General features: G+C 37.7%; 3 protein-coding genes and 3 long non-coding RNA genes across 21 annotated transcripts in view; 3 read left to right on the forward strand and 3 right to left on the reverse strand.

Annotated features, from left to right (window-relative positions):
* Window positions 1-120,949: 120,949 nt before the first annotated feature.
* Window positions 120,950-805,919, reverse strand: LRP1B (LDL receptor related protein 1B). Of its 12 annotated transcripts, XM_040561325.1 has the most exons (93): window positions 805,811-805,915; window positions 631,234-631,359; window positions 531,780-531,917; window positions 449,627-449,746; window positions 448,050-448,178; window positions 439,987-440,244; window positions 419,765-419,927; window positions 382,737-382,959; window positions 380,227-380,398; window positions 378,096-378,239; window positions 375,626-375,862; window positions 370,348-370,528; window positions 367,174-367,393; window positions 364,164-364,353; window positions 362,369-362,491; window positions 360,818-360,958; window positions 355,328-355,453; window positions 353,412-353,528; window positions 349,513-349,593; window positions 347,183-347,350; window positions 345,329-345,511; window positions 339,596-339,796; window positions 337,263-337,508; window positions 330,443-330,640; window positions 327,888-328,092; window positions 326,339-326,503; window positions 325,024-325,268; window positions 316,012-316,143; window positions 314,818-315,045; window positions 310,992-311,166; window positions 310,586-310,680; window positions 304,959-305,108; window positions 292,919-293,059; window positions 289,880-290,005; window positions 288,857-288,988; window positions 287,096-287,230; window positions 286,464-286,593; window positions 283,499-283,625; window positions 283,193-283,344; window positions 282,778-282,902; window positions 279,178-279,549; window positions 264,681-264,870; window positions 263,912-264,116; window positions 257,188-257,380; window positions 256,599-256,724; window positions 253,075-253,203; window positions 250,183-250,302; window positions 249,022-249,135; window positions 248,674-248,823; window positions 245,607-245,729; window positions 244,861-244,980; window positions 242,428-242,556; window positions 241,034-241,156; window positions 236,491-236,631; window positions 234,972-235,159; window positions 232,789-232,972; window positions 230,838-230,923; window positions 227,121-227,243; window positions 224,970-225,151; window positions 223,353-223,552; window positions 212,115-212,303; window positions 211,194-211,342; window positions 208,205-208,298; window positions 206,535-206,651; window positions 206,245-206,364; window positions 203,382-203,501; window positions 198,588-198,704; window positions 189,886-189,992; window positions 189,137-189,266; window positions 188,033-188,139; window positions 187,018-187,150; window positions 184,011-184,133; window positions 182,213-182,335; window positions 181,808-181,945; window positions 181,124-181,258; window positions 179,979-180,098; window positions 178,990-179,231; window positions 172,242-172,465; window positions 171,853-171,959; window positions 169,274-169,390; window positions 167,630-167,803; window positions 166,967-167,092; window positions 161,563-161,727; window positions 149,446-149,607; window positions 146,170-146,344; window positions 145,425-145,529; window positions 143,248-143,361; window positions 131,496-131,572; window positions 127,962-128,052; window positions 126,432-126,576; window positions 125,298-125,396; window positions 123,224-123,273; window positions 122,669-122,797 (listed from the first exon to the last, which is right to left on the reverse strand). In XM_040561325.1, the coding sequence occupies exons 1-92, from the start codon at window positions 805,887-805,889 to the stop codon at window positions 123,229-123,231; spliced, it is 13,815 nt and encodes a 4,604-aa protein (XP_040417259.1). In that variant the 5' UTR covers window positions 805,890-805,915; the 3' UTR covers window positions 122,669-122,797; window positions 123,224-123,228. The 12 variants fall into 12 exon arrangements, with proteins under 12 accessions (XP_040417257.1, XP_040417258.1, XP_040417262.1 ...); XM_040561323.1 differs by lacking the exon at window positions 123,224-123,273 and having other exon boundaries at window positions 120,950-122,797; XM_040561324.1 differs by lacking the exons at window positions 123,224-123,273; window positions 805,811-805,915 and adding an exon at window positions 663,141-663,238 and having other exon boundaries at window positions 120,950-122,797.
* On the forward strand, window positions 406,191-407,210 carry LOC121072093. The gene is made up of 3 exons (XR_005820994.1): window positions 406,191-406,297; window positions 406,410-406,492; window positions 406,593-407,210. It is a non-coding gene; the product is annotated as an uncharacterized LOC121072093 (long non-coding RNA).
* Window positions 768,982-781,618, reverse strand: LOC121072092. Its single transcript, XR_005820993.1, has 3 exons — window positions 781,189-781,618; window positions 772,320-772,477; window positions 768,982-771,821 (listed from the first exon to the last, which is right to left on the reverse strand). It is a non-coding gene; the product is annotated as an uncharacterized LOC121072092 (long non-coding RNA).
* A 47,276-nt stretch (window positions 805,920-853,195) lies between the features above and the next one.
* On the reverse strand, window positions 853,196-859,035 carry LOC121072598. Its single transcript, XR_005821337.1, has 3 exons — window positions 858,853-859,035; window positions 854,676-854,907; window positions 853,196-854,317 (listed from the first exon to the last, which is right to left on the reverse strand). It is a non-coding gene; the product is annotated as an uncharacterized LOC121072598 (long non-coding RNA).
* A 181,194-nt stretch (window positions 859,036-1,040,229) lies between these two features.
* Window positions 1,040,230-1,100,455, forward strand: KYNU (kynureninase). Its single transcript, XM_040561850.1, has 14 exons — window positions 1,040,230-1,040,456; window positions 1,047,449-1,047,638; window positions 1,052,760-1,052,880; window positions 1,059,422-1,059,504; window positions 1,065,041-1,065,102; window positions 1,066,161-1,066,232; window positions 1,067,668-1,067,742; window positions 1,069,095-1,069,241; window positions 1,075,476-1,075,574; window positions 1,076,330-1,076,403; window positions 1,093,617-1,093,669; window positions 1,095,165-1,095,250; window positions 1,098,460-1,098,690; window positions 1,100,130-1,100,455. The coding sequence occupies exons 1-14, from the start codon at window positions 1,040,394-1,040,396 to the stop codon at window positions 1,100,280-1,100,282; spliced, it is 1,509 nt and encodes a 502-aa protein (XP_040417784.1). The 5' UTR covers window positions 1,040,230-1,040,393; the 3' UTR covers window positions 1,100,283-1,100,455.
* A 15,255-nt stretch (window positions 1,100,456-1,115,710) lies between these two features.
* The window catches only part of ARHGAP15 (Rho GTPase activating protein 15), a 332,536-nt gene continuing 294,813 nt past the window's right edge, over window positions 1,115,711-1,153,433 (forward strand). Inside the window, exons 1-3 of one of the 5 annotated variants that reach the window (XM_040560622.1) lie at window positions 1,115,711-1,115,919; window positions 1,116,361-1,116,420; window positions 1,134,026-1,134,202. In XM_040560622.1, the coding sequence (XP_040416556.1) occupies window positions 1,134,041-1,134,202 (162 nt within the window). In that variant the 5' untranslated portion in view covers window positions 1,115,711-1,115,919; window positions 1,116,361-1,116,420; window positions 1,134,026-1,134,040. Of the gene's footprint in view, window positions 1,115,920-1,116,179; window positions 1,116,198-1,116,360; window positions 1,116,421-1,124,591; window positions 1,124,778-1,128,024; window positions 1,128,049-1,134,025; window positions 1,134,203-1,146,223; window positions 1,146,425-1,153,433 lie in introns of those variants that run through there. The other 4 variants (XM_040560623.1, XM_040560624.1, XM_040560625.1 and 1 more) reach the window with 4 other exon arrangements.

Consider the following 1,153,433-nt stretch of genomic DNA (forward strand, 5'->3'; position numbering starts at 1 on the left):
TGCGATCAAAGATTTAATGCAGCACTGTAGCCAGGGTTGCAGTTATCCCGAGCAGACAGTTATTCACCTCCATTTAGCCATGCAGAGTCAGGTATAAAAATGTAAGACACATCAGAATGAGACTGCTTGAGAAGTACAGAATATATTTTTTGTAATATAAGGCAATTTATATGTAAAATATCTGTAATCACAAAAGTGCCTTAAATACAATATTCAAATTTCAGCAATAAAAATGCTGTATCTGACAATGATAAATCAGCACATTAAAAACATGTCACTCAGAGAGCAGATGCTCTTTGCTGGGGAAACAAGGTTTGTAATGTGGAGTTAAAATAGTGGTGACATAAACATGAACAGTCATGCACAGCTGGTCTGTGTCCCCAGCAGTGCCAGGATGGGAGCTGAGGAGGTGCAGAAATGCTTCACGCTGCAGCATGTTGCTATGGACACAATGACTTCTTCACTGGGACTGCCAGGATTGTGTGTTTACAGGGTCGGACCCCTGCTGATCCTAAAATGATGAGAGCTACTTGCTAGTCAAGTGCTAAATTCAATTAAATTGAATAGAAATATTCTAGCTCTTTCTTTCTTCTTTGTGTTCCAGGACCCAAATCACTTCACATTTTCAAACTAAAATAATTCATAAACTAAACAAGTCTTACATAATTGTCTCAGTGTGCCCTACTCTGAAAATAGCCTTTGGATCACATACATCTTTTGGATGACCTTCTACAGGACAAGATTTCTGCACAGATGATAAGAAAGCTGTTTTTCACACAATCCAAGGAGAAAGAAAATAAGGAAATCTCTCAAGGCAGAAAACAAACAATTCCCCTGTTTAGAGAAAATGCACTAATAAAATTTGCTTAAGAGTGGCATTAGTTGACACTGTATGGTGCACAATGAGTGAAAATCTCTGTCAGAATGAACTTTAGAGAGCTACATAGGAACTGGGAAATTTTACTCATACGATGCAAAGAACAGGGTCACAAGCTAACTTTCATGGGAATTAGACCTTTAATAATCTGGTCTGTACTTGATTAGAGCAGTGTGCCACAGTGCAAGAGGCTTTCATGTCTTTTCTTCCCTTTCTTTAGTTAAGTCTATTTCTAAAGCAGTAAGATAGAAGGTTTAGATGCCATCAAGGAGTCACAGCCACAGAAAACTTAAACATGTAATACAGTGAGCAATGTAACAGGATTATCAAAAAGTAATAGTTAAGGTTTTGTTCTACTAAGTGTTCACCCAGCCTTTGTCAAGTATTTCTAATTACCAAGATTTTAATGGTAACATTTAACAGCCCCAGAACTCCAGGGTCTTTTAATATCTGCCACAACAGAGCTTTCAATTATCATAATTCTGCCCTTAATTTCCGTCATCATAATTATCCTTCATTACAGCAACATTCTTAAATCTGACTCATCAAAGCAAATTTTTCCTTGTTTCACTTGACTTACAGCTCAGACTGAGATTTGACCTCTGAAACAGTCATTTTACCCTGTAGTTTCTATGAAAGGAAAAAAAACAAAAAACAAAAAACAATACACTTCTCCACTTTCCTACATATGACAGTTATTGTATCAAGGTAGGGGACACACACAATATTTTTTCAAAACTAAGAGTCAAGGGTTGAATATTTATACTATTTTTGTAATAATAATGGGAACGGGACAGGACAGAATCTGTCATATTTACAACAGTCATTCACACCATTGCATGCTGACCTTCACAAAACCTAGCATGTTACAAAAAAAAAATAGTGTTTATGGTAGATAACAGCCATCTCTCTGATAATCCCCTGTCTTAGAAGAAGCAATCCATTTGATATGCTATTAATTACACTAAGAAAACACTGGGATATCAATAAGCTACAGATCTTAATTTATTCAAATTACTGATGTGCAATTTGCTTTCAAAGTGCTTCAACAGTTTCACTTGAAAAATGTGACAGCCTCCTGTCAGATCTTCTAGTCTCCACCAGCTCTGACCAAGTTCAGTTTGATGGCAAAAACAGTGTAGAGCCTGCCGTTCACAAAAAAAAAAAAAAAAAAAAAAAAGGCCTTAAAGCTCACTGAAGAAAGGTCACTGTAACCAATAGTGCTCTGCTGCACCAGGTCTTTCTAGACCTCACCCTGCACCTACTGAAGTCAATGAGGGCTTTATTGCTGGTTTTGTGGGAACAGATTCCAGCCATCTGTCTCTTTGCCAGCCAGCTTTCAAAGTCCCCTTCTGCAGTACTTCACTGAAGTCAATAACTTAATTTAATAAACTCAGACCATAAAATAAATACTTCTGGCACAAGTGCTGCATGCTAAGGGTTTAGGTATTTTATATTACCTCAGGTACTTCTATAGTATTTCCACCCTGTAGCAGCCTAAGCCTAGAAAGTTTCTAAATTAAAACAACTATGAGAATGTAACTAATACTACACCATAAGGCTTTAAAAGAGAAAAAACATTGGCAATCTTACCGTCGTTGCCCTATGGGAGGTTGTGATGTGTAAGGGGATTGTGTGATGTAATGGATGAAGCAAGTTCTGGTAACCAGCTGAGCCTTGGAGTGGCCATGTAATTTTGGACCAGTATCTTGACTTTCTTTTGCATTGCTCAAGCCAGCTGGAAAATTAGAGGCAACATAGAGCTGGAATGAAATCTGGACTTTGCTTATAGTAGTACCTTGAGAAAGGTAAATTGCAGAAACATGATTTTGTAATAAAAGTTTTGTTCAGCACTGTAATATGTGCTACACATGCAAACAACAATTCTATATATACAGAGTCCAGTACAAATCTATGAGATTTATAAACGCATTCCTTCATTTTTTCCTGTTTTTTTTTTTTTTTTTCACTCGAGATCTTCTTGCAAGTGCTCAGAATCTACAGATAATAAAGTACAGTCCGTACTCAATTGCTAATTAATTTAAGACCTTCTTTTTACATTTTTATTAATTTTAATGTAGCTGGTTAGTGGGCAAAAGACATGATTTATATAAAGGCTGCAGTTAGCTCATCATAAGGGTCTTAAATTGTCTGCTTTAACACTAAGGTCCTGCACACAGCAGTGAAGGAGACCTAGAAAACTAGTTTTTCCTATTCGGTCTTTATGTCTGCTCTTATTAATCCTGTGTTGACCACAGTCTGGACAGGAGAGGGGAGAATCATTCCCTTTATACCACAGCTACTGCTCAGGTAATTAAGGCTCTCCTGAGTGATTCAGCCTGGGAGGTGTAAATGTTTTCAATCTGAAATGGGCACTGAATCCAGTTCTTCATATTTCCTTGACAAATCTGGATCTCTTTGGGCACTTTGTCCCTATTCCGATTTTAATGTGGCTAATGTCATTTGCACACCAGTGATCAGCTCTGTCTATCTCCTCTAAGGTGGCTCAGGAGTGCTCCAAAACTTGTGTCAGCTCACCTTCATTTCCCTGCCAGGCTGAGCACAGAGCTGAGGCTGCCCAACAATCTCACCTGCCTCTACAGCAGAAATCAGCTGCAGCAGCTCTTCCAGAGGCATTCAACACTTGGCCACAGCTGACCTGATCTGGTCTTGGTGATGATCCTGCTTCAAGCAGTATGGAGTAGGTGACCTTCTGGTGTCCCTTCAACTAGCATTTCTAAGCTCCCCTGGTCCTGCCTGATCAGTGGTGCAAAATTGGCCTAGGTATGATGGCATCATCTTTGAGAACGGGCAACAGCCAGGCCCTAGGTGCCTTGTTAGCCCATTTAAGACATTGGCTTGGGCACTCAGAGATCCTCAGGCATTCACTTTGATTTTCATTTGCCCATGAACTCTTCCGTGTGAGCAGCGGTCGATCTGGGTCTTACTCCTAGCTCCTTTCTAAGTGCTTTTGATCCAAATTATGAAACAGAGGTAAATGGAAGATGATGGAACATATTTATAAAATGAATTGTGGATATTATAAAATATATTTTTAAACTAAGATGATGGTTTAATTTAATAAATTAAATGAGCTGCTGCCAATGCAAGAGGAGCAGCTTGACAGCATTTTTGTTCTTTTCATTAAAACTCTTTCAGTTATCACATATGCAGCAGTAGAGTATTAGAGCTGAAATCTACCTTTACCAGATCAACACAATTTGATTTAAAGTCCATATGTAGATACAACTATATACTTTTAAAATAAATAAATAAACATACAAATAAAAATAAATTACAGCATACAAATATGTCAGAGTGACTGGAAATAACTGAAATAATGTCTGAGGTTATCAGTAATGTCACAAGTACATGTGTGATATCAAAAAAGAAAAAAGTAATTACAAGGCAGGATCTAAATAATACTACTGTACTGGGAAATCACTGCCCTTATATTCTGCTGAAATATAAAGAGATTAACATCTTTATTCCCTGATGACATTTTGAGAACCAGCCCGCAAACAAGCTGGAGATCCCTGACAGCTTAGTATTGCTAAGAATTATCAAGATTAAAGTAAATTTATGGACATGAAATGGTAAGTGTATGCATGTGCTTGACTTTAGATGCCTGTTTTCATGCAGTTCTAGCATAACTGCTCTTATGTCCATGAAGTTAAGTGTGTGTTATACACAAGATCATGGCTTCATTGTTGCCCATTTAAAAACCTTTAAATATAATTAGCAAATCTACCTTTAGATAATGAGGTGATGAAATGTGTTTTGAATCTAGCTGTTCTCTGGACCAACTTTGTACTGGAACTTTCACAATGCAAATTAATGTTTAATTAAAAAATGATCTTATTAAAGCTTTAAAATTACTTACTGACAAAAACTTTTGTTCACACTGTTATCAATTGCTCTCCAACTTGGATTGCTAATGGTAGCATGCTGGAATTCAGTGATGATCAAGAAGTAGTAGAAAGTAGTGTCCCAAGCAAAAGTTAATTTATAAACAGGTTGTATCTGTCTTGGATACATTATCAGACCTGTCCAAGCACTGCAGTGCACTATAGTTATGGAACATCTGCCATTCAGCATGCCCTACCTAACATCTTCTGTATGGTGGAAGCAAAAAAAAAAAAAAAAAAAAAAAAAAAAAAGAAGAAGAAAATTCTTTGTTTAGCCTCTACTACAGCACAATTAGTTGCTCATAAAAACTTGCAGCCCCATATGGGAAAAGATTATGAACTAGCACTTGGAGTCAGTTGTGTTAGACATCTAAAATGTAAACATTTTCCTTCACATCTGGAATTTCTAATTCATCTGGTGGAACCAAATCAGTTCATTTTGTGCAAGCTGTAACTGAAGCCCCCAGAAGAGCCAAGAAGACAAATTCTACCAGAGAATAAAAATTTGGCTATTCATGGAGAGTTGACTTTGGGATTGAGTTACCTTTACAAATAAAAGTGCATCTTTCAAACTCTGCTAGCACATACAGAACCGGCTGGCAATTATGTATCCCCTGACAAGGTTATACATCTTCAGACATATAACAGTACGGTTAACCTTTTTCTGGGCAAACAACAAATATATTAAGCATGCTTATTTAAAACTATTTGCTTATCATTAGTGACAGTCTAATCATACCATCATTTAATCTTACAGAATAATATAAAAATCCATGGCGGGTTGGTAAAATGTAACAGCAAAAGCTCAGCAAGAGATTTTCTCTGTAGTTTGATTACAATAGCTTATTGACCCAGCATAAAAAACACTAGAGAGAATGGATAACATTCATCCTTCTCACTTTTCATTTAGCACAAGACCATTTTGCCTATTGTTTCCTCAATATCTTGTGTACTCTAATCTGCAGTGTTCCTGACTATGAGACTTCTCAAATAATTTAGGAAAAAAGTAGATCCTACTGATAAAATGTTCTCTTTCCTATGTATTTGTCAGAAATATCACTCTTCTGTTATTAACAAGAAGTGAAGAAATATAAAAATTAACTATGCTCTTCCTCACAGGGCTTTTTATTAAATACAGTGGAAACAAGATTTTTTTAAGTTCTTACTGAAATTCAAATTTTGTTATGGACACATTTGTTAAAATTTAGATAGTTTCATTTGCAATTTTTGAGCCTGTCTCATCTAATAAATCATAATATTTTTGAGCTCTTTATCTCATATTTCTATCATTGATTAGAAGTAGTTACTCTAATGTTAGCAACAAAGTCTGTTATTCATAGGCATTTCTCCAAACAAAGTTGTAATAAACATTTTCAATAGAGCTTTTTTTTAAAAAAAAAAAAAAAATTAAGTGTATTTTTGCGAATTAAATCATGGATAAAGAAAATCATTATAAATACAAATATGTCAACAGTCACAGGCTAACCAGACCTGCCCTTGACTGACTGACTGAAAGCTGTTCTGCTTTGGTAAATATTAAGAGTAGAATTTGAAAAACACTAATTAATGTTCACAGCCCCTATTGATGCTCAGAAGGACATGACTTTCAAGGTCACTTAGCCATTTTTAATTATTTCATCCTTAGTCTTTAACAGGAGACTCACGTCACCACAGTATTCAAGAATAAATGATGTGCAATATATAAGAAATTACCCTAATGACTGAAGATCAAAAAAATCAAAATCCATTTTGTTTAACTATTTAATACCTCTCATCAGGTGTGTCTTCAGCAGAGACTTGCCTGGCGTTGGGACAGAGGATCCAAACATTACTTGGATGTTGTTCCCTGCATAGCTGGGGAGAAATAAGAGCACAGTGAATACAAAACAGCTAATCTTTTACTGACTTCAGAGTGTTTTGGCCTAGGCAAAAAGTGAACCATCACTATGAAGAATATCATAAATAAGATACGATTTAACTATACAGAAAATAACATATATAATGCTTTAGTAACAACAACAGACTGAATGACTGCTCGTAGGAGAAGTACTTTCGTTATGATCAGCAGCAGAGTGAAAATGAGTGTCCCAGAATGGATTCCTTTTCAGCTTGTTATTGGATGTAAAAAGCACTACCTGTCCTTCTCCGGGGAACAGTAGACTGTTTGTTTGTTTTTAAGGGAAAAAGCCATAATACAATAAAAGGGAATCATATAATCTGCCAGTAGTGCAAACAGCGAAAGCTGGACACGTACATCACATAATGCTTCATAAGCTGACAACTGATACAGATAAATGCCATCAGACCATACCTCTGTCCTCTCACTGCTCGTCTCACTCTTGCCTAAAAAAACTGCACACTGGTTATCAGAATCATAGAGATTCCTGTCCTGATGCAGTGGAGAGTCAGTCACAGGGGAAACTGTGCTATCACAAGGATTTCATGAAGGAGAAAGATTTTCATCATAATTAGCATAAGAAGAAAAATCAGTTCTGTGAATAGCAGGAGGCTTTTTGAGGCTGGAGACATCGAAATATTGGTTCATCCATATGATGTAAGCATATAAAATCCTGACATGGAAACAGCTCTTTTTGAAATGAACTGCCCTGTGTCTTGTCTTAAAAACAGGATTCAAGACCTATTTCCAGCTTTGCCACTAGCAGCCACCGTGACCCAGGGTGTCACCCACATCCCCTGCATCTCGGTTCTCAGCTATGAAAAATGGGTTAATAACAACTATCTCACAAGAAAGTTGTGTTCTTGCATTTTTCAGTTAGATTGGGGACGGTGAGGAAGTGCAGTGAGGTAATTGATTGATACTGGCTAAGTGCTTGGAATGAAAATATCAAATAGTCTTATTTTATTCAGACTTCCTTATCTTTAATTTCCCATTTACAAAGCAGTGAGCATGTGGTGATTTTCTTAGTTGTGAAAGGCATTTTTTAAGGAAATTTACAAGAAGTAGCATATCAAATGGTCTGAAAAGGGTGGATGTATTTTGCTTGTTTTATATTAACTATTTGCAGCTTTTACCACTGAAGTTTCAAAGGTGGAAAAAAAGACATACAAATGTCTCTTTGCCTTTGAAAACATTTGCAGGACTGTAGCTTGATCATCTTGATCATTAAACAGCCTGATCAATTTTGGTGACTTTCATTCATTTCTTAATCTTGTGCTTTCATCAGTTTTAGTTTTTCATTTTATCTTTGATCTCTTCCCCTCTAAGTGCACACACTCGTCTCTCACTTCCCCTCTCCCTCTGGAGGTATTAAACACATTGCCTCAATCCTGTGCAGCGGCTCAAGGTTGAAGTCTTGCAATTCCCATGACTTGCCATATGTTTCGCAATTCCTCGTGTCCCTGGAAATGGTAGCACTGCATGTTGAGGTGGGATGCCACAAGCTGTAATCATGAAAGCTTTTTTGAGATGAACCAATGATATGCCAAAACACACCAAGGATGGGACAGGAGTCCCATTAACAGCAGCATGCCACCAGTGCTGGAGTTGGTGGTCCCCATATTCACAACAGCTTTTATTTTAATTTGTTTTCTAATCTGTTGAACAGTCTTAAAAGTGACCTGGCTAAACAAGCACAGGAATTATTGTTTTCATTAGTCAATTAGTGATTCATACATTCCTCCTGGATAGACATTGTGCAGTCAGGATCGCATTCATACAACAGGACTAAGTTGTGGATCAGGTTCAATTTCTTTTGACGTACTGTCTTGCTTTCTGAGGGATGTAGCATTTCTTTTTGACGAGGTAGGACAAAATTGTAAGGGTTTAACCAAGACACCTTTATAGCACTAGTAACATAAAAGATCATTTTAAATGCCACACTCTTTTGTGACCCTGATTCAAAGACATAGTAAAAAACCTAACTGCTGTAATTATATGCATCACCACACTGAAGTGCATTGAGTCTTCGTCAAAGTTGGTGATTTCCATTGTATTTTCAAACTCCAGAAATCTGAAGTTCTAACAACAGTTGCACAAGTATTTTGCTTTTGGTTTCATATTGTGGTGTTGCTTTTGTTAAATGGAAGTCCTTCTGAGACAGTTGCGTTCCTGTTCTAATAAGCTCTGCAGTTGCTTGTTTCCATCAAACAGCTTTCTCTGTGCTGGTGCAATTGAGCTTTCTTCCAGTTCAGGAGCACTGCCACAGACAGAGACTGGTTAAAAGTAGTTCTGACATGCATGAAATTCTGACTCTTCCGCATGTCACTAATCGTCTTTAAGATGAAGGGTCATTGTACAATGTTGTTCCAGAAGGCTTCAAAGCCACTGATCAAGAAATATGAATCCATCACAGTGTGTAATTGGGTGTGAACTGTCATCCTCCCACAACAGACACTGTGGCAATATCAGAAAGGAAGCACTTTCTCTTAAATAGTCATCATATCAAGATCTTTTTGGTAACACAGCTTTTACAAACTGAGAATGTGGAAGATAATTTGACAAAGCTGCTCAGAGGGTAAGATCGACCTTTGAATGCATTGCACAAACTTTCATGGTACTGCAAGTCTTCTCCATTATTAAAATAGATGCACTTATGCTCACAGTGTTGAGTAGACAAGTACTCACCAAATCAAAGCCACTACATAGCAGTCACTACAAGTTACCAACCTGCCAGTTTTCAGAAGGATTTTGGTGAAGATCCATCTACTGTTCATCCCATTATGGTGGGCAAAGGAATATTTGAATTGCCCATCTGTCAGGGGGCAGAGCACTGTCACAACAGGGAGAAGGAGTTGGGTTCATTCGGACGGGAAGGGTTTCTTGGGAGGGGAGTCCTCCTGGTTTTCTGAGAAGCTCTGAAGTTCTTTCTGCTATATAGATTTTAATTAATGTTTTGATCTTCTTGGGCATGTGCTAAAGGTTCAGATGCTTGTGTCATACTGAACTCCCTCTTTTATGCGCTGTTCTGCTGCATTGTCCACAGCTAATGAAGACAAACAGTACGTAAGTACCCCATATTATTCCCTCTCTTTATTCCCTTTCTTTGTCCATTTCTGCCTGTGAGATTTGCAGAGGATGGACTGCATTTCTGAAGTGTTCAGAAAGCATCACTTTTGGAGGTAGTGCCACCACAAATAAAATAGATTAAGAATGGAACAGAGATTATTTCCAAAAAGAGCCCAATATACTTTATTGGCTCCCATTAGTCAATAGGATGTGCACGAAGAAATCATATATACAGATGACTTCAGAAACCGGAACATATATTTGCCTTCTAAACCAAGTGTGTTTATAAATATTTGAAGTTTCATTCAGTTGGTCTGCATCTTTTTAAATATATCTTGAATTCTTTTATAAAGCAAACCAGGTCAAATATGGTTAGAGATCACTCCATTCTATATTTTTCTCATTTTTTTTTTAGCAAAATATTACCACATAAGCTATGGCAGTGCATGGCAAGCTTTATTTAATAGAGTTTTACAACAGATTTGCTGACAGGCTCTTAGTGCAGCACTAACCAACAGAGCTACAATAAAGAGCTTTATCTGGGATTAAAGCTTCTGGAATTACTCATTAATTGGATTAATGAACTGTAATTCATCACGCATGTCAATCCTGCTTTAGTCTAACTCCTTCTTCCACCCTCCCTGTAACATTCATCCAAGGAAGACCTCTGTTCCAGGAAAGTTCAAGAACAATGTTAAGACTTCCATGATTTCACATTCATTCTCTAATGTGAACAAAATTCCTTTTATTCTTTCCCTGAAAGCCTCTGTAACTTTTCTTTATGTAATATTTATTGTATTTCAGGTATTTTTAAAACCTCTCATTTCAGAGCTCAGGTGTAATGCTGATCTCAGTGTTTGTTTTTTTTTTTTTTTTTTAGATTTCAAGGCTGTAGAACTGTCTTCACCTGGTTTTTACATTTAAAAATTCAAAATACTGAAAGTGTTTAGCTGAGGTTTTATTTTATTTTAATTTAATTTTGTGAAATGTAGTGCTTTCTACTAAAATACTTATTCAAGTATAGTGAAAAGGAGACTCAACCTAAGACTTCTGGTAGTTTGTGATTAAAAATCTTCTTTGGAAAACACGGTCAACTTTTTATTTCCTCTCATTTTTTTCCTTACATGCTGATAAATGATCTAAAATATTAAAATGTCTTTTTTAGCTTTTTACTTCAGATAAACTATTTCATTTGCACCTTCAAAGGATGCATCTTTATTGAATATACAGAATATGCACTGCTCTAGCGACGGCACTCTGAAACAGTAACATTAGCCCTGCTCAGCTGTCAAAAGCTGAAAAACAGATTCTGCAGATATCACTCCTCTGGAGTTGTTAATAAATTGCCTCAGAGCCTGGTTACAGAAGAATATGTGCATGGCAGGAAGTCAGAATTTGAAATGAAAATGTTTCTGAAGTTTGGAAGTTACCTAATCACACATCTTCCCGTTTGCTCTGTGTGTGTCGAAGCCCCTTGGCCTGAAGCTCGGAAGGGTAAGGAGCTCTCTGCTTTCATATCTTGGTGGAGAGAAAGAACCGTTTCATCTGCATATCCCAGCGATTCTCAATTTTCAGCAGACAGAAGTTCCTGAGGGAAAGGAGCTATCTACTCCCATTTATTTGTAAGAGTAGAAGTCAAACATGGTCACAGAGACAGTTTAATGTATATATACTTTCTATACAGAGCATTTGCAGTGAAACGGTAGGACTCGCCCTGCCTGAAAGAAGTGCAGAATAGACTGAAGAGTGGAGCAAAAAAGAGCTTCTGCTATTTCATATCAAGGAGCTTTTCCTCTGCTCCTGGCCCCTCTCTGTTGGCAGGAGGACGCTTTGATGGGAGGCAGTGAAAGCCTACGCCTCACTGAGATGCATTGTATAGCCCTTCTGCGGGGGGATGGAGGAGCTGGGCCCACTTGGAGAGACCGTGCAGCTCAGCTGCAGGATGTGATCACATTTTTATAGCTGGATCTCACCTGGAGAGAGGGCCCAGCTCAAAAAATGGACTGGAAGACAGGCCAGGCTGATTTCACCCAAACTCTGGTAGTATAATATTCCCCAGCACTGAGGCAGAGATGTAGGTTGACAGAGGAAGAAGGAGGGGGAAATGATACCCAAAGTGACATTTTTCCACATGCTGTTTGCTTGGGCTGGGGGAATTGAGTTAATTAGATACTGATGGTGTTTCTGTGAGTGAATACATTGCTTAACATTAAGAGAAATAACTGTTATAAGGAAAGGTAATATCTCTTATTAAAACAACTAATATAATTAGAAAGCAGATAGGCTTTCAGGCCAGAGTCCTTTAGTCCGTCTGACAAGAAGAACCAAAATTATGTCTAATGTAGATCAGAGCCAACAGCTCATAATTCAGTCTAATTGCTTTAATCACTTTGTGGCAGAGAAGTGAGCTGGCACCTCAGAGCACCAGGTGACAGGGTCCGGCACCTTAGTTTAGGAATAGGAAAATTCTCGGTGCTATAGGAAGAATAAGAGGAAGATTATGATGTACTGTAAAACAAGAGCTTTTAAAGATTTGTTTAAACCAATTGACTTCTAAGCTTTTAGTTATTGGCTTATCTTTTGAAGGTATTGTTCTGGGTGTCCAATGAGGACCTGCTCTGAGATTAAAGATGGAGCATACCTTTAGAAGAGATGCTCTTCCACTGAAAAAGTAGGAATTGCAATTCATATGGCGTTGCTGTATTCCTAACAGACACGATTGTTGTTTTTGCAACCAGAAATATCCCTTGTTTTGAACACAGACTAAGGATGGGTTTTATATCACTGAAATTTAGCTGTCTTATACAAAATAGTCACCACCAAGGTTCCTTCAATGATCAGTTACAGCAAACGCACTCCTTCAGAGAAGAATTCATGTCACCACTGGGGGTCTGATTTTGGATTATCTGGATGTATTTGATAGAAAACTCTTCTGATTCAGTAACTGTCAGGTCAGCTACAGCATCCTACACAGGGAAAATGCCTCAGGGATGCCCCAGCTGGGGACAGGAACAACAGAGGTTACCCAGCCTACTGTATCTTGGTACTTCTGATAGCTTTTAAGATCAGTTGAATCAGCTTTTGCAGGTGGGAAAACAGAGGGCAGCAAGTTCTAACCAGGTACCTTAGCTTTATAGCAATGACAAGCTTAGTGCAATTATTTCACTGTTTGTAAGCAGAACTTAGCAAAATACCATTAATCCCAGGAATTCACAAAGGATGCCCAAGACAGAAATGGTTTTCTTTTAAAGAGGTCAGCTTGCTGTTTGAATCTGGACATTGCTGTTAACAGTATCTAGAAGAAGGATTTAAAAAGATTAAAATTAAAAGCAAAGAGACATGGAAATAGTTTGAAATAAAAATTATGTGTTTTTTGTTTGTTTGTTTGTTTTATTTTGGTGGTGGTGGTCTGTTTTTTTTATACTAGGATAAAATGAATTGGACTGCAGACATGGAGAATCTGCTTGATCCTTCTCCTTTCAGGAGTCATGGTGGAAAGGTACCACTGCTCAGAGGTTTCTTTACATGGGTAGAAGGCAGAAATGAGCACAGGGAACCAATATGATCTCTTATATGTAAGAGACTGCTCTTTTAATATAGACTAGAGACAGATTGTCAATTTTTCTTCATCCCAGAGAGAAATTCCTGGGATGGTAACCCACAAATGTTCCCATGCCATGGACAAAGAAGGCAAAGGAGAATGCCCAGGGATCCTGAGAAAACCAGCTTCTTTCTGTGCAGGTTACAAAGCCTCCCTCTTGCAGAAAAACATGAGAATCACTGCTAACTTCTGATATTTAGCTGCAAATGAACTCAGATGCATGGCTGGTCTGTCCAGTTTAGGTTGCACAAATCGCCTAACATGCAAATTGCAATTTTTATAACTGTAACTATAATCTTGATTTCCTTGTTTGAGGAGCAAAATGATACATCAAATAGATGTGTGGTTTGCTCTAATTTATCCAGTACGTAGGGTATTAGACATACAGATTTATGCCATCAGTTATGCCAGCTTCCTCATGACAAGAGCCAACATTGATTTCATGCTAAGGTGAAGCATTGTGTGGGCTGCAGTCAGGATGTATATGTCTGAGCTATTGAAGGCCCATGGACATTAAAAGCTGTCTACGGCTACCGATAACAGTATCAGACAACCCCATTTACGAGCTGCCTTTTGGAGTCTGCAGCCTCCAGGGTCTGTCTCTAATACCATCCACGGCAGCAGTAACTTGGTGTGTGTCCATGAAGCAGCTGATGCAAAACTTCAGTTACCCAAGGCAAAACTGTCTACATTGACCTCAAAATCTGAGCAATTTGCATGGAGTTTAACATGCAGAATCCAGGCTGTGGAATGTGACAATGAGCAAACACTCTGTAGAAACACCACTTCATGCATTAATGTGCCAGGAGGGGTGTGTATTTTAAATTGAATTTATATTCCAGGGGGAAATGTCCTTAGGAGAAAACCAGGCTGGCACACCTCAAGGCTTGACCCCTAATACTGGCACATCTCCATCCTATTTTTAAGGGTTCTCTCTTCTGAAATTTTCATACAACCTAAGCACAGATTTTCTTACATCAAGATAAAACTTATTCTCATAAATTCGTCTTTTCCTTTATTAAAAGCAGACTTTTGGGGCCTTTTTTTTTTTTTTTTTTTTTTTTTTTTTTTTTTTTTTTTTTAATATCACAGTATATATGCAATGCATTCTGCATCTATTGCAATTGATCTAAATGTTGTTGCTTGTCAAACCGGGTATGCATTGATATCATTCTGCTCCTGTACCACCTTTACTCTGAATTTTGTTCTGTACTTCACAGAGCCCTGGTTCTCCATTTTATGTGCTACTCCCAAGCAAATGACAACACTTTACTCATATTTTAGGATGTAGATTGAGAGTTAAAATTGCTTTACTGAAAAATCTCACATCTTCCACTGTTGTAGAGATTTTCTTCAACATAGCTGACACTGATTCAAACTGAACATTTCTAGATGGCAGCCACAAAAACCATCATAGTCTTCTGTTCAGTGTAAAACTCAATGCCTGAACCCCAGGAAATTATCATTTAAAATATCAGCACTGGCTATAATGAAAACTGAATTTTCAACTATTCCAAGCTTCAACTTAGAAAGGGATTTTTCTAGAGTTTTGAGAATACTGTAGTGTATGGGGAGGGGGAAACATAATTATATATATAAATTAATGTGCAGAAGTATAAATTATATTGCATTATTACGTTATTAACACTTGATGAGTGGATTACCCTACCAGGAAGCTGACAGTTTCTGCACAAATGCAAAAAAATATGTGAACCTAGCAAATAAAAGCTGATTTTCTAATACTGCACAAGATAAATTATGATACGTAGTTTTATAAAAGGGTGAATGCCAAAATATTAAAGAAAAAGTTTATTACAGATAATTGCTTGCTCTGTTTATGCTGTTTCTGTAGAACTTGGATAAGCAATTTAGGTTAGGGAGATTTATAACTATTTTCATGAAGATGTATGAAACTAAAAAATTGCAAGCCTTTTTAATCCACCTATAAATCATTTTATACATTTAATTTCTTCTGTATAAATTTTATGGGTTCATATACAAAATACAAGTTAAAATTGCTACATGCTTTCAGATGAACCAGCTATTGCATTTCTTTTCACCTTTTCATTATTACTGTAGGTATTCTCTTCAAGTAGAATACGTAAAATTTCCCATAGGTTACTTAATATTAAATATTTAATGACTGTTATAATTCTGCATTTAAAAATATTTTCATAGGGATGTCAGTGGTGGTTGCTGCATATGTTTCTTCTCAATAGGACTACTAGCAATATGTACGTTAGTTTGGAAGTCAGAGTAACAGTGAGCTAGCACTGGACAAAAACTCTCCAAGGATGACCATAGGGCAATTGCCAAAACAAAGTAAAACCAACTGAGGCAGTAAAACCCAAGCAGTGCTAAGACTCAGTGCTTTTGGGCTGGGGTAAAGCCTTCTAGTAGAAACCCCAAACTATTTTCTGGGCATAGTCCTATACCAAGGCTGGCTGATCCCTGCCCTTGAGGAAAGCTCTGGAGACCAGGGGATGTTGGAGCCACTGCTTGAAGACTCCTCTTCAGATCCATTAACTCCTTTGGCATGACATGGTAAAATCACTCTTTTGGTAGCGAGACTCCCTGGATTTATTTGCAAGCAAGTGGCCAGCACTGAGGCTCTTTCTTCTCCCTGCCCTTGGTAGCTCATGCTGTCCTGGTCTCCTCCCTCCTTGTCATACCTAGCTGCAGCTGGAGTAGGGCCAGACACACTTCTGTGAAGCTCGTGGAGGTTTTGCTGTAATTTCACAGGAAACAGGACCTTAAATTGTGAAATCCCCTAAGGAGTTTTCTGAAACCAGCTAGGTTGCAGCATGACTGTGTCACTTCTATGGCAACGACATGACGTTGTTCACTTCTAATTGTTTTGACTGCTTATTCATCCGAGTGGATTATTATGCACATTTGTGCTCTGCAAGAACTGATTTCTGGAAAAAAAAAAAAATAACAATAATACTGGCAAGGAAAATAGATTTAAAATGTCCTTTTAACATTACTTTCTCTAGATAGGCCAAATGCATATGGAAAAAAGTTAGATGATCTTTTGTGTTTTCATTTTATGTAACAATAGAAGAAAATTCTGACTTCAGAAATGGGGAGATCTGATCATTGAGGTGCCTTTTAAAGCATAACTAGATTTTTTTAAAAAGACACAAAGTGGAACTAAGTTGTCAATTTTCCCCAAATGTTCTATAGAAGATATCCAAAGAGAAAGTTTCAGTTAAGGCAAATTTAGCATAATTTCTAAACATAAAAACAAGTAGAGAAATTATTTTCATTCTTTGGTCAGAACTCTTGTTTTCACTCAACAAGGGTACAGTTTTATCTGACTGTGAAAAACCTTGATACTGTGAGTACAAGTGTAGCGCTAAGGAAAACAGCATGAGTTGCCCTTTGCCACTTGACTTCAAGGTGAAGTTGCATAGTGTCTAAGCATGTCCTTCACATTTTACCTTCTTATAAAATTGTCTTTCTTAGTTATGTTACCTGGTCTTTCCCTATGCTCCTTTTGGATTTTCCTTCTCTTTTTACTGTGTTCATCCACGTGATTGTGGTGGTCATCGTGTGTGTACAGTATACCAACCTGATAATGCAAGATATTCCTCATTTCTGTGAAGGAGCTCTCCAGGTCCTCCTTTGCTTGCTCCAGGACGTAATATTGGCTCTAACTGGTCCACCTGGATTCCTATTTCCTTTCATCCTCCACTGAACTCAGAGTCCTTGTGGGTTATGTAAAGATTTTTCAAAAGACTTAACAAGGTTATTGCCACTAAAGTGCTTATATCTCAGAGGACTGAGGAAAAGAAATATGCAGTTTAAGCCACAGAAATTTATGTAATCTTCTTGGAGAGGGGATCCTTCAGACTTTGCATTTAGGTATCTGGGACAGCTACTGTTATGATATGCAGCCATTATCAATCCACTGCAACCTGTTTTAAATACGGCAAGGCTTCAATTATAAACTACTTACTTGTTTCTATATTGTATTAAATGGTAGTTAAGAAGTTCAAAGCCATTTCATTACTACTGCAAAATTTATCTGTGGGGACATTAGAATAAAAAGTACTTATTTGCTTTGTGACTTAAATTGCACCATTGTGGGGTATCAGCTTGCATTTTAAAGCAGTAAATTCACAAAATTACATTATGTTTATAGTTGTCATCAAAATATAAAAAGGAACATTAATCTTCTCAAATTTAATTTTGCTTGGGTTTTAATTCTATTGCTTATTACCAGAGGGATTTATAGAATTTTCTCTTAATATCTCTGACTTCACAAATTTTATGTTTGAAAAAATGATATGCCATAGTACTGAAGTAATTTTCTAGCTGATAGTTTTAGTATTGCCCTCTTATTCTCTAATAATTTACATACAAGTATTATGGTACTCCATATTTGTACCAGTTCAATAGAAATTTGATGCCTGCAATATTTCAGCCCTCAGCTGAAACACAATGCTGGGACTGTCTCTGAGTGGGGAAGAGGTTTCAGTTTCCCAGGTACAGCACCAGCTTCTCACAGCTCTGCTCTGATCAGAGGTGGAACCAGACGCCAAACTGAGAAATGATGCTCCGCTATTTCTTTTAGCTGACGAGAGTTCTTTATTATTCCATTCGGGTTCCTTTTTCCAGCAAACTTTACCTTTCCATCTCTTTCTGGTACTAAATCTCTTAGTATATGGGCTGGGGTTGCTGAGGTCTCACACATCCCTACCTACCTCTCAGCTGCATGAATGAAGGGATAGAACAACCTAGTATCCATCCCCCTTTGGGCAAACAGTACCACTCTGTATAAATTTAGTTCAGAATAAATATTAACTTGTTAATAACAAAAACAAGTATCAACTTGTCCTCTATGAGGAAAAATAGTCAGATTATTTTTCCTCCATTTCTTTTCATTGGCAAAAATTTTATTGAACAGATGGGAGGCTGACTCCAGTATCGGAAGAGATACATAAAATACAATATCCCTGGACATAGCTGCCTTGTTCACACTGATATGGGAGAAGCTGATTTTGCCCCACAGTTTTGAAGGCTTGCATGAGGTGCAAGGTGAGAAAGGTGCCTTGTGTGTAATGTGGCAGATGCACGTTTATTTGTTACTTCACTGGCTGTGGGAAGAGGAGATAAAGTAAAAAGAGATGCTACAAGAAAACTGTATTCTTGCCTAGGGCTCAAAATGCTTTTGTATAACAGTGTGGGCTTGTTTTGTTTGTGTGTTTCTTAATAAAATGAAAAGAATAACCTGAGAATCAGTGAGAAATGACTTACACCTGTGACTGCTATTTCACTGCAAGGTGCCCAGGGTAGCCCACATGAACCCCACTCCTTCATGGGAACCACCTCAATTTTCTGTGATTTCTGGAATTGATTGTACTTTGCTGGTAGCCATCAGGGTGAGGAAGTCAACTACTGCTGAACTGACCATTTGGGGCAAATTTCTGAGACTGGAAATTACTACAAACATCCAAGCTCACAGAGAAATTAATATTTTATCTCTAAATCAAACACTTTTCCTCATTGCCTTCCCCAATCCTCCCTTGCCTGAATTTTTATGGTCTGTATTTTAGCTGTTCTGAGACAACATCAGCTCCTACATTATGAAGCACTTGCACACAGGGCAGGTTAGGCCTTCATATATTTCCTTGTGGATGTTGCTTTCTCCATTTTGTTCCATCAAAGCAAATAACAGCCCCAGTTTCCAAAAGGGATGGTTCACAGTGCTTGCTAACCTGACTGGAGAGAGGGAAACAGTTAATAGGGACACACGCATTTAGATCTTTTTACTGGTCCTTATGGGAAGACAATGAATTACTTCAGATATTAAAATCTCAAAAATGCAACTGAGATGCCAGTTTAATAGAAGTCAGACCTTATAAATATTCCATGTGCCTGGGATTTATATTGCATTTCTGTATTTTTTCAGGCTGCTGTTATCTATTTTTATTATGAGCTTTATTCTATCAGTAGCTCTGATAACCCCAGTAAAAAGTTTATTTAACAAAACAAATCCAAAAAGGTTTTCATTGTAGACCAAGTTAGTGTATTTTTGGACTGTCAGTTATTTTTATTTCTAGTCGTGATTTATTGCCTGTTTGTCACTTGTAGTCTACAGATTATACTTATCAGTAAACAAAGACCTGCCTTTTATTATAGTTTAAGCATGTCAAGGGTGTTTTTTTGCTTTCCATTAGCATCATACAAGACATTTCTGAATATCCTGAACCTCTAGGTTGTCATTTTATAGGATGCTTTGTGGCACCCCATTGACATTGTTGAAGGTATAGCTTAAATATGTATTATGTTGGTTCCTAATTCATGCATCTCTGACTGAAGGTGCCAATATAAAGAAACTGCTATGGGTGGGTTGACTGGAATTAAGATGGTTTGAGGTCAAGTTTAAATTCAAAATTAAGAAAAACGTGCTTAATTTCAGAGTCTCAGGAGTTCTTTTTTTTATTATTATTATTATCTGCTAGACTCTGTGTTAGGGAGGGAAACTAAATGGGGAAAGAACTTATTTGTCTTAAAAAACGTAATCCGGGATCTTTCTACTTACCTGCCCACATTGGTTAGAGCACTCACTGTGGTGGTTTTACTCGCATGGGCGGCCGAGCTCCACCACAACCGCTCTCTCACTCCCCCTCCTCAAAGAGGAATGGGGAGAAAATACGATGAAAAGGGCTCAAGGGTTGAGATAAGGACGAGGAGATTGTGCAGTAATTATTGTGACGGGCAAAACAGACTCAGCATAGGGAGATAGTAAGATTTATTGCCAATTACTAACAAGCTAGAGAAGTGAGAAACAAAGGAAAGAAACCAAAAGCACCTTCCCCACCATCCACCCTCTTCCACCTCCTCCCCCCGAGTGGCGCAGGGGAACAGGAGAATGGGGGTTATGGTCAGTCTATAGCGCTTCTCCGCCGCTCCTTCTTGGTCACTCTCGTCCCCTGCGCTGTGGGGTCCCTCCCATGGGATGCAGTCCTTGGTGAACTGATCTGGCATGGGCTGCCCACAGGCAGCAGCTCTTCAAGAACTGCTCCAGATATGGGTCCGTACCACGGGGTCCATCCCTCAGGAGCAAACTGCTCCAACCTTGATCCCCCATGGGCAGCAGCTCCTGCCAGGTCACCTGCTCCTGCCTGGTCTCCTCTCCACGGGCTGCAGGTCTGGCCTGGAATCTGCTCCATCAGGGGTCTTCCACAGGCCACAGTCTCCGTCGGTGCAGGTCCACCTGCTCCACCATGGTGTCCTCCACGGGCTACAGCATGGAACCCTGCTCCACTGTGGTACTCCATGGGCTGCAGGGGGACATCCTGCTTCACCATGGTCCTCACCACAGGCCGCAGGGGACTTCTACTCCAGCGCCTGGAGCACCTCTTCCCCTCCTTCTTCACTGACCTTGGCGCCTGCAAGGCTGTTCCTCACTCCTCTCACTCTCCCAGCTGCTGTGTGGCGCAGCGTTTTTTTTTTTTTTCCCTGTCTTAAATATGCTGTCACAGAGGCGCAAAACAACATCACTTATTGGCTCAGCTCTGGTCAGCAGTGGGGCTCTTACCAAACATGGGGCAGCTTCTAGATCCTTCTCACGAAAGCCACCCCTATGACCCCCTGCTACCAAAACCTTGACACGTAAACCCACTACACTCACACAGTGAGGAGGAGGCATTTGGATGGGGCAGCATCCTCCATATGCATTTCAGAGGTACTAAATAAATAATACATCCATTACTAACATCTCAGCAGGATGATCTTTCACCCTTCTGTTCTAGTCTCCGGGAAGCCATTGTAGTTCCAGTTACAGTCATGCTCTTCTAATTTTTGAAAAGGTTAACACAGTTTTATCCTTAATAGCTGCTTGATCATTGCAGAAGCTAACAAGTCATGTTGGAAACATTAGTCAGGGAGACAGGGGAGTATATCTGGATGTCTCGCACAATTATAAAGAGAGTTATTCTCCTGCTGTTATCACTGCATTACCATGGCTGGTATTGAAATGACATATTTATTAAGGAAAAGTACATGAGGTTCAGGAAGCTTTGGGTGCCTGCCAGCAGCAAAGCGTCTGCATATCTCTTCTCCTTCTGGTCATCTTATTGTCCTAACCATCTTGTGAAAATTGTTGGGCTACTGTTGCTTCTTTTATGTTCAAGGATCCCATGTTGTCACTTTCATTAAGGGAGCCGCTAAGTTCACTGCCACAGAGATTTGATTAAATGGTATAGTGCTGTTAAGCAGATAGCCAAATAAAAATATTTTTTTGTTTGTTTGCTTTTAATGTACCTAACGAACTATATGCTATTTGTAAATTATCTTTGTAAAACAGTTGTGATTCAATGTTTTCTTTCACTTAAAAACATCAGCTGGACATTTTTTTCCCCACATCTCTCTGAAGATATTCTGCAGAGCTCTGTCTTCATCAGGAAAAAAGTAAAACCCCTCCAATCCTGCTTTGGTTTTCATCTTCTGTTGATGTTCTGGTCAATTGGGACAGATGCAATGACTTGGAAAATCTGAACCTGTCACTTATTCCCTGCTTCCTGAGCTCAGCGCTCAAGGACAAGCTCCAGCACTATGCAGCAGCAGTGCAAGGCCAATTCTGCTCTGCTCTCAACCCCAACCTAGTGTAGAGAAGGACAGATAAGGAGGTGGAAGCAACACCTGGGTGCATGTGCATGTGCAGGCTCCCAGTAGAGACTGACTGCTGACCCTGACCATCTCCTGTGCTCAGCATTTGCCTATGCTTAAAGAAAAGCCTGACTTAATCTGTATAATAGAGATGAAAAACAAACAAACAAAATCAGAAAAAAACACACAAACAAAACAAATAAAAAACAAAATTGCTGTGATCGAATCTGTTACTTCCAGTCCTGTACCTTACATACAGAAAAGCCTTTTTCTGCTTTGCAAAGTAGTTAGTAAACCAGTGAAATATGACTATGAAAGCGGATTGCATTTTTAATATATTTGCATGTTGAACTCCTTGAAAGAGCAAAGAGGCTTAAAATGGCCTGAACATGAAACAAAATAAATACAGGAGCAATAAAAGCCTGGAGGAGCTGGAGGATCTGTAAGAAGCACTGCTGCCCCCAGCCAGATTAGAAATGATGTATTTTCCACTTCCTGACTCCCATATCATGAAGTCACATGAAATCTGGAGTTGTAGGACAGGTAAAGGAACATAAGCAAAACCATTGCCTCTCATGCGTTTTCAGCCAAAAATCCAACCTCTTCCCAAAAATCTGTATTAGGAAATGTTATTCTGCACATGGTGTGGGTGGGAAGGATGGATGCGGGTATGTTTAAGTTGCTATTTTACTTGGAGGGAAAAACTCTTTTAACTTGGACATCAGCATACTGATCTAAAGTTATTTGGCAGTGAGCTACAACTGTGGCTTATTTCTAATATTGCGATGCAATTTCTGCTTCCTTTAATTCATAAAATATTTTGTAAAGAAAGGCTAGAAACAAAACAGGGTTTGGTACAAGTTTCTTTTTATTACAAAATATAATTTTGTCACACTACTTTTATATACTATATATGTATACATACATCTGTATATAAAAGCTAGATATGTATATATCTACAACAATATCTGTACACCTATATATCAATGTAGGTCTAAATATTTAGAAAAAACTCCTTGTTCAAGAAATAAGTACTTTAAGTAAAATATATATAGAAACTCTATAGAACCTCTTTGAAAAAAATCTGCAGATGTTAACAAGGTTGCTTAGGTAACTGTTCATACAGAATTAAACAAGAGTTTCTTATATGCAAAATATATTGGTTTAGTGAAGAAAAGCACACATTGTGAGTAGCACACAGGAAATTATTCTTGGTGCAATAAGGTCAACTCACACCCAACAATATTTTAGCTTTTCACTAAAAAATAGTATTTTTGAATTTATATTTATAGCTAATTTCACATCAGATTGTTATCAGATTGCATTTAAAATATCTTAGTGTTACTTAGTGCTACTACTGGACAATACTGGTTAGTCACTATAATTACCTAAAGATTCCATATTACTTTTAAATGGGGAAAAGAAAGACTAATGAAGTTATACAATTAAAGTAATCATAGTTAATGGTTAAATAAACATGTGAATTGTGTCTATGGAGCTATTGTGGATTCTTTGATTTCTTGGGTTTAATGATAATTAGCTGAATTTTAAAAGCAGAAGCTTAAGAGAAATTAAATGCTCCCCATCTACAGCTGATGACCTGGGAATGTCCAAAAGCTTAAAAGGTTTATAATTCTAACTGAAAGCCCAGCCTACATTTATTATAATACAGTTATTGCAATATTTTATTTCATTTCGTTTTGTTTCATTTCATTTCATTTCATTTCATTTTATTTTATTTATTTTACTTGTTACTATAGCATGAGAAAATACTTTGGAATTAGAAAAATCTGTACAATTGGCAAAATAGGCAGAAAAGTAATTCTTTAGCTTGCACAATTTCAGGAGCGGTTCCCAACCTGATCTCAGGCAATGCACTTGCGACTAACCCTGAGGTCCTTTCTTGTGGCCACTTCCTCCTATACTGGGTGAGACCTTTGAGTCCCCCAGAAAACCTACAGCATGGAACATGCCTGGGACATTGAAAGCATCTTGAAGATGGTACAACAAGTGTCTTCCCCAAAACTTGAAAGATCAATGTCACAAGCTTGGAAGGAAATGCTTTAGACTCAGACATTTGTAAACAGGTCTGTAATGACTTATTTATATTAGGTAGTACTTGCAGCAAAACTAGTGGCCACACTGGAGTCCAGAGAACAGAAAGTGTACGATAATATTTCTAGCTAAAACACACTCTTCATTCAGTTTATTTAGACTGTTTGCACTTGAGTATTTGGAATGTTGAATCACTCTGCTGCTTAATGTAAATACTGGGCTGATGTCTCAGTTATTTTATTCAGGAGTATCATACTGAAAATGATTGTGTCAACATGAATAGACCTAGAAAAAATCAAAATAATTGGAGAAATAACTTCTATTTCAGCTTCCAGTTGACTAAACTAACTGTAAATGAGGATGCTATGATAGAAATATTGAGATGTATTGTGGACAAAACACAGAAGTAGCTAAATGCTGACTTGTTTTTAATTATAGGAACTGAAGGATTGCAACAAGTATTGCCTCTCACTCAGGCTGGTGGGTCCTTGTTAGCCAACTGGTAACATCATTTTCACCTCCCTGGTCCTGCTGGCTACATTATTCCTTATACAAGCCAGGATGCCATTGGCCCTCTTGGCTATAACTGGGCACGCTGCCAGCTAATGTTTGTTCCATTTACCCTTGACACTGCCTTGTCAGATAAAGCCCAGCCAGCACCCAGTGCCTTCAGTCTGTTTTTGCAAATAAAACATAATTTTAAACTGTTCTGTTTCTATTTTCCCTGGGAAGTTTTACCCAGCAGTGTAATAGTTAGGGGCTTCAAACCACACAGATTTCATGTACCTTTTTATGTTTTCTAACCTTGGTAACAATGCCATGTCCTTGCAGAAAATAGTATGTAGGGAATTAATCATACCAATGACCTTTAACTACAATGTCTGTAACATTTGTGGTACCATGGCCCACAATTCTGTGACCATCAGTGAAGAATCAATAAAAATCTGACAACAAATTACATCAGTAAAACAAAACCTGGCTCCAGAAGAAGGGAAATGGAACAATGCTGACTGAAGCTGCTGCTATAAACTGTGACAGCTTTTGGCCATACTCCACCACCTAAATCCACATACCTACCCACTGAGTTTAACCCCATTGTGACAAGATATGAAACCTAGACCAGAGAATTGAAAAGACCAACTAAGTCTTTAGACCAACTAGGCTTACCCCAGAACCTGTGGTCTGTGAACCCAGAAGTCAGAAGTCTGTGAAGCACATCTCAAAAATTATCTGCAGCTATCAAGATTGTCATTAAAAGAGTTCCTTCAACATGTCAAGTTAAAAAAAAATAAATAAATAAAAATAAATAAATACGCAAACAGGAGATAAGAACAAACTTCAACAGATGTAGCTGTCATTTAAGATTAAAGCAAAAAGCTGACAGTACAAAACCTCACGGTGTGTAAAATCACACTTATTTCTACCAAAGCAAAAGTAGCAGTACCTCTTAAAATATTCCAGTTAAAAATAAAAGAACGAAGTGTACCAACAATAAATAAATCAAGACACTGAGAAGAAGAGCTCTGTAATATGTCCACACATGAGTCTTGTATGCACCTCAAAGCCTCGTTCTCAAGGACCGATTATCCCTCTAATAAATCATTTACTTTCTTTCTTAGAAAACAGGTTGAAAGCATGGAATCATAAGTCCTCCTTCCGGCAAGAGGAAAATATACCTGCTCTAAAACTGAGAGGAACATGGAGGAGGAATGGTTTAAAAAGCCCACAGCATTGAGCAGTGTTGAGTCTGGATGGAGGAGAGCTACCGCAGTGCCTGGCCCAGGACCAAACTCTTAAAAAAGAAAAGATCGGTGTTTTAGGAAAATAACCTCCTTTCAAACCAAGCAGCCATCCTACCTAACACCAGTTTATAGTTGTTTCAAAAACTAGCCTCCTGATAACCTGAGAAAAAGTAATCTTCCCATATCAATCTGTATCGTGTCCAAACACCACACGTGTCCCCTTAGCCAAAGCAGTAAATGGTACAGAGAGCACATCACAACGCCAGATCCTTTTTCAGCTTCTCAGGACTAGAGAAGTTTGCGTGAAAAGGCTGTTGCATACACAGAATGGGGATAATTGCTTTCAGGTGAAAAAGGCTTACAGTCATATCCAAAATCCACTTTCATTCAAGTAGAAGAAAGCGGTTTAGAGAGGCAGAGAGATGAAAAAAAGGCTTCATGGAAATGTATCTCACCTCCTGCAAATTTCTTTTAAGTAATAAAGAAAAAAAAAACACCATAACTTTTTGGTTACATGTACATTTCAGCAATATATTTCTTGTTCTACATATATGGTATAAAATACCCTTGTGTGATGTTTTACCTCATACCTTAATACTTGCATACAAAAGAATGTAATTTTCAAATTACTGCTTCTTTCACACACAGAATTCCTTCCCAAGTGAGAAAAATCCTAATTTTTAAGAGCCTATCCAATTACTTTTATTTTAAAGATCATCTTGGCTAATCACTGACAAGCTGCACAGTACAAGAAATCAGCTGAGTGCGTATTTTTGAAAGTACTATATAATCAAACCATTTAACCAAGCATTTTATATGTCTCAGGCCAAAACAAACCTCTGTCAATAAAATTACAAGGCATATCACAATCTACAACAGATGCTTTATTGAATTCTTTAAATATATTACTCTATTAGCATCAGTTCATGTCACTGTTACACTTCAGGTGAAACCTTCTTAAATGAATACTAGATAAAGGATGGACCTGTTGCAGCAATAGATTTACTGTTATGGATTTAAGAGGTCTCCACTGTATTCACATTACTTTATTACCATTTAGCACATTCTAATTAAAAATAAAAAGACTTCTTCCCTTTGCCTTCTTCCCCTGTGCATTTTGAAGTGATTTAATTCTAAAGAGAAAGAGCAAACGACAGATGAAAAGAAAATGTTAGACTATAAATTACCTGCTTCTCTGGACATATGGACTATTCATTAAGTACGAGGCTGAATGCTAGTTACGGTCCATGTCTGTCAGATATGCTAATTCACCTAAACCATTTGACACATCCTGTAAGACATTCCCATGCTGTCATTTAGGGAATTGCTTCTTAAATGGAACCTCCAGTTCCCAGAGACTCCTAATACCATGCTGGTTCAGTGAATAGTGGCTATAGTGGTTATCACTGGGAGGTGATTTTTAACTTCTAGGAAGGAAAAAATTGTCCTTGCTCAAGCATCCTATGCCCAGACACAGTGTAGACATGGCTGTATCACCCTGACTTTTCAACACAGCCCTGCTGATCTGCCAGGGCTGTCACCAGCTCAGGTGGCCCACAAGTGGCACAAGCACAAATCAGAAGCGCTGGGACAGCACACCCTCTGTCTAGTATGTTCATAGGGAAAGGCTCTTTGGAAGAAAGGTACAACTGAGGCATCAAAAGCACATTTACCTGGGCTGCAGCCAGGAGCCAGGGGAGATGATTAAGCCCAGACCCCTTTGGCGTCTCTGCAGGACCAGGGAGCCAAACCTGGGCAGGTGCCTTCTCTTCTGTTGCCATTAAAAACCTGAAATTATTAATGTTATTAGTGTTGGGCCAGATCCCAAGAATGTATGCAATCTCAGCAGGGAATGTAACCAAAAAATTGGTAGGAATTGCAATGAGACTTGGATAGCCTGGTCTTTCTCTTGGAAAGACTCAATTCTACCTCTACAGAAGTGGAACCACTCATACACTGGGCTCCATCATCTCTGACAGTGTCAGATTGTTTAAAGACACAGCCTGTGCCCAGCAGCACTTGTATTTTATATTGGTGAGACAGAGAGACTATATTCAGATGGAAAAGGAGTTGCAGAAAGAAACTGCTCTGCTGCCAGCCTCTAAGTACATTAACGGGAGTGGGCGGCCGGTGCTTCTTCTCTATGTAGGGAACAGCTTGCTATTAAAAACAGGTGAAAAACTTTGTTTGACGTACAAAGCTGCAAAGTGCCTACTTTGCCTAAAATAAGGCCTCATTTTATTATTTAATTTTAAAAATGTCCCATTGAATTTGTAATATTTATGCAAAATTACTGCTGTGGTAGAATTGTCATTATTCGTTAGTGAAAGTCTTGAATGCTCATTGTTTGATTTTTTTTTTTTTTTAATGTTGACAATTCTTAGTGTTCATTAAATTAAGAAGCCGATATATACTGGATAGATTCTAGCAAAATCCTGCCGGAATCAGCTTAGCCTTCTCAGCAGAGCTGAGTGAACATAATTTAGCATTCTCCAGCAATTCTTAGCACTTCCCAGGCTCCTTTTCATCAGAGACTTGCCAAAGTATTTTGAACTGCTAGCTTTTTTCTGACTTAGACAAACATCCTGTAGGAAATTAGATTAATACTAGTTCACAATGGAAAACCTTTACGACCCTCTTTCATTATTACTACTCAGATCATCATTCACATCATGAATAAAGATGTGGGGTATCGCTCCTGGAAATGTATTATGCTGCTAAAAGTCTCTGTTGTTTAAAGCTACCCTAGCCTTGCTGGGAGGACAGAGGTGGAAGCAGACTGCCTTGAAAAGTTTAACCTATTGCCAAAGTGAGCAGATAAAGTGAATTTCCAAAAGGCAAACACAGTCTCTCAAAGATACAGGAGCCGGTGCCCTACCCAGGGTTATAAAAGATGTTCAGCAGTGTCCCATTGCTTAGCCAATGTGGAGCTGGCTTCTGCAAGGCATGCGTCACTCAATATGGGGTAGAGGCTAAACAATCGTAATGAAGATCAGGCAGTCTCATACCTCACCTGCTCTCCAGCTGTGCCAGCGCTGAATAACGCAGCATACAAGAGAGGAGAATGGCGGAAATTGTCTTGACCCAGGAATTTTTTCTTTATGGTCTTTCATAGTATACCAACATGTCACGTTACATATTTTCCAGGACACTAGATGGGGACAGATCAAAGAAGGTGAAGTTTAGTCACAGGTCAACACTGCAGTTCAGAATATGTTTTCTTGGGTGGGTTTCCAAGCTAAGGAGCACACAGTTAAAATTTACTGGGGAAGTGAGGTTGTTCCCTACACAATTAGCCTACTAAAAGGACAGATGAAATTTCCTGTACTTCAAACCACTTCAGTCATCTGGGGTATAATAATGAATAGGTTATCCTGTTTTAGCATACAGATGCATGTCAGAGAGTAGGTTTTAACTACTAAGAAAGAATTTGATTATACAAATTGATGTTACCACTGTCATTTTGTGAAAAGCACTACTGATTCATCATGTTGTGGCAGGAGTCACTAGACAATTTTGTTAACAACAGTCTAAAAGTTCCTTTTTTTTTTTTTTTTCCTGAGGGAAGGCAAAGCAGTATTTTTGTCTGGAAAACACAGTCTTGTTCTTTGTTCTCCTGAAGAACAATCCTTTGAGAGGATTTGTTAAATAGTTGAGAACTTGTTCCTTCACTTTATTCTCCATTCTGCAAGGCAGTTCCCAGGACAGCAAAGCTTTCTGGGAACTGGACTGTCATACATGGGTTAAAGTTTTCAGAAGAAGTGATTATGGATTGCCTGCATATGACTTTTCTCTATTGCTAGATTGATGTGAATATGTACAAAGTAAGTTAAATTGAGACTACAGCCAGACTCTGCTTCACTGATTTCTCCTCCCTGAGAGCTACCCTTACAGCCTCTAAGGGCAATTCTAGCCCTCATATATACATAACATATTAGAGTGACATTGGAAGTCTAGCCAATTAGTGAGAGCATAGTTCTGAATTAAAATGTCCACTTCTGAAAATTTTGGCTACAGACACTGATTGCTATCACCCTTGCTTTACCATACATCAAGAAGGAAATTTTGCAGTGGTTTTGCATAGATTTATTTGTACAGAATTGTTATTGGGCCTCATTGGCTGTGGGTATAAAAGATTTACAGTAGCTGGAAAGATGAGGGGAGGAGCTGGAAGTTCACACTTCAGTAGACAGAGGTGCTAATCTTAAAATTCAAGCTACATTCCCATAAACATGAAATATGAGGATGAAGAAGTGATTTGAATTTATGAATGGGGAATAATGTTCTCCCTCTCTAAAACTATCTTACCATTTGCAGTAGTTAATGATGGAATGGGTTGTGATTTTATTTTTTTGACTAAAATACAGATTTAGCCAATTCGGAGCTTTTTGAACATCACGGATGGCATGTAATAAGATGTAATTGTCAATTATTGAAATATATCCATAAAGACAACGTCATTAAGCATCAGTGAAACTACAGATGGTTTGAAAGATATCTAAATGTTTCTAAATTTAGCCCAATTAAAATAATAGACCTGTGTAAATAAATAAATAAATAAATAAATAAACAGTGCTCTGAGGATTCAGGGGCAGGAGGGGGGATATGAAACAAGTGATCTAGCAGTCTGTGCTCTGTATAAATAAAGCTCTAAAGATTCTGAGACAAGAGACCTTAATTGAAGTCCATTAAAATCAATGGAGGTATAAAAACCAGACAGAAATAGAACAGGAAAGATAACATACCAAGGGAGTTTCAAAGTACTGAGCATATCAAGGGAGTTTCAAAATATCGAGTGCCCACCTGTGTTTTTTACTGAATTAACAGGAGCTATTGATGATCAAGATCTCAGGAAATCTCACAAATCTGTCTGCTGCTGAATTTTGGCACGAAGTGCTCCTCTAAGGATGTTATTCCATTGACCTCACTCAGCCTACGATTTCACCTCTGATCCTCTGTTTTTCTTTTTTACAAGGTGTGGAATATAAATAAATCATAATGTTGAATCACACTCTTTCTGCAGTGCAAATTCTCCTATCTGTTGCATTTGCTTCATCTGAAAGGGCAGAGAAAAGTATTTATGTCTATCCTTAGGCTTGTAACTAACTACCCTGAGAGCACCCAATATCTCTAAAAATACAGCTGTTGTTCAGAGAATACTTGTTTCCACCCCTGTCCTCTCACTGCCCCTGGCTACGAGGTTCCTGAGCAACCTTGCTGAGGAATAGGGACTATTCCTGCAGTGCTAGCCGTTGTGTTCTCAATTCATGAACCAGGTTTCTGTATCAAAGCATTTTAGTTTTATTTGTGTTTACTGGCTGCTTTTTAAGTTTCAAGGGTTATTTTCAAGATTTTCTTCCCATGTATGAACAATGCCATTTTTTCTATTCAGGAAAATCCATTTTGAAAGAATGCGTTTCTAAGTGTTGAAGCTTTAAGAAAAAAAAAAAAGCAGCATGAGATTTATAACATATAATTAAGTGAGATTTCATTGACATACGTTAGAAGAAATCTTTATTTAGTTTCAACACTCTTCTCTCTATTAAAATAATACAAAATCAGAAGTGTGCAGCATCCCCATGTAGTCATCATCCGGATTTACTGTGCTCGGGTACCCAGTTGACCTATTAGTGATTATCACTATAGCCAAAGAGTGCTTATTTCAGGAAGAGCATTGTATTTGATTATAAACTGTAGAATGCATATAATTTTAATATGTTATATTGGCCAGATTATTCAGTCCTTCCTTTCACAATATAAGTAGTCCATTTATTTCAATATAACAAAAATTAAGTTAAGGAAAAATAAAAGAGAGAATGGGTCAATTTAATAGTCAGGAGGCTGCACAGTCTGCACCACTCTTTCTGCTTCACTGAAGGCAGACTGCTGTGATAATTTTAACTCTGCCTGGTCAATGCAAAATGCAGGCCAAATGCTGCACACCTTCCTTGTGCCAGCAGTCCCACTGAGCCCTGGGGTTTATAGCAGTTTCTGCACTCCATCAGCCGGATGCCATGAAATGAAGTAGGATAGCCCATTAACTTCTTTTATGGCAGAAATGGCTAACTGATGAGTTCACCAATTGATGTGCCTTAAAGGGGGATGTGGGAGGTTAGAAATGCACCTGACACTGAATCTTTACATAACAGCTCCAGTTAAAAAAAAAAAAAACATTAACCAATAAACATCAAAATACATTTTTCAGAGGAATATTTTCCAATAAGAAATCAACTACTAAAATGGCTGTCATAGGTAATATAGAAAAGACTGGAAGTTTTCCCATTTCAAGTGAGATTTTTGGCTAATAAACAAAAGAAACATGATGATTTGGCAGCCAACCTTAAAAGAAATTTTAGGTACATCCAGCAAAGATATCATATGTTATTGTGACAATGAATGCATTCCTGGGACAGAATTTCTTTTACTTTCATTTGATAGACTAATTAATTCCCACCTAGATGTAAGTAAATGATCCTTTGCAGCACTCACTGGCTAAGTTCTTATTGGATAAACATAAACAAAATTTATGGATAACTCTAAACCCAAGACCTTGGACTGCTGAGAGGACTGTCTTGAGATTTCAGCCTTCAATTCCCAACTTCTTAAAAAGTCCACGGTAAGTAATGATGCTCAGTATATCAGCCTGATACTGCATCTGCACATTAGCACTGGTTAGATGGTGTCCATAACTCTTGCAGTGCTGAAAACCAGGGTAAAATCAAAAACCATCATGAGGCTTTTCTTCCCCAGTAAAAACATTTCCTTAAGTGAAGGCGTATAAGCTTATATCAAAAGAACTGGTCTAACTAAATAGCCATTTGCTCAAGACACTTTGGGAGCAGAACAGAGCAGACAGGCAGAGGTTTTGGTGGCCTGAGTTAATCCTCTGGCTTTCTTCCTCTGCTGGCTTACAGAACACAAGCCCAAAGGTGAGCGATGCTTGATATGCTGGCATTAAAACTTGTACCTGTGTATTTTCCCAATTAAACAATTTGAAATTTCAAAAATATCTATAGGAGTAAAGTTTACTTTAGTAACTTACTTGTAAATGCTCAGATGTTGATCTTTAGGCAAGGGCATAAAATTAATACCGAAAGAAAAATCATGATTGCTCAATTTAGCATCTATTGTATTGATTAATCACATACTGCCCTTGTCTTTGGCCAGATTTAGAAAAAATGAATGTGGTCCTGACTGATAGGCTCAGTGCTGGTGTAAGAGACTTGTTGAAGAAACAAAAGCAGGCAGGTATTAAAAAAAATAAAAGAGCAGGCAAACAAAATCACATTTTCACTCAGAAAATGATTTTTTTTTTTTAAAAAAAAAAGGAAACAGAAAACAGGCTCCGAAAGAACAAATGTTCTTAACAGATATGTGGGCATTTTTAGAGAAAATCCAGACTACAGGGACATTAAAATAAAAATGGAGCAATTTAACAAAGAGAACAAAACATTTCAAGAGCAGTAAAGTACGTGTTTTACATAACGAAGAATTCAAAGAAAAAGGAGGAAAAGAATGAAATTCAAATACCGTTTTCAGTAGTAACTATCTTAAAGTCTCTAATCAGAAAAAAGAAGCCTTTGTAAAGAGCATAGCAATTACAGCTATCAAATACTGTAAGTTCCTTTTTCTCTCTGTTTCTATTTCTTTCTCTTTCTCTTTCTATCTTTCTTTCTCTTGTTTTGTTGAGTTTTATTTTCTTTTTCTTTATTTCTTTCATGTTCATTCTCCCTCTCTTTCTCCTCACACACATTCTATTCCTTTCATAATTTTCAGTGCTTGTTCTTTTTGTTTTTGAGTAAGTTATTCTAGAAAACATCAAAAATATTTCAAATGAATGATGACATACTGAAAACATGTAAAAAACAGTCCTTCTGACAGTCTGCAATACATTCACTTTTTCAAATTGTATTTGAGTTTTGACCATGAATAATAGTATTTAGCGTCCGACTAGGTAACATGACCCCAGTGAAGCAACGCGGCTCGTTACCTGCTAAACTATATTTTGTAGACACAAAGATGCCTTGCAGAGGGCTTAAATGCCAAAGTGCTTTGGCCTCAGGCTGCTGGCAACAAGATAAAATAGGAAATTAGAGTAGGTGAAAATGTTATTTGTAGCTGGGCTCTGTTTGCTGGGATTGCAGACTCTGAAAATGGAGCCTATATTGGGATCACCCTTTACAGCCATGACATTATACAGGAGATGGCTAATATTACAAATAAGCCCATATTCAACTACTTGCCAGCTATGATCACAACTAATCATTTCAACATCAAACACAGATCATATATCCCTACAGCAAAAACTCCAGGTAGTTTTAAAGTTTTACTTTTTTTTTTTTTTTTTTTGAGTTTTAGTCTGTCTCTCTTTCACTCTCTCTCTGTCATTGTCTCTTTCTTGTTTTCTAAGCTATATGTAATTTATCATTGTAAACAGCTGGGAAGTAAATCACCTAGGTAAGGAAGGAAAAAAAAAAAAAAAGGCTGAAAATATTGGTTTATTTTATCACCTTATCCCCAGAACATGCCAAAATACGAAATCACAAAAACATAAGAAACTTTAAAATACCTATCGCTTCCCTGTTTTGTTAAGTAAAATGCAAAGACAAGAAGGTAAGAGAACTGTGAGAAATGTTGATAGAAGCAGAAAAACTGCTGTTGTATAGTTTATAATGTAAAGAAACATGCACATCTCACCTTTCTTTCTTTTCCAGGTGATATGATGGTTTGTGACATAACACAACTCTATAGACATTTTTGAATGTCACAATACACATAAGATTTTCTATATAAGACTCAGAATGAAGCAATGTGTCATTCACATGACAACAATTTTCTCTTTTCAAGCTCTTGTTATTATTGGGGCAGATGAGTTTTTTGATACACCAGTTTGTAACAACATGGCTGATCTCAATAACACTATAAATATCTGTGAAGAAATACGAAACCTCCAAAACAATTAATGTCCATTAACATAATTTCTTTTTCAAGTGAAATCCTAAAAAAATTTTCAAAGGTTGATACATTGAGCTTTTAAAAAGGTGATGATGAAGACTAATTGTCCTCTGTGGTGTCTGTAGCACCTAAGTCTTCAGAAATGTTAATTTTCATGGAGTTATATGGTAGAGAGGAAATTAAAAGTTTTAGACTGAGCATGAAGATTGATAAACTATAAATAATTAGCCAACCATGAGTGCTTAAATAAACAAAATAATAGAATTTTCAGGCTTACCTACATGAGTGTTTCTTTCATTAGTAGTTCTACTGCTTCTAGTATTTCAACATTAAACCAGAAGGAAAATAAATATATTCCCTGAAAAAACTTATTGAAAAATTAATATAAAATAATCTTAAATGTTTGTTTTTAAGTAAAAATCTTGGTATAATAAATTTGTCTGTATCTTCCTCCACTAGGGAAAAACAACAACAAAAATGATATCGCTTTAGTGTTTTCTCAGGTCTCTTTTTCCAGTTCCAAGATAACTAAAGCCTACAATAGAGAAGCACTTATTAAAAAAAATAAAAATTGAAAAGAAAAAGGCATTTTCTTTCAGCATCTTTGGACTATACTTTAAGTAGGAGTCGCTTCTATTTTTCACACAGGAATCATTTTCATTCAGTTATCAATACTGACAATTTTACTCTTTTAGAAAACACATGATTGGTTTTGACAGGTCATTGCAAAGTATGTGCCAAATTGTGTGTGGCTCCCAGGTTCTCTGCTCTGATTCCCATCCCAAAACATTAAATCTCCACTTTTGTAGTGGGTCAGATGCCTTAGTCTTCTCCTGAGGAGATCAATTTCCTTGATGCCAGTAAATGAACGAATGAAGACACTGCTGTGTCAAAAATCGTTGCTGGGTACTGGTAGCTCACATTAACGAGAAGAGAGAAGCCAGCCAGTGATTCCTATAGTTAACCTTCACACATACACAGATGGGCCTGAGCAAAAGAAAATGTCACAAAGAACAAAGCCATAAAGGCAATATCAGAAAGACAAATGTTCCTGATGGAAAATGGTCTTTCACCATCAGGTCACTGGTTCAAACTCATTCAAAAACTACAGGAATGAGGGAGGTTAAAGGATTAAACTTACTGGGAGCCCAAGGCTTTAAAAGAGATTCTCTGCCCAATCTGTGTACTTAAAAGAAAAGATAAATAAGCAGCAATACCAAAGATTGCCTGGTAAAAATTTCAATTAAACATGAAGAATGTCCTTTTAAAACCACAAGAAAAGAGACTTCATACATTTGTAGTATGCTCAAGATAGTAACCTCTTCCTAATGATAAATACGACCACATTTTTCAGAATAAAGAAGGGAGATAAAATATAAGTGGTCAAATGAAAACTGTTCATAGTAACAATAATATGTAGAAAGTGGTGATAATAATAAATTAAAATAAGTGAAAAAGATGCATATTCCAGAAGATAATCTGAGAAGTGAAGCTACAGGGGAGTTGTAGATGTAAATCAAGTAAACATTCACGATACAGAAATACTATACAAGCAAGGTCACCAAGCTAACCACATCAATCGCACCTCAAACTTGCCAAAATGTTCAAACCCCATTGCCACTTAAACTGGGATAGAAATGACAATGAGAGATCTTCCTAAGAAATACTAACATTTTTCAGATTTGCCACTGAGCACACATATGAAAAACACACAAACAAACAAAAAAAAAGCCCCTGCATATGTACTCACTTACAATGTTTTCTTTACAGAAAATCCCACGACATTAAAATAAAGTGTTTTTTTCAGGCTCTTTCTCTTCTATATATTCAACGTTTACAGGAACTGCAACATTCAAAATGTCCTTAGTTGCAGAGTTAGTTATAATACTGGGTTTTCAGTAACTGGGATTTCTACATTTTCCACACTGATTATGACTGTCTGTTAGTAAAATTATTACTGAAGCATCTTTATAAATTTAGAGAAATGTTCAGTCCATTTTAGACTTGCATAACCTGGGTAAAGTGGACAACCTGCATCAGTTTGGGTGGCATAGGTCATGGCATGTGGACAGGAAGAAATTCCTTAAGAAGGAATTAAGCTGCCTTAATAGAGTTAAATAAATGATTCTACACAACTGGGAAGCAGGAGTCCTACTGACTTTTGCTTTGGTGCTTTGGGAAATTCTTTCTTTTATGGCATATATAAATGTTACCATTTATTTGTTTTGGAGAGGACTGAGAAAGAGAAATGTGAATGTATTTCTGGAAGTCATGCAGTTGGTAGAAAATGGAGGTGATACAGGGACTGGTGTGTACCACTATTTCTGAAGCTCTTTTCTCTTCCTAATGTTAAATAATACAGGTTCCCCATGTGCAATAATCTATCCACCATTCACTGTGTTGAAAAATTATTCGTTTATACCTTCTTTTTCCATTAGCATGAGCTTTTAATGTTGAATCTTGAGTTTTGATGCATGGCTTATTGGATAGACGACAAAACTCAGCATGACAATTAGCACAGAAGTAATAAGCAGAATCAAGCTTTCTGGACAGCGCAGTGAGTGGTATGCTCTGATGGATGTATTTTCTAGTTTGCTTGCAAAAACAACTACACCATTTCCTCATGCTGAGTCTCGGTTAGAATTCAGGAGCAAAAGTGGAGAAGTCATTGACAAGTTTCTTCTAGCACAGAAAGTTAATTTAATTTGCTAGTAGACTGGTTTTCATGCAAAGAACTACCATGATACCTGACACAGCATGTTTTCTTCTGTGACTTAAATTGTTTTCACCAGTTCTTACACCACATTTTGCTCTACTCTCCTTAATGGTTCAGTTACCAAATGAGAAAGAGGAAAATACACTCCTATCCCTTTAAAATATCCAAGAATAATTAACCTCTAAAATAAACTTCTAATTTTGGAGGAATCATTAAGCAATAATGGAAACAATAGACTTTTTAATTAAACTTCAATGGGGAGGCAATTCTGGTATTTGCTGAGCTTGTCAAATGCCTTGACAGACTTTCCGAGTTTTGCTGGCACTTTGCTACATTTTTTCTTGACCCTCACTGAACTCCAGTTTTATTTTGGGACTTTTGATGTTGACAGAGATGTTCCTAGCAAACTGAATTTTTGTCTCTCTTGCAGATGTTTTCTGGCTGTCAGTGTCACCTTGTGCACTCCAAGTGCACGTTGCTCACTACTGTTCTTACCTCAAAGCAGTGGATCAGGGAGCAGAGAAGGAAACATCCACCCTTTAAATTTTGCTTTGGGCACTGGCTCTTCACTAATATTTTCTACTGACCCAACTGAGGGACTGAATTCTCCAAGAGCAAGACAGATTTTTGAAAGAATTCCTGCTCTCTTTCAAAGAGATTGGCCTCAGAAATTTGGACCCTTTTTTTCTGACCACCTTACCCCAAATACTGCTTTGAGGGAATTAGCCTATGGAAGGACTGACAGGGAAAGGATCAAGGACAACTTTCAATTCTGATAGGAAAAAAAAATAAATATATATATATATAAATAACTATGCATTATTTTAGTTCATTTAAGATACAAAATGTGTGACTTGAAATTTGTTAGTTTCAAGCATGAGGGCCTTAAATTTCTGACCATTTTCGTTATAATGGGAATTACACCAGACTACTCCCAAGCATTACATGAAAAATATGCTCCTACATTTCTTCATTTAAATTATGAATACATTGCAGTTCAGCTAAATCTAAAAAACTTATCCCTCAGTAATCCTGTCATTCCTTTTCATTATGGTGAATTAGCTTAAAGCACACATTGAACCTAGGCCAAATCAATACTTGATTTAAAAGGGAAGAATGGTGAGTTTTATAAAACTCTAGAGGTGTCAGCATCTATACATATACATGTAAAATAACCATGCATTTCAATAACAAAATTTCTACCCTCAACTGTCACTGAGAAAATATTTGATTAACATTTTCCACAAGCACAAATACAAGCCTGATAAAGAATGATTCAGCCCAAAGTCTGTAAGGCCAGCTGAGGCTCATTTTAATACCAGATCATTTTAACACCAGAATAAATAAGTGACCATCTTCTAAATCTGACCTGTTTGTCTCACAGCTCATGTGATTTGCAAAGTGCCAAGTTTTCTCTTCCAAGCCTTCCAACAAAATTGTACATAGCAAAGTCTGATCTAATCCTCCCAAGAGTTAATTTCCACTAAGTTCAGCAAAATGATCAAGACTTTGCATATTTTCATCTTTCATTTATAATATAAGCTTTTAGAATGTATTACTAAGGATAGAGCAAAAGATTTGGCATTACGTTTTTGTGGTTTATCCTAATTTCAGTGAAATCTCATTCAAATATCACTGGATATAATTTTACTCTTACGCCTTTTCCAGTAATATTAATAAGTATTAACATTAAATTAAGGCATTATTAAAATATATTAAATAAATGTTAACTAGCAAGATGATTTCCAGACTGAACAACACTTGCACTCTTTGGCCCTCTTGTTACGTAGCAGTCACCAATATCTGTGAATTCTTGAAATTAAATTCCATTTTTCTTCCTGTTTTCCCCCTTACATATTTTCTGCTCTCAGACTTAGTCAGTGGCCTTTCGGGAGAACATCCTCCTTTCTGGACATACCTGTTACAGTGCTGTGTCCATGGAAACTGAAGTCCCAAACAGGCAAGGAGGACAGAGCAGTAGTTTTTGCCTGCTCCAAGACCTAGCACCTAGCCCCAAATCATCTTCTGCACTTGCCTTATCTTGCAGATAATTGTTTGTTTCAAACTATTTTTTTAAATTGGTTAGTTTTCCTCCTAGTTTTCAACTATTTTTAAAAGTGTAAAGATTGATTACATTTTACCCTTTTCTTTAAGATGCCATTTGTCACTGTTCTGAAAAACATCAAAATGAAGGCTACTTCTATTAAATGGGAAACACTATAATTCCCATGCAATCTGTCCTTGTATAAGAAAAAAGAAGAAACAGCCTTTCCTCCATGACTAGATTTGATTTCCCCACATAAACCCACACCTTCACACATCACACCCACACATCATTTCATACAGGCTGCAAAGTTAGTGAAGTGCCAGAGACTGCAAGTAAATATTTTAGAAACAATTGCATTTGTCTCGTGAATTGCACCCTCTGATTAGCTTTCTTATAATCAATCACACTGGTATCTGATTCACAGAAGCTCAATTATGCCTCTGTAAAAGCAATTAGATGGAGACCTTAAAAGAACAAATTAAAAGCTTTGAATACTTGGAGAGAGTAATTTAAAAATATTAAAAGGAAATTACTTTTTAATTTTATGTATTCATCTATTTGTAAGTTAATGAAATTAATGAGGCAAGAAATGAAATGGAAATTCCACGACTTTGCATTTCTATAGTTAGTTTGTTTGCCAGGAGCAATCCCAGAAAAGCCATATTTACTACCAGTTTACAGCTAGAAGTAATAAATACTCTAATTGCAAGAGTATTTCTATTGCATATTTTGCCTCTTTTTTCTCATAATCTACAAATATCCTAAATATTTCCCTGAAGGAGTATCTGCTGGCCAGGAAGAGGCTGAAACCCTACTGTAAAAGTGTATAAAGTGACCCTGGAAAAATTGAGCATTTCTATTAAGATTGTTTTTTTCCCTTCTGCAAACAATATCTGCTCAGCTTTCTGTGTCAACATATCTTTGAAATGAATCATTTGAGAAACTGAAAGCTGTGACATAAGGACTGTGAAAAAAGCAGTTTTCAGAAGATATGTGTGTACTTGAAGTGTTTTCTTCCTACTGCTACAGATGGAGAAAGATTTTTTTATTTTTTTTTCAATCTTTGCTTGGAAAAATAAGCACAATCAAAATAAATAAAAGAAATGAGATGAAACTTAACACAGAATTCTTTTGCAACCATTGAATGTCTGCAAATTTTGACCAAGCACGTGAGCTATAGATGAACTGAATTCCAGTGATTAGACCAGGTACTCTCATGAGACAGCAGGGCTGCATCTCCTGCTCCTGACGTCTTTCTAAGTACTTTCAGTCTGTGGTGGGTTTTTGGTAGGCTGCCATCCTCTGACATTAAAAATATCAATTATAATTCCCCATCCTAACTCTGGGACAAACTGATCCATATGAGGAATTGATATTTAGAGTTTTAAAGATGCAGTTTGGGCTACTTTGCATATAGTTAGTTGTTCTATAGGCGGGAACATGTCTCTGGATTAGGGTGGCTACGCTGGAAGATAGTAGGCTCCAAAGAGGAAGTAGCAGACAATTTATTTATTTTATTTTTTTTTTTGGCCCCTAAGAAGCAACAGCAGTGGGTATAGACTCAGAGTGAGGGGATAGAAGCCAACAATACTGAAATGAACCAGTGCTCTTGAAAATTCCCTGCATAAATGTTAGAACGGTGATTAAATTAAACCTTATTCAATTAGATATTTATATTTGATAACAATCTGAACCTCAAGATCTGATTTGATTGGTGAACAGAATGGAAATAAACTTAGTGGGGTTTGGAAGCAATCTGACTTTTCCTGTAAGAATTTGCATGTATCTGTTCTATGAAGGCTGGGTTGAAGTATTGGTGGTTCTGTATTTAACTTCTAAAAGAAAGCAATAATCCGGTGAGAGCATCGGTGTCTATTAATCTCTTTAATATCAACTGTGTATGTTAGCATTTATAGAATGCAATTTGGAAGTGGAGAATTTCAAAATTTTTCAAACTTTCATGCTCGTTTCCTGAAGAATTTGGAAGTTAAACAAGTCTGATATTATTGCTCATGAAATTAGTGGGAGTCACATGATTGAGTCCTAAATTCCTTTAGAATAGCCTTAGAGACAGCAGGAAGAGGGACAAGCAGTGTCAAAATCTGAATAACTGTATCTATGGCAAAAGGGAATCAGCATAATTATTTAAAGAAAATGGCATCAGTAGCCTTTAGTAATGTAAAGCTAAGTTTGGAGAAAAGTAGAAGAAAACATCATCAAGCCTGGTGCCCTAAACTGATATAACACCAGCTGAGAATATATTTTGTTTTTACTAAAAGCTATGAAATACTTAATTAAAAAGATCATGTTGGCAAGAAGTCTTTTTATTAGTTATATCTATTCACAAGCAATTACTGCAGTATTAAACAGGTAATACACCAAAAGTGTCATTTATTGTTATGAGATTTTATGTAGTTTAATGCTCTGTTTAATAATAGCAACAATGATAATATTAAAAATAATTGCCAAATCATTAACAGAAAACGTGTGAGACCATTCCCCATCTTATCCTGCCTAGAAGAAATCCTCCTGGCCATTTTGAGTGGCAAATAACACCATTAGCATTCAGCCAGTGAGCCATTCACTAGCATTTGGGTCTCACTGCATCAAACAGGAATGCTTCAAGCCTCTCTATCTCAAAAGGAGGCGGGTGAGCAGCTCCCCTTTGCTCTGAACCAGGTTTCCCGACTGCACTGTCACTTTCAGCCCCTCATCCTCCAAAACAAGACTGCAGCGTACCTTGTGAAGGGCTTCCCATAACAGCATTTCTCCCAGTACCCAAGACTGGGGGACTCCCTTTGCACTGTTAGTTTTCTCTAAGATGAACGTTTAAACCAGATTTCTGCTAAGTAAAGTAACTCCTCTAAAGTTAATGGCTGCAGACAGACATACAGCACTTCAAAAGAAGCAGATATCTGGCTTTAGATGCTCAGTAATCACTCCTTGGTTTGGATAATATAACAAAGGCAGTAATCTTTAATAATTTAATAATAAAAGCCTGTAAGTGTGTCTTTTCTTTGTTTCCCCTGTTACATTTACATGTAGACCTTGACCCTAACAGTCTTTCCTATAACCTACTTCTCTTCTGCTAAGTAAGGACCTGCCGTCTCTGCTGACTTGTAAGTTTTCTTCTTCTCCTACTGGTATTACACAAACTTAAATAAGAACCATCTATTTTTAAAATAACCATTTTCTCTTTCTGTCTGCCATCTAAAGCATTTTTACATACCTAGCACAGGGATCTTCCCATTTATAATTTCAAGTCACATTTAAAAATGACTCCAGATTGCCTGCAGCAGGAGAGGTAAGTGTTGCACTGTGATTTTGTCCCAAAATAGTGACTATGTTTCAGGTTGATGGTGATCCAGGTGCTCGAATGGTTATCAAGCTTTAACTGCTTTCAATTACCAATAGAGAAAAAGATGTCAATGGTAGACTGCACCGGACTTGGTGTATATCAAAGCATACAATTAAGGAACAATTTCAGAGCTTTACCCATAACTGATAAATTCTACATAAACAGATTCCCTGAACCATCATTGCTAAGTCAGCTGTGAATATTTGTGGGTAAGTGTAAGTGCTTACGTAAGTAAAATAAACAAATAAAAAAGCAGATGACATTATACCTTTAGTAACACTAAAATAAATCTTCAGACTAAGAAATTGGATTTAGAGTACATATGTGCAAAATTTGGCTTGAAGTATTCAAAAACCTTTAAGCACATTGACAATGCACAGTAGTAAAACTTTTAATTTCCTTATTTGCAGCAGCCCACTAGTCACACCAAAAATTGCAGGCCGTACTCTGTGATGAACTTGACCTTGATAGGGTTTTGGACCTAACTTGAGTTAGTTTCAAAATTAAAAAAAAAAAAAAACACCAAACAAAAGCCATTACTATATGTATTATTTTAGATTTGAAGGACATATCTTAAACTTAGGCAAATTTTATATTAACTTTGGTGACCTTTATGTTATTTTTACAAAGAGAGATTTTATTTCACTGTCTGCAAGCCAAATTAATATCTTGATTTTCATACCTCCACCGACTGTCAGCATAAGCCACGCTATCTTATTTGATGCTTTCTCATTCAAATTGGCATCATTGCTATTAAATATATTGGCATCTACGTGATTCCAAATTTATTGGTGCATCCATAGATATTTATTATTTTTGTATTTCTCTTTCCCATTTTTTTTTTTCTTGGCAACAGCTTTCTTACCTCTGCTCATATCATTATCTCATACAATTAGTCAACACTAACTGCTGGTACGTACATTCTCTGACTCACAAATACCATAAAAGCTCTGACATTAGGCACAAAAACAATATCAAAATAATGATATCAAAACATATTTATCTTAATCATGCAGTTACTTCTATGGAACCACAAATACAACTATTTTTCACAGGGTGGGGGAAAATGTATTACCTTTTAGGTAGAGTTTTAGTTCCAGAAAAAGAATAAACTGTATCTCTCCAATTCTGCTTGTTCCTCGTTTGCTTAATGGATGATTATATTCAGAGTATGGAAATTGTAATGACTGAATCTTTACTTCAATGACAGTTTAAGACAAAAAGGCAAAAAAGGCATGGTTGGGAAACCAACCCAAATCTACTCAACAGAAAATAAATCCACAGAAAATAACGTTAGCTTTGTCTTACAAAATAAAATAAATAATGGATCCAAACTTTATTTTGTAGTTGTAGAAGTATGAAACGTTTTCAAAATGTTAATTTTGGAAATTGGATGCTCATATTTATTTCATGTCTTGCAGGCTGATCTTCTGCAAGTGGAATCACTTATAAAGAAGAACTCAGAAGCAATAAATTCACAGAAATAACCCCCCCCAATAATATAATAATAATTAAAAAAAAATAGTAATAGTGGAAGGAATACATGGTAAATTCTGCTTTTCTCTTTTCCACTATATTGTCAACTTTTTCAGTGTAATCTTTGCTCCACTGAAGTCCATAGCAAAAATAAATATATAAACAAATCAGAATCCTTCCCAGGAACAAAAAGCAAGCACTTTGTGAAATATGTGACACTCTGAAAATTAAGACCTTGAAAACTAAAAAACACCTTTTCTTTTGTCATATTTTCTTATTACTACCTCTGTGCATCCTCAGAAACCTTCAGCCTGTTTTTCTTGGAAATTATGAACACATTACTGCTTATATGCTCTAAAACTAAGAGCAGAAGAATTATCTTCTTTCTTGCAAAGCAGAGCTTGTAGGTATTATCTACCCACAAAACAGACATAATATAGGTGAGAGCAGCCAAGAACTGTTGTCTTGATCTCCTAATTTTGCTCCAAAATATGCTGGTCTTTGAAAAATAAATAAATAAATAAATAAATAATTAAACAGAAAGGAACACAAACAAAAACAACAAAAAATCCAACCTTACTGTAGCTGGAAAAGCCCTCAATTTTCAATCCCCTCAATAAGACAGATTTTTCATTGGTTCCTGCCAATAAGACAGAAAGTTTATTTTGGCCAGTATTCATACCTGACGACAAGGGAATGAGCAAAGTCCAACTCACTTTTCACAGGCCATGAAATATTTTCAGCAAATGGTAGCATTACTAAATAAGAACTTGGGCTGATTTTTAAAGGTTGAAGAATATTGTGTAAGCATGTGTCCCTGGAGCAATTAAATCCTTCAAAAGGCAGCCATGTAACAGGATTTCATCTAGAATAAGAAATAAAAGACCTACATTATTGGGTCACTTATAAGTAAATTTCAAATTTCGCTTAAAAAAAAAATCCAAGAAATTATTTGAAAAATATCCACTTTATTCAATTGCCAGGCCTAAATATTTCCAAGTGAATATACTGTTTCCTTTGATTCTACTTTGGCACAGACAATATATGTCCTTGTAATCTGAATCCTGTCTTTTGTTTCATGTTTAACATCAGAGATTTCAACAGAAGAAAAAAAAGGCCCTGTTCTATCCAGGTCTCAAAAATGTCTTTTCTGCATCTTTTTGCTCTGTCTCTGATACTGGCAGATCTCACAAGCATAAGATGGTGAACATTGCATCTCCATTTTTCTGTGTTTTCTGAAAGTTTCCCTGACCCACAGCCCTCGTATTTAGAAACTGGCAGTTTCAACTCATTAAATACTCCCCATCTTAGCTGCCTGGAAAACAGAAAATACATACATGTCTTAAATCTGTGTTAGTTAACTGCTCACACATCTTTGAAGTGCAACTTCATTTTACTAGCTCTGAGTTTAGACAGAAACTCAGCTCTACCTCAAGGATCGCCAGCTAATACATCATGATGGTCCATCTGAGGTTGCTGCCATGATCTCAGGCCCTCAGATTATTCACCCTGACAACCAAGAAGTCAAGTTTTAAATCTAGGCTCAGTGTCATTGACTGTAGCTAGGATTTATGACTGAGCTTCTCCTAAATGCTTATATCAATGAATCGTAATTGCTCTTCTGAGACAAGCTGGATTTTCTATTCAAATCTTCCCACTGCAAAATCAGCTGGCTGCCCTTGACAGTCACATTTTCAAAAAGTTTCACTGATTTGCTACTTATACTTGCAAAACATTACCTGTGCTTTTGAACTGTCTGCAGTACAGCAGAGTCCAGTCCTACGCACAGAGCAACGTCATGGTATCCAGCAAAGGGTGGTTTTGGAAAACAAATCTCACAGTAAACCAGCCCATCATTGACTTAAGAAAGAAAGGACAAGAAGAGCTTTAAAAGTGATTATGAATCCTTAGTGCCATATATCCCTTGCTGAAAGGTCTTATGAAGGAATACATGGACTTCTAAATATCTTCATATTTCTTCTCTTATTCTTCTCCACTCTATATCAATGACTTCAAATACTGCATGGAGTTGTTGGTCTGTACTATGTAGGTTTCATATCACTGCACAGAGCTGCATATTTTTCATATTAACATGCATTTATATATTAGAAGGCTAGATTGAAACAGTTTATATTGCCCTTGTGGGATATAGTTAATTATTATTCTAGCTTCCTCTGGACCTTATTCACGTCAGGAGCCTGGCACAGTGCTTTCTCCAAAGAAAGTTGTTTCCTACATAGATGAGCTAAACAGTTATGGTGGAAAGGTAAGTTGCATCTTGACAGAAATCTATCAGTCATAGATTCCTCACCAAGTTTTATTTACTCTTTCAGTTAATATGGACTCTGGTTTTCCTGACTACCTTGAAAGAAAGCTCTGAAATTTTGAATTTGTTTTGTTTGCACTTCATTGCAACGATTTTAGTGAAGGTTAAAATTTAAAACCACTTTTGCACCAAATACAAATGTTTCTTTGTGGCAAATAAAGGCTTATGCAAGCATTTTGGACATGTTTGGATTGGAGAGGAATCCTTGCTTGGACTGGGAATTTAGCGATTTGTGCAAAAAACAGTGAAATGTTTTCTGAGTACAAAAGCACTGTACTTTTTCATCTCACTTGTTCAGATGAATACAAATGAGTGGGTCAGATGGGAATTTTTATTCTTTCTTTTAAAATATATAGTAATGGAGGAATTGTCAGAAGGCTGCGTTGTCATGTAAGTGCGTTTCCAGCTGAAGGTCTGGCTCTTCCAGCACACTTCAGAGTACCCAGAGAGTACATATAATCTGCACCCACTCCAGTTATTCAGCAGACTCCTGTAAAATTCTCAAGAGCATGGTTGGAAAGAAACAGAAACAAGAAGACATAGGGAAATTGTTGGAGTAAATTTTGAACTCACTGAACTGAAGCTGCTACTTCTGCTATAGGAAGAAAGATTCTTTACAGAGGCCAAAAAACAATACTGTAAAATACGCTGTAGTTCATCTTTGACATCAGAAAGGTGTCTGATGAATATTTATTTTCAGCTTAAAGAGTGTCTGCTAAGGGGATACTTAAGTCTATCTTTTTTCATATGCAAGAGAGGGGAAAGAGGCACCAAAGCAAAGGAAAAAATGGAGGATAGACTAATGGCATCTGTATAGAGGAGAACAAGGACATTTGGACAGAAATCTTGAAATAGTTTAATAAAAAAAAGTAAACTAATACAAACAACAGCAAGTTGTATCTGGAGGTATTAATACAACGTGAAATCATGCAAGATATACAGAGAAGATTTAGCATTACTTAATTATATAGAAAATGTGTCAAGAACCATACTGTCCTTTTCTGTAGAGAGTACATAGCAGCAATAATTGTTACTTAAATTTAAAGGATTCCATTTATTTTTCTAAGTACACATTTCCTAGATGAGTGGATAAAAGAAGGTCAGAAGTACAAGGGGAAAGAATAGTTAGCAAAGAAAGTGAGAAAGACATTAAACTAGTAAAAAGAGATAAATTGGTATATGTAGTAGCTTTTCTTACAAACACAGAAATCATTTGAAAAGAAGTTGAAGAACTTTTATAAAAGGCTAATTCTAAGAAAAGATGTATCTTCAAGTTGGTCAAAGCCTGAAATTAACTTCTGTTTTCCTGTAGATCTACACATCTTTCTTCCAAAATTTTGAAACATATTTAAAAAAAGAAAAAAAATTCCTCAGTATCTATTTTCTTAATGTTATTTTTTTGCAGAGGCCCTGATCTGCTTTGATAGGTATGGTACATTTATATGCAACCTCTCAGTGCAAAGGAGCTAAAGCAGAAGAAAGGATTTTTTTAGAGTAGACTGCCAAGCCACAAATTTTTGGCTGTGCAAACAGGCTCTGATTCTCAAGTAGGTATGTGCACATGCAAGCAAAGTGTTTCAAATATTTTTAGCTCCTGGACTGCCACCAACTTGTAAACTTTCTGTGTGTTTGTGCACATTAATTATTTTTCTCACTGTAAACCTCCTCACCTTTAGGGAAAAAATGGCTTGAGATTATGTTAGGAGAGTAAACACACTTAGCCCTAGGTCTAGGTCAAACATTGACTCAAAGAAACAATAATTGTGCCAGCAAATTATTTCTGGCACAATATCTGTCACTTGTTTCAAAAAAGTTGAAAGTGAACATGCCCATTCCTCAGCTTAAACAACCCTGGCTTTCTTGCTGTTGTACTGGCAAGAAGGTTCTAACAACAGCCATTTTCAACTCTTTTTTTTTCTTCCAACTTCTGCTTTCTTCTTTGTCTTTTCAGGGGGAATTGGACAGCTTCATACTGCAGAAGATGGGACAGTCACTTTGCTTGTGTTCATGTCGCCCCTTCTGCTTGAGGATCATTGTCTGAGAAAGACTTAAAGCTTGGGGAATCATTAGTGACTAGCTATCAAAGTATTAAATGCAAGTATTTGTGGAAGCATGAAGAACTGTGTACTGTTCTCATTATTGTATAGGATAATAATAATACTGAAAAAATGTATCACCAAATCTGTAGTGCAGAACTCATCTCATATATGCAGTTCAGGATTCACTGAACACAGTGACATGTTCTGTTGGTGCTTGTACTAGTTTAAAGCTTAACTCCAGTGTTAACTTTAATTGCTTCTCAGTTTCCTTCTCATTTTACCCATTTCTGAAAATTTTTTAGACTTATCTTATTTCCCATCCTAAATTAAGAAGACCAGATGGACAAGATGTGTCACAGACAGCCTTGAAATTATTCTGTGTTCTCCAGGCAAGGGATGGAATCCTTCAGTTTTATCATTTATGAGTGGCTGTTTACTTATACTGCCTCATAAGTAGACTTAGGGATTCATTAATGACTAAAAATCAGAGACCTTGTAGCAAGTATTTATGTAAACCTTAGAGTAAAAACAGTTTTTCACATTATTTTTCACATTATTATGTAGGAGAATAATCATATCAAATAACCCAGATTAAGTTGCAATGTAAATGTGTCAGCTGAGAGTATGCATAAAAATATGAAGACATAAAACTTTATAGCCAATGTATTTTTAATATTTTAAATTACCACATAAGTATAAAAAATTACTTTGTCTGTGTCCTGTTAGCCAAGAAGGCTAGAGGTCTAATGTTTTATCTTATAAATTTAGAAAAAAAAGATCATTGAAAAGTATTCTGATGCAAAAATAATGCAAAACCCTTCACAAAATGAAATTAGACAAGAAGTAAGGGAAATGATACGATATTAATTTAATGATTAAATCAATCTAGGCAGGGGTTGTGTCGCATTAAGGGAAGACATTATATACGCAGGGCTTATTTTCCCTTCCTTTAGAGAGAACTAAAGTATACTTGACTCCTACACCTTAGCATAACATGTAATACAGAAAATGCTATCTTTCACTGTCATTTCAGTAGGAAATGAAAGCTGTTCGTCTTGAATGCAAACCATGATACTGTGACCCATGTATTCTTTAGTTTGTATTATATGAAAAGGCTATACTAGTAGTCACCTCAGCAAATGAATTATTAAGTGCAATCATATCTCCCCCCATTCAGTGTTTTAAGAGAAACAAATCTGATATTATAAACAATCTCTCCTCATCTGCTCATTTTTTACCCCTTTTCTGTACCTATTCCAGTTGAGATTCATCTTATCTGAAGATAGACGGCAGGTAATATAGGTAGCAATCCACTTCAGAGACTTATTCAGTAGCCTAAATATTTCATTATCTTCAGTGGAAAAAGGCTGCAGTTGCTGTTTTTCTAATGCCCTGCGGAGTGGCTCATAGGCAGCATGTAACTGAATACTATATGTTGTATTCTCACATGTCAAACTGATAAATTCATCAACATCTTCTCTACCTGAACTAATAATTCTCTATAGTATACTACATCAGATGCTTTGCTGAAAGCCAAAAACCAAGACATTCAGTTACCTTTTCTTTTCCTTTAAAAAATAAAAATAAAAAATTGCAATGTCTAAAAAATCATCATGGTTTAGTTTTAGTAAGTTTATAGAGCATTTTACTTTATTTTCTCACATGCAGGTTTTTTTCTTCCATTCCAAATGTAGACTGAGGTGAGTCTAGCAGATGCACAGCAGTAACTTCACATCTTGCCTCAAACCATTTTTTTCTCAAACTCTCCTTCTAGGAGTTGAAAAGGATACATCAAACATCAACATGTTTGTTGGAAGTTGCATGTCAATAGATAAAGTTACTTAAGATTCTTATGACCTTATTTTAAGTTATTTCTCTGTTACATAACTGACATCATTTTTAGAAGGAAAAATATAAAATAAAAAAACAGGCTAATGAAAGAATTCATTTTTAGACTATGCATATGCAATCTGTTGGACTCATGTCAAATGTTATACTGAGAAGGAGCTTACAAGGATTCAAAGTAATGATTAACCATTGATATGGATGAATGCTGACTGTAACATCAAATAAGGACAGAATGAAAGTGCTACAAGTCCTTGTGCTTCAGGCCATAGCAGTTACCTGCAGTGCTTAGGAGGAAGATACTGTTCTGGCCTGGTCTTTCCATCTCCAACAAGATCTTTATACTTCTGAAGCAGGAGCAAGCAATACCTAAATGAGGACAGGATGCTACAGTACATAGGCCATATGAGAATTGTGATATTCCAAGAAACAAATCCAGAAAATCAAAACTCATAATTTCAAACCTCTTAATCTATTCTATCATTTATTCTGCCTATTCTGTTTGTAAACTCCATTAAAGTCCATTAAAGAACTATAACACTGAAGGCAGACAAGAAATCTAATTATCTTTTGTTGCAAAGCACCATATGCTTCTTTTAACTTCAAATAATAGAGTGAAGGACATTAGTATTTTAAATGAATCTTTGATAAAGTTGAACAAGAGAGGGGAAAAAAATCAAATGACCAATATATTCCAGATACATTGGTTTTTACTATATATCTTTACCTGGTCACATATTTATTCTGCTGCATTCAGAATGGTAAATGAAAATACGTACATGGTTAGTCATGTTTATGTCAGACATCATTTTGCTTCCAGCTGTGGCTCAGAGGAAGTTTTGTTATGCTTTTTTTTTTTTTTTTTTCTGTCTATTGTTATTGTGTTTTTGGTGTAAATGTTTTGGTAATCTAGTTGCAGAAGCACCAGATGTCCTCATTGACTTTTTGAATGAATAAGTAAACTAGAAAATAATAATAATTTTAAAACCCTCTGTATACTGCACACATAAGGGATGGCCCTGATCTTTGGAACATGCTCCAATTTTTTTTCCAATTGCTATAGTACAAAAAAAAAAAAAAAAAAAAAAAATCCCCCAAAGCAATACTGTCTTGTGACTGACAATCTACTGAACAGAAGATTACTTATTCAAAAGGAGTGAAACCAAGACATTCACTTTCCATCCTGCTGAGTATCTGTGCATGCAGAGGTCATGTGGTTGCAGAAGTGGGGCCATCAGCCCATCCCAAGCTGGTCTTCACCTGGGACTTCACACACTGAAAGCACATGTTGTCATCATTCAAGGGATTTCCCCAACCCATATTTCATAAAAAAGAGCATTGCTCCCAGGATCCTGAATGGACATACTGAGCTCATCCTGCATCACCCCTTTCTGCAGCATGGTGATGAGGCATGTGTCAAATGTGGTACCCATTTTTCAAGGGCTATCTGTTAGGAGGTGAGCATTATTTTCAAATGGCAACCCTTCTGGTGGCAAAAACAGTATGGGAAAATAGTGTTGTTTTTTTTTTTTTAATGTTTCTATTGTCCATTTCTGATTTTTTCCTTTTCCTCTTCTTTCATTGTTCACAGGATTTACATGACATTTTATGAGGTATGGGTGAAACCAATTTAGTTGGTTTCACCATCATCTACAGCTACTAGATATTTTTTAAAATACTTGATTAGTATTTTATTAACTAATCCATAAATAAATTTAAAAGATAAACAAATGTCTGTTTAAAATATTGAAGTTAGAACAACAAAAAAGTAATTTAAAATTATTTTTGCTTAGTTGCTTGCTAAGAAGACAGAAACTATTTGGCATGTCTGCATGATGAATGAAGACACAGACACAGAGTATCACCAGCACTACTTTATGAAATCATTGCATGCTCTTCTGGGCAATTAATACAAGCCTGCAACTTAGGTGATGTATTTGAAAGAAAAGCAAATAGTTGTTTAGGTATTCTGGTGCCAGATTTCTCTACCACTTTATATACTTTCTAGCCCATTGTTTGGATTAAACTTGTCTAATAGCTCTCACCTGTGTTGAAACAACACACTTATTTAGCAAAGTAGATATTTGGTAGAAATTTCAGTGGGCTTATCAAATATTTTAACTCCTCTACCTGTTCCCCAACACTTAGAGGGTATGTGGCTTGCAGGATCAGATTTTTTAACAATTTTTTAGATTTTAAATATATTTAGTATTTTTATGTTACACATTCTAATTTCAAATTATGTGTCTGCATTTATATACAACATAAACAATGTACTACTGAAAAAAAAAAAAAGGGGGGGGGGGGTTCATACACATGTCTATATTTCCTCTGGTTTTCTTTTAAAAGCTTACTTACATTCTTTCCAAAAGAAGTTAGCAATACTTTTTCTCAGAAAGGAAATTAATTATAACAGCAACTTCTGGTTTCCTTAAATATACTAGGACTTTAATATTTGATATTAGGTTAAGATCTGAAAAGAGAAATAAAAACTGTTAAATCTTTAACACATCACTTCAATTTCCTCAGAAAGTCTGGGAAAGCAATTCCACCTATCCTATTCATTATATAAAGCAAAAAAAAAAAAAAAAATTAAATTTGTTCAGCAAGCTTAAATATGAAGCATCCTGGTGGAATTCATATGTAATGACAATTTTATACAAGTTCTGCTTTCAGATAAAGCCATAGTAACATCTTTGACTTCAGGATGGGTTTAACTGAAAGCAGATCTTGACCAAAGTATTTTGGGCAATCTCTCCTTCCCTGTTTAGAGAACAGTTTATGTAGGTCAGTCCTGCCCCAGTGAAGGACTAGGTACCATCAGTCACCTTCAATACAGAGTGAAGGAATTTGGAAACTAGATAAAGAAATGGAATATTGGTTATCTCAAGAATTTTATTCAAAGTAATAATCCACAAATTACAATTTTTAACAGGTCCTAAGAATTTCAGTTTTGCCCACAGAAGGAGAGGTGTAGCTGGCTAACATAATTTCCAGACTGAAAAGAAACATCTTCCTAGCTAGGCATTTCATTTGGGTCCTGATAGTTCATTCAAGATCGTTTGGATTTTCATCTCTCCACTTCATATATATTATTCCCAATAATAACTATGGTATTTGCCATTTTTATCTTCTCCTCTCAGTGGTTTTATAAAACTGCTTTTTGCATATATTGGTCTGAAGTGTTTCTTGCAGGGTTTTCGAGTGCATTGAGGGGCACTCCAGTCAATGCCGGCTGGAAGTAGGTGCTTAAGCCACTTTTGACCTGTTTTTTTTTTTTCTTTTTTTTTCCCTTTTTTTTTTTTCATTGTTATCAACTATACTTTTGTATAGTCACTGTAAAATTAGCCCATAAGTGCTAGTCTTAATTGCATGTCTTTATAAAGTCTGAATTCTTCAACTTCATCCAAGAACCAAACTTCAAATACAAAACAAATACAGCCCAGACTGCAAAAACACTGCAGTAAAATCTTAGTTCATAAGATCTATCAAGCAATATGGAAAAAGTTGTTTTAAGACAGGTATGATGTTAGTGCATAACTTATGTATCAGTTCAGTTTTAAGTGTTCCCACTTTGTCAATTCACCGTTGCAATATTGTCCACTCTTACTACTATTTTAATGTTAAATTTTGTCTTTTTTTTTTTCAAGTGGGATAATCAAACTCAGAAATTAATTATTGTGTCTGGGATTCAAACCATTCTTATCTCTATTTGAAGAATGCATTATGAAAAAAAAAAAAGAAAAAAAAAAAGCCCCATCCCAAGGCTAGTAGTCAAAATTCAGCATACTAATATAAAGTGCAAAGCTTCTCTTCTAAAAGTTCTGTTTCACTTTTAGTACAATACTGTTTTTAAGTAAGACTTCACCAGTCCTTCAAAACAAAGCACATAGATACAGCTCTTCATTAGATGATTTCAAGTGAGACTCAAGTGGATGATGGCAAGTTTCCAAAGTCCCAAGTGAGAGACCTGTGCTGCAATGGGGATAGCATATAAGGGACTTTCTTCTTTTTATGTCGTCCACTTACACCTTTTTGGCAAATGTCTTCTTATTGTGTAGTTTTAGATCATGGATACTTTGGAGAAAGACTAAGATGCTAATGAATGAAACCTAATATTTATTTTATTTTATTTTATTTTATTTTATTTTATTTTATTTTACTTTACTTTACTTTATTATTTTATTACTTTATTTATTTTATTTTATTTTATTTTTATTTTATTTTATTATTATTTTATTTTATTTTTACTGGGTTCAGTCTTAAGTGCCATTTGTACTAGTTGCTTCCCATCCTGACTTTGGGCAACAACTTTTTTTATGTTTCCTGTCTTCACTGCAGAGCAATTCTCTGTGCAGCCAGGAAAGAAAAAAGAAGTGGGCAGTTTCCCTGGTGCCCCATATTTCCTGCCAGGACTCCTGTGATGAGATGGAGCTGGTGATTTCTTTTTGCAGCTGCATCATGAAATGGCAAAAAGGAATCTTACGGTATTACTGTTTACAGAGCTCATAAAGCCCTATTGAGATCTCTGTCTCCACATGCCCACACTACAGAATGGATATGATAAAGCTTGGATATTATCCAAACTCTGCTTTCAGTCTCCAGTTTTCTGTTTTCAGCAGGCGAGCTTTTCAAATATATACTACAACAATGTGAGCTCAGGAGATCTTTATTTAAACAAACAGAATTAGGTTGTACAGCTATGTTGTTAATGACAGTTCCTGAAACACATTTAACAGCGATTTGATGTTATTATTACAGCTAAGTAGTTTTCATAAGGCCCCAGTTAAATATTTCTCCACTAACTCATCAAGACAAAGAGTTGACCTCAGCTTTCTTTCAGAGTCCATCAGTAAAGCTCCTTGGGAAGCAGAGGGGCCGTTTAAAACAAAAACAAATTCAAGAACTTCCACCTCCTCCTGTTCTATATTAGCTAAACACACCGAGCCTGCAGGGCTGCCCATCCCCTGATGACTCGTAATAGCCGTTTTCATTCTATTTTTAAGGGTAAAGTTGTTCATAAAGGTGGGCTGCCTGCTGGGCTCCTGATGGATTTAAGATCTTGATATTCAGATTACAGTGGAAGTAGCTAAAGAGGAAGGAAAATGCATACTAGTCTTGCTGTTGTATTCAACAGAAACCTAATCACATCAGGCTTTTAGGCTTTTTTTTTTTTTTCCTTTATCCAAATTAGCATTATTTGTGTTTAGCCTTCTTTAGAGAGGTTTAGATTAAGCAGTTGGTTACAGTAAACCCTACGCAAAAAGGGATGTGCTTTGTTTTTAATGCCACACCATAAAAATCTTCTAAGTTTCTCTACAGAGGGCCATAAAGGCTATATACATTTATAGCGATCCATGAACTGTATTAGAAAGGAAAAAACACAATACTTTTCTATGTCAATTTAGTTCATGTGAATAAGACAGTTATTAGCAGGAAGAAAAAAGATTCAGCAAATAAGGTGGCAACTCTGTGTTTGTGGTACAATGGAAATTTAGAAAAGTTTTGCATCCAGGTTATTTTCTCCAGAACACTCTTATTGCAAAGCTCACCACCCCTGACATCTCCCTCGAGTCTGGGCTCAGTGTCTATGGTATTCAAAGCAGAGCTTAGGACCTTTGTGCACAGTGCCTGGTCACCCCAGCAGAGCTGGTCTTATTTTCTTGCCCTTCCTGTATGTTGCAAAGAAGAAGCTAAGAGAAGACACCAGAAACACAGACATGTAATTACCACAAAGCACAGCCATGGAAGACATGTATGATTTTTTGAGAATGGTCTACACCATTTATTTGGTGCATGATCTTGCTGGCCTTGGAGAGCTTCCTGGCCACAGGGAGAGGGCAGTTCCTTTCCCAACAGATCTGGTGTCCCAGAGGTGACTGGTGGGCTTTCAGAAAGGTTTCTAAATTACCTGAGGTTTCTCTAATACCCTAAAAAAATCCTTCTATCCTGCATCGTTCCAGGGATAGTATTGCTGTTCAAGTCAGTCTGTGAAGACGTCCTGTTATCCAGGATGTCCTTGTCCATGCCTTCTACTTGCCCTCTGTGCTTTTTAGCCTGAACTAATGTAAATCTACATTCTCCAAAACTTCAAGACCCATTTCCTTCAATCTTCCTTTTATGTGTATTAACTCCAAAAAGGTATGGTATAGATACATTCCTTACTGACACAGCTCTCTTCCAATTCTGGGTACAATTCATAGCGTGAGCTGCTCTTTGCTTTTAACTGAAAGTCAGATTTTTGCATCATGCCCTTGTACATCAGGACCAACAACAACAAAAAAGTCACCGGACACCTCTATATGCAATGACTGGTTGCTGGGGGTCTGGAAACCTTGCCAAAGTCTGCCAAAGCCATTTCACTGCCTTGTCAGCATAAGGCAATGCATCAGCAAACAGAGCTGATGCACCAGCAAGATGAGTAAACCCAGTACCAAAGCAGGACAATGACATGGGAATCTCTGATTTCTTTCCATTATCTGAAGAAATAAATACAGAAAAAAAAAAAGTGCTTAAAAAGGAGGAAGGTATGATTAAATCCTCTCTATAAAGAATTTTAAAGCAAGCAAGGGATTACACTCTGAATTCATAAGCAGCTCACGGTGTACTGCCTGAGACTGACTCCTTTCAGCATGCACTGCAACTACATGCATGTGTTGAAAAGTGAAAAAAACAGCTTTATGTTTTTCCCTTCAGGAGATAAGTCTGAAAGTACTTTTCCCTCTTTAATACACTAATAGGTGTAAAGGATTTCTTGCTACCTTCAGATGTCAGTGTCAGATTAGGATGTGATGACAGAGGACATAAGGTATTGCTGGACAGTAAAATGCCTCTGGCCGCAAGCAAGCCTGTCCTCGTTAATTTTATCTCAGCCCCATCTCCCTGATTTGTCACTGGCTCTGAATGCTTCAATCCCTTCTCTCCATAAAAATGTCTAGCTGTCTCTTAAATTCATTTATGCCATTGCCTTTTATGACCTTACTTGATAACTTACTCTTTGTGTTTTCCATCCTAAGTAAAAAGCCTTGCCTGAGTGAATTTCCTCATTGATCTTAATTTCCTAATTTTGAGGTTGCGTGGCTGTCCTAGTTAAACATTTCCTCACCAATCTAAGTACTGTATTTATGTTTGTTTACTTTGACTCTCTAGATAAAAAGATGTGTCTATTTTTTTGTTTGTTTTAATCTTAAATGGCTGTTCATTTAATAATATATCTGTAAGGAGTCTCTTTCATATTTTTATGCTATATCTAAGTTTGGAATGTTTTAAGAAATCTTACTTTTACATTATACATATATATACTACCCCTACAGCAGGTATCCATCACCAGGGCTGGACATGGACCTGGTAAACACAGCCCTCAGCTAAGCAACTCACTTTGGCAATAGTTTCTCCCCAGTATTTTCCTATTTTCTATGGATGGTATACTTTAAACCATCCTCCTCTACTACCAAAGTCATCAACAGACTAGAACACAGCTTCTGCAAAACAATTCCTTCAGGTTGTCTTGATAATTTTAGCAATGCTTAGTATATCAATAAACTTTCTGAAACAATAATAAGAATACTGTGTTCACATGTACACCTCTAGTCTTCATACATCAGCTTTGGTTATTTGTAAAAATATTTTATATGCAAGTTCTACTTCGAGACTTTGCACTCCAGTCTACACAAAAGGCATTATTAAGGCTTTCCCTGTTTCATTTCTGTGAAGATTTCATTGTCCGTCACGGTCAATATATCTTCCCTTAATTTTCACGGAGTCCAGCCAGGTAGGTCATGACCAGATTCTTCTATAATCTTTTTATAAATTTGGAGACTGTAATGAGATCATCATCCAGTCTGCTTTTTCTTTTAGGATAAATATATTACTCTTTTTGAGTCTGTTTCTTGTGTAACCACTCTATGGCATACATTTAGCACCTTATCTTTCCTGAGCTGTTCTGAAAACTCACTGAAGTGTCCAGGCTGAAGGTGGTACTTCAGTCTTTGTACTTCTGAGTTAATAGATGATTTAAAAAATACAGTAGGTCCAGCTAAGGTAAATTCTTACATCTTCTTGAACAGAGAGGTCTTCTTCTAGGGCACCGCTGAGTGTTATGGAAGCTAATTCCTATGCACTAGCTATTCCTGCTGCTTATACTGGGGCCTGAATGATTATACTTACTAGTACCTTGGGATCCTACCAGCATCCAGCACACCAGATAGAAGGAGGGATAAAGGTTCAAGGCATTCTTGCTCACTTATCATAAACCATGCAGCCCACTGAGCCTTGGTGGGACATGAAGTAAATCCTCAACAAAACATCCCAAGGTCTGGCCTGGCACCTGCAGCATGCTCTCTTAGAAAGGGATTTTTGTGTTTTAGACTTATTAGTGAGAGAAGACTGTGAAACACTAAACCATAGACTGGGCTACAGCATTAAATAATAATAACTGGTTCTTCTGGTCTAATCTGTGGGCTAGTAAAGAAATAACTACATCCTTATTCTTGGTGTTTAGTGATATTAATTCCTATGTCCCTGTGTTATGTGGAAAGCATAAGCAGAGAACCCGGAGGAAATGCTGCCGTATTTTTCAGTACAGTCTACAGTCTCATGGGGCTGGCATGGTTTATACTAAGGAATGATAATCATTTGTTCTACTTGCAAGGAAGAGAAAAAATAATCTTGGGGTCATTTACCATAGTTGTATAAATAAGAAGATTTGTATGTTGATTTTGGGGATAGATGTAATGGGAATTGTCAGACACATAAGAGCATGCGGCAGCTCATGCTAAGTAGCTAGGCCAGGCTGCAGCACCATGGACAAGGTCACACAAGAGCAAGAAAAATGGTGGGTAATGCCTGTATTGCTATCATTTGCTGCAGGGCTAGCACAACAGAAATCCACCTTGTAGCACTTTAAAATATTTGTTTCTAGCTATAATTTCATGTATGAGCTGCAGCTGCTTCACTTGGTTGCTGTATGTTCTTCTTTCATGTTTGTAGAAAAATGGAAAAAAATTCTCAGCAGAAAGGAAAGACCTAATAGATAAAGCACAACAGGTAATTTTTTTTTTTTTTTTTTGAATTCTGGCAGAATGGAACTAGCCAAAGGTGACAGTTATAAGGAAAAAAAATGCTGCCATTGGCCTGATTTGCTCAAGTCTGGTTGATCATACTAGCTTCACTTCCTCTCATCCACCAAAGCGTACCTAGGATCTATTATTGGAATTGCATCCAAATGCTAGTCATTAACAGTTTTACCATGCATATTTATTTTGCACTGCAAATGATAATGTATGAACAGCAAAAAGGGTAACATCATTATGGAGGCGCAAGTACCAGCTCTGTCGTTGCTAAGCAGATCTTTGTTTGCATTTAAAGCCATACAGCATTTTCTGCTCCAAAGATTTGAATGCAGTAACTGATGTGCTTGCTTAAAATGTCAGACAAAAAAAATTGTTTCAGGAAGTTTAAATCTGGATAATTTATATTTCTATAGTAATTAATAGAGCATAATGTATTCATCTTTTTGTGTTTTTTGTTTAATACAGGTCTCCCACACCCTAGAAAATAGCTAGGGCAGAGATGATCTTAAAGTCTTATCCATCTCTGTTCCAGAAGTCAAAATCATGATAGGTATAATTTAAGAAGCCCACCCTGGAGATGGTGTCACTTGCCAGATTTCCTGAGATTATGCGTGTTTTGACACTACCACTTCATACAGTTTACCTGATCACAACTTTGGCACAAACCTTGATGCCAGGATTTATATGAATAAGTATGGAAACCCCCCAGGCATCCATGCAGCTGCCTTTTACAGCACTTGCAATGGCATATGTTTATCAATGAGCTCCATGGTTTTAGTTGCTCATAACTACGTGAAGGTTGGTGTGATTATTGAAGGAAAGAAAAGGAAAAGAAGATTTAAAATGGCTCTGAGAATAGTGTAAGAATATGAAGAGACAGACCATCTCCTAAGATGGGTATGAAACCCATACTGAAGAAAACAAAGGCAACCAAAAAAAATTACAAAGTTGTACACACCTACGTGAAAGAGCAGGCTCCGTTTGTATTTGTTATATATTAGAAAAGCACTGGTCTCCTGTGCATTCACAGGCTGCCTCAGTAATACAGCAGGAGCTGTGCTGTCCTGCCTTGAGACAGAGCTGGTTGCTGTCACCAAGCCTTGAGCACTGTCTGCCCAAACAAACGATGAGGCTGTGTCAGTACCAGACACATTTGGGATTTTATTTTTTTTTTCAACAAAATGAATTGCCATCAGTGGAAAATAATTTATCACAGCTGAGCCCTTTTTGTTAGGAAATACTGGCTGAGTAAACCCTTTTGTCAGGAAATACTTTTCAGCTGCAGGTTCTGTTCAAGGTGAAAAATGTCCACCCTGAAGTAACCATCCAACTGATATCCAGGATGGTCAATGGGGATGGGCAAGGATAGGCCACCTTTCTGATGACTACACCTTTCTTTCTTCAAATTAGCATGGCTCAAACAAAAGAGACTAAAGTCCTCTCTCTGCAGCAGTCTATGACTCTGCGGGGATTAGGGCTTGGTCTTGGAAGGTGGAGGAATGACAGTGAAAGGACATAAGAGTTTTCCCTGGGCTTCCAAACATGAGACCTCGGCTTTCCCAAGAAAAAAATATGTAAATCTCAGTATTTCCCAGGATGGGCAAATTATTCTAATGAGAAAAAAATATATATATATATTTTTTTTCAGGAAGAAAACACTTATTCCTTTGTGCTGTCTTTAAACAAGGCCATCCAACATTGCATTGCCACCTGTCAGTAGAACTGACTTAGCCCTAGTCTGGAAACACAGGAAGAGTCAGGGGAAATCAGATACATAGAAAAGGTCAAATGTGTCTGAGGTTTCAGAAGTATTTTTGTAGTTCTCAGAAGCCACTGAAGCAAAGAAGTTCTCAGGAGCCAGTGAATCTGCCAACTTACTTCTTGCACCATTTGCATTTGCAGACTTTCCCCATTCTAAATTTATTCCATGGCATCCTAAAAAAAAAAAAAAAGAGCATGGAGAAAAAAAATACTTCAGAGGTTTTTTGGAGATTTATGAAGTATTTCCCTATGTCATTTTTTTTTTTTTTCCTGCTCATAAAATAAACACAGTACCCATTGAAAGAAAGCATCAGCTTCTTTTTTCTTTCCTTTTTTTTTCTTTTTTTTTTTTTCTTGTCTGTTCTCTCAAATATGTTACATCTTATTTGCAGGAAGCAGGAATTAGCTGAATAGCTGAATAGCTGAAACTAACTGAAAGAGCTAATCATGAACACCTCAACATTGGCGAGTGAAAACTGGGCAAGAAATAGTTTTCTGGTCTCACTAGATTTTTTGATGTTTTGTATGTGTATTGCTGCCAGATGAGGAGCCAAGGTCTTGCCCCCTGTTACAAGAAGGTTGTGAGGGTGAGGGAGTTATCATGGGTACAGTCAAAGATTTTATTTTTCTCTGGTTTCATTTCAGTTTTGATTTTATAATGTTTACATTTCACTAAGGAATAACAAAGTAACAACACAAAACTCATTTCCAGCCTTCAAAAAACACCTAAATGGGTTTAGACAAGGTTGCAAGGGGACTCAGTCCAAGCCTTCCTCTCTGAAGAGTTTTACATCAATATCTTTGTTAAAATGAACATTTTCATGATTTCAACAAGTAGATATTTCTCATAACTGTCAAAGCTCTTCCCTGGCTCAGAGTATTGCACAGACCCCAACTCCCAGAAACCCCCTCACTTTGTTCAGGCTTTTTGAACCCTCCTAAAATAAATATTTCATTTTCTATTCCATTTTCTGGAATAGTATCTGCAGGGAGTGAGGTGAGACCCACAGAAAATTGCAATAGTTTAACATTCACTGGACTTTTGCTTCAAAGCCCCAAATACAACAGTTTCTTCTCAGGTTCTCCAACTAAATAGACTTAATTACTGGGGATCTGGAAGAGAGACAGAGATACTTCCTCATCTCACACTGATGATGGGCACAGGCTAAAATCTCATATGCATTTTGGAATCATGTTCATAAATCCATGAACCTTTCTGAGAAGCTGAACACGTCATCTGAGCTCCACCAACAGAAGTAGCCATCTGGACATGGTCCTGGGCAAGCTGCTCCAGGTGGTCCTGCTTGAGCAGGGGGTTTGGACGAGGGCACTGCCAGAAGTCTCCTCCAACCTCAGCCATTCTGTGATTCTATGAGAAAAACTTGTGCATGAGCCAGTTGTTTCCTCGGTTCGTTTCCAGTGCACTCCTAAGGAGCCCAGTAGGTAATTGAAATCTTGCTTTATTACCACCCCTCTATGTATGGATTAATGCATTCTCTGCAGTCCGTTAGTAAGACGCCAAGCACTCCCCCACTCAAGTAATAGACTATAATATCCCTGACATTCAGGAGGAAACAACAGAATACAATTAAGGACAGAATACGTAATATTCGCTGAAATGAAACAGATTTCCAATCAATTAAACACTCTTCTTTCAATAGCACCAAACAAATAATAAATTTACAAAACTAATCGGTTCAACACAAGCTGAGCTAATGAGTGTCATTTGGGTCACATCCTCAAATTGCAAATAAATGTTATCATTTATCAACCTAACACATTACTCAATAAATCTTCTGCACCACTGTTCATACTTATCAGCAGTGTCATTTAATATTCCTTTCTGATTTAGAAAACTATTTCCTCTGGTGCCTGACCCTTTGTAATGGAAAACTACTGAAAACAGACAGTAGCTAATTCAAGAATTGTATAACTTGGAGCTAAACAAAGAGGGGGACAGTGCTGAAATGCTCTAACATTCGTTTTTCAGTGGGTCTCCTCCCAGGCTGAAAATATTAGAAGCTTTTGAGATAGAAGTTTCATTTAAGGAAATTCAGACTACATAAAATGCAGTAAGAGCTTTTACAGTATGTAAAATCATGGAAATGATTACGCTTTGTCCAGACAAGGAGAGCTACTTTGTCATTTATGCAACAAGGAATTGTGGACACCCCCAGCTGCAGACACAAACTCTCTCCACCTCAACCACCTGATGTGCTGCATGCATGTTTGTAGACCAGTAATTCTGGTGATTTCAACACTTTGAAGTCTCTACCAGGAAGGGAATAAAAAAGGAGAGAGCTTCCAAACGCCACCCTTTCACAATCCCCCTCCACCCCACACAGCCAGGTAGGAAACAGGTCTAGCTGCCCCACAGGTGATGCCTGGTTTGTCCTCTCTTTTGTCCCAGTCTGCTTCCCCAGAAACTGCTTCCTTCAGGACTCCCTGCAGACTTTTCTGCCTAGCACAGACAGAGACCTTTCTCTGACACTTATCCATCCCAGAATTGAATTACCCAGATTCATCTTTTTCATCACAGACAGATAAGAGCTTAGCCATAGAGCCACTGGGACACATTTAAGTGGGACATCTTGTGACCGACCTTCGTAAGTGTGCTTGTTTCTGTCTCTCAAGAGCATGTTTATGGTGACTGTCAAACACTAAAGAAGTTATGAACTGCAGTGTCCTCTTTGTGCTCTTGTTTTAGTACACACTGCATGGCTGTATACAATAAATTGGTACAGGGCCACATTTTTCCAGAAGGGCCTTTACTTGCAGCACTCTGAATATTAAAAGGTCAAAAACTGACACCAAGCACAGCTGAGTGGGGTGCACCAGTGGTTGGCTATGTTCATAAGTGAATCTAACTTGCTTCCTGTTTTTGATTCCCTTCTCCTAGCTCCTTCCACTCAATGCTATTTTTCCTATCTCCTGCCCCAATTCTGCTCTGAGTAGTGCCCTTTCATTGATCCAGGTCTCCCCTTTACCAGCTTCATCACTCCCATCCCTTCTTCTTTACAGCTTCTAATATTCTTGTCGGCTTTCTTATTATTACTTTCGCCTCAGATCCCATCCATTTCCTATGACCTCACTTGGTCCCCCTCCTTCATTTCCTCCCTTTTAACTCATCTCAGTCTTTACCCTTCATCACTTGAGGCAGACAAGTTTTCTCATCCCTTATCCGCTGCCAGCACCAGTGCAGCTGATAAGGTGAGACAAGCTTCTTGTTGGCAGTTTAAGGCTTGCTGTGATAGGAAACCCAAACTGCAAAGAGATGTGCACCTGGAGACCCACCACGTGCAGGCTGAGCCAGTCACTCCTCAGTAGGAGCGGTGGGAGTATGGACCATAAGCACCGAATGCAAAGCTCTGGAACAAATCTCTGCCAAGCAGTGGGGAGCCAAGGTTTGGAGAGATTTTCATTTTGGGGAAGGTTTTCATACAAAGTCAGCTAAAAGCACCTCTTTGATACAAGACAGCTCTGTTGCCAAATAACATGTTCTCATAGCTATAGCTGGAGGTGAAATACAAAATAATGTGACTTAAATTATGTAGCCAAAAGCAAACATAAGTATAGAGAAAGTTATAGGCAACTGAAAATTAGAGGTTGATTATCAGAACAGTTGGGTTACCTTAACTTAAACATATCACATTTCTCATTATAGTTATGGCTCCCATACCACGTATAAAGAAATCTAGTTCTAAGGAAGTACTCTAGCATATGCTGTTTTACAGTCCTCATGAACTGGCATTAACATATTAAGCTTTATCTTATCTGATTTCATGAAGAACATCTGTAAATAGGTAGATCTGCCATTTCTGGATTTCCATATCAACAAAACTCAGATAAACATTTGAACTGTAATTTTGATCTTACTGCTTTCAGTGAAAGTCCTGAACACCTAATGATGGTGGAATATCAAAATGGTATCTGCTGTGCAGATCTGAGAGGGAACTTTACACTTGACTGTTACACTTACGGTACATTTTCATGTTTGTTTATATAATTTAATAAACACAGAAGTACTATAGATGGAATCTAGCAATGCGTAAATGTCTCAGAAATAATATGCATAACATTTATAGCACAGGATAGTCATAACACATCAACCACTATTAAAAACACATTTACTTGAATTTTAGGGATGCACTTCACACTGCTAAATGTCTTAGATACGTTTAGCCAGCCATTTCTAATGTAACATGCAACATTAAAGTTAAAGTAAATGCATTTGCAGTGCCTGTTGACCACTTTAACCAGTTTAATAAACCATTCATAATAAGATACGTGCACAGAAGTGTTGTGCAAATATTGGATAAATCAACATTATTAAAATAATCAGCCCTCCAACTAAAATAAACACCTTTTCTTTGAATGCTAATATGCGGAAACTCATCTGAGTTATAAGGTCTTTGCACTTTTGGTAAATATTTTGCTTTTTTAGCCTAGTCTGTGTATATTGTGTGCGCGTGTGAATACTTCAGATGAATGTTTTCTAGTGGTATTTACATTTCTATATGCACCTCACCTACAGCGGTAATGAACATTTATTAAGTGTATTGCAGTGATCTGTCTTTACTCTAAACAATTTATTTCCTTTTGCACATAGAAACTATTGTTTCCTTAACTAGCTGTATCTCAGCATGTAGAACAAGCTTCTGATTTACAACTTGGACGTATATTTAGGCGGTCATCTCACCTACTTCAGGCAACTTTTAGGTAGTCTCACGTGTAGTGAATATGCAGGTTATTCCATGACAGTATCTATTTTCAAAAACATAGACGCGACAGCTCCAAGCATTCACAATCCACCCTTCTAGTATTTGTTGTTTTACTCTAGTGTATATTTTTACATAGCAGTAGCAAGTAAATTTTCACAGGGATGTGAACTTCAGACAAATCCCCTGCCTGTTTATTCCGTGAAGATAGACACTACACCCTTATTCCTTTGTTAAGCCATTCTTCATTTAATTACCTCTTTGCACCACGTATCCATTACACCCATGAACAACCAATTTCCTCTCTTTGTGCTTTCTGCTCGTTCTTCTTCCGTTCAATAGTGAACAGAGCCCCAGTCACTCCCTGCATATATCACTCCACAGCTTCTGCAAACCCTGGTTTGCAAGCCAAGGAAGAGCCAGTTTCAGACAAAAAAAAATTGCCCACCATTTAACAAGACTTTGAGCACTAGTCATCTGGATTTACTCTGCAGGTCTTTAAACTGGTATTGATCATGAGGAACATCTCTGAAATAGTAGGGTTCTGTGAAAATAAATAGGAACAGTAGAGAGGTTTTTTACCTATGTGTCCAAGAATGAAATACTCCATTTTGAAACCACTCCGGTTATAATGCCTCTTACCCTAACTTTTATCTGCCGCTTGCTATTTTCAGTAAAACCTACTAAACGGTTTCTGTTGGGCTTTGCTTTCAAAGATACAGAGTAATGGTTGCAACTTCCCTCAGGTGCCTGCTCACCATGGTTACCACATCACGTTTCTGAGAGCTGCTCATTGACTGAGGCTCACATCGCAAAGTCATGGGCTGATGGAGGGAACCCCTATCAGGCCAGAGAAGAAGCCTGGGGGCTCCCAAAGTACCAGAATAAATCAGAGGGTGGCATAAGCTGTGGCAACCTTCCTTTATGTTTCAAAAAGTTACAACATCAGATTTTTTTTTATTTTTTTTTTTATTTTTAATCTTGGAGAGCCAGGCAAATTAACATGAGGAAACTATGCAACATGTCTCATGCTATGGCAGGTAGGAAGGTATTCTTTTAAAGTCTTTGACCTTCTTACCCTAAAATTTCTAAATCTTCATGCTGAGCTCTGCCATTTCTTAGTTTTGTCTTTCTTCAGAACTATCTATTAGGCTTAAAAAAGATTTGTCCATAGCACTGAGCAAATTATCACAGAATGGTTAATTTTAAACTTTGATTGCTTGAAAATTAGAGTGACAAGAATGCATCAATATGTCACTGTTCTGAGACATGACTGAAGTCTGTTCTCTCACAGTTTTTATGGCTGTGGAAGTCTGACTTGTATGAAGGTACTTTAGATTTAGTAAATTATATCAGAGAGCAAGATGTGCTGTGTAGTGTAGTGTCTGTTGACTGGGTTTTCAAGATTACTAACTACTCTGTAAAGACATGATTCTGAAAAACAGTCTAATCAGTGTTCTCTTTTGCCATGGATTTTATTGCACACATTGCTTGGCATTAGCAGTCTGTTTTATTCTAGGCTCTGCAGCATTTTGGACATCTTTTGAAACTATTTCAATAAAGTTTTGGTAGAGCACTCAGGATGTTAAGCACATGTTCAGCATTAACAATAATGGGAGTTATGCACGTACTGCTATGGGGGCTACATTTACTAATTTAATTACCTCCAAGTTTTTATGTTCTAAACCAAATGCATTAAGTGCAGCATTTTCCAGAATGTACTTCAGTTTCTTTCATTCGTGCTTCTCTTCTGGTCTCCAGACAGACTGAATGTTCTGATTGTGTTAGTCTTTGCTGTTAAATTGGATATAAATCTGCTCAGATAATTAATCACACTCAGTGCTTATTGTGCATCTTTCTTACTACTATGCGAGCAGATTTCACACAGCTTGTGGTTCATTATCAGATTGCATGAAAACAGCTGATTACCTTTCTTCTCATATAATTACATTAACAGCAAAGCCAGCTTCCTGTCTCCATGTATCTTTGACCACATGAAACATTTCAGGAGAAGCTCATCAGGAAAAATTGCAGTATCTCCCATTATCCAAGTTTCAGTTACCAGTGTCAAGCCCTAGATGTTCACAAATACCCAGTATTCCCATCCCCATAGAAAGAAGTGAAAGAAAGAAAGAAATCCCTTCAGGTGTCACCCAAGGCCAATGGACCTCGATTCTGCTCCTGCCTCTGCCTGGTTGTGTTTGCGCTCAAGGAAAGAATCTTCTGTGGATGTTAAATTCATGAAGCTCCTTTTTCTTTTAAAGCTGCTATTGTTTGACTTTTCTCCCCTAAAAATAATTCATAATCTCTGTTCTTTAGATTAATTTAAGAAGCTCATTCTATTATTTCTAAACAACTCTTATGAAAGCTGGCTTATCATATTTTGGAATCCACATGAGAACCCAAGGAGAAAGTATAGCATTGCCATGAGCCCAGAAACAAAGCTAGGCTGCTCTGTTTAGTCTTTTCACTGACATCAAGGGATTTGCACAGAGTAAAACTTGGCAGACTGTCCCTGTCACTTTGCGCAGGAAGAGTCACGTTCTGGAAAATGTCGCTCATCCAACCTCCTTCCTTGATGGCAGCAGTCCTGAAGAAAAACATTCACTGCATGCCTTAACAGCTTAATATTCACAATGTATCTGGAATGGCTTCATTGGTTCCTCTGACCCCTTTTCCCCACCTCACCACCCCCCCAAAAAAGTGCAAAGGAATTGCACATTGATTTGGCTATGGAAACATGTTCTCTGTGGACATTTCATTGTTGATTATTAAAACATCCAAAATTACCATGACACAAATTGCAAAAGTCACTGACTTTTCCCCCTTATCACTGGGGCTCACATTTTTTTCACTTGTCCATATACTGCTTTAATCTGTCAGTAGTACCAAGAAAGCTGGTTTGGAGCCCTCCTTCAGGAACTGGTGCCCAGCCTGCAGCTCCATCTGTTCTTCTGGTGGTGCTTCCATGGGTTCCTGTCCAGAGCCCTCTGCCTTCCTCTTGGCGAGCTCCTGTGTGCTCTGAACAAGATGTGGACATTTCTTTCTTCTGAAAGAGAGGTGGAGTCTACTTGGATTTGTGTGCCTGTTAATTTAAAAATGAGATAAAGCTACAGGTTATACTTTTAGAGACGAGTTGAGCCCAAATAGCTTCACCAACGTAAATGTATCTTGTTGATGTATATTTTTAAAATAAACTAGAAGTGGTAGTTGGTGATTATTATCTTAATTTTATCTTGACAGAATGTATATTTTCTTAGTTTTATTGGATTGCATAAAAGTGCATGTATAAGATTCTAGTTTCATTTTTGAACTCCCATATTAGATATTGTGCTTTGTATTGAATCTGCATTGAATTATTAATAATTTCCCCTTTATTTGATAAATTCCAGGAAAGGGAAGAAGAGTGGCTTAAATTCTATAAAGAAATTAAGAGCTTTGCTGGCAAAAGATTAACACCGTATTGCCTTACACTTTAGTATTCTTTTCAAGACTAACATTAAAGGAGAATTCATCATCTAAGCCTCTCCTAAATATTGAGCATTAGCCCCTCTCTGATATAGAAAAATATTGCAACTCTTATTAAAAAGTATTGGTAAACATGAAACAGAGAAAATTTTGTTCAAGATGCTCTAATTGGCTTGATCCATCGAAAATAAACATAGAAGCGCTGTCTCCCAGAACACTGGATAAAATCACCCCTGTTCTTCCTGTGCAGCTTTTGCTGACTTGTACTTACAGCTGAGCAGATAGATTTTATTCACTCAATATTTCAATATGAAGGACTGACAATCAAGCATTCATTTCCAGGAGATGGATGAATTTGTGCTAGTAAGAGTTGCTTAAGATCCACGGTTTCTTGTAAATGTTTATAAGAAGATTCCTTAGATCATTTCTGCCTCACAGTGTAATTAGAAATTCTTGTTTCTTACTATACTTGTTTTGTTTGAAAAACAGAATGCGTGAGCAGTTAATATGCTTATTTGCATATGGTTATTCTACAGCACACGTCAACAGCTCTGCTCCCTTATGTAATTATGTCAGTTCAGATTTTTCCTAGGGCTTCTTCTTCTCGTTATCCCTTTACCAGCACTAAATTTCTCCATGTGTGCTTCTACACTATCTTCATGGCCCAATCAGTGTTTAGAGCTTTAATTAAACTGAATTTAGACTCTGCTTCCTTTGTCATGAGTTCGGTTACATTTAAAAAGCTGTAGAGACAGATAACATTCATTTTTATTATACTTTGGAATCACTTCTAGGATCAAATTAACTTTCATACATGGTCAAGGCTGTTGACTTCACTGGGATTACATGTGCAGATATGAAAATAGAAAACAACAAGATCACTGGATAGGTAATAAAATAAAACACTTTCAGAAAATTGGCTTTCTTTTCTGCTGGGATGAAACAGTGGCACAAAAACAACTCTAATCACATATTTACAACTCAGACCCCTCAATTACTCTCCCAAAGGTTACCTTTAGTTGTCTGTAAATGTGCTGGGAAGGTAATTCCTTAACTAGCTCATGATATTTCATGAACTTTTCATTTTCTTAATAATGATTTTCCTGTAAAATTTTCAAAAAGGGGAAGGTACTTCATTGACTTTGTACTCCTTTGGTATGTCATATGTCTGTTTGCTTACATTTGCTTACATTTAGATAATCCCTTGGAGCAAATAGGGATGGGAGACTTCCAATTAGCCTCCACAATAGCAACTTTTCTCTCTTTATCACTTTTTGACTCCTACATTAGAGGGAAAAAAATAGGCATTCGCTGATAATTTCACATAATTTCACATAAAAGTAAAGCACCCTTTGAAATATCCTTATGATTTTTGGGCATATTTGCTATGAATGTGAATGTGTACCATATTTTCACTGATAAAATATTGGTTTTTTGTTTTTTTTTTTTCAATGGCCAACTGTATACAAGTTTTGTCCATGCAAACAAGAGCATTATTATTTTCTTTTTCTTTTCCCCACAAAATAAATATATGAAAGGAGAAAAATCTCTGCCTGCAGATAATTACCCGAGTAAACTAGTTTCATGTTACATCAAAAGCTAGACAAAAACTATGTTTCAACAAAAGACATAGCATGGCATAAATAAGAGGGTTTTTAATTACTCCTATGATTCTGTGAGATAAGGGTAAAACTACATCTTCAGGTATTTGATGGGCAGGAGTTACATCTTGTAGTATCTACTACAATGTTTGTGGAAATCCAGGATGTTTCCATTTATGTTATTTTGAGGCAGTGTTTGAGATTTCAGTCTTTTCTTGTCTTCTTTTCTCTGCCTCCTCCCATATTATCTGGGACACAGGATTCTCTGACAAATACGTTCTCAAGCCCAGACTGCAATATTTAGATTTGCAGACCTTGCTGCATCCCAGGAGAGACACTCAATCTGGAGGCAGCACCAACATTTCCACCTCTTCTTGCTGTGTCAGAACCAAAGCCTGGATAAAACGTCCTCAAAACCAAACACCCTTCTGACAGAAGAACAGATGGACATCCACAATTTAAAATCTCTGGAATTCCACTGGGATACTTAGTAGTATTTCATTTTTGTTGTTGATATTGCTGTTTTATTAAACAGAGTTAGACTAAAAAGTAACATCTCACTGAAGAAACTGAAAATTCTAATGAGTTTTGTGGTCAGGCAGTAATTATATTAGCTTTTCCTAAAACTGGATACATTTAAATTCTCATCTAATTACGTTTTCAAAATGAAGCAGGGGAGTGAAAGGTCATAGTATTATAGCGAGCATATTTTGTTTTCCTCTGGAAAGAGTACAAGAATAGTTTCAATGGAAACAGTTTGAGATTATGCTTGATAATTTGTAATTAACTCTCCAGGGTGCTGTGAGGCCTAATTAATTACTTATTGGAAAGCATTTGGAGATCTTTGGAAGAAAGTTGCTATAGTAATGCCAAGAATTGCTGTTATTGTTATCTTTAGGTGTTTTCCATCCCAAATGCGGTTAGGTGGAAAATGTACATTTATTACCTTACACTATCTTATGAACAATGCTAATCTGATGAAAAGCAGCATTTAAAAGCTGCAGATAATTTTCTGCAGTGGGAAGCTGAAGATGTTTATTCTGAAACTGTGAATATAATTTATGAATAAGCCAAAAACATAAATTGCATTCAGAAGTTCCATAATAATAACACACTTTATATTCTCCATCTGTAGATAAGCAGGTGCATCTATTTGTAGAATTTGTCTTCTGTTATGAAACTGTCTTCAGTGCGATGAAAGTACTATATCGTGATTCCCTTGGTGTTTTTAAAAAACAGCATTTGCCCTAAGGTCTGTCAACAGGAAAGTGTCACCCAAATGTAATTAACCCAAATTTATGTAATAATGAAGGGTCATGAAGATATTAGGATTTCTATTAAATTAGGAAGATACCTCAGTATAAAATTTTGAAAAAAGAGTCCACCCCAATTTGTTTTCCAAATTGTGTTTTCTGAGTGGAGCTAACTCACCTGTAAGAAAGAATACAGATGTTAGCCCTTCTCCCAAAAGCCGCACAGCCAGAGAAGAAAAGGGCAGCTTCAAAAAGAAAACACTTCGGTTTCCAGCCAGAACATAAAAATGTTCAGTCTTGGTATAGAAACAAAGAAAACTGTAGAGAATTTCTCAGAATTATATATAGACTATTTTTTCCTTTTTTTTTTAATTTTTTGATCTTGCTGTTTTATGCTAGCTAAAGCTAAAATGATTGACTAAATTATGTTCAATAACCCCTAACCTTACCGGTATGTTTATCTCACGTATTGAAAACCCTTGAGAATACCTAAGTTGTGAAAAATGAACTATTTGTGTTACACTGAAGAATCCAAGGGATAGGAAATATTCCTTAGGTTTCCTCCCTGTGAAGAGCTAACAACCCAAGAGGCTAAAGCAGGAAGCTTTGTTACACTCTGTTTAGACAAAGCAAAGGTAAAGTCTGAAGCAAGCATGTGTCTTCCAAATGAATATCTGCTCTGGAGAAGGGTGGGTAAAAAGACACCAATATGCATGCTATCTATGGCACCCGTAATAACTATACATAGAAATATGGTTTACTAATAGTAAGTCTTCATGTATTCTCCAAAAGAAGTCAGATTTTAAAATGTATTGCTTTTATTATTTTTCCCATGTAATAATACATTTATGAATAAATCTCATCATGTGCACAAGACAAATATATAAAGCCATTTTTCACAATAGTGGTGAATGCAGAGTTCCCTCAAGCATTAGCTGTCTCTAACAAGCAGGTTGCTGTGTCTCTCTGTTTACCTTGTCAGCAGTGTTCATTTCTGTTATCACTCTTGTGGAAGAACAAAGTTTCTAGATATGCCTCAAAGGTGAACATAATTATGCTGTTTACATTGTTATTCCTACAGGGATCATAAAATAGTACTTAGAACAATGTTTACAGTCATCAGCGAAGCAGAAATCACTCTGTACATACCGGAAAGGCAGAAAACAATACCCCCTCACTAATTACAGATGGGACCGCGCTGTGTAAAGATCCCCCATCTCATCTGTGATCTAGGTGCTGGGTACTTCGGTAGCCTGAAGCATGCAGCAATTGCTCCGTCCATCAAATCAAAATTTCTCTAAGGTGTTTTCTTTTCATTGGGGCCTTGCAGACAATGTGACATACCGGTTTCTAACTTTATATTCAGAGCAAGGAAACAAATAAACTGAATGCAATGAAGCATGATTTAATGCACCAACTAACTAAAACGCATCCCTCTTCGATGAAGGACTTTTTCATCAGTATGCCTTGTTTCATTTGATCGTTACTCTGTTTGGGCCTAGGACAAAGCTAATCAAAGCCCATGGAGGAGTTTCACAGAATGGTTGAGGCTGGAAGGGACCTCCAGAGACCATCTAGTCCAATCCACTGATCAAGTAGGGTCACCTACAGCATGTTACACAGGATGGCATCCAGGCGTGTTTTAAATATCTTCAAAGAAGGAGAATCCACAACCTCTCTGGGCAACCTGTTCCTGTGCTCTGTCACCCTTTACCTTCAGTAGGTTTGGGGTCAGATGTTCTTGTGGGGCTTGCTGAAAAGCAGACTCTGAGCAGGAATTCTTCTGCAGCACTGCTGGTCCTCCCCTCCACATGGTGAGCCATCTTCCTCTGCATGAACGTGTGCATTGAGATCATAGCTACAGCAACACTTTTGAAAGTTAATTCTGTAAAATATGGAAAAAATACTGATTTAAGACAATGTAGAAAAGATAATATGTGCATTGCTCATAGATGTAACTCACAGGTGGTTGGGTATTATTACAGATACGGGTGTTTTCCTTATTTCCTGATTACTAATCACCAGTCAGTCTGTTCTGCTCAAGCTAAGGTAGCTGTGATGTGATTTCATATTCACATTCTTCCTGTTGTAATATTATAGTTTTCCTGGCTGACACTTTACATTCATCATGTGGCAACTTCTTAGTCAGCTACCCTTGCTGTTTGCCTGAGGGAGCAGGGGATGCATCAGCTCCATCACACATCCACGGGAACGTCAGCAACAGAAGTTCAAACTAACCAGCCAACACCACCAAATATGCATCATAACAACACAAAAGCTATCATTTTGGAGAGAGGAAAAATAATAAAGAAGTACAGCATATGAAATGGGACTCTTTGGGCCTTGTTGACACAGCACTGTTGGTTTTGGATGTATGCTGGTATAAACATATTGCTGATATAAAAGTGCAGCTTAAGAGTGGATATAAGCTAATAAGAAGGAGGGCATACCTTCACCATGGTTCACCTGGACAGCACAGGGGTCTGGGGGGATCTTTGAGACAGTCATGCCATGTTGCTGGCCCACGACAGGCACCTGTGTGTCTCACCAAAACCTCAGCAATGTGCCCAAGTCAGGGGAACGAGGAGGCCAAGCCTCTCAGTACTAGAGTGACAGCACAGGAAGGACTTTGGGGCATCATAATTATGTCTTGTGCCATAAGCCATGCTTTGGAAATCACTGTCTAGAGACCAAAATGGTTTTATGGGGTTTTCAATCATTTGACTTATTTTCTTTCATCTGTCTGAAGGTGAGAGCTGGTGAAGTCACTGAGAACATAACCATGGATAGCAGAGAGTCCAGAAGTGCAACCAAACTGTGAAGATTGTTCCTAACACAACACTTTCTGTTGCAAAACTCAGGCCAAATTCAGGGTTATTGCTGTCATATACATTTAAGAGGTGACAATCATGAAAGAAAGGACATAAGAGTCCACTAGAGGTACAACACACACCTTTTCATTTTCACAGCCCATCTGTTAAATCCTGATCTCTTTAGACTTAATTCCAGCCTTATGAAACAAAGTTTCAAGAAGAAAGAAGAGTCATTGAGTTCTGTACTTACACTATTTAAACAGAGACTGGAGTCTGTTTTAGCTGCCACTCTGTTTACAGAGTTTCACATTAAAGAACTTCCCAGGTCTCAAATATATCTATTTTTCATCTGTGTTCAAATTATTACAAAGAGGGAGTTTTGGTGTGCTTGTCTTTCCAAGATACGATTCATATTATCCTCTGAAAACAGAGAAATATTTAGAACTCAGCTCTACACCTCAAACATTAAAAATAAAAAAGTTATTTCTGACTGAATTTGTTGGCATATATGAATATTTTAGTTATTTCTTACTCCATCTTAGACTAAATTCTCCAACCTCAATAGTCAATAAGAAAAAAGAAAAAAAGAAAAAGAGAGAGAGAAACTTCTCACCAACTTTCAGAGAAGACAAGAAGAAAACTCGTGCTAAAACCTGATGGCATTAATTCCTGTGCATTGATTGAGCTGGTTCCCGCAGAACACCATCACCATGGCTCACTCCTGGGTGTTGTCAGCCGGCTTCAGCACACTGCTTGCAGGAGTCAGATATGACTTGTTCCCCATTGCGGTGAAATCGCTGTCTGAGAAAAAACTGATCACACAGCTTGCGCCCCAGAGGAAGCAAAATGCTGGGAAAATGCAGGAGAACACACCAGTGGCCTCTCAGCCTGAGGTACTTTTCTGGGCTGTGTTTATAAATATCTGCTTCTTCAGTCCCTGGGATAAAAGTTTTGCATTTTTCATCCCTTCTCTCAACTAATTCACACTTCGCCTTGTCCTTCTTCAAATCAATGCCGCAATACTTGCACCCTTCATTCCCATCATGTTGCAGCCTCTTGCACACACCACTACTCCCTAATGACTGCTTCATTTTTTACTCCTTCCTCTCTTCTCTCTCCATTCTTTTTTTTTTTTGAGACCAAAAGGAAATCTATGTACCCCACCTTCTGTAACAGGTACCTGACACTTGTCTTCCAGAAAGGCACCCAGCCATGACGTAACAAAGTTAAAATTAAATTTGTCATTTCCATTGCTGTTTTAAATTCTTTTTGTTGTTGTTTGAGCAACACTTTCAATTTCTTTATTGCAATGATAGTCTAATTTTTATGTGGATAAATTCATGCACACATTCTCATGTGGACCAGCAGGACTAGAACATATTTAAGAAATCTGTTTCTAGGAAGCTCTAAATTACATTAACAATATATTTTAGTAATAACAATCAAGCCTGGCTCATTTCCTTGGGATTAATGACTAGCTGGGAGAGCTGATGGCCCCAAGAAGTAGTCATTATTTTATTAGAGATTTTTTGTCTTTAATTAGGCAAAAATTAGAAAAAAATCCTGTCTTTTCTGTGTGCAAGAGTAATGACAACATCTCAGGAGAAAAAGTACAATCACTCTAAGTAGGGAAAAGGTTTCTTTTAAACGTTTGATAACCTTTGGTATGATCATCAGGTTAACATTGTGACACATCACAATTTTCTGCAGGTTTCATCTGTTCTCTTAGTGTTTGCATTTCTCTGATCTCAGAGAGATTTTTGTTGATGTTTTGAAAAATGAAGCATGTAGATTTTGAGGAACATTTGTAAATATATTGTACACCTTTGGATAATGTTTTGCAACAGGATTGCTTATGACAGGTAGCTCTGCCTGACTTCAGGTTTGCCAGTTGCCATTGAAAATGGATGAGGAAAAGGAAGACTTGAAAATATATAAAAAACAAACATACAAATAAGCTCTCTTACCCCCCCAACAAAAAAAAAAAAAAAAAAGAAAAAAAAAAAGAATTATCTAATTGCAAACAACAGCAAGTTAATAGGGAAAATGGTAACAACAAAAATGAATTACTGAAGAACTGTGTTGGAGAAAACTTGCTAGGGTGGTTAGTGAAAAACTACCAGAAAGCCCACACTGAACAGGCAGGAAGGGCCTGGGTGTCAGAAGGGGAGGCACTGGCAAACAGCTCCTGAGAGAGCTGCTCCGTCCTAAGCATCCTACAAAGACACGTTTCATCAGTGACAAAAAAAAAAAAAAAAAGTGTATGTAGGCATAGTTACCACCCTTGATTTGGGGGAAAGAAGAGTCATGGTACTAAATGACAAGGCAGTGCAGACAGTGATTTCATAGGTAAAGACATGGGCAAAAGTGTCAGAGACCAGACTGAGCCCGAGGACAAGTTTTCCTACCAGTATCTGACCAGGTTGCTCTTCGGTTTCTTTGCAGATTTTACACTTAAAAAAAAATAAAATAAAATAAAAGGAGGGAAGAAGCCTTTTCAGAATGCATTAGCAGGAGCCACATATTTTGAATATGAAAAACTTTCCCCCAACATGGCAAAATTGGTGTGCAAAGTTCAGACTGATTCAATCCCCATTTTCAAAGCAACTTACAAGTTACCACCATCTTGCAGGTTTTTGCTCTCTTTAAAATGTGTTATTTGTAACTTTGAAAGTTATAGCTAGACGGAATTAGTGATCGTGACTATGTTGTTTTCAGTTCAAGTAGACTCTTGGTGTCTCTGTGTTAATTTATTTGTCTTTGCTTTGTGAAATTATGTGCCATTAACTCACTATGTTCTGTTAATCCTCTGCAGTAATAACTACATGCAACAGCCCTTCTGTCTAGTCAGTTGAGATTTGACAGCCTCTGTTTGCTAAACGTATCACTTCACCGAGACTTTGGAACACACTTTTCATATTTCTCCGTTCTCATTATCTAGCTAAGGTCCTTATAACATATGGTCCTATTTTCTTAATTGCATTCACTGTTACACGTCAAACCAAGCTAATCTTTCAAACCGTCAGGCTAATCAGTACAAAATGCATGGCCACTGTTTGCACACATGCTGGTAACAAGAGGGGAACAGGACCTACACAAATCTGAAAATGGCACTGAGTCCCATCTGGGTTGTTTGTTTCCCCTTCATTTTCTAAGATGATCTGAAACGCATCTTCTCTCTCATTTACATTTTCAGAGTAATTTTCTCAGCACAGAGCTAATAGCAGTGGTGACTGATGTCTACCCAGACAGACCTTCACCATGAGGAGGGACTTCTGCTGGTGATTCTGTGAGACAGATCTTAAAGCGAATGGCCAAAATTATTCAGTATGTTATTATTATTCACAAGAAAATACAATGTATTATTTAACCTCCTCTAAGGCAGCAAAAATGTGGAGATAGTCAGCATAGTAATTACCACCCAGTTGTAGGTTTCTTATTTGGTAAAAATAAAAGGTAAAATGCAGCCTGCAATTTACTTGTCATACCTCTGACATAATCGCAGCAAGCTTGATTGTTCCCCTAGAGCAGGTTAGTTGGGAACATGCAGGTAGAGGTTAGGGGACATATTGGTTTGTACATTTAAAAGTAAACTACAAGAAACAGAGGCAAAGAAAAACTTGATGCTTGCACTGTAAAGAAAAGTTTGGTTCTAGTGCCAATGGATACGTCACAGACAATTCCATCGAAGCTGTATGAATTCAGTAGACTTGAACTGGCTTCTAACTTATCTTTAGTAAATCACTGTTTTTTTTATAAAATCTTGAATAAATGCATCAGAAACCTGAAGCCTGAGCCATCAGGACTCTTCTGCATTAGCTAGATACTTTGATTTAATCAAGCACATTTCAGCAGTTAAACGCAGAATACCCACACAGAAGGAAGGAACACTCATTGGGCCAACTAGCAATTTTCTGTTGACAAACTATTTTTCCCCATTCACCTTTGAAAATGTCATGAGTTGTTAGGCTATTGCCTAGCTCATAGTAATGAGCAGTGAAGGAGGAAAAAGTTTTTATTTGCCCATATAAAGGGAATGAAAACAGATTTATAGTGTCTTGCTCTCATTTCTCTCACACTTTCCATGTCTCAGATTCAACATATTTGAAATGAGAATTGTGAAACTACTACAAGAGAAACCTAAGTACTGCTCCATGGAAATGTATGTATTCACACTGGGACTCTATTTAGTGCTTTAGTTTGATCTCTAGTCTAAAGTTGTATCTGAAGTAACATCAAAGTGTGATTTTGGAACAGCTTTTCTTACATGTATTACATGGAGTTGACTTTATACAATTCAACTGATACAACTCTGACTAGAAATCAAGTAGGTAGTGACTCAATGTGAGATACATGGTAGTGCTAGGAAAGGCGTATAGAAGAAAGATAAGGCTATTAGATATAGAGAGCAGCCTCCATGTAGGGATTAATTAAATAGGTTTAAATGTAATCTGTTTGGGAAAGAGAGAGCTTTCCCCCATGACATCACACCTCAGTTATGAACAACATAGAAAAAGTTAATAGGGATCAATTATTCACTATTTCTTACTACAGAAGAGTTTGGGAAGGTGCAGTAAATTAATTTATGTAATTTAAGAACAGGCAAAGGGCAGCGTTTTTTCATGCAATCACGATTAAACTGTGGAACTGATTATTATAGGGTGTTACAGATGCTAAAGTCATAGAAAGGTTCAAAAGCAATTAAACTAATACAGGGAAGAAATGTACTTCTGGGGCTAATCTACACAAGGCGTAGATACAACCTCTGAGCTGTGAGGGCGAGAGCAGAAGGGATAAACCGCAGGTGTGTTCTCATTCCTTAGCCATTTGACAGCAGCCACTGCCAGCAATGAAATACTGAACTGATGGCTTTATAGCCATCTTTATAGCCATCTTTATAGCCATGTTATATATTCTGAGATTTCCTTTGTACACAGAGGTCTCTCAGCGGGTATCTCCGACCCTGGCTGCTCCACAGCTGTGGGCAGTCACATCCCACCAGCAAAAACCCCAGGGCGCAGTGCTGAGCAACCACCTCATGATAATTAATACCGGTCACGTAAGCTGGAAAATGACTTTACGAAAGTTCAGCTAATGGCAGAAAGAAAACAAACTGTAATTAAGAAAATTATATACTTCTCTGTATTTTAGAGGCTTTCCAAAGAAAAGAAAAGAAAAGAAAAGAAAAAAAAAAAAAAAAAAGGAAGCTTAGGAGCTTGGATTTTCAGATTCAGATAATTAAGTTCTGCATTAGAGGCTTATTAAAATATATTGCCCAAGAGACCAGACAGAATGTAAGATGTCTGGGTACAAAACTCAGAGATAGAGAGAACAAAGCTGCAAGGCCTAAATGACCTTTTACTATTCCTGAATATCTTATGATATGATGTTTGAAAATGAAGATTGCCAAACAGATGGAGCTATTAACGTATTTAGGAAACAACATGACGTATGCTCAAAGGAGCTTTAGGAAAAAACTTGCATTTCATGTGAAATGCTGAGGGTCAGTTAAAATCAATCAAAAGTAGAAAGGAAAAACAAAGGAAAAGCCATAACATTTCTATTATTAAAAGCTAGAAGATACAAAACAATAGCTCCAAATCAGCTGCAGTTTTTGTGTATCTACATGATACACCCAGCTGGCTCTGGCGGAGACCATAGACTACACGTCTTGGAGAAATGAAATTGAAGCTGGTAGATATATGGCAGAGCTAACTGTCATAGATTATGCCTATATAAGTGAAATCAAATTAAATCCAGGAAAAAAAAAAAAAAAAAAAAAAAAGATATTGAACCAGCAGTCAATTGTTAAGAAAACATCACTAAAAATCTGAAATTTATTTGAAAATTAAGACAGAATTTAACTTTTATCTTCTCTCAGTGCAACTTTTGAAGCAGTCTTCATTTTCCATTGAGAACTAACAATCTTCATCTGCTGCCAGTGGAATACTATAACATGTTAACCTCAGTTATTTACTGCTTAGTGGAAAACACAGTTTCAGTGTGAAACCTGGTCTTAGGCCCTTTTAATTTCATGCTAGCTGGCTGGATGAGCAGTTCCTTGGCTCTTGGAGCACAGTAGCTTGCTACATAAGAGCATATCCAAATAGTTGATGTTACCCATTGCTGTCATGATGTGCCCTCTTTGACAGTGCATGGAGCTTTACAAGTGATGAGTTACTTGGCTTCTAAATCACGAGATGTGTGTTGCTACAAAATTCATAGTTTTCCATTGCACTCACGCATATGGAGAATTGTTAAAATATATATATATATATATAAACTGCTTAGTTTTCAAGCTGAGGAAATGGTTTACCCCTGCAAAAAGCATTTTTGAGTAACAACCTGCAGTGTGGCAACATGCTTTCAGAAGATGAAGCAACTTATCCCAGCATCCTGACATAATCTTCTGTTTTTTAATGGTGTTAGTATTCCATTTTCTTGACTCTCTATAAGCAGTTATCAACAATTTCATTAGCTAGTTCAAGACCAAAGGAATGGGGTGGTCGATGTCTGCTTTTACAGCCCCTGATGAGGAGGAATCTAGTACTCAGGAATGGTATCCAAGTGCCTGAGGACTGATATTTGCTATCAACTTCTTATTCTTTTTTTTTTTTTTCCCAAACTTTTTGCTTCTCCCCAGCAAAGTTTGCTTTAGTTCAAACCTCTCAGCTTGTTTTCTGTGGTTGGAAAAAAAAAAAAAAAAAAAAAAAACACACAAAAAAAAAACATGCTCCTAACAGCAGCTCAGAAGAGGTAATTTAGGGTCCCAGGAAAGCCTGGCTGAATGCTGCATGTGTCTGAGCTATTGAATTAGGTCTGTGTCTTGCCAAACTGTACCTGATGGAAAGGTTAGATAAGCTTTCTGTTACATTTCATACCCACCACACACAAAATATAAATGTTAATAATTTATTAACACTTGTCATTAATATTGCAAAGTCAACCGTTCATAAGTCAGGTTGTCTGGGCAACCTTCTCTTTTGCTCTCTCATGCACTATATTGATGTGATCTGTAATTACACCATGACATGCTAGTATTTCCATAGGACCCCTGACTCATTTGGTGCACAGATCAACCAGGGCTCCTTTAATGAGTACAGATAGTCAATATTTTATTTCGGCTCCACTGTTAATTGTGCGGTTGTATCATATTCAGCAGCACTGTTTAAACATTGTGCTGAGGACAGACCAACTAATCTCCTCACTGACTTTCTAGCCATATTCATTATTTCCCCATCTTTTTTTGTGGAATGACCATTTGATCTTCATGTCAATACCACAAAGACAGAGCGATAGCCTACTGATTTTATTACAGGAAGCTGAAGTACAAACAGATGAAGGTCAAAACAGTCTGCTAATTTTGGATGTCCAATTTGGTAACTCTGGGATCTGAGTTTTACTGAGTGCTCAGCATTATATGACTTGAGGTAAGTGCAGTGCACCTTTCCTACTGCCTTCAGCTGCATCTGCAAGTGCTCAGCTGGTCAGGTCACACATGAAGGTGTTGATTTACATCTCCAGAAAATGTTGCATGCAGTCAGTGATCACCGGTAACAAGCAGGTTCCACCCCACTGCCACCCCACTGCCCACCTGCCCTTGGATGTGTGATTTCCCATGCTATGTCATGCCACCTGGAAAAGGGATACATTTGGGAATATTTCATTTCAACTCTTTAGAAAGAAAAGTGGTATTTTTGACAAGACTCCATGTTTTTTCCTTTTAAAAAAATGACCTAGAGACAAAAAAAAAAAAAAAAAACAAAAAAAAAACAGAACTTACCACATTAGGTGGAATTAAACACTTTTGGTTGTCCAAATTATGTTGTGTTTCCATTGTGTTTCTGTGCTGTGCTGTTCAGACTTTCCTTCTCTTCCTTCCTTTTCTGGATCATCCTGAAAAGCCAGAAAACTCACCCATTTCTGAAATTATCACACATTTGTGTTCAGGTAGGCTTGAGCTGGCCTGTTAGAGCAGTAGGAAATGCTGAACTCTAACAGGAAAAAAAGAAAGGAAAAAAAAGAAAAAAAAATCGTTTGAAAACTCTTAATAGTGCACTACTAATTTTTCTGTTTCATTTATGTTTTCTTTCAGTGGTTTAATCTCACTTGGTGCTCCAGAGCTTCTGGAGAAGCAGGAGTGTGGCTGCAGCCCTCTGCAGTGTTATTTCCAGAACTCCGAAGCTTGCAGCTCATCACAGACAGCTGGCAGAGTTTCTGCATCTCTTACACGTGCAGAGTGCCAGGCAATTTTGTCCTGATCCTGCTTTCATGGAATTAAATCTCAAACTTTTCAATGATTTTAACAGAGTCAGGCTTGATCCAAGAAGAACAATATCCAGAGCTTTGTTCAACCTGGTGAATAATATTTTCTCATGGTACTGCAAAAAGGGATGAACTGATCCATGCAGTGACCTCTGTCTTTCCCTCAGTCGCCCCCTTCTGCCACACAGCTAAACAAGTTAATACAGTTTCAAGGCAACTAAATTCAGAAAACACAATAAATGGTGTACTCTCTTCCCAAAGCCAAAATAATCTGCATTTGTTTTGGAACACTGTAATGAATCACTTTAATCTTTCCTTTCTTGAGGTACTTTTTTATTCTTTCTATAAATTCCATCCTTCGTGAGCTGCACAGTTGCATTTGAAAACTCCTCAGATGAAGGTTTTAGTCATTTGCTTTTTGGTGAGTAATTGTACTCATTTTCAGCCAGAAGACAGTTAACCTTTTGAGACAGTCAATTGCCCTCTCTATGTACCTATCACTGTTCTTACTGGTAGTGTAAGACTAAAACTTAATAACCTTGAAAAGATGAAGCATTAGCTTTGCTCTGACAAAAACTCACTCTAAGTTTTAAGGCCAGAAATTTTCAAGGGAACCTGAAGGATTTGTTTTTTAGAGAACTATAGTTTGGTAGAGTTTGAAACCTGAATAATTCAGTACTTATTAAATTGCAGTCTATATGAATCAGACAAAATCTGGAGTACCTTTTATATATTTTATTGTAATGACTTATTGAGTTCAAAGACTACTGCTGAAAGATATTGCCAAATATACACAATGCACAAATGTATATCCCTTTTATCAATTATGAAATCTTGTTTTGCTTTAGAAAATGAATCCTAAGTACTTAAATTAAATGATGGCTATCTTTAACAAACACACAAAGAGATTGTGATTATCTATAAGCATATTTAACTCTACATATCTTTGAAAAAAAAATCAATTAGAAGAAGCATTATATGCAATATATATACAAAACATATACTGCAACATGATACTCTTGGAATACTACATTTAATAGTAACTTAATAAACACCAAATTACAAAAGACTGTGCAAACACAACAAAGAAATACGCACACTTATCCAGAAAAAGCTCAGGATGACCTTTAAAGATGAGAATTGTCAAAGTAATGTGAGAGGTGGGCTCTTTACCTGTCTGCTTGTTGTGTGAGACAGGCTTTCAGCACCTTTGTTTCCTTCTGCTTTCCCTCCTCCTCACCCCAGAGAGCCACCAGAAGTGCCCTGTCCTGGAACAGCTGAAACAGAAAGAAATGAGAGGAGATCTGACATGATTAGACCCACCCAGCATCAGAAGACAGAAAGGAGAGGACAGGAATGGTGGGAAAAGACCAGCCTGGCCTGCACAGTTATCCTTAGCCAGTGTCAGACTTCTAATATTGCATGGGCGTAGTCAGAAAAAATTCTAGGAGGTGGTTTTGAGGGAAAGGTGATGGGAGATGATGAATATGATATCCATGACAGCTGGCAGGAGACACACAAAGGATATATTTTCATCTAAAATACAAAATGAGAAAAAGAATTAGTTACGGGGTTGGTTTGTTTTGCTTTTATTTCTACTAACGAGATGAGGAATGGTATTTCTGTTTGTTTTGGACATAGAATGGATCTGTAAAACCTTCTTCACTTGACAGACTTGCTTTCCTGTGTGGGAATAGTGAAAGCTCTGAGAGAGATGGATAAGAAAACAAACCAAAAACAAACAAACAAATAAAACAAAACTCACACACACAAAATCCCATTGCCTAAACTCTTTTTGAGTGTAGAACCTAAACATCACCCTATCCGACAGGCTAAACCAACGATGATCTTGCTTTCTCCAGGAAGAGTAGACATAAAACTGCAGTTGCATAGTTAGGTGAGTCTCTGATTCAAATACTTTATTCTTCCACCATGCAGCATGAAAAATCAGACTCTGGGAGTCTTATCTAGGCTGTACAATGCAGATGGCCTTTGCAGCTCTTCGGCTACCTTGTCTTGGTATCTTAACACCCTTCACAGCATAGCCATCAGCAGAGATCTCAAGATGTCCTTCCTGCTCCAGCAGCAAGCCCCCAGACCTCCCTCTCTCTTCTCATCCCCATTTGCAGCAAAAGATCCCATTTCGAGAAGCTTTTGTGTGGGCTTGAAAAATTTTTAGTAAAATTAATCCTTTTCATAAGCATTCCAAAGTTGTAATTCCTCAAATGTTAAGAACATTTACTGCTGAGAAATAGTTTGTAAAAAAAGTTACTTACTGCTAAATCCATCTGCCTGCTTAAAGGTGAAAACTTAAATATATTCCTTAACAGCCTCCAAATAATACACTCCTCTGATGTGTCTATTTTCAGATGTTTTGTATTTTTCTGCAATCAAAATTGCAAAAGTTTTTAAAATGATAGCTCTGGAAATTATATTTTGTGTCATTTTGACATACTCCTTCAACAGATTATGGAGTCAAGGAGCTAAAAGAACATTAATATTCTTTAGGCAGTCGTTATCTGGCAACTCTTAAGCAATTTCCTTGCCAAAACCAGAAAGAAATATCCCTACAAAGATACTTAAAAAGAGACAATGCTTGCTTTGGTGATCACTCCATGCAAAGCCTTTGTGAGAACTGAATTTAGGAATACATGCTTAAAGCTGGAAGTCATCCTTTGTTCAAATAAGAATGAACTGACCTGAAACAGCATTTCAGTTCCTTTCAAACCCTCAAAAACCTAAAGAGGTAGCTAAAGAAATGTCCTGCATGAGAAAATAAAATGGAAACTTTTGCAATATGAAGTAATTTCTGCCCAGACAAAGAGCACACAGCCATCAAACCCAGCATAAATTATAACCCAAATGCATGTGTTGTAGCACATTACCCAGTTGTGACCTGATCCTGCTGGCACAGTAATTCCATGGAAACACTGGGGAAAAGACAAAAATGAAGGGAATGGAGATTTTTTCCCATTCCCTCCCAGCCCCTGCTCCACTGCAACAGGAACGCCAGGGCTCAGCTGTACACAAATCACCCCGCCGTGTTAGCTGGTTCTTTTCACTGGTTTGAAAGAGATGGAGCTTACCGGAGTTCTGCCAAAGAGTTACACACAAGTGTGCCTTATATTACCATTAAGGAATAATTGGATGTTAATATAAGACAAAATATCACTGGCTTCTGTACCATACACTTCTGTTCTGCTGGGTTAGGATTATGCAGCCAGAAAGGAGGTGGCAGTTAATCTTGATAAATGTTAAGAAACAATGCTATTCCATTTGCAATTTAAAATTTTTAATTTTAACCTATTGGGCTGTTCCAAAACACTTCCTTCAATAACTTTTGAATAATTGATTTAATTATTTTCTTTGATCCCATAGGACTTGGTTGAATATTCAGCTTCAACCATTTCTAAAAATGGTTCACTATGTCAAGCATCACTCATTTATCTATACATGACATTATTCTATCCCTTCATAAACAACTTCAGTTTTCCCTGTAACATCATGACAATACACTCTGGGGCACAAGACATTTTAGCCTTGTCTCTCTAAGGACACATACCTAGTCAAGCACAGATCCACTAGGAAATCTGAAATCTTTGTCAAAAGCCTTGCGCTAAGATTTTTATAAAAGAGGTGGCAATTAACGTAACATCTGCTTTGTTTCTTCTTTCTTTCCCATTGAAAGAGAATATTGATGTGAATAGATGGCTTATGCTAGGACAAAGCAAAGAAACAAAGCTGACTAAGGCACATTCCCAAACTTATGATGTAGCAAATATTAGGATAAGAGCTACCACACTTACTTGTACATTGCTCCACTGCAATGGCACGTCTACTGTCATGAGTTGACCAAAGTAATGAAAAGGCCATAGATACCTTTTCATAATTCATATGGAAATCACTGTAAATGTCTCAAGCTTTGCCTTGCTGGCCTGCACCAGCTGCCGATATGTCTCAGCTAGGAACATGCCCTGCAGACACAGAAGGGGCTGTGTGGAGCACATCTGCACTTCACATCCATGGGATCAGTCCACAGATGTGGTTTCATGCTGAGCCTGATGTAACTCAGGGGCTTTTCCCCAGCCAGGACACCAAATGTTACTTGGAAAGTGACAGCGGAGAAACTCATGGTAATAGCAAGCAATTTGCACATGAAGGTTTGCTAATAACACATGCAGAGATCAAGGCAGCCATTGTACACAATGGTTTGGGGAAGCTACACAGAGGATGTTCTTCAGCTCTGAGGACATGTGGAAGGACAGCTGTAAGGGCTGTGTCCCCCCGTGCTTTCACAGCCCAGTCAAGTATTTCTTTTGTCAATCTGCTAACTTGTGTTTTATTTGGCAAACTCTTTGGCTATGTGGCATACCACAGCCCTTTGAAAATCAGTAAAAAAAAAAAAAAAAAAAAAAAAAAGTAGGATTTCTGTATAATAACTTGCTATCTGCTTTGTTAGCTACTAAGCCAGACAATGTAGTGTCCTTTTATTAAGAGCCTTTAGTGTACACACATTTTTTCATAATTATCTGTTGGGGTTTTTCAGCCATTCCTCCTGACCACATGTTTGGAAATTCAAAATATTTGAAATATGTTTGACTCTCCTTAGAAGGTTGAAATAATTCTCCAAATTCACAGCAAATAAGGCAATGATTATTATACAACTTTCATGAAATATCTCAGAAAAGCAGAAGAGAGGAACAATTATCACTGCCTAGCCTTATTTTAAGACTGCAGCTTTAACAGGCTGAGATCACTGTGATTTCATTAATAATCAATAAAAGAGGCACTAGAAGTTTCCCCTTCAACCATCCTATTCACAATGAAGGAATGTTCTAGTTTAAGGCAAAAATGTAATGCAGATGGATGATGACAACATCACTGGAAAGATCTTCAGGCATTTACATATTTTTCTGATTCCAAAACCCATTAGAGAAGTCAGGCACATTTTGCACTCACTTTTGAGTGCTGTGAACACTGTGAATTTAATAATAAAAAGGGTTCCAAGTCACTGCTAGCGTAGTGCTAAATGCAACCTGTATTTCTTGTAGTTTTTTCCCCAAGTGACAATCTCAACAAGTCTAGACAGACATTTTCTCCTACATGTTCACTGAACCCCTCCCATTTTGCTACTGAAACACTTCAGCAGCAACCTCAGTGAAACAATGCAGCCAAAACCTAGCATAAAATTATGCTGTAAACCTTCAGTGGATAGTTGTGTGGAAACCTCTTTTTCTACAAATAAAATAAAATAATAATAATAACAAAAACACAAACAAAAAAAAATCTCTATTTATATCTTGAACATCTTGCTTTTATATATCCAAATAAAAAATTCATATTCTCTGATGGTATCAGGGAATTGCTTGCAGCCGAATAGATACTTCTAACATTTTCCTGCTAATATTATGATAGTAGCATTGTTATAGCTGTGATGGTCTTACAATATAAGGGAAACAAGGTCTGCAGGGGGAGAGGTAATACCTTTTATTAAACCAGATGATGTAGCTGGAGGAAGAGTGACTCTGTGCCCTGGTAAAAGTTTTGTGCCTGAAAATATCTGTTGTTTTCTTTCTTCCTTTACTGTGAAAGAAATTGGTCTTCTTCCCACAACTATTCTGCAATCGCACTGGCTATGCAGGGGAATCCTCTAGCTTTCATTGTCCCTGCCACTGTCTAATAGACTCTGTCTATTGTCTGCCTCTGACAGACAATAAAAATTGTAAATGACAACCAGAGCTTCTCCATAGCCTGTTGGGTGAAGTGTCCAAAAAGATGGGGACAAAAACAGGATTACAGTTCTCCTTTCTGTCTTACTTACATGTGGAGGCAAGCGGCACATACAGAGGATTAAACCCTATCCTACAAGATGCTGGAAAAAAGAAAAAAAAAAAAAAAAAAAAAAAAAAAAAAAAAAAAAAAAAAAAAAAAAAGAGTGCAGACCTGGGCTGAACCAGCTGCAGTCAGCGCTTTCCACAGAGGAGCCACTGATGTCTCCCATCCTATTACTCCATGCCCGTTCCCAGCAAATGACGAGGAGCAGGGCCAGCAAGGGACTGAGCCACGGTGCCTCAGCTCCCATGAAAATGAAGCTGGGACAATGAGAGTTAACAACACTTGAACCAACAAAGCCTTCCCTAAAGGAAAGGTCAATACAGAAGAAGACTAAGGGATTGCCTTAGTTGTCAGAAGTGCCATCTTTTAATGAAAATGGCAAGCACAAAGTCATTTATTTTTCATGTATTACATGGCAACACTTGTCTTGCAGTCAGGTATAGCAGGCATGCTTTCAGTGCTGTGGTTTTAATGAGGTGCTTGATCCTTCTGTAAAATCAGCACCACAGCCCTTATCCAGCAAGAACTAACAAGGAACTATAAATGGCCCAATTACCAGGCTGAAATGTCATTCACACATTTGTTATCTCCCACACCAACAGGGAAAAATAACACAGAGACACAGTAGCTGAAGGCAAATTGCAATTACTGTCGATTGAACTAGGACTTGCGAAGCTCTTCATGTAATTCAAAGCTTTAAAATTTAACGTGAACTATATTTAGTTTCCAACATCAGTTGGGTTCATTAATATTTTGGTTTAGATTTTCCAAAAGTCACAATATCATAATATCACAATATTATTAATAATATTAGCAGCTCTAACTGTTGCCTACTTGATACTCTACTCAGTTTTTAACTCTTTTGCTAAATTACTTCAGGAGCTGCAGCACTTGAGACAGAAGATTTCTGTAACACATGGTCAGGGAGAAGCTGGACACTCTTCCTCCAAGTCACTACCATGTCAGTGCAGGGCATGATACCCGAAGAAGGGATTTTGCATATTTGTCTTCCAGCTGGTTTTCTTGCACTCAAGCCTTAGTCATCCTCTTGCTAAAGCATATGCTGTTAATCTTTAAAAAACGCTAATGCAATAACCCCACCTAATTTAGATATTTGTATTAGCGGTACTGGAATACACTGGAATGCCTAAATAAAGCCATCTTCGAAAAAAAAAATAATAATTTGTATTTAACATTTTAACTGTCTTATAAAAATATGAGCAATGGCAGATAGTGGGAGTGCTGTGGTCATGGTAAGCAGCACTCAGTTCCTCCCCACTCTCCTTGTTTCTCAGGCACACCAGCTAACCCAAGCATTGCTCTGAAATAAAGCTTTTCCACTTACAGCTAGCACAGTCAATTCCCAGGGAGTAATCTAAATCCCTCATCACTTTCAGAAAAATTTGTCTGTTATATACCTAACAATTGAAGATGACATGATCTTCTATAAAGCATTTCGGATGTAAAGATGAAACAAAACTATGCACTGAATGTCTCATTTCCAAAGCACGCAACGAAGCTATAGGAACATGTTTAGATACCAGCACTGCCAAGCTTAAACAGCCTGCTAAAAGAAACAGAAGAGTGCTTGCATTCCCCCTCTTACCGTGAGCTGTCAGCAAACTCACTAATTGGGGCTGTGAAATCGCTTATTGCTGGTGTTATCTGAAAAGCAAAGAGGTAGGGATAAGGACAGGAGCAGATCAGGCGCTGACATGGACTGTGATTCACTCAGTTTATAGGCTGATTATGCACTGGTGCAGATCAAATGTTTCCAACACGTTTCTTCTGCTTTCCAACCAAGAAATATCAAGCAGATTTTAACACGTATGCTTAAATTTGCTTACAAGAACAAGGGTGTTGCATTTTATATAAAACTAATTATGGTAATACATGGTGCCGAATGCAGGGAGCTACAAGCACTGGAAACAATAACCATGTCTTATCTTTGCACCTTTCTGAGTGATAATACTCACGGGCTCTTAAGAGTGAAATAACATTATTTTTTTTAACTTTGGCATAGTTCATTCATCTACTGGATTTCATTGAATTTGGTATAATGCAGGAAGACAGCCTAATTTTCAGCAGTTTTTGGTAAATCTCACTTTACCACCCATCTTACAGAAAAGTCTTTTATAGATAGACCATGTTGTGTACTGTTTGATTCCAAAGTGATTCCCAATTTGATTCCCAATTAAGACTTGAAAAAAAAAATCATAAAAAATTGTTCATGAGAGTATTGCTACAAGGTGTCAACAATTTGTTAACATAATAAAAAAATAGTTCCTGAATTTTTGCTATTTTTGTAATTCTTAGTATATAGGGATCTACTTACTGCAGCTTAGTAGGTCTTTCCATTTCCCTTACTTCTTTTGTTCTGTTTTGTTTTGGTGCATGCTTTTTGGAGGTTTGGTGTGTGGTTTGTTTGTTTCTTTTTTTTTTTTTTTTTTTTTTTCATTGTGACTGTTAGGATAGAAGGTCAAGATAAATTACATTTTCTACCCATCATTTTTCTCCTGGAGTATCCTTCACATCAGCATTTCCCTCAAGCTAAACCCATGCTTCACCAGTTTTTTTAAGCACAACAAGCAATCTAGAGCTTGCCATCTCATAGCAGAGTCAATCCAGCTTGCAGGAGAGGATATTACATTATGCTTTCTATCCGGCACACATCACTCCCTTGAAAGCATATGCTCCTTTCTGCTGTTTAATAAGAGAAGCTTTGGCCTTTGGATCAAATGTCACTTGCAGTACCTGCTGGAGCCGTAATGTGTATTATGGATTTGCTGCAAAATCCACTACAATTATTATGGAAATTTTCCTTAGGAATATAAGGGTCAGTGGTTCCAGGGGAAAAAACAAAGAAACAAACAAACAAATAAACAAAATAATAAACCACAGAAAGACAGAAAGACATCCCAGCTACTGGAATGGACAAGCTACTTCACTTAATTCCCTAAAAGGTGCCTGGGACATCTGGACACCGTGGTCAGCCCAGACTCAGCAGCTTCTTTCCTCTGGCATGGTATTGGAGTATGGAAAACTGTCCACTTGTAACAGTTACAAGCAAAAGATCAGAAGTGTTTAAATGAGTGCAAGCGCATCCTTACTTGAAGTTAAGCAAGAACTTAATCCCATTGCAGGCATGGTCCCTACACTACAGCCTCACTTGTAGATTAAATTTTCCACAGGACAAGTTTTCAAAGGGACTAGATTATCCTATGGCTATCTAAGGTATCCAGAGACACAATTAGTAGCTCAAAAAAAGAAAAAAAAAAAAAAAAAAGGAATTTAAACATTCATATTTCAGATACTAGAGTGTGTTTGGATTGTATTTTGTATCTTTGTATCCTGAGCTTAGGAAAAGAGCTTCAATAGTTTTTTTTTTGTTTGTTTGTTTGTTTTTTAAGCATCTCACCACTGACAGAGACAGATTACTGAAATATATGGTCTTTAGGTCTCATTCGGTTCCTAATCACTGGATCCTGTGATGCAGTCAGGTAACATTTTTCTCTCCAAGCACATTACAATTTGCAGGCAAACTGGGTAACACTTTCTAAGCTTATTTAATATTTCTAGTGTGGTTGTCAGCTGGCTTATGAAATGTTTACCTTTACGGTGGTTTCCACGTTCCTCTTGATGAGTTTCCTCTTTGGAAATTAAGCTTATCCATGATATTGTGCAAAGATATTGCTGGTACTGCTGACCAGAAGGAGCACTGAGTTTCCTGAGGCCGTTTCATAATTGCATTTTGGAATACAAATGAGTTTACACTCTGAAGAAGATATTTCATTTGAATTCTTCCCAACACAATTTCTTTTTTAAACTCCATCATCCAATGTTCACAAAGTCTATCCACAGATTAAATCCTGTTCTGTGACTGTGCAAAATAATTCTTGTATGGAGTTCAGCCACATAGTTTTGGCCCTGCTTTATAACCTGCACTCTATGCAAGTGAAGGCCAGGTGAAGCGAGGTGGACACCACGTATCCAGTGTGATGTCCAGGTAAAAGTTGTGCTGTGCGGTGACACTGAAATTGCAAATTCAGAATTCCTGGTTTGCCCAGCTGTGAGTCAAATCGAAGTAAAACAAGCAACAAATTGCAAGAGGATACTCTCCCAGACCACCCAGAGTCCCTCTGATCGAGTAATGCTGTCAGGCGGTAGTATGCATTATTAGAGCTGCCCTACTGTGGAATATTGTGTCAAAAATCTCTGGTAAAGCAGAGTTCTCTACTTTTTATTACTGTTTTGTGACTTGAATGCCCTGGGTTCTAAGCCCCCCAGCAGTTTAGAAAGGAGATTTCCACAGCTTAATATATGGCCCACCAGAAAAAATGTGGACACAAGTAAATGACGATTTTGTCCTTCTTATATTCAGGCTTTTTCTCTTGTTGGTGGCATTTTTTCATAACTACTAAAACACACGTGTGCTACACTAGAGTTCCTTCGATGCTCTGGTCTGGACCCCTGCACTGTGGTGTCACACATCCCCCCAACTATGGCAATCATGAATTTTCAAAGAGGGTTTTTCTACTTTGTCACCACATAACTTCTGCCAGCTCTTCATTATCATCTTAACACTGAATTTTTCTACTACCTGTGTTTATATCTTTTAAAAATTTCTAATCATGATTTCCAGCCAGTCTAGACATGGATAGTTCATTTTATCTTTCTGCACAGTGCATGCTTTCCTGACCCACTAACCATTTTTATACCTTTTCTCTAAACTCCCTCCAAATTAGTCAACATCTTTCTGTTAATGATGCATTCAGAGTTAACCTAAAAGGTGAAAAAGCATCACTAAATGAGCTCCTTTCTACACTAGCAGTGGCTTAAATGAAAGCAAGTTCAAGTGAAAAAGTTAATTTTAATGGTGCTAGCAGTTGAGTAGAAGTCTGCTTAGATGTGGAGCCACTAGGCAGATGGATGGCTACATGAATTTTAACAGGCCAATATGCTAATGTGGAGATGCCAATAAACAGAACCATTCGGAAGAACATTTGATGGATTCAGGGCAATATCATGAGGATTTCAATTTCTTTAAAAGGTCTTGGAAATTAGAGAAAGACAGAAATGTGTTCTCTTCACACTCCTTAAAGGGAATCTTTTTTTTTTTTAAATTTTTGTTTGTTTGTTTTTGTTTCAATTCTTTTTGAAGACATGAAATAGCAACCATGCAGTCTTTTTACATAGGGAAGTGTCAGACCAGGAAAGGACTGAACTAGTTATTGGTTCTGACTGAAGCAGAAGGGATATTTGGGGCAGGGGGTTTGAGGGAGAGAAGGATGTTTTCCCAAATGTGCTACTCCTCTGTATCCATGGACTACCATAAAATTTCCTCTGGTGTTACAAGTGATCAGTAACATGGAATTGCTCAGCTTATAAAACATTATTGGTTGTGTGGAGAGATTTGTATTAAAATTAAAATCGTATTGAGTTCTGTACATGCCTTGAATATAGCACAGTGTGGAAATATAAGAAACAAAGGATCTGGCTCTTAAAATATCTATTCAAGAAAAACAATAACTAAAATGCTAAAAATGGGAATATATTAAATGCCAGAAATGCTAAAGCAAATGTTTAATCATTTCCATCTTAGTTACATGAGTACTAATTCCATGACAAAGAGTCTCTGGCAGGGCTAAAAAGGAAAAATAAGAGCAAAGAAATTTCAACATCAGATTCAACATCAGATCATGAGAAAACTTCCAATGTTTCCCAGAGCTGAGGATTAAGCTCAAAACATTTACGGAAATTCATAAGAAATTATATCTTCTAATGAAAGGGAAAAGGGTTCTTGTAAATTTTTAATCTAAACTATATAGACAATTACATTAATAAGACTTAATTATATCATGAAATATTTAATGTTTTTCTCTATGCTAAATATTTTTTTGAACATAGTTCTCCTAGGAAGATTTGCAAGAAATTTGTTTAAGAAATACTTAGAAACCAAACAGAAACAACTTTTAAAAACAATTTTGAAATGTACTAATAGCACAGACCATTGCTTCCATCATTACTTAAAATAAATAAATAAATAAATAAAAATACTTTGGTAATCAGTACATTTTATTCTTTTTGTAAATACAGAGAAAACATAATAAATACTTTGTTCAATATGTTCATTTAATAGAAAAGCAGCTCATAATGTACAATTAATATCAAAGTTTTGGCAGTAATGTGTAACTATTTATTAATGTCTACATTTACTTTGTATTTTGCCAAAACTAACCAGCCATATATTTACTATCATCCACAATGTGACTAGCTAATTAATCCACTTGTGAAATTTCCTAAATTGTATGTTACTGCTATTTTTGTTATTTGGCTCTTCAGCGTGACAGCACTTCATAATTAACGCATGCCAAGCACGCCATATTTCTTGCAGGAAATGTACTAGTTTCCCAGCAGTGACTCTGCTTCAACATGGGATATGTCCCTACTGCCCCACAGGTTGGGCTCCAGTTCCCACCGAACATTGGCCCTGACTGTCTGTGCACCTGCCAACTGGTGCTGGGATGTCAAACTTTAATTTAAGAATACTACCAAAAACAGTGTAATACCCCTAGAACAGCTGTATTTTTTTTCATTAAAATGAACATTGCTAATGCTGTGGCAGTTTCCTCTGTAGTATCTGAAGGGCTGTACAACACTTTGGTGGCTCAGTCCTCTTAATTTCATTGAGGTTCATAAGAACTAGGTGGCAGAATGCCATCAAGTGATTTTTTTTTTTTTTTTTCACCCAAAGCATGAACGAAACACATGTGATGTATCTAACATGCATTAAAATGCATCTAATATGGTCAATGATCAATACCCATAAAGGGGCCCCAGGAACACATGGACAAGTCCTTCCCTGGGCTGTCAACTCCTCCCAGGTAGGAATCACTGCTATGGAGGCTACCCTGAAAAAAATAAGCATGTGTTTTTGTAAATTGGAGGCCTGTTCTTACATTTAATACAGTTAGTACATGTACTGACTCAAACCTGTATGTATTTTATATATATATTTACATATAACGCATAAAATGTATACATTTGCATATGTACACACACCTATATCCATATGTGTATACAGACATACAATCTATACAGAAGCAGAAACTCCAGCCTCTATTTCTCCACCTCCTCCCACATCAGAAATATAGATTATTTTTATTTCTGCAGGGCAAGATCAGAACCTGTAGAAGAAAAAGGAGAGTAGTTTGCACCAACGTGTAGGCACAGAGGGTGCCCACACAAGGATGACAGGGTTTGGCACATGGGGGTTGCAAAGTGGTGCTCTGCATATTCAATTTCATCAATTCCTAATGTTTTATTTAATAATTTGTCAGAGGATGAGTCACTGTTATTATTTTTTAATACAAAACACTCGTGCCATTTCGCTACAGCAATCTCTTTAAAAGTTCTGCTCACAGCATGCACAATGACAGCAATTTCCCACTCTTTGCAACCCGTCTGTCTGTCCAGTCTCACAACAGCCGAGGCACTGCAACTTTCTCTAGATTTGCCTTTCTGTTGTGTTTTATGGATTTTCTCTGCCCTTCCTTCCCGCCACTTTCTCCTGCCTTTTTTATTTATTTATATATTCTACCATTTTTATCTCTTTTCCCTTTTGTCTATAACGCCTTGCTGGCTTTAACTCACTCTTTCCTTTTACCTACTCTACCAGGCTGCAGTTTTGATTTGTGGCTTTCCTGTTTTATTTGGAGGCCGATAAAGGAGGGAGCAAGTGGCCCCCTGTGCATGGAGCCAGGAAGCAGCACAAGGGCTGGTGCATCAGAACCGTCTGCCCTGCACACCGCACAGTGAGGGGCACGAAACAGAAAAATTACAGCCTCTAGCTCAAGGAAAGAAGCTGCAGTAAAGCATGGGGAGCCAAGAGCCTGGCCTCAGAGGAGACGAGCAAATAAACCTGCCCAGGAATAAGAGAGAGGGCTGCACAGTTTGCTGCAGCTCAGAAACTCCAAATTAACCAAAGCAAATCCTGAAAGCCAGCAGGGACCTGCAAGTGCATGGCAGGGAAGAGAGGAGGAGATGCTCAGAAACCTTTTTGTTGTTGTTCTGCCTCACCTCATTTCTTTAGTTGTTGTTGTTGTTTAGAAGGTAACTAGGCATGTAGGAATGCAAAACAAACAAACACAAAGGGTTGTGATTTTTTGTTGTTTGTTTGTTTCAATTTAAAGCACTCTGCTCTTTCCTGAAAGCTTACTACCAAGAAAAGACAGAAGCAGACCCGCCTCCACTTGAGCTGGTTGCGGCCCCATTACATCTGTCTTGGGAGGCAGAACAAGGCACGGGCAGATCTGATCCCACGGTTAGTGCACAGGGCAGTAGAAGGGGCCAAATTTATCAGATCAAAATCTGATTTTCCCCAAGTCATTTAAAATTTCTCCTTTTCTTTTCTTTTCTTTTCTTTTCTTTTCTTTTCTTTTCTTTTCTTTTCTTTTCTTTTCTTTTCTTTTTTTTTTTTCTTTTCTTTTCTTTTCTTTTCTTCTTTTCTTTCTTTTCTTTCTTTTTCTCTTTCTTCTCTTTTCTTCTCTTCTCTTCTTTCTCTTCTCTTCTCTTCTTTCTCTTCTCTTCTCTTCTCTTCTCTTCTCTTCTTCTTTTTCTTTTTCTTTTTCTTTTTCTTTTTCTTTTTCTTTTTCTTTTTCTTTTAATATTTTTAAATTATTTTTAATTATTTTTTTACGCCTGAAAAATTTAGGACTATAAACTCCTCATACCCTCAGGTGCCTTCTTAGGAATTGTGTTACAACTTGGGTTTAGGGAAAGCTATGTCTTAGCTTTAAAATACACTCCCCATTTCTATTTCCACTCTTCCTAGTAGTAAACGAGGCACAGCAGACCTCACCTTTTCTTTGAAACGTGCAGGACAATCACCCACATGTCTCTCACTGCCACCCTGCCTCCAAGGAGTCCCCTTTGGACCAGCAGCCTGTGGGTAAAAAAGTCAGTGGTCAGCCACCGCCATGGTCACCACCAGGCTTTGTGGCAACCTTTGGCACCAGCAAATCTTGAATTTTCTCACCTCAGACACACTGCCATGTCCATGGGCATAAGGAAAGAGGGAGAAGAGATTGCTGGGGCTGGTGCACCACGGTCTCCATGGATGGTGTCAGGTTCAAATTCAGACTTTGAAGGCACAGTGAGATGAAAACAAATACCAGTTTAACTTGCTACCTTGCGGCTTTTTCTAGATCATTAAGTCATGCTATAAATAAATCAATTAACCTCTGCCTGTGTTAACTTTGCTGTTCCTTCAAGGAACTTTCACAGCAGCATTAATGTAAATGTGCCAACATTTTGGGAGATTATTCTCATTGCTGATACACCTCATGCTTAAAATGGGAAATATTCTTTCTCAGTGCTTGGACAGACATTTTACAGGTGGCCCCAGCATCCAAGTCCTGCCTCTAAATTCCAGTACACAGCCTTTTATTATTATTATTATTATTATTAGTAGTAGTAGTAGTAGTAGTGGTAGTAGTAGTAGTAGTAGTAGTAGTATTTCATCTTTTATCTTTACGAGCCATTTTGGTAGCATCTCTGTATCACAAACTGATATTCCTCCATCTCAGTCAGAGAAGGTAATCCCTTACATAGGCCTCAATGACTTTTCTGGCTGCAGTGAACTGAACTTTTTTTACACCTAGAAATTAATGAAAACAAAGACACAGCAAAAGAAAGCAAGGGTGCAGTGAAAAGATATCACACAGGCTGCTGATGGTGTAGAGTGTCTGCCCACTCAGGAGCCCATGGAAGTATGTTTTTCTGTTGGATTTTATGACCAGCTAGATAATTTTTCTCATGAGTAAAAGCATTTGTAGCCACACAATGGAAAGCAAATATAAAAAAGGCAACATGGTCCCACGTTCTGGGCCGTGCAGACAGGTACAGAGTACATCCCACCACCTTGCACATCTCTGTTGGGCAGGAGGGAGCCTCTGTGGGTAGGGTGCAGAATCAGCTTTGATGAGTGATGGTCTAACTGCATGCAGCACATTTTATGTTCTGAAAACAGAGGAAAATGAAACCCAAGTGAATGCAAAGAGGAGAATAAAAACATGACAATTTTGCAACTGGCAGAGGAGAAATGAAAATAAGATTTGGCAAGAGATCAGCTTTAACTCAGAACCAAATCCAACGGGCACTAGTGATATAGCATACAGCTATTATCCTTACAGTGACAGAGAAAAACATCAAAATAGATCATTTCTTTGTGTTTGAAATAGGCCTTTGGCCTAGCTCCACACAAGAGCAACCTGGGCTAGATAACACAACCAGCATTCTTGCAATGCTGGTGCTCTGACAAGGTGCTTTGTGAGTAAAGCAAGGGAAGGTTTATCATCATGTATCTAGTTATCTGTCCTAAGAATGCTTTCCATTTTAGTTTTGTCATTAAGATGGATTCACTCAAGTCCTTCTTTAGTACCAAGGTAAATTAAGCTTTCCCTTCAAACACAGCATTTTTTTCCTATGCATTCACTTTTCAATAGCATACAGAATTGTATACATATACATACATGTATATAAAGTGGAATTTTCACACACAAAAATTAAAGAAAGTTCAGTCTTTACAGTAACACCTGAGAAGCCCTAGAAGAAATATGCTGGCTGCATTTAAAATGTTTTCTGCCATAACAATAACAAACTTTTCCAGGGACAGATGCTCAAATAAACCAGCACAGCTTCTCTGAAGTGAACTGAGCCATGACTGCTCCAGCTACAGATTTTGTCCATAGCAGATACCTCTGTGGACTGATCCTGATCCTAGCGAAGTCAGCCATGAAATTCCATGTATTTTCCATAGGGCAGAATTGGTCCCAGCATATACATATAGCTGAATTGCTGAAAAGATGAACGAAAAAAAGACATCATAAAGTTCCTGGTTTGCTAAGCAGATGGTGGAAAGAAGGCCAATTATAGTGTAAAGCATCATTTCACTAAAAGAAGTGTGAGTGCTGGAAGAGCTCTGAACAGAGGGGATTTTGCTCTGCCATGTGCAGTCTCCAGGAAACAAAAGGAAGGGTGTGACTGAAATGAAGACAGGCAGAATGTAATATTTTCCTTTGATGTGTAAACAGATTTAATGCAACAAAAATCAATGAGGAAACTCTCCAAAGGAGAGTATTTTAATGTGTTATCATATTTCACATAGATTTCATAAAAATTCAATTTCAATTATAGCACAGTTTACAAACAGTGCTGTGCCTCCCTGGAAAACATATGGCCATCAAAACTTCAAACAAAATACTGCCAAAGTCACTCATAAAAAATAAATAGCCATAAGCCAGTGTGTTATTGTCCTTTTAATGTTTGTTGAATGCCTATAATTCTTCTCGTGTCTGCCTCGGCTGTCAGCTTTCTGACACTCAGGTCTCCCTTTTGCTCACCTCCCCTGGAAGATGTCTTGGAGAGAGAATGCTAGCAGGAGCTATAGTGTGAGGAGTTCTTAATTATTTGGGCTATTATCTTACATTTCCAGCTGGGCTGCTGCAGAAAAAAGAAAGGAAAAAAGTATCATAACCACCCCCCCTGCAAAACAGCAGTGTAGCAGCAGCAGAGAGAGGATGGCTGAAGCACGGGGTGGTGCTGCAGCGTCTGCTGGAAGTGGGGAAACAGGCTCTTCCCCAGCAGCAGTAAATGACTTCCTGAGAGCTGTGAGCTCCTGCACCAGCTCCTGCTTTGATAAATTAATAACCTGCTCCATGGCTTGGTGTGCCCCAGCCCAGCAAGCTGCAGCCCCTTCGAAGCTTGACACAGGGTGCACAAGTGGGGTTGGTGTCAGGCATGTTGCCTCTGGTCCCTCTGCAAGAGGCAGGCCAGAGCCACGCAGGATCAGAGAGTGTTATGCATACAGGTAGGGGTTTATTTTAGTACTTTTGTCAGGGGATTAGATCAAAATGGATTCCGTGCTTCTGCAACACAGGGGCTGAATGATGCTTAATACACTGCATTGTGCAACAAAAGGGCATTTACATCTTACACAGAGGAAGCTGAAAATAGATCAAGACATCCGGTGCTGGCCTCACAGCTGGCTCTTTCCACCTTGGCTAGAAGTTGCAGGGTAGAACGAAGGTGAAGTCTGGGGAAAAAGGCAAAGGTGGCTTTGAAACAGCCCTGACTCACCACACCAACATGCAGCTTTGACAGCAGCGCACCCTATATCCCAATGACCACTGCACAGATATATGTGACAACCCCCTTTTTATTCGCCTGGGAAATAGGCACAGTGCTATGGAAAAAGAAGTGATACTTTCTCCCTACCTGTAATTTCCAGAAGTGTTATTGTGCGGTTCCCAACTGATGCAGAGATAAGCTTCATCCAGTAAAACCAAACTCTACCCCTTTTTCAACAGTGACACACCTCTTTTGTCCTTTAAGAGCATCCCGATGTCAGGAGACCAGCTTTGGCAAATGAAGTGCTGCCATGGCTGGGGGAGGACAAGGTGCTCTGTGCCTTGCTGAGCAGCAGCTTTTGTCCCTGTGGTGGGTGCACAGGGAAGGACCTCCCTACAGGACAATGCCACAAGCATGCCTATGTCCCAGGGGCATTTGGAAATATTGGGGGGAGCTACTGGCTATAATGGTTTTGCACTGTGCTCGGGCTGGAGAGGGAAGCTGGGGATGGAGTGGGGTTAATACGGAGCAAGTGCTGATAAAATGCCAGGAATGCAGCAGGAGAAATGAAAAAAAGGAAATATATGGAAGAAGGAGGACATTATTGATAGCATTAGTGAAGTGTAAGTGTGTGGGAAGAAAATGTGATGTATACTGGCAAGGGCAGAAGAGCTCACAAAACCGATGTATTTTAGTCATGAGAGTGAGGACACTGTGCAGAGCTATTAGTTTTCCTCAGGATACACCTGCCTAGCAAAGACTGCAGTGGTGGAGGGATGGCAGGCAGTGGTGCTGGCTGTGCCTCTGCAAAGATGTTACAGCTGGTACCCGTGCATTTTGCTCTGCTTTCACTGGAACAAAGAACAGACATCCTGCATAAATATAAATAAAAAGAAAAATCCGTCCTCTGATCTACCTACCCAGCCTGAGTGTAGGATAGAGAAACACAACTCACGCCAGCTAGTCTGTGAATCCTGTGGAGACAGGTCAATGTGCAGCCACCTTGGCACTAACATGCTCCACCTGCAAGGACCCAGGAGAGATGATCACCACCCTGAGCTCTCTCACTCTGCTGGGCTGTCTCTGATGCTGTATGCCCAGCAGGACTTTATGTAATAGGAGAACTGGGCAAAAATATGCATTGTCTGTGGCTCTGCTCAAATGGGATATTCAAGCATCTGAACGAAATTGCTAGATGTCACTGGGACCAGCCACTGACTGAAAGGATCATGCTAGCTTGAGAAAGGCAAATATTGTGGAGATAGAGCTATGAGAATATAGCAGTTATATATATATATATATATATCTATATACACATATATATATATATATACATACATACATATATATATTTTTCAGAAAAGATGTAAAATGTATCTTTGCTGTTCTCCCATTGACATTAATATGGTGTCTCCACAGGATGTGTCACACTCAGAGGAAGGCCAAACATTCCCATATCTGCCATTAGGATTTTACAGGAAAACATTTAGAAGCACGTTTTTCCCATAAGTAGTTCACCTCTTCACTAAATGAACCATTTTGACAGCTTCTCTACCATCTTTTGTAGGGAAGGTCCTGGGGGGGGTGGAATATGGTCTTATGGCTCTTTGGCCTAAACAGCCATCAGCCATGTGGTTTTGGTCAATTCTAGAACAATAAAGAAAAAAAAAAGACAAAAAAAAAAGACTGTTTTCTTATTACAAGCAACAGTAGCTAAGTTCACAGCAGATATCACAGGAATACTAAAATAGATCATTCCCTAAATGCCTGAGAAAGTAGCAATAATTTAATGTTAAATATAAATACTTGACACTTTCAAGCTAGTTCAAACTAGTTTCATCAATAAATATCTTTGTATAGAAAGATGAGTCTCATAGCATATCCCAAAAGTATTTAAAAATGATGGGAAGACTTTATGTACAATTACAACAGCGATAGTATTACAGTGCAGTACAGGAATGTACAATTCTGCACATTAAATATTCTCCTTACAACCTACCACCTGGGTCTCTCCTGCAAGGGCAAATTTATTTTGATAATTTCCAGTCCCCTATTTAGAGATCTGTAGTGTCGAGGCAGTTTGAACCCATAAACCACAAATTCACACTCAGATGACAGCCCTGTAGGACATTCGTAGGTGTGCATGTTGACTCAGCCTCTCACCATTAAACAAAAACCCCCAGAATCTGCAGCACTTTGGGGTCAGACATAATGTGCCTTTTTGTCTTCGGTTTCCTCCTACCTACCCCATTAGCTGAGCCCCTCATACCCAGGAGCAGGCAGTGGTGGGGCAGGTGGCTCGTGTTTTGCTTCCCCAGCCTTGGGTTTGAGAGCCACAGGAGACAAGCATTTGGGACTGATCTAGTGCACGTACAGGAAAGCACCAGGCTAGTATCTAAGTGCTCTTAAATATTTAACGAAGAGTCGTGAAGAGGAAATTGGCCACCTAGCTTAACTTGTAAACAGCAGGGCTGCATTAGCTGACAAACACAGCAAGTGTCTAAAGCGCTAACAGGCAGGGAAAAAGAAAAAGAACAAATGCTGAGGATGAACAAATGGAGGCATAAAAACACCTTCGTTAGCGGATGGATCGGTGCTGTTGCAGGAGGTGGGAAAGGACCCCCTGGTTGTGGGCCATGAAGAGCAAAGGCTCTTTGGGGCTTCTTGGAGAGTGCCCCATGTCCTCAGGACACAGTGGGGGGAAAAGGTTCACGTGTGCTAGTCCCTTGAGCTCACTATCTGCCTCTGAAAACCCTGGCTCAGGCAGCAGAGGAACATATCCTCTGCCTTTCTATGAACTCTCCAAGGACCAAAGACAGTAAAAGGAGAAAGCCCTAACCTGACATTTGTGAAAAGGAACATAAAATATCATGGTGGTGGGTAAGCAGTTGGTTAAAACAGACTGGGAAGCCTGAATGCTATGCCCCATGTGGTGAAGTCAGTGGGACAGGGACAGGAGCAGGCCTGAGGCAGAGCCTGGAGGAAGAAGTGCAAGACCAATACTCCTGAGAACTGGCAATGTCACACAGCTGGCATGGCCAGCACTGCCACAAGGGCTCCCTGACATCAGGCAACATTCAGGGAGCTGTGGTAAACCCCAAAGGAGGTTGTTTTGTGTGGGCGGCCTCCCCTGAGTGGCCCTGTGCCTGGGGCCTGGGCCCAAGCTTCCTGCAGCAGTGAGCGAGGTGGGAGGGGAGCAAAGCTGTGGTGGACTTTGATGTGGCTACCCATGAGTGAATGCGAAACAAAAGACAGCTGATGGAAACTAATTGTTACATAAAAGAGCTCAGTACAGATGTGTTGAAGACACAGTTATGAAAGCTGTGATTTAACATCTCTTCCAATAAAACCTGTGTCGAATGACAGCCAAGCCTGACACAGTTAATTAAAGCGGGATGCGCAGACACTTATATAGAGACAGCAATAAACAGCTTTTTCAGTTGATTAAAAAGCAAAGACTGAGGCTTTTGACTTGGCACAGAATATATTTGCTGTAAGCACACCTCATTTGCCACAAGTTAGGAGTACTGCTGCTCCCAGCCAGAGGGTGAAGCCCTCAGTGCATTTAGCTGACCACCCCTAGACCAGCAGCAGCGTGTGAATGGGCACGGGCAAATAAATTATAATAAATGACTGACACAGCCTCATGGCTGCAAGACTGTAATGAGTTTTGGAGGTACCTGGCCAGTGCATGGTGCATGGTGCATGGTGCTAGGCCTCCAAAAGGCAGGACAAGTGTTTTGGAAGTGGTTACACATTTTGTGCAGTGGTTTGTCTTTTCCTTTTCCCTTTCACAAATGCTCCTGTCGGTTGCTAGACAGAGAAAAACTGTGCCAGAGCACTGAAAAATTAGTTTGGGAGCAGAGAGGCTTATTCGTGGTGCAACTGGCTTTCGTCATTCATAGTTTTCAGCCATTGCCGTCTGCAACAGCATCCTGGGCTTGCAGTATGACAGCCAGCACATACATACGTAGCAGCGAAGTGCCTTGCCACAACTTGTGTTTATAGCCAAGGAAAGAACAATAGAGAAGCAAGAGGAGCATTATATTCATTCCACAGTGCCTTGTCATTAACAACAGCCTCCTGCAGCCTTTCTTCCTCAGCAAATTGTTTTACTGAACAATTTACCAGGACCATGGAAAACTAAAGGTGGCTGTGGCTGAATTTCTGCTTTCCACCTCACTGGGTTCATTAAGCATGATTAACCCTCTCAGTGAGAATGCCACCAGCTATACTTTTACACTGTGATGCTGGTATCCCAGGATTTGTGAGCATGGTTTGCATTACTGATCTGGAGTCCCACACTTACAAAATATTTGTATGGATGGGACATGTACAGTCCAGACGAGAAAAGGTGAGGTGTTATGGTAAAAATTTTGTTATTCATTTTTATCTTTCTGGTAAGCAACAACACCATATTTTCCAGACACAACGACATGGTAAACAATGTGGGAAATGGAATCAGAGGGATTCTACTGAAAATACCAGCTAACTGCCAACAATAACATAGCATATAACATAACGTAACGTAACGTAAGAAACATAAAGTATAATATAACACAATGCAATGCAACACAGTGCAATGCAAGCTGCCTGCTGATATCAGAGGACTGACAGCAAAGGTAAGGCAAGTTGTTGGATACAAGGGCTCATCAACAAAGCTAATTATCCCTCATAAATGGATAATAGATATAAAACATGGTTATTTATATAGGATCCAGAGAGCTAAAAGAGGCTAGAAACTATATGGAAGAGTGAAGGAGCAGAACGGACACATTTTTAATCGACCTGGTGCTGATTTCAGCTAACAGCCAGAGCTCTCTTAGCTCAGGAGCAAAGCAGAGTCCCTGTCAAATCCGTACTGAACTTAAAAGTAGCAGAGAAAAGCAGAAACTCAAAATGAGCTTTAGTAATGAACCTGCACTTTACTTTTCATAACAATGGATTTTTTAAAAGGTATGTCAAAGAGAATTGAATTTGGATCCATGAATACTGCAGTAAATGATGTAAGTCAAGTTAATTAAATTCTGTATTCCAAGAATTACATTTTTCCTTCTCCTAGCAGATATATGCTACATATTGTAGTCTTGGTTAAATCTAAGCATCCATTTTGGATCAAAGTATTTTCCCCATGAAACTATTCTGAACAGAATGTATATTTTGGAAAAAAATATACATGTTCAAAATGTACAACATACATATTCAAAATGTACATTTTGAATGTATAAAATAGTCTCATGAGCAAAAGCTATAGAGAATAAAGGAAGAATAAAGGAAGATGGTAAAGTAAAGCCAGTGCGAACCAGTTCAAAACTCTTTTCTGTTAAATTTTGGTGCAGGTGCAGGACTGTTCCTCACCAAGACCAGTCTTTGCTTTGGGAGGAGGTGGGATGTTGCCAGTCTTTCCCCTTTGGGTGATAATAATTACAGTGCACACCACCAAGAAGCTCTATCAATGCACAAAAGAGCCTGTGGGACTTACCATCAAATGGCCAAACTGTTTCTTGCAGCATTAAATCATCAGCAGTCACAAGCTGTACAGCAATGGGAAAAATAAGTATATCTCTTGGCTTTGTGGAGGAAATAGGGTGATAAAAGGCCCTCTCTCATTTTTGATTTTTAGCCTATGAGTGTCATTTCACATCCAGTTGCCCATCAACAGTATCCAAACAAAGTTCATTACCAATATTGCTTCTAAAAAAAAAAAAAAGTACGAAAGATGAGAATTTGTATCAGCAAACCATAGGGCAACAGTGTTTTATAAACACTTTAAAATATATAATTTTTCATTTCTTTCCATTTGAATACTCTCAGTAGCAATATCGTGTGTTCTTACAAGGGTTTTGCACCACAGATTTATGCTTTACTGGGAACTACACCGCTACCTTCAGCAGTAAACTTGGTTCAGAAAAACAAAACAAAACAAAACAAAAAAACCCTCACGTGCCCTGACTGCACGGTGAACAACAACAACAAAAAAGAAAAAATAATAATAACATAAAAATCTATCATTAAAAAGTGGGTTTGCTACACAGAATTCTGAGCAGTCTTTAATTTCCACTGTACATTTTCACCGCCACTGAATGGTGAACTCCGGAGCTCACACGCAAACATCCAATGACAGGATTTTAAATCCTGGAGCATAAAAAAACTGATTTAATCAACCCAAAGCATGTTGATAAAATAGTTAAGTAGATTAGATTAAAATTCCATACTTGCAATGTTTTATGAACAAAGCTGTTTAGTCCTGTGGGTAACATTTTTCTTAGCCATAGTCTAAGAAAAATGCCACAAACAGCTGTGTTATGTACGCTGAATACATGTTACTTATATCATAATAACTGCTCAGTTCTTGGCAAACTCAGAATTCAGAGTACTCATAAAGAGCAAGTTATGTGCATATCCATTTGCTATTAGAAATTTAATTACGTGGAACCAGGCTATGAAAACTAGAAATTTTGTTTCCTGCCCACGTGCCTGGACTTTAGAAGTCATCCCTGTGTTTATGTGGTACTTTAGCCCCAAATATTGCTAAATCAAGTGCCACCAGATCTCACACTGACAGAAGAAATACTCACAGAAGTGCATTTTCATACTCAAATATGAAGCTAAGCAGTACCATGAGCAGTAGCAAGTAAAGCAGGCACATCTCAGTGGTGATCGCTGCCGAGTTCCCCCCAGCTTAGCATGAAGAATGATTGGGGAGAATGCTTAAAACCATTCAAAATTGAAATTACAGAAGAAAAGGTAGGATAATGGAGCACTTGCTTTGCAAGGCTGCTGTAGGTTAGGTCAGGCAACATTTCAGTGGAAACATACTATTTCTATGAATTCATAGCAATGAAAACTAAAATGCGAGATGCCTTTATTATCATAAGCTTCAATTTCCCTACGTATGCTTTTCATGAATTCCTGTACTTTATGAGGTTCTTATGATCCCCAATTTCTTCGAAGCAAATACACATTTCTGCACAAATGCAGCCTTGTGAAGAAAGTGAGCCAAACAACGCAGCTGTCCTTTGTAGCTCACGTGTCTGATCCCAAGAGGAGGTCAGCACAAAGTGGCAGGAAGAGTGAATGCAAGAGCCATCAGGCAGGAGAAATGGCAGAATTTCAACTCCTTGGGGCCAGGAAACAGCGAGAGTGCTGGCGAGGGTGAAGAGAGAGAGGAGGGGACTGGAGAGCAAGTGAAGTACCCCTGAAACTGGCTGGAGAGAAAAAGGGTGCAATCATTGCAATTGTACATAACAGACCTAGTGCATTGTACAACCGTAGCATTTGCACAGAAGGATTTTCTTGAAGGAAATGTGTGAACAGGGCCTTCCTGGGGTAGCTCTGCATACCCACATTCACTTCATAAAATCACAGAATGGTTTGGGTTGAAAGGGACCTTAAAGCCCATGCAGCTCCAACCCCCTGCCATGGGCAGGGACACCTCCCACCAGCCCAGGCTGGCCAAGGCCTCATCTGGCCTGGCCTTGAACACTGCCAGAGATGGGGCATCCACAGCTTCTCTGGGCAGCCTGTTCCAGGTCGTCACCACCCTCACAGCGATTTCTTCCTAATATCTAATCTAAATCTCCCCTTTTTTAGTTTAAAACCATTAACCCTGTCTTATCACTACACACCCTGACAAAGAGGCCCTCCTCAGCTTTCCTGTAGGCCCTCTTTAGGCCTAGGAAGGCTGCCGTAAGGTCTCCCTGGCGCCTTCTTTTCTCCAAGCCAAACAACCCCAGCTCCCTCAGCCCGTCTCCATAGAAGAGGTGCTCCAGCCCTCTGATCATCGTTGTGGCTTCCTCTGGACTCTTTCTAATACCTCCATGTCCTTCTTGTGCTGGGGGCCCCAGAGCTGAATGCAGGGCTCCAGGTGTGGTCTCACAAGAGCAGACCAGAGTGGGTGAATCACCTTCCACAAAATGCTGGTTACACTCTTTTGATACAGACACTTCCTTGCCTTCTTTCTGCTCTTTAAAATCCATATTTTAGCAGGGAAAAATCTATATTTTGGCTGAGGACAACAAGCAAACAAAAAAACATAAAACCCCTAACCGATCAAAAACAAACAATATCAAACAAACAACAAACACAAACCACAAAAACTCTTTCTTAGAAGGCCTGAGACTATGACAATACGTCAACTATTAGAACCATCCCAAAGAAGGCCTCTGCCTGTTAAAAAACATGTCTTTCTTTCAGCTGCCTTATGGCCTAAGTCCCTCACACCCAAACGAAATTCAGTCATTATCAGTTTTATAGGAAGAATAGAATCATAGAATCATAAGGATAACACAAATGCTATTTTTTTTTTTTTTTCCTGAAGATTAACAGTATTCAGTCAGTTCTGAAATATCTCCCCTCGCGCACACACACAAATACACCCTGCTCGATGATGCAGCAGGCTCTTGGGGTATTTATTGATTTTCTACCCTGGTGGCAATCATGAAATATGATGGATTGCTCTTCCTGCGTATCTATACCAATGTACATCTACGTCTGTCCTTTAACTATTCTATCCCTTTCTTTCATCTTTTGTCTTAATTGTAGCGGTGGTACCTGGTGCTACCTGGTGGTACCTGAAGGTGAAAACTGTGTATTTCAGCCAAGTGCAAGTAGTAGGAGCAAGGTGGTCTCAGGTACCTGCCTCCTTTAGTGGCTGTCCCAATGTTTTTTTTTTATTTGCATTCAGTGCAGTTTTACACCCTTGTAGTCAGTCATTAGTGCTAAACTGTTAATGGACTCACTCATCTCGGAAACTACAATGCAGCACATCATTGCCTTCTTGCTGAGCTGTGAGTATCATCAGACAACTTAATCACACACGTACTTGTGGCCTCTGCATTTAAATACACTTGAATATTGTTGTGCCTATTAAGTGTAGACTGCTAAATGTGTAAAATATGTGACTTGTGGCTGCCACCATAGTTTTTATCTTAGACATTGAAATAGTACCGTTTTGAAATAAAACACACAAATTATCACTGGTTGGAGGGTGGGTTTTGTGGTGAATGTTGTACCTCTCAGGAAGTTTCATTGACATAGAATTGCTTTTGTAGTAAACCCACAGAATCATAGTCCTTTGGCCTGAAAATTGTGAACTTCTAGACTGATCCCCTGTGTAATGTAAGAACTACTTGAATTAAGTCTTTGCTGAATTAAAGCATTATCTGTTTAGAAAGACACTAAGTTTTGATTTAAAGATTGCCAGTGATGGAGACCTGTAACAATTACCCTTGTAATTGACTGAGCAGGAAATATCCTCACTGGTTGAAAACAAAACCTCAAAACAAACATAAATACTTCTATCTGAAACATTATCAAATTTCACTCATCTGATTCTGTATTAATCCCATGGATTCCACACTCATTTATACTCCCCTATCCTGTCTCATGGAGGGATCTCTGATCTTAAGCTGTACTTTATAGTAAGAATTTTGCAAAGCCATAGGTATTTTGTTTAGTTAATGACCCCATTCCAGTTTCACAGTTTAGCTATGCACTTCCTTCAGCAGCAAGTTCAAGATACTATTAAATTTCAGAGTAAGAATTTCATTTTTTTTTTACACTCAGGAGTTTTGTTGTGGTATTGAGTTACTGATTCATTATCTGCATTACTGACTTGATGCTTCAATAGGTTCAGCCTGCTGCTGTGAAATAAAGCAGGGCAGGGAGTCAGCAGAGACCTTCCTTCAAGCTAACGAAGCTCAAAGGTCTCTAAGGCTGAAATGATAGGAATGCTTTGTAGGACTATGCCTTGTTTTTGGTTGGTATAGCTATAATGGCATTACTATATTGGTATAGGACTGTCTACGTGATTCTCTGATGCTCAGAGGTTTGCAGAGAAATTACCTCTTGCCTTTTTGATATAGATATAGCTTTGATTTTTTTTCTTTCTTCTTTTCCTTTCTTTTTCTCTTCTTTTTCTTTTTCTCTTTCTCTTTCTTTTTCTTTTTCTTTTTCTTTTCTTTTTCTTTTTCTTTTTCTTTGTCTTTTTCTTTTTCTTTTTCTTTTTTCTTTTTCTTTTTCTTTTTCTTTTTCTTTTTCTTTTCTTGGTCTGCTGAAACACAAGATATTAGCTTAGAGTTCCACTTTGGTTTGAGGGACAGTTTCTTACAGCTTATACCTAGCATCAGCAAGGAATCAATGACTGTCTTAATTTACAGAGTAAGATTATAAGCAAAGAAGTGACAATTTTGAGTTCTGTGGTCATTTGAACTGAAGTGAGAAGGAGGGTGCAAGGAGAGCAGCCCATGTCACCCACCAACATCATCAGATACCGAGGATGGTCCAGAGCTTTAATGAAGGAGGACAATACAACACCTTTGGTCTTCATACTGTCACCCACAGCCTGGCTGAAGACATTATTTCAGCAGCTCCTCTGTGCTCATGAGTGGTGGTGCAGGACTGAGATGTGTACGCCACAATGGGGTCATTTTCTCAGCTTCATTTTAGCTCCTCACTTTCTTAAAGGCTGTAGAAAGAAGTATGGTTTTCTCCATGAGGACTAGGACAAGCAGCTTTAAATGTCAGCAGTAGAAATTGATACATACTCATAACAAAGAAAGGACAACAAGCGCTGGCATTGTTTGTGTAAGGACACTGTTGGTACTTTTCAAAAATGTGAAAGAAATGCCAACAGAGGCTGGCTTAACTACAGCTGATTCTGTTTTGGAGACACAAGAGAGGGCAGATGCCCCCTGAGGTCCTGTCAAGCCCTGTGATTCTGTATTTGTTATCCTAATTACATAGTTCCCTTCCTTCAGTGCTGTCTACAGTTTTCTGTCATCTGTAATGAGATGACTCTGCTTTTCTGTCATCAAATCTTGCAGAAACATCACAAGTTTTTAAATTTTAATTCGAACTCTACAAATATAGTAAGTACAAATAAAGAGAACGTTCAGTAAAAGAACTCTATTTCATATTATCTGTATCCATGGAAATCAGTAATTTCCCTGATTTTTTTTCAACCTGCCAGTGAACTGCTTCACAGGAATAGGAGGTTAAAAAAAAAAAACCTATGAAAACATTAAAGAAATAGAAATGCACTTGGGCACTTGGGAATATGAATAAGGAATGGGTTGAAAAGAATTTAGAAAATAAGTTGCTGCTGGTTGCTGAGTCCTACAGACTTTGGATAAACGTACATACTCTCTAAACAGCTGAAACAAGAATGAAAAGAATCCAATCTAATTCTTCTATTATATATAATACACGATGTGGTTTACTGGCTAGACTCTTTTTCTTGTTCTAATATTCCAAGCAACTTTGAAACAGCACAAACCCAAACCTGATGAATGTAGAGGCAAGCACTGGGGTAGAACTCTGTTTCCATGTGCTGCACGGAATGCTGGTAGTGTTTTTTATTTGCAAGCAGCCGAATTTGGGACACCTAATTGTGGACCCCATTGTGTAGCATGCCACATTTAATCCTTGCACTGAGAGTGACACACCAAAAAGTCACTGTAATGAGCCCCTGGATATCTTTGGGTTCAAATGTGCCCCTCAATGCTTTTCAGCCAGCTGGAGGAGAGGAGACCTCTCCTGGTGTGTGCTTTCGGTCTCTTCACAGGGCTCATGTATCATCAGTGGAGGCTTATTGGGTGCTCTGTGGAGCCTCTCAAGGACACACTGGGAAGCCAAGACAACTGGCAAGGGGTATTACTCATTTGATTTACATGTTTTGCCGTTACCTCCTATGTGGTGCCTGGTTGTTATTCTTGTACCTTGATGTCCATCAAGCTCCTGCCAGTTAAGGGAAAATTAGACAGAAGTATTTTGCAATATCAGCATTCAGAAAAGACCATGTAGTTTGCAAGTGAGAAAACCCCATATTTCAGTCCCATCTTTTTCCTTTTCTTGCTTGTGTTTAGCTAGTTTGCTGTTGCCTATCACACACCTCGTGGAATCTCTATCCTCCTGCTCACCTTTGAAGCTGCATCCTTGGAGACAATCCTGTCTTGGTGGGCAACACTTGCCCAGGTAGCCAAGCATCCTTTGCCAGATTTAATCTTGCTCCCTGAAACTTGCTGATATAAGGTTGTGTAGGTGGTTCTTAATTAAGAGGCACATTGTTTCATTCCTCTGGGACACAAAACTATGCTTTATTAGAACATCTTCTTTCCTTATGGACTTAATTAACTGCTCTTGTCCCAGTGAAGGGTAATGCTTCCTACACCCTCCCCTTGGAGAGGTCACCAAGCACATCTCGGTGTGAAGTGTCCTCTTCGGTGAACTTTCATATGTTATATCATGCTGTACAAATAAACATACTGATGCAGCAACTAAATGGAGTTTGGATGTTTGCAGGTTATTGCTTGCTCTGGCTGATGAGATAGCAATTAACCACGCTGGAGTGACAACAAGTGTGGGGTGACTGACCTCAATATATTTATTTTTGGTAGACAGTAACAATTGTTCTGATAATAATAATGCCAACAAAAATAGGATGTGATACGAGAGTATGTGACAATTCAGGTTGTCATTCTGATTTATTGGATATGGCTATTTAAACAGACAATATATTCACTGTTTTTAATTACATTGTCCATTATAGTCAATGTTTTGCTATTCATTTAGTGTTAATGTGCTTGTTAACCTAAATTATCTTATTCCTTTATTAAAACATTTATTTTTCAAATAATATGTGTTTTTTTTTTTTAAAAAAAAAGGTCAGTTTATAGCATCTGAGAAGAAAACGTTTAATAATGTTTTAAATTTGCCAATTTGGAACCATTCTATTACAAAAGTTGAATATATTATTAATATTTTGAGATACTTTAGCAGTAGATGTAAATGTTAATGGATGGTAGGAACTTCATATTAGGACAGCAAAAGAAAAAAAAATATTTTGCTCTCCTGATCATAGCCCCTTAAAATAACATAGTATTTTGTTGCAATTTTGATATCCTTAGGTAAGGGCACTGTTGTTTAGTCAGATTGATTAATTCAGTGACAGGAGATGTTCTTCAATCCTTTAACACTTATTAAATTTATATTAAGACTGATCAATGCATGATGAGAGCAGGCATATAGTTTGACAGATAGTTTTAAAACTGGGTAGACAAGATATGATTAGCCATACGCACAGCTTAGCTCTCTGGTGTGCTTCAGTCCTGGAATCCCAAGTAAAGCACTTTGCTTGTGCAAAGAAGTGGGCCAAAACCTCTGGTGGTGGTGTCCCATCAGTCCTTCTCACTGCACTGTGGGACATGACAGTCTGTAACCCATAGTTCCTGCACAGTCCTTCAGTGCATGACATTACTTTTTACTGTCGCCACAGTACTAGGGGATTACTTTCAGCTCTTCGGCTTGCTGTGTCCCCAGTGACCTTGCATATTTAATCATAATTGGAAGTCAAGTGACTTTTACAAGACATGAATGTTAATTAGCTTTCAAATTGCTAAAGAGGGTACTTTGTCTGGAGATCCTCTGATTGCAATAATTAATTAGTTGTGCGAGGTCAGCCTCCTGTCTTGCACAGTTCATTGAACGGCATCTTTTCAAATATTTATAAAGATGTTTAGTACCTATCACTGAAAGCTACATTAATGCTTTAATTTTAAGCAGGAAAAAGGACAACCTAATGTTGTCGGACATGACTTAGATAGTATATATAATGGCTATCTCAAATTAGCCATTTTATTATGTTCTTTTTTTTCTTTTTTTTTTTTTCTTTCTCATGTCAATTAAGAGTGGGGGGAAAAGGTACCTGATTCTGCAGTATAGGAAACAAACCAAAAAAGTGAATTAAAGCTGTGATTGTAGCCTAATTAACATTAAAATATTGTTCAGGACAATGAAGTATTAGGACTTTAGGAATTTCAAGATAATTAGAATAGCTAAAAGTATACGGAAATTCATCACACGTCTATAACAAAGGCTTCACATCTTCTGAGAAGTGTCAGATAGGACACACCAGGGCAGTACAATGTATGAACCCAATCACGCTCACAGACAAAAACGGAAGAAGGTCACAGTCTTTTTATGATAGACCTATTTTCAGACTGCCTATTGAACTACAAAGTCCCATGAGGTGGATGTGTTTTCTTGAAGCGCAGTAGCGCACCAATGCCAATTGAAAGGCCACCGAAAGAGCCTGGGCATGGGATCCAGGCTGGGGAAGCACAGGCTGCACACCAGCCTCGGGGCTCACACGCAGCGTGGCTCTTGCTGCAGGGCAACTCCAGGCTGCACAAAGCGTCCCTGTTATAGTCTTGCTACTAAAATGAAGTCCAATGACTAGCAGAGATCTGCAATTTGAAAGTGTGACCTCTGCAGCAAGGACAGCAGTGCAGCATGGCATACTTTCATGCTTTATGCCATTTAAACAAAGAGGCTCTGCCCAGTATGCGCTGGGCAACTTAAAATTAATTGCAGCTACATTCCTCCTCCTAGCAAAACCAGCAACTACCATCAGATTTTTAAAGTAGAGTGTCTAGGAGCTTGCATCCTTAGGGCAGGATATGCAGACATTGCTTTTTTGGGTGGGGTGGAAGGAGAGGAGAGATGTTAGGATCCACAGACATGCCTGGAAAAGGGCAACTATAATCAAATGTACACAAGAGTCTTCCCACCTCACCTCCCTCGCCTTGCCTCACCTCACACCTCAGCTCACCTCACCTCATGTCACCTCACCTCACATCTCACCTCACCTCGCCTGTCTGTTCTTCCTTAAGGACACCTCTTCTGAGACTTTGTTATAAAAGGTGGCAGACCCCCTTCTACTATGTGGGAACATTAACGTTATTTTCATTGCTTTCTTTCCTTATGAAAATTGGTTGTGGATCAATTTAAAAGGTGTAGAGCTGCTATACTTACACTTCTGTAACTTCGAAGCTCCAGATTTACAAAATACTCATTTTCATATCATATTTCACCAAATATGAAGAATTTCTGTTGGGCAATGCCCATTTTCATATTGAGCACCCCTCTCCAGCCTTTCTAAAGGCTTCCAGAATATTTAGCAAATTCCCACAGGCTATGTGAGCTTGCTCCCGCAAGAGATGAGGTTTTGCTAACTGTCCTGCAGGTACATTGTGGACAAGGACATTAGCTATGCAACTAACACCAAACCTTTTAATAGCCTGGACTCAGAATCAATAAAACTGAGATAAAAATCTTAAGTTTCTTGCTATGTTAAGCTCACAGTGGCAGTATTAATTCCACAACAGTACAGGTCTATTTGCTCTGGTTCATGCTTGCCAACACGAGGAACTACTGTTTGAAATTCAGGACTCATGAGAGCCACCAGGAAGCAGGTATCCCAGGCTCACAGGCTAAAAAGGGCCACCTATGTAATGCCATTTGCCAAACTTAGATGATACCTTAACTGAGCTATCAGCATGCTGTCAGACACCTTTCAACACTGATCACTGTGGTATCTCAGGGAAAATCATCGTTGCCAGTTTATCAAGAAGTCCTCAGAAACACAGGCAGCGAACCATTGTAAAGACTTGCTCCAGCAAAACAAAGGGAGGGGACACACTGCAATTGAACAACAACTTAATTCCTCTCTGGAAAGAAAGGTCACTTACCTGGGACTGCACTTCTTTAAGGTGCTTTGTCTATATGTACACTCACACAGCATGTCTATATACAAATTCTGGAGACAGAGTAGCCATACGGACACATCTAAGCTTTGCTGCTTTCATAGTATTTTTTTTTATTATTATTATAATTTTTTTCCCACAATATTCACAGCTCCATGTAAACATCTCAGGAGAAACATTTTGCTCGAGTCTGACACACATGCCAGATACAGCCACTTATCCAAGCAAACGGTGTCTGAGCTGACAGAGCACCCCTTAACCTCCCCTTCAGAGGTATGCATACGTGTTTATTCTCTGAACACCATGAAAGAAAGGCTGTGCATGATGTCCACCAGTGGAACGTGAGGTCTGGGACAGAAGACAGAAAGCTGCATGTGACATACTCTCTGCTATATCTTTCCTATCACTGGCACCGAGCAACACTGTGCTCTTCACCCATGCCTTCCCAAGGAACCAGAACTTCACCATCCCTAGCTTGAGGTACTGTATTATCCATGTGAGCTATGCCCAAATCTTCCAGTTGTCAAGTAAGTTAAAACTTTGAATCTTAACATTGTCTCTTGCTATTTGGACGGAGCAAGACCTGATGTAGGTGCTGGGCTAGGGCAAAGCTCAGCTTCTGGTACCAGGTTGCCCACCAGCACAGCTGGGCCTGTCGACAGAGGCAGAAACCCATTCCTGAGGCCCTTCCCAACTTGAGTTATTCCAGTGGCTGAACAATGATCTGTTGAGCAGATTGTCTCTTTGGCTAGTACTGCCTTAAATCTAACATGCATATATCATTATCTTACACTAATCCCCAAACACCTACTTATGTGACATGAGATTGCTGCTTGTGCCTCACTAACACGAAACAAGTGAGAAACCATTCCACTGCACAGCTCTTTTCTAAAAGCTTCCAAGTTGAAAACTTGTGTTATGTTCAGATTTGTTTATTTAAGATTCAGAAACACTCAGGGACCAGATTGTATTTTTTTTTCCCTCCAGACTGAACATTCACTTGACATGTAGTAACATAAAGAGCTTAACAGTAACCCTAAATTAATATATCCCATGAGTTCCTATGGCAGTTACAAACTTTCCTTTCAACTTACCTGTTAAAATGAGTTTACTCTGATTAAATACACATCAGTTCAGATACTATACATATTGTGTTTGTATAATATCTTGAAATATCTTGATAAAAAAAAATCTTTAAAAAAAAAAAGTCTAATATTGGTTTAGTGGAGATAGTTGTATTTTTTTTTTTTTCAAGGTAAAACTTGTTCAGCATCCTCCAGAGACCAAGAGACCAACAGTTTCCTCTATTCATGTATTACTTTGAAGGCCGCTGTCAGAGGTCATGGGAGTCGCAACATGTACTAAGTGATGTGCAGCTGGCATAAGGAACCAAAAGATGCTTTATGCTTCTTTTCTCCTTTTTGTCATCTTACAATATGGGCACTAAACTAGAAACCCTTATTTTCATCAGATCTGTATTTCACACATGTGGAGATGGTAGGCGTGATAAATTAGAGAACCAAGATGATAAATTATCATCCCCTCTGTCAGCCATACCTCTGCTCACCAATCCATCTCTCTAAGACTTGAAAAATTCCAAGTGCCTCAATTTCTTTGTAGTGATGCCCAGGGCTAGACAGACAAGTTTCACTGTTGGTTTGCTTGTTCCACATGAAAAATGTCTTAGTTTTTAAAGCTGATTACCCAGACAACCTTTTATTATCAATGTCATTTCCTTCTTTTATCACCTTCTCATCCTCCAAAAAGGAGAAGGAGAAGGAACTCTTTTATGCGAAACAGATTTTTGGAAATGTATTGAAATAAAATTTTATTACATATGTGACTACACTAGTTATAGTCACTACCAGCTTGATAAGAATAAATTAATTATTGTTATATCAGGACCTTCTCTGTGATCTTGCTGATAGCTGATCAACTTGGGAAGAAATTTTAAAGGCCTTCCACTACAGAGCTTTTCTTTCTTTCTGTAAATAACAGACCCATGATTAGCGAACGAAAAACATTCAAAAATGACAATCAAAATAAATATTCTCAAATGCATTCCTAGTCCCCAAACTGTTTTCATGTTATCTTAATTGTGCAGAATGACTAATCAAAGTAGCACCAGCAGCATCAATCCCGATGTGTAGCTTTGAACTTGTCTTGTCGTACTTCAGTGTTTACGCAAACTCTTGCATAGAAGAATGACAGCCTCTATGACAAGGCAGAGACTCCATGACACTGTTATTGTGTGTGAACATACAGAATAATGTCTTTAAATAATAATAATAATAAATCATTAGACAATTCCATAAAGTTTGGCACAAATGCTTTTTTTCATGTGTTCTGTTTAAAGCTTCTCCATTCAGCAAAGCAGTTTGCAATATAGCTTGTATTGAAGCACATCATGTCACCCTTCAAACTTACATGTATTTTTTTCTGTTGAAGGAAAATGTGTGCAGTGAACGTAAAAAGTGACAGAGCTGTATCATGGTCACCCAGGAACTTGAAACCATGCCTTAGACATAGCCTAAACCTAAGAGGTAAATGAACAGTGTATTTCAGGGTTAGATTTATCAGAAGTTCCATTTCCCTGAATAATTTTAATAGCTGATATCCATGAAACCCACAAACTGCTTCACACTGCTAACAAAAATTATTAGTATTGTGGAAAAATAATTTTACCCTGATGAATTCAATGAAATAGTATAGTACTAGCATTTCACATGAAATGTCATTAGTACTTTCAGGAAAGCAACCACAAACAACCTTGCAACTATACCCTGAAGAGACGGATGTTTTAATCAGTGATACAAGCACATTTATCCAATTTTTGTTTTCTTCTAAGTTTATGTAAACTTAAAAGACACAAGAATCTATGGCATTAAGAATAGCAATAAGTTTGTGGAAATGTAGGAAGTTCATAATTTTGTTGTTCCTTGCAACTATTTATATAATTTCCTGCGCAAAAACATTTTACTGAATTTATGAGGATGCATATACAGGATACTGATCAGGTTCTCAATCTTCCACCCTTCAGCTCCTTGCATCCTGTCTGCAGATACAGAACTGGGGACTGAGGCCCCAGAACTGGGCTCTTAAAGGATTGGTAGAAACAGCTCCTATGGAGAACCTTGGCAAAGTTAAAAACAAATCAAAAAAAATCCAATACAAGGATTATTACGAGGTTTAATTTAAAGATCTTTAAGGCATGGCAGTGGTAGAGCAAAAGAACTCCATGAACATTCTGCCTAAAAGCTAAAGATCAGATTCTGATCTAATATCCAACATCTAATAACTCCACTGACATCAACTGTGTATTTCTATGAAATAAATAAATTTAATTTTTAATAGTAATTTACACGTAAGCTAGTGTAAAGTAAATGAAAATGTCTCACTGAAAGGAAACATGACACATCACAATAAAAAAAAAATCATCAGGTCTGTATAAGAATTTATGATTTCAAACTCATGTTACCTGCATATCCACTAGTTAAAATCAGTTCTGCCAGAGAACTGAAGATATGAGGATTTCTCCACCAGAAAACAGACATTTCTGAGAAGAGCACGTGTTCAGACCTCATAAAAACTATGGTTTTATAAAAATTGAGGGCCAAATCCATATCTGATGATTTCAACAGAATAAAGGCAGAACCTGTGGAATCATAGCTGTGTGGTATGAAACTATTTAATTTGGGATTTTTGTTCTAAAATTCTATTGACATAATATACAGCTATACACTTAATTTATCCAAATGTGCAGAGCTGCAAAGAACATCCAAATAGAAGTTGTATAAAAAGCAAAAAATGTCATTAAAAAAGGAATTTAGCCATTTGTACAAAGTAACGTTCTTTCCCTTCAATTTGCTTTTCTTTAGTTTTCATTTTAATCTTAAATTTAAAAATTAGTCAACACACTGAATCAAGTATGTAGATTTTCATTTAAATAAGTCAGTCAACAATTTTTTTTTGTATAAAGTATTTAACACTTCATTGTAGAAACATAGGCAAAATGACTATTATAACCAAAATGAAAAATACTGTTCGATCTAAAAAAATGTACTTAAATAAGAACCTGAAAAAGTTTATGATATGCATAACATTGTTCAAGCAAAATTGCACTAGTATTACATAAATCAGGAATTTTATAAAGGCCCCAATATGGCAAAGTTTAGAAATAGGTAGTATGCATGCACAATAGTACAACAAAAATCTCTTATAAAACAGCAGTTATTTTTGTAATGCTTGTACAAAGGGAGTAAAGAGCAACCACAAACATATTTAATCTGTTAATATATTATGATAGCTAAAAGTCAGTCATGTCTAGCAGAGGAAGGAAGAGTCCTCCACAGTATATATGTGTGAATCAGTCTTTTGTGCCTTTAAAGTTATGTATAAAATACTTTGATTCAGTTCAAACCTGAAAGACATTGTATCCTTTATTTCCATCAAAATTAAAAAAGTTGAGTCAGATTTTCCTTCTTAGCAACAACAGAAAACAAACCAGGTCAGAGCAAGTGCTGGAAACTGATACTGAGGCTTTTCACTTCTGGTAACTAGATTTTGGTATTTTACCCAGACTACTGAAACTCGGGCTTAGGTGAGGTTTAACTAATATGCAATTTGGTTATGTTTTATCTCAGCAATATCCCAATTTATTTTTATTTAAAGCATCTGCTGTGTTTTGGATTCCTTAATATCTCTAAACAAGTATGATTTTTTTTGTGATTGCCAAAACTGAATGCTGTGATTGTGTGCGTGTGCTTAAGGTGTTTTGTGTGTATGTGTTTCCCTACCGCTTGGTACATGTTGAGAAATTATTAATCCATAAGTAATGCATATGATTAAGTGAATAAACATATAATGCATGTGTAGGCAATGCCCTCTTGTGCTCTAGGGTGGCTACTGTCCTAAAGGACTCTTGGAGTTCATATGCTTTGTCCCACAGCAAGTAAGGTTTCAGCTTCCAAGATATATTGTTACTATGTTCTATAAGGTTTTAATAAATACAAAGCTTGTTTACATGGTATATATGTTTAGTATAGCATGTACAGTCACTGAATTTCTGAAACATAATCATTGTGTTCATGCAGATCATTAGATGTTTCATTTCTATAATCTTGTTTACTTCTTGGCAACCTAAAGCTAATTTAAAAGCAAGTTATGTTTGTTTGTGAAAAGTTATCTAGCTTTATCAGGATCTGAAGAGAAATTCTAATGGGCACAAAGAAGAGAGTAGACCATTCAATCATTCTTTCACCATTTAAAATAAACAAAATTACACACTGTACTACAGCTTCCAGACTACATAATGAAAAAGTGCAGATACCATCTTCATTGATTAAGTAGAACCAAAAAAGTTCATAGAAAATAGATTGCTCATTTTCACGCTACAAACGATAATGTTGTTTGCCATCTTAACAAATTTAAAGGTGTGTTATTTCAGCAGCATTGTTGTAAGTTGTACCGTAGTGCAGTTTCTTTTTCATAAAAATACCTTACAAATGGTCAGTCAAAAGTCATCAGCAAAAGAAAAACCCAGAAAACATCAACAAAACAAAAAACAGAGGTAATGCTGATGCCAAAACAATTATAATACTGTTGGTACATAGAAAAGTAATCCTTATATTTTATACATTTATACAGAGTATAAAAGGTAACAGCAGATTATGCCACAGTCTCCCTTATCCCAATATCTATTTTCTTTGGAAGGAGTTCTCTTCTTTCATCAACGCTTGCTAAGGAGTTTCGACAATTTTGTCCATCCATGTATAACTTTGCATATACTGGATTGGAGTAATTTGTTGGCTGCAGAGAAATTAAGCATACCTTAAATCAGTCAGATTAAACCAAAATAAACATTTATGGATATGGAAATGGGGTTGTTAAAGCTAGAACAAGTACACATAAAATATAATTGGACATATTTAATAGATACCTGGACTTCTGCAAACCTGATAATGGGTTAATTATTTAGTTCAAATTAAATTCATGATATGAGACATGCTATTAAAATAATCAGTGACATGACATGCAGCATAGTATGATATTAAAACCATAAAAGCAATGACAAAAACAAAAACCTTGAAAAATGTCTCTGAAGTTCACTTGTCCACCTTATTACACCAGAAGATTTCAGAATAGGTATGAAGAAGTTTATAGAGAAGGTGCACTGTGAGACCATGTGACGAGTTTAACAGTAGAAAACTGCAACCAACAGTTTCCATATATTACCTGTTCTAAGACATCAGCATCCCATCAATAGCTGACCATGTTTTCGAATTCTGTGGCCCAAATATACAACATGATTTGACCAAAAATTCAATACTTTTGTAATGAAAATTAAACTTTCTTTAAAAATAAACCAGCATAACTATTAACATATCATAGTATTTACAGATTGAGAAATATTTTCTCAACACGTTAGGTAGCTTGGACTGTAACGAAAAAATCTATTGAACTGAGTAATACTTCATTATAGGACAAGTCCATTTTTAAGTCTGCAAAGCACTCGAGTATATGAGAAATCTCCTACATATGACAGTGTAAAAGGATGAACACGGATGAAAACTTACTGTCCTATCACTAATGCTAAGGCAAAAGCACTCTCCAAGGTTTATAATATAAATGTCTCAAATAATTTCTTCATACTTTGTGCCTTTATTGTCTTCTAGAAGACCTTTGCTATCCAACTAGCTATTCAGACTTTCACCTATTATAACTGGAACGGGTACTTTATGGTCAAAACATTCCTTTCTCATAACCAATGAAACAGTACAAATTTGCTTACACAAATATAAATGTTTACAAAAAGTAGAAGAACAGTAAGACAAAACAGGTAAATGAATTTGTTTGGTGTATGTAAGAAGTGGTTAAATTTTTTATTACAGCCCCTACCCACTCAAAGGTGGGTAGATTTTCTTTATTTGAAAATATGCTGAAAAAACACTTGGGTAACAAGGAATAAAAGGAGTCCAGAATCTTAACTTTCCTTTTTCCTGTTGATCAATACTCTTTCTGAACCCAGGGTTCAGATATTCTTTAGGCTGGCTAGCTAAAGCAGCTACTCCTTTGGGTTAGTTAAAAGCTGCCTATTCTATCTATTACAGATGACAAAGTGACTGCCATGCTTTCTTAGAATGGAGGAAGAAAAAGATGAGTCACATTTATTAAAAAAAAAAAAAAAAAAAAAAAGAAGCTACTCTTGTATGTTTTTGGAACTTAAATATGTAATAACTGCTGCTGTAATTTATGAGAGCAAAATCTCATTTAAGCCTGTCTATTCCCATTGAATTGGAGATCTTTACATTTGTCATAATGATTATCATCAGCAAGTTAGGTTTATTCCAACTGACAGGACTTTTTATTTCTTTGACCATCACTGTTAAGGGTGATAACTACAACAGTACAAAGACTCTTGGCATTTATATAGTGCCTCACAGACAGTAGGCTCTGTCTCACGATACCTCTTTGAGTAGGTCCTAATGCAGTACAGTGAGGCACAAAAAGTAAATGGAGTGACTTGAGTAACAGAGTTACTGCTGCATATGGACATATATTCTAGGTCTCCTCATCAATGGTTCTGTAGTCCATCAGAAACATCATACCCTCTACAAATTGTTACATTTTCAAACAATAAAGAACATATTACAATCATGCAAGAATGCAAATGGCAGAAAAGATGAATATATACTGAGGCATATGAAAATGAATGTCATATTGATGTCCCTTTCTAATATTTTAAACTTCAATGTTTGCAAACATCACGCTGAATTGTAGTCAGTCTGATACTTTAAAAGTAACTACCTTAAGATGTTATTCAAAAATTGATCGAAAGCTGAGCAATCAAAAAATGCATTGCAAATATTAAAGGAAATTGTTCATTTTAGTGTGTATCAAATTCCTTTAAAATGACTTTTTTTTTTCATTTACTTGGGAACTTCTTTCAGCTTGATAAACTTCACTAAATGTCTGTACATACGAATTGAAAATACATCAAGATATATGACTCCGAATGCTATGCTAACCTTACATAATACTATGAAAAAGCATCACTTTTCTCACTGGCTTTGCATCCCTTTGTAAAGATACATTCACAGTTTTAGATCTTTGTATGCAGAGAGGAACCCCTTATCTCAAAATGAAAATGTATTAATCCCTGTCATTCTTCCTGACATTAAAAAAAAAAAAAAAAAAGAAAAACAAAATGAAACCACACACAAGATACCTCTATTCTAAAATGACAGACAAACTTTCTTTAGCGAGGGGCTGTGGTGGAATGAAATGAATTCGAATCATCATTTCTCACCCCTGTTGATAGTGGTCCTTTCAAGTCAGAGTTTAGGTAGATTGATGGAGTTGTGTGGGGAAGCTTGAATGCAGTGGGCCCTCCCCCTATGTATCTGGCCTGTATAAACAGAAAAATTTAGTTTCTGTGCTAACAGAGTATTTTCCATGTGTACTTATAATCACTGTTAAATAATGTTTTCAATCAGTGCACTGTTTATTTTAGAGTGTTCAACAGCAATAATAATAATAATTAAAAAAAGCTCATTGCATGTATTCTTCAGCTTGAAAAATTCCTGCATTCAGTCTGAGAAAAACATTCAGCATTTTAAAAACGTTTTTTCATTACGTATTAGAGCCCGACTTCAAAATGAGCACTGGTTCAGTTACTCACCCTCCAGGGAGTAACTCCATTTTCAGCTTACCTCTTGTACTCTGCACACTGACTATGTGATTCAGCGATGACATTCCTAGAGCTAACAGTAATCCGGTTATTGCTTTGTCAGAAATGCCACAGAATGATGGCTGCCCTTTGGTGTATGTCTGATTACAGAGCTCTAGGAAAGATATCGCAGCATTACCCTGTTCATCCCATGTCACATCACTCAGGGTGTTCAGTCACTGAAGAGTGCTGCTGCAGAATGACAGCATCCTTTACAAGAAAATGATAATACTTACTAGTTTTGTGTAAACATTTACTCTATCTGTCCAGCCAGGACTCTGAATTCTTTATGCCTTTGGGAGTTTTCATATATGAAGTAAGTTAAATCTTCTATGTACAAATACATTCTTTCACACTTCAAAAGGTAGACTCTATGATAATGTATTTCCATTCAGTATTTGTGACTAGACTAAGAAGATGATTAGGCAACTCAAGGCAGAATGTCTGTGACAAAACTCACTTCACAGTCTAGTTCCAACTCTGTTTTGGTAAAATACAGGCACTAGGAAAGAATGTCCATCATCAAGCATCAGACTGCAAAAACAATTGTTAATATACACAGGAAGTTTCTTCTAATGAAACCTAACTTGTCTTTATGTCCACTATGTAGTTAAATCTAAACAGCATCATTTTGTTTCTATTAATGACAAAGTCAAAATCTTTTAAAGACATAAAATAAGTAGTGTTTTGGCCACTTGAAAAAAAAAAAATTACCTTTTCTGCATTTACATGAAAATCTGAGGCTAAAAGACCACCTTCACTGTGATCATGGCCCACCTCATACATGTTATATGACGGATTGCCAATTTCAACATTGATTCCTCCGTTTATAATAGGTTGTCTTCTGATAGTTTTTGTCCTGTAATGCGTAAACACAAGAAATAAGCTAGTGACTTAAGCTAGTAGCATACAGGTGTTGAACAGCTAGACCTATTTTAACATTTACAATCTTCTCGGAAGAGATTTAAAAACATTAAATTTTACATGAAAACATTACATTTCAAAATGTAATTTTAAGAAAAAAACAAACGTTCTTTATTGAAGTCAACTCTATTTCTCTTCTGAAGAGTGATTATTTAACTGTTAAAAATGACTTCTTCCACTTAAACAATTTACAGACCAGCAACTAGTTTTAACAATTTGGCTATTACTGAATCTGTTGTTTAGGAACAGCAGCATCTGACATCCATGGAGCCTGGCAGGGTCAGCATTACTAATGGTACAGCCAGAAATGTATTTTGTTGGCTTTTCAAAAAGAAGAAATATTTCTTTTTCTTTTTTTTTTTTTTTTCCCCTTCACACTTCTTCACACATTTCTAAAGGACTTAAAAGGAGACATTATCTCAGTTTTGGAGGTAGGTTAACAAGCCTCAGGAGAATGGAAGATGCTCAGAAACAACCAGCAGACCAGCTACTGGATTGAAGTAGGTGCTTTGCCATCTAAGTCTTCTGAGCCTTCTTTAGTAGGCCACATCAATATTATTTGGAATATTTCCTTGTTAAATCTCCCTCTCCACTACCACCATTTTGCTAAACACAAGAAAGTCAACAGCTCTTCCAAGTGTCTTTATACAGTAGAAATTCCCCAACAACTCTGTACAGCCTTTGAAGAAGTCAAAATATCTACTACACTCCCTAACGTAATTATGAGCTGTAGGGCAGCTAAAAGTCAAGAGAACAAAAGATTCACTGTTCAGTGCTGGAACTTGGCTTCCTGTACAAGATAAATACAGTACTGATGACGAGGCTCAGGACTCTACAGTAGGTACTCTGAACATTGTTTACATCTTCACTACAACTTACACAAAATCGAAAAGAATTAATCAATGTAAATAAATCAGAGTGAACTATAATTAGAAACTGGAAATTCTGCACAGGCTCTATCTGCAGGTATTCATAGACATGAGCAATATTTCTTAATTACATGGTTCCAAAGAAATACATTAATTCTGCTTACTAAGTTCACTAAGTCTCTGGATAAAATTATTAACACTTTTTCAGCCTTGGCAGGATTGAGCAAACTTGACAAGAAAGAACTATATCATCTTATCTACTGCAGGTGGAATACAAACACATTAAATATCAATTGTTCCAGCAAGAACCAAAATGTAACTAACTAATTGTATCCAGAAACAGTTGTGTTTTTTTTTAATATTCTCAACATTGAAGATTTTTGATATCAAAAAGGTGCACATATTTCAAAGATTTACTTTTTATTGCATACATAACTATAAAAATACTTACCTTCGTTTTCTTTTGCAAAGAAATAATCCAATTACCAGAGTAGTGATCAAAGTCACCAGTAAAACAAGAGGAACAATGATTGCAATGCTTCCTAAAACAGGAAAAGGAAATCTCATTGAACATTCATAACTAAGTCTAATCACAGCTGTACAATAGTTAAATTAATTTTAAAAAGGATAATTTTCCTTATCAACAAATGAAATTTCATGTGATAAGCTTCATTAATTTGAGATTTGAATGTTGAAAAAATATCACAGATATTTTTAAAATTTAAAAATAAATAAAAAATAAATAAAAAAGGCCTGTTAGTTTGACCTCGGTGCCAGGGAAGCTCATGGAGCAGATTATCTTGAGTGTCATCACGCGGCACTTGCAGGGCAACCAGGCGATCAGGCCCAGTCAGCATGGGTTTATGAAAGGTAGGTCCTGCTTGATGAACCTGATCTCCTTCTATGACCAAGTGACGCGCTTGGTGGATGAGGGGAAGGCTGTGGATGTGGTCTACCTTGACTTTAGTAAGGCTTTTGACACCGTTTCCCACAACATTCTCCTCGAGAAACTGGCTGCTTGGGGCTTGGACTGGTGTACGCTTTGTTGGGTTAAAAACTGGCTGGATGGCCGGGCCCAAAGAGTTGTGGTGAATGGAGCCAAATCCAGTTGGAGGCCGCTTACTAGTGGAGTCCCCCAGGGCTCAGTGCTGGGGCCGGTCCTCTTTAATATCTTTATCGATGACCTGGATGAGGGGATCGAGTGCACCCTCAGTAAGTTTGCAGATGACACCAAGTTAGGTGCGTGTATCGATCTGCTCGAGGGAAAGAAGGCTCTGCAGGAAGATCTGGATAGGCTGGACCGATGGGCTGAGGTCAACTGTATGAAGTTCAACAAGGCCAAGTGCCGGGTCCTGCACCTGGGGCGCAACAACCCTGAGCAGCGCTACAGGCTGGGAGATGAGTGGCTGGAAAGCTGCCTGGCCGAGAAGGACCTGGGAGTACTGGTTGATAGGCAGCTGAATATGAGCCAGCAGTGTGCTCAGGTGGCCAAGAAGGCCAATAGCATCCTGGCTTGCATAAGAAGCAGTGTGGCCAGCAGGTCTAAGGAGGTGATTGTCCCCCTGTACTCGGCTCTGGTGAGGCCGCACCTCGAGTACTGTGTTCAGTTTTGGGCCCCTCGCTACAAGAAGGACATGGAGGTGCTCGAGAGAGTCCAGAGAAGGGCGACAAAGCTGGTGTGGGGTCTGGAGAACAAGTCTTACGAGGAGTGGCTGAGGGAGCTGGGGTTGTTTAGCCTGGAGAAGAGGAGGCTCAGGGGAGACCTCATCGCTCTCTATAGGTACCTTAAAGGAGGCTGTAGAGAGGTGGGGGTTGGTCTATTCTCCCATGTGCCTGGTGACAGGACGAGGGGGAATGGGCTCAAGTTGCGCCAGGGGAGGTTTAGGTTGGATATTAGGAAGAACTTCTTTACCGAAAGGGTTGTTAGGCATTGGAATGGGCTGCCCAGGGAGGTGGTTGAGTCGCCATCCCTGGAGGTCTTTAAAAGACGTTTAGATGTAGCCCTTAGTGATATGGTTTAGTGGAGGACTTGTTAGTGTTAGGGCAGAGGTTGGACTAGATGATCTTGGAGGTCTCTTCCAACCTAGACGATTCTGTGATTCTGTGATACTGGTGTAAACACTACCAGAATTTTTGTCAATTAATCATACCTGATTTAATTCTCACCACACACACACCTCTCCTAAACCCTGCCCTCATTTGCAGTGATAACATACGAAGGTGCGTGGAATTGCCACACACTTTGGGCTTAAGTAGCATGGTCACTGATATCAACTGCCTCCATCATCTTCAGCAGTATATTTAAGTCACAAAACTAATAATTTAAAAGATTCAGTGCATGGTTCTGATTGAAGAATTCTATTGTTAGCATTAATATATATTTATTACTTTTATTTGTGGGAGACAAAGTGTAGTAAGCAATATTAATTTCTGTGTGGTTGGCATATCCCTTCCTTTTACTGCATTCTACTCAGGAGCCAGTAATTTTGTTATGTTGATATAAGCAATCAAGGCAACTACAATAATGCTTAATGTAGCAGAAAAACAGTGCACAGATCAGACAGCAATGTTAAAGCAGAGGAGGGAGCAGGGAAGAAGAAAATCAGCTGAACGTTATTTTAGCAGATAACTAAAATGAAACCTGCAAAAGTAAGGTCAGCAGTGGTACCCTTCTAAGAATTTCTCAGCTCTCGTAATTCGTCAATAAAAAAAAATACATACAAAGTACTTTTATGTAATAACAGCTCTCAAAGTGGTCCTTACAGACCACAGGACTCTAGCATGAAGCCAATGTGGAATGAAATGCATTTCCTCTAATATCACAATACTTAATTGGTGGAAAATGAAAATACTGCTTGCTGTTTCATTGACTAGATGGGTTGATTCATGCCAAAATAAGGTGTTGGCAGTCTGCTCTACATGAAACAGTATTAATAAAGAAATGCAAAAAATGTCCTTGAATTCTACCTGAAGGCTTACTGGAAGCCAAGTCAGATTCTCAGAAGCCTAAAATAAAGTACTATCGAAAAAAACATTAAGGATTCTGAATTCACTTCAGCTTATAAAGATTCAACATGTAAAGGACATTAAACAATTACTATTTTACGATAGCATTTGTGTAAATACCTGGATGAAGTTCTCCTTTAGGGGGAAAAAAAAAAAAAAAAAAGGCTACTAAGCCTGAGCTGCTGTCTGGGAACCATGGTGCAGCCTGGGGTCTAGCAGAAGGCAAAAGATGAACAGATGTTTCCTAAATCATAGCAGGTATTCCCTCAACAAGAAATATCTAGCTAGGTTTTGCCTGCTTTTTTGCCCGTTTCCGACTTGTAAGTTTTATTTCACTTGTCTGGATTGCTAGGAAGATTTCATCTAAGCATCAAGCTGATCTGAATAGCGGGCTAGTCATTCTCTGCTCCTCTTGGGTTAAATGTGACTGAGACATACAGCAGGGTACCATCAGCATACTCAATGCACTGCAGGGGACCTTGTCCAGTTTAAACTGCCAATACCATAGCAATGCCATCCTTTTATGTTTACAGATATGTTTAAAAAAAATACGACAGGAGCTATTCTTATTTTCAGGATGATTTTCACAGTAGGTAAAATTCAAACCTCTGCAGACAGCCAATGTAAAAGTTATGAACTACTTACAACTCTATTTTTGATGCTTTCAGTGGGACTTAAATGGTCGGAGGTCTTGTACTAGTTCTCTGCACAGCAGTGGTATCACCAAGCACTTGTCACTTGATACATTTTAAGAAAAGTGCAGGCTAGCCTTGAAACAGTGAGTGTATGGCATATGGCACATATCCAAACCTTCTCACGAAACAGTGCCAATCAAAATGTTAAAAAAAAAAAAAAAGGAATTTTTTTTTTTTCTTCAATTTAAAACAGGTAACCAGCACATATCATTTCACAAACTCATATTCTAAAGTATCAGCAGGTTAAAATTTGATGAGCGATAGCAGTTATTTGAAGTACTTACTTGTACTAATATTGTCAGACTTGCTGCTTTTGGGAGCTGGCCTCTCACACTGTGTGCCTGACCAGTTGGCTGAACATCTAAAAGGATCCAATTAAGATGGTAAAATTAATAGATGTCAGCTGTTAACACAGTAACCTATTAAAGAGACCATCAGCATCTTCTCAAGAGCTACACAAATGACAACTGTGATTCTACAAAGAAAACAATAAGCTTCATGAAAGGAGTCAACAGTACTCTGCCATAGCACTTAAAACATTCTAAGTTCTTAGTTCAAAACTACAGCTTTGTATCTTCAGTTGCTGTTATTATCACTGCAATCTTGATTCCAGAGTCCTTTTCTAAAATTATTGGATAATAAAATAACCAATCGTATATTAATGTATCTTATACCAATTACCGCCTACTATGCAATCATGAAGGAGCCCGTGAGCTGTATCCATGCATAGATAACTTAGTCTAGCAAGGTTTATTTGTACTATGTTGTCTTAGGGTCAGCTTTGATCTAGAAGCTCTATCAGCCACTTCCACATTGCAAAAAGAATATTTGACTGGACATAAAGCACCACACGCATCCAGTAACTCACACTATCTATACTAATTGCCTCTTCCCAGGGTGCTGCTGTTCCCCTTTGCGCTGAATAATGCAAAGTTTACCACGAAATTGTGGTAAATTGTGAGACCTGGCTGTAATAATTTACTTGCACAATTAAGATCAATCTTTGAGTAATATTCACAAAGTTACTGAAGTTTTCCTTTTCTTTCTATTCACATTTAAATGTTTTCCTGAAAATTCTATAATAAAATGCTTTATCTTTTATTAAATTTTAGCTATATAAGTACATACATATTTATAGCAATATATACATATGCATGTAAGAGAGTTAAAGCATAAAAAGCTACAAAACTGAAGGGATGGAAGTATCTCCACTGGCTTCAGAGGTCCTTGAATACTGATAATGTTAAGAATAAATATTTTGTGAGCTAGCTACCTGGATGAGCACAAAGTTATTCAGCTGTAATTTCCTTGTGTGAATATCAATGTGCAAATATTTCTTCAACTGAGAAGTTGCTCTCCATGCATACAAGCAAATACAAGGAGTTCATGCATGCAGCCTCAGCGCATCCATCAGAAAGGGAAACAAATACCTGAATGAAATCCAGTTGCTTATTCATCCTGCCGTAAGTATGATTAAGTTTGCTACAGAACCTGAAACTCTCCTTGTGGAAACAGCAGGAAGTAGTCACTTTTCATCTGCCTCTGTTGCATATTATGCAGTGACTCATATTTTTCACCATATTTTTGAATTATTTATGAGTTTCAATACGGGTTATCTTTAGGTAAATGCAATAGAGCATTACTTTGCATGCAGTTCTAAGAACAGCTATTATCTAGTGCCTTTCTAAGGATTAAACGAATTGCAGAGTTTAGGGCTGGACGTGCTTAATGAGCAACATTGTTCTATGATACGAAAAGGTTTGGAAAGGTACAAAACATTCCAGATAAATATTGTGGAATTAGTCCCAGCTAGCTTTTTTGGTGACGCCTCTGACTCTCTTTTGTCTTTGCAGATCACGTGGGAGGGAAGGCTAATTTTTCCCTTTCCTCTTAAACCTTTTCCAGCACAATCCAACATTCAGACAAAACCCTTTACTGGGTTTCATATTAAGTTTGAACATTCTTTGGAAGGTTTCTAATTTCTTTCGTTCTTTTTTTTTTTTTTTTTTGTAGGATTTCTTATGCACATACTTAAATTCTACAGACATAAGCAATACACAGATGGTATTTAAAAACATGTTTATTAATTGATAGTTGGTTCAAAATTTTCCTACATAGATTACTTGTGTTATAACTTAGTCAATTCTTTTATTTATTTAAATTTAAATGCAGCCTTCCATTTTCTCACAGCCAAGGAACCTCCCCAATTGCTAATTAATTACAGAAAATATGGTTTACAACAATATATTTTAAAACTGAAACCAACTGACATGTTCACTCCTGACTACCACCATTTTAGCCCTTTCCAAGCCAAACGAAACACAGTTTTAGTATTTTAAAAGATGCATTTGTTCCTTTTTTTTTTTTTTTTATAGACCCCTTTTTTATCAATTATATCAAATGGAAGTGATTACACTGATGACCTACCTTATTAAGATACTACTTAAGGAACTATTTTTTCAAAAGTTTACCATTTAACGCAGGGCTGCAAAGAAAGTATCTCCATTCTTATAGACAAACACCTTAAATCTTTATATTTAGTATATTCTATAGGGAACCAAACTGTTGGTATGCAACAACCATGAAAGAAATCTTTATATTTTTTACTGCAGGTTTTGCATCGCTGCTCTTGAGGTTTCAGTTCAGGTGATTAAAACTTGTTATGAGAGGCAAGTTCCACTTAATGCTATACTATGGAAAATAAATTATAAGAATCAGACATACCTTGACTTTGTACCTAAATCCTTATATTGAAAGTTTTAAACAATTCTACTGTATAAGAGAATCACTACTGTAAACCTACCTAAAAACACTTAAAAGAATATAACATAGTGAGACTAGTAAAAGATTCACCATTGAAGTATGCCAAGTATAAGCTTATCAGAAAATTGTGCATACTGTACACATTCTTCAAAATCTTATAACAGATATGACACCATGACAGCTGGTGAAGAAAGAGAACCTACAGCTCTATATGTAGAAAACAGAGGAACAAATTAAGGTAGGAGGATTAGTAGTTCTTGGCATTTTAATTGCAAAAAGTCAGCAATATTGAAACAGTTCTGAGGAATTTGATAAAAGTCTCATAAAAACATGATAGCTAGTTGCCACTTCACTTTCCTTTTCCAAAGGTTTGCTGTCACCAATATCCTTCAATGGGACGGAAGCTGACAGGATGGCAATGATTTTACTTAGATGTAAAATGCTTGCCCTTTTATGGTCTAGGAAGGTAATAAAGAATCTTCTTGGGCATACAGAACAAAAAATGAAATAAAGTCCAAGGGAAAAGTGTTTGCAAGGAAATTTGACACCGAAAATTAGCCCTGAGCAGGCACATGAATAATGCTGGGGTTAGGACATGGACAACAGTTGCTGTAGGAATGTGGGAAAGATTAGTAGGTCTAAATTAGTTTTACTAGTGTTTAGATACAGTAGACATAAGTTGTTCTTAATAATAACAGACATTTTTCTGATATTAGAACATTTAAACTCAGACTGTTCAGTATCTAGCATGGGAACTGACTTCTGGTTTAATTGGATGCACATCATTTTGTACTTTTCCAAATCATTTGATACCAGGAGCTTTTGTTCTGTAGCACTGCCAAGAGTTTTATGTCCAAAGATATGACATTTGCAGCATAGGCCAAAAAAAAAAAAAAAAAAAAAGGGCATTGATGAAGCAGAAAGCCATTGATTTCATTGCATAAAGTCACCGGCTTCAGTGAAGACATACATACTATCAAGAACTGCACAGAAAGACAGTGATAAAAGCCTAATCTGAGCTACACAAAACAAATAAAGATGGAAACAGATGGGGATCTTGACAGTGAAGGACAGGTTGGAGTCAGTTGAGTGGTGCAAGGTGCTACAGGTGCAAATCTCCAGTCCTCAACAGAGTCAGTGAACAGATCAAAAAGCAACAGCATCCTAGAGAATGCCAATATAAATCCCGAAAAGTGAATGTAATAAACAAAAGGTTGTACATGGCCTGCTGCCAAGGTCATTAATGAAACTAGCTACGGCTCTCTCTCTTACAATTTAGTTCTACATTTAGAAAGAGGTGACTGCTCAGGAAACACACATTGTGAGATACAGACTGCCTGTGCAATAGGAATTATTTATGCAGAAGAGAAATGTTTTAAAAACTCTAAACTGGAATTGTAAAGACATCTGACTTGTAATGAGAAACATTCAGAATTAAGACATTTACGTTTTAGAGAATGATCATGCTGTTGTTACAGAATCTATTCATGAGAGAAAATGTCTCTTTTCTCTATTTTTCTATAACCCTTACAGGTCAGTGCACTGAAACACTCTAAACTCAATTATACGGGCACTTGACCAAAAGGAACCATTTGACTATGAAATGTCTGAACAAATAGAAAAAGCTAGTAAAAAGGCTAAATTGGAGGCAGTGTGGATTTTTGTGTGTGTGTGTGTGTGTGCGCGTGTGTGTGCCACAGGCATTGTCATAAAATATAATATAGAAGGCATAATATGCAGTTAAAAGTGCTCTTGTAAAGAGCTGCTTTCCAACCCAATACACCAGTGTGTAACAAAAAAACGTCAAAAAGCAGCACTGAAAGATTACACCAGAAGTACAACAGAATCTGTGAAACAGTCATTACAATACAGAGGTTGAAGGGGAATTGAAAATGTTTCTTACCTAAAAATGTTATTGCTTCATTACAGTAAGTAATATAGTGAAGTAAATTTCTAACTTTTCTTTTTAGTCAAGCCATAGATAGCAATGTATTAAAAATAGTAAAAACATTCAAAGGAAAGTATCCAGCCCCTCTATTCTGAGGGCACATTAAAATTCTACTAGAAAATGTCTTCTCATTAGTGTTATAATTCTTTGTAAAATGAGAACACAGAACATCTGGATTATAGTTATTTACTATTTGTATTAAATCGCACCAAAAGGCAGAAATTGAAATAATTCACTTTTTCCCTAAAACTCTGTAGAAAGACCTAGTATGAAAAAATCCTTACCCTATACTAAGTCAATGAACTATTCCTTATCAAATAAATAAATAAATAATAGCAATACTTAATAGAAGCAGTCTTCATACAGGGAGCTGATAGTACAGAGTTATACCCACAGACAAACCCCAAAGTGAAGGAATTTGCTGTAGAAGCTAAGGGATTGAAACCTTACAACATGACTTGAAAAGGAAGTACAGGTTACCTTGCTGTCCAAAAAAATAAGAATAGAAAAACTGCATAACCCAAAAGCAGGCAACTTTTCCAACAGAAAATTACTTTTGAGGAATGCAAAGAATTTTGGTAACAACATATAAGAAAAACTGTGACTTTTAACATTAATTTAATTTTTGCGTGACATTAATACACAGAAATCATCATTCACAGCTAGTGCATGGTGTTCACTGCTAAGGAAAAAGCCTTGAGATGCATCTTAGCCTCTATGACTCCAAAGTAAAAAAATAAGTGTAATTGTGAACTCCATGCTGTTAGGAATTTGTATACAATACATATACTATTATAATATTTTAATATTATTAACATAGAGTATATAACATTTTAATATTATTAACAGAGTAAATATATAAAAATAAGCATGTCTAGATGACTACTACTTCAGCTGAAATTACACTGAGCAACCAAGTAAAAGAAAAAGAATAGACTGAGGTGGTAAAAATATTAAAAAGAATGAAAACTGACTGGATCAATAGGTATATGACAAACCATGTTTCTCTCTCCTTCTCACAGAGGTAAAGTAGTGATGTATGGCAGCAGTTGCTATGCAAGTTTTATCTGAACAATTTTAAACTTATAAAGGATACTTGCATTACAGCCTAGCTGCTAAATGGTCAATGAAGAATGTAAATATTCCTGTTTTCCAAGGTCTTGTCACTTTTTTCCTTTGCCAACTACTCCTCAAACATCTGTTTGCATTTAGTTCTTTAACTAATGCTAGTTTACAATACAAACTGAATGAAAGATCTTCTACAATATAAAGTTACAACCTGCTGATTATGTTCAAATTCAAGACATTTATAACAGACGTTTTTTAGTTGAAAAAGAAAGGCCTCAACTAGCATAATACAGTGAAATTCCTGTTGTAATTATAATTGTGTAGCTCATTAAATATATCCTAGGAAAGCATATGGAAAACATTTATTGCAAGATACTTGATATATTTTTCTGTTCTATGATTTATACCGCCTGTCATGATTACAATTGCCTTCTACTCTTAGGCTGTCTTCTCAATGCTGATTGTTCTATGCTACAGTAGTTTTTTTTCTATTCAGCCTTCAGAAAATGCCAGTCAGAGGATTTCATAAGATTTCCTTCCTGTCCAGAACCAGACTATGGGTCTACCTTAACCTTTTTTTGATCAGAGTCCTGCCAGTTTTACATTTACTTATGAGTTTGCATATACTTATAGTGTTTCTACATACATATACTGCATACGTATATTTACATACTAACTGTTCACATTTGAAGATTTTTAACGAGAAAAACGTCAGGAGAGAGGTACAGCATCACAGGTATATGAGTTTGAGGGAAAGTACTCCATCTGGAGGAACTCAGTCTTTTTTTTCAGATTTGCAATAACATGTACATGTGTACACATGCGTGTGCACACACCCATGCATGCATGCACACAAATTTTCTCTCTCCAACCTACTGAAAATAAAGCTCACAAAGCATCTCTCTTGTTTATTACATTCCTGGAGGAATTATTTATTCTGATATCTTCATATCATCACTTCAAGTTCAAGCTTCTTGTTCTCACACATAAGAAATTGATTTCTTTTCTCTCCCTATGTGTTCTGTATTGTTTCTAACATATTACTCAGCCAAAATCCTAATTTTAGAAAGGAAGTAATTTAAACGTTGTCCACCCTTCACTTTTCAGTTTCTTTTGCTACCAAAGTCATGCTTTCCTTCAAGCTCCTGTATCATATGTGCCTTTTAATTAATTTGAAAGGCCACTGATTTCTCTACTCAATTTGCTCTCAAAGCCATGCATCTGCTTACTGCAAGCAATTAAAGTATCTAGGGTGACTTCTACATTACAGAAAAAAACAATGTTCTAGTTTAGAAATACAACACACAAAACCTGAAAGCCTCTGAACAGTCAACACTTCTAACCATGGACAACTAATTCAATGTTGTGAATTGTCTTCTGAACTTCTCTCTTTCTTACAGATGACAGCTAGGAAACAGAGGCTCTGAAGTTTAGATACACAGACAGTAGCCTAAGAAGGAAGAAATGACTACCCTTTTAGTTAGCCAGCAAAATAATATAATCTTACTTGTGTCACATTGAACTTCTCATCCAAACTGATGCAGGGTTGCTCAAAAGCCCATTAAAGCATTTATAAACTCTCTTTAAATTCAGTGGGATTTTGAGAAGGACCAACACAATTTGTGTCTTTTATCAGTTTTGACTGTAAACTTCTTAGAGCAAGAACTATCCTTTGTTATGTTTCCATAATGCCTAGTGCAAGGGTGTTACAATTTTATCACATTTTTGTGCAGATGCTAATAATAACACAGAGTTATAGCAAGCTATAGATATGGTAAAGGTATAAAATAAACAAATGTAAGAGAGGGTAATATTCTACTAAATCAGTATCTATTATAGCCATTTCTACTAAAGAAATTGATAGAGTACTGCTTACGTTACAATTAGGGTTGAGCCTGTATACTTGAAAGCTTTTAAATTTTTTCCAACTCTCTTCATTGGTGTAATACAAGACATAATCTCTCACTAAACCTTGCTTCTCTTTCATGGCGTATAGTTAGGAGATAGATAATTAGTGGGAAGGAAATAGAGATGCAAATAAAAGTAATTATTAAAACAAAAGACTGACTGATAGAACAGCTAGAACAGACAGTTTGTAAAATAAATTGAAAAAACATTTCTTGACTATTTCCCATCTGAATCTGATCTCATGTTCATTCTGCTTTCAATGGGCTGATGAAGTTACTGAAGCAATTCAGACATATCTCATATGCTTCTAGTGTTACATGTCCCATTCCCCCCAGATCATTACAGAGCAGTACTGATACTTTTAACAAACTTAATACATGAATGCTAAAAAGACAGTAACTACACATAAGGTCATACTGTCTGAGGACTCCCTCAGTGGTACAATTTTCAGAAAAGGTCAAATTTTATCATTTTGATGTCAAATTCTTTCAACCTTTGTTGAGCAGAAAGGAAAACAGAAAATAATACGGAAAAAAATAATGTTTTTTATATTCCTAAAAACAATGCAAAGACTTAATAATCTAGATTTGTAGGTGTCTTACATACAAAGACAAATCACAGTGTATTCTGCATCTTTCAGAACTTGACAGAGTATTTATTGAAACTGAAGACCAGCTTCACAAATTCTTCCTTTTTTGGTGGTTGATACGCAGTCAAAGTGAAGCCTTAAATCATTCATAAGCTGGTTAGGTAGAAAGTACAACTTTTGTTTCCAATGTGCGCCTGATATTTGCTGGATTAAAAGTTTAAAAAAAAAAATTGATACAAAGTTTTTTTAAAAAATTAACCCTAGCAGCAAAGGTTGTTAAAAGGAGGGTAAATTCTTACAAGCTTATAGTTCCTCTGTATGATTATGGCTAGGATTGCTGTTTAGAATGGATAAATCTTATTTTCTCTTGTCTTTACTGAATGATAATAAGGGCTTTATTACGTACAAAGTATGCATTCTCAACTGATCTGGCTGCAAGAGGCAGAAGAGTTCTAACTGAATTAAAATAAAACTCTCTCTCTCCAATTTCTTCCCTCCAAAAATCATCCACCTATGACTAGTTAAGAAAAATGTTAGCTCTTAATTGTCTCTCAGAGACCAAACAGATGTCATCCACAGTGTGACCAGAAATGCAAATTGGAGGGGTAAATTATTTTCTCTATCAATGGAGCAGAACTTACAGAAAAAGTCTTTGAGAATCCTGTTCCATGGCACAATGTCTCTGGGATATTTTCATTCCTTCCTGAAGTCTTTTACTTGATAGTATGAGGTCAGTAAAATTATAAACAAGCTCCAGTTAGAAACTAATTTGTGCCACAAAGACACAAGATATTGGAAAAAAAACAGTGAAATTTGAGGTTGGCAAGAAGGACTGAGACATATGGAACTACTCTTCCTCGATCACTGTAACTGTCTTTAACTCCATCAAACAACTATTTGCCTCTCTTCCCTTTCCTTTAAGCCAGAAACAATTTAGAAGACTCTCTTAACTCCTAGACACAGACAGTGGCTGTACTAACCCAACAATCAGTTTGAAGAGACAACAGGAAGAATAGCTTTATCTGCGATTATGCTGTGAATGTGAAGAAGTAAATTATCTACTAAGGCTTCATTTAAACTTCATCTTCTTCTCATTACCGATTCATCTGAATCTCTTCCTCACACTGAAGAGAAACTTGAATTTAATCTTTCTCTAGTACCTTCTTTTCTTCCATGTTTCCCCCTTTCCACCTTGTAACACATTTAACAAAAAAGCTTCTAAAACTGTATTCAAATAAACCTCCTGAGATGAAAGAGAAAGGACAGTTTAATTTTACTAAAAGTCATTATGTTGTTAATGTCTGTTGCTACCTTATTTATTTATTTATTTTGAGCTTGGCATATTCACTTTACTGTATAGCACAAGTGTCCAATAAAATTAATCTTGGGAATATTGTCACAGTAAAAGTAAATAGTAAGTAAACAAAATAAGTTAATCACTCTGTTCAAAATGTTGCAATCCCTCCCTCATCTTTCTTTGGAAGACAACCTGCTCAAAAGGGAAGAACCACAGCCTTCATCAACTAAATAGTCCTTTGGATACTAGCGTTTCACCTTCAGGAAGGAAGAAAATTGCATCTAATATCACTTTTACACAGAGAAGTGAATCTTTTTCTCTCTGCTCTGTCTTCTATAAGCAGTTGTTTTGTACTTTTCCCTAATTATATCTTTCAAAAGAAAAGGAATAGTCTCATTCAGTCTTGGAAAGTAATACCTATCTGGGGATTTCTGAAGCCTGTTTTGTTACTTTCTACAACTGAGTCCAAACTGACCATTGCGTGCTCTGGGCAGTGGCTTCACAATGGCTTCTGAAGGTAAAGAAGTATCTTCATCTGTCTATGTGTTTGGCAGCATGAATCTTTTCAGCATCGTTCCTATTCAAACAACCCACCTCCGTACTTCTTTGACTTACATAGTTAGAAAGTAGGAAAAAAGGATTAGGGGGCCTGTAGAACCTGTGATACCTTTCTGTTAGCATAAATTCTTGAAATTGTTGGCATCTGGCCTCATATAGGAGCTCTAAGGAGGTTAAAATTCATGTTATCAACTCAAAGACTAACCAAGAGATTCAAATATGATTTTATATATATATATATATGTATATATATATATATATTTTTTAAACTGCTTCTCATTTTGGTCAGCAAATATAGTTAAGCCAAAAGATCATGAGAACAGGCAATGTCAAAAAATAAACATCGATGCTACTCAGAAAGTTCCTAATTAAATTAACCTCATTGAAATCCTACTGTAATATCCAAACCAGTTTTGACTCCAGTAGAAACAGAATGTAACCCTTGTTGGCTATAGGAATGCATATTTAAAAAAAAAAAAAAACTTCATAATTTTCTGTGAAAATCTTACATTAGATAAAAAGTAAACATTTATTGTTTAAGAAATAATTCTTAAGAATTATGAGAGTATGTAAAATTCAGAACTGATTCTGAATGGTGTATTTTTATGCTATTTTATCTATTAAAACATTTCACAATAAATTTTGGATGGTTACTTTCTTGAAAGCTCAGATAATATCTCCAACATATTGGAAAAAAAAAAAAAAAGAGGAATGGTACTTGCAGTACATGACCTTATAAGCAGCAACATGTTTTGCTTCAGGCTATCTTATTCTTAAATCTGTAGGATGCACAGAAATAGAAACTGCCCTGGCAATCATTTCACATGAATGCTGACCAACAGACCTACTCTCCATACTCTTCAAAATTTTAAGATGTGCTAGTCAGAAGACTAATGTACTTTCTAATGGATTTATGGTAGCTCTAGCCAGTTTCATTGCCTGAAAAGCATCAACAAAGTATTTTGATTGTACTGTTTAAAAAAAAAAAAAAAAAAAAAAAAAAAAGATTATTCACCATACCTAGTCAGTCTCATTGCTACCTACCAGACAATGTTATCAATCCCCACAGCAGTTTACATTTTCACAAACCATGCATTCAGATGAGATAAGATTAAAGCTGTTGGAGATTTTGTATTTTATCCCAAATCTAGGTCTTTGGCTCATGATTTAAACTCCAACTTTTGCATCACAAATGTTGAGTAAAGCAACGTACATCTAACTGTTACTGTGCATCTCTGTGTATGCCTAACTTACAGCATTTTCAAAGACTAAGTCTGTTTATTTCCCGATAAGGATTAAATTTTACCCTTTAATACATAGACCTTAAATCCTTTAGCAAAATACAGCACACAAGGGTGTCTATTCTATACATTTTTTATCAGCAAAGTTATGACGTAGCTCAAACACTTCTGTTTAATAGTTAGTATTTTACAGCATATTTCTATAGTTTACAAAAAGACCTATGAATACAGGCTAAACTCTTGAAAAGGTAACTAAATAGCTCCTCAGCTTCTTTCCCTACACAGATAAGAAATAGTCAGTTTTAGACTACAGAACATGTGCAATGTCACTGTTTTCTAAACTTTATGCTGTGTAGGATTAAATTGATAAAATATCTCAATGTGAACAATAAAAGCCAAGAAGCAGCCTTTTCAGTATTTTCAATACATTTTTTTAAAAAATAAAGCTTTTTATTTCTTCCTCCAATGACATAGATACTCCAACAATATGTTTAAATATAATCATCAGTGAAACTATCAAAGGGTCAGTGTGCATTACAGAAACGAGAACCCGGATTAAGTATATACTGTGAAATGTATGTGAATGTGCATGACTTGAACCAATGAACTGTGGCCTGAAATGATGTCACAGAATGTGCAGCATTAAGTGGAAGGTTAAACCTACTTGCATCTCGGTTCATTAAACGCAGTTAAAGTGCAAATTCCCTCATTCTGACAGTAGTAATCACAAGGGTTCACTTTCTGGTCACAGCGCTGACTTTTAAACCCCACAGAGCATCTGCAGAATTTCAGTAAAATAGACCTCTATAAATATTCTGCCTTTTGCTGAACAGATTTTAAATGCATTACATATAATCATGGCAAGACACACACACATACACAGGCACACACCCATAGATATAAATAAATTAATAGCTTTTTTCATGGAAAGGTCTAATCTGACTACACTGAAAAGTTTGCTCATCGAGGCCTATCAACTACTTTTAAAATAATGGGGCTACACAAACTTAGGCGTTCAGGAATCTAAGACTTGTAACAAAATAGTATTGTCAAACATTCTATGCATTTGTATTGATTGATTCAGTGTGCAATGGTCTTAAACATGTTCATGACTGTCTTCTTCGCATGGTTAAGTATTGGCATATGCTACCACTTTTATATATTGCAAATCCATAAACAAATTAACATATGAGACTTGTTTTCCTTGAGATGCTATGGTGTTCCATTTGAATTTGAAAAAGAATAGATCAGTTATATTAAGAAAAAGAAAGGAAGAATCACAAGGTTCCAAAATAGCTGTTCTAGGTGTTTAAGCACCTAGACTACTAGACTTGCCCATCACATTTCAGTCTTACATATTACAGCTGTTATATTCTCTTTCTGCTGAGATTTATGAGTCTCTCTAGTCTTCTACTAATGATATTTAAGGAGATCCAAATAACAGGTAAAAAGGGCCAGGTGAAAATAACAATAATAATAATAACAAAAGATCCATAGGTACTTAAAGCAAAATAAGGACTATGGTGCAGTTGCATTCCACTGTCTCTAACCCCAAAGCTGCAAATATTTGTTATCAACTTCTTTCCAATAGCTCAACCCTTATGGTTTTGCACCTTTGCAAAGGTGCTTGAGCTTTCATAGGGAGGAACATTTGATCTGTCTCTTACATTGCTCAAGCCACAAAAGCTAGGCATTTCTGTAACCTCCTTGAAAGTCTGAATACAGCTAACACTCTCTCTAAAAACACCTACGTCATGCACACCAATAAATGTTGTCTGCATCTGTATTCACAAAGGTATTGTAATACCAGATCACAGACAAGAGTTTACTTATGTCACCCTGGAAATTACATATTTAAGTCTAATTCTATCTTCTAATACCTCATATATTCTCGGAGAACACTGTGACATCTAGGGTGGTTTAAGAAGTGGAAGACTATTCCACAATGAAGCTCTTCTGCAGTGCAGAAAAGATTGGATGATTTATTAGGCAAAAGTAAAAAAAAAGAAATAATCCAGAAGTGTGACTCAGTAGCTCAGTGCAACTCAGAGCAGGAAAACAATAATTTCTTGCTATGATGACTACTTCTCTATTTAACATTTAGTAGGTGAAAAAGATACACCATAGCTCTCAAGAAAGGACTAGAATGTAGGCTTTACTACCTGTTAGGAGGGTACTTCACAGTCTAGTCTACAGAATTAGATTTTCTTTGGTATTGGATGTCTGGGTTTAAGAAAAGCATCTTGAATTCTTTTCTTAATGCTGGTGTATTTCTGCAGGAGGGGAGAACAATCTCACCACAGAACAGCCAAGCTTCTACGGGTAGTGTAAAGGTTAAGACAGAAACGAGATACATGAGCATATCCTCTGACACATAAAGGAAATAAACACTGATATCATTCTCCCTGTTCTCTAGCCATCTGGTTCCTTACAGAAACGTATCACCAACAAGTTGGTTACAGAAACCACCTCTGACCGCCTTTATAGAAGAAAAGACTTCATCCACCTTTGAATAGCAGGGGCAGACAACCATCTTGTACATTTGAATTCCATTCCAGAATAAACGCCTAAATGAACTTTAGATCTGGCCCAAAATTATTAAAAGTCTCAAAACACTTATCTTTATGTCTATACACATACAATATATAGCTCATTGTTTGATACGCATATTGCAAAAATGTAGACAAGGGTTACAGAAATAGTCAGAAAAAGTACCAAAATATGCAACTGGCTTATTTTATTTCCTAAAGAGATCAGAAATACAAAAACTTTAGTATTTGTTAGTGTTTTAATATGGCCTCCACAGATATTTTAATGGTCTCTACAATGCAGGATACTCACAGACAGAGAGGTATATTTGTGTCTGGGTCCAGCTGACATGTACCACCATTGTAACAGTAGCCATCACATAACTGACACGTAGAGGCAATCTTTCCATTAGTGCAACTGTCATAGTTAAAAAAAAGAAATTGCCATCAGTATATTAGTAAATCTAGTGAATCCCATTACAATGATCCATATATTAAAATACTAATTTTGTGATATGTATTAGAATTGCAAGAATTCTAGGTTTCTAACTTGAAAAGCTAGTGCAGGCAGTGAACTTTTTACACAAAATATTTTTAATCTTCCTTTTTATGAAAATAAACTATTATTATATAAAATAATCACTCAGCAACACAGCAGCACATCTTAATTTATATGCTTTCATTAGTATCAATATGTCTTTTTCATTGTCACAGATACTGCAGGAAGAACACATTTTGAAAGTGTGGTAAAACTAGACTGTTAATTAAATATTTCTATGACAATTTTTTTTCCAGTTGAAGACACATTCAGTTTCCTGCTACATTATGCTTCTCCCAGTGAGGAGTATTCCAAAAGTTGGTTTAAAAAGGCAGGAGCCAGTGAGTTCACACAAAATTTGGTACCTGCACACTCAAAGGCACTGTCTGATGTGACCATTTCAGGGGCAAGTTGCTCTGTAATTGATTTTAAAGATTTAAAGGATACTGCAGTGTAATGGCTATCAAATACATAATTTTGAACATAGCCCTCTTTTCCCAACACACACACAAACACTTACTTGCATACTATGTCATTACTGTCCTTGTTTATTATGCAGTGTCCCCCATGACATCTTATACACTTGTCCACTTCACATTTTGGACCTTCGAATCGTACTGGACAGACACATTCTACGCTTCCATCATCAGAAATAGTACATGATTCAGAATTCACACAATAATGGTGGCAAACATCTGCAAGAAACATGAAAGCTAATTACAAAAACATTAAGGAGTGTCATATCATAAAAAAAAAAAAGGAAGCTTTTTTCCTTTCTTTTGAAAGGTACAGTAAAAACAAAATGGTAAATGAAACTGGTGGCTCATTGAAAACTACAAGAATCAAGAGCTCCCCCAACAGATACACAATATATTAACAACATAGTCTTGTGAAGTGAAATAGAAATATAAGTTCATATGAGTTTTTTTTCCTTCTGGATGTCTAACCATTCATGGCATCATCACACATGATACAAAGACTACTGATGAGAAGCACAGCAATGTTAATATATTTAATGGGACATTGGCTGAATAAAAATATTCTGATAAATGCATATTACCATTAAAAGCGTTATGTTAAACTGAAATGGGAACAGTATTTTGAAATAATTAACTTTTATTTTCATTTGTCCACATATAAAATTTTAATGAAGTTCTAATATTACCATATAATGACATGACCAATATGTTCTACAAAAAATACGTACCGCCTTATCTTTATAGGCTGTGCAGGACTTTAATATCTTATGCAACTGCTTCAACGTCAGCAAGACTGAGATTTAAAGCAGTGAATTCTTTAACTCTTTGGAAACACCAGTAACCATCTCATTTCCCTTTTATATAAAAAAGTTGGCAGACTAAAGAAACTTCTAGAGCTACCAAGATATGTTAGTATCTAAACAATTAGGTTCATTTTTATTTATGTAAGAGTGACAACTTTCTTTTGACTAAACAGTTTTATTTTTACATCTTGTCATTTAAGCTCCTCAATGGGGACAAATCACTTCTCTCTGTTTCTAGTACTTCAGTTCTGTGTAGTTAACGTTGTGTTGAGCTTTTGGTGGTGTTCCTGATGGACAAATTAAGTAATTAATAGATAAAATGCATCATTTCTGAACTACGCATCTGTATTAATTCAAACTGTTCCATATTAATAAAATATTAACTTTCTGTCAAAATTAAAAAATTCAAGTCCTTTGAAGATCAGGATATAGCTGAGGACAAGTCAGCAGCAGCTAGAAGTAGAGTATTACCAAGCTCTTCAATGGAAAATGAAACCTTGGCCATATGGCAACTTCAGCCTTGAATGTGGAATTGTAAGATGTTGTTTTACTTTTAATATTTTCAACATCAGAGCACAAGTAAAATACCTATGCAGGTTCATGTATCACACTTTGCATATAAACTGTTTTTAATCACATCATACAAAGACCAAAACAAGTATCTTAGAGGCAACTAATCTTTGTAATAAAGTTATATTAACATATTTCAATAGGCATACAAACTGACCACATTTAATACAGCAAAAAAAATCATACATATATTCAAATAAAGCAAAACAAACGAACAACTTAGGTGTGAATCTATACACATATCAACAGTTGTCAACCTCTACAATTTCACAGAAATGTTATTGGCTACAAAATAATACTCCAAAAGATTGTAAGACTCTTCTTTTCCTAAAAGTATTAAGTTTTAAATAAACAAAACCTTTAGTTTATTTTGTATTTTATGATGTGTTTGAGTCCCTCTGTATTGTGGCATTTTTCCAAAGTGTCAGCAGAAAACCCAAATCTGACAATAAGCACTGTTTAAAAGTAACCCTAAATTTACATTTAAATTAATTCTTTTAAACAACAACAGCAAACAACAACAACAAAAAGCAAAAAACATGTTTGCAGAAGCATTCAACTAGAAACAATTTGTTTGGTTTTGGGTAAGCCTCAAGTAAATATTTTTTCTTAATCTGTATGTCTGTCTGGGCATGATTTATGTACTACACTGTTTTCAAATACCCAATTGTGTCTGCAGATAGTTATTTGTGGATCCATGCAGTTTGTTTTATACCAAGTGGGAGAGAATCACAATTACTGCTGGTTTTCCTTTCAAAGGTTTCAATTTATTTCATAGTCTCCCAACTGGAAATACATTCAGTTTACTTCAGTACAAATCCTACTTAAAGATACGCAGTAACCCATTCCCTGTTTGACAATCTTTCACTAAAACTAAGTACTTTTTGTATTTAGTAGGTAATTCTAAACCAGACCTTTATAACAGCTAATTTCCCTTCAATTTTGTTTAAATCTAGCCTTTTCAGTGAAGTCACTGAATTATGTAAAGAGATGATGGTTTTCACGTTGAACGTCCTATTCTGCAACAAGCACTATGACAATCCTCTATCTCAGTGTTATAGTCAATGCAAAGCACGTGTAGAGAAAAAGAATTTTTTGGAAAATAGGAAAAAAAATCTGACCTCAGAAAATTAATTGATATTAAGTTAGGCTTGCTTGTTAGTAGCTGCTTGTTAGAATGCTACAGACTTGCTAAAGGCATGAAAACCTTTGGATAATAATAACTCAGTGAGAAGAGATCAATGGGTGAGTAAAATGAAAAACTATAGAGAACTTAAGATGCAGAGAATCTAAGCCCTAAGCCATCAGAATTAACCAAGAGTAATACTTAGAAAACATGATTTTCAATACCATGAGCAGGCAGAAACCATACTTAAGGTGATCTTCGAGTGAGTAGATGAAGGAACATGGAAGAATGAACCTCAAAGCAGCACCGATGATACGCTGCTTACTAGGATTAAAAATAAAATGGTAAAGTAGCAGTTGGAGAAAGAGTGTTGGCTATTTGTGAAGATAAAGGATAGCAGAAAAATCTTTACTTTAACCAACTATGTCATTATTATTATTATTATTTTAGGAATTCCACCAGCAAAAAATAACAAATATAAGAACTTTACGTAGAAAATTTTAATTCAGTGATATTATTACTATTTATGAAGAAAGATGTCTGGGACAGCTCCATTTTAGGTGTTTCTTCATGGAAATACCAAAATTAATCACTTCTGAAAAAGTTCTTTTTCCTCCTATATGAGTAGATGGATATTGTGGAAGCATGTTCAAAGATCACTTTGACACACCAGATCCCATTTTCTTAGGAGAAAGAATAATTTTGGAGCTAAGTTTATCAATGCGTGCCACAGATAAATAAGTCAATTCATGTTAAACTTCCATTCTGTAGAACTTCTGTTATAAATCCAGGTTTACTAGCGTGTGAAGATTACTTACAGTACTGACATCTGTCTCCTGTATACTCAGGCAAGCAGCTGCAAAAGGGTTGATTTCCAGCAGTGACGCTGCAGGTTCCTCCATTTTGGCAAAAATGATGGCAGACTGTCTGATTGCAGTTTGGTCCTGTAAAACCTAGTGCACAGTTGCAGGTAGGCCTCCCTGTTCAAAACAAATAAGACTACTTTATGATAGAAATAAATATAAATTAAAATAATAATCACTACATTAAAGATATATTTTTCATAACATTAGCAAGCTTTAATGTATGAGCCCAACTTTTTCAAGTTATACTTGTGCATGTATGGTTGGTCACTGGCTATTTATTTGGGAATTATTTTGACAGACTGTCTTAGGTAGGAATTTTAGATATGACTAAGCTCTTAAAAACATCCCGACAGGCTGGATTCCACTCAGTTGCAGAAGATAATATTTGTATAATCATCATTGCAGTTTCCTCAGAGTTCAGTCCATTATTCTCAGAAGTTCAAAGTTTTGTATACATCATATGAATACGCAAATATTTACTAGTACGCTAGTAAGTCACTTTTACATAACATTTTTACTAAAAGAAATATCTGTGGCTGTTCTGTTATCCTGCCTCTCTACTATAATAAATACTGTAACTTAAGAAGAGTTGACTTGTATGAGACCAAAGATGTACATAAGGTCCAATATGCAACGTCTGAAAAGTAGGGAAGGCAAGAATATTTGTGCAGAATGAACTACTAGTCTACAGTAGCTTATTTTTAAGGGGTTTTAAAAGTGTTTAAACCCTAATGCATTTTCCTCCTATGATTTTTACCTGTTTCAATTCTCCTATTTTTTCCCCTTATCTAAATCTAATGTCCATGAGATTTATAGCTTTGTTACAACTTCACTGTTTTATTAAACTGTTCCACTTATCAGTGATTTTTTAAGGCTTATCTTCTTTAAAACTACATTCTGTATCATGTACACGTCTTTCCATCTCCTGAATTTGCTTCTATATCTCATTTATAATCTTCTCTTCAAGTCAAATGACTTAATGTGTCCAACTAGTTGGTCCCCTTCTCACTTCCTAATAATCTAGTCTCATTGTTGCTTATTTCTTATGATTTTTTTTTCCACTTTCCTTCCCTTTGCTTTCATCATTCTGCATTTTGGGTTTCCTTAAAGTTAGGGTAAATGGACCAAGTTTAACACTTTTCTCCTTCCTGGCTTCCAAAATTGGTATGGAGAGATGCAGATTCATCAGAACCTGAGGACACTTCTGGAATAAAACGTGCAGACAGGACAGACTTCATTTGAATCATAAGGAACCCAACCTGCTTGCAAGTACAATCAAGATCTTAATTGGGTCCATGAAGACTGTGACAGCTAACAGGCAAAGACACAGAGACACTACATCTGCACAAAGGAGTATGGATAGGCTAGCAATAGTCTAACAGTAAATAGGTATCAGGCAGAACAAAAGGAACGCGCCAATAAGTAGACTACCGAAAACAAACACAGGAACATGAATGATTTATACATATTGAATAATTCTAAGAAACAAGGTGGGAGAATTGAAATGTCCAGTCTTGAATGGGTACATCAATATAATTGGCGATGGCAAATTTGTAAAAGGAAACCAACTAATGGGCTGTTGTAAAACTTGTATGCATTTACTCCTTATCACATCTTTGCTCGTCATGGAATAGGGCTACATGTAAAGAAGTATTAGGGTTACAGTTAACTACAGTTAACTACATAATACACACTGTATATACATTCTACAATGCAGAAGCCCTTCAGACTGGAATTGCAGGCACAAACAGGGAAAAAATTGATTATTGGATTTTTTTTAGTGACTGCCCAATCCAGACAATGGCAAGGCTGTGGAATCTGAAAGAGATCAGAGAAGGACAGATAATGCAGTAATGATGAAAGACTCCAATTATCCCTGCATTTATATTTGTAAAACTCCACACCAGGGAAGGACGCAGAAACTAACTTCTAAGATATAAACAATCCTGCTTCATGGAGGCATGGGCTGGAGAGCACACAAGAGAAGCTATGCTTGACTTGGGCCTGACCAAAGACTTGGTTTAAATTGTACAGGAGAGCCAACATCTTCAGTAGTCAAAGGAATTAGCATTTAAGGGTTACTTTTCCATAATTATTTCTCACCTTTGTATTAATCTAACAGAAAATATTTACTGTTGCCTGATTTGCTGAAGCATTTTGACTTGGTCCCTTCCTTGCTGTATTTGGCCTCAATCATTGTTTCCTCAGTAATTTTTATACTATCTCCGGTATAGGTATCCACAACTATCAAATTCACATTGGCTCCTGATTCTGCAGCTAAAACTCTGCAATGTGAGACTCTTCTTTTTCTTGTCTCTGTTCTATTTAGTTGGATGCCTAGTTAAAGTTATACAGATTAACCTAAATATGCCATAAACTCCACAATTCTCATTTTCTTCCAGTCTGCCTTTGTTTTAACGTCATATAATCATTTAGTATCATATTCATGGAAGAATTTTTCGATGCAGGTGAAGTACCATTATTTTTTCTACTTTTTCTAAGGCATGTAGAATAATTTATTTATTTATTTTTCCTTCCCTAACTTCTTACTCTTTTGTTACATCAAACCCTTCACGTAATTCTTTTCTATACTTTCTATTTTAAGCTACACTAATTTAAAGTGTTTTGCAAATCATCCTAACGGCCATGAGATCAGTTAGTCTCTTCCTCTAATGAGTACAGCAGAAACAAACCCATTGACTTAAAATAGCTCCAACTAGTTTAATATGCATCAGCCTGGTTATTCATATCTGTCCCCTGTGATCTAAACATTAAATCAAAGATGTTGAACTCAGATGTTAGCACAGAGTCTTTGTTTTTCCCCATGTATACACTTATATTTAAATTTCTGCCCTCGAATCAGAGGTTTTCACATAAACCTTCATCCGAATCCATCTTTCAAATAAAATAGTGATAGAACGTAAGTTCGAAATTGTTTTTTATTACTAATATTCCCCTATTTTTTAAACTGATGGACCATGATATTTTCCTAGTCTGTAGAAAAGATTATTATATTCTTTGCTAATGTAGCCTTATAAATATGCCAAATTGCTGAGAGTTATATGAAAATTTAATTCAGTATAGCCTAAACACCATTTTTGTCACTGAATTTAACATGACTTTTAGTAATGTTAATAGTTCATTGCCTATTTTACACAGACTGTTGGCATCTGAAATAATAGTAATAATAATAATGACATTTTCATCTGCCTTATTCTCATAAATTATTTTGGATATAAAGTGGTTCCAAGAACAGTTTAATAAAACTACAGTATTAAACAAAGACAAACAATGCCACAAGTTTTCACAGCACAGAATTCAAATATTGATTTATGCTTGCAAAGAAAATACTTACATTAACCAACATGTCATATATCCTAACTAACAACCATTGCATCTCATGCACAGAGAATATAAGCATTTACACTCGTTATGAAGTTTCAGGACTAAGAACTATGTAAGGACAAAAGTAAAAGTCGTCTCTTAATCCCTGAATTGTGCCACAACAGACATATTCACAACACAGTATGGAAAAATATTCACTACATAGTAGAAAAAAATATTAATAAGATAAGTGGCTTATGGAGTGGTGACTTCTTCAAATTCAGATAGCCATCTTTTGGTGTATTTTATTAAAAAAAATAAGCAAAAAGAAATTCTGAATAAAAAAATAATCCCAGTTTTGAGTTTTTTTTTTTCTTCAGTGCAACCTTCAAATGGTTTTACTGTATGAGAATACTGTCTTTTCCTGCACCTATTACAAATCAGTACCCTAGCCTGCACCTATCCTGTTTAGACCCCTAGCATATTAATCCCAAGAAAAAATCTGGTTTTGACTATCTATGTTGAAAAATCTTGTTTGTAGGCAAGGAGGACAAAATAGCAACATATTTTCAACATCTCACATGAAAATGTTTTAATTTGAAAGCCGTAATAATAATACCTAGAAAACAAGAAGCACATCTTTTTGTTTAGGATTTCTCCACACTCAATGCATTACAGTGAATACGCACCTTTGTGACTTACTATTCCTAACCCAATTCTTGGATAAACTGATTTTTTCACTACATGTATGTGCAAGTGGTAGCATGAGGGATGAACTCCCCATATCAGTGCATATTTTCTATTTGAAGTAATTATAAATAATAATTCTACACAAATGAATTGCAGCCAAATAATACATTAAGGGAGGACTGATAGGACATGTAAAACAAATAGCAAAAACTATAATGACATTTCTTTGAGTAAGCAATGTACTTGTCACTATTGTCTGAAGATTCTCTCTATAGCCTCCTCTCTCTTAAAAAAAAAAAAAAATACAGAAATTTTAATCTTAACTGTGAAACTGATAAAAAAAACTAACAAACAAAAAAAATCTGATTTTTTTTCCAAAAGTTTTGCAAATAATTTAGCAAGTTAAATAACAATGCCTTATGCTGACCCTGGGATATATAATGTTGGTTTTGGCAGTAGGACATGACCAAAACATGTGAAACTTTTGGCATGAAGATGAAATGTAGTTTCCCCCTTTCTTGCCAAACAAAACAAAACAAAAACAACAACAATAAATCATCTATAAGAAGCTGCCAGAGACCAAAATCTTAAAATGTTCAATTAGCACAGAGGCTGTACTTACCCCTAGTCTCCTGTTTCAATTTCCTATATAATAGAAAACAGCTTTTCAAATTATCTTAAAAATTAGCTAATTAATATTTTAGTGCATTGTTCCTGTAATATCCAGGTGATTTATTTCTTGTATCTAGTCATATATCTAAAAATCCTATTTGAATTTATTTTGTAATGAACAAAGCTGTAGGGCAAGCGCTTTTGATTCATGCTATTACCTAGACCACAGAGAAATATTCTGCATTTGATATGATCACAGAAGGTATTCTGCCTTTTTTTTTTTTTTTTTTTTTAAGAAAGTACAGCCTTTTGTTTTAGGAAAACAAACACAATTTTTATAAGCTTTTTTCTTTTTTCTTTTTTTTTTTTTCAAAAAATTAGATCATCTAGATTAATGCCTGCACCAAGACACAGGTAATTTATTTCTTTCAGTCAATGGTAAATTCCCTACCAGCAATATCTGTATTCTATTCGTTATGTATGAATACGCACAATCTATTTAATTTGCATATTCTACTTGCTGTCACTATTAAAACAATGTGGCACACCAGCCTACTATAAGTAATATCATGTCCTCTAGAGTAGTTATCAGCAGTTTGCGGGAATCACAATAATTCATTTCTCTGATGCTGATGAACCATAATTAGCTTTACTGAACCAACAGTACTGGAGAGAAGCTGTATTACAGTACATAATTAGTAGCTGACCTGATTGGGATCAATCCCAATAGATATGTATTCTCTCCATGTTGTGAAAGAAAAGGAGAAAAGAACCATCCCAAAATGTATTATTATAATTTCAAAGGCTGCTCTTTCCAAGGTTGTTTGTGGGGCTTCTTTGGGGACCCCTAGATCAGCTGCACACCAGACCAGACATCTTCGACCCCCAGTAAACCACGCACCCTTCCTGCCCCTTCCCCTGTCCTGGCTACAAGAAGATGTACTCGTGTTGTGCTTTAAGCCAGTGGGCAGCTCAGCACCACACAGTTTTTTGCTCACTGCCCACCCTTTACCCATAGTGGGTTGAGATGAAGACAATACGAAAGAAAAGGAAATAATAATGATAAAATAATATACAAAACAATTGCTCGCTGCCTTCTGACCGATGTCCAGCCAGATCCTGAGCGGAGGCAGCCCCACCCCAGCCAACTCTCCTAGTGTTATTGCTGAGGGACGTCCCTTTGGGCAGCCTGGGCCAGCTGTGCTGGCTGTGTCCCCTCCCAGCCCCTGGGGCACCCCCAGCCCGAGGAGCTGAGCAGTTCTTGGCTCTGGGTGAGCCCTGCTCGGCAGCTACTGAAACATCGCTGTGTTATCAATGCTATTTTCATCAAAAATCCGAAACACAGCATTGTGTGAGCCTCTATGAAGAAAATTAACTCTGTCCCAGCCAAAACCAGGACAGCATGCCCCTTGGAAGCTTCCCAGCTTGAACTACTGGGACTGACCAGACATTATCAAAGAACTTGTTTACTTTGCTAGTGTTTTCAGTATGCACCATCATGTCCCCAAACCATCTTGTTTTGTTTACATAACAGAACACAAAATAACAACTGTTTTATATATATACATATATACTTATGTTTAATCAATTTTTGTTTAGTGGAAATAACAAATTGTTACTTGTTTTCATACAAACACCATGATTCTATGTGGTTAAATATAACCTTTTTACCATAAATATAGTAAAAAAGATTTATTTATCTAACTTTGTGAACTAGTTAAATCTTGGTATTGCGTTCAAGACACTTACAAAATTTTGATCCAACATTTTTACCTTTAACTGTAGGTAAAAAGGAAGTGTATTTTTATGGTAACTTTTTTTTTTTCCAAATTCCCATTAATTTGGTATATTGGAAAGTGTTCATTATTATATCCAAACTTTTAATTACACGTCTCAGATGTGTACTTTTAATTAACTGATGACATTTTCTTTGTTCAATTTTTGTAGTTCAATACAACTGTCATAAACTTATAAATTTTAATTAAAGCTGCCCCAATCTCTAGCTATATAATGTTCACATAGGAATTTGCGAAAAGGCTTAGCAGTAAGTAAACCAACAGTGAATAATCCCTGAATTGCCAGTGGGATTTGTTTAACAAATTAACATTTGTGTGCAGATAATGAGGTTCTACAATTTACCACATCTAGCAAAGATTTAGCACTACCATGTTTTAAAAAATGAGTAATACTCTGCAATTTACTTAATTGGTTATCACATTCCTATTATATATTAGGTAGTGAAAGAGAGCAGAATTTACACATTCACTAGAACACACACATTTGCCAGAAGTGTATTTTATATGCTGTGTCATTCCGTTTTTATCGGAAAATGATGAAAGATCTGTTTACATGATGTATCTACCTTGGTTTTCTAGCAAGACTCCAACAACAAAGAAACTTCCCAAGTCCTATAGAAACCTCGCAGCAGCTGGGCTCCTGCAGAAACTCATTTCCCTGTGAGGCTTCTGGGCAAACACCAGCAGTATGCACCCCAACCATCTTCCCTCAAGTCAGGAGGCATGCACCACGGCAGCTTGGATGAGCAAACACCACATCAAGAAGTCCAGATTTTGTCTCCGGCAACCCAAAATTCACAGGGGCACTTCCATAAGCCCATTGTGGCAGAAATAATAGACAGCAACTGACTCCTTCAAACTGAGAAATGGTGGAAATAGAGCTGCTAAGTGGTCCCTGTGTACTCTACCCTGACTCCCGCTCAGCATGCTGATGGTCTGCCATTGCCATCTACAGCTGCCTCTGCTCACACTGGTGCTAGCCCTGAGGCACACACTCTGCAGCACTGCCCTGTAAATTTCCTCACAGTCCCTAAGCTTTCCAAAGGGCATGCGTGTAGAACACTTGTAGATTGACTCCATTGAGGCTATTTGAGTTGGATAATATAAGAAAATCGATAAGAGCAATCAGAGCTTCTACAAAAGACAGATTAAAGCAAGCTGAAATTATCACAGGTCATTTATATTTTGCGGGTAGGATCTAGATAGGCACTAGCACACACGTGGCTGCTCCAACTTCCAAAGAAAAATGCTGCATCACTTTGAACCCAAAAAAAAAAATAAATTGGGAAAATATGTGAAATTTGATTGCAACAGTCAGCAGGACAGTTTGGTGAGACAATTGTATAATGGATCAAAAGCTGCATTAGGAGGAACTGGCTGGGAACATGGTATGCACAGATAGGAACTGAGTAGTAAAATTAAAATGATACTGAGCTGACTTAAAATAGAAATTTTATACTTTCCAGTTGCAAGAGAATTCTCTACACACACAAACAAAAACAGTATGTACCATACTTTTACCTAGCGGACAGGTCAACCTGGTAGGATGTATCATTGGAAATCTGGGCATAATATAATGTCTACTCTTGAGTTCTACAGCCATGAATGAAAAGCAGAGGAATTCCTGTAATAAAGAACCTTTGTATTCCTATGTGTTGCAATATGCAAGGATAAACCAGTATGTCCACTAATGACTCTCATATGAACCTGACAAGGCAGATCAGCTCTGCCTGGAATGCTGAGATGATGAGACGGAAGTAAATGAATGCTGCTCTGCTTCAGATTTCACACCCTCAGTCCAAAATGTGAATGGTATGTGCAACCCTTGAAGCTAAAAGTGCACTGACTGAATTCAGTGACCGAGTAACATGTTCAGCACAGTGGTATATCCAACTGGAAAGAAGAAACAGTTGCTGAAAAGAACACCTAAGGAAAACACCTAAGGAATTAAGCTTTGTTGAGTTAATAAATTACAGTTTTGCCCCTTAGGGGCATCCAGTTTAGCTTCGCTCTGTAAGATATATAATGGCTTTACTATACCATGGATTAGATTAAACGAGGACATGGGGACATCTCACTGACGTGTTAGTTTGTTTCAGGAAAACACAATTTATTGTCTGATATAGATAAGAAATACAGTCTGATAAGAAATAGAGATTTCTTCCTAATAGAATATTTACAGGGTCCAAAGGCAAGGCATGCAAGGAAAATGAGATGTGGATCAATTTGAAAATTTTATCTGGAATGCCGGATGGAGTCACTGATTTAGAAAGATATATGGTCTTTTTTTCCATGTCTCCAGCACATGAAAGTTATGGCACAGGCTTCAAGGCATGGCTACCCTCATGAATTGGACATGGCATATGGGAAATCTGGTTAAATTGAAATATGATTATTAAAAACTCAATGAAACTTGGAAAGTGGACAGAGCACTGCAGAATACTACTCCTATAAGCAGGTATGCCCAGTAAGAGTCATCAGAACTTTTGACATTGTAAGGACATCTTTAATCCGGTCCTCTTTAATATCTTTATCGATGACCTGGATGAGGGGATCGAGTGCATCCTCAGTAAGTTTGCAGATGACACCAAGTTAGGTGCGTGTGTCGATCTGCCCGAGGGAAGGAGGAAGGCGCTGCAGGAAGATCTGGATAGGCTGGACGGATGGGCTGAGGTCAACTGTATGAAGTTCAACAAGGCCAAGTGCCGGGTCCTGCACCTGGGGCGCAACAACCCTGAGCAGTGCTACAGGCTGGGAGATGAGTGGTTGGAAAGCTGCCTGGCCGAGAAGGACCTGGGAGTACTGGTTGATAGGCAGCTGAATATGAGCCAGCAGTGTGCTCAGGTGGCCAAGAAGGCCAACAGCATCCTGGCTTGTATAAGAAGCAGCGTGGCCAGCAGGTCTAAGGAGGTGATTGTCCCCCTGTACTCGGCTCTGGTGAGGCCGCACCTCGAGTACTGTGTTCAGTTTTGGGCCCCTCGCTACAAGAAGGACATGGAGGTACTCGAGAGAGTCCAGAGAAGGGCGACAAAGCTGGTGTGGGGTCTGGAGAACAAGTCTTACGAGGAGTGGCTGAGGGAGCTGGGGTTGTTTAGCCTGGAGAAGAGGAGGCTCAGGGGAGACCTCATCGCTCTCTATAGGTACCTTAAAGGAGGCTGTAGAGAGGTGGGGGTTGGTCTATTCTCCCATGTGCCTGGTGACAGGACGAGGGGGAATGGGCTCAAGTTGCGCCAGGGGAGGTTTAGGTTGGATATTAGGAAGAACTTCTTTACCGAAAGGGTTGTTAGGCATTGGAATGGGCTGCCCAGGGAGGTGGTTGAGTCGCCATCCCTGGAGGTCTTTAAAGACGTTTAGATGTAGTCCTTAGTGATATGGTTTAGTGGAGGTTTTGTTAGTGCTAGGACAGAGGTTGGACTAGATGATCTTGGAGGTCTCTTCCAACCTAGACAATTCTGTGATTCTGTGACATAGGAGTCAGATGCTCTCTTTTTGCTTACAAATAGAAGCTGCAATTTTAATAGCCAGGTCTCCATTAGTAATGAGCAGGAATGGTACTGTGCTGGCCTTAGCTAATAAAGGCTTGGCATGCTTTGGCTAATTTTGGTACAGTAAACTTCTGATGCAGTTAAAGGTTCAGATTCCCAAAATCAGGCAACTGAACATTGAAATGTGGACTGTGGTGACATCCAAGCTGGCTCTCCTGATACATTTTTGGTACAGGCACGTAATCCTGTTTGAGACCAAGAATAAATAAGGGCAATGTCTGCATCTCCAGGCCCTCTGTAGCAGATGGGACCATGATTAACAATTCAGCACAAGTATATTGTATAATACACTCATATCTCTCATTTATTCACTGGTGACCAAACGTACTACACTAATTATTTCAGCAAGACTGAGAGATTTCAGATGCTGGATTTAATAGGAAAAAAAAATATTCAAAATCCAGGTTATAGCATAGCTGTGTGAGCACAAAAACTGCTAGCTGCCTGGTAAAGAAAGAACAAGTTGCTGGAGGTGAGTGAGCCCTATGGCTACTGCCAACTGCCGAAAGAAAAAGAAAAATAAAACCCCGAGGTCCAGGATTCAGAACTGAGCTGTGCTATAGGAGCTAAGTTACTAGTTATATACAGCCTTTTAACCCCATAAAAGTATCAATTAAATGCCTGACATTTAAAGATGTGGGAGTAAACATCCTCTATTCAGATGACAGTGAAGTTCTGTGCATCTTTTAAATCACCCATGACTGTCTTTCATTCACTTGCATGTCCTCACTAAACGTGTATTGATCTCACTAAATTGATACAAATCTCTGCTTATCATTTGTGTCAGTAGTTCCATTAGCAGTTAGAAGCAGTTTCAAGTATAATTAATCAACTTCAAGTTGATTGTGCAAGTAATTCTTATTTTCTAATATTTAGTCATTATTAGTAATATTAACGATGAAAAACGTTATTAGCCCTCAAACACTCAGAACTGAAAAATCATTTGTTTAACATACAACAAATTACCAGGTTTGGATTCACTTGGATTTTTGCTACCACATGTCTGTAAATCAGAAGAGGATCCACAGAAGCCAGTATAGTAAGTGAAACTGAATTACTAAACTAAATAAGCTAAATTAGTAAGGAATGTTGAGGAAAGCATTAAGATGTAAGCCCCCTCTATCACAGAGACTAAGATTAATTCTGCATTACAGGGAGGTCCCTTTGTGTTAAACAGACACAAACTCCTCTTCTACAGTCCGGTGCCTGTACTTCCCTTTCAGTAACGAGAATGTTGGTCATTTCAACACAAAGGAGAAAATGATTCTACTGCAGCACCTGACAGGCTTCTGAGAAGAGACAAGACATCAAACTCCTCCTCCAGCTGTCCTGTTTTTAATAAAATATTTAAATGTTCCTTGGAACAGAAAATAGAATTCATCTTCTGCTTTCTCACATAATTACTAAATTTTAGAGTATTTCTTAACACACTTTCCCTTTCTAGCCCAAACTGTTTAATTGAAGTATACAACCTAGAACAGCCTACATGTTAGGGACACAGATCAATTCCCAAATATGCACATTTTGACAGTTAGGATACTCTCCCTTGAGATAAGAGATGTGATTTCAAATTCCTTCAGGCAAACAAAGGATTTGAATTCTGATCAACCAATTCTTCTTGAGAATTAGATCAGGAAAATGCCTATTTTGTGAATTCCAGTAAGATACTGGGAAAATTTAAGTCACACCACTTTGTAGCTCAAAGAAACAACTTGACATATATGCCCAGTAGCACCTAAGTCTTTAGCAGGAGAACTGAGATTGAGAGAGGACAAGATGTGTGGGGCTTTTCCAGATGTGATTTGACTTGACCTTACAATTTACAATTCCCTTTTCACACCTCAATATGTGTCTTTACACTGAATACTTACATGCTTGCTTTTGTGGGATGTTGTTTAGTTTTGCCAAAACACTGAGATACATGAAAGGAAAGCACTATTCATTATAAAGTATATGTATAGTATATACTGATATATGTCACAGAATGTAAGTACAAACAAAGGAAAGAAGTTACAAAGATTAAGAAATCACAAGCTAGACATATATTCAAACATTTAAATTACAGTAGGTATAATAATATAAAGCTGCTCAGAAATATTTACCAAGGAGAGAGGCTCCACAGGTTCCTCCATTCTGGCAGTAATTGTAGCAATGATTGGTTTCACACCTTTCTCCTGAGTAACTTGGCCAGCAGTGACATCGTGGATCCCCCTTCTCATTTATAATGCACTTTCCTCCATTTTCACAGGTTAGTTTGCAGGTATCATCTGTAGCAAGAGCACACAACTGTTTTCAACAACTCCCTCTCATGTGACTGGCAAAACAGAGTCTGTTCATATTTTAAATGGACCTACTGATCTCTGTCAATGTGGATAAATATATATATATATATCACTTATCATAGAAAAAAGACACCCTTAGAAGACCGTGAGCCCCCACTGGAAAGGCTGTTAAGATCTCCAGAGGCAGTGGGAGCTGTACAGCAGGGCTGGAGGCTGGTATCATACCAAGGTACCGGCATGGGCACGTCTGCTTGGCAGCTAGGTGTGCTTCATCCAAATGATGCGACAGGAAAACTGACCTCCTGAGGACAGCAGTTATTATGAATTCTTGTTTGAAGCTATCATTCTTAGTTTAAGAAATGAAAAAATGAATTTTGGTTTCATCTGCGGGATCTCAGAAAACTTCCCTGTCTTCTGGTGACCTCAGCGTAATGTGGCTTGCCTTTTCCTATTTGATTTTTTTTTTTAATCTCTCTTCCACTCTATTAACACCCTTCTTAACTAAACTTTATCCAAAATATTTAAAAGGAAACTAGTCAACCTTTAAATCCTCCTCATAAATTGATGTTTGCATACTAACTTGTTGCTCTTAAACCGTGTTTTCAGATATATTATTTCCTTGCCTGATTATTGCACTTTTTTCAAATTAAGCTGAAACTAGACAACAAACCTCAAAATTCTTGTGGAGGACTGAGTGGCACTACATTACTTCAGGTGTTTACAGGGACAATACTAAATACCATATGTTCTTCATTTTTTGGTATCTACCCTACATATATTTATCTACTGTAATGAAGCTACTTTGTACTTGGAAGTTTGAAGATGCCTCAGTATTTTATTTAGGTGGTTCATTAAATCCTTTGATGTTCCATGAACCATTCTTCAGTGACTCATTATAGAAGTTGTTTAAATGGATAATGTGGCATAACTTATTGGAGAAAAGGTCTATTTTTGTTTTGCTTATCTTATCTGTTTTACTTATCATTAGTCATGAGTTTATAGAGCAGAGCTTAGTAAATACTGAGCAACACCAAAGTACAGACAAGTGCTCATTTTTATGAACCATTCTGATTGCACATTAAAAACATCAGTTATAGTTCTCTTCTAGACCAATTCTGCAGAGTTAAGATGCAAAATTTGAAAAAAAAATCAATTATGACAGACATTATTAATTCATCAGAATAATAAAATATCATAATGCATATTTATAAGAATGAAACATGAACTACAAACTTCAAAGTTACTGTAATCACACTGAGAAATACATGCCTTCATATTTTCAGGAAAATATACTGAACCAAAAATTGCCCACAGTAAAGATTTCTAATCCAACTGCCTTTCAAAAATGTAGATATTCACGTCTTAGACATTTTAAATGCAATATACATTAAAACTTTATGCAATGGTCAATGGTTAACCTGGAAAAATATAAAAGTTGTTATATTTTCCATCATGAGATTACTAAAATTTGCTACTGATTTTGTTCTCTATTCAACAGTTTGAATTCAAGAGTTTAAATACAAATCTAATATGAAATGAAGGAAAGTAACTACAACAATTTTGGACTTTTAAATAAACAACAAACTAGGACTGAAAGATGTAATGGATAATCCAGTTTAAAGATACTATGTTAGACTTTAACAGTATAGGGCTTTTAATGCTGCTGTTTTGTTGTCTGAAAGTAAATACAAGAGCCAAATTACTCTTGCTGACTCACATCAGTCAAGTACAAAAGAGGATCAGATGCCTTTGTGTGCGAGACAAGAGCAGAATGACCCCATAGAAGAAAATAGGAAGAAAAAAACAATACAGGAGAGAAACACAGAAGAATTGTTATAAAAAGCTGAACACTCTTAATTTGAATTAGTGAATAAAGGCCTCAAGAGAAAAGAGTTGAGAACATCTGTAATATGCATTTACTTCTGGAACAAAGCAAAGTAAAATAAATCAGAAATACTTCTATCTGTAGTCAATCCAATACTAGTCAGAGCTAGCAGGAACTTGGACTCAAAGACCTCTCAGCTGTTCTTTTCACTTCTGAAATGTCAGAAGTAAATAATTTCACTTGTTATAGTACTTCCAGTCTAGCTACTGAATCTATCTAACATGAAAAAATGTAAAGGGTTACAGGTCATGTAATTTTATATATTTTCTTCTAGCCTGGTTACTTATTCTTCAGCTACCTTGATTTGTCTAATCAATCTTAATACATCTTCAATAAAGATCAGAATAACTTTGATTTGTGGTTTTTCTTATGTTTTTCTTCCTGATATGACTATTTGACAGAAAAATTAATGAACTTATGGCCTATTTACGCTCTTTGCCTCTTTCCTCTAACTGAAAGTAAAATCTTACACAGAAGAAACACTGAAAAAGCAGCAATACAAAGCATTCTGAATCTCACTGATATTTTTTCCTTCACTTGTCCAATTTTTTGTGTGTTCCATCCCTCTCCCCCAAACACACACATACACATCTTTCATTGGCATTTCTATAACAACCTTTTCTTTCTTGAGAAAAATGTATCTTACTTTTTGCTTTTTTTTTTTTCCTCTGAAATATCCACTGATTTCCAGACTAGCCAGCTAAATGGAGAGATGAGGCACATGGTTAATGAATGATAGTCATTGGCACAAGAAGTTTCCCTTCCAACAGTGGAAAATAATCATCTCATGGAGCACAAAAGTATTTGTTCTTGACTATCCTAAAGAGAAGTGCATAATTCATACTTTCCTGAGCTGAATGCACCTATTAAGGAGAAAGTACAGAGTTCTAATGTTATGCTAAGGTTGTGCAAATTTTCCTGTCCCTCCAGATGAGAGTCTTAATGTCTATTAGATTTTTTGGAACAAGTTTTAACTTCTGAATTTTGTCTGAATGCTGTATGAAAGACCTTGATTTCCCTTCAGATTTTTTTTTTGCTTTAAAAAATCCATTTGGTTTACAACCCTAGGTGGAAGAGAAAGGGCTAAGAAAAGGATGCACAGTGAGAAGAAACTAACACCTGCTTTAATTTAACCCATTTTCTTCAGTTCTGGGATATATCACTCTTAATGGTATACCTTTCTATAAATACAGAAAATAGTTCTGTAATCAAATATTTTTTCAAACCAGAAGGAGACTTCTGTGTTTTACACTGTTCTATTTGGTATCTAAACAATCTGAAAGCAGGACAGAAATCAAGAAGCTAGCATATGAACTGCCATAGCTTTTGCTAGTACAGCTCCCTGAGGCAGAATTTGTGGGTGAAAAAGAAGGTATACAGGGATTAACCTCTACGTTAAGCCAGAGCACTTGGTCTGCCTCCACTCTTGCACAGTGGGCAAGTCCTCCCAGAAATGTGCTGAAGGGAACACCGTGATAAACTAATGTTTCATCTCTCTTCAGAAGCAATGTCAGATCTGAGTCTTTACATTTTTTTCTCTGGCTTTTCATCCAGTCAAGACAGCATAAATATTCCCTTCTTAAAATGAAAACTGATAAATATTCACCCCCAGAATACTGAACTCCTGGAAGTGTTCCATTACTTTTACTCATTCAGCTGTGATATACACTGTCTTCCTCCAGTGCTAGTCTCTACATTTCCATCCTCTCGGTACATATTTAGCATCACTGTTCTACAGGCAATTAGATACAATGAACCTGATGGATGCAAATTAAGTGGTCTCTCAGAAATATGAAGAGGTACTCTACCAATATGAAATCTAAAGAGTAGCTTCTAAGTTGAAAAAGTTGGGCTTGCTACAGTCAAGAAATAAATCACACACACAAAAAAAAAAAAAGTTGTGCTCTGTCAGTCATAATCTGCTTGGGAAAAGAGAGATGGAAGCTTATCTAAGAACACATAGGAAATCACTTTCATTTTATTATCAGACCATTCTGAATGATACAACACATGTATATTGCAATAACTCTAGCTTGAGAATGCCAAATTAAACCCCCAAACTGTTTTTTCATCCGTTGTAAGAAATGTTGGCAACACAGCTGTCTGGAGCAATCTGGATTCAGTCTTACAGAAAGCCACTTTAGAATTCCTCACATAGTACTTATGAAGAAAAATCAATTCAATGGATCAAGACTTACAGAAAGGCAATTCTATTATGCAGAATTTCAAGACTTACCTCAATTTTCATTGGTTAAAAATCAACAACAATCCAATGAACCAGAATTTGAGTCGATTTGGGGGGTATAGTCACAAGAAATAGAGCAAGAGCCCTAAAGTGGTTAGACAGCTAAGTAGTAACTATGTGTCATTGAAAATAATTTTTAGATTGTACTGTGTCATCAGAAAAATAAATTTTATTGAAGCATTTCTGGCTTCTGATGACAAGTCAAAAGTAGTCAGGTAGAAATGTTTCCATCTCAGATGAACAAAGAGCTGATACTTGGAGGGGCAGGAATTGTGGATTCTCTCTGACGACAAAGGGTATTTAAATAGATCTGTCTTAAAAGTTACAGATCTTGTATAGTATACTAATACTTTCTATCACTGACTTCTCAAACACAAAAGAAACCCTATCCTGTGATTTCTAGAACCTTTTAAAATCCAAGCTGGTTAGGAATTCATTTCAGCTGTATAACTACATTAGGTTTGGCCTTAAATACAGTAGAATAATTTCAGAGCACTTAACACTCTTCTTTTATGGGGAAAAAAAAATTATATATAGAGAGCAAGAAATCAGTAGCTATTTCACCATGAAGTCTAAGTTTCTTCTGTTTTGATTTTAGAGATTATTAGATATTACCAAAAAAAGGTCATTTTAGATAAAAATATTTCTGTTGTTTTTTCTTCTTTTCCTTTTGCTTCAAACTCATTATAATTTGCTATGTTGCTCTTACTGCCTTTTAACCATTGTTGCAGCCTAAGCAGAGTTGTTTCTTGAGGGTCTTTTATTTTTTTCTCATGAATGTCTCTAGTTTAATTTGAAATCCAAAACACTTTTGACCTTTTCAAACCTCTTTTGGTCAAAATGTATACACATCCATTTTTAAATATAATTTTGTATCAAATCAGCTGGAAAGCTCATTTTTATTTTGATGAATATAAACATTTTTCTGAATCAGGCATTATGCTCTTTCATATTTAGTTTCCATTTCAAATATGTAATACTTATGATGAACAACATAAAGTAACAAAACTCTGACTCACAGACAGGCTAAACTCTTGCTATGAAAACATTGACCATTTCTTTATTCCCTGCTTCTCACAGTTTTCAATACCTACCTAAGAGGCTCTGATCAATGCATGTTCCATTAACCAATGATTTTCCTTCCGGACAAGCACATGATGCACCAGACGGGTTGAGTAAACAGATGAATTCACATGTCAGATCCAAGCATGGATTAGGCACTGTTTCAGAAGAGAAAATATTTAAAAGTTTATTTTTGGTGGTGGCAGTGTGGTTTTTGTTTGTTTGTTTTTGTTATAGAATTATCCTGTGTTACAGAACTGGGAAGAAGTAAATAATCACAAAATTCTGATACACTTCCAGTTTCTAGAATATCAACAGCCTGAAGACAGTGAACACTCACTCAAATGGCAGTGCTTGATTCAGACCATGATAGAATTTACTCCATCAATAAGAAACATATTGGTAATATGCAGTAAAAACCCTCATTTGTATTCAGCTCTCTTCTAATTTTTTTATATTCTATTCACAGTATGGGTACACAAGGCAGGCACTTGTCCAATGTCTCTTCAAATGAAAGAAAAGGCATCGAAACGTAAATTTAACTTATATAAAGAAATATAACTAAATCTATTTTCACTTTGTACAACCAAGATATGTTTTACATTTCTACAGCTGATGGTTACTTTAAGGTTTTGGTTTATTTTTCTGAGGTGAACTTGCCAAATATTTAGTTTTAAGTAATTATGCTTACTCACAGTCCATTTGTTTGTAGCGATGAAAAATCAAGGCACTTTTTGCTTTATCAACATCCACACTTAGGTATTCTACAAGGCTCTTGCCAAATTTGTGTACTCTAAATGCACCATTTTTAGGACCTGCTCCATATATGTAATCCTCAAAAATGTCAATTCTATGTGGATGCAGTAAACCTTAAATAAAAATAATACACACAAACATATATTCATATACAAATAGTAAACAATTTTAATAATAACTTAAATTGCATTGTAATTACAAGCTAAAAGGCATTATTATTCAGCGTGTGCAGTTTTTACCCACAAAGATTGCCTTTTAAAAAGCAATCTTCTTAAAAAGAATTCTTTCCATACTATGAGCAACTAAATGTGTAGCTTTGTATTAGCTTTCAACCTCAGAAAATGGTTGAACATTGAGAAGCAGGAAAACCCTACAGGAAAGACTAGCTGATGAAAGACTACCTTTTATACTACACATATTTTAATTCATAACTATGGTAAATAAATGCAAAATAAAATGCAAAGCTTCTACCAGTTCCTCATATTTAGCAGCTAGTATCTTCCAGAAGCCTCTGGTGAATTCCAGACCGGTGGTTAAAATGCTCTCTAGCACCAGATGTAATATCATCCCAATGAAAATCCAATACCAACTGCCAACTAAGCTTTCCTCAGTGGGCTTTCAAATTTTTGAAGTCTTCAATGTTCTTTCTACTAAAATTTCACAAAATAATGTTACATATATAATCAAATGATTGAAAAGCCAACATGCAATTGTTTAAAAGCAAAGTTTGCTTGATCAGAATCTCTTTTCTTCTGAAATAAACTTTCCCAACTGACATTCTTTTAGTAGAATTCTGTGATTGTTAACTGACTGGAAAGCCAAATTAATTTTTTTTCTCCCAAACTGACTCTGGTCAGATCTCATCACAGTCTACAGCTTCCTCATGAGGGGGAGTGGCAAGGCAGCCGCTGATCTCTTCTTTCTGGTGACCAGCGATAGGACCAAGGGAAGGGTTTGAAGCTGTGACAGGGGAGGATTCAGAATGGATATCGGGAAAAGGTTCTTCACTGAGAGAGTGGTTGGACTATGGAACAGGCTCCCCAAGGAAGTCGTCACAGCACTGAGCCTGCCAGAGTTCAAGAAGCATTCAGACAATGCTCTCAGACACATGGTCTCATTTTTTGGGTGGTCCTTTGGCAACCCAGGAGTTGGACTTGATGATCCTTGTGGGTCCCTTCCAACTCAGATATTCTATGATTCTATGATCTATGAACTTTACAATTCCTATGCAATGCCGAAAGCTCCAATTTCTAACCAGTTAAGGTCTTCCTGTTGCAATGCAAATTCAAATGAGGCCACAAAAATATTTCTCACAGTGGTATTTAATAGTAACTAAGCTAACTATTAGGTAACAGTCTTGGAAATTTGCACGTATAATTCTGTATTTGTTTCCCTAAAGTAACTTTATCAGATTATTTAAAAACTTAAATACATATTTGTTCAGACAATATCTAAAGTATTATCTACAAAAAGCAATGAACATTAGCTCTTAACAGTGATTTTTTTTTCTTACATAGTTTCTCAGTATAGTAAAATTTTTGCCCAATAAAACAGAAATCATGTTACATAAATCCTCTTCATACCTTGTTTACTGCTCACGGACACAACTGAATCAGAACCATCAAAAAGAACACTTCCAATAACAGATAATTCAAAATCAGCCCAGAACAAACGCTGACTGAACTGATCAACTACAAGACCTAAAAAGAAAAAAAAAAAAAGTTCAATCAAGTATATAAAGGTTGAAATTTTTTTTATTAAATATACAGTTTTCTATCATTCATATTCCAGTGATAAGGATAACAACAAAAATACAGGCTTGGAAACCAAGGAATAAAATATAATATCTGCAGCTTAAACCTTCCTTGAGTCAACTGGTTTCTTTTACTTTCTTAAACTTACGCATCCAAGGTCAGTACCTCAGCAAGTAGGCATCTACCAGTTGGGAATATAAACGTAGGATCTAATCCTGTAGTTTTCTCTATTAACAAAAAAAAATCTATTTTGTCAATAGATTTCTAACCAATAGCACTAGAGTGACTGCATGTTAGGAACTTTAAAGCATTCACATTTGATGCTGTATTCTGAATCTATACTGTTTCCACAAATATATATCTATGTATTTGTTACCACCAAAACTTCATACATAGTAATTATTACAGAACTAAAAGAAAGATTATTTTAATTAAATTAGGTTGAAAGTATTGTAAGAATTAAACAGCAATATCCACAAATGTGTTTACACTCATATATATGGAAAGAGAGCAAAAGTGAGAGAGTGAGAGTACAAACAAGAATAAAAGACAGAAAACGATGTGACTACTCAGCCTCTAGGCAATAACTAAATAGTTAAATTGAGCAGTCCATGTTACTCTAGGGGATGCTTAAATGATTAATATGTCATTTTAAGTCATGTCAAAAGCTTCAACCTGTAACAATATTTGAACCATAAAAGAATTTAATTCAGAGCTTCTGAAGTTATAGTGTATTTTTAATAAGAATGGGGAAAAGTATTTTTCTTCCTATTTATGTAAGTAGGTAATTCAGAAAAAAATACATCAAAAGAAATTATACATAACAGCAAAAATTCTCATCTTAAGGTCATAAATTAATCAGATACAGATAGATGAGAGGAAGTAGAGGATGTGTGATGCATAGATCAGTGAAATATGTTTCTATTTGTAATACTGTTAAAAAAAAAAAGTCTTTAAAAGAAACACTAGAATTCAGACATACAGTTAAAGAGAATAATTTCTGGTAAAATATCATCATAATGTGTTAACTCTGGGTGTTATAAGGTACTTGTAAGAGAGAATATTTTATAAATAGTCCCCAGTCTCCAGCTTAAAATTATTATTTTTTTTTGCATTTTAGTAAGAATACTTAAATATCAAAAAAAAAACCAACAAACACCTCAATGATTCCTTCACAATACCAGAGATAACACATAGTAAAAAAAATATATTTTTTTAGAACTATATTTACAGATCTGTGCATCTGGCATGTTCACAGTGTTTTATAAAAGAAGCTCGGCAAAAAATAAGCAAGAGTTCTGATAAACTAAATTATGATCTCTTTCAATCCTAATCATCAGAATCTACTTACTGAATTTATTATTGACTATATATTATTGTGTTTCAAACTTGCCTAGAAAAGAGCATTAGCTTCTCCTCAGCTTTCCTTATCACAGATATAATGCCTTAAGTTGTTATATTTCAAACTAATCATGTCAATAAAGAAAGGGTATGACCTTTGTGGGGTGAGTGTAATTTGCATATACAACTCCATAAACCCACCTCAGCTAGGGACTTAGAAGTCTATTAAAATATTACTACTTGTGGTAGTGATAGTGTCAGCTTCTAACTGACATTTAGATATTCAGATAGTAACCTCTAGAAAGAAGCCTGTATTTCAATAGATATGCATAGCAAAGTTGGACAACCCCTAATTTGCAATACAATAATAACAAATTATCATTGTACGCCTGAAGAAACATCAAATACTGCATGAGAAAATGGGTTGCGAACATATCATTGTGGTTTCAAGACAGGATGCTGATATTTAAGAGAGAACCATTTCATTATTGATTTATCATTTCCTTTGTCAAAAAAAAAAAATTACTTTTATCCTGACAATGGAGTCTTAATGGTAATTCACAAGATCTCAACATGCACTGTCAAGCTTCAAAATACTTCTGTAAAATACTGAGATAATTAAGTTGTTGCTTCTTTGAACACCTAAAACCTCATTTTATATTATTTTGCAGAGTATTCAGGAAACTAACTGTAATAGGCTGTAAGACTTCACATACGGTCTTAGAAAGTGTGTTTCTCTGCTAACTGGTGTTCCCTTAATTGATTTTGCTTGTCAAGTGTTATTGAACAAATCATTTTTTTAAACTGATTTTATATAGTCCTTTGGTACTGCTTTGTAAAATTAACCAGTTAAGCTTTGTTACAAAAGTTTAAGTCATATCAAGATGCATTGTTTGAAAAAAATAACTAAAATTTTTTATTAGTAGCTGCACATCAATAACCTGAATATATATTAAAAAGTATACAATAAATATATATTTGCAAACTGAGAAATGAGAATTCAGACAAAAAATCCACAATGAATTAGAAAATGGCATGTGATTAAGAAGAACGGATAAGGTGCACACCTGTAGGTCTTTGTAAATTCTTTTGAACCAATATCCTCCTCAGTGTACCATCCATAGATGATTCCTCTATGTGAGAGCGATCCCCAATAACCGTCCAGTACATCATCCTAAAAGCATTACACATAAAAAGAAAAAAAAAAAGAAAAAAAGATAGAAGCCTATACTAAACCTCAGAACACTTTATAGATACTATTTTTTTTTTTTCTTTTGTGAGCAACCTACCTGAAAGATGGGAGATAGCTCACCCTGTTTTACATACAAGTAAACTGAGTGGCAAGGTTAAGTAAGTGACTTGGAAAAGTTTAGACATTAGTGGATATCATTTTTTTTCTCTTAATTTGCATTGTTATTTGAATTACCAAACCAGAGTAATGTTGAAATATACATACCCCTTTTTAGGATTTACAGCAATTGCATATGGTTCTCCTGCGATACTTGTTAGGAGTCTTGTACAGTTAGGTCCATTCAATTGACCTACATTGATGGAATATCTCAGACTAGTCCAATGAGTTGTATAGTAGCTGAACCAATGCATTCTGGAATGATCGGTCCAGTAAATATTTCCAGCAATCCAGTCAACAGCAATGCCCCTAGGTCTTTTGAATTCTGGACACTAAAAGGAACAGATGTTAAAGTCAGATTTAATGAAATGATCATTCACAGCAGCTGTATAGTCACAGATTTGTATTGGCAAGGAACTTTTAGCTTTAACATATATGGTGAAAAATTTAAAAACACTTCAATGGAAAGACAAGCTCCGCCTGTAGGAGTAAAAGCAGTGGAAGCAGGCTGCTCACAGTTCTACTCAACAAAGAACAAGGCAATGGTTCAAAACAACTGTTTCATCAAGTCTTGGGCTACCTAAATTATGAAAACAGCACTTAGGCATGAGCTACATGAACTACTAATGCTGAAGCAAATAAATGTTACATATCAAAATTCCAAATGAAAGTAAAAGAAAGAACTGAGATTATGCATTTATTATACTCTACGAAAAACTATGCTATGCAATCCCAACCTAACCCTCCTCATTGGAAACGTTTTTTGAGACCTTTCTGAGTTATGGCACCTCAGGAGTCTGCCAAGGAAAAATAAAATCACTGCATTCAGAACACTGCAAAAAATTACCTCTGTATTCTGCCCAATATTGGCATGCAGTAGTAAAGAAGCTATTGAAGCACTTTTCCTCCCTTGCTGTTAACTGTAACTGTGCTCCACCATCAATTAAAACTAGAGCTATTCAGCTTCACACACAGCATTTACAAGAGTCGTGACTGATTACATCTTTGAGATTATAAACCATCATATCTGGTTTATATGAAATCATATCTGTATTATGATTTCACAGTTATGATTAAAGTCTAGATCCTAAAATACGGTCCTAAGGGAATAAGACCATACTGCAAACTGGAGATACATATGAAGAATATTCTCTGAAATTTACTAAAATTCCTGAAGAGAGAAGTAAAATCTATAAAATAGGACTACCCAATTATTTCTTACATGAATGCAGTATATCACCAAAAATTAATACTTGCATGAACTAAATACATATAACAATTGTATACTGGTTTACATATAATTATATCAAGTTAAGCTATGAACAAAAAAAAATCTATTCTTTGACAAATGCAGCAACGGAATGCTAGTAAACTATGTAACTGAAATCAGTAAAGAAAATCCTAAAATAACTTATTTTCCTTGGGTATCCTTAATACTACAAAGACATTTGTAGACTTTTTTTCCATCATAAAATAAAGGTCATTTCAATCTCTAGGTGAAGTAATAGGACATGCAATGATGCATTTAGATAGCCTGCTGTTTGTAAAACTTTAATCCTGCAAAAATGTCATAGAATGCATGTTATAAATGTAAACAGAACCCCGACTTCCTATTTAGATGAATATTAAACCAGCAAAATCAACCACCGAATTTACAAATCGGTACTTCTTTAAAACACAGGTCATAGTAGTTTTTTTTTAGTTAAAATAATACATCATAAATCTTTTTACAAAATGATGATGCTTTCAGAAATACAACAAAAATAAATTATTCTTTCAAGAAGTGTAGCATCTGAATGCAACATTCTGTTTTGTTTTTTTCCACTTGTTAAGTTATCCAAGCATAGCTCAAAGGATTTCAAGTAAAAGACATCATACCTGAAAATGTGTTTTTTTGATTTTTTTTTTCTGATAACCTTTCATTGCATTTTTTAATCTAAGATCCTTTTAATCCGGGATAATATTCATGAATCTGTGTCTAGAAGACTCTCATGCCTGGAGATCTCCAGTTACTCTTTTGGAGACCATTAAGATTAATGACTTACCTGGAAGCACTGGACTACAGTCCTGGAACTACACTGGACTACACTGGAACCAAATGTTCTTTTGGGACAGCAGCTACCATGGCCAGCAATGTCCCTTGCCTTTCTTTGGACTGTTCATGAACCGCTGTTTACAGTAAGACTGTTTTTTTTTTTTTTTTTTTTTAACCTGGTTAACATATCATGCAAGTTCCCATGCAGTGTGAGGGATGGTTCTCAAAAAGCTGTTGAAAGCGGATGAAACATGCAGAAAAACTTCTGGAACAACGTTGGGTTGCTTACTAACACTGATCTTTCCTCATTCTCAACTATACAGGAGAAGTGAAATTCCAGTAATGCTGGGATTCATATTAAAGATCAAATTAACAAGGAGATAACCATAAGAAATGGAAAGCAGACATCTGGTGTAACAGCTTAAAAAGGGAGAATAAAAAAAAAAAAAAAACACTAGCTGATGCTACTGCCGTTTAATTCTCAGTTGTGTTCATTAAGTTTCAACCTAGCTATATCATGTTTCTGATGTCTTATGCAACTTCTTGTACTGTCTACGAAAATTACTTACTGTAAATGAGCTTTTACCTAAATAGGTTATTTGGATTATGTTAATTTTAAAGAATGATTTTTGCATACAGAATAAGACTGAAAATACAGGAACAAAATCTTATTTTCTACAGTTCTTTTAGCCCACTCTGATGCTGAATATAATTTACTACAATTTATTAGAAAACCTGGGATTTGAAGCCTGATAACCTTTTATAACGTTAGTTTCTGCACATCTACTGAACATGTCGGCCTGACCATTTTTTATCTGAATTGTTGCCTATTGTAAAACATCTTTTAAAGGTACATAAATAAATAAAGGTACAGTAGCAACTTGGATTTGGAAATCGTTTTGATATAGTGATGGATTACATTCAGAAATCAATCTCTGAAGCTGAATTTGATTGGAGGAAGTTTGTTACACATACAGCAGGAACTCATCACCTTGCAATTCTCAGCATTTTAACTAGAAAAGACAAATTAAAAATATAAGTTCTATCATAAGTACATCTGAAGAAGTATTTTTGCTGTTTTCTTTAGAGATGTTTTTGGTATTGCATTTCTGTAGAAAAAGAGTAAAAGACTGATTTTTTTTTTTTAATGTATCTTGATTAAAAATAATATATTATCCAATAATAGATAGCAATAAAAATAAATTAGAAGCGATGATACTTGAGAACTCTTAGGCTTTCACTTCTGAAAACAGAAAATTTCCTTAACAGACGAGCATCCCAGTAGATGCAAATATTCACCAAACCACTGTTTGTATTACATAAGTAGGATCATTTAAATAACATATCTGTCTGATACCAGACAGAGAGGCTCTCCTAAGGTCATAATTAAACATCATCCATACAGAGCTGCTGCTTCAATGTAAAGCAATAACTTAATGCTGTTACCTTTAAGAATAGTAAAAACATTCTGATGATCAGCACAACTAAAAAAGAAGCAGAAAACCTGTTACTGTTCAAATTGGTTAACGGCTGAAAAGACCAGTGTAGATATTCCTTAAATATTCCTTGAGCTTGAATATCTGCTATTGTCATCAAGCATTTGCACAGGAGCTCTCCTGTACTAATGGTATCATGGTGTGTACTGGAACATCTCAGTGTATGGATCTGAGCAGGATTTTTTTTTTTAATAGTATTTATTAGTACTTGGAAAACATCTTCTGCATAATTAATATACCGTCAGGTAAAAATTCCCCAGGTCAGTTCCAGTAACCTCATGAAACACGTTAAGTCACAGAAAATATTTGTGAGGGTAACCTGGAAAATTTCTGTAAACCAAACATTATCATTTTATAGATTTCAAACTACTGTCTGCAGACTTAGATACCACTTTTACTTCATATAATGTGCATTAACAGAACATATTTAAGCTATGGTACATTTTAGCTGGGGTTAGTAGAACATTTAAACCATTTTTCCATTTAAAGCAATGGACTGAATTCCCCATGACCTGAGGAAAAGTTGGGAGTACATGGGTAGATAGCTATATCATAGGAGTGGTTGAGGGCCCTTGCTAAGCTCTCAGAAGAGTGAGCCTGGAGCAAGCTGCTAATATACTGATTAAATACATTACAAAACCTATGTTTTTCTTCCTATTATACAGTACAATTATTTTAATGTTCAACTTTGTGTTCTCTTCCATGAAAAAACAGCACTTGAGTTTAAGTGGCAAATCACTGTGTTGAATATTCACCTCAGATAACTTATATATCCTCTCTCAAAGGATTACACCAGTGAACAGCTGCACCAGTTATCACCAATTCACTTGTATGAACTTGATCAGAATGTAATCCTCTTCTGTACCTGCCAATAAACTCTGAAGAGTTGATATTTACTATTTCCTTTAATGCTTCAATTTGTGCCAAGTTTAAACCCCTTTTCACAGAAAAATGTAAGAGATACTCAAAGCTGTTCTCTGAGGAAGGCTCTTGATATGCTAATTCCATGGAGCAATTTCAGTTGAGATGTATTTTCTGCATTAATGCAATTACCTGAAAATGCAGGTGAGTTTGTTCAAGTTTGCCATCCTGATTTACATATCAAAGTCTAGATATAAAAGTTATAATGTAACCTTTGAAAACTTATCCATTAAAAATTTGAGTTAAGTATAAGGAATTTTCAAGCTTTTCAAAATCAAAATTTAAGTGACAGTGCTAAAGCAACACTATAAATTAATTAAATCACTGATCTGCTATATATATGGCAATAGTATTTGAGTATTAATGAGATAATATTTGGAAAATATTCTGAATAGGTTAATGCAGTGAGAAATAAATGCTTCACAAATATAAATGCAAGGTGGTTGGAATTAGATGACCTTTAATGTCCCTTCCAACCCAAGCCATGCTGATTCTATGATAAATGAAAGGTCTCCAACTTATATTCAGATATACTCAATTCTGTTCATTTTCCACATACAGATTTGTAAAAAGCTTTATATGGCTTGGATGAAGCACCTTCACAAGCATCTACCAACCTGAATTGTTAGACGAAAATGGTATATAAAGAAAAGCATATTTTTTTTCATTTAACACTGGGAAAGCAAACCTGTATATCGATAACCTCAACTTAAGAGGAAGTGACTAGAAAGTATTCTGGCATAATGGCAAAACAGTAATACAAAAAGCAATATAAAATAATAGTAATTGTAAGAACATTTTTACTTTATTCATTTAAACATGGAGACAACGTTGAATCAATTAGGAAAATTTCAACCCCTGGACTATTAAGAAGTCTCAAGAAAGTTTATGTTCAATTTTATGGACCCATAATAAAGCACAGATCCATTAAAGATGTTGTGGGCCAACAGACTACACTTATCTTTGTAGGAGTTGACTGGATATTAACCACAAAGAAATAAAATAAATCAATAAAAACAACAACAAAAAAAAGCCCAACACGTTCATGTCATAAGACTTTACAATTTTGATATTTTCTTTAGGTAAGGAATTTGATACAAAGGTTTGTCTAGCAGGACTTCTTAGGTACAGGTATCTGCCACTTTCATACGAAAAAAAAATCACAGTAGAATTACTCCACATTTTCAGTGAATACTTAGATTCTCAAAGTATCCTGCCCCAAAACTTGAATGATATACGTGACCAATAGAAATACTAGGAATAATCTGTTTTAGATCTACTTCCCACACATATGCCATCATAAACAACTGTCCACTGGTGCCTACATCCTCAGGGTTTCTGGTCAAAGGTCAGAAATGTCATTCACTTGCAAAGGTAATTTTCTTGGAGGAAAGGTACTTAGAGCTGGTTTCAGATGTGCAAGATTTGAATGACAGATGAACGATGACTGTTGCTATTGGTGTTTACTGTACTGGATACAAAAGCATCCATGTAATGTAAGCTCATCCCTGTTAACTCTCTTAATTTTAAGGAAACAGCTAGAAAGATGTTCTTTCTAACCTCACTTCTGCTGGCCAAGAAAAAAAAAAAAAAAAAAGAGTAACTGAGTAACTCTCCTTCTGCCATCACATTTAATACAGTCCAAAATCTAAATTTAGAGCATTGTAGAAACACAGACATACAGATCATGTTGTTATCTTCAGTTCAGCACTAACATATTCTTGAGAATCTTCTACATATAGATTAGGTAAAATTAATATCAATCTGCACTTCCTTTGTTTACAAGTAAAGACTGCTTGAAATTACCCTAGGTTAGAAAAATCCACATTTCTGCAGCAAATGGCAAAGTGACATTTATACTAATTCAAAAATAACTACACAGTTAAATAAATAAAGGAATAATTACTGGTCTCATTTTTAAGTGTTTCTCATAGATTTTCTAATATTGTTGTTTACCTGGTCACTATGGAAATCAGGCCTCTCTTTGGCCTATCTAAGTTTTCTGTTTTCCAAGTATTTGAAATTTATGCCTTTCTTTAAACCATATCACATATATATATTATAACCTCTCTTTTTTTTCTCCCTCTTAAAAAAAAAAAAAAAAAGAAAGAAAAGTATATATATACACCTTCCTAGTATACAATATTTCCAAGTTTATAACATATTGGTTATTTCTGCGTAGAACAATTTTAAATACAGTTGTGTTCTCCTAGAGCCATGACGAAGTCTGTCAGGGTCTTGAAAGGAAAGGCAGAGTAATTTAATTCGACACATACTATTTGAATAAAATAATTATCAAATAAGAATTTTAGCTTATTAAATCATTAAATTATTATAAACAATTGGAAAAGAAAAATAAATGAAAATATATTTTTATTTGTAATCTTTGGGTTTGTTTACTTACTATCAAGCCGCTGTTACTTTGTCTTCTCTCTCGGTCATGAAGTTTTCTGTAGAAAATTCCTCCAGGATTAAACTGAGTACTCCAAACAATCATGTTCCCTTGAAAATATGCATCCATTCCAGTTATCCTTGAATTATGTTCAATATGTGATATTTGTTGATGAACATCACTGTAGTTGAATGGATATGCAAAACCCAGGATGTCAGTGTCATTAGCAACATAGAGAACTTGATCTTCAGAGCCTAGGAATTATTATAATGAAACAAAAATAAGGTAAATGTCAACTAATGCAAAAATCAGTGGTTTTCACTCAAGTAGCTTTTTGGTGTTTATCTGACCATTTCTTATGTTAAAAAAACCACTCATGCTCTGGACAATAATTGCAACTCTTCATACTTTGATACTATTATATGACTTAATGTTCTCCAGACTCACACTGTGACACCTGACACTGTATATTTTAAGAAGTATGTAATGTAAGAATTTGAGCACTTTAAGCAATATACAAAAATAGGGGATATTATGCATATATCCATAACCCACATCAATTGCTACACATTTTTAAACGCATGTTGTGTCTAAAGGGTCCTAAACAAACACAAACGTGCCAATAGGCATTATTTTAAAGTGCTCTAGTATCTTTAGTGAAGACAGGGAAGCTTTGAAACTGACTACAACAGAAGCAAACTGGACTAGAGTTGCTATAGAACATGCACAGTAATGCCTTACATCTCAGCATTTCAGACAGAGTTTATGGATACATGTGAATGTGCAATATTTATGGTTATCTAGTTACCATTTACATTTGGATATCATATATGCTATTCATAAGAAAGGTTATTCTGAGTTGTTTTGAGAATTACTTGTGTGTATTATTCAAGAAATATTTATCTAAATATTGATTATATATGCAACACATCAGCACTACCAATGATGTACATAATAAATGATTTAGTATAGCCCATTTATTATAATTTCTGTAGCCTTACCTTTTGCTACACAACTGTTATTCCTCTCCTTATAATTTTTCTCACATGCACATTTGTATGACCCTTTAATGTTATTGCAATGTTGGGAGCAGGCACCAAATACCATACACTCATTGATATCTGTGAGGGAAACAAATGCAGTTTATGAATCTATAGTCTAATACTATCTATTATTTAACTGAACATCCTGGAAAAATGCAAATGAAGAAAACAAACTTATAAGTATCAGTATATCTTGCAACAGTGAAAGGAAGCTTTCTGCAATTATTACTAACATTATTCCCACTGTAATCAACACACCTCAGAAAGACATGTATATATATATATATATTTACTATTTCTCCATCCTTCTTATATAAACCTATAATCATTAGAACTTGAAATCAACTTTGAGAATGAAAATGCCTGCTACAATTATTTCCAACACATCTACCTCTGTTAGACCGTAAACTAAATGATCACCTGTTATTGGACAACCTCCCATGTATGGCATTTTCTCCAAAATCAAGTAATGAAGCTTTTTTATTCAAGAGTCTATTCACTTTGACAGTCCCATTGAAGTGATCTGCACTTTTTTCTGCAAGTTACTGTTCACCAGTAAAAAAGAAATTTAATTCTTAAACTATTCTTTGGAAGGTAGAAGTACTTATCTTTAATTATAACATCTTTTTTTTCCTGCTCAGTGTGGCATCATAGATATTAAGACATGTTTTCTAAGGTAGTTTACCTTCAAACTATTTATCTTTGTTTCAATTCTCAGTTTTATGCATCTTCATTATTTTTAAGCATCCAAAGTATTCTCACATATATATTTAAAAGCCGGTCCTAAATGCTCAGTTAAATATTCTATTAGACCATGAATCATCCATTAAAATCTTAAATTAGAAATTCATTTAATATTTGTCCTGAACCTTTTGACATTCACAATCAATGTTAATCTTTGATAACTTCTCCAGGTATACGCATAACTCTACATCCTGTAAGTCCTTTCAGTTTCTTATCTCGGTTTCTAAATCTCACAGCTATGAAACAGTTTGGAAAAAAAAAAAAAAAAAGTGATATGCACCCCCTTCTCTAGCATAAAAAATGGACTACCCAGCTGACTTTTAATACTTTACAGTAAAAGTGAGGGAAAAGGTCTGTACCTTCACATTGTCTATTTCTCTTGTTTCTCTGAAATCCAGGTTTGCATTGACACAGTAGGGATGTTTTTGTTTGATTACAGTATGCATCATCTCCACAAGGATTCACATTAGCTTCACATGTATATTCGGTGACACCTAAACATAAACAAAACGTCTAAAAAAACCTGATAGATTTGTTTATCTGTTAAAAATGACATTAAAATAACAAAAAAAGTGACAAATTTATCTTTCCGTTGAAAGATCAAGGTAAATTTTAAACAAATATATGACATTACAGTGTTTACCTACATATGCATATAAATTGACAATATTTAGTTGAAATACTGTGCTTCACATCAAGAATTTAATACCAAAATTTATCTTGCTGCAGATGTGAAATAAAGTGCAATCCATTTATAGCTGATCTACTCCAAAAAGAACTACTCTAAATGCTCTAAAGGCTATTGCAACATTTCCTTCCTTTTGTGGTACATCAAATAGAATTAAAATCAACTAACGATTAGCTGCCTTTTTTATTTATTTATTTTTTAAGACTGTGTGTGTATCTGTTTATATACACTGTACAGGTTATGTTATTTTCATGTTACACTTCAATGCTGTTGAAAAGGTTTTCAGTGTATGAAAGTCTCAGTTTATTCTTTATTTTCTGCTACAATCATGAAAACAAACTGTCAGAAAACTCACTTATTTTGCAGTCTTGCTCATCTGAACCATCTCCACAGTCATCAAACCAATCGCACTGTAGTTCCATTGGAATACATTTCTTATCATTACAAGCAAATTCATCTTTTTTACAAGGTCTTGTTTTATATGTGATTTTATCTATGTAATTACAAATGAGTAAGAAAAAAAAATCAGTATTTAGGCAGTATTTAAGCTTTTTAGATTATTTTAGACACATGTAAATTGAAATGACCATGAAGCATTAAGCAACTGGAAATTATTTCAAGCTTAATTTCTTTCAATTTCAAACTCTGATCTACTAACCTCCAGTTAAGCTTTACTGAAGGACAAGCAGATCTCTGTAACAAAGTTTGCCTTCAGGTTGTTTTCTTTGATCTGAATGCCTTGAAAGGTAATGTCACCTACCACAGTGATCTTCATCCGAGTTATCACCACAGTCATCAACCTCATTGCAAATCTGTTCGGGTCGCAGACAAACCCTGTTGTTTCTACATCTGTACGGCCTTGTTGGAGGGCATGGAAACTTTACTGTATATTAAAAAAAAAAAAAAAAAGAAAAAAAAGAAATCAGCTACTACCCAGCTAGTATTCTTGAATCTTCTTTAATGTCTCCTTATCAAGGCAATGAGCAGGCATGGGAACACAGCTGTCCTTGACATATGAATGGTACTTTTTATGTTCTGATACCTAATAAAAGAACACTTAAGCAATGTTTACAGTGTAAGTTTTTCATTTCAAGAATGAAATTATTTTGTGTGATATGGGTAATTACACTTTTTTTTTTTTGAGAATCATTAAATATGCCTGACATAAAATAAAGGAAGTAGCAAATTTAATGCTGATCTGTATTTTGATGTAAAAACAACTTTTTCCCATCTATGCACTTCCTCTAAGAAGATTATTTTTTCACAAATATCTTATCTGAAATTATATGAATAGAAGTAACAATGGAAAACTGTATCAAATTGGATGTGCTCAACAACTATTTGCATTGATGATTCCATAGATTGTTGTTCAATGGAATGTTAAAGTTAATTATAGCTGTAAAAGTTAAGTATAGCTGTAAAAAATATTTTCAACATTAATTTTATTAAACTTGACTGAACTCATTATGAAAATAACTTGTAGCTGTTAATCTAGGATTTTTTATTTTCCAAGAACTCTGAGAATTTCAGTTTTACAGTGTTTCAGACTTATAAAATTTCAGTTTTATAGCTTCTGTGAAGTTATTTTATTCACGATTGCAATGGCAGGCATCCTGAAAGCAGGAGCACACAGTAAAAGTTTATCATAACCTTATATTCCCTATTACCTGATACCTGCGTTCTCCCCTGTTTCCTCATTGGCTGAGTACTACAGGTTCACAACTTATTTGACACACTTCTATACCATACATGTACAATTTAATTTGACCAACCATTAATTTCTCCTTTTCCTTTTTTTTTTCCTTCTTCTTTCATGACTAGAGGGCCCATGATTTTTGTTTTTACTGATTTCATATGGCTCATCCTGTTTTTTTAGCTATCCTCCTTATTTTGGGACAGTGGGATCTTCCCCTTATCTGCTTAACATACTCCACACTACTATGCTGCACAATCACTTTTGAATACGCAAAGTTAGTGGAATAGTTTTTCCTTCTATTGCAAAAACACAACTTTGTTTCTCACACTGTCTAATAGATGATGTCTTTTGTTTTGTGCATTTTTGGAAAAAATGGCTTTGGTATTTCTAAAGTTTTGTGATGCTAGACTTCTTAAAAAAATTACTCAAGGTAATTTCTATGTAATGTAATAATACTTTTAGCATTTGTTACAGAACTGTTGTTTTTACAATAAACAAATATACATCTACCAGATTGACATAACTTTAAAAAGGCACGTAAGTAATTTCTTATTTGACATCTACCCTGTAATTTTAATAGAGCTAAAGACTGTAAACTGAAAAAAGAGAGAGGAAGGGGAAATTATATCCAGTTCCTCTGTCTAGAGTTTTCACTGACACAGGTAACAGTATAACGCAATATGAACTCAGTATTTAGAAAGTATTACTTTGCTTGTATGCTCACATTTCAAGATAATCTTCTAAAGATCAAATGAAGAAAACTTAGATGTGCGTGTCCTTATATACTTAGGTATTATATGTTATTTCTAAATCACTTACTGGCGTTACTACATTGAAAACACTGAAAAATGTAATGCCATACCACACATTTCAGCAACTTCATCAGAGTTATCTCCACAGTCATCCTCTCCATCACAAACCCAAAAATGCAGTTTGCAGAGAGAATTGTTGCACAAGAACTCATCAGCTCTACATATACTTCCCCCTGGAAGGAAAGAAAGAAGAAAAAAAAAAAAAGGAAAACAGAAAGACAAAGAATGAATGTCAGTTCTTGATAAAATCAGTGACATTATTACACATACTATCTGCAAAGGATGACACGTAGTGTAACTACATGAACAAATCCCACATGTAAGAGTTGAAGAAGCAGAGGGAAATACTCATTGTACTGTCTTCCTTGACCATACGCTTCTTCCACTTTCTTCTCATGACTGTTATATCTAGCAATTTCTTATTTGGCCTGACTAGAAAGATAAGTTACCAAAGAAAGACAATGAAAACTCACCAACTGTAAACTTTGCTATTAGGGTAGATCTAGACATATAGGTACAAAGTAGATAAGACTAGGTGACCTCTAAGAGTCTATTTCTTTTCATAACTTCTGAAATTTCTCATTGAGATATTTAGCAGACACAAAACACATCAAGAATATTTTTTTCCATACAACTTTGGTATTGATTGATCTCTGAAACATCTAACAAAACAGAACAGAGTGTGAGAGCTAGAGTGTTCAAGCTTTAAAAATGCTTCAAGTTGGATTCAGTTTTAATATGTGCAGCAGTAAGAAGGTATTTTGTTTCAAAGATGTTACAACTAAATTTTACCATTACACTCAATGAAGTTATAGAAACTTCTTGAAGTTCATTTTCTACAGAACATATTTTTCTGGTAAACGGATTCTCAGTTTTCTGAGAAAAGTAGAGTACAGAAGTAAAAAAAGAAGAAGAGAAGAAGAAAAAAAAAAGTCCATGTACCTGCAGAGGAGGAAACAATGAAATTTTTTAAGATAGCATCAAAACTCTCCCTGTGGCTTTGCTCAATGCATTACATCTATTCTAATAGTTAGATTAAGCTCCAGTGGCTTACTTATTCACTCAGTGCCCTGTTCACACCCCATTAAAATGAACAGAAGGCTTTCTTTCACCATAAAAGGTTCAGAACAGGTTTAATTTTTTTTTTTTTTCAGAACATTAATTTGCATGAAATACCCCCTGTGTAAGAGGATGTTGGGAACTCTCATTCTGTGTTAGTGAATATGAGTCACCTCCGTTGCAAATATAAGTTACAAGCAGTAACAGAAATTTTATTTGGAAATAAATATTATATGGAAAAAAATATATATGGAAAATATATATAAATAATATATAATATAAATAATATAATAAATATATTTTATTATAAATAATATAATATAAAATATATATATGGAAAAAATACAATCCAAGTATTTTTTTTTTATTACAGAAGACATGAATATAAATAATTGTGTGTATAATCACAATAAAACCACAATACTAGTTGAATCATAAGACTGAAAGAAACTAAAAAGTTGTATTTTTTAAACATGCATTTGTGGGCTACAAATAAATAGTATGGAAATTGTTTCAGAATACTATAGAATAAAATTCCATTTTTGTTTGCTGTATTTCTAAAGAGAAAAAAAAAATAGTTATCAGTGAGATAAACTGGCATTTGTTTTATGTGATTGCTCTGCCTGCCGTAATTCTTTTATAGAATAGATTTCTATAAGAGAAATCATAATTGTGACATAAATACACAGTATTATAGCAATAACCAACTAGGCAAAAGGTTTCTTATTGCATTATAAGCAATTTGCAGTTCACAGAAGCTTCATTATGCCATCCAAAGAATAATGTAGGCTCCAGATAAAATAAGTATGTTACTACTTATTTACAGTTCATTGCTTTTCAAAGAGATATAGGCTAGATATTTGTAAAGGCAGTTTTAAAATGGACTTCTAAAAGTTTGTTGATTTTTCCATCTTCTTAAAACAGTTCATATTTCAACACTTCCAAATATGATATTTGCTCTTTGCAACTGAACATCTCTGGAACAGATTTCAGATTTCTTCATTGTCATTCATTTCTTCCATATTTCATAATTTTCTGGTCTTTCTTTCAAACTAAATCATCCTATATAACCTCTTGCCCCACCCCCCCACACCCCCCAAGGGTAAGCATTGTGGCTTTGTAGTTTTATGATAAAATAATGGAAGAATATTTTACTCTGCAATTGCTTGCTTCACCTCAGATTATTATTGCTTACTTTTGTACTGCATTATACCTTTGAAAGTACACACAGATCATATGACTCTAGATGCCTAATCCACATAACTATACTCAAAAGAGAAAGAAAAAAATAAAAGTCTGGAAAAATAAAACAAGAAACTGACAAAATGCTGAGTAAAATTTTACTATAATTTCTTTGACTGAGAAGTTCTGTCTTTGTCACAATTATTGAGTTACTACACTTAAAAGTCTTCTGCAGAGTTACACTGCTACTGCCTGGTGGTTAAAGAAAGGTTCAATTTAAAAAATAAATTCAGAAATAAAACATTTTTCATGGTCCTAAGCTCAGAAGAAATACTAGGGGGAACTTCAACAATATTTAGTTTCTTACATCTGTGCATCTGTGTCATATATGTATGCAAATATATATGAATGCACAATTGAAAAGGCATATTAGAACAAGATTTCTGAATTTTCGTCAACTATGAGAATTAGACTAACTGATGTATTTCTCAAAAACATTTGGAAGCTTAGTCATAACCATGAAGGTACAAGCATAGTGTTTAGCTTCATGTGAATCAACTTATGTGCATAGTTCTTTTCTCTTAGGAGAGAGAATTCAAAGCGTGGTCTTAAAGTTTCTGGTTAGATGCAGGATTTCATCTACATGAAACAACAGAAAATTGGGGTCTTGTTTATTTAGCATTTTTTCATTATAATGAATGGTTTTCATCTTATTGTTACTTATAAGATTGTTTTAAATAACAACAGTCTAGTAATACTGGATGTATTACTGATTTCTTTGATGATACAGAATACACTACCAGTAAAAAAACCAACCTTGGTCACAGTCTTCTTCATCACTGCCATCCACACAGTCATGGATTCCATCACAAAGCCATCTGACAGGAATACAGTAAGCCTTATTTTTGCATCGAAACTGATCTTCTTTACATTCTGTTACACAATCCATCTGTGTGAATACAGATGTGAACTAATTATTAATGAATAAAAATGACAACATACTTAATGACAAACTTAAAATTTACTGACGCTTTTTCATTGCCCTATGTATTTAATAAAATACAGTTGTCCCTGACAATGGAATGTGTAATTTAAATAGTTACTGAAGTCCAAGTGAAATCGTAAGCACACTATACATATTCTGATAGTGCCTCTGTTGCTCAGCATTAGCAATGGAAACAGTGGCTATATTTATATGCCTGAAGTGAACTGTCCTGAAAGAAACAACCCTGGACATGAAGCCAGTTAGTACAAACTGTCTCATATCCACATCGATCTGGACTAGAAACCTACAGAGTAGATTGTCTTCACCTGCACTGGGTAGCGTTTAGCTCATGCAAACTTCTGGCTCTAAATGGCACCTTTATGGCTCTGAGAAAAAACAACTATTTTTGGTCTTTTTTTCTTAAAGTTGTTCAAGAAGGTATTAGTGTTTTAAAAAAGATATCAACAGTGTAATATCTAGGAAGAGTATGGCATGAAGGCCCATGGAGAGTGAGGTGAGTCCTAGGATTATTCGATATCTCAAGGACAGAGGGAGGCAAATGTGACACAAAGTCATCCATATTGTGAGTACAGAACAGTCTCTGAAGCGAACTGCCCCAGAATGACATCCAGGTGTTGATTTAGAGGAAACAAACTGATCTATTTGAAAAGAAGGACACACAGCAAAGAAACATAATCCACTGTAAATACAAAGCAACCAAAATCATGGGGCTAAGTTATCTGACAGTGTTCAATGAATGCAAAAAAAAAAAAAAGTGTCTCTATTCAGTTCAAAAACTGTTACAAAATTCATTTCATACACTAGAAAAATAAAATTGTCAGTTACCTCATCAGATCCATCAGCACAGTCATACTCTCCATTACATTTCAAAGATGCTGAAATACAGCCTCCACTTGCACAGACATACTCACTTGAAGAGCAGGTTGGAGATGCTGGTTACAAACACATATTTTAGCATTAAGAAAAAGATAACTTATGTATAAGCTGCCTTATGATTCCATGTCTTTATCTGGTTTAACACAGTGTGCAAACATGTATTTATAAATGATGAACTTTTCCAAACTTACAAGGAAATATTTGACAAAAGTGAATTGCCTCATCCTAAGTAAATTGTATAATGACAATGAAAGGATATGTGTTTTATCACTGAGAAATTTCTTTTTGTGTTTTCCTTATGCTTGGTAAGGATGGCAACTACACATATACACATATTCACGTAATTAGTATATTATAAAATTCATGCTTAAAGTGGGCCTAGGCTTTACCTAAATTATGTAAATGCTAATAATTAAACAAACTTAAGTTATATGAAACCACAACTTTGGCATGCATACATTATTAAAGTTTAAATAAATACATATTAATCAGTTTTTATTTAAAATACAAGTAGACATTTTTGTTGCATTGGAAATCAGGAGAGTTGTGTCATAAAATTCCATAAGCTTCATTAATGCAGATGAAGCTTACAAAAAAATAATGCAAATATAAACAACTGAATTTTCCAAGACAATAATAATGAAATGAAACAACAAATTTGCTAGAGAAAACCTTTGCATAAGGACTAGTAAATAATGAATGAACACCATAAAACAAAAAACCTCCAGATACCCTAGTAACATGCCAAGAGATGCTGGTATTCTCAGAGCAAAATTCTGTAACCTGAATTATATTTCACTAAAATTAAATACCATTCCTCTCAAAAAGTTTCATATTGCATGGCTGTATATATATATTTTTTTAAAAAAAAAACATGAGTACGAGGACACAATGATACAAATTCAAAAGAATGAACTATATCAGACTTATTTGCACTTCTCCCTAGTCATAATGCACAAGTTCTCAAGTTGTTGACTTATTTTCTCCTTGTTTCATTGTGATTTATTCCTTGTTTCATTCAGTTTTATTTGTCAGCATTATATAAAACAATACCTGGTTCACAATTTTTCTCATCATCCCCAAGTTTGCAGTCTTCATGACCATCACATTTCCATTTTGCTGATATGCACTGACCGTTGGAACACTGGAACTGATCCCTTGAACAGCCTGTTTCACAATACCTCTGTTACAATAAAAACAATGTGTATACAAAATCAAGAGTTTACTATAAACATAGGTAAATATACAGCTAATCAGAGAAATTAATGGCCATAACTCTTCACATTATTAAATATAGCAATGCCTTATGAAATAAAATATCTTTGTAAGTATGATCCATGAAAGGTGGGAAGCATCTGAAGTCCAATACTAGCAGGAAAGGAAAGGGGACAAAAGGAAAGAACAGAGAAACTGCAAAGCAAATATCCATGAAGCTTCTGCTACATAAGCAACAGTCTACACTTTTTCAACAAAAAACATAAACCAAACGAACCAACTGCTGGTATTGAAAGCAATAGCTCCCCAGCTAGGACAGAAAATGTATGGAGGATTGGAAGAGGTTCAGATCATTGATGGGGCCAAAAAGATGTAGATACACTACAGATAAATATGACTTGATTTTAAGTCAGCTTCTCCTTTTAGAACTAATTAAATAGGTTCAATTTAGTAAATACATATGTATTTATCGACTCATGTCTACAATTTCCATTACTGCTTATTAAAACAGTCATATGTGGGAAAACTGTGGTCAAACAACATAAAACTACCAATTTTCTCAAATGTTTCTCCTGGAAGAAGCCTACCTCATCTGAGCCATCTGCACAGTCATAGTCTCCATCACACCAGAATCTTGCTGAAACACAGTCTCCATTTGCACAAAGAAAGTCTTTCAAAGTGCATGTTTGAGGCTCTGAATAAAGAAAAGTAACAACCGAAAGTAGTAAATCTCTATTTATTAGCATTTACATAAAAATATTTTGTATAAAAAAAATCCCCAAACAACCAATCAATGAATTACTATAACAAAGCCAAAAAACCACCAACTCTGAAACTCTCAGGATTTTTTTGTCTGTAGGATTTTGTGTTGTTAAAATTTAAAACTAAATTTCATTTACATATAAGATATTAATGAAAATACTGTCATTTCAGTTGTCAAATTTCTTTAGAAAATTATGTGATGATTAATATATAAACATTATTTATTTTAATGCATGCATGTTATCACAGGTTCAGTGAGAAATATCACAGGCTAGAAATTTGTTTTGCACTCATTGCTATCCAATCTAATTAGAACTAAACAGATCTTTCACTTTCAATTGCTCAATAGTGTACCTTTTATCACATACGTTTTAGCAAATATGTGTGTCAAGAATTAGCTTCCCCTGTGCTAAGCATTCAGGGGAACAGTCTTGAGATGGTAAATGGAATACCTAAGAAGGAAGGCTCGGAGTTTCAAGTAAAATAATTCCGTTTTCAAGCAATTAAATATGGGATGAAACATGACAACTATCTACTGACTGAAATGCTGACAAAACTGTTAAAGTGTTTTAACAGAAAGAGAACACAATGAGGTGAAAAAGTTAATGGACAGCATACTTTCACAAAAAATACACTATTGTCAGACCATTAGAAAACGGAAAAGAAGAAGTAAAAGTAAGAACAAGGATGGAGATTTTAAGTAATGTCAGAGAAAACAGAAAGGAGATGTTAGATAAAAAGAATCTTAGGAGCTTACAGATGGACAGGAGACAGTAAAAGTTGAAAGGTAAATGAGATATTTTTTGATAAATTGATATGTTCTTCTATTCCCTAGGAAGAAACAAAACACAGGTAGGTCTGAAGTCATTATAAAAGGCGGACACAATAAAAGGGAAGAGCAGACAAAATTAATTCAAGGTACAGGCAAAGCAAACAGAAGTAGGCCACAGGGAGTGATGGAGTAATCATGCGAAAGTGAGATTTGTTGCTTCAGCCTATTTACTTCACTGTCTGCATAGCTCTGCATTTTTGCTTTTACTGCCATGAAAACACTGGACAGGGGATCAGAGTGGAAGATTCTCCCAACAGAATACCATGCACTTTCCTTCTGAAAATGAGGACAAACAGCTGGTAAAGGGCTGAAGGGCATGTCCTATGAAGGGAGGCTGAAAACACCTGGGTCATCTAGCATGGAGGAAAGAAGGCTCAGAGGCGACCTCACTGCTCTCTACAACTTCCTGAGGAGGGGAAGTGGAGAGGGAGGTGCAGATCTCTTCTCCTTGATAACCGATGAAATGTGCCGGGGAGGTTCAGACTGCATATTAGGAAAAAAATTCTTTACTGTGAGGGAGGTCAAACACTAGCACAGACTTCCTAGTGAGGTGGTTGATGCCCCAGGCCTATCAGTGTTCAAGAGACATTTGGACAATGCCCTCAATAATATGTTTCAACTTTCGGTGGTCAGGCAGTTGGATGAGATGGTCTCTGAAGATCCCTTGAAACTGAACTAATCTGTTCTAAAAGACACTGGAAAAAAATGAAGTCCCTCTGGACTTTCAACCATTAGATTAAACAAAGGTACAGAAGAGATAATTGAGCAAAATGTAATTGAGCCTCTATATGGAGCCTCTTGACTGCCACACAGTTTTGGGAGCGTAGGACTGAAAAAGCAACTAAGGTTTATTTGTGAGAATATTTCCATTGGAGGAAACACTGCATTATGTAAATAATATAAAATCAAGAAAAAAGATTGATTGGTAAGATCTTTTCAACAGAGAGCTGGGAAGAGTTCAGGCAATTGGCGAACAACAACTAAATCAGTGGAGGAAGGGGGAAAAAGAGAAAGGAGGTGAAGATGAGAGCAGCAATGGACTGAGTAATGTTAAAGGGTCTTTAAATAGCAATGGAAAGTACCAACATGCCTGTTTTTGAGAAATGTAACAGAGTGATCAGGGAAAAGCTAAAACAAAACAAAACAAAACAAAACAAACACTCCCATCCCACACCCAAAATTAGAAACTTCCAATTTAGAATTTGGCAAATACCAACAGCACGACAACATATTAGACATGAGTTGCACAGATCTATGGTAAAGTCAAACTAAGTTTTTTTTTTTTTTTTTTTAATAGAAATCTCAATTTTTAGAAATCAAAGACTGTCTCAAGAAAGGAGTATTTTTGATAAATGTTTCAGCTTCTGCTTCATTTGTTTTCCCCTCACTTCATAATTAAAAGCCAAAATTACCCTGTTTGAAAGTTTTTTAAGAGGAATTTCATTTTTCAGGTAGGCACAACTTTTCATTTTGAAGCTGTAGGGAAATAGCAATAGAAGCAGATCTACGCCAATTTCATCGGTTCTCCAGCAATGTTATTTTTAAGCAAATCAAAGGTTAGTTTTATATGGATTCTTAGATTATACACATAATACTAATTTTCTCAAAGCAAAAGCTCATTGTATAAATGTTAGCAAATCACTGACATTTGATTCTTTTTACTGTTAACAGGCCAGGAAGAGGAAGTTCAAGATATGATAAATTATGTAAAGGAAACACTTTGTGGAAAAACAATTCATATGCAAATAAGCATTTCTCATGTTTCTATACTCATTTGCAAAATATAAGCAAATACTTTTTCTATACTGCTAATGAATTATTTATAAACAGAGATTTGATTCTGCAAAAATGTACACAATGAGCTAACTTCTCATTTCTCTGTTTGCAAGAAATATTTCTTCTGCTATTGGAATACATCTCTGTGATTTACATATGAACACAGAAGAGCACTTTCCCATCAGTGCTGTAGCTGTTAGTGAAAGGAATAAGTATTAATAGACCTCTGTATAACCAATAAAGGACAGCATCTTTCAGCTTCTGCTTTATAAAAGCACTGAAACTCCTTCCTGAGAAGAGCATTTTTGAATTATTAGAAAGAATCTTATTTGAAACACAGAACATAAGATGATCTCCTTTCACATTTTAAAGTTGGAAAATTATCTGTAGAGCCAACAGACACTTTTGTTATCAGTTTAAATGATAACAAGAATGGGACCTCATAAGAAAGATTTAAAATCATTTCATATTTGGGGTTCAATTTCTTATTTAATAAGCATGGATATTGCACTATCATGAACTAACAGGATTTTATTAGGAGACCGAGGTACTTGCATACAACTCAGAGGGAAGAACAATTTTTTTTTTTCCTTAAAATAAGATACGAGGTTCAAACTTATACTGTACTTTTTACCTGTATTTGTGCAGGCCAAACACATTTGCTCCTTACAAGAATTCTGTATTTTGCAACAGCTGTTGCAAAGTCAACTTTTAGAGAAACTAATTTGTATAAAAGGAAGGGTGCAACTTGTATGTAGAAAAACAAGTAACAGCAACATAAACATGGGATGGGAGCTCTTCAAACAGAATGAGTTAGGAGTGTATATTGACCTCTTGATTCATTCAGGCATTTGGCAGCCCATCATACAGACTTAGAGGAATTAGAGGGACATACTTAGGCCATACTTTCTTTCAAGGCATTAAAGATTCTGCAGATACAGAATGGAGCCATTCTGTAAAATGCAAAGCAAAAATGAATGTAAAGCAAAATTATATTACCTAGAGAGGCCTTCAAAGAAGTCATCCATGTCTCAGTTCTTTTGAAAATGTTTGCTTAGCAATCGACAGAGATTTTGTATTCTTGGGTAGACTATCGTCAATAATAAACAGCTTTAGCCTATTACACAGGTAAATTGTGTATACACAGACTGTGTGTATAAATTGTGTATACACAGGTAAATTATCTCAGGTAAATTGTGCAAAATATGCTATTCTATGGACTCTCTCTGTGGAGAGTGTAATTAAGATAAAAAACAAGGAACAGTCATACACGTAAGCAAACAGGAGCCAAGTTCAAAATTAAGGGTGATGATTACTTATTCAATGGATTGTTTCATTGTAAAAGTTAATTACTTTACAAAAGAATGGTAAAGATGGGAAAAAGAAAAAAAAAAAATGTATCCAGGGGCTCAAGAGATTTGAAAGAGATCTACTGAGTTTTACTAGATATACAAAGCGCACACTGATAAGGAAAATCAATGAGCTAAAAATATAAGTTGAAAGAATACTCAGAAGACATTTCTGGCTTGTCATTGTTTACCCTGTTCTAGCCACTGACCATTACTGGGAACAAGCCAGCAAGATAGATCCCTGGTCTGAAGCAGCATGTTTATATATTCTGCCAGAGCACTGGCTCTGGCAGAATAGTGATGATGCAGTAAGTGATATTTGTAGTAGCTATTCTCTGTACTGAAAGAACTAACTTTACAAATAACTACATGATACAAATATATGCCTCAAAGTCTCATTTTGTGAATGGAGGTCTGTGCCTCACTGTAAGAAAAGGATGTAGCTGGGGGTACTGTATTCATCAGAGATACTACCAGATAATTATGTGGGAGCGAAACCTTTCAGTAAGCCAAGCCAGAGTACCAAGTGTGATGCATCCACATAACATTAGTGAAACAGTATTAACATGACAAAATGAAAGAGGAGGTAAAATCAAAACCATCCGTCCTTATAAGTCTCCATTGTTATACAGCTAAAAGCAGTAGCATAGAGCATCCTGCAGAATGAATGCCTGTAAGCACAAAATAGTTAATCATTTTTTTCTTCATGTATTTAATGTGATTTTCAACACAGATTTTAATTTTTTATTTTGCTATTTTTTCAGCATCATGTTTAATCAAAACAAAGGCAACACTTGTTCTTTGTTAATCAAGGCATAGGACTGGTAGATGTACATAAAAGAAGAAATCTTTAGTACACATCATTTTATTGAAGTAAAGCCTTTACTTGCATTTAGCTATCACTGAAACCTAGCTGCTTTTAGAAAACTGACACTAGGCATGGTCATATTTGCACCAAGTCAGCTGAACCTTAAGCAGTGTAAAGCATACAGAAAATTTATAGCACTGCCCACTCAAGATCTACTCACGATGACATTAGGAGACATTCTAGCTTAGTTTCTTTCAATATGTTAATTTAAATGTTTTCACTCAGACATTAAATAATTGCTAGTTCTCATTGCATTTAGGATACAAACTTATCCATGGACAAAATTAACTAATTTGTTTTCTTGACAACTTGTAAGCGCAACAAAACAGCACTGAGAAGATTATCCAGCAACTGTAATATTTCCACACTGATTGAATGCATGTCCTTCTACAGCATTATTACATTTGCTTTGCTTCAATGTTTACAGTACTTTATATTTTCTTTAATTACATTCAATAAAACATTGCTGGTGCCTTCTTTTGAGCAGGAATAAGACTCATTACTACAGATTTTCCCATTTTTTAAAGTTCCCTGAAAGAGAAAATATTTTTGCCTAATTTTTTTAAAAATAACCCAAAAAACTCTAACAGCAAATTCCCCTTCCAAAAAGATAATAATTAACTGAAAAGAGTTAAAAATACATTCTGTTTTGTTTAGTGCTAGCAGTCTGAACCTTTACCCTCCTTAACAATTCTTACTTATTGAGAGGGTCAACATGACAGCAGGCAGCCTTCATTAGGATTAATGTTTTAAAAAGGTTTTCCAGTTTTGAGCATATTCACTGGAAAATTCAACAGCTACTTAAAAACATTTATGGCAAGTTTGGTAGTACTGTCAGTTACACTCTCTTCAACGTAACCGCTGCTTCTCGTGCGTCCTTGTCTAGGTTCCCATTAACATGGCTGTCCTCTCTCTTCCTTGAGCTACTCCTGTCAAACTGCTTCTGATATGAAGCTGTGGGAATGGGCGTGACATCCTTCACTAGTTTTCTGTCAGTTTTTTGAAGGAGCACAACACTTTCGCATTCATCTATACAAAATGATGTGTTAAGAAGTTCATTAGATAAGAACTACAAAGAAGTAAACAAATAAGCCGGGGAGGATGGTTCACACTATACATTGTAAGACAAATACAGGTAAAGAACAAAAAAGTCTGGAGATGCTATACCAGAAACACAGTCTTAACAGACATATCTCTCTGCATTATAGCACTAATAATTTTTCAGCCCCGTGCATGATATTTTCTAACTCACTCTTTTTTGCTGCTGATAACTTCAGGTTACTATTGTATGTGAAAGTAAATAATATAGATAAATGTACATACTTGAGTTGAATTTCTAAAATTCAATGAATTCATTCTGTATTCTTGAGAAACAACTCATTTTCTGATATAGCTGCCTGAAAAGCCCTTTGTAAAGTCATGTATGCTATGAACAACTTATCATAATGTGCCACGCAATACATTTTGTCAAATTCTTTTGAAGCTCTAATTTAATATATATTTGTTTCATTGCACTTTATTCTTTTATTCTTTTCTCATAGAATAAAGAATTTTCTACATCTATTTTGAACAACTGAACAATATTATGTATTTTCCCAATGCTTCTGAGATTTTGAATTTTACAACTGTGCCAGCCTACTGTATTTAATTTAGACAGCAGAATAAGGGACTTAGGAAGAAAACAGTTAGGAGAAAAGGATGCATTTGACAAGCAAAAGAAAACAAAAAACACTGAAAAGCAAACACAAACTACAACTATTCACTACACAAAGATCTGTTTAACGCTTATATATTGTAAGGTTTGTTCTGAGAATTTAAATAATTTTAGTTTGATGCACAGGCTGCATCCAGGTACTCTCAACTCACTAATTCTATCCACTACAATAAACTACAGATTTCCTTATCTGAAAGTCTAGAGAACAGCCAAGAATGGAGTATATAACTTAGGTATTGATGTGAACACAAAGATGGCAAGCTTAATAAATAAATAAATAAAAAGAAATTGCTGAATAATTTCTCCTACATTACTTGAACACTTGTTTTTATAACCTTATTCTATGACAACTTAAACTTTACAGAAGAGAATTCTCAGTTCTGGACAATAAATAAATACCACTTCACACATGACAAAATTTCAAATAAGATGCTTGATACTTATTTTGCAAACAGTAGTAATATTTAGTGGAGGTGGGCTTTTTTTGTTGTTGTTGTTGTTTTGTTTTCTGTTTTTAATTTTCAACTTTTAAAAAGATTATCCGGTCATGTAGATTAACACTGCTATACCAAATCCATGTCTTTCTTTGATTTTTACATGAGCAAAATAGAAAATAATTTCTTGCTATTTATAATAGAAATGGAAAAAATCTCACCATCACTAATACTCAATTCTGAAATAAAATCTCTGGTGTAGCTAAGAAAGCTTTTGTGTGTTGTCAACAACACCTGCTTCCCTGCCCCACCTCCTGTCCAGGTTTAACAATAAATGGCTCTGAGTGATTACTGAGACAGATGACATTTTCCTCTTTAGATGAAGCATTTGCATTTGAGAACTACGACACCATTGCTTTCAGTAACCCTTTTTTTTTCTTTTTTTTTTTTCTTCTCAAATAGATAGTGATAAAAAGGCATGTAAATCCACTTAAACTTTCAAGCTAAATGAGCTAGTCTTCAGACATCCTCTACCTCTGGACAGCATATCTTGAAAGGGAGAAAGGAGCAGACAGCACTTGCACACCATGAGAATGCCTAGTTTATTAAACACTCTAGCTTTGAGGTTATTACCTCAAAGACGCTAAATACACATTCAGGATATACAACCAGAAATATGCATTCAAGATTGTCTGAACAAAAATATATTAATTTCTTGGATTTCTAAAAACAAACAAAAAAAACGGACAGAAATTGTTTGCCAAATGAAGAGAAGACACTTCAGAACTACTGCTGGAATTTCCCTCTTGAAATATTTTATAAAGACAATGATAGCAAGATGAAAGAAACCATTATGAATTTGTCATTGCCTCCTGAGAACCATATCTAAATTAACACACTGAAAGTGGTATTACAGAGATTTATTAGGCATTGAAGTTCCTAATGGGTGGGAGAGAACTAGATTAACCAAGCTACTTTCAGTAACAAGGTCGACTTTTTAATCTAGTTAAGTATAACAGAAATGGGTTACCAAAGGCACAAAACATGACAAATCATCTAAGCAATATACAGAAGGTGATGGGAAGATAGTGTTTGATCAAAAACTTGTTTAACAAGTTGTTAACAGTATTATTATTGTAATTATTAAACTGTAATTGTTTATTGTTAAACAGTATTTCTCACCGAGTATGTTTTACGTTTCTTACCTAGAGATAATAGACATGAAACGTAAGAGTAACTCTGACAAAGGTAAGCTAATTCTGACACTATTTATTGTGAATTCATCAGGTTATTGAGAAGTCACAAGTCGGACTTTTTAATTAATTAATTTATTTATTTTTGTAGCTCTCATAGAGAATTACAGATCTTTAAGAATTAATAAAATCGGAAAATTTCAGCAAGGGACATTTTCGATTCTGGTTGACTGATTTTCAATGGATCAGATGGCATTGTAAGAAAGCACATATGTGCAATTTATCCGAATTTTAAAAAATCCCCTTACATGTTACACTGACTGTATTCATTGTAACATGCACTTAAGTAAAAGTTACTTACTACAGTTCTCTTCATCAGAATTATCACCACAATCATTTTGGCTGTCACATCTCCAATGATCTGGAATACAGTTGTTGTTTTTGCACTGGAATTCATGAGGTCCGCAAGTTTTTTTATCTGTAATTAGGATTAGTATCATTTACATCACTGCAGAGTGAAAAGTGGAAAGATTGCTACTGAACACTGACACGACAATATTACCAAAAACCTTTCAGAATGAGCAACTTAAATACTTAAAAAGTTATTTTCAGAACTAATTTATTTCTCATACTGCATTCTTTAAGATTTTATTTATTCACTCATACCAAAAGAGATATAAATTTGGTGATAAAATTAAAATATATACTGTAAAAACCTCTCATTTAAAGTGAGACGTGAAATTTAGAAGTGATGCACAGATTAGCTCGGAGAGGTTAACAATTGAATCTCAAAAAATACACTGACTTTTTCTTGAATTTTACTGTAAGATTGCTTTACAAAAGATCAGATCACAGTAAACTACAATATATATATATATTTAAATGTACATAATATATATTTCTCTACAGTTATGTTTACATGCAATTATTTAAGACTAATCATACCTAACAGAAAACTTTGCATTTTGCTTTATATTTTTATCTTTTGTCATCTTGGACTGAAAGTTTGCTTATACAGAGGAAAAAAAGCGCATAATGCTAAATTGAAATTAATTTTCTTCATGCAGTAAATTCTCCATGAGATTTCCTGTTTACAGAATAGTATCGTAGGCAAAGCCTTTTGGGGGTGCAAGAACATTCTGAACTACTCCAGCAGAAAGGACCTGCCTCTGTGTTTTATTTTTTTATTTCACTGTGATGATATTTCGGCAGAAATTTCTGAATTTCCATTCAGCTATTTCATAACATCTCAGATCAGACTTCATGTTCCTATTATGACAACTTGATAAGTTCTAATAACTGACAGAACGAAAGAGAACTGAAACATTAGCTTAAGTCAACCTGCTTTTTCTGCCTCTGAAATAGAAAGGATGATGTCCCAAATTAGAGGTATTACATTTGATGCCATGGCCCAAACTGCTGCTTTTTGTAGTTTGCTTTAGGTGTGGTTCTGGAACTAGAGATATAGAGCAAAAAAATTTTTGAATATCAAAAAGGTGGAGGCAAACAGTGGCATAGCTCCTCACACTCACAAATTTGTTAATTAAAATACTGCCTTTTGCATTTGTTCCCCATTCTCTGACAACATCAAGATTATAAACGGTTTTCTCAGAAAATACTTTTACTTATGATGTTTCTCAAGACGACAAAAGTAATTCATAGATAGTCAATGATAGTTCAATCATGACATTTCAAATACTTACATTGGCAAACAGTTTTAACTTTGACAATCTTAACACTTTTAACTTTTAAACTTTTAAAATTATAAAACACAAACATAAGAAAAATAAAAAACAGTACTCTTGCATTTCCATCTGTAGCTTTGTAAAAGGTGGTTTCAAAGCAGAAACCCATCCTACACATTAAAGTACTTCTAGTAAACTCTATAATCCCACATCACCTATCTGCCCACAAATTGAGTCCTAAAGAATAGTCACAGATCATATACTATTTATTCTTCCACATTGGACAGACACACCAAGATCTAATCAGTAATACACAGAATGCAGAGATAACATCCTTTCATTCGGCCACTTGCTAGGTTGAAGACAACATGTAAGATATCTTTTCTTATTCTGTATAAAGAATTACCTCATTCTCAAGGATGCTAAATCCATTTTCTAGGATTGCCTCTTTACACTTTTGGAGAAAGGCTGGATTTTTTTTTATTATTTATTTTTTAAATATCTATGTGTGTATTCTAAATGTATGATTATTAGTTGAATATTAGTCTTTCTTCTTCCTACTCTAATTTACCTAAAACAAACACATATTTAACTCTTTCCTTTAAAAAATATTTTTTATATCTGCAAGGCTTTCTTCACTTGAGAAATCTGAAAGCTTTTTATTCCTTTGGGTTGACTCTGATCTCTTATAGCAGCTTACAGTTGACATGTCTTATGGACCAGATTTGCTTGTCTTTTATTTCCTTCTTCACATTAATGAGAGCTCAGGAAAACACTAGGACAATAGAACTAAGATATAACAAAGAGAAATATTTGGGAAAGTTGTGTAACAAATATATGATCTTTCAGAAAGAGCGATTTATTCAGCCCAAAAGAAATAGTGCAAGAGATTAATTTTTGAACTGTGGAACCCTGAAAGGCACACACATATTTTGTCATTGTTGTCTTCAACACTAAACTGCTTTGCATTTTTCTTAAAATGAAGCTGCCTGAAAATGTGGAAGTTCAGATAGGAATGGTACAAAGAAAAAGAAGTAAGTTACGCTAACTCAATTTTTGTATTGCTCTCTTTATTATTGACCTAAATTAATCTATTTACTGTAAAGGCCCCTTTTCTTAGATTGTGTGACTGCCTAAGGTAGCTGCTGGTTGGTTGGAGTCCATCTTCTGTACTTGTCTAATGATACTGTATTTTAGAAATACTTCTAAATGAGCATGAAGAAAATGGGATAAAGGCTTAAATGGAAAACAAAACAAAACCCAGATGATTATACATACAGGCTAAAAGCACATTGATACCGATACCAATGAAGTAAAACCAAAATTTTGCCACTAAATGCATTACGCTGCAGTTTGGGGGATTCACCATCATCAGGAAAAACAAACAAATAAAACAAAAACAATAAAAAAAACACTTTTACTCTTTAGGCTAAAAATTAATATTTAAAAAAAGGAGGAAGCAGAAAACAGTCATACTAACATTGACACATTATGCGAATAGAAACCTTAAATACACGTAACTTTTAAAGCAGATTATAATCACTTTCCAACACTGAACACAGCTTTCTTCATATTCTAACCCCAAAAGGGCCTTTTGCGATGTATAGGAGTAAAGATGTGAGTAAGGATTACCATAATTTAATGGCTTCTTTTAACTGTCTGGACAGCAGGCATGAATTAACTCTACCTGTTGTTCTTTGAAAAACAGCACATGCTCATTAATAAGCATGCATTTCCTAACTACTTTAAATTGTCTGAGTTGAAAATGAACCATAGAAGACTAAACACATTCTGAACAATTCTAACAAATTCACTCAATATAGTATTTCCAATAACATATGGTAGTAAACATTTACTAAGCAATATATACATGACTATGGGGCACTTAAGCAAAGAAGAAATTACCCTTTATGCAAGTTTTGCATTGCAAGCATTTTAAAAATGAACTATAAATGATAAGTTAGTATTAGCACCAACATATGCATATCTTTATTACACTCAACTTGTAGCTTCATAATTTAATTTTCCCATAGTTTGTTCATAAAAATAGCCATCTTTAAATACATTAAAAAACAAATAAACAAAAACACAGACGACCAAATCTTGTTCTAGCTAGTCATATAACAAGATCATTTAAACGTATTTCAAATCCTAAAAATAAAGAAAACTTTAAAATGTGATTAAAGCCATCTTGTTCTTGCATATGTTTACTTATTAGATGAGTATGCATAACAATCACTACTGGCATAGAGATTGTGAGTAGGGATAATTTTTTTCCTTCTGATCCAACACAAAAAATAAGGGCATTATATTCAGCTAGCAAATTTAAAATAAAAAGGGAGGGGTTTTTGCACAGAGGTTCTTTCTATTGCTCTTTCTATTGGCTTTTGCCAATGATGAATCATAGTGACTTAATTTTTTTCCTGTTCAATATTAGTTTTTTTTTTTCCCCTTAATTTTCCTTATTTTTTTTTTCCTGCTCTGCTTTCAAATTTTGTGCTTTGCATATATTATTATATGAACCTTTTTAAGATTCTTTGTTCCATATCAGTTGGGCTTGAATGGGTTACTCAGAAATACGAATCCACACTTTGCCAGCTGGGAGTGCTTTATGAGCAACTTTATGAGTGCAGCTCTTGCACTGACATCTTTCCTTCATCTTGCCTGTAGATGATCTGCCTTCTCAAACTACCAGATTTAAGTACACAAACTTTATAAGTATCAGATGTTCTTGGAGAAGTCCTATGGCGTTGCTGAGTTTGTGGGATTGTGTGATAGGACTTGTGTCTCACTGAAGCATACAGACAGAAGCAAAAGTTGGTCATGTCAAACTGCAATCTGCTCTGGATTCTTTTGTCCAGTCAGTCTTAACATCTAATTCTCCATTGAAGATACCTCTGTTGACAAACATTTAAGTCAACTTTGTACTGGTCTTTATTCTGTGTTACATTTCCCAGTATATCTCACAACACTGTGACTCTTGTTGCATGGAATAAAGTAATTAATTTACTACAAGATGTTTTTGCTACATTGAGTGTCTTTCTTACTCCAAAATAAAAAGGTGATGCAGAAATTATACTGAATAATCTACTGAAATTATACAGTAGATTATAGCAAATTATGACATTTTTCACTGTTTATTAATCATAAAAACAATAAAGTATGCAGAATAAATTGATGAAAACTGGATAATTCTTTAAGAAAAATCAAGAAAGTTATTATATTCCAGATGAGATACTACTGCTTTATTGGCTGGAGCTATAAATTAGTATAATATAAAGTGCATAGTTTACTTATCCAACAAGAATTGTATGAGCCAGACAAAGCTATCATACCAGATAGGTACTACCATACATTGGAAGAGGACATGTTAAATGAAATCCTTATATACTTCTGCTACTTTTTTCAACAATGTCAAGCTACAGTCATATTCAAAACAGTAATATATTCTAAACCAGTGTCATACTTACCACAGTTAGCTTCATCTGATCCATCAGCACAATCTGGGTCTTCATCACATACCCACAGTTTAGAAATGCAATGTTTAGTTGTTTTACATTGGAAGTGGTCTGGAGAACAACTGTTTTCAGCTTTAAAAAAAAAAAAAAAAACAAGGATTTAAAATTAAAACAAGAAGTTTCTGCTTATATTCCAAACACGTTTTGTACGTAAAGTTAAAAAAAAAAAAAAGTAACTTCTGTAAGAAAACAGTATTCAGGTTTACATTGTTCATAATTTCATCTTCTTTTTTTAAATTATTTTACACACAATAGCAAGATCTGAGCAAGAATTTAGAATACAAAAACATCCTCACAATAAAAACATCCTGAGTGCACTCATGGATTCCTTCTTCTATCCAAGCAGTGAGAACACTGCAACAATCAAGAGCCTTTTCACAGGGATTCCTCCTCTAGTTATTTATCATGAAAAGTTACTTGCTTTGCTGATTTGTTTCCTACAGCATTCAGCTCCACAGACTAAGAGGAAAGTTAAGTTCCTGCCTTAAACCAAGAATCTGCTTTCAAGCCAGAATGGGTGGAATGCTACTTAGAGTGGAATGCTACTTTAAATTTATGTAGTGAAACATGATTCTACCTCAACTAAACTACCTCACAAAAACTTATTCCAGATCTTACTATTTCTTAAACTCATAACTGAGAGTATAAAGGCAAGATGAAGGACATATACCTGGACTGGACTGTGAACCAGTTATTTGAGACCAGATGCATAAAGATTTCTTTAGAGATAAGTATATGTACAAGAACTGTGTATGTACAAGAAATGTGTAAGAAATTGTCCTAAACTGAACTGAACACAGGTGGAAAACAGCATGACCTATTCTCTGATAACATTTTCCAACATGAATACTTGTCCCACTTTTACCTAGTGAACTCCACAAAATTTTAACAAACTTTCCTATCCATGTTGAAAAGCAACTTGCTACTTGGCACCGATGTGATACCACTGATACTGATATAACAAGGAGACATGCTTGTTTCCTTCTTGGGTTTGGCAAAATGAAAAAAACATGTTTGTTAAAAGATGGTGTATTATTTCTTTCAGCGTCATTTCCATGCATCAACTTACAGTGCTGCATTTAAAAAACATGTAGACTTGGATATGCTGCTAACTCTACTTACAAAAAGTAATACTTCTCAGCTAGGATACCCCATCAAGAAATTTCAATGTCTACCTTCCTCCATTTTACATGTGGAAAGCCTTAAGTATATAATATGACTTGTTCAAGGTAACTCAAGTATAAAACCAAGCAGTGGCCAAGCTGAGAAAAGGTCTTTGTTTTATGAATGTTAGTCTGGTGAAATCAGAACAAGATAGATAATATCAACTATTACCTGTCTTGTGACAGGAACCCTAATCACCTTGAACTTTGAGGCAGACTTAACCCTCCCACTTTGGGTAGTCTCTTCTAAGGCACTTGAAGAGTTTTCAGAAGCCATAAACTAGATTTTATTAGAATATAAACTAGCACACTTAGCTTTCTTAAAAGAGAAGCTCATAATGTCTAGGTCAGACAATAGTTTTTTTTTTTATTATTATTATTATTTTTTAAGTATATAATGAACCTTTCCAGCCCCCTACCTCATGCCTTTGCAGGTGGATTGATAGCTGATTTTCAGACAATTCAAAAGCTTGCTTTGTATCACAGCAGACTGTCCTATCCCATCCTAGTGGAAAGCATTCCCAGGAATTCACTGATGATCCTGACCCTATTCCTACCACAATCCTTGAGCACTGCCGTGCTGTGGACTCTACTGCTCTGATTTCATTTTCCCAGGTTCACCTCATGGTTTTGGGAATCTTTCATGTAATATGTGCAGATCTTTATAATGAAAAGAGCAATCTCCCTTATCTTCTGCAGGTGCTTACCTGACTCCACTTAATCTGTTTTTAAAGAAATGTGACATGCAAACCAACATAATAATATTGTTAGAGGCTACAGCTCTGCTGCGCTGTTTGGAAGATGCCATTAAACATGATAACTAACAAAGCCTTTGTATCCTTAGCAACCCTTCCCTTGGAGAAGGACATGTTCTTTCAGAAATGCAACACATGCAAACTTTGAGAAAACTAATTCTGAAAACAGGAATGAGCACTTTAGATCATCTGTAGATCTGAATAATGAACTGAGTGAAGGACAGAGATGTATTTGAAGACAACAACATTATTTTAATTGCAGAATGATCAAAGATACTACCTATTCAACACATTTCCATTTAAAAACTGAAAATATTTTCTCTATTTGTCTCTGAGAAATATGGAGTGAAATTGAATTTACCTTAAGATGTATAAAAAGATGAGTAAATGGAAAGTTGCATAGATAAATTAATGAAGTCCCCATAGAAAAGGGAATTGAAAAGGTAGAGAACTATATCAATGAAAAGGGATATAGAAGGAGCTATGGATCTACATAATTTCCAGTAAAAGAAGAAGAAAAGTATTTTTCCCTTTAAATGTGTTGCCGAAAGCCATGGCAGATGAAAGCCTCAAGAGTATGAGTCATTTGTGAGGTGGTTAAGAGTAAAATGGATATTTCAGCCTAAGTCAGAAACTCAATTAAATGCTTGAAATTAATTTATTTACACACCCCTTTTCTTTGCAATGACTTTTAAAAATGAAGTTAATAAATGACATTTTACTTTGTTCTCTTGTATATAAAGCATTGTACATCAAACAATTCAGTGCATTAGCTGCTTTGCATGTTCCTCACATTACTTTGTAGAGGACATTAACATTATTTTACATATTTTATTTCAGCTTCTGGTTTAAAATCAGCTACAGTTGTCAGAACAAAATTTTGTAAACATAACTTACGGCAGTCTCTTTCATCTTCTTCATCACCACAATCATCCTGTCCATTGCATCTCAGATTTATTGGAATACACTTCTGATTCTTTGTGCACTTAAACTGACCTGACAGACACACATGTGTGTCTGGAATTTGAAAGAATAAAAAATATTAAGTTAAAGAGATTAAAAGTTATAGATTAAAAAATTTACAGATTAAAAGTTAAAATAAAAATACAAATAGCTTTCTTGATATGAAATGGCATTTATATCAATTTAGCATGTTTCTGAAGTCTTTAATACATACAGTCACCTACCGCAGTTCAGTTCATCAGAATTGTCCCCACAATCATTCTCTCCATCACAGATAAAAGCTGGAAGAGCACAAAGTCCAGTTCCACACTGAAAACGTCCTGGCTGACATCTGAATTCAGCTGGAGAAAAAAATGCTTATTAGTACTATTGAAAGAATGATAAAGTGTCAATAGCGTTGTTCTTTCTCAACAGAGCTATCAGAAGTATTTGTGAACATTGAGCCTATACAGTCAAATACAAATCTAAGTAGATAATAGCAAATAAAATGTACGTGTACTACTGTAAAATTGATTTCAAAGTGTGACATTTTATATTCACGTACCTGTAGTTATAACTTCCTAATGATATGCTTATCATTACAATGCTCTACAGGTTGATGCTTACTAATAGTTCAACAGATACTTGCAATTTATGATATAAACATTTCAGTTCAAGTGTGCATTTAAGAAATTTACTATCTCACTCTAATTCCACCTCCCATGAGTCTACCACTGCTTTTTCTCATAGCCACTGCCATTTGTGTGAATGAGCAATTATGCACTTCTATAGTACTATTTTCTACAAACAGATTGTAGCTAAAAATGTTAATCTTACGTACGATGATTATATATGTTAAGGTTTGCTTCAAAGGCCTTTGCAGCAGAAAAAGAGAACTAATAGCATTGTAAAAAAACATGGATTAGAGATTTCAGTACACAAAATTCAATGAGCTGTTACTTATCTGGAAGACTATATAGCACATAGCAGAGTTTTTTGTGTTTATAAGCTTGAGGGAAGAATACAAGAATATTTTGTTTTATGTAGATTAATTTAATAGTATTAAAGAAGTTAGTGATGGTGACTGAGAACACAGCATCATTAATAGACATTACTCTTCAGGAATCTAGTACACTAGACAGGTACTTTTCTAACAACTAAGTAAACCAGTAGCCAGCTGCCATCACAGCAACCATCCTTTGGGATGCTGAAAGAATCATCATTGTTGACTTCCAGCTGTCTACAATTCAACAGAGGAATACTACAGTAACCTACTATTTGAACTATGGGAGGCTATTGAGAAATATGCTGTATCTTTTGTAGTGTGTCAAAGTTACACAGGATGCACAAAAAATGTTCACTGCATAAAATCATTCAGACTGGCGGTGAAATTTATCTCACCAAACTTTCCTTTGACAAAGTTTATAAAACTATAAAATGAAAATGTTTATATAAAACATATCGTGAAAAATAAACAGAATCTTAGTTGGAGTCACATCGAAAACGTTGCTGTTTCAGGAAATTGCACTAAATGATACCATGCAGCTAAACCTGTATAATTGCAATAAAACATAATCTAATGAAAATTGTAATATCACATTTCTATTACAAAAATAGAATAATTAAATTCAGCAAAAATTTAGATGGAATCAAGTGAAAAGGAAAAATGTGTTCTTATAATTTTCCAAAGATCTTAAGAGACACTTAGTAGTCATGAGTTAATGAAAATCTTACACAGCCTGACAGACAAGACTCTGTGCCCTTTCTAAATCTGACAGAGACCAAGGAAAACAAAACAGTGCTGCCAACAAAAGCTTTCAAAGAAAATCCTCTTCTTAACATTTATAAAGCATTATATTTGGTTTGGACTCTACAGACAAAACTGAGTTCCAAATGTAGAGTAGAATGCACTTACGGCATTCCTTGGGCTCATCAGAGCCATCTCCACAGTCATCAACAGTGTCACATTTCCACCAGAATGGAATACATTTGTCAGTTTTGCAACGGAACTGGAGAAAAGGAGAGAAAGAATATGTTGTTTTTTACAGGAACAGCATAAACTATAAGAAATTAGATTCATTTGATTAAATCATTGTTCCACTAATAACTTCTGGTTGTTGATTTTATAAAACCTAATCTAAAAAAAATATATATCTGTTTTTGGAGATGTATTGCACTGAGACTTCAGCTGACAGAAGTCACTGCAGTTTCAATGACATTGCTACACTTGTAGTTCCACTGATAAAAAGCAATCACTACATTTTGCTGCATTCCATGACTTGATCCTTTAAGATCTTATTCAGAACAACCACAAAAACAACATTGTAATTTTGTTTTCACTGAAAGAAAAACACAAACAAAATAAAGGGTAGAAATGATTTGATGCAATCTTCGAAGGCTAATCCTAAAATCAGAGTTCATTGTGTTAGGGAGAAAAATCTGGATAGACTATCTGCACCTTTCAACAAATGTGTTTCCTACCTGGTGTCTCTATGAGCACAGAAGGGAAGGAAACCAGCAAACTTAGACGTGCAAGACATTTCATTTTCTGTGACAGCATATTTTTTTTTCATTTCTTCATGTTTTAAAAAATATTAATTACTCAATAAAACTGTGTTTAAGAGGTATATAAAACTTGGTACATTAGTTCAGTTTTAATTTGTCTGCCAAGACAGTTCAGGGTTTCACTGCCATTTATACATTGAGCAACATCATTCCCATAACACACAGAGACATGCTATACAATTAGTTGGATCTAAATTCAGGCATGTAGCAAAAACAAATTGCTGTATTTTATCCTTCGGTGCATGTTGTTGTATACCACTATCAACCTCTACTAGACAAATACATCAGCTCCAGATTTTGTTTCTGTCTAATCCAGTATTTTAAGAGAGTACTTATCTGGATATCCATACTCTAGGAGATTATTTAGGAATGGGTGTAAGGCTGTTATTCAGTTCTACAAAGGTAAGCATATCAGAGTAGCTCAGCGGAAGGTCTCCTGGTTTAGGAAACCAACAGAAACTCAGACAACTCTCATTCTTACTATTTTCTATTTGCTAGCTTGGCCTTTTTACTGCCTCATTATTTTAAAGTACCAGCCACACTGCTCACCACAAGGCACTTCAAGCCATTAAACTGACAACATAAATTTAATTCCAGGAAATGGGTACTAACTCTTAGATATTTTTACACTTCATGGAAATACTTATGATCCCTTCTAAATCTGGTATCCAATCACTTAGTAAAATTGGGGGTCAGAGCCATGTAGGTGTGTGTGGAATTACCTTAAATGGCCTTCTAGAGTCTGATGTATCTTGTAGTGAATAATTTCTTACATCAGATTAGCCATCATAAGACATTGAATGTCTGCCTGTGTGTAAAACGAGCGAGTGTATCAGCCATCCAGCTGCTTCAGAAATGGCTAACAGTGGATGTGTTTTCATGAGTGATTATATCATCAGAATAACTATAATTTTACAACAAAATCTGAAAATCTTTACTGAGCAAAGTATGTTTTTGCCACAGACCTCTGCATCTGATGCCATCAGGCTGACAAATTATGAGAGAGTAAACAGATTTCAGAATTAGACGAAAATGACTAATAACCGACATCAATTTGTAGTCGTATTTCTGCAGGCAACTTCTCCTATATAACCCCTCTCTCCCTCCTAAGGAATGCAGAAGTGATAAAATATTACTTTTGGAGGGTCCAAGATACAATGCTATCCTTCAAATCAAGTTATGAATTAATAATTTAGAAAGGAGCCACTCGATCAACTGTTAGCATGTAAATAAAATTAAAACAAACAAACAAAACAAAATAGAAAGTGCCTTTTTATTTTAATAAAATAAATTTAAGAAGGTGAATATATGTGTAAAAAAGATTAGGTAAGAAATTCTTCATTTTCTTTTATTCTTTCGTTTTGCTCACCACTTAATGGGAAGTGACAGACAGAAAATATAAACATAAAAGATGCAGTGAACAAAGTAAAACCACAGAAAGCACTGCATTATGGTAACGTAGGAAGACTCTGGGAAGGAATCTTAACAATATTACTTGAATGAACTTGTACATCATTATGAAATGATGAAGATAAATTGAAGATGACCGCTATTCCTTCAAAATGAAGAGTAAAACCCTTTCCTTACTGAATATGGACAAAATGCATCATGATGTGTAATGTTGTAAGGTCATTAGCATACATATAATGAAACTCAACTACTAGAAAAATTAAAGCTTTTAAAGGCCATACGTACTATTACAATCAACCAAACTAATTGAGTAGAACAGTCCAAAGCCTTTTATCAAACTGGTTCTCTTGTAAGAAATAAATCAGTATGTTCCAGTTAATCTAACTTAAATCTTAAGAAAATTAATTTATTTCAAGTCATAGGGAATCCATCTCCCATAAATAATTCAATGTTTTAATTGATACAATTTTTAAGTAATTGTGTATTTTACCATTTTTATCTACCTAACTGGAGAGCTCAGTCCCATCCTTTTCTTGTATCTTGTATTTGTGTAAAGTTTGTTCATGCATGAATACCCTCAAACCATTTTGTCATTTTATCGTTCATGTTTTATATATATATATACTTTTCAAAGCAATGTTTATGGGTTTAGTAGCTGTATTTGCTCTAATGACTGGAGGAAACATCCACATTTGACAGGGAGCAAGTTCTGTGCTCTCTGGAAAAAAAAAAAAAAAATGCATTTGAAAGTAAGTCGATTTTCAACTAATAATCTTGAAGATTAAGCACTTTAAATGTGCCCGTGAGTTTCCTAGTCTTCAGGTCCTTTGACTGCTGCTTCCACATTTCATGGACACCAACCTTCGTTATTTAAAAGCAGGTGAAAACACAGTAAAATGCAACTCTTCTCTACATACATATACACTTACCTGACTGGCAGTGCAGTTCGATAAACATGTCTTGTTATCTGCAGCAAGGTAAAAGTTAGTGGGACAGGCACAAGTATGCATCTTGTCAGGGGCTAGAAGGCATAAATGACTGCAACCACCATTGTTTAGTGTGCACAGATGTTTAGACACTGTGGACAGAATAGGAAAGTTGTATCAGAGACTATTATTTCAGTTTAATTCAGAGTATCTGCTTTATAGAGGAAAAATGTATTACACATTTTATTTTTACAAAGGAATGTTTCATATCAAAATCCTTTTCCTTTTGCCTTTACGCTAGTCTTCTTTTTTGTATGGAACAAGTAGTTATTACTAAGGATATACATTCAATAAAAAAAATGATAAAAAGAAAAAAAAACTCATATATAATGAGACAAAAAATTAGCTAATCTAGATCAAGTACCAAATTGTATTCAGCCAGAATTCAAACACACAGACATCAGGAAACAAGACACAATCATAATGTCTATGTTTTCTGACCTTTTGTCAGTACAGCAGGTTTCTAAACAACAGTATTGTTCTGCATTATTAACACTCTCCCACTTTTGCAATAATAACGCTAAATTTCTTCATAACATAATGCTCTGATCTTGGTAACTGTTAGCTTGAACTCTAATGTAATTTAACCATCCTGTACTTCCAGTCATTAACTATAAAGCTCTTTGGGTATTTAATCACTGAACGAGACCTATCACATTCATTTAATACTAGATATACTTACAACATTAATCACATATCTATATTTTAAAAACTATTGAAACTTTTGAAAATTTCTAAAATTCAAAATAAAACAGAAATAAAAAATAAATCATTGCTGATAAATAATCTTCAATTAATTCAGTGACTGGCTACTTACTAAGTGAAACACATGTACATGCTGCATGGAAAACGTAGAATAATTACCATCAGGTTGTCTATAAGAATGATACACCTGGATGTCTGTTATGGTGTGCCAGGAATTAATCAGTGACAGTCTGTCTAATCCAGAGGTTTTGTGGGCACGGCTGAGTGACTTGGTTTTCCCGTCTGTCCAGTAGATGTAGTCTTCAAACAATGTTAGTGCAATCACCCCAGGAATATCTTGATTAGGGACTGTAAGAAGAGATGCTAAGATTAATGCTCACTCTTGGAAGACTGCCAGCTAAAATATTCCATACTGAATGGGTTGACAGATACAACTGCTATATAATGTCTTGAGAATAATTATCATGACAATATGTCAAGCCTAAAGGGTTCTTTATTACCAGTTACGAGAAAGATGGATGAGGTATGTGAGCTCTGCTTGCTTGGAATTAGTTGGCCCAATCAGTGTTAAGGAAATGAAAGAATTCCAGTCAACAAAAATCACCTCCAGATTCTAAACCAATCACATGTTAAGTTGTAAAGTCGTACGTAACATAATTATCACTTAACCTAATTTTTACAGAAGGCCAGTATTCATTTGCTGTCTTAGGAGAATAAAAGTTATTAGAAAACACCCAAAATACAAAGCATACATTCCCAGATGCATTGTATTTAACACAATTTAGGGCAATTATTATTATTTCATTTTGGCAAAATATGCTGACAAGTGAGACAGGGGGAAAAAAACATATTATTAAATTAAACATAACAGTAAGAGGGTATATTGTTTATTCCTAGCATAACCTACCATACAGTAAAAAAAAAGACACAAAGTAATAATACCCTATTGTTATAATATCACAAAATTATAAGTCAACATCAGTTAAACAAGGATGAAAGAACAAAAGGGAGAAAAAAGCTTTGGAATGTTCTTTATCCTACTGTAGACTTGGACTATTTGTTCTTGGTAAACATAAAAAAAAAAGGTAGAATTCAGCTTATTTATAAACCATATGTAACTGTAATCATAAATGTCACAGGAAACATCTAACCACAATGTTCAATTTGTGTATTATAGTCTTTTATCACCGAATCACTCTACTACTGATAGAGCTAAAAAGGCAAATTAGAGAAGCTGCGTCTGTCATTTTAAGCAATATATTCTTAACATGTTCACCTTGTTTTCTTAGATGAATATAGCTTCATCTTTCTACCTGGAATGTGCTCAAATAAGTTTGGCAAATCCTAAAGTCTCACTGGAACATTTCATAGTTCACTGACAACTGATGACCAATACTTGTATATGGAATAAGAATTTAGCAAATGTACTTTTGTGTACAACAGTCTTTCCTATACGTTGAACGCCAGCTTAGAGTATGCTGCCTTTTGGTCCTGAAAACCTTGCTTTTTAGACCTGAAATTATTTTCCTTTCTTGTATGTTTACACATTCCATAACCATCATACTGAAGCAATGATACTCTTATAAAGTATCATTGTTATAAAGCTTCATAACATTTCTGAGAAATTAGTCAAATTGCATTCATATAAAAATATCACAATTTTGGCACGTATTACATACACAGCTTTGGCATGGTTCTCTATATAGTACAGTGTCCCCAAGAAAAGCTCTTATTATTTCCCTTATTTGTAAAAATCACATTGTGAAAAGGGTGTCTACAAAATGGAAGTGATTCACTCTCCATGTTGATTGTTGCTATCCCATTTGTCTTAGCAATGAAGGAAAGAATTCTTGAAGAACCATTATTTTCAGCTTTACCACCAAAGTAACAAGACAAGTAAAAGAAAGGAAGAATATAGAAACTATAAGCACAGGTATTTCCATCATACTGGTTATTTTCCTCAGTGTGACATTTCGTAACCAATGGACTGATCAAAATATATTGCAAGAAAAACATCCAAGACTCAGGAAAACTCCAAGAGGTACAGTAGGGTTTGTCTGTCCACTGGAAAACCCATAAGCATTATTATCTAATTGTATCAGCTACTTGCACATTAATTTTACCCTGACTCTGCTCTGGTGTGAATTAAGTAATTCACTCTGTGGGGAAAATAAACTGAAGGCTAGACAACAATACACAGCCTCACCCTAGATTTAGTACAGTGTGTGGGAGAATCTCCAGTACTGAAAACATTGGAGTGACCTACATAACCCTACATCTAGGCACAACAGAGACTAAGCAGTCAAATGCTAGTCATTACTATTTTTCTAATGTTCTTTCACTTAACATAAGATTTTTTCACTTAAGATTTTCCTTGAATCTTCTTGAGAGATTCTTCAAGCTTTGCACACACCTTTAATAATGCTGAGTTCAGCTTAATACTGTTCCAGAAAAGGTATGCATCACTAATTTTAAATAAAAAAGTGAATGATCTATAAAATGCCTTAGCATAATTATTAATTGGGAATACTAATTACCATATCCTACTCTTACAGACAGATTACTGTAATTAATTAAGGAAGCATAGAATTTACACATTCATGTCAGTTGGAATAAGGAAATTACAATTCTGAAATATGAGTTAATCAAAATCTGTGTACCCACATGCTATATGGAAGAAACATCTTTTGGTTTGAATCACTACACAGTATTTCAGCAGATCCCTGAAGAACTGGACCGCTCTGTGGCCACTCCGCTCATGTAGTTAATTCATTAAATTTAAGTCATTCAACTGTGTTATTACTGTGGTATTATATTTACCATGGGATTTTGAGTACATCTGGGCACAATCCATTGTGCCATCTTTATATGACTTAGGTACAATATACTCAGCATTTTTCAAATTTTACGTATGTTTTTATTCAATATTTATTTACTCAATATTTATTTATTCAATAGCATTTGCTATTGAAAGTTTTCTTATAGCCTCTGAGTCATATGGTTGTGTCACTGCAAAAAAAATAAAAGACAAGCAGGAAACTTAGGTTCATCTGCAAAACTGCAGAAAATTCCCCGCTGATCTTAAAGGATAGTTTCTAATGAGAAATGCAGACCAGACTGACGGAAGAAGCTGGAAGGAACTGCAGAAAGAGAAGCTGGTACTTGTAAAACTCTGGACTGTAAAACCCTGAAGCTATTCACAAAGCCATTTATCTTACTTTTATTTGAGTTCTGAAAATATCTTTTCAAATAAATTATGACCCTTTCTGTTACTTTTGACATCAAATTAAAGATGTCAAAGATACCACTCCAGCCTAAATTAAAAAAAAAAAAAAAGTGATGTTGCCTTCTTCTGTATTCTCTTATTCTGATCACAGTTAGGATTAAAATCAGAACAAATGGACATGTAAAAGCTTTAACACACATAAAGAGGATTTACTTGAGACAATTATATTGATTTAGTCTTCTGTAATACTCCCCAGTAATGAAAAATACCTGTAGCATTCATCCTCTCTTTGGCCATCCAATAATTATAAATAAACATCATGTCCTGAGTACAGATATATGAGCAGATGCTTACTTTCCTTTCTATGTATATCTGTGGGTTGTCATAATGACACACAATCCATTCAGAAATCCGAGTACACAATTCATCTTAGCTTCAATGGATTATGCATACATCAGAATCCAGATGAAAATTCATATTCATGATCTAAAAAATATTCAGGAGAATAACATACTGTTTCAATTCTCTTATCATGCCTTATTAATAGGGAAGCTAAGTAAAATGTGTAGTGTAAGATGCTAACTACTACAGTTAGAGCACTGCATTTCAGAAAACAACTGACTGATGCAAGTAGATTTTTCCTTGACCTTTTTCGAAAGATAATTCTGTAAGCACCACGTTTAGAAACTTGTCTTCCATAAAATATCTTAAAATCAAAACCAGAATAGACAATACAATGTAGCAGGTATTATATAATCTATTTATGTTCTTTAAAAGAAACATGACGCAGTGTCGCAGTGTATCTGTTTCTAAAAACTGGATTTTGCACATAGGTCAAAAGATGAAACTGTCAGGGGCTTAATCACTCTCATGTTAGGGTTGTATTTTGCTGCTGCTATTTCTGACCTCTACATTCTCCAGAACAACTAATCATGAAATAAGAATGGATGCTGCATCCAATCAACAATGAAGCAATGTGAGTCTCTTGAGAGTAGTTCAGTTTAAATATTTGACATGTAGGGTGAGAAACTGAAGCCCCCGCAAAACAAAGCGCCTTCTTTTCATCAATGCTGCTAAATGAGTACACATTCATATCAGCCACTTATCGTGGAAGCTTTCTCTTTGAGAAGACTGCTTTTCCAACTGAGTATAGAGCCGAGCTCATATATTTTAATGAAGGAACTTAGAAATAATTCTGTACATAGACGGACCCACGAGTTCACTCGTGAGCTCAGCTACACCTGCACGTAGGAGGCGTACAGGATAGCAGGACCATTCCATGGGAACAATGTGGCCAAGCATATACACACTGAACCCTAAAGCCGTGAAAGGAGTGATGGCATGATGATTTTGACTGCTGAGCAGGAAGTCGTCCTAGCCAAATACTGATCTAAAGGAAATAATGAGACACTACTATAAACAACTCATTTGGTCTGAGAATTTTTTAACCCTTGAGTAACTTCATAATTTTAATGGGCTTCTCTGTTAAAGTCAAGATTTCATGAAGTGATGTTCAATAGAAACTTGATCAAAGTCAGGACCTTGCATCATTTATGGCTCTAAAAGACCTAAGTTTTGTGACTATGAAGCTTGGAGAAGTTACAAAAATAAATACTAGTAATAATAATAAAAAAAAAACAAACAAACACAGGGAAGCAACGAAAGGACTATTTTATTTAACATATGTCAACATGTTAAATAAAATAGTACAAACAAATGTAAATAAATATATATATATATAAAATACATACAAAGTAAATACAGTATCAATGGATGGAATTATATCATATAAATTTTATTCCAAGCTGATCGTAAAAAGCAATGTATTTTCTTTAAGTTGGTACATCTGTAAAGACTGAGGAAAGATTTTATTAAAAAAAAAAAGGCACAAAAAAGCAGATATTTAATGGCAGTTGATTCTGATTTCTTTCACTGCTTGAGGAATAGTACTATCATAGTTCTATCATATCCCAAGCCAGGGGGGTTGGAACTAGATGATCCTTAAGGTCCCTTCCAAACCAAACCATCCTATGATTCCACAGCCGAATATTACTTTGCTTCATTCCTTCATTGTTTGATATATTATAAATAATGGAACATCAGAACTGTTGACACCTAATAAATAGGTTATAAAATCTACAGTTTGTATCAACTGTGAATGACAATAAAATGTGATATAATTTTTATGTCATATTTTTTGATGCAACAGTAAAATAGTCCCTCATGTTTGTTCTTTGCCTCTGGGGACATCAGCATTCCGAGTTTTCCAAAATCTTAGGCAGTGACAACTATTGATTTATCATAAACGTATGTAGTTGAAGAAACACGCACTGTCTTTTTTCAGTCTTTTACTTCCAGAGAAGTTCAGTTACATTACTGTTCTACCTCTTCATAAATGGCATGCATTATTTACATGTTGCAATACTAATTACAAGTCTCAGAGCATACATTACGGAGTGAACTATACTTGTAAACAGGAGAGCAAGACTAATTGACCTCCTTTCTTTAGCAAGCACTGTGAAGATGGACTACTTTCTGCATAATCAGAGTAAAACTAGGTCAGAGTCATAACAGGTAAATACCTCCACCTTCCCTGCATCACCTATTTTAAAACATTTAATCAAGACATCTACTTGCCAGCCCATCAGTACAAAAGTAATACACTCTGTTATGCACAACTTCTTTAACAACTATGAGGGACAAAAAAACACAGAATGCGAAATCACCACTCTAAGTCATTTGGGAGGAAAACTGCAAATTAAATTTGTTTTTGATTCTTTTTCCTACCACAGCCTTGCTCCGTATTACAGATGGGTGATTCCCTTGCAATCCCTTCCTTTTCTAACAGGCCTTCTGCTGCTCTTCTCTACAAGGGTTTGATCTTATACAGAAATAATGAATTCTCTGCATTGAAAAGAGAAAAATTGAAACTCAAATTTTGCTGCAGTTTCAATATTCATCCCCACTCTGCCTCTCAAGCTGTTCCTTCCATCACCTTTGCTTCCCCCATGCTCCTGCCCAGATTCTCCCCTGCCATCTTCTAACTTTGAGTACATAAACTGCTAAGCCCCTTTTGTTTATCTCATTTATCTTCTACCACATGTAAATGAGCTATTCAACATTCTTCACCTTTCTTCATTGAGAACAGATGGCTGCCTCCCCTTTTTGATTGCTTTGATATCAACAAGGAGAGACACCGTGACATAAGAAAAACTGAGTTTTATGTTCTCTGTTCTAGTTGCTTTCTGACAGTGATAACTGCATGGAAATTAATGCCAATCCCTTAAAATTTGTGATGCAGTATGTCCAGCACATATGGAAACTTCACTGACTTCACCAGTAAATGTCCATTAAGATTTTAATGAGTATGTAGAAAAAATATTTTCAGAGGCTTATAATCTAATGAAATGTTGGCATATTATCACAGGAACAACAGAAGATATAGAAACCAACCCATTGGCAATCTTCATAACGTGGGCTCCATAAATCAGAGACTGGAACCTTAGAGTAATATGTGTGAAGTGACTTTAATGTAGGAGAACCTGTATATTTTTCCTGAATATTATCCTTTGAAAGAGATAGAACACAATAAAATAAAATACTGAGATTTAGGAAGACATATGAATTGGAGATTTTTATCTGAACAATTATGAAAACTATGACTCTAGAACCTAATAGTAGAGGTCAAGCAATTATTATGAGTTTGTGCTAATAACAGATGCAGCTAGCACCAGATGTGCTTATAACAAACAATTCCATAGGTGCCACAAAAGCTGGAAGAAAACTTTTCCAATATCAGAACTACAGTTTGTCTGCTGTTAAAAATTTTCTTTCCACACTTTTCTAATTTTTCATCTATTTAAACTGCAGTTTAAATCTGAAAGGAATTAATTTCTATAATCTGTTAGGACAACTCCATAAACAAATGGATTTACTCTGCTATAATACTCAGGTGGCAGAGTTTAAACTTAGACACAAATGTTCTATTTCTATCTACAAAGACCCCGAAATTAGTAATTATTGAAATTACAGATGCTAAAAATAAAAAATAAAAAAAAAAAGAAAAAAAAAAAGGGTTAGCATCCCCAAAAGCTTTTTACTTAATACTGTAAAACTTGCACATATTTAGAACAATTTTAAAGTTTGTAAACACTCAGGCTCAGGTAGAAACCAATTTTGAAGTCAAGGATTTTTCAATTTAAGATAATATAGAAAAGTTTCTGTCTGATAACTATATTACAGCTAACAAAGTAATTTCCAAATACACAGTTCATTTAAAGGCTTAGCACATTTTCATTGCTTCATGTCCATGCCCCTGTAAGATGAAGCAATGAAGTGCTCTAAAAACTTTTGTTTTTAGAGTGTAAAATATCAAAGAATTTGGCACAGTTAAATTCCAATCTTAGCCCAGAGGAGTTTCTGTACTTCCTAAACTGGACTATCAGATTCCACTTTTGTATTTTCAAATTCTCATCGTCAAAGAGTGAAATGGGAAAATGGTAGGTACTCTGAAGGATAGGAGGAAGGATTGCTTGTGTGAGGCAATCTGATAGCTAGGGAACTGCAAAGCTTGTGTATCCTCTGGGCAATGGGAACCAAAAGCAGCTGTTAAGTCTGACAAATTCTTATTTTTTTATTTATTTTTTTAAAGCTCACAGAAGTAAACCAGCTTAGTGCTTAGCCAGATTAGTGCCTCAATGCTTGCTTAATCATTTACTGTGCATAACATTTGTGAATGCTGCCGTGCTAAATTGGCTAAGCTCTAAAGACAGTTTTCATAATCACACATTAAACTTCAAATAGATAAGCAAGGTCATTGCTGCCCCTAGCGCCAAGAAGAGCTCCCAAGTAGGGTAAGATTTCTGGCCTAGTTAGCATGTTTTCAAAGTTCTTACTAGGACTCTTGACAGTTATAAAAGCCCCCTTTTCTGTTGAAATGCTGAGGAATTTTACAAGAGGAAAGCAGCAGATATTCTCTTTTCCCGAAAAATCTTTAAGACGCTTAAGAAAGAAATAAAAATACTTGTTGTAAAAAGTGTTACCATTATGATCTACATTTCCAAAATACACAAAAACTGCAGTTGCATGCAAAAAAGGTTGTTAGTTTAACAGACACGGTGTCAAAAATTAGCCCCAAATTGCTCAATTTCTGTAAGTTTCTAGCACAGACTTTGCAGTTTTCTGTGTTCTATCTCATACAAAAAATATCTCTTTATGATATATATTCAGATCTATCCATTCTAACATGAGACTTATTTGGTGGATATTGTGAAGTCTCTCTGTCATTTTCTGACACTTTCCATACCAAGTCATTTAAGATTCAAAAAACATATTTTCAGAAAAAAACTCAGAGCAAACTAGCTCTATCCTCAAAGGTCAGAGAAACAGGTGAAAAAATACTTAGCTTACGCTACTTAACTCACAACAGCTAGCACTTCAGATTGCATTGCTCACATGATTCCCATTTAGACTTTATCTGCTGCATGAGTATGTATTTTATGCTCTCCATCTGTGCCTTTATCCTTCTTCTACATATGAAAATACAAAGGACAGAGTAAGCTCAAGCATCCATTAGTTAACTTTGACAATAAAAAGTGTCTCAGAATGACAGAGGAAAAATAGACCATGAAATCCATGTGAACAATACATCTTCAAGAAATACAGTTATCACAAGCTATGAAACAGATCTTTCTTATTTAAGTGCTCATTGACAGAGATTGCAGTTTCTTGTATCAAAATGCTAGAAGTGATCACTAAGTTTTGTTTCCTCTAAACCCCAACCGCTGAACTTCCCCAGGTTTCCCTTATTAAGGCAATTCATTTGCAATGGTTAAATGTTATTTTCCAGAAATGTTTCTTGTCTTGTGCTGAAACATGAAGACATGAAAAATTGTTTTGGAAGTTTGTTCTAAGAGAAGCAGGAAAAATATTCTGATTAAATACAAATTGATCATTATGAAGTAGCTCTACAAAATTCTCAAAGCACCTTTTAGAACATATACAGGCATGTTTGATCTACTTCAGATGCCAAGGATTCTATCACTTCTTTGTTAAATACACAGAAACTTTTGTACAACTTGGTTTGATAATTGTATTTTGTGAGAAGCACCTGATAACAGAAAGTGACAAACAGTATTAGCTAACGAGAAAATCTTCCTCTCACATAATTTAAATACTTCAGGATCTTCCTCTCAAAGCAAAAGTTTCTTCTCGCTTGAATCTCTTACATGTCATCTGTAAGAACCATGTCCTTAAAAGTATTGTAACAGGTTTACATAAAGTCACAACCACTTATGGAGTTTGCCTCAGACATTTAATTGCTACCAAACTTTTATGAATTTTCATTCCAAAATCATCATAGTAAAACTTACAGTCCTAACAGCCTACAGAATGTCCAGTAATGCTTGATTCCTAACACTTTCACTGTAATACTTATGGAGTCAGACATGCTCCTTAAGAAGTTATGAATGCATTCAGCTGTCTAAAACTGGCGGCAGTGTTGTTAGCAGGGAAGCTGCTCTGTACTGCTACCAGCTATGGCTTTGTGACAAATTGCTTCTCCAGATTCATGTTATCTTCTGGGGGAGTGAGCAACTCTGTGAGTATAAAAGCAGTTGAAGGTGATTCCACCCACTCAAGCAACAGAAACCTATAGGCTGGAGACCAAGGCAAAGGATGCCAAAGACAGTGAAACTGGAATTTTGCAGGTATCTTCTCAACTGTACTGGTATGAGGACATTTTCTGAGACGGAAAAAAATCTAAAACATTCAGACTGAAAGAGAAAACTGAAAAAGATTTGTCCACTGCATTTAGGTGTGGACTAAGAAAGAAACATTTCCACCATTTCCTTCTTTCCCTTGAAAGATCCAGAAAGAGAAGTAAGAGGATGATTGTATGAAAACTAAATAGGAGGATAGCAGAATGTGGAATAACGTGAAGAAGAGTATGGAGCCTTTCTTAACCTGTCAGAAAAATAGACTGTCAGCAGGAATTCAGCCTGCAGACGGGATATGTCAGAGCAACTATTGCTTGGCTGAGCAGGTTAGGACCATTAAACTGTCCTGTGCTCACTACAAAAAACATGGAAGTTAATTCTGAGATTAATGGGAATGTTTACAGCTCTCATAGCTATTGCTGTAGTCTCCCCAGTTCAGCATTTCAAAAACTGTTCATTATCTATTTATAAATTATTATTCTTGAACACAAGAGCTAGAAAACAATTTTTCTATTTTCCCTTTCAGAACAAAGCTCCAATCTGGAAATAAAGTACTCATTTCATGAGCTCTGGTTCAGAGAAATCCTAGAGGCACTCAGTATGAGATAAAAGCCCCCAAAAGCCCAAACACACAAGTTTTACCAGGATAACAGCAGTTCTGAAGTTTGGGTAAAGCTTGTGGAAGGAAGCTCAAGTAACAGGGTTTCATCTTAGCAGAAAAAAAAAAAAAAAAACAAAAAAAAAACAAAAACAATTTCATATATTTCAATTAAAGTTTAAGATTATACCATAATTATACCATTCGGAAAATGAGAAGTACTCATCACAGTGTAAAGTTTTTTTTAAAACACTTTATAGATAAAAGACTAGCTTTCTAATTATCTGTTAGGTGAGAAGCAGAACACAGGGATAAAAATTAGTTAATTACATAAGTATTTCAAAAGTTATTATTTTATCCATCTACCAAGAAAGCCCCAAATTACATTTGAAATACTAGTCTGCTTACTGACTCATGCTGAGCAGACTAATGGGCTTTCCAGACTTTCTCAGGCTGCTTCTAGCCACATTGTAACACATGGCACACAGGACATATTCCTTCCACTTTTAATAGCCAAGTTTCTCTGGCTTTATAACTTGGTCAAGTATATACTACAGCACAGAATTGACAGGGCAGCCTTTGATTGCTGAGTCTGTTCCTGGAGTTTGTTTTCATTTGACATTTTTTCCATGGGCAAGTTTAAAATGTGGAATGCATGTTTAAAAATGATTCATATTCACAACAGAAAAGGAATATGAAAAGCAGCTTTTAAAATGTTGATAAAAAGGAAAAAGTGCATCAAAATAAAGTTGCAAAAATGTTTTAAAGTACAGTTTTTACATGATTCTAAGTAATATACAAAACGTTTCAATTTTAAAATTACCAAAAAAAAAAAAGTAATTAGCTGTTTGACCAACCTTTATGTCTATGAGATCCATCCATGTCAGAAAACTCGATATGATTTTCATCAGCCCAATACAGTCTGTGGTTGACATAATCTATTGTAAGAGCCGTAGGTCTAGATATCTGTGTTTCTATGACAACTGTTTGACTGGAGCCATCCATACCAACACGGCCAATGTGAGGATACTCACAGCAATCAATCCAGTACAAGTATCTAAAAACAAAATACAACAGCTGCTTGGTGATGAAAACATAGCAAAAAAAAAAATATACATAATTAATTTAGTTGACATCAAAAATATATTGGTAGTCGTTAGTCATTCCATGATGTTTCCACTTTCCAGGTAGCTTTTTTTAAAATTATTTTTTAATTCATAGAACTAGGTTAATTTTCTGAACAACAGTTTTATGTAAAATATTATAATATTTTACAATTATATTATATTATAGAATCATTTAGGTTGGAAAAGACCTCTAACATCATCAAGTCTTAGTTGACCATCACCATCAACTGTTAACCCAGCACTGCCAAGTCTACCACTTGACCATGTTCCTAAGTACCTCATCTACACATCTTTTGGCTACCTCCAGGGATGGTGACTCAACTACTTCCCTGGACAGCCTTTTCCTATGCTTCACAACCCTTTCAGTGAAGATTTTTTTCCTAATATCCAACCTAGACCTTCCCTGGCACAACTTGATGCCATTTCCTCTTGTCCTATTGCTTATTGCTTGGGAGAAGAGACCCAAAACTGTCTCTGTAACTGTTAAGAAAAATGTCTCCTGTCCCTATAGCTCTCATACCAGTCAAGAAAGCAAAAAAAGTGGTGATACTCAAAACTTCAATCAGCATGCCAGCACAGATTAATAAATAAATTATGCCAAGCGAAATTACTAATTACTGAAATTAGCAACTACATTCACCTTTTAACAAATTATTTAAATTAACTAGGCAATTCTCACTTCTCATCATTGTTGTTGCAATAAATCTTTCAAGCCTATTGACCATTTAAAATTTTTAAGACCCCCTTAGCAGTAAGTGAAGTTTATTATATATTAAAAGGCTTTTTTTCTAAAGTTATATGTGGACTACGAGTCTTCTCTCTAATCTTCCTCCCTCCCCCAAAAAGCCTTAACTGCTGTCTCCTAATACTGAATCAATCCAGTTATTAGGCTTTTGTTAAAATCAAAACCCTAATTTTATAATGCAAAAATAGGCAAAAGCTATCTTCCAGTTAAGAGGGATCAAACATTTTAATTCTTCAATTCACATGCAAGGCCTATCAAAGAATGTCTTCCAATAAATTATAGCTGAATAACCCAACTTATTTGCAATCTAGCGAACACAGAAAAGAGTGACAACAAAACAGTTCACTTCAGTGAATAAATGAAACAAGCTGTAAGATTTGTCTCTCATACAATATGAACCTTTTGTTATTCAGTATCCCATTCATTCATTAACAAATAAATATGATGATATAATAATTGTCGTTAATGCGTTTTAGACTACTGATATCCAGTATAGCTAAAAGTCAAATAATAAAAAAATAATTAGTGCTTCTATTCTGATTTTATAAAAAAATATAAAATTAAGATCAAATATTAATCACTGCAGAACTGTTTCTTCATACCCAGCTTGAGGATCCAAGGACAGATCTCTAGGAAACTTCACCCTTTTGCTCACAAGGACAGTAGGGTATAAGCCATTGAGTTTAGACACTTCAATAATTCTCTTTTCAGTATCAGACCAATATAGATTTTTCCCAATCCAATCAACAGCCAGTGCATTGGGAACAGCAGTATTGTGGACTACCTAGAAAAGCAAAAATTACAAAAATTACCCATCTAAATTCTGTGAGAAGGAATAAAAATTAAAGAATTAAATATATCTGAATACTGAGAGGTTGGATATATGATACAGAGAAATAAAATGTGAGAAAAACAGGTATTACTCCTTGTTAAACAATGACACTTCTGAAGTAATGACACCTTTGAAAGCAAAAACAATGTGACACCATTTCTTATAGTCAGTGAGAATGGAGAATAGCCTGATGTAGTAAACACCAAATTTCCAACTTCTTTACATTATGCGCTAAATTTTAACAATTTTGTATCTTTTATTTTTCATCTTAAGTTTGTAATTTTCCTTTTGTCTTAGTAAAAAATACATACTTTTTTTCCCCTTTACTACTCTGTTTTTCATAGAACTGAGATGAAGCTTCTTTCTTGGTAACACACCCTAAAATACGTCTACTTGTTAGCTCACCACTTCTTCTCACACTACATTGGCGTATATTTCATTTTAATATCACACTAGTGTCATACATCATGACAGATACCATGAGGGCACATACCTCAGGCAAAAAGAAAAAGCTTACCTGGTTGGAAAGTAAATGCTGTGCTCTTATTGTCAATGTTCATTTCGTAGAAGGAAGAGGAACTTTCTAAGAATTAGTTCTATTTCAAAAAGACTACCTTACTGAGGAATAAACTAAGGGATAGAAGCAATTTAGTACCATAATGGATAGACTATGCTTCACTGACTTGGGATGTGTTATTCTCAAAATTTCTGATGACCTGAATAATTCTGAGACTTGAACAAATATCTCTAGACATACATGACTACAAATCTCATCCTGACAGTATGACTCAATCTAGTCTGTCTGGGAATACTTCACGTTAAGTATTGTCTCAGGCTATATTTGAATATTCCCAATCATCTCAAAATGAGAGTCCAACTTCATCTAAGCTTCAAAATTCTACTCCTAATTAGGTCTCTGTAGCTAGAACTTAAGTAAAAAAAAAGATTAAAAATCACAGGGAGCAACACTGGAAAATATTTAAGATTTCTTAAGTACTAATAATGGATTTATTACCATAGTGAACATTCTAATTTATCGTCATCTTCACCACTAAAAGCATATGCACTCAAGTATAAACTTTACACGTAAACATTATAATGTATTACTGAATATGTGATTTTAATTTAATTTACCATATGAAGACATTGAAAATCATTCAAGATAAGAGATACTGTGAGATACTTTACCCTAATTTTATAGTTATGAATATGTAAAAACATCCTTTCAGGTTATTACGTTATTTACCACCTTATAAAATCTTTCTAAAATTAGATCAAGTTGTGCAACATTTTTTTCACATGAATAGAATATTTTATTTCCTAATTCCTTAGCATTACCAGCTTCACTGTTTTATAAATGTGCGACTGCATCAAAGCTATGCAATGCAACATGGGACATTTCATGTACAAACGGACAGCTCTGCAAACTTATATTGTGGCTTACACTATCTAGAAGCATCGACCAAAGTAATTAGTCTCTTTTCTGATGACTTTTCTTTTGAAGGGTCACTTTAAACTTATTCCAGTCACAGAAATGACCAGTGTGACATTTAAAGTCTACAGACCAGCTGACTACAGCATTTTCCATAACTTCAGTACTTAAGTATACTTACACAGCTTACCTACTTAGACTTGTTTTTTCTTTGGCTTTCTGTAAATCCCACTGCACTAACAATTCAGTCAACTGTCAGTTAAGTCATACAGAATTTAGCTCATAAATACAATCCTCTTAGCCCTTAACTCTATTTTAGACAAGATCCAAATGCAATTCAATTTTACTATGACTTGCTAGATCATGCCATGTATGCGTACGCATATACACAAACTTCTAAATTTGGCTTACAACCATAAAGGAGAACTTTCCAAATTACTCAAAAAAAAATAATACATTCTAATAGTAACTTTATTAATCTACAATTACCTTGATGTCACTTCCATTCAAACACATTCTGTTTATCCTACTGCCATTTGGTCTGCTGGAATCAATCCAATAGATGAACTCTTCTCTATAGTCAAAGTCTATTGCAATCACATTATTTAGCCCCTAAAAAAGGAAAAAAAACAAAAATAATAATAGTATAAAAATCAAGCCAACTTATTCAAATAAGTTTGAATATAAAATATTTGATAGCATTCAGAATGCAAAATATACTGCATATAACAGTCATCAAAATGCTTCACTTTACTAACTATTATTTTTGAGTACCTTTTTTGAGGTACTTTAGTTTTAAATAAACAGAAAAAGACAAAAATTATAACAGTAATAAGTATGGTGACAAATAACTATTGCACTTCAAAAATTCAGATGACTTGAAACTAAATGAAGGTGTGATATTCTTCATTTCTGATATTGAAATTAACTTTATCAGTAAATGTATTTATCTTTTGCTCAATCTTTTTGTTAATTACTACCTTTGGCATTACTCTAACAAACTAGAGGGAAAAACAAACAAACAAACAAAAACCAATCTTGCAACAATTTTCACCAAATGTAAGTGTTATAATGCCATCTCACAAAGGAATGGAAGTAAAATACTATCCTATCTTGTCAGCTCTCTGGAAAATGTAAAGATATTCATTTTATAACAAACTCAGAAATAGCATAACATTTACTATCTTTAGTGGTTAGTTTTTACTATTTATATAACTGAATCAGGAATTAAAGACTGATGTTCAAAAAAGCATAAATTTTAATTCTTGAATAAGGTTTTCAATTCTCAGATGCGCACACACACACATATATAGCTAGTATATATATATATAAAGTGTGAAAGTGAGAGATCCAGCAGGCATCTGGAAGTCTCCAATGGCTCCCATTACTAATATTTTTAATAATATAATTACCAATATAACAAAAGAAAGAGTGGAGATGAGGTAATCCTATAGGTTGGAAACAGTAGTCATGTAATAATGGCTTTTCATCCCAAATAGAAGATAGGAAACAAAGGTTTTGCATTCAAATGATGGCCCTCATTTCCTTATCTGAGAACTGGAAAGCCTTGTCCCATAACGTGCTTTACATTCTACTTGTAGTGAATTCATGGTTATTCTTAATATTATACAGAGATGTTGTTATCAATCAATGATGGAACAGCAGTAGTAAAAAGAACAGATGCAGTTTACACTTTTAAAACTATAAGATCATTTCATCAATTCTATTATCAGCCCAATGACCTTTTACTCTAAGGTATGTTGACAATCTCCCTTGTTAATGAAATTCATACTTGTAGAGGGAATGCTCTGGAACTGACAACTTTAAAATAAACAACTAAGAACAACAATATTTAATTGCCCTGAACATATTATGTGGCTTATCTGCAAACTACAGTGTAGTAAGGTAGATCTATCTTTTGAGCAAAACTTAGAGGAAAGGAGTGATCAGGCAGCGCAAACCATCAGTAAAGCCTGAAATGACGCAGTGTTTCAAAAATCACATATCCATGCACACATAATTTTAGTAAAACCAGCTGCAATTCTGACACTTGCAATTGTGCTACAAAAGAAAAAAAAATCTGTCTCTTTTATTATTACTAGCAAACATGCACCTAAAGATAAAGCTGCACACCAAATTCTTAACAAAGGAGACCAAAGATAAATCAAAAGACTATCAAAATGTATAACATTCTGGAAATCAACATCAGCAATTTGTGAAAAGCTCTATACCTACATATTTTAAAACACTGAGTAAATTTCTTAAGTATGCAGGCTGATAAAAGAATTTGAATGCCTTCAAATCTTTTGTTTCAAGTGTTTTGTTTTGGGTGAGTTTAGTTCCAATATTTATCAGAACATTAGCTGCATGTAAAATTGTTTCTGTATATTTGCAACAGAGTTCTCTGTCCAGACAATATCTCTTCCTGCTCTGCATATCACTTTGAAGTCCTCCTAGCATTATTCTTTTTCTTTTCTCTTCTACCCTGCTTTAAGAAGGAATGGTAAAACTTTTAAATGGCATCAGCTGCTTTAACCTCGCATCTCAAACCTGTGTTTTTATTTGTCTCTGTTACATGAAGCAACCTGTATCCATAAGTTGTGGTCCCCTTGGTGCATCAATAAAAAAAAAAAATACAGTTAAAATCACTAAAAAGGAGAAGGAAGATTCTACCTACTTTGGCTATGGAAACCCTACAGGTTTTAATGACTACGAGTGATGAAATGGAAGGCAAAGAATACAGATGAGATGTATTTTGAACAGTTGAACTTTTTATGTACATTTGAAAAGAAAAAAAAAAAAAAGGAAAAAGCTGGCATGTAACAACTCAGAGAAGACTGAATGAACTCCTGCTTTCATCTCCTCTACTCTGAGTTTATATGAACAATTGTTAGAATGACAAAGCACAGATCAAATACACAGAGAAGGGAGGTTTTGCTCCTTTGCCAGAGCAGTTCTGGTATTTGCCTTCATCTGGCAGATGTCTAAGAAAGGGTTAGAGCTGATCCATCGTACCATTACAAGGACAAAAAGATGTCCTCATGAGGAAGACAGCTCACCTGTTCTGCTGGTATAGCTTCCTCTTTTGCTTTCAAATCTGGATGTTTTCAAAAATGCAATATTTATAGGATCAAAGGCCAGTAGCTTCAAAAGTTGAGATATATATTAGACTAATGAATTGATGTGATTCAGAAACCATAGATTGTCTTCAATGGCTGGAGCTACATTGTCCCTAATGTAGTGAAAAGGAGTCCATTAAATTCAAGACTAATAAAGCTCTGCGCCAATCTGTCAGCACCAAGCATAAAGAAATTTTACTGTTGCTCCCCTCTTTTCACAGGCTTCTAGTAATAGATATACCAGCAAAAGAGGAAAGGCAGTGAGATGTAAATGAGAGGCAGTCAGAAGGATTTCAGAAGAACAGGCTTTAACAAAATGTTTCCTATGCTTCAATAAATTAAAATGTTTAATGCAAGATGGTTAATTTTGTAATTACTGTTGTGAAGACCTAAACACCTTTCTTGTGACATTAAGATGCAAAGCTTACTGACACAAGAAGTCACAAAAAACCTGATGCTATTGACTGGCATAACTGATTTGGAACTCTAATCTGTGGTAAGTAACTACACTTAGGTGAAGCATAGAAGCAGAGCAGAAACTGCTAAAATGATAGCTCTGTACTTACTGGGCAACTTTCTATTTTTGTAGTTTTTCCAAAGACTTGTTTTGCTTTGTTTTGTTGTTCCCTGTCATAATAATTTAGAATAATTACACAAAAAATGAGATTTAGCAAAAGATGCGTGTTCATGCACTGTAATGCTGCAAATATTGGAATAGAGTTTGTCTAAATTAAAAAAAATAGATTTGGATTCTGACAGTAATTAGCCCATATAATACATGGCCAAATATATATGTATTTTTTAAAAAAATAAAATATAAAAATTGTTCAAAACATATTGCAGTGGAAGAGGATCACAAATAACATAAATTTTCATACATCAGAATGACTGACAAAACAACTGCCTGAGCCTTAATCATCTCAATACTCAGGTAGTAAATTTAAAATATTATCAAAACTGTGAAGGTACTGCAGTTGTTCTGTGGTGCATACAATGCCAATTGTAGAATGATATTTCTGTCAGTTGCACACTTTAAATAAAAATAAAAGTATCGAGTTAAACTTAGAGCATGGTACTATGATTATACCTGTTTCAACAAAGTGTAGTTGGATCCATCAGTGCTAATTTTTCTTATTTCATGATGATCAGCCAGAATTAAGAAAGGTTCCTCATCTAAACCCCGGGAGAAAGAATATATTAGACTAGCTTTTACGTTAATTTATGGAAAATCAGGAATACAATGCTGAAATACAGATGGTTTGAAAAATAAATGTTACATGCTCTGATCTATGTTATGGATGAAAGAAATATTTAAAACATTCAAATGTTCCAAGAAAGATCAATGATGCAGTATAAAAATGAACAAAGCAATCAATTAGTATACCTTTCAATGTAATTTAATTTTTTGCCTTCGGAATATGGGAACCATACTGTATTTTATGATAATTTAACGTCAGCAATTAAATTTGAAATGTATTTCATACCACTTGTTTTAATTTGAACATTCACTTTCAAATTATCACTAAGATGACTATTATTTTTTTTTCTGTTGCAAACCAAATACATTTTGTGCATAACTTTTTGAGACCTCAATACTCTGCATATTTTAGATATAAAGAAAAAGCTATTTGGATAAATCTTGACTTTCTAATTCTGAATTGATGCCAAATTTGGCTTTTTTACCCCATTTTTCTACTTTATCAAATAATATTCCTTCAGATTATGCCATCACTTTGAAACATCACTGACAAACACAATGGCTTTTTTTTTTTTTTGCCTTTGTTTTCACTCTACTAACTGAGATTGATACACAAAAAAATAGTAATAATAGAAAATGTATTTATAATTTTTATCTAATGCTCATACATTCTGGGATCTAATGTGCTGTCAAGCCTACTCTGCTCTTGTACTAAATACTTTGCCCCACCTCACCTATATGGTTAACTTGTAAGACATTCTTCAGTTCTTCATGATCTGAGGCACTATCCTCAGCAAAGACTGTTAGTGGGTTGTGGAGAAAGGCTGCAATCTCTGCTCTGTTGTAAAGATCTCAAGGCAATTTATGCAAGAGACCAGTATTATGCTCAATGTTTGCATGTTGGTAACTCCTCTCAGCACAACCATCCTTGCCACACCTCATACAGCTTTGTCATCATCACTTTTGAAGTCTGATTTATTACAACTCCAGTATACAACTGTCCAACAATGTGTTTCAGCTCCCCCTCTCATTTGAGCACTCTATGAGTTCTGAATATATGAGTGGCTTTCAAGGCGTGAGATAGGAATAAAGTAAAAATTTGATCCTGTATCTCTACCCTCCCCTGTGCTTTCACTCATTACTCTTGGAAGCACCTGGACAGGAGTTTTGAGGCAAACAGAGATTCCAGTCTTCCTATCATTTAGAAAGAAAATAGATGGTTTTGATAAAACAACAACCACCAACCAACTAATTAAACAAAAATTCTGCAAGGCAGGAATCTCCTCAAGCCGAAGATTGTCTGCACTATGAACAAAATCCAGCATAAAGCAGTAATGGGTTTTTTGTTTCTTTTCTGTTAACATTTTGTTCTTCCTTTCACTGATCTAATGAATCCTACTGACTAAAATACATAAAAATAACATCAAGGGCATGGACAGAGGTGTGAGGAAATAATCAGTGTTCTTATATATCTTGAACTGTACTGTGTATTACAGATGAGAGTTGAGGATTTAATATGCTACAAGAATAATGGATTTTGCAATTTCTGTTCTATTTTCCTGTTCCTCCTTTTCCCATACACACATTGAACATACTGGGAAGTCTGAGGGACTATTCACCAAAAATGATTTGAGTACAATACATACTAAAACCAGAACTTATTATTACATCCAGACATTGAATCACATTCCTACTGTTTGTTGAAGAAGTACTGTGCTTTGAAGTAACTGTTTATCTTGCTTAAAAGGGGAACAACAAAGACCTTGGAGTTAAGGAATGTCACAAATTATTTTGGATACAGCTGTGAATAAAAAAATAAATAAATAATAAATTGTGATACCTGAAAGGGATTTACAGCCATTTGGGTTATCAGGCTGTATTTCATACCCTTCTGCACACAAGCATTTGTAGGTTCCATATGTATTGATGCATTGCTGGCTACAGGGAAATCCAGATGAACATTCATCAATATCTATACATGTTTTGCCATCATCCTTTAGCTGGAATCCAGGCCAGCATTTGCACTGGGAAAAAAAGAACACAAATACATTCATTTTGAATTACTCGCTGACTCTGTTATCTTTTGAATGTGTTAGCATCATAAATTTCTTTATGTAGCCTCAGGTTTTTAAGTAAAATTCTAACTACACTGCTATTCATACTGTTAACAGGCACACATAACTACATTTCTTTTCAACTGATGGTGAGATCGATCATAAATATAATTCCCTGCCAAATAGCTATCTCCATAGAATAAGTAATTATTCCTTTGACATTAACTGAAGCAGAAGTAAAACGCATCTTTTCAAAAATATGGAAAAAATCCATAAAATATAGAAATTTTCCATAAAAATATGGAAAAAATAATAAAAAAACAACATGAAAATAATGACACATAGCCCCCTTTTGAATTCCTTATTTTCAAATGCACATGGTTTTTTTGGTAAGGTTGATCGATGGTTTTTAATGCTTTTTTCTTGAATATTGATAACATCCAGCATTCTGTGTAACAGATACAGTAATGTGAATGAGAACTCTGAAGCCAATTTTTACTCGGGTCTGATGATCACTGCAGTAAACTGATTGCATGCAACATCAGTGATGCAAAACATAACTGGGTAGAAACAGGTGAGAATGGATGAGGAAGTTAATACCAAATGATTTGAATCAGAAAAAAGTTCTAAAGACATCAAATACATATCAGAAGAAATTGGTGGCCAGGTGAAGTGAGGACAAAAAGGAGAGTTTTTGAAACATACTAGGGAAAACAAATTATAAATATTAGACAACTATTATTTCAGAATATTACAAATGTCAGTAAAAATGCAGAAATGCCATACCATTTAAACTGAGATTCTCTTCTGTATTTCACAAAAGACCAAATGATGTTATTTCACATCAGTTTCAAATAAATTTACTTGTATGTAAGGATTAAAAAAAAACAATAAGTGAAAGATCTTCAGAATTTTAAAATTGCAGTTTTCCTTACGTATTTAGAACTGGGCTAACTCCTCAGAACTGCAAGGAATTAATCTCTGGTAATTTAAAAGAGCTATAGTCATTAGATATAAACACTATAGTCAAGAAATGAAGAGGCTTTGAAATAGGGGCATATTTTCATCAACAGACAGTTGCATGTCAGGTTACTTGTATTTTCTATTTTGTTCTCTGCGGAGACCCATCATATGGTTTCTACACAGTCATGCTACTACAACTTTGCTACTACTTTGATTCATCTAGCCTAGTCTCCATGGCCTTCAGATTCATGGTTTCAAGGGTTTGACTACCTAAGGGCCTAAGCCATATTGGCCAAATTCTGTTTAGATCTCAGTGAGCCAATATTCTATTAAAAAGATGAAAAGTTTGGGTGTGCGTTAGGGATACTGCAGAGTTAAAATCATGAAAAAATGTCTCTCACAACCCACAGCTTCTACTTACAGGTTAGTGCAGTGATTAGGGTTTACACAATACACAGGAAGTATTCTTTTCTACATGTTTCAAGCCGCAAGAGTAGATTCAGGTAATTCAACACAAATCACATGCAGGTAACTACAGGTTTTATTCTGAAACTAAGGCAATTGTACTTTGTTCAATTATGTTAGTATCTTTGCCTTAGGAAAAAAAATGGAGAAAGCCTCTTCTCCTGCTATTCACTTGTACGTTTGATTTTTTCACAACTGAAAATGAGGCTGTTTTTCAGTGCTCTGTACACATCAGTATAATTTGCTCCACACAAAGAATTGTATGCTTTTGTCAATAGGTTTAAAGTATGTTTTATACCATGTTTTTTGTTTGTTTGTTTGTTTGTTTGTTTAATATTTATATATACACGTGGCAATCATTTGCTTACTGGAAACAAAATTTTGAATCTTCTCACTATGGTAGGTAAACCACTTCAATACAAGCCACACATCACAATGTGTGTGCAACACATTGGAGTTTTATAATAATCATGCAACAGTTAAGAAACAGGTAAGAATTAAGAATTTGCATTTTCGAACACCATATTTTTTAGATATTCACCTTGTATCCAACGGGAAGATCCTGACAATCTTGAGAGCAGCCACTAACTTTCTTACTGAGGCATTCATTAATGTGGCAGCTTTTCTCATCAGAACCATCACTACAATCTTCTTTGTTATCACAAACATCACTTTGAGGAATACACTTGCCATTTTTGCACATGAAAAAAGAGCTGTTACATGACTGCTCTGGAAAAGAAAAAATAAGACACAACTTTGTGTAGTTTATTAGTATTTGGAATTAATTTTCTGATGGATCAGCTGCAATATGTGCATGTAAGATCAAACAGTTGTGTAAAAATTGAATGTTCATTTCTTATTGGTAGTATTATAATACCTTTTTACTTTTCAGTATCTGCTTTTTCGCTGTTTGGAAAACTTAAAGGAACCTCCCGTCTTTGAAAGACTTGGTTGAAAATGGTCAGTGTATTTAAGAGACTGACTGTCTCTTAGAAGATTACAAAGAACAAGTGAAAATGAAGTAATGCAAATTAGAAGCCTAATAAATATGTTAGATATCATGTATTTGATGTAATACAAATCAGCACAAAATAATAATTTTGTAATTTGTAATACAAATCAGCACAAAATATTACACTGATAACACTGAAGATAAACTTTTACTATCATATAGAACTACATTTAATTAAAATAGTCTGTACTTCTTTAGGAGGACTTCTGTAATTAGACTCAAAAGTTAGATTTGGAAAAATTAAAGGGAGAAGTAAAGTTGAAATACAAGATAAGTGTAGGGAATTTTCCTCCTGTAATGAGTGACTTAGATTAGAAACAGGTCAGATCATTAAACAGGGCACGATGCTAGACATAGCTACAGATTCACATATTAACATCTATATCATACAAATCCCAAGGCTTTGAAAGATTTTAGAATTCATTTGCAGTTTTTGAGATTACCTGAAAACTCTTGTGTATGTTCATAACATTAAGATCTTCAGTAGAATTGTCAAGAGACTGGTAGCAGAAGCTCCCTATGCATTCCCTATGGTTTGAAATTTCAGCAATAACATGAGGTCTATCAAATAAATACTACTGTTTTGGGTATCACCATTTAATTTTCACACGTTAGGATGTGACTATAACATAATGCTAGTTTTATCAAGGATTGGGATTTTATGTCTGACTTCTATAGATATAGGTAAAATGTACCTTCCTGATTTACAATGTGAGCGCACCTACAGCCTCACATCTTGGCAACAAGTCAATTCAGGTACATTCCACATCTTCAAATCAGAATCACAATACTTAAATATCAAGCACTTATGTTGCCTTACCATAAAGCAAATGAGTGATTTCCATCAAAATCATTATAAAGGCCTACTATGCAATAAAGCCATAAGATCTAGACAGAATAACTAGTCTTTCAAAAAGCCATAGAAAATGATATTATATGCAGACCAGGATTCATTTACCACTCAAAAAACAGTCAGACTTGAGCAAATTTATTCATGCCAGTAAAAAATATCAGCAAACCCAATCATATCTGCTCAGTAAATACAAACCTGAACTTTTGCATTTTACGTTTATAGGTGCCTCATCAGAATGGTCTGGGCAGTCAAAATCACCATCACATTGCCACTGGGAATTTAACAGGCATCTTCCATCAGCACAAGTGAACTCTCCAGGATGACAGTGACGATATCCTAGAAATATAGTAATCAATGACTTCATACTTTGCTTAATATTTTTGACATACAATTTTGCATACACAAACCAATTTAATTAAAATTGTCTTTTGTTCTATCAAGAGATACAAAGCATTATATGCTTACACACGAATGTCTACCAACAAAGAGAAACCAAATAGCTGTTATGCAGCACAGTATAGTCATGAAACAATTCCCACCTACGCAAAACATATTTATGCAGCTCTCACATAAACATAAATACATTTTCCTTTAGAAGTAATTTAACTTTATGCTATTATTAGGAAATAGCTTTCCAACAGACATTTGAGAAATTACTATACCCACCAAGTAGTTTTTACAACATGCTTACTACTCATAAGCTTTCCCTTTGAAACATGCAGAATAGTAATCATTTTAACCATTCCAAGCATGCATTTTCTAAGACTTCCACAAAACTAAGAAAGATATGTAAAGTTTACATACTTTAAAAGCTAAAATGGATTATTCACAGAAAATTGTAATATATGAGCAGATATTTTCTTCTTATAACACATCTGTTTAACCTAGAGCTTAAAAACAACAAGCCAATAGAAAAATCTGAAAGAGTCAAATGTATTTTTTCCTATTTGATTTTGAAACATGAAAGTTTCAGATGGAAAATCACCTTCTATTTGAAAGATACTTACTTGTAAGATTCATTACACCAAACCAACTACTAATAAACTTGTGCCTGTTTTGGAAAGAAAACTGTAATTTTTCCTGTATTCTATGCATATAAATTCTGCCTCAAATTACCTGTAGTCCTTGAAAAGAATCTTGAAAGCAAATTTTGATTTATTTTAAAACTCAAGAAAAAAATACAAAGTAAACATGGTTATAGAAGAAGAATTACATAGCTATACTCATCCTGGTTATAAAGAATGATTTTGTTTTTTGTTTTTTTTTTTTTTTAAATCCAAATTATGCCAAATCATGTTTAAAATTATTTCCTCTTGGGAAAAAAAAAAAAAAAAAAAGATTTTAATCTCCAAAAATTTGATTCTTCCAAGAAGCAAATTTAAATTCTAGTTACTACTGAAGCTTTGATTTAAATACCCAGGCTGTGAACATCTGAAACAAGTAACGATAAGAGACAAATTATAGAAGTAGAGTTAATATTTGTCCTTCTTTTCTAATTACTACATTTCCTGCTACATAGCATAGCTTTTTTTTGATAGCAGATGGGACATGACATTTGACTGCCTGGGATGAGATATCACTCTACATCAAGAGCTTTGAACCTTTTGTATCTTTAGCCATCATTTAGAAATGTGTTCATGTACTATTTTCAAAATGCAATATGTTACAACGTCAATTACAATCATCACTTGGAATACAAAATAATTCTGAGGCCTCTGAGGTGTGTTTTTTTTTTCTTTCCTCTCTCTCTTTTAACATGCATCATGCTTGAAAGAAGATAGGCTGATTTAATATTTGATACTTTTTGGTTGTCTGAAACACCTTTGACTGGGAGTTTTTATAAGCCAACAGTTTTACCTCAGATCTGTAATGTTTCACAAAGATGTCACCATCAAAAATCTCATTACAAATGTGAAGAACAAGGGCCTCTGTTCTCTTCTCAATTTAATATTGCCTCTTTTCTGGATGAACAGGATATAAATAAATCGGGAACTAAAATAAGAAAATTCTTGCTATTCCTATATTTGTCTTTTGATTAGTTACATGAAATATTTTGTACAGATTATCCTTGAATAGGGTTCCTCTTTTTTTTTTTTTTTTTGAAGAGCATACGAAATGCCTTACAACATCAGACAGTGGCTCATCTAGCTGTCTCCAACAGCAGCAATAGGAGATGCATTTTAAGGAGAATATATTTTGTTCTCATGTTCTCCCCAGCTTGAATTATTTTTATGTTTTTGTTTACAAGTAATTAATTATTTAAATTTCATAAACAAAACAGGATTATATAATGGAATTAAAATTTGTTTCAAAGAAATTTTCAAGGGCTACAAGAATTTTTACAATCTGTTTAGATGCAAAATCTGATACAAGTTAAAACTGGTTATTCTAATTACCCGTCCAATTTTATATTATATCTGAATTATTCCCTAGGAAAACAAACAAACAAATAAAATATACCCTTGAATAATACAGATGAAAAATAATACTGTTTTAAATGGAATCCTCTAACTTAGCTTTTAGAAATATATGTCAAATGAATTTTTATCCCACTCAGTAGACAGCGGATGCTGAATAACCATATAATTTGGGGGGATATCAAGATGCAGATCTAGCAGAGCTCTAAAATCTAATAGAGCTATAGTTAGGCTACTTAGTTTGCAGTCAAATAAAAAAATAGATATCTCAGTGAATTAGATGGTTAATTTTTACATCATGACAGCACCTTAAAAAGTCTGTTTTGGAATTTACTTCCTGCTCTCTACAAGTAGTTACCTTTCTCATAAATGAATGTATCCCTTCCCTAAAATTACATTGAGTTTACCACACTGTTTTATCCTAGTCACACACTACCGTGTGTAGTTGATTACCACTTATCAGAAAATCGCACTGAAACACTGCAACATGTAACAGATGTTGCTGTAGATTTCAGTTTACTCAGTAGAAATTAAGTGGAGCCTGTTCCTGAAGGCAGGTCTATATTACAATTAGTTCAGTAGTCTGTACACCCCTTCTTCTGTTGCTATTTCCTCCTTCTGCCCCTCTCCAAAAGTCTGTCAAAATACTTCTATTTATTTGTTAGTATTTTAAGGGACCATGCATGTAGATGATGCTATAGAAAATATAGAAATATATATATATAATAGAAATATATGAGCAAAAAATTGTAATCATTTAGAAAAAAATGCACTTATTTCTGAAGTTTTTGAGAAACTGTTCAGTTCTAAATATTTATTAAAGAACTGAAGACTGCTTCCAAGTAAAATCTGATCAGAAAAGCACTCCTCCTACTCCCCTGACTCCTCAGCTTGTTCATGTAGTGCTAAATAAAGGAACAAACCCCTAATGAGTCACTTCCTATAAAGGGTTCTGGCATGCAGAAACTATAGTTTATGCTTTCACTATTGTGTGGGTACACTCTCAAAGACTTCTTTTGGCAAAATGATCTAGATAGCAACAGCTGTTAAGATACCAATGTCAGTATAAAGTGTGCAGTTCAATCACCCAAAACAGTCAGTACGGGTGCAATGGGGTGTGCATCTGACCTCACAGAAAGCTACAGTACTCAATGGATTAGTGTGCTGTAGAGAGCAGCAGGAGTGCACTCAGGTAGAGCTCCCACATCCCCAGGAGATGTGCCGCAGGGCTACCTGGGAGCCCAGAGGGCACATATGCTTGCAATGCCATGTGCCAGAGTGGGAGGGAAGGTGCATTTAACTTCTGTGTGTATGTGTGTGTGTGTCCATGGGTGTGTGTATTCAGAACTTTGGGGGATTAGTTACAGGAGGGCATTTAAAAATGAGTAAGGTATATTAACATTTTACAGGTGTACTCTGATTTATCCATTGTGTTGTTGTTATTTATACTAAATGTATAGTCACCGATATCCACTTAATTGTATGTCATTAATAAATCAATAACCTGCTTTGATCCTGGTTTGGTTTAAACTACATGAAGTAAGCAGTTTTTCATTACAACAACTTATTGTCATCAACCGCTCCTTTCAAAACACCATGTAGTTTACTTAAGTGAAAAGGAAAAATAAAGTCTGATAGGAAGTCTGCATGTTTGATCTGCTTTTTTCTATGGTAGCTAACTACACTGGCAAACACACCAGTGGCATGGCGCAGTAAGGATGCAGCACTAGAATGAAATAACTGGTAATGAGAACCTAATATCCACAGTAGAGGCATTTCAGGATTTCACTTCACACTACTTCTCCTCTGTTCCTGTGGACTTCCTGTCCATTGCTGTCTGAAGTATACCTACTATCTGGCTCAGTTTCAAAGGATTTTGTTTGTTTGTTTCCCCCTATCATTTTGTTTGCTTCAGCAGTGCTGCATGTGTGCCAAAACACCATATGTGGGGGTGCCTGGGAGATTCCCTTCAGGGGGGATTCCCTTCATTCCCTTCCCTTGCACTCCTGATCTGACCTACCTAACGTCAATGCAGCAGGAATCACTGCTTCATCTTAAAGAACCAGAAGTTATAGATTGCACGCTTTAAAATTATTTTAAATCTCATTAGCAAGTAATTGTAAGTCACAACAATAGGAAATAATTTGTCATTGCAGCTCCAGCTCCAAGTTAATACCACTAGTTAATGTTAAAACAATTATAAAAAATGAAGAATTTTTTTTTTTTTTTCCAATAGTGACTTTAAAGAAGCAGACCTTGCAGGAGGCCCTGTAGTTAACAGTCTGAAATTTTTCTGTTTATTCAACTTTTATTGTACTTGCCACATTCCAGTGATTCATCTGATCCATCTCCACAGTCATCATCATGGTCACATACAAACTGTTTGGGAATGCAGATGTTGTTATGGCACATGAAAGCATTCTCATCACAAGTGTTATTAGGAGCTAAAGAAAATACAGTACATAAAAAAAATGAAATTGAGAACAGTAAGGTATATAGCCATTTTGTTACAGAAAAATGACATGAGAAGTAGCTATTGTCAGTGTATTCACTGTAAATAACTTTAGCTTTTTGGATCATCACATAATTAAATGGCAGAAAAAGATGCTCATAACCACCAAGATACCTAAAGGATAGCTAAAATCTCACATAATCCAAGACAAAAAGGTTTCAGAAGTTGATGCTGTCTACAGCTAACTTAAGGTTTGCCTCTGAGAAAAATAAAGTTAGTAAAGTACAGGTTTCTTTCTTATATTACTCTGCTCCTTAACAAAAGCTCTTTAAAATCCATAAATACCCCAAGTACAGCTCATCTTACAAAATAATATATCATAAAATATGCATAAAGGAGGCTGTAGCGAGGTGGGGATTGGTCTATTCTCCCATGTGCCTGGTGACAGGACGAGGGGGAATGGGCTACAGTTGCGTCAGGGGAGGTTTAGGTTGGATATTAGGAAGAAATTCTTTACTGAAAGGGTTGTTAGGCATTGGAATAGGCTGCCCAGGGAAGTGGTTGAGTCACCATCACTGGAGGTCTTTAAAAGACGTTTAGATGTTGAGCTTAGTGATATGGTTTAGTGGAGGACTTGTTAGTGTTAGGTCAGAGGTTGGACTAGGTGATCTTGGAGGTCTCTTCCAACCTAGATGATTCTGTGATTGTGATTCAGTGCAGAGACATTTTTTCTGTATTTTTAATCTACACCATTGTTATATACTTTGATAAGACAAAACCTCTAGTGAAAGTACTACTGTAATTCTGACACATTCAATACAAATGTATTTCAGAGGACTGGAAGCAATACTTCATAGAGCAGGACACACCAACATCTGACCAATTAGCCAGAAGAAATTGGAGACATAACTATATTTCCGTTTTTGACGCACAACCTCCCTCACATGCAGCAGCATTTTCTTCAGGAAGAGGAAGAAGACTGCATTGTCAATGATCAGCTGATTTTTATTAGTAAACATGCTGTATAATGTGGCACACACACTGATTTTCATCTACTGGGCATCAATAACAAAACCTGAAGATGTTAGGTTGATTAAAACATTTAAGGATCCTGGTATGTATGCTCACATGTGGCTAGACAATATTTACTAATAATCTTGGCAATATAAACTTATGATCCTATGGACACAAAGAGCATCTGGGTATTATAAAGGCAAAAGTATCAAGAAAAGAAATACTATGCATTTTAACATGCAAACATACCACAGCCTGCTGTAGAAAGTTCATCACTTCCATTAGGACAGTCTCTTTCTCCATCACAGAGCCAGTGTTGAGGAACACACGCATGGGAGCCTAGGCAACTGAACGTCTCCACAGCACAGGTAACTGAACCTGTAAAGATGCTATGTGTGAGCGTTCAACATGGTCTAACTGCTGTTTGCATTGTTTTGTTGTTGTTGTTGGTGGTGGTTTTGATTGTTGTTGTTTTAAACATAAATGGTAATGACTGGGGAAGCTAAAAGAAAATTTGGTTTGCACAGTATGATAAACATACAGGCCGAAACTGTATTTTACAGTAAAATTTTGACAATCTCTCTTCCGTTCTTTCCATTTACTCTTTCTTAATTCACTGCAAAGAAATTTAATTTACCGTACTTCATGAAACCTGTCCAACAGAATAACTTTACTGACCAATTTTGGGCTTTATGTTTGACATCATGCTTTGGACTGTCTGAACAAAGGAACTCATTTTATTATCCTCATAATCCTAACATCACTATACTCTATGCCAGGAGGCTGCAGGTATCCAGATCTTGCACGAGACAGCCCCATATGTCTAGAAAAGAGCAATATGCACTACATACAATAGTAGCGGAAGTAAGAAAATCTTCCACAGTTCCAATGCAAGGAATTCAACATACTGTTTGACTAAATCTGATATATTATTATTATTATTATTATTATTATTATTATTAAACAGGCTTTTCTCTATACAAAATATTATATCTTAGGATTTATTTTACTATTTTGAGGTAAACACTTGTTCAATCCATCAATTAATCTTCTTAGATAAGCTAAATATACTTTATCAACAGAGTATTTTCTAGTCATTTTAATTAGAAATTAACAAAATAGTAAAACAAATTCAAAGACTTCATTATTTTTTTTTTGGTACTACTTAACGCAAGTGAAAGAAAGCTTTTGTTTATTTATACTCATTTGTCATTTTTGGATGCTTCTGAAATTAAACTTCAGGCTGAATAAATAACGATTTTGTAAGATTCAAAAACACAAAGTCATCTTGATCTCTCTTTTCTTTTTACAATTTAGAATGGTCCCCTGTTCCTATGAAGAAATACAGCCTTAACTCCCACTTTGTTACTGTTGTGGATATTTTCCTTTTCAGGACAGGGCTTAGAATTTTGTGGGTGGGCTTTCCTCTAATAGATCTACAATGTATTGTCAAGATACCAAAAGAAGTAATCCTAAATATCCTTCAAAGAAAAAAGTAACAAAAATCACTGTGTTGTAGTGACACTTGGTAATTTGCTGGCCTTTGTCTTCTTCCCTCCTCCCCCTTTCTATTTCCTGCTCTGTGTTTCCTATTAAGGTTCAGGCCTTGATGTTTCTTAAGGTTTCACATTGTTAAATAGTAGTCCCAGATGCCTGTCTTCTCATTTCACACCTGCTCCCCTGATCCTGTTCCTAGGGGGATGAGAGACAGACAGAAATCTTCCTCTTAAAAAGACACTGCCTCCAACTCTCCAGTCTTCACGCTGACTTGAATACCATGAAAAAATGTACTGTAGATGAAGGTCAACTTGAAGTTAATGTAAAAACTCATTATAATAGTATATTTTCTATCTTCATCCTTTTCATTGGTTAGCATTTCTACATACGTGTTGATTAAGAAATTATTTTAACAAATCACAACTCTGAAAACGAGCTGAAGAAATTTATCTACTTAATGTAATGCTTTCAGTAAAATAATCATAAATAACGATATTTTTATTGTGTTATCACACATGAAATATGTAGCAAAATACTCTTTGCTGAACATACTTTAAATAAGAAGATTAAAAAATATTTAGAAGTTAAATTTTTTAAAGAAAAATCATAAAATACAACAAAGATGGAACCAATTTATAAAATATCATGAAATTGTATCATCAGTATCATGACAGCATAACTTGACACAAGTGATTTTCTTTCTAAAAGAATTCACTAAATTTTCCACTCAACTGAGTCTCAGATAAAAGTAAAAATTTCCTGTAAAATTCAAGTATTTAGGGATTTGAGAGGAATATTATGCAATCATGTTTACAACTGTATATACAAAAATTTAAAGGGAATAGCAGAAAGAGTTGTGAAAACAAACAAACAAGCATACTTTTAGAGTCTTAAGGTACCTACCTACCACTGAAATATAAAACTGAAATAACGATACAGGTATTTTACCTCAGGGATGGGAATTAGAGAGAAGTTTGGTTTTGCCCATGGTGGCAGGCCCCTCACATCCTCACTGACAGACTACACACAAATCATATAGTCCCCATAAAAAGGAATTTAGCAAGGCTGTTGGCAGGGGAGAAGATATCCTCTATCCTTTAAGGACACGTTCCCTTTCCACTACCTTCATGGATCACTTAGTATGTATGATCTGACATGATACAGAGCTAAAATTATTCTACTTACCACAAATAGCATCACTCTCATCTAAACCATCTCCACAATCATCCTCACCATCACAAGTCCATTGTTTAGAGATGCACTTGTTTGCAGAACAAGCAAACTGATTCCATGAACAGGACGAATCTAGGAATGACACCAACCACTGCATTTGTTAGGTTCAAAACAGCACTGTGATTCCAGCAATTTAGCCAATGAATGGATCCTCAGCACTGCTCCTTTCTGTCCTCCCAATTGTACTGTATTAATACACTCAAATACAGTATAATCCTAATCTCTGTATTCCAGATGTTATCAGTTTATCTAAGAGTTTGTATTCGCCAATACATTTTTAAAAAGGAGCAATTAATTAAATAATGATAAAACATTCAGAATGCTTACATTCTAATATTTGAAAACATTTTGCTAGTGGGAAAAGGACAACTTTTAAAAGCATAAAGCTGGTTTGTGTATTTTCACATGGATGTTTTAACTATACTGAACTGCTTTATTTTGGTAATAGGACAGAGATCGCACAATCCACATTTTCCAACATTACCCTCCTCTTGGTGCTGCAGTATTTAAATGAATTTTAAATATTTCATGTTCTTTTCTCTCTTTCAAGAAAAATAAGGATTTTAATCTGAAAATGAAGTATTAGGGACTTTTTTTATATAGCTTTATATTCAATCTCAGAGACAAACTTGCATACTTCTTTTTGTTTTTAAAATGTTTCAGTGGTTACAGAAATAAAAATAAGATAAAATGCTCACCACAGTGCAATTCATCTACTCCATCCTCACAGTCTTTCTGCCCATCACAAAGCCAGGTGTTCAGAATACATCTTCCACTAGGACAACCAAAATAATTTTCTTCACATGTGGGTTTGTTTTGAACTGTGATAAAATAAAGAATGTAATGTAAAATGGTCTCTACTAGTATGAATAGGAGCCTAATACATTTCTGCTAAATTTCTGAATACTGATGGACAACAAAGTGATCATGTTTAAAAATGTAAAAAAAAAAAAAAAAAAAAAAAGAAAAAAGTTATATTATTGTTATATTATTTAACTGATAACTAAGTACTTTAGGGAGCTGAAATACTTAGGAGAAAAAAGAGAGCACAGCTTCAATTTAAATTAAAGGGACCTACAGATGAAAGTATTAAGTATTTCCGTTAACAGATTTTTAGGTCAGGTATATCAACACTGCTTGTTGTTTTACACCAGCTGAAGAAATTGTCCTTCTGTTCCCTCTGCCAGTACCTACAAGATAACTGGGGCAGTATTTTTGTCACTGGGATAAGCTATAAGCTTAACACATGCTCTAACTGTTACCATTGAATTACAGTACTGACATTGGAGCCAGAGATTTAGATTTTGTCACAAATGAAAAAGTTGTTCTTCCATGCTTTATTTCTTTGTATATGGTGGAAGTCATTTGAGATTTATTTGAATGAATACTCAGAAAACAGACATGAGGAATTAAAACGTACCATAAATTTAGTTTCAAGACACAAATAGAAGTATTATTCTAATGAGTAGCACATATTTTCAAAATCTCAAGTAAATTTGTTGCCTGTGAAAACCCAGGCAATATGTACTCATTCTGAAGCTCTCTGCAAAGGGTTCTATTACTCCTTTAATGTATCAGTGCTATCTAAAGTTGTTTTGATTTTTTCCCCTCTTTTTCTCTCTCTTTAAGAAAAAAAAAAAAAGTTATGATATTTATGGCTTCTGCAGTTGCATGAATATAAAAAAGGATAAAGAAATAAATAGGATGTTTATGATGGCTGGGTAGAAATTAAAGACTGTCCAAGTATAACCACCCCTAAATGAATATTTTGCCTTAATTTTCTGTAAGAACAATGACACTGAACAAAGTTAAGATTGTTAATGAGAATTATCATATTCATAACAGAAACAACACTCAGAAACTTAATGTGCCAGAGTCAGTCAGTTCTGAATGAAATGGCAAAGGAAATCACAAGCAGGTTGAATTGGAATGGTGCTGCTTTCTAATAAAGGGAGGAATGATCTAGGCAATTAGTCACACATTAAAACGATGGAACTTTTGGCATACATTTGGAAAGACAGGAAAAAGTAACACAAATAAATGGACAATGCAATAAAATGCAATATTAGTTTACTTATGCAACATTAATTTACTAAAGCTACAGCATACTACCATCAAAATCTTCTTTGGTATGGAAAAAAACATACAAACAAAGGAAATACAGTAATTCTAAACTATTTTGAGCTCAAATATATGTAATACTAAAGAATGACTGGATAATCTGCAGAATTATGGAGATTAGAATGAAAACTATAATTTAATATGCATCTGGCTATAGGGAAGATGAATGTTCTTAATAGCGGGTTTAATTGATGTTAGTGCTGAAGTTCTAGGTATCCTCTGGATCCTTGTAATGTTTTCATCAATAAAGTTGGCACAAAGTAAATGAGAATTCTAATAGGTTTTAATGATGCAATGGGATTATCACTAAGAAAAACAGAATACTAAATGGGAATAATCAGATGATGTTAATTACTCAACTAGAAAAAAATAGATGGTATTTAACAATGTAAAATTCCAAGTTTTATTTGTACTAATTAATAACATTAATTATTAGAAAAAAGAGAGATACTGGTTTTAAGGAGATGATTACAAGTTAACTAGAGCAAGTCAACTATGAAAACAAAGAAACAAAATTTCTTGTGGGATCTTTCTCTCCAGTGCTACTGCATAGGCTCCAAGAGTAAATCTGTTTCAACACTAATAATTTACGTTATCTTCTAATTTCATTAACACTATGGTCATTCTGATAAAAATTGCTTAACAAAACATCATGAAAGTGCAGGCTTTCCCTCAAATTTATATTATATATGCATATATCTTCAAAAAGTATATTTCTAACATGTTAGTATTCTGACCTCATGAAAAATTCAGTTGAAAAGTTGGAATAATAAGACTCTTTAAACTGTCAAATACATTTGCTTCTTGTTTCTTTCATGTAAGATACTCTTCTCAGTCATTATTTTTGTTATTGGCTATTTGCTCATACCTATTGTAATAATATTTCATGAGTCATCTTTCAAGACTCTAACATTATGAATTTATTTAATTTTTTCTACATGTCATAAGGGTGTACTGTTTTTTCCACAGGAAAGTAGAAAGAGAGAAAACCAAGAGCCATAGGTTTGTATGTAAAGTAACACAATTTCCAGCAGTAAATACCTCTTCCTTTTCTGGAAGCCTACTACCTCAGCCTGGGGACAGGGACTAAGGTGTACCACAATCTCTTTGTACTGGCTCAAGAGCAGAAAAATCACTGAAGCAATAGCCCTGGATTCTACCCTGTCAGCCTACACCAAGCACCTCAACAAAATAAAAGAGAAATTAAAAACAAACAAAAAAAAAAAAAACAAAACTATTCAACAAGGAAAGAAATACAATCCACTAAACCAGTAGCTAATAAAATTTCCTGAGCATTTGTGCCGAAGCTTGATGAGCTTCATATTTTAATGACTGATGTTTTACTTAGATAAAAATGAATAATGACAGACCTAACCTGGATGAAACACGAAGCTAGATATTACACTTGTCTTCGGAGAAATGCATTAATTTGTAATAACTTGCATCATCTAATGAAATGCAAAATAAAAACTGGAGAGAAAAATTTCATTAACATATTTATCTCTACATGAAATATTGAGTATTGACTGAGTAAACATTTTGCAACATATTTTAAAATAATATCATAATATATTTTTTCCAGAAATTTGTGTATATACACACACACACATATATATATTTATATATATTCTTTTTGACAGTTACCTGGGCATTTTAGTTCATCTGTGTAATCTCCACAGTCATTAGATCCATCACATATCCATTCCGGCAGTATACAAAGTGAAGTAGAATTACAGCTAATAAATCCTGTAGATTTTATTCCAAGTTTATAGAAATAGGCACAGTTTGTATTTTCTGGAAAGAGACAATAAATTACTGTATCATACCTAATACAGATTGAAAGCCTTATTGTTTGTTTTTTACGTTTAGCTTGAATTTGCACAGACTATGCAGCTGTTGGCATTCAAGTAATGACTATGAATTATCCACTATATAACAAGGAATAATCATGGAACAGATGCTAAGATGAAGCACAGACAAACACAAACTTACCACAGTTCTTTTCATCTGAAGCATCTGCACAATCAATGATCTGGTTGCACTGCGATGATTTTCCAATGCAAATCCCATCTGCACAACGGAACTCTGTTGAAGCACATGTTGAATCTATAACGTATGGTTAAAAAAGATATAAATTCATGTACTAAACAGACAGTTCAGATGCATATTATACTTATTATACTTAAAACTTCTACCTTTTAGGATGGGGCCTTCAGAACTCACTGTACCTTCCAAAGCTAAAACTTCAGTAGAAATTAGTAGGCCTAATAAACTCAAAAGCATAGGTTTCTAATTTTTAAATTTCTTTATTGAGCCTAAACATCTCTCTTTAGATAATCCAACTCAATTTGAGATAATCATGTGAGAAGGAAACAAGCACTTCCAGCACCATTTATGAATCTCTTAAATTTTTTATTTAACACCACATAGGGGTTCTTGCCTGTATGCTTTTCTCTCTACTCATATTCAGCTGTGAGATTAAAAACTACATAGTACTTTCGGAAAAATCCTAGCCACTAGAGTTACATGATTTTTAGATATACACGGCATAATTTCTCCTCCAAACTTTCTGAATTGTAACGAAGGATTTGTGTTGTCTGCTAGATAATTTTTATTCATTGACTGAAGCACAATATAAATATTCATGTATTAAGATATAAAAAGAAAAACAATTTCAATATAAAAAGAAAATCAATTCTGATAAGTTTTACAAAGGACATAGACATTGTCATGCATCTGAGAAGCAAAGAAACAGAACATTGGCTACTTCAAAGAAGAAACAGTGCAGCAGATGCAGAGAAGAAATAACATAGCACATCTTTCATCCTTTCCATCTGTGGCAAAGGTACTACCTCATGTATCACTTCATGGAAGAAGCTGCAATAGTATTTTTGGAGTTTTCCTTAGCCCAAAAAACCTCTCCTTGTAGAGGACAGTAGGTGTAAAACCAAACTCAGTCTTGATAATCAGTCCCAAAATATGATCTCTTAAATATACCAGTGTGCACCTGCTCTTGTTTTTGAATTGTAAAGAAAAAATCCAAACCCCTGTAATTCCAGTAAAATTATCTGCATTTTCTAATTACTTCTGTTTACATATGAAATATTTACAGAGTAAAATTCTGAAACCACCTTGGAAGTAACTGCCATTTACCTTTACAGTCAAATTCATCAGAGTTGTCACCACAGTCATTTGCACCATCACACACTTTGTTACTTGAAATACAACGGCGATTAGAACATGGTTTGAAACCCTTTCGACAGCCTCTATTTTCTGGAAAAGGAGCACATAATTTCATTTAGACATTTGATACATTAACAGAAATAGCCTTACATTAAAAACAAACACACATACTCCAGAAAGACATTTTAAGTGAAAATGCATTTGAAGCTACAGAAAAAAACTTCTGGAATTGTTTTTGTCCAACACAACAACTTGGACTGATAAGCACACGAAGAATGATAAAGAATAATACATGAAAGCATGATGAGAAAGAACAGAAGAATGGCAAAGAATGAAAAAAAAAGGAAGTCTAACTACAAATTTTCATTATCTTGTGATGCTAGGAAAAAGAACTGTTATAAATTCTGATCAAACAGCATGAAAAATCTAGATTGCTAAAGTTAAAAAATCTGCCCTAAGCCAAATTCAACAATACTATGGAGATTAAAATAATAAAAAATATTAGCATAAAAGTTTCATACCTGACAGACATCTGTTCATCTACAGGATTAAGTATGCCTGGATTTTTGAATACTAATACTATAAGTATTGGTATTGCTCAAGTAAGTACACTATTGAAGAATGTATTAGTTTTGAGTACTCAAACATATCTAACATATGTAAAGTATTTCCTGAAGCCCTAAGCATTGTAGAATTAAAGCCACAATAATAAACAAAGTTCATAATGTTCATTGGACTAGTTAATCAGTAATGAATCCAGCATCCTGTACTTCATCAGATTCAGGAAGCAACATACTCTGCATGACCTAGTGCATGACAGAATTACATCTCTTTTTCTAATATGTAGCAAAAAGTTCTGTATGGTTGATTTAAATCAGGCAAACCTTACACAAGAATATTGCAAACTAATATAATGTCCATCACAAAAATGCGTGGCAAATTCATATAAATACAAATTGTTGGATCTTGCATTTATACTTTTTCAGTATCAAAGAAAAAGTATAAAGTAGTTTTAGCAGCTCTGTAAACCTGAAACTGACTTCTGATACATAAGACAACTACTCTGGAACAACAAGAAACAGTATTTTGAGATTCTTCACCAGCTGTAGCTTTCTTTCTAATTTGTTCCCATATGACTTTCTCTCTATTCCTTCAACCTACTCTCCTCTCCTAAAAAAAAGTACAGGAAACTATGAAAACTTAATCTTTCTCCTATGGACTGTGAATGAAATCAATGACTAAAGCTAACAGTAGAGCCAGATATGTTTAATCAATATAAAAACATACATGGTTGTGTTTTTTGTTTGTTTGCACCGTGTTTTGTGCTGTAGAAAATAATTTCTCTTTATGTCTAAGGAATAGACACAAATACAAATATGTTAACACACTACTTAGTAAGACAACCTAAGAAGGAATTCATGGATATAAGTCATTTACCCTTCAGGTGATTTGAAGCAGTCACTTGTAATTCAAGGGCTTCTGCCCACCAGGTAACTAGCATTGTTTTGTATATTCTGGATTCTCATTTCCTTGTTTGATGTGTTTTATTTTTTTCAAATTCAAACAAACAAACTTCCTTAGTTATTTAAAAGTAGATGATTTGCTGGAATGTTAATATTAGATCAACATGAAATTATTAGAGCAATTATCACCTATCAATCTGGAAGGTAACAGGACACTAAGTGAAGATGAAAGAAGACAGCATCACTTCCAAACTGTACTCAGACGGCTGGTGTTAATTTTTTCAAATGTGGAAAAAATAAATAAATAAATAAATAAATAAATAAATAAATAAATAAATAAATAAATAAAAGCTATTCTGTTTCTTTTATCCAGTATCAACCTTGGCTATTAAAATGACAGAGGTGAAATCTGGGAATGACAGAGGTGAACTCTGGGAGTTAAAGCGGACATTTTCAACTGTGGAGGAGGCGGGTATAAACATAATGGTTTTGAAATCACATGAAATTGTTCATAGGGGAAACAAAACGGATATCAAGGCTGTGATACAGAACAAAGTAAGGACCAAGAAATGGCACACAGGTATCAAGGAGTTTTCACCTAATATGCAGGACACAGGGATTCAGTAAAGTGACTTAGTGAGGTAGGAAAATTATCTGAATTGCAGTGATTCAAAAGCTGTAGCAGGCAAATTCATAATTCAGTTGGACACACACACACAAAAAAAATTGAAGTGATTCAGTTTATTATTATTAGGACAAAAAAAAATAAGGGCAGGATAGAACCATTTGGGTCAAATAAGAAGGTAAACAGTAGATGGCCCTGTATCTAATTTGTTGCAAGATGCAGACTGATTGATGTGAAGAATAATGTTAAGATATAATATTAAGATATTATATGTTAAGAAAGATATTAACTTAAACAGAAATTTGTGTGGAAAGATTTATATTACACAGCCATTCTTGTATTTTATACTTCTATTTTAGTGCTTTCAATACACAGAGAAAATATTACTAAACGTGGGAACAGAAATATAGATTGTTAAACTAAATCTGAAAATACCGTTGTTTTTGTTGTTGTTTCTAAGCTGTTTCCAAGCTGTGTTTTTCCTAATTTTTGTTTTAGAGACAGAAATATAAGAGCATTTGAGACACTTTGTATTAAATATAAGACAGCTAATACATGAAGTTTGCAAGGAAATACCTTAAAGTACAATTGATTTTGTCCATATAATGTCAGGTTTTTTTTTGTTGATTTTTTTTTAGTCAGTAATTTGGCATTTCCTTCTTGTGCATTTTAGTGAGTATGCAAGTAGATATAAGCAAGTAGAAAAGTCAGAGAAACCAACATAAAATTGTATAACCGAAATAACATAAAGTCAAAAAAACTGAAAATACTCACCACAGTAAAAATGTTTCTCATCAGACTTGTCTTTACAATGAGCAACGCCATCGCAAGTCAGCTGATAATCAATGCATTCACCATTTCCACATTCAAACTCAGAATAAATGTTGCAAGTAGAATTCTTAGCTAAAAATAAAATATATCAACACATTATTTTTATACCTGTTACCCTTAGTGAAAATGAGAGCAATATTTGGCTGCATTTATATTAATCTCCTCCACAGTTTTAGAACACCAAATTACAAAAAAACCCACAGCATCAAAATTTAAAAGCTCCCACACAGTAGTGGCCTGCTAGACTGATAACTGAATTGTACATTTTTTGATATTTCACAGGAGTGAGGACCAATATCTAAATAACAAACACTTCTCAGACATTTCATGTTGGGGCAGAATTCCAATGCAAGGTAGGAGAGAGCCTGTAAAAGATATATGTATATATACATATATACATATATATATATATATACATGAATAAAGAGAGATCCATGAATATATGTGAACATGTAGTGAAGCAAGTTAAAGGCAGTGACTCTGATGAGATGATGACTTTGTTATTGCTGTTCTCAACATTTCTTTACCTACATGCTTATCCACAGCTTCTATATAATCATTTCTTAGGAGATGTTTAAAAAGCTCTTCAATATAGCACATCCAAGAGCAAGAAGTAAACTCTCAGCATTACCTAGTGGTTAATTTGGACTCAGCTCTGTCGTGGTGTACTGCACTGCTGCTCAGTGTGTACACAAGTGCCAGGATCAATGTACTACACACAATGTTAAAGGGATAGCTTAACACATGATGAAGAAAACCTGTTGTTTATACTTCACTTCTTTTTATTCAGAAAAAAATCATCGGTAGACATGAAAATTTTGTGTTCTCTCCTTTACAGAACAAATATTTTATCTACTATTTTATAGGAGAGATGTACATTTAATATTTTGATTTCTGCTTTCCCTTGCATATTGATTTTCTGTTAGTTCAGTTAAAAAAAACTAAGAAAGTATTGCAGTATTTACACAGAATGATTTGGTTGTGAACTTTGTTACAGTACGTTTGCTATATATGCATGGATCTGAATGAAATATCAAAGCTGAGAGAAAGGAGAAGTATACAGGACAAATCAAGAGGAAGAATGGGGAAATTATATCTATTTAGTATGTTTTGTTTTTTTTTGTTTGTTTCCATTATAATTACTTCTGCACAATTTCAGGAGGAACAGATCTCCACTACATGCAAAAGTCAAGCCAACATAATTTGAAAATAATTCTTGATTTGAGTCAAATATGAAGAAAAACACAAATATGGATTCCAGACAAGGTGAGATCTGATCCTCGATATAATTTATAGAGTCCTTTAAATTTCAATCATGTTATCACAGCAATGCTTTATCCTTCTTTTTTCCCCCCCCTTTTTCAGCACTGTAAGAGGTAAGATATTAGGAAAAATCATCCTCAGTTAGAAGTTAGATCTGTAGTTCATCTAGTTCAATATTTTAGACTGTAATCTTTAAAGAAAGAGCCCCCCCCCCCAAAAAAAAAAAAAATCAAAATCAAAATGTATGGATAGTTTGCCCTCAGTTGAAGTCTGACAGTAAACCCTTGTATAGATTGCTTCAAATCCCAATTTTCAGAAACAAAAGATTTTAATGCCTTTCAGAACTGTTTAGTTGATTACAAACAAGTAGTCAGTGTAGTCTTATTATCCATATAATCATCCAATTCCTCTCTGAATTTTACTAAAGCTTTGTCTCAAGAATCTTCACTGGCAGTATGTTATGTGTACATTTCACATCCTTCCAGCACACAGTTCCATGTTCATAAAAACCAATTCCGCATAGGGAAATTGTGATCTTACGAAGCTACAATGGATGACCACATATTCTGAACCACTGGTGAACTTGAAAGAATAGTTATTTCTTATTTTCCTTATGTGTTGAGACATACTGGTTCAGAGGCAGCATGGAAAGATGTAGGAAGAAGAAAATTTGAGCAGAACATTGTCAAAACAAAACAAAACAAACAAAAAACCAATCAACCAAACAAATAGAAAACCAATTTCCAAGTAGTCTACCCACATATATTGATATATTGGCCAACTGCTCAAACACAGACTCTGCATGATTAAGTACGACAGCCTTAGTTAATAAGTTACAATTATTTTATATATTTTAGGACGTGTATTGGGTTTATGTGGCAAGGTTGTGGTAGTGGGAGGCTGCAGGGGGCGGCCTCTGTAAGCAGAGCCCAGCAGCTGCTCCATGTCAGGTAAGGGCCAGTTTCAGCCAGCTCCAAAGGGACCTGCTGCTGGCCAGAGCCAAGCCAATAAGCGATGTTGTTTGCAAGTCTGTCAAAGCAGATTTAAGAAAGGGAAAAAACTGCTGCACAACAGCAGCTGGGAGAGTGAGGAGTGAGAGCCAGCCCTGCAGCCCCCAAGGGCAGTGCAGCAGGAGGGCAGGAGGTGGTCCAGGCATGCAGCAGCAGTTCCCTTGCGGCCTGCGGAGAGGCCCCTGGTGGAGCAGGCTGTCCCCCTGCAGCCCATGGGTCCCACACGGAGCAGATCTCCACGCTGCAGCCAGTGGAGGAGCCCCTGGTGGAGCAGGTGGATGTGGCCTGGAGGAGGCTGCGCTCCATGGAGAGCCCCCGCAGGAGCAGGCCCTGGGCCGGAGCTGCAGCCCGTGGAGAGGAGCCCACACAGGAGCAGGGGGTCTGGGGGCAGCTGCCGCCCGTGGGGGACCTGTGCTGGAGCAGTTTGCTCCTGACAGATGGAACCCATGGTACGGAGCCATGTGGGAGCAGTTCTTGAAGAACTGCTGCCTGTGGGAAGCCCACTCAGGATCAGTTCGTGAAGGATGGCATCCTGTGGGAGGGACCCCATGTGGAACAGGGGCAGAGAGTGGCCATGAAGGAGTGGCAGAGACAAAGTGCTGTAGACTGACTGCAGCCCCCATTCCCCGTTCCCCTGCGCTGCTCAGGAGGAGGAGGTGGAAGAAGGTGTTTTTAGTTTGTTTTGAACGTCTCACTGCTCTCCCTAGTTAGTAATAGGTAATGAATTTTATTAATCTCCCCATGCTGAGTCTGTTTTGCCTGTAACGATTGTTGAGTGATCTCCTTGCCCTTATCGTTGTATTTTCTCCCCCTTTCCATTTAAGGAGGGGGACAGAGAGCAGTTGTGGTGGAGCTCAGCTGCCCAGCTGAGCAAAACCACCACAACATGAAATAAAAGCACTCAACAGAAAGAAACAGCAAATAAGAAATGTTAAGTAGAATACAACTACCCAAATTGGAATTTAAGGAGGGAATAAATATTAATGCTTTTTAACCTCCCAAAAGTCTTGTGAGACATAAATTAGTTAAAAGCCTGTTATGTGCTAAGCTTTCAAAAAATTTGTAAACACTGCTAGAGCAATTTTTATGGTATATATGAGCAACCAAATTAATGACTTGGGTCACTATCTTTGCTTGTGATAGTCAACTGCATCACACCACAGAAAAAGCACTGCATCAGCTAGTATTACTTACTCACACATCTGTTATCATCTACCAGTATTCTATCCCCTCTACATGAACAGTTCACTCGTCCGTCAGGAGTCAGAAGGCATAAATCATGACAGCCACCGTTCATTTGTGCACAAGGAGATAATTCACCTGAAAAACAAACAGGAAAAGATGGACTCTGTTTTATTAAATTTGCTTCAACGGCCAACATCTTAGAGAGAGCAAAGATCACCGTATTTCAGATTTATGGGCAATTGGTTCATGTTTTATCAGTCAGATGAAAATGTCAGCATGCCTCAGAGGCTAGCATGTTAAAGCTAAACAAATGGAGTTATTTTGAATATAATCACTAAACAAAACCCACAACATTCAAAACCGCAGGTATTTGACAAGAAATGATTTAGCTACTATCACAAGAATGCCTGTAGCAGACAATGTCCATTCAATACTATTTAGTTACATGGGGAAGAGGTTATATCTCACCATTTGTTAGCAGTTCATACAACAAGAATTTATGAAATGTAAAATCTTTTAACTGTATTAAAACTAAGTAAAATTCCTGAAACAAGTGATATGGAATCAATAAAATAGTGTATTTTCTTTTGTAACTTACAACTGTTAGTATCATTGGCAACAGCAATAATGCCCATTGGCTGATGTGGGATATCAGAACGAAGAACTTTTGTATCTCCTCCTGTATATTTACTGGAACGCAGAATAGCTCTTCTCACCCCATCTGACCAAAAGATATAATCATCATATACTGCCAGGCTGAGAAAGGTGCCTGGTCCGGATTTAACAATTACCTAGAATACATAAGTACAGAAGAGGAACATGAAAAGGACTGGTGTCTCTGAAAAAGAAATGTTAGTTTCTTAATACTTTTAAACAAAACATTTATTCTTCTATTCTTACAGCACCTGGAAAAATGAGGTAACACTTAAAATGTCTTAAAATGACACTACAAGGGTTAACTTATTGATACTTCAAAGTTTCGTAACTCCAGGTTTCATAACTCTGTAAGTAAAAAAACACAATTTAACTAAATGTACCTATAAAAATACCTGCTCAGTACACTACCTGCTTAATAGCCTGAACAGAACAGAGAAAAAGAGATACTGTAGAAAGGCAGAAAGTCTACAAATTGTGTCTTTATGAATCAAACTGAGAAGCAAGTTTCAGAATTGGAGTGTTTGTCACTATGATGACATTAGAAACTTGAACGCGACACACAAAAAACGTTTTGTGTTTTAAGATCAGCAAATTATTAAAAAAAAGGTCCTCAGTCGCCATACTAATTATCAGTTTAAAGCCTAGAAAGAAGTTATAAACTGCAGTTTGAATGAAAACTGCAGAAATACAATTAATTTAATTTGTCTAAATATCATCTCTTCTAAAATATTTTCATATATGTTCTTTCTTTCTGCTTATTGGAATGAAAAATTTAACATGTACAGTTACTGTTCTGAAGAACGTAACACATTTGTAATCTGTCCTCTAGTTTAAAATTCAATTTTGTCTGAACAGCAGAATTACTGGAAGGGAGTCATTATTTTTTCCATTAGAATTTTTGAAAGATAATGAAAACAAATAATATTCTAAACACACTTGTTGCATTTCATTCTTTTATGTTTCTCTGTGAAAATTAGTGACTTAGCTACATGTATAAAAAGTCGGAACAATTCTAACCCAGGATGGCATGAAAAACTTTATTTATATATCTAGCTTCTGCTTATCATAGGTAAGTTGGGATAAAAACTGAAAAAGAGTATCTTAAACAACCCAACAGAAATCATTCCTTTTTATAATTGTCAGTGTTCAGCCTATATCTCTACCTAGGCTACCATGTTTTTTTCATCTCCTATATGTCCTTTTTCCTCTTTCCCAAAGGCCTTTTTAGTAATGGCATAAGTTCATGGAAATCGACTTGAAATATAGAGGATAATTATTCGCATACACACAGCAACATCTGATGAATTTGAGCTACTCATGCTGACTGCACATATGCACATGGGCTGCACGGTGCATGCAGAGCCAGCTGGTACACTATTCAGCCTACCTGCCCGTGGGTGATGTGTGCCATGTTTTTTAAATGATAGCAGGAGAAAAAAGTAATATGATCAATCCCATATTAAAATAAATCTTTGTCATCATGCAAAGAAATCACCTAGTATAGAGGACATCTAAATTCAATTTCCTGGAATAATAAAACATTTTTTCCCACTACAACTCTGCCTTCAAGATTAAGAAGGTGCCCTAACTCTGCAGTATTCAATGCTTCTCCATGCTAGAAATGAACATGTTTAAGTTTCTGAAAACCAAGCTGCAATACTAAACTTGCAGTGTTCCTGCTACTACTCACATTTGCAGTTTAGATTAAATAAATATTTAAGCAACTATTTATTAACAGACCTGGACTTTTCAGCACCATTCAAATGGGAAGTATTTATCTCTATAAATTATGACTCTTAACAAGGTTCTTTGCAACTACATGTGTATTAATTACACAATACTAATTTTCAATATTATGAATAATGGGAATCCTCATCGAGTGTTAAATGTATGCCAATCTCTATTACAATTTCGTGAGAACATGTGGTTTTAAAAATAATCTTATTCTCCATATCCTTATAAATTATTGTTGTCTTTTAATTAATTCCTTCTTTCAGTTAATTTCTGTCAGGTTACCAACGTTGCACATCAAGATATTTTTGCAAACAGACCCAAGTTAACACTGTCACATCGCTGTCAGCCAGCCATCTAGCTTCCATGCATTAGAGGACTTTATTGCCACTCTTTCATCAATTTCAATCTTAGCATTAATTTACAGAACTATTTAAATAAAGCAACTCACCAATGATAATTAAGTGAAATCCCTGGCAAAGCACCTTAGCAAGTTTAGAAGCTAGGGGGCATTTTACTCTTTGCATAGGTTCTGTACTTCTTCTGACATAGGCTGGTGGAAAATACAGGCATGTGGAAATTCAAGAAACATACGTTCTTTTTGATCAGATTTGCAACAGAAAAGAATCAAGAACAGAACATTCCCATTACAACTAATATATTTATACTGCTGAAGAATAGAGAAAATTAAAAAAGCTGCCAAAACTTCACTTCCGGTACCGTTAATTTCCAAGATTATCCGCAATTCCAGCTGCTTTTCAAACACAGAAAGAATGAATTGCTTTAAAAGTCCCAAACCTAACAATAAACTATCATAATTTGGAGAATAGGAGAGACAAAACATGATGAACTTAAATGTCTAGGTGGCAGATGCAGCATGCTTTTTTTAAGAAAAAAAATAACCTTTTTTTCTGCCCTATTATTTCTTTTAATTCTATTTAACAAAATCACACAAAATCAGTAGAAATTTATTAGATAGTTTCTCTATAGAGAATGGGCTAAATCTTATTTTATTACTTGACAACCAGTCAATCTTATTAAAACATCTGCCTTCTGGTGGACATTTTTTTTGTTCAGGTTAGTTTCCATATCTCATAATTTATTAAGATAGAGAGAATAAATCAGTGTGATTCTTCAACTCAGAACCATGTTCAGGATCTGCATCTTTTTGTAACTGCTACTGACCAGATCTTAGTGAGAATCTTTTCTAAGACTTTTTAGCACATTCTGATTTTAATGGAGTTAGACATTCTTCATTTCTAATTGCTAATATTTTGCATTCTTTATCTCTCTTTTAGCTGCCTTGGCCAATCTCACTTCTGATCTGCCTCACTGAGTTATCCACCTGCTTCTTAAAGTAACGTTGGTGTAATGGTGAATATCTTCCAAAAATTGACCAAAATTACAATACTGTCCTCAGTCACACTTGTCTTTCAAATAAATATAATGACATGTCTGGAAAGTAATTTGAGATGTCAATCATAAAGTCAAGCTTTTCGTAAATGCACAGCGAAACCTTTAACTTCCATTTCTGTATTAAGTAATCTGATGGAACAGACATGATAAAATGTTACTGAAAATGGAAGTTGAACACCAACTTCAGAACTATTTTTGCTTAACTGTTTGAATACAGAATTCTAACAATAAAAACATGTCTTACAGAAATTGAAGGCTATAATTACTAAAAGATTTTACATGGAGAAACCTCTAAAATGCATTTTAACAATCACATCTGTAGGCCCACAAAAACATAACTGAGAACAAAACATTGTAGTCTGGATGTTAGAAGATAATCAGACTTCTGTTTACAGATCACTAATTATAGTTGTAGGTTCCAGATCTGTAAAATGTTACAGGGCATACAATATTGAATGAGAAAAGAAAAAATAAATAAAATAAAATAAAATAAAATAAAATAAAATAAAATAAAATAAAATAAAATAAAATAAAAAAAAATCAAAGATGCAAAGATAGTTTACAATAGACTGGAAAAAAAAAAAGTTCTAAAACAAAATCAGCTTTATCAGCTCAATATCTGTTCATGCCTAAAATGTTATACCTAAAGCAACACTAAGCAACCAAATACGGCTGTGCCACAATGTGAAATCGAATGGAAGGCAGGGTCAAAAACTGAAGAAAAAAGGGAAGGGATTGTCAAAAAATGACAATTGCCAAATTTATTTTTAAACAAAGATCTGATAAAGTAGAACAATAAATGTTTAAAAAAAATAAACAAAAAACAACTGCATATTGTTTAAGTAAGAAAAAGTAACAAATATAACAAAAATAACCTTCCAAACTTGGAAGAGTGCTTCAGCAACCACATATTAAATGAACGCTAACACTCCATTTAATAGATACAACTCAATACTGCTAAATTATATTCTATCCATTCATTGTACTAGATTACTGTGGTGAGCAGAATAAAGAAAGAAGCAGCTACCTGAAAGAAATTCATTATATTACATTAGCATTTCATGTTCTACCCTACAATTTCTATCTTTGTTAACCTAACTGAAACTAGAAAGCATCAAAGCAGACACAGTGAGGAAACAGGTAATTGGTTTAAAGTATTCTTTAGGGGTGGCTGAGACCAGGACCTTGCTGAAAAACCCTAGAAAATCTCAGACCACCACAACGCGGGAATAATTTTTACTTGTATCATCCTAATGTTACAGAAACCGGATATCTTGTCAGGCTGGATAACATACCAAGAATGAAACACTTCTGCCCTAGAAATATTTAACCAGATCAATAGTACAATTTCGTGGTTTGATTCTGGCATTCTTAGTAAGAACACATCTATGAGGTGATGAGCAACTCTGATGAAGCACTGCCAGTGAGGTCAATACAGCTTAAGTGAAGATTTGAATGAAGAAGCATGATATACATGACAATACCAAACTAATGCAAGAAAAGAACTCGGGAAACACACACGATTCCATTTCTCCACGTTTATCCTTCCTTCTTTTTGTTAGCTATGTTGAAAAAGACAATATATTATTTTCTGCCTGAACTTCTCATTGTTATAAAATTTAAGCTCCTGATTACCCTCTGTTCTTCCAAGGGATATATCAGTTAAAACATCTGTGAAAGAAAATTTTGCTGGAAAGTTTGAGGAAATTTCTTCATGTATACCTTGTAACTTTCTCATACGTGTTCTCCTGAATTTTATTCTGAGGTAACAGGTACCTGTACCTGACACATATGGTGGATCTGATTAACTGTTTTGCTATGTCTATATGTTTCTTGATACAGGTTGCAATCAAGGTTTTGAAATTCTTTGCCGTTTGACGCTAATTTTGGAACCATGGTCTTGAGGTTTCGAAAATAAACCATATTCTGAAGGTATGACTGTATATTTCATATTATCTAGCTCCCATATTTTACATTATTTATAACATTAAGAAAAGGCAAATAGCTGTACATACTAAGCATGAAAAGATAAATACCCTAGTTGACTGTGTTAGTTGCTATATCCTGAAAAATTGTTTGCCTGTCATAACACGTTGTGTATCATCATCGTACATGAAAACTCAGACCAGCATTTCTGACAATGGAGTTAGTTGATTCTCCCAAAACAGGTATTGGTATTGGATAACAGTGATAGCTATAGTATAGCTTTGTATAAGTCACCCACTACAGCTCCCAAAAAAGCCTTCAGAATGCTGTTGTAACTTGTAACAGCAAATCTTACTACTTTTAGGAGCTTTTTTAATGTAACAGAGGAGAGTTAAAAGTGCAGAAAGACAAACAAAGAGATGATACACTAGAAGAGGTAGAAGTGTCAACAATCAATGCCTGAAGAAATTAAATGACTAGTTTGTCTTGCTGATGCAAATTGAAAGCCAGAGGTCTTGATGAAAAGGTGGAATTTTAGTAATGGTTTTTGCAATTAAACTACATCATCTCCCATTTCATGTTTGCAATGCATATTTTGTTCTATCCTGCGCAGGATCAGGAAAGCAAAACTAAACACCAAAGGAAAACAGAAAAAAAGGAGCAGTACAAGACAGAGGTATGGACCAAAAAGTGAAAATGTAGGCAAAATGTATGGGAAAAAAAATCAAATCTAACAGGAAAAAATAAATAAAGTGTAAGAAAATGATTTAAGAATTCCTGTTGATCTAGAAGAAAAACATAAGAATATCCACTCTAGAAACGGGTATTTTCTAGTAAAACATTTAAAGCACAGAAAATAATATTATTTTTAAATTTACTACTAATAAACTAAACAAGGTGTTTAGTGACACGTTCTTCATTTACTTTATCGTGTACTTTGGGAGGTACGAAGTCTCTGAATGGAAGGCCTCATGAAATATGAGAAATGTAGAGCTAAACATGCAAGAATATTGTGAACACAGATCAACTACCTTTAACATATTCCAAGCAAAACATCTACTTAAGCTAATTGAGCACTCCAGCACCAAAATGTATGATGATAGAAGAATAAAGGAGTACAAACATATTTTAAAATTGAGATTTAGAAAAGTAGAAAATAAGATTTGTAGAGTAACACACTCATAAGCATTACACAAAAGAAATTCTGGTGGTTTCAGCAAAGTTTGGCACACAAAGAAAAAATATGATTCTCCTATGACAAGTAGAGAATCTCTGTCTTCTACTTATTTCTACATTTTTCCCCACATTTTTCAAGTTTATACAGATTTTTTTAGTGCAGTGGTGCTTCAGGGCTAATACCAATGTAGAGAGTATGGTAATGGTCTGCATATTCAGAGTTTCACAAATTGGAATGTACTGAGTTAATAGAGCACTACTGCTTGTTCAGATTATTTTTCAGTTTAAGATCTAATATACAACTAATAGTAGAAGAAAGAAACATTATTTTTGTAACATTTTGTTCATTTTAAAGATGGTAACAAATGCAAATTGACATTTCCAGTGAATATATTTGTGATTTATATTTTACTTACATATCTTTGTGATCCATCATATTCACACCTTTCAATTTTTCCCAAGCTGCCATCTGAAAAGTAAAGTTTCTCCGCCCTATGATCAATGGTAAGTCCATTTGGTGTCAGAATATCTGTACTAATGATAACCTGTGCATTCTTGCCTGAGAGGGTAGATCTCATGATGCTTGGGAGCTGCTCATTCCAGTTAGTCCAAAACATTAAGCTGTATTAAAATCAAAATAATAAAGAAAACCATAAGATACATTTTATGATTTAATTCTCTTTATGGAATGAACAACAGAAAAAATACATGCTAAAGGACTGGTATGTAAAAGAGAGATAATAGGGAATCACGTGACCTTGGTATGTTCTACAGTGGGCACATCAGGCCCATGGCTGATGTTGAATAATGGTAGACAAAATGTTATGGAATGAGCTGTGGATGTAATTTATACACTCATCGAAAGTGGTGTGTGGGGGAGTGAGACTGCCCATTTGCATTAGCTGACTTTTCTTGAAACCAGCTTATATTTTTTAATGTACCATGAAAATGCAATCAATATTTGATCTGAAACATAAAAACATACAAAATGTTGTAGCTTCACTCTGTGATTGCTTTAAAAAAATTATACTAAAGTTTGTCTTGTAAAACAAGAAATCCACTAAACCTTCATAGGGTTCAGCTGTATTAGATGACTGAAATAAAGAAGTGAAAAAGTGCTGATGTGTTCTTGACGTTAGTTATAAAATCAAAATTTGGTAAAATCTTCATCATCATAATACGTACTTTTGACATTCATCTAGAGCTAACACATGTGGATGATCATCTTCAGACATTGTTATTACTGCTTCCCGGTTGAAAGCTCCTCGACGTCTCTGGTCAACGGTGTGCCTTGTAATTGAGGATGTGGTTGAACTGGTCCAATACAGAGTGTCCCAAGCTCTGTGATAAGCAAGTCCCTCCACTGACCCAACATCTGGAAAACATGGTTATAGAAAGAGCAAATAAAACTCCTTCTAAAAAAGACCTTTTCTTGTTGAAGTTGATCCTGCAAAATCACAGAGTTGAGAGAACCACAGAATTCAGCCTACTGGCTCCATCAGTTCCTTTATACTTCCACCTTCCACCTGTTATTTTTTTTTTTTCCCGGAACCAAAGTTAAAAAATATTTAAAAATATGGAGAGCAAGATCACTCTTAATATCCTAGTACCGTATTTGTCAATGCTAGCACTTGTTGAAATAATATTTTCACTACAGTGTCTCCAGCAAATACATTAGAAATAATATGCTTTTATTCAAGATGGCAGTAAATTAGTCACAACTTTAGACTTCATATAAGAGAAGTCTTGGGCATGTTTTTACTAATTACTTGTACTATTTCACCTTATCTTTGGATGTATTTTGTAACAGAGATACACATTACATTAATAGGGGTCAAAGTGTCCTGTTATTATTCTCTGAGTAGGCTTTTATAAAACACCTGAAACACACTGAAAAAAGACCAGCTCTGAATGCTGTAGCATCAATACACTGTTTTAGTAAGCCACAATACCACACACTTTCTTTCTACATAAAAAATGTGTTAGAAACAAAAGCAAATATTAATAAGCAGCTAAAACATATATTTAACATCCAGAAAAGATAAATTGCATCTGATTTCAATGTATAAAAGTGACAGACTGTGAGAATTAGTAATTATTTCCTACCATTATTTTTGAATTACCACAGAAATGCATGCTGATTACTTCACTTATTATTTTGTTAGAAACAAGTAATTTTAGACCAGAAGGTTCATACAGCTATTAATGAACTATAGAAGACAAAACCTAAAAATATAATAAGGATTATATTATGCTGATTAATACAATTTACACTCAGCTTTCAGGAAGATGTAATTTTTACCATGCAATTTGTACACACAGAACAGAAAGTCCCCAAATCACACCAAAAGTTTCATCACACTAAAAGTGCTAACACTAAATTAAAACTATGAAGTAAATAATCAATCAGTATTTTAGATTTCTCTTTCTTTGCATTTGGATATCTCCTGATTATGTTTTCATGATGTATCTGTAGAGAAGTCGCAGCAAATTTCTTACAGAAGAAAGAAGAAAAATTAGATGACACCCCTTAAAGGGAGGTGAACATATGTAGAAAAGCTATTCCTACCTATGAAGGGGAATTAATGAATAAAATATATTCAGTTCACTTAAAGTAACTCAAGAAAGTGAATTGAGTTTAAAACTGGCTTTGAAGGCAACTTGAAAATTACAAAAAATTCTTCTGACCATTGTAAAGGTTACATTTTAGATAAGAATTCTGGATGTGACAAAGATTAATGGGTTAAAAGTATTCTTTCTTTAAGAGCAGTAGCCGTATTATTTTTAATTTTAAGCATCAAAATATATTGAGATATAGCAAATGTTTTTTTTTGTTTGTTTTTTTTTTTTTTTTAAATATAAATCACCAATTGAAATCAAAGAGAGGTAGTTCTTTCAAACAGCAGGACAGAGATGTGCAAGCACTTTAGTACTTTAAAACCAGTTAGAACATGCCTGAATGCAGGCTTATTATCAGCTATGGTTTATATAGTTTCTGGTATCATCTTTCTGTATGATAAATTAAGAAAGCCAGTTGCTTCATTCTTGGATATTGCAACCCTGAGCACCCACACCATATGCATATTACTTTATGCCAGGGTAATCTGGAATCAAACAACTAATTCCTCCTGAAATGTAACTCTGGCATGGTTCTGGCAAAAAATATGCTGCTGAAACAATAGTCTGTAGGGAGTATAAACAGGACTATGTCAGGCTTCGTTCCTTTTGTCCACAGACCTCCCAACCACTGAAATCTGTACTTCTCAAACACACCATACTTCAGGACATGCAAGAAATATCCCTGACAACATAACATTAAAATATCACTCTTAGGACTGACATGGCCAGCACAGTATTTTAGGCAACACGAACCAGAAGAAATCCTAAAAATAATAATTTCTCAGAGCCAGAGAAACAGAATATGGGATTAAATGGAAATTTGGGATTGTCTAAAACATCCTTAAGGCACTAGGCCAAGCACTGCATATGTGAACCATTTTGCACCCTGGTCTGGGTCCAGGGATTATTTCCAGGGGCAGAAATCTGAGATATAGGTTCTGACATACTTCTTGGTAAATTTTTGCAAATCTTCTGCTAAACTGTGAAGTTAAAAGAAAATTTAGGAAAAGTGATAAATGTTAAAATACAGAACTAGGAATATAATTCAAATTTAATCTATTAATTTCCATTGCACTTATGTTGAATTCTTCCTATTTGCCATTACTTGCAATTCTGTAATCTAAAAAGATGACAGAAAATATACTGACATTTTCTGACCAATTCTGCATATTACTCATCATGATCAAACCATCAGAGAATTTCACTTTTTTTTTTAACCTTTCATACCTGTGCAAGTTGACTGTTTCCTCACCTTAATTATGGAAGTTTTTCGAAAAATGAAACCAAGCCATTTGTTTGGTGGATAAAGACATAGCCCTTAGGAGGCGAGGATTTAACTAAGATTTGCAGCAAATCATGCTCTTCAATTGAAAGGCACCTATCAGAAAATAACAACCAAACCAACCAAACAACAACACATTTCCCTCATGTAACCTTTTGAATTTCTATCAACTTCAGCTTTGTTACTTGTCTGTACCTGTCAAGAGATTCAAAAACAAACTGTTTATACGACATAGACAAAAACTACTCTGTAGTAGAAAAAGGATAATGATGTTGTTCCTGCCACAACTAGCATGATTAAAGTGCTCTTGAAATACAAGACATATGTGGGTTTACTTGTAATTTCTATGCTTAAGAAGTCCTTATTTTTCTACAGAAATCATGTTCTTGTATAATCATTCACATTATTAAATTGGACCAATACATCAAACTGCAACTCCAGATCAGGGTGTGTAATATATTCTAATAGTATGAATATTATTAATAATGAAATGGTCACTTCTAAATTTTTAGAAAGAGAGTCATGGGAAGGTTTGCCATGTATGGAGAAACAGCATACAGATGAAAAATAAATATTCCCTTGTTTGAATGAAAAAACTAAAATGTTCTGTTTCGAAAAACCTTGCAATATATGCATGTTCTGAATGGACAAGAACTAAAACAAAGTAATCAATAAAAACACTATTTAAGAGAGAACAATAGCAACAATTCTAAAAGAAAATTTTAAAAGCTAATAAAAATACAATAAATCTCTATGATTAAGGGAATTTCAAAGACTTAGACCTAAGAGAAAAAAAGTATTCTGAAAGTTTATTGCTTAGAGTCAGGCTGTAAAGGCTGCCTGAAATCAAATATCTGATATTCAGTTATGCAAATGTGTTTTCATAAAAATAATTTCAGGAACTACCTGAAGTATTTGTGATCTTTTAAAGAAGAGAAGTCTCCTTATAGACTGTGATCTCATCTTTGAGCAACCTAAATGTGAAACTATTAAACAGCTCAGGTGACCTGTGAGTGGATGATAATGTTTTCCTAAACACCACACAATCACTTTGACTAAAATATATGCTTTTCTTAAGAAAAAAAAAAAAAAAAAAAGAAGGAAGGAAGGAAGGAAGGAAGGAAGGAAGGAAGGAAGGAAGGAAGGAAGGAAGGAAACTATACAAACACTATCTGTAAGACAAGAATTAAATGCTAACTAAATATTGTCTGCTGAAAGCATATACCAAGTGCATTTGCTTAGTTCCACTGGAAATAAAAATCCTGAAGGATATACTAAGAATTCTCCTTTATTTTTCAACAAACTTTTTTTTTTATCATGTTGCTCACTTATGAAATTGAGAACTCCACCAACACAAAAGAGAATCATTTAATACTTTTAAAAAACACAAATCTATAAGGAAGGTGGTTTTAAATTCAGTGACATAAGGACCAGACAGTAAATGCTAAAGTCATCCAAGATTTAGATAAATTCTTACAATGGAAAACAAAACTAACTTTGCCCTTATTAGCATTTAGTATGAACTGGATGAATTGTCATCAGTACATCATGTAGGCAAATCTTCACTATAACTAGTAATCAATGCTACTAAAGTTTTTTGTTTGTTTGTTTGTTTACATTGTTTCTTGGTTAAAAATACGTTTTGTTTTACATGTTAGTCAAGAAATGTAACATTCGTATAAATTATGTTACAGTATAACTAAAATTAACAGTGTAATTAAAAGCAAGTACCAACTAAGGACAGAAGTGGCCCTCAAAATGGTCCTCTAGCCGCCTTCAGGTGTCTCTCATCAAAACTAAATCTTTTATCAACTTCATATTGCCAAAGAAAGATCACTGGAGGAGACTCCAAAGCAACTACATTCTAGTGTCACATCATTACCATTTTGCACTGAAATTATTTTATATTTACTTATTTCTTACTCCTTAAGGGATATCCTAGGGTTTTTGTTGTTGTTGCAGTTAATATATCATCAGATATTCAGTTACTTTAAAAAATAAGCGAAATACGTTCTCATCCTATTTTGTGCTACAATTGGGGGATTCAATCCCAAATCTACTGACAGGATGAAAATTAGTGATTTGTTTACTCTCAGCTTCATATTTTCATAGCATCATACGATATTCTGAATTAGTATAGCATAAAGAAACTGGAAATGAAAAGAAACACATTTGTTTCACTGACATATTGAATTAAAACACTGATGGCATTAGATGCCTACAGCACTGATTAAATTTATTCTAGGCATGAAGCAACAGTTTATGATTTTCACATGAATAGCATACTTAAATGAAAGGAACATTAATACAATATGATATTAATATACAAATACTCACATTATTCACCTGCCACTGACATTCTGAATTAAATCAGCAATGGGGTGTATAACTGATTAAATATCTACACAAGAGAATGCAACAGCTTATGATTTACAAAGGCAATGGTAGAGCGATCACATCATTATGTTGCCAAATGCTATCTATCACTTTTACTGAACTTAACGAAGATGGATTGCATACCACAGATGAGATGCGGCCTATAAATATTGTCATGCTGATCTTCATCTGACTTTCCCAGGGAACAGACAAGCAACAAATCAATAACTGAAGAACTCAGATTAGAGCTCCCTCATTACTGCAAATACAAAATAAATACTTAAGGGCGTAAAGTTTAAATTATCCAATAGTTCTAGCCACTGACTTTCGGTAATGTATATAGTATTTCACTGTCTCCTAGATTTTGATCTATCTTCTGCAAGTTTTAAAATTCTCTAGGAAGTTTACAGTCAAAACTTTCTCAGTTTTGACTGCATCAGTTCAGCTACCTTTTTCATTTAATTTCCTATTCTTACACACCCCTTTTCTTTAGCAAACCTGATAAGCAAGAACTGTCAACATTATATGGCAAAATATTTTGGGTTTGTTTTATTGATGAGAAGCCAATAAAATAGGAAAATTGAGCATAAACAACACCGATATCAGAATTTTGGAGAAGGCTTTAATACTTAGATGTGCTTAACATTTAACACCCGTTTCATTTTTATTTACCCTCTGACTTGGCTTTCACAACTTACCTTTCAGGATACAGTCTGTCAGTTGTTTTACCAGACTGGGCATGGGAGATGAAACTGCTTTCTGTCAATCTGTTTGTGTAAGATTACCATGATAGATAACAGGTGATCTTCGGTGAAAAGAATGCCTCACAAGCAGCAAAACACCCAGTGAAAGGGTTATAGTTCACATAACTAACTAAATGTACAATTAGAACTCTAAATAATTATTTCTCTTCTACTTTTCTCTTCAAGTAGCCAGAAGGCAGGAAGTCATTTCTGCTATATAAAATTCTAAGACAATAACAAGCTGTTAAAAACAAAACAAAGAAAAAATAAACCAAGATAAGTTGTATTTGACTCAAAAATTAGAGACTGATTTAATTTCTTAATTGCTTCTGACATCAATCATATGTATAACAAGGACACAATATGTTATATTGTAACAGAAACCTTAAATATCAAATATGACAACTCTGTATTGCAACAGTTCAATTAACTCATTATCCTGTTTAGCCTATGAATATCACTTTAGTGCACATGTAAAGTTTGCTAAAATTATACCATAAATCACCCTTATATCATTTTTCTATATCTGTAAAATATAAAATCATGCTGTACAGTATTACATATTAAAGATTATTAAATCTAATAATATAATATAAACGTAGGCTTTGGGTTCTTGCAGGCTAGAACTACCTTAAGTTCAAGACACTATAAACAGCTCCATGGATATAAGCTCTCTATTCCTTCAAACTGGCTGCAGTAACCATGAAAGAATGAACATTTGGTGTGAATCAACTAAAGAGAAATAAAATCTTTTTAGATTCGGGGCGGGGTAGGGGGGCAGAATGGCAGGCAGATGCCCAAGTAATAGGATGTTTATAGTCTAGTCAATACGCAAAGTTATGAAGGTCTACACAAAACACCTGATGAAATTATTCAGGCAAGGAATCACTCCAATTAAGCATGGAAAAAGGCCATGAACGTAACCTGCAGTTGATGACTTTAATCATACTTAGATGAACTAGTCAACCAACTGAAAACACGATAGATTTTTATTGTGTGAACTAACCAACCAATGGAAAAGTAATGATAGAGGGAGGATATTTCTGTGCAAATAAGTGTATTAGATATTGATTAAATGCATCTCTGGGACGGCAGTGGTAAACCCCAGTTTGGAGCTGGACAAGGTACATGAAGCCGGACATTTAAGAGCTGATCACCCATCAACACTTAGCGAACACTTAGCTCACTAATAGGGTGTTATAAGCTATGGAGTGCTGATAATGTAAACAGGACAGAGATACCAGAAGGAAAGACTCAAAGGATCAGTCAGCAAATCATACAGTGTTCATGGGACATTTTGCCACAGCTGCTGATGTGAAAACTCACATCAGCAAATTTACATCAGTAAAAAATTAAAAGAAACATGGAAAGTAGAAGCAGTCACAGTGTTAATTCTTTCTGAATCATCTCCAGTTTAAGAGGCAAAAGCACCTTTCCTGAATACTGAGGATGGGAATGCTAGCAATAAACTGAACTGAAAGATCAGTGTATGTTAGTTCTCACCATGAATACATTTCAGTTTCATAGTAGGGATAACTAAACAAGCCATGGAATGTGCAAAAATATATATTCCTAGAATAATAACTGGTAAGTATAAAGTTAGTAAACGTTATCCACCTATACAGTTATTTACTGTACAGACTGTAAATTCTACCCATTAATCATAATACACCGCCACATACAAAAACAAAATATAGTGATAAACCAGACATTTTGTTTTTGTTAACAAGGCAGCAGTTGTAATAATAATTTTCGCTTTTACTACTTAGTGTCTTAGGTTTAACAATAGCCTCTCACTTTTCCCTTGTTGAAAAGTGAAAATCACTGGAACTATACCATATACAATTAAAATAAATGCAATTTGTTTACAAAATAAAAAGCAACTATATTCAAGTATTTATATTTAATAGATTAAAAATTTCTTGTGGAGAAGAAAGCTCAACAACGAAAGGGACCTCATACAATGTACCAAATTTAATGCTCTGTAAGAGAAATGGGAATATAAATGCCTTTTTGACAGTTAAATTGGAGCCATTTAGTTAGCAAGAATAGTAGCACACATTGGAACACCTTTAAAAGATTCAGACTGTAAAAAGCCTTACAATACATCACAGGATCTGACACTTTATGTTAGCAGTGAATAAATTTTTGCCTTCTATGGACACTAGTGCCTGAAGTTCAAAACAGAAGCAGCCTTTTTTTCACATAACACTTCCCTTCTTACCATGAAGGATATTACACTGGCAAAAATGTCTTAGTGTAATTGTTTACATAGTTAGGAAAGAAATGGCTCACCAACAGTATCTCATCTCAATACTTCTTCCCATTTCTGATTTGCTTTCTTTTGCCTTTCCTCCCCTTTCCTCTCTCCCTCAATTTCTAATTCATTTCTTTTCTTTTTAGTGTTGTACCACTATATCAAACCTACTTGAATGCTGCACTCTTCTACAGATACACTGAGGCGGGTGTTGGTTAACGAATAAATTGTCTCAAACCTCTACCTATGATAAAAAAGGAAACTGCATTATTAGCTTAGCAGCTCAGGCTCTTATTTCAGAAAGTATTCCTTGTATAAACATAAGCTTTGAAACTTTAAGCTTTGAATTTTGCACTGTACACATTAAGAGACCACTTTCCAAATATACAGGTACGTCATTGGACTGTGTACTTTCTTAAGAAAATTTTTCTAACACAATTGACAGATTGAAACTTATTCTACATGACAGAAATAAACCTGACAATCTTGAAAGAAGGATGCACTGTGATATTTAATATTATGACAATTGTATGTGCATAGTCTTACCACATCTACACAGAAGGTCTGCAGCCTCAGAGATGCATGTGGCTCACTCTGTCAAAAGACTTAGGAGTCAGCATGGCCTCTTCATCTAAGTATATAGGGCATGTCCAGAGAGTTGTTCTTATGACCACACCACACTCTTACCCCAATGCTGTCCTCAATTTTGCCTCCAGAAATGCTGAGGCAACTTCTCGTGTTGAATGCAAGTTAGTCATCAAATAGCACGTCATCTACTCTCTAAAGCTAATCTTAATTTGCCTTTGTAATGGGATGGAAGATAGTTCACAGAGATGGTTCATCAAGGAGATGGTTTTAGATTGTCTTCTCTCACTTCTCGGTTGACAGAAAGTTTAGACTTACTGACCCACAGTTTCATGTTCATCAGGGGAGGAAGAAGGGACATTGATGCTGTAATGGCATTCTACTTCTAGGCAGACAGAGAAGGAAGGATATCAAAGTAAAGCAGAAAAGTTTAGCAGATGATTTATGAATTAGGGCTTAATCATGAATATTATAGAAGGATAAAACAAGGTGCATCCCATTGAATATTATGTATTTTTGGCCTAATGGCTCAATCCACAGCGATAATAATGTTTCCTAGCAGGAAACAAAAAGTTTAGGATACAACTGATCTTCATGATTTTAAATGAATTAAGGCTCCAATTAGCTGTTTGCTCCACCCAAACCACGAAGAATCTACTTTGGGAATAATATGCTATCTTCCACTGGCTTTCTCTAGGTCAAGCTGAGACCTCCTATCCAATGTAGAAAAAATTTCTATTCAGATAACCATGTCATTAATAAGAAAGTCAGCTTCCATTTTATCAGTTGACAAAATAAACAACAGCCAATGGGAGATGTGGTATAAGAAGGGGATACACGTGAAATATTAACAATATCTTATATTAAACAGATGTTTGTTTCTGTTGAAACATTTTCATTTTCAGCCATTTCAATCTACTCTAAAATTACTTTTTGATGGAAGATAAGTCTGTTTAGATCTATAAAGACTCAAAGTACTTCATATATTTTTATCAGAGTGTATATGAAATGGCTTCCAGTTTGAATATTACAGAAACATTCAGAAGTTTGAAATAATGGTGCTCTTCCACCTAGAAGTGTTCAACAACAAAGAAAAATAAGAGTAGAATGCTCCCCAGGCTCCCTTTGAGATGAGAGTAAACCCTATTGTTCCAAATGAGACTGACAACCTGCAGCAATTTATACAAGTCAGATTTCCAAATACCTCCTTACATAACCCTGTGCCTTTAACTGCTAGTGAATTCTATTCTTTCTGTATAATGGCCCATTATCTCATTTTAACGTAGGTTTTCAGTAACAAATTCTCCAAGAGAATGGCAAAGGCTGGGATGTCTACTTCAGGTAGGATTTTAACACCTGTTCAGTGATGGCCAAACCAACATACTGATTCAAGCTCAGTGTCACTTTCATTTATTACATTCTCTATCTTTTTTTGTATTTAATGTCTTCTTTCAATTTCCTACAAAGCCTGTATTACATTGGGGCTTAAAATTAGATAAAATTAGAAGACAAACAACTTTCAAAGTGTATGTAATCTCTCTAGACCCCTCCTAGAATATTAAATGAGTTAGGATATGATTTCCAAGGCACTGCTTCTCTTAATCAAAAACTCTGCAGTGCTTACACAAAATGAAAAAATAGTCCTTTTTGCAGAGTAAATCTTGCATGATTCCTCAAACTGGAAGAACAGAGAAAGTGTGTATCAAAATGTGTTTTCCAAATATAATCCCTTTGTGTTTTGTTTCATACAGAACTACCATCGACAACAAACTACAGGAAAGTCACGAAGATTCTCATGATTTATGAGGAAAAAAGGCACTTGGGATTCTGTTTCTTGGAACTGTAAAAATACAGTTTGCCTTAACAGGTTCCAGAAACTTTTATAGCACAACGGGATACAAAACACACAAATGTATAGCCAGTTTAAGTCACAGAAGCAGTCTAACCTGTCTAAAGTGAGCTGCAAGGGTGATCTTCACAACTAAAATGTGGAAGATTAAGAAAAGAAAATGAAATGTAATATCTTGCATCCTTTCCTTTTTGGAAGGAAAGACTGAGATCAAAACACGATACAGTCAGTAGTCCTGTCACAACATATTTAAAACATGTATTGCTATAATGATGTTAATTTAAAAAATCTCCACAGACTGGATAAAACTCTACATGATGCTATAGTAACAAAATCATGAGCAATACTGAGTGGTTAAATAATTCATCAATCAAAAGAATTTTTATTTGTGAGACATCACAGCAAAGAAAACGGGATGTTTAAAAAACAGCAGTCAGGACCAAGTCCAGTTACTTATTAAAAAAAAAAAAAAAAGAAAAAAAAAAAGAAAGAAGTCCCTACTAACTGACTGACCAACGGAAATAAAGTTAGAAGTTATGAAAGAACTCATTCCCAAAACCTATGCTGCACAAAAATAAAGGTGTTAAGGGATGGCATACTGTGCACATGCTACACTGTTGGTTTTGTTTGTTTCTTTGTTTTGATATTGCTCCTTCCTGCTGAAGACAGAACCCTCTCAGGTACCAGGTTCTTGGTGAGTTTTGAATCTGTTTTTAGTGAACTGGAACAAGTTAGATAAAGTTGTTTATATGCTGTAAATCTACTTTCCCTGAGCAGAAAATGTGTTAGCTAATGGGTTGTTTATGAGTTGCAAATCTGTTCAGTGAGGTGAAAATTTGTCAGATAATGGGTTGTTTATGAATTCTAAATCAATATTCAGTGAGTCGGAACTATGTTAGATAATAGCTTGCGTATGGGTTGTAAATCTGTTTTCAGTGAACTGGAAACATGTTAGATAATGGGTTGTTTCTGGGTAGTAAATCTGTTCTCAGTGAGCTAAAAACATATTAGATAATGGGTTGCTCGTGAGTTGTAAATCCGTTTTTAGTGAACTGGAAACCTGTTTAATAAAGGGCTCTTTATATATCTTAACTATTTTTAGTGTGCACAAAAATTCAATAATGTGTTATATTTGAGTGGCATATCTGATTTCACTGAGGTAGAAATCCATCAGCTAATGGATTCTTTATGAGCAGAAGATCTACATTTGGTGAACTAAAAATCTGGGACAATAATGAACTCTATTTTCATTATTTGATTTAAATACAGAGTAAAGTTTTGCCTGATTTGTAGACCTCAGCTTAATGAGGTCAAAAGAGGCTGTAGATCTGTAAGAACCACACTAGGTAATTCTAATGTGGTTTTGTATCCCTTTCCAGTAAAGTAAAATATGCCACAAATGCCTACTGATAATTTAGGAGGCAAAATATAGCAAAATAAATGTCAAATACATTATCTTTTAATCCTGCAATGAAACATCATTAGTGAAATCTGTCAGCTGGATTCCATTCACTAATTTCTGTCTAATCAAACATAGTCAACATGGAAATCAGAAAATTTTGTGTCTTACAGTGAATGGAATCACTGATGTCAGCTAGTTAAACCATTGTTGGTTGTTGTTGTTTTTTGTTTGTTTGTTTTTGTATTTGGGTATCACTGTTAGCCAAATACTTCTACTGTATCAAGCAGCCCCGTGAACTGTTTCCTGTTTGCAGGGAGAGAAAGTCATATGCCGATTGCGGAAAGGAAGGATATGTGGTACAAGAATGCCAATTTTAAATGGATCACTCAGCATAAAGAAAGGGGTTTTAAAACATATGAAGGAAAACAATATAGTAACATATGTTACTTTATATTGTGATGCGATATCCCTTCTCATTTACAATGAAAAAACAACTGAAGCATTTCTAGAAAAACACCCTTGTTCAGAACTATATCCTAAGCATATACAGTACATTTCTGAAGGATACAAAATTTCATCTGACATTCAATTATTCAGAGTGCTGACTCTGCTAATGAAGAATGAAATCAGGCCTATTAAGATTACAAGTAGAAACACTTCCTAACAAATTCTTAAAAGTATAATTCTCATCTGTGCTCCGTGGAATGTCTTTAGTTCTTGTACAACAACCTATTATAAAGTAATGAGGAATAGTTTATTGTTCTTTTAAAAATTCAATTTTTATCTGCATTGCTGCTTCACCAATATTTCTTTCTCCTGTTTTAAATGTAAAATTCTCCAGTGGCTTTTCATGTAATGCTTTTCGTCCTATCCTACAATACCAGAATTAAAATAACGTTGTATCATCCCCGCACTCGTGAGCTGGCTGTCTCTCTTGTAGAGCTAATCTCAGCTCTGAATCTCTAGGTTTAATGCTTTCCAGAGAGTAATGAGAACATCCTGACAACATTGCTTAGTTTCCTTTTACTGTATCTCAATATGGATATCATTAATTCCTCTATAATATGCACACATAAAAACACAAAATTAAAATAAATAAATAAATAAATAAATAAATGAAGACTTTTGTACCATATTCAAAAGATGCTTTTCCACTCTTTAATGTGAACAGTTTTCATGACTGGGAATAGCTTCCTAAAACCACAGACCAGAGGTGCACAATGATACAATTATCCAGTGTAAACTGTAGAATATTAGTTCATCACTTTGCAGCTGTTTAGCTTCTTTCTTTTCCAAAAATATTGTTTGTTAACATGCAGTAGCAAAGGACAATATGTTCTACATCAAATGTACTTCCATTTTTCCAGTCATTTTCTTTTGTCTTGTTATTGTTTGACCCAGACAAATAGCTAAATGTAGCAATGCCACAGGCAATATAACATGACAGTAGAAATTCAAATGAGAATTATCAGGGAGAAAAAAAAACAACAATAAAATACTTCAGACATTATGGAAAATGGCTACCAAAATGAACTATAGCCTCTGGAAAAAAATAAAAGAAAATCAATCAGTATTTGAAAAATAACATGAAGAACCATAGTAAGTACATGCTTCTGATAACTGATTACAGATGAATGAGATTTACAGCATATTTTAAAATAATTACATTAGAAAAGAAATTTAAGGCAGCATAAGATTTTGGACTTTACATTATTGTTGGACACATTTTCAGATGGTTAATATTAGGCTATATTTCTCATACATCCGTATTCAGATTTTCCTTGAATTTGAATTTTACCATGACAAACCACAAAAATTTGCATTAATGTTGCATAAAAGTTATGCTAGACTTTGTGATGATATTGATGTTGATTCCTTGAAGAGAGACAGGCCTCAGGTATTCAGAAGCTAAATAAAACATCGAGTTTAAGAGAACTCCCCTTGCTAATGTGGTGAATGAAGGCATAGTGAATATGCAAAGTTACTGAGTAAGCCTCTCCTTGAAAAGGACAATTTCATAGGTTAGAGTTTGCCTCGGATTATCACTGAGCACGAGTCGCTTTTCTTGAGCTGAATACAAGAATGGTGAGTCAACTGGACACAATGACCATGGTCCCAATATTTTTATACCGAGGAACGGTATAACGGAATGTCAGCAGAGGTATTTTACAGTATTCCACTCCCACTAACTACAAAAATACACAACTGATAATTTCACGGAGTAACTGGACTTCTTTCATGTCTAGGCAATGTTTGATGAGGTTTGTTAGTAAAGCTCCAAAAAATTACCATAATACAAATTAAATATCATCATGACCTTTTTTTTTTTTTTTTTCTTAGTAATATGCTTCACATGTTGTAAGATTGCTATAAATGATTTTGAAGTTGTAATACAAAAAGACAGTGTTTAAATATATCTTACAGGGAAAAATTGTAATAGTTGTGTTATATGCTTATGTATACTAAAACTTTTTTGACATTTTAACCCTATGATGTCAAGTGGTTATCAAATTTTGACTTAATAAGTGTTACTCAAAGAAAATACATATTTTGTGAAATTTTTACTCACTTTCTATTAGCACTTTTCTGCCAGCCCAGTTGTCTGTAATAACTTGTATATTTCCAAAGTGCGCATCACTGAAGAATATCCGATTAGAACCTCTTCCTCTCAGACTGTAGTCAAAAGCAAGAGCTATCACATTTTTGAAGTACTCTGGATTTTCATATGGCCTTACTGGTGAATTTAAGTTGGTTTCATCAGAAAGATGTATACTTTTTAATATTGTCCTTCCTGAGTATAACAGGTAACCTTTATGTCTTAGGCAAGTAATTCCATCTTCTGCAAGATAGCCATGTGCACAAGCACAAGATCTTTGTCCATTTCCCCGATAAAGGCAGAGCTGATGACACCCACCATTATTCTTGGCACAAACATTAGTACCTGTAAGGAAAAAGAAAAAATAAATCTATCTTTTGTACAATTACAAGTAACTAACTTAAATTAGAATGCAATTTTACACATTCCAAGGATTCTTCTCTTAAGCTTTATCTACAGTACAAGTAAATCAAATAGCAAAGAATATAACTTCAATGACAAATAGACAAAGTAAATTTCAAAGTAAACAATCTAATAGCAAACATAATTAACATTCTTTCCAATTCACAAGTGTATATACTTTATAAATAGAAAATGATTGAATGGATTTTTCTTCCACATTCAGATGAAGACTTAGATAGAGACTTATGAGCTGTTTCAAGTGCTTTGAAATATTTTATTATTTTTTTTTAAAACACCTGTTACTGGCAAAGAGTAAATTTAGATACCATCAGAATCCTGCACTGTTCTTAGTCAATTTCTATCAAAATGAAAACATATATATTAATATGTACAAAACTGTGTCAATCCAGGTCACTGTTTTAATAACAACGTTTCCTAACTTTTTGTTCTAATTTCTTTTAAAACCTGACTTTAAAAAACTTACTCCCTGAAAAATGCATTCCATTAAATAATCATTGTCAAATTAGTAAATTCAAGGACATAAACTACACTTGTTACAAGCCATATTTAAAATTACAGTAATTGTCAATAATTAGGACCTATTTTACTTTGTCTTTTTTTTTTTTTTTTTTTTTTTTGGACTATGTATGAAATACAATTATAGTTAGTTTAGATAATTTAGTTTCTGTTTCTGACAGCACTTTCCATATAACAACTCAGCTCTTTCAGTTTTCCCATTTCTGATTTTTTCCAGATAGTGAAAACACAAACAAAAACAAAAAACAGTCTCAATAAATTGGTTTCTGGTAGAAAACCATTATAACTGTCAGGGAATAAGTAGTGTCTGAAAGTACCGTTGACTGCATTTTCTAACTGCTACATTTCAAGCTGAAGGTACATTAAAGCAAAAGTAACGGGGGATGAGAGTTAACTTTCTCTTTAAATTAGAAATGTTGAATTTTGAGTTCCTAGGCAAAATTCCATGAGAAATATTCCTCTGTAGTCATGCAAAAATATTGGGAGACTTATCTGTATACGTTTGCACTTGTGGTTTCTTTTAAGAAGTTTTTGAATTTTTATTAGGCTAGAAATGTTAATATCTGGTTGGAAGGATGAGTTTGAGAGAAAGGCAAATACATGAAAGAGATCCTCAAGTTTCTAAAATCTCTCTTTGAAAATTTCAATGCTTCCACAGTTCACCAGCTGTAAGTATCTTTAAAAACAGACAGCTCTAAAAACAGTTTAATTAAGGCATATCCTTGCACATGTAGAATAGCACTGAAGGATAGGAATCCACTTGCGAATAGCACAACAGGGCTGGCTCATCAGAAAGGGTAAAACAGGTGTTTGAAAAAAAAAAGCATTAATCATTTGTCAATCAGCAAAGGTTTTTGTGTGGTTTTGGTTGTTTGTTTCTCTTTCTTTTTTGTTTGCCTTTTTATTCCTTTTTTTTTTTTTTATTGTTATTATTAGAAGGTCAGGAAACTAGCTTTTTTTTTTTTTTTTAAGGAGCATTGACTACTTCTAGTTCAGTAAACTTAAATATATATAAATATAAAATAGAGTTATATAGAAAAAAAATCCAAAAAATATTTTTCACCTGTTTTTTCCCTTTTGTCCTTCTGGCTCACTGACAGCCCCTCCAAAAGACATTAACCATTTGTACCCTAGTAAAATTTGAAAAATGTATTAAAAATCATTCAGTTATGTTTTTCAAGCTAACATTGAAAGATTTTTAGCCTCAGTAACCATTTATCCTATTTCTAATGCAATCAAGTATTTCAAGCTACCAATAAAATCATTACATATAATGAAGCATTTTTATCCAATTATATTTTCCTAATCCTAAAATACAAAGCCCTTCCAAGCAAGCAGACATTAACTATTTCTAGCCTAGTTAAAAGAAATAATATTTTTTTCTGTGGATATTTTTTATCCATAAAATATAATGTCTAGAATACGGTGAAATTGCATGCAAAAATCTTTAATAAAATTAATACACGTGCTCATTGTTCTTAAAACTATTTAAAATTTCTTTAAGAAAAAAAATGAAAAGACTTTATCTTATCGATTGTTAAATGTTTTCTTTCAAAATGCAGATTTATTTTACATTTCATATTTAATACAGTTTTTTAGGAAAGACCTATATAAAAAACAAGATCTTCAGATACGTGATGCTGTGATTAAAGCAACTTTTGAGTGCTACCAACACTAGAAATATTTGTATTAAATAGTTTATCTTTTTATGGTAATACTTTATTTCTCTGTGTTTTTGAATATATATATATATATATTCAAAAATCTATCTATCTATCTATCTATCTATCTATCTATCTATCTATCTACCTATCTATCTATCATTTGGTCTGGGTTTCCTGGTAGCAGTTTGTTCTGAGGAAATCATTACCATTTGTTGGTAGACTTTTTAAGACTTTTGCTAACTTAAACAAATACATGAAACAAAGATGTTGCTTACACAGGTGATACAATCATGTCTCTATTTCTCATAAAATAGTTCTTGTTTTTCAAGACCTCTACTGAATTAGAATTTTAGGAAAGAAAACTAAAAGAAAGTTTACTCTTAGTGGAGAATAAAATTCATCCACTTGTATCTTTGTATCATAAATCAGAGAGGATATGATAACTTTTGTCTCTTCAATTTGCAAAACAAATCAAATTCCAATGAAATCCAATTATTTACAAGGTCTCTTCCCACACAAAAATGCTGGACTGAAAACCAAGGAATTTCAGGAAATAAATATTTGAGAGACAGAGGCTGGGATTTTCTAATCGTGAAAGAAAATTCTGCTTTCCAACAGAAATTTGAGACAGCCTGAGATTACTGCTCTTTGAAGCACAGTTTAAGGTCTATCTCATTCCTAAAGAAAACAAAAAGGAATGATACAATTTGTTCTGGTTTTAGACTTTCTCCTGAAAACACCCAGAAGGATTTTAGTAGAAATTGTACTATATATTTTCTTTAATACATTAATTTTAGCTAAAAACAAAACAAAACAAAACAAAACAAAAAAACTTTAAGAGTAAATGTGGAGATATTGCAAAATTTATTGCCATAAATCATTGATTATTTAACTTTTTGTATGTTTTAATATACATAAAAAGTACCAGGCAATATTGAAACACGTCATAGCATCCTTAAGAACAGCCAACCTTTCTCTCGTGCTCTATTAAAGATTTTCACTTCCTTCAGGTTTATTCCAAGGCCAGTCCTCATGGTCACAGCATCCGTGGCCTCATTCTTGTGGCCTCTTCTAATAGAGCCATTTGCATGTGCTCTGCCAAAAAAGTTGAAGATGTCTGATCAACAATCCTCAACTAATTCATACCAAACAAATGACTGAAGGGCAGTGGAGAGTTTGCCTAACAGAAGGTGAAGAAACCTGGTCTCATCTATGACACTGATATGCTTAGCTTTCAGTATCAGAAATACCCTTTCTTTGGAAACTGTGTAACTTTCTGCAATCCATTCTCTGACCTTGCTAAGGAATGGCTAATCCTACAAAGGTGAAGCACCTGGCACTGAAATAACATTTTGAGACTCAAATACTTATGAAAAATAAATTACCTGTCAGACCAGTAGATGTAAGCTCCGAACACCGCGACAGAAAACATATCCACATTGCTCCCTGACAGCACAATCTCCCGATTCCCTCCACTTTCAAGGTCAATCCTTTCTATCTTGTCGGTACGAGCATCACACCAATATAATTTATTTTCCTAAAGATTAATTTTAAAGGAAACATCAACAGTCTTGTCCAAGTATTTCATTAAGAGTTATTAAGATTACACCAAAGCGATAGACCAATTGACTTTAATGAAACATAAAAAATATTGTACATTTTAATGTATACTGGAAGACAAAGAAACTAACCTCATAGTCAATGGAAATTCCATTAGGCCACACAATCCCCAGGCTCACAAGCACAACCTTCTCAGACCCATCTAAGTGTGCCTTCCCTATGCAAGGAGTTTGTCCCCACTCTGTCCAAAATAAATACCTAAAATATTGCAGAAATTACCAATTAAAATATAGCATCAAAATAAAGAGATGAAAATGTGTAATACTGTACTTCAATAGCAAACAAAATGAATGTACCATTAATAGGTATTTAAAAAGCATAATAAGGCTTATGTATCTTTGTATAACCTTTAGAGGATGAATGTATTTTAATACTTGTTTGATTAAATATTTTTTAGACAGATTCTTTGCAGATGTTATATATGAAGTCATTCTTAAAACTGTAATTAATCAGTCAACATGTAGTTCTTTGCCTTAAAGGATATAGCTTTACTGCTTGGGAAAATCAAAGAGAATTAGAAAGAAATTACTGCAACACAAGCACACACATTTAATACCTACTAAAAACGTTGTGATTATACAGGTGATGTATGTATAACTAACTAGTAGGTTAAAGGAATCTAGAAGCCTCCCAAGCAGCTGCCGAAAAGGTAACACAATATATTTAATATTGGAGTATTAATGGTAATAAATATATTGCTATATAAACTTAAATAAACTATTAACTAGCAAAGAAATAAAAACTTGATCTTCCCAGAAGTCTGAGAAGGCACATCTAAAATACTTGTTTCCTGGACCTTTGCAGGTAGCAGTATGCCACAAATGTATTTGGTGTATATGCTGCAATGCTTGAATAATGACGACCCAACTTTTTTAGGAACTACCCCATATATCAGTTACATAGCTAACATGGAGATGCAAGTGACAGAAATTTGATGAAGTCCTGGAATTAACTTTCAAAAAAATATCTGTGAAGAAAACTAAGTCAGAGTTTAAAACTCCATCCCTCCAAATACAAATCAAGTTTCTCAAATGTCTTCAAAGGAGGTAGCTTCAAAGTCTGAGAAATATTTCAGACCTCCCCACCTTAATTCCATATTTCAATCACAATTTGAGCTTCATCAGAAAACTGCTATTTAACTGTGCGGAAGGAAAAAAAAAATCAGCCAAATATGTTTTAAATGAATAAGTATACCTGATGAGGGACAAAGACACTCCTCTGTAGGACTACACATTCTTAACTTTTTCCCTAGTAATATAAATAACATTACCAATCAGCTGAATGCTGGCTGCTTCATATCTTGGTATAATGGGCAGATTCAATGAGATCAAATAACTGCTATTTTCCTCTCCATTTTTATAGCTGTCAACTCAAGCTCCAAGAGAAATGAAAAAATGAGAAGTCAGGGCAATGAGAGAGTGGGGAGGGAAGAACACCTTTGAAAGTTTTGCCTGGCAAAGGGAAAGAGATATGACAATAGTGCAGAGGATAAGAAGGCATTTATCTCCCCACATAAAGATATACCTTTCCTCCACCTTCAAAACATTGCTGTCCTACTTGCATGAAGTAACTTTGATTGGAGACATCTGATGAGATGTTGTGGCACAGTATTAAAAAGAGAGTCTAAGCTTACCTGCATTCAAAAACGGTGTACCTTTCTAGCAGACATGTAAAGTATTTACTAATCTGTAAGTAAGGGGTGAATACCTATCTGTGTTTTGAAGACATGAGGTTTACCTTTCTGGTCAAAATAATTTTATCAGGTTTCTGTGTACTTTTCTGCAAAGGCTTTTTTTTATTTATTTTTATTTTTATTTTCTCCCCTCCTCTGTAACAGAAGACCACAAATGTTCTGGTACATTAAGCACAAAAATATTTTAGCCAGATCCTGAAGAACAGCATCAATCTGAAACTGTTAGCAGATACAGCCAAGCATCCAGTGGTGCTATATGAACACAGCTGTAATCATTTGTGGCAAAAGCTATTATATTATGCAGAAAATAAAACTCACTATTGCTTTCACCTTCACTCTTAAATACATTTAGTTTGAATTCCCTAGTCTGCAGAATACACAGATCACTACATCTAAATTCTCATAAAGGAAATTGTGGTAAAGATCCAGGCAGCATTTTGCATCAATGGTATCAATCTGGCCTCATTGAGAAGTCAGAATTCTTCATTACTAGGGCTGCAGACTCCTCTGACTACAGAGACTGCTTTCCTGAACATACTGTGATACTCATTTGATTGAATCTGAGGAAAATGAGTGACACATCTTCATCTCTAGGTTTGAGAGGATACATACAATGTGGCCTGCGTTTTGCAGGATAACTGTAGCATTTATATCCACTGAGTCATAAATCAACTCAGAAAGCATATTTCATGTTCCAATGAAAAAAAGATGGGAATTCTTTGCAGAATTTACTGCTTCTGCATTACTTGTAACTCTATTAACAATAGCTTTGGAGCTTGAAGGGGACAGAAAGTTCTGTATTTGTCTTAGTGCTTCACTGTAGTCTGTACTCTTATCAAACAGTTGGATGAAAACAGACGTAATTTTTGACACTTACTCTCTTAACCATGTGCTTCATTTAACATAGCTTTCAGCCACCCTGGGTAATTTTCTTCATTGTTGCATGATGATGTTACATGACACAGGAATTTATAACTGTCAAGGATTACACCATTCTATTATTTCATCATCACACTGAGGTCTTCATTACCTAGTGTGACTTTTTTGGATTTGCTGGAAACTTAAGAAGTACTCAACAGATTTAAGCAAGTTTCCAATCAATGTCTGCACTTCAGTGAAAATGATTATCTTAGAAGATAAAAACTTGTGCAAAGAAGATACAGTACTTCATTTAGATAGAGACTCATGAAAAATCTCAGCATATGTTAAGAACATTTTCTTCCACCTGTGTTTAGTTACAGAACAATACATTCCAAAACAATCCTTTCAGGTTTTGATTTCTAAAAGCTTCAGGGCTAACATGCAGACTTTAAAAGAAATACAAATAGCCACAGTCATGTTACCCTTTTTCTGGATGTACTGCAATAGATCTTGGCTGGTCCAAACCCTGGGATATAATTACATATCGGAATGAGCCGTTGAGTCTGGAAACTTCAATTAAGTTTAAGCCATGATCCGTCCAATATATGTTACCTAGGAAAAATACCATGAAGTTACTGGAAAAAGAAAACACTACTTGAAAAGTGAATTCTTGAGAAGTGAATCTTAAATGTGTAAGTTAAGACCAGAAACTAACTGCTATATTTTAAATTACGTGCATCTAATATTTTTAATTTCTAGTCCTAGTCAGCCTTCTGCTTTAAAGTATAAACTTGTATTTATGATTGTCACAGTTGAAACTGTTGATATATGAAATAGTGTCCAAGATATTTAAAGATTTTTTCCTGGCTGTAATAAAACTGACTCCTCCTCCCCCCCAAAAAATAATAATAATAATAAAAAAACAACCTCCACACAAAAAAACAGTTGTACCATGTTAAATAATAATAATAATAAAAAAAAAAAACAAAAACAAAAACAAGCAAACAAACAAAACTAAATTACTGAAAGCAAATTGAGTTATTTAGTCTTGAGCTGAAATGCATGAGTATACTGTCAGAAATCATGACAATACCTCAGGCAGGTAAACACCTACCTGCTATCCAGTCCACTGCAATGCCTTCAACTCTTCCCAAGCCATTTGTAACAATGTCTTCTTTCCATGTTTGGTCTCGTTTAGATCTGCTGATTTTGTTGAAACCCATGTCTGTCCAATAGATTGTATCATTACCTAGAAAAAAACATGATAAGGACTCTTGGATTAATTTAGTTACTTCAGTCCAGGTACCTACGTCAGTAACTGTAAAATTTCAGTAATATGTCAGAGTAAACAAAGGAATGGTTATCAACACTATCATTTTTAGTTCCAGAATATTCAGTGCTCTGAAGAACTACAGTGCCAAACTGCCTATACAGTCATTTCCTTCAGTAATCATTCAGATTAAATTTTGGCAGTAGCAAAAAATTTAACTAGAAAAAAAAATAGAGAGAAATTTGATAGTGATATAATAAAAACATAGAAAACAGACTCATAGAAAATACTCACTAAATTAATTTGCACTAAACTAATAAGGATCCCTGTGGGTTTCAAATACAAATAATATTCCAACATTTGCTGAGTTCCAGTTTACATTTGGAGATAGATCCAAACGATCCAAGTGATAAGCCCCTCTCATTTTATGGAGACAGCAATTTTCACGGGTTCTCTTATGCTAATAATCAAAGTCCTGTGTATCTCAATAAAACATAACATTCTCAGTAGGACTCAACCACTGAAAACCCATGTCATGGGAAACAAGGCAATAGGAATTCAAATTAAGCAGCTGGCCTTTATTTTGTTGTAGACTCCGTTCACTTATAAAAGTGGATGGCATCGCACAGAACTGTGCATCAATGCTGTCTGTCGGTTGTCACTTAATATCGTAATTGTACAAACCTGTTTTATTTTCCAAATTACTCTGGAAATTAATAGAAATGGAGATGAAAATTCCCTTCAGCATCTGATTCCTGAAGTCAATTCTGGCTTCAGACAGATGGAAGGAAAGCCTATACTCAATTTGAAGCCTTCAGCATCTATTTATCTATTCTATTGCTGGAATCTGAAAAGAGAATTAGTACCTGGAAATGACCATGGCCATAAAACAGGAAACAACTATCTGCAATTTTCTGCAGCTTCTACAAGTATTTTGCTGAGTGTTGCGCACAAGTATCAACAGCCTCATACCCCAGTACAGTCCTCAGGCAGCTTATTAGCAAACAGTTAAAATGAATTCCATGTAATGCATTTTGCCAATAAAAAATTGGTAGCTCAAGATTCAACATAAAAAGTACTCATTGAGAATTACCTTTTTTCCTAGGCCTTGTGAGCTTTGTCTGTAAACATTCAAACCAATTATTTCAACTAATAGAGTACAATCTATTCTCCTTTGCACCTTTACATACCCGCCACAGATACAAATGCCTAGAGGCACAATGATAGCATGAGTAAGAGCAGGAACAAACTATAGAGAGAAATCTGGGGAAAAATGTGTGACAGTGGCTCTGGGTTCCCAGCTCACACTAAGTACAACAAAACTGAATGAAGAATTTGAAAGACTCTGCTTCTGAGAGAAGCAAAATCTTCCAAGTCTCAAACCCTTTCTGAGATTAACTACTGCAGAACTGAAAGGGGCTCAGCAATAACAATGTGTTCTTTCAAAACTATTAACGATTTTATTACTCCACTGTAATATACAGTCAACTTCCCCTTCCTCCATACATAGTTGCAATTATTTAATTTTTTTTTTATTTTTTTCCCATTTATAGGAGTGGTATAAGATATCTTCCACTTATATGATAAACTATACAAAATATTTACCTGCATGGAAGTCTATGCCCACAGCAAATGAAGTTCCGGATAGAGGCATTAAAGCATCCATTTTATCATTTGGATCAAGAGGTATTCCTCTAATCCCTTCATGAACAGAATACATAAGAAATGATTCAATACCTAAGGAGAAAATCAAATAGGTAATGAGAACAAAATGGAGACTTTCCCAATCAACAAGACTTGAGGAATTAATATGCGCTAGACATAGTTTTCCAATACTGCTCCGTAATTTTCTAGAATGATAAATCCAGCTCTTTGAAAACACATTCAAGAATTATTATGGCATATTTATAATTAAATGATAAATACAGTTTTACAATAGAAGGGAGTTAATGTACATTTCAAGCACCATCTTATGATTAAGTAATTAGATTTAATGAAAAATAAAGCTAAGGAGAAAATATTTTGAATTATGAGAAGTTTAAGAATATTTTCAGTGCATATATTTTTATCATATGCATTATTATTTTCAGTAAATATATATTTCCAGTGCACTTTATTTATTAAATAGACAGTTTTACAGAACTTGTAGAAAGCAGGAGTCAAGACTTTGTAAATTATCTTCTGAGGCGTGAGATTCCTCTCACCTCATTTAATCATACACACTTCCTTTACAGACAACACAGAAATGCATTGTTTAAGGGAACAACGCATGTGATGCATTTTAAATGTCTACATTTGTGTTAGTCGCACTCCAAAAGCATCTATTTCTATTAAGTGGGAAGAAACATTTGAGATGAATCACACCTTTCCACAAATAGAATTATAACAAGTACTTTGTTGCATTAATCTCAAAGTTCATATAATAGAACACTTCTAAGTTTAAGGGAAATTACACAGCATGATGATGTGCAACTTGGAATTTTTAAGAAGTCCAACTACGATACAGGAAAAGTTCTTTTTTCTTCACACAATTTTTTAAACATTTCTTTCTTTGTAAAAAGCTAGCTCGTAGAACACCTCAAGAATATGAACCACAAAGTTTCGGATAAATACTGAAAACAGTTCTACCTTTGCATGCCATGCGGTTTTTTTGAAGGTTGTAGCCTACTGTACAAACACAGGTTCTGGTCGTTTCTGATGTTGGTAAACAGAGCTGGGAACATCCACCATTGTTTAACTGACAAGAATTGCTGCCTAGAACATAATAGGGGAGAAGACACAAGAGGCAACAAAATTTTAACAGTATAATCCTGACTAAAAATGAGTGTTGTTATCATTTTATTAATATTAACAAAACCAAATTTTATTCAGGTAAAGTCTTTGTAGTGGAAATATGCACAAAATATTTCAGGCTACACTATTATTCATATATTTTGTCATGCTGCACTCACAGTATTTTACCTGTGTACTGAGTTGTTTTTTTCCCCCCTCACAGTATTTTTAAAAAATAACATTTTTTTGAACAATGTCTTTTTTATAGTAAAAACATATGATAAAACTGAAAATATCATATTAAGTTTATGAATAGCAACACTGAAATCTCACTAATTTTTGTCCAGAAGGCATGTCTTATTCTAGACCATTAGCAAAACATGGATCATATTTTATTAATTCAAATGGTATACTAACCTTGCATCTTCATGAACTACCACTTGTCTAGTAAAATTTACATGCACTCCAATGTGATCTCATAGCTCTATGATCCTACTTCTTAATTAGAACATTTCATTTTAATACATACTTTTTAATAAGTAACGAACACTGTACAAAGTACAATAAATACACCTCAGAAATTTGAAGCATCACGAAGAAACACTTAAGTCAACTATGACATACAAGGAATTAGTTGATTGCAAGTTACCAAACCCATTTGAATCTAAACAGTACTCACTGCATTTATTTCTGTATTCCTAACTTTGAGATATTTCTTCATATGAAGTCATAAATGTGCACTAATGATTGAACTGTACAAATACGAAAGATACCTGCAACATCAACCATTCTGCGATTCTCCCACATTTAAAACTAAGGGCAAGACTTCCAAAGCACATTTGGTATTTCCTAGATTTGGTAAAATGGCAAGTGTTCAAGGGAAGTGCTCAATATGGAACTGAATTAATAACATTGGGCCCTGAAAGTGAAGGCTGAGAATAATGAAACTAATCTCACATTTTCATAGACTTTTTGATAGACATCTTAAGCATAACAAACTGGTGATGAATGTGTGATCTTTGAGAGAAAAAGTTGAAATTCCTATGGAGCAAATCTGTTGATTAACTTTTCCATGGCTAGCTGTAATTTTAATGACTACCCACCCTGACTGAATCTTAATCATTCAAAGAAAAGATTTTAGAAGACCCAGATGATGCATATCTAAGATTTGGGTCTGACTGCTGGTGCACACATAACTCATACATGCAAAAGCAAGTTATTGCCACCTTTATTCATACCTGTGCCATTTGTAGCATTCATCTTCCATTCAAAAGTGGAAGAGAAAAGGTAAAAAAAAAAAATAAAAGGGTAAAACTTTAATGGCTTTGTCAACGCACAAAGCTGTAATATATGGTCTTCTAGAGTAAGAAGTGGAGCAGCCCCAAAAGCCTTTCTTTCACACTTGAGTTCTGTGAGATGATGTTAGGACTTCTAAAATTAGTTATAGAAGATTAATAATAATAAAAATAGCAAATTTTGTAGATCAAAAGATAATTCTAGTACATCAGTTAGTGTATTTATCAAGTATAAAGGTGTCATCCAACCAGGGAGAAATTTCTGAGTGAAAAATCTAGCAACTGTACAATGAGAAAACATGGTGTGACTTTCCATTGCAATAGAAAAAAAGCAGAACCCCCTTGTTTCTAAGTAACTTATTTTACAAACTTAAAATATTTGTATTAATCCTGTACTTTAGGTCAAAATCAGTATTATTTTTAAGGATCTTGAGTCCCACTGTGTTAAGTGGTCTTAGGATCACACAAATGTATTTGGTCAACCTAGGATTTTTTTCTTGTTGTAGTGCCCAACAACGGATAAGCCTCAGTGCCAGATTTTTCTCAAGTGAAATGCAACCATTGTTCACTATTTTCTGAGCACACTCAGTAACCCACACAGGCCAAGAAATAGAATCCTGGGTTAGTAAGAAGAGCACTCTGTCGGATATATCCTTCGCACTAGAAATATAAGGAGACACCAAATGTCCAACACAACTCCATGTATCTAACAAAGACACCAACTGCACTTAATCACAAGTCATGTGTACGTTAATAAAACCAGATATTAAATGTTCCTCCCTACCTAAAAGCTGGCTAATGAGATCTTTGGACTACTTATTGTCCATCAGACAGCTTAGCTCCATGCTTAGACTACTTATTTTCCACCAAATATTAGACAGTTTAGCTCCATCCTGTTTTCTTTTTGAAGATTCTCCACAAAACAAAACCATTTGTAGATCTCATCGTCATCATTTTCAGTGCAAACATCAGCACTTTGAAAGCAGCTGGAATCAGAGCTAATCTCTTTCTAAAGAATCTCCCAAATTTTTTCATCTCTAATCACCTCCAAATTCATAAAACTATATGCATAACCCCAAATTACACTTTTTCATATTATTTTAATTTCCACTTTGCCAACTAAGTTTTGGCAGTATTAGTAATATTCCCCCATTTTATTGTTGTCTAAATTTTGATTTATGCTGCCGTCATTTCTGTCAATTTAAATGAATTAAGCTGTCTTAAAGCCAATAGGTAATTTAGAATATTAATGAATTCTCTGTTAACACTTCATTTGTTTAAACTTTCAAAAATTTGAGATGATGTTTACACATCAACTCTTATTTTCTGACTAAAAATTTTAAACTTAGACTTTAAGGAACTCCAACACTCATTACAGCGTAAACTGTAGAAAACATCTAATTAAAATACATCAGGCAGATATGCTAAATCAATTATCTTATATTCAATAATTTATTCAATAATTAAATATTTTAAATATTTTATCACTGAATTATAATGAAATGAATGTTACTGTGTTTGAAGAATGGATGGAAAATAACGCAAGAAAAGATACTACATAGTCTAAGAGCCGGTTAAACATGCTCAAAATTTTACATACCTTGTTGTGCTGCCTTATCATACACTTTCATATGCACAACACCTGAAGTTTTGTTTCGCAGGACAGCTGGGTTTCTTCCATCTCTTTTGTTACATGTACCGATCTGAGCTAAATTCTGGTCTGCCCACCAAAGCTTTTTATCTGTAAAATTTTTAAAATTAAGAGGAAAATTATCAAATTACTTACGTTTGAAACCTAATGGGGGGGGGGGGGGGGGGGAGAAGATTTTCAAGTTAATTTTTAGATCAATTGTAGGCAAGATTGCACAAAGAACAAATAATGTATTTCTTAAAAAAAAAAAAAAAAAAAGACTTTTGGACTTATAAATTTGTTTCTCTTTAGGTGAAAGATTTTCACACATTATGAAGTGGAAAACCTGTGAATTATATCCAATTTATAACTGAAAGTTACAAAACATTATTCACATATCAAATACTATTGCTAAACAGGGTTTGTTCTCAGAATTTGATATAACCATTCATTATGTACATCGAGATGACAGGAACTCAAGTTTTAGGTTTTTACTGTCTTGAGTGTTCAGATTAATAAGTATGACAATTATCATAAAAATCATTAAGAATCTCGTTACTGAGTAAGAAATTATTGAAAACACCAACTTACATTAATAATAAACATTTTTAATCATGTTACATGAGATATTAAAATAAGAGAAAAAAATGACATACTATGGATATACTAGCATAAAAATTCAAATCATCCTAATCAATCCACATATACAGAATACTTGTCAAAAATTAATGACAGAAAATTCTCACACGATGCACAATTGCAGTATATGCAGCATATTTTTCAAGGGTGGGATTGAAAGTGACTTGAGTCACAAATATTTCATTTAAATTTAGACAGGATTTTATGTGAAATGATGACAGAAACACTACATTTGAACATTTTCCTGTAGCCACATCAGTTATTGTGGAATGTGAATTTTCATTAAAAATAAATTATGATACAAATGTCATATTGATGCAAAAATAATGTGCTTCATAACAGTTAAAACAACAGTGTAGGAAGAAAAGTTATTTGAAAGAAATTTCAAGAAACTGAAATGTATACATGAGATGTATATTGTCTCCATTTCACTTACTTCACTTCAGGAAAATTTTATTTGTGAAATATCATTTAAATATCAACATTAGATATTGTTTAGTTTTGTTCAGAAAAATACAACATTCATCAATGCCATTTTTCATCATACAACTTTGAGACTGACTCTTCACCTGCTGGAATTAATGCAAGTACCTCTGCAGTTAAAGAGCTTGTTAGCATTATATTAATCTAACAAAAGCTAACAAAATGCCCTAGTGTTGATGGTTTAAGTCAATGTAAACTTCACTATGTTACCTCAAACCTTTACTGGGGCAATATTCCTACCAAGTTTTGAATACTTCATGTTTCATGCAGTTATATAAGTGGGCTACAATAGAGGTCACAACAAGCACAAAGCCAAAAGAAACAAAACAAAACAAAGATGACTTATCAAGAAACACATCGAGAGCAAATAATGCAAACAGAAGAAAAGAATATGAAATATACACTTGAAAACCTTCCCAGCAGCTCTTACAGAACACTTTTATTCCCTATTGCTAAGGCTTGGAAGACAGAAAAGGCTGAAACGAAAGGAAATCAGAACTCCAGAAATGCCCTTAAGTAAGTCTTCTCGCTATTTCTTTATATTTTTATGCATATAAAAAGCCTCAGTTATTAGCTTTATTATAGCTCTGAAGGATGACATCAAGATCTTAGAAAAACTTTCCACAACAGCTACTTCCTGCCCATGTTTCAAAGAAAACACTGGGATGACAATGGCTCTGTAGTATGGCACAGCTTCTGGGATAGTATACTGGCAGGGACTAGTAAAGTGTTGTAAACTAGGGATACTCAAGGACTGCTCACCCTTGCTCCACATCTGAGACTATCAAAACTTCAGAATCATGGTATTGAAATCAACCATGACATGCTTTTGTGACTTGCCATGTGCCAAGAGAGGAAATAAAAAGCGTTTAAATTTCGCACACACAGGCATTAGCATTACACATTGAATGTGAGATGTTTTGTTTAATGCAAACTAATATCTTCTACATAAATAATCTTCCACGATGTACATGGCAATAGTTCAGAATAGTTCAGTCTAGAGCAAAGTGAAGAATGCACTGAAATTACAAAAGTGTATTACTGAAAGGCAAGCAAGCTTCTGTCAGATCAAATAATAATAATAATAATATTGCTTACTGTCTAATTTTAAGACTAAACACTAGCTAACGTAAACTTACTTCCAAAATGAGAACTCAGCTAATTCTTTCCAACACAATGTTCACAGTGAAAAGCTCCTTACCTAACTAATGCCAAGTCCTTCAGTTGTTTCCCTTATAACATAATCTTTTCATTTTTATCACAATTAATTTCAGCCAGCTTGTTCCCATCTATTCATCAATCTCAATGGTTGCTGGAAGCAAAGCAAAACAGTCCTTTCCTGTCTGGTAGAGACTGAAACACAGAGCATACCAAACATACAGAAAACACTTAGCCAATGCTAACTCTTAATGTCATCCTTCAGACATTGCATTATTGCAGTGAAGAATTTCCTGATATTTCTAGTCAGCCAAACAAATCCAATGCAAAGCACTGCTAACTGTTTTTAGGTGCAACAGGAACATCAACATCCCATATATCATTTTTCACAATAAAGATGTAAGTTATTTCTGCTAGTTGCTAATTACTATTTAAAAACTTGGAAAAAATCAATGCAAAGATAACACAATCTTTACCAAAACACAGATTTCCTTATGAAGGACAACTAAGAACATGTATATGTCATACTTTCTTGACAAGCTCACAAGCCACCCAGTACAAACTCTTGTCTGCCTGAGCCCCAGTATACTGCAAAATAGCTGAATGATTGAATGGTCGAATCCCTTCCATTTGCTGGCACACGTATACGGATCAGCTTATCACTTTATGAGTAGCTCCAGAGAGGCAACAGCATGTGCTTTGTTTTGACACAGAGAAGACGGAGAATGGAGTGGAGAGAAAAAAAGTGTGGACACTTAAAAATATGAGAGGAAAACAGGGTATTGTGATAGCAAAATTTGGAATTGAGAATGGAGGAAGGTCCTTGCAGTAGAATGGAGCAGAAGATGAGGGGAGAAACTGATCTGAGCTCTTAGGATAAAGGAAGATGTGGAGTTTTCCACTGGAGGCATTACTGGGATAAAAATAGAGAGAAAAACCAAAGTTACTGTGTTTCTAAGATGCAGAAGACAGGAAACCAGTCTTCGCCAGTTTCACTTCTGCTGCAAAAGCTGCTCTTTTGAGGGTACTTGTAGAGAAAATCCTAAATTAAAATGCCTAGCTAATGGAAATTCTACTGATTTTGCCCTGTAGAATAAATTTTTACAAGTGAACAAGATTGCTTTTAATGCTTTTAATTTTTAATTAAAAACAAATTATAATCAATATCTAAAAAATCATGGAAAAACTGAAAAGCAGACTCTACCTTCCAATGCATCACAATATAATTTTAAGCAGTTTTTTCAAACTCAAACTCCAATGAACTAATGGCCAAACAGTGACATGGAAACCATAGCCAATCTTGTTTCATGTCCTGAACACATTAGTCCTCAATGCCTCTAGAATATACACAGATTTTTGATGTGATGGCCTCCAAGTATGAGGCTGACATGTAAGTTCCACAGTCTGTAATGTATTTCACAATACCTGTTTCTCATTTTCCCTCAAATGCCACAACACCCTACCTGAGTCCTTACTCCCTCGACAGCACTTAAGCAGTAAGATGATCTCCTTCCAACTCATTGCAGGTTGTTTCTCTTGACTTAGTCAAGTCAGCCACCTTAGTGACTGACTAACACTGTAGTTTATCACTTCAGAAAGATACAGATTTTTATGCTATAAATTTGAAGTTATACTTCTGCCCCAATCCTCAGCCACAGATGATTTCCTATATTTGCATTAATAAAGAAATTTAAGTTATTTTGTAAGTAAAATTTAATCCATCATATAAAATGTAGTTCTGGTACTACATTTCTAGGAAGCTTTAGCAAAGAAACAAGGTTTCATTCACCTATCTCTGTTATATTCTCGCAGTTAAAAAAGTGTCATAAAAGCAAGTGCTAGCAACTCTCTTCTACTCTCAGCCTTTTGGACAAGTTACCATTTTAATAGCATCTTACCTCAGATTTACACTTGACAAACAGGCTTGAGGGCAACAAAATATGGGTCTCATGAAAATATTAAATATAACTAAGAAAGGTAAAACAACAGAGAAAGTAAAAGAAATTATAGCAGAAATTTGAATTTCTTCAGAATTATCTTCAGTTTTGTATGTGTATTTTTAAACTGGAACAATGTAAATGGCAGTATATGGACATGTTTAGGTTAATAAAATATACGGCTTTGCAGTGAGTTAACATTTCACTCATGACACTTAAAATATTAATGACTGTGAAATACTATCTTGCAGCAATGTTCTACATGAAGAAAAAAGCATGAACATTTCCTTTTTTCTCCAAATAGTTATGTATCTTTTAAAGATCTTAAATGAAATAATTAAATGGAGCAAGTCCATATAATTGCAAGTTTAACATCATCAGTATTTTCATTTCAGAAAGACAAAGTTAGTACTGCAGATGAACTAGAAGGAAAACGCTATATCAAAAAACTTTTAATCTTTGGGAACACTGCATTTCCCACAAATATTGTGTGTTAATTTCTAGTTCATTTTCCTATCAGTTAAATGAATTGTTGGCTATGATGCAGTTTTAATATTTAAGACAATTAATATAGAGAGCCAGATAGCTGAGTGTTTCATGATGAAAGTTGCAGACCTGAAAAAATTATTATCCATTGCAGTAACTGTACTTCCACAAAATAATATAAACTTTGAAAATATAAAGGAAGAAAAGCATTTACTGAGTGGTTTGCACAGGCATGTGATGACAGGACAGTCTAAAGAATTGAAATATTCTGAATATGAAGATTTGGAGACATAAATGGAAATCTCCAGTGAAACTGAGAGGATGGTTGGGCACTGGAACAGGCTTCCCAGGGCAGTGGTTGTGGTACCGAGCTGCTGGAGTTCAAGAAGCATTTGGACAATGCTCTCAGACATAGAGTCCTATTTTTGGGGTGGTCCTGTGTGGAGCGAGGAACTGGCCTCAGTGATCCTTGTGGGTCCCTTCCAACTTGGCATACTCTATGTTCATTTTATTTCTACATTAATTTTAAAGGAAATCTATCATCCTACACATCCAAAGGTGCTAGAATTTGCTGACTGAAAAGATCGTCTTGTGATATCTTTCTGTTAAATTAATAGTAGCTTATAAAAATCTTTTGAACAAGAAATTACTGTGCTCAATTTTGATGGCATGAATTATAACAACAACAAAAAAGACTTAGATGTGAGGTAAGAATATAGTGGTAACTGAATGATATAGTCCACATGAAAATAGGAGGGGTTCTGTTTGTTTGTTTGTTTGTTACATGAGATTATGACCCACAATAACGGATTATCTATCCTATAAACTTAGTTCAGCTTTTTGCATGAAATAATTTTACATATGTTGAATGGGGCTTTGAGCTTGGTTGGATGGGGCTTTGAGCAACCTGGTCTAGCGGAAGGTGTCCCTCCCAAGAGCAGGGGCTTGGAATTAGATGATCTTTAAGGTCCCTTTCAACTCATATCATTCTATGATTCTAAGTTATTTCAGTATTCAAAATCTGTATTTGAGCATTAATAAGAATAGCCAATTAAATAATTTTGGCATTGACTGTCATACTGTGCATGGTATATAACAGAACCTACAGTTTTATGTATCCAAACCCACCCATAAAATTAGCTATAAGGCTGGAGTACAGAAAGAGAGCAAAATGTATAAAATTTTGATGTTTTGTAGCATTTACTACAAAGAGGTGACCAAATTCTTAGGCATTTCTTTAGTATTTTTATGTGAAACTCATGCTTGGCTATGGTTTGACAGCCTACCAAAACAGCAATCTGATGACTATCTCTGGAGAGCAAACAGGCATAATCCCCAAATAACCAACTTTGCATATTCTTTTGCCATGAGATGAAAGCATGACCTGTGCTTAATCAGGAGGTTTAATCAGTAGTAATTATCCTTAGCACATAGTTTCCTTTCGCCCTTTAGGTATTAGCATAGAGCCAAACCATTTCTGCATCACCAACTGGATGTTCAGTCATGTGCCTCTTTAGCTTACTGTGTTACTAGATGAGGTAATTGCTGCTCAAGGGAATAGCATCTAGACAATTTCCATCAGTGATGTCAGACATGCAAGGTCATACAGTTTTTTTTTCCTCCCTTCACAACAGACACAAGAAATAGAGGATGAATCAGCACAATACAAATTCATTACTAGCCCTTAGAGTAGTGGACTGCAAATGCAGTGGTTAGGTAGTTTCTTATGATGTCTATACTATCAAAAAGGGCAAATCAAAAAAGATCACAAGAGAATAGCCAAAATACACTTCATAATGATTCTTTTATCTTGCTCTTCCATCCTTGTCAACGTGACACCTGGATAAATACTACTTAGAAATATAACTTGTAAGATCTTACTGAGCTAGTATTTATTTTTATTTAGCACAGAGGTTTTACGTGGTGCACTACAAGCTTTTGGAAGAAATATGGATACAATATGGGGAATTAAAGGAGAAAGGCAATCTGAAAATTTAAGGGGATGAAACACATGCAAATCTGGACATTTAAGATATATTTTAAAACAATAATAATCAAATTTTGAACTACAAGCCTCTCAAGTTCGAATCTCTTAAAACTACCAAGAAGCATTAACTGGTGTTAGCTGTTCAGCTGTAAAATCATAGAATTATAACAGTTGGAAAAGACCTTGAAGATCATCTGGTTGAACCATCCTCCAACCACCAATATTACAGCCTTAGAGCTAAAAAATACAGGTTTTAGTTGTTCAGAAACCACTGGATGTGTGATACCCACCACAACATAGACTCACACACACATACACACACACACACAAAAGGTTATTCATTAAGCTGAATTAATCTGTTTCTATTTTTTAAATCTAATCGATTATTTTACAAAACCACTTGACTAGCATAAAAACAATTTCCTTCCAGAAAATAGCAAAGAAGAAATAGCAACTCTGTTTGAAATCTTTAAACATCAAACTCAAGTTAAATGATTTGTTTGATTATGCTAACAAGAATGTTGCTCGATCACTAATTACAATCTTGTTGCTGAAACTGTGTTATCATATATATTAAAATTGTTGTATTTATCCATTTTGTTGGGTAATTAGCATTAAGCACAGCAACATATTGGGAAACAGCAATTTCAAATGCCAAAAACTGCTACACTAGCATTGTGGACAGTCCTTTGGAGATTTCAAGCAGTACTCTGAATGCAAATTTTGATGGACCATTAGTTTTCATTAATGATAGTTTGAGTATTTATGGAAGACAACTATGTACTGTACTCAGAACTGGGCAAATTGCCTAGATATATTTCATATATTAATGCTAATGTAATGAATGGTGTTACAGCAATTAGAAGACTGATGACTTGGAAAATTAAGGTGTATGTATTTGAAGTTTCCTGATCTAAGCAGCCCCTTTGATTTCACAATTACATTCAGCAAAGTCACAGCTTCCACCATTTGAGTTACTAGAAATGGATTGTAGTGTTTTTTTCAAAACTTTATGTACTGAAAAAGAAAAAAATAAAAGAGAAAAAAAAATCAAACAACCAATATATCAACTAACCATATGACATAAAGTAAATGTCAGCATAAATATATTTTAGTAATATGAACCAAGATGCTCTGTCTAAAATGAAATACTGTAATTGTTATTGTCTGTTTGTTTGTTTGGTAGTACACCTTGATGGCTGTATTATATACAGTTTGTGTTGAAAAGACATTGTTCTAATATCAGCCTTCCTTTTGGAGAAGCTAATATATATCTCCAATTTGGTTGCACTGCTGAATGAATTTCAATAGAATATTATGCACTCACAGAATCATTCACTATGTTCAGTTACTGTATTTTATGCTACTGAAGAATGACTAGGGAAATGCTACTACTTATCACCATAGAACATTTCCTTTGAGGTTTCTACTATATCATATTCCAATTTTCTAATTAAGTGAGCTGGATTTTGTGATTTTGTGTAAACTACTTCTGTGAGGACCTGATACAAAATCCAACCAAATATCTCTCATGGAAGATTTCGACATCGTTTTCTTCTCAGCTACAACCTTACAGTAACTAATCAATACTTCTCTAGCAGTGTTCAATTTTTGATTTAGGGACATTCAAGGAAGACTACATCAATTTGGAAATACTTTAGATATTACTGCAAGCCCCTTTGTAATCAAAATCTTGCTGTATAATGACTCTGCTCATCAATCCAGAAACATAAAGTTCTCACACAAGTAAATATCCAGCCAGTTTCAGTTAGAGTCAAGGAACCATAATCACTAAGCAACTTCGAAGGCAGGAAATGAGACTTTATACAGAATGCCAAATACAGCTATGTAATTTGATTACACAGAGACAGCAGCTACCAGGAAAAGTGGCAAAGTCAGATATGGAATATCATATCTTAAACTCAATCAAATCTTAAGACAAGTATAGAAAACGTTTTCTCATTTTCTTAATCTTGAAAAGAGTACCACTGTAGATTCTCTCACATGGAATATCCCAAGTTTCTGTAAAAGTAGATAAATTTTATATGAACCTGTAAATGGTGTCTGTAGTAGGTGTTAAAAATTATGCATGGAAATGCGCATGATGAATTAGAAAAGCTTGTAAAAGACCACAAGAAACTTCACAGGAGTTGAACACAATAAAATGAATTGTCAGTACAGTGGCAGAAGAAAACTGCCACTGACCACATGCAAGACGATGAACAGTGGGAAGTACTGTACAAAGCATTAACATATATTTCTGAATAGTAATTTAATTAAAAAACAGCTGATGTTGCACTCACTGGCTCACACAGAGGGAATGTGCTTTTGCAGAAAAAGTTTGGAAGAGCAGACCAGAAAATGTGACTTCATCATGGATTGATAGCAACATCTTTGTAATACAAAAATGCAAGGGCAAAATTAATTTTTTATATGCCTAAGGGCAAGGAAAAACTAGTAATTTTGTATATATTCAAACATTTTGCTTTCAAATGGAATATAATTTTCATCTCTTATATATCATGCATCAAAAAAGAAGTGGCAAAGGCAGGAACCAGAAGACTAGGAATTCTGGAGCTTAGCGTATGGAAAATAAATGACTGACACTGTTGAGTAGAAAAACAATAAATACAAGATCCAAAATACAGAAAGATGTGAATTACATAACTTGTTTCCATTTCTCTCAAAGATAAACCTTGACACCAACTTTTTTGTTAACATGATTTTAAAGGATCTAATAGTCAGAAAATGTTAAACAGAGTCTGGAAAGGACAGTAAATATCTGAAACAGTAGCAGTTAGCTTCCAAACAGTTTACAGTGGTTAGTTACAAAAAAATTTCAGGAATGTAAACTGTAAGAAAATCTCCTTAAATCTCGTGGAAATTGTCAAAAGACACGTTAGTTTTCTGAGCAAAAAGCTGGCCAGACAGCTGCCCTCTGTAAGAACCAGGGCTTTTTCAGATCACGTTATGGTCACTATGCAAGTAAAACCAACTCGCTCTGTCCTCACAATGAATTGAGGTTCCCTCCAATCTTTCCTGGTTTTAGCTGTTTAGAACGATAATGTTTCTAACAATCAAAAACAACTGACCAATGTATTACGACCTGTCGAGACTACTCTACCACGAGTGTCTGAAAACACTGAACTCCATCTCTTCTTTCTGCCCCAGCGGAAGCATAAATCAATGATACGACATGATATGATCATAACATAACATTAACAAAAAATTGAAGTTCTCCAAAATACTACTTTTATCTGGATAGGTACCAAATGCTGAAGACAGAAAAATGCAAAAGATAGCAAAAGCCTACAGGACTCTAACACTGAGTGGAACCCAAATGCCAGAAAACGGTTAAGATTTTTGGCACATATGTCATGTCTATTTTCATTTTAGTTGCTAAATGTTAACTGCCCCCCCCACCCCCCCCCCACCCCCTTCCAAAAATGAAGAAATATTCTAGTTCATGTTGTGGTTTAAATATTTACCACATTTCTAGGTAAAAGCAGTGAGGAAAATTCATGAAACAGACCAAAAATGATGCAATAAACACACAGTTACTGCGACTCTCCTGCTAAAACTTTCTATTAAAATTGTAAGCTAACAGATCAATGGGGGTACTAAATTTTCACATACTATCATATTAAATCTTACGTTACAACAAATTATTCATTCTTCTTTATTTATCTCTCAATAGTTATTATTGCTTATCATTTATTGATCTCTTGTTTCATTTTGTATTGTTTTTTTCTGCTCTGACTTGTTTTACACACAAAAATGCGTGAATATAAGAAGCTGATGTAAAGCTACCATCACTTCAAGAAAATAGATGGCATCTTTGTTGCTACAGTATGTTCCACAACATAAAAACACACAGGAGAAACGAATACAGAAATCTTTCATGTTTTTCAGTCAGAGCATGCAATACTGTATCAATAAAAACAATACTGTATCAATACAATCATACTGAAATGTCATAGTGCAGTTTATCAAAACTATGGCTCCTAAATAAAGACAAAACAAAAAAGCAGAACAAACAGAAAAAAGTAAACACATCTTGTGTTTATCAATTTTGAGTAGGAAGGTTTGTCATCACCCACAAAAACAAGGTATCACAAACTAGTGATATTATATGTATATATGTTTGAAAACTAAGTCATAGAAGTTCTTGCCTTTCCACACCGGCAAAAAATCTACTTTCATACAAACACGAATGAAACACTCTTCTTTAAATGATAGCTGTAAACTCTTTATTCTATATCCCAAATGGATCATCACTGCTATAGTTTCTGTAAATCACAGATAAAGACGATACCCTATATGTTTCAGTGACAGTATTGGACAAATATTCTTTACAACATTTCATATTAAAGATCTTCAACAGTTCCCTGGAGTAAACGTCATCCATTCATTCAATTCCGAGTCACAATCAAATCAATGAAAGACAATTTTTCCATATTAACATTCATGACTCCTTCTGACACAAAACTTGCTTTTGTTTATGAATGCATATATAAAAGCATCCCCTCTCTAACTGATTTTGATAGCATTTACAGCTCAATACTGGCCAAATAGTTTCACAATAAAACTCTTTAAGCAGCTTTTACTTTAAAATATAACAACTTACACTGTGTGTATAAAGTCTTTGGGGTTCATTTGAAGTAATTTTCAAAACCACACCAGCCATATGTGCACTATACAGTTAATCAAATAAAATACATTTTAAAAGAGACTGGTAGTTGATGAGTCAACTATACCAACAAAAATCAAGTTATCAACAGAACTTATTTGTGGAAAATCCAAGATAAATATAAATTATGTTGAATTAAACCAGAATAAAGGTGTGAAAAGCATTTAGAAGAAAATAAAACACTAGTTCTGAGTTAAACTGTAATTTCTTAACACACTGTACCCTAGAAAGGGCAAGAGATGAAGGTACATATAAGAAACATTTGAATCGACAAAGATATATTCTCATAATATTCAGCATTCTCCAACTTAAAGACTCTGCTTAATAATTTTTACTTATGTTACCTCTCTTCTTCTGTTTTTTTTTTAATGTTTAAAAATATTTAAATTATCCCAATATTTCTAAAATGCAATGTATAAAAAAGAAAAAAATCGATTGAATACAAAGAATATTAGCAGACATCTGAAAATCCAACTCGTCTATTTATGAAAATGTTTCTCACAAAACCAAGTCTCACTTTTGCTGTATGTGTTATCTACATTAAAATAATAACTTTTACAAGTTTTTGACAGTTCATAATTAATTAGCTTCCAATTGTTTGAAAATTATTGCTATTACAACTGTACTTACCCATAATGGTTAAAGCTGTGGCTTTTGGTAAGTCTTCTTTCATGGACTCTATTATTTCAAGATTACCACCATCCAAGTTGCATCTATTTATGGTTCCATTTCCTGAACTGATCCAGTAAAGTTTGTTCTCCACATAATCTATTGATAAACCTGTAATTAACATATACAATTTTAACTGTCTTTTGAATACCTAATATACATTTAGCATTAAGCTGTTTTTACAAGAAAAATGTGTTCAAGAAAAAAGTATATTTACATAAAATTGTTATCTATCCACTCAAACTTTAAAAAACAAATCAAGAAAACCAAATAAGCTCAGACATTTATAGTGAAAACAAACATGCTTCTTGAAATATTTCTGCCTTTATTTCTCCAAACATCTACAGAAGTCAATCAGAGACTGACTGATGAAAGTATCATCTGGCAGAGAGCTACTTGAAGGAACTGAGCTCCTAAGAGATGTCATTAACTACTAGCAAATGCCAACCAGAAGCCAACATTTTTATTCTAAAATTATGAATATATATTCTTAAAAACAATCTTTTTGTGTGTGTGTTTAACAACTAAGAAGAGTCTGCTCTCTCCGTAAATGCATTGTCTTCTGCTTAGAATGCTGACAAAGATTAAAAGTACCAAAACACAATAACAGTACTCAATAAATTTATAGTACTAATTTTAATTTCATTTCATAGTAAACTGACTTCATGATCAGCTCTTTGGAATTAGAAGCAAGAGAATTTAGAAATAAAAATATTTGCAAAATAGCCTACTAAGTAAACTAAGCATATAATATTCTGGAAGAAAGAGCAAAGAACTAAAAGGCAATATATTTCAGACTTCTCAAATCCTTTAAAACTGTTGAAGAAATTGCAGCAAGAGATTTTCCACAGTGAAATATACTTGGCATGGTGACAATACATGCCATAATAATTTGCTTTGGTATTTCCCAGAACTCATATTAGGCAGCAGATGATTGCCAGAAAATACTGTATTTCACTACAAAGGTCAGCTTCTAGAAGGTGCAAAATACTCTCCTTCCATCCTGTAATCTGCTTCTCTGTAGAAAGCCAGGTATATTTTAAAAATTCTGACAGGAGAAAGCAGTGCTATGTGCTACAGTACTTAAGAGTTTGCATCATGACACTACTTCTTTACGCACAGCTGACATAGTAGGCCAAAAGGTGTCCACTTTGTAAGCTTTTCAAATGTAGTCTTCCAGTTCCTTTACAGTTACTGATATTTGTTCCGCTCTCTGCAAGTGTATCACCCAGAGGAAAAACAACAAAAGCTAAAGAAAGGATATGGAGTATTGCTTCAGCAGACTGATCTTGCAACATCTCTTTGCACAGAAGTGATTCCCAGCTGGTATAATAAGCACTGATCAAAGTGAAAGGGTAGTACCACAGACCTTGGAGACACTTGCAGTACTTAGGAAACTTTCCTGAGAATCTGGATGAACCTTGCCATGGAGTTACAAGGGTAACACACAAATATTAAGATTTCCTTACTATCATATGGATAGAATTTGCTATTCCCAAGAAGTCCTGACTACTACCAGACAGCTGCTCACTGATTTCATGCAGGCAGGTCTATTAGTGGGGTTGCTATGAATGTTATCTATACAGCAATTACAATGTTATGTTGCCAGGTTTTCTGCTATTTCAGTTATGAAAGTAATATTTCTACGCATGGGTATACCAAAACATGGCATCACCTGACAGAAGTAACAGTCCCATCACCTTCTACCCAAGTCTATCACAGCTCGTTTTCTTGGAACACTTTCCTGTAGTGTTATACCAGCTATTATTTACCTTTCTGAAAATGTATTATTTCTAATGTAAGCAGAGCATGCCTATTTAGATTTTTCATGATTTATTTTTTTTTTCCTAACAAAACCAGGTGATTTTCTTGCTATGTGTGCCACAGACCTTCAGGATATCTTCTAGTATGGGTGACAGGCTTACACCCTATATCAAGGCTGTCAAAGTCAACCTGAACATTTGGACTGTAGAAAAGAACTATTTATACTGACTCTATAAGCAACTACCAGATGGCAATACTATGTCCCCATTAGAACACTGACTTCGAAGCACTTGTCCTCAACTGACTACCAAGGCATATCCATCTCTTATTAATACTACACATTTTGCTTTTCAGAAAACTGAGATGAAAGGAAGACAAGGCCCATCTATCCATTGAAGACCAAGCATTACAAACTCAGAGTGCTTCAAAGAGCCTAGAATCATCAGCTAGATGAGAACTGCTACTGTTCTTAACAGTGAGCTCATATATCTATTTTGAGTAAATGATGTAAAAGAAAACATACTGCAATATCCTGAAAGAACTGTCATAGCGGTGACCTGCTCTTACATGTATCTTTACTGCACATAGACCTAATCTGGTACAATTAATAACCTGAAGCCTTCTCCAATTCCTCCTTCCAACACAACATTAAGCAGCAAATGAATGGACTGAAGATCAGGTCTTGGTGATCAGGTCTAAAACTAAACTACACAGTTAAAATTAAGTCAGAAAAATAATTACACAAATGGTATCCTCCTCACAAATAAGAAAGATCAAAATAATTTAGTATTATAAAAGGTATCATTTATGTGTTAGTTAAAATACAGGTATATTATTAAGAATCATTGAAATAAAAGATTAAAAAAGTTCTCCAGAGAGTGTAATCTCTTCTTTTCTTAGTGGCTTAAGAAAGATTTTTTTAACTGTTTATGGCTTGCTCGCTTTCATGTATAAATACTTGTGTGTCTAAAATTTCTGCACACACATATTTAATTAAAAACAAAATAAATTTAAGATTACATTTCAAGTGCCAGTCTCAAAAAGATTTTTGGTTCAAATCTGCACGATTTTGTTTGCAGACTATATATAAAGAAAAGGAAGGACAAGTTCACAAGTGATATTCAAATAGTCAGCCAACAAAATGAAACAGTATCAGCTACAAGAGCAAATGGGTCTGTACTAAAATTATGACCAAAATGGAAACTAAGTTTATTTAGAGTGAAGGACAGACCTCTGCTTTAACAAACAAACAAAAACCCCATAGCCTATAACTATGGAGTCCCTTTAATATAGCTCAGAGTGTGATTCAGTATGTTTTTAAATATTATTTATCCAAGATATTCCCATACGTAATATGAATACAATATTCCATAATTTAATAATACCTGTTTCCTTAAAAGCAATCCAATGGAAGCATGCTTTTTATTTTTAGAGCTTTATAAAAATTTCTTAACTGAAGATAAGTTCAAGACACCCATAATCAAATGATCTGCCTCACAAAGTACAAAGCTAAATATAGCAATAAATCTGAATCCTTAAGAAAGTAATTTAATGAAACTCCATTGACTAGTTCTTTTTTCAACTGATCTATATATGTCAGTATTTGAGGCTTTTAGAACTGCAGAATGGACTATTAAGTTCTAACTAGCATCTTAAGACAAAAATAAGAGACAAAATTTGTCTTTGTAAGATTATCGGTTTCCAAAATATTTAACCTACACAATCTTGGTGTTCATACAGAATATTTTAACTGAAATCACCTCCTTCTTTCAAAAACAAACTCAAACTGAGAAAAAAAAAAATGGTGTCAAGACAACTGAAGACAACATAAATGTTCAGGACATCTTAATAAGCCGTATATTTTTCAATAATCCACCCGTGAATTCACTTATTAGCTCATACACCTCATTCTCCAAATACTCCAAATTAGCGCTACATGAGCTGGAGTATTCCTTATACAAAAATACAGTTTCTTGGCTTGAAATGAAATGCTACTTTCACTCTTCAGCAGTTTTTTTTCTTGTTCTTAGTATGGAACATCTTATGCTAATGATAACAATAATTTAAGCTAGTAAAATGGGTATTTTGCGCATGTGTGGGTATGTAGAGTACGATGTTGGAAATTTAACACTTGATTTATCTACAAAACAGCGTATCCGATTTTTCATCAGATATACAACGGAATCTCTTTTCATGTTTATCCTGACTGACAATAAAACTGAGCCAAGATGTCTACCAATTATGAAGTATTTCAGCAATAGACAGGTGCAAACTTTACTTTCCCTTTACATACATATACACATACACAATTTACTTACTACATGCTTTATGACTTATCACACTTTCAGACAGGCAAGAAGAAGGGAGAAACAACTAAATCTCTATGGTCTCCTTTGTATTAATGTTATGAAAAAGAACCTTCAATCTGGAATATAACCTATTCGAGTAACTCAGATCTCAAAGGTGTTAAATTAATCTAATAATACAGGAAAAAAAAAAAATCTCGCTTGCAGCTCTGTGGTAAAGTAAAAAGCTTATGTCACAATCCTCAGTCCTACAGGCTTACAGGAATGTTTAACCGTATGCATAGTCCATCTCGTACCATTGAGACTCTACATTCATGAAGAAAAATGTCACAAAACCCACACGGATTTGCACATGCAGCCTTTGACCGTACCAACATATTTACAGAAAAAAAGGAGTACTTACCACTCTACCATGCATTTGGTTCAGTGGCTTTACTGCTACTCAGAACAAACTCAATGACAGAAACCATAAGGACTGCAATTTAGGACCTTGTGACCTATGATCACAGGATATTCCGTGCAATAGGTTGCACACAGCCTTACTTCTTAATATTGTCCAAATATTATTATATGAGTTTATGCTTCACCTCAAAATTAGTGGCTTTACCACTCTTTTCCTCCAAATAAACAGACAACTGTTTTTTCAGGTGGATAGAAGTAAAATCAAAATCAAAAATAAAACAGTTGCCAAACATTTTCTATAAAATTATTTGAATGTATTGTCTAAAATGCATGTTGTGTTTGCTCTAACATCAATTTTATTTCATTCATTTTTTTTGCTTCTGCAAGTTTAATACATTCAGTTATCAAAAGCCATACATTCTTTAAAACATAAACACTTTATTGATGGGCTTTTAATCTGGCAAAGGTAATTGAGATAACTACTTTAACTCCTTAAAAAAAAAATCACAAAAAGAAAGGAATCTGAACAACAACAAAAAAAAAACTAGTACACATAGAGAGTATATAATTTTCAAGAAAGTGCTCCAATTTACTGCCAACTATATTAATTCTCAAATATTAAAAATGAGGTTAAGTCATATGAAATGCATGCTCCAATGTATCCTCTCTATACATATAAAAAAAAAAAAAAAAAGAGCCAAATTATCTTTTCATTGTGTAGCTGGGATTCTGTTGAGGAAAGTTCCAAATTTCCACCAAAGAATCCTCTCGCATTGATTAAATTGATTAAATTAATTAAAACCCCACTGTACACATTCTTTTTATCCATGTCCTGAAGTGGAGAGATACAGGTGGGTCCTACTTCACCTTTGGTCCACATAACTAAGAGTACACTTAACGCATTACAATAGTTTTCAACTCAATTAGAATGGGCCAAAAATACCTTAAATGGTGAAACGCAAAAATACATCAGTGTTTTCCATGTCTTTATGCACGTTCTTATCACTTTTAGAAAGTACATGAAAAACATCATGGTATATTAACACAGGATTTCAAAATAATGTTTCTATTAAAGTACCATTGAATAAAAAAAGAAACAGCAAAAATGGTATTTACCAACAGGATCTTTTTGATTCTGAAAGAGAATTTTGCTGTTGCTGCCATCCATGTTTGCCATGTTAATTGTGTTTCCATCGGTCCAATACAGCTTACTTAAGAAGAAAATAAACATATTGAAAACGTTGCCTTGTGTACACAATATTTTTAACGCACCAGAAGTGAAAACACGTTCGTAAATTTAGAAGTAGGCAAAATATACAAATAGCAATTACATGATTTAATTAATACGAAGCTTTAGTAGAGAAACATTATTCAGTTAAGAAATTCTTAGAAAAATCTTTCAAATGGATACATTTAGTTCAAATTTGAAAGACAACAAAATGGGCAAACAAAATCTGAATGAAGAAGAAATCATCTGATGAGCTTTACAACAGTTTATTTATTAAAACCACAGATATCTTACCCTTTTACTGGGTGAACTGCAAGACACTGAGGTTTATCAATTCCATGGATGATCGAGGTTTTCAAGGAACCATCTAAATGTGCCACATTAATTTGTGTTTCATCAAATTCTGAGCTAATCCAGTATAAATTACGTGATATCCAATCCACTGCAAGACCTCTGATACTCTGAGTATCTGCAAAAATTAGAAGCAGTTGTTCTTTTGATTTTCTTTCTAGACTATTCTCAGTCTTTGAGGGAAAACAAACAAACAAACAAACAAAAACAAGCAAACTATTTATTCTACAATTTTTTAAACAAATTTTTGCAATATTCTGAGATGTATTTGTAAACTGGTTATCAAGAATGAATAATCATGTTTCTTCCTTACACATCTGAATAAGTAACATGGAATTTGCATTAAGGATTTGGGAAATCCTCCTTAAAAAGTTCTAAAAAAATAACATAAAACCTATTGTTCAAAAATAATAATCAGACAGACTCGTCATTTTCATAGTGCATTCCTCTATTTAAGAAAACCAGTGAGCTATTAAAAAATATTTTTTTGAAAAGATGATAATGTAGAATGAGTTAGCTTTGACTAGGTAGTTTAAAGATCACATTTAATAGCCATAACATTACTTGTGAAATAAGAAAAAGGTTCATATTTGTGTAGTCGCAAGTCATACTTAACATATAGAATATTAAGAAGCTTTCTAAAACAAAGCAATACTGAAGTTTAAAAGCCTACTTTCTTTATCACTGAGCAGGTTCACTATATATTATGTAAATGGCTCAGCAGCACATAAGTAGTTAGGTAGCTACAGCACTGAAGAAGGTTTTTGAGTTCTGGAGCTGATATCTAATGTTGCTTTGAAGATGCCAACTTAACTTCCTCCTTAGACTTTGAAAAGGAAGGATGTTATGCAGCTGTTTAGAACAAACACCCTAGTCCTAAACCAAAGCAGCAAGAAATCTACTTGCATTCACTGATTAAGGTTTAAAGTGTAGTTTATCAAGAACCACTGGAGGAAACTACTGTTCTTACTGCAGGTATGACACTGGATATGAACTTCAAAATAAAGACAAATAAGAAAGAAAGATAATTTCTGAAACAATGTATTTTAAAGTTTATGCAGCCCAGCACAGATAGCTCTATCCAGAGTCTATCACAAATACTTTTTATTAAATATGCAAGATTTTTCATGGGAGGTCAATGACTAACAAGAATAGGCACTGCAGCAGTTAGAAAAAGCATGCCTACTAGATGGAATCAAGCTCTGATGGCAGCCAGTACAAGTTGAGCTAGCAAAATATGAGTAAGATATGATTAATTACATAGCTTCACAAGTCTCTTTGCATGTGAAAGCCTTCATTAACAATATATTGATTAAAAATGGTAACATATGTTAATATCTACCTTAAATGGTGGGTATAAATTCACTAATTAATACCAAGGTAGCAAAGTGATGTTCTGCCTAGGCTTAGCAGCGGTTCATGATGCATCTTTGTAGGTGAGGAAGGAGACCAAGGGTGATTTCATTATAGTTCATAGTTTGTACACTAACTCTTCAGCAATTTAACTTGGTTACTTTCACTGACAGAATTATTGCCACTGACAAACTAACATGGCTGTTAGTTTGGCCTGGCCTGCATATATGTAAGGTCAAATGGTTATTGTGCATAAGAAAGTTTGCCAGCTTTCAAGAATGCATGAAAGGACACTGAAAATACAGCCTTGACCCACTTTAAATTGTTCCCTTGCCTCTTTTTTTTTTTTTTTTTTTTGGTTGGAAGAACTAGAAAAACAAGGATTTCATCCTCTTAAAATGATTCAAGTATGACTTCAGCATCCTTGTGACACTGGTATGAGACTTCATCCAATGGGAATCCTACTACTATATGCCTATAAAGCTTCTTAATTTTTTATGACAAGTATAAAAATGTAACTGTTAGCGAATGAGATCATTTACACAAAATAAGTACTCCTTATAATGTCTGGATACATCAGAACATGATAATTTTGCAAATCATTTTATCTAGTCTGCGACAGAAGCTAACATCAACTAAAAAAAAGATAAAATTATGAAATAATGCTAAATATTAATAATAAATATTATGATAACGATAAACAGAAACACATGGTGAGTCAGTTTCATTAAGCTTCATGAAGTTTTTTGATGAGTTTCTTAATTTTTCACTGTATATTTTATACAGTAAAACAATGGTGTAATTCTACTACCATTTAAAACCAAACCAAACCAACCAACCAACCAAATTATCTTTTAGGCACCTCAGTTCATGATGTAGAGAAGAACTTCAAAAGACACTATAAAACTCATTCTCCTTATTGGTACTGAAAATTGTCTCTTATGAGATAGCAAAGGAAAAATAAAGATACCCACATAAAACAAATTACTTTATCAATCTACATAGTCAAGTGGGGATATTGCCATACTTGTCCAATGATTTTCTAAAGTTTGCTAATACAGAAGAAATGTCTTCTAAAGTGACACCTGGGAAAGAACTTTATTTATTTATTTGTTTATTTTTTTTTCTGGGGTTACCTATTCTAAAAAAGTATTTTCATTTTTTTCATTTGCTCTCAAAATGAAAAAGTCTGATCTTACAAAAGTGAGTTATTTCTTTCCTTCTCTTCCCCTTCAAATATACACTCAACAATTTGCCTCCAGATAGTCCCTGTCAGACAGTTCTGCTTTTTTAAGGAGTGATATTGCAAGACAACAAGGAACTGAGGGGAAGGGAAGGGAAGGGAAGGGAAGGGAAGGGAAGGGAAGGGAAGGGAAGGGAAGGGAAGGGAAGGGAAGGGAAGGTAAGGGAAGGGAAGGGAAGGGAAGGGAAGGGAAGGGAAGGGAAGGGAAGGGAAGGGAAGGGAAGGGAAGGGAAGGGAAGGGAAGGGAAGGGAAGGGAAGGGAAGGGAAGGGAAGGGAAGGGAAGGGAAGGGAAGGGAAGGGAAGGGAAGGGAAGGGAAGGGAAGGGAAGGGAAGGGAAGGGAAGGGAAGGGAAGGACAGGGCACCACTAGCAAAGAAAACAAATGGTGTCATTTTAGTACCGGAGCTACTGCCATAAGGTTGAAAAAATCAGGTACACACTCCTCAGTCCATTAAGGTTCTGTATTCAAAGTACTGAGCAAAAAGTGTCAGAACAATGAAGGTGCTAACTGCAGAAAAAGCAGCCAATCATGATTTTCCATTTGCAGTATTTTGTTTCCTTTTATTGTTGAAACAAATTTACTTATGAAAAAAGCTCAGTAAAAAGGAAAGCTTATGTTCTATTTTATGTAACTGAAGCAGCAAGAACATAACAAAGACGTCCAGTATTCAAAAAAAAAAAAAAAAAATGTAATCAAAAGACTCCAGTTCCTCATGTCCCCACTGAAGTACTGAAAACAGCTTGATGTCAATCAGCTTGAACACGACACACATTGCAAGAGAACAGGTAAATATATAACAGCAGTATCACCAAAATTACAAAGCTACCATATGGTGTGACTCCTTGATAATGCAAAATCAGAAAGATCTACTTGTAATTTTTCTGCTTTTCATCTTTATTCCTTCTACCTTCCCCAGAAGGCAGTATTACCATTTTTTACGACACATTTGAATTTTGTATGAAAACAATGTTAGTTATGTACCAATATATCTAAATAAAAATATATTATGATTCTATAAAATGAACTAGAATCCTAAACAAAATTGTTTTCCTATTGTTTATATGAATTATCCAATACCAGTGAAAAGTATACCAAACAAGAATATGAACACTTAGAACACGTGAACTTTTACCTAAAATTAATTATTTTTAATTCAATATTATGCTATTTACCTCTTGAAATAATGGTTTCTAAGCCAGTCCCATTAATGAAGGCACGCTTGATTGTCTGTGTTTTCACATCGGTCCAGTACAACCGTTCCTCAACAGCATCAAAATCTATGACTGTCACATCGTCAATGTCAGGAACAGTGAAGGCTGTGATGAAGTTGAAGTACGGGTTCTCTATGTCCACTCCTCTTATTTCAGAATGCCTCGCATAAAGAAGAAATTTCTTCCTTTCTGTTAGAATACAGGAAAACATCACCACATTCTCTTTGTATCATTGCTAGCAGAAAAAGTTATTTGTTTAAAATCAAGTTACAAATGTGTAAATACAGTTTGTATGAATGATTTAACATCTCCAGAAAACCTGCACCTACTGACATTTGAGAAATAATGTTATACAGCACAAAAATCACAGGAAAAATATATTAATTTTGGATACTAGATGTGATGTCACTGTGCCACTAAATCAATACAGTCTAGTGAAAGACTAGGGAAAAATCTTAAGTAACATTTTAAACCTTCCATCCCACTTATCCCAATCAAAAAGAGCTTAATTTGCATATCGTAACAAATATTAACACTTGGTATATTTCAGGGGAGCAGACTATCACTGTAACAGGAAAGTTCCGCAATCAACAAAACTCAGTAGAAATTCCACAATGTATATGTGGAATATTACACGGTGTATATTACAAGGTTTTACTGATAATAGACACAATTAGTTGACATTTAGAGGGCTTTTATAGCGTTAAAGTGTTTATTATATATTTTTTAATAAAATTCTCCTACGAGGCTATATGTCTAACATTTGCTCTTCATTTTGTTTTCTTAATCCTTGAAAATGAAACTAAAACAATTTTAGAAAAACAGACAGAGATTAAAGCTATTAAGTACCTTTTTGATATTCAGGTTAATTGACTCATCATTTTCTGATGATGAACCTTACACCATAAATCCTTCTGTTTTGCAAAGGTAAGTTCTAATAACATATACACACAAGCAATAGAAAATATGATCATTGTATTAAGTATCAATGCTACATATAACCCATATATAAGAATAAGTTGTCAATTCTGAAAAAGGAGATGTCTCTTTTAAATCTATCATTAAAATGCTCTGCAGAGATTGTTTCTAAGGCTATTTTAATTTGTCCAGTTCAAAGTCTGAATACAATTGTCAGGCCTTGAGAGGAAAACTTACCGTAACATGTTTTCTTGTCTAAAGAAAGTTTCATCAGATGTGGACATGCACATGCAGCACTTCTGTTGTGATTGATCAGACACATGTGAGAACATGGACCTCTGCCCTCATTAGCAGCGCATGGATTGGAAGCTAAAATTGTACAATGAAACACACAAAATGTAAAAATAACTTTTGGAGCTAGTCACCATTCTTGTAGCACCAAATATTTTCTCATTATATCATGATTACCATTTTTATCCTAAGTTGATTTACTAGCTTTTTGCTGAAAACAAACAAGATTCTGGGAGAAAATTTAACTCATTAACAGTTCAAGAATTTTTTAATAAGATTTTTAATATTAGTATTCTGAGAAGTGAGAAATACTTTATTCATCTAAATCTGGAGTAACAGTAAAGAGAAATAAATATTTACATAGAAATGTAATCAGATATCAAGATGTACACCTCATTTTAAAGTGCAATACTAAAATCTGTTAGTAACTATATACTGTAAGGCCTAATCTTTGTGACTCCTTCAAATTTCTCACTGAAATTTATGGCTAAATGACATTTAAAAGCTAACCGCTCAAAATGTGATCAATATATTACTTATGAAGTTTAATGGCCTGCTCACTTTCTTACTGATTTGACTCTTGGATCTCTTCAATTGTTTATAGACTGAGGAGAGGAACACCCTTATTTAGTTTCTTGTTGTATATTTAGTATCATCAAACAATATTCCTCAAACGAAATATTAAATTGCAATAACTAATTCCTCATTAAAGACAGTCAAGAGCCAAATGAAATTGTAACTGTACTGAGTTAGTAGCTGCTTCTAACATTACAGAAAGCTGTATTAAAATATTTTGCTAAGTTAGCAATAATTGCCAGTGATGTGACTTTTTGTGACATTAAAATTTGATTGTACAAAGTCCTACTTTAGCTGCCATGCTATTAACCTTGTCTCGTTTCCTGGTGTAAGGTACCTCTTTTGTCAAAGCAGCATAAGCTATACTGGTGAGAGAGTAGTGAAAATTCTCTTTGAAGAATGACCAGGACTACTGAGCTTGTACTTGTAATCATTTTTCCTAGGTTGATAATGAAATCATGCCCAGATGTTTTTAAAGTTTGGGCAGTCACAAAATTTATCATTCCAACTTCATGAAGCCAATGGATAGTTTTCCCACTGAGATATTAATTTTGCAGTCTACTTATAACAGTTAAATATGAACAATTGCATACTCCTAACCAGGAGGCATGGAACAGAAACTGTCAATGAAGACATAAACAATACATTTCATTTTGTCAAGAGTAAAAGCTTAGGCTGTGAGATGAACTTCAGCAAATTCAATGTTTCCCCTCAATTTGACCTACTAATTAGAACATTAGTGGAAAATCTAACATGAAAAGATAATTTGAAAACAACATGCAAAATATCTGCTTTTTTCAAAGAAAAACCTCTCCTAAATGTAACTTTTTTTCAAGCAACTTCCTACATTTCTCTGAACAAGATGTGCTGAAATTGCTTTAAAGACCAGCAAGCAAACTAATTGAAGAAGACTTCTTCGTGTTACAAAACCTAGAAACTATTGTTATCTTCATTCATTATTACACAAACATGGAATGAAAATTTCAAAAACTCCGATTAATGGGTTAATAAAATTCTATCTAGCATCTTCCATCATTCTATCAAAAAAATCACATTTTTAAATATTTTTCTGTTAAGTCCCTTTCAAATACTAATAGCACTGGAGGCCAATCAGCTCTCTCCCAGTCGTCGCTATTTTTCCTGTTATTCCAAGGCTTATTGAAAAGAAACATCACGCATCCTCTTTGTCATCATTTCTAAATCTCTGACAAGAAGTCAGCTGGGCCAGTAAACTTAAAAATATTCAGTCTTGGTTAATAATTTAATATATTCTTTGACTGATAACAGACTGTAAATACCCTTTTATTATCTTTATGTGATGGCTATATTTGATTTTGGAGTAAACTACCATAACCTAAAAATGGTGTATACAAGCAGATGTGTATATATTCCTTTTACATTCATACTGCTTTCACTGAGTAACAGTTAAGTCCATTCTCTACTTTTTAATAAAAAACAATTCTCTTGAAGAAAAATAGGTATGCTACTGGCCTGGCTCACAAAACTTTGGCTCTTTCATTTTCTTGTGCTAGTTCTAACACTTCCTTCTAATTCTATCGTGAATCACCATAAAACCATTCCTTACTTATCTTCTCCATGCCATTTAGGATTTCATAGACTTCTTTCGCAGAGAAGCCTGTCTATAAGCTTTATTTCAAGATGCAGCACCTTACTTGTCTCCATAAAAAAACCTTTCACATACTTTTGATCAGCCTGTCAAGCTTTCTCTGTATCTTTTATATGATCTGCTTACAGCATTCAGGATGCAGGAGTGCTATGGATTTATACAGCATCACAGTTCACTGTGTGGTTCTTTATTCCTTTCCTAATCAGTTCAACCAATCTATTTTCCTTTTGATCACGGCAACCCACAGAACTGGTGTTTTCATCTGACTGGACAGCCTTTTGCATTATTTAATTGATTTGCACTCCTGATTGCTTGTCAATCTAGTGCTCTTACAGTACTGTGCACAGTTAGACATGTCACTCTTCATCATCTTCTTTGCAGTTTTCTTGACTGCTATCTAAAACATTATTTAAACAAAATGTTTATTTTTCTTGACCAGTAACCCTTAAAAAGCTCCAGACATTCTATCACCAGTTGACAAATGAAAGATTACCCTGACAACCTCTGAATATGCATTTGCTATGGACCAACTTATATTAGCTTCATATTGAACCCTTCTGTTCTTGGCATCAGATTTCAGCTAGAAAAAAAAAAAATCTTCTACTTTAATGGTGGATGACATGATTAAATTCTGCCTACACCTTCAAATATATGCACTTTACTTACATCAAAAGGATACTTTTAAATTGCTGACAACCTATTCTCCATATTATTTAAAACCAGTTATAGATCTAACACACTGCTAACCATCAATATTTCCTGTAGTGTTGCTTTTCATAGGTCCAGAGACCATTCTGTAGTACTTGGTCAAGTTAAAATCTTTATACTACCTGATTGTATCTGATTATTTCAGCATTAATTTTTAGAATTTACAAGTTAGCCCTGATCAGAAAATGCACTAGTTCTCAAATATGTATGTATAACCTATATTCTCTATTTCAATTTCAGTTTTTAATCACTCAAAGATTTAGTCAGTATACCATTTATACATTCGCCATGAACCAACATAGACAACAGGAATAGTAGTAGTTCAAAGTTAGAATGGTTCTTCATGGTATTCTACTGTATACAGCATAACAGCTTTATGGCAGTTCTGAAGCTCGTTAATGAATCTCTCTGCTTCCCCTTCCTCCCCACCAGGTCCAGTTCAGCCACCCAAAAGAATGGGCTTCATTTAAAGCTAAACAAAATCAGTCTGTTCACATTTGCAAGTAAAAATTCCTCATTTCTCTTTCAAACAGAAATCTGCAAGAAAGCTGACAGGTACAGGAGAGTACACAGTTTAAGATGAAAGGGTACCACAAAAGTCATGAACAGAGAAAATTGAAATTAATGATATAAGTTTGATACTAACAACACAGATTATATGGAATTCCTGATTTTAAAAAGGCATACTGATATACCAGGCAGATGAGAAGCACAGATGTAAAAGAATAAGAAATGCCGTACAGGGCACAAATGATATAGGAAAGCCAAAGGCAACGATACTTTTAGACAGTGGGTGCTATATTTTATAGAAAACTTCCCCCAAAATTAGAAATTTACTATTAAATTAAGTAACATAAAAGAGAAGTGACAAAGAATTAATTGAAATCCAATGGTGAAAAGCTACAACAGTGAAAAGTTATGTGAATAAGTAACAGAAATGAAATGGCTGATAAAATTCAATATATACACTAAAATATATATGGGGAAAAAATAAATAAAAAATCCCAATTTACGGATACAAGGATGAGCACAGAACTAGCATCTATATGTCCCAGATCCTCTTCTGAAGTAACAGAACTTATATTTTCCTTATGAAATGACTGTCCAATACCCCTCATATTACAAGAGCTAGGACACACTGAACAGAAATATCAGCTATTAGGGCCACGATGAGCATGATGAGGTTGTCTTTCACACAGTGCACAGTAGCACACTGAGCCACTTGTCCAAAAAGTTGCAGACATCCAGAGTTTATTTAAGTTCAAAAGTCAAGAAGAAAGGTTCATGCATGAAAAATCTGTCAAAGGCTTTAAGGCCTTTAAAGCACAAAGATACCATGTGAGGTTGAAAAAATCACTGAGTTACAGCTTACTGGAAGCTGACAGGCTATATGGGAAGAGCATGGCTGTTATCTTCCCCCAGGTCCCCACTTTAGGCACTGATCAGCTTCAATTGACAGAGAGCTGATGTTGATCTGGGAAAGACAAATGTAGGAAAGAGTGTTTTTTATAATTCCTAAAACAAAAATGAAACTTTTAGAAGCCACAGAGGAATCCAATTTAAAGTTTGGAAATGTTGTATATATTTTGCAGGATTTATAATACATTATCAATCTTACTGCTCGTTTCAAAGTAAAAATGACGTATACAAGAAACTTATGATAAAATCTCAAACACATACAGTTTTAAAAATCCCTCCCCAAATGAAAAAGCCCAAACTTTGCTCATATGCTACATTTCTGTAAAAGACTACACAAGCCTCAACAGAATATTGTAGTAAAACAGTGCTAGGAAGTTAAATGATTTCCATGTTTTAATTACAAAAAAGCCCGGTGGTACCACTATGCTTTATATTCAGTAGCTTTTCTACTGCTTGTCTTAATTTCCAGTCTATAAAAATTTAATCTGCAAAATACAAAAATAATGTCACAGCCACTTTTTTTAATTGAATACAAATTATTAATGAAAAAAATAATGTCACAGATACTTTTTTTAAAGAACTAATACAAATTATTAATGAAAAAAATGGGAATGTGTGAGGAAATCACAACTTTCTAACTTTTTCAAGCTGTGATCCTTCCAATGCTTATGTTTACCCCTCCCATCACTATCCTCAGTAGTATAGCTTGTGGTACAAATACAGCTTCTCATGCCTAAAATAGAAGACCTTGTTCTTTGAAGCAAGTGGATTTTTCAAATATAATGGTAGTTGAGAAAATATTTTTCCTAGAAAATCTGCATTTTCTATGTTAATAGCATTTCTGACACACTGCTTTGATTCTGTAAGATAAGTGGGTCTCAAACACATATTCCTGAGATGTGACATCATGCTGCATGATATCAAGGAGTCTTCCAACATTCCCTGTCTTTACTAACAGGTGAACCTATTACCCATACAAATATCTCACTAAAACTTTATTACCTTAAACTAGCACCTGTCCTAGATTAACTGAAATACTTTTAGCTTTAGGCTACAGTATTTTATTTAGCTCTGCTGTACTTTATTTCAATTAAAATAAGAAACATGAACTTAAAAAACTAGTAACCTTTCACCTTTATAGGCGACCCAGATGCATACGTACGGATCTGAGACTACAAAATGCTTGTCTTTTTCGGCTGTATTTATTTTGACATTTTCCCATGAAAATATAATGTTAATTTCATTTTGGAATTTGAAACTCTATATTATTTTGTTTGTTTTACTGTACAATTGCTACAAATGGGAAGGGAAGGGAAGGGAAGGGAAGGGAAGGGAAGGGAAGGGAAGGGAAGGGAAGGGAAGGGAAGGGAAGGGAAGGGAAGGGAAGGGAAGGGAAGGGAAGGGAAGGGAGGGAAGGGAAGGGAAGGGAAGGGAAGGGAAGGGAAGGGAAGGGAAGGGAAGGGAAGGGAAGGGAAGGGAAGGGAAGGGAAGGGAAGGGAAGGGAAGGGAAGGGAAGGGAGAGGGAGAGGGAGAGGGAGAGGGAGAGGGAGAGGGAGAGGGAGAGGGAGAGGGAGAGGGAGAGGGAGAGGGAAGATGTAACCCAATAGCATCACCTTTGTCTCTAGCTCCAGTAAAATTTCATGTAACTTACTGTAGATTTGTAGGAAGTAATTGCTTCCATTGAAAGATAATTATTTAAAGTAAACCCAGAAGGCTAACCAAAAATTGAATTTGGTATTTTCTGCATCATAAAAATTGAAGCTGCAATTACACAACTTGATATTTAAACTTCTTGATGCTGGCAAATTACAGCTGAAAACTCAGCTTATACCTTCCCTTAGGCCAATATATCTATGACGATAGACTATCATCTCCCTAGGCTACAGTCTCTCTCTAAAGAAAGATCATCTCCCAAGAAGTTGCCTGGCGCCAGTCCAAACTGAAACAGAACTTGGTTTTTCTAACAGTAAGAAAAGGCTAATGGGGACTCTTCTGCTACTGTGAAAACACTGAATACAGAACACAGGTCCTCAAACACCAAACTGGAGGAAGTGACTAATTATATAAAATGGCAAAAAGCCTTACTTGAAAGTGGTCCACAGAGATGCGAATTTATTCCACGCATTTGAAGGTACTGGACAGAATACGTGAGATAACATCATACAAATTTTACAGTATTTTCTATTACCATCAACTTTTTGGAACAAGAGTTTGACATTTTTTGACTCGGGTGCTCACACTCCAGTGGCATTTTTTCCTTTCTTATATTCACATACAAATTAAGTCACTGTACTTTGTAATGCCTCACAATAAAAACACATGCCCAATTGATTTTTTCAGCATCAGTGTTTTCCAGGACGCATTCCAAGAGCTTTCCCAGGTAGAAGTTACAGCTATGTAGTTATATGTAAATATGGCCTAAATACAGCCATAAGCTACAAAACAATATATTAATAGATAATGCACCTGGTGTTATCTCAAGCATGTCAGAATGTACATTGAACTCAAAGCTACAAAAATAGGAGAAAAAATGTACATATACATGCAAATGTACATATGGGAAGTACATATTTGTACAAATGTATATATGTTTTAGTATATATTTACATATTAATTATGCATTATTATAGATGTGATAGCTATAAAACATATATTATTCAGACTTTAGATAATCTGTATCCTTAAGCCCCTTTTGACTAAATAACATATCAAAAGTCAAAGACAGGTCAAAGACAGAGAATTAGAGACAATGAAGTTACCAGGGAAGAATGAACAGCTAATGGGATACGCGAGACAGTAAGACCACAGCAGAATAGTTGTTGCAGTAAACTTAAACATGTGTATAATTAATAAGAGGACAACTCCCTTCATTCATTAAACATGACTTGCTTTCTTTTGGATGATCTGTTTTGATGTTTACAAATAACTCATGAGATATTGATATAAAAATACATAGAAAAGATTACATAGACTAATTCTTCCCTCCACTGGCTTATACAACTAATAAAACAGTAGTGCTACACTTATATAGGAAAGCTATATAGAAGAGTTGGACTATCTTGAAAAAGCTGGCACTCCAGCTGTGATTAAGAAGTTCTCAGTTCTCATCTCTTTATGATCAATACTCTAACGTATCTCTTTCCAGGTATGGGTTTCAAAACCATCAGCAACATCCTAATATTGCCTTCCTGTTGTATACATGATTTTATAACTTTAGATATATTTTAAACATTGGCTTATACACATAGGTATAGCTGTATTGAAACGTCACTTTACTTTGTTGTTCATTTTACATGGGGGTTCCACTGGGAGACTGATCTCCAAGTACCCTTTCAACAAAATAACTGAAGATACTTACTAAAGAACACTTTCTTCTGTTCAGCATCTTATTATATCCTTTCATTACTACTTCAACTACTACCTCATCCTCCAAAAATGTGTTAAGTCCTTTTATAATTAATTTGGTTCTAATTATTGGTTACGTTACTAGCAGGGTCTTCCATTTTTCACAAGGAATTAAAAAGAATATTTCACTAAATCAGACAATCCAATAGTAGTTGGGTATTTACTTATCTTCAGCTACAATAACTCAAGACCAGATTGTATTCATCCCCAAAATTAAAACTGACCAGATTGCATTTATCTCTAATGACAAAGCCTATGCACTTCGCATAATTGTACAGCAGTGTTCTGGTATAAATAGGTGTTATGCTATAAAAGCTAGTATAAAGTTGAAATGATATGTATGCACATTGAGAGGTAAGTTATATATAGATGAAATTGGGAAGTTACAAAATAATGTAAAAAGAAATAATTAAAGAATTTTATATTATATAATTAATGCATATACTGTGAATTTCCTTTCAGCTTTGATTGTTATCTCCAAAAATAAGATTTCATGTTTCTTGACATTTTCAACTCTGAACTTATGCCTCCAGAAGGCTGAGCTCAACCTTCCATGAAAAACATACTATTGTAATTTGAAATTGCAAGTTGTTAATGTTATTTAAAAATAAAAGTTGTTAAGTGAATAGGAAACGCTTTGGAAAAGCATCTGTTTAGGGGCAAGATCCAACTGCAGCTATAAAAGGTAGAAAAGTAGTAGTCTCTACTAGTAGAATCTAAATTATTTAGTCCTAAGTATGAACAGCGGGACTGAGAAGCTAGTAGAGACAGAGAAGTGAATGCCAAATTAAGAAAATTGTAACACTAAAACAATATTTACAACTAGAAGTTGCACACACAGTTTATTTTACAGAAAAAAAATAATCTTCCTTTAGAAAGAAGCACGACAGCTAATATTGTTATGTTTGCTTTTGACAGACTATAGTTACTTCAGCTACAAAAAAAATACTGTATTCAAACCTTTTTAAATATATGTTGTTCTGCACTATATTTGTAAGAGATCAAGAGCAAGAGTTCACATGGGCAGCATTCACAGACACTGATCTCATGTTAGTTCTCGCCTGAATAAAGATTCTATTACTACCCAAGGAACACTAGTGATGAATATGACATTTAAGTAAAAATAATCAGTTCAAGGCAAATCCATATACAGACACAAGTATATAAGAAAGTACTTTTTTCCCCTCATATAAATAATAATTAAGTGTTCTATAAATACTCACCTTGTGGCTGACGACTTGGGTGATATATCTGAAGATCAAATGGCTGAGCACTTGTTTTTTGTATTACACTGACATTCTGGCCAGTCCATTTATTGGCTTTTGCAAGCGTATTGGTCCGCCAATCTGTCCAATATACTTCACTCCCATACAAGGAAACAGCAAACGGGTGAGAAAGATATTCATGACCCCGTATAATTTCTATCATGCCGGTTCCATCATATAATGCAGAATAAATAGCATCTGATCTAGAAGATAAACCCAAATTTAAGATTACATAAAAATAATAATACTAATTAAAAAAATCACACAGCCATTATGAAATTGGTGCAAAATGTATTAAGACCTTATCCTTACACTGTTAAGACCAAAGAACGTTTACAGAGCATCACCAACATCACAGTTGATTTAGTTCACATTTTTAATTCCCAGACTAAGGACGTGAGGTACTGTTTTGTTTGTATGCTGTTTTTAAAGTCAGATTTACCTCCATGCTGTGAAAATACAGAAAACAAACAAACAAACAAACAAACAAAAACAGTTTCTATTCAGAAGAACATAAGGAAAAGAAAATGTTGAGTAGCTTGGGTCTTCCGTGTGTTAGTGCCAGGGAGCACTAACAGCAGACTGCTGTCTAAGACACAGCAAGCCAGGAGCCATGCATGATACAGATGACAGGGCAGAGACCCCATCATCCAGGACCACATCCTACTGCCCCTACAGAAGGTGAGCATGGCAGGTCCCAGCAGTGGCAGTCGTGTTCAACCAACAGTCCAGGTCATCAGACGAGTTTCTGGTGACAAGACAAGGTCAGGCAAGGAAGCCAGGTTGTGGGTTGGGGTCTAAACTGACAGGATCCACTGCTATGGCTGAGCTGAAATGGGCTCCATGGGCCCCTGGGAAGTCCAGTCATGGCCATTAAGATCTGGTGATGTACTCAGGGCCCTGACAAGGAGTTGTTTAAAGACCACAGCTCGCTCAGGAACAGAATTTCTCATATGTAGTTTCTTTTTTATTTTAACCAAATGTATTCACTCACTGAATGCATCAAATGTACTCCCATACAGTCATACATTGACACACTCCCATAGTCAATGTCTATGCACCAAAGACTGCTAAGGACAAAGAGCTGAACCACAAAGTAATTATGTATAATAATAATGCAATGAGAGGAATGTCCATAAACTACATTCACACACAAAACTTCTTATGTTCAGAATGTACATATCTACATTCTACTTACAACGTATCTCACATTTTTTGTATGTAAGAATAAGGACTTATAAACAGATAACCAAGAATTCTGTTATCACTTTACCTGGCATCTGTCCATACTATTCTTTTTTCAAAGTGATCCACTGTAAGGCCATTAGGCCAGGCTCCAGTATCCATATCTTTATATATGATCTTTCTTTCTGCTCCACTCATAGAAGCAGATTCAATGCGAGGAAAATTTGCATCCCAGTCTGTCCAAAATAGAATTCTGGTGAGAGAAAAGGAAAACAGATATAGGAACATCTTTAAAGCATGTGAAAGAATTTAAATGGCTCAATGACAAAATAGTTGGAAAAGACGTTCAGTCACTCTCATTTTTAAAATGAAATGAATGTGACTTTCCATTTAGTGCCTGGGAACACTAGTACATACTATATTGAAATAATGTGTGAGGGTATAAATGGGCCAGTCACATGCAAATGGGTTGCTGTTCAGTCCACTTGACTGACCATATTCTTCACGTTTTGTTCTTGTCTTCCTGCTAAGTGACATTTCTATCTCCTTTCCTAGGTGAGGACCTCTACTCTGCATGCATGTTGTGTATAGATACCTACTAGGACAAGACCACTGGTGCTGTTCATGTCTGTGCTGAATGTTTTTGCCTTTGTTCACCTATGTGGTCAGTCATGTGTATATGTATGTATGTTTACATACGTTGTGTATGTGTGTGTGTGCATGGACTGAGAGTACATGCTCAGTCAAAATGCTGGTTGGAATTGAAGACATGAAGCTGTGGCAGCCTCACCTCCACTGAGCTACAGCATTTGTGCAATCCTAAAACAAACATCTACTTTAAATTATCAGTGTTTCTGTATTCATATTTACTTTTGAAAAGACTGAAGAGTTATTCCCATCTGTGTTCAAAGATTTTATTCTTTCACTACTTCTAACAAAATGTAGTATACAAATGCCTCTAGCTTTCCAAAAGGCATATTAAGCATTCATTTTCAGGAAGATTGGTGATTTGATTTGGTGGTGGGTTTGTTTGCTTGTTTGTTTGTTTTCCCTCAGTGATTTAATTTGAACAATTTATCTGCCAGTTCTTCTGCCAATAGGATGCCACTTTTTAAAGTTCTCTTTAAAAAGATAAGCTATGCACTCTTTAAGATAAGCTGTGCACTCTGTAAATAAGCTTACTAGCAAGTTGGCAAACATTATCTCCATTTTAAAGATCAAGAACAAAACAAAAAAGGTGGGATTTACCTTCCCCGACTTTAGTCATCTAAACTATGTTTTTATAGTCATGCAAATATCAAAGTCAGATAAATTGTCCTGGCAATATCTAAATCTGTCCATTAACTGACCACAGGCTCCAGTTATTATCATCTACATTACAAAATTAAACGAAACAATCACACAGCAAGAGAAGTATTTTGTCAACAAATAGTATCTCCTGAGTTACCTTTTCTTAACCTTTTTCATTGGGGCAGAACACACTGTAAAAGACGGTATTTCATTAAAAATACAGTTTCAGAAATTATTACAAACAAGTTCTATAACTTACAGCAAAAAGGAAATCAAATTATTTCACATTTAAACCTCAATTTTTAAAATACTTTGCAACATGAAAAAGTAATTTTTTTTATAATTACCCATATCTGGGATCCAAAGCAATAGCCCTTGGATGTTCCATAGCTCCTGCTATTAATGTTGTTCGCAAAGTACCATCTAGTTTTGCAACCTCTATTTGGTCCAAGTTGCTGTCTATCCAGTATATATTTCCTGCAATCCAGTCTACAGTAAGACCTTCAGGTGTGGCCAGGCCATGTTGTACCACCACTTCAATGGCACTAACACCTTAAAAGAGAGAAAGAGAGAGAGAGGGAGAGAGATTCTTACAAAACTAATACAGCCTGATACAGTGGACATGGACATACAGATCCATCATATGTTCTTGGAGTGAGCTCTTGACTAATCCAATGGATGACAGCACTCTTACATTCCATGTGACATTTTTTCTTTGGAAATGGGATAGACTGGTGTAAATAAGTACATTTCTGACAGTATATAAATAAATTTCATTCTATATTAATTGAAATTTTTAATTCTTTGATAGTTTAGTAAGTAAAACCCTGAAAATTTCAATGTAGGCCAGGGCTCACATGGAGTCACACAGCAGACATTCTTTTACCCTATTACCAGGGACCTCTTTTGCAATATCTGTGAAGGACATGCTTGTGCTGTCTCCCACTGACGAAACATACCAGACAAATTTCATGCAGCTCTATTTCACTTTCTTGTCAATCAGAAAAAGAGAACACTGAAAGATTATGATGAAGACAGAAAGAGCAGGGAGAACCCTGTTTGGACTACACAGTTTGAAAAGCGCTACAAGAAATCCTTACTTTTTTCCTTTGAATTCACAATTACAATCATGCTGTGACTGTTTACAAAGATCTCTTCCCCACCATAAAATTTATCTGGATCTCCAAGTGATTCTGCACAAACAGCAACTACAGAAGCATTTTGTTAGCCCTCAGGAATTCCAGGAGGGTGCAGTGTTATTTATATATATACATATATATATATTTAATACAGCACAGAAGTCACTTGGCTTTTGATACAGTGTGATTGTAATACAATGTGATGACAGCAGACTACCTTACTAGTTTCATACAAACACCACAAACATTAACGGAAAGTGGCAAGACTTTGGCTCTCTTTACATACTTAGCCCTGTAGGCTACTTCTGTCCTAGTCTGAGCCCATGGATATAAATGTACCTACAAATACCATCTACTAAGGAGGAAAAAAAAACTCCGTCAGAGAACATAAGCATGAGTGCATATGTGAACTCTTATAATAGCAAATTTTAGATACGTCCATCAGTTAGCTCACACAGGAGTGAAAGCACCTGAATAAACACTTTAACTAAGAACATCATGTATAAATACTTTTTAATATATTATTAAATTATATTGAGTTATTGGCCATAACTAGGTTACCAGAGAAAAGAACAACTCTTTCTGAATGCTATGAAACTACAAAGAAAAATCTTTCACCTAGTGAAACCTGATCATTTATCAGACATCTGATAAATTCTTGCATTTTTATCAGTGCCCTGGTTTCAGTTAGGACAGAGTTAATCTTTCTCCTAGTAGCTGGTAGGGTGCTATGTTTTGGATTAGGATGTGAAGAGCGCTGATAAGGTGCTGATGTTTTAATTGTTGCAGAGCAGTGCTTACACCAAGCCAAGGACTTCTCAGCTTCTCGCTCTGTCTTGCCAGCGGGCAGGCTAGGGGTGCAGCAGGAGCTGGGAGGGGACAGACCCAGGACAGCTGACCCAAACTGGCCAAAGGGGTATTCCATACCATCTGGGGTCATGCTAAACAATATATAGGGGTGGCTAGCCGGGGTGGGGGTGCCGGATGCTCGGGGATAGGCTGGACATCAGTCAGGGGGTGGTGAGCAATTGCATTGTGCATCACTTGTTTTGTACACATTATTATTAGTAGTACTATTATTATTATTATTATTATTTCCCTGTCTTAATAAACTGTCTTTATCTCAACTCACAGGCTTCGCTTTCCCATTTCTCTCCCCCATCCCAGAGAGGGAGGGGGGAGGGTGAGCGAACGGCTGTGTGGTGTTTAGCTGCCGACCTGGTTAAACCACAACAATCAGACATCTCATGGCTCTCTAAAACTTCCTGAGGTGGGGAAGTGCAGAGGGAGGTGCTGGTCTTTTCTTCCTGGTAACGGATGACAGGACACATGGGAACGGCACAAAGCTGCTCCAGGAGAGATTCAGACTGGACATTAGGAAAAAATTTGTTTCCTGTGAGGGTGGTCAAACACTGGAAAAAGATTTCTAGAGAGGTGCTTGATGCCCCACAGTACAATTCTTGTACTTTTTTAATATGGTGAAGCTAAATTGCAAAAAAAATGAAAAGAAAAAAAAAAGATATTGAACTCATTGGACCCTTTGAGGCTGCCATTTTTCCCCCCTACAGTGTATTGCAAAAGGAAACTTTTATAACAAAATTTTGTTCTAGCAGTGCTCCAATCCAGATACACACCCTTTTAAAGGCAGAATGCCATCAAAGATTCTCTTCGTGTGAATGGTAGCTCAGTTACAATTTAGGAAGTCCAACCCCCTGTAACTGCAGTTGTTCTGACTATTAAGAAATTAAAGATTAAATTCATACCTCCAGTATCAGAAAGCTTGCCTCTGTAAATTTTGTCTTCTACCACGTCTGTCCAGTACAGTAAACTCTGACTGAAATGAAAATCAAGTGCTATTGTATTTCTTAAACCAGGAACCAAGAGGCTGTAGTCACGTTTGTGAAGATCAATTTTTCTGATCTCATGTCGAATAGAAAAAATTATGAAAGCCTCAAATGGATCTGGAAGCAGAAGATTATACATTTCAAAAGAATGATAAAGAAGAGATTATTACATATTGCTATAAATGACAATTGGAATAAGAACAGCAGAGTATTTTTTCAAGAGAAACAGATGATTAAAACAATTAACTTTCTCATAGAGAGTCTTTTGAATACATTTTATTTTTTTTAGTCCTTTAAAATTTCCCACTTCTTCATTCTAACATTACCTGTGATCACAACTACAGATACTAAAGGATTAAAATCAGAAATATCAAACTCAACTATTGAACCATGGTTTATAGCTCCACCAAAAATAGTTCCATAATAAGATCTTTAAAAAGACTCAAGTTATCAAAATTAAAATCTGTTTTCTCAAAAGCTTCAGAAATATTAATCCATTAAATTATACGTTGTTCCAAAGCCAGTTAGCTGAAAACAATTGGCTTATATATATAATAATAATATATATAATCTACTTTTATTTATCCATTTATTTATTTTAATTAAACCCCACTGCAAACTACCAAGCAAGGAAATTAAGTTTTTATGTACCTACTGGTATACCCCATCACCAAACCCACCTACCACTAAAGTTCTCCTTCCTTTGCTATTCAAAAAATTCATGTAAATACATACAAAAGCTCTCTGTGTAGGTCAACCATACTATAAAATTGATTTGTATATAATTCTTACACAGTTCAGATTAGGGAAAGTTTTTCAGACAAGTAGCTTTGTTAATGGGTCTCTGTAAACTTTCAAATAAACTCAATATATCCACACTAATAAACAAAGTTTTTCACACTGAACCACCAGAAAGTGGATGTGCTTTTTTTTTTTGTTTGTTTTGTGTGTGTGTTTTCCAGTTATTTCTCCTAGAATGCAATACAAGTGTACATTTTTTTTTTAAGTTAAAGGAGTAGGTACCGCTCTAAAGTTATGTTTCTGCTGATGTACTTTTTCATAATCTGCCTTAGCCTTTCCAAATGATCCTTGTGTTTATTAAAGCAATGACTACCTTTCTGAAAAGCCTATTTTTCAAAGCTCTGCTATGTTTGAATAATTTAATGAAGAACGGGATCACTGACATTAGTAGCAGTTTCACAAGTATCAGTTATCTAAACCTGAGAAACAGTTTAAGGGCACTTCACAATTTCTGGTAAATTGGCAGCCGTTACGCAAGAAACCACAGGCTAATAACAACCTGTGTTTTAGGCAACTCCAATGCATAAGACGACACATGATATAAAACAGCAGTAGTTTCTTCTATGTTTCTCAGTAATAAGCACCAAAACTGAAAAAAAAGAGAAGAAAACTAACATATATGTGCTTCCTTGGTGGCTTTTTTTTCCATTCAACTAGAGGAAGTCTACCTCAAACTAAATAATGTAAGGTACAAATCATCAGATACAATGATGAAAAGGATTAGAGTTTAATGTGATCTTAACAAATTTAACATACAGTACATAGAATCTAAATCAACAAGAAGAAATGGGTAAGAAAATACATGTAGGCAAAGTAACACCATTTGGGTGTTTGAGGCTTTTTGGTTTAAATGAGCAGATCAAATTTTATTTTATTTTATTTTATTTCCCCTCTTCCTTTCCCTTCCTGCAACAATACAAAGATATGCGTTCAGGTCTTTGGTTATTGTGACTGACATACAATCAAGTCACTGTTGGAATACTACATAAAAAAAAGAATGAGTGATACTGTGACAAACATGAGACAAGGATTGCAAATTCAAAATTTCTCCAGAAAAAAGTCAGAAAGTAGACAGAAACCAGTTTTACGCAGGTTCCTCTACGACAAGGACAAGGATATTTAAATACAGTCAAATGGCTAGCACTAATGATTATAACTTGAAAGCAAAAGCTTTCATAAAACGAAAGCCTGAGCACAAACAAGGTGACACCTGAAAACTGAAGAATCGTTTAGCAAGTTACAAGAATACCTTTTCTTTTGACTAGAAGCCTGGCTAGTGAGTTGTGAACTCAAGTCCAGCCATCACTCTGCTTTACATGACGTAACAATCAATCACAGTAGTCTAGTAGTCTGTATGATTGGAGTGGTCCAGAATTTTACTAACCCCCCCCTATAGCTGTGTGTCTATTAAGTACCACGCTTCAAGGATAATAAGCTGCATAAAATTAAGTATGTAATTGATTGGATACCAGACCAGTAGGGAAGAATCTAGGAAATTATCAAGCTGAACCTAGATCAGCAATGGCTTGACACTGTAAATATGGTCATCACAAGGCTTGCATATGAAATAAATATGATATAAATCTTACCCCCTTAGCTTTAGAGAAGACAATCTACAATACTGTACCCTGTTCTGAGCATGACTCTTAAAGAAGAATGTGAATCAACTACAGGAATTTAAGAGGAAATTAGCAAGCTTTTTAATAGGTTTAGAAAGCATGACCTGCAGAAAAAGAAAGAATGAACAGGGACAGCTTAGTCTAAAAAGAACAGAGTAAGATGATGAGTGGAAGTACATAAAATTCTTCAAAGACTTAAGAGTTTGATAATATGGAAATGGGAAAAATCTTCTTTTCTATATAAATAACAAGTAGGCCAAGGATTAAAGGCTTAAAACGGAGCAAGATGACTCAGAAAAGCCAGAAAAAAATCTTAAGGGAGAGTGGAGCACTGAAATGTATCTCCTCTGTGAAACTGGGAGTTCACCATTGAAGGTGTCTTGAAGGTCTTTGAAAGCAGATAAACAACAGCAGCATTCTTATTGTGTTTGATGTTCTTTCCAACCTTGTAATTTTATAACTATGAATGAGCTACATTGCAGTGAATTATAAAATTGAGAGCAAATACTCTGTATTTTACCAATTAATTATGTGTATTTTCATATACTCTTGCTTTGGCTGAATTCAATGAAATGCGTCTTGATTCTCTTCTTTCCTGATCTCATTTTTCTTTTTCCTTTTAAGAATGGTCATTGATAACAATATAGTAGACAAAAACCATATATTTCTGTAACTACTGATTTCATGAATGCTTTTTTATCATATACAGTAAGTATATGAAATTCATGATATAAAGATGAAGATGACTTGTTGATCTGCATCAACAAGTGAAAGAAAAAATTCTGGTAGAAGAGATTTGCAGGAATAACGCACTTAAAAACACTGTATAGAAAGACTAATGCTTCACCTTTTCCAGTGGTTTTAACTTGAAAGTTTTGGGAAAAATATGAATGGAAACATTTATTTCCCAAATAAATGCCTATTGTTTCCTTGAAGCTTACTGTAAGAACAGTAGGATAAACAAGCAACTTACACTATGCATTTCTGAAGTTTACCTCAAAAGAAAATGATAATTTTGTGAAGAATTTAGAAAAAAAATATATAAAGTTTGGCATTGCATTTTTTTTTTTCAATTTTAATATTGATAGCTATCTGGAAATTTTAACAAACTGGAATTTGAAAACAGCTTAAACAGATCAAGAATACAGACATTCATCCTCTTTTCCAAGTATGTATCTAGTAATACAATAAAAATACACATAGCAGAGTTTCTACAGCTTAGGAAAGGCTAAAAGTCACTTTTTAATGAAATCTATAGTACATGTTACTGAGTTCATCAAACTTTTATTATACGAAGTTCTGAAAGGTGGAACATAAAAATGGAATTTAAATATCTTTCAAGAACAGTTTTTTCCTTCCTATTATCATCTAAAAGAGTTCAAGTGCAATATATCAGCACAATTTATTTTGAAGGATGTTCCAACAGAAACTAGGAAGAAGTGTATGGAAATATATAATTTATATTGACTTTCTATTTGAATAATGAAGCCCTATAGCATACTTTTAGTTCAATCGATACAATTTTAAAAGTGAATGAAACATTTATTCTTTGGGAAGTCGGTAATGTAACGGTACATGTCAGAACAGTAAAAGCAAACTAGTTGAAAACATGAAATATGGAAAGCGAAGAAACTCTGGAGAAAAACACTACAGCACATAAAGCCCTCAAGAACTGAAGAGAACATAAGCAGAAATAAGGGAAAACAGGGGATAGGAAGAGAATGGCATTGCAAGAGACATTGATAGAGAACCTAAAAAACCCGCTCAAATTAATATTTCTATTTACTTATTTTTCTATAACTCATTATATTACCCCGGTCATTCATTAGATTCCTCTGGCAAACAGACTTTTTGATTCTGATATGCCATGTGAAAAAAAAAAAAAAAAGGTGGTGGTGGGGGGAATCAATGATTGCTGTATTTTCAGTCTATTAGTATTCTCATTATATTTTTGATGGACACTCAGCTAAATATTTTGTAAAGTGTCTTGAAAAAATGAAGTGCTGCATACTAATGTTACATGTTACTGCTGTGTACTACAGAACTGTTTGTCTATATACAGGAAAGTGCTATTTTAGATACCAAAAAAAATGTAGCTAAGGGCAAGGTAATAATTTTCTTCTAAACATTTTTTCTCCTGGATGAATGATTATTGGTTACTGCTCTAATATAATACACTTATACTCTGAGTTTAAGGCATTTGCAAACAAATATGGCTATTCTAAGACTTACTTTATATCAACTGGTAATATTGAAGACTTTGGACATTACTGGGGACTGCTGACCTTCACAAGATCACTTGCAACTCTAGTTGTAGTAGACAACTATAAGCCTTTGTTTTATGTTTATGTAAGAACTCATGCACAGAGATGTAAATTGTATGGACATTTTGAGGCTTACAAATGTACAGATGAGACCAAAATTGGGCTCACTTGACTAGTTTACTAAAGTGCTCTTCGCACAGTCAGCAACTAATGTATCAGAGGTTCTATCCTTTGGAGTATTTACCATACCCTTAAATGAAAGAAACTCAAAGGGGTCAAGACTTTATTATTAATTGTAAAAGTATATGACATTTTAAATACAGAATAATTTTGTTGCTGTTTTGATGACATTCAGATATAATCTTTATACCTTTAAAGAAAGGTATTATCTTTCTTTATACCATCTGACATCCCCAGTCTCAGATCATATATTTAATATTAAATTCATTGATAAGATGTGAAAAGTCAATTTGTAAGTTTAGATTCGTACTAACATGGCTAAATACTAACCAGAAATATCACATGGCCCTAAGAAAAGCTGAGAAGCCTTACTCTGTCTCAATTTTCTTACTTTTCAGCAGAAGTGAGTCTATTTATTTTTTTCTTCTTCTAATTTTTATTTTTCCCTTAGCTTTCAAATACTGCTAATTTGGTATAATTTAAAGTTAATTTCAAGCATTCCTCTACAACAGTTACTAACATCATTTTATAACACTTTTAATCCTTTTTGTGTGTGTGTGTGTGTGTGTGTGTAATCCAGTAAGAATGTGTGGTTTTTTGAATGCTCAGAAATGCCAGTACTAAAATAAATTAGGCTGATCAAGAATCAAAAAGGAGTAAAACAGTGTCATTAATATCCCGAAAGTAGGGAAAGATTCTGGAGAACAGAGAGATGCATGGAGAGATATGCTAAGGGATGCCCAAGGACCCTGACCAGTAATGTTCGAGACAAGCAACACAACAATGAATAAACACAATTTTAAACCTCATTCTCCTAAACCAGCAGTGATCCACCTTCTGGAAAAGCAGGTCGAGACCTAGCAAATGTAATGCTGGAAGGAGAGTGAGTGATTGCAATGATCAAGTATGGCAAAAATTCGAATCTCACAGTTCTTAAACAAAGCACAGTATGCAAGTCCACTATGGGCTGTCATTTATTGTGTCTTGCCAGTGACAGAAAACCGCTGCAAAATAATAGAAACAGCCTAACTTGAAAGTGGGGAGCGGAGTCATGGAAGAAGGACTGCCTCTTTTTGCAAAAGCAAGCTAATAAGAGAACTCAAGGTATGTCTTCTGCAATCTTCGACAAAAGTTCCTTGATTCTCTAAATATTCAACTCATTTTTCTTTGTATGGCCTACAAGTGACAAACAAACTGGAACATGATGAACTATAGCTGCATTCTTTTGTTCACATACATGTTATTTAAAACAGAAAAAAGTAATAATCACTAAAGATGTTCGCTTTTTGAAACTGTTGAGTTCAAAACCAGATAACCTTCTAATACTTCTGCAACACTTCAAGATTGCAAGAGGAGTCTGAATGTAACAAGACAAGGAACTCTGTTAAAATTAATTGTTTTTATTTACATATTAGACGACTGATCTTTTACTGATCTTTTACTTCACTTAACCAATCAATATCAAGATGTCACTGACTGATAATTTTCTTGAAAATAAATAGAAAATACCCTATATTCCTTATATACATATTTCTATATGTACACATACATAAACATAAATACATATATAACTCCCCTGCATCAAAAATATACTTAAAAATGCTTAAAACTCTGAATGACTCAAAAATTATATGGCATTAGCATTCTATGGGATGTTTTATAAAGTAAGAACTAATACTGTATTACTCCTTCATCCTGCATCACGAACAGTGTCACCTTTGACGAGTTTTTCAGATTCCTATCAGCCCTAAATTTTCATAATCCAAACCTATACTTAATATTAAAAAATGGGTGAAAAATGAACAAACAACAACCTACCACTAAATGGACATAACAGCTATTAATGTCTGGAACAGTGAACTGAATTCAACTTACTGGTACTAACGCAATTTTCTCCATCCTTACTGAGCTTCCAGCCTTCATAACACGAGCACTTGACAGTATTTTTATGCTGTTCACATACTTGACTACACTTAAGGTGCTTGGTACAATAATCCATGATTTCACAAGTTTTGTTGTCTATACTAAGACTGAATCCTGCAGGGCAGGAACACACAATTCTTCCTCCAGGAACCACAGAACATTGATGGCTACATCCACCATTATTTAGTGAACATTCATCTGAAATAACATGGAAAAATTAAAGCATTAAGGACTGCAAGGTACATCAGTTATATTGTATACTTCTTAAAGACACCGGGTCAACTAAAACATATGAAAAGCCTCTAAGAAAAGCAAACTGAATTTTAAATCTGTTAAACAGCTATGTGTATTTATTTTTAAAATGATCTAATTTTTAAGTATTCAGCATTGTTGCTTTCCTGCAACCTTTCAAGATTTTAGCATGACAGATGTACAATACATATATATATATACACCCACTCATCTTCACAGACTTTCATGCATATTATTTCTTCACTAAAGAAACAGAGTGTCCATACAGAGTTAGCCCAAGGCTGATGTATAGAAAAATAAACACACATACTTTCCCAAATACTTCCCTTGCCTCCAAATACTTGAATTTCTGGGTTTGGGAAGGCTTCATCTCTTAGTCATTAGGTATCTATATCATAAACAACTCGTTGTCAAAGAAACATGTACAAGTAAGAATTAAAAATAAATAAATAAAAACAAATAAGGGTTTATTTATCCTTCTTTTCCATTAACAACTACTAGAGAATACTTTTTCTGCAACGTCTGTGTCAATGCTCTCACATTATATTCTGCACATAACTGATGATCTGCAAAGCTCTCCTAAATGGATTGATGGTGATTTGTGAAACCTTTAAAGAATCTGAATTTAAAGCATGGTAATTGTGTACAGTGGTCTGTGAGAAATTCTGTGATCTCTGGAGCAAAAAAGCTATAGAATTACTCCTTACCTCATAGTACTACTGATAATCACAGAATCAATGGCAGTGCCAAACTGGTCCATTGTTGCACTGGAAACAAGGCTTCATTTTTATTTTTTAATCTATTTGTGTCTTTAGTTATTTTGTTTGATTCTGCCAAGTTTCTGAAAGCCCTGTTCACTTGTGATAAGATTTATAAAACAGTTTTCTAAACAAGAATTATTCCCTTCCCAATTTTAAAAAAGCAATAAAAAGGACTTTCTTCTAATAGCCCTTTGTTCAGATTTCAATTTTTATTTTTTTTATTTTTATTTTTTTAAAGAAAAAAAAGGATCAAGCTCTTTAAAGTATCTAACATGCAAAGGTGCAGCCTGACAAACCACACATCCTGAATATATCCTTCATTTTATGCTTGGGTTTGTTTTAAAACTAAATAATTAAGATAGGTAAAATGCCTGTTGTTGAATAGCACACCATCTAGAAGTTGTAACAATTGTTAAAAGACAAGCTGGGCGCTATGTTGTGTCCAACAGGATATAGATGCCATAATTGTCTACGACTAGGAGAAAGATGATTGTCCAAATACAGCAACAGCACAGAAATAATATAAATGACCTTACGCTATATCTTCTTTCACCTGGAGTTTAAATGATGCACTAACAACAGAACAGGTGACAGTATGGGAAATTTGGGGCTACCACGTAATTTTAACATACTCCAGAGGCACAATGAATTTAACAATCCCTCTAACAGCACAGTCTGCAAACCAACAGAGCAAGACAGTGGAAATCTCTGCCCTCTCCAGCAGCTTTTGCCCAGCCAGTGAACTCACTCAGCTACGCTAAACAATTAAGGTGACTCAGCACAGCCCATTGAAGGGTCTCCTAGTGAAGACTAATCCTAGAGAGTGAAAACGCTTGAGAGCACCTCCAAATTCTGCTACCATCAGAGAAATGTTAATGCCTTCCAGCTATCCCAATACATTTCTTCATGATCTTCTATACAGCTACTGACAGGTTTCCATCAACTCAAGTTTTTGTAATCTGAGAGAATTGCACATTAGGTTCAGTGCTTTCATTTGTGCCAGAGCCCCTTAAATTGTTTACCTCCAGAAAATGAAAGAGTTACCTAAGCAGCTATGTTTGCCCTTATTTAAAAAAAAAAAAACAAAAAACTGATAGATCAAGGAGAAGAACAGCATGATTTAAATTAAAATAAATAAATAAATAAATATAAATCCTCACACAGGCTACTGTGATAAAATTTCCATAAGATTAACATGAGAAGTTTTGTTTGAAAGAAAATATTATGACAGACGGTATCAAGGAATCAGGAAAATGTGTCTAAAGCAAATACCACAAAGATCGCCTTCATCAGATCCATCAGGACAATCTCTTCTCCCATTGCAGAGCTTCTCAGGCTGTAGGCAGATGGAGGTATCATTAGCACAAGGGTATTTTGGTGGTCCACACATATAGCCCTCGCAATTATCCTCATCAGACTGATCCTCACAATCAATATCGCCATCACATAGCCACGCTTTGCTAATGCATCTCCCTTGGAGAAAAAAAGACACAAAATAAACACAGGAAATCAGACTGGAAGCAAGCTTTGGAAAAAAAAAATGTCAGTAACATTACACAGGATCAATCTTGATTTTTTCAATGCTGAATAAGAATGCTTACAGGCAGGACATATCCTCATAATCTCAGTTAAATATTCCAAATAGTACTGGTTTTTATTTTTATTTTTTTTATTTTTTTTTATTTTTTTTTTTACTTCAGCTTTTCTTCCTCTCTCCTCCTTTATCTTCTATTCCAACAGCCTTCCATAGGAGCAGTGTTTCAAGATATGACATTCTATTTATGTGGGTTTGGGGAACAAAATCTTTCTAGGAAGTATAAACAATACATTTCCAGAACATGACAGAGAAATGATTATCTTTTACACGGAATAACTATAAAGGATGAAACATCTGACAAGATTTTAGTACTACCAAAGCAGTGTTCAGATCATTTCTTTCAGTCTTTAAAAGGAAAAAAAATAAAAAATAAGAAACCAACACCTTTGTGCTGACCACTAACATTTAGAGATGCAAGACAGCCTTTTGACTGAGAACATGGTAATGATCTTTAAAAAAAACATACAGGTAGTAAACTAGAATCACTGAAGCCAGGGTTTGTAACAGGTAAAGAATAACAGACAATGAATGTATGTGTGTGCACGTGTGCATAGTCAGGTCCCAAACTGTATTTTTGATCTCTCCAGCATAAACTTGTTACTTGCTAGCTACAACCACAAAATGCTGGTTGTAAATTTTGGTAACACCTGGACTGAACAAAATTGATATGGACTTATCGCTCCAATTAATACGGAGACATCAAATAGAACTAATTAAGAAGCTGATCTTGCACTGTGCTTCTGCCTATAAACTACTTAGAGAGGCTGTCTGGAATGGGACAGAAGATCCTGGAAGCATGGGGATCCACTGAGAACAATGCCTGTGGATGCCCAGGTAATGGCTGGTGATAATCAAGACTTAAACACAAGACTGGTAACTGCAAACTGCTGAACAGTGTGAACTAATGTGACTTTCTGTTCAGCCTTCCCAGTTTGGCAACCATCTTCCCAACAGAAAATTGAGACTGAATATGATACCAAGCGAGTGAGTGAAATAATCAGCTAGAATAAACTCTCATCCCATTGGTTATTAAATGCACCCCAGTGCCTGATCCAGTACAGGCTATCAGTTACTCTGTGTTGCACACAGCATGGTCCCATATAAAACCAGTTTGAAAGAGATTCTGTAGAGCTGTCTGCAAAATGTAGCACCCATCCCTAACTGTCATTCTACTATCTGCCATAAAACAGCAGCTGATTTCAATTTATTTTAAAAGAATTGTTTGCTGGTTAGCTTAAGATGAGAATAATGGTTTTCATTTGTTATTTTCACCTTCTTTTAATTGCACAGGTACCATCTTCTTCACAGAATGATACAATACAGTGGTACAAGAACAAAGAAAAAAATATGTTTCTGCAGCATCCCACAAGGCTGCTTTCACTTTCGGTGAACAACAGCAAGAATTGAAATTTCAGGATCACATTACAGAGAATGTGGTTTCAAACAACAGAACATAATTTTACCGATGCAAAATCCCTGAAAAATTAAACGGGGAGAGATGTCAATTAGAATGAAAAGCTTTCCCCTTTTGCAATAATGGTCAAAGCCCTAAATAGGCTACCAAGGGGTCAAAGTCCCAAAGTCCCAAATATCCAAAAAAGATAGGAATGAACAGACACAAGGAAACAAAGCTGTACACATAACATGTGTGCTGTCTGCTCTCACATGCAATCAAAATTGCTTCAAAAAATGCCTAGATTCATTATTATCTTGAAATGAACATTGATTTTATATATTATTCTAACACAGCAGTAGAATGAAAGCTAATGGAAGACATGAATACCAAGCAAATGCCAGGTCCCAAAGTAAATTGGTGTTGCTTCTAGTAGAGCTCCTAATCTGTTTTTCTTTTTCTTCTTTTTTTTTTTTTTTAATCTTTTATACATACAAACGTTTACAGACCAAATCAGTTTTCCTACCTTTCCCTTACCTTAATGAAGATATATTTTAAACTAAATGATTTAGCTACCACTATGATAGCTATGACATGTTCTTAAGTAGAATATACTTACAAGGAATTAATCTTTGACAAAATTCTAAAGAGACAGACCTAATGAAATATTATGACTCTCTTGAAATCATTACTTCAAATTCACTCAATTATTTTTGCTTTACTGCCCCTTACTGAATCTTACATTTTTGGTTTCTAGAAACCATTTCTGTAAAATTCTATGATAAGTTAACTGCCTCAATGGATATATCTTTTCTTTGCCATAGCTCTTTAGCGTAATACAGAAAAAAAAAATGTAAAGTAGTACATTAGAAGTTCTGAAGCAAGAACTATGGGTAAAAGACTCATCCAAATGCTTCTCCAGCTTTTTTTTTTTTTTTTCTCCATTTTCTACAACTATTAGCAAGTACAACAGAGAATTAACTTTTTACACACTGTTCAGTCTTTGTCAGTCTACTGAACCCAGGGAGTTTTTGGACTGATGATCTATTAAACTGTAGGAAAGCTGCTTTGATGGACAGTTAATTGCATTCATTTTCCTCTTAGAGTTGCTCCTAACTGCTGAAAGCTGTAATGCCTTCCTAACCTATGGAATGGACCCAAACTCATTCACACAAAAATGCATATGTTCTAATCTGACATGTTCAACAAAATGCAGCAACCATGCCAGTCAGTCAATGATCTTACTTGCTTTGTAGTACACACTTGAGACTTAAACTACTTTCTTACACTAATTTCTGCTGTTTAAAAGCTTTTTGTTGAAAGCAGATGCTTATAAATATCTCCTGGATGAGACAAAAGAGAAATTTTCTCCTCTACTCATCCCATATCACAATCTTCCATTTTGACTCTTATATTCCACATTCAGACAGTATTATTTGCTGTTGTCCTCCTCTTCCAATATCACTGTAATGATCACCAACTGGTTACTTCCTCTCTGTGTACATTCCTTATTTTCCCACTCAAATAAATACTACTTCCTTCATTTTTTTTTTCCTCTGGTATATTATTAACACATGGGGAAAAAAAAAAAGTACAAAATGATAGCCCACAGGATAGCATTAAAAATGGTGACCTACAGAATTAACTGCTTCTTCAACAAAATACAAAAAGCCGTAAGTATGAAAAATGTACAATACAGTTCAGATCTATTGCTTACTAAACTGAAATATTCATGACTTTTTTACATTTGTCTTCACAGAAGTACTTGAATACTACTACCATTAGAGCAATTTTTAAGTGAGATTGCACAGATTTTAGTTTTGGTCCAGTACTGCAATCTGCAAGTAGGAAACAGAATAAAAAGTATAGATTTTTGCAGTACATAAATCTGAGTTGAGGTACATACCTGTAAAAAATTTGTAGGACAGAATCTGAATTTAGAATACTTAGTTTAATTTTAGCTTAATCTAATTTAGCCTAAACTAACTTAGAAGTAGTCTAATTTAATTTAAAAGCAGAAAGTGGACTAGAAGCAGCCCAATGGTAGCTAATCTAAGGTAGTCAATGTACCTCCTTCACTACTGCTGCTCAGAACTCTAACATTGTTTATCGCATCTCCACAAACAACTGTGTGATGTTCCAGCAAAAATGAGAAATGTCAATCTGAAATCCATTAATGCAAATTAACAGATTAATTTACCCTTCTTTTGAAGCAGACCTATTATATTTTGAATTAGTAAATTGGACACTACCACCTAGCAATATATAAAGGGAAAATTAGCCCATTTCTCTTAATATGAACAATTCTCACAAGTGTGAGGAGCTAGACACTATTATTTGTTTAAAATAATCCACAGAGAAAATGACATTGTGAAATCTGAGAATCATGAGAGGATTATGACATAAACTATTTCTCATAACACCATTAATATTCATTTGTCCCACCATCCAGAATTAAATTGAAAAGTAACTAAATAAAAATTTGATTTTGCAGTTTCTTGTTACAGTGCATTACCAACATGTTTCCTCTGGAACAGCAATTTTGCTCTTTCCAGGACTGGTGGAAGGAAAACAATGAAAAAAAAGTTATTGATGGAACTGTCAGAACTGATTCCTGAAGTGATGATTCCACACAACCAACAAGCATGATCGAGTTTTCCTATAAATGAAAGCTGTATATCCTTAAATTCAGCAAATGTTTGATGAAAATAAAATTTTTGCTGCCAGAGAATTCACATTTCATCCTACATACCACAAACTGACTGAGACATTGCACTCATTGCACATGATTATAAACATGGTTAAATGTACAATGAGGAAAAATAGTTTGAAGGCTTTTCCCCATTTAAGCTTCAGAAAAAAAAAAGATATTACACTTCATAAGGAAGTGCCTTTCTTCTTTCAGGGTTCCCCATCAGGCTATTTTAGGGAAAAGACTATTCTGTTAAAAGGGAAGAATCTCTTTTCACTTACTGAAGGTATTTCATTTTAAAACTACTTAAATACATAGCTATGGAAACTGCAAGAATACTAAAGAAAGTGTTTTATTTTGTCTAGACAAAATTCTGTATTTCATATTTTTAATTTTCATATTTATTCAGATGTTATGATTTCTGTAACTTTAAAAGCCAAGTAGCAGCAAGCAACTAAGCATTTCTAAGACATGCTGAAGTAGTTCACATATTAAAAATTTACTCTGTTCATACTGTAAATTTGAATAAAGTACTTTACTGTATCCACACAAATTTGCAAATACTCCTAGTCAGAGTTCTATTTTGCAACATTTCTCATGCTCAGCTATAACACAGACACTAGGACATGTTCTTCTTTCCATTACTAATGGCAGCTATAATTACTACTTATTATATATATTGCAATTTATATTTTGTTTTTAAAAGTTGTTTTACTGCCAATATTTCATTAAGCTTTGAAAGAAATTGAAAAAATGATTAGTACAATTACAACCTATATACATTTCATATTCCTTTTAAGTATGATTTTGCAAAATATCCTAATGTAAACATTAGCTAGTCATATTATTTTCAGATTTTTTAAAGTAAGTAGCAAGATTAGATTTTAAGCATTCTCAGAGAATACATTTTTCTTTCAATGTTGTCATTAAAATTTCCAATGCTGTAGTTCTAATTCTTTGAAGTCTTCTAACTAATTACTTTACATAATTTCAATGAAATCACTTGTAGTGCCAAAGACGGAAAATGGAAGAAAACACTTGGAATTTAAATCATTATTAAATGCTACATTTATGTATTTGTTTTAATGTACTATCAAGAGAACAGTCTCAGCTTTACATAATCTCAAAAGCCATCCATTTTATATCATAAATCAGAAAAGAGATTAGGGAAGCATATTCTCTTCTCCCGGTACGAGTAACATCATCTCAGTAGTATTAAACACTAAAAGCACTGTTCACATAGTACCTTTATGACCAAGTCACATACAGAAACACAAACACAGTATTAGTAAGTGACAGCAAAACATATTTGTGAATATATACCTGTACTCTTGCAGGAGAACTTTGTTTTTTCATCACACAGACGTATAGTTCCATTGCAGCCTTTTTCATCACTACCATCTTCGCAGTCCTTTTCTCCATCACAGCGCCACAACTCAGGAACACAGTTCCCATCAGGACTGCATTGAAATTCCTTCCCATTGCATCTTCCAGGAGAGGGAGTTTCTTAGAAAAATGAGAATTACATTGAAAAATATATTCACGTGAGTTTTTTCTATGCAAAGTTTACAATGAATTGGAATCCCCTTTACTAATCAAAGCCAAAGCCAGAGTACCCAAGTATAACTCAACACCGTTTTTTTTTCCTTTTTTTTTTTCCTAAATAACCATAATTCTTGCATTCTATCATAAATAAATCAATAAAAAGTTCTTGTACAAGTGTATACCGTGTAGCAGAGCAGGATACAGAAGAACTGTTGATGACTGTATAAAACACCTATTTCAGACAGTGACTGAAGTCCCAATGTAACTTGGTATTGTATAAAAAGAGATGGGAGTGAACAGGGAGGCAAATCAATAGTACCAGACCAATTATTTTGATACACATAAATAATAATATATTTTCAAATATATAAAAATTAAGAACTTTACTCATGTACATTCTGCTAATCCATCTATTTGTATGAGGTCTGCAGATAGAATGTAGACTCGTAAAAAGGACCAATAAAATCAAGTACAATTATTTTGTTGTGGGAAAATCACTGAGAAAACTATGAGAGAAGAATATATTAGCTTCTTTTTATCTGTTTATTCTTTATCCTTTGCCACACGCATGCTCCCCTTCCCTCCCCACCCAAATAAATACAAAGTATGACATTTGATTGTGGCTGTAGTTTGTTAAAACATTTCTATGTTTCAGCAATACTATCAGAAATTAATATTTGAATAACACAGAAATGAGAGAGTTACTACATAAAACAAAAAACAATCAACCAAAACAAACAAACACACAAACAAACAAAACAGAAAATGTAAACAGTAGCTTAAGGAATATTCTTTATTGGCTCTTTATCTAGGTAGCATGCACCTCCGTCAAAAGGACAAACATCATGTTTATCATAATTCAGTAAAGTAAAACGATGAAACTTCTCTTGGCATAAATTTCTTTTCTTTTTTTTTTTAATGCATTCTTCTGTGATATCCTTCTGTATTATCATATTACATCTCAAATTTTCAAAGCTTGTTGTAAAACTAATCAAATTGCTTCCTGTGTTGAGTACCAAGGAGATTCCAGAAAGTAACTTCCCCTTAAATCATAAAATGTGTAAGACAAGGTAATGACGTAAACTGTCCCATTTACCTCCCATTTACCACTCTTACCTATTCCCACTTCCTCTTCTCTACCTTAATATTCTGTTAAATATTTCTGTTTACAAATAAAATGCAGATTTCCACAGGGAATAACAGGTACAAAGAGAGAAAAATAAATGGGCAAATTCCTCAGTTCACTTAAGTGTATGGGGGTGGGGAGTAAGACTGACATCTTCAAACAGTTAAATGGAAGTTTGTCAACTATGTGAGCAAGGAAAGAAAAGATAAAGACCATGAGTTAACCCAGAAAAGTACAGAGATGTCTACTACAAATCATACCAAAAGTAGACTTTTAAATGTGGTAAGATGATGTTTAAATTCACTATGACTCTCAAAAATACAGCCAAACTTAACGCCACAATTTGTAGCGTGTTTATTGCAAGTTAGGGACTTCTTCACTGCTTCATTGCTATTGAAAATACAAGAGAAACACAGTATGTAGCCTGTCTAGGGTCCTTTGTATTTATAATAATACATTCTCTGTATTTACCAGTAATAAAACTGTGGGAAGAAGAAAATAACTACCTTCCTTGGTGCAGTTTGTTTTTGTTTCATCACTAAAATCTCCACAGTCATTGTCACCGTCACATGCCCAATGGCTTGGGATACATCTGCCGTTATAGCACCTGAACTGATCAGCAGAACATGAATGAATACAGCCCAGTTCATCACTTCCATCGCCACAGTCATCATCTGCAAATATTAATTTTTATTTTTTTAATTTTAAAAGATACAAAACCTGAATAAAAGATGTCAGGAGAAATAAACTATTTCTGAAAGGTGAGAAAAAATAATGTGGTAAATAAAATAGTCTGTTTGTTAACTTCCCACAAAAGTACAGTAAACTTACTTCTAATACACAGTATTACAGAATATCTTGAGTTCAAGAGACGAATAAAGATCATCAAGTCCAACTCCTGATTCCACACAGGACTACCCAAAAATCAGACCCTATTCTGAGAGTGTTGTACAAATGCTTCTTGAACTCCAGCAGGCTCAGTGCCATGACCACTTTCCAGGGGAGCCTGTACAGGGCCCAACAACCCCCTCAGTGAAGAACCTTTTCCTAACACCCACCCTGAACCTCCCCGTCCCAGCTCCATGCCATTCCCTCGAGTCCTGTTACTGTCCCCAGAGAGCAGAGCTCAGCGCCTGCCCCTCCGCTCCCCTCGTGAGGGAGCTGCAGGCCGCCATGAGGCCTCCCCTCAGCCTGCTTTGCTCTGGGCTGAACAAACCAAGGGACATCAGCTGCTCCTCATAGAGACATATGGAGCTTCACCTCTAAACCCTTCACTGTTTTCATAGCCATCATTTGGACATACTCTACTAGTTTTATGTCCTTTTTATGCTGTGGTGCCCAAAACTGCACACAGTACGTGAGGGGGGGCCACACCAGCACAGAGCAGAGCGGGACAATCACTTCCCTCTGTGGGCTAGCAGTGCCATGCCTGATGCACCCCAGGATAAGGTTGACCCTTTTGGCTGTCAGGGCATGCTGTTGACTCTTATTTAACTTGCCATCCACCAGAACCCCCAGATCCTCTTCCATAGGGCTGCTCTCCAGCCGCCTGTCCCCCAGCTTGTACGTGCAGCCAGGGTTGCCCCTTCCGAGGTGCAGAGTCTGGAACTTTCTCTTGCGGAACTTCATGCAGTTGATGACTGCCCAGCCTTCTAGTCTGTCAAGATCTCTGCAAGGCCTACGTGTGAAGGAACATGTAGTTCCTTAACTCTGTCTCTTGCCCCTCTGCCATTTTGGATAGTCTAAGCCCCTTACACTTCTTCACACTTAGCTATTCAGTCACAGATGCCAGTAAAGTGTTAGAGGGCTGTAGATTTTCTTCATTTCTTTAGTCAACTACAGATGCTCCCAAATGAAGCTGTTTTATTTTATTCTCAGTGATTCCTTAAGTTAGACAGTTAAATACATGTATAAACAAGCAAGCATAAACTGTATATAAGTCAAAATGAAAATCTGATGTCAACAATTATTTTTAGCAGTATCACTTTTTTTTTTTTTTCTATGCACTTGCAACAGTGAGAGTTAGAGAAAGATAGCAGCATGTAAGTAAGGGTGAAAAGTAGTTTCTCATTACTTTAATGTTGTAGTCATTACAACAATCTTAAGGCAGTTCCTGTAATTTGATTGTGATCACCAAGAGAGGGAAAAAATAAGTATGTTAGATAAACACTAAAGGGTTTCCTTTACACAGAATTTCAGCAAGCACACTGTGATAATTTGGGGATTTTGTCCATTTACAGCTATGAATTCCAGTCAGCCTCATAAAATTACAGTAATATCAAATTATGTGGTGGATGAAGAACCAACCCAATGTTGTCAGAACTGGCATGATATCCCTCCCACATCACAAGCTCTGGAAAAATAATATTCATGTGAATAGCTGTCATTCAGATATATTCTCTTTAGGACAAAAGAAGTAACTATATCATAAAGCCTTCCTGACCTTCCCTCTTAGTTGCTGTTTATAAAGTGGAACTTGCCCATGAACAACAAATTAGGTATTTTGTCACTGGAACAGCTTTGTTTTCTAAAAGTAGAAAATACTTTCATAAACAACATTTTGTTTTTGTTTTTGTTTTTAAATAATTGAAGATTGCATCACAATTCATTTTACAGAATACACTATTTGCAACTATCACCATATCCCACTGCACTGTTTCCTGAACGTTCCTTCAATTTTGCTGCTTTCTATATTAGGTCAGTGATTTAGAACTACTATACTTATTCTCTGAACCAGTTGCAAGACAAACTGGTAATATTAAACTCATAAGAAAAGAATGAATATCAAAGTAAGATCTACCCTATTCATTTCAGATTAAGAACACTTGATACTTGCCTGAATCACAGAGCCATTTGCTGCTAATGCATCTTCTGTTTTTGCAAATAAATTGAGTTAATGGTTCACATGTTGGGAATTCTGTGAAAGTGTTCAAAAACAAAATTTATTTAATGTACATCATCTTTAGTGAGATTCTTTCAACCTCCTGCATGCATAAATTACACAAGTCGAATACATTATAAAAAACATCTGCACTTGCACTTGCCTGAGGCAATTTGGAAAGGAGGAAAAAGTGAGCGAAAAAGTGAGAGAAAAAAAAGCGGGGGGGGGAGAAGGCTTTTAACAATAAACACCATCCAATACCTATCCTTCATCAATGTGGACCACTGAAGTGTATCATTCTGTGTCATATGTCATGGTCCTATACTCCCATCAGACCAGGCCTGTCTTTGCCATTAGTTTTATGACTGATACAAACTGAGTTTTCAGCATTTTTATTTATATAAAAAAGGTTCCCCAATTGCAATAACTGCCAATAAATGATAGGAAATAGAAGACTATAAAATTAGAAGGTTAAGTACAAAGTAAAAGAACAGTGAAGAAATAAAAGTTACTGCACAATGACATAATAGAATGCAAAATTAAAATGTATTTACAATCATTTCCTACATGTATTCCTGTAAAAAAAAAAAAAGTAGAAAACAGACATTATCATTCATAGAGAGTCATCTATTACAATGAACTTTGTTTTTAAGATTGTGTAATATGCTTTTGCATAAAATGAGCTTTTTTCAGATTTCTTTTTCTTCTAAAACCAATGACGTAGCAAGGTATGCACATTCGTACTATTTACATGTTAAACTGTGCTTGTATCCATTCCATTTGGAAAATACAAGATCCATCTAACAAAACCTACAAATTTACAGGAAATAATCTGGAAGTTTAACTTGATTCAAAACGAGTGTGGATGAGCCTAAACTCTCTATAGAGACGTTCAAGAGAGTAAGATTCTTCTCAGAAAGTGTTAGATACCTAACACAAACCATAGACAACGATATTACCAATCCACTTGAACTGCTAAAGGCAAGTTCTTCCTTCACTGAGGACTTTCTGGTTGGAAGTTCCGACAAAGAACATCCTAAATGCAACAGAAAGTAACATCTGAAATGAGGCATAGCCCTGTCAGCTACAACAAAACTGCCAAAAACTACAGCAAATCACCAAGTGGATTCCTCATTAGGTGTCTCCAGCTACATTAGATTGTTCTAGTGTTGTTACAACTGAGCCGAAATAAAGCTAAACTTCACAAAGATTTTGAGAATCAGGCCATATAATCACTCAGGAGTGAAGCGTTTTTCTGATCTTTTTAAACACGCTACATAAACATAGCATTTCTTTATAACAAGTAGTGAAATATTTAGTCAATGAGTCTCTGACTTAGATTTGCTGTCTCTTGCTGTCTTTGTTGCAGAAAATGTGCTATAGCTAACACAAAAGCTATTATTTTTATAGCAGCTCAGAGACAGTTTTAGCTTAAAAAAAAGTCACACCTAAAGCAACAAACAAGCTACATCAACTAGTAATATTTAGAGATCACCAAGAACATTGAAAGACTAAAGTGATTATTCTGCTTCAACACAAGAAAGAGGTGGGAAGAAAATTTAACACCAGTGACAAAAGTTTGTCAATCACTCTTAGAGAGTCTTTTGTTGTTGTTAAACATAACATTTGTTTCTTGGGGGAACACATTACAGTGGCAACCAAAAATCTGTTCTGATACAAATAATGTAGATGTTCAAGGATGATGATGACTGATGCAGGTAAAAAACTATTTGTAATTGTAACCATTAAATACAAGACGAATTTTAAACTGTTTCATAAAAGAATATTGGAAAGCTAAATATTTTTGATGGCAGCAATGTCTTTACCCATTAGCCATCAAATTGTAAGGCAGAATGAAAAATCAAATATTTGACATATTTTACAACCACAGTACTCAGGCATAAAAGAGCAAAATCTCAAAATATGGAACATAGGTAAAATTTGGCTAAACTGAAAGACAGCAGGTAAAATAATTGTTGATTAAATGATCTGAAGAAATATTCCAGATAAGCTGACAGGATATACCATACCAAACATGAGGAGAACTTACAAAGGTAATATTAAGATCTATAAATTGACCAAGAACACAAGGTATGGCCAGTCACAGAAATTATTACAGTATCAAGTGCCATGCTGTACCATTACAGAAAACACCGTAATTTCAGAGACTGAAATAAAGCAAGTCCACTGCAATCACCTTCTCTATCTCTGTACACGGCAGGCAACAGATCTTACTTGATTTGAAGCATGGCAATTAGAAGCCTACCTTAATGCATTTTCACTCACATAATGCTTTTGGTTTTTTTTCCAGTTTTATCAAATTTCTCATCTATTGATCAGATATCAAGTACTTTCAATATCAAATAAGTGTTTTTTTTCTTAACAAATTGTTAAAAGGTAATGAGAAACAAGATGAGAAAACAAGTTAATACTCCATGAAACATAACAACTATGTACATATAAAATTTTTGAAAGATCTTGAATGCAGTTATAAAAGAAAATAGTGCTGAAAATTACACATGGCCTTAAAAAGTAGCAATGTAAACTCTACTAATGGGTATTAGCTGACAGCCAGTCATGAATAATTGAAAATTAAACAAACTTAAAGGATTATGAATCAACACAATTTACTGATTGGATCCTACTCTATAGATTTTCTGGCAGCTGAGGACCTTGAGATTTATGTTTGTGGAGCACAGGGGTATCAGCCACTCTCATTTATGTATTTACTCTCTATGTGCTTTTTTCTTGCTTCCCACTGGAAGGGCTTCATCGGTATTGAGATTTTTGCAGAAAAACTGTTATCAGTAACAGAACTCTAACAATGCTGAAAGTTTACATCAGTAAGAATTTTCAAAAGAGAAAAAAAAAAAAGGAAATGAAATCAACGATAGTGTTTTCATAGTTTGATTTTGATTAAGAAACAATGTATTTTTGTAACAGTGAACTAAGTTAGAATATTAATACATCTGAGAAAAAAAATACAGATCTAACTACTAAGTATCCTAACAAATATAGTTTATATTTATTTACTTCGTGTACAACCTATCACTTCATGTTTGCATGGTTGATGCTACGAAAATATTCTGTCTCAGCGTTCTTTCTCAAAAACTCTTGAAAAGTCATTCCAGAAACATGTCCTATAATATTGCAACACACTTACTAATTAGTAAGTGGATTGATTTACTAATCCATACTACTAAGTCAAATAATATCATAAATATTACCTTGTAAACAGGTAACACCCTGATACAATATTTTGCAGACAGCTCATTGACCTTTTTGCACTCAGACTCATGGCAGTTACCTGTGACCTGTCAAACAGATGAAGGCAGTCATGCTGACTTATAAAAACTTTAATTGCTTGGAAGCAGCTGATTAGAAAGAGTGCATCTCTCTTTGCAGTATCTCAGTAAAGCAGGAATCATCAGAGCTGCTAATAATTAGTATCTCATTATATAACCAAGAAAGATTCCATTTTCTGCAAAATAGCACATTGATTTATTGACATCAAACTATGCTGAGTGGGCCCAGGTATGCGGCTGAGATAAAGATCAGTTTATGAAGGTGACAGTATTTAATAATGGATTGTAAATTAGAAATGTATTAACTGATCTGCATATTTGGTATTGTAATTAAAAACTCATTAATAGAATATGTAGTCTTCGTTTGGTTTATTTACTAATCAAATAAATTGTATTTGTCATTTCAGAAAGAGTATCTTCAGTTCATATAAAAAGAAAAAGAAGACCCCTCAGACTCTTTCTATGTGTCAGCTTGCATTAAAAGAGAACCTTATATATTGAACTTTCTGTGGAATAATTTTACCTTTTGCCAAGAGAAAATTCACTTACCACAGGATGTCATTTCATCAGTTTCATCTCCGCAGTCATCCTCCCTGTCACACAGCCACGATGTTGGAATACAGCGTCCATTCCCACAAGCAAACTGGTCAATCTGACATGTTCTTGCTGTCAAGACAAAACACTCCAAAAATGCAAGGGAAATGGACTAAATCTGTTAGGTCTTTTGGTGCATGTCTGTATGTAGAAGTTGCAAATCTAGATAGCATCTCCTGGCCTGGTTGTTCATTTTACTTTGACTGACTAAACATTATTCACTTCTTTTGATTTCAGAGAAAATTAAGGTAATCTGCAGGACTGTGTTCTACCTCTGTATTGTATAATTCTTAGTGGTTTTCCGATGTTGAAGAAAACACTGTTTTACATTTAAATGTACAACACTAGGTGGTAGAAGAGCAGTAATACTTGATAAAATAACAGTGCTAGAGTTGAAATAAACAAAAAGCAGTGTATGAAAAATTCTAGCTTGTAATTGGAATTTTAAGTCTTTTATTTACAAACAGTATTTCATAAGATAAACGATTACTGAGATTGTTATTTACACAGAAAAAAATATAGCATGTGTATAACGTGCCTGACTTTACTGTTCCTGGAATCTTTGCATTTGCAAATATGCAACTGTAATGATTCATTAAAGTATACGATGTATGTCTTTTCTCAGAAGAAGAAAAGATCATTAAATGAAATTATACTATGTAACTACCGAAATGGTTTTGAAAGTCGATGAATATCATCAATCATCAGTCTAACATAGAAAGCTGACACTATTTATGTGTTTGTTCAAAATGTGAACCTGTAACTACAATGCCAGTGATAATGACACAGTCTTTGATCCAGATTTAAGCTTTTGAAGTTCATCTATATGTGACTCTACACTTAAAAAAGACTCATACATTAGAAACCCTAATAATCAAGAGAGTACTTTTTCATTTGCTATATTCAATTAACCTTTCCTTTTTCTTCACAAAAATAGCCTCAAACAAAATAGAATACAAGCTTAAAATAGTTCAGAGAACTATTCTAAATGTGAATAGTGTTTGACAGTGCAAAAATAAAAGGAAAAAGAACACAAAATTCAAACCACAGCCAACTGACACAGGGATGCAAAGCATGGTCTTCAAATCAGACTCTTATTCTGCAATCATACAGTTGAATATCAAATGATATCAAGATATATTAAGATCTGCAGTAACACTGTAATGGACACATGGACTTTACAGGTCTGTATTTGTGCTAGATGTTTTTTAGCCAGACCACACGAATAACAACCAGTACACAGAAAAGGAAATTTTAAATCAAGCAAACTGAGTTCGGGTACATGCTATCACTGGATTTCAGTTTAAAATGGCCATCAGCTTATTGATGTCTGATATTTTGTACATAATGATTGTTTAGTGTACACTACTGACCAGCAGCAACACTCACTTCAAGATTTGGAACTCCACGATTTATTTTAGTGGAATTAGTAAACAATCTTCCTCTTGGTATTTCCTTATAAATCCATTACATAGTTAATAAATTGCAAATGCAAATGAAAACAATTTTCAAGATACCAAAAGGAAATTGAGTAAGAAATTACGCTTTTGTCAGCATAAAATAAAATTTACTCATCACAGCATGTTAACAAACAATTCTAACTGCCAAAAAAGATTTAGTGGGGACAAGTATGCAACTAATTAGTGCTTTGACAGTCAACTTATATGGATAGATTAAGTGCTGAATTACTTTGGAAAGCACAGTCGAGCACATGGATTAAGTGAAACATAATTTGTATTCCAGCCTTAGGTGTATCAACATCTGAATTAATTTAAAATGGCAATAATCAGATTAATAAAAGTAGACTGGTTCAGTTCAGCTTAAAGCAATCCTGAATAGTTTATGGAGCTGGAATTAAGTAAAGTTTTTACCTGCACAGGTTTTATTTGATTCATCTTCATTATTACCACAATCATTAACTCCATCACAAAGCCATCTCTTGGGAATGCAGCGATTATTTTGGCATTTAAACTGATTGTCAGGACAACTATGATTGACTGGGAAAAGAAAAACAGAAAAGCATTTCTCCTAAGAAAATGATCAGAAAAGCAACTGAAAACAGTATATTAAATTGTATTTAATGATGATGCAGTTAGAATGGTTATCATTGCTACAATAGTTCAGCAATGCAGTCAATAAAAAATTTGAGTACTTAAACATAAATTAAAAAATACATAGTAAAGAACTTCCTATTACACTAGTGTCAATATGGAAATCCTCTTATAATAATGACTAAGTGACAAAAGGTAGCAGCATCTTACAAGTACAAACGAAAAGACATCAAAAGTGAACAGACAAAATTCTGTTTCCAAAAAAGTGCAAATGCAAGGTTTATCCTGCATGCCTCTAATATATAATAGATGAAACGCCTGAGTTTCACATTATTTGAGCTACAGCAGTTAATACAAGCTGAAAATATAATGATAGCCATCCAACAACAGTTCTGTTTCAGGCTACATTTGGTACATGGAAACGTGAAGTTGAAGGTTTATCAGAGAATTTCATCACCTGAGAATTTCAATAGGCTTAAAACACAAAGGATCCATAAAAGAACTTTTATTGCCCAGCTGGTAACCTAGTAAACCTATATCATATACATGACAGGGTACATGCGTGGGAGTATGGCACTCAAATGACCTGGACTGGATGCACATATCCATCACATTTGTTAAAAAATGTCATCTCTTGTAACTTGCATTATATAATACTGAAAGATATTTGCTTAAAATCATCTTGAACTGAACAGGAAATTTTACATTTTCTTCAGTGTACCCAGGTCCTAATCTGGGGTGGGACAGGGCTGTATATTTTTTCCAAAATAAAAACAAAAACATTGAAATATAAAGAAAAAAAAAAGATTTGGGATTAAAACGATTTTTAAGAAGTAATGCAGTAAAAATTGATCTAAGGATTTATGTCGCAAAAGGTAACAAAAACTGGTAAATTGTTGGATCCATTGTTTGCCATCAAGCTCACATTTATGTTCTGTGTAAATAACATTAGGAATATAAAATCCTCAAAGAAATATATATACATAATATATATAAAAATTGACAGTGATTTAGGTATAGATATATGGCAACATGAATGAAAACATCACAGGTATCAAGAAAAAGGCAATTTCACAATAGGTTTAAAATGACAAAAGCAAATCTTTCTTGAATTGCAAACAGGCAACTGAACACTTCTCTCATGAGTCAAGTTTATCAGCAGCCAGATATCACCAAATTTTTATTATGTTACACTAAGGAAAAGAACAAATATGGCTCCATCTATCTCAAAATTTAATTGTATACATAAATACTTTAGCTATCTTAAAGTCTAGTAAAGTTGAATTAACCAAAAATAGTTTAAACCATACATTACATACATCTGATTAAACTTGTTAATTTCTAGGTAACCTATACATAGATGTTGAATAGATTTGTTCCTCCGCAGAAATCATTGACTTTTCTGTAAGCCTGGGAAATTCGCTACTCATCATTGAAAACTATCTAATTTTTAATAGAGGGGTAATTTTTTTCTCTAGTACAAACACATGGATGCTAGGGGATTATGTCTAACTAAACAAATTTCAGATACCTTTTCTTTTAAAAGTAAAGGAACAAACACTAATAAGTATTTTAAAATACTCAAGACTACCTTAATAATACCTTAACGTGAGCCACCTGAGCGCATGCCCAAATTCCAAAATGAGATCCAAGACATTCATTACATGTTTGGAACATTAAGTATGGATCTAAACATTCAGTATGCCATGCCTAGACAGAATACGTTTCTTTTCAATTCACCCAAAACTAAGTCAGTACAGGTCTATTTATTTACATGGAATGTAAGTATGGGAGAAGGAAGGCAGGCAGGTTTCTTAAAAGCAAAAACAAAGAGAAGCAATACAAAAATGTTAATATTGGCACAAATTAGAATATGAGTAGCACAAAAAGAAAGATCTGAGTGCCTTGTCTTGATGGCACTTCACAGGTCGTCAGGGTATCAGAACATCCCCATACAGATTCTCAAAACATCCACGTAAGGAAGAGAAGGGGCAGTATATAACCAGACAGAAACAAAAGGCAGGCTGAAGTCACTGACTGAAGATACGGGGAATGTACAGAACAGGAGTAGTGCTGGAAGACATTCCAATAAAGAGACAAAAGACAATCAATGTCAGATTCTTAAAGGCAAAGATGAAACATTCAAGAATCCTCACAGGGTTCCAGGAAATATGTTGAGTATTCAACTGCCATTATGGCTTGTCATCCACATCATTCACAAATAATATTGGTAGACTACAGGGACAAGTGCTACCTGAGAAACTGGGAACTGGAGAATGAATATGAGTGAACTCAGTTCTCAGTTTTGATTTAAAATAATAATGATCCTCTGTGAAGTCTAGCATTAGGCTTTGTTGCATTAGTAGGGCTTTGCTGCCACAATATTGCTATTTCCTTAAAAAAAAAGGATGTCATTGAGTTACTTTATTGTTTTAATCCATCTAAAATGAGGTTTGCAAACTGAAGCGCATATAAGCAAAGCAAAACAGAACACCAAAGGGAACAAAGATGTAAATTGCTAAGCACATATCCAAAATATTATACAACAGTGAGCAGAGATTTGAGCAGGTTATAAAATGTGTTTGAAATGATGCACGTTACTGTCAATTGCCATACATACATCTCCTTTTTACTTACCAGAGAATTTCAGGTGTCAAAAAGTAAAATACGCTGCAGTGTAAAGGTGACAAAAATCTGGTATTCAAGAGTGAAAAAGGTATCTCACAAACCTGTTTTTGCTAGCTACCAAATATCACTGGAAGAAGGAAGACTTTGAAAGCACAAAAATTATGTAAATACTGCTGACCTCCTTTTCCAGATGTGACAAATATGTATGTTCTGCTTCTTTTATGCTAATAACAGGGTCTATTACTAGCAGATCTTGCTCATCTACACAAGAGCAATAAACTATACACAGTTTCAAATGCTGGGTTAAAAAAAAAAAAATAAATAATAAATAAAAATCTAATGTTCTCTTCTACCTACTCAGCCATCCACAGTCTCTTTTTTAAAGTTTAACATATATCTGGAAACAAATGGTATTTAAAATGAAAGGACATCTTGCAGGCTTATCCTTGACATTTCAGTAGCTTTTATCTTTGACCTTTCTACCTATTCTTCCTATTGAAAACAACACAGAGTGAGTGTGATACCAATAGCACATGAACCCTTCATGAGTGTTTTTTGCGGAAGGTGCAAGAACATTTGAGATAAAAATTAATAATCTGAGCAAAAAGGTATTCCAAGTTGTATTACACTTACGAAGCAACCTAGTTTGCAATATGACTGGCAAATAAAACTGCTATCACACATGTGATGAAAGTAAAACAGGAAGACTTTTTTTTTTTTTTTAAATCTGACTTTATTATTAGAGACATATTATTTTTAACGGTATTTAAGCTTTTGCTTATATATATTTAACAAGTGTGTATTCTATTCATAACTGCAAATAATTCAGGCTAATTAAAAAAAAATCTATTGAAGTTACTATAGCAACTGTTGAAAAGGGATATTACTGCTATCATACTGGACTCTTTAACTGTATGTCACATACAGGTTTGGACCAGATTATGATTTCATTTATATCTATATAAATCCCCTAAGTATTATGGGCTTTGGTCAATGAATTGGTCTAAATTACACTAATTTAAATGAGAATCAATTCAACTCTGCCAAAAGATTTTCCTTCTTACTCTTTTTATTAGTTGAACTCCTTATTTAAGTATAAGAATCCTTTGTATTATGTTAGTAAGCACTACAATTCAGATCAACTGGACAAATGTCTTGACAAGAATTAGGACTTAAATCAGTACAACTACTACATGGAGCTATCAAAATACATAAATGCAGGATAAAAGAAAAATTGTCTATGTAACAGCTACGAAGAAAAAGACCAAGGGATTACAAAGGATGACAAACTCAGTATGTATCAACATCAAGCCTGTGTGAAACAAGCAAGATTTACCTAAGGATATATAAACACCACTCTCAATCCTCACGAACAAATTCTCTCAGCCTCATCAGGTTCATAAAGACCTCAGCAGAAGTACATACATCCAGTTTTGGACACCCAACCCCAAGGATCATTTGACAATGTTCAATAAAGAGCAAAGAAATCTAAACTAATAAACAAAACAAACAATTTATTGTGAAAAAAATAAAAATAACAAAACAAAACAAAACATTAGAGTTGTTTTTTTTTAAAGAGAAAAGACTGAGAGACCACGACAGAAGTTTTCAGACAAAGAGAACAATGCTTCAGAGTAGAAGAGTTCATCATGTCTACAACTGATAGGAAAATAAATAATGAATTTTCATTTCTGTAAAGGAGACTTGGTTTAGGGAAATGATCTAATGATAGAAATAAGCAAGCATTGCAACAAACTGAGGAGGGAAAGAGGAATTTTCACAGCTGCAACTCTCCTTTCCAGGAACGACACAGATACATAATTGGTATGCTTTCTACTATTTTCATTTCAACACTGGGACTCTAAAGTAAAGATAACAACAATACTATAGCTCTACTGAAACTGAATTTTTAAAGACAGATTACATCTTGCTATAACTGGAAGTATTATATTCTTTCTTCTTAAATAAATAAATAAATAAATAAAACATTACAGAATCACGGAATACTTGAAGGTAGGAAGAGATTGCTTGAGATCACCTCGCGCAATCCCCCACTCAAGCTGGGTCAACTAGAGGAGGATTCCCAGGACCATGCCCTTTTGAGTTTCAAATATATCCATAGATGGGCAATCCATTGCAGTGTTTGACCACCCTCCCAGTATAAAAATGTTTCCTTGTGTTCAGATGAAATTTCCTGCTTTTCAATTTGTGTCTATTACCTCTTGTTCAGCATGTAGGCGCTACGGAGATCTGTCTGTCTGTCATCTTCATTCCCTGCCATCAGGTACTGTACTTATCCTTGAACTGCCTACCAAGGCAGCTGCCAAGGTGAGGCTGACCCAGCTTAAGAAGAAGGTTGACTAGAGACAACCTGAGGCCCCTTCCAACCTCAACTATTCTATGACCCTATTCAAAAAGTGCAATAATGGGAAACCAAGCAAAATATCCCTCCACAGAAAGAATTAGAAACGACAATGCCAAAATCAAAATCAGTATGACTGACATACTGCTCTTGTACTAAGCTATGAAACTAGTACATAAGTGTCATTTAAAAATACTATTATTATATGCAAGAAAATGAAAGATTTACATAAATGACTTAAGGATATTGCTTGTGCTTATTTTTTTTCAGGTTTTTAAATAAAGTATGAAATGTGGGTTAAAATTTAAAAGAATACATACAGCAAATTTCAGAATGTTCATCACTGCCATCCAAGCAGTCATCATCCCCATCACAGCGCCAGCGATCCTGGATACAGCGCTTATTGTTGCACTGAAACTGTTCAGCTTTGCACAACTGTGGTAGCACTTCTCCCTGTTTAACTAGGAAAAATATCCCAGAAGCACATGTGATTTATCAGCTTGATACATACAGAATGCAATAGTACCTCTATATAAATAGATACCATTTTTTTTGTTAGCACTCTTCAGAGGAGTTTTTAGTAAACTTTGTATTTTTTAGGTAATTCCTCCCGAAGCCTGTAGCAGCATGCAGACCTGAGTGTATACTTGAGGTAATGTATTTTTAATAAATGGAAGAACACTCATAACAATAAATAAATGGAATGCCACTCATAACAGAATGGCAATCTTTTTAAATTTTTTTTTAATCGATGCATAAGATGATAGTGTAAAGATACAGGTTTAAAATATTGTAATGCCTCACTGACAGTGAAAAGAAAATATTCTTACAGACAATCCAAATTCTGTTGCACATTTAAGGGCTAGAAAATGATTACTGAAAAGCTGATTCTTGTATCTAAGCAACAACTCAAACACCTGCATTATGCACTGGTACAAACTCAGCAAGTAAAGGATAAAATTCTATGGCGGCAGAATTAAGTAGCAAGCTACAAGCTTACTGGTAAATCCAGACAGATACATTTCTCAACAAAAGGTTCAGAATCTTTAGTGTGTAAAATACAACACATCACTCTATGACCCTATCAGGAACACCAAAGTCTTTGGAAAGAGCTGGGCACTGAAGTCAGATGGCAAAAAAAGCAGGAAAGATACTTCATTGAGATATGAAAGTGTCTAGCCTCTCTCTAATGCTTACATTCCATCTTACCAGTGCTAAATCCACCTTCCAGTATTTTCTGCTAAAAAGAAAAAGTTTTCTTTAGCAACAGAGATGGCTCTGCCAGCCATGCATTTGGGTCAAGCTCAAGGTAATTGTAAACTCAATAATGTTCATCATGATATGAAATAATCCTTTTGCTTTACTCAGCTCTACAAGGTCTATAGCTGGAGAGCTACGTAAAGTTTTACACACTACACTTCAAGAACTAACGAATGAGATCAAAAAGATCAATCAAAATTTTAAGTTACAAAATGTTGTGTAATCTTTTTTTTTTTAAATGCATGTATTGTCTGATATTAACTTTAATTTTAAATCCCACATTTTATTATGAATATTATTGGTGTTTCATGAAGATATCCAAGGAAGAGATGAAAGGAAAAGATGGCAAATTCGCATAGCCTATGTAAGGACATATCATGTATATAAATATCTGCTTGATGGATTTTATAAACATCTTGAGAACAAATATACCTGATTTCAGCTAAAGATATTAAGTCCATATAAGAATCTGAAACCAGTTCATATAGATTATTACCTTGAAATTTTCTTATATTTCTGATATTTTGTAAAAGAGATAAGTGAAATATTTAAATCCTTTAACATATCAGACATTTTAAAATATTTTCCAGTGAACTCTTTAAAAAGCTTACTTGTGCAAGTTGTACTGTTTTCCTCCAAAAGCTGATTATCAGCACAGGCACAAACTCTGCCTCCAGGAATGGCTAAACAAAGAGTACTGCAACCTCCATTGTTAACACGACATGCATTATCACCTGTAAAAGCAAGAAAAGGAACTTTAAAACTAACAGCCGTGCTAGAACAAGTTTTGTTTATATGTTTGTTTTTATTTTTCTTTTTTGAGTATGTAAGCATTTGCAGATCCTTTTACTGTTATCCTCTCCATTTAGGGAAACATTATTCTCATAGTTTGTTTACTACAGCTTACAATATAAAAATAATTTCAGATACAGGTTGCAATAACTTGTAAGAATAAAAAGCAATTACATCATTAGCTCATAGCATTCTATCTCACGTTTTAGGAGATGAATAAATGTTGGAAACTATTTAATATGTCACATCTACATGTGATGACAGATTGCCATGAATGTAGTAGTTTTAAGAAATCCAACAGTATATATAGAAATGGTCTGAATTATAATGGCAGTTGCACATGTTCAAACAATGTGACTACAAATGCAGACTAAGAAAAAAAAGAGAAAGGAAACAGAAATTAGAAGTATAATGAGATCACAGCAGACAGAATTCAATGCAGACATTACACTACTCTTTGATGAACACATCTGCTATTTCTTTGCTTTCTTTTCCCCTGTTGTTTCTTCCCCAAAACCATATGCAGTTCACATGAAGTTACTGACAGCTGTCAGGTGTTCTAACAAGCACTGTTGCATACTGGTGATGATACTGTGAAAATAAAGCTGAATTTTAAGCCTGGTGACAAGGTACCTGTGAGATGTCCTGCAAACCTAAAAAAAAACTCCACCGTTTTAATATACTGGCTATTACAGCTGAGCAAAGTACATCTTAAAGTTGTATCTGTACTAAATAGCATTGGGATAAATGGTGAAATTTCTATTTTGTTATTTTTCGGTTAATGTACAGGATCAAACATTACAGGACTGCAAATATCTGAGGGTCTCTGATTTTCTGTAGGAACTGTGGGACACGAAACACTGTTCTACTTGTACCTGTCAAAAATGATAGCCCAATAGGCTTGACATTTTTCTTTTTGAGATCTATAAAGATATTAAAATTTAACATAGTCCACTTTTAAAACAGTATTTTACTTATACTCATTCCTGATATTTAGTTTCATGCTTTCAATCTCTGGTAGCAGACATTAACCAGAAATATGCTCTCACTAAAGAAAGCAAATATTCAACACTTACCTAAATTCTGTATGCAGTAAATGGATTCCAAAGTTTTCTTCAGTAAAATACAAATGTGAATTAAATTGTGTGCATTTTCTAAACTATCCATACTACTTTATGGCTTTTTATCTCTTTTCTCTACTGACACAAGTAGCATAAACAACCTACTCTTCCACTACTCTCAAAGGCCACTGACTTGGATTCTGTATAACAGCACCTTGTACTTTCAGCAGACTAAGTCATATATTGCTGATGAAGATCTTACCCAAGAAAAAGCAAATTAAACAAAGTATTTTATGTGTATGAGCCAATGTGTACATAATATCCATTCTGTTTTATATTTTCAGTGTCTCTTTCACATATGAGGAAAACAGTAATAAACACAGAAGAAATACAGTTAGTTATACTAATTTGGCTCACTGTTTTTAATAAGCACAAGATGATCAATTTTAACATCAATGGACTGAAATATTAAGAAGTGTCTTTGTCATGCCATAATCAGCATGGAAAATATCCTTTTATAACAGAGCTTTGAAGAATCATATCTTTTTAATACCTTGCTGTTTGCGTGGGTCATAAATCTGGAGCCCAAACAAAGGTGGTCTCTCACTTCTTAACAGTGTCACATTTCCTGTAACCAGATCCAACTGGAAAATAGACCCATTCATATAATCTGTCCAGTAAACACGATTTCCATGATGTGATAGTCCAAAAGGATGATTCAGATCTTTCCCACTGTAGACTACCTGCAATTAATTAGTGATCATTGGCAAGGTTAAAATAATTATTTTTTCTTAGCATACATTATAGAGAACATAAAACAGGAAACAGGAAAACTGAGATTAGGAGAATAGCAATGTGCAGACATAGCAATTTAATGCAATGAATTAAATAGTGTAAAACTGTTCTGTGCACCAGCAACAGTTAACTCCAGAACTTCATATACATTCATTTTAAGTGGATAATGCACAGGAATGCAGGTAACCATGCAATTATTACGTTCAGTAAAAATCTACCTTCTTCCCTATCATGGAAGCATGTTCATTTATAATCATTTTGGATATGTGTGAAAGATATCAAATATTTGCTCCTTCTGAAATGTTGCTGAAATCCTCTTCTCCTATAAACAGTCAATCCCATATTTTGGAGTGATTTTTACCTCAACTAAGTTTTAAGTCAGTACTCTTGCTTCTACCAAAAGCAAAGAACAGTGTGTATGAGTTGCTTATTTTTGTTCAAATGTGAAGCAAAGAGCAGAAACTACTTTTTTTATTTTTGCTTATTAAATTCCCCATTATTTTGGGGTTGTGGTAACTTAAAAAACAAAACAAAACAAAACATGCCACAGTTTATTCCCATAATAGTAAAAACTATTTTTCCCCACTAATCTTCTGCTTCTGGTTAATTAACATACATAGAACTACAAATTATAACCAAATCTGGTCTCTATTTTATTGGCTGCAGGAATGTAAACCCATGTCTTTGCTATAGCTCTAGTCTCAGGACTCGTTAACAAGAAAGACAACTACAACTACAGAGCTATCTGATAAAGAAGAATAGTTTAAAAATATTTCCTACAGAATTAAAACTAAAAAAAAGTTTTACCATTATGAAAATTGCATTAATTTGAATGATTTAATTTAGAAAGACATAGAAGACAGCAAAAGTCTACATCATCTACTTCTGGGAATGCTGTCTTTATACTTCATCATAGCAGCTGCTGTTTGGGATGATTAAGTTCCAGTATTCTTCTGTTGGCTGGGCTACTTCCTTGAACTAATGCCCAACAGTGTATTTCTATCTTGCCTCCAGAAACAGTGAAGCAGTTCATTGGATTCTGTACCTTGTCTCTATTTGGAGACACATACCCAAGAGAATAAGGAGATATAAACTGTTGAAATACAACTGCTTTGAGGTGACAAAACAGCATCTCACTTTCCCCTTCAATTTTTCTATTTGGCTTTGGAATGTATTTATTTATTTTATTTAATTTGACCATTTATTTAATGGTCAAAACACTTCAGTTAACTGCTTTTGATAAAAATTAATCCATCAGTCAATCATCCACCAACTACTGGTGGAATTAATTTAGAAATTTCCCAGCCCCGAAATCTTCACTATACCAACACTTACAGAATTAAAGGTGCTACTGACCCAGTTATATTTTAACCAGAATATCCTGGAATAAATAACAAAGGATCCAGCATCAAAAGCAAGTATCTTCTAGTTATTTTTGGATGCATGCAATTTACTCAGATGTCTCTAAAGTTTATTTAAATCACAGGATTATATAAGGAAACCTTTAAAAATCAACAACAACCAACAACAGAACAATTCTGTGACACTTCAATATAAAGCCTATAAAGACAGGTGCTTCTTATTATTCAACAGTTACAGCAGGAGGCAAAAACAGCATCTCTCACTACTAATCCATGTGTAATTCATGGCAGCTGCATTTACTTGTTTACACCTGTTCTGCCCAGGAACTTTCCAACAAGTCTAACATGGAAAGTAGACAAAGATCTTTGATTAAAATTGCCTTGCTCCCGGTACACTTACCCTCCTGCCCCCTCCATTGCAGGACCATAATGGATTTGGAGCAAAAGTATAAGCACTAAATGTAAATCCCAACCTAGCTATTGTGACAAACTGCAACACTGCTGCATTGATACAGGTTTAAGAGCAGATAATCCAATATAAATGATTTTAAAAGCAATATGTGCTTGCACAGGGATAAGTACCAGGGAGAATGGTGTCTACAGTCACTATTTTCAGTACTAGAGATCTGCGTATTGGTCCTATTAAGGCCATCATATGGAGGGAATCATGAATAAAGGACAAGTGAATTTGTGAAAAAAATCCTTACACAGAAGTAAAAGGACTTAATGCCTGCCACTCTCTATTAACACTAAAGGAAAAATTTAAATTGTCAAGGTACTAATTTTATGAAATAGATGCTAAACCTCCCCCATATGATTAGATTCCAGTCTAAAGCATCAGCTGTTTTCCATATGTCTGTTCTGTGCTTGTTCCTTCTAGAAAAAAACATAGGACTTCTATAAAGATTTGTATCTAGTTAATACAGCCATTAGTAATAACTAAAACAATCTCTCTCCGTTGCTGTCTGCACTTGTTGAGTGTTTCCCCTCTACATAGTACCACAAATGTTCAAATGAGGTCCTGAGATTCATCAAAAGCAGTAAAGCTAAATGAAAGCCTTGCTCTGGCAGAGTCAAAAGAAGACTTTTTTTTTTTTTTTTTTTACTGAAAAGCTCTCTGTAGTTTGGTGGATCAATCAAGGTGAAATTCATTGTCACATGAGAAAAATATATTAATAAAAAAAAAAACAACTTTTGTGTCACTTTCTAAAGTAAAGATGAAAACTTTAAGCTGTATTTTATTCTTCTGCAGGAGACTGCCAACATCGCTTGTTTCAACAGAGATGACACTGGACATGCCACAGGGTTACACAGACTTTAAAAAGCTTGAAAAGTATTTTTAACATAACACAATAAAATCCAGAGAAAGAGCACGCCTGTGGCAAAGCAGCAGTATTTTTCTTTTACCTTTCTGTCAGTTCCATTCAAAAATATCCTTTCAATGTGATCATAATAGGCATCACACCAGTATAACACATTGGCATGATAGTCCAGAGTTAAACCATTTGGCCATAGCATCTTTGATGTTACAAAAATCTGCCGACTGTAGCCATCCATCCATGCCTTCTCAATTCTTCCCACACTGTCATCTATTTCATCTTCTTCCCAGTCTGTCCAATACATCCAGCTATGAAATCATAAAAAATGAACATTTAGATACCATTTTAATCATGTGAATAATACTGTAGACTTTTAACGGAAGTTTGGAACCGTATACCCACAAGCCAGAGCAATTTTGTCTTTTGCAAGTCTTTGCATGTCTTTCCACTGCTATATAACGATATTTACTTTCCATGTATGCCGGATGCTGCTAAAATGATACTTAAGGATTTTTTCTCATGTTGTAATGAATTACATGAATGCCAAATGGACTGACATGAGAAGTGAAAGAATTGTTTAGGACCTTTTTTTAATCACACCAGAATTATGATTTTTAAACCAGCATTTTACTGACTTTGTCATTAAATTTGAACTTTAATTGTTGTGTAGTTTGTGGGGTTTTGTTTGTTTGTTTTTGCCAAGTCTAATTTGCCTTTACGATGCAAATCTGATTTTTTTGTTATACTTAATACTATCAAAAAACTTCAATACATTAGTTGCACTCTAGTTGAATAGCTACAGGATAACCTTGATGTTCTGTGAACTTCACATCCCACATGAAAGCAGCCAAATTACTCTGAAACTATTATGAGCAGTCTATCCCTTACAAAAATATTTAGAACTAGATGTCTAGAAGAAGTATTTGAAAATTCTCTAGTACGGCTAGTAGGCAATTTTAGCGTAGTTTTAAGTGCAGCAGTGTAGATAACCAAAACTACAAAAAATAAGTACCTACGCTACTCTGGAAAATCAGGCAAACATTGCAGTAAGTCATCTAACTGTATTCACTCAGATGAGTTCTCTGAGACACTCTCTACTGGCCATTACAAGCACACCCTGTGTTTTCTTTTTTTTTCCTTTTTTTTTTTTTTTTTAATCGAATTAGTGAATTTATGATGCCTTATTACAGAATTTGCTGGTGACAATTCTGATTTCAACAATTTAAAATACATAACCTGAACTTATACAAAAGCCGAGGGTAGCAAATATGCTAAGAAATACTACGTGTTTCTTACAAAAGGAAAGCACAGGTTCATGGAAAGAAACACATAGAAGCCAGTATGTAATCTATGAAGCCCCTAAACAGCATTCCAGATCCTGTGATGGAAGGTAACGTTAATATGAGGAAAATACTTACTTTGTAACAGATGTATACTTTAAAGCCAAGTATAGGTTTGCCATTATTAAGCATTAAATAGAATAAAAACATTATGTTTCTTAAACAAGTATGGTCCTACTTCTGAGTATTAAAGGTGTCATGACTTCTTAGGTATTTAGGTGTCTCACCTAATTTTAGAATCATAAATCTGTTGAAATCAAAGTTTCTGAAATAATTTCTGTAATCCCAATCCACCTAATTTGTTGTTACTTTAAAGAATAAAAGCTTGGAATTTTAATCCTGATTGTCTCCATGTTTCCAAAGGAAGGAAAAAAATGAAGAAAAAAACGGTTTTCCTGACAAATCCGTTCAAATTAAAAGACACTCAGGCAAACATTTTCAAATCTACTGGTCAAGCATTTTATTCACATCACTTTTATGTTTAAGAATAATTTGATCAGTTTTTTTTTTTTTATGTAAGAAATTGGAAAGAAATAAAGTTATACCATCATTACACAGATTTAGAGATATGCAGGTGTACATCTTTTGTTTCTTTTCTATCTAACATGATTCTAACATGAAGAAGGTTGTATTGGGTTCTTTTAGTATCTTTGCAAATAAATGCTAAGAACATAAACAAATTTTTGATCCATGAGGCTTATAAACCTCACTATATTTCTAACTCAAAAAACACTACATTTAATCACAGAATTTTAAAACCTATAAATGCTGTAAAGCTCAAGGAAAGACACAGGTCAGTATGGAATTTATATTGAAGGCCAAAATATGTTTTACACATATTTACATGACTGCTAAAGAGCAATTAATGAGCTTTCCTCCATTAACTTTTTGTCTGTACTTATTCTAGTTATCATGTCATAAGCTAAAACATGCTTACAGTAATGGACATTTACATTAATGTGCTTTAATTGTATCTCAAAATGCAGTTAATACTTCTGTGTTGGTTAAATCAAGACTAATATTTTCTAAACTTAATTAAAATGTCATAATAAACGCTATCCCTCAGGAAAAGCTTCCATGAGAAGCATGATCATGAAGGGCAAGTTATTTTATTAGAGAAGTGTTTTATATAATAGTCCTTTCCAGATAATACATCTTCATACACTATTTCCTGTGCCATGCATTTACTGAGCTGGAAAATTTAACAAAGTAATTTTAGGTATGGCTATGGTTTGTGGTCTGATTTTACATTCTTACTATCTGACCTTAATTAATTGTAGCCTGTCCACAGTCACTTCCATTCCTCAAGGACAAGCTCAAAAGTGAAAACCTGATAGTGTAAATACATTCTAGTACTAGAAAAACAGCAATCAATCCAGCCACACTAGAGTTACCTGCCTAAATCATTCCCCAGTGACAATTTTCTGAATAAATGTATCAGTGAATTTTTAGGTATACCACAAACGTAACACACTAATATAATGTTCTTTTTATTATGCAGCCTATAACAACCAATTATATTAGTAGTGAAAAATACCTGTCTCATTTATTTTTGTAAACTAATGTGTACAAGGATATGGTTTTAATTAACTTGAGAAATAGAGACTTAAAAAGAGAGAAGTAAAGAAGAGTATTATAGAGTTCACCTAATATTAAAAATACATACAGGTCTGATACACTCAATTTGTTCAAGCAAAAGGTGAATCACATTCAAATTAACTTGACATAGGTTGAGCTGTGTCTGAGCATACACATTCTTCTCAAGGCTTCAGGCAAGAATTCTTGTCAGGAATTAGAGATATAGACTAGACTACTGCAGAATTTTAGACTACCATATGGCTTTACAGACCCATCCTAAGCAAAATTCAATCCTGTATTTATCCTATAAAGATATGAATTAAACATGATAGACTACTCCATACCCATTGACTGGATCAACAACAATTCCTCTAGGGTGGGACATGTCTCCCTCCAACAAAGTTTTCCGACTCTGAGCAGCCTTTTCCAGTCTGGCTACAGCGATTGTTTTCCTGTGGCCATCATTTGTCCAATAAAGATTATTTCCAATCCAGTCCACTGCTATGCCTTCTACATTATCGAGATCTGAGAGAGAAGGGAGGGGCAGTAATAAAAGATTAATATTATACATTCATGTTCTAACACTATCCATTAATGTCAATAATGGACAATATATCATAAATATAGCTAAATTAGATTATTTTATTGGATTAATTATATTTGCTGAATTACAATACTGAAGTTTGCTGTGTCTGTCAGAATTAATTTTTGCTGAAAACAACCTACTGGCCATAAAATTTGTGTGTTAGGCCATCAGCCCTGCATATGCTAACTGTAATCAGACTCAGACAAAACACTATTTAACAAAATCCTACTTAACTTAACCCAAAATGGTTATATCACTCAAGTCAGGAGAAGCTTCCAGGATTAGCTCTAGTATTCCATCTAAATAATCTTGTTTTCACCCAGATCAAAAATATCATTATTTTTTAAAAAATAAGCAAAATACACATTGTATATACATTGACCATGCAAAGCACACAAGCAAGAACATCACAACAATTTGAGTAATTTCTATGTACAGGAGCAAATCATTAACACAGCAAAAAATACACAAACAGCATGCCCCAGCGGCACCCCCACCTCTTGGCACCCACAAAACACCTTTACACATAACCAGCCCTTGACAATCCCATTACTTTTCAGGCACACTTTGCTTGCTCCATCCCAACTCAACCAATGCTTCAACACCGCCTGTCACCCCCACCCCACCGCTGTGTGGCAACCAGGGGTGCCCTGCCATTGCCGGGCCCCCCTGAGGTGTCTGGGTCTTGCTGTGAGCACCTCGGGGCTGTTCTGAGCCAAACACCAGCCACCAGCAGCAGGAGGCACCTGGGAGAGGCCCTAGTGGCAGTACCCAGTGGTTACCTGACTGCCGCCCGCCCCAGAGCCTTCCCAAAGCTTTGCTCACTTTAATAGTTTTCTGAGGTAAAACTTTGGGTGGAATCGCTTATCCTCGTCCTCAATCACTCCTACATGATTTGGCACAGCTCAGGTTGATAGTCTGAGTTAGCTTTACGACAACAACATTGTGCAGGGGTAATGCTGTACTCTAAAACTTTCAAATTTCGTCACACAAGATGCCTCCCCATAATACAATTAGTAAGCACTAATGGAAAGGCCATACTTACTAAGTTTAATAATTTCAGCATAACTATGAGGTGTTTTTTTTGCAACAGATCAGACCTGTTTTCCTTGGGACAAACTCTTCACCAATACTATTTTTTTAGACCACAAACGCCTTTACTGACTATAGCCCTAATAAATTATCCCATTCCCCACAAGAAACCAGTGAAATTCTTCATAACAGATGGGAATGTAAGGCATTTTTACCTAGTCACAATATACATAACTTATTTAGCAGACTGCAAAAAACTTACTGCTTACTATAACCCATAGATAATGTACAGGGTACCATCAAAAGCACACCAAGATAAAATACGAGTTTTATCCCCAAAATGAAATATTGGGCTTTTTATACACTTGGATGCAATAAAAGCATCTATAAAAGGTGTCATTATAATCTCAATAGCATTGTAACATGACAAGTGACTTCACAGACCTGTCGCTGAACAATGTTTTTCAGAGTTGTAATGTCACTATATCCCTATCAAGTTAGCAGAGACATAATGCTTTCAAATAACATTTTTCCTAAATTTTATAACTATTTCCTTTAAAAAAAAAAACAACAAATGCATTTAAAATACAACGTTGAAGTATGTTAAGAATATAGTAAAGATGTGCACTGTATTTTCAAATCTAAAAATAACAATCCCCTTATTAAGACAGATATTTCAATATGTATGCTTCAGTAAGAGCCTGCTAAAAGTTATATCATGATAGCCATGTAATATTATTTAGAAATTTTTCCCTTATCAGTATCCCATGATATAAAAAAGTATATTCCCTTTTTTCCCTCAGTACAATGGCAGTCAACAAACAGCACAGATTAATAAAGAGAAATATACAGATGAGATATTCTTTAAAAAAAAAAAAAAAAAAAAGGAAAGAAATTCGTGTCAATACCATGGAATTATATATGAAAGTATTTGAGAAATGAATTTGCTTGTCTCGAACAAGTTAACAATGTGGTTCAGAGTAGTTCAGGATTAGGATTAGAAGTCTCTCTAGTGTGTGTAATCGTTCTATCCCAAGAATATTGCCTATGTTAACTTAAACACTCGTGGAGATGTATGTAAATGGAGGTGTATGCATGTAAAGCTGTGATGTATTTCACACTTGCTAGCTTTTTTTTTTTTTTGTCTGATTGTTTTCTAAATTTAAACCTTGAACTGCAAAATACACTGTACCACTGCAGTGACCTGAACAGTAACAGGAATTAAAGATATGTAACATCTAAAGCTTTCATATTTAAAGTTTTTTTTTTTTTTTTTTAAACATGAGAAATACAAATATAAGATTTTTAAAAACTCATATTTCTAAAGGCAACAATTTGCCATATCGGTTTTAAATGTATAAGAAATTATAAGCACAGTATGTAGTTTCATATAGAATGGCCTAGCTCCATTAATGTCAGTTAAATCATGTGCACTAATATTGCCTAAAATACTACACATAACACAAGCATATATATATTTTTAAAATAGTTCTTCTGTATATCAACCAGCTAGATAGATAGATTCCGAAGATCTGTGTAGACTTATTGTTACCTTTTTTAAACAAAAAGTTAGCCTTTGCCCATCCTTGCTAATATTTCCAAGTGAATAATATAAATCATTAAGGCTCACAGTGACCTCAAATAACATAAGGGGGGCAAAGCAATGTTTTTTAAAAAAAGGAAGAATAAAAGAGGGAGAGTGTGTGTTTGTGGCAGTCCAACTGAACAATATTTAAGTCCCTTTAAAAAATTCTGGTTTGTTCCATTTTTTAAATTTAAAAAATGTATTTCAAAATAAGTCTGAAACCTTTATTACAGCATTTTCTGTTGCTGATGAAAGTACACTATTATTGCAGTTGTGCTGCCAACTCTGGGATAGGCCTTGCTGTGGGCTGTCAAATAGTTATCAATACTACACAGCAGTTTATTTTCCAAAGTGAAGAATAAGAAATCACAGCTGAAGCTGTATCGGAAATCAAACTCCAGCAGTGTTAGGTGCTCAGCGTTCTCAATTGCCAGTCAACAGCTTGTAGGATCAGGCTCTCATGTAGGCAAACTGTAATTATCTGAGTTACAGTGTTGTTTGAGCTAGCATATCTGTTCTTGCAAAACCTGATAGTCACAAAAAATGACAACTTCTCATCTGAGAAATGACACAGATAGAACTCCTTAGCAGCATGCTGTACAGAGCGAATATTAAACCACCTCCTGACACACCTGATTTTCTCTAGTAACCTTCCACCAAGGAACGATTTAATCTATCCCTGCTGAGTTCTTGAGAGCTGACAGAAATAAAAGCTGAGGTGGTATGGCTGGAGGCCATATTAATTTTTAAAATCATGATAAATACATTAACAAGTGTTCTTTAAACATTCCTTAAAGTTATGAAAATACATCAAGTTCTAACTAACAATGTAAGCTTCTGGAAAATGAGTGAGGAAAGAATGACACTGATTTTATTTATTTTTAAATATTAGGAACACCAACAATACATCATCAAATAATCCACAACTCTTTTGGTAGTGCTTTGGCATTTTGCTACATTGTATTTATAAAGAGTAGAAATTAAAGTTAAACATTATTTAAAAGAATCTCATCAAGTTGCTGATTTGGTATACAATGTTTATTCATGTTTGCATGTTTGATTAGGCTAAGCTCAACCTGTCTGACACCTTTCAGCAAGGATACTCTTTGGTATGACCATGAATGTTTAAGTCTATATACTGTCCACTCTACCTGTACTCCACATTTGGATTAGCCTGTTGTAAAATGAAATGTGTGTTGTTTTGTTAAAGTTCAGCAGTAGAGGTTCTGTGATGTATGTTATCCATTTCCATATTCACAGTAAAGAATTACCAGATTGGCAGCTGAGTGTCCGTTATTTACTCAGACAGCCATTCGTTATTATGCTATCACCAAGCTCCTTGTAGCTACTCCTGAAGGGATCTGTCTGTGTGCAGACTTTGAGGTCTGTAGAGAGACCTTATACCAAAAAAAAAGCACCACAGCACTGCAAATGGGAGAGCTGTCTCTGAGACAGCTGGATTAAAACATGGGTTATGAATCATGGGGAATGAAAATCCCTGCATTAAGGCAATAGTATTTTAGTTACTTTCACTGGCTCAAGCTTCAATTTACAAATAGAGACATTAAGCTCTATGAAGAGCAAGATGGATATTCATACTGCTTTTTTTTCTTGAGTACTAGAAAATAATTACTGCGGAATGTATTTCAACTGAGGCAGTAGCTACATCTTGCTGAAGCAGTCTTTCATGAAAAATGTCTGTTATAGAAAAAGAAGGGTTGACAAACTAAAGGTTTGATTAGTGAAATAGCATTTAATATGAAGAGATGTGCCACTAGACCAGGGAGATTCTGCACAGTATGATGAGAGAGGTGGAAACTAGAGAACTGCTGATAGTTTTTCTACTTGATATAATATACAGTACAAATATCTTAGTTCAGATTCTCAAAAGTGTTTAGGTTTTCCTGTTGCTTCCACAGATACATGGAAAAATACATCAGGAAAGACAAAGCTAAATAACTTTTTTTTTTTTCCCCCTAATTAGTTTTCAAGTGATAGTACTACGGAAAGTCTTCCTCTGCCAATGTACTTGAATAAACTCCAGAAACCACATTGTAATGCAGGTTGTAGGTAAAAAGTCTCACAATATTCATAAGGACACTGGATAGTTTAGTGAACAATTACAAGAATTACATTATGGATCCACTGTACCTACTGAAAGAATGCAGTGGAAATGTAGCAGTATAGGCTAAACAGACAAAGAATTCGCAGCAGAGCAATTTAACCAAACTTAACATTTCTGCAGTATGGAAAAATAAATAGGAAGTTCTAAAAAAAATGTCTCCAACTCTGTTCAAGGTCTAGTTTGGTTCTGTTTTCAATGGGTGATTTAAACAAAGTTTTAAATTATCTGTAAAGGTCAGTTCAACTTCTCCTGAGTGAGATTCTCTGAATGTCACTATCAGTTAGCATTGCCTACCATCTTTGAGGATTGTTTCTCGCTCTGTGCCATCAATTTTCTGTCGTCCAATTAAGAAACTGGTAGTATCAGCAAAGTAAATGTAATTGGTTTCGGCATGGAAGTCCAGGGCACGAGGATTGACTAAGTTTTCTATAGGGATCATGTATTCATCAGATACTTTGGTATTCAGGTCCATTCCCCGTATTATTCCTGGGCGTCCCTTCCCATAAAAAAGAAACAATTCATTCTTTGGTCCTGCAAAAGAAAGATTACAAACATAAACAACTGATGCTGCCTAATCTTCTTTACAGTGCATAATGTCACTGTTTAATTAACCAGCACAATTAGTGGGGGAGCAGGAGAGTTATTCAATACCAAAAATTAAACTTTCATATATTCCAAAGGTATCTAAACTCAAGAAATCTAGCTAATTACATTACCTTAATTAAAATACAAATTACTTCAGTGAGCTGCTTACATCTAATTATTTTTTCTATAAAAGTTCACACTGAAAAGAAATGCTAGATCACAGAATAACTTTGCATCTAATGCATCTAATGTGAAATGCACATATATAGCACTGCAGACATTTAATTTTACAATTCATTAGGATCTATCAGGGTAATGTAGACCACGACTGAAGCGATCATTAGATCTAACAAGACTGCAAACTTCAGCAAATTCAAAACACCATTTTTTTTCACCTGAAGTTTCTCAGAAGCAAACAAAAGGTTACAGTAATTTTATTTTATTTTTTTTTTTCAAATAGGAAGGAGTATAACAAATTGACATGCTGACTTCTTTCATACTGAGATACAAAACATGGATACCGATTTTTTCTACTTCTTCTTTTACAATTTCATTAAGTAGGTTAATTACAAATAACTGAAATTTGTTAAGGTGATTTTCTTTCCTTAAAGATAGGTACAAATATCCTTAGATACTTCATACTATAAGCATAGCTCTTAAAATTGTTTAAAATATGTTCTTTTCCCAGTGCCTCTCACAGTTTTTTGCTGGAATTGTTCATGCAAACGAGAAGATTGACTGAGGTGAAATACGTTTATCTACCACCATCCATCAAAGCATTTAGTTGCATGCCTTTCTTTTGAACTAAATCAATGTCATTTGAACAAGAAATCAGACAAAAAGAGACTCATAGAATCACAGAATGGTTTGGGCTGGAAGGAAACCTGGTTCCACACCCCTGCCATGGGCAGGGACACCTCCCACCAGACGAGGCTGCCCAAAGCCCCATCCAGCCTGGCCTTGAACGCTGCCAGGGATGGGGCAGCCACAGCTTCTCTGGGCAGCCTGTGCCAGAGCCTCACCACCCTCTGAGTGAAGAATTTCTTCCTAATACCTAATCTAAATGTACCCTCTTTCAGTTGTTCTATCACTCCATGCCCTTGCAAAGTCTCCATCTTTCCGTCTTTCTTATAAGCCCCCTTTAAGTAATGAAAGGCTACAGTAAGTTCTCCCTAGAGCCTTCTGTTCTCCAGGCTAAAAAACAAAAACATAAACAAAACAGCTCTCTCAGCCTTTCTTCACAGGAGAGGTGCTCCAGCCCCTTGATCATCTTTGTGGCCCTCCTCTGGACTCTAACAGGTCGTTCTTGGGCTGGAGGCCCCAAAGCTGAACACAGGGCTCCAGGTGGGGCCTCACAAGAGCAGAACAGAGGGGGACAATCCCCTCCCTGCCCTGTTGGCCACCCCTCTGTTGATGCAGCCCAGGATGTAGTTGGCCTTCTGGGCTGCAAGCACACTCTACTGGCTCACGTCGAGCTTTTGATCCACCAGAACCCCCAGGTCCTTCTATGCAGGGCTGCTCTCAATGAATTCTCTTCTCTTACTCATGTCTGGGATTGCTTTGACCCAGATGCAGCACCTTGCACTTGGACTTGTTGAACCTCATGCGGTTTGTGCAGGCCCACTTCTCAAGCCTGTCCATGTACCTCTGGATAGCATCTCTTCCTTCTCTCGTGTCAGCTGCATCAGTTGTGCTAGGTATAATCACAGTCACATAAATCAAGCTTCCTGTCAGAAAGTATTATGAAAGAAACCTTGCTTGCCCTATTCAAGTGAAGGGTCCATTAAGATTGTTGTAAGATGATTGTATGGGTAGAAATTGACGGTGACTGAAACTATTTAACAGTATTTTAGTACTTATGTATTGTAAGAACGCATAGTTTATATTTTAAAAAAAGAGTAAAACTGGTAACTTGTGATGATTTTTTGAAGTCCTTTAAATGGCATCCCTGGTATAATTTGTCACTTCTGTGAACTGACCGCAATCAAATCATTTTAAGGAATGAAAAGAGCATATGAATTAAATGTCAAGTACATGTTGCAAAACAGTTTTACCTGAAAACAGCCCATGTGATTTCCATTGTTAATGATTTCATGTTAAATAACACAGTAACTAAGCCCTGAAATAGCATCTGGCAAACTGTTTGATTTCAGTAAACTGTTTGATTTCAGTAACATACTTTTGCATGACCTGCCATCGCTTCCCAAGATGAAGCCAGTCCTGCAGCGACAAGTCCGTGTTTTGTAGTTGCTGCTGAGCAGACAGATGTGCGAACATCCCCCTGGCATTCCATATTGGTCCACCTCACATGCATGGCTTCTGGCTACAATGAGTGAAAAACAGCATGATTGAAATCCAGTTAAAGTAAGATAATTATATGCATCAACATGTCAAAAATTTAGACGGGAAAAAAGGGGATTTTTTGTCATGGCAAGTCTTTCCACAGAATATAACTACAAACGAAGGATTTTTTAAGGTGATACCCAAAGTGGACAAATGCATATATCCAAAGGACCATCTTGTGCCTATCAAGCCTACAATGCTGTATGGGATAACTCCTTTCCGAATGAGTTTCTGTAGAGTCATTTGCTGGGCAGCACTCTGCTGGGATAGATGACTTTCTTTACCTTTATTTGTTTGTTTGATTCTTTTTGTTTGTTTGTTTGAGAGCAGAGTGAATCTCATGCCAAATATCCCATTCCAGTTCACTATTCATTCAACAACATTAGACAGCACCTTTCTGGGGGAGACAACTGTGCAGAAACTAAAGGACAAAATAAGTAGCATTTTTCCCATATTTGAACAGATGGTACAGAAATCCAACTAAAGCAGAACCCTAAATTAGCAGATTAATATATCAAATACACTTTTAAAAATTATCTAAGGTAAATCTGATCAGGAAAAAAAAAAAACACAATCATTCTATTTTGCATTTACTACACTGACTTAGAAGAGGACAACAGTATTTTAGATCAAAAACTGCTTTTCTCTTCTTTCTCCTTCCGATCAAGCTTTTCAGTTTTTTTTTTTTGTTGTTGTTGTTCATTTGTTTTTTAAAGTAATCCAGTGGTTTAAGATCAATATTGTTAAAGTTATACAGAAACTCTACCAAGTTCAGCCAGCCTTTACAGCAAATCTTGACAAGCAACAAACATGTCCATTCAAAACAAAAGGAGCTGCAGAGTGAACAAAGGGCAAGAGGAACAGATTAATCACAGGATGTAATAAAAGATTACACTGTGCTCATGTCTCTCCTATACTCAACCTCTCTGACTCCCTCAGGGGTACAAGAGGGAGGCCTATAGCAAGAAGAGAGTCTTTGCAGCCTCCTTCAGATGCTGACATCTGCAAAATCAATGCCCTCAGCTACAGGGTGAAAATTAGTTCACCCAATCAGTTATAGTTTGCTACCACTTCAGAAACCTCTCTAAAAGCAGTCAGGCTGTTTAATAACATTGATGTTAATCACCAGAATTGGTGTGTTAGCTTTTACATCCCAGCAGTCATGACAAGGATTCTAGTATTTACTGCTATCAGTCATATCAAAAAAAAAAAAAAAAAAATGCTTAAAAACTATCACTGTAAATATTTTGGATCTTATTATCTTTGTGCAAAATGCCCACAAATCATACTGATGTTCTGAGTGCAGAAAGTTATGCAATCAGACCTATGATTCAAGTCAAACCTGAGGACTGTGGACCTCAGAAACTGCTATTTTACCAAAAATTCTGAGATTTTAAAAGTTTTTCACTATAGACTAAAATGAAGTTTTCTTTGAGAAAAGGCAAAGATTGTATTTAGTAAAGCCAAGGAAAACTTAACAACAATTTCCTGTCTCACCAATGACTCTGCTGACAGGTTGGAGGGCTACCTGACTACATCTCCATTCTTTTTGACAACTCCAAAGACTGAGGGAAGGAATGTTGACTCCCTCAAGCAGGTCCAGAGAAACCAGGAATCTCCAAGGTCGGATACCCAACCAGCTTGGTGGTATTGGACACCTAACAATTTTGAGTGTTAAATTCTGAAAGGCTGAGTGTGTGGAGCCAGAGAATTTACAAACCAGGGCTCTTAGGCAGTTCTCCAAGCTGAATGCTCAGGAACCACTGGTGAGAGGAGGTCAGGGAAGTGTGAAAACTGGCAGTGAAGCACACAGAAGACTAGGAAGATGAAGAAGTCACAGAAAGTTCTGCTGTAGTGTCAGATTTTCACTGCATCTTGTGAGACATCTTTCTGGAAGAATGCTCTTCACCACACATTCACCTATTAACTCGGTTTACATTTCCTAGAAAGAGGAATTTTTATCTCACCTGCTGTTTGAGTTCGTTTCTGGTACACACGGATTCCTTTAGCATTGTCAAGTCTAGTAAGAGACTGAACATCGGTGCCATTATATCTATTTATCTGTAAAATGCTGAAGTTATCTGAATTAACTGCATATAAATAGTTTTCAAATACTGCCAAACCACAAAGATGCCTAACCTGGAAAAGAGGAAAAAAAAAAGGTCATTATTTTAGCTGAATATTTTAGGTGCATCTATGTTTTATAAACATCAAGTAATAATGTGAAATGTACGTGGCAAAACTGTATAAAGGAGTTTCTCGGTATGCTGATAAAATTAGTAAAAAACAAATGCAAACTACACTACAAATGTAGTTCACACTCTTTTAATCAGAAGTTTATAGTTACTAAAGTTTCGTACAAGAAAGGAAGAAAAATAAAAACATTTAACAATCTGTATTCATTTAGCCTTTGAATTTCCCTGGTTCTGTGTCTTTTAAATTAAAAACACCTGCATACTGTGTTAACTGCAACAGCCTATATTAGTATTAACTAATGTTAATTAACTATTAATACCTAATATTAACTAATATTATTAACTAATATTCTCTAGCATTAACTAATAAATGTAGTAAATATAGATATTTAAAACAGTTTATAAGTTCAATTAATGTATTTTTTCATTGTGATATAATCAAAGCCAGGTAAATCATGCAAGATAGTCTATCCGAACATTTTTTTAAAGTAAATAAATAAATATACAGTTTCCCTCGCTATACTTGTGTTCCTTTTGTTTGATAGCTTTGAATATGCTTGTCATCACACTCTACTGCTTGTTTCTCAAAAAACAAATTCTAAGATTTTATTCATCTCTGATGTGCATGGGCATGCTGATTAAAAATTACCTAAATTTAGTTAGTCAGTTAGCCAATAACAGCTCAGATATGATGTGTTCAATAATCTAGAGGTTATGCTTGATCTCTAGATTTGGAATATTTAAAATACCTCATTGAGCAATTTTGAAAGCAAGAGTTGGTTGGCAGATGTTCACAAGCTGAATATCTTACTAGTGTAATCAATAAATTATTCACCACAAAGTATTTACTCCGCTCATTTACTCCCAAATTCAGACATACCTCACAAAACAAAAACAAAAACGATCCAAAACCTGTTGTCCATCAAATGTTTCAGTCCTTCCTGGAAATTACCCCCAGCTGACCAAATCTTGCCATTGTATTCTGCTTTTAGCCATTTAAAAGAAAACAACTGAAATCAATTGAAGTATTTCATTAAGACCCAATAGAAATTCAATCCAATTAGAGTAAGACTAGAGATAAAAAAGAAAACAGACTTGAAAATAATGATGGATCTGTACCAAATTGTTGAATTCTCCTCTGCGTTATAATCCTCTTTCTTTCCTATTACCATTTGCACACAGTTTAAAGCTTTATTATTTAACTCCCATGAGAGCTTTATATTTACAGTATTAACAATGTGACTCTTTTTACAATGCACGTTATAATGCCTTAATTAATTTTTATTTAATTTATTCATTTCGGTGGTTTTTACTTCTCATAAAGATTTTCAGCTATCTTATGCATGACTGGAAATGTTGCTTGCTACAAAGAATAGTCCTTTGAAAGCCATCCAGGCTATCAATCAGAAAGGCTGTATCATTTGGAAAGCATGCCTTTTGATATGCTTGTACTTATGAAGTAAAGTTTAATTCCTAAAATTTATTTAGAATAGTTTGCTGATTATGCTAATTATTTGTGTTTTGGTAAACAGTGTGTACCTGGAAGCAAATAAAGAATTACAGCAGAATAGGTAAATAGGTATCTGCATGTATTTTTGCACACCCTGTTTAACCTCAGGGAGAAGCAGATGTACCCACACCAGCTCTAACAATCTGTGTAGCAATCAGGAATTGTTTGGTCCTTGCTAATTTTCCCTCAGTTTCCGTGAGCCTGTGTGGAATTGCTACCTACTATTCCATTCTCCACCCTGAAACAATAATAACGGATTGATATATTCCTGTTCAAAAACTCATACAGTCTTAGCATTTGTATTTATGACTCTGAACATCTGAATCAACTGGGAAAACCACCATTGCCATCTACAAAATATGATTTAAGGGCATCCTGATTGGTCAGAACAGGTGAATACCTTTTGCTATTCTCCCGTTTCTTTAATATTTTTCTGCCTCTTAGTCTTCCCTTCCTGAATTGGCCATGATATCTTCTTGACATTAATAATTTATCCTCTAATATATTTCCATTGCCTCATATTTTTTCTCCTGAAGTCTTTTACAATGAGGACTGACTTACATGGTGCATTGTTAATGAAGCACTGAATTTGTCTATAAGTTGCAAGGTATGCTAAAAACAAAAACCTGTAGAAAATAAACCATGTAGTTGGTTCTTTTAATGTCTAATGCATATGAAGCAAAAAGAGAAAAAAAATCTGAAATTACTCTGGTAGCATTATGTATGTTCATTTATTGATACCATTTTCTTACATTTTCAAATAAATACCTACTTGTCTGCCTTTAATTACTGTATGTCTCTTTCTCCCTTCATAGTCTACAACTTCCACATTATCCAGATAGATGTCAACCCAGTACACATATTTATTGATGAGGTCTAGTGCAAGAGCAGTTGGCTGTTCAATTTTAGAGTCTACTATCCATGTCCTGTTCATTCCATCCATGTCACATCTCTCAACCTTGGCAACATTCCCGTAGTCTGTAAAGAAAAGCTTTCTGTAGAAAGAAAATAAAATGTTATAAGTTTCAAAGAGTGTGATCATAGTGCAAAGCTCCTGGTGGCACTGTGCAAAATAAGTTTTCATTCTTTGTCATTTCAGGGGCTGTACCTAACCTACATTGACAATCAGCAGTGATTAACAAAAAATTCAACATATCCTCTAACAAATTCACAACTACATGGCATTTTGTTAAAGCGGAATGTACAGAAGTTCTAAATGCATTTCCTGACAGCAGATACACCCCTCATGTAGTACTCGATTTGTTTTTAAATGGTCAGTATACATATGTACAGAGACTATAACAGTATGTTAAATATATCTATATATCCACTATTTATTTAAATAATAATAATAATAAAAAAAGGCGAGATAGTTACAAGAACCAAAGAGTGGCAAAACCATGAAGCACTTAGATGGTTTGGAGAACAATTCATTGCATACAAGATGTATGCAATCACAAATACAATGATCCACACTGTCAGGCTTTTGAAAATATATTTCTAAAGATGCATTAGTCTGTAGTGCATATATATCACCATGGAATATTCAGGACAGGACTACCAACTATAAAAAAGCTTTAAAATGTTTCCACAAATCCAATGAGTCATTCCATTAAGAGTAATGGGAAACTATCTAAGATGTAAAAATTCCTACTGAAGCTTCTCAACCCAATCCTTGATTAGAATTCAGTGGATTTAGTACACACAAATCAATCCTGATTAACCTGACAATATTTTAACAAGATTAACTGTTTGTGAGACTAAATTGCACTGGCTATAAAAGACAATCTTGTCACGACTTTAACATATTATACAGAATAATACGATTCCAGAGGGAATGTTACTTAAACTACCTTGAGAATCAGGATTTTGTTTTGCAAATGAAGTTAATTATCTCCTAGTTATTACCATTTCTGGTAATAACACTGCATCAACACCATATAAGGTGTGTTTATGTTGAAAAACAGTAATTTATGGCCTTGTAACATCTCATAGAAATTCAGCATTGTAGTACGTTTTAAGCTAGAAAGAATACATGGTTGCTAGATAGCCAAATGAGACCCATGTCCTTTATTATTAACATCTTCAAATAAATAAGAATACAATTTAAAAGTAGTTAAAAAGTTTTTCATTGGAAATATACACAAATTAGAACATCAGTAAAAATATTGAAGGCATAAGAATTATGTGTAGGTACAGCAGCTGTCAAATGTTAAAATGAATTGATCACAGAATCATAAAGTAGGACTTGAGGAGAATTTGAAAGGTCAAGTAGTCCATCACCAGGCCATAAAGCAGAGTAAACTTTACCTATAACATTCTTGAGGGATAACTCCATTCCTGACAGGGAATCTGATTAATCAAAATACTTTTGAATTCCTGTCTCGTCCTTTGTTGTAATTTTGTATCCCAGCTGTACTTTAACAGCATTTTAAAAAAACACACACTTAACATTCTGGTCCATATAATCAAAATGTGCACGCTACAGATGATATGCAAAGTAAAAATTATGTCTGCAAAGCAAATATTTCATTTGGAATGAAAACAGCCAAAAAAATTATGTGACTATATATCTGTGTGTATATGTATTTAATCAGCAATAACAAGACCAATACCTATTACATTTAAAATAAGTTTTTGAAGTATTACATGTACTCTAGTTGACAATCTTTACTTTTGGGGATCAGATGTAGATTATTTAATGGAACTTTATATCTCAAGATTCAATTATTCAAATCAAAGCTCATTTTGCAATCACAGAACCAAAATGTGTTGTTGCTGAGATCAGGCACACATACATCTGTATATATTTCTGCATACATATATACACGTGTATACATATGCATATATATACACACACACCTATGTATCTGTTTGTGTATATATAGATCCTTATGTATATACATACATACACAGAGCAGCTACAAAGACCTGAAGCTTGACTTCAAGCTGACTCTTTACTTGATTGCGTAGTGCACAGTATTCTTACACAAGATTAATGTTTCTATATGATGTCAGAAAACAGACTAATTCACAAATTAGAAATGATAATTCTTTGCCTTTTGCAACTATTTCTCTCTGGGCCATTTACAACTGATCTCTTTTTAGATCAGAAAAAAAAAACTGTATGTCAAAAAAAATACATACAGTAAAGAACATCTAATTTAAGTTGCTTGTCCACCTTTCAGGGATGGGGAGTTCATTTCTTACTTTTCTAAATATCTGATTTATATTACCACCATTTGTGCTAAGGCAGCTATCATGACTTAATGTGTAAATAACATACTTTTTATTTTTAAAATAATGACTCTTCTCCTGGAGGCTGACAGTAATAAAACTTTATCTTTTAACGTAGAGGCAAAAGATAGAACAAGAAAATAATTGCCTAACTGCCGTTGTATGATCAAAGCATACTGAAAATTAAATTAAGGAAATTAGGTGCTTTACCATGTAATCTTGAAATACAATTCTGTGTTTTAATACTAGTACAGATTTTTGGAGTGAAGTTTAAATCAGAATTGCATTTGTAACACATGAAGCTGACCCACAATTACACTGTCTTTCCTTTCCTTGGGAGTTCTCAAAAATGCGTTGTAGTGGTATTTATTGCAACTTAGACTAATCCTCCTGCTCACAAGTGGTGCTGGAGTTGCTTATCCATTTTCAGCAGAGGGTGGTGAAATCTTTTATCAAGTCACAGAGCAATTTCAGCATGAATACCATTTGCATTTGCCTGTACAACCCAAGCACTATGCATTAGTACTGACCTTGAGGGACCAGCTCTAACAGGGACAGGGAGATCTGTGTTGATTACAGCCTTTATTTCCTGAGACTAACAATGAGGATGCTGTCTGGGACAGCTACAAAATAGTAAAAATGTTGGCATTAAATTGATTTTTTTTTTTTTTTAAGGCATGTTATTCTTTGAGAGTTCCAGACTTCTTCATGCATGGAAATTCTGAATAATCTCCCAGCTCTTTGAAACTGTACAAGACGTATATTCTGCTCATTGGTAATTAAGACTAAGAGGGGTTATATTCTTCATCAAGTCCAGGTGCTTTGCAAGCATCAAATATTACTCTTTTTTTCAAACTTCTCAAACTCATTATTTTGCTGTTTTGTCCCAATGCTTCTTTCAGAATTCTCTTCCAGAACAGTTTGTTCTAATGGGTATGAATCTACATCTAATAATTTAATGACAATTTCTTCAAGACTAAATTATAATCTACTGATTTCTGCAACGCGCTTGTTTGGCTTAAACAGTTCTTTCCACCTGTCTTTTCCTCTGAATGTGTTTCTTGATGGCAATCAAATTCTTCCACTGTCTACTGAGCAGCTAGAGCTAAGCAAACAAAGTCAGTCTGTCTCATCTCATAAGGCAGGCTTTTTATGTTGCCCTTCTCTGCAGTTATTACAATTTTAGGTCATGTTATTGACCAGTGCATGGTCAGCACTGGATACGGTGTTCCAGAGAGGAGCTTGCTGGTGTTTATACAAAGGCATCGTAACTTCTCTGCATCTGCTGGAGATTCATCCATCACTGGATGGCATTTGCTATTTTCACAGCTCTATTACACTGCTGATTTACAGTCAGCCTATCACCAGCTATTACATGCATCCTCCTCCCTCTGCTGATTTCCCAGTTTTCAGATGACTTTCTTCAGGCTATGGAGTGTAACCCGTTCCATAACTGAACAGCTAAGTCTTAAAAACTTATGGTTGGAGTTTTTCCAACAAGAGTTTGATTTCAGCTAGGAAAACACGGCGATTACTCCTTCACCATCTGAACAACAAAATCTCTGTAACATTTCAAAATATCCTCAAATGACAAACCCGTCAACTAAAAACAACAATAAAGTCATGTTACCAAATAAAACTTAATTTAAAGAAGAATGCCATCACCAGACAACAGTAACAGTGAGTTTCCCAGTCTCTGTTCTCATACCAGTGGTCAAAGATTCACCTTCCCTTCCTTATTGCACATACACACACCCCGCCCCCAAACTAGTAAGATGGGCCTCAAGAGGCCTGCTGCTCTTTTCTGACAGATGTCTGTCCTGAATGGGAATTTCCTTTCAGACCCAGACAGTTACTTTCTTCAGCTGTAAAACATGATATGCCTCCCTTATCACTGTGGTTTATTTCCCCCAACTTCTCTTTTGCCACTTACTTCTCTTTTCCAAGCTTTCAGTCACAGCATTCATGATCTGCCTATCTCATTAGCCTTGAAAGAAATATGTGCTCCTCGTAAAGCTACATTTGGCCATTTGAATGGCACAAATCTTAACTTCTTATGCGCCTAAGAAGCCATATACTGGATAGCACAATCAGACAATTTCTGGGGGACAAAATTTCACAATTCTGCAACTCTTTGGCAAAGAAAAATAGAACAATGTATGGAACAATGCATGGTATGATAAAACAATTTGCCTTTTTTTTTTTTTTTCCTGACACATACAACTGCGCTTCACAGTTGAGTTTATTCACATCATTATTTTTCGTCCTTTATTACTCTCCTCAATCTCTCATTCCTCTTTGTAATAGGAAAGAGGTACACTTGTAACCATGTCCAGAAGCTTATGTATTCAGCTGCCAGGTCCCAGACTTTAAATTGTTCCCTGGACAACTTGCAAGCCAGCCTATTTGTAGTTCTTATAGCTCCTCTAACTCCCAAGTTGGCTCTTAAACCTCAGGTGTTCCTTCAATGCATCTCTGGAACAGAAATGTGTTATCATACAGTAACCTAAATCCCTCATGAGGACAAGCAAAGCACAGTTTCAGGAATGCTCAAACAGGACAAACTATCGCATATCTGATAGCACACTGTGATTTAATGAATGAGTGGGCTGGGTAGCAAAGCAGTCCCAGCTGTGCAGTGTCTACCCTCGAGGCAAGGCTGGGGGAGCCCTGGGTGCCTTAAATTCTCTCTTGGGGTATCCCAGTCTCTTCCTGTCCTCTCACCTGAGTCACTCCAGATGCTCTCAGTTTTAGGAGCCGTTAGAGAAAGCCCAAGTCTCGAATGACCTCTTCAAACTCTCCCAGTGCCTGACTGACTCGACTAGCACTAGCTCTGTGATTGTCTCAAAGGGATCCACACCTCCACAACTTTCCCAGTAGCTGATAGGCTGTTTTCACTCAAGGTTTTTCCTCTGCTCCCATATCCTATAGGGTTACCTAAAGCTCACGTTTACAGTGTTGTCAGTGAGGCCCAACCCATGGCAGATGCCACATAGCAGTCAAATGACAGTGAAAATACCACCTTCTGCCTCCACATCTTCCCTCTGGTTTTCTGTTACCAGAGATACGGGATTGTTAGCATAAGCACTATGTGGTAGGAAAAAAATAAGGATTACAAATGCACTGACATTTAAAAGATAGCACATTCTACTTAAGCTGAAGAACCAGAAAAGATGTTCTTCTGAAGTACTTACAGGTTCACTAGCTCAATTTCAAAAAGATGGGAACTGCTGGGGCAGATTTTGAAGGAAGAATGACAAAGAGCTTGGCCGTTCATGGGGCAGAGTCAATTGCAATGAAGTTTTAGCAGGTGTAAATTAATATAATATATACAGAGAGAAGGCTGCTTTCTTAGACAAAGTTAGGGCCGTGGACCAGATCTATTCAGATTAAAGGAAAAGATTTGCAGTATATCTCAATGGGAACTACGAGTTGAAAGAGGAGTATTTAATTTCCAGAAATTACATTGAAATGATCATTATCAAGACAGAAAGCTACTAAGATATTCTGTTAATCTCGGGAGAAATCTTGCTTAATGAAAAAACCTAGCTCTATTCTTTAGAATGTCTGAGTGATGCCAAGTTATAGGCTTTTTTTCTCACTTAGAGGAGGGATTATGGTATGGGCAAAACTGAATCGGAGTAACAGAAATGGGATGAAATTTAATAACATAAATAATAATAATAATAATAATAAAACCTGTTTTAAAACTAATAAGAAGACCTTTGGAATTGATTGGCACCAGCCAGATACACTCTAGGACACATTGTAAATACAATATACATTGCAGGATAACTAAAATTATGGGGACTGCGATGAACAGGGAACCTTCTTCAGAAGAGGTGATCAACTAATTAAATAAAATGACTGCATGAAAATATCTGTGGGATGCTCCACTTGTAAACTAAAGCTTGTGGTATCAGATGATCTATTTACTGTATGCTCAGAAGGGGACTGTAGTCATGTAGTCTTGTATCTGATTTCTTCTGCACGTAACCTAAATGGATGTAATTTAATTTAAATAAAATTGCACTTAATTAATAGTATGTTTTATAGCATGGTACAGGAACATTTTTTCCTTTTTGACATTTAAGCTCATTCCTGGACTCAGTAGTTCTCTTTTTCATCAGCATCTAAAGGAAAAGAAATCAGCCACACTGACTTAACACATGGTGGTAAACGAGCCATGGCTGTTAGCATACAAGACAAGTCTTAGGTACTTGCTTACACATCATATTTAAATCAATTGCTACATTTGGGGCATTTGGGGCAAAAGCCCCTTGGATTTGGACTTTTTTTTTTTTTTCCTGCCCTCTTTTTTTTTTTTTTTTTTTTTCCCTAGCACAATGCAAAATCCATCACTGTAAGAATAACTTCACCTTGAAAATTCATGCTATTTTAGCAGGGGTAGCAACCAGGAGGCTCTCCAGTGACATGTTTTAACTTCTGTAGCTGTTTTTGGAATGAAATGTTGGGTGGATATTTTGGGGCTCATAGGAGCGAAATTCTATTACAGCTCCTCCATGATTTCTGTAAAATAACGGGAAGACACATTCCAAGTGTTTGTAATATTTTGGATTCATAGTAATGAGTGTAAATAGTAAAATAATAATAGTATCTTCTCATAGGGAGCTGTAGATTTAGTGCCACACGGAAAGCAGCAAAGTGCTGAACTGCAGATAGACATAAAGCTCAGTTAGACAACTCCTTCGCACTGCACAAAGCCTAGCTCAAATACACCATTTGTTCCACAACAGAACATAGGCAAAACCAGCAAAACCTTAACCAAAAGCCTTAGGGGGAACATTTGTAATAAAATACCTTTCTTTTTACACAGAAAGCACCAGTTCAAGCAAAGGTTTTCTTATTTGCAGTAACACAGACAGAAGCCTGAGCAAGGAACGGGGTAAATAGGTGTGAATTTGGGAAGGGATTAAAATCCTATCGGTTCACTGCAAAGGTGGCTACAAATTGTGATAATCCGTCTGGTTCTTAATGAACAGAGCAACACAATGCAGGAGAAAAGTACTGCAACTACGTTTTTCTACTACTCTAATGTCCATCATTAGAAACAGACCTAACACAAAACAAAATTTGTTTTCCATTGGCAGGAGGAAAAAGAAAAAAAAAAAAAAGAGAACACCTCGATAACATTTCCTTAGACACACAGAAATATGCATGTTCAGAAACTTTATAAAGTGAATGTAACACGATAACTCAGGACTGTGATTTATTACATTGCTTCAGTTGTATGCTTGCCTGTTGTTTTACCTTATCAGGACAAAATCCTGCATAGAATTTATCATGTTTGATCCTTTCCTTTCCACTTTTGAGGGGATAAAAGCCTTCATTTTCTTTTTTCTTAGGAATGACAACCAAATATACATTTTTTAAAGGTCATAATGACCCTTAAAAAGTTTTTCATCCTTCATTTTCCACTGAAATAAGCTTTCTCTGCAGGGTGGTAACTGCAAGTGACTCTCCAATCTACCGTTTCTGAGTGCAGCAGAAATAATATATGACAGTAAGATGTACAGTTAACTTTCTGTCTTATGACATCTTTACACAGTTTCAATTTCTCTCACAAGCTATCCTTCACACAGAAAGTAAATATGGAGCAAACCCATACGCAGCCCACTATGTTCTCCTTCTTGCTGCACATATGATTGAATAGGTGTGAATTTCTGTAAGTGCTATAAAATGCACATCTGGAATACAACAGCAATAAATCAAAAGACAAACGCCCACAGAAATGAAACTCAATTCACAAGTTTTGCTATAGAATAAAAATGAAAAGAAACTTTGTGTTACATTCATTCTTGCCACAATAGTTAAATTTGTTTTCCCCCACTAATATTAAGATTAAAGTGATAAGACATAATCTTGAAAAGCTGCATCCTTTAGCATACCCCAAAGTTGTTTTATCTGCTATTCTGGCTAAATACAATTCAGAATCCTTTAATTGAAGCAATATAATTACCCTGAATAATTTTGTAAAGCATTGGTGCATTTTCATCACATATTCTCTTTCTTCTCAAGAAAGCGATGTTGTCTGTATTTTGAAAATTTATTCCAAATATCAAATTTTAGGAAGTCAATCAAATGTCTTTTATGTCTATGTCAATGTTTGTTTTTTTTCATAAAAATGTGCAAAGGTTTAATAAATGTTATTTTTAATTGCGAGACACACTGCAGATGTATTTAAGGCCTCGTTAAGGCCCTTGAACATTACTATTTAATTTGTCCAGTTATGTGCTTCTACAAACTCATCAGTTAAAGTAAGAATGAAGAACCATTGATTATTCCCATTTTATCAGAAACCAGCTGTGCCAAATTACTATGTTGATCCACTGGGAAAATTCAGTTTTTAAAAACACTCAAACTGTCCTGTAACACGGCTGTCTATAATCACTCAAGCAGACTTTTAAGACACGACAGACAAATAATACCAAAAAGTCTTTTTAATTTTTAAAAATAGTATATATAAACCCCAAAGTATTTCACACACAGACTTTTATATTCATCAAATATGTGTTTACACCCAAGTCATGCACACACTTCTCTTAGATATACTTAAAATCTATAACTGAGCATGGAGAGAACATGATGATGAATACAGTTCTTGGATTACCCTAACTAATTATTTCTGAGGATTAGATGGTCATTTTAAACTGCTCTGTATTTTATGAGATGTACAAGACACAGTAAAATAATTTTGCCAGAGAAAATTAAAATTCTGTTTTCATTGGAAACTCAAGGTCTGACATAATCTTAAAAATCAACTAAAGAGTTATTTTCAGTGTAATATTTCATATTATTCTGCTTAGAATGATTTCTGCAACAACAAAATGGTGCAATTTGACCATTTATAATACTTACATGAAAACAAGTACATAGCAGAACATGCACACTCAAAGACTTATTTTCAAAGGTTTAATTAGGATTGTACTGAAGTGTTCTCAGAGAAATAGCCAGAACACAGTACTTTTCCTGAAGCTATTTATTTTTCACTATATATTATTATATGCACTCAGACTGTTTTTTTCTTCAACTCAGTAAACAGCCTTTTCCCCTAGCTGAAAAGAGAAAATGTTGAAAATTGCTGTTAAAAAATAGGATTTGGGGAAAAAAAAAAAAAAGAAAAAAAAAGTTTCATTAAGTTTCATTAATTGTTTAGTACTTGTGGGAAAAAAAAAATAAAAATAAAAATAAAAAAGAAGAAAGAAGAACCATGAAAGTGTGCCTGACTTCCAGCCTGGTGAAATTCAGGCTAACAGGCTGGAGTGTGCTACAGCTTACTAAATTCAGCTAAGGAACAAATCAGGACAGCACTGGTAGTAGCCAGCTTTTTAAAAATGGTTGTGTAGACACAGTGGGCTATTATTTCAGAAACATAATCCTGCTTCTGAAGGGGCTTTTCTTTCTCAGAATTTGAGACACGACCCTTTCAATCCAGTGTGAGGAATTTTAGGTTTATGAACTGTTTAGCAGTACAAAATGCAAAACTAAATATTCAGTTTGTCTGGGATTTAAAGTTACACTTTGTACATCACTTACATCAATCACTAAAGATTTCTGTTTTAAATTAAGAATGCTAGGTTTTCAAACTTGTGATTTCTGTTAACCAAATTCTATTTATATTGGAGTTACAGAGAATGAAAAAGGAAATATTGTTTGCAATATTATTTAAATATTTATTATTAATGTGAAAAATAAATTTTAACAGTTCTCCCTCATTGGTATTTTATGACCTATGCCAGACTAAATGTCAGTAACAGCTGGCATTTGAGAAACTGTCTCATCTATCTCATACAGAAAATGCTACAATAATCATCATTACAGAGGATTATATTAAAGTAATCAAAAATCCAGTTCGCACGCTTTAGGAATCTCAGGGCTCCTCCTTTGCATGCAAACGTGAAGAAAGGCTAGGATTATACTCACAGGTGTAGTCTTTAGGTCCCTGAAGCTTCAGACCCCAGCTTTTAAAACTGATGATTTCAAGTAATGATAAATTAGCTGTACACGGCAAGGGTCGAATTTCTTCTCTCGAAGGAATTCACAAATGGAGAACGTATCAGTGGCTTTCTAACCCAGTTATATGTTTCTGTCTCTGGAAGTCACAAAGTTGTAGACTGGTGAAAGCTGACTGCTTTTCTGTAGGAAATACTACTGTGGTTCTAAGCATCCTTTCACCACAGTGATGAGAAGACACATCTAGAATGCTGTGCTTAAGGGCCTGTGATAGTAGTTCTTCAATACCACTGACCTCACAGCTCCTGATGTTTAGATTAAAGCTTTAAATATAATCAATGACACCAACGTGGAAGATGATCTCAGATAAAGACAGGCCATGCTGTACAATAACTAATTTGACAAAATTTACACTTTAAAATGTATTTTAAACATATATATGTATTAATTAACATATAAACTATACTTCAATGCAATCTTTATACATGTTAATAATCTCACCTTATGCCAAAGGTGAGCAAATGCATCTCACATTTGGTCTACAGAAGCAAACATGGCTAACGAAATGAATTGCTGTGTTGCCGTTGTGCACATAGCTATTCAGCATGGCCCAGAATACAAGAGACAGTCTGTATTTGACAGCAACGGGCAGATCTTTATCGCCATATGCAGGTTTCCTTTGTAACAACGCACTAGACATTACAGGTTAGGGAATTACTCCAATCTAACTGATTATTCCAGTCTGTGAGCATCAATGAGGAGGTACTCAGGCTCACCAAGAAAAACATGTACAAGCTGTGCAAAATAAAATAAAAATAAGATTCACATCCAACACTTCCACATTTCTGTTTAGAGATCATCCTTTTTTAATATATATATTCTTTTCAAGGTAATAAATTACAACGTGAACATTAAAACTTGTCCTAGCTCCTGAGGTTTTGACCAAGTATCTTCTGCTGGAGAAATTGCTTCAGAAGCTGCAAGTTAACAAGGCTGTGCAAGTCTTGTTAATGGCACATCTTTCTGCACGCCTGCAGAGCCCGTAAGCTCCGCACCATGGATTCTTAGCTAGAGCATTATTTTATGTCAGCGACAACTGAATTACTTGATGCCATGCCTCCCCTTGGCATTTAGCAGCTCGTAAAGAAAAACAGGCAGTTCATCTTACCCATTAACTGCCAACTAAGCAAGTCATTTTGTCCCCAAAATTGTATTACAAGTTAAATTAAAAACAAAAACAAGAGCTGGTCTGAAATAAAGATCATAGACAAGGAATTATCAAGTAAATAGAAAGGAAAAAAAAAAAGGAAAGAAAAACATGATTTATAGGGAATCATAATATTTGAAAGTCAATTGGAAATATTGTATTTGTGTTATTTTATCTCTTCTGAGATCAAAGACTTTAAATCTTTCTGATCTATTGTTCTTAAGGTGTTACAAAAAAGAACTTGATGTTGGTTAAATGACTAGTAAATTGGTTGTACTCCACCATGGAAAAGACTCCAGTGTTTTGCTGTTGTTATTCCATCCTTGATCTCTTAACCTTTAATCTGCAGCAGCTAGTCATAGCAGGAAGGCAGTATTATTTATATTACTACTAATAATTAGTGCCTAATTACTAGAACTAATACAAAAACTGCTAGAAAAGTGACTGATATAAATACAGGTTATAGAGATCATGAATGCTGATTTGAAACACAAATATATAAATTACAGAAAGATTTCAATTTTGACTTCCAAATATTGCCACAACTGAGAGCTCACTGGTGACTTATGACATTACTAGTTATATCTCCACTGTGACAGAGAAGTTATACAAATACTAACGGGCCAAAAAAGACTGTGTATGCTGCTTTAGTTAGCAAATGTTTTCATAACATTTTCCTCAAACTATTACTGAATGCTGTGAAGAATACAAGAGAAAAAGATTCTATACATTTTCATACACATGTTTCTACACATAATAAACACTGACAAGGGAGTGAAAATTAATGGAGGTTGTGTATTTTGATGCTCAAACTCATTTCAGTTGAGCAGGGGCATCGAAACATGGTACACATGGTGCTCTCATGCACATGCATTAGTCAAAGAATGGAACAGTTGTGGTGCTCTCATATGAAAAGTGACGAGACACGAAAAGACATATAACACATTGTGTGCTAAAGGTTTTTGCATCTGTAGATTAAGGTTTTGAAAAATGTCCAAATATACTCAGATGTCAAAATTCCCAAGAATAGCAGGTGCTCACCACTTCCAAAGAAATTACTCAAGAGTCATAAAATCATGCCTAGAGAGAAGAGTATCTGCTTTGAGTCATTATGTCCTCCTGGAAATGTAAATTATAACCCCCCCCCCCCCCCCCCAAAAAAAAAAAAAAAAAAAAAAAAGTCTTTCATTACTCTGCAAGCAACCCACTAGTTTTAGGAAAAAATAAAAAATAAATAAAAACCCTAAAGTACCAGATGCTGCTTACTTCTTAGTCACAGTAATATTGCAACATCCGCTGATTTCCTGCTTAAAAACAAACAAGCAAACAAAACAAGCAAGCCACCTGTCCACCAATAACTACATTATGAACTACAGCCTAATGACATGCAATGCTATTTGTGCATGTAGCTAATAAGTCAAGAAAAAGTAGTTAAGCTCTGCGGAGCCACATGCATCTACATCCCTGTTCCTGCTGTCCAGCCCTTTTCACTTGGACCATGTGCTTCCCCAGCACAATTTTCACAACAGAAGAGTTAGGGCAGACAGAAGCCCAGCCACAGAGGCAGAAACAGGCCGGAGCAGTTCCAAGCAGGATGACAACCAGAATATTAAAATGCGGTGATAGATGCTTTTTGCAGCCAAACATAATGGTGCAACCAAATATTCCCCCATTTACTGGGGACTTCCAAAACCATTTCATGCCCCTTATCAAGCTGAGAATAGCTTCCTACAGCTGAGCATTAACACAAAGGTGGATTTATTTTATTTAGGATATCAGATGTACAATAATTACAGTACTTCTAAGGGGAGCTTAGATACTTCTACATCTTTCTTTCTGTTTCACTAAAACTTTCCATCACATACTCATAAATTTAATGTATAACTCTTCCGTTCATGCAGCTGCTTAAATACAGGAATCGTCAACATTGTCCCTTTTCTTTTCCTCAACCAAGCTATAATAAGAAAAATAGGTTGTTTGGGTGATCCTAAGGTTTTCCAGTAATCTTGGATTCACTGGAATTGCTAAATACACAAACCTTCTGAAAGCTGACCACACAAAATACTTTTTCCTGGGAATCTAGTCAGAGATAGTTTGCATTCAATAGCTTACACTCTTGTCTTCCCTGACAATTTTCAGTGGAGACTAAATGAATCTTGAATAATCTTTTTTGAGCTTCATATTCAGCAACATAGAATATTATGACGTGAGTTACAGAATGACTCTAGGGTAGGGCTTACTCACTAATGACACCTTTTATGAATGGGATATAAGGGGGGAATTGCTTTTTGTTCTTCATGTGTGAGCAGTGATTTGATAGGCAAAGATCAGAATATTCAGCTTTCACTCATGTCTTTGTAAATGTTAATGCTAAGCTATGAACACTGGAAGAGAATAACACAGTACTGCAAAATTCTTATTATTTTACAGGAGAATGACAAACATTTATTATCTTCGATTTATGTTGAATTTTTTTAAGTAAAATACGGTATTATATCTTTATCCAAATTTATACTTTATTATAGCACTGGTATTAATGTCAACCAGTCAGAGTTAAATTTCATTCATGGGTTGATAATCAACTGAAAATATGAGAAGCTTAATATGGCAACTTCCCCTCAGGAAGAAAACAAAATATGATATTTTCTTGGTACAATACTGATAAAGATCCAATATCTACAAACCACAGGCATAGAACCTGACAGTCAAGTTAAAAAATGTTTTTGTGTGTGTGTATGTTCATAGCTGTTCAATGAATGGCCTGTAGACAACCAAAATTTATTCTTACAATAACTTGAAAACTGATAAAGAATTGTTACTGCTTATGACAAAGGGGGATTAACGTAATTTACATTCTTTAGTGGCCTTTCCTATCTCCCATTCATGCAAAAAATTTGCAACTATTCCTAGGATGAATGTTTTACAAATGACTATAACAGTACTCCCCGCTTTGTCTTGAAATATACAGTGCTATTGTTTATTCCATTTTTTCCAAAAAAAAAAAAAAATCTCAACCAAAACCATGCTACCTAAGATGTTGCTAATAAATAAACACTGTGATTTTAAAATACCAGCAAACCAAATTGGCGGACTTTTTTTCACAAAGTATTCATAGGCAACTTCGGAGAGAATTGTGTTCTCTCAGCTTTCTGAAGGACTACAAATGTTACCTTTGTTCTTTTGAATTTTGCTTGAGAAATCGTTAGTATTCACAATTAACAAATTTGGTTTGAGATTTTTTTGGAAGATGATAATTACCACAAGTGGTGCTGCATGTCTGAAATTTGAAAGATCTGAAAGATGGCTCAAATTTTGCTCATGTTATTATTTTTTAACATGAGTTGTTGGCCTGAAATTTCTCATTTCATTTCAGTGCATCATTCCAATCCTTAGTTACTCAGTCATCTACTACTATTTGCCACATGAAGCTTGTCTCATTTCAAGAACAGTGAAAACCTGTGCTATCATGACAAAGTACTTTATAGAAATGTCACATCTGTAAAACACTTAGCATGCTCATTACAGAATTTTGAATTTCAGAAATTAATTAAGCAAGTGACTGAAGCTGTCACCCAGGCCAGAGCAACGGCAGCTAGTTCAGCTTGCATTTTCCTTTTTTTTTTCAAGTGTCAGTAAAATGTATTACCACAACATTATGTAATATCTTTGTTTGCAGAAACAATTGATGAGATTTAGCTGTATCTCCCACCTCCCAGAAAAAAAATATACCACAAAACAACTAGCCAGAGGAAAATGTCACCAAAGTATGTAACAACAAAAAAGACTCTATTTCAGGGAAAAAGTGGACAAGTTACATATACATATATGTATGTAGTGAGGGGAAAAATCAGTGTACCCAGATGATCCCTGCATACCCTGCTTCTCTATAAATTCTTTCAAACACCAACCTACCCTGAACAGATTTAAAGAGGAAGATGATTCCTGAACATAACTAAATCAGAAAAAAAGGCATGAACAATTGCAGAAGCATGGAATAAATATGCATTTATTGCCAACTATATGATTATATTAATGTTCAAAGTAATTAGGTTACGTAGGCATGAACCAATGTATTGATAGCTGAGCTCTCCAAACCACCTCACAAACTTAAATACCAATGCTAAGAACATTTTCACACTCAAAAATCTGACAATTATATCTGACAATTATAGCTCATGTCACTGAAAATATATGAAATATGATAACGTATTTATGATGCATCCTACCCAGTCTAATGGGCTTTATAAGCGCACTGCATAAGTGGTCACTAACTCACTCAAGCAGTTCCTTGCCCCTTGGCCTCCAGGCCACCAGACACACCGGTTGCATTTTAAAACTAACTAACTAAGAAGCTTTATTAATTAGCAAATTAAATTTTGTTTTAGGAATAGAAGAGACAATATAAACCCCAATAATAATGCAGGGCACATTATGTCACACATGCTGTGGTGGCAGCAGAAAAGGAGGTGAAAACCTCTTTTTCCAACCCCAATGCAGGGAATGGAGCCACACAAACCAGAGCAAGATTGATCAGCGGAGATTGCCTTTATTAAAGCAAGTGATACAGTTTGAAGAAAAGCTTCACTTTCAGGCAGACAACCCCTCAAGTCTGAAAGCATATCATGGTGTGCCTCTGTGGCAGGAAGGTTTGATTTCCTTATTTTAAACCAAACTCGACACAGACCGACGTCAGAGGGAAGTGGATCAGAGTACTGCCTTGGGGGTCTTGGGGAAGAGGGCTGGGGAGTTGTTTGTTTGCCTGAAAGCAACAGTCCACAGGCATAATTAATAAAATATATTTCAAGACTATTTTTGTTATATTTATACATTATTTGCCATCAGAAAAATAATTAATATCTACTTTGCACATTAATTGCAAAGGCAGTCAATTTACTCTAATCAGCCTGAGGTGAAGGGAGCACAAATTAAGTTGAGGCTTTTTTTTCCCCACTTTGTTTCAACTTAATTGTCCTCCTCTGACAAAACCCCAGTGAATAACCTTAAAATCTCCGGCACTATTTTAATGAAATTGCTTGCTGGTGCCTGTGACAAGGTGGTAGATAGCCTGGGCTGGAACCCACAAAGCACCCCCTGCTCAAAGCAGTTATTTCCTTTCTTACCTCGTTAAAAGATGTGTTCCTGGGCTTTTCACTTTTTATTCCAAAAGAGGGAAAAGAGCAGGGCAGTAAAGATACTGCTTTATGTTCCTTACAGGTGTTGCTATGTTCAGCAACCAGTAATTGCTTCATACAGCCTGCTTCTTGATGGTACCTGGGTGTGCATACTTGTCAAAGCATGACGGGCAGAGTGAGCAGCACTGACAATCAGTACAGAAGATGGTATGGTGCCCAAATCCCAATGAAAACCCTGGCAATATAAAAGATAACCCCCAGGGAACTAGGGATGCAGTTGCTTTCAAAAATCCTGATTGCTTTCTTTCCGTGTCTAAACATCTTTGAAATGTCGTCTTCATCGCTGGGGAAAGTGAGAATCAAACAAGAATTCACAACCTAAGTTCTGAACTCCAAATCCCTGCAAAGTGACTAGAGGGAATGAAGCACTTTGAACTAGGATGCACAGTAGTTGTATTTAATTACAAAGCAAAATAACAACTTTTCTTTTTGTTGTTGTTTTTGTTGCTGTTATTGTTTTGTTTTGTTTTTAATTAAAATAGTAATGCAGGCTGTCCTATTGCTGAACTCAATTAAGTATGACAGGGTATGTTCAAAACATGCTCTTCAAGCTCTGCCACTCCAAGTCTAGGCTGGAACATCTGATCTGCAAGTATCAGACAGCTGTAAACAGGAAATAAATTACCATCTGAGCACCATGCTATTAACTATGCTTCAGAAAAGCTAAGACTCATTTCAATACCTACATAACAGCTGAAAATCTAAGGACAATTTAAAAGGTAAGGAAATTTTTAATCAAAATGAAGTGTAGATTGGGGAGAGCATGACATTTATTTTGTTTCTTGGTTACGTTATTCCTCATTCAGAATTTTGGTTGAATGTTTTATTAAGCAATGATTTTGGTATCATGTAAAATTTTCTGCTAAAAAGGCAGAGTTTACAATGCCATACTGTGACAGACAGCCCGCTAGCTGGGTTAAATCTGTTATTGACTAGAGGTGATTTTCAAATCTGTATGCACCCATTGCAACGTCACAGAACCTATCCCCACATTTCCTTTTGAAGCTTTTGTTCTTCCTATTACTAAATAAAAATAAAGAACAGAACCAGTATGATCGTGTATGACAGACAAAAATTCTCTTCCCTGCTCTAACAGCTATTTAATTGTCTATGAAAATTATTTATTTCTTTATGCATTGGTAAAAAGCTTCAGCAGGAGAGAATGAAGGTGGTAGGTAGGCCAGTGGCCAGACAGTGGTGTGGTGTGTTGGAGGAGTGGCGATACCTAACCCCGGTACTCCCAGGCATTGTACGAGCATCTCCTGCAGCTGTGGCTTTCCCAGGAAGTTTCTTCCCTCACGGTAAGTTTAAGAGTTCCCAGGTTCACAATATAGGACACACAACCTGTTGCAGAGACAAAAGAACTTTTCCCCTGCAGTTCTACTTTTGAAACACTCAAAGTCATTAGACTGTCTTTACATATGCATACATTGCTGAAGTATGCATCCTGCCATGCAGAAAAACAAAACATGCCAAAGTTCAGGGGCTTCCATCTTTCTGATCATGTGCCTGGAGAAGTCATAAAATCATGCTTTATATTTTCCTATCCATTTTAACAGAAAGTGCCCTGGAAGTAGTTCATAAAACCAAAAAGTAACCCTCCCCTGAAAACCAGTCTTGATACAAGAAAACCCAGAGATCAAGTTGTTCTTTATTTTTAACTGCACACCACAAACGTATTTTGGTATGAAAACACTAGCTATTTATAGAAAAAAATAATTGAATGTAAATGCTCATAACAGATCACCGGACATTAGTGATCTTTGTTTTAATTTTAATGGGAATGCATTCTGTTTGAAGTACAGAAATGGAAACAGTAAGGCAGAAGACACGTGTTGTATTAGCAGCTGGTTTTAGAATACATTTTCTAATGTCACATAATGAAGTCAGTGATCCAAGAAAGCCAGGAAAATCACAGGGTAAAAGGAATGAAAATGATGATATTTATTAAGCCTCTTTTCAAGTTTTTCTAATAAGAATACTGTCACTAATCAGTCATTCATAACAAATATTCATTAATTTTCATCCTTCTCAAAGCACTGAGCGAAAGTAAGGTATTTTTAGAGCTGATGAAGTTGAGGTGTTGAGCAGTGAGCTCACACAATTGACAAGTACTAAAACAGGAAAGAAACTAATTTTTTTTTTTACCCCTTACACCTGTGCTTTATCCATCTGTATGAAGTTCTCTTTACAAAACACTGATCAGGCAGCATGCCTACAGCTTAAATACATCATCAGGTGACAGAGATGTATCCACATTACCTTGTTTGCTCACTATAGCAAATATTTGCTTTAATTTCCAAGCTCTGCATTGCTGTAAAATAATTTATAAATCTATTAAGTATAAAACCTCAAAATTGTATAATTTGGCTCATGGAAAATTAATTTGACATGCTACAGAAAAAGGGAAGGACTTAACATGGCTGTGACACACACCAGAAATTTATAAAAAACACAAACTGGTTCTGCCTTCTCCTGCACACACAGCTACAGAGCTTGATAATGAATCTGTTTTGGAAAGATTTCATTAAGACTTTCTATTTTTTTTTTTTTTTTCCTCTTTTCTCTTTTTTTACCTATAGAGGTCAGGGCATGAGCTCTGAAGAGTGCACTGCAAGAGGCATTCCTGGAGGTAACAGAAACGTGAGCTCACCTGGGGTTTATATATATATATATATATATATATATATATATATAATATTATATATATATATGTAATAATATATAATATATTAAATATATATATATTATACTGGGAGGATGGTGTGTGATGTTAAGAAACAGGAGTCAAAGATCATATAAACCAAAACTGGATCTATGTGCTGAGCCCTGTCTAGACCCAGCAGCAACACAGGAAGGGTCCTCCATAGTGAATTTTCCAGGTTTCTTGAAGTCTACTTTTTGCTATAAATGAATGCAGTAAGAGGGCTATGCAGAGATGTCTGAAGTTTCATGAGACTTCCTACTTACGATATTACATTTCATAGCTACAGACAAGATAATATATGTACCTGCAGAAAATCAGAATAGTTAGTAAGAGCCACCTCCCAGATAAAACCTCACTATCTCACCTCTTTTCTCTGGTTTTATAGCATAATTCCTGCCAAGGCAGCTTCCAGGAACACCTAATTCTACGAATCTGAAATCTGAAGTATATTTTCCCTGACAATTAGATTAGGGAAATGGGGGAGGCAGAAACTGCGGACCATCACTATCCCTTGAAACTTGACGGTTAGCTCTTGCAGCCACAGCGTTAGTTTGTTTAGCACTTCAAGAGATTGAGCTTGATGGTACTGGGTTTAAAATGATACTATTTGCTTTTAGAGAAAGATAAAGTATGGAAACTATCAGACTGAGTTCATTGACGTATATGTAGTACATGAGCAGTTCTCATGTTACTCATTTTGGATGCAAAGTAATAGGGACTGAGAAATGTTATGTATACCTTCTTTTCGCCCCCATTTTTCCTAGCCCAAACAGAAGCATCTTTCCCCAGACACTTGACGCTGAAAGTGACAGTCATTACTTTTAATACTGAAATAAATATCACCTCCCAAACGTGCAAGATACCTACTTAGTAAAGGAAGTCTCTGCAATTTTCATCTTGAGGTTTTCTCACCATTTGTAGAAATCTATGCTATATTGCAGTGGCAAAAGATTCCTATCGACACCTGTAGGTTTCAAATAGCAAATTAGGAGCTCTATCTCTCTGCAGTATCACAACAGCAAAATAAAACACCAGCAGGACACCAGGTGTGAAAAAGACGGGATTTGGCTCGTCAAGAAGGATTTGGGTCCCATCCAAGGGTGAGGGAAAATGGAAGCTTCTGTGATTTTTTAAATTCTGTTTTACATGAAGTGGCCCATTCACTGCTCTTATTTTCTTCTCACCTAAACAAAAGGAGGTTGCTTAAATTGATATGCAGCTCAGCCAAAGAAGATTAACAATAGGAGATTAATACCACAGCGCTGAGGAAGATTTTTCCTCACAAGAGAAGTGTATTCCCTTCATTTTCCTTAGTGTTGGGATAGACTCACATTTAAGGGACATAAAATTGTCTGTGTGACTGTATGTTAGAACACACTGAATAAATGTGTCATTTACAGAAGATCATAGTTGCTTTCTAGCTGCTTGGATGAGTGAAAATGTTACCAAGAATTATTCAACATATGCACGTTTTAGACCTGCACATAATTGCTTACATGACAGTAGGACAGAACTTACAACTTCATAAACACATGAAAGTTACTGTCATAGCTTTTCCATCTACCATATTGTCTTTCAGCAGATAGAAAATGGTGAAATTACCTTTCTCATCCATGGCAAACTGTGAATATGAGCTCTAGAAGCCACCACATGCTGAGGAGAAAATACAGCCCAGGTTTCCCTGGTTATTACTAGCTGTCATTTTTTTTTTTTTATTATTATTATTCTAAGAGGCCTGTAAGACTTCATCATCTGATTTTACAGCAGTACTTTACTGATAACAAGTAAAATTCAAGTAAAGGAAGCATGGAGAAATGAAATGGTATGCGCTGGGAGGCAGCAGGCTGACCAGCCCAAGAGCAAAATTCTCTACAGCAGACAGGCCAGGTTGGAGCTGTGGCCAACTCAACTCAAAAACTGTAAATCAAAACAAAACCTGTGCTCTGGGAGCAATCCACAAATCGCATGAATTTTTATGAATGTGTGGGAACACACGTCTTTTCTTTTTTCTGATACCTACCCACGTTAACTCCATCTGTGACATCCTAGTATTATTTTTCATCCTGAAGCTTTCTTCGCTTTATTCTTCCTTCTTTTTTTTTTCTTTTTTTTTTTTCTAATGTTCTCCTTATTTTTGTCCCTAAGTAAGGCTTTCTACATCCTCTTCTCCTTGCTTTTGTCCCATCTCACCCAATTTGCTCCACCTCCATTTCCATTTCTATCTGCTTCTCTGATCTCAGATTATTTGTACTGCACTGACTACAACCTGACATTTCTTATTGTCTTTTCCATATCTGTCCATATTATTTTTAAGCACTTTTCTAAAATACATGATAACAGAAAGGAATGGGAGCTTTCCAAAGTGATGTTTCAAAATTGAAGACACAGTGGCCTAGAGACATTAAAAAACATATATTTAAACTTGATAATAGAGAAGGCTCTGTAGCTGTGATGTTCACATCTTTATTACAGTTTCTTTTCCCCTGAAACGTTTCTGCAAAGAAATAACATGATAGGATAAAATACCCATCATTAAGCCTCAGTATGTTTGAATATGGAGGTAAGCCAAAACAGAAATAGACAGCTTATTTGGATTTTGGCAAGACAATATTTGGCATTTAATGCATTAAGTGGTAATTTGCATTGTATTTATTTAGCTGAACATTTATGGTACATTTAAATGTGAGAATAATAAGTAAAAAGGAGTTACAAAAACTGCAATCAAACTGTATGCTGCTCTAAGCCTAGAAATTATTAAAATGAGATCTAATGTGCATATTATTTGATTTTTTTTCTTATTACAAAGGATTCTAATGGTAATATCCCTAGGGTTTTCAACGTGTTATTTGTAGATGCAATTTTTTCCTCCCAATAGAAAACTGGACCTCTAAGGCAGCTTTCTTAAGAAATCTCATATATATATATATATATATATATATATATATGTTTGGTACAACGGTCTACATATAAGCTTGCTTTTCTCATTCACCTTTTGCAAACCCTCATACGCAGTCCAAAAATTTCTGCAGATCACCTGTTGAAACACAGTGCAACATACACAGAAACCATAGATCAGGTTCTGACGCAGAATAAACTCTTGTGATTTTAGCACATTCATATTTTTGGTGTCATTTTGGGGCTTTTAGGGGGTTTATCTGTGGTCCAGAGCCAGTAATTCACCTTCAGATTTGTTCCATCCCCGTCCTCCCCAACATGTTTCTAGTTATATTAATTGCCAAATACTTACATGTTGTTTGTCTTATCCTTGTATCATTATCTTTAACGGACAGCTGTTGAACAGCTGCAGAGGTGCACTATCTTTTGTACATGTGGGGAAGTAAGTTTGTATTTCTGCCTGGGATTCCAATCCTTCTCTGTAGGATACCCAAACATATTTATCTTTCTGCGAGATAATGTTTGCCATTTAATATATTAGCGGATAATCCATGCTGTATTTGTTTAGTTGTGCTCCTCGGAACATTAAAACCCAGGAACATTTATTCTGCAATGTTCTAAATTGGTTGCAGAAGCTGACAGCAGAATTTCCTGGAGATTTTGACTGCAGCTGCTTCTCTGTTTTGCCTTATGGAGCTTATTGTACATTACAGTCAGTACAGCCATTTTTAGCCATACGTTTACTTGAATGCAAATGTCCAAACTAGTCCGTGTGTAGTTTTTTAACTATCTGATGTTAGAGCCAGCAGAGACAAGAGGAAAAGCCGTGCTAATATGCACATCAGCACTGCATTTCTCTGGAGAGGAAGAGAGAAGACTGCAGCTTGCTGCAATCCCAGCTCGGCCTTGCTGCTGCCAAGGGTACCTCCACTGCTGGAGCCTAGGGACGGAGCTGTTGCTGTCACAATGCAGCAGAATGCATGCTGCTTGCAAGGGTGTGATGTATGTACGAATTCAGGCAGCCAAAACCTTGTGTTATTTTGTCCACAAGACATATGCGTGGCCTCCGTGGCAATGTTTGCCCCATCAAACAGCTGTGGTACTTCAGCCCCTGACTTCAGGTCTTACACCCTCCCGCAATCCTAGTGACTATCGAGTTTGTTAGGGACAAAAATTGAATACTATAACAAAAATTCACTCCGTACTTGAAATAAAGCTAATGATTGCACTTAGTTTTACAGTGGAAAGAAGAAAAGAGTATAATTAAGAGCCATACATTGCAAGGGATAAGTGGAGCACGCCTGTTAGTGCCTGCAGTGAGTACACAGTCGGTTTGTTGTTATTGTTGTTTTTAATTATATTCTTGCTATCTTAAAACGCGAGCAAAACTTTAAATTATTTACTTTTCATATGCAGCGTCACCTGCCGCCTTCATCTGTTAAAGCTGATGCCTTCAAGGTGATATATCTAGTTCATCTTTGGGCAAAAAAAAGCACACAAAAAGAACAAACCATTTCAAAATAATGCTCTCACAGAAAGCACAAGCACCATCTGACACAGCCTGGAAAGCACCGTGGGGCACAAGAGGCACCAAGGGCCCCATCTGGTGTAACTTGTTTTGTCAGCAAGCAGAGAGCGCTCACCCATGCATATGTTACCGCTTATGTTGTTTAACTGGTCAATGATGTTAATTACAATTAAATGTTCATTGCAGAACTTTATAGCTTTACGGGTACAGGAACATAGACGTGATTAACTAACTACAGACTAAATGGAAATATTTCTGAAACTAATGTTTCTGAAAACTATTAAAGGAATTTAGTCAAGTTATATTTCCTGTAACTAACTGGCAACAGGGAAACAGATAATGCAACCACATCTCTAAGGAGTACATTAGAGGGAAGCTACGAATACCCTTATCCAGCCTCGTAGTTTATGTGTGGATATTCACAGTAATAATCTCTGCTCAAAAAGCTTTTGCATCGTATCTCCCAGCATCTGTAGTCCTACTGAAAATAAATAAATAAATAAATTAAATAGCATTATCCTGTATGTGTTTATTTTTTTATTTTTTCCAATCTTTAGAAGGGTCAAAAGCCAGCTCACACTCTCTGGAGCTGATAGGCAACTGCTGCCAATGTAAGCAAGCATTCACCCCTAACACTAAGGGGGTGACAAGCCAGAGCTGACACTGCCCACACTCTGGCAGCTGTGGCTCTCTGTGTCTTCCAACGTTCCCTACAAAAATAAAAGTGTAGAAATAATTTCCTGAAGTTCTGCTGGGCAGAAGGAAACTATCTTTTGGAATAGTGAGCAATGGATAACAACGTAGAACACATCTTGTTTTGAAAAACTCTGTTTTGCTAAGTCACTTACTGTGGTGACCACTTTCAGCCCCTGTTTTAAAGCTGTTTTTTGTATATCATGGGTTCCTTCACAGGTCTGGTTTAAAGTTTGGCAACTAATTCATGGAACCTCTTCTCTAAATATTATGGAAATTTTATTAAAAAAATAAATAAAAAAAAAAACCCTCCTTGACGAATGTTGCAAGTCTGTTTGCCTTCAAACAAGGGGATAAAATAGTTGACACCTCAACTTCTAGTTCTCATCTCTTTCTCCTTAGAAACAGGACAAGGTTGGATTTATGTAATTTAGCCCCACACCATGAGTTAAGAACGCAAAAACTTACATCAGAAGTGTTACAAGTGCAAAATCAAGCACTCAAATGTTAGCAAGCGTTACGCTGCCAATATAGTCTGAAATTATCACACTACATGACCAAAATTCTTTGATTTCAGCCATTCCTACTGTTACTTCAAAACACACCGCCTCATTCACTATCAACTATTGCTTTCTTACATTATGTGCAGCCTCCTGCCCTACAACAGAAATGCATTTTGTTCAAATCCTGCCCTGAGCACAAAGCTCTTCATTCCCAAACAGGCACTTCACTGGTGTTCGCCCCCATCTCCTACCACTCCCAATATATTCATGAATACTCCCTCACAAAACCCTCTCAAGCTGAAATGAAATAATCTCCCTATTTTACCACAGAACTTAAGAACTTAATTAATTAAGAACTTAATTTCAAATATACCTGCTAATGAGCACTCAACTTAAAATATGCTAAGGCTGATATTGCACAGCACTTTGCCTTTGACACTTCGACACCACGTGCTCAGCACCTCATTTCCCAATCACTTCAGACAGCTGAACACGGTGAAAACTTCCACATACCAAGGACACAGGTGGCTCTTCCTGGATATTCATAGGATGTAAAATACAAAAGCAGTAGTGTCTTGTGTAACTTTTGGCTAAAATAATTCACCAGCCACAGACAGGAACCCTCTCTTAAAATCTTGGACAAAATCCTGAGTAGAATTCAATTTCCTTTCCTGAGAAAATATGTTTACACTTCACACCTCCCCTACCTCACTCACAACATCCTTCCCGCAAAATGAAAGTAACAAATGAGAAAAGCTTCATTAAGTCTGGCAATGTGCAAGCCTACAATGTGCAAGACATCTGGGGAGGAGAAATCAACGTCTGTGCATGTGAGCTGTAGGTATACATCACGCACAGACACACACTACATAAGTAAAAAAGCAGCCTAACTTAACCAACCCCAAACAGTCTTGGCTGTTAACAGGATTGAGTATGGCCTGTAGGCATTCAGATCTTTCAAAATTAAGCTGCCAATATATTTAAACATGAAGTTAGGTGCCAATATTAAGGTCTCACTTTTGAAAATTTTAGAATAGACCTCAATGTGTTGTTTTTTTAAGTATGAGATACGTATATTAAAATACTGGAATACAAAATATTACCATGCTCAGAAAAGTGCCTACGTGACAAACCACAAAACAGTAATTTAATAGGGAGGCTAATACATAAAAAAGACAGAAGAACAAAACACCCTTAAAGTTTCCGAAGATGCAACATATTCATAACAGTAAACCATGTCAAACACTCAGGAATACAAACAAGAGCTTGGCTTGGTGTAGTCAACAAATTTCCGTTCCAATTAAAATATTTTGGTTAGAGGTCTGATTTTCTGTTGAAGTCAGTGTAATCCCTGTTGGAAAAGCAGTTTGCTTATTCTCTGCTCCTTATGCTCAGACAAATGCGCCGTGCCAGCAGAAAGCACCATATATTCTCATTCTGTGGGGTAAGATCAGCCAAGAGGTGGTGCTGTACAATTTCTGTGTCTGAAGAAGTCTATAAGCATAACTGTAAGTTTATAAAACTTAAAGAGACTGTAAGAATGTAAGTGGTTATTTTTCAGCAAGTAAAAAAAGGCAGTGTGTTTCAAATATCCTTCTATTAATATAATTTTTCACTTAAAATCTGTTGGTGTGAATCCCTGAGCATTTGGGTTTGGGTTTGTAGAGTTGCTGTCAAATAATAATATGAATAATAATGATCTATCTAAAGCTGAAGTAGAGTTAATGAGAGGCCTTTTTTTCTTGGCCTTCTTCTAGGCTTGTCTACACTAACAGTTTGCATCTCCAAAGAGCTGATTACCAACTGATTCAAAGTAGATGTGTTTTCAAGTGGCAGTCTGGACACCTTCCAAACACATCAGTTCTGTAGTTTAGAAACACTCAGCCCGAGGCCAACTGTAAACTTGGACCATATTTCGTGTGTCTGTGTGTTGCCTTACCTATGAAAGCGAATTAGCTAGCTCAGATTGACTGGCAATGAGCAAACTTAGAGCAAAAAAAAAGTTTCTAGCAGTAGAACATCTGAATTTCAAAAAATGAATTAAGCAAGTCCTCCCCTGTTATTTCATTGTATTTTTCAAAATGCTAAAGGTGAGAAAGAGAAATGTTGCTAGTAACTCAAAAGGTCTCGTCCTTAAAGAAAAGCTGCTCATCACCTAATATGGCCACAATCCAACGTGGCAATTGGCTTCTTAGCTGTGTTTAGCCATGCAGCAGTCACAGACACCACCACACTATCCCTTCCTTCCCTCCAGCTTCACACATACTGAGGGCAAGATCAAAGGCTGAGACAACGTCACGCTGTACCAGACAATAAGTAAAATCTGTTTGATGCTTTTCACATGTTGCTTACCAACCACAATGGAAGAAGGCTGCTCATACCGCTTTACAGATGCAAATGTAAATAAAACTTATAAACATACAATTTCACTGCAGTCTGTTAAAATAAAGGCAGTTCTTAAAAGGCAAGGATGCCACTCATGGACACAAACTTCTGCAGATTTTCTGTTTCAGTTTTCAGTTTCATTTGCAGTAAATCATACCACTTCTAAAAGAAAAGGACAAAGAGGGTTTTTTTTTTGGTCCTTATTTTACTTCAAATCTCTCCAAACCCCTCAAGTGGAGAAACAAAACACATAGTTACTTTGGTAATGTCTCAGTATATTTTAAAATGTACTTTTTAAACAACACTGAAATGCTAGTAAACACATTTATTCACACCTACTCTCCTAGTATCCCATTCTTTGACTCTATAAGCTTATAGATACATACACAGATACCACCTCCTTTACTGAGAAAGCGTAACACAAGGCTAGAATATCCCTGCCAGACAGACATAGTCCTAAACAGATTACAACTTCCACGTGGGTCATATGCTAACATCTCTTCAGCCTAGTAAATTCTGCCTTTATTTATTGAAGCCTTTGCAACAAATTAAAATGATTTTTCCTGTCCTTTCTTTAATCACCTTCCAATAAACCATCTTTCTATTTAAGCAGCTGTTTATGAAAAATAGTTATAGCTCTTCTCAACCTCCCCTTTTCTAGATTAGACTGTCACAGTTCCTGCAGGCCATGTTTTTTACATCTTTTATTTCCTATTATCATCTCCAGATTTCCTCCATTTTTTCTATATCTCCACCAAAAGGGTCATGTTTCAGCAGAGCTTCAGCAAGGCATGTTCACATTGGTGAGCATAGCAATGAGGGCACTGACATGCAAGAAACCTCAGGAAAACAAAACACAGGTAAACAGTATGAAAAACCATACACAGAGGTAACACAACTCAAGAGAACAGCAATTCTATCAGGATGATATCATCACACAGATGATAAATTAACAGAATGGACTTCATCATTTTTTTTCTGAGTTTGAGTGGTTCTGATTAATCCAGTATCAGAGTAATTCCGATGTTTTTATACTTGAAACCCTGCATATATACAGGCAGTGATTTATTGTCAGTGAAGAAAGAAATGAATGGCATGGCAATAGCTTATTAGAAAGCTTGTCTTTTAGACAATTTTGCACTGCTTGAATACAAAAACTGATGTAAAAACAACGCAACAAATGTGTGGCCATTACTAGAAAAGATTTTTGGAACTTTGTAACATCATACTATATTAAATGGGTGAACTATTTTTTCTTTTAATTTTTTTGATTACTTGCATTTTGTTCATGTTTTGGAAAAAAAAAAAAAAGAAAGAAAAAAAAAGAAAAAAAAGAGTGTCTCTCTTTCTTACCCTCTGTATATATACACACTCCTTGAGTCCAGGCTAATGCAAGTAACTCTTAAAAGAAGACAGGTTTTAGCAGTTCTTTTGTAAGATATTTTTCTGTGCTTCCACTCATGCAGTGCTCTAATTCATATCAGAATTTGTCTTCTACACAAATGACCTTGCAGAAGATGGCTAGATAATAAGACTATCAGGTAATAAGAAAAATAAAATAAAAGGAGAATTCAGATGGACATGAACATAATGTACATGCATTATAGAGCCTTAAACTCCCATTTATATTCTCATTGAGAAACAAAGTGGCCTCAATTCTCTCTGGCTTAATTGCTTTCATCCTGGAGGAAAATCATTGATAGGATGATTTAAATATTGCAGCTTTTGTCTGGACATTGCCGATAAAAAAGAAAAGACTTCAAGCCTTCCGTACCAGGCAGAATAGCACACCTATTTTCTATTCCTTCACAAATACTGAATTCAAATTCAAAGAATCAGAGTAATTTCAGTGAAAGGTGAGAGTTTTGTTCAGAAGCCTAACTAGCTAAGGACTGAAGGACAGGGATCTAAGGGCAGAAGTAAGAGTAACTACACTAATTACACAGAGACAGTTTAAAAAGAAAGCGAGATGTGTTGCATCAGCCATGAATTGCCCCAGGTGATCAAATTCATGGAGCTTTATGAGTGCTGTTGCTGTTCATGTGTTCAGCTTGGTTTGCTGAGACAATTCAAATGGTTAGTAGAAAAAGGCACCAAGGATACCCCCTAAAAAAAAAAGCAGGTTTGGGTAAAGAGGGTGCTGTAGTCAACTGGCAGCCGAGATCTTCAGGCAGGTCGCAGAGAAGTGAGGGAGGTGGGATGCTGCATTCAAGGTCCTCTGGACCAACTAACTGAAAGGCAACCTTTGATAACTGAAAAAACTTTTACTGACTTAAAAATTATTTTATTTTTTGCAAATTTATTACAAGTTACAGCTATATTGTGACTTCATAAGTGTTTTTGAAAAGCTTAATCTATTGAAGCTTTTTATTTCCACTGATTTTTTTTTTCCATAATTATTAACACCATTCAAATATTCTTCCTACTAGACACAACATACCTGTTAAAATCATTGCACGTGTTGCAAAATAAAGAAAAAATGTTTACTTTAGTTCATGTTACAATAGGTTTTTCTTCAGTTTCCCACCAGTTAGCTTTTTATCATCTGGGCAGTAATCCTGATTATTAGATGATACCATCACTCAGAATATCAGCTAGATATTCTAATAATACTGCTAGTGTTCACTTTGCCAACTCTTTCATTCTTTCTTTTTTAGGATCAACAGAAAAAAAATATATTCTTTTTCACTCAGAGTTTATCACTGTTATTAGTACCTCTTTATTTTTTTGAATTCCACTTTTGGTTGCATTTGAGGTTTTGGGTACCCAGTACAGTACATCTTCCTATGTATATGGAAGATTGGATATTAATTATAGTCATCAATTATTACTGTGAGTAGTATTTGATTAACAAAAATGAATGCACAATAATAAATGCACTTATATAAATACTTGAAAAAATACATGTACTAAATCTATTCAAGCTTCTTCTATTTTTATTGCCATGAATACAGTAGTCACTTAGATCCAACTATATAACCTATTTTTGTAAATGATTTCACTTTTAATGCAGTTACGTAATGTGCTTGGTATTTTGATTCTTCCCACTTTATCAGTGACTTTATCGGATGCTATTCAGCTGAATTTGTTGACTTTTACATAAAAGTTTGTCTCTTTTAATACTTAGAAATCCAAATATTTTTGAGTTTATTGAAGAAAAAACATTATTTTTTCTATTTTCTATTTGCACATGCATGCTAAATCATATCACATTATTTCAGGTAAGAGCAGATGAGGATATGACTTTTTCCTTTTTGTCATTAAGAGCAGCAGCAGCAGCAAAGTTTCCTAGTGAGCAGATCTGTACCACTACAGAAGAAACAGAATTTCAAAGGAAATTAGGTCCAGCGGGAAACTTAAAGGTGACAGAATTAAAAAAAAGAGTTTTCTGCTACAGTTTAGTTAGCAACAATTAAAATTACAAGATGGAATGGCATAGAACTGGAAGCAGAGTTCTCTGAAAACCAAAAAAAAAAATCTTCTCCCAAATGTTTAGCAAGCATTTGAACTAAACAGATAGCAGCAACAGAGGCAAACATAATTTCAAAAGACCACTACTTCTTACCTCTCACAGCCTGAAAGAGGTGATGGAGTGGGAGGATGAGCAACAAAATCTGAATTCTTAATGAAAACTTCCAGATTGTCATTAATTATGGTAAAGATTTTTATTTTATTTTATTTTTTTTGAAGAGGATTCTTTTCCAGGTCACCTTTAAAACTTTCTAAAAGTTACTGTGCCTTATATGTATCTTACAGCTCTTTGAAATTGCTTTGTGACAAGAAGAGGAACTGAACTCTTTTAATAATGGCATGTTATTAAAATACTAATGATTTTGCTGTTTAAAAGTGAGCTTTAATGATTATAACACTCCTCTTTGATCAGCAGGAAATGGTGACTAATCTGAGAGAAAAAAAAAAAAAGTTTTAAGACGCAGATATCTCTCAAGCCTTGTGGGTGCTATAAAAGCTCAGAGACAAAAGAGAAAAAAGAGAATAAAAAAGGCAGCAGACAATAACTGTAGATGTTTTATTCTTATCCTAAAAGACTCCCCTGTCTAAATAACAATGAAGCAAATGAAGAAAAATATCTACTGTTTTGACCTCCCCTGCTTTTTGAATTTTTGCTCCTCTCCTCCCCTGCAAGAGACTTGATTCCTATTGATAACAAATTCCCTGACTTTCCTTGTCTGTGAAATCACTCCAGTCCAGTCGCCAATTGTCACACTGCTAGGTCAGCTCTAAGACATTTTTCTTGCTGTCTTTGAGAAATCTCTCCGGCACGACACCATCTCTGGCCACTTTCTAAAAGCAGCTGTGAAGGGAAAGGCCATGCTTCCCACAGCCAGCCACTGGGATCCCCATTCACCAGTCATGCTAAACACAAGGAAAGATTCAAATCGAAACATTTGTTATTAAAAGAATGTCTCTCTGCCTCCTCATCACCTGACTTGTTCTTCTTTGGATATTGCAGGACTCCTAACACAGGATTTCAGGGCTCTGTCTAGTCAGATGCTCCATCAAAGACTTGACCTGTGCAAAGGTTTCTCTGAGCTTTTTCTCAGATCCCACCAAGCAGGAGATTTCTTACCAGCTTACAAGTCTTCCCATGCTGCCAAACAGGTTGAATTGTCAGTCCAAAACTCATTCCATTCACAGGTGCAAAAAAAAAAAAGAAAAAAGAAAGAATGTCTTTGCCCTTTGGATGGTTGTTTTCCATCCTCTGGATGTCCTTTGCACACCCCAGGCACTCCTGTGCATTTCCTGAGCATAACTCTCTAGCAAGGAAAACTTTGATTCAGTGACGTGTAAAAACTTTCCTATTCTTTCGACTTTGTTAACGTGAACTGTTCAGTCAAGTTCACATTACATTTTGGGCTGTTCAATAACCACAAATGTCTCCAGAGGACAATCATACACAGCTTGATTAAGAAAATACTTGACTGCAGCTGATCACTTTGGACAACAACAGGGCTCATGAGACCTCCAATGTCTTCCTAATACCCGTACAAGAATTATATCAGAAGTGCAATAGATTTACAAGAAAATCAAACAAACAAAAAACTTATAGAACAGAAACAACTGCTCCTTAGGAGTTTTTTTAGAGTTTCTTTTAAATATAATATTTTAAGGATGTTGCTCAGCTCAGTCCTTACACAGAAGACCACATTTCAAAATGCCATCTCACACTGTACTTTCTCCCATTTTCTCAAATTTTAGACTGAGGGAAAATGCCCAACTATTTCAAGAACTTTGTTATGTTTTTGTTTTTCTTTTTATAACATGACTTGATTTTAGCCACAGTAAAAGCTGTGCTTTCAGTCTTTCAGTCCTTAGAATCTAAGAGGAAGTTAATGGAATAATCCTTTTTTTTTCTTTTTTTTTTTCTTTTTTTTTTTTTCTTTTTTTTTTCCCTCAGAATGAGTTTCCGAGATAAGGAAAAAGAAAACTTCAGCTATTAATTCTTCCCTTGTTCACCTTTGTGGATTGGAAAGGTTAGCAACTGATTGCTATTGCATACTTAACGTGAAAAAGATTTTTTTTTTTCTTTTTGCTGTTCTACAGCTGTTTTCTTTTTTCTTGACTTATTAGCATTTACAAGAATTGGTACATTACACCATAACACATTAACAGACGTGGCTTTTAACAGCCATCGTATCACAATCTCTTCCTGTATGCATTTGCAGTTGTTGCATGAAAGAAATAAGCAGGGTTCTTTTTTATTATTACTTCTACAACATAGCAGAAGCAAAAGCCGATTAAAAGATTTATTCAAATATTTACATGACACACAATGTTGCGGTATTAAAGTGCAAGCTTGCTCTTTTTACAAATCTCTTTAGCAGTAAGTCTTTTCTCCCCATTGTTACTAATACAACCTTTAAATGGTAGCTACAAGCTCCCATTTCAATGCCTTCAGCCTCTAATTGAGCGTCGTCTCCCATTCTTCTCTCCCCCTTCCTATTCTCCCCCTCCGCTACACCCTTCCTTTGTAGTGATTCATGTACGTCTCACCCATTTCTTCACTCACAGTACCTCTGTGCTCTGCTCCACGCATCCTCCCACTCACCAGCTTCGCTCTGCACATCCTCTCTGTAATCTCACCCTATGTGCTTTTTCTGTACACATACCTTTATGATTGGATCAGTTTTGGAAGTGCACTCCTTAAAATTCAACATGTTTTCTATGCTCCCTATTAAATAAAAGGGGAGACTGAAATATAAAAGAAATAAAATGCCTTGCCTATAGACATCTAGCTTGTTGGTGGCAGAGCTGACAGAGAATCTAAATACAAATCTATGGTCTTGTCAGTTTAAAATGTATCACCTTCCCTGTCATACATGTATGGGGATCCAAGTCCTGTGCCTATGCAAGCTGATTGCCAAACTAGCTAGGATTCTTTAGAAAGGATTCCCCATGACTACAGACCACAGCTAGAGTGAAAACCCTTCTAACTCAGCTCATATTTGTTTCATGTGAGTCATCAGTACCGTCATCAGTACCATCGTCAACTGTATGCCAGTTTCAAGGACCAGTCAGAGTAATAGCTTCTGTTTCTTGACCACCGAGGTCCCATATTAAAATTTATCAAAACTATGAACTGCAGACATTAGGAACCAAGCATCTTACTTCAAAGGTATTCGATAGATAACATATTATTGCAAAACAATTTATTCTTCCTCTCTGTTTCTGACTGACACTTCGTTTTTCTACTAGCCCTGCTCTAGCTTTTTAGTTCAGCATACACTTGACTGACAAGTCTGAACTCCGAACAACTCCCAGTGGCAGTGGAAACCCAGCCGTTCCCGCTGGTAACAGCCCCCTGTGACGGTTCCAGTGACTATGTTGTGCTATTCTGAACTGAAAATCAGTCGACGAAGCAGATGAGTATTAGTACACCAAAACGTCTAGCTGGGTAAATAATTAATTAGCTCGTTTTTGTTTGTTTGTTTTCCTAAATGTTTCAGGTGGGCTTTTGTTAGACATCGTCTGGAGTACTAAAAAAGGAACACAGTTTGTATTGGTAAAACTGCTGAAATCCTAGACCAAAGTAATATGCTTAGATTAGACACGTAAGAAACTTGCTTGTTCAAGATCTTTTTCAGTAGCAGAGTCTTTCTTCTCTCAACTTAAAGTTCAGTTTTAGAAAAATAACACGAGTTCTTATTCATTCACTGTACGGTGTGAAATAAACTTACTAGTTCAAGTTCAACTGTAAGGACATGAGTATATAAAACCATAACCACTAAACATCTAACGAAACTCACGGAGATGTAAAATTCATCACACTCACAAAAAAAAAAAAAAATGGATTAAGTAATTTTCCACCTACTCTCATTTTATTCTAATGATAAATGGAGAATTTCTGGTTCGTAAAGTAACAACTAAATGCAACTAAAACCAGCTCAGATGTGAGCACATAAAAATAGCAGGGCTTGACCTTGTACTACTACAGGGAAGTCTGTCATAGATATAAAGGCTTAGGATCAAGCTCTGAATTCCTTAATGCAGGAAATGGTCTTCTCTGTGCAGATGTACTTTCAGCTTTTAGAAGAATGCTGGAGACAGTGAACACACTATAACAGCAATACATGTTACAGGAGCAAATACCTTAAAATGTAATTATATCTTAAAATGTATTAAAATGTATTTTTTACAGGAGACCACAAAAACAAACAAACAAAAAAAAAAAAAACACTCATCCTGGGCTTCATATTTAAATACAATAAAAAATAAAAAAATAGTAAATCTGCAAGTTACCTAGACAGCAATACCATGTTCGTACTTTGACACAGAAATATGTCTCAATTAGAATCAGCACGAAAGTAAAATGAAAAGCAAAAATAGAGAAAAAAGAACGGAAGAAAACACATTTTTAAGTAGCCAGAATGTTTTGATTATCTCTTTGCATCTTGTACCAAAGCCCAGTCACTAACAAGCACAAGTAATATATAAAGTGAGGATTATCAATTAAGATGTATGTTAGATATCCTATTAACATAACAACATATGTCATATAATTAATATAATTGCCAACTAAAACTGTAAAGAAATAAAGTCCACCCAGTGTTTCCACCATGAAATAAACTGATATTGCTCTACAAAGAACCACAGTATTAAATATGATCACTTATAGTCTCCCTCCAGGCCAGCGCTTCCATCTACACTAAAACAGACAGATTGCTCTCAGATGTGGCACTGCAAAAGGCAACTATCTGAATAAGAATGGTTTGCAGCTAGCTAAGAACAAACAGAAGGAAAACCAGTCTTTCTTTTTCTGTTCCATTCCTCCTTGCAGAATCAAAGTGCTGGATATAATTCTTACATTCCTGACAGATAAGATTATCTAATGACAAGCTGTGGATTCGTCTAGTAAATCCCGCAAAGAATATACAAGCAAATGTATAGAAAAAAAAAAAAGGCTGCTGCTGGCAAATCTGAAAGCTTCAAGTTCTTTCAGATCAGAACTTGCAGAAAAATCAATTTAAACACGCATTTTTTATTTTTCTTTTAAAACAACACTGCAGTCAGATCAAGTCAAGCTCACCATCTGCTGCAGATAGAAATACAGCTATACTCAAGAATTACATTATAAAACTTCTTTGTAAACTTTACATGCAAGCTGTTCTTGTCAGAATTAAAGTCATTGTGATCGCGCATCTTAATATTCAATCAGGCTTTAAATAAAGAGTGACAAAAGTCCACATATGGATGACAAGCTGTTCTACAGTAAATATTTTTGTATTTATTGAAAAGGGGCTTATGGCTCTTTAGGATGTATTCCACCAAGCATTTTGGTTTAACTACTTACAGACTAATAAAACCAAAATAAAATCTCTGTTCCAAAATCCTCACTGAAATTTACAGTTTTTAAATTAACTTAATTATTCCTATTTAGCTATGCTTTTACTTCATCATTTGCTTGAAAACATTTCCCAGCTGGTGGCTGTTATAGAGTAGAAGATTTTTAGAGCCCTATATTTTAGGCAAGACTTTATTCCCAGGTGGCATTGAACATAACTATAGAAGAAAAAAAGCGAATACAATGTGTTTTTATCATTATAGCTGACCATCTAAAGCAGAGGAAAAAAATCTTCCAGTCTTTTGTGTAATTAAACTTCTTAGAGCCAGTTCCCATATTGCTGCAGCTGAGGGAGAACAGTATAAGAAGTTCCTTTTCCACATACTCTAGTTATAAACACAATTTACAGAAAAACAGAAAATAATCTTAGGAGAAGTAGAGATAAAATTGGTTTTCCATTTCCAATTCCACTTCGAAAAGTTACATGGCACAAACTGCGATTAATACAGTTATGTTAAGTACTTGTTGCAAGTGCATTACATGTTACTACTTTGTTCAACTGTGCAAGTAATTCAGGACAGCAGTGAAAAAGTTTTTAAAACACTAGGATGAAGCTGATACACAGAGCAGCACACATCATATAAGATCAACATTTCCTAACACAAATAAATAATCTTACCCTGATGTTGGATCAACAGCTATGGCCTTAGGGTTATTGAGATCTAGCTCGATGAGCGTGACACACACTGTTCCATTCTGGTTGCAGACAAAGATCCTGTCACTGACGTGATCCACGAAGTAAAAATTCCCAGTGATCCAGTCGATTGCTATTTGCTGTACATCTGCCAAAAAATCAAAGGATAAAAAGAAAGCTCAGAAGAGCAATTGTAATACAAATAATTATTTGTAATACAAAGAACTTCACCAAACAAACACTCTACCCAAAGAACTCAAGCTGTTTTTACAATGAGATTTTATACATGGTATATGGTATATAATAAAGAATTAAATTCTCTATGGACAAAAACTAGTTGGGGAGAGTTGTTCCTTTCTAAGCACAAAAGTCTCCTTTCAACTTCAAGGATATCAAAGGTACACATTTGTTCGTAGTCAGAAGCAACACCGCCAACCAATAGTGTGTCTGCGAGAGAGGGGTTGGAAATGGGTGTCTGGGTGTCTGTTACGCCATGGGGATGGCACACGGATAATGCTTGCAGCAGTTTATTAGATATGTATAAAGAGAACTAAAAACTGATTATAAATATTCCACAGAGATTCAAAAAGCCTGTGTGTAGCTATGTATGTCTAAACACACTGTATGTAATAGCACATACATGTGTGCAATGAATTCACTTTTTTTTTTTTTCTTTTTCTTGTTGTTTTGTAAAGTCTGCATGCAGCCAGATTTCTGATTCACCTGTCAAAATGATTAGCATCAAAGTAGCTGTCTGCCTGGTACCTGGAGAAGTTTCTTAACAATGACCCTGGAGTTTTTCTCTCCAGATGCTAAGGTGGCTTCACAACCACCTAGCACTACTGTTCTCATTTCCAAACAGTAAGAGCTTTTTTCTGGTGGGATCCTGGAACTATTTCTTGTAAATTTCTTCTAATCTCTGCGTTTTTAAGTCAATCTACTGGTCTAAAACATAGTCTTACTCTTACAGTAAAAAAGCATAAAGAATTGCAAGGAACATAACTATCAATTTCATTTAACTAAGTTCATTTAACTAAGATTTCTTTACTTCCTATTCTCATTGACAGTACTGAATTGACACCACCCTGTAAGATAGACTTGGTTATTCTTAAATTAAAAATAACAAACTACTATAACTATATTTCCTTTGAAATATTTTCAATGTTAAATATGAATGAACTTTCATTTTCAAAATATATTTGTTATATTACAATGATTTCAAGATACTGATAATATAAAATTATTTCATGACAGAAAAAAAATGATAAAATAGTATTTCACACAGGGTTTTTTTTGATGCTTTTAGTTTTGATACTTCCAGTTTTATTTATTTCTATCATCCTTCATAAGTTTTTTAGTCCCCACAAACACACCTGAATAGGAACCTGCTGTTTCTATCACACTCATCTTGTATTAGAGAATATAAAGTAAACCTGATTCAGAAAGAAATTCCAGTCAGTAAGTTTTTGACAATAACTGAGAGTTTACGAGTTATGTATTTGCTAAATACTTAAAACAGACATGGAGACTCATGCATTGTCCTTCAAAGTGCAGATAACATAAACAAGATTTACTCAATTAAATGTCAAGACACCAGCTCTACTCCATCTCAGCCATCCTATTACACAGTTCATTACAGTCTCTTCTATCTCAGATTTCTTCCCTTCTGCTACTCATTTTCCTTTTAATTCACAGTGAATATTATGCCTTTTCTCTTCTGATAGCTCCTATTATAAAGACACGCTGAGCCAGAATAAAGGAATGCTCCATTTAGTCCCGGATCCAACCTCCAGAGGAGGTCAATGTCAGGTGCACTATGTAGCACATAAGACATATGTAAGCACTAACAAATATTTCATACAACAGGGGGAAAAAATAATAATAATAAATCTTACTTATGGAGAATGAAAGTTACAAAAGAGATTCAATTTTAAATATTTCTAGACATAAAATTAGTAATTAAATTCTTGCAATGTGAGCTCTGGAACACTGCTATACTTTGGGAAGCAGAGGAAGAGGGAGGATACTGTCTTCTTTCCAACCTGTGGGAAAATTCCTAGTTTTACCTAAGTGTGACACATACTTGAAAGGCATGATACAGTTTATTAGATCTGTTCACATAATGATACTCACATCTATAAACTATTAGCTGCATTTTTTTCTTCAGTGAATTGTTATTGTGTCATTAACGAGAAATGGCACTGGACAGGTATTTATGGAATAAAAGGAAATTAATTGAAGGTCACACTAGGGATAACAATTTGCATCAAATAGTTGCAGCTGAGGTTGCTCAGCAATCCAGGCAAAGTGAGACACCTAGAAGCAATTTAACTGGATAACCTTTATGTCACAGACTTCAAAAAGCATTCAGAGCTCTTAACATCTCTTTGCCCCATTTCCCTTCCCCAGCAGGTTGTCTTTGGGAAGAGTGTGGAGTTACCAGCAGCACGGGCTATTTGTAAGACATAGGCTCATTACAACTGTGTTCCTTATAAAGCTGTTCATTACAAAGCATGCTATGCTAGCAGACTCGATTACAGTTTCCAGAAAAAGAGCCACATTAATTCACATTTTTCTTCAGAAGTCTACTGCATGAAATGGAGGAGAGATCTCCCACTATGGAGAGAACATTTCTCTAAAATAAACCTTCTGGAGCAGTACATCATTGAAATCTGGTAATTAACTTAGACATTTAATGCACAGTAGCATTTTCATTTAACAGTTCATCTAACACAAATATGTTGTGTATTTTAGGTACCAGTGTTGTGGTTTAGCTTTTCTTTTTTATACCATGAGCTCTGCTGTGCGTAGGACACATCCAATTGCTCACAAGAGAAGCTTATAAAGAATTGTCCAAGTCTACGCCTCTGTAAAATCATATCCCATGTGAAAAATCCACTTAGCTGGCAGTTTTCATGATTCAAACTTTTAATCCCTATGGTTTCACTATAGCAGTTATGCATTTAGATGCTTTGAATGGCTCTCCAGTTATCAGACAAGTCAAATGTACTGTATGCTACAGAGATAAGGTTTTGGTTGCACTAGGGACTTTTAAAATATATATTTTTGTGCTCAAGATGTTATTGAATTAATTTCTTGCTTATTTCTATATTCATATATTAAAACCGAATATGTACAGATGGCTAGTTCACTGACATCGTTAAAGTAATGAATCTTTTTTTTTTCTTTCATTCACACAGCCTCAGAAGTCTCTAAAAAGAAATGCCCTTCCTGAAAGCACACATATTTATTCTGAACACTCTTGTATATATTTTTGAAGGTCTTTCCTATTTTAATTACAGTTTCCATGGAGTATTTCTGCCAAATGTGATCAACCTTCCTTTAGGACTTTCTAAAAAACAGAGTTTCCTCTTAAGGACTTCAGAAAGAAATGCTAACAAATCATATAGTCTAAATTTTGGTCTAAATCTACTTTGGTTGATGACGTTATGTAGACCGTGGGCACTAGCAAGTGTGGCTGGAAGTATACATTTTTTAAACCTACAAGTATTATTATACCTTTAGAGAAAATGACAATTTTATATGAGGGTGACTAAGTCTTCAAATGGTACTAGAAATATATGTCTTATGGCCAAAATATATTTTATGAAAATCAGAACCATACTGAATTACTGTCTTCTTTCATTTCAAATCTCAAACATGTATTTTTTACAGTGCACATTTTAATTTCAAATAAAGACTTGCACAAGAAGAATTCAGTTAACGGAAAAGAGCAAAAAACAGTGCCATATTCTTGTATTTGTACTACTGCTGTAATAATTGAGGATTCAACACAGGCACTGCCTATTAATGTAAATATTATGGTAATAGATTTTATTTTTTACAAATGTGGAAGAAAGAGTAGAAATAGAAAAATTAGCATCTTTTCTCTATTTATACACTTCAGTAAAAATTTCCCATTTTTAACATGCAAAATGATCTAAGCACATGACAAGGAGAAACTTAAAGTAGCTCAAGTCTTTTATAGAAACTTCTGAGTGAACAGAGGAATGATTCTGGATGAAGTATAATTAAAATTAAAAATGCTTAGTGTGATCCCCCTATGCTTCTGGTTAATAATTAAAAAGATAGACGACCTCTCTCTATTTCAAGAGAAAGAACTAAGCTTCTACTGCCTTATATACTTAAATTTTTCCTTGCTCTGAACGACTGCAATAAAGAACTGGGAAATCCACTCAAGACTCAATGAGCAACAATTTCATTGACAATTGCTATGGGAAATAAGTTCTTTTTATAAAACCTTTTTATTTATTGCATAGAGACAACACTGATAGTTTCAAATAAATTGTATATTATCTACAGTAAAATCGGCATTGAAATCATAAATCATTATTTATGTTTAGGCAGGGTTTTGGATCTTTTTTAAATAATATTATTTTTGCTTTCATTTTCCTAATATTAATGGATATAATTGAAAATGCTATGAAATAATATTCATTTCTGTCACAAAGTTTATTTTTTCTTTTGCAACAGTTGCTCTTAAAGGAAGTATTATTTTGATTTACACAAAAAGCTAAAAAAGAATTAGGTATTAATTCTTCTTCTATAGCCCATATACGTTTCTTCTGAAGCAATATAACATCCAAACTTCCACAGAGGAGTTTAATGCTATATTCTTTGCTGGCATGGGGGAGATAAGGGACAGGGAAGTGCTTTACAGTAGTGGTGGTTCAATAAAATAGCAGCCAGTGTGGGTGGGCAGGTTTCCTGACCCCCCACGAACACCACCTGGAAACTACAGGTGTGGAGGGAAGTACCCACTGCTTCTGCACACCAAAACGTCGAGTGCTTATTTTACAGGACTTTCCACCCTGCAAAGAGCAGCTCGGCATTGTCAGGTAGCCAGGTCACCTAAGAGCCACTCGTTTAATTTATTCTATGATAATTGGCTCAACAAGCAGGGTAGTTTTAAGGACAGTGCAACAGTTGTTTGGATGGCTGGCCATATGCTAGGGGAATAAATGCTTCTGAGAAGCGAGAGAGGATTGGGCTAATAAAACTTGTAGAAGTTAACGTTTCTGTAACGAGTATCCTAGCACATGGAAGGTGTCGGTACAGTCCCTAATGGTCACACACCCTACGAGTACTGGGGTGGCACTGTTCAAGTGCCCCGTGCCAGGAAGAGTCACCTTCTGTCCCCTGTCCACCAAAGACGACAGGGAACAACAGATCTGCAGACCTCACAGGCAGTTTCACACCCGCTTTCTCCACAGCCTTTTGTGTTAGGAACTGTGTGCCTCTGGGGGCTGTCTTTCGTAAAGCAGCCTGCCATGAAAGTTAGCTTCACTGTGTTTCAACTAAGGAAGAACCTCCTGCTTTCTGCTGAAGTCCAAACAGGTAAAATAGAAACAAAGGTTTAAAAAAATAAAATAAAACAAAAATTTGGAAACTAAAACCTCAAGAAATGAGGTCATAAAAATAATATAAAAATGGGACAACATATTTGAAATATTTTGCCTCTTGCTATGTTCCCTGAACCTTCAGGGTGTATTTTTCCAACACATATGCATTTTACTTCTCCACCACTAGAAAGCTGCTTTGATTTTTTTTTCCTTTGACTGAAAGTTGACATTTTATCAGGTGAGACTGTGTGTGTTGTGTAAGGTAAGCAAATGATAAAAGCGCCAGGCATGGACAAACCTGTTCAATTTAACTTACTATCTATTTAGAGGGAAAAAAAAAAAAAAAAAAAGAAAAGAAAAAAAAATAAAAATACTTATTTAAAATGGAACCAACTCATTTTACTCTAAAGAACAAGAGAAAGCAACTTGAAGATAGGCTTTCTGACAAGTTTTGAGTAATGAGACTAATGGTAGCAATCCTTTCTTTTTCCAGAACAGACACCAAAAAGGCTACCAGGTAAACAGTAGTTAAAACACGCTTAAATGACAGGCTGTAAAATCTGCCTTTGCTTTGCCTCTCATCTGAGAGTAACGTTCCTAATTAGTAGCCCAGACAACCCAGTACTGACACTGTGGTTTGGGAAAGTTAGATTGGCATAGATTTTTCTGTGCCTCTCCTATTGACAGCAACTGGCTGTAACTGTGTCTGCAATGCCATTTACAAAATATATTTTTATTAAAAGTGCCACCATTCAATAAGTTAGACAACATTGTTGTCTAAACTTTAAACAGCCGTGTCCTGAGTGATTATTGCGTATGTTTAAAAATGAATAATCAAATGACAAATACCGATCTATCTTTTGCAAATGACTCATCCTCAAATACAAAATTCCTTTGAAATAAATCATCTTCTCAGGAAATAAATCCTTCTCAGACAGTGTTTGTAAGGAGTACAATGCAAAACCTAAAACACTACATTTAAATAAGCACTTTAAAACATCCAGACTTCAAGTTCCTCAGAAGAAAAGAAAGCTTTTCCTCTTGTTTGCTAAGTAACATAATTTAAAATTCAATAAATTGGGTTCCTGTCAAAAATACAGTTGTTATTCTTCCAACCGTACAGGATATTAGAATATAATGTTTTAAAAACCTATAAATGTGAACATGGAGACAATGGCAGCTTCTCCAAACTGATATTTTTTTTTAATATGATTCTATTCTAAATATTATGAATACTTAATAAAAGCATCCTGATGGCTCATGAAGACATCCAGTCTCTCAGAGATGTCGTCTCTCCAGTCACTCAGAGATTCAAGCATTCAGCTTCAGCTAGACATAGGAGAGAACATGTTTACGTTTAAAATTAAAATTGAAATGTTTAAGATTGTATTTTTATCCTTTCACTGGATGCAGCTCACTTCTGAAGAAGAGAAGGTCTAACTCCAGAAACTTCACCTGATTTTGGAGTTTCTGAATTTACCAGATTCATACCAGTCAAAGGACTCTGCAAAGGCCATGATACGGGCTACCCCAAAGGATCCCTGTCAGTCCTCACATCTGTAAGTTAACCTCTGAGCTCTGATGACAAGACGTGCATGCAAGTCAATTTTGCGGCCTCTTAAGCAGTACAGCAGATAGCTATGTACATTTGCTGCACCTTTCTGCAGAAGGAGGCCAGGCCAAGCAGTACCGTTATGACAGGCTGCAGTTCGTGGGCTGAGGTGGCACACTGAGAGGGTCTGAGCGGGTGCGGACAGAGAAATGCAGGTCTAATGATAAACCCCTTCCTTCCACTGGGAGCCCTGAGACCTACAAAACAACAGCAACAACAAAAATCCCATCTTTATTCTCTAACAAATCCGTGTTTACAGAGCTTTCAGAGGAAATGTGCTGATGGTAGATCACAGGCCCCATGCTTGGGCTATGGGCCTTTGCCAGGGGTTTTACAGTGCGGTAGTAAAATCTGCCCCTGAAGCTTTTAGCACAGCTCTTCTTTTAGTCATGTTATAAAACAATTCTACCTTACAATGCATCACATTTCTGGAAGGAGTAAAATAAGTGAAATTTTCTGTTGCTGGTCTCGAGTCACAAATTTGGCCATGATGCCAAGATGTGCAAGGCAGAAGCATGAAACAACAAAATAATGGCCTTGTGAATGGCCCTGTCTTTTAATCCCAGGGTTTAGATTTTTATAAGAAGTGAATTTTCTGCCACCAGTCTCGTCAGAAACAAGTAAGAATAGTCAAAAGCCAGATCATTTCTAATTTCTGCATTACTGAGTTTCAAGCACATTGCCAAATGATTGTAAACTTGTAGCGGGGTCCCAGTAGCCTGCATCCATACTGAACGATAAAGACAGATTTATAGAGGTACATAGCTATAACAGTCTCTTTTTTTTTTTTTTTTTTTTTAACTGCACATTCAAAAGCTTCTTATAAATCTGCTGAGACTGTAAATCAAACCCAGTTATTTACTTCAAAGCAGTTAAGTCATCCACTGTTAAAATTAAAGCATAATTCAGCTGCAGTACGCATCCCATCAAGCGTGCAGACTAAGAGACCTGCTGGGGGAAAACACTGCGGCTGTGATACCTGTCTCATTGAACCTCCTCCATCAAAGGCAAAAGTCTACAACCTTCCCGCCTTCCAGCACTGCCTGCTGCATGTATTAAGAACTTCATAAAGCATCTTTACACAAAAATAAGGTCGCTTAACCATTTTCCCGTAAAGACGCTAGGCAGTAGATTACAGTTTTAAAGATGTGTCAATAAAGTGTGGAGTTACTTTGGCAATACAAAGTATTTAGGGAAAATGACTTCCAGAAAAAGTTTAATCCCAGAGGTGGACAACAACGCTTTAAGAAGCAGTTCTTGGGGGGATAATGTAGATGTAAATTAACTTTCTCAGCTCTTAAACAAAGGTTTAGGGAAGGAAGGAAATTCATATTGCACTTTTTTTGTAGAAGGTGACATTTGTCAGACAAAACTGGTTCACAGGATCTAGAGCACGCTGTAGTCTCTTGCAGGTAAAATGCAGGTCATAATTTTGCAGTAGAATTTCATATTGAGCCCAATATAGCTGCAATTAGCAATGTATGGTCTAGACAATATGAATATGCAGTCCATGGCATGACCCAGTGCTATAAATCAATCTGTGTCTTTTCACCAAAGGGCATTATTACATTCAATTTAATTTTAATCAGTAGGTAGTACTGACCATAGGATATTTCATCCTGATATATATCAGAAATACTCATATTGGGCACAGAAGTCTTTATCTTCATCTCAAACATATTAGGGGTAAAGGACAAGATGTTACCCTTTCCCCCCAAAAAATAAAAATCTTTTGCTAATATATATATATATATATTTTTAAAGAACTTGATTATAATACAATTAAAATCTGCATATTGAGTCCAATTTAAATCCAGCTTCAGAATTATGATTTAAAGAATACTACAAAATATTTTAAATCTTTAATCATAAACATATATCCTGAACAGTTAGCAATACGAGCTCTTTGTGCCGCATAATATCTCTAAAACAAACTCATAGCATGTACCTCACTAGATGAGATGACCTCTTTTTTTCGGTGTTGCAAAGGAAAGAAAAGGAAAATGCTCCTTAAATTAAAGAGTATTAATGTTTGCTTCACCTTTTTCCCTGAATCTAAAAATGAAATCCTTCAGAAAGGATCATCATATCCATGGCTAACTATTCCCACAACCCAGAGGAATCACTGTCACCATGAGACGCCTTCGGTATACTTGTAATTCTGCAAAACACTCAAAGCCACCATATAGCATTCACTAATGTCAGATGCCTCATATTACAGTTCGATCAAAACAAACAAATAAAACCCTTCATGCCTATCAATGTTGGCTGCCAACTGTCTATAACAAACGCATACTCATGCAACCATGATCTCATCCTCCCTGTCTTCCTCTCTTTTTTCCTCTCCATTTCTTTTTTCCGTCCATTTATTCCATTATTCCATGTTGTCCAGTATCAAAATAGCAACCTTTGAGGAGAAGACTGTTATTTGTTATATTTGACCTGACCAAAAAAGCCTAACTGTCCAGACTTAAGACACAGGGTTACTTGATGCACTTAAATTAAAAACAAACAAACAAACAAAACCTCTTGCTAACTCTTTTCCCAAAGGGTTCAGTTCTGAAGCTAATGCAGTGGTTCTTACCACAGGAAAGAAATCTGAATTTTGCAACCAGTTGTACAGACTTAGTGAGTAACCTGTATATCCTTGAAAGAGTCTTCAAATGAAAATGCATACTATTTTCAGGATATTCCTAACTAGAAGAGAAACAGCATTGATTTTTCCAACACATTATATTTCTTTCCCTATATGTAAATACAAAAATACCTCCCCATATATATAGATTTATATATATAAATAAAATAAAAAATCACATAGGCAAAATATCTTCGTATGACATACAAGCAAGTCCAAAAAATGCCAAAAGGAGTGAATCTCTGGAACTGCAAATTGTGGCAGGTATCCCCATGTACTCTGCAATCAGCTCATTATTTTTGCTTACATGGTGTGACAGAGATCCTATGCAATTACACAAGCAAAGACGGTTCAAACTTTTATCAGCAGCTCAAGAACCGTCATGGTGAATGCCTGACCCAACACATCAAACCACAGCTGTTTGGTGACATGGTGATAAAATGCACGGCTTCAGCTCTGTGCAGACAGACCATCCCTTTTGCATAGCGTCCTCCTCATTAAATAACTTACAAAGATTTAAACACATTTATTATTTTTATCAGAACTAAGAATATACATAGCTTAAACTTAACTTTAGCAAAAGTTATTTAATCCATTTAAAAAAAAAATAGTGTAATTTTTCAATTTCAGAATGAGTGCTTTACTAAAAATACCATTAAAAATTGTAAAGCAAAACCAAGATTTTATTTTATTCAACCTAACTGACAAATAGCGAGAAGCATAAGATTTGTTCCTCTGTTTTATTTATTTAGTAATATTGACATGATCCATAAAGTTTTCAGCATTTCAGGTTCTATTCCAAAGCTGAAGTCAAAAGAAAGCTTTTAATCAAATTTGTTTAATTCTGGGTAGAAATCTACAATTTAAGTTCTGTGTAGTGAGAATACAAAAATATTTCCATGAACTACAGATTATACTTTTTGAGCTAGACATTGCTTCTGCCATTCAAAGAAGTTAAAAAAATAATAAAAAATATATATTAAACCACCAATTCAGATGATATTTTTAATTTGCCATGCCCACCACAGTGCAAATAATAATCACAGTTTTATCAGCTTTTGCAAACATGAAATTCCTCTTTCTGTAAGAGCCGTTGATAAAGTGCTATGGAAAGAGCAAGGACTTTATTACATTCTGACCCAGGCAAACTCCTTTGTGCATCTCCATCACAGGCTACAATAAAGCACTGAAGTACCCAGGCTAGAGTAAGTACCGAAAGCAGACCTACACAGAGGCCAAACTGATGTACTTCAAATAATTTCCTAAAAAGCAGTGGCAAAGATGCTGCAACAGGCTTTTATTTTATCAGAGATGTAGCTTCTCATTTCAGATTACTTCAATTAATGCAATTTGTCATTCATTTATGAAAAGCATGACCTTTATTTACACTTCACCCTGCAGCAGTACGAAGTGTTAGATCAAAGTAGGAGTTGCAAAACACAACGATTATGCCCCTTTCTTTACTATGAAGACAAAAAGGTTTAAAGGAAGATATTTTTTAATTTTACTGTGATGTTATTGCAATGAACCTTCTATGATTTGTGTCTCAGATAAAAGTCTTAAGGTGGCTGAAGAACTAACTTTAATGACATGATACAAAGTAAATTATGTAAAAATAAAGTTTTCTTTATTTTTTGTCTTTCTGAGTTGACATTAGTGTTTTGTTTTTTTTATGAAGTCTGAATGAAATGTTTGCATGAATAAACTAATATCTTGAAGTAAGTAGCAAATTTACTGTCAATTATTCTAACGGAAGTAAACTTGATTGGCATCCTGTGTGACAAGAAATTACAAAGCAATATCTCCACTTCGGAAAAAAAACACTAGCTATATCATCAAAAAATGTGACATTTATAAATAAAAAGTAAAGAAGATGAAATAAGTTCATGAATATATAATTAGCTGATGATATTTAATACTAAGTTAAAAATCTAAATCTTTTATTGTCATTGAAGTTAGCTTCTAAGAGCCTAAAGCCTCAAGTTCATAGCCAACTCCACTGAAATGGGAAGATTACGATTGTATGCCTCCTGTGTATCTCCTGTATACACTTCTGTCCTTAGAAGAAAGGCAGAAGACAGTGTTCTGTGAATACTGAGGACATCTCAAGAGCCTGAAAGCCGTAGCAGAAAGAGTAGAAGACTTTTAACAATTGCTGTGGCTAGACAGTTCCTTAGATCCTGCATAGGATCAGAAGGGGGTTTTGGTTGTAAAAGGAAATGCTGTTCTGTCCCTGTTTGATTTACAGCACGTTGCAGGAAAAGGATTTTCTGGTTTCAGCAGACAGCAAAAATAACAAAACAAACAAACACTCAGCCAGAACTGGAATCAGAGGAACGAGGGAACATCTTTCCTAATCAGAGAGAAGGCTGCGCTATGCATATGTCTGCATCTCCCTGGACGCTTACCCATTACTGAAGTCCATAGTGAATTTACAGAAGCAGAACAAGTTCAGTTGTGAAACCGATATTACAAAGAATAGTACCAGTTGCTACTACGTAAAAAACAAAATGAAGTCAACAGGGTGCATGTGGATGTTGAAGCCTTGAAAATGTGTGTCTGATCACATACAACAAGCATTATTTAATTCCACATTTCAGAAAAGTGATTCTTGTGTTTGTTTTTTACTGTTATTTCATTATTCTTATGCCTAAGGATATAAACACATTTGTAAAATATTCACTATAAAATTGTGTATTTTATATTTGCAGCAATCTAGTTATCTACGCAGCAGAGCCTTACAGCCCCCAGAATTATTCCATTGTATCTTCATAACTTTGTTAACAAAGTACAAAATGTTATTGTTTTACAAACAGTACAATCAAAGAATTGATCAGTGAGAAAGGATCCCTCAGCATTATGTTTGATAAAGATAAATTTAAACTCTCTGTTCTTATTTTATGAAATCCTTCTGCTACTGTGGGAGATGTCCGCTTGCTCATGAAACTCCTCCCTCACACAAGAGCTTTGCTATGCAGGCTGAGTTGTGATGTAGGGATGACAAACAACACCCGGTTCTGTCGGAATGTTAGGACAATAATGAAACTAAGATGGAAATCCAAAACGGTCAGCTAGCAAGCTGATGATTGGGAAAAAGGGAATTCTACAATGCAGAACTGAGGATAAGGAGATGAAGAGATGGAGGCTTTGCAGAGACACTATTCAGGAGACTGTCTGAGGCAGAGCCCAGGAGTTTAAAGAAAAGAAAATAATGCAATCAAAAATTTGCACTGAGAAATACCATTGAGATAAGACATTTGATTTTCTGCACACAGTCTGAGAATTAAGTGTCCAGGGCATGACTACTGAAAAGCACATGAAAAGAAAAAGACAGCATGCCAGCTCAGATAAGAACAGAAGCAGGGTTTTGACTGATGTCAATGGAAGATCAATTGTAGAAACTGGATGAGTAACAAAGGTTGAAGAAATAGTAGTATTATATCTGAATGACTGAAAAAAAATCCATTCTTGGCAATTAACAAGCAGGTAATAAATAGCTCTTATTTCAAAAGTGCAGGTAACCTAGTGTCGGCAGGAAATCCAGCCAGTTCACAGAATCTACTACTACGGAAGCTTGTGCCTCAGAAATGCACAGTGCAATGTTACAGGGACACAACTCAAGCCAGCATAAGCCCCCAATTCAGACTGAATGGACTGCACCCAAAAAGCACCAAAAGCAGACAGATGCTTCACGGCTAGCATTTAGGAGCTCCTAATGCATGCACAGTCCTCTTAGGGTCTCTGATATCAAAGGTTATAGCTTAACTCTTGTGCAAACACCATCAAGTTTTAAAATATACAGCTGAAGGTATGAATACTATTCTTAGAAAAAGGCTGTGGATTTGCAATACCTACCATGGCCAATGGAAGATACCTAACTCAATGTTCATGTTGGAACAGAAACCTCAGTCTTCAGGCAATCTCTGAGCCTGTCTCTGAGAAAGGCTGAATGGATGGATTTAGCCAAAGATGTCCTGGATTTGGCTGGGATCCAGTTAATGTTCCGCCTAGTATCTAGTATGGTGCCGTGTTTTGGATTTGGGATGAGCATAATGTTGATAACATGGCGATGTTTCAGTTGCTGCAGAGCAGGGCTCACCCAGAGCCAAGGACTGCTCAGCTCCTTGTGCTGCCCTGCCGGCTGGGGCTGGGGGGACACAGCCAGGACAGCTGGCCCAGGCTGCCCAAAGGGACGTCCCACACCACGGGGCATTGTGCTCAGCAATAACAGTGGGGAGTTGGCTGGGGTGGGGGCTGCCTGTGCTCGGGGTCAGGCTGGGCATTGGTCAGGGGGTGGTGAGCAATTGCATTACTCATCCCTTGCTTTGCACATTCTTTTATCATTATTTTATTATTATTTTCCCTTCCTTTTCTTTCCCATTAAACCATCTTTATCTCAACTCATGGTTTTTACCTTTTTTGCTCATGCTCTTCCCCATCCCACTGCGGGGGAGTGAGTGAATGGCTGCGTGGTGCTTAGCTGCCTGCCGGGTTAAACCGCAACAGATGTGAACTACCCTTATTCTTCTGGTAAACATGATTATCGTCAAAAAGGCTGTGTATAACCAATAATCAGAAAAGATTAGGCAGGAGTTAAAGACGGGAGCAGAGTGATAAAAGGAAGTTTCCATAAAGCTTGAGTCTCTAAAGGAGTCTTATCATTACAAAGTGCAAAGTAACCACACACAGAAGGACAGTTATCAGATAGCACTGCTGCTGCATTAAATAAAAGTCCATAGAGCACCAGGAAAGCTGTATCACACACCCGATCAAAAGTTCTCTAAGTCCAGGTCCACCAGAATGGGGAATGAATGTATTAGGCTAAAAAAAAATCTCAGCAGCAAAGCCTCCTAGCCTATGCCATGTCCATCAAGATGACCCCAATTATGTTCTGCCTCATTTCCTGGGAGCCCCTGCTGCAAAGACAGTGTTTCCCATCTCAGGCCATGGAGTAAAAGATGTTCCAACTAAAGATTTGCACTTGTGTCTGCTGAAGGGGACTACCTAAAAGAACACGGGAATTAAAGTAAACACAGAAACATGTTGAAATCCCTATTTCCAAAAGCCATACAGGAAGTTATGAGGGAAGACTCAGGAAAGATGTAATCTTACATGTATGTCACTGACGGCCCCATTTAACTGCCTAAGTTGGGGGACAAAGCTGGTTCCCCATTGAGGATCACTGAGTCCCACAGCACTGCTAGAACTTGTACCAGGTAACATTTGCAAGTCACCCAGAAATGGACATGAATAACAAGGTGATAAAGTCCTATAATAATAATAATAATAATAATAATAATAATAATAATAATAAGTTGCCATAGTAAAGGGTAAGGTCAGCTTTGAATAATGGTAGGATTTCATGATACCGAATGACTGGGCAGTAAAAGGAGATGGAAAATTCAAGCTGGATAAACATGATTCTCAAGAGAAAAGTGTGACAGTTCTGTATGTATAATGATGGCTCTATCTAAAATGAGATAGTGACACTACAACAACAACAACAACAAAAGCTTTGGAGAAACTGTCCCAGAAGCAGCATTTGTCCAGTCCTCCCAGAACTGCACCACAACGTAAGGTCAGCTCCAGGGCTCTAGGAGTGCCAAGCAGATTCCAACTGTACTGTGGTATTTCTTTAGGATACTTTTTTCACACCCCATTCTGCTTCCAATTACTCTATTAGATGCTCTGAGCACTACTAAAGTGTGATTTGAAGTACAAATGACCTTTGTCATGAAGCTGTCTCATTTCTATTTGTCTTCTAGGAACTCTGTAAGCATAGACAGTCTATCACAGAAAAAAAAAAAAAATCACAGTCTACAACTATAATGACAGCCTCTAACACCTGTCTGGAGACAAGTTCAGGGGCAGGCTTCACATAGGAATAAACACCCCCCAGATCTTCACAGTTGCTCTCCTCCTGAGTAAGCCAAACTTTTGTTTGATTTCTCATGAATATTCATACAGACTTCACAGGAAGGTTGCTGACAGAAGCACCGTCCTTAGTGCTTAGCATTTCCTTCGATGATTGAGACTCATAAATGCCAAGGTAAATGACTAACTGTTCTGAACAGCACAACACTCATAGCTGTTGTTAATCACTGGAAGGAAGTCTTGCAGGTCTGGGGAGGGGAGAGCTTTGGGATTATGTTTGTTTTTGTCTGCATGATTTCAAAGTCCAAAGAGAAAGGCAAAAAAAACAACAACAACAAAAAAAAAACAAATGGACAGCCTCAAAGACCTTCCTAGCCCTCATGCCTTTAATCCTTGCTCAGTTGTTTTTGTTCAGAAGCTATTTGGTGTTTGTTTTTTCCCTGCTAAACTCAGAAGAAAAAGCAAACGTGTATGTGTGTGAGTGCACAACTGGGGGGACCAGAAATGTGGAAGAAAACAGGAATGTAAGCAAAGAGACACTTCTGGATCCTGGTCAAATCCTCTGGGCTCCCTGTCTGATGGTCCTCACAGCAGCTGCACCCAAAAAATCAGCCAGAAAGTCAGCCTTGGCCTAGGCTCATGCAGGCAAGGAGAAGATGCTGGCTTGCAACAAGCAGTTCCTGCTCCCCACCAGAGACTACCCAGCCTCCTTGCTCCTGCAGTAGGGCAGGCTAGAGAAGTCAGCAAGATTACAGCTGAAACAGTACAGGCAAATCCTAACGTTTCTCTTCATCCAGATCAGCCCCGTACAAGCAGATCTGTAAACAGAAAAGCCTGTGTGCCTTCCCAGGTGAGGTGGCACTGAGGAGGTATAAAACACAAAGCAGCAAAGCTAAACACAACTATTTCAGGATTTGTACTGGAGTACTGTGATAACTAAATGCCAAGAAAACCTGAATCAAATACCATCCAAGCAGAAAATCTCGTGCTCTGAAGCAGCATCCCAGAAGAGTTTTCTGCAGAATAGTGGCTGAAACCCAGGCTGTGCTGCCTGGTGCTTGTTTGGAGAGCACATTAAGTGCTTGGTAGCTATAATGATGAAGGTGAAAAATGCCTATTCAAGTGAGGAAGAAGGAGATTGTCATCCAGAAGATGCTGCTCCTGCTGCCTCCCTGTCCCAACACAAAAAAAAAAAAAAAAAAAAAAAAAAAAAAAAAAAAAAAAAACCATGAGCATAGTATTGCACATCACAGGTTTGGGAGGACAGAAAATTGTGAGAGACTTTCCACTTTCATTCCATTAAAAAGAAATTTTGCTAGTTTGGTCCTCGAGGTAGCACTTCACATAAATGATTGTTCCTGGAAGTCTTGCTGTACTAACTGGAAGTGGGTGTGAGATAGTGTGAAGTGTCAAAGGGCACACCCGTTATTATGGACAGTGGTTGCACAAGCTGCCTTATCTGAGAGTCTTTCCTGAAAGCCTCTTTGGCTCCAACACTGGCTGCATAAATCTTTCCAAAAGGAAAATTTTCAGCTTAACTTCCAACACCTTCTAGGTCTAGAAAAGACAAAGGTGAAACAACATGCCAATGCCTGGCCTTGGCTAACACAAGATTGTCTGTACTGACATTGCCACGCCCACAGAAACCTATTCTTATTTAAAGGAATAAACCTATCAAGCAAGCAAACAAAAACCTTATCGATGATATAATAATTCTCACAAGACTGAAACTTGCTTAAGAAGTAGCACAAGGAATGTCAAACTGCTGTGCTTCAGCAAACGACACCTGAGATGCAGACCAAGTTAGCACTGCTCTTCAAAGAAATCTGGTTGTATCTATCTAGGACATGTATGTGCCAAAATGAAGTCATCTTGGACTGTCTTCTAAGGGAAAATGCTGGATACTAAAGCATCGTAATTTCTTTTATTGTGTGAATCCAAAGATTCTGCTGACTACCTAGAGCTTACACTATATACTCTACCATGAACACTAACTCATTTTCATAGTCTGCTTTCCTAGAGGTAGTTTCTCATCTTAAAATAGGACCTACATTCTTGTTCCCAACTACAGGACTTACTTGCCTTCACTAAAAAAGCACTTTGAATAAGGCCACTTTAAGCAGTCCCAATCATTTTGTATAACTGACTTTTCTACCAATTTTTGTGTCATATGCACACGACATATTTCCTTCCAGATAGCTAAAGAAAACAGATTAGAAGGCTGGGATAAAGAAATTCAAAATTCTGCAAATACTGCTAAGATTTGTTTCCTCTCCTTTTGGAATGTCCTCTTTGTGGCTAGACAATAAAGAAAAAGTTATTTTCTATGAAGAACAGACCTTCCATTTTCCTTTGACTAACTCCATGGGCACAACCATTTATTTGGCTTGAGCTGCCAGAGGATGTACTTGCACTTGAAAATGCACAGGCTGAAATCCTTCACCAGGAGGCAGAATGAATTTGTTTGCCTCACCCGATGCAGGTGCTATACACTGAAGAGGAATAGCAGAAGGTGCATGATGGGTAGCAGAAGATGGAGGAAAGAAAGGGAAGAATTTAAGATTAAAACTCAGTTTTGCAGTAGCCACAAAATGACCTATACATGTGTACAGACATATATAAGAAAAATAGTAACACCAGACCCCTTGCAGAAATAACTCCAGGTGTATGTCTGGAAGGGAGGATATTAATCAGGTGGACAATTTCTGCACTGAGTACTGGAAAAGAAAAAAAAAATAACACCACAACACCAAATCTGCAACAGATGAGCTCTGGTTGAACCTTTTGGATGTTACTGTGCCCATGATCAGCAGCATGTTTTCCATGCTGCCCCATGCCGCAGGTGCCCCAGCGAACCAGCCTGCTCAGACTGGGCACCGCAGAGCTAGGAGCAGGAGCGGGACAAAAGCAGCTCTCACGCTACTTGTTGCCCTGCAAAGTGCACCGAGCACCTTGGAGCTGATATGTTCAGACCATGGGGACTGCTGTGATTCCACCACAGTTATCCAAGAAGAGCGCCTGTCAATATGCTTGTCTGGGAGAAACACCACCACAGCTAAATCTGCTGGATTTTGTCAATCAGTGCTCCAAGCAATGTTTCTCTAAGCCTCCAAGCACCGTTTCCATATCAAAACTGAAGAAAAGGTTGGAACAATTCTCTGCAGTCGGTGCATGTCTGTGGGAATTACAATTCTTCATTTAAACAAGACTGAACAATTACACTAGAGTTTCAGGAAAATATTAGAGTCCACAGGCTGATGTGTACGAACACTATGAAAAATGATTAGCTCATTAATTCCAGGCACTGTATTCATTTCAAACACATAATACAGCCTTAATTTTGCAAACAGATGTGCTAATGCAGATTCAAACACCACAGAGATTAGCAATTCTCTTCACATGCAGAGAAGAGAGGGAGAGGAACGTAGGAGAGAACTGGTGAAAGAACCACAAACCATAGCGCTAGGATCCACTTTGAGGATGAAGACAAGTGACAGAACAGACACACATACAGTTCAATACAAAACAGATTTTGCTAAGGACTGCAGTTAATCTGATTGCTCTTACTAACAGGAAAAGAAAAGAAAATATCAATAATAGAGTGAATTAAAAAGGCACAATCAAATACTACCAACAAGATTCTTAGGGCTCTTAGATACCTAGAGTATGAAAAAATAAAATAGAAAGAAGGCAAAATGAAGTACAACTATACTTTACATCTAGGATAAAAGAGACCTCTAGAAGTTATATTGCCACAATGAGTGGTAAAGCAAACCAAATCCAAAATGAACCCCTTTCTATTTTATTTTCTTTCTTTCTTTTTTTTTTTTCTTCTATTTAATTTTCTATAGAGTAAATATATAATTAGGAAATAGGTTGAAAATACATGTAAACAAAAACCCTTTACTCTGCAGAAATAACCACATTTTACAGCAGCTATCTTGATAGTCTAAAGCACATTTTCTACAACAAATTGATTACTTTGATACGCACAATATTATATCACCATTGAATTTGTGATTTGAGTATTTCTGAACCTGATGGTCAGAGAGTTTGAGATCAGTTCAGAGTTAATCTTTGATGTCCATCTCTACTTAAAAGTGTTTTTCTAACTCTTAGGTCCAAAGCAAAACAGTGGAGGATCTAGCCCTGAGTTTTCAAAAGCCAGGTTAATACCACCATTGCACTCCTTGGTGCTGTGTTTTATAAGCTGATCTGTGGATAATTCTGCTGTGAAAAAAAAAATGCATTTTTTTTTTTTTCTTAATTGCAAAAAAGGCAGCAATTTGTTTCCAGTGTCAGGAAATATTTTGTTATTTTCAAGAACTGACATACCTACGATAGCTGACAGCAAATGTGATAAGCATGTGTCTCTTCTTCATTCACTGTCAATATTATCCCGGTAGTAAAAAACATTTTCAAGCTTTATGTAACACTACTTTGCCAGAGAAGAGAATGCATTTTACATTTGTTCTTCTGTTGTACCGCCCTGGTTTTGTAAGTTCTACACATTATATTTAAACTATAAAAATGCACATTTTAAAAAACATTGCATACATATAATTTTTATTGGAATGAGAAACATAAAAGTGCTTCAATATGAGTTTCAATATTCAATGCCTTAAGACTATCTTCGACAGCAAACCTCCAAATATTACTGACATCTCCTGCACCAGGTCACAGCAAACACTACAGTTTTGCTAAATGACTGTCAGATACTTACTGTGAAGATACTGAGCAATGTTTATTATCCACTCATTTGTTAACTTCCCAGCTTTTGTTATCCTGGTGCATTTCAGCTGACTTGAAAGGTCTCTCGATTCAATCCAACAAATTTTGTCCTCTTTGTAGCTGTAATCTAGTGTCAAAATTGCAGATCCTTTTACAGGGGTTCGGGCAGACACTTTGCTTCCATTAAGATACAATACCTCAATTGTTTCAGAGTTTGCAACCAGAAGAAGAGGAGGTCTATCAGCAGGCTCTGAAAACAAATCAGAATTCGAAGTGTTAACAGACTGTGTATAGCATATTTATCGTATCAGTTTTAACGTAAATTTTAAATGTTCTTACCTGCATGTTTTAAGAGATATAATAAATAGGTTTTGTTTTTATTTTCATAACTATCATATATTCCAAATTACTACTCTATTTTATCCTGCTGTTCTAATAGTTCACATCATTAAAGAAAATTAATTACCCTAGCCCCACAGCTTCTGTTTAATTCCAAGTATCATTATTGCAACATTTTTCATGCCCAAGTCATAAAAAGAAATACATTTATGCAAATTATTTCTATCCAGATTACTGACATTTCTAAAAGAATGGAGGGCAGTAAAACCTGAAGAATTTATGAGTACGCATGAAATGGTGAGGTACTTTTCATATCTTTACTTTTCTCTTACTTTACATAAAGTAAGAGAAAAACTGAGTGAATGCTTCTACAAAGCAAAACAAAATATTAAAATAAATAAATAAATAAAATAAAAAAAGCACCAAAGCAAACAAACCCAATGCAATGGAACCTGGCTACCTGCAGATGTTGGGTCTAATACTGTGCAATGCAAGGGAGAAAGCTTTATGCAGTGGAGAATCCCGACAGCGAAAGGGAACAGAGATTGCGCAGTTTCCATTGGGTTAACATTCAGGTCACAATAAACAAACAAACAAAAATATGAAGAAGCAATTCACATTCACCCGAATTACTTTGAATGGAAATCCTGCCAGTAATTTATAAAAATACTTGAACAATGTGTGAACACTGAAGGGAACAATAATACCCAAACAGTGAAGAATATATAATTTAAAGTACAAGATATTCAGTTGAAGTGATGCTACAGAATAATGACTTAACACCCAGGTCAAGTTCAAGTTACAATTAAAGAAAGGTATGTTGTACACCCAGAGGAACAAGCAATACTCATCGAGCTAAAATATGTTTTGCATATGATGAGTGCTATTGGGCACAAAAGCAGCTGGTCTTGCTTTCGGTGTATTTTAATTGCATTCCTGCCTAGAAAATCCAGGGCTGGTTTGAAATTATGCATCTGACTTAGTCAAGTATTAATTAATATTAATCTCAGTATGATGAGGAGTTTGAGAGGGGGAGAATCCCCTCCCTCATCCTGCTGGCCACGCTACTTTTGGTGCAGCCCAGGACACCCAGCAGCCCAGGCTTTCTGGGCTGCAAGCTTACATTGCCAGGATTCTACTTCTTTTTTTAATTTTTTTATTTTTTACTCCTAGGGTAGGATTAGAATATAACTGGCAACTTGGTGTAGCTTCTCAATTTTTTTTAACAGAGGAAGGTAACTCATTTATATAAGCAGATGTTTATCCCCTGTAAAGAAGGGATCTCTGCTTTGACTGAACTTTCCAAAGAGACTCAGGTTCTGAGTCACTGACTTCCCTGTACAGCTGTTGTTGCACTAGACCAACTATACACACTGGAGCATGCTCCTTACAACAAACCATTGATTAATTTCAGTATAAACAATCGTTCCTGAAAGTCGCCACCACAAGCAGCAGGATTTAAAGTAAGGAGTAAGCAAGAGCTACACAAATCAAGATATAAATTTTCTGCAGATTTAGATTTTCTAAATATATATTATAATATTCCGCAGATATAGATTTTCTGCAGAGGACCTAAGGAAGGTAGTTCAAGAACTACTCACACCTATTTATACGCCAAAGGTGACAACAGATGGACTATGTGGAAGAAATATTGAACAAGTCAGTGCTGTCAATATTTCCAGATGAAAAGTACAATTTTCAAATAAAAAGAATAAATGCTTATTATATGGAACCCAAATTGACTAAGTCCCATTGAATATCTAAATCTGTTAGTGATGACTTTTTTTAGCAGAAATACTGACTCACAAGGTCCCACAAAGAATTCTGGGAACTTCTTTGCATCTTTAAGGAAGATGATATAGAACTTTCATGCAAATTTTATGGTTTAAGTTTGCTTCAGGTTTAATTGGAGTAGCAGTGATGCCTAATTTTGCAACGAGGTATGTTCACATGAATAATAATGTTAAGTGGACACACTTCTGAAGTTGTACTTAAAAACAAACAAACAAACAAAAAAATTACCCTAAAACATAGAAACTCACACTGCAGTTGCCAAGCATATGGAAAAAAATATTTGTGTTGCCAAGTCTGACCCCAAGAGCTCTCAGCCTAAAACAATCTGCTTACATTCAGAAGAATAAAACAATGTTTAAACACTGTATTAAAATGAAATATTTTCAATCAACATTTTACTTCATACAGTTTTCAAAATTTTGCTAAGCAATATCAGGTGAGGAAATGGGGAAAAATGCATAAATAAAAGGATTTACAAATAATATTTCATCAGCAAGTCTGACTAAAGAGAAAAGATGCTTTATTAAATACACTGCTCAGTGGTCTTAATGAAATCCACTGAAGTAGGCTTTATATTCTGTTCTTTGGTACCATGTGCTTTTATTTAAACATCTCTTTTGTGATATTTTGTTCACTTTTTTGCCTAAAACAATACTTTCTATAATGGACCAGCATGCATTCCTTCTAAAGCAGATTTCATTCTTTCCTATAGTTTTTCAGTACCTTGGAGCATACTTCTCTCCCCAGCAAATCACATGTTGAAATCTGCAAAACCACACTTGTATAACTTACTACTTTTCTAACTTAGTGACTGTCCTTATCTTACATTTACTACCACCATTTAAATCCATGCAATTTTTTGAAAATTTTCAAAGATTTTTAAAGACTGAAGAAACTTATTTGTGAAACAAACTCTTGTAAAGTGTTGAGGCACAAGTGAAGCCACAAGTGAAGCTCCGTAGCCATGCTTTTTTTTTTTTCCTCCAGAAAAGAAGGCAATGAAGTTTTTAATAAGCAATTTTATTTGAAAGGTGTCCTGTGTATGGAAATGTCTGTCCCTCCCTTTCTTATAAACTTATGCTACCCATCAGAAGAAGAGAACTTAAGAGTTTCTGTTTCCACCACCCTCTGACCCCAAAGGAGAGTTTCCAGACTGGTACAAAAGGTGTTTGTGTCTGCCTCCTGCCACGTTTTTTACATCTAACAGCTCTGTGACCAGCTGCTTCCTTCCCAGAAATAACATCACTCCTTTCCTAACCAGCAGCAGTGTGAAAATTTCCTTATTAACATTTTTGCTCCTGTACTTTGTATTAAGGAAGATATTACCACTGTCTGCAATCTGTAAAGCCTTCAAGAAGAAGCAGATACTCAGGAGCTGTTTGCAGATGAGGAACCAGCCTCGTTGCTCAATTGTCCAAGGCTGTCATGGAGAACCATATCCTTTCTTGCAGTGTTTTGAACCTACGTATTGGAAACTGTAACAAGGATTTAATGCTTCACTGAACTCTAGATAAAGGTTGTATTTCAGTATTAATGTCTAAGAAATAAAGGAATTATGAAAAAGAATTAGCATTGACACTCCTGAGCAACAGCTGTAATCAAACCTGGCTCCAGACAATGGAATCACAAGTACTCGTGGCACTGCTAAGAGGTTCTGCTTAGCTGGCACTAGTAAACATTAAAACACATCTGTGTTCGTGCAGAACTTATCCAGAAACTAGATTATTGAGCTTGAAATTCTATTTTTCAAGCAGTCCATACATGAAAAAATTGAAGGGCTTGAATCAGTTAATCATGCTTTTTCACAGTAGGGTATTTAGCTTGCCTATTTCAATGTTGTTCAGATAAAGACTGATTCATTATTACTTACTAAAAAAGAGTAATATATGGCATTATCATGAAGAAAAAAGAAAAAAGAATAATAATAAAAAAAGTTCCTTTAAAGCATTTTAAAGTATTGTATAAGGTAAACAAAAAAAGAAAGAGAAGCTGAAAAAAAAGTCTCGTCTTCCCCATCATAAAAATCTACTTGTCTGTTTCCCAAGAACAGAATCTACAAAGCTTAAAAGTTTAGTGGACAGATCTAAGATGAGTTGCAGTGAGCTGACTGCAGCTTTTCAAATAACTGGACTTCATGTGTGTTATTCTTTCTGGAGTTTTCCTTTATTTATTTATTTATTTATTTATTTTAAATAGGAAAGATAAGACGTGAGTAGCTCTCTAATCCAGGGAAGTTTTATGATTCATCCCTCTTGACTAAAATGAAAGCATCTTCCTTTGAATTATGTTTAAGATAGAGTGGTGGAAAAGATGAAAGTCTTGCATTTTTCCCCCTCCCTGATCTTGTCTAAAATACAGATCAGTACTGATGTCACAACAAATGAGAAACTAAGGTGTTTTGCCCTGCCACCAACAGTCCTACTTCTCTGAAAGAAAATCTTCAGAAATGCCAGCTTTTTTTTTTTTTTTGCCATTACTATGATACAGAAAGGATAAAAATCTTAATTCAGTGTTTACAAGCAACTAGAAAAACCTTCTTCTGAGGTAGATTTTAAGTCCTTTGCTCTTAGCAATGCATGTATTGCATAACTGTCTGAAAAATATTTAGCACTGTTGAATAAAATGCAGTCAAATTTTATTCTGAAATTAATTTCCAGTGCTTAAACAGTCCTACAATGAACTTGAAACTAAAACCCTTGAAACTAAAACCCTTTCTAAAACCTTGAACCTTAAATTTGTGAAATTTTACAAGAAAATTTTGTGAAATAAATTTAAGAGTGATGAATGTCAGAAACAGGTTTTTACTTTAATCATTATCACTTCAGCCCTCTTTAGTCACATGACAAATGTTTCTTTTCACATGGTATTTCTCTCTAGATGGCCTATGAGGGTATAGAATATATCAGGAATTTTAGAAGAAGGTGATTTTTTGTTTCACCAGCTAAAGATTTCTGATTCTGTCAGATTGTTTTCTTAAATATCCTTTCCATCCAATGCAGGCTTTAGAGTATAGGCATACAAACTTGGCAAACAAAGATTTTCCAAAACTCTGCTCAGCAAAGCTACATTTTGTTTCATTTTCACCTTAGAAGAAGTCATTAACTGCTTCTTTATTCAAAAAAGAAAGCGTGGTTAAAAAGTCAGGAGAAAAAAACATGGTGTGCCCCCAACTGTTTCGATACCTTTTTTAACATCCTTCCCAAAGGTACTGTGCAGCTAAAAGTTTCAGGCTCCAAAGTTATGTAAATGAGCCGAGGAAGAAAAACGCAGGCTCTAATGAGGGATGAACCTCCCCACCTTCACAGCCAAGCATTTGGCTGCCTGAAGGGTAGAAAAACAGCAGCTTGTGTGAGGTGCTCTGCAAATTGTACCTACGGTACCACACGAGGCCAGGCCGCTGTGCGGGGATGGGTTTCAGGCCTGTGGAAGAGGCCGAGGAGGCCTCCAGAGGCCGCCTGCACTGGGACAGGGCTCCCGCAGGCCACAGCTCACTAACTCAGCTCCCCTGTTCAGCACCTTGGGAACTGGGCCTCCACGAGTTCCCCCACTTCTCTTCTTGTGAGGATTCAGAAACCTCTCACTCAGGTTACAGAGGCAACAAAAATGTGGCACAGGGCTCATAGTTACCTCTTGTGCTGTACCTAGGACCACGGATGGCAATTTATATTCGTAGCAGATCTGCTGTTATTAACATCAGAAAGCTTTACATAATGCCTAAGCTAACTTAAACCTCTATTGCTTCTTATCTTTCATACCTTTTGCACACAAAATATTCTTTAGTTCATTTTCTTTATGAATTTGACAACTGCTTTTGTCAAATGCAGACTAAATGGATAGCTCGCTCTTTCCATCCTTATTCTCCTTAGGCTTTCTAAGGAAATTAAAAAGTTGATTATTTTTTCTAAGAGATCTTTTTCCTTTTTTTCCCTTAGATACAACCTTTTCCCTGGATTCTCTTCTACTGGTCCACATCTGCTTTGCATGATGTCCCTCTCTGGATGTCGCATTCCAGCTGATGACTTCCCGGTGTTGAGTAAGCATTAGAATTACTTTGAAGTCATCATGCTGCTTATACATACCAGGATTGTACCTCTCCCCTTGCTCAACAGGATGGCATTGCCTAATTTCTGACCTGTGATCCATTACACAATTTTAGATACTTTTCGGCAGGACTGGCTCCTCGTTGCTTGCTCCCCAATCTTTTTTTTTTATTTTATTTGTGCAGGGCAGCACCTTGCTTTTGACCCTGCTTGAACCTTATCCTACAAGGCAGCAACCTGTGAAAAGCAGTTTGTATCATCAGTGAAGCTATGAACATGAATGCTTAAGGAAAGCTACATCCTGGTACATGGAAACGCCACTATTTTCCACACTGTAAACTGTGCCCTGGGAAACAACATAAGCTGTTACGGGTCACTATAGCTCTTGCAGCGTTCTCTGCTAAAAGCACCATCATCACTGTGCCAGGAAGTTCTTTGACCTCTGTGCTCTATGAAGAGTTTAGCTCCACTGTTCAACATATTGATAATTGAATCCAGCCTTACTTCAAAGAAAAATTATGATTACACACAAAACCAACATAATGAGCAACACTCATATCTGTGCAGTGCCATGATCTTGATTTGCACTATACTGAAGTGACTTCTCTGGTTAATGACTAGTGAGCCCATGCTGAAAATAACAGAAAAGATGAAAACTACCATAAAGCAAACATGACAAAGCTCTAAGAAAGACAGAAGAATAGTTCTTCTCTGTTAATATATGATCTGATTTATTTCACCAAGACCACCAAGACATTGACACCTCATTACAACACTGAGTTACACACTCTGCTGGATATAAGAAAGGAAATTCAAAGGTTCATCTCAAGCCCAACGCTGGCAACATGAGAATTTCCTGACCTGGAATAGTGATACTGACTTTTATGCAGTGGAGGAAGAAAAGCATTAAAATATTTTTACTTTTCGTGGTCTTTCTTATCTCACAACACTTATCTGTGTATTAAAAAAAATAAATAAAAATCGCTCAGCCACGTTGTGTGGAACAATATAAAACTTGATACAAGCAGTACAAGAACATGTAACTTACTGGTGCTCAAGTCAGAACATACTTAGCAATGTTCTTAACTTGAGGTAGCCTCAAAAAAACAGTGGACCTTCACATTTTATGATGATAAAATAGCTACAAATAGAAAAACTCGAAAAGTATATAACAAACAGCTTTATACTAGGGTGTTGAATCATCACGGATGTAAAAACAGACAAAACAAAACAAAACAAAAAAAAAACAAGAGGGTTTTTTTAATATAAAAACATTGTTAAGTCAATGTGCTGAGTATGAAAACACTTTGTATAGCATCGCTTCATTAAACAAAATTCACTAATTTCCTCAAATAACCAATTTACTATTGCTACTGAAACCATGCACTAAGTAAAAAGAAAAAGAAAAAAAAAAAGTCTAGTGTGAATATGTGTATTTTGAAATTCACCTCTTGGGATATTACAAGGACAACGCAATCTCACGTCTTTTTTCATCCTAAGGGTACAATTACCTTGTGATCATTTCCTCTGCTTCCTCACTACCTCTGCTGTCTTCCCAGAGTAAACAGCTTATTTTGTTTGTGTGAGGAAAAACCTTTGATTTATTTATGAAGAGGGAAACTGGGGACTATTCTAATCTTGGCTGAACTGAGTATTTCACTTTAATTAATAACAACCATATAATAACTTCTAATATTTCCCTTGGAGTATTGTCATAATATGCGAAAAGTTGTTCTACGGTTGTGTTGTTCTTTGTAATACAGTGAAGGACTTCAAGTCCATATCTTCTATATGCTCTTCTATCTATATTTTCATATATATTGTCTATACAGGACCAAAACAGACATTATTTTCATTAAGGTAAAAAGATGTTAAAACTTACCATTTTTGGCCTTGCAAGATCTGTTATCAGGCTGAAGTACGTAGCCCTCCACACAGCTACAAGTGTATGATCCATCTGTATTTATACACATCTGGCTGCAGCTTCCATATGTATTACATTCGTTCAAATCTAAAGGGACATTAATGAGATTGTTTAAGGATAATAAATAAATAAATAAATAAATAAATAAATAAGAGAATTAAAAAAAAAATCTATGAGGAAAGTTTGATCCATTAAATCATTAGGGTAATCATTATGGTATTTATGTATTCCCCTTCTCAAGCCATGACCTTATCACCAACATTGGCTGTTGAAATTACCCCAGCAACCAAACAGAAGGCCAGGAGTTCTTGAGTTAAATTGCTGTTTATTTTTAAAGTTAAAACCTTCATTTGTTCAATTAGCATCCAATGTCTACATCATGTTAGGGAGACATCCGGACTCTTGTTAGTACTAGAGAACACTTGTATTTAAAATTATAAGGGGCTGTGGCTGAAACAACATTTCAAGGGAGAAAATTGATTATCCTTCTCAACCTATTTGTGCTGGAAATGTCTTACAGTTCCTTAAATGAACTTTCACAACTTCTACATTAAACCATCATCCACTACATCAAAAACTATATATTTCTCTAATCTAAAGAACAGTTTTCTCAAGTAGGGTATATAGGCATAATACCATAAACTCAAGACATGCTATTTAACAGTGGTTGAGGGTTTAAGTAATAAATTGACATTTTAAAAAACTGCTGTTGAAATTATTTCCTCAGATATATTTTCAATCACAAAACATGACAACCATAGAACAAAAGAACTTAGAATAAATTACATTTATGAAGAATCTGGCTTAGCACTATTACGTGTAGAGGAGTGACTGGTAGTGAGCACATACATAAGGCAACAGAACTCCAATCTGCTTATAAAAATAAAACAAGAAACAAATACCTGGATAGAGAATTAAAAAGTCATATATTTTAAAAATGGAAAAGAACACCAATTTCAGCCCACATTTAATTATGCCAAAATAACATTCCCTGTTAAGTTGTATGATCTGGGAGGGTTCATTTATCAAATTCTAATCTAGATGTGACTTTATGGGCATGAGGCGAAATGCTGCAAGTCTCCCCAGGTCTCCTGGCAGTGAGGTCTGGAGAGCAGCTCACACAAACGAGCTGTAGGCTCGTTTGAGCAAAGGAAAAGAAAAGGAAAAGACTGCCCAACTCCTCTGGTCAGGCTGAGGATGCTTTCATCCCAGTAAGTTATTAATAGCTGCTGCTGGGGCATGGGCACAGGAACATCAAGGAGTCAGCAGGGAAGTCCGGACCCTCATTATGGTGGGGGGCTCTTTCCCTCTGCCTGATCCCAAAAGTTCGTGCTCATTCCCTGATGAACACCACTGAAGCTGGGAAGGAAGCTTGTGAGCACAACAGTTCATCCATGCTCACCAGCCTTCTGTTAGCCTGCCTGCATAGCTCCCAGACCCAAGCTGGCAGCCCACCACTGTTCCCTGCACATGACAGCCATCGATGAGCCATTAAGAAACCCGTGTGTCAATCCTACAGCATCTTTCTTGTTTACCTGTGCACCTTCTTCCATCACTGCTCGTTTCGTATCCATCTCCACAGTAGCACCTGGTGCCATTCCTGGTAATGGCGCATTTGTATTGGCAATTCATCTGTTGGCACTTGGGTAGCAATTCTGTAAATAGTATTGTTTAGAGCAAAATGTTAATAAATGCTAATTTATTATTCCTATATCACAAACTTTAACAACATATATATGCATATATGTGTGTGGGTGTGCAAATGCACCTCTCAGGAAGGAAACACCACCACCATTTTCACTAGCTGTTGTTGGAAGTATGACATAATACATTGGGAAATGCTTGCTTTGAAAACTGTATTTTGGCAAGATAATAAATCAGCATTCCATTTCTACCAAAAGTTGCTCACAAATATATTATCTAGGTGTACTGTTGTTCTGCTTAGATGTCTCTTTTTCACACATCAGTCATATTTAAAGCAATGATTTGGAAAAAATAATAAATAAATAAATAAATAAATAAACACCAAACCTCAAAAGAAAAAAAAAAGGTTGTAGTCATAAAAACCTTAAAAAAGATTATGAGAAAGATTTCAACATCTTTGTCTTCCCTATTTGTCATATCAGTTGATCTTTTGAAAGCTTGTCTTGATTTACTGATACGCATATAACCTTTATAGTAATCAATGGGCATGTATTCTGGCTCAATAATTTAATGTTGGACATGTGCTGTTGTATAAACACTGGGCATAATGTATGTCATTACTACTGAAGTCCTTCATAGCATCTATTGCTTACATACATACCATCAGTGCAAGGCATGATGCTAACAGCTAGAAGAAATATTGTAAAAATATACACTAATGATTTCCAGAATGTAACAACATGAAAACAAACTAAAAAAAAAAAAAAAAAAGAGAAACTTCTCAGCCTCAAGCTGGATGAAGTGTATCAATTATTCTGCTAATCAAAAAAGAGTATTTTAATGAACAACATTTTTACATTTTTCCCTACAGGAAAATAAGAAAACGATTGTGGAAAACAGCTGTAAAAGCTTATCTGAAGATATTTTTCGAAACTACATGCAGATGGATCAGAAACTAACCCAAAAATGGACAGAGAAAGGTTCTGTTGTAGGGCTGGATTCAAGTGACTGGGAATGTCCTAAAGAAAAGGAGAAGTCTGTAGTTTAATATGTGGGCAGTTTTAATCTGTCTGATCATTATTCATCAAGTTCTACTGGGGTCTAGGGTGAAAATTAATATGAAGAAGAGTCAGCATCAGCATCTGAAACCAGGGGCTGCTGGTGTCAAAATAAAGAGGACACTTTGGGAGAAAAGTGGATGTGGCTGCCACCCAAAGTTACTGCTTACTGTATTGGGGAAAAAAAAAAAAAAAAAAAAAAAAAAAAAGTGGTTTAAAAAAATTATCAGAGGATATTCCCTAGAATTCTGTAGGCCACACAATCCGCAGACTGACTAGAAGCTGATAAATCATCCACTGTCCAAATCTGCCCATTTGCTAAGTGGTTTGTGGGTTATTTCTCTGCCTTGTGTGCCCTTGTGAATAGGAAGGTAACACATTTTGGCCGCAGCTTGCTTTGTTGGCTTCTTGTCCCTAGTCCAGTCCTTAAATCTATTACATCCTTCCAAGAACAAGTCCCATCCAGAATGCAAACAAGGAAATTTCCCCAGAGGTAACCTGAAATGGGGAGCTGGAACTGAGGCTGATTATATGCTATCTGTTTATTTAATATTTCTATCTGCACAAAATCGACATATACATTTCATTTTCTAAGCAAACATGGATCGACCATCCTTTACAACCTATAATTTTCTTCCTCAAATATTTGTCTTATGCTGTACAGCCGGTAGCTTTTACCGGATGATAACTATTTGACTCACAAATGGGATTTGGCTTGTTTGCACTCTTTTCATAATGGATACAGATAGCCAGCAGCTTCAACTGGAATAGCGGGACCTGCACACAGCCAGTAAAGGCTGCTGGAGAACAGCAACAGTAAATTGGAAAGTGAGATCCATTAGAGGAAAGTGAATAAAAGCAGCCTATCTGCTCCCTTTTTTTTTTTTTACAAAAACTGTTGCATTTCATTGATTCTAAATTATTGCAGTATCATGGGGATGGCTTTTACCAACAAAGCAGTTGCATTTTCTTTACAGTACGTATAACTGAAGTACTGCACATAGCCCATTTCTGCCAAAAATATTTCTTGTCACACATCTCATCCCTCATTCTTTCCACACAGTTCTATTTTTCACACCGTCTATCACAACTTTGCTGGTGTCCTCATCCCATCTGCTATGCTTTTAGAAAGGGCTTCTCTGAGAAGGTACTCTGCTAAAACTGCCTCCACTTGCACAACTCCTTACGCTCACTTGGGTACAAATGCTGTCTGATCAAGTTGATCTGCTGATCAAGTAAAAGATTATTTTCAAATGAGTTTTCTCAAAAGACACATTTCGTGGTCCCCTGTCAATAACTGTTTGAGAAAGTTAAAACTGGAACAGGGAGAAAATCCAAATTTCTTCTCTCATTTTAACCAGCTCTGACAAGAAGCAACTTAAAGTTTGTCTCAGGTTTTACACTACAACTACTTTCACCAGTTTTCCCAGCCGGGAGTCCGTCAAACACACCAGACTTTCCAACAAATCTGCTTAAGAAGAGATGCTGACTGCCATATGTTTCTGACTTTAAAACTTAAAACTTTTTCCCTCCACTAAATTATCAGTCAGATTATTACAGCAGCAATTGGCCTCCACTCACAGCTCGAGTGCAGAGCTTCCTTGCTGCCTGTCTGACAGACACCTCCGTGCCCCCGAACATTTTTGCTCTACTGCTGATCTCTGAAACCTGCCAGGGGAATTCACGAGCGGAAAAACACAAAATACAACAACAACATTGAGGGTAAATAAATCTATTTTCTATTTTACTGGCTTTTTTATTTTCTTCACTTTAAGTAACTGATCCTGAAAACCTTTGGGGAGAAAATGGAGTTAGCTTGCCCCTGGAAACATTTGAAGTATTGAAGGACATGCTATGGAAGGCAGGGTGTACATTTATGGTTTGGTTAGATTTGTAGCAGACTGCTTGGGAAGAGGTGAGGAGGCAAAGAAAAATCATAAAGCAGTGAACATCAATATTTCTAATGTTCCAGATAGGAAATGTAAAGAACTAAAGAACAGGGATCCTCATTGCTTGTCCTTCCTAGCTTGCTTTAGGATTAAGTAAAATTCTGTTCCCACTCTGGTCTCCCTTTCTGAACGCGAATTGGTTTATGAAGTACGCAGGCAGTGAAGAATGAGCATCACCAAGCTTTCCATTTTTAACACAGCTACAAAAACCTGTATTTGTCAAAGCGCAGTATTTCTGCTGTAAGATTTAAAGGAAGAAGCTAAACGGAGGGGAAGCAGCAGAAGTAAGCTTTAAAGCTCACAAGGAGACCCACAACTCAAGACATGGAGCTGCAGAGCAAGGCGTGAGATTTGTAGAGATGCAAGGTAGCACAAGTATGTGAGTGCCTTTAGGATGCTCTATTTTCCCCAGGCCTAGGTCGTAATGCCAATTCATCCTGCGCTGCTTTAGGTCCTTTTCTTCACTGTTCTCTTTCTGCCCCGAGAGACGTGCAGGGCAGCATTTTTTTCTTCCCTACGTCCCATGGAAGAACCTCTCCAAAGCAGAGCTCCAGCTCTACCAGAAAAGCCCCCCTGCTTTCTCAAATACCCCCATGTCAATCTCATGCTGACTTTCCTATTCCTCTGACGCCCAGGTACCAGGCCCAAAAGAGAGCAGTCCATCAGGCCAAGATGCTGCTGATAGCATCTCCTCTGACATGATATACCTTTGACAAAGACTCAGAGGAGCTGTAAGCTTTTTGGACAAACTGCTCCCGCAGGGTTTCATAGCAATAAAATCCTGCCTTCATTTATCCCTTCTGTGTTCAAGGAAATACACTGCTCATCGTAGTTCATCCGAAAGGAATGATATAAGGAACTATCCTCTCTTGCATAGCTTTTTAATGAAGGAACTAACCAATTGATCTGACTAACCTTTTTTTCAGTTCCTCCTCAACTGACACAGGGTTCACACCAGGTTCACACCTGGTTCTTAAACTTACATGTTTTGGCTGTTTTTAGCTTGCACTTTCTTAATTCTGTATATTTTTGGGCTAGGAGGGATTGTTGAACACTAGAATGGATTTAAGAAGATGCCTCAGTGAGACTTCCCTTTCCTGAGATGATGGAAGAGGACTAGATTCACATCCAGCAACATGTATTTAGATGCCATTATTTTTAGTCACTTTGATGATAATAAGGCCTTTTGGCTGCAGTGGGTTCCCAGTTACATTTCATTAGTGCATGTGTAATTTACAAATCCTGTACAGCTCTTTTTGTAATAATGCTAGAGTACAGATGACATCCTAGCACCCTACGTTAAAATTAGCCAACCACACAGTGCTGATAAGCACCAGTGATACAGAGCCAGATTAAATGAAAGCAATTGCCTGAAGTTTGTGGTTCTAAGATCATGATAATTTGCTTAGGGAACAATAGCAGGGATTCTGCTGTCAGTTTGGGACTTAACAATCTGAAACAAGGGATTCTTGTCAAATAGTTCATCAGAGGATGGCTATGAGCTACCAGCGCCATGCTGCCTGTGGAAAAAGCAAATGCAGCTCTGGGAGCATCAGGATGTGTCCTTCCCACAGACAAAGCCACAAAGACAAAGGGCCAGGACACCAGTGAGTCCTTTTCTTGCTGAATGCAGATGTTTGTGGCTGTGCCCACCCAATGGGTACCTGGAGGATAAACCCAGACTTGAGCAGGCTTGGAGAGGGGCTTCAGGGACTGGCAGGGGAACAGAGAGCTGCGACCTGAGGGCAGACTGCAAGTTTCTGTGTTGGTTAGTGTTGGGAGAGGAAAACCACGGGCAGTCATGAATATATCAGAGGATCAACAGTGGGGAAAGAGAGAGTATTTAAGCTAAAGGGTTATTGGTGGAAGTACAAATGGGTATAAATTGTACATTAATACATTTGGGCTGAAAAGGAGAGGTTCTCAACTATCACCGCAATCAGGCTCTGGTACTGCTCTTTGAATGGAAGCAGCAGGGACAAAAAATAAATGTTTTCAACATGGATCATGATAAATTCATGAAAAACAGCATATGGAAAGGCCCCTGAAATACCAGACACTGCATTCATGACCCAGGAGGTTCTTTCTGTTGCTGTATTCCTCAAGCAACACACCATCTTATGCTAAAATATCATTTTTCATTACGGAACTAAGATTAATTCTTTTTTTCCTTGTCTCTGAAACATACCCAAAGGAAAACTTATGCGAACTTGTTACGGAATTAGTCTTCTAATTGTACTCCACACGCGTTCTTGTTTCTCTTAAATATTTGGATTCTTTTTGGCAGCTTTGTGTTTCATGAATATACTTGATCTTATCACTGTGTTATTCACTCAGCTTTTATGATTCAATATTCATACACTGATGTCTAGACTGTCCTTATCACGCATATGCTGTAAGCCTTATTTTTCTTTTCTAGTTCATTTTCAGTTTTTTTATTTTTATTTTTTGAAGTACAATTCTTTTTATATTAGACCCTCTAATGCAGTTTACCCCGTTTTTTTTTTGTTTGTTTGTTTTTTTGTTACACAAGATAAAGCTCTAGAGTTTGCTTCTCTGACAGAAAAGGGTAGTTTGATTGATAGAATTCAATTGCTGGATTGAAATAATGCAGCCTGTTTTTATCTTATATTCGTTGGCCATTTTATTGGCTTTGACTATCATACCATAAAAATATGACAAAAGTATAATGATCTTTGTCACGCTCCTCGGCCCATAACTCTGTTATGGTAGATATACCACTGAGAAAGAGATTTGGAAATCTAAGATCAGATTCATAACCTTGTACTCCTGCTATGGGTGACCCCTGCCAAAGTTCAGCATGGAAGCAGGAGACAAATTCAAAACAACATGTAATACAGGGAGGGGACACAAAAAACCTTTAGGCTAAATAAATAAATAAATAAATAAATTCCTGTACCTATTTTCTGTTTCGGGTCAAACTGCAGCCTCTGCATTTGGGCACCAGGTGGTTGACTGCTGCTTTGTAACTTGTGGTCGGGAGGCTTGGGAAAAGACAAGACTAATGCTACTTTTTATTCATCCCCCAAATAACCCACCCATTTAGAAACAATTGCTAGAAGCCTTAAAGATTGAGACATTTACAGGTAAGGTCTGCAAGCCAGCCTCCAGGTGCCCAGCCCCAGAAATCATTTAGGCAGTAAAGGTTTTCTATATAGTGTGCACACAAGGAAACAACCACCCCGCATGGTAACCTAAAAACCTTGCACGCTGAACTGCCTAAAGGAAGTTGTAAGCCCTGGGTATAACTGAAATCCTTCATTTTCCTTCACAGAGCTTAGACATCTGAGCCTGGACTTCTCAGAAGTAACTCCACTTGCTTCAGCTCCACAGTGCACAATCTTCTCCTAAGGCTAGTTTGAGAACGGCGCTTTGTGCTGGGTACCAGGCTGCTCCTGAATTTTCCATAAAATAGTTACTGGATAAAAGATATTAATAGACTACAGTATTTCCACCCTTTGCCATTGCTATAATCATCAGGCAACAGAGTCGTACTCTAAGGTGCATCCTCTGAGCCCACAAAACCCAGACTTCCTGCGGCACTGATTCCACACAAGGACACCTTCCATTTCATACGTCATGGTGAATGGTGGGTGCATCCTGCAGGGGAACACTGATGTGCTGTGAGGTGGGGATAGCCCAAGGGCTGAAGGCACACCTGGGTATTGCTGGGTCCCATCTCCTGGGCAAGTGCCATAAGCACAAAGCTGTCCTGTAAAAGCTGGGCAGCAGCTTTTGTCATATAAGTTGTCATCAATAAGAAAAGGGTGTCTTAATTATCCAGTGTCCATCCCCGTCGGTACATGTCTCCACACTGGGAAGCCTTGGTACAGAACAACAACTGACATAGAAAGTTTCACCTGAAAGAGTGAAGGTTTCTGCCCAGTATAAGCACTTGTTAGCATGGTGGCATCCGGATTGTACTTCGTAAATTCTACCTGATTTATCTCAGCCCTCCGTTGGATCTATTTTCCCACCACAGTCTATGCCGGCACATAGACTGTTGTTGAACAACTTAACGTATTATTTTAAATAGACATTAAAATGTATTTGCCTATTTTATGATTAGAAGGAAATTACACATCTTGTTTAATGAACTTGTTGTCTGCTCAAAACCAGAAGTATCTTACTGTGATTATTGTTCAATGAAAATGGGCATGTCTTGCTGAGTAACAAGTGATTAACAAGATATTATTAAAAAAGACAGATTTCCTTTTCTGTCATCTCCAACCTAATGAAATCAGAAAAAAAAAAAAAAAAAGAAAAACAAAACAAAACAAAAACAAGGAATGTTGCAAGAAGAATAAAACTTAAATAAGCAAATTAAGTCTTCCAAATCCACACTCTAGTCAATGTTCCTTTTCAGAAGTGAGAGTATCCATCTTCAAAATATTACCTAACAGCATCTTGGGACAATATTCATGGATAAATTTATTTTTCAAGGATGTGCTATTGAAACTTCTTCCTGCCTAAATCTTGACCTACAATATTTGGCTGAGCTTCAAAACAATTTGTTTTATGTGGTGCTCTTCAACCATAGCATCACAAAACATTTGAAAAGATGAGATCAGCAGTAGTAGGCATGTAGTAAAATATTAGCTTCACCAGTGGAAATGGCTCATTATTTTGACCTTTTGCTGTTTTAGTTATACCTTGGCTGCCACACTCAAGCATAAGCATAAGCTAAGGAGAAGTACACCTGGGAAAATTCAAACTGGGCAAGTGATTTCATGACTAAAGGGATGAGACCATGTATATGGCTATTAATCTGGATGCAAGCTATAGATTTAAAGAATATAGATTTTAAAGAATACATACATTTATTTAATTTTGTATAAACTGGTATATAGTTTTAGGTATTTTCACAGTATTGAATACATACTGAAGCAGGTTCAGTGACTTACAGAGAATCATCATTAAACTACAGGTGTCTAGGGAGGTATCACAGATACTTACCCGAAGCCTGACAATACTGAACATATTCATTAATAAAGCAGAAGTGAAAGTAGCAACTAACAAAGTTTGTGCATGGCGACAAAGATCAGAATGGAAAAACTACAGCAAGGACTGGTGGTTATCCAAGAGCAGGCTACCTGGGCTGCTCTGCTTAGTAATCTGGACCTAGTCAGCTAAAATGCATTTACAGAATTAGCTCATGGTTTCTCATTTTTGTTAGTAAATCGCATTTCAGTGCTTGAGTAATGCTTGAAGAGACGAAATGTAACTTGGTGGCTGGGGCAGAGCAGTCTCTGGAGTGAATAAGTTTAAGCCCAGGGACGCTCTGGAGTCTCCATCTGTGGAGACAATTCGAACCCAGACTGGACACGGTGCTGGGCAACTTGACCTAGGTGCCTGTGCTTTCACCAGCTAGATGCTCCCAAAGGTCCCTGCCAACCTCAGGGAGTCTGTGGGTCTCACAGGCTGTCCCTTCCCTGCAAAGATCTGCCACCATCTCTTCATCCTGCAGCAGCCTGAAACAGAAGAAGAGGGAAGAGGCACAACTGACTGCCACCCGCAGAGGGCAGGTGACAACGGGAGGAGAAGGTTAAGATGGGGAGCTGGGGAAGAGCTTTCTCTTCCCTCCCTCCGCCTGCAGGTGAGACGGTGATGGTAAAGAAGATTGGGCAGTGGCTGCTCCCCGTGAAACCTGCTATCTCCTCTCTCTCCCACGTCTCTTCTAACCCTAACTTCCCTCCAGCAGTGACAGCTGCACAGAGTTGGCAGGACGCAGGAGGCTGTTCATCCTTGCACGGTAAATCTCCATTTCTTCAGGCAAAGCATACAGCATGTCACCTTCGAGACTTGCACAAGTCAGCTATCTACTTAGGTGATAAATAGAGCCAGCTCTGGCATCTAAATTCAACACAAAGCAAAGTCACAAACCGGCAAAAAGGAAATGCATGCTCTTTTCACCAAATGAAGGAAAAAAAAATTAAAAGGATTTAAATTTCATAGTGTGAGATCAACCACACTAAATTGCAGTCTTCCGTGTGCAAAAGCAGTTATATATTTTACAAGAGGTAATACATAAGTTTACTCTCTGATGAAACATTGTCTTACACTTCTGCTTCTGAAGTATAACTCACTTTAACCAAGTATTTCGATGATCTTGTTCACTCTAATATTTATGTATTCAGCCTTATTCCACATTTTGCTGATGTTAATTTCCTATGTGCTCAAACACACTGTTGTTGTATCTCTGAAGCATTCATTTTTAAAATTAGGCTTTATACTCTTTTTTTTTTGTGAAAATATATAAATATATACACACAAATTTCTACATGTCAGTAACACCAACCATTTACTGCAAGTATTTAAGCAGTAATAAATAATTTTAAGCATTTTTTAATAAAACAACCTCAAACTAAAAACTACTCAGTGAGTCTCAGAGTGCTCTGGAAGTGTTAATTAAATAATAATTGAAGCCCCACAGCGTTCTGTTGTAATAGCGACCCACTACAACATTAGTATAGGTTCACCAGTGATGCCTGTTCCTGTGACTCCAGCTATCTCGCCTAGCCACTGGGTAACAAGGACTTAGAAACAAGTGGAAGAGGTGTGCCTGTTCCTGTAGTTTTATAAATGGTTATGATTTCCAGCTCTACTTGATGGGAAGCCAGATCACCCTATGTCTTCATCGCTGTTCAATGTCTGTCTTAAAAGAGTCTCTTGTAGATGACCAATATATCTGACCTCCTCACACAGCCCTTCTCGTTCAAGCACAATTGTGTTAAAGTCCATTTACATTAAGTAATAAAAATTTCATATAAATTTGTTTTATGGCATCATATAACACCCGATTTAATATAAATCTTTTTTGTTAAAATGTACTTCAGTGACAAATTCATACTATATATCTAAAACTTTTTGTAGTTCAGAAAGCAATTCTGATGAGAGTTTCCTATAAACATAAGGAGAATATTTATATTTTGAAATAATATTTATTGAGAAGCCATGGAGTAGAATGAAAATTTGTTATTAATGCACTTTTAAAGTAAAAATTTCTTTTCAAATATCTTCAATGAAGACTCGTGACTGAGACCACTGTTGTCAAGGTAGTGCCTGTTGCCATTTTATGCTAATCAGTTTTTATCATACAGTAGACCAGGACAATGCTCTGAAGGTTTTTAAGTGATGTGTTAATTACAAAGGAATTATGGAAGGCCCTCCACACAAGGAACCTTTCTGTTCCATGAACCCAAAGGATAAGCTACAAAGCAAGACACACACACTGCTCAGAAGGAAGTGACCAACACAGTAGCTCTGTGAATTTTGGTGTACATAGCAGGACTTGTACTGCTCCAAAGCTGATTTATATCCAGTGACTAAGGGAAGATACTAGAAAGCAGTAATCTGTAACAGCAAATGATGCTGTGTGCTACAACCACAGACCCAGATCATCACATGAGGTCTTAATTCATCCAACCTCAGTCAATTACCTTGTACAAAATGCTTCAGCTGAAATTCTTAATACTGCAATTCTCAGTACTGCTATCTGTGCCTAATGAAATCGATAGAAAGTGTTTCATTTATTCCTAGTGGCTGCTAGGCTTGGACCTTATGCCATCTCTGCAGGCAGTAATGTTTAAACCATTGAGCAAGGTGAAAGAAAGTAGTATTCTGATGTTTTCCACTACCTGGAAGACACACTTGAAGGCACTGTAAGTCTCACCAATCTTCTTGGCTTAGATTGGCTCATCTTTGCCTGCATATCACTAATGGTCATGAGTGCCTATCGATCCCCCTCAAATCAAGCGAGGTTAATTGCCTGCTGCTCCTTGGCATCCTTTCAGCCTTTCAGCCATCACTGATCACTTTCTGATCACCTGTGGTGAGATGCAGGCAGATGGTGGTCAACTACATATTATTTTAAACAGACATAATTCACAAAAGTGCTATACATATGGATAACAATAATGTGTCTTGAAGACTGCATTATACATTTATGCTGTAGGGCACTTAGCTTGCTTGCTCCACTGGATACTCGGCTTAATAAAGACTAAAATTCCATTAAGCAATACATTTCAATAAGAATGACTTTTACTGTTATCTAACTACAATGTACTGGCTTCTAAGTGACCAGGTTTCATTAGCGAATAAACGTGGTGGAAATGAAGTGTCCTGCAAATCAGTAGCAGAGGTTAGAAAAAAAATAAAATAAACCTTACTGTATTTGTTCAAAGATAATTCCGAAATGAAAAAAGCAAAAAGCAAAAACAAAACCAACACTGCTTAGGATTATTAATATCCCATGTTATTCCACATGCATGTACCTTTGAACAGTGGAGCCCAAGATGAGGTATCACAAACGTATGCAACTCACATTTATTATGCACTAAACCCATCTGGACAGGAGCTGTTTTTCTGCTTTCAGCTCTGATCTGTCTTCACAGTAAATTGTTGATAAGTCTTTCATTATATTATGAATCAGAATAAAAATATTTTAAAATATCCAGCCTTTATTCAAAATAAAATCTGCAAGACTGCTACAGGCTGCTGTGAAATGATGGTATCTACAAGAGCTCACTCTCAGTAACAGTCACAGATTTGGAAGAAGATGCATGCACGGAGTAGAGGGGTTTTAGCTGGCAATCTAAGTCACTGCTGCAAGAAAATGGGATGGCAGTGTTGCCAGACTGACTCTTAAATGAGCAAAGCAGGATACAAAGCTTTCACGCAAGCCTTAAAAGTGTCCATTGCCCAGCAAGTTGGCATTCTCTGTTGTGTCTCAAACACATACAGCCTGGCAGATGCAATGCCACTTTCCCCTTAGGTAGCACACGAAGACATCTTGGTCCTCCTCTGGATTGACAGTTTGTAGAGGAAAAAGGCCAGGTTAGCCTGTGCCTTTCTTCCGTTGCCTCAGCTAACACTGCAGATATAATGGTGCAGTAGAGCTGGAAATGGTGTGGGAGTTTTAAAATATTCCAGAAAGGCCGAAAGATTATTTTTTTTCCTTTTCCTGATACTGGAAAAAAAGCTAGCATCTTTATTTACTTTGCTCACTTCTCAGTTATGTGGAAAAACATAATTAAATCATTTTGAAATCATAAAAGACACCTATAATAGCTTTTTCCAACATCCAATTTCATGCCTCTTCATGGAAGTAGTACCTCTGAAATTACTTCTCTTCATGAATGCAACTTCACTTGATAGATAAAATCCTCAAAAAAAATTGCCAAGCAGAAACCTCAGGCTCACGAGGCAGTGCCTGCTTGGAAACTCAGCCAAGGACTTGGAACAATTACATAAAGGGATTGAATAGCAACAGATCCCAGAGAACCAAATGTGTGACTCAGTAACTGAATTTTTTTTATGCGTACAACTAAAGCCAGTGAAGGATAAGAGAGAGGACTTTAAGCTAGAAGGGAATTAAGAATTAGCAGCAAGGAAAAACTATACCAGAAAAATAAAATTCTTATTCAATAGTTTTTTTGTTTGTTTGTTTGTTTTTTCCTGAGAGACAGATATATGGAGTTCTGAGCTGGGGCAGGGGCTGGAATAAGTGACACTTTTTTTTTTTACAAGCCCCATTTACAGCGTCTGCCAGCTAAAAAGGCTGAACCTTTATATTTTTCCCTGCAGCATGCAGAGTCAGGTTGCAAGGTGGCTCCTGGAGTGGGTTTGTCCCGTTGGAGGTGTACAACCCATGACAAATTCCACGCAGAGCTGTACATTGCTGCCATTGTCTGCAAAGATTCACAATTGCCAATTCTCAAAAAAAATGTTGCCAATGGTTTTCTTATCATTTTACTTCTCAGAGTGCTATGAACCCATGAGTCTTATCTCATACATGTACGTGAATGTGCAGAAATGCAGATGTTCAAAAAAGCTAGAAAACACGAACCCTCAAATCCCAAAGCCTAGAAAAAAACTGAATTACACCTGCTCTCCTGATGTCTGTTTGGCATTTTGTTTTCATCTCACCTTGTATCCAACTAGGATTATTTAGCTGTAACTTTTCTGCAAGAACTACTTATACCTACAGTGCCCACTGAAAACATGAAATTAGCAATAACCTTGTAAAGTACGGTACTGTTTCCAACCATTTTACCATGACTCATCTTTCCTCATTGTTTTTCTTGTATCTTACCCAAGTAACAAGACTTGAGCCTTTGGCAATGTGTAATTGATTCAGCGCTGACGAGATTGAAAGCAACAGAAGCACAAAAATTGCTTTTCATTCATTATTTCATTTAGCTGTAAGTCAGTCATCTATCCAGAGCAGCAACTCGCACTGCTCAGAATTGCCTATCAGTATTGCTCATACATGCCACTGACCCAGGCACACATAATACATAGGAAAGCTTAATCTAATTTTTACTAAATATTTTCCATAGGACAAAGCCATCTACTAATTTGCATTATGAGTTCCCCAGCTGTTGTTTCGGTACCTTTTTTTTTTTTTTTCAAAGCCCTTCAAGTCTCTCCAGCCCCAAGTAAAGCCCATCCTCTAAAGCAAGGAACTGGTAAGTAGCGTACTCCAGTGATGAATCTTCTCTTCTCCATGTATTTTTTAATGGTTGGGTAAAGGTTATATTTTTCTACGTAACTTTATGTACTTGTACATGTATATGAAGAGGAAAACATGCAGTCTTTCACAGGAGAAGTCATTTCCACGTTTTATTGGTGGAGCCAACGTAAATGAACGCCATCTTCACAGTCCACCTCTTTAGCTTCATTCTCGAAGGCATAAGGAGAAAAAGCTGATAAATAAGTTGATATAACACGATATAAAAATTCTCAATACCAATTTCAGCATGCCATAGCCTGAGATTATTAGAGGCACAGCTGCAACGGATAATGGAAAATGAGTGACTGAGGTGATGTGCTTTAGAGGCTAAACTGTAGTACAAAGATCAGCCCCTATTTCTAGCTCCGAAGAATAAATAAGGAATTGCCTTGGTATTTACAAAAGGGCTTCGTGTATTACTTCAGCATTTGGTTACTATATTCTGGCACATTAAAAGTTAACCCAGCTTTTGCCTGGCTTCTGGAGGGAGAAAAAAGAAAAAGTGAGGGGGGAAAGAGCATCTCTTTCTTTTTTCTCCAGTTTTCTTTTCCAAAGCTTCTGATCTTTTAGAGGCCAGTCCAACCGTGCCAAGTGGTGGGCACAACACAATGAGTACTGCAACAGGTTTTGTGGGGATTGCTGCTTCTCTCTACTATTTTCTCTTCTATTTTGATATATCCTCTTCACAAAGAGTATAGAGAAATTCTAGTAACTCCCAGTGTAACTTTTCACAACTTTTTCAGGCAGAAACATGGGAGATGGATGTAACTGTAGATGCTCTCAGCTCATTCCACATTTAGCAGAGAACCTGACCTTTTTTTTATGAAACCAGTGTTATGCTGGAGCTCCACAGGACTCAGTTGGCAGAGCCACCTGCATCCCAACTGAGAAGTTAATAAATAAATGCTTTGCTTGATATTAACAAATTGTTAATATCATGTACACATCCTAATTATACTTATATATGAAGTAGAATAATTGAATAGTGTAAAATGTGTAATTAACAGATTTTTTAAAACGTAAGTTATAGGGTTTTCTATCTAAAAACATCTGCAGAAGTTTTAAACATTATCACTTGAAAATGAAGAATAGATACATTCACTTCTTTGAAAATGATTCTTATAAGAGACAGTTTCCAGCATGCTTTAAATTGTGCACCTCATCTGAAGATTTTCTTAATGAGTTGTGCTTTGCTCTAATAAAATATGGTTTTGAAATTGGACAAAATTTCTCATTATTAATTTGTTTTCTGTGGTCTTCACCAGGTTGAAGAACAAGAGGCAAACTATTTTCCTGAATCATGTTTATCTGTTTTATATGAAAAGGTATGCACACGTATTTACAAAACACGAGTGAAATAAACTTGGTACATTATACAAGGCTGTTGATCATCATCTTACTTTTTTCTGTTACCAAGCCTAGTGGAAAAGCTTAGGTATGCCCAAAGTTAAAGGTAACATTGGAGTAGCTGAGCAAAAAAAAAAAAGTCACTATTTATTTAGTGACTTTTAATAAAAACTATTAAGCACATGAATTTCAGCAAAATCTCTACTCCAGAAACTCTTAATACATTACTACTGTGAAAAATAAAAAGGCAATTAAATAGGTGATTTAAAATAGGTGCAGAATAATTAAATTTTTCATGAAGAAAACAGAAATTGAAAATTAAATCGGGGAAGCATTTTCAGTGGTAGCTAAATTTAAAGTGTGTACAGCTCACCTCCACTTTTTCTTACATTAATGTGATATAAAAATTCTATTTAAAAAGCATGTTTGTTTTGTAAAAACTATCAGTACAACTGAATCTTTTTTTTTTTCCTCTTGTTCCACAGATGTGGGCTAACTCATTACAATAAGAAAGTAGGGCGGCTGGTTGGTAGCACCCGTGCATCATTACTTCCAGGTAGCTTTAGGGCCTCACTTTTGCCAACAGCAAAGCAGCATTTCTGTGCTTTTCCCACGTTTACAAAGCAGCCCCAAACACACCTGGATTTCTTTGGATAAAGTGATGTTTATTCCAGCCAGGAAACTTAGCTCTGCAACACTGCTTCTGAGTAGGTAATTGACTCCAAAGAAGTCTGAGGTGTGACCCTGCTCCTGAGCTCGTGCTTCCTGCTGCACCTTGGGATCTCCTGGATTCCTTTGTTGTCAGTCTGTTTTGGCTAAGGGGCAGGTTTTTCTGTAGCTACCCATGGCAGCTGCTGTAACTGAGTTGTTATGGCTTGATTATTATTTATTCATTTGTATCAGATAACATCACATTTGTATTGTAATATTACATATGTATTTCTATATTGATCTTCTACAGCAACACCTGGATCTCTCTTTTTCTGAAGGCCTTGTTTTCTGTCAATGACTGGAGATGGAACCTAAAAACTGATAAATACTTTTAATATGGAGCCAGCTATTAACTGTATTCAGCAATATTTTCTCAGTTGCCAAACAGATACAAAATAAAATGTACAATCGTGATGGGTTTGATTTCTTTTTTAGAAAACAATTCCTCTTTTCTAACTAAAGCCTTTATTTCTGCTACTTCCTAAACTAATTAGTTGAATTTCACAAGCACTGAGCATTTTTAAACTCTAGCTGCTAGAAGGAATTATTTGATGGGAACTATAGCTATTCACCACATCTCAGGAAAACATTTAATTTATGCATTTAAATCTGAATTTAAGAGGTTAATTTAGCTATCATCTCTGCAAACAAAGAAAAGTAAGGTCTACTCTAACAGACAAAGTGTGTGTTTATGTTATGTTCTTTCCCAGGCCCATCAACTTTCAATGGCTTTGGGGTTGAACAAATTGTGACATTCCTGTCTCAGGAAGGTTCCTTCTTTTGCTTTGAGGTTTCTGGGTCTAGTTTTTTTCTTTCTTTTGATGTCTCTCAGTTTTTAATGGCGCTGCATGCTCCCCATCTCCTGTCTCTCCAGTGCGCTACCCGAGTTATCTATCCAGAACATGCTCAATTATTTGAGCACTGAAAAGCACCATTTTCTCCTTCTTCCAACATGTTTAACTGTCCTCAGCCCAGCACACAGAACAAAGGAAACCAGAAGCAAGAGTCTCTTCATTCCAACTGCCTCTAACAGAGGCTCTCTCCCACTAAGAGAATAATATGCAATACTCACACAACTGTGAAAAACAATTCCACTACCACATTTGAAAAATAGAGGTTTCAAAAGGCAAACAGTTAATATTTTGCAGCACTTTTACTGTCCCATTCCTATTATCGAGGCTGTAGGGAAAGTCAGAGTAGAAAATTCATTATCTAACACTCCTCAGTGTTGCCTGACTACAAGTGTACTATTAATTAGAATCACAGAATAATTAAGGTTGAAAAAGACCTCCAATATCATCTGGTCCAACCATCAAAGCTATTGAATAGCCAATTGAAGCTATTTAACATATATTAAATATATAATTTATATATTTTTTGTTTCATGCTTTGATGACTGTTGTGTCAGCTTCCTTACTGCCATTCAGTCTCCCTCCAGCAGGTACAGAGACCACCAACCCTCAAGACAGGTAACCACCAGATGGACCTGTCCTACCATCATCCGAAGCATTGGAAATGCAGTTTTTCATGAACTTAAATCACTTTTTTTTTTTTCTGTATACAAGTCACAGCAACATTTCAGAGGGCTACTGAAGCAGTAACTAGTACCACATTCAGCAGTTATTTCATTTTCTTCTATGCATCTATCCATAATTCTCACCAAATTCAAAAGGAAAAGGCAACTACAGCAGCCTGCAGTGATTAAGCTTCAGTTCATAAGCAGCTTTGATGATTTCATTGCTATAGAATTATATTTTTTGCATGTGCCTTTCTTTTACTGTGAGACAATCTGTTCTCCATATGGCAACAAAAAATTGCTGGTTTCCTTTTCCAGTTTTAGTTTTAACTTACTCTTTTTGTAACCTGATCTTGTCATCTTGTCTCTTACCTAAAACTCTCCTTCCTCCTCAATTTTCCTCACGACTAGCTATATACAAACACATCTACGTTGTATGCCTATAATCCATGCATGCACCATTTCCAGGAACATTCGGTAGAGACCAACTTATAACAGACGTAAACATTAGGAGAATACAGTAAATCAAGAGATTAATATCCACTAAGAGTACAGCAACAGAGGTAGGGGCTTTGTTTGTTTTCAGAATTGACTTCATTATTGCAAAGCATGGCTTTTGTGTTTGCCATAATATGGAAAATATATAAAACATCAGAGAAAATTCTCCATTTTTGTATACCATAAATCTATGCTTGAGTGACCTCAGTTATAAAGCAATGTCATTTACTTAGTCCTACGCTAAATATTGTACCTTAAGAACACATTGTATAGTTACACTCTGTGAAAACAGGAGTTTAAACACAATTTCATCTTATGAACACTTCAATGTGCAAAGATTCATCCATACATATTTAATATATAGTTTCAGAACTCCTTTCCAAGCATTACTATTCACTGTCCCTTACATCTGCCTGATGCAGCCTTTAACATACATTGAAAACCTAAACCAGTACACAACCCAAACAAGTAGACAGTGTGCATCCTAGCAGTCACAGCCAGTTTCAAGTTATGTCCTTTAAGTAGCTGATGAATGGACATTATTATAAAAACGTCTATAAGACAGGTCTATCAGAGGAGCCTTGGATAAAATAAAGACTTCAGATACTATTAGAATTAATGAATTAGGTCAGGTCAGGTAATTCATTACCTGACTGAACCAGAATCCAATCTGAGGCATCCTTTTAAAAAAAAAAAAAAAAAAAAATTCAAATGAGGTAGTGTTCACAGGGAAGTTGTGAAGATAATCATAATTTAAATGAGAAAATGCCTGCACAGTTTTAGCGAAGTCTGTCAGGGATTCTGTGCAAAAGCAGCATGGTAAGCAAAGGCAAATTTCCACAAATTAATATGACCTTGATGAAAGGTGCATATTTTTATCAATCAGACTTAACAAATATTGACTTTAGGCATTAACCAATGACATACATAAACATCCAGGTTGTTAAAACAGTTGTCCAGCTCATTTTCCTCCTGAAATCATAGTTTGCTGATAAATATCTAGCTGAACTTCACCTCTGAAAAAAAAAAAAGTATTGCCACATGAAGCAAGAGTTGGATTCTTCTCTGCCTACCAACTGCTGAAAAAAGACATGTTGCCCAGGCAGACTGAGATCTAGAGCCAGGACAGACACAAATGAAACTTGGTCTAACTATAACCCCAAGGGACCCCATGGCCATGACTATCCCTTTCCAGCAGCACCAGTAGGGTGACTGGGAAGAGAAAAAAAGACACCACCTTTGCTTGTGGCTGAGTTGCTCACTATGGGATCATTTCCATCGGAAGGCCATGAGGACAGCACACTTCAGACCCGTATAACATGGTGCTCCACCAGCACCTGCCAATCCACCAGCAGCTAAATGAAGAAACAACCATCACCTGGAGGAAAAGAAGATCCCTGCTACATTTCCTGAGTGAAGAGCACCTGCTAGCCCTCACTGAGAAGATAAAAGGTCTGTGCTGCAACGTGTGGCAGGAGCTGCAAACAAATAATAGGCCTTCTGGCAGGAAAGGCTCCTGGCTGGTGAGCATGGAGAGCTGCTCAGCTTCTGTCTCCTTCAAGATCAAAGTCTTCTCTGCACTGTCAGATGCCCTGGCAGACGGGAAGGGAAGGGCAGGGACCACAGTGGCAGCCAGACTTCAGCCAAGCATTTTCAAACACTCAGTAAGGTGAGCGTGAGATCAGATTTGAGGAGTACATGAAGGCTTTATTCTGTACCACAGCATTCACACATCTAGTTTGTGTCATATCCAGCCTTCACCGAAGAAACACCTTGAGGCATTTCATGACTGTGTTGACATTTCAATTATGCTGCATTTAAATAGATTTGCTTGTGCTGAGTCTTACTTCTTGCTAAAATATTTCCCATTCTAAATATAGATTTATGGCGTTATTTATTAAGTCAAATTCTGACAGGAAGCAGCAAAGCCAAGTGTCACAGTATTTGCCTCTTCCTTTTTAAAATTCTTTCTCTTTCCTTGTTTCATCTGCCTCACGACTTAAGGCTCTGCACACAGAGTACTGCGGTGACAAAACCAGAGCTCTGTAAGGGATCATCAAACTGGGGATGGTGTGCAGAAAGGCGAAAGAAGTGTTTTTTGTTTTTTTTTTCTGCTCCTTCCTCAGACGAGCTCTGAAGTGAGCAGGAGACCAGTCTGCCCACTGGGATGGCCCCAAAAAGGTGCAGGCTAACTTTAGAAATCCATAAATGGTTTAGAAATGAAAGTCCGTAACTCCTGGAGCTGTTCAGCCAACCAATACTTTTCCTCAAATTTCCTCATAGTTTATAGGGAGCACTGGCATTGAAGAACTAGGAGACAAAAATCGCATCTGTAATTTAGCAGCCTCACTGTAATGACCAGCTTCTCTACAAGCCATGAAAATGTCAAAGCCTTTGCTAGCGGAGTTTGCAGAGCTCTGTAAAACAGTTTTTTACACAGCATCCCCTTAGGAACCTCCAGGTTCCCACAATAAGTACCAGATTTACAATATTTGAAGAAAGAAGAAAAACTAAGAGTTGGTTATGTTTCATACATTTCTCCCCTTCTCCCCACTCATGGCTAAAGAAAGTAAACGGTGACTAATTCCAACCTCTCTGGATATGAGGGCTTGCATTCAACATTTTTCTAGTTCTGGCTGGGCAGTTCTATTGCTTTAGGTGATCTGTGAGTAACAAACATTAAGGTGCCTGAATATTTTCCTACACGTCTTTTAGAGATTTGTACTTACTGCTGTTTATCCAAAGAAAGTAATGGCTCAGAATCCTGTTGAAAAATGTACCACAGCACTGGCAAACTTTTTACTGAATCTGGTTTTATGAGGACAAATAAAACAAGCGTGCATAACTATTCAGCAATATATACTACTCGCTTTTTTAATGCGCCTAGAAATATTTGAGGGAATGTGAAGGTGATCTCTTGAGAATATATCCAATACCCACTGTTACCCTTAAAATCCCATGCTGAAACTTCATTGCCAAAAATAGCCTCCTAAAGGTGACACTCATATGAAAGATGTCACAAGTTGCAGCAAGAGCTGCATGAATATATATATAAGCCATATTTACAGTGCTGCTGCAACTTGCACGTTTATTTCAGTATTCCCTTTCCTATGTGACATTCTTTCTGCTATTTTACGTGAAGATTTTTGTTTTGGGGAATATTTTTAAGTACATGCAATTATGCATGTGGCTTGCTTGCTTAAGAATCTCATTATTATGGGAATGTGAAATGTATCCACAAAAATGTTTTTGAATTTAAAAAAAAATAAATAAACCTGGAAATCAAAATGAGCAAGAGACAGGTGTTTTAAACATTCTCTAAAACCAAATTTTACAAGGCAAAGAAAGCAAATATTCCAACCCAAAATATCATTTAATGAAAGAATTCCCCACATAGCCCCATATGAAGCAGGTAACAAACAGATGTCAGCACATCTGCTCATGCGTAGGCTTTCACCTGTATGTACTTCTTACAGGTCAACAGTCAGTACAAATAATTACACGTAGCCTTATGCACATATGTCTTTGGATGATCAGTGGAGAAATAATTTCTCACCAGTTGCCTGCCTTCCCCCAAACCATTCAAGCACTGGCTGCAACACAGGAGACAGTGAAAGCAGATGAGAATGAACCCTTTTGGAAATTCCCTGGAGTCTGACTGTGCTCAGCAAGGCTTGGCTGTTTCTGCACAGGCTCTGCCCAGCCCTGACCCAGCTGGTCCAGCTGGGCAGAGCACAGCAGCTCAGGGCAGCACCAAACCTATCACAAGATCCTACTGCAGCATCTCCCCAAAACAGGCTTCTCACTAAAAGGACCGTGTGCTGCTGCACTGACTTGTGCGTTTCATAGCACAGCTGAGGCTCCAGAACCGATTCAGATTTTGGGATAGCAGTAAAGAAGTAAAATCCAATAGAATACTGGAACAGAAAATGAAAGTTGTTATTCAGGTGACATAAAGGTTGTTGTGTCACCTGGATGTGATACTAACTTCAGGTCATATTGTCAACCACAGTGAATAGCTTCTTTTATTTTATATTTTATTTCACTCCCATTTCCTCTACAGTAGGCAATTCAGCTACAAGATGCAGATGAGATGCATGATACTAGCTACTGGTATAAGAAATATTTCCACAGCTTTATTGCAGTGCTTTGGACTCACTTCACATACATGGCCATTACAGTCAAAACAAACAAACAAACAAAAAAAAACCCACAACTGCTAGATCAATAATAAAGGAGTTCAGTAAATTAAGTAACACCTGGGGGATGTGATGTTGGTACTCTGTCCCAAAATAGTTGGAGGAGCACTTCCCCATGCATAGTTTTACTGAAGGATAGGTAAAGGACTCACAATGCCTGGGCTCCCACCACTTTTAGTAAAGAAGCACGTGTTCCTGCAGTTGTGTCTTTGGAGACCTCTTGTGTAATAAGCATAGCAAGCTGCAACTTGATGATAGCTACACCGGCATGAAAGCTGGAATTGTGAAGAATTACACCCTTACTACCATTATTTACTATGTTATCCTGACCCACTTGGTTCACAAGAGAGGAAACTTTGGTTGACCCCTAGAATTCACTCTAATTATTAATTATAATGTGTAATTGTAATGATATTGGTGCCTTGGAGTAAGGATAAAATGGAAAGAGAAGATGATTTCCTTGTGAGAACCAAGCGCAAGATCAAGCTGAGCTGTGCCCAAATTCAGAATGGCAAATACAGATCTTTACTTCAATACAAATGAGAACAAAACTGGTGGGATCATCCTCCGATGTAAGGACTGCTAACAGGGCTCCCAATTAGAATTATACCAGCAAAATCCAGCAACGTGTCAACCAGTGAAAATCCAATTGTTCTGCAGACCCAGGCTGCCTACCGAGTTTAACTATCAAAAAAAACAAAAAACAACTACATCCAAAACTCAATCCAAAAGTTCGTATGGAGAACTTTTAAGGGACCAATTTTATTTTACTCACTTTTTACAATGTATAATGTTCTCTGAAGTGCCTTTATTAGTTCATTCAGGGTTTTAATAAATTGAGAGACCGTCCAGGATCAGAGACTTACTTTCTTTCAAGCGGTACCTCCAAAACCCTTTCCAATGTTCAGAAGTTCAAACCAAATGCTGACTACCACAGTGTGCTCTTCCTGACCTGAATATTTCAATTTCAGAGCTTCCTAATGAAAATCTCCCATCAAACACTTTTTTTATTGACAATGGTCTGCTCTTCAGAACAAAGAGAACTACACCTCAAGAATAAGAAATGTGTACCTGCAACCCTCCATATTTTATTGACTACAAAAGTTCTCTGACTTCATAGTTTCTCCACACACACAAAAAAAATGACAGAAAAATCTGTGCCATTAAAATCAGACAGGAATCAAGACTGCCCTAAGAGCCCATTATTGCTGCTAATGAGGCTGATACCGCTGCGTTGAGTTTCTCTTTTGCTACTGCTGCTCCACAATGCAGTCAGCCTGATGAACTCGGATCTGCATTGTCAAACATCAAGAACACAGCGCAGGAAGGTCGCAAAGTCCAGGTAGCATTATGCACATTGGTAAAAGAAGAAGGAAGATTGTTTGGAAAATAGGAAATATGCAAATTTGTCCATTCCATTAGCAAAATGTATCTCAAACTTAGGAGACCCACTACAAAAAAATATGTAGATATATATATAATAATATGTATATTATATATATATAATAATAATGCTTCTGTGCTCCAGCCGGGTATCTGCAGTATGTGATTACTTCCCTCAGCCAGTGCAATGTAACAGGAGGATGACTTAAAGGAGCCTTCGGAGCGAAGTGTCACCGCTTTCCGTAAGAAACCTGAGATATGGCACACATGCGGATCCACATCCACACAATTTGTGCAGCCTCCACCTCGGCATAAAACCGTGCACTTTAAAATATGACAATCATAACTTCCCATTTTCAGATGGTACCATTTGTTACAGGATGGGTGTCTGCCATGTATTTTATCTCCTACATATGAAAAATTTATAGATGCTCCTGAAGATGTTCCTGAAAAAAAAAAAATGAGGAACTCACTATCACCTTTCTGTATAAAGCAGCTCTCATAAAAATTTCTTCTCCTTGGCACTAACGCATCAGTGCTCGGTGTTGGATAGCAGGACTCCCAGTAACAGCAAATGGCCAACTTGACTCATAAACAGGCTGCACTTAGGAAACTAACTAAAGGGGGCATAATCATATGGGAAAGGCTATAGCGAGGTTATTTTCTTGCTTTCGTTGATACAGTAGGACAGAAGGCACAATAGGCTGAGTGTCACTGCATCAGGCAGGTCAGTGAACTCACATAATGGACTACTGGGACATATGGACTATTAAAATATGGCTATTTACACCCAAAGTGTGATTCAAAACTGAAAAATATCCAGAAATATATGAAGTCCATATTTAAGATACCGATGTCTCCTAGACTTTCAGCAATCACTTCAGCTTTGGTAATCCGCAATCACATGGACACGTGCTGTCTGCATTGATAAGGAAGCATTTGTTAGCTATGTTTACCATTTTATTTCATATATACATGAGTAAATTTAAGTTCATATGAAATTATTCATATGAAATTATTTAATTGCATTCTTCGAAATTGGAGACAGCAAATATAAAAGGTAGAAATTGATAAAAGAGCTGTGGGGAAGCAACTAAAAACTGAAAAAAATGAATAGTAGAACACCAAGAATCCCAAGTTGAGAGACCTGATAAGATGACGATTACAGCTGAAAAATAAAAAGCTAATGTATTTTCATGATCTCCCATCTCTTACACGAATGACTATATCCCTAGATAAAATCTTTTTTTTTTTTTCCCTTTAATGAAATGACATTCAAAAAGCCCTTCAAGAAGAACAACTAGCAGCCACTACAATATTCTTCTTTAGATTTTTAAAAAGAGAGAAGATGACCTGATTGAAAAATGCTGGTCAGCAACAATAGCTTTGTCCCTTTTTTTTTTTTTTTTTTTTTTTTTTTTTTTTTTTTTTTTCCAGAGGAGCGGAGTGCTCCCTGACTGAGAAAAGAGTGGGCAGAAAGCTTGTTCTCCTAATCACTCTCAGGTAACAAGCCCCAGCTGAGCTCTACCAGGCAACAAGCTTTCTATTTTCTTTCAAAGAAAGAGAAGGAGACCTCATTTAGAAAATTTAAAAGTTGGATGATTTTTTTTTTCTCCCTCGTGAATAGAAAAGGCTGCAAAATTGGCTGACTAATGCTGCAGAAGCTCTTCAGAGCCATATTGGTTTCATTGTGCAACAGCATGAGAACCCAGTCCCTCTCACCCAGGAAACAAACACATGGGGATAGCTATGGGCCCCTGGGCTCAAAACGGCCAGTTTTGCTAACTCTAGAGTGAATGTTAAGAAACCTGTATTCTGATCTTTTTAAAGCTATTTGTAATGAACCACCAAAGTATTTCAGAAGAGCTGAGAGATGCGGTTCAATCCTTATGTTAAATAACGGAATCTGCCAAAAAAAAAAAAAAAAAAAAAAAGGAAGAAATAATTTGGGTTAGTTTGATTTGACCATGACAAGCAATGACAGAACACAGAGCCTGGGGTTAATTTGAGTTTCATAATGTAATGAATGGAGCCTGTCAGTCAGAGAGAAAATGTGTTAATAAAATCAAATCAGGTACAAGTGGGGATTAGAATTCCTCTCTCTGCATGGGACTACAGTGGCAAAAGGCTATTGTGCAGAATATTAAAACTAAAAGATGCTGATAAAACAGCTTAGCATGTTTAGTAGCTGGTGCACAAACACGATAATCATTTCCACGCTGAGCACAGAATCAATACAGCGAATTACTTGCAAATGCCTCACAGAGTGTTTTCAATGTCACCAAGAAAAGTTCTCTCTCAAAGCTCGGAGCCTTTCTCTCTTGCCAATACATCTCCCACTCACTTCCCACTGCAATACTTCTTTCTAGCTCCGAACGTCTTCTGTCTTGTTTTTTGACACCCTGCTCTGCACAACTTAGTTTTATCAGCCCTGTTCCCTCTCCATCCCCACACACTGTCTCTGAACACTAGGGGGACCAACAGAGTCATTTTTTTTTTCTTAGGCTGCTCCATCAAAAAAGAAAAGCCTTGTTCGGAGGACTTTCTAATTATCGTAGTATCAACCAGCATTTTTTCCCCACCTCCAACTTAACCAGAATAAAACTTGTAGCCAGTTTCTATCTCCTCTCGTTCCAGCTCTGTAATTTAGTAAGTCTTTCATAAATTTGTTTCCAGTAAATAATTTATTTTCTTTTTGTTTTGACCTTCAGTGTTGCAGTTACTGGCATAACTTCTAGGTCTTATAGTTATTTTGACTTTCTCTGAATCTTTTCTTGTTGAGACTTTTTTGGTACCATGTCTTCTGAGTTTTTAAAGAACTTCTCTTACACCTTTTCATGCATCTTTTTTCTTGAAACTGAATGTGCTGCACTCAACAACCTATAAACTCAGTGTTTTGTGCAACGAAAAGTAAACAGTTTCAAAAAATGTCATTACAAACAAATAAGAACTGTAATAATTGCAGGAAGAATCTGCATTTAGTTTTGATGTGAACTAGACCAAAGAAGAAGCAATGTGGTAAGGATTTCTACAAAAGCTTTAGAAGTGTAAAACCAACTCAAAGAGGAAAAAATAACAAAATTAGGTATCAGAACAGAACAAAAAACTGAGTGGAAAACACCACTGAATCTCTTTCTTTATATATATATATTAAAAAGCCAGTACAGATAACAAACCAGAGTGAATGATATCAGACTCAGTAATATCTCATATTGAAGGCATACAAAGAGCTGGAAAGGCCTAGAGGATTTCTAGGACTCAGAAACTGATGGACTCAGAACAGAAGTGAAAGAAAAAGGCTTTACTTTCCACTGTTCTTTTCAGTATCATGAATTATGTTCTGCTGTCTGCTGTGCATGCCCTTTCCTTTAACATGCTCTGCTTTTTCATGATAAACTGGTGTGGGCAATAACCTATGTATGCTTTTCCCTACAACCCAATTTTCATTTAGTTTAAAATCTGTTTCTGTGTAAACAGTGAGACTTCGAAAATGTGCTCTTAGGCTTGAAGTCACCAGGGCATCCAAACACACAGCAGCCTCCAACCACTGCTTTACCAAGCTTCATCTACTCGATGCTGGGTATGTTGTATGGATATGCCTACCTAATTACACGTACTCTAAGTGTAAAACATTTATTCTTGATAAAAGCAATGTTTTATATTAAAATTGTATGATTAGATTGAACCCCTGAGTCTTTGGTGCTAAAATGTTTAAGAAGGGGGGTGTGGCACCTGGCCATGGACAGGTGCAGTCACCTTTTGCTTACATCAAACGCTTTGCTAGCACCACTGCCGTGATCCATATTTCATCTCTAAAGAAAGAAACAAAACCCCACACCTCTTCCATACTATGTTTTGATAATTAATTGCCACCTCTAAACTTTTCTTTGCTACAACTTGTTCCTTAACTACAGAAAAGCAAACAAACAAACAAACACACAAAACCAAACCAAAGCAAGCAAAAAACAACCAGCAACAACAAAAAGCAACATCTAGTATCAGCATGGAAGATTAAAATTTCTTTTTAAAAATTTAAATATCCTCCCTGGTAAAAATCTAAGTGTCCTGGAAAGTCCTTTAAGAGTCCTATGAAACTCCTTTCACATAACCATGTCTCTTAACTTTTTAAGGATTTCTGGTCTCTTACATCTTTACTTAACTGAATCATGCTGTAACAATATATAATATATATGTATATATATATATATATATTTTCGGGGGGAGTACCAAAGAAAATCAGGAAAAAACAACACAGAAAACCAATCTAAGAACCACAGTGATTGCAGAAATAATTTTAGACTCTACAGAAGTCCAAATTCTTTGGGGTGTAGAGGTACCTCCACTCAGCAAATAGCTGGCACAGGAGATAATCAATGCCTACCATTACTTCACTTAGTTGCTATTGCACTCTGTGCAGTCAAGCAGATGCGTGAGCACTGCTCATCTCCTCCAGAGCAAAGCCAGCTGGTGTGGCACGGTGGCATCTCATGCCACCAGAGCTTTCACCTCTGCCTATGGCCACGTATTAAAAAACTGCACTTAAAACCATTCCACGCATACAAAACAGCCTGAGCACGTATGCTGGGTCATATGCTCATAATCTCTCACACTTTTTGAACTTCCAAACTTTTCTTAGTTTGCCCTTTGCTTGTTTAAACATGATTCTTTGAAATCTATCTAGCATCATACTAAAATAGCTATCCCACACCACAGAATAATAATTATTTTTGAAGATACAATAGTGGTCCTGGCCCAGGAAGAGAAAGAAACCGAGAGACTGTTCTCAGGGGAGATCTAGCACACAATTTGATGTGTAGTGTGAAAACTATCATTTCAGTGACTCAAATCTTCAGACACCTACCATGCAAAATTTATTCTTAAATTGGTGTAAATTATTGGTATAAATTTACTTCTCTGCAGCTCTGTAAAATTGAGTTTTTAAATAAGAATTTTTAAATAAGAATTAGAAAAAGCCACCACCTTCCTTCTCTTAGGACGTTTGTGGGCTCCTGAGCTTTCACTGTAATACCAGAGACTTGAAGGTTCTGGATTATAAACTGTCTCATGAGGCAAGGCAGGTAGCTCACATTTTTTCCAAAACGGCTGTAATTTCAGTATTACATTATAAGATTAGGATTGACTGCAATATGTTTTTTTTCTTTTCTACCAGAAGAATGGCCTCCTCTTCACTGCTGGAACAGAAAAATGACATTCACTGTCTAGCTGAGGGTGTCAGCTGGAATAGTTATAACCCTAAAAACCAGAGGAGCTGGACAAGCTGATAGCAAATGTGTGGATGAAAGAGGTTGAGGCAGAGATGGATTAGGACAGGGAGGAGGAGAAATTTACAGGATGGAAAGGATATTCTGACTGAATAGTCAGAAGAAAATGCATCTGGTAAAGGGTGTATTTTGTCTGTACAGTTAATGGATGTGTTTGTACCCTACGGTGTAGTAGATACTTGCCAGAGTGTCTCACGATGACATGAGAATGTCATAAAGAACATCAAGAATCCTCACAGGAATCTCCATCCCTACAATTTTCATATTTGGGACAGTAGAAATGTTCTATATGACAGCTTTGGTCCTCTGGGAGCTGTGCAAAAAGAAAACCTTGAGAGAGCAGCAAATTGGCACGGACAGGAGCTGGTGCTGAGCCCACCTGCAAAGCCACAGAAGTTGCACAATGCAAATTACGTGAAGACCCACAACTCCTGCAGAGTGGCTCTTTGCTTCATCTTGGTGATGATTGTCACTCATCCTGATGAGAACTGTTATGCTCCTCATTGCAAGCTGTTATTGTTTTTTCCCTGTGTATTTCAGGCATGCTGAATGCCAAGTCTTTTCCTGCCTAGCTGCTATCCTAAGGATCGCATCCTAACTTTATGTTTCCTTCCTGCCCATTTCATCGTTCCTTCATTATGCACTTGGCTCTAGCCTAGTTTCATGCCCTGTTTTTCTAACCACTTGGTCAGCTTTGATTAGGTGCCTTTTATGCAGGGTAAGATTTCTAGAAATATGAGCATTCATATCTCACATTCGATACAGGAAATACTGGAACAAATAAAAATATCTGCCCTACCCAAGAAGTAGCAGGTAGCCCTGTATATTGGCCACATCTATTATTAGCAAGTTGTTCAAAATGCGTGTTTTGATCCAGGGAAGAAGGAAAGCACCTCCTTTCAAGTTTAATTTCAAAACACTACATTAGCAGAGAATAAAACCAGGAGTTATATTTCCAGACTATTTAATCCTTTTCCCAGAATTTCAACGATTTGGAAATGAGTTTGTAGGATTTAAGAGCAGCAAATCAAAAAGTTGTCTACTGCACAGTTCTGATGCTATGTCCATACATTAGTTCTACCAGCAGCCCTCAAGACAGCAGATCAGGATGTGCTGTCGACATGTCCACAGGAATCAGACACAAGGGATTGCAGGGTCACGCTCCAAGTCTTGTTCTGGGCAACAGGGAACACATCATACATATGAAGTGAAGAATTTATTGTTAGTCCAATTCTTCTTTATTGAATAATACCCCAGTAGTCCAAAATATATAATTAACAATATATATAATATATAATCAGTAATAATATATATATATAATATATATATAATATATAATCAGTAATAATAGCATACTTCAAAGCTAAGCTAGGTCAGGCGATACTTGCTTGCCCACTGGGCAATAGTTAAAATGAGCTGCAGCAGCTTGAGTGCAGGCAAGCTGAGAAGGAGCTGAGACCTGGCTTTTACTGGGAAAAGCTGCTGCCTAGAAAGGTTGTTCTTTGCCAGAGGATTCCAAAGCAAGAAGGATAAATCACTAAATGCTGTAAATGATCATTAGATTTTTGATTGGATATTTAATTTAGATAGCTTAAAAAATAAATAAATAAAAAATAATAATAATTAAAAAAAAAAAAAAAAACCAGAAGCATTCTTTAAAACTCTGCTACTCTGCTATCTTAGAACTTTATTTAACATTCCGCTTGCATTTTTCCTTGTGGTAAAATATTTTTTTTTTCTGCTAGTACTACTAGAAGAAGTATCTTCTAATAAGGCAATATTCTTGTTTGACATTCAATAATTAATAAAATGTGTGATATGCTGGTCACATAGCTTAAGCTCCTCAAGTTCAGGTCTCAGGTACTATGGTGGTGAGTGTAGGAACCTCAACAGCACAAAATATATTTTCCTACAAAAGAATATTATAACTTCTTATCTGCATTTAACTTTGTACTTAGATGCCAAAGAGCACTTTCAAAAATTAATTGTGTAGAGTAAATGTTTTAAAATGTATAATGTGTACTACCTTGTGATTGCTCAACATAAATATAACCTTATTATACAAATTATTATTTGTTGCAAGTAACGGAGGGCAGAATTCCCTATAACTGTAATTTGCCCATTTTTTGGTGAATCATGAACCAACGTAAAATATAGTTCAATTTCTCTTACTGACTCACATTGAAAATATAGCAGAAATGTGCCCCTATGAAAAAAGTCAGCAAGCATTTTTCCTTGATTGCATGTTAATGCAGAGAGGGGGCAGATTTGACATGTATCAGATTCCACTCTTACAGACTTGGACTTCAGAACAAACTCTCCTTTCAAGTTGGTACCATCTGTTGATGCTTATTGGATCTACCAATAATTAAAATACTAAAGTGGTAATTAACAAAGGTGCCGTTAATGAAATGTAAATATTCCAGTGGCTTAGTAATAACAAGAATGACTTTCAGATTACGTTTGGATCATGCTTAACAGCACTACACAAAACAGAGCTGCACTTCAAAATTGCCCTTCCACTTGTCCGCACATCTAATACTAGCCGAATCAGTAGCTAACATCTGGTGAGAAAACAATTTCTCTTTCTCTTGTTTTTGTTTTTTAAAGTGTTGCCTGCATTCAAAGTTCCTTTCTAATTTGGTGCCTGGACCCTGGAAACTGAGAACTTGGGCCCAAACCCCAAAGGGTTTTACATTCATCAATAAAGATGATTGTAAGTACTAGAGGAAGAAACACAATCAGAAGACAACCTGGTAGGAAAGGAGACAAGGCACATATTTTACCGCTTTTCTTCTTTCTTCCCATTCACACAAAACAAACCACTGTGACATAAAAAGAAATAGTAACAACAAAGAAAGAGGTGCTTATTGCTTCTGAATAACGAGACTATCTAAATTTGAGACAAATGTACTGAATTTTAATTTCATTTCACCATACTGAAAGAGGACAGTCTAATAACGCTCTTTAGTGAGGTTTCATCTTATATTAAAAAACTAACAAACACACAAGACTTGCAAAAGACTTGCAAAAGACTTGCAACACCTGTTGTTCTTTGGCACACAATGAGTAGTGGGCTGAAGAAACGAGGTCTTCAGGTGAAACCACTCTTGGGTGTTCACTTTTCCAACCACAAAACTTCCTGCCCATATTTTACTATCTAAAGGTTTTTTTGTTTGTTTGTTTGTTTGTTTGTTTGTTTTTTAACACCATTAATGGTTATTTCATTTTCAAAGGGAAATATCTCATCAAAACTGTACTATAGGGAGCAATCCTGAACTCAAAGAAGGATAGCTAAGAGATATAAATATTTAATCTCTAATTTCTTAGATTCATTGACAAATAACTCTTTGAGTCTATCACAGTAATTGTTAAAAGAGTGCTTTATAAATGAGAAATAGACTGTTCTGTAGCACTGTGCCCATAATATAACAGTCAAAGTTTCTCCACTCTTTATTAACTTAGATCAAAACCTAGAAATTGTCTTGTGCTTAGGAAACAGAACCACAGGACCACACACTACTTGCTCAGAACTGCTCATTAGTACCTTGACAGAATAAATATTTACCTCTGTACTGGTTTTGGCAGATTAATGGATGAAGAAATTGAATATTTGATCAATTTCACTTTTATTGAATATTCATTCTGCATTTTGTACAACTCTGCAGAAGATACACACAATCAAAATTCACACTGGAGTTCTACTGAGTGTGCCTAATTGATAATATCGGCTAATTAAATGCAGCTTGTATGCATATTAATTTGCCATTTTTATTTTGCCACTCTGAAATTCCATCAAGCTTCAAGTAATAAAGAATGCAAACGGCAATATATAGCCATCTCTGCTGCTGAGTATACATCTGGAGTTTCAAAGCACAGGAGCTACTACTTCTAAGGAAAAAGCCACCTTTTGACTCACTTGGAATATGAAAGACAACCTCGAACAAGCCAGGCTTTTCTGAACCTATAAAGGTAAAAGACGTGGTTTACTTCAAAAAGATTGCAGTTTGAAATTTCTTAGATTGATATACATATCACCATAAATTAAAACCCTTACAGATCTGTTTTAATGTACAATATCAACTTAAAATTTCCTTCTCATACATAATCCACAAAAAAATATAATGCACAGCTTTTTACTACCATTTAGTGATGGGTGCTTTTAGGATTGATCTAGCTGAAATCAAAATCTTCTGTGAATTTGCCCTCAGAAGTCTGTTCCTATTTGATTTTTACTCTAACTTTGTATGTCATGAAATTTAGACAAGCTTCCCATCTTTTTTAAAGGCAATTGAAAGAAGTGATGCTTTTGTGCATTTGTCCTCACAATGCATGAACAGATGTTATTGATATGAGGCCTCCTATGCACACGAGAACTGAAGAGGGCCCTATCTATATTGCTGTAATTGTCAGAATCACTTTAATTTTGCAGCCACTTTCATCGCTCTGATTGCCTAAATTTCTACTGGGTAAAAATAAAACACTGACTCTTTCTAAAACTCATGCTTATTCAGTATCAGGGTCATCTCACACTGTCTTAAAGGAAACCAGGATAAAAAAGACTAGAAAGAGATGACTCTTGGGTTCAGAGCAGTAGCAGGACTCCCACCAGTGCTGTACATATGTCCAACCACCAGCATATTCCAAAGCTGAGATTACATTACTCACATGAGTGGCTGGCACATTTGACAGTACATGAGGGAACAGAGTTGTAGGGTGAGCAAGGGAGACTGGCTTTTCACTACTTTTTTTTTTTTTTTCTTCGAATTATCTTTATATTTCACAAGAAGGATATTTTCTGTGCAATTTGAAATCCAAATGGAAAGTCTTTGGCATTGCTTTCAAAACTCACTTAAACTATTTAATTCAATAAAGTTCTTTATCTGAATTCATGGAGAAATGGTTTTGACAACTAGTAATAAAACCTGGATGTTTCAGAATGCTGTGTTAATAAGACTTGAATTTGATGGAATAATTTCTCTGACCTCATCGTAAATCTTGTACATTACAGAGATGTCATTAGCAGCAGTCAGTAAAAGTAAATGTGCTTGCCGAAGAAAGGAACTAATGTGGATACACTGACATTTATTAGTACCTCATTGTATTGTTATGTTACACTTTTGTTTTTGAAATTGTAAGAGAATTCAGGTCACTGATAAAAACCATTATTCACTCCCAAAGGATTTTTGTAATGTAACTTCAGTGAACATATGTTGCTATCTATTGCATACTCCAGATGTATGCCAGCAAATAAGGTCAAATTTATAGCCTTCAGGAGTAATTAGTAAGTGGAAAATCAAAATGAAGAAACTGTGCACCGGCAATTCTAGCTAATTGTAGGAAGACTTTCAGTATTGGTAAGAATCTCAGAGAATATAGCAAAATATACGACTTTGTCAAAACAGCTGTCAGCTATGGCTTACTTTATTGGAAAGAGTCAGACCCACCCTGTGCCAGTCCCTGAATTAGACAGTGGCAGTGAATGATGATAGCAATACCTCTGAGGGTTGCTAAAATCCACTCCTTCACAAGCAACAAGATGGAAAGACAAGGGGAATGGAGGAGTCCTTCCACTCTGTCTCAGAGCCAGCTGCCACCAGCTCCTCTGGGGTCTTCCACAAACCCTCCCGACCTCAGGGAGCACACCAGTGCAGAGCACGAGGCTTGGTCTCACTCCTCCAACGACATCTACCAGACTGAGCAGTCCCATGTCTCAATGCACGAAGTCTGGTGGAGGTTGGAAGTTCTTCAGCTGTGAAGAAGTTTAAGACAGCTGATATGGATCTCTTCTATGCCTGTTCAACCTGTTACAACCATTGATTGTATTAGTAGGAGCTAAGAGCTAAAGGCAAGATCAGTCATGCTGTTATGGAGGAAAAAGTATGAGAAGTTTCAAAATGGATCCAAGAAATTCATAAAGCTAAGCAGAAAAGGGTGATCCAGATGCAAGGTGATTCAGGAAGATGCTAAACTTACAAAAACAGAGAGCACACACACCTAGTTTCTCTTCCTGCCCTATTTCTTATATTTTTCCCAAAGCACTGACTCCTGGCCCCTGGCAGAGGACAGATCCTTTGGGGTGAGAAATGGAAGAAAATGTTTCTCCTTTGCCTCATAATCCCCTTTACATTTACCTTTCTCGGTTACTGTACATAAAGCTATGGAATTAGCCAATAAAGGCCAAGTATTAAAGCTATTATTTCTGCACTTCCAAAGTTACACTTGAGAATAGAAGACTTGGAAGAAGTTCTGCTTGATTCTTAGGGGGAAAAAAAGGCTTATTTATAAAATGTAACAAATGCAACTAGATGAAAAGAAGCCAACCACGCTAGCTTAAAAGGAGTAATACTTCATTCAGCAAAAAAATGGATACCTGCAGTACGTGAACACAGCTTTAAAATGCTTCTGAAATTTTCAAATTAAGAAATGCATTTTTTCAGCTCTGGAGCTGGACTCAGTGATTCTTGTGGGTCCCTTCCAGCTTGGGATATTCTATGATTCTATGATAACAGTATTTAATTATCTGGGGAAAAGCAAACAAACAAACAAAACTTCCTAAAATCACTGAGGTATTTTTGCATGATTTTTCACAAACATGGAAGCCTTCTCTAGTTTCATTAATAAACATGGCTTTCTCTTATTCATCTGTTCTACTTCATAAATTGATTAAATGAGTTTTAGATGCCATAATATAGATTTGAAAATGGTTATTCTGCACCAAGCAATTTGCACTACCAGGCCGAGTTAGCATGTGCGATTCCCTAGTGTGCACTTACAATGTATAGACAAGAAAAATTTAGGCCGAATTCAAATGGTGGGGAAGACAACAGAATGACACTTGAATAATAAATGGTTACAAATCCTGCTCTTTGTGCAAATTTACAGCCTGATTTGAAAAGCACAGTTCTTTTTGCACAGGACTGCATATACAGCTACCACTGCATGGTAGCACGTTTTCTGACAAGAGCACTCCGGCTTATAAACCTTAACAAATGAGGTAGATTTTAATTCTTCCATCTAAAAGCAATTTTCCTGGGTAGCTGGTAAAGCACAAGATAACTTACATTCATGTGACAGAGAAGTAAAGAGAAAAAGCAATATTTTATTGATGATTTGAAAAAGTCATCAGCAAGCTGGCATTTGTATTCTAACAAACTTGCCATCCCAAACTGTGTCCCCACCATTCCTTAAAATATCTTATCACCCAGTCAAAGTCATCCTAACGTTGGTTTCTTAAATCCTACTTCAGGCACCTACAGTGTAGATCTCAATGAACCTAATCTAACACTGTTTTTGCTAATAATCTAGTGAGTAACACACACCTAAATCACAGCAATGTCACTACAGACTCCGCTGGTGGAAGTTCACAGTGCTAAAGAATGAGAACAGGAAGATGATGACTAGCATAGGTGTATGTTTTGTATCTCCAAACTGCTTTTTATGTTTATATACTTATGGGAACAATTAAGTTTGTTCTTGGAAGGCCTGAACAAAAACCCAAAAGGACGTAAACAGAAACTCATAAATAGCTGTGGGTTGAAATCAGTAGCAACATAACATCTGTGTCACTTCATTCTTAAAAAACAAACAAACAGAAAAGATGTGTTGCATAGCAATAGAAGAAAGAAATGTGAACTGCAGGGCTACCGTGTTGTGAAAACTGTCTTTTCTATTGCTTATTCCATGTTGTTCAGGTGCAGCAAATGCTAGGTGTGCTGTCTTTAGTGAAAGTAAACACCCATTTCCCTACATTTAAAACCAATATGCCTTTCAGTAGTGTATATATATATATATATATAAAAAAATATATATATATTATTTTTTTAACACATAACAGAAGAGCATCTAGGAGACTTGAAATACGTCCTAAAACTTTGCAGTGTATCAGTGTCACCGTAAGTCTCCAGTTTCCTGCACAGCTTTAGTCCTGCCTTGTACTAACACCACCACTCTTCAAAACTAAAGGAGCAACCAAAACCTTGGCTTAAGCCATTACCACTCTGAGCCTCTCTGATCAGAAGGATCCAAATTATATTACTAGCAGAGGGTTTACTTTTTTTGTGTACGATTACTAAGAATTTACTATTTTTCTTCTATATATTTACAATTTAGAATTGATCTGGGTGCTAGAGATATTTTCTTCTAGTACAAACAAAATAAAATGTACAGTGAAATGAAAATCTGCACCCAAGGGAATAAGACCTTCAGTAAGGAATCCCAGGCACATCCATTTTCTACAACAGTTGAACAGCTGAATGGGAATGACTAAAGTAACAGGTTTTAAAATGTTTTCTGAGAAGAAGCAGCAGCAGTACCACGGCCCTTTTTTTTTTTTTTTTCTTTTTTTTTTTTTTTTTTTTTACCATTGTGATTCTGTTAGGAATCAGGTAGGCAGGAATAATTCTATAATATATATAATTCCATTTACACATAGATCTAAATGTAGACGTAAGACTCCTTTGTGAAATTCAGGGCTCCAGAGCTGTCACAGAGTGTCTCACTCAAGCCCTGTGTTATAGTTTGCAAATGCACAAGAGTTGTTAAGTTTCCCATCCCCGGGGAAACTGCATGCATTGCAGATTTAGAGCGTTCTGTCTGCAGGCAAAAGCCAGCCCGAAGTTCCATGCATCAGCTTTTCTGCTGGCCAAGGAAGAAGTGACCTTGTTCCCTGTCCTTGCTACCAGGTTCTAAAGATGTGGGAGAAGGTCCATGCAGTACATGCAAGTACTGACCGAGGAGAGGTAGTGGCCATGTTGTGCTTTGGGGCTGTCATGCAAACATGCTCCACAAGCCTGTAAATATATGCGTGACTTTTTTCTTTATGCTTTTTTTTTTTTTTTCCTGCCTTTTTTTTCGCATTCCCCTTCTCTCTCCTGCCTTTTCTCTCTGGCAGGCTGTTACCGTCTATCACCTCACCGTGGGCCCAGGTGGCACTGACACGTAGGAGAAAGCCGCAGCAACGCTGCCAGACAAACGAAGAAGGAGCCACACAGATCATTATGTGTGCTGCTGAAGGGGAGGAGCAGCAAAACAACTGGCATCCAGCTCATCTGGGACTGTTAGCAGGTGCAGCAAGTATCCGTGAAACTAAATGGCACTGTGGGAATACAGGGGCTGGTTTAAAAATAATCTGCCAATAGCCCGAAAATCTATGCAGACTTCAATTTGCCTATCTGCTTCAGCGACACTGTTCAGCTGGGCAGGCTTTGATGTGCTACTGAAATAAGAAATTCATATACACATAAACATGCACATCGGTAGATAAAAATATATATCTCGCACCGATCTCTTCTGGATGTTAAGTCAGCTCTGTCTGCATTTCTGTGCTCAGGTCAACCTCCTGTCTCCAAGCCCCACAGAAAAACTCTTGTCCTTTCTAATAGTACAGGTATCAGAGCAAATGCCGTGTGAGTGCCTAGTGATCTCCAAAAACAGAAGGCATATATAAAAGTACGTGATAGAAGTGTTGGGACTTGATGTGACATCTTTTTACAGCGAAGCCATCAGATACTCGTTTTTGTTCATGTATAATTCAGAGTTGGGCTTCAACCTGAAATGAATACACTGCATGTGCAGTTGTGCACTTGTGATAACGAAGAATTTAGGAGTAATGTAAAAGAACATTCCCAGAACAGAGATACATTTTTTTTTGCAGTGTTTTTCCATTTGAACTGTCAGCTCACAATTTTTGAAGCTGTTGGCTCATTTTAACCAAACCAAAGGCTGGGAGTTTTAAGGCGGGGAAATGTGGGTTATGGTGGGTGGGATGCCAGCAGAGGTAGGCCTGGGTGAGCACAGGGTAGGGAAACATAAATCTGTGGGTTTCGGAAAGGGAAGATGCAGGGATTTGGGGAGGAATGGATGAAGATGCAAGATACTATTTTGTTTTTAAATGTTTTTAAATGCTTGTGAAACAACTATTTTTCACTTGGCCCTTGAATAACAGCCCCCTCACTTTCTGACTCGCTACCTGCTTGTACTTTGTGTCTTTGTATTGTTTCCGGGAGTTGAATCCTGCTTTTCCCCTTTCTGGGAGCATGCTGCATTCTTGTCTTACTTGAAGACTTTAACCGGGGCAGCTCTTCTTCCCAATTCCTGCCTTTAATCCCATCATTCTTCCTACAGTGCTTTGATTCACGTTATATTCCTCTCTCTGGTTTTCAGACCTCGTCCTCCTACTATGCCGTATATCCCAGAAGCTTTTCTATGCCCTCCATAGTCCAACCATCCTGTTTTCCTGCCTCTGTCTTGATCTTATTTCTGCTGTTCCACTTTGTAGCATGAAAGGAAACACAGGAACAATGTATTGCCACTGGTCTCTTTGTCGAACAGCAGCTTATAGCTGCCTCTAGGACTTCGTGGGTCATCACAATTCTTGAATGGTTTCTACAATGGTTTCGGCCTTATTTTTTCAACTGCTTTTGCAGACATCTCGAAGTTTTAAAGTGAATATAATTTATTTCAGCCTGAATGGCTTGGAATCGGTTATTTCTCCTCTATACCAAAAAGCAAATGTGTATTTGATGCCTCTGACGGCTGTCTTTGTTCAGGGATCTATATGTCTCTGCTTGTAGACTGTTGTGGCATGATAAAAACCTAAGAAGCATTAAAAATATTAGCCGCATTTCAACTGACAGCACATATATCTTGGTATTGAGTATATAAAGAAAATCAGCTTGGTTTATGAACAGGCTCGGGTGCAACTGTAGTAATAGACACAGTACTATTAAAGAGTGACAGTCTGTTGTGTTTCCATTACAACTGTCACGTCTCGGGATTGTGCAGGCCTTACATGACTGCTGCTCGGAGCACGCCATGCCTGGGACAAGCATGAGAAGCAGAGCAGAAAGATGAACTGCAAATCAAGCTGAACTAATGACACAGGTGAGGAAAAGTTTGTTGAAGGATAATGGCTTTGTGCTTCTGAGGAAGATACAAACTGTGAAGGGGAAAGTCTGTTTTCTGAGTCCGAGATGAGACCAGGAATGTGTAAGATTCAACTGCAGTCCCGCAGTGTCTGCTTGCACAACCTATTGACTTGCAGATAGTCCTGAAGGACATTGTGAGCCTCGATTAATGTTTGTAAAATGCTTCAAAATGGAATGCTAACAATGAACAGAGCTATCATGAAAATCGGTGGGAATTAGGCCAAAATCCTGTTTTTCCTACTATTCATAATTTCTCCCATTGATTCTCTTTTGTAAGTGAGTTACAAGTTCTTCTTGTTTGTGATAGCCTATTATCTATTTACCAGCTTCCTTTAAACAAAATCCTTAGTAAATGAGTCTGCTTTTCCCTATGAAAAACTGTTAACTTTTATCTCTCTTACGTTGCATTGCGTTAACTCTTATCTCTCTCACATTGTATTGCATAAATCCAAAGCCAGTTAAAAGAAAAAAAAAAAAGATAATTGTGTTAACAGATTATTACTTAGTAATTTTTTCAAGAAAAAAAAAAAAAAAAAAGACTTAGAAATAACTACAAAGCACAAATATTGTTTACAATTAAAATGCAAATTCTAGGCTTTTAAGCTGAAACTTAGTACCCAATTTCTGTGATATAACCTGGTAAAGAACAATACTACATTTTGTTTTCCACTTCCAACAAACTGACATGATGAAATCTGGTAGTCAAGTCTCTCTCTCTCAGATGCATGAAGTATTCTGCTGAGATCTGACACCCATCAGGACGCCCTATGAAAACTTACTGTACTGATAAGAATGATTTATAGTCTGCTACAAACACTGTTGTTTCATATTGTGAGGTCTTGTTAGAATGCTGATGTATTAAGACAAAGTACCATCACCTTCTAAACTTAGCTGTGATAATATATAAAACCCGTCTTTGTGGTCATCTAGCTACAGTACTGTCATCCACGAGAAACAGCATCTTTCATCTCTGAAGAACTTTTTGTAATGTAGCACCTTCGCTCCGAGCTGCCAACTTCTGATCAATCCCGAGCATCCAAAACCATCACTAAAGAAAATCATCCTGTTTAAACAGTTCTGGGTTTATACTTGGTAGCATTTTGAGAGGATTAACCAATGACGAATACATAGTAATAGTTCCCACTTGATAGTTAATTTCTAACTAACTCACAGAGCTTTTAAGTGTAGAGAATTCCTCTTATGGCTGCTAACATTTCATAAGACTGCTTTTGCTTTGATTTCTAAGTTTGAATTGCATTTTCAGGATTATTTTTAATTACCTTATAGTAAGATGTAACAGCAGAGTAACCAACTCTGTAACAAAATATTCCCTATATACTAATTGCACCACCCACCCAAACTACTATTCTCTGATCAGATGCATGGTTAGTATTTCATAAGCTACTGAAAAATAACAGAAAGCTCCCTCTGATTCACTCGGGACAATTACAGATTTCAGCCTCATTGCATAGCAGATACCAAAATGGGGATAAACAGAAACCTGCTGAAGTCAATGAAGGAAGAGGGACCCCCATTCCCACCAGAGATGTTGTGCAGACACTGAATGCAGGCCCAGCTCTCTGTCCTTCTGATGTGCAGGCTTACATCTTAGCCATGGAAATGCTGGCTGAAAAGCTTATAGAAAAATGAGAAATAGCAAAGCAGTCAAGGTGCTGCTTGTGTCCATTAGCATGTTAATCAAGGAACGGGATAATAAGCTTTTTGTTTTGTTTGAATTTAGCAATCAGACTGCTACTGCTTATGTATGAGCATATATTTAGCAAAATTAGCAAACAAAGTTAGCAATCAAGTAGCTGGAAGAGATCATTCCATGCATCCAACCAGGCACAAGGTTTACATGTGAAGAAGATCAAGGCTCTTTGGGTTTGTCTGCATTGCAGTAGAAAGGCTGCTGCAGGGTGAAAAGCACTGATCACCCAAGTCTGCAGTGGCCAGCTGATCAAAGGAACGGCTAATTGATAGGGAAGTCATTTGGGTAATTAAGATTTGGTTGCTCAGATCTTACACATTTTTACTTCGATAAATCTCTGCCCTGACAGATGTACAGCCTGGTATCTCTTGAAGCTGAAAGGGTTGTATCTGAACATCTAATTGCAGGTTATAGGAGAGAGGAAATAACGTTTCTATCTGTAGCTCGCAGTTACATAATGCAAGCACTAAGTACCTAGTATCTCTGGTACAGAGCAGGGTCAAGACTCATTTTTTGTATGGACGAACTATTACTGGATTATTATTGAGTGATAGTTCCAAAATCCCATAATTTGATGAAAATGAGTTTGACTCTACTATCAGTACCCTTTAAAGTAGCTGATGAAAATGCCTTCCTGCCAAAGTGAAGTAGGAAATAAAGATACCAATATATGATTGGTTATAATAAAGAAGAAAAAGGTTATAGTCAGTGAATCTTGCAGTCCCAGAGTATAATCAGACAAAGCTGAGTGCTTTCACCACTAATTTAAAAACTGGTATCTCAAATGCTGACTATTAAAACTGCCCAGTCATCTTGCAAAACAAACAAACAAAAAGCAAAATAAAATGCATTACCACAGTTAGGCAGAAGTTTTACAAACACAAAAGGAATTTCTGAGTAGGTAAGTGGGATATTCCATCTTACTTCTGTGAGACTACTTATAGTTGGAGACAGCAAGAGTGGAAGGATATTTTTCTGTTCATGGGTTGGTAGAATGCAGGGATTTATCCTGAGTGCAGGGAAGAAAAGCTGGACCTCTGCTGATTTTACCAGAAGAGAAAGAGTTATGTTCTACATATCTCCCCTTCTTATTTAACAATACTTGATCTGGACAGCTATACTCTACCTCCTTTGAAAGGCCTTGGCAGCACACAGCTGAAATTCACTGAAATTCCCCTTTACCCTCCTCCCAGGTGCTTTCAGTGGAAGTCCCAACTACTGCTGTACAGGATTTGACCCATTCTGAATTGCAGTACTTGGACAAAATACCATACATTTGTCCCTAAATGCTTTTGAAGCTCAGTTCCCATCAGCTTGATGCGTAAGTAATGCAAAAGCATAAACAACTTTATGAAAAGATATTATGAAACATGAAGTTAAAAAAAAAAAAAACAACACCAACAACAACCAAAAAAAAAGCCCTTATTTCTTCCAGAATTTAGATTTATTGAATAAGTATCCAGATTTGAATTGAAAGTGCTAACAAACTCCTTGCTATGACTACTTCTATCCAAAATCATAGTGAACCTAATTGCATAAACCAGTAGGAACTGATAGCAATTTTTACGTTCAACAAACATGTAAGAAACCGAGCTTGTTTTAGGAGAAGCCACAGCCAGGAACACAAGATTACTTCCTGACTATATTCTTCAGTAGACAGCTACCTGTGTTAAAGAATAAAACTTAGTGACAAGTGTTCCATACATATATATCCAATTATTTTATTCTCTGGGGATTGCTTTTTATGTCTTTGAGAAAGGAAATGTATGTGTTAGACTGTGATCTTTCTCAGATGCAGCAGATCTGACTGCGGTTTCTACAAGGCCATGTGGTTGATACAGTCTTAACTTAAGGTCACAGCAAACTAAATCTCATTATTGGCTGTTAACTATAATCTTTTCTTTACTTGAATTTGACTTAATTATATTAGAGCTTTCATGGTGATAAATATCTTCTAATACACTTGACAGGACAAAATACCAAACACTGTAATAAGACAGAGACTTTGGGTCAAAATCTATTAATTTACAGTGATATAAATCAGGATTAATTCTTTGGATTTATACCACAATATGAAAAAGAAAAAAAAAAAAAAAAGAAAGAATTTTGTTTAATGCTTTATATTTTGATGCTGTACCTCTTGAAAAAAGTTAATTTAGACTCCATTGTACATGTCAAATTCTTTTGCGGGTCATCTATTTTTTTAATCTAAACCAAGGCATTTCCACATACATCTCCAAAACAAAACATTTACATGAAACAATAAGAAAATCAAGGTCCTCATTGTTTGTTGTTCAATGCTTCAAAATGTCTTTTCAAAATGGAATTGTTAAGTACAGCTTATATATCCACAACAAAAATAGCTCATCCAATTGTATGCCACGCTCTGATTTTTAGCTGAATGTGCTGGGAACAATCTGGCATTGTTCAATCAGCTGCCAGAGCTCTCCTCATCTGATGCTGCCCAGGTGTGTTGATATATGGCAGGCAGCATTTGGGGCAGAAGCTTCTCCTAAGGAACAGCTGGATTCTTAGCTGTGCCATAAAAGGCCTTTTCCTTTCTTACATCTGGCAGCTCCTATTGGGGATGAAATCTAAACTTCTGCAGTGAGAGTCACGGGCAGCCCTGAAATGCCGTGTCTGGGTGTTTTGACCAAAGAACCTGCGCTAGGAGATGCTGTATACACTGGGATTTAAATCATCCAAATGCAGAGAAGGTTTTAATTAGTGCTATCAATATTTGAAAATTTGCTTAAGAGGGGTATAGCTGGAGGAAAGGAGAGGAGATGCACTGGGCCTCTTGCCTCTCTACCTTCAGTGGGGTTGGTTCAGAAAGCCTCTACTCACTGCTCCAAAAGCAAGAAGATGTCGAGTGGCTGAATGTGATCCACCTTGGAGGTGAATCTCCGGCAGGTGCAGAGGACAGCTGGTAGCAGGCAGGCAGCAGCAGATGGGCAGGACGGTGGGAAGGTAACCCCAGGCTATCAGGAGATGGCCAGGGCACGGAGGGCAGCTCTGCCTAACCAGCAAGTGGATCAAACAGCAGAAGGGCTTCCCCTCCTGGTTCACCACAAGTCATTAATCACACCTGTTGGGTTTTGTGAATGTCTTTTTTAGATTTTTTTTAAAGATGTTTTAAGGACACAGCCAGACCTTCCTCCTCACTTTGGTCTGTCGGATTAAACTGACAGCAAAATCTGAATCCTGTAAATTTCAGCAATGCCTCTGTTGAAATTTAGATCTTACTTTTGCTGGGTTACATGAATATCTTAATTTAATTCCCATTTGAAATAAAAACTCACTTATTGTACAAGCCTGAATTCAGAAAGTATTACCAAAGAGTATGTAGTCACTGTGGTGGTACTGGTCATTGACCTATGAGTTATAACAGCAATGAAGGAGGTATTAAGATACTATATAGGTAATGTTCCCCAATTGACTGTCATTGGTGAGATGCACACTGAAAAATATTAATGAAATAAGGTGCTTAATGTTTGTGGGTTTAAAATTCATTAAAAAGTACTATTTTCTTACAATCAGAAGCATACAAATGCAATAAAAAGTGGACTTAAAAGCCAGTTTAAATCCTAGTTTTGTTTTGTTTTGATTTGATTTCCTGTAGCACAGCTTGAAGATAATTTGCACTGGGTTAAAGCACAGTAACCTAAAGAAAAGCACACCCCGATATAACTCTGAGTTCTTATGTATGAATCTGAACTACAGCTCCTACCTTGTGCTGCACTGTACTTTTCTGTAGAAATGCATTTTCATATTCCCACTTCCACTAACAGTTAAATCTACTTTTACATTTTTTTTCTTAGTGATACTTTGGAAACACACATCAATGACACTTCCTTTGTTTGGAGACCAGCCATTAATTCAGCTAGTAAGTATTCAATTTGCACTTCTATCAAAATAGAAGAAGAACACGGGCACCAATTTAGCACCTCCTCCTGCTCCCAACCTTCGCTGCCCCTCCTGCTGCCCTCGCAGACCTCCCCTGTGCAGAGCCAAAATTAGCCTAGCTGCACACCCGACACTGACAGACATATGCAGAGGTTCTCTAATTTGATTTTTATCAACTCAACAGGGAAAACGTGAATCTCCACAGCATCTCATTAGGGACCAACCAATTACTCTTACTTGAACTCCCAAGCAGAGATGGATAAATAATTAACAATTTACTAGATGATTTAAGATCTTTTTTTTTTCTTCTAAGAAGATTGCCATTTTTTTGCCTTTTTTTTTTTCATTGTTGCCTTTAAAAATAACCTGTAAACTATTTCCATAAATAATCCCTGGTCTGTATTTTCCAGCTTTGTAGGGAATTCTCGGAGGCATTTGATATTCAGCACTCACAGGCTGAGCTAATTGTCTGAAACCGCAGATCACACATTACGTTTTTCTCATACGTTTGGAAGGTTGCAGTAACTATAATTATTTTCTGAAGTGAATATTCGATTTCTGCCTCTAAAGCAAAATACTCTGCAATCTTATTTTTAAATCTACGTTTCCCTAAGCATTCTTGCCACTAAAGCACTAGAACATTTGAATGTACCAAAAAGCATTTTCACTTCAACTACTAAGATTCTGTGTATTGCAGTGGTCTGCAATCTTTCTGCAATGTCATTGGAGAGTAAGATATGAAATAGATACATCACTGTATTCACTGAGGTTCATCCTGCTCTGGTACTCTTCCAGCCTCAGGGGCAAAAGAGTCAAACACCAGCCTCTCAGATCTGGAGTCTGAGTGAAAGTAAATAGGGAAAAATCTCAATACACAAGTAACCATCACTGGGATCGGCAGGGAGGAGCAAGGAACTATGTTAAGAACAGAAAAAGATATGGATCTGACAGGGAATAAAAGAAGGCATCCTGTGCTAACAATGTAAATAATATTTATTGGTTTTGTTACAGGACCTAAACAGCTCTCTATATGAATAAAACATGCACCTCTCTGTTCCAAACTTTACTGTTTTAATATTTTTCACCAGTCTTTAGTCTGTCCAGAAACTAAGGAAAACAAGAGGGAAATAAAGATATGGATATGCAGGCATGCATTCTTACCTATAGGTAAGAAAATATGCACATATATAAATTCAGAAAGCTTTCAGCTTGGAAGGCAGGAACTTTCAAATAATGGATTCAACCCGTACTTAATTAACTCCAGATTTAATTATTACAACACCAGAACTATAGCTTTATAAAGAATAGCTGCCTGGAGACTATCCTTCTTTACAGACTGTGTAATTACAAATTCCACAATATTAAACTAATCCTAATATTGAAAAAATATATATGTATATATACAAACAGAACACGTTAAGAATATTGCTAGGTAACTGAAATTGTGCAAAAATAGTCAATTACAAAATGAATTAGGAAAATATTCATGTACACAACTCCAGTTAAAGAAACGGGGATGCATACATTGTTTTCAGAGAAGAAAAATACCCAGAAAGAAAAAGATATGATAACACTTCGAAGAAAAAACAGGGGAATGCTACGGGAGAGGAAATAGTGAAAAATTCTTTTTTTTTAAATAATCTTTTTCCCCATTTCTATATCTAAAATTATAAGAAAAAAGTAATCTGTGGCAAATTTATACCAAGAATGAAGCTCAGTAATTCTTTTGGCTTCTCAACATTCCCAACTCACTACTTTGTTTTAGATCATTCTCTAATTTCTATGAACAATTCTTCATCTGCAGCCTATTTATAGCAGCGTTAAACAGTCAATAATCCAAAAGTGGACTGCTTTGATTATAAGCTTGCGATGTTCTGCTTCTTGAGTGGATGATAGGTCTTAGAATTATCTGTCTGTGTGAATTCATTAAAGATACTTGTAAGAAGCCAGTAAGCTCCTTTATGGAACCAGGTAGCTGAAACAATTTGAGACTTCCATAAAACTTTGGCAACCACCACTATTCAGCTTGATCGGATGTGCACAGGACGTGTGGGAAGAGGAATTTCACTGAGTATTATTTTGTGACTGTTTTTCCATTAATGAGAGAGAAATAGAAAGACCAGTGAAGCAGTGAGAGAAAGCTGCAAATTAGCCTGGGGTGCAGCCAAGGAGGTTCTGGAAGCTCTGTCCTCAGAAAAAGCTAGGAAGCAAAGCTCCTGGCTGAGTGCCGGTGAGCCAAAGGCATCGTCTGTCGTAATTCCTGGGCAAGAGAAAATAGCTTAAGATATTCTCTGGGACTACACAGGTTGGTGTAAAGAAACATGACTACAGAATCATTTTTTTTTTCTTCCTGTCTGAAACAATCTCCAAGAGCCTGAATTTGGTAAACTGCTTCAAATAAAAAGGTATCATGTAGAGGTTATAGACAGAATTTAGTTTCCAGGGCAAGTAGGTAGGAATTGGTCCTCCTGTTGATCCATGCTGGAACAAACAGTGTGGATACTTTCATAGCTCATTGATGTCTCAGAAAATGAAAAATATGATTTAAAACAAGGGCTGGACACATAAAAATGAATTAAAGCAGTGTCTGAAATGTTTCTAGAAAACAGCTGAGGGATGTCTTGCTTCTGGAGATCAAACATCTGTTAAAGTAACAACCAGACTGTCTAGACAGATTATGAAGTCCATTTGTCTCACAATGGCAAGACAAATCAGGATGAAGTGACTAGTAATGCAATTGCTACTGACAAAAATATATTTGATATTACATGGTTAGAAAAGTTAAAGGAAACTTGCAATTTCTTAATAGAAAAGAACCACAAAAAGGACTTGAGCACCGAGAGAGGAATGGGAAGACTGCAGGTTGCTTGTTTGGTAATACTTGGTATACTGACAGAAAAACAGCCCAGCCCTACTTCCAGCAACCAGCTGATGACGCTGAAGAACTCGTATCACTGATGGGATTCAGTTATCCCAGTTCAGTGCTGGGCTTTTTACAAAGCTTTATTCTAGCAATTAGTCAGAGGTGGGCAAGGCACGCTTGAAAGCTAAAAGGAGAAACAAAGAAGAAACTACCCAAGCTGAGGGAAGGCCTTTGGAGACTTGTCCTCTTGGCGTAACAGATTAGCTGCTTCTAGGATAAACCAGAAATGGCCTATAGCTGCTATGAAATCCTTCATGGAACTCGCGGTGATAACCAGGAGAGGAAGCACCTGCTAGGACAGGGAAGGAAAGCTGTTTGCAATAGTCCCCAGTCCGTCCTGATGCCTAAGATGTCCATGGGACAGTAGGTTCTCATCTGCTCCATGACATTCCTGACCAAATTAAACCAGTTTGTAAAACAAGAAAAACAAAAAGTAGTGAAACAACTACGGAAAAAAAGCTCAGAGGGCTATATGTAACAGCATGTTGGCTTAGTGTCCTGTTTCTGAAAACTGACAGAAGATGCTTAGGGAAATACACTATCAACAAGACATGTACAGAGCCAACTTTCCTCTGGTTTACCTTCCCAATTTCTGACAACCAGTGCCCAGTGAACATCACAAACTGTTGGTTGTTCCAGGTATACTGATCAGTATTAGCACCAGGAATTTCACCAATCCCTTTTCTGCACCTATTTTTCTGCCCCACTTTTTTTTTTTTTTTTTTTTTTTTTTAATTGTGTGGCTAATTTAACTACGTGCTGAAAGAAAAAAGAGAATGGCTGTACAGCTGAAGTGCACCACAACTGCTAAGAAGACCAGTTTGCTGCAAACCCAGGAACACAAGCATCAGCTGAAAGTCACTTTCGCATTATGAGATGCAAGGAGGAACACAGCTCAGAGGCACCAGTCTATAAGTGTTGTTTACTTCTGGACCTCTGTTTTTCTTTGCTTACTATCAAGTAATAATAATGTTAGTAAAGCAATTATATTCAGGAATAATAGATATTTGCTGAGACTTAATAGTTATCAGATCAGACATGCTAAGACAGCCTGGGGGAATATTAGCAGTTACAATTCTTGTGGATCTGGAGGAGAAATGCCATACCTATCATTGCTTGCTGAATTATTTAACAGGCAGAAAATGGTAAAGTAGGAAACACTGGTGCAAACCTGAAGTAGAAGCTTTAATAAGTACTGAGAGAGAAGAAATCACAAGAAGAGGGCACTTCCCTTCAAATGGGCAAGTCAAATGCTCAATAAAGACAAACTTAATTGGTCCAGCCAAACACTGAAACTGGAAGAAAATGAAAAAAAGTACATCTCTGAGGCTCTGCTTGAGAGTTTAGTAAAGAAGGATGAGATTTCCAGGCCTTTTGCTCATTTATCAAAGGTATAATTGAGCCTTGGACCATTTTGTAAGCTTTCACATGGTTCAAAAAAAAAAAACACCCAAACTTCATTCAGGATGTGCTCCAAGGGAGCAGGCATTACTAGGTTGAATTTAGTAGCTGAATGAATTGGTTTTCCACATACTTCTTGCCTGTACTTACTGATGTATTATGGTGTCTTATTTTTATTGGTTATATGGGTGATTCATTAATATACAGACCAATTAGTACCAATGCTTCCTGTATCATTAACATATCCACACAGTTTCTTACATTTATTCTGTTTCCTAACTAACAACTCAAATAACCGTTTAGTGTTATACAGTAACTTGTTCACCTCATCATTCTCACAATTCAATCCACTAGGTTAGCCAGGAAAATTTCTACTTAACCATGTGTCTCAAGCATCTAAATTGCTCTGCTTGAATTTCTACAAAGTTAAACATCTCAATAAGGTCAACATCATTTTAAAGAACTTGTATTCATTAACATCCTAGATGCAACACATTAAACCTGAAGGGATTGGCAACTGCAAGTAGATCCAAAGGAGAGGCAGAAATTGCTTTCAGAGCAAGCCAAGGCCTGTTGTAATTTAAAGTAATGGCTTTTGAACCCAGCCATGTTGAAAAGGCTAATGAAAAGGTTAATGGTAATGACAGTGTATGACATGTCTGATCACTTTTTTTGTCATATCAGACAACAGGTGATTTTCTGTTGCATGCTAAAACCTTTCAAATGTATGAAAGATGTGTGAATAATATGGAAAAAAGCTAATCTACACTGTAAACATAAGCTGTGAGCAAGAACGTCTTCTCAATAAATGAAAATACAGATTCTGTAGAATGGTGTATGGCCAGACACGCCAGTGCAGAGGATTAAGGCCTCTGCTCTTTATAAAAAAGGCAAATACTGTTAAATTATTGCTTTCTTGGTTAAGAGAAAATAGATATTGTATGTGCTGAAAATAATTATATTTTAAAATTTCTAAAGTTTTGGCATCATGACAAAATCAGCCATAAAAATATACAAAAGTACCGTAAGAACTGTAATTCCTAATGGATAAAATCATTTAATCAAGTTTTAAAATGTTTAAAACTGCACAGTTCAGACAGCTTCTTTTAGATCTCCTTAAATGAAAGATGAAGTCAACTGAAGTATCTCTTTTAGCTAAGATCTGATTATCAGCTCATAAATCTCACTGATGGGAACATTTATGACAAAATTGTACTGGGTACCGTTCTCTGACCTGGTGACAAGATGCTTTCATCCTGTGTAGCGCATAGGCAGGGTGGTACAGCACTGCATAGACTAGGAAACTGCTGAGATGCTAGACCAGATCAAAATACGATGCATGGGGCAAGCTCAGAATGTACAAAGAGCTGTAAGAGTTGTATAAACTACAGTCAGGGAAGTTTGTCTTGCCGTGTTTTATATGTTCTTAGTAATACACAGTGTTTATTACAACTATTTTCATGACTTATTCAGTAATATTATAAATTCCTGACTCTATCTTCCAAAAGGGCCATATTTGATAATTTTAAGAAATGTACAGCAACAGAAGAATGCACTGAAATTCACAGGAACTGACATTCAACCGAACTCCCAGGACAGGGAGCAGTATCTCACCTGCCCAGTCCAAACATGATAAAAAGGTCAGTTAAGAAATACCAGGATCCTGAAATAAAATGGGCAAAGGTGTAGTATATTTGAAAGGCAATGAAAGGAGAAAAGAAAAAAATGATAAAAAATAGAGCAGATAGAAATTTCTCACTAGTAAATGCAATATTTCTTCCCTTGGACCCTGACAGAACTGGAAGCCAGTGAGCACTTGCAATACATATTTAATTCAGTGGGTGAAGTCCTAACCATTGAAGCATTTAAGTTCAGATGTTTTATGTTCCACTGGTGTAAAGGAAATGAAACCCCTAATAACCTACTCCCTAAGTTTAGCTGTATCTGGCCTAAAATATGTATTTACTGCAGCAATGTTCTCCAGAGAGTTCTGATGACTAAATACTACTTTGTAAAGGAGATCACATTCCAGTTGTGTTATGCACTTCAGAAAAATTATATGCTTCTCTTACACAACATAAAGGTCAAATCGGCAGCCTGGAAAATTTCTGTGTTCAAGAGAAGAGCTGTCTGGAGCTTTTCTATTCAATGTATGTTCAAAAGTTTGGCTGGGTATTTCATAGGATATCTCAGATATCTTCAGACTGGTACTGTCCAGCTTAGTCATACAACACTCTCTAGAATGCAATATGTTTGATTGTTTCTTTGTTGTGAGAGGTTTTAGGTTAAGCATAGTTTCTCTGTTCCAGTATGATGAGCATGTTTTCCCGTACTGCTTCTATTGATTATCTACATACAATGATTTCGATGTCAAGGTCAATTTTGTGAAGGGTCACTTATTACTTGTACCTTTTTCTTACAAACCACAAAATTTTGACCTACCAACAACCTCTCCACAGAATCATCTCAGCAGGAGAAAAGGAAAACAATTCTGGCTGAACTGGTTCTGTCAAATCTTTAAAATATTGTGTCACTATCTGAAGTGATATATGTGGCACATCAGATGAATAGGAGCATATATCAATTGTGTGATCTGTGATGCATGTGCGTCATGTAGTGTGACAAGAAATTGGTTGAACAATAAAATGTAACAAGTGCACTCACAACAGACCAATATATTTGTTAAATGTTTTTTAGGAATACCACAGACCATAATATTTCACATATTTTAATATTAAAAAAAAAAAAAAGGAAATTTGAAAATTTTGTGTGAAAAATATGCAGGAAAAAGTCTTGTTCCCACCTTACTTTCTTGATGTGACATATTTAGGCATTTCTTTCTTCATTTTACATGCTTTGCGCTTCTCAGTAAGGATCAAGAAGCGCAACTAATACAGTCAATATATGAAATCATTCCTTATATGCCAAAATTGGAAGACAGTCCAGGCATGTATGTTCAGGAGATTCAAACAACACCTGGTATGCATTTTTTTAGGTAAGAGATAGCATGTATGTATTTAAATAGAGATGTTTAATTGTACATAAATGCTGGAATATCACAAATATAAATGTATTTGGTCAAGCAAATGAGCTACACATATCAATCTGTGAAAGAAGAGACGTCAGTGCCTCATTGAGACTAGCTACAGATCAAGAGAGTTCAAGCAAATGGTTTCTGTTATAACAACATATCTCCAAAACAAATTACAGCCCTTGTGTAGGGCTGGCTCACCTGACACAGGATCTGTGGGAGACGCACGCCTGTGTGGAGTAACAGCTCCAGAGTGCTATTATGCACAGCACATAAAATGGTTTCAGACACTTATGTTTAGTCCTTGAACCTCTCTCTTAATGGAGCCTTGATTCTCTGGCAGTCTGCAGGATGTATAGAGCGGATACTAATAAACTGGTGTATAGTTTTGCATTTAATGAATGCACAAGTGGTCAAATGAAGTGGTCAAAAACTCCACTCATTGCATAACTTTGTTGAAGAGGCAACCACGTATATGCAAATATACATTGTAAACACAGTAATTATTTTTTCTTTACAATTGACACAAAGCAGCAGGTAGAGTATTTCAGTAGAATTTGTTTTAATCTGGTAACTGAATTTCCATCAAATAAAAAATAAACATACCTGACTGTTAGTCTAATATTTGCCTAAGATCTGTTAAAGATCTTTCATGATTGAAAGCAAATAAAGAGAAACAAAACTAACTTAGTAGATGTCTAGCCAACTCTCTGCGTATTATGAACTTTGCATCCCCTACTATTTTTCCTAATGTTTTGATAATCCCATTGTAGACTTGCCCCGGTCATCCATAGGGATAATAAATAACTAAAAAGAAGACATTCAAGACTGTAATGTCATCTCCTTCCTAGCTCATGCTTTGACATGGAGCTTTTATTTATATTCAATTTCCTTAGCACTAGTGACTCAGTTCCTACCCTGTCACTTCCATCGGTGCTGTTGATACCTAAACCAGGCTTGATACCTAAAAGCTGAGATTAATAGATTTCAGAAGTACCTCAAAGGAACAACACAGCCAGCACTCTTGGCTCAAAGGAGCATTTTTAGAGCAAAATTCTCAGATCTTCAGAAGAAGTTGGAAGGTCTAAGACTTTTAATGTCTCATTATTTTAAAAATCTTAATATGGTAAAGTTTCTGAGTGTGGGGGAGAAGAAAGAAGCCAACAAATCACTCAAGCTCATAAATTTGATGCTACAGAATGCAGATATTTACTAGCTGATTTTACACCCTTGCTATAGTTTGACTATTACTTTAGCTTCAGAATTAGCGCTCTTCTGTATCTTGATTACATCTCTGTGTATTCCCTTAATCTCCCTGTGTATTTTGAAACATTATCATTTCCCTTGAATTGACTTCTCCCAGCTGTTTAACGCCAGTAGCAAAATTTAGCCTCTTACTGCATCATTCTCTTTAGAAATAAAATGCAGAAAGGAAAACTGTGTTGTCTGAAGACACCCCTTCAGTCACTATTTCACCTCAGAAGACCTATCTGGTGTCAGTTGGTTTATCCAATGAAGTCCCTCCCTGTTTCACTCTTGATTCACTCACCAATTCGTGGTTTGCATCACACTTTATCAAAGACTTCCAAAACTGATATCGGGCAAGTATATTTACAAAAACGTTACTGCTTTGAGAACTTAAATACATTTCAACAAAATGACAAAAGAAAAAAAAATATTCTAGAACTCAGCGCTCCTCCTCCAGAAATTTACTCCTGGGCTACATGTTTTTCACTTAGGGATATCATGGTATTTTAATGACAAATCAATGTTAAAAAAAGTTGATAGCTGCCCACTCAAGATATCTTGCAGTATGATGACTGAATAAATTGTGTTAAGTGATGCAGGGAGATGTTCACATTGGCCCAAGGAGACAGAATTTGAACCAATGTTTCATACTTCCTGATGAAATGATTTAAGCACAGGCATTTTAGTTGAAGCTAAGAACCTCCCTCCAAACTTTGTGTACCTCAGTATATGATGAAAATTCATTATCATGTTTGTATTATTCAGTATAAAATGAAATTTCAATTGAAAATTCTCAAAAACATTCACCTAGTCCTGGCTATTACCAACCTCTGTTTTCCAGAAAAAAAAAAAAATAAATAATAAAAAAAAAAGCACTGCTATTTAAAATTAAAATTCAAACCAGCCCAGTAGATTTATTCCCTACAAGGCTTTAGACCTTTAAAAAGTTCAGTAACATGCAGCATTTCTATTCATGTGCAGGAATATAATGCTTTCACACAATATATTCTGCATTCAGCAGTCAAATGTACTATGCAAACAAATACACTCCCACAATCTTTAGACTTGAGCATCACATTAAATTTGAAATTCAGAAAGGGTATAAAATGTCAAAGTTGAGTTTTGAAAAAAATGTATGACAAGGAACTGATGGATGGGTGGAGCGGGATGTGCAATAATTACTTAGTGAGGAGTCAACTGAAATAAGAAAATGAAGAAATATAATCACTAAAAGAGATGAGCGCAAACGGTTTAGCATTGAGGTAAATGTGCGGTGCAATGTCTCCCATCGCATGGGTCTGGTTTTCACTTATTCATTTTTCCTATAATTAAACTGACAAGTGCATATTTATGAGGCAAAATACAAGTATATCACTCCTAAACTGTTTGCAGGTTTTCTATTTCTGCTCATTTACCTGGGTCTATTCTACATGTCAAAGCATGCTGCGTACAGATGACTACTGAGAGTCTCAGAGCTTAGCAGGAATTCCATGTCTGTCTGAGAAAGGTATTCCTACGGTCAATGAACAGCTTCCTTATGTCGTATTTGTAGATACTTGAGGACACCTCTCTAAACCACTTCAATCACTTAATTTTCTTCTGCCCTTTTCTGCAGGGAGGAGTATTTTTGCACTGATTTTGTAACCGTGAAGGAAAAACAGCATTTAATGTCATTGTTAATTACCCCTCTTATTAAACCATTTTCAAAATTTAAACTCAAACACATTTTTTTTGAACTAAAACTAATATATGTCTAATATCTTGCTTTACTGCTAGTAGTCTCCAGAGACCAACAATGAGATTCCCCCAGCTTACATTCAGAGAGAGAGCCCTGGCCCTCCAACATTTAAAATGTAATGCAAAAAATAGGCAAGGATAAAGAATATAATTGTATCTGTCTTTTCACTGGGGAAAAATGGCATTGAAAGATTAACAATTTTACAATAAATCATCATATTAAAAATATCAATTTGGATAAGAAAAGATAGATAACTCTCACAGCAAAGGTTCATCAATGGATATGGAGTCATCATAAGTGTTATGTCTTTAGAAACCACCTGAAATCCTACCATAGCTCATAGAAAAATTTCAGTTAGAGACTACTATTTGTGTTGATGTCTGGCTACCAAGCATTAATCATTTATGTCTTTCTACATGTAGGTTTATAACTATTATATATATTTATAACTATATATATATATATAATATATACATATATATATATATATATATAACTATATATAACTATAACTACAAAATATTACAAAGGTGTTATTTCAATTGCATTACCATTAGAAGGAAAATATGAGTTCATGAATCAGCTTACCTCAGTTTTGGAAGCTGAAGAGTAAACAAAGATGAAGAGAAACAATAAATGTCTCAGGTTTTCCCTAAATGTCTCAGATTTTCCCTAAGTATTTTTTTTTTTTTTTTAATCAGTAAAATGCATTTGTTTGTGCAGTCCTTTCAGATCCTTAACAGAAAGATGCTCTGAAATATACTGTTGTTGTTATGGCAGAGGTCACCAGATGGCACTGTTAAACATTTTAAGATTTAACTGATAACGATTTTTTTTTTTTTTTTTTTAGATGAGCAAGGTTTTAGTTTTAAAAGAAAATGCTATTGTGTTGCTTTTGTGATAGAGAATCTTTAAGGAAGCTCTGACAATTAATTTGACAGTTTCCTGTCCATCTTCATTTCTCTAACTGGAATCAATAATGGAGCATGAGTATCTCCTGGGATCTCTGGTTTAAGTCTCCAAGAGGCAATTTCCCACGTGAGCTTCTTCTGGCTTCTTTGTTTCAGAGACTAACATATGTAGTGTAAAATATACTCATTACACGAAAAGCATAAAGTTCTGGCTGTGTAACAATCACTTTTTCTCATCCGGAAGCGAGCCACAAAATGTTGGTATCTGGTACCACTTGTCAAGAAGGGAAAAATTATTACCTACCTTGGAGTGGGAAGGTGGATCTCCCCCTTTTCTTAATATAGATTTATTTATACTTTTCTCCATACCTACAGGTCCTCTTATTTTTCTGGAATGTTCAGTAATATAATGCTCTTAAAATAGGAGAACACACTTGGATAGAAACTTCTTGACAATGCTTTATACTAATTGATACTTAACAGTCTAGCAAAAAACATTCTGACAATCTGATAATCCCTCCATTTTACTGCTTTTGCAGGGGAAAGTCACTGTCTATGCAACAATTAAGTTTTCTTCTTCCCAAAGATCAGTGGAGTTCCATCAGTTTGTTAACCTGAAATCTTTTTTTTCAAGCACTGGAAGACATATTGATCAGTACTCTTTCACAAGATATATATCTATATATCATATTTGTCTACTTAGATCTAGCAGTAGTGGAAGGAGTGGGAATGTGTACAAAGTTGTACATAAGATGATAAAAAACATAGTCATGTTTGACATGAGTTTTATCACCTGGCTAGATGTTGAAGAGATTTATTAAGACAAGTTCTCTAACTGGACCTGAAATGATACATAAAAACTCACTAGCTGGTCACTCAGGCAAGAAAAGCTCTGAGGAATTTTAGACCATGCTTTTATATTTAGTGAATTTGCTTGTCACTTAATATATTAGTATAAATAATAACACATTTTTAAAACTTCATCCTCAGGAGTATAAAACTATCCACTTTGTCAGCATGTATAAATTGTTACAGTAATATATGACTGTATAGTTTGGGCAAGTCAGCAAAACTGTATTTAGAATTAACCCAGTGATCACTTTCATTGACACCAATAGAAAATTAAGTCAGCAAAAGTGCTACTTTTGCAGAGCTATAATAATACACATTTTAAAATTTCATTTTACTTCTTGGTGAGGCAACAGATTTCTTTCTGTGTAAGTCATTTAAACTCTTTTGTTTTTAGCTCTTTATCTATAAATTGGAAATAACAGTATTGTTTGACACCCTTTTAGATGTCTTTTGGAACCATGGTCTCAATCTGGCCAATGGCAACACCTGTGAGAGTGTTTAATTCAGGTATATTGGTATCTTAGGGTATCCCTATTTTCCTGTGTCTTGTGGGGGAAGAAAGATCATGGATCCATTCTAACATAATGCAGAAATGTCTCTGAAATCTCAAAAAGTAGCATCAGAATATTAACATGACCCTTTGAACTGTAGATGTCTCTAGACTGGGCAGTCAGTAAATAAATAATATTATATTAATACATTCCATGTTCAGGAACTTGCAGTCTCCTTTGTGTGCATATGTGCTTTAGCAAAAAAGTGTATCCCTTCATCATAAATTTAAACTTTGCTGAAACAATTAGTCTACTTCTATGCGGAATTCTATTAAGAATTTCAAGGAAAATGTCAAATAAAATCAGCTGAATATTGCAGTCTATTTTACCATTATATGAATTTCCAGAAATCGGTATAGAAAGAACAATGCGTACATCCAGTTCTTTCAACCAAAATCCCAGGTGCTCAGAGGCTCTGCTGTCAGTCTGAAATATTTATACATTGATCTTCTAAGTACTTAAAGCTCCCATCACTGTATAACATGTGGTGAAGGCTGTCCATCTAGATCTCATTGCATGAACAGGGACACGAATTTGTTAATCTGACTGTATTTTACTGGTGAACTCATCTAAAAAAGGCTAGTTTGATTAGGTTCAGAAGAGAGTTCTGCTTAGTATAATTCAAATAATCTAGTGAAATCAATCAATTATACTGATTCAAAGTTGCCGAGAATTTGGATTTAAATTCTGATAAAATGTATGAATCATCGAGAGCATTACAGATTTGATTTCTATCTGTTGGAGTCTTCGTGTGTATAATTTCTTTTAATCAATGCATGGATAAACTATAAAACCTAAGGAAAGGAAAGAAGGAGGAGCTTGGGAAGACACACTATTATTTTAACCTATTGATTCATAAGATATGTCTGTATAATTTTCATTTTCATCTTTAATCAATAAAATTACATTAAAATAACTAAAACACATTGAATTTGGCTGGGTGACACTTGTCAAAACTATAACATCCGTTAGAGCTGTGGTGGAATGAACTAAATTTAGTTTATGTATCTGTTAAACAGAATTTAGGGGAAGGAAAAAAAAAAAAAAGAAACTGAGGTGATAAAATGAAAGATTTCTATGCAGGAATTTTATTTTTAATTCTGTCAGTCTCTTCACTGCTGTAGTATTTTTTTATTACACACTAATGGGGATGAAAACAGAATTTAAATGGAGATTTTTGCAAGTGTCTAAGCCTTAATTCAACAACCAAAGTATATAAACTTAATCTGTTTTTTAACATTATCATCTGTGTTAAATAAGTATTTGCTGTCTCTCTTAAATGAGTCTACCACTATTGCTGGCTCCTAAGTGCTCCCAGTGTCACTAATTGATTACCATGGACAAGAAAAAATTCCAGAACACGAAGCAAAGCTGATCAAAACGAAATTTGAAATACATCAGGAGTAAAATAGTGAAGAACAAAATGAGATTGGAATGTATGGGAAAAGTCGAATCCACAATAAAGAAAAAATTAAATGATTTCTCATATAAAGGATTTAATTTGGAACTACAGTAGAAAAAGGTTCCCAAGTGGTGGTTATTAACCCAAGGCATCATTACCCATGCTTTTATGCATGGAAAAGACCACTAGCAAAAATATTTTCTGCTTTTAAAATTCTTTGCAGGGGTTGAAAATGGAGCTCATTTCAAGAAGGAAAGCACCCCATTTCTGTCCCCCCAGCTCAAGAGAGAACAATTGGCAGCCTGTCAGACTGAAGGTGTCGGTGTGACAACATCCATACAGCAAACACCTGCAGCCCTTCTTGAGGTCCGTGTGATCTCCTCGGTCATTGGCAATTTTAGAAACTGGAGGAGAGAAGACAAAGGCAAAAGGCTTGCAAGTTTCCTTGAAGTGAATAGTGCAGTTTTTAGGAAGAATTCTGCTGTTTTCACAACTTTTTCAAATTTACAGTATGAGAAGAGAAACTGGTGGTAGCTAATGAAAGACTAATGGGAATAACCTAAGAAGGAAAGGCTCTGAATATGATTAAATGGAGAGAGATTTCTATTAATTATCCTTCAGTGGATTACAGTCTGGAAGTACTTAGCTATGAAACATTAGAGCTCATCAGGAAAAAGGCAGGAGAACTTGAAGAGGATGATCTTAAAAGGCAGGAAAAAAAGTAAACTTCACAGACAAAATGGGTTTGGGGATACTTAAGTTGGGGACATTCACTAGAAAATATGAGAACGCATGTAATTTCAGTGTGAGTTTGAACACGCTGCAACAGATTTTATTTTTTATTTTTTATTTTTTTTTAAAGATAAATTGCAAACAAGGAGAGGTGAAGTACTTGGGGTGGGAACTGAGGCGGTAACTGCCTAGGTCACAGGTTGGACAAGGGAACCAGCCCAACCCATGTATGCATTTGGGGGAGGTCAAGAGATACGATCAGGGTGCTAGGATACAGCTGTAAGGGTGAGAAAATAAAAAGCAAACTGTGAAACCAGAACTCTCCCAGGGGGTAAAGCGGATACTGAAGGAGTAATAGTAGGACTAATGGTGACTACTACTAGGAGAAGGGATTATGGCCATATACAGACACAGTGACTCTAGCACTGAAGTATACTTGAAGTGTCTTGAAGTGCTACAAAGATAATGATAGAGACAAAGAGGCCAGGGCAGACTGTTTATCTACAGCGCAGTCAGGACTAAATGACAGTACATATCAACGGGTTCTGTTTAGTCAAATCCACTTTGGAGTTCAACGGTTGAAGAGATTAAGGGGAATATCTGTTATGAGTCTGTTATGTGGACTTAAATTTAACTGGTAATAAAAATTATGCATTAAGGCCAGCAGGAATGCAGCTATCTGATTCAGGAGCAGTGTACGTGCCTAAGTGGTCCTGGGTAGTGCTGTGGAAATGACAACTACGACCTCCTGTTGAAACTAGCTCCATGTATAGGTCCTTGCATCTCTTTCCACACATGCCCGTTCTTCACCCAGTTAAAGCAAGTCACTTCTGAACATAAGAAGAGTGCAGAGATCAAATGCATGGCTAGGAGAGAGACTGGGATTTCCCTGAGATTTAAGTACACACATCTGCTTTGTAACCAGATGGAAAACTTAAACCCCAGTGTTTTACAATCTCTTGTTCAGCCCTGAGAAGCATTCACCATGCTTCATGCGATGGCTAAACAGGCGGGCATTGCCAGGCATCTTGTCCAGTTTGAGACCAGAAATCACGGACTGGAAAACCCTCTTCTTTTTGGAAGAAGAACCCAGCCTATAACCCCAGTACGAGATCAGTCCTCTCTTCAGGAAGCCAGATATATTCCAGTGGGTACAGTAGTCTCCTTTATCCTGTGCCCTCACTTCCATTGTTTTCCTTTAGCTTGAGAAGACTGCACTTGTTCCCATGTAGGAGGATGATCAGTAGTGAGCCACTTTTTTTTTTTTTTTCCCTGGAGTTTCAGCTTCATATAAAAACCATTCAAATTTGCAGCAGAAAAGAGCCTGCAGCTTGGCCTTAAAGAAAGTTCATCTGATAGGAGAAAGCGTTGGGGTGGACATAAGAAAAATGGAGTATCATTAAAATAGATTCTAATTTTGTGCAGTATGGAATATTAGAGCAGCACATTCCCCCTTCTTCTTGCCTCCTGCCCCAGGTGTCACTCACAAGGTTAACGCAGCCACGCAGGACAGATGGGGACAAGCTGCTGGCTTCATGGCACCCAAGGAAACTGCGCGATTACGTTGGTCATTCACAGAAACAGAATCATTTAGGTTGGAAAAGCCCTCTAAGGTCATAAAGATCATCATTCAGGGCAAAGAAGGGCTAGTCACTGTGAAACATTGAACTGCTACCCGCTTTTTGATAGCAGATAGTGGGGAATATTGACAAAATCAGCATCAAGATTCTCAGTTTTTTTAACCGGTTTTCTTGTAGCACTTAAGTATCTCTAGGAGACAGAAATGCCTTTACAGATTGTCATGTCACCTTAAATTTTGGTGACTCAAGCATCGTAAATGACTTCACTCAAGTACATAAAAAATAAGAACAGTGGGAACAGTAGAAATAGCTAGTGAATACCTCTGGATATTCAGCACAATTTAGACTCCATGAAATATAGATTTTTTCAGTACAACTTATCCATGGCAATAACATGCTGATATTTACAACAATACACTTGATTATTTCTGAGTATTCCATTAAAAAAGAAAAAAAAAAAAAGAATAAAAACCAAGCAAATCTGAGAGCAGACTGGATGGTGGCTGCTTTTGATGCTTTGGCTGCTCTCCACTACCTTCATTACTCAGCTCAATGGGGTGCAAGATCAAGAAAGTCTGCTTCCACCTCTAGGACAGGGCGGCATAACTCATAAGTGTAGTGTTCCTAGGGAAGCATGTGAATTGGAATCACAAAGCACAAACCCTTCTTCTGTAGAATATTATTATTCATCCAGAAGTCAATATCAAGCCTTTACATTTGGGAAGGAGGAAGTGGAGAACACAGAAGAAGGATGGAAGCACTGATGGTGCGGCAATGAATAACAATTTTGTTTAAAAATTGTGTGAAAACAGCCTGTTTTCATTTATTGTCTTCTTAACACGCACAGTTGGACTTCTCTCATATTTATGCAGCTTTGCCAATATCAACTTATTCCCACTGAAACAGTGCATACCTTTGTTGTACTGTTTCTAATGCGTAATTTACTTGGGTGGAAATAATCCTGTGCATTAAACTGAGTCAGAAAACAAATAAAACCAACATAATGAAAGTAATTTCTTTTATATTTGGTTTCCATGTAGAAGATTCAAACTTGTTTGGGGAAAAAGCAAGAAGACAACGCAGACACCGATGTTTAGAAGCCCTTGAGAGAAAGGTGCAGCAACCTTAGAGAGCTGACTGGCTGAGCTCTCCCCACGCACACCATGGGATGCCTGAAGGAGAGCAGCAGCTTCCATGCCACCTGAATCCTCCACGGATGGGCACAGGAGAAAAATATTGGCTTCCCCAAAACCAAAAACATGGACAAGAAGCTAGTATTCATAGCTGTTTCTTCAGAACCCTACTTCAAAGAACCAGTTCTTTGGAGTGGGAGGTTGTGCCTTTATTCCTCTCTCTTGCTTCAAAATGTTAAGCACTTCTATTAACACATAAGAAAAATATTCAGGTCACTACTGAACAGAAATAATCTTCCATGCAAAAACATCATAACCTAATCATAAAATACCTATCAGACATCCCCAAACTAAACCACTTCCATCCCTGGGATAGAAGGCAGGGAATTTGTTACAGCAGCCCCAGCCCTCCTAACAGCAATAAGAGGGTAAAATTAAACACAGCACCCAATGAAACTAAGTCTGCATAGATCTCACGGAGCAAATATTGTCAAGATATTGACAGTAGCACACCGGGACTCAGGACTTGAATACCACAGGAATCGAGTGCTTTCATAACCTGAGACTTGGGGGTCTTGTGCTCTTTTTCAGCACATCCAGAGCACAGGCGAGGCAGGAGGAGCATTCCCAAGGCCATCACTTGGTTATTCCTGAGGCCTTTGGCATGGCCCTTTCTGTTTCTCTCATTTTTATTTACCTACCCAAAGTACTGCATTTTCATCTTCAGCTCATTATGCTTTAGAAACACATGCATTTCGGTGCCTTTTCTACAAGCAAGAAGACTTATGCATGTTACGCATAGACTAAAGCTGGAATACACAAGAGATCTTGTTCATGCCAAACTGCCCTCCTTGCCACACGAAACACTCTGTAGGCAGCTTTTAGGAAATAAATTGTGTAAAATGGACTGCATCTGACTTGAGCTTGCATTATATAAATAGGTAAATGGTTCCCAGACTGAGTACTTAAGGATCTGCATTGACTCATCAGCATTCATAACTTCTGCCATAACATGAAGGAGATAAAGCACAAACAAGCACGGAAAAGAAGATAAAAGAAGAGTTGTTAAAAGCAAATATTCTTCGTTCATTGTGTTGTTAATTTTCTCTTTAACAGATCACATTCCCAATCCACCCTGAGCAAGGCAATAGTCTCAGTGGTGGTGTATTTTGCAGATCTCTCAGCAGTAGTACACATAAAACCCTACCTATATGGGACACAGCTGCTTGAAATTTCCAGGCAGCCACCAGATTTGTTTTTGTTTGGGAGGATATCCCCTCAATTGATGCACAGATGGAGAAGGCAGTTAACTAGCAACAATAATAATCATCCTCCATGACAGGCTTAGAGCTGAATCTAAGCCTAAGGTGAGGAGCTGTGGGAGTTTTTAAGGCACAGAGTCAGTGCTCTGATCATTAGTGCTAGCACACGATGTAACAAAGGCACAAACTTGCTGTTTTGGCTAGGGATGGGCTCTTCCGTGTAAGCCTTTAAGCCCAGATAGAGCTATTAGACAGAACCATGTATTAACATACCTGGTGCAGAACAGGATACAAACTAAAGAGAGAAACTATTTCAAACAGCTTTTAACCTTGGTGAACAGGTGAATTCTGTAATCACAAAAACTGTCATCTTGGAGGTTACCAGAATGGGGAAGGACAGCCTCTTGCCTCCTCATCTCTCATGTGATTCCAATTTAAACCATACAAAATCTCCTGACAGGTAGGAAGGTGTTTTTTTGTTGTTTGTTTTGTACACAGTCCCACTATCCCAAAGCAAAGCTCATCACACAACTGTTAGATCCATTATCTTATTAATTATCGTTATCATAATACTAGTTATGGGTAGAAGACTGATTAGTTTGGTCCAGGTTTAGATATTGTGCTGATACAGGAATGCTTAGGAAATTTAATTGGCAACCTATGGTGAAGTCTTTTGAGACAGACATTCAACTACTTCTGCTTCCATGCTAGTGTAAAATATGAATAGTGGGTGAAAATTATACCAATGCGCCGGATTAACCTGGAACTCCAGGGAAGATCTGAATTCAAATAGTTAGGTATGCACCAAATTATTGTTTTAAAAACATTACATCAGCTTTCCTCTAGGCACAGAAAACAAGAGCACAAAACTGTTGCCATCCCCCTGTGGATACCTTTTTAGTGCTTGGAGTACTCTAAAATAAAACTCATCTTATACTTTTTATGTATAGCAGCAAATGAGCACACGAAAGGTGTTCCAGTAAAGCCAATCAACCTTGCTATAAATAACTACTGAAGCAGTAATACATACACGTGTGTGTGTGTATACCTACAATGTATTTCAGTGATCTTTTTTTTTTTTTTTAATCCACATACAATCACAACAGTCCCCAAAACACATGTTTTGTGAGGATTTATTATGCCCCACCAGACATTTAGGGGCTGTCCTGCTCACTGTGCCCCGACCGTCCCATTGTGCGTGGGCTTCGGCAGCGGTCACGGCTGCAACCGCAGCAGAAAATCAGCTGAACTTTTATCAGCCTGAGGTTTATGCTCCATGCTGTTTGATTGAAAAATGAAAGTCTGGATTGTTTTATTTTATCCAAATGGTTTCAACAGCCCGTACATTACAATTGTGTGAGGAAAGGACGAGCAAGGTCAGAGGAAAATGAAGTTATAATTCAGTGACAAAATAACAGGCGACACATGAACGTATTGGCAAATCATGCCCAACAATATAACATTAGTCAAACAACAACAAAATGATTGATAGATTTAAGTATTCCTGTCAATGATTAAAATATGTAACTCTTGTACTTATGAACTTTATCATTTTCCCCTTGCAAGGAACAACAGCCATGTAGTAATTGCTGCCTTCTTTAAGTCACCAGCGCAGATTTAATGTGCTCAAAATAAAGCTATCGTTGCTTTCAAGCCATGCAAAATGATTGCAACCCTTTTTGGCACCTATCAATAAAAAATGGGTTTGTGGTGATATTAAAAGATGAAAATCACTTTCTTTTACTCACTGACATCTCCTTTTTGAAGTTAACTTTATGACTAAAAAGAGAACAGCCACCTTTTGTCACTGCTGGAAGATGGATGGATTAAAAGGAGCACATCTCACTGCTGCAAATAGGCTACAGATCTTCATCAGTATAAATCCACAAAGCATTTGACTGTACAGGGGAAACATATTCTGAAACTTTCATTCCACGAAAAGATTATGGGAACTTAAAAGGCAAACAGCTATTGATTCTTTATTACATGAACTGCTAAAGGAAGGAGAAAAAGCAAATATTTAAACCATTCCTTTAAAATCTCTTCCTCAACTTGTGGCTCTTCTTAAATGCTAAGCGCTGTTAGCACTTCTGCGCAGTGTGTCTTTTTTTTTTGCCCTCAAACTTACTGCCTTTTAGTCTGCAAATCAATGAAATCTCATAGAAACTGATTATTTGTTCTGAATATAGCAGCCAAATTGTCAATGTCTTATTATTTTATTTTATATTTTATTCTATAGTACCCTACAGGGTCACTGATCCTGACCCCACGTAATAACCAACTGGTTTTCCCTTACATGCATAATTGGCTCTGGAGTGACTAGGAACAAGTAATAATTATTACACCAGTACCCAGGAGCTCCAGACACATACCAGATTTCATCTGTAAAGCCAGAGTTTTCTTCATGCCAGAAAAAATCCAGTTTCTGACATAGGAGGTATGGAAATGGGAAGCACGAATGACAGCAAACACACCTTTAAGTATGATAGGCAACTGCCTAACGTGCCAAGGACTCCATTTCATATGGTCTAATTAGGCTATTTAGTTTCTATCCAGAACATCAATATATCTCTTCATTTGATTAAAGATACTGAGTGATCATTTTTTTAAAACTGATTTTATTTTTAAAACATTTTGGACAAGAAATATGAAGGGATATCATGAATTCTGATTAATTTCAATACAATTGAAAAAGCTTTATCCTGCCCTGTTTTGGATTATGCATCTCTTTCTCCCTAAAAACACCCATCTTTAGACAACTCTCTGAAGAACACAAAAGGCTATTTTCTGAAAAGAAATCACACTGCAGCTGATGACACACCTCTCTTTAAAAATAACTTGTATGGACTGAGGTAAAAAGAACTAGCAAGTTTCTTTACAACGGCATCACTGCTTATCCCAGGCGCCATCAGATGTTTCCAAAGGTTCCTACCAGTCACACTCATATAGCAGCTGCCCTGGTTCTTTCCTGCCCCCAGAACTGCTCAGGGCAAATGAGGGGAGGACACCTGAGAACGGAAGAGTAATGATGCACCTGGAAGCTGATTCCCTGGCGGAACATCGTGTCGTCCTAGCTCACGAGGTAACTGTGCTTTGCAAGGCACACAAAAGAGAAGAGGAGCCGTGATAATATCACAGGGACAAGGCAACACTGATCCACATGCAGGAGCCTTCAAATTCTTAGAATACTTCATGCTTTGTAAGATCTTAATTTCTGGTCGTTATTTTAAATTTTTATCACCATGAATAAAAGCAATTTTTTCCACAATTCTGGAGTCCAATTATAAAACTTAACGTTTGTCCCTGCTTTAAAGTTAATACCTCTGTGTGCAGCATGGATTTATTTGAGGTTTCTGCAACTCTCTTATTAAATGTATCAGCATGGGAAACAAACAAAACCACTGAAATCTATATTCTTCATATTTAAAAGGGCAGATCTACTGTAATGTTTTATTAAAAAAACTAATATAAAATCGTTTTAAAAACTCACCTTTGACCTTTTAATAAACATTTTAGTCTTCTGTACACAGCAAAATTTAAAACCATTTAGATTCTAGTTTTGATCAAAAACTCCCAAATTTTTTAGATAATGTCCATTAGGGGAAAACAAAATCACTAATGATCTTACAGTTTTCATGCACATATGAAACATTTTTTCCCCAAAATGTCATTTTTAACATTCAGATGCAAGTCCCTTCCTTCGCAATGGTACAAATGAAAAAAGTCTTACTGGTAATGCTCAGGAAAACCAGGGATTGTGCTAAAATTCCCTATCTCGGTCTTGCTTGCTGGTAGCTCACCTGGGAAGAGTCTAAGCAAAACAGGGTAAGTGCTCAGGCTGTGCCTCAGACTGACAGCTAAATCCCAGCCAGCAGCCCCACCAGGATCTACATGCACTAAGTCCATAAAGGATCAGATCTTCAGAAGCACATACAGAAGCACCACAGAAGAATCAATACAATCCTAATTATCAAGCTACTACTAATTCTCACGTTTTTCTGCTTACAGTTCCCAAAATATTGGGGTTACGGAACTGCAAACCTTAGTTATGGTCAGGCTTTCAGGTATGACCGGACTTCTCAGATGGAGAGGCAATGATTAGGAGCTTGCTAAAAGGAAAACTACATTTTCTACAGCATATGTCAGTTTAGAATAGAAAACTGTGTTACACCAAAGGCATGAAATACGTTTCCCAGTACATGTTTAGCTCTACGATCAACATTTCCAAGCTACTTGCCAGCAGAATTCACAGTGCTGAGCATCAGCATTGTTAGCTCCTTGGAAATCCCTTTAGAAATCCTTGACACATTTTCCATAGCCCAAATAGACTTCTCATCTACATTAATAATGCTTTCACAAGGGGAAGCAAGTTCCTGAGCAGAAATTCAGACCAAACACGTGTTACAGCAAACAAAGATCACAGCACAGTGACTTCTCTGGGTGTAATCAGCCTGGGATAGCTGAGTAAAGAGATGAGTAAAGTCCATCCCTCCATTAGGCAAACACCACTACCAAGGATGAGAGCTGGTAAGGGGAAGTTTTTAGGTCTGTGCCTGTTACCCATCTTTTCACCTGTTCAGGAATAGGACAGGACTAGGAGGAAGCTCCATGCAGTATGTGTGCAAGCTGGGGGAGAAGTAGCATGGTTAAAAGCTGCTCGTTTTCCTGTTTAGATCTCTCACAGTGGTAATCCAGCCAGACCCCAAAATGAGTCCCATAGGATGCAGTAATGGCCATCAAAAAGCAGTGGAATCTGTGGCAATGAACTAGAAAAGTCAGACAAATTCTGGAAGACACAAAGATTTACTAAACCACTGTAGCTTTTCCATGTTTCCTACCCCCAGAAAATGCCCACAACATGAACCAATACTAAATCTCACTACGAGTAAGTTTCCTACTAACAACTCTTTTGGAAGGCAGCTGCGTTTCTGTGGAAGTCTAGAACTCCACAATCGCACTCCTTCTTGGGACCCTACATGCACAGCTGTGCCTTCATTAGGGGAAAAAGAAATATGTGGGAAGCACTTTCACAGCTGAAGCTAGAAGCAATGGCCTGCAGATGTATCCGCTAACAAGAACAGTATTTCATTCATATTACTTTTTACTTCAGGAGATGATTGTAACTCAAACGAACATGAGCCAACAGCAATTTCTACTTTCATTTACAGTCCATATACAGAAAAAAAGTTTCCTGGGTCCTTTGCTGAACACTGCTAACAGCTTTATTAAGACCAACAGACTGAATTTCCTTATGCAGCTCCTGTAGGGTAAATGCTTTGAAAGTGCTACAGTTCCTTTTCTAAGTATGCTGGGATGGGCATGGAAGTTGGTAGAACTGGGGTCCAAATCATGTGAATTTACATTAGACCCAGCTTCTCTCGCCTGCTGCATGCTGGAAAGTTGTATATGTATCATGCACGTCCTTAATAATGCACCTTATTTATTAGTTATGCGGCCAGGGATCCTTCAGACCGCAGCAATCCTGGGAAAGGATGAGGCATTTTTCCCATGGCTCCTCCCAGCTGTAGAAGCCTTGGTCATCAGGAGAGAAAAATCTGCACTGGCAGAATTATTTTTTATTAAATGTAACGTGTGGATGTTTTTAAGGTTTGCACATTTTAAGATTGCAAATTTCTGAATTTAGCAGAAAATATTTGCTTTTTCTTACGTCCTGCAAATTAACAGTTTCAGCACTGGAATGATCCATCCCTTTACACCTATTTCAACACAGTGTCAAGAAACCTGACATGTGCTGATGGACTTCAAAACCATAGGGCTGTTTTCAAATAGCAGAAAGACTGATTTTCTTTTCAGATCACATAAGGGCATTTTTTGTCTTTCATCTAGTTCTCCTTTGTAAACCTACATAAGACACATCTAATAGAAACCAGTAACCTTTTCAGTAAGAGAGGAAGCATCTATGATCCCCATTTTACTTCATCTTAACTGTAATCCACAACATGTCACTAAAAAGTATGATGCTATACAAAGCATTTTTCCATTAAGCTCAAGAGGGGGAAATTACTGTTTGAAGATGACTGTGTTTTATCCTCTCCTCTAACCAGATGTTATGACCAATGCAAGATTTGGTTTGGATTTGTGTTTCCTTCCCTTTTCTGAAAACCAAACCATCCAACTCCCACGTTAAGTAAAACCTTGTTTTCAGGAAGAGCTAGTAGAGCACTTTCCATTCTTATGCATCGTAGGTCATTCAGATTTACCAGGAAGCACAAGGACAGGCCCCACACTGTGACCACTTAAATTTGTGAGTAATTATCTGATTATTATTTAATATAAAATATTTGTGTCGATTCGTGGCAGAAAGCTGAATAGTTACACTTCACATAAGTATTTCTAATTAAATGTCCTTAAATGCGAGTACTCAGGATGTCAGAACGGTTTTGTTTTTATGCAACTGTACACATTTGTGCAACAATTTGCAGCACAGAACTTACTCCTATCCTGTTTTATCCTCCTGATGCTGCCGCATGCCATTACTTTGTGATTTTCAAACTACATTCATGGCTTTCTTGTGGAAATCAACTCTTATAACTAAAAACTACCTGCGCGTAAATGTTTCATGCCATTCTTGTATCGCTTCATTGTCTTTCAACAAAGTAAAAAAGCTCAAATTTGCTAAAAGACAACTAAATGTTTTGATAGTTCAGAATTGTGAGCTATTCTCTTTTTAATCTGTTAGTCTATGTCACTTTTGATGATAATGCCTTGATCCCAGATGGAACTGTTCTGCTATAAATATTTTAAAATAGAACATAAAATGTGACTGCACATTTTACTTTGTTTAGCAAATAAATCAAGATCTGAATGCTCGTTAAGTGATGTTTGTTTTTAATAAATTGAAAGAGTCAATAACAGAAAAAATGCAACTAAAAAATAATGATGAAAGTGATGACACAACCAGTCAGGAACATGAATTCTTATCCTACAACTACATCATTTCTCCAGCAGTTTTTGGAATGGTTGCTGAAATTGCCTTAGAACAATACTGAGGCAGCATGCCATGGAGGTACCTTATCACCAGGTTTAAAACTAATAGACCAGTTGAGATTATTCTTTCCAGTACAGAAGCTTTACCTTAAAAGCAGGGAGAAAAAATCTCTGCAAGGAATAGTTTCTAAATAGGCAGGGTGTGTTCCAGAGTCCCAGAAGAGGGGACAGAGCTGCCAACAACTCCTGTCCTTCAGCAGAGAACACTTCTTTTTGTATACATCCCCTCTGACACAAGAACATAGGTCACAGCTCCGGGTTCCCTACCCAGAATATCCTCTGGGGGTCAGCAGGGACTCCTATCACCAATATGTTTACCCTGCAGGTGTACATAACTGATACAAGGAGCTGCCTTTCCTACGTGTAGCTGGATTCGCTTCTGCTGAATTCTAGAAGATGCACATCATTAAAAAAGAGAAAAAGTCAATTAAACTAGTGGCAGGTCCTACATCTGACGCATAATTTTGAAAGAGGCAAGACCATTAGGCAATAAAAAGTACTGTAGACAGCAACAAATTGTGCTGAATTGCCTGCTGGTAATTAAAAAGTGCATTTGTTTAAAAGGCCATATATAGTTCTTAATGAGCTAGGACTCTGACCTTCAATAGCATGGCGAAGAGATATGTTTGGGGCTTAAATCACTCTAAATGAGTCTTTTATTTTAAAACACAGACATTGCCTCTCTGCCTGATCTGGCTTTGGGAACATGACATCAGCTCTTATAGAACCTCATCTAAGCATGGAAACCAAGCTCTATCCCAAAGGGTCAGAAGAGTGTCACTGTGCATCTCATAAACCTATTTTTGGAATCGTAATATGCTCTGCTGCTAACTCCTCCTCTTTTATACTCTTAGCGGCCTTCACTTCCTTTGAGAAAATGTGAAGGCTGACAACGGTCCATTGTTCCTTTAGTCCATCCCAAGCATAAGACAATTAATTTTCCAAGTAGAGTTTTTAACACTTTACTGCATTTTAATGAATGTTTAAGAATGAATGTTTAAGGATGAACTACAAATTCTTTTAGAAAGATGTTAAATGTAGTTTTAGGAAGCTTCATTTCATAGAGTACCTTGCTACAGCACAATATCCCGGAGCTAAAAAGTTCACAGAGCAGCCAACACAAATACAACATCCTTACCCAACACTTCAGATGCACGCCAGAAAACATTACTGTTCTGCACAGAGTGGGAAAAGGTCACATTCTGAACTTCAAACACAGCTCATCCTTCTCCAGATCTAGCATTTTCATAGGGTTTCTTTAAAACTAATCATCCTTTTGCATAACTAAATAGAATATAAATGTTTCAAAAAATTAATCACAGACTTTTTTTTTGGTTTTGATAGGACCGGTCCAAGGGCCCAAAACCAAAGGGTTATTGCCATTAACTCTAGCAGGCTTCAGGTCTGATCTTAACTAAAAATTTTTGCTTGTTGCACACTGCTTAATTTTTGTAACAAGTGTCTTCAAAACTAAAAAAGAAGTTAAAGAACTTAAGAGCCTTGGGAGCACATTACCTTCACAGAGTATAGGAAATAAGATCTGCATTCTCTTTGCATATGCGGGGTTAAAATAATATTAAGAGGAATATGTCTCTTCTGCAGTACACCAACAGCATAGATTATGTGTGATTCAAATGCAATTGATTTCTATTACATTTATTTAGTGAATACTACTGAAGCAAGGATGAGTACCATTTTACATAATCTGTGATATTTACGACCTTCAGTTTCAGGTGAATTTTGTCTCTTTCTCTCCAAATTTCAGGGAATGGAAGTTTGCAGTATCTAGTATGGAAGTATGTAGTTCCTTCAACTCAAAATCAGAAAGAACATGATGACAAATCATAAGTTTCAACCATTTAAAACATATGTTGTTTACCATCTTCCATACTGGTAAGACAAGTGTTGTGTGGAGCAACTGTGGTAAAATCTGTTCTAAAGGACCAGTATCAACAATCAGAGACACAAAAGAGAAAGTATTCTCACTTTATGGAGTCTCCTGGCATGCTCTTGTTTTCTTATTTTAGTCAGTGCAGTGGAAACACCTTCCTTCTCTTTGACACGCATATGTCCAAACAGCGGGCACTGACTTGAAATAGGTCTCCTTTATTAGCCCTCATGTAAAAGGACTGTACTGAACCTTGTATTTCTGATCTACGCATTTTCCCAGATTTCATTCTTACTTGATTGCTTCCAGTGATTCTTCTTACTTGCCATTTACTGTCTGTACTTTCCTGTGGTATCACTTCTCCTTTTTGTTTCTACCACAATTTTTACCTCTTTCTATTGCATCTCACAATATTTTAATCTGTGCTTTCCACAGATAACTCAAACTATAGGTCTTACTCCTGTGAGTTAAAGACTGCTATGCTTTCTTGACTCAGCTTTTATGTGGAGAAAAGACCACTGAAATCTTCCAGAGAGGATAAAATGAATTCAGGAAATCAGCTTTTTATGCTATGCGTATGTTCTTGCTTCTGAGTGGAAGACCAAGAGTTATTTCTCAAAGTGTCAAAGAAAACTTCTTCACACCACTGAATGTTATCAATCTCACTTAAGATTGCTGGTGACATCTTGACTTGTTTATCATAGTCTAAGAAATGATAGCAACTTTTAACTTTTAAACTATATTGCAGGATTTGAAAATGACTTAGACTTTCTGAATATACAGTTTCCTGAGCTTAAAACTGCAAAATGCAAGAAGCAGGATATGGTATGAAATTAAAGTCCTTGTCTAGAAGAAAAATGCATGAGGTTTTTCTTTTTCTCCCCCCCCCCCCCCCCCCCCCTTTTTATTTTCTTCTCACCTATAAATTGTATCATGAGAAAAGACAGAATAGCCTAAAGAAGTCTTCCGGACATATTCCCTACTGAACACTTTACAGGAATGATTAAAAACTAGGCAAAGGAAAAGCCTACCTTCATCAAGTTTTCTGATTTTATTAGTAAATAACTGGCTTGAAAAGATACAAACCTGGCAATCCCGTTTTCCTTTATGTAATAGGCTACAGATTACAGAAGAGGAAGGCCTCTGTAAATACCAGACAATGTTTTCTAGCTACTGAAAAAACAGGAAATATGTAAAACAGAAATATGTAGAGGCATACATGTGCCAGGTGGGACTATACCTACACCAACACCCAGGATCGACCCATTTTGGTTAATAACACACTAATAATGGTTGAGACAGGAGCTACTTACAGACCAGAACCAACTCTTTGGCATGGAAATTAAAATGAACACTTCTAGAGGTTCAAGTATTTGATGTAATGAATGTTTAACTGTTTATTCCAGAGAAGAGAGCCATAAGGAGGAAAAGTATCCCTCACGCAGAACATCTTGTAGTTTGCTCATTTGTTTATTCACCTTGGGAAGATAAGGAGCTGGGAAGTCAAATCCCTGCAGGCAGGAAATGAAAGAACTCGAAACCGAGTCTCATAATTTAGCTTGGCTGAGGACTCCTGGGGCAGAAAACTGACAACTACTTTTCTGACAAATTATGTGATGCCAGCCCTTGAATTTGCTCTTTTCTTTCTTCTTTTCCATCTTCCATTTGATACTATTCTGTAAATTTAGGCTGAATTTATGAATAGCTTCAGGGGGACCAAAACCATGTTTTTCGGCAAATGTACCTTTCACTTAATTTTCTTTCTCACTTCAAACATCAGGTTGCTCAATTACTTCAAAATTCTGTTGATATGAGCAATGAATACACAAATAATGTAACTGGAATATGAGTCCATGGAAATTTAATAGCGATGCCTTTTATTGATGGATGGGTGCCTCAGATCAATTTTTCCTCATCAGATATAATTTTATTATTAGTTAATGTAAGAAATATTAATTGAATTCTTACCCTGCAGGTCTAAATTTAAAAGTTTCCGTACACTATGAAAAAGAAAAATGCTCTAACAGAAACTGGAGAAAGTAGTGCTTTCTGAAAGATTCAGTAAGTCTGACCTATACCCTCCCTTCCCTCCTAGTACTAGTGAAATCAGAATTTTTGCTAAGCAGCAACTACAATTCCTGCTTGTGGGATATGTTCATGAGTGGTTTTTTGTTTGTTTGTTTTTGCAATGTGTATATGTCTGACCTCCTGATGAAAAGATTGTGCCTACAGTATTTATTGCCATAAAAACACTTTGAAATTAATTTGTAGAAAAAGCATCTTCCATGTTTCATGTAAGATAATTTCTTAAAGAATGTTATTAGCTGTAACATAAGGGGAAAAATAATCAGGTAACTAGACACACTAATCAACAGAAAGATAATAAAAATTCTTGACTAAAACTGAAAATGGGATGCTTATAGAGAGAGTTTGTATGTTTGTTTTCATAGAGAGAGTTTGTATGTTTGTTTTCTTTTCTCAGTAGAGGGCATCCTTAAAACAGTAACAGCAGGCAACAACAACAGCAGGCAACAATAAATACCATTTAACCTAAATCCCTGGAAAGTAGAACAAAGCTTTCTCTGATCATTCCATCGCATCCCCCTACAACACTGACTGTAGCTGTTTTCACCAAGTTTGTGCCAGCTAACTGGCCCACTTAACTATCATGATCTAATTTAAAATATGAGAAATTAACGTGTCTACAGCACTGTGCTCATTTTATTAGGCAATCAAGTCACAGAAAAACTAAAATATTGGAGTTGCAATCTTTAATGCCCTGTCTCATACGGAAGAAAGACCTCCATGGTTCAAACATTCAGAACTGCATTTCCTACTGTAAAAACAGTTTCCAAGACCCTGAAGAAAGTGTATTCATTTTAAACACTTCTGCTCATTAGGAAAACTAATCAGTAGTTGTATTCAGGCAGACGAACATTTGATTTTGCTAATAAGTAACTTTATCTAACTTTTTCTCTCAAGAAAACAAACACTACAACTTGAAATGGAAATAGACAAAACATGTTACTCTTTCAATAAACAGGATCACCACAACACTCTACACAGACTATATTCTACATTATTTAATGATCTACTAGCATATATTATTATCATATATGGTGAAACATTTAAATTCTACGCTTAATTTACTATACAAACAACGCTGATATCTTAACAACAGTGTTCACATTATCTGGCCTGAAAAAATCTCTTTAGCAACAGCCCATAAAAGGTGGGATGAAAACACATCACTCAAACATCTTCCACTGCTCTATCCCCCTGCCAGCCACCTTTAATTTGCTTCGCTGCAATAGGATTTTGTGATAGAAAGTTATTAAATCACCAAGCCCATGACTTCTTTCTCTTGACAGCAGAACAGACTAAATGACCTTGGCTAATTTCAATGAGCCACATCATATTGTATTAAGGCAAAAAGATGAGAAAGACAGTAATATACAAAGAACTGGTATTTGGATGGTAAAATGAGAAGGAGATAAAAAAAAAAAAAAAGGGCAAGACATGCTTTTGCTGAGACAAATGCTCTTATTTACTAGCAGCTCTGATCCAAAGCAAAAATACTTATCATCATCTTATGTCTACGCTTTTTTTTTCTCTTTTCTGTCTTATAACCAGTGAAAATGTGAAAATTTTAATACCAAATGCAGAGTGGTTGCAGAGGAAATAATTTTGAATGTTACCTGATGGTTTCAGCAGCCCCTCTGGTACATCAGAAGCAATGTGAGATTTCCTGAGGGTACAAGGATTCAGTAACCTGATCTGACACTTTGTACAGCACAGTCTTAGAGGGTGATGAGTGATTTCAAACTTGTCAGAATAAACCAAATGAGTTTACAGAGATTTCTTTTGCTGGCATGCATAGGAAAAGACTCATGAGAAAAAGGTGGGAACATTTACAATTCTAGACTAATTTAGATTTTCTTTGTTCCTTTGAAACACGACTTCATGAGAAAGGAAAAGCAGAGAAAGAAAAAAAAGAAAAGAAAAAAGGAAGATTAGGATATAAATGTAGCTCCATAACTTCATACTTTTACAATTTCTCATTCTTGAAAGGCCTGAAGATTCCATAAAGTTCTGAAATTTCTATTTTTGCCTCTGGTAAACACTATGTTAAACTTCCTAGTGTTCCAGCTGTAGAAGTGCCAGAGTGAATACATGATTCAGTAATAGCTGCATTAATCTTCATCTTGTAACAATTCATTCAAAAAGCTTAAACAGAAAAATAATGCTCTGATTATAGGCTGCTGCAAACATAACAATTATTTGGCTAAATCTTCTGTATGTGTGTTTTGCAGGTTTTTTTTAATACTAAATGATCCAGAGCTTACTTTTGTATATTTTATTGACTAGAGATTAAAGCTCAGATCACAATTAACAAAGATTCAAGTAATCCGAAGAGTTAGCAGAATTCTATCAGATCTCAGTTAAGTTCAGTTTAACTTAGTTTTAATTAAAAAAGAAAGTATCTCAAGTAACCTCTGTGATCTCTCCTAGATTTTCTTAATCTTAATTAGCCCATTAAAACATGTCGGGTTACATCTAGGTAATATATCAAAAACATTTTCAAGTTATTTTCATAAGACAGTCTTCCAAATGTAATGCAGATGCTCCTGTGCGCGTAGGCTCGTCTTGTCAGTGGTGTTAGGTAGGCAGACAGGTAGACATGCAGGCAATTACCTTATGAGTGACTCTCAAAATAGCAAGGGCTTTAATGGATGCTGCAGTCTTGCTATTATGATTAATTTCAATATGAGATGGTATAAGCAATCTGAATAATCAGTATTTCAGATGGGAAAGATACAGTCACATTTTTCCATCAACTCTGACTTCAGAGGGGAGCTGCTGTGACTCAGAGCCCGGACAAGCAATTCAAGTGCAGGTCACGAGCTCCCCTGAGCCCGGGCCAGCAGCTGTGGCACTTCACAGAGATGGGATACCGGCCAGATACTACTGACAGCTAATCAGCAGCAGTATTTGGAATGAAAGTGCCCTCAAAAACCTTCTCACTCTGGGCACTTCAGGCGTTTAGCGTGAGCAGAGACCTCCAGTGAGTCCCAGCAGCATTCCTGCTTTCCCCTCCCCAAAGCTGGCTTGTTTATCCTCCAACCGAAGAATTACAGAGCACAATGCATGGCGAGGGTGTGACAGAAGACCATTTAATGTGACCACTATGTACTTTACTTGCTAATGTGTCCACTGGACAACTGTACACATAGAAGCTGTTATTTTGTCTTGTCAGCCATACCAGATAAACTTGCAGTATTCCTGTGACACAATACAACACTGCCCGCAGAAATGCAATGGATACTGCAGTGTAATGCATAACAAACTTCATCTTTTAAGTTTAGAGCAGCAGACTGGGTTCTTACCTGAGCGTCTGTTATTTCTGTCAGTTTTGCTTCTCAGTAATTGTTCCCAAAATATTCTATTTTATGATAAATTGGCACAGAGCCAAAGATTTGTAGAACATTTGTGCTAGCAATTTATTTTTTTCAGTATTCTTCTAGTATTTTCTGGCTGAAATATCCATAATTTTAGCATAATAATTCCTGCAGCTATTAATAATAATGTATTTCTTAAGCTAGTTAAGTGAAAAAGGTCATTTCTACATTCTGTAGAAGTTCTTGTTTTCTACAGCTCTAAATCAGAAACAGACTGGAAAGTACTTTTGGCATATTGAATTCAATTTTTTGCCAAATATATAAAAAGTACAGATTTATAGAACTGTACAGACCACCTCTGCAGCCCTATTAAAAACCCTTCCTAAGATTCATAGGAATGTGACTGTAATTCTCTGGAAATTATCTTAAGAATATATCTAATCCTTTACCTACTCAAAGCTAAGTTACTCCATCTAATCCTTGATGGACATTTGTCTAAGTTGTTCCTAAAACCTTTTGGGGAAAAAATGAGGCATTTTCTCCTTCAAAATACCACAAAATCAGTGGCTGGAGCAAGCTGAAGCGACATGGTACCTGCCCTAATGGACCACAGGCAGGCTGCGGCCTAGGCCCGTGCCAGCAATGCCCTCGGTGAGCTCACTGAGCATGGTGCTCTGGCACGAACCATGGGAAGAAAAGACTCAGAGCTATAACCGTTCAGCCTGCAGTAATTCGGTGACTCCCCTGTGGCACAAGGTGTTTTAATTAAAGCTGAGCTTTAAAAGTGGCTGAAAACGCAACAGAAATAAAGATGTGGCTCTCGAAAGAAACATGAAGAATGGTGCTACCAAAAAAAAAAAAAAAAAGCTAAATTGACAAGAAAAAGCTCTGAACCAGTCCTCTGCCAGAACAGCTCTAGTCTGGGTCTAGTTCTGGCATCAGTACATTTACTTGAGTCTTATCACGCCTCCAAACAGCTGATGGGCACTGACCCTGACCTGGCTAGTCACACCAAGGTGAAATTATCTGGGGAACCTCAGGACACCAAACAGCCCCAGCCTACAGTTTAAATGAGGAGCAAGTATATACTTTGAGCTCTTGCTTACATTTTCAGCATCTGTAAAGCATTCTTCAATTAGTCAAAAAATAGCTAAGAAATCAAAATAACTAAATACAGATGCTTTATCTCTAATACACACAGTGAGTTTCAGTTCCAGTGAACTAAGCACCCCTTCTCCTCTGAAGGACATTGGAACACATAATGTGAAACAACCATACATAATAAAACATTTTTTATTTCATATTGCCACAACCCCTCCTGAATTTATGCATTACATTCACCAGCAAAAAATGCATACGTGCTTGAACTAAAAGATGATGAGAAAGGAAAGTCATTGTATTTACTACTATTCCCTTGAAATTCCACATACATTACCATTTCACACTGCAGATATGATCATATTTTTACTAGCCCAGGGAAAGGTGCAGGCCTGAATATCTCTCTCAAAGATCATAATATAATGAATTAACATAAGAATGTTAAATTTAGAGAAAGAAATGAGAATAGTTCCAGTTACTGAATGCTTGTGCTCCATTAGTTCTTGAGCATTACTGGAAGCCTTCACCCTTGCGGAGCTGTGACCTGATCACTGAGATGTCCCTGACACGGTCACTTGCCCCATAACTTACCTACACAGAGCGATCAGCAGATCATTGCAGCATAGGTCTGTGACCAACTGAGTTGTGTGCAGCTCAATATTTAGAACTGATATTACCCCCCTGATCAGTCAAATATATCATATGAATAATCTTAATTAAGGAGTAACATAATTTGAATGCCACTAATACAAGGAAAAAGGTAACAATTCAGCCAGGTTTCCGGAGCAACTTTGCAGGTTTTGGCCAAAGAGATGAACTAAACATATCACTTGTATACTCAGTCCTTAAAAAATACAGCAACAGAATGGCTCAGCAGTCCCCCCATTCATTGTTTTGATACATATATATGTATAAAATAGTTAATACTATATTACATTCATACCAAACATATCATATTGACACATTAGCGGCAGCTGTTAGCAAACTACACGACCACAATGTAATAGGATTGTTTTCTTATTCTTTGGCTTTGTTGGTAGAAATGTGTCCACTAATATTTTCAAGAACAACCTCTAATAAGCAGGTCAAAATACATAATGGCTACAAAATATTAATGAGCTGTTAACCACTTCTGACATGAGTTACTGGGCGACAACTTTCTTCATAAGAATATATTTAAAACGACTTCATTCTATATGTGTTCTGTGACCAAATGTTTACTTTTAGTATGTTTAAGTAAATGTTATGGTAATTTATTAGAGTAGGCATTAATTGTACCACTGGGAAGTTTTCATATTCATATATGATAATAAAGAAAGGAGTGGGAATCAATAACCTTGCAAGACTGATTTAAGCATAAATTGAAAGGGCGTGCACAAAGGCAAGTGATTTTATGTCATGTTACGTATGAAAACCAAATGTATTTAATTTACACTAACATAAGATTTTAATTTTGGTCAATTTCTTTTTCCAATTCCACTGTTCTCCTAATTTAAAGAATTAAAACATAATAATTATTCAGCTTTGGCAGTTTTTAATCCTTTGTCATTCAATCCAGATTTACAGAAATACATGAATCATTGAGAAATACACATTTAAATTGTGAATTGTGGTTAATGGGTGAATACTGTTCTTTTTTTTTTTAAAAAAAAAAAAAAAAAAGAAAATCAGAAAGCCTCAGTAGGGACCAAGTATTGCTTTGGCCAATTTAAATTTTTTTTTGGATCCTGGGACCAGTGCTAAAATGAATATGCTGACACAAATTTTGATTTTCTACAATGCTTGTTGAACAAGCACTACAAAAGTAGAGCCTTCAAGAAAAGAAATGATTCCCATCACTGTGAATAAGAATTGTCATATATTGTATGACAGCCTCTGTCCTCACCTGGTTACATAAAAATAACTATTTGTAGTTTTGTGAAGTCAGCAGTATTGCACTGATTAATTCCAGGTGGCATTTTTTGTTTCTTATTTAATTTTTTTATATGGCTTATTTTTGGTGCGGGCTTGGATTTTACTATGACAGTTCTGGAAATCTGTCCAAATGAACCTTTAAATTCTAATTTAACTTTCTGAGCTGTACCACTAATTGTACCTTTTCCTGTATATTGTCACATTGGATTCTAGCTGAAGTCCTAGAACCTGTTCCTGAGTTTCTGTTCTTGAACATAAGTTCTGTTAAGGACCATCAGCAATTATTTGCCTTGCAGTGAAGTCTACTGATTGAAAATAGTTGACATGTTAATGATTGATGGTATCCTAGATTTGAGCTTAAAATGACAGCCCCATAACTGTCCCCAAGGCAAAGCTTAATAAAACTTCTGAGTATTACAGTTGAAGTGTTAAAAAAATTGACCTACTCCAATTTCTATTTAGGATTTCTCATTGCCAGAATTAGGTAAGTACACTCCTATACATTTGATAATTTAAATAAAATCGTCCCCATAAGCAAGCTCTAAATGCAAAATAATGCTCATGGCAAATCTAATGTCTTTTTCAGCATTGTTTTCATATTTTATTTTGTTTAAATGAATCATAAGAAAAAAGAAATTCTGGCAAACATTATGCTGCCCAACTTCTGTTTCCTAATAAAGGGTTTCCACATCATTCTCTTGGAATAACCAGTTCCATCATACGATCTTAATAAAAGTCTGAAACCCTGCATGTACTTTTTATTCTCATTTGCTTCATAAAAATAAATTAATTAATTAAATTAAAAAGTACTTGAAACGTACATTAAAATTAATTTTTGTTTTATATGTATATATATTCCCAAGAAGAAAGTTCTAGTTCTCTTTGAACTCAAGAAAATATACAGTAAAAGACTTCAGGTTAAAACATTTTTTCCTCAGGAAATCTACTCACCCCGACAATGTACTCCTTCATCATACCCATCTGAACAGTCGTAAACACCGTTGCAGAGCTGGGACAAGTGAATGCATTTGTTTGTGCCAATGCAGGAAATATAATTCAGGGTGCACTTGAAATCCACTTCTTCAGGACCTAAAAAAAGACACAGAACATTTCTTACATATACTTTTACACTTCTGTATCTACAACAAGGCAAAAAAAAATGTTCTATATTGCATACTATTCCCATTTTGAATCTCAGGGCAACACTCCACATATCAGTCCATTCTGATGACTTTTAGCACATTATCATTGCTGTAATTAGGAAAATTAAAATCATCAGGTAATGATTAGTGCAATTAAAAGGAAATCAAGGGGTCAAAGAAGATTACTTCCCAAAATACAGGTGATAAAATACTGCATTTTTTTTTCTTCAAGTTAAACTTTTCAGAAGCTAAAATTAAATTTTACAAACACTAAAATGTATCATAGATTTGCAACTGCCTTGTGAATCCCGGTGTAGGAAATTCTACGGTCATAAGAATAATAGGTACTTATATTAATATCCACTGTTTTGCTATATGGATAATCTTAGCTATTTATGGAAATACATATGAATGCTACACGTTAATGGCTGCATTACGTCACAGAAACTGTCCCTCCATCCCAGGAGTCTGGAGCCATGCAGTACAAGATGGCAGGGGAGGATAAGGATGCTGTGATAGTTCCCTTCGGGGTGCAATCCCCATGCAATCACTCTGCATCCCCTTATCTCTGAAGTGTTAAGGAGAGGGATTTTCAAGGCTCTCTGTTGTTTATCACTTTGTGAGGGTTCTGAATGATTAAAAACCAACAAACATTATAATTTCACATGAGACGGACTTTGAGATTTTTAACACATTACAGAGCACATGTAGTTCTGAAGGGTTTAGCTCGTTTAGAGGATGAATCGTACACGACTTAAGCGCAGTAACTGAGCTACACAGAGACACGCAGAGGTGTGGAAGTTTTCAGGAAACAACTTGCAGCACCTTGACTGCTTGTGTTGGAGCCTTGGGTCTGCGCTAAACTGACAGCTTTTAACAGTCCTCCAGGGAAATATCACCTAGGATGCACCATGCTCAGGTGCAATAAGCTTTCACCTTCTCTAAGGCACTAACTGCAAGACGAAGGACAGAGAACACACAGAAGTTGAGAGCTCTGGGAAAATCTCAGCTTTGGCAGATTTTGCCTCTTGGAGTCAGCTGGCCAAAGTGAAGCTGAGCTCCAGAGGGCATTTAGGATTTTTAAACAAGTACAGAAAGCTCTTAGCATGGCCCACGAAATAAAATCCTTACTTTAAACAAGTGTCCCGATTAGAAGACTGAAGCACAACCTTTCACTGCTACCCTGCACACGAGCAGGCTGCCCAACATTTGGAGCAGGTGCACCCAGCACCCTTCCTGGGGTTCCCGGTGTCCCTCCTGCCTGGCTCTGATGGGGTGACACTGATTACATCCTCGATACCCCTGACACTGACAGACAGAGCACAGTGCACTCGTCCTAGGGATAAATGAGTGATGTGCACAGGGATGAAAGTACGCTGTCTGGCATGCATTATTTTTATTATATCTATATTTTATCATATCCGTGTTAGGATATGATGACAGTAGTAACAAAATCTGTTGAGAATGAGAGAGCTGTGACCTCCCAGCACTGGCACAGACCAGCAGCAGGCAAGGATGCAAGAGGCGAGGGTGAAGCAGCTCTCTTCCCTTCTTCCCTTCCCGCTGTGCAGCATGGCCACTGGGTGAGGTTCTGGTTCTTGTCATTGTTGGTTTTGCTTGGACTTTGACATTTTACTGTTTTCTCCCCACTGAGGTAGGAGACTTCATCCTATGAAGCATGCCATGCACACAAAGCTCACCACTGTGCCTGAAATCTCTGGCAGTGCCGGGTGTCCTCCAGGACCAGCCACACTGTGCAGGGCCAAATGCTCGGTGTCAGCTACGACAAATAAAACTGGAATGCTTAATTTGATGCCCATTTCAGTTCCATAAGGACTTGAAGGCACCTAAAATTTAACAAAACCAAACTAATTATCTGATTTGTCAGTTACAGCTTGTTTATTCATTGCATTGGAGCAACTGTGAATAGAGTGTGAGGAGAAAAGAAAACTACTTTTTCTACTTTTTCTTTAAAAATAGAGAACATTCGATAAAAAATTAAAATAAAAAATAATTACATCTGTGAAGTATGGAAGCCATGGTACTTGCATTACTTACGTATAAACCTAAGATTGCTGGCGTGGTTTCAGCATTCACAGATCATGATCAATCAGAAAATTGAAATCTGTGACCAAGAACATAAGCCCATGTATTTTTCTTCTAAAAATAATGAGTGAAGAGAATGAATCTCTTCATTAACATTTAAAATCTCAACAGGAAAAAGCTGATAAGCATATGTCTAAAGATTTCAGTATTTAATTTTGCCTTGATGCTTTTTATTTTAGAATACAAAGTCTCCTTCAGGACACAAATACACTGCGATTTTAAATATATTATCTAACTTAGAATCGGTAGTAGGGGGCTTCCTAAATTGTAGTTCTTTCAGGGGGAGCAGTGTCCCGGGAAACTGAAACATTGCTCACACTGTTTTGTTTTCAAGAGAGATTTAGTTCATCACTTGGGAAAACAAGAAGGTTCTGAATAGAAGGGATTAACTTATTAAGGTGATTGATTAAGGTAAGTTCACCTGTACTTTTTTTGTCAAATTGACTTACACCAGGAGGTGACCTCCAGTCCCAAAAAAGGGGGAAATGTCTGCAAAATGACAGGTCTCAATTACCCAATAATGTCAATGGAATAAGACAGCATGTCCCAAGGCCTAGGAGCAGCCCCAAACTCCCCGTCTTCACAGAATAAAAACCTGAAGCTGAGCACCAGGCTGCGTGGTGCTGTGCTCTCGGTGCAGCACACACTCCTTCGAGTGGATCCCACCCTGCTGCTGTACATCCCGAAACATCCAACGCAAACAGAGATGAGCAGCTCCTTATCTTATTTACTCCTCTCCCATTTTCCTCGAGCAGACAGACACTTCTGGCAGTTTTATCAAGTGAACTTTGGGAAAAGGAATTTAAAAGTGTTCTTCAAAATAACCTCAGTGTATTTTACATCAGTGCGAGAATGCTAAGAACATAAAAGATAGATGGTGTCTTTTCTTCCCTTCAAAAGACACGATAATTCATAGCCTTGCAGGTTGGTGGAAAAATAGTCAAATTGCTGGCTGCAATTATGGCAGTACAGCACCCCAGCACTTCAAACGCTCACACCACGACATCGCTTGGAGGGCAGAGGACTGAAGCCGCCTGCTCCTGTACCTCTGTGCAGCTTTCTGGGCTGGCTCAGAAGAGATCGGGCACCACCTCCGTGGTGTAACTGCACAAGAGCCTGGGCAGTGGGCACCTCACTGGGGTCAGCCCATGGCCAGCCCAGGGTGGCCACGGGACAGGATCAGGCCCTGTGAGGGTCCCAGGGTTCGAAACGGCCCCGGGATGGTCAGGCAGGGCCAGGCGAGCAGCTCTCCACTTCTTTCCCCAGATCCTGCAGAAGGCTGGCTGTGCCTTGGGAGCAGACGGGGTGAAAGCAGGCAGGCAGGGATACATTTCAGATCCAGATTTCTTTGGCTACTTGGCCAGGATGACCATTTCTGATTTGGTCACCCTGTGTCAAGGCTCGCTCCACCTTCCCAGCCTGGAAAAAACCAGCACTGTGGTTTTGCCATACCCGGGCCATACACAGTGAACACAGCTCGTGTCCCTTCAGCAAAATTGCCCTTCATTCAGTGGGGGTTGAGAAGAGCTAGGAGAGTCCTTGGGATGCTCACCACATCCAACACAACCTGCTTTCCTCCAAAGAACCAACATGATAAGGTGTTAGAGACCACTGTCAGAATTAGCAGAAATATTTCACCATGCACTTTTGACATGCTGTCTTGAGTTCATGCTCATTTGTAACCACATTTGCACCTGTGTTGCTCCAGGCTATACTAAATTTCCAACTAGAGGATGCAACTGAGAACATGCAAGCTGATTATTTCCACTAGGTTTTGTTATCGCAAGCAAGGTGCAAGTAGTTTTCATCAGCCAAAATTATGGGTGAACATTATTTCATTACATACATTTCCTTCTAGAAACATTCCTCCAAATTTAATTTAACATTCAGTGCTAACTTTAACTTTATGGAGGAGTTACAAAGTATGAATAAAAGATATTTGCAAAGATTGTAGAGATGGCCAGACAAAAGGAAGAGCGCCATGGTGTTCAATGGAAATTCAAGGTCCACAAAAATTCATTAAATTATAGTCAAAAACACACCCTCACTTCTTGCAAACTCATTTAGAGATGCTCATATATGACAGCTGTTACCAAAATAAAAACAAATAAAATAAAAAGTGCATAAAGGCTGCTACTTCTGAGTTTATTTTTTCACCTTTGTCTTTCTCAGGATGGTTTTCACAAAGTGGTTTTTTCGTTCAACATCTCAGATAAGTAGCTAGGCAGTAGCTTGCACTTTTAAATCACAGACTAGGTAGACAAATGTAGCACATCCCTTTAAAATGCATTTAATTTACTTGAAATCCAGCATTTTTCCAGCAGCTCTAATCCTGAGCTGTCCTCAGCCACAAGAAACAATTATTCCAACCTGTGGGATGTCTTCAAAATTTACATTTGTGTTGCACATCAGTGATGAACAGATCCATCCTGCTCTCCTAAGGGTCCTCCTGGAGTCAGGTGCCCAAACAGTGAGCAGTTACCCAGAACAAAGCCTATTCTGTGGGTTCAGCAGCACTTGATTTCAGTTCTGCCTGCACATGTGAGTGGGAGCCCAACAGAAGGCATTTTGTACTGGTGTCCACCTCCAGTACCAATCCAGCAGTGGACAGAATCTGAACCAAAGACAAAATTGATATTTGTGATGCAAATACCAGACCAAAACATGTATTTTTCTGTTCTGACTGCAGCACATGGTCCTCTAGGGAAGGTTCACTGTAACAGCTACCTAGGTTTTCTCTGCAGTAGTGATGAATGAAGAAGATTAATGACTGTAATTAAGCCAAAATGGCCCAAAGTTTAAGAAACGATAATCTGCACAACTTTCTGGATCCCTCTGGATAAATATAGGCTTAAATGAAAATACTCCACTATGGTACAATACAGTTTGTGGTTTGTCCAACACACTCTGCAGACTGTCGGGTCCATTTCTCCCCTGAAGCATCCCTGTGGCACTGTTGGTATGCCATTTCTGTTGGGGATTCTGGGTGCAGTATAAGATTTTTAAGACCAAAGAACTGATTGGGGGGATTGGACTAGATGATCTTTCAAGGTCCCTTCCAAACCCTAATTTTCTTAATCATAGAATAGTAAGACTCACTCTTCTTAGCTCTTGCCAACAGCAAACAACCTGCCCCATGCAGCCAAAGTAACATGAAATATGTGACATAGTTTAAAAAGTGTGAGAAGTCATCTGCGCCATGCAGTTGGTTTGGTTTAGTTTGGTCTTGGATAGATCTCTGACAATAACCAGGGTTTTAAGTAGTGCTTATCATTTATAAATCTTGATATTACAACATCTTAAATAAATGAGATATTTCTGGCCCTGCCAGAACAAGATATACCTTAAAAATATTTAGGGTTTAAGGCTAAATTATGGACATTAAGAAGAGGTTGCTTTTGTAGAAAAACTACAGATTAATGTGAACAGCAGTCTATTCTTCACAATCTTCATTATCATCATGATTAATGTATCATGATTAATTCTTTTTATACTCAATGTTTGAAAACTTCCAAGAGGTTGAATACTACAGATCATTTTCTGCATTTGCAGGTAGCGTTAAATTCAAACTAAACACACATCATATCCCATGGTATCATAATTGCCTTAAAAAGTCATTCTTCACACAGGTATCAAACCTATAGTATAACTAAATGCACAGCTTAAATACAAGGACTTTGAAACATTGGGATTAATTTATGAAAATTACTTAACATCTTTTTTTCTTTGTTATTTTACATATATGCAAGAGATTTTGTATGTAATAAGGATTTATGCATTATAAGTTACCCTTATTCATTCATTTCTTCTCTTATTTATCCTTGTGCTTTATTCACCACCCAGACTGACAGTAAGTATAAGTTTGAAGTCACCTTCTATTAACTTAGGTATTCAGCTGTCCACGAGAGAAAAAGAATAACAAACACTTATGCTTAAGTATGGGTGATTGAAAAGAAGAAGAAAGCAGACAAAATATTGTGCTGTTCGAGGCAGAACAATAGCTGTTCTCTCTGACCTCACAAACACAGCATATTCTCTCCAAAATAGCATTTCACTAGAAAGAATAGAACCAACAGCAGTGAGAAAGATTGGGAATGTGCAAATGAATGAATATACTTATTGCAAGCCCTGTGACCAAACATAAGGTGAGACTGCCAAAGCCTGTAGAAAGCAATAGTGAAATAGAAACAACAAAGAAACTGCAGAACTTCAGAAATCAAAAGATTGCTTTGAGTCATCGCAGTTCTGAAATCAGCGTTGATTCACAGCCCCTGCAGACCTTGTGCCGAGCACCTCATCCCTCCTCTCTCTGAAGGGAGGACGGCCCTCCAGTGCCTACCTTCCCTTTCAACAGCTTTGGCTCTTCGGGCTTTGCACAGGGACAAGAAACAGCTATTCAAGCCAAAGTTTCCCAGATCCAAACAAGTATTTGCATTGATCTCACTCTGTGCTTAGAGTTCCAGTACATAATTCAGTCATTCAAGAGTTCATAGTAAAATAAAAATAAAAATTGAAATTAGCTTCCAAAGGATTGTTTATAATGTCGTGTGTTATTGTAGATTAAATAGTTCAAAAAAATATCCAAACATAAAGCTCAACAAACCTCATAGTTGCACACAAAGCTCCAATTTTTATACTCCTGTGAGAGTCTTTTACTATTGGCATTAGTATTGAGTACAAAGGAATACACAGGTGCAAAACACAGCATACTGATACTGGGCTTATACAACTCAGCCTTTTCCCTTTAGCCTATACAGTTTTGTAAGTACCAGAGAAAAGCAAACAGACAATCTAAACCTGATACAATACAATAAGTTTAATTGTTTAAATACTTCCTTTTGTTTAAAAACACGAGCACGGTTTGCATCCTGCTATTGCAATGACTGCTAGTAGCTCTCTTTGAGACTTCTCCCCAGTAAACACTTCCCTTTGGCTCTGTTTTCCCTGATCGCTGCTTTCTGCATGTCAGACACTTGCTCATCTTCACTACACAGATGTAAATAATTAACAGAGCCACAGGACTCAGCTCTTCTACTGTAATGTAGCTGGTAGCCACTGGAGAGACGGAGGAAAACGGTATTAAAGACTGCACAAAAACTGCTGAAGAGCAAAAAGAGATGTAGAGAAAATCTTTATAAACCAGCTCAGCCCTGGACCTGTGGGAACATGTGGGCTCGGACAGGGCTGCAGTCGCAACGCAGCTCTCCTGCAGCTGATCAGACCAACGGGGTCAACCATCAGAATCGGGGCCGGATCTTAAAGGATTTCTGCCTGACAGGAATCTACCTGCTAAAGCTGTAACATCCATCGAGGAAATCTGACCGGTGATATTAAAATGAGCTCACAACAACAAAATCCACCTGGATTCATAAATGCAGGTGGGCATTTTGCATCCAAAAATGACCTCACATAGAGAATTCATCTGGACAAAAAACTGTCCCTATGAATAAAGAGGAAACACCACCTGCTTGGCCAAAGCCCATCTAACATAATTCTACAAGTCTGTTTTTTTGTTTGTTTGTTTGTTTGTTTTTTCACTGAACAGCTTTTAAATTTGGCCATTTCATGGCTCCTTCACAGAAGAATGTGATTTTAAAATTATTATTATATATATTTTTAATATGGTTTGGGACAGTCAGAGATAAATGGTGACATAGGGAACACCAAAACTTACCTGCCTACCAACTCTCCTGCAGCCCCTCTGGTTACAGAAAAAAAAGAAAAGAAACTACGGCTGGACAATTAGATGGGGAGGGAAAGTAGAAGGGAGTCACCTGGAGTGTTCCAGCATTCTTTCCACAGCGTTCACACGCTGTGCCAGAAGATTAATAAATCAATCAATTAATAAAGTATAGCACTTAAAGACTGCCATAGTTGATCAAAGTCGAAGTTTAGTGGAAAAGGCAATGCAGAGATGTAACTGCTTTTTCTATATGAACTGACAAGGATCCAATGTCCAAAAGAGAAATATGTTGCACTGAAATCTTTTTCTCAGCTATTGTATTTTTTTCGGATGTCAGTGAAAACAGCTTTATTTGAATCACCAGCAGGGCTGCCATAGGATACTGTAAGGCATACCTATATACACACATATATATATATATATATATACTTGGCATAGCGCATATATCTAAGACATTTTCAGCCCTATGAATTAGATTAGAAAATTCTGACCTTCATTAAAGTTAAGGTAAATATCTTAATTTTTGTCTGTTGCATAAATCAAAATCTACTCTCTACTGCTTCACCAGGTATTGGAAAACTCATGTCTTTCTGTGCATACCTCTGACTTTTGCCCCACACTTAATAACTGTCCTTCTTCTACACAGTCTATAAATAGGTCTGTATGTACAAATATGTGTTTGTACATACATATAATACATTAAAAAGGGTGTATATGATGTATTAGTGTGTCAATACAGTAAATCACACTTTCCCATTCACCATTCTATAATGTACTGCAGTTGTGAATATAAATATAGGAAATGGGTCTTGCGCAGTTTTAAACCTCTAATTTATCTTAAATTCTCCTAAATTTTACCCTTAAGTTTTCAGCTGAATTTGTCATAAATGGAAAAAACCTTGAAAAATTACACAGTCAAGAAAAAAAATACATTCTCTCAAAGGAATTATTAAAAAAAAACAAAAAACTCCTTGCAGGCAGAAAATACTAATAAAAACATCTAGCTGTAGAGAAAATAGGTTCGTGTTTCGAAGCAAGAAGAATGAAGAACTCACAAGAGGACATACATACCATGAACTTTTCTTGAAAATCAAGTCTATCTCTTATCTTGCAAGACTCAGCGTGCCAGCGGTGTTTGATTAAAAGCAACAATAACACAATCCTCACCATTAGGATCTTCCATCACAACTGCCCAGCATAATATAGTTACGCCTCAATAAGTTTTAGTATTTTTATATACTTGCTCAATGACCACAGCTTCAACTTGTGCAGTAAAATTTCCTCATACAGATGCCAAGAAAGAAAGAATTTATGTTCTTTGCTGCAGTCCCTAAAAATTAAAAAGCTAAAGCACAGTCTTATTACGCCCTTGTATGTAGGATGTATCAGAATACAAAGGAAGATTCTTGTATGTGCCTATACATATGCAAACCCATTATTAATGTACATTCCCTGTCTATTCTTGGAGCACAGACTGTCAAATATTTGTCAATGTAGACTGTAGGAAGAGGTGAAAAAAATGCTCTCAGTTATTGGGAAGCAAAAATAATTAATATTCTTTGTATCAGGAGAAACAGAAAAACTTCGTTAATGGATTTTTTTTTGGTGATTTATTACAATACACTAAAGCAAGACTTTATGATCAAGAAAGAAAGGAGGTTTTTGTCGTTGTTGTTGTTTTATGTAGATGGTCATTCATCATTAGTTATAAGGAACCTATTTTTAATCTGGAGATTTTTACTTAATTAGTGTCTCACATCTCAAGGCTGTCTTGTGTCAACTCTTGTAATGACTTGATGTCTATGTGCAATACAGAATGGGTTGCTAATAGAGTCTCAGTTTGAGAAGAATGATAATGAGGTGAACAAAGAAGTGTTAATTACTTACATAATTAAAGTACCTAATACCAGCAATATTGTAACACATCTACACTTATACATATTTACATAGAACCACTGTGTATAAATGTCAGTGAAAAAAGGCAGGTAGATACCTGGTCTTTATAGAACGATGCAGTGGTGTAATGGCTGGACACAACCTAAAATGATCCCTGATTCTCTGTAGAATACTAGTGCTGCCAGACATTGTAAAAATGTGTTTGATTACATTTACACACATCATCCATCTATATGTATTCCATTCTGTCATGTTCCAGCTCATCTTTTCATTACACTGTGAAAATTCTTTTAAAAAAAGGGAATAGTAAGAGTTATTTACTGGATCATATCTGCAACAAGAGCTAGAAATCTGAAGAAATTCCTTCTGTAGCCCACATCTTATGAACATTTATGCATCCACAGAGAACCTCAGAAAAGGACCGAGAAATAATTTACCAAGTTCACATTTGCATCAGTAGAACCGGAATTCAAACCCAGAAATAGTTCTGAAATCATAAATAGCATGAAACTTTCCAGGTCTGACAAGATTTATAATACAAAACACAAGTGTTTTAAAAACAAGAAAGGACTGAAACATACACTGATACCTTAACTTCCCATTTTAAACAGCAAAAACAAGTCTCAATCTAGCTTGCAATATGTTAAGACTCTTTAGTAGATTATGTTAGGATTTACATGCATGTTTTATTTATGATTTTGGGGTAGAAATTTACCATTAAAATGTATAACTGTGTTCTATAACCATGTGAAAATTTAGCTTAGAGGGCCAACATTTCCTAAGTATTCGATTTAAAAAATATATATATATTAAATCTGCATTATTTATTCATTTTAAAGATTATCTTATATGTTTAGTTCAGCTTTACTGCAGTAACTTAGAAATACATCTCATGCATTTTTTAAAATGAGCTAGGTAGTTTGCAATCATAAAGTTATTCATTTTTATTTTGTACATAGGCACATAGATGTAAATTACCTCTAATTAAAATAAATTGTGTGACTTGGTTCTTCTTATGCAGTCATGCACTGAAATGATGGAAACCAATTTTAATTGTTCTGAGTACAAAATTTAACACTATAAAATACTCAGGTTTGCTGCAGTATACTCGGTGTCAGAAAGATAAGAATTACGGGGCTTCCCATTGCACAGATACTGAAGGTCCTATTTGATTCATCACTGGACTGTAACTATAAAATTACTTGGAACATTTTGATTTTCAAATGGAAAGTAATATGTACTGGAGTGCATATCAAAGTGACGTGTTTTTGTCAGCCCCCTCTGACTGCTGTTTTCCACTTCTCACCATGTATGTATACCTTCACTTCCTTAGAAACATGTATAGGCAGACCAAAACTCATACAGGCAAAAATTAGGACAGATGGAAAAAAATATTAATTCTGTATTACTTATAGGAAACATTAAATTAGCAGTTTGGAGAGACTTGTGAAAGGTTTTGCAGTGTGATAGGTAGTACAATTCAGAAGGAAAATGAGTTTCATATGTTTCCAAGCTATGAAATAGCATAGCTAACCTTCCCTCCTCATTTTTGTACACCTAGAAGGATCCTAAAGAGGCCTTATTTAACTTCACTCAGACTTGGCTGTATCTTTTCCAGAATACAAAAAAATGAAGTGACCAGAGAAACAGCCTGGTGGAAGCAAAGAACCGACTCTAGTCAGAGCTGCAGCAAGGCCTAGTGAACAAACCAGCAATCTCCAGCTCTTTCCAGCCAGATCTACCCCCACGACTGGACTAGTAAGATTCAGCTACCCTTGAAACAAGAAGGTTTTGTAGAAGTCAAGGCCGGGCCACCTCATCTGTGACTGAATCAGAGCTCCAAGAGCCGCAGTCCCCATCCGCCTGCTCAGCAGCTCCCAGGGGCTGCTTCTACTGTCAGCCTGCAGCCACTGCAAAGGGCTGATGTGCTTGGGCTTTATCCAAGGTAATGCTTTTAACCGTCATTTTTAGCGCAATTAGTGGTGTCTGAATATATATATATAGTTCACCACTAAAATAAGATTCCAGCACACTGGAATTTCTAGGAGCTCATGCCTGGCTTTTACCATAAACCCAACCAAGAAAACTAAAGCAAAGAAAGAGCCATATTTTGGTCCATTCAAAGAAACAAGAAAGGATCAATTTAATGTGAAACACAAAGGAAAAAAAAAAAAGGTGGAAAATATTATTTTCCTGCTAAGTTCTGGTACCTGAGGAAAGCTACAGAGACCCTTCCTCCCTCATCAGCCAATTCTGCAGTTTTTCAGAATGGAACATGGAGATTTTCATTGCTCGTGCTGCATTTTAGGCTTTTCACCACTTTCTTTGAAGAGCTGAACAATTCAGGGGACTCAAGAGGGAAGGGACTCTAGAAGTGCAGGGACTTTGGAAGAGGCAAAGGGAAGTGAATGGAAACACCTGAATGCACGACAAATAGCACAGAAAGGTGATGTCCCAGGCCACATTCAGTTTTTCACCTTTTACCGTATTTCACAGCATTACTTATAAAGACAACACCATAAACTCAAGGTAATGATACAATTGCAACATGGGAAGTGTGACCGAATCCTGCTATGCCTGAATGAGAATGATCACTACTAGGGTAGCGAGCAACCCTACAAGCCTCAGCTGCAATCCAGATGAGGCGCTCCTGCCTGGCAACGCACGCAGCCACACAGCGAGAGCCAGTAGCTCACTCCCAGGAAGAAGCTTCACTGCAAAGTAGTTGGGTTTTGCCCTTCATCTTCTCAATCTTCTTTTTCTCTTCTCTCTTCAGGAAAGGAGTTTTGCTAAACCATGAGATTCATCATTGTGACTAGCAAAATCACTTCCTTCGAGGGAGCTCGAGACAGTGCTTATGAAATAATTCAGCCGTCAGCAGTGCTCGTCAAGGTCTAGCAGACACATATGTGTCCCAGGAAAGTCTCTAACAATTATATTAAAAAAACAAACAAACAAACAAAATTGTTTTCTGTAACGGCCTACTACAATAGATCCAAGCTATTTTAAAAGTCCTGGGTTTTCAATCTATTAAGACTAAAAAGCTTCAAACCACCTTCTTGTTATGGAATTATAAAATCAAACCTGTTCCACATAAATCTGTAAGTGATGGGAGAAAGACTACAAAGTAAAATGGATGCAGAAGAGAATTTGTCTTAACAAGCTGTGCGTATTGCTTTTAGAAAGGTCTTATGTATCTCCACCAGAAGTTTGTGTGGACAAGTCAATTAGGTAAAATTAGAGTGTTGAAGAGAGCAATGAGGAGATGTTGGGTTGTGTCTTATAACCGACATAGGAACGGTTTATTGAAAGTATTTTCTCTCTTCCACAAGTGTAACACTGGTAGTGGAGAGCATTCCAGTTAATCATAACAGAGCATACTGAGCTGGACTTATGATAGGTATTAAGACCATTTGCCCCAATATTGGGCTTTAACTGTCAAGATTTAAGATTTAAAAATGTATAGTTGAAGTACTTTGAAACATTAAACCCAAGAAACTGACAAAACGGTTTATAAACAAGATGTATATCATACTGGTTTTATATATAATACAAAGTTTAGAACACGCTACTCTGTCAGAATAAAGGTGGAATTTTTTTTAGATCTTTTTTACTGTCTTGTCCAAATATATTGTGATTCAACAGTTACAGGAGCATTCAATAAACTGAATAAATACAAATTCAATATAATTAGCAAACAAACTAAAGTTCTTGTGTAGAATTATAAGCAAATCTTTTCAGATTTAGACAGGAAAAGCACACAACTATCTCCATCATTTCATAATTATAAAAAAATAGAAAACATTTCACCAAATTCTGAGCACAAAAATATTATCCCTCCCACTACTATATCCTTAACAATACAGACATTTTGGTATACATAAATATTTTGGTATGTGCTTGGTATTTTCAGCTCCATTTCGATACAGAGCTTTATGTGTATAGACACAGAACTCTGCCCTTCAGGAACAGTGCTGACACTGATGACACCAAACTGATTATTTCTCTACTATAGCTTAAAAAAAAAAAAATCTTTAAGATGCAATTCTTGAATACTACCAATGAATCAGTGTTGAGCAACTCTCCCTACAACATGAGAACTCATTCCTGAGATCCCCTGCCTTTACAATAAGATAAATACATATTTTCAGGAGATAAATGGCCCCTTGCTATCTGATGGACTATGGCTAGTCCATCAAAGAGAAATGCCAAGTATGCAAACCAGGTGTTGCAGACAAGAACCTGATTTTTTTTATGACTTTTTATGACCTAAAACTTTTTAAAAGTTTTTCAGAACTTTTTTGTTCCTTTGGTTGGATATCACATTGAGCTTAACTCGCTTCACAGTTTTCCCCAGGACACAAAATTTTCTCCTCCTTGAAGTCACAAGAATGAGTGGGTAGTCGGTAGTCGTACTGCAGCTCAGCGTAAGTGCTGCAATTTAAGTATCTTTTAGTAAGGACATTTGTTGTTCGCTTCAAATAAGAAGTGGAAATTTTCCAGCAAGGTGACAGAACATAACAGATACTGTCTTGGTACTGGTGTTTAAAGAAAAGGCTAAAATGGTTGACTAAATAACGACAGAAAGTATGTATCTGATAGCTACAGAGGATGCATGGGTGAGTTTGAATGCTGTCAGAATTATTTACACTCCTTACAGTCAGATTATAGAAGCAGTAGTTCATTTACTTCAATATAATTTCAAGAAATTCCTTTTGTGGTTACTGAACCTAGCTGCTTTACTCCAGCATTTGGTGAGGTACAAAAGTCACTTTATTCTGATGAAAGCAGCTCAGAAAGGTTTGTAATATTCATATTTTACCTGAATACTTTCCTAAGGACTTTTAGAACATGCATATTTAAAGGATTCCTTTTACAGATGGCTGCATCAACAATGGTTTCCCATTAATCGCAATAGTTTGCCTTTGTGCTGTATTTTTCTAGCTTAGGACCCAAAAACTAGCATAAATGTGTCTATTAAGTTTCTTTGTTTCTTGACATTGCTTAGCTTTCATCCAGGCTCGACTCCTGTTAATCTAAAGCAACATCCACAAAGAGCAAGATTTGTTATTTGTTATTAGTTATCGTGCCTTCATTTATTTTTATTATGCTCATTTTCTTATACCTCAATGTCTCTTATTTCCTTTAAAAATAAAGAAGCCAATGTCCACAGATGTTTTGCCTTAAAATCATTCAGGGCTTTTATAAACATTTAATTTTGTGTCTGTTCACTGTTGCTCACATTTACAACAGCTCCCGGGTCTAGATCCAGAGCATACAAAGCAGGTGGAGTGAAATTAGGAGATATTCAGACAACCAAATCCAACACTGTGATCGGAAAAGTCTGCCACGCTCTGAGGGTGATGTCCATTTTCACCTCCCAACGGTACAGTGCAGAGACACCTGACAGCCCAAAGCAGAGGTGCTCGCCTAGCATCGTGGCAGAGGGGCTAGCTCAGCTCCCACAAACTTTAAATCCACCAACCTCGATCATCGACTCCAGCTGGGATAATCTGGGCTTACAGTGATGTGACTATTGTTGTAGTCTTAAGGCAAAGAGGAAACAATGTCTTTTCCTAGCCAAAGAAATGAATTGCAGGTTAAGCAGCATGGGAGCTGCTAACTTACTGTTTGTTTTGTTTGTTGTTTTTTTTTTAATTGTATTTTTGTTTTACTGGGGAAAAAAATGGAGGCAGGTATGTTAATGCAGTTGTCTTTTTGAGAATTGTCCTTTTCCTGTACAAATACTCTGCAGCAGCGCTGTTTGTATTTGCATAATATTTAAGAAGTAAGAGCCTGTAGGGATCCAGGACTGAGCCAAACTACCCATTTTCACCTCGTGATTCTTGTGTGAAGAAGAAAAACCGTCACGTCCTCTCCCTAGTGAGCTTTGTGTTTGTTCTCAGACATACACCAACAGTATTTGTTTTACTGACAATTTGTACCAGTTGGTTTGTCCACTCTCTGTGCTAAATTTTGGATGCCCTCCTAAATCTAAGATCAGCTAACAGGAGCTGGGATGACTTTTTAACTCCATTTTACTGTTTCAAATATGACATTTCATTCTTGCGCTATTGAAATTTGTTTCAGTTTTAAAAGGACATAGGAAATTTCTTTTTCCTGACCTTTGACATATATGTGTCACTCATAAAGAGTATAAGTAAATAATGGAGCTGGAGGGAAGTAACTCTTCCTTTTGCTTATCCTCACAGAGCTCTTTGCTTTTCCCATGCTAGAGATGATTAAAAATAAGAGGAGCCCACACCGTGAGGCACAGTCTCAGCCCCTAGAACTCTTTACTCCAACAACGACTTGTTTCCCTTTTTCTCTGTTATTGTCCTTTGGATGCTTTTATGGGGGAAAAAGTCAGTGTGCTGTTGGGGGGACCTTGCTCCCGTCTTTTGTTCTCTCTGCCTTCTGGTGTTCTGGGGGGTGTTATTTTTAAAAAAATACTACTTTATGTGCTTCTTTAGTCCTGACTCATTTTCTGCCTTTCACATTCCTTTCTGTTGCAGTCACTGGTTTTACCTAGGTGCATTTACTGTACGCATTAAAAGAAAGGCAATGAAACTAAGATCACCATGTAAAAATATTGCACCCATTTTTCCTTGCAAACATAGTACCTAACTTTCTGATCTGTTCTTTGGAATCTTAATTCCTACAACACTGCTTGCATTGGGTCTGCCTCGAGGTCATTCCTTTTATCAGGAGAACAGTAACAAGTAAAGCTCCTGGCCTTTGTACCAGGACCCAAATACATTTCAAGGACTGTTATTTTATGGTTAAACAGAAATGCCATTCCCATTTACTTTTAGAAAACTACACTTGTGAGGCTCCTTGCTCCAGGCAGTAGCTCGTGAGTGTCCTGGAACATGAAGAACTTAAAGAAACTTTAAAAGTTCCTCTCCCTCACGCTACCTACTGAGGAACTACAGAATCTATCCACAAGTATTGATATTAAAGGAAAAAAAAAAAAAAGGAACTCTATTAATACCAACTCATATCTGCATAGCCAAAATAACACTGGATGTATAAATCAGGATCACAGACAATAGATTAGGTAACAGAAGCAAGCAGCAAATGGAAAAATAAAAATAAAAACAAAATCAAGATCTACATTTACTGTAACATCTTTGTGAATTATTTTTCTTTCAAGAGCTACGATGTGTGCAGATTTTGATTAATGATTAGAAAAATAGATTCTTACTTAATATGAGTTGAAAAAATAAGGTCTTGTGTATCTCTCTATATATTTAATAACTATATTTCTATGTCCACAAATAGATTTATAGAGCTCCATAAAGTCCCAAACCCGTTAAGCTCTCACATTGTTTCATAGAATCATAGAATATCCCGAGTTGGAAGGGACCCATAAGGACCATCTAGTCCGACTCTTGGCACCCTGTTTTCCCTAGTATGTAGACACAAGTACCGTCACCCAAAAGATTTTCAATCCAAGGACTAAGTAAACTTCCTTAGTGCCCAGTGAAGCTCTTAGAGAAATTACGATGTTTTCTGAACAAAGATGTCCACAGATTTAGGTGCCAAAAGACAAAACCCTATTTTTAGATTGGTAAAAAAACCGAGATATCCCGAGTTTCCAAAAATCTTTTGTTCTCAATAAATTATTCAAAATATACATTTTACATCCAGAAAATCAATGTGTTGGACTACTGACATTCTGGATTTTAACTGCAGGATTTTAACTGGTGTAACAAGTGGTTTTCAAGACAGGCACAGCATTTTGTTCATCATTCAGCTTCTTTTTAGGGGCGTTCCATCATTTGATGACTAACTGCTGTGCTGAACATCCTCTTTCCTGCTACACAGTTTGCTTTGTACATTGTTTGGGGGCAGCGTACAGCCAGCTTTGCTTTGAGAGCGACTGTGCCATCGAGGTAATGGAATTCATGCTTGGTTTATTGTGCAGAACTGCCAATTTTGCTCCTGCATGGCTATTTCATAGCAAGGCTTTTAGTTCACAGTAAATCTCTTCCCTTTCTGAACACGAACTGCAAATTATACAATTAGTGTCCTTTTATATCTGAAGAAAGAAATCTAAATGTTAACTAAATCCATTTTTTCCTCTTGATGCGAATTCACAATGGCATCTCAGGCTTCTTAGGTCACCAACCACACATTATTATTAATCTTCTTTTTCTTCAGACTTCCCATTTCACCTCACTTCTAAAACTCTATTTCCTACCAAGACTTTGTTTTTCTAAACAATTTGAATCTTCATTTCCACCAGCTTCAGCAAGTCCCTGTGCCACACCAGTTCCAGTCAGAATGCACACTTCACCGTTTTTCTCTCAAAATGGAGATTTCCCAACAGACCTCAATAAAACAGTCTGTGGTGAAATGCAGGCAGATGTCTGAATGACACCTTTCTTTGGTTATAAGGCTAAGACCCTTTTTAGTTCCCCATTTTTTACTGAGAGTTTCCCTCAGTTTGCTATTACTAATCTTCATTAGATGTTTGCTACAGCTTACTTCTTCCTTTCCATCAGGAACTGGAATATAAAGAAGAAATTTGTTTTTCTACTTTGTGAAAATGACCCCCAAATGGGCCCAGAACATTGCAATCAAGTTCATGTTTGTCAACTGGGGTAGAAGAGACATGGACTTCAGCTCTCCATCCACATTCCTGAGGAATATTCTGCCCATATTCTGGTTATTCCAGACTCCCTGACACCATAACTCTGTCAATAACAATTAAAAGTGATACTGGTCATGCACTGTGTCTCTCCCAACACACAGCACCTTCTGCTCCCCACCAAAGTCAACATAATCCAGATTACCCACAACTCTTTGCCTTGCACCAATTCATATTTTTGAGACTGTCCTAGGTGGCTGCATTGCCCGTTACTGTAGCTCTTAGGCCACATCAGCAAGATCAGTAAGTAAAATAATTTTGGTTTGCTTTGTTTTTAATGGGCAAGCTGAGACTTCTTCAGCCTGTAGCTTAAATTGTTCAGCATTTCAGACACCATCTGCTTTGTGCTGGACACGTGCCACAGACGCATAAATATCTGCAGAGAGAAACTTGGTTGTTATTGCCACATTTATCCCTTGGCTCTGTTGTATTTTATGCTGCAAGTCTTTACTGGTGTATAACCCCATTTACCCTCATTTACAGGAAATCATCCTCTTTTACCAGACTTCGACAATTTATCTTAAATATAGCATTCATGTGAACTGAAGAAAACAAATAATCAATTTTCATAAGGGCTGGGAGCTTTCTGCTACCTCCCATCATTTCTCCTATGAAGGAAGGGCAGTGTAATCAGGCAGGTAACTTTTAGACCAAGAACAAGTGATGCAGCAAGAGTTATTTCAGCCTTGACAGGCAGCTCCACCCTCCCTGTCATGTGCACGTTACAATTCAGTGAAATGAAAAGCAGTTTTCAATGGGGAGAAATTGATTTTATGCCTGCACTGAACTTGGCAAAACTGCTTCATAAAGAAAGGGGTATTTTTTTTCCCCCAAGTTTTGAAAATGACTTAAAATGATTATTTTTTTTTTTTTCTCAGCTATCTCCCTCCAGGTTTTATGGAAGGATAGTTCTCATTATCAGAGACAGCTTGAAAGTTAGAGGCAGAGGCATATGTATGCACTCACCGAGCTGGCAACCAAATGCTTTAATTCTCTCTGTCTTCTAAGAGCTTCCCAGTAGAAAGCTGTACGGAATTAAACCCGTCCTCCCCTCCCGCACGCAATTTTGCAGGCATCGTAACTACTGTTGCTTTTCATTTTATAGCAGTTTGATAGGACCACAATCCGGTAGCGGTGATGCTGGGAAGCCAGCACAACTTCCGACATCCCCTGAGCACAGCAAAGTTTGATCGTGTTCATCCTGGAAGGCAGCAGTGCACAGCGTGGTAGACAAACGGATTATCACTTTCGATTCTTGTAAGTATCTCCTATTCAGCCAAGCATGCTACCCTTCAAACACGTATCTTTTCTTTTTCTTTTCCTTTTTTTTTTTTTTTTGGTGGCAATGCTGCAACCACGAGATGAAAATTTCCAAAGCCAGACCGCTTGTTTGAAGGCCGTATTGTCACAAGCAGCTGTGTTAATTAAAGTAGAAAATCCAAATGCTTTTATACTTATTGACACTTTGAAGGAATTGAAGCTTTGACAAGCTGCTTTTCCAGCTGTTATCTCAGTTTTTCACCTAGCTCTCACTGTGCCTTCTCACGAGTGGTTCTTCCCTTGACCTAATGTGATATGCAATTTATCTATGTTCAGCAACTGGAAGACTGCTTGAGTGGCTCGACATCTGCTTCCAGACAGCTAGAGATCTCTCTGTCACCCCGGGTCTGAGGACAGTTGTTGACATGCACAGAGATTCAAATGATTGTCAGATCTGACTGTAATCATCCTTTCGTAGAGCTGCAGTGAGTGCACAGAGACACCATCTCAGGAGAAAACGCCCCTCGGTGCACAGAGCTCACTGACATTTATTCTTTAGGCCAGCACAGATCTGAGACTTTTACCTTGTTTTGGTGCTTAATAAATAAAAACAACCTTAATAGAAAATGCAAAGAGGAAAATTTACTTACCCCTTCGCAACCTAAAGCCTACACCAAAAAAAAAAAAAAAAAAGTAAACTAAAAATCCCAAATAAAGCTGCATTTCATCAAACTTTTCAGTAAGTTAAACCTCCCCGTGCCTGGATCTACCAGATTTGATTCTGATCGAAATCCTTGGCCTCATTCCACCCAAAGCCCTGACCCTCCCCTCTGAAATGAGTCAGTTAGACTTTGCAAAACAGAAGGTGTAAGGGAAGACGAAGATGTCTCACTGGTCGTCAGGACATCGTACGATGGTAGGTAGGAGGATAAATAAGTGGGCAGATTGGCAGGCGGGTAGGCAGACAGATGGGATATACTTTTTTTTTTCTTATACTACCTGAATTTATGTCAGAAGAACAGAATTATGAAAGGAATGGAGAGCACAGAGTGCACAGAGAAGTATACCCATCATTGATTTTTCTCTTTCTGCATTAGATGGGAGAATACAGGCATACAAAAAGCATGGGAAAACAACATTTTACAGTGACAGAGAGAGGCTTCAAAAAGAAAAAGGCAAATGTCAGTAAAAAGATACAAAATATTACATGTGAAGTCGCTTTGAGGGGATGAAGAACAGCCACAGGAAAGATGAATAACAGTAATTACATTTATAACAGAAAAAAGCTTTGAGAGCACTGGCTTGGATACATCTTTCAGTGGTTGGGTCTTCAAGAGCAACAGCTACTTTTATGTTGCTGACCCTTTAATGAGGCGCCACCAACTTTTAGCCAGAGGAATCTTTTCTGAAAACTGTCACTAAGTCACTCTGCAGAAGCCACTCCTCACGTAATAACTTTTTTTTCAATGGTTTAAAATGATGGATTCCCAGCTTGAAACATACATCGTCGCCAGACAAATCGTTCACGCATACATGTGGAACACACAGCCAAGAAGCCAACACTAGCAGCAACCCAGCTCATTTGCCTTTAAATTAAATGTTGCTACTAATTATATAGCATGTTAGTACAACTAACAGCACTCCATCATAGCCTCTCACCCGAAATAAGAACTATTTACGGAGCTTAATACAATTATGACCCTTACAGTCACCATTTGGTTCAAATAATAATAATAGTAAATAAAATGGGAACCAATAATTCCCTGGAAACACAAATAGTTATACAATCCATCAAGAAATAGTAACAGAAAAATAGGAAAATTTTATTTTAAAAAATCTTCATATGAAGGTGGTTCAGATCAAGATTTTAAGATGATTTTCATCCCAGTCCCTGAATTCTAGGAAGAGATGTCAATACTGGATGTCCTTCCCATTCTTCTGAAACATATTTTTAGCTCCATTAAACATAACCATTGAGGCTTTAATTTGAAAAACAAAACAAAAAAACAAAAAACAGATCAGGGTCTCATGGGTATATTGATGGAAAGACAATATGTAAATTATTAAATACAAGTAGTTAATACAGGAAAAGCTAAAATACTTGCAAGATCATGCATAATTCACTACATATGAAGAGCATGCACTATACCTTTTTGAGTAGTTTATCAGACCCATAACTGAGATTTTTTTCTATTGGAGCCATTAATATTTTCTAACCTTTCTACAAGGCAGCTGATGGTCTTTATTCCAGACTTCCAAGTACCATATTAAAAAGCTAATATAGCTATTATCTACATAATTACGTGGGGATTGTGTTGCTGTAGTAGGTACTATGTTATTTTTGTTTATTTGTAGCAACATAAATTATGAGTAAATTCCCTGAAATCAAGGCAATTACAGCGTTATGAAACATACGCAAGCAAAGACATCCTACCCCACTGGTAAAAAGGTCCATTATGGCTGTTTCTGAAGAAGGAGGAACTAACTGATGATACGATTCACTATTTCCCATGAACGATGTGTCCAAGCGAGAGAAAACCCGTGACCTTATGGGAATTATCATAACTAGTCCTTATTCAAAAACAGATGAATCACTTATGCAAAATATTTGCCAGCATAAGTTTCTTCTGAGCCTTTTGACTATTTGGTTACCTCGTGGTGCTACACAACTGGTTTCTGAATTCCAGTGCCATCCCTTCCCTGCTTTGGTCTCTTCTCAGTCAAGACAGTCATCAATTCAAAGAGATATACGTATCACTTCTTTTGTACAACTTTGTGAATAAAAAACTGTGTTTGTGAATGTTTTCAAGCAGAAAATAAAAGGCCATATGAATTAAAGCAAGCAAGAAAGCAAGAAAAAAAATAAAGAAAAGCACAAAATAATCCCCAAACAAACAAACAAAAACCCTAACAACCATCAACTCATGGATTTTATTGCAGCTTGGATTGTTAAATACCCTTTTGTGATATTTGCTTTGGTCTAATTGCTGATACATAAAGCTGTTTTTACTTAAATTAAAGATCAGATCAAGGTTACCTGCAGCTGTAATTCAACCTGCAGCCTCTGGGTACCAGCTGGGTGAAACAAAGATTGTACTGATGGATGGATTGGCTCCCCAGCTTCCCCATGTTGTTTGCTGTTCTTTCTGCTGTTCCATGACAGGGTTAAACAGCCAGACATTAACCTTGACTTTGATATTGAGAAAGATTCTGTACGCTACTGTTCAAGTTAACCAGAGGAGATGAAAGGGAAAAAAAGAAGCCTGTCCTCCCTGATTCCATTCCTGCCCCCCAAATTTTGTCAAACCCATTACTTTCAATAATCACAAAATATCATTAACTTCAGGAACAAAGAAAATTCACACCATTTCAACGTGATCTCTCTCTATTTAAACAAATGCACATGAGAAGGAGACAAATTTGCAAGGAGACAAAATTAATAATTTTTCAAGACTGGTCCTTTCTGTTCTGAAAGGACCAGTCTTGAAAAATTATTAATCTTTAATCAATGAAATTTGTACAGATAACTGGAAGATCTCCTTTATTCACTTAAGAAACACACATCCCTGGGCTGAACTAAAGCATTACTGGAGACACAGCCTGGTACGGAGTCAGAAATGCTGCTGTCTTCATTGAGCTAAGTGGGCAGAAAACTAATACAGAAGAAAAAAAAAATCTTTGCAAAGGTGAATTCTTGCCCTAATCATTTGGCAAGATGAATTCAGCTCCCAGAAAACTTGAGAGAGCTAATTTCAGCATAAGGACATTTAGGGAAGAACCCTATCAGAACCCCATTGGATAAGCTACACATGGCACTGAACTCATTCGCGTAACGTCATGCTGTTCTCACAAATCCACTAGCAAGACAGCTTACATTCACAAGAAATGTTACAGAGCATTTTAGAAGTGTCGGTGTGCAAGACGGGTGCCTGGAGAGCCACCGCTGGGATTCAGCTGGATGGTCTCCGGGGTCAATTTGGTGAATCTTCCAATCTGAGGCATCAGCAAGTTACACAGAAATCAAGTATAAAACTATTTTTTTTTTTCATTTCCTAAAATGTTAAGCTCAATTGTTTAATTTGACACTAAGTAGAAACAGTGAGGTTTCCTTTACAGTATTCTAAAGTGCAATTCAATTTAAAATCTTCACTCTCCAATACATTTTTATCCACTTTTAGTTTAAACTGCGTTCATGCTACTGAAATCTGAACTTCTCTGCAGACTACCAGAAGGTAAGAGAGAACTGAAATCTACATCCATGTACATGCTGACACAAGATTCATCAAAATGTTATGTCTCGCTTATTTTTCTTAACTCAAATTAAACACTATGATTGAAAGCTTTTCACTGACACTGGTAGCTGTCCAAAAAAACTAAAACAAGAACATGCGAGTCATTTTCAGCATGAGATGCCTTCTGTCCTACAGTCAAAGCCCTCCAGAACACGATGGTGCAAATGTGTCCCCCTTTTTGTCTGATAAATGGTGTGCTTTCAGCTACTTTTTTCACTCTTGCCCTTAAAGCACTTCAGCTTTAATCTTTGCCTCCTTCTGCTTTTGATTATACTCTTTTGTTTGCTACCTTATTTATTTTACATTTTCCTGGTTTTGGTCTACTCTTGTAGTTTTGTTTCCATCTCCATTTACTACTTGCCTGTTTTCTTCTTTAATATATTCCAGCAGGCAGACTTTCTCCCCATAGCTCTTGGTTGCTTCTTAAATTTTTCTCTTAGTTTGCAATAGCATTTTTAATCCAAGTCATTCCAGTAGCAATAAACACCATAAAGGAAATACTTCAGGTATGAGATTATCACTGCCCAATTACAAGGTCCTTTGAAAGATGTTCCTTCCGAAAGAACCCCCATTTCTGGTTTCTTCAGAGTTAAAAAGGTAGCGAGGTGGTGACATGCTCTAGAGTCAATATACATTGCCTGATTGTTCCACAGCTGCAGGAGACTTATGCCATATGTGGTTTCTATTTGACATATTTTCTTGAATAATATTTTAAGGTAGCTTTAACATAGAGCTAAAGGGAAAATTCTTCATAGAACAGGGCAGGCCCTTGTATGTACGTTTTGATTTCTACAGACAATCTTGAACCACAAAAACATTAGCTAAAAGAAACCCTATAAATTTGGTATGTCAGTATTCATCACTCATTTTAGTGATTTTTTTTTTCCATTTAAATATCAATCTGAATAACATTTGGTTTCCACAAGTGTTTGCAGAAAGAAAAACTTGCATCTTTTCAGTGTTTTCAAAAGAAAACATTTGCTCAATGAGTTTAAGATGCTCATTACCTTCCCTCCATTTTTAAAAATTTCAGGATTTCACTGGAATTAAAAATCTATTCACAGTTCACTACTTCTGCAGATTAAGAGCTTTAATTGGCCAAATAATTATTTGCTAAGATTATTTCAGCCAATTATCTTGAAGTACACTGTTGGTGCAGAGGGTGGATTATTTGTCAAGAGGATGCAGCTGCAGGATGTATTTCAAGACAACATGAGATAATCTGATGGTGTCTGGATAGGCTGAAAAATTTTTTATCCCCCCCCATAGCATTTGTTGTTAAAGGATAATGGAAGAATCCCTATGCCTTTTATCCATCCACCAAATAACTTTTAATCTTTCAAAAAATGATATAAAACAGATTGCCCTATGTAGGAATCCGTCCCTTTTCAAAATAAAGCCTCAGAAATTCCAATAGGGATTTTGTAGCTCTATGTGAAAGGCAGCTGCATCCCATGGTACAAAAGGTAAGCGAAAGCATCCTTTTGATGTGTGTGTCCTGCAGCGTTAACCACCATTAATTATACTGAAGCTCTGGTAACTGTGTACGAGATAACAAAGAAGTTCTCAGCAGTCAGCTACAACCAAAATTTAATTTCTTTGAAATAGAATCTGTCTATACCCAAGAACATGACCTTATCTCTGCAGCTTTGTTTACTTCTCCCATTGATTTATATGTAGAAGATACAACCTATTTCAGTGATAAACTTCTGAACAAAATAGACCCGATATTTATCCTCTTTTATGGGATCTTTTTAAAAACTAATAAAGCTTTTTATTACAATCACACCTTCAAAATATTACCGACTTCCTGAGATGTGCCCAACTTGGTGAACCTGTCTCACTTCATGAGATGTGCAGAAAAGGAAAGTTCATTGCTTAAAGAAAAATGTAAGTTCTCAACTTTGAAAATATTAAGATCTTGTCAAAGAATAATAGTGGAAAACCAATCAGGACAGTATATAATAATTTAGAAAGCCAATTTGCCAATCATTTGCTCTACTATGAGCTTCTGTGGGGAACTTCTCCTAAATGACAACAATTTGACTGGCAAATTGTAGAGCTGCAAAAGCTCATCTTTGGCATCTCCATTAAAAGGCTTTCAGCTATTCCTTAGCTTGCTGAATGTAGTTTTATTTTGTTTACTTGTTTGGATGTAATTGCATGCAATTTGTAATTGTGTCTTCCCCTATAATTACACTGCCACTTTTTATAGTGAAAAAATGATGCAGCAACCACCAAAGCATGGTGGTGTAAAGATATACAAGGTAAAAACTGATAGATTTTCAATACTACCGCATATGTTTTTTAACATGTAGTTAAATGTAGTTAATGTAGTACTACCACTTCTGTTGTGCACACATTTCAAAACAGCACCATTTTTTTCAATGGCAACCTGAGAGTGAATTTAAATTTTCATCCTATTGATAACACAGTGGAAATAAATACTCTGCTAAACTACAATCCATTCACTGTTTAAAAACTTTCAAATAACTATGTAGACTCACAACCCTATAATTAAATAGGGATATTTTACAAAATTCTGTAAGGTGTCCAGTGATCTGTGAATGCATTTAACACGCTGAATTTCATTAATTTCTAGAAATTGATCTGAAAGACAGATGTCTTTCAGTCACCAAATCAATACTTTTGATAATCCCTTCAGATATTAACTGAAGAACACGTTGTTTATACAGGAGTAGGGTCAAGGTACAGCGCAGAATTGTAGAGTAACATTAACTGATGTCAATGCAGTTGAAATGAAGATCTAATCCACAGCTTAAGAAGTCCAAGCCTATACGATTCAGAGTCCAATCCTGAACTATACTGCAATAGCGGATATGAAATGAGGAGAAACTACCGAAGAAATTATTTGTCTTTCTCCTTGCCGATAGTGAGATGGAGAGGTAAATACCTTGAAAGTCAGCTCATGCTGGCTGTTTCTCTGTTATTACCGCACTTAGTTCTTATGCTTAACAACTGCTTGCTTTTTTTTCCTTAGTTTCCTTTTCCTTCTAACACATCTTAGTTCTAACAGCAGTGTATAATCGACAACCGAGAATTAAGCACTCCATCGTATAAAATGGGACACTCCCAAAGGATCTTCTGAACACCTGGAGTGTGGGGAGCTCTGGTTACATATTATACATCTTAATTGGAAACTTAATTGGAAACTAAGACTTCCCAAACAAAACCAAATGCCCTAGTCAGCCAGTGGGGCAGGCATGGGTATGAATACTTCAGAAACAAAAGGCAACAGGAAGAGTGCTCTGACTGCTATGGCATTACAGCAGAGGGATGGCAGGAACACCATGAGTTCTTGTACCTCAAACACAGAGCTTACTGAAGTGACCCTGAAAGCTTTAGTTATCACTCTCTCTTACTTACGGACTAGATCTGCCTGGCTTAGACGAGAGTTTGTCCCTACTTTCCCTAGCTAAGGTGTTTTTAGGATGGACAGAAAAGGTCTGGTGCACTCTCATTTACAGGACCCATGTGGAAAGTTTCAAGAACCTCCACCTTCAGTTAGCCACTGAGTAACAGAGGACGGGATCACACACAGAGAAAGCATGAAGCTCTCCTCCACATTGCAGGAATGAATTATGCACTTTGCTTTAGTACAGAAAAAGACAACTTTTCTCCTAGTCCTTCACGTACATCATGCAAATTTTGACCCACAGACATGAATTTACTGTCTAAAGTATGGAAAGGTACATTGCACTGATTTACCAAAATATTTTTGCAGTATTGACAGAATACTAGAAAAATATTTTAATTTCTTTAGCTTGGCTGCTAACAAAAGCAGAGTAGGTGCAAAACATCTTAAGGAACTGGCCACAGTGAAAACATTTTAGTCACTTACCTAAATGGACGCAATCCAATAACAGCATTAAAAACACTACATAAAAGCACTTGCATAAACCCTGCTAACTAGCAGGGACTTGTGTACCCTGCCCTAAACATTCTCCTTTGGCTTAAGGACATCTGCATACAGTGAAGGGCTGTATAGTTAGAAAACATGAATTAGGAAGCTGGTGAGAAGTGTCACGGTTCTGCACATGAACCATTGGTAATGGGCACATGATGGCCACTATGTCATGGGCACATGATGTCCACCCAATGCCTTTGTGCAGTCCTACCATCCTCGTTTTACAGATAGGATAGTGGAGACATCAAAGTAAAATAGAAAAATGCTGATAGATAAACTTCTGGTTCTTCATTTCTAACACATCCTTGCTGTTACCACTGTTTTCAAGACATAGCCATTCTTCCGTCAGTAGTCTTCCATACTTTGTCTTTCACAAGCTACTTTTTACTGTCCTTTCACTACTGTCTTTCATTTCAATATCTATATATTTGTAATTGTGGATCTTTTTTTAGGAAATATAATGATTAAGCAACTTTACTGAAATAAGGCGTGCCAAGCACTAGAGAATCTTCACCATGTGCCTTTCTTTCCATTTCCCAATTTTATTCATTCATTATACCCCTCTCAACCGCAATTCTTTTTCAGGGTAGATTTTTTTTAACACTATGCTCAACTTTTTACTGCCTCCATCAGGTGCTGGAAACATACAGAATGGGCAAGTAAAAAAAATACATGTGAAAAAAAGAAAGAAAATAGGAAAGCCACACTGAAATGTCTTGGAAAATTTCCTCCAAAACACAATCTATTTCTCCAGCAGTATTACGACTGACCTCCCCAGAACAAATCTATTTCTTATTCCTCCATCGTCAGATGGGAATGAAAGAGAATTAAAACAATAGATGCAAAGGAGAATGACCATTTCTCAGGCAGGTGGGGAAGGGATGGTTTTTGACAACCTGCTCTGTTCCATCTTTCTTTCCCCTGCTCTCCCTTTTCAATGGGAGATTTCCAGGAGTACCATCCGCTTCACCAAGCGTTTAATACTGTTCTCCACTAAGGAAAAACCCAAATTGCAAAGCAAGGGGCAGGAAACAGTTGCGGAAGGAGGGAAGGAGAGAGGCAAATCTCACAGTAGCAGCATCTGCTTCCCACAAGAAGCTCCACAGCAGCACCCCTGGAGTTTGCAGGTGCAAGACCACAGGACAGGAACACAAACCCAGCGCACAGCACTGCCCCTGGGCCTCAGCAGCTATGTGAGAGGTTGTGGAGCTAAAAGCAAAGGGAAAGCTGCAGATCTACAAATGCAGGGCTGGTGGGAATATTTTTAAAGCCACCTGTGGGACAGTACAAAATCCTTTCACTGTGCATGTTGGCGTCGATGCCCACGTTGCTGTCAGAATACTGTTCTCTCCGCAGAGGCCTTTTCATCAGAGTCCACACACAGCAGAAACTCTCATACCCCCTCCTCAGTATGCAGCACCTTAGCTGAAAGATTTTTAACTCACATGTGCCTTTATTCTTCTTTCTGTACTTCCTTATCAAACCGAGTATCTATTCAGTGACATTCTAAAAATGGATAGTTTAACAAGAAAGATGATAATATATAGAACTACTATTCTGATATACCCACAGCTTTTATTCCACTTACTAGCAGATAATCTAGCGAACCTACGAGCAAAAGAACACCTTAAAGCTTTGAAGAACCGAACTGGTTACCTTATAATGCCTATGACTGAGATCAGTATATACTAACTAATATTCTCAGAGAAGAACTAGTTCTACTGCTGCAGATTTCCATACCCTATTGAAGATGTCTGTTAAGAAGTCTACAGCAGCAATAGCTTATGGTTCAATCCTTGGGAGTTCCCTCCACGGATACATACAGCAACAGTTGAGAGCATTACAATGGAATACATCCTTGCAAGTCCTGTATGTATTTTTCATCTAAACTCAGTAATTTTTAGGAGGCTTATTATGTCAAAATAACAGCATTAGTATCATTTATAACCTTCTGAGAAATATATTACCTTATATATCAAGAAAACTAATTAGAGCCAAGAACATTGTTTTCTTGTTCTTTCTAAATTGTACACAACCTTTTTATTGGCACAGTGAATTGTCCCTGGTTGAAAGTGATGATTCCTTCAGAGCCGAACTCTTACATCTTCATTTAACAGGGGAGCAAGCCCTGAAGAAACAATATTCCCGTGTGTCAAAGTAGTATGTTTTTGAAAATAGAGCGTCTTGTGCAGAACATTTCAATTACACTTCTTAATGCTTAAAGTACAGTGACCTCACTGACTGTTTTTTCCATCTAGTTTACACCTATGGGATATATAAGTAATTCAACATTAATGCACTTGGCCATAACCACCACCACACACAAAAATAAAATAAATAAATACTTGAGAAATCGAATGCTACTTTGTAAATCATTGCATAAATTGACTTTCTCACAAATGTCACTAGCTTCAACCATACCACAGCAATGACAAGTTACTATGGAAACTAATGTATAAATTAGGTTTTAGAATAATTAAAGTGTGCATTTCCTTCTGCATCATGGTATTTATTAATCTAGGTAGCAAACAAACCATTGTTTATACAGGAATCCACCATCCCAGAACTGACTCCTGGGCCTCGTGGAACTGAGAAAGAATGCGTCTTTCTGTCAGTGAAATACTTGGCAGTTTATCTAACATCACTTATCCTCTTCAAGAGGACCCATTATCTGTGCTTTGTATCTCTGTCAGGCACCAAACGAAATGCAAAAAGCAGAAGGCTGAACTCAGCCATATTTCTCAGGGACACAGTGGCAAAGGAGACAAAGAAGAGACAATCACATCGAATGTTCTGAATAGTGGCAATGGAAAATATTTCTAAAGTGGTTGTAGATATGAATACAACTTCCTGACCTTCTACGTCGTCTTATTGCTGCTTCTATGCAGTAACGTAGCTAATCATTTTCCCTCACGTGTTAACACAGTGATAAGGAAAAAAAAATAAAAAAAATACCAGCATCTTAGTCCCAAAAGATCAAACCCTTTGTTCTGCAGAGCATGCCAATGCATCTGTAGAGGGATCTGTGAAAGGGATGGAGTTAATTGCTTTGTGAATCCAATGCACTGTTAATAGAAATTTCTTCTGAATAAATAATGTGGAAATAGGAGAATTAAATAGTTCATGATTTTCTAATTTACCTTAATTTGCACTCATTTTGAATTGCCAGAGCAGAATGTGTTCTGCTTCTCAGCTACCTGAGGAGCATAGCCCTGAAAAGACGGGGGAGTGGAGGGCCACAGCAGGTGAAGTCCCATCCTCCAGCAGTAAATACACCCTGACATGACTGTGCTCATGGCCACGCTGTGCTCCTTGGCTTCCCTCTGGGAAGGACATGCTTGAGATCCAGTATCCCCAAGGACATGAGCAAGGAGTCCCCACAGCTCAGTGCTTGATGGATTCCCAGATCCCCATCACAGGACTGAGTCCCCACAGTCTCATTTCACACCCAACAGCTCATTCTGGGGAAAAAATGGTAAAAGAAAACATTCTGAAGCCTTGTCTCTCATAAACACACTTGCCACCTTTAAGTGGGACCTCATTTTCCACTGTTCTGGGCATTGCCAAATCTCATCTTCCAAGTGACAAAGTGACAAATGTCTTCCATGCTTGCCCCTTTTCCCACTTCTTCTAACAAGGGACTGACAGCCTCCCACAAAGTTTTACTCATGAAGCTAACTGAAGTTAACAGGGTAGCAATTTGAGTGAAGAGTTAGCTATTACCCTGTTTAAAATATGTATTTTATTTTATTTATTTATTTTTAAAGTAAAATGTTTCTGTCTGATGATTAGGAAAGAACCTGAAACTCAGGATTGCTTGGTTCTGTGCCCCTGCTTTGTTTTCTTGGCTCACAGTAAGGATTTGGGACAAAATACTGTTTTTGCAAACTTCTGCTTCGCCTTAAAATGACCTAGATGCTTATAATTGTAATCTGCCAAAGCATAATTATGTGTATATAACATCTGAGCCCCCCTGCTGAAAGGTGCTATATAAGTGTTATTTAACCCCAAGTTCATTATCACTATTAAATCTTATAATCAGAAGAACAGAATAATCTTTTCCGCACTAATTCATCATCTAAACATTAATCATTCAGGAGGTTAGAAGTGTTATTAATTCTAAATCTCATTTTTTGGCTTTATTGCAGAACTTACATGGTGAAAAATGAGAAGAAAAAAAAATTACATCTACTCAAGAACGGCATAGGTTATGAAATCCCCCACCTCACATATGCCCAGGAACAGCTGGAGAACAAACACTCGCTGTCTTTGAGGCAGTAAGTAGTGCCATGTATGTTATGGAAGTTTCTGTCTAGCAGATTTCAGTGTCAGAGAAACAACATTTGACATTAATTTGCAATTTCTGGCTGCTGGAAGCTGACCTGAGAAAGCCAAAACGTATCAAAGTGTCTTTTTAAGCTTAAACTGAATAAGTTCTCCCTCAGAAATAAAAAGAAACATCAAATTTTGCTATTCAAAACAGTACTACTCCACTGGTGAAAATGAACTTTCAAAATCAACTTTTACAGAACAGTGGAAAATCTTTAGAGGAAAATCTAGCAGGACTTCCTTACTGCTGGTGTCTTGGGGTACGCAAAGAGTGTCAAATTTGAACTGCTAAATATTGAATTTTCTTAATTTCCTTTTTTTTTTTCCTATCTATATAATTTGATTATGGAAACTTCATTAAGAGATGGATTGAGATTTTCTAAATGAGTTAAAATTCTGTTTCACTCTACTGCTAAATTTAATCAAGAAGGCTAAATTTATATAGAACAATTCTTCAGAGGCAAGTCATTTTCCTAATGTGAGCCCAGTAAAAGTCTGGATGAAAAAACTGCTTAAAGTTTTTTTATTTTTTTCCCCCTCTTTCTTCACGTAGATGCTAGTGACAACCTTCAACAGTTCTGAGTTAGCTGATACACAGTCCTCAAGTATCAGCTCAGGCACAGGCATTTGTCTTCACTTTCTGCCTAAAGGGAATTAACATTTTGGTCACTCTGGGAAGGGAAGGCAAGGCAAGGCAAATAAAACTGTTCGGATAGATCCTTGATGTTCAGCATCTAAGTAAATCATGTGGTAAATTTGAAAGTTTGAACAGAAGTTTGACTGAAAGGACACCCAATACAGAATGTCAAGGTGATAAAATGGCAGCTCCAGCTCAATGGCAGTGAGTTGCACATGGGTAAAGAATACCCCTGCCTAGCACAACAATGGGCCCCAGATAATACTTTGCCAGGCACAAAAGGTATCTTAGAGTCATGTCAGACAGTCCTCTGAAAATGTCATCTTAATGCTCAGTAGCACTCAAAAAGGCAAATAAAAAACTATTAAGAACATATCAGAAACATCATTATGCTGTTGTACAAATTCGTGATGCACCACGTCTGGAATTTTCCATCTAGCTCTAGACACTTTACCTCAAGAAGGATTTAACAGAACTGTGGAAGAGTTTTGTGCTTTTTTTCTTTCTTTCCTTTTTTTTTTTTTTTAAAGACACTGTATGGAAGTTTCCACAACACACACACACAAACAAACAAACAGAACCCTATAGAATTAAAAAAAAAAATGCATGACAAAGTGAATCATGGCTTATTTTTAAACTATATCTCAAATAAAAAAAAGACATTAACTTTAAAAAGGAAAAAAAATATAGAACCACCATTTAAAAAACCTTGTAAAACACCAGCTTTGCAACACATCTTTGTAGGATATCATAGAAGTTGATGGATTCAAAAACAGATCAGGGAAGGAGTCTGTCATGGTCTATGGGGTATGATGGCAGGGATGTAAATTCCAGCTACGAAGTGCCTTTGTTTTACCCCTGGGCCACCAAGGAAGTGATTTACCAAGTGGATTCCCAAGGGTGCTAAGTCTGTATTTGTCCTGTATCTTTTTTTTTCCCTAATGCTCACTTTCCAAAAGATACTGAGTTGGCTGGATGCCTGGTATCACCAGTTAAGCAGTTTTTATGCTTCTGGACTATAGTTTCTGAATTCTAATGCTTGCTGGTTATTGGTGAATGCCTGATCCAACTAAACTTTGATTTAGTACTATTTTATATATATTATCAGATAAGAGTTCATTATAAAACTATTTCCCAAGACATTTTCTGTTCTTTTTTTTTTCTCTTTTTTTTCTTTTGATTTTGCATTCTTACAACTTTCCACAAAAGTTATTTAAACTCCATCTCACACGATGTGACTGAGGGAAGGTGTTCCTCACCCCACTCTCACAAAGTAGAGCCTGTGCGAAGAGGGGTGAGAGCGCCCTGCGCAAGGTCACGAAGGACCTTGGTGATTTAAACCACTGTGAACCTACTGATGCACAGCTATCAGGTAACTGAGTGGGAACTGCGAATCTGCTGAAAATATGCTGTACTGCAAAGAAGTGAAAGACAACCTAATGGCAAAGGTCAAGGACTGAAATCAACAGAAAGATTCGGCTCAAGCCATCGGACAGTATTATCCGGTATTTTTCTCTAAAAACAGCAACTTACCCAGCAAATTGCTAAATTCCTCCCATTCAAGACACCCATCAGTCAGACAATACATCAGGATTGCAGTCCCATGGCAATTTTAAAATGCCTGTTCCTGATCTTCCTCTGTACGCCAGGCTTGGCTGCCCTCCTTCTGCATTCCAACACCAGCGTTTGCACCACCCAGGTCCACTCAGGAACCTGAACAGGTGAAAGCTAACCCCCTTATAGGAAAACTGAATGGTCTTCGGGCAGGTTAGCTCCCAGCATGGCTCATGGTACAGATGAACAGATTTTAAGTGACAGCAACACAGGAAATAATGGAAACACTTCTGCTAAGGGAATCATATGCAAATTCATTCTATTTTTTTCTTGATCATCATCATCATTATTATTATTATTGTTCAGTGTAAAACAACAGCCTATATTTCCATAAGCCCTTATTCCCCTTTAAAAAGTCCTTAGTAAAGAGGGAGTGTTTGGTTTTTTTTTGGTCACCTTTTAAGATGACTAGTTGCTTCTCTCTCAAAAGTTATTTTTCCTAAAGTGATTTAAAATGCTTTCAGTCCCAAAGATATAAGACCTCGTGGTAGTATAAGGAGATGTTAATTAATCAACATTAGCAACATGTTCAACTACATAAACATAACTGAATTGGTCAGCAAGCAATTGACCCTGCTACTTGTCCAGTGGCATTAGGAGGGCATAGGAGAACGTAAAGGAAATGCGGTCGTTAAGGTATCACAGCAGGTTTTGCACTCTTAGTATTACTAGACTACATCTTGTTAAGGAATACCATAGCTGACAGGTATATGTACCATAATACAGCAGCTAAGCACAACGTAGCATTGCCGGGCCCTATGCATGACATCTCCGTGGCCTTTGTGTGTGATGAGGTCAGGACTCAGACCGCAGTCTGAGTTAGAGCTCTGCCCTGAAACAGAAGAGATGCCTCTTCCATCAGAACCTGTTACAGGCCACATTTAACAAGGGCATCCCAAATCCATTCCAACAGTTACTATTAGACAGAAAGCCACACACACAGACAGGTGGCAACGCTCTTTCACAGCAGCTTTAGCACTTCAAAACCTATCGCTGTTCTAACTTGAGAAAAACAAAGCCTCCTGAACCAGCACTGGCAGGCTGAAATGTCTTCTTTCAAACTTTAACTTGCACTCTGTGGATCCGAGAGCTGTCCATGTATGTGAGGTGGTATCTGGGAGGACTACACAGCACATCACAGACCATGCTCGAGGTTCTGCTCTCATGTAAGCACAGTGGTTTTAAATGTTTCCAGCACAGTTACTACCACAATATTTTGGGAAGTCGTTCTTTCTCTTCCCCTTTTCACCCATTAAAAATATCCAGCTGTGAGATTCCTGCAAAATATATTTGCTTCACACAGCCAACAAGGTCTACGTATAATATTTGCTGTTCTCCAGCACCCTGTCAGATCAGAGAAACAAATCTATATGCTATGATAAAAATGCTTCCCTCCTGACAACTTGTATACCATACAGTAATGAGGCAGGAGACCAAGCTGATCCGTGCTTATGCCCCAACTAGACTGTCAGCCACGCGTACAACATAGTTAACCAAACCAAAACAAAGCTCGCAAACACTACCTAGGTTGAGGAAAGCACAGGTATGTTTCAAAAGGGGATGTGGTTTTTTCAAAAATAACCATCTCTTAATGCATTGTGTTTCGATGGCTTTGGTGTGGGATTTCTTTGCCAGTTACTAGGCTCACAGATTTCCTTCTTCATCTGCTCAGAGCTGGATATCCTGCATCTAGTGAATTTCATTCAGCTTCTCCAAAGGGAATTTATGCAATAATTTAATTAAGGCTTCCTTTTGTTCAGCTAGCCAACCTGGATCAGGGGATTACAGGAATCCTAGGCACAGGCAGGATGAAAATCTGTTCATGGTTAAGGCATACCAATGATGAATTATACCACAGGGATGGGAAAAACAGATTAATATGGGGACTATGTGGTATCACCAGGAACCTTTTTTTTTTTGTTGTTGTTGTTTTATAATCTCTTTTAGTAAGAATGGCAGAAAATTGAAAAATACTTTTGCTTTCACCAAAATATTTGTTCAGTATCAGTAAGAAATGGAGTTAATTGAGCCTGAGGCTCAGTTATGAGGAGGTCCTTGGTGTTTCAGATGTTTGACAGAATCTCCTATTAAGACAGGAGATTTGGAAACTCAGAAGGCTGCCTCCAATGAAAGATTAAAGCATTCCCCATACTTCTAAGCACAGCACAAGGTAAAACTTGCCTTAGATTATTTTCAGCAATTTCTCCCTCACCCCAAAAGCAGGTCATGCAACAAAAGTACATAGGACTATAAAAAATGAAATATATTATTACTTTGTTAAGCATGTGGGTATTCAGGAACATTTAACCATATTTGCTTTAGGCTTACCTTAAATTGTAGTTTGGTGTTTCCTCTTGTTCTTGTTTTTTTTTATCCTGTCTACCCTCAAGATGATCAGAATTTATCTAACTCAATAGATTAAAGCACACTGAAGAGTAAAATAATTAAACATATATACATATATCAAAAGCATGACTATCTTGAGAATGCACACTACACATAGGGGCACATACCTGAGCATAGATTTGTAACACGTATTATTTAGGCATATTAACACTGAGTGAACACCACGCATTTTTATGCACTCACAAAGGTAGCAGCACAGAAGAAAAGCAATATAAGTGTGCTGAAAATCTACACTTAGAACATTCTTGAGGATCCTTTCAGAGATGTATTTTCATAAATAAAACCCTTAAGTGAAAATAAATTTGGCATAGGAAATCTATGTCAGTTCTATACTCAAATTTTCTTTTTCTAATGCCATTTTCTCCTCTTCTGCCTATATGATTGGCTGCTATTTCCTCCTCCTCCTGAAAAGCACCTCTAAATTCTACATCAACTGTACCATGATAATAAAAAAAATATTGAGAATCATTCTCCATTTCATCTCTTCTGGTTGCAGAGCTCTGAAAACTCTAAATCTAGTTCTATCAGAATATTTAAAATAAATCGAAGTAGAAAAATCAGGATTTTTATTGAAGCATTTTATCTTTCTCTTTTTTTTTTTTTTAAATTTAAGAGATGAATATATGTAGACTACTTACTCAAGGAAGATCAACTGTGATCAACTGTAGTGCTTTTTAATTTGCATTATGAAATGCTGACAAAATTTCAGCCTTCTCTGTCCTGTTTCATTACCCTTCCTCAGATTTAATAACATATGCTCTGTCAGCACTCTTCATTTATAGCACACCCCTCTATTCTCTCTGACTGATACATCTTGCTAAAAATACAATTGGGATTTTTTTTCTCACACAACTTGGGTCGGAGGGTTGTTCTGTGTATATTCTGTTCTTTCTCACCTAACAAAAATCAACTTCCTGTCATTTCTGTCTTGAAGCTTCTCAAACACACACAGTAAGGTATATAATGCTCTTTTTTGACAACTTCTGTTTTTTTTTTTTGTTTGTTTTGTTTTTTTTTTTTAGCATTACAGAGGTTTCTCATGCTCTTATAGATAGCACTCGCACAGGCAGCATTTACCTGCTCCTCAGTTCGTGCCAGGAATTTTTAGTATGGTTTCAACTACCAACAATTTCTCCTCTGATGCATTAAGATGGACATGGTCTACGGGAGAGCTGCACATCTGCCCATACTGCAGTGACTGGAATCTACTAGAAGAAGTTCTGATGACCTCACCTAGCAAAGCTCCAGGTACGTACAACTCATGAAAAACTCGTGAACGTTTTGTTGGACAGTGGATTAGTCAGCCTCCCAAACACACCGCTACCACCACAGGGATGATAATCCTTCCATGCAAAATAGAGGAGATTAATGGAGTTAGAGAGTTCGGTCAGCTCTGTACCTAAGGCTCAAATAAATTGTTTGAATTTTCCATTATGTAGAAAATTACCCAAAACCATGCACCAATGGTTTTAGCCTTTAGCTATTATTATTTGTTTGATATAGCAAACAAACAGTTTTGGTAGCAAAATACCCCTCTCCCATTTCAATTTTCTACAAATTCACTGTTTCCCATGAAAACAAAATCAGGTCCTAACTTTCATGTCTACAATCTTCTAGCTTCTTCCAGTTTTCCATCACAGGGAAAGCATACAAACTTTTCATCTTCCTTGAAAGTCTTCTTTGAGTATAGTTTAAATTGTCAACACATGCTTTGAATTGCAGACAGAGTGTTCATAAATGAACAACATTCAAATACACTATTTTTCCATTCCTACCTGGTATACTTTGTTTACAAATACAAAGGGATAGCACTAAACTCATATTTAATTCATTTCCAACAACAGTCTGGAAGAGTAATGACTTCCCAGGTAGGATCTTCAATTCTGAGAGTGTGACTTTATCCAAAGCATGGGCTTTTTTGCATGCTGCTTGCATGTGCAAGAGAAATTCCGGCCACTCTGAACCTGATCTGTCACTATCATCATTAACTGCATCCCCAAGCCTTGCATGATCTGAAAATGTTAATGATATAAAATATTTTATATTTTATTGTGTGATAAAAAAGTTAAATACTACAGCAAAAAAGAACCTCAAACATATCTATGCAGTGATGCCATATATAAACTGGTTTTAAAATATACCAGTCACTTACTTTTCATCTACTGCACCATGTTGTTTTTCTGCTCTTCTTAACCAAACTATCATGCACTAAAAAGTTTTTGCCAAGGCATATGACTAATGTCAACATTTTTATTTTATCAAACTTGTAATCTCATCAAAAACAGTATCAAGGTAGCTTGGTAGGATCTATTCTAAGCCAACACTGTTAGGCATTAATTATATTACCTTCCTTAAATTTTTATTAAGCAAGCCTTGTATTAACCGCTGTATTATTTTGCTCCAGATCAATATCAGGCTAACAGGCCAGCAATTAGCAGGACCGTTCCATTTATTCTTTTTAAATATTGGCACGACATTTATCCTTCTGTCTGGTATCTGTACCTTCCACAGATGAGTTATTTCAGTTATTACAAAGATCTGTTTTATACAAACAACAAAATGCGACTGCCTAAGCAACTTTAATTTGACTTTTTTTTTTTTGTATAAAACTCTAGAATATATTTTCAAGAAGCCTTAGGCACCTAAACCCATCAACATTAAAAGCTTACTTCCAACTTTATAATACCACTGCCACTCAAAAAAGGCCTGAATTTTGGCTCAACATCTACACTGAGCTCTTAGGAGTACCCAAACCTCCTCTTACACAGTGGGCACAAAACTGTGGCCTGATAATGCTCGAGACCCATCAAAGCAAGCCGACATTCGGCTCTCTCACTTGTAGGGCTCATCATGTAGATGTGCTCTGATTATTTCAGGAAAAAGAACAACAGCTACAAAAAAAAAAGTACCCCCTGCCTGCTACTGCCTACCCTGCTGACAAATACTCCCCAGGGAAAATCCCGGCCCATATCCTCCCCACTTGAGGAGACTTTAATCCCTACTTCACACCTCCTTGGAGGGTTCCCAACTGTTAGGCTGTCAGGTATTATGCAACTCCATCTGTTTCAGCTACCACATTTAGTATGGATTATGTACGTAGCCACTGAGCTAAAATAAGGGGAAAAAAAGCAAATCTGGCTCTATAGTGTGGATGGGGCAAAGAGCAGGACCTCTGGGCACCACTTCTACCACCACTTCAGTGAAGTGCTCTGTCCTTTGGTGGGACTTTTCAAGAGCATTATATCTGACTGACGTATTTTAAAGAGCATTAATATCTAGCTGATATGAATATATCTCACTGCAGAGCAGTGTCAGATATTGTCAAAAATTATTGCAGAGCAGATAGTACCAGAAAGCTAATGATTAAAAACATCCAGAAGGAAAAATGTTCCTAAAATTTCTTAACCTCTGATTGGATACATATGTTTAAATATATAATTTCATATATTCATATGCAAACACATATTTAAAAATAAAGACTACAGTGAAATAAAACTGACACCTCTATAGAACATGAATTGAATTGGAAGCTCTGAAACAAGCAAAATATTTCACTGTCACTTCATTTTCTTTCTACTTCTGAATATTACTCTGCACTGTGTTATGTAGATTACACATTCATTACCTTATTAAACAGAAAAGATATCATCACAATATAGATTAGTATAGTTTATACATTTAGATAAATTAATGAAAATCATGAAGTAAAAATGAAATGTTGCAAACGTCAAGATGAAAAGTTTTGACATTATCAAAGCAAAAAGAAGAGTTCATATAAACCTGCTGTAACTGAAGACAGCAGTGACACAGACTAATGGGCTAATACAACTTTTAAACCTAGAGAAAATTTCATACTTTTGTCAAAAATATTGCATTAAAAATTGATGTAACTGCTTTACTATTCATATAACACTTTTATTTAAAAAAAAAATCAAAGATACTTCTAAACCATCTTCCACAAATGGTAAGTTATTTAATTGCAGTACAAATTATTTAACTGTTTTTCCCTAAAATGTTAATATCAGTGACATAATTACAATCTTTCTTTTATTAGGTAATTTTTCAAGATGTGGAATATCACTTGCTTATGACATTGAATGATGTAGTGCTCCATACGTTTTCTCTTCATAGAGCTTTCTAAGCAGAGATACGAGTAAACCAGACTATACAATACACACAGGAGCAGTTCCTACACACTGACTAACTTCACTACTGAAAGTAACCATATTTTTAGTTACTGTTAATGTTTGTTGTTTTTTTTTTAATTATTATTAATTGACAGTTCATTGAAAAAAGCAGCAGCATAGTCTAACAGCCCTCAAGAAGATAAAATAATGGTCTGAGTTGATAAAAGAGGCATGGCCTCTTTGCAACTTATACTTCTCTTCCAACTCTAGCTCAGCAAATCTCAAAGGAACATCAGGTGAGTTGAAAGTCACCCTGATAAACAGTAATAAAACTGTTTATTTCCTAAGAAATTGCCTATAGTCTATCAAAAAGGAAAAATCTACCTTGTCTCCAAGCCTTTCATTTACCCTCTACAAGAGTGGCAATGAGCTGTTTGCACATAAGTCAACATGCAAAACAGAGGCAATTTCAATACGTGTGAACTCTTTTCCACTTTAGCATGCTTATGCAGTGTTTAAAAACCCAAATCCTTACCCATTTCACTCACTACCTCAACAAATATACATAAATAATGCATAGCAAAAGATACAATATCAAGATTCTCCACTGAAACCCCACATTAACTTTTTGCTATTAGTTCTTAATGCACAATGAAATGGCCAGTTTCTCACAGAGCACTTCGCAGTTTAGCAGCTGACCTAAATAAAGCAAAAGTGATGTTTTGTGGCAAAAACGAGGATTTTCACAGGCCACAGATGAGGGTTTTGTTTGCTTGTATATCTGTCGTGATATCAGACCAGAGGCAAATACTTAATAAATTTTCAAAAAAAACTGAACCCTAACTCCAAAGCAAAATACCACTTGAAGCCCTGTCAAAACACCACCACCATATGTTTTTTTTTTTTTTTTTTTTTAAAGTACATCATTTTAGAGGAGTAGGTCTAGGAAACAAACAGACAAAAGGAACATACAATCAAACAAAAGAATTGATCTAGTCAACTGAGTTTTAGCCACAAAAAAAAAAGGAAATCAAGGCATGGAAAGAGAGAGAAGAAAGAAGACTTATTCCAGAAAGTCTTGTGAACCCCTTATCAAGTTCATAAAACAAAATAAAACTCTTATAAACATTAACGTAGCTTATGTTAACCAAACCTACCTATCCTAGTCCTATACACAATTTATATACAAAATCCTGTAACCTTTTCAAAAGAAAGTGCTGTATTATTAAAATAGTGGCCCAGAGGCTAACTGCTAATTACGATCGCTTTAACAACAATGCTTAATTTGGGGAGTCAATATGGCTTAAGAAAAAATACTGAACATGTTAAATGCTGCTAAACTCTCAAAACAGTTATGTTTTGAGCACAGCCATGTGGGTACAAAGTTTGTAGTGGATGAATAGTTTATATTGCCTATCCTTAGCTCTTAAACCTCCTGTGTTCGTAATGTCTATGTTTGAACATTTCCATCAGGTTGAGTCTAGTCATGCAAGTGCCATATTGCATTATGGTCCAAAGCAAACAGTTATTTGCGGACTCATCATTGCCTGTTTTTAACTATCATAATGAGTTTTTAACAGATTTTCTGAACACAAGGTATTAAAAGTAAATAGTGCGTACCAGACATGAAGTTTAAAGCTCCTGCTGTGAACAAGAGATCTCTCTGTGCCCTCATCTTAATTTTAAGATGCTGCCTCAAGTACAGGTAGTGCACAGGAAATAAAAGTGAGCCATTAATTGCTGTCTTTGGCTACCACTTCCTTTACCCATTTTTAAGAACTGGAGCCCATCTTGCTCAAATTCAGTTTGGGCAACAAAAGTAACTGCTTTAAGCAGTCTGGCAATAGCACACTGCATTGCAATAATCTTCACGGCCTATCCATGCCAGCTAGGTTTTGCATCGTGAAAATGGCTGCACTTGGTTCGTTTCCATTCTTCTGGCAACTTTTGTTGTGAGCTGAACAGGACAAAAGCAAACCTATGGACCTGTAGCAGGTCGAAAGGAGGCAGAGATTCAAAGGTAACATCTGTGAAGGCTTTGCCAGTCCCTTAGGCACATACACAAACCTTCTCTTCAAGCACACCAATGGGGACAACACCGCATCTGGGCACTCTATGTTCACCTACTAAAGTCTCTATTTCTTTGAAAATCTGGTCATTTGCTCATTATCAAATAAACTGCTAGTGAGTTACGGGAATTCCAGATACTTGCATCTAACCAAACTGTTTAACTGGTTCTCAGCATAGTTTGGCAGAGAGTGGTAAAAATCACATTTTCAAATCAGACTGAGGATGTCTGAGTTTTCAAGGGCTGCTGAATGCCTGAAGAAGCCTGCGTTCTGAGGAGCACTTCCCTGCGGCTGTAGTAGAGACCTGGTACAAATCTGCTGAAAGGCACAAACTAGTGATTTTGCTAATGGGATCCTAGAAATTAATGAATATTAGTATTATAAGGATTATGTCATCGGATTTTGTTTTTGACAACTCTGGAAAAGGTTATTAGAAGATGCAATTTCTTAAGTACGTTTCTCAAGTTGGAAACTTTTGTTAATATCTATTCGTTTGAACTCTGACACAGATTCTGAATTTTGGATGTGCAGAGCTGGAGAGGGAGGGCAAAGAGGAGATGGAGGAGACAAAAAAGGAATGAATCATCTTAAACTCTAAATGCACTTTAATGGAAGAAAAACAGAAAATACACTTTTTACCTGAATAAACCTCGTGTAGAGAAAAACCTTGTCATTTGAATTCTTTACCTAATAATTATTTAAAATTATAATCAGAAATAAGACTAAGGTGAGGTTTTCTGCTTTACTGTCCTAGCCATTTTTCTTTTAAATGGATGAGGTCTGAAGAGTCGCACTGACAGTCGTGGTGGCAGCACTATGTGCTGCCATTTAACCTACAATGGAGAACTAAACAATACAAAAGGAAGTACACGCAAGTTTTAGTTAACAATTAGTTGGGTTTATGAGCTCACTCAGGATTTTATTCTGTAAATTAATGGAAAAAAAAAACTTATTTCTTTCATGAGCAGTTGACATTTGTGAACAACAAGGCACCAGACCATCAGGTGGCTAATTTAAGCATTAACAGTCCTTGGCAGGAAAGACAGCCAGACTGCATGCAGGCATTTATGACAGCATTTCTAAATGTAGGTTTTAGTCTGTAATCCTATAAATGAACATTCTTTTGTGCAATATTTTGACAAATCAAGGGAAAAAATGCCAGGAAAAATCCAGCAGATAGTATGAGTCACACCTTTCCTAAGCCATTTCAGGCATCTGTTACTACGGGACCATATGGATAAAACAGAAGATGCAGGTACCTTTTCCAGTCACAAATATTCTAAAGATATGCATATGGGTAGAAAAACGTTAAAAAACAATAATAATAAAAAAGTGACCCTGATTTCATTGTCTGTTAATGACAATGTCACGTACTATGCTTACAGCAGCTTTTTTCTTACCGCTTTTACAATTAATTGTTTTTCATTGCTGCTCTTTACATTCTGATTTCAAGGTGCCAAAACCCAAAGCAAAACACTTCATCTTTAAAGCTGCTTTGTGGTAGGGGATCCATTTTTTATTTGTTGTTGTGTAGTTTTCTTTTTTTTTTAACCACTAAGCTGCTCGTTCCACATATGTAATTTAAAATTTGATTATTTTACTGAACGTTTATTATACTGTTAGAAAATGAATTAGTTCAACAGAACAGGCTAGAATTGCCTTTGTTTTCCCCATATTAGAAGGTCACTGAATGATGAATGTTTTGATAATATGGGTTAATGGATCATTACCTATATTTGCATAAAATAGAGTTAATCATCATTGTTCTTCCATTTATTAACCAGAGAAGAATCATGAGGTATTGCCACTAAAAAAAAAAAGTAATAAAAAATCTCACACATCTGAAATACTATAAATAACATTTGCTTACCTCACATGTTTCTATATATGGGTTCCAAAGTGTTGGCAGACCTATAAAGAACCAAAAACTTGGAGGGAGAATAGCTCCTGCTGGTACTACATATGTCCAACTGCACTTTGGAGAGAGATGCCACAACTAAAACCCCAAAGTTTTGAAGACAGAGATGTGAATCAAGGCACAAACCTGAGGGGGTTATTCACCTTTTACATAAAGATCACAAAATTAAATGAGCCACTGTAGCAAATTACAGTGTACGAATTGTTTCAAATTATGATTTTTGCAGTTAAATCATTGTATGATGTAGCATCCTAAGACTTCTGGCAGACACTTGCCAGTTTTACTACCCTTTCCCCTTTTTGGTATCAGGAACGTTTCAGGAACAGACTGGTAGGAATTTTTCAAGCTGTTCTCAAGGTGTGAATGAACTTGAGCTACTTCCAAAACCAAGAGAATTGAAAAACTAGAAAAAAGTGTCATTTTCAGTCAGGCACCTGAAGAACTATCTAAAAGGGAAAGCAAAGCCTAAGAATAAAATGCTTTTCAAGTGCAAAACCACACAGACATATACTTAATTCTGTATGTCAGCGTTTCAAGTCCGCTGGGCTGAACTGACTGCAGAAGTTAAATTAGATAGTAATATTAAAGAAATCTCTCGTGGTATTTTGAGGAATATCCAAGTCTTATAAGAATTTATTTTATTTTATTTTATTATTTTTATTATTGTGTGTATATGTATACACACATATGTTCTTAAGTCAGTGCTGCCATTTTGAAAACTTTGTTTGCTTTGATCTGTGTTCTGGTTCTTTGGTTTGCATGCACCCTTTTGGCCCTGATGCAGACAGGACTCCATGGTGATTTGAATCCAGCAGAAACATTAGCACCAAAAGAGCTTTTTCTTTCCTTCCCTCCTCCTTTCCTTCCAGTCTGAAGGTTTTAACATACAGTACTTCCCCTCCGACTTCCTTATCAGTGAACCATATGCAGTGCTCATCATGAAAGCTGTATTATTACCTCTAGTTTTCCCATGACACTTCTAAGAGAAATCAGCTTTAAATCAATTACAGCATCAATCAACCTCCATGCACTTCAAATTCAACAGGATCTTATGTTTCAAAACATCCATTGGAAAGAGGGACTGCAAATATATACACGATGACTATCTTCTGCCTCTCGGTTGCAATGTCTTTTTATTGTAACGATAAGCAATGACACTTGAAATAGAAGTGTTTGAAATCTGAATCTCACTGTACTATGTTAGTGTCTCAGGACATAAACAAAAAAAATCACAATCTAATGCCTGTTTTACCTTCTGTTTTTCTTCCTGTCGCATAAAATAAAACTGCAAATCTCTAGAACATACAAGCAGTAAAAAAAAAAATGTTTTTTTATTTTTTCCTCTGTATACCCCTTGCTGTCCTGCACTGAAGGTAATTCCTGTTTAGTCAGAAATTGCTTTAAAATAAGAGAAGAAGCTGCAATAGATAAATACAATTGTTAGCATAATACAGAGGTGACAGCATTCAACCTCTGAATGTACTCTACAGCAAGCCAGCATGCTCTCATTTGTGCCTCTAAACCTACCTAGGAAAAAGGTTAATTTTCTGCTAGAAATCACCAATCCAGATCCAGTTTAGAAATGGAACTTGTCTATACTGACACGTGTATTTATTACTTGTCTCTGCTTAAATTCATACCTCACTGAAATTCTATTTCTATATTATTACTAGCTGATACTAGTAAATTGTATCAACACCTAATTTTTGTCTCACATACCCCTAAGTGTCCCCCCATGCTATTGCTTCGACAATGCTGGTATCACTCACAATCCAAATGCTACAGAGAATTTTACTAGAGCTAATCTTACTTCACATGACCATAGGAATCTTCTAGTCATCCTTCACAAATTGCTTTTATGATATCCTCTGAGATTTTCTTGTATGTAGTCCTGTGCATGACACAATCAATTTGAAGCAGATTTGAAAACAAATATAATATAGACAAATATCCCAGTATATATATGTAGGACTATTTTAATCTTATTTGCTTAAGGTTGATCCAGACATAAATGATTATCAATGAAAATGCATGATTTTTTTAATCAAAATAAATCAAGAAAGATTATGCTTCTTCCTCTCTCTATTTCTCCAGAGGAAGCAATCAAGTTCTATTTTGAAAACTAAAGGGTATTATATCAAAGTTATTTTACTAGGTATAATTAGAAAATAATCTTATTTCCAATTGTCGGTAAGAAATATAATGTGTTATTACTAAAACATTAATTACATGTAATTTAATTATTACTTTGAACAAAAATAATTCCTCTAAGCAAACCAGCAAGTTTTGTTACTTTATGACAAAAGACTTCAGACCATCTGCCCATTTATATAATCAAAAAAAAAGGCCTTTTTTTTTACTTTTTAACAGAAGTAAATATAGAGGTATTTCATACTGAGGGAAAGAAAGGAGACAGAAATGGAGGCACAACTCTTGGTTTCTGTCTCATAACAAGAACAGTTACCAATGTTTGCTTTGATGAGAACAGGCTGACCTTAGACTTGTGCAAGTATTAGTCAGCAAAAACCCTGCCAATCGAATTAAACAAGCTGATCCTGATAATGCCCTAACATCCCCTGTTTCTCATCAGCTACAAGATGTGAGATTCTGCCCTTGCACACCTGTGGCTGGAACATCCTTTGTAGTCAAAATCCAAATGGCAGGTTTCATGCAGCTATTTTGGTCTCATTTTTCTTTTGCATGCAAAGGCTATTGCATTTTGTTTTTAATATATAGATTTATAGGAATGTATGTGCATATTGTGACAGCAAAAGAATTTAGCAGGGATAGAGAAAGTATTTTTTCCTTAGGAGTAAGAAGATGACTTAACGTCAATCTTCCATTTCTCCTTTCTTTACAAAAGTAGGTCGAAGTTGAGCTAAATATGAAGTAGATGGAGTACGGTTTTAAACTCATTTCAAAACAAAAATAATAATGGCATTCCAAGGTAACCATGAAACAAAACGAGGTTTTCCGTTTTAACAGCTACAAAGGAACTCAAGACCTTAAGGGACACCTGGCACTGCAGCCTGTGACTGCCTTGATACATTTCTCCCTGCAGAAGCACTAAGCCTTCCTGTACTCCTACGTGTAATTTTGTCTTCCATGAGCTTTCTGGTGCTAGAGACAATTCAGGCAAAGCCAATATGGATAAATATGTCAAAGAAGTACGCTTATTAGCATGTAAGCTTAGATTTCGGTCCTATTAAGTTTATTTTAACTACTGTAGTGATGGTACCTAAACTTCAGCATATGTTTCAGTGATGCTTACAAAGATAAGCCTCCACCTAACAGGAATGTCCTACCCATATTAATTTTCCAGTTTGGAGGATATTGCAAACAAGTAGCTACTTTTCTTTGTAGTTGTTGTAAAATAATGGATAGTTTGGGATTTTTCTGTCTATGTTTCATGTCAATTAAGAAACTACGGTTTGTTACACGGAATAACAGATTTTTTCATGATCTTCCTCTATACAGAAACAAATTATCAGCCAATTTTTGTTCATTTATCCATCTGCAGTATTTCTTGACAACACTTTCTTCCTTGTTTTACCGCTATGTAAATATACAGCATCTTTGGGCACATTCCATTCAAGTCAGAAGCAAAGGCAAGTTTACAGTAAAAAAGTCCCAAAAGCTATAAATCTTTACACAATAGCATTAAAAAATCTTATAAAGGGCATTATATCCTTGGGAAAGGCACCATTTACTGTTCATTATTCTAGCAATCTTCCCGTAGTAATGGGTCATACTTAGTGATGCAGTGTATTTAGGGTATGAAATCAGCAAAGCACATAACTGTGTGCTTACATTTAAGTATGTGCCCAAGTCCATCTCCACTCAGCACGGGCCACTGACCCCCATTCAGCAGAGCACTTATGAATTTCTGCCTCAACCTGAAAGTGCGCACACACTTGGAAAACTGGAATGTGTTATTACCACAGGTTTTGTTTAAAAGCAAGGAAATTGCCTACAAAATACTTAAATCAATGCCATGCTTGTAAAATGTTCTTCTTCCTGTTCAATGTTATAAATTCTTCTCCCAGGAGTTAATAGTTTAGCCATATTCAAAGCTATTAAAATAAACTATACAGATAAAGGAAACACACAGAAGGAAAGCAGAATATGGGATATTTCACACTGAAATTGACAGTCAATTTTGCAATTTCCCCCTATTCCTGCAGTCCATTTCAACACCACAGTCCTCCTTGGAATATCACTAAACATTTAATGGTTAAATGTATTTGCCACTCACCTTCTTGGCTCTGCAAAACCTGAAGTGAAATACATAGGCAACTTGTAAGATGCACTCTATTTCACATCTGCGTGTGTTTGTGTTAGAGAGATAATAGAAAAAAGATTTGCTCAAACAAAGACACTGGCATGGATGTGATGTTATCCTATTACTCTTAATTCTCCCAGTAAGTACCAACCTTTAAGAGAAAATACACAGAGGAGAGGAAAACAGGCACAAGATTCAGCTTATGGTTTTGAATGGCACCCTGTAAATATCAGATTGACAGTTCTGACCTTTCCGAATCTGCTGAAGCTTTCTGAGAAGTTGGTATTTTCAGTTTGGGTTTTTTACATAATTTTCTAGGAAGAAAAGATTCAGAAACGCATTGTATACACATAAAAGGTTGGATTATACTTGGTCCAATGTTCACCAGTTTGCAAGTGTTACCATGATTCAAAAAACACATTCATCAGTTTGTTCTCCCACCTCCTACTTAGTTTTTTATACTTTGTAGCAATGTTTTTTTTCCAGGAAGTTGTTTCTTGATAAATCAATAGCTCTTAAAAAATATGTTTAAAGAATTTGCTTTGAAGAATTACATCAGTAGGTTACAAAACACAAATAAAACCAACTGCAAGCACCCAACCTCCCAAAGCCACTTCTGGGAAGACGAAATTGTATTTAGTATCTGAGGTTATTGCAGAGAAAGCCCTGGAGAACTGGGCATTTGCAAATCAGACAGCATTTGAATGCCATTTTAAGAAGGCTGGCTTCTGAGAGGCAGTTGCCACCTGATAAGGAGCAGTTGTCTCTGATATGAACAGCAAATCGCTCCTGATAGTGCGTTTTGAATCAGAAGAAAGAACATGGTTATAGCGTTTTGATCTTATGCTAAATATTCATGTAATGGCCACAGGGATGAATAGTAACTATCCTCCCATGGAAGTGGTTTTTGTATATAGGTGTCAGTGTCACAGGAGCAAAGATTAATTTTTCCCTTTGGTTGCTACCAAGGCACACAGACAGCATATGTGAGTTCTTCGAAGTGCCAAGCCAGACTCCCAGCTTTTGCCAGATTGTTCGTACTGTCCTGACACAAACCGAGCAAGACCCCACCTTTACTGGCCAAGCTGCTATTCCACTTTTGTTCGTTTCTTTCAGCACCTGCAGTGACCTAACGAAATCTAATTTTGAGCCTATTTCTTTTTCAATATTGAACTAACATGAAGTTAGGTAGAAGCCAGAGATTTAAGGAAGCTATGCCAAATGACGTCTCCCTAAGATAAATTATTTTTCCCCATTTATGTTGCTTTTATTATGTTTAAACCAAACAGGTCCAGCCATTCCTTATCAGCTAGCAGAACCACAAGGTTTTCACCCTGATTATTTACTATAGCTGTCCTGATGGGTTAAAGGCTGCAACTGTGGAGAACGCTATAGTAAACACCTATCTTAGGTACGAGATGATTACGAGATACAGTGGGGTCTGAATTGTAATTAAAACCAGTATTTAATGTTTCATGCCATAACTCATGACTAATGATGACTACTACCACTGGAAAGAAAACAGCCTGCAACCTTAAGTTCTTTCTCTCTCTGTGATGGGAACACAGCCTTTCCCCACAAGCCCTGGCAGAGGTATACCCACTGTGACACTGTGGTTTGTGCCAATACCCCATTAAAAAAAAAAAAAAAAAAAACACAACACTAGAGGGAAAGGAGCTTACCTAAAGAGCCTGTTCTGCTATTGTCTTTCTAATGTTTATTTTCCTTGCTAAGCATTTTGACCACCATTGATGTTACTGGAATTTAATACATCCAGAGCTGAGACAAGAGGAACGGTGAAGGATGGCGGTTTGGCTTACAGATTATGCTTATGTCCATTGAAACGCTTTCGGCAGGCCCCATCACCATGCTGCGGTGTGCAGAGATCAGGCACCAACCAGCAAAGCCATACTACAGGGCTGGAGATACCCAGCACATGCAGAAGAAAAGGGGCATCACCAAAATGGTTGACCTTTGAACTCTCAGCTAACAACTTCTGAAGAGAACAACCACCGGGGTCCCTAGAAACATCCAAGTTAAGCCTAAAAGGAATCTTTAAATATCTTCTAAGAAAGGTGATGTTAAAGAGAATGAAATAAAAGGCTCTGCTCTTGGAACAGCTCATACCCCAAAGCTAACTCACTTCTATTTCATGCCAAATAAAAGCTGTATGAATAACAGAATAAAATGTTATGGCTGCTAGCACAATTAATTAGAGATGGAGGAGAGCACAACTTTCACCTCAAACAGAAGTATCCCATTAGAAGAATAAAAGCTGTTAAAATATTGTGACCATTTCCAACTAATTCAGTACAGAAATTAGGAGATGCCGAGAAAATATTAATTTACAGTATGCGTTGCTGTTGCATTCCCACTACATGGCAATGTTTGTAAAACACCTTCTGGAGATCACGTTGTGATGATAGTGAATCAGCACTTCAGATGGCAGATCTCTTAATTTCTCTACTACTGCTTTTGGCAACAAGAACAGCATTATCTTCATGGACCAATTAAGTCTATGCACTTCTGGGGACACAAAACTTCCACAAATAAAGCAGAGAGCACTGAAGTCCATCATCATACTCTCGAGTCTGAACCTTCCTTCTAAACTTCAATTATACTCCTTTGAGCATTTTGGGAACAAAAAAGGAATTCAGGAATTACTCATAGATAGATACTGCAATCCAAACCCCATTGCGTATTTTATTTGTTGCTGAGTTCATAAAGAGCCAATTTTATGTAGTTTGAGCTTATCATCTGCTTCTTATTAATCCATACAAATACTTAAAGTATTAAAATATAAACTGTTAATAAAAAGGTGTTATTTTTATTCAAATGCAAAGTTTCTTTTTTATAATTCAATGACATTGCATTAAGAAAAACTAATTTTGCTTAAATGGTAAGTAATACAGAAAAAATACCATTGCAAATCCTAAACAACACAGCATCTTAGATTCACATTTCGGACTGCTAGGTGCAGCAAGTGTTCTTTAATATTTCTCTTTTTACCTTTACATATTGATAAATATTAGAATAACTCTCTGAAAATTTACCTTTCCTCATTTGAAATTCCACTAATCAGTTAAGGTTTCCATCCAGAAAAACTACCAATTTTTGAAAAATAGAGCATCTCCCAGAGTGAGGAAACAGTCCATACACTGCATGCTATGCTGAACTGCACAAAAATTCAGGGATTGCCCTAATAATACAACACAGCAACAGTTTGAAATCAGTGAGAATATATGTAATATTTTCCAAAGGATATCTTTTCAAAAGAATATTTTGAGCACTCCTAATATCATACCTGTCTCTAAAGTACAGTCCCATTTAAATCGACAGAGTTACTGGTACAACGGCTTAACCTGAATGAACAATTTACATTTATTGCCGTAAGTTCTCATAACTTAAAATTGCACTACTTCTTTGAAGTCATGAGGATGGTCAGTTTAGGAGAAATTTAGGAACAGTAGTACTCAAAAAGTCACAAAAAAAGATTTCTCTAAAGACAGAGTTGCTGTTCGCTACAGCATACATTAAACTTCCTGCAAAACAAGCTTTTTGTAAATAAGAATTTTTTAAGTCTTATGTTTTGATATTATAGTTCGTATGGTTTGTTAGGCAAGAGTTATGCTCAACTGACTCAATGCAAATTGCAGAACTGCACAGATATACACAGCAACACACTTCTGTCCCCACCAAACCTCATTACCAATGATGATTGACAAGATGCTCTGTGTGTTAGAAATGAAACAACGAGGGTTTATTCTATGATGTTTACCCATAAGGAAAGAGGAAAACCATGTATTCTTGGTTTGATTTTTTCTCCTTGCGTGTAATAGGAACCACGTTTCCCTTAGGTATACATCCTTCTATGTTTATGAACAGATGCAGGAAGGAAGTATAGTTTATGGTATACTAGTTTTAAATTGACTAATTTGTGATTTCATTAAAATGCAGAATTAATTTGATATCCCCAGGCAATATTTCCACAGAATTCTCTAGGTTAAGATTTTCTATTTCTCTAAAAAGAAAAAGTGATTTTCTAAAGAGTTGCTGATTTTACGTTTCATTAGAACTGCCACTGAAAGACAAAAAGAGAACAGAACAAATTTTGTTCCTCAATATTCTACATTACTTTTTAAAACAGAATATATTTCATGAAACCTAATGAGAAAGTCAAAGAGCCTCCACTTGCTGAACATCTATGCAAAATCTACATCGAGCAAATGCTTTTGCTGCACACATTATGCTTTTGACTTCTGTGCCTTTTCCTTCCTTTTATACTAAATATATTTATTCTGGATTAGTTTCACCCAATTTTTACACAATAAAAAATTAAAGAGAATGTTGGTGGTATATAAAGCAATATGCTACAATATTGCTCCCTTCATCTTAGGTCTCTCTAAGACATGAATATGAAAATGAGGGACAATCTTGCAAAGGTAATTTCATTAAGAGGACAGGAGTGCTGGTTGTGGTGATCGTCCCAGAGTTATCTATACTATCACTTTGTTTTTTAAGTACTGAGCAGAAGCACATGCTCATTATCATCATCTCTAATTAGGCAAATATCTGTATTCTGAATAGTGGTGGAAACTTGTAGGGAACTGCTGCCTCAAACTGACCACCATTTACATACATACGCATGTGCTACAGGCAGGTTTGCTTTGTGCAGAAATGTGGTATCAGCACCGCGTTTTCAGAGGACAGTTTCGAGTGAAACCACAACCATACCATGCCTTTTTTTCCCCCCAGACTTTCAGATACTTAGTGGTAGGCCATCCATGAATGAAATTTACTGAAGGTAATCTGGAAATGAAGAAAAATATTTCGTGTGCAAGACCACACTCCCTTTTTCTTAAATTCAAAGTCCAGCGATTTAGGTCTAAAGTGACAGTAAACAACAACAAAGCTCATTTAATCTTACTGAGATATCTGCAAATATTTCTTAAGTTCCACAATCAACCCAAAAAATGCTCTATATTTTAGAATACTATATATGCAAAGTTTAATCTTACAAATTATGTTGATGATGAGCAATAAGCTTTGACGAACAATAAAAATCAATAATGAACTTCTGGTTAAGTATTCATTAGACCCAGTTACCTTTTTTTTTAAATGCAATTTCTACTAATGATATTCAGGTGACCCTATAAGCTATCCTCAGACAAGTTTTGAACTAATGCTTGAGTATTTGGCATGCACTGTATGCATCTGAAATGACAAGATGAAAAGTCATTTGAAAATTGTCATGGGAGATTTAGTCACAACCAATTATACTGAGGAGTTACGCTGGCAGGAGATGATAACCCCAGACCTGTAGTGCAGGTGATCAAGGGATATTATTATTTGCAGAATAGCTGTCTCTTCAGTTGCAACCATGGCAATTAGGTGACAAAGTGACAGGCACATATTCTTGATGGAGTAACCAAGACTCACAGCAGATGAGGTGGCCTCCGTTGGCAGTAGGCTTACATCGGCCTGCCCTTATTAGTTATTTCTTGTTTACTCTTCCTGCCAGTAGTATTCCTACACACTACCGTGTACTAAAGTGCTGAACATAAGTATTTTTGGAAAAACTGAACTCTTAAATTCTAGTATCATATTAATAGTTGCAATTTAGTTTGGTACCAGGTATTGTTTACTAAATGTAATAACTGTGGCTTCAGAAGGAGACGTTATATATATATATATATAGGTAATCTGAAAATTTCTGCCCAAGCACAGTCTTTTTAATATGGCAAATATGGAGAGCATCCAGTAAAGCCATAGGGCAAACAGTACAGTATTTATTCTATTTATGGTGAAGTTATAATATAAATGTAGGGAGGAAAAAAGGAGAGAGAAGTTCCTTTATTCTTCCATGTTGTTTCCACCTTGTAGGTCCATCATTTCAGCTATTATTCTGTGACTAAGGAATGAAGTACAGTTTTAGAAGAAATTAAAGCTTTTCAGCTTTTGCCAGCCAGAGACAGTTCAGATCTGTTTACTCCGAATAACATCACTGCTCTTTCAGTATTCTGGTGCTTGAATAATAGCAGCTACATTATAAGTAATGAAAAAAAATTTAACAAACTCTTCCACTAAACCCCATTCAGACGGAGATTAGAGATTAACATGAATGACACTCTTCTTCATCTAACGCACTACTACAACAAGTGAAATTATCTTTGTGCAGCACTTTTGGTAGAGTGTTTTTTTTTATAAACTGGCTATTTGAAATTCGTGACATTTGGATTGCTGAAAAGTATTTATTCAGTGAGGGCAAAAGAAACAAAGACTAAGGGAGAAGGAAGGTCAAGAAACTGACTCAAAGTTCACTCCCCAATTAATTTGATCCACTGGGAGTCTTGAACTTTCTAAAAATTGGAATTCAGAAAGAAACACGTAGCATGAGTTAAGTAGCTGTAACTGGCCTGATTTACACTCCAAGAGCTATGGGGACAAACAGAAAATATTTTTCTTTCCTGCATAATACAGAAAAAAAAATGAAGTAATGTAAAAGAAGGCAGCATTTCCCAAGGGTCACCAGAGGTAAGTGTTGCAACACAGGTTTTTATTAATGCTGTCTTAGCAGCTTATCTTCTGAAAAGCCATTTCTCTTAGAAAGAGATGAACAGTTCATTGCAAAGTTAGCTAGCGAGGTAAGTGTATGGACCCACTGGGAACCCGAGGTTGGAAATAGAAGGCAACACCGCTAAGTAATAAGTCCTATTTACCACATTAGGGTGTTTCATTCATTTTGCTTTTGTATTGAAAAACTGTAAGCAAGGGGAAAAGACAGTTTCCAAAAACCTTAATTTACAAATAGCCTTGTGCTATTTCTTGTAGCTAGAAAAAATAAATAAATAAATCTTACTTGATTAGAACTGTGCTAAGAAAAATATAAACGGAGTAGAAAACAACCGTGGGGGTACAGAGAGCAGAGAGGCACAGGGAGGGGAGCATAGCTCCCTGATGTCAGCTTCCAATTTCAGCTCATTTCAAGCCCCTTTTTGTTCTAAATTTCTTCCCCTTAGTATGTACTAACTTGTCTACTTACCTTGACAGATTCAGTTCTGCCATGAATGGATGTTATACCATGTATTTGAAGAGTATGTATGACTAAATTTGGCCAAACATGTCCTCTGGAGCGTATCCGCAGATCTCAGTTTCTCCCAGTGCTTGAAAATACCAACATTTTCGTGCAATTAACTTTTCACTTACTGTGCGCTGCTGTCAGATCAGATAGAGCTAATTAAAGATTTGTTACTTTTGCTAAGATTCAGCTCCGACCAGTCATACTGAAAGGCATGCATGAAGACCAAATATCTAGAGGCAGAATCTGCCTATCTAACAGGCAGGCAAAGGCATATCAATTTTGACAGAGAGTTCAGTTCTGCTGCTTGACCTTCCCGAGGATGACATGTAAGACTATGCTTATATTTCTCACCATTCTACTGCCTTCATTGTATCTCTTATCACTGCCACTGAACCAGTAAAACTCTCTGCTCCTTGGCCTGTATCACCAGAAAGGAGCAAAAGGCAGGCACCACAGAAAGGGATGTGTGGGAGAAAGTCTGCCAACAAGCAGCCTGGTCTGTTGTGCTGCACCTCCACGCAGGGGCAGAAGCAGGGAGCACAGGGCTGGCTCATCCTCCTTGGTCCTGACATGACATCTGTTTGGTGCTGGAGGAATGATGGGGAATAGAATGGAAAATAACGTCGTATGGGCAACCATTTGCATGGGGGTGTGGAACATGCTCCGGGCATAAAAATTGAAGGCATTTAAAAAAAGTAGATACCAAAATATAAGAAAATGTCTAGTAAAAGGAATGAACTTTTACAGGTTTATACCTTGGCCAAATATGAGTATGAAAATACACGTTTCTGGTGGATTTCGTGGGTGGAAGCAAGAATGGGATATGTACAGTCTCAACATTGGCTAATTGCAGTTTGAATGAAGACAGCCGTGGGCTGCTTTGGAAAGGGATGGAGGGTAAAGGAATTTGGGAAGTGCTGCCTTGCCTCACTGAGTCTTCTGAACATCTCAGTGAAAGGCTGCACCATTTATAATTAACGCTCAGCTCAACAATGCATTTTCCCTTAATCTTTCTCTTAAATACTGGACAGACTAGAATATTTCAGTTTACAAATTGTTTAGCTTACCTCATAAAACTGACATTGAAATTTCTGCCAATATATTTAAAGCAGAAAATAGACATAAATAAACATCTGACAAAAGGGTTTGATATGGGAAAGCGCTAAACAAGCTGAACTGTAAACACTGCTGCAAGTTCTTCCAGTAATAGATATGAAGCAGAATCTTTCCCATAAACCTCCAAAGACATTAGGTTAGATTCTTTTAAAGTCCAATCAATGGAAGTGGTAGTCTACTACCAAATTATGAGCCTGCCTGTGACTGAACTTATCTGACGAGTTGCTACATCTTAAGTGGTAGAGCAGACATCTCTTCAGAAGAACTTGTAGGAGCTGGGACGCAAACTACTGACATCTCTAATATTTGCTTAGAAGAAGAACAGGAAAATTGAACTGTCTGTAGAGTATTCAATCCAAAAAGCAATTTACATAACAAAACCAAATACATCATTGAATATGCTTTTAAACCAGAAAGGGCACTTGCGAACAAAGTATTCAGCAGCATGTCTGTTTTAATTATAACTGTATACACAAAACATACACCATAGGCATAGAAATGGATGGCAATTTTCTCTCGTTCTCTATCCTTGACCTAATTTCAAACCATTAGATAAGACATCGGGAAACCATTCTGAGGGATGGCGAGCACTTCCACTTCAGGACTTATATAATTTTTTCAATATTTCATCTGCCTGTCCTAAGCCTTCTTAGGAGGAATGTTCTTTATTAGCCGTCACATATCAAGACTGAATGCCAAAAACGCAAGCACTCTAAATGCTCAGGACAGTTCTCTTTTTAAAATGGTAAGTATAATTGAATACTATTTGCCTGAGGAGATTAGAGTTGCAATATGTCTTATGTATCCTAGCTGATTGAATAATATACTTAATGGAACATACCTGGGAAGATGAACTGCTTATCTGGTTGTAGCATATGTCTCCAGGAAAGATAAGACACTTGACTTCTTTCTCCTTCACAACTGATAGTTTGTGATAATTCACTTGTTTGTTCATTTGCATACACCAACTATTTTACGGAGTCCTGCACACCCACTCAGCCAAGAAGAAAATGCAGAGAGGAGCAGCAAGCAAGCAGTAGCCCTCTGACATCCCTGAGCTCCCCCAGCCCTCTTCCCCAGCAGGTCTCCCCGGCTAACATAGCAAAGCAGATGACCTCCTGCACATCCCGTGCTCTGCAGAAGGGAGAGAAGAGCAGGCAAAGCTGCAGCTAAGTGAAAACAGCCAGCCTTCCTCAGGTCCTGACCCAACTGCAAGCCCTTAGCCCAGTGATTAACCAGCCTGGCATAAAGTTAAACACGCAGATCCCTCTCTTGCCCTGCAGCCGAGCTCTCTGCTGCTTGTTAGTCATTGTCAGACTCGTACCTGTACACTCCAACTAAGACATCTCATTAATCACCAGCAATACCTAGAGTTCGAGTTTACAAAAACCTGCTTCATGGGCAGGAATAGAAAGGGAGACATTTTCCTAACCCCAGATTTGGTGTGACAATTAGAACCTCTCTCCAAATTTCTATTGGGTATAATGAAATAAAAGTGAGAGGTTCTTTTCTTCTCTGCCAGAAGAAAAAATAAAATAAAAAAAATATGCCTTAGACAATAACCATGTAAATGACTGGAATTCTCAGCTACCAGGAATAAACGTCACTTAACAGGTTATAATACATGCCATACCAAAAATATCTTATGTATACAGAAAGCCTTCCCATTTAATTATAATTGCACTGCTTTAAGAAGTGTTATGCAGGTATTATGACGGTGTCTTTAACTGGTGGCATATCCCAAACCTTTCCCAAACACGCCACAGAGCAGGTGACAAAGGGGCAATGTCCTTTAATTAAATTTCCTTTAGTCCTTTAATTAAAGGAGGCAGGAAGAGCACAGAAAAGAGCGACCTGTTCTGTACCTCCCACCTGGAGTGCCACCAGGCAGCCACTGCTGCCCCTTGAGTGACCGTCCATACCCCATTTCCCTGGGGCTGACAACCAGCAGCACCCACAATGAGCAACCAGAGGCTGGTCCTCGCCACAGGACAGCTCTACCTAACACAGCTGCACACCAGCAGAATCGGTCCCATTGGCATGATAAGCCCTCATGGGGAAGATGGTCCATCACAGACGGCCATGAAGAACCCGACAAACCAACACTCTTATGCCCATGGCTAGAAGAAAAAGTGCAGGGAAAAAAAACTGAGATACCCCATAGTTTTCTTCCTCCTGTAAGCTCTCCCTTGCTGATGCTTAGCTGTTTCAGGAAGAATACTGATGAAGAGTACAAGGCATAAGCATTTTATTTTATGATCCTTCTTTTCAGCAAACCCGTCTCTTTAATGAGCAGAGATGAGAGCTATTGTTCCGTGAAAGGATGCAGTCAGCCTCCTCGGCAGCCACTTTGAGTCATTACAGCCCAGAGCTTTACTCAAACAGTGGCAACAAACTCAGCACTCGGAACAACACGTAAGATGGAAATGGTCCTGGGCAGGCCAATCTTTGCTTTGAAAAGGGCATTTTGGTCCCAGGAAATCAGAGCAGGGCCCAGCTCTGAATAAATGCTTCTGTAGGGTGGATTTACGTGGGGCTCGTGGAGGCCGTGTCCTGTTTGTCTCCAAAAGGCCGGCAGGTGGGCATGCATTGATGGCATGGCTCTGTCCCAGGCACTAAAGGCCGCATTTGTGCCAACTGAGGTAGAAAACTTGCTGACACAATAAGCACCATTGCTGAAGCCATTTGGCAGAACCATGGCCAAAGGCAGGAAACCAGTCACATGAAAACAGCGTGTATATATATATATATATATATATATATACATATATACACACATATGTATGTGTGTGTGTGTGTGTGTGTGTGTGTGTGTGAGAGACTTAGAGGTTTTCTAGAGAAAAGCTGGGTAAACCTCAAAGAATGGGAAAAAAAAAGTGGTCTACAAAGCTAAAAAAAAAAAGTCCTGAAGATAGGTGTGCTGTGGCAAAATGCACCACATGAAGTCCTAACCTACCTGAAGCTGAGAAGAGAGAGAGGGACAGACTCTCCCCTCCAGGGGCTCAGGGTTCTGCAGCAAGATCTGCACCAGGAAGGCAAAAGGCTTCAGAGAAAGATGCTGACAAAAGATGGAGAGAGAAATAATATCTTGGCAAACTCCTTTTTACTTACATTACTAACGAAAGCGAACAGACACTTTTTACTGCCAACAGCCTTGCTAGCCAGTAGTTCACAAAGAAATGACTTAATAGATTTAGTAGGTGAATCATTTCCTATATTAAGTTACCAATAATTATAAATGTAACAGCCAAGGTTCCGTAGTCTTGGTAGCAGGTCACCCCAGAGCCATGTTTTCTACCACTAGCTGGTCCCTGATTAAGGTCAGATTTAAGGTCTTAAATTTAAGAACTGACCGAGTCACCATTAGCATGGCAGAAACAGTTCCTGCCTCATAGGCATCGTGCCACTTCTGACAATTTCTGACAATCCTTACAACCACAAAAACATGAACTTAAAAGAGACTGAAAAGGAGAAAAAGCTGCTACTGAAGGCTGAAGAGCCGCTGTGGTAATGAAGTGGTGTAAACCACCATCATCCCACATGAAAATCCACCATATTCCCATTAGGTGTGGTAAGCATGGTGTAGAAATCAGATTATACCGCATGAAAACTTTCCTATACTGAAGAGATTCTTACGTGATCAGAGAATGCTCTCTTGATACTTTAAATACCCTGTCTTTTGAACACTGCAAGGCATTTCCTGCCCATTTGCTGCAAGCTATCAAATGTTTTGAAAAAAATAGTTGCGATAACCAGACTAAAAGGTCTAAAATATAATGTCTTTCATTTTTAATGCAGGTCAGGTTTTTAGAGTAGGATAGAGCCTATGACAAATTCCCTCCTCTGCTCCTTTTCTAAATATCTATAGTTTATAGTGAGATTTCATATAAAAATATAATAAAACAAACAAACAAAAGAGTTTTGCAGTCTACTTCTAAAAATGCCTTTCAATAAAGCAAACATGTAGGTGCAGTGCTTTGAAGAGAGTAGCTATCCCAAGTTGGACAAAACAGTATGATTTTATCAGCATCAAGAATAAAGAACAAAACCAAGAAGAATGGTGAAAAGAAAGGAAAAAAAAGATATGAAAACAGAATATATATAAATATACATTTGTTTATATATAATTGTATAAATATAATGTATATAATAATATAATGATTATATATGAATATATTATATATAAATACAAACATATATAAAAAAAACAAACATTAAATCCATTAACTGTGGCACTAAAATGGGACAGTAAAAGAGAGAAGAAACAGTATTTGAGGGAAGGGGAAATCTATGCTACTGTGACATACACCTTGTTTGCAGTGGTATTTGGCAACTTACTTATTCCTGAGATTCTGAAAATGGGGAGTTTGACCGGATTTCCCGCCTAGAAGAATGCTCTTCGGAACAGAAAACTTTTTTTTTTTCTCTCTACTGTGTAGTCACAGTATGAAAACTGGAAGAGCTGATTCACATAACCATTTTACTCATTAGAGTCCAACAGCCAGCAATAAATAGTTTAATATTAATTCCACTTATGAGTAGAAGATGAAAGTGCTTCAAAACCAGTCAAACTGATAGATAGCACTGATGCTCCTAAGCACTAGTGTTAACATTAAACGGACTTGCCCACAATAATCTGCTTTAAAACCTACAATAAAATTTCACTATGCAAGTGTGGCCCCTCCATCTAAATATAAAGCCCAGTTGAAATATAAATTTTAAATAAAATATTTGTGTGACACAATAAATAATAAAATAATTATGAAGTTGTTCAAAGTAATTTCAGCCTTGCCTTTGTTTAAAATGGCCAGCTGCATAAGCAACACAAACACATGCTTGTCAATAAAGGGGTCAGAAAATAAAGTGCAATACCTGCGAATGCTTTCAGTCTTGATTATGTATTTCACTGAGACTAAACTACATTAACTGATTTATATTTTCATTCCTTCATTTTCCACAATAAATCCTCAAAGATGCCTTAAGGAAAAAAGTTCAAGGTCCAGCTGCTCTTACCATCACCTTTACCTTTCAAAACAGTTGAAATACTTTAGAATAAAATGATTACCTTGAATTTTACTGTGGTTGGTGAAAATGCTGTTGCCAAGCATTCCAATTAATTAAGTCCCTTTGAATTTTCATAGGCAGTGCTGCGGTACAAGTAACCCATATGTTCTGAATAAGTGTATTTGTATAAGGAGATATGTGCTAAGCTGAGGGGAAAAAATACATCTGGAAGGGTAAAAGCACAAGGACAATACCACAGATCATCAAAAAGCTTCCGCTACTTTGACCGTGAGGCATTTTACCTGGTTGCCTTCACATCTTTCAGTGACCACAGACAAATATTTAGGTTTCAGTTCTGATTTTTAAGAGAAGAATTAGCAGGCCTTTAGAGCTGCAGATTTTATTTTCATCTAGATTCTTCCTTCCTGGTTAAAAACAATGAGCTCACAAGGTTTCATGCATCTCAACAGAGCTTTGCAAGTGTGTTAAACTAGTTTGGATGAGCTTACTTGATTAATGAAATCCTCAAGCCTCAAAACATTTCATTTTGATGGACACAAAAGATAGCACACACAGCTGAGCGAGAGAAGAAATTTGAGTGTGGCTCTCGAGCTGACAAGAAGCTTTCCATTTCCAGTCTTATTTGATAAATGTGCTTGGGATTTAACCTCTGTGTTTGCCTGTATGTGAATTAGTGTATGTATTACCCCTCTCTAATTCAGTAACGTGCAATAGTGATAAAACGCTTTCCAAAGAGTTGTCATTAATTAATTTTTCAATGGCCTGCCTTTAGTTACACAGCAAAATCTAAAGATTTTTGATAAACTCGCAGCATTGAATTTACTGTGTCCACTGAGCTGGACAAGAAATTTTATTTATGACTTCAAACGAAACAGCAATAGACCAGCCTCAGAAATCCCATATATATCAATTTATGGTACATGGCAGCTCCCATATACTGATAGCAATTAGAATAATTACATGTTACCTTAATGGCAATATTTCTAAATCAGTTTTTAAGTACTATTTTAAGTGATTACCTAACCTGAAAAACTCTAAAAACTAGAAGTGAGTAATTTTAAAGGCTTGCATGTAGCATATTTCAAGTTCTTACACCCATTCAGTGTTTGCATTCGTATCTGATGACATTCATATATAATTTATGAAACATTCCCACACTTCATCAGACTAAAAAACGTGTTTCTGCATTTGTTTTTTAAAACTCTACATTGAGAAACGCTGAAGGATTTGAGAAACTGTGAAGGCTAAACCACAGAACAGCATTTGCAACTGTAACTAAACTCCACCTGCAAAATCCATTGGACCATGTGGAATATTTGTTCTTTTGCTGCTAACTTGACAAAAACCATGAAGTAATAGAACATGACTCCAGGAACCTCATCACTTCATCACAACCTTCATTCAAATTTTAAAGCTTCATGGCAACACGTGAAGTTGAAAAAAAAAATGTTTAGGGGGCTATCTGGAGTTACAACAGCTTCTATATAAATGCCTACGCGGGCACAGGAATGATTTAGGAGGTTACACCCTCAATCTTTAATGATGCAAGGAGTTAAGTCTTCAGTCCTGATGTTAATCCGGAACACTATTATTTCTCTTTGGAGCTTTACAAGCTTTTTTTTTTTTTTTGGCAAATTACTAACATAAGATGTAAGCTGCTTTTGCAGTAACGTGATTTTAACTTGTCTTTTGAGAATTTTTTCTTTGATTAATGGTAAATTGCTGTGAGTATTCAGTGTCTTTTAGTAGCCTACTTCTATGTATTAACAAGATAATTATAGGTGATTCATTTTAACAAAATTAAAAGCTTTCACACATGCAACTTTCAGCCCAAAGAGAATTTGAATTTACTCCAACAAGTCTACACATCATGGAAAGGTGCCAGTACTTTTCTGATCGCCAGCTCACTCCTGCATTTTTACAGGGTATTATTGCTTAACTTTGAGGCCCTTTCACTCAACTCCCACACTAGAACAGCATCTCAAGCTTTTGAAACAAAGCCCAACATCTACAAAACCAATGCAAGCAACTTCTGTTTTCACGAGGCAGTGCATTTCTGGCATTCAGCAGACACCTTGGTAGAGTCTGAAGTGGTTGGAGGACCGCAGGACTTGCTGTTTGCAAACGGGCTGCTGCCAGCTGTGTCAGTGACTGCTTCAGCTTGGGAGCCTTCCTGTAAGACCTTCCATGATAAGATGCACACTGGGATAACGCCGTGCTCTGGTTTTCCACCTTTTAAAAGCTGCTCTCGCATTTACTATTCCGTGTGAAGACCTAAGCTTGCCATTCATTTCTCGCGCAGCACTTCCCCATCGATTCCAGGTGGATCGATAAACCCTGCTGCTCCCTGGCAAGCAGAGGGCCGCCTGCCAAGCAGCGCCATGCCACCGGGGGAAAGGGAAGCCTCTGCCCCCGGGGAGGCTGCCAGCACTTCCAGGGTATGCACCAGAGTTACCCGTTTCCTACAACGTTTTAATTGGCTTTCCAAGAACCTCACCACGATATCTTCCTCTCCGTTAAACAAATACATCAAAGAAAACAGACAATGTGTGAAGAAAGTTGCTTTTGAGAGACTTTGCATAAAATTGCCCTTTAAGGCCCCTAGCTATTTTTATTTTTACCACCTCATTAAGACTCAGATCTCTCTGCCCTGGATTGCCCCAACAGAAATAGGCATGCGCTTGGTGTAGGTCACATTCAGTTTATTGCTTGTTTTGGCTTACTGTGGAGCACAAGAGCAGATCTGCTGAACTGCTGAGTGGATTTCTCCACTCTAACCAAAGCATTGGGTATCAACAACACAACATGATATCAGGTCTAAAGTTTTCCAGCTCTGCCAGCAGAAATATTCATCATGAAGAGACAGAGAAATAGGGACAATACAGTACCCCTATGTCTGCCAAACTACAATGCAGGGGAAAAAAAAATCTGTCTTCAAACACAGTTCTGTTGGGTAACGTTAACTTGTACTATGTAGTTTTCATTAAGCAAAGAAATAAAAACAAAAACAAGAATCAGAGCTGAAAAGTATAAAAGCACGATAACTGCAAAGCTGATCAATGAAAATAATGCATACATGAAATAAATCTCTGCCACTAGATATAATTGACACTGGTTGCTCGGTAAAAATACAATGCAAGTTTACACATCTATATGAATCCCTAAGAGATTTTAGTTGTCATCAGTATGGGTGGTAAATCTGACAGCACAATATAAAACATCTATAATCAGTAAATACATTTAGTTTTTTGTAAATATTGTTAGGAGCAAAATAGCTGAGACTTTACTACAGCCATTATAACGTTTTTCAACTATCAATTAGAAAAATACTTATTTCACCAATAAATAGTTGTCAAAGTGACAACTTTCTTTCTTGAGTCTCCAGTTCCATCAGTGAACTGAAACTCAGATCTGGGTCAGGCACAGCTTTATCATGCGTGTTCTGTGTAACGTGCATTGTACTTCTCTCCAGATGCAGCGATTGCTTTTAATTCCCATGCTCTACTAAGCCAATGTAATGAGTCCGTGCTACTTGCTCATGGCATGGCTTCCCCTAGCTGTATATCTTTCCAGTGCAGTACCAAGTCTGACCTTACTGATCAATCCTAATCGATGCTATTGATTTGCTTGGAAGGAAAAGACACAAGCTTCCCAGGGAAGTCTAAGACTTGCTAAATATATCATCTGTGAAAGAATCTCCTAAGGAAAAAAGAACTGGAAACCCATTGTTTGGGAGCATTAAAACACAATGTGACAAAGCCATTGTAAATATATCACCTAGAACATTATGGCCCTGGAGGGAAAATTGTCTCCAGTGAGCCTAAGCTTATTTGCAACATATTGAGCTTCGAGTCATGTGCTACTCAAAGAAACTTTGAGGCAAATCACTTATCACTAATCGCTATCTGTTCACTAAGGTACAAATATGTACACCTCAGGTTTTAGGGCACTTCTTCCTTATTTCATTTGTCATTTAAATTGACTCTGAAGTCAATAGGAAATATTCCTCCTTAGTTCACAGACATGCTCTTGATTATTTCTGCAGTTACAAGAGCTATAAAAATCAATGTTATTATTAAGACAAATACATTTTATGTAAGGCACAGAAAATACTATTACAGACTAGTCCCTTTTGAATGAGTTTTATTTCATTACTGTTAAAAAAACCACACCACCTTACATTAAAAGCACAATTCAGTCCATTCATAAATTGCAAGCTATCAAGAAAGTTTTCTAAGTGAATTAACTCGACTTTGGGACAACATAGATTCAGGCAATGAAGAAGTCAATTCGTCAGATGCAGAACATGACTTCTTGCTGTAGCAAACCCAACTGCACAAGTTTGACTAATGCACAAGCTGCTTGAGGTTTAATAAAGACCAACGTTCACAAAGCACACCACTGACAGTCAATTTGAGATCAAATCCCCACCACAACCTCAAGCTAAGTGTTTAAACTGAAATTTCTCAAAAAATACCTGTCTGTTAATATTTCTGAATATATTTCTGTTGCACTGACAGGCTGCAGAAAAGCCACCGTTGCTCCATTCGTTATTTGGAATTGACTTAATATGCTGCGGTTCTATAGACCAGAGGGTTAAATGAGGTGACCACCACATAGTCTGAAAAAGTCGTTTACACATTATTTTTACCCTAATAAACAACATTTTCTCCCAAATGTTTACTTCTTTGGGTTTTCTGAATAAGCCTTACTTCCTTGATACTGTGGCTTTGTTAGTGAGAGATGGCAAGAGCGCAATTGGTGAAAACAAAGGGAGAGGGAAAGAAAATGTTATCTTGGGGGGGGAAAAAAGTCTTCAAATGAACACTGGAAAACAACAGACAGTAAAGAGTCTAACCCCTAACACCTCTTCCAGCCTATGCAGTATTTGTGAGGGTTTATCCCCAAGGCTGAAATGCTTCAGAGGGTAAGCGATAGAGCAACAATGCCACATTTATTTTGTGGCAACACGCAACGCCAAATTCAGTCCCTAACTTCCTCACTAACTGAAGAAAGGAACTCATGTATATTGAGATTTGCTTTCCCACTTCATCATCTGACAGTGGCATTATCTCCCTCATTTTGTTACAATTTAAAAGTAAATCTGTTTGGGATGTTTTACGCTAGTAACTCTGCAATTTAGGATTGCAATACAGAGGGCCCATTTTGCACACTAAGCGCTCCCAAAAGGTATACGTCCTAACGCCACACTTCTTTATGCTCAAACACCAGTGAGAGCGGGGAGAAGCAGCACATCCTCACACTGTGATGGTTTACACTGAGCTTTTCCTTGTTGTGCAAGAAACTGCACAGCTGTGCAGTTTGGGGTAAGTTCTCACTTATATTGATATAAATGCTGGTTTGAAAAAAAAAGTAGTTTTACTTTTAGGGCCGTTAGTACTGTAATGTGAGGAATTTGATTCAAGCTACATTCTATTAAAGAAGCTCAAGTTGTTTAAATTGATTTCTTTAAGCACACCTTTCATCTCACAAAATCTCCACAACAATATACCTAAGTTAATAATTTTCCAGCACTGCATTTTACAGAGAGTTGATATACAGAGGCAGTGCAACTTGTCTTGGAGGGGTCAGGTAATTCCCCATTAGATAAGAACTCTTACTGAAAATCACATGTGCTTTTCATTAGTCATTTTTAAACATCATCAGCCATCAGGGGCTGCAGATAACATTCAGAGTATCCACTGCATTGACAGGATGTACAGGGTGATCTCGGCAATATCTCCTTGTGGTGGTTTTACCCAGCTGGGCAGCCAAGCTCCACCACAACCACTGTCTTACTTTCTCTCCTCAGAAGAAGAGGGAGGGAAGAAGAAAGTATTCTGGAAAGAAAAGCAGGCCCACGTAGCCTTGCTGGCCGTAGGGGCTTTGGGGGGAGTCCCGGAGCTGTGCTAGCCCTGTTCGGGGCCAGACACAACATGAGTGATGATACCAGGGCTGCCCTGCTGCAGGCACAGAGCACAGCGCTGTGTAGGCCTTGCAGGTAAGGTCTGCCCCATCCCAGCCAGGCCCAGCACGCTCCTTTGACTAAGGCCTTACGCTTCTGCGACCAGTGTTCTCCTTTGACTTATGCTTACAATAAGGAACAATACAAAAGCTATTACAATAACTGTTTTTTGTTTGTTTTCATGAGCTGTAAATAATTAAAGTGGAAAAATCAAACAATTTAGAACAAGAAACTAACTCAGTGTGTAGGCTTACCCCTTCTTTATATGGTATGTTTGTCCTGTACACAAGTTAGAATTCCCTAAAGCCGATTTTTTTTTTTTGTAAGATAAAACACTTTTGATCACATGCTGGGCTAAACTGTGTGGAAAGACTAAACCTGTAGTATTACTACTGCACGCTAGTTTGGTTTGTACATTCTCTGCCATCTCTAGGATGGCAGATAAACTGGTATTTCTCACATACAAAGACTGTTGGTATTGATATTAAAATAAATTAGGTATTCTGAATAATTTCCCTTCAACCTGGAGTTTCAGGAAATACTGAGTAAGCCATGAATAGATGTCTGCAGCCCCCCATCCCACGTGCTGGGTTGAGTTTCCAGCTCACTCGTGGATTCAGATATTGCTTAGAGCTGCATGGGCACTGAAACATCTTCTCATTTGTATATGTCTGACCTAATTTGATTTATTTACTTTTTTTTTTAAACCTCAGAGGTAAGATAGAAATGTCAATAAATTAAACTTTGGCCAACGTATACGACTTCGACTTTAGTTTTATTTCTTTTTAAAGGCAAACCAAAAAGGAAGAGGGGGGAAAAAAACAGGAAGCAGTCTCCTATGACTTCAGTTTGAAAATAACCAGTCAACTTAGGCAATATTAAACTCAGGATACTATTTGCTTTTTCTCTATTCAGTAAAGGTGAAAATTATCATTAGTCTAATGAGGTCTAAACTGACATTTCCCTATTCTACAAAAATTCTACCTGTTGCTTGTAAATATTTGGTCCAGCATCTTGTTTAATATCTAATGCAATATCTTTAAATTCTATTAATCCATAGTCAAGATTTGTGAAACGGAAAGTTTATAATATTAAAATCTTTTAATTTTATTATCGTAATTTTAAAAACATTGATCTTTATATACAGCATTTCCAAAGTCCGTGTACTAGCATTCCAGCTTCCTTACTGTCTGAAGGAAATATGAAGTCAGAACAATTAAGTATAAAAAAAGTAGACTGAGTTCTAATTTGGAACAGCAGAAAGCCTAACCACATCTGTCTTACCATAGCAGCTCATGGCTCCAATTTATAAACACATAGGATGTATTTAGTGCACATTGCAACTTTTTTTTTTAATGTATCACTTCTTCAAAGTCAGTGTTCATATTGCAAAATTCCAAAAAAACTTTGCAAAACAGCCAGAGCATGACAGCGTGAAGTTTACATATCCTCTTGCCTTGCTCCCTCTCTTTCCACTCGGTCGGTAACTGCTGCGTTACCTCCCACCACACTGCTGTGCCCACAATGGAAATAGGACATGTGCAGTCTGCAGCAGTTGTTCCTAATGCTTTCTAACAGTTCCTTGCAGTTTTTTTTTTTAAAGAATTTAATCACATTTCAAACATTCTGCAAACATCAGCTGCTATATTAAAAATGAAGGATATATGAAGATAAAAACCCTATAATAAAGTTCTATAAAAGCTATGTGCAAGATTGCTGTCTGCCTTTTCAATCAGTGCTGAGACAGCAGAGAACCACTCCTGCTTTACTGTCTAAATTTCCTAATGAATGCAAAAGAAATGCCCACAGTGGCAAGGAGCAGGACCTTCTCTGACTCTCTAGTTTCAGCTACGAGGCAAAAGCTGTCTCGTAACTCAGCTCTGGGGCGGACACCAACCTTGCAGGTCCAGAAGTCTGCACCACTGCATTCCTCAAAGCTCCTAATCCCTTCCTGCCTGCTCCTTCCTACATGGCATAAACACTTGTATTTTAACACTAAGCTGTGCTGCAGATCAGAATCACACACAGTTAAAGTGCCACGGCTGCTGGCACTTTACTTCTAGATTTATTCACTACTTCAATATTTATTTCTTAGCACTGGGGGAGGAGGAAAGAATGGAAGAGGGATAAAAACATACACCCTTAGCAACAGATTTTTTTTCCCCAAAAATACATAAAGAACACTCATTGCTCAGAAAGCATTAAGGAAATTACTTTGTACAGCAAACTGCTAGTAGTAACTTGAAACAAATTCTGCTAATTGTACTCAGGAAAAAAAAAGAAAAAACTGCAGTTGAGATAACTAATCAGCTGGGAATAGTACAATCTGGCAAAGAAAGCTGTCAACTCAAGGAGGAATTTTTAGCATGGCTTATGAGCCAGAATTAGGACAGCTACACATTTTTCACAGTTTTTGGCAATATTTGAGGAAAGGCTACGTTTTAAGTAGGTTAAAAAAATAAATTCAAACCTATTACCAACAAAACAAGACTTTTGGGGAAAAATATATATTTGTAACACACATTTTTAGCACCACATACACACTATACATATATATAGTGCTCATAATCAGGACTCCACTGTTCTATTTTTCTCCTTTTCACTGGAGAAGCCACATAACCCTCTCGTGTCTTTGCATATCACCTGAAAAAAGCAAGGATAATAAATGTTTATAAAGCTTTGAAGGATGCTGGATGACCTCTGTGTCTAGAAACACTCAGGAACAAAGAGGAAAAGCAGCTGCTTGGCAGTTAAAAAAAAAACACAGCTAAAGAAACTGGACCTTCCCCAGTATAAGCCCACACCTGAAAGTTTTATGAAAATCCTCACTGCCATCTTTTTGTCCCAGGTCCCAGCTCCTCCATTTCGTCCCGTGTCCCATTAGAAGGAGACTTTTTTTTTTGAGGGGGGGGCTCAAAATATCTTTGAATATCCATGCATATTTGAGGAGTTCCACGGACTTATACTTACTCAGTAGGATATATGAAGTATTTGCACTCAAGGCTAATGAGATCATCAGGGGAATAACCACTAATGATTAGAAGTCAGAAAACAAAATTTACAGCACTGAATGGCACTCAGACTGAAGTGATCTGGCACATTTAGGAAAGATCACATACCAATTAACTAGCATATTTAAAGAGTTTATGGAAATGTGCAATTCTGTTTCCTCAGAGATAATAAATAGATTTTGTGTGATTAACAATTGGTTTATTTGCCTGTGTACATTTTATTTATTTAGAATTACTATAGGATTTATAGCAAACCTAGAAGACTAATGAAGCAAAGCTACAGCTTCCAAATTAAAAAAAATGTAGATAATAGATGAGAGAGAAAAGTAATGGGTTGCATTAAGTAAAAGATTCACATTGGTACAGGCATAATGCAAAAGAAGAAATCTACTTCAATTTACTTTATTCCAATCTAAAAACAGTACAGTAGACGCACAAAACCAAAAATTACTCAGACCAGAGCTAGGTTAGTGCCAAGCAGCACTCGTGTAATAGGAAAATGCTGATTAGAGAAAGAGTACAAAGGTCATGTTCTAACAGAAGACTAATTGATCCCAGTCCACTTGAATCAATGAACTCTTTACCACTGACTTCAGTGACAGCAAACTGCATCCACAGAGGCTTCTGCTCTCGGGGCACACATTGAACCTCACAGGCCTGCAAAGGTTGCTTCGTACAGCTGAAGAAGTGAGTGATGGCAGTCATCGAAAGCCACTCATAACTAACACCTCCGTCGTGTATCACTGTACGTAACCCATTACGCTTGGTAGCTCAAGTTAGTAAAAATTACGGAACTTGGGTTACAAACTTCCTGCCCAGTCTCAGACATGGCATTCAGAAGAATCTACAGAATATAAAAAAATTCATGTGCTACCAGAAACAAACAAAAAAAGAAAAAGTAAATAAGAAACGATGCATTGTTCTGACAGACAAAAATTCAGAAGTTATCTTTGATACAAGATGAGCCATTACAAAGAGTGCCTTTTAAATCAGATATTTTTGGTCTGGATCTCGCACATATTAGCATGCTCTTGAAAAATGTATTTTAGGACTGTTCTTAGAGAAACCATCAGTCACTTGTAGCCCTGTTAGCGGAAATGTTACACCTTTTCCCCCCCATGTATAATTATTTTACTATCCATTTCTTGTTCTTCCTTTTACAAGTGCTGCTTTGACTGTGGTTCAGAGTCAGTTATTTTCTGACCCCACAGTTGCAGCTGAAATTAAGTCACGTTGTAAGGATGAGTTTGTTGCTTTTGTTGCTTCTCCCAGTGAGTCCACTTTATTCTCTTATTTCATTGCTGGTGACAATTTGTGGAGCAGCTGGAGGTGTATCGAGCTGTCACCACAGGGCTGGCGGCCATTACACTTCTGAGGCGGATGCCTCCAGCCTGCAAACTCCAAAGGGAACAAACTGAGCACAGACTTCTAGGAACTGCCCACTGAAAATTAAGTTAACACTGCATTCAAGAAGTTGATTCTGGAAGCACTTTGGTCTTAACAAGGCTGTTCCATCTCTAATAGTGCTCCTGCTCTGTGTGGATTATTTTGACTGTCAGTGTGTTTTATCTGTTTCTCTTTTTCTGTCACACACACACAAATTTGTAGTAAACATTATTTCAGGTCCAAATTCAAAACAACAAGATTAGGAATTTCAAAAGAAAAAAATATTAAAACCTAAACAAAACAACAAAAACCCAGCAGAGTCACCCCAAGCTGAACCATTCCCCTGCCAGATGCTCCAGTCTCTCCCAAAGCAGGCAATCCTCTGCCAGAAGATCTAAGCTACCAGAGACTATGCTGGAGAAGCCACACCAAGAGCATCACCCCGCAGCGACCTGTCACCTCAGGTCATGCATGGAGCTGGGTTTAAGAGTCTCAGAGTCTGCTTTTTGAGGGGACACACGGCCCAGTGCTGCCAGGAGAAGCCATGGCCTTCCCCCTCTGCTTCTCCATCCTCATGGTTTCACCTCCTCCCGTCCTCTAAGATTCTGGCACTTGCCAGGCCTTTTGCTAATTCGGTCAGCTTGCAAGCCCTATAGGTGAATATCCATTAAAAAAAACTCCCATTTCAGTAAATTATACGTGCTCATGAAGCGATTTGTGGGACATTGGTATGAGTTCCATGTAATCTGTTGGAACATGGGCAGCATCTTGGAAAGAAGAGACAGGAAGGGACAGCAGGGCAAGGAGTCACAGGCTCAGCTAACAGAGCTGTCACCAGATATCCCACGCCACATTCCCACATAAATTACAACACAGATCCTCCTGGAAACTCCATTAAGGCACATGGAAAACAAAGACGTTACTGGTGGCTTTTGGCCTTCTACAATGGGGATGCAGCATTGGTGGATCAGGGAAGAGCAACTGATGTCATCTAACTGGACAACACATTTGACATTGTCCTGCATGACATCCTTGTCTCCAAAATAAAGGGACATGGATTTGATGGATGGACCACTTGGTAGATAAGGACTTGACGGGGTGGTCGCATTTATAGAGTTGTGGTCAATGGCTCAATGTCCAGGTGAAGGCCAGTGACAAGTGGCATTGATCTTATAGCAGCCTTCCAGCCTGCCTTCGTTTTTTGTCTCAATTCTTCAACAATTACATCTACTTCTGTTTCCATCTTTCACTTACTTTCCTTAATGGCGACACTGAATGAAAACACCTTCAAAACTTAATGAAAAAATTAACCAATGTGTTCAGATTTCACTGCTAAGTCAGCATGAAGACCAAAATGTATATTCCAAGTCTTGGACAGAAACATCTCAATTCCATGAAATATGGTAATTTTGGAGCTCGGTATAAACAGGAAACATAACACATCTATGTTTCAGGGCATCTCTTCAGCATTTTGCTGTTTGCATCTTGGGTTTGCACAGAGAACATCACAGTGCCCCATGTGCTGGTGGAACAGAACTTGTGGAAATAACAGCAAGATATTTCTGAAGGAGTTGGAAAACAAGAGCAAAATAAAAAACTTGAGGCAAATTTATATAGAGAAAATTTCTGCAAACGCTTTTAAAATTAACATGTTTCTAAGCAGTTTCGTACTATGTTGTCAGCTGCCAAGAAACAGTCCAAAGAGGTGATATTACTAATCATGGACACAGCATTTATAGAGAGACTTAGTCCACTGCTCATCCTCCAAGAGCAGAACAATTTCTGGAAGGATCAGGGCATGCAAATGCATTGAGCTCCAACTCCAAAAAACACAGCCAGATGTGGCAGACTTATCATTAAAATCACATGGAGAGGCACTGCCTGCAAAACAATTTCATCCCCTGATCTCTTGACTTATGCTTGAACACAAGCCCAGCTTGCCAGCTGGCCCCAGGCGGGGAAGGCCTCGAGCAAACTGGCATGTCGCTGGTCCTCACCAACACAGCATGCTCCATTCCCCTTTTCTGTCCCCCTTCTTCCCAGTGTGAAAGAACAAAGATAAGCTTCTTCTGGAAACCAGAAAAATCACTTAAGATCTCACTCCCTTCTTTGTATTCCCACCTCTGTCTCCAAGGTCTTCTTCCCTAGCAAACCACAAATTCTGACCACCTTACCACATCAGGATGGCTGTTCACGAAGTGCAGGCATCAAATCTCTGGATTTAAAAGCAGCCTCAGCCTTCCCACACTATGCCACAGCCTTCCCTGTGTTACCTTGCCTTTTAGCAGCCAGTATTTTCAGGTATCTCAAGCTTTCCAAGGCCTCTGTGGAAGCAGCTAAAAAGGGCACGGAGTGGAACCTGCTATACTTTACCTCCATTCTGCTCTTCACTTGAGGGTAAGTTTTGTAGATTTTATACACCAGATGGACTGAAGAAACTTGTTTCTGCCAGAATTTATCATTTCTTTTACATAACAGTGTCTATGTTCAGTTCCTGTTGACTAGAAGAAATTATTTTGTGCCCAGTCTATTTCAGTGGGTAACTTTAAAACTACATTTTATTCTTCACAATCTCTAAGCAACAGTAATACACAAATAGGACCAGTTTGTTTTGGAAAAGCTAGCACCTCAAATAAAGCCACCAGGCCACAGTTTGGAACTAGTGGTAGGGTACACTTCCATGCAGGATTTAATTAATTTTAAATGAACGCCCTTTATCTTTTGCTAAATGATAGCTGTAAGTGGTATGAGTACAACAAATTCCCTAACAGTATAGTTATCCCACAGATAAAGCTTTTAAAGTATGTTTTTAAAAATTAAAGACCCTAGTTCCATTGGAATAGTACGTTTTGTCTGAATCTAGTACAATTCCCACCAAAACAGGTTTCTGGAGATGAATAAAAAACTAGTTGAGTACCATTCTACTTGAAAAAGATTTTTGAAAGTAGTTCTGTAAAAGGAATTCCTCCATAAACCACATTCCTGCTCCATTAACCCCCATACAGTTACAAAGAATTATAATGTAATTATTAACTTTAACAAAGATATTTTACTACAGAGACCCTACGATATAAAGATGAGTAGCATGATATATCTTTTTTTTTTTTTCCTGTTTTTACATTTTTCATTTGGTAGGCTTGATTCCTACTCAAAGATTTAATCTTTGTGGCATGGATACTGCATTACATCAAACACACGTACTAAGACAACAAATATATGGAAAAGATATATGAAGGGAAAAGTCAGAGGCTGAAAATACTACAGCTAAGCTTGCCATTTATGACCTAATATTTTATGTTCCCAAATTACACTGAGAAAGCTTTTTTTTAAAAAAAAATAAAAATAAAAAAGGAGCCCAACTAACATTCTTCAGCCGCCTTCCAGCCAAACTCGCCATCCACAACCCTTGGCCAAACAGCAGTGGCCTCAGAGCTCTGCCTTGCCAGCCAAGCAGCAGCATTCACGTCTTCCCTTGGCCCGTTCCCATCCCCTCATTCTGGCAGGGCAGGATGAAGGAGAAGGCAGGGGACGCATTAATTTAAAAGACATTAAGTCTGTCCTAACTTAAAAGGAGACTAGGAGAAAGTGAGCTGAGGTGCTGAAGCAGGTGAAAGGCTTTTTGTGATTAACAACATCTTGCATTTTTCATCTTCCCATGACTTTAATTAAAAAACACACACAAAATAAGAACAGATTAGAAATATACTCTTACTTTATGGGACTCAGATGAAAACATGCTACTGCTTTCAAGCACAGTTCAGTGTCCTAACACCGCACCTCAGCTATAGTTTGTGTTTCAAAAACTGCCCTGGACCACACTGGATGAGTTTGGATGAGCATCTCCGCTTCTCCTACTGCACGCGCTGCCCTACACAGCACCTTGGAGCAAGGTGCAGCAGGCATCTCACTCTGCCTGCTGGCACCTCTCCGTTCTACACATAGAGCATTCATTCGGTCTGTGTCATAAGAGCTTTTTGAGTCAAAAATCACATGCAAGAGCAAGCCGGTCAGGACGTTCAGTCAACCACACCGCCTCACTTGCGGTCCCCGCTCCAGTGACCGCCAAATACTTAACTTACAACCGCCACCAGGATTTCCTACACACCCCAAACCCATCACACACACTCTGCACAGCAGAGCTTGATTCCTCAGGAAGCGTCAAGTGTCTGGTTAGACTTCTTAAGGGACTGGCATCTGTCTGCACTCTGTGTGAGCAGCCTTTAATTGTGTCAGCGCCTGGCAGCCCAGACAGGAAGATAGCCATGTAAATGTCCTGCTCAAGCACAGCGCCTTCCCCCCAAACACATCAGGGCTCTGTGCTGCTGCTGACATGCCAAGCATGAAATAGTCAGGGAATTGTGTTGCCAGCTTGGATTGTTAACCTGTACACAGTGCTGAAAGTGAGTTCCAGATACTTGGGCAAGTACCTTGTGTTAGGAAGCGGGACGGTCTCTACCGTAAGTAGAGGAACAGCTCCAGTTATAATTCTGGTAGAGAAAAGCAAAAATCTGTTCTCCGGAGGTAACAGTCTCCCCCACTGCTTCCCTTTTACAATCAGAGGAAAGACAGATGAGCTACAAGTGTGCAGGTAAAGCTACAGAATGCAGAACTGCACAAACATTTTGTTCCCACAACCCACTAGAGCCTGGTGCTGCAAGCAAAACTTCTTTTTCCATTTCCATCTGCTACTGCCTCTGGAGCTAGGACACCAGCTCTTGAGAGGAAGCAATTTCTACAATAACTTGCTTTTCAATTACATTAGCCTTTGTATTTCTTCAATATGAAAAGAATGAGTACATTAATGAAACAGGAGAATTTCTTCTGCGAGCCTGAGTTTTTTTCGTTGTACTTTGAATACTGATACCTGGGAGCTCTGCATAAAAAGGGCAGGAAAAATACAGTTTCTCAAGGGAATTTAGACTACAAATTACTGATGTGCTAATAAGATTTTATGTGTAAAGAGGCACAGAGAAAGGAAGAATAGAGGAAATTTCAGCAGGATACACACAAATAGACAAAATTAAATAACACTGTAGGAGTAATCCTCTGTAAAAGACATACTTTTAGGCATTTTCTTCCTCTCCACTTAGTTAAGCAAATCAATCAAGTAACAGAAAACCAGAGCTATGCCTCCCTCTTCTTCTTCAAAAAAATCATTATTACAATAAAATTACCACCAATTATGACAAATGTTACTAAACAGCCACTGCAATATGAAGGGTCAGCCACAGTAACTGTACAGAGTTCGTACTATAAGAATCTAGCCCCATATATTTTGTTAAATTTTTCTAATGAGACAACTGAAAATGCCATGGGATCAACAGATCTGACCTCAAAATCCAAATTTTCTGATGACAACCACTTTTCTGCAGTCTTCCCTTTTCACATAAAGGAGTAATTTGGGTGCTTTACATAAAGATAATCTGACAGACCCACCTTTTTTTTTTTTTTTTTTTTTTTTTTACAAACTCTCCATTTTGCTTTTCTTCTCTGCTTTTCTGTATACTTAGAGATGATGTGTGAACATCTTCCCTCCAATAGAAGATTTTTTTTTACCCTGAGAAAAAGTTTTTTTTCCCCCCCTGCATTTAAATTAAAAAAAGAATCTTAAAAAAAGGATAGTCAATTATGGTTAAATCTCTGGTATTATGTTCCTACTTATTTTCCATAATTCTTCAACAATTTGTAGCTCACGTCACAACCATTAGCTGGTCAGAATATAACTTTTACATACAAATTGAGGTTTATTTCCTTCAGATACAAGAGCTGCCAGCTAACTAAAGGTTATCTACCACTTCTCACAAAAACACATTTTTGGTTCCTATACAGCCTCAACAAAATACTGCAAATCCTGTGTGTGCTTTTTCTAATAACGAGCAATTATCTTGGTAGAAGGCAAGCATCTTTGTTCAGAAACAGATTTAAAAGACTTGGAAATACCAGCCTTTTGGATTCACAGCCCTACCTAATGATGGACTGAATTTTTTTTTCTTTCAACTCTCCCCCAAAGCCAGGTCTTATTTTTTCTCTTTTCTAGTCTCTGGAATATCCTCCCATTTCAGCATCCTGTCCTTTCTATACCTCCCCTTTCTTTTTTGAAAAAAAAAAAAAAAGAGCCATGCATGCAGCAGTGGAATTTCAACAGCTACTAAGCACATGAAAGAAAAGAAATACCACGCAACAAGCCAAAAGCAAAAGAGTTTTAGTATTTGGCTCCCCAGCTAGTCAGGACCAACTGTTGTCATCCTTTTTGGAGGAGCAGGGATTTGCTGAGGCTGTCAGCGGCGATAGGAAGGCTGGTACTGCCCGCTCCCTTTGAGATGTTCAACAGCCGCAGTGAGCTTGCTGACATGAAATCTTGGCAGAAGCTACAGAGGCCTCCCCAGAGCCCCATGCAAGCTACACAATTGCTCATTTGCCTGCCCTGTCTGAACTCAATATCCCTTTCCCAGTGCAGCATTACTCCGCTCTACAGGAACGCTGAGAACCTTCCCTGTTCAAAGGCAGCCAGCGCCAAGGTCAGCTTCTTGTCTAAATACACCCTGATTCTGAAAATTAAACTTATTGTTAACTTTCTCTGACTTTCCACGGGCCAGACAGGGACTTTATACATTATTTAATAGGAACTTCAGAGTGGAACAGCAGCTCCTCAAGGCTCTTCCAAAAAGTACAGGAGGTTACAGAGCACCAAAGCTGGATGTGCTCCAACCTGTCATGAAAATCAGCAAGCCTTGTATCTGTCCATACATTTCTTCAGAGAAACAATGTTTTGTTTTGTTTTTTTTCATTTTATTGCATATCTTTTGTACACTATTTCCTATATAATTATGAGCACCCATAGGTATGATATGTATTTCACTGATTTCAATAAAATCTAGTTCAAAACCATTTGTGGACAAAATACATATTATACCTACTGACAATACTCTGCCTTCTATGCTACAAGATCTTGTAAGCAATGAGTAGCTGTGATTAGCAACTGAATGTACAGAGATTAGTTCAAATTAATGTTTGGTTAACATGGCACTGTAGCTGCAGATGACGTATCACTGCCCATGTATTATAGTAACTACTGCACAAAAATTCTGTACCAATCAATTTAAAATAACCTTGTAAAGTTTAATTACTATCTAACACGAGCAATGAATTGAGAAGATGTCAGATCTTGGTAAATGTGTCTTTTATCATAGATCAGTATTTCACATAAAATAATTATCCCATTAATGCTAAATGAAATGCTTATTGAGTGTATTTAGCATGCAGTGTAAGTGGTTGAAATGACCAGGTATATGTAATAATATCCTGACAGACACAGTTGAAAGAAAAAAGTCATTTTGAAAGACAAATTACACTTGTTAAACAAAAATACTGTACAGAAGACGACTTAATAGAAGCAAGTTTTCTGAAACAGTTTGAGTTTAATAAATGAAAGAAATACAATAGTAAGCTACAATACCTTCCTAAAGCAAGAAGGCTCTGTGCCTCATTTGGTTTTAATTCTGTCTTATAAGGTAAAGAATGGAGAATGGCTAAGTTGCTAGTTTATCTAACTTAACACACCCCACACTTGTCAAATATGCTGTGATAAATAGTTTTAACTACCTTCTGCTCATCTTATTATAGGACATGATGAAGGGATTTGTAGATTGAGTCTCAGAGTTTATTTGTCATACATTCTACAGAAGAAAGCTGAAGAAGGCACTTAAATGAGGTTTAGTATGAAAAACACAATTAGGTAAACAAAGAGCAAAACTATATTTTACATTGAAAACATCTAAGGCTTTACAAAAGCCCCTAAAGAAAGCTCAACATTTTTATGACAACTGAACAATGTCATAAATAACTACAATGTTCCTGCCTTTTTCCTGAAATATGTTTTTACAGATTCTGTATACCTGAAGAATACACGTACGAGTACCCTGCTGTCTGAACCAGGTATGCTGAGGAAAGAAATCCTTTGCTGTCATATGTAAGAGGGAATTAAGACAAATGCATAACTGTATCAATAAGCACATTCAATATGCTCTGCACAAGTCTTTGCTCAAATGCCCCTAATGCTTACACAAACAGGAAGACTCATGTTGTTAGATAAATGCACACTGCCAAAGCTTACAGCCTCCTCTTCCCTTTCCTAAGGTCAAATCCTTCGCATACTTTTCTTAGGCAAGTTTCAAAATGAGAACCCACCTTCACATTTTTCTCTTTTGTCAAATCACTACAGCACAAGTCTCACAGCCTCCTGACTCAGCTTGCCTGTAGGCTACCACAAATATGCAGCAGTTTCTTTCAACAATCACAGCAGCATAAAATTATGGAAAGAAATACACGCATCTGTGTTTGTTACCTTGTGAAACAACTGACTTGCTAAAAAGCTTAGGCAACCTTAAGAGCGTGCCTCCCGGGTCATTAGCAATTTATGTGCACCAGTAATAGCCATTGTCATTAAATGTCCCTCATCCTCTATGCAATTATGCATCATAAAATCAAAAGTTTATTCCAACACTTTCGATGTATTTGCAGTATATATCATCTCCTTCTCATCTTCTGAAGCAAGTTTTGACAGAAGTAAAACGTAAGGAGTTGTTCAAGTGAGTGGGCAGATGAGTTAACTTCTCATCTGTTAGAAACGGCAACTATTTTCTAACCATCTCATTAACGTAGTGGTTCTTAGCTGACAGTATCCTGTATCCCCCAAAGTGTCACATGAATCTCGAAGCACATAATGATTACAAGAGAGCAAGAAGTACATTGACTGGAATATTAGTGAATGAAGTTCACTAAATTGTGACTGGATTCCTAATATAATCGATGGCTTAATTATCATATCACCCTGTCATCAACATGACAGAAGCCTGACAGCTGTTGAAAGCCATCACCTAACAGCTGATCCAGAATCTGCACAGATTTTAAATCCAGCAAAAGAACCCCAACAAGTTTACACAAACCCCTAATGAATACAGGTGGGACAGATAGCTGCCAAATACTGAGTCACTGTAGGCTCTACTGCACACTGTTCCTGACATTCAGTATACTTTGTTCTTGCCCTGTATGTTTACAACATTTCAAATGCTGTTTAAAAAAGTAATACACAAAAATAAGCATTAAAAACATTAAAATAAGAGTAAGCCATTTTATAAAGTAAGTATCACCAGAACCTTTTAATTTGAAGTGTGAAATAAAAACACAGTAAGACAGTTGGTCAAGCTGTTTTTTCCTGCTTCTGTTTATAAAACTTTCCAAGAAAACAACCGCCACCAGCAGCAGCCTTGCAGAGCAGTACTGCCTACAGCTACAGCACGGCAGCAAGGCACATTGGCAGAAGGTCCCTACGCAAGGAAAGGAAAGAGTCCCCGTGCCAAGTGGGCCTTCCCACTGCTTCTTGGCCCTGCCTGGGTTCACAGACTCAAGCATTCTCTTGATAGTTTCGCTTCTGACTCAGATTATGGGTACTATTAACTTTTATTAAATCCCCCAATCCTGAATTTATTCAAACAAGTGATTGAGAGTGATCTGCAAAATAACTACCTGGTCACCAAGAAACGCAGCCATTCCCAAAGGCAGCACTCTGCTGACTCAAAAGCAGAAGCTCTTAACCTCAGTGGTAGCTCAGCTTCTGTAACTCCCACGCAGTAATATTACAAGTTTCACACCATGCTTTCTTTTTGGTTTTCTACTAGAACTATGCTAAAACACCCTTCAAAGCATCTTTTTTCCCCTCTCCCCACAGCATCCACTATGCTAACCACTAAACAAGAGGGTGTGGATCTTTACCTTAATTACCATCTTATATTTACTACTTTTAGTAGTAAAAGTCTTTCTATTTCAGCTACATCATGTGATATTGATGACATCTATCTACAGACAGAATTCAACAAAGGTTCTCATAAAAATTTCCATTCTAGATAGATCTGTATCGGTCACTTTCCATTTTAAAACCAAGCAAGGGTTATTTTATGGAACCTATTCATGTTTCTCGTTTTCTCTCCATGTTGCAACACGCTTCACAGACCGAAGCTATTAAATATGGGACTAAAACATTTTTTATTTTATCACCATTCCTGGATCTTCTCACAGTGTTCTTAGCGTTAGAGAACCTGTATATTTAAAAGCCTTTGGTAGGAGTGTGGAAGTGGTTATTTTATGCCAAAGCTAATATTACACTGTGCTGGTCACATTTTTAATGCCACATCTAATCAACCTCTCTCTGACTCCTCGTGTCTGAGTGACTGCAGAATAACATTGTAACCCTGTATATATTTTTCTTCGTTAATGGTGTAACTGAAATGGACCCCATTACAGAGTATGCTCTCTCAAAATACAGGGTTAAAATTCTGTTAAAATAGCAAAATATTTCCAGACAATTCACATTGGAAAAACAAGCTCTGAAATTCACAGAACACCACATTCTACTTAAATATGAAAAGAATTAAAAAGGTGATCTGTGCATTTCCCTTGTTATCTGGGAGAAAGAGTAGAAACATGGAAGAGATTCAAGGTAACACAAGACCAGAATGAAGAGTCCCACTCTTCATGCATCCAGGCAGCACTAGCGCCAAATCCTCCCAAGCTGGCGTCAGGCTTTGCTGTGCTCCTACTGCTCCAAGCATCGCTCTGCAGCAGGTGGATGTCCTGGCAGGCAGAGGCATTCCAGCAATCAGGCTGAATCCATGACAGCAGAAACAGCAGACAGTTAAAGCAACGTCTGGCACTTGCCGGAGAGAGATGAAAGAACTGAAATTGTATTACTTTGCAAGAGTTTGCATGGCAGAGCAAAGATCACAGAATCACCTCCGCAGAAGACGAGTCCTTCACAGAAGGAACAGGCAGTATTTCAGCACAAAATGAATAGACTATTAGCCTTCAGCAAATGGGATATTTATTGTTTTTAAATTGTACATTAGTCCCCCAGCAATGATATTTTTAGTGCACATCAACTGCGAGACTAAGAGAACACGGAGCTAAAACTGAGGACTCAGATTAGTGATTTTTTTATGCCCTGAGGGAATACAAGATCTAAACAGATGCACACATAAGTGAATAAGATCCAGCGATACTAGGGGAATAATGCCAACTGCATCAACAGTATGAAAAGGCTACTGCTTAGAAACGTCCAACAGATAGCAGCCTCTGGTCCCAACAGACAGTCTGGAAAGCGAAGAGATTTAATTAATAGTGGGAAAAACTCTGAAACAAAGGTAAGCGCAGAGATAAGAACACCTCCCCAAAAAAGCGTTGTCCTTTTACAGTACCATGGTCAAAAAAGAAGCATACGTAGCTGCTGTGTTGCAAAAGAGCTGGCATTCACAAGAATGTTACCCTGTCATTTTGTATTGGTATTTAGAAGTTTTCCTCAGAGAGGCGTAGGCTGAAACATCAACATATCAGTATTAAAAATTTCTGTTTTCTTCCTGTAGCTTTTAAGTTGTAGATATTAAGAAAGATGAAATGCTTATCTATTCAAATAGAAACGCAATTTTGACCTTAGCACATTACTGTGAAGACAAAACATGTTGTTTTGATATTTACAAGCTGCCAAGATTAGCTGCACTTCACAATCAACCACATACCATCCTTGATAAAACAGCCTTGCAAAAGCCACTCTGGAGGAGGAGAGAGAAAAAAATGGAAATAAAACAAATCAGTTACCAGTAGCGGATTTCCAACCCAAACTTCAAAAACATCAAATCATTGCACTTGAGCACTGTAGACAAGGGAGTCACGAAGCCTAAACTGGAAGCAGACCCTGCATGTATTAAAAATGTTTTCCAAAACCACCTAAAAAGCATCCAGCGACTGCCAGAGCTGCTGCTCAGGATGAAATTCACTATCCAGGTGAGAATGGAAGATACAGTGTAAATTAACAATAAATTTCTAGTTGGCCCAATATAGACTCCTCCTGGTGCATATATACGTGTCTTTTTTTCTAGCTAAACATGAGACAGAACTGTTCCCTTGAGATGTTTTAGCCACGTGCAGCTGCTGTTACACAATGTATTAGCGAGCAACACGACCACTTGGAGCTTAGGCACTGAGTGGAGCAGCCATGCTAAAAGAACTCCGGTTTTAACTAATGTCTGAACAGTAAATAACCACAGGTTAATACAGCTGATGCCTTCCACTAGGGCGAGACACCATAATGAGCTGAGCACAACTACGCGGAGAGGCCTACACCAAAGATCGCTGCCTCACGAGCACTCCAGCGGGCGGGCATGGATCACTGTCCGAATATTACTGCTGGCTGCAGACTAATGCAGTTTTAACAAGCTCAAAACATCTTGCTAAAATGAATCTGTCATTATAAATAAACGACAGTACAGTGGGCACACAGCGTAATGCATTCACCAAGGCTATCGCGTGGTAGTAGAAATTAGCTTTGGTACTTAGCATGGTCTTACGCTGATTACAGTTAAGGTTTCTACATACACTTTTTATTCTGGCAATTTCAGCTACTAAAAGAGATCTTACTGTCAACTTCACGCATATATTTGGTATAAGACAAAATCCCCTGAAAGACTAACCCAATATCATTAAATTCTACCACTAGTAAGCCGGTGCCTGAGGAGTGCGGCCTACCCCTGTGCGCCACAGCAGCGTTTACATCGGCAAGCCTGAGAGCTCAGGCTTCCGAAATATCTACCCAAATGGTTATATCTTTAACCAAGCTAGAAAGATGTGCTTCATGAGAGATGGGATTCAGCCTCAGCACAGCACTGCACCAGACCAGAATGTAAGCTATCTTCAGGCTTAAAGAGAATCTGTGCACGTACCTGTGCGTTCATAGCTATGGGAGCTCCTTAGATGTTATAGGCAATTAAAAGTAGGATTGTTATAGCAAACACACACACCATTTATGTGAAGGTTCTTTTGCACTGCTCTGAGAGTAGAAAGAAACATTTAAATTCAAATAAAAGCAAGTCTGATGTAGTGCTCCCCTGCACAGCCAGAGAAACATTAAGAAAGCTTAATCACAAAACAAAGCTCCTCAGCATAGACAGCCACAGAGACGCATCCTAAAATCAAACCCAAGACTTCTTTTTGCACTGTGTAACTTTTAAAATTTGTTTTCTTAAACAAACAAGCACTAGCTTCCCAGCTTTTTTCTTTTTTTTTTTTTTTTTTGTTAAAGAGCAAGTTGACAACCTCTTTCAATATGGGTCATATATGCAAACACGTCCAAGTGTGGATTAAAAAATAAAGCTTTGAGGGAGCTGAGAGTGCTGCATCACTGGTTCTTCTATACGATTGACTTCTCAGCAGCAATTTTATACATCTCTTATCATCTTTCTCCAAAATGGAAAAGGAACATTCCCTTGACTGTGTATGAAGTTTTTCAGTTATTTACTGCGATACCAAAATCAAACAGAAAAAAAATCTGTTGCAGAATCTCAGTATTTTTATGCATTCAAAAATTGTAAGCCTGCTGGCAATTCGCATGTGACAGCAAATACAGCTGAGTCATGGAAAAATAGAACAAACAAACTATGATTTATGGTTGTCAGTTTTACCACAAAAAAGCAACCAAGCTGTCTGGATGAGCGCAATTTTCACTTCCTTCCCAGGCTTACATCACTCCCTATTGGAATACAGTATTACAATTACTTTGAAAACTAAGTTGCTTTTTTTTAATATATATATATATAAATAAAAATAAAACTACATTGCTGACAGGACTGCAGAATAAAGGTGTTTGACTACAACAAAAGATTTGCACTGACCTACACGATGACTGGGGAACTGATTAGATCCTCATGCTCCTCCTTGCATGAGTTTCCCCTCGTGAAGCCAGGAGGCCATTTGGTCCTACACAGCCCTCCCAAGCTTTTTAAAAGGGCAGCTGTGGCAGATCATTGCATCAATGTGAACTGTACTTCCTACAATGCCAAGCTGTGCCTGCATTACAGATGTCGGCCATATGAACTACTCTGTGCTCTCATCTTTCTGCCTCCTTTTCCCAAGAGCAGGACAAAAAAAACAAAAGGGAACAGGTCTCAGAGGTCAAGGGACACTATATGCAGCTCTTCAACCCATCATCAGTGCAAATAAATAACTAAAATCCTTTTCTTTAAGTTTTGCTTACTCAAACTTACCCTTGTTCCAGCTTAGCAGGAAACATTTATCTGTTCACATTTTCCCACTATTTCCTAAATTTGAGTTCCAACTTCTATAAAACACTTGCTGCAAATGCAGAATTTCTCTCGTGCATTCTAAGGACAGTTTTGGACAGGTAACTTGCAGCAGCCTGTCTCTGTGGCCTGCACACAGAAAGCACGGCTAAGAGCCCAGAGGCAACAACTTGACAGACCAAGCCTTCAAGCAGGTCAGTAGAAATGGAACCATTCATAAATAAATAGTTTAAAAAACAATCCCATTTCTTAAGCTGGAGACAGTGGCTTGCCCATATAGAGCAAATTTAAAGATCAGGCTTCTTAACATGGCAGATTATGCAGTTTTTCCCCACATTTTTCTTGCTGGGTACTTCAATCATTAACAATCTTTGTGCCAGCTCCGGATTACCAAAAAATAAAAATAAACAAACATGTCTCTTAAAGGCAGTATTCTTTTTTCTCTAATTTAAGAGCTTTCCAAAATCTTCTGGCAGCCAGATTTTTTTTTATGTTTAAAAACACAACCAGAACTAGTAATATATTAATTATTTAACTGAAATAAATGCATCTGTTAATGTGTTTAATTAAGCATACAAAATGCTTTATTTCATTTTATTTGTATTTAAGATTTCCTGTTTTCCCTGAAGTATTTATTATCCAAGGCATGATTCTTCTAATCTTAGATATACTCTGGGACTTAAGTACTATTTTATATCAGCATTTCTCAGCTGCTTTTATCGTGAATAGATATATTGCAAACCATGTTAATGAGCTGTTTAGTATTCCTGTATTAGGCTTTTCCTCATTTTATATGGAAATAGTACTATAAAAATTCTAAGAATACTAGTTTTATGTGCACAATAATGATGAGATGCAAAGCAAATAAGGAGGAGGAAATCTGGTGGCAGTGAATATGAAATGGATTAGTACCTCGTCAACGTGCTTTACATTGGTTTAAAATTATTAAGCATGTAATTAAGTAGGATCAATTGCACTGTTTGTTTTTGAGGTAATATTTTAGCTATTTTAGATGTTTTATCTTTAAGAATTTAATTTCACACTATAATGATATTCTTGTAATCCCCCCCCTCCTGCTATGAAGCCACATAGTCAGGATATGCATGTAACCCACGACATATCAAGAAGTGACCAGGGCATAAGGCCAGGTCGAAGTCACTGCGAAGAAAGATAAGAACAAGGCAAATTAAACAATTTCATAAACACAAAAATAGTTCAGTTCAGCTGACCTTATTAATCAGATGTATTCCAGTCCCCAGGATTGTTAGCAGGAAAGAAATGCTACAGCTACATGCAGCAACTGCAGCCCTGACCTGGCTGACCTCAGAGCTATCTCCAGTGCAGCCGAAGTGAAATGAGATTAGGCTTTGTAGGAGCCTAATGAGTCAAACTGTCAGCCTTCAGCACACTCACAACTGAATGCAGATCACAGAAATAAATAAAAAAGTGGAATTCTCACTTTGTATAAGGTGGGGACAGAGAAGTCTATTTTCTAGCTAGGATAGAGAACCTACAACTTCATTACTGAATAAAAAAGTGAAAATACATCGGCTGTCTAACTGAATTGTCTCATTTAAAACCAGGAATTCCAAATCTGTGAAACGACATTTGTTGTTATGGAAAATCTGATGTCTGTATGTCTGTGCCCCACCCCCCCCCAAAGATGCAGCGTAGCTCATGTTATTGCAAATACACCATCAAGTTATGCCTTCTAAGAAGCTACAACTGTGATGAGGTTATAAATTTTACACAGTAAATATGAGTTTGGCATTCTTATAAGGAAACTTGGGTCCAATTGTGTTCTCAAGAATAGAATCTGCTCAATTATTTCGTACTGGGCACATCCAAGTTTTGCATAGAACCTCATGCTTGTTTCTGAGGGCATAGCTCACCGTCCTGCAAAGCTGCACACAGATGTTCATGCTTCTTTGAAAAAAAAGACGTAAGATGAAAGCACTAAGCAATTCCAAGATGTGAAAATATTTCATTTGGCACAGTAAAGTTTCACCTAGAAGTACTGGGACATGCATAAGAGCTGCTAAAACAAGGACTTTCTGGATTAGATCTGTAGATCCGAAGTTAAACTAAATCCTGAAGGACACTTTTGAAATGAAATCTTTTCCATCATTTCCTTTTCTGCCTTATTAAAAGAGTAAAATGTAGTGCAGTTGAATGCAGACCACTGAGTTACACACCTTTTTCCATAGTTCTGTGTTATTCTTTGCAAGCAGAGTTTTTGTCTTGCATTATTTCTTTGTCCATAGCAGTGTCCTCTTTGCTAAAACTACTGTGCATTATAGAGCTAAAAACACATCCAAGTTCTTATTTTAAATCACAGCCCTATTTTCAAAAAAGAGCAATTTTACTTCTCTTCCAGCAAGCAATCTGCCTGCTAATGAGGGTTGTTTCCACCAGTAATTTTGATTAGAAAAATGGTTATTACACTTTAGCATTTTTTAAGTGACAAATAAAGAACACCACCCAGCCCACTATTTTAATGCCTAGCATTTCTCCCAGTACAGGATCTGCAGGCCAGATGTATCATTATAATCATAAACATTTGTAATGAGTCTCAGTGTAATCGGGGCCCACAGTGAAGCAGCATCACCTCAGATCAAAATCTTTCAACATGAAATTTCATATATAATATTGCTGTAATTTATAAATCCCTGTATTATCAAAAATAACCTTTTTATACCAGCAGTCAGAAAAGGGTTTTGATGATGCTACAGGCTTACGTTTTTAATTTATTTTTTTTTTCAACACCTACTCAATAGACAAAGCAGTGATACAGTAATTTCTCTACCTCCATTTACCAAAGCTATTCCTGGCAGACACTGGAGTGACATCTTAACAACCAAAGCTATCACAATCATCTGGATATCTGGCTAAATTATCCTACTTAAGGTGTATTCCACATTTCCCCAAATACTTTTTTCCTGATGCAGACTATTGAACAGCACTAGTAAAAACCAAAGGTACTGTTCAGGAAGATAAAAACTGAGGAAACGTAGGATTAAGAATTTGGACATCATTGAAGAGATAAGGATGAGACCTGTGAGTCTCCCAGAAAAGGGAAAGGGAATCTGTTCACAATGATGACAGAGGAAAAATAAAGGAAATACATAGGAAGAAAAATAGTTTTAATAGTTTTATTGGCAGAATCACAGGAAAATAATGAATAAAGCAACAGTGAGGACTAGGACTAAATTTTAAACAAAGCAAAAATGCAGAGTTGAAGAAAAGCAAAAGTTAACTGCAGAACAGTTGCAAGGAGAGAGAGAGGAAAGGAAAAAGAAAAAAGAAAAGTAGAAATAGAAATTGTTAAGAGGCAAAGGAACGCAAAATAAGTGGGATAGAAATAAATGTGCACATAGAGACTAAAACATTACGGAAAAAAGGTTAAATATATACCTAAATAGAGATGTTCTACCAAATAAGAAAAACACTGCAATCTTGCATCTTTCACCCTCAGTCCCTTGCTTGATGATCAGTAAACCAGTTACAGCTCCACGTTTTTAGGATGACAATTTTTTCTTCTCCACTGCAACTTAGAGACTTGCTGGTGCAGCTTCCTTAAACAAACCACAGTGCTATTGTTTGGATCCTCACTGGGTTCTCCTGCATTGACATCCAGGGGACATCCCTCCTGCAAAACCAGACAGGACTGCATGCATACCTGGAAGACTGCCCATGCTCAAACTGAGATTACCCCTGAAACACACATCTTTTGTTGCCAAATATTGTCAAGAAGGTCAATGATGCAAAAAACAATGTCATTACTTTAGGCTTAACAGCCAGCACAACCTCATGAAAGAGAAACTGTGACAAGTCTTGCTCTCTTCTCTCTACTTTTTATAAAATAAAATTGCTTTGGGTTAAAAACTTGCAAATGATCTTAGTCAAAGTATGACTTACTTTTATGTTTTTCAAGAGATTGATCTTTTCATTTTTTTGTCTTATGAGTATATATCCCATTAGAGCTGCTTCTGCGTAAGAAGTGCAATTTTAGCAAGCAATTAATCCATAAATGAGCTGTTTCAGAGTTTTAGGTATTGGACATCATCCTTCAAAGGCTCTATCCTGCCCTTGTATTATACCTACGTGTTTCCACAGACCTTAAAAGAAGCCCATTTTGTCAGCAATGATCTAACTGAATTCCCCGTGAATCACTTTCAGAAAGCCATACAGAAGATAATCAGCTACAGACAAAAAAAGTAGTATATTTACAATGACCATGTCACAGAGATGCAATGACCTCTAAATCCTTCAATCCTGAACTTGTTGTTGCATACTTTATACCAGATATTACAGAGGGAGAAAAACAGCTGGTGAGCTACAGAATTTATACCTATTTGAACCTGGGCCTCTTGCTAGGGACGTTGAGTTTCTGTGAGATAACAACATCATGATGCCCTGTGCAGTTCTCATCTTTCACACAGACTGGAGATTCTCTGATTTTGCCACCCTGCCCCCAAAGTAATTCATAAACTTTTTTTTAAATGTGCCCCACGTGCATAGGCTGAGAGAAATCTAATGCTGCATTTTGTGTAATCAGATGGTCACAAACTGCAGCACTTTACTGTGTCCAAGGGAAAATCTTATCTAAAGATCATTTCATATTAGAAGCTCAATGCATCTCACAAAGGAATTATTCTTTGCTGAACTTCTTACACACAACAGATCTCCCACTACCCGTTCGCAAGGTAGGAATCATTATCAGTAAATCCCAAATGGGCTAGCCTTAGGAAAGCATACTGGCCTACACTAAAAGTTAATGTAAAAACGTGTGTTGGCAAGTTGAAGATAACTATTTGAATAACTATATATCATATTCACACTAACTGCATAATCAACTGAAAACCTATTGCAAAGTTTTCAACTTGCTTTTAAGGTAGTCGCATCTGGTAGAAATAGGCCTGGGTGTATGGACTACGTAAAGGCCCACATTAAAGAGCATACAGACCAGAGATCAGAGTACAATTGAATACACAGAGTAGAAAAACAAATTATTAAAAACGTTGTTGAATGATTCTAGTCTTTAAAATTACTATTTTTAAAGCAAAAACAATTCTATTTCCTGCCAAATTACGGTATTAGCCTGACTGTAGCCTGTCACCTTCAAAACAATCGTTTAAGAAAAAATAATTTTTATTTAGACAACTTTAGTTGCAGCACCCTACGAAACGAATGATCTCTGTTGCTAACCCTTTGCAGGGAATGCAGCACTGCCAGCCATGACACCAGGAGTAACTTGCCGTACTTCTGACACCAGGTGGATTTACCTTGCCTCTACCTGTTTGAACATACCTTCTTACGGATCTGGTCTTCTTATACTATATTCTAGTCTCCATCATGTATACACCCAGATCCATCATTTATTATTACAATAAATTAATTAGTACCAGGCACACGCTTAGTCTTTCCATACTTCAGATTACAGAAGGCAAATCAAGCTCCAACCAAAAGCCACATAAACTCCCTCAGCTGATGCTCAGGGCTACACTGGTATTCAGTGTTACACTAGTACATTTGCTTGACTTTTGTTCGCTGCAGGTTTCGATCTGTATATAGACTGTATATAAGCAGTCCAAATAATACTGGGATCAGAGGAATACAGCCCTGGGCTGGGTTGGCACCTGCCAGGTGCCCACCCTGTTGCTCAAGAGGACAGCGGAGAAAATAAGATGGACAGCTCATGTGTCAAGGTAAAGACAACGAAAAAGGATAAACCTTGCAGTGTTTTGCTGTCTCCTCACTATGTTTTCGCAGCACCACCACCAGCGTGGCTGTGGTGGGGCCATCGGGACGGGATGGAACCAGACAGACCCAGCTGTGTCCAGCATGGGGCAGCCCCGGCCCCTCCTCACAGAGCCCCTGCAGCCCAAACCTGGGCACACATCCCCTGATAATATTAGGAAGAAGTTTCAAAGTTAGGGCCATAGCCATATGCTTAATCACACCAAGTACTCACACACAAGCGAACAAACTGGTTTTATTCACACAAGGATAACACGTGTCTTCCAGTGATTTGACAGTATGCTTATGTCTCAGTAGTAGTTTTACCAGCCATTGGACTGGTAAACTATAAAAAGAAATTGCCTCTAAGTGTTCTTTAGGGCCTCCATACCATCACTTATATATTACTGGCTGTGACAGAAAGTACAAAATTATCATGTTATTCCCCAGCCTACGACGTGCACTCGCCTGCACCCAAGGATGGGGTGGCCCAGAGGGAGGAGGAGCAGAACAAGTGCTGAGAAACACAGGAACATCCCCAAAGCACAAAACCTCTCGGGGGACACCTGGGCCTAACCAACAGCTGTCCCAAACGCCACAGTGGATCAACCTTAACTCCTCCAGCTCAACTGTAACACAGGATTTGTCTCACTGGGGTGCTTCTCTGTAACCTTTCCAAAAGGCTTAGAGGGTACGAGCACTATCGACATCCATCCTTTCCAGACTGTTTGCTCTAATATTCAGTTAACTGCCAGAACATCAGCAATCCTATCACACCAGCAAAACGACTTTTCCTGGAGGGGGCAAGCACGTCAGTTTTCCCAAATGACAGAGCAAGGAGAAAGCAGAGGTCAGAAGCTGAAGCCAAGGTGAACATCTGCGTGACTGCTGCCTGAGGAAAAGGCGCAGAGAACAGCAAAATATCTGAACAGGACAAAGCACAGCAAGCGGTTATATGCCAAAACCTACTATGGCAGAAACACAGGCCGCAATAAATACATCTTTGCTAGTGTTTACCAACCACAGTTGCTCTGCCAGGGGAAACCACAAGGAGACCCTCGCTTGTGTTTTCTTTCAGCTCCACATAAACAGTACCAGGAAAGTTCATCCTGCTTCAAAACATTCATCTTGTTCTGTCAGAAGCACTTCTCATCACCAGCTAACATATAACTGTTGCAATATTGTATGGTTCTCCTACACATTTAACTTAATTTTACATAAACCAGCAAGTTTCATAAGATCTGTTGACATTTGTCATTTAGTTGTGGTTTGTTTCCCACAAGAGCTATAGAAGTTAAGTTTTATGCTACTGATATGAAAGATCTTGATTCAGAGAGAAAAAGTAGGTATACATTCATTACCTCAAACAAATCTGTTTAATACGACTATCAACACAGTTAAGTGTCTTGCTGAAGAACAGGTATAAGCAGCTATTTTACATAGCAGATTTCCTCCTTCAATAGTAAATGCATACAGCAATATTATGAAGGGTAAAAACACCAGCATATTTTTCCCTTGCATCCAGTGACTTGTCATTTACTTTCAACAGCCTCATTGTACCTCATCTTGAATGTATGCAAGTTATTTATTGATCTGGAATTTTCAAAAGCTACTTTTGAGTGGTTTGGGAACCTGACTTCTATTGAATTTCAATGACTCTACTTGTAAAAGAATTAGGAGCTTTAGGAAATTTTATCTTTGTTTCATGCTGCAGGAGCAATGCAGCACCCAATTATCCTTCACCGGTAAGAGAACTACAATCAAGGTACCAAATTAACAACTTTTAAGTTTGTGAAACTAGTCTCACATAATTAGCATCCAGAGAATGAGAAAAGCTATTTTAGCATACAAAGTGAGACTCAGGCTTTTAAACAAGGTATTTCTGGTTTCTGCCTTTCTTTTACTCCTTCAAATTCAGCTTAGCCATGATTACAGAAGATGGTGATCCCTCAAAATCCTACAGAAAGATTTATCAGAGATGATTTCAACATGTTTTGATAAGGCTGTATCTATTCAAACTTCTAGAGATATGAACCATTCATATTTGATGACTTGTTAATGTAAACTGGGGTTCTTTCAATTCTGCAACAGTCAACTACAAATAAATTGTCTAAGGGGCTTGTATTCAAATAACCATTTGGATAGCATTTAAGAAAGCTCTAATACAAGACAAACAGTGTCAGGATAACAAAGTATAGCTGTATATGGGGACAATACGAGAAACAATCGCTGTCCAGTGGTGCAGGGTGAATTGTTTTCAGAATTTTGATGCTGCTTAGATAACTGAGTGCCGAGTTCTTTCATATCTTGGTAGTAGGACAACCTGGTATTTTAACTGTGTTTTTTCCTCTCATAAGATATTCTTGGTACTCGAGCAAATACTTAGGGTCATAGATGTCTCTGATAGGTACCTGTGCCATAGCAAAGCACTGCAGCCTGGAACAAGCCACAGAATGGTATGAAGAATTCAGGGTGTACTTGTGCCAGACCTCAAATCTCCACAGGGCAAGTATCAGCCAGTTCTATAGCCATGAAATAGAGGAAGACGCTAACAGAAAATAAAACATCCTTTGCACCGAGCATCACAAAATCAAACACAATCAATGTGCACAGCTTCAGAAAGAAGTTACAGAATGAGTAATTTCTTTCTCTCCTCTTTCACCTTTCCTTAGTATGATGCACTCTGGCAGAGAGGAGTTTATGAACTGAGGTTCGAAAACCATATGCAAGCCAGACAAATCCTTAAGCCTAAAGCTGTTAACACACATAAAAATCCTTGAGTAGTAAACAGATGGAGTCATCTGCAAATACACCTTTTAAATCTTGACCCTGTTAGTAGGAGGCTGAGAGGGAAACAGTATATCAAACCAAATCTTCAGATTTCAGAAGCCATGCACTGATATTTTCTGTGCAACCACAAGGCTTATTTAGAGATGAATGTTAGTCAGAGGGCCAACTGTAACACAACATGCACTGGTACCCCAAAATAACAATGTTTTAAATTGGTGATTTGAGATACAGTTAATGAATTTCCCACTTCAGCCCCTATAAAAGCTTGAGGTAGGGAAATGCTTACAGCTTAACAGCGATATTGGTAGCAGGAATGGTAAAATTAGTAAAATTTGATATTAACCAGACATTTACAACTACTTAGCAACTAAAGCAGGGAATATAAAGCAGATATTAGGCATTAGAAAAGGTTGTCACCAGGTTTGATTTCTAAATTCCATTTGTTTGAAAAGTATTTTTGACCCTTTTTTATTTGTCCCGGTAAAATAGTTTAGCGGATAAGCCTATAGACAAGAAATAAAATAAATCTTTAAGGAAGTCATATAAACATTTGCACCTACCTCCAGACCAACAGCTGTCTGTAAAAGTCAAACATGTCTGGCCAGATTCTGGGGCACCTGACAGAGTCGTATTGATTTGAGGTGAGCTGGCTGATTTAGCCTACTGAAGAAGCAAGCCTCATCCGATTAGGTTAAGTAAATTGATTTTTGAATCCTGACTATTTGCAAAAACCTTATGAACAACCTAGAGAATTACCACCCAAGAAAGGGTAGAAATTACTTGGTTGAGAGTTTTTACTAATATAATTTTTAAAAATGAACTTTCTTATGAACAATTCACTAGCAGAAAAGCAACAATCTGTTCACTAAATTATTCATTCTGAATTACTGAACCAGGTTCATTCGTATTATAAAAAGCAGCAGCTTCACTGAGAGCAGAATGAATCACAGCTGCTAAGAAACAGAGAGAACACATGCAGATGCTGTAGGAATTCAATTCTAGTCTTACAAAGCTATTCGTGGGATGATTCAGTTGAAGATGGGAAGTAGAAGATGGGAAGTAGAATGGGGACAGACCAGTGATGGATGCTCTCTTTTGACTCAGAAGAGCACAGGCCATGACAGGACAGCTCCATCACACTTGTCCAAAGGAAGCCCAACACAGACAAAGGAAGCTGTGCCAGCACAAAAGCCCTGCCCCAACCTTTGCCAATGCAGAGACAAAATCCAACATTAATGAAAAAATCACTTTTCTCCTTTCTGTCCAATCCTAGATCTCTTTATTAAAGCTAGTATGGGGACTATATTGCATGGTTTCAGGCAGATTCCTGAGAAAATCTGTTTATACAATGTTATGTACATTTGTAGCCCGATAGCTTTCAGGCTATTGCAAAATCTGGTAAAATCGCCAGCAGGAGAAAGGCCACAGAGATATTGAGTACCTAAAAGTTTTCTGCAGATAGATGGCTGAGTGATTAGTGAGACTAATAAGACTTTTCATATTCTCACTGTGGGAAAAGCTACAGCATGAGAATTTATCTCTTTTTAGACACCTTGAAATCCCCATGGGAGAGAAGTCAAGAACTTCCACTTGCAGGAAAAGCTTTGATCCATGTTTTCACATTATTAGAACCCAAAAAACCCTATTACTAGGCACAAATCCACAGAAAATCAATCAAACTTCATTTGTTTATGGCTACAGGAACAACTAGCAATATCTGTCAAGCCACACCAAATAATTCATCTTACATAAGTCAGCAAAGGGCTGACAAATAGAAGTTGCATTCATCTATAAACAGACACATGACGCAGTGCACTAAAACTGGAAAGTGCTGCGCCCCTGGCATTAACACCACAGAGTCCTCAAATATTTCATAAGGATATTTTAAGGTAGTTCATAACTCCTTACAGATACGACGATACAAAGTGTCAGCAAGAAAATTAAGGAACATTATATTCATCTCCAGTGAGAAGCAACTTACCTGATGAAGCTGCAGTACATATACATATTTCAAGAAATATTAGATTTGACAGCAAATTATGCTGACTAAACAAATACAGAACCACTAATACTAAAATATAATTGCAAGCAAATATATGGGAAAGTTTCTCTCAGCATCCCAGTGCTGTCACTGGGTCCTCATGCAGCGGCCTGGACTGAGTTGAACTGAAAGGAAGAGGCAGGACAGTCCCATTACAATTACCTTCTCAGCCTGTACACTCACATATTGTCCAGGCACCTCATTAACCAGCAGCTCATCAACACAGGGCTCCCTAACCTGTACACTCAAATATGCAAATGTCCTCCTGCTCTACAGTCAGAAAAGCAATGATGCTAACTCCTACTTCTGACATAGAACAGCACAAACAATGCATCCGACAGAAATTGTTAGTATTTACAAAAAGGAAAGGTGTTTCCAAAAGGATCAGACCTGCTGGTGTCAGAAGAGGGTGAGCTTTGCCACCCTATTCCCCCTTTAAGTCATCAAAATCACAGCAGATTAAAATCATAGCCTTTGAAGTTTATTGAATGGCATTATTAACACAGATCATATGGTGCAGTACAATAAATACGCAAACTGCTTGGGAGGAAAATAACCAGGTAACCAGCAAGCTGCTAGATCTGGAACTACATGCGAAATATCCAGAAACAAATTAAAAACTGCATGTGACAATTTTTGTATTCTTATTGCAATATTCGTTACTTGAAAATTTTGGGACTGTAGATGTGTTATGCTTCAAATCTATGCTTAAAAATATTATGCTACAGAAGACAATCAATAACCAGTGCAGTAATAAAACCTTAAGTATACCTCATAGTCCCAAATACATTGTTTTTAAAAATCCCAAATGGTTTCAAAAGCAGTTAATCAGAGCACCCTCACCACAGTCCCAGAAGCAATTTTCCTATCAGTTTCAAGGAACAAACCATGGAGCAGTAAGGTTGCAATCATCGGTACAGTATTTGCCCAGTCAGAAATGGTTTCCAGACATCTCTACTTTTCTGTCCCTCGTTTTAAAGATTAGACTCCTAAATAGTGTCTGACATTTGATACTTTTTCTTTTATCAGTAAACCACATTTCTAGCCTTATTGATTGTCCGTATTGCTTTGGTACTAAATGCATGTTTCTTCTCTTACATTAAGTGATTATCCTGGGGATAAAACCGGTAAATTCCCTCATTTTCCTCAAAATTCAGGAAACAAGGGCACATTAAGATTTAATATCACCTCATCTGTAGCATACAATGCCATAAAAAAAAAATCTGTAAGGTTGCTGCTCTGGTCTTCAGAAGCTCTTAGCCACATTAAATTAAAAAAAAAAAGGAAGGAAAAATCCATCAAGGTCTTTTATTATAATTAAATGTGTTGTATTAAAGCTTTCTCTCAACTTCTGATCTTTGCTTCTTTTCCCTTCATAAGTTTTTACATCTTCTTTCATTCATTCCTTTGATGTTTGCATGCTCTTAATACCTTTATTGAAAATATTTTGCATTAGTCATTTCCACCCAGCCTTTTTTAAGGAATACCTTTTTCCCTGTGCCTGACTTTGCCTCCGCCCTCTCCAGCTCAGTGAGAGCATAGGGAACATATGCTCTGGTGAGTGTTCATTACAAAGTGGCACACAAACAAAACACCTTCCGTTTCTCTTGTCTCTCACCTACACAGGGAATGTAACCTGTTACCCTGATACGAAGATTTATTCAAGAATTAAAATAAATAAATAATAAAAGCAGAAGCTTTCCCTTCAATTATATAGTTAGTGCAAATACAAATGTTACCTTTAAAAGGAAGATAAAATAAAATTGGCACCTTCTTTACTTACATGTGTCTAAAGACTCATCTGAATCATCAGGACAATCAGGTTCTCCATCACACAGCCAGTGCTGGGAGACACAAGTCGTGCCGTCACGACACAGAAACTCTCCTACGTCACATAACTGATGTTCTTCTGAAAACAAGAATGGTTTAGAATGCAATAGTTAAAAAATAAAGAAAAATAAAGTGGCACAATGAAAATCAAAAGTGAAAATAAAATGATTTTAAATCAGGAATCAAAACAAAGAATAAAAACAATGGGAAGCAGTAATTAAATGAGGTATTTAATGGTAATGCCCTTACTCAGGCTGGATAACCCTAACCTCTGGCTGCAGTGTTTCAGTGGGAGCACCCCAACCAGATATGAACAGGATTAGCACAAATCACCTCCCTGAAAAAAGAATTTTAGGAAATCCTATTCTCATCTTCAGCTCTTTCACCGTTAAGTAAATTTGTTAAATAGACAGAACTCAACAAGCTTTAAATTTCATGTTTTCAACAGGGAGGTATCCTATTCTCCTCCCCTGCCTGAGAAAACATTGACAAATTGTTGTTTCAAGTAATATTTTCTCCAGGACACACTTTTTTAAGCAGGCAAACATCTTTTTAAATATATGTATGAGTTTTTGACTACTGCTTTAAATATGTACTTTAGCAAGCAAATCCTATCTCAAGTTTATATTTGAACTATTTTACTTTTCATGTAACAAAGCTGCAGTCTAAGTTAATGGTCAAAATTGAGGCACCTTGATAATTATTTCCTTAAAAAGACGGCAATTTTTGAAGCCTGGCTTCAAACTATCAGCTGACTTCAACCGAAGTCTGATGTCCCTGAGATCTACAAGAGTTAATTAACACAAGACTATTCCTTCATTAACTAACTCTATCATTAACTAAAGCCCACAAAGCCTCTGTGCAATATATTGTATTCTTTTTCTCAACACATAAATTGCAGTAGTCCCTTCCACAAGGTTGGGATTGCAGATCACTGGAAAGGTTTCTCGATTATTCTCTCACGCTTACACGACCGAGCAGTAACTTCTCTGGAGTCAATATTGTTACAAAGATATAAAAATAAGCATATAAGCATTTGGGGGATGATAGTGTATTATTACTCTAGGAAATAACTGTAGGAACATTTTATTAAAATTAACCTATCCATTTCATCCTGCTTACATTTAATTTTCAAGATCAGCCTCTAAAACTATTGATGGATACAGTTTCAGATTAGTCAAAGTTGCAACTATTATGAAGATAAATTTAATATTGTTTAATACAGCTACATCATGGCTTCTGTAACTCTGTAGGAGTTGTTATATTTTAATTCTTTGCATTTACTACTACAGCAAGAAGCGCTGAGTTAAGTTGTTCATCTTTGTACAAAATGAACGACCGCGTAATTAAAAGTGCAGGTTTACATGCTCAAGGAAGCAGTTTTGCATTAAGCACCTCCCTGAAAAATTTAAGATCCCTCTCTGGAAGTGCTTCTTGAAAATTCATACTGGAAATAAGAAAGAGGGAGGGAGTTTGGTGAGCTTTAGCATTTCAAGGATGTACAGTAATATAAGCAAATCTGTATTTTTAATTTTAATTATTTCTTTTAGTTATTAAAATTCATAATAAATTTCTTTATCTATGGAAACCTTGTAGCACAGTGTGAACTGTCATTTTCCATGCATTACATGCATGTTCCTAAAAGACATGGGAATATCAAAACTAGCACAAAGACAGTTATCTACCACGTCCACATACTTATACCACTTAAGATCAATTTTTCCTCACATTGGTGACCTGGGTATGTATCAAATCAGTAGTAGAACTACTTAAATTATCAGAGCCCATTCAATACTTTTTCTTCTTTTTGCATATAGCTATTTCTCAGAGCAAAAAAAAATGGTTGAAATGGCTAACTGGCATGAATTAAGATTATTAAATAGTTAAGTTTATAGATTTTTGAACTGACAGCTAAGTGGCAAAAAAAAACACATTGCTGAATATAAGTTTAAGCTTCTAGAAACATTTATACAGTCAAGTTTGCCCATGTGACTGGTTCTACAAGAACATACTGAATTACCTAAACGCAAAATTCCTATAGAAAAATAAACCTAATTTCTAATTCCTAACTGGCAATAATCGACTAGAAGGAGAAATCAATGTTGTCATTTATGCTGAAATGTAATACTCCAAGTCTAATTATATGTTGCAGCAAGTGGAGCCCAGCGTTAAGAAAATCACATTTGAAGCCAGTGGAGAATTTCAGTATAGTTATTTAAGTTTGTAAACAAACCTTACAGTGATACCAATAAAATCAATGCAAAGTTTGCAGAGATGCTCTTTTGCATCTTTTAGGCGAGATGTCAGAATTAAACCCTGCCCAGAATTAACACCTGCAGCCATCTCTGAAGGAAACTCGGCAGCATGGGAGGAAATTCTGCATTCTTCATATTTCCCCTTGGAGGCACCAAGTTGAAGGCAGACCAACAACCACTAGGGCCACACTGATGTTAATTTAGAGACTGCTCTCCTCTGCAACATTCCGTTGTGTTTTATACTTTTATCTGCAGTAAAATACCTTTTCACTACGCAACCTCAACTGCCAGTCAGAACAAAATGCAACCTCAGAGTAACACTGTCAGTAGGATAAGGGACATATCCTATCACCGTTCCTATTACATGGTCACATACGCCTACACAAATACATCTTTTCTCATTTGGAGTAAAGATTACAAGCTGATTTAAACTAACTTGATACAAACTTGATTTAAAAATAAAACACTTCATAGTTCAGTCTTAGGCATGTATTTAGAAAAACAGCTTGTTTTCAACTTTTTAATTTTCTTTTAATTGAAATAATTTAGCTATTTCCACACAATTAAACTCCTTCCTTGTATTTTATTCAACAGTACAGAAATTATGGAAATCTAAGCTTTTTTATTCTCTATCTACCGAAAAACCCAGCAGAGTGAAAAAACACTAACTTGTAGAACACTGAAAAACAGATCTTGTTTGGAAGAAAGCAGCTTTATATTCACTCAGTTTTATTGGCTCTGAAACTGCTTTTTCAAACTGTTTTCTTTTGCATATCTATAGAATTATCACTTATTTTCAGCTGCTAGCTTTGTAAAATGAATTGGACCAGTTAATCATGGACATGCTGTAAATAGTGTTGTGTTTGGTTTTTTTTAAAGGAAAAAAATGCATCCTAAAAAATAGTCATCTAAGATGGCCTTATTTCTTAACAGAAAAAAAAATTTACTTTCGATGACACATCTCTGTACAGTTTCCTTCTGTATTGTGTGCTGTACTAGCAGGCTTCCAGCAGATGAGAAAATTCACATATTTTTAACATACCAATTCTGAGATACAGAGCAGATGGTCAGAAATCATTTCTCGATGGGTAAATAAAAGCTTTGCCTCCCTAAGGACAGTACTCCTATGCTATGTCGCAAACACCTGGCAACGGCTCTTCGAAGGAAAGTTTCACAAAAAAATAGCCAGTGCCTTTGTTTTAAAGTCACTGTTTCTAGAGTCAGAAATTTATTCTGTTAAAAGACAGGCACAGCTTTAAAAGGATGAAGCTCAAAATCTCTGTTAGGAAACCAATTACATTTAACCAGTTACACTAAACCTGGAAAAATAAATAAGTAAAAATCCAGGTTCAATTTATCAGTATTGCAGTTTCCCAAGATTCTCCTGTTCATACCTGCAGTACACTGCTACTACTAAACGAGCAAAATAAGCAGACCAACAAAAAACAGCGTACAAGATGTCTGTGTCTACAACAGGAATACTGCAACTTTAGTTGCTTCTGTAAACATACATTCAGCACAGAAATGATGAGGGATAACAGCCACCGTCCGTGATCCCGTTGCCTGGTAGAGGCCCAAGGTTTCTGGATCCTTTTTATTTGAGAGACCGCAGTTATGAAAAGCAAGTCAACAGTGGGCTTAAGAAGAGTTATGTATGAAACAACATTTATATAATTGAGCGTTTCTTCAGTTCTACAGCAAGAACATGAGCTCACTCCAAAAACACTGCGGCGACCCGGATGGAGGGCCTGCCCAGAGACATGGCTGTTCAGGCCTCTGGCTGCAGGGAGCGACTGAGCCTGCAGCTCAGACTGGGGAAAGCAGCGGGGAGACTGCCTGTTCTCAGGGGGAAGGTCTGCTCGCCATGGTGGCTGAGCTCGGGGTGGAGAGACTGAGAAGCATCAGGGCGTGTGAGCAGGAGCTTGACTGGTGGAGTAACTCCCTGGTGTGCCAGAGGGAAGGGCACCAGGGGGATGCCCCCCAGAGTGTGGTGGAGCCCCTGCTCTGTCACTACTGAGCAGAGGGAGGGGATCAAAAAGACAAGGAGGGTTGGAAGCGAGTCCCACTTTGACATCGCAGGCAACCCCTCTCCCTACCTACCTCACTTCCCCAGGTGCCCCTCCATAATAGGTTTGAGGCCCTGCATCTTGAAGGAGAGGTAGGTGAGGATGTGGTGGAAGGCCTGCCTACGAGGTCACATCAGAAGAGGCAGCTGACACCAAGCCTCAAGACTGCCTCCAAAAAGAAAGAAAGAAGGGTAATTGTTGTAGGAGATTCCCTTCTGAAAGGAACAGAGGGCCCGATATGCAGAACTGAACCTCAACGAAGGGAAGTCTGTAGTTTACCTACAGCCCGGATCATGGATATCACCAGGACATTCCCCAGCCTGGTGCGCTCCACAGACTACTACCCACTACTGATCTTCCAGATAGGTGGGGAGGAAGCTGCATACCATAGTCAGTCTGAGGGGAATGAAGAAAGACTTCAAGGCCTTGGGACAGTTGGTGAAAGAGTCTGGGGCACAAGTCATTTTCTCTTCCCTCCTTCCATTCTGGGGTGAGGGCATGGGACAGAATAGTAGGATCCGCTCCATAAATGATTAGCTACATGACTGGTGCTACAGGCAGGGCTTTGGGTTCTTTTATAATGGCTGGTTTTATAAGACATCAGGCCTGACAGTAATACGCAGGAAAGGTTTATCTCACAGGGGCAAAAGGGTTCTGGGACAGGAATTAGCAGGGCTCATTTGGAAAGCTTTAAACTAGATCCTAAGGGGGAGGGGGTTGTAACTGGGTTTGCACTAGTGGGGCAGTGCCCTAGCAGTGGTGAAGACCAGATCTCCGCCCCCCGCAGAGTGAAATCAGCATGCTCAGCTCACTCCCTGAAGTGCCTGTACACCAATGCACACAGCATGGGGAATATGCAAGAAGAGTTAGAAATTCGTGTTCAGTCAAGAGACTATGATTTAGTGGCAATTACAGAGACATGGTGGGACAGCTCATATGACTGGAATATGGTCATGGATGGGTATGTCCTGCTCAGGAAAGACAGGCCAGAAAGGCAAGGTGGCAGAGTTGCTCTTTATGTGAAAGAGAAACTACATTGTATTGAGTACTGTCCAGGGGCAGATAAGGAGCAAATTGAGAGTCTGTGGGTGAGAATTAAGGGGCAGACTGGCATGGAGGTACTGTTGTGGGTGTCTATTACAGGCCACCAGATCAGGATGAGGAAGTTAATGAGGCCTTCTACAGGCAGCTGATGGCAGCCTCACAAATACAAATGGATGTTTAGGGAAGAAATATAATGTTTAAGTTTGTTTTTACAAAATCTTTGAAGAGTGACTTGAAGTTAGAACATTTCATGAATTTTTCATACCCACAAAATTAGATACTATCTTTCCTATGATTCAAATGAAATAAAAACTTTGAAATTTACAATTTTCTCTCAATTTACAATAAAGAAAAAGGGTAAGAGAAGATGGGCAAAGAACATCACAGGGAGATGTGCTGGTAAACATCCTTTTAAATTTGGGGATGGCAAGACTAAGAAAAGAAGGATGCCACCACACTTTTCCTATCAGGTAAGTGATGAAAGTTTACACTGACAGTTTGACTCCATGTGGAAAAAAATCAGATAAACACATACAAGTGTTGGACTCCATGATCTTTGCAGGTCCCTTCCAATCAAGCTACTATATTTTAAAGTGCTCAGCTGTTTTATCCCTATCTGCTTACCCAGGCAGAACTCCCAGGAAAGAGGGGGAATTGCCTGCCAAAATAGCAATCGCTTCAGAAGCAAAGAGCAGGAAGACAAAAGAAGCACGGAAAGGCCGATGAGAGCTGTCCCCATACTGGACTTGAGGTGTGCTTTTACATTTTGATCTGTTAGTGAGTGCATCACCTGTCTACACAATGGGGAACTTCTATCAATGATAATAAAGCAGTTCTGTCATGTTTCAGTGATATTATGCAGCCCTAAATTTGTACTTTTAAGTTCTTAATTAGTTTTGCTTTGATTTTAATTAAGTTATCTTCACTACAAGAGCTTAAAAACATAGAACTTTTTTCCCCCCCCTCTCTAAAGCATGTTTTCCATTTGGGATTTTCTTTGATCTCTCTCTGAAACATGGAAGGGTTTGCAGATTAATTTCTGCGAAATTTACACAGAAGTTGAAAAGTATATTCTGGTAGTAATTTATGTTAGAATTCATCATATGCTAAAACCTAAATTACTGTAACTGAAAGGGAGATGGGAAGAAAGAGCATGCACAGCAATTCCCACTTATGGCTTCAGACTTACATAATGCTTTTCCAACCTTTTATACCTTTTGAGTTAAATCTACATTTTAGTGCCCAGAATACAGCAAAACGTTTAAGTTTTGACCACACTAAAGTACAGACAAAATTCTTGGAATGTGTCTTGCAAAACACTAAACAGAATTTTACATTCAATTTATAAATGAAACGTCGTTATCCCTTGCTTCTGTCCTGCCTGGTTCAGTACAATGCCATGCTCAAAGTCAGAGAGCAAAAGTTTTATTCACACAATCCAAAAATCTCTCTCAAGATTAGCCAGACTTTAATTTGTGTCTGTGTTGGAAAAGGGCTTAACCAGTTATGTCTCTATCCGTACTTATTTCTTCTTGGGAATGTCATGTACATTTTATGTATACTTACTCAGTTCCCAGTGTACTAGTTATCACATAGTTACTAATCAACTAATTGTTTTTATCCATAGCAAAGCACATGCACAGGTACCAGCCGCCAACATTGCCAAACACCCAGTTCATGCATCGTATTCCTTGACGCCGCTTACAAACGTTTCTCAGTCTGCACATCTTCCCCCCCAGCAAGGTCTCAGACATCTTGTTTACAGTCCGGTCAGTCTTCTGATTGACAACAGATATCCTACTTCTCAGTCAAAACGGAGTCCATAAATATTCACACTCAGATTCCTCATTTACATTACACAGCTAAAATAATTCATATTTTGCAGACTTGCCCAGTGCTACTTCAACTTACAGATCATGCTGAGCAAGGGGCATTACAGATCAGTATTAACAAGAAGACTAGAAACATCCACCACTTTATACAAGTCAAAGTATTTGGGGGAGCGTGGAGGTGATACATTTGGGAGCAGTCTTTTTCCTCCCATTTTTGCTCATCCTTTGACTACCTAGTATTTCCATTAAGGGGGCTGACCCTGAGTCCCCTCCTGTGGATTTGGACCAGAGAAGGTTATTATTCAGCCTTAATTTGGCACACTTTATGGACAGAGAAATCTAAGAAGTGTTCAGATAATGAGAAAGACCCAAATATTCCTGAGACGATTTTTACCTAATCAGCAAAGGGTCACACAATACTACATATCTCAGCAAACTACAAAATGACATGATAGCAATGTTCTCTAACACAAAAATGCTACAGAATAGCAAGATACTATCTTTACTAGAGGATATACTAATAGGAGAAAACATTTGATGCAATCTTGTCATTTGCCAATCCCCGCTCCAAGTAGCCCTATATAAAAAAGAAGCTGAAGTCCCAACTAGCTCACTACAAACCAGTTCTTTACCATTATCTTTTACCCTCTATGAAAACTGGCGGAAGCAACCAAGTTCCCCAGTGTGGAGTTGTTGTTCTTCCCCGACTGCCAGACTTACAGTGAATATTAATGTCAGGGTAGAGGGTCAAAGTGGCCATCACTTATCCCCTTACGTATGAAGAATGACAAGCCCCATAGCAGTCAACAGCATGCCCTTTCAACTGCTGACAGCCAGACAGTGCCAGGGTGCACAAGAGCAAAAATGCTTTTGTTTGTGAAAAGCCCTCAAAGAGTTCCAGTCAAACAACAACTCTCTCTTCCCCATTTCACAAAACAAAACATCTTTGAAGAAATCATTTATATGGAATGAGAGGCTCTCCACCTTGGTTTGCATTATCATATCGTGCTCATGTTTCATTTGATGTGGTGTAAGCCTCCTCATCAGGAAGAAATGGTTGCAGTGGTTGCAAGAGAAAGAAATAAATAGTCCTTGTAAGGAATGGTGAGGATGTTGGTAGGAACCTTTGTAGGACACCCTATGAACTATGTGCTTCCTATCTCAAATATACATATTTTGATAAGCAAGACAAGCTTGCACATGCAAAAGAAATTCAGGAAGCATCCAGGAGAGATGGCTTGCATAATGCATCATTTTGTACACTTATTCATGCTTGATGCCTCTTGAGGAAATCAGTGGAGAAAAGACTAAGTCTTTCAGCTACTCCCAGGATTAAATCTCCAAAAGATCTGAAATAAAGACTCCTGAGAAGTAGAAAAAAATGAACAGAAGGATTGGGACTGAAGAAAAGTCACCCTGAGCCAAATTCAAACCCAGTTCAATGCAGTATGCCACGTGTTGTGCCTCTAAGCAGGACTTCAAATAAATCTTGTCTACAATCTGCATTAGCTGTTTTAACTTACATATTTCCACATTATAATTTTACTTTCTCCTGCTGTAAAGCTTACACATATAATTGTAATGTTTTCAAGGCAAAATTGCTTCTTTTTCTTAACAGTAGAACAAATCTTGAATTGAGGCAAATTATTTAAATAAATATCATACACAATATTTTCCTCTTTTGGAAGCTGAAAGCATAGCTTATTACATAAAACATAATTATGCATTAAGCATTAAACATAAGCATAGCTTATTACATAGCTTATTACAGTATCTTTAATAAGTCCTCTGTTCAGCAGATGTTTTTATCATTGTGAATTTTCACATACTAATATTTTTAGCAAACAGCAGAAGATAATTAATTTAGATAAATTTCTTATATCAAAGGGTAATCAATAGTGTCATTGTTTTAATTCAGTAGTTTTATTGCCATGTAAAACAAAACCATTTCCTTTGATTTTTTTTTTCAAACTTTAATAGAACAACATCTGCCCAAGCAAGGAGGAAAAAGCACATTCTAAAACTGTTGCAGCATTTAGAGATATCAGGAAATTGAGGGAGTAGAAGTCTGTTCTGTTTATTATCAGTTTTAGTAAAGTTTTAAATCTTCTTTTAAAGTTTAGATAACTTCATAAAGGCAAGAAACAGGCAAGGTGTCGGTAATTCAGATGGCTGCATAATAGAAAAAATAAAATTGTGCTTAATGAAAAAGAAAAAAAATAACTATAACCAGCAAGTTATCATAAAGGACAAAAAAAGCTAAGCAGTGTGATATGTACTGTATGGCACCTGGATTGAACTGAACTGTCTTCTCTGCCTTCTCATTTATTTCCCCGGGAGGGGGATGCTGAAAGTGTTATCTTTGCCCATGGATTTGTTTTCTTCATTTTAGGATTCAAGGAAAAAATATCATTCCTTCTGCCAGAAATAGCCATGATATCAATATTGGGCCAGATCGGTTAATCCTGGAACTGTTCAGTCTTCCAGCAACTAAGTGGTTTGTTCAGGAAAAGTCCCAAGGTCTCATATACTCCATTAGTTCTTAATTACTTCAGTTGGCCTTCCTTTCTGTCCTCCTGCTTGCATACTGCAGAAGACATCAGGAGCTTCAAACAGCCACAGGCAGGACCAGCAGCGACCTCATGAGGTTATCAGGTCCAGCTCCTTCACCATAAAGCACAATCTGGTTTCCTAAAGCATATCTAGCACAGTGCGGTTCTTAAAATATACAAACAAACTTCGTGAAATTCCTGCCCCTACTTCGGTCATCTATTCCAGTCCTCAGCTATTCTTACAGAGAGAGCATTTGCAATAACGTGCAGCCTAGCTGTCATTACAGCAATCAGATTGTATTTATCCAGCTCCAAACTGCTGCTTACAGCTCACATTTAAGCGCAGCAACGCTGAGCTATCCATCTTCTCTATCCACTCTCCTGTTGTTCCATTGCCAATCATTTAATACTAACTGCTCTGCTAACCGTGATCAGTGTCGTGGAGATAGTGGCTGAGCTTGACAGATAACCAAGCTGGTCACCCACACACACAGCAATAAATGTAATGGGCTGGGGGCAATACGTGGCAGAACTTGCAACTTGCACACCACTTAAATACACGAGCATAGGGACATGGAGGATGGCAACAGAGAAGAAGCGAGAACCAAACTCCTGGAGAAAACCTTATCAGAAGGCAATTAACATCAAGATGCCCTTGCAGCAAGTAAAGAAGCCCTGCCCTTCCCCACTCCTAGTCAGAAGCAGCAAGCCTGCTGTCAGTAAACGGATCTCAGAGTGATCCCACTTAAAATGACAGGGAATAATGTTGAACAGGTTTCGATAGCAGATGGAAGCCTACTACGTAATTCAATTTTAATGACCAAAGAAGTCTTAAATATGAAGGTTTTGTTTTGTGTGACAGAAGATTTATATGAAATGAAACAGGCAAGTCTGCTACCATAAGCAACTACATATGTTCAATACATATTAATTTTATATCGGAATAATTAATCTACAGGGAAATGATGTTAAAGCCTAAGATATTCTTATACTAACTGAATGATTAAAAGTATGGAAGAACTATAAGAAAAGCTAGAAGTCCTTCCTAAGTACAATCTACATACACAATTAAAAAGGGTCTTATTACCAGGGTTAAGTATTCTGTTCAAAGTAAACACTGAATAACTTTAATACAAAAAAAGTTCAAAACAATCATTAAAAAGTAACAGTAACATTCAATACTTACAACAACACAAACTATTTTTTATATGAATTGTAAAATTGACTCCAATCCTATAAATGGCTCCATATTTATGCTGTGCCCTACTGAAGTCATACCCATTATTTTAAATAACTCTAATCAACAGTTCTAAGTTAAACTGTAAGAATTAGGTTAACGGCACACCAAAGAGTTGCTTAATATAGACTTTACTGCAGTTTAACAGTTGGGAAATTAGTTAAAATTGTGATCTTCTGCAGTTCAGGCCTGTCTTTTTGATAGCGTGATCCAAGACTGGTAACTTCAGGTATAATTCAGAAATGTACTTATAGAATAATAATTTTCACACCAGTGGAGAATAATGTGTTGAGGTTTTAGCTGCTGCTGTCACTATACCTTGGATGTGAATATCTGAGTAAACATTATTTAGAGACAGTAAGATGGGATATTTAATAAGTTACTGCTGGAAGGTTTTAAATGGTATTTACAGAGGCAGCTTGTGTTCTCTCTAAAAAGGTGATGCTACAAAGAAGCATCACATTGATACAAGGGATGGAATTCACATCTCAAAGTAGCTTTATGCTTCGTAAAAATGTGCCAACATATATGCCTATTTCATCACCTCGAGCAGCACAGTGTCACCCGGCTGCCTACGGAGAAGTTTTGGAAGTACCCCAGCTTGGGTTCATTATCCAATGCAGGGCAGCAGGCGTAGCGCCGGGTGGGTTATGTGAGCCTCGAGGACAGGCACATGGGATTAATGAGCACATATGCTCATTTGACTGTTTCCTTCTCATGTCCAAGGAGCAAAGCTTTCACACTGTCAGACTACGGATATGAGTTAGCAAAAGGATGAGGAGACCATCCCAGGCCTTGGGTACAGACCTGTAATAAGAAATTATTTTTAAAGCAAGCTAGGAGTTGCCCATCTCTGATGAGTTTCCTTTTAAAACTGAGCTCTTCTTAGCTTGCATTCTAGGACCATCATACGATCATCTGTGGAAAACCAAGTGAATTTTAAACAATTCATTCTGAATTGTTTCTGAATTCATTCTGAATTGTTTAAAAGTATGTAATATATTTAATTTTTTGTAACACTTTCATCTTTTTCCCCCTTTATCAATTGATAAATAGTGATAGCAAAGCAAGAACATATAAAGTATTGAATTTTTCAATGTCATACCAAAACCAAGGAATTGTAAGTTGAAATAATTATTGCTTTGGCTCACTTAGGTGAAATTCAATTAGCCTTCATAAATGTTAGAGGAAGGTCCCACCTCACAACAACACAGGCTGGAGGGCAACCAGCATGCATGCAAACTCCTCTTGGTCCCCCCACTCTCTTCTGTCCAAAATCTTTAAGCTTCTTTTGAGACCTTCCTCATACAGTGAACAGTAATTAAAATTCAAGCAACAGCTGTGGAGATGGGAAAGAAAACCAATAGCTTCATATTCAGAAAAAATTGGCCAGCTTTAAATAAAAGCCAAAATATCCATAGTTAGCGAGCTCAGGACAGAACCTGCAGATATCATCATTTTAGCAGGTCAAAAGGCTGATCAATGTTTAGCCTGTGTTAGCAAAAAGCAGAGCTCACTTCAGCAGGAGGGGTGCTGAGGACTTTATTACCAACTTTGCTAGCTTCGAGACTGCGCTAAGAAAATTACGCCTTAGCTTTTACCACACATGAAGGGAAACAAAGACTGTTTGTGTGTAACATGGAGTTTCTTTGTCTCTAAATGCTTATTACTGCTTACCTTTAAGTGATTACATGCATATCAAAGGTGAGCCGTACTCTATATGGTAAAATACATAAAATCTTGTAAACTGTCACTTTCTTGACAGTGTTGCCACAGTCCTTCCCAGCTACCTCCAGGTGATGTGAAAACATATGCTTGAACTGTCTCTGCTGGGACTTATTAAACAAACAGTATGTTCTGTAGATTAAACCATAATTAGGGATGATGTCAGGACTGTAAAAGCTCAGTAATTATGCCCCCATTTGTTCTACTAATTTCTGCAGCACTAAAAACATGATTTCTCACAGGCTAGTATGAAACTGGTAGTTCACAGTTCAGAAGTCTCCTCTCATTTGACAGGTAAAAATAGTTCTAAAAAATTAATGAAGCCATCAGGTTCCTCTGAATATTTTTTACTTAAAGACTTCAGGGGACTTTGGATCAGGCCATAAATATGGAGCTCTCATATCTCTATGTAGTATGGACCACTTAATAGAGTTAAGTAGCATTCATCTTTATACTATGTCCTCCCTTGATAATAGAATAATAGCAGATGCTTACACAGAAAGAAACAATATTAGGATGTACGTATTTTTAGCAACTTTAATTATATTCTAGCAGCAGGACAGAAAGAGATGCAGAACCATACGAGCAGGCAATTCTCCCCAGAAGACAGACGCAGCTTTGGAGCACCATAGCAGAATGATTTTACTTTTGAGTGATTTCGAGTCAGGGAATTACTGAGAAGTCTGTTTCTTCGGTGCTGTGCTAGTTATTTTTTGCAGCTGTTCTACAGTACCTCTGTGACTGGGCTAAATCACTGAAGCAGACTCAATCCTTCTGATTCCTCCCAAACACATGCATGTACGTACACAGGCTCCAGGAAGAGCTGGTTTGGCCTGATCTATGATCACAGCATTCACACTTTTTAGTCCTTTTATATATCCTTTTCTCCTGTTACTTATGGGACCAAATTTCTAAGTTGTGCCCTAGCTGCGGATTCACTAAGAGCTGTCCACTGTACTTACGGGCACAGGCAAAAGCAGTATTAGCTCTCAAATCTACTGTTGTTGAGAGGCTGTGGAACTGAATGCCAGTGCAATATTTTTTTTAATTGTGCAATATTTTAATATTGCAATTGTGCAGTATTTTTAATATGCACCCTAAGCAATTGATTTTCCATCCTTATAATGGTCAAATTAACACGGGGAGATCCAGAGAAACAGGGATTTGGAAAATCAGTTTATGATTGTTAGTATATTGAAAATTGATGTTTGTTAGTATATTGAAAAAAGTTACTTGAGTTCAAAGTAGTTTTCCTAGCCAGGAGGCTGAAGGAAAGAAAGGATAGAACACTTGAGTTACTACTACAATGGTCTTCATACAATCATTTTTTCATTATACATATTACTTTTGCGGTATGCAAAGCATGATGTATAATTTAGATTTCATTTAAGATGAAAGTGAATAAAGAGCTTCATCCCATTCATAAATGACAGGTTTTCCTGCTGCAGAGTCCGTATTTCTCAGCGAGCAGTGCAAATAAATGCACGATTTGATGGAAGCTCAGCTTAGAAAATATTTACATCACCAAGGTAAATGTTTATTTTGGTGGTTTAGTGCCATATTAGTAATGGGGGAAATAAAGCCTCATCTGTTGCCTGTGAAGGGACATGTCTGTGAGGTGGCGGAGGGCACCTGCTTTACCTTGGCAGGAGGCACCAGGAGGCACGAGCCCAGCGCAGACAGCAGCAGTTCCCATCCAGGAGCTGCTATCCATTTGGTTGTGTGCTTTATGATACCACAGATTAATTTACTATCACAAATTTAAAGTCTATGTCAAGCTGTAGAGCACCACACACACGGTCCACATTTCAGGATGGATATTAATGATGTAGACAAAAGTTATACCTAGACTAGCAAACTTGTATTACAGAAATAAAGAACTGGCGAAAGAAACCCTGCTCAGAACAATGTAGAACAGCATTTACAACAGGGGTTGTAAAAATCCTGCATAAGATAAGTGTTAATAAACCCCCCCCACACTTACAACGTATGAATACCCTGCAGGTATTCTGCAGGTGTATCTGTCACAACCTGGGGAACCAGGAGCAGCACACCTACAACCAAGAAGGGGCTTCAGGTGCTGCAGTGAGCATGGTCCTGAGCACATCAACTGTTGTCACAACCTGGGGTCCTGCTCAGGGGAAGTACCCATAGCCTTACCCTCAGCTTACCACTGAGGATGTTTTAAGTTAAACATAAAGAATTTAAAGCCTGACAATCAATAATCCAAACAGAGGTCTTGTAAAACAGGTCTTAACATTTTACAGTGGCATTAAAATATTTCTGGTGCTTCAACACCTCAAGACTGAACCTTGACTTGTTCTCTTACAATCCAGGGAAATTATAACGGTGACTGAGTTATTTGCAAATGAAGCTGTGCTCATTCAAGGATAGCTGGTGTCTAAAAACACATGCTCCCCCTTATTGAGTCCGGTACCCTCTGTACATTACTGGTGGGTCCAGTCCAAATACCAGCTCTTATAAACCAACTCTTACGAAGCTTCATTATCATTCTTAATCAAATTAGTACTTATTTTATGCTAATATGATGTATTGAATTGACTGCTTAAGTCATCATTTGAAGGCTTGTGTAATAACCAATTTTTTAAATATAATTGAAGTAGGCCATATTATGGTATGACACTCAAAAAATATTAATTTTCATTTCACTTACTATATTTGCAGAACAAATACAAGCCTGAATTAGGGCTCAGGGAATGGAATATTTAGATTGTACAATCTAAATATATCTCCTAGGGAGAAACAATTAATTATCTTTGTTACTGCCTCTACTGCTGAGAACAGCTGCAATTTCTGGCTTGCCAAGTTCACATCATTGAGGGTTATTCCTATTAATATCAATTAAGATCTAAACTGTTTGAGTCTCTTCAATAATGATACTCAAGTAGGTTTAAAGTGGCATTTCACAGAACACACACCTGTTGTCAGAATCATGGCATTTTTTTAAATATATATTTTTTTAATACAGATATGGGTCCCTGAACCATGCCCAAGCACCAGTACCTAAGGCACACTAATTACGAAGATATCTCCAAAGAATTGCATATTTACTTCCACCTAGGAATGAAGATATAAAACCTTGTTCTTCAATTGAACCAGAGATACTATTAACCCTCACTTGTGCGCTGCAGTTAAATCAGCAAGTCATCGTCAACTCAAACTGGTATTGAACACATCACAACCTCACTGCTGAGGACATTACAGCTGGCCAGAACTCCTCGCTTGCATCTCAGCCATGCTTTTCATCTACCTCAACTATGAGATCAGCAGAGACAAAGACTATTCTCACCTCAAGAGAATATCTCACACAGCTTTCTATTTTTGTTCCTATGTTTGTCAAATATGTTTCTCATAAAGCCATTGTGGACAGAGTAATATAAAGAACAACCATCACCTTAAAGATACCAGAAGACTGACAACAGTTGAACCAAGTCCAACTAAACTGAGGCTTAAGAGTTAATACGTTAACAATTTTTCATCATTTTCCTTCTACTTGATTGATAATAATATAGGATTTATTTTCCTCATCCAGTCCCACTTTATGTTTCAAGGACAAGTCTTTAAACTACATTTTTTTTTTAGATTCAGGGTTGTTTTTTTAAATTCTGCAGAAGCATTAAAGTGAAAAAACAGTAATGGTTTTGAAGACATCTCTGAAGACTGCACTGTGAAATTAAGTAATTTATGATGGGTTAAGAGGAAACACTAAGTAAGACAGAGCAATACACACAGGATGGTTTGAATGCTGCTTTGTGCATATGCATAAAAATACTTTAATTTTTTTTTTTAAACTAGTAATGATCACTATCAAATATAAAGTTTGAGGAATAACGTGTTCAAATCCTGGAAGGTACACGTATTAGAAAAAAGAAGAGATTAAGGACAATTTGACAAGAAAAATAAACTTTATCTTCCGTTTTGAATTAAGTCTCATGTTATCACTGAAGACAAAAATATTAGTCCACGTAAGATGTGAACACTGAAGAAGTCATAAGGTGATAAATGTACTTATATACAACAAGGACAAATTCCTCCCCCCTCTTTTATTTTTTGAAAAAACTCACATCACCTATATAAAGTTGTTCCAATGATCCCTTAGGATGCACATTAAAATGACTAGATATTTGAAAGTATTTTGGAAATAGGCCTTTTGAAGAACTAGAAAGATGGTGTTATAATATTCTAAACAGCTCATCACAGCATTCAAAACTTTGACACCCAAGATATAACTCAGAAAAAAATAGGATAAGATACCCTACTCACGCAATATTTTGTTCATTGCTTTGTTAAATGGGATGAGGATGTTTTAATCATTATTAGAAGTTATCTTCTGTGCTAAGTAAAATATAGGTGGTCATGAACTCATTCCCCACCGTAACTTTCCCAGTGATTTAAGGCCCTGTTCAGATCTCTGCACCCCATTTTCCATCATATACATGGACTTAGACAGAAGCATGCAAACTAATTCATAAAATGTCTTGGCCATTGTTTTGCATTTTCCAATATGATCACCGTTTCTCTTTTCATCTCCTACCATGCTGATGGAGATCTACACCAGCACAGTGCTGTTACCCTAGTTTGGACCCCAGGCAGCGCTCCCCCTTGCCTTTGTTCAATCAGAAACATCACACTGTGAACCTATTATAGTTAAAAGGGGTAAGACATGTCTCAGTCTAAGAATTCAGGAGGTAGAAGCGGGTCTGTAGTTTTCCTCCTTCAGCAGCAGTATGACTGGTTTAACCTCCCACAGAGGCTTATCCACCATTCTAAATTAATTTTGTTCTGTAGCAGAAATACTTGTGCATTCATGAGCACTGGGAGTAAAGAAAATCCCCCATGCTTTACAAAGATGAACGAGTTGCAAATCCACATTTCCAGAGCCTTCCTCCAAACTGCACTGATCCTCCCCAGGAGAGAAAAAACAAAAACAGAACTACCACCACCACAGATCTTTAAGGCTTTTTTTGGACACTTCCTACATGAGAACTGCTTTTCATGGTTTCATTCTCACTGCTGTGCCTGGCCTCAGCAAGGAGAATGAAGGTGCGGTTTTTAGGTTCTTGTGGTTTTCTGCACTGTCCCAAACATGACACTGCCCACCCCACACCTCCCTTCTCATTTCCACCAGGTGACGTTACTTAATGATGCTCCAGAAATGGTGCCAAAAAGCAGAAGGCCAAGAGTGCCACGGGACCGTTGTTAATGAAGCAAACCCAAGATGAAAGTATGTTAAGAGATAAGACAAAGATGAAAATAGAAACAACTGAAAAAAAGTAGTCAAGATAAAGGCAAAACAAATGCAGATCGTAGAGGTACTCAGTTGTGTGAAACATCTTTCATACATTTAGAAACTGCAACTGTGCACGTCCAAAATCCACAGAGGGGCCATGTGAGAAGGAAGAAGCCTTTTATCAGTGCTACACTAAGTTTGCATCAAGTAGGCAGAGAAAATAACCTTTAAAACTGAAGTCCTATTCATCATTCAAAACCAAATGCAGTATCACTCCCATTTAACTCAATGCTGCTTCTAATAAAGTGGTTTAGGTTTGCTTTATTGGCTTACAAGTTCATTTTTATTCCAATCAGATTCACTGATAGACACCGTTCTGCTTCCCTGTCTTGTCGAAAGAACACAGGACCAAGACAACCTCAAGGCTGACATTTTAGTACATAATAGCACATTTATCATTCAAAAGCAAGCATTTTGTTTAAAAAAATATTCCAAGTAGCATTCTGTGGCAGGTAAAAAAAATCTGAATTTTTCTAATCGTGGTTTGGTTAAACACCACGAACTTAAAAGAGAGTACTTCATGAAAGATTTCTATTTTTCCCCCCATCCCTGAAGGTAACTGCTTTAAGCACTGCATAAATTAAATTCAGAAACACTAAACTTAACCTAGATAGTTACCGTATGCAACTGAGAGGTGATGAATAACAGAAATCCACAGAAACAGAGACTACAGGAAAGAAATTTTATGGACATAGTGAAACTAACAACCTTTTCTTTGAATAAATTCATGTCGCATTTCTTTTTCATCTTACCAGACATAAGCCAACAGAAAGCAAAGAAAGTGAGCAATGTAATGCTTCAAATTGCTCATGAGGAATTCTGGTATTATTTATCAGAATTTTTTGGTCAGGCTTTTCTTCCTCTAGGCATACAGTTAGATCATTATGCCACACAGACATGCAGTCTTCCCTCGGTTTTCTGGTGTTCATTCCACAGGAGGACATCGGAGCACTAAGTCTATTTCCACTTCCAGTAACGCTACACTGGAATCATACATATATATTTGTATAAACAAGACTAATTTATGCACAACATGAAACATAACTTCTCCTTGACTGTCAGTACACCAAGACAAATAATTAAGAATTTCAGCTTGCTAAAATATGACCTGGGGAATAAAAATCACCCAGAGAAGAGATCAAGTGAAATTAATTTATTTAGCAGAACAAGACAAAGGCCAGAAGGGAAAATCTTCACTGACCGTGAAGGTGTCAGAAGAGACAGAAAGGAATGTTTTTACAGGTGTTTGTGTGCATTAGTATGGGAACTAGTCAAATTTAATGTAAAGAAAGTTAAAAAATACAGATTTTTGACAGATTTCTCATGACAACCAATAAAGGCAAAAAATTAAAAAAAAATACAGTGGTGCTTAAGGAAAGTAACGAATGGGATATACAGCTGTAACATTACATTCCCAAAGTTCTTGATTCATAAAGCACCGACAATATGACCAAAACTTTCTATAGTCTGTACTAATGAGCACATTTACAGTTCAATTTAACACATTTACTGGGAGCTGTTTACAGCTTCTTCACTGCAATATGAAGACCAGAAGCTAACACCAGCCAACTTGCATTTAACATCAGCCAAAAGGAAAAGTATAATATTACCCCATGCCATACCCCTTTAAAAATCTGTCCTCCACTTAACTACAGTGACCCCAAGGTAACAAGCATTTCCTGGAACACATAAAGCGTTCATTTTTGAGAAGGACAGAATATGTTTCCCAAATTAGGTGGAACCCTACAGATCTTGGCATTAAGTTTCCTGATGGGAATCATGATCATCTGTCAGAAAAATCCATAAATCCTTTGGGCTCGGTAAGAAGTTCACAGGGTTCCTGTGAAATATTAACTAGGCGCGATGCAGATATTGACATTTAACTCTCCATTTGCACTGGATTTTTGTCTGACTCATCATCGCTCTCTCCAGTTTTCTCAGGCTCCGTATTTTAGAGCTGACCATATGTTTAGATTTGTATTTGATGACATGACAGCAAAGCTGCAGAGGGTGAGAAGCTACATCTCTGCCTGATGGCTGTGTTGGGGCCACAGAACTGAAGAAGCCTTCTGCAAAGCCACATTGGCAGCTTCCAAACCTTCACGATGAAATCTGTGCTTATATTGACAGCTGTAGTAGAAGCATGCAACCAGGCAGCGCATAGTACAGCTAGGTCCCTCTGTTCCTTTTACAGAAGTAATAGGGGAAACAGTAAGTTTGAATTTGAGTTTGTTTCTGTGGAGAAAGGAGCTGGCCTTTCTGCAGATCTATCATCATTCACAACACAGCAATATGGCAAGACAGAGACTTCATGAATGTTTTATGAAGTTGTAGGTGGTAGCAAACTGCTTCTTGCTCAAAAGAGCAAAATTAGAGTTCGAATCCTTTCTCATCAAGAATTCCTTCATGAACCCAAGCAGCCCTTTCTTAATTAAAAGTTTCACTAAAAACGGTATGTTTTCCACATACACAGAAGAGGTTTTTGCTTTGGACAAACAGGCTTTTTTTTTAATTATGTCCACTTAATTGAAAAAATTTCAACCAGCATCTTACAAAACACTTAAAAGACAACATGGTCATGACATAGCAGCATGCGAGGGGGGAATTTAACAGTAACTGCAAGTAGCCGTCCTGACATCTCACGCACAACTCATTGGATTGCCCCTGCAGAAGAGCTCTGGAAGATAACTTGTTATCAAATGCAGGACAATATTACACTCTTGAATCACAACACAGCTCTTTGAGGCTTTCAGCTCTTGACAGTCTTCGCTGAGGATGTGCATGTGTAAATACAGTATTTTCAAGGTGCTGAAGAAGCTCTGAGAATTGTTTCCCTCTTTAGGTTGGCCTCAAAACTATGAAAGCAGAAGAAAGGAATGGAAATTAAGATATTAACTGAAACCCTCTACTGCAGCTGCACATTGCATCCCACAGACTTCAAGGCTTCCTCCAGCTGCCTGTGTACCAGCGTGGTTCAGATCTGCCCTTTGGCACGCTACTGGAATCCCAGCCTCAAAAGAGAAGAATCCCACTGAATTGTCAGTACACAACTCCACACAAAAATGAAATAAAAATATATAAATATGTAATATTTACCTGGAGAAAACTCACATATGCATGACACTTTAGTCAGCGTAAGATCCACAGCACTACCTTGGTGCAAAAGCTTTTTTTATAAAGACCAGTCTGTATGCTAATTAACCACATAAGGAGCAAATGTTACACAGTCAAAGAAAAAAAGTGAAGTGGCCAGAAACAGAAACTATTCCCTCAAATACAGCACTGTGCCCACAGAAACGCTTTTGGGAGACCACACCATGCAGGTGTTGGCACACAGCACACCCTCCTGCCGCGCTCAGCTGCTCAAGCATCTCCAAGCCACGCTGGTGTGCAACGGGGCTTGCACACCAGGCTCCCCCAAGAGGGGATCACCCCACATGCTACTTGAAGCCCTTTCAGAATTCTGCTCAAATTGCTTCTCTTTTTCAGTATTTTTAATTTTTGTAACTGCTAGTACGCTTTAAAATCGCAACTGAAATCAAATTAAGCATTTAACTTTAGTGTATAATGAAAATTAAAAAGAAAAAGAAAACACTAGTAAATTAGGAAATCCCTGATTTTCTTCAAATATTACAGGAAGCCAAACTTCAAACTCTTTCACAGAACAAAACTTCTGTCCTCTGCATTCTTCTAATCAGAATATTTAAGTAATTAAAAATCATCCAATGGAGCTAATTATAATTCCAACATAAGCAGAGCCAAGATTCAAGAAGGGAAGTGCTATTAAAAAACACCATACAATCAACAAAAATTTGTACTCTAGAAAAACATAATTGGTCTAACTTGATATAGATGTACATTAGTTCTTGGATGCAAAAAAGCAATGCTTGATTACAGCAGTAGAGAAAGCTACCATGATTATCCTAATTAAAAATTTGCCAAGTTATTTATAGTATAATACAAGGAAATGACATTCATTATCCTATAAACTATTCAACAAACCATTAAGCACTGTAATAAAAATCAATTGGCAAAAAGAGGTGCAATTATACTTATACTCGTGTAAACTCCTTAGCGAACTAAAACCACAGCAGTCACCAGTCCCGGTGTTCTTCATACAAGAAATGCAGAAGCATTTGAGAGATTTAGAAATATAAAAGTATCATTTAATTAGCATGCTAGCAGTTGTTTAATCAGTTAGCTTCCAATTTAGTAGCCAATCACCAATCACACTTCAGGTTTTTCAGAGCACTGAGTTCAGAAGAAAAATAAAATAAGCAGTTACCACTCAACAAAACAGAAATAAGTCAAAAACTATTTTACCACCTTTAAAAATGTGTTGATTTATTCTTAATTAACTGATGAAGCAGCATTCTGAAGTCTTTCTGTCACTACACACACAATTAACTCATAAGCAATCAAGGAAATTAGAAGAAAATTAGAAACAGGATTGTCATAAAGTGTTGATCATCTACACCTGCAGTACACATCTGCTGGAATTTACCTTGCATTATGAAACAACCAGACCAGGCTACCTTCAAACAAAAAAAAAAATCCTGAACAATCTAGAGTGCTGAAGTTAAAGAAAATAATCACCCTACAGGTCACATTTTTGATCCAAGGTAACAGTCAAAACCAATTTAGATGAACCTGAATAAATTTCACAGAGGTAGAAGTGAACGTGCCATGACTTGTCAGCACCTTTTCAGTGCCAATCCTATTTAAGCCCGTTTAGAAAGGCATTACACTCCTATCCTATTGGTTCTGCTGTCCTATCAATTTTTCATGCTGGAAAAGAGAGTTCATCACCCTTGCCTCCATCCGTGTCTCTCACACCAGCTCACACCCCCAGACACGACTGACCTTTGGCTGCAGCAATGGGGAGCCACTGCCCACCACGGTCTGCCTTCACATCAGCAAAGCTGGAAAAAAACATCTCAAATATCTTGGCATAAAGTGCAATAAGATAAATAATATTTTTTTGCAAGCTCAAAGGCTTGTTAAGCACCTGCAAAAACAACATGAAGTTTGGTGGGTTTGCCAACACACATGTATTTTGGAAACATCATTCAGGAATATGTAGGCACGCACTTACTCAATTTGAGGTAGTGTGTTAGTGCGAAAGGAACTCTGTGCATTGATCTCATTAATGAGAATGAATCAAGACTGGATTTCACCAGGGTAAATGAAGCCAGGAGACTAAGCTCACATACATCTTTACTACTACAGGAACACAGCAGAACATAACTAGGACTTCTTCACAGTAATGGGTTTATTCTACAGATTCATCCCTTCATATCTTAAGACAACAAATAAAAAAAGTAAATAGGCTACTTAAAAATAACAAGCGTAGCTATCTTTCTCTCTTGCTCCAACAGGTCAGAAACATTTTACAGCTTCCATTTTCAAGAGGAGGCTGTGGGAAATGTTTGTACCATATCTTACGCCTACTTAGCCTTCTGAGTAAGAGATGCAAACTAGTCTGTACATGTTATGTTACAACTCCCAGCCCTCTTACACATTTGCTGGAGCATTCGAGATGAGCATTACCCCAGGTTTAAGTTCAATTTGCAAAATCCATTAGTTATAAAAATAAACCTAATGCCCCCTACTGAGGGGAGAAGGCATCCACAAATGCCAACTCTCTCCACAGTTCTTCTGAAGGTGCTCACGGCATGCTGACCACCCACAATTGCTGGCAGCAATGCTCTTAGAAGCACTGCTGAGCAGAAAGATTACTGGAAACGTGTAGCTGAAGCTTGCAGAAACAGATGTTTTCTCTCTGGTAATGTAGAAACTATTTTTTACTTCACTTTCTCTCTCATGAGAATTGTAAGCGATAAAAAACCCAGCTTGTCCCTCTCATTTTGGTCTCCAGTTGCAAAAATGGGCACCTGCTTGGGCTGCATACCCCACCCCGCCAGCTGACAACATTAGAAACACCCAAAGGAGCTAATGCCAAAAAAGCAAATTTTGATGCTTACTAACTTCCTTACTAATATTTCTTCCCTTACAGAAGGGTCTTTTTAATTTTATTCCGCATACACTAAAGAATCAGCATAAAGAATCTGAACCCATATTAGAAGGGGGAACTTAACAGCAAGATGCGTTCCCAATTAGTAGTGAAGTCCTTGACATTTATCATATAAGCAATGATGTATATTTATGCTATCAGTCCAATAATAAGAGATGGAACCATTCAGTGTAAGAAATAGAGGTACCAAATTTTGACCTTGAAAATGGTGTTACAAGCATCAACCCACACAGATATACCCACACCTCTAGGTACTACAGTGAAACACAGCTGTTGAACTTATAATATGCTGCATATCTGGGGAATCTGAACCACCCGAGCTTGCCCTAAGAGAGCATCTGAAAACCAGATGAAAACTTGAATCCCATCTGATATACCCCCAAGAAACTGGAAGGTAGCTGTGACTTAGCTCCAAACACCTTTTCCTCCCCTCCTCAGCACCCCAGCAGATTACTCAGGCCCGGGTATTTGGTTATAAATTTGTTTTCTTTCCACAGAAGTTATGAACTTCCTACTAGGAATTACTGAAGAAGCTCTTATATTTATGTACATACATTCATATCACATCTGACATAACCACCGTCAGCTGCCCTTAAATCTTCGCAATAGATCATCGGTGCCGTACACAAATGAGGATTTGGCCATTGAGAGTAAATCAGCAAGGCCTTTGTGTTTCTTGCCATGCATCTCCCAGCATGTATTTCAGCTCCGTGCCACCTCACATACTGACGGCACTATTCATCTCAGCTGCAGGGAGACAAGGCAATTAAAATATTAGCATCTTCCTTCAGCCTTCTGGAAACTGAGTGGTGTCATTTCAAAAAAGAAAATAAGAGTTCAGCCCCACTCGCTCTTCCTCCCGACAGCTTCAAACTTCAATGTTTAAGATCTGCAATGGCACCTGCATCAGTGAATTTAACAGCTTCATTGGACTAGCTTTTACACAGCAGATACTATGCAGAGGAATGGGGGAAAATAGCAAACAGGAAAGACAAATGAGCCTCAAATACACAAGGCTGGGAGCTGCTAAGTGACAAGCATGAATTCAGGCCCTAAAGCTACGAAGAGCTAGACTGCTTTTTAAAAGGCCTACTTAATTTTTAACAGTTTTTTCTTATAATACAGGAAAGTGTAAGAAACCATACGCAACAAAACAAATCCTTCATCTAAGGAAATCAAAGTACTGTTCTGAAGTAAAATGCCAGAGTGGCAGCAAGCATTTTTAATCCTAAGGAACATACACAGTGTTTTGTTCATTATCGCTGGGAGAAGAGATGATCGGGATGATGAAGAGGAGGAATAACGTATGTGAGAAATTCGGCGTGAAAACACATTGAGAGTGAAAAACCTCACTTTCTCCAATTTCAACTTTCACAACAATCCAGCAGACAGCCGCTATTTTTGCCCCACACAAACTTCACATCTAGGTTTTAGAACAACTGGCGACCTGGTTGTGAATAGGTATTTGTCATGAGCCACCAAAGAGATAAGGCGATATTCTCTCATACTGCACTCGTGCAAGGACTTCTCCCAACTCTAAAACCAGGAATAAATCCCATCACTGCTTCTAAAGCACATCCCTCCTGTTTGCCAAACCCAAGCCAGCTGCCCCTGTTTAATTACTCAAGTGCACAAGCACATAGCCAGGCAAAATCAGGTTTTCCTCTTTCACAATCTTGCCATAGAGGTTCCTTCCCTTATCATATACATTCCAAGTTTGCTCGATATTATTTCCTTTTTGCTTTCTTTTTAGGTTATTTCAACCTTTATTTAAATTTAGGCTAAGGATGAACATATTTTTTCAAAAGCAGCCAGCTCTTGTTTGACATCCTTATGAAGTGACCACATTTTTCTGAAGGCTGAGTTTAGTAATGGGAACAGCTAGGGGCTGAAGTTCTTCAAAAACGTAGACCCCAAATTGCCTGCTGCTGTCTCTAAGCCTCCTAAAAAAGATAAAGAAAATGAAGACAGGGAAAACATTTGATCTTTCATGCTATCTCCTGGTAGAAATTCCTTCCTATCTTTTAAACACATTTAAGGCAAGTCCTGGAAGTAAAAGCATATACGCAGGTGAAAGTAATTGTATGATACCAGAGGAGATCTGGCTTTGAAGAAAATTGGAATTCTTCAGCGTATAACTAGTACAAGTATCGTGTTTCCCCTGTTTTTAATGTTCTGCAAAACTTGTGGGTGTGTAATGAGGTTTAGTCAAAGTCACAGAAAAAGGTTATTTACTCGTGCGGTCCTGTTGATACATAGAAGATTTCAAGGCTAAACCAGTCAATGGCATTTTGCCACTAACATCAAAAGGGTTGGGAACTTCCCCTTAGCAAAATTACATACAAAAGAACCACAAAGTTGTTATTTTTATAAAACTTTAAGACTAGCATAAAATAAGCATAAAGCTTTGCTCAAGATGACGTTAGCACTTGCCAGATTTCTGTGTAAGAACAGCAGTGCCCTGTTTTCAGTCAGCTTATTTGAAAAGGTGCCCTAGGATGTGCCAGAGAAAGCAATGGTGAAAAGAGCAGACAAATCCATCCCTCACCGAGCATGTTTACTGGGTTCCTGAAATCATTGTTATCTTCATTAACAAAATGGTACTGTCACATCATAGCAATGTGAAAAAGCAAACCAGCTTTATGTCATTTTAGCAGATTTGTTAAAGAAAAAAAGTAATGAAGGAATACTAGATGAATAAATGCCCTCAGCTTTCCAAAAGCAGATATAGGATTAAACATGCTTGAATGTCAAAGACAGTCACCAAACTGGGGGAGGGAGGAAGACACCACAAAAAATAACCCACAGCTGACAGGTATTTGTTTAATGAAACCATGGATGTGGACAGGGCAGACATATCCTGTGTGCTGTAGACAGTGTTAACTTTCTGATTCATGCTGCCAGCACTGCTCACACCTCTGTAGAAAAAGAGAAACGTGCTGGCCAGGTAGCAACATTGTGCCCACACTCAGAAGATGCTGTGCCACAAAAAGGATCTGGAGAAGTGGAGATGAACTCCCCCAGTGCAGGGAGCAAGTGTATGTGCAGCATACAGGTACACCTGTACCAACAACGTCTAAAAGGACACAGCAGAAAGAGCAGCCTAGGAGTAATTTGAATGAAAAATGCTGTACATGTGGGCTTCAAGTCTTGCTCCTTCTGGCACAGGTGATTCTGATTTATTACATTTCTGTGTTTCCACCTGCACAAGAGCCACAGACTTTGCCTTGAGGATGGTATCAATATCCATTTCATGAACAACAAGTATCTAACTAACTGTTCTCCTTCCAAACCATGCTGAAAGACCATTTCCATCATAGTCAAGTGACTGCAATGCCATCTCATGTGTCTTCCTTAGCTGAGGAGTGTAACTCAAAACTTCTATCTCACAGAGAAGTGCCTAAATTAGGACTTTTGGCTAGGAATTCCATGTTTCCCCTGAAACCACATCACCAGGCAGCTGGTAGCACAAGCCTCCCTGCTTGAGAGACAGGATGGGCACCAAGGACTGCACCACAGATCATTTGTCAGGACTGGGCTCAATTCTAGGAGCACTCAGACAATTTTGCATTCAACAATTACTAAAAACACACTAAAAGCCGCTCAACAGTTACCTTGAAACATCTAACTTGTTTTCCAATTACACCTTTATCGTCTTTCCAGAAGGATGCTCAAACCTCTATGAATTCTCAAGTTAGTTAGTGAAAAAGTTTAGTAAACCTGTGAAATTTATCCTGAGAAATCACCAAGAATTAATAGTTAAAGGAAAAAAAAGTCTCTTCTATTAAAGTTTGAATAGAAGAAATCACTTGGGCACAGCCAGTATGGACTTCCACAAAAAAAAAAAATATATATACACACACACACCTAATTAGTCCTTTCGATCATTACAAGTAAAACATAAGCTAACTGTGATGAAATAAAACTCAGCAAATGTAGAATACCACATTAGGGCTGGTTAGGGTTTTTTTTCCCCCTCAACTCTTAAAATGTGGAAAATCACATTTTCTTTACTAAAAAAAACAGCAGGAGTTGAAAACACCAAGTTACCCAGACTTAAAAATAACTAGTGGTAAGTCACTGTTGAGTCTATGCTTCTATAAAGTTATTCTGTGTTGTTAAACGTCACTATGCTTTCCCTTATAGTCAAGCTCTCAGAAAGGAAATGTTGTAAGCAAATGACCCCCCACACATTACATGAGCACACTGCTGACTTCTCTCCTAAAGCTCACGACCACGTGGAAAGCACAGCACTTCTGAGCAACGTCCAGATTATGTAGTAACATCAGGACTATTGTAATCAGCAAACAGAAACATGGTACCTCACACTACATCATACTCCCCAAGGACCAGACAATGAAAGATGCTGGCAGCTGCTGAAAAGAGAAAAGCTCAGTGAATTATAAAAACTGCATTAAACCAGCTCTCACATTTGCTTCACAATTAAGGGACAAAGGTTTGTGAGGTGGGGAACAGAATCTTAAAACAGTGTTATCATGAAATCCAATATATAGGGAGGTCTGGATTTTTCACCACTGCCAGCCTCCTGTTATTTACATTAGCTCTGCAGCTGAAGCCTCTGTTGCCTGTATTTGAAGCCTTGGTACTCATCACTTGCTAATAGGCTCTTACCAGCCTCAAATGCCAGCTACATAAACGATGAAACAGCTCGAAGAGAGACCAAGGAAAAATTATGTCAGTACAATGATTCTGAGACTATTTTGTCTCTTGAGTATGTTATTCTGCAGTTTTTTTATTTTTAAGTGTATATATATATATATATTTCACTTGAACTTTTCACAACTGTTATTTGTTTGTTGTAGTAGTTTAACTATGTGACAATGGACAGTTGGAAATCTAGTTAAAATTCTCTAATGCATAACAGAATTACACATGCATCACGTTATCTTGTTTAGAAACATCACTGGATACAGACCAGATAATCAGAATTTTAATTAACAGCTAATTAGAAACACAGGCCTTCTCTTGGAGACTCCCAGTAATCTCTAGATATCTCTAAGGTTATCACATCTTTTACAACAACTGTTTTGCACTAATTGGAGTGATTCTTTTTTCTGCTTTTAATGCTCCATCCTGGCTTTTATGGGTTCACCACAAGCATGTGGTCATTAGTTGCAACTGATAAATTAGGTTAGAAGTGGGCTAAGAATCAAAAATTCATTCAAATTACAATACACGGAAAACATTGATTTCCTCCTAAAATTTAAGTTATATTTATACTTCAAAACCCAGTTCTCAGTAAATGGAAAACGTGAACTTCTGTTTTTCAAGTAGAAAAAAAAAAGACTGAGACAAATGTCTTAGAAGTTTTCAGATATTTTGGTGAATGAATTCCCTATTATTTCTGTTTAAAAAACAAAGCCAGTCAGCTGAACCTCTTTAACAGGAAGGAAGTGCTCAATACAAAATTCACCTTTGTCCCTTGGGCAGAGATATTTTTGATTAGCCTCAGCCTACAGAACTCAGTGCTGAATAGCGCAGGTAGGAGAAGAACCGAGATAGTTCCAGGACTCAAGGGAATGCTAAAACATCCAGAGACACCCCAGGGATTTGAAATTGCTCAGTATCACTGTGGCTGCCATCCAGCCTCAATCATGAGACAGTGCTTCTCAATTGATATTAAGAAGGAATCCACTGCACAACACTGATTAGACCGATGCGTTTTGCTGACATTGCCAGAAACATTTATTTTAATACAGTGGAGTAGGTAGCTGAGGTTAATTTAAGTTTGACCTTGAAGAAAAAAAAAGAGAGGATATTATATAACAGATAGGACAGGCATTCAGGGATATGTATATGGAAATATAAGGATGTAAAAGCACTTCACCATTCAACCAAAATATTCAGCCAGTATTAAAATTGATGCTATATCCACCTGAGTCAACATAATTTACCCTTATCAAACCAAACAAAGGATTGGGCCCCATGTACACCCCAGCCTGCTGAAATGAGGCTGTCTCAGCAAGGAGCTGGTGCCCTCGAGCTGTCCTGGCTGGGGCACAGGGCCGCCAGGGGAGCACATTGGTGCTGGCTAAAATGCATCACTGCATGCAGCAATACAGGAGGAGCTCACCGAGTCACCACCACAATTCAAGCTGTCCTTCAAACAAATGACAGCAGCTCTCTGAACTTCAGCCTGATGTCTTTGCTAGGGAAAGGCACAGAGCAGCTCCAGTGCCCTGAAATGCTTTCTGGAAGCACCCACAGAGAACAGCAATCACCCTGATTGCTGCCCAACTCCTGATTCTGGTGAACAAGGTAAGTGAGAGGGTAGAGCCCCCAGCTCCCGCACACTGAGCCCCAGGGAGCAAGTGCACAGAAAGCACACTATTTTCTTTCCCCGTGATCAGGATGACTCAAATAGCTGAGGGCCTGTATTTGTGCTCCTACCTCAGCAAAGTTTTATTGTGATTTACCTCTGAAACACCTATTAAAGAAACCAGCAAGGCACTTTGGTGGCTTTCTCTATTTGGATAGTTTAAAACACCTCCTTGCCTTCTACCTTTCCTTCCTCTCAAACATAAAAGAGAAGGAGATCTTTGTTGGAAATTTGTATAGTTATTATCTAGGCATATGGAAGCACTGTACTATGCCTCAAGCTAAGAAATACTGTATCTTTGCTTTTCAAAGTGGCTGAATCAAGCCTCAAGAAACACAGAATTGATACAACCCAGACACACAAATCACTTTCAAGTAGACAGTCAATCTCATTTCTCTATCTGTTTATATCCCAGAACCTAAATGTTTCTCCTCTCCTTTGACCAGGGATTAGGTTGGCATGGCAAAAGCGTTCTGACACAGCAAAACAACGTACACGGGTATTTTTCAATCCGAGTCACTCAGAATTATTTATGTCTGACAGTTTGTTCCAAATTATAGACAGAAAGGCAGTATTTGGATAAGAAGCCTTATCACTACAGAAGTAAACTCCAGTACTAGCTCTACATCATACAGAACACACCGTGCTTTATTTAGCAGACTTCAAAGATACTATTAACAATTTCTGAGGTTATAAACACAATCTGCTCTGCAAGGCTTTATACACTTCAGTAAGCCAGAGTCAACACTAGTTCTAGTCCAACACTTCCTACTGACTCCTGGGCAGCATTTTTCTCTTCCCTTTTGCTTTTCCGTCCCTGTACGAGTTTCCAGTTGTTACAGTGCTGCAGTTCTGCTTCTGCAGCACTCAGGGTGGAGTTCAACTACAGCTAACACACAATTTGATTATTTCTCTGTTTTGTATTGAAACTTTCACAGGCCTTGCACCGAAGAACACGTGGAAGGCCGCACCCCTAGACCCCAGGTTAGCAAGTACCTAATCCCTCCTACCAACAGACCTGATCAACCAGTTACTTCTCCCCAATGTGGAAAGTGACCTTTGCTCTTCCCCCAGTTCAACTAGAGACACGTTTCAGGAATAATTTATAACGCAGGCAGTATTAGTGCAGTAAGTTTTCAGCCAGACAGTCCTCCCAAGAGGAATTATTGGAGGCCCCTTGAGTTTTGGTCCTAGGGCAGGAATGCTAGAGCTGTGCACCAGAAACAACAGCCCCTACCTCACCTTTATCATCTTCATGAAATCTGCTGCTCTTTCACTATAATAACTGCCTCAAGGCTTCTGTAAAGAACTTGCCTTTCCATTTAATTTCTCAGACCCTTAACAGCCTACTAAACATAAAAAACAACACGCTTTCCCCAGGCCTACCCTTAGCTGAGATAGCTCTCACCACCACCACCCCCATTATCATTTTTATTTCCACATCTTTAAGCTTCTACAACTCACCCCATTCATTCTGCATAGCTCTACACTTCTGAATATTCATTCTTCAGGTAGTAAATGCTAGAAACAGGAAACTGTATTTCTTTTAGAGCACCTTAAAAGCATTCCTGCCTTTTGTTTTCTGCCCTTGCCCCCTGAATCCTTATGAGGTCCAGGTGTTTTCCACAAAGTCCAATGAGGAGACATCTGATTAAAGAATCTCAGCTGACCTGAACTTTTATCTTCCTTAATCACACCTGACCTGAACCCATTGCACCTGAAAAAAAGGTGAAATCCTGACGAATACTTTCTAACTTCATCTCTGGTCTTTTAAAAATTGTATAAGACACCATAATTATGCATGGAGTAAAAATAAAATAAAATAAAAAAATGGAGCAAGTAAAGCAGTGGCTGGTGTGATCCCAGTATCTGCATGGTTTATAATGCTGGGGGAGGCTCATATTTGCTGTGAGCCAGGTATCTCTTTCAAAAAGTCTGAGGTGCTTCTGCAGATCTTTAGATGTCTGCGTAACCTTAGCCAAAGCATTAGCAGATGAACAGTAGCTCCTGGATCTCAGTTTTAGACCAAGTACTTAAATACTTCATAAATTTCAAATTAGTGTCTAGGTCTTGGGGGGAGGATCCGGTGATAGAGTTTATAAAGTTATAATCACTGCCATCAGATAAAGCTTAAAAGAAAATGATGGATATGTCTAGGCTTACCTGCCAACGGGGCTATAAAAAATAAAGAACAAAACAAACAGAACTGGAAATGGCATTAATATCTGATTTTAAAATCAAATTGATTCTAAGTTCAAGCAACTTCCTTGTGGTATTGTTTAGTTCGCTGCCTTTCTTGCACTGTTTTTCTTATACCAAGAAAAACATTTTTAAGTTACATGTCAAAGTTATACATCATCAGGCTGGTGTATCATGGTTCAGAAAATTTAAAAAGCAGCAGGTTGCTAGGACCCCTGGTTAAAAAGCAGCTTTCCAGGCAATGGTTTTGACATCATTTTTTCTTATTGGCTATTGATATTTCCAACAAATTATTTTTACACCTCAGCCTGTGGAGTCATAGAGAACAGGGATGGACATCTCTAATTAGCAGCTGCAAACACCTGCTTTCTTCTTATAGTTTTCTGTTTTTTTTTGTTTTTGTTTTGTTTTTGTTGTTGTTGTTGTTTGTTTGTTTGTTTTAAAAACGCTAATTCCCTGCAGTTTTGCATATTTTGTACAGTTTTCTTGAAGCTACTTGTAATTGATTGAAGTTGGATACTAAATTAACATTCATCTGAGTACTTAAAAGTTTCACACTTACTGAAAAGTTAGAGTTTACAAAAAATAAGTCTCTTTAACTATACGTATTACTCACGCAAACAGTAATCTTATTTAAAAATAATTTTATGTAAATATTTTGCAAAGTAGTACAACAGAGGAAGTGAACCAAAATTCGAAATCTGAGTGTCAGTATGATCTTCTGCCTCACACAATAGAAAACCAGTATGGAAGAAACTAATGCTTTCCAGGGACACTATTGATACATTTCTGTGATCTAGAAAGGATGCTTGCCACTGGCTGAGACAAACATTAACTTTTTTCCCCAATATTTCTTTTTCCTTTTCTACCTTTCTCTTGTTGGTTATGGTGAACACAGACTAGTGTCATAATTATTTTTTGTCCATATACTTTCCAGTAGAATAGCAAACATCATATATGAAGTAGAATATAGAGAATAGGTCTATAATGTGACATCACAATTTTGTATTGTATTTGCATATTAATGGTGCTGGTAGGAAGTACAAATTGAAAGAAGTTATTAGAATATGTAAGCTGAATTTTCCTGCATAAGCCATTTTCATATCATGTCACCATAAAAAAAAAATTGTGATGAATGTTCCCCCTGAAGCTGACAAGTTACAAGGGCTTGTACTAAGGGAATAATAACTCCAAGATTCATAAAAACGGTAATTACTTTATCAACCTTCTAGTCACATTGCAGACAGATACACTGAATCACTCCAAAATAACACTGACATAAAATTAGACTTTACGTTGATATTATATTTTTTTACCTGAGGTGCCCTTTAAAAAAAAAAAAAAAAAAAAGTCCAATATATTACAAGTTAGCCCAGAACCAAACAATCTTGTTTATCTCATGCATCTAAATAGTGAGGTAAGGCTGGATGGGTTAGAGAGAGAAAGGAGTAGACAGGAGGAGGAAAGAAGTATTTGAGAATGACACTGGCCAAGGAATAAGTGACTGTGTCTTATGGCTATGAATAGCAAAGGTTAAGAAGTTGAAGGCTCCTGATAAGGCACCATCTTCTTGGACAGCCTCCGAGGAAGGACAGTAGAAACAAAAATACTCCATAAACCCAATCAGCTGAAAACAGAGTTGGATTAATTTATAAAAGAGGTTATGCAGTGGTACCATGACCCAGGAAGGTCCTCTCATCCCACATTCCACTCACCCCATCCATCACCACCTCAGCTGCCAATGACATTCACAAATGATGCCTAATTAACCTGAAAATCCCTTTTTATTTCCTGTGTGAAACTGCCCCGTATATCTGCACCTTCACAGGTACAGAAACGATCAGAGACAGCTACCTGCATTAATAAAAACAGATCTTGTCTCTGGAGGTAGACCCAGCATGATTTTTCAGAGCAAATCTGGAACCTATAGAGAAGACAGCTGAGAAAAGTAGTGCTGTCTGCAATAGAGAAGACAAAATGCTAATTGTGACCATGTAATTTCTTACTAAGCAAGGTGGGGATCTCTGTACTCCATCCTCAAACCCTGTTTCGCTGTATAACATCTGCGAAGTGACAGGGACCTGCTGACACCTTTGTCCTCACATCCCAATCCTTCCAAAGACCTAACTGTTAGGCATTTGTTGTGTCCAGTACTTCATCAGTATGCCTGAGAGATAAGGGATGCTACCATGGAGGATGGGTGGTAGAAGTGTTTCATTTACTTGCCCAGAGCTGAGCATTTAAGCAGCATGTGTTCTGTGTTTTGTGACAGGGGGCAACTGGGGGGCAGAAAAGAGGAGCTCATTACTTCTTCATTGTTATTTCTAATTACTTCTTTCTCATCGCTTCTCACTCACTACTTGCTGTTGTGCATCCTGGAGGGATACTAACGTCACTGGTGTGTTCGCCCCCATTTTGGGGGGCAAAATTTTAACATGCAATTTGTCTCATCCAGCAGATCAGTTTACCATTTTCTAGAATAGTAGGTTTGTGTTCTGGCAAAACACAGCTTTAGACACTAGAAGATTTTTGACATTCTCACTTATCGGTGTTCTCACGGTGTTCATCAATTCTCAATCAGGAAAGCATTGGGCCCTGAAGCACATAGTCAGTTTGGGGTGGAAACAATGGGATTCAACATATTTCTGTGCATAATTTCCATTGAAATGCATGGGATATACAAATATATAAGAATAGAAATGTCTAAGATAAGAAAAGTGATTACAATTTTGAAGGCTACACAACAGACCGCAGCAGAAAACCATCTTCTAAACAATATTGAATTTTGTTGTTGTTGTTGTAGGTATAAAATTATTTTGATTGCTCTCCCTGTGTGAGCATGAACTACATTTACTAAAAAGTTTTCATCGCATTATTTTAATTTCTAATGAGTCCTTATGCCAGAGCACCCATACAGCTGGACATTTTTCAGCAGAGTCATTTGCAGCTGGAAGTCTCTCTGCAGAGTAACTCTATCTCCCCTGTGAGCTTCCAGGCTAAATCCAGCCTGAAAAGAGGCAATAGCTCAGCCTTTGTTCCAGTTCAGTCCTTGACCTTTTTGTTTACAGTGCTAATAGGGATAGCAGTTACTCAGATTCAAAGTGGCATTTTTGAGATGTGAATAATCACATGAGAAAACGGACCAAAACAGTCAGTACATTCACAGTGCCTGCCTAACTGAGCCATTAGCTACTTAGGATTCGGCCACTAGCACTGATCTGTATCAGAACAGAGACAGTGACCTATAGGAGAAATAATCCATATCCCATTACCAACTCTCTGAGACATTTGTTCCTTCTAAAGTCCAAGATTTTCAATGACATCCTTCTAAAAAGGCTCCCTTTCATGTCGCTTTTATCATTCTGACCTTGCTCTAGTGGGAATTTCAGTTCTGTCCTTTGAGACATGCAGATGATGCAAAATTTCACTCTCTCGCTGCACAAAGATCCAAAGAATAAAGCTCCAGCTTGTGACTGGGCTGTCCCCCTCTCCTGCGTGACCGGTCGGGCAATGTGTGCTCCTGGTCACAAGGCTGCAAGCGTGTCTCGCTGTCCCTGCAGCACCAGCCACGCTGCAAAGGGAACACGCCTTTCTATAGGAAAGCTACTGATTTGATGTATTAAATAGGTATTATACACAAAATACATTTACTGAACTGTTTCTTGCAGCAGTACAAGTTATCCCGTTTGACAACAGAGTCTTCACAAGTGGGAAAATGTGACATTCGAGACACCAAATAACTGTCCCTGTGTTTTGCTTGACAACCAAAGGTCACTGATTACAGTCCTGGAGACCTTAACGTAGCTTTTCTACAGTCCCCTGTAATACTTCTTGAATGAGCATAAGACACTCTATGCTGAACCACTGCGGCTTGGACTTCCTTAATTATATGGGAATAAGATAAAGATTTCCCCAAAGCACTGCAGTGACTCAAAGGCACTCAGGTTTGCCCAGCTAATGGGGTCAAAACCTCTGTAAATGTCAGGTTCACAGGTATCATGACTCAAGGGCTATGGCCTTAAGTACAATGCAGGCAGGAGAGTTGTAATTATGACACTTAAAACTATTCAGAAGACCGAAACCATGCATTAAGTATAAATGGAGAGTATAAAAAAAAACTGTACGGCGACTAGACTGTTTGCTACATCCAGCCATGGGTTTAAGGTTACCAATTCAGAAAATTCGGCACTTATCACTGCATTTTGCATCTGACTTTTATCAAAAAACGGTTATTTTTTGTATCTTGGGGCCAGGAACACACAGGAAAAGAGTGAAGAGTACCTGAGGAGATGATAGAGGCTGTGTTGTTCTGAATTTCTGATGCCATATTACTACCCTTTATTATGGCTTTGAAAAGCAAGATCCTTGAGGAGTGGAGGATTTTCACCACCAGTGTTGGGGTCCTACACAATGACTGGAGCATGAGAATACTAACTGTAGGACAATGAGTCTAAACTGTTGCAAAAAGAAGAGGGTTTTTTGTTTGTTTGTTTGTTTGTTTTCCTTTCTTTTTGGAGCTTTGATCAATAAGTACTAAAATATCCTTCAAAGTTCATAAAAGCGCTTCTCTGTATATTGGTGGACTCTTGGCTTCTTCTAACTTGATTCACGGCCTTAATAAGTTCAGTCATCTGTTCTTCCCTTCGAGTCTCACTTGAATGTGGAGAAAAGCCTTTTTTTGATTTATCAGCCCCGGAAATTCTGTAGTAGCAGTATGTACAGCACATCCAGCAACCGTTTCCTTTCAACAACACTGAGGTTGTACAAGTAAGGCCTCTCATTTACAGTTTCCTTGATTTCACAGATGAAGAGAGGAAAGCCATTGCCCACTACAGTGTTTAAGAGGCTTGTAAAATGTATATGCAAATCTTAACTAATCTCCCCAGGAAAAGGAGAGTTGCTGCTCCAGTTTCAATTTCCCTGTAATTTCAATATATTTAAATTTCAGATGAAGTTGATACAAAGAAAAGTGGCATCATAGAAATGCTATTAGCCATCTGACTTTCTATGCAAGTCTGTAGCCATGAAAGATTACTGGAAATTATGTGGTTAAAGCACTGCAGTACATGTAGAAAACGTAGCAAGTAAGGTCAAACTCGCAAGCAAATTCACATGATAAGAAAGAATTGCTTTGATGATTTTTAAAACATCATAGTCGTACTATATTGGGTCACCCACACTAGCTTGAATCTTTTTTTAAAGTCATCATAAATTGAAAAATCCAATTTCTTGGATGAAATATTTTTATTTTTAAGTCAAATTCAAGCTTGATTGAAATGTACTTGCAGAATTTGCAAAGTAAGCCAAGTCTGCAAAGCAATCAAGAAATTTTGACGTAGGTATCTGGAATAATGTGTCATACATGCTCTCCGAGGTTCCAATACGAAGGGTCCCCGTGATGTACAGGGGAGGGGAACTCTGGGATCCAGCATACCTGGTAGGCATACTCTGTTCTGGTGGAACTAATGCGTTTAGTTGCTTAAGCTTAATGGGGAAGATTTAAAGATATATTTGAATATGCATTAAAAAAAAAGTGAAAGCTGTGTTTCTCATTAGAGAAAGCTGAAATAAAATAAAAATCCCTAACTTTCAAATGACTTTTAGTGCTCTTCTACTTGTCCTCTCTATCAAACAATACTGCATTAGCTGCTATGCTCTCATTTAGGCAGATAACTGCGATCACAGCAGTAATTTGGGCCTGAGGTAAGAAAACTCTTGCATCTCTTTTGCTGTGGTAGATCGAGGACTGACACATGACCTGGACACCCCTTTTGGCCTGGAACACAAAGATGCTGTACATGTCCTAGTTGTTTCAGAATACATTTTGGGAAGCCTTCATCGTGCCTACATGACTGCGTAAAATTTTATATAACTATTTGTTTTTAATCCAGTCATCTGTAAATGAAATGGGTGATCTAACATCTTGCCCACTAGTGTCTGTTGGATGCTCTTTGAGGATTTCTGGATATCAAAGTATAATCAGACTTTTTGCTGAGAAATAAAGAACTTTTCTTCTGTCTCCCTCTGGTTGCAATGGGATTATCAGGAGAGGGATTTGCTATTATTTTATTCTCTGGCAGCTTTAAAAGAGAATTGAGATATTATATGTGTTTCCTTGGAAGTCCTTGCAAGATTTGTCTTTTCAAGTGTTTGAAGCTGCAGTGCCCCTGGATCTCTTGCGACGAAGAGCTCTGACCTCTCTGCAGCAGCCTCGGTGCGCTGAGCATGGAAAGGAGGCAGAGGGTCCTGCAGCTCAGCCTGCATGACAAAATCCCGTGCACAATGAGGACCCTCCCCAAAGATGTTGGTGCAGGGGGTGTTAAAATAGAGAGCAGAAAGCTGGGTCATGAAGGAATACACACAACGGGCTGTTTCTGGGTGAGGTGAACTGGAACGAGCTCTTGTTCCTGTAGCAGTTGGCAGAGCCGAAGCCGGCTGGCAGAAGAGCCCCAGAGCAGGAGAGGAGTTTTGGATGAAGGCAAAGCCAATGCAGAACCTGTTTTCCACAAAAATCCTCTTATTGAGATAACATTAAAGGCGGTAGTCCTGCAAAAAGAGCCTAGTGTACCCACTGTTCCAGGTATACCATATTCTGTAGCTCAAATAATATTGTCCTGTTTTCTCTGTTCTTTTTGAAAGAAGTAAAAATAGTAAAGAACTTGAAGTACTTGTGCCTGGACCAAACCCTTGTAGCTATCTCCCGTGCTTTATGTGGGGTTGACTTCCACTGCATACATCACGTTGCAGGGAATAATACATTCACACTACAGACTTACAAGCACTCTGCTCTGGCACGTTGGGAGGCAGCAAAGCCGACTTCAGTACACCTCTACCAGTATTATTTTTTTAATGTGGGCTACCAAAGGACAAGGCAGTTTTAAACAAATCTTTCATGTCATCAAAGAAATCCTCACATCACCAGTCATTTGCTGGGACAAAAAAAATATCTACATATTGCTTGAGGGGAGCTTTTCTGCTGTTTTACCGTATTGGTAATAACAATTACTTCCAGAAGTTCAGAGCAATGAAAACTTATGGGAGCGTATGGCAGGTGTGACATCTCTGCCTTTTACAAAAGAATCAGCACAGACTCTTCACTGCTTTTTACCTTTAAAATTATTTTAAATTGGCTTGTTGGGACCAAGCTGATTTTCCCCAAACTGTGTCTCCGATTCTGCTATAGCTTTGAAGACGAGATAGTTGGCAAACGTTATAAAAGCCCTGCTGTGCACACAGGCTTTCTGAAAAGCTTGAAGCTGCCTTCACTGCTAGAAACCGCACTTCTCAAAAGCTTCCTTAGGCACCGAGCACTGAGCAGTGCACTCCTGAGCTCTGCACACATCGGAGCTCACTGGTGGGGAGGTACATGGTGGAGGATGAGGGGACAGAAAGGGCTGAAGACCTCTGTGAGCCTCCCCTCCCTTAATTACTCCCACGAGGCTGTTTCAGGAAAGGGCTTGGGGTATTTCTCACATCTTCATCAGTCCCCAAGGTACCCTCAGAAGGAAAGAGCGAATGCAAAGAGCATCAATATGTGGGCTTAGCCTTAAATTGCCTGTCATGCCACAGAGGTAATGTTACAATTACCGGCTTCTGTTGGCCTTGCTGCAGAAGGATTTCCTTAAGTTTTCACACAAAAAGGGAGAACGGTACAGAACACTTTCCCTTTAAATACCCTCATTCTAGATGCATCTGACACAAATATTTTTTTAATTATTGTTTTTTAATCTACCTGCAGTTTCTTTTCAGAAAGACCGCTCTAAAATCCTGTCATTTTTGGTACAGAGACGCTTGTATTTGCAACCTATACGGGGTGAGCAATGAGCTCTGTGTGGATATGAATCTGCCGTGAATCTGCAGAGGCAGATGCTCTTATTAAACCACAGCTTTATTTGATGACCCAGCGAGTACAGCAGCATGCGAGTGATTTCTCTATCAACCCCACCTTTTGGCACACAGGAAAAGGTGACAGTTTTCCTCCCAGAAAATTCACTAAGAGACAGGAAAGTATGAGTAATTTTATCATAAGGCAACTAGCCTCCTGATATGCCACCAACAACTTTTAAAATGTGTGAACTTGAATTAATAATAAACTAAGACCCAAAGAAGGAAGGACCTAATAGGAAGGACCCTTGCTGGAAGCACAAGGTGTGCCACAGTGCATCAGGCAGCTGAACTTTCCTATTTAGAAGTGGCTCCTGAAAAAAGTAACTAACTTATACCTTTTTGAATATTGCAATCTTTTACCATAATCCTGTCCAGCATTGTAATAAGGGACTAAGAAGCATCTACAAAAAACACGAAGTAACACAATTAGGTTTTTTTGTAAATGGTATGCAAAGTAACAACCGCATTATCATCTGTAGTAAAAACCGCTATCCTCTGACCATAGATTTCTCTGTCTAGACAGAGAAAAGTGAGCTATGATCCATCCGAGCAGTAAAAAGACACTTCAGCTGTTGATTTCCTCAAGCCAACTCTGTAAAAATGGTGGCAGGATGTTTTAAGCAGAGGGCCTTCATTTGCAAAATCTGCTCTTGTATTTTGCTGGAACCAAATTGCTCTGACTTTGGGATGCAAGGCAGGTACATTCATTCTGGCAGCCTTTTAATCGAAACTCGTCTCTGGCAGAAAGGCAGTTCTCATGTGTGACAGTAATGTAGATTTATGGAAAATAATAAGGCGATCAGCTGCCCTGTAGAGTTATTATTTTGTTTCATTCGGAAAAAATAAGACACTGAGACTAAACTGATGGGTTGATGTATGCAATGGCATGCGATGCCTGTTTCATAGTTCAATGATGTTAATCGAAAAAATCCCATTGCCTTCACTTACGAATCAGCCAGCAAGTTTAAAAACAAGGCAAAACAAAAACTCAGTAAGAAAAAAAAAAAAAAAAAAAACTAGTACTAGGTAAATACCAGAACAACAACCATTTTATAAATATCCAAATAGTTAAAAGAATTTCTTCTGAATGTCCCTTTGTGTTCCTTTGGTTTCAATACTTAAGCAAATTTAAGACAAGATTAATCACTGAAGCAGTGCATTTAAAATTAATATCCCAGAATATGTATTGAATATTATTAGGAGATGAATTTTAAATTTATAATCATGTTTATACAAAAGTAATTATGACTTTTTTTGTTCATCTACCTCCTGATTATAATCTCATCCTAATAATAAACTCTGCCAGATCGATCCAAGTTATTTCTTTGACTTTATTGTGCATGGGAGCAGACACCTAGCCAGAGAATAAAACGTACTGCATGATCTGGTGCATCCAATTAAAGCTGCTTCTGTTTCAAACACCAAGCTACAGAAACACTCAACACTTCTCACAAAAAATCCTTCGCAAAAGATTCCTGGGAAAAGACTGCTAAGAAATACTAATGAGCAGCAAAGAATACTAATGAAAAAACTCATAGGGCAGAAATTAAAGATGATGCAGTTGCACATACACATGCTCATCTTTTCTGCTATGACACAAGGAAACATGAAAGTCAGAAAAAAAAACATTATGTCAGCTTGGAGACAAAACCCTGTGTTGAAAGTACAACTGCACACAAGACTGTTGTGTCCTTCCTCTTTTTGCTTATCAGGCCAGAGACATTTTCAGGAAATTTGCTTTTTTTTCAATTTTGTAATTAATATTTTCAAAACTTCATTTCAAGCACACAAAATTGTTTATACTGAAATAGCTGAAAGTATTTAAATCATCTGGCTTCACACCTATTTTTATAGTGGTAAAAACTGCGGGTTTCAATAAAAAATCATTCATTTAACCACAAGCCGAATATCATGGTCTCAGGCAGGTCAAGATGAAAAGAAGATAGTTTTCCATCAGGATACAGACTAGCCAGAAAACAGGATATATTACACACTGTAAATATTAACACAAAACAAGCCCAGGAATCTCTTGGCTGAGTGTTTCTCCACTCGGATGCTTTTGCAATGTGAGTACCTCAGAGGAAACATTTCTGTCGCTTCTTTTAAACCCCGTAGCTTGATCCTGAGCCTTTGCAACATTACATGATCTAATAACAGGCATCAGCTGTTAAATGGAGACTCCTCTCCATCACGTGCAATTAAGAACTATCTGAGATGTTTCTCATCAAAGGGAAAATACCATGACATTTCTGATTTACATCTAAGGGGGCTTACATTCATCCCAGTGAGCAGCACCCCAAGGGAGGCTGACTGCACAAGTCCGCTCTGGGGAAGTCGTGCTGCAGTAGCTGCTTCTCACCAAACTGCTTTATTTGTACAGGACAGGAAAATCATTTTAAACTACCAGGTCCGAACTGTGTACCCTCCTGTCAGCCTTCATAGATAGTTTATAACTCAAGAGAGAGCAATCTTATCTAGTCACTATCTGATACTTCCATTTCCTTGCAAAGTTTTTCCTTTTTCTGTGGAAAACATGTACTTACTCCTAAGTCCCAACAGCATGTTTTGTTTTGTTTTGTTTTGTTTTTTTACCAAGAGATCAGTTATTCTTTGTAGACTGTTCAAAGCAGTGATTGGGTAGATAAGAGTCTAGCAAAGTAAATGAAATAGGAGGGTACTGGAATGGCTAGCAGCGCTAAAGGTCCCTGTGTCAGAGCTGTGCCCATTTTGTGCTCCAGATTTTGTCGAGGCCTTCACAGGCTCCGCTGGATGAGCAGTGGGGAGGCACCAGGCAACGGCACTGCGCCAGGACTGAAGCACTGGCCTTTAGTTATTCCCCATCTTCCCCAGCTTCTTCTTCCTAGAACATCTAAAATTGCTCCTTTGAAGGGATCGTGCAGCCAAAATTCCTCGCTGGATGCGAGTGCTGCATACAGGCCGAGGCCTGTTACCAGATGTGGCGAGCACTTCCCTGGCTGCACTGCAACGTGGAATACACTTTGCAAACCTAAGTGGCAGCAAACATTTAGGATCACCATATGCCACCCTTACTTATTCTCTGTAACTTCTGCACAGCCTTCAGCTATGGCATCAGCCAAACTCCGCTGTTGATATTTGGATTATTTGCTTCGCGCGGCACATCAAGTGGCACAAACATAGAGGGTCTCATATTCCTCGTGGCAGTGAAACTTGGAGAGGCAGCGCATTTTTCCTCACTCCTCATCAGGGTTTTGAGTCCAGTCCTGACATTGATCAGCTCACAAAACTCCGAGTGATTTCAACTTGAGTTCATATATAGATCAACAGAAAAGTAGGATTTATTAACACACTGCTGGAGCTCGCAGACTGCTGCTGCTACGTTATTGATCGGATCCTGTGAAACGGCATGTCTACCCAGGGAGATTATGGATATAATCAAGTAAGGGACATCGGACTGACTGATATTTGTACAAATTTCATATTGCTTGTTATTTTCCTGGTGCTGCGTGCAGGGAAACAGAGGCAGCAACAATGTAGGTGGGGAATAATCTCTAAAAAGTGACTACAGAATGAGCTTACAAAAACTAAGTGGCATCTACCCAAAGCAAGAAAAGATCCTATCTGGGCCTTATCAACAGTACTTTTCAAGGTATGAAGTTCTCACAATAGCTCTTTCTTGTTTGGGGTTATTTTTTCCTCACTTAGCTTTAACCTTTCTGGCCAATCCAGCCCTACAATTTCTTCCTCATGAAAAATCCCAGCTGACACTGGCCTGAGGTCTGCCTACCCATTCTAGGATTTGGAAAACAAGTTTCCTCCCCATGTGATGTGCCTGGGCTCAAGGCTTCAGGTGGACTTTAATCAAATTCACACTGCCCTTTGCTTGATCTGAACAATCAGCTCAGAAAATTTCTCATTATGGTATTTGTAAGAAGAAATAATAACCTGTCTTCCTGCAAGCAAACACAATTTCAATGAACAAAATTAACGGCTGTTTCTGTTAATTTTTTCCTCCTACTGATGTGATAGGTTATACATGAGGTGTAATTACAATAGTGTCAACGTCTCTGTTGAAAGAGTTAATCCACAAGGAAAAAATCCCACCAGTAAAAAGAAAAAAAAAATCCATGCTATTCAGATGAACTGTTTATTTGGTAGCTTTTCTGTGATCAAATTGAAGCTAAACTGAACTGCTGAAACAATAAAAGTAAATTGTTGCTTGGGGTTTGCAAACCTCAATTAAATAAATATTACGCAATAAAAAACATTCTGGATTTTAATTAGGATAAAACAACTGAAAAAGAAGTTACCAACCATTTACCTTTATCTCATAGTAACCTTCAAATATTTCTTATCTTACATGAGAGCGTATAACAGAGGTATAGCTTAAAAAACAAAAACAAACAAAAAAAAAACGCACAAATGAAAACTCCAGTTTTACTTTCATCAGTACCAACAAGTCATCTTAATATACAATTCCCCTCCTGAAAAGTTTCCATAAAACTTTAAATTAGATAAATATAGGTATTCATGGTGGTTTTGTGCTTGCAGCTTTTCAATTACTTTTAAGAAAGCAAAACATTTTGAAAATAACGTGATCGATTAGTTGCACTCTCTCTAACAAGAAAAAATAACCATCTAATTATCCAGGCATACAAAAGTGAATGCTAACTGGGGGGTAACTAATTTTAAATGGCAGCTACCAGGATGGAAAATCATGGCTGATTTTGCATTTTTACCAGTAGGTGTAATGCAATGTGATACAGTATTTTCAGTATCCATTTGCTTTTTTGTAATGCTGTGCACTTTGTAACAGAGTTGATTGCTTTGTTCAGTTGCTGGCATATCTTTTGCAGTGGAGTTAAAGCAGATTCCTACTGAGACAGAAGACACCATCCACGCTCCCATCTCCCACCAGTTTGCTCCAGCCTCGCAACTGGCTTCCTACAGCAAGCTGAAGCTGCCTTTCCATGGCAGGGAACAGTGTGGAACAAAGAGTAAACTGTAATATACGTTGTTGTGGCTTAAAGAAGAAGAAAATGCTGTGTTACTTCTCACACAGAGCAGCCAACAGACCCCAAGACGTGCCCTTTGGGTGACCCAGCAGCGGCACACGCATCGCACGCGAGGCCATAGGATGCGGGATGGGATGCAGAGAGGCACTCACAGCACCAAGTGATGCACTGCTCACGGGTGCCTCCAGATCCACGCCACTACGTCCCAATCACTATTTTGTCTGAAGGAATAAAAAATACCACCCACGCTAACAAATGGACGGGCCTCTGTCCTCCCAGGGAATGTGCTGGCTGTGAGCTCTGTGAATAAAGGCCATGACTTGTTCCTGCCCCCGGGTGGCTTCCAGCTGCCCACAGGTCTCTCTGCAGGCTGCCAGTCCCCTCTCAATCCGGGTGAACCCTCAGGGCCTCCAGGGTTTTGGTTCATCTGGGAGGATGAAGCCAGGATAAAAACCCCTCCCCTGCATCGGGCAGGCTGAACATCACCTTCACAAAAAAATGTATTTATGGACACTGAGTGTTCAAGTGTCAGATAATGTCACTTAAGCTGTCTTTAAAAAGGTGAGATTCTAGCCTCCTTATAAATATTGTTCCATTATTCAACAGCAAGACAGCACATTCTCAGTGGAGACAAAATTATTGGTCTAAAAATGAATCCATAAGCTAGTAAAGAAATAGCAATGGCATTTCTATGGGCTGACATTTCTGCACAATGTAAGCTATTAATTTCCTAATTACTCAGGTAACACTATTCCAGTGGATAGCTCAAGCAACAACTTAAATTGAACCTTAAGATTAAAAAATTTGGCCTAAAGGCTTGGATATCTATCTTCCTTTTACACTACAATCCCTAAAAGTAATTAGCAGGCTCAAATTTTTTTGTGGCTTACACCAGAGAGGAGAGGAGAGCACCTCACTGCTGAGCCCCTGTCCTGCCATGGAGCAATAGTCACAGCTGCCACATGGTCTCTGGCAGAATGGTATATTTTGACTTACTTTTCTATTTCCCAGAATACCATCTATCCCCAGAAACTGTTTTTTACCATTTCTCTCTCTCCCCTTTTTAGCATGCTGTTAAAACATTTGCATTCACACCTGGAGCAATGCAATTGCTAGGATGCTCACAGACTTCCTCAGTATGAGAAGTTTAAGGGAACACTTTATATCACACGTGTAGGTGTTAATACCTTCTGCTGCTGCTTCTTTAGGTGATGATTCCCTAAATCAGCTTTTAATACCATTTTATTAAGGAGCCAATCCTTATGAAATGTCATTACACCAGCCCCCTGCTCCTGGGTAAACTTCACCTACCTGGTAGGGAATGTTTAGGTAGGAAAAGAACTTTTTATTACTATTATTAGCAATGCGGAAATGAGGGATTTTTATTTTTTCCCCAAGAAAATGACAGAATGATCTGTAAACAGCAGGCCAAAATGTCAACTCAGATTTGCAGCGCGGGTCTCCAGCCGTTCCCCAGCCAAGACTCACACACTGTCTCTGGCAAACCAAGCCAGCACTGCAGCCCAGCCTTAGCTGACAGCAGTCCTCTTGGCTCTCTTCGTTCCCTGCCTCTCATCTGCTCCCCTGAACTCCCAGTCTCCTTGCTAGCATTTGTTCTTTCCTACAGAAAGATACGCCCCTAGAATAGGGTTCTCGTCCCTCTGGCAGAGACAATGCCCCGGCAGTCTGATCCTGCATTACCCAGAGGATAACTGCTGAAGGTCAAAAGGAAAGATTTCCTCCACCCTTACAAACATATCACCTTCACTTCCATGTGACCGACAGCTTCCAGGTTTACAGAAGAAAGATTGGCAGTTCTGTGATGTGGAACATCAAGCTAAATCCAACGTAATTCATTTAAAAGAAAATCCATCTTTTAACGCTTCAGTTGGTTGATTTTTTTATCAGCATAACACAGAGCCCATAGCACAGCCGACTTCAGAAGTGACATTGGGGCTATTTCTTTCTCTCCTTGTTCCCAGCCTCTCAGTATTTGTTTGGATAATGCATGCAAAGAAATGAAGAAGGCAGCAAGGAGAAATAAGGCAGCTCCAAGTGCACCGGAGCACTGGCAGAGCGCTGTACTGCTCGCTCTCCAGAAATCAACTCCTCTCAAGTTCTCCAATGGCAGTGAGCACTAGAAGAAGAAAATCTGCGTTTGGATGACTTAGAGCTCCCTAATTATTATTTTGATATTTCTGTATGTCTCTCGAGGAATGCTGTTTCCTGTGTACATCATTTCTCTCCATCTCTTATGCCTCAGGGAGCCCCACGTGAGCTCTCAGCCAGCCGCTGGCTCCTCTGAGCCTTCTGCAAACGAACATGCAGGTGCCCCTCTGCCATCGGTTTTCCGACCGGAAGGTTTTAAGGGCCATATCTGACCAGTGTCACTAGCTGTATTCCTTAATGGAAAGCTTATGTGAGCCTATTTAGATGCATATATGTGTGTATGCACACATTACTTCCATAAGCTCCACAAAAAGAAGCTTAAGAAGCTTTCTTGTTCTCAGCTCCAGCCCCATCGCCTACATTTTCTTCCACTGTTAGAGGATTTTTTAGGATATATTAGATAATGGGATGCATGCAACTAAAACCTCTGTTCAAGCTATATTCAGCTGGTCCGTTGTGCCTTCACTGATGGAAATTGTAGCCTAAACAGAGTTCTTTCCTGTGGTACCACAGAACTGAGATTTAGAGAGCTGCCATTAGCTGGCTAATGCCTTTTCCCCAGACTTCCTTCGTTGCAGCCAAGCATAAGCTCACAAAAAGGTATCTCAGCCAAAAACTCCCTCTTCAGAGCCTTGGAAGTCATTTTCCAAGGCTGAGAGCCTCTGCAGAGCAGGATGTACAAGCCTTGTTTATGGAGATGAGAAAGAAAGTAGGCAAGCTTCACATCAAATGCGTATAAATAGATCGCTAGATAAAAGAATGTATTTGCAAAATGTAACCTATGAAAAACTAATGTTTAAGACAAACACTGTGATCTCACATGTGAAGCAGGAAGGCTGGGTGCCTATAGGTATGGAGAACCAGGAAAGAAAAGTGTGTGAATTTGTGAGAGTGCCAATCCAAATTTATAGGAAATCACTGGAAGCTCACACGGCTGCATTTAAAAATTGACTTTCCCCCTTAGTGTCTCAGTAGATCTTGCAGTGACATCTTATTGCTGCTAAGTGAACAAAGCAGCCCTGAATATATAGTTAAATCACACACAATAGCAAACATTAATTAATTGATATTTGAATAGTGTGTTGAGAGCGTAACGGTTGTACAAGTGGGATTTGGGAAGCATTCACTCAAGTTTGACATCTTCAGTATTGTCAGTCCTCCTTTCAGCTCCCCGGCGCGGTGAGAGCTGTGGTTTCAGAGATACACAATGCCTGGTGTAATAGCTCTGCAGCTGGAGGTGAAGGTAGGGATCGTGGCGGCTTTGTTCTCCTGTGCCATTGCCAGAACTGCTCGTGCTCCCTCCGCACAATGAGAGGATGCAGGTGATATTCTACTTTTGAAAGTTTCAAGGCATCTGTAGTTTTATTCAGTTTTTCTGAAAGGTCAGTACCATTCAGATTGCTTATCAATGATACCTCCTCGCCTATGTATCATTTTAATACTGTTGCATCAGTTTTCCTGGTTCAAGTCAGCTCCTAATAAAAGAGGATGACACGTACTAGAAGTAAAGAAAAATAGCTGTAATAATAGTACTCCAGTACTACTTACTTGTCTCTTAACCTCTTCCTTTCAAAGGCTCCCACACTGCAGTGCTCACAAGAAGGTTACCATTGAATTATCCACCAGAAATCTATTGACATCTGTTGCTGCTTTGGTGCAGCGGTGTGCTGGGCAACAAAAAGAGAACTCTTCTCCAATCCCTGCCCCTCTTCCTTCTCAAAGTATGGGTCTGGAAATAAAACCTGTTGCAGAGTGTGAAGATTTTTTAAATTAAGCCCACAGTTCCAGGCAGATATCAGCTCCGACTGACAGCTCGGCCCCCAAGGATGCCGCGCTCGCCCATTGCCCCCCTGCTACTTACAGGCATTGTTCTGTGGAAGCAGTTTTAAAAAATTCTCACTGATCATGAAAGCCAAATAAACTAAATCCCAGAAGCAAAGGCAAAAGCATCAATACAGTTTTCTCTAGCAGCCCACTGCTATTTATACAGGTGACTGTGAACATTCGCACATCAGAAAAGTGGTATTTTGGCATATCTTCCAGGAGCATTCATCTCCCCGATGGATAGCACGGTAAATACGCTGTCCCTGATGAGGAAAAGATGCTTGAATCATTACAGCAATAGTCTGCAATGAAAGGGATGCAGATTCAGTTCCCTGTCAGATTTCCCTATATGAGATTTTTTAGAAATCTCACAGGTACCTTTGCATTGCAGTTCAAGGATCTAGGTGCTTTTTAATGCCACAATTAAAACCAATGTGCTTTTCCTAATTTCACAGAGGATTTACCTAGATTGATACATTAAAGGATGAAGAATTCGTTAGGGAGCTGGTAGCACACAGCTTTGGTATCTGAAGCGGATGGAAATTGGGACTGGGTGAATCAAGATTCCGACCTAAACCTGAACTGCTTCAAGAAGTGATGGGTTCAGGCAGGCAGAGGGAGGCTGGGGTCTGCTCCCTTTGGAAGGCATAGAAGCTCCATAATTACTGAGTTACACCTCTGTCCCCCCCATCGCTTTCAAGAGGGACACACAAAACTTCCCAGCAGAGAATGGGGCAGTCTCTCTCCCTGCATGGCATAATGGTAGGGCTTTCCACATTTTCGCTGCTTTCACAGCAGAGGTGGGACAAATCCTGTGTTCTCCATGGACAGGCAAGAGAATTTGACATATATTTTTAAAAAAAAGTAAAATCTTGTGCTGATCTTGCACCCCGGGCACCCAGGCATTTGCAATGCAATCTGTGCTATCTCATTTCTAAGATTAAGCAGTTAAATAGTCTTGGCCTGGTTCTTCTTAATAACACTAACACCACTTTTACAATGATCCGGGCTGAAAGGTTTAGTATTAAGGAAAATTGCCCTTCCTTTATTACCACCCAATGCTGAGCCATTACATTTAATAAGAAAAACACCGTAGGCTTCAGAAAGAGCAAGATCAGGGCTAGACTCATGCTAACATGGAAACAGTCAGAAATCTCCATTCAGAAGTGTCCCAAGCAATGAAGTTCTCTGAATTCCTCATTCATCTCTTAATGAAGACACACAAGTCAGAATTTGAAGCTTCTTTCAGCTGAACATCAGTGCGAACAAAAAAAAGAATGAAGATCGATTGGAGTCTTTTGGCATCAAAAAAGCCAGAGCACCGCGTGTCCTTGTCGGTGCTCCCCAGTGGATCTGATCGGAATAGCTGCAAGGACTGGAGAAGCAGTAACTTTTGGAAAATGCTATATCTGCTACAGAAGCATCACATTAAGTAGACCATTTCCAATGAATCCCAAATGCTTGTGTTCATTAGCTTTTTTTGTGAAAGCAGAATGCCATGTAAAATGTGCATTGCACAGCATGACTTGTACTTGTGCCCTAGACAGTGAAAGAACTCAAATCACATCACCAAATCAAACATCCCCAGGAAAAAAATCTATCAGAACAAAAGGAAAATTATTCTATAGACCTGCAGTCAAACAGAACTGGGAAGACTATGATTTCTTTACACAAGAGCACAAAGTATATGTATTTTAAAATAATATCTAAAGCTAATATCTGCTTTATAAACCTTTAAAACATAAAATTATTTAGTTTGTTATTACTTTAGATAAACAGTGCATGATGAGTCTGGGGACTTTTTTCAGTGTGGAATAGGAGATTAAATAGCAATTGTGTCAGTTATGTTATTAAATCCAAATCACAACAGCCATATAAGTTTTTTGTGTTTGGTTTTGTCTTTTTTTTCTTTCTTTCTTTTTTTTTTTTTTTTAACCTGAGAGACAGCATCTTATATAAACAATGCTCTCCATAAGTCAAGGACTATGGATGGCAGCTGATGCTGAAGCAAACAGATGTAATCTCTGAGGCTTTGCTTAGATGTGGTAACCTGGTAGCACTTCCCAGCTCCTTGGACAGGATGGTGGCAGGATGAAGCCAAAATGCAGCTCCCCCAAATCCGCTTCTTGAGCAGAGCCCCCCACCCTGGGGCCCACAAGGACCTCCAGCCCGTGTCAGTGGCAAACCAAGAAACCTTAATTTAAGATAGCAGAAAAGCAGGTTGTTAAAACACGTTGTTCTTTGGTAAATGTTAGGTGTTTCTGCTTCTTACGTGCACAAATCAATGTGTCAGGCAGGGAGAACTTTACAAACAACACTTTGAACCAGTAAAGAGATTGAGTTCACTAAGCAGGATATGACAAATGTCATAGCTGACTGGAACAATTACTGGTCTTCCTCACATCTTTATAAAAAGTGGAACCTGTCTCATAGCTAGAAGTATTTTTTTGCCAGGTAGGTGAGCAGGACCAGAGTAACAGGAGTCTTACACCAGAATATTCACTCAGTTTTTACTCCTCGGCTCACTACATAAATTTTGCACGCGGTGGTCATCAGGATGCTCTTGACTACCGTGTGCTTATTGCTAGTCCTTCTTGTTCATTTATATAAATGTAAAAAAATGAGCAAAAATATTATCTAACTCACCGGGAAGTTATGAACTGTCACTGTTATTGATAACAACAGGAAATGAAATCTACGCTGGTTCCCCTTGCTCAGCATTAACATGGTAAAGTCGTAAAGCAACTGGAAAATGCAGAGCCTATAGTTCTTAAGTGCAAGGCAAAGGACCAGTTTCTGTGGTGTGCCCCCCCAGCCTGACATCTCTGTGACTCCAGAGCTGCACCAAAGCAGACGCCTGCCACTACTCCTTCATTTGCCAGTCCTCCTAAGACCTTTGTCCGTGGTAGTGCCGTGACAAGTTTCAGACGTCTGTGACTGTAATAAAACAGCTCAGCGTCTGGCCCAGATTTATCATTATATAGTAAAGACGACAAAAGTAATTTACTTAATCAAATCGGAGGCCACGGCCAGGATAGTACGCTGGATGGACCATGGCCAAGGACAAATGCTTCTTAAGAAGGTGGACTTTGCAAAAGTACATTCAGATTGGATTTTAGATAAAAAGTAATGCTTTATTGTGGACTTCTATGGCAAATTTACCCACAAGCAAAGATATTTTTAACTGTTATTTTTGAAGGAGCTACGAACCTTTCCTAGCAAAAGTCCTGCAGCAGCAATCTATGTGGAGGGGAGACGGTGCTGACCACCAGCACGGCCCACTGGCTTTTCCCACCTAAACCCCTGTCTTCCCAACAGCAAGGATGTCAGATATGGAGCACACCCTGCCTGTTCCTGCTATGCTCCTCCAGGTATCTGATTGCGATATTTCCTTGGACCCTGGAGACCACTGCAGAGCTGGCCTGGACTCCACAGGGCACAGTCCAGGGACACAGAAGGAAAAGCAACGGAGGAAAAGGCCAGTGGGGAAGACAGTGGGATTTGGGGATTTTTGAGGAGGAAGCCAGCATAGGAAACAGAGAAGTCTCTTGAGTCATCAGGTAGCACAATTTATCACCGCAAAAAGCAAAAATCAGTTGCTGTTGCCCAGGACTAAGCAGTTCACTAACTCAAGATGTTGGCCAAAAGAAGTCCTCAAAACAGCCTCTAAAAGCAGCAATTTTAGGGCCTTGATGCCCTTTTGTCCTCCAGAAGTTATAAAAAGCACGGAACAGAAGTCTATTAACTTGTCCCAGAGTACTAGAAATGTCTGACAAACAGCCAGGACTAGGTCTCCTGGAGAAAGATGCTTTACAGAAGACGCACTAGCTTATGACGGCATTTAACGTTCAGTCCCTGTAAGTCCTTCAGCTTCATCACGCTCTTGCAGCAAACACTCTTGTCCCTTGAGAAAATCACCTTCCCTCGGTTCTTCTGGGCTGATCACCTAAACAAGATTGATGTCAGACCATTAAGTCAGAGTGACAGAATTGTCCTGTTCTGGAAGAAAACGCTACAGCACAATCTGTGGAAAACCATGGCAGAAATATAAAGACAAGACAGTGTCCAAACCCCTACATAATCCATCAGCCCTGTTCCTGTTCATCTCCTCCACCCTGCAAGCCCACAACAGGAGGAGCACGCTTTGCTCCCAGGCAGAGCTATGATAGCTGTTATCAAGCACACATCTTAACAGAAGTTTGGAAAAAAAAATCACATTTATCCCTGTCCTGGTTTCAGTTAGGACAGAGTTAATTTTCCTCCTAGTAGCTGGCAGGGTGCTATGTTTTGGATTAGGATGAGAAAAGCGCTGATAACATGCTGATGTTTTAATTGTTGTAGAGCAGTGCTTACACCAAGCCAAGGACTTTTCAGCCTCTCTCTGTCCTGCTAGCGAGCAGGCTAGGGATGCAGCAGAAGCTGGGAGGGGACAGACCCAGGACAGCTGACCCAAACTGGCCAAAGGGGTATTCCATACCATCTGATGTCATGCTGAACAATATATAGGGGTGGCTAGCCGGGGTGGAGGTGTGGCCGGCTGCTCGGGGATAGGCGGGGCATCGGTCAACGGGTGGTGAGCAATTGCATTGTGCATCACTTATTTCGTACACATTATTACTATTAATACTATTATTATTATTATTGTTGTTGTTATTCTTTTCCCTGTCTTAATAAACTGTCTTTATCTCAACTCACAGGCTTCACTTTCCCGTTTCTCTCCCCCATCCCGGAGAGGGAGGGGGGAGGGTGAGCGAACGGCTGTGTGGTGTTTGACTGCCAGCTGGGCTAAACCACAACAGCCCATTTGGCGCCCAACGTGGGGCACGAAGGGTTGAGATATCGACAGATTTGACCAGAGTGTGTTAAACTAAAATTGGTATAAGCATTCGACCTGCTTAATAGTTGCTAGTCACAATGTTGATTGCCTTAATCTCAAGTCTGCTGTGCCTGTTTCCCAAATTGAGTTTTATAGCAAGTTACTTTCTGTATGTGCTCCCTGTCGTGCTGTTTACCCTTTCCGGGCCCTGGTTTAAGATTGTTATGGTACTGTGTGGTGTAACGATGGCTTATGAAATGATGAAGTATCTGGTCATGACTCTAACCTGGTATTTGTACTCAGCACTGTCGTCGACTCTATACTTCGGAAACCATATCTCAGAAACTATTAGCAATTACACCTATTGCCTTTTTTCATCAGGGAGTCAGTCTCTGGAGGGGACAGGGGAAGATATTTTTTCCTACCTGTTCACTCTCCCTTCCTCCTTCACCACCCTCTTATCCCCCGAGCTAGTTACGGTAGCTCTCCAAGATGTTGAATATCCTTGGGATACTCAGACCAGCATGTTCTTGTTGTTATGTCTCCTGAATGCGCTTCAGGTTTTGTTTAAGGTTAAACAACTACTTAGGAATCTCATCCGGAGATCTGTCTTGAGGCGGGATATTTGCGAGTGGCAGGGAGTGTGGGAGGATATGGGCAGGTTTCTAGGGCAGTGGGCACCTCCAGTGTTTTGGACATTCACCCCTGAACAACTGCAAAATCCTAAAAAACTGGTAGAATGCTTGAAAAAAAGGTGTCATGACTCTGGCAGTTCCAAAGTGACACAAATCACTGTGGCGTGCTGGGGTCTGGCTTGTGCCTATCGAGCTGCAATTGATGCTACTATCAACCTAGTGACAGACCCTGCGGCCGTTCCAGTCCCGGCTCCCGCAGCCGTTCCGGCTCCAGCTCCCGCAGCCGTTCCGGCTCCAGCTCCCGCAGCCGTTCCAGCTCCCGCAGCCGTTCCGGCTCCAGCTCCCGCAGCCGTTCCGGCTCCAGCTCCCGCAGCCGTTCCAGCTCCAGCTCCCGCAGCTGTCCCGGCTCCAGCTCCCGCAGCCGTTCCAGCTCCCGCAGCCGTTCCAGCTCCCGCAGCCGTCCCGGCTCCAGCTCCCACAGCCGTTCCGGCTCCAGCTCCCGCAGCCGTTCCAGCTCCAGCTCCCGCAGCCGTTCCGGCTCCAGCTCCCGCAGCCATTCCGGCTCCAGCTCCCGCAGCCATTCCCACTCCTGTGGCTGGGTCAGAGAAACGAACTGTAGCAGTGCAAGTTGCCCCTGCAGAGGGTACTCCAACCCCTGTAGCAGACCCTGTGGCTGGGTCAGAGAAACGAACTGTAGCAGTGCAAGTTGCCCCTGCAGAGGGTACTCCAACCCCTGTGGCAGACCCTGTGGCTGGGTCGGAGAAACGAACTGTAGCAGTGCAAGTTGACCCTGCAGAGGGTATTCCAATCCCTGTGGCAGACCCTGTGGCTGGGTCGGAGAGGCGAGCTGTAGCAGTGCAAGTTGCCCCTGTAGAAAAGGTGAAAAAGTGGTATAGAGACGCAGGTCGTTTAGAACGCAGAAAGTCTTCTGCTAAGTCTGGGTCTGGAGAAGACGAGGCTGGGCCATCAAGTGTGCAGGAGGATGAAGATGAGGATGAGGATGTCAGTAAGTCAACAGTAACTACCCGAACCCTATACCAGCGTGAGCTACGAGATGTGCGAAAAGATTTTGGTCGCTGTATAGGTGAACAGCTTGTCACCTGGCTGCTCCGGTGCTGGGACACTGGAGCCAATGGTGTGAAATTAGAGGGCAGGGAAGCCAAGCGGTTGGGATCCCTTGCTAGAGATGCAAGCATTGACAAAGCAATTGGAGATGGAGCACGATCTCATAGCCTCTGGAGGCGTCTCCTGTTAGCTGTGAAGGGAAGGTATCCCTACAAGGAAGAACTTGTATGTGTACCAGTCAAGTGGACCACCATGGAGAAGGGAATTCAGTACCTGAGGGAATTAGCCGTACGGGAAGTAATTTATAAGGACTTAAACGATGCACAAACATCCACAGATCCAGATGAAGTCCAGTGTACTCGACCCATATGGCGGAAGTTTGTACGGAATGCACCATCAACATGGGCCAGCACATTGGCAATAATAACCTGGAAAAACGGTGAAGATCCCACAGTGGGTGACATGGCTAAACAACTCCGGGAGTACGAAGGAAATCTCTCCTCTTCCCTACAGGCCTGCGTCTCGGCTGTGGAGAAACTCTCTGAAGAGTTCCACCAACTTAAAGAGAATTTATCTTCCCCCCCACCTGAACAAACCAGTGGCCACCAACTAAAAGAGAATACTTTGGAGAAACTTTTTGAAGAGGTCCAGCAACTTAAAGAGAGTGTATTTTCTTCCCCACCTGTACAAACCAGCGTCTCAGCTATTAGGGGTAAACGTGCATCCATGCAAAGAAGACAATATGGTGGGTACACACCCCGCACCACCCTGTGGTTTTACCTACGTGACCATGGAGAGGACATGAGAAAATGGGATGGAAAATCTACTGAGACCCTAGAGGCACGGGTACGTGAGTTGCAAAAGAAAACAATCGGGAGAAAGGGGTTCTCTGAAAAGTTTGCTGCTCCAACTTCTAGCAGGCAGTCTTTTAAACACAGAAATGAAGATTCTGACCAGGACTAGAGGGGCCCTGCCTCCAGCCAGGGGGAGGAAAGGGACAACCGAGTTTATTGGACTGTGTGGATTCGATGGCCTGGCACGTCTGACGCACAGAAGTATAAGGCTCTAGTAGACACCGGTGCACAATGTACTCTAATGCCATCCAGCTGTAAAGGGCCAGAGCCCATCTGTATTTATGGCGTGACAGGGGGATCCCAGCAGTTAACTGTATTGGAAGCTGAAGTGAGTCTAACCGGAAATGAGTGGCAAAAGCACCGTATTGTGACTGGCCCGGATGCTCCGTGCATCCTTGGCATAGACTATCTTAGAAGAGGATATTTCAAGGACCCAAAAGGGTTCCGCTGGGCTTTTGGCATAGCTGCCTTAGAGACAGAGGACATTAAACAGTTGTCTACCTTGCCCGGTCTCTCAGAGGACCCTTCTGTTGTGGGGTTGCTGAGGGTTGAAGAACAGCAAGTGCCAATCGCTACCACAACTGTGCACCGGCGGCAATATCGCACCAACCGAGACTCCCTGATTCCCATCCACGAGCTAATTCGTCAACTGGAGAGCCAAGGAGTGATCAGCAAGACCCATTCACCTTTTAATAGTCCCATATGGCCAGTGCGAAAGTCCAATGGTGAGTGGAGACTAACAGTGGACTATCGTGGCCTGAACGAAGTCACGCCACCACTGAGTGCTGCAGTGCCGGACATGCTAGAACTCCAGTACGAACTGGAATCAAAGGCAGCCAAGTGGTATGCCACAATTGATATTGCTAATGCATTTTTCTCCATCCCTCTAGCAGCAGAGTGCAGGCCACAGTTTGCTTTCACTTGGAGGGGAGTCCAATATACTTGGAATCGGCTGCCCCAGGGGTGGAAACATAGCCCTACCATTTGCCATGGTCTGATCCAGTCTGCGCTGGAGCAGGGGGAGGCTCCTGAACACCTGCAGTACATCGATGACATCATTGTGTGGGGTGACACTGCAGAGGAAGTTTTCGAGAAAGGGAAGAAAATAGTCCAAATCCTTCTGAAGGCCGGTTTTGCCATAAAACAAAATAAAGTTAAAGGACCTGCACGAGAGATCCAGTTTTTAGGAATAAAATGGCAAGATGGACGTCGTCAAATTCCAATGGATGTGATCAACAAAATAACAGCTATGTCTCCACCAACTAGCAAGAAGGAAACACAAACTTTCCTAGGTGTCGTGGGGTTTTGGAGAATGCATATTCCAAATTACAGTCTGATTGTAAACCCGCTCTACCAAGTAACTCGTAAGAAGAATGCTTTTGAATGGGGCCCTGAGCAACGACAAGCCTTTGAACAAATTAAACAAGAAATAGTTCATGCAGTAGCCCTTGGGCCAGTCCGAACAGGACCAGATGTAAAGAATGTGCTCTACACCGCAGCCGGGGAGAATGGCCCCACCTGGAGCCTCTGGCAGAAAGAACCTGGGGAAACTCGAGGTCGACCCCTGGGGTTTTGGAGTCGGGGATACAGAGGATCTGAGGCCCGCTATACTCCAACCGAAAAGGAGATATTGGCAGCATATGAGGGAGTTCGATCTGCTTCGGAAGTGGTCGGTACTGAAGCGCAGCTCCTCCTGGCACCCCGACTGCCGGTACTGGGTTGGATGTTCAGAGGAAGGGTCCCCTCTACACATCATGCAACTGATGCTACATGGAGCAAGTGGGTTGCACTGATTACTCAGCGGGCTCGAATAGGAAACCCCAGTCGCCCAGGAATCCTGGAAGTGATTATGGACTGGCCAGAAGGCAAGTACTTTGGGATATCGTCAGAGGAGGAGGTAGTCCGTGCTGAAGAAGCCCCACTGTACAACAAGCTACCAGAAAATGAGAAGAAATATGCCCTGTTCACTGATGGGTCCTGTCGTATTGTGGGAAAGCATCGGAGATGGAAAGCTGCTGTATGGAGTCCTACACGACGAGTTGCAGAAGCTGCTGAGGGAGAAGGTGAATCGAGTCAGTTTGCAGAAGTGAAAGCCGTTCAGCTGGCCTTAGATATTGCTGAACGAGAAAAGTGGCCAGTTCTCTATCTCTATACTGATTCATGGATGGTAGCAAATGCCCTGTGGGGGTGGCTACAACAATGGAAGCAGAACAACTGGGAACGCCGGGGCAAATCCATCTGGGCTGCTGCATTGTGGCAAGATATTGCTGCCCGGGTAGAGAACCTGGTTGTAAAGGTACGCCATGTAGATGCTCATGTGCCCAAGAATCGGGCTACTGAAGAACATCAAAACAACCAGCAGGTGGATCAGGCTGCTAAGATTGAAGTGGCTCAGGTGGACCTGGACTGGCAACATAAAGGTGAATTATTTATAGCCCGATGGGCCCATGACACCTCAGGCCATCAAGGTAGAGATGCAACATACAGATGGGCTCGTGACCGAGGGGTGGACCTGACCATGGACACTATAGCACAGGTTATTCATGATTGTGAAACATGTGCTGCAATTAAACAAGCCAAACGGTCAAAGCCTCTCTGGTATGGAGGACGATGGCTGAAATACAAATATGGAGAGGCCTGGCAGATTGATTACATCACACTCCCCCAAACCCGCAACGGCAAGCGCCACGTACTTACAATGGTGGAAGCAACCACCGGATGGCTGGAAACATATCCTGTGCCCCATGCCACCGCCCGGAACACTATCCTGGGCCTTGAAAAGCAAGTCCTATGGCGACATGGCACCCCAGAAAGAATTGAGTCAGACAATGGGACTCATTTCCGAAACAACCTTATAGACACTTGGGCCAAAGAACATGGTATTGAGTGGGTGTATCACATCCCTTATCATGCACCAGCCTCCGGGAAAGTTGAACGATACAATGGACTGTTAAAGACTACACTGAAAGCAATGGGTGCTGGGACATTCAAAAATTGGGAAACACATCTGGCAAAGGCCACCTGGTTAGTCAATACTAGAGGATCTGCCAACCGAGCTGGACCTGCCCAATCAAACCTGTTACGCACTGTAGAAGGGGATAAAGTTCCTGTAGTGCACGTAAGAAACATGCTGGGTAAGACAGTCTGGGCTACTCCTGCCTCAGGAAAAGGCAAACCCATTCGTGGGATTGCTTTTGCTCGGGGACCTGGATGCACTTGGTGGGTAATGCAAGAGAATGGGGAGGTCCGGTGTGTACCTCAAGGGGACCTAATACTGGGTGAGAATAGCCCATGAGTTGAATTATAATATGTTAATTATCATATAACACTGTATGTCATCGCTACCATGGTTGCTATATATCATAGATGAAAATGGTGATTAATTAGAAAGTATTGGAAAGAGTGTAACCTGAGCATGACATAAATGGTATGGAATAAGGGGTGGATATCTGTCCTGGTTTCAGTTAGGACAGAGTTAATTTTCCTCCTAGTAGCTGGCAGGGTGCTATGTTTTGGATTAGGATGAGAAAAGCGCTGATAACATGCTGATGTTTTAATTGTTGTAGAGCAGTGCTTACACCAAGCCAAGGACTTTTCAGCCTCTCTCTGTCCTGCTAGCGAGCAGGCTAGGGATGCAGCAGAAGCTGGGAGGGGACAGACCCAGGACAGCTGACCCAAACTGGCCAAAGGGGTATTCCATACCATCTGATGTCATGCTGAACAATATATAGGGGTGGCTAGCCGGGGTGGAGGTGTGGCCGGCTGCTCGGGGATAGGCGGGGCATCGGTCAACGGGTGGTGAGCAATTGCATTGTGCATCACTTATTTCGTACACATTATTACTATTAATACTATTATTATTATTATTGTTGTTGTTATTCTTTTCCCTGTCTTAATAAACTGTCTTTATCTCAACTCACAGGCTTCACTTTCCCGTTTCTCTCCCCCATCCCGGAGAGGGAGGGGGGAGGGTGAGCGAACGGCTGTGTGGTGTTTGACTGCCAGCTGGGCTAAACCACAACAATCCCCAAATCCTGCCAGGGGACTTCAGCTTTCATTCAAGAAGGTTCCTCGGCTGGATAAGGATGACAGCCACGGCACGAGCTCAGGCATGTGCAGGTGCTGCCATCCTGCTACCAAGGCATCCACTTTGCTAAGCAGAAAAGCAAACTCTGCTTCAAGACATACACACACACCAAAAAAAAAAAAAAAAAAAGCTTAGAAAAGCTACTTCTAAAGGCTACTTCAGCGTTTTGGAATAAAATGATATATGTATATATTGGTTTTTAAAATGCAAGTCCCCTCAATCCATGCGAGCCCTTGATTTTTCACTTCCCACCAAAACTACCACATACATACCCAGTAACTCACAGACTGGTAGCAAAATCCTGCGCTGATGAATAGGTGTACTTGTTGAGTGACACTAGAGATTGCCAGCTCGTAAAGTTGTTGGGGTTTTTTGTTTGTTTGTTTTTTTCCATAAGCACAGTTTGCCAAGTAGTAACTGTAAAGTTCAGACATATTTATTCAGATAGGATCTGATATTGATCTTCAATGAATTCCTGATTTGGAAGAAATTTTTAGGGACCTGTCCAGTAATGGCTCGATCACAGTACCAGAGCTCCACCTATAATGAAGCGAATCCCTACTGTCTTTGCAAAAGCACAACATGCGAATGTGACTTCTACTTTAATCCTTGAAAAAAACGGATACAGTCTATGCAGTGTTAATAAGGCAATTATCGCACAAGCGGCACATTTTTTTTCCTGTGATTTCCTAATTAACATGACTATCAACTGCTTATTAATAAAGCAGCTTCCTGTGCTTTGACTTGCAGCATATTGTAAACAAATTTACGATGCCATTTCCTGCTTCACCATTTACATCGCACTCTTAATTCACACTTGTATTTGTTTTTTCCTATTAGGGTATTTCAGAGAAAACTGTACATCATAATGGGGAAGAAATTCAATAGTAGAACCAAAACCACAAAAAGCAGACCGGTGGATTATTTCCTATTAAATTATGCACCCAGGGAGTTTTTCTACAGTATGTGAAACCGCTTGCCGGTAATCTGGACAAACTACCTCCTCCTACATCAGTATTTTATTTGCCTTTCTCCAACAGATGCTACTGACAGTTTACTAAATGGTGCACCGGTTAATGTATTTAGGAGAGAAAAAAAGAACATTTATTTTCATACAAATTAGATCATGCACGAACCCACGTTAATTGCAGCATTTGGAGAAAAAAAGGCTTCAGTCCAGTAAATGAGTCTGGAAACATGATTCTTACTCTTTCTGATGTTAACACCAAGCAACTTCCAGTGCACTCCTCTGCTTTGCGGTTCCCCTTAAATGCCATCCTGTGGCTGAATTCTCCAAAGCCAGCAATTTATATATCCATCCTTTGAAATTACATCTTTTGGTGGTGCAGCTGCCTGCAGCTGAGCAGTCTGACTTTGCCGGTGCCATAAGCGCGTGTTGTTTTAAACAAAACAGCACGGTTTGCACACTGCTTTCTAACTGACTGTCTAATGTGAGAAAGCATTTCGGAGTGAACTTGTGCCGAAGGTTGTGTAAGCATTTAAAGGCTGGGGAGATCGTTTCCTGTAGCATATAACCTGCACCGCACCAGGCTAACTAATGAGTCAGAGAGTGCTGAAACCCTCCGGTCCCATAAACATCCACTAATGAGATGAAACAAGATCTAAAGTGCTCAAATGTTGATAAGTACGGAATGTAGCTCACAATGTACTCTTCACAAATTAGCCAAGGGTTGCTATGGCTCCTTAATGAAACGTTATTATGTTTTAAAACTGAAACCAGACATCTGGGAGGTGCCGGGAGGGGGGGGGAGGAAACGGGAGCGAGTGTTTGAACACCGTTGTCTAGGCTTCCTTTCATCAGCCAGCTGAATTTGCTTACTTGTCCTGAATGAGTGGATCCATTTCTTCAGCTGCCACGGTGCCTCGCGATGAAGCCGAGCAGTGTGTGCTGCCTTCCGCTCCCTGGGAAGTGAGAAGCTCGTGGCTCCGCGAGGGCAGGCGTCTGCAGGCACAGCTACGCGAGCTGCGAGCTCCCGGCCCCCCGCAGCAACCAAGAGCACCCGAAGGATTTGACTGACACCAGCCCACCAGTGGTTTTAACGAAGCTACCAGTCATTAAAAAAAAAATTAAGCCCCAAAGTATTGAGGATCATCTATTTCAAGCTAAACTAGGACATGAAAATATTTATTTTAAATAGTTCCTTATATGAGACTGTATCGATTCCTTTCCTTAGCAACCTTGATATACGTGTGTATAAATACATATACATATATATATATGCACCAGCATGCACATATATATACATATACACACACACATATACACACAGACATGTATATACAAAACTTCAGTGAGAGACAAGGATGGATCTGGCCCCATCCCCAGCAAGCCCCAAGACTCACCACCTCCTGGTGCACCCAGACTCTTGAAACAGCACACGCACAGCTGTTTCCTCCTGAGTTGCAGAGCAGGCACTGCATTACAACACAGGCTTCCACGAGAACTCCACGCTCCAGCAGTGGCCTTAGAGGTGATGCTGAGATCACCTGGCTAGTGAGTAACTGGTTATACAAACCACTGGCAATGCTGAGAAGCCCCCATAGAGTGAATCTTGGAAACATTTTTTAAATACATCCTTTTAAATGTCCTTTTGAGAGGCTGAAGTGAGGGAAGACCATGCTGACAAAGATTAAATGAGCTGACATTCACTCTCCAGCACTCTGGGATGCAGAAGTCCGCTGCAGGTCCTGCACATCTACCATGCACATGGGCAGCTTGCACAGCCCTGAAACAGAATCCTAGAACGGCTTGGGCTGGAAGGGACCTTAAAGACCATCTAGTTCCAACCTCCTGCCATGGGTCAGGGATACCACCCACTAGATCAGGTTGCTCAGGGCCTCATCCAACCTGGCCTTGAACACCTCCAGGCATGGGGCAACCACAGCTTCTCTGGGCAGCCTGTTCCAGTTCCTCACCACCCTCTGAGTGAAGAACTTCATCCTAACCTCTAATCTAAATCTCCTCTCTTTTAGTTTAAAGCCATTCCCCCTTGTCCAGTCATTGTATGCCTGAGCAAAAAGTTGCTCTCCGTCTTTTTTATAAGCCCCCTTTTAAGTACTGAAAAGCTGTTATGAGGTCTCCCCAGAGCCTTCTCTTCAGGTTGAAGAGCCCCCAGCCTTTCTTCAGAGGAGATCCACTCTAACAGGTCCATGTTCTTCTTGTCCTGGGGGCCCAGACCTGGACGCAGCACTCCAGGTGGGGCCTCATGAGGGCAGAGCAGAGGGGCACAATCCCCTCCCTTGACCTGCTGGCACCCCTCTGTTGATGCAGCCCAGGACGCAGCTGGCCTTCTGAGTTGGCCAGCTCATGTCAGGCTTTTTGTCCAGCAGAACCCCCAGGTCCTTCTCTGCAGGGCTGCTCTCAATGAGCTCTTCTCCCAGTCTGTGCTCATGTCTGGGATTGCCCCAGCCCAGGTGCAGCACCTTGCACTTGGACTTGTTGAACCTCATTCAGTTCACATGGGCGCACTTCTCCAGCCTGTCCAGCTCCCTTTGGATGGCATCCCTTCCTTCTGCTGTATCAACTGCACTGCTCAGCTTGGTGTCCTCTGCAAACTTGCTAGGGGTGCACTCAATCCCATTGTCTCTGTTGCTGATAAAGATTTGGAATGGCATTGGTCCCAAAACCGACCCCTGAGGGACACCACACATCACCGGTCTCCACCTGGACACAGAGCCATCGACCACCACTCTCTGGGTGTGACCTTCAAGCCAATCCCTTATGCACTGAATGGTCCACCCTTCAAATCCATCTCTCTCCAATTTGGAGATGAGGATGTCATGTTGGACCTTGTCAAAGACCTTACAGAAGTCCAGGTAGATGATATTAGCTGGTCTTCCCTTATCAACTGATAAGGCCGGTTGGGGTCCTGATTCCATCTTTTCTAGCAAACAAGCACACAAAATATATCAATTTTAAATTTAATTCCATTTAAATTGGTTTAACTGAATCATTTTCATTCTCCTTCAAATCTCTCCTGCCTTACCTGTGGCAACATTTCCCAACCAAGCCCCCTTTCGCTACTGTGGACAGTACTTGGTATTCCCTGTTGCTGTCACCTTTCCAGGGTCCCTATTTTCACAACTAAGGAGAGCTTTAATATTTCACACTTATTCTGCTGGCAACTCTGGTAATTGCTCTCTAGGGAAAATATTTAAAAATTTAGAATACAGCTGTACAGTTCAAATGCTTGATAGCTATTCCCGGGCTTGGCACCACTACAAATGACAGGTGAGGGCCTCTACGTGCACTTAATGACTGCCAGCCCAAATTGCAGGACTGGGTTCAAATACCTTTATATCAATCATTCTGGCTGCTGAATCAATTGAACTGATGTATCGAAGCAGAGGCCTGACCCGCTTCTTATTACAGTCAATGAGATATTTTTCACATTAATTACTGAACCTCCCCTACAGATGCAAAGCAAGCAGATGACTTTCCATGGCCCACATTTTCCTGGATGCCATTTTAGGGTACTCTGGTGATTTCTTCTGACCTTAAAAACTTGAATATGACTTAACCATTTAAATATAACTGTAAAGTAAAATGTATCATTTATTTTCTCAACAGGAGACTTGGCTCTCAATCATGGGCAGTAGACCACCACCCCCTGGTACCTATGATATTGCAACAATTGTGTCAAGAAAAATATATCAGCATTGCCAACGGTGGTGGATCTGATGAGACTTTAACATATAGCTTCCTGGGGGAAAAGAGCTGTGTGAAAACAAGCACTTCATGATGCAGAGTGAGGAATAAATCTTGCCACTCAAACTAATCATTGTAGTAAAAATAATAGGTTGGATTAAAATCAGCTCTGCTCTTTACTAATTATGGTATTTTCTCTCTCTAATTAGAGTTTAAATCATATAGTGCTACAGATGCATTTGCAGCATTTTAAAAGAATGATAAAGAAATGTAAAGAAAAAAATGTTTAATTACAGTTGTTTATATATATATATGGTCTAATTATCTTCAAGTCATTCAAATACTGATCTCAACAAGCTGGTACTGGAAAACCCAGGCTGATATTATAGTTCTGTAATCAATATTCCCAGAGTAATTACTTTACACTTCTATGAGAAAAAAAAACTCAAAGTGATTTTGAAATAAATGTTACAGATGATACATTACGTGATTTTTGTTTATTACTACCTACTCTTTCCAATTTTTATAGAGGTCTTAGGACAACACAGAGGTCTCAGGACAAGATTTTCAACTAATCTGGTCATCTTCCATTTGGCGAACGTGGTGAATAATGGAGATGGAAATTAAACAAGCTTTTCTGGTTATTTTCTGTTTTGCAAAAACTCATCAGTGATGATTGGCTCTCCTGTTTTTGTGCTGCAGCAGAGGATGTCCAAAAGAATAAAGCATTCTACTGTCACGAATGTAGAAGTGCTGCTCTGTGAGGTTCAGGTCCATGAATGAGGTCAGTAGGAGCTACTACTTTAAAAATGGTACCACTTAAAAATACATGGTAGTATACAGTATTTTGATGTTGGCTAGAAGGAGAAATAGATGTGATTTGGCTATTTTCTTTGTCTATGTTGAGACAAATGCAAGTGATAAGCAGCCATGCTAAATGCCAAAGCAGTAGATGTTGCTACCACCTCACTTGGAATCTGACAGTATCATCCAGAAAATCCCTCTTTCACTAGATTAGGAGTGTATATAACTCAATTAAGGAGAGTTCTTCAACTCTTATTGAGTGTCTCAGCCAGTCAAATAAACACACTCACAGATCTGTTTGTCTTTTTCTTCTTAAGTGTACCTGATCTTTTCCTGCATCCCAGAATCTGTTTGGACAGAATTTGCTCTGAGAGGTGAACAGTTACGCAAGTCATTTTTTGGAATGTTTAAGAAACACCTGACAGCCACAGTCTGGACTTTTCCCTGTACATGTGGGCTTAATAATTAGTTTTACTCCAGATTTTTCATTTCCACCACAAAACTAACAGTAACATCTGCATACTTATACCGGCTACAGCTACACAGGATATCTCACTTTGATTTACGGTTTGGCAATAGGAAAACTACTTTGATGATTTGTTTCCTCCATGCATCTGTTAATTCTGCATGAATACTTCATTTCACTGTTTCCTAAATTGCAAATGTCTCCCTCTCATGCAGCACCCCGTGGTTTAGTGTTGCGAAGGGGCTGGGCTTTGCCGTAGCCATGCCTCATGGAAAACATTCCGAGAGTCACTGAATTGACCAGCTGTGCTCTTTCAAACAATAAAAATCTGCTGTAGGGCAATGACAGATTGACGTTGTCCAAAATTTATGCTCTATTTTCCTAACATTTACTGTAAGATCATGACCTTGTTGTGGATTTTCTTGAGGGAAAAAGATTATAATTATTAACTTTACATGATATGTAAATATATGGATCAATGCTTCTCTCAGCACACAACTGACAGACTATTCAATGACTTTTTTTTTTGTGTGTGTGAAAAATATACTGTCAACTCTTTACTTTCCTGAAAATTTCCTCATAAATGTGTCTGATGGCACATCATTAAATGCTGAGCTGTGGCATTTCCCTGAAGATATAATTATAAAGCTGTGGTAGGAAGAGACAACTCTTTAGACCACTCTTCCTTCTTTTATGGCTATGTAGTTCGGTGCCTAATGTGTATATTGAATTTAATTTAATCACTTCTGTTATTTCTTCCAGTTAGACAGCAGTCATTTTGTACAGGAGCATTATAAAATTATTTAGCTGGGACCTTCGAGTAGCTCAACTTCATTAAGCTGGAGCTAACTGTTTATAAATTCAAAATTAGCATGCGTATCTGAGGTAATGGCAAGAAAGAGCCAGTCCAGGAAGTTTAAATGCCCATGCCAACATGCAGACAGCTACTACATATGAGCCAGATGCCTAAAAGCCCATTGCTGCTGGAGACCCAGTGCACGCAAGCGGAGGAATTTGCAGAGCACTGGGCTGAGGAGCTGAGCCGATCGCTCCCCAGGGCTCATTGGCTTTATTGATTAGGTCCCCACCGGCTCTGCAGATGAGATGTAGAAGCTGGCTGCATGTAGATACGGCCAAGTTAGCCTCATGCTGACTCTCACCAGGAGTCTGGAGTTAAGTCACTGCTTAGAATTTTTTTTTTTTTTTTTTTTTCTGGAAGAGTCTACTCTTTCCACTGAAACTTTCTGAACTCCTTTTTTTTTTTTTTTTTTTTTCCTTTCTCCATATTAACCTGCAGACATGTGCAGAGACATACTGGGGCATCATCATCCATAACAAGCGTTTGAATTCAGAAGGAGTGTCTGGGTAATACTGCTGCATTCATTTTTGCTAGGGGCATCACAGTCTGTTTTTAGAAACTTGTAAAGACAAGGATACTAATCCAGGGATGCTAATCCATCCCACTCACCTCTACCATACAATTGATGTAACACAGGATTACTGATCTTACCCAGTCAGCCTTTTGTGATAAATCTCCCAGCTTTCCCTAAATAACCCATGCTATTGGCTATTTTCACTGCCCACTTCTTAAAAGCTTGACAGTGGGATCTGAAACCCCAGAAGCACCTCTCTGGTACCCCCTGCCCTGGGAAGCCAGTCTGAGAGCATCCCAGGCTGGACCAGTGCACGCCCCACGTGCAGTGCTGAGACAGACCCCGTGCTTGGCACTTCTGCCCAAGCTAAATGAAAGCCTCTTTTCTCAGCAAAGAGCAGCGTGATCAGCCCTATTCTGCACTGATACCACTATGTGCAACTACCTGAGGGTAAGATCTGTTCCAGAATTACCTCCTTCTAAAGCTTAACTAAAAGTCAGCTAGGCTCAGTTCACAGTGATTTCATATCCAACCATTTATTTTCACTGTATTAGAGGTTCAATGATCATCTGTGTCACAGGCACCTTCTTCCCATCACACATGCATTGATTGCATTGATTTGATAAAGTAAGTGTGCAAATATTCCCAGAAATGTGAACTGAGTATTGAGTTTCCACCCATAGGTCACGCAGTTGAGCAATGACCCTATTAAGCAGAAAACCTAGTTTCATTCCTAAATGTGGTATTGCTGAAGTCAGTTGAGTTACGCCCAGCTGCCATAGCAAAAACAGACTTTAGTGCCCTGCATTTTCGGTTTCAAAGACAGAGGCGTCTCCTAGCCATTTAGCTGACTGGGCATGTGGTTAGTTTCCAGGATATTTAGGTACTATAAAAAGCACTATTATGACAGTGAGCTGCAAGTATCTTCTTTCAAAAACCTGGCCATCTCCTGCAGCTGCTGGGGAAAGAGCTCAAAAGTTCTTGTTGTTGACTTATACCAAAATGTGTCATGTAATATACATAGTCATAAGAGATTATAAGAACAAGGGACATGTGAACAAGAAAGACAGGAGAAGAATAAGGGCTTATCTACCCCAAGTTTTTATTTGACTTAGCATGACTTTAAATTAATCTAGCTAAACTAGCAAAAAGAATTTGTAAACCTTATAAACCAATTTTACTGTGGTTTAAATCAATTTAAAAGAAAGATTAAAGTCTTGGACACAGGAACTTGTTACCATGAGTAACAGATTTCTGCACCACAGGCAATCTGCGGTAAAGTAGAATATCTCATAAAAACTGAAATAACATTGTCAGCAAAGACTTTTGTTTTAATTTTTCTGGATCGCATAAGCCTGTATGAAATGGCGACCTCATGTAAAAAGAGACTAGGAGAGGTGAAGCCATGAATGTGCAAGAAAAAAAGCATTAAAAATGTTTCAAATAATAATCCGTGCACATAGAGGTCACGCAATAAACATTCATGTAATGCCAATTTATAACCCTATCAAGGGCTCTTCATAGTGTTATAACACCAGGAGAACAAAGCTGGAGTGTTTTCTTGCCAAAACAGGATTTTCTAGCACTTGTTTTCACAGAACAATTGGTTTATCTGACTAGTTTCAGTCTTTCTGCACTGCAGCTTCTGAACACAACCTGCACCAACAACCGCATGTAAACCCAGCTGAATACTGCCAGCCACATCAAAGACCACCGCAGCCAGCTAAGGATCGTGATTAACCTCAGTGATCTTTTGCACATGTGCTTACTGTACTCCGCTGTCCACCATGGGAAGCTGCCACTTCGTAAAGCTCTTGGGGAGATCAGACGAGAGCATGAGAAACAAGCCGCTCTCCAACCCAAAGAGAGCGTCTCCAAATTAATGGTAATCATATTTACTGTGCAGGGTGGAGAGAAGTAATCACAGTGAATTATTTATTTGATGATCAAAAGTCTTCTGTAGGTCTTTTTAAAGTGTCACTAATATTCCGTTAAAATTCTTCTAATAATAGTCTTAAGAACAAGTGAGCGGTGCTATTCGGAAGAAACAATATTCTACACTGCATGCACAAATACCTTAGATTTCTGGACCTTTGCTATTTATTTCCACTGCTATTTATACTCTCATTTTATAAATAATACCGATTTACCACAATTATCATCTCAGGAACCTGGCATACTTTCTGCTTTCTAATTGCACGACAAGCTTGAAGAATTAGAAACAATTTGCAATGGGGCAATGCCAACACCCGCCACGGCAATTTTTTCTAAGCAACCTCTTTCCCTCTTTGCCATAAAACTGCACGAAAAGTGCAAGTACTACGAATGCCAACAGAGGAAGTTATTTCATTAAAAAGTTTGCACATACCTTTTCTCACACCCCCCTAACTACGCTCCTAGCCCTGACCCCAGTTCTCCAGGGAATTCAACGTGCCTCCTCTGAAACAAGCATTGCATGCAAGTTTTTTTAAAACTAGTGAAATGCTACGGGCTGGCTCACTGCCATGAAAGCAGGGACATTGAAAATTAAAAATGACATTCCTGGCTTTCTTTCACACTACCCGTTTCTTTCTCGATTTCACACGGCAACCTTGTTTTGTCACTGACCTTTGTGGCGCTGTAAGAAGATGGAAAGGTTTGACACAATAAATCATAATGCCACCTCTGGTGTAATTGTATAATTCCAGACCATTTTTTTTTCCTTTAATCAAGGTGAAATATAGTGCTTCACTTTCTTTAGCGGGTTCAAATAAACCCTAAGTCCCAGTAAAAATTAATTTTCTTGTCCTAATTGAATCCTTGGTTGATCTGGGATTGCTCATGGCCAAGTTGTTTGGCACAATAAAACACAGAAAGTTGTGTGCAGGGTGTAGCAGAGAACAAGATAAAACTTTGTACTGTTCAAGCCCAGTCTATAACAGCTACCCACAGTACTATGTATTTTTAAATAAAATCCTTATACGCTTAGGGCTAAATTATGAGTAGCTTCATCCTCAGTATGGTTAGTCCAACCCTTTTTGAAGCTAATTATGTTATTTCTGAGTCACAGCTCTGTTAAATCCTAGAGGAATTTCACCTTTATGGGATTAAATGAATTGGTATAAAGGTTGGGACCAGGACTAAATGCAATTTGTCCTTTAACATCTTCTTAAGTGTTTTATCCTATGAATATTTCACACTTACTGCTCTCCCAGATGAAGAAAAGCATTGTTTGTGCAAGCCAGAAAATAAAGGTTTCAGGGATCTGCCACCTAGCCAAGAAAAGGAGGAAAAATTTAGAACTCCTTGAGAGTGAGAAAAGAGGCAAATTCAGCCCTCCAAGCAAGAGCCAGGACGATGCTTGAAACCCCTTCATCCTCCTAAATTTATGTTGTCAGCCAGCAGAAGAGCACATTGCTGCTGCGCCACCAAAGCCTGAGAAGATCAATAGTAAGTGGGTAATTAAAACCACAGCAGTGCTTCAGGAAGCGTGGGTCTTCTAAAGACGAGTGGTTGTGTTGCTTGCTTGTATGTCAGATTTCAAAACTCCGAATCTCTGTATTTAAACCTCGTGTGTTTTTGTTTAAAAAAGACGAGCAATAAGAAGAAAGCTTTCTGTACCAGCCGTCCAGTGAATTCCTATGGATACTTGACAGTGCTGGAAGAAGGGCAAGGGAGCCATCCTCAAATAAAGGAGAAACCAAGAGCTAAAAAAGAGGAGCGGGACCAACCACTGACTTCACCACTGACGCTGGTTTTTACAAATTGACTCGAAGGGTCCAGGTTACCAACCATTTTGCAATTATTACTTATGACTTTACTTCACTTTCACAAAATTGTCATAAGTTGGTTTATTCTCCAGCCTGTGTACAGATGGAAAATTGCACTGAAATTCAAACCCTAGCTCATATGGCTTTGATTGGAGTCCATCATCTAGCCTCACAGTTTTGCTTGAGATAGCCTGATGCTGGGGATTACACTTTACTGCCTTTTAAAAGATTCAAAACTCCTTTTTTTTTTTTTTTTTTTTAACCCGATTAACATCCTGTTTAAAGAATATTTCTAATAGCACCGAATACAACCAAACATAATTTCAAAGGCAATGGAGCTTTTGTTGTTTGTTTGTTTGTTTTTCATAAAAGTAAAAGGCTGTGGATGTCTGATTGCCTCAGCCATCAGTCAGAAATCGCACGTTAGTGTGAGCTCCTTGCACACCTTCTTCAGGACAGAAATGAGCAGCACTCCCGGCAAAGGCAGTTCAGCGCTGTGCAGTGACTCCAGCTCTCCTGAATTCGATCCTGCTTCAATATTTAAATACTACTATGGCACTCTCTCATCCCCTTCCTAATAAATATAAAACAAATACGTTTTTATACTAATTAGAGAGGGGATATGAACATTTATTACACATTTTTGGAGAGCTGTTTATATATTTGTTAAGCCAGCAACCTCCATCATTTTTTTTGATTAATAATGTGTGTCGTGGCCTTGATATTTATACGTACTTTTCTTTTTTTTTTGCAAGAAAATATTAATTATATTCACCAGACATGAGCAGAATATATAAGAAGCCATTTATAAATTAAACACAGTAGTTTGTGGTTTAAGGAAAGCAGAGCTAAACTGAAAATATGCTTAGGTTTACGGATCAGAAATACGGGTTTTGTTCATTACAACATATCAAAATATAATCGACAGATGGCAGAACACCATTGGGGTTTGGTTTTTTGTTGTTTTGTTTTCTTAGCACACATTTATCTACATTAGACTTATAAGACAACAATGACAGAGCTCAACGAGGATTTGGGAATATATGTGTGTGTTATAAATGCTTCAGTTAGAACAGAAGACAGAAGAAAGAGGTTAACCTGTGCGCTGAGGGTCTGAAAGACGAAATTTCTAATTCAGAGAGATTTAGGGGTTACTCAGGACTAGAAGGTGGAGATTTGGGTTAAGTTGCAATAGGAGAGCCCGTAGGGGTAATTTGCTTTTAAACCGAAAACACTGCAAACGAGCAGAGCAAAAACCTGCAGCCAAGCCTAATTACTGTCCACATTTCCCTAATTCAGTGAAATGTAGTAGAAATGCACAGGAAAATGAGCTTTGGAAGAAAACTCTCTATGCTGAGGCTAGAGGTAGGACTTCTTTAAAGTGCGGTATCACCTCCACTCCTGTTTGTGAAGCTACATTTCTCCTGTGCATGTAGCTGTGATACTGCTGGGTTAGCATCTAGCAGGTTTTCTACCTTCATCCCTTCATCTCCACAGCTCACAGCTCTGGGCACAGCACCGGGGTGGCTGACGGTGGTCCCTGCATCCTCGGGAGCACAGCTGCCAGCCTCTGCGGCTGATCCCTCCCTGGGTTTTGGGCCCTGGGGTTTGAGGAACATTTCTTAACATTAGCAAGTTATCTGCCATACTTGAAGTTCAGCAAGTATCCTGCTGTGGCTAAAAAAAAAAAAAAAGAAAAAAAAAAAAAAACTGAAGCAAACCTGAAATGCTGAGCCTGAAAAGCTGTTCCACAGCATTATTTTTTAAGTTAAGAACTTAGAGAAAACAAACATTGGTGTTTGAGGAAAGCTGAAGCAGAGCTAAATCCCTCATCTGATAATATTCATTGGAACAAAGGACAAGAGATTAACCCACCTGCTTTGAACAGACTTGCTACCACACAGGCAATTGCAGGTAAATTGACCTGCTCAATAGGAACGAATAGGAAAGGATAATGAAGAAAACCACTTTTTTTGTCTCCATCTATTGGCCAAAAGTCCATTTAGCTGCTGTTTGGGTATGCATTTTGTAATGCTATTACAGAAAGGACATCTGTGCAGCGAATACCCCAACATCCCCATCTTTTCTGTCTTGTGATAAGGCTTTTTGATGCCCTGGAACACATTCTCCATCTGCCTGATAAAAGCCTTTTTGTACAGAATGCAGGTGTCCAACTTTATTATTTGCTCGTGAGGCTGAAATAATGCAGCAGTCTCCGACAAGGCCCTTTCCTCCCCGAGAAATAAAATATGTGCCTTTACAAAAGGAGAATATTGCAGGCAGTATTATATAGCAAAGAGGCAATTTGGGTTTTTAACTAAACACTGGAGTTAGAATAGCATATTGACAGCACCGTCTTGCTTGCTGGTGACCTGGAAACTGGAATAATTTCTTCAGTATCATAAACAAATGTAAAGGTCTGAACTGAGAGGAACTAACGATTTAGGAATTCTGCAGTCGGGAAAGAGACAATAACACTCCAGGGAGAGACGGTGCAGCAGGAATAAGCAGCTATTTAAATGTGAGCAGCATCTCTCCCTCCCTTTTTTTGAAACATTAGCATCCACAACAAAACAACCTGTATGTAAGTTAATATTGGCATACTGTCCCTGCTCAGAAAGCATTCCCGCTGCATTACAGAAGGCAGCTGGGCGGCACAGTAAATGTGTCATTTGCTATTTAACATCTCTGTGACCTGGATTTAAATTCACAGGAGCACAAAATGAGGCTTCAGTTCCCGCGGAAGGCTATTAAGGCACACACAGGAAGGCTTGTGAGGGATCCAAGGCTGGCGGGAACGCGCTCCCTGCGCTCGCCCCTGCGGACGCCCACCCTGAGGCTGCAGGAGACGGGGAACTGGATGGTGTTTGTTAAAAGGACGCCTTCAGTTTGGAGGAAAGGCACCCAACTACTGTGAATAAATCTTCTGTTTATTTACAAGTTTACCCACGATGCTTTACCCTCCCCGTGAGAAAAGGCGCTTGGTGTGTCGTTGCCCATCCTAGCGCCTCACCGGAGAGCTTTGGAAGTCTACTTGTTTTCCTAGCCACAAAGAATAAAAAGGAGAGCTGTGAAAAAAATCAAAAATGTCACAGTCTCTCGCTTAAAGCATCATTACCCACAAGCTACTAGCACACCACCGGCCTGGCTGCCGCATCCGCGGATGAGGATGAATTGCCTGCCTTACCCTTACGAGGCAGGGCAAGCGTTCATGATGAGGCTTAGCTTTAAATTAAGCTCAAACTATTCCTTCTTTATTAGGATCACGGGGAATAATTGCTAGAGGTGACTTGCTGAGACTCAAGGTATGTCCGTATCTTAAGAGAAGGTTACAGCGCTGAGGGAGCTTGCAGGGTGAGGTGCTGGGATAGGGCAGGGATCTGGTCCAGGAGAGTGCCCGGGGAACAGAACCTGCAGCCCAGTGCTGGCAGCACCGCGGGAACTCGGCGTGCTGGCTCCGAGGGAAACAGCACAGAGGGTGGAGCGGGGCACGGCCACCGCGGCCAGGCTCTGCGGTGTCACCACGGGGACGGGAACTTGGTGGTACTACAGGACAGATAAACTGCATAGCCGTTACCTTGAGCCAGCCCTCAGCTGGCACTTTTCCATTTTCTGTTGAAATCGTGTCCTCTGGGTGAACTTTGCTCGTTATAATGCCAAAACACAACTCCATCCCAAAGGCCACCTGCCTCCAAGGTGTGACCACCCCTCACGGAGCATGCGCTCTGCATTTCTCTGAGCCTATGCCTTCAAACCAAAGGGGCGAAGATTTGATACCAATTATAATGAAAGTACATATGACCAGAGTCACTCAAGCTCCACCTGAAAGTAAGAAAATAGCATAAAAATGGCCCAAGAGAGGAAGAACTTTAGAGAAGATACCATTGCAGACAAGTCTGGAGGACATCGCTGACTTTTGTGATCAGCTGAGGGGCTGAACCTCTTCCCCCTACAGGGATGCCTGTCGGGTGAGGTCTGAACCCTCGGTTATACCAAGTGCTTCCCTGGGAAGCTACCAGCTACTACTATGGGATTGTTTCATAAATTAACTCTTTTGCAGCTGGTTGTGTTAGTCATATTCTTGGTATTTGCAAGTGCTTTGCTGACAGCATATGCATCACCAGCAAGCCAAAAGAACCTGGACTCCTGATGTTTCACTAAACTGCACCAGTCATTAACCTGCTAGAGTGAAGGTGCCTCGCGCTATTTGTGCATCCGTGATCGTGGTGGTTCAATATATTGAATGCCCCTGGACTTACAGGGCTGCACTGGGCATCACTCAGAATCCAAGCCCCAGCCCCTCTGATATCTGAGGACAAGCTGGGATGCAAGGGGGTTCAGGTCCTGCCAAGCTTCTTACCCCTTAATGCAACAGAAAAATTGGTGTCACAGACAGGATTGCCATGGATAAACTGCTGCAAAGATATAAACATGTCCCTTTCCCAGGCTAGGAAGGAATGGGCTCAAACGTTTTGGAAGTTTGAAGAGAGAGCAGAAGAGTGGATAGAACAACGTAGAAGTGAGCAACAGGTTAAAGAAGGTAAAGGCAAAGGAATTACTTGTGCTGTACTGGGGGCTTGATTATCCTGTGCTTGAAAGGAATTTAAAGAATCTCCTCCCCCTGCGAGAATTGCACATGTAGAATATCCTGTGTTAAAATCAGAAAACAAACTGCTGGAAACATCACTGGCCTTTGAAAAAGGAAAACTGAGAGAAACTAGGAACAGATTATAGGGAACTTAAAATGCTATCGACCTCGGCTGAAAGGCGAGAAAAACAACTATAGGAAAAACTAGATCTCTTACTAAACCAGGTGCCATCCCCAGTCTCTGCTAAACAAATCCACAAATTGATACACCGTGCAAATCCTGAGACACGGGACGGAGACATCTGGTACGGTAATGATAACACTGAACTGGTGGGAGATTGGGATTACAGTCTTACCCCAGATCCTGTACCTGTACGACCAAAAATTGCAAGTGACGGAGATAACGACGTTCATACTACAGTTTGAACTCTCTCTGTCTGAATTAGTAAAATTTCAGGAAAAGTATCCTTGGTGCCTGGAGGAATTTGAGACAGAATACATGTGGTGAGCATCCCTCGAGGGGAGGGACCGAATCCTATTAAGTGAGGAAGAGGCAGGAGGCTACTGGGGCCCTGGAGTGTTTTTAACCATTGCACTAGGTGATCATAATCACTCACTGACTACACGAGCTGCCTATTGGGCTGGCGGCACAGACCCGCGAGACAGAGGAGATCCCCTTGTTATTAGACCTTACTTATTAAGGCCAACAAATCAAAACCAAGCTCGATTTGTTGTATGGCAGAACATGGAAACTCTGATGAGTCAGTCTGGAGTTTTGTGGGGCAAGGTGATGGGGAAATAGCATGGTCTGAAGAAAATGAGTCTAAATCTGTAAATTTATTAGAAACTTCTATGCCCGTGCCCCACTCTAAGATCACCAATATTCAGCAATATCTGTTGCCAGCAGTTATGGGGATTGACATGGTGGTGACAGAACTGGAAAAGAGAGGTCATCAGAAAGACTCATTCACCTTACAATTCACCAGTGTGGCCAGTAAAAAAATAAAAATAAAAATAAAAATAAAATAATAATAATAATAATTAATTAATTTTAAAAAAATTAATAAAATGAATTTTTTTTTTTAAAAAAAAGGAAAGGTGCACCAGATTAGCACCTGGTGGATCTCACTTTCTTTTTAACCCTGCTGGCTGAATACAACTGAGCATATTTTCTTCCCTTTTGTGTTCACAGGAATCTGGAATGAGCTGCATGTGGATGGCTGGAGAATGACAGATCAGCAGGTTGAATTAGTAACACTATATTTTTACCCCATATTATTAATTCAGCCTGCTGATTTGCCAGTTTCCTTTGGTTTGTAGACAGAAGGGTCCCAAGCTTATGTTATGAGTACAGGACAATCCTCCATCAAGGAAAATTTCAACTTGCCCACTGTGGTTATGCATGGAATCTGAAATGTATTCCAAACACGAGTGGGATAGAAAAAGATGGGACGCAAGGGGCTTATTTCCTGCCAAGCTTCTTTACCCTTTAACGCAACACATTAAAACATAAAGCTTGAACATGATCCAATTTTTCGCTTTTCTGTGCACAGTTATTTTGTTAACATTCGTCAATATTCGTGAATTTCGTGGCCCAGCAAGTCCTGAGCACCACACAGGGTGCCACACCACTCCTTTTCCTCCCATGCCACCAGTGATGTGAAGCCAGCACTCCTCACCCACCACCCGTGCCCCCTGCATCCAGCTAAAAAAATAAAATCTTTCCTAAAATATATCTATATTTTTTTTCTTTGTAGGGATAGGGTTCAAACGCATCCATCCCTTGGCTCCCTGACCACCACGCAGGAGCCCATGGTGGTGCTGGCACAGAGAAGGAGGTACAAAGGTATAATCTACATACAGACCTAGATTAATCCTGAACAAACCTGAAGTGAATGCCAGAAACTCAGCTGAAAGCAAATCTACTTGTCAAGTTTCCAGGTACATACATTTTACATAGAGTTTGATTTTTTTTTTTTTTTTTTGCCATCATTTCCTTGAAAACTTGAAACTAATAATTTCATTTCAGATAGCTGAAGTTTAACCAAAGCATCTCAGTTTGTCAATCTAAATCAAATCATTCTATAATAAAGTATATCTGTCTGAACTGCCACAGGGTGTTTTCATTTTTGTTAAAAATAAAACAATGTGAAGCATTTCTTAATACAATGAAGGATAAACTAAGTTGTGATTAATGCTGAGAGGTTCTTGAGGAGGGAGTGATCAAAAAATAACCGTATTTGTCAGCATACTTTTATCGGTCCCTTTCTATCTGGAAAACAGATTAAAAAGAGAAATTTAAGAAGGATCTGGATACCTGTCTGACCTATGCTGAACCAAAATTAGTTCTTTAAAATCCCCCAGATGTCAGTATTTTGCAAGGTACCAGAGGTGCCCAGATTTGCTTACTGCCTCAGTGCTGCCCTGCCCTGCTGCAGGGCCAGCATTTTGTCCATTTTCAGCACGAATTTCTTTCCCCAAAGCACCTTATTTCCTACCATACGAAGTGAGCCCCTGCACAATTGGAGTTCTGGGAGGAGGGGACCAGGTGCTTCCCCTGGTGTCCCTGCTCCACCACACCCAGGTGAAGGTGCAACCTGCCTGATTCCTCTCACTCCTGCTCTCCATCACTCCTTTGGTAATTTGTTTTACCAACCACTTCAGTATGCTGTGCAGAAGAATAGCTCTCAGCAAGAGACTCAGTCTCCAACCTTTCACCTCAACAGGTTCTTTCAGCTGGCAGCATAAGCAGAGCCCACACCCCATGGACCTAATGCGGATCCCAACTGTGGCTCCTGCAGCTCTCCACAGTTTGAGTTTATACACAGATGGAGTTTAACCCACATACTTGTCTATTTACAGCCTCAGTTTTATCTGTATTTTTTCACTGTCACCAAGTGCTAAAACATCTACCAGCCCCAGGTTTCATCAAAGAGCTCTTGCTGGCTGAGTTTCCGTCTTTTTTTTTTTTTTTTTTTTTTAATTTTTTCTCCAGAAAACTCTCATTGGAATGGAATCTACTGCCTTATTAAATTCCAGAAGGACTCTTCAGGACTGGGGAGAACTACAAATCGAATGCTTCAGAATAAATCAAAGCATAAAATTACATTGTCTCTGGCAAGAAAAAGATTTGATTATCCGCATTTCCGTACAAAGAAATTACAGGAGAACCTACATTCAAGTTTAAAGGCCTGACTTGTTTTCAATTGAAATGTAGCAAGCAAACAGGAATGTACCTCCAATCTTATCCTGACAGGAATCAGTTTGAACTGATTTGTCCCCTCCCTGGTGACAGGGAGTGAATGCAGAGCACTTGGTATTGCAGATGTAGGCTATTTCAGTCTGTGCAGCAAATCGGCTGGGATTTTATGTGTATCAGGAATTGAATTGTGCATCTCTCCCAAATGATGGGAAAATCACTCCCCATGAAGGTGAGGTCGTTGAAGGAATCAAAGAACAGTACAAAGCACGCTATAAATAAAGGTCAGCTTCTCTGTAATTTCTCCAGAGAAAGACTGAACTTGAAAACATGTGGAAACCAGATAATTGCATTGTCTGATGCATATTTGTGGTCTATAAAAACTTGTATATCAAAAATATCATCTAGCTAAAAATGGGCTATATAAGGATTAGCTATAAAAGTCAGTAGTTAATGATTCACCATAATACATGATTTAGCTGTAAGCTAGAAAAACATAAAAATAGCTCAAGAAACTAATTTCTTATGCTGTTTCAGGCATATGGATGATTTAAACTCAGGCATCTCCACATTTTTCAGATCCCTGAGCAATGGCATCTGATGAGAAACCGATCTGTTTAGGCATTCTCTTTCTAGGGTAAGTAATGACACTTTATGGCGTCCTAGAAAAGATTGTGTAGTTCTGTAACTGGTAAATTCGTACAGCTTGCATGAAATCTGTGTCATCCCACAAATTTCACAAAGAAAGTCACTACTCCGACTGGGTGTTATAATTAATTACACAAAATTGCTGGGATAAAGAGATGAGCACGCCACCAATTACATAGACAGAAAACTGGTGGAACCAAATAGCAATTTCCAGCAACCACAGCTGAACTCCTAATAGCAGGGATGGGTACAATACTCACGTCCTAGGCTCACTGTTAAGTTACAAGAGCAGAGATCCTGACTGGACTGTGCCAGTGGTCTGGCCTGGGGTAATCTCCTGCAGGTCTACATGGCTCTGTGGTGTGAATCATTGATGGTTGGACTAGATGATCTTGAAGATCTTTTATAACTTAAATGATTCTATGATTCTGTGAAGTGTAGGGAAAAGCCTGACTGCAGAGTTCAAATGTGAAGCTGAGCTCCGAGTTGTGTTCTCCTGGCTGTCTGCAAGCGATGCCAGCTGCAGATCAGCTTTGCTATTGGCAGCTTTACTCTTCCATTCTCTTCTTTCAGCACGAGCCTTCCTCACTCATCAAACTTCTGCAAACTTAAGATCTGCTGTTAAATTCCCTAATATTGCACTTGTGAGTGAATGAGATGTTTAGCCAGTGAGTTGAGCTCTTGTCAGATTTAGCTCTGAGCTGAGTGCTTTTGATTTCACAGGCTCAGCTGTTAGGGCTCAAATGAGCTCAAATGATTTTCCACATGCTGCAGTCGGAGAGGGTCTTATCCTGCCCTTATTATTTCACCACAGAAGCTCAAGTCACAAAAGGAGGCTTTCTGCTTCCCAGCTCCAGGGAAGAGAAGGCTAGAAGGATGACACAGCAACAAACTTTCAGTTCTCTCATTTATTTTGGGTCAGGTCTGCATCTAGATCCAACATTTTTAAGCTTTTTTTCCATGGTCTTCTGAAATGTCTCTGTCTAGCCCCTTGAGTACTGTGTGTGCAGATTTGGGCACCACAGTATAAAAAGGACATAAAACTATTAGAGTACATCCAAAGGAGGGCTAGGAAGATGGTGAAGGGTTTAGCAGGAAGACGTGTGAGGAGCGGCTGAGGGCCCGTAGTTTGTTTGGCCCAGAGCAGAGCAGGCCGAGGGGAGGCCTCATGGCGGCCTGCAGCTCCCTCACAGGGGGAGGCCTCATGGTGGCCTGCAGCTCCCTCACCAGGGGAGTGGAGGGGCAGGTGCTGGGCTCTGCTCTCTGGGGTCAGCAATAGGACCAAAGGGGATGGCATGGAGCCTTGTCAGGAAAGCAGCCCTGCCTGCTAACCAAGGCTGTGCTATCGCACAAGTCATCAGATAATTAATGATCAGATCTCCACTGGTAAATTGATGAAGGAAAACCCTAATGAAGAAAATTCTGCTCTTCTTTATACTGGTGCATCTCAGGCTGATGTCAGCAGGAGCTGCGCCAATTCTTGAACTTAGACCCAAGTGTTTTTGTAAACACCACAAAATAACTCAAAGAGTTTTTAACATCAAATTCCTACAGCAAAGTCCTTTATGTAGCTTCAGAGCTTCCCATAATGACACTGGGCACAGTTATAAAAACAACAGTCTTTTAGGAACTACACTATAATCACTTTCTTTTTTTTTTTTTTTTTTGATAACAATCATCAGAGAATCTCTTTAAGATATTCGATGTGGTAAAATATGTAAATGACTTACAGTCGCTAGGAGATAAAAAAGCGACGTGAACTTGTGAAAACATTGCAATCTGCTGCCTTCGAATCTGCAAGGTCAGCTGTATTTGTCATGATGATAACTTATTTGTATTGTCTGCACGCTAAAAATGAGGTTCTGTACAGGTTACCTCTCTACTGAATACTAGCTGACCTACTGTACCCATCAATTGGTATTTATTACAAGCCTGGTTAACTTCCTCACAGAGTTTACAGCCCTTTAATTACATTTTGCCAGACTAATTAATAAATATACTATACACAACTCCTTTCTGCTGAAACAAGCAAAGGCTCTACATTCAACGCTTTTGCATTCATTTATTTATTTAAACATTTCATTAAATGTTAGATATGTCTCTTTTTAATGAAAAATGTTGTAACATGAGAATGAAAGTGTGGTTTACTGCCCAATTAACAAATCTAGTAGCTTATTCTGTCACTCAATGAATGATAATGCATTGCTCATAAATCAGGAAGAGAACTACTTAGGCATAGACCTTGTAATCAATGCTACAAGCATTGGCTGCTCTCCATGTAATCCAGCACTAAATGTGCAGCATGATTTTATTCCAGTAACACATTAACAGAATGTACAGCCATTCTGACTTTTGTAAATGGTCTAAGAGCGTCACAGCAAAAAGCATTTGTCCATTTTTTAACATAAATGTATCCCGATGACGAATGTATTTAGCAAGAGTAGTGATGAACCAGCAACATGGCCTTCCAGTGCTTTTTCTTTTCTACATTTGTGAGGGGCCCTCCACCAACTGAGGCACACTGGCTAGGATTCAGTTTTTACATGGAGCTTAATTTTTCCATAGATATTCTTGGGATTCCTTTACTTTTGCATCTGCATAGGAAGAGATCGCTTTTACAGGCTGCATCGGTTGCATTGTTTGACCATAGGAAGAGCCAAAATACTACAGGTTGTTGGGGCAAATGCCAGAGGCTTATGTGGGAAGATGGCAACATTATACTTATTGGGCTTAGTTATAAACCTTTTCTGATGTAGACTTGTTGTGGTATGAATGTGCAGAGGGTATTAAACAGGATAAGTGCTAAAAGCATCTCACAGGAAATAAAAAAAGAAATGTGTTAAAAGATTTCACAAATACATCGATAGAAGGCACAGGACAAGATATACAGCTTATGTCACTTTTTGGTTGACAACCCATTTTTTGCTGACGTAGATGCTACGAGGAAGCAAAGGAATTGGAGACCCCAGTAAAACGACGTGTGGTACTGATATGTCAGGCATAAAAGACTGGTGAATCCAGCTGGTTTTTCTAAACTGAGCTCACTTATTTGCTAAGCAGCTTTGCCTGAGCTTTCACAGCTAGAGCTGTAGAGGAACAGTAACTGAATTATGAAAGATCCCCCTGGGATATTTGAAAGGGTGAGAAGGTTCCAGAGCAGTGGAAGAATAAATCCTAATTCTTATCCAAAAGAGAGAGAGTGGGATAATCATGAAAATATTAGCAGGATAAACGTGTTGAATAACAGCCAGAGGATCTTTACCAAAGTCATCCTAAGTAGGATTGAGGAAACACTGAAATTAATAATATGTGGATTAGTACAGTTTCAGGACGAAATGGTGTTTATGTATCAAATCTTTCTGATCACACAAACTGGAGAAATAGAGGGATTTTGTGTGACAATTTTTGCAAAAGTTTCTTACTCAAAGAAATAATCATGATGTGCAATAATGGAAAATTTCTGAAATAAGAGAAAACAGGTACAACTGTGACTCTTCTGCTGCACTGTCTACACATGTACTGAAGCAAATAATTTAGATTATTATAGAAATATGATGGAAACATTTTTTTTTTCTACTTCTCTTTCTTCCAGGATGAATTAATGCATTTCCTCAGGGAAATAGCTGATGTGCTTCCAAGGTGATCTTGGTACTACCAGTAAAGAACTATCAAAGTAAGTTATTATGAAAACTAACGGGAAATGGGAGGCCAGAAGAAAAAAGATATATCCAAAATATATCTGAAAGAAATGAAATATTAACAAAGATGAAATATATGCTTAAAAAAATTCAAATGATTTTCCAGATGATGTAAAATGGAATCAGAGAAATTTTTCAACAGAGAAAATCTCCACTGCTAATGAATGGCAAGTCTCCCATCCACAGCAGTAGAGCTACCACTCAGACGTAAGGACTTAGCAGGATACCGACAAAACAGCTTTTACATTTGTATAAGTTGTATCCAAAGAAAGCTTTAGTTTGTAAGGTCAGGAAGGCACAATTTGACCTAGGTCTTAGGAAATATTGCTGTCACTCCAGATCTTGCCTTGAGAAAGTTATTGGCTCTCCATAGCAGCCGTCAGTATAGGAGGTAAATGTAATTGCAAAAGAATTACATTGAGTGAAATGGGTGTACAATTACTCATCATTAGTGGCCAAATATGTACAAGGTGTTTCTGAATTTTTTAACACCATCAACATCGTTTGGGTGTTAGGGAATGATCATATTGATAGCAACATGCATGTGTTTGTCCCCACGTAATCCTAGGCTTTGTTAGAAGGTCCGGCTGAGAGGGCATTGTCATGAATCACAAAGAACCTGACCAGTACACTACTTTAGGAGACTGAACTTGGGTCTGAGATGAGCCTCCATTTCTCTTCTCAATACTTCCTCTGCCACTCTCCTTTCTCTATCCCTATGTTTTACCATCTCACAGCCCTTTTAGAGGGTCTTTGATCTCCCATTGTCACATTTGATGCACACTGATGATGAACAAGGTCTGGTATCACCTTTCTGCCTCAGACTGTTTTTTTATTAATCAGGGTATGTAAAAACCACAGCCTCACAGTGGTTGTTCAGGCATTGTTATTAATCGCCTGCAGTTTTCAGTCTTGTGCCTGTATTGCTGTGAAGGACTATCCTGGAACTGAGTGCATTTGGAAACCAGAGTTCTTGTTTTAATAGGATAGCAAAGTTAAAACAAAGCTGGGCAGAATGGTAAATTCAGAACAACAACAACAAAAAAATCTGCCAAATCCATTTCAGTGTTTTTTCCCTTGAGAATATCGACCATTGTTACCACGTGGATAACATTTCTGTTAAGGTAAGTTCACGTTGGAAGGGTCTTCTCCAGTGCACCGTCTTAGAAATCCAATTTATAAATGTTGTAGTGTGCAACACTCATAACTGATAACACTAAGGCGTTTGTGCCACAGATGTAAATGAAAATAAAAAGGAAAGACCCTTACACTTTCAGAACTAATCCATCCTAATGACCACTAAACTGAACAGAAGATTCATCACCTCACCTGACTTCATACAACCGTCTTCGCCTTAAAACAGTCTGCAAGGCTTAAAGACATCATTTTGTTTCCCTTATGCTTTCCATTTAATAATTTCATTTATGAGATTGAAATAGTCATTATGTTTAGAACTATAAAACCTTAAAAAAAAGACTTGCAAAGTTTTATACAATTTACTGTGCTTTTCTAACTAGGTTACATACCCTAGTAAAGTTTTTTTCTTACAGCACCTACCTTCCAAAGCAGGTCTGAGATGTTGTTCTTTTTACTATTTTTAAACAAAAGGCAGATTTAATACTTTACCTAAACAGACTAATTAGTTGGTTAGATGCTTGTAGGCTGACTGCTGAAGGAATAAGCAGACTGCATTTCATTAATCAAAATCAGCTTTAACACCCATAACTCATAAAACATTTACATTTTACAAATCAGCTGATATATTCACAGACTCACCATCAGAGGATTGCTTGTGCTTATCCAGGATTCAGCTTCTAACTGAGGCTGCTGTGTATCTAATGAGCACAATGTGTTCTAGTGAACTCCCCAACATGAAAGTGCTGCCCTTGTTTAGACCCAAATTGCTTTTCTCCCTTTTACTTGATGAACATGAAAGTGGTTAAAGTACTACACTGCTATGCATAATTTAATGTTATATTTATTATTTTCCTGTTCTGCTTATATGAGCAGAGGGTGGACAAATTCAAAATTTATGTACTGAACTCAAAGATAACACTAGAACAAAAGCCATAATGCAGGGGTGTTAAATAAGAGGAAGTTATGTTTGAACAGTGGCTACGGATATATCCATACATATGGAACTTTGCAACCATGAGAAATAAAATGTCAAAGAATTTAAACAGCAGTCTTTCATGAGTTGAACTCTAACACCAAAAATTTCCAAAAAGCATGGCTTAAAAAAGCACAGTAGTTAAACTGCAGTGATTGAAATACCAACTTTGCTTACCAACAGCACTGCAACGCTCTCTGCCTTAGACTTCCCAGGAGCTGTTTCCGAAATTGCTTGATCTCTCTAAATCTCTAAAATAGAACAGCAACAATTCTCATCTCCTTCTCTAAGATGCTGTGAAGGTCTCTTGTCATGTGCTTGTGCGGACTTCCCTGCTGGCTCTGAGCTCAACAGAAGTATTTGGACATTGCTGAAATTTAAATAAAATTATTACTAGCAAAAATTACTAGTGATCACCATCTCGCAAAACTTAACCGTTTGAATGTTCAGTTTAAACATGGCAGTTGTAATTCACCCCACTGCAATAGTGATTTCTATCTATAATTTATATCACTATAAAATTTAAATGGCTCTGCCTGTCCTCATCCGAGCTTGTGATTCACCTGAATGAAAAGGCACAATACGCCTGACATCGAAGGGATGTTGTTTCACCTACATAATGGACTTCTTTTCTCCCTTCCACTTTTACAAGGATTTGATCCTACCCCTGAGAAGCTGTGCTGCTGCTTTCAAAGAGTGGAGGAGGAAGCAGCATGGGCTTTATCCTGGGCTTTATCCCTTGGTAGCGGAGGCTAGGCTAACCGGATGAATGTTATATCCTACTGCTCCCTGATATATGCACCATTTCCACCTCAAAGCCAAGCAAACCCTGAATTCATTACAATATCACGAGCTTTAAATAAATTAACACCCAGCTTGTGGCAGGACTTGCTGCGTGCTGAGCAATTTGCATGCTCTACCTACCTCCATGGATGTTTCTTTTGCTTTGCCACTCTCCTGTCGACAGAAATCAACTTGGGACAGGAAGGATTTCACCTAATTCTAATTCTCTACCTCTTTTGCTTGAACTTTACTTAAAACTGGTATGAAAATTGTAAATCTGAGTTTTATTAAAAGTCGATATTAATCAAGGCAGAAATTAAAGAAATCAAGCGTGACAGAAGACCATTAGACCGGACTGAACTTGGCTATCCTGATGTCCTGTGTTCATTACCGGCCTCTGTTTCGCCGAGCAGCCTGACTGATGCACTGTGAATTGCAAAGAGTCGGTGACACACCAACAGCATGGAAATCACAAAGATTCAGCGCAGGACTGGACACCAGAGCAGCAGGGGAACTGTGGACTCATGGGCCACTTCTGCGGAATACTTCAGCACAGTTTGAATGTATGAAGTGTGTCATCTTCTTTAACCAGTGGTATTTTCTTGCAAAACAGTCCCCTGATACTCAAGATATACTTGAGAACTGAACACGACTGAAATGACTTGCAGCAGAGTTTTTGTATTTATTGCACTCCTGCCTTCCCCACTCTAAATGCTTTTGACTTGGTCGCTGCTGGCTGCATTAACTTGGTGCCATATTGCAGAGAGGAAGGAAAAATGCACAAAGCCTTTTTTTTTTTTTGCAGGATATGTGCACATACACACTGCACACATGCACAAGTATGCTGGTCCTGCCTGCCTTCTGTGTGTCTGTGGCTTAGGCAGAGAACTTCACAATTCTCATAAGCTTCTTAAGTTAAGCTATTGAAGAAATTTTTCCAAGGTATGAAGAAAGAAAAATGACAACAAGGTAATACAAATAAAATAATGGGTTATTTTTTCCCATTAATTTAGGGTGGAACGCACATTTTAGAAACAAAATGCCAAAATAAATAATTCTCTTCTTTTTAGCATTAATGATAAATACCATTCTCCTAGGGTATGACCAAGTGACCAAAGTACAAAGTCTCACAGGTAAGTCTAAATATTCCTCTGATGACTCATCTGGCACACTGCGCCCAGCATTTTACTAATGAAAGGACTGCAACGTTCCAAAAAGAAAAAGATATCTTCTATTATTACTTATTTTACGGATAAAAACTGTGCAAAACTTCCTTCAGTATTAAAATAACAAAGGCCTTTCTTCTTACAGAAATGTAACTTGCATCTTAGCGAAAACTATTTCAAGTTTATAAAAACTCAAAGCAATGCAGTTTGCTTTGAGCCTCCCTCCGGTCCCTGGTTTCCACCAACCAGAGGCAAACTAGGAAAGAAAGGGCTATTTCTACTGCCCTCCTTGAGAATAAATAAATAAATAAATAAAATCACTGAATAAAAGAACAGCTCAATTGTGGTAACACGCTGCTACTACCATCAAGGTTTGCCTGTGACACTAAGATGCTCTCCATCACCATTGAGCCTTAGCTGGGGTTTTAGGAGAGTGTTTTCTGATATATCTTGGTTTGAATTTAATTGAATTCAGTTATTTATAAACTAGGTTAGCCTCCACCCTAGTCACACTATTGTATTAGGGGGCTGTTGATTAAGGATCCGTCTATTCCTTAGCAAGGTCACCTGGCCCATGAAAGCTATTTATGTCTGGGATGCAAGCTCAGGACATATTGATCCATAGGATGAAGAGAGATCATAGGGCAAAATGCCCTGCCTATTTTTAGTTGGATTAATTTTTTCCCCCAATCAGATAACAGGAAATGACTGCTTTAATGCATTGTGCTGGCTCCCTTACTTTTCAAAGGAAAAGCTGTCCATGTCTGCACGTGCTGCCGTTTCGCCATCAGTTTTATTATTTCTACAGGCTTTACATTAGCGACGCCAGGACAGGATCTGAATGCTGGCCATTAGGTCAGATTGATGGCCCCACTCTGGGCTGCCTTGGAGAAGCCCTGAAACCACCGGGGTGCCAGCACAGTTTCAGCACGGCGGCCGTCCAAATGCAAAATACCTGTTGGGCCAGGCACGGCTCTCCCGGGGAACTGCTGCACGGATCTGCATGGCTACGAAGACCAGCACGGCAGTAAAACAGAGAGAAGTGTCTCTGGCCTGTGCCACCTCCAGTCCTGGGCTTTCAGGGACAGGCGTGGCTCGTGATGCTTAAACGGCATTTGAAAAAACCATTTGCACAAACTATGCAACCGTAGCTTGAATTCGTCTAATAGAAAAAAATATATTTGGAAAAAAAAATGCTTCACTTCTCCCATTTACCTTCTGTTTGCAAATAAAAAACACTTCAATTTATTTGCTGAAACATTTCCATAAAATATTAAAACAACCACTGGCATCAATTTTTCTCCTATTGCATAAAAAAAACTTGCAACTCTATACAACTCCAGTTAGAAAGCTTTTATTGCATTTATTTCCATAAGATAAAATCAGAATCTGCTCTCTTTTACAAATCTGATTGCTTTTGCCTTCTGGTCTGGTTTCTCTCTTTAATGTTTATTCTTCCAGTCAGCACTTTGCAGCACTGATTGCTTCAGCTTTTCTTCCCATTAGACAAAACTTTCTTCCAATTCACATGCTCAGGGGTGGGCTCAGTGCGAACAGTTCTTATCTGCGTAATGCAGCACTGCGCCGTCTTCCACTCTTGAGTAATCAATTTCCTAAATATCTTGTCATATTTGGGTGGCACTGGTATTTATATCAGCATTCCTATATATATAATATATTTTTTTTTTTTCAGTGAGGTACTTCTGCTGCCTTTGTTTATTAGTCTACAGCTTACCTGAGCCCACAACTAACCACAAAAAGCAAACCTTGGGAGCTGCCCCAGCCAGCCACCAGCCAGAAGGAGCAGCAAAAGAGGAATCTGAGCCAGCCGCAGGCAAGGAGCAGGGCGGAGATTGCATCGCCAGCTCTGGGCGGGCTGGTTTCCAGGCTTTCAGGCAGGTAATGCCGAAAAAGTTTGTTGCCAATATTGCTTTATGCTCAGCAGAAAATCCTCGCAAAGTTTTAGATTGCCTACAAGCAGCTTGTTTTAGAGAAGCAGTAAATAGTTTGAATCCACACAAAGACGGACACCAAAGAGAAATGACAAGCAGCATTGTCATCAGACATTGTCAATCAGACTTCAGTATTTCGGACCAAGGCAGAGGGATATGTAATGCTCTGTGCCTTGACAAAAAAAAAAAAAAAAAAAAAAAAAAAAAAAGCCACTTTCCCCAGACTTACATCCATCTAGAGGCCGTAGCATAGGAAAAAACATAGGCATTGGCTGCAATGGCATTCAGCAGAAATACACGTGCTTTTTGGCCCAAAAGAGGTGAAGCAGATTTCTTCTTCCTACTCATCCTGAACTTTATCCGTGCTGCAGCTATTCAGGGAAACGCTTTTCGTGATGAAAGGTTAATTGTCTTTTTTGTCATTAGCCCAAATGAAATTAAAAATAAAAGTTCTCGAGTTGTTGAGAACTGAACCATCTGTGCTCTCTACGCTTATGGTAACCAATTGTTCCCTCTGATTTGAGGAAGGGTAAGGCAGTTTCTGCATGATCCCTGTAAAGCTTGTAGAAAAAAGGGTAAGGATGGACGGAGTGGTTGCAGGCCCAGCAGACGCCGCGGGCACTGATCATACCCAATGCAAACCACAGTGTTCCCCAAATTGGTATAACCATGGTTAGCCTAGGAATGGGCTAAGACAACAGTAAGAAATATAAAACCTTCAGTCATGTCGCCTGTCTCTTACATTTCAAGGAACTAAGGCACTACAGAAGAGCTCGCTTTGTTTTGTGAGTACAAAAATGCCTGACATTAAGGAGCCGAGAATACACAGAGGGAAAGCCAAAGAGCATTTCAAATGCTCTGCTAAGCTATGTATAACAGAGCCGTCTGCATTCATTGCAGGACACCTTTTCCCGTGCATCTGTTTTGCTTATTAGTATAATGAATCCTTAATGAAAAAAAGAAAAAAAAAAAAAAAAGTACTGAACAATACAAGTACATAACTTCCTTTGCACTTGCAGTGTTAAAATCAGCATAGACCATGTAAGTTTGGCATCAAAGCTCTCGTTGTTCTCTGTGAATATCTCAGAAACCCTCTCTCACATCACACAGCCAGCGATGTTGATGAAGAAATACCATCTTTGAAGGATGTTTTCATTTGTTTTCATTTTCCCCTTTGTATATGACAGAGCTGCTGCACACAGATGACTCGGCACACACCACGGCGTGTTTGAAGATGATGCACAGCCAAACTCACAGCCCACAAGTCTTTTCCAGAATCAAACTTACGTACATCTTGTTGTCCAGAAAAGCTCCTTTAGCATTGTTGGCTTCATTTATGCCTTCCAGCTCTATCTTGAACCAGAATGGATGAAATCACCGCATGAGACTCAGCTTTTGTGTCTTTCTGGATTTGGCTGCAGCACGTGTTAGCGGCAGGGACTTTGATGGCCGAGGTGTAAAGGAGCCCAGGGCTTGTGCAGGAGCTCAGGGTGGGCTATGGACATGCTGTGAGCTGCAATCCACTGGTAATTTTTGTTGGGGACCGTTTTCCTATCAGTCTGAATTTGGATGAGGCTGCTTACTGAGCAAACGCTGACCAGGACTAGATGCGCATATGTGCATGCGATTTATAAAAACACTTGGGGATCGGCTTCTGAACAACTTAGCCAATTTTCCCTGGCAAAATCTATAAAAATAGGAACCGTTGATCTTTCTGATAATTGCAAACTGAAAAATAGATATGTTTTCTGCTACAGATTGTGCCAGAACTTGCAATCTGCTCACAGGAAGCATGAAGTCATAGGATGGAAAGATCTTCTGTTATTGTATCTGCATTGCCCTCTTTCTGTCACAACATTTCTGAGCCACCGCGATTTTACTAAACTCTAAATTCCTGCTCCTCTATTACCAGCCATAAAGAGCTTAGCTTCATTATGCAACTGTAATTTTGCTTAATTTTTTGAGACTTCAACATAATTTCCTTCATGCAGGGTAAGAGAAGTTATTGAAAATGACAACATTTTAGTTGGGTTGAATGAGCTTATCGCCATTGCTCTGCTAGACTTATAACTTTTGCTGCCTAATATAGAAACCTACCTGGTTTCTATCTAAATACAAAAGGAAGGACCGTTTACTTTTGTTTTCGTGTATGCATTTGAGGTAAAACAGCATGAAATATTCTAGGAATGGCCAGATCTATCCAAAGATAATTTGAGTGTAAGCTGATGTACCGTTGTAAAGGAAAATTCCTACGTTTTCTGACAACTTTTAAGAAAACCTATAAATGTTTTCTGGGGGGGAAAAATCCCTCCAATGTTTAGAAAAATATCTATTGTAACAAGCTTCTGTTATTTATGTAGACATTTAAAATTCAGGTAAGCCTTGGGCCCACCCAGCTTGTTTTAGGGCCTGGGTACATAGCACCCAGTGAGAAGCAAGGGACTGTCCTGATCCAGCTTTTGGCAAGCTCTGCAGCAGCCACCATACATTTTGCCTTGGTCTGCAGGACACTTCCGAGGTCTTTTACGAATGCTGTGTGCCACAGGAGGAGACAGCCCCTCTATCACAGCAGAGGGTGCAGAGCGGGCCACAAAAAGGATGGTGATCTCTGTTTTGATTGAAGCCATGCCTCGAGCCTTGAGCCTGCAACTATGTCAGGTTTGTTCTTACAGATGAGCACAAGCTGAGGAGCACAGACACCTCTCCCGATGTCACCGGGATGATTTTTATGGGTGAAAGCCTGTCACAAGCAATGAGGCACAGGCACCCTTCGAGCCTGTACGTCTTCCCCAAGTCTTGGTGCAGAGTTATTAAATGCTCACATCGCACAGGAGCGGTTTGGCAGCAGAGGGCATTTGTCAGAGGGAAATCAGCTTTGGCCAGACGACTCTCCTGTCTGACGGGCACAGTGCTGGGGACAACACAGCCACTCCTGCACCAGCTCTAGGTAGCCCCCAGCTGCCCCAAAACCTCTGCAAGTCTCCTGGGCTCCTCCATCCACTGCTCCTCCTACCCCTTATTACCTACAGGATTTAAAGCTAGGAGGAGATGTAGGGTTTGAGAGTAAAGTAATGCAACTATGAATTTCTCCTTTTTTTTTTTTTTTTTTTTTCCCCCTATTGCTAACAACACGTGCAAGAAAATGGAGTTTTGTTTCTTGGAGCCTCATTGTTCCTGATACTTCTCCCCATGTCTTTTAATTTGAAGTTATGATTGCTCACTCATTATCATTTCAACAGTACAGGGCTACAAGTAAATAGCAGCTTTTTGGAATAAATGCACTCACAATGTCCTAGCTGAAAGTCCTAATGCTTCCCAGTGAATAAAGTGAGAAGCTGGAAACATGTTTTGCAAACAGAATACTCCCTGAAGTCTTAATGGTTGCTGTTTTATTTTTAACTTGCCCATTAGCAGCTCTCAAAAACTCCTGAGGCTTCATATGCAAAAACCTGCAAACATTCCTCTGCAGACAAAAGCAAAACCACTTTGAGCTGGGAAAAAGGCAGGCGAAGGAGACACCTAGCAAGGTGCCCATCCTTACATTTCAGGGCAGGATGAACCAGCCCTGAACAGAATGAAGAATAAAAGCAGGCAGTGATGTACACAAGATAAAACACCTTAGTTTAATGAAGACTGATGAAAATTTGGAAACTACCATATGAAAAGCAGACAAATAAAGCCTAACGCTCTTCTCCACAGACTCGACATGATAGGTGTGTCTCTCCCCCCCCGCCTCGTGTTCCCAACATTTTTTAATCTATCAGACCAGATAACCGATGTTCCCCTGTCTTTAATGCATCTTTTACTTTTTCCTCTGGAAAAGACAGACGATGTTTTTTGGAGTAGCTACAGGCTAGCATTTTAACTCCATTCATCTGCTCTGTTTTTGAACGGATATATTTTGTATGAATATCCCCTATGACTGTGTTGGTAAATTGAGACAAATTACTGTTACAACCAAACAGAAGGGCTGGGATATTGGACCTTTTTTTTTTTTTTTTTTTTTTTTTTTTTTTCTATATCCTGCACCTCTGCAGAAGTCATCTGAAAATGCAGTAAGAGCTAATTTAAATATATATATCACACTAAGTATGTTGGATTAATATATTTAGTATAATTATGTTATTATTACTATTACATCAAAAACAATACTTTTTTTTTTTATAGACGTGATAATTTATCATTTGTGGGAACTTGTATAAATGTAAGACAGGCTTTATTTTAATAGCATATCATTGCCTTTACACGAACACTATTTCCCCCCCAAAATGCAAAACGTGGAGTATATTCGCTTTACCAACGGGAACTATTTTAAGTAGTTTACAGGTGTGAGCAGCGCCTGCCCTGTTCTCCTCCCACGCCATCAGACGAAGGCCGCTCGTCCCGCAGATCTCCCCAGCCTAACACAGACGTCCTCCACAATTATTTTGACTGCATTATGAAAAATTGCTATATTGCAAGAATGCAAGTTTGGCCTCTCAAGTCCATTATGCTTTGACTGCGGAATAGCTGCCAGCAGTCAGCATTTGCAAGCAATTAATATAAAGCACTGTGAGATTTGAGGTACCATTACTCCTCCTTCATTAGACTTAAATACTTACCTTTGACAAATCTGTGGTTGGCAAAATCTGACTTTTAAGAGCTTCTACAGTATGCAATTTTACCTTGTAGCACGTTGAAATTTCCAAAGCGCACAGTGAAAAAACAATGCATCAATAATGACGCGCATCCTATCTGTCCTGAAGGGATCACTTACTCAACGTGGAGGGGCTCGCAGACTGTATGGCAAAACATGGTGCATGCTATTAGGACAGTCCTGGAGTACTGTGCTGGGAGGAGATACAGAAATAAATGCCATCTCTCATAGAGATTGATGGTTCTCAAGAAAGTAGATGAAGCCTAAGACATGCTCCTAGTAGCATTCCCCAGCCAATATGCAAAAACGAGATTCACAAGTGAACAGGGATACGAGTCCATCATTAGTGAAATGGAAAAATGCCTTTGGTAAGAAAGACACACGCAGCAGGGAAGGACAGAGAACAAACCCTGGGCCATCATCCATCCCCATTCCCATCCCATGTAGTGGCCACAGCAGATTAAAACCACCGAAGGATGTAAACACATCACGCCGTGGTAACCCAAAGCTTGTAATTCTGGGAGTATTATACTTGTTGTGCTCTTGTTAACCTTCCAGAACCAGGATGTTTTGATTAATTATTAATGAAAATAGTCTGAAATATGTCCTCCAGGGAGCACGGAGACTGAAAACTCTGCTCCAATCAGCATGCTTGCTCTTTGAAGCACACATGATTATTTAAAATAAGAATTTACGGCCACAATTTTAGGTGACCTTGCGAATGGATATAATATATTTCATTAATTTATTTTTATTAAGTAATGAAAGCATCGGTTCCAACAGATAATGGAAGTGGCACTCCAGCAACGGGCAGTCATTATTTCCGTGTCAATATTCATTGTGTGATGGCTCACAGAAAGTTGCTGCAGATCCACAAGGAAAACAGGTGAATGGCAGTTTATGAATCTGCATTTATTCCCCAGTCTTTTACTTAAAGAAAACACTTTCAAAGAAGGAAAACAAAATATCCAATCAAAGACCTGCAAATCAGAAGAATTCTGAGACTTGTTTTCTAAAGCACAGTTATCCTTTAAGGGAAGGGCACTGGGGCTGCAAAGGCAGACCCTGTGCCCAGGCTGCTGAATGGAGTATCAGGCAGGACTGAGAAGGGAATGAGATGCTTCTTATTTGATTGACTACAGGGGAGACAGTGATGTGTGACCTTGAAACCATGTCCAGAAAGCTCAAAATGCTGAAAGAGCAAAGCATAGCCTTTGAATGTTAGAGTATGCTCATGGATTGCTTCATAACACAGTTACTGGCATCCATATTGACAGATAAGAGCGGGTTTACTTACAAAATTACTCCCTCCTATTCCTCCTCAAAGACTCAGTGAGAATCTGTGCTCCTGCTTAGAACATCTCCACACCTACCCTGATACCATCTGCCCCCATGGCTGCTCCTGTCCTCGTTTCCGTCTCTGCAGTGAGCCCTAGCCTGAAAGCACAACTTCAAAATCAGCCCAGAGACGGTCTAGCTGCGTCTATCATCGCTGAGCGACAGTTTGTCATAATTCCTCATTTTCTTGTTGAAAGACGCTTAAGTGCTTTACAAATTCCGCAAGCAGGGCTCGCATCGCCGGCATGCAGCCCCCACAGCGTGCTACTTGGCAGCCTTTTAACTGGCACAGCCGCACCGCGCGAGGCTGACAACAACAACAACAACTGTCCGCGTACAATCCTGGTGGCTTTGTGCGGGCAGAACAACGGGAGGAGGCATTTTTGGCAAAACCGACTTCCTCTTGCAACTCTGTTTGTATTATTACATTCTCCTTTGAGGCACAGATAGATTATGATCAAAGGTGGTGTCGGGCGGCTTCTCCCTTTGTCCAGCTCTCCATTTCATCGCTTCTAATAGAGATGTCCATTTGTCCGCAGTTGAGCAGGGTTTTGTTGAATCGCACCAAGGCTGATCAAACCTAGTCTGAAGAGGAGCCTCACGGATAATAGCTCGCTGCCTCCTTCCCCATCCCTGAAGAACTTGATGTTTGAGATAAGAGATTCTCCTCATCTCATCTTAATAATGCGTAGCACTTTACAAGTCCTGCTTCAAAGTGTTACACAGACGTGAATTGTCACAAAGCCCCAGTGAGATAGCAAGGTATTATCTTCACGGAAAAGATATAAAAAAGAATACCCCAAACACGGAGAGCTTTAGTGACATCTCATGACGGACAGGAACGCCGGGTCAGAGATGGTATTAGATCTCAGAGGTTCATTGCTGTCAGTTTAATCTCTAAATATAATTTTACCCCATCTGTCTCCTCCGAATATTAACTATTCATAGCACTGTCTCCTCCTCCCTCTACCCAGATTCTTCATTTTCAATGTTACTAGCATGGTAATTACACAAAATTGAACTATTAGCACCAATTTCTATACAAATCTATAAACTGTGAAGCATAGCCTCAGTGTCACATTGTCTAGAAGAGAAGACGGGCGTGATTTAATTGAATATGACTTTTCTTCTTTATCTAATTCGTTTTGTAACAACCTCGTGGCACTGGTAATATTTCTTTCCCTTAAGGAGAAGGATGAAGGGCCATCTCCTCACCTCCCAACCCGGGTGGGCTCTCCTCTTGCAGCAGCCGCTCGGGCTGTGACAGATCGCCCACCGCCAGCCCAGCAGCGGAGCGGAGGTGCTCCGGGCGCTCCCTCCCGGCAGCATCCTGCGTCTGGTGCCCTGCCTTGGCCACCAAATTTATCGGCAGTAGGGAAGAGAGCAACAGGATGATACAATTCCCCAGCCATCTGGCTACGGTACTGGTTTTCTTAACTTTGTGTATGCTAAATAGCATAATAAATTTTGAAATAAGACTTTGAGGTGGCTCAAGGGACCCTTTATTATGACAGTGTAGGTCTGTTATGAACAAATACTACCGGCTATAGGTCATCTCCAAATGTACTTGCACCCTGCTATCTTAGCTTTAGTTTTTTTTAAGGTAAGTGACTCCTCTGGTAAACTTTTCTGTTGTGCAACCTTGCTCTCAGAGCTATGGCTGCAAAATAAATCCATCAGTTTGGAAACGGTAACCACATTATATACAGAGAGCAGCCTTCTCAGGGAGTTGGGCAACTTGAAAGCAATCTTTGCTTTCCCTGCTGGTCTGACCCTATTACTTCAGCAGATGAGAAAGCAAGTGAAATAAATTCCCCGGCACGGTGAGGCTCTTGTCCAGGCCAAGGTAAGCAGGGAGGCAGTGCTGTGCATCCGCCTGGCTCATCAGTGCTGGAGCCGGGACACCGCGGGCTCTGCAGCACCGTGGTGCTCTACTTGCAAGCTCCCTCGTTGGTGCTGCAGCCCTGCCATCACCTCAAACCAGGGGATCCTGGCAGGCTGGAAGAGGATGAGAGAGGTGAGAGAGAGGGAAGGGCAGACTGACCCTAAATTAGTGGATTCTGGCTTGGTTTTTATTCTGGCACTGATTTTGGCCTTGAAGCCACGACTCCAGTCCTTCTCGCTGACTGCCTCCATCCCGCGTCTGTCCTCCACGGCACACACCCTTCTGCAGAGCTACCCAAACCAGCCACCTCATTTTCCAAGAAAATTCTCCTTCTAAAGGAAAAAAAAAAAATGGACGGCCATTGTTTTTACTTCTGATCCAATATCTATTTTAATCTAAATAGAAATGAACCAAAACCAGTGGACAAATTTCTTTAAAAATGTTGTGAGGCACAAGGGTAGAGTCTTGCTCACTGAGACCTTCACAGATTTGCAAGTCTCAACTTTCCTAATGAAAACATTTTGTTCTTTCCACCATGCCGCACAGCCGCTAAATTAATTCTCCACTGTAATTATATTTATAAATTGTCTGAGTTAGGTTTGCAAACCGACCCTACAGAGAGTGGAGGAAAAAACACATCTGCAGGCTCAGGATTGTTCCATATGGGTTTTTCCTTTTTTTTTTTTTTTTCTTTTTTTTTTTTCCCCCGTTATCAAATTCAAAGCTGCTGTTCATTGCTACAGTACTTCACAATTAATTGCAATTAATTAACCTTAGAGGAAACCTGTAAGTTGCTGCTATAAGCTCCTTTTTTCCTGGTCTGCTTTTCTCAGAAGACTGTTTTGGGGAGATGTTAGGCTAAAGAAGGATTAAAAAATCCCTGACACTCAGACTGAATGCTAATTCATTTGAGGTTTCATCTGAATTTCCTAGCTTAAGCTGCTGTCCCTTCTCTCTCTGAAAGCATCTTGCCCCCAAAAAGCTCAATCACGAAGAACAATAAAGGAAATAATTCCTTTTTGTTGATTTCTTTACATAATCTTTCCACAACTAACAGAAGTTGTGGGTCTGCAGTATTTCTGTAACTCAGGAAACGGATGGAAGCCTAGCTAGGAGCAGAGCTTTGAGAGAACCCGTGCCACTCCTGCAATGTGGAGCCCACGGGGAGAAGTTGCCTGCGCGTGTGGCCCCCAAGTGCCGAAATGTGTGCTGGGTTTCCGATAGTACCAGGGTCTGTATAGCCTGTATTTAGATTATTCCCAAGCATCCTCTGCACAGGACAGTCCAACAGGCTAAACTTGGGAAAACGATGCCACCAGCACCGTGGCTGTACAAAAACGATCAGCAGGAAGATTGCAAGAGCAGGGACGCTTCTTTCTTTTTTTCCATGCTGAAAGAAATCCTGGCTTGCAGCAGAACAACTTGAGCTTAAGGGCTCCCAGAAATGTTTTTATGTAAATGAGACTTCATGCATTATTTGAAGACACATTTTGGAATGTAATTTATTAGTGGGTCATTTTTTCCCTAAAGTTGAGTTTCTATTTCATGGAAGACTGGCTTTTGTCAAAGCCTTTCTATGTATCTCAACTTTCACTACGGTTTTACACCCCTAATATGAACAGAAGGAGATGAAGGCTCATTAACGAGCATAAAGAAATTACATGAGACAATGCTATCAGATTTAAATTCACCAGCCATTTCACCTAACCTTTTAAATTATGGTAACCTGCAAAGGATTCTTCAAAGCCCTGGGGAAAAGAGTTGCTAGGCACTCACAGATGCGCAAAGGGAAAGGAATCCTTTACCCATTATTGCTGGCACGAGGACCATCCATCATCACAGCTGTGCCTGTCCAAGACATCTCCATGGGGCTTCCCAAAAGTGGAGAGGAGTAAGGATGAGGACCCCAAAGCGGTACCCAAGGAGTCTCCAGAGCCATGTGGGAGCTCGCCCACGTCTCAGCCATGCCCCTGGCCTACTGAGACTGTTGCACGATGTATGGCCCCCAAAACAAAACAAACTGCAGAAATGGGAGAAAGGAGTGGGAAAAAGCCCACAGTGCTGAAGCACAGGCGATACACGGAGGGCAGCTGAAGTGCACATAATTTGCCTTTCTCTATGTATGTGAAGGGCATTGGCACAGAGGAAAACAGTCAAAAGGTAGCTGTAATTTTTATAACAGCTGGCCTGACCTTGTCAATGTATTTATACCGTGGTAACAATTAAAAGCTGTGGTTTGGGATCAGGACTTGAACGTGCTAAGTGCTGTACTAACAGCGATCCCAGGCAGAGCATCCCCACAACAGCCATTCCCCAATCAAAGCATAAGGTGAGGCAGAGGCAACAGATGGGTACAACAAAAGGTTAAAGCAGCAGGCGATGACAGCGAAATGATGATGATCAGTGCCACAGCCAGCATCTCCAGCACGCAAATGCCTAGCTATTACGGAGAAGGCTGTAAATACCGCATGAGAGGCAAGTGTGAGGAAAAGAGCGAAGTGTGAAGGTCTAATTGTGGCAGGAGCTCTACGGAGCAGCATAGAGAGAAGTGGAGAATTGCTCTGAGGAAAACTGACTAAGCCTTGCTGGCAATGATATATGACTGAAGACACAGGTGGTAGCAAAAGAGAGATAATGGCAGCGTAGGGGTGGTGTGGGAACCTTTAAAGATGAATAGTTCATATTTGGCGACCCCATTTTCCTCCGCTATCGGGATATGCTCTTACAGACACACCAGCCCTTGCTATCTGGTGCCTTTCATCCGCAATGCTCTAAGTGGAAAATGCATGTTTCTTTCAATATTTAGGAGAAAGTTGCCAATAATAATAGAAAAGAAAGCCTAACTGCTCTAGTATATTGGTTGTCGTTCTTTGAGACTCGCGTAACACCTGACTAAAAATCCATCTAATAGCGGTGCATTTTAGTCCAAAGGAGACCATAATTCTGTATAATCAGTGTAACTATGCTTAAAACTCAGTCTGTCAATATGCCCTTTCAAAAAAGTGTTTCCAAAGGCTGCTTTCAGACTGAAGGCTTTGGCACTTAAAGCATATATGCTTTCCTGTAGGTTTTCTCCAATCATAGTTCCACAATGCAGCCTTCAGACGTGTAAATCACGCGTTCATCTACAAGCGTCTGTGGGGAGTGGATTCCAGCCTGCCTTTTGCGAGAGACTGCAATTATCATCTAGGGGGAAAAAAAATCTACATTTTACTGTTTTTAAATAACTAACATAACCTTTACGTATAATAGCCACTCTCTCATCCTGCACACAAAAAGCGTTACATATGCTGCAAAAAACAGAACCACTGCCAAGTGAATCAAGCTTGGAAGTCTCTTGGGCTAGCTTGGAGGGAGACGATTTCCATCTCCTGCACACCTCACCTGCATGTCTGGGTTCTCATTTCCTAACTGTCTTTGCTCAATCAACACCTAATCTCCTGCGTGTTTCTCTTACTACCCTTCTAACCTGGGTTGTTATAAAAAGGGGATGACGTCTAACGTCTTCAAATATCAGGTTTGCTGTGTGACATGGAAAAGCAGGTACCCCTGAGCATGTAACTTCTCACAGTCCCCAAGGAAGAAGCACAACACGCATGTTGATGAGAGCAGGGGAGACTGGACTGACGTCCACCCGCAGCGCCGCCAGCAGCACGTCATTAGGAGCAGGGGGAACAGCCTGGGAGTGATTCCTCAGCACCTGGGCGAACACAGAGGAAGTACAATTCCCAGCCCTAAAAACTCACCGGCTCTTTCCAGGTGTGATTTCACCATGGTGTGCATTCCCCAAACAAGTTTTATTATCCTGTATGAAATTCGCACGTCTTAAATGTCTGGCTTGGGGATTTTTGAGGCCCGCACGGCATGATTAACTTAATCAAAACAGAAACCTACTGTTTTAGAAAGCAACCTCAGTGACATCTTTTTTCAGCTGGAGAAATGTGAATAAGGGCAGTTTCAAGGGGGGAGATTTCACAATCAAGAGCGGATTCAATTTCCTTATAATATCTACTACAAAAGAATTGCAATCAAGCGGCTGCTTTCTAATCATCTCGAACAAGAGCTGTAGCCTACTGAAATTATGGGCGTCCTTCCACTGATGTCAGGCACGGACCAGAATGGACAAGAGAGGACCCAGAAGTGGCCACTGGCCATGACAGCGGTGTCCAAGCCAGGGGAAGGGCTGAAAGTTGCTCTGCCCTTAGCATCAGACAGCTCAGGAGCACAACCTGTATGGGCCTCTCACCGGTACAACGCTGTATGGGCATTAATTGAGATGCGCTGGCCCAATAGGAATGGTAACAGCTCAGATTTTATCTGTTGCAAAGCAGAAAGAACTTAGCCTTTGGAAAAATATGTATAATTTCACGAGACTTTTCTATCCGTACCAGTGTGAACACAAACATGTGCTTCACCTCCCGAAACCTTTGCCCAGCAATAATAGAAAAAAGAAGAACCTCACTCATCAGGCATAGCGATGCTGTTTCTTTCTCCTTGCTCACCATCCCCAGCCCACGGGTGCTCTTGTGTGCCACCTGCGGCCGAGCTGGCTCCAGCCCTGCACGCAGGGCAGGCAGTCCATCCCATCTCCCCGCCGCCGAGCCCGACCTCTCACAGCAGATGCATCAACTCACTCTTTTTATTCCAGAGGTCACCCCTCGCATTAGCCAGGACGGCAGCACCAAGAAGACGCATGGCCAGAGGTTAAAAGACAGGGCTGGAGCCTGAAGACACTTATATATGGACCTGCCACGTATCTTGGGAGAGTATCATGAATTTTGCAGTTCTGCAATGTACTTCTGCAGAAACTGATAAAATACCACGCATTTTCTCCCAGAGCCACAATACCCTCGACTTCGGCGAAAAGAGCACCAAGGTCCAGGCGAAGAGACCATGAGTTATCATCTCGGCTCTTCTGCTGACCGCCTGTAATATTTCTCTGCTCTTTATAATTCTTAATAACCCCAGTGTTCAGTCCCTGCCAGGGGACAGATAACTGTAATTTACCAAATGTATAGCTGCGATGGCAGAGAGGTTGGGCAGGTCATCGCAGGCAGGCCTGGGAAGAGAATCCGTGCTTCCTCTTATCCAGTTGCTCTTTCAGGAACAGAGAGAAAATAGTCAGGGTGCTGAACGGCCGGCTGTCTGTCTGGCGGGTCACCTAATGATCACATAATGAGATCACACAAGGGGACTTAGGAGTCTTTTTTTTTTTTTTTTTTTTTTTGCATTTGTGACATTATGCACTGTATTTGACATCCAAGATTTTAATCCTCATTCACCAATGTTTATTCAATCCCAAACAACACATACAATGAGTTTCCCTGTGCTGGGTAAAAATCCCAGAGGACAAAAGAAGGACTACAGAGAATGTTGGCTAATCACCCAATTAGCGAAAAATTGAATTTAAATTAATGTGATGAACCAGGCGAGGTGTCAAAAGCAGGCTAAACTGCAAAATGAGCTACACGTAGGTGAAACTGGAAGTTTATGGATCTTAGCGCATGCTGAGGAACTTTCCCCATGCCATGGGTGATGAAATTAGGGAGGACAGTACATGAGTTTTGATTCTGTTTATAACAAGTCAAAACCTGCTTGGAGTGGTCTTACAGCAGTTAACATTCAACCTAAAAATTGCATCTTTAGAGTGAAGAAGCCTCCTTCTTGAACACATGACAATAAAACATATTAGGGAAATTAGATTTCCCAAAGTCTTTTGCATGTTTGAAGGCAAAGGCTTGAGCCGAACCCAAGCAATTAAGCAGTAATCTCCACTGCTATCAAACAGATATTCCTGGCTCCGATAAGAAATAAGTTTTGTGTACCTCACAGGTGGGTACATTTTGTTTATAGCTACACACAAAGCAAAAGTACAAAACCTACATGAGTGAACACTGAACTACTCCTCTTAGTTGCACAATTTGGTAATAGGTAACTCATAAAGGCAAATGTTCTGCAAAGATCAGACCGTCACACAAAGCACTCGCGGGATGTAAGGCAGAATACCGTGCACCCTTCCACGTACCTTAGTTTGAAAAATACAGCTAAGTCCTAGTCGGGTGACTAAGGAGAAGGAAATTAGAAAGAGCTTGGTCTGTTTAGCCTAGCAAAATGAAGTCTGAGAAGGGATACAATCATTCTTTATAGGTACAGTTGGAAGTAAACAGCAGGGAGGGAGAAGAATTATTTAACTTTGAAGGCTGATGCTCACGCAAGATTGAGGGGCTATAAATTGTTCATGAATAAATTTATACTGGAATTTAGGAGATTTCTGACAATTTACAGGCCTCCCAAAGAAGCCGGTATAGGCAAATTGATTTGAAAGGAAGCTCGATACATTCTTGGAGAAAATAAGAAAGGGAAGGTGTGATCTTGAAGACAGAAATTAAATTTTTCAATGCAGGATTCAGGAGTTTGATTTGCTGCGATTGTTCAGATTTGGTTATAGGAAGACTTGATATCCTTGTTTGACCTTCTGCATGGAAGTCCCTGAGAGTTTTGTCTTGTTGACCAGGCCACACAGCAGGCCGGAGTGTCAAGTGGACAAGATCAAGAAATGGTTTTCAAGGTGAAATGCTGTTTCCAGATTAAACTAACATGCTAGTTTTGGAGTGATGTTTGCTAGGATTTAGCATCCATGCCCCCTATCTTTGTAAAGACATAATATTTTTCTAAAGTAAAAGAAATTATCCTGCTTTTACTGATAAATAAAGGCAAACCAGAGACTTTTGTAGTGGTCATTTATGGATCATATTTGCAGATTTTTTTTTTTATGGTTATATGCACACTTTCCACAGGCTGCTGAAGAGTATCTGGGAATGTTACACTTGTCACTGCATGATCAAAAAGTTCATGTACTTTATTTTTGTGCTTTGTACCTTTCTCATTTTCAGATACAAATTCCGTGTGAAAACTAATTTTCCTTCTACAAAAATTTCTCTATGCATGATGTTCACTATAAGTACTTCAAAGTAACCCCATCTTTTAAATTTACTGACAAGTCCTTTAGCTACCTCTTGTAAAGGCTTTTGCAAGTTAGAGAACTGCTGAGCTTTTTCCAAAGGCTGTCTAAAATTTTTTTTTACAAGTGGCAAAAATTAAACTACGAAAGGGACGCACTTGGAAAAATGCAACTTTTTTAAAGCTCATAAACAAGTTTTCATCTGATAATTAACACATTTGTATAAATTTATGCTTCCTCCTAGTATTCCGATATTCCTTCTAAATTCTGCATATTTCACCAAAACACCTTTAAATATTCTTGCGTACCTCTGCACTAAAGCTGCTTTCTTTTCCAATGCATTTCAAAATGGGTCATTGCCACAGTGAGGATTTTAGTGCAATCCATCAATCTCACTACATTATGAACATCAGTAATGACAGAAAAACCTTCCTGGAATTTTTCTTGCTTATTTGGAGAGGGGAATTGATGAATATCATGATATGTTTGAGCACAGTGTTCAGGAATTGATTAAGGCAACCAGACAGAGAAGGCTGACTCAGGTGTGCAGCACCCCCTGCTAACCTCTGGAAGGGCTGGGGGACTGATCCTCAGTGCTGTAAATCCCAGCAGCACTCCTGAAGCCAATGGGTTATTCTAATTTACACCGTATCAGATCCCCTGGTGATTCACCCTGAGAGGGTCCAAAAAAGACCCCAAAACTCAGGAGCGGGGGAACAAGGTTGACTTTGTGATGTTCTCCTCTCCTGCAGAGGAGATGTAGGTCACTCTGAGCTGAACGAGCCCTCCTACACGAGCGTATGCTCCGGATGTGACACCCATCTGTCTTTGCGGGTTTACACAGCCATAGCCTACAAATCGTGTTCTGGCATTTCTTCCAGCTTATTTAAAAAAAAAAAAAAAAAAAGAAAAAAAAAAAAAGAAAAGGCATATAACGATAGAGATAACTCTCCTGTAACCTCTGCAGCACATTCAGTAGCTATCAATGTCAGCCTGTGTGTGTTCAAGGTCTGCGCTGCAGTGATTGAGTAATGTGTCTGGTAACACGATCTAAATATGAAATTATCTGTCTACCTACTTAAAAAGTTCAGAGTTAACATGCCAATAACAGAATCTGACTTTTGCACCTAATAATGTATGATAGCTTTATATGCTGCTACTTGAAAATGTAGGCATGCCTGCATGCTTTATTTGCAGACTTGTCTGGAAAATGCACAGACTCCTACTATTATTTTTAGCACTTTAAACCAGATACTATAGCCTATGAATTTAGAATAGAGTGGAAGGGAGGAAAAAAAAAGTTATGAAACTAACTTTCACTTCAAATAAGGTATAAATAGATGTCAGTCTCTCAGCTGAGATACAGAGGAAAATACATTCAACATCATTTACTCCCCACTGCAGAAGAAGCAAATTAAATGCAGCAGTAACAACATTAAAACTGCAACAGTTTCCAAGAACTTATCATTACAGAAAGTGCATCCCTTTCAACTGTCAGCCCTCCAGCACTCCAGGTCTTTATATCACATTGTTATTGCTAACCTCTGATCCTCCTGGATTCAACAGCACTGTAAAGAAAGCCAATTAAGTAACAAGGATCCATAGATTTTTTTTTTCTACCATCATGTTAAAGGTGTGACATCATCCCATCATTGTCTAAGTATTTAAGATTAAGAGCCAAATCTCCTTGGCTCTGGATACTTCACAGAGAGTAGGGAAGCTCCTCCTAAGGACAATGCATCTGACTTCTCTTGAGAGAACAGCAGAGGTAGAAAATGCCAGCACTGTCCTGCCAGCACAGGCAAATGCTGGCCTGAGGAGAGGCAGGCATACCGGCTTTTGTTTGTCTTCCCAGCTCCATTCCACCTTTTCAGGATCATTAATATTAACTACCCACCAAACTAAACAGTTGGGGTTGAAGCATCTACTTTAAAGTAACTACTTAAACAGCTTTGTTCATTCCATATAATTATCAGTTGCCCTTACAGAGCTGTGATTGAAACCATTGTGACTATCAAATTTACACGAATCAATCAGTTGCCCAAAGGCCTGTTGTCGCCCTGCTAATGGGAGGCAGAAAAAGCCCTGCAGGTCTGGCCAGGTTGGCCATTTCTAGGGAAGAGCCGAAGAACACCAAGAACATGGTCGCCAAGGTGAAACTCTCAGGGACTTCCATGCAGAAGGTCACACAAGGCTGGCTATCAAGACTTCCTGTAGCCAAATCTGAAAAAATTACAGTAATACAAACTCCTGAATCCTACATTGAAAACTTTAATTCCTGTCTCCAAGATCACACTTGCCCTCTCTTATTTTCTCCAGGAATGAATCAACATCAAGAAATGGAAATTCATATGGAGGGTGGAAGGAAGACACCCAGTGATCCTGTTCAGCTGCAGGAAAAGGTATAATATGGGTATAATAAACATGGTTTTTTCTCTTTCTGAACAGTCAGTCTAAGCCTTTATTTTGCAGTAACACCCTGGAAGGAAACGTACACAAAGTTCCCAAAGCCAGGCAATGTACCTCCAACACCCAAATGCGAAGCTCTTGTTGTACTGGTTTTCTATTTAAAGCACATCCCTATGCATGTCATCTGTAGTAAACACTAGTTGTGAAAAACCTACTCAGAGCAAGCACATTTCACCACATTTTGACAGAAGAATAGGTAGAAAATAGCAGCTGAACACTGAAAGCAGGACTGGAGTTCATCAATAGGCTACAGCTCCTGTCAGCGAGAGCTGTGCCGCCACATTACCCCATGCTGCTGTTGACATTCACCACGTGGTATTTAGAGAAACACAGAAACAAACTAATTGCACTGAACAAGAAAGCAATTGGTTAAATGCGCCGTTACCACACAGAACAAATTCCACCCCCATGTAATGGGAACCTTTTGCAGACTGAAGATCAGGCCTGGTACGATGCTTCCTCCCAAAGCTGAGAACTCATAGCCCCATTTACGCCCTGAGGAATAAAACACCTCTCAGCACTCACTTGTGGTGGCAAGCAGAGAAGTCCCGCACATGGCCTGGAGGGAACAACTGGTGTTTGGGGCAGAGCGTGAGGACCCACCTGCCCCATGAGTCACTCCACACACCCGCCAAGACAGTCTTTGGAAGAAGCGCCAGCTACCCGGGTCCACACCATCCATCAGCTCTTAAAATCACAGAATCATTAAGTTTGGAAAAGACCTCCAAGATCATCTGGTCCAACCACCCCCCTACCACCAATGTCACCCACTAAATCATGTCCCTAAGCACCAGGTCCAACCTTTCTTTAAACACCCCCAGGGACGGTGACTCCACCACCTCCCTGGGCAACTTGTTCTGATGCCTGGCTACTTTCTGAGAAGAAATGTCTCCTAATTTCCAACCTGAACCTCCCCTGCAGCAACTTGAGGCCATTCCGTCTAGTCCTATCACTAGATACCTGTGAGAAGAGGCTGACCTCCAGCTCCCCACACCTTCCTTTCAGGCAGTTGTAGAGAGCAATAAGGTCTCCCCTGAGTCTCCTCTTCTCCAGACTAAACACCCCCAGTTCCCTCAGCTGCTCCTCACAGGACTTGTGTCCAAGGCCCTTCACCAGCTTCGTCGCCCTTCTCTGGGCACGCTCCAGGGCCTCAATGTCCTTCTTTTAGTGAGGGGCTCGAAACTGAACACAATACTTGAGGTGCAGCCTCACCAGAGCTGAGTACAGGCGGACGAAAGCATCCTGGTCCTGCTGGCTACACTATTCCTGATACAAGCCAGGATGCCGTTGGCCTTCTTGGCCACCTGGGCACACTGCCGGCTCATGTTCAGGCAAGCACAACTAACTGCACAGCTTTCCAGAGCTGCTTTGCAGGGCAGCTCTTGCAGCTCTGCAAGCTCCCTTCCATCACTAAAGTGCTTCTGTGACATGCCGCTAGAAACTAGCTGCTTTGCAGCAGACTACTAATACCGTATCACAGACAAAATAGCATTAATCTAGAAACGGTTTAAAATGGGTAGGACTACAGGATCTGAGCTAATGATTCATAAAATCATTTGCAGCTATTAGTCTACAAAGATAAGTGCTGCTAGTGCTTTTATTTCAGTGCTTGGTGTGGTACCATCAATTTTAAATCTATCCTGTACACTGTGATAGATTTACATGTGCTGTGGAATCCACAGCAGCCTTGTCAGGATTTTAAAGTCTAGATTGCCATATACAATTACAGGTGTCACAATACAAAATAACAATCAAAGACACTTAGAGGAAAACTCTGAAAATTCCTGTGCACACTATGTGAGAAGGCAGATTGTTTAATATTCCTGTATAACACTGTGATTATTTCACTTGATGGAAGTGATATATTTTTACATAATTTGATCTAAGGTTACATCTCTCCTGCAAATGATTTGCAGTCTTGAAATCCCAAAGGAGAGGGAAAAGTATGGAGAACATTTTTAATGGGCAGATGTCATTTCTACATCAACATTTCTACAACACCAGTTGTCAATATAAAATCTTTTGCCTGGACTCTATCTCGAAAAAGCAGTTTTGAAGCTGCTTAGCTGGCAGATATTTTTGTTCTTAACCTTTTTCTTGAGTAGCAAAAAGGTATAAATATGCAGTTGTTGGGCACATCTAGAAGAGTTCATATTATACAGGCAAAAAACAGTCACAGAACTGAAAGGAATGCGTGGGTGTACAGAGGACCCCTCGGCAGATGCAGTCCCTCTGGATGGAGGTCAGGTCTTCCAGACTCCGCAACTCATAGGAGCTAATTTCCTGCCTCTCCCCAGTGCAACCTGACAGTAGTAGTTCATTTCTATCGCTCTAATAAATTAGATAAAATGGCTGAGGTGCTGGGAGACTCACAAGCCCAAGGGATTGCTAACATGATGAAGACTTTATTTTTAAGTCACTAATTGACATCCAATCATGGAAAGAGTAATGAAGAAATCATAGTTGTCTGGAGACCGTGTGGGGCTGACAGACACATTTAATCCCCTTCTTTAGGACAGGCATGAGAAATGCGGCACGATATTAAAACGTGCAGTGATATGTTGGGCAATGGCGACCTTTCAAGGAGAGGAATTGAAGGAGCAGAGATTGATGGGTGTCATTTCAACCTTTTCCAACATGGTGGCTGTCCAACTGCTAAGGGGATCAAGTTTTCTTACAGCAAGAGTGCTCAACCTCTTTGTCACAAGGGAAAGGGGCTCTCACCGGGTGCAGGGCTTTTTTGGATGGTTCATATTCTCTGGCATTTCCTTGAGCTGAGTGCGCTGCTAAACACAATCTCCAGAGAAGACTGATAGTGTATGTCTGGCAGTACGAAAACCATAAATGTGGTTCCTGAGGACTTTGATTTAACAATGTTTAAATTTAATTAAGTTATTTGTATTGTACAATTAATTATGCTAAACTGCCTAAGCCTTGAATGGATGTACTTTGCCTTTTAATCTAAAAAAAAAAAAAAAACACACATAGCAAACCAGTAGCAATGAAGACATAGCTGATGCCGAGGTTAGCAGAAATTGAGAATCATGTGAGTGTTATGGAAAAAAATAAAAAAATAAAAAAGCAAAAAACCCCAAGCTGCTAAGAAACAAGAAACCACACTAAGACATTTTCTCAGGCTATAAAGCAGAATGGTATTCAGGAGAAGCACCAGGAGAACTACTTGGACTGTACCTGAGACTTTGAGTTACCTGGGAAGTTCTTTCTACTGTCAGTTAAAGATGCATTAAGGAAGCCAAAGTTCCTTTTTTGGTTCATCATCTCCGTCCCTTATGACTGCCCCAAAGAGGGAAACTCAAAAGGAGAGAGCAGCTGAGCTGCCTGTTTTAACTAGCTGGTTTGTTGGGAAGGAGCCACCAGTGATGCAAGGCTTGCCCAGATCACAACAAAGGATTCAACATTTACCTGGTGGTGAATGAAAGATTTGGGACGTTTCATCCTTTTTTGAGTGGAAAGAATCAGTACATGCAGGTCATTATCAAATTTTAAATTACAGGAGGCCTATAAGTGCATACACACTCATTAGCCTTTTACAAGACCAACTGTCATTTTTATTTTAATATTTTGACTGTAATATTGTGGCTCATTAATGTTTCTGATATTTAATCACAGGGTACAAACCATAATTGTTATATTTCTAATAAGTCTCTGACCTCTATCCTCCAGATGACAAACTGTAACTGTTTTTCAAAATACATAAACCTCTGTAGAATTTCACATAAGTTTCCTTCCAATAAAAGTATGAATATATTTTATAAACTTCCATTAAGCACTTCGATTCAGGCAAACGTCTTGCAAGATTTTGAGCAATACATGAAGACATAACGACTAAAGTTTTAAGACAATTGATAAGGAAATAGGAATCCCATTTGCACATTGGACTGTCCCTTTCCATCGAAGCAACCAGAGGACCATATTAAAATGCCCTCTAGTTGCTTTAAAATAGACAACGGCAGGTTTAATCTAAAATGTTAAGATTGAGTAAAGTGCTTTATTTTCTTAGGCACACTTGGATCTTGCAACCAGTATTGATTCAATGTTTGTGTAAAAAACCTCTCTAACATCTCATTCACTTGATGGGTCCTTTGGGGTGTAATATTGTTTCTTCTACTATTATGGACCATTGCCTTCAAACACTGTAACATCTGCGTTACATGATTACCAACTTCTCGGGCCAAATTAGTCCCTGGTGCAACTTCACTGAAACTAATCAAATTATGCCAGGGTGAGTCTGACTCTTTGCCTTTCCACATTTCTTTTCAAAAGTTATAGTGTGAACGATGCAACCCTTCACCTAAAGTTTTTTTTTTTGTTGTTTTGTTTTTTTTTTTTTCCTAGAGAAATAATCCAAGGAAATGTAAGTGGCTTGGAAAGAATCACTCAAGTAAAATCCAGGATTATTATTATACTTTTCTACGTAATTCCCAGTTTTCTGTATGGGAGCAGTCATTACCAATTTCTCCTATCTCAGGACATAAAGCAGGAAAAAGAAATCCAGATTAATTGGAACTTGGTATTTATTTAACTCTTTTGGAAAGAAGCCTGATTCCCCGGCTGTGCTTTCAAGTATGGGTTCTTTGGGAGACAAAACGAAGCACAGAAATCCAGATGGGGATGAAGAGGAGATGCTTCACGCATCCTTAGGGAGTCTTACACATCTCTTTAAAGATTTCTTTGGGAAAAAAAGGCTGTATTTGGAACCACACAACAATTTAGACTGTAAGGATCTCAGGAGGTCCAACCTCCTGCCCACGCGAGGGCTGACAGCAACATTAAATAAGGTTGCAGATCTTCGTCCCTGCCATTCAGTCCCATTCGGAGGTTAGCTCGATAGGTAGCCAACATGTAACAGGAACCCTTACTGGGGTTCTAATTGTCATTACTTGCTTTATAGCAACAGCTGCCTCATCAAGAGGGGCATTTCCCTCAGCTGGAAAGGTGGCAGCAAATGTGAGTTATGGCAAAGCTGAAACACAACGCGAGAACGGCCCGGAGCGGAGAGTGGGATGAAGGCAACGCCGCGCTCACCAGCACCACCAGAGGAGACACGGGAGGCTGACGGAGGCAGCATTTATCCACAGGAGGGAGGAAAAATGACTGAAATAAAATGTGGAGTGGAGAAATTTGTCAGAAATGGCAAAGAAGAATCACAGAGGAAGAAGAGAAACCAGGGTATAATCATGAGAAACAGATTACCTGCTACCCAAGAACTACAGACGCACTGTCTACAGGCTTCTCATCGCTCCTATTTTCTATTGATTTGCAGCATCAAAGAAGAAAAGACAATGAGGGAAACCTGGGATAGCAAGTACACTTATATAATTAGTATGATTAATCTAAATATATATATGCCCATGTCAAAATATGCCAGACTACAGGTAATCATGTGCCTACCCCACACAAAGAGACACAACTGGATCTTTGTAGGAAGTCGTTTGTGCAGCCGTGTATAACCAATAGGTATCAACATAAATATAAAAGTTGTTCCGCTCTGGAGTGTTCTCAATTACAAGGAAAGTCAATATTGAGCATTTCCAATGCAGAACGGTAAGACTAAGTCCCGCAGTCACTATGCAGTGTCTCCCCTGAGTAAGGTTAGAAAAAACACAGCCAGTCCTGTCTTTGAGAAAGTCCGTGCTTTGCCAGGCCAAGACTGCCAAACCGTACTGTTTTGGTGTAACTGGGACTTTCTCACGTGACAGACCTGATCTTGAATGCAAGTGCTGCTTCAGTCCTGCAGCTTTTAGGTATTGTACCTGCCACAGCATGGGCAAAACACGGCATTTAAGCAGCTTCATTTCCATACCACTTAAGGAAATCACAGATTTCTCCTCACTTTTGGAGAAAAAAAAAAAAAAAAAAAAAAGGTTGCCATAGCATGACGTGTGCGCTTTTTGGCAAAAGCCCTTTGTGGCACTGGCCAAAGCACCATGAGCACCATGTGCGTTCAGGCACCCTGCTCGCTCCCAGAGCACTGGCACTCACGGGCACAGAGATGTCCATGCGGAGATGAATCGTCCCCATCACCACAGGCATGGGGAAACCATCCCTTCCCTTCTACCAAGTGACTTTGAACAGAGTTACTAATGAGCCGCACCAACGAAAAAATCAGACCGATAGTTAAGTCTCTTAGTGGTTAAATGAGAAAGGCTTATAAAATTCACTCATATCACTGTTTATTGTACCATAAATTATCATAATGATTTTTTTTTTCCAAATAAATACATATTAAACATCACAAACCATGAAGAGATAATATGCATATTTGAAAAATAGACTTTGCCAGAAAATATTCCTCGCCATATTTCCAGTAAATACAATTTGCAATCCCTATTATTGCTGTGAGATTCAGGGGTCTCTCTTTCGGCTACTGTGATATTTTAAGTGTTATTAACATAAACGATCATTGCTCACATGCACTGACAAGACACCAGCTCCCTGTTGTTTCATAAGAGCTCTTCTATCTGTATTATTTAATACCTTCAGATACCTTCATAGACAACTAGAAATTATTGCATTTTTGTAATGATGGATAAAAGTAATCTATGATTGACTAGGAATTACAGAACTATTGATTAAATCAGGTTACTGAAATCCCATGATTCATTTTCTTCATGGTATGCAGAAAATAATTTATCAGTCTCACAATCTTGTCGTTTTAATATCTGTAGTGTAATTTAACTTTCATTGTTAGCAGGAATCTTCAAGAGCAGTTTATGACCTTGGCTAGCTATGGCTAGAAATAAAACCACTTAATGATAATAAAAGTAAATTTGTTAGAATTTACATACTTCTAAAAATAGATTATGTGTTATAATATATGCATACAATATATGCTGAAAACAATTAAGTAACATAGGGAGAAGAAGGGGGTATAAAAGAGAAAAGACTTTCAATTAAAAGAAAAAAAAAATGAAGGTAAAAATTAGCTTCTTAAAGATATGGGAGGTAGAGTGGAGATCCATAACTTCCTCGTGACATTTTTTTTCCCGATGCTTCCATTAATAAGGCATATAAAAAGGAATAGGGACACAGAGGAAACGAGACAGAGTTGTTTTACTGAAAATTCAAAAGTCTTCAGGATAAACCCAACAGCAACAACACCAGCACTTCCACTTGCTTTAGCAGATGCTAGTGAGTTTTTTGACCCGCAGAAATGAGCATACCTTTTACTATCATTTTTAAATGTAATTTCATTGGCAGCAAGTAAGAGTTAACAGAGTAATTTTTACAGAAACGTGATGCATTTGCTTAAAATACAAAACTTTTTCATGACAAGCAGTTTGTCATACTTTTGGCAAGGTTATACACGATTGCCTTTATATTTTTGGCTGTTACAGAGGCTAATGGCATACTAAAAATCTTCTTTCATGTACAAATTAATTGTGTCCTTTTGCAATTCATATTAGCCTGCCTTACTCTCCATTCGGAGGCTTTTAAAAGGTTTATATGGAACCAATGGATGTTCTCATTTATTGTGCACACCACTTCAATTACCCACTTTCCACAAGTTGAAAGCAGAAAGACTGCATACAGCCCATTGTCAACATGTAGTAATTTGGCAGAAAAAATAAAATAAAATAAAGTTCTCTTCAAAATAAAAAAATAAAAAAGAAAAGAAAAAAAAAAGAAACTCGGAAAGCTTCGGGGATTGTTGGCAAATTATTTTTATATTTAGTGACTACAAAGAAGCGTGTGCTTCCTAACGATGAACTGCATGCTAGCAATTTGCAAAGCGTTGGGTTTCACTCCTGTTTCTGAGAAAAATACCTTGTACATCCTACCCCTGTTGTACACCCTAACCTTGCAACCACCTGAAGACCATCAGCACTCTTCTTTCTGTACCCAGATTTTGCAGGTGGGCAAAGACTTTCTTTTACACACCAAAGAGTCTATGGCAAGCAGAAGCACTGGGCTTGGAGCTGGGCACTCTGTAGACAAATTGGAGCCCAGAGCAGCAATGGGAACGCCGAAGCTCACAACCTCCTCACGCACCAGCTGGACCTGGGGAGACATTTGCTGCGAGCACGGTATTTCCCCAGTAGCCTACAGTCAACAGAACGGGACAATGAACGGATTTGTCACCTTAGGCCACTCTGAAACACTGAAATTTAGCTAACACGCCTCAACTTGGCTGCTCTAGGGCGCTGCAGGAGCACGTGGTGCTTGGCCCGCCACTGCCCCGGCTCCACTCCAGCAACGCCAAGCACCGGCTGGATCAAACCACCCCTGCGTTGATGCTGCTCCGTGAAACACTGCACCTTCGTCAGCACAGTAAGAAAAGCTAACAAGAAAAAATTCTATACTCAAAAGGCATTTGTTCTGCTTGCATTCAAAACACGATTTTTTTCAGGCACGTACGGACTACAGTTAAAAGAAAATTCGGCCATATTTTTTCCCTTCTTTCCTAGATATCCCTTCAACGCTTTAAAACTACTATTAATTTTTCAGCCTTTGGTTAAAACCTTTTGATCTGCCCTGCAATACCAGCTGGAGTCAGCTGCAGAGAAGTGAGCTGCCTTCCTTCCAGCCTCTGCTGCTGCAGATTTACCAGCAGGAAATTTGGGGAACTGGTTCCTATGGGAAGAAGGAGCTTGTGCTGACCAACAAGGGGAATTACATGTCAGAGGGAGAGATCCCAAGTGCAGATAAACGTGATTCAACTGCTACTTTATTATTAACGGTTTGCACCAGGACCTCTCATTTTCTACTCCCTGGAAATTTCAAAAAAATGTTTGTGTAATCAGAGAGTTGATACATCTACATACTACTTTCTTTCCTCATTTTTCCCTTCCACCCAGAAGTATTTTTTGTACAAGAACGTTGACATTTTTAAGGACAGAAAAAAAATAATTTTCTGTTTCTTTCCCTCTTAGCATGTCATGCTTTGTGTCATTTGATAATATACATGACTAGGTTTAATTCTCAATCGTTTCCCAAATCCAATTTGACTACCTAACAGGGTTTAATTTACATGATGATACAATTTCTCACACCAGAAAGCATAGTAACCCTTCTTCTTTGGAGGTTAATGGTGATCTAGCTTAAAGCCCAAAAGATAATTACAAGGAATGTGCTTCAGGTGACAAAGTACTTTTGACAATCCCAGGCTGTTGATAGCTTTTTAATTATACTTCTTCCCACCATAGGAAACAGTATGCTTTCTCCTAAATAGTTTGAAGGCATTTCAGTCTTATTTATTTATTTTTCCATAAATTGCTAAGCACTGTAATCAATACCTTTAACTGACTGTTACCCCAGGCTCTGCTCTCTTGCTTTCTTTTATCTGGAGGAGAGATTAAATTTTGGGTTAATTTTTTCCCCATATAAAATGAAATACAAAAGAGCATCAAGAGAAGAATACAAACATTTATTGACTTGCTTCTTGTCTTCTGCACCCATTTGATATTTTGTGACATTTAGAAATTGAAACTTTGCAGGATTTTTAGGTGCGAGCTTTGCTAACGGAGAAGGTCAGGCTCTTAAGCAACAAGGCAGTTTATGATTATTAAATATGACCAACTACGAAGAAAAAAAAAGGAAAATCTCATGGCTGATTTTGCATATTACTGTGCTTTCTGACTACTTTTCTGCTTGTGGTCTGCTCTGTGGATATAAAAAGGCTGTTCTGGTCAAAAGAAGAAAGTAATTGTTCTAAATGAATGTAGTACATGGCATGAGTAATAACATGCAGGTCTACACTTTTTTCCATTTACTTTATATGCAAGGGTTGATTGTCTTTTATGCCACTGAAATTAGTTTCCAAATAGTATTTATGTGTCTTACAACAAATTGTTTGTCACTTTCTCTGATTAAATGCACTCTTAATAACACCCAGCTTTAAAAGTCTTTTCAATTTGGAGCCCACGGCTCAATCACTGCGCCTGCCCCTCCCAGCACCTTGCGCTTGTCCTTAAATAAACACCTCTATTTAACAAAAAGAGTAAAAAAAAATGAGATCTGGATAGAAGTGTTTCTCAAAAAGAAATGTCTTAGGATAGAAGCAAAGATGCAGCAAACAGTTTTGATACTTGGAGGCATCAAAAACCATTTACGTAGAAATGAATTAAAAGAGTAACGTCACCTCTTCCCTCAGGCTTTCGCTGCATCTTATCAGTCTCCCTGCATGATATTACTAATATGCATGGAGAAAGCAAAATCCTCTATAGGGGCATATAGAAAGTGAACAAAATCAAAACCAAACCAAGTCACTGAATGGTCAGATCTAGGAGAACTTCTAGTTCACGTTTTTCTTATTCAGCTCAGGCTCAGATGCATTTCCAAGCCTCTGAGGAAATGCATCATTTTCAGGCAATAGCAGGAGTTCTTAAATCTGGCCTAAACCAGCTGAATCTGGTCTTGTCCTAATAACTGTCAATCTATGTAATTGATCTCTGGGGCACCCCAGAGCACCTGAGCATTGCTGGTGGGTGTCACCTACAGGCGGTGTGTTCAGGGTTTTCCCCTGCTGCATTGCAGCACCTATCTTGGGGCTTAGCATTTCCACTGGGGAGCCCTGGCAGCAGCAATTACAGGGGGCTGGTCTGCCAGCAAAGCTGCTGAACATCAGTGTTAAATTATCCTTCTTTTTTTATTTTTCTTTGGTAAATATAGCTCATAATGGCTTAATGAGAGAAACAGGGGCCCCTGAAAAAATAAATAAATAAATAAATAAAACAATTAAATGGATATTTACACTCACCTACCTACCCTTAGCTGGATGAGCTGCCTTTATGGTAGGGATCAGCTTGAAGAAGTTACAGGCTGGGTGCATGCTCTTGCAAGCAAAGCAAACAGGAAAGAAGGCTTATTCAGAGCATGAGATTTATGAATACTAATGATTGTTTATAAACAAACAAGCAGCTTAAGGTACTCTCCACTTTTGAAAGCTAGACTGGAACAACCCCCACCTCCCCCGCCAACTTCAAGACGTATCTTTGCTAAGGATTTAATGTATATTTACATTCTTGTCATAAATGACCTTTTATTTTGTTGTGTGATGTTTGGCCTTATTAAAGCCTAGTGACAGTAGACTGTAGTATTTTAAAAGCATGTCATAGTTGAGAAAACTCCACGTTTCTATTTCCCCAAAAAAAGTGGAACTTTGTGTACAATGTTATTCATATTTCAAAAGATGTGTTATTGCCTAAAGTATGGTTACCTGGAAATGCATTATCTCTGACACTACATTTTAATCTGAAAATAATAAAAACCTCTGTAAATGTGTTGCAACTATATTGAGTTACTAAAGTGAGAGCCCTGCTACTTACTTGTTGTGGAAAACTACTACGATTGCTGGTGAAAATTAAAGTGGTCTTATTCTGTCTGATTTATTTGAGGTTTCAAGGACAGACTGAAATAGCAAACTGCGTCTTAGGTTTGCACTCATTTTTTTCCCAGTATAGGTGTATATAGGTTAATAGATAGAGCAATTGGGACTGAAATACATTATGTAAGTTAAAAAGTACTGAGCAGGGTGGTTTTATTCAGGGCTTCAATAAAAGTTGCTGTACAGACAGTAGATGCTGGAACTCAGGCTTCCCTCCTGAATCTGTAGAGTAGCAGTGCCTCTGCACCAAGGAAGGCTTCAATAATTAGTTTACAGTAATCTGCAATAACTGGAATAAATGAGATCAAGTTTATGCCAGGAAATTGAATCACTTTTTTTCTTCTTCCTAGGCAGCCTCTGGATCCTCCAGCAAGCTTCCTTATCGTTAGTGAATCTCAACAAACTGTGAATTTCAGGAGTCATAAGCTTTTTTTTTTTTTTTTTCTTAATCAATCTGATATATCAAGCATTGAGTCAGAACTGTAAGCTTTTTTTTTTTTTTTAACATGCTTCCAGTTCTTCCTTTCCTCTGCCCTTCCTCTAGATATTGTTTCCCTTCATATGCCACACTGTCAATCACTTTGATATGGTCATCAAAGACATTATATCTGATTTACTTCCCTGCAACAGTTTATTTTCTACACAGGTCAACACTTCCGCATTTATTTTTGCCTGTCACATTATCATTGTGTTTTCATATAACTTAATGACAGTACATTCAATGTATGATTTTGCTGCATCAAAAATCCATCCTGAAGCAGTCTTCAGATGTAATGGCTTTCAGCGTCACTTCTGGTACCAGATAGCTGTGAAACCTGCACTCTGCACAGGCTGTTTTCATTCTCAGTAGCTGTATAGGTATTTTCATTGCCTACGAAGCTACATAAATAGTCTGGGTCAAAGTATGATGCAGTGAATTGTATGAATGATACAGATTTCCAGCTGCATTACTGATTTCATTTTAGGTATTTGTATAGCTGCTTTGAATTACTTACGCACACAGAAAAACTTGCATTTTCTGAGCTGTGCTTACTAAAAAAAAACTAAGATCCAGCCGTTTTCTGGAGGCCCTGCTGCAGGCCATACACCTTCCCCCAGGGACCAGAGCTTCCTCCAGGTGCTTGTGGCTCCTTGAGCTTTGCTTCCTCAAGGTTCAGGCAGGCCACCACGTGGACTAAGAGCTGCGCCGGTTATTATAAAGACCATAGGACATCCCTACAGTCTTATTAAAAATAAACCAGCATGTTTTGAGGCTGGCCAAACAGGGAATGTCACGAGAAAGCAAGTGTTTTGTGCTGAAGGAGCATAACCCCTCTCACCTACCATGTGAGTAACAAGAGGCAGCTGTGCAAACTTTAATAAAAGTGGATTCGTGTTTTCATTCCCATTTCTAAAGTAAAGATCGCATTTGTTGAGCCATGCTCTTTCTGCCTGCACGGATCCGTGTTTCAATCCGATCGCCCCCTTTTTTCCTCTGCCATATGCATAACAATGCCGTGACAGCTAAGGGGACGGCGGGCTGACACGTTCGCTGCTCTGAAGGATGGCCTCCTGTCATCTCAGCTGTGAGGGGACAGCCACAGCCTGACATGGCCTAACGAACACAGAGGGATATGTTCTGTCCTTCCCTAGCGAAAAGTTGCAATAATGCCTTTTTTCCTCTTAATGCCACAAGGCGATATTACAGCAAGTAACGCCTCACCTGCCTGTCTCATTAAGGTATTCAGCATCTGTATTTTACAGAACTGAAGAGTTTATTAAAGCCAAAGCAGCAGGAGAAATTCCAGGCTGTTCCTTAGCGCCGGAGAAATGTATAGGAGAAATATGTCAAAAGGCAATTTTAAATAATGCTACCCAAAGACACTAAACAAAACACGCAACGCCCAACCATTCAAATGGCAAATGTAAACGCAAGCTTGTTTTCAAGGGTACAGTTTCTGGAGCTATTAAAGCTAGGAAAAGGTCATTTGTCAAGGCAGTATCCAGCGGTACATCTTGTCCTTCTAATAAGAAGGATTTATTTTCTCCCATGAGAGCGAAAGACAAACAGAAGTACTGAGCTAAAATTTCTCAATTTGACAGTAACTATGACTTTTATGGGTGCACTAACAATATGATCTATACACCTGTAGTAGCTAGAAAAGATTTTGTAATTTATTTGGTACTGCAGAAGGTCATCCCTTCCCACATGGAGCTGGTCCGATATGTCCTTACATATACATTATTATAACAGTGCATTTGTATACATACACTTCATGTTTCATATGTATATTGTATATCGATATGTTGCTACTGTTAATGATTTATCATGTGTAATTCCACATGAATACTAACCACAACTGTTTTGTGACAGGAGGGGTTTAAAGGATAATAGAAATTAAAACTCTATAGTGCTTGATAAAGCAGACAATTGATTCCCTCCTCAAATATAGGAAGGTTGTAAAATGTCAAGTTAGATGTACAATTTCTTATACTTCTGGTTTTTAAATTAAGTAGCAATTCAGCCCTAGCTCTAAATGCTGTGAGTGCAGATGTCTGACATGACTGATGATTTCTCTTCTTCTTGATCAAAAAATATTTAATTTACATAGCATATTCAGTAAAATGTTAGAAATATATAATGCTGGCAGTGCTTTATTAACTTCCTTGTCTTTCTGCATAGTGTGGGGGAGAGAACACAATATCATCTGGATTCAGCACAGCCTAACTTTAGTCAAACCAGATACAAAGCACATAACTAATATCCTGCATAACACAGATACTCCAAGATGTCTTTTTGTTCCAATTCTGGACAAGCCCTACATATTCAAAACATGCATAAATTAATGTTTTAAACAAAACATTAAGTCAGTCCAATTACTCTGTTTTAAATCAGGCTTGTCCTTGTCACATTACATCATCTTAAAAAAAAAAAAAAAAAAAAAAGTAAACCATTCAACAAAAATAATTTCAAATTGAAATCCAGAAACATTCCCAAAAATGACTGAATGGGATTTCAGCATTGCCACACAGAAAAACTTTCCAGGATCTCCCTCTGAAATAACAACCTGACTTGGTATATCTCAGGCAGACCATGTGAAATTAGCAGAGACGGTGGCAACTGGACACGATGAAGGTTTATTTGGCTGCTTCGCTGCAAAGTCCCTGGTGTACTGGGACGTGGATGTTGCCCTGGCACTTCTGCATCTCCCTATGCAGTTGGACTTTTCACCAGCTCGAGCCCTGCAGCCCCCTTCCTGGAGCTGCAGTGCTGGCTCTCAGCACTGGTGTTCACTCGCTCACTTTTTCCTGGGCACGGCAAAACCACTTCAAGTATAGCTTGTCCTACCTGCTGCAGCGCGACTTCCAGCTGTTATTTCTAAAAGAAGACTACATTAGCTTTTTATATGGAACACATGACAACTGCTCCAGGCTGCAAATAGCCTCCTAAATATCCTTCTGTAGTTACTGGTGTGTTAACAATGAGCAAGCATCTCTCCTGAAGTCTTGCTGAGGCTGCTCAAGAGGCCTGAATCGAGCAGGGTAAGTCCCCACAAATCCTACTAATGGTATCTCACATGGCCTTCTGACAACCTCTCCTACCAGTAACAGGTTTTCCTATTGAAAACTGAGAAAAAAAAAGTGTGATCACGGAACTGAACTCCCCATCTTTATTGGTGAGACTGGGAAAGTTTGCGAGTGGCCAGGTTCAGATGGAGAGCTTATCAAACCTGAGCTCTGCTGTGCAGGCCCAGTCCAACAACTGAGCCCAAGTGGCAGCTCCCCAAAATGGCTGACCCTGAGCCCTGCCAGCACACAGGGCAAGGGCTGTTGGAGAAATAAATTCAACTCTTCTACTCCTAGTATCTAAAAGAAACTACTTTTGGAGTCCTCTTCAGCAGTGGAGTGAAATTAAATACAGTTAATCATACCAATATTTGGGATACAGAGTTTAATTTTCTTTATGGTTCTTATGCTTTTTTGTTGTTGTTGTTTTGTTTTGTTTCCAGCACGTTTTGTGGATTATAAATCCTTTTTCACTTCAACACTACTATAAATATACATTCTGCTTTAAAGACAAAGCGTTACCAGATAACTTAAAGAAAATCCAGAACCACAGTCTTGCAGCTTTCTCCAGAGGCAGAGACCCCCTAACCTGCACCAACCACAATTTCTGTAGGAACGTGGCTATGAAATAAGCCTCATGCACTGCAGTGTACATCACTGCTATAAGAATACGAAAAGGCAGTAACCAAATAAAGGTATGAAGTAAAATAGACAAGGGTATTGCAGCAAACCCTAGAAATCATGGGATGTTACTTGCAGATGTAGTATTTTAGAAGGGAATTAGGAAGAGGAAAGGATGAGAGCAAAATATTCTTCAATATGTAAATTGCTTTGTACAAGGTACATTGAAGTACCTTGCTATTATTACATTAAATGTGCAATTAAAGAGTTAATTGGCTTCTAAGCACGCCCCCACATAGCCCTTGCATCCAATGCACTGAAAATGCCTGGGACTGCACAGAAGGGACTCACCCTAATTCCCATCTCCACACCGCTTCCAAGAGGAAGTGCTGCATGAGGAGCTGGGCCTGACACGTGTTGTGCCCCCCTCTTACATTTTTAAGGGGCTGTCCTGCAAACCTGTAGCAGGGCAATTACCAAGAAGTTTTAAGAAAACTCACAGATGTCATCCATCCCAACACCTTGGTCACCTCCCTCTAATAGCAACCACCCTCAGTACACCTGAACAGCCCTTCCAAAGCTGTAACACCTGGAAGGCATTTTGGGGTTTATACTGCTGCCATTTGGCGATTGGTTTAATGTGACGAATGTCCTTGTCCACAGGCCTTTGGCATTACAAATAACTACTTGATGTAGTTCAGAAGGATTACTTTTTTTGACCATTATTTGCAAAATAACGATGGGAAATCCGTCTGTGTAAAAACAGAAATGCACAAAGAGAAAGCCCTTTTTAACAGGACTTAGGAAAAATCATGTTGCAGACACTGTGATTTGGTACAGAGTCCATACATGAAGAAAATTTGCTAAAACAGCCAATTAGAACATTATTCATACTACGGGTATTTCTGCATACAGCAAATTAACATCTTCATTTTTTTTAACACAGTTCTAACAATTAGCAAAGGCAATAGATGACCATAATTCTAGGTAGATTTAAAGTTTTGAAAAACTTTGTCTTCATGAAATTAAATCACAATTTTTTACACTACATAATCTGAAAATTCCAGTCTGATATGTGAAAGTCACAGATTTAACAACACATAGAACTGGAATTTGCTCTATATTTTAACCATTTTCACCCCATTATTAAAAGTACTGTAATCATAACCATTTTGTACTGTGACTAATCCCTTCTTTCAAAACATACAAATTTCTCAAGTTCCTCACTGCTGTCTGCTTTTATTTTTCCACATTTTGCTTTGCTTACTCCTTTGAAAAAAAGCACTAATGTGATTTCCAAAGTTAAGTATAAATAGAGGGATGTACACAACTGCGGGTGCATGGGGTAGTGAGGCAGGTGAGATAGCCTCTTTTTTAAATTTGCATAAAAATAAAAAGCGTGGAACTCAACCACAGATATAATGGAGAAAGCGACAAGAAAGAAGCAATAACCATTAACATTCAGGGCTTGGAAGGAACAATACGAAATTTTCTTCTCACCTCACACTCCCTCCCAAGACTCGCAAAGAACCTTTGGCATAGTGCTGCAAATTAAGTCTGTTAACAAGTATATATCTTAGCTTTTCTTTCTAATTAAATGGAAAAAGATTTCCTTAGGAAGCAAAGAGCACAGAAATGCAAATGGAAAGAACTGACAAATAAAGCTAATGCCCTGTTTCCACAAACATCAAAGAGCCCCTTAAGTGACATTTTGTACACTATTGAGATTTTGTGCCGGTTATATCAGTTTATTACTGTTTCTTGCTCTGTTTTAGGTACAACTCTGCCTCTGTCTCTAAAAAAAAGCAAAAGTCAACAGACCTAAATCGTAGCCAACCTGTCTCAGCCATTCACCAGACTTCTGATGTGCAGCCAGTAGAAGTTTACAATTAGTGAAATAATTGTATACTTATTCTTGTGGGTTTATTTATTTGCTTATTTATTTTCAGAATGAATATTATATTCCCCATTTACAGTAGTATTCATTTGTACAGGCATTTAATTTACATTTTTGCACTACTAGTAGAACTTCTCTGTCAATTTCAGATTTCAACTCTTAATTTGGCAACTTCTGACTTCTATCTGCAAGAAAAAAATCTCTTAAAAGCTGACTACATCATGTCACTGCGACCTGCTCATTAGAAAGTACCTTTTTTATAGTTACACATTAAATAATGGAATTTTAAAACTCCAAATTCAACTTCAAAGTACAATTTCAATTATATCATCCACTTTGAGATTCTTTATCATTTTGTTAACAGCCGCTGTCATATTTGATCTCCATCCCATACACAAGCAAGACGGACTATAGCATTTCAGCCTTCAGTGCATTCTGCTGTATATGCAGAGCACTGCAAGCCCAGCATACTAATAATCACCTTTGATTGACAGTTCTTTAAATTAATGGCGTTTGGACAACAGCAGTGAAGATGACCAAGTTTAAAAACAACGTAAAAGTTAACTGGCAGAAAGTTCAGCCTGCTGTAAAAACCCATAAGCGCCCCATAATGGCCCAGATAAGGTTCTCTGCTTCTGCTGGTGTTTGAGCTAACTAGCATGTTAATTTATAGACCATTTTGCTGCATGGTATTTTGGCCAAGCTCTGTCTCTTTATGGTTTTCCTTCCATGACGTCTTTTATTTAGCATTTAATAAAATGTCTGTAATGTTTGACAATCAGAGGCCACTGGGAACTTCTCTGCTCCCACCAAAAACTTCCACAGGAGCATCACCTTTGACGCAATGGTGGAGAAGAAAGAGTGGAGCAACACTTGAGCAGACCACCACCACCCGAGATAAGCCAACAGCCCTATTACTACTAACAGTGCGGGGTCTGCAGCACACGGACAAGTAGGTATAATACCTTAGCTCCACTGGGAGAGCTGTGTTTTCATGACAACATTCAGCACCCTCCCTTTTAGCTAGGCTTCAATTCTACACAGACAGCAGCTGAACACCCAAGAGCCCCAACTTGAACACCTCTGCGGTGCTCCACGAGATGCGCAACTCATCACACCACTGTTGAGGTCTGGACATAAGTGCAGTAAGGAGCACACTGCAAGAAACAGCACACACAGGCAACTTAGAGAGGAGTCAGGTTTTTCTTCACGCCTTTTGGATGGAGAGGAACAGCCTGTATTTTTTTAAACTTCATTTTTATCTAGATCATATCTATTCCTAACTAATTCAGCTTTCAGAATTTCATATGCAATTTAAGCTCTGCAAGGTCACTATTTCCTAAAGGGATTTTAATTTTTAAAATTTTACAGATGGTTATTCAGCTCAGACCTGCGAGTTCATAAACAATTTTTGAAATATCTGGTTTACAGTTGTATCCTAATTGTAGCGAGATGAAAGAGGTACAGGCCTGACTTTTTTCTAGCTTCAGGCACATTTTTTTTCCTTTTAGCTATACATTTCAGCCTATTAAAAAGCCTCTGAAAGGTAAGAAAGCTAACATAAATATGATTTTCTTTCTACAATTAAAGCAGGAAGTCTTTCTACTTGCTGCCAGTCGTGTCATACTAAAGTTTACAGGTGTTTCGAAAATCTAACATCTCTCTCTGTTTTCCTTGACACCATCAGGCACCTGGATTCTTTTCTTAATTGGAAATGCTTTCAGCTGAAGAGTCAGCACGTAGGTGTGTGTGGTGGTAAAGAGCATTAGCATTGCACCACTCTGGGAGAAGCTCGCAGCTGCACTTACTTGGGTTATGCTCAACATCTCTTCCATTTTTATCGTATTTGAAAGTAATGCTGACCGGGAGATAAATGATCAAAGAGTGAATCCATTAAAACATGCTAATTGTATCTACATTTATTCCATTTTTTAATATTTTTATTATTTTTGCTGAACTGGTAATATCTTAATTAACTGGGAACATTTACAAAGCTCTCGGTGGGCTCCGTTTGCCCTAACGGGAATGCCATTAGTCACTTACTGCTCAGCAGGGATGACATCCAGCCAGCTGAGGCACTACTCCCCGCTAAAGAGATCTGACCACGGTGATTTACAGCCTTTAGTAATAAATAATCTTTTACTACTTCTATTTTTCTTGGCCAACGTCAACCAAATCCTTACATGTGACATCATTTAATTTCCATTAGATGGAAATGTGCTATCCTTTTGCCAACAGGCCTTGCAGGTCTATCTCCTGTTTGGCATGGAGACACAGAATTGGGTGTTTTCATAGTGAAACCTGAATTTTTCCTTGAGAAATGTTGTGCTCAGTAATTATGGCAATTTCTTTTGATGTTAATCCAAAACTGTATTTTTAACTGCATTTCATCCATGTATTACTGTTCATGTTAAAAATACATGCATAGGAAGGGTTTATACTGTCAGCACTTTCTGCAGTGAGTCACTACCTTCACAGTTGCAGTTCTGAAATAATATTTTTAAGCTCCAGTTTTTCCAGCTGTGTCCAAGCACACCACTGGCTCCTGTGCTGAAATCCCTTCACTTTAATGGGCACCATGGACTTACTCCCATCAGGGACAGACTACAGAATAAAGTCTCGGTCTGGCTGCCTTTTGTATGTGTCAAGCTCTCAGGGAGCTGTAGAGTGAAAATTGAGAGAAGTAGAAAAATGACATTGTCCACACCCCAGACAGACATAACACCTGAAAGCATGTTTGGAGTACTGCAAAAATGCAATTAATTAATTGGATTTGAGGTTGATGTCTCTTAAAATAGCCACAGCATCTCCTCCTCTACCAAAAGCAAGTCGCTGTCCTGATTCCCTTTCCAGCAAACTCCCTTCCTTGCTACGATGAACAAGTTGGAGGCAGAGACTGTGTTTGCCACACTGTCTTCTTCCTGCAGAGGATGAAATACTTTACACAATAAAAGTCAATGAGCCTGCGTAACATGAGGCCAATTCCAATGCTGTCTCGGAGGGATTTATGATTGACTGAAGCAATCGGAGATGCTGATGGCATAAACTTATACAGTCCACTAGGAATATTTACTCTCCATTTCATATCTGCCACAAAAGCCTTAAACCTGTTTGCTGAATGTCACTGTTTCAGTCCATCAACACCCAACACAATGATCAAACTTTATTCAGCAGGGACCTGGTATTTCTTCTGCTTTTCCTCTGCTCAGCAGCATGGGTTAATAAACTGAAATGACTCATAACATCCTTTTAATGAATAATAATCTCTTTGCTTTTTAACATTTTTAGTTTCAAAACTGAGCACAATTATTTAAATAAATCAATATTCTCTTGGAGGCTTAATGTCTACAACAAGGTTAAAATATTCCTTACTTTTCTGTTTTCTTCTAGGTCACCAAATTTATTAGAAACCATCTAAAGCAGACTGTTTTGACAGCTGCCTTCTTAAAAATAAATGTTCTCTCTCTGTTTCTACAATTAAAAGAAAAAATAAAACATATATTTAGATTCCAAATAAACCAAATAGAATCACCAAGATATCTCCTGGTCTTTGGGAGGTTCCATGATACCACTACTTAAAAAAATTATTTTAGAGGATCAGGCTTTACTGATGAATTTCCAGAGCTTCTTTACTAATTATTTGCAGAGATTGTTTAGGAAAATGTGAAATTAGAACGTGATTCTTGTTGAATGCCTGCTAAGATAGATGAAGGGCTGTCACGGCCAGAAGGGCTCCTTGTGCCAGATGAAGGCTGCCCTTGGGGGTGCTCTGGCTGTGCATTACTCACCCAATCCCTCTGTCACTCCTTTGCACACCCTATCAAAATAACGTTCTTATTAACACATCTTGTTTGCTTGGTCGCTGCCATTTGTTTTTATTTGGCGATTTGTTAGCTGCGAACACATCTTGCTGACAACAGCCTCTTGGTGCCAGTTCAGTACCTGAATGCCAGAAGAAAGGTGTGGGGTTCACTGCCCAGCATCTGCTTCATGCTTCCTTGGTCTGGAAGGGTTCATATCAATACCTGAGCATGCGGGCAGATAAATAAGAATAATACTGACTTTCCATTAAAAAATAAAAATAAAATGGTTTATCTCAGCGTAGAAAACATATATGGCTCCCTTTGTTAATGTGGGCCAATTTAGGCACAGTCACCAATGCAAAAATATGCTGGAGGCTTCAAGAGAAGCTCCAGTGAGGATATACGCCTGCTTCAAAGCAGCGACAGAAATGCCCAGCAAACAGCTTGGATGTGCTGGCACTTGGCTGCTCTGCTCGGAGGGGACAGATCCGGAGCCACGGTGGCCCAGCACCAGCTGAGCTGGCAGCAAATGAGAAAGACGTGCCAGTGCCTCGGCCCTGTCCCCACAGCTCCACAGCACTGCTGTCCAGCACACTCCCCTGGAGCCTAAAGGACTTCCCTCTCTTAGCAAAAGCAAAATAAGAATAATAACAAAAGGCAATTGCAAATGTTCACACAGCACAGGCTGGAACTGAGCCTTCTTCAGCCATCGGTAAGTAGAATAATGCAACGATGCTTCCTTTTCTATTATGTTCCCATCGATACCCAAAGCTGGTATTTATTAAAGCTAACTCTAAGAGCAAGTTTAAACGCCGTGCAGTCTCAGGTCTGCTCCTGTTGTGCTGTGTCCTCACCCTGCCCCGTTGTGCTGCCTTGGCACCTCCCTGCCCCAGGGAACCCCCGCGGACCGTGGGAGCAGCTGGGTGCCACGGGCACGCTGCACGGAGCATCCCCCGGTTAGAACCCCCAAAGAGAAAAGGTAAGGGAACCGCAGGGGCCATGCTAATTGACTTTCAATATAAACAAATAAGTCATTAAATAAGCAACTCGGTGGTTTTACTTGCATGAAATAATGGCTAAATATTCAAACAGAATTACACTGAAGTCCTGGTTAACTCTTACATCTATATATGCTCCTGATGCTCCAAACTGACTTATGCTAGTTAAGAGTAACTACAAGCAAATAAAAATATTTATTTGCTGTATTTATCTGAAACAAAAGCAAATGGAGCTATTTGTCATAACAAAACTACATTATTTCAGAACAAACAAAGCCCAGTGCTTACCTCTGAGATTTATGGGGTGGGGGGATTTCAAGACATACTATATATAATACATTTTTACATGTGCAAAAATTTACCAATGAAGTGAAATGTAGTCTACCAGAGAGGATCTAGATGCCATCCTGATCCAGGAGTCTCCACTGCCCAAGGGATCTCTGGAATTCAGAGACTTGGGGAGCAAGCCCCAAACACTGGGAAGCCTTCAGCAATGCTTTGGCCTTGATCTAGTCAATGAAGACTATTCTCTTAGATAAACTATAAACTCACAAACTACTGAAATCATTGTTCATCACAGTGTTTTCCTGTGAAATGCTTTCCTTCTTTAGGTCTTTGGCTACCATTTGGTACCTTTTTTTCAGTCTGCAATGCCTCATTGTTTCCTTTGCAATGCCCTTTCTATCCACAACCAAGTCCCCTCCTGCAGCTACAGCTCCTTATCTCATCACAACAAAACCCAGCTCCTATGAAGAGCTTTCCCACATTATTTCATCAGCAGTGTTTTCTTTAACCCCACATCATCCCAACATTTTGTCACTGCCAAGATCTCAGTAGGGACTCTTTGGAATAAGGAACAGTCTTATTTGTAGACTATGGTAGTAAACGTTCTACATGATTTTGGGACCAAATCAAGTCTTTTATTTCTTACCAACAAGACTGCAAAAGAAACCACAGAAGCACAGACACCCATAAACATACCTATTTATTTAACACAGATGCATTTTTAGGAACAACTGCAACCTCCATGATATTTCCCATAGCTCGAAGCTTGGTCTGTGCCTGCTCTGGGAAGCAGGGTCCATGGGACCATGCCATGGGGCAAGTGCCACCACTGACCTGAAAACCTCCTGCAGATGCACTCCAAGGGAGAGCCAATCCCATCCTCCAACACCAAAAAAAATATATCTCAATTTCCACGTGTATTAAAGAACCGACAGGAAACAAAGGGAAATAAAATATGCAAATACTAATCATTCTCATATCTATCGCTTTAATGACATCCCAAACTTCACCACTTTCCCCAATATTACTAAAATTCCACAGCTTTCTCCTGTGTTGTCACTTTTTATAAGACTAACACATTTCAGAATTGCAAAACAAATGCGTGGAAAATTATTATGAAAAGCAAAAGTTTCTTCATTTTGATGTTAATGAAGTTTCTAATAACCGTTTTCATTCTAAGTATCTCTAGATATTAACTTTCATACAAAACTCATTAATTTTGTGAATTATAAATTAATACAATAGCCTTCAAACATCTACCTAATTTCTGCTAATTTCTACTGTATTTGCAGTTTTACATTACTTGAATACTGGCATTTTTTCATTGACAGCAACAGCAACAGGCAATTATCATCAATTTGTGAAATACTGGGCTATTGGATTTTGAAGAATTAAAACCAAATGAAGTATCTTGGGAATACTGATGAAGCTGTTGCTTGGTCGCCTCCTCCAGATATTCTGTTTGCACAGTAGGCAGATGGATGATGTTTTTAAATTCATTCAAGTCAGTCAAGAGTAGGGTGGCATAGGACTAAAATGTTTTCCATCAAAATTCAGTGCAAATTCTTCCAACTCTGAAGACAGAGTGGAACACGAAACACTCGAACTCCTCGTTGGCTTGGCTCTATTAGCTTGGTCTTCAAACACAATTCAGAATCTAACAGATGACTTAAGATAATCATGGTACATCAAAAGCTGTAAGGTGATAGATACAGATGATATTAAAACAAAGACTGCAGCTAGCCCTAGGGGAATCCCCTTTGCCGTGGAAGCCTGCCAGGAGTGGCTTGGCAGCTCAGCACCAAGCATTCCCCCCCACAGCAGCACTGGATCCCAGCACCCATGTGTGTGCTGAGAACAGAGGTGGCCCTCAAGGGCATCTGTATGAGACAATCTCAGCAGACAGACAGTTATTGCAATGTTTCTTAGAGGTTCACTAGCCCAGAGCAATTTTCTTTGGACTCAATGAATTCATATAAGAAAACTCACTTAAGCAGAATGTGAATTTCTGGTACCTATGGAGGTTTACCCACCATTGGTCTCAACTCTTTTCAAGGATGATGCTCTGAAGCAATCAATCTTTAATTTGACAGGTACAGGCTTTCTTGTGTATTCTAGTAAACACTGTAATTTACAGATTTTCACATTCCTGGAAAAAAAAAAAAGAAAAAGTTTCACAAATCTTGAATAGGTCTTTTCCTTATTCAGTCGCTTTGTGCAAAATTGGAGGCTATACGTCAACTTTAGTACGTCAAGGATAAAATTCATATTCTGTTCTCCTTTGAAATCTTTCAGGACCTAATTGACTGGAATGACAGAATAAGACCCATGGAGAGAACCATAGAGTATGAAATTACAATTTCATTTATTATGAATTCTGTTTTATTTAACAGTCTATAAACTCTGGCAAAAATTCTACCACTTTGTTTTTTTTTACATTTTTAATTAGTTTTAAAAAGATCATGTTACACAGAAATTCTAATGAATTATTTTTGGTTGATCTCTTCCTCTGTTACCTATCCCAGATTTTCTGGTCATTAGGTATTTCTCATGCATGTCGGACCTTTCAGTTTTAATGCTTAGAATGATCAAGGAGCCTGATGTTTTGTCATTTATTTTAAAATTAAGATGACCGTGAAAACTAGCTCAGTTAGTCATTTCTGTATAGTAGTCCCTTATCATTAAAGCAGCAACATTTTCCCAACCTCCATAATTAACCTTTTTGTACAACTGAAAGCAATAGCAATCTATCCTTTGAAAGCCCTTCTGGGGCTACTTAGCACACTTCTTTCACAACTAAACAGAAATAAGCCAGCAAAGATGAAAAAAAAAAAAAAATCCACCCTGCTTAGGATAAAATTAGATACTTTGTTCTATATCAGGCACAAAAAATATCTCAAATCAGAATTAAAACCTCATTTAACTTTTTTTTTTTTTTTTTTTTTTTTTTCAGGTCATAAATGCCCGGCTTTATTTTTATCTCTACGAACCCATCAGTTACGGGTAAAATGTGTATTATCCAATTGCTTTCAGCATAAGATTATTTCCCCTTTTATGCAATTGTTTGCTTCTACTCACTATTCTAAAATCAATTTCTATTGATCCAGCCAGTGGCTTGCATGTTGTTCCCGACAAAAAGGAAAACCATGTCATACAAATTCAAGGCACTAGAGACAAGCAAGTTCCATGATCGTATCCAGCCTTCATTTTCAGAAAAAATCTCTTATACTTTCTGCCTGTGATAGGGAGCGAAGCTGATAATAAACACAAGCTTAGTTCATAAAACTGGATGCAATACTAAAGGAAAAATTGCTGCAAGAGAACTTCAGCTCATGTCAACGGGCGTAAAGCAAGAGCGCAGATCTACCCCAAGAGCCTGCCACTCATGTATGAGGGCACAACGATAATAGTGGCAGGGTTTTATTTATTATTCCGGAGCTACTTGGTGTTTAGGACTGCAGAAGTGCTCCTGAAAGACTGAGCCATGACTCACGCTGGGCAGCCCATGTGCATGCCGATAAGGCACTCCCCTACACTACTGAAGGCTCCTGCATGCTACTCCATGCGTGCTACAGAAAGCCTCTTCTGGGAGGCTGCACTGTTGGTAAAATTACTAGCATAACTTTAAACTGTCCTCTTGGAAAACAAGCCACTACAGATGACACGCAGGAAATTATACCTATCCTCTGCATAAAAAGAACACTATTTCAAAGTTAGTGTTTGAAGACCTAGCTGCTGCTTCTTGTTTCGCTTACAGCCTCTATTTCTGCATCACAAGGAATGGAAATACCCGATGTACGAGCTTGCCACAGTGGCAGAGATGAAGCCCATGTTTGTAGGAGGAAAAGGAATCGAGGTCTTGGCAGAAGGGATTTTGTTTGTTTGTTACTTGCTGGTTTGCTTTTTCTGGCAGCTATCTGAAGGAGTTGAAGAGTTCTGAAAGATGGCATAAATCTCAGTAGAGATACAGCGAGCAAAAGCAGGTGAAGTGAACAAAGCTGAAATTTAATCACATTTCTATTATAATCAAATATGTATTCACAGTTGTGTACAACATATTATAAAAACACACAATGAGCTAAATTGTGATTTCAGCAGTGTAAATAGCAGAGAAAATGCATTGATCTCAGGAGAGCATTTCTGGCTTCTCACTGGTATAACCAAGAAGAATTTTGAACAACATATGCTAATTATATACAATATAATCTGGCAATCTGTACAGTCATCGCTGAAACTAAACTTCATTCATCCTGTCAGAATGTTCAATGGTCTGAAACTTTGCTACAGAAAGAAATATAACCCTCTGATTTTCGTCAGGCAGCAAGTCAAACTTCGAGTCACATTAAAAGATAAAACTTCAATACATATCTAAATTCTAGTTTACCTTCCCAACTCGGTTTGTGGATGAGGTATGATTTCATAAGGCAGTGACTTACCAGAACTGCAAAGAAAAATATCCTGCATGTTTATTTCTCCATTGTCAATTTTACATAATTTGTTGTTCGATTAGTAGGAGCACATAATTAAAAACAAAGCCCAGGTAATTAAATTAAGAACTGATTTATTTCTAAACCGTATTCCTTATGGTTAGAAAGTCAGCAGCAAAACTCCGTCTGCATTTAGAGAGAACGCCTGCATGGAAAAACACAAAAAGCAGGTCGGTGAAGGGAGGCAACAGTGTTTTCTACTTCCTTTTCCAATTAGAAGAGATCCTCCAAAAGTTAGAGGGTTTGTCTAGGCTACAATATGCATTTAGTTATAGTTTAACACCGTACCAGCCTTATGCATCTCCTCAGCCCCAAAGTGGCTTTTGTCACTCTTAGTAAAATGGAGTACCTTGTCTCATTTTCATCTGCTATAACCAGAATCGTCGTGGTTTCCTTGACACACAAAGGTTTTCCTTGGCATCTTAAAATCTAACCCCTCCTCCCTCCAGCAGGGGTTTGGTTTAGCTCATCACGGGGCTTCCTGCCCACAGTGGTGGAAAGCCTCTCGCAGCTGGCTGCAAGCCTGGGGACGAGCACTGGGAAGCGTCCCACCGCTTTTCAAGCGTGCTGGACTGGATTTCTCACTCTCCGTTGAAATCTCAATACCGACTCCCTGATTTGCATGTTCCCAGATGCTATCCAAGACAAGTGTGGAATATCACCTTGCCAACGTTTCGCTATTCAGCACGTGTTGACTTTGATGAACGCTGATACTTCTATAGGTAGCTGTGCAAAAAATACCTAGATGCATTTTAACATCTACCCAATGAACTCTTCCTCAAAATCACCAGGCTTGAACCTGAGGTTACAAGTAAACCATAGCATATGTGATCATTCGTCGCTCCTGACACCTTCCCTTTTTTCCTCACTTGAAAAATTGATCATCGTAATACCAAAGAAAGTTTGTATTAACATAAATCTATTCCACTTAAGCACTGGCTTGGACAACGAATTATTAAATCTTGACAAAAAGAATATTTATGAGATACAGAAGAGCCTTCTGACATAGATGAATCAATATTTTTTTTCCTCAGAATTCTCGGAATCATCAAAAAGACAATATTTATACAGAAAAAAACCCTAAGGCAGTGACAAGGATGGTATCGTATTTTTCTTAAGTCAGTGCAATAAAGTAAACAAGAGGAAAAAAAAAATCAAATCTAACGGAAGAGCCCACAATATGTCACAGGGACATGTTGTTATATATGCTAGGAGAGAAAGCAAAGAGTTCAAGCAGTGCCGGAGGATTTGTGGCAACAGGCAGACAGAATTGCATCTGCACCCTCAACATTAAACGACACATGTAATAGGGCATGCACAGCTTACTTTTCGGGATTTAAATCACTGGACGTTCTCATTGGACGCTAGCATAAATCCACGCTGTTAACATGTATATAAAATAATCTAATAAAACCCTTCCATTATCAGCAAAATCTCCTTTAAAATGCACTTCCAAAAGTACAGCCTGCAAGCTAAGATTTGGTCTTACAACAAACAGGGGCAAAGAAAAGCGGTGGCTCTGCACCATCTGCCACTTCCTGCACCTCTTTGCTAGGCATACGTGGAGGAAGGTGGTACTTTTAGGGATGATTCAGTTTTTTTTTTTTTTTTTTTTTTTACTGATGTCTTACACAGAAAACTGCACCCCAGGATTTGAGGATTTTCCCCTTTTTTCATCTTTTTGAAAAAAAATAAACAAACAGCCAGGCTTATCTTTGTATTCCCGTTATCACCAGGTCTGACATGGAACGGTATTATTTACCTCATATTTATTTTTAAAGGTTAATTAAGGTTTGTACACTACCTTGCTATGTGCTTTGACAATTAATTTCCATTACTATTGATTGCCTCATACGTCAGCACATGAGCCAGCACCGCTGGCATTTTCTGCTTCCAAATGATGCACTACTGGCATCGAAGGCTATTGATGGTCATGGCTGAGATGCTGCAGAAGACTGTGCTGAGAACTGCAACCGTTGCCTTCCTAAAGTACAGCTGGTCCTAGCCAGCGCTAACCTTTCATTGAATTCAGCTCTTACAGCCAGAGCAGGAAAAATATCTGGTTTCCTCACCCCTGATTTATTTTGCTTTTATTTCCTTTTACCTATTACATGGTTTAATGGGTTAAAATGGTACCAGGTATCCAGATCAGGGCCACTTTTAAACTCATTGATTTATATATTCAGGTGAATTTAGGTACAGCTCTTCTCTGGGAGATTTAGGCTTCTGCAAAACGAAGACACCTCTCCAGCAGGAAAGGGCAGATCAGCAGTCCTGTACAACCATCCACCTACCAGGAACAGAAACAGGCCTTTTGGAAATAATGAGATAAATCTAAAATCAGGCAGCCTAGGAGAGTTGTAGCTTTTGAACTTGAAGGGAAAGCGAATGGATTTCTCCTGTTTTGACATACTAGACTGAAAATGTTCAATTGCTCTACTAACGACACTTTGATTTTATCCCTAGATTTACCATCACCATACTTCTAAGCTGCAATAAATCAAAACACAACTTCATTTCCAGCACTTATAAAGAGACACAACCACGTCTCCCTTAATGGGATATTAAAATTAGTCACATAATTATTAAAGAAAACACCTCGAGGCCTTCCACTGAAGGACATTAAATACCAGAAGGTATTACTATTTTTGCAGTGTTTGAGTGCATTCGTCTGCCATCGCCATCCCTTTCAGACAAGAAAAGCTCAGAGGAGCACAGCTGACCCAAGTGTTACATATTTTCCTCTTGTGCTCTGCGGTTCTGCTCGGGTCCGTTCTGTAATTTAAATGCTAGTTGTCACTGTTCAAAGGCAACTACACTTCTGAGATGCTTCTGATAGGAGATTGTTTTCATTTCATTTTGTGGTAGTTTGAAAGCTTTTGCATCTTTTCTCTTTGGTGCCAGCTGCTTTGTATGGTAGCTGGTCTTGAGTTTTACACTGCAGTGTTATGGCAGGGACTGCAGGAAAAGATCATCAGCCCTTTATACTGCATTTCATTTCGCACCAAAAACCCCACATATTTTAAAGCTAAGTACCTGTTGGTAGTGTAGCACAACATTCAGGGGTTTTTTGGTTATTAGTTTGTAAGATGTGTTCTAACCATCCGTCTGAGTACATGCAGTGCTTTGCATCAGAGGACAGCAAATAATGGGTCTGATTTTTGGTATTGCGTTTTATTCTGTGCCACACTATTAGTTTAAAATATATATACATATCACAACTGTACTCATTAGATTGAAAAAAAATATCATGACCATATTCATTAGGAGACTGAAAAAATATCACGACTGTATTCATGAGGAGATTAAAAAAAAATGAGCATTAATGGTCTAAAAGCCATTCTAAAATATAAAGAAAATATATTGAAACTGTAAAAAGGAATGCATTTTTACTGGAAGTGCAGATAGATAAACAATAGCATCACAACAATGCACCAGTAAACCACACACAAATTTTGGCTCACAATTTCAAATATGCTCCTAGTAGAGACTGCCTAGCTTCAGAAGCATTACTGCAGCCAAGGCATTAAAAAAACATTAGCTGAGAGCCAGGCACCTGCACGGGGTAGCAGGTTATCGGAGCAGACAGTTGTTCCCATTCACTTAATGAAGTTTCCTCAAGTTGCTAAAGGGTACAGCTGCTCTGTGCCCTTTTGGAGCTTTAAAAGTCTTCCCTCGGAGATCATTTGCAGTTGCTATGTATTCAACAGTTTTGAAAATCCAGCCGTCTATCTTTGCATCAAAAAACCCATATGCCCAGAAGAGGTCCGTGGAGGGAAATGTCTGAAATCTTGACCTTCTGATTTGATCTTTAAACCTAGACTTGGATGATAGCAACAACTCCAAAATAAGCATTTGATTGATAATATCCTGAAAGCCAAATATGTGTTCTTTAAACACTTTGATGAACCTGCAGAATGGTTGCATCTGCCTCCTTTTCCGGACTGTCATGCAACACCCTGTGAGGAATTGTTTTTTTCCCCAATTGTATGCAAAGAGAAAAAACACAAACACACTTGGGTCTGTGACTTTAATCAGAGCAGAGTTTAAGACTATGATTAAACAAGATAAGGCCCAAGTTTGGAAAATGTTGCCTTTTATAGACCGTAATCCTTTCTCTGTGGATATCAGTATGTTGAAGCATTACTAGTACAAACTCAGCAGTGAGGCAGGCCAACACAGCTTTACAGGTTCACAGGTCCAAGGAAGAAGCAAGACAGCCTGGGGGGCCCTGGCAAACCCAGCAATGCCTCAGCTCATCCCGAGCAGCCGACTGTCCCTCGGGTGGGAGGGGGGTAAGCTCCCTTGGAAAGAAGACTCTGGTCGGTAAACCTACCTCAAAACTCACGAGGGCATGAAGGATTTTCTTTAAAAATTGCATTTGCCCGTCTCATTTTCTTTGCCTTAAGCCACTGCTGTTTTGGTAATGGCCACAGGAGAGAGCAGCACTACACTTGGATGTTTTTTTTGCCAACCAGCCCTTAGCTGGATTTTTCCTTTGGGCCACAGATGCCGGTGATGAAGCAAATACCCAAGAACAAAATACCACCCTTCATCAGCATATGCTGATCATAGCTGTCTTATTTAGGCTAGAAACGTGATGTAAGGATGAAAGCAGGAAACTGCGTATCAATTTTTTTCTGAGTTTGTTTTACTTTGCATTAGAAATTGTGCTTCTACAGCACAGATTGCGGCTTACATGGTAGGGGATCTGCACATTCCAGACACAGAAACCTCCCAGATGTTCTGAGAGGGCGCAGCGACTCTTGGTACCACTCAGCACCCCTTTCTGGATCCACCTGATGTTCAACAATATTCCAGATTACGCAGCACAGGCACCCAGAAGGAAGAAGTCTTTCTTGAAAGGCTTTCTAAAAACGAGTAGAGGAATGTTTTCTGTTCTCTTCTGAAACGCAGCCTTCCCGTGGTGATTAACATAACTACTCTCGGCATGGCCAGCAGAGCTGGTCTTACAGCAACAGACCCATCATTTTTATTCCGAGCATGGGAAGAGCAGTGATTATTACTGCATGAGAAATTTTACTAAAGTTTTGTATTCCGAAGATTTTGAGGAAAGAGTTACTCGTTTGGCACCAGTGAAGACCTCCTACTTAGGGAGCTACCCCTAATTTACAGATGGGAAACTGATGGATGAAGCAGGACTCATGGGGGACTACAAATTGTCCTGGGCTCTTAAACCTGAAATGTAAAAACATACGAGACCCAAGCTACCCGCTGCACTGACAACCTGGCACAAAACGGCATAGGTCAAACATCTAGCTGCTTGCTCCTGCTTTCCAGGCTAAAATTTAGGGCTGGCATCTTTATTCAATGCCTGCAAATTACAGCTAAATGAGACCTTTCAGTGGTGTCAGCCCCATGCAACACAACCACCCTAAAGCAAAACCAGATTCTGCTGGCTGGGAAGTGCTGATGGATTTTGGTAACCAAACTTGACCCTCGCTATTAGAAACCAGCACCACATTTTTGTATGCCATTCATAAGTTATTTTAATATGCAGATGTATGCCTGCTCTGTTTGATTAGAAGGTAAAAAGGCAAACGTTCCTATAATGTGAATTAAATGCCCTACATTCATAGTAAAAGACTGCAGAAAAGCTGTAAGGATTCCTAACGGCGAGCCACTCTTCCCCAGGAATGTTTTCAAAAGGACTGACAGACCGATAATAAAATCAGAAATAAAACTACACACCACTCATCCCACAAGAAGCCTGTAGACATGGCAGCTACCGATCTTCCTTCTAGTTACAACACATCGCACAACCCCTCTCTCAGCTGTTTCACGCCAATAACGAGCATGGGCTGCTGCGACACGGGATCCCATTTTCTCCCATGCCCTCCTGCATGCTGGCGGCAAGAGCGTGTTTTATAAACACATCCCGGTTATTTCCCTCGGGCTGGATGAGACACACACTGGTGAGCACTTAGAAGTTCAGCATTTTCTCCACGAGCTGCAGCGAGTGGCTCTGTGAAAGCTCTCTCGGCAGGGCACCGTGCCTCTGAAGCGTGGATTTCCTCGGCTCCCCGCAGGATCCCACAAACATCTCACCCAGGAGTTCGGCTCCCCGCTATCAACAATGTAGTGCATTGCCTACGAGGTCCCGCAATGCCCCAGTGCTGCTGGTAGGTCACGTTAAGCAAAAAAAAACCACAACTAATTACAGCACCGAAGTGTACGTGTGCCTGTAGTCCTTATATACTTCAATAACGCAATCGTCTGCTGCAATGAATAATAGCATGTTACATAGACAATCACCCTTGAGGGAAAGCGTTCCTCTAAGCCTAGATGACACCCTGCATTCAGTCCATTTGTACTAGAGGAGGAATCAATAAGCACGCCCCACGAAGGCATTTCAGCAATGCCACTCCAACCTCAGCTTGGCGTGCCGAAAAAGATTTAGATCTGGGAAAGCATTGCCTACCGGAGGGGAAAAAAAAATATGCTGACACCAGTCTCATTTTGCAGCTGTAATTTCCATTCTGTTTTTGCACTGCAAGGTGATTTGATGAGCCAAAATAAAGTATTTTAATAAGTCACTTCGTGGAAGCTAAAGCTGCTGAAATCTAATTTTTTCTTTCACAACTCAAGTACTCCAAGAGTAGTCACCGACTCACCTGAGAGTCCTTGATGTTCCATTCAGACATCTCTGATTAACTGAAGGAAGCACTAAAACCCACACATCGGCAAGCCTTAAAGGAAATGTTTGGGAACATAAGGAAGTCATTACAAGCACCCAGTCACGTTACGCGTTCCCTCTGTTTTGAAAGGTAATCTGAAACAAAAAAAAACACTTTTTCTTCAAGAACTGTTTCTATCGAATAAAAAAAGAATAACACAAAAAGCCTTGAAAAAAATACCGCCGGATTATAATGCATACCCTTATCTCCACAAAAATCACATGCCAGATGAAAGAGAGGGCCTAAGCAGAGATTTCTTTTAGAGCACCTGAATTTGCTACAACAAAGAGATAAGCAGTATTATTACATCCTATTCTGGGATTTGGGTTTTTGTGCTTGCTAATTATCCTGGAGCATTCTGCAGCCAGAGTTCAGACCTCACATTTGATTCTAGCAGAGATGAGTAGAAATTGTACATTCAGAACAAGTACAGCGTATGCACAAATTTGTCTTCATTACCAGTCTGTTTTCAATGACCAGAACAGTTGAAACATGCCAGATTTGGGTCTTATTTATGATACTCATGAGAATCCAGCTATGCAACTACGTATTCACATCCGTATCGCTAAGACATCGCTAACTTTGTTTCCCCAGTTGTAAAATGGGAATAATAATGCTTAGCGGTCCACATTGCTCATTTAATGAAATAATTAACTAGAGACAATTTATGTTCCAATTTAGGCCCCCTTTACAACTGCAGCAGAAATGAGAGAATTGCACAGCGAGCAAGTCATGGCATGGTGCCTCCGAGGAGATTAAGTGCCATTGGCACCTGCTGAGGCTCAGTGCGGCCGCAGCTCAGGTTGCGACTTTGAATCTGCCCAGGAGAAGAAAAGCAAAGCCACAGGAGCCAGCGGGGGAAGCTTTTTATCAACGCAAACACTTCTGCGTACTCAAATCGGTAGACGTTAAAATTATCGACTGGTCAGCAGTTGGAAAATTTCATATGGACTCTGCTCATTTTGCAAGTGCTACAAAACTCAGCTCAAACAGCAGAGCAACTGGACGCTGAAATACTTCACGCCAATCAACAAGTTATCTGGAGTCACCTGTATTTCCAAAGACCTCCACAGAGCTCGTGCACATCTCTACAAATACATATTTTGCTCTGAGAGCCCTGTTACAAAGGAAGACAAACCCCCATACGGCTCTGCAGGGAGAGAGGCCCCAGAGGCAGGAGGGGCTGCCGACGCAGGTACGGCTTTGTGAGACAGCAGGCAGCTCCCACAAAACCAGCCCCAGGGGAAATTTACCCTAATGGCAACCTACGAAAACACGGTATTTACGGGATAAAGGTTACCGCTCAATGTTGCTTCCACTTCGGCTTCCAAGATCACCACGATATACATTAAAGAACATTTTCATGCACATTTCCTTTGTACCAACAGCCAGCAGAGTACTCTGCTGAGGGTAAAGTGGAACTCAGTCATTTAATGATTTATTACCTCGGGTTCTTTGTGAGCCATTTACAGCTATGAACTTTAACATAGGAGTTTAGGGATATTTCAGGAGCTATTAGCATAATGATCCCTTGTTAGGATCCTCAACTGCCAGAATTCTCAAATGGTCTTTTTCAATTGTAAGGTCAGAACAAACATGCAATCATGTTGCTAAATATGACATGCACAAACATCGCACATCTGTGTTCCTATGGAAACTGTTTCATTTATGTTTGGGGTTGACATTTATTTATTTTTTCTGTTATTTTACCATCTCTCAAAATTCACCTGTTCATCCGAAATTTTCAATGTCCAAGTTGAAAATACCGATCCCAGTGTTGATCTTAGTATCAGGAACACTTTATTTGAAGCTGACTTAAAAATATGACTTTTCCTTCATGAATACTGAATGAACAGTGGTTTAGTTGGGATTAGTATACATGGCAGCATTTGAAAAGAAACAGAATGCCTGAAGTTTGAGATTTATACATCTCAGCTGAGTCACTCCTGTGCTTCACACTTCTCCTCTACACCTTAAGAAGGTTGCTGTGCTACTTCAGCAATTCATTTACAGCCCCTCCTTTTCTTATTTTTATTGCAAGTTGACTGGTTAGCAAAGATTTTTCCCCTTGATCTATCCATCTTGTCTGATTTTCCTTGCTACATTTACAGAAACGGTCAGAGACACGTTATGCTTCATGAAGCTTTTTTATACTTGTAGGAGCTCGGATCAGAGTAGCTTGGGAGGACTGAACCAATTTAGCCTGAACAGGAATTTGACCCAAAGTGCTGTCAAAAACTTAAAACTGAACTCCTTTAATATTTTAGATGAACATACCGGTTTAATAAAAGTTGGCATTCTTCTGAACCTCTGTATAGCATTCCCAGCCAAAAAGAAAAATAAGACCTTTTGTATGAGATCACAGGTCCGTCCCAGTGGAGGAAACCAGAGGAACAGCAGTTTCCATACAGGTAACTTAAGGCCACTCATTAAACAACACAATTTGCTACAATTATTTTGGATTATTGGAGAATTACCAAGATATATTTTACTGGGTATCTGTTAACACTTTTCCATGGCTCGCAGAGTAATAAATTATGATAGGGATGTCTACACAAAGAAAAAAAACATTTTCAAACAGATCAATTCTGTAATTATAAATAATTATTAGATAAATAAAATAAGAAGCAAGAATGCAAGAAATCACATAAAACAAGGTCACTGCTAAAGCCAGGCTATTCCAAAAGAGCATAAAGCTGGTACTTCTTAACTTCCTACAGACTTTCAGAGAAACATTTATTAAAATTTGTCTGTCCCTAGCTCTTCAGCCCTGGGAGGAGCATGTTACAGCTGACATTATCATTTACAGAGATTTCTCCACATTATAATCAGTCCCCAAAGAAGCATTTTCTCCTCTCAAATCCTGTGGTCCCTAAAGCAGTCCCTGTAACTAAGCAGACCTGTAATCTTTCAGCTTTTCAGTATCTTGCAGCAATTTGCTGGCCCTGCTGAGCACTATTTCAGGATCGTTTGTTTTAATTCTCAGTCCCCTCTATTCCCCCAATTAAAATTCGAGTTAATTAATAGCACTGGTACAACTAAAAAGGTGTCAGAAAGGCCTTAACTTTCCCTTCTACTCCTGTTGCTTCAAAATAAGAGTAGCTTTTTCTGTGTTTTCCCACATTACTCCTGTAATTTGTTATACCAGCAGCATAGATTGGGTGCATTTGAAGAGCTCCAAGAACATTTTTTTTGCCCAGTTCCTGATTATTGCCACATTAACCAAAACAGCTTTGTCCTTCATCTGTAATATGTTTCCTCCTATCATGGAAAGACTTGTCAGGAACTTTCGTAGCTCGGGACCAATGCACACGCTCAGCTTCTGCAAGACTGAAATGTAATCCTGATTTCAGTAGGACTGAGGAGGATACCCCCTCAGAGGCTACCTCTGTCTCCCCATGCTTTTGTGTTCAGATAATTACACCCACAAGCAACTTGGCTCACCATAGTCTCCTCCAGCACATCTGCACAGTGATTCACACCGCAACAACCTGAGGAGATTTCAGTCCTCAAAGAAATCAGTCATGGTGTCTCTCTGCTTACAGCTAACTTCTAGATGTAACACTTTTCCAATGTGTTGATGCATACAGTCTGCAGAATAAGCAATGAAGTTTCTTTATTTCCTAACTAGCTCCACAAACACATACTACCACTTCAAAAGGTTTCTCCCCAAAACACTGACACCTCGCAGACAGAGCAAGATAAAAATCAAAGGAACAACCACTGGTGCTCCACTGGAGGTTTCTGGGACTGGCTCTGCTTCACCAAACCCAACACAGAATCAAATTATTGCACAGTTTCTGAACATGTTCAGTGACTGGTTGCTCTTTGCACTGAAGGATGCTCTTCTGATACAAGTGGCCATCAGTCAAAGAATCTCTGATCTAGTTTCAATTCAAAAGATCAGTTACTCCAAACCATTAATTCCTAGGGTTCTTCAACCAGGAGGGAGTGCAGGAGCCTTGTCCAAATGCCACTTCCATTGCAATGTCTCCACTATAGCACAGTTGTTCAAGTGCAACAAGAAAAGCATGCTATACGGTCTTTAGTACATAGCCTGCACTTCATCTCCTCTGCTTCATATTTATAGTCTTGACAAAGTCAACATCAAGGCTACCTTCACCCGAGGATCAACGCCACTTGACTAGACCAGGCTAAAGCGAAAATTCTGAAGCTGAACCTTACCTGACCGTCTTTTTCAATCTTTCTCCAAGTATGATCAATGCCACTGTGCACAGCTAAAGCTGTCAGTCTCCTCTTTATAAAGCTGCTCATCATATTTATCATAGCCAGTTTTGCAACCCGAAAGTTGATTTTCAGTGAAAACCCACCTCTGAGGTCAACATTACATGACAATGCTCTCTGTATTATCAGCTACCCTACAAGTGTCCTGTAGCAGTTAGAGCATCAGCTAGAAAAATGTTCACAGACAACGCAGCTTTTCCAAAGAAAAGCTTTTTATATGCTGAAAATCTCCATTACCGATTTACATAGTGACTCCTTCTTGAACTTTTGATATTTTGTGCTATCTAACAATAATGGTTTGCTCAAATACTTTAGCTTTTACAAATCTTTTTAGAAATAAACCATGATGTAAGCTAACTGGAAACACGTACATCTGACCTCAACTATGTGACCTCCTCCTCTAGAAGCATACTATTTTGGTGCAATTTTCAGGTAAGTCTTAAAGGCTTCTTTCACAGCCCCTACATTTTTTTGATTGCTGGACTTTCACCTCTAAATAAACCCAGAAAGACAGCAGATTCTAAATTCTATTTAGAATTTAAGATAATCTGAAGCAGTGTTGACACACAGCTGTATGCTCAAAATTCACAATAAAGAGTTGAACATCATCCAATACTGCAAGTAACTTCTGAGGTACTCTACCGGCTTGGCAAAAACGAGATAAAAAAAAAAAAAAAAAACAGTCTGCTAAACTCAACATCCCTGTATACTAAGAAGTGCTCATCTGACTTTGTGGGAAGTGCAGGGAGCTCTGCAATTTTAATGGTCAAATTACTTATGTTGGTACCCAACCACAAATTTGCATGCCAAGCTTGAGGGTACACCTTTGGAAAAATCCAGGCTCCAAATCAAGTGAATAGGGCAGTAAATGAAGTAATCTAGGTTAATGCAGGAATGGTCAGGCAAAGGCGCAGAGATGGAGCTCTAGTCTGTCTAGGGGAATGAAAAAAAATAAAGGTTGAAATGTAAGAGTCCATGAGATGTACTAGGAAACAAAGGGAATAACTTTGTAGCTAACATAAAAGATAGCAATGGCTTTGAAAGCCATTTGACACAAAAACAGAAGCACACACAACAGTAAAAATATGTATTATTACGCTCAATGCGACATAACCACTTTCCAGAGTAACCTACATAGGAATGTGTGTTTCCTCCAGATTTAAAATTAACGACTTGATAGATTGAGGGGAGAAACAATCTGTCGTAAAGAGATCTTTTAAACAAGGCACATATGCACTGTAATACTTTAATTGTACATCTGTGTATTTTAGAAACATATCTATCTGACCTTCTGCATACTAAGAATTCATTGATTTTCACTAATTCTTAGCGCTCAGCAGGATCCTTGATTCTCAGAGCAAACCGACAGCAAACATTTGTAAATCTCTTACTTTGGAAGTGCCTTAACAAGTCAAGGGAAGCACTAAATTTCTTTGGTATGTAGTGAAAATATTTTCTTGTTATGATTTCAGGACCAAAAAGTGGTCTAAACACAAGGGTTATTTGTAAGCAAGTAGATGGAGTCAATAAATTAAGTTCAGTCACATGCATGAGTTTCTTGAATTATACCAAAATGTTCTTTGGCGATTTTGGGCTGAGCATCACATTGCCATGCACAAGCCAAAGGAAAGATAGCGTCTGAGTTGTCCTTTCTGTCCTTGTAGGACATGATCTGGCTACTGGAGATGTGTCTAAGCTGCAACTAATTACTCAACTTTTGCCTTTAAGTTCCTGTTATTCCTGTTATTTTGAGTTGAACAGACACCATGCAACAACTGCAGAGCTGCTCCTAGAGACACTAGAAAAGCTAGGAAGAGATTTTCTTAAAATCAAGATGTCAAAATATTCCCCTTATTTTTCTCATTTTGCATTTTGTTCCCTTGATTGCTTTCGTCAATTTATAGCTTGTCTTTACTTGGTTTGATTTGCTTTCCATAATGTATCCCCTTCACTTTTCATCCTCTGAAGAAAACATTTTGCCTCAGAGGAAAAAAATTCCATAGAAAGTTTTCTTGGTTTTAAAGACCACTTATTCTGATTTTTGAAAGATGCTCAGCTCTTGCTTTACATATTCTCTTTGAACTGTTATATTGTCCTCTCTTTTTTAGATTTAATAATCTGCTATTTTTAAAAGGTACATCATACGTTCACAGTGCTGGAGCTAATTCTCTGCAGTGAACGTCGCAGACAGAATACTTTCCTATACAAAAGGAAATCAGATGAGAAATGCCAGGACTGGGTTGGAAGCTAGTGGACAGGTACGTGCTTCAACAGTTAATTTTCCAGTGGGTCACAGCACACACTACTGTCTCTTGAGTAAACACAACCTGCCAGTCTTTTGTACTTAATTAGTAAAATACCACATTTTTCCACCAATTAAAAGCAGTGGTATACATCGGTTTTTTAAAAGATCACTTTCCTACTAGGACAAAAAAAAAAAAAAACATGAACACTGACACTGAAAATATTATTGAAAAAACCTGCAATAACATTACTGAAATTCCTTTTTTTTTTTTTCCTCTCCTGAACAGCAGCATGAATTATTCTTCAGCAGCCAGCAAATAACATCAATTAGGAAGAGAAGCAAGATGTGCTACTATAAAAGGACATTATCTCCCCTTGGCTAAAATGACCTTTTTAAAACCGAAGTAAAATTTTTAATTAAAAGTCCGAATTGCTTCTAGGACTGTCTTAAAACCAGGAACTTTTCATAAAATTGAGGTAATTATGAAGTACCAAACATATGAGAGTTTAAAATAGGTTATATATATCACATATTGATCCATACAGGTTATATAAATTTGTGTAACAAGCATATGGATTTAATCCCTCACTTGTACAATAAAATATGCTTACATCAAAATCCATTTATTTGTTACATATTGGTTTATGAATAAAGAACGTTGTGGCATTACTATTTTATTTGCCTGCATACAAAGTAGGGGTTCATTTATGACAAATTGATTAATGCATATAATATGTTGCTTTGCAGTTGCGGAATATTAGATGTAGCAGAATTGCTTTTGGTTTGTAAGTCATTAATTTGCTGATAAGCCATGCTGGTTGGATTTCAACCCATAAAGGTCTATTTGCCTTTAACTTTGAATAACGGCTGCTAAGAGGTACCAGGAGTTGTGTATGCAGAGAGACTCCTGCAGTATGTAAGAAAATTACTCCCATGTTTAGGAGTTACCTATGTTATTAAAGGTAGCCGTAACAGAATTTGAATATTAACCTACCATTCACATGAGATTTGTGACTAGATGAGCACCAAAATTTGGAAAAAAAAATAGCTAAGTTCACAGGAAGGATGTATATATGTAAAACAACATTTCTGTAAGATGTATATGTCGCATCTCTTCTTCAGCAGTAATATTAAATACATATTTTCATTAAAAAATGTTGTAGCTGGCTTTATGATACACATTTTAAGCAATCTTCGAATCTAATGTCACCCTCACACTCCAGGCAGAGGTTTATAGGAGGGAAGGGTTCATGGCATGGGGAAGGGAGCAAGAGCGGGGCTTTTCCACCCTCAGTACCATGGCCAAGCATCACCAACTGCAGCATCCCAGAGCTGTATCACTGGTGTATTTCTTTTACAGAAGTAACAGCTTTATAAACCTGCTTACTCCATCCCTGTTATAGCCTGTCAAGCCCGCTGAGAAGCAGAGAAACCCAAAAAGCACAAATAACACTTCCTTTAGGAGCACGGGACCAGACTGGCAGGCGCGGAGCAGCAGCCACGGGGCCATTTCGGTGCCCGCAGCAGGGCTGAGGCCCATGGGAGCTCCATCTGCTGACATGGACAATCAGCTTTGCCAAAGTTTGTCCAGAATTACCACTTCCATATTTTCCATAGATCTGTCATCTCTGACATAAACCTGCCAAAAAGCTGAGCTACTGACTAGTTGTGGAGAAGGGAGCAAGAGCAATTTCTCCTGATGGGAGAAAACTGGAGGAGAATTACAAGGAGGGGGGAACAGGGAGGGGACTCTACAAAATAACTGCAGATTCCTTCTCTCACAGCCTTTTCCAAGGATTTCGACATGAAAGGGGAAAATATGGGTCTATGGATGTGATGAAACAAATAAATATATATATATAATATATAATATATAATATATATATTTGCTGAGGACTCCTCTAAAGAGCTTGCAAAATAACTGTATATGAAAACTAATTTATAGGGAAAAAGCTATATGGTCATTGATTTAAGCTTAAATATTTGGTATTGGTTTTGTTTCAAAAGTGGCAGCTTCTTTTCTTATGTACAGGGTATTGGTTTCCAGTACTAGCACCAAAGAAATTCACTCTGTGTGCTAATGGCAAAGTTTGGGTCTCTGATAGTAACAAAGGCTTAAAACTTTCTAATGCTTTTAAAACATTGCTATTTATTCTACACCAGGACAGACAGGAAAGTATTCCCACTTTAACTGCAGAAAAGGAGGCACGGAAGAGAAGACAGTAACTTCAGACACTAGGAGGCTTTGGAGGGGTTACAACACACTTGGCAGAAGTGATGGAAATCCGTGTCAAATCAATAGGTGCAACTGATTACCTGCTATCACAGATGATGATGATAGCACTGCTTCAGACCAGGAGCTTGAAGGCTCTTGTTTGCTGGGAGGTTAAACATGTTGCATTCACATCTCACTTCAATTACATTGCAGAGGTTAGAGAAATTAAATAGGCATTAGTCAGCCAACCTCATTAACCCTGAGTTAAGACAGAGAGACAGAAATCACTAATTTGAACACGCATTTTAATAAAGCAAACACGACACAATAGGTTTACTATTATGTACATTAAGAATAGGATTAATAGAGTAAGATTAGAAAGAATGCTTTTGAGTGCTATAATGTTTCACACATTAGAAAAAAGACTGGCATGTTTGAAAATACGATGCCTGACTGATTAACATCCATTTAATCTTTTCAAATGTTAAATTTGCTTTTCAATGGAAATGTATTTGTTGAAACACAACAACTGACTCCAATGCACTCCTACCAGAACAATTGCATCTACCCTGAAATCCAAATATTTCAGCCAAAATCAATGCATTTTAACACAAGTCAATAAAATTACATGAGATGAAATACTTATTTTAACCAATACATTTCCCATAAAATGTACATAGTGTTAGTGAAACCAACCTAAAGTCATTGGATCTCAAAGTTAGATGTAAACTTGAAGTTAAATAGAGGAAGATGAGGGGGAAAATATTACCAGTGGTAGCGATCTCATTTGAGACAGGCAATACATTTCCTTAAAATGCAGAAAAATGGGTAGTAGAGTGCTCACTATACATAATCATTTTTCTTCCCTATTTACCTGTGTAATCTAGAAATTTCATGAATAACCATCCATTTTGTGTCTGTATTGCCCAGACATTTTTTTTTTTTACTCCCAAGATTTCTGCTCTGGGGCAAGGAAGTCACTGAGCCACAAGGGAAACAGCTCAGCAGAAGAGCAGGCAGATGCTGCTGGTATCTCCCTCCCTCTTCCATCTGGACACACCACAGTACTCACTGGAAAGCAGCATATTTCTGAAATCTGCCCATACTTGCTTCCCACTTTGTGCCTGATTGTGTGTATCTGAAGAAAACACCACATCACTTCTATGCCCTTGAAAATGTGGGATTGTTTTTTAATATATTTTTTTTTTGAAAAGTTTTTTCTTGAAATGACCCTTTGCGTGTGTCCCCCATGATGAATTACCTGAGATGCACAAAGCTGGTTATTAATACCATATATATTGCTACGTATCACTATATACTGTTGCCTGATTAGAACATTCTGGTTTGACAGGTCAAAAAAAATATTGTACTTTCCTAAAACGATATGTGCTCCCTCTAGTGTCCATGAAAATCCGCTCCTAATGGTGAATAAACTGCGTGGGATCATGTCCAATGCTACAATAAAAGCCTATAAGAACTAATATATGACTCCAGAATGAATCAGCATTGAATTAAATCATAGGATTTAAAACAGGAGATAAGTTTGCAAGAATTTAAGAAAGGTTAAGCTAGAATAGAGAGCTGGTCAGGAAAAGACCCGTATAACTGGAAAGAGATCAGCGTTTCACTTTTTATATTCATAAAATATTTTTGGGGGGTTTAGCTTCCTAAAATACATCAGCCAAGTTTCTGTTTTGTCACAAACCACTACATTTAAACTGACACACCGCTCAAGGCATTTGCCTCTCTTAAAACAGCTAAAACTATAAATTCACAATAAGATTAAAATCAATTATTTAAATCAAAGTTTTCTGCTTGTTGGTTTAAATCACAGCTAAATCACTTTGATTTAAGTCAATTCACCTTACTGAACCCTTTAATCTTTAAGTCAATGACAAAGCTCCCATTGACTTCAAGAGGACGCTTTAGGAGGATTCCCTCAGGCTGAGCAAACCAAACTCTTGCCTGTTCACTCTGCCAGAATCACGTTTAAGCAGCTATTAGCCAAGTCCGATACATTTGTTTTACAGACCAACAGAGGGGCATCAACCATTACACAACCTCATGCCGAAAGAGTACAGAAACGGAGCGAGAATCCCGTCTTTTTTCCCTCCCCTGCTACATGTTTTTACTTTTAACTAGCTCTGTTTGAAAGCTAACTTTGTCTCTTCTACAGGAATGTTTAAGCCCTGATCCAGCAGCATTGCACAGAGCTGTCGGAGCCAATGCAAAACTCTGTTTACACCAAATCAGGTCCCATCTGTCCACTCGCACTAAATATATTGGCTGATCAGGGTCTAGGAGTTCTCTGCACTTGAATTGTTCTTTTTTGGGGGCATCAGGACGCATGCAGCATTTTTATAAAAAGCTGGCTGATGTTTTAGTGCCAGTGCTGCGAGAGAAAGATCCTGCATTCATTATTCACAACTCTCTCTGAAGTCAGGGCTGGGTTTTGCCAACACATTAATTCTCACTATTTTTTTTCGGAGGAAAAAGAAAAGATCTTTGGAGGAGAACCAAACCAGTAAGCACACACAACAAGCACACATGCAAATACATATCAGAAAGTGTTTTCAGCAAAAAAAAAAAATGGCTGCATTAAAGACGGAAACACAATTTAAACATTCAAATTAAATAAGGCAATTAAGACAAACTAACTCACGTATTCCTACGGGCGTTTTTAAGAGCTCTAGATGTGGGACCAAGTTAACTGAAGTGGTGCTGTTAATTTAACTAAACCACGAAATGGTCCTTGTCCCTCCTAAAATGGTTGTTTCTCTGGATACCTCACACTTACGTACTTGAACTATTCCTTTCTTAGTGGCCATTTCTGAGCATCCAAGGGGCTTTTCTGACCGCTTACAGCTTTCCAGGAAGCGCGTGTAGTTCTGATAAACACTGATATAATAAAATCAGAAGCTACCGCCCCTAATGAAGCAATTATCTCTCAAGCTAAAAATAAATATGAGAAGTCCAATTAAACAATTTTGTTCTCCCTAATACTGCCCAGTTGTTCTTTCCCTGAACCTTTAATACAGATGATGTGCACACATCACCATATAATTTGCACCCAGAAGCACCGTACTTCTGGTGTATATTTGGATATTTGGGACTTTTGCAATCACAGAGGCACCTTTAGGAAAAACGGAGCCCTAATTCACTAAATGCTGTTTTTGCATTTTCCTCAACTCTTCCAGGAAAAGTCGGCAACAACAGCATTAGCGTATCCCCAAGGTAGTCAAGAAATTGGTGCCTTATTACCCGTGATCACAGCAAATTGCGGAGGAATTACGTAATTTGTCTCTACAGGTCACATTACGGCGACTACCCCTGCACAGGGAGAATATCAGCACGGAACTTGTCCCCATGGTTACACCCTGATTAATGCACGGCTTCTTTGTAGAAGTTCAGGATCAGCAGCTGCTGGGCACAAACCCAATGTAAACCCGGTGCCCTGCCTAACTTGGATATCCCATGGACTTATCTTTCATTTTGCCAACAGAAAGCTATTAATAGCAACATTTTAAATAAGCCAGATTTTTGAAAGTGAACTAGAAATCACTACAGTGGGAAGGCACTTATAAGGCACTGCTATACCACTGAAGAGATCTGAACACAATTATTAGATGTATTCCTAGAGGGAGAAATTTCCTCTATATGTTTTTTTTTTAGAACCACACTCATGGTTTTATGTCTTGAGGGTTTGCCTGAGCAAAGCAAGAGTTTTGCTTACATTAAAAGGAAGTTCTAAACTAATAGCAACAAGCGTAACACTAAATATAAAGGTAGAAGGACTTTAAAGATAATAATGGGAAGCAAATGGCTAACCACAAGACCGAAGAGGAACACATGGGCTAGAAGAGGTGCACAATGCTGCCTGATAGCAGACTGGTCCAAGACCAGCTGCAGAAAAACCAAAGTCCCCCACAGACATGAGTACACAATATTTTATTATTATTTTTTTGGTCATAAAGAGCTTTCAAATAATTAAGCTACTGCTGTGGTATATTAGAAACTAGCTTTAAAAGTGTTTCCGTCAAGATACGCATGGCAAGAATATGTGAACTATTAGATACAAAGACAGGGCTCATGCACCAGAGACACTGATCATCTCCCAAACTTCCACTTCACCAGAAAGGACATGTAGGAAAAGTATTGGGAGGAGAAGAACAAAGATAAAATAAGCAAAAAGCTCAACACCAACTACATCAAGACCAGCGGGTTTCCTCCCAGCCTTTTGGCAGGTTTTGCCTCGCATCTATGCAGAATCAGATACATGGATTGGGGCCAAGAAATACACAGTTATGATTTTATTGAACAATCTTTATTGGAGGAGAGGGGTTGTTAAACTTTCACTTACAGCTTTTTTTAAAAGGTAGTTTAGTAAAAAGGTTGAAGCTCTGGGGACCGTTACCACAAGATAAATGTGAGAGCTTTGCAGATCCAGAGTGAATCTGCTTATGTAGAACAAGGAAAAAGAAAGCACTCTGGAGAAATTAAGGCCATCTCCCACTTTCCATTTGTTCTTTTCTTCCCCAGAACCACCTCACCCTAATCCTTTTTTGCTTCAAAACTTGAGGACTCGTCTGGCTACTTTACCCACTAAGAACACTTGAGTCAGACCTCACATCCTCCTGTTTCATCACGTATCAGAAGCTTTTATTCTTTTTAGACACTTACTCCAACTGCTGCCCAGCTGGCGCACCTCTGCACCCCTTCCCAACGCATCGTCTTGCCCATTTCAGAGGTGGAGTTTGGAGCCCCGCAATCCCTCGTGCTCATGGGGCAGGTGTCCTCGTGTCTTCTGAGCAGAAGCCTCGACTTGCGCGCTGTCTCTGTTCCTAAATGCATCCCTCTTCCCACGCCAGCTAATCCTTGGCTCACAATACAACCCCTATGCGTTTTGTCATTTTTCTGTAACTGATCTACTTAGGAAGAGAACTTTAAAAATTTGCAAAGGCAAAGTAAGAGAAAGACATATTATTCTTGAGAAAGCAGTTATATAACCCCTCATTTGTAAGATTATGCACTGCATAATGACTTTGGGAATATCTTGTGCAGATCAGTTTTACATGTACATTAGCTTCTACACTCTCAGCAATCTCGGACCTTGTCGCTCAGCCCATCACACAGATGATCCTTGTAATAGCAGATTTGTCTTTACATATTTTTATTCCTAGCCTACAGCACAAGACAAAGAAGAAATAATTCTTAATCCACTTTGTCTAGCTAAGACCGAAAGGACATAACATGATTCAGGCACAAGTGAACTTGCTCTGGAGCCCCAGCATCCTGCCTGCATCCCATAGATGGGACATTAGGAGACCACAGGGGAGAAGACCAGTTTTCAAACAGGCCGCAGAAATGAGGATACCGTGGGTAGGGCAGCACGTTCATCCTCACCAGGTAGCACAATTTCACTGTTCCTGTTTAAGGACTCAGCAGAGGGAAAGACGAGAGCTCCCCCAGGAGCCTGGCTGCAGCTCACTAGGACAGGTCAGTTGATGCAAGCTCTTCGGGCAAGGGCTCTGCCTGACCGAGTGACACAGCTCGAAAACACCACCTGACCTTGAGAAAGTGGCAGAGCTTGGGTTGTTTTGTGTTGTTTTAGACTTGTTCTGGCCTCGTAAGGAACCAAAACAAACCCAACTTCCATGCAGGCAGGCAGAGCGAGTCTCCTGGTGGCAGTGGCCAGTTCTCTTGCCTGAAAACGAGTGATAAATAGCAGTATTATTCACGCATCAATAGCAGATATTCAAACACGTCTCAAAGATGGTGACTGCAAACCACGCCAAAGCGATACATACAAATCCATATCGCTCCTAAAATAACCTCTTTCATAGCTCTCAGCCAAGGAGCGGCTGCATCCTCCTGGTACAGCAGAAGTGTCAAAGGCATCTTCCTCTTGATCCCTTTGGATGAACTCGCTAAGAGAAGCCGTGCTGCTGGAGCACATCAGGTACAGGTTCAAACAGAGATTAAGTGACTTTCACAAGTGGCAAAGAACACTGGAATACAGGGTCTGAAATGGAGGAAAGATTAGAAGAAAGGTGAAGAGGTGACTTTCTTTGATGGAAAATGAACAGGTTAAAAAAATATGAAAAGCACCTCCAAAATCAAAAAGTTCAAATCTTTCCAATGGCATTGAGACAAACCCCAAATAGGAACAGATTGTGAAGATTTCTGGAATTAGGAGGCGTGGTTTTTGTTCATAGCATTTAGGGGTCGTCGGTGTTTTACATGGTTGTGGTGATTTTTTTGGTTGTTCTTCCTTTCAGGTTTTAGAAAAAGGCGAGGATATATTCAAAAGCCTGCCTATTAGCATATACTTCTTATAAGTGAGACAGATTTATGAAAAAGATTTCTCTAAATAAAAATCAACAGATGGCACTCCGTAGGTAAGTCTATTTTTTCATTTAATATATATCTGACTGCAGTCCTGGATGATTTCACGAGTCCGATTTGAACACAACTACTCTGAAAAAGATAGGAAAAACAGATTTAAATTACACTGACCCTCGCAATTCTATTAATGACAGATGAAAAACACACGCACAGCCAGGAGATCTGAATCAATCAGTTTCAGAGGCATGAGGCACCGTGCGTCATTCCATTCAGCAATTAAGCAGTTCCTAATATTTTATGATTAACAAGTTTTCAGTCACTACCACTGTAATTTTTTGTTAATGAGACAAGCCTCCCCCCCGCCTCCAAAAGAGACTTACTGGTACACAGCTACACAAACAACAGCAATTCCAGGATTCCCAGCTCAGATCATGAAACGCCGCCGCTGCCTGTGCCAGCTACTCCAGAAATCAGTGAGCTGAGCCTCACAGCACTGCCCACACCTCTGCCGCGAGAAGCAGGAGCAAGCCTCTCCCCGCAGCCCTCTGAAACCAGCTGGCAACCTCAGTGCAATTTTTACGCAAGCACAACCTTTGTGTAGCTAACTTTACCTTCTGCAACCCTCTGCTGGAAACGAGACGGAGTGGATCTGACTCCAGAAATGCATTGCTCCGACACAGAGGGAGTTTTGTTCTGGACGCTGAAGCGGACAGGATTTCAGCAATATTTTCTAGCTGAGCAACTGTCAGAAGCAACCACAGCTGCAGCAGCACTGGAGTAACCCATCCTGGGCAACAATCTCCCTAAAAAACAGTATTTCAGGTCCTACTTTGACTGAAGGGGGAATTTTTCTAGCACTAAATTATCTCCCCTCTTTTTTGGGGGTTGGGAAATAATTTATATACTAACTCAAGAGTATGTTTTAGTGAGTTCCTGTACCTACAGACAGGCACCCTGCAGTTCCAAAGAGCAGACCACCACGTAATTGCACGTTTTTCGTCCTTGTGCAAATAACTCGCAGTTTACTGTAGGCTGATTTTTCTTCATGTAATATCTGGATTAGCAATTAACATTTTAATTAAAGATGGATTAGCCAATATTAGGAAAATTATGTCTGGAACTGTTCGATTTAAAATCCACAACATATATACAGATAAACATATCTTTGTTAAGTACAAGTAATTTTCTGGTCTGTGTAAGAATGATACGATTTAGGACTCTGAGAGACAGCATAGTAATTTGATATTATTATACGTGGAGATAACCACGGAGCAAATATAATACATGAAAAGTACTTTTTTTCAAGAAGCTGCATGGTTACCACCAAGTGTTAGATGTTCATTTAGTGAGGGTTGGGACTGCGGTTCAAGAAGCTCTGCCTATAGACCACTTTAATTTAGCTATGTCTAAACCAAGCGTAGTGGGGAAGGAGGACACACTGTTCTAAATGTAAATTGTATTAGCAACAACATATTGAGATTTCTGTACTTCTTGTTCCATTCGCAGTTTTTTGCCGTGAGAATAAATCACAGCATGTTTTCTCTTCTCGTAGCGATCTTCATCACAAGATGCCGGAATGAAAACCACGCTCCTCGCACTTTGCATCTGGTCTCTTTTTATCTGGGAGCTGGTGGTTTTGTTGGTTTTCTGGTTTTTTGTTTGTTTTTTTTTTCAGGGTGGGAGTCAGGTGAGATGGAGATTAGCAGGTGTCCCCCTTCTTTCCAAAGGGAACAAAACTGTGATCATGGAATAAAAGCCAAAGAAGTAATATAGAGAATATGAAAGTATATATGGGGTGGAATACTTGAACCTATTTACCTGTCATTAAAAGTACACAGAAATTGCACTTTCCTGCTCAGTCACTGAAAGAAACTGGAACAAGCACACTTATGGCAAACAGCATTATCAGAACCCACTGAAAACCTTAACAAATGTTCTCATCAGCATCTTTTGAACCCATCTGGATACAGCTGAATGATTTTGCATTTACAAAAAAATTAGTATACTTGGAAGCCAAGTAACTAGCACAATAAATACAATGAAGCAGTGATTTATATAGCCAGCCCTTTTACTCTTTCGTACCAAGGTATTTTACTTACAATAAGATATATAAAAAAAAAAAAAAATCCAGATCACATCACACAGTTTCTAAAGCAACAGCAAATCAAAATCTTTTAAGCCAATTAACTTCAAAAAGGAAAAGCTTGCTGGGGTTGAATAAGTAGTTCCTCAGCATCTCCCTGGGTTGAATTTCACTGAGATCAGGGGTGACAGAGCTGTTTCCAACAGCGAGTGAGGTGGCCCAGCACCCAGCGGCGGGTACAGCCTCATGGCAGCAGAGATGCATCCGCAGTAATTCACAGCCAAGCAGACACGGACACTGAACACAGATCAAGTGGAAAAAAAAAAAAAAAAAAACACTTTTCATCCTTAGCAGAACCAGTGAACTCCAGGCCAGTGTTAAAAAGCAATGTTTATATAGGTCATGTCAGATTTGAGTATGACTCCTCTCCATATGCTGAAGTCATACCTTTAAGAAAACTCACTTTCAAAGCTTGGAAGGAAGAGGAGACAGAACAATGAGGAGCAACCCGACTTACAAAGCAACCAGAGAACACTGAGGCAGCAGAAATACATTTCAGAGCTGCTCATTTGAGTTTAAACATGACATTTCCCCATTTCATAGACGAGCAGCAACAGAGAAATAGTCGCAAGAGCAACTGCTTCCTCTGCCACCATCCTTCCTGAAAACTGACAACCTGAAATATTTTCATGGGATAATATTGTGGAATAGCAATTCAGACTTTTTACTAGCTTTTTGCCTTTTTTTTTTTTTTTTTTTTATAAAAAATTCAAGTAGCAACATTATTCTGGACCACATTGAGGTTCAAAACCTTGGGCTCAGAACTACCTCATTCAGGTTTAACCATGCAAAAGTTGGTAATAGACAAGAAGAGAGCCAGCAGAGAACGGTAGGGATAGGATGAACTGCTTTCCAAGATGAGTCCTATCCAGGGAGCCTATGTAAGGGCAGGCAGGAACAGTCCAGCAAATACAACCTCGGTGCCAATCCAGACATCCCCACGGCCAAACCCTGTCCTGCTGCAGGCTACAGACACAGTCAGAGGGGCTGTCACCATCTGACCCTGCGTACACGTTGCCTCTTCAGCAGCCATCATCAGACTTGCGCTAACAGCCTTCCTGAAAAATATAACTGCTTGATTTAACATCTCTGGGAAACTGTGAGGCATTACACAACGTCGTAGACCACAGCCAGCTCCCGCGACGAGACGAATCGCTGTACCAGCTTACAGGCAGCAGCGTAATGGGAACGCTTGTATTCCTACCAGTTACCGTAGTAAATAATAAATAATTTCCATCCATTGAGACGTTCTCTGATGTGAATTTAAGAAAGACAGGCCCAATACATTTTCACTGTAAACAGTGTGCGCGTGTGGCAGTTCTTTCTGTAAATCTGTTGACTTAGCCCTTAGAGCATCCTTTAAAATTACTATACAGTTAACACCTTGTTGTTCCTTTACTTGTCAAATCATGCATTACTATTAACATCTCAGAAATAAAGAAACAAACAGCATGGACTGTCAAAACCTCAGCTGCATTACCGGGAAAATAGAATTATAAAGTGCTGTGCTTGAATTCCACTAAGAGCAAAGTTTAAAAATCCACTCACAGAAGTTGCTGCAATACTTGAGGGGAGAGAGGGTATTTTGAGGCAGCACATGTGCTGCCTGAAGCTGAGCTGTCATAGCAACAAACTCATTAAATTGCCCCTCTTGGGAGCACTAACCTGTATCCCAACTGTTGGAAAGATGTCATTTATAATGGGACTTAATTCAGTTAAGAGTCAAAGTACAGGAGACTTACAGAAAAGTGAAATTGCTAATTTAAGGAATTCACAAAGGAGCACAAACACCATATCAAACGGCTGCGAAAAACTTGGCTTTTGCCCTCATCTTCCATGCCCCGTAACCACCACTAGTATTTCAATCTTTCAAACACAAGGTTTGCAACTTTTCAGAAATTCCTTTTTTGTCCTTATCACTCCCCTGACCAGGGCTCTTAATGTGCCTCTTTTTACTCGTCTTTTATTGCCCCTACGCCCCTACAAGCAAGGGATGGCCAACTCATCTGCCCACCCTAATTCTCCCCAACACCGAACTCCTGCGACAGCAGCCCACAACAGCTTTCTCTCTTCTCCCTAGCTTTGCCACCCTTAAGGCTCTTCCTGAAATGGATATTCAAATGAACACTTGGATCCATGGACAGAAATATCCACCAGCCTCTAGAGCTGCCTCAATACTGCACTCGTGACTTCCATAATGGAGTGGCAACGCAACGACAGAAATATATTAAGGCGTATTTGGATTTCACTTTTAAAAATCTATGATTTAATAACTTTAATTGACAGCAATAACACATGAGTACAATGCGTTTTGGAAGTGCCTTTCAGGTTTTTAAAGCAGTGGAGATAATTGTAGATGAAAAATGAAAGAAAACTGCACTGCTCAGAAAATGAGTCATTAACCTTTCAACTCGAGAGTTACCGCCAGAATCCAGACCAGCAGGGCTGCAAGGGCTGTGAGAGATGTAATAGAGGTAATTCAGTACTTTTAGACTGATTTCTTTTAGTTGTCTTTTAAACTCTTCCCAACTTGGCCTCCATATCCCCAAAATATAATCACTTGACATGTCATTAATGAATCACCAAATACATTTGCTGGATCTAAGAAAAAAGCTGAGCTTTACATATTCTCTGCCCATAAGATGCTGTCCTCAGCATTAAGGTAAAAACCAAACTACTTATGTGATACCAATGCTTTTGGCCTGAGTGACAAACCCAGAATTTCCTTTACTCTAGTAGCTCTTGTAGAAATTAAGGGTTGCAGCTCCTGTATTTGCGATCAAAGATCACAGTGTCACTTAGAACAATATGATGTAGAGAAAAAGTAATAAAAATATCTGTGCAGTATCAGCTACACATAATAGGTTATTTATAGCTGCCTTCCAGGATGTCTTACTTCAGAAGAAATGTACCTAGTTAACTTCCATGGAAGAGATCTGAACTGTAGAACATTGATTGGAAATCAAATTAATAGGTAACACCCCGTATAAAATGAGAGAATAGTGCACGCTTCCCATAATCTAAAGAAAATGAAGGTAATTTATTAAAGCTTTCCTCAAAAAGCACAGTAGTCATCCAGAAACAATACTGGCAAATAAATACATGGTTAAAGGAAAAAACTCAGTTTAAGAAGTTTTGAAAGAACATAACCAACTAAACCATAAGTTAAGAAGAAAACCCTGCTCACATTTTCACTGACCTTAGTTGTCCCCCATGACAGACTCCACAAGAGACATTTCATCTATGATTACAAAAAATATTAACTGTCTTCTATTAAATTACTTTATAATTAAATATGCAGTTATTACATTCTTGTTTGCTGCTTTGTTACAAAAAAAAAATTCTTTGCAGCTCAGGGTGTGACTTTATTGGATATGCATGGAGCTGTGCAAGACTGTCTGTATTTTAATGTGTTTATTTGCTGGCTGTTGGCAGAGTTGTCCCGGAGTACACTTGAAGCCAGTTGCAATGTACAGATTTTTCAATAAAAAGGCAGAAATATTGGCCAGACAGTTAATTAAATGGCACCAGGACATTTTTTTTTCTCCTTTCACAAACTCCAGTTAGTATTCCAATACTGTATTAGGTGCCCCAATGACACTGAAAATAATAAATCTTCATTTATTTTCAGTAGATTTCTAACCTGGTTGTTTTAAACAACATGATGAACACATTTTAGCAGAATACATTAGCTGTGCCAATTTAATAAGAGCAAGATTGATGGAGCTTTCCCTTTGGTTCTCCATACGGGGCAGAGCCTAACTGCAAGCACTCGGGGAAGGAAATCCCTTGGTTTGCCCTTCTTCAGCAACGTTCTGCCCTTTTCTGGGATACAAGTTCTCTTCCCCACGCTGTTACCCGCCTGTCCTCTCCTAGTCTTTGCTACTGAAATTCATCAGCAATCTCTAGCACTAGCATCACCCAACAAGAGCATGGAATGACGAGCAGCATTTGCCCCAAGGTCTATGCTGCCATGCTCAAGGTCTGCTCATTTTTTCCTCGTTATTTGGTTCAGACAAATTGAAGGCTGTCACCACCTCCAGCAGAGAAGGCATTTCTGGCTCTCACGTCAGATGATTTGGCAAACGGTGGGCTACCAAGGCCAAATAGGGGAAGAAAGATTTTTCCCCCCACTCTATGACCCCTTATTCCGGTATCACTGCCCTGAAAAGATACGATGTTCCCCTCCTTGAGCTATATATTTTCTGTATTTTCATATTTACATAGCTATGATTGAGCAAAGAACTGATCTGGGCCCAAAGCCTGCCGCACTCATGGGGAAGGCCTCCAGCACAACTAACCCTGCCCCAACCACCCCACTGCAACTCCACACGCAGCAGAAGCTGAAATTAAACCTCTCCCGCAGTGCTCTGCCCAGCCCCAGCTCTTCAGAGATTTTGCTTTAAAAGTTACACCTAATTTAGCAGATGTTGGCAGTTTTGCAGCAGCTTACCCCAGCCATTTCTCCACAGAAACCCGTGACGGCGAAGCACGAGGCCTAACCTTGCGAGTGATACGAGCCCCGCCGGCCTAGCGGGAAGCTCAGGTTTTAAGCGGTGTTTCTCCTCAGGTATGGGCATGCATATTATTATCAGTTAATGAAATTCAGACGCATACCTCCTACTTATTGCTTCTGAACGGTATCCTTTTGGATGTTTTGTGGACCAGACTGACATCTATGAAGATATTAGCCTTTTTTAAAAAATATAATTAGAACCAATGTTCATGTCATTATGAGAATCAAAATAAATATTAATAAACAATGAGCTTCTGGACTATATTATTGGACAGCTTCAGCCCCCATCTATAACATTCTCTGACAGTTTGCTAGACTATGGTTTCTGTCTGCTCTAAACAGTAACAGATTTCTCATTAAAAAAAAAAAAAAAAAAAAAAAAAAAAGGTACCTATCCAGGCACGCAGACTGGCAAATTTTGACATCTAAGTTTATACCAATAATTATATTCTGCTGCTCCTAAAAAAACAAAAGAGCTCTAAAGATTAGACTACTCCCCAAAATACAGTGTTTAGAAATCTGATTATTTAAAATAACTGGTTGCTTTAAAGGGCAACTATTTCTACAGCACAAAGTTCACGTAGATTTCCCTGCAAGTCCCAAATGCAAACACTATCTGCAAAGTCCATATGCTTTGTATTTCACAAAAGCTTTGCAGAATACATTTAACATGAGAGAAAAGAGTTAGATATTATTCTTCACTTCATCTTTTTGACAGAAAGGTGTCAATAGAAAGATGTTGACAAGAAAGCAAACCGGAGCCTGTGTAACTTTATTACTGAAGTATGGGGAGATTACTTTGTGTTATTAAAGCATCAATGCGCTACAGCTGACATTTGTGTCTTACAGTGGCAGCAATTTCTATTGGGATGAGCTGTTTTATACCTTCAGTTATTCAGATATTCAGTCACAAAAAAGAAAAAAAAAGTTATTCTTTAAGTCTACAATAAGGCAGGTGAATGTAAAATACATTCATATGGACCTGAAGTCCCAGAGTGCATTACCGTTCATTTTTATAAAAATTAGATCTGGATCATCCATGAATTTTTCACTAATACATACATTTCCAAAAAGAGCAGCTTCAAGGAGTTCTGTATTTTCATGAAGGAAAGAAGGAAGATTGATTTCCCATGGCTTATAAAAGACAATACTCACACATGCCAAACACTGCTGCTCATCAGCTCTTTTATTCCGGAATGCAAACTCTGTGGTTCAGAAGCAGAGTGGAAACTTAGTAAGAGCTGTGGTGTTTATATTTTTGGTTTTGTACTGGACATGGCCTTTCTTGCTCCCTACCAAATAAAATAATCCTGTAATTTAACAAGTAGCCCTCCTAGCCTCTCTGTTTCCATTATCCACTTCTAGTGTGTTTGCTTCCCTGAGGCTGCAATTCCAAATGAAAGCAACATTCAACAGGCACTTGTATCATCAAAAGCTGTTACTCTCTAATAAGCTCTGCAGCACCTGGACTCCTGAAGTTGTAAGAGGTTTTCCCAGGCATGAGATTTTGGAAATTTGATAAAAAATGGAGATAGTCTACCCAAGGTGCCAATGTGAGATGAAAAAGTACAGTCACCACTCTGCTTGCCCGCAGTACAAACACAAAACCTATGGCCAGCCGATGCTTGTCGTGACACACAAAACGGAATTATTCAAAGATTTCCATTTAGATGTGGCAACTTTTCTGCTCAGTGTAAAACAGGATAGAAAATGGAATTCAATGTAAATGCAATATTTAAATGTAATTTCCCCTTATTAGTTTTATGTATGCATGATCAGTCAGTGGTGACCAATTCAAGATGACCATCCTCAACACACACATATTCTACCCCAAATCAGAAAAACAGCCATTAGCTGGCTTCTAGAAACAGCTACTTTACTCATGGGACCACCAAGGACATGCTATATCATCTTCAGAAAAAATGGCCACTGTGGGGCTAAACAGACTGTTGATCTATTACACTCTGACATTTTTTCCTTAAGATATATAAAGCTGTAAAAGGCATTCTACTAAGTTTGCATACTTACATCACGCTTTTCATATATATTTTATATATATACAAAGTCTTTTATAAAGTACTTAAATCCAATAACTAATTTACAAATGTGATGCAGAATCCAAGTTGTGCCATACCTACTACTTCTTTAGCACTTACTTTATGAAAGTGCTTTTAGTGTGCTCCTAAAAATTCACGGCCACACATTAAGTACTCCTGTAGTTTAAATTCGTTTGCTGGCCAGCTTCTGAGCACCAGTCAACACCACAAGAGCAGCAATCACGGCATGTTTAGCTGCATTACCTTTTTTTGCAAGGCACATTTGACACAGCGCGAAACCATTGTGCAAAGACAGGCCACCAATTAACGTAAATCAGTGCGGTTTCATTGAAGAGCATTTAACGATTCTAACTGACAAAATCATAACACGGTTCATAGTGTTTTACTCATTGCTGAATAAAGTTAATTGGTTAGTGGAGTTTGGCTTTTTTCAGTAAAAGAAAAAAATTTTTATCACAGAAGTGTATGAATTGTATCAAGAACATTCCACAGCAAAAGCAGTAATGTGTTAGAAATATAAGCAGTTTTATATGCTTGAATGTGCTTTAAATACCATGCCTCACAGTTTGTATCTGAGCAGTATTTCAGAATTTCGTCATCATGTTGACAGCCATCTGCTTCAAACTCTCTCCCTACTGCCCAAAGAGCGGTCAAAATTGGGTACTGACAAACCGAATTTCTACACAGAAAGGAAGCTCCTCATAGGACAAAGTAAGTGACACAGGCTAGAGATCTGAACATACACTCCTAGAAGTTTGGGGGGAATAAATAAAGTTACGGACACCCAGATCTGACACTCTCCTGCAGCATTATGGGATATGCAGTTAGCGGGTCTCTGTGAAAACGTCAAAGTGGCAGATTAGCTGACACCAATTCTCCGGAGGAGCATAATCTACAGAGTAAATGGGTAATATTGTGTACTGTCAGCTCTGTTTAAGTCACAGCCTTCAAAACCCAAAGAAAGAAATGTAAGGTAGCAAGCGCAAGGGAAGGAATTCATTCCGATGGGTCTGTGCACACACGCTGACCTGAATAGCATGCTCCTATTTGAAAAAATGTGCTAATGGGCCATTTGGGTCAGGGCATGAGATTATGTCTGCCCAGCCCCTCCCTGTGCTCCTGGCTTTGCTATATACAGAATCTTCCACGCTCTCCCTGTACATCCAAGGTTTAATATGCACGTTTATACTTGCAATCCGTCCTTACAGAAGTGGCTTATAGCAGTCCTACACAGTTAACTGCTGCAGATCAGGCTAGCCTTGGAGCCAGCATCTGCAAGATACCTCCCTGCTCTGATGCAGCCTTGCTTTGTCATCAACAAAAGAGTAAAAGCAATTCAGCCTGACAAACCACAGGCATGGAGTAGTGCCTTAGTTTTCACATTTTCACACCTGTGTAGTCCCAACTTGCTTCATCTCCCCTGTATATGATCTAACAGTAACCTAAAACGTTTTGCCTAAGACTACTATAATAAGTCACTACTATGAAGAAACCATTTGCTGTTCACTATTCTTTCCGTAGTCTAAGAACAAGCCACTTGGCTTAGTGGCACCCAGGAGGAATAAATTCAGTTTTGCAGCCTTCTTCCCTTGCTCCCAGTCCTTAATTCTACTCTGTCTGCAGATATCCCTCAAAATAAAAGCCTCAGTGCAGTTACACAAAATAAGCCATTTTAAACCAAGTGTTTCAGATGAGGTGAGATTATAGGTCTTCCAACATTTCTCAACTGGCTAGATAGTAGTGGTTTATCTCCCATTTTACTTTGAGCATTTTTTCCTGCTACTAAGTAAAGAGAAAGAAGTCTACATTTTTCTTTAATAGGTTTCATTTATATGGCCTGACAAAACAGAAAGTAAACGTTTTTATACACATCTTCACATATAACTTGTATGTAAAATGATAAATCCCATGAACAAAGGCGCTTCAAAGTGTCAAGAAGTGGTGGACTAGATGTGACATTCAAGGGACCCAATTTAGTAAAATTGCAGCAGTTTCTAAATCATAATTGCTGTTTTTGTGTGTGTGTGTGTGTGTGTGTGTGTGTGCGTGTGTGTTTTTTTTTCCAGCTACACTTGTTCTTTCACCACCTCTGCTCACAGCAAGGAATTGGGAAATGGGCTGTAGAGAACACCCAGGCTTGTCCCGGCCCCTAGCTGGGCTTCGCAGAATCACCTCTTCTGCCAGCCCCAGAGAATCTCAGAGCTTAAGTAGAAATGATGGAAGGACTGAATGAGAACAGCAAAAGCATTTATAAATATGACTGAGAACTTTTAAAGCTTCATATGTATGTATGAGCAGGAAATAGCCCTGTCTATCCTCATAGAGCAATGCTGTATTTCTGCCATTCATCCAGTAATAGCTCACCTCCACCTGTAAGCTGAGCAAATCCTGAGTGTGCAAGGTCTGCATGACTGGAATACTGCTGAAACATGGGTCATTTGAAAAAAAAACATCAAAAGAAACTCAGCTGGGCTCATCTCTGGATAGGCACACAATGACTCCTAAGGAGCCAGGTTGCTGAATGACAAGGTTTCATCCTCACATCCATCCCAGACCAGCATTTGGGAACTGGATCAAAACCCACTGGAAGCAAGACAACTTTTCCATGCTCTTCCACATGTTGTGGATCAGTCTGTCAGAGCATTTGGTACAAAAACACCTTCACAATTCAGGAATCGAGTGCTCACCCCTCACCTAAGTGCCATCTCCCTATTTTTACTGATCACATTCAGGCAGTAGGAAGCCGAATGAGCCACACTTATGTTGCTGTTGAACATCCCTGCCACTGTACTGTACTGCTCTAACCCAGCAGATTGTGTGTTCTAAATTCCTTTTAATGAGTCTTACCTACTTTAAATGAGTGATAACTAGCAGTAACTAGACATCTTGAATGCAAAGTACAGTGCTTCATCTAGAAAACGAGCCAGCTTTGTCTGCCTTACACAGAACCAGGTTTAACTACAACCAAACAGCTTCCAGGTAGTAGACCGTACATATCAGCATATTGATCTGTCTGGAATTTCGTCTGTTTTTCTGACCTCAGGAGAGGGTGGTCCGTTCAAAACAAATGATTTTTTTTTAAATGAGAAATTGACAATTTATCATTAAAAATAAACAATTTATGAAGTAACTCATTTTCTAGAGGAACATTACAAACTGAGAAAAGCAATCATAAATTTGATCCATATGTTTTAGAATTAGATGTGGGAAATACAAAAGTGGGTTCAATACAAGGAACCCAGTCAAAACTGAATCAAACTTTGGAGTAAAAATACTGCAAGAAATAGTTAATTTATTGTATAAAAGCTGTAGTACAAAACAGACAAAACATAACTTAATTAAGTCTACCAATTAAGATTTCCCAACGATATTTTAATAAAATGATCCAAAGTTTCCTTGCACTTCTGCATCCTGACCCCATAACCACCAAGTCCAGAACAAAGAATCCATTGATCTCAGAGGTATAAACTCAGGGCTATAATCTATTTGTTAGCACAGTGAAGCATAAGTAAAAAACAATATTCTCCTGAGAAGAAAGCTTCATCGCTGAATGACATGCTTTCATTTCATAAGCATACAGTTTTATACAAATACCAATATACTTTGGGTAAATCAGCATGTGTTTGCATATGCAAAAGAGCATCCAAGTAGCTATGAACTTGCGCCGCTCTTCTCTTTCATCTTCACAGGATTTGCAGGCAAGAAGAGGCAGGTGTTTTGGGGAAAGCTATCCATCATCTAGAAACTTACTGCCATTTTTTTCCATGATCATTTTGAATTAGTAATTTGTTTTTTTTCCACATGCACTTTTATGCCTGCACAACACGATAGCATCTCTCCAAAGAGGCACATTTAAAGAAGGATATATTAGAAGTATTAGCATTTTGGTACCTCCAATGCCTTAAAATACCCTAAAAAATTACATTTGAGGAAAAATACTTGCCTGCACATCACAACATGTGAAAATACAACCATTCTATCAGAGTACAATAAGCAGCTTCCCAAACTATTTGACAATATCAAAATTGTATTTTAAAAGTTGTTGACAAAAAGAGTTTGGGTTAGTTTGCAGATAGGCGAATTAAAATCATAAAGCATTACATGAAAATTGCCTGGGTATCTTTTTGTTCTGCTGGAGCGTGTGCTCGTGTGAGCAGAAGAGTCTCCCCTTGACAGAACAGCCCACAGGAGAAATACTGCATTTGGAAAGCATTGCATCAGCATTCGTCTTGCACATGGTCTATTCCCCCTTCAATATATCATCATAAGACTATTCAAAAAAACAAAACTGCATGTTTTCATTCCCCACGTTTCCTTTGTTCATTCAAGGAAAAAAAATACTGAAGCTTATGAACTGGTATTAAATAAAAACTCAGTGGTTGAGAAAACCTGGAGGAATTGTACGTATTTTCCTTATTCTCAAAGTTTAAGATTCATCTCTACAGTATTTATCCTATCACACTTGAAGCATCAGTCATTCAACAGTGTCACACACAGAAGTTACCAAGGAACCTTCTACTGACAGTAAGGCAACGGGTAGTCCAAAATACATTGATCTCACAGAAAGAAAGAAAAAAAAAAAAGACATTCTTATTTCTGAAGCGAAGGCGTGTTTCAGCAGTTTGGCTCTTCTGGAAAGCCATGTTATTCAGCAGACAGCAGCACGTGAGATGTTTAGGAACATCAGCTGGCGATAAGAGCACATTTCAGGACACAATGTACCGTATCTAGAACTCTTAATACTGTAATCTCTGCTTTTCCACCTCAGAGAATTCAACTGGATTTCTAACCGAATAGAAATAAAAATCTCCAAGTGTACCTCACTTCAAGACTGGCGTTACATCATCTTTAAAAAGCCCTATTACTTAGCAATGCCCTTATGTATCCCAGTCTTTTGTTATTAATACACAACTGCAATTTATTACAAAATGGTCGATAAATGTAGTTGTTAGAGACATACAATCTTCTTTTCAGTGCCCAATTTTATTTCCAGCTTGGTAGGGTTCATAAAAAAGTACATAGTGCCCAAGCCCAATTCTATGTCTACATGATAGGGGGAAAGCCCTGACATACCCGATAACAAGATATAACAGATATACCTACACTTCCCAGGTACACAGGAAGATCTTCCTACTACGAGGATCTTACCAATTAAGTTAGATTAACAGCACAGTGAACACACTACTGGCAAAAGCACTTCTTTGTCTCTAATGATCCTTCTTAGATCCCGCTAAATCTGCTTCAGAGCACTGGGTTTTAGGGGAATCCCGTTCCTGGGGTCCCGGAGCTCACGTGCAGGCCGGCACCAGCACTGCCCACTGCTCCCTGGGTGGCAGGGGCAAGCCATGATCCTGCTCATCTCGCTTTGGGACTACCCAACACCTCAGGAACTTTTAGTGCTTTGGTCACCAGCTGAAATACCGCTCTGCTTACAAATATTTGCATCCTTTCCATAGACTGAATTTGAGACCCAAAAACTTGTTTAGCTAAAACAAACCAGTGGGTTGGACAGAAGGTACACAGTCGTTATTTGAGTAATGTTATTTAAAAATCCAATTAATTTCTAATCGTGCTTGCAAATTTAGGACCCATTCTGCAGTGCCTGCACTTAGCCCAAGATCTCACTAAGCACAGACTCAATAGTCATCATGACTTACATAGAAATAATTGTGTTCTGATATTTTTATCTTCAGGGTTCATGATTAAAAGTGTTTTGGGTTAGTGCAATTAAAATTACTTCCCTAAGCAAATTTTATTTAATTACGTTTTAAGGAGCATAACTATTAAAGACAGATTAATACATTAAAAACTAGGAAAAACAACATGCTGGGACTCAAAGTACGATGCTGTAACAAGAACTTTCTACTACCTAGATTACCAGCATCTCTACAGATAGACAGAGCTCTAAATTCTTAAATTAAAGTTACATAAGTACTTTACAATCAATAAAGAGAAACCTATTTTCTTCAACTCCGAATAACAGACAAAAGGACATACAACAGGCTCTAGAGGAACAAGGGCTTCCAAACTGCACTTATTTCATTGCTGGCGTGAGTTTTGCCACTTGAAGCAAGTGGGTTAAGACCGGGGTCCGTATGAATGTAAAGGTATGTGTATGTGCTCAAATTCACACGTAACGTTTCAAAAAAGCTACTGTGTGAAGTAAGAAGAGATTTTCTATAAACCTTTGGAGAATAGCTACTTCAACATGCAGGAATACCAGACAAAACCCAGACAAAACCCCTATGATAAATTAGCAAAAGATTTATCACAGAACAAGTTTACATACAATCCTTTCATATAAAACATACGTTTTTGAACTGTAAAACAAAGTTTTGCCTTTTAAGCAGTTTGTGCACTTATAACACTTTTCCTTTTATTCAAGTAAAGCTCTCCAAAACCATTGAACTGAGCATAAAATAACTTGAATAAGAGAGAATACGTACGTCGGTTCAGAGAAAACTCAACACAGTTCGCTCAGTCTCCAGAAGCATCAGGATTTTGTGCATGCAATCACATACTCAATCGCGGACGCACATACATCACTGATTGCCCCATAAAACCAGTCACTGAAATTGCACTTGTGGAAATCTCTCACGATTTCTTTCTTTAATTACTTCTTAGTGCACATCTTTCTAACTACTGTCCTAAATTCCTTGATATATCTTCAAGCTTCTCTGTAATTGTGCCTCTCCCGTGACAGATAAGTTCTTAAAAGCACACCGTGCTTCCTGCAGCATTGTTCTTTGGAATAAATAAATAGGAATGTCGCTGTGACCTTGGAAGCATTTCTTTTGGGTATAAGATATTAGTACTTATCTATGTCCAAGACACATAAAACATGAGTATGAAGCAAGCACCTCTGTAGCACAGCACAGAAAGAGCTTTTTTGGGAATACTTCCCAATGCATTGCCAAACTGGAGCTCAGGCTGGCGAAGCACAGCAGTGGTTGGTGCACTTGGTTTCAAACATTCAGCTACTAATAACGAGATGGCTGGAAACCCCCTAGCATCCCCACTGCCACCTGCTGGGGCACCTTGCTGGAGAGGGGAGGCCACCAGCAATCACCCCCACCACAAGGAGACAGATTTATTTCACCTGGTCTGTTTCTTCTACCGGGCCAGTAATCCAAATTAACGTCAGCTGAACCTTGAACCTGAAAACTCCATTTTAAGTCATTCATTTGCAGCCCTTACTTAAATATGGTCAAAGGACACCCTTAAAACAGTAAATTCCCTGCTAAGTGGAATAAAGATGGAAATTACTGAAGGCTTTATGACTCCAGAGAGGAGTAGCTTTCGTGAAGGTTTGCTTTTCCTTCTTTAAAAGCTTAAGTTACCCCAAAGCATGACTTGAACATGCGATACATCGTCCTTTGGGGGAAAGGGCTGAGTTTTAATTTACCAGAGAACACCCCTCTGCTCGGTACAAAGCCTACCTCTGGAGGAGGACAACCTGAAGGACCACACTGACGAGGACAACCAGGGCACCTGCCAGCTGTGGTCTGCCACCAAGCTGTGGGCAAGCAATGAGTGGCAAGCCTATTAATAACGAGCCGCATGTTCATTAACGCTACTGGGGATACACATTTCACTGGGGGAAAGAACCAAACCACACAACATAGTTGTACAGGTTATCCAAACCCAGCCCCTGAGTCCAGGCACCTTCCCCGCAGCCCCAGGGCTGCCAGCTCCAGCTCTGGACAGGTAGGGATGGGACTTGGGGCTCCTCAGCCTTGCCAGCATTAGCAAGGCTCCTCAGGCTTCTCAACTTCTTTACCAGAATAACTACAAGGGAATGGGGTTGTGAGCCTCCTCAGGAAGAGGCTGACTGAAGCACTGTAAGGCAAGCTGTACCTCCTCGTCACCCAGGTAGAACAACCTCAGCTGCAGGACTTCTCCCTCCTGGAGGGACTCCCCTCTCCAGACTGCCTTTTTCGTTCTTTTTCACCTCATTTCCATTTCTTTCTCCACAAGATTTTTCCTTCCCAACTTCTATACATATATATATATATATATATATATATATATATATATATATATAAAAATAATGTAATATGTATGTCATGTAATATACTCTAGAGTAGCTGTAACCTGGCTGAGGACAGAGCTGGTCCGATAAAACTCCTCCAGCATATTGCAAACATAGAGAAAATCTTTACATACTTCAAACTTTGGTGTTTTCTTTTCCCCTCACCCTTTTTCCTAATGTTATCCACTGGTCTAATAGGTGTCACCTCTCCCTGCAGAACCTCACTAATATTTAATATCACCATGGCTACCACAACACTGCTATTAACACGATCCATGACATTTCCCCAATTCTCGTATTACCAATGGCGAGCCACAGCGCATCCCAAATTTCAGTGCCTTTCACATACATTAAGCCTAGCATGCTTCAGTGCCCCAGAATTTCCTCCCGCAAAGGAAAATCAGCTTGGTACCGTCAATAATTTTTGCAGCATATCATAAAGTTTATCTGATGTGCAAATGTAATTTTCTTTCTGGAAGCCTCATCCCGAATCCCTTTTAGGTTGAGACCACTTGGCATTTTTTAACAAAACGCCTTTTAAATCCTAATGTGTACTCCGCTCGGTTTTGATATGACATGACGTTACGATATGATGAGTTAGTTGATTCTAAGTAAATTTGATTTATCCCACTTTTGGGGCCGGTATGATTTACAAGGATGTTGCCTTTTAAGATGGGATTGATTGTAACGTAAGCTGACAGCACATTTTTTTTGTGAAACGCTGAATCCAAGCAAGGTAACTACAAACACAAAATACGGGGAAAACGATGCAAAATTGAAACACCAGAAACTGATACTGAGGAAGAAGCGGCACCTGCTTATCTCCAAAGGGGGGGACGGAACGACAGACCCGTTTCCAGCACAATTCCACCAAATGTTTGCAAGTTTCATTTTTATTCCCCGGCTCGGAGGCAGGTTGCAGCTGCCGAAACCCAACCTGCCCGTTTGGGGAGCACGGCGGAAAGTTCGTGAAATATTTTCCATCGCGCAAACCCCATCGCGACCGCCGATCTTCGCCTCCTGACTGAAGTACGAGCGCGGGCACCGGGCGTAGAGCCGGCTCGTTCCTGCGAGCCTTCCCCCTCCGGTCGCTCGCGTGTCGCGACACCGGACGCTATCGCCGCTCGTTCGTGATACCCGCGTGTGTCGCGACAAAGCGGTCGCAAAGGAGAGAGCCGCGGAGCGGCGCGGAGCCAACTTGGGCGGGCGGGAGCCGGGCGCACCTCGGGGCGGCGGCGCCGGGAGCCCGATTCGGAGTCAGCTCTGCTCCGGAGCCAGAGCGGAGCCGCCGCGCCCCAAGGGGTCCCGGAGCCCCCTCCTCGCCCGGACCGCGGCGGGTCGCCGGCTGTGCCCTCATCCCCTTCTCCATCCTCATCCTCATCCCCATCTTCATCTTCATCCCCATCCCTATCTTCATCCTCATCCTCATCTTCATCCCCATCCTCATCCTCGTCCTATCCCTTTCTCCATCCCCATCCCCTTCTCCATCCTCATCCTCACCCCCATCCCCTAAGTTTCCACGCCGCCACCCCGGCCCAGGGGCAGCCTCCAAACTTCCCCGCCGCTCTGCCAGCAGCGGCGCCGGCAGCATCACCGGCTCCGCAAAGTTCCCCGGGCTGCCGCCCCTTACCTCCGCGGGCTCCCGCTGCCCGGCCGCCGGCCGGTAATCCCCAGAGCGCTGCCGCCAGGGCCAGGAGGAGCGCGGGCATCGCGGCGGGCGCGGAGCGGCGGCGGCAGCTCCGCCGTGCGCGGGGACCGGGGAGCGGCAGCAGCAGAAGCAGCGGCAGCGGCGGGGCTTTGCGGCTCCGGGCTCACCGCACGCAGCGAGCGGGCAGCGCGGGGCGCCCGCGGCCCCCAGCGCCGCGCTCCGCCCCCGCCCGCCCCGCGCCCCGCCCCGCGGCACGCCCCGCGCCCGCGGAGCCGCGCGGAGGAAGGCGGCTGCCGCCCCCCGCACGCGGGGCACTTTTTGCCGCCGCCTTTTTTTTTTCTTCCTAAATCTTTTTTTTTTTTTTTGATTTCATCTCTTTTTTTCCTATTTTAATTTCTTTTTTCGTCTTTTTCCTTTATTTCATCTTTTTCTTTATTTCACCTTTTTCCCTTATTTCATCTTTTTCCGTTTTTATTCCAGCTTTTCCTTTTTTATTCCATCTTCTCCTTCTTATTCCATCTTCTCCTTTTTATTCCATCTTTTTCCTTTTTCATTTCATCATTTCCTTTTTTATTTCATCTTTTCCTTTTTTATTCCATCTTTTTCCTTTCTTATTTCCTCTCTTTTTCAATCTTTAACCTTTCAATTATTCATCCATTTATTTCATTTCTTAACTCCCATCCATTTATTCAGCTCCTTAATTCCCACAGTTCCTCTGGATTTATTAATTTATTCCTTATAAATTCCTTCCTCTGGAAGGCTTCGCCAGCAGGCTTGGTGACTCGGCAAAAAAAACCTCCCACCCTCACCTTATTAAGCTGCAGAGAGTAAAGATCCATGAGAAAGTGACTTTCATCATCCACATGAGAGCAAAGGTTGATGCCCAAAGGCTGGTTTGCAAACTCTGTGCCAGTGAATGGTGGGTCCTGATGTACATTTGAACAGGCAGTAGGCTCTCATCATGTGCTTGTTCCCCTTTCTGTACCACCAAACCGTAACTTTTGCCTTACATAAACATACTACCTTGAAATCGTCGCAGAACACTGCTACGGTTTGCTCATCACATTTTTACAGTTTTTTTTTTTTTTTTTTTTTTTTTTGAACCAGTCCGTTTACCAGATGAAAGGTGATAAAGCTTTCACATCACCCTCAGATATTAGTTTTCTCCAAAGACAGCAAGGTGCTAAAACTGACTGCCGAGACCTTTGCATTTCAAGGGTAAAGCCTCAGTCCTTTTAACTTCATGTTTATACTCCCCAACACAGAACCTAATGCCTTTTATATGAAGCAGCACAGCCAAGAAACTTCAAGAGGCAGAAAGACCAAGTGCTACTGAAGGAAGGAATAGCACACAGCCCAGAAGCAACACGAAATATTTAATTATTTCTGCTGAAATGGAGGAAGGACCCCGTGATGCAGTTGCCCAAGAAGTGAAAAGCCCCGTCCTGGTCCCCGTGATGCCCCCAGGGCCAGGCTGGCAGGACTCACAGAGGTATGCTGGTAGCTTTATTACTCCGAGTAATTTACAGCTGAGGGGAAAAAATCCAGTTGGAACAAATTCTGCGTTTATCTACTGTCCATAAAGCCCATATAATTCCCCTACAGTCAATTTGTATTTATATGACCATAACTGAGCAGAATTATAGATCCCAATGTAGAAAACCTTTGCTAATATGAAATGAACAGATTTGAACTACAGACAAAAAATCTGGCATTGCCTATGGTCTTGGAAATCCGTGGCTTCTATAACCCAAATGAAGTCATGCTGAATGTCACACTGAAACAATGCTCCAGCACATTTACAGGTGGCATCCTTCTCTAAGCCACCAGAGCCACCTGGATGGCTCTTTTGCATTAATTAAGATTTTATTTGAGCAACCTTTTACATTTCAGATATGAAAACGTGCAGATGCCAGAGCTAAATGAGAAAATGTGTGAAGGAAAACCGGGGAATTCCAAGTGGTGAGGAATTCCTGCTTAAATCAGTGACATTTCCCATGTGCCAGGACTCTCACGTGGTGCAGAGACACGAGTGTTGGCAAACGAGCATGCTGCCACCGTATTCTTGGGATACAGAAGGGTCCGTACAACACAGTCTCCTTTCATCTTGACTTCTTGCATCTTCTGCAAAAGCCTGAGGGTCTGCACAGTTAGCAGTGGTCATGCTTTTCCCCCAGACATTACCTGTTCATTGGCACACTGGCCTTCCATGCCTTCCCACAACACCGCGATGCAAATCCTATTTTCAACCATCTGATGCTTTATTTCTAATTTGCTCCTGTTCGGTCTTATTCCATACTTATTCAACTGCAGTCCTCAGTGCTCTTGAATAATTTCCTTTAATGATGCGGTGCAATTTACTGCCCATTTTAAACATTAACATTTATGAGAGTCTTTGAAGAATTAATTGATCTTACTTTCAATACTGCAGATCTGACATGCACCTAAACTTATTAAAATATTTAAATAATATTTATAATAAGAGTCAGTGGCCTCCTTGTTTACAGGAAATAAAGTGTCAATACCGAGCATGCCGTCAGAATTATGACTAGAAAGGCAATTACCTGTAAGTAATCATTTGTCAAATCGCTGCCCAAAAACATAGCTTGCTTTAAGCTAGCACTGTGGGGATAATTATTGTAGAAGCCTGGGTTTAAAATACAGGTTGTTGAACAAATAAAAGTTGACCTTTGATAAATCGTTCTCCATTTCATTTCCATTAGACGTCACTGGCTATGAAGTCACATCCCCGGGACTGAACTGGATGACTTGAACCATACAGTACAGAGACACACGAGCAGGGGGGGTCCCACATCTCCATTTCACCTCAGATAAAGTCGTCACTAAGAGCCCCTCTGTAAAAAAGTTTTCAGGTATATCTTCTGTGAGTAAACTTACAATTGTGTAATGAAATGACCAGATACCAACCCAGTATCTCTATGTAGATATAATTCCAACTCTTCAAACACCAACCTGCTATACAGAATGCTTTCCTGTACTTTTAATTTTTTATTTTATTTTTTAAAAAGGAGATTTGGGCTGGATGTAGCCACTGTGTTTCTGGTCTCCCTGCCCATATTTGTCTGCACACAGCTTCATTCGGGTCCCTGCATGGTGCCTGAGCACAGCAATAGTCCCCAGACTGGGACTGAGTCAGTCTGTTGCCTTGACTGAGGTCCCCAACGAGTCCCCTCTGACAGACCCAACAGAGAAGCACTGGAGAGTCGAGCCTATACAGGCATGGAGAAGAGAGACAAAGAGTGTTTATCAGTGTCTATTCGTTGCTACAACCCAAAAAATGTACTTATACAGGAGACTAGAGTGAAGTGCCACCAAAGAGAAAATGCAAAGTTAAAAATGCTGCTAGAGATCTGTTTGCTCCTACGGTGCTTTATAACTCCTTCCTCCTAATCAGAGAAATTAACACTGACAGGTTAAATAAATGAATTCATCAAGCTATAGAATATTATGAAATCTCTTATTGAGATAAATTAAACAAAGTAGAACCAATCATTCTTGCTTGCTGGTGTAACACAACGCAGGAATATTAATTATCGGCCAAAGGTAATCCCGACATTAGGCACCACGGAGCTACCCCGAGAGCATCCCTGAAAACTGTCTTATGGTGTATTTTACCTGTTCCACATCACATGTGGCCTTCTTGTGGATGGACGGGTTGTGGCTGTCACCCTGCAGGCTCCTGAGCGTCCAGAACAGTGGGTGCTGAGCTGAGGGGTGGGTGCAGAGCTAATGAGAGATGCACGCAGCCCTTTGGAGAGCATCGCGGGTGCCCGGCCGGGTTGCTAGGGGATCGTGCTGGCGTCAGGCTGAAGGCGATTGGGTGCCCTGCCCTGTCCCACCAGGCAGAAAAAAAGTTGCCAGGCAGCAGCTGACACGAGGTCAGAAAGAAGGAAAAAAGTATTTGAAGGGAGCAAGAAGGGAAGAAAGACCTGAGATTAAAAAAAAAAAAAAAAAAAAAAAAAAGGCACCGTTTCCAAATTCATGGCTTTGCATTACGAGCCATCCCTACCAGAGAAAACATCCCTAAAGGAATTTTTCATTACTGCAGTGCAACAGTGGTTTCATTGCTAAACACTTTCTGAATGCGCATCTTCAACAGCTGCTGGAAAAGTTCTTCACGTGTGAGCTGTAATGTGCATATTTGCATACCGAGTGCCATGGATGGAAATCACTGCCTGGCGTTCCAGGCGTTTTAAATGGATCAGTGTGAAGACCTGCCACAGAAATGCAACAAAAAATGGGGCGAGAAAAACCCGGAGTTCTAAACCTGGAAACCACAAGCCTGATCTCCATCTTCCAACTCTCATAAGAAGTTCTGCTGCCTCGCTCTGCCAGTAACTGCCTGCGAGGCAGAGCAGGGCCACACACGAGTTCAGGTGACACGCGATGATGAGCTGATGCACGTCTGCTAAAGACAAGGCAACAAAAACCTGGCTTATGGCACCCGGAGGTCTGCCTGGGACAAGGGACGTTTCACCCTTAGCTGGATAGGCTTCAGCAAAGACATAAATGGGAGACATTAACGCTGATTGCAAGGCTTCTTTCTCAGAAAAACAGGCTCCTAAAAGTTATTAGAACAGAAAAGAGCTCATCACCTTTTGAAGTCGGTTTAAAGGACAATTTTGCAAAAAGGAGAATCTTTTGAATGACAACTGTACTCTCACATTATTTTCTGACCCAATAAATTAAGTTTCTTATGTAAAATGGGCCAAATTTCCTGCCTGGCACCCTGATGCACTCAGAGGTGCTGCACCAGCATGCACAGAGAAGATCAAGTTTATTTCCAATAAATGGAGCAACTCGTTGTCCCCAAAGTAATGCTTGTGGGAAAACAAAGCTTAGGAAAAATATTAAAAGTGGGAAAAAGCAAGAAAAATATCCGGTTAAATCTGTTTCAAACTGCCATGGTAAAACTGGTGTCAAGACTGCATGGCATATTAGCCAGTTCTAGCTAATATTTTCTCCAGTTTATCCCCAAATAAATATACTTTGCAGCTGTGAACACCACAATAAAATTACCTTTGTTTAATAAAATGTGAGTTTCCAAGACAGTGTACACTGTGACTTCATCTCACAAATATCCATGAGCACATGCTTAAAATTAAACACACGTTTAAATATTCCACATCATTGGTCCTGAAGATGCAGTTACTGAAATGGTTGAGGTGTGAACACCAAAGCACCTCTGTGGTACCACCAAGGGGTGGCAGAGGTAACCCATCCTACCAGTAGTAACTTTGGATTAATTTCATAGTGTATAACATTCACACAAGACCTATTCAGAAATATGTGGGAAAATTGCCTAAGGAGAGAACTCATCTTTTTTTGATTAAATCTCAATGCAGCTAATGTGTGAAATTTTCAATTTCATCATGTAAGTGTTGTGAAGTAAAGTATACAGCTGTATCTTTTATTTCTTAAACACAGGAATAAACCAGTGCAATCTTTCTCAGTGATAGTGAATGATTAAAATAATAATAATACATAAAGCATAATGTAATTCAACAGAAGTCATTATCTATTTCCACAATCCTCTATTAGGTTTCCATATTTTACTGCTCTCCAGGAGCATATATTTGCTATTTGCCAGAAGCATGGAAACTAGGAGTAGTATTTTAAAAACAAGTATTTGCTTAAGAATTACATCTGGCAGTATTGAAATCGGAGAGAATCCATGCCACTTAATAAGTATTGTAAATGGATCTCATTATGACATATATCAGTCATGTATTCATAACCATGCAGGATACCACAGAGAAAAATATGATATATGAAATAGGTGTATATATACTGAGAGACCTGGGAAGCTCGTGGTTATCTAACATGCCCTGAAAATACATAAATCACTTCTCCTTATGGCTATAAAATCAATTATAATAAAGTTATTATTACAAAAAAGAAAAAGCTAAGTTGCCACTATCTATTGTATAACAGCTCTCCATGCAAAAAAATATCTTGGTTTAGAGCAAAGCACTACTATCACTTCATTTTTCATATTTTTCATAGTTTTATTTTTCATATTTTGTTAAGAGTTTATATTATAGGTGCTTTTCCCAAGGGAAGTGCTCTCCCTTTCCATCCCATACATCCACGTCCTTTGATTTATCAGTTATAAACTGATAAAATTTCCCCTTCTCGATCAACGTTGGACATGTGCATTACTGAAGAAGCCTGTGTGAACACTTTCTTTCTGGCACAACGTTTTCCTCTACGAGAAGCTGCATTTTGTCACTTACACAATGTTTAGCCCTACGGCTACTGGTGCATCGCAGCAGCCTCTGTAGCCCGATTGCATTGCAATGGCATCAGTGCCGCCTGGCCAAGCACGAGAGCCGGTGTGCATAACAGTTTACTACTCCAACGTCCTTTAACACTTCCTTTAGGACAAATTAGAACTACTGGCCAGTTTGAGATGTTTAGAAAATTGTCCTGCAGACAGCTATTATATTCACTTTTACTGTATCTTCCTCCAAAATGCCTCAGATTGAAAACTTACGGATTTGTGCATTTCAAAGATTAAATGAGCCTTCCCTCCCCACTTCAAAGCAAATTATTGTGTGATGGCAGCCAGGTGCCGTAGCATGATTTTCATTCCGGTTTTGGGCTAAATCTTATTAATCATAAAACAGATCAAATAAAGGAACAGCTGGTACAAGGTTTTTGCCATCAAATAAAGGCTTTACGATAGCAGTCCAAAGGCAAACAGTCATGGCTACAACTGTAGGCAAATTTTTCCTTCATGGCAAAAAAAATAAAATAAAATAAAATAAAGTTAAAAAAAAAAAAAAGATTTCACAAGTAATTTGAATAAATAATTGTTTCACTCCATAAAGTCAAGAACAGAATGCGTGACTGTCATTAAAGTTTAAGACAATCCCAGAAACTCAGTAGGCGAATAATAATAGTATCTAACATTGAAACATAATGTACAAGATACCTTGTTTAGAATTGAAAAAATGCAGACAAGCTCCACGGTCTAGGCGATGCTTTTACGCTTTTAGCATAATCAGGCTCTGAATGTCATTTAAATGCACCTTTTAATATCACTTTGTCTTTCATCAGGGAATAGCAAGCCTGTGACAAAAAAAAAAAAAAAAAAAAAAAAAAAAAAAAAAAAAGGTTTAGTTTATTTTACTCACTTTTGTTCTCTATATAAAAGGTAATGTGAAAATGTGCCCCAGGGTCTGCCCCATCTCAGCGAAGCACAATCTGACTAGTTTGGGAAGAGAAGGATCTGTTTGCAGTACTTGAGTGCCCCCCATAGGCTACTCCTCAAACAATGGCTTTAAACTACGCGTAAAGCTGAAAATCTTTCTTTCTTGAGGAAAAGGAGCCTAAAACCTTAAAAACAAACAGCTCCGTCCCATAAAGATACAGCTCACAAAGGAAAATTACAGTGGTTGATATAACTTTAGTGCCAATCTCGCTTTCCATTGCAACAATTTATTTTTTTTGACAACTGTGTGCATGGGGGATTGAAGATTCAGTTAAATATAACTTATTTAAAAGCAATCATTTAAATTGATAAATTGTCTTCCCTCATAAGTATGATTTATTTTAAAAAGTGGAATATCCGTTTTCCAACAGAATTAGCAAAGAATTTAAAGTTTACAAAAACAGAAGTCTCAAATGGAGTTTGCAACTTGCCGTGACATAGTTCTCAAAGAGAAATACTTGACAGCAATTTGTATGTCCTATTAGAAAAAAGAAAAAAAATAATTATAGTGAGTACTTAAAGGATAAGAATTTAAAATGATGCTAACACTCTCTCTTTTTATCTCCATTTATCATTGGCAGTACATTAAAATATATTGTCCTTTTGTCTCCTGGCTGTTATTGGATTAAACATTGCACCTCATCGCTGCTGAAACTTCACGTGTAGAACCTTTGGGCTGTCACATACCTGCGGGGCTGATGGAATTAGCATTGCTCTTCAGGCATACATTCATACATTGGAATACATACGCTGTCTTTTAAAAAGCAAGTGAAAAAAAAGTCAAGTTTTATCAACAGCAGTGTTTTCTGAACCCATGCACTGCCCCAAGTGCTGTAGGATGGCACATTCTGCAGCACAACACATCTACATAAATGTGCTTATGAGAACCTTATGTCTCCATAAATGCAACTTCTGGAGCATGAAGAAGAGAAGGTGGCCAGAAGGGGCAAAGGAAAGTAGTTGGAAAAAAAATCAACTGTTGATGTTAAAAAAAAGTTCAAGAGGATATAGTGGAGGTTACAGCACTAATTCACAATGGAACATGAAACCCCTCATGAGGGTGTTAACTTCCCCCAGGCTCATTCCGCTTAATGCTGTTAGCGAATCACGCATTTACTCTTCATTGTCAGTAGAATGAATAACAATGAAACTCAAAACTGCTACATGGAGGAGAGGGAGAGCTAGAAATGAGAAAACACGGTGAATGATGTCAAATGAAAAAATAAGGTATTGAAAATTTATATTCACCTTCTAAGCAAAGATCACATTCATCTTTACACAACTTTTCTTCCTTATAGCAGAACAGGTAGAGCTGTGAGCACACAAATGGGAATAGCATGGCTCTCTACATTAAATTTAGTCCCTCTCCTCAAACCGCAGACAGACTCTTCCCACAGAATGACTTTGCCTTTCCCTGGTCTGAAGTCCAACTCATTTGCTGTTAGCGGGGAGGACTTTTGCTCACCTGGACGTCTGATCTCAGTGGACGCCCAAAAGCCTGTGTCCCTTTGTACACTGAGTATATCTGAAAGTTTTCTTAGGCTAGTTGCTAGGTAGATCTTCATTGGTACTGGCTAGGGCTTGAGATAGATTTCCCTTGAAAATGTGATTTTAATTCAAAATGCTGATTTGCTCATTTTCCCCTCTCCCCCTCTGCTGTAAAGGATAGGTGTCCTCCTCCTATGGGGACACAAGCAGCAGTAGTGGATGAAAAGGAGGAGACTAGAAAGATGAAGGATCTTTCTGGTAAACTGATGGCAAACCGATGTCTTGTTCCATTGATCCTGGTTCATATGGGTCCTCACTTCAATAAACTGAGAAGTGTTTTCATGGCCACATGCTAGATGTCCATCTAAAGAGACAGCAGCAGTAGGCTGTGTGCTCAGCCAGAAATAAAGAGACACTGACTATTAGGCAATGTCCAGTGCCAGGTATGTGTGCAAAATAACTTCAAGGGCTTTGAAATTATTGTTCATTACCAGAAACAGCAGCAAAAGAGGGCAGAAATATCAAAACACACACACATGCCTGTGGCTGTGAGGGACCTGGCCCAAGGTACTGTCAGGTCTCATCACTTGGATAAGAACATGGACCTGTTGTTCTCCAGCTCTTTTTCCTTGATAAAAAGATGACAACACTTCTCCCCACATGCAGGAATAATGGGGCTCAGCTGTCCCTCCATGCCAGAGGGACACGGTTCAACTTCTGCACTTTCATTTTTGGAAGTCTTTCAATGATTTCTGTCAAAGAAGTCTTAAAAGAAAATTGCAGCAAGATGAGAGAGAAAGTACTTTCATGGATAAATAACTAACAGATAAGAAACAAAGGGTAGCAGTAAACGACTATTTTCTCAGTAAAGAAAACAGAAGTCACTCCTAGAGTCCCAGAGGAGACTGAATATTCCTGCAATATCCCATACAAATCAGAAAGACATCACGTACATTGTGGTTTACACTTTGTCTGTCTTAATACACGTTGAAGCTTTGTGTACACCAGTAACCCTGTGTCCTTTCTCTGAATAAGAATAGAGGAGATTAAAGAAAAGTGAGTAAATTGTACAGGAAGCAAGAAAAGGCAGAAAGGGTAACCTAAGGAATGAACAGAAAAGAGAAATTCAATAGCAGCTGAACCAGGTGGGAAGAGAGGTCCATGTGAAATTCTTCTTCAGCTTATGTTAAAAGCTTATTCCAATTAAAAAAAAAAAAAGGGGGGGGAGGGGAGGGAGGGGAGAGCAGGGGTGGGAATCACTTATGTGACAGAAATAGGTGTTAAGTAGCCAGTGACCCACAGGGAAATTATTGAATGAAGCTGTCCCGTAGGTTTCAAAATCAGAAATCATTTACTACATTATTAGTAAGGTTTTTTCTTTCTAGCAACATATCACCAAACTGGCACTTGGCCAGTATTTTAAGATGATGAAAATAAATTACAATAACAGATTCCTCCCATCAGCTTTTACCACCCATTATTTCTTAGGGGTACACGTGCATGCGGAAAAAAAAAAAAAAAAAGTAACAGACACAAGGGATTTATTTATGTCTTTTCTCAAAGTAAACAAAAGTATCTCTGCAAAGCCATAAACAAGGAAGGAGGCAAAAACACTTAACAAACACACATATTAAATGTACTTTGATGGAAAGGTTTTCTTTCTAAAAAATCTACAAGGATAATGCTATAGCAGGACAAACAGCTGGGACTATTTGAAATGGAGGCAAGAAGATCATGTAGTACCCTATGGCAATCCATCTGGGGAAGATTTTAAAAATATCCAACACTTTATTTAATAGTCTGTCCCAAAGGCAAAACTATTGCTTTTCACAAGCATTTTTATGAGCTACATCTTAAAAGTAATCACTGGCAGAGATAATTTATTGTTAGCCAGAGAGGATATTGAAAGGCAGGGGAGCTATTAATCATCTATGCAGATATGGGTGAGATCCCGGCCCTATGGAAGTCAATAGTAAAATTCCCATTGACATCTGTGAAGCTGGGCTATTACTCTCTGTGCTTGTGCTTTGAGTGTTCCTTCTAACTCCTAGGTCAAGTTTCCTGCGTGCATAATGCTCCCGATTTACAAAGAGCTGCATCACGGCTGTGCCTAGGAAATATCTCCACTTTGCTGAAATGAAGGCTTTTCTGCAAGAGAGTCACGGCTTCTAGCTTTAAGAACAGGAATTGTTTCTGTATTGCAAGATCCGTGTGTGCTGTAAGAGTCCAGATACGGAGGTATGGGCGTTCTCTGTAATGAATTGCAAGGAAGCTGCAATTCGGATCTTGCTGGTGAGACTCTGCACACTGTCTTCCTGGCAGATCTGTCTGTATTTAGCTCTGATTCCCCCATAGAAGTCAGCAATAGAACTGTCAGCTGTGACAAACCATCAGCAAGTCCAATAAACAATTTCAGAAATACCCATACTTGAAATACTTACATGCAATTACGTATGCCCTTCAGAACAATCTATCCCTTTCACACAAAGTGGGCGCGTGAGCCCCAAGAGTTAACTCTGCAGCAAAAAAACAGGAAGCCAGAAAAGAAAATACAGTTTCAAGCAAGCTTTTCTCTTTCCTGTTGGAGACAAGGATATGTTTCGCAGCAGACCACTTGGTGACATTACGACACTTTGATGTCACGACCAACGCACTCTCACTTCTGCTCAATATTTAGATTCCCTGTGAAGCGCGTTGCCAATACTTCATACGGTTCCATCTCCTCTGCAGCCATAAAGGAAGAGATCAAATTATTTCTACCTCCTTGTAGACAAAGTGCTCCAGAGGCATCATTTCTAGCCTCAGCCCAGGGGAACAGAAGTGATTAAACAATTGCTGTTTAAAAATAGCATCGCACATCACCACCAGTCCATCGCAGAGTCAGCTGCAAACTATCAGCAGCAAAGATGTTTGTTTTTACCCTCTTCTGGGCTGCCATGGCAGCCAAAATATTCCCTTCCTCTGAATTGATTTGTTCTGAAAGCCCAAGTATATTTGTTTTCCCGAGCAAATCCGTATGATTAATAATAGTAGGTGAGAGTTATTTTGTGTGCTTTATTTTAATGAATAAAACCCAGAGCACAGAGAGGTTTGTGTTCAAACAAGGCTTGAACAAAATTATGTGAGGGATTTTGGCTTTTAATGTGTCTTTTGTTTGGTGTTCAGGATTCAAACCTGTTGTGCCTTGCTCCAAATCCCCGCACGGGAATAGAAGGGTCTGACCCTGGTGATGGATTGAATCACTCTATCAAGAATATTGGGAAATGTAACTTTTTGTACAGAAGCATAGGGCTGATATGAGGAATGATAGCCTTATGTATATTTGGTTTTATGTATATTCCAAAAAGGCTGAAAAGGCTGATCTATCTTAATTAAATCATGAGATGTCCTTCTTTCAAAGCCCAGCCTGCTGCCTGAGCTCTGGCTTCACATCCCGGGCAGAGCGTGATCCTACAGGTTCAGCCCGCTGAACCCTCTTGTCAGCAGCTTGAATGATATGCTCAAAGTGCAAGATCTGGTCCGGTGGATAGAGAACAAGATTTATTTAACAAAATACTGGCAGCCTGGGGCCTTCGACTGAGATTCGAGAGACGCCCTGGCCTCCTTCCCAGGGCTGCAGGATGGCAGTCCTGGCATTCGGCATGGCGAGCCCCCTTCCTGGGAGCCGCACTCCTCATTGCTGCGTCAGGAAGGAGCATCTGCTCCTTTCCGAGGAGGTGGGTAGCACAAGGTCGATCTCCCAGCCTCAGGGGGGTTCTGGAGACACAGCCCCACTCTGTTTTCCCATGGGAAGCGAGCACGCGGAGCAGCCAGGTAGCTGGGCTAGCGGCTCTGGCCCAGCACCAAAACCCACGAGGTGCACACCCAGACCTCAGAGATTTTGGCATGCGCTGTTTTCCCTACCTCGAGGTCCCATGCATGAGCTGCGTTCTGTCTGTCACCTGTCATACTGCGGCTGGCCACCCATCCATCCCAAATTTTGGAGGGGAGACGCTCCTGATTACAGAGCATATGTTGCCCTTCTCTGCACAGCACACAAGGCAGCCAGAACAAACAGAGGTGGGGGGCGGTGGCACGGGAAGAAGTGGGGGGACAATCCAGGAAACATGATCTATGCTCTGCATGCAGAGGAGCATCAGATGCAAAAAGCATCCTAATTATTGCTGGTCGAGACAGAAGTGAACTGCCTTCCTAATTTTTGCAGAGCACTGACAGGAGGCACGCAACCCATTAGGGCTGTAGCAGATATGGAGCAGGACCACCAGCAGTAAGGTCATGCCAGAGGGCTGCAGGTGGGGCGATAGCTATGGGGCAGAGCTCCACTCCTCCAGTGGATGCTGGCTTGTGCTGAAGTCATCACGCATTGCCTTTGGTTGCCAGCCTTGTTTACCCGTTCCTCCAAGAGAGGTCTAAATAATGTGAAATTAATCTAGTGAAAAGTTAAGTGTCTCTGGATAAAATATTCCCCAGCTGTCTTTTTCAAAGGGTAGCTGATGTCAGTGCCTGCGTGGCTCTGCGAAATGACTGTGGAGGGAAAGGGAAGGGCAACAGGGAGGTGATGTAACATTCCTCTGGCTTTTCCATGTGATACACAAAAGCCTTTTCCACATTACCAAATATCCATATCCCACAAGGGCACCAAAAGCCAATACTCACACAGACTTCCATAGCATCGCAATTGCCTTGCAGGTGCGTGGGGTTTCCCAAGGGCAGAAACCAGCCCTGATTTTCTAATCAAACAGCGGGTAGTTGTAATGCAAACAGAGGTTCAGATGCCAGCTTCACATCCCACTCCTTGGTGATCAGCCCTCAGCAGCACCTGCCTGGTCCGCGGGCTGTAGACAGGAGGGCGGTGCTGTGCCTGCCTGGATCACCCTCCTCTGTTAAAGACAGGGCTCATCCTGCTGCCTGGTAGAGAGAGGGTTTGTGAGCTTGCCAGGAGCCTCTAAGTGCTGGCACCTGAGCTAGAGCACCAGGACAGATTGAAGAAGAAGATACGATGACAACCTGAAGAAAAGGACTGAATAACGAGCACAGATCTCTGAAGTGGGAGTGTGCACGGTGCATGAGGAATAGGCAGAATTCTGAAGTCAGGCTGCTAAACCTGTGCTCTGCTGCTTGCTGTGCCAATTTCAGGTGTCTTAAAAAATGCCATGGCCTGAGCCGAATATGTGTATGTATGTGAAATGTGGGTATGCATCTGTATAAATGCAATGTATGGCAGAAATGAGGGCAGGGAGTGGAGAATTAGCTAAACATAGGTTTACACTACACTGAAGTAGTCAACATAAGTAAATCAAGGTCATATTTTTTGTATGCATTCTTCAAGCTCAGACCAGATTTATTGGCTGAATCTAGAGTTGTTTTCCTTCTTCTTTCACTGTTCTTGTGTTAGGAATCTCACAAACCTGTTGTAATAGATTACGTAAGGGCTTTATCTTCACGTGAACTGAATCACTTTAGTATGTTGAACTCCCCCCATCCCATCTCACCCTCAGCTGAATATAATGCCGTTGTGGTATTTTCTACATTAAGTTGCATCTGTTAGGCCAATTTAGGTCATTCACTGTCAGCACCACGGTATAGAAATTTCAAATAAGCTTTCAAAGTAATCAACAATTTATCATTTATTTATGCCTCCCTTTTATATCTAGCTTAACATTTAGCCATTAAGTTTAAAAAAAAAAAATCTTTGAGTTTACTATTGCATTTCACTGCATAATTAAAAGCATGGATCTGTTTTGTTTGATATATAAAACTCTTGTGTGGTGTGTAATTCAGATAGTGTTTCTGCTTCTAGTACATCTCTATTCCCATATTTCAGTAAAGGGAGTGGAAAAAGTCAATTTGTGTCATACAGCGCTTTTTACATTTTGGAATTCATAACCCTCACAGGACAATAGCATAAATGATGCATCGTCACATTATGCATCATCTGCTGCACGTACCTGACACTGAATGAAAAGCAGCTTTCTTGAGTAATCCCTTCACATGGTCAGGCTGCAGCGGCTCTGCCGCCCTAGGCAAAACTCCCTCTCTATAAGGCACCCACAAACGGGTGCTGCATGTTTTGCAAGAACTACTCTCAAGGCTTTCAAGTTCACCCATTCGCTGTCACCCACATTACGTCTGCTTTTCAGCAAGAAGGCTGCTGCCATGGCTATTTTATCTGAAAATGGAAAAAGCATTAGTTCTGTGATTTGCCACTCTTAATTTTTTTTAACCTTTCCTGCCCACCTCAGTTTTTGCTCCTGTCCCTGCTCCTGCAGGACCAGCAGAAACTACAACCATTGCTGCTCCCATGGAAGAAAGATGCAAAGGCTCGCCACCCTGCAAGTCCACCTGAACATGTCAGGCAAACAAAGCTGCTCCTTGTCAGCTACAACAGGAACCGTGAACACTCAGCATTTGTCTGAATGTCTGCCTTCCCCAAAGAGCAGAAGTAAACTCAGTAAGAGTGGTTTGCTCTATGGATTGGTGGCTGCTGCTTGACAATGGAGGAACTGCATGAAATTCAGAAATTCTGAAGTTAGAAATTATCTGGAGAGAAAAGAAAACCTCGTCCCTTTTACAGATTAGAGAGAGAGAGAGAGAGATTGTGGAGAAAATACCTAAAACAAACACCTAGGAATACTGGATATTAGAAAGTTATTTGGTGATGGAGAAGAAAACTTATTAAATATGAGCTCCAGCAATAGCTTTCTATAGCAACCACAGAAATATGAGATCTGGGCAAAAGGAAAAAGAGAAAGCATTTCTTTTGACTCTATTGATGAAGACAACAGTTTTTCCTTGAATAAGTCTGGGGAAATTTATCAAAAGCCTTTATTCATAACATGCTCAACAGGGGAATATGAAAATATCTTACAGTATAATAAGCAGGTGTCTTGCCCAGTATTCTCTGCTCTCCCACCTAATGATGGTGAGGAAAAAAGTGGTTTAATTATTGGTTTTACTTCTTTGCTGAATAAAAATGGGCTTACTGAGGGGATTTGCATTTTTGGACCTTGTTAGGAAGTCAGAACACACCTGAACAATCGCATACTGAAGGCCTTAGATGAGAAGATTAAAATGCGCAATAATTTCAAGATAGAATTTGCATGTTCTGATCCTTAAATTGCAAAAATATAGGCATGCTTAGGACAATTACATGTTTTTTCTTTAGCAAACTAAAAAATTAAGTATACAAAAAGGAATTCAGAAGAGAAAAAATCGATCTCACATCTCATCCAAATTAAACAGGAAAAGCTTCTGCTTAAAGTCTAACAACGTTAAAATAATAGTTCTGTTTTGAAAGAGCTTTTATATTCAGAGATATACTTGGTTTAATTTTGTGCCTTCTTACAGACAAAGCTTACCCAGTTTGGGTCTAATAATTCTTAGTTAACGTGGAATAAACATCAGATGATTCCCTTACTTCAACCACATTTTAAATTTCAGAGAAATTAATTTAAGGTGTGAACAGGAAGATGAGTAAAGGAAATCCTGAGACACAAACCTGAGCATGCAGCTTTGTGCTGATTGCTTTTCGCTCAGACATGCAAACTTTAAATCAACCCTTACTTAAGCCTAGGGAAAAAGATTGCACCACAACATGTATTCTGCCATCTTATTCAATCCTGTCTGCAATGTCCTTATGTAAATTCTTGTACTCTAGGTCATGGTTAGCAGCTTCTTCAGGTGGTCTTGAGATGCCACTACTAATAGACATGAATACTGACAGTAATAAGGAACAACACTGTACAGGAAAGAACAAGGTGTTTTTTCCTTGCATTGAATCTGTGCTGTAGCCAGAAGCACCAAGGGCTTCAGTTTCCCATTGCAAATGTACCTGTCTCAGCTGAAAGGTAGCACTATCAAAGATTTATATGTTGCAATTATAAAGTATTATTTTTAGATGTTTCTCCAGGATTACAACATTTCTGCCAAAATCTAAAGTTGCATAAAAGAGCACTCAAAATGTAAACCTTAAAATGCAGTTTTAATAGCATCCTCAGCTTGGCAGCAACCCAGCATGGTATTGTTCCACTCCCATACCAGGAAAAGCAATAACCTACGTATGAACCTCTGGGTGGGGGAAGACAGTCAGGAAACACCTATACATAAATAGTGGTTTCTGCTCCCGGCCCCTCAATACCATTCACAGCCCCTACAGTGAAAGCTTTGATCCTGGAAATAATCCACACTCCAGTATAGGGGGGCATCTGTATATATGTCAAAACTGCCTTGGTAGGCTTGTTTGGACCTGATGAGCCAAGAATTACTAGATCTAAAATTGGACTGTGGTCAAGGTAAGCATTGTAAGAGTATTGGCAAAAGAGGCTTTATTTGGAGAAAAATGGTAACCTCTGCCATTTGTGATTAGTTGTTGTGAGTTGTAATTGATCTCCGGCACCTGTCACTCACCTGAGAAATGCCAGGTGAAAAACCAGAGTCACCACAGCCACATCTCTCTTCTCCCCAAAATACCTCCTTTTCCTGACAAATAACATATATGTGTATATATATATATACATATAGAAAGAAGGATATAATGTAATGTTAGTTCAAATCCTAATTCCTCACAATTTTATTCAGTTTATTCTGTGCAGCAGAATATGTGCTGGTACCAGTTACCCTTTTGTGCAGAAGTAATAGACTTACCTCACTGTACCCAAGCATTTTAGACATTTCAAAACATTGTCTTCTGGGTGTTTTTTTTTTGTGTGTGTGTTGTTTTTGTTTGTTTGTTTTTCTGTCGTGGTTGTGCTCTCATTCATCTCTGCTATCTCTGATAATGCTCTGTTAACCGGAGTTATTTTCATGTGAGTCTGATAACTATTTATGGTACAAGCAATAAGAACTATGACTGCAAGACATGAAACCGGGTCTTATTTCTACCAAGAACCTTAAATGTTAAACCCAGAAAATTGTGTTACTCCCCACTCCTCGTCCCCTGGAAAGTCAAAGTAGTGACCTAATTCAATAGGAGCCCCAGAGGGCATCCCTCTGGCCAGGCACCTTCTGGCACAAGCAAAGAAGAGCTCATAGATCCATAGGGAAGGTCTAAGAACCGTTCTTTTGGACAAATGCTCTTACACTGTTGATGAGTCAGTAGTACTTCATCATACAGCTGGGTTTTAAAAGGAGAAAGCCTTACTCAGAAGAGCAGCAATGGGCAGCTACCTTTACAAGGTGCCTCTGGGCTTCCTTCCAAGCCAGATAGGTACCATGCTCTCAGCCTTGGCTTGAGCAACCAAACTCAGGACAGCAACATGATTTTAGGCTCACCTCTGCCATCAGTACTTCTTGTTGCAGATCAGTGCATATCCCTGCTCAGTGCATAGGTTTTCTTGGTTCATACTTCTGAGGCATTCAACTTTTAGCTCAAGTCCCTAATACCCAGAGCTTTGGGTCCTGCCACTTCTCACCATTTTAAAATCTAAACTGAAGTGACTTGTGGCTGTTTAAGGAGGTGTACTTGTGCTTCCCTAGGTCTTAGAGGAGTGTCCTCCTGCTGAGCCATCCACCCTCACCATCGTGGGAAGACAAAACTTTGCATTGTAGCAGCACTCAATAGCCCTCACAGATCATGTGTGTTTGCCTGTGAAAAAAGTTTCTCTGAATTTCATTCTGCTCCTACGTAATGGCTTCTCTGCCTACTGCAGTATAAAATTAACTTCAAGGTGAGAACTTAAACTGTGTGCATCGGCACAAAAAGACACCCCCCAAAGTCATCAGCAAGAATATATTGTACGAGATTATGCTGCAGAAAAATAGCTGCTGCTGCTCCTTCCATCCCATCTCTGATACAATCTCATCTTGACTCATGTAGCTCAAATTTGTTTAAAGGAGTAAGAGGAAATAAGATTGCATTAGGGATACGCAGCCATGGTTCAAGTTACACCTTTGTCTTTTGCTCATTAAGAGAACCTGAAAATGTTCCCAAATTATTACTTCATTAACATGGATTCAATTTTATTGACATATTTTCAATTAATGCAAGGTCTTGCTTCTACAGACCTTATAGATGTCGTCCATTAATAGTAGCAATAAATTCTTGTAACTCTGAATTTCAGGACAATCCCCAAACTATGGGTAGAATAATGTTAAATTTCGAAATAGGAAAAGGAACCCATAATCATTGCACATATTTTTAGTACTTTCCTGAAGAGTATGAGAATGTGTAAAGGGAGAAAGTAGGTTTGGTAATGGTGATTTTGAAAGACTGCAACTATAGTTTTATAGAATTATAGAAGACTGCACTGAGCGATGTCAAATATAGCTCCCTACATAAAATGTTGTTAGTTTGTCTTGTCAGTCTGCTGATGCATTTGCACTACTCCATTTGGCAAGAAAGGAAAATGTGGGTGTCTTGCTGGGGTAATAGTGCCACAAGTGAATATGCTAGCAATTTTAGAATGATCATTTCCATTCCTTTTCTCTTTAAAGTTCTCTCTATAAAGACTATATGTTTCTTTGAACTTTTCAAAGCTGACTGTTAGGACTATAGGGTTTTTAATCTACCATCAACTTCATCTTTCTCTTCCTCCCTTCCTCTTTTGCTTTTTCCTGTCTATTAAGCAGAGATTTCAGGATATTTTATTTTACCACTCCACTCTGTCCATAGTGATCTTAGAATAAACTCATGTTACTAGCTAGGCTAGTAACTGCAGACTGAAATAGGTATTTGGTGTTGCAGTTTTGTTGTTGTTGTTGTTGTTGTTGTTTTTTGTTGTTGTTGTTGTTGTTTTCAAAAAACCACCACTGATCTCCCACAGAACTCATCAGTTTTGAAACAGAATACTGGGTTATTTTACATATGTTTTCTTTGAAAATTTTAACAACAGGAAAAAAAAAAAAGAAAAGGAGAGAGAGAGAAATATCCTTAGCACACACAGATTCCTTCTTTAGTTTTAATTTTAAAAGCCTTTCTATTCTTACCCAAATATAATTCACATAATTTAGGATTTATTATAAAATAATATTATAAAAGAAGTAGTCAATACATTTTCCTTTTCCCTTCATTTAGTGTGAAATAGAGAGCTGTGGGTTTAGTCCATTAAGCAGATATCTGCTACATGAAAACTACAAATATTCTGAAGTTTCCAAAACAAACAACCCCAAACCTAAAAATTAGCTTAAAACTCAGAAATCAGCCTGAGGGAAGCTCAAGGAAATGAAAAAAATATCCAGAAGGAATTAGAATCAACACTGGAGAGACAGTAATCGGGTTGATTTTAGGCTAACTAATTCACACTGAAAGTATCTCCTACATTTTTTTTTATTATTATTATTTATTTTTCATTTTTTTCTAATGTGCTGTTAGACTTGTCTTCAAATAATTTCATTCTTGGAACTCCTGGAAGGTTTCCACTTATGTTGTGTGGTTTTTTTTCTACGTTGCTTTTCATCATTGTCATAATGCACACATATAGTGTGTTTGCATATTTTAAATATAATTTCTAGATTTATATAGAAAATACCTTTTAAGTGAAGCATACTAGAAGCAAACTAATGCAAGCCAGGAAGGAATGACTGCCTGAGGCTGGCAGGATGCAGTCCCGTGGTCATATGTGAGGTTTCCCTGTCCAGTTATGTGACACAGGAGCTAAAACTTCCCCTTCCAATATGGTGCTAAGGCCTCATTCTTTGCCATTCAAAATTAACTTACAATATCTTGCCTTTCTAGCAGTGGAAATGCACACCAGTGTAGTGTGGCAGTGTGGCTAAATTCTGAGCATTTAGCCCAAGATAACACGAAAATAAATTCACTTTATTCAATAAAATAATTTAAAATCTGCAGTGGAATAACTGAAAATAAGCATTTTTCACTTGAACTCAAAATTTCTTCCTAACTGAATTGCTCAAGGAGATCCTGTATTCTCACCCATACCATACAGAGAGCACTTTCTTCCCCTTTGAACAAAATAAGACCTTTCCTTGCCGTATTAGCTACCTAGATATTCATATGGTCAGCACAAATTACTGGGATGACTCTGCCAAAGAAAAATGTATTTGCAGTCAGCAATCTCTTCTCCTCAGATGTCAGTGTTCATATCAAGAAAGTAAACAAAATTATAAATTAGACTGAGAAGGAAAATAACAGCAAAAATCCTGTAAAAGCAAAAGCTCACTTTCCTGGGAAACTTTCTGGGTTCTTTGTGTAGTCTCAGCATGACCAGAGGGCCTGATGCTATATATAAGCATGCATATAGCTTCTGGGTCTTCATGCACCCAGTTCTTTGCAGAAAGACTATTGATAGCCTTAAATCAGCAACAATATTCAAGTTTTGAACAAGTTGGCCAAGATAATGTGGGAAGTTGGAGGCAGAAAAAGGATCAGTAGCCCATTTTCTGTAGAGTTGTGCTGCTCTTCCAGAAAGCAGCGATGAAGGGTCACACTGTAAGACATCTGGAAATTTGTACGGAGAAAAGGAAGAGGCAACGTTGAGAAAACTGAGCTGGGGTTTATCCTTTGCAATTTAAGAGCATTTGTTCTCCAGACTGGTTCAAGGAGTTACAGCTTACAGTTCACACACTTGGATTTTCTGGCTAAGATAGGTTCAGTGAAAGCCTCCGTCTGAAATTCCATCCATTCAAATTGCCCCATTTCTTCAGGTTCTCCTGTAAAGCAATGTTGTACCAATGCAGAGTAATATAGCTTGGCCTCTGGACTGCTTCAGGAGCTTTCAGAACGATTGTAAGCCAGTATTTCTACTCTGAAGGTCTGTGAGAGTCAGGATACTGATCAGTGTAGATGATGCTAAGACTGCAAAAGAAAAAGAACCTCTAACTTTGCATCTTTTAACTAGAAAGTACTGCTTAAAAGCATTACGGTTGCCAGTAAAAGTAAACATATCTATTTTAATCCATTCTCTCAGATTTTTTGAGTTGTGCAGTAGAATGTGTGACACTGTATCTGACCATAATGGTAGAATGAAAGGCAAACAAAATACTAGGATATCTTTCTCCTGTACTTTTTACTACTCGAGAGGTGACAGTATCAACAGATTATCCATGGGATGGCCTCACCTGTAATTACGACTTCAATTTTGGTTATTTTATAGAACATGTAACACTAATAAAGGGGTATACTGAGCAAAGACACAAGCTATAAAAAGAGAAACCTTTAGATAATATGTTTGTGTATATGGATAGACAGAAAATAATAGATGGTTTAGCTTGTGCTGAAATGATAAAAAGGAATCAGGAAATAAAATACTATGTGCCAGTATATGCTTATCAGGAGGTAAACTCTGAGGTGATATAAACTTTCCTAATGTAAGAGGGATAAAACGTTCAATAAAACTGAAAGCTCTCACCTTTCAAACATGTAAGAAAACATAAAATTATACTTCTTCTCTCCCACCTTCCTCCCACACTATTAACCTCTGGAACTCAATGTTAGTCACTAAAAAATAAGGTTTTGTGTAGATAAAAAGAGGCATACACAATTAAATGTATTATGACAATTTCATAAGATGCTCACACTTCACAGAATTAGCAGACCACATATTAGAGTTAGAAAAAAAAATCTCTGTGCAACATCCATTGTACCTTCTGAGGTGTCCTTGCATCTTTCTTGCAAGTGCTAGAGAGAAAATTCCCCTTTTTTCTGATCATTTTAAGGTCCATAGTGTGATTACAACACATCCCCAAAACATAATAAAAGCTAACTTGATTTGTTTTCTCCATCCAGATTAATTAGCAACATTGCACAGGACCCTGAACCCCTATGAATATGATTAATTTCCTATTTCATAGAATTCACATCTTTGTTCCAAAAGCTATCCTGATGTTATGTACTCAAGAAATTCAAATAGTTACAGAAAAGATCTAGTTGAGATTTTATTTGATATTTTTCCTAATAGGTTGTCAGTTCTAGCACACAAAATCAGTTTTCTGCTGATTTCAGGAAAATATTCCTGATTTAAACAAGTGTAAGTGATATTAGTCTCAGGCCTTTCTCATGCCTAAACATATTTACATTTTAAATGGATTAAAAGAAAAGAAAAAAAAAAAAGCCAACCTTATTTTACATAGCATCTTCCACACATTCTCAAAGGAAAAAGAAACAAACAAAAAAAACAGAACACCAAAATATCTAAATAAATAAAAATCCCTAAAGCTTTGTTTCAGTGACATTATAACAATATAAAGTCAAAGAAGAAAAGTCTATTTCACCTGAGATTTGGAAGTGGAACAGAAACAATGGAGCCAGAAACTGCAGAAAAGTAGTTCTGTGGGATTGGAGCTTGGAGAACAAGTTTGGAGAGAATACAGAGAGGAAATCAGACCAGCTGAGATGTCAGAAAGGGAGAAAAAGATGAAGACTCTTCACCTCGTTATTTCTGGCAAAAGATGTTTCTATGACCACCTTCATGTGGGATCTCTGTAGTATAGGATGCAAAAACCAAAACAAAGCCAACCTTGAACTGCTCTGTGTGGCAAGGGAGCGATTACTTTGGGGCTCTTCCTCCCAGTTTTTTCCCTCTCCAGCTCTGTCTCTCAGATGTAGCCAGGACCTCTTTGCAGACGGGAGAAACCCACCAATAAGAAGAGATTAAATGCAATTTTATTTCAATTTTTTCTCAGCACCATGTTGATAAATCTCTTTGTCTTGCACACAAGTAGATGGCTCATTCACTGCTCTCCAGAATACATCATGCTACATGCCCAGAAATAATCTGAGCCAGACCCATCCTAGGCGAAATAATTCTCCACCTACCTGCTGGTCTTGCTAAGAAACATAATGTGTGCTGTGACTGGGGGTCTGTGTAATGAATGTCCTATAAAGCTTCCAAAAGGCAGGGCAGGGAAGACGAGGTGAGTTTGTGTGGTAGTTACACAGTACTTGGTATTGAATCACATAAAGATTTCTCAGTTTTCATGAGCTTTTAGTTACCGCGGTTCAATATGACATGATATATCTATAGGCGTACACCAGGTCACATCAGCCAAGAAATGTCATGTCAATACTTCCCAACATCTGAACGGAGAATAATTTGCTAATGGAGTGTAACGAGATGCTGGGTCACCCGTGCAGCCTGGGGAGCCTGGTGCCACGATGACACTGGTGTCCCCTGTCCTGACAGAAGGAGCAGAGCCAGTGCAGGAGGAGCTGCAGGAATGCATAGATCTGCTGGAGGGAGCATCAAGGGACAGCCTTGTTTGCTGGAGAGGGCTGCACACAATTTATTTTCATTCACAGCCTTTTCTTTCCACGCTAGCAGATAAGTAATCTTCCTTTTCTCAACTGCATCCTTAATTATAGCAGACAGAAGATTATTTACCACATCGCAATTTCTTTTGGATTCATTAGTTTGCTCAATGTACAGCTAACTATGGCATTACTTTCCTTTGGCAGTGTTATTGTGGAAGGGTTTGGTAATACACAAAAGGAACGTAATAAAACTCAAAATGTACCATCTACGACAGCCCTCTTCTAAAGGGTTAAGACGGCATAATAACAGTATACATTGAATTTGCACAATCCACTGCATAGGACCATCAGAAGACTTTAATAAGAATAATTGATACAATAGTCTTGGAAAGCACGTTTGAAATTGGACTATATTAAGTTTATTAGCATATAACTGAACGATATAATAGGTCAAGTCATTAACTGGAATATTGTTATAGATTGAAAAGAGAACCTGATTAAAAAGAGAAAAGAAAAGATTATTCCATTATTTTTGCCTTTACTATTATTTCAGTAGTCAAATGTCTGTTATAAAATGTGCCTTGAATTATTTGAAGATGGATTTTATATTCCATCCAAAGCAGACACCACCAGCACCAATCAACTAGTTACTCTCACGTATTTCCAAGCTTTTATCAGTAGCCTTGATGGTAAAAATAAATAAATAAAAGCTTTGTTCACCTTTTTTCACTTTAAAAGAAATGCTTTCCACATAATTCTAAAAAGCGGGGCTTTTAGGCATGGAGGATTGAAGGTCATGCAAAGGGTGTGCTGGGCATGCTGGGTGTGCTCCATCAGGCCTTGGGGTGAGGCAAGCAGGGAGCTGGACATCGGCTCCTTTGGTTCTGCTCGTGTCATGCCACTCTGCCAACAGCAGCTCCCCTTCAAACCCCGTGGTCACTGACATGTTTTATGCCATTTATGTTCTCAAGACCACCTCTGAATGTGCTGAGAACTCAAGAACTCCCCAAGCACACCAATAAGACCCCCTCAACCATTAAAAGACACGAAGAAAGGTGAAACAATTTTTGCAACCTCAGGAGATTGTTCTCCAAGCTGGGCTCCTTTCTGGCACCCTCAGACATCCCACAAGACTATTGCCAGGCTCCAGAAGAGCTTTAAAGCTTTTTTCACAGAACGTCTTAGTGGTGTTCAGTTTTTCCCTTGGTAAAACCAGCACAGGCACTTTCCCTGTGGCACCTCCCAGCTGAGAGCACTCCAGCCTACAGGGCTTCCCTCCATCCCACATCCTTACCACCAGCAGAGGACTTCCAGCCTGAAAAAGGAGGTTTTGTCCCTCTGGGAAGCTCAAACAGGCATCTGCAAAACAAGAGGGCATGCCCGTAATGCCAGGCACGTCCATGTGCTTTTCCTCCTGTCAGCAGACTCCTTCGCTGCTTATTGTTTTCTCTCCTTTGCACTGAAAAAAAAAATGCTTGCACAAATTATTATAATTTATTATTTATTTATTTTGTAAACCTAGTAATAAGCATCTATTTTTACAGACGAGTTTTGATTTGTATGTGACAGCAGTTCAGGTTATAGATTAGTTACTGGGGTAGTGAAATTAATGAAATCTCAGCTGCTTAGCCTAATAATAACAGTAATATGGCTAAAGGGGATGTGGAGCTGGAATGGAAAAACAGAAAAACATTCCGTTACAGTAACAGTTGTGTTATATATTTTTATATTGATTTGAAATTCACCGTTTCTTTAGGTCCCCACACATTCAGTTCTGTGCTTGCTATTACCCCAGGGTTTGGGATTTAACAAGCCTTTCAGATGAACGTCCCTGCTTCTCACAGACACTATCTCTGACTTTCTGAATACTTATGGATATGTTCTTGTAGCATCTTACCTTCAGTTAGCTTTTTCAAGCCCTTCTTTGTAGCCATCATGGCTAGCGGCAGAGCAATTCAAAACGGTAACGTGAGACTCCAGAAAGTGATTTTGCAGTAAAGGACAGCTTTCTGTGCACATTCGAGTCCAGGGCTTGGTCAGGCTTTGCCATATTCTATTCAATATTTTTGTTTGAAGTTTGCTGAAGTCAGTAAGGAGACTTCAGGTGACTTCATTAGACTGTGTCTGAAGAACTTTGTTACACGTTTACAATCTATAAAGCACTAAACTTCTACTCATGCCAGTCCTAGATCCCCTGATCATATGCAGTATTTTATAATTACTGACTCACTGGTTAAGTTAAATCTAAGTCTAAACTTAGTTCATCTAACATCTTAATTAAAAAGTCAAAAAAAATCACAAATGTATTTGAATTAACAGTTGCTATTAAAACTTTGAGGATAATTTTCAGGCAGGATTTTAAGAAAAGATATCCTGGTGTTATATCTGACTTCTGATTTTTCTTTCTTTTTCAAAACACAGCTTACTTTTCAAATGTGTTTTTTGTTTGATAAGCCTCAGAGTGCTAGCATTAGCAGCAGTTCTGAATCAACATATCTGTCAGTGATTTTTTTTTAAATGAGGCAAATAAATTAAAGATCAAAATGAGTATTGGAATAATACAACACATTTCTTCACATGAGGGAGTGACCTCGTTTGCCACTCTGCTTTACAGCAGTGATGTGCCAGCAATGCTAATAAAGTGCTATCAATTCATGTGCCTTCTCAGTTAAATACTGTTGACTTCAAGAAGTGACACATCTTAAATTATATAGTACTGTATGATACATAATACACACATACAAAAACCCTCTGTGATAGAGGGCTTGCCTGCCCGACACAGTATTAAGCCAGGAGTGGGACCAGGGCTCTTGGCTGAGTGGTGCTGCTCAAGCTATCTCCAGATCTGGGCTCATGTATGTGGAAATGTAAGGACCAAGATATTGTATCATGGTTCGTGAAAGAAAAGCTCATGTCTGTCATGCTTGAACCCACGATCACACGAGCAAAAAAATATGAAGCTGCAAAATGTGCAGAGGTGAGATGCCCTTGGCACATGGACCCATAGCAGGAGAGTGGGGGCCAGGTAATGGCACAGGTTTCCACGTGAGCTGGAAAGCCAGGCAGCCAGCTACTCGTCCACACTAGATGGTTTGGCTTTGCTCCTGTTGCTACCAATGAGTGCTAAAATAGAGTTAGCCCGCGTATGCCTTCTATGCTGAAATCCTAACTTAGCTTTTCTATGTAAACACCCATTTAGTATCCATATCTCACTCCTACCTTTGTAAAGTAAAATAATAATATTCCCTTGCCTCATATGGTGTAATGAAGATTAATATATTAAAGATAGTGAGGCTCTAGTTGCTATAGTAATGGGCTATTTAAATAACTAAGATTTAAAAAAAATAAATAAAAAAGGAGAAGCATTTCAACAAATGCCATTTATTGAGGTCTACTTGTTTTGTGTGAAACACATCTTTGGGATGATGAATACACCATATGGGAAGCCTCCACAATGCTGATCAGGAAAGGAGCCTGGTGGTAGCAAGCGCTGAGCGCAGTGCAGGCTTTGCCATCCTGCCTGCCTCCAGGTTTAGCTGCCTGGTGGCAGGGCAACATCCATGGTGGGTCCATCTGAAAACCCACATCTGGAGGGAGAAACCTCTGAGTATCCTACCACAGGCTGACCGAAATTTGTGGTTTGTTTTAGGAAAGTCCGGAGGCTGTGAAGCCACCAGCTGGTTTGATTGTTTGTACAGACAGAGAAGCCTGGAGCGCAGCTCCCCTCCTGGTCGGAAGCAGTTCAAACCTTTGCTGCTAGAATAAACTGTCTTGGAAAATACCTCTGGTCTGGAGACCAGAAACCCAAGAATAGCTCCTAGTGTAATGGTACAGGAGCTATACGGTGGGGCTGGTAATGCAGGTTTGAACTTTCCCTGGCAGAAGGTGAAATTAAATATATGTTCTCCATTTCTTGGGCAAAAGCCGTAAGAAATAGCTAGCATATAAAACACATAAGCACTACTACCAATCATGCTCTCGAGGGCCAAGTTTTAAAAATAAAATGACTTCATCTGTATTCTTCACGTTTGTTGGCCGTAATCTGAGCAGCTATCAGATCAAAATCCTCGGAAGATTTAGGGAAAAGAAGGATGATTTCTGAGTCCTGATTGGCCTGACAAGGGAAGGAGGCACCACCCTGCTGAAAGGGGAGCAAAAGAGGCGAAACCATACTTGCCCCCAGAAGTACCTAGCAGCCAGCACGACTTTTGAGCAAAAGCTTTGGCTTATACACCTCAGTCTCACCTAAGTCACACTTTAGTCACTTGCAACGTTTTTAGATCTTGACCATAAACACACTGAATAATTTCCTAAACCGGGCCATAAGAAAACCAGAAAATTGGAATACTTTCCCATTCTGTAAAGATGCACCCTTTGGTTGCTTTCATTCTCTTTCTCATCATGATGCAGAAAAGGTGAATATGACAAAGAAAATGACAGGTCTTTATGGAAATGTTGAAGTTGTATATTTCCTAATTTGATGTACAGCTTTTAAAATTAGATGCTCTTTTCCTTTGTAAAATTCCATTTGAATTAAAATGCATAGATAGAAATGAAGAAAATGGATAGAAATGTATCTTGGTAATAGGTCAAATGCAAGATGTATAGCTTAAAAACCAAACCTTAAAGCAAGTGGATTTCTGTTGAAATCAATACGAGCTGAGAAGGCTGGCTCAGCAGAAGGTGGGAAAAATAATACTTTGCTGCTTCTTTACACTGAAGATAAGTCAAGCCAGTCCACCATGACCTCAGTATATAGCAGACTTCATACTTAAATGGCTTATTTTACATATGGGCAATGATCTTCCAACCTTGACTCCAGCATACACTCAATTCCACCAAGAGCATTACAGACAGAAGGAAAAATTTACAGTATGGTAAGACAGGATTAAATTTTTTTATTTTATTTTATTTTTTAAAGCAGGGTGTTTTGATCAGGAAATTATGACTCACTGCAGTAAAGTGAAGTGTTTCATGGTAAAGTATCAGATTTAAGAGAACTTTTGCCTGGAATATTTTTCAAATTGAGTAGGAAAGTTCTGACTCTAGTTCTATACAGGGAAACGTACCTCTACGAATGTCTCTGTATTTGTTTGATGCAAACTAGAGTCTTGAACCTGACCTTCCCCAAATACCATATTAACATGTAGTCTCATGCTTTTTCCCTGTTCCAAAGAGGAACTACTGTGATAAAGACTTTCTGAACCATTTGCTCTATTCCCCACCTAGGAAAAGGACCGAGTCATTGTTTTGGGTCAAGTAGTTAGTCAGCCTCCTTCCTTCTTCACCCTTACACCTCTACGTGTTCAAAAACTATTATTTACCTGTAAAAAGTGGACTCAGACAGAGGAAGCACAGCCCAGGAATAAGCAGTCAGTGGTGTGCGGGATGAGCCCCGGGCTGAAGTCCCTGAACCAGACACGGAGGGACCTGAACTTGGCTCAGGCGCGTCTTAGGTGAAGGCCTCCAATAGTGAGTCTTTATAATTTTGCTTTATGGTGAAAACTTCTGAAACCTCCTAGTTATAGCTTGCTTCAGAACAGGACTTTTTCAATCTGAAAATGTTTTATGGGATGAGGAAATAACTTCCTGTCTTGGGCTAATTTTCAAATTGAACCCCAAGTACAATTATTGAATAGTTTTTAGGTTGTCCAGGCTAACTGCATTGACTCCATCACGATGACGCTTTTATACCTTTTAAAATATATATACTTTTGGCAGTAATTGCCTGAAATAACTGAAGGGAATTTCAGGCCTTGAATATTCTTGAATTCAATGAGTAGTAGCTTTTTTTTTTTTTTTTTTTTTAACATTCTGCAGGTATTAATTAGTTAGTAAAGATTATTAACACTTTATTTATGTTCTCAAATATCTGCTCATGCAATTCACTATATTGATCTTCTTATAGCATTTCAAATAAACAGTTTACCAAAAAGCTTTAATTATTTAACAGTCCCTCATTCATGTCAAACAAACATTTTTCTTGTTTTGGAGGAAAGTGTTTGAAACATCATGGGTTAAATTAAATTATTTGACCCAGACCACAGAAAGGCACTTTCAAAGCTGAAATCATAAAGCAGTAGACCTTACTTAAATCACCTCCACAGAGGTTTAAACTAAGTGTTATGCTTGTCATCGTAGAAAAAAGCTAAAACTATGTACAAAGTCAGCCCCAGTCACTCAGCTAATAAGTGTAATCTGTTTAACTGCTATAACTCAGACATTTTGGATTACGTGCACAGCAGTGCTGGCTCTAATGCTTTTTAGCTGGTGGGGTTCTCAACAAAAAATGTTACTGTGAACACGTGCATGTGCGTGTTCGTGCAGCAGAGGTTGGAGAGAATGTATTGTACAAAACAAAACCATAGTAAGTGATTAATTTTCAAGATAATTCTAGCAAGATGAGAATTTAGTTGTAAGTAGGAAAAAAAAAAAAAAAAAAAGGCCATTTCTTTGTAAACGTCCTTGAATCTTTCTTCTCTGCAGCACCTTTTGTGCCTTTAGGTGGTCTTGCCATAAGCCCATCTCTCCAAGGTTCAGCCCAAGAAATCCCCCCTAGGTGTTGGTGCACAGCGCATGGAGGCACCAGCAGTTACCATTGCTCTCACTGAAGGCGTTTCCCAACACAAAACTTCGTCATAAAAAGAAGATGCCAAGAGCATGGCTGCAATATTAATTTGTACAACTCACTCCCCAAATAAAAGCATGATGTGGGGGAGAGGGACCTCACTCTCCGAGGCAGAGCTCAGGCTGGTGCACAGCACCCAAGTTCAACGCCCATCTCTCTAAGTCAGACTCTCACAAATCCCATCAAGCTATTTTTTTTTCCTGAATTAGGGATGTCAGGAGGAGATGGGGGTCTGCTTGCAACTGCCTCGGTTTTACCAGGAGTGAAATGACTCATAGCTGATGCACTCAGAAAATCAAGGTAGGTAACGTCATATTTTTCAAAATTTCAGAAACTTTTGAGAGCTAATGTTAGGTACAATTGGTAACCTTGAGCTATAGCAATTATTTTACGTAGAAGATGATAGAAACTTTTGTTTAAATTGAAATTATAACTGACTTTTCTAGGATCCATACACAATAGGCAAGAAACTGCAACTATTAAATCCTTGGCTCAGTGGATAGCAGTATGAATGGGACTTTGTCTGGCAACACTCTGAACCCTCCCCCCACTTGCCCCCACCCTAAAGATCTTTGGGATTTGGTGACATATAATTATTTTTCACCCCACATAAATACTGAGAATGCACAGAATTCCTTATTATTTTGGTTAACACACTTCTGCTTTTGAAAGATATTGAGGAAAATACAGAAAGCATACTTCTACAGTCATCTCTCATGCCTCCCATCTGTAAGGAGAGAAAGATAAGAGTGGGCATGATAGCACGGAAGAGACCAATCTGTGTGCTTTTATGACCAAAATGCAATCTTCTTCCTTCTAGAATATTATATATCAGTTTTATGATGAATTTAAATATCTGTGCAGAATCATAGGTTTAATATAGATAATGTATTTTATAAATTTAATTTCCTGGCACTCTCTCTCAGTTATACACTGCAGTCTTTGTTACATAACAGGCTCTAGATGATTGATAAAAATAATATTATAATGAAACGTGAATTAACACTAATTCAATTTGGTGGGTTTCGGAGATGACGATTATCGATATATGGATTTTCTTCTTCCAAAGGAATATACAATCAATAGCACTAAAATTAGGATTACTCAAGCGAATTGTCTTATTCATGTATGCAACTGCTTTCACAATTCATAAATTTCACACAGTTTCATAGATTTTAAGGATAACAGTTATCGTAATAACTTAGTGTCACTCTACATTATTGTGGCTGCAGTTAGAGTCAGCAGTGATTTAGCTCAGACCTCATCGTGGTTCCCACTGAGCACCAGAGGTCACCTGCAGAAGGGCAGGAGTGCATGGATGAGGGCTGAGAAGAGGAAAGAAAACACTGGAGCGTGAAAACCAGTATATTCAGGGAACAACCAACATTTATTCCAGGCTGCTGTGGCCACCCGCTGCCAGCCACTGAGCTGTGTCACACTGTGTCTTTGCAATCTTTGATTGCAATTTTGCCAATCCGTAAAATCTGGCTTCCGGCATAATGCAGACCAGAGACCAAATAAACACCGTGGGTCAAATACACACAATAGCACAAGGCTGTTTTGATTAATTTCTTTGATATGTCTGTTTACAAATTTCTATAATATATCTGAAATGGTAGCCAAGCAGATGCAAAGCAAAAGGAAACAAAGCCAGCAACAACTTTTGGTAGCTGATTTTGTGAGTAGCTTTTTAGGTTTTGGTGTCACTGATGCTGGAAAGTAAATATAATGCACAGCTTCATACACACATGAAAAGAAAACTTCCAAAAGAAAAACAAATCAGGTCTAATCAACCAGTTGTCATAAAACACTGTACAGTACATTCGTACTTAAAAATGGTTCAAAGCCCTTTAAAGAATGCATTTATCTATGACGAAAAACCACAGTTAAATCCAACAGTATCAGCTGCAACAGTAGATTATGAATAAAGGATCATATATGCCGTTTATGATATCTTCAAACAGGGTGTGCCAAAATGTGTTTCTAAGACGGCAGAATGATGTATTTCAAATTCAGGATCCTTTCCAAGGTCCGCTGAAGTCAGAGTTAAAATAATTCCTCTACAATCGGATTCTTCCTCCAGTAACTGTGTTAAAAAGCAATAAAAAAGAAACAAAAATATTATAAATTAATGGTTCAGTTAAGAACAACAAGATGCGAAGCAAGAGAAGCATGTTATGAATAAGGGAACTGAAAAATTTCCATTAAGAAGCCTAAGCTGCCAGCATCTTCTGGGATGGAGAATAAAGGAAGAGAAAGAATAACAGAATAACTGACCTGTTTGTTTGTTTGTTTTTTCCAATGGAGTCCAAATGGCATTGCAGTACAGTACCACAACAAAAAAGTGTGTTTTTTTTTTTTTTTTTTTTTTCAGAATTCCAGATGGTGAGAGGCTCCAGAAAAGGAACAACTTTTCATCCCCATCTGTGGACTGTGGGCACCATGTCATTTACATGAACCTTCCTCCCCAGATAACTTTGGCAATTACTTAGGAGTCATCAAAAATGTAAGCAAACTCCAAATTGATTTAATGATGACATTAAAGGCATCTGTGAAATGACTAATTTGGTCCAATCGATACACCACATCGCATTCAGCTGCTGAGGATCAGTGGTGCAATCCTGTCAGCAGCGGTGCTGGCTTTATTCAGGGCTCTCCAGCAGGGTGTCCCTTTTGGCTTGCCCCTTTTGACTGACAGGAGTCAGGGAATGGCTACTGGGAAGAGAAGGATGGCCGATGAGCTGAACTCTGCTTGCCCTGCCCTGTGCAGCTCAGTGCTCAGGAGTGAGCTGCAGATGCTGCAACATCTGGCCTGGGAGCAGGAGCATGTTACAGTGCAGACACAGCATTGCAGCGCAGAAACTACCTGCCCTGGGCAGAAAGTCTATGCAAGGGGTGTTCTCCACATAGCCCCATTTCTTCCTTTTTTTTTTTTTCCCCAATGGATGAGGACAGACAGCTCCTCCCCTCCAGTTTGGCTGACTGGCTTCTGAAAATGAGGTGGTTCTGCTGCTGGCTTACCAGTATAAGGTTGGAAAAGAGGAGGAACGTAGGGCTTACATACACTTTTTCTCTTTGAATATACACTTTTTCATGCCTCTCCTCATCCAAATCATTTTCCGTTTGTTGGATGCCTTCCCAAAGTCATCATGACAGAGGAAAGGCTTTAAGGGGATTTAAACTAGGAGAGTTTTTTTGCCAGATCAATACAGGGTTGTCATTTAGTATATAAGGGGAAAAGTGCAAGTATGACACACTTGTGAGGGAACTGGGCAGACAGTTAATAGTTGAGGTAACAGGATGAGAAGTCTTTCACTTTGTAACAGATGCCCCCAGCCTTTTACTTATAATGGACTACATCCTAAAATGTAAGAAATCTGCTGAACTGATAGCTAAGAGAAAGACTTTAGCTAATTTCAGTTTACAAGAAGAAGGGCAAAACTCTGTTCACTCAGACAGTTGTCTATCCCCAAACGGATATCCATGTTCAATCCTATACAGGATTTGGTCACTTGAGACCTTGTTTAAATCCGGTCACCTCTGTTGCTGATAAGAAGCCATTATCACTCCACTCCAGTTGATCTGCCATGCTCTCCACTGATGGACACAGGCTGTGTTATAAGGGAGAGGTGTTTACACCGAATAATCACTGGTGGCTAGCCTTGCAGAAAGTAAAAAGGCAAGAATTTCATAGCTAAAATTACTTTCTCTGAGATGGACTCCATCAAATCAATCAGAGTTTGAGGTGGCCTTTTATTATCACTGAACAAATTGTTGCTGTCCTTTGTGGTAAAATGACAATGCCATTCCAGGGCTTTTAGTCAAGCCAACTTTGTTCCTAGACACTGAATCCTAATGGTTAGATTTGTTTCTTTTGTTTTGAGGTAAGTTGATGGCAGTGAAGAGATTATAGGCCAAATATGGTAATTGGGATAGTAAAAAAGGTACATTAAAACTGAAACATTTACCTGTGTGTGAAAAATCAGCCATTTGCTATCACATCAGATCTCTCATGATCTGGTTGGAGGAAAAGACCATCTAGTTCATTCTATTCTCTTCAAAAAGAAGCGTCCCTGACGCTTCTTCTCTGTCACTTCTCTCTCCACAGGCTGCAGCTCCGGCCCAGGGCCTGCTCCTGCGGGGGCTCTCCATGGAGCGCAGCCTCCTCCAGGCCACATCCACCTGCTCCACTGGGGGCTCCTCCACGGGCTGCAGCGTGGAGATCTGCTCCATGTGGGACCCATGGGCTGCAGGGAGACAGCCTGCTCCACCAGGGGCCTCTCTGCAGGCCGCAAGGGAACTGCTGCTGCGTGCCTGGACCACCTCCTGCCCTCCTGCTGCACTGCCCTTGGGGGCTGCAGGGCTGGCTCTCACTCCTCACTCTCCCAGCTGCTGTTGTTTTTTTCCATTTCTTAAATGTGCTTTGACAGACTTGCAAACAACATCGCTTATTGGCTTGGCTCTGGCCAGCAGCAGGCCCCTTTGGAGCTGGCTGAAACTGGCCCTTACCTGACATGGGGCAGCTGCTGGGCTCTGCTCACAGAGGCCGCCCCTACAGGCCCTGCTACCACAACCTTGCCACATAAACCCAATATACCTACTCAACATGCAGCTAGAGACATTCTTGAGGTCAATTTTTAGATCAGCTCACCAAAACTGATTATGAGTAGAAGCTGATTATAGTACTTTTTCATCTCTGAAGAAGTTTTAGATATCTGATGAGTGCCCCCCCCCAAAAAAAAATAAAATAAAATAAAATATGGAGGCAATAGTAAACACACAACAATTTTATAAGTCTTCTCTTTTGTATTCTGCTTTTGGACAAAGGCTTTAAAATACATTTTTGTTTCACACAGATGTCGAGAGGATTAAATGCAAGCAAGGCCTAGACCAAAACAAGACACCAAATGAGGCTGCAAAGAAGCGTCTGATCAGACTCTGTGGCATACTCTCAGCTTCTGTGAGTCAAAATCATGCACAGCCACTAAGATTTTAGGAGGTTATTCACAATTCAGAAAGTTTTCAGCTTCCTAATTAAATAAGTGTAATTTGTGTCACCCAGAAAAAATAATAAAAAAAAAAAATCCTTCCTAAGTATTTTCTATTTTTAAAAGAAAAAGAAATATTTGACAAAAACAAACAAGCAAAAAAACTTTTAGGCCCTAATCCAGATCCATCATAATCCTGAATGTACCAAAATAATACTATGTCATTAAAAGCCTAATTAACATTGTTTGTTTATAGATTTTTATGTCCACCAGACTTTGACCAGGCAGATAAATCATAGTATCATTTGCACTGTGGAAAAATATTCCATCAGGAAATAAAAAATTCATTCTTACCCCAGAAACATCTACGCAAGCTACTATACATAAAAAACTAGTTGTCAGTCAAATACACCTTACCTCTCCACCTCAGGGTAGGCACAAAATATTCTCCAGAACCTTCCTGTCTGCAATCTGCTATGGCATGTTGGGGAGAAATATAGCAAGTTGTTTAGCTGAGAATAAAGTGTGAATCCACTACTTAAATCAGTGGTTTACTAAATAAATTTAGGAAATCATGGAGAAGTCCAAGATTTAGAATCCCTTTAAATTTTTGAAGTGCTTCCATTTTATTTTATTTTTCCTGCTGGCTTATTGAAGAAACTTATGGAGCAGCATGACAGGTTTCAGTAATAGAAGAGATATCCCGTTTATTAATCAAGGTCTATCTAAGTCCAAGTATTGACTACTGATTTGCCAAACTCCTTGAGAAGATCTCTAGAGATTGAAAATGTAAGGATGGACTACAAAATTTGTAAGCATCTAGGACTGGTCATATCCTTGATTAATGAGAAGACATGATGACTTCTAAGCACAAAAAATCAATGCTATATGTTTCTCATCTCCCTCACCCCAAAAGGAAAGAAAAATTATGTACATGACAATACTCGACTCTAACAAGTTTTGCAGACATATAATATATGCACAGTTGAAATGAATGTCCAGAGATCCCAGATGGATCCATCTGTAAAATTAATCTGAACAGAAAGAGGGTTTTCATGCACAGTTTGGAAATGTTTTCTATTGTTTCATTTTGGTTTTCTCTGTATAGCTTTTGTGAGTGATCCTTAAATGTTCTTGTTATGCATTTTCTTACACTTATATTTAGAGCAGGTACAACTTTAGATTCATTATATATGGTGATTTAATTTACTCTGCTAATAGTTCTGGTATAAGAAGTAAAAACTTTTTTTTTTTTTTTTTCCTTTATGGCATTTATTTTAGGCCATTTCATTATATCTACAGAATTAATGAAAACAATCTTTTCATATTTTTTATGAAATACATCTGTTCATACAGAATTGTGAGACATATTTTGCAGAAAAAAAAATATTTCAAATAGCTGGGTTTGCTTCTTTCACCAAAATAATTTTCAATTTTTAATTTTTTTAATTTTTTTATTTTTTACTGTTCTTGTACTGTGTTCTACTCGGAGATTATTATAGTTTATCTTGCTTATCAAAAGCTCACTGACATTTGTTGAGCTGGAAATATTGTTTGCTATTCACTGTCAATCAAAATCTTAACTCCTACTTCTAGGTATCCATTCTGCTTTATGGTTCTGATTGATATTGGAAAAAAATCATTACTGGGTGAAACTTAACACAGAAGTAACTGGTGGACATGGTGTTGTGTTGAAGAGAAGCATGTGTAGCACCTACTTGTTAGGATTTAGAAAAGTCACCCAAAAGCAATCTGGCTGTGTTACTTGAAGGCAAGGATACTTTCAATTAAGAAGACTTAGTGAAAACGTAATGCTAGGAGAGAGTCAAGACAAAAACAACAACAACAACAACAACAACAACAAAACCCTACTACAAATAATTGGCTGGATTCACTTACACTTGATTTTTATGGACTTAGTGAAGCATCCCTTGGCTTTAGTCTGAAGAGCATTAAACTTTCTGGTTGTTGACATTCCAGATGTGGGTATGGTAGAATAAACCAGGAATCATTCAGCAGAGGTATAAAGAGAAAACTGACAATTTGGGGGAGAGACAGTCTTTCTCTCCAAAGAAATTGGGTGCAATGGCTAGGCTATGCCACTTATATCCTATAGATCTAATAGGGTATATCATATGAATATTTGCATCCTGGACACCTTGCTCAGTTGTTCTGAGATGATGGATTTATCTAGGTGAGCACTAAACATTTTAGTGCCATCTAGGAGGATACTGAGGGAAGCAACTTCAGAGTGGAGTTGTTGCAGACATGTGAAGTGCTGGGTTGTGAGTACCCACACTTTTGGGGAACGAGAAGCCACCATCCTTGCTGTCCATACTGCTCCATTCAGGCACTGATAGTAACCAGTGATGTTACTTTGTGCCCTTCAGCTTTGTTAGACCGAAGCAGAGCCTTTAAAAGATGATGTCTGATGTTGGACAAAGTTCCTGTAGCTCCAGTACTGGATGTGCTCTTGGATTTTGTGCAAGAGGTAGCTTTCAGCTTTATTGAGGTGCTCAGATATTAAACCAGAATGATCTTGTCAGTGAGTTCCCCCTTTCATGTCATCCTAATCCCGCACTCGCCAATCTCGCATGCAAGGTACTTCCTCTTTAAGTTTAAGGTCTTCTCTGGAGTGAACTCAAGAGTTCCGTGCTTGGGAGCTCTGAACTCTCTGCTGTTACAGCAGTATTGTCCCATGGAGGCTCACGTACTAGGTGCATGAGCTGACTTGTTTTCTCACTCCCATATCTTCTGACCATAGATAGGGAATGACCTAGGTGATCCCTCCATATTCTTTCATAAAAGGCAGAATTAAATGAGGTGAAAATACCCTAGCCACTAACCAAGAAAGCAGCACTGCTGTTGTGATAAAGGAATATATTCAGTTGGAGATGGTCAATTTAAAAACAAACCATCAGTCTGTGAAGGGCTCCTTAGCTGTGAAAAACTAGGCCCTTAATTTTTTTTCAAATCAGACAGCTCAATTTCATTACCACCAGGGTGACTTTCAGGGTCACTAAGACAAAAAAAAAAAAAAAAAAAAACAAAAAAAAAAACAAACCTAGCAATTATATTAAATGGGAAAACAAAATAAAGAAAACAAACAAACAACCCCCCCCTGACTGTTCTGTTTATTTGAATTCTGCCATTCTGTCATTCCAACATGAAAACTGTCCTTGAAGTCTAGTACAACTTACAAAGGCAAACAGTGGAGCTAGTTTATATAAATCAAAGTAGCGTCATATGATCCCCAAGCACCAATGTGTTTCTATAAAGTTAGAAGCAAACTCTATTTTAAGCACCAAAGGACTATGTGCCATCTTTTCTTTTTGTTTTGTCATTCACCAGGGGCATGCATCTAAATAAAAGGAATATTGTTATCAATAAAGTCATTCTCCATATGGTGATGCACAGCCCAGGCTAAGCTCTAATAAATGACCTGCTCATAAGTCAAATGCAAGTGCAAAGCCTGAGTCATTCACTTGTCACACCTGACTCTTACACTGAGTGATACTTCCAGTGGAGAGACAAACAACTCATGCATATGGTCTTGCAAAATACAGATCCTAGAAACTCTGTAAGTGGCAGCAGTGGGGTATGCTCTCAGCCCTGCTGTCATCGAGGCTAGCAGCAAAACTCTAGTATTATTACCAGAACTGGGATTGGACCACTGCTTGTTTTACTCCTGCTTCATATGCAAAATGCAAAATAAAAACAATTGAAAAAAAAATAAATCAAACAACCTGAAATGAGGAAGTTTTTATTCAGAGGAAAAGCCATGGTGAGACTGGGACAGTAGAAGTGTCTCTTCAAAGGAAAAAGAGCCAACTATGCTGAGTTAAATATTTCTTCCAATATTTGAGGAATCTCAGTTTAGCAGGAAAGGATTAATAATAACAAAAGTAAGAAGAGAAGACAAAGAAAAATGTTTTTAAGGTTAGCTCCAATTTTCTCTAATTCTCAACTCTGCTTTCAGTCATTGTTCCCCCTTCTATCTCAATCCTTTTATTAGACATAAAAATATTATTTTAAGGTTCCCAAAAAAATAATAATAATTAGCATTAAGAAGCCTAGCTGAATGCAGCTATGCCCTTAGATATGGGCTGAGAAGAAAATATTCCTATGGGAAAAAAAAAAAAAAAAAGTGTCTTTTTCTGTCAAGATTTATCAAATAAAATATCCAGTCTCCTGGCAATAGAAGCAGGACCACTATACTTTAAATTTTTCTGAGAAACAAACATTCTGAGCACAGCAGCCTATTATCTGCTTGACACTAGTTTCATTATCTATTAAATTATGTGACCTTGGCTATAAAAAACCTGTTATCTGGACTGCATAAAAATCCCCTTCCCCTAGACAGGTTTTGTGTGTTGCAGTTTGTTCATTCTTTGCACTTTCTATTTCACCATCTCAACTCCTTTGAGATGACACTCTCTTGTACACTAAGTGCATTCATTAAAATTCACATTTATTTCAGAAATACTTAAAATTAAAATACACACACACGTATTCAATACATATATATATATATATTTCATTCAGGTTACACCAGATTCTGTCTGATCTTTAGTATGAATAGTCTCTGCTGGTAACCTTTCAGTTACAAAGAATTCAGCATTCAGACCTATCAATCTTTTAACACAGAGCTGCCAAATCTTTTAACTCAGGAGTATTTTGTTTGAAGGGCAAACCAAATTGACTCATGTTTCCAATAACTATAATGTCCGGCTTCTTATCAGTATTAATAAGAAAATGCAAATTGCATTCCTGTCAAAGAACTGCAAAAAAAGTTGAAATGAGCAGTACAGGCAGTAAATTGCTTGCAATATGCTATTATGTTCAGACTCATATTTTCAGCTATACAGTAGTTTACTTGAGGTGAGTATAAAGAGCAATCAATGTAAAAGGGACAAAAGTGTTCCAAGTGTGACTTTTAAATATGAACAAACAGAAGAGCATGATTGTACAAGAAACAATAACACATGTCAATATGTAGATCATAAGCAACTTAAAATTAATCTATTTATTGAAATTTGCATTTAAAATATAAACAAAGCTACTATTAAATATGTATACATATAAATATTCTGAATTACCCATGGAAAATGATCAACATTTAGTGAATCAATTTTCTTTACGCTTTGTAAAAACATCTGCTTTATTGCTTTTTGGAAACAAAATTAATGTGAAGCCTTAGAAAAGCTATTAAATATGAGAACTTGTGGCTCACAAAATGTTGCCCCCTCTGATTAAATTATATCATTTCTGTTTCTTGTTTGATTACCTAATGTTATTCTGAAAGAGATGGCTGTACTAATTTTGGCTTGTTCAAAATAAATATTTGGGTGACTAATTCAGCCTTTTCTTTTATGTGTTTGAAATGAGAAGAAATCACAGGGCATCAATATTGTGTATAAGGGTCAAATGTGGTCCAAGTTTAACTCTTGTAACTCACTAATGCGTGACAGAAACCTGGGGATGTGCAATCACAGGACAGGTTAGAGGTTAGCATTAAAAAGTTTATTCTTTCAGCAAATAGAAGGCATTAAACAAAATGTTCAATTTATAGTTGTTTATCTTCTTTTCAGGGTAACCAGCTATTTAATTTGCATTAAGCTTGACTATGCTGGCTTTCAAATGAAGGAGAGAATGAAACATTGCTGAAATATCTTTTGGGTATCAACATTACTTCCTTTGACAAATATAACCCAATCCAGGGAATCAATGTTAGACCATGCTTCCTGTTACCTATACATGGTAATATCTGTGTATATTAGTGTTCATAAATATGAAAATTATTAGAATTTTCTCATTTGAATTTGAATATTTAATGTGACTTTTGAGGGGGCTACAGTCCTCGAGAAGACACTGCTCAAGAGGAGATGCAGCCTTTCCTACAGGCATATCATGCTGCATGCAGCAATTATTAGATGATAAAATTGCATCCCAGATTCAAGCCAGAAGCCATTAGAACAACTCACTCCATGCTGGTTTCACTTAGGGGCACATGTGCATTTGCAATTCAATTGATTACCAAATAGATTGAAGGTGTATCCTTGCAGGATACCTTGCACCTTGCACGAGTCTCCAGGTAACTAAAGTAGAGAAGATGGAAACCTACATTTCACTTTCTACTAGAGATAGAAGTGTGAAAAAACATGCAGGCCACAGAAGCTAACAAACAATGGGAGGACTCTTTAAATCATGATAGATAAACTCATTATTTAAATTCCGTTTAAGCTACAATATAAACTATTGAAAATTCCTACTTATCACGTCTTCTCTGAATGTTAGCAAGGACTTGGCATCAGAAGAAAAAAAAAAAAAATATATATATATATATATAATTACGTGGTAACACCAACCCTCCAAATGAGACATGCTGCCATACTTGGTCACAGTAGAAGAACAGAAGGAATTTTTGTCCAGACTATAAATGTTATCATGGTCTTCATATGGTCTTCATATAGGTCTTCACATTTTTCTAAAAATGTCTGGTCATCTTCTTTGAACTCTTTTCCATTCTGCTGTCTTTTCACTATTTGTTCAGGATGTTCCCATACCACAGATCTGTGCAGTGTTGCAATGCCGTATGACTTTGTTGCTTCACTTTCTGTTACACTTCCTGGCATTTTGTTTGCTTCTCTGACTTTGAGTGAGTACTTTCCATAACACTTCAGCACCTATAATTTCTTTAGGTCCTTTATTGCTCCGTTACTCAGAACTGTGAAATCCTTTCATTGCACCTTGCAGAAGGCATTTCTATTGCTCTGGTCTGCCTGAGCTTTCACATATAAATTGACAGAGCTCATACTGTTTTCTATTTCCTTTATTTGGATTTGACTTCAGTTTTTTTTCTTTTAAGGATGTCTTATTCTTTCTAATTGTCTCTTGTGCACTGTTCTTTAACTATGTGGCATGATTTTTTTTTTCTTTGACCTCTCTAAAGATATTTTTGCTGAGTATGTTCTTTAGGTCAAAAAGAGGGTGCCTCAGCCTACTACAAATATTTCAACCCTTTGACTTCCCATTTTAGAACTGTTTAAAGGGTTTTCTTAACTTTCTGTAGCTCCACTCACAGAAGGTATTACTTTGAAAACTACTATATAAAATTTAGGCTTATTTAATAATTCAATAAAGTTGCTAGTACATCAGTACAGCTAGGCATCCTATCACTCAGCATTTTTTAGGACAAAGTCCTAAAAAAAAGTTGCTTCTTCCCAACTAGAAAATATATAAAATTATTGTGTTATATCTACAAAACTAATCTGACCCTGATGCCCAAAATGAGATTAATCTATGAGGATCAACATAATTCTCCCACTCTGCTATTTCCAGCCACCATGGTGATCTGCTCCAGGTTGTGAACCTGATGGCAGAAAGTTGGAGTGTCTGAAAGAGCGGTCAAGGAGATGGCCTTTCCCACCTTCCCCTACTCAGCAGCATGCATGGTGCTGGGGGACCCCAGTGCCGTGCTCAGCTGTTTGTCCCCTCCATGCCTCCAGTTCATCTGCAGTGGTCACCTGGTCTCTGAAGAGCATGGGTGGACTGGAAAATGTGTTGGCAATCAGTTCAGAAAATATGCATGAATTTTTCCGTTTTTTTTTTTTGTTGTTGTTGTTGTTGTTTGGTTGGGTGGGTGGTAGAGATGTGCTCATTGCCATTTATTATTATTATTATTTTTTTCCTTCCAGTTGATCTATTTAGTGTGTTTTTTTGTTGTTGTTTCTTTGTTTGGTAGGTTGTTTTGTTTTTCTCTCAGGAGATAAGGTTGGAGGGCTCATCCCTCCATCTGACATATTTAACCTCATGAGACCAAAAGGTCCTTTACTTTACATGAATAAATTATAAGTGCGACTAACAAATCTACATTTCCTTTTGTTGAATGAAATGCTGTGTGTTGTCATAAATATGCTTATGACACTAGAATCTGCTATCATGTTTGAATTATGATCTAGACTATAGATATTCTTCCCCCTTTTCCTTTTTTTTTTTTTTTTTCTCTTGGAATATATCAATGAGGAATAAACTTCAAGAAATTCATCATTGATACAAATAAGAAGCAAGCAACTTAACTATTGTCCTTTTGTCTCTGAGTACAGGAAAGCAATACTGACTTCTGGAAATGTGTGAGCCCCAACACTTATCCTATTCATCTACTGTCTAATTTGCCTAAGTGGGAAAATCCACTCTGACTGAACCCACTTCAATCTGAGAAAATGAATCCAAATGGAAAGCTAGGGAAACTCTCTGAAATGAGACAAGAATTTGTATAATTGAATAGCTGTAGTTGAATTAATTAATCTTTTACTCAGTTTTTATTCCTTAAAAATACAAGAATATAGTTGAAATCTTGATGCTTTGGAATTAAGTGAATTTATTTTTGATGATGATTTTATTTTATGTCTTTGTCAAAATGGCTTAGTGTTAACTGAAATGATTGAAAGAGTATCAGATAGCTTAAAAAGTTTAGCTAGACCAACTTTTAATTCCCTATGTCCTATGCCTTAAAGCTGATTTTAATGAAGAAGATAGAACATTTTGATATACATAGTCACATTTTCTCATCTCTTGTATATTCATGACTTTAAAATGTTCAGATATTTCATTTCTCAGTAATCAAAAAAGCACATGAAAATATCAATAGAATTATTCAAATCTCCTGTAAAATTTCAAAGTATTTCCATAGTAAATGCCAAAATTAATGGCAACACTTCACAAGATGAGGTTAATCACAGTTCATTGTTTTGCTGTTCTCTGCAATGATAATACTCATGGTATACATGTAAATGTAATAGGCAATTTTTGTAGATCCACTACTCAAGTATTAGAGCAAGATGTTTGCAATTCTTGCTGCTGACTACTGTTTGCAGAAGAACCAGCTACTTAATTTATCAAATGCTAGAAACCATAGCTACAATGGATGTCTGCACCCACTGAAATAATTTGGAAGGCTAATTACTGAGAAGCCAGACAGTGTGGAGCGCTAAGCATGATTAAGAAAGGGAAAAAATTATCAATTCCATTTGAAAATTTAACTAATTTCCTTGGAGGCCTGAAGATAATGTCTGAGAACTATGTGGACTGTTGTGGAGTCTTGCATTTGTGAACTTGTCGATAGACTGAGCACTATGGATGCTTAAATACAGCTGCATGTCTGGGATTATAAGGGAATTTATCTTACTCTTTAAAGGTACAATTCACTCTATTAAGGCCCACACAAAACATTTGCATTAATTTGCATCACTTACAATATGAATAATAATTCTCCCATCCTTCTCCCAACATTGCAAAGTCCTCCTTAGCAAACCTAAAAGAATTCATCACTCCCTGAATTCATCAAATGCACAAAAAACCTTACCTCACTACGATTAACTCTGTCCACAATACATTAAAGAGCTTAGTCCATCAGGACTATTTGCTGTGCTTGCTCACACATCAAAAAGTCTACTCCTCTGCAGCCTTGTGAGTAAACTGAATTTTAATTTCAGATTTGATGTCTGGTCCCCTAGTTCTTGTTTTATATGAATCATAGATTAAACTGCCCAAAATATTTTCTCCATCCTGTTAATTCCATTGACAGGATCTCATGCTATATTCCATAGTCACTGCTCTCTACTCAGAAAGAAATGGTAAAGAGATATTATTATTATTACTATTATTATTATTTTTTACAGGAAGCTAATGCACAACCTCCAGCTTAATGTGAAACATTCTAGTAGGACATATTTTCACAGGTCAAATAAATTTAGGACACACTCATAAATCAGGTCAGGTGAGATTACCGCTCCTGTGTCACTGCCTATCAAAACTGCAGAGTGATTCTGTTGGCCAGCCTTAACATCTGTCAAGAAAATAGCAGATGGATTACAGCTGAGCATTGCTTTGACCGTTTGTGATCTTTGTAAAAGAGACCCAATGTGTTACAAGGAAAGAGCACCGAGGCTTGTTAAGAAAACCTGAATAATTCCTATATTGCTCCCCATGGCTTTCATTCTGCTTATGTGCTATGCAGTTCAAGAGGTCCACATCTCACCTTCTTTAATGTCCTTCCTACTTCTGCCAAAATACCACTGAAATCTGCAGTGGCTGTCCTGGTGACCAAGGGGACGTGACTGATTACCTGCAGAAAGCACAATTTTTGTTGGGCATTAGCCAGAAATACCAATTTGCCTACATGTTGTATGGTACAGAAGAGAGAAGGTGCTGTCGCCAGAAGGGACCTGCAAAAATCAGATGAAATTAGGCTCCTTGGTACTGCTGAAATTTTTATGCAGTTGTCTTCCAGAAAAAGTCTCAGATGTCCTCAAATATTAATACATGTAATGAAATGCTCAGATTAGCAATTGCATAAATCCATTCCTCAGGCGGAAGTTTCAGCTGGCGGGATGGCAGCCGATAAAAAAAGATTGCTCCAGCTACAGTCACCTTTACTTAAGCTGATGCCAGGTGCTATCATCCAATTTAGAAGTCAACACAGTATGTGAAATATGCTTCTCTGGGGGGCAAAATCTGACTCATATTATTCTCAGCATACCGGCATGGTGGGTGTGAAATGAGACACTGCGGGATGGGAGAATGAGGGCAGATTGTGGTTGGGAGGATAAAAGGGCTTCATGAAACCTTTTAATACATTTTAACTAAGAGACTTGGGGCCGTATCTTGTTCTCAATTTTGTGTTGACCTTTATGGGGTTTTAAAAGAGAGCAGAATTTCCCTGTTCTTAATTTATGCCACTTACCAAAGATCCCTGGAGTCAAATCATGCTAATTTACACAGTATGCAAATCCTCTAAAGTCAACGGGTTGCAATGTAAATCAGACCATAAATCAGATCAGAATTTGGCCCCTGAAGAAGATCTGATGAAAAAAACTTGCCCTAAATGATTCAAAAGGAGCAGCTAAACCTATTGATTTTTATTTAAATGAATCACATTTGGATTAGGTCTCAAAATGTTATTAAAAATTGAAACAGAATGATCTTTATTCCAGAAGATGAAAATATTTAGCATATCTACCCACTTGGGACTTGAAGGGAAAACTTGTACCAATAGCAGGAACCAATTCCTAACCAATGTCGGAAAATTAAAATATTCCGTAAATGACAGAATCAAAATTTGGTATTAAATATTTAAATAACATTGAAATATCTAAGTGAAATGGAGATAAACAGTAACTTTATTTCCTTTTATGTTTGTTTTTGTTTTTTAATGCTAGGATCTTTGTGATTTACTAAAGCATTTGTTCCAAGGCCCTGGATATCTTTGATATCTCCACACATTCATAATGTATCATTTTGGATCAAATTCATGGCTGGTTTGCACAGGTGCAGTCACATTAATTTCACACCTCTGAATTTAGCTCCTTGCTGTGTATCTGGAGACCATTCATCAATATTCTCTAGAAAGTGGCTAGCTCCCTTCTCAACAAATAACCATATCAGTCTCTGATATTTTCAGCCAGAACAAATTCCTCTTGGTGGCTTTCATTTATATATGTATATTATTCTAAATATAGGATATATTCTGCCAGATGGAAAACAGGGTGTATATGAGCTTCTATGACAAACTTTAAATAAATTGGGTTTGTGAGGAGTCCTTCTCAGCTGGTTATTACATCAATAAATCAAGAAGTATCAAATGCAGAAACATTCATCAGATTTTGATAATGTCTTCCAGAGTTATTCGGAACAGCTGACATAAAATAGCTATAATTACACATTTGGTATTGTATCATGTGTTTCATATTTCATAACATTTATTCACAGTGAATGTCTCAACAGTCTCCTATTAGTGGAAGACCATTATCCTTTGACAATAGCCTATTTTTCTATCCTACTGACATTAACTCTTAATTATCTTCCCCCCCCCCCCCCTTTTTTTTTTTTCTTTTTAACAATAATAAATTAAAGTCAATGAGGATTATGGAAATCTCTCTAACTAATACCCTGTGACTGTTACCTTAAATGCTTAGGGCTATGAAATGAAATTTAGTGTGTATGAGCTCAAAGAAGCTATTTACTACTTTAACATTTTACAAGTCATACATTAACATTTAGCAAGCGATAAAAAATTTACATCTTTAAGCGATTTGTACTTAATAGGTTAGGGATATGCATTTCATTCAGGACACTGGGAACAGAACCTATAAAACAAAGGCATTCTGAATTGTCTGCAAGTCATTTATACTGCTGGTGAATGTACCATCAAACTCACAGAAAGAGCCTGGTGTGCTTTCCCTGTTTTGTTAGGAGCTATTTTTCAAGAGAATAACAGTACAGTTGCAGTAGCAGACGGATACAAACCAACTTAAAGTTCTTCAGCTGCTAGCAAAATCACAAAAATTTAAGGAAAAAGACATTTTTTAGTCAAAAGACAAATATTAATCACTGCAACCACTATAATGAAGTGATGAACATAGTTTATCACGATTAGATTAGAATAAATATCGCTATATAATGTCTGTGAATATCTGCCCAATTTCTTTTCAGTAGTTCACTGCAGTTGGTTTTGGTCACTTTCTATATGCACTGAAAAGACGTGCTATTAAGGACATACACTTCGTCTCAGGATTGTGGTAGCCAACCTCTGGAATGCTCTGTAAATAAGTTATATCCATAGTTAACAGAGATGGTGCCACTAGGTGGTACCCAAGAATATAAAGCATAGGCAATCACTTCTGTAGGATCGAGTCCTGGTTTTCCAAGGGAAAAAAGCTTCCTTTGTCATTCTGAAAAGGGCAGTGATAGTCTCATCACCTTCCAGGTGGACCTTAGTGGCACAGAGAAAGGAGAGGGGAGGCCAGATGCCTCCCAGGTATCATCCTGTTCTCCCAATTCCCATGCAGCAGCACTAAGCACTGGGGCAGCCTTCTTTTCAGACATGGATTATTAGAACCTTGTGAAGAGGTGTTCAATATGAGAGTGCAAGTTAAAAATTCTCCAGATTGAAACAGAATGGGAATTAATTCATGCAAATTCTCGACTTCTTTCAAATGCACACCTAACAGGAAAAAAGAAAAACAACAACAAGGATTTCCAGATTCATAATTCCTTTTAAATTATTTACTCTGTTCTATTCATGATTATATAAGCTAATTTGGACATGCAGCTATTTTTCTATTTGCATATCTTTGCCATTGAAAGCTGAAAAATGAATATGAGAACAGCTCAGAATAGGATGCTTAGACAGCAAAATACTGCAGCTATAACTAGTAAAATGCTTCTTTCAAAATTACCATGTAAGATGTTGCAATTTGTTTTAAAAAAAAATAGATTACAGATATGGCTCCTACTTTCAAAAGTTATTCTCTTTTACAAGTGTATTATTTATTTCTTAAAAAAAAACTCATGGAAAGTACCATGCATTACTGCAGTTTTGAATTGGTCTCTGAAGGATAATTTGGCTTTTCCTATGGGAGATCACCTTGGGAGGCAGGCTGCTGCTGTAAGAGCTCTGCAGCCTTTACACTGTGGAGCTGCTGGCGCATTGCTCTGCTGCAGAAGGCTATGGGTAGCACACGGGGCATGGACTTCAGCAGGGAAAGGTGGAAAGTTACTGTGAAAATGGGAATATGCGTTCCAATCCTGATACTGTCTCAGGAAAGGCAGTGGAAAAACAAACAAACAAACAAACAACAAAACAAAACAACAAAAACAGTGCCCCAAAGAAATATTAATATCTTTTTGCTACAGACTTTAAAATAAGTTTTGTTGTTTGCTTAGTAATATTATTATTGTTTTCTTTTGTAAGTAATTTTATCAGTTAATCTTTAAAACAAAAATATCAATTAGACCATTCCACACCTCCTCCAAAATAAGCCATTTTTTAAAGGCAATTTGATGAAATATGTTCTTCTCCCTTATAACTTGTGTGTGATATGAGGTGTTCTTTCCTGTCTAGCCCATCTTTGGAGGGCAAAAGAAAATGATACTACAGACACTGTCAGATTTTGTTTGTACCTCTGTCTCCTTCTAGATTAAAAAGTATACTGTTCCAGAAACATACAAATACAGAAGTATTTCTAAGGTCTTGAATGTTTCTAAGCTACTCCTTCAATTAGAAGGGTAATAGTGCTATTTCAATGCTCAGAATAAACGAAGCAAATACTGTTCCAAAATGTTTTAAAATAACATTTTTTCCCCTGCCTGCAAGAGATCAAGTAAACTTTCAGATGTTTTGATTCTGAGCAAGCTTTCAAACTGTTGATTCAATCTATAGCTGAAATTACTTCGGGATCAGAAATTTTTTTGCTCAGCTGACCATTTTGAAGATGTTTTGAGGCACATACAAACCCAGGAAAAATGATGAAAAATCATACTATCATGAACTGCGCTGGGAGCAGCATGGTGTCATCTGCAGTGCCATTGCTTTTCAGGTTTGCTTTTTCCCCAGGGTGTGCCTGCCTCCTGAGCAGATGACAGAGTTCTGACCCATTGCTCTTTCATCCTGCCTAGGAAACGTAGTGCCTATAGCTCCCCAAGTGAAAGATCATGGAGACTTTCAGCAGCTGGCAAAGGCATAAGTATCGCAGCTAATGCTCCAGCTGATTTCAAAGCACAGTAGGTTAAACCTGCACATACAGGTAATGAAGCAGCTTGAAGACAGGTCAGTGGAAGTTTAGGCAATCAAAAGCCGTATTGTTTGCTGGGGATTTTATTTCTGAAGCTCCTATCGTGGAGACCTGAGAGACCTTTCATCAATTCCCACCTGAATATTACGTCTTTGAACTAAATGCTCAGAACATTTACTCTGTTCTCACTTAAAATCCAAGAAGAGAAACAAAAGAAATAGCAATCTGAAATGCTCATACTATAATTCATAATTTTGTTGACTTTTCATTATGCTTTTATTAAACTGACTATAATTGGAAATATCAGAATAGCTCCTCTGGCACTAGGTACTATCAACAATTCTTTTGTCTTTGTGAGACATAATGGGGGAAAAGAGGGCATAGGGGTATTACATCTTGCTTATTTTGGGATATCCTGATCATACAGTTGGCAAAGGTCTTTATCTGGTGGGAGGTTTTCAAGAAGATCGAGGCCAGAGGATCTGCAACTACCTTGCACATCTGTCCCGATTTAATGGCTACAGTTGTAGAGAGGGGAAAGAGACAAAATTATTTTCAATAAATCTTACACATAACTCAATGTACAACCAAGCACATCAACATTAGGAATCAATTAGTAACTCAATGCATAGTTCTGAATAGCTGTAAATTACTGTGTACACTAACAGCTTTTAAGCAAACCTCCAGGGCAGGTTCAGTTTTTTCACAAAAAGACAAAAACAAAACAAACAAAAACATCTAACACCATAAAGCTGCATAGGGAAAAATGTCCAAATTAACATAATCTATTTTAATTTACAAGTATACAAGTCTTACTTTGAGCAAAACCGGCAACAACAAAAGCAGCACAATTCTTTCCATATCTGTCTGGATCATTTAGAATATTTCTCATTAATATCATAGCCCATAAAATAATTTTCTCTATTTCTTTCTCTCTCTTTCATCTGTAATATCTGTCACTCCAGTATGCTGTGCTTAGAGACTTCTGCAGATTTTTCCTGCTCGAATCTTTTTTCCTTTTGCTCTAAAACTATAGCATATTTAAGTGATGTAACTCATTAACTTCCCCATCCCCATAAAAGTGCCTTGTTCTCACTGAAGTCCCTATGAAAATATACTATGTAAAAATGGAAATAAACTGTTTTGTTTATTGCCTTTCAGCAACTCCCAAGTACATACGTTTAGGAAACCAACAAATATCTGGCTGATTCCCAGCAATTATCAGGATCAGTTCTGCTAAGGAAGAGAATGTGATTTTTAAGCCTATTCTCTAAGCTTTATCATTGTTAATGGTACATACTTCACCAAAATTTTCTTCAGAAGCATTATGTCAAATGCTGACTTCATTGCACATATGTCACACACTGATATCATTATTATTACTCAAGTCTTACTGGAAAGAAGTTGGGGCCAAAGCACTTATTTTACTTAATTAATTGTTAACTGACCAAAATATGTCTTCCACAGAGAAGATGGGAGTACAATGAGGTGAGTAAAATTTCTCAGGAATTTAGATCAGGCATTAAGTAAAGTACTATCTTTTGGAAAAATATACGTCATCTAATACAAAAGTTCTCTTTGTTCAGGAAGTTTGTTAATATTCTTGCTTATGCCATGATGAGCACAAAGGTTCTGCATAGGTACTAAGCTTGTCTTTTTCCTGCATTTGCAATATGCATAATTCAGACTTAAAATGAAGTCTCTTAGAAAGGCATAGTGATGATAAAAAAAAAAAAAAAAAAATCAACTATCGTGTAGAATGGGAAAGAGAAATCAGAGCATCCCTCACTGTGGTCCTGATGACAAATATTGGGTGGCCAATATCCTTGTCCTGTAAGTAACTACAGAGAAAGTAATTTTATTTGGGAGAGGAGCCCCATTAAATTCTTCTATTTAGTCTGGTAGTTTTAGTGGTAATAGAGAACTGTGGGTCTGAATGGAGCCTCATATGTGTTTATGTCTACTTTTTGTCTACTTCTGATTTTTACTTAGTTAAAATTAGGACATGGAAGAGGATGTTGTTCGTTGTTATAATTTGCAATGCTTTAAAATACAACACTGCTGTAGAAAGGCAGAACATCCAAGAAAAGCAGGAAAGTAACCAAATACTCTGTTTTCCTTTTTTTGAAGGCACATCCTACCTTTTTTTAAGAGATTAGGAACACAGCGTTGTGCACCTACTTAGAATTCATTTAAAATATGCAACCACTAAGACACATTGCTTTGGTTATTTATAAACTGTCAAAGGATCACACGAGGACAAAATGAGCTTGTGTAGGTAGTTCACACACCTAAAATACATTGGGAGCCAGGTATACTTCTCAAGGCAGCAACAAAACTTTCTCTGCCCTTTAGTGAGCATCAGTATGCAAAATATGAACATGAGGTGTTGAGTGAGCTTAGCCTAGGAATTTCTTTTGGCTCCTCCAGCATCTGCTTCTCTCTGAGCTACCCAGGAAGCCTGCAGCATTGATGTTGGGTGCCCCCCAGCTACCTGCCAACAGCATCTCAGTGCTTCTCACAACTTCTTTCTAATTATTTTACTAGAGATAAGGCTATATGAAAGCTCTGTTTACCAAAATCTTTCATGCCTTCACAGCTAAAGCATAAGAAGTTCACTCGTAATGTACAGCCTCATTTAGGTCATCTAACCTGAACTAGGAGGAAGAAATTGAATTAAGAGCTGAGCTAGCAAGAATTATATATTGCATTTGCAAAAAATAAAGCACTTCAAATCTCGATATATTACATACAGAAATACATTAAAATAGTGTTAAATTGGCAAAACCAAATGCTTAGAAACTTGGAAATACCATTAAAAACATTGCTACCTCATGCCATTTCACACTAACCCTTCTTCTTCATATTAAATATAATACTGCCTTTAACTGCTTTTCATACCTTTTTCCACGAAATCTTTCCTTTGCTCACTTCACAATACAAGGTTCCCTTCCCCTTTTCTCACCTGTTCTTCTCTCTTCTTATTTCCTCCTTCACCCCAACTTTTCTCTCTTTAGTTCTTCCACATCGCTGAAACCAATGACATCTCCCCCACGCTCCCATCCCTTTCCATCCCCTCCACCTGCTTGTTCTGCCACCTGCATCTCACTGCCTCCAACATCTCCTGGACATTTGCTGACCCCTCACACTGTCATATAACCATCTCAAACACCACCTAATAAATCTCATCACATGTCTGAAGAATTTCTTTCTAATATTCATTGTCACTCCCACAGCACCTGTCATTCCCCAGGATAATTAATTCTTGATAAGTATCAGGAAATAAGAGGGAGTTGTTGGTCAAGGGCAGGGTTCAAGCCATAGGGGCTCAGAAAGGATGCACTATCAGGTAAAGGGTACAACATTGAGTTAACTCTTTGCCTCTTACAGCTCTTTTTAATTGGCACTATTAAAAGTTTGCACTACATTTTGTCTTGTATTTGAACTAACAGAAGAGTATCACCTTGACAGGCAATCATTTAGGGAAAAAAAAAAAAAGTATTTAGAGTTAGAGCAGTTACACTGCAGCCTGAGTTCCACACAAAGACATCGGTGCATGTCACTGCAGGATCTGGCCTGACCGAGTTAAGAAGAAAAGCGGTGAAATGGATGATTCCCAAAATACTGTCAAAAGAGACATTTTCTCTCTAATGCCTTTCAAGTATACAACCTTAGGACTCACTCCTATCAACAGAAGGTAAAAGATTTTTAAACAGACGTGCAGTTTTAAAATTGACAGTGTCCCTTTAACAACTTCAACAGTTGGGGAGTTTTATGTAGGTGGGTGGCTCTGATGCTAAATAGTTAAACCTGCTTCAATTAAGAACTTGTGACTTCCAAAATTAAATCTTCTCTGTGGAAGAAACTAACAGTAACTAGGAACAAAGAACAGTGGAATACGTCAGCTTTAATTTATCCAGGTTCAAGGAGGGTCATCTATGTGCCTGATTTTTTATTTTATTTTTATTTTTTTAATGTGAAGAATTAAGTCAAGTTTTGTCTCTGTCACAATAAAATGTTTCCACCACTGTTATACAGTAAGTTTGTTCTCTCATGAGTAAAAGATGCTGGGAAACATCTACTAAGAGCAGAATACATAAGAAGCTCCATTTTTTTATTTATTATGTTGTGATAGTGCATGTAATTTATATCAAATTCATATTACCTCTCATACCTAGTTGTCCTTTCTTGTGATTTTTAAGGATGTCTAGGTCTTGTAACTATTCATAGTCCTGCTCTATTCTGCTGGCTGTACAGCATATTTCCATTTTCTACAGTGCAAAAAGCCTTCCTCTTCAGCTTCCCAGGCTGCAACTTCTGTCCACTAATGCTTCTTTCAAGTCAATGCTCATTCTTCAAATCCCCTGTCCTGTTTATCCTGTTTACTCACTACCCTTTGAGTCTATCAGTTTTTCTTTCATCTCATCTTCAAGTCATAGGGTATTTTTTTGTTGTTGTTGCTGTTTTGTTTTCACCATGAGCAGGCCAGAAATAAAGCATATACTTATTAACAATCTAATAAAAAGTCACACTAGTCTAATTACTACTAAAGACACAAGTGCCACTGCTGTGATTTGTAAATTTTGGTGAGATGCCACTGCCCAGTCTGGGGCTGTGCTGGTGTGAGCAGTGAGCTCCTTCGTACGCCAAACAGATTAATTGTGCACGTGTGTAACATCTTTACATTCGCCATATGTCATGAGTGCAATGTATCTCAGATGTGTTGCCTTCACAGTACCAAAAACGCAGTATCTGCAAGCAGTGCAGTGAGCTCTGGGGCCTCTGGCATTGGGCACCGACAGTCGTTCTGCACTTGACCTGTGCTTCACTTGTCCTGTGCTTCACAGACATATCTGCACATACTGTGTAAAACCACTGTGGGCTGTTTCTGGGCTTGCAAAAGCCGATAGGTCTGCAAGTGCAAATGTATTCTCATTAATTAGAATAAATGACCTCATGGTATCATGGTTAAGTTCCCAAACTCCCAGTGAAGGAGCCTTTTTCTCCTTTTTGCTCTGTCAAACACAGCAGAATTTGCATCTAAGGGAAACATTTTAGGATTCTGTGTTTTACCAACAATTAAAGAACTGAGCTGCTGCTTTGCTTGCACATTTGCAATGTAAATCTAAAAATTTGGGCCGCTGCAACATAGTTTGGTTCCAAACTTGTAGTCATATTCACAGGATGGAGAGAGTGACCTTGGTTGTGATAATGGTAGAATTAAGAATGAGAATTAGCTACTTTGTCTCACAGAAATTGTTTGGCTAGTGAAGATAATTTTTTTGGGCAGCTTCTGCCAGTGTAGAGCATAAGGCAATATGAGCTGCACCTCTGCGTGTAACCAAACATAGAAGGGAGAGAAGCAAAGGAGCCTGGCCAGCAAAACCAAGTGAGGAAGCCGTGAGGCTTGGATTCAACAGTCCACAGTCATCTCCTCTAAAGGAGAGTGCAATTAAAACCTGGACCGTGTTTTTACATATCACCCTGTAGTTAATCAGCCAAGGAAGGCTGTGGTGATACAAACAGCCTTCTCTGCTGGGCAGCACCACCTGAGAACCACTGCTCCTCCTGGGTCAAAAAAGAAACCACTGTCTAAAATTTCAAAAGTAATTTTCTCAATCACCATAATTCAAAAATACCCTAACCAATTCCACTTCTTCTTCTTCTTTGTCCAAAAATGAGCCCCTATTACTGCTTATCCTTGGTTTGTATGTGGAGAATTGCCACTGGCCATGGGGGAGAGCCAAGAGAATAAATAGCCACTGAGCACAGTCATGTTCCTAAAACTGAAACATAAATGTCCTCAGAAAAGGATTTGGAAGAACCTCAACACAAGGGAACTTCTCAAAATCATCCTCTCCTTGTAGGACTCTGTGCCGAGGGAGGGTTGATCTGCCTGCAGACTGCTATGCTCTTCTGTGGTAAGGATTCTCTCTTACAAGTCATCAAGATCCTTAAAATGAACCATAATTAATATATTTCTTAGATTGACTGTTTTATATCTGAATTTTTAATCTGCTTCACCTCTGTAGGAGCACTGCGTCTAGAGCTCTCACATCCATGCCGTTTTTGGTATACCTGTAGTATCCTAGTTATTGCATAATTAAAGATCTTTTAATTAGATCATGCAGAAGAATATATATATTAGAACCAGTTTACACTTGAGAACATTAAAGCTAACCGTGATTTCTGTGTTTCAATCAAGATTATTTGTTGTATAGACATGTGCTCTGTCTTGTTAACACCTATGAACAGTATGTTGCAGATACATGGAAATATTTAGTTAAAAATATGAAGGAAATAAATAATGTAAACTGAAATATTATGTATTTCACTGTGGCTGTGTTTTGAATCTACAACATACCAGCAGTTTTCACATAGAGAAATGGTAAGATTTTTAACCTTCCACTCAAATGAAATTTAATTTCTTTATTCCTCAAGCTTCATTCAAATCAGGCTGAACACCAAAACCTCACCCTTTCATGGAAGTCTCATCATAACAAAAGTCATTGCTACATTTAAAGAAAAAAATCAGATATATAGAATCATGAATCTATTGGCAGCTATGGCAAAAATTACACTTCTTATTAAAAACATTTTAAATGAAGTCTTTGATTGCAACCCTGTGCTACATTAAATTGTGCTGAGAAGGGCTATGAAATTACGATCTCAAGAAGGGGAATACTGCTGTTGGTTTAAATCTGTCACAATTAGAATAATCAATCTCTGGGTATATACCCCCTTGTGGGGATCTTTGCAGATAGATATGAAAATTGTATCTTCCCTAAAAGAATGAAAAGCTTGCAGCCCCAGACCTGCAGGCTGCTTTAGAGGGACAGGACCTGTATCATATAGTTTCCATAGAGATACTCCACTCAAGCCAGGACAAATCTGCACAGAGCAGCTTGGCAGGATCAGACTCAAAGTTTTAAAAAACAATTCCATGACAGTTAATAAAAAACTCAATTATAAGTCACATAGCATTAAAAATATGACAGGAAGAGAAAACAAGTCATGAGACACCTATTATCCAAAGATATTTCCAATTACAAATTGCAGCACAACTTGAGCACCTGGGTTATTCATGTACACTGTCCTGAAAGCTGATTCATGATATGAGTGATACAATGACTAATACAGTATCAGTACCACCATCTCCCACTCCATTCTTTCAGTATCATGTAAGTGGAAAGTGTTTAATTAGAAAGCTTTCAGTATTCATTTTCTAGCTTAATAAGCTTTTCTGGTTGATAAGAACCTTATTATGGGTTGGGAATAGATGCCTAGCCAACCCCAAAATGTCTTTTTCCCCCTTCTTGTCATATAAGAAAAACAAGCAAATGTATTTCCCATCCATTGAAATGTTGTTATTAGATTGTATGTATTTTAATAGAGCTGTGTCAGTTCAATTAGTATAAGGGCAAGAAATCTTAAATTATATTCTAATTTTTTGAGAGTAGTATGGTGGGTAAAATAGGGTAATTCAAGGCTATAGATGCAATTTTGCCAGTGTTTTGTGGTAACTGAGCAAAAGTATGGTAACTCTGGGCACATTTGTAAAAATTCCTTGTTGTGTACAGCAATGCTTAATCAAAGCATTAGCATTTTAACCAAATGAAGCTCTTATGTTACTCTTCAATATGTGTACTCAGTTATTTCAGTTTCAACAAAGTCACTGGTTCTCTATTTGGTAGTTCTTGAGTAAGCTAAAGGTGTTGTAGTAAATTATAGGATGATTTTATGCCAGAATGTCTCTTTTCTCTGTATGTTTGACATGAGAGTGTAAAAGAGTTAAACCACATAGAAACTGAAGCATCTCATACTAAGCAAATGTAGAGTATTCAAAAGGAGGAGGTATACAAAAGATGTGTAGATGTGGTGCTTAGGGACGTGGTCCAGTGGTAGACTTGGCAGTGCTAGGTTAGTGGTTGGACTTGATGACCTTGGAGTTCTTTCCAACCTAAATGATTCTATGGTTCTATAATACTTTCATTTTTGTTCCCAGGAAACCTGCAGTGCCAGCAATGGGATTTTGTATCTTTATGTTCCAGAAAATTTCCTTTATCTGTCTTAATATTCTTTGCAAAGAGAGAGAATTGACTGAAACAGGACTCTTTGTCTTGCTAAATATTATTTAATATTTTCCTCAGAGTTTCTCTTCAAGACATGGGCTTATTTTCAAAACTGAAAATCCATGGCCTGCTTTGGGTTATCCTTATAGGTATAACCCATAGGACAGGTTTGACTGTAGGGCAGTCAAAAAATATTATCACGCCCATTTAAGAGGAGGATAATAAAAGGTTTTTAAATAACACGAATCAGTCCTGTATGATTTCGTTTTATATGGTTCTTACAAGCTCTGGGATGTGTAGTTTTAACTGTAAATCTGATTCTTGCCAAGTATCATCACTGCTATGCTGAGCATTTATCGTGTAATGCACTTTAGGGTGGCCACCCAGCAGATATAATCCCACAGTTGATACCTAAGAGTATATGTTAAGTTTCAAAACATGAGAACAGATTTGAATTTCACCTCCCCTTTATCTAAGGAAAATTGTTATCAAATTTTGTGCTGAAATAGTAAAGAGAATAAAGATAAAAAGTAAAAGCCTTTCATTTTCTCAAAGCAACATAGGGTCTTAAAAGCTTCAGGAACAGATGGGTAAAGGCACACCTTCAGTGACTCTTACAGTCGGTTGGAAGCAGCGAAGCCAGATAGCAAGTTAGGCAGATTGCTTCCTGACACCAGAAATGGGAAAGAAGTGCCTTTTTGAGCATGAGATTTTTTATTTTTTTTTTCAGTTAATGGATGAGATGTAGTACAGAAATTGTTTCATCAGTCTTAACTGCATAGTTTCAAACTTCATGGTTTTCTCCACAGTTCTGACTTCTGACATTTTCTAATTGGGAAACAAAACCACTCCATCATTAATGTTGTACCTTTGCAACTCCTTTTTTTTTTTTTTTTTTTTTTTTTTTTTCTTTTTTGAGCTGCTAGTCACTAAAGCAAAGAATTATCCTCATTATCAGCTACATCACAAACAGCAACTGTCCCTGCCCCACAGCATCCACACTCCTGCCAAGTCAGAGCCCTGCCGAGAGAGGGTCTTGTAAACTGGGGAGCCAAAAGCCAAATGCTTGTGCTTACAGGAGCTGATCTACCAAAATGGGGTGTGGGGAGCTGTGTATGGATAGTCCCCTTCATTTTTTAAATTCAGTAAATAAGATCACTCCCCTTTTTAAAAAGAAGTAGGAAAAAATCTCAGCTTTCATCTCAGTCTGTGTTTTCCAGGGAAGCTTTGTGTGGTTCAGGGGTCACAAGCGGAGTCTTTTGGTTATGGTTAAAATGGGGCATGTGCCAAAGGGCAGGGCAGAACAACCAACATCAAAATTGACTTTATGTTGCAGTGGGGTATGTTCAGCAATAACTCTGTAGGGCAAAAAATTCTTTACAAAATCCTGTGGCATTCCTTCTAGGGCACTGAATGCAAGCGGGTTTTTGTGTGCAGTTTAACTAATAGGAGTGCTTTGCTTATAAGAATTTAAGCATACTGGTAATGAAGTATTCAGCATGTGATCTACAACTGTAAAAATAAAATGCATAAGAATATTAGTTTGTTGTTTTTTTGTTTGTTTGTTTTTTAGTTTATTTTTTTCAGGCAATATTTTAGTGTTCTGTTTTCATTATCATTATAAAGAAAGTAAGAATATAAAAAATAATCAGCACTTTTACTGTTGTTGTTACCTGATATGGGAAAAATTGATCTCTGAATGTTTAGAGAAATCTTTGTTCCATTATTTTCAATGTAAACTGACAGTAGGTCAAAATCCTAATGCCTTGACTAACAAGCAGATTCATATTTTTGTATCATCTGATGCATTCAACGGGAGATATAATTAACTGTGTTTTAAGGTGTTCTGTTTTTCTGTGATGCACACTATTAAAACTGCGGTGCTGCATAGATCCTAGGGCTAAAGTCCTCTCCTGATTCTGCTGGGTTGGTGGTCAAGTAAATAATCTATGTGAATAGGACAAGATTCACAAATACAATAGTGATATGAGAAGATATGATGTTATTTTTGTCAGAATGAATAGTTTTTGTCTCCTTAAGACAGTAACCAGTAAATGAAGAGAGCTCTTGCAAACTCCACGCTACTGATTTCTGTCTGTTTATGGTAAATCTTGTCTCAGTTGATGTTCCCCTTTAACCTCTTATGAGGTATGGTTAATGATGAAATCTGAGCTTTTCAAAAGGAAAGAGAATGAGAAAGGGAAATGAATAAAATCTCCATTTTAATTTTTGTTGGAGGAAAGCTTGAGAAAGGTATCTCTGAGATCCTAGAGGTTTAACAGAGCCAGTCAATTATGTGAGCTCCCATTTTTTAAGTCACTGTTTTCAGGCTAATCTAATGATTGGGCCTGGCTTACCATTTTAACAGCTGCATCTTTACTGACACGCATAGAATTATTCATAAGGCTGATGTCAGACTATCCCAAGGTAAGTAACATTGGTGGGATTAGGCCATTATGAGCCAATTTTATGCCTACTGGAAAGACAATTTTGTTATTAATAAAATAGGTAGACAGATAGGGCCTTTTGATTGAATTCAGAATATTCTGGTTTATATTTATCGTTTGCTTTGTGTATATTCTACTTTGTGTAAATCACATCATTTTGTAGTGTCTATTTCTGTGACTGTGAAATATGCCTTTATAAAAATAACATAATATGTTGTTTTGAACACCTAATGGTAGTTTGCATATTGTTCTATAAGTTTTAGATTTATGCAAGTCACATCAATTTTTCTTATGAATTCTTTTGAATATATTTAACTTATGTTACTTTGTATAGGAATTCTACAGTTTTATTTTTTCCCTCGAATGCTTTTATTTTTCATTCTTGTTTGCATTTGTATTGTTCTCCCCTTTTCTCTGCTCTTTGACTGATATCTGCATGCAGACTCTGAAGGCAAACAGCCCTGGCACACAGCACTGGAAGGTTACAGACGAATAGTAAGAGACATACATAAGACATAGGTAGCATTACAATAGAGAAAAAAAGCATGATGCATTATTATCATCTGTATGACCTCCCTCTGAAGCAGTGCACAGCACCAACTTTGATGTAATTACTCCTGAATGTGCCAAAGCAGTACTCTCTGAAATAGCCCCAGTGTCAGACATGATGAATGGCCAATTCCATAATGTCAGTCCCAGTGGTGATTCCAGCAATGGCACAACCCACTGAACCCCAGGACATCCGCAAGCCTGGATGAGGAGGTAGCAGGGCCCCAAAGGACAACTGGGATCTCCTCGTCTGGTCCTAGCGCAGGATATCCAACTTCTTTGGTGTCCTTCCTGCTACAGTTCAGAGCAGAGGCACCTTGAGCAGCTGCCTTCTCCAACTCAGACAGGGCATGTAGAGGGGCTTTTACACCTGCTGGCAGGTGAACCTTGCACTTGTCAGTTTCAAGAGAAGTAACTGATGCAATAGATTATATACATTTTCAATCTAAGCACCAAAATATGAACAGCTGTGAACACAACGACAAAAATTCATTTTCAGCTGTTTTACGCCTTGTTATGGTATTTTTTAAAGATGTGTATGGGTGTTTTAAATTAAGTTCATCTGTGTCAGTAGGCTTATGTAAAAGTTTTAAATTCTGCATGTCTGAGGGCAGTATTCAATAATTTATCTGGAATTCAGAGACAGTCTGTTTGCTTATCCAGTCACTTTCCACTTTTGCTACCAAACACCTACTTCTGCAGTCCCAGCACCAGAGTCGCTGCGTCCCAGGAGATCAGTCCCACATGAATATCATCTCGGTGCTACGGGGGGAACGCCTGACAGAGCGAATTAGTGCAGTGCAGCACTTTGCCTCTGACATGCATCCTCCTGCAGTGACTATGCTGCTGCTCATCAAAGAGGAATCCCATAGGGTTTAATAAGGTATTCATCTTATGTTGATGACTCATCTTCATCATTTAACACATGGTAGCAGTATATATATATGATGTCTCAAAAGTTCTTTTATGATCTACTCTGAGCTCCTGTTTACAAAGATCTCCATCCCCACAATACCCACTTCCCTTTTATTTCAACTTAAAGAGTTGAAAAAAAAATGCACAGAATATGTGGAATGTATGGTGCTTAGCAGGCTTTTTTCATTTTTTTTTTTAAATTAATTTCTCAGTACTGTCTTGATATTTACTTTGAAAATGTTCTCTATGGGTTTTGTTTCTAATAAAAATCAATCCCAGTCATAATAATAGTTCATCTTAAAATATTGTCTTTGCAAATTCTGCTAGCTTCAGATTTCACGTGAATTGCCACATAAAATATGCAACCAATAATAAATTATATATTTAATATAGATATGTCTTTTGGAAAGAGTATTCTTTTTTTCTTTTAATAATTAACACTCTTCCAAACCCCCAACTTAATATATACAGAGAAAGATTCTAGCATTGAAGAGCAATTATTACAACAAAAAAATTTTGGGGGGTTTCAAAAGCTAAAGGTCTGTTCCTTAAAACATTAATGAGAAGTTATTCCTTCTCTTTTGCTTATACATTCTGGTTGTAAACCCTAGCCTGAAAAATGGCTGTTCCTCTGCCATTCTCCTTCCACTCTAACCAATGCTTATGAATCATTTTTAAACTTCTAGATTATTATTCAGAAGTTTTATTCAAGAATTCCTTTCAATTATTACTTTTTCCATAGCCACAGGTAAATACCAAATTTGAGGGATGCCAGTCAGAAATAACTTTTAATATAATATTTCAATCTTAAGCAACCACTGTTTCAAAGAACACTGTAATTTATTAGAGTAACAAACCAGGCTATAATGGACTCAAATCAATATAATACAATTAAACCACATAAAATATGCAGAGCACAGTGGCATTTTGGCTCTTCTAACTACTTTTTTCTCATGCTCATATGCATTGTTGTCTCAAGGGATGGGCCCATGGGGACAGTCTCCTGGTCCCTTAATTTGAAAGGGATCGTGCAAGCAGTATGTAATACCTAATGTACAGGCATCGATGACCATCTCACTTCTCTGAGTACTCTTGAAAAATGTGTGGAGTCTGTACAACAGCTCAAGATGTTTGATAGAGCTGTGCTTGCTTATTATATAAACAGAATATGTTCTTACATTGTTCTTTAGAATAAATAGATTAAAAGTGGTTTGGAGAAATAATAATATTAAAAAAAAAAAAAGCAAACTCTTTGAAAATGCTATAAAACCAATTTTAAATGCTTAAAAATGAGGCTAATTATGAAAACTAATTCATAACACTTCCTACTATCAAAATCCTGCCTAAAACAAATGGTTAATACATTATAGTGAAATACAGTATACACCCCCTATCTGATTACAAAAGGCATTTGAAGCATCTAATGCTTCTAATGTTTTTAGGCTTTGGTCTGGAAAGGTGCATGGTGCCCACATTTTCTAATAATGTATCAACCTTGAGGATCAGCCCTTTAATGAGTTTTTCCTCACATTTTTTCTTTAATTCCCTTCTGATTAGAAGACTTCTTTTATTATGCATTAGTCCTGGAGTCTGATAACTATGCTGCGTTTTTTTTGAGTTTGAATAGCTTTAATTCTGTTAATTTAACTTTATACTCTTGATATGCTAAAGCCAAGATATGGTATTCTGTTGTAAACCTACTTCAAATATCTCGCAAATTATCTTTTGGTAATTTTTTAAAATTTCTGGGCATAAAAGAGCCTTCTACCAACTTTATTTTGCAACAGATATTTGTAATCGATGGTAACTATTTCACAAGAACATTACTTTCTATCTTATTACATAACATGTCCGGACATTTTACAAGGATAAGCTACAAAAAAAAAAAAAAAATCTGCCTGAGCCTTCTCTGGAAATCAAGATTGGCATATAAGTTGTTCATGGTGTCTTCTAGTGGTGATTCAAAGGTCAGAACGCTGTGTTATGTTTAATGACAGCCTTACAATAGAAGGATGGTTGCTATTAAATATGAAAGACCAGAAAGTACATGCTACCCAAATAACTTTTGCAGATTTGAAAAGAAAGAGCTTCTTTCACTCGATGAGTGTCTCAATCTAAGTATCATGTTTTCATGAGTTTCTAAAGGAAAAAATAAACGTCTCTTGAACTGAGCCTTATCTTCAGCTGGTGTGAAGACCCACTCATCGGTGTGACACGGCTGAGTCACCATACCTGAACTTACAGTTGCTAATACAATTTTTCAATGTACCTAATATCACAATGGAGCCTGGAACTTGGGCACCAAAGCATTGTATTTTTTATAGGATTTAAATATATTTTTTAAAAATTGTAGCCTTCTTCTTTAAACCATGTTACTCTCAGAACTGTTAAGAATGCATTCAGCTTGCCTGGATTTTGTTTGTGTACTTGGTTTGCTTGCAACACTTTTCTTTTTTGCTTTATTTAAAACAGAACTTTATTGTTTTATATTTTTCATTAATTTGAGACAGTACAAGTGGTTCAGAGATATCTGACAAGTTCAGGCACATGAAAAATAAAGGGATATGTTATTGATGAAAAATCTTTAAAACCGAATTAAGAGTTGCAAAATCGTGAACCAAAATGAATACAGGAAGTATTCTTTTCCTAGCTGCATCATGTTAGTGCCTTGCTAAGACAGCCCTGACACAGAGATAAAGACAGTCAAAATAGGATTTAACCTGAACCCCTGCACATGGTGGTGGCTTGATGCTCGGCAGTTTGGATCCCTTACTCCAGCACACCTGACGTTTATTTTTGCTGTAGTACTTGGTTTGTTGGAAAGCAACTTTGAAAAGGTCTACACTCCATAAAGCCCTATACCATAACACCTGGCCAGAGGAAAGTGAGGGAATTTCTTACTGTATACTCTATACTATATAGGGCTCTCCTGTGGGCTTGTTTTGCCATGGGGTTGACCTGAACTGGCAGTGACTAAGGTGACAGCTGACTTGTGGCCTCTGGAGGTGATTAACCCTCCATGAGCTTTATCTTTCCAGTGCCAAACTACCTTTCAAACTGGGATAGCGAAAGATGATTTGGCCCAGAATCTGTCCTGCTCAAAAATGCTTTTGCAACCTCAAATTGCTTCAGAACTTCTTTTGCAGAGCTGACGGCTTCTGTGGTGTTTATATATAATTTGTTTATTCATTGGATTTCTTGTCACGCATGTATGCAAAAACCCTTTTACTACAGGTTCAAATATTTGTTTACTTCCAGTGATTGCCTTTGTGGAAGCTCTCATTATTCTGAGACCTCTGGCTAAAATGTCTTTGTCTTGGATGGAGCTCGCTAAGCCCTCGCTGATACCCATCTTTTGTTGATTTACTGAATCACGGAATTTGTGCTTTGCTCCAACAGTGTAAGATAGATTTCAATCCCTTGAGTTATTTTTTAGTCTGTTTATTTGTGTTTTGTTTTGCTTTGTTTTGGTCTTTTTCCAGCTTACTGGGGAAAGAGGGAAAACAAATAGGAGAGAGAAGGAATTTGGAAGTTTTCAAGCAATTTGAAAGACAACCCTTTTCCAAGAGCTTCTCTGGTTAGAAGCCTTATTTTTGTAGCACTTAGCAGAAGGATGCCTCATTTCTAATCTCATATTTTTAATTGTTTATTTACATCTGTTTATCGTTATATTATATGGTGTCTACACGCTGCCAAGAACCTTTGCATCTTGCTAGCACTTTTCTGCCTTAATCCATACTATGTCTGGCACTTTTAGTGTGGGGAAAATCCCAAATGCTGATCAGCTGATTGTCTGTGATCCTGTTAACATTTTTGGAATTATTTGATTTTACATTGTATCTCGTATTCTAAGAAAACAAACAAAAAACATATGAACATACTTTACTTTAACATCTCAGAAATTATAATTACACCCTGCTTATGCTAGAACATTAACATATGTTATCTAACATGAAAATAAATGTTTTCCCTATCTTGGATCCGATCGTCAGATTTCTTCTGAAGTAGCAAAGTGTTTTCACACTCAACAGTCTTGCTGCCGTGAGGCCACCAGAAGTGGTCACTGCTTCTCGCTGTGTGCACGAGCTTGTGCTGCCTTGCAGATCAGCTTCTGAGAAGAACTTGCTCAATAGCTCTGCTGTATATGATTCCTATGGAAATGAGATCAACATTCAATAGCGAGTGACAAAACAATATCAGTGAGGCAGAGAAAGCTTCTGTTGATCGTGCTCATCTCCACGTATCCTGGGTACTCAGTGAAAATGAATTTGGATGCAGAGATAAACACAGCAGCTAAGGGAATTATGCCTAGGTTATAGCTGTGGAAGTTGAGACAAAGTAAAAATTAAGGAATCCGCACAAGGACACAACAATAAATCTGCGAAATGATAGGCAAGGAAATGTGGCCTTGCCCTTTTGCTTTACCCACATTAACTTTTCTCCTTCCAGCACTTAAGTTTTACTTGTGCCATAACAGATGCTGCCTGAGACAGCCCTCTATTTTGCTAAGAAAGATCGTTTCTCAGAAACAAAGTGCTAGTGAATTGTTTTGGCTTTCCTTTAAGCACTATTTTAAGCTCAGTTTGCTTCAGGTTCATGTGGTGGTTATTTTTTTCTCAGTTCTCTTGCTTAAAAGAAAATAAAAATCAAAAAATAAAATCTGATTAATAATATTATTTTTTATGAAGTAGTTATTTCTGATTGTCTTCTTCTAGTTTGCAGTATTACAGGGTATTTCTTGTTTGAGTATGGAACGTCAAATCTCACTTCTCTTCCCATAGAGAAAACTAAATGCTGTTGTGACAGCAGTATTGAGGTTAGGTTCATGGGTTTCCTATTGTGCTCAAGACAGGTAGCACTCATGCTTCATTAAACAGTCTCTCCCAGCTTTAAGGTATATCGTTCGGACAGTGCAGAAATCTGCCTGATCTGTCCTACTGCACATTATTAGATTTGCAGATACAACATGCTCAGAAAAAGATTTCATTTCTTCCTTCTCTTTTGCCTGTATTGAAACAGCTTGCTGAAATACGGGATCGGCTGGACTCAGGCCAAAAGCACTTTGTGGCCATATATTTCTAATGGTTTTGTTATGAAGACTAGCATTTGGCTAATGGACCTGTACAGCTGCTGGAAGCATATTGATATACATTCATAGCACAAGTCATATACAAGGGGATAAAACCACGAAAAATCTAGCAGGGATTATTTTGTCATGTTTAGGCGTTTTCTTGCCATTTGCCTGTTTATTATATTTGCTGGTTTATATTGAGTTCAATAACATAGCAGATATGTTCTATCTTTTCTGAGATCATTTCTGGCCACTTTTTTTGGTACAAGATACACTTCTAATAGCTCTGTCATCCAATTCAGGCTTTCGTTAAAATGTATTAAACCTTTCCACTCAATTCACTTCTTCTGCCAAGGATGCTTCTGTGAAGTACATTTTTCACACTTTTTCCACTATGGCTCTTCTCAAAGATTGGGTCATTTGTGTCAACTTGTAAACAGTCTTTTGGCTTATGATTCTTTTCTGTTATTTTTATGGATTAAAGTGGTTTTAGTAGTACAGTGCTGTAATGTTGAAAGATAATTAGAATGTCCCAGTTTCAGCAGCATAGAAATTATTATGTTAAGCCAAAGCAATGCTCAAAGTACGGTTTTGACAATAACCCATACCAGATGTTTCAGAGAAAGGTGCAAAAACTCTATACAGCACAGCAATGTAATGGCTAAATGGGAAGCTTCTCGTTATACCCATCAGCTAGGAGCTTGAATGCCCTCAAGTATAATACATGAAATGTTTGAATTCTTATTTGATCAGCAGTTGTTCTTATATGTTTTTAAAAACAGGTAAGAATCACTACCTTGTCTGTGTATCGCAGTATTCCATCTTTTCCTGAGAGGTGCTCACACCATGTTTAGAAACAACTCTGAAATACTGAGTAGTCACAAATCTCCTTTGATTATTGAAGAGATTTTTCCTTCTGTGCTATTGGGAACAAATACCTACTTTTGGCTTGTACACAGAGAGAATAAAGGACACGCTACTAACATGATTTTGGGAAGATGTCCTACAATGTAGGTTTAGTGTGGATACAAATGAAACTAATGCTGTAGTTTCATACCTCAGTGTCTATCACGAGTCTATTTTTAAAAATCACCTTGTTTATGTCCATGAAAGTGTTGTTCATCATAATTAATACATAAGAATTGCCATGTAACTCATTGTACATGCCAATAAAAATGTTACCTGAATGAACAAATTAAAAGTCTCACTGCTTTGCGTGCTTTATTAGAACAATGTATTCTGCCTAGGTGCACAGTTAAAGCCCAATAGTCTGATCCAAATGTCTCCAATCATGTGGGATGTTTTTTATTTGCATTGATATGCTTGGGTTTGTTTTGGTTTGTTTGTTCAAGTGCATTTGTTCCATTTTCCTGATAGATTGCTTTCAGTTCTTTCTGGATTTTTATAAGTGGTACTTGACAAGAAAAAGGAAATATTTGGAAAATATTTCAGCAAGTTATTTTCTGTGGACATGGCTAGAATATTAGGTGAAGTGTTAGACACATTGACAGATGCTGATGTTGAGTAGATATGTTCCATAAAGTGATATGAAAGGGAAAAAAAAATGACAAAAACAATGTAATAAATGGCTTAGGCAATCAGTACATTGTAGAAAAAAAAATGCTTCTAGAAAGTTGTAGACAGCATTTGCAATTACTACTCAAATCATTTAATTCCAGCCATATTGGAAACAGTATAATCCCATGAACAATGTGAAGAAATATGGCCAAATTGTAATAGAGTAAAATTATTCAGAGACTAGTGAGAAAATCCAGGCTACCAAGAAGAAATCCAACAAGTGAATGATAATATATTCTACTTATCTGAATGCTTAGCTGTCTGAAGTAGATGCATAAGAGTACAGTCTATTCAGCAGTGTGGCTATAGAGCAAGGTAAGGTGTGGGCTTTGTTGAATACATCACAGTTACCAGTGTGAGAGAGCTGTCGCCCTTCACTGAGCCTACGGAAAATAAGCACCTGTTTCAGGGACTCCTGGAGAGCAAGAAAAACTTAGAAACAGCAAACTTTCCCCAGCAGCCTCCTCCCAAGTGCAACTTGAAACACAGCTGTAATATATTCTTCTACCAATTCTAGTAAAATCCAGCAGGAGAGAAGCTGTGAACCTGCAAGGAAAGGCAAAATATGCCAATTGAAGTTATCACAAACCAGATAATTTTGTGGGTAGGCTGGTTTTGAATTCACCCACTATTACTGAACAAAGACCAAATACAAATGACTATTCATTATCAGTTTGGGCAGATAGTCTTTCTGACCTATGCAGAACAAATGTATTTGCTCTTTTTGCCTTCTGACATATTGATCTTCTGAAGCCATGCAGACGCTTGACAGCATCTTTCAAAATGCATTCCTATGGGATCCAGAAGCTCTTGCAGAAGCTATGTACTTGGAGGACTTCTAATTTAAATTACAGTGTCTTTCTGATTGTGAGGAGAAGAGAATATAATATAGAAATATAATAACAAATTGTAGATGTCTGCTGACTTCTGAAAGGCTGTGCTGGAAGCCCAGAAAATACAGAGAAAAGCATGAGGGAAGTCTAGTTCCTTCCTGCTTTTCAGACAGAGTTTGTACAAACATAGTTGCATATGCATAATGATGCAACCTGAAAAGGTTAGAAATACAAAAATGAATTTGCAAGAGTGAAGAAACTAATAATTTCAGGCAAAAAATGTCCCTTGTCACCTGGGAGCTTGGAGGCTTTAGAAAATATGTCTTTCCATTGAGTTATACAGTTTCTGTCCCCAACAGAATTTGTGTGAAGTGCAAACAGAAAACATTAAAAAGAAATCTGTAACAGCCAACAAGCAGCTTAATCAAGAGGATAAGTTAGAAAGAAAAGAGGTTCAGGGAAAACCAGAAAGTCAATGTGTTGTACGTGGACTGCGCAGCTTCTCTTTAAATAGTTATCACAATAAAATAAATAAATAAATAAAAATGGTTTAGTTTTAGAAACATGGAGTCCTTTCAGATTATTATTCAATCTGTAGTATGTGAGAGAGAATCTTCAGAGGGAATTACAGCATAATGTTTGAATTCAGTTTTGAGATGCCATTCATATGGAGATATTCTTGTCTCCAAAACTCTATGAATCTGTATAAAATCATCTGAAATGTGACATCTACTTGTTCCTGTTGAGATTATGGAAGTATGCTTAAAAAAAAAGGAATAAAGATGGATTTTTTTTTTCTATATGGCTTTTGCAAGCAAATAAACTATAAATAATAATAAAATCCATCAGCAGTGGTATAAATCTGGGTTTGCTGTAAGACAGCCTGAAAAGTTATCTGTGGACTTGAATAGATATCTGAATGATTTCTAAATATGAGGGATTGTGGTTATACCACGTCCAGCAGGTTTCTGATTCATAATCATTTCTTTTTGATTCTGTTGCCTTTTCCAACGAACATAAGAAAATCTATTGGTAGTTTAGTTTTGTAATTGTTAAGTCCCCCGATTAATTAGGCATGCAATATAAATGAGTACAACACAAAAGTCAGTGCGTGGGAGGTTGATGAGATCATAGTTCTACCACAGTTAGTTTCTTTAATTCTAAGTGAGTCTGAAGTTTCTGGAGCTGTCAAATTTTTTCTTTCCTTCATCAGGTCAAGGAAAAATAAATTGCTGGGATTCATACAGAAGAAACTGTGTAAACTGTACTGAAAATTTATGCTTCTGTTATATGCTATTTATGGTATTCAAGCTGGTATTAAAGTGGGATGACTATGGGATTTATAGGTTCTTCTACGAGAGAAGAAATAGATTATGGCTACTGGATATGGAAAGGACTCTTGCTCCAGCTGCTGAGCTCTCTCCAGATTAGAACAGGAAAAAAATGACTGACACAGATGCTCAGTGCTACCCGATTCAGCCTAATTTCTGCTTCAGAATAAATACTGGCGGTCCAGGTTAGCAAATTGAGTCCATCACCCTACAGAAGACAGAAAGACCCCAAGAAAGGAAACATCCTTGCCACTTTTCAATGTTAAGGTGAAGTTCTGCTCTGTCATTTACTTGTATTGTACCTAATGTGAACCTATAAGTAATCTCAACAAAATCAATAGACTAATTGCAGAGAAAAGTGTTACCCAATGGGGATAGTGATTGGCAGAATTTTGTCCTTAGAATTCAATTAAAGTTATTTACCGCAATGCTGTTTTCACCATCTTTCTTATGAACCAATTTCAAGAAACAATAGCAATTACATATCTGTCAAAAAGTGTGATTTTCAGAACAGTAAATAACAACAGTTCATGTGCACTCCTTTTCACACTTGTAGGAATTAATTCAGCGATATAAGATGGGAAGAATGAGATCCAACAAACTGCCCATGCTAAGACTGGTAGTGATGTGTAATGCTCACCTGTATGCCCCTTGATACCTAGCAAAGTTTTGATAATTTATGACCTACCTCCTAAAAGCTGCTTTACTTGCCTCAACTGAATAATGGCTACCTTTGCACCAAAAGCCTCTCCTAGTTAATTAAACTGGTTTCTTCAGAAGAATTTCCTGGCCATTTGGTCATATCCATTCAATACAGCTCACAAGTGGAAAACTCATTTAAGTAACTCATGATTATGGAAACTGGGTGAAATTTTTTAAAATGAATATGTGTTTAAAGAAGCGATTAAATACTGAAATTGTTCAATGAAAATTCCATATACCGAATGGTGAGATATAATAGCTATCTGATCTGTTAAAAGGAAAAACCTTTTAAACTAATCGATCTTCAGCACAACAATTTATGTCAGTGCCTTTTAAGATGATCCCTTCTTAAATGGGTAGCTGACAAAGAAATATATCTGATACAACTGCTAAATGAATAGGTTTGGAATGTGCTAAGGCAATACATTTAAGAGGTCTTTCATGTATTTTGAGAAGAGGTTAAAAATCGCAGCAGCTCTTAAAAAGCAGGTTCTTAAGTGGTGTACTTTTTGTGCCATAAGATTATGACTGAATTGGATAGTACCGTTATAACAAAACATAGTTTTTCTCCTCAGGAAAAACCTTTTTTCTCAAGACTTTATTTTCAGAGGAACACGGTAAAAATGCTGGGCTTTGTTCTTACTCTGAATAAAAAAATTAAGCACATTTTAAAAAGGGACAGACTGTCTACAGCAGTTTTACAAAGCCTGGAAGCATTTCCTCATTCCCACTCATTCATCCGTCCCATCGTGGTCATGTCCAAATTATCTAGTCTCTGGCTGGCCTCCAGGACAGACTGATGAAGGTTTTGTTTGCATGATTTTCTTTGGCATTCCATCATCAGTACATGTAAAAAAAAAAAAATATTAAAAGTTATTGGAACTTACAGGTTTTTGTCCTTAAGATAAAAAAGGGGTGGTATCCTCATCATTTTAGCAAGAGCATTTCAATCAATAACATATTGCAAAGTTTTGTCTCTAAAAAGTATTACAGCGATGCATCCAGTGTCTCCTGTAATACCTCTCCTGCACTAGTTATCATGAAGAACAGTGTAAGGTGGGGAAACAGCTACAATTTTTCATCATAATGTTTGCAGACAGTGACTGGTAAAAGGTGGAGGGTCTTGTATCACTTGTTCCTGCATATTCAAGTACATACGCTGCATTATGTACAGTATTGAACCAGGAAACATCTGTCCTGAAGAAATGGAGAAAAAAGCATTTTCAGAATTTGCTTCTTTGTCTCCCTCCAGAAATAAGCACTAAATTGCGACCCCTTGTTGAGGGCAGACTGCAAAATGCTGGTCTCACAGAGGCAGGCGTATTTACCTAGAGGAAAATCCTAGCGAAGATCTATACTTTTCTGCTGTAAAAAATGAGCCAAGGCATGGCTATAACTCAAAGTATATCTCTGTACTTAATGAGAAACCACATGCTGCTCACCAGTATGTCTCCATCCAAGTCTGGGCGCATCATCTTTTTAAAATCAAAGAACAGTTGAGATTTAATGTTCACCAGTAAATTTCCACTCTACTCCCTTTAGGAGAATGCTTCCGATTCACAGACATCTTTATATGCCTATAACTCTTTATTTTTAGTGTCACTATATTGCCTATGAGACCTCATCATAGGGGTGGGCAGCTATCTAAATAAGGTGAACATGCAGGACTAAAAAGTGATTTTCTAATCTCAGAGTAAGACAGGAAAGAATGTAGATATAAATAAAAAAGAATGGGAGAATATGAGAAAGCAATGGGATAATATTGATTAACATGGTATGTAGTACATCTCAGTGTAGGCACAGACAATGAAAAACAAAGTCATTTCAAGAAAAGAGAGGTCTGAGGGGCATTCTGGAGGAGGAGTAGTTATTTTTTCTTATGTTTATGGGGAGCTCCTTCAAAAAGGGAGTGAAAGTATGGGAGAAAACATGAAAGTGCCAACTTGAAAAATGAACATTTTAAAAATGCAGTTTAGCAGCATGATCTGGTTGGAGGTTGGGATACAACATGACATTGGAGGAGGAAACAAGAAGTTTATGTTTGGTACAGCAGAGGAAGCAGGAGGAGTACTACAAGCAAGACAGAGGATTGAGAACAGCGTTCTACTTGGGGATCAATAATGCAAAGAGAAGGGTATTGCAGAAACTGAGATTCCTCATGAAGAGAGCCTGGCCTGAATTTTAGCTGCTTTAATATGTATGATACTTACACATCATAGACATGCTGAGCAGGAAAAACCTGCAAGATTTTACCTGAAAAGAGCTAGAACCTGATGAAATGACAGCATGATGACATCATCCACGGGATTCACAGAGAAGAAAGCTTTTAATTTAAATGAAGCCTGTATCCAGATTAGGTTGTCTGAGGCCAGCAAGTGTTAAGTGTTAACAGAAAGTTAGTGAAAGGATGTAATGTGTGGTTAATGCAGTTAATGCCAAAGGAAATTGTCAGCAACCAAAACGAGAAGAGCATCTTTTTTTTCTGAGGTATACCCTATCCTAATGAGTGGATGGTGCGTTTGTTAGTGGATGAGTGGGTTAGCACATAAAGTGAAATTTAAAAGCACATTTTTTTGCTGCTTATTATCTGGTTTGTTGTAAGATATCTGCAGAGGTTGTTGTTTGGCCCAGCTTGGTCCCCGTATCATGGGGACAAGATGTGGAACCATCCCTCTGCAAGCATTTAGAAGGGGTGGACTGGAGGTGCCTATTGCTGTCCCCTACCTACCTGACTGTGACCCCCATGAGTCTGGAAGTTACCTTGCCCCAGCATTACCGCCCTAGTGCCTCATCCTCTGTGCTGTTATGTTTGGGCCAAAAATAGAAGTGCAGGCGATGTTATTTAAATCCACAGATAGGACAGATGATGCGGCATTTTGAAGTGCTAGAAACACCTTGCCAAGTTTACAAGGACTTACAGGATGGAGGTCAAGTCCATAGATATCCCACATAGTACGGAATGTGCATGAAACGCAGATAATCTGAAGGACAGAGATCTGAGTACAAAGAGGGTACTTCTCAGGAACAAATTAATAGAGTGATGTAAAGACAGCTTATCTGGTTACTATTTATATTGCCAACATGCTAGAGAGAAGTATTACAGAAATTGAAATACAAGATAGACTGTCTTTGAGTGATGAGTTAATGTTAGTCTTCAAAGGGAAAGTAATCTGTGATAAAATTTCTCACTTCATCTTATGCAGTCTATTTTCTAACAGCAATGAAACTGGTGAAGGGACTAGAACAAGACTTATGAGGAGCTGCTGAGGAAATTGGGGTTGTTTACTCTGGAGAAGAGAAGGCTGAGGGGAGACCTCATTGCTCTCTATAACTCCCTACCTGAATGGAGGCTGCAGTGAGAAGGGTGTTGGTCTCTTTTCTCAGACAAGCAATAGGATGTGAGGAAACAGTCTCAAGTTGCACCAGGTGAGGCTTAGATCAGACATTAGGAAGAATTTCTTCATGGAGAGGGAGATCAAGCATTGGAACAGGCTGCCCAGGGAAGTGGTGGAGTCCCCATTCCTGAAGGGATTTAGGAGACATGGGGATGTGGCACTGAGGGACATGGTTTAGTGATAGGACTTGGCAAGTCAGGTTGGTGGTTGAACTTGGTTGAACTTCAAGGTCTTTTCCAAGCTAGATGATTCTGTGATTCTGTGATTGTATGACTGTAATAAACTAGTATGCACAGGATACCTGTGCAAAGGATTTTCCACGTAAAGAGCATGAAATAAGATCCTTTGTTAGATTTAATGAATGAGATTTGATTAACTATTTGTATTTATCACTTTTTATGGATATAAAGTGTTCCAAGCATTCCAAGTCAAGGCTTAAGGCCCAGCTTTGACTTAACAGAAGAAAACAAAGCTACTATCTAGTTTAATCATTCAATATATCTATTACAAAAGTGAGATAAAATGTGACTACTGACCTGTAAAATTGACCTCCAATATATGAGCAACTTAACAAAAAATCCTTTTATGCTGTGATAAATCATGTAATTCACAGGATAAAATATTTTCATTTGTGTACTTTTTAATATGTAGTTGTCATCCTGATATGTCCATTAGGAGGTGAGGTGACATGGAAAGCGTCTCTCTAAAAGTTATGTGACTGTGCTGGATATGGAAGGAGTATCTGCTGCATCAGATCCTGAAAGGAGCACTCATAGAATCATAGGATCATAGACTCTATGAATCTGTATTACTCAGAGAGATGTGTGGCTCAGTTAGCAAAGAGGTAGGGACAATTTCTCTGTTTACAGCAACTTTTAACAAGCAACAGATCTACAGTACAGAGCAGATAAATTACATCTTGACGTCTCAAATGGGGCATTGAATAGAGGGCAGTGATAGGTATGCATGAATAGACATCTCTCTGTTTCTAAGCTTGCACAAGGAACCACATTTCTTGCAAAGATCACTTTGAAATTACATAAGATATTACCGATTTCTTTGCTTTAAAGAACTCAGTTCTCATTAACCAACAAATGGCAATGTTTTGCAGTGAAATTATGAGAGAGCTGAAGCAATATATATTTCTAGTGGTTTAATCTTGATATTTGCCTTGAGTAGAAAATAAAATCAATTACAAAGACAGAAATATCTGAATTACATAGAACATGACCAGCAGAGAGGTTGGCATCATTGTTCTAAAATTCTCACCTTGCATTTCATTTTTAAAATATTACATCACATTAGGCAGATTGGACATAAACTTCAAGTAGCACCTGGGAATATCTTTTACCTTTTGCCTTTTAACAAAATCTAAATTATATTGTAGACAAACATAGTTTCTTCCACCAACAGTATGATAACATGTTTAACATGTTTTTGTATAGGCAGGCTCGTTGTGTAGGTTTAGTTGTATTTATGCCAGAAAAAAGTGACAAAACCCACATCTAATTCTATGCGAGAGTTTCTGTATTATGGGGAGGGAGTCCACCACTTTGGTGGTGACCCTGGAGAGTCACCTTGGAGGTAGTTCAGAGACATGTGGACATTGCATTGAGCGACCTGGTTTAGCAACAGGCCTTGGTAGGTCAGGCTGATGGTTGAATTTGGTGATCTTGAAGGCCTTTTCCAACCTACATGACTTTACGATTCTGTGATTCTATGGTGTCACCTTAGGCAAAGGAACACCTCCTTCCATGGCCACACAATGTACCACTGCTGGTGCTGTCTGTTGTGGTTTAGCCCGGCTGGCAGCCAAACACCACACAGCCGTTCGCTCACCCTCCCCCCTCCCTCTCCGGGATGGGGGAGAGAAACGGGAAAGTGAAGCCTGTGAGTTGAGATAAAGACAGTTTATTAAGACAGGAAATAATAATAATAATAATAATAATAATAATAATAGTAGTAGTAGTAGTAGTAGTAGTATTAATAGTAATAATGTGTACGAAATAAGTGATGCACAATGCAATTGCTCACCACCCGTTGACCGATGCCCAGCCTATCCCCGAGCAGCCGGCCGCCCCTCCACCCCGGCTAGCCACCCCTATATATTGTTCAGCATGACATCAGATGGTATGGAATACCCCTTTGGCCAGTTTGGGTCAGCTGTCCTGGGTCTGTCCCCTCCCAGCTCCTGCTGCATCCCTAGCCTGCTCGCTAGCAGGACAGAGCAAGAAGCTGAAAAGTCCTTGGCTTGGTGTAAGCACTGCTCTACAACAATTAAAACATCAGCATGTTATCAGCGCTCTTCTCATCCTAATCCAAAACATAGCACCCTGCCAGCTACTAGGAGGAAAATTAACTCTGTCCTAACTGAAACCAGGACACTGTCTTTGGAAGCTGTAATGCAGAAATGTGGTTGGAACACAAAGGAAGAGGATCCTGCCCAATATTTATTATGCAAATCCCAGTATATGCCAAAGCCCATTTGTACTTATGTATGCATGTAGATATGTATGTATGTTCTGACACAGGGCAGCCACCAGGATCTGGTGGTCAGAAGGACAATATATCCACCTGTGCCTGTCATCCTGTTGTGCCAGGGACTGCATCTCTGAGCAGGTTCAGTGGGAACTCACAGGCTCTGTCTCTTCACAGGAGTCAGTCTCAGAAGCCCACGCATGAATATTTAAACAAAAGGCATTAACAAACCTGCCTGGAAATGTAATAAGAATGTCTTTTTGAAGAAAATATGCTTCCAAAATGACAGATAGCCACATTTTTCACCTCTTCAGTTCTAAGTGCTCTTAGTGTTAATTTGTGAATTATGGTTTCTAATGAAAATAGTACTTTATGCAGTAAGGTGGTATTACATTTTCTTAATCTATTTTACAGAAGCCCTTTTGTTGTTCAGGCTGTTCTTATTTAAAAGCTAAGGCTTGTTTTGTATTTCACTGCCTGTCGCCAGCTTGCTGACAAAAGTAAAGGCTATGAATTTGTTAGACCCTACTTTATAATATATTCTGTTTATCATCATTTCTTTTTCATTATGGCAGTGTTATTTTCACTGCTGTACTGAAGGTGCTGTCAAAATTTTCATTATAAATATTGTTTCTGAGGGGTTTGTAAGTCTAAGGGTTCTGTATTAAAATTCTGTCTGGCTGAAATTTGGCATGCAAGTCTCAGTAAGGAAATGTTTTCTTTACATGCAGTTTAAATTGGCTTAGTCATCTTTTTTAAAGAAATTTGCATGTCAGTATCAGAAGCCACATATATAGTACAGTCTCATATATTTAAATAACAACAAAACAAACATCTATTTATACAAAATGTTTCTGAATTTCAATAGGTATCAGTCTACTACCACAAAAAGATACAGAAGAAAAATCAGTGATAAAAACCACCTCCTCCATAAATACACGTCGGCAATTTTATGACTTCTAGGTTGCTACTGTAGATTTATAAGGTAATGAGTAAAGATGGTGTGTTCAATATTTGACAGAGATGCAATGCAAAAATGTAGAAGTTAGTAATGGAAGAATAGATATATCATCGTACCAGCACAGGACAGGCATTTGTTTTTGAAGGGATTCTGTTGACATAAGCAAGAGCAATCTTTTAGTGACCTCTTATTTCATGAGACATTCAAGATGCCTAGTCAGAGTTTCTCTACATTTTAATTTACAGAGCCTAATTTGTACTGTCATTTCTCTGCTTCCACTGACTTTTTAGGGATGATACACCTGTCTAATGCTTATTCCTGTTATAATACCTTGTTACAGGCACTTTCCATGGTTTAGTTCACCCACTCACCTCAAGATCTCATGCTTACCGCTTTTCCTCCTCTACATTTCAATACGCTTACAATGGCAGAACGAATAAATAATGCTCTAAAAGAAATTGATAGAAGCAACATTTTTAATTAAAAAGGTGCAAAATATGACAAAATAAGTGTAGGATGTGCATCAGACCATACTCAGAATAGCTGTGCTACGCAAATGAGGAACCACAGATGTTTCCTGTGCCTTGATTCCTGGCACTGTACAGTTTTCTTAAAATAATTAAGGCACAGGAAGAGGGTTGAACAGAGGTGATTTTTTTCCCAGTTTGTTTTATGCCTCCCCTGCCCCTCACTGAGCCCCAAGATGAAGCTGTATGGGCACCTGCCTGCAGTAAAAGCTCTGTCTGCATTCAGGCCTTTATACTAAGTATAGACTAGCGAGGATCCATCCGGAGCTGCACTGTGCCATAGCCTTCTGAGAAAGCACAGCAGGAAAGGTTTCTAAACATGTATTTACAGTCTTTGTTTCAAAGTGAATAAGTAGTTGAAATTCAGTGGAATAATGGTTTACTTAGCCCTCTCCTGTCCCTTGGTGCCACTCACTGCCACATGCCTATGGCACAGAGTAACCTGCCCGTTTGAGTGACGCACACTGTGGGTTTCCTCTGATGTGTGCTCTGCCAAAGCTGTGCTCCCCATTGCCTTCCAGAGACCTCCAGAAATCGTCATAAACTTCTTTGTGAAGGTTTGACAGTTTTAAGTATTTTTTTTCCTTTCTTTTCTTTTTAATAATGATTACAACTCCTGTAACTGTCTTTGGAGACTAAGTTTCCGTGGCTTGGAGCATATGCAATATCTTGCCTGATTAATATCAGTATAGATATCTGTATGTACGTGTGTGCCTAATTTTAAAAGAAAAAGATGCTTCATTAAAGGAAAAGTCCCTGGTGATTGATGTAAGAGATGTTATGTTTGTTGACAGCAGGAGAGGGGAATATAACAGCAATATATAGCAGGGTTGAGACTATCACTTCTCTCTGTGGTCCACCCCCCCTTGTATTCCTCTAGCCTCCAGAAAAGCACAGTAGCTAGAGCAGTATAGGCCTAACAAATCCAGAAGCACCCACCAGGGGGCCAGATCCTTCTCTGAGCTTGTGTGCTTCAGTGTGCTCGCTGAAGCAGACCCAGAAAGCTTCGTAGTGACAACAGTGCTGCGGGAAGACACTGGGCTCCTTTTTAACATCCCCAGGTGAAATACCTACACCAGGTCCCAGGTCCTTCAGTCAAGTAATAATTCACAGGGTTTGAAGAAGAGTGTCTAAGATAATCCTTCAGGCAAAACAAACAGCAAAGGTGCAAAAAGGCCTGTTTGATGAATATTTATTACAGGGGAAATAGTTCTGCACAATGACCTGATATTGTAAAAGTGCATTTGCTTTTGTAAAAGTACATCCACAAAGCATGATACTTCAGGGAGATCCACAGGTGAGGCTTAATCTTCCTCTAGAACCACTCTAGAACCACTCTGTGAAATGACAGATAGTTTAATTCATTCCCCACTACATGTCCCGAAGTTCAAAAAAATGCTCAGTCATATACACCCTCACAAGGTAAGCTACTGTGAACTACCTTATGGACTAGATAATAATAGACCATTACAGAGTCTTTCAAATTCCTTCTTCAAAAGCCTTTCTATATTAATATATTTTACAAAAACTAAATTATTTCACTTTTAGAAATTACATTGTAGTACTCAGTCTCACTGAAAAAACTGGGAGTATAAATAGAACTGAAATGTTGCCTTTTGAATAGTAATGCATTTAATCTTTGAACGATATTGCATGCAAGAATATAAGTAAGAAAAAAAAAGAGAGCAAATGTGTAAGTCTAACTGTAAAATTCAGGTGGATAAACACACAGCTACAGTTACTTCTCTGCAAAATATGGCAGACTCAAGGTGATGACAACCAAGTCAGTATAGCATTTCTATGAGTCAATTTTTAAATTTTCTTTTCCAAGAAAGGAATGAGAAAAAAAAAAATCAGATGAATTCTATGGGTTCATCTCTAGGAATGAGATTCTGCTGATATGTGTATCTAAATCTAAAGATGTTTCCATAACTAGTCCTGCAGTGGTTAAAAATCTTCAAATTTTGAGTTCCACTTATTTTTTTTATCCTTTTGTTTTATTCCTGTGCCAACACAGTCTTTAAGTTAAACAGCTCTTCTTGCACCCCAGTATTAAACTCCATGCTGCATTCAAGAAGGAAGTCGTGTCCCTTCTCGGCCTTTCAACAATGGCAAATTGTTCCGTTCGGCTAACTGTGGGCATGCTTTGAACACAAGTACAATGAACTCGTCCCTTCTTTCCAAGCATTAACTTAAATGTTGGCTTTCTGCCACTTGTCACTCAAAAATCAAACACAAGAGCAGTTGCAATCACACAAATTTCTCTCTTATTGTTCTGCTCGTTCTGCCTGTCCCTCTGGTGACCGGGGCTAAGCAGTAACTCCTGAGACAGCCGAGAAGAACTGCAGTACACAGGGAAAAAAATGACCAAATTTAACATTCACTTATACTTGTGTCAACCTTGGTAACCCCATGGGCTGTTATGAAAAATATTTTCCCTTTTTCTACTACTGATTATAGTAGAACACCACCCAAAGACTAATCCTTTTTATTGTTGCCCACAATTTCCTGCGGGGGGGCAAGACCTCCATTTGGATGTTCCTTTGAGAGAATATCTGAGTGATGTTCAACGCGCTTCAGCAGTGGAAGGTCCAGAAGAGGGGGCAGGGAGCATCATATCTTGCTCATTTAGCCTACTGCAAGACCGACATCAATAACTCTGCTTCTTTGTCCAGATTGCTGTTTCCTTCTTATGACACTTCATGGAGGTTGCATTACTCATCCCCACAAAGACACAGGTGCAGTGGGTTCAGTGCCAGGGAGTTCAGTACTGTGCAATAAAATCAAGGCAAGGCAACTAATCAATTTTGGATGAAACACTTCAACCCCTCCAAGAAAAATAAAACCCGGAGTTAATTTACTAAGTTGTCATCACCATCAATTATACATACAGCATGTTTAATATTAATTGCTGCTGTGAATATACTAGGCTTCTTTTGCTTTATAGAGCAATATATAAAAATATAAAATCTGTGTATAGATACTCTATGTCTTTAGTCGACCAGAAATCAAGTATCCAGATCCTTAAGATGGAAGTTGGAAATTCAAATCCAAAAGAAATATTTCCCATGCTCTGTTGCTCGGGGCTGTTACAGTGATGCTTTCATAGAGTAAGCCAAGGCTTGAGTTCAGGTCCAGACTTTTGGCTCGAGACCATCTCTTAAAAGTAAAAATGAAGCGACCGACCCCAAAATATACAACCTCTGTTTCTGCCGTATGAGTTAAAGCAGGAGAAAATCCTTCCCTGATGACCCTGACCCAGAATAAGTGCGTTCCTGCTTAAAACACTGCTTTGCCATTTAGGAAAATTTATGGCAGCGTAAGTACTGAACATTTGGTCGCAGCACTTTCACTCTGGGTTTGCCTAATGAGTCTGCAATCATCATCTTTTTGTGGAGGACTTTCATGCCGGTTTGACGTTCCCGGGAGGAGAACCCCGCAGCACAGGGGGCTGGTGGCAGCCTGGGGGCAGCAGCCAAGTGGGGGGCTGCAGCTGGGTCTCAGTGCAGCGCTGGGACCCTCTGGAAGGAGAAGGGGGCTGCTGCCACTACCACTCACACTTAGACTGCATATCGTCAAACTGACTCTAATTTTTAATTCTGGAAAATGTGTAAGTTCGGTGATAAATATATCCAGTTTAAAGTACACATACATATGCAATTGGGCAGGAAAAAAAAAAAAAAAAGGATATTTAAAGTAGGAAGTTGCAGAGATGATGTGGGTATCTCACTTGCTCTTTGAGGGTCCTGACTGCCCTGAACTGCTGCAAATATATTCCAAACACTTGGAAAACAAAACAGCATAAACTTGCTGAAAGAACATTTTGTAGAAAGGTGACCTCAAAAATAAACCATTGCCACAGGCAAAAGCATGTTACCAGGAGCTCCTCAGAGACAGGGGGCTAATCCTTCTCTCTCTTTGGGTGGTTTTTCACCAAAGTATCTCTGCATATCCTACTGGCGTTGTGATTTACACCGGAGAAGGACAGCATCCCTCGCTAAGAAGGATGTTTATAAAGCAGGGAAGCTGTATCTCTGCTGTGGGTGCCATTTCTAGCAGCAGGGAGGAAGCACAGGCTGGGAAGGGAGTGCACGCCTGTGCTGCACCATGGAGGCACTGGGAAGGCTGCAATGTGCGTATCAAGTAGGGAAAAATAATGCCACTGGCATCCCCTCTACCACTAATTTTTAAAGAAAAGCAGTTGAGTCTTCAGCCTGAACTGCAGTTTTTCCTCTAGCCCTTGATAGTGGAGAATTTGACATTAAAATTTTGTTATGAAAGCATTCGTTTTTGAAAAGAGTGCTGGAAGAAATGATTTTTATTTTTACTTTTTAAACCTAGATTTAATGCCTTTAAAACTCCTTTTCATTAAATATCTTTTGGCCATATGCACTTCCATGGCACTATAACAGTGCTCATCAATATGCTAGGATATTATTCTTACATTGTAAAGTGCAACACAAATCTGACTGCTTTTTATGAAATTTGTTCAACACAAGCTCCTTAGAGAAACCAAAGCTAATTTGTCAAAATGTTTCATGGTTGCCGAATTTGATTAATTCCCCCTTCCCCCCCAAAAATCTTCTGTCAAAGAAATATCACCCAGCTGTCAACAGATGTCCAATTTTATGCAGGAAATGAAGAACCCAGCCAGAAAAAGCATATCCAAATTCACATCAGCTTGAATCTTAGAGGAAGTAGAAGGAAAAGAAAAAAATATATATCCAAATCATTTTCATAATTGCATGAAGAGTGTCTACAGACAGTGCAGTCTGTAAGGCATAGGCTGGGTGTGGGTCAGGGATGCAGTTTGCATTTCCTCCTCTCTGGCCAGCCACAGGATATTATCCAGCAATATCCAAACCCTGTCCATTATTTAGAGCATATCATCAGAAAAAGCCTCGTAAATGAAAATGCAATGCACGTTACATTTCGCTGGGTTCTCCTGAAGATGTGTCAGAGTAAAACTTAAGATCTACTGGGTTAAAGGCTAGAAATTTGGAGGATAAGCCATGAGCTTTAGGTAGCTATTTTTAAAGAAAACCAAGGCCTCTGAAACATTGCCGAGGTTCAGCTCCTTGTGCAAGCAAAGCAAAGAGAGAGAAGACAGCTCAGAGAGTGCCAAACCCTTAACTGGGATGTACAGCACCCCTGTGAAGAAGGTGTTGTTATCCCTGTTTTTACAGACAGGGAATTATTTTAGGTGTGACTTCTTTCATTTGCTCAAAACATTAATTTCAAGAAGAAAATCAGAATGAGCTGCTGTGAATCCCCTGCTAGAAGGCAAAACAAATAAACACCTCTGAGAAAATACCTTCTAGGAAAAGCACTGCAGTGGACATTTCTGCGTTTCAGCTCCAGAGGTGACTTCCTCAGTGACAGCAATATATCCTGAGCACCCCAATGGTGAAGGTGAGGAAGGTAGCCAGCATATTAGTAATTTACAGCCTCTTCTTTCTATTTATGTCCTGTAATATCCTGCCCTAGACCAGTCTGTGCCCCTAAAGGTTTGTCTTTTGGGGGCATTTGTCATATGAGGTTGAAGGATTTTGATACACCAAAAAGAAAATAAAAAAGAAAAACAAAAAACACTGCTTATGTGAAGAGTAATCCAGAAGGCATACTGGGCTGATGGAAGATGAAAACCAGATTAATCCAATTTACTACGAAAAATATAGGGCTTGGTTTAATTGTTAACAGGGAACTAAGCTGAAAATTAGTTATGAGCTCTTGAGACCACCACATCTAATATGCTTTTGACAGGCATTACCACAGTGGTGTCCTGACCCCCTGCCAGAGCCAGAAGAGCATTCAGTATTAAAAACGTAAATGAATATACTGGGATGAGACTCAGGTAAGACACATTTTACCCAGATGTAGAGTGGTCTATCCCATTTCAAAGGCTCTCCCCTCTGCCCCCACAGAGGCCACAAAGGCAGACATCCACGTAGCTACATGCTGCTTCATGGTTCCCTAGGAAAAAGCAAAAACCATGTGCTTTTCTACTCTTGCCTTTTCAGATATTCTCCATTTTACATACTTACTCATTACTTTTAATCAAAACCACTTCCTGCCACTGCCAAACTTACTAAGTAGAAGCTTTTGTCCACACTCCTTGGTTTTGTTACCTAAGATTATCCCAGATATTCCTGCTTTTACTTCTGTGTACCAGAGTTAATTATTGAGACCAAATTGTCATCAGTGAAATAGGTTTGTTATTGCATTTTTCTCTTTCCCATTGACTAATGGAAAGATGCTGTGACTCTCAATACTTGTGTTGTTGTTGTTGTTGTTGTTGTTGTTGTTTTCATTTACTACTATTATTTGTGTCAACTTTCTGTTATTTTAAAACTTTGACTACAAGACTGACACAATTACCACTTTTGTGTCCTCACAGCAAGTGGAGCAAAATATTTCACAATAGCCAGGGAGCTATCATATGATCAATCACACTGTGTCCTTTCCCTTGAAGCCTAATTGCATCCTACCAGCAGGATCCTCCCTCCTCATTGATTACCTCCCTCCCTTTATTTCTTACTGATTTATTTCTCGTATTCTCAGCTTTAATTAACAGGGATATCTGTTCTTTCTTTCTTTCCTTTTTTTTTTTTTTTTCTTTTTTTTCTCCAGACATTTAGGCACCATGAGGATGATGAATAAAAGTTAAAATGTTCTTTTCAAACAGAACATCCTTCTTTTAGGGTGTGTGAGAGGAGGTTATGATGCTCTGTGTCACACAAAGCCACAAGAAGCAGTTGGAGGCATGTGATGCTGAGAAAAGTTGTTTTCACTGCATCTCTGGGTAGAGCCTAGCTCTTACACCGCTGTTTTACAAGCTCTTTCTTTAAATGCACAAGAACTGAATGACATCAGAGCTTGATTAAATCCACAGCTGTGCAGATAGCAAACATAAGAGAGACTTACGTTCTAATGAAGACCTACGCGAAGTTACAAAACAGAAATAAGCCGTCTAACAGAGCAGGTAAGAGCATTGCGTAACTTGATTGTCAACTGTCAAGACCCTGAAGTCCTTTGCCTCAGGGTTTATAACATCTCCCAGGTTAAATATAACTTGCCATAATTTATACTTCATTATTAACCCTTTTTTTTTCATACTCACATTCTCTGCTTACACAACAGCCATATACAACCAGTATAGCAGTCCGGTACAAAGGAGAAGTGTTTTGGAAAACATCTCACTCTCCTGAAGAAAATCTCAAAGCAGATTTAGAAAGCACATCCTAATTTGTTACAAAAACATCATCACTGTTGGCATGGATACTAATATTTGGATAATAATTACTTTTCTTTCTGACTATACTGGCACTGAAATATTGTGTCTTCAATAGCAACCTTATCTGTTGAAACTTTTTCCTTTGAGAAAAAAGCTAAAGAGGGTAAATAAGAAGGCTCAGGGAACAGCAGAATCCATCTTAAAATAGGACCACAACAACTAGAGAATGAACAGGAGGGGCAGTTTGGCAGAGTCTGATAGAGTGAGTAGTCACAAAAAAGAGCTAATGGGGTTTGCATTATGTATAGGATGCTCAGGCAGACAGCTGTTTTACACTAAATTTGTTTCCATAAAATCCCAACCCAACCACATCGTGCAGATGACTGAGCGAAAACTGCAGTGTGCCACCATTCAGTCACTAACTTTGCAAGCCTTTACTGCTCTGATTAGCTGCACTGAAGGCAAACTGCTTGGACTGTTTCTACTCAACAGTATCTCAAGATACCGTGTAATTGTTCGGTTCATCCTGCGTTGCATTGTTCGTGGTTTTACTCATGTAATGCATAATTTGACAACTTTTTCTTTTGTTCTTATGTAAAAGGCATCACTGGAGAACAGCTCCTGAAATCAGTCACCATCCCATTGATTTAACTCCTAACAAGATCAGAACTGAACGTATTTTCAAACACATTCTTGCTATTGAAGTCATGTCATCAAAATAGGAAACAAATAAATGTTTTCAGGGGTGTCTTCTCTAGCTGGTTATGATGTGTCGCATCACCTCCCTGCTCTTTTTGTTCTCTGGGCAGCACTTTCTCTCTTGGTCTTTCAGAAACAAAGTATACAGTATAATTTATTGTATAGTGGGGACAAAATCTTTCCAGTTTTGTCATGAGACCCCTCAGTGTGCATTCAGACTTCCTGAAACAACCCCCAGGTGTTGCATGTGTCCACCCTGAAGGGAAAGAGCCTGTTTCACCATGTACAAATGCCCTGGTAAGAACCAAAACAGGGAAGAGAAGCAAAGATGAAGCTGAATCTCCCAGAGTGGCAGTCAGAAGAAAGCCTGAGAAGCAAAAACGCCCTTGCTGATTCCAGAAAACAGTCCCACGTTGACAAAGATCCTGCCAATTATGGATCTGTCCTTTCAGTCTGGAGTGGTCAGGCAGGCACAACCCTTTCCTGTTGATAAACCTTCACTTCTGCTTTGCAAGACAATGAATACGGACATTATCTACAGTTTGACAGCTTTACAGGTGTAAGACTCTCAATATTGCTACGTGCTGCCAATCTCTTTATGATCTGGCACAACGGGCCTGCAATGTCCATGACAACGGTCCGGATGGTTGATCTACCAGCACTAAATTAACTGTGCAATATCAGCAATCAGAAGTGATAGACTTTAATTAAAGGTCCGGTAGCAATAGCGAGCTGGTGACTGGCCACAGGCTGCTCCACAGTTTGGCCAGGAGGGTCGATTGTCCATAAAAATAATTGAGCAATCTTCGGCTGCGCTCTTCCCCTGCTCCGATCTGCTGTTGCCACCATTGGCACAGCTGCACACAACCACCCTCTGCTATTAGCTCTGCTCTGCCATTGTGAGCACCGGATTGCAATCCAAATCCTCTTTTCAGGATGGGAAGATGCTGTAAAGCGCATGTTCCAGGTGCTAGGTGCTGCATGCGCGAGGCGTTTGGCGAAGGATGCTGATGATCTGAAATTGTCAGTCAGTAAGCAGAGCAATACCGTAATGCTTCTGACTAAAGATGTTTTAATTACAAAACAAAAGTTGAGATAATAGACAACCTGGCACTATTGGACTGTGGAAAAAAAAAACACAGCCAGCTTACAGGTCTACCAAAGTACCCAGTGTTACACATCTGATATCCATTTGATCCTCTATTTCTTATCATTAGCTTGCCCTGTTTAAGAAAAACGAGGCAAAGAAATGCACCGTTTTTACAGTTCTGCCTCTTTGTACCTCTGTGTGTGACAGGAAATGGATTCTAAAGAGCTGCCAAGAAAACTGCATAAATGACATTCAGAAGTACTTCTGTAAAATTCTGTTTACACTTTACATCTGGCGAAAAGACATGAAGACTTCCCCAATATCAGAACAATCCATCAGCTTTCCCTCTGCATAATTATTCCTTGCAAAAGTCATACTTGGGGAGGAACACTGGAAAATGCCCTTATGTTCTCATAACCTCCAGTTGTTGGAAGCGTTACTGTTGGTGTTAATATTGCTAGGAACTATTTGCAAGAGATCCTGGTTATCATGAAATTAATTGCAAGACCTAACTGACTCCAGTAAGGACATGATTTCCCTTAATATCATACATCTGTTTTTGCACAAGATTATTTAGATTTCACTTTCTCCTGCTCTTATAATGTGCTGTACACTAAAAATGAAGTCAAGCAACACCACGTTCACATTCAACTTAGAGTTCACCATTATCTGCCAGGATGTTTTCCAAAAAAACAAGACCTGCCCAGGAACTGGACTTTCAGAGTGAGCTAAATGCGAGCACCAGAACTCCCATCCTGAACATCTCAGTAGCTACTGAAATGTAAAACCTGCTCCATTCAGATTAGCTGCAGCTCTGCGCCAGGCAGAGGGAGAAGCTCTGTAAAAACAGTACCCTGGGGCTCTGCAGAGACTGTCCGAGGCACCCACTGCCTCGATTTGCTCCCTGTTGGCCAGCCGTGTGTCAGCTCTGGTCACAACCCAGGTTCATGAATACATCTTGGCTCAGCGCTCATCTCAGGGCTGGGAGCAGAGCCCAAAGGCACGGCATCTCCATGCTGTGTCCTACCTGAACATGAAAGATAATTTGTAAATTGAATGCACTTGAATGCAAGGACGTTCTTTCTACATTTCAGGTCTGTAACCTCAGCCAAAGGAGACAGTGATTTTTTACTTTTTTTTTTCATGTTCTAACAACAGTCTTCAGTGCTTTCTGACCAGCATGGTCTTCACTTTATGTTGTAAAAGTCTTGATTTTATAGTGGTGTGACCAACAGATCTTTAGTGCATCATCCCACTGAGGGCTCCGTTCCACTCTATAGCTAGTCCTTCCCCCTGCTTTGACTGGGGAGGATCTGCTAGGATGAAAGATCCCTGCTGTCATAATGCTGGAGCCTACTTGCCCATAGCAGAGAGATGGTGCAATAGAAGTTTTCTTTCAGAGTAGAGTTTTCATGTTCTAGTTACACCCACCCTCATACATTTTACACAAACACATATGCACATGTTTTTAAATACATAAAGTGGCCTACATGTGTCTCTAGCAAGCAGGAAGAAATGGCAGGCAGATATAGCAGGCAGACCAGTTGCCCCTTAGTTCTTGATAGGAACATTATTCAATTACAGGAGTGCTTCCCCTTCTGGTTTTCACTGAATACTTTCCATTGCCACTGCTCGCTGTGAGGGAGCTCATCAGTTCTTCATTATTTGAAGACATCTGTCCTTGATCCCACCAGCTGCCACTGCTCCACAGATGTAGGAGGCAAGACCTACCAGATCACGGAGGCTCCTTTTTGTTGTCTGGTGGAAGAACTGTACTTTCTAGGTTTTCTGGGAAACAGAAAATTTCTAGCTTTTTCTTCAATCTATTTTTTTTTTTTTTTAAATCTTGTATTTAAAAAAAGAATAAATAAATAAACTAAACCTTCCCTTTTTCTATTTGGAAAATATACCACATTTTAATACAGTTTTAGGGAATAATAATAATAATAACAACTATTTAATCCTACACTTCTACTTATTTAAACATGTAACGATGCTAATATACTTAAAGTCTTATTATAGTGTTTATTTAATCTGATTAAACTGCATTTTATACGTAAGGTATTGCTCACGAGTCAGTATGTCCCAGGCTCTGGCACTTCTCAGAACATGCTCTGAACTCGATCAGTTTGTCCATACCCTGCAGGTAACATAACCTCGTATACTGAACATCAATTTGAAAGCTATTTTGAAGCTGAGTTCATTGCATGAAAAAGCACACATTCCATAATCAATAGGTCTTTTTTCATTTTAGCATTTCCATCTAATTTATTGCTATTTGGTGATTTTGATCATTAATGTGTTGCCACTAAGCATTCAAATAGAAATTAGATATCTTCCCCTCAAGTAAGGAGCTTTTTCTTTTCCAATATGCCTCAGATGCATCAGAGGGACTTCAAGCATCAGACATAGTATCCATTCTTTTTTTTTTTTTATTATTGTTATCTTTTGCTGTGGGAGTGGAGACAGCTATTTGTAAATATCTTACCTATACATTAAACAATGTATAGAATAGGGAACGGATCCATGTGATTTAGACCCAAATACAATGTTTTTGATGATTCTAAATGTGCACAGTTGCTGAAACTGTTGCTATGTTACATGAAGACGTTTTGTGGCAGCAGAAATTATTGAAGAGATTGAAGAGCTATGCCAGATGAAACACAATGTGATGCAATTCAAGTAGCTTTTTTTTTTATTTTTATTTTTCAAGATTTGGAAAGGTTACTATAGAAGTCTCCTTCAAAGGTAGAGAAAAATCTCCTGTTTGGAGCATAACTGTAAGAAATGCAAGTGCCAGTATACTCTTGGAGGGTTGCTTTTTAATTCTTTATTTTTTTGTTTTGTTTTGTTTTGTTCTTAATTGAAGTACTCTTCACTTAAATACTTGTCTTTATCAGTCATGATAAAACAATTTATTACATACTTAAGACTCCTACAAAGCTCATAGAGTGATACAGAGATTTTCAGCTTCTCATTTCATATGTTTTGTATGTAAACGTCTAAAAGATAAGTTCCTGCTTTGTTTTTCAAGCAGGACAAGACAATTCAGGAAGCAGACAATACTATTAAATCCATGCTATTCTGTGCTGAAAAGTCTAAAGCTTGAAGATTTGAGAGGTACATTTCCATAACAGAAACAGCTATACCAGTTCAAAACACACAGAGAAATAACAGTGATGTTGCATTCCTGCTGCATCTGCTGATGGAGCTCAGCTTGTGAAGTCCATTTGAACATGATGCTGTCTTTAGGGTGAACAGAAGAATGAATGTTTTTTTCTTCTCAGTTCCAGAAACTGAATGGAAACTTCATACTCTGTAACGTCTTTCAGAACTGACAGCAATATCTAAATCATCTCTTTTTTTTAAATCTGTTTTATTTTGTTGTTGTTTTCTAATCTAAAAAAAAAAAAAAAAGGAAAAAGTTGCTCTTTTACAGAGGAAAACCTCCTCCATTTAGCAATAGAGAAACTCTTGTCCAAGTAGCCACATAATGAGAAGAGCAATGCAGGGAATGATTTCCTTATATTTTTTTCAGAGTGGGATCCAGTGAGACTGTCAAAAATTCATTGTATAATAGCTTTCAGGTTTTTAGTGAGATTGGATTTTTGCTATTATAACAGATAATAAAATAATTTTAGCAATGATTGGGATTAAGCTGTTATTTGTAAGCCACGCTAAGAAAAGAGTATGATCTGTAAAAAAAAAAAAAAAAAAAAAAAAAAAAAGAAAACAAAGTATATTTAAAAAAATAAAAAAAAAAATAAAAATTCCTGTTTCATTCTCTTTGGGGGTACTGGTGCATGAGTTCATGGCTTCTCACAGGGTATCATAATGACTGCCATGGGCTCTATTAACTATTGTGAGCAGCTGCCTTGAGCCTCCTGCCCTCCTCCTCCTCCCTCAACATTGCTTGCCCTTCCTTTCCCCCACACCACCATTGCTATCTAAGCACAATCCCCTAAACGTAAGAGGTTAAATAAGGGCTGTGACAGCGACTAGCAGGAAAAAAAAAAAAAAAAAAAAAAAAACAGCGAGTAAAAGGAAAAGGATGTATATCTGTATATCACAGGACTTGACTCAAAGCTGCTATGGCAGTATTAATAATTTGGAGCTGTACCAGGCACCAAATGCTCCAGGCACCAAATGCACTGAGCTTCTCCCTGCTAGTCCCTGAGACGGCTGCTGTGCTCCCCCACAGCAAAGAGGCTGCGGGTAAATATAACGGGGGTTAAAATGCTCAACACGAGGAAACTCCACCTTTACCAAACTCCCAGGAGAAATCTGAAACCATCTTACAGTGCATTTCAATTTCCATATGAATTTCAGATGATATGGGGAAGGGATGAAATTTGAACAACGCAGGTTGTCAAATAATTGGGACGGATTTACGTAAAATGTTCTAGTTTCCAGAGGATATCCATAAATTATATATCTTGATTTAGTAGGAACACGTGAGTGTCCCAGCAGTCCTGATGAAAGACTATGAGCCTCGTACTGATGTCAGAAAATTTTGGAGTTTACCATGCCAACCCACGGCTTCTTGGGCTTAGGAGAACAGCGTGGTGGCCAACAGAACAACATAATCTTAACCTCAGACCTGAACACCTTCTTTATTGTCATCATCAACGACAGATCTTTTGCAAATAAATAGCAAACTTCCCCCCCCCCACCCCCCCAGATGCATCAGAACTTACAGAATTCAACATTTTCTTATATTAGTAATAATCAAGACTTTTCCCCTCACAGAAAACAAGTAGATTCAATTCAAGCACATGCATAACAGAGATACGGCTAGGAGAAGAGCGATGTCCATCTCTATAGATTCTTATATAACCAGTCCTTAGGTGCAGAAAGTGTAAAACAAAAGCCTTATATCTAAAAACAAAACAAAACAACACAAACTTTGTGGGACAGCAATTTTGTTTTTGATATTGTTTAGATTTACAGTGCTTCTTCTGAGTTTTGTTTGTTGTGCTGTATTTCTTAATGATCGACTTGCTGCAGTAAATAATTCAGAAAATCATCCTGTACTCTATTGTTCTTCAGGCATATGGATTTTTTTTTTTCTCTTCAAAGTTCAACTTTCTACTGTATGTTGAAAATTTCAAAGCTCTCTGAGGAACTGAATACAGGTTTTGTAATTATAACAATTTCTAGCCTAGTACCTGTACATCTGCTGTACCCTTTAGGGAATAGAGCAAAACAAAATGTATCAGTTCCCTCTGGATAAAATGTGACAGGATTTCCATTTTCTATTTTTCCAGACCACCTAGGCTTATTATTTTTAGAACATTATGGATTGTTATTAAGCAGTAACGGATTGTTTTGAAAACACAGACAAGATGCATAGCATAGCCCTTCTAAATGAATCTGACTGCACAAGCACGGCTACTTTTGCAGCAATGCAACTATATTTTCATGAACTATAGCAGAAATAGATATACAGGACTTTACAGTATTAGTCCTTTTTAGAAAGATAGCTTGAGGTTTTCAACAAGAAACCACTATTAACTGCTTTTGGTCACACAGAAACATCTTTCAAAAGAAACCTTTTAAAGGTGTTCTAGTCTGATAAGTGTAAAAAAAACTGCAAATTTCCACTTCTATTTTTTTTTTCTGAAATAAAACTTATACTGCGTATGCACATATGTATAGGCAATATGAACCATTATATGCAATTGAACTTTGTGAAATGTTTTTTATATTACCATTCTGTATCACCATGCTGCATACATATTATTTCATGTAAAAGAAAATGCTGAAATAGTGCACCAAGCTATCAAGTAAATATTATGCTCTAAAATTAAAATATTATTTTTCTAGGGGACAACTTTCAAATTTTTTTTGGAGATATGTCACAATGAAAAAGATCTACTTGATTTTCACCTGTGTCACTCTTAATAAGAACAAAACTGAAAGTGGACACCCAGGAAGGTGTTAGTTTGCGTGGAAAGCCCAGCTCTAGCTAAGTTAATGGCAAAAATCCCATTTCACCTCTGTGTTTTCTCAAATCACCTGTGAAGATTGGTTACCTTTCTGCCTCTGTTATCATTTTAATTATGCTGCTAATGTTTTTTAATTATATGCACACACCGGGTTATGTCTCTTGTGCTGCTTCTACATTTTCCCCCACTCAGGCTTTGAAAGCTGGAGAACACCTGGTTAAAAAGAGCTTCTGAGCATCACCTTCACTGATTCCCCTCCAGTTTCTTCAGCATTTCAGTGCATCAGGTCTTTAATCCGTGCTTTACTTAAGAAAGAGCAATGTGAACGTGGGCACCACAAAAGCCCTGCTCCCCTGCCAAAACGTGCCAAACACAACACCTGTTGACCCAAAGCATCCCAGAAGAGAGAAGACCACATCAAACCTGATGTATCATGATATTATGTAGGGGAAAAAATACCTGTTTTTTGTTGTATTTTATCACTGCAGAGTAAATCTGAGTAGGTCACAAAAGGTGGTGTAATGTATCTATGCCCATCCTGCAGGCAGCACCATGACCCCTGTGAGCACTCAGTTACTGGGACCAGCAGATTAAGCTCCTGTATAAGCCACCACAGTGATGACAAGGGACTGTGTGTGATTTGCAGTGAAATATTTTGAAAGAAACTCTTTATGATTCATGAAAACTGATTAAGGGTACATGGGGTTAGAGGCAAATTTAAAACAGAACTCTAATCTAAATTTGGGACAGAATATATGCAAATTATTATCAACTATATTTCAGTCAGACACACAATGTCGTAGATGTTTCCTAAAGGAAAGATGACTGCATAATGCCTGATTCATACAAAGATGTGTGAGCAGACAGAATTTGAAAGGAAAAGCTTCAATTTAGTTCTGTAACTGTTACTGAGAGAGCTGTTAATAATTTTCACCATAACACCAGAATTTTGGCATCTGCTGTCCCCCTCCGGGAGCTATTCTTTGACTGAAGAGATGGCAATTGTTTACTCTGAATCAGGCTCAGACCCAATTGTCCTCACCTGCCCATATAGAAGGACAGGATGAAGAAGAGCAGCTGGGGCTACATCCAGACCTGTTACTGCTTTTGCCAGGCCCTGCTCCTCCCTTGCTGCCAGTTCCCCCAGTCCTGCCCTCAGATGCTGCATATTCTTTAGCTATCACAAATTTTTCTTGCAAGCCTGAGAACTGGCCTGAGCTGCATCTGAGCAAGAAGCAGCTTGGACGGTGGATTGAATGACAGAGTCATAAAGAAACAAGGAGATAAGAACAACTGCAAGCTAAGAGGTGTCAAGGACAGCTTTCTAAAGCTCTCCTTGGCTGTAGGTGGTAACGCTGTAAAGGGCTGTTCCTAATTCAATCCAGTTTAGTTTAAATGACTGCCGAAGAATGGATTAAACTGCTCTGTTCACCCTTGCCCTGAGCTGGACTAATACCACTTCCACAGCCAGTCACTGCATCGCACAAGGCATTCACAGCCCAGCCCAAACTCCGACAACTCTCAGAGCTACCAGCAGGCCCTCTACTCAGGAACACAGACAGCAGTACTGACCACCTACTGGTAAGCCAGTCCAAAATCTTTATTTTCATACAAGCCATGGCTTGGAAATTGCTCGTCTTCTAATTCGCTGCAAAGCCCTGAGCTCCTGATTGCCCACCCTGCATGTGTGCTGCTTTGCTCCCCTGATCTCTGCTGGAGCTTGTGTTATTTCTTGAACTTTGCAGACATGCACACAGTGAGTTGATGTGCTGATTTGGACACACTAAAATCTGGTAGCTGTGCTTGTAAGGACATGCCTTGGCTAAATTTGCCACATGAATGCAACCTCTTTGGTCACTTTAATCACTCCCTGCAGTGAGCAAGGATCATAGGCACTAAGCCCTTCTATAACGCATGAACTCCTCTTTGTAGCTTTCTCCAAAATGTCTCAGCACCTTTTGGAGGTGTTTTTTGTTTGTTTTGATGTTGTTGGTGGTGGTTTTTGTGTTTTGTTTTGTTTTCAAATTGGAAATAACATAAAATCTTGGATTTGGGCTTGATGATCTTGAGGGTCTGTTCCAACATAAATGATTCTACGATTCCATGAAATATTAATTTCCTTGCATAAATAACGATCTCATATACCAGACACAGTTTTTCTCTGTCCCAGCATATAAAGGTGGTTTTGGCAATATGGAAAGAGGATGCAAATACTTATTTAGCCTCCTCAAAAAGGACCCAAGTCTACACTTATATTATGGCTTGTTCCCCACTTCTCTCTAAAGCCCTGCTCTATGGACTGTCCAAGCTGCGTGCATCCTTTTTCTTCCCATGACCCAGCTCAAGTGAGCCCATGAGCTCTCTCCAAAAGAAAATCTGGTTACAGTTGATAGGATAATTTGCTCTAGGGTTACTGCAGATCAGACAGCACTGTCCACAGACCCTGTGAAGTCTGGCACCCTCCTGCTGGTATAGCTATCCAAAACCACCCTGCGGGCCTTGAGCTCTCAGATGCCCCACGTTACCAAACATGTACTCTCAGTGCCATGCTGCCCGCAATGACTTGACTCAGTTTGTACACAGTCCTCACAGCTTCAAGCATTATGACTGAAAAAAAAAAAAAAAAAAGAAAAAGTAAAATCGTGGCCACAGAGGCCGTATGCAACCCACGGGGATGCAAACCAGGTGTTCTACAGTTCATACCTGGCCAGTCTGCTCCAAGAAGCAACCTCTCTGTGCACTATGGGTGTGTAGTTATCCACCTCGGCTGCCTTGACATCAAGACTCTCTCCTTGATATAGTCTGCAAAGACAGAAGCAATTTTCCCTTTTCTTCACTGAAGTGACCTCCAAAAGCCAGTGTGGTTGGTGTGGTGAAGATGCCAATCTCCGATCAACAGGACTTAGGGAGATCCTGGGTTTTTGCGGTATTGTTGCAGCCATCTGGTTTGCAATCTTGGGGGAAGAAAGAATTATCGTGTTCCCTCTGTCCAAAGCCTCATAAAGCGACTCTTTGCTCTTCCGTAATTCAGAGGATATTGCTCTTGGGCAATTGCTTTCTAATCTATGCTTTTCATATCATTCCTGTCACTTTGACATTTGGAATAAAAACACAGGATGGTGTAAACAAACCTTTTAGCTAAAAGGGATGGCTAAAAAGGATGGATAGTATCAAAAATGGATCTCGCAGTGATGCTCTTTATCTTTTCCCTTCCTCTGCCTTATAGCCCTTCATCTCTTCCTTACTTAGAGCACAAAACTTCTTAGTTCCTGCTATCTAAATTACAGGTCTTTCAGCAGTTTGTTAAATGTAAGGAAACATGCATCTTTTGTGCGGTTCAGTAGAGCTCTCGTTTTTGTTAGTTACTAAGTCAGAACTCACAATACACTGTAATTTAGGGTTTTCTCATAAGGTATCACAGATGAAAAACATGACCTCAGAAAATTAGTTTTGGTGTGTGTGTGTGTGTGATGTTTGAGAATGTACAGAAAGAACACTTGAACACAAACTCAGGCGAGATGTTTTTAACCTTTTCACTCATTCTGAAAGATTTGTCATAGATATGTGGTCCTTGACAATAAACTGAAAGTCAGTGCTTCAGTGAGATGCATCAGATCATGAATATGGCTAATTACTTGACAAGATAGTGATAGAAGCTTGTGTTCTTTTCAGATGAAATAAATTGCCTTAGACGCCCTTTGCCATGTTTTACTAATTGAAAATATTGTGGAAACTGTATGAATTCAGCCTGAAAATTTTGCTTAAGAGGAGGGAGATGGGTGGTGACGGACGTTTGACTCGAGGTCAGAGAGAACCACCAGAAGTGTAATTTAATGTAGGACATCAAGGGCTTGGTAGCAGCACCCCAGGCAGAGATGATCTACACATTAAATGTTGACATGTTTTTAAGGCTTTTCCCATTCTCTTTTTACTCTTCTTCCTGTATGGTCAGTGAACACAAAATAAACAGTTAGAGGTAATATGGAAAAAAAAAGCCTCCGGATTTTCACAGTAAATAAACAGATAAATAAATAAAATTAAATTAAAATAGCATGCCATTGCTGTGTACAAAAAGAAGAGTGCATAACTTTATTTCCGAGGAGCACAACCTGGATTATATTGGCAGCAACTGGATGACAATTGCTCTCCCATTCTGCAGAGGATGACAGAATGTTATCTGCAGTTCAGAAGTTCTCAGGTAGTTTTAAACAAATTTTCCCATTCTGAATACACACAATGCTCTGTGTATGAAACACATTTTTATAGACCATCTTAGTGGTTGAGCATATACACTAACATTCAGTCACTGCCAGTGCTCCATGTTTTATTAATGATTTTCCCTTTATATTTTCAAAATGGTACCCTTTGTAAGACACAGAGGGGTCTACAATTCTCCAGCTGGCATTATAAAATGAAAAGGACTACATGGATAGTGTTTTTTAACTGGTAATAGAGAAAAGAAAAAGCAGAGCATTATGTTGATTTCTCTGCTATTTCTTCAGGTTTAAGAGTGACTAGAAAAAAATACACAGTCAAGAAGGAACGGGAAAAATCTGTTTTAACTCTACCTACAGCAGAGGGAAAATAAAATAACCCCTCCTGTTTAATAATCATATTTAATTTTAATTTGGTTGTGGTAATGTGGTTCCAAATAATTTTACTTAGCAAGTACAGATGGAATCAAAATCATGTTGATATTTCTGTAGATAAAACTCAAGTTTTAAGCTAGGACAAATAATAGTAAAATTACCTTGCTATGTTTGATAAAATCACAGTGAACAGAAAACTACAGCACAGGCGACAATTTTAGGTATAAGATACATCCAATGCCAGCAACCAGCATTTAACATTGTTATTCTGACACATCAAATTGTGAAGATGAACTCTTAATGAATAAATCTCAGCATTTACAGTTTCTTTTGAAAGCCCAGTGTAATATATTTATTGACACTTTTTAACAGGAGTCAAGCAATTGAATTAGTTAAGCAATCATGTAGGTCCCATTAGTATTTATATGTATATATTAAGCTGCTGAATAACTCCACAAATCTGAACCCTGGTCACTTTGAAAACCTGCGTTGGGACCAAGGTTATGTGGCAATATCTAGGTGCTTTTGAAAATCCACTTTGATATTTCTGTGCATGTTTAGTCACTTGAATAACTTCATGGCATAGATCACCAGGCAGATCTGTAGAGTTCAGCCTGTTTTTTTCCCCCATGTATCAAATTATTTGTGTCCTTCATATTGATGGTCCAAACTGAGTTAAAACCCCATTCGATCATACATGACTTTAATACTATTAAACTCATTTCTTGGGATCATACTCAAAATTTGTTGTGCTTTCTGTCTTTTCTTCTGCTGCTCATTGAGTGTTTGCTGAACTGTGCAAATGTTTCTCAACTAGTAATGAATACTTATTTCTCACTGACTTCTTAAAGCAAATACTCCCATATGCTTGTTATATTTTTCTTCTCCTTGCTCTAAAGATGTTTTTTTTCTTACATAAACAGGCTGTGTTGCTTTGAAACCCTTTGATCTGGAGATAAAAATTCCCACACCAATGACTCTTCTGATTTCCCCTCTGATTTTCAGGGGCATACACTCTCTTCTCCCCTCAGTCAGAGATGCTGTTAGGATTTTTTTTCCCTTCTGTAGTTTCTCTCTCTATGAACCAGAACTTTACAGCCTGTACCAGGGCTTAACTCTTCTCATCTGTAAAGGACCTGCCAAGTCTCATTCACTTTGAGTGAGAGATGTGTTCACTTTGATTTTAAAATTGCCTTCAAATTAAATGGCTCCACTTTTGTGGCAGATGATTCTGTAGTATATTTCAATAAGGCATTCAGAGCAGTGCTCCTAATCCTCTGAAATTTCATGTATTTAAATTGTCACATTTGGAGTCTTGTGTCAGACTCCCCAGATTTGGAGCTCTTGCCAGTAATAAACCATTGTCTTCTCTTTTTGCTGTTCTCCTCACTGCTTGCTGCTGTTCCTGAGGAAGAGCTGTGGACAAAACTATGCAGGTACCTGCTCCTTTGTTTGTTTGTTTGTTTCTGCAGCATGAATAATTCTTGGAATTCTATGCCTCATCCTTCATGGTTTAAGGTGTACTCAGAATTACATGGTAAAATCTGAAGTGAAAACCATGTATTTTCCTCTATCTGTCTTTAATATGGAAAAAAAAAAATAGAAGGAAGAAGAAAGAAGAAAAGAAAAAGCACTTGGAGCAAAAGATGCCTATATTTTTTTTTCTTTTTCCTTTTTACACAGCACTTACTGTATTGTTATAATCTACCAAATTAATAACAGTTTTATCAGTGGATTCCTACCAACATATCTGTTCTCAAGGACTGGTATGTTACCGTTGATATTTGCTCTGTTCATGCCCTGCTGTAGTACATCCCATGAAGATGAGGCACCTCTATTTTAGCAAAATTTGAAAATGATTAAGCAGGATCAAGAAAAATCTAAACCTCACATATTGCCCAGAAAACGAAGCATTCATAATATGAGCTCTCTTCTATCTATGTCTCGCCAACTTCTTCTAAAGTCCAGAGTCTTGAAAATTTCCTCTGACTCCCAGAACTTCACCATTATATTAACAAATCTAGATGAAGCAAAACATAGCTTTGCACTCAAGAACAGTTGATCTAAAAATAAAGAAGTCAATAGCAGAGGAGGATACAAGATCAGCTCCTTTGGGCAGCCCAATGATGATAGTCATCACAGTTAACTGTTGATGTTACCACTTTTTTTTTTTACTTTTTTTTTTTTCTCCAAAATACAAAGTATGAAAAATTTCCATAAGGCTTTAGATCAGAGGTTAGTTTTTAAGCAATGGATAAGCTTTCTGATAACAAAACCCATGATTGGAAAGAGTACGGAAACTATGGAAATTCGTAATTCCTAATGCTTTAAACTGTTATTAATGAAGATTTTGCTGGTCCAGTGACCTCGAAACCTTCCCATAATGGGAAAGGCTGAGACTATTGCAACTGGGAGCAAAAGTTTTCTAAGCACTCCCTCCCCTTCCCTGGGTTGAGGAGACTAAAAGTTTTAGACCTAGACCACTTTCATTGTCATTTTGTACAGAAAAATATGAGGACACCAGAGGACTTGTCCTATGCCTAATATCTGAGAACCACTAGAAAATAATGAGATGCTCCTTTATTGTTCGTCATCAAATATGTATTAGGAAGCAACACAGCCATGAGACTCATGTCCATTCTTCTTATTATTCTTATTCTTATTATTATCGTTAAATTTTGAGATGGTTTGAACTGGGAGAGACTAAGAGCTCTAATTTGGACAGCAAAGCTGTTAACTGAATATCTCATACTACCAGGATAAGCCACTGCAATGCTAATTATAGGATTAAAAACTAGACATAATCAGTCCAGGGAGATAGTGCTCTCTTTCTCTCTCTCTTTCTAATGCAACTAATTAGATTAAGTGCTAACTGCTCTAGAATATTAGCTCTTAAGTGTATGGTCTGTGGACAAATAGACAGTGATCTGTGGAGTTCCTGCTGGTTATCCACGGACATAAACTGTTCAACCTCCTGGATTACATTAAAAGGCCAAATACCCAGTAGTTTCCTGAACTGATCATTAAAAGAATGAGATTGGTGTTCACATCAGGGATAACAGTTCTCAAGTAAAATGTGTATATATACATATTATGATTAGATGACTTTATTAAAAACTTTTTTTTTTTTAAGGGTGGCTTTTCAATGAAATGTAAAATAAAAGCATTTTGTAATTGGAAAAAAAAAAGGTACAAATGCAGAGCAACAGCAAATATATAGACATATGGATCTCGGATGAGTTTTGTTCATGTCTGAAAGATCATGAAGGATACAAAAGAGAATTGTGACATATGGAGGAAGCAGATTAATTAATTTGAAAACAACCTTTGTGCAGGGAACAGTTTCAGCTAAAGTAATTAAATTTAAAATATTGTATAGTTGTCAAGGTTTGTGTAAGGAGAGGGACTCTGAACAGTTATCAGGTTCTGAGAGAGCACTGTAATCTAATAAGGTAGGAAACATTGATGTGTAATACTTAACAGCCCATTTTACTTGCAGAATTATTCCACGTAACCAAGAACAAACACATCATCCTGCCTGTAACACATGCACTGATTATTATTTACTCTTTCCTATTTTTGCCCTGCTGTAAATTCAGCTTTGGGAAACTCACATCACTTTCTCTATCATCACAATCATCTTCCCGCTTCATCTCTGACAGCACTTCAAATATTGCTTTCCATTGCTGATAGACTAAAATGATCTTCTCTCCTACCTGCTGCCACATCTGTCACAGCTGGGCATGTACCTGCCCAGCTAACTCCTCCGTCAGCCACCTTGCTTGACACTGACAATATTATAATCACCTCTTTGCATAGTCTCCAGTTTCATGACTTAATCATGGGACTGTAAATAAACGTTGAATAAAAAGCTATTATTTTAAATCTTCTTGACCATTATTTATTTTGAGGAAAATACCCTCAAGCCATCTAGTGAGGAGATAGTCCAATAAAATATTAAGAGCAATTTTGTCAATGTAAACTCTGAAATATTGAGAGGGTTATGGTTTTTGTTGTTTTTCTTTTTTTCTTTGTGAATTTCAGATGCCAAGTAACCCTTGCCTCAAGTGAAGAAAGGTTGTTGCCTAAGCAGAATGGCAGCCTGGGCATGGCTCTCACCATAGTAATGACACTCTAACTATATCTCACTCTTCTTCAGAGAAGTGAGATTTAGATTTTGCCCCAGGTTTTCAGGGGAAATCCAGTTGCGCCATTGTGCAAATACTGATAGTTCTCTCTTGAACACATCCAGGAAAGAATTCTGAGTTACACTAAACAGTAGCATAATTTAGTCTGCCTGTAAGGGAAGGTTAAAAAAAAAAAAAAGAACAATTTGTATTGCATACATCGCCCACCAAAAACAATGTTCAAGATAGAAGACTTACAAACCTCTTGAATTTTGTGCTTGGCATGTGTTTGAGACTTTCTGAAACTAGCTAACCCATCCCAAATGTAAAAAGAAAAATCCCCAGAAGCCAGTATCTGAATGCATTAAGTGTATCTCCTCTGAATTCCCTGCCAAAGTCACTTCAGTCATCAAACTAGCACACAAATGATATGCATGCATTCTTACAAGCAATTGCCTTTTCCTTTCACATATTTCTGAAGAAAAAAAGTAAAGTTTAATTATGAAGAGATAACCAGAGGTGTTACCCTCAGAATTTAATTATTATTTGATTAAATTTCAAAAAACACAACTAAGCTATGACAGGGGCAGAAAGTATAGTAAAATGGTAATTATGAAATAGCAGATATGAATTAAGATAAGTTAGGAAACATTTTTTAAGTGTATGCCTGTGGGAAGGGCAATAAAATAAGTGAATATTCTCTCATTCTTATAAAATATTAACATTTTGAGTTAGAAGATGGATTAATTGATGCCATATGCTGAATGGATATGGAAACCATGCTACCACTTTTCTTCTGAAACTCCTTTTTTTTTTTTGAGAAAAGCGGGGTGTTACTGCTATAAAGTGGGCTTGGCTGTAAAAGTTGCACCTGACGTTTCATCAGAGTATCCCAATAGAAAAGAGAAAATTGTAACTGGGTTGTGCTAGTAGAGCTCAGTCTCTCTGAGTATGGCAGCTTCTTCTGGCACTGGCCCTGCATTTTGTACTATTAACTTGAAAATAAAAAGCAAATAATTATGGGGGGATTGCACCAAAAATGAACCAATGATGAAAGACAGAGACCAAGCTTTGCACAGCAGAAGCAGGCAGGTGTATAAATCGACGTGGCTTCTGCAATTTGCTCTCAAAGCCCTGCAGTTGCAGCTAGTGCTGGGATATTTTGAGCAGCTGGAATTTTAGTCTGCTGTTTTTTCCAAAGACAAGCAAATTTACATAGTTCTAAGACTTCATATTAATGATGGATAGTCTTACACGCTTCTTTAAATTGTCAAGCTGTTTTCTGGTGTAGAGAACTGCCTCCTCACAGCACTGAGAGCAGAAAGCTGAGAATTGGAAATAGTGGAGCCAAGGTTTTATGCTTTTGATGCATCTGCCCCAGGAGGCAGCCAAACCAAGGAAAAGGAGGCAGTGCCAAGCCAGTCTCAGTCTGGATGCATGTGGGGGATGGCCATCCTTAGCATCTCATCCGTGCTCCCCAGTGTTGGACACCCCATACATGCCCCTGTGCCCACCTGCCCATGCCGCCCTCCTGCATACACAAACACTCGCTACAGGCTCCTCAGAAATGACAGCAACTCGATGTTTAGCTATCAGTGCTTGATTTAAAGGTAATGACCCAAGAATGTATGCTGAGAGCTCAGTCTTGCAAATCTCTGCACAAGCAATAACCTATACACACAAAATATTCACTATAAGGCTGGGATTAATTCCACATGAAATCCCACTTCCTCAGATATAATTTATGGGAAAACAAATCTTTTCTGTTAGATTTCCCTTACAGAGTCACCGAGTGGTTGAGGTTGGAAGGGACCTCTGAAGATCATCCACTCCAACCCCCCTGCTCAAGAAGGGTCACCTAGAGCACATTGCAAAGGATCACATCCAGGGAGGTTTTGAATATCTCCAGAGAAGGAGACTTCACAGCCTCTCTGGGCAACCTGTTCCACCACTCTGCCACCCTCCTAGCAAAGAATTTTTTCCTCATATTCAGATGGAGTTTGCCTAAATGATCTCTAAACCGATCCTTCTTGACTAAGGGAAAGTCTTCCTTTCTCCAGACTTTCTCTCCTGTCTCCAGGGTGTGGGACTCCTGAGGACTGGCATTAGCAGTAACGACTGAAGAAAAAAAGGCAGTCAGTAACTCTGACTTCTCTGTATCCTTCATCACCAGGGCACCCACCCCATTCAGCAGCAGGCCCCCATTTTCCCTAGTCTGCCTTGTACTACTGATGTATTTGAGGAAACCTTTCTTGTTGTTCTTGCAGATTTAATTCCAAATGGGCCTTAGCCTTCCTTGTCACATCCCTGCATACTCTGACAATGTTCCAATATTCATCCCAAGTGGTCTTTCCCTGCTTCCACCTCCTGTACACCTCCTGCTTATGTTTCAGTTTTGCCAGGAGCTGCTTGTTCATCCATGCAGGTCTCCTGTCCCCTTTGCTTGACTGCTCACGGATATGCACTGATCTTGAGCTTGGAGGAAGTAATACTTGAATATTAACCAGCTCTCTTAGACCCCCATGCCTTCTCAGGACCTAACCCATGGGACTCCTCCATGTAGGTTCCCAAAGAAGCCAAAGTTAGCTCTCCTGAAGTCCAGGGTTGCAATCCTATATGTTGCTCTGCTTCCTCCATGCAGGATCTCTGAACTCCACCATCTTGTGGTCACTGCAGCCAAGGCTGCCCCCAACCTTCACATCTCCAATCAGTATTTCTTTGTTTGTTAGTACAAGGGTCAGCAGCACACCCCTCCTCATTGGCTTCTCCATCACTTGTGTCAAAAAGTTATGAATGCTCTGCAAGAAACTGCTGGGTTGTTCGTGCTTAGCTGCGGGGCTTTTCCAGTAGATATCAGGGTGGCTGAAGTCCCTCGTGAGAACCAGGGCCTGTGATCATGAGGCTAAGCTGTTTGTAGAGGACCTCATTGTAGCTGTTTGTAGAATACCTGTCCAGCAGTCTGTGGAAGGCCTCATCTACTTCCTCTTCCCAGTCAGGTGGCCTGTAGTAAACATCCACAGCAGTGTCAGCCATGTTAGCCTGCCCTTCAAACCTTAACCATAAGCTTTCAAATCGCCCTTCATTTAGTTTTGCTGACTACCCTGTCTCTATAATTCTCCCCTTTCCCCATCATTCCTAGTTTAAAGCCCTCCTTAGCAGGTTTTTGGCAGACACACCTGCCCCACTTAGTGAGGTGGATCCCACCTTTCCCCATCAGTTCCCCACCAGCTCAGCCACCTGCTGCAGGAAGATTTCCACCTGGGCACACTTTTTGCAGGCAGGTTTGCTGCCTGTCCCTTTCCCAGGAGAAAGGTTCAGGCGTTTCCTGCAGTCTGAGGTCTGCAGTGCAGCCTCTCCCTTCAGCAGCTCTGTCTGGGTGGAGGCAGCAGCCACCCCTGGTGGCTACACCATTTTAGGTGTAGGCCCCTCTCAACTAAGCACTCATCCTTATTTCTCCATTGCTCAGCACTTTAGCTCATTTTCCACTTTGGTATCTGTACTCTCGTGTTACATTCATTTTACTTCCAGATCATGAAGACACATCTAAGGAAAGCACCTAATCCTGAAGTAAATTAATAAATCCATTGAAACAACAGTTTGATTAGAACTGAGGTGACGACAAATACCTTGTGTGTGTATGCTGAGATTCCTTTGTACCGTCCTCTAATTAAGGATTTAATAGCTTCCAATAATCCAAGTGTCTTTTCCCTGGGTTAACTAGTTGTCTTTCTGCCCTCAGGGAAATATCAATTTTCTCCTCCCAGCACATCCAGCAAGAGGTTTCCTTGAGTACAAATACAAACCTGCCACTGGGACTCCACCCTTGTTTTCCAGAAGGATGAACAAGTGCTGCGGTCTTTTGCTACGATTTTAATTCAAATCACAGATGAGTTCTGCTGATACTTGGTTTTTCAGTGGAAACACACTGCTTTTTTGCTAATTTCTTTGGTAGGCACTGTACCTAATTGTTAAAGGAACAGGCTTTTATAGCCTGGGAGGTAGAAGGAAGTAATGGAAATGGTGTATTTATTCCATTGCAGTCTTACTTTAGTTTCACACATTAAAAATATAGAAGGGTCACATCCTAATACTAGATTTTCCGATCATATCAGAAAATCAGAGCTCAAACATGCATAGTTTCTTTAACAGCAGAAATTAATTGCAAATGCAGTTATTCTTTTTGCAGAAACATCCACCAAAAAAAAAAAAAAAAAAAAAAAAAAAGTCTTGCCTTGCTTTTCTCACTCTTCATCTGAAAGTTATCACTAAGGCTATAGGATATATCCTAAAAATTTCTAAAATTCAGCCTGGCATCCTTTAAAAAATATTTTAACCAAGTAATTACTGTGAATTTCAAATCCGTTTGCTAGAATTTTAAGAGATTACCTACTTTTCTTGCTCTCACGCCTAGAGAAGCTGCCCTAACCTGATGCCTTATCTGAGGAATATATGTGTGGAGAAGTGACTGTGTGCCAGAGACCCCTGTGCACATTCATAAGTGGGAAGGTAAAACTCCTAATACTTGACACCACACAAAAATACAAAGATGTTTCTCCAATGGCAAAGTACTTGTGGTCTCCCTTTGTCTGTTGCTAGGAGACCTGTTTAAGAATTAATCAGGGAAACATCACAAATGCTGCTAAATCATGCACCACACTACAGATTGAGCTGCTCCAAAGAGATGAGAAAACTTGCTTTTTCTGTTAACCCGGCACAGACTGGTATGCAGCACAATTTCCTTCAGTAAGTACACTGCTGTACAAGTGCAAAATATTTACACTGTGTCTCCAGCAAAGTTGACAGTTATGTCTAGCCAAGAACTACTTGTACAACAAGGACAAACATAGGCATATTAGAAACTGAAGATGGAAGGATATGCTCAGCCAGCTTTAGGGCATGCTGCAAGCTCAAAGTTGGACTGTGGGTTACATTTCCTTTCAGAAAGACCTGGAGACTACAACAGAGGATTGGCGGGCTCTGTCCAGTCTGCCCTGAGACCCCAGCATAGAGCCTGCGAGATGCTAAGTATGGCAAAAGCAGGACCCGAGTTGTGGTGGCAAGGAGCTCTGCTGCCAAGTGGAGAAAACTTTGTGAGTACCGGGATGTTTCACCACATTACCTGTATGGGCACAGAGCCAGATTTTCCCATATAACTGTGCTTCTACTAGCATCCCAGTTCCTGTGTGGAAAGAGAAATAAGCCTTTCCTGGATCAGGCACTTTGAAGTCAGTCTGGCATGTTCCTGTGCAGGAATTGTGTGGAAAAAGCGTACCAGTTAACACACACACGCACTTCAACCAAACGCTTTAACTGGTGCCAAACCCATATTTAGAACAGATGAGAGATTGAGTCTGGCACAAAAAGAAGGGAAAAGCTGGCACTTTGTGCACAAACTGGGACCCCAGGGCTCAGAAAATGATGCTAGGGAGCAGAAAGCTGAGAAGTGCTGGAGTGGAGGGTCAGATTCCCTGTTCTGCACTTCACAGCATATGTTTCAGAATTGCTCAGCCTCAAACTGTAGAAATTAGATCTAAGATTCCTGAAATCAAAAGCCAAAGATTTAAAAAAAAAAAAAAAAAAAAAAGCTTTTGTCGTGTGAGTGTAGCCATGTCTTAACTGAGGAATGGGCCCATCATGTTTTTGGGCTTAGAAATGGATTTGTGTTCTGATCCAAGAGATTTACATTTCTGCCCTTGGTTCCAGTTTCAGGATATACTTAGTTGAGATTTTAATTTGTTCGAAGGCTCTGACTATGGAGGGGTCTGAAATGTGTCTGACTATCTTTTCAATAATGAAAATGAGGCTTTGGAGAAAAGACTGTGCACAGACTCCATAGAAAGAAAGGCAGGCTACTCTGTGTTTAAAGCTTTCTGCTGGGTTTTGGGCCATTTCCTAAGCCAAGTGCAAAATAAAGAGCATTTGTAGACAGACGGGGAAGATCAGAGCACTGGTAATGGAATTGAGAACATCTCAGCTTTTCATTTTGTCCTTTGAGGTTACCAGCCCAAAGTCAGCACCTGGGACCATGGCTGTCGCTCTGCTGGTGGTCTTGGTCAAGTTGCCATTGGACAGATTTCTCTCCTACAGACCCACCACAGTATCTGGTAACCCATCTGGAGATTTGTTTGCTGAAATTCATAAAGCTGTGTTTGTTGTGGTAGTTAAAGGTGCTGTTAAATACAAGGGAGAAGAATTAATCTCAGAGAAGGAGCCAAAAAAATGAATTGGTGTGGAAAGTGAATTATTACTTGCACGTCTCAATGTGTGGCCTCTCCTCATCGGGCTGGCAATGTGTTGGCAGAATGAATAAGCAGGGGCTGCTGCTGTGGCTCATGCTCTCGGTCTGGGGAAGGAATTGTTTTCTTTCTGGGTCTTGCAGCCTGATCTCTGAAGTCACTAAGTACATTTTGAACTGAACATGGAAAAAAAAAACTATTCCAAGCCCATTCTCTGCCAGTCACAGCACACCTTATGCTAGTGTTTTGCTAATTGTGATTTTGATTTTCATAGCATTTATTCTGGCTTCATGGCACTGTGTTGGAATCTTCTCTCTACAAAGACAAAGTCACCGGAGGATGAGGAAATGGAGTTTCCTTTTCCCTCTATGTGTTCAAGAAAGCCAGCTCCCACAGGTAGAGCAGGGCACCCTCATTGTTTCAGTTCTCTTTAACTACCAGGTGAGTGGGAAGATGAGCCTGCTGCACCGAACACAAGCAGGTAGGAGAAGCAAGCAGTTCTCTGAAGGATATTTGGAGCTATTGCAAACCCTCTCCTCATCTGCGCCTGCTGTGCACCAGCCCACTGTCTCGGCAAGGCTCCAGCTGGCGCTCGGATCTTGCTCGCTCGCGCTGCGCACACCTCAGACGACGTGGCTTTGATCACGACTTCATGGCACCGAGTATAAAGCCATAACAACCCACACCTGCAGGATCTCCTCTTCTTCCCACGTACGTCACCAGCCGCAGTCCCACTGATGTCAATGAGAGTAGGATCAGATGTCTGTGCTCCAGCTTCTCAGAGATTGTGCCTGGCTTTGTAAGCACCTTTTTTAACACATCCTGTTAGGTAAACATACTGAGCTGCAGTAACATCAGCTCAGCCTCACAGCTAATAATAGAGAAGCTTAGTAAGATTCAAAGAGGGTTAGAAAAAAATATTTGAAATAAAACAAAAACACCCCAATAAAATGTCTGCAGTTACACCGAGAGAAAAGAAATATACGAGGGACGTAAATCCCTGCACAGCAGGAGGGAAGCTGTCTGGATGCTCATGGTCAGGGTGAACAGTTGTTATAGACACATCCAAGACCTCTTTGAGCAGTATCGGACATCAGTATTGGACACTGTCGATAGACAGATTTACACTAGATTATTTTGATCTGGCAAGGTGAATCCTATATTCCTAATACTCATAAAATGTATATTGGCTTTTCATTTAAAAACCCTCCAAAACTAAAAATAACTCCCTCAGGCTTCGATATCAAAGCTATTCATTTCCATCGGTTAAACACTGAATTGCTTTTGAAATCTAACACTGCTAAAACTGGTAAAATGGCTCTGGCCATGAGCAGCCAAGGAAATCCTCGCTTCCCCATCAGGAAACCCAGCCACTCCACTCCACCAGCATCCCGTCCCTCTCCAGCCTGCGCTCCAGTCCCTACACTAGGTTTTGCTGTGTGTGTTCGAGGAGGATTAACTGCTAATTTTTGGTTGAATCTCTTCATTCTCCTTTTTCTCTCTCACACTGATCCAGGCAAGCAGATGTCTTGAACACCTTGGAGTATGCCCATTCTCACTCCTGGTCCTTCTTCTTTCCAAACAGTAATTGTTCCAGCATCCAAAGAGATAAAAAGGCATTAAAGGTAATGACCCTTGTTCTGATTTCACATAAGGCTGGGCCTTACCCAACAAAATCCTAATCCCTATTTTACAGATAATTATGTATCAAAAGTGATAAATGTTCTGTGACAACAGTATATTACCCAGAGAATACTAAAAGACTGCTGTCTCTGGGAGTAACCAGACGTGTTTTGAATGTGGAGTTGCAAAAACACACATATAAAATGTTTGTAGAAGCATTTCTCTGTCTCCTCCTCATGACTTCCCCCCACGACCCCACACCCCACCCAAAAAAAAAAAAAAAAAAAAAAAAAAAAAGCATTTTGGAAACTGGATAGTAATTTTGTGTAACTATTAAGTGAAATTTCGAAGGCAATTCTGTGTGCATTCAGCACTATTGCATCTCTATAGTTAACTTTTATAACAGCACATTAGCCTTGAATATCTATTAAAAAGAATTTGTAATGTTAGATGAGAGATGACTACAAAGATGGTGAAATGCTGCTTTAAAACTATTGATTAGATCAGTAAAAAGACATTAAAAGTAATCATGAATAGCAAGCATATTAAATGATATTGCCTCATCTCCTTCAGCACCAGCTTGTGAAGTAACTTTAAGCAATGTAAAATGTATTAATATAACATTTATTTAAAAGAAGAGAACACCACACACTCTATAAATTCTGATCAAAATTAACAGGTTTTGGAGGTCAGGAACCAAAGGATTCAAAATGTGAAAGCAGAGCAAAACAAGGAGAATAATTTTAGTTATTTAATTATTTCAGCTTTTAAAGCTTTTTTAACAAAGTAGAGTTCAATCTGAGGAATTATTATTGTTACAGAAAAATAATTGACAACTATAACTTCAGCATATTTAAAACAGTTTGAAACCAATTAGCTTCTCACCTAGACTTGAAGGAAGGCCAGTGCTACTTCTGTAGTATAATGCAATCAAAATCACATTGAAGTATAACAGGAACTGTACTGATACAAGTTTTATTTTTTTACAAGTTTAGAAACAAAATTAATTGGACAAGTGCATAGAGAGAGTCACCATGCACTAGGTTCATCAGTAGAAAAATCCTTTGTACAATTCAAACTCCATCCTTCAGCCAACACAAAGCAAGTTTTAATAGGTTTAACTTAAGATTATTGAATAATGCACGGATGTGAGAACAGAGTGGCAAGTATCCAAATAAACCCTACGGGTTGGATTAAATCATTAAAAAATTACTAAGATTTCATATGCACTTCTATATTTGGGTGTGTGTGTATCTGGCTCTGGGAAAAGTTGTGCACTAGGACTCTCCAGTTGTGTGTGCAGACAGTGATTTTATCTCCTCAACAGATGTGTGTTTGTGTATTTATGCGTTTCTCTTCAGAGGACCTGTGTTTCTGGAAATGATGTCAGCTTTCACTCTTGCTTTTCATTCATTTGATCACTCTCCCTTGTGTTTGGGCTTGCTAGATCCAGGGCAAATATTGCCTTAATGCCATTCTGACATAAATAGGAATAATTTTTACAGTCTAGGGGAAGGTTGAAACCGCAAATATAACATACCACAGGCTACCCAAGGTACCCGCACAAACATCATCTTGCAGGGTTTCTGCTGGCAGACCAAAACCACCATGGCCACAGTGGCAGGATCCAGTCTCCCTCCTCACTTGAGAGATGTATCTGGCCCTTGTCACCCAGTGGCACAGCCTCAAGACCATCACAGATTATGAGGTTCTCCTAGATGCAGCTGAGGCTGCAGTATTTAACATTCATTTCTTTTCTGAGACGTTTGCAACTCTTTTCCTTTTGATGCAAACTTAGCTAGTTACATATGCATTTTCGCTCCCGCTCAGACTACCTTTCCGTGCACAATGACATATGTCTTGAGACCGCTGATGGCAAGGCGGGACTGGAAGGGAACACCTGCTTCCTACAGGCCAGGCCCCCACTTCTACAAGTGCATCGTGTCTTCCACGCAGTGACGAACTTCTTAAAGAAAGTTATACTTGCCGAAAATAAACTCTTTTTGCCAAGTAAGTCCACTGAAAAGCAGTTCTTTGAACAGAACTCACATTGCTGCTCCCAGTGAGGTTCTGAAGAGCACTACATTTTACCCCAACTCTAGTGGGGACATGGTGGATTTGGGAGTGCTGGTGCAGTCAAGCAGGTAACCTCTGTCTGTGCCAGAGCAGCTTTAATCTGTGTTGCTCCAGATTTTGTGGCAAAATATGAGAACGTGGGGCACTCCCACTGAGCTCCTGAAGTGTTGCTTCTCTTTGGGTCTGAAGCCTGGTATCTCTGCAGGCATTTAGGAAAGCAGGGAGACATAGATCTGGTGCAAAAAGAAGTCAGAAGAATATAAGAATAAGAAGAGTATATTGTGGAGATACCCCTGAGGGCTGCATAGGACACCTCCTGTGCACCCACTGCACCAGGGCAGTGGCAGCATGGGGCTGACACATCCTCTGCACTGGAGGAAATAAGGCTCAGAAAGATTTTGCCAGCAGAAATAAGACTGGTGGGAATAGACCCCTCTATGCCCAAGAAAAGAGCTGCCTCTGCTAGAGACCATATTTAATTTAAATGTTGTTAGCAATGTGTATATTGCATTTGTACACTATATCATGGCATGGTACTATGAATAAATATGAAGACATAAACAAGGTCATTTATGTGAAGCCAACAGCAATATTACTGCTGGAACTAAAAGACACATGCAAATATAGAAAATAAAGCTTTTAAGTGTATTGGTTGCAGGATGTTGCTAATGAAGAATAAAACATTTTCTTTTCCAGTACTGTCACTGGTACTTTAACTTCTGATATCTTAAACATATCTTCCCTTGAATAATATTTTCACTTCCTGAAAACAATTTGTTATCCAGAAAACATTAAACACTAGCAAAATCAGTCTGTACTGACTTTGATGCATTATCTACAGAGTTACAAGAAGTATGGATATTGAAGATGTCAGTAAACAAAGGGATGAACCTTCATACAAAAGAACAAAGCTTTTTTTTTTTTTTTTTTTTTTTTTTTTTTTTAATAAGAGTGACATTGGATTGATAAAAATAGAAAAACAAAGAAGACCGGAATGAGACATGGAGCTTCCTGCTAGGAGCTGTGTGCCAGTTTGACAATTAATTGATTCAGACTGATTGGTGACTTGGCAGGTACCATCAACACAGTTTCCTGCAATCTGCCAGTCCAACCATCCAAAGGATGTTACTGGATTCTGCCCCACTCTGTTCCCTCTCCCATCTGCTGTGTTATGCAAGATGAGATACAGCAGTCCTAGAGAACTGGTAAAGTATCACAGAGAAAAGAAAACGCATCTTCCATCTCACAATCGGCATGACTTTGTGCCATCACCATACATTGAAAAGGAAGATATGGTAAGAGAAATTCCTGTCTTCTTCTTATAAACTTAATGAGCTTCCATCACATCGAAATTGGATTGGAACAGCTGTGCTTTTCCAATACAATAATCAGACAATAATGCAGTAATCAGTTTTGTCAGATTCTCTGCGGATTCATTGCAGCTTCTTAGTGGTAACCATGTTTTTCATTTCAAAAGCACATTAACATACCAGTGTTCCTGGGGTGAATAAGTGTCCTTTGCAGTTCCAAAACAAGCACATATTTTTAAGACTCTTCAGATGAAGGACGCACCTTGACTTGTGAGGGCACCCAGGGCATTGGCATAGATTATTGACACTTCTCAGCCTCGAGGAGCACCTCTGGAACTGACAAGAGGGGATGCCACTGGGATCATTAAAAATACACACTGTGAAGTACCTCAAGCCTGCTAGAAGCTACCATGGGAAATCTAAGCCTTACCAGAGCCATCTTTGTCAGCAACATGAGCACCCAAGAAGTCTTTTGAAATGGCTCATGAAGTAGCTGAGTGCCAGTGCCAGCTCTTGTAGCTGAATGCCAATGGCCTGCTCCCTATCAGTCTTAGTGCTGAGGTAACACAGCTCATGGCCCTCTCCTGCCTCACCAGACACATCAGCCTCAAATGTCTCCAGCAGACCAGAGCAGCCCGGAGTTCAGGAAGGAGTGTGGCCTTCCTGATGGCTTGTGCGACACTTTTCTTGCCAGATGCTCCACGAGAGCCACCCTGCACACCAGCTACTGGGGCACGTGGCTGGTGCGGGCCTCTCCTCCACCAAAGCCTGGTGCATGTGCAGTCTAGGTTGGCTTTCCCTGGCAGAGAAGACACTGGCTGCCAAACAGGGTGCATACATAAGCACCACCTGAGCTGGCACATGCATGGGGCATGTATTCACTGGCAGGACCCTTCAGCAATTGCACTTTATCCTTGGTGAATGAAAAGTATGCGGCTAAACAACAGAATCAAGGTGCAGTAGGCCATGGGCAATCCTGCCCAGTGTTTGTGGTGGTCTGGCTGCCCCAGCAGTGCCCCAGCATCCAGTTTCAGGTGCATTCAGCCACCTCGTGGAGAAGCCACATGCAGCAATGATATGTTGGGTCTGTGCATGGGGATTTCATTTTGTACTGATGCCCACAGTAGGGGAGCACTAACGTCATGTGTTTTAAGGAAAGGGGCCAGTGTACACCACAAGCTCTTCATGGTTCAGAGAGGTCCTGTGTAGCTGAAACGAGGGAAAGGTCTAATGAGCAGTAAACTGTTACATGATACCTGCAGCACAGGACAGTGCAGCACAGAGAGAGACAGGACACACCAGAAGTCACCTCAAGATCTGAGGTGTGGGCATGTTTGATATTGCAAGCTATCCTACTGAGTGATGGATAGCACTCAGGGGTGCCATTAAGGCAGCAGAGGCAGCTTAAGCAGTAAAACAAGCCATCCACTTTTATAGATTAGTAATCTTCAAACATTTACAATATTTACTTTGAAAGACTTCATAAGACTGTAGAAGAGACCACAACCATCAGCTGCCGAGGGATATTCCTGTGGTGTAGAAAATGGAGCTGAAGAAGGAAATTAACTTTTTTTTTTTTTTTTGATTTTGGCAAAAGTTTTGTTCAGCCTAGTATAAAACTCAGTTTACAGCAACCTATTAGTTTTCAGTAGATTATTTTTTTAAGATCTTCAAGCATTTTATTGAAGCAGAAGGGAAACAGTGAGAACATTGATGTGCCACTCTCCCAGCCCTGTGCTGAAGCAGCTTCATGAGAGGCTGCACTAGGGCCCATCTGTAGAGACACAAATTTATTTAGCAGAACGTAGAGATCTAGGCAACCCTTACCATAATCTCTCAATTACCCTACAGAATAACAGCCCCCTTCTCAGATGGTCTCTGTGTCTGCATGATGAAGGATCACAGGTTTCCTTTACTGTGAGCTGCTGCTTCATGCAAAGTTCTGTAGCTGTGACTTCCTCCTGCACAGTTTCACATGTACTGATCCTCTTTAGTTATTCACTTACTGAACTTGTTTACTAATTTTGCTAAATACATAATGAGGCATAATAAGCTGCAGCAATCTCACTGCCGAATGGAAAGGAATACAAAAGAAAAACTTACTGGTTTATGTTTTACATCCCAGTGCATGTAAAACCAGAAACCTAAATTTATACTGCCTACCCATCTTACTTATTTGTATTTCTTCTACAGAATTTTCAAAATCCAATTACATATGGATAAAAGCCAAGTTAAGCCACTTCAGCCATACAGGCCCAAAGCTTGATTTAATATTTCATTAGAGAACTGGATATTTTCTGAGTTTGTCCATTTATCCAAAGAGCTTTTATGCTAATGACCAAGATGAGAAGCTAAGTATCTCTTAAGTTGCAAAAGTTTTATACACATATTAATGACTGTGCATTTGCCCTGGCTTGCAAGCTGTGAGAAATAACATAGAGGAATACAAATTTCTACCCCAGACCTGCAGCCTTCAGGTGCAGAGAAAACCAGGGATAAAATCTGTAGTGGAAAGGAGGAGAAGTTGCAAGCAGAAACTAAGAGGAATATAAAATGGGTTCGCAGGTAGATTTTAAAGTTCCTTTATGCCGCTAGTAGAGCTGTGCTCTAAGAAAAGTTATTTCATTGTTTCAGTGATAAATGCAGAGGGCTCATGCACCCGTATGTCTGGAGTCCAATTGCATGCAAGGATAAGCTTTAAGGCTCAATCTAACTGAAAGCTGTCTAAGTATTTCTTTCCTAGTCTGGACATGAAGCTGTCTGGTGATCCTACTCAGTATTTTTTTTCAGAAAAATATTTTCTTTGCCAATGAAAGCTAATGCATGATATAAATACATTTGGAGCTTTTTTTTTATTGTTTGTTTTTGCTTAGCATGTTTGTGATGTTCATTCATTCCAGTTGGAATTAGATGAAATTGCCAGTTTGCTTCATTGAGTTTTTTTTTTTTTTTTTTCACATAGATCAAATCCATCATCTTTCTCCTCAAGCAGCTGAAAATCCACCAAGGGATAGAGATCATCATGCCAGAAACTAAATCAAGTAACACATTGCATAAAAACTTCTATGCCAATTCCCAACAGCCAAGAGAATTGTTCCTGACGAAGTATTTCAGCCTATCAAAGACAGGCACTTTCTTTTTCTTGACTAACAAGATCAGAGACAGATTCAACAGGATTAAGGAAAAAGTAACTGCATTTCATTTTTATTTTTTTCAGCATTAGGTAATTATTTTTAAAATGTTCTTTCCTAATGAGGTTCTACCACTGTGCTGTCTAGTGTCTTTGCCTTCTGCAGCTCCAACATCTGTCACAAGAATTGCAGCACACAATAGAAGTTGGACAAAAATTGTGTCATTAATAACAGAAATTACCTCAAGAATAGTTATTCTCTCCCGATGTTATCAAGCTACCATTAGAAATTTGCCTTGAAATAGTCTGAATTTTTGGCTCTGCCAAAGGGATCCAAAGAAAAAAAAATGACCTATATTCATAGCCAATGAAAAAACAGTTCTTCAAAGATATTTTTATCTCTAGCCTGTCACTCAATAGGAAACAAATAAAATTGTTATGAATACATGAAATTGAACCTTTCTAAAAACTTCGAAGGACAGCCAAAAACAAGCTTCTAGCTAAATCTTCGGTATTCTGATAAATATTCAAAGCTGCACAGCTGAGTTTTGAAACTCCCCACTTTCAAAAAAGAGAGCAAGCACCAATATTTAAATAAGACATCCTAAAGTAAAAAAAAAAAATAAAAAAGCTTTTATATAATTTCCAAAAATCCCTCCCCCCTTTTAATTTTTTTTTTCCTCTGTAGACTGAAATGCAATATAAAACGTTTGTCTGGCCACGTTTGGCCAGCAGGAAGCAGGGTGCAGCAGCGCCCCTGACCCCAGGCGAGCCACCCACCCCAGTGTGACCTGCTGAGCACCTGATGTCTTCTGACCACAGCATGGGAACCACTGGCCAAGGTGCAGGTGACCCAGGTACAATCCCTTCCTTCGCTGCAGAAGACATCCCAGAAAACAAAGTTTATGTCTCAGACACACCTTATGTCTGAAATGAGCCAACCTAGAAATGAAACTAAGGGCTGATCTGGGTCACAGCTCCTTCTTGTTCCAAATCCAGGTTTCCATAATTAGTCAGATAATGCATAAACAGAAGGGACGTTCAGGGGCTGAAAGACTCTGTGGAGACAATGGGTCCTGCGCTCCAACCCCCAACATTATTTTCTTTCTGCAGCCAATTACCCTAATGAAGAGCAATGCATAAAATATTGTTGAAGCATGGACTTGAGCCCAGGTTTCCCACCCCGTGAGAGGCAGACTGTTTGCTACAGGTTATGTTTCATGTCCCATCTTGCTAATTCTGTCTGTCTTCTGAACTCCTGCATCCTTTGCCATACTGTGAACCCATGCTGCACAGGTGCTGCCTACCTGTAATGTTCCTTAGAGGGGAAAAGTGCATGTTTTATCTGCTTACCTAAAGCAGGGAATTGAGCCCTGTGGTACTTCTTCTAGGCTTCTGCACCAAAGTTGAGACTTTTGCAACGTTACACTTTTAAAACTTTTGACGGATACCCTTGGAAATACACTGCAGACTGTGGAGCCTGGGGGGAACAGGAGTGCCTTTTTTCCAACCTGATTCAGCCTGGCATTTAATCTCCAGAGAGAGGACTGAGGCTTCCAATACGGTTATGTTTTTAGCATTTCCTAATAGCTAGGTCTTAGCAATGCCCCACACAGTGCAAAAGTTCTCTCAATTACTCATTGGGAACTTACTTATTTAAACTCTAGTTTCACTTCTGTTTTGTGTTTCAAGCTGTGTTCTCATGTTAAATGCTTTTGACTTAGTTCTTATGGTATCTAACTTTGATCTGAATGCTTGTTTGGAAATTGACCCTGGTCTACTCTGATGAGAGGTCAGGTCTCAAACTGAACTAATACTTTTCCAGAAAAGATAGCCTATTGTTTATTCCAGAACAATTTTATTTTGGGATTGGTTATTTCTCCTCCTCATAGTCTATATGCATTCAGAAGTCCAGTTTTTCAATGTTTCTGGGTAAAATCAGCAGTACAATTCAGATAGCTTCTACTGAAGTGACACAAGCTTGTGTTCTTAAAAAAATCTAGGTAAAAAGCTATTTGGGTGGCAGGCCATCATGCTTCCTGTGAACATGTTATTCCCAGTTTGCACTGCTAGAAGTTTGAATTTGACGTCTGCCTAAACAAAAGTCAACTTCCCTGCAATCTCCAAAGAGTTAGTTAAAGAAATGTTAAGTGTATTGTGGTGTTAGAAATGTACTTTTCTTATATCTCAGAGGATCAGAGATATCACTGAGAGAACTGTACTCTTAATTACTTAAAGATCACTTCATTTTTGGAGGCTTAAACAGTGATTTACAGCTTCCAATTACTGAGCAGGAAACACATCAAGCAATCAAAGCTGGAGTTGTTAATAAAGTACCTGAATGCAATAGCTTTCCAGAAATTGCTGCAACCAGTTCAGGAAGGTATTTCCCCCAGAATGCCATGTAATAATGTACAACCTTTACAGCTTCTTCTCTTTCCTCTTTTAGACCAAGACTGGCTGCAGAAAGGACTTTAGTCTCAGCTGAGCCATACTTTTCTCGTGCCCATCACAGCCTTACATTTCTAGTAATGCTCCACAGAAAATGCATTTTCATACAAAATGTGGCTCACACAAAATGTGCCTGCAGACTCTGTTTTCTTTCAGAGTGGTGGTTATATATCCTTCCTTACTCATTGCTTATCAAGGAGAGCACTTGCCTGAGGCAAGAGCAACATGACGAGTTCCCAACTTTGACTGGGAAGACCTGAACCTGACTCATTGTCCATCATGTGCCAGCCACCACTCTACAGCCTACTTGGGATGAAGGCGCCCATCATCTTTCCTTCTCAAGGTGCTTCGCTCTACATAAAGGGCTTCAAAGTATATTGTGAAGAGGATAAAATAAAAATAAAAAATAATTAAAAAAAAAAAAAGCTTTATGTTGGCTTCAGGTTTGGATGCTAAAGAGCAATGAACCTTGGAGTGGAGTCCTTGCCTCAGAGACCAGTTATTTATGCAGTGGAGTTTCATGTAAACTGCATAATCATTCCCCTGAAGCAGAGATTCATGCTCAGGACTAAACTAGGACACGGAGCTGTAGCAGCCAAGTGGAGGCAAGGCTGTATGCTGCCATGCAGGTGATTAAATTGATTGAACGGCATCAGGACTGGGATGCGCCTTCTGTGTTTTGGGGAAGTGCTGTAACCATGGCTCTCTTTCAGGTATGTGTCATTCTAGCTTCATTCCATGGTTTTAACAAAAATAATAATGTGAGCTTTTGCTGCATTCCCCGAGGAATCCAGCTGAGGTTTCTGCGGAAGGGTGTGTGACATTAATGATACCAAGCAGAGGCTCTCGCTGAGCGCAGCCCTGTGCGGCTGCTCTCAGGGTGTGCTGCTTCTCCCTCTTGGCAGCTTTAGTCTAAGCATATCAATTTTAGCCTGCTCTCTTGTGCTGGCTGTTTTCGACCCTAACAAAACACTGCTTTAGAGAGCAGTAGACTAAAAGATATTACAGCACCAATTAGATGCCTGCGGGTGCATTTCCACGAGGCAGCGAGCTGACATAAGAACTTATTGCCACTGGAAAGGGGAAATCCCACGCTCCCCACCCCCTGCTCCCTATTAAATGCTTCAACCGTGTGCTTTGCACCAGCTTTGCTGCCCAAATACATAACTTTGTGGAAAATGCATGCAGCAAAAATATGTGATGCTCTGGCTAGGTGATGCAGGTTTGCGATGCATAAACAAGCCCCGCCAGTGCAGAGCTGACAGCAGAGATGGGGGACTGCAGGGGCAGGAAGGGCAGAGGAGACAAGACCTCCCACCCCAGAGCAGCAAAGCATCAGAGCATGCTAGTCTGTGTGCAGACACCACCTTTGGCTTCTTTTAAAAGTAATGCAGAAATCTCATAAACTCACTGAGCTAAAGTACAGGTAAACAGTATTGAGAGCCAAGTGCCAGCCTGCCAGCGATGCACACGCAGATAGGTAAAGGCTACAACAGAAGACAAAGGCAAATGATAAAGCCATGGCCAGGAGTCAAAACAAACAAACTACAACAAAAACTGCAAAGGCAGCTACATTTGATAGGGACCTTACTGGGTTTTACTGAAGTGCTTAGGGTTTGGGAGGGCTTAGCTCAGGTTTGGGCAGGCTGGGCTTGCTTGCCTGCATGAAAGCTGCACTTGTGAGCTTACGGGAATGTATTACCAAGGATTTTGTTAATAAAGTGAACTGCCAAAATCATTATCCTCTGTGGATGTTCAGGAGACTGCTTTTAAAAGGCTTGTGTTTTTCTTTCAAAGGTTTGTTTGCTTCATCAGCTGCTGTCCTGAAGTTGCCTGGTTTATCCCATATTGCGATTTTATACCCAACGTATGCAGACTGCATATACTTTCTGGAGGGAAAGCAAAGCTATTCTGCTGACTTGAGCAACAATCACAAAACTGGAAGACTTATTCCTGACAGTCTTTATTTAAGGATGATCTTATTCTATCAAAATCTCTCAAGGCAAACCATTAGTTCAATTTTAGCTCATTTCTTCTTCAACAGTTAGCAACCAAATGTGTGAGTATTCTTGTATCAATTTCTGACTATTAACATTTTCTAAAGTCCATTGTAGTACATGGGAGGATGGACACGAGCCAGATCAGGCTTTGCAATGAAACAGTTGTGGATTTGCAAAACAGTCTAAGAAGCAGAACCCTCATTTGGTGATTCATTAACTATCCTATCAACTTCTACATATAACCCAGAGGTAGCTGGCTTGCTAGCTACAGTTTGACACAGACAAAAAAGATAAAGCTAGGTGGATTACAACTGCTTTCTCCTTGCATTATATTAAACTATACTTTTATATATATTTAAAATTATCACTGTAAAATTTCTATTTCCTCTCAAGTAGAGCTCTGTTCTAGGACTTCCATGTAGTAACAGCAAAAATAGAAAATACAGACTTTGTAAAATTGGCCATGGAAGCAGAATTTCCTAAATGTGAATCCCACCAATATATGGCACATGTAGCATTAAATTTACCAATGCGTACAATATTTTTTTTTTCTCCAAAGAGAATCTGAAGTTTTATGCTAGAGATTCCTTCTCAGAAACTCTTCCTTCCCGCTTTTTGTTCTCCCTTTTCTCGAAGTACTTCTGAAAGGCAGATGAGATAGTAAACTGTTTGCAACTCAAACCTCTCAGTGCTGCTCGGATCCTGAATGTACCAACACGCTGTCAGCACTGAAGTGTAGTGTTTTATTTGCTGATTGCATGAATGGTATAAATGCTTTATGCGTACTGACAGTTATCAACAGTAGAGATAACAAAACCTTGGTTGTGAATCCTTGTTAATGTAAAGCTTATCTGAGTAAGTACATCAACAGAATCAGAGAGATACCACTGCCACATCATCACACAGCTATAATCACAGAACTAGCTAATATTTCTTCTGTATTTCCAGGAAAATAAATAAATAAATAAATAAATAAACTTAATGAACATGTGTAGAACTGCACTCATAAATCACCTATGTAACATTTTAAATAGCTCTTTTGGAGTTTGATCATGAACCACTAAAGTCAATGGAATATTTTCCTGTTCATTTAGGTAGGATCAAAATCAAAGCCTTAATGTCCCACTGTGTCACTTTGCGGAAAATCTCTCCTTATTACAAGAGAGTCCTGTAATTTGGTTTCCAGCTGTAGAAGATTGCTTCTTTCCTTTCCTTTTGTATGCATTTTATGCCAGAAATAAAACACTGCACAATCACAGTGCAAAACAGAAGCCCCAAGGGCATCTTACAGACACTAGTGGCTCCTTAGGAAATCTTTAAAGTCTCCAAAGCCACTGTGATTGCTTTGTACTACTTACTAAAGAACACTTTCCCACAACTGGTAAATAATATGATATTTTGAAGTATATTGAAAATGCTCACAGAAGGTCAGATGCATGCACTCACTCAGAGTCAGTCTTGTTACACTGCAGTTGAGATATAGTGGAAATATTACATCCTTAATAGCCAGTGCTTCATGGGGGGATGACAAGTGTATGTGCTGTCCCAGTGTCTGGCTCAAAGAACATTTTTTGTGTGTTTTGCTTCCTTTGTTTACTTGTAATCTTCAGCAGGAAAAGAAAAGACAAAAAAAAAGACAAATTCTGCTGCAAAGATTCAGAGCTATAGAGAATAACGCAGGAAAGCAAAACAAAACAAAACAAAACAAAATAAAACAAAGCAGACCAAAACCCCAGAGGCCTTGCCCTCCCTGTGTTGGGGCAGTAGCAGGCTGAATGGATGCAGGGCACTGCCACTTTCCAACCCGTGAGCTGGCAGCGCTGGTGTGGGAGCAGGAGCTGCATCGAGCCAGGTGAATCATGCATAAAACGGACATCTGCAGGAACAGATTGGCTAAATCCTATGGATATCACAGAGCCTGCACAGAGCCACCGTGTCCCAGCAATGGTTCCTCCCTCCTCTTAGCGCTGGTGCCGAGGCTGGCACTGGTGCTGCGCATTTTCCCTCCCCTCGTCCCACCACACAGGTCGAGAAAAAAAGCGCAAGCCCAGCGTTGTGTAGACAAACTTGGCAGTCTCTGTTGCTTGCTTCCCCTCAGACCCTTCTTGTGCCCCATGTTTAGCCCTGATAACAGAATATGCTGTGCAGTACTTTCATTTTTCTTCTTGCAGATGAAGATTACCCATGCAAAACTCACTTTCAGAATATTCCAGCCTTTAAAAATCAAATGTTTGTTGAACATCGTTCTAACAGGCAGTGTACATAAAGCATATGTATTTGACAGGAAAAATAATCTCTTCTTCCCAATCAGAGACAATTTGCATATCTTATGTTACATGACATCTCAGAGAAATGCATTCTGTTCTTTTACCACATTCACTCCAGCAAGATGGAAAGCATGTATAGCATATGATATTAGCAATTCAAGACAAGCCCATGCTGAAGTATACGCATATGCCAAAATTTGAGAGATATATAAAGAAAAAAGCTTGGGACATTGTGAAGGAAAAATGTGAGAGAAATTATGAAAAGGAGAAGCAAGAGAAATGATGCAAAGGGTTCATTTGTCATTCACATAGTTCTGAGGATAATCTTCGTCTTGCGGGATGTAAATGCAGAACCAAAGGGTCCAAAATGCTTCCAGTAAGGGCACAATTCAAGTTCAGCTTGTAAACTTTGTACAAGTTTTATTGGAAGCAGTAAAACATACTACAGTGGAGCTGTGGATATTGTGTCCCTGGATATCACCTGTAATAACTTGGGAATTTTACCAAAGGGAGGAGAATAAAAAAAGAGGATTAACTGATCAGTAAGTGGCCAAAAAATACATTCTTGGAAGGAAATAAGTTATATAATATTTATTTAGGTTCACCTTCTCTGGAATTCACACTCATCTAAGCCACATAAACTTTCCCTATTTGCTCTTGCCTCTGCTTTTAGCCAGACCTAATCTATGCAGTTCTGCTCTGCGGAGCCAGGTGTCCAAAAAGAGACCCCACTGGCTTGGAACAGGCCGGTGGGTGCCCGGTGGTGCCTCTGCAGAGGTTTGAGCGCCCTGTCACTAGAGGAGTGGGGTCTTCCTGTGACTACCACCTGCAAGACCTTCTTGCAGGCAGCAACTGGCAGAAAACAAGAGCACATCGGATGTCCCAGAGTTGCTCAGAACCCCTACCAGGATTTCACAATATAAATAGCATCAGTGAATTGCAGATGACTTCAGAATTGTCCTTGATGCCCACGATGGTGACAGGCTGCTCCTCCAGGCACCCACGAGATGCTGCTGTGACAGACAGATGCAGGGACAGCCCCGAGGACCTTCCCCATTAGGATCCTGGGTTCTTCTAATGCACTTCCCAGTGCAGTAAGAAATGGGATAAATACAGTTACTGCTCTCCAGATCTTCTCTCTTTATTAGGTGCCAGAATCTGCATATCTGCCTCAGATCCCTAACTCCCAAGTTAGGAAGCTCATCTTCACTTCAATTTACACAACATATGTAACACAGTTAAGAAATTCCCACTAGTTGGTTAATTTTCCCATCAGTTTTATTCTTAGAAGAGATCCAAGACTCTATTCATTACTCAGCATTCATAATCCAAAATTTTTAGGGCCTTCATCTGGTGTGTCTTGTCTTTCCAACTTGCACTCAGGGTGCAAGCAGTGGCAGCCTGAGACAGATTACAGCATAGCATATACTTAATTTTGTGTGTCCTTAGAGGGTAGGGTAAACCAGGCTGCTTTACAGCCCAGGTGTGAGGAATTACATATCTAATCACAAGGAAGAGCACTTAAGAGCAAGGGAGGAAAGCTGAGGGAAACTGCTGGGGGAGGGATAAAAATGTGCCTGGGGGCAGCAGGGAGGTAGGTGTGTGTATGTTACTGGAGAAGTTGCATGAGTCTTGTATCTGGCAATACAGTGAGTTTGCTTGTTTTAGTGTCTTTCCCCGTGTTCCTTACTGTAAGGTAAGTTTTCTTCCAAGCTGTGGCTAGTCAAGGGCTTCACAGTCAAGGTTTTTCTCATCTCCTGAGGGTGTGACTGGGGTTCAGCAGGCTGCTGCATGTAGGCATCAGCTGCATGTAGAGCCTTGGTCACTTGGCTCTGCTCTGCCTCTATCTTCTACGTTTTGTCAGAGGTGCTTTTAAGAAAGATGGATTTATGAAGAAGCTGCATCAACTAAGTAGTTTTTAAATCAAAAACTCTAAAGGATGAAAATTTTCCTGAGGAAAGTGTTTAGTTTGCCAAGTGATAATGAATTCATCCAGGCAAACCTCCGCAGATACTGCTGTATGGGTGCTTTGTGTTGCCTCCTACTGAACCTGATCTAACCTTTAAAGACACTCCTTAAAAAAAAAAAATCAAAAGTTACTCCTACCTCGTCTGCCATGTTTGTGTTTAGCAGAGAAACTGTCTGTGCCAGTCTTTTTGTTATAAAACTTCATTTAGCTAGATACATGTAAGGGCAGTTGGAATGAATGAATTGTTCCACTAAGAACTGCTTAGTCGATATGTATGTCTTGCAGCAAATTTCCCCAGAAGACATGCATGTATATATATTAACATTGCAGAGATCTACAGCTACTTGCTTGGCTAGCTGAACTTGGACTTGGCTCACACTAATAAGGATGAACTCTACCTCCACTGTGGAGGTAGGTGTATTGAACATGCTTCATCACTTTCTAGTGCTTAGGAGTAAATGTGCTTAAAGAATGCTTAAACCCTTTAAGAGCACTGTGAAATTCCTGATTAATCCTTAGAAATTTCATAGGAACTTTTACCTTTAAGTAGTTCCAAATATATTTCTTAGTTATAGACAAGAACCTGCCAAAAGAAACAGAATATTTTTAGTGTTCCTGCTGATCCATCTAGTTACAGGTCCCTCACTTAGAAGAGATCCTGTGCCGAGTGCTCTGACATGCAGCAGGTCTTCTCAAATTCTCTGGCTGGTTCTTGTAAGCTACGACACCACATGGGGCCAGAGGTGAAGAAGAAACAAGAGAAGCTGTACCCCATGGCCCCAGCTCATGGAGAGCCTCCAGGCTTCCTCTGGCTGTGATAGTAGGTCTCCTTCAGGTTTTAGTAATTTGTGGCTGCAAGCCTGCCACAAATATATTATTTCTATTTGCATTATTTTCTTTTTAAATGAAATCATAGTTAAACTTTGAAAAGGAGGAGACCAGATTTTTCAGAGCTCCTAGAATATTCATTGAGTGAAGGTATGAGTTATTAATTGCTTTTGAAGGTCTGGTCCCTTCATGTAGGCACCTGGCTCAGACAAAAGAGGCTGAGCAACATTGAAAATATGAAACAGCGTAAGCATCATTACTGAAAGTTAAGTTTCTGAGGGCACACTTGGGGAAAGCTTTTTTGTTTGTTTATTTTTTCAGAAAGTTGTATTTTTGTGTTGCTGTTATTAGTAGAATCAATGTCTGATTGCCTCAACTAAAAAAAAAAAGTCAAAAGTACAGAAGCTTGATGTTGTGAAATTAAAAAATGCCAGTAAGGATGGCACTTGGAGAGATTTGATGCCTTTTTAGGGTAACTGCCACTATTTTTCATAATCTCCCTGGAATTATACTTTTTTTTGTCATAAATATAATGTGGGATTATTTGTGTTGCCACAAACTGGAGTTTGAGTTTTGTGTACTTTATTTATATCCCCAGAATGTCTGCTTGGTCTGGGATATTTGCAAGGGGAATCCGCTCCCTAGAAGCACAAAGGGAGACAGACTACTCCAGATCCTACAGATTTTGGGGACAGAGCTGGAGTTACAGGCCTTCTTTTTGCTTGCTCCATCGTGTTCTTATTTTCCTTGTCATATGTCAGATGAGTCAGAACTCCAAGGCTTTTTTTATAAAGAAAACCTTGAATAAGACAGGTGAAATAATCTAATTTAAGAGTGAGGAGAACTTCCTTTATGCAATTCTGCCTCTATTATCACAATTCAGTGTCAGCTATTGACACTCAGTCAAATTGCAACCTTGACACCTATTTAGTTATGGCATGTTGCTTATGAACAGACAGTAACTCTTCCCTCCAATATTTGTGGCTTAGCTCCATGAAAATCACCCTCTGTAAATACAAACACAACATAAACCAAAAAAGTGGGAAGACCAGGCCAGGTAGACCCAGGAAGAGTACATAAAATCTTTCCAGGCACAAGGAGTAGCTTCTCTAGCCTTGATTGAGAGAGTCAGGTGATGTGTTTTAGCTCTTGTAGTGCCATTGCAGTGGCTGTTGTAACTTAAAATTGATTAATTTTATCTCCTCTGACTCTCCAATATCTTTGTACAGCACCTTAGTGGGGAGCTAAAAACAGTCACTGAAATCTTAGCTTTTTTTCTTCCAGCTCAGGTGTCCCTCGTAATAAGTTCTTGCAATTTTTTTTAATTGCATACTGATTCTTCTCCTGTCTGTAACTTCCTTTGATTGTGCTGACAGGCTTAAAGTAGAGCTGGTTTTATTTCCCCTGTTCTTGTGTTGCTTTCCCCATCTCTAAGATTCTGGTACTCCCCACCTGTTACATTTCTGAGGTCATAGTGTAGCATGGCAGTGCATTACTACTTTTTATTATATTTATTGGAGGCACTGTAGACACAGCACAGTATTATAGAGATGCCCAACAGCAACTTGATATTAAAGCAAAGTAGTTTTCCCCAGTGTGAACACCTTTTGTCTGAGAAGTAATCAACTCTAGGCTTAAACAGAGCATCCAAGGTCTCTTCCCTTGGCAATGGTGAGCCTAGTATGTTTAGTGAAGTAGTTTGTTTCTTTACCTTTAATCCATGTATCAAAAGGTTGTACAGCCTCTCTTTTTAGATAGAGGAATCAGAAACCCTACAATCTTTAACAAAGATATTTTTTCTGGGACTATAAAAAGGGAGTGGTGTTTTAATGAGATTCCTGCCAATTGACTGTTGATGTAAGGCAAACTTTTCAGAACATCTTATGCATTATTCAATGCTGTTTTCAAAATATCATTATATACACTTCTTGGTTGCAAGAGGTGATTCTTTAAGTCTTGGTTCTTAACTGGCTGATAACAAACCTGGCTTTCTAATCATGTCCACTTAGCAAAATAATTGCACTTGTTTTTACCAGGATGTGGCTTCTTGAGGACCTGGGGTTGACCTCAGCTCATGCAGCCACTGAAATGTTCAATTCCCTATTCACCCCCTGAACCAATCTCTATATTCTTCTCTTGTATGTTCTAGGCTGGTACAGATCACTGATAAAGAAACTTCTTTTTTTTCTGTGGGACTGACTGTTGACTGATTTATCTTGTCAGTCTTGCTGGCTATGTAGCAACCCAAATATTATTACTGGAATAAAGAAGGCACTGAATATGTCTGATGGGAAGAGTTGGGCCAGAATATTCAGTTGTGAAACAGCTCTGTCAGAAATGCATGCTGCTTTTCTTTTCCATGCATTTTTGTATTCTAGATTTAATTACTATAACTGTCCACAGTGGTCAAAGCTTAAAACAGATTCAGAAGCTACTATTTCTGAAAACACTCACTCCCAAGATAGAATTTCTTTTGGCTTTGTTTCATTTATCAGTACATAATTAGTTGTAGTTCTATTTCATGCTTTTCTTAGACTTAACAAAGGGCCTCTGTCTACCAAAACCAAGCAGCCATGTATTTGTGGGTTTATTTCTTGATGGTGAGTCTTCCTTGGCAGTGCTTTACACAGGCAACTCCTAATATCAAAAAACACAATTGACTATATCTGTCACTTCTTGAAGTACAAGCAAAAAGCAATATACATGGGATTTTGAGCTGCTGCTTATATTTTAAAAGCTGAAACATACTACAGTAATGTGGTGAGACAGTTTGAAAGTGGTGCTTAGCAAGAATGTCCCAGAATGTTTTTTTCCTTCTAGACTTCACAGATATAGTACACGGCAAGCTCAGCTCAGAGACCTCAGTTAGCTCTGTTTCTTTTCTGATTCTATTTTTTTTAATTCAAGGGATTTCTTTTGCACAAGGAACTACGCAATATGTGTTGAAGCTCCTTTACCTGTGTGTAAATGCAGATAAAACCAGGGAAGGAGGAGGTCAGAAAGCAGATAAGTGTTTCTCTTCAGTATCATTGAAAACCTACAAGAGATTACTTTTTTCTACAAAGGTGCATGGGAAGGCAGGTGTTACCTCTGAAGGGTCGAGTAGTTTATCATGACTATCTAGTTTTACTTTCTCTAATAAAATAGTAAGGGTAAATTTTTAGAAGAGAATCAGGGACGACCTGAGAACCTGTGAAACTGAGAAAGGAAAACCATGCCTTGACTGTCTTAATCAGTCCAACTAATAGAAGCATTTTGTTTTCAGGAGAACAAAGTTCCCTCTGTGTGTTCTGGTAACATGAGCTGATTGGTAAGGGTTTGTTTGCTGCTTGTTAGCAAAACTTCAGGGGCAATAAGTCCTTGTGAAAATGTATGCAGCATAGCAAGTGGAAAAGAAAGCATGGACCTGACAAATGTTTAATTCCAGTACCCTACATGTTCTCCATGGAGCACAATTTATTGATTATGTCAAGATAGGCTTGAAAGCCTCCCACAAGGCTACAATTACCTGCCACTATATGTTTCACTAGTAACTTGGGAATACATGTGTAAAGTGTTCATCCTGAAAAAGTTTTGATAGTCAGCTAACACTGTAATTCAGAAGATGCTAACTTAGAACACGACTGTTTGCATATGCCTAATTAACTGAGTTGTGACAACTACAGTACCTGAGCAGAAAGAGCAAGTTAATTAGACTAGCCAGATGATAAACTGTAACTCTTCTAGTAGAAACTAGTATGTCTAGAAAAGCAGTGTAGATCTGTATAATTCACAATAACTAGCTATTAGCCAATGGAAATGTGAATTTTCATTTGTTTAATTAAGCATGTAGCTAATATTAGAACTACATGGTGAAATGACTTGCTTAAAATCTGAGCCTTCTATTTTTGATAACCCAAGTCTTTGGAAATGAGCTCAAACTCCTATTGAAATCCATTCTGTATCAATAATAGCCTGTATAAATGCTTGAAGGTTGTACTACTGCACGATAACCATATGGTATTGGATATACAAATGCACGAGGTCAGTTTTGGGCTGTATAAAATAACCTAATAACAATCCAGGGTTTCCTTATGGACTTATTTTCTGCTAGTTTTTGTCACTTCTAGTTAAATTCTTGATGTGTTTATTACAGACAGTTAACTGTTTTGAGCTGTGTCTGTATTTTTTAATTTGGAATCACATTTTGGTTTATCCTAAATGACATTAGCATAAAAAGATCCCTAGAGCCTGATAGTGTGGTTCATGGCATGTAAATTAGCAAACAATTCCATTCTGTCACAACTATTAATATCTCACCACCATGCACTTCATTACACATGCTACGTTTCTTACAATAGTTATAAATTCTTTTGCATGGCAGATTCCGAAGACTGGGTTATACATCAGCAATTTTTCATAACACAGAAATCCTTATGGCAGCTTTCACCATATGACTCTACCTTGCTAGGGTAAGCACATGACTCATTCTTTATCCAGATTGTAATTTGCTTTATAACTACTCTTCTTGTATTTAAGAACAGTATAATTATTTCTCAGTGGTTTGTTATTCAACATTAACAAAATTGATTTGATGTAACAGTGAAGGGCATATTATGTATTTTATATATTTTGTCTCATGCAAGAGGGGAAAGAAAGGACACTGGACAGAGTATCAAGTGGGCAAGAAAAGCAAAAATGAAGAAATAGGAAATGGCTTTGATAGCTGTTCACCTATCTGAACACATTGAGTAGGGCCACCTCTCTAGGTCATGCCAGCTGCAGAGATCCCTTATTCATTGTGGAAGATTCCTTGTTGCAACAGATCCTGGGGAAGTGATTAACAGCTGTCTAAGCTCTGTAAGTGTCACTAAGACTACATCTTTAGATCACTTGTGCACATAGAAATTTTTAGACAAAAAATATTGACCAAGTCTAGGACTAGGAGTAGATTTAGCTGTACTTAGCCTTACTTCTTTGGTTCAAGGAGTTTAAAAAGCAAGAGGGTCCACTCTGAACCTTCTGACTCAGAGGCTCTCACTGACACTTCTGACCTACCCTGTCCTCTATACAGAGAAAAATCAAGTGTACCTTGTCATCTTCAATCTTGTTAAGCTGCTGTCTTATTTATGATTAAGCTTTGTTAGATCACTACATTTTATCAATAAATATATTGTTGCTTCACTCTCTTAAGAGTGAAGTGTTTAATTTCATCTGTGAGAGCTTTATATACTGTGGAGTAGTTCATAATCAAAAGTTTTTGTGAACCCCTCTTAATCTTTCCTATCTTTCCTTCCCTCAGTTTAACTTTGAGAAAATATCCTGACAGTATATTTTGCCTTTTGACATAGACCGGTTAAACAATACAGCCATCAAATAGAAAAAGATGTTCAATGAATGATGTGAAAAATGGTTCTGGAGACTTGAAGTGTGCTTGTATAAATTGGGTCAGCCAGTTGTGACTAGTGAATTCAAAGCAACCTGCTAGTTCTGACTTCTTAGGAAACAAACTTGAGCTAAAATAACTCAGTGTACATTGTATGCATATCTTCATGTATTTAACATTCCCTGTCAAAACCATTTAACAATTTAAAGGCCATTCATGTTGCTGTTTTTAGGACATCAGATTTTTTTCAGCTGATGTAGTAGTTAAACTGCTATGTGTTTTTTTATCCCAGTAATTTATATACATCTATATAAAAATAGATTTAAGCTTGTTTACTACTGTTTTCCACTAAGGTATCTATTATTAAAATTGGAGATGGTTCAGCATTTTGTGAACTTACCAAATACCACTTTATTATCAATTTGTATATAGCTTCCATGACCATACAGCAGGCTGCGTACAAACACAGGGCAAAAGTCCCTCCAACATCCAGTTGCTGTTCCAAAGTACTTCACAGTAGAGGAGTTATGAAGAGTTTTGAGGAGGAATAATGAAGTACCTTTACAGGTATTTCTAAAGTGTTCTTCCAAGAATAAAAGATAGCATTAGGGTAATAGTTTTAACAACCTTGGGTGGTTAAATAGTTTAAACCATACTGGATGGTGGAAACTAATGTTGAATGGGAAAAGGCTGAGCTCTTGATATACCAGGAGGGATATTAAAGTGGATGTTCTGATGAATGCAACTTAAATTTGATGGGTTTATAAAAGGTAGTGAGTAGAGGAATGCAAAGAGGGCATAGAGGGTCGGTAGAATGCTCAGTGTTATGAGTGTATATCAGTAGAGCAGGATTGCTTTTGTCAGGGCTGCAGGACAGCAATTCTACACTGATGGACCAAAAGCTGGGAGCCTGGCCAATAACTAAGGGCAAGAGGAAAAGTCACATCCTGAAGATATCTTGTGGATTAGTTTTGCATAACTGAAAGCAAAACAGCTATAAATAACCTTATTTTCCCAAACATCCTTTCAGAATTAAACTCTGAAAAGAAATAGTCCTCCTAACTTGTAGTTTCTCTGCCTCTGTATGTCACCTACAATGCCACTATTTGCAATGGGCAGTAAAATAATTGGTTATGCTTCATAAATCACTCTTCTATTCTTTAAAACTGTTTTTAACCATTTTTTTGATACTGATAGTGGAAAATTACTGTAATCAGCAAATAAAATCAAATACTTTGCTACTTACCCTTTTTCATTAGAAAACAAAACTATGAGGTCACTTTTATATGCATTATAGAAAGGAAACAAATCTTCAGTGACTATTGCCCATCTTGGATGTTTATAATTATAGTAGCCCTACTACTAATAAGTAATGGCTTATAGTGTGATAACACAGGATTTCCTAAGAAATTGGTGAACTGATATGAGTATAGGGTGTCTTTTAAAATGAGAAGGTGGAACTATTACTGGTAGCTGGGGAAAGGGCTATGACTATGGTAAGTGTTTTTTAAAGTGACTTCCTAAATCAAAATACCAAGTACTTAAATCAAAGGACAGGTGCCAGGGCAATTCAATACTGGGTATAGTTTAAGAGTTGACACACATACATGAACATTTTAATGCCTATTTCAAGTTATTTCATATCTTTTTATGATGTCTTTACTGTTGGATATTGTCCCTGCAAACACTGGCACAGGATTGTGATAATTCAGTATGAATCATGAAGGTGGAAGTGTTGTCAGAGGATTATGGAGTCCTAAAACAAACACTTCTTTGAAGAAGTGTCTCTAGGACTTGGGAGAAATGTAACTTGCATAATGTCAGAAAGATTTATATGAAGATTCTTAATAGCCATTTTGGATGTAGACTAAAACTTCAGGAAATATTCAATACTGCTTCTATTGTGGAAGAAAGGATATTGTCCAATCTCTAACAAGACAATTTTCCCCTCGTTTTCAGAATATAGAATCACTGCATGAATATTGTGGATGTAGCTGTCAAAAGGATGACTTCCTTTGAGGAACAGGATGGCTTTATATCTTAGCTAATTCTGTATGTTTTAAAACAGTATTTAACATCTAGTCATCTAAGCCTACTGATTTGCAATAGATAAAAGGAAACACTTACCTAAATGAAATGCTTACAAAACAACAAAATTCCAACAGTAAATGAATTCAAAACTCTTTCTTCTTTAGAGCAAGCTTAGGCGAACATTAATTTAATGAAATACCACAACTGGAGTGTTCAAAAGTACCCTTACTTAAAATCAATGTTGTCTGTCTGTAACCCCCACTGACACTTCAGCTGAAAACATTTTTCAGAGTGGGTAAGGAGCTGATTAACAGTGCAGGTTTACAGAGACAAACTCAAGTCAATTAAGCCCCAGGAGGGGACCATCAATTAGTGTCAGTCAGGAAACCCTTTTACCACTTAAATTAACATAATGAAAAATAGTACTCACTCATTCAAGTTCAAGAAACTTTTGCTGTCCAAAAATATGTTCTTTGATAATAAAAATCTTACAGCCACAGACTTCTTATTCTTCAGAAGTAATCATATGAAGAAACAGCTTTCTCTATTTTTATTGGGAAATTGTAGTTCTGAGCACTATAAGACGGTGCTCAAGGAAGCTTGGCCATGTTCTGTTTTAGTTCTTGACTTGGATCTGCAAGGTGTCATTAGATTGTGAAAGTCACTGTAGAGACAGAATTAAAGCAAGTAACCCAGCAAGATGGGGGGGAAAAAGGGGCAACTAAACCAAATACTTAGCACCTGCATTTAACTGGACTGAACTTCAATGTGTGCAGGTGTCTCTGAATTAAGAAGGAAAAAAAATTACTGTTTCCTTATTTTGCCACCTTCCTAATTTCTGGCTCCTTCCAACAGGCAAATGATAAAGATTGGCTTTGGATATGAATATGTATAAAGTAGTTGGTCTGTTCTGGTGCAACAAGTCCAGCTAGGTGTTTTGAAGGTAAGTTTTGAATGATTTGATGTATTGTGAGACAGCCATCAAACTGATTCTCTCCTGCAAATTACATGCAATATGGAATTACTTTAAAAATCAGATGATTGTTAAACAGGATAGTGAGGACTGATTTGTCGTCTTTTCATGCAGCAATCAGATGAAACCTTGTCAATGCTGTAAGAAATTTCTCCCACAGAAATGAGAGGTAAGAAGTGCAGGAAGAACAATAACCTTCTGATATTTTTGGAAATGGAAATTCTATTTAAAATGTTAATTTTTTATTTTACATTTACATTGTTTAATTTTGGAAAGCACTGTGCTATGAGGACGATGTTATCCCATTTTGAAAGTTCATTGCCACAAAGTGGGAGCTTGGACTTTATTTAGATCTACTCCCTTCCTCCCCATGGGTTTCCCTCCTATGGTCACAGGAGGTTACTGAGCTTTCTGTCTAATAATGTCAGAAATGTCAGCCCCCATCCAGGAGGAGAACATCTCCCTGCAAGTATTGCTGGTCATTACCTCTGGCAAGCAGATCAGGGGTGCCTGGCCTATCTGAGGGACTTTGGTATATGAAGAACTTTACTTTTTTTCAGAAACACTTTCTGTTACAAAGCTAGCCTTGAAGGCATAAATCATTGTATACTGATTACGGAGTCTACAAGTATTTTCTTTTCTTAGGGCAGATATTATGTTTTCTGTTTCTTTGGGGACACTTTATTTTTGGAATATCTATCATTTTATTGAACTGTGTTGCATTGAAAGTGTTTATCTTATGTATATTGCATTCCATGTTGCAGCCTGTGGCTAAGACTCATATTAGTAAGTATATTGCTATTGATTTTGCATTGTCCCCATTTTCCATGTGCATATGAAGTTGAAATTTGTTTACAGTCTGTCCCTTATAGTGATCTGTTTGACTTCTGTGGTTTGCAAAAACTGATTGTGCTTTTGAAGCATGGAAAAATGTGATTTTTATTATGAGCCCATTCATGACTTTGGTAAGCTGCAGAGTCCCAGTAACTGTTGGGGGCTGATTTGCTACAAAAGAAAATAGCTAGGTTTTGGGTACGTGAGTTATGGTCACTATACTTATATGCTGTAAATGCTACCTCTTAGTTTCTGGTCCAAGAGTTGAAACCAGAAATCCCAGATTTTGCTTTGAAGTTCCCTATAGACTATAGAGCAAAGGGGAGACAATACACACACTGCTCCAAAGCACATATATCCTGAGATGCAAGCTTCTCACAAGGAGGTAGTAAGCAGCTTTTGTTTGAATATCTCCTTTTCTGTAGCTTTGGTGTCCAAGTTAAGATATCCAAGCCCAGGTGTGCCATAAGGGGATGTGCATTTGAAATGGGGTCCTGGGTGGGGTTAGGTGACACTTAGCCCCAGTGACTGGCCCCAAATCCACCCAAGCTCTTGTGATTTCCCAGAAAGCCCCTGAGCTAATGCCTGTCACATCTGGTCCTTAGTGCCGGCAGTCATGTAAACATGATATTCATGGAGCACTGCCGGAAAATGTTAACAAATTTAGTATTTTCTTCACAGCTGCTTCACTATGAAGGTTATTAGGTATTACACAGCTATCATCAAAACATTTTTTAATTAGCTGCTTCTTCAGCACTGTATTTAATTACAAGCACTTAGCCACAGGGAATGTTTACATCTCAACCTCTAAATGAGAGAATACACAAGCTATAACACGACACAGCAATCTAGGTGTGTGTAAAATTGCATGAACGGTTAAGAGGTATGTCACATTGAGATCTGTGTTAATGTCATACATCACAAACCAAGACCTGAAGAGATGCTTTTGAAGAATCTTTAACATGAAGTGTCGAAGCTCCATATGTGAGTGAATTGTGGCAAATATTTGTCTAAAATGAGTTTCAAGAAATAGGCAATAACAGACTCCTATTAATAGTAGATTCCTAAGTCACCTATTAACTTATTGCCAGGTTTAAATTATGTTCATGTCAGAGTGCATAACTCATATTTCCTTCATTTCTTTAAATACTTTGTCACAAAATTTTATGATGGTTGATGGCCCTTTAACTTCTATAATATAAAGTTTTTCTACAGCTTTATTCAGGCATCAGTGGTCAGTGACAATGTGTTGAGTATTATCTCAAAGGAGTGGATAATCCTCACTGTATGGTACCAACTATAAATATAATATGAAAATTTCCCTTTCCAAGATATACAGGAGAGAATCTATTGTCTTTTGGAGCACAGAGTAATTCACATTCTCTAAGTGTGACTTGGAGACCTGCAAGTAAGAACTGTAGCTGAATACATGGTTATATGTGCCACTGATTTAAGTACATGGCAATTTCTACCCATATGTGAGGAAGAATATAAAAGTGACTTCTTACCTTTCTCCTCTTACTATGTTTTATGCTTTTCCTCCATGATTTTTTTGCAGGGTTCCTGAATGCTTAAACAATATTAGCCTTCATTTCAATCTATTTTTACTGGCATATTTTCTGTTCAAAGGTAGGGGGTAACTGCTTTAAAAAAATCATAAAATCAACATTCTGTTTCTTGGTTTGAAACTTCCCATTTTATCTAGTGGTTATGGAGGAGACTTCAGAAATCTGTAGCTTTCCTGAGAGGGCTCCTGGGCAACAGCCAAGTAGAGTACTGATTATGCAGGGGTCTGAAATATATTGGCTAGCCAAGTAAAGTGATTTTTTTTATTTTCTTCATGTCTTAAGATCTGCAGTAGTGTATTGGAGTCATTAGTCACAATTTAATGAGCACTGTTTTTTAAAAAAAAAAGTGGAAAGTGTTCACTTTGGGGATGTGTTTCCCAAAGCCAGCACTCAGGCCACATGGGTCTTGCATCGGAGGTGCCAGAAATAGGAGGAAAAGCACTTCCACAGAAGTGATTTCTCATCCCCGGAAGGCATTTTCACCTACACTGACAGCTATTAGACACTGTCTCTGAAGCTGCAGAAACAAGTAATCTCAGCAGTCCTATTTGTCTGTAAAAGGTGTGTGGTCTCTGCTGTTCTGAAACCTTAAGCACCAAGTTTAGAAACTGTGTTGTGGTGGACAGTTTCTCTTCAGCCCCCTAGGCCCTGTTTTAAGGTATCTTCAATACAAATAGTAGCTCGTGACTCCTCGGTTCGCAGCTTTCCACTTCAAGGTGAAACACTTTGAAAATCCATATGTATGCAAGAAATGAATTCAAGTCATTTGGGAACAAAGATGTTTTGCCAGCATTCATTAAGTGCCTTGGTTACACTTGTCCCCATATTCCTCCAGATAAAGCAGTTTGATTGCTCTTCTTGCATCCAAGCTTAACAATAACAACAATGAGCACAATTTCAAATGTTTACAAACCCATTAGCCAAGTTCATTACACTTGATTCATTTGAGATGCATTTCAATACCACTTAAACTTGTTGGTCCTCCATGAAATATTGACACTTCCCTTAAGAGTACATTTGTTCAGATGGAAAGCGTCCTAGATATGACCATTTAACCTGTTAGCATCCTTGGCTGTGTGAGACCTTCACAAACAGAACGGGAGCTGTTTGCCTCCCTGGCAGGATGCTGATGTTCACTCTTCAGTGCCTGTACGCAAACAGTGAGTACCCATTTCATTATTTTCCTGCAATGTTCAGTGGGTGCATCCCACTCCTGGCTCTTTTTCCTCTGTCTCATTAAAGAATTTTTTCCTTCTTGCTGCTGATAGGCTGCAGAGTTTTAGTTTTCACTTGTCTGTTTCTGTAGTGTGCAGAAACTTTGAAAAGTTAGTTGTTTAGCTTGCTTCCTCTGAGATAATGAGTTTAATGACAAATACTTAAAAGCTATAGTGTCTCGAACCACCATCAGAAGTGAGGTTATGTTTCGGATGATATTGTTGGTATCTGCTACCTGTAGTGAAAGAAACATGTTGCACTTCTAGCTCTTAGGTCAGGAAATTACCTTACCATGATGTTCATCTCCTGTCTTCCAGAGCACGTATGTTCTTGTACATACTGTTCTTATTTTTACTGTATCTTTTTGAATGAAATCTCTGAAATCTGTTCACCATGAGCTTGACTGCAGTTTCCTCTGCATTGGACAGCATGAATCTCTTAAATAACAAGAAGAGGTAAATACTTCCTTTGCTTCTGCCCTGTGTGGTGTTTGCATGCTGGGATAGCTGTCGTATTCCTCATGAACATCTGAGGAAAAATTTTTCTATCTTGTCCTTTTTCCAGATTATAGCCAGCAATTTTTCTTTTTCTCCCCCACTTTTTCCCACATTCTGCTTTGGTCTACTTTGCCTTTGAACTCCAAATGTGAGCTTATGAATCCAGCCATGCTCGTTGTGCATAATTTGGCTCTTCTGGATGGTTACACATGGGAAAAACAAGTTCTCAGTAGGTATAGCCTATTTCTCTTAGCAGCTTTTTGCATTTCACTGGTGGAAGTGTCCAGGTGAGATGAGAGATGAAAATAGAGCTCCTTTTGCTCAGCTGGTAAGCAGAATGGGTTTTGCATCATATACAAAACTAGGTTTGCTTCTGCACCTCTGGTCAGAAGGGAAACTGTGTATGCAGTGCAACGTTTCAATGAGCTGTGCTAATGGCTGCTGTCAGGGGTTTGACAGGAAGCAATAACAGGTTTAGTTAAGATAACTGCCTGGGACATAACAAAAGGTGTGTGAGTGTGCCTGGAATGGTGGAATTACCTGGGATGACGGGTCGGAGCAGAAATGTGGCCTGTGTTCTGAATGCAGACATGTATGCCTGGGCATTGGCCTTGAATGCTGCTGAATGAAAACTATACTGTGGGAGTTTTGCATTAAATTTTTGAGTGTAGATTTGACAGTCTGTATATTGAATATGGTTGTGTGTTAATTCTTATGGAGCAAATACTAACCAAGTAGGAAAGTTGTGTTTCCAGAAAAATCTTTCGATTTCCAATTTTTCCTTTTCAGTATCCAAATCTCTTAAAACAAAACCAACAAACAACCCATAAAGCCAACCTTTGTGAAAAACAAAGCTGAATTTTTATTCATTGAAATATGGAACTTTATTTCAAATCAGAACTTAGAACTTTCAATGACTAATCATTTTTCCCTGCTTAAAAACCAATTAATATCTGCACTATTTCAGTTCTGTGCCAAACTTTTCTGTGTAATCAATTCTTCATTAAAAAGATCAACTACTTAGTCCATTGCCATGGACTAATAGTTTAGAACAAAGTTCATCCTTAAACCACCAAGAGTAATCAAATAGTTGAGCTCCATTGCAAAAGGGATAGCTAGAAAGCTGCAGCAAGTCCTGCACTCCTCTCATGTTTTGTACACTTCTCTGGTTCATCAAACAAAGGCAAGAGGCAAATAAGCTATGACAGTCTGCAGTTGCTACTAGTATTTGTTTCAGGAAACTCTTCATTTCTTCTTTGCAAATGATTCCCCTGAGGTTCCAGTACCTTTCCCCCTTTCTTATTGTCCTCTAAAAATGCCAATTGTATTTAGTTGCAATGTTGTGAACCAACATGAGACATTTGTGCTTTGACACACAGCTGTATGCATGCATGGCTTGACCTGCTCCAGAAGAGCCATATGTCAGTAACTCATCTTGAGCTGGGCAGTGGTGAAAGGCAAGTACTTGAGAAAAAAAGAGTGAATTAAGTAGTGTTCAAAAAAAACTTGTTTCACTCACTGCTTCATTTGTTTCTTCACCACCTCTTGCTTTCCTGTGCAATGTTTGTTTTACCTAGAGGTGTTGGTATTGTGTTGAATTCTGATGAGAAAGCCTGAAACCCCAGGCATGGTATTTCTTAAATTTTTCTCCAGTGGAAAAGAACACCTGTCAGTATTCAACTTGTTGTGTCTAGCTACTTATGGTAGTGCTCTTTCCTTCACTGGCTGAGTATGGTGGGCTAATTTAGGTTGAAATCTAGGACTGTCACAAACCCACATTGTAGTTCTGGTATCCATTGGTGGTGAGAGTGTGGGGCAGACTCACCAGCCTAGTAGGGGCTACAGAAATAAAGACAGGTCAGTGCTAAATGAAGGCAGACCTGGGGTGTATCTGTAGCAAGGTGAAGTAGTTACTTTGCCTTCTCTGAGTTCCTGGGCAGAAGGATTTGATCGGATGTATGGTGAGTCATCTGCAGTGAGTGCAACATATCTGGGGCATAAATGTGTAATAATTCCTGTACTTGTGAGGCTTTTTGAATTTGCCAAGATGTACAAATCCATTTTCAGGCAGGCTGTAGGTTAGATATTCCTCAGTGGTGAGCATGTGCTGTGGGGTTGATTTGTATATGGTGGAGAACAAATGAGATTTCTGGCCACCACCTGCCTGGACATCTCAGATGAACCTAAAGAATCCTTAAATATCAAAAGGGCAAAAATAGTTACCACCTATCCTTGTAGTAGTTGTATAACAGTGCTGCCTGCTAACACCCTGCTACATCCTAACAAATTGTTTTCTGCCTGTACATGAATATATCTTGTGCAATGGGTTACTTCCAGAAGTTACCTGTAAATGACTGTTTCAGAATTAGATTTCCCATGTGTTAAGAATTTCTTATAAATTAGTCCAGATTAGGAGGGGAAAGGAAGATTTCCCGTGCTACAGTGGGAAGCTTCAGTGCCAGTGCCAGAATGCTTCTTCAATACCAGAAGCTTCAATGCAACAGAACGTCTTCAGCATTTTGGAAACAGTTATGAATATTTGGCTGTTCTTATGGCAAAACAGTATGGCAGTATGTCAGCTGGAAATTACCCTCTTTCAAGGGAAGATATAAGGTTCTGTGACAACATTTGAGCAAGTCAGTCAATGGGTAACAGGTGGGGAAAAAAAATGGGATTTCTTGAGAGTTAATTCAGAAAAAAAAATTCCTTAAGTAGGACAAATTACATTTAATTCTGCATCTGCTTCTCCCTGTTTCAGTCTATGCAATGATACTGTGCAGGAGGAGACAGTGGCAAGAATTATTTCACAATGTTCTTAAAGGCAAGCGAGGAGCTGGTTTTGATAAGTGTTTCTCCCACAGATATGAAATCCAATGCAATCATATGTGCCTTCTGTATGAAGTAACTTCAATGTGTTCTTTCATTTTTTAACCTTTAAAGGACAAATTGTCATTCCCATTGAGTGCCCACGCTTGTGCTTCAGCAGGCATTTGACACCACTGGGCTTTAAAACTCTTTTTAGGAGCTTTCACAAGGAGTATCACAACCTGGCCTTGAGTGATCTGTAGTTTTGGAGGTGAGAGGCAACCACAAAGAATGCTTTTAAGAACGGTTTTGAGGCTATGAAAAGCGAATAACTTTTCCTGTTCCCTTTCCTGGCAGGTGGATGGGGGGATGAGTAACTGTCAGTGGACTTTTTTTTTGTTTCCCAAAGTATGTTTCATTATGACTATTGTTTATCAAGAAAACACTTCAAAAATGACAAATACCAAAGTAACTTGGAAACCTGCTGAAGATCTCTGGTCCTTGAATAAATGTCTACATGACTTTTCAACAGAAGGATGTCTGAGTACTGTGGACAGATCTTCAACCAAGTAAATGGATACAGATGGGGAGGGAGATCCCAAAAGGGCTGATTTATAAATGGATTTTAAATATCATTAGCATTTATCTTTTACCACAGAGAGTATATCTGCATAATGATAGCAGCAGAGGTGAGTGTAGCACTGTACTGTACTCACTGCTGAGTGAGAAGCAGGTGCATCTCCATTAGAAATACAGATTTTCAAGGTTTTCTTCTAGGTGTCAGACCTCTGTAGCCCTTCTTGGTTTGTAATTCAAGGCTATGCCCAGGGGGGAAGTATATTCATCTTTCTTAATGGGTTTGCACAGCTCTAAGTGTTAGTGGGGGATTATAAATAGACTTTGAAGGAAAAATATACCTTTACTGTTGTATTGTAACTTCAAGTCTCAGTGCACAGCAGGATCTATGCATGTGTGTCTGTATATGCAATACCTGGGGGATAAGGCTTTGAAATACTTTGTTACCTGGACAAAAAAAGGATGATGACCTGTCTTGCTGCCTTATATTAGAGTTGCAGTATTTGTGAGGAAGTGAGGGAGAACACTGCCCGTGTTTTTCATTAGAAGTTTAGTCTCATTAAGATTGAAAGATGCTGTAATGACCAATCACTGGTGCAGGGAGTGATGGAGGGGTGGAAAAGTGCATTTTAGGAAAATAACTGTTCTATGGAGTCAGAGGTTCAATGAATTTTTAGACAATACATCTTGCTAAAGTTTAACCTCTCAACTTGCCAATCTTTTTAAGAAAAAAATCGTTCATGCTATTTCTCCAAATCTGGGAAAACCTTAATTTCACATGTAGAAAGAACTTGCAGAAAGTACTCTGAAAAGTCAAGAAACAAACCTGTTCATTCCCCTGCTGTTCTGTTTCCAAATATTGTGCACTCTCACTCCCATTGGCTTGCTGAGAATGAATTCCAGGAGGACAGGAGGAAAAGCAAGTGTTCATCTTATCTATTCTTTTTTTGGTTGTTTATGCTATTATTTTATGCCTCCTGGTCCTCATGCTAGAGTCAAAGCATGTGGAAGAGCACAAGTGGGGATGAACTCCTTTCATGCTGTTCTTCATGTACCTCTGTGAATGTAATTTAGCTTAATATGCAAGACCTCAGCAACTTTTTGATAAATATGCAACTATTATATCAACAATTTGTTCACTGTATCATGCTACATTTTATCTTCAGTTCCACTGTCAAGATGTGCGTTCCTTGAATTAATATTCTTCTGGGTCAAGTCATATTATGGATAATATGTTCTTTGAGCCCTTTGTAATGGAAAAGATGTGCCCAGTCTGTTTTGAACACTGCAGATGCAGGGAAAAACTTCTGTAGATCTTATGCAACACTGACCCATTCAAACTTCACTGGTGTTTTTTTATTTTTATTACAAAGGCTCTGAGATTATAGTGTATTTTTGCTGAGGAAAGACAGTCGTGTCTTTACCTTTTTTAGTTGCTCTCTTTAGTTGATCTCCTGCTACTTGTGATTTTTCTTTTAAACTTGTAAAGTTTCAGATTTAAGAGGTATGTTGATTTCATGGGGGAGTTCATAAAGATGGTGAGGTAACAAAAGGGACTGAATATTTTCTGCTCTAAGTGGTCTTGAGTAAGATTGGCATGCAAGATCGGAATGTCACCCAAGTAACATGTCCTGCTTCTCAGCTGGGCTAACTTGCCCTTATGGTACAGTTCTTAAAAGATATTCCAGTACAGAGTGTTGCACTGCTTTTTCAGTTATGGTGGGGACATAATCTCCTATGAAACACTTTCTATTCCAGAAATCTGAAATACAGCCTTTCTACAACAGTTTGATCCAAATGGTTTCTTTATTATGACTGTTACATTTTCCTCCTGCATGGGGTATAACTACAACTGTATTACTACTGCTTAGGTTAGAAGTGAATTGGAACTGATGATAAATGCAGCATTCCTAGCAATTTGCAGCTAGCTTTGTCCCTGCTGGTCCAGAGGAAGAAGCTATGCAGGTGCTCAGCCACAGTGACTGTAACTAATGAGGAAGCCAAAGCTCCTTATCTCAGCTGATAAATCCTCATCTTCTTCTATCTGTCTTGAGCGTTGTCACTTCAGTGCATGGCTCTGCTGCTAGGTTTCTTTCAGAAGCAGGAGGTAACATTAGACTTGCTGAGCACAGTAACTACATGCAGCATTTAAAGCAAAACAACCTTTACAGAATGTCTCCAACTTAAAATAACTGTTCCCAGTCCTCTAGCAAAATAGTGCTCCGTTATTGGCTTACTGCTATGGGACCATTCAGACAATTGCGTTTGTGAAAATGTGCATCTCTTGCTGAAACACATCTCTGTCTTATGAAGTACAGCCTCATCTACAACCCCACATGAAAATACAAAGCAGAACAAAGTCTAGAGAAGACCCCTAGAAACATCTTCCTATTTCTTCAGATTGAAGGTAACAGCTTTAAATGCTATTTTAAAACCATCTGTCTATACACTTCATAACTTGATTCAGGCTGTAATTCTTGAGTTTTCTTATGAAACTTATGAAAATTTATTTTCTAGATATCAGAAGCCTTATTGGAGCATGTCTGCAGCTTTGCATGTCTCCACCATTATTAGTAATGTCTGTGTTTGGTGACTGGCCTAATTTGTTCTCAAGAAATCCATGTAGTCTATCTTCACATTTTGGTCTCAGTTTTAAGCACTGTTCTAATACACTTGCCAGTAGGTCTGACTGATCTTTAAATCTTTGGGCACTCCTTCCGTCTCCTCTGCTGAGAGTTGGTGCTGTTTGCCCTTCCCATGTCCCCCAGGATTTCTCTGTCCTCAGAGTTCTCAAAGATAATTACTAATGGTTCTTAGATGGCTTAAGTTAATTCCTTGAGTACTTGAAAGTGCATTTCATCAAGTTCCTAAAACTTGACTGCATCTAACTTGAATATGCTTCAACCTGTCCTTCTATTCCTGTCCTACACACTTATCTCCTAGTTAAAATTAATTACAGATACTTAAACAACTAACCTTTTTAGTAAAAAAATGAATTCAGAACAGCTTTAGATACTTGAGCTTTTCTTCACTTGCTTTTATTTGACTAAAACAAATAAAACTTGATTTATCTTCTGTTATGGAAAATGCACCTATAGATTTTTTTATTTACATTAATAGCTAGTTATAACTTGTTTTCTGTTTCTCTTTTCAATTCAATGGCTACATACTTGTGCTATTCTTTTACACTTGTCCTTAATTGTATTTCCACTTTCAGTGCAATTCCACTTTAAATACAATTCCCTCTTGATTATCTGGATTGTTTAGAGATACTGAATCTCTGCTTGTATTTTATCTGAATCAAGATTATTTGATATTGTGTTCTTTCTATCCTTTAACTACCAGTTTTCCTGTATCTTCTTTGAGTTTATCCCCAGGGACTGTCTTGACTACTCCAGATTTGCTGACATTTCCTTTTCTTAATGTACGCTTTCCTCATTATGTTTTTTTCCTTTGAAATTATGAATACAATTGTTTTGTGAATGTTTACATCTTCAGATTTTCAGCCAACAATTCTTTTCACTTCATTTTCTTGCTTCTCTGAAAGGCCCAGGGGTGCCAATTCAGGGTGTGCAGGAATAATGGTGTCCTTCAAGACTTTTGACAGGCAAATTCATCTGAAGTTTGGTCATAACTATCCTTTGATACACTTAAAAAAAAAAAAGCATTATTTTAGATGTTGAACTGGTTGTGTAAGAAAAATTCACATAGGTCCTTAGTATGAATCAGCACATACAAAGTGTGAAAAATCATCCTGTGAGTTAGTGTGACAGCCTGCTTTGTGTGGTGCTATGTAATGTAATTGCTCCTTACAGTGAGATGTTTTGGCTTTGCTTAGCTTCTTACAGAGTGCTCAAGCTAAGTGTTTGGTCTGCATCTAGCATGCAAGTATGTTGGTTTTATGCAGGTGATACCCAGTTATCTGTGGCACATATGGAAAGAACTGACTAGAATGTACAGCAGGAGGGATGAGGGAGGTGAACTTTCAGTCCTGATCCTGTACTGAACTAGATTTCTTAACTCATTAAAGTACGAAATAAGAGGGCAGTGAAATGGTCTCTGCTAACACACACCACCCTTCCCTCTTTCTGGATGCTTTTATTGATGTAAGCCTCTTCCATTCCTGTGTCCTTCCCTGACTCACTGCTGTTTGATGTAGCTGTTTCTCTCTCCTTCCTTCCCCAACTTGGAGTCCCTCAGCCAGCAGAGACAGATATTTCAGTAACTGCAGCTATGCCACTAAATTGTAACTTTCATTTTTTTAATTGGAAAACTCAACTGAGAGATGCCTAATGATCCTGGGAGATGAATCTCCTAGCACAGTGTAACCTAATGGATATTTAGAGTGGTAATCTTGTGGGGGAAGCGAATGAAGCAGTGCTGGAAATCCAGTTGCAACAGCAGCTCAAATTTAACTCTTCTGCTCCCTGTATCTGTTTTACCCAGCTATTAGTATCAGCTTATTCTGTACGCTTAGCTGGCTCTTCTCTTCCTCCTTAAAATCCTTCTCAGAAGCTCCTTGCTGCAGCCCTGTTTGCCAATTAGCCTCCTGTTCCTGTTGTGCACAGTTTTTAGGATAAATCAGTACTTTGTGTTCTGTCTCTGGAACAAACAGCCCCGCTTTTCTCTTGTACCCAAGGAGGATCTCTGGCCTACCAGAACTGCAGTTTAGCTGCTTCCCACCCATGACCGCACTGCAGGTGGCCGTCAGAGGCCAAACAGTGACTTGATAGGCCTTTTGGTCCTTTCTGTCATGTCACCAGCATACAGTTGCATCTGTATCCTTACCAGCCCCTGGCTGAGGTTGTCTTTCAGTATCTTTCCTTCACCAAAGCCATAACACTGCTTCATTTATCAGTAAAACAGAATCAACAAAACATTTTGCTTTTCCACTCACTAAGCTGCACAAGATAATGGAGGGGGGAGAGGTTCCTTTGAGCCAGCATGTCACAGACTGCAGGGTTGTTTTGTTGCTCCTTGTGAGTGAACATGGACCCTAAAGTGAGGACTCTCTCCTTTTACTTTGGTCTAATTGAACTAATACACTCTTTGGGGTTAATACCCTCTTTGGGGTTTCACGGAAGAGAAAATGTTGTAGGTGAAAAAAATTTCCCCATGTGGCTGGCTTTTTTGTCTACAGAAGCTCTTACCTGTCTTGCACCAATCCACCTTTACATGCGTGACTTGAGGTGAGGGACAAGGTAGTCCAAGTAGCACATAGTCAATTCTACTAGCATACATGGAGAAAATCAAAATTATTGTGCAAGAGTTGGATTCATTCTTATAAATTGAATAAATATGTATTTATCCATAGCTTTATGGTCTGGCCAGCAACAAAGAGTTGGAGTAGATGGATGGGGAGGGGAAATTATTGCAAATTGAAAATGTTTTAGTCTCTGTAGGTTTGGAATACAAAGGGGGAAGGAGCAGTTTCTTCCACCATTACGGTGGAAAGATGGTCTATTCCCAAGCTACATTAACTCATAGAGCTAACCACTTATTCTTCCACATTGTGATGCATTCCTTTTTGTTCTTTCAAAGTCCTTCATCCGTTGTCAGTTAGACCAGACCAACTGGGCTGCTGATAGGTAGATTTTTAATCATAATCATTTGGTGTTGAAATGATCTCTTTTTCTTGTACCTGCATGGTGCAAAGCTGCATCTTTATACTGCTACTTATAGGCATGGAACTGTAATTTTCATATTGAAAGATGAAATTGGGGAGATGTTTAACGTTCACTGTTCATTTTTAATTAAAAAATGAATATGACAAGCCAAGATCTTGAATTCTGTGTCTGTGATAAATACAGATACAGAGATTTTCTGTTTTTTTTTGTTAAAACTGGGCCACAAATCTTTCCCACTGCTGTCAAACAGGCAGTCCTGGAAGCACTAATGCACCTGAATGATTTTACTTAGGTGAGTGGCTTATATTGATTGGGATTGGCACTGGATTAATTTGGAGGCTCTTGAGTACTCAGGAGTTCTATTGTTCCTAAGAAGTATCTTATTTGGTTTGCTCTTTGGCAAACTGATGTAGGTGAACTACCTTTTCTACCACCTTTCTAAGGCCAAATGCTATTTTTTTTCCAAATTCACAGTCAGTGTTTTGAGAAGTGATATGACAATACAGTTCAGTATTCTCTGAATTTTTGGCCAATTTCTTGTATGTTGAAAAAAATAAAATTTTCTAAACCTAAAGTTTCTTTTTCTTTGTGTAGTTATAAGCATGTGGAAGAGAAACTTTATGAAATAGAGCTCAGATTTTCCAGGAGACAACTTTGGCCAGGCCAAGCTGAATCAAACTAATTCTATTCAGCCTTCTTATTTTTGGTTATTGATTCATGATAAGTCAAATTGCATGTATTCACTGTTGTTGAGAAACAATAGTTTTGTTTCTCAGTAGCTTTTTTTCTCAGTTTCCAAACAAGAGGAACCGTAACATAAATTTTGGAATTTTGGGGTAGGAATAGATGGGAGAACTACTTGCATGTGCAGTGCCTGTTTTCTAAGTAGACTCTCTAACATACGTGGTTATTGCCATTATGGGTGACAGTGTAGTGACAAATAGAACCACTTAAACCTGGATGTTGGTATTTTTAGCATGTTTAAATTATTCAAATCTAGTTATTTCTAACTTTAACCTGCTGCCATGGCAATAGAACTCTATATTAATAGACTCAAGCATGTGGTTGACTAATCTGCTAAGTCTGCCTACAGGGTTTAAGGGTTTGTGTTCAGTCAGTTCCTTCCAAATAGCAACAACCAGTATGGAGGCATACTTCTCTGTGTATTTAAAAAAAAAAAAAAAAAAAAAAACAAATAAAAATCCTCTGCCATCTCTACAATGTAAGTAAAGCAGTTATTAATGCTTTTCACTTAAATTGGACTAATTTTTACTAGTTCAAGAGCCTGCTGGTGTAAGAATAAACACAAGAACGGCTGTAGCTTCCAAGCAGAAGGGGAAACTTTGTCTTTTTCCCTGCTGAGCAGCTCCTTGCAGTGCAATAGTTCTAGCTTTAGCACGAGGGCTTAAAACAGGGCTACCAGTAGAGGGCACCTGACAGGAAAAGTCTTCCTCCTGTTATAGTTCCAATAAGCTTTACCTCTTCAAATGTAGCATTTCAGATTAATATAGTGAAATACTCTTTTCATGATTAGGTGTTGCATGCCTTGTTTTGCTGTAGAGTTCTGCATTCACAACTTGTATGGTTGATAATATCTGGACAGTTCTTCACAGAAAAACATTATGGTTGAAAACAATTTTGGACAGTTCTTCGCTGAACTATGCAGTGCTTTAGTGAAGGAGTTAGATACCAGATGTTTTCTTGAAGCAACCTCTCCAAGATTTGACATGATCCTCATGCAGGGGCAGGACTTGGAGTAGCTCACTTAATGTTGTGTTTTCAATTGAGCAATGATGTGTATAATGGGTAACGTCTTGTGTGCCTCACTGCTGGGTTGCAGGGCAATCTATTAGTTCCTATTACTTGTAAATGCAGTTTCCCATACATCATTCAACAACCTTACGGAGAAAGTTGCAATGGGTCTTAGTTTTTATCAGCTGGGGGGATAAGGAATACTCTTCCAATTTCCCCTCATGCACCAATCATTTTCTTAAGTTGTTATAAAAAATTTTAAGTAACCACTGAAACTATAGAATCAGAGAATCTCCTCACAGAGAATCTCCTCACAGAGAATCTCCTCACAGAGAATCTCCTCACAGAGAATCTCCTCACAGAGAATCTCCTCACAGAGAATCTCCTCACAGAGAATCTCCTCACAGAGAATCTCCTCACAGAGAATCTCCTCACAGAGAATCTCCTCACAGAGAATCTCCTCACAGAGAATCTCCTCACAGAGAATCTCCTCACAGAGAATCTCCTCACAGAGAATCTCCTCACAGAGAATCTCCTCACAGAGAATCTCCTCACAGAGAATCTCCTCACAGAGAATCTCCTCACAGAGAATCTCCTCACAGAGAATCTCCTCACAGAGAATCTCCTCACAGAGAATCTCCTCACAGAGAATCTCCTCACAGAGAATCTCCTCACAGAGAATCTCCTCACAGAGAATCTCCTCACAGAGAATCTCCTCACAGAGAATCTCCTCACAGAGAATCTCCTCACAGAGAATCTCCTCACAGAGAATCTCCTCACAGAGAATCTCCTCACAGAGAATCTCCTCACAGAGAATCTCCTCACAGAGAATCTCCTCACAGAGAATCTCCTCACAGAGAATCTCCTCACAGAGAATCTCCTCACAGAGAATCTCCTCACAGAGAATCTCCTCACAGAGAATCTCCTCACAGAGAATCTCCTCACAGAGAATCTCCTCACAGAGAATCTCCTCACAGAGAATCTCCTCACAGAGAATCTCCTCACAGAGAATCTCCTCACAGAGAATCTCCTCACAGAGAATCTCCTCACAGAGAATCTCCTCACAGAGAATCTCCTCACAGAGAATCTCCTCACAGAGAATCTCCTCACAGAGAATCTCCTCACAGAGAATCTCCTCACAGAGAATCTCCTCACAGAGAATCTCCTCACAGAGAATCTCCTCACAGAGAATCTCCTCACAGAGAATCTCCTCACAGAGAATCTCCTCACAGAGAATCTCCTCACAGAGAATCTCCTCACAGAGAATCTCCTCACAGAGAATCTCCTCACAGAGAATCTCCTCACAGAGAATCTCCTCACAGAGAATCTCCTCACAGATAATCTCCTCACAGAGAATCTCCTCACAGAGAATCTCCTCACAGAGAATCTCCTCACAGAGAATCTCCTCACAGAGAATCTCCTCACAGAGAATCTCCTCACAGAGAATCTCCTCACAGAGAATCTCCTCACAGAGAATCTCCTCACAGAGAATCTCCTCACAGAGAATCTCCTCACAGAGAATCTCCTCACAGAGAATCTCCTCACAGAGAATCTCCTCACAGAGAATCTCCTCACAGAGAATCTCCTCACAGAGAATCTCCTCACAGAGAATCTCCTCACAGAGAATCTCCTCACAGAGAATCTCCTCACAGAGAATCTCCTCACAGAGAATCTCCTCACAGAGAATCTCCTCACAGAGAATCTCCTCACAGAGAATCTCCTCACAGAGAATCTCCTCACAGAGAATCTCCTCACAGAGAATCTCCTCACAGAGAATCTCCTCACAGAGAATCTCCTCACAGAGAATCTCCTCACAGAGAATCTCCTCACAGAGAATCTCCTCACAGAGAATCTCCTCACAGAGAATCTCCTCACAGAGAATCTCCTCACAGAGAATCTCCTCACAGAGAATCTCCTCACAGAGAATCTCCTCACAGAGAATCTCCTCACAGAGAATCTCCTCACAGAGAATCTCCTCACAGAGAATCTCCTCACAGAGAATCTCCTCACAGAGAATCTCCTCACAGAGAATCTCCTCACAGAGAATCTCCTCACAGAGAATCTCCTCACAGAGAATCTCCTCACAGAGAATCTCCTCACAGAGAATCTCCTCACAGAGAATCTCCTCACAGAGAATCTCCTCACAGAGAATCTCCTCACAGAGAATCTCCTCACAGAGAATCTCCTCACAGAGAATCTCCTCACAGAGAATCTCCTCACAGAGAATCTCCTCACAGAGAATCTCCTCACAGAGAATCTCCTCACAGAGAATCTCCTCACAGAGAATCTCCTCACAGAGAATCTCCTCACAGAGAATCTCCTCACAGAGAATCTCCTCACAGAGAATCTCCTCACAGAGAATCTCCTCACAGAGAATCTCCTCACAGAGAATCTCCTCACAGAGAATCTCCTCACAGAGAATCTCCTCACAGAGAATCTCCTCACAGAGAATCTCCTCACAGAGAATCTCCTCACAAGTTGGAAGGGACCTATAGGGATCATCATGTCCAACTCCTGGCACCACACGTCTACCCAAAACCACACATCTACCCAAAATTTTAGACCATGTGACTAAGTGCACAGTTCAAACACTTCTTGAATTCTAACAGGCTTGGTGCAGTGACTACTTCCCTAGGAGCCTGTTCCAGTGTGCAACCGCCCTCTCGGTGAAGAACCTCTTCCTGATGTCCAGCTTAAACCTCCCCTGCCTCAGCTTGACACCTTTCCCGCAGGTCCTATCACTGGTGGTTAAGGAGAATAGGTCGGCGCCTGCCCCTCCACTCCCTGTTGTGAGGAAGCTGTAGATGAGGAAGCTATCTGTGTGGAAGAAGTTAATCCCATCTCTGACCTTGCTTAGTTTTGGACTAGAGTCTTGGAAGCATGAGCTGCAGTTCTGGCTCTTTATTGCCTATTTAGTTTCACAGGTTTCTGAAATAATTGTTGCAAGCACAGTTGTACTTATCTTTCCACTAAAGAAGTGTCTGTCCTCATGGCTATTTCTATTTCCCTTACAATATCTGTAAGAATAATTTCCAATGTGGCCCTGTTTATTGCTAGCATCTCATAACCGAGTAAATAGCCCTCAAGTCCCCCTCATCATCAGAAGCATACCATGCACTGAGGGAAATCGTAGCAAAAGCTCCCATCAATAAAAACCTGAGAAAACAGCTAAAACTAACAATTTTTCAATTATGAAAAAAATCCCTAACTTTCTTTAAGAACAATTGCCCCACACCCTAAGTCAGATGAAGTCAAGAGATTAATAATAAATCTATAGAAGACCTGACCCTGCAATTTTAGGTCATTAGTTGGGAATTATTTATGCTGTACACTGTTCTAACCTTTCTTCCCTTCTGTCAAAAAGAGCCCATCTAAAGGTGTGATCTGTGATGTTAAAAATCTAGAAATCTTCCAGCAATTTACCTAGTCCTATAAAAGATTTTTACAATACTAAATAAAAGCATTTGTCAAGTGAGTGGAACTGAGAACTCTTCTTTCCAAAATATATGAATAATAATTGAGTGCAGAACAAAAGTGTTAGTTTAAAAGGCTTTTGGAACTTTTCCAGTAACAATCAATATTTATATACTCCTTACAAAACTAAGACGCTGAGCAATTGCATGACTTAGACTGTTCAGGATAGGTAAAATAAGGACAACAGGAATCTAGATGAAATAAAACATTTGGGGCTGGTTTCCACCCCTCACCCCTGCCTTCGCCCCCAGAGAGCTTTCAAATGGGCTGCTTGACTTCCTGTCTGCTGTAGTCCTACAATTGGACTATATGGGACTAGGGTTCTGTTTACTTTAATAGGACTTTCACGCCAACATGGATAAAAGTTTATGAATCAAGGCATTAGATGGTATTTGTGGCTTCCCTGTGAATTGATTTCTTGCAGACCACAGTCAGATCTGGTTAAGCTGGGAAATGTCAAGATAACTCTGATATTAAGACATTTCTCTTCCCTTGTTTGTTCCAGTGACTAGCTGCGTGATTTTCTGACAACTTCTGCCTCTTAGCTGCATATTCATATCTTCAAACAGTGAACTCTATACTTCAGATGAAAATCTGAAGACAGTTATAAGCATATTCCCCTCTGCCCAGCTAAGAGATGAGGTGAGCTAGGCATTCATAAGCCCTAAGTGAAAGCAAACCTGAGGGCATTTAAGAATGAAAACACAGGTTCTGCCACTTCATGTTAAGGAACCCTTTAAGTACATGATAGCAGCAAATTATATGTCAGAAGACAGTCATGATGCTGAGTCACAGCCATAAGTGGCAGGTCTGAGAACATTTTTTTTCCACTAGACCACTTTCCCAGCTAGCATTTCTTCTAGCTGTTAAAGGGATGCTGGTGGCATGCATTTCAAAACTTCCATGAAACTATTCAACGAACCACCATATCTCTTCCACCTGTCTCTAAGCTTTCTATTTATTATAGAAATTATAGGTTTATTGATAATATTCACCTCGATAAAACCTTTGTATATATTTAGCAATACCTGTGGGATTAGTGTTCTGCATTGGTGTAGGAGCCCTAATTCTGAACATCACCTAGGAAAGCAAGGGAACATATATCTTTCATGGCCCCTAAAGAAAAGGGACAAGCTGGCATGTGAGCTGAGAATTCTGAAATTTCTTATGAAAAATAATTTTAATTCTGTAAGTCTCTGTGGTACAATATCAACTTTTTCTATGTCAGTGAGAGCAGTAGCCTCCAATAAAAACTGCTTAGTCTTGGACATAAACAGTGCAAAGAAACTGGCTGTTTTTTAGTTTTTCTGGCAGATGCAGACTCGGTGGCTTATATTTTCAGAGATCATTTGCTTTGCTGTTTCTAGAAGTCCACAGACCAATAAAGAGGCAACCTTTAATTTTTTCTTCTCCTGTCATGTTTCTGTAGGATTTTTTCCTTCAACCTTCATTTTATGACATCAATGCTGAATGCAGATGAGCTAGTGCTTCACTTGTCTCTGGATGATTATTTTCAGATAATTAACTGAAGTCCCAAATGTACATTCTGGATTTTTGTGGATTTTTTTTTTTTTTTTGCCACGGATCTATTCCTGATTTAGTTGCTGACCAAAAAGAAACACTAAGAGCTGCAGCTGATTCTGAATCACTATCTTAGTCTTTTAGACTGGAAAAATCTACACCTAAATAATTTAGATTCGTATTATTCAAGCATCTAAAGCCTGGTGCAGTGCAAGTGTTTGGTGTAATTATTACTTATAAAGTGGTAGTAGCAAGTACAGGAGCACCAGCAAATTCTGTAGAGGGAAATTTGACTCCCTATACAAAACAAAGGTTAAAAAAAAAAAAAGTTGCTAATTAACGTCTATGAAGTATTTACTTATATCTATCTCCAAAGACTGCAGTTTCATTTTGCTTTGCAGTGCTGGCTCTGGCTCTAGGAAGGAAGGGGAAAATGTGCTCTTTATGGCTAAAAGTGCTTTTCTAAAGTGGATATTTAGTGGTGCTCTTGACAGGAACTTATTCATCCAGAGAAAGTCAATAGGACAACCGCAACAGACCCAGCAGGATCCTTACGCTCAATACTAATGGCAATGAGGTTTAGTTTGGAAAAGCAAAAGCCCAGAGAAGTCTGGATAATATTAGTGGTTGCTTGCTCTTTAGTTCTGAATTTTGCATTTTCTCTCTTCTGCATCCCACTGTACAAAGATAAATGTGAGTAAAAGCATAAGTGAGGGAGGAAAAGAGTAACGATTGTTGAAATTGCTGAACTGTACCAAAATTACCTTCATTGGTAAGTACAATGGATAGTTAAAGGGGCCCTTTCAATACACAGAACTCCCTAATGTATATATTCTCCTTTCCTTTAAAAATCTATGAAATAAAATGAGGTTTTATTCAAATACAGTCTTACGAACCACTATCCAAGGAAACACTAATTTTGTTGACTTTTTTACTGCACTTTCCTCTCTGTTTCTGTTAATGGCTCAGTTTACATTTTTCCCTTCTGGGTCTTGACATAAGGAGGAACACTGGAAAGCTGAATTCCCTACTCTTCTTTTTTTTTTTTCCATGTGCTTGCAGCAATGGAGTTGTGCTCTGCATGCACTAAGCACAACTTTGAGAACATAGCCCTGAATGTGAGCCGCTCTTGTGGTCTGCTTGTCGGCTGCATAATTTAAGCATTAGGAGAGTGTGAGGAAGCAAAGGGTCAGAAATCAATTCTGCAGTCAAATGGCTCAGGGGACTTCATTTCTCTGAAAGAGGTAAACAACTCTTCCTGCAGTGGGGCTGGCATGGAGTGGGGAATACTTTGCAGAGGAGACTGAAGGGTTATGGAGCTTTAGTGCTTAGAAAAACAAACAAACAAAACAAACAAACAAAAAAAAACAAACACTTGACCACCTGCACATCCAGCCCATCTCTACTCTCTTCCATATATTTACTCTTATAGCTCCTGCAAGAAGGCCCTAGCGCTGAGCTTGTCTCCTTTCGGTGTTAGAGCTGCTCCTCACCCTTGCAGCCCATTGAGATCTGCTCGCCCCTTGCTGCACAGACTAATTAAACGTCATGGGCTGGTGTGAGGACTTTAAATACCGCAAATTCCGTTTGCAGTGACTTACGTGTTCCGAGTGAGGTTGCAGACCAAGAGGGGGTTAAATGGTTCAGTGCTCATACGCTGGTGCCGGAGTTGCCCCTCAGAGCTGAGGGAAAGCGGCGGGGAGGGAGATATTGGGAAGGAGGCAGCAGAGCCAAGCACGCTGATAACGGGGAAGTGGTTTCCTTAGCAACTACAGTGCTTTGGATGGTTTCAGACCAGAGTACAACTGGGTACGAAGTACCTGATTAAAATTTATTGCAGGGGACAGAAGCAGTGCAAGCCATAGCAGAGCCAACGTGTGCGCAGAAGAGTGGGCGCTGGAGATGTAGGGTGATTTGAATGATTTCTCTATTGTCTGGGCCATCTTCTGTGCATGCCGAGAAGAAAAGAGGCTTGGGAAGTGGCAGGCAGGTGAAGATGGCACGACCAAACTCTGAAGGCACGAAAATCAAGATGAAATGCATGGCCTGGGTTCACAGCTTAAGGAAAACATAAAACTGCTTCACACTGAACATTTTCCTGAAGAATGTTCTCCTACAGCAAACTGCAAAAACTGTTTAGCTTGGAGGGGCACATCTTCCCTCTCAGATGAGCCAACTTTTGGTAATAGTTGGTAACTGGCCTACTGTGCTTCTGTTTGTGAAATAAATCTCTTCTAATTCATCAAGGTGGTAAATCAACATCCTAACTACATGTTTTTAAGCCAAATATAGTTACATCGCTTCACAGTAACATTAGATCCAGTGGCCAAAGAGCTACTATTAATATTTAGACCTCTGCTTTCTCCCTAGGGTTGCTGCTTGAAAATTACAAGGTGGATACTTTCTTTTTATAAATCTTATAATTAACTTATAGTCTCAGCTAGGTTATCTTTAATATCTTCTGTATTTTCCATTTGAAAACTCCTGCTTTTGAATAGGAGTAAGAGTCTCATTTCTGAGTGGAATGCTTAAACCATCATTTAGATGCCTAAGAGTCCGTTTTGGATATTGAAGGTAAATGTCGATTTGATAGTTATGTACTTTGCTCTGTGCTTAAGTTTCTTCATCTGTAAAATGACTGTAGTACACCTCTGTGTCACAGGGATGTTGCAAGATTTATTTGTATAAGAAATGTGAAATATTTTGAGTTGCTTGTATGGCTGTGTAAATATGAAACACTATTACAAGGAGAACTTTAAATCTTTGGATTTTTATCTGAAGTCTTGAGTCTTCAGTACTGGACTTGAAATCTTATGACAGTGTCCTTTCATGCAGTATTCCCACCAGATTCACCTTTTGTGAGTGTGCTGTAGTGAATAAAAAATCTCTGCAGTGAAATGCAACTCAAAGTCAGACATTTCTCGGTTTATTTTTGGTTTTGGATCTCTCAGATGTTGCAGCTTAGAACAAATATGATGGGTAGACAGAGCCCAGTTGATCTATGGAATATAGACTGTAAAATAAAGATTTTCTGAGTCCTTGTTGGACCAAACAGATTCTCCAGGAGTTGTAGAATCATAGGAGAACTCATTTGGTGCTTTTTAAACACCTGTTTTAGCATGAAAGGAAGGGAGTTTTGTAATGAAGTCACTGTGCTAATATAAAAGCATGTGTGCTTAGATAAATGCAAATCATTGGGAAGTTCCCATGAGTTACTGAAAATCAACAAAGCGTAAGGGCCCTGAGGACCTCAGTCTGACCGAAGGAAGCAAGGAGAAGGTTGCCAGCATGAAATGCTCAGACAGGCCATCCATGTAGCCCCTCCTGCCATGCCAGTTCAGGTGCCTCCCTGGAGGCATTACCATGCTTTCTGTGGTGGTAGTGTAGTGCAGAAACAGCCTCAGATAATCAGGATCCACACTAGTAGATCAAAACCAACCATGATTTTTATCCCTCAGTATTGAGGTAAGCTTGTGAATCCAAAAGCACCATTGAAGAAAAGCATCAGGCAGTAATGTAGACTAGTAATCAACTAGCCAAAATCTCAGCTGATCAGTGAATACAGCCCATATCTCAATAGCTTCAAGGTATGTTCCAATCTCTTTGAGCAGGCCTTTTTTTTTTTTAAAATATATATATAATAAATATACAAAAGTTGTTCACAGTGATTGTTTCTTCCTTTTACTAATAGAAAGAGCTTTCAAAATAGCTGCTACTTTACTTTTTAAAATTATATATTTTTAATGTTTAAAGTATATCTGTTAGTGTACTCAGAACAAGTTAGCTGAGGTTACTGCAACTTCCTAAATTCACATGGTAATCATACCCTAACAGTTCCAAACAAATAGCTTGTCAGCAGCAGACTAGAAGGACTCTATTTTTCACTGTCTTGGTAGTAATAATACAAGGAATGCTAACAACAGTAAATATTCCCTAAATTTGAAGGAAACATTCTTCCTTATGCTCCTCAAAGCAACTAAACAGGATTGGTTTTATCTCTGGAACTGTAAATTTGCATCCCATAACAAGATATTCTGATATTCTTTGCTTGGCTTTGCTGTGTTCTTTCTATACTGACTGGGCTAGCCAATTTTAAGTACTTTTAGGTTTTCTGCGGCTAATATTGAGTATAAGGCAGAGCTGAGATTTTGTTTGTCTGTAATGGCTATGCAGAGCCTTTCTGCTTGCAAACTTGCTATATATTTAGGTATGGCCACCAGGCTGCCCTCTGCAAGTGCAGGATTAGGAAACATGGCAAGGGAGCAAGGAAGACTATGGAAGAAGCTAGCAGCGAAGGGTAAATGCACCCAAGCCACTGGAAATGCTGATGTTGGTATGTGAGTGTCACTGTGTCACAGCACAGTACCAGTGTGAGGCCTTCCTTCCCAAATTGCTGCCCAGAAGTTGTGACCCATCTCTCCTCTACATCTTCCAGCTGTAATTCCTCTCCCGCCCCTGGCCACCACTGGGCTCGGAGTGAAGACGAGATGACTTTCATAAAGCTTTTAGTGTGACTACTCATTGTGTTGTAGTACTATCTATGATAGATTGATACAGCAGGATTAAGAAATAATTTATTATAATCTTCATCAATTTAAAGTCTCCATTTGATTTAATGAATTGAGAGTTTATCGGAAAAGCTTTTATCCACGGTCATTGACTTGAGTTCCCTTGGCCTGGCTTCTGGAGGGAGATGTGCTCTGCTAACTGGTTTGAGACAAGGAAAAGTGATAGAGGTCAATTCTTGTTTGCATTTCTAACTAGGGGAAGTAGCAGGCAGGGCTGCGGTCTGACATGTCTACTATTTATCTTCTGGGTAATTATTTTATTTATTTATATATTTTTTGTGTGTTATGCTGTAGTAGACAACATGATCTGTTGGGAAAGCATCTGAGAGAAGGGCTGGAAGATGTATATTCAATCTCTGGTTTTTTAACCCTGAATTTCTAGGTACTCTTTTAGATAATCTGGGCAAATTAATTATTTGTTAACCTATTTCCCATCGATACAGAGATAAAGAAAAGTGCAAGAGCATTTTGAAATGATTTCCTTGTCAAGGGTAAGCTAATTATTGAGGGCATGTCAGCAGATGGACTTGATACAGGGAACACATATCAGAAGATTCTTTGTCTATATGTTTTATAGGCAATTTTAAATGTCAGTCTATACAGAAAGTCTATTTTAAAAAATACAACCTCTAAAATTCAATATAAATTAAGCTTTTAAATTTAAATTTGGTAGTTTTTTTTTTTTTTTTTTTTTTATGAAATGACATAAGATATCTTAGATAAAATTAATTTTTAAATGTTAAATTACTGTTGAATTCTTAACTGTCCATTACAGGTATAAATTTTTATTTTGGGTAGTCACCCAAATTAAATAGGAAGAAAACAAAGAACGAGAGTTGAAAAAATATTAAGATATGACACAAAAGTTGATTCATGGTGTGTGTGTGTGTGTGTATGTACTAAAAAAGGTAGTTATGAGAAAGTAAAAGATCCTCAGCATGATTGTTGTTTACATCCTACATTATTTAAGTTCCATTTTGAATACAGATCTCAAGATACTGGATAAAAACAATGGATGTTTTTTAAAAACATCTAAGGCTTTCCAGTAGATTTTTATTAAATTTGATTCTCGGATGAGATCTGAGATACATAGTTAAAATATAAACTTTAACTCCACGAGTTCAATGCCTTAAAATTGTAGAGGTATTTTTGCTACATAATGAATGTCACACAATTCTAGTTAACTATGAGGATTGTGATTAGCTTTTTCTTAATGGTTCTGCTTTACTACTAAATTTAGTTGTTTGGGCTAGCAGCTCCCTCCTTTCCAAAGATGTACAGTGGAGCTCCCTTTTCCTGCCTATGCAGCCCAAAGGGAGTAGGTGAGGGAAGTGTATTTTCCCTTCAACAAAGCTGGAATAAACTTACATCCTCCAGTTTGCACCACAGGTCTCTGTTGCATATTTTATGCATCGATCTTTCTACCAGAATAGGTAAAGAACAGCAGAAGTGCAGAACTTACAGTAGAGATACAAACCACATTTTAACATAGATGAAGGGGAGATTTTACTGTCTATGGCACTGTTATAACACCAGATTTAACAGTGACTTCAGGATGAGTGGAATCCTCTCCAACCACCCTATTAAAAAGAAAATAAAAGAGAGAGAGAGTATTTGGTGTTACGTTTGACACAAATTGTTTCATGTCATGAAAAGACTCCATGTAAAAGCTGTAACATGCCATCCCTGAGTGTGTAGTGGAAAGAAGCGTTCCCTGGTTTTAGGGACTGGGGTTATTTAGATTAGAACATGGGAATTGCTCTGTATGACCCCATGGGGCTAAAGAAGTGAACTGGAGAAAGAGTAGTTCAATGAAAATGTGTTTGGGCAGCAGAGAAGGGGGTGACGGTGAAAGGGAAGAGCTGTGTGGGAATGAAGCCTGCCAAATAGCAAAATACAAGGTTTTTCAGCAGAGCAGAAGAGATACCTTGTTAGCAGAGGATATGCAGAGCACCTGGCAGTGCAGATAGTTATTGGGGCTGGCAGCTGAAGGGAAGTGTCCCTGAGCCAAAAAGCAGAAGGTGAACAGGGCACAGGAGGAGGGAAACCAGGCAAGAAGGCAGAGAGAGCCAAAGGGTGTCCTGGATGGTTCAACTTGCACACAGGAGAGATTGGTTATGCTGAAGCTCCTATCTGAATTTTTGTTTACTTTTACTAATGCAATGCAATACAATCTTTCCTCTCCCAGTAACACTTTTATATGTATGTGTGCATGTGTATTGGATATATGCATATTTATTGCCTCCTGTCTAATTTCTCAAGGAAAACAAAATATTTTCTAGAGTTACAGGGAAGTTTATTATTTTTAAAATGTAACTTGTAAAAATAAGTTTGAAATCGATGCATCTGCAGGTCCTCTACCTTTTGAATAAAACAGAGACTGTCCGCCCTGTATGGCTCCTAGCCTTGTGCCGTACTGGGAAGTTACTGTAAAGAGAGTGAATTCAGCTTTCAGGGTGTCACTTACCACCTTCAATAGTCAAAAATATTGAGTGGTATATTTATTATTCCAGCATTAATTCTCATATGAAGGCTACACTATACTGTACATCAAAATCCTAAGGGATGGAAACCAAAGAAATTTTTCATGGAACTATGAGGCATTTGATATGACAAATACTTCATAAAATTAGAAAAGCCTTATCATTTAAAAGATGAATCACACTGAGTTGTAACTGCCCTGCTGTGCTTTGCATTCTGTCTGCTGATATCTAGTATTTCAAGTGCATATATCATCGACCTCCTTATCTGTACTTTACAATCATTTTTTTCTTTTTCGGTGTTGTTACAAAATTTTTGCTGATCACTCATCTTTAAATTTAGTTTTGGAAGTGTTCAGTGGTTAATTTAAAGTATGCTTAAGGAAACATTTAAGCTCAAATTGCTGTTCTGGGATTTCTGGAGAGACGGAGGAAAACTTTATTTTATATACTGTCTTTTCCTCCAAGAACACCAGGGAAAACAGATCTCTGGTACAATCCACACACATGACAAGGAAAGATAGTGGTTTTTTCTTAGCAATTTATCACCTTCTGTATGATGGAAAACCTAGTTTTCCAAAAGAAATACCAGGGGAAAAAAAAAAAAAAAAAATCACACCTGAAGAAAACTCACTTTCAATACAGGTGAGAAACTCAAATGACCAGAAGACAAGCTTATTTACTATATTTCTGATGGACCTCGGTCTGCTAGTCAGAAACTAATGGGGATGCTAGGGTATGACCCCACTGTGTAATTATTGTCTAGTTTGCAGTTGGATTTCTGGGAAATATGTTATTCCATGAAAAATCTATTTAGACATTTCATAACACATCTCAGATGAACACCATTTTTTAGCATGTTTTCAACCAAGCAAAATGTGATATGTCATCGTGACTGTAAGAGAACCATATTTTTAAACAGATGTCATTTTTCTTATGATTACTGTATTCCATTATGAATCACCTCCGTTGGAGGAAAAAAAAAATCATCTCTAAATCTACAAAACCTTGTACCTGAAATACACTGTGTTCAGGAAATAATAGGACACAGTAGTCCATCTGTGCCAGCCTCAAATACCAGTAGCTCTTTTGAGAAGAAATGCTGAGGTCTTGGAAGGGGCCACTACGTATTATGGATATGCATTTTCATATCAAAACCAGCATGCTGCACTACCAATAAAGCCCTTCAGTATAAACAACCGTAATTGACAGTATTGTGTATCAAATGATCTATAAACTACTCTATTTCATGTAAGATGGCTGTGGAGATTTAATAGGCAACAGAAAGTTGCTATAAAATGCCATAATCTTGCACATAAGAGAACTGCTAATTAGAATTGTCAATCAGAGATTGATCACTACCTTGTAAACTGCATAAGATGTTTCTGCATCCAAGCAATTGTGTTATCTTAAGGGTACAAGAAACTGCAGCATTCGGCTCGGAGCTGTCAGCAGGATTTCACGGAGAGAAGGTCTGTTCTATCACCGCAGTCTGTTCAACAGCCCTTCTGAGAACACCTAGGGCATTGTGAGCTTCACCGACTGCTGCTAGAAAGCAATGCTGCACTCAAGGAAAAGAAAAAAAAAAAAGTATATATATCAGTCCTTTTTTAATTGTTAGAAGAATAAATTGCTGCATCACATTCACTCCTCCATTTTCTTGTTTTGTGTATAAATGAGTCATAGAAGCACAGAACATCCTGAGTTGGAAGGGACCCACAAGGATCATCGAGCCCAACTCCTGGGTCCATGCAAGTCCACCCCAAGATGAGACCCTATATCTGAGAGCATTGTCCAAATGCTTCTTGAACTCTGGCAGGCTCGGTGCCGTGACCACTGCCCTGGGTTACCTACAAGGAAGGGAATACATATAATGCATACAAGGAAGACCTTAGTGGAGAAATTCTTCCTGCCCTGTGTAGTTACTTCTTCTCTTAAAGTTATCTGTTGCTCTTAGTGCTTTGGCTCTCATGGTATTTTGTATGATGTGTTGAGAAAGAATTGTGTTTTCTGCAGCTGCATACCAACAGGTGGACACTGTCTTGTTTGTAGAGCATCCTGAAATCAGGAAGGTTAAAAGGAATTTGTGATAAAATATATGTATTAAAAGTTTTGATAAAGATCTATAGGAAATACAACTGTGAAGAAAAATGGTGCCTGCTACTTTCAAAATGAACTGAAGATTAATTATATTGTAGATTAAGAGGGACCTATTGATACAATGTTCTTTCCCTTTTGAATTCTCAGTATTATCTGGTTCTATAAATTGTGTCCTCGGAGTGGCAAAGAGTCTCCCCAACCACCTGCAGGTGTTCAAAAAGAGGCTGGTTACAGTTTCCTGTAAGAGGTTCAAGATTTGCTGAAGGGCACAAAATTTTGAAGTAATTGTGTCCAAAACACTTGTATTTCCCCAATGTGATGCTTTGCTATCAATCAGAATCCTTGTAGAGTGTCTGGAGGGAAGAAATTTCAGGAAAACAACATTTTCTTTCTGATTTTCTCTCTCTCTAGAGAAGCTTGGCGTGGTAGGTCGCTAGCAGCTCTGCCAGAGGGGACAGCAGAGATCGGTGTTGTAACTAGTTTGGTGGGAGCTGAAACAGAACAATGACTGTGCCTTAAACTTGTGGAGGATCAGGAGCTGCAGGGGCAGCCTAATGTCTGTAAAATGCTCTCAGATCTGACCTACTTGCACAGGGCTTGAGCCACCTGAGTCCAGCAACCCTCCAAGGACAGAGATGGTGTGACGTCTCTGCCCTCATGGGGAACAGGGTTTTCCTCATATCTTTTCTGAATCACTCATCTTTATTTTTGGAAAATTACTGTGATAAATAGAAAGGTGATGGCGATAGCAGAGTGAGTCATTCATGGCTGAAAATAAAATTACCTTGGGATACTGTGTTGGAGAAAACAAATCTCGTCCACATCACGGCTTTGTTTTATGGCTGCTGTGACTAGCCATGGGAAACAATGCCTTGCACTCAAGGCTCGTATGCAATGTTTTGCAAAGCAATTCTCAAACTGTAAGTGTTAGGAAGGTTAATTTAATACAGAATTAATGAAGAGACTATAACTCATCCTCCCTAATGTTAATCATTCAAAACATCTTTACTTGCTAACTGACTACTGTCAATTATCATTTCTAAGAGATGCTGAATAGGTAATTTCTTGTATACTGATTCTTGTCAGTATTTTACAAAACAGTCAGCATCTCATTCAGAAAGCATGAATTGGGAAAGCACAAAAAGCCCTGTTAGAACAGATGGTTTCTGTGATTGACGCCCTAATGCACAGTTTCAACTCTGTCTAGTCACTTTAACAGGAAAGTGCTTTAAGGATTCACCAGTTGGCTTGTCAAATTAACATCAGGCACTAGTTTGGGTGTAAAATCACAAGCATAAATCATTTGGTGACCTGAGGGTGGATGAAATATTAGCTAAAAGGAAACTTTTAACTTGAAGAAAAGCCTTTTCTGTGCTATGTTAACATCATCAATCACAGAATCACAGAACATTTAGGATGGAAGGGACCTTTGGAGGTCATCCGGCCCAATCCACCTGATCAAGCAGGGCCGCCTAAAGCTGATTGCCTAGCAGAGAAGTTGACCATCATCATGGAGAGAGGCTGACTAGTTAGAGCTCACCTCTTTTCTGATGGGTGTGCTTCATTCTACACTGAAGCCACAGAGCTGCCTACTGCCCTACCATGAAATAATGGCAGAACTAAGAAAGGATATTTGCAAGTCCTTAATGCCAGGGTCTAATTGCCCAGTGACCCAATTACTGCTGAGATTTTGAATTCAGATCATCCTTAATGCAGAGTTGTTAAGAAAGCCAGGTTTAACAGAACTGCTGTGAGTGGTGGAATAATGTCTTAAAGTCATGTATACGTAATTCATCAAGTGTAACAAACATCAGATCCTTCATGCTGACTCCATTACCTTTTTTCTTGGGAACATTGACTCCCATAGAATATGCACTTGGCTTAGGTGACATGGTGTTTAGGTCTTTTTAGTGTAAAAAGTCTTTAGTAGCAAGGAAAAAAAATAGATATGGCATACCAACTAATTCACTTAAAAATATATATATATAGTTATTTAATCAGTACAATTCTGTATTATGAATAGTTCCAGAAGTCTCCTCTGAACAGTACAAGACTTGTAAGAAATCCTGCCTCTTAGAGGAAGGGGCTTTCCAATTCCTACTTAATTCTGCAAAGGATATTTTTATGCCAATAATACATGCCTGACAGGAGAAAGAGGACTGTAGAAACTAGAAGAGAAAATAAAGGGGGAGGGAGGGGGAACCCACCAAAACAAGGAAAGAGTAGGGATAAAGTGACAAAGAGAAACAGTAAATAAATAACAGGGGAAGGGGAAAAGGGCAAAAGAAGGAGAAATATTATTTCAAGTGGTTGAAGATAAAGAGAGGAGTGAGTAGGAAGTGGCAGGTTCAAAACAAACAAGCTATAAAATGTGGGGGTGAGCTCTGAAACTCCTGCCACAGGATGTTGAGATAATTTGTACTCTGTCTCCATTGCTTTTTCACAGTCACTATTACTTCCATATGCTGCACATGTTTAGCATAGATGTCTTTAGCAGAGAGGAGAAAATAAATAAAAGGCATAGTAAAGAGATTGTAAGTTCAGGTAGAAGCTAGACACTTTCATTGAAGAAAAATCCCCTGTGGGTGACTTGCTCTTTGGAAAGCACGCTTAGTGCGTGCTGAGCTGCTGCTGGTGGGATGGTGCAGGGGCAGGCTTGGCTTTTTGCCCAGTCTTGGAAATGGGACATGGGATCTGACAGTGCTACTCTGGCCCTGTATGGCTGCTCCTATGTTAGGGAAGGAAACCATGCTGATGGAAAAACATGAACAGTGCCTGCTGCGAAGTGAAGTTTATAGACCTGAAATATAAGGGTGGAAGCAGAGGCAGAAGATTCCCAAAGGGTTAATATCCAGCTTCCCTTTGCTCTTCTTGCAGTGAGCTCCCTGGCTTTCAGCTGGTTCCCTTCCTCCTGGCAAGGTGGCTTCCACTTGCTGCTGCCTTTATGACATTGCTGAAACCCATCACTCTCTTTAAGTACACTTTTGTCCTTATGGCTCCCTAGGCAGGTATTATCTCTCATCACTCAGTATTTAGGCTTACACTGTGCTCAAGTATAGTTCTTGCTAATCTCCTTCACTCTGAGGAATTCCTATTATATATCTAGAGCATATGCAAGATTTTCTTTGGAAAGATGATCATGAGATACACCTCTCTGAATTATGCGTGTTATTCAGAAGCGTTTTGGGCTGTGTATTTGGACTGTGTGAAGCAGCCATTTGAAATAAGATCGTGCCAGGACTGTGCTTGTAGTGTTGCCCTTGGTTTGCTGCTGAGATGCTGTAAGGCTGTGCCACTGCAGATCAGTACAGGTCCTGTGCTGCTGTTAGTGCCCCATCCTCAGCAGGGTGAGCAGGAAACAAGATCCTATATTGTTTGCTTTACACGTCTTGGGAGGTTGGTGCAACACAGAGGCGCGAGGTGGAACGTGGCTGATACAGCCCTGGATCAGGGTGAACAGGATCTTTGACTTTCTGAATTACAATTTTGTTTCTCTCCTATTACTAGACCAGTTCCCCTCATGTATCCTTCATTAAAGACTTTCATATAACCTGATTAATTTTTTTTCTTCAGTAAACTATGGAAAATTAAAACATACTTCACATTTAAGAATTAAAAGTACTGTTATGGTGCACAAATTCTTCCAAAATCTCATCTCTGCTTAGGCTGAGAATAATTATTTGAGTTTTGCATTTGTGTAAGAAATGCATTGCTCCAAATACAATGGAATATAAAGTTCCACCTCTAACATGCAATCAAAATGGAGAGATTATATGTACCTATAAAACAGAAATAATTTTCTCTGCTTCTCAAAGATAATTATATATAATTTAACATATATAGAATATAATTATAAGCTAGGCATTTAATTTCAAATCTGGAGTGATAACCCCCCCACACACACACACATGCACACACACAGTTTTAAAGTGAATAATTTGTTTAAGTTTGCAGTTTACAACCCTTCCTAAGCATGTCTTTGAAACAGCATTGCATCACAGACAACGTTTTATCATCTGTTGCATAAGGGTATTAAGTCAGTTTTATTGGAAGTACAGAGGACTGTTTACCTCAGACAAAATTAAAGGGTAATAAATATATGTAATGTCAAAGTTTAACTACTCAAACCATTGTTAATTACCCATTTCTAGATTATTATTAGAAGGAAAAAAAAAAAGAAAAAGAAAAAGAAGAAGAAGAGGAAATAAAATTGTTTCACTGCATGAAATTGCTTATAAGAAACTTCAATTGAGAATAGTATAAGAGTGCCTCCAAGTGGCACCTATCTAAATTCCACTTCAAAAAAATAAAATAAAAAAAAAGTTAAAGCAAGGTACTTAAGGAATTAGTTTGCAAAAACAAGCTAAACAAATCATATCATATTTTTTTTTTAGTCCATTTCATTCTTTATATCCTCACAGACATTTATGTTTAGTAGTTAATGGGAGCTGCTATGCATTATTAAGAAAGCGAACAAGAAGAGTTTTTAATCTAAATCAGTGTTGTCAGGTAGATGTCTTTCTGAAATGTCTTTCCTTCCTACATTTGTGATGGTCACTCTTAGATTAATTTTAACGGTTAAATAAAACTTTTTGTCATGGCATGTTACAGCTTCAGCATTTCATGGGAATTGTCTATTTGCAGAAATTGTGTTTTCCTTTGCTTTTGTGGTTCTTCCTCACTACAGGGTCCCGTTCTCCCAGCTAGCATCCGAGCGAGGGCAAAGTGCCAACCTCTGATCCGCACCACGCGTCGCTTCGTGGCTCTCTGCTGTGCGCTCAGGCTGAGCTGCTGCCATTGATGTCTGTGCAAGGAGTAAGGGCAGACTGTGCAACTGGGAGACTTTTTGCCCTACAACTGAAGGTAAATGAACCGGAATGACTAACTGAAAGGGAAGATCTGTGGATTCGGTAGGCTGTGATGTGGTAGTGCTGAAAAGAGTGGAAGAGCCTGTGTGCTAGCTAACACAGGACAGTGAACTTTGCAGGCACAGCCATGAGCTGGCAAACCACAAGAAAAGAGGGAAGTGTGTTGTTCTGCGCTCTCTGAGGTCTTGGCTTGGATAGACCAAAGGAGCGTTTTAACATCAAACTCCTCTTGGTTCTGAAACTCATCGGAACTAGTAGAAAATCTGTTCAAAACATACAGCAGAAAAGTTTGGTGTTTTTCTGTTCGTTTGTTTGTTTTTTTCCACCGTGGTAAGGAATTTGTGGAACTGATTGTGTCAGGAGGCTGTGGAGACAGGCAACACCAGCGTGTTCAGAAAGGAGGTGGACAAATCCATGGATAACAAGTCTATACAAATACACTGAAGAAAGGGACCAAAGATGTTGTTACCCATATCCCTAATCCAACAAATGCGGATGTTGGAAAAGACTGCAGATCAGGGCAAGTCCTGAAGCGTCTCCCAGCTGGACTAGATGGAGCAAGGGTCTCACCCAGTAGGGAATTTCTCGTGTTCTTAATATAAGATTGTAACCCACATGTTTAAAATAATTGCTTTAAGTGTGCTTTAAATATATATGCATATATTGTCTAGCCTAGAAAACCTGTAACTGTAGTCATGAAGTTTTAATCAGCAAAGATGAAAATAACTCATATAAAGAAGACTTTATGTGACATTTAACAGGAGCAAATCTACAGGTTCCACAAGCTTCATGTGGCTTTTTCACATAGCTGTCTGAAGTCATTGTATTCTTTTAAAGAAGGAAATAACTTGATATCTAGGAGAAAATCACTGCCAAAGAAACCTACTAATTTAAATATTCTTCTGTGATTGACAGGTTACAACACCCACAGTTAATATGTAGTTACTTGATGGCAGACTTCACAGTTTACAGATAGATTAAAAGAAAAGAGGAAAATGGTTCTTACTTTAGAGTGAAATAGCATAGTATATATCCAGCCTTTTTTTTTTTTTTTTTTGAATAATCAATCTGCTTCTTAACAGAGAAAATCAGCTGATATACATTATAAGAAAAACAAAATATAAATAAAGGTTGCATTTATATTTGACTGTGTTTTTGCATAGGTCTGTATAGGCAATAGCAGTTAACACCTATTTTTCAAGCTGTTCTACCCATTAAAGAGTTGGAACTTAAGTTTAGATATGAAATGAATAACACTAGCAATACAGCCTGGAAATATTTGATGCTTGTAACTTGCGTCATGGTTTACCTTTGCTCTAAATGAATGATTGCATTTTTTGTTGAATGTTTTCTGTGTTTATCTGAAGACTGATGTTTTGTAGCTTTTTAAGATAAATCATGTTTGGCACACTTCAAGCTTTAGGTGTAAAATATCTTAGTTTCTTTTCAATAGTGATTTGCAGTTAGTAATCCTTGTAATGGCTTTTTCAGAGGAAAGAGCTTTGTCAGAGATCAGTCTGCAGGAAACAGAAAGAAGATTTAAGAGAGTAACTAAAATGGTGGGAAAATTTGGGAAAGCATATCTGAGCAACCTACCTGAGAAGAAAAGAAAATGGTAAATGAGAAAAAATACTGACAGGATTTTCTCAGATTATTATATATAGATTATGCAGCCAGCACCTAATACTCCTCGTATGGCGCCTTGATCCACAGAAACTCGAAGTGGGTTGAAGACAGGTATGCAGAACTGAGCTGGCAGAAGCTGAAGGCTGTTGGAGATGACATGTATTATTTACCACTGTATGGAGAGTATTGCCCCAAATGGCAAAAAAAAAATAATAATTTTCACTGAAAAAACATGTTGGTAGATTCATATTTTTGCCTGTGACACACAGTTCTTTTAAACATTCCTCGAAAGTTGTTACCCTGTCTTTAAACTTCACTATACCTTTTTTTCCTCCATTTTCTCTGAATGGGGGTCCTTTTACTTTTCTAGGACCATAAGCCCCTAGTAACAACAATAAGAACTAATTATGCCATATTATTAATATAAAATGTATTTTTAACGAAGATATCAGTAGATATAAGTTGCATAGTGACTGCATTCTCTATGAGGAAGATCTCTGTTTATTGAAAAAAAAGCTAAACTACCTTTTCAAAATTAATTAAAAACATAACCACATATCAGCAGATGAGTACATAGAAGGGAAATCAAATTATGCATATGGAAACCTGTGGAGATGTACAGAAAATAGCTGCATCTCAAGTATGATACAGGTATGACATTTTGCAAATATGATACCATTTATCTTGCTTTCATAGCAAGATAAAGTACTTTAATTGTGAAATCATTTTTTTACTTTTTTTCTTCTTGGTCTGAATTCCTCTTCAAGAAGTGTCTTCTGGTATCATCCTGTGCTCACGACACTGTGACTAGCCAGAGAATGCCCCCAAGCCAGAGCGGTGGCATAGCTGATGGCTGGAGCCCTGGCAATGGTTCAACGTTTCAGTAAAAACCTTTAAGCACAATGAATCATACAAGCTTTGGGCCAGATTCAGCACTGCTGATTTAAGATGGTATAATTTATGCCCCCGTCAGCTTTTTTCTCAGTATGTCTTGGAGGATGGCAAGAGTCTTCTGCTGGAGTGTTGTCTAATTAATATTACTGCAGAAGGAGAGAGAATCTGTTACCCAGTGGTTGGAAAACAGAGGGAATGCAGGACACCCATGTTCAAGCATCTGGTTTGAAGCAATCAGATGTATGCCCACCTACAAGCTCTTGTGGAAGAGGGAAGCTCCTACTGCTTTGCTGCCCACCTAAGTTGGACCTGTGAAATGGCCACAGCCTCCTTATTCTGCTTTCTGCCAGCATCTCTGCACTGCATTAATTTGATCCTCACTTTTGTTCTTTTTATCATCTTACAGAGAACAAAAATTGAAGAGATTTTGTGATGGTTACACTCCATCTCCAGGCACTGAGAAGATTATTTCTCTGGCTTTTAAATCTCTTTCTTTCAAAAGATTATCTGTTAACTACCTATACCTCAATAATCTTATCAAAAAGCAATTGTTCAGAAATGCTTTAGAAGGCATTAATTCAGAATTAGGTAACTCTTTAGAGAACATTTCAAACTCACAAGTATATAATGAGTTTAATTTTTTGTAGAAAAATTAATCTTAGTTCATAATTTTGTGAAAGTACTGCATGTAGCTCTTCTGCTAGAAAATTATCAAATAACATTCCCAGCATGATTCAGCATTTGCCAGGAGTATCACCACTGAAAAAAAAAAAAAAAGTGAGTCAGGCTCAAGCGTGCATTACAGTGAGAGAGGAGAGGGACCCATGAACTAATTCTGAAATACCTTTCAAAAGTACAATAGCCTGACACACCTTTTGAGTTAGAGCCACATTTTGTTCCCCAGACAAATAGAAATGTAAATCTTTATAAACAAATAGCTGTCCCTCAAGATTTCAAATGTTAAGCTAGATTAATAGCCAGGACAAAGGCTAACCTCAAAGTATAGAAAAGAGCAACACGGGATTGCCTTTCCTCCTGATTTGTTTGATTAGCATTTCTTGCAGATGAAGGGAGAATCTACATGCGTTCCTCTGTGGAAATCAGTTCAGTGACATGGCTCTACCTCTCCCTTCTGTGAAGGTGAGTGAGAGTTTGAGGCACGAGGTTCCTCTCCAGGAGCATCTTCACTAAAGCTCAAATTCTTCTTTTCTCATCTGTTCAGCCCTTCTGCATGCTCTGTGCAATGGTCAGTGACTTGGAGGGTGCTCAGACGCCTGATAATGTTGCTGCTTTTGCCTTCATGAACCTCATGGGGATGAGGCAAGTGGATATTTGCCCTGCAATGGCAGAAAGTGGGCTCTGGGAAGGTCTACTCTGTACAGAGATCTTTGGAGACAGCACTGGGAGCCAGACTGGTAAGTCACCTTCTCTCTTTTTGTAGGAATTGCTGTAATATTAGGCAGTGCTCAAAGCTATCTTTCCACGCTTTGTCCCAGATATCCAGGTATGTAGAGGACAAAAGATTCAAAAGACATCTACATCTCCAAAGAGGAGATTTCCACCACAGCAGTTCCATTACAAATCAGTCCCTCATATCCTGTACCTTCCCATGGTGTCTCTGGTTTGCCTTTGAGTTGATGGCCATCTGCTCATACTATCTGCATCTATATTTATTTATGTGCACATATATTGGTGTATGTATCTCACACAGACACCTTTTTTTTTTTTTTTTTAAGTTATATGCCCCAAAACACAGCAGGAGAGGCTTCAGTTGCTGAGATGATTCTCACTCACAAGTGTGGAGGAAGAACTGGTCCTGGTCTGTTGCTATAGCAATTTTCAGAGGTGTGAATGTGGCTTAATAGTGTCATCTTGGAGCACTATAAATCTAAAGTAATGCCTGCCAAACTATTACATTCTGAAAATTCCATACTAAGGGAGTTAATAAAATTGATATGTGTGCAAATGGCATTTATAAGTTGCACATTACCAATAGTGTGCTCAGTCCCACTCCAATAAAAATCAGTTGCAAAGCTCTCATTGACTTCATGGCATTCAAGATGAAGCCCAACATCTAGCTGTGATTAAGTGTGCAGTCTTGACAATTCAATGAAGAAAAGATAAAAAGCAATGATCCTATGGAGAACAAAGCTGCTCGTCTATTTATCAACGAATGCATTCAAAATCTTCTATCATTAAATTATACATCAATAATATTATAAAATGGGGGGGGGGGGGGGGGGGGGGGGGGGGAGAGAGAAAGTGCCAAACTAAAATCTTTGATGTAAAAACTTGTGCAAGATGATGAAAAGGAAAGCCCAATATAGCTGTCTAGTAAAATCTGCTAGGTGTATAAAATGTAGCGTATGTACCTTTTCTGTGCAATGACTTTCTAATTACTGTTAAATCATTTATTGTGATAATTAACAATGGTTAAATAATGAACCTTTGCAAAATTGTGAAATATTCACTCACAGCACAACAGTTCTTATAGATTAGTATTATGAGACCAAAAGGTCAGTAAGGTTTTAAAAACATGTTCAGTTCATGTCACCTGCAGGGCAAATGTAAATTCATTGTTTAGAAACCAATAATGTTATGGGCTATTCTTGTCAGAGGGATGTTATTATGGCCACAATGCATTAGGCGGCTGTGTCTCTGGGATCTGCTTCTATTTCTTCAGCAATAGATCTGTTTCTAGAGAGTCCAAACAGAAAGTAAGGGAATTTCCTGTGTGTAGTTTTTCAGTAGAAGAAATCATGGCATGCTTTTTCGTAGGTATTGGGTGTTACTCCTTGTTAGTCTTTACTCTTTGTTGTTCTTCTGAGAGTAACACATTTATCTGTATGGGACACAATTTCTAAAGTTAGTACTATTAAACTAAGATATTCCAATGCTTGTTTTTCTTCTTTTTGAAACTGCTGGTACTCACTGGTCCGCTCATCAGCACAGTGCTCTCAGCCAAAGCATGCCCATGCACTTTAGTTAGATGGAGGCGGAGACAGGGATTGTTGGAATTAATAAATACTTTCTTAATTGTAACTTCATGGATAGAAAAAAATATATTTGTTATTTCAATAGGTGCACAGTCATGATGTGTTTCCACACAGTAAGTACTAGTATGTCACCAGCCAAACTTTGCAGATACATGACTAGTTATTTTATTTTAATAATTCAAGCAAATATAACTCTATTCCTTTTTGTAAAACAGACTACCACATACTGCAACTTTTCCAGACAACTACCACATTTGTCATGTAGCAAGGTCATTCTTTATTGCACCAATCAAAGACTTTAGACAACAAAAACAACAAAAAATGTTGTAAGACTGAATTTTTCTGAATAGACACTTTTTAATTTTATGAACCTGATCCTATCTTTTAAAATTATATACCAATGTGTCATGGTTACTTTTCATTGTTTGTTTTTCAGGGGACAGAAACTAAGGGCACGATTTTTCTTGCAATGGAAAGTGGATCCAGAAAGGAGCTGCAGAAGAGAAGAGGCAGAAATTATGCGACCACCTTCAGTGTGGAGATCCAGTCCCCCCAGAGTGATGGTATCTGCAACAGAGGGTGATTTTCTCTCAGAAATTCTTGAGAGATTTTGCAGCAGTTTCAGTGAGAGTTATCTGCCAGATTGTAAGGTTTATTTTACGCTATAAAGTTCATCTGAGAAATGAAAAATAACACAGATTTACTTTCACTTCATTTTTCCTTTTCATCCTCTTCTCAGCCAAGCATGAACCTCAGCCTCTCTTTGTTTCTCACAAAAGGGTTGGAGCTGGTTTCCAGCAATTATTCTGAAGCAAAGCAGATCAGCATAGCAAAGTTAAAGCAATAAAAATAACAGTACAGACAGGAAAAAATATTGCATGATGAATTCTGATCTCCTGTGCTTTGGCATTAATCACAGTATTGATTTTAACGGGAATGACTTCTCAGCATACTGACTGTAGTTGCTTTTTGTTCTTTTTATTTTACTGCGGCTGATTAGTATCTGTCCTTCTGTGTCCAGTGTGGAACCATCCTCTGGAGAGAGTGCTTTCAGAAATACTTTTATTTTTTTCTCAGTTAAAATAATTACTTGAAGAGATAAGATGACTCAGCTGGAGTTATTAGGGCTGGTGTTCTGTTTGGATTATTGGATTATTACAGAAAATTAAAAAAAAAAAAAAAAAAAAGAAAAACTGATTTTGTTAAGAGGCCTGTTGCATTGCGTGCCCATAAACTATAGATGTTTCTAGTTCAAAACATTTTGAAAAACATTTGCAAAAAATATTGGATTGTGGTACATGTACCCCTGAACAGTGAGAAAGCTGCATGAGAAAAACAATGTACTAACAGGTCTGAAGGTAGAACTAAGACCTGGAGTTGATGAACTGAATAAGTAACTCTGTGTGATTAGCACACGCACAGTAAGATTATATGAGTTATTCTATTTTACTGGACATTTAATTTATATTTCTATGGAGTAAATTAAATCTTCTACTATCAATATTGTCGTACTTATCTTTCTGCCACATGTAAATGTGCAAATGTACATGCACAGTATGAACATGTGCATCTCCCAACATAAGACTACATTTCTTCTCTTTGGTGTCCTGTTAATCTGTCTCTGCACAGCCATATCTTCGACCAGACAATTTCCTGGGAAGGGAACATTTTCCTTTCCCTCAGTAACAAAGTCTCTTTTCTGTTCATTCATGATTCTTGTTAAGACTTTTTTTTTTTTTTTTTTTTTTTTTCCTCTGGAAGGATCTTTCTAAGAAATATCAGCCTCATTTATTACTAACTTCAGTGGCACTGCTCAGAAATTAGATTGTTCAAAACCTTTATACTTGAGATGCTCTTGAATAATCAAATGCTGCTATCCAGAGGTCTAGTTGCATCTCTATGTCCCTGGTATTTCTCCATTCCCTGCACCTTCCTGCCTTGTGACAATACAGATATTCACTGATCCAGTTCAGTGGACTCCTTGGGGATAGGCTGGGGAAGGCAGGACATGGTGTTGCAGGCATGAGATGCTTCTGTGGAAGCATGACCTACTGATGTACATCAGACTAAGTGTGTGCAAAAGGCTCTTAAACCGAAAAAATAACCATGGGCAGGCTGTTGCTTGCACATAGAGCCCATGCATCAGTGGGAACTGGGAGAGCTGGGAGAGCAAGTGCCGCCAGCCTGGTGCTACCAGCATACTTGTGCCGCTACTACCTCTTCTTTTAACATTTATATCTCCATGTTTAGCACTGAAGATGGCTATGAAAGTGAAAATTCTTCATATACAAAGAACTGAAACCTCACATTCCTTTACTATAAGAGTGACTACAACCAACTATAGAGCTATACTTCAGTGCAATGTATTTTCTCATTATTAAGGCTGCCTGTCTTTGTTAGCTCTTCTACTGCCTAATCACCATTCTAAATATTCCTGCAAATGTATCTTGGCTTCCCTGGACTGGTACTTTAACCTCTGGAAAACTATTTTTCTTGAACTAATGTGCAATTTTCATTCAATCAGGGGTGGCTGGGCTTGACTTTGTAACCTCTTGAATGCAATAAAATCACTAGAGTAATGCTTAATGACACACAGGGTTGAAAATATATTTTAAGAATTTCAAGGCTGTTACTTTCTCAATTTCAAATTTATCAGACAATTAAAAAAATAATTAAATATTCAGTCTCTGTACGACTTAACGGAGATGCTGGGTCTACTTAACAGACTTTATTAGGCTCATGGGTCAAAATAAATTTGTTAAAACTACTTAATGCAAGAGATATTGTCCTGTATTACATCTATTTAGTGCTAGCCTACAAAGAAGCCTTATACCAGATTTCTAATTCAATGCTCACCAGTCTTTAGAACGTTGTTTCAATCCATTTTACTGAGTAAATTTGACTGTGGCAAAATCAAATAACAAAGACAAATTAGTTGCATCTTCTGTTAATCATTGATTATAAATTAGACATGCTAGCTCAACTGAAATGTCTCTGAGGATGTGAATATTGGAGTTAATTGTTTAATTTAGAAAAGAGCTAGAAAGTTTGTTTCCATTTGTACTGCTTGTAATCCTTTGAGATTAACATATTTGGACTCTTTACTTGATAAGTGACAGTCTTTCAAATACTGAGTCTTTTAGATGGACCACTGTTTAAAGAGTAAACTATACCGGGACAGCAAAAGTATTTGTCTCATTGTAATGTTGACTCTCATTTGTTGATGTGTTTTCCTTGATCATACTCCTTCCTTGTACAGAAAGATTACACAATTTATCAATATTTGCAGAGCTATTTAGTAGGACCTAATTCAAGTAATTAAGTACAAGCTTAAGTCCAATCAAGTCAAATATATAAAAATTAAGCTTTAGTTTAAGAAGTTTCGTAGGAAAGCAGAATGATTAACAAATCATCAGCCAACAGAAAAATGCTTAGGCTTAAATATTATTTAAAGATATTCCAACCATTTTTTTCAATCATCTTGAAAGCTGTGAAAAGAAAAGTTATCCTTTAATTTTGTGTCAGTATAATGCCTAACACAATGGAAATCAGGTTCTTGGCTTATAGTCCTGGGTGCTCCTGTGTTATAAATAAATATTTTAAAGCATCCCTGATATGACATGTTATCCTATAACTCCTTCTTCAAAGAGTTAAATTCAGACTTGCTCCAATCTGCTCATGACTAACGGAATGCAACAGACATCTTAGAAAGACTACTGAATGCATTGTGAGCATTCATCTCTAATATTTTTATGACAGAAATGATAGTCAACTATGAAAAAAACTGAAGTGACTTTAATGCAAAGATATAGTGATGATTTTTTTTGACTTGAGCTCAGTCAGAGAAAGCAAAGATAGCAGAGAAAGATGTGCCACAAAACAAGGACTAGCACAAGTTCAGCATTGAACTGTTGGAGCAACCCTTTCCTTGGTCACTTCATATAAGAAAATTTTCTGAGGGATTTTATTAAGAGCAGATAGCTCTGTGAATCCCAGAGGAATAGTGTAAAAAAAAAAAAAAAAAAATGTTGAAAAGGTTGTAGACCTTGGAAAGGAGAACAGGCAGCAGCAAGAATCAAGAATATTATTTAAATAAGCTTTACCCCTTGGTAAATAGCAAAGTTTTCCCCTTTCCCTCAGCTATTTATGGCAATGTTTAGCTGGGTTTACACTGTAGGTTTGCATGTCTTCTGAATGTGCTGGCCTGTCAAGGGGCTTCATTTCTAACTTTAGATTTTTTGCATCTCTATAAATGCCATATATTCTTTAAACAGCTGTATAATTAGGACAAAGAACATTTGGAGAAGCATTTATTTTTACTGCATAGCTTGAGACATATACCATCCATTAAACCTGAGGGAGGGGCTCAGGTGTTTTGGGGAAATTCAGCAAACCAATGGATTTTGCAGAAGCAACCAATTCTGTTCATTCAATTGACATAACATCTAATTTTTCAAATTATTTCTCTGTTTTGCAAAACACAGTTTCACTTTTATCACTGCATGCTAGATTCAGCCAATAATGTAAAGACAGACACAGAAGCTAAATGAAATGTATTTTTGATCAGTTATGCAGGTCTCCTCTTGGCAAGGCGGAAACACTACCCTGGTATGGGTGGACCGTGGCTGGGAGCAGGGAGTGTGCTGCTCTGGGGAGCCAGGAGCCGTGGGTGACAGCAAGGCTGGCTGCAATCAATAGCTCACTATAAAAAATGCTGATATGGAGGTTTCCATGCTGAAGGCATTTAAATACATTATTTAAATGCTTTCATGCTTTCAGTAGATGCTTAAACTTAGGGTAAAGTAAGCGCATGATAAACTTTATGCACAGATGCTTTTTGGAGCTGGTGCCTAAACCCAAGGGGAAAAAAATTAAACCGTCCTTTGAATGGCAAAATATACTGTCTTAATGAAATCAATACAAGCATTTATCTTGCCATTTCAAATTAGTATAATGATCAGAATGAACAAGCAAGTTTAGAAAGTGTAACCTATCAGTGCAATGATAAATTGGACAGGCTTCAGAATATCTGGTCAGCCTTCCTGGTGATTTATGAATGTCAGAGGCTTAATAACAGAAAAAAAAAAAGAAAAAAAAAAAAAAAAAATTGGTTGAGACTTTCTATCTTGCTGTTCATGGTTGCTGTGCTCTGTGTTTTAAAATAATTTGTATTAATACTACAAAAGTATTTGTATTAATACTACAAAACTTTAAACTAAATACAGAGATAAATCTACGTTGATGTAATTTACCTCCATCTCTGGCTACTTTCCACATAAGTTACTCCAGTTCAAAAACCCATAAAACCTTCCTACTAGAATATATAAATGTATATAGTTTTAGTTTTAGTTTTACATTATTTTTTCTTACACATACTTCTACATACTTCTTGAAACTTACCTTTCATTTTGGTACTCTAAACATCTCTAACAAAAGCAGAAGTATAAAGGATATCAAAATAAATTAGCTGCATAGCCTCCAGTCTATGTGCTACAATCCTCAAACAAAAAAAATGGTAAGCAGTATTTTATCCAGACTGTGAACAATATAAATAAATAGAGCGGGAGATATTTCTGCATTTTTGAATGTCAATATCCCCATTCCTGAACAGTATACAAGATTTAGTCAAAGAACTAAAAGGTTTGATAGTAATGTTTATTTGCATACAACTTCTCCCTTTACTTCCAGAGAAATTCTTCCATGGTAGTTATTGGTCTGTCCTAATGTTAAACAACAGGTAATTCATATTCAATCTACCATGCCATATATTACTGCAACAGAAAGCAAAATATTAGCAGTTAAACTATATTATCTAGTTTATTGTAGACTATTGCCGAGGGGTTGGACTAGATAATCTTCAGAGGTCCCTTCCAACCTTGGCCATTCTGTGATTCTGTGATCTTTTTATAAACCTTGAAGAGGTGGGAAACTATATATATATATATATATATATATATATATAAACTCTCTCTATATATTGACATCAGAAAAGGATTAGGTGAGCTAATTTTCACCTGATGTAAAATTGTACTAGTAGATTAGAAAATGTCAGCAGAAAAACGCTGAACTCTGGAATGAAAAACTATGTAATTACAGCAGTGAGACAGTCTTTGTAATATAAATGTTGCCAGACTAACACTAAAATGGGAGTTACATCTGGTGACAGTGTATCTCCTTTCCTCCTTCTTAGATTTTGAGGATTTTATACAAAGTTTTTATTCCTTTTTAAGTATTCTTAACAATCTAATATGCTCTGTCACACTGATGCTTGTCATAAACTGAGATTACTACTACGGTGTCCTGAAGATTGGCTATGTATTATCATGCCACACCGTAACAGGTCTGTATAAAACTTGTCATTCTCATTTTTCTGTATAAAGTTTAAGCTGATCCCCTCCCTCCTGAGTAAATTAGACACTAAAGCCTTCAGGAAATCAAACTGAATAATCAAACACTTAATAAAAAATGCATCATAGTACGTCAGCCTATGTTATCAACTTGGAAAAAAAAAAAAAAAAACAGCATGAAATGCTCAGACAATAATGATTTTCATGAATATAAACATTAATGCTAACTTCAACCTCATTGTACTTCTGAGATGTTTAAAACCTTTTACCAGATTAAGTTTTCTTCAAATCTTTTTGACAAACAGAACTTCAAAATAAATAAATAAATAAATAAATAAATAAATTATTATGAATGAACTGATTATGAATATGAAGTAAAATTAGGTCATGTCGAAGATAACTGTAACATGCTTATTTGTAAATATTTATCACAGTCCTATCACTGTAACTGATAGGTCCCACTGAGCAAGGTGACTAAATCTTCCTGCCCCATTTGCAATCATTTGTCTTAAACCAGTTAAAGAGTAAGACACAATCTTGCAAAACGCTTTTTAGCTTACTTCTGAATAGAGAAATCTGTATTTATTCCAGAAATGAAAAAGAGGACAAGCTATTTAGAATTTTAGATAATGATACATATTAATTAAACAACAACAACAACAATTGACAATGAAGAATATAATTTAAATTATAGAAAAGTGATATTGTGCCATTACCATTGATGGAAAATTCATATATATGAATGCATTGTTACATATGTATTAAAAATCTCTTAAAACTATCCTTTAAGATTTTGACTTAAGTTCTCCTAATTTTGGACTATTTATGAAAGGATTGCAACCCTATCCAGTATGTAGCATATAACACAAGAAACCATAATGATGCTTTGAGATAGTGTGAGAAATTGCTGTAGAATTAACATATTTGATGTCCTGTAATAAGATATTTACATCCAGCCCATCCAATGGTTGTCCATATCCTTCACTGATAACAAAAGTGAACAATTATCATGGAATTTTAATTTGCCTTTTCATTTCCAATATTCAATGGTGATGGTCAGCCTTGAAAAAAAATGAAAACCCATCAAGTATGAGTCATGCTGGAAGATCATATTCCTTTTTCATGTAAGGTTTAATCTATCTATGTTTGTTCAAGCCAAATTCCCAAAGGTGTCCCTGGAAGCTTCCTCCTTGTGAGGTTCTAAAATATCAGTGAATGTGCCCAGGTGTAATATTCAATATTGTGTTAACTTTAATGCAGTATTTTATAGAAAAGCTTTTTTTTACGGGACATCATTTATTTAATGTGATAAAATGTTAACTTAATACTCTGCCCTTCAAAATTCATTTTACTACTTTTTTTTCTTTGAAAAAATATTGTCACTTTGCAGTGACTAGCAGAACTTGAGGCACCTAGCTTGGCAAATACATTTAAGATGTCCAACTATCAGTTGCCATCAAATGACTGGTGGTAAATGTTCCTCTGAAAATACTTATTTTACAAGGAAAGAAAGCAGTACAGGTGTAAATTTTGTTCTGTGATGAATTGTTTGTTGTACCTAATAGCACTTTCAGATGTCTGTGAAGCAACCTATTATAGCAATAACACCAATGACAATCTGAAGTGAACGGGTACACCATAAAAGTACTAATAAAGTTCCCTATATTCATTAATGTACCTTGTAATAGACCAGTTAGAAGACAATTTGTTCTTTCTTTCATGCAAATAGTTCTATTAATGGAGCAAAGAGAATAATGAAAATGTAAAAGGTACACTAAAACATTCTGATGAATATATGGGCTGAAGTGGTGTTTCCATGGCTGAAATATTGTAAGGAAATAGAACAATAATGTGTTCAGTATTACCTTTGCTATGAATCAGTTCAGCGCTCAGTCTGGTCCATTTCAGGTATTTAGCAAAAAAGGTAGCACTGCCAAAAAGATTGTTTCCAGTGTTGCTACAAAAATTGCTAAACAAAACTACAAACACTGTTCCACTGTTAACTACATAAATGGTAGGAGGAATAATAAAGAAATGTATGTGTAGTGCAAATGGATCTTTGTTGCATTCGGTTCAATAAATGTCTACCTACTTGGAGGAGGGGAGGGTTTGACACCATCTTTTGTTAGCAAAGGAGGTGTTCACCACATATTTCAGATTCTATAGGAATTTAACTCAGATGTTTTATCTATCCTAAGCTGGGAGCCTGAGCAGCCTTCACAGGAAAGACAGGTGTCTGCATATAGGGATTCAAAATACCGTGATGAGATACCAGAAGTTAAACCATACAAAGTGCCTATGGTTACAGGTTCCAGAAGTGTTAAAGTTGACAAGGAATATTCCAGTCTCTAACCCAACAAATAACTGAAGCTTTTACTTATCTTTGAATATAATTTTAAAGTAGCCATTCCGAGTCTTTCCATTGTGAATTTAATAGTTGAGAAAAGGGAGCCTATTGGAGAAATTATACCTGTGTTTAATATAATTAACATATATCCTGATCTGGAAATGGATTTGTATACATAATGTTAAGCTCATCAGATTTAACAGAAATATTCATATACTTAAAACTCAGCACTGGCTTTATTATCTAGCTAAATCAGGATTAAATAAACAAATCAAAGTCTAGGTTCTCACTGACTCTAGGTAAGTTTTGTTCAGAGCTGTGCTGTAGTCGACACTCAAACTACTTGAAAGGCTTTGAGAGTATCACTAACCATAGAAATTTAATAAAAGTAACTTTTTGTGGTGCTCCTAGTGTTGTTACTATTATATATTGTGTGAGTAATCAGCTCATCAGGATATGCCATTATGGAAAGGGATCTTACACAGCTAAAGTTCTCAAACTGTGATAGAATTGTGCAGTTTCATATCAAAAACACATAAAAATGTTCTGCAGAAAAGTAAACCACTTTGTTCTGATTTCTTTCCAAGAGATAAATAGAAAAGCACTGGTGGTTCTCTAAAGGAGCCGTATCATCTGCTTATTCTGCAGAAGGGCTAGGTGCAGCATGGTATCTCAGAAATTGCATTACAAATTTAGCACCCAGTGATCTCAAACTACTTGGAGAAATAAACTCTTAAGCATTCCAGTTTCTCCTAACCATTTTTTTTTTCTTTCTTTCTTTTATAGCATTTCCCCTTTTGCAGCTCTGCTAACACCCTGGAAGGGTTTTCGTCTATGAGCTCTTTAAGAGGATCTCCCCCTTTTAGGGCTGAGCATCCCTGCTATGTCCAAGTTGGAGCCTTGCCACTGCATTTACATTTAGAGGATATGTTCAGAGCTTTCTCCCTCAGCCCTTGTAGAATATAAGACAATTTACTAAGAAAAAGCAAACTAGATTTTTACCTTTTTAAAATAATTATTATATTCTATGCCTTAGAAAGAAAAGTCCTATAGAGATATTATCACTTTCTATTATATCTGATGGTTTTTAGAGTGATTTCTATAGACTCCTATTACAGTTTCATAGTGTCCTATTGATTTTGTTTCTCTTAAGGGCTTTCACACCAAAAGATTGTATATAATAAAAGGACAATAAAAGAAATTGCTAAGATCTAAGGATTATTATTCTCTGTGTTTACTGTTGTTCCAACTATATGATAAAAAAGGGTGGAAGCAGTGTGCTTATGACTACTGGGATTTGTAGTTTGTCCTGTGTAAATGTATGCTGACCTCCAACTGTCTGAGATGGCATAATCAATAATAAGAAATCCACCCACCATTTATTGTACTGAAATTGTTATGCAGGATATATATTAAGAGAAAACATTTCATCTACAGGGTGTACTGCATCATGTTATATATCTGTACTTTCTTGGAAGCACCTATCATATCAGTGTGGATATTATATTACTCCAGCATAATAGCATTGCACTGGCAATCCAAATTCAGTATTTTTTTCTTATAGGCTATATTTATGACCAAAATAGCCACAATTTTCTTCACATAAAATATTAAGTGTAATCTTCCTGACAGAAGAATTTTGTGATTCTATTCAGTCTTCAGACATTCTTTAAAAAGACTAATGATGGAATTTTGGAAGAAAATGCAATCAATTCTTGTAAAAGTAAAACTGATCAATAATTTCTCAGTCATGAAAATAGTTGCACAATTGTAACAAATATTACAACCATTCTTTCAAGCTATTTTTTCAGTCACATGAGTAATTCTTACTCAGGTAAGATAGCTCATTGAATTTGGATTATCATCAGTCTGATGTAGTCAATATAATTTTGTGTTTCTTTTGCAACAAAATCTTGTTAGGTAAGAACACCTTGAAAACTCTTTACATTTTAATATTTTATTGATGATTGATGGTATCGATGAAACTTTAACTTTCCCAATGAAGTTACATGACTTAAAAGTGGTACTATTCACTCATCTGTAAAACTCAACTTGGCATCAGTGACTCCAAGAAAAAAAGCCTGCTATAGGAATGCAAATTCTGAAAATTGGTAAACACCTACAGGACTGGTAGAGGTCCTCCACAGATCCAGCATCTCTAGTAATCACAGAATGAGCAAATTATTCAAAATAAGTAGATATTTTCAAAATAATTTTAGTATGTAGCTAAAGTTTCTGAAAATATGCCTTTCATTTTTTGAGAAATGTGTTAAATTTTGATATGATTTGTATGACTTTGAAACATTTACACATCTAAGAAAAGGAATATGCAATGCAATTAATTAATACACTGAAACACAAAAGAATAAAATATTCCTTTAGTTAAAAGAAAGTCCTACATTTGCCTACAAAACTACAAAATTTAAACCACTGTGGTTATTAAAACATTATGATACACACAAAAGATGCCTCTTCAATTCTTCAAAATATGAAGTGCATATAATTTAGTTTCAGACTTTGGTATCCAGGGAAAGAAAAAAAAAAAAAAAGTAGAGTGGAGTAATAACAAAAAAAGACCTCATTTACTGGGATAGAAATGCACTGTTTACCCTTTGATGTAAAGAATCTCCTCCTTCCTTCAAACGAGGACATATTTTTTATTTCCAGGTTTATTCAGACAGAGAAGTATGGAGTGAGCAGGAAATTCAGATAGTACATAATGGAAAAAAAAAATAATAAAAAAGATAATTTCACAAAAATGGTTCTGATTTTAAGTTTAATTTGGTATAGATATTCTCTCTCTCTCTCTGTATATATGTATATTTGTCCTTGGATTATTAGTTTCTGAGAGCCTATTGTGGCCTATAAGTAAGGCATAACTCAGTTCAAGAATCAGAAGCATTGAGATGATGTTGCTGCAGATACACTTGCTTTCTTCATCTCTCTCTTTTTTTTTTTTTTTTTTTTAATTGGGTAATTGAATACACACTATAACCAAACCAGTATAAAAGGTCAGAGCATGAATTAGTCTCCTCTTGGGACACTTTACCATGTGTCTTTGCAGCTCTTAAGGGCATTTCCACTATTTTTGAAGAAATAGACTGCAAACCTGGGCATTGACCATTTATTTTCAGTTGAATCTGCCTCCTTGGTTTGTCCTCCACAGCACAACAGGAAACCCAGGCAGCCATTAGCCTACAAAGGAACTCTGATAAATAATGTTTGCTGAATTTGCTTGTTGTAAGCGGGCAGTGTGTAATGAATAAACTGTACAGAAAGGGAAACCTTTAGAAATGAAGATCAAAATATGGCCTAAGGTTAATGATATATTATCCAAAGTTTCTTTTTTTCCGCTAAGGCATATCTTGGCATACATGCACTGTAGTTGTTAAAATTATAATAGAAGAAAATATTTCAGAAGCAGAATTATTGCCAATATTTAAATTTAGAGAGAATATGAAGTATAACATGCAATTTAAAACTCATTAAAGTTATCTTACTAGTTATTTCTTTAACAAAAGGATTTGGGCTGGATTAATTATATCATGACCAACTCAGGAGAAGCCAATGCAATGTTTTGCTGGTATTGTCCTTTACAGTTACATTGTAACTCCCAACTTCTGCTGCTCTGTATTCATCCCCTTGTCAAGTTTTTACTTTGAATCATTGTCTTCATTTATGTATGTAAAAATGTCAGTAACAACAGACTCATGACCATGACCTCTTTTGTAGGAAAGAGTTTTGAGAAAGGCAACACATTTTTGTTTGTTGATGTATTATTCATTGCAAGAGTACTTCTTCATATATAAAGACCCACATGGATTGATGAAATTTGGCCCCCTACTTGCATTGGAGCCCTCAAGAGTTGGTTTAATACAGGAAAATCTGTATACATCAGAAGGGCTTTTTACAATGTAAGCAACCCTGTTAATGGGTTTTATTGGATTGTCTGAATTAAAATAAATAAATAAATAAATAAATAAATAAGCATTTTGGCGTTTACTGTAAATACTGCTACTTTTGTGTAAGGAATACAAATACGGCTTGAGTTTGAAGGGAACCACAAGTTCCTGAAGAAGACAAGGTCCAGGGTGAAGCCAAGAAGCCAGTCTGCATTTTTCTGCTCTCTCTTGATGTAGGAAGTTGGAGCTGAAGAACTTATTTTTAACGTGCCAAAATCTTTTCATCTTGTTATAAATCTTGTTATCCAAGAAAATGCCCAGATCTTAAACCCAAGAATAAAACACGCTAAAAAGAATGGAAAAATGTGTGATATGTCTGCTTTCACATACAACCCAACCACCACAGAGGTGGAAGTCCTGTAATTGTCTGCTAAGCAAAAAATTATTACCTTAGCCTTCTGGAAATGAGAGAAAAGCAAGCTAACAGTGTTTGAGAAAAATAATAACTCCACCATTTTGCTGCATAAGAATGGACATAACTAGCTTAGGTGAGTCAAGGTACAGTTGGTACTGGTGGGAATTGAAGAAGCAGGATCAATTCAATATTGAATGTAAAATAAAACAACTCCAATTACTCTAAGAAAATTCTTCCCCTATTTTAGCCATTTGGGAATTTTCAGAAATTCTTTGAAAATGAACTATTTTACAAGACGAATAAGCAAAATGTCATAATAAAAAGTCATTCATTTTATATTTGAAATCTGAATGGAAAGGAGAAAGTAATGCTGTTGTTATTCAGACATAAGATTAGCAAAATATAATTTATTAAAGTGAAATAATCTACTGGTAGGACTGGAAATTTCTGGTTGCTTCAGAAATCCATGAAAAGTTTCTGTCGTAATTTTAAGTACCAGTGAATTACTAATTTGCTGTGGAGATAAATATTATTATATCGTGACATCATGATATGACAGGGATGGTTTTGTTTGCTGCCATTTTATTTTTTTGCAAACAATTATTATTTTTTTGCAAAATTCTACTGTGTTAGCCAAAGTCTTTTGATTATTGATTGGGTTCTCCATTTTCAGTTTCTCGTTCTCCCAGCATGATTTTGATCCTTCCTCCTTTTATACACCTGTGGAAAATAATTTTAAAAGAGAGAGAGAGAGAGGGAGGGAGGGAGAGGAAGAATCAATATCCCCAAATCCTCCCTTTCAGAAAGTAGCTCATTTCTGTTTTCTATGAAATATAAAAGTCAATTAACATTTTTTTTGGAATTAAGGTTTCACCTGGAAAGTGCATATAATTTTTGCCAGCTCAGATTGCGGTACATTTAGTAAGTATGTATATGCATCACCAATCTCAAGCTCTCAAAATGGGGAGATACCATTTACAGGAATATTTATTCTGAAGTTTTAATTTGCTGCTTTAATTTTCAGATTGGATGGTGTGTTAGACCATTGGGCTGATTTCATCCAGTTTCAACAGCGACAGAGTTTCTCAGAATTGTAAGAGTAGTGAGTACTTCCAACATGTTTTGTGAAATTGGCAGGGGGGTAAGTGAGAAAGACACAGTGAAGTACCTTATTAGACACTAGAGACTCCATTATTCAGCTCAGATTTCTTCCCACCTGCATTCCCCCATGATGTGCACTGGTTTGTGTCTGTGACTAGGGCACTGTGATGTCTCTCTCCCTTGCAGACTCATGCAGAGAAAGAGGTGAACTCACATCACTGATGTAATTCAGTTAAAATGACAATGGGTTGTGAGATGGTTGTGGCTCAGCTGCGGCAGGCAGCTGAGCACCACCCAGCCTCTCACTTTTCCCAGGTGGGAAGGGGGAGAGAATCGGAAAGGTAAAAGTGCAAGAACTTGCGGGGTGAGATAAGGACAGCTTACTAGGTAAAGCAAAAGCTGTGTACACAAGCAAAGCAAACCAAGGAATCCATTTGCTGCTTCCAATCAGCAGGCAGGTGTTCAGCCCCCTCCAGGAAGGCAGGGCTCATCATGTGGAATGGCTCCTTGGGAAGACAAATGACATCACTCTGAATGTCCACCCTTCCTTCTTCTTTACCCTGGTGTTATTGCTGAGCACGATGCTCCATGGTGTGGGATGTCCCTTTGGGCAGCCTGGACCAGCTGTGCTGGCTGTGTACCCTCCCAGCCCCTGGGGCACCCCCAGCCCCTGGCTGGCAGGGCAGCACCAGGAGCTGAGCAGTCCTTGGCTCTGGGTGAGCCCTGCTGTGCAGCTACTGAAACATCGCTGTGCTATCACCTCTATTTTCATCAAAAATCCAAAACACAGCTTCATATGAGCCTCTACGAAGAAAATAAACTCTATTGCAACCAGAACCAGAGACACAAATTTATTGGATACCACCAGACTTTGCATGTTCAGGTGCTCATGAAACTTGCATTTCAGATGATCCACCAGGGGTGGAGGAAACTTTCAGAACCCCAAGACATAAAGGTTGCTACAGACAGAAGGCCAGGAGAGGAAGGGGGTTGACTAGCTCTGAAAGTAACTTGATCCAGATTCCAAGCAACTCAGGGAAAAACTCAGTATTTGTTTCACGTAGCTGAAGTCATCAACACTACAGTAAGTGAGAAAAAAGTAGAAGGAAAAAAAAAAAAAAAAAGACCCTGACTTCAATGAGAGGATTAATTCCTTGATCTTAACTTTTAGTCTTGCCCTGAATGACTGAAAAAAGTCCAGATGCAGACACAGCCCCATCCTCAGTCAGTGCTTTGCAACACTGAAGGCATGTAAACTGTCTGGCCTTTTGAGCGCAACTAAACTTTTGAGAGACTAAGAAAATGGGAATTGGACCGTGGCACCAAAAAAAGTTTAAAAGTGTTTAAAAAAGGCATCAAAATGTGTACTGTGGGCTTTAAATCATTTTTGAAGAGTCAGAGACATGCAACTGAACAACAAAATAGGAACTCAAAAATATCTTGGTTTGTAATTTTGTGCAGGTATTTTGGGAAAACAATATATGTGTTGTCCTCTATTGTTAAGAACATTGATGATTACAAGGTAACTTGTATGTGATACAAAAATTTGTGTAAAGATCGAGTTTAATTATTATTCAGCACATTGACCAAGCATTACAAAAAAGAATTGCTAAGCAAACTGTATTGAACATCTGTCTCAAAAATGTTTAAATCAATAGTAAAAGCAAACTTTATTTGACTTGTAGTCACAGTCTAATTCCATTCCCAAATTTTCCACAGGCTAAGTAATTACAATTAACCAGTGATTAATGCTTTAACTAATAAGAATTTTGTTGAGGAACTGAATATACAATGCTTTCCCAAAATCATGGAGAAAAGCAGGTTAAAGGGGTATTTCACAGATATAGCAATAGACAGATATATAGCAGAAAATGTATTATTATTTGATCACTTCTGAAATTCTTCTTACATTTGATTTATGGCTTTAGAGTGTGCATTTTTAGTTTAATAGTTTTTTTAAATCTTCTTGCTTGAAGACAAAATTATTTTCTCATTTTCTGGGAGTAAAATCAGAGGCAATTCTATTGAGCTGATGGGAGAAGAAATGTTCTTCTTCAGAAGTATTTCCTCAACTAACTTATGTCTTCTATTTTTGATTATGCATCTTTATTCCACTTTATACAATATTTATTCTATACAGATATAGTTCGCTGACTTTTTTTTTTTTTTTTACTAAAAGTAATCTCATGCAACACTTGCAACACTCTAAAAACACAATAATTTCTTTAAATAAGGCCAAGAGTCTTCCATTTGATTCAGATAAGAAAACAATATTGAAATCTTGGAATTTTTTCATCATCATCACCCAATTTGTAATTCTAGATTATAAAGAAGAAAACATTTTAGATAATGTATAGAGATATTCCAGTGCAGTTGACCTTATGAAAATCATTGGGTTTTAACTTTTTTCTTTCTTTTTGTTTGTACAGTTTCATCAGAATCAAGGAATTCTTACAAAATACATCAATTTTCAGAAATCAACTTTTTTTTCAACAAAAAACATTCTCGTTAAAAATTCATACTCTACTATCTTCCTAAACCAAATCTACTGTAATAACTGGATTTATCATCTTCCAGATAACTAAATTAGTCCTGGATGTTAAAAAAACACCCGGGCTGGTAGTTTTCCTGATCTGCAAGTTACCTCTGATTCTCTTGGTACTTGCCAAAAAAATTTATTTATCTAAGAATGATACATGTAGGAAGTAAACTTATTGCTGAGCATCTCTGCCATTTGGAAAAGAAAATCAGGGAGTTAGCCACATAGCCCTTGTCTCTATTTCAAGCTTCATATTTTAACATTTAATTATTTGAGGAATCAATAAATGACAAAGGTCTAGGAGGTGAGTGAGGGACTTACTCTGTCATCTGTAACCTGTAGTTTTTCATATCTCTACCCATGCACAGTCTGGATATGATTAACTCAAAAACGTATTACAGCTGCATCCCAGCTCCATGTTGGAGGACCTTGTCCTACTCCCTGCCTGGTTTCCCTTGCAGTCTAGTTTTGTTTGGCCAGACCTGGACACAATGGAGCATGGAGCTGCACTACATACACACGGATTTGGACAGGCATGGATACAAAACAATGGAGGTGAAATGTCCTGACACTGGTGACTGAAGTCAACTTGCAATAAGTCCTTAGAAAATTTCCCTAGGAACCTCAGGGACTTAATGCAACTCTGTCCAGTTTGTTATCTTCAGGAGTCCTCATGGTAATGTGGCTTTCTGTTACTGGAGTTAGTGAGGCACAGATAACTGAAATAAAAGAAAATAATACATGGATTGAGCTCTGTGACCATTTTTATGAAGGAGTTATTATTTTGGAGCCTACTGTTACTTTTTCTTCCTTCCTTCCTTCCTTCCTTCCTTCCTTGGCATACTTTGAAAGTTTAATCAGTATTCTAACAAGTTTCCAGTTTGCTGATTCTTCTGTTGCAGAATAATTTGCACTGGAGAACTTAAAAAGCATCTCTAATTTCTGTTACTGTCAAAGACTGGATGGGTCCAACATTTCACTTTGAAATTATGTTCTTCTTATGAACTGCTTATTAGGCAATTATAGTGCTGTTTAAGCTAGAACTAGCTAGAAATTGAAATAAAATTATTTTTTAAAGACACAGTGGTGGTTCTTGTTGAAAGGCAGTTATGACTGTGCGGCTGTCAGATAGGGTTTGGAATAATGAGACACACAGGTAATCAGCATGAACTGGCAGGAACATTTTTTCCATGATTTCATTCCAAGGGGACCTGATTAGAAAAAATATTGTGCTTATTACTTTTGAACGAGCATTTTAAGTAGGCCTGGCTAAGAAGAGAATTGCATATGGCATGACTATTTCAGGCATCTATAAACTGTAAAATCTAACTAGAGAGAGTAAAATTGCTATATCAAGGATTAACATTTTAGCAGCTAACCAGTTAACCAAATGTTCTTATTACTTACAACTTAAATGTGCTACTCCCAAGTTTTGAAAGGTGCTCTAGTTGTGATTGGCTCCAATGTTGGTGAACAAGTCCTATGAACTAAATACAGCGAATGGATATCATGACATGGTTTCTGTAATGCCTGTAAAGGTTGGTGCTTTCTTGTATATTCTAAAATGTTCAGTCTGTTCTTTGGTTCTCATTTTGCATTTACAAGGCTCCCTTCATTTAAATGGACCTCAAAACACTCTGCAAACCCACCATATACAATGAATTCTACTTTTCTGATTTATTAGGAAGTTCTTGTTAACTTTGAGAACACATAAAACTGATTAACATAAAACTGAACTGAATATCAACAACAGCAAAAAAGACATCTGAGTCTGCAATACTGTGAATAGCCCACTCTAGCACAAAGTAGAGAAATAATATGGAGTAATATGTCTCTGCAACATCCTGTTCCTAGTACCACTTGCCTTGCAGTAGAGCTAACAAGCCCTTAAAGAAATCTCCAGTATAAACAGAGAGTGTGAGAAGAATTTTTCACAAAAATATGCAATGATTTAAGGAAGGAAAAGCTGATCATTAGCAGAACTGAAGGAATAGCTGGGATCTCTTAATTCAGCATCCGTTGCACTGAGCACTGCCTCAGGCCATCCTGGTTCACAGATGTTATGACTGAGGTGTGATTCAACTCATACTGCTGCAGGAATGAAGAGCCATTGCTCTCTTGATACTGAGTGCTTTAGAAGAGCACTGAAAGTGTTTTCATTACTTTTTTTGTGTATATGAAAATGGAGTAAAAGGTCAAAAATTTGAAATATTATGGCTAACTCTAAGCCAATGATTAAGATTGTCTTAGAAGATGAAATTTTTATAGCAGTATAAAGTTCAGTTTAGTCTCTCTGTTGCCCATTTTGCATGACTGAAGCCACCAGATATGGCTTTATTGCCACAGTAGATACCACCTTTAGGCAAATATAACTCAAACTGATGCAAGTAAGAATAAAATCTGATCATTCTCTTTTGATGCTGAAAAGAAATAAAAACAGAATGGGTGGCATCACAGAGCTCCCACAGATTTTCCTGAAGGGGCAAAGAAGTGGGTGACAACTTTGGAAACACAAAGCTGAGCTACAAAGCCCTATCTTTTCTTAAGTCTCTGAATGTAATTCAACAATGCTTTTAAAACTGAATATGCAATTATAAACTTAAAACAGCTGTTCAACCTTAGCTATCCAGAATTGTGAAAAGAAATGCTGTAATTCATTCTAAGACATAGTGATATGCCAAAGTTGAAGAACGTTTATTTGGTAGACATCTCCTATATGTTTTCCAGTTAGTTTAAGCTGAATAAACTCAACAGGCCAGCATTAGTAACAAACCAACAGAAAGCCAGTTGCTTGGAGCATCATATGGTTAATGGATTATAAAATAACTCTCAACAGGTAAATCTGTTTTCATTCCACATTTTGCCTGAATAACTTAGTTATGCCGTTGGTAAGACTGAGCTGCTCTTAATACAAAAACACATTTAAAAATGCAGGACCAGACCATCGAGCAAGGTTGGAAGATAAAGCTTGCCTCTCCTCAATATAGGAGAGGCAATTTACCAACTGGTAACAGCATTTTCAGCTTCCCAGCTTCCCAATGCACCGACTGCATGAATTGTGTTCTGCTAGTGCAAATGAGCAAGACTGAAATAATTAAATAAACAGACAAACAAACAGAAGAAAACACCTTGTAGCAAACAGATTCAGGTAGGAATATATGAAGATAAAAACTCCATAAAATGCTAACTGTGTCCTGAAACAGATGGATCAGCTTAAAATGAGTGCTATGTTCTTGAGCAAGAGCATGTACTGAGGCACGAGGAGGACTGCTGACATCTAGTGTTTTCTACTTAAACAAATCCTCTGCTTATACTTTTAAGGAGCAGAAGGGTCTAGACTTGATTGCAACCCCGGGGCTCAGAGAGCACAAAGCGCAAGGCTCCATGGCATAAATTTAGTGAGGGGGTTGCAGAGGATGCAGGCTTGAAATTCCTTGTTTCTGGTGCCTGTTCGTATGAGTTATGTTTTAGTATACCTATCCTTTTGCACACCGAGGCAAAGAGGACTGCAGGGGGGAGCTGCTTTTGAACATTTATTTTTTCTCCTTCCCTGCTATTCTTATTTTCTTGAAGCAAGAAGCAGTTTTTAAAATCAAGATCATCAATCAATGCAAACAAAAGTCAGCAACAGACACTCAGAAAAGTTTTGCCTTTCTGCCTCACTTCCCTAAAACCAACAGCAATCACATTTGACTATATTTGCTTTACATGCAAAATAGAAAAAAAAAGGAAAAAAAAAGGAAAAAAAAAAGCTGGAAAAGAGCACTTTCACAGATATCGTAGAGGCAGTAAGAGCACATAAATATTGAATGCCCTCACTGTGATTGTCATTGTGCTTCCTTTTAACCAAACATAATTCTTCTATAATACTTTCATTGGAGAATATGTTTTGCCTCCCTACGCAAGTTCATTCTCTTTACTCTGTCTATTTACAGTTTGTGCACGCTGTCTGATTATGTTAGGACTGTCATTCTGTGCTGTCATTATTATCTGGATTGTTTTGTTAGCTCTGTTGCTGTTAGACTCATTATTTTCAGCCTGCTAAATGTCCTGACCTAGATTTGATTGCCTACCAGGTGACTCATTATTTAAATTAACTGTTAGATCTACATCAGGCATTACAATCTAATTCCTTGAATTAGATTGCCTGCTGATTCTTCCTCTTCAAATGATTGATAGTTTGAATGATTGTCATTTATGAAAAAAAAAAAAAAGAAAAAAAAAGGCCATTATATATGAATCAGTATTTAACTATTACTTTTCTTTTATAGCTTCAAATTGGAGTTTGTTTTTTAGGCCTAAAATGGAGGGATGTGAACTGTAGAGACTTTACAGTAGAAAACATTGAGAATTTAATATTATGCCTGTAATAGACTTTACTTAAACCTCCTAGAAAGACAATGTTTGGCTACATTTGAGACTGTCTTTACCTATATTACAGATACTTTGACACACCAGCTACTGGGAAAGCTTTGTGGTAAATGCAGGAGGAGATAGTAACTTCCCCGAACATCTCATGCAATCTAAAGGTTACATTGAGAATTTCTTTTTTGCAGTGATGGATGACTGCCTGCATGAAGTGTATCATTATTTTGTGTGGGACAAATAGTGCCAGTACTGCTCATCAGTGAGAATAACTGGTTCACAATCTGTCTCTCAAAGATAAGACATGAAAAGGACATAGACCTCGGAAATGACTCCCAATCTGTTACCTTAACCACAAGACCATTCTGGTGAGGATATCAGCTTTTCTTAATGTATTTGTCTAGAGAAGGCACTTTGCATAAAGGAAGAAACTATTTTAAAAACTTTGTAACTATTATCCTCTATAAAATAATTTTAAAATGTGCCATTCTCTTACCAGTATAATTAATATTGTTTCCAGCTGACAGTCTGTTTTGACTCCACAAGGTCAACTGTTAAATTGCTGCAGTCACACTAAGCTCTAAGCCTGTTAGTGTTTTGCAGGAATGGAGTTTCTGCTTTTACAGTGGTAGGGATGGACTCCTTGTCTATATGTTCTACCTCTTCTTTTTCCCCAGAGCATTTATTCTCTTTGATTTAGTTTGACAGTTTTGAGTGAGGTTAGAGGGGTTCATCTTGTTTACAGCTCCTCTGGAAAAAGTAATGTATGTATATATTCATGTGCTAAAGATATAAAAGCCTTGTGTGTTGGGAATAGTTTGCTCGTTTTCTCATCAAAAAAGTTTTGTCTCTAGATCTGGTCATAAGGCCCAGGGAAAAGAAGTAATGGTACTTTAATTTTTGTAGGTGAATGTGTAAAAAGAGCAGAATTCATCACTACAGCAAGGCTAACAGAAAGCCCTCAGCACTGCAGACTGGTGGCTCCTGGTGCACGAGATGGGAGTAGGTGTGGAGCAGGCACACAGTGAGGCTCACTGCTGGATAGTCTCAGCTCAGCTAACATGCAATCACAGGCCTAATTGTAATCAAATGAGTAATCCAGGCCCCAATCCATAAAACACATAAGTGTATAATTAACATTAAGCAAGTGTCTAGTCCTATTAGGCTTAATAGAAGATAAGCATGGTCTAATGTTAAGCATATACTTTGTTGAATCAGGACCTCTCCAATCTCCATATACTTCACAGCAGCAAACTTGAAAGTCTCCAAGAATATAAAGGGTTTTGATGGTGTGTGAATTCTGACAGATAGCAAAACCTGGGGTATATGAGGAATTTATGAGAAATGTATGTGTATACCAGAGGATATTAACAGTGACAATGGGGAAAACAAACAAACAAACAAACAACAAAAAAAAAAAAAAACAGAGCAAACAAACAAATAAAACAAATAAAAGCAATGCATTTAAGCCAACTTAAACCCTCTGGGGAGTACAAGTCAGTGCATAAAGCACTCTGCATTATTTTTTGTTGTGCATGAAGGGTAAGGAAGTGTAGGATATTGCTTCTGCTTGTTAAGACAAGAACGATTATTATATTGGTAGAAGATCTGCTCTGTGGGAAAGGAGCTACTCGTAATATTAAGAACTGGTGTGCGCAAAGCCCTTGGTGGCCAGAGGATGACCCACAGCAGCAAATAAGGAGCCCATGTCCATAGGAGCTTGCACAATCTGATTCAAAACCACATTGTCAACTCCAGCTTCCAAAGAGGGGGAATTTACAACACTTACATCGCTGGCTTTCAAAATTATCTGTTACGGAAAAACTATCTGGGTATTAAAACAGGTAGAAATTGCGGGGGGGGGGGGGGGGGGGGGGGGGGGGAAACAACAATGGGAAAACAGAGTGGGAGAGAATGGGAACTTGCACAGTCAAGAATACAGGAATATGTGCCAGCTACTGATTGCAGAATCGCATAAACGATCAAACTGTTCTGCACAGCCAGGGTAAAGTCTGCGGAATTAAACATTAATGCTAAGCTGCTTAAGATGAACGCTGTGACTCCAGACTGTGTACAGTAGAAGGGTTGACAGAAGACTAATTTCTAAAGGGGAAAATGTTTTAAAAATTAAGCATAGCCATCAATAAATCAGCCAAGCTTGAAATAAAAATAGGGGTTTGGATATATCCAGACATTTGAATATAACGTAGCTATAAGAATAAAGGTTTTACAGAACTGTGTTCTAAAGTAGTCAACTATTTCTAACACTTAATGTCTTTATTCTGGAGATTGTGTTTAAAGAATTGTAACCAATGGTATAGTTCATGGATTTGTATCAGACTTCATATGGTACTAACACTACAATAATCATTTCTCTTAGAATATATATATATCAGTGCAGATACTCAGAGTGCTTTACCAGCATTATCTAATGACATGCACAATAGCCCTTTGAGGTAAGTATTGTAGAGAGGGAAAAGCTGAGACATGGAAAGATATTTCTTAAAGCTATTTTGTGAATAAGCAGAAGGGTAAGAATTAGAATTTAAGAGGACTTAGTTCCCCAAAATGACTAGGGATCGTTTCTGTACAATGGTTTTCAAATGTGATTAAACTATTAAAATGCTTTCATTCAAAATGCAAATAACACATGGGCTCTAGCCCACTCTGATGTTTTTGGCCTAATCTACCTCATTTCACCATTGAGGGCTAGATCCTCAAAGAGGCTTTGTAATCTGCCCCCTTTTAGCGAAGTGCTTACATCAATAAGACTACACACATACAAAGTTTAAGCATATGCATTAATGCCTCTGTGGATTAAAGCCATGCGGTTCAACACCTTAAAAGATTGAGTTTTAAATTTACATTTTAGTGTCATATACTGTTTAAGACAAGTAATTTCTAGTAGGAAGGGCATTGTTTCTGACAAACAGTCCAGCATAAAAATGAATATCTTTTTGCTCATGGGCTCATCTAGTAGCATCAAGTCTGTTCTCTGTTAGGTTGCGACTTCAGTAATGCACAGGTATTTCAGGGCATCACACAGCTAAAAGCCATCTCAGCCCTTCTCCATCTGCCCCAAACTTTGCCCTGGGGGACTGGGGAAGTTCCTGAAGGCTCTGGTTATTAGGGAGTTACACCTGAGCTGATGCAGATGTGCACTCAAAGCCTTACAGCATGACTGTTGTGGCTCTTCTTTTTACAGATAACAAAAGCAAAGCAAGGGTGGGATGACTAGTTTTCAGATACCACACAGTTTCCCTTTTTTCTCATTTTTTTACCTTGACTGCGGGTCACACCTCATTGTAATAATGAATACTATCCATATATATGTCATTAATTTATATGTTTTCACAAGTAAAATGTTTTCATTGCTATTCTACAGTTAACCCAGTAATATGGCAAGTGTAAATACATCTATCAGCATTTCTTAAGCAGTTATCAACACTGTATTTAAGCAAGGACATGAACTGTAGCAAACAATGAGAACTGCCTGCAAGGCAGTCAGTTCTGTGCCTTAAGTTTCAATTACAGCAAGCAGATATTATTTGCTATGTTTTGCTTGATTTGTGTTTTTAATCATTTGATTGTGAGTTTTGTCTTTCTTCTCTCTGGAAATGAAATAGTGAAGAAGTGTGCCTTTCCATCTGACTTGCAACTTAAGGAATGATTCTTATTTCATCTCTTGAGAAGAATTTTTCAGAGCTTGTAGCTTGCTTTCAAGAAGACTGTACTTAAAATTTGCAATACTTTTTGGCTCCCAATGCAAGATGTCCCAAATGTGACAAACCTGGCATACAGGCTGACAGTAGCTGTCTTTAGCTCTCCATGGAGATAAAACTAAGATAACATGGAGTCATTCTGCTTTTCAATCAGAAATGAAAAATGTGATTCAACAGTACATGAATTTGTTCACTTCAGGGATGATTTTATTCACTGGTTCATCTAGAGGATGATCAGCTATGTTGGAATTTGCAAGTATCTTGTTTAATATTCAGCAATCTTAACATTCAGCAAACCGTGGTCTAATTTACGGTTATTAGTATGGCTGCTTTTGTGAATAGATCCTGAGTTAAGTGGGCTCCCTGAGCACTTCTGTAGGTGGTATTTACAATGATCCTTACAGTAATCACTAATATTTGGTTTTGAAAAACAATGTTTCCCTTTTGATCAGGGTTTCGTGTGTTTGAAAGGGTGTGTGCTTCCATGTTAAAAGCAAAATGATTGCTTTTCACTGATGAAGAGAATTTTTTTCTGTTTTGTGGTAAATTTTTTGTACATTAAATAAGTTCCAAATCAAAGTGGAAAAAAAATGTAAACGTTCAAGAGAAGCAAAACAAGAGCATTCAGCTGGAGGCCATCAAAGAGTATTACTACAGTATTTGAAATACATTGATAGCATTTTCTGATGTATTTTATTTATATTTCAACATTGTACTAATTTTTGTCTGTACAGAATAGGTTGCTTCTTTTATGGACCTCTCTATGAGTCTGCTGCAGTCCTGTTTATCTTGACATTCACAATGTGGAAGAGAGTGATTAACAGTAATATTTTGGAGGTGGAAACTCCTCTGCTGGGACCTTCACCTGGCACAAGTGACCTGCCATATGGTCGTGTGTCCAGATGATCACTGTGCTGTTCTCAGACACCATCAGGATTTCAGGATATCAGTTTCCCAGTAGGAAGAGCTCTCCTGTCTCTTCCAGTATAGGAATATAAGAAGACAAAGTGACCAGCATCTCTTACAGCAAGATTCCCACTTTTCTGTGCACTACACACATTTATAGTAAGCTCTGGACAATGTCTACTCATGGAGCTGAGGTTCTCTGGATGATTCTCTGGGATGTTCCCAGGTTCAGGCCCTAATTATGTTGAGTATAGCTCTACCTACCTCTGGTTACATAGAAATTAGTGGAAATGCTTACAGTTTTCCAGGACCCAGCTGTGGTTTTGAGCAAATGGCAGGACAAGGCACATATTCAGCAGCTTTTTCCCAAAACCTAGTTTTGGGAAAGGGAAACCTGTGAGCACAGTCTGGCAGGGAGTAAAAGGGTGTCCCACTGTGTAGTTTAAAGATGAGGAAAGCAATAGCCTTTTATTAGCTCTGGCTTCTCATGCAGCAGTGCTGAAACTATCTGTGCTCTCAGAAAAGGGATGACATCTTCAGGGACCATCCTCTGAAATCAGCATGGTCCACATCAGATCCAAAATTGCCGCTGACCTGACAGTGTGAAGACAGAGGCTCATGCTATCCTAACATGATTACAATAAAACAAAACCTGAGCGTTGGCCCTTATATTCTTGGCTTTTTCTGGCCAGTTACTGATACCTTAATCTTCTCAGGAATGATGGGTACAGTGCCACCCCTGAATCCAGAAAATATTGCCCTGGTATATGCTGTTCCCTATAACAGTCTCAGCCATCACAAAGCAGAAGCAGTCTTAGAACACACACAGAATACATAAAGATTTACAAAGAGAGCAGGTAGAATATTTCAAAGAAATCTTCAATATTTTCTTCTGTATTTCTTCTCAGGTCTAAATCTTTCTGTAAGATCTGTACTTGGTAACGTAATTAGCCAAAGTCTGCAGAGGTAGCCACTTAAGCTACCAGGTTTCAGGGAGGACTGAATACCTCTCAGCCACTTCAATCCATTTTTGCAAATGTGCAAAAAAATGGGATTACTGGGAGGTTTTGTATAAGTTTCTTTAGCTGTAATTCCCAGGGAGTTCTTAGCGCTGCTCATCTAAGAGCTCATCTCCGGGGGTTGATGACTCGCAAATCTATCTTACAAATTTAAATAACTTGCCCTTAAATATCCAGGGTCGGGGTTAGAAATGCCACTTACCCTTTCCATCCCCTCTCTGCTCTCTGAGAAGGATGATAAAATTACCAGGAGAGACAGATAAAGATGAGTGGAAGGGTTAGGAAGGAGGAGAGAGGCATTTTTCCTCACTCAGCCCAGCTTGCGCTCTAACAGGTATTTACAGGCTCTGGCTCGTGGTGCTTGTACTCAACTGTGTCAATCTGCTTCTATCCACAGGCTGACTGTAGCTAGGAGCAAGATAATTTATCTTTCTTGCTCTTACCCTTGTCTGTGTCCCCACACATTAAGGATGTTTCTCAGGCAGCACAAATATGTGTGAAATCTCTTGATTGCCTTTGCCCCATGTGAAAAGGCATTGTATGCTCTGTCCTTGACCAGCTATTGTTACGCCTTTATAGCTAGCTGATGAATTCTCAGAGCACAGGCACAAATTCTGATGCACTGAGATATATATATATATATATATGTATGTATATGCTCTGTACTGGAAGGGCATATCTCTTGGTGACATTTCTGTCAGAGAAATGCACAGCACTCTATGTGCTGGATTTTCATATTCATGGGATACCTTCATAGCAACTTGATAACTATGGTGCTTATAGACTCCATGCATCTTTCCTCTGTCCTCATGGATTAGTGCTTTTGGGTGGGGAAGGTGCTGTATGCTCCTGCTCTTCATAAAGGTCATTGCTCCCTAAAAGATGAGTGTCACCACTAGGCATCACTACACTTGCACCAATGTTTTCCCAGTTGTCCAAAATATTGTTCACAAAAATTTCTTCCTTGCCAGCTGCAAAGAACAAAAGCAGTGATTTAATTAATTATTTATTTATTTGTAAAATGTGCAGAATTTCTGTGAGAGTTTTGCACAGCAGCTGAAAATTTCTTATGAAAAGACAAAGACTAAAACTAAGTGGGAGCTGGAGAGAGATGTAAATTATTTTCAGGTGGTCATGTTCCTCATTGTTTATTTAATTCTAGTTACAAATAGAGTCTTCCATAGACATTTCTCAGGCTAAAAAGAGTTTCTGGTGTTGGTAGAGTACTCACAGAGCAAAATCATGGATGTTAAAATTTTTTATTCTGCATTGCTCCAGTGACAAAAAATGACACCTTCAATTTTAGAGAACAATACCAGTAATAAAATGATATCTGGAGATTATAGAGGAATAATCTGTTAACAAATGTATGACCATAAGTCACCCTTGGGACACCAATACGTTATTCTAGCATCGCCTCAAAGTATTTACATGTAATTTTCTGAGATAGTTTAGGCAAATGAGCCCAGCCCTAACTACCTTTCTTCTGGTTTAAATCCATTGCCAGTAGAATTGGTGAAAACGTCAGGTTTCTGATTCAGCCAAAACATGTACTGAAAATCTGTTTCTATCCATGGTGTTTGTTTTTTTTTGTTGTTGTTGTTGTTGTTTGTTTGTTTGTTTTTAACTCTCAAAACCAGTTATTTAAACCCAAATGGCTGAACCACAACCAAAGATCAGAGATAACAAGCCTTTTGCTTTTTCATTGTTCCTTGGTGCTCATTAGAGTTGCTACATCAATGTCAACTGAACATTGTTAGTTCGGATCAGGAAAACATCCACCTATCAGTGATTATAGATACAAAGTCCAAGGTTTGACTAAATTAACCATTGTTAATTAGGAGAAGATGCATGTGAAGTATCATGCAGCACAGACACTGGTACGCCTGATCTCTTGACATTTTCTCACTTCTGACTTTTTCAGATGTATCAGAAAGAATATTATGGATTTAGACCTAACACTGTCTTCAGGAGAATTGTGAGCCAATTTGTGTTTTACAACTATAATTAACAGATGCCTACAAAGACAGTTGAAAATACTGGAGAAATATTGGGAGATATCAAAGAAATACCTTTGCAGATTGATGAAATTAACAGGAATATACTGAAGCTGCATAAATTAACCTCATATTTCAAATGCTTATTACAAATAATGAAGTTTTAATTATGAGAAAACCTTGTAAGTACTGCACAACTCTTCTGTACTTTGCATTTTTTCCTGTCATAAGAGCTTCATCAGAAGGCATATTTTGAGAACAGTTGCTGGCAATATATGCTGCATGCATTCCCAGCAAAGCATTTCTGCAAATGTATGGTCATAATCCAAATTAAAGATGAAAACAGCATAATTAATTCCAAAGTGAAAGCAGAGGCAACATGAATATTTCGAGAGCCATTTTTAGTTAAGTAGGGAGATAATCAAATATATGGCAGCTGAAGCCAAAGGAAAAATCTAGGATAAGAAGATGCTAATGTTCACTTACCAATGCAGCAAAAAGTCAGCTAACAGATGGGGTAGGGTCAAAGAGGTCAAGTCAGCTCTGGGACATGTGTATTAGGGAAATCAAGGCTTACAACTTGAAAGTCCGTGAAGGCTTGTTTTTAAATTCATCTGCTGCTGTGATCTTACAGACACAAATGTGCACCCACCAGATAGAATGTTTTCCTATAAACCGTTGAAGAGCTGCTATAAGCTATGTGTTGATTGTGGTGTATCACTGTACAGGTTCATTGCAGCTAGATGGGTAATTATTGCCTTAAGACACCCTGGAGACTTTATGTGGGTTTTGCTTACATGTAGTAAGATGCTCTCAAGGCAGTAGAAATGGACCTATAACACTGACAGTGTTTGAATATTGCTGGAAGTTAATCTTTACTTCTACCTACCAGTGTTTGCCTGAGGTGTATGTTCCAGTAACTGCTTTGGTCAGGTTTAAGATAACTATTTCTGTGTGAATTCTCCCATTTCGCTAGGAGAGAATATTAAGCTGTCCAAAACCATTGACACACTTGATTTATTTGTCTAGAGGATGTCAAAACTCTTGAACAATCAGGAATATTGTGATGTCGGAGCAGCTTTCTTTCTCTCTCCTTGTATGGGAGTGAAGTTAAGTTACCCAAAGGAGGCTGAATTTGAACCAGAACTCTTCATGGCTGTATATATATTCTCTAACAGTGATGCTGGACGGCAAGGGAATATTTATGGCAGACCCACATAACTACCACCGTCCCCCTAAGACGTCTGGTGAAATAGCCCAGTGCTTGGTTTTTCACCAGATCAGACCTGAGGGAACGGAGCCTTTACCTATTTACGGAGCAGCACCAGCTGAGTGAGTCCCATACTTCTATTCAAGCTTTTCATTACTTTGGAGAAAGTTTGCCCATGCAAAAAAAATCTTGGAGCCTCAGTTCGTATTTTCAATTTTTATTGTAAACTAACGCTGCTTTTGTTGCTCAGAATGGTGCTGCTCCCCCGCCACCTTATCTGGTGTCTGTCAAAGCCATGTGTTGGCTTCAGATGTATGTGCAGCTCCTATTGAATTCAGTGGCATTTCTTAACCACAAGGATTCAATTATCTGCTCTTAATAGCCCATCCATTTCGAAAACACCTATTGCTTTCTCTAAGTATTCTCTTAACTCATCCCAGTATTGACTAGGTTTATCTGTGAAAGATCTGCTGAGCATGCCGTCAGGATACCACTTACCCGTGTAACTTTTTCTCCATTTTATGTCCTCTCAATTCTTATTTTAGTAAAATTTTTATCTTTTCTACTGCAGCACACATACCATTGTGCTTCTGTCTGTGCACACATCTTAGAAAACCGTGCAAAACTTTGATTTCAATGATTTCTCATAGAAAATATTGTCAGAATTTGAAGTAGCATCTCTGGGAGAAGCCAGGAGGCTGCAGCGAACTCCAGCATGTAACCAAAATGTCATTGTCTCTTTAATGTCCTAATTGAGCAGACAAGACTCCACATTTTAACATTTTGCCCTAAAGGACACCAGCAGCGATAGGTTACAGCCTTAAAGACACTTCTGCCACTGAAAGATGAAAAGCTGAGTCAATGCTGTGGGTTTGCTAACTTTTTGGTTCACGGAGGCCGATGTTGTTAGGATGGGTACCTGGACCACACAGCATGCCCTCTGGGTAGCAAAGACGCTAAAGTATGAAACAACCACGGCTGTTCTCTCCACAGAAGAAACCAAGTCATTATTTTTCTCACATCCTGTCACGGCAGCAGCTCCTCCAGGTGGGTACCTGCAGGCTGCATCCTCACAGCAGACCACAGAAGTCGATGTTTTACATTCAGACACCAATGGATGCTGCCGAGAGCTCGCTGAGTCCCCAGTGGCAGCAGCTCAGTATGGACAGCACATCATTTTCCTCCTCCAACCAGCCTACGGAAAATTGAAGTCTTTCATGTGTTCACCTTGACAGATCTGGGTTAACAGGATCCCTGACAGCCCAGCTGCCTTCCGTCCCGATGTCTCTATTTGGACACAGGCAGCATATTTTAGGAGGGGCAGAAAGATGAACAAGAGCAGCTAATTCACCCCTAGGAAAGGGCTGTGGCTTTGTGAAATCCTGCCAATCGTGTGGTGTCACGCTTTCTGCTGCCTTGTCACGGTCTCACAGGTTCGCACTCCCGATCCAGAATAGGGTTGACTGAAACAGAGAAATGGGATGCATCCATCTTCCTTTGTTTACATGTTTCCTGCACTTGCTAATTACTTCAGAGGACAGCTAAATTTTACTTTGCAAACCATATTACGCAAGGCATTGTTTTTGTCTCTCTTCCCGGCAAATGCAGTGTGTTGTTTCTTTTGGCACATAACATTGTAGTAGTCTCTGTGCTACCTGTTATTACTTATTTATCAGTTCAGTGACTCCACTATGCTAAGGCAAATAAAAGGTATTGTCTTTCACCATAGAGGGCAACATTGCATTTGAACGCTTTTGTTTACTGATTGATCCCAATTAACATAAATTTCTAGGTTTTCATCAGGACATTTTCCCATTCATTAAAAATGCATGGAAAAAAATCCATGTGGCACTTCAGATCAGTGTCTTTCCAGGTACAGGGCAGGGCAGACAGACGTTTTTGTGGTGTGCTTGCTCCTTGAGCAGGTACTGAGCTGCCTCAGGCCTCAGGTCACGGTTCTGTGAAATGCACGTGAGGCTCCTTCTGAGCATGTATAACACAGGCACAAAGACTATGATTTCAGTCAGATAAAGCAAAGAACAATGTTAATAAAATCAAATTTTGGTCCGCACAAAGTTTTCATACCCAGATTATCTATGGATGTGAATTTCTCCCTCATCGGCGCTGCTGGCACCGACCCAACACGTTATGCTTACACAGATAAAAAAGTTCTCTGTCACACTGTAGCACTTCCCACACAGGAATAAGCTCTTCCAAAACACGTATGTGGCAGATCCTGTTTGTTTGCACGTTCTTCGCAGTTGTTTCGCATCCCTTTGCAAAAGTGTGACTGAGCCAAATGAAAGCTGCTGGAGGGAGGGGAGTCATGACTGGTGTCTGCAGCGATGGGGATGAGGCATGGGGTCGGCATGGCAGCGGGCCCTATGGGAAGAGTGGGGAAGTGTTGAGGTTGATGTTTGGGGCTAAAACACACATGAAGGATGTACCCTTAACTTAAGCCTCCATGAGAATACTGTACAGTCTTTTTTTCTCCCTCTAATTGCAGTAATATATGGAACTGAGGAAGTCTCCTTTGTTATTCTAGCATGAAGTTAATTTTCACATTAATCATTGTGTCCCTGTGGCCCACCAAAGTCCCTATGCTAATTTGAATTAATCACTCTATTCTGGGCAGGTATCTCATGGTGTAGTCTTTCATTATTTCTATAATCTGCTTTGTTTTACTTATTTATTTATTTATTTATTTATTTTCCTGTTGAAATGTACAGGGAAGGACAAGCAGAATCTGGGGATGGATAGGCAACCACAGACTGGAATGCACAGGTTTGTCACGTATGTTTTCAAACTGTCAAATAATGTGGAAGGTGCACTGGTTGCAATGTGAGTGCGGCAATCATTGTGCAAGTGAGATGGTGCACAGGTGTTTGGACTCAAACAAGTGGATAAATTTCTCTCTGCTATTCCAGAGGGATGTTCAATCTCTGAAGCTGTTGGAGGAGGAGGAACAGCAACAGGGTGAAATCAAGTTATTTATATTCTCAACAACACTAATCTGAAGTAACTTACTGGGTGAGCTCACAGGCATTGACTGGTGAGAAAGAATGATGACACAAACTGCTCACTGGTGGTTGAAATTAGGTCTGAGAAGGTCTGGTTTCTTAAAGACCTTTGCTGAGCTCATCTGGGTATTGTAGCAGCAAAACACTGACCAAAGACTTCACCTCAGCATAAAGTAGTGTGTTGTTCTTGTCATCTGATTATGGGTTCCTGGCTCTGTTAGGAAAACTCTTGTGTTTAGGGATCCCAAGTGGCTGTAATTAGGTGGGAAACTAGGCAGTACCCAGTTGTCTTTGGGTTTGCAGGATGCAAAATAAAAGAGCCTGGTGGGCAACACCCCCTCAAGTCTGCAAGGAGCTGCTGTAGGGCTTGTGATTGAATTCATACTCCTTCAGGCAGTTCTTACAGAGAGCATTACCTGGGGTGAAACCACACGGAAATACAGAAGGATCTTGACAGAGAAGGCTCCGTCTTTGCCCAGCAAGTGTCACCCAAGACAGTTGTCTGCCAAGCAGCTTCCAAGCCTGATGGCAGCCGCCACCATGTTTTATGCCCTGACTCTCTGGAAGAATTCAGTGGCCTACAAAGCAGACCTTTATGGTAATATTTTGAGGCCTTCCCCTTGAGGTTAACCTTAATGTCTGTTCTGAAAAGCCTCTGTACCACAATCTGGACTATTAGCCTTGTAAAAAGTAAGTAAATTATAAGCAGTTACCTATGCATCTTTTCAACCTGTTTATTCTGTTCACTTTAGGAAAGGTGCCTGTCCTGTGATTTGCTTTATTTGTAGATCTATATAGCTGACATCTTGTGTGAAGGCTTAGGGCACTGTGCTGAATATGAGAGTCAGAGGGAGAGAATGAGCAGGAGATGGCTGGGAAAAGGGAAGGTGGTCCTGTAGCTGCAAGGAAGCAAGGCAACCATGCAGAAAATAAGGATATTCCACTTTTGTATTTAAACATGCTGGGAAAGGAGATCAGTTGTCATGACTCTGGAAATGAATGTCTACATAGACTTTTTGTATTTAAATCTGATAAATCAGAGTTAATGGTTGCATAGAGTATTTCTGGTTGGTGTGGGCTCTGAAGGCCAAGGCTAAAAAATATTATAGAAGCAGATTCTTATTTTGAATTAACTCCTACCAGTTATTACATGGGAAGAAGCAGTCTGTCAGAGAAGCATCCAGTTAAGGGGATTCTCATGCCTTTGCTCACCTTCCCTTGTAGAAGTGGGACTTAAATGGGACTAAGGTCAATTTTCACCTGCACTAGTGAAACTCATTGTGAATTGCTGAACTCATGGCTGAATAAAGGTGTCTTTGATGATTTGACTCTTCCCTTGTGGAAAACTCTTAGTGAACTCAACTACAGGGTTACTGAATCCAGAGCAACTGTCAAGTTCACCACCCTCTGCACCACCATACTATGTGTAAAACCTGTAACAATGTTTTTGGTGAACTGGATGCAGGCTCTGTACTTTGAGAAAGGGCACATTTATACCTGTATGTTCAAAATCTTGCTCAGAAAGGTGTGGTAACTGTGATTAGGCAGACCAATCTCTAAAGACTTTCAAGTGACAAACTCCACGCTTTCCTCCATGATCCCTTTAAAAAGGTTTGTTAAATAGGGCATTGCACTTGCAAAGCCTTGCTTGTTCTGACATTTCTAAGTAATTCAGATTGAGTCTGAGTCTACTGGACTTACGTATTTGCATTTCAAAGACCCTGAGAGAGCTGCAGAGCCACACATTTCTTGGGTCTAGGACTTTTTACTTAAAAAAAAAAAAAAAAAGTTGGCAATTGTTAGATGAAATGCTGACTCATCAGTGATGTCACAATTCTTGTAACCTGCTTTGGTGTTTAATAAGGGATTTCTAAAATGAACCACGGTGCAAAAGAGTGAAAAGCAAGGAGAATTCATCTGACAGGAGATTAGCGAAGGGACAGAGTTGTATCTAAAGGTAATGTTATCGTTGGTGCCTCCCCTAAATGCCTGACTGCAGATCAGCAGGCTGCAGGATTGTACCTGCTTGTTGGGACCATTTGAGTGCACAGGATTTATAATAAATTGCCAGGTCTACTATATCTTTCATTAGCTGATTGGATATATATATATATTTTTTGGTCTCAAGTGAAGACAATACATTGCTAATACCCTGCTAGCCTGTATCCTGCCTTGGAGCCAGAGATAAGCTGCCAGCCCTTGAAGAAGAGCTATGCACAATGTTTAAACCTATGTTCCAGCAACAAAAAATGAAAATGAGGGCAAAAGACTACGTTTTTTTTTTTTTTAATTTGCAAAACTGAGTACAACCCGGGTCTCTTATCAGACCTCCAGATTGTACTGGGTTCATATGGCTGCTTACACCTGATCAACTACTTGTGGTGAAATATGATGTCACATTTAGCTATCATTAGTAATAGAACAGTAAACACAACCCTTATTTATTTACATTATTATTTCAAATACCATCACTGGCAAATGAAATCAACCTTACTCTTAACTTGAATTTGCCAGTTTAAAAATCTACCTCTCTAATCTTGGTGCAGTGTTGAAGAGCACTCAGCAATTTGCTCACAGTGATGGTTGCTGTAGACTGATGGGGTGTTGTATTAGGTAAACCCTTAATTTTGGTGCTGTTAGATAAGTAGTTTGAGCTTTGAAACAAAGCCTAAGCAATGTAATTACATAGATGCTCTTGTGCACTCTGTTAAAATATTGACAAGATGTTTTTGCCTATACGTCTTCTGGTCATTTGAAATATCCCTGGATTATTCTAATACTATAGTATACTATAATAATGGGTATTTACACACATAAGTTATATTAATGGTTCTGATTGCTGCTTTGCCAGACAGTTTAAAACTCCTCCTTTTTCTAAATATTTTGATTACTACAGAATGAAACCACTGATGTTTAGTTTTCAGAAAATCAAGGGATATCTTAATACTAACAAAATTAGACAAAAGAACAAAATGTACGTTTAATGAATTTCAGAAATTGGGATGATTTTTTTTGAAAATAAAAAATGTTTATCTAAATCACTTTTTGCAGCATGACTATGCGTAGAAGTTTTCTTCTTGATCTACGCATTTTTTCTAATCTTATATTGGAATGAAAATCAAAATTAACAAATTTCCCAAGAAAATGTGCTTCATACTAGACTTCTTATATTTGTGTTTTTTGAAGATTTGATTGTTTGTTTACTTACAGACTCCTGTGTTCCAACATAAAGTTTGAAAAGACTTTTTAAAATAAAAAAATGAAAATAACAAATCAAAATATGCTTTTTTCTTCAAGTTTAAAAGTAAATTATGTTGAAAAATCAAATAAAAATGATTCCTTTCCAGAAACGCTCTTCCTTTAATATTTTTCATACTGGAAAACAATTAAAACATGTTAAAATTCCAATGAGTTGTGAAGACAAACTCAGCACATCTTGGGGTATGAATGAATATTCCTGAACCATGTTCTGTATTTTTTTTTTTCTTTTGCTACCTATGTAGCATCTGCTAATGAGCATGCAGACTCAGCACTGTGCAGTATGCTGACCAGGAATTGATTAAGATATTCCAAGTGAAGAGACAGACATAAAACTGTTTGGACTCAAAGTCTAATGCAAGAATGAAACTGGAACCAACACAGTTGGTTTTTAACGCAGTTTAAAACCACCTTGTAGAGTTAACTAATAAAGGAAGCTTGACTGAACACTTCTGGGTGGATCTGGCAAAAAACAGGAGACTTCGTCGATTGGTAACAAGATCTCTCTCCTTGAAAACTAAAACTACTAAGGTAATGATGTGTGTAATCAAATCTTCACTATTCAGGTGTAAAAAAAAAAAAAGTCTTTGTAAATATCTCTTCCCCTATGACTGCACATCAGAAGTCTATTTACAATTTGTTTCAGTTAACAGTCTCAAGCCCTAAGCTTGAGAAGGAGAAAAATGAGTAGCAATCAAAGATCCATACATAAAATAGTTGCTCTGATGTTGTTTATTTCCAGTTCCACTGATGTCTTCTGCTTTCTTATAACTCCCAACAAAGCCTTTCAAGAACCACCTGGGAAAATCCAGTTTAATGATTTGCACCTATCATTTTTTTTTGTCTAAACCATGCAAATTTTTCTTCTAGAGTCTCATGAGTTCAGGAGGTGAACTTCCTGGAGACACCAGTGCATCCAAACACAAGTTGCAGAACGTCTGATTTTACATGGCAACTTCTATCTGTTTTTTTTAACTTTTAGAATAGCTAAGAAAACTTATTTTTTTTTCCAAGCACAATTATATTATTAATATTAAAGGAAAAAAAAATACATCACTATTATGTTGACATATAGAAGATGAATATTATGAGTAAAGTATTCATGAATTTGCTTAATGGTCTTGCTGCTCCAAAACCATTGGATTAAGTTGTTCTTATGGTGGGATTAAGAGACATACATTGAAATAAAGGGCAGGAGTATCTGATGAATATTAACAAAACACAGACAGCTCCAGGTATAAGCAACGCTGCCTGCTTTGCCTATGCCAAAGCCCTAGAAAGCCAGGCTTACTGTTTCTGCCACACAAGTTGTCAAGGTTTATGCAGTATAAATTTCCACAGAAGTCATAGCTAGACTGCATAAAATACGCTAATAAATGAAACGGAGTAAAAGCTCCTGCAGTGCCATGTGCAGGATGACTGAAATGTTTTATTTGTATCTCAGTCATTAATTATCTTAATCTTTTTCATATAGGTTAAATCAAAATTCAGAGAACAGAAACATAGCTTTAATTGTAGGTCAAGTTCTTTGCCAGCAACTCTCACCTTGGCCAAGTCTGTCTTTTTTTCATTGATTTATCTTATGTACCTTATTTATTTGAGAGAAAATAATTTATTTTTTGCTAATAAAATTAATTTCTTTGTGTCCCATAAACATAATTCTTCTGCACAGGCTGAGTGTCTTCCCTGTTCTATACACTGCATTACAAATTCAGCATAAGCTTATGTCTATACGTATGATGTTTCTCTGAGAAAAATTAGAATTTTACCTAACATCTTCTCAGAGAAGCAAAGAACTAAAGAAGGACAGTTTTATGGAGTTATATGAAAATATCCCCAATGTCTCTTGGTCTGGTCTTTTGAGATATGTAAAGCGAAATTCTGGCTCAGATGAGGAAGCTTTGTCATTGACTCCTGGGCTTCAAGATTTGAGCCATTCTCTTCTTCCTCACTGCAAGAAAATGATCAGATGTGTGTTAAAATATAAGAATAACAAACCCCAAGGCTAGTCTGCAAGGGGATTTTCTGGGGAAGGAGTGGTAGGCTGAAGGTAAAGAGCTTTTGCTGTTTGTTCCCTCCTGGAGCACAGCACTGCCCTTTCCTATCAGCAACAGGGCTGAGAAGTTGGTGACACGACACAAATCAGCAACCTCCCCATCTACATCCTACAGCCCGTGTGTTCTTGACCTTTGCTTTGTGCTTACAGTGATTTCCTCCAGTTTTGCTTAATGCAGAGGGATCAGAGTGGGCATTTCCACCGCGAGCCCCTCGCGCACCTCATCCTTTGTAGCCATGGAAAAGCAGCCGCTGTGCCTGCACGGGGAGCGAGGCAAAGTTGCATTGCACTTTAAATTCATAACATAGCCTGTTCCATGCTGACCTCCCCGTGTAGACAAGCCCTTTATGAGATCATCTGCAGTTTTGATGATAATGGTGGCTTTATTTTCTTCTATTAGGCCTTGGGGTGCAAGAGCTACTGTAAATCCTCCTGTGCTTGTGCATGCTATTTCTCTTTATTCCTATCCTAATTCACATTTGCTATCCCCTAGACCAAAATTCTGATGTAAATAAGCTTTTTATTTTCATTTTTCAAAGTTATAGCTCTGCACAGCATGACAGAAAAAATCCACAACTTTCTTTTTTTCTTTTTAAAAGAGAAGTGTTGTTGTGTTTTTTTCTTTTTCTTTTTTCTTTTTTTCCAAGGGAAGGTGTGGTTTGCATACGAAAGGTCAAATGCTCCCTCTCACATTCGATTCATTTAATAGCAGGATGCTCTTTCTGGCCATCTGCTTATTGTTGAATTAATTGTCAATTAATTGTCTCTTAATTGAAGCATTTGTTTCCAATTTTCAAAGATTAGCAGGGTATTAAATGAGAGAGGTCAACACAATTTAGGAGAATGTTTTAAATTTTGCTTATAGAAGCTGGGAATTGTAGCTTTCATTAAACATCACTCTGGTATAATTTGTGTCATTAAAAGTGGCAATTTTAGCCAATTACTGCAGCTGTTTTGAGTTTACTTGCTTGAATGATTCCTGATTCCAGGACTTAGGAAGATCTGAAATCTCACTATTGCTTCTTGCTGCTACATTGCTGTTTAAAAATAGAATTAATCATATAAAGAAACCTATTAAAGTTATTTTTTTGCTGGGAAATATAACTTTAACAAACAAAACAAACAGATGCTAATATCTGTTCATAAAGGCAGACGCTAGAGCCTAATTAAGTGGCTTTTAGACCAGGGCATGCTTGCAAAAGGCTGATGAGGTGAGGGTGGGAGGGTAGGGGAAGCATGAGCTGAGCCCAGACTCTGCATGAGGTATGGTAAAAGGGTTCCAAATGCCTAAGGGTGATCTGCAGAGGCCAGAATCCAGCATTGGGAGCACAGTGACAGAGCTGTGGTGGGTGTAATTGCACTGGGCAGATTATTAATGTGCTTAAATATAAAGGGACTGAGCTCTCAACCCTGAGGACCATTAGGTCAGCCTCTCTGAACCTCAGCACAGCACCAGCCATTGACTTTCCTATCAGCTCTTCAGGTGTGGAGCCCTGGAGGTTGGGCTTGGCTGATGAATACTGTCCAGAAAGTACCTAATTAATTCCATGGCTGCCCAGCACTGTTGGTAACCATTGCTTTAACTTTTTGCTTCAGTTTTACATTCCATTAAGCAATTTATATGCTTAGATTGAATAAGGCCTTGATTCCTTAATGCATTTGCTTATTAAAAGGAAATATTAGTTTTGGATGATATATTTTTGAAATATGAATTATCATTAATTCTTCCCCAGAAATTTTCATACTAGGAAAAAACCAAACCAAACAGAAAAACTGCCTGAGTTTTGTTCAACCTATAGCCTTATTACTCAGTGATTCAGCAGATTCCAGGTGAAAATCTTCTATATGTGGGGTTTGATATTGCAGGCATTTGTGTACTGAGTAATTTTAGTAAAGTTAGAGCCAGTAAAGCAATGCCTGTTCTCTCTACCTTGATATTACTTGATTTAAGAAACCACTGTTCTCTCCCTAGATTTTAGGATGCAGACCAGAAAGCATCTGTTTTTCCCAGTATCAATGCCTAGACATCAGCGGTCTTGTACAGAAACTGATACAAGCGTTCATTTGATCACATTACATCCACTATCTAATCACAGAGAAAGGCCAAGCTAACGGAGTTTGGGAGATCAGAAATATCAGTGCCCCAGTAGATAATACTGATTGCTTGGAGAATACATTATGCTCTGTCTTATTTGATACAGAAGAAATTCAATTTGATTTGGATGTTTGCATGCACTTTGTCTGTACGAGGATGAATGTATATTCATCTGTCCCCTTGTGGGGAAACTCTACAAACTCTGCCCTTACCCAGCCCAGACAGTCTGATTTGTCTCTTCTCAGACATATGAAGTGGTGTGGTCAGAGTAGTCACAAGGCGAGCTGGTTCATATCAGATAGACTGTGATTAGCGTATTTTACAAAGAGATAAACAAGCCATTGAGAAATGTAAAACATTTCCCAAGCTACCCTTCAGCCCTGGGGCATGATGTCCTGTGGCTTCTCTCCTGCTGATTTATGGTGCAGCCTGCAAAGGGCAGCTCTGACAGAAGGCAGGAAACATGCAGAAGGAAAAAGGATCGGGCATTTGAGTTGGGAATTTTCACTTAATCTGTGGAGAAATGAATCCAGAAGTATGGTAAGATGGGGAATGCATTATTTCCTCTCCCTGGCTCTGCAGTTTGTCAGTAAATTGCCTCCATTGTTTGTAATAAGTGTAAAGAGGAGGATGTTAAGGCTGCCAGTGAGTATCAGGGTCCGAATCAGAGAATTTGGATGGGATCATGACTCCTTCTACTTACAGCAATTAACATACCATATGCAGTCAGGGGAGAACAAAATGATAATGCGTATTACAAAAGACCAAATCTGTGGCATGTTATATAAACCAGGAGAAAAGATAAATCTGCTCTTTACTTGCATTTAGCGTGAACCACAGAATCCAACAAATCTTTTCAGACTAAGCCCATACTTAACAGCTGGGAACCTGTTCTCACTGGGTCATGCCTGCTGGCTTCACATGATTTATTTCTGATTTCCATAAGCATGAGTGGAAAATATGGCCTGATTGCTTTTACTGAATAGTTACAGAAATGGGTTACAGTATTGTAAAGATCGTTTAGTGGTTGTACATTAAGCTCTTTCCAAATAGTCATCATTTGGTTAATGGCACCTACACAAATTTGCCAGAACAAAAGCTTCAAAATAGAGGATATTACTTATTTTTAAATAATGTGCTTTGTTGAAGTCCTTACCAAATGCTGTGTAGAAACATCTAGCAGAGAAAGGGAAAGATTTTAAATAAACTTTAAAGGGAGTAGACTCCACAGCTGAAAAATAAGGATTATGTAAAATGGAAAAGCATGTATTTTCTATTCTGTTGAACATTCATAAAAAGTCTGTCCCTCGGGTGTTTATCTATTTACTTATTAAACATGAAAAATCATGTTAGATTGTATGCATCAAAGTTCACGACAGGGTTTCCATTGCAGAAACTTTGGGGAATTCAACTCTCTGATAACCTAATTATCAATGTCGTATATTTCTTCTACCTGTATCCTTTTATAGATGGGAATGATGTTTTACAAATGTTTTTCTAGTAATGTTTCAGTACACTAAGAATTAGAGTAAAATCAATCCTCAACCACAAAACCTGACATCCTCCCAAAAATATTGCATTCCCTGTCAAGATTAGTTCAGATGAGACAGGCTTATGCATTTTGTTGACTAATTACAAAAATTAGCAGGTTTGCTATGCAAAGTCTAAGGAACCAGTCTGCACCCCATCTACTAAAACCCAAATGGTTGCCTCTGTCAAGTCACTGAGGACAGCAAACAAGATCATAGAATTATTAAGGTTGGAAAAGACCTCCAAGATGGTCCAACCATCCCCCTATCACCAATTCACCCATTATATAATATTATAGAATCATTAAGGTTGGAAAATGAACAGATGAACGTCAGCTTTTTACCTTTTTTAACTTTTACAACTTTTTAATGTAGTCTGATACGTTGAGATTCTGTTGGGTCAATAGATCTAGCTCAGGGAAAGCTTCAGATAACTACTCTCAAATGCTTTCATTAGCTATGCATTCTTGCAAGCATGTCTTCACCCAAATTACTGTTCTATATTTTCTCAAACTGATATCAGCAATTTTCAGCTTATTAGTGGAGTTGAAGTACGAACACAGTTTCTAACAAAGGCAATTCCTGCAGGTACCCTAAATGTTCTAAATATTGCAAAATATCATTGTTTTCTTTTATAACTAGGAGGTAAGGTTATTAATAAAGTCCTTATAGACTTTGATTAATGAACCTCCACCATTCATTCCCTTATGTCAAGCAAATTTCAGAAGCCTGCATTTTTCTTAACACAAAATTTAATCTTTCATATAATCATTGTGTATTGCAGCTGTTAAATGTTGCTTGTTTCTGACATCCCTTTGAATTGGCAAACTGTTAAGATACAGATCATCGTGGGGTGCCTTTACTTTAAATGTTTAGAACCTCGTTGCATGTCTTTGTAAATTGAACACAACAATTCATGAGTTTTACCCTGGCTGATATTAAATAGGTGTCTTGTTCCCACTGTGAGTGAAACCCTTGCAGATGAGAAAAATGTGGGATGTGTGATGTGTCACCGCAGTGTAAAAATTGTCTGGCTTGTGTTACAAATGGCTTTATCTGCTTCAAAGCCATTGAAGAGAAAAATTGCCTTAAATGATTGTGGATTAATGTTCTGCCATATAAAATAAGAGGACTGTCAGCTACAGACCACTGAATGTAACAGGTGACTTGCTCTTGAGGCATCTGTCAGTAATATTGGGGGAAAATGCTGTGTTGTCAAAGAGGACCTCAGTTTGAGTGACATAATACTGGAGGCCTCATGCTGCCAATTCTAAAACGTTCTTGGAATTTATAAATATTATCAATGGCAAATTCCTATTCCTATCTGTTACATGTGGAGGTATTCTATAAGAAATCTCACCTTGAAAGAGAAATAGATACTCATCACATAAATAAAAAATAGTTCTTAAGTTGCTGACAATAATCCTAATTTGCTTGATTTAGATATATGGGAAAACTGAGTTTTTATTTATGTTAATGTTCTCAAACACATAGGCTCAGTACATCACATCATAGGCACTTTACAAGGAGCGTTTTCACATTTTGGAATCAGTCATAAGCCTGGAAAAGCAGGACAAAGAAATAAAATGTGGGACATTAAAGTGAAATGAATAGATTTACACATAGAGATTAGCAGATCCACTGGCTTCATTTTATCCAAAACTTGTTAAAGGATTTTTGAGGTGTTTGCATTGATTTTCACACTTCTGTGACGATTCTTTGAAGCACATCCACAGGTTTATCTGCTGATTTGAAAAACAGTTAATGTTTCAGAACTTACTTATTTATATATTTATTTATTTTAATTCTGACATCTCAAGCAATGATATGAATATTTCCTTGGAAGTGCTCTTAAGCTTGGTTTTTAATCTTTCTGCTTCTGTATCAGGCTTGGGAGGAAGACAGCATTGTGCTTTGGCCAGCAGTGATGCTGAGATCTGTAACTCTTCAGCGGATGCTCAGGCTCTAGCTATGGGAAACACATTGTAAGACAACATTGTCAGGGTTTCTATCTTCTTTTACTACTGTTTTCTTGAAGAGTTGTACACCCAACAAAGCTGCTCTCTGTGTGAGGGGCACGTAAGAGGGTGCAGGCTCAAGTCAGGTTGCTTTCTCCAGGCAGGCGGCTGCTGCCTTTCCCTCACCCTCGCACTGCCACAAGCTGAGCCAGCCACTCTTCTCGCTTGGTTGTTTTATAACTCCTCACATCAGCTCATCTTGGAAACAGATGAGCATTAATGCTGCCTTAAGAAAGGGAGCAGGAGCATGTAGGAAGTTAGCTTACAACACTTTAAATTATCATGACAGTGTGATGGAGCAGTGACGCTGCTGTGACTTGTAGATGCAAATCTGCTGTAGGCTGTATTATATCTGGTGCCCAGTTACAAGGAAGATGTGCTGTACTTAAGACATACTGCATAGAAATGCCCACTTTTCTACTAATAATTTTTCAGAAAATAAGTGTTATGGAAGCCAGCAATCCCTCTGGATTGACTCACTGAAATTGACTGATCTTTCAACAAAGACTTCAAAAAGAGATATTTCTGATAGTTATTTTTTTGTTTGTTTGTTTGTTTTCAGTTAATCAGGAATGTTGTCCTAATTGCCAGTGTCACACCAATAAAGGCACTACATTATAACATAACTCACGACCAGGAAATACCACCTACAAATTAAAGGCTGCATTAACAGTATAGCTACTCCCCTACGTCCAACTGATGTGTCAAGGTACATATAAGGCTCTGATTAAATGTATCTGTTTCTTCAGTCTCATTAAAAAGAAAAATCAATATCAAATTCATTCATTGGGAAAAGCTGCCCCAAAGACGATCCCTGGAGCTCTCAGAAGAGCTGACTCTAAGTGCACGTTGCACAAAGAAGTAAGGTGAGTGCAGGCTGGGTCTGGATGGGCTTTGATCACAACACACTACACATGCTTTTCACCACAAAAGATAAGGGAAAAAGACTAAATTTGCAAAATAACTGAGTGTGTTGGCAGGAGAAATGTCTGTCTCCAGACTGGTGATTCTGTTGTTTCAGCAGGAATCTCATTTGATCTAATTAACAAGGGCTAGGGACAAAAAAAGGGCAAATCTGAGAAACAGACTCCTTTTTTAGCTACTGTGATTGATCTGAAGCATTGCCAAGGAAGCTCCTCCAGTTCCTTCCTTCGGAAGTACAGACCATGCTTCTGTCACAGCATCACACCTGTGCTACAGCATTTACTTCACTTTTTAAGTCCACAGAAAGAGAGGGTAACAGGAAAGAGGAGGCGTGAGACATAGATTTTTAGTTGAATCCTTTTTATCTCTATTGAGAGCGAGGCAAAGCAATTTGTCAGAAGGATTCAAAGACACTGAGAGGAGTATGGTTATCAGACGTGTTCAATAGCTGCTTTTGAAACTCTGTGAAAAGTTTTCATTAAGGAGAGCAGTCTGGCAGGTTCACCATCCAAACCGGCGAGGAGCGGAGGTGGGAGGAGAGTTACAGGACGTGCATGAGAGCCCTGGCGGGATGTTAGCCCTTCCTTTTTCAATTAGCCACCACAAAACTCATCTGCTGTGCAGGCTGCATCACAATACCTGCATCTCATTGGGTATGAATTACAACACTGCAAGGGAGGGATCAGACAGCATCTTCTGGATATTACTTCGCTGACTTATTCAGGGGAAAACAAGAGTTTCCACAGTTTTCAGACTCTGGAGATTCCAATTAACAATGATAGGATCTTTTAAAGTTATATTAAAACCTGTTTCTGTGGGATGATCCTAATGCGTCTGTATGAATATACAGAAACTTGAAACAAAATACACATAATATCAGCAAAGGTAGATTGTTTGAATACATAATAGTGAAGATTTGCAACCTAGGAGTTTTATTTAATAATTATTTTAAAAAGGCACCTAAAACACTTGAAAATATTTAGGGAAAAAATGATTTTTTTTTCCTGCAGTAAATAATAAGTAGGTCCTTTCCCAGAGGCAGCCTGGCAGCTGTTACTAGTGTTTTCTTTGCTTAATGCTAAGCCCGGTGAGCTCCCCCGTGCCAGTAAGTTGGAGGGCAGGGAAACGTGGCTAGTGGCCGCATCCAGCAATCCATGTTATTCCTTGCCCAGCTGTCTGGTGCTTTTGAGCCCTTTCTGTCTGTTTTGAGTGATTAAACTCAGATTTCTAGGTGCCAGTCGACATGTACTTATCTCATGCACAAATAGAAATGCAAAACACAGAAAATGATGGGTGAAATGGCAGAGGACTTACGGGCACAAGTATCATTAAATATTTTGGACATTTTAACCTTTGCTCTCACCAGTTTTGCACTCTAGACTACTTGATATGTTTTGGGTGAGACTCACCGATGGGCCCCATGCATTTAGAAAGCTGATGACTTCGTGGGGAGTGCCAGTGGGGAGCTGCAGCCACGGGTTGTCCTCTGCATCATGGTTTTGCATCTCTTCTCTACCTCCTGTCTACTGCTGGTGATATTTCTTGTAGGCGGGACTCACCCAGGGCTTTGTTTCTCCTTTTTCTCTTTTTATGTCAAGGATATCCTCATTTTTCTAACTGGAGCCATTTACTAACAAATAGCTTCTTTGTATTTCTCTGAGAGCCCTCGGTGTCCTCTTGTGCTGTTGTGCCCTGTCCTGCCTCAAAGCCTTTGTAATTTTGCTTTGTGTCTTTGGGCACCCAGGTGAACCATGGCAAATGTGTGTTGATATAGCAGGACTAATCTGGTCCTGGAATTTTGTGGATAAATGCATTAGTAAAATAGTGATATGCTTAGGGCAGAAATAGAAGTGATTGGTCTCACCAGTTTGTAGGGAAAGGACACGGTTACTGTGACCTTTTATTGCATTATTATTTGCAAGACTTGCTTTGGGAAACACATCTTTTTTTTTTCTTTCTTTTTTTTTTTTTTTTGAGGAATAAGTGAAAAAGTGTGCTTAAAAAGCACACCAAATAGTAATAAATGTCATGCTGCATTTTGTAAATATATATTTTTTTTCCTGTACTGCTTTCTATCCCTACACACTAAAATTTTGCTGATGTTTTTTGGGTCAGGGCGAGCATAAAGGTGTTTCTGTGAATCCTAAAACTTCTGCACATGTTAGGATTGTGTTATAAAGCAAAATGTGATGTAAGTGGCCCACACACACTTGGTGAAACTCCTGGAGAGCACTGTATCTTGCTTTTCTCCTACCTGCTTGGATCTTTTCTATTGTGCCCTGGTAATGTCAGAATAGTTTGTACAGCCACTATTTTATACCTTTGTGAACGAGGTCTTTTATCTAATAAAAGCACTTCAGTAGAATATGTTACTTCTGAGAAACAATAAATAACATTTTTGATGCACCTTAAAAAAAAATTCAGCGTGTGTCCCAGTTAGATATGTTTAATACACCTCTTTGATAGCAAAACAAAAGAACCGTGTGAGCAAGCCATGTTGCAGATATATTGCCATTGTTCCTGCAGGGTAGGTGATTGTAATCTTTTATAGTAAATTTAAAAAAAATGAACTGCACCAATAAATTTCATGTTTTACAATGAACACACTCAACATGTTAATCTTTTATACAGTCATTGTCCAGAAGAAATATACACGGTGGACAGTTAAGACGCCCCTGTACGGCACCAGGGCAATATGCCTTCTATTTCAAATTAGGGTAGCCAGGCAGTTTTATTCTTTAAGGCTGCTGTAAAACCTTATCTAAATGAAAGATATTAAATGGTGAAGTTACACAAAGGTATATTTCATTACAGTGTTACTGGAAGGTGATTCTGTTTTTTAACCCTTCGAGTATTTCTGAGGGTTTAGTATAAAGCTAAGGAATTTATACTGGCCGAACAAGCCTTGCACATTTATGGCTTAATTGAAGATAATTGGCCTGGCCATCGAAGTGTTGACCTCAACATTCCAAGCTCGTGACATATAAAGGTTAACTATCACTTCCAGTAAAACCTTCCCGAGGAATTTAAAAGTTGCAATGCAAAGTTTGATAAGACATCTAATTTTCTTGCTGACTGCAATTTTGCTATTTTTAATTTAAAATTAATCTGGCATCTGATTATATTTATAACATGTGTGCCCTGACCAAAAATTATTAATAAAGCACTTAATGTTACTTTAATAACTGCATAGATTTTTGGTGTTGTTTTTTTTTTTTTTCCCCCTTTCTCAAAATGGCTACTGAATTGTTGAAGCTATCTGTGTAGCATAATTACTGTGAAAATGAATAGGAAAATATGGATATTCTTCTATTAAAAAAATGTTTAATCTGCTTATGGAACAAAGAAAATTAAAATAACCAATATTCAAAATATTCATATGGGATATTCATAAATATTTAACATTGCTACCTCAAAACCATATACCATGATTTAATGGCAATACTTATATGACATACTTTATTTTGTGGGCTGCTATAATAAATACTATGACTGAGTTAACTCTGAGCTGGGGTTAGGCTGAACTTGGATCCTGTAGGTAAACTGTATCGAAAAACTAACACTGCATCTTCCAGTCACAGGTTTGCCATGGGGACACATTGGATTTTCTAGTGCTGTATGTACCACCCAGAAGTGCTATATATTAACTTGTATCACGTTTCTATAAGAAAACAAGATTTTTAGGTATTTATGACTAAGCTGTAAAGCCTGTTTCTGAGTGAAATGCAGGGACTTTCATCTTATCTAACAAGTTTGCCTCTCCCATCTTCAGACAGAACCAACTTGTTCTATTAAATTGTGTGGCGTTTGCACTGCAGTTAATAGTTACAAACACATGAAAGATTGCACAGGTAATAATTGCACTGGACATATGTCCATGCAATATGGGCATATATGCTATTTCAGATGCGGATGAATCAGGCTGTAATTTCGCAGCTAGTTTGAACAGGTCCAAGTACAGATTAGCATTGCATATATCATCCCTTCTTCCCTAATTCTGTCTGTGTAAAACCTCTACTCCTCTCCCACGTGAGCCAACAGTTCTGCTTGAGTGACATTATAGTGAGTTGGAGCAGGAGCGGATATGGCTGAAAATTAAGATAGATTTTTTTTAAAAAAAAAAAAAGAGCGTGAAAAGAAAACAAAAATTCAACCACATGAATACCAGTGCTGGCACACGGGAGAGGGGCTGGACTCATGTGGCCAAGACAAGAGAGGATCTTAAACCAGATATAAAACTGTGTTCAATTTTATTTCTTTTTCACAGCAAGGCCAAAAACTTCATTTCAAGGGAAATGGGGAAGGATTTGCACTATTTTCCCAATGGCATGTACTGTTCATCTTCAGTTTTTACTGTGTTATGAGCTGCCAGGGGTCATTTATAGCCACATGAATAATTAGAAAATGTTCTTATGCAGGTGGATGTGTTCTATGCTAATCACATTTGTCCTTCTAAGGTCAGAGGAAAAAGTGGAGGAGAAAACGCAATATTTCACAACACACTGTTAATTACTGTAGCATCTGATTTCAGGGACTTTTAAATCCAAACACCCCTTCTTACTCAGACTTGGTATTAAAGAAGTGATTTTGAAAGAAAAACTTTAATTTTCTGCACACACACGTGGCTGTTCCCATCATGACTCCCAGAATTCTTACGTTTCCTTAATTATTGCTAGCATTCTTAGTCAAGACTCATTTTATGGACCCCATGTTACAATGCTTCATGTATGGAGCCACTGGTGGTTCCTGATGGAAACCCCTCCAGAGGCAGGAGAAGGCAACCTGGCTTCACACCTCTGCGATGCTGCGTGCTCACTCCAACCCAACCACAAACAGCACTGCCATAGCTCTCAGGAGTTTCTGACTCTGTGACTCAAATAACTTGTTTCACGAGTAGCAATTGCTGTGGCTCTGAGGACTTTTAGCAGTACATTTATTTGTTTATTCATTGTTTCTGTAAACATTTCCATAAAGACAACTTTCTGGGGCAGGAAGGGTACTACTCCAGCAGCAAAATGCCTCAGAGTTTTCCTCCTGTAGTGGGACAACATTTGAGAAGTTTTATTGGTGGCATTTGTTGTCATTTTGCACTGCAGGGACTGTAAAAGATGCCTGCAGTGAATCTGAGAGCTTGGCTGGGAGGACTGGCCGTTAGCTGCAGACACTGCATCTTAGCACTGCTTTGAGAGACTTGAAAATAGTAATATTTTATGTGGGATGCAGAGCAAAATTAGATATTTACTAATAAAAAGTTATGATAACCTGTAGTGAGGTGCTTTTCCAATCTACCCCAGGGACATCAAAATTATGGTGTTGTCTTTTGTAAAGCTGTGATCAAGCATTTCTGTAATAAACCCTTGTTTCAAGCACTTGTAACAAAATGTGGAAGAATAAGGGGACCCATTCTGGCTTAAGCCTGTCATTCTATAGAAATACTTCAGCACGTGTGCAACCAATTTTCAAGTAGCTGACCTGCAATTTTTTTCAAAATGGGAAATGAGTTGAGAATTGTCTCAGGTGGTTATTTTATTTTCAAAGGTGGGTTAATATGTCTAACAGACTGGGGCAATTTGAGAAGCTGACCAGTGCTTCAGCACCTGTGTTAGTGCAATCACTATTTTTTTTATTTTTTTTCGGTGGTCTCATAGTGGACCCAGGAAGGCACTTTTATATCAGACTCTGAACATTCCTAAAAACAGTGGAAACACATACAGGGATAAGACCTCAGTTGAAAAGTTGTCAGGAACTTTTTCCTCCAAGGTCAGGTGAAGCTTGCTTTCTGTCAGAAACGTGTTGCCTGTGCTACTGTCAGCTGACATAATTTTTATGGGCTCTGTCATTTAGCTCTCAAAATCTCTGAATGGTGCATATGTGTTTAGTTTATGGAGGTAGAAAGCACATTATGCCTTTACTTCATTAAAATAAGATCACGGGATCACCTTTCTGAGTTAAAAAAACAGAGCAGGGAAAGGGGTTCATGTAATCCCATTTTTTGTTTAGAAGACCCTCCAATCCCTGTTCATCACCTCTTATGCAAAAGAGGACTGAACTGCATGCAGAGCAGTGTCTGTCTTAGTTAGACACGATACCTGAGACAAGAATTCCTTTTGATGGTGTTTATTCCTTGGATTCCCTTTTGAAATTAAAGGCAATCCAGGTAATCCAGCCCCTTTAGATGTGCAGGGTGAGAAGTCGCAAGGACCTGAGACAGCCTGGAGACACGAGTTGGCCTCAGAAGCCCAAATGTGTACAAATTCCTACCTCCGCTCTGCCTTGGACATGCTTTTGGCACTGAGGGATTCCTGTACGATAACCCAGGATTAACAGAGGCAAGAAGCTCCCTTGTTGATATGTTGTGCCCAGTTCCAGCAAAGCAGCTGTGTATGTATTTGACTCTAAGCACGTGCATTTATGTAGATTTACTGGGGCTTGCATGAGTCAAGCTGCATGCTGAAGTGTTTTGTAGAATCAGAAATACAACATTTCCGCCAGCAGAATGGAGAAGGGAGGCTGATAATGGGGGACCTCTGGCTTTGATCTAGACACACCTAAACTAGTGTTTCATTTTAAGTGTGAGAATAGTCCTAAAGAGTAACTCATGAACCCAAGGCAGGGCTCTCAGCAGCGCTGGAGGCTGGTGCAGGGGTACCAGCTCCCTGCTGGTTCTCCTGCCCTCTCATGCATTTCTGTCTGTGGTGGAGGGAAGGGAAGCGACTAAACAGGCTTGGAGCTTTCTCTGATGCGCAGCAGCAGAGACACAGTGCTTGCATTTATACTTCACTCTGCATTGTTTATTAGAATAACTTTATTTGACATATTACATTGCTATAAATGATTCTGCTTTCTGAAGAAAAAAAATCTGCATTTCTACACAGATAACACTGATTTAGAATGAATTAAAATGAGCTAGAAGAAACAATATATATATGTATATCTTAAGTAGGAATAGCGTTAAAAAAAAAAAAAAAAAAAAAACAACTTCTGCATTTAATTCTTTTGCAAAACATTTAAAAAAGTCTATTTTATCCTTTTGTATCATAAAACTCATTTCCTCCCTTTAATGGTTCCTCACAAAAGTCCTCAGTGCTATAAACTCTAGTTTTAGCACAGTATATTTATGTAAAATATTGCCAGCATTGTCTTTGAATCAATAAGCAATTTTCATGCCAATAGATGGTAGAATTGGTGTACTTTTTTGTAATTTAAAAGTAAATTGTATACTTTCTTACAATGTGGGACAAATCACTTTTTTCCACTCTGATAAAATAGCAGAAATCTTGTAAGTGAATCTCCCAGTTTCTGCTCAAACTCTCAATGAGCAGCTCTATGAGATAGCTCTTCTGCCACGAATTATTAAGTCTGTGTCAGGGAACTGAGTGATATCTAATATCAGACAATATTTTAGATTTCAGAGAGACTGCTGCATAATTAATTTCAAACTTTTTTTTTTTTCCATAGAAAATACATTTAGATCACCAAGAAGTTCATCTGTAAATATTGAGTTGATTTACTGGGGTTTGTACAAGTCAAGCTAGCCAAGCTGCCCAAGAACTCAATATTAATGTGCTCTTCTCTTGTTATATGTGAGATTTATTTATTTATTTATTTTGCTTCCTTGATTGTTTTTATTTATTTATTTATTTTTATCTATTTATTTTTGGTTGTTTAAGATCTAAACTCCCCAGCAAGCTCAGGAAGAAGCAACGTAGAGCTTACCAGTAGAAAACACCTTAAATTTGTCTCCTCACTTGTGGCTCCTTGCAGTGAGTTGCTGCAGCCCTGAGCTGACCCATGAAGCAGCCTGGGTTTTTGCTTTTCTAGTCTACAAACACATGAACTTACTACTTGAAAAAATGAAGTTGTTTAATAGCTTTCAAATGTGCAGACAACCTACTATGATTAACTTTGTTGGTTTGTTGCTCTTTGTTGGCATTTATGTACGCCTTGGTGGCACATTGTTAAATTCTGTGCATTGAAGAAATGGAGATGTATAATGCAGTAGCCACCCTCTTAGGTGGTGTAGTGGTTGATTTAGGCTGCAATGCCACAGAAAACTGAAGTCTGGACGACCCTACTTTGGACCAGCTATTTATTCTCACTATTTTCCCCACGTGAGTTCTAGCACCCCTGCAGATATATGGCTGAAAATTAACCCAGCAATTCAATATATATGGCTCCAGCTCATGATTTGGTTATAGAAGTGCTAGTGCTAGCAAAAAAAGGAGAGAACATTAACACACAATTTAGATAGAGAGAGATCAAACCTGTCAGTAGCGGCCAAACCTTGCACCAACTTAAAGTGATTGGGGAACTGCAACCTTTTAGCTCCTTTCTTCAACTCGAGAGATGCATCTTACCTATAAAGCTTTATGGAACGGCAAGCGAAGTGCAGGGCACCACAGCATGTGTGACTTGTGCTGCAAAGAGGCATAAATAATTAGCAAATGGAGTGGGGTTTGGCATGGTTGGTTGAGTGGCACTGACCTTGAGCATCCTGAAATCTGCTCTCACCAAGGCAATTAGTGGCCGATTCAAAGGGCAGACGAAGCAGCCAGGAATCGATAAGGCGTGAGACACGCCATGGCCACTGTCCTGTTTCCTCAGACCTAGATGCTTTTCCTACTACAGAAAATGTTAACAATGTGGGAACAATTGCATTATATTCTACTTATGATATTGAATAGTCACATATGTTTGCATGATATTGCCATAGAAAGCTCTTTTGACTACAGTCTTTGATAAGGTCTGTTTAATAATTGTCATACACTATTATTAGCAGAACATTTGAGTAATTGTAAATAGCACATCATATCGCTACATTTTTACACCAGTAAGAATTAAAACATTTAATAGAACCGTGGGAAGTGTGAAAATAATTTTTCCCCTGAGTATAAGAAAAAAACAGACCAAATTGTTTCAAGAATTGACTTTAATTGCAGTAAACAGCACACAGAATAAATAGCTATCCATCATTATGCCTTACATTTGTCACTGTGTCAAAAATTCAGAGTGTAAAAAAGGTGAAATGATTAAATAAAAATGTGATGGTGCACAGGACATCCCACCCACTTCACAGTTTGGTGTGAAAAGGGTAAAACATTTTGCTTTGTGCTGGTAACACTGCCAGCAGACATTGTAGGACCCTAAACTCCAGTCTCCATAAAGGTAAGTTTAGACCACCCACCCAAGACTATTGCATGAGTTTTTCTATATCTTTGTCTGCATCTTCTCTTGCAACCATCTCACCTTCTGTTATCAGTGAGGATCACCCCAGTATCCCCTATATTGCCTTCTCTTACGGCCATCTGTGGAGGAGCTCCTCTCTGAACCCGTGCTCAACACCCTGTGGGAAGCCCTTCTTCCTAGCCTGACATCTTCCACATCCCCAAGGCAGACTACTACAGCAGGAGTTGTTATCTGCCACAGGTATCACTGCCATGCTCTGTCACTGTGACTAAGCAGATTGCTGAGTCAAAGTGAACAAGTTTGATAAATTTGCATTATAACAGCAGACAAGCTAAATGGTAGAGAGAGAGACCTGGTGAAAGACAGAGACTGATTGTCATTCATTTGTATCAGGTGGCTAATATACTTTCTAACAAACAGCTTTAATCAGAATATTTTAGGGTTACTTATTCAATACTGCATTTGTTTAGGAGGCATTTCTGTTAAAAGTGGAGTTATACCAGAAAGGTCTGTGGTTGCAATACGTGCAGAAGTCTAGGTCAAGTGACTCTGAAGGTTCCTGTGGTCATCCTGACCTAGCCCACAAAGGTCAGGCTCTTGCAAGGGAAAAGGCCATCTGTGAGGAGGAGAAAGTTTTCGTATCCACTTCCAGGATATCCCTTACTGAGAGAAAAGAGTTTTGTTGTGACTTGAATATGAGGCTGGCCATGAGAAAAAAAAAATACATACATACTTATATATATATATATATATATATATATATGTATATAATGGTGTAAGAAAAGTATCCCACCATGGGAACAGCTTGATTCCCTCACTGCTCCTACATCTCTGACTGTCACCAAAGAATAACAGCCCAAGCACTGTGCTGGGACAAACTTCCTAAGAAGATCCATGAGCTGGTGCTTAAGGTGCCCATAGACACATGGATGGCTTACATTGTGCCCATCAAGTATTTATCTCCTTTGTAGGAGATAAATGTTGAGTGTACCAAGCACAGGTGGAACTGACTTTATATCATGAACTGGGCGATGGCATTTCCCTAGGAGCATAAGGACCACGAGCCATATACTTTGTACCCACCCAACCTGCAAGGGCGTCCCAGCAAAGCTCTCCTCCCTTTGTGTTTCTCTAAAGTTCCTGTTTGCCAACGGCCTTTCGTGCAGCCCAGGTGCATCTCCTCCCAGCTATCATCTAAACTGTCTGAATATACCAATATATATGGTCATTTGTTCAGCAATGGCTACTTGCCCAGGAAGGCTAGTGCTGAACAAACCTTGAACGCATTTTTGCAGCTTGCATTTGGAGGGCTGCCTCTGACATGGGAGATGGTGCTCTCCATGCTCTTCGTGCAGTGGCAGGGCAGCAGATGCCGGAGCCCAGCATTTCCAACCTGTCAGCTGGGTCTCATCCCCCTTTCTGTGCCCATTCCCGATGCCTCCTCCCACTCTAGGCTTTGGATATGTTCAGTTGTTTGGGAACCTAAAGCTCAGGCGCTACAAGTTTGATCTAAATCTTCTTACATTATATCCTAGCATCCTGTCACAAATCATTACAGTGTGTAGGAAATTCACATCTTTTCCTTCCTTGCCAAAGATATTAAAACATTTCTTTTTCAGTGTAGCTGTACATCCAAATAGTTAACAATACCCACCAGGCTTAGTATATTAAAAACCAGCAGCTGTGGCAACTTCAATGTCATTTTCTGAGTTATGCTACTTTGACTGTGTTACAAGTTCTTTAAAATATTTGGTATTTTAGTTTTAAAAATGTGTTATGATGAAATGATCCATAAGTTAGTAGTTTTCCAAAAGCCCCTGGCTCGTGTGTGTGTGTGTCTGTGAGTGTGTGCAGAAGAATATACAAAGAATCTTGGCAAATAATTAAACATTCTAATTTGAGATAATCTTTGATTAATGAAGAAGCTGCTTTCGAATGCTCTTCTCTGGCTCTGATAATTGATCTCTAATTGTCCCCTCTAAAGGTTATATATTGCCTTTCCTCATGATTGTGTCCTCCTAATGCCTTATAACTCGGATCCAGCTATTAGCCACGTTCATTAATTCCTCTTGAAAATGCTGTGAACTTTCCAAATTGAAATAGTGCTTTATAAAACCAAGTTTAGTTTTATACTAGTTGTGAGTCTCTTGAGAAAACTACACCAAGAGATGTCACAGCCATGATGTGTAAATTACTCAATTCTAAATTATTTTAGAATTATGTATAAACTATTTGAGGATGTTGGACAGAGGAAGTGTAGGAGGATAACTTAATTAAAAATAATGGCACAGGTGCCTTTTTTTTTTCCTCTTCCTGTAAGTAAACAGTGATGGATTTGATGTTAAGTATGTTATGCCTAAGTGGTAGATGCATTTATGCAAAAATTGGAAAACCAAAGAATTTTGGATCTGTTGGAATGTTTGTGATAATATAAAAACCCTGCTTTGTTTCAGAGGGATTTTACTTGGATCTCTAACAAGCTGGGAGAACTAAGCATATTTACTTAATTGCTTGCCTAATTGAGAGATGAGGCTTCTTCATAGCATAAGTTGTTACCTTATTTCTGGAATAAGCTGTTTTTTAACCTCATTTCTACTTAAGAAAGAAAAAGCCTTTTAACCTCTTGTTTGGCAGATTTCCTGTTATATAGCTTAAAGAAAATTGGCTAAACTTCTTTCTTTCTGCTACAAGATACTAAATTATGTACCCCAAATGTCGGTGTGTACCTGGTGCTTGACCACATCATTACAGCAAAAGACTTCCAATTACCCAGCCTACTCTCTGCTTAGTTTGATATTAAAAAATGCATATGGTACTTGCATAACCACAGATTTTTACAAATATGTCTAATTAATACAATTTGAAAATGCTTTTACTTCTTTCGCTCCTGAATTTTTCAGTCCAATTTCATTAAAGCAGAATACTTATTCATGTGCTGCTTTCCCCAATTTTGGCTTAATTGTTTCCAGTCTGTACAGCCCGGCTGTCTGGAGATGTTTATTACTGAGTAAATGTATTCTGGAAGGAGAAAGCTTGGCTAAATTGCTGGAAAGAAAAATTCTACAATCTGACCTTATCAAGACAGGATCCAGAAGGTTCTTATTTTTCATTTTGACTGGGGACTGTTAGCAAGGAAAAAACAATCCAAACAAGTTAACTAAAGTCTATCACAACAGTCGTTGGAGGTGGGGAAGGAAAAAAAATGCTGTCAAGTTTATAATCCATTCTGCAGAATTGCAGAAAAAGTGTTACATATCCTGTAATGATCCAAAGCTATTTTCTTCTGGCTTTGGAAAAAATAAACTCAAATGCACTTGGTATTTAGGGAACCTTTTAATATACTTTAAGTATATGATAACACAGAATGAGAGTACGGCATCAAAGTATTCAATAATATATTTTGAGTGATCTTTAGCAACTCTCCTGAGCATTTATGACTTGCTAGAGGGAAATGCACTTTTCAAAGATCATGAGCAGTCCCTACGGAGACCTGTAACCTTCCTCAGAGCAATTCACCACAAGCTGATAGGTCTCATCACAGCACAAGGGAGGCAGTCAGTTTAAAATGCTCTGGAAATGCCCTAAGAATACTAATATGAGCCCTGCGACTGCTGAGTCACTGCCTGCACCCTAAAGTTCAAGCAAAGGGTGATCTGGGGATTATAAATATCGGTAGGAAGTCAGGTATTGGCACAGATTCATTCAGACCTTGGCCGGTTTGTGGTCTGATTTGCTTCCTAATCAGTTTATTAGGTAATCAAAGAAAGATTAAATCTTCAGTCAGAGTGGGCTGAGCAGGTCAAAAGTCGGGACAGAAAGGGAAAGAAGGAGTGTATGGGTATGGAAAGGATGCTCACAGACACAAGAATCTGTGTTCGATCATCTAGCAAGAGTTTGGCACTATTGTACCCATCACACCTCCTGGATTTTTTAATACAGGGCAAAGTTTTGTCCCCACCTCCGTCCCCTTGCAGAGCAATGTCCTGTCCCTCTGACAGTGTGCAGTGTGAGGTGGCACCAGCCCATAGAGCTGCTGGTTTTCTTGGACTATTTGGCATTAAAATCTCTTTCAGGAATTTCAGCTTTGCCGAAATGATGTATTGTTTCAGCGTGTGCTGTTCAACCCTATTTGACTGAAAGCTGCAGAATGAGCTCCTTACTACAGAAGATGCACGAATACATCCCCTTCCCAAGCCCCTGCTTCATTATTGTGGCCTCCCCCAGGTGTCACACCCCGCTTTGCTGCCTGTCATGACTCTTTATGTACTACTGCTTCCTCTGCTGCTCCAAGGCTGTTCAGAAGAGCAGCCTTCTATTTACACCAGGCATAGCCCAGCTTTGCATCTTCAGCCCTTGGATGGTCCAGGTCTGCTTGGTGCTTCTGATTAATCAGCACCGCACTGCGTGTGGCACTCTGTTTTTTAACTGAGACAACACGCATGTAGCACAGCTTTGCTTGTTATTTTCTGACCTGTCTTTTCTTCCTGCTTCCCTCCCTGAGTCTTATTCCAGATGGTAACTGCTGCAAGAGCTTAAAAATAAAAATGAAAGTGTGAAGTACATTTGTTTTTATGGAGCTGCAAATGGGGGGCAGAGGAGGAGGGAAAATGCACCGGTATCTTTTGTCTAGCTCGGTTAAACTAATGTCCTCAGCTATTAGTCAACCTGCAGAGGTACAAAGTGCATCGTAAAGACATGGTACACAAATACTAAAAAAAAAAAAAAAAAAAAAAAAAAAAAGCTCTGGTATTATGGGGCACCTCGCAATCAAGTCTTGTTGTTATTATCCCTTTGCAGCTGGTCTGTAACTGATTCCTGATTTTTTCTGAGAAGCTCTTTGACCACAGGCAGGAAATGTGCTGCAAGTAGATGCAGTTGGCAGTTGTCCTGTGGTGTCCAGACACACAGCTGGTCATTTGGTGGGTGAGGAGCTGCAGGTTAGCCAATGGCAGAAAGAGGCCCTATCTGATACAGACACCTTTACCTGCCTTTGAGAGGGCCTTGGAGAAAGAGTGGCTGGGATAAGCACCATAAATCCACCCCTGGAGCACTGACATTTATTTTTAAGAAGGTTATGCAAAACATATCAAGCACCTGCCATGAGAAAAGTGGGTGCCAGGTGCCCTGGTCTCTTTTCATTCTCTCAAATACCCCCTTTGGTGCCAACCTGCTGTCCCCTTGGGAAGGGCTGACCGCAGCCCCTCTCCTGTCCCTGCCTTCGGTAGAAATGACTTGGACAGTTCCTGCTGCCCAAAGCAAACATTAATACCAAATATTTGACAAGAGGGGGGAAAAAGTGCTTATCTCTTACAAAATGTTAAGATAGACAGTGATAAACCATTCCTCACAGCAACAGGCTTTTAAAACATCTGTGTGTGTGCATTCTGCTTGGAAATGTGGTGAAGACATCAGCAGTACAGACATCTTTTATTAGTAGCGGCTAACTCAGAGAGATACATGGAAGTTTCATTTATTCAAAGTATGTTCTCTCACTGTTGCAGCTACGGTGGAGATATCAAAGCCAGGGGGAGTTACTGTTCTTGTTTTTCTTTATGCGAATATCACTTAACCCTGATTCCCTTATTGTCCGTCTCTGGGTATTATTATTACTAGTGCAGTGGTGGAATATTTTTACCTAAATTTCACCACAGTAAGGTAAATAATTTCTTGTTTCTGTTGTTTTTTGTTGTTGTTGTTGTTGTTTTTAGAGAGACTCCACTTTAAAAATAGATTTTAAAGGATAAATACTATGTTTAAATACTCAGAAATAAGTAAAAATGGTAATTGATATAGAGTATGAAGAAAAACATTATTAGGAGCAGGTGACATAACAGGGAAAAATCCATACGTATTTTTGGAGGTGTGCCTAGCAGTCCAACTGAACAGGAAATATGGGAAATACACATAAGACATGCAAGATTTCAGGAGCTCACTTTGGCCACCCAAAACACAGCAAACAACTTAGAATTAGGGAAAAAAAAAAAAAAACACTCTTACAGACAGTCAACTCTCTGTAAGTTGAACTTACACGGACAGGGAGAACTTTTTTCAGACTTAACCAGACACAAAATCAACGTCACACAACTGCTGCCAATAGGCCAAATGAATGTGTTAACTGTGGGTCACTTAAAGAAGGGAAATACAAGCCTTTGAGGCCTCGGAGGGAGGAGAAAATAGCAAGTGAGAGCAGGTGTAGGCCATCCCGATCAAGCAGGCTTTAAATGTGGCCTGAGGTTAAGCACAAACTTTTCAGGCAGAGCAGGAGTGTTAATGGGGTGGAGAGAAAGCAAAAGTGGTCAGAGAGCTGGTGAACCAGACTCAGCACACAGGAGACTGAAGGTTTTATGCTGCTGTTTACTAGGTTGTTGCTGTTAGGCCTGAGGTGGGATGTATCATGCCATCCTAAGGTAAGATGGGCAGATGGCATGCTTTAAAAAATAGCTTTGGGGCTGGTTTCATGATGGCAGACAGTTTTTCTCAGCAGCTGTGTGCTGAGCAGTGCAGTGTGGGCTCCTGGGGCACTGCCTTGCCTTCTTGCTCCTGTTCTGGCTGTAGAAATTGTGGTGTTTCCTGCTCAAGGGCCACCCAGGTCACCTTGTAAGACCTGCCTTTTTCTGTTAAAGGGGATCCTTTATTGGGTTGTTTTATCCTCTTGGCAGCAGGAGTGCTGGGGCCTAGCACCACCAACATGAGCCTTCCTGACCTGATGGGCAAAGTGTCATGGCTGCTGGTCTGGCATATGGTGTGGATGAGCTTCAGGGCACCCTTGCTTTATTTATGGTCCTGTGTCTTAAGAAGAAACTTTAAGTTTTGCCAGGGTAACAAATGAATTTAATGCAGGCATCAAATGTTACTGTCCTCCCATTGCGTGCCCAATAGCCATTTTGAGAGGCTGGTGTTGGGGCTGCCCTCCCTGACATCTTCTGCTTTCTCTCCTAGTACACTCTGAGACTCCTGCCACGTTGTGTGGCCTCATTCCTGTGTACGTTGCTCTTGCTCTGGCTTGTGGTGGTTTCTTCTCCACCTGTCACTGCTCCAGGGGAGTGGGGGCATGGAAGGACAGACCATTATGTTAGTTCTGAAACTTCATAAAACAAAAATACAAGGTGACAGGTTTGCTGATTTTTTTTGAGCCTTGAACTAAAGGGCAAAGGTTTTTGTCTGTGCTTTTGAAGAGTAGAGAGGAACAGCTGGGAAGAAGGGATCAATATTCCTCCCATCATGAAAGTCCACAAAAACATAGTAAGCCTCTGCCAGCACAGCTGTTTTTCTGCTGCTACTGACAATCAAGGGTAAAAATCAAGATGTTTTTCAAAAGAAAATGCAATGGGGAAGTTTGCACTCTGTTTTATTTCCAAGGGTGTGCTGAAAAGTTAGATTGTGTTTTACCTTAGTTTCACCTAAATGGCCAACAAAACAAGACACAAATATGCTTCAGGGGTGAGTATGATATTGGATTCCTCTTGCCTCAATAGCTGAAGTGCCCCTACATCCTGTTTCTTTTTTCAACCAAATTCCTGGTGGTACAAAGCTTCTTGAGCAGCAGTCCAGTCCTTGCTGGCGGACTACAGGTAGTAGCCAGTCCAAAATTTCATGTGACAGTGAAAAACAGAGTAAGGATACTGCAAGAAATGATGGATTGAGGCTAGCTTTATCTGGGGCCAATAATAAGTGCCTTTTTTTTCCTGGAAAAGATGAGATGTTTTTGTTCAGTTGTGTCATATAGTGGGATATGTACTGCAAATGCAAATCCAGATAATAAACCAGTGTTAGTGCAGGCTTATGTGCACAGAACATGAGACTGGAGTTGTAAGCTAACAATGTAGTTTTGAGATACAACTGACTTCTTTGCCCCCTTTATCTATCCTTGCTGTTGATTTTTTTTTTTGAGAACTTCAGAGGCTGAATAAGACAAAAAAAAAAAATTGCTAGTTCCAGGTGACTATGCTCTTGTTATATATAAGGATGCGTACAGCTCAAATGCAAGGAGTGGTGATTGATTGAGCTAACACAGGAATGTCTGGGTAGTTTGAGATTATTTTTATAGGAGATCAAAGATGGATATAAGCTACTCATTTCTAATTTCACCTCTAATTCTTCCATTTCCCACACTGACAAATCCACACCATGTAAATGCCCATTGCTCCCACTGCCATGTGCTTGCTCATTTTGCTGAGTTCTGGCTGTTATGCTGTGATCTGCTCCTTCAATAAACCAAAAGAGCTTGGTTTAAAACCACTTTTGCTATAATTGTTTGTGGCTCTGTTCTTGTTCCTGTATGTGAGAAAGATAAAGATCAGTTTTTTAACTTTGCTATGGTGACAAAGGGGGGGGGGGGGGGGGGGGGAGGGTGCGGAATTATAAATCCCCACCCCTACCTGGTTTTCAGTTAACTCTCGGAGGTCATGTGTTCAGTCCCTGCTGGGGTCAGAGTCTGGCAGGGTCTGGCACGTGATGGTCGTTGCTCCTTAATGCAAAGCCCAGCATTTGCACAAGGGTTTCCTCATCCTCTCACAAGAATGGCTGCCAACCACAGGGTAATGTGACTCCACTGTGGAGGGGAAAAGATGAGTTTTATATGTAAAATTGCTTGTAACACTGAATCACTTCTGGATGTTAAGGTCAATATGTGCCTAAATTGCTCTAAGTAACTGAGTTTATTATAATTCCTCTGTCACATTCCCTTGCTGCAGCTGTGACACTCGTCTGTGTAATTTAATTATACAGTTGTGTTTGCTGCTGTGTGTCTGTTGTTGCTATGAGCATTTACATTTTTTTTTCCTCTACAGTTCTGTAACTTAAACAAATCTATTGAAGTGTATTTAACCTGAAGTAATCCAGAATGTGTGTTGCTCTGGGCTGTGTTTCTCAGGAACTTCCTTCTGCAATTCTGTATTCACAAAAGCAGTTTGCTTTGTGTAAAGATGAGAGGGAGGATCATCCCTTACGCACCGCCCACAGCTGTAGGTTTTCTTTGTGTTTAAAACAGCTTCAGTCCACAATGCTATTGGTGCTTTCAGTGGGTGTCTTTTGACAGCGTGGACCTATATGGCAAACTTTTGTGCTCACGTATGTGCATGACTCCAATTTTCCAAAGAGTTCATTTGTATGGTCACCTGAAAATGTCAAAGGTCTGTGGGCTGAGCCTTGTTTAGCAACCTGGTGAATGCCTATTGGAGGGCAGAAAGTGCAGGACCTGCTATTTTCATGATAAACTTTCTCTGAGGATTTGATACAGCTTTTAAGTAGGGATTCATTGTATGCCCCTGTCAGCACTGTGTTGGGTAGAAAGACTGTGAGTAAAAAAAAAAAAAACAAAACTAAATATCCTGGAATGCTTGAAGAGAATGCTTAAAGGGGGCAAGGGGACTTTACATACTTTTAATGAAAGCATCAAAATACAATTATAGGCAGAGAGTAACTAAAAATATTGTAATGAATCTAAAAATGAGAGATTAGTATTCTTAAGCCTAATGGACATTCTTGTGTAAGTCTGATAAGGTGGCTTGTTAATACTCACACTTTTTTCTATTTAGTTGGTAAATTATGCATAAAGGACAAAACAGAAGTAGTCACCCAGACATTCACTTCATTTGTTTGACTTTTTTATCCATTGTCTTTTATGGTTTATCCGTTGTCTTCTGTGGCTTTAAACAATAGGTGAAATATGCTGATATCTGTGCTGATACAATATGTAATAATGAATGTTAATTTTTACTCTGTATGCTCTTTTTTGAAAATTAAATATTGCCAACGGTCACTTTTTTTTTTACATTGAATTATTGGACATACCAAGAGGTGGGGAGACTGCTAAGGAATGAGATAGAGTGCCTTGGGGGCAGGAATAGGAAACAAATGAGAGAAGGAATGTGTGGGGAACAAAAAGGAAAACAGATTGTAGGAGACTTAAATCCTGTGGTAGGGAAAACAGTAGAGATATCAAAAGAATAGTCAACAGAAAGGGGGAAAAGTGCTGACTTCATATCATCTGTATCTATTAAGATGAAACTGTCAGGAAATTTCTAGGAAAGGAAGAAAATGCCCGAGTGCCTTTTTTCCAGAGAAAGGTGGTGGAGGCAAGGTGTTTCTCTTGGCATTGTTTACTTTTACTGCAAGCTGTATGAAAATATCTTCATACGGAACCATGTTTATCTAAGTGGGAAGTTCACTTTGCATTTAAGGGGTTTGAATTTTAATTTGAAGAGGATACAGAATATAGTTTTCAGTCAAATTAAGATGATTGGATGGAATAAAGCTGTATTGTACTTGTATAAATGTTATCTGCATGTAGAAAATAACTCGTGAATTATTGTGAAATAACAACATGGGGCTCTATTCTCCAGCAATTAGAAAATGTCATAAAGCCAGCCATCAAAAAAAAAAATAATCTGAGTTTTCTTCTATGAAGCATAATTCCCATTTGAAGGACAAAAGTGCTTTCTTATTCTGTTCTCAGAATTTGATCTCAGGGATTTCATTCCTCAATAGGATTTTGATTGATTTTATTTTAGTAGTTTTATCTTATTTCATAATGTTTGTATTAAATCAGGTACCTCTGAGCACTTAATCATTTTTAGTCTCTAGGTTTTTGTATTTAATATTATACTTGCTGTCAAAGTTTAATATAAGTAAGAATCATAATAAACAAAACTCATTGATCAGATGCAGTGAACTACAGCAGTGACAGGCAACCAGAAGCCTGATGCAGAAATTCTTTTGTAATAAAGAGACACCTATTGACTTCAGTCAGTTTTGGGTCAGGCCTCAAATGGAAACAACCCATCTATGCTTTCCGTTCAGGTCAGTGGGTGACCTGGAATATGATAGCCATTAATCCACTGTAATAACTGTGTGTCCTTACTGAGAAATGGGGATGAGAGAGACAAATGGTAGGACGCTGCCCTGTCTTAACATGACGTAAAAATGAAGAACCTGCAGCCCAGATGAGAGGGAGCTGATCTGTAAAACCAAACTGTCCTTCAAGCACCCTTATCATCCATCTGCTGGTCATACATGGCGAGGGAATTGACTGGCATTGCCTGTGTGGGCCCCACAGCTGCTGGAAGCTCCCAGGCCTTACTTTTAGGCCGTGTCCACAAGAGGACATAGGCGATGGTGATGTGCCATGTGGACCTGCTCAGTGATACTCAGCTCCCTGCCAAGGCTACCTAATGCTGCTGTGCTCAGAGGAGAGCCTCAACTGAGTCATCTGTTTAGAGAAATTAAAAGACCTGTTCCCTCAGTTCAGGAGCTATGTCCCTGGGGCGCATTAAACTCAGGCATTAGAGAGGGAAGGAAGGAGCCTGACTGTAGGGAAGACTACAGCCTACTGCATGGTCCTTTTATCTGGAATGAGACAGTCAGGAAAACCTGATTTTCAGCCCTTCCTCCAAGGATTTTCCTCCATAATTAAATATTCATTAGACAAGAGAGCTATATCTTGATTATGTGAGTGTGTACTGGACAGGCTTTGATAATGGCTGTGGGATTAGGACACCTGTGATAGTGTTGTAGATAAAAGAAATAAGCTTTTGGAAACAAAAATGAGTTTTACTTTCCAAGTGCTCATTCTAGTATTGCCTGAAAATAAGCCCTAGTTTACTGGCAAAGCCCATAGCTTCTTAAAATTTATAATTTTACACGATTATACAATGTTTCAACCCATATGGAGACAGTACAAAAATAATGCATCTACAAAACCTCCCAGGAGAAGGTGAATGTTAGTAAAATGAAAGCTGCTGGCACTTTTTTACCCTGGGTTTGGGGGTGAGGGGGGTGCAGAGATGTTTGGGGGGGGGGGGGGAATGTTCTGAGAATAAAAATTAAATGATAGAAAATTAAACCAGGTAACCAGCATCATGCTGGCCATTTGGATAGAGTATAAAGAGGTTTGGATTAATTGGTGCTAATGAGACTGTTCTATTTAGGGGGTTATATTGAAATACCATTATCCTTCCTGTATGTGGTGATGAAGCTCTTCTGTATGGTCTTCAGGGGCTGGCATAAAAACTTGATTAAAAAAATTAAAAAACCTAAAAATTTATATTTAGGTATTTGTACTGAAAAAAATAGAGAAATGGATCATAAGAGATTTTTTTCATGATATCTGTAACCTAGAATATACCATTCCACTGACTTTAGAACCCTTTTTCCACACACACAAAAAAAAAAGCTAGGTTGTGTTAATGAATGCAATACTCAGCTGGCTACAACCTGTATAACTATCTGTTCTCTCAACAGCTTGTTTCTGGATGTCTCTATGTAATATACTGTTAGCTTTAAGGAAAGAGCTGATACTTGTAGAAGAGATGTACTTAGGATTTTGCTTTTCCCCCCCTCACTCTCTTTTGAAAAGCTGTATTTTCTGGTGGCCTTGTGTCACATATTATGTACTTCTCTCTACTATTTCTGCCTATCCCCTAGAGTTTTTCTGTTGCCCCAAAACTGTTGGGGATGTTGAAAAGTTGTTGACTATTGTGTGGTCTAAATGCAGAGTTCCCTATGCTGGGGAAGGCTCCAAGCACCTCAGCAAGCCTCCTGGCTGCCTTCTGTAACAGAATGTGGCAGACAGCACTGGCAAAGCTTGGCCCTGAAGTGCAGGGTACGTGCTTTGTTTTCTATGCCAATAGATCTGTCTAGCCAATGCACAAATGCTATCTTTAACACAATCTCTGAGCACTATACTCACAGAACTGTTTCTTACAAGGATTAATGAGCTTGTAAACTCTGAAGTTATTTTGGGGGTATTCTTTTAGCAAGTAGAGTTTGTGCTTGTAGCTTGACTTGGGCTTTCCCCCTTTCTGGGGAGGAAGGAGCTAAAAGCCCAGGATACTTGGTGTGGCTAGACTTAAAATATTTTAAGATCCTGGTCTTGAAAGCTGCGTTTCTAAGGATGCCTTTGCTATCTGTATCCTCCCTGCTCTACCCCCATATGTGAGCACAGATATCCCGTACTATTTGGTAAGGAAGAAAAGCTGAAAGAGGCTGGAAGCAACTTTCAGTGTAGTAGTGCACCTGCTAGCTTTAGGAGCACAGACTGCAGAAACAGTACTGCCTCTGGCTTTGAGAACCTGAAATGGTGAATGATGCTTTGGTGTTTGGTGGTCTGGCGGCAGAACTGAGAGGCTGCTGATATGGCTCCAAAAGGGAATAGCAATATATTTGGGGGGGGGGGGGGGGGGCGGGCACTTTGGTTACAGAATATGTTGCTATGTATTTACTTGAATTGATCAGTTTTACTGTTCTATTCAAATATTTTAATGTTCTATTCGAATACTTGTTAAAAACTTTAAATCAAGAAAATGTGGGGTCTTGAGTGATGCAGCTTTAGCGACTGCTTATCAGCCACTCGTGAATATGAATACTGTAGAAGTTAAACTGTGGCACTTCTCATTTTAAGGTGAAATTGAATGACCTGAAAATGGATCCATCTTCCCCTGTGCTACCAGCAACCATTTTAGAACAAACTGCCTTGCGGCTAGGATGCAGTCCAGCAGACAAGAAACTGGCTTTTCACTTAGATGAAGAAGATGAGTTAAAGCATCTTCGTGAATGCTTCTGCATCCCAAAAGTCAAGGATCTGCCTCCAAGTGAGAATTATAATTACAGCGGGATGGTGTGGGGGGAGGGGGAGAGGTTCTCATCTTCTGCATATGTTTATCACAAATCATTGGAAATCATTGTCACTTATGAGATAATTGAGCAATTGCAGTCATATCTGAGCACAGTATGTCCCTGGTGTTACTAAATCAATCCATCAACTTATTCTAGTACCAAAAGCTTTATGCTCTCATTCCCTTCCTGAATAAAATGTGAGGATACAGTACTTGCATGGTGCTTATGCTGTCAGTCAGCTGCTTTGAACAATATAGTGACTGATTGAAAATTATAGGCAGAAGCATTTCTATCTAATGGTTTGAAACGGCAATGTCGCTTACAGCTTATACCAAGGAAGCAACTGTGCTGAACTATAATATAGTTTGGTATTACCTATCTAGTTACAATTATTTTAGTTAATGAAAGAGATGGTACATACATTATATTAACATTTATGCCTTATTGCTGGTAGCTGAGATTTTCTTCCTGAGGCCAAATGGAAGACTGTGCCTTAGAACAAATAATTGATCTGAGCAAATAATTCATAATGAAACCTTTATTTGAAGATCGCTTTCCGACTTTCCTCATGCATTGCCTACAAAAAGATAACTGTATGTGCTCCAATGTAGCCATGTGAAATATGCCCTACATTTTTCTGACTCATTCCTGGTGTGTAGGTTGTTCTGAGGAGCCTGGGTGTGGGAGCAGGGGCACCTTTGATCAGGTAACTGAGAGGACCTGCTGTGCAGGGAGCTGAGCAGCTGGGGCAAGCCAAGAGGGAAGCTTTTGCTTCATATCAGTAGTCCTAGCAGAGAGAAAAATACAAAACATTTCCATGTTTGTGTGTCCTGGTGCTGTGCTGGGTGATGTTGCTGATGGCTTTTGTACCCACTGCTCCTGTTGCTGCTGTGTCGGGCCTAAACCAGGGAAACCTGGTGGAAGCATCTACCTCCAAAGGTGTTGTGATCCTGGGCTCAGCTCTGCTTCCCAAGTACCATCTGGGTTTATTTTCAGCTCACCTGTTGAACACATGGGGAACAAAACCGTGCCTGTAGAAATGACATATTTCCTTAGGTGGTAAACATGCATAGGCATAATTGCTCCTTTTCCACCTTGGCAGAAAGCTTCTATCAAAAAATAAGGAAAAATAGCATATATCTTTCTTGCAAAATATTTTCTTTTTCTAGTAGAACCAGGTAAAATTGTTTCCCTTTTTCTGAAAAGGGACAGTGCTGATGGAACTTGAGAAATTTACAGTTCCACTCACCAAGTTATTTTGGAAAAGATCTGTGACAGAAAAGTGTCAATTGCCTGAATTCCTGGACATTTTCTGAAAGTATCTTAGCCTTGCATGGAGATGCTGAAGGCAATGATGAACGCTGGGAATGCAGTCTGCTCGTGTCCTTAGGATAGGGAGGTGACAAATCATAGTTGTCTATGTACTGGTGGTATTGGCTTATCTTTTTCCATGTTTAAATCATTGAGTTTTGCTATTTATATTATTCAGAGCAGAGCTGGGCACTTCACAAATATTTAAACTAGATGCTTCCCCCTGCTTGAAGTAGGTGCTCTCAGCCTGTCTGCCAAGATGTGGTTTTTACCAGTCAGATTAAGAGGGTTTCCCAAACTCCCCCCTAAGTTTAGGTATGATTATTCTGTACTCGTACCACTTCAGCTGCCACTGTGCTGCTGGAGCGTGATCTCCAGTGCAGTGTAGGAACAGGATCTTATGTCCCTTCTGAGCTGGAAAATGCTAGAAGGCAGTCTGAGTGGTCCTTATGCTGCTCTGTGTGTTCTGGCTGCTCTGTTACAGTCCAGCTCAACAAATGCATCTGAACTGAAGCTATGTCCTTGACTGCAACATGTCATGAGTCTCAAGATTATGGAAGCTCACTCACCAGTGTAGTGTTTCAGCAGCTTCAAATTAAAAGATCTTTCTTCTGAGATGTACACAGAGGTTTTATACCTTATGACAGTGTTTACTGCATCCATTCCAACCTCCATGATAATCGTTTTTCAATTACCATAATATTCAGACCAAAAGACTGTATTTCTTACCCCAGTTACTGTAATACATAGACCCGAGACCATAGATGTCTTCTAGTGAAGATCAGCAGCCTATTAATTCCAGTTGAACAGCATAGAGAACCCATCATTCTTGGGTTCCCAAATTGACAGTTTTTCTTTTTTTCCCTGTCTCAGTTTTCATTGCTTCAGCTGTCAATAGGAACAGCTTCCCTGCTGAAAAACAGCAGGGGTGTAAAAATATATATATTTACATTGTGTGTCTATGGAGTAGAGAGATATCTCATGACATTTATCTTAGCACAGGAACAAATCCTAGATAACGTGCTTAAGATAAACGTCATTACAGAGATTAGCCATCAAATATTCTTTATATATTTACATAAAATGCTACAATGGGGCTTTAAAATTAAGCCTTACAACAATCAGATGAGAACATCCATAGGAGACATGCAAGATTATGTACATTAAAAATATTTAGAAAGTCATTATATTAGTTTAATTTTATCAGCTGTCACAGTTTTCCATACTGTTTGTTACATTAATCAGGTAGAAACAACCAGCAGACTAACTCCCTGGCAAATCCTTGTGCTTTTATGGGTGAGCCTGAGGGACAAGGCACAGGTGAGCAAATAGGAAAAGATGACAGAGGGCGATCTAGTGAAACATTCACATGGTTAGCTCAGAGAAATGATAACAAAGTTTTGTTAATGCTTTTTCTTGCATGGGGAAGGAGGTAGGAATGACTAGATTGCAGTCAGGTGCCAAATCACCAATCTGACTAAGGCTGTGGCTTGTGTTCTGTCATTTTATAAAGGAATTGAGTATCATTTGGGTTTCTTGGGACTAAAAAGATGTCCCAGGGTGCAAGCATTGAGCTATGTTTCCCTGAAGAGATAGGGTAAGAGATAGGGTTTTTTTTTTTTGGAGGACTTGGGAGTAGGAAGGGAATAGGGAGGTGTGGAAGAGGCGATCTTTCAGCCTTCAGCAGGGGATAGGATTCAGGTAATGTATAAGCAGATTTAGTTCTTCTTTCTGGTTAATGAAAACACTGTATATTGTCCATTTTTTGGACCGAATATTTCTGACAACATACTTTAAGGACATGTTTCAGTAATTATCTCCTGTTTGTTGTATGCCAGCCTTTATTTCATCAGTTGTGCTTGTTTTTATTTGAAAACTGTGCATCTTGTATGTCAATCACAGCTCCACCAGAAATAAAAATAGCCAATTTCATGAGAAATGAGGGTAAATTGGGGAAGATAACTAATCTTAATATGAATGCATGATTGTTAAAAAAAAAAAAAAAGCACAATGACAGTGGAGGTTTTTCAAATGCAGTGAAATGCTGGTCAGGAGAAGGTGTGAAATGATGAAAATGCTGTAAGAAGAAAAAAGAATAGTTTGAGAAACAGCAGTGGTTCAGAATGAGTCTTTTAATGATGTTATAGAGGATGAAATAAGCAGTCTTTTGTGAAAAGGAAAAGATTACGGCCTGGTATAGAGTTGATAGTATGCGCCCCCCCCCCCCCCCCCCCAAAAAAAAAAATCCAAACAGATGTAAAAGTAGAAAAACACACTTTGTTAAAGAAATGATGCTGGCCTTCTTTAGCAGTAACCCAAGAGGTGCTATCTGGAGAGGACTGTGGTGCAAAAAAAGCTGACTTATAATTCCTTACCTTTATTTAATGCTTGCTTGGAATATAAAGAGTGTTAGTGAGATTTAGAGCTCTGAATTCTTGAGCAAAGATCCTTCTCTCTATTCCCAATGAGACAGTATTGTTGCATTTCTTGATAGGGAAAGAGCTGTTAATAGAACCAATTTAGGAGCATGAATAATATTTATACCTCTCTGCTTTCATTCATATTAAAATCTGGATGAAAAACAGACATAGTATCTGTTATACAGATTAGGCTGAAATTGCTCTCTGACTTATGCTTTTTAAAAGCTTCTAAAGCTTTAATTAAGAAATTACCTAAGTTGTCTATACTTTTGAAAAATGTGTTTCTGGTGAAGTTCAATGATGTTGGTAATTGTTTGTGTGAAAGAGTAAGACACCTCTTCCAGGCATCTAATCTATTTTTCTGCAGCTCTAACATAACATTTTTCTGACAGAAATGCAATCTTGTTTGATCCTAGCATGTATATTAAGATATTCATTCATCTGATCTGAGATATATCAGCTATGTTTACCAAAAATACATGTAATGTTAGCTTTTAGGGTTTTGTAAGTACATGTGTAGATGAATATAAATTACTTACTACTACTAGAAGGTCACCATCATTTGTCCCTCTAAGATTCTCAAACATGAGAAATAATAGGAAAAGGCAGTGTTTGGATTGATAGATGATGACACGGGGTAATTAGATTGTTCAGAACCTCACTAGAGCTATTATTTATAAATTTCCAGCGCCTTGCTTTTCTCCTAATCATCAAAGGATTTGTCAACATAGATTTCCTCCTCCTCAGATGATGACATGAAGTACAGCCCACAATATACGCTGACAAGACGAGAACTTTTGAGACTGCCTTAAAATATTCTGTGCGATGACTACATTTTTCTAAATAGCAGTTTAATCATGCAGGTAGATCTTACATGAAAGACACAGATTTACCTAGTCTTAGCTTTTATTAAATGCACAATTCAAGTAGTTTCACGACCTGAAGTAGGAATATATTGATGATGGAAGAAAAGTGGATGGTCTGGTCAGGGAACTGCTCCCTCTTCACTTACCACTGGTTATGAACCTGACAAAATCAGTGCCAGTGGCTGCTTCCTGTGCAGCCCCAGAGACCTGGGGATTTAATGCTGCCTGAGCTCACATTAGTTCCAAAATAGATATAGATGGACTTGGCCAAAAATTGCAGAAGTGCAGCAGAAATAAATGCTTCCACATTTGTATTCCTTCTTGGACCCTTTTCATGAGGTCACTTGGATGGTGTCCTGTGGGGAAGGTCAGGATGTGGCCCCTCTGTTTGCATGTGGGGCCCACGGCACCCTGGGGTGCTCTGGAGCAGGCAGCTCTGGGTGGGTGCATTCCCTCCTGTGCTCATGCCCACTCATGTTTCTGTGGTTTTCCTCCACAGCTGACCTGACCCTGGTGAACGGAGATGAGAGCTGCATATACTTCGCTGGCAATTCTCTTGGGCTCCAGCCAAAACGAGTGAAAATTTATCTGGATGAGGAACTGGACAAGTGGGCTCGAACGTGAGTGTGCTGCAGTGTGTAAAATGCCAACCCATGCTTCAGAGAAGGGCTGTGTTTTATTTTGGGGTCTGCCTCAGAATGGCTCGAGTAGAGTGTTAAACCCATCCCGACCCAGCAGTAAAACATGTTCAGTGTTTCCGTAGCACTATTTAAATCTCCTTTGAAGGTATGAGCAGTAAAAGTAGCAAAGAAACTTCCAACTTTGATAACCTGTGCTGCACCAGGCAGCTCTGCTTTGGCTCCTCTGGAGGGCTTGTGCAGTTTAACCATCCCCTTCAATTGCTGCGTGTGTTTATACACAAGATGCACAAACTCACTTGGTTAGTGCTGCTTGCTGCTGAACATGATTCAGTTTCAGGCCCTGTGATTTTTCTAATTCATATTTTAACCGCTTGTGATTCACTTTGTGGGTGTTGTGGTGGGGCTGGCTTCCCTTGAAATGGCACGGAGCACAAGTGGTGCTGCTGGCAGATTACCAGCTCCTCTTTAACCAAGTTTATGCCTGACAAGTTCACTTTATTTAGAAAGAAGCATCGCTGTCTCATCAGGAGCATCTCTGCAAGGAGCTGAGTGTGGATTGCAACAAGCTCTGCTGAGCAGAGCTGAAGTAAGAGAGCCAGGAGGACGAGATGCCTTTCAGCAGTGTCCCTTATAGGAAAAGGACTTTGTCACTTCAAATGAGGGACTTTTAGAAGCTTCCCCCCCCCCGTATGCCTGCATTTTCTTACATTATACTTTTTTTTTAAATGTAGAGTCTGTGCTTTGAGGTATCAACACCTGTCTGAGCAGCTGGAGCGGGGAGAAGAAAAAAGATAACTAGAAACCAGGGAGCTGAAGGCAGGAAAGGAAAATAACACCCAGATGAGTGAGTGAGCTGGGGAAGAAGAATACATTACAGGGTACGGGATGTGAGTGGAACCTATGTGATTTCATGGTGAGAAAGCAGAGGAAATATGTGGAGGCAGAAGGGAAAAGCTAATCCTGCTCGCTGGGCAGCTGTGTTCCAGAAGAAATGATGTAGATGGAGGCTGCCTGTTGTAAATGTGAAAACTTTGTAGCTGCTGTTTTACTTGTTAATATATAGATGCTGTGAGTTAATAAAAGTGGTTTACTATTTCTTATTTATTGCTTATTTTCTTATAAGTGAGAAGAAGGTTGAGAATGAATGGGAGTGAATTTGAACTTTGGGAAACACACTTTCCTTCTGGTTATTCATTCAGCACGGCACTGCAGTTTCTCTAGTCATTTGAAAAAATTGCAACCCTGTCCACTTCTGTATGATTATCGTACTTTATCAGGGAAATAGCTGAGTTCTTTCAAAAGCTAAAAGTCAGATAAGTCTTATCTGTTAGTGATGCACTGGGAGTGCAAACATATTTCAGCTCCCTCACTGTACCTTTTTATTGGTTTGCTTCCATTCTTATGTTTGCCTTTGCTACAGTGAAGCATAATTCCACCCCCCGTTATTTAAAAAAAAAAAAAAGAAACTTGAAAGAAAAGGGTAAGCAGCATCTTTCTCCAGAAGACCAAACATGCCTTCAGTAGCTGTATCCAAGGGGGAAATATGGCTGAGCATGATTTCTAACCATCAGAAGAGCAGGAGCAAACCTAGGAAGGCTGTTTGCCAAAAATACAGCTCAAATCCCAACAGATTACACGGAATATATCAAAGCTTAAAATAAATAAAATGAAATAAAATTTACAAAACCCTGCTAGCTGCAGGTGCACCTAAAGCAACTGAGAAAGTCAGGGTAAGGTCAAGGTAAACCTGAACAGAGCAATTTATGTATAAAGAAGCTGATGTGGGCAGGGACAGAGGATCAGGTGCCAGGGGCTGTGGAGGAATAGGTAGCTGGAACACATAGTTGCTTTTATTCTGGTCACCAAGGGCAGAAGGTAGGTGTTACTAGCTGAAGCCTGTTCAATGCCTTGTATGTTGGCAGCGTGGAATTTAATGGCTGTGGCTCGGATAAATAAGTAGCGAGTATCTAAGAAATGGCATATGAATTAGACACATCCTTCAAGTCAGCAATGATATAGATTCTGTCTCTTAGAAAATGTGATAAACCAATTTGTTTGCTGTGTCATGGGACTCGTCTCAAACAGCCACTATATTGTCAGTTTAAGCTGTTTTCACCACTTATAGCTGATAGCAGGAGTGAAAAGGAAGATTATCTGGGAGCTGTCGGCAAGGGCAGAGAAGCTCGTAGCTCCAGCTCTGGGTGCTGATGGCTGTAACTCATTAGAGCAAGGCCTGCAGGGGAAGAGGCCTTTTCATGTGTGTTTTTCCTCTTGTTGTGTTCCCTCTCGCAGCATCACAGTCTTCCTCACACACACAGTTCAAATGGAGGGTTATAGCTTTCTTCTCATACATCTGACTACCGCGTACCTGTTCTGTTCTGGGATTCTTTCTTGGCATGTTCCTTGGTCTCCTCTTTTATGTTAATGTATAGAGACTACAGATTCAAGCCTCTGGCGTTCTTAGCGGAGATCTAAAAGGAGCCTTTGAGGCTTCATCCTTTTTTTCCTGTTTTGATTTCTGCTAAATCCAAGATTTCTTGAACAGGGGCAAAAAGATGACTTGTCTCCTTTCTGCTTAGCCTAAAGTCAGTAACAGCCTTTTTTTTCCTTAAATCTAAAAGACCAAGGTTCAGGTTACTTGCCTAGTTGGATAAAGGCCAGTAGATGCTTTGCAGTGTCTTGTTTTCCCTTTTCTCTGTCAGAATTGTTTACACAATTAATGTATTTTATAGAATCATTATTGCGTGCAAACATACTCGGAAGTGCGAGACATTGCCCGCTGCAGTAACTCATTAAAGTGGCACTGTGAAACCAGAAGGCAGTCTGCTGCAGCACAGCTACGTGCTTGTGAAGGGCTGGAAGGGTGACTGGGGAGGGGAGAACCTGTGATGGGGAAGTTCTGAGGATTAGCCTTGTTTAGTTGAGCAGAATGAAGACTGAAAGGCAAAATAGCTGCTCTCTGCAAATGTATTGTGAGGTAAACACAGGAGAGAGAAAAGGAACCACGTTATTTAATATGCTGGTATAGTAAATATAAACTGGAAATTAATGTATTCAGGCTAGAACCTAAATATATATACTTCAAAGCACTGAAGCAATCTGGTAGCAACCTTCCGGTACAAGTAGAGTAGAAAAAAATCCAAGTCTAAGGAGGGCTTTGCAATATAGCACCTGCAGTAGCAAAAGGCTGTTTTCAGTGCACCAAAAGGTGTCTTTGGTTCTATGTGCCTGCAGGATATAACAGCCTTGCAAACAGGAATGCAGCTTGGTGGGGCTCAGGCAGACCCACTTCTGCCATTCTGCAGGAGTCGTCTGCTTTGTGCATTTCAGCAGATTGCATGTTAGAGCTGTAAATGTATGCTTTAATACCTTGTTTTTTTAGTTTTTCCTTCAATCTACTGCTCCATACAGTTCTTGTTCCTTGGACATGTCTTCCTTTCTTTTACTTTTTTTTTCTTAAGACCATCATGAAGGTTAAGGGTTTGTGTTGGCTCCTTAAATATCTTGCATCACTTTTGGCAAAGGAGCAAGAAGGAAATTTCCACTTGAACAAGATTTGGATGAGCACAGAAGATTCCTGAAGCTGGCAATTAATTTAAATCCCTTTTGTTACCTCCTTTGAAACCTGGGATCATATGAGAAAATGTTTCTAGCTCCCCTAGTGAGCTTTACATCAACCAGGCCTCAGCAAATAAAATGTGGCATTGTGATTTCTTGCCAAATTGAAAATAAAATGGTAACTGACTAAAAATTAATTTGCAGAACAAGAAATTCTCTCAGTAGTTCAAGAAATAGTTCTGTTTGTATGATGCTTTATGATTTGATGGGCCATGTTTTGTATCCATTAATTTGAGGGCCTTGACTTAAATCTCTCTTACTATCTAGGGTGCAGTGGAAACAAAATGAAAGGTAAGCTCCTCGTGTCTGAGGGGAGTGCCAGAAGCACTGAAGTTGTCCTTAAAGATTATTACCCCCAGTGCCTACCAGAGCTGAGAGAGCGGTGGCATAATATACAGAGATAAATTCTCTGAGGCAGAGCATAGAATTTTACAACCTAAGTGTAATAGGATGTATTGTGCCATCAGCAAAGGCTACAGAGCTTCATGTGATTAAAATAAAAAAAAGGGTCCAAGAATATGCCTTTAACTACCATTTTAGCTGCAATAATTTTTGTCTCTTGGCATTTATATTGGCCATCAAGAGGGAGGCAAGCTGTAAGATGTGCCATAATAATAATATGAATAATAATTAATGCTGTCTCTATCCTCTTTCACTGTACTTAATTTTTCATGTTTTCTTCTCAAAATAAAATATTCTCATGCCTGAAATCTCATATCTGTTTTCATGAAAACTTGGAAATTTATTCTGAAATTTTGTTAGTCTTGTGTTTTGGTAGAGACAGCTTTCACCAGTAAATTCCCATTAGGAGGACACTAATGGCTATAAAATCAGAGAAAGCTAATGAAAGAGAATCCCATAGGTAGTTAGGGCTTCTTTTTCCCATCTTATTATGTTCGCTATCCTCTTTCAGAAAAAAACAGGTCCCCTTGGGCTGGGAGTCACCAAAAATCTTTTTTCTTTAACTGTCTGCATTATCCCTAAGTCCCCTAATCACTATATTACAGTTAAGGATAAGAAGGGAAATTAGCAATAAATGTCTTGCTGTTTGTGAAACACATACCACTGTCTTCAGGGAAAGCAGTAGCATCACATCCTGATTGGAGAAGCTAGGAAGAGCGTTTTTTTTTCCCCCTACCCAGCCTTTGCTCCTCGTCTACAAAATGTTCTTGTAAATGAGTGCTATTTCATACTGCCTGCTTTCTGCTCTCAAGATCTCATCAGAGTAATTCTGAAACTGAGAAAAGCAGTCAGCTGCTGTACTGTGACCTTATCCAAATTAAGGACTGAGGTGGGTCTCTTCATCAGTGGAGGATTAAACTTGTTGAATATAGCAAGACAGTATTTTATCTGCAAGAGGTTCAGTTGTACGTGTGTTCCTCTTCAGCTATTGGCCTAAATAGTAGCTATTCCAAAAACAAAGTGTTTCACAAGGATAATCATAAAATGGTTAAAACAAATTGCACTTTTGGCAGCAGTTTGTATTTTCTTCAGGGCTGTGGTTCTTCTGCTGTTATCTCTAAGAGGTGTGAGTTATGCACAAGTTAGTCAGAGCCTGACTGTAAAGGCACCCAGGTTATTTGTGGGATATAGAACAAAATTCTGCCTGACGCAGAAAAGTTGAGTGGATAAAATCTGAATAGGCTAAAGCATGGGAAAGTTAAAGCATGTCAGCCATGCATGCCATCCTTTTTCCTGTCTTAATCTGCCAGAAGTCTTATTTTGAGTGAGTATGTGGGCTTGTTCCTCTTTAAAAGGTTTGTTACTTGTCCATTTTCTTTCATAACAGCTTCTAGGGCTTTTTAATTTCTACCCAGTTTCCTACTAGTGTAGTCCCTTTTTGAAGCAGCTTTATACTCGGTTCACATGCAGCCTGGCAGGTACCCTGTGGTGCTCAGCAAATATCAAAATCATCCAGTGTAAGATGGAAGCCTAGAGCGATGTTCCCCTGGATTAGCACCATTATTACTTTTCTCAATCTGCCTTCATTTGCATTTAAATCTGTACTCTATCTCCAGTATATTTAAGGAACTCTGCAACTTTTTATTTTTGTATGCATGGTGGCTACTTTAGAAGTTTACTTCTATCACATTTGAAGCAAAAAATAAAAATCAGAGCAGTTAATCCAGAACTGAATGTACACATCTGTCTCTCCAGAGTAGTGGTGCATTCATGTCTAAGGTGTCAATATTATCCACTACAGATGGGAACAGTTTGCAAAATAAAGTTTTAAAATGCACTCTGTTAAAACAAAAAGGTTTAAACACACTTAGATCTAGAATAATTTGTCAGGGAGAGTGAAAGCAATAAAAATTAATGCACAGCTCTGCTTGGGCAGGTGCTTCCCTGAATGCACATGAAGTACCTGCTGCTTTATGCAGAAGGGTGAGCTCAGACAGGAGATTTGGGTGACAAACTGTTGGACAAGAAATACATATGTCTGGGAGGAAGGCAGTGTTGAAGCCTACTATCCTCTGCAGTGATGATGTTCAACTAGAAATAAATGCAGGAGGTGCAACTCTAGGGTGATTACAGCTGGGTTCATGGGTGCTGTCCTACATGGGGCAAGACCACGCCCTGTCCCTGCCTGCCCCTTCCCAGGGCGCCCTGCACCATGCAGACACTGCCAGGGAAAATCTCCTGTAACTTTAAGGGATTTCTAGAGGAATTTGGGTATCAAAATAGTTTTCCAGTAATTGAAAAACCTGTAGGAAACCAGTAAATGTTTTTAATTTGTTAGTTTATCTAAATATCTATGTTTTAATTGCTATAATAATAGCCATGTGCTCAGTTTCGATGAGTCTTCCTCCTCCAAATGTGGGCTATCCAAATCAATTACATTTCTTAGGACTGATCCCAAGGAAGCAACATCTGTTTTCATCTCTTGCCTCTTCTCTTTCAGAGGTGTTCATGGCCATTTCAATGGTCAGCGCCCGTGGGCTTTGGCAGATGAGTGCATCGTGGACCTGATGGCTGATCTGGTTGGTAGGTGTGAACTACAAGAAAAACCTTTCTCTAGAAATGGAAACAAACTTATTTTAAGATGGAAAGTCCTGATACTTTGCAAGCAGAACTTAATTCCTTGTATTTTTTGTCGAAGTAATTTTTCTGACTGCTTAGTATGTGGCATAACATTTTAAGTCTGTAAGTGATTTAGGAGATAAATGTAGGCAATAATATATGAGCATATGCATATCAAGAAACTAATTGCAGCGAAGGGTTTTTTGGAGCATCGTAAACCACTTGGTCTAACATGTGAAGCCCTTTTAAAGGGCACTTGGCATTACAGATTCTCAGCCTCTCTCCTGGAAGTGAACCAATGAACTTTCCCTTTTGAAAAATGATTTCTACCTAGACATTTTCTGCTTTTCCTCATTTCTTCATCACTTAAACCTAGCCTCATATTTGAGAGCTGCTTATGTCAATGAAGCAGATAATTGGGGCAGGACCTGCTATTTGTAAGTTCCCATTACCCTGCCGTACTCCTCGAGGAGCCTGCGTGCTGCAGGATGTGGGCAGTAAATGCAGCTGGTTATTCTGGAGATTGAAAAGTAGCCCTGGAGACTTCTCCTGGTGAGCTTGCTAGCCACAAAAGCAATTGCCTGAGTTTGAATGCAAATTTCCTCCATCACCTCTTGCTTTGACCTGTATGCAGTTGCTGAAATAATCTTTCGTTGGGATTTCCTTCAGACTTCTCCCTATTAAAAGGGGAAGAGAAATGTTGCTGGCATAGACTTCCACAGATCATTTCTCTTCCCAACCCTTACAGCTGTTGTCAAGGCTAGGTTAGTAGATTCCAGTAAGATTTGGCCAATATTTCCATTTATCTCTTGAGGGTAACTGTCAATACTGACCATATAAACCATGTTATCATTTGTTCATTTATGCCTTCTGTAAGGAAAAATATTAGTTATGTTGACCTATTGTATGCTAGATATTGTCTTGTGTAATTTCTCCTCCAGCTATAGACAAGCGTTCAATGAGAAGGGTGTGTTTTCTCCTTCAAGAAAAGGTAATAGATTCTGAACAGCAGGAAAGACATTAAGGAATGTTTAACAGCAGGCTTATTTATAAATTTAACCGCTAAAGCAAATGAAGGGAACATGTGCGAGCTTTCTGACTTCTCCATGAAGCTTCCTAACCAGTAGAGTATAGGTAATTATTATTGGACCATAACAAGTACAGAAAAACACTTATACTTGGCCTATCTGTGATATAAATACTGAGATAACATAAGTATCAGCATGGCTACACTGAGCATCACTGTGCTGTGTGGAGCAATCCTATTTGCAGTATGAAATAAAACCTGAAATGCAGATCTGTTCTTCTGTCTTCCTGGGTTCTGGTTTTGGAACTTGTTACCTGGTGCTCCTCAGGAGGTGAAGAAAGTGCTTTTTTTTTTTTTTTTTTTTTTTTTTTTTTGCTTTTACCATGTTCAAGGGCAAGCTCAGTGCATGTATCTGGTACATATCACAGAATATAAAAATGTGAGAATATAAGGGTAATCTGTCAAAATGGTGGGCACAGCCGATTTAGGGATTAGCTAATTTTTCTCTGATTTGGTCAGTCTTTTCTGGCAAGTTGATGTTTTTGTTCTGGCAGTGTAGAACTGGGGAGCTGTGGGCAGGTGGAGAAATGTGACTTGTCACACAGCTACCTTGATGAATAGTAAGGGCTTTTGGATTGGTAACCTTGAACTTAATTAACTGGAGGGCAGTTATGAACCCCTTGTTATCACCTTTTTTGGCATCAATTCTGCAAATGTCTGCCATCGGTCTGATGGTGAAACCTGCTGCCCCATGGGGTGATGCTGTGGGCTGTGTGCTGACCTCCCCCCGGTGCCTCTGTCAATTTGACTACAACTTCAGGTTAAATGTCACTGCAGAAAGCAGAGAATCAGGCTTTTCCCCTTTACCATTTGACCTGCAGAGGCTGCCAGCTCAGTGCATATTATTTAACTAAAGAAATATTTTGGCTGTGAGGAGAGGGAAATGAGAGCTTTGCTTAAACTTCACCAAACTTCACCTAATTTCTTGTCAGCCTCCCTATTGTTCTTTCCCCAATCTCATACGATGCCACTTTTTTATCGAATAGGTCAGACTACTCTGAACTTATGACAACTCTGTTCATTTCAAAGTGTGATACATGTATTTTAGATTTCTATGAAAATGATGATGACTGAGGTCACCCTACCAATTAACCTATTTTAGTTTTAAAATACTTCAGTGGAAAGCTTTTCATAGTACTGTTTTCCTCAGCAATAAAGGATGTGTCAATATCAGTTTGGATTTTGTTCTCCAGGCTTTTCTCAGGTTTGTTTAATTAAAATATAAAATGTTCTTTGGGTTGAAATCTGGTCTTCAGATACACACAGCAGCAGGTTTTAGTTTAGATAGTACCCTTATAACTTTTTTCATGATCTACGGATGATGTCCTTAGAAGGGAAGCCAATTAATATTTCCCAAATATTAGATACATTATAACAAGTGGCATTAATATTTATATAACAGTGAAAAGATAAAAAGAATAAATGTGAGGAAAATGTTTTGCTAAAATGATATTTATTATGTACTCCAGCAAGGTTTATTCCAGCGAAGTGTGATACCAAGCGTGCATGACTTGAGTGAATTCTGAATTGCCCTTTTTGGTGATTTTAATGTAAGAGTATAAACAGAATTTTACACTCTTTTTATTCAATATTTAATTTGTTATGGAAGAAGAAGAATTGTCACTTTTCACTCTAAGTAGCAGTAAGCAAAAATTATTTGAGATTTATTCAGGAATCTACTAAAGACTGTAAAATATCTGTCCATTTAATGGTTTATAGTGATATAACACCTTGCTTATTAAATGCAGTCACATTTTCTTGTTCAATGAAAGTTACAGTAGTAAATATGTTGTGAAATGCAGAATCAAGGTCAGTGGAGGCCAAAGCTTTTCTCCACGCTCACACCAAGCACCATAAGGTGGTGCTGGTAACCTCAGCTGCTCCTACCAGACTTTATTAGAACATTACAACCTTGGCAGGATCACCTTCTGATGGAATGAGATTAACTGTATCGGTGCTCCTCTACAGTGTGCACAGGTCTCTGTTGAGGGAAGACTGAGTGCTGAGCAGATTTGTAGTGACTTTGGTAAGGTTTATTTGAAATAACCAAACTGTCTTCTGAATTGGGGCCCTTAGGCCTCTTTTGAATCACTTTACAAAATGCTTTTTACTTATTCTGGTATGGATCAGGCTCTTGCCGCAGTCAGAATGGAGAAGGATGGCAGTGTCTGCCTAACACAATCATAACTGTCTCTGAAGTTGTACTTTGCAAATGCTGCTTCCTTTTATTAAAGAGGAGATTTATCAAGCAGAACATACAGGTTTTAGCCTGTCTTGGAGATACGGTATAAAGTTAGGAAATAAAGAAAGCAAACATAATTGTCTCCTGTGTGCTGGGTCTTTGAATATTGTAATAGGTTAATTGGATCATGGAAAGGTTGCTTTCTGAAACACAGTGCAGGTTATAAAGGATAACAGTTTTCCAATGACACGGATGAGGTTTGTTTTGTGGGCATGAAATTCAATAATGGAAGGCTTTTAATAAATATATAATTTACGGAGGACCAAGACTTACATGACAAATGTAGTGTCATATTTAATTTGGGATGCTAGCATGCAGCCAAAAGTGATCTACAGATTAACCATTTGTTTTATATGGAAATGGTACAGCGGGCAAAGGGTTGCTCATGCAGAGTTTGCTGTGAAAGCCACAGATTTCATGGAAGGAGCAGAGGGAGAAATGAGAACAATACCATTTCTTGATGCTATCCTTTTTTTTCAGCCTCAAGAGTTCCATAGAAATATTAAGACTGCAAATAACACTGTTTTTGAGCTGCAATCACTCTCTAGCTGTCTTCTGTATCTGCAATAGAACAGCAACAAGGTGACCCCTTCCAGCAGCATGGAGCCTGCAGATACAATGCTATCAGAGGGAAGAAAAAGCAAAGGAGAGCAGTTTAAGCGAGGAGAAGAGCTTATTTTTCCTGCTGAAGAACTAAGTTCACTTATACCTTCTTCGCACAAACTTGATGAAGTTCTGAGTGTCTGGAGGAGGGAGATTATTCAGGACACTTTTCATCCCCCCTGACTCATCCCCTGGACAGGTCCTTCAGAGTCCCTGACAGCAATTGACAGATCTTTGTCCAATACTTACAGATTTCAGCAACACAAAGAAGGGCCACTGCATGCCTCAGTCAGAGTGGTTCTTGGCTTTTCCTGCAGTGGCAGAAGCTGAGGCCTGCCTGGCAAGGGTTTATGAAGAAACCATTCATATTCACAGATTTCCAAGTTTTTGGGCTATATTTCCTTGTATTGAGTTCAGCCTGTGGTTATGTCTTGCCTAGGCTGGTGAAGTCATAACTCAGTGAAGCTACACTCCATGGGATGTGGTGGGAGTGTTTCTTCCTGTGTTGGCTTCCTCTGAGGCTGGGACAAGACAAACACAGGATACACCTCTCTCTTTCTTGTGGTTTCCCTTCTTCTTTTTGCCCCATCATGTTTTCCTTTCCTCTTTCTGCATCTCAGGGATGCTGCTGCCCTCCCTGCCTGCACACACTTGTCTTCATCCCTCCCTGCCCACAACCTCTTTCCACCTGCAGCAGACTCCGCTGATGGGCGATGACTGCAGCAACAGCACACAAGCCCATCTTCCAGCTGAAGAGGACTCAACACCCTGATTTGTCAGGGGTGAATTACTGCTTTTCAGTGACAGACATTAGGCAAAATGGAAAGAAATAAGGATTGATTTTTCTCCATATCTCAGTGCAGTGCTATGCCTTGCAGTCCCTCATTCTGCCTGAAACCTTTCACCAGTGGTTGATAAGGGTTTGCGAATTTGTTACTAAATACTTTGTAATAACAACAATTAGTTGGTACTCCATTAGCTCTGTCTGTGATTAGCTGTAGCCAAAAGGCATCTGTTATTACCCTCCCTGGGGCTACATGGGTGTGGCTTCTTGCTAAGCTGCTGTGTTAATAATGGTCTGATATATTCATAGGACGTTTTTGCTAGTTGTTTTATTGGGGATGAGGTTAAGTTTGACATCTCTGTAACCGCTTACAACAGATGATTGTCTCAATATGTTTTCTTGCTTGCTTTACATATAAACTTATGACAAAAATAAGTCTGCAAGGCTTGCTTTACGTACAGACTTATGACCTGATTTTTGTCTGTGGTATTAATGATAATAAATCTGCTAGTGCTTTGCTGGGAAATGGAAATACTTCATTGTTTTTTGTTTTCTGTGGCTGACCTGAAGAGAAATATTTTCCTGCCAGTGTGGCGTAGTGAGTCAGACAAGAAATCTTTTTTCTTCACTGTGACACCTCAAAAGTTTGTTTACTTTCTAGTCTTTAGAGAGACATTGACTCAAAACATACCTTTTTCTCAATGCTGTACTAGATTTCTCTGAAACTGTAAAGAAAATTCCAGCCAGTATGTGTGTGTATATATATATATTCTTTTTATTTCAGGAGCCCAAAGACATGAAGTAGCCTTAATGAATGGGCTAACTGTTAATTTGCACCTCCAGATGGTATGTCTTTTACGATGTTTATTTGATGCTGTGTTGACAAATTTTTCCTTCATTTGTGAATGGTGTTAACAAGTATGCCTTTCCTTTATTTGTTAATGTAAGCAAAATGTTTTGTAGGGACCTTACAAAGAAAGCACCATAATAAAGCATAACTTCTCTTAAGTCTTGGGACTTGTATCTTGAACAATGTAATGTATCAGTCCTCAGAGAGGATACCTTATTTAAAATTCATTTCTAAATAATTGTTCAACTCTGGATTCTACATCAAATTTCAGAACTTGAGAAACTGAAGATTAATTTCTATAAATTTAAAACACATATTTTAGTCCTGTTTATATAACCATATAACAGCACAAAAATCTGTTTGGTTTTATAAAATTGTTGCCTTAGATGTGATTTTGTTATGAACAGGTCTACTGATGGTTATATAAAACTGTCCATGGTTCTCCAGTGCTACCGAAGTCTTGGTTCAACTGAATAGGTGAAGGTTCATGCAAAAAAAAAATCTGTATATGTATATCCTCTGGACCTAGTCCTCTGTAACAGGTCTCTGACCTTTCTCAAATTAAGACACATGAAGCAGGGGCAGGATGGGGCTATGTGCAGCTAATTAGCCTGGCTGCTTTGCACTGAATTAGGTGCAACGCAGCCAGACCTGTGCCCCATGTAAGCAGCCCTGATGTTTTAGGGCAGGCATGGAAAATCAGTTCTTCTGTGCTGTTTGCTATACTTCTGCTTCAGCTTGGGAGAGATGGAGTAGGGTGAAATCCTGACTTCCCTGGCCACAGTAAAGCTTTGACACTGACACTGATTCTTGTAAATGCAAATTTTCACTGTTGGATTTATAAGCCCTTTGTTATGAATCTATGAAATAGAGTATTATAACACTTTCCTACTTTGATAAATGTTATATGGACAAAAATATTTGTGATTTTTTGGGTATTCTCAGTAGTCTGCATGAAAGTAAAACAGTCTTTATTAAGTTACATACTGGGAACATCTCTCTCATCTCTGCTTTATGTACATTCAACATATCTTTTTTTTCCTGTTCTTAACAGCTGTCTTTCTTTAAACCTACTCCAAGACGCTATAAAATTCTTCTAGAAGCCAGAGCCTTTCCCTCTGACCATGTAAGGAATTAATATTTCACCATATTTGTATTATTAATCATATTTTTCCAAAGAATATCAGTAGCTTGATTTGAATATTTATTAGCTCATCTTGTCCAAGTAACATTACAATAAAAAAAAATCTGTCAGAAGCTCTTGAGAGCTCTTGAGCTCAGCATATTTTACAGATCGTAGCTTTACTCCTTTTGTTCAAATAAAAAATGTTACAAGAGGAAAAGATTGAATGGGCACATTGATTTATTAGTCTTTTTTAAAGACATTGAGCAAACTACTGACCTAAATCAACTGAAGTTGTAAATGTTTTATTAATTCTTGTTGCTGTTTTACTTTATGAAACCAAATCAATACAAATTCACAACATTAACACTTATATATCCCCAGACAGAGATGGAAATGTTTGTTCTTAGCACTTTAGATTACTAGTTCAAACATAATTTGTCTGCTATAAAATAAGAGACAATAGTCCATGCATCACAGCTTAGAGCAAATTAATCTTTGGGTTTGTGGCCCACTGCTGCTTTATCAACTCCGTAAATTCATAGAAATTGATAACAAACTTGATCTCTATGGTGTAATAGAAACAACTCAAACTACTAACAAGTTTATTTGTAATGAAGGAGGCAGCACAGATGTGTAAAGTCAAAATTGCCTTTATTCTAAATAATGCTCATGCTATTCATGCATTTGTTCCAGGTGCACTTGTACGTTTGGACTCTATCTTCTTAAATTTCTATGACACTTCAGTAAAACCCTGTGCAACTAATAACACTTTGGTTCCTGTCAAGTAATTTTGAACTATCTTATAGTATTACTTGATGATTTTATGCCATCTCCCAAACTATTATTTATTGATAAAAGTCAGTGGGTAAGAGTTTGAAAATAACCTTAGAGTTGAGAGCTCGTTTCCTCCCAGCTGTGCAGCAAATTTAAGATGTGAGGATAGCGTGGGCCAGCATATATGTACCTACCAAACCTCGTTTGCACAAACAGCAGTGCATATGTAACAGCCTGGGTTTTAGTATGTGCTACCAAGCAAAATGTGCAGACCAAGGACTACAGTTAAACAGCACGACCTATAGATTGTGCTGCTGTGTTCTCACCTTGGCTGTTATCTGTGCAAGCTTTGCTTGCTGGCGTGTAGTAAAGCACGTCCTCCAATGCATTTCCACCCTCTTTCTGCTCCATGAGCTCATCCTATAGGACTTAGGCTTTGACTTTATCCTTGCTGTCTGCTGTGAATTACATTCTAATGTCTTTCAAACCAAAGGAAATCTAGAATGTTTTTGGAGGAGTCGGATTATCCTTTCAAGCATTAGTTTTAGTGAAAGGCAGGCATCAGAATCCCTTTTCTGAAGTTCTGCTGTGCCTGGCAGTTTTTTCTTTTAGTTGTCTTATGTAATTACACTAACATGCTATGCATGGAAATCTCTTGCAGTATGCTGTTGAGTCCCAGCTTCGGCTTCATGGACTTGATGTGGAGAAATGCATGCTCATGATGCAGCCACGAGAGGTGGGTGAGACATAAGTCAGCTCTCCTCACTAATGCTAGGGGCAGAAGTGTATTTCGTATGAGAGTAGTCGTATATTCCCAGGTATTTTAGTGTCTGCCTGCAGAAGCTGTAGTCCATGTTCTTTATAACACTTAAATACTTATTTAGACAGATTTACACAAGCCTTACCTAAGTTTAAATTAGGTGGAATTTGAATTGCATATTCTGTTTCTGGGTGTGCTTTTTGGTATTAGAGCCCATTTTATAATTGTCTGGTTCAACTAGTGCATTTACCTTAAAAATGTTACTTTCCCTATTTTACCTGTTTGTGAAAAGCTGACAGCATCCTGAGAGAACTACAAAAGTATAGCAGTTCATTGAGAAGCCCCAATGTCCTTTTAGTGTCCTAAGGTAAAAGATTGCCATAACATGAACAGCATTGTGTCTTTATCAGCACAGAATAAGGGAAAGGTCTGTTTTGAGTAATATGCAATTCAGATTAATTTGAAAGATTGCCTTGCTTCACTTTTTGAAGTATTAAGAACTTTGCCACCTAACTATAAACTGATGCTGACCTTTTGCTTCTGAAATCTGAGTCATCTTGTGAGTAAAGAGCCCATTCCTGAATGCCTGATAGATTTGCAAAGATTGTTGAGATAATAACAGTTACAATACTTGCAATTCAACAGTCTTGCCCAAGCTCTTTTCAGTAACAAGTCTAATTTAATTCTAGGTTTTCACTGCCTAATTGATCCCTAGGTGGTGGTATGTTTTACATGATCCCTTGCTAGGAGGATGGGGCAGTAACTTTCCTGTAAAGAATCAAGAATGATTTTTTTTTTTGGTTGAAGTTCCTCTATATTTAATGACCCCAGGTTTGGGGATTTTTGTACTTTTGATGATTTGAGACTTATTGTTTTTGAAATATAAATATGGCAGGTTTATAATAGCTTCCTGTGGGATATGGAGTTTATCAGAAAAGTACAGAGTGAAACTGATAGACAACTTTTAAGCCTCGCGAGTGTCACAAATTTCAGATGCCACATAAAAAATCATTATATATGCTGTTTTTCAGTGTAAATTAAATCTGTCTGAAATATTAAAGAGTATGAAGCATGCTAGAATATGAAGTGAATAGACACTTTAAAACTGGTACCTTCAAGATAAGTTTGCTAATGATTTTTTTGAAGTAACTTACTCATAGGCTACTTTATTGCTCTACCTTTGTATATCATTACCATGATAAGGATTTGCTTTTGATCTCCTTATGCAAGCAGCATGGCTCATGGTAAAATATAGATTATGAAATAAGAAATGACAGTTTCATTACTGTCAGAGCTGATGTAAAATGCGTGCTTTAACTTTGTTTTAGGGGGAGGAGACCTTGAGGATTGAAGACATCCTTTCTGTAATTGAGAAGGAAGGGGACTCTATTGCTGTTGTTCTGTTCAGTGGGGTGCAGTACTACACGGGCCAGCTGTTTGACATCCCCAGAATTACAAAGGCTGGCCAAGAAAAGGTAGGATTGCTCCAAACCCATCCTTTAAAAAAACAATTTTAGATCGATTTTCCTTGTGAAATGTTTTAAATTTCCACTTTTTGTGGAACAGAACAGCATATGTGGAAACCTCTGGGGCTGTGATAAAAAGTAAAAGCATGCTGTGCACAAATCCTCTGGGGACTGTGCACTGCATGAAGAAAGAGGGCTGCGAGAGCAATCTCACAGGTGGAACTTAAGGTATATGGAGAAATTATTCATGACTATTGACTTCTACCAGGCTTTCATGTAAAGACAGAATTTCAAGAAGTTCAATGGAGAAGAGGGAGGAGGTAATCACAGACCCAATCTTTAAAGGTTTATTTGTGCTAGATTTCTGCTTTTTGGCAGACTTTCATGGTTTTCCTCCTTTCCTGTGGTCTCACCGTGGTGGTGTTTGCCCCCAGTGAGCAGGGAGGTGAGCTCCCACACAGCCAGCGATCCTCTGATTCCACAGATGAGTTTTCAGAAAACAAGCACCATGTGAAGCACATCAACATCACAAGATGGCTGTGTTTAAGTGATGACTCAGCCTTAGGAACTTGCAGACAGTGTGTGCTATGGGCATAGCTGTAAAATGTCTTTAACTGTCTCAATTGCCTTGAGAATCCAAGAGAAAATAGTTTTTAATTAAGTCTTCTTATCAACTGGAGGTCACCAGACTTTCTGTAGGGGCAGCCTCTTACTGGATGTACCTTATCTAATATAAACCACTCAAGGAAAAACTTATTAGTATCACTGGGTCTTTGCAAATGAGTTAACTATTTATATTTGATATTTATCTCTTTGGGGAGTTTCCTGGCTCATATCAGGGTATACATCTTCTGTTGCTGTAGGATTGGTAGTAGAAACTTTTCTGTATATAAAAAAATTCTCACTGAGCAGCGCCTGGTGACAAAATTGGTCCCAAACAGTACAAAGTGATACCAACTTCTTGACACAGATGCAGAAAGCCAAGGAAGAAAGAAAGGAGAGGAATTAGCTGCAGAGGCAAAAGGGTCTGTGCATTAGCTCCATGTAGCTCTAAACAACACCCTCATGGTGCCTTTCTTTCCAGTACTTTTATTGCTAACAAGTAGTCAGAAGGCTAGGCTGAAACACTTGATGAAAGGGAAGACAAATGATTAATAGGCTGATGCCAGTCAGTGCCATGCTCAGTCACGCTCCTGGTGGCATCAGAACTTTTGTTCAGCCACCAACACCTGTTTGTGTACTGCTTCTTCCACAACCCTCCTCTGTGAAGGGTCTAAAAAGTGACTGAAATCTTTCTCCTCTACTGTAAATTTGAACAATCTGGGAAAAAAACCTATCACTTTATCTCCTCTCTTAAAGACGCTCACTGCACTGTGAGACACGTGATCCAAGAAGCAGAAGTGCTGTAGCTTCACTGAAGTCTATAAATGAACTCAGAATGGCCAAGATCATGTATTCCATGGGAAAAATAGTCACCAATAATTCATTATATGGAGCAAAAATGTATTTGATTATGTCATTTGAGAAGATAACCAGGACTTGCTTTAGAGAGCTAAAAATTTCCATAAGGCAATGCAAATAAAAATGTTAACTCATGCAGGAGGGAGCGTGGGCTGCGGAGTCCCCATGAATGCCTCCTCATGGACGTAGACACAAACTTTGCACACCTATACAGAAACTGTATCGTCTTACTAAAGAGGAGAGCCATTTCAGACAACAGCTCAGTCCCCCAGCAGGCCCAGATAGATGTCAAACGCGTTTCCACCTGCGTGCCTGTTAGAAGCACCATGGGTGCAAGTGAATCTCCTCTTCCAGAGATATTTCAAAAAGGAAGGAGAAGAAATAAAGTATTTTAATTAACCAGTTCGTGGTTAGTGCATGTAGGACTAGGATCCAGGTAAATTCATGATCTGAAATGTCTAAAGTGTATTTAAAGAAAAGTAATTCAGCCTTGAAGAAGTGCTTGAGTGCGCAGAGAGCCTCCAAAGCATGAGACAGCCCTGTTGTTACCCCACTGTCAGATACACTTAGCTCAACATCCTTATGAATTCTGCTCTCTGGGTTAAGTGATATTTGTTTACACAAAACCACTATATAACATACTGTTACATCACACTTAAAAACAATCTTGATATTGCAAATATTTATTTGCGCAGCTATTAAATCAGCAATTCATGAAAAGTTTGTCGTGTTAATAGCGGTGGGAGGTTTTTCTGTATCCTGCTGCTTCTTGGTCTTGGATTCTGGTTACAAAAGAGCAAAGTGTTGGGTCTTCATAAGAAATTGGCTCTTCTCTTCTGTTCCCGTATGAAATATTACTATTTTTGGTTATGGAACGAAGTCCTGATGAACTATTGTACAGTCGTTAAGAAGTGAGGTGCAAAGGGAGCAGGTACTGTTAATCTCTCTAAAGAAAAGTTACCTGAAATTTTTCGCATTTAATTTTGTGAGGAATTTTGCTGTGCATCCAAATGAGCCCCGTGTTTGGAATGCAATGCTAGGAAATTTTTGGCTAGGTCTGAATGCTGATGCTTCTGTCCATGTCTTACCAGAGCAAGGACGGCTCAATTCCTTGCAGTCTGTAGTTGTCAGTGAGCTGTCCTGGAAGCAAGGAGCACCTTGGTCCCTTACTGATGATTGTTCCTTAGTCCTTCTGTGTAAATATAGGCACTTATATTACTTTAACAATGGCAGTCAGCACTGATCTTGCGTATGTGAGGCAGTAAACATAACTATACTGGGATTTCATCCATCTTGACTTATAATAAGCTATTTCGTAAAGTCTTTTCCATGTGCTGCTTGGAGCAGACCTTTGCTTTTACTCCTCTCCCCTGCCCCAGTTTGGACTAATTAGGGAATATTTTGAGCATTTAGGACCCAGTGCTCTTCCTCAGTGGAGACAGTGTAGTTTGCTGTGCAGATGTTTCACTCTTCAAAATCTAACTCGATGGCTGAAGGGGAAATCCAGATGCCATGCAGCAGACTGAGAAGAGCTAGCTGCACGGGGGTTTAATTTGTCTGACATCCAGTCCTGTTTCTGTCTTGAGGCTGACAAGCTTTCAGGACACTAACTGTGTGAGCTTGAAGACCACATCTCCTTCTAGAGCTTCTGGACGTGATGAAACCAGCAGTGGTTACAATGACTCTTATACACGAGATATTAATACAGAATGGCTGAAGTCCTTAAATTTACATTACAAGAGGGATATGCCCGAGAAGTCTTATTCACAGGAAAAAAAACACAAGGCTCTCCTTACTGGTGATGAAGGGTAGTGAATGACCCCATGCTCCTGAGCAGAAGAAACAAGGCTGGGGAGAGCTGACAGGCAAGAAACTGAGAAGGGGACAGTGCAAGGTAGAAGTGTCATTTGAGGAGGAAAAAGAATTGCTAGTCAACCAGTGTAGCAGAGAGGAAAGTCCTACACAGGTGGTCTTAATTGTAATGTACAATGGAAATAAAATTCTGCAGTGCTGTACCCTATCAGGGCTTGGCTAGAGGTCTGAGCTGCAAGCTCTGGAGGTCTGGAAAATGTCCTAGGATTCTTGAGGTCAATCATTTATGAATTAAGTTACTGATTTCCTTTTACATTTTTTAAGCTAATTTCCTAAGTTCTCTATGTATGTTAAGATTCCTTCCAGAGTGAAAGCTCTGCACATAGACAGCTTCATTAAGTCATTAAATATTAAATGAACTAAATTAAGCTTGAAAAATTACCTCAGGCTATTTTTCCATCTTAGGTCTCTCAGATAAATCAAAATTACAGTGTATTGTGTGAGAGACTCATCAGCACGCTGAAGAGGATGTAACAGTTTTCCTTGTTTCATGTTTTTGTGCTTGCTGGAGAGGATGGAGGGGGCTGAATCGTTTTATTCTTCTGTCAGTGAAGAAATGGCTGACTTCTAGGAGACTCTAGCTCTCAAATACAATTTTCATTTCATAAGTTATATTGTACTTTCCACTGTCTCTGTACGTATGTAAAGTATTTTAATCTCCTGAGTCCCAGTAGGAAGAGCTTTAAGATCCTTCATCTTCATTTCTTTTCCTGCCTCTCTCTAAATGTCCCAGCTTTGCTTGTGTGAAGCTATCATTTCTCTCCCTCTCTCCAAATGTCATTGTCCATGCTGAGTTGTTACCTGCTGGTTAGCAGCAGCTACCCAAGAATCTTTGCAGAAATGACTTTTAGATATTAGAATAAAACAGAAGAGGCAGGGGAGAGCACATGTCCCCTTCCTTGCCCATAGCAGATGGAGAGCTCTGTTTTCCCCCAGCTTGGGGAAGCAGTGTTCCCACGCAGACCCTGTTCTGTGTGGCTTGCGCAGGGAGAGCCGTTTCAGTTTGTTTTACTTTTTTCATGCAATCTGTGTGGCTAAACATTTGCTGTTCACACAGCTCGTGCCAGACGCCTTCCCAGGAAAGCAAAGCACTAACATCCTTTTGCAGATGATGAGTTGAACAAAACACTAGTGGGCTTTTCTGTAGTGATGTGGAAAACCTGTCTGCACCAAACCAAGATTTTCAGGCTCATTAAGTTTAACAGTGCCCTGTAGGATTTGTCAAGCAATTTCAAATCAGTGGGGAGCTGCTAAAAGGTCTCAAATATATCCCATGTGTGGCATGTTGGTGGCCGTCCTGTTTGAGGGCTACAAGTGCATGGTGTTGGTGCAAGACAACACTTGCCAGCCAGTGTCAATGTCCACCACTCCTACAACAAACCACTGGTTTTCATTTGTTTTAATTTTGTTCATATGCTGCCAGATGCATATATTCTCCAAGACTCCTAATGCGTTACAGTTTTCCTGTTTTCCACTGAATCCAGTGAATCTCTCATAACAGTTTTTCTAAAAAGTTTGTGTGGGACATATGTATGAAGGTAAATCTGTCAATGTTTAAATCCAGAAAACTGATGTGTTGAAGCTAAGTTAATGTCTTAAATTTTCTTATTCAGTAGCAGGTTGGCTTTAGTAGCTTATTTCTCTGAACCAAAGCCATTTCATTTCTGGATGAGAGCATGCCCATGGGCATTCAGTGTGCTTCAGCTTCGCCATTTCTGTTGATTTGGCTTAACTTGCTCCTCAGTGTCTCAATGAGGACAAAAACATAGAGGGTGTGAAGGCTGGAATATTTATTTGAACTTTGGTTCTGTTTAATAGCAAATGTTTATATTGTGCAACCTCTACAGCAGTGAGTTTTCTTCCCATCACTTTGGGGGGTGAATTCTCAAGCTAACTTCACTAATGCCTCCACTAGAATTAGTGTCACATCTTAAAATGCTGCTTAATTCAAATTGTTAACTATCTTATACAGAAGATTAAATATACCGAAGTATTGTTTAAATAATTTAGCTCAGACTCCCTTCGTGCAAGAAACAGCAAGAGATTCTTAAAAAACAAAACAAAACTTTATTTTATTATTAGATGCTGTTTTTTCTGAAGCCTGGGCTCTCACTCTTATTCCTACCATGCTGTTTGCAAGCTGACTGTTTGTGTTTTTTTAAAGCAAAATGCAAAATAGCATTTTCTTTGTAGTCCAGGCACAAAAGGCAGTTTCATTTATCTGTCCTTAAATAAATAGCAAAGACATGAAGACATTTTTAGTTTAAAAAATGCTGCCATCCAGTGGCAATTTTGTGTGTAAAACTGCTACTTTGTGATCTATGCCTCTGTGGTGCTTATTTTTTTTATGCCCTACACAAGTTGTGGTATCAAAAATACATCACTTTTAATGGAGAAATGGCAATGTATCTGAAAATTTTAGGGACAAATACACAAGTCCTTAAAAATCCACGTGTTGCATAGGATGTTGATCCTCAGAGTTTGGAAACTGGGGGGCAAAAGGAACCTTAAGCGTAAGTACAAAGTAAAATTGAATGTTACTGTGTGAATAGTGTTGGTATGTATTTTACTTTTCTGTTTTGCTGGCTAGGACCTGTCATGTAATACAATTTATTGAAATATTGTCTTCATTCTGAATACTTATTTCAAGTAATTCCACTTTACTGCATGAGAAAAAAACTTGGGAATCTAAATCATATCCAAGTGTCCTTGAAGACAAGGCCGTAAAACAATTCATGATTCTAAACTTTATGGAATAGAAATCTTGCTTCTAGTTAAAATTAATAACAGATGGAATCAATAACATGCCTGACTAGAGAACAATGTATACAGCTCTAAATATACTTTTTCAAAATAATTTTAGTAATGATAATTTTGGTAAGTAGCATATTAAATATCTCTTTCCTGCAGGGTTGCTTTGTTGGATTTGATCTGGCTCATGCTGTTGGGAACGTAGATCTTCATTTGCATGACTGGGGAGTAGATTTTGCCTGCTGGTGCTCCTACAAGGTAAAATTAATTCACTGTTCGAGATTTTCTGTGATCTCATTTATGTGATGGGTCACCAAACAGGTAAGATGAAAAGAGCTGAGCTGTTGATCAAAGCTTGGGCTGAATGTTGTGGCTGCTGGTTCAAAGAAATAGATGGACGCTGGCTTTAGTAGTGGTTTTGTTATAAGAAGTTAGAAAAGATAATAGCGGTAATTTTTTGTTTGACCTGTAAAGGCTTGTGTGTATTAGTGGGTGGATGCTAGTGGTGGCTGAACATCTGCTGTGATATTCATACTGATCTGTGGTCACAGTATTAAAGGCTCTCCTCTTACTTACCACATGGAAAAAATCTTGTAGTTATGCGATTTTCATAAATGACCTCTAAATATGAAAACATCTTTGTCTAAACACAATTTTAGATCATACAATAAGGTATCTTTTAGTTTTCTTCAATTTATTTTGAGATTAAGAAACAGTAGGCACAGTTAGGTGAATTGTTTGGCATATATATATCGTGATATGAGATTGCTTCAGCCTTTTTTCTTCTAGACTTCAAATATCATATGTAAACCAAGAATATTTTCAGAACTAATCTGCAAAAATGCATCTGCTTATACCTACATTAACACTTTGAGACAGATGCTAAGATCTCCAGTTAGAAACAATGAGAAATATTGAAATTTGTCTGTTTTATAGAGCAGGGTGAGGGAAGAAAAGCTCTGTTACAGATAATGAGCACAAAAAATGCTTACGTGATGATTTTTTCTTTACAGTATTTAAATTCTGGAGCAGGAGGCCTAGCTGCTGCCTACATTCATGAGAAGCATTCCCAGAGTATTAAACCAGCGTAAGTTTATTTCTAAACACATTCAAAAGGTGCTGTGAAAGTACATAGCAGTCGCAGTCACAGACTAGTTATATGTATGCATGTATATACATATGTTTATATGGACAGATGCAGAAGAAATTCCTTGCTTCAAAGAAAACTCAGACTAATATTTGTTGCTGAGTTATTGCCTTAATGAAAAGGGTAGTGCAAGTTTAAATAACTTGGTTATCTGATTTTTGTTAGCTCAGAAGGGTTATTTTATGCTAATTTTGCTATATTTTGAAATTGTTAATGTATGTGCTCACATCTTAAATAATTTCCTCCTTGAAGTCTATCTGTTCTAAACTAAGTATAATCATAAAAGAGAACGCTTATAATATTAAAAATAAGTAACCCAAATCATGCCTGTGAGACTGTTTAATGTAAAGAGAATACTTAACATCTTGCTTTAAAAATGGATTTTTTAAAATCATTGAAGTCTCTGATGGTGAACAAAATCAAAGACAATTTCAACTCTGTCTAATATCTCTTTAATACTGGCACGTTTTCATTAAAATTACATCTACCAGTAAAGCTAGGAAGCATTACGTGGAGATCTGTGTTCTCAAAGAATTTATAATCCATGAAAAGCTGTGCTGAGAACTGAGGTTAGCTGCATTAAAAAACAACTACCTGTTATTTAGGACGTTATATGTCTGTACTCGATGTATATTAAGAACAGTAGGATTAGTACTTTTAATGCATTGACAAATGTAAACACATTCTGGCTGTAATCTTTGGAGAAATTGCTGGCACTTGCTTTTATTTTAGCTTGAGGAAGGCAAACTAAATCAGGTTTCAGAGAGAAATAATATTATAATAAGCAGCTTCACTGCACTATTTGCTGGTTTCAGACTGTCTAGACTCCCAGGAGATAACAGAATAACGCTGATAAGTTCTTCTCAGTCACCCATAACAGAAAACTCATTAGGATGACATATGACCTGCTGTGAGCCGATTCGATCCTCACATATTTCAAATACCTGGATATTTCTTCTGGAAAGGTATCTGCTGCTTCCCCCTTAGGTGCAGGAGTTGGTCTCATGGCCAAACCTCTGGGCCATGGCTGTGGGGAATAAAGAGGGCCAGCCAGAAATCACAGAATAGCAATAGGAGGAATGAAAAAAAAAAATCAAGGACTTAGAGTATTTCTTTCCCCTTGATGAAATTTTGAAACTTCAGTGAGGGCACTAGCTTGGTATTGTAGGTAAGGTTTTAAATTAGTTTTTCCTGAACTTGCTTCTTCATACATAGTCATTAACTTGTGTATTGAATCTGGATGCTGAATGTCTTAAATACAAATGCCTGTATGAAATAGTTTTGTTTTTCTCCAGCCTGGGACCCAATTAAGAATATATTTTCAAACTCCCTGCATAGATCCTTTGCATTATTTAATCATAGCTATTTCATATTTTCTGAGATTTGATAATCACTCATCAAATTGTTTGTAGTTAATATGCCCTGTTTGCATGGCTTTTCTTTCTTTTCCACATCAACCAGCCATTTCAGGTCTCCAGATAAGACAGTGAGACAAAGGAGAATTTGTCTATGTCAAAGTATTCAATTTTATAGCTGATTTAAATGCAGAGCAATTTGCTATATGTTGTACAATCAAATAGAGTGGAATTTAACTGCTCTGGAAGTTGCAGCGTTTATGTTGTATCTGAAAAAAAACGTCTTTGGCTGTCATCTGAATCAAGGATGACACCCAGTGGCCAGACAACTTCATTTAAAAACAGGAGGACCAAACACCGTTTCTTTGCATCCCAGCCCACACATAAGCAGCTAATTAAATTCCAGTCTGGTTGATAGCCTTTTGTCATATAAACCACCTGAAATATTGTTTTTAACTCATGATCAGTATTTTGCAAGTCACTTTACCCACCTGTATAGATTTCTTTAATTTGTTTCATCCTTCATATTTTCTGCAAGTTATTGACTGGGTAGTTATTTTTATATTGGATTAACGTATGGTATTTTAATATAAAAATGTATGTTCTGACCATAATTCAGAGAGGCAAACCTGAAACATTTGCCAAGTGCCTTTTCCTATTACTTTGCTGGGGCAAAAAGGACTTAGGTACTTATTGAAAACCACACAGCTTAATCCAAATTTTTTATTTAACAGCCTCAAGCCCAGCTACTGCCTTTCATCAAAGACACTTGGGCTTGTTTTTTTTTAAGTTCTCTGATTTCCCTAAGTGTGCTTTTTTTTTCTCATGCCAAGTCTTGCTAATGTGAATATTGTAAGCAAATGGATGTTTGTGCTTAAGCTATGCCCAGTTTTAGAAATGGGGTTCCCTCCAGCTGCTCTCCACAGGTGCTGCTCCATCCAGAGCCGGCTCCCTGGACTACAAAACAGTTATTTTCTGCTTTTTTTCTAATGCACCTGGAGCTCTGCATAGAGATATGAACTTATTAGCCTTATCACCAGCAACTAGGGCCATGCCAGAACTGGTCTGTGCTTTGAGTCTATAGACTGAGGTTGTGGCAAACCCTGTGTTTCGTAGCTCTGAAACAAGCAACCCCAAACCAGCGTTATGCAGCCATACTGTGTGTCACGTCCCAACAGACAAAAATCAGCACGGATTCTACTTCAATTTATTCATGCACAGGCTTCCCACAAGCTCTTTTGAAACCAGCAATTCACCAGTTAGGAAAAACCATTTGTGTCCAAGAGTAAGCTTTGATCATTAGGCCTGATGGCCAGAAGATGGAGGCTATGGACAGCACAGGCTCTTCTGCTCTCCTCTATGTCACTGCAAACATCTTCCTGTACTCTGGCTTATTTTAGCTTAGCTTAGGTATGGTCCTCTAATTCACTGCAAGGGCCGTGGGTCTAAAAGTTACATGTTGTAACCATCCTAATTAATATCTGTACCTGAATGTGCTGAGCAGTCCTTCACTAGTCCGCTATCTATCTTTCCACAGCTGTAAAACTGAATCAATCTGACATATAGGGGTCCCATATATCCCTATTCTCTCATGATCTCAGCTCCTCTGAAGTCTCTTTTAATATTCGAATAGCTCTTTTTAATACCTGTTCTATATATCACAGTGCAATATATTCTTGACTAATTGTGCTAGAGAAATTTTTCGCTTGGAGGAGACCTGGGCAGAGCAGAGCTATGAAACACTACAGACACACTTTGGCCAGCGGCTGCAGATTGATCCTGAGCCACCAAATTTCCATGTAAATTCAGCTGGGTTGCAGAGGGGAGACTTCCAAGAGACAGCGCTAAGGCGACAGAATAATAGTGATAATCAGCTTGAGTCACGTTTTGGGTTCAAGAACAATTATTTTTTTCTGCTGCTCAATTTCTTCATTTATATACTTAAAAAAAAAAAAAAAAAAGATAAAACTTGCTAAGTAAGTTACCTACAAAGAAATGTGAAAGTTGGTGAGGACCTGGGATAGATGTCACAGCAGAAGTCAGGTATTCATAGCAGTGTATCTGCAGCTGTGAAACACTAAAAACACTGAGTTTAACCCTGCTGTCAGCTGGCATAAGGGATGGGAGGGGACAAACTCAGAGTCCTGAGATAGGAGAAGAAAAAAGTCCTAGTTTAATCCCTGTAAGAAAAAATAAGGCATAATTTTAAAAGATGAAAGGGAAATAAATGTATGTAAAGCAGCCAGGAGAATAATAGATAAGCCTTGGCAGAGGATTAAATGAAAGTTGTACATAGTCTAGTGTTTAAAGCAAAAGGATTTATCAAGACTTAACTTTAGCACAGACTAGAGCAGGTAGAGTTTAAAAATAAAAAGTTTTGATGTGAAGAAGTGCTGCGTGTGCAGGAAGCAGCTGATGTCCAAATAGCATGTCGGCTTTTGCTATAGGATAAAAAAAAAAGTGTTATCAAAGAAGAAACAAAGGTAACTATTTCATAGTGGCTTTGAGGACAAGGTATCTTCAGACAAATTCTTCATACACAGAGGTGAGATGTCAATTTCTATTAGATCACTTTTCTTTTGGACTTCGTGGTCCCAATGAAAATACCAGAGCACAAATGGCTTCTTTACTGAGACTTGCCTGTCTTTTTGGTACGTGAACTTTTGCACTGGTATGAGGAAAAAGTAAAGCTGTTCTTGGTTAAAATATTCCTAGGTATAATAGACTGAGATGGGCCAATTCTCAATGACCCTTGGAGTCTATCATATCTGACTATATTAGCATTACTGAAAATTTTAACTGAACGGAGCACCCTGGCCTGGCTAAGAGGAGGATCTGGAGAAGCAATACCGAGACTTCTAGGAAGCTGCACACAATGCAGCAAGGTGGAAAGTCAGTGGTCACAGAAGAAAGTGTACACGCTGCTGTGTGCAGAAGGGTTTGTCACTGGTCCCAGTGCACTCAAATTGTGGGGTAATGTATAGGCAAGCTATTCGTGGAGCGTAACGTGTCCCTGGAGTGCATAAAGTATCCTGTATTAAGGTAGAAATGAACTGTTTCTTTGCCAGGGAGATGAGAGCAATTTAGCTCCTTGAGCTAATTTAGAAACCAAAAGTTAAAATCTCCCTTGGGAAAAGACTGTTTAGGAATAAAGGCATTGGCTAATTAGGCTTAATTGCATTGTCGTGGGACAAGTGATTTATTAGGCCAATCTAGACCCACGATGGGCCTGCAGGGGTGTGTTCTTGGATTCACCAACAGAATGGCAAATATCCAAGAGCATTTTTTAACTTTGGAATGAGTCTTTGGGACAAAAAGAGAGGTTAATGTTCATTCACATCTATTTCCATTTTCATCTTTTCAGCTCTGTACGTCCTTTTATGTTGCTTTCCTGATTGTCTCCTTGTTCTTTGTCAAGCATTTCTCTCTATCTTCCTTCAAATCCTCCCTTGTAATTAAGCTGCATCTTCAAGCAGCCTTGCTTCCTTTCTCATTATTCATAATCTTCTCATTCTCCTCCCTGAAGGTGTTCCATTATGTTGTGTCATCTTTGTCTTAGTTGGATTTTAAGATCTGTGAGAGAGGAGCTCTCCCCCTTGTAAATTCAAGGGACCATGTACAAATAAATTTGCTGTATGTCAAGTCTGCATCACTTACAGCGTAGCTGGAGTGCGTGTGAAAGTAATGTGCTGTTGTCATCCCCTTTGTCCTCCCATGCTGCACAATTTACTATAAGTTTTGAAAACTTGATCTTTACAATGGAGTATGTGGAAAATCAGATGTGGTTCCGGTTAAATTTCTCAACTATAGTAATTATAACTAGTATGGTGATGGACTGGTATCTGCTCTTGATGCCTACTCTGTAGGCATCAAAACACTGAAATAAGCGAAGATAAACAGGCAAGTATAAGCACTTAGCTTCTGTGAGTCATATCTTCTCTCAAATAGTATTTATAGCATTGGTGGTTTTGGCTGCAGACATCTGCAGATAGCTTGCAGGCAGATTTGGGGTTTTTATGTATATTTAAATCTTTGCCTGACAACTTGCTCTTTCGTTTGTCCAAAACTCCAACAACAATATGAAAAAATGTCTTTTCAAGCATTTTTCTCACAGCCTTTTTTTTTTTTTTTTGGCTGAGGCTGGTCAAATTCTTGCAGGTCTTTATGGTATTCATTCTCCAGCAACAGTTTATATGATAGACCTCAGCCAATTCAAATTTCTTTTGCAACTCTCCTTCTGGACCATGCTGGCAGGACATAAACCACTTAGTCTGCTCTGCCATGGCCCCTTCCCACTCCTACCCTTGGAAGCGAGAGGGAAGTGGCTGCGTTCCTCAGAAATGCGATTTCCCATCTGCAGCCTGAGGCTTTTCTCATCAGATGGTGTAAGACACAACTGCTCGAACACATGAAAGGAACCCAACAGGCTTAGGCTGATGGAAAGGTGAATGTAGCCTAGGGGCAGCTCTTACATCCCTGTTAGCTAGCAAGGAAAGGATCCCGGGGCTCTCCTTGGAGTCTCTATGGTTGCTGTGATTTCTTTCTCCTACTTCAAAGGACATGTGTTGTTAGCTGCTTGCTCTTTGTGCCTCGGTTCTCCACTTTGAGACAGGTAGTTTTGAAAGCATTCTTCTGCTGTGCCTTGATTTTATCCGTAAGGGAAGGCAACGAGCTGGCTTCCTTCCTGCTGAATGAGCTTCCAGAGATGCAGTGTCTGAGTTGGCGTCACACACCTCTGACAAAATGGAAAGAAAACCTCCTTTGTATGCCTTGGATCACAGAAAGATCTCCCCTTTTATGCTGCTTTTAATCTGTGTGTTTCTGTACCCACCTCACGGAACCTTTCTCTCTTAGGGAGGAAAAGTTTATTTTCAGTAAAATCATCAAGTAAATCTTCTGTCACTTCCGGTAAAAGCTCTCTTCTGTGCAGAACTGTGCTGCTAATGCAACCTTGCATTTGGGATTTTCCCCTAGATGTTGACTAGGTGTTGACTCACTTTCAGTATTTGATTATTGTTCGCTTTTTTTTTTTTTAACCATAGATTACCATTTGGGGTACTTGCTATGAAGCTTTCCTCCTAAGATTCTAATTTAAAGCTGTTCTCTACACGTGCCCTTTAAAATGAGATTTGCTATGTATGTGTTATTAGACCACAGTAGGGAATTTGTTTCTAATTCTTCTTTACTGAACGTGCTTCAAGATCATGGCATGTCCCACAGAATTGCTCTAAGCTGGAAGTACCAGCAATAGCCCTTAAACTTCTGTGCCATTAGTACTGTTACCTTTTTATTCACTTGTGTCCCCTGCAGTACATTTCTGTAGTTTTCAGTTGCTGATTCAGATGGGATCTCCTGTGCTGCATGTCCCCCAGAGCTACATGTGTCCCTCTCCTGGCTGAATTCCTCTCTGGCTTTAGCTGCAGCTCTCAGTGCATCTGCACAGCTCCTATAGTGATTCATATCACAGGTGGCACTTGAATCAAACCATAAGCATTTTTAAAGGTAATTGGAAGGTCGTTGCTGAGGTTAAGGAAATAACTCAGCCTCTTTATTTCCTGCAAAGTTGGTATTCTGTGTGTATGCTGGGGGGTGTTGTGTGTGGATGTATATTCATATTTTTTTTCTTCATTTACCACTTGTGATTATTTGTTTCCATTTGTAGTGCTTCTGCTCCCCATACTCCCTCCTTCTCCTGGCTGAAACTTCTCCCCAGGATGATGTTCTCCCCAGGGCATGTGTCTTCACATTTTTCCTTCCTCCTGGTCAATTCTATTTTATCTTCACTATGGCTGTAGGCAAGCTAGATCACTTCTTTTGCCTGCCCCCACCCACAACACCTTTCATAGTAAGTCCAGCAAAGCATGTTCACAGACTGTTGTCCTTTTCTCCTTGTTATCTCCATACACCTCCACTGAGCAAGGAGCTTCTTAGAGAGCTTCATGACTCTTACTTGCTTTAAGCCATCATGCCTCTTATGTGAAACACACATTTTCACAGCTGTTTGGTAAATTCTGACTATCACACTCATTATTCCTCATTTGCCACTGAAATTGTTGTCAGGGCTTGCTGGCAGTACTTGTCTGCATGGAAATAACGGGGCAGCTACAGCAACAGAGGTTCGGTATGGGCTGTGAGACTCCACACAGAGACCTACATTCACTCAGGTGCCTGATGAGCAGTTTCCTGTGAGATTCTGGGGAGGGACAATATACATCCCTCTTCCCTTTCTCCTAGTTTGAGTCTCTGTGGCGTCAAACCTGGGAGCTAATCACACCAGCGCAACTGTTTGAGGAACTTGCAGCTACTTTCTGTCCCATGGCATGAAAAAGTTCTTCAACACAAATAATTATTTATTCATTTGTGTACAACTTATTGAGCAAAGATTTAATATGTCCCTTACCTAGTCCAGTTGTGAGATTTGGTCAGTGCGTGTTGGTGGTCAGTGCTCTTGATATGGTTCGTTTTTCACATAGAACAAGACCATGCCAGTGTCCTCATCTAGTGGCCTCTCACCATCCTCTGCCATGAGAAGAGCTTGGGGATCCTGGGACCAATGTTGGACCTTGTGTCTTAGGGCTTGAAATACGGGTGTTGTGTGTGCTGCTAAACTAAGGGATACTGCAGCTTTTTAAGGAAAAGTCCCAATTCTCTCATGTTCTCTGGTGGGTGAAATTTCAGCTTTTTGAGCAGAGACTCTAAACTCTGAAAGCTGCCCATTTCTGTTCTCCCGTAATTTCACGTCTTAGGCTTCAACTCAATAAAATCAGTTTGAGTTCTTCTCTCCTTCAGTACTGTTTAGTGTCAGCAAATGTTTTGTAACACAATAACACTACTGCTGGGTTCTGTGACAATTCTGATGCTTAAAACTTTGAATTCAATTAGTTCCAGCCACTGACATACATTTTTTTTTTTTTATTAAAACTCATCTAATGTGGTTTGCCTCTTTCAGGCAAAGAGCAGAGGTGATAATTCTTACATTTTTAGCTGATGTGGAGTCTAGTATGACAAAGGTCTTACATTAATATTGCGATTGCTATATTCAAAAATAACAAAGACCCAAGGAAGCACGTCGTCTCAAATCTTAAAATTTTTATATTGTAGTTCAGTCAGAGACATGTATTATTCAGAAATCTATCTAGATGCCATCCCCTCAAAGATTCATTCAAGGGACTGAGAAGACTATAGTTCAGTAAATGCATCATAGTAATCAAAACCAGTGAAGTCTCCTTTAAGTCAGAATTCACATTTAGAAGTACTTCTAGGAAGGACTGTTGCTTTTGTTTCTTGTTTAATTTAATCTATCTGAAACAGCCTAGAAAAAAACTACTGAATTCTTAAAGAATATAATATGCTTTTTTATCACCATAATATAATTGGGAACTATTCAATACTTTATAAAAATCACTCAGAACTTTATTAATAATCTCTATGAGTAAATTGGCTCCCTGCTTGATTTTTAATTTCTAGTGCTAGGGAGAATATTTGATTTCCCTCTACTAAACGTGCTAACACACTGTTGGCTGTATTCCCCCTTTTCATATATCTGATATTCCACTAGTGCAAGTGATATATGAGCACTTTGTGGTAATAGTTGTTCATAAGCTGATTTAACAGTTCTTAATTCAACTTCATTAGCCTTAGAGGGGTTGTTTTTCTGTGAGATCTCTTCCCAGGATTTAATTTAGCCTGCGATTTTGTCTGCTGCTTGATCATACCTTTCTTTGCCTGATCACGGTGAATGAAGTTATCCCTCATCGCGAGCGCCCTAAGGTTTGGCGCGGAGCTGCGTGCGGCCTGGCTGGGCCCTGATCGGATTCGCAGCAGCGCAGCCATTTCTCTTCTGCACACCCCTGTTGCTGCACCTCATTTCCTGCTGTGAAAGTGAGCTCGGTCTCCTCCTGTTTTGACCTGCAGGGGTAATACAGAGGGACGTGTTGAAATTGGTGTATTCCCACTTGTGTCAAGTCTAAAAGACTAACAAGGAAAAAATCAATTCAAGAAGAGCATGTGCACCTTCTGTCTTCAAATACCTATCAGCTGTAAATCACCGTGTGCTTGATTGACCAAACAGCCTAGGTTTTTCCACCCAAGAGTCTCTCTAATTGTGGCAATGGTAGCATTGAATTCCCCACCCCGAGAGCTGCCCAGTTACATTTGGAAAAAAAGGATGAGGAAAAACCTAAAGGATTTTGTAATTTTGGCCTTTGCACCTGCATTCTGAAGCATCATTATTTGGATTAGGAAACCTTTTTCATGATTTTGATCTAAAAAATCTGATGCTAGGCAGAAAGTGAATTTAACCTTTTTTTTTTTTTTTTTTTTTAACAAGACAAGCCTCAAAATAGTGGGAAGGAGTTGTCCCCACTGTCAGTGGTACCAAAAATGCAAGCTATTTAACAGAAGAAAAATGTCACGCCATTAGCCTCTAATACAATCATTATTTTGGTCAATACAATCATTACTTTGGTCCTTTGTCGAAGTAAAAACCTCATTGATATTAAATATGAGAAGTTACTACTTTCACAGTAACAACTTTTCATAAGGATTTTTTTCCCCACTGAGTTCTAAGAGACTGGTCCATTAATAATGTATGGCATTGCTCACAAGTCACATATGCTTAATAGTTAGGAAACATTTGTAATGAGTTGAAAAGGGTAAGGGAAAGCATCAGGGTATGTGAAAGTCCAAAACTACAGAAGTCTGAGGCTAATAATTACCTGAGCTTCAAAAGCTTTTCAAATTCGAACAACGGGTCCTACTTAAAATTAACAAGCATTACACAGAATAGAATAATGAAAAAAGTCCAGTCTTATCATTTGAGATAAAGAATATCTAAATAGATATAACGGGGTGGGGTGTGGGGAAGCTTTATAGCTTCTGGCAAGGTTTTCTGAAGGAGACAGAGTTAGGTTTCCAAATATTACTGAAGTCTAACAGGGGCTAGCTGCTAATTCCCCTAGTCCCCCATGCAGATCCTGGCCTCTGTATGTATACTGTGAAATACTCTCCGTTACTGACAGTTTCACAGTATATGAAGAATTTCAACTATACAGGAGGGTTAAAATCTCTGAATTCTGCATCTCTGTGATGAAACTGGGAGTCACTTTACAATTATTCTTCATTTTGATTAAACATACCCCTCAGCACCATACCAAATATAAGTATTTTTCTCCCTTCCACTGAGCTGTCAGCAGGAGAGCTCTGGGCCAAAGCAGGACCTTGCTGTGGTGCTCAGTATTAAGGGCATGGAGTGCAAGCAGGCAGTTTGGGGCAGGCTTTGTTAATAGGAGTTCACTTCAACAGCCTGCAAGCCCTCATTTCAGGTGATATAAATGTAGAAAAACATTGTCCTTCCATGTGAGTTTCAGTTTTTGTTTCAGCACATTTGTAAAACATCATGTAGAAATCAGCAATGGAGATATTGATTTATTTTTTGTTCTTGGCATAAGTGCCAGTTAGATGACATGGATCAAGAAAAGTATTAAATCCTGAACTCAACAGAAACTCAAAACTCAACTCGAAACAAAGACTGGAAACAACTTCTGAGCCTGAGAGGATAATTTGAGGAAAGGCTGGAAGGAGGGGAAAAAGAAAATGGTGGCATCAGCCATTACCTCCAACTCCCCTCTTCCCATCTGTATTTCAAAAAATCCAGTATAAAATTCTCCAAGGAAATCTATTTCTCCGTTCTTACACGATCCTCATTACTAAGTATGTGAAAACATGCTAACGAATATATTCTCACCACTCACCAGAGAGTTAGGGCCGTACTGAGCAGCATTTCTAGAGATGAGGGCTTGAGGCATGGAAAGACTAAATGACTCATCCGTGATCAGGCGAGTCTGTGATAGCAAGAAAATTGAAACTCCTTCTCAAACTCCGGTCAGGGAGCCAAAAATATGCTATGTAAAGCAATAAGCATTTTTTCTGTTTTCTTTAGGGGGGGATTCTTGCTGTTTATTCTGAATTTTGGCATTGAATCCAAAGAAACGCAATGATGCTCATGTGCTTCCAACAAAATTAATGCAATAAAATTGAAACAAACAAAAAAATGCTGTTAGAAAACTGCAATAAAATTAATGCAGACTAGAATGCAAAGACTGTGCCCCAGCTGTAGAGCCTAGGGATCGAGTCTGTGCTCAGAGTTTGTGGGAAGCAAGCTCCTTGCAGACTTGCTAAATTTGCATTCGTGTCATCCAGTGCCAGAATCCCAGCCACACAGCAGGCAGTCTCCTGGCAGCAGTGGTGGGGTCGTACCCTGTTGAAGTGCAGTGGGTCTGGGAGGGTAGGAGCGCAGATGTGGCCTTTGCTTCTCTCACCTGCTCCCAGTTTTCAAATAGTAGTTGCAACCTCCTGTTTTTTCCTGTCTCTGGTTTGGCCTAGTCAGGCAAAACTTATAACTCTATAATGTGTGGCATACTTTGCTGCTCTCTTCTCTGTTACAAGTATTAGGTGTGTTGTTTTTTTTTTTTCAATGAGTGACCTACAAATATGTACTTGATGTTACCAGAAAGCCTATGTGAAATTTGTAAGGGAAGCTACAACCTAGTCGCCCATGTCACCCTCATCAGATTTTTATGCTGTCACTCAGAGAACGAACAGCAGTCTGCTGATGAGTTACCAGAGATCTTATCAGTCCACCTAGGGGAGGAAGATTTTGGGAACGAAGAAACTTTACAATGGTAAACTTTGAAAAGACCTTTGTAAAGAAAAAGCTGTCTAATAGATGCAAATATAGAAAAGAACCAACAGGAGAATCAACACAGTTATGATAAATGTTGTGGAAGTCATGCTGGGAATTCACACTGTTTGTAAATCCGAGTGAAGTGGCTTTGCAGGGTGATATAAGAGTTTGTTTATATGAGCTTGGCTTCTGGTGTTTACTTCTGTCTGAATGCAGCAGCAGTAGGAGATACTACTGCTCAGGACCTCTGAGGCCTGTCTACTCTTTCTGTCCTTACTGCACTCTGTGGAGAACGCGCCTCGCTATCTGGAGCTAAACATTTGGTCAAACTGGAGATTCCTATATATTCCTATATACAGCATATTCAGGAATACTTCTGGTCTTTGGGAGTTGGCCATGGCATTTATTTTATTTTTTTCATGTGCTTTTTGAAACATGAAAGCTGGACAGAACAGAACTCTGGATGTGGCATTTGTGGCATGGTACATCGTAATCTTCTCCTAGGTCATCACAACGACTGAGGCCAGATGTAATTTGTTCCCAGCTTCAGGCTGGCCCCAGCCTGCAGGCTTTTTGTTTTTCATTTCCAATCTAATTCCAAAGATTATGTGAGTTGTTTACTTAGCACATTTTCTGCTAATGGAAACATATGGGAGATGTGGGCAACCTCCATTCTCACACCACTCAGTAGTGTGCTTCTTGGTCTTGTGCTTGTATGGTCTTACAAGCCATAAGCACAGGCAGTGGCTGTAGAAGGGATATACTCTTCAGCCAGCCAGTTGTCGTGGATGTTTGGGACTACAGAAAACTGAGTTATCGTTGGCTTTTTCATTGCTTTTCCTGCATGAAGTTGCCTTTGTAGACAGAGCGTGTCTGTCTCAGTTCTGTGTTGTTTGTGAACTTTTCTTCTAACGATGAGAGCAGGGAAAAGTCTCATGAACTCCTTAATGCTGATTCTTACTGATAGATAGAACAGTGGCGTGAAAGCTCAAACAATCCTTGCCAATACCCAGAAGCTTTTACAAAATAAAATGAGGAGTGAATGAAGAGCTTAGTTGCGGCACAGCAGCTGCACCAACCGCTTTGCGGACTGTCCCCAAACTGCCTGTTTATGATTTAGCTTAATCCACAGTTTCATAAACATGGAATGGTTTGCTGGTATATGCTCCTAATATAGACATCATTGAAGTAACGCAAATACAATTTCTAGATGGCATTGTAACCCGGTTACGGAGAGAAAACAAACCGATCCGTACCCAGCGAAGCCAGCTAGTGTGATATAAAGTACTACTAATTTCACACCGCATTCCTGTTGTTGCACTTTAGCATGCTTTCTCATGGACGTAAAATGATTTCTCTCACAATGTAATGACAGGATGCTTCCAGTGCATTGCCCTGGATTGTGCAAGTTGAGCTGCATTAATAGTATTTCCCTGTTTTCTGTGTCGCTACTCAAGAGTTTCTATTTCTTCTTGCTGAGAAGGGAAATGAGACCCATGGTGATTCAGGCAGTAAATTATAAATGAGTAGCATGATCGTCTGTAACTTTGACACAAAGGTCAAAGGAATTTTTTTTTTTTGTATTTTTTCTGTGTTCTTTAACTGGATTGTCTTTGATGTCTACACTGCACATACATCATGATCATTATATCCCACACTCTTGCATCATTAATGGAACTACAAACGAGATGGCTCAAGTTATGAACAACTAGTGCTTCAGTCTAATGCGTACGGATATGAAGGAGGGAAATGAGCTAAGTAAAAATACTTATTGAAGAGATTGTTCCCTGGTGTAAATGCGCTTAAAGGGAGTAGGACTAAATGAGAGGGTACTGCTCCTTTCTGGAGTCATTTTCCAACACAGTAAGTCTTTGTTCATTGATTTGTAAAATAAGAGAACATTCTGGGGTAAAATAAGGAATTTGAAAAATCTTCCAGCAATATTTCGTTATATGCCTGCTTATTGCATGAAATTTAGCTAGTAACAGCTTGCTTTAAATTGTATGTTGTGCATTTAAAAATGATGTCTGTGCATAGACTGGAAAGCTGCAAAATTCCCTGGGAAAGTCTCGGTGCTTTCAAACGATGGAGACATGGGTTTTGTTTGTGGGCTAAAACAGAGCAATGTGTTACTTTATTTGAAAAGTTACTCTCTTAGAGAAGTAGGCTTGTATAGGTATGCACATTCCACAAAAACTCCACAACTCTTCTGGTGCTAACTTACTCTCCTTTTTGACATGCCAGCAGTGGGTTTCACATCCATTTTTGCTGCCAGATGGAGAGGTTAGCTGCAGAAGCACTTCAGGAGCACCTGGGTACCTGGGACAGGTGACCAGATGTCATCCTGGCACACACCGTGAGCCAGACGCTGCTGGGACAGCCATTTCAATTGAAACTAGATAAGTGCTAAGTTTGGATACATCTACAAATAAAGGGCAGTGGCTGGTAAAACATTATTATAGTGGAATGATCGCAAAATTAGTCTCTTTTCCCCCCAGATGCACTAATTTTTAACACACTTCACAAAATAGGTTTTATTTGCAATGAAAATATTTTAACTCTGGAGTCCAGTTGCCAAAAAATCTAAGGTGTTTTAAATACAGGAGCATTGCAGGAGGCTTTTAAGATCCTTCCAAACCATTTTGCAAAGATTATGGTTTGGAATTCCAAATCAATTTAGATCTTGGTGTCTTTGTTTTTCGAAGCAAGAATAATCAAAATGGTGACTGCATTTCAAAAAAACTCATTTTGCATGCAGAGTAACAACTCTTTAATAAGAAATTTTACTGCAGCATCTTAATGTGCAGTTTTATTGCCTATTATTTTTAGCGAGCATTTTTAAAGCCTTATGTTTGGGGTTTAACACCTTAGCTATTTCCCATCATAACAGGTTGAAATTTGGCATAGCAGTGGCAACCCTCATTTCAAATTTTTCACAGAAAATTGTAAACACCAAATTGCTAATTTGTAAAGATTTTTAGATTCCACACTTTGAAGCCTGTCAACTTAAATGTCAAATAATATGACATCCATATGGACCATTAGATCAGTGATAGTGTAGGACCAGAGCTGCCTCAAAGTGCACATCCTGTAGTGACACCTTTGAAGTTCTTGAACAGCCAAAAATTAAAATAAAATTAAAAAAAAAAAAAGTTATGGTAGGAAAGGGCAAGACAGCTAAAACTGTCTTTGAAAAATCCTTCATTCTGTCAGTTTGGAAAAGTTCTGAAACTTCAGTGTCCAAGTTGTAAACATGATGCTGCAGCAGAGGTCTGACTTTAAGCCAGCTTCAGAGTTAGTGTGTTTTGAACTCTAGAAACACAACCGGAGTGCTTCTCATTGGGTTTTATTGGGGCAATATTCTGGTTGATGTTCATTTTATCTTTAACTGTAGGATGCAGTCCAAATAGAACACGTTATTTTTTTCTCCTTGCTACCAAGTAATAGTCCGAATGTATTTCACATATTCTTCTGCTGTTTAAAACTTTTGGAGTTCATGTAACATGTGTCATTGATATTAGTAGTATGTTGTAGTAACATATAGTATTTGGAGTCTACAGTGAAATGTCCTATAGATATTATACAGTGCATATTAAATAGCTGGAATATCTTTTATGATTCAAATCATCAGTAACTGAGCCACTTGGGCAGAAGCTGCAATATATTTTATATTGGGCATATTCATTTTGGCAATATAATATCTCATTTGAAATGAATGTATATTGCACTATTGATTTTCATGGGTCTTAGAATAGTAAAAACATCACAACAATAAAAAAATCCATGCTTTTTTGTATACTCTATGTTTGGATGCAGCACTCAGGGCCGTTCATAGAAGTAAACATAAAACTGAAGTTATACATAAATACGAAGTACTTTATTTTACACTATGCAGTATTCATAAAACAAGTCTTTAACTCAAATGCGGTCTTCATTTTGTAGAGCTAACCTCTTCTAAGCACACTGCAAAGAAATGTTCCTGCTTTAGAAAGAGGCAATGCCTTTCTATTTCCTTGTTTACTTCCAGAAAAGCTAATCTGCCATGAGTTTTACTTATAGTTTTTTTTCTGTTAGAAATTTTGAACACTTGCCAGGGTTCGTTCCTAACAGCTCTGCTACCCAGCATAGAGAAAACTGAGTAAAAACCTTGGGAGAAATATCTATATGTCCATCCCTGGAGATCTTAGACGGTCAGAAAGGAGTCAGAGGTGGCAGCTTCCTAATAGTATTGATGCATGGGAAATTTCAAGTAATACTGACATGATCAGTCAATGATATTACCATCTAAGAAGTACAATACCAAATAGAGATAGGAAGAAAAAATCCTTGGTTTTGCGATATTGACTTCATCCGCAGCATGGGGAGCTTCAGCGCCCTGGACACCAGGAGCTTCAGTGCATCCAGCTGCTTCAGAAAATCATTTGTAGTGATATCCTTGAACGTATTTAAAAAAAAAAAAAAAAAATTGAAAATATTAATAATCTAATGTCACCTTAATTTAAAAGCTTGGATAAATGATATTCAAAGTTTTTTTTTTTCTCCCCCTGGAGATGATCTAAAAAGTCTGATTATTTGGATTAAGTTGGTTCATTTTTCATTTTAAATAATCTTTTTTGAATAATATGCTCAGTTCAAGAGAAGAAAAGTTTATTCCAGAGCTCACATCGTAAGGTAAAAGCAATGCCAGCACAAACTTCCTACTGAGGCCCTGTTGGCTGTCTGCTGCCCATCACTAATTCCTCTGCTTGGTGAGACCAAGGCAGATTTTATAGCACCTTTTAAGTTTGAATGTTCATTAAAGTAAGTTTAGGGAGGTTAAGTTTAATGCTTTGGAACAAAACAGAGGAAATATTTCTGTTCTATTTTTCATTTTGTAAAATGAATTCAGACAAAATGGGTATTGTCGGGAATCAATAGTTAATTTGAAAGATGTGGTACATTTTATCATTCACTGTTAAAGAGAAATTTCTAGACAATAAAATTAAGTTTTTAGTGTTTCCTATTTATAGAATGTATTGTGGTTTTATGCTATTGTTAGAATTACAATGTATTATTAGAAATATATGTATTTCTTAAGTCTTGGATTGCTAATCATTTACTTTGCAAAATTTTAGGTTAATTGGCTGGTGGGGTCATGACTTCAAAACACGATTCCTCATGGAAAACAGTATGTACTTTTACACTTTCAATTTACCTGATTTGGCATATTTATATACAGCCAGCATAGCTTTTGCAGAAGTTTGAGTAGGAAGGATAGACCTTTGTGCTTTCATGCTTACATTAACTGTATTAAGCTCAACTCATCCTAAATATGTAATACAGTGAAGTCAATAAAATAAATGGAATAAATTAGGTCTCTGAGCATATGGGTCTGACTGTCTGTTTCCAGACATTTTGCTGACAAGATGCAGATGTGGACTATGGATGGAAGTTTTGAATCTTTTTAAAGTCGTAAGTTCTGAGGAGTGAGATTCTGTTATTCACGTGGGTAAACGTGAATCTTAGATATCTTACCTTGGGATTAGTTCCACTGGAATTAATGAGAAATGGTAAAGGCGCCTGACATAAGTTGTGCAATAGCTCTTATGTTTCAACATCTTTAAATCCTTTGCGCTAATGATGGAGGGAATATAAGACAAAACCAAACCTGCTCTGAAATAAACTCAGTATTTATTGTCCCAAAGCACAATGAGAGATGAGGACTCCTTTCTAAATCTGCCAGCTATAATCTTCCTCTCCTTTTAAAGATATGGCAGAGAGACAACCCTGAGGGATCAGGAGGAAGAAAGGAGCTTTTTGTTTTGATCAGTTGTTTTGGTTTCAGTATATTTCTAATTTTCCGTGGCAGCCCCTACTGACGTGGCTTTGGCTGGTGAACACCTCTCTAATAGTTTCAGTCTGGTCTTTGTTTTCTGACCACATGTAAGAGTGGCTTTATGGAACCCCAGAAGGAGATGCAAATTACCTTGAAATACTGTTAGAAGAAGAAGAATGTTGCTTATTCATTTCCACAGACAGTTGCGAGGCAGAAGTTGGGCAATAATCATTATAAAATTAGCCAGTCTGCTGTGCATGAAGAGCATTTCCTCCACAGCATTCTCTTGCTCTGATGCTGAAGCATGAAATATAAATGATGACACAGAACTTACAGCAAAGCTTTATGTCTTTATTAAATGGATTTTGTGAAATTTCACAGCCCAAAGTCTATGCAACTTCTATACGTGGCCTGAAGCTACACTTAACTGCATATGCAGTCTCCCACGTGTCTCGTCAGTTTAATAAAGTCAAGGAACGTGATTCCCTGATCATGCACCGTGGCTTCTCATGAGCATGCCTCTGCTGACTTGGAATTTCTCTGGTTTATGCCAGTGGTAAAAGAGATTCAAGTGTAAAGGTGGTTTTAACACACACCATTTAAACAAATTAATTGCAGTTCTCTAGTTCCCATGAAGCCACTAATGAGGTCTTTCGCTGGATAAAATTGGGCTTCTCTCGAAGTTAAAAGTATTAGCTGTGAATAGATTACTATTTCCTTTTAATGAGCGATTCCTACAGACCACGTTAGTGAAATATTTTATTGCATGAGGATGGACTTCAAGATAAGGTCTGATCCATTAAAAGGAAGAAATCAAAAACACTAATATAAGTTATTCATTTTCCAGAATTACAACTAAGCGAAGGAATTAATGGATTTCGGTTATCAAATCCTCCAATTTTACTGGTCTGTGCTCTGCAAGCTAGTTTAGAGGTAAGTAATTGCTTTATTTTGAGCCTGAATTTAAGAGTATAAAATGTTAAAAAAATGTTATGGATTTTATTGCTGTGTTCCTTAAAAATAAATAAATAAAGTCCAGAAAAGCTAAAAAGCCAAGGTTGGTAAAAACAACAACAAAAACAAAACTGAGAAACCAAGACTTGTAAAATCGTACTAATTCTTTTACTGTTCTCACAAATTTTGCTGTCAGATTTAGGATCCATAAAATTTGCATCTTCAGCTTTTGGACAGGGCTCAGCATTGGGCTTTTAGGGGCTCAATGCAAAGGGCAGCTTTTCCAATACAGACATTCAGAGCTTGCCTCTCTGCAACTTGTGTGAAGGACACCAATAGAGATTTTCCTAGGAAAGAATCGTGTAACTCTGGAAGGCTGCATGGAGAGTTGCTTCTACTTGTATTTCCCTGTGCCAAACAGACGAGCTCTTTTATGAAAAAACAGATGGGGCTACTGGGTGTCCTGGAGTCCAACAGAACCGATGGCTCTGTGAATGTCATCCACTGTAGTCCCTTCCATCACAAACAGAAAAGACAAAAACTGTCTGTTAATGCTTCCGTAAATGGACGATTCATGAATGTGCTGTGGATCTGGACTTTTGCCTTTCATCTCTTCATTATTTTTCTGGTGGCCACAGGCGCAGAGCCTCACATGTATCCAGGCATAGAGTTTCTCTTATGGGTAGTTCACACCTGAAATGCTGGACTTCTGGTATTTGGAGATGAAAAGGATGGTTGTACACAGACCTCCCTGTAGTAAATTTTTTCCTAAGCTGCTTTTCAAGCCAGCCTTGGTTAGCGTGGTTTTGCAGCAGCATAATGAGAGGAATTTATTTCTGCCAGCATTCCATTAATGTTAGTGTAACAGCAAAGCTGATGCTGGTACAAAGAGCAATGTCTGTACACTGTACATCCCTCTTCTTTATTTACTGAAAAGCAGTATTTTAAGCAAACAAAGTCAGAAAATTGCCAGTTGTGCTCTCACCAGCTTACATGCAATGCTGAAGGACTGCAAAGGGCACAGCAATGCGTCTTGTTCTGCCTGACAATTTATTTTGTTAGTCCTTAAACATCCAATATATTTTTAAACTTTATGTGACCTTCGAGATAAGCTGAAAGCTATTCTACTATGACCCAGATTGTCAGTGCTCCAGTTTGTGCGGGTTGATGTCATTTAGCCCCACTGCAGGGAGCCTCAAACAATGAGCGCTGAGCAGTTTCCATCGCCTCCCCTTTCCATGCCTGCATTACCTTTTGGCACAGCCAGGATTTCCCAGTGCTAATTGCTCTAATACAGTGGGAAACAAAATAGTTTTCATGTCTGGCAAGAGATGGCTAGTGAAATTGCATGCCACCTTCACTGGGACACATTAAACAGAAGGCAGTGTTTCCAATGGAAACAATGAAAACTGCAAGTGTTAATGCATGTTATTCCTCAATAATGCTTAAAGTGACTGTTATGGCAGTAGCTGCTCCCTTTTATGGAAAAAAGGGGAGCGCTCTACAGCCCCATTTAAAAGATCTTTTTCCAGAATTTCACCCAGGAGGCCAAATATTCCTTGCGCAAAGCCTGAGCAAACAGATTTTTGTATGCAGCCTAAGGAGCTCCATCCCTCATACTGCTGCAAAGCCCAGAGGAATAGGAGACAGGTCTCCATTTTACCTCCAGTAACAAGCTAAATGGTCATGTGTGCACTCTGCCAGCCTGCATGGTGAGGGAAGCATCTCTGCATTTTTGTTGACCTGTGCAAGTAATGACTGCTGGTGGCTCTGGTCCCTGTCACATTTGTTTCTGTGGCTGCAAAGCCTGTCTTACAGCAGCCATATTTTGTTAGCTCAGAATAGATAAAGAAAATGTAGGGGCTTTTGGTTTTGTGCTACCTTTAGTAGTTGTGATAACATTGTAGAGTAATAATGGGATATTCTAAAAAAATAAAAAATTCCAGTTGCTGCTGGGAACCAAACTTTGTTGTATTTGGAGTGGAACTTCTTAGTTACCTCTCTGTACACTCTTTGAGGTGTGTATGAAGTAATTATATGTGAGTGTATCAGTAACGTTAAAAGTGTCACTCCTTCAGTCAGGAGCAGTGATGTTCTGAGAGTTACGACTGTGGATTTTTGTGCAGGACCTCAGCCTTACCTCTGATTTTGCAGCTGCAGTAAGCAGAGGTATTATAGTCTTAGAAACTGTATTGCAACTACATCCTGCGATCTGATTTGTAGAGGTGATCGGGTACTTAGATGTCTATATTCTCTCACTTTTTCCCTGCAACTACTTGCATGGGAAAAGGGAGGGCTTGGGGAAAGCAGGGATTAGTTGTTTCCAGTGTCATGTTTTCCATTGTTCTCTGTAACTGAGCCTTTCCATGAGTACAGGCAGGAGAGGAGCAGGAGCTGCCTGGCCCTTTCCCCTTCCCAAACTGTTGTGCCACATTGTTTGTACTTGTTTGTCTGACAAAGCAACTGCCATGGTTAAGCAATCACTCTTTCACATTTCATGATGTTCTGACATAATTCTATTTCTATTTTATTTTTTGAGCTCACCAGTCCTTGTAGCTGTATAAAAGTACAGAGCTGTTAAACCAGAATCAAACAATTTTTTCTTCATGTGAACTAGCAGAGACAGACCCTGAAACACTATCTGTTCAGGGTGTAAAACAGTAAAATAAAAACAAATTTCATGTCCTCAAAAATAAGTTTGTAGATTAGTCATGTTTGTCTTGGCCTTTGGTTATACTTGAGTCACAAAAAACTTGTACGTGATTTTTGTTTGATGCAGTCCTGTTGTATGTATAGAGAATTTATGAATCACCTTCAGATATGCAAATGGATGCTCTCTTAGGAAACTGTTTTTATATGCAAATTCATTTATGTAAGATGTGTACAGAAATCCTTAACAGACAAAATACTCTTTCATTATCTGAAAGTAATAATGTTGTCCTGTGTGTCCAAAAGCCGTATCTTGCCATGTGTATGTACAATATCTATCTGATATTAGCTCTTGGTTTCCAAGGTAGTATGTTTGGAGAAATCTGCTATCTAGCAAAAAAAGAATGACAGAGTCCGGTCCCCAAGTTACCAAAACTATCTAATTTATTAGAAAGGTCAGAAATGGCCTTGGTCACCTTTGCTCTCTTTCTATTTTCTGTAGCAACGCATTCCATAATAATGATTTAAAATCATTACAGGTTTTTGGTCAAACTAGAATGAAAGCACTGAGAAGAAAATCTATTCTGCTTACTGGCTACTTGGAATACCTGATAAAACATTACTACAGCGAGGATAAAACAAATCCAGAGAAGCCCTTTGTAAAAATAATCACACCACCTCGGGTTGAGGAAAGAGGATGCCAACTCACATTATCTTTTTCCCTTCCAATCAAGTCTGTGTTTAAAGAGCTGGAGAAGAGAGGAGTAGCTGTGAGTAAATCAAACTTCATCTTATTCACTGATTTGCGAGCATCTGCCATACCAAAATAATCATTTGCCTTTCGTACATATATAATCTCATATAAGGCCAAAAAAGACTCGGAGTGATGAAAATTGCTTACATAGCAGCTATGATCTTTAGCTGCGCAAACGATCAAGCAAGTAGTGCTATTTTATAAATTATTTGTTAGTCTTCAGGTTGTCCTTTCTCTATGGATTAATTTCCAGTACTTGTGTGAGTGACATCCAGCAGTCACTGCTGAGGGGTAAAGCTGCTTTCCTGTTGCATGATGGTGCAGCCATTATAGCTTTGAAGGATAAAGGAGAAAAACTGGAAAAACAAAAATATGAGCATGTCAGAAAAACAGAAATTTGCACCTGAAATATGAGGTCCCAGTCCCGTTTGGCAGCTCCTCACTTATTTGCCCTCCAGCAGTGAGCAGAGCGCAGGTGGCTCTCTCCATCCTCAGCTCCACAGCTCACATGCCTACAGCCCAGCACTAGCAAGGAGCTCTCAGCCTCCACCACTCAATTTCCTGACCTGCTCTTCTCAAGGCATCAGGCTGGACGAATTAAAATGGTGTCATTTCCTTAAAGGTGTGTTTTAGTGCTCAAGAAAGAGAGGCCACTGACTGGTGGTGCCATGTAACGGCATGGTTACTGGTGTCAGCACTGCTCAAAACCAATAAAAGCTAAATTTAAGACTATACATTTGGTGACTTAGAAGGTGAGGCTGATAGCGTAATGCCATATAAATGATATATGAGTTTTATTTCTGCTGGTGACTCATGTTCCCAAAGGGCAGCTCTTATAGGCGAAATATGCTGCTGTTTTGGTGCTGCCAGGGAATTCCAGGAACTGCTGCTTTTAAGAGGGCACAGGGCCTTATGCTGTTGGCTTGTCTTCACAATGCAGTAGTGTGCTTCAAATATGAGAGATTATTCTATTCAGCAAAACGTTTAAATTCACAGAGGAGAGAAAGAAAAATACTGCAAGCCCTGTGACATTACTTGTATCCATAGAACAAGACACTCTATCTTACTGGGAGGGACGTTTCTATTTTGCAGTGGTGTTTTTGTCACCTGTACACCTCATCAGCCATGGGTTGCTGTAGGTTCCAAGGTAGACCTTAGCATAAATTACAGGGCTGGATAGTCAGTTCTGAGCCCATGACTGGCACTACCAGAGTCCTGCCTGTCCCAAGCCTTGCATCCTTTTTTATTGACCACACACCGCTCTCCTTGCTATATTCTTCACAATAATGCTCCTCAAGGTAGTTTCTTCGGTGTCCTAAAGTCTTCACGTATGTCTGCATAAATACCGTTCTTCTTTGGTGTAACTCTGTGAAGACAAGGATGACACTTAAAAATACGGCTTAACAAATAAATTAGTGACCTGGATTTACTAAGCGTTCCCTTTCTATTTTGCAGTGTGACATGCGAGAACCAAATGCTCTTCGTGTTGCCCCAGTTCCTCTCTACAATTCTTTCCATGATGTGCACAGATTTATTGAAATCCTGGGATCTGCAATTACATCTTCAAAACAAACAGCAAACAATACTGTGCTATCTGGTTCTTATTGATGGCTCAGCTGTATCTTTTAATCTATTTCTGACTAAGATGCATTTATCCCGCTGAGCGATTCCTTGCTTCGAGTAGACTAAGCTATATCCCATGCAATTTGCAAAAAAATGACTGTGCTTGAATAGTTATTTACAACAGACGTAGTTTTATTAAAGCTCATATTTCCACTCTGCTTTGACTTTGACTTCATGAATTAGTATGCTTTGTATATTTTAATGTTTTTTTTCTTAAACATTTTATGTAGTTTTATTACATTAGCTTTGAGAAGCATGGAAGAATTGCTATCAACTAGAATGAAAAAAAAATCCCTTCTTTATTATAAAAATGATGCATAATAAAAAGTGGAAAATAGACAAATCACTAACAGTTAAAAGATACAGTCCAATTTACATTTTTAATTTCAGTCCTATTTAAAGTACATGGTTTACTAGAAAACTAAAGTTGAACAATTAGTTGTTTAAAAATTGCTGCATACTGACTTTTTCAAAGGGCCCCCAAATTTGGTTAATTAATGATATAATTGAAGAATGACTTTACACTACAGATACCTTCTTTCCTGTGATACAGCTGCCTAAACCAATACATCTTCTCTTTATATTTCTAGGTAGTCATTTTGAAGATGATAGTCTTGAGAAAGCTGAGAACAATTTTAAATTCATGTAACCTAGTGTGCTGCATGAGCACTTACCAAGGTTTTAACAAGGCTTATTTCGGATTAGGCAAAATGAACTCTGGATTGTTTCAGCAGCAGCAAAATATCCCACTGTTAACTTAGTGTGGCCCAAATTTTTACAGAGATTTGCACTAGACGGCTAGGAGCAGTGAAGAAAAACTACTTACGTTTAACCAACGCTTTACCCAGAGTAGTTTTAAGACATAAATAAAACCTTGGTGTACTTGGCTACTGAGCACCTAAGTTTCTAGCTATTCAGCATGTACCTTTTTCTTCAAGAATCAGCTATCTGTAAGCCTTTCTCTCTGATGATTATTGGTTTGATACACTTAGAAAATTACTGTTGGTAGTACTTTTTATTCCACTTTAAGGGTGAAAAATGATTTGTGGGAAGTAATTTGGGCTACTCCAGTGTTTTGGCTCAAGGGCATTTTTGCAGTTTGAAATTCTTACACTTTCTGAGCATCTCCCAGTGCACGTTGGGGCTCCTGCAGTGGGGGAACATTTGCAGTGTCTGCCTGCCCTTTAAAATTCCCTAAAGAAGGGTAGTTTTAAAAGACCTGCCACAATAATACCTATTTCATCAGTTGTAGTATGTAGAGGAAAGCTGAAAGGACTGCAAATAAAGCATTAGTTGGTATTTTTAGCAACTATGAAAAGTTAGAAGAGCTTCTTACACGAGAATATTGTTATAAAGAGTAGCACAGGAGTCTTAATCACTGGGAAAGCTCTGGCTCACTCAAGAGGTTTTGATTGCATTGACGTCATCTGTCCTTGATTCAGCTGAGGCTGTGCCATTGTGTTGCAGACCAGGTATCTGTGTTTCAGTAGCAGGGGTTTTATTTTTGTATGTACATCTGCAGCACAGCTACTTTCATCTGCTAAGTGACACAATCATAGAAAAGGACAATTTTCTATGAAGCGACTGTTGATGAGAAAAGCACTGAACGTGAAACTGTGACAGTCCACAGTAGTGAAAAGTAGTTTATTTCACTGCCAGTACCTTTGAAGCACTTGTGCTTCTATTCAGCTCTGGCTAACACTCACTTAGGTCTTTACTGTAAAATTAAGCAAGCTTTATATAACTCCATATGTCACACTAGTCATATTATAAAATACCTTATTTAGATTTCAGCTGCACTTTGGTTGTGAGGCAATCCCAGGAAGAGTAAGCACATCCAAATCCCTTTCTAAATAGCACCTAGACATCAAGTTTAGACAAGGTTTGGTTGGAAGTTATGGGGAGATAAATGGTGACTTTACAGGTTCCAGCCTGGCAGAGCAGTTTGGCATCTGCATTAAATGCAGTAACTGAAAAATCCTTGTATCTCTGATTGTGGAAAGTGAACTATGTAGGGTAGGTAAAATACTTCCTGAATCTATACAGTCTGGTTCTTGAGAGATAGATTATTAATAAACAATCATTAATATTTTGTCCTTCAGCAACACTTTAGGTTACAGGCAGAGAGGCTTTATTAAAAAACTGTGTTTTGTTTGAGGGATTTGATAAAAACGAGTCGGTCAAAATTCACAAACTTCAACTTTGCTGAGTTACTTTTTCTTTTACCTATGAGCTGTGAAGATAAACATAAGACTCCTTGCTTTTATATGCATTATACATAAATTCAGAAAATGATTTCCATGAAGTAAGGAGAATGAAACAAAATGACAGCATAAGCACTAGTTTTACATGTTCTTTCGTTAGTTCTTGTAAAGTTTTGCAAAATGAATAATACTGAAAGTTAACATTAGGTGTCAGTATTTTACATATTATTTAGTGAGAGAATATCAAGTGAAAGAGATTCAGTACAAAAAAAAAAGTCTGCTTTTTCAAATGCTCTAAGTTATCACAGAGTAATATCAGGAATAATTATGTGTGAAATAATTAATTGTATATACCCTAAATGTTTCCTGGTAGTTACATCTCTGATTTAAAATTCAGCATTAAGTACTACCGCTTTCTAATTGTGCTAACATTGAGTTCTTGGATTGTCTGAAGAAATTACATTTTTCAAATTAAACTGCAACACATGAGTGTCTGTAGATGACAGAAAATTGATACGTAGGTAGAATGAGAAAAAGTCTACAAAATGAAAATAAACATAAATATGTAGATCCCTGGTGGATGTGATCTTTTTCAACACAGCACAATATAATACTGTACAGATCTCTTAAATTCATTGTAACTGTTGAAAAAAAAATAAGGGGGGGGAGGGGGGAAAGAGAGTTGGAGGGTAGAAATACTATAGGATCTATTTGTGCATTTCTTTTACTCTGTTTTGGCAAAGGAAGACTAGAGAGAAGACAGTCCTCTTTCCTAAGTAGAAAATGATGGTTTTGTTTTCCAAAAGAACGATATACTTTGAGTGAAGAAAAGGTATGGCAGTTATTTATTTATTTATTTATTTATTTATTTTTATTTAAGGTTTGTTGCATGATAGAGAATGAGATGGGACCATTTGAAGAAGTAAAGATGTAAAATATTGGGAGTCCTTACTCTGACTACTGCAGAATCCACTCTGCTTTCATTTTATCAGCACAGTATTAGCAAGAAGGAGATGATAGATTAAACAAAAATGAAAAGAGAAAGAAAGGTAGAAAAAAAAAATGACTTGGCTCTAAATGTGTTGTCTAGAGGGAAAAAAAAAAGATGGAAAATAATGAAAGAAATAATTAACTTTTCAAGCTATGTTATGTTGTTACAGTTTTGTTCCCAAATATAGCAGGACACAGGTGGGAATTACCCATGAAATGCTAGTTTAAGAGGTAGGGATAGGTCTCAGTTGTGTCCATAAAGCTGAAGAGAAATCTAGTGCTAAATCCCCAAAGGGGATCTGCAGGATTTGCAGACATCAAAGTGGTGGCAGCAATATAATGAAGACATGGCCAAGGTAGGTAAGTTATTACATATATTCACTTATAAACCCCACTTTTAGTTCCAGATCCAATCAACATGTCATGATCTGACTTGTTTAAGGGCAAGCTGACCTGCTCAGAGTCCCTTAAAAATCTCAGTAGGTTCCCATCTGAACCTCTGAGCATGTGAGCCGATGAAAATATGTTTCCGAAAAGCTAGTCACACTTTATGACTAGCTGAGAGATAGTTTTGCATCATAAACCTAAACTTTTGTCAATATTTGTGAAATATATTTAGAAAGCTTATTCAGAAATGAGTAAGTTATAGATCAGTAATTTATACTTTTTTATATTCCAAGTTTTATTACCTAAACTTACTCCTCTAAGCATCATTTTATGTTTCTAGTTAAATATAAGTGAGAATTGATTGGAGTATTTCTCAATGGAATTCTATCTTTATTTCATCATAATTGGTTCATATTTGAATAATGACAGATGAACTACTTCATTCAATTGCCGTTTTAAGGCTTTGAAGTCACAATAGCGGCAAAGGATTTAAATCCTGAAGCCATTATTAAGTCAGAGAAGACATCAGGGAAAAGGACAACTTATGGTGGTGTAATTTTCTAGACAGAAAAATACTTCTGCAGTTGCACTTTTTTCTTTTATCCTTTTTTTCTTTCTTTCTTTTTCTCCTCCTTCATCTGGACACTTGGCTGTTGTTAAGAGGATCCACTAAATTTCAACAAAATGAAGTGGCCACAAATTCTAGCAAAACAAATGGCTTCTATCTGCTCTGGAAGAAGACATCAGAAAAGCTGAATGAGAGTCCACACTGTAAGTAAACTTCTGTAGTTATTTTGTTATGGAGCTAGCTACAAATCATTTAAAATTCCAGGCAGCTGCAATACTGTATTTCACCAATAAAGAGTCATTAGATCTTTTTTCTCTCTGACATTTACATCCAGTCCTGCGTACATGTTAATACTCCAAGGTATGAATTTCAAAGTTCCCTTTATCTTTGTGTACAGTTTTAAGCAATTAATCAAGTGATAAAAAATAGCTTTAAAATTATGAAACGAATCATGAATTTAAAGTATATGTTCAAAAAAGTTGCTATATTATAATTTGTGGGGGGCAGGGCCTCTTACCAACTGAGCTAAGTGCAGAAGTTCTTTTTTTTTTAACTTTTTATTGAAGGATTTTAAAGAGATGGTCAAGTTGTTAAAACATGACCAAGTTTTATATCAAGGATAGTTATTTCTCCTAGGAGGCTACATCAAAGTGGAAGACACACAGAAATTTTTCGAATTTTATTTAATACATTTAAAATTACTCCCATGTGGGGCAAGATTTATGCAGGCTTCTGAAATAAGCATGGGGCCACACAGCTCTGAAAACCTTTCATTTGAAATAAAAAGAATTAGCATTCTTACCATCACAGTGCCAAGTGTAAATATAAAGATCTATAGGAAAACTTTTCCAACTCTTTCTTTGTAACAGAGCACACACTAGAGATGCCACTGCAGATTGAAAGGAATTATGTCTTCTGGGATGCCACCCGCCTGGTAGATTATAGTTTGTGTAGATATCCATACAAGCTGCAGACTAACTCATGGGTTCCCCTATTGCAACATAGAGCAAGTGCCCTGATCCTGAAGATATTGTCTTGAGCGGGACAAGCGTTACTGTGCATTTGTGGTAATAGAGTATGAATCAAGCTTCCTGAGACCAACTTGCACCTTTGCTGCTCTGCAAATTTGCCTGGTGCCTTGGTTTACTATCTAGGAGGAAGCATGATGTGGTGGTGGTTCTTGCAAGGAGAACTGGCAGCAGATATCTGCAAAATTCACACTGATGCTTGAGCACAGGACGTTAGGAATTGGGACCTATTAAAATGTCATTAATGAATCTCAGTAGAAACAAGCCTGTAACATACTTATTTTAGTAGTGAGGTACACCTGACATCATGTTTCTTTTTAATGGGTGTTTTATTTGAAGTTCCACTTGGGAGGTGAAAGGAAATTTTTTAAGAAATACTCATTTTTCAAGTAAGGTGTAGAAGCAGTTTTAATGTCTTAGCTGAAAGTTTATGCAAAATGCTCAGATGCTGTTGTGTGCAATATCTGGTTTAAACCAGTGTAGTCAAGAGAGGTCAGTAATTCTGCCTATGTTTATCTTTTTAGAGTAATCCTTTGCATCTAGATAACTTAAAAAGAAATGACTGCACATTAGCAAGGATGCTCCTATACTTTCCTGTACTGCTGCCTTCTACAGAGAAAAATAGTTGAAGGTCTCCTTAGAGAAAAATAGGGTGTGTGTGGAAGTCCATATTCAGCTACCTCTGAGTTGTTTCAGTTGCATCTAAAATGGTTATTTTTCCCAAATTTCACGGCTGAGTTTTTATATCACTGAGACTAGAAAAATGATTTTGATGTGGCAGCTATAGGATGTAGAAGCTATGAGAGCAGGGCACTTTGGTTTTGTGTAGAGAAAGAGAAAGGAAAACTCCAGCTTAAGGTATGGAAGGCCTCTGTAAACTGATTTGTCAGGTACGATTACATCAACAGCAGTGGTATTCCAGCCTCTACTATAGATACCAATCATATTAGGTTGTATAATTTTAAAAACACAACTCTTAATACCTTTTCCGATCTTTTTTTTTTTTTTTTTCCCTGCAGGGTACAAATGTGCCAATAAGCTTCTTTGTTTCTTGACTTTGAGTTTCAGATGGATGAAAGGTAAATGTAATGATTGATAACATACACTTTTTTATAAGAGGCTGTCCTAAAAGGTCTTCAGTACATCGGCTTGGAAAGAGGTTTTATCTGTTAGAATGGGACGAAATTGAAGGATCAGCCTTTCATGATCCAGGACCAAGGCAGTATATATGTCTCCAGAGCATCCCAATGAAAGCAAATATTGAGAAAACATGGCCAGTGCATCCTGTCAGGAAAAAAAAAACAGCAGCTACTGGAGTGATGACAGCTATTCTAGTAGAGAAGTGTGTGGTGGGGCCACCTCTTACTGAGAAGAGACCACTGGTGGGAGCATTACCCCAGGAAGAGGGCCCTCTATGTTCCACCTTTGTCAGCCTAAGGGAAGTAAGTCCTTTTTTTTCCTTTTTCTTTCTTTTTCTTTTTCTTTTTCTTTTTCTTTTTCTTTTTCTTTTTCTTTTTTTTCTTTTTCTTTTTCTTTTTTTCTTTGTCTTTTCTTTTTATTTTTCTTTTTCTTTTTCTTTTTGTTTTTCTTTTTATTTTTCGTTTTCTTTTTATTTTTCTTTTTCTTTTTATTTTTCTTTTTCTTTTTTTTTCTTTTTCTTTTTTATAATTAGATCCATCAAACAGCTCCAATTGTGTAGAGCTGTGGTTGGTGAGGGCAGGCAGGGAACCCATGAGCTGTAGCCTGGAGAGATGGGCAAACATGCTAGAACCACTGAACCCAGGAGGAACTGACAAAACGGAACAAAAGTGCTATTGCTGAGCTGTGAGACACCTTCCAGGATGTACAAGCCATTTATTAACAAAAAAGAGTCCTGTTCAATTAGTTAAACATGAGACAAGTCTGGTAGGACCAGGGTGGGCAGAGGCACCTGTGGGAACTTCTGGTTCAACTATAACAATCAGATCAGAGCAAGAGTTTAGACCTATTTTTCACTGCTAAATTTAGGTTAACTGCTCAGTGCAGCGGTTGTAGATAACCCAGCTGAAAACCAATTCCCTCAGCTGCTGATGCAGCCTGCCTCCTGGGCACCTCGCTTCCTTTCCACACAGTGGAGAACCTCAGTTCACAACTTGATTTCTACACTTCACCATCCTGTTTCTGGGTGTTTCAGTTCTAGATATTGTGGAGATGTGTTAAAGAGCAGTTTGAGACTTCAGAGCTAATGGTTGATTGTACTTTCTGCTTTCTTACTTCTTATCCTGCTTAACATACAGTTATGCAGAAGTGGCTTATTAAGATGATGGTATATGCCACATATAAGGGCATACAGAAAGCACTGGTACTTGACTCTGATTGATCTGAAAATCCCATTCACTATCATTACTTATGACTCCTAGTTTGAACGTAGTTCAGTGGCAAATTAATTTAATGACTTTATAAATCTATTTATGTCATTTAAATTTCATCTGTTGTTGAAGGAACTTGAGTTAGGGTAAATTCCTTCTGGACCAAAGCAGTAGTGACAAGCACACTAAATTTTGGAAAGGAATGGCTCTCAACTTCTCAAATTTAACTAATAAATCAAAGGCTATTACTTTGTATCAGATATGGATGAAGGATAATGCAAAGGGTCAATTTTTAGAAGATCTTAAATTCTGTAGAAGTATGGAAGTAGCATATGACTGCTTCATTTTCATTAGTATTCTTATTTTATTCAAACTTTCTTGTTTTAACTGGATATTAAAACTGAAGTGATAAAATACCAGAAAAAAACTATGAATCACCAAAATTACATGCTAAAGTCTGTTATCTTGACATTTTTCTGAATGAATATTGAAATGCCTAGCAAAACAGATCTTGAAGTTCCTCCATCAGTAATCAGACCCAGACTTACTTGAAAAAAAATAAATCTTTTTATATTTAGTTATGAAAAGCATGCTCTTAATTATAATGATGTTCATTAAGACCAATGCGTTGCAAGACTACTGTTTGCAATTCAGAGGCTCTTCAAAAACATCTGAAAAAAAAAATGTAATCTACAATAACATCTACCATGGAAAAATATTAGAAAATGACTGAAAAATGTGCCAGTTATGCATATGGTATATACATACATCTATATGTGTGTATGTATGTGTGCTCTTTCTCAGAGAATCACAAGGTTCAGTGTTGTCTTCTATTTTTTTCCCATTTATGGAGTATATAAGGAGTAATTTAATTTGATGAAATCAAACTTTCAATGAAAACAAAGACATTAGCTCTGAAATAAGACATCAATTTTTCAAGGCTATACATCCTTTGAACTTGGATGACATTGTCTCTGAGGACAAGATGTTTGAGTTTTAGACTTTAAAGCCTCAAGCTGGAAAAATTAGTCCAGAATCTGTTCCTGTAAGATGGGAAAAAAAATCACTCACTCTTCAAAAGATCAGGAAAAAAAAAAGTAATTTTCTATTTCCCTTAAGTACCTTTTATTCAGTTACTTATATTGGAAGAGGCTCAACGGCCATGAATTTTAGGGGCTTATACTTCTAATCATCTGGGCATTTATGTGCTTACTGCACAGAATGTTGAGGAGAAAAATAACACCTTAGAATATAAGGATAAAGCGATCTATGGGTAAGATGATCTTAAGAAACATTGCTGACTAATTTTAATCTATTTAATTTAATATAACGAACATAATGATTTGTGTAAAATTACATTACCCCTGTTATATGCCAAATCTGTTCAGAACAGCTGCTTTGCATTCAGTATATCATAATGACATACACTGCAGATCTATAACGCTGAAATTTTTTTTGTGTTAAGGTCCTCTTTTAGATATGCAAGATTGTGCATGAGTGAAGAAGGGCTGGTGCCTCCATCATGCAGTTGCTGCTGAAGATAACTAAGAGAGCTCTTGGCTTTGTGGAGAAATGAGTAATGAGCACGAGTTGGTTTTGGAGATCCCACTCCAAGGGAAGAATAAGCCAGGATTAAAAAGCCTTGTAGGGAATATTTTTCCAAACAGACCTAACCTTCAGTGCTGTTTTGCTCAGAAGAAATGGAAAGTTCAAGAGAACTGCATCTTGAAATAAAGGTGAATTGGAAACGTGAGTGGGGAGGTAGGTTAAAGGGACTGTAATTAATCAAGTCTTCACAAACACAGAGGTTGCAGCAGAAAAGTGGGTCTGTCCATGTCCGCAACCAAGGAGTGGGGACTGCTGACTGTTGTGTCACATCTCATGTCTTAAACTCTCTCTTTCCTAAATCCAAAATACTCCTAAAACCTGAAAAAAATACTTCCTAACCCTAAAAACCACTTGCCCTTTGAAGTGTTGGTTCACTTTATCCTCCTGCTGCAGAATTTGGAGCAATAGAAATAATAGAAGTGGATGAACGATGAATGGTTTTCACACCTCAGAATGTATAAAACTGTCTGATAAATCAGTATTTTGATATACTTCCCAATCCCTCCCCCAAATCAGGGAAGAGTGGAGATGTTAGACTTTACACCAGGTACCTGCTGTTGTTGCTTGAAACTGATCTTTTTGTGATAACCCGGATCTAGGTTATCTAAAGGATCAGAATACAGCAGTGCTGCATACTTGCTTTAGGACAGTCCCTGCTAAATTTGGCAGATATAGCATAAAAAGCGGCTCATGAATTCAAGATTACAAGCATGAAACAGAAGAAAGAGGAGGACGGGGTGGTCTTGAGAAATAAGGGAAAAGGAAGTATATGTCTTCAGAGACCACAGACTATAGAGATTAGGAGGAACTGAAAAACTGGAACAATCTCAAAAAGCTGTAGAATGAGGGCTATCAGTTTTCTTTTTTTGCCTGCTTAAAGTGAGAAGAAGTTAAATGCATTTGTGGGGACATATTGGAGTGGTCTAAGTAAAGGTTCCCTTCTTATTTTCTGTAGGTGCCAGCTCTGAAGACGTTTTCCAGAACGTTTAAATAGCCAACATCTCTAATATTCAACCCGAGGTGATACAATTCTTTTTTTTTTTTTTTGTCTTTTTTTTTCCCCTCCCCTAAATCTGGATAACTCTGTTTACCAATAGCCAATATGATTTCCTATGACATCTCCCATATCTTACGAGCATGGGCAACAGCAATTGCCTGCCTGAGGGACTGGGGAAAAGGACGATGGAGTACAACTGTGTACAAATCTAGAGGTATCCTTGAATTGCATGGGCAAATAAAATCATATGAAGGGATTGGAACTGACATAATGAATTGTTTAATGCAACTACCTGCTTTGGTCTTCAAGCCTTTAATAAACTGATTTTTTTTTCTTTCTTAGTTTGTTTCAGGCAGCATAGTCTCCCCTGAAAGCTGCTCAGGACATAAGAGAAGACGATCATGTGTCTGCAGAGGACTTTTACTTCCTGCGTCTGACTTTCTCTTGTTTTTATTGACTTTTTTTCTTCTTGCACAACTGCCTGGGCAGTTCTGACTCACTCTCAAGGGTAGCATGGGAGGGAGCAGAGCGAGAGACAAGCCTAAAGCACAGATAAAAGATGCATTAGGAAGAGCTGAACACTTATTATTTTCCACTAGATTTGATGGAGACTGCATTATTTTTCTGAATGTCTTGTATTGCTATATGCTTACTTTTATCTTTTTTCCAAAAGTGGAACTTGATACTGTAGAAATAAGCCTCTTCTTCCTCAAAGCCTGAAGAAATAGAAAAGAATATGCCAGAACGTCTCAGCTTTCTTCTGCATTCATCTGCAGCATGGGATTTTACAGGACTAGCTATTTTTCCCAGCATTATTCACCATATAGCTGATGCTTTTATAATGAAGGTAGAAACAACACTATCTGGAGTATCAGTTTCGTAGAAAGGAAAGCCACTTCATATTTTGCTGTGAAAACATTGACAGTTTTTGAAACATCTCCAGTCAAAAAGTCATTGATGTGGAGAGTTTGGGTCACACTTGAAGCCAGTGGTAGCAGCAATGAGAAGAGAAGGGTTTTGGAGAGGATTTTGCTAGCACCAGCTTGCAACTCTGACTTGATCATGAGTCCATGGATTAAGATTTTACCATACAAAGTACATGACTCATTTGCCTTTTTAAGGTCCGTTATGGTGTGATGTAAAAGTACCATTTTGGCAGTTTGGCGTTGTAGCACTTCTAGCATTTGGACGCCTAACGCTCCAGAAAATGCATTTACACTGCATTTAAAACTTGCATGTAACTAAATCCTGTCAAGGAAAGTCTTTACATAATGCATCAACATATGCTTGTTTTTTTTTTTTTTTTTTTTTGTCTCTTTTTAGTACAGTATAGATATATAATGGGTTGAAGTAGCTTTTTAAAGTTATTAAAAATACCTCTAGGCTAGGCTGGCCTTTAAAATAAATGTTCAGTGCCATAAAACACCTGGAAGACAGGGAGAAAAGGACCAGCTTGGATTTATGTAGAACTTTCATATCTAGTAGTTTCCATTAACTTGTCTTATTTTTTTTTTAATATATTTAACAGTTAAAAGTAAGGCTGGGTAGAGTTTGAAAATTTTTTTTTAAAAAGTGTGAAAATAAAGAAATATGTTCCTAATTTTGAATTTTTCTAAATCCAAAGTGAAGACAAAATAAGTAAAGGTTCAGCGAATTCTATCCTAAACTTCTGTGCTGCTTTGTAAAGTATGTGTTATCAAAACTTTAGCAGCGCAGCTATTAAGAGATGTTTTAATGCGAGATTATTTGTCTCCTAAAATTTGAGTGTTTTGGCTTTTAGACCTTGAGTCACAGTGCATATGTTCCTTCTATATAGCCGGCATTAAACTGTTGGAGAAGTTCTTAGGATCTATTTTCTACCACCTGTGACAATTTTTTAAAAATATCTTTTGCACTTTTAACACTGCAGTAAGTAAAACGGATTGTTTAGGAGAAAAATCAGCTCAGAGCAAAAGGTTTTGGAAGATGATACCGGAATGTTTATAATGCATATTACGGTTGAGAGGGTTGTGTGAATTTAACCATTACTGTGTGTTTACACTGACATTTACACATAAGCTCCTACATTATAAACATTTATTGCTCAAGCAGGTAATATTGGAGACTGTTGTTATCTTGGGCTATAAGCCTGTGGAATTGTTGAATGGCCTTCTTGATACATGAGTTCCTAGAAACATTTTTTTTTTTTTTTTGGTGTTTAAGTATTCAGAGCCCTTACAGTAAAAAATAATGGCTACTGAATGAACATCAGCACTCTGAGAGAGCAAGTGCTGTGAACAAGGAAATGAATTAGGGCCCATGCAGATATAATTCCTTGTTCTCCTTTTCAATTTAAATATTTTAAAATCCACTACAAATGCAAAAAATATCATCCCTCTGGTGAAGAATATGGAATTAATACACTATTTCTTCATTATCACATAGCCTGCTAGTTTCCTAGTGGTGGTGGTTTGTTTTTCCAATGAATTGCAAAGTTTTGGAACTTCATCTGTTTTCATTAACAAAAATTTTCATCTGGAACCAGCAATTGCACACAACACACAGTTCTTCCAGGCTTGTGCTTGACTGCTGCCCACACTTAGTGTTATCATGGCTTGATTTACCCCCTGAATTAGATTGGCTGCTAGAGGAAGGTGTCTGCTATACTAGCCAGACTATGGGCTGCCTGTCAGTCATCCCAACAGAGTAAAGACTGAAAAAAATGAGAGAAAAAAAAAAGTCAAGTTTTCTTTTCCCCTCAGGAGGCGGCTGGTCCAGAACAAGTCTTGGATGCCCTGTTCAAGAACCCAATTAAACTTATGATACTGTTTGAACTTATCAGACGTGAGTTGGTAACAGCTTCTGGGCATTCAGCATCCTCAGTCAACAGTGCGTTTTAAAACTGTTTTTTTAGCTTTAGTGCTTTGTGCTCTCTGTTATGAGATATGGTAATCTGGATGTTCACCAGCTTGATGACATGTCTCATAAGCAATGACGCCATGAGTCACTGAAATAGGAACAAGAAATCTGAGCTTCAGAAATGATGCTCTGTCTCTAACTTGCACAGTAAACACACAAAGACCAACCAATGGAGCAGCAGTCTGCGCCAGGTAATGCCACTGTATTTTCTGTGTCCTGTTTAATTTTACTTGGATTAAATGAGCTCTTAGATTTTGCTAAATGGGTTTTTGCACATCTAAAGTATTTTCAGTCTTCCAGAGATCACACAGGAAGCTTGTGCTGCATAAGTTTAGGCAGTATGCAAAGCTGCCATCTTTTTATAGAATTTTGTCACTACTGACATACTGTCAAATGGATTTGAAGGAAATCAGACAGAGTATGCAACTTGACTTGAAATGTTAGGTGTACAGTGAAAGACATTTTCATGAAAAATGTCATGTCCTTGGTAATCTAGGCTTTCGACGAGGTAACAGACAAGTTCTGCCGTGGTATTTTATACATTTACTGATGGTCACTTCACATTTTGGCAATGAAGTCCTGTTGTCCACAGTGCCCACAAATATTTACTAATGGTAAAAATGCCTTTGCTTTCATTTGAGGAAAATTTTGAGATATCTAGCTACAATAGATTTTTCAATTAGTGGTTCCCTAGAATTTGTTCCATACTACAAAATCTATTGAACAACGTACTGTTTATAAAAGAGCAAGCAATAAAGTAATGCCGATGCAGGTTCTTTAAGCACTGGCTGTTAGCTTATGGAGAAAGAGCTGTGTTGCCTTCTCTCGTCACCATTCAGGCATAGCATCTACTTTGCTGTTCCAAAAGTCCATCTTTAAAGCACATCCCTAAAATGCAGTGCCTACAAATAAAAACGTTTTAGTTTAGGGCTGTGACAGCCAGCTGTCATGCTGTTCAACTCCCACTCCTGTCCACCTGCATGCATTACCTCTTCAAGTGGTGATCATTTGGGAACAAGGACGGTCTTGAGTCTGGTTTTGGATGTTTAGCTCTAAAATGAAGGTTGTAGAAGTTAGCACAAAGTCAGCAATAATGATGTAAGCATCATTCATTCTATTGACTGATAGTTCTGTTACTCCTTCAGCAGTGTTACGTTTCCCCTTGTTCTTTCAGATTCTTCTTGGGTCCTTGAAGCTCTTGTTTCCCATGTGCTTCAGGAAATGATAAAGGTGTTTGCTACACAAACTCTCTTGCATCTTGTCTTGCTGCAATAGGAAATTACTTGCCTGCAAATCTTTTTTTTTTTTTCTTTTTCTTTTTTTTCTTTGCATCATTGTAAAATTTCTCATATTCCCTTTCCAGGTCTTTCTTAGCTCCACTTGAGCCTCAGTCCTAGCTCCTGTTTACTAACCATCTCTGCTCTTTCTCTTAATTCAATTGAACACTAATCTTTGTGTCAACAAGACTTCCTTCAGTGTTGAAAAGCACTTAGCTCTTCACTTTAAGCTGTTTTCTTTCAATTTAAGAAAAGTCAACTTGACATGGGACATTTGCCAGTGAGCTGATAGAGGGTGGACAACTTGTAGTTGTCCTTGGTTACCTGGGAGCATTGTGTTTTTCTGTTTTGATTCTCATGTAAGAGGGACATTGTCCCAGTTTTCCTTGAGGAAAGAAGGAGACAAAGAACCAGAGACATCAGGGAAGAAAATGGGGACAGGGATGGTGACAAAGGCTGCTGGATGAAGCCTGTAGGAGGAGGAGGTGATGGGAATGGTAAAACTCAAAGGAAAATAGATATTTGTGGGTTGCACCCTGAAGCTTGTACTGCTGATCCATGCAGATTGCCTTCTTATTCTGTCCCCACTGACCCCAAGCTGGCAATATAACATTCTACCCAAATCCAACTGGCAGATAACTTGCCCCAAATATTGGGATGTTCTGCAGGATCCTTCTTCAAGGACCCCACTGAATTCGTTGCTGGACCTATCAATTATGAGTCCTTAAACTTGAGGATGAACTTGATTTTCTCAGGCTGTATGGCAGTTCTTTGTTTCACTGTGAGAAATAACCAAAAAATCCCCCTAATCTGCCAAAGTACCAACAGAAGGCTCTGCATCCTGACCAGCACCACAGCAGTCCTTGTGTGCACACCACAACCACCGTGCCCCACAAGGGAACCCCAGCTCCTCCAGGAAGATGAATGCATGCTCTGAAAGTCGAGCTAGAAATATCAAAAAGATGCTATCGTTGCCTGCTGAAAGGTCTTGGGGGAAGACGTTTGTGGAGGCGTGAAGGGGTTTTTCTGCTGGGCCAAAGACAAGGAGCTGTGTGACGTCCCTCCCTCTGGGTTCCTCCTGCCTGACGAGGACGGACCACAATGTTGTGAGCTGCTGGGCAGCAGATGTGTGTGGCTGTGCTTCTCCAAAGGCTGCTTAACGAAGAAGTGCTAAAACAGAAAATCAAAGAAGCAGAAGTGTTAATCAGAGAGGCAATAGTTCAAGTCTTTTTTTTTTTTTTTTTTTTTTTTTTTTTAAGTAGCAAACTCTCTGATTGTCCAGCATTTCCTATTTTAGAAATCTAAAGTAATGGTACGGTAAGCATCATGTTTACTTAAGCTTTGTTTCAAATCAGCAAAGCAGATTTGTTGTAAGCTATTTCAGTACTCAAAGGGTTTCATTGAAGGTAAGAAAAGGGAAGTTGTCTTGAGGCTTAGAATTGTAATTCCTTTTAGCATTTCCTTTTAAACATCATGTCTACCTTCTGCAAAATCTAATTCTCCCTGTTTGTTGCAAATTCAACAGCGGAGATATTTTCACACTTTAAAATTTGTCTTTTTATCCAATCCAGAAGAGTTTTGCCCTAGACTTGAGTGTAAGTTACTCACTGGTGAAATGGTTTAGCTACTGCTCTTGCAGGAAGTGGTTTTACTCTACTTTTTTTTCCTGCTTTCTTTCTATCTTTATGAGCTGAGGGAGATTAACCCGAATGCTGTCTATAGACATGTGACCTAGATGTTTTCCGTTTTTTGAAATAGTTAAACTGCTGCCGGTTGATGACAGTTTGAGATGAGACAAGGACTTCTGTGAGGCTGTAGGTAAGGAGTCTTAAATTCATCTTTTTGCAATTCAGAAAACTTGTTGCTAATGATTTTTAGAATAACTCTATCTATATGTGTTGTGTATGTGTTAAATACAGGTTGTGTTACATAATTATTTTATTTCTATTGTTTGAAAATTTGGAAATAATAATAATGTAGAGGGTACATGTGAAATGATGCTTTAAAGGCAAAATTAGTATTCAGAATCTAAAAAAATCTGTAATGTCCTATGCAAGAGGCAACTGTATCTGATCCTCTGCAATATCCCAAGCTACTAATCACTTCTCATATCCCTGCCTTTACTAAGTAGTTGTCCCCAAAAGTGGAAAAGGCCAGCAGCGCTGGCTGGGAAAGCCAGTTAGGCCATGTTTCCCAGCATTTGCCTTTGCTGGCTGCAATTTAGCAGTATTTGATTAACTCGCTTCCTTGCTGGTGACCACGAGGGAGGTGATTAGTAACAGTGGATACTGTAAGAATTGGTGAGTGGTGAAGGCTGATATCTATAATTGTAGAATATCCCGAGTTGGAAGGGACCCACAAGGATCATCGAGTCCAACTCCTGGCTCCACACAGGACCACCCAAAAAATAGACCATGTGTCTGAGAGCATTGCCCAAATGCTTCTTGAACTTCAGCAGGCTTGGTGCTGAGACCACTGCCCTGGGGAGCCTGTCCCAGTGCCCTACCACTCTCCCGGTGAAGAACCTTTTCCTAATATATAACCTATTTGGTTGGTACTTGATATCGCTAGAGACTGAAGACACTGATAGAGTCTCTTGCCCTGCTTGTTGTCAACAAGCTTTGTACCACAGTAGTACCACTTTGTTCATCAGTAGTGCTGGTAAGAATAGGGCATGGGGAGGTGTAAAGAACATGGTACAACAAATGTCCTTGGTTTATCCGTGGGGACTCTCAATGTTCCTCATGGAGCTGGTCAGTGGAAATGCCATGATAGCATGTTTCCTGCATAAAGCTGTTTAGATTGAGCCTAATTAGTTCTCTGCTCTGGTGCTAGCCAAAAGATGCTTGTGTGTCCTGAGGCGCATTTCACTCAGAGCTTTTTATCAGAAAGGTAGCTTTGCATTTCTGTCTGTGGGCACACTACTTTCTGGCTTTTACAGTCTTACAAGGAAATAACAACCCACAAAGATGTTCAAATAACACAATATCACGTTTTGATTATGGGTCACACAAAGGAGAGTCAGAATTAGAGACAAAGATTTGTTTTCCTGAAAAGTTTGTGACATATACTCATGCTTGTAACTGATAGCCTTATCATAAGAAGCAACTTGTTTTTCATTTGGAAATATGGGTCAGAGTTGAAAGAAATCACACATGGCTTGAAGCTCATTTTGAAATTGTGCATACTAATTGGAGACAGATTTTAGAGCAGTGTTGTAAGACTACATTTCAGATTTTCTGTACTTTTTTTGGAGAAAAAAAAAGCTGTCCTGCCTTCATACACAAAGCAGCACAGACAGGGAAATTGTATAAAAAGAACACATTATCTTCCTGGGCTATGTCTGTACTGCTGCAATGTCTTAGAGTCATTTGAAATGCATTTTTCCACAGAGCTGTGTGACTTGGTAAAGTAGTTTGAATTCTCAGAGTTATTTTTCTATATTTTCTCCCATCCCTGCAACTTACCTCTTTGTGTCCAAACGAAATGCATTTAAAAGCAGCACCTCTTGTTCACTTTACCTCTCAATCCAATTACACGTGCCACATATATTTGTGCATTTTCTTTTCCAAATAGAGTGAATAGCTGAACCACTTTCTGTATTTTAAAGCTTCTACTGTATACTACAATTGAATTACAAAACAAAACAAAAAATCCTTTGCCTTTGGTGGCAGTATTTGTTGTATAAATTTCCTTTTGCATTGATAGAAGAGATGCTCATCTTCTTCCAACCAAATGTGGGTTCCTGTCCCCATCAGTAGGTCCTGTCCTGTGGGCTGGGATTTCCAGGTCAGCAAAGGAGAGGTCTGTCTCAGTCCATGGGCTCAAGCATGTTCCTCCCCACCAGGAGCGAGGCAGGAACCAGTAATCAAAATGGTGACAGAGGCTCTTTTCAATTCTTCTCCGGATGTTTGGGTGGCATAACACCACAACCGCTGGCATGGGGCTAACTTAACTGAAGCCGTTGTACACAGCTCTGATTTGGATTTCTCTATCTATTTCTGGTCCATGAATTTACTACTTTGCAGTGACAGACATTAATGAGACGAGCTTCAGGCCTGGCTCTAAAGCTTCAGGTCCATCGTGATCAGCAATGCCTCATGCAGAGGATGGCTTTTGCTGTGCTGCCCAGAGCCTTCAGCTCATTTCTGTGCTATGGAGCCTCGCAGACTTTTAGCAGTGGGAGATGCTCTTTTCTCCTGGCCTATTTCTACTGAGTCACGTGGGGCTCAGTGAGTTATATGCAGTGTCTTCCAAATTCTTTGAAGACCACAACGTGTAATTCTGATACTAGTCAGTTTGTCTTTTTTTGGAGATACTGCTGTGCTGTGTCAGCTCAATCAGTTTGAGTTGCTAACTATTGTATGAGTTGTTAAAGCCTGCATACTCCTAAAGACTGTCCCTTGATGTTGGGGAAGTCTCTCTGTTAGGTGTGTTATTATCCAGAGACCTGGAGCACAGCAATTGTACTGATTCCTCCTAATCCTGTGTGTCTAATTGGGCTGAGCTCTTTTAAAGACAAAAGAAAGCATCACTGGAGCTAGTTTCTGTGTTTCCCTCCTCTCCTACTTAAGACTTCTACATGGATGCATCAAAACAAGTTCTCAGTGCTACAAAGACAGAAGCTGGCACTGGGGAATGCCATCTATACGAAGGTGCTTCGATAACTTTCACGGTTTCATTTGCTAACAGCATTAGTCCTGAAGTAGTGAGATGGGGTACAATTTTGGCCTTTGACTGTGTATCTTCCATGATAATTCAAGTGCCATTCATAGCACAACTGAAGTCTTCTTTGCCTGATTGCACACCCTGTATGAAACTATGCCCTTTTTCCATCCTGTGGTGGTTTCCAGCAGCTTCTGTCACAATGAAACTAATTTCTGTACTGTTGACTTTGTCTCAGAGCAGGCAGACAGCCTCCATTTCCTTCAGCTCATTCACAACAGCACAATCCCCTGCTAGGTGTGTTTTTGGAAATGTGTGAGCTTGGTCCAGGTGAGGACACACTGATGTTATCTGCTTCTGGAACTGTCTCACACAAAGCTGGTCTGCTTCTATCAGTGGTCTTGATGAATCTTAGTTTCACTGATAATTTCTTTATCAGCATTTGAAAGACAGAAGTGTTGGCTCTTTGGCTGTTCTGAATGTTAAGGCTGTGCATTCATGCACTTGTTATATCTTTGGTTAGCTTCCCTGCCTTGAGAAATACTATAAAAAGGATGTTTTGAAGCCTCACTACAAAACAAACACAGCTAGCTTCTCATTTGCACTGGTATTTCCTCAGTACATGTCTATTTTCATTTCTAGAGTGAGACCATTTTTGTGGAGTCTGTGGACTTTATTACAAATTGAAGGACAGTCAGGTGGCAACTTCCAGGCTGGCTGAAATAGGAGCAGAGAAAATGTTATTGCATGTTTTTTTATGAAAGGAATCTGAATGGGAAAAGCAGGCATTAATTTTCTGGGCACGGGTATTTAGCTTTTGCAAACTGACAGCAGTAACCCCTGCTACAGCTCAGTCTGCAGATGCAGTCAGGTCATGCTGGAACAGATTTTCAGTGTATTACTTGCCTCATGCTGAAATCACCTGGAAGTGCTGATGCCTGGCACGTGTAAAAGTGAGTCCTGTTTGCCAGAAACTATGAACCCAAGATTCATGCATGCTTGAAAATTTTGGCCTTTTTCTGTTCATTTTTCTGTATTTATGTTCACCTTACTCAGCATGAGAAAGAACTGCTTTGGGAATTAAGCAGAAATGTATTGAAAGGTTACTTAACAAATATTGGAATTCTCCAAATTAGCTTCTAAACTTCTGGGGTATGTGCAAGTCATGGAGTAAAATACTAATTCAGATAGTGCATGGTGCCCTACCGAATAATTTCTTCAATAAATTAAATAAGCAAGTTTGACATTGCCGTAGATAGTGGCCAACAGCGGTTTAAGACACAATATAGCACTTCCTGCTATTCCAGATTGACAAGTATTAAATCATTCACTTGTAGTTAAGCTGGGTATTGTGGGTTTGTGCTGTGGTTTTTCATAAATATTTCTTCCAAAGCCTGTGCCTGATACACTAAACAGGCACAATCCTTGAACAAATGACCTTTAAGTGACTTCTGATTCCTTCTCCAAGACATGTGGCAGACCTTCAGCACATCTGCAATGTAATAAGAGGGGAGGGGAAGAACAGAAAGAAGAAAAACAAGAAGTAAATAAGGCTGAGAGCTGAGGAGCTGTGCTTTAACTACATATTTGCTTTTTGTTTCTTCTTTTCCTGCCCCACCCTGAGCAAAGCTACCACTGTATTTGGTGCTGAATCAGATATCAAGGTACCTATCTGAACCAGATACTGAAGCTCCTCCTAGACCTGGCGTAGTGCTTAGAGCCTGTACTTGTTTGCTGCTCAGGATGTTACTAAACTTTCTTCTTTTGTGGGCAAGGAGGGAAATGACACGGAAAGTCTGTGAAGACATTGAAGTGCTGGAGTTCTGGCTCCAACAGTAACATTCATGGTTGGCGGGTCATGGCCTGATGGATGTCAGGATGCTCTCAGCATTTCTGGTGTCTCCTCTGGAGCTGTGGCTCGGGGGGCACCTGCTGCCTGGCTGGCTGGATGTCTGCTTGGGATGGTGGATTTGGAGGAACCAGGCAGTCCACAGAGGGAGATGGACCCAACGTTGGCATCCATATGGGGATCCTCAGCCCACGTGGCGAAGCTGGCTGGAGCCAAACCCCAACACGTGCTGCCCAACGGCCGGCTGGTAACACTGTGGGCATCCACAGCAAACAAGGACAGAAGCCTCCCAGGCTGGGGTTCTCCCCATCAAAATGCATTTCTAGTGAATGGCTTTGCTACAGATGAATCAACTTTTTCCAGGAGTATGTTACATTAAACTTTCCAACTGGCTGAGCTGCTCTCACAAGTGCTGCCTTTTTTGCTTTGGGCTGAGCAGTTCTGAGGCTCAAATTGGAGAGGTCTCTAGTATCACCAGAATGTTGTATGCTTGGTTCTGCTATTCAGAGGGGAAAAAAAATAACAATTAGTAATCATTAATCAAATTAGTGTGATGATTTTTGGGCTAGGACATGGCACTAATCCATTCACTCTTTTTTTTTGAGTGTCAAAAGAAGTGGAACCAGCCCAAGTAAAAGTATCTCAGCGCCTCCTCAACAATTGCCCTTGGTAAAGGAGACAAGGAGTGTTCCCAGTCAGCATAGGCTTAGAGAAACTGGTCCCTTCAATTCATGCTTGAATTTCCCGTGGAGAATTTAGCACTGGCTATGGATTGAGTAGTACATAGTTGCATAGACCTGAGAGTTTCAGAGACTTGAATTATAAAACTTCTTTTCTAGTTTTACTTTTCATCTAAAGTTTGGAGCTTTCTGTCATATCTTTTCAAGAAAGCAAGAGAGTGAAGAAAGGGAATCTATTTAGATGTGGAGCAAAAAAATGTATAAATTATCAGAATGAAAAATGTTCAATGCAGAGATTTCTTACCAGACTTGTTTCTTGCATCAAGATACAGATGTTTAGGGAGTTAAGCTAATGTATGATATAGACATTTTAACTCGGGTATGTAGGACTGCAAGGGCTCACTTTGCACACAAATTCAACCAGTAAGAAACATGAGCTCCATTAGCTCTGCAAGTTACCCTATAAGTGACAGCTATTTAATGTGCCTCAGAAGAAACCAAACCAATGGTATCCTACAAAGGATGGTGAGAAGAGCCTTGCTGTGGTGCTGACCTAGGGGGTCTCCACCTGACCTCAGGTGTGCAGATAGTTTGTGCAGTGCATGGAGGAGTGCGACATGCCAGCCTGGTCCTGCACAGCCACTGCTGCTACGGCCAAGGTGTATTCATCTCTCATGAGGAAAACGGCCTTCAGACACCACGTTATGCACTACGGAAGGAAAGAGACTTGGGGAGAGACTGTTTATCAGGGAGTGTAGTGATAGGGCAAGGGGTAATGGTTTTAAACTAAATGAGGATAGATATAGATTAGATATAAGGACAAAATTAGTTACTATGAGGGTGGTGAGGCCCTGAAACAGGCTGCCCAGAGAAGCTGTGGCTGCCCTATCCCTGGAATTGTTCAAGGCCAGGCTGGATGGGGCTTTGGGCAACCTGGTCTGGTAGGAGGTGTCCCTGCCCATGGCAGGGATTTGGAATTGGATGGGCTTTAAGGTCCCTTTCAACTGAAGTCGATCTATTATTAAAAAAAAATAAAAATAAAAAAAATAAAAGTAGTTTTCAAACACCCACCCATTTTAAAATGAACAGCATTTTGAAAACCATCAGTTGGAACATGCAAATTAAATTCAGGGCCATCAGCTCCGTTTACATCACTACTCAATTTTGCTATTTAAATACATGGCTTTTTAATTTCTGCTCTTAACAATGTAGGGGGCAGGTGAATGGCTGCCACTCTTCTCACTATGACTGTTGGGGTTTGCATGCTAGATCTGGCACAGTTGCACTCCTGCTGTCAGTGCTGCAGACTGGCTGCTCCTACCGAGTGCAGCACATCTGGGGTGCAACTAGAGGTGCAGGTGGGCTCTGGCCCCCGTCCTGCAGGGAGCAGGCACACAAGGTATCTGGCATCGTCTTGAATCACCTTTGTGAAATAATGTTTTGATGCTTGGTCCTACACAAAACAAACCAAGTTTGCAATAATAATTTTAGGTGCATTTAACGGAGCCTATGCTCAAACTTCTTGCATAATCAAATGATATTTTGACACCCTCGGTATTTCCCCTTTGCTGAAAGCAGACATCTTAGAAGCTACACATTGTGATATGAGATACTATCACATCAAACAAGCCTCTTTGTCTTACGCCCCCTGTGCCACGCAGTGCAGGGGAGCAGCGTGGTGGGGCAGGCACGCCTGATGCCTTCTGCTCCACTCTGGGGCACGTCAGAAGTGGCTGGTGAAGAAAACAAAGCAGGGGCCTCACGAAATGCAGAAAAGGGGCTCACTCAATGCAAGCCACAAAGAATTTCCCCTTCTAGTTCCTGCTGTAGCTTAAAAGTTTTCTCCTAAAACTGCAAGTGCTGGTTGTGCTGTGTTTCACAGAGCCGTCTCTTGCAAGAGCAGCACCAGGAGCTCTGTAAAGGAAAGTGGAAATGGAGTGTGGGAACAGATTAGAAGTGTCTGGAGCTTTTTTTTTCCCCCCTCAGATGGGAAGTGGGAGCAGTGAGAAGAAGTAAGGGAGCAGCTGTAGGATCACAGCACAAAAACTGCTGCAGATACGTATGGAGAAAGCTGGAGGGAGGGTAGGAGGCACTTTCATGTGCTCAGCACGAGGGATTGAACATGATAGCAGGGAGTGGGAGGGAAGGGATCTTACTGTCCGAATAAGGGAAAGGCCTCTTGTTTTAGACTCTACTGAGATAGGCTGTGCTAGAAAGAAGTTACTTTTTTAAGTTTACTTTTAAAATTGTTTTTATAGTCTGAGAAGCTTTAAAGCCTGTCCTATTCAATAATCTCGGCATCTCTGTTTGACAGACTAGTCTTTTGCAGAGCGATGGGTATATGGAACTGCAGAATGGATTAAGGTGGGGCAAGTGTTCATTAAAAGTATTAAGTTGAGGGATTCTTTAGGATGCCCCTCAGCAAGAGGAGTAGAGCTGGAAACAACTGTCACCATTTTGCTGAGGGCTTACCAGAGCACAAGGGGACATTTTTGTCTAATGAAGGAGATGCTGCAGCTGCAGGAACTTACGGACCAGGCAGCAAACTGAGGCATGACTTACAACTGCTCCAAGTGTTTGGTAGCACCCAAATACTTTAAAGTGTGACAAACTGCATGTAGTCTTACTCCCTGGTGAACATGAGGTGCTTCCCCCACTGTGGACCAACAAGCCCTGTCTGATATGGAGCAACAAACATGGATGTTAACGTGACTCAGGTCACAAATGTGCTGTAAGGTCCTGCCCGAGCTGTCCTTGTGATAGCTTGTTTATATAGCCGCCATCAAATTGAAAGTGAAATTTCTGTTGGCAGAGCTGTGAACTTATAGGAAGTTTGTTTCTTTGGCTATTCACAGCAGGCTTTCAGGCGTTTTAAAAATATTTTTTTCTAATACCTCAGTTTGTCTTGTGGTGCTAACTCTTCCACTTCTCTGGAGAGTTTGGGCTGTTCCAAAATTACCATCACCACATGTCGACTTCAGGTAAGCATGGAAAGTTTGGATGAATATCTGAATCTCTGTGGGGAGAAGTTCTGCAAAATTGAGCTGGAAGTATTTCAAGCAGTCTTACTTTGAAATTTCTGTCACTTCTGCTTCTGCTTGTATCTGTAAATACTGCAAGAATAACCTTTCCCATAGTATCTCATCACTTCAGATCTGGCAACATTAAAAGTAACAACACTTTTCTGAACATTTAGGCTATAGGAACAGATTTCTTTCAAGCACCGGAGAAAATTTGTGATTCTTATGTGATCTTCCTAGAGAAAACATTGAATTTTTTTTCTATTCAGAATTAAACTACTTTAAACTAAAAAGTTGCCGTGTGGTAAGTGTCATATTCAGGTGTGAAGTGAGTTTGTAGGTAGTCAGTCTTATGCATGGTGATTGGAAAGCCATGGGCTCTGTGCTGTACTTATTTGCAGTATATAAATGTATAGCAGAAAGGATGGAGGTGGGAGGAAATGATCTTTTTCTCACCTGAGGAAGGTCAGAAGTAACCTAGTACTCCTCTGGGCTTTCCTAGTACTTCTGAGATATTATTTGGTGTTAAATCAATTAAATTGTTGTGATTTTTTATGATGCCGGGAACTTCTTGCTGTCATTGTTCTAATGACTGAACTGCACTTATTCTTCTATTCAATATCATAGGATGCATTAGAAGTGCTACATATCAAACTATATATATATATATTAAATACCGTGTACATATGACCACTATTCACCATTTGAAGCATTGTCTAGCTTGTACGGCATGGAAAATGGAGGCAGGTGTCGTGGATCAGATGCTCTCTAGAAAGAAATGAAATGCTTTGCCAGCAGGAAGACCTAGAAGTAGCTTTTTTTTTTTTTTTTTTTCCCCAGGCATGTTCTTTTACATATTCAACTAAATTTCTACTATGGACGACTGTTCCCAGAACATATGCAGGCCAAACTGCACACAAGGGATACTTTTAGCTTCAAGTTCTACTTGAAAGTGAGATATTAAATTGACACAGGAATGGTGAAAATAGACTCCATTATGCTATCCCATATGATATACTGGGATAGATGAACTTTCAAAACAACTGTTACCTTTCTTGAGACCTTCACATGCAATATAATTAAGAAACCAAGTAATGCAAGAGACATGACCATATGCAGTCACATGCTGACTTGAAGAAGCTCTTTTACCCCGTTGCATGTGTTGCTGTTGTTTTTTCCAGTAATATCTTAATGATATTTGCTAGCAAGTTTTTGTTTCTGCAGTCCGGTAGTTAGCGGGTCATAGAGGATTACAGGACTAGAGATGAATCTGTATTCATTAAATATGGTTGTGAAGAGTTTGTCATTGTATCTGTGCGACTTCGGAAGACTGTCTCCCATTCTCTTTCTTTTCTAATTCTCAAGCCATTTTCTATGCAAATAGGAAAGCGTTTCCAGAGATAACAATTCTCTGGCCTATAGGGTACAAGTAGCTTATTCAGATCCCTATTTTTATTTGTCAACTGATCCTGCTGTTTTTAAGGGCCTATGGATAACATGGAAGAAACCTAGAGGCTTTAAGCTATCATCTTCTATAAGTTTTCAGAATGACACAGAGGAAGACCTTTAGCTCTCTGCTTAATTCTTGTTTGATTGCCAGTCTAGCACATCTGTTCATATTTTCTGTCTTCACATCTCTCTTCATCCTATCCTTGAGAGGAATTGAGCAACAGTTTGTAAAGATTAATATTTCCACTGAAACTGTATATTTGGTTAGGATATTTTGCTGCCATCTGCCAGAAAGTGGGACTCAGTATAAGCCTTCCATGATTATTTTATCCTTGTATTTTATTATTATGTACAGTGTTATTAATAGTGGAAAAAAATAGAATAAACTACAGTCAAGCTTCATAGCACTAAGCCACTCCTCATATTTTTAGTGCTGCGGTCAATAGGCAGGAAATCACTGAAGCATCCAACTGTAACTGTCTGTAGGTTATTGTGCAGCGTAGGCTCCGCACCCCTGTGGGTCTGTGACACACTGTAAGTGGAGAATCACGTATACCTAAGATGTACAGTAACTATCAGGCATGAGAAACAAAGCAATTGCGTCTTAACATTTTATTTCTTAGAAACTCAGTCATCAGCATAAACATATAGTATGTTCTTGTACCCCAGATTAAGTAACATTACTGCTGTACAGTGGTGAAAGTCTCTGTGCTTCCCCCTTACAGTCCATTATAAAGCATATTTCCCCACCTGACTCCATAATGTAATAAATGCTTTGGCTTTTCTCCTTGGGTGTGCTTAGTGCTACATTTGTGTTGTTGTAAGCCCATTAACTTCAGTGGGCTCACCATGAACCAGAGGTCCAAATCATGTACTGCATGTACAAACTTGGATGAAATTATTTTAGATGATAACACAGTTTGTTCCTATTAGATATTAAACTGATACGTGAGATTGCAGTCACAAGATTTATGTAGCAGTTAACCAAGTGTTATTTTTATGAATAACACTCTCCTTGTATGAGACTAAATAAGGTTGATATGGTCATCATAACAAGGATCAAGTTAAAATCTCATTGGTAAAAGATTCTTTACCCTAAGAGTTATTTAACAACAATACTTGAAAACACTTTTCTTGTATTGCACTATGGCCTAGGAAGTCTGCTATGATTTTGGCCAAGTTGTGCCAAGATCTTTGCTTTTAGGTGCATCCTTCATAGAGTTTCATAGTTTATATACCTCAGAGCATACATAAATTGTGATTAATGTGCTGAATTGCATATTCCCCACATGGTAGCAGGCAAATTATGGTGTGACTGAGCACTGGAAGAGGGAGTGATTGCCCAGAGAGGTTATGGAGCCTCCTTCCCTGGAGATATTCAAAAACCATCTGGGTACGACCCTGAGTGATGTGCTCCAGGGGGCCCTGCTTGAGCAGGGGGTTTGGACTAGGTGGTCTCCAGAGGTGCCTTCCAACCTCAGCCCTTCCATGATTCTGTGAAATGTTGGGCAGTGAGATACTGCTACAAACAAAAGAGAAAGGGTTTTCTACTCTTCCCTTTGACACACGAGAATCATGGACAACTGTACATGTGAATTCTAGCTGTCTGAAGAACTGTGGGCCATTTTTGCTTTTATTCGTAGAAAGTCCTTCGATGCTGGACTAGAAAAGAGTGACTACAAAGCCAGCTTTTAGAAACATGAGGTGAGATGACCTCTGTGATCCTTGCTCAGTGAGTAGTCTGTTCTGAGACATCCCTGAAAGTCTAACATGGCTGCAAGAAGTAAAAAATTAAAAGGCCATATAATAAATATTGCTATAAAAGGGATAATGATCATTAATGTTAATGGTCATGGCTTGTGTAGGAAGTAGGGCATATTAACAAACTCACCAAAGTTTGTTGATGACGTTGCAAGTTTAAATGATAAGTGAAACTGCGCTGTTGAGTTTAGGACATTTAACATTTTATTGCAGATTGAACTCTGCAGGAAATTCTGCTTTATCTGATACAAAGGGCTAAATCAGGAATAAAGCCCAGGCAGTGGTGAAGCAGTGTCATTCCTGATCTCCTGCTCTTACTGGAGATGTGACTGATGGTTGAAATTAATGCTACTTCCTAAGTACAAATTATTCCAGGCCGGATGACATCTTTCTGAAATGGAAAAGGCATAGGAACGTTACATCTGCTTTGCATTTTCACTACAATGGATTTTTCTAATTTTCTAGTCCTCAGATAATCTGGCTTCAGGACTCTTCTGGGCGCCAGCCCAGGACACGGTATTTCTCAGCAGCCTCTGCTGTTTGTGCCCTGGGTGCAGATGTGTGACATGTTAGCTGTGAGAGCAGCATTGAGAAAAAAAATAAAATAAAGACAGAGCACAACGGGAATAAGAATAATGTAAAAAGCTATGTGACAGTTTACTTGTTGTTGCCTCTCTTTACCTGTAGTTGTTTCATCTGTCCCCCTTCATTTCCATCAGTTGTGTGTTAAGCACTTTCTGCCCCTGAGCTGTATTTCAGCAGAGATAATGAACAGCGTGGAGAAGGCTAAGAGCAAAATCCAACAGCAGAAATATTTACGTAGGTGTGTTGATTTTAAACAGTTCTTTCACAGACACAGCAATATGTTTTCTCCTTAGCAAGAATGCTCTGACTCACCGTATGTGGCATGAGCTTGTTTTTGCATTTGTTAACACTTACTTCCTCTTCCATTTTTATGTTTTTTTTTTGTTTTGTTTTGTTTTGTTTTTCAGATTTGTAGGTTTTAGTGTAATGGTGAACCTAGTGCTGATTTTTAGTTTTCTGTAACATTATTGTGATAGGTTTTGATGGATGCTGTTCATGTATGATGTTGCTCTTCAGCAGAAGAATGGAATTAGTGAATGCAACCACATGCATTTTAATTTTGCAGTGTTTTCACGTTATGTTGAACCCTTTCATGTTCATTATGCTTCTGACTTGATGGTCGTGTAAATATAATGAGCGATGTTGGAAGAATTTAAAAGTTGATTTTGATGAATATTGAAAATTACATACAACATTTTTATCTCTTAATGTTGAAAAAAAATGCAACAAATTCTATTAATCATGAATATATATTTTCATTTCTTGGACAATAGTACTTGCTAGAAGTACTTGGTACAAGATGCTAATGAATTAACATTTGCACGCTGTCTTTCATTATACATAGCCGTAGGAAATGTAGGCATAGCTCAAGTCAAAATTTAGAAATACTGCTACCCTCTTGTTTCTTGAAAACTAGCTCTGCATTGCAGAAAAAGCGACTGTGTACTAATTTTACCAATACTGTACCAAAACTCATTAAATAAAGTTCTTCGGTAACACTAGTCAGTCTGCTCACCATATGCTCCATTTGTGGACACAGCAACATGCCAGCATGGATTAAAAACCTGATACCAGCAACACGAAACTTCCTCTAGCTCCATGAGCTGCTGTAGGAAGGGAATACTTACTGGTCATCACTGTGAGACAGAAACCATATTTAAGCTACTAAAGACAAAAATGGCAATGAAATGAACTATTCAATTTCTACATTTTTTTTTGCAAAAAGCTAAAAACTAGAAACATGAAGGACTTTTTTTTTTGCATTGAAAATGATGTTACTTTGTTTATCATCTCAGAAATTATGATTATATAGATAATAGAGACAAAACAATTTTTCCCAATCAAAAGAAAATTTAAAATAATTGAACTATTTTGGCTGTTATCAAACAGGATTTTGTGAAAACACTGCTTTTAAAAGAAATGTTATGGAAAATGTTTTTTTTAAAATGGTTTTGCCAAGACCCAGCATTTTGTGAGGAAGCCTGACGTGATCTCTGCAATTTGCTGTGTTACTCTTTCAACCCGAGCCTGATTCTCAGAAATGGGATGGCTTTACAGTGTGCACAGATTTGCATGCACAGTAACCTTTCAATTTTTCACCTCTGCAATACTCATTGCTTCCACACCACCTTTGAAAGTCAGCTGTACATTTAGAAGTTGGGGTTTTAGAATCTTATCCACTCATCTTCCAGATATGTAAAATGTCACTTGCCCATTTGACACCTTTAGTTGTTATCTGAGCTCTGGCTTCAGTTTAGCCTAATTCACCATGGGGATGCTGTACTATTTACTTCCAAGCACCCCAAACAAGAGGACCAATTCATGGGAAAAGCAACTGCAAGTGCTGACCTACTGAGGCTGCTAATTTCATTGACAGTACAATCCCTTTCTTCCCCCACTGAGGGCTGTTGAACTCCTGAGGCAATCTCCAAAAGTGGTGCTTTGTGCAAGACTGAATTGGTTTTGCTCTCCCAGCCAGAAACATGATTTTGTCCTTTCAGCTCTGCGGTGCTCCTTGTTTCTAAGTAATCTGATCTACACACTCTTGAGAAATTAAAGTTCTCCTTTCTCACATCCAATGCGATTTTTTTCCCCATTCTCAGATTCAGTTTTCCCCTCCTGTATCATCCATCCAACCTCATATTAGTGCCTTTTCTTGCACCTGAACCTTTACCTGACTTTTTTCCCACCCTTTTCTGTGCTGCATCTGTTCCACAGTGTCCCAAAAGATATACATCCAAGAGGGGTTTTCAGTATGTTCCCTGTCCCTTTTCTCTTAAGTGAATGCCATAAAATTATGCTGCTCTTTTGCTCCAGAAACCAATATAAACAAAATGAAAAAAAAAAAAAAAAAAGTCTGTCTTGGTTTAATGCCTTTATCCAACAAATCAACCGTAGGAGGTTTCAAAACTAAAATTTATATCCAGATGCTAACTATTTGCCAAAAGGCAAATTAGCTAATTATATAATGAACGTGGAGTGTCTCACAAGCAGTTGCACAGGGCTTGGCAGCTCTGCCTTCCAAAGTAAGTGAAACAAATTCCCCTGCAGAACCAGCCTGAACTTGGCCCTGATGCTGCTAATAACAGTTTGGAAGCACCAGATCATAAAAGCGTCAGATAGGATCCTTGCTCTGCTTTCTGTTAAAATTTTATCCATTTCCCGACCGTCTTCCCTTCCGTTATTTTTTAGAGGTTTAAAAAAAAAAAAAAAAAAAAAAAAAAAAAAAAAAAAGTGGCTTGTAATTACTACCAAATTCTTGCAGGAGCAAATGCAACGCTGTTGCGTTTGTGGAGCTCATATTGAGGGTGCCATCTACTGGCATGCAGAGCCGATAACGCTGTTAGGAGTCTGGGCAGCAAAGGATTTCTACCTAGGAAATCCCAAGGGAGCAGCTTTTGTAACTTGTGTCTTTAAGATCTGCATGATCTCACCACGCTCTAGACGAAGACAAACAAAATCTGACAAAGGAAATGCTGAGGGTTTGTTTTGTTATGTTGTTTCCTGTAAATTAAGTGCTGCAGAAAGTCCCATTGTAATACTCTGATATATATGACTTAGTCCCAATTTCAGGGAAAATGTACTGAAGTTCAATAAGACTAAAATCAAAATTTTCAGAAGTCTTTGCAGACTTGCAGTTTACTGACTGTGCTCCTACTTGAGATCCAGGGCATGAGTTTGTCACAGTATTAAACTTTTTTATAGCACATCATGTACTGACAACCCCAGACAGAGAATACCTAATTACAACTCATAATGCTCCCAAGAAGAGATATGTCAGAGTTTTACAGGTGGGAGATTTCAGAAGAAAGTCTGAGAGACGTGCTCCAGCCAAACATTGGATCAGTGACAAAGCCAGTGTTGCTCTCGTCTCTCGAGTCTGATCAGCTCTCCAGCCTGGAGCCTACTGAAAATCTGTTGAGAAGTGATTTTGGTTTGATACCAACATGAAATACAAAATGGTTTGACTCTCCAAGTTTAGAAGGAAGGAAAAATCATTTCCTGCCTAGCACTGCTGCAGATCTTACTGCCAAAATGGCAGGGCATCTCCACGACATGGCTTTGAGCGGTGACTGCTCTGAAGGGTGCTGAGAAGTGTCTCAGAGAGGAAGAACACCCCGTGCCACTTCCCAAAGGTCCACATAAAGACTTTGCCCCAGTATCATGTATCAGCTCTGCAGCAGAAATAGAACTGAATACTCCTGAGTGGCAGGTAACTCCTTAGCTATACTTTTCTCCTCTCTTTCTGTAGTTCTACTTCTGTAGGGATTCTCAAGCAATTAATTCAATGCAGGAAATGGCCAAAGAGCATCAGCTTTACAGCTGTTTGCATTGAAGTTAGTGTTCCTATCAGCACAATACCTTGGGTAATGCCTAATATTGAAGTACTATCTTCTTGTTTCTCTCTTCAAGAGAGCTGTATTTCCTCCTATTTCCATACCCTCAACTTGTATGAGTTTAAATCCCCTTGGAGATACTCAAAAGCCATCTGGACATGCTCCTGGGCATACCTGGGGTTGGACAATATGACCCCCATAGGTCCCTTCCAACCTCAGCCATTCTTTGATTCTGTCACCTCTCATTATTGTCTTCCATATGTATAGCTGAAGGCTGTTTTCTGGAAGGAATTGATTTATAAGGACCAGGAGAGGGTAATGCTATGAGAGCACCACCACAACGCCCTGTGGTCCTGCCCAGAGACATGCAGTAGCACTCCTCATCTCCCTCTCCCATCTTCCACCGGTACCATATCTTCCTTTGCTCTGAAGCCTTCATAGAGATAGGCTTTCTTGATATCAGGGAATTTTATCTTCAGAGGCTGGGGAGATTTTGATTGAAAAAATTCAAGCTTTTCCAATGCATTTGGAAAATACTGATTTTCAACTGTTTACTTAAATGGATTTCCATTTCCATGGATCCATAGTAGGGAAACTGGCATTTCCTGCTTATGTAGTATCTAGCCCATACTATTCTCTGTTTTATTTACTTAGAAATATAAACAGCAAGGTGTTTTGAGACCTCCTACCGTATTACTTAATCCCCAGTTTGCATATAGTAGTATCATGGTGAACTAGGGGGAGAAAATAGAGTGAGGGTTGGACTCTGTGCTGATGTTTTGTACAGGAAATATAAAGCAACTTTCGTCAATGGAAATTTTGGGGGCAATTTGAACAGCTAAAGCACACTTTGTTGGGTTGCAACAATGCTGAGACAGGAGACTGAAAAGCATCACAGCCAGAGAAGGTAATCATTCTGTACAGTTCCCTCTGGTCCCTCCAAGGGCATGACAGCTTATGTGTTCAGTTATTTCTTCATTTCCAATTTTATGATCACAGAAACAGAAATCTCATCCATGCTGTTAGTAAAATTGTTAAAATTAAGTGGTTTTTTTTGTTTGTTTGTTTTTGTTTTGTTTTGTTTTTAGATCTGAGTTTGACTCTAGGATGATAGCAGGGTGATAGTGTGGTCCTTTAATGCACTTGTAACATGCATGTATTGAACTGTGGAGGTAAGATATGTTAATTGGTTTCAAAGCATGTCATTTTCCTTTGAAAGATTTAAAATGTGTGGTGTGAGCAGGGCCAAAGACAAAGTGTAGTGGCTGCCAGCTGGACATGACAGAGGCTTGCAGGGAGATTACACCATAGAGGAGAATGGCTTTTGAGATAAGGATAATCTTTTACATAAACTAACTCTTCCAAGACAGTTGGATGGGTGAGTGATAAGGACAATAATAAAACTACCGACTGACACAGCTCATAGTTATCCTGGTGTTCAAAGATGATCAATAACTTGCTGGCAAGATTGCTCAACTTCTCCAGATTACAGTGATGTATAAACTGCACAGATACAATTTTTTTTTTTTTTTTTAATGAAGGGTCCTTAGATTAATACTCTTCTTTTATGTTCTTCAGGTCAATCCTGTAGCCATGGAAAGGTCTACAACTTCAGATATGGCTTCTGAAAAGCCAAGTCCTTCCCATAGTACGGGAGCTGTTCAAATGAGGATCAAAAATGCCAACAGTCACCACGACAGACTGAGCCAAAGCAAATCTATGATTCTGTCCGAGAATGTGAAAGTTCCTGAGCCTGTAAGTAAAATATTTCACAAGTCTTACCAATTTTTTAAAACCTACAGAAGGTAGGAGCTGGTATCTTAACCACGCTTTTGATAATCCTTTGCAAGGAGGGATTTATTGACACTAATACATTTTTAACAGTATGGCTAGGCATTGGATTAACAATTTTCCTTTGCCGAAAGACAGAATTTGGCTTTCATGGCCAGGATCATAGCATTTCAACTCTCAAGTGTTACAGTATTTAAATACAGCTGCTGTTGAGAATAGTACTTACATTATGCCATGGCATCTAAAAAGACAAACACTGAAACCAGACAAAAGAAAAAGAAACTGAAGTTGCAACTCTGTAAATAAAGGACAACTTTGTCAGTAACAAGAAAAAAAGTCTTTCTGTAAGAATGGATGAATTGCAAAAATCAGACACTGAAGTTATCTTAATATTTTAATAGTTGCCAGAGTTGAAAGAGTTGACTCATTTTTTATCCATTACCATTTTTTTTTTAAATTAAATAGTTAGTGATGAACTCTATTGCCAGTTGTGTCCCTGCCCCTGTACTCCTCCTGAGCTACTAAACAAACTGATTGGTATGAGTCTCCCCTGGTTAATTTTCTTCCATAATGGTGGCAACTTGCAGCTGAGGCCATATGATGTTACAAAATTATTTATGCAATGTTAGCCACTTTTTGGACTCCAGATCCATTTTGTTCTCAGAGAATGCAAATGAGGGAGAAAACTCTGTTGGCTGGGGACAGAGTCCCAAGTCTCAGTCATTTTTCACAACCATGCAAGCTATTGATTTTTTGTTTGTTGATCTAATGGATTCCTATGAAATATTCAGCTTTCTAACAAAGTTGTTAAATAGAGAAAGCCTACTATAGCAGCTGTATTTTCTGCCCTTTTCATGCTAAGTTCAAACTCAAAATTCAAACTAGGTTAAAAATGCAACATTTTAATTATTAGTTTCTCTGCTATAGCTTAACTTATTTCAAGGACATAACATATATTTCTGGAGAGAAAAATCTCTTTAGGTCTTTGCATCTGATAAGATATTCATTTCCTACCCATTTGAACATTTCCTACAATTTCCTACAACACATTGTACATGTTTTTTCCTTTTTATCTGAAGTGAAATGTTCCACTATTACAGACCTGAGACGATGCTTATTGTAATTTTCTGGGAATACTATAATGTATTATCAGGAAGAACGGTACCTTTGAAAAAGTTTAAAAGTTAAGTATATTTAATGATGCCTAACATATTTTATTGGCTGTGTTTAACAAAAGGCACTAGGCTGCAGTTGTTTTTGACAAGCATGAAAACATCACAGCATGAGACTGCAAAAGGAATTATGTAGAGAAATTACAAGTGATCCATCTCTCAATGAATTATCCACCTCAATAGCCTGCAGAACTCAGCTACCAATTAACACCTACTTTATTACATGTTGGGATGTACTTAATAACTTTCATGTGTTTATGCACTATTACCTTGACTGATGCCTCTTGTACAATTAGGCATAATTGGCATATCAATATGCAAAAGTTAAAAGGATTAACCCTCTTAAAACTAATGAGCATTTCTGTATCCAGCTGCTAAATGAGACAAAATTAGCATTTTTCACTTTTGGGCAGGATTTTATCATGCAGTTTCTCATTGTTGATATTACCTTGTTACATAACTTTAGTTTGGGGGATAGTATGCTGGACTGTTACAGAGCAAGGGCTCTAAAAAAGTTAAATTAGACATAAATATTCCCTGCCGCATCCCAATAGCCATAGCAGGTACAATATATGTTCACTGGCTGAGAGCTGAAAAGTTGTTTTGTGTTACATTTGTTTAGTAGCTAATTATATAAAAGCGGAGTTTTACTGAGTATATGTCATTTTACCAAGCAAACTTGGCTCTGATATAATAGACTGAAAGCTTGCCATGCTACTAATTCCCTTTCTATTTCAATTCTTTTCATCTCTTTTCGCCATGCAGAATTTTCTGACTAGATATTGACAGACCGAAAGTGTTTTGGCGTATTTACTTAAATAAGCCTCTTAAAGTTGTTTGCTAACACCCAAACTAAAAGCAAAATTCCTAAGGAACCAAATGTTTTCCAATACATGCTTAAAATGCAATGTAATTTGAGTTAAAAGACCCCTGAAATATCAATTGCATGTACAAACCGCATACTGACAGATCTGAATCCGTGCATGTGCCTTGTGAAGAATTTTGGGGAAAGTATTAGTGGGAGTAGTCTCTGGCTGTCCAAGGGTCTAGAGAGAAAAAGATTCAGCTGATAAATACACACACACACTCACACAAATATATATACATCTAGTGATTGTGTAATTTCATGGCATACTTTTTCAGTATGCTTATAAACTTTACTTTTGCATTTAAAGGCACACAGACCCCTACTGAAAGATACGCATTACCAGTATGCTAAGCAAAGCCAATTATTTTGTGCTAGAAGGAAAAAAGGATCTATCCTGATTCTCTATTTGGAAATTTTCAATTTTGAAGAATCCGTCTCTCTTTAGATCATTATAGTCCATAAGGTATCCACTGGTCATGCTTATTTTCTATTTTACATTGACTGAACATTTTTGTCCGATCTTCAGAGAGATTTTTCCTTTTTAAAACTAGAAATAGCTGAATAAGGGACTCCATATTACCCTTTCTCCACCCATATTAGGCATGTGCATTATACTATATATTCTATTAATAAATGGGTCAAATCCTCTTTACCCAACTTATGCAAAACCTGACTCCAGTGGATTAAGGCAATCAGCATTTGGCACATTTTGAACAATCAACAGAACTACGTATTTATAAAACATACTTAAAAAAATAAATAAAATTAACACTCCGGACATAAAGGGCAAAAAAACAGGCACAAATCTAAAAAGATCGCTGGTGATTTATAGAGAAGAAAATACATAATTTTCTCTAAGGGATTTGTTGTATTCTAAAGCATTTGCTGTGATGCTTGTAAGCACACCTGGGGCTATACTTTTGAAGGTGGACAGATTATTTTCTGCAGTGTGACAAAGAAGGATATGCATCATACATCAGTAGGGCCATATGCACTTGTGCATTTTGTAGTAGTAAAGATGCAAATAGGGGATGCAGAAGCTAACTGATGCAAAAGCAAAATGTAGATTCGTGGGGGTTTTCATTATTTATTTGCTATGGAAATGCTTGAGCATTGTGCAAAGGTTGAAATTGATATTAATGGAGAGTTTAAAGAGCACAAATCACGAAGCTGGACACACACTGTGGTAAGCAAGGGCTCTTTCTGTGCTTAATGTTAGTGTTTGAACCAGCAATGTAAATGAATATTTGCTATTTTCATCTCTTAAACCCCAGGGAAGTGCATTTTGCTTCATTCAGAACAACTTCGAACAATGAAATGTCTTATTTTATTGGTGTCTATATTAAGAATTAGAGCCTATTTAGACATTCCAAAATGTTAATGTATTAGAGCTTTTTCTTATTAGGTTAAACAGACTGGTAGGTTTATTTATCTCTCTAATACATTATCAGAGGAAAAGGAAGCAATCTTCTTTTGTTTCTTACTCCTGTGATCATAGAACACTTGCCAAAGTTATGGCTAGCCAAAAAAGACAGAAATAAAATTGCTAAAAATATAAGCCTTCTGTTTAGCAGAGTTTTTGAGCCATATTTTGAAATTGTAGGGCTTGTACATGTTTACTTCAAATCAAGCTTATAGTCAAGTTTGAGGCTTTGTTTGTATAGATTGTCCTGAAGAAGGTTCTGATATTTAATTAAAATGACACTAAATCACATTGAATTGATAAGACTTGGCATCTCAAACAAAGGTAATTGCCCGTATTGGTTTTGTACAAAAATAGAGCTGCTTGGAAAATGTGCAGCCAACACAGACTGTCAACTCCATTTATAGATCAATATGTGAAAACCATTGATCAGGCAGGCATGTGTAACAGTAACACTTTGCATTTATTTGTTGTTTTTATACCATGTTAAGGCTTACAGGATTATCGGCTTCCAAAATATTTTGACTTCCTCATAAATATGTTATCTGTTTAATGTTAATTACAAGACAGACTCCAGCCCTCTTTTAGAGTATTTTCAGTTTCATTGCTATGGGTAGTTTTAGCTGAAATGGATTATTTCAATCTCTGAGAGATCATCACAGCTTCTTTTATAGTATAGTCTATTTAGGGAAAGTTTCTGAGGATTCATTTTTTCCCAGTTTACTCTTTTTCCTGGAGGAAAAAAACAGACAAACAAAAAAACAACACACAAATCTTGACAAAATATTTCCAGAAGCAGGAAACTTCCTGCCTTCAAAGTTGTGTACATTGGAGGTGGAAAGTGACAAATATTCTCTTTATTGTGTTCTAACAGTGACTGCCCAGGCTTTATTCTCCCCAGATTTTATCATCATGCACTAGTCCATTATTTATGCATCTACTTTTATCACTGTGAGGAAAGAGCTGTGTTCCCTTCAAGGTGTTACACAAATCATATAATAGCACTGGTACTGAAATAGAAAAATATATGAGCTTCCCATGACTAGCGTGGTAGTTGTTAATAAATGCAAGCTTGCAGTGATGAGCACTGTGTTCCCCTGAATAATTCAGGGCAGGTAGGAAAGAAATAGGTTTGAGGGAAAGCAGTGAGTCCATAAGCACAGGTCCAGTTTTGCTTCTGGAGCAGGAATACTGTCAAAAAAAAAAAAAAAAGGCAACCAGAAAACACAAATGGAAAAAAAATAAAAATCTGTTGGGTAACATTAGTTGTTCTCCTTTCTAGTGCAGAACAATGAGAAATTAGATGTCACATGTCCCCTTACTTTATTCACACTGGTTTTGTACTTTCAAACTCAATATCTAGTGTGTGTTGTGCCTGCAGACCCACTCGCTCAGCCCTTGGCTCTGGTTTTCCATCCATTTCTGTCTGCTTTTCCCCACTTGAGGGGCAGGCCTCATGTTTGAAACCATAAACTTCTGTGTTTTAGGGACTGAAAGCAGAATATACATTAGGATATTCTATGGTTCAATTTACCTTCTATAAACAAGTTTCCTCATTGGAGCAATGCAAGTTGTCTCCCAACCCTTTTTCAGGATCCTGTTTTGTCTGCAGGCATTTTTTCAGCTGCATATCAGAGCAAGGCTCAGAATGAAGCCTTTTGTTTTTCTGATTTTTTTTTCTAATTTTTCTTATATATAGCTTATGAGATATTCTTTGTTGCATATATGTATTATAGCTCTTCATCTGAAAGAAACTTGGCTAGAAAAGAAGTTAATTTTATTGTTAAACTAGCCATTTATTTCTCCTCCAAACATTTTCACTGTACCATTTCAGCTGCATTGCTTGATAGGCAGCATCATAATGAGATCATAGAAAAATGAAATAACCAGCACCTATTTCTTCTTAAAAGTACGGATAAACTCATTTCAGCTCCATTAAGGGAGTGGTGAATGTAACTGGTTTGGCTTCCTTGTTAAGCCAAACTGAAGTTCAGACGAATTGGAAATGCTGATTTTGACTTTTACTCAGTGTGACAGAAGGATAGAAAAAAAAAAAGGTTCAAAAACCTCCAGGTTTTTTCTTCTTCTTTTTTTTTTTTTTCAATCTTACATTATCTCATGCTGTGAAAATCTTTACTCTATTTACCAAGCACAAATTAGTCTTGCCAAAGGTTCTGAAAGTTTGCTACTTCAGCTTAGATCCTAAAACTTCAAAGAGAGATGCAACTCTACAAATTAGTGTATGTGCTCTGCCATGGCTATTTTAACTTGAACTTAACTAAATTCGTTTATAATTTAGTGCTGATTGAATGCTGCTATAAATGTACATGGGATACATTTTTTAAAGTTAGCCCTCTGATTACTAATTTGAATAAAAAACTCTAACCTTGTTAGCATCTGGACTTATTTCCATAATAACAACCCCTTCAGAACCTACAAAGTAATGAATAATTGACAACAAATGAAATGTTTTGATAGTTGTCGGCACAAAGCATGTTTAATGTTTTGTGTTGCTTCCTAGCTAATTATGTAGATGACACATTTGTCAGACCTTGACTGCCATTAGAAACGTGTTTCCAGAGGGGAGAAAAACAGGCTATTCATAGAGTAATTAACTAGAATGCTCAATGACCTGTGAGAGATTCAAATGGCTGCCAGTTCAGACATTGTTTTGTTACAGAAGCAGAGGGGTAATTAAAATTCCAAATTACAGTGCTATGATGAAGCATTTGTTTGTTGACAGTATACTCTTACTCTAGTTTGTTAATTCTTTTTTAAATTGCTTCTAATCCATTTTATAGCTTTAGGAGCTCCGTCTTTGAATTTACCGACAACTAATATTATGGCAAATTGTTCTTCAGCGGAGCTCTGCGGGCCTGGGGAGCACAAGGTGGGTGGGATGGCGTGGCTGTGCTTTCCCTGAACCGACACACCATGTGCTGTCACCCAGACGCAGCCAACGCGGCACATCTTGTGAAATGGTACGTTCGTAACGCTGTGCTGGGGGAGATGTCTGGTTACGTGAAGAAGGAGTAATGGTAATCAAACAAATTGAGGAAGGCGTCCTGAGATGTTGGAGGGAAAGCCCTGACGAGGCCGGTAGGTGAGATACTTTGGGATGCCGGATTCAGGGCAGAGCACTGGAGGCCGACCAGCTGCGTGGAGAAACCAGGCCCCAAACGTGAAGGACGGGGCATTTCCTAAGAGTCGCCCCTGTCTTTGCCAGCACCCTTCGCAAGCAGCAGTGGACGTGACAGGACGAGGCGTCTGCTCCCGCAGGAACGGGGGCTCTGCGAGTGCAAAGTGTTAAAGTTCCCCGAACAGCGAGCTAAACGCGAGCCCGAGTGGAATATTTATTTACTTTGCCAAAAGTGAGAAAGCGGTTTTGTTAAAGAGATCTGACAGAAGTAACATGGTGTTTGATGCAGGGGAGCTGACAGCGGCATGGAGTGAGCGCTGATTATCCTGAAGACACTGTCAGCTAGGATTGATTTCCACTTTCTCCGTTTATGTAACGGTTCCTGTAATACAGCTGACCCCAAATCACGTTACCTTGTCATTTCTCTGCATGGATCAAGAAGAGATGAGCTGAAAATAGCTAGGCACTGACCTTGAACTTGCCAGAAAAGCGAGAAGTGACAGCGGGGGGTTGCGGCGCGGTCCCCGCACGGAGGCGGGCGGCTGCTCTGATGCGGCGGCAGCACAAGGGGGCAGAGCAGCACCAGGGATCCCAGGTGAAGCAGGAGCCGGCAGCTGATGCTACCGAAGCACGAGCCCAGGCCAAATGGCTTTTTTTTTTTTTTTTTTTTTTTTTTTTAAATTGGAGGGATGCTAGATAGGAGAGCTGCTGACTCCAAAATCTTGATGTTCCCATCATCTGTCGCTTGGAAAATAGGAATATTCGAAGCTATTCTTAATAGTGAAATACCTTCCCAACTGAAGGCATTGCTAGGAAGTTTTGCATCCTCTCCGTGAATACCTCTCCATCATTTTCTTAGGATCTAGTGAGAGAATGAAACATTTTTATTATCATTAATAGAGTTGTCTGTGATTTGAGGGATGCTTGACAGGATCAGTGCATTCCTCAAAGCCTACAGATCCCTTTGAGTTTCACAGAGAACTTAATGTAAATATTTAAAAATATATATATTAAACCTGATAGGATAAACTTAAAAAAAAAAAGTTTTTTTTTTTTTTTTTTTCTACAGCTGTGACGTTTCTGTCTTTTCTAATGTATGCCCTGAGGGGGAATAAAATTCAGTTGTGAAAATATTATTTCATTTACCATCTAAAAACATGCTCTACTTTTGTTTTGTATTTTCTTTTCATTTGTGCTTGCCTCTCAGCAGCCCTTTTTGTCTTTGGTGCTGGCAGTGGCTGTGGAGACAGGAGGATGTGGTTCTCGGGGTGTCACTGCAGGTGTGAGAGCTCAGGGCACAACCAGGAACCCCATAGCCACCCTGTAAGTTAGCCAGCCACAGTTTCCACCTTCATTTCCTTTCATTTGGCAACACCAGGGCACGTGTGCCTGCTGGAAAGGGGATGACAGTCTGTCCAACACAGGCCTTGCTTCTCTGCCTATCATCTGGTGGGTTCCTTAAACACTGGCCTTTTCACCGAGGGAGGGTCAGAGTCTTCCTGTCAGGACACACAGGGAAAGACAACGTGCAAATAGTTTGTTCTTCTTTTGAAATTATTTATTTTTCTGTATTGTATGGAATAAAGATGGAAATTTATGGAAATTTATGGTAAGGTCAGGTATTGGCCACATCACATATGTCTTGTTTCAGAGCAGTTGCAGACAGGCATTGTTTCTTGGTGGTACCTGGTGACTGGGGCTGTGTATAGAAGAAAAAAGGAAAATGCACCCCTCCCCTTCATTCTTTCCATCAAAAATGTGCAAAAATTATGAATTTGATATTAAATGAGGTGAACTGGAGCAGCTCCAAATGTTTCTCTCCCTTATGTCTTAGTTTGTTCAAAGCCAAAGGACAATCATGGGGTTGTATTAAGTGCTTGGAGCTCAAAACTTGCTTGTTCCAAACTCTGCCAAATGAGGCTTTTGGTCTGTCCTGGTAAGGAAAGTGAGGAGAATATGAAAACCTAGACATGAGATTTTAAATAATCAGAAAATATTATTTTCTGAATAATATTATTTTCTGTAATTTAACATCTAATTTAAATTGAAATAATCTCCTGCTTTTGTGTCTTCTTCATTATTTCATAGGCCATTCCACAAATCCTTTTTGTTTGTTTGTTTGTTTGTTTGTTTGTTTATTAGGAAAACTTATTTCCTGTACCTGTTCTGAATGTGCTTTTAGTTTTTCTACTATGCTATCCTGTAAACAGTGACCCTCAAATATACAGATTGTTAATGATACTGAAGTTACCACCCTGATACTAAATGTCCCAAAGAATTATGCTCGAGCGTGTGCAGGGAAGAGCACTGACACTGGTGAAAGGACTAGAAAACAAGACATACGAGGAGTGACTGAAGGAATCGGGATTGTTTAGTCTGGAGAAAAGATGGCTGAGGGGAGACCTCATTGCTCCCTACAACTACCTGAAAGGAGGTTACAGCAAGGAGGGGTGTAGGTCTCTTTTCTCAGGTGACAAGTGATAGGACACAAGGAAGTGGTCTCAGGTTGCAGCGGGGAGGTTTAGGTTGGACATTAGGAAGAATTTCTTCGTGGAGAGGGAGATCAAGCATTGGAACAGGCTGCCCAGGAAAGTGGTGGAGTCCCCATCCCTGGAAGGATTTAAGAGATGTGGGGATGTGGCACTGAGGGACGTGGTTTGGTGATGGGACTTGGTGATCTTTAAGGTCTTTTCCAAGCTAGATGATTCTGTCATTCTATGAAAGCTATACTTTTTTGCTACAAATGTGACATAGCAACATGCCATGATGTTAGAGATCATTTTATATACTTAATATTTCACTTGGCTTCCATGATAGACTTATCTTGTAATTATTTACTGCAACCAAGGGGAGAAGGAGCTGGACTAGAACTTGTCATGTTTCTCCTGATCCCAACCTATTTGTTGGTCCTTTCTTCTGTCTCTTTACCTGCAGAACAGGATTGAGGATGATGCTTATCTCCTTTGCACACTTTCCCAAGTCTCCCTCAGAGCTGGGTTGACTGTTATGTTTCAATCATGCTCATAACATAGATAATTTTGTTCTAATCATATTAACTCTATTAATTGAAATAGAACTATTCCACAATTATAGCTAGTGTAACTGAGAGGGGAACTTGGCCCCAGGCCCTGTACATTTTCCTTATCTATATTCTCTGTGCTTAACTATTTCACTATTTTTTTATTAAAAAAAAAAAAAAAAATAAGAAAAAAGAAGTCTTTTGGCTTCTTCATTAATCGGTTCTGTTCCCTTGATTCTATACCCATGTGCTTTTAGGCTGCATTGTTTCTCCCAGGCTTTTCATGTTTTATAATATATATTTCAAAACGTATAGTTAGAAGTATTGTTTAAAAGAGTCTCTTTGGCAATATGTGTCCGCAGACACTGACAAGGAACATAAGCTGTGGAATTATATTCCTCTTCCACTATTTTTATTAAGTACTGTATTACAGCTAAATTGTGGCATCTAACACATTTCCTTTCAAAATGCCATGAGATTTGAAATATGTAGGTACTGAAACTGAGCTGATATCAAACTTCCCATAGCTAGTCTTGGGCACCTGACCTGCACAGTTTCCCACAGGGTAAAAGTAAGCTCCATTTCTTTAAATTTCCAATGAGAAGGGACATGTGTCTCCTTGCATTGAGTTACATTATATCACACCATGTGAGGCAAAGTGACCCAATGCAACATGACAGGAGAGGTAAAGAACCAGTTTTTTTATCTTTTATTACTGTGCTGAAATAATTGCACTACAGATGCAATGAAATGGGGATCAAGTTATTTTGCGTGTGCCCTAAATACACGCGCTATTGCACAATATAGGGACATGCACACTAAATGTTGTTTAATACACTCAGAAGAGATTTTAAGACAGTGGAGTGTCCTTGTTAGGCAATGTGCCTATTCTTAGACAAACAGTTGACAGCAGCATTCTCCTGCCCTAAATCAGATCAAATCCCCTTTGAAGCCAGTGGCTCTTTTGCAGCAAAAAGAAGTGTAGGATCAGATCCAGTCATGTTAGCACAGCAGTATTTTATTTTCTGTTTGATTTCTTGTTTGGTGAGATTCATGTCCTTAATGGAAGCAGGTGCTGATCATCTGTGATTTTGTGTTTATGGATGTGTGTGCATACACACACAGCAATTTCACAGCCGTGGCAAAACTGAAATTCAAGCCTTGCCCTTCAGAGGGCCCAAGACCCTACACCTTGAGAGAAGGAAGGAACTTGGCTGCTCAGTGGACAGCCTGTGGAAAAAAAAATAAATAAATCTTTGTTTTTCAGTGATAAGTAATACATTACTGAAGATGGCTAAACTTTAGAAACAGTTATGCTCTTCTTTTCCTGTTTATTGTCTGTCTAAGCTGCCACATACTCTGAAAGTTACAGTAAAAATTTGCATTTAGGAGTACAGCTGAAACACAAACACAGCAAAAATGCGCTATCCTTTCTAATCTCTGAATCTTCCCCCAGTTTTGGAATCAAATTTGAAAGGTTGTGAAATACTCTATCCCATTTTCCCTCACTTTCCTCTCCCAGAGCTCTGCAAGAAAGATTGTTTTCCTGGATCTTCCATCCATGGCCAGCAATGGAAGCACTGCAGCTGTGATGAGCGAATCTGTCCTCGTGACATTTGTAGCCCCAAGGCAGGTAGAAAACCCAGAGAAGCATCCAAACTTTTGTGTATTTATTTGGACCAAACCTAGGTTTTCGACCAACTGAGCTTTACATCAGCAGTTTTGTTATCCTTAAGAGCTCATTCTTCTTGACTGTGAATCTGAAGTCAGACTCATACTTTATAATCTCATTACACAAAAAAAAACCAGTGTTTAAAAATTAAAGTGCCAGGTGCCAACTCTTTTCAGTAGTTGGCTACTTCAACTTTGAGCTTTCCATTTTTTATCAGCAAATGATAAACCGAAAATTCACTGCTCCCAGTTTAGATCTTTCTCAAAATTAAAGTGTAAATCTAAAGTGGCCACCTGTAAGCACTAAAACCTGAAGACATTTGGACACAAGTTAAACAAATTGTTTTTAAAAACTGCCAATTGGTTGCATCAGGTTTTAAGAATAACTTTGCAGGGAAGATCCAAAATATTTGTGTTTTAACCTTTTCAGTACTGATTTTTTAATATTTTTTTTTTTGGTTGGGGGGGGAGGCATCTCTATATTTTTATATATTTGTTTTTAGTCAAGAAATTGAAGGCCTGGGAAAAGAAATAACATGCCTGTAGACAAACTATTACAGGAGAATAAAAGTGACAGCACCATGAACATCTCAAAAACACGGAAAAGGTTGGGGCAGTGGGGTGTTGGTGGTGAAAAGTATGGAGCAGGCAGGGAGTTGAATTACCTGGAGGTGGATGGGTGGGCTGGGAGAAGCAGGATGGTGAAGCTGAATTTACTTCAGCTGTGTGGAGTTGTGGGCTTCAGATGGATGAAGGGTTGTCTTCCTGGTCTGCAGAGCTGGTGCTTTGCTGGCGTTCTGGGAGGGCACTGGTCCTTGTCTTAGAGGTGTGAGTTAGGAAGGAGCTCCTCATCTCTCCTGCAGCTCAGCTGAAAGCTATGCAATGGGTGTTCAGGTAGGTGTGGATTTCTATGTATGGCAGTTTGCAGAGTATCTTTAATTATACTGAATTATTTGGCCAAAACTCCTAATCCTTCAGTCTTGTGGGTCATATGAGCTTTATGATGATCTAAACAAGAGAGACTCCCCAATATACCCTGAGCATTTTACATGCCCGCACACCACCAATCCCTTAAAAACTGCCATTGTTTTCCAGGAATCTTGTTTGTTTGTTTGTTTGTTTGTTTTTTCCTTCATGTAATTTTTTTCAAGATTTTATTGCAGATGAGCCTGATTACATGAAAATTTACCTTTAAAGTACTTCCCACTTATCACACAGTTTCCTCACCTAGAAAATCCCAGTGCAGCCACTGCTAATGCTTGATAAGATTTGTACCTGGTAAATTCTAAATTACATTAATGCACAACGCCAGCGATGCCAGGCTCCCTATTGTTACAGTTATTAAAGCTGTAACTGAAATGATATCTCTCATATTGATCTTCAGTGAGCAGCTCTTATCCAGAAGCTTTGTTTCACATTAAAGACGCTAATGATTGTCTCCACAAAATGAGCAGCTTAATAGTTAGAAAAAGTTAAATGGAAAAAAGAAAAAAACTTTGATAGCCACCTTTGATAGCTCTTCATTCCAACATCTCTCATAGCCACAAAGTGCAAGCCAAGCATTAATAGACCTTTTAATAAAATGACTTAAAAGAAATCAATGGGATTCCTCACAAAGCCTAATTTCCAGCGAGATATATTATTTAAATGTTTGTATTCCTTTTGAACAGCTCATGTCTTCCCATAGCTGCCAGATTTCTTCCTGAAATTTCTCAGGTTATCTTCTTAGCGTGTTCATTTATTACTTTTCAATTTATTATAATTATTATTTATTACCTTACAGATAATTTTTTAAAAATGGTGAAAATATATGTCCTGTAGTCTTCCAAGGCTGAAAAAATTGGAGGGAGATCTGGAGAGAGAGAGAAGCCATTGCGAATATTTATTTGTGGGGAAGGGGACAGTCAAGTTAGATGTGTACTAACTAGGAGACATTTTAGGGCAGCCAAAGGTACTTTGGTTCCTTCATGGACTTTAAGAATCTTTTTCCATCCTTATCTTCAAGGGAAAATGCCAATGTCCTATCAGTAGAGCTCTTCAGCTGCCGTTGTCTATGGACGGTCTCTGGTAGTTAGATTCTTCTGTTCATACTTCCCAAAATGTCTTCATCACGTTTAAGTTGATTTCTGTTTGCTGGATGAAGAGAACAGAACGTTATTAACAAGAACATTGTGATAAAGACCTGTAAGACCTGAAAGACCTGAGGAGTTGACTAAGGTTGGAGTTCATAGGTGAAGAGAATATTATTGCCCTTGATTTTTTTTTAAAACCTTTTTTTTTTTTTTTTTTTTTTCCCCCTAGAACTTCTGGGTAGGTTTTCTGTTAGTTTTTACTTTGTTTATTTGTTTTGGCTTAGGGTGAAGAGCAGCTGTTGGATTTCTTTTTGGATTTAACTAGACTTTTCTGTTTTCCCTCATTTTTGGCAACAGCAGCCAGAATGCAAGATAGGTATTTCCATCAGTTCATGTAATAAAAACAGAGAAATACACGCACAATTTTTCTGTTCTCCTATTTCATTTATTATATTTGATATGTGATATGTATCTATTTAGAGATTGGTGTCAAAGCGAAAAGTTTTTGTTTTACTTTTTGTTTTTCTCTCTTATGACCAACCAACAGAAAACCACAAATTGTTCTATCCAACTTCTTTGGGAAAGCCAATTCATATTTACTATTTTACATAAACAGGGATATAGTATGCTGGTGAGGTAGAACCTGAGGTATTAAATCAATTTGCACTACTACAGGCAGTAGTTAAACAGAGGTGATACCCTTTGTGGGATGGCTTTCCCCTGCTAAGCTCCAGTCAATCTACAGTAACAATTAGGTCAAATCCTTCCTGCATTGCATGTTCATAAAATAAATCAGAAAAAAAAAAAAAAAAGAGAGAGTATTGTGTTGAAGAGAGGAAGGATAAAGAAAAAAGTATAGAATAGTGGGCTACGCAGAGTTCTGCAGCCAGAAAAGAGCATTTCCCTTGTCTCTCAGGATCACATGCACCCTGGGTGCTCAGCCCGTATTTCTGCTGTGTTTTTTCCAGGCTCCAGTGGAAAAGCCTGGATTAAGCTAATGCAGGGACATGTTTTGGCTGCTTATTATTTATTACAATTTTAGTTCCAGGTTTCAAAAACAATTAGGGAAACTGCTTAATAGGAAAATGACTCTAATTACTTGTTAATTGAGGTTATCTGCTTCATATTATTCAAAACATAAATTGTGTTGACACTTGTATCCAGATATGATTACTTAATAAACAGACTGAAGATACATCATGAATTCATGTGCCCCCCCCCCCAAAAAAAAAGGCATTTTATTTTATCAGCTATGATTTAATCATCCAAAAGTTGTAAAAAATAAAATAAATGTTTGTTTGCATTAAGCTCAGTTATACAATGTTAGTTCCAAAATGTAAGTTATACACTTCAAATAGTGAAAAGATGAAGTATTGACATTTTAAAAAGTTAAAAGGTTTATTAAGCTTATGTGAAATATGTTCAGGCAAGGGTATGCACACAAGATGAAACAGGGTCCTGTAAAACATGGTGTTATCTCCTAAATAAATAATTTAGATGATCAAGTAACTTATGAACAAAACATCTGGGTTCAAATAACCTACTAATGTTAACACTTGCTATATTAATGTTTACTTCTGTATGATTTGGGGGATCTACAAAAAGAGGAGTGCTATTTTTATAAAGAATAAATTTATTTTGGGGGAGAGAGGAATCTGAACAAAATTATATTTTCTAGAGCAAAATAATTCTGTAGTGTGAGAATAAAAGCAAAGTATCCACTTTTCCTCGCGCATTAGTGAGCTCTGGGATCTCTAATTTTATTTTTTTTTAAACACAAATATACAGTCCCTATTTTTGAAGAATTCTTATGCCATGAAGTAGATTTTGTAATAAATGAACAGCTAATGACACTGAAGATCATGATTCTACACCAAGAAAACCTGAGTATTTGCCAGCCATATCTCAGGGCAGTCAACCCTTTTCAAAGTGATTTTTTATTATTATTATTTTTAAGTTTTTTTTTTTTGGCAAATACTACAGGTTATGATCATCCTATGTTCCTTACGAAAACAAAAATATTTGTTACAGATAAAAATCAATATATAAAGCTTAAGATTTTTAAGCTAATGACATGACTGGATAACTTGTTGACAAAAGAGATTTTACGTGCTTTTCACTCTCGATTTTTTCCTGTTGGAAATGAAAGAAAGGCCTCTCTTCAGGCACAGCAGCCCTGATTTCAGGCCGGGACTCCATTTCTGTGTCTTTAGCTTGGGACTATCAATTGCCGAGGCATTTTTGGAGATGTGTGCCTCCACAAGACACAATGGTGAGGCATGATATTGCAGATAAAAGGGGGCTGTTTGCAAGCTTCTCAGTGTTATTTATTCCTTAATATGAAAAATAACTATATCAATATGTTTTTTTGGTCTTGTATTTTCCTTGGCTACGTACCTTTTTAAGGCTTTTTCTACACAAATAGTACTTTCTTCTACTTTGGGTTTTGCTAAGGAACAAGGGAGATCTGCAAAGCCCATGAAGATGGAAGTTTTAGAGCTGTGTTTGTGGCCATTAATTTTCTCTTCTATGAATTTTTTCCTATTTTCCCTCTGTTTGACATTGAGCCTAAGCTCTGTTCCTGACTCGTAGCCTATGGCAGTGGAACGGGGAGATGAGACATCACGGAGATGTGGAGCACACATAAAAAGGGAAGATGTGTAAAAACTGAAATGACATGGCAGCTGAAGCAGCTTGTTGCTCAGCTTGGTTGCATGTTTGAGTGGAGAAAGGGAGGTAAATTGTGATATGTAAGAGAATAACACTCGACAGGGTGTATGGTTGTAAGGTATATGGATGCTCAATCATGTGGTGAGGCAGAAGGCTAAAGGACAAGTGCCTTCAGTAGCCGCACAGTCTGTGGATATCCGTGTGACCTACAAAACAGAGGGCATTAGGCTCAGAAAAATATCACTTACAAAGCATATGCAAGCAGTTTTAAGAAAAGTCCATCTATACCATTTGATTACCTATTAATCTTTCAGTAATTATTATAGAAGAATTAAGTTCAGAGGAAAAAAAATCCTCAAAATCACACATTTATGTGTGCATCTGCACCATAAATAGATGAATTTGCACAGTAGTATGTACACAACCAACCACTTCCAACCCTAACTGGTTATACTTAAGCATCTATTAGAATTATATGTGCCCTTATGCTAATTTTTTTTTCTGAACATTTGCATCAACCTCGATATCTGTGTGTGAATGTGCTGGTGTAATAGAGCTGACAATCTTCAAATCCGGAGCAGGGTTTTTTTAGGTCAGTCTCCATTTATTGGATTTGGAATATCTGAGCGGTGAAGAAAATGGCCCTTTGTATGCCGATGTTAGAATATTTTAAGATGTTTATTCAGAGCATTGTTTAAATTTTGATACTTCTGGAGTCACATAGAAAATAGTTTGAAAATCAGTTTCTATGGCAATATGTAATAAATTATGAAGGAATTATAATTTAGGGAGATTTGTCTTCCATTGTGTTCCATTTTGGTGCACACATACTTAAAATTGCAAGAAGATATAAGCAGATATTTTAAAAATTGGCATGAGACAGAGTGCCAGCTTGCTTCTGCCTTTCTGAAAGTATGTGCACCTGTATATATGAGACTTAAATTATTTCATTTTTGATTTGGCAACTTTGCTTGCAGATAAAAAGACAATTACATAAAATGCAGAGCACTGCAAAATCAATTTCATTATTTCAGCATGTGGAAATTGTACATTCCAGGTAGTTCTGTTTGTTCTTTAAAACACTATGCTGTGTATTCACTGTTTCATAAATCTATAGTCACTGAGTCTAGGTAATAACACCCTGAGATATATTGATAAATTGAGCATTTTTTATACTGGCACCTGTTAGAGAAAGAGACAGGCTCTTTACACAGTGAAAAGCAGCCAAATGCTAAACAGAATAGAAAATCTTCACCCTCGATATTATATCACAGAAGGGAATCCCACAACTGCTGGACCAAACTGATGCCCTTCTTATGTCCTGGAGTTTTCCAAATACTTCTAGTTCTGACCTCTTAGGAGTGCAATAATTTCTAGAACTTTGTTTTCATGTCTAATTTTAAGTTCTTAATGACAGGACTGTTACAGGCATGCTATAATGGTGATGCAGCTATTAATAGTGATGCAGCAAAGACAGGAACAGTCAATACATATTTATTTGTTTTGAATAGCAATTCAGTTACAAGAAACAGATTATGAGCTTTCTGAGATACTAATGACTTAAAATATATTGGATGACATCAGGCAGTGATGTTAGTATTAGAAAAATTTAGCAGAATATAGCAAAACTTTAGGAAACTTAAATATCAGGCTAGAGCCTGAAAGAGTTTTCTGAGGTGATCTTTGCCTGTTGATTTCAATCTTAAATAAATATTGGATTGTCATGGATATTATGAGAGGTTCAAAAAGGGTTTGATTATCGTTCTAATACATTTAAAAAAAAAGAAAAAAGGTGTTATGACTTAGAAAATGTGGGGAGGTTAGACTTACGCAGTACTAGATTAACTAATGGGAAAGTTGTTTCAGGGCTTAAATAAAAAGAAATCAAGTTAAGAATATTCTTAATGTCAATCACCATATTTGAATAATAATAATAAATAAAAATTTTCAAACAAAAATAGGGGCATTATTTTTTGTTACTAGTCTCATTGAAAATGGCAACCATATTTATGAAGTATACTGAAAGTTTGTAAGTCATTTGACTTAATAGTACGTGACATTCTGATTAAATATTAGCTATGTGCTGTATCAGTGAAGTACACGTTAAATGGATTAAGAACTGATTAATTTACACGTTTCAGAAAGTAGTCCCTGGAGAATCATCATCAACTGGGTGGATTTTTAGAGTTGATCTCCAGGGACTGGTACTAAGCCTGACACTAATCACTCTTTTTATCTGTGGTATGGAAGTAAATAGAACAGTTCTAACAAAATTTTAAAATAAAGCAAAGACTCATGGACTGGCAAATAGGGCTGGGTAAAGGCACTCGTGGAGAGTGATCTGGATTGCTTAATGGCTGAAAGTGCATTTTAGTTTATCCAAATATAAGTATATATGGGAAACATAGGCCATGCTGTTTCCAGAATAAGGAACCATATTATGAGGTTTTACTGCAAAATGTAGCTTCTGTGGGTGTTTCAGTGTGAATGAGATTGACCTCTCCATGTGATAAAGATTGGTGACAGCAAATGTTCATTTCTGTTAACCATGCTGATGAAAAGGAATCTAGAATACTCATACTAGAATAATGGAGATTATGCAAGGAAGAGGCAAAAAAGGCGTATTGGAAGTTGGGGAAAAAAAAAAAAAAACATTACCAATGAAGAACCTACAGGCTGTTTAATGTACCTGAAAGAAATTAAAAAGCAAATTGATTTCCTTCTTACCTACATGCGGGGACAACGTTGGATACCAAAGAATTCTTTAATGTAGCAGAAAAAGGCAATAAAAATGTAATCTCTGGAAGTTGGAACCCCTCCCCAAAATAAAATGAGAGTTGCTGTATGTTTTTACATTTTGCAAAGACAAGTGGGAAGTTATCAAGAGAATTGGTAAATTCCTCAATTCGTTGAAATGTGTGTTAGTGACTTCACTGACAGTGTGGTTTATATGTATGTATATTTATGGACTGAAATATGCAGTCAACTTTCTGTTTCCATGCACCACCATGGTTTCTAATAACATTTGACTCATTTGTTTTGTTGAGGCACTTTTTCTTTGGCAATAAGTCTGGTGACTCTGAGCAGCCCTCCCAGAGTACACCTTTATACACTGCCTGCATTTTGGATGGCAGCAGACAATTCTTGTTTGGTTTTGTTGA

The sequence above is a fragment of the Cygnus olor genome, chromosome 6 (genome assembly GCF_009769625.2).
Source record: "Cygnus olor isolate bCygOlo1 chromosome 6, bCygOlo1.pri.v2, whole genome shotgun sequence".
NCBI classification, from domain to species: Eukaryota; Metazoa; Chordata; class Aves; order Anseriformes; family Anatidae; genus Cygnus; species Cygnus olor.

Coding starts and splice junctions, on each gene's coding strand:
- LRP1B (XM_040561323.1), bottom strand. CDS start 805,889: ATGCCCGCGCTCCTCCTGGCCCTGGCGGCAGCGCTCTGGGGATTACCG. Junction 378,240..380,226: donor GAAACGAACTCAAACAGCAG/GTGAGATAAAAA, acceptor CACTCATTGTAG/CCAGAAGCCATGCATGTGAG. Junction 211,343..212,114: donor TTCTTATAGACAACCTGATG/GTAATTATTCTA, acceptor TTCTGTCCACAG/TGTCTAAACATCTGTGCACA.
- KYNU (XM_040561850.1), top strand. CDS start 1,040,394: ATGCTGCTGTTTACTAGGTTGTTGCTGTTAGGCCTGAGGTGGGATGTA. Junction 1,059,505..1,065,040: donor CCTGATGGCTGATCTGGTTG/GTAGGTGTGAAC, acceptor TTTTTATTTCAG/GAGCCCAAAGACATGAAGTA. Junction 1,069,242..1,075,475: donor CAAAGGCTGGCCAAGAAAAG/GTAGGATTGCTC, acceptor TCTTTCCTGCAG/GGTTGCTTTGTTGGATTTGA.